Below are 1,004,834 nucleotides of genomic sequence, written 5' to 3' on the forward strand. Positions count from 1 at the left end.
AGGGCAGCACGCCCGACAAGTCCGGCAGCAGGCGAGCTGCCCAGGAGGGCCCCACCAGCCCCATTCCAGGTGTGAAAGAGGACACCCACGGGCCCGGGACGGCAGCTCAGGAGGGCCCCGCAAGCGAGAAGACAGATGTGCACGAAGGGCCCGGCAGCCACATGTCAGGCGGCGAGTGAAATCCATGTAATGGCCGGATCTGGTGCCCTGGAGACACATGTCAAGCACCGCTGAACAGGGCCCTTCAAGCCAAGAACCGCTGAACAGGGCCCTTCAAGTCAAGCACCGCTGAACATGGCCCTTCAAGTCAAGAACCGCTGAACAGGGTCCTTCAAGTCAAGCACCGCTGAACATGGCCCTTCAAGTCAAGAACCGCTGAACAGGGCACCGCCGTCTCAAGAACCGCTGAACAGGGCACCGCCGTCTCAAGAAACGCTGAACAGGGCCCTTCAAGTCAAGAACCGCTGAACAGGGCCCTTCAAGTCAAGCACCGCTGAACATGGCCCTTCAAGTCAAGAACCGCTGAACAGGGCACCGCCGTCTCAAGAACCGCTGAACAGGGCACCGCCGTCTGAAGAAACGCTGAACAGGGCCATTCAAGTCAAGAACCGCTGAACATGGCCCTTCAAGTCAAGAACCGCTGAACAGGGCCCTTCATCTCAAGCACCGCTCCGCTGGGCCCTTCATCTCAAGCACCGCTCCGCTGGGCACCGCCGTCTCTGCACCGCTCCGCTGGGCCCTTCATCTCAAGCACCGCTCCGCTGGGCCCTTCATCTCAAGCACCGCTCCGCTGGGCACCGCCGTCTCTGCACCGCTCCGCTGGGCCCTTCATCTCAAGCACCGCTCCGCTGGGCCCTTCATCTCAAGCACCGCTCCGCTGGGCACCGCCGTCTCTGCACCGCTCCGCTGGGCCCTTCATCTCAAGCACCGCTCCGCTGGGCACCGCCGTCTCTGCACTGCTCCGCTGGGCCCTTCATCTCAAGCACCGCTCCGCTGGGCACCGCCGTCTCTGCACCGCTGAACAGGGCACCGCCGTCTCAAGAAACGCTGAACAGGGCCCTTCAAGTCAAGAACCGCTGAACATGGCCCTTCAAGTCAAGAACCGCTGAACAGGGCCCTTCATCTCAAGCACCGCTCCGCTGGGCCCTTCATCTCAAGCACCACTCCGCTGGGCACCGCCGTCTCTGCACCGCTCCGCTGGGCCCTTCAAGTCAAGCACCGCTGAACAGGGCACCGCCGTCTCAAGCACCGCTGGCCCATTGGCAGAAGGGGCAGGCCCGGATCTGTGTCGGGCAGGGCTGCACGAAGCACTCTGGGCACCATTCCTCCTACAGAACCAGTGGATTCTGTAACCCACTTGAGAGACTGTGGCTTTTCACTCCCCAGGATGGCACAGTGGGCAAACCACCCACTGTAAAGACTTGTGAGACTGTGGCTTTGCACTCCCCAGGATTGAACAGTGGGCAATCCACCCACTGTAGAGACTTGTGAGACTGTGGCTTTGCACTCCCCAGGATTGAACAGTGGGCAATCCACCCACTGTAGAGACTTGTGAGACTGTGGCTTTGCACTCCCCAGGATTGAACAGTGGCCATGGAGGCCCCTCGTGGATCTGGCGTCGTGGACTCATCTGGCTGAGGTGCCCCCCCTTCCATTCCCCCTGAGGTGCCTGTAGTTTTGCTATCTGATGCCCCTGCAGTGTTCTCTCCAATGGATTCGGGTCTCCTGTGTGGGCTTTGCCCATGTGTTTAGGCCAATTGGCCCACGAACAATGGCTGATACCCAATTTGGACAGGACAATTTACATATGTATATATAGTTATAGATGTTTGATATATTTTTTTACTTAGCCGTACAATATACTTCATATTTCATGATCATTTTATTTTGTCTTTGCATTCTTCCGGGGGGTTTGGAGGTGTCACTCTGAGTTGTTGGTCTGCATTGATGTGTATGTAGTTGTGGGTGAGGGTGAGGGTAGGTGTGTTGCGTATGTGTGTCCCCGTAATTTTTTCCCTCCCCTGTGTCGTAGGTGCAGTACTGACCGGTGTCTTCTGCGCCGGCGTTCGTGCTCCTGGTAGAGGAGCAGGAAGACAATAGCTGGTAGGATGTGTAGTTTGGGTTCCATGCTGTCCAGATTCCTTGTGGAGTGTGTAGAGGTGAGCGTTTTCCGTTCGTAATGTCTGTTTCCGCCGTGTTTTTATCGGCGGGGCTACCGCCCCGGAAAAGGTGGCGGATTGGTGGGTTGTGATAGGGTGGGCGGTACATTGTCTCTCGCCTGTCTGTTGGCGGTGACCGCCGCGCTGTTTGTTTGTCCCGCTGTGGCGGTCGGAGTGTTAAAGTGGCGGTCTCTGTTGGCGGTTTCCGCCAGGGTCAGAATTCCATTTTTTTTACCGCCTGCCTGTTGGCGGGTTGGCCGCCGCTTTAACACCGACCTCCAGGGTTGTAATGAGTGTCTTAGTTTATTCTAAAGTTGAAGTGTGTTTTTGAAAACAGAAAGACAAAAGGAACATAGGTATGTAAAGGAGAATGGATCTCTAAATTATATTTATTGTAGTCTTAGGGGGTCATTCTGACCCTGGCAGTCACCGACCGCCAGGGCCACCGACCGCGGAAGCACCGACAACAGGCTGGCGGTGCTTCCATGGGCATTCTGACCGCAGCGGTACAGCCGCGGTCAGAAACGGGAAACCCGCTGCCCCAGGGAATCCTCCATGGCGGCGCTGCTTGCAGCGCCGCCATGGGGATTCCGACCCCCTTACCGCCATCCTGTTCCTGGCGGTTTTCACCGCCAGGAACAGGATGGCGGTAACGGGTGTCGTGGGGCCCCTGGGGGCCCCTGCAGAGCCCAAGCCACTGGCATGGGCACTGCAGGGGCCCCCTAACAGGGCCCCACAAAGATTTTCAGTGTCTACTGCACCCGTCGCATCCTTTCCACTCCGCCGGCTCCATTCGGAGCCGGCATCCTCGTGGAAGGGGGTTTCCCGCTGGGCGGGCGGGCGGGCGGCCTTCTGGTGGTCGCCCAGCGGGAAACTCAGAATGTCCGCCGCGGTCTTTTGACCGCGGTACGGTCTTCTGGCGGTTCCCAGATTAGAATCACCCCCTTAGTCTTTAATGCTGTTTGATAAAATGTACATGTCATAAAATAAGTATCAATTACTGGTCAGTCAGGAGTTGTTGAGCAATGCAAGAAAGTGCTATACCAAACAAATAAATCACACAATTCTTATCAAGAAGCAAGACTAATCCTGCTAGTAGTGAGACATGTTTATTTAGCTATTCCCAGTAGTAAGGGTTACACATAGTTTACTTAATGGGATGTCATTAAAAACGGTAAATTCCTCCCTTCGCTTAAAATTTTTCAGAACTTTGGAGGTCTCAACCTGAAACCAAACAGTGAAAGACAGAAATGTTGGGAAAAACAAAGCATCAACTCAGTGTTTGAAATGGACAGTTATAAGTACAGATATCTACTAATCCAGAGTTAATTCTGAGAACAGCTGGTACTCTACAATGCTAATAAAGTATCTCTGCTAAAAAGTACTGGTACTCTCCTTAGCGTGTAAAATAAGTGTGGGTACTCGTTCTCTTGTTGTTTTAAAAAATGTTAAAAATTTGAAGGCAAACAGTCTGCACACCCATGTTCAAAAGCTTCACATTAGAATAAAAAGTTGTAGCATAAGAATGTTTGGTGGCTAATGCATTTCACTCCCTTATGTGCCCAGCCCCAATTTACTTGCTTTTGCTTTCTTTTCCTGTGCCATGAAAATCATTCACATAACATGTATAATTATTTAAGTGGCAGTACATATTCAGGTCAAAGAATACTAAAGAATGTCAGGAATATGGAGTTGATCAGGATTAGCTTGGCTGAGTCTGTCTTTCAGGAGGGCACAGTCGGTTATACCTGCAGTTATCTTCACCTTTCCAGTTTCAATTCTAGTAAAGCCAGCTCAGCATTCAAGCCAACTGAGTATGATAATACTAAATAATGTTATTTATGGTGTAGGAGTGGTGAAAAGTGCTATGTAAACAAATAAGTTAATATTTACAAAATGAAACATAAATAAGATTTAGATGTGGAAAATTGGGCAACTCTATATGAATAATCTGAGAAGAGAAGATCTGCATTGTTTAGATTATGAAGATGTCACTATTGATTATTCATTATGAAATTCCTCCAGATTAGATATTTATTTACAATTTTTCTGCAACACTTAGTTACCTGTAAGGGGACAATAGTTAGTGCTTCCTGGTGTTTGTCTCTTAGCAATGAAGTAAAATCCATAGAGTCTTCAATATGGGATGTTCCCAAACATTTGCAATGCCTTTCTTACTGTACTTTTGTCTGTTCTGCTAAATGTATGACTAATAATCATGCGTTTGTGATGCAGTAAGCATGGAAAGACGTACAAAATATTCCCTTTCTTAAAGATATACCAGGAGGGGAAAAACTATGAGTGTAAAATTGTCTTCCAAGTAAAGAAAAGAATGTTTGAAATTTCCCATTTATCCTCAATGCAGCCATGCAGATTTTCCATAATGCTTCGAATCTTCACTTTTGATGTTAGGAGAAACAGTCATATGTCAGGTAAGTTACTGAAATAAATGTATGAATGAAATGATATGTGTAAGGATGTGTCCAACAGAAATGCATCTTGGAGCTAGTAGATAAGATTGTAGTAGAATTGGTCATGACAGGAGAAGTATAGTTAACTGTAAGACCTGTCAGTCTTAGGGTGGTCTTTCTCCAAATGTTTTGCCTTGAAACCTATTGTTTTGCTAAAAAACAAACAAACTTTCTGGCCATATTACTCTGTGCACTGTACCACTGCTAACCAGTGCTAAGGTGCATGTGCACACTCCCTAAAATGTGGTCAAATTGGCTTACAATTGCAATATTAATTTATTTATAAGTCCTGAGTAAAGTGGTATACTGTATACACAAGGCCAGTAAATGTAATGCCACTAGTGGGTCTGCAGTACTTATGTGCCACTAATTATGTAGCCCATTAACACATGCCTCAGGCCTTCCATTGCCGCCTCCGTCCAGTTTTAAACTGCAAATTTAACCTGGCCAAATAAACCAATTGCCAGGCCTAACATTCTACTATCAATACATATGTTACCACTAAGGTAGGCTCTAACAGCTCACAGAGCATGATGGGTACATTGTATTTAACATGTTGGGCATGTACTGATACGTTTTACATATCCTGGCAGTGAACAACCCACAAATTTGTATTTTATTACTGTGAGGCCTACCTCTCCCATAGGATAATATTGGGTTGCCTTATTAAATTTAATATGTGATAACTCTTGTTTGAAATCAGGTAGAAATGTCATGTTTTGTGTCCAGAGAATTGTAATTTAAAACCTTCTTTAATGGTAAAGTTGGATTTTGAGTTACAATTCTGGAAATGGCACTTTTAGAAAGTTGGCTTTTTCTTGTCCTAAACACTTCGGGGGTCATTACAACTTTGGCAGGCGGCTACCGCCGCCCGCCAAGCTGTAACCGCCGGGCGGCCGCCAATGCGGCCGCACTCCCGCGGTGCCCATTTGGACATCCCCGCCAGCCCAGCGGGGATGGGGGCCGCAACATGGGAGCCGGCTCCAAATGGAGCCGGCGGTGTTGCGGCCGTACGACGGGTGCAGTTGCATTTGTCGCGCTTTTCATTGTCTGCATGGCAGACAGTGAAAAGCCGCATGGGGCCCTGTCAGGGGGCCCCTGCACTGCCCATGCCAGTGGCATGGGCAGTGCAGGGGCCCCCAGGGGCCCCACGAGTCCCCGTATCACCAGCCTTTTCCTGGCGGTTCATACCGCCAGAAAAAGGCTGGCGGTCGGGGACTCGTAATCCCCTGGGCAGCGCTGCAAGCAGCGCTGCCCAGGCAGATTATCACCGCCGGGGCTAAAGTGGCGGTATACCACCGGCCCCGGCAGTGCGACCACAGCGCTTCCGCTGCGGTCGTAATAGGGCAGGAAGCACCACCAGCCTGTTGGCGGTGCTTCTGTCATTTTAGCCCTGGCGGTCTCGGACCGCCAGGGTCAAAATGACCCCCTTTGTGCCTTCAGCTGTATACTGGGTCACCTGGCTAGGTGCAGCTGGCAATTGGCATTCGTGTAGTCTTCCCAGACAGTCACACAAAAGAGTGATTGGGTTTTGGAAGGATGGGCTATCCTGAAAGGACTGGAGGAGTCGATCTGTGCTCTGCCCCACTTACACTTCAAAGAAGCTGCCTCAGCCCACACATAAAGAACATCACACTAGCCTTTTGTGCCCCAAGACAGACATCCTGGGACCAGGGAAAGGAGGAAGGAAATTCCAACACCATCTGCTGGGAGAAACGCTAAAAAGCTGCCACCAGGTATAAAATTAGGACCCTCAGACCTGCTCTTCAGTTCACTTCTGGACCTGTGGAGGACTCTCAGAGGATTGCCCTACGGCCCATGGTCTGCAGTGTATTTAAGAGGACTGCCCTGTTGCACCAAGAAAACTGATTTGCTACCTGAAGCCTGCCTTGTGCCCTCTGAGGACTGCCCTGCTGCTTGAGACCTGTTTTCTTTCTTGCACCCAGGACCACCAGGTGACTCCAAAGGATAGGTGGCAGGCCTCCCGATGAGACCTTTAGGGACAGAAAAGTCTCCAACCATCTTGTACCCGATACTGGACCCAGCCTGAGTGATTTCTGACTCTCCAAGTGGTTCCCCTCCTGTCCTGGACCCTTGGAGGTGGTGCTGTAGGTGCCCAAACAGACTAAAACCAAAACGTAACTTGAGAACGGTGAGACCTTAACTTACATGTTTTGAGATCTGCCAAAGGTAAACCACCAGGTGGCCTGACATTGTGGTAGCTCCTGCTACGTCTTCACAGAAGCAAATCCTGTACAGTGGCTCCTCACAGAAGTGGTATCACACTTTGTGAGCCCTCATCAGCTACCGCCTGCAGCTTTGTCCTGCTGGAAACTTTCAACTTCCAAAAAAGAGACCAAGGGGCTGATTTATATCCTGACAGTATGTATACTCCATTGCAACGGCAAAAGAGTATACATACCACCAAAATAAAAGCAGATGGACCTTAAGTTAGGCCACAACAGTGGCTACTCTGTCACCACCATAGCCAAACTTCTCCTATGGCCCGACAAAATAAGGGCCATCAAAAAACGGTTATATGTCTGCCCTCCCAATCAGGATTGGAGAAAATATAGTTCCTTTTTACTGCCTATGACCACCAGACAAACACTGGCAATGAGGGACAGTATAATGGTAAGAATGCTCCCCTCGCCATGGGAGATGACTCCCCTGGCAAAGGGACCATTACATTTTTTGTTGTCAAAATATAAATTCCTTTTCAGGATTTTCTTTTTAAAAATAAAAAAGAAAACTGGTTGGTGCAGAGCTGCATCAGTATGATTCAGCTCTGGACCAAATGATGAAAAATGCATTGGCAGGAACTGTCATGACAGTGGTTTCTGTCAATGCATTATAATGACCACCTGCTTACTGGTCATGAATAAATGTGGTGGAGTCATTTACTCCGATCCACTGGCAGAACAACGGGCCATCTGCCCATAAATAAATCAGCCTCTAAGTCTGAACGTAAAAGTATTCACTGAGGCTCCATTCAGAAGATCTCCAACAATAGCGCCTCCTCCTCAGACACTGCCGGCTGCCTTGCCCCGCTGGACTTTACCTTCTCAGACATTTTTCTTTAAAATTTCTTTTAAGCCTGAAGCTATCCTGAGACTAGGGCTAATCCACCTTGTGTATCCAAACTGTACTCAATCGCAGTCGGCCATAAATTTTGACTTTGTCATATTGGTGTCAAATAATTTATTACCTTTTACTCAATATTTCTAAATTAGTGCTTGATTTTTCTTGCGCTGATTTTTCACATTAATATTGTTAAAGTGCTTCAGAAATACTTTACACTTTGTCTCTAACTCAAGCCTGACTGCTTTTGTGCCAACCTACCACAGGGTTAAAAACAGGCTAATTTAGTGACTTTTTGTGGTTGACCCTGTCAATGATTGTGTCTGTTGCTTGAGAAGGGCTCACATCCCCTCAGCCAACAACCTATTTTCTCACATTGGTGGCAGCGGTGGGATCCAGGATTTTTGTTTGTGAAGTACCATTCAGGGATTAGTGTAAAACTATAATCCCAGATAAATGATTTGACACCAGATTTGACATCTTTGAAAATTCTCCTTTGTTTCTGTTTTGGCTATTTTTGCCTTTTCCTAAATTCAGGTTTACCTCACTTCCTTTTTGCTAGAATGGTGATGGAGCTGATCAAAACTGATCACCTCAGCAAGGCTAAGCTGGGAAGGGGGGGCAGAATGCAGTAAAGAAAGCCACAATGGTGGATCTCCACTTAACCCTCTGTGCCTATGAGGAGGTCAAGAGGATGCATTCCACACCAGAGGAGCCTGCAGATGACAACCCTGAACAGGAGGTGGTAGACTTAGAGAAGGAGGGTGGTCTAGGCACAGACCCTGAGCTGCAGCTCTCTGATGAAGTGGAGCATAGCTTGTCTACAGGAGAGGAGCCCCTTGCAAGGGCCGGGATCACTGTGTCTGCCCTCAGCCCGTCCCCTGAGGAACTGGCGGACAGGAAAGCTGAGAGGAAGGTCAGTCTGCAGGTGGCCATATTACAACTGGAGGAGGCCAAGTAGGAGGCTGCTGCCAAAAGGGCCCTAAAGAAGAAGAAGCTTGTCCTGGAGAAGAGGAAAATAGTTCATGAGAGGAGTAAAAAGGAGCTGGACCTTCAAGTCAAGCAAGCAAAATCCAACAGCAATGGTGGCATTATGCATTCAGTGTCCACTGGAGAGGTAACAGTCCACATACCTCAAGACATGGTGGAGGATGACATGAATAAATGGTTTTCTGCCTATGAGGTAGCCCTTGGAATATACAGGGTCCCAGTGGGAGACTGGGGAGCAAGCTTTTAGAAACACATGTCCATAGTGGTGAGGGAAACGCTACTGAGGCTAGAGGTGGGGATCAGATTAAGTATGCTCTGATGAAAGCCATTTCACTTGCCAAGTTTGGGCTGACTGCTGAGAGGTACCACCTCAGGTTAAGGGATAGCCATAAACTACCAATCTAGTCTTGAGTAGATTTCTTGTACTACTCCAGCAGCGCACTGAGTGGATGGGCGAGGGGCATCAATACTGATGATTGTACTGGCCTGTACAATATGATTTTGAGAGAGCACATGATCAATACTTGTTTGGTAGTAAGCTCACTAACCCAAGGGAGCTTTCTAAAAAGGCAGAACTCTGGGTCAGCAACAGAGTATCCAAAAAGGAATTTGGGGATTCCCAAAAGGGTGGTCACGGTCCCCACCAGAAGAAAGAGGGGGGAAAGAAAAGAACACCCAAAATAGTTCACAGGAGAAGTGAACCTAGCCCCAACTTGACCAAAAGAACAATGGCTTCAGTGATAAAAAGACAGGTACATTTGTCCTGAAGTGCCAGGAGTGTTCCAAGTATGGGCACATGAAAGAGGATGCCAAGTATCCCAAGAGCACACAGCACCGTACTTGTGGGTGGACCCAGGGGTTGGACGGTGTAGTCCTTGGGGAGGAGATTGCTCCAGTTAGTGTGGAGCAGACAGCAGAGGTTACCCTAGTTTCCCTGGGTGGGAAAGAGATGGTACCCAAAGCATACATGCCTTCCACTATTTCCAAGTACAGACAATGGATCACAATAAATGGGCAGAGGGTGGAGTTTCTGAGGAATGGACACAGAAGCCAGCATGGCTACAGTAAGATGTCATCTAGTGTCCTCAGAACACTTAATACCCAACACCTTCCTCCATTTTGTAGTGATAGACAACTGGGACAGTCACTACTCAGTGGCTCTAGTTCCCTTTGAGTGAGGAGGGTCTCTAAAGGGAGCTGTGAGCCCTGCCACATGGTCCATGGCTGCCCATGTGGTGACTCAGGGAAGCATGAATGCTGGAAAAATTATCCTGGCAGCTGCCAAGAAAAGGAAGAACAGGAGACACGGAAAACCAGCCCCAAAAAACGACCATGGTCCATTATAAAGGGGCACCTGAGGATGTCACCTAGAGCCTACTGAGGAGGACACTGCTGCCATGGGAGACCTGTCTGAGCTTGCCGGATAGCATGTGAGCCCACCAGGGATGAGTTCTGTAAAGCACAGACGGAGTGCCCAAAGAGTGCCAGAAGGGGCAAGCTGAGACACAGGCAGCTGGTGACACCTCTCCAGATCACCTGATACATTGGGAGAATGAACTCCTATATAGTGAGACTAAGGTTTCTGAGGCTAGAGCAACCTGTGTGCTGGTTGTACTCCAATGCTACAGACCACTCCTACTGGGACTGGCTCATGACATACCCCTGGCAGGACATCTGGGGCAGGACAAGGCCTCTGCCAGGATTGTCGCCCACTTCTATTGACCCCATTTGAAGGGAGCATCAGATGCATTCTGTAGGTCATGCCCCACCTGACAGGCCAGTGAGAAAACAGGGAAACAATTCATGCCCCTGGTTGCCTAACCTTTCATTAGCACCCCTTTTGAAAAAGTGGGCACTGACATTGTTGATCCCCTGGATCCCAAAAAATGTCTTAGGCAACAGGTTTATCCTGGTGTTGATGAACCATTAGATACCCAGAGGCCATGCCTCTGAGATCTGTAACTACACCTGAGGTGGCTAGAGCTCTAATGGGGATTATTACCGGAGTGAGGTTCCCCTAAGGAAGTGGTGTCTGACAGAGACACCAACTTCATGTCTTCATTCATAAAGTCCATGTGCGATGAGTGTGGGGTAACCTACAAGTGCTCCACCCCAACAGCCACAGACAAATGGGCTTGGTGAAAGGTTCAACAAGACCCTTAAAGGCAAAATTACAGGCTTATCTGAGCCCATGAAGCGGAAGTGGGACATCCTCTTGCCATGCCTGCTTTTGCCTACAGGGATGAATTACAAGAAGGAATGGGGTATTCATTTTTAACTCCTCTGTGGTTACCTTGTTAGGGCACCTCCCAGTCTGATGAAGGAGGAGTGGGAGCAAGCTCCCACAAAGCAACCCCATGCTGCAGTCGGCAACATGCTGGCTCTCAGGAAACAGTTGCAAATGTCCTGTAAGAAGGCTTCTGAAAACCTAAAAACTAGCCAGGAAGTCATGAAACTCTGGTATGGCCAGGTGGCTACTCTGGTAGAGTTTCAGCTTAGCCACAAAAGTTTGGGTAATAGAACCAGTGGGCCCATGGGCCTTTCAGACCATTGATCATGGCCATATGAGGTGAAGGGGAGAAGGTCATGTATCAGGTTGATGTCAAGACCCCCAGGAACCACTTGAGGGTACTGCGAGTAAACCCCTCAAGCCACACAATTAGAGGTCTGAAGTCACCATGCACCTGGTGACAGATGATGGGGTGAAACAGACGAGTGAACCTCTCCCCAAACTCCTATCCTCCAAGAACAAAATCATTCAGTGGAAGGTGTCAGCCTTTCCCTTACCCTGAACCCAGAGAGACAGAAGGTCTGTTGCCCACAGTTTGGGCAGTTTGCCTCTCTGTTCTCCCTCAGCCCTGGGATTACACACTTGTGTACCCATGACACAGATACTGGAAAAATGATGCCTGTGAAAAATAAAATGTTCAGGTTGTCAGAAAATGTAAAGATTAACATAGGGAAGTCTCTAAAATGATTGCATTGGTGGTGATTGAGCACTCCATTAGTCCCTGGTCCAGTCCAGTATTGCTGGTATCCAAAGCTGACTCATTAGGTGACACCCCAGAACTCATGTTCTGCATGGAATACAGTTGGCTCAACTCATTCACCAGGATTGATGCTCATCACAGTTCCTGAGCTGATGAGCTCATTGATAGACTGAGACCTGCCACGTTCCTGAGTACTTTGATCTTACATCAGGGTGTTGGCAAATTGAACTGAAGAAGAGGTCAACATTCTGCACCCCACAGGGTCACTTCCAGTTCAGGGTGAAGCCCTTTGTATTAAAGAATGTCCCTACCACCTTCAAGGGGTTGTTAAACAGGGTCCTGGCAGTGCTACCTACCTCGATGACATAGCTGTCTACAGTAGCAGCAGAAGAACCACCTGTCTCACCTTCAGCAGGTACTTCAGTCCCTGCAACAGGCAGGCCTGACTATCAAGGCCAACAGGTGCCAGAAAGGGCTAGGATCTGTGGTGTATCTGGAACACCTGGTGGGTGGGGGCACGATTCAGCCCCTCCAGGCCAATTTTGAGTCTATCCTTCCACAGAAACCCCCAAAACTCAGACAGAAGTGAGGGTCTTCCTAGGCCTCACTAGATATTATTGGAAAATCGTCAAGGGGTACGGCACCACTGTTGCCCCCTTAAGTGAGCAGACTTCTTAGAAGTTGCCCAAGGAGGTGATCTGGACAGAGGCCTGAGAGAAAGCATTTGACACCCTCAAGGAGGACATTGCACAAGACCTGTGATCAAGGCCCCTGGCCAATCCCAGGAATTCATGGCACAGACTGATGCATCAGAGCTTTGGATTTTTTTTAGGCAAAAAATGCCCTGAGAACCGAGAGAAGTCCAGGACCTACCTGCTTGCTACTATGCCCAAGGTGCATTTCTGATCAGCCTGACTTTGCAGTAGCTCCCTCTATGTTCTTCTCCGCAAAAGCAAATTCTGTTCAGATGCTCTTCACAGAAGGGGCCCTCATCGGCTACAGCCTGCCGTGTAGTCCTCGTGAAGTACTCGTAGGCTACAGCCTGCAGCATCACCCCACTGGAAATTTTTGACTTTCGAAAAAGAGGCTAAGTCCAAACATAGAAATCGTTACCGCGGCCTCATCCAACAATTCCTTGACAATGACGCCTCCTCCTCGAACACAGCTGGCTGCCTTAACCTACTAAACTGTATCTTCTCAGACATTTCTTTTAAAAATGTCTTATAAGTCCAAAGCTAAGTGGAGGCCTGGCCCAATCTACCTCGTGTAACATAATCGTGCACCATAACTTTTGACTTTGTCGCTGTCTCACTCAACTAGATGTCTGTAGTTGGGGCTTTGATTTTGTAGGCACTAGATTGCACTAAAACATTACAAAATCATAACTTTGGTTCTACTGCTTAGATTGTTGTTGTTTTGGTGTCAAATAATGTATTACATTTTATTCTATTTTTATAAATTAGTGTGGGATTTTTCTTGTTTTGTGTCCTTACTTCTTTGCTGCTGAAGTGGTGCATAAATAATTTACACATTACCACCAAGTCAAGCCTTACTGCCTTTGTGGTTAGCTAGCAAAGTGTTAACCACAGGTTCTTTTAGTGACTTTTTGCGGTTAACCCTGACAAGAATTATGGCTGTTGCTTGCAAAGGGCTCACACCTCCCTCAACCAACAACACCTTTTCTCACATTACCTATTTATCATGATAAAAGCAGACACAACTATAAGGACGATGAACCTTTTGACTCCTTTAAATTATTATTGTAAAGTGTTACACAATGCAGCAGCATTAAATAATAACAGTCACCAAATAGTCAGTAAAGAATGCACCATGACCAACTTGGCCACGATTAACAACACCTTTTAGTATCAATTAAAGTCTTTATTCCCCTATTTTAACAATGCTTAGTCTCAACACCAAATGGTATAAGCAAAGAAACATCTCAGGCGGTCCAAATCTCCTAAAGCATCTTAGTTTAAACAAAGCAATAAGAACGATCATTTCAACAGCGAAAACACTAATTAATAACAGCAATATTTGAGTAAGAGAAATAACATACATTGGTTCAGCAAACAAATAACATCAGGTTATAGGTATAGAAAAAAACACCTCACTAACTTCAGATTAGCATTAGCATGTTGGGCTTCATGCAAATGTTTTAGTAACATTAATTTAGAAAACATCTAGCTATAGCGCTATCAACATAGCAGCAGTATTAAAACAGTAGCAGTTGGTACCTGGAAAACAAAAGACAAGTAATAATACACAGATTATACATTTACCTAACCCTAAGGTAATCAGCAAAAACTTCTACTTCATCAGGGGCACATCAGCACCAGCATCAGGGAAAGGGGGACGGTTTAGAATTTGGACTATAAGTTTACTAAACCATCAGATCATTTCTTCTGCATTAAACAGGCATAGTAAACTCAGAAAATAATAAAACACCAGAATGTCAGTAGACTGACTGTCAAGGCACAAAGTGCAAAATTGACAGGTCACACCAAGAATACGAAGTGAAGTCTCTGGAAACCAGAAAGCAATGACTGAATGACAACTGACCCTCAAACATTAAATTAAACTTGCTAAACATTTGCTATTGGCTGAAAACATCAGGTGAAGAAAGAACATCCAGTTACAGAAAAACATTAGATATTGGCAATACATAGAATGTTAGCTTGCAAAGAGATGATTGGGTTCTGCCATCTTTTACATATCTCCAAACTATACTAAATGTATCTTGTGCACCTCTTCTTCCGCTTGTGATCTGTAAGCCCTTTGTTTGGCACATTCCAAATATGCTGCAAGACAGTTGTTACAGAAAACTCAGTATCCTCGAAAGAAAAACGTGTTAGAAACAAACCTACAGACAAATATGCAAATTCAATGAATGGAGTCTGTTAAACAACGGACATGAAAATATACAAACGTATCAACAGTAAGAACACCAGGAGTTACATAACTTCCCACTGTGGCCTTGTCTGCTTGAGGCCTAGCAGAAAATAAGAAATACTCATATTATTTCAGCATTTATTTTAGCAGAGAATATGCTGTTAAAGAGACATGCTTTTTATTACAACTTAAGTGCATTTTTATAAAAACATGTGCAAGCCTTACCTTCGATGGTGGCCAATAATAAAGGCACATTATGTAACATACATAAATGTTATCATTAAAATATTTCACACATTAGTACATCAATATGATTACGTAAAGGATAATCATTTACGTTAAATTTTGGGGCTCACAATCCTTCCTCTGATGACTATTTATCTCATCACACTTACATCTCAAAGAAATTTATTTAATTGCACAGATTTTCCCAAATTTTGTTTATCTCGCATTTTTATTTAATCTTATTCTCCCTGAATTCTTCCCATATAATCTTTCCAATTGAAATTCTACCCTCCTCTGATCCTTTTCAAATCTTCTCCTTTTGATCACTTTCTACAGTTTGCATATTCCCCAAATTCCAATTAGACAAATCACAACAATTAAATTTCCTTGTATTATTTTCATTACCATTCCTTTTCCTAGGTTGCCAATCCAGTTCCCCACAGCAGCCATCCCTTTGCCAGCTTTATCCCAAACAGTGAGCTCAGTTAATTATTTTAATTCAGGTTCATCTTTTGTTACATTATTAATCAAGAATCTAACTGCTTTACTGTTGTCCGGTATTTAGGAACAACAATGATGCAGACTTAGCAGTTTAAAAACTCTGTCCTCCTTAGTCATAGCTCTTACCGCAGCCATCTCTGTATCCAAAAGGATAAGGGCTCCTGAAAATCCTGTCAGCATGTTATCCACAACTGTAGACAACTGTCGAAGTTTAATATAATTCAGAACAACTCCTACTGAAGGAATTATTGCTCCAAATATGTCTCCAACAATGCTAGAAACGGATTCTCGCTTTTGTCTCTTTGGTTGTAATTCAGTCATTTTAGGAAATTTACTCAAGTCATCAAGTTGATACATTTTCAGGAAAACTATTCCCAAATATCATATGCCATACCACCCTTTAGGAAGATGGTAATACGCATTTTTCCCACAGATGTAATAGATACTGGGCACCAGTGGATTCTTACCATCCAACATAAACGTCCACTTATTCTCAAACAAAAAAACATGTGTGCATTCACTCGTTCCCAAAAATATCTTATCTACCCTAGATTGTGGCCTGTATATACAAAGCTTTTCTGCGTGCTGTGCATCTAAGGTTAGTCTCACTTGTTTAGTAATGTAAGGGTATGCATAGTCAATCCCAAGACTATGTGATACTTAACCCTTATCTACCTTAGCCTTGATTGCCCTTCTCCTATCTTCTGTGTAATCTAAAAAGCTCTTTTCTAAGGGTGAAAGTAAACAGGTTAAATTGTTTCTATGAGCAAAAGCTGTCCCAAACGTTAATGTAGGTTAAAAAAAATTCTTCATTATTACTATGTTACTATCCTTATCTATCTTATTAAGATCCCTAATTATAGGTACAAAAGAAAACACTACATCTACATTAGAATAGAAATATTGCGTACATACTCCTCATTAGGCAAACTGTGATAGGCAATTCCCTCCTTAACAGAGGATGGGATCTGCATGCAAACATAACAATCTCTTGCATCCATTATATCAACATACTCACACAATAAGCGATAGAAGACATTAGAAGAAAGCTCTCCCTGTGTATGCAAATATATCTCATCTATTTTAAATCTATCTATTGCTGAAAGAGTAGTCACTCATTCTGAAGATGTAGTTTCCACAGCTATGGTATGGGAGGTCCCATTTTCATCAAAGACAATCATACCCACAATTAATACTAAACAATCTTCACAGCTTCATTCGTAAAGGACCCTTTTGTCAAAAATCGGTAATGTTGTCAAATTCAGTTTAGCAGCTTGTCAAAATCAAGTTATCAAAGCCTTTCAAAATATTTTCAACAAAGTCTCTTTCATTTAGTTTTCACATTTTCAATTTTCTCAACAAATCTTCATCAGTTTCCTTCAAGTGCCAAAATATAGACCTGGAATGTGTCTATCAAAGAAAGAATTCAAAACCTCTTCTTGCCATTCTTGGGTAGCTACCTATGCCCAATCAGGACCTGAGTATCTTCGATTGGTAATTCTTTTCCTTATTAATTTCCAACCTTCACTGTACTCACCATCACTTAGATCTTCATTTCTAAAAGTATTGACTTCTTCCTGAATTGGTGGCACCATGTTTGTCTTCTTTGACTTTGATCTTGTTTCTGGTCAGTTGTCACCTTTCAGAGTAATTGTTAATGCTGTTTTCAGTATTGAACACAAATTCTTCTCCTTTGAGGTTCCCACAACCAGTTCAGGAGGAGTCAAATCCTTTTGGCTCACATCTGCCACAACTCCTTTCCTGCTGGGGGTGGTCACTTGTTCAGTCTGGTTTGTCAGACCATCTGTTTCAGAGGACACCCTTCTCTAAACAGGTTTTCTCTGGACTGGTTCTCTCTCTTGTTCTCTCTGGACCGGTTCTTTTACTGTTTCATTTGTGGACGTTGAGGGTGTCTCATCCTGATCTTCCAGGATTCCTTTCACTTCATCTGTCACATGAGAGGGCAAGTCAACTGGAGTATGTCATGGCTCTGACTCCAGCTCACTTCCTCCTCTGTCTTCTCCTGCAATATGTCTGGCTGGTGGTAATCTCAACAGCTCTTCTTCTTGTTCTGTTGGATTATTCACTTTCCGAGTGTGGCTTGCGTGGATCCAATTCGAAGCCCTGCACACTTCACAGCTGTGGTATTAATCAATACCACCTGGAAAGGACCCTTCCATCGAGGCTCCAAACACATTTTTCTCACATGTTTTTGGATCACAACCCAGTCACCTGCCTTCGGGTTGTGTCCTTGCTCTTGGAATGGTTGCAGTGTGGTCGCCTCCACCTGATGAGAGAAAGATTGAACCACATCAGCTAAGCCTTTGCAGTAGTCCAATGCTATATCATCTGTAATGTTCAAGAGCATTTGCAGGTACAGCTGGCAATCTCATGGCCCTTCCCATGAGGGTTTCATGGGGTGACAGTCCTGTTTTCTTGTCAGGGGTGCTTCTCATTGACATTAGAACCAACAGCAAAGCATCTGGCCATTTCAGATTGGTGTAAGCACACATCTTTGCCAATCTCGATTTCAGAGTACCATCCATCTGTTGTACAAGTCCTGAGGCTTCTGGGCGGTAGCTACAATGAAGCTTCTGCTCAATGTTTAAAGCTGAACAAAGCAATTTAATCACCTCTATGTTGAAATGGCACCCTCTATCTGATTCTAAAGAGACAGGAAAACTGAAAGGTGGTATTAACTCCCTAAGCAGTAACTTTGCTACTGTGAGACTGTCCTTTCTCCTTGGAGGGTAAGCCTCAATCCAATGACTAAAAATGTACACAATCACCAACACATATTTCAAACCATAACATGCAGGCATCTCAATGAAATCCATTTGCATTCTGCTGAATGATCCTCCAGCCATGCCTATATGTCCCATATTGATGACTGTTTCTTTACCCATATTCATCTGCTGGCAGGTGACGCATCTGTGGCAAACTGCTTTGGCAACCTGTCTAAACGTTCGATTAAACCAAAATTGCTTAAACAACCTAACCATGGCATATCTCCCCACATGAGCCTGTCCATGATAGTATCTGGCCATCTGAGTCAGTAGACTATAGGGCAGTACTACCTTCCCTTCTCCCGAAATCCATTTATCATCGTCCCTTTGGACGCACCTTGACTTTAACCAATCCCTACACTCATCTTTCCAAACATTGTCTTGAAGAGTTTTTAACTCCTCCAAAATTTCAATAACATGCAATACATAATTTGCATAAATCGTATCTTTTTCAGGTAACAATTCCCATTTTCCTTTGAAGGTTCAAAACTTTGCGACTTGATCCTCATATGCATTTCCCAGTGACACGTAATCTTGTGATCTCTGATGTGCACTGTATTTCACTCCAGCAATCTTTTCAGGAATTCAAATTGCTTTTAACAAATCATGTATTCTTTCACTATTTCTTATTGGTGAACCGGAATGGGTCAGGAAACGTCTCTGTGACCACAATTGGCCAAAGTCATGCACAATCCCAGATCCATATTGACTATCTGTGTAAATAGAGACTTTAAATTGAGTTGAAATGTGTCATGCTGGAGTGAGAGCCACTAGTTCTGCTACTTGCGCAGAAAACACTCCTTGAAGCCATGAAGTTTCCAGTATGCCAGTGAAGGTACAAACTGCATATCCTGCTCTGAATGTGCTCACATTATCTCTCAGGCAGGAAGGGTTCAACAAAGATAATTTGTTCATTCTCTTCTAGGCAAGTAGCTCTAATATCTCTTCTGGGTTTTGTGCATAATTCTTTAATTTCCAGACAATCATTTTCTGTGTCATCCAATATATCAATGTTTGCTTCCTCATTTGGAAGTAAAGTTGCTGGGTTAAGCATTGTACATCTCTTAATGCTTACATTTGGAGACCCCAAGATTGCTGTCTCATATCTGGTCAGCCTAGAACTGGTCAGATATTGTGTTTTAGACCTGGTAAGCAAAATCTCAATTGAATGAGGTACCATTACAGTATGGCACTATCCCATCACTATAGTCTCGCTGTGAGCGAGGCTTTGCTCAGCTGCTCCAATGGAACGCAAACAACCTGGTAAAGCTTCTGCAACTGGATCCAAAGTGGTGGAAAAATATGCCACTGGGTGATTCATGCCACCATGAGTTTGAGTCAAAACAGACAAAGAACATGCATCACGTTCATGACAAAACAACAGAAAAGATTTTTTGTCAGGCATTCCCAAAGCTGGAGCTTGGCACAAACTCTCTTTCAAATCACTAAATGTTTTCATACAAGCTTCATCCCGTACTATAGGATCAGAAACAACTTTATGAGTCAGCTTCTGTAAGGGTTTTGAAAGAACTGAAAAATTTGGGATTCATTGGTGGCAGTAACCCACCATCCCCAAAAACATCCTCAGATCTTTCTGTGCATTTGGTGCTTGCATTTGCAAAATAGTTGCAACTCTCTCCCTGGAAATTTTCCTAGTTCCTTTCTCAATCAAATGACCCAAGTATTTCACTTCTTTCTGATAGTACTGCAACTTAGCAGGGGACACTTTATGTCCATTGTCTCCCAGGAAGTTCATCTATGCAATCGTATTGTATTTACACCCTTCTTTTGTTTTGGACGCAATTAACAGATCATAAATGTATTGCACCAATGTTGACTAATAAGGCATCTCTAATGATTCCAAATTCTTTTTCAAGATCTGGTTGAAAATGGATGGTGGCCCCGATAACCCTTGTGGGATTCTACACCAACAGTAGACCCCATTTAAGAACTTAAAGCTAAAAAGACATCTGCTTTATTTGTGAAGTGGCACAGAAAAGAATGCTTGACATAGGTCCACTACAGTGAACTATTCACCATTGCATGGAATCTGAAACATAATCACTGCTGGATTTGGCACTACTGGGCAACACTTAACCACTATGTCATTTATTTTTCTCAAATCCTGCACAAGTCAGATTTTCCCACAAAGTTTGCGCAATCCCATTATTGGTGAATTACTTGGGCCGCTCAACACTTCTTTTACAATTCCTTTCTCCACAAACTCTCCTATCAATGGTTTCACACCTTCTATTGCATCTTTTGCCTTCGGGTGTTGTGGCATCTGAGGAAAAACTACATTGGGTTTAACTGCGACTCTAACTGGTTTTGCTCCTTTTATCAACCCAATGTCCTTTCCTGAAAGATCCCAAACTTCAGTCTTAACATTTTCTGTAAATCAGCCGGAAGATCTTTCACTTCAAAAACCGGAAAGAAAGCAATCAAAGGAGCTTCCTCATTCACAGAGTCATCGAAACTGATCAAAGGAAATTCTTCAGACACTGACTCATTCTTAACAGTAAGTATCGGGTCTTCTTCATCATCACTGTTTGTTTCAATTTCAATATCTTCACCTGAACAAGTGATTGAGCACCTTGTTTTACACAATAAATCCCTTCCCAGTAAGGACACAGGACTTGAATCGCAAACTACAAACTTGTGCAAACCCTTAAAATTTTCAATTTTAAAATTACTGGTTCCGTAATTGGGTTAGTCACATATTGATTAGCAACTCCCACAATCTGAACTGTCTTCCCTGATAATGGCAGATCTTGAACTTCTGCAGATTCTACTGTCGAGTGTGTAGATCCAGTATCAACCAAAAATGAGACTCTGTGACCATTCACCTTTAATTTAACCTAAGGATCGTTTGGATCCACTTCTAAAGAAGCTACCATCACACATTCCTCTTCATCCGAACTCTCAGACATCCAAACATCGTTTATTCCATCTTCACTGTGTAGTTGGAACTAATGCACAGTATTATTACTCTGATTCATTCTTTGGCCTGTCACTATTTGAGAAAGCATCACCAGCTACTTAACAATAGGGGCTTGAGGTATCTGAATTTGTTGTGTAGGCATTTAAATGTGTTCTGCAGGCACCATCTGTACCTGTGGCTGCATCTGCTGTAACTGGGGCACTCCTACTTGTAATGGCTGTACACTTTGACCTCTGATATTTTTAAATGAATTGACTCGCTGAACCATACCTTCCTGATTTACCATTGGACACTCCCGTTTCCAATGCCCGATTCCTCCGTAAGCGTGACAAGGGAACATTCTCTTTCCTTGTGGCTCTCCTTGTATCATTACTGTATTCAAATCCAGACCACGATTAACACTTCCCATTCCACCACGACCTCCACATCTGCCTCCATTCTGAAATGTACCTTGATTCTGAAACATGCCGTTTCCCTGCTGCTGTTGCTGCTGAGGCTGAAAACGTCCCTGAATCCCAGTCTGTGCAGCCTTGATCTGCATCACCATCACTTTCTCCTTCATCTTTTTCTGTTTCAATTCGATCTCATCACTACAGTATTTCGCATACTGCAGCACTTCATCAATCGGCTTGGCTTGCCAACAAATCAAATGGCTCTTAATCATCTGACTAATTTCTGGTCCGAGTCTTTCAACAAACCTGAACACAAAATGAATCATGTCTTTTGGTTCAATTGTTTCTGTGCCAATATAGTGTTTAAATGCTTTCAGCAACCTCTCGTAGTAAGCATAAATTAATTATTTCGTTTCCTGAGCTGTTCTATCTATGCACTGCCAATCAATGTTTTTAGGTAAAATTCTTGTTTTCAGAAACCCAATGACTTTATAGTAAGCTTTCATTACTTCAGGAGATGGTGCACCTGTTGCTGGGCCTCTTTGCGGCTCAACTTTTGGCCATCCGACACTCTTCTTGCATTCAATCCATATATCTACTGGAACTACTATTTCCAAAAGAGTGTTCAAATACTCCCACGGGCATTTTGCAAGCTTCACAAACCTATCTGTCTGCTGGTACAATTCTATTGGTTTCTTCCTTAACCTGGGGTAATCATTTGTAAATGACAAAATATCACTTCTACTCCAAGAGACATGTACAAAATTCCCTCCTGGAATTTCTCTCATTGGTAAAACTTGTACTGCTTCCTTACTGTTGCTGTGCTTCTGCAGATGTTACAGGACCTTTTTTCGGCTTGTCTCTTTTCTTCACCCATCTGCCTTCCCATTTGTCTAATGCTCTCCATATATACCCTGAAGCAACTCTCTAAGGTGTGTTTTCATCCCTGCAGATCTCATGTGTTAAAAATCTTTTGCTTCAAAATCTAACCTGTAACTCCTTCTCAAATATTTCATTTTCGAAAGGTCTATCCCATGTTTGTCTGCTATATCAGCTAACTATTGATGTACCTCACCTGCTTCTTTTGTAATCTTCGGACACAAGTATTGCAGCTCTTCTTCAGTGTAAGACTGTAACCTATTTACACCTATAGTTCCTTCAACAAGCTCACTCGCTTCTATTGAAAGCCTAGTGTAGTTAATATAATTCCCTCCACTAGAAGTATCTTATGAGGTATTCAGCTTTTCTAACCACGGGTTAATTGCTGAGCTGTCAAAGGCTGAGTACCAGGTAGTTGTTGTACAGTTAAGCTCGGAGGTTGGGGTGTCAGTAACCTCAAATTGGTGCTAATATGTGACCCTGTTTCAGTATTCAAAGGAGCTCTGAGAGGGTTCAGGTCTAACAAAGACCCTGTACCATCAAAAGTCTATGTGGGACAACCTATTCTTGCATTATCACTAAGTCCTTATTCCACTTTACTCTGACTTAGGACTCCCTGAACATTTGCGCCATTGTTACTCTTGGCAAATAATGGTATGATTTGACCAATAGTGACAGGTACTGACACTGCATCTGGACGTGGTCTAGCCATTACATTCTGAGACTGCATTGCACCTGTGTTCTGGCTCATCAATACAGACATATCTGTCTGCGTGCCTGTTATAGGAGTGTACGTCAGAATTGCTTGTGGCTGCATTTTCAGCAGCAGTAGCAGAGCTGGATCTGTCTGGACCAACACTGGTTTCTGATAAACGTGTCCTGTCTGCACTACCAGATTCACTGCTGCTTCTATAATAGGCACATCTGAGTAAATCCTAGGAACACTGGGTTGTGGCAATTGACACTGAACTGGAGACACAGTAGGCAGATTGAAACTGCTCTGCATGGGTATCTGCTCAAAAGGACTGGTCTGTACTGAGCTCTGGTTCACGTTCAATCAATCAATCAATCAGAGCATTTGTAGAGCGCACTACTCACCCGTGAGGGTCTCAATGCACTGATGCGGGGGGCTTGGAGTTTAACCTGTACGGAACTCTCAGTCATGTTATGATTACTCTGTACTTGAATCTGTGTCATGTTAACCGGTGTTGGTGCAGTGGGATTCACACTAGTACTTGGATCCTCTTGTGCCACATATGGTGGTGGACATTTTCTCAGTAACTGTAAAATTAACTCATCATCATCCGATTCCTCATCAGGAGTTAGAGACTTCTTTGCCTCTTTTAGTTTCTCCTCTTCATCTGAAATTGAACTCCCTTTTGATTTCTCAGGAGCTTTCTTTGCTTCTTATTCACTGTCTTCTGAAATCGCAGGAAACATCCCAATACCACGTAAGGTATCTAAACTCCACTGTCTCTGGTCATTATCCCACCTAGCTTCTGCTGGGAGATGAAGAGGATACAATTAAGAAAAACAAATTTGAAGAGCAAGGAATATGCTGCATTGAAAGTTCTTAAATCTGATGGTGATGTGATTATTAAGAGAGCAGACAAAGGTGGCAATATAGTGATTATGAATCGTAAGGACTATGAGCAGGAGATAGTTACACAATTAAGTGACACTAATTGCTATGAGAAGTTGACATACAATCCGATTAAGACTCTGACTAGAGAGATAAACAATTTGTTGAAGAATTGGAGGGAGAGGGAGCTGCTGGATGAGGATGAATATTTTTATCTTCAGGTATATCGCCCTAAATTTCCCTGTCTTTATACGCTACCAAAGATCCATAAACAGTCAGCATTCCCACCTAGAAGACCTGTTGTCTCAGGTGTGGGAGGTCCTACAGAAAGACTTTCAGAATTTGTAGACACATTTTTGCAACCATTTGTTTGCAATTTGCCCTCTTATATCAAGGATACGAAACACATATTGAGTGTGCTATCTGACATACAGTGGGAAGCAGGTATGATTATGGTTACTCTGGATGTGGTGGCACTGTACACCAGTATACAACACAAATATGGGATTAAAGCGATTGAATATATTTTGAACAAGAAATCAGCTAGTTTGCTGGAACACACACGGATGATAATTAGTATGATTGACTTTCTACTTGATAACAACTATTTTCTATTTAGAAGTGACTGGTATAAACAGAAACAGGGTGTGGCAATGGGCTCAAAATTCTCCCCCTCATACGCAAATGTGTTTATGGGGTGGTTTGAAGAAATTTGGATTTGGGGCCCGGGTGCAGCAAAATGGCACACTCATATTCTCTATTGGGGGCGATACATTGATGATTGTTTCATGCTATGGACAGGAGATGAACTCACACTGGAAGAATTTTGCATGTATCTTAATGAAAATGATGTGAACATTAAATTCACACATAAGTATAGTGAGATTCATTTAGAATTTTTTGATGTGGAACTGTTTGTTGAGGATAACAAAAAAGAGAGTAGACTATATCGCAAACCGACCTCATGCAATAATATACTGCACGCTACTAGTGCTCATCCGCAGCATCGGATAGAGGCGATACCACTAGGAGAAATGATTAGAGCGAGGAGAAACTGCAGCAAGAATAGTGACTTCTATGAGGAGATTGATAACATGGGACAGAGATTCCTAGCTAGGGGCTACTCAGAGACTACTATACAAAAATCTCTACGGAAAGTGAGAAATATATCTCATAGACAGACATTAGGCTTGGGTGTACACAAGGGTGATACATCTGAGAAAAATTGTGACCAGAAGATTAGAATTGTTTTGGATTATACTGAAAAGTCCTAGAAATTAATTAGGATCATGAATAAACATTAGTCTATATTAACTCAGGACGAATCACTTAGGAAATATATTGGTAACAGACCTGAGGTTGTATTTAGGAGGGGTAACACCCTCAATAATATTCTAAGTCCTAGCTATCCATTTGAGAGAATTAAATCTGACTGACTTAGTAAGCGCAGTTTGGTTTTTTTCAAATGTGGTTCCTGTGCAGTATGCAAATGGGCGTGGCAGCCCAAGATGGAATTCGATGATATGAGTGGTAACAAAGTGCCTATAAAATCACACATAGATTGCAATACTAAGTTTGTGGTGTATATGATTGTTTGCAAATGTGATAAAATATATGTAGGCAGTACAATACGCCCGTTAAAGGTAAGAATCTCTGAACACTGGAGGGCAATCAGTGAAGAAGATGAACGTTATCCCATAGCATCCCATATGAGGATTTGTAGTGCACAGGGTGGTCGTAAGGTATTTACATTTTTTGGTTTTGATTATTGTGAAGTGAACCCTCGGGGTGGAAATAGAGAATTAACTCTAAGGAGAAGGGAATCACATTGGATTTTGAGGTTAGGAGCTGTTGAGCGGGGTCTCAATACTGACTATGAAATGGAGTATTTTTTAGGAGATAAATAGTTAGTATATATTGATTAAATCTATATATATACAGGTGGGCAACTTTTATATTTTTAGGTATATGGTAGATTTCAGTTACAATTATAGGTAAAGTTATATTTAGGGCTGGAGAGGTAGTGCACTATTATACACTAATTGCTAATGATTGTGATCAGAATTTGAGATTACTTAGCCAGGATGGGGCTAATATGGATTGCTTCTTCACTAATATAATGAAGGGACATATGTGAAACATGAAGGACAGGATCCTCCATGTTTACATTTATCAGAGATATTTGTTGGGATACTTTAGTTGCGCAGAGTACGGACTGTGGTTGGGGCTCCTAGTAAAGAATGCGACGCGGAGCCTCGGCAGGAAAAATAGCTACGGACCAGTCTAGTCCGCTTTCTATTTCCTTGGTATGAAGTGCACGGACGTTAGCGAGCGTAGTCCGTTGTCTATTTCAGTCATCAGATAGATGTATAAATCTGTGGAAGCCGTGGAGCCTCGGCTTCAATATTTGGGAGCGTACTCGCTCGCTGCGTGTCATCGAGATCGGCTGGTGAGTTTAGAGTTATATTTTGGACCTTTAATACTCACTCTCTGGCAATACGTTTGAACTTGAGGATACTGTTTTTGAACATAGAATGGCTAATCAGATATGTCTGTGTGTTTAGTATAGGAGATATTAACTACGGAAAATCTATCCAAATAATAATTCTGAGGAATTGAGTAGCGGTGAGTTACAAGATGGGAATACTGGTGCATAATACTTTTAATTAAATGATTGGGGAGCATGATATCTGAGTATCTAATTTGATCTCAGCAGAGTCCATAGAATGGTTGTGGGAGTACAGGGGGATATAGCATTAATATAGACAACTGGAGCCCTCTTGGAAGGTAGGGTGTATCGCATGTATCAAATCCCACATTTAGGTCTTTATGGGGAATGTCCAACAGTTGGTGGGGAATTATCACAAATGTGGTGTTATGTTTTTGAACATGCTTGCTCACAGATATGTTATTCAATTATTACACAATAGCTTCTGTCTTGCTCACCTGGATCACAAATTGGATATACTGTATGATTGTTATTATTATTCAATTCTCACTAAGTAGTGTGGTTTAGTTTGGTTCCCACTGTACAAAGAGTGTAATTTAGATTATTATGAAGATTAAAATTAGGAATTATATTTTTATGTGACATACTAAAATAGTACTTATGGAAATACCATTATAGAGGGTCCTGATGAAATCCAGGGGCACTCCCCGGATGAAACACGTGTTGACGGACATATTAAATAGTGGACATTTTTGGATGGACTGGATCGTGTTTGGATATTTGGAATAAGCTTGGATGTTCATTTGGAACTACGATGCTGTTATGACTTCTGTTCTGGAATATGGACTATATAACATCTAACCTTACTAATAGGAGAACAAAAACAGTATTGTCGCAATTTTGATTTACTGTATATTTTTTAGTGTTTTGTAATGTTTTGTTGTTAGAAAAGGTTATTAATTTGGACACAATAATATCTGAACCAACTTACTTATATTGTGTGCAATCTAATCTAATTTGTTCACGTGTGCAAATACCTTAAGTGTAGCTTCTGCTTGTGACTTTTCTGATCTTCTCATTTTTCTCTCAAATTTCAGCACTTGTTGTCTGGCTACTAGCTCCCAGATTGCTAATGCTTCGAACTGGGCGGATCTTGGTGGAGGTTTTAAACTATACATCATTGTCTCAAATTCTCTAAAATGTGCAAATTAAATGTGTCATTTTCAGGAAACACTAAGCGCCCTTCTTTTCCTGTGATTTTACACCAATGCTTTAACCAAAGGTATGCTCCGGTACCTTTCTCTTCAATTACGATACCTGCCGGAGTACCTTCTGGCAGACATATTTCTCCTTCCCTAGCTAGAATATATTCATCTCCCCTAAGAACAATTTTTACAGCTTTGAGAAACTTCATTTCCACAAATTTATGTCAAAAATCAATAATCAGGAAGCAACTTTTAATCCCACAATTCTCTTCGTCTCCCTTCTCGACCAATTGCACTTCACGGTTGTCCACCAATATGTGGCCAACCCTTCTCACTAATCAACCTATCCCAGCACAGCACAAAATGACATCACACTCATACACAGCGGCTGACAAAGTCTTGCCTTGTCCTCCTCAACTCAAAAACACTCAAACTAATGTGATGTTATTTGCGAGCACTTATACAAAACCAAAAACCAATTTGACTATTTACTACAGGTAGGGTAATACATTCGATTCAAGAACCTTACAGATTTTCACTAATGGCTTTCCGCTCTAACAGCTAATATTTCTTTCTCAGTTCCCCAGATTCACAAGCAAAATTCGACCCGCAAATTTTACTCTCAACTGATCAGTGGCTCTGTCCTGGTGCACATAGGACTCACCAAATCTCAGTCGAAAATACCTTACACTCGACTTAACTCACAACCTAGACTTGCCAACCACGCCTGATCGGCCTACTAAACAGACAAATTACAACAAAACCCAAGTGTCTCAATACATTTTTAATGTACTCCGGAGTCTTAGACCTATCTGCGAGGGCCATATTCGAACAACCACATGGACACTTATTTTCAAGCACAAAGCATCACACACATTTGAAGTTCACCGAAGTCCCTACTTTCACACTTCGGAGTACACAAACCCCTTCTATAACATCATTTGGAGTACGAAAACCCTTCAGCATCATTTCGAGTACGCCATCTCCCCTAAAATCTCACAAACAACACAATCACCTGCAAATTAGTTAAAGCTGTGCAAGCACATTATCTTCTTCATTCAACCTGACAATCTAATGCTGAGAAGACTCCCCACCAATGTAGGCAAACTTCGAGGATCGGGGAAAGTCACCTTGGGTGTTTAGGGATACATGTTCTCCATTTTCTGCATGAATTTAAACTCAATAACTCTCAACTCAAAAACACTTAGCAATATAATTTAAAGAGACACAAACCAGCAACTTCTGCTACCAAAACTGTTAGCGCACCCTTAATCAAATAATAGTAAGTGGACGCAACTATAAGGTTGATGAACCTTTTGACTAATTTAAATTATTATTGTAAAGTGTCACATAACACAACAGCATTAAATAATAACAATCAACAAAGAGTCAGTAAAGAACGCATCATGACCAATTTGGCCATGAATAACCACACCTTTTAGTATCAATTAAAATGTTTGTTTCCTTATATTAACAATGCTAAGGTCACAGAAATTAGTCTCAACAGCAAATGGTATAAGTAAAGAAACATCTCAGGCTGTCCAAATCTCCTAAAGAATCTTAGTTTAAATAAAGCAATAAGAATGATAATTTCAACAGTGAAAACACTCATTAACAGCATCAATACTTGAGTAAGAGAAATAACATACATTGGTTCAGCAAACAAATAACAACAAATAATAGGTATGGAGAAAACACCTCACTAACTTCAGATTAGCATTAGCATGCAAATGTTTTAGTAAAATTAATTTAGAAAAGATCTAACTATGGCGCTATCAAAATAGCAGCAGTATTAAAATTGTAGCAGCTGGTACCTGGAAAACAAAAGACAAACAATAATACACAGATTATACATTTACCTAACCCTAAGGTAATCAGCAACACCTTCTACTTCATCAGGAGGACATCAGCATCAGGTCAGGAACGGGGAAAGGGGGACTGTTTAGACTTTGGACTATAAGTTTACTAAACCATCAGATCATTTGTTCAGCATTGGACAGGCATAGTAAACTCAGAAAATAATAAAACACCAGAATGTCAGTAGACTGACTGGCAAGGCACGAAGTGCAAAAGTGACAGGTAACACCAAGAATATGAAGTGACATGTCTGGAAACCAGAAAGCAATGACTTAATGGCAAATGACCCTCAAACATTAAATTAAACTTGTTAAACATTTGCTATGGGCTGAAAACATCAGCTGAAGAAAGAACTTCCAATTACAAAAACATTAGATATCGACAATACATAAAATGTTAGCTTGCAAAGCGTTGATTGGGTTCTTCCATCTGTAACATAACTTTAAACTACACTAAATGTATCTTCTGCACCTCTTCTTCCATCTGTGATCTGTAAGCCCTTTGTTTGGCACATCCCAAATATGCTGCAAGAAAGTTATTACAGAAAACTCAGTATCTTGGAGGGAAAAACACGAGTTAGAAACATAACTACAGACAAATATGCAAATTCAATAAATTGAGTCTGTTAAACAACAGACGTGAAAACATACAAATGTATAAATAGTAAGAACATCGGGAGTTAGCTAACTTCCCACTGTGGCCTTGTCTGCTTGAGGCCCAGCAGAAAACAAGAAATAGTCATGTTATTTCAGAATTTATTTTAGCAGAGAACATGCTCTTAAAGAGACATTTTTTTCATTACAATGTTCGTACATTTTTATAAAAACAAGTGCGGGCCTTACATTTGATGGGGGCCAATAATAAAGGCACATTTTGTAACATACATACATTTTATCATTAAAACATTTCACACATTAGTACATCAGTATGATTACATAAAGGTTAATTATTTACGCTCAATTTCGGCGCTCACAGGGACACCATAAATAAAGAGAAGTGACTCAAGTTTCTTTAGAATGGTCATGCGGTCCACAATAGATGTAATAGAAACTGGCAGGCAAGTTGGGAAGCTGGAAAGTTAAGGTATTTCCTCTGGCTCAGGTTAGTCTATATGAAGATTGAGTACTAAGGCAGAATGCACCAATCAAGGGAGATTTTTGGAACACAATCTGAGCCCTGATTCAAAGTACTCCTGTCCCTGATAAACCCATGTGAACTAGACAGAATCCTATAAAACAAATTATTTGTTTGACTGACTCAATGTAATTTTCTCCTAGCTCCAGAGGTATGATCGAATTTTTGTATGCCAGCTGCCACTTTCACTGCCAAATTCTGGATTAGCTGCAATCTAGTCAGGAATTTCGAGCAAGTTCCTATATAGCAAGCATTGGCATAGTCCAGCTGCAAGATGCCACATGCAGCTACTAGTGTGGATCGAAATTCTTGGTGTATTGCTTTACAGCTTTCCCTCTGCAGAGTCAGTTGTAGAGAGCATGTGGTAACCACCGTGTTAACATGAGGGTTCTAGGAGTGTCCTTTATCTAACTTGATATCCAATTTTTTCACTGAACTCACAGGTGCTGTAAGGACTCCCAACTCATGGGGCCATACGTTATCATTACACAGAAAGTCTGCTTCAAATTTTAGCACCTTAGCACTCATCTATTGTTGGATTTCAGACGGGCTGGTAGGAAGAGATCCCCATGGTTCTTCAGTAGAGGAATCTAATCTGAAAAGGATTTTTATTGTCGGTGTAAGACATACAGGCACCTCATTACAACCCTGGCGGTAAATGCTGCCTACCGCCGTGCTGACGGCCGCCAACATACCGTGACCGCAGCGATAATCCGCCACGGGTATTATGACCCACACATAGAAATCCACCACTATACAGACACCCACACAAGTCTGGCAGACCAAAGGTCAGTGCTAAACTGTCGAGAGCAGAACCCATACTGTTGTGCCAACAGGAATACGCCCACAGTAGCACGACCCGCGAATCACCGCAGCAGTCTTTCAATTGCGGTAAACCATTGGCGGTACATACCGCTGCGTTCAAAATACACACACACTTACAAAACCACACCACATTGGACAATTCAAACTACACACACCTGACACACATACACACACCACACACCCAATCCAATATAAAAAAAACACCCACATCACCCACAACCCCTTATGGCAAAAAAAAAGATAGTAAGCAGAGAGAGACAAGCAAGGAGCACCCACTCAATCAGAGGCACAGAACACCATCACCCATACACCATTCACGCACATCGCAGCATACACCACAACACATAACCCCACACAGCACCCCACACATCCTCACACATATCACTCACACCACATCCATGGCACCCCAAAGACACCCCAGGTTTTCTGAGGAGGAGTTAAGGGTAATGGTGGAGGAAATCATCCAGGTAGAGCCACAGCTATTCGGATCACAGGTGCAGCAGATGTCCATTGCAAGGAAGATGGAGCTATGGCGGAGAATAGTGGACATAGTCAACGCCGTGGGACAGCACCCAAGAACTAGGGATGACAGGAAGAGGTGGAATGACCTATGGGGGAAGGTGCGCTCCGTCGTAGCAAGACACCAGATTGCTGTACAGAGGACTGGTGGCGGACCCCCACCTCCTCCCCCACAACTAACAACATGGGAGGAGCAAGTCTTGGCGATCATGCATCCTGAATGCCTCGCAGGAGTAGCAGGAGGACTGGACTCTGCTAAGTCAAATCTTTACTACTTCACCCCCCCACCCTACCTGCATGGCATCATAAACTCCTAACCCTACCCTCACCCCCATCACTCCAACACCTCACGTATACCCCACTATTACAACCCACCCATCCCAATACCAAGCCCTGTATGCCACACCAATGCATGGACCCCCATCACAGACCTGCATGGACACCCATCACCCCAGCATGCGCAGTAGAGAGACTCACCCATCCCACAAAATCACCACTCACACAAGGGCAAGCCGACAGGGAAATCACAATCATAGATGGAAACACACCCATGCACAATATGGCCCATGCAGATACATTAACAATGCATTTGCATCCCAACATGACCCCTACTCAATGTCACCAGAGAGGAGGTGCCAGCTACATCCAGTCCCCCCCAAAGAGGCCCACAGTGACAACAACAGCTCTGCATGCCTGGATCAGGATGACCAACCTGGCCCATCATGGGCCTCTGGACAGTCTGTTCCCCTCCCACAGTTCCAAACCACCACAGAGCCTCCCCCCTCAGGAACCGCCAGCACAGCACCCACCCAGCAGGCCCATGCCACTGTCCCCAGGACATGTCAATCAGCAGTTTGTCCACCACTACAGGGACCCCAGGCAACCCCACAAACACAGGACAATCAGGGACCTGGGGTCAGTGGCAGTGGGCACACGATTCAGGGGACAGAGGCACAAGACAACAGGGAAAGCTGGGAGGACTGCTGTGCGACAGGGGGAGGACAGGCCCAGGGATCCACTCTCCATGAGGCACTCTCAAACATCCTGGGAGCATACCACCACTCCCAGGAGACCATGGGCTGCAGAAGGGACAGTACCTGGGGATCTGGGAGGACCTAAGAAAAATATACACCATCATGGTCACCATTACAGGGGTGCTGGCAAGACCATGAGGGAGGCAGTGGCACAACAAAGGGCTCCTGGCACAGCCTTCCACCTTCACTGGCGCTAGTGGACAGAAGGCCCCGCCACAGGACCAACATGCCACCAGAACCCCACCCCCTGCAGAAGGAGAACCACCCCGCAAACTGTCCCTGCGATCCAGGCAGAAGAGAGAACATTGTCAAGACCCCCACCAGGAAATAGGACTCTCCTGATAGTCACCCTTCCGTCCCACTCTGTTACTCTGTCCACCTTGAACTGCCATTGCTCCCCTTCCTATGCCCCCTTGGACAATTCACCTGTGATACCAAGAGACTAGACTCTACCCTGGACTTTCTTCCACCCTCACCCCAGCCCCTTGCACATACACCTATACTTAGTAGCACCTAAATAAACACCCTTGAAACAAATACCAATCTGGAGTCAGTCTAATGATTCACAAATGTATTAGTACAATATTATCAAAGCATTGCGATGTATATGTACAGTGAAATATACTACAGGATGACCTTTGGTGGGCAGTAGTACATATGCAGGAGCCAGAATGGGGCACAGAGATCTGAAAATAGAGAATCCAAAGGGAACAGTCAGTGGTCATAGGCATGTGGTAAGAGGCTGCCTTGTACAGTGTCCAACAGATTACTTAAATATTAAGTGGAGTTACAGTGTCTTACCTGTGTGTCACTGGAAGTACTGCTGTATTATATTTGTTCTGTTGTCAACACCTTCTTCCTCTGCTTCCTCTTCCTCACTGTCCACAGGCTCCACCGCTGCCACAAGACCATCTCCAGGCACATCCTCCTGCAGAAAAGGTACCTGGCGTCTCAAGGCCAGGTTGTGCAACATGCAGCATGCAATGATGATCTGGCACACCTTCTTGGGTGAATAGTACAGGGAGCAACCGGTCAGATGGAGGCACCGGAACCTGGCCTTCAGGAGGCCAAAGGTTCTTTCTATAATCCTCCTTGTACACCCATGTGCCTCACTGTAACGTTCCTCTGCCATTGTCCTGGCATTCCTCACTCAGGTCAGTAGTCATGAGAGGTTGGGGTAACCAGAGTCACCTCTAAATATAGGGTGACAACTGTTAGACACACACTAACCCTTACGGGCAATCCCATACCCAGACATCAACATATACTGGGTGGGGACCTTTGGCTCACCTATTAGCCACACCCGGTGTCTCTGGAGTTGGCTTATCACATATGGGATACTGCTATTCCTCAAGATAAAGGTGTCATGCAGAGCCAGGATATTTGGCATTCACATGGGAGATGTACTGGTCCACCAAACACACCATCTGCACATTCATCGAGTGATAGCTTTTTCTATTCCTTTAAACCTGTTCATTTCTCCGGGGGGGGGGACAAATGCTACATGTGAACCATCAATGGCACCAATGATGTTGGGGATATGTCCCAGTGCATAAAAGTCAGCTTTCACTATGGCCAAATCCTCCACCTAGGGGAACACGATATAGCTGTGCATGTGTTTCAGTAGGACAGACAACACTCTGGTCAACACGTTGGAGAACATTGGCTGAGACATCCCTGATGCCATGGCCACTGTTGTTTGGAAGGAACCACTTGCTAGGAAATGTAGCACTTACAGATCCTGCACTAGAGGGGGGATTCCTGTGGGCTGGCAGATAGCTGACATCAGGTATGGCTCCAATTGGGCACACAGTTCTTGGATTGTGGCACGATCAAATCTGTGTGTGATGATAATGTGTCTGTCCTCCATTGTCGCACGGTCCACCAGGGGTCTGTACACCGGAGGATGCCACCATCTCATATGCTGCCTCAGCGGTTGAAGTCTATGAAAGTGAATGGTGAGCAGAGGGTCATATTTCCACATCTTTTGCACTAATGTTGAATAATTTACTTTACAGAAGCAGTATGTGAACTCAAGAGTCGTTGTGCGCCATCCCACTAGGAGGTCGATGACCGCTGCGCAACTTCGCATTGGTTATTATTGGGCCCTATGGGTTCCAGGAGCCAATGGCGATGTACGCTGGCAGTGACAGTACACACCGCCGCAGACCTGACTGCCATTTTCTAACTATTTACTCACTTGCTACCTGACCTTCAACAGGAGAGGACCTACACTGCAAGTGCTGCTGTGACCTGTGTCTGGAAGGGACAATGGCTCATGTGTGACTCTCTGCGGAGGAGTTGGAGAAACTGGTGGATGGGGTCCTACCCCAGTACACATTACTCTACGGTCCTCTGGACAAACAGGTGAGTACACTGTGAGCATGATGCGTGGGACATGAACGTATGGAGTGCTGTGGATGTAGGCCACATGTTGGGGGGTGCAGAGGCATCCTGGGCAGAGTGCAGCATGTTAGGTGGTCAGTGTATGTGCGTCAGGGCATGGGTGGGATCTGGAGGGCAATGAGTATGACGGTCTGGACGGGTGAGTAATTTCCTTTTCTGCTGTCTTTTCTCTCCAGGTCAGCGCCCACCAGAAAAAGGGTATTTGGCGTGCCATCGCCAAGGAGGTGTGGACCCTGGGGGTCTTTCACAGGCAGAGCACCCACTGCCGCATGAGATGGGAGAACCTGCGCCGCTGGGCAAAGAAGATGGCAGAGGCCCAGCTGGGGCTGGCCTTCCAATGTGGAAGTCGTGCTCATCACACCATGACCCCCCTAATGTTCTGCATCCTGGCGGTGGCCTATCCGGCGTTGGATGGGCGCTTGAGGGCATCACATCAGCCACAAGGGGGTGAGTACAGAGTCAGAATCATGACTTTGCACGCGTTAAGGTGTTACCTGGGTTGGAGATGTGGGCTGTGGGTGCCCCTAGGCCAGGGCAAACATGGCAGGGTAGGTCCCTTGTTGGGCAGGCTCTGGAGCACTCCTACCCCAATAGTGTAAGTGGCCATCTACTACTGGGCAGGGTCCTGTGGGTTTCTGGTGTGCAGGTGCTAGCGTTAGGCATTGTACCCCATGGGCTAGTGACTGTCTTAGTAAAAGGTTGGGCATGGCCTAGTGCATAGGGCTGCTCCCTGTGTGTAGTGTACACCAACGGTGGTGTTGTTGGCATTGACCAAGTGTATCCTCTGTCTCCCGCCCCCCTTTTTGTTTTGTCACCTTGTCCTTGTGTGCATTAGCATAATGTGGTGGAGGAGCAGAGGCACCGGCAACAGAGGGAGCTGCATCCCACATGGGCCTGGAGGCTGAATCCACAGAGGGTGAAGGCACCAATGGGACGGAGGGCGAGGGGAGCACCACGACGGGGACAGGAGGGGAGACCACAGACAGCGACTCCTCCTCTGATGGCAGCTCCCTGGCGGTGGCGGACACCTCTGTGCCCATCCCAACAACAGGTACAGCCGCCAACCCCCCTACCAGGACCACCCTCCCAGCAGTCCCTCAGTGTGTTTCCCATGCCCGCTCACCCAGGAGGATGGGCATCTCCTTCGCCCCAGGCACCTCAAGCCCTGCCCCAGTCAGCCCTGCTGCCCTCAGTGAGGAGGCTATTGACCTCCTGAAATCCCTCACCGTTGGGCAGTCAACCATTCTGAATGCCATCCAGGGTGTTGAGAGGCATACCTGGAGGGCATTCACTCTGGCGTGGCAGCCCAACAGAGAGCATTTCAGGCTCTGGCCTCAGCACTGATGGCAGCCATTGTCCCTGTGTCTAGACTCCCCCCTCCAACTTCCTCTACCCAGTCCCAATCCCCTCAACCTCAGCCTATCCCAAGCACACCTTCAGACCAACATTCACCCAAATCAACACATAAAAGTGGCTCAAGCGAACATAAGCACCACACTTCATCTCACAGGCACCCACACAGGTACCATGCCCATGCAAACACACCAACATCCACTGCCTCCACTGCGTCCCCCTCCTCCTCATTTTCCACCTCCCTCCCAGTATCGTCTCCAATCACACCTGCATGCACTACATCCTCATCCACTACCTCCATCACCAGCACGCCCATCACAACACACCTCTCACTGGCAGTCACCACCCTCACAACCATGTACATGTCCCCTGTGTCCTCTCCCAGTGTGTCTGTGACCCCTCCTCCCAAAGTACACAAACGCAAGCACCCACCCACCCAACAGGCATCCACCTCACAACAGCATCCAGCCCATGCGCCTTCACCCAAACTCAGCAGACAGACACCCCCTACAACCACTCCCTCTTTATCCACTCCCAAACCCTCTCCATCTTCCCGTCCCAGTGTGTCTAAAAAACTTTTCCTGGCTAACGTTTACCTCTTCCCTACCCCCCCCCCCGTCCTTCCCCTCGGGCCAGGGAGCCAGATCCCAGGCCAGCACCTCAGCCACCAAGTCGGCGTCCGCATTGGTACCTGTAACTCCCGGAGGATCAAAGGGGGCACCCGTCAGGCCAGGCAGTGTGCCACCGACCCCTGCAAAGGCCCAACCCATTCCCTAACCTGCAAAGGTGAAGAAGGGGCCAGCATACAGCACGGCCAAGGAGCACGACCCACCCAGCAAGGCCTCCTCCAAAACTCCAGCTGCCAGTGCCAAGGTCCCAACAGCATCTGCCAAGGTGAGGAAGGGGCAGAAAAGCCAAGGCAAGGCACTTCAGGCCTCGGAGGCGCCAGGTGAGGGCCTGCTGCCCACCATCAGAATCGACAGCCCCGCCACCTGTACCGCGGCAAGCACCGCCACAAGCACCGCTGCAAGCACCGCCACCTGCACCACCACCTGCCCCGCTGCTGCCACAGCAACTGTCAGCTGCAGCATCCCCAGTGGGCAGCCGTCCGAGGCTGCAGGAGACGGGCTGGTGCCTCCCTCCACCACTACCAGCACCTACACCACGGACAGCTTCCCCGCCGCAGGCACCGCCGCAAGCACCACCACCTGCACCTCCACCTGCCCCGCCGCTGCCACAACAACTGTCAGCAGCAGCATCCCCAGTGGGCAGTCGTCCGAGGCTGGAGCCTCCCACCACCACTGGAAGCACCCCCACCAGCACCGGCACTACCACCAGTTTGCAGCCTTAGTCGCCGCAGGATGGAGTTTGGCCCTGCCTCCATGGAGTATCATGCTACCTGTTCCCTACAAATCTCGTGCCTCCAACACCCAGGTGAGGGAATGTGAACTGCCACACCCCAAGTGCAGCATCGCTAGGCACAAAGCCCCCTCCAGAACCAGTGGAGAAATGCATCCACTCCCCCTATCCTTGGCAGGATGAAGCAGCCTCGGCACAAAGCCCCCTCCAGAACCAGTGGAGTAATGCATCCACTCCCCCTATACTTGGCAGGATGAAGCAGACTGGGCACAAAGCCACCTCCAGAACCAGTGGAGAAAGGCATCCACTCCCCATATCCTTGGCAGGATGAAGCTGACAAGGCACAAAGCCCCCTCCAGAACCAGTGGAGAAATGCAAAAAGGCATCCACTCCCCCTATCTGTGGCAGGATGAAGCAGACTGGGCACAAAGCCCCCTCCAAAACCAGTGGAGAAATGCATCCACTCACCCTATCCTTGGCAGGATGAAGCAGACTGGGCACAAAGCCCCCTCCAGAACCAGTGGAGTAATGCATCCACTCCCCCTATCATTGGCAGGATGAAGCAGACTGGGCACAAAGCCCCCTTCAGAACCAGTGGAGATGCCACCCCCTTGAGAGACTGTGGCCTTGCACTCCCCAGGAGCAAGCAGTGGGCAACCCACCCACTTGAGAGACTGTGGCTTTGCACTCCCCAGGAGCAAGCAGTGGGCAACCGACCCACTAGAGAGACTGTGGCTTTGCACTCCCCAGGAGCAAGCAGTGGGCAACCCACCCACTAGAGAGACTGTGGCTTTGCACTCCCCAGGACCAAGCAGTGGGCAACCCACCCACTTGAGAGACTGTGGCTTTGCATTCCCCAGGAGCAAGCAGTGGGCAACCCACCCACTAGAGAGACTGTGGCTTTGCACTCCCCAGGACATCGCTGTGGGCATGGATCCCCCTCGAGGAGCAGTTGCGTAGTACCATTTTCCGGCTGAGGTGCCCCCCCATCCCCGTCCCCCTGAGGTGACTGTGTTTTTTTGACCTGATGCCCCTGCAGTGTTCTCTCCGTATTGATGCAGGAGTCAAGTGTGGGCTTGACCCATGATTTTTGGCCCAGTGGTACAGTGTACGGCCTTCTGTACATATTGTAAATATTTGTATATACTGTTTTTTCCATTCGTTAAGTATATCTGCCTATTTCTAATATATCACTGATTTAACTCAATTCCTTTTGTACTTGCGTTCTTCCAGGGGGTAACAGGGTGTAAATGTAATGTTGAGGCATGTGTTTGTGTGTATGGTGTTGTGGGTGGGGGTGTTGCGTGTTGCGTGTGTGTGTCACTCTCTTTTTCCTCCCCCCACCCCTGTGTGCCAGGTACAGTACTCACCGTGGTTGTCGCCGCCGCCTCCTTTGATATTCCTTGTGTATGAGGAGATAGACCAGCATCGGCAGAACCTGCTGCTCGGGCTCCATGGCGTCCTGGTTCTTCGTTGATTGTCAAAAGGTGAGTGGTTTCCCTTCCAAAGACTGTTTCCACCGTGCTTTTGATGGCGTTGGTACTGCCCCGGAAAAGCTGGAGGATTGGCGGGTTGTAATAGTGTGGGTGGTACATTGTCTTCCGCCTATCTGTTGGCTGTGACCGCCGAGGTGTTTGTTGCTGCCACCGAGGCGGTTGGAGTGTTAAAGTGGCTGTCTGTGTTGGCAGTTTCCGCCATGGTCGTGATCCCACTTTTTTTAACGCCGGCCTGTTGGCGGTATTAACGCCGCTTTAACACCGACCGCCAGGGTTGTAATGAGGGCCACAGTCTAGACCAGAAATGCAGATAAGGGGTCAAATGTAAATGCTGAACAATTTCGGGGACCAAGAGGATCCCTGAGAGACTCCACTATTTACAGTCCTTTGAGCTGACCTGAAGGGTGCCAGAGAGAGAGGCTGGCTGTAACCTATCAAGAAAAGAGGTAAACCATGCAAGTGCTGGTCATAAAATGGTCGACTATAATAGAATGATACACCAGACTGAAGGATGCCTCTAGGTTGAGTAAGATGAAGCTGAGTGGCCCGCCCCATCCAGACTCATCTTGATGTCAGTCAGGACAGAGGCAAGTAATGTACCCATTTGCAAGATGCTTAGACAGCCACTGAACTAGGTATTTTCCCACTATTTTGGTCACAGGTGATAAAAGAGAAATAGGATAATAGCCTCTAAGGAGAGATCAGGATGAGATTTTACAGTGAGTGTTTATTTCCAGGCCCTCAGCAGAGCACCAAAACGAAAAGACAGATTTAAAACAACTGTACTGGCAGGAATCACTACTTCCGCCAGTAGTTCATGCAAAAACCTTCATGGGACAGATGTCATCTGGAGAACTGGATTTGACAGACAGCAGGAACTTGTGTGTCCGATCGTTTTAAATACTAGGAATTGCATCACGTACGGGGCTTTTTTAGGCTGTTGGTCCCACTCTTCGAAGCTCTACTAGCGGGGCATGATAATTTTTTATGCAATCACAAAATGTTTGTACTTTGCTTAAAAAACAAGATGACCGTTTTTCACAGAGTTCCTAGGAGGGGGTTAGATCTTAGGTGAAACACTGGGGGTTAGAGATTCCCCTGACCTTTTTAAAACGAGCTTGAAGACAGTTGGAGGCTTCCAAATGTGTCCCCCCTGAAGCTCTCTTTTTCTGATCTATACCGTTTTTGTAGTGTTAGGATGGGACGTAAAGTCCAAAAACTGGGCAGGGGCACAGTTAATGCATTATTGTCTCTCTGTCGTTCACAGTCGAACTCTTTCCACCTTAATTTCAGCTGTAAACCAAGAAAACGAAGATCATTTCACAGGAACTGTATTTACAGCCCTTGCAACTGTTTTTAGTGTGGCTAATAAACAGTTACTAAACTAACAGATGGCGTTTTAGGGGTCAGGGAGATTGGGACTGTTGTTAAATCGCTCCTTGAATTCAGCTGCATCTTCATTTACGTTCATCTTATGCCAAGGGCGAATGAGTAGTATACCTGTCAGTGCACATTTAGACTTGGGCAGATGCTTACACTGAGTATCAATTTTTTCCAAGTGATGGCCAATCATCTTACTGGGTTTGACAAATTAAATTGCAGCCCATCTGCCTTTTGCTGAATGAGCTGAATGACTATTTGTTTAAGTCTCATATTGCATAACAAATTGAAGAAGGCATGCATATTGCCATTTTGAGAACCACGTTCAGTCACATGGGAGTACTTTAATGCCAACAGAAGTCTCAAAGAGTTTATCTAATACTGTGACTGGTGAATCCAGAGGTGCCATTGCAGCCTGTGTGAAATGGTGCATGCACCTTTCACCCCAGATATAAGGTATGCCTTACATCATACTCACTGCACTCTGACCCTATACGTCACCCCTAAGGTAGGCCCTTCAGGGCAAAGACAAAGAGCTTGGTTCTCAGTGAGGGCACCCCTGCATGAGCAGAGGTGCCCCTACAAACCCCAGACTCCATTTTCCGGATTTTGTAATAAGACATCTTAAGGTATGTAGTGGACACTGGTCAACATGTGATGTCCAGCTACATAATGGTTTAACCAAACCTAGGCATGTTTGGTATCAGACATGTTGGAATCATGCAACTGCACTGATTCCAGTGCTAGTTGCATGACACCATGTCTAGAGGTTCTCTAGGGGATCTCCCCAGGTCTGCCTGTACAGCCTTACAGGGTTTGCATGCCAGCCCGTGCTGCTGCCAATCTCCAATCCCAGACACTGTTCTGCCTTCCTGCTTCTGACCTTAACTCTATTAGGGGAAGACAGAAAAAATGATTTCCTGTAGAGGTGAGGCATGACCACGTCTTACTTAGAAATAGTTGTTTCTGGGTGGGGGTGCCTGTGATGGCCAACAGACTGCTTTGAAGGGCACATTTGGTGCCTTTCATGCATAAACCAGTTTGCTCCAGTGCAGGAGCCCCTGGCTCCTGCTCTGTAACAAAACCACACAAAGGACAGGGGAGTGACCACTCACCTGTCCATCCCCTGCCCGAGGGAGGTGCACAGAGCTTTTCCAGGGGGGCATTGATTTTGCCATCTTGGAAAAAGATGAGCGGAAGCCCCTGGGAGCATCTGACTGGTTAGTCAAGCTGGGTGAATTCCCTGACCCCCCCCCCGATAGGTGAGTCCCTGCAGAAAGTGTCCAACCACTTTCCTGGGTTACTTAAAGGCTCCCCTGAGGGTGGGCCCATAGATTCATCAGCAAGACTTCAAGAGCCATCTGCAAGACACTTCTTGAACCTGGACACCAGAACCGCTGCTGTTCTTCGCTGGGCGTTGGAGCAAGACTGTAATCATTCAGAGGGCTCCTACTGCAACTTTGTTTCCAAGTTCTGCAAGACTTCTGCAACCCCATGCAGTGCATCCTCCAGAGTCACAAGGACTCTGCCTGCACTTAGGAAAGCAAGAAAGAATCTCCCTTGGAGTGAAGAAGTGACTCTCCTGCATCTGCATGCACCTCAATGTCGATGAACGGTTTGTGGATCCTGCCGTCCCAAGAACTTTTCAAGGCTCTACAACACAGGTGGTGGTTCAGTGGTTCTGCAGAGGTATGACCTGTCTTCTTTCCATCTAAGAAGTCTGTGGTCCCGCACTGGAGTTGCGTGACTGGAACTCCTGTGCACCCTATCTGTTTGTTGTTGCCCAGGCTTGTTGGCTCTTCAGTCTGAAGACCTCCTAGCTTCAAGGAGCCCCTGCCTCCAGCACTCTCCAGCTCCAGGAATTAAGAGTCTCTGTGCAACTCCTGTGGCGTGGGCATCCCTCTGTGCTTTGCTGCTGAGACCTCCCTGCAACTCCCTATGCCTGCTACCAGAGGATCCTGCTGGGGCGGCTCCATCAATTTCTTCTGGCCATCCTGGTTGCTGATGGCTGGCCCTGACATACTTATAAAGCTTGGGTCACAGGGACCTTGCTGGCCCTCATAAATCCTGCAATCTCTGTGCACTGCTTCCCTACATTTGCCAATGCTTGTTGGTTGCTCTGCTGGCCACTGACCCCTCTGCAATTCGACGACCTGCATGAGACAGCTCATAGGCATCTCAAGGGGTCTTCCTGCATTGCCTGGACTCCACAGCTGCACTTCTTTGTACCCTGTCTAACAGGAAAGCATCATCTGGAAGGGTGGGCATTGCCCTCCTACACTGCCTGGCACCTCGGTGTGGTCTAGACTCTGTCCCCTCTCTCCTTAGGTCTGCTTCTTCAGGAATCCATGCCTGGGTTCCACCTACCTGGTCCACAGGTCACAACAGCAGCTGGACAGCTGAGGTCCCCATTGACTTCAACAGGAGGTACAGGCATGACTTCACCCCTATGCATCTGGGCTCCCTGGTGTAGGTGCTCCACTGTTCTGCATATCCACAGGCGGGGGCATTATCTAACCTCCCTTGTCCCAACAGGCATCTTCAGGGTTCTTTGAAAAGGGTCCTAAATCCATGAAACTTGAATGTAATTTCCCCACATTATCCTATGGACACCTAACCCGAGGTTGCACGTCTGCATACGGGCGCCTGGGAAATACTACTTACTTACCTTGGGTGTTCCTGTGCTTCCCCAATCCTAAGGGTTCTTGGGTGGTAGTTTGGGTTGGGAGTGATTCTCGCATTCCGTTTACTTAGTATATGGTTTGCCCCCCCTTTTTCTAAGTATATTTTTGAAAGATCATGTCTCCAGTTAGAAGATATACCAATGCAAGTTCTAGTGTGTGTGTTACAATAAATATATAATATTTTTCTAACACTTGTGTGGTTCTTTCCTTTCTGTACATCATTGACTGACCTGTGTGGTATTTGCAACTGCATGACAACCTCCTGGATAAGCCTTAGCTGCTCTCCACTGCCAACCCTCTGAGAGCTCTGATTATCTAGAACCTCCTACATTAACACCAAGGGTTGCCTGAACTCAGTACAGGGTGCCTCACCTATAGGTGTACACCATATACTGAGCCAACCTCCTACACTCCGATCATTATGTACTACAATGTAACCATTTGGTATGGCATCATTCATTTATGGACTGTTCCCATGGGGTGCAGGGTCAAGCCTGATTTGCATAGGACTGTGTTCAAACTGGGGTGGCACGGTGAGCAATAGAACAATGGACTTAACCCAGATCTGTGAATTGGGGTGAGTGTTTGAAAAGTTTCAACACTCCGTCCATCGTCCTTTTGTGCTGTTACAGTTCCCCTAAGTGCCCAGGTATGCCCAGGCATTGGTCCCTTGCTTACTGTGCCACTAGATTCAAGCTAGCCTGGCTAATGAGGGGTGAAACCCCAAAACTGGTCCCTGGTTTGCTGTTTCCAGTCCAGGGAGGACCTGGCCTCGCAGTTCGGGCTGGACTGTTCCCATGGGGAGCAGGGTCAAGACTGATTTGCATATGGCTGGGTTCAAACTGGGGTGGGATGGTGAGCAAAAGAATGATGGACTTAACCTAGATCTGTGACTGGGAGTGAGTGTTTGAAAGATTTCAGCACTACATCTATCATCTTTTTGTGTTGTTAAAGTCGCCCTACATGACCAGGGTATGCCCAGACCTGGGTCCCTTGCTCACTGTGCCACTGGTTTCAAACTCGCCTGGCTAATGAGTGGTGAAACAGGACCTGGTCTGGCAACTCGTAGTGGACTTTTCCCATGGGGAGCAGAGTCAAGACTGATTTGCATATGGCTGGATCCAAACTGGGGTGGCATGGTGAGAAAAAGAACAATGGACTCATCTCAAATATGTGACTGGGGGTGAGTGTTTGAAAAGTTTCAACACTGTATCCATCATTGTTTTGTGTCATTTGGTCTGGTCCAGCCCCTTCATGGAGCCAGACTTGCAAAACAGCTGTGCATTACATTTTCACAAAAGCATCTAGACCTCATGTTTATGTTTGCCAAGAGACCTAATGTTCAGTAAGTTGCTGACTAGTAGAGGTGGAAGTATTCTTACCATTTGACAAGGCAGGTGGGTGTTTCTAGAGATGTCAAGCAAAGTCAAACTCCTCCAGGTTTGTGAGACCAAGGATTGAGATTCTGACCTAAGGTCTTTCAGTTCTTTTGAACAATAACCACTTTACCAGAGTTTCCCACAGCACAGTTTATACTCAGCACAGATGGTCATAGATGGGCTTGCCTCAAACCTGCCTTCAACGCACCCACTGCAGGCATCCACACATCTTTTATTCAGTTTAAATGTTTGCTTGTCAAAGGGCATAGCTACAGCAAACACTCCTAAATTGGATTGTTGAGCGTGTCAACTAGATTGAAAATGTTCACCACAGACAAGATCTCAGCCCGGGAAGTAATTGTGGCCTAAAACCATTAAAATTAGCTAACAACCATCAAAAGTAGACTAAAAGACTTTCCATAAATGCACGTAAAAAAGAGGCACCACTCGGACCACATAAATACAAATAGATTTTCTTTTAATAAAAACAATTTGAGGGATTGAAGCACAGTTCGGGTAAACCAGTTACAAAGCGCTGATAGTTCCCTCAAGGAGGCCTGTAGTTCTATCAGTTAAAACAACTAACTATTAGGTAAAAGGGTGTAAATGTCTGATATACCTAGGTACATTTCTAAATGTGAAGAGATCTTTTTGTAACTCCAGTCCCAGGGGACGGGCCATTCACAAAGACAGATGTAGATCTTTACTCACAAGTTCTGATCTACCACTTCCCCTTATTTATAAAACTCACCAGTACAACATTTGCAAAGCTGCCTTGGTCGCAGGTTTCCATTTCTAGACATGCTCCTGAATGAGACATTTGATTATTTTAAAGATTGCTTTTTCCCCCAAGACGTATTTGTGCAGAGCTTACTATTATAGATTTTGAAACTACATCCCAGTGTGAAAATGCGCATTTATTTTCTCCAGAGGAAAAAAATGTTTCCCGACTAGGGAAACCCCTTCTCCTACACCCACACAAGGTTTCATGGTGGTGTTTCCTCTTCCCATTGTGGAAAAGGAGTTACTCTGCCCTTTTCCTGGACTAAATATCTCACCATGGGTCAAATGTCTCAAGGTTTTTTGCATTCACAAATGGTGCGAATCGCAAAAATCGGCACCTGCGAATGCAAAAATGGTCCCTGCAATGTATGAAAAGCATTCGCAGTGTGAAAAAACTGAATAGCAAAAATAGCGAATTTTTGCGAATATGACATGGTTTTGCGTGTCGCAATCAGCATATCGCAAATAGCGACATGAAATACTGAATCACTATTTGCAAGACGAAAACTGCAACACAGTTTAGTGAATCGCAGATAGAGATCCGCAAAATCATGGCGCAATTTGCGATACCCTGATTGCGACACACAAAACCATCTCGCATATGATGCATCAAAAATTCTCAAATTGTGAAAATTCACAGAATGACCTTTTGCACATGCAATTTACCACAAATTGAAATCAGGTGGTAACCAGGTGCAACCTATATAAAGAGGCCCAGAATGACTCAGCCGCTCTTCCACAATGGCTGCACTCTATGTGATGGCGAGGAGGATGAGGATCTTGGCGGGTTTGAGGAAAGGGAGGAGACATGAGCGCGGTTACAGAGTTCGCATAAACCCTTTTGACCAGATAGAGGAGGAAATCTATGGGAAGTACATGTTAAGCTCAGCCATGATACATGACCTGTTAGCTGATCTACAACCCATACTGCCGCTCACCACACACAGGACCAATAGCATACCCACCCATGTGCAACTATAATGCTCCCTGCACCTATTAGCCTCAGGGAGCTATCAAGGGATCATAGCAGGAGGGGTCTCACAGAGTGCTCTCTCACTATTCTTCAAAGCTTTTCTAAATGCCTTGCTGGGCAAAATACAGGAGCACATAAGATTCCCCAACACCCCACTGGAAATGCAACAAACGAAAATCAACTTTTATCTGATTGCACAATTCCCTCATGTCATAGGTGCCATCGATGGGACACATGTAGCTATCTGTCCACCATCGGCCACAGAGTATGTTTATCGGAACCATAAAAACCATCATTCCAGGAACATACAGGTGATTAGCAATGCCTCTAACATCATCACCGATCTTGTGGCCAGATACCCAGGTAGCACGCATGACTCCTACATCTTTCGCCACAGGGGGATTCATACAAGACTGCTAGCTGGGGAGTTTGGTGAAAGATACCTACTGGGTAAAGTAATAGATGGCTATGTTGCATTTAAGTAATAGTGACGTCAGATTCCAACAGTACTCATTTTACCCTCTGTTCATTCCAGGAGACAGTGCCTATGCAATGCGTACCTACATACTGACGCCCTACCTGAACCCTGAAACGCCTGCAGAGAGGAGGTACAATGCTGCACACAGGGCAACCGGCACTTCTTGTAGTGGGTTCACTGGCAGTACTGTGTCTGGTACTGCAACACCTAGGATCCATCACAGGGGCTGTAAGACTGCTGAGGCTAGGGAACTCCTCACTATCTCCATCACCCACTTCGCTGTTTGTAGCACTGCGTGCAGTCTGCATTGCATCCAGGACATTGGTTATTTTTACCAAGCCCTGTGCAACATCCCGGCTGCAGTGTGCCATCTCCACCTGTATGCCCAAAAGCACTTTGTGACATCATGGTAGTTGGGCTAGCAAGCCGATTGACCGATCTGCAGAACCCATCAAACCTTCTCATAAATTGATGATGGTGCCTAGGGTGGCTGACACTCTCCTGCTGAATCTCAGTGCAGAGGTCCCTAATGGCATTTGTCAAGTCCCTTGTGTATTCAGCTGCTGTTTGCTGTCCCTCATGCAGTGACTCCAAATGAGTGTTCATTGCACCCATGTTCTGATTTAATGACACCAACTGCCTTTGCATTGACCTCATGTGTTTGCATTGCAGGCGCTGCACTTTCAGCATGGAAGCCTCAAGTCCACCAAAGATTGATGGGCCCTCTCTTTCCTCTGTGCACTGTCTGCCTGCATCATGACGCCTCCTGAGGGGAGTTGACTGACGCTGGGGCAGGGACTGCTGTGCTCCTGTGGATCTGTCCTCTGGGGGTGGTGTGGGGAGTTCATCCGGCATCTCATCTGAGTCCAGGTTCTACTCTGGGAGAGGTAACACCCTTGCCCTGCGTCTGGTTGGTGCAATACTGAGAGACTCACTTGTGTTGGAGTAGGACTGTGGCTGTGTTTCAACATCCCCCACATTTCCACTTTCTGCTGCAGTAGGGCCCAGGACATCGGCAACGACAATGTGCAGCATGTCATTTATTTATATCTCACAACAAGTAGCACAATAGTACATTTTCTACTCTGCCATTGTTTCACTGTGACTTGTGTGTGTTGTTTCTCTTTATGGCTTAACACCAAGTTGTTTTCAATGTGGTTTTTTGACCTTAGGATTGCGGCCTATCACTCCCATAAGGCATTGTTGTGTTGTATGTAAGATGTGGCATAGACTACTTATCACGCTGCATTAAGCTAATAGCTATTTCTATGGGACATTTGTACATACACATATGGGGATACGCATCATTGTTGGCCTTACCTTTGCTGGTGCTGGGTGTCCCTGAGGTGTCAATGTCAGTGACACCACTGACGGCTTCCGGAAGCAGTGTGGACTCCACCATGTCTTCCATTGGTGTGGATGGTGTCTGGACGGGTGGTCCTCCTCCTTTATCCTGGTGGCTACCCTTTCTTTGGCATGGGAATGCAGGTCATACTTCTCTTACAAATTTCCTCCACAGAGCGCTGAACAACACCCACTGCACAGATTTCAGTCTGGATTTCCAACCAGAATTTCCTTTTCTCGCTTTGAGGGACCTGTAGTGAGTTCTTCCCAAAGAGTTTGTCATGGTTCCTGACAAACCTCCTCAGTGAGCACCTCCAATTCCTGCTCACTGAATTTGAGCTTGCGCTTCCTGTCTCCCTTGTCCTTCACCTTCCCATCAGTGGCCATGTTGCAATTTGGTCCTGGCTGGATCACAAAGCTGGCTCCCTGGTGCTGGGCTGTGTCTCCCTGCCTGCTCCTGTGGATGTGGCTCCTGGTAACAGCATGGGCTGACTCACTTCCTGTTTGTGATGTCATGAGGCTGTTCCGGGTTGCCGTTTTCACAATTTGCGATTTTCAGATTCCGAATTGCAAATGGTTTGCAATTCGGTATTTGCTAATCGCAAATTGCGTTTGAGAATTTTAAGAAATCGCAAATACCGACTTGCTATTTTGATACATTCCATTTTGCATTTCTAAAATAGCGATTTCTTAATATTCACTGTTTAAGAAATGCAAACCGGGAGCTAGATAAATCTGGCCCCATATCCACGGTGTGAAGGGATCAGAGACCTTTGGGAATGTCCACACAATCACAGGCTTTCACAAACTTTCAAAGCAAACCATGATTTGATGCCCTCACTTTGCACTACTTCCTTGGGATTCACAACTGCGTAATTGCACGCCGTTGTGCTATACACTTGCACAGTATAAAAACAATTTACCCATTAGAACCTCCCTTCACATTATTCCTGGTAAATTGTTCTTTTTGTAATATCTGGGAGGTAGCAACACTTGTATCTCCATCCTCTCCTTCCCCCTTTCCTTTTGAGGACATAAAACAGCTTACATCTGAGAAGTGTCCTTTTGTGAAAGGCTGTGGGATATAGATGGAGCCACTTTCATCAATAAAACCTACGTCCATAAATCTGTTTCGGAATCGGGCCAGACCCTCTTTAGCTGCTGGTGCGGACACATTCAATAATGTGGTTCTGGGCGTGATTCTTTATTTCCAGCCAATTCCAAATCATTTACGAAGAGGCGGTTATCCAGCTGCTGAGTAATTTGCACTTTTAGCTCCAATTTATTTTGCTGTCTTTACTGTGAATTGTTAATTGCTGTATTCAGAAGATCCTTTGTAAAAGTTTGTTTTTACCATTTGCTATTTGAATACTTGCTTTCAGTAATCAAGCACTTGCAATGTCTCATACATTCTAATTTATGTTTACAGAGTATGATATTGTTCACCCTATCAAATGACATGCAGCATATGTACCCTGTCGCCCTAAATGTCAGTTAACAGATGCCTACATCTGGATGTGAGAGAAGCATTCATCAAAGTAAAACATGTAGGTGTGCACTCTGAATATCGAATCCAGAAGATCTATGCATGCAATATCGAGGAAAAAATTTTGAATCCAAAATATTTATTGAAAGTTAAATATTATAGATGTCCTATATCCAACTCCACACAATGGTACACACAATGGTACATTGGAAATAGACACACACAGACACACACACACATTCTCTAGGTATGCAGATGTGGTTATGGGAATGGTAAATCTATACTTCCCTTTATGAACTTACATTTAGATGTTTTGTCCTTCGATATTCCACCCACGATATTCTGGTATGCCAATATTCTTGGGCTTGGTATTTAGTAGTAGAACCAAATGTGTTATAACCCTTCCGGGCTACCTCCCTTCAAATCCCTCCCCAGTAACACAGCTCTCCTAACCACTTGCCACTCCAACATTCTGTAAAACCCAGTGACAATGAGGGAGCAACAGGCTACACAAAATAGAGGAAATTGATAAAAATGTGTTAGTCTCCTGGAGGCAGCTAGGACCATGTCTGGCATAGCCAATATTTATGCTATGGAATCAAGACAGCCATTTTGTTTATTTGACTATATTTCTCAGTCAATCTTGCATACTTCTGCCCGGTGCAACTCCTTCACAATGGCAAATGTGTGTCACCACCTTTGCTAAGCCTGTAACTGAAAGATAAAACGATATTTAATTATTGCTTCATCTTTCAGCTTTCAGCTGCTGGCTCCCACGGGATGTGGGAAGGGGGATGAGGAGAGAGAGCACCTAAGTGTGCATGTGTGTTTGGCCAGTCGTCTTAGGTTGCCAAACACACATGCGCACTTAGGTTTCTCCAGCCTGGCTGTGTTGAACAGCCAGGCTGATGAAAGTGCACAGACGCCAGGGCTGTGTCTGACCAGCACTCCAAGATGCTCAGACCAATCCTGATGCTGCTTTCATGCTACGTTTAGCATGAAAGCAGCACCAGGATTGCAGGAGAGCCTGTGCTGGTGTCCCAGTGAATGCTGGGATATCAGAAGAAGAGGAGCGGCGAGCGAGGTGGCAGGAGAAGGCACGACAGCAAGAGGTATGTTTTTTTATTCCCTCCATCCCTCCTCCACCCCTCCCCTTGAGATTTGCAGTGGCCACCGCTGACTTCTGCCTTCTTGTGCGTTACATCACTGATTTTTCCAAGGTCCTCTAACATAGTAACTCCTTTTATTTTTATTTCATGTTTGCTTCAATCTGTTCTTCTGTTCACTAGCATTTGTTGCCCAATTGTAATTTAGTTTTTATTGATGCTACCTCTCTGCTATAATGATTGCATGATTGATTGGTTGATTTTGTGTCTGTGTTAAGCGCACTCTGGTCTTGATGTGTCATGGTGAGGTCCTTATTGATGAGTGATTACAATACAATTGGCTGAAGAATATAATGTGGCACCACAGGAAAGAGACAATTATACTCAGTATGGTGGAAGAGGAAAGCAGACGGTTAGAACGTGTTTAAACGTCTTTAAACATTTATTTTTATTTTCTACACATAGTTATTGCTTTGTTGTATCCTGTGTTAAGGACCTTCTTGCAAGCCGATCTGTAATAGTGGTAATATTTTCTTAATCTGTGTAATACCGTACTGCCTTTTTGCTTAATTGATAGACCTTTCTTTTTTGTCTACTTACACTGCACGAATCGCAGAAAGTGTCTTTGTTATGTAATTGCAGAAAACGAATTAGTAGCGAGCTATTCTTTATGGTTTTTTAATCTATGTTTATTTGTTTAAAATAAAAGGAAATTCTTTAAACGTAAAATACCATGTTGAACAAAAAACTGTCTACTCACACAGAACGAGTACATCTTATATATAGTCCTCTTTTTTTCAATTTGCCTATCCTGTGAACCGCTGCGCACCCATGTCACTTGTATATTGACATCATAAAATACTCAAAAAGTCAGTCACAAGCGTTTAAAAAACTAGTAGATGAGAATAAAATCACAAAAGCAACAATAGCTCATACGTCCACATTTATTTTTGCTGGCATGGCATAAATATATGTATACTGTGCCAGTGAAAATATAAGTGACTCAGTTAATATGTTCTTTTGAGCACATCTTCTAACAAACCCACAGGCACACAATTATAACTAAAAAATATATATTCTATGTTATTACCCAGGTAACCAGCTGAGAAAGCATTGCTTATTCTCTCAGAGTTTTGGAAGTATAACCTCAAGTATAACTTCAAGGTTCACAAGGTCTAGTCATAATGAATGATCTCACTGCACGGATTTAAACCTTCTCTCTGTAGTTATGGCCAAGTATCTTTGTTTAAATGTATTGCACATTAAAAAACTGCATGGCAACATAAACTATATGTGCAGATGTACCAAGGAATATGCTATTTACTACCTTGTTGAGGAAGAGTAGGCTCAGTGTGACCTACTCGAGGCTTCCCTTCTCATGAGTTATGGCCCTTTTATAACCCAACAATGGTGATAAATAGCTTATTACCCTTAGTGCATATACACGCCTGCCAGTTTTTTATACGGTTGGGTGTTTTAATTGGAGAAAATGCAATAGTATACACACGGACCCTGAGATACAGAAAATATGTCATGGGTCCTAAGGGCCAGATTGAAACCCAAAATCAGTCCTGGCAGAATGGTCACCAGTCCTCACATTACTGCATTTTGCAACTAGAAAGGGCCTGGTGAGGTAGTTGAGTCATAGCAGGCCGTCTAGCTCTGACAGCAGTCCTCTCAAGAAAATGCTAAAGCATCAGAATGGTGTCAGGCCCTGCTGGTCCATGTCACATATGGGAAGTATAACTCACGGTCCCTGGAAAATATGAGTTTCATCATCGTCATGAGAGTTTTACCAGTGCCCATTGTTCAATCAACATTTACTGTAACTAAAAAGAAATTTGTAAGGCCTAAAGTATACTCGCCAGTAAGCACATAAACTAACAGAAAAAATGAAAGGCAAACATGGGTCCGAGCTCTGAACTGTTCATTGGCTGCAGAGCTTCCTACACGAGAAATGACAGGGCGGATCCCCTCCGCATTCCATGGTCCTAAGGTCTGAATAGCCCCTCCTAGTATCCGTACTTATCAGAGGGCTGTCCCTAGAAGGACGCCGAGTCTTCATCCATGTGTTAGGAGGCATGCTTCATTATTGGGCCAGCTGCTCACCTGTTGAGAAGCTATTCAGCGTGAGTGGGTTCTTAACGAAGTGGGAGCTCTGAAAACGGAGACTTCTAATCTCGTAGGTATGATCTAAGAGTCTCAAGTGGTTTAGAGAAATGGAAAGACCAATATGCAAAATAAATTACTTCATGGTATACTATTACTTTTGCTCTTGTCTCCTGCAGGTGAAATGAAAACATCTGGGTAATTACTGTGTTGCCTAAACTCAGAAAATACTAAGGACCATATTTATACTTTTTGACGCAAAACTGCGCTAACGCAGTTTTGCGCCCAAAAAATTAGCGCCGGCTAACGCCATTCTGAAGCGCCATGCGGGCGCCGTATTAGCCGACCGGCGCTGCCAGGTGTGCGTGAAAAAAAACGACGTACACCAGGCAGCGCCGGCGTAGGGAAAAATGGCGTTTGGGCGTCCCAAAATGGGGCAAGTCAGGCTGAGGCAAAAAAATCGTCTTAACCCGATTTGCGCCATTTTTTTGGGGCGCCCAGACACCATTAACATGACTCCTGTCTTAGCAAAGACAGGAGTCATGCCCCCTTGCCCAATGGCCATGCCCAGGTGACTTCTGTCCCCTGGGCATGGTCATTGGGCATAGTGGCATGTAGGGGGGCACAAATCAGGCCCCCCTATGCCACAAAAAAAAAATTCAAAAAATATTTACCACAACTTACCTTTTCTTCCCTGGGATGGGTCCCTCCATCCTTGGGTGTCCTCCTGGGGTGGTCAAGGGTGGCAGGGGGTGTCCCTGGGGGCAGGGGAGGGCACCTCTGGGCTCATTCTGAGCCCACAGGTCCCTTAACGCCTGCCCTGACCCAGGCGTTAAAAAGAGGCGCAAATGCGGGGTTTTTTGCCCCGCCCACTCCCGGGCGTCATTTTTGGCCGGGAGTATAAATACCACGCACATGCCTGAGAGTCATTTTTTAAGACGGGAGCGCCTACCTTGCATCTCATTAACGCAAGGAAGGTGTTCACGCCAAAAAATTACGCTAACTCCATGAACTTTGGCGCTAGACGCGTCTAACGCCAAAGTATAAATATGGAGTTAGTTTTGCGTCGAATTTGCGTCGAAAAAAACGACGCAAATTTGCCGCAAACGGAGTATAAATATGCCCCTAAATCTGTGGCGTCCTTCAGAACCTAGATCCCACCGCAGCGATGCCGCGAGAGACGTGCAAAGGCCAAAAGAAATTACTGGCTTGCTAGTCTGGTAGAATTATTGTACAGGCGAAAGATAATACTCTATATGTTTGCACAGCTATCCTATATAACAGTATCCAAAAGGAAAGGAACACACTGGCAGTATTAATTGAAAAAAGAAGTTAACCTACTGGCCACTCCTAATAGTAGTCAGGCAGATGCCAATAAGCAGTGCCATTTTAGTAATCAGAACACAGTGACTAATGCTCTTAAGTAAAGTAATGCTCTATTACTTACCGGTAATCTTCATTACTCCTGGTCCTGTTGTCCTCGCCCCATTCCTCACAGAGTGGAGATAATCCATCTAGACGACAGAAAAAAAGAACACAAGGAATGCTGGTTCCCCTACCCCACCACCCACTCCTTAGGTACTACTTAAACATACTTACCTAGCATTCCCTCCCATGGGAGGGAGGATGGGGTGTAAGGAATGGGACGAGGACAACAGGACCAGGAGTAATGAAGATTACCGGTAAGTAGTAGAGCATGACCCGCAGGTTCCTCCAGTCCTCTTCCCATTCCTCACAAAGTGGAGCATACCCAAGCTGTGAAAGCCGGCCTTCCGAACCACGAGACACCACCACTGATACTCAAAAAAAAAAAGGGAGCTGACACCAATTATGCAGAACTCCAAAAGTGTGTTTAATCATCACAGACAAAACCAAACAAAAACAAGGTTAAAAACAGACAGCCCTCAGAACCCCCCATACCACAATTTGGTTCAGAACTCATGACATAGGCAAAAGCGACCCTCCCCACTTGGAACAAAAAAGAAAAAAAAAATGCTTTAGTCCAGCAGAAACAAAAGAAAAAAGCGGGGGGGCAAGACTAATTTTCTCCATGTAATTTTCAGTAGGTAAACTTGACACAGGGCCAAAATGGCAGAACAGAATTACACCAGATTTGGCAGAAAGCTAGATCTTGAACCAGAAAGCGTACTTTTTGTGATTTGGTGTAAATCTGTTCTGTAGTTTTTGAGAAATTAACATTCATTATTTATGCACATAAAATAGCATAGTACATTTGAGGTATGTACATGGAGTACTGCAGTACTGCAAGCTCCAAATATGCAGTCTGATTCACTTGCAATGCATTACAGCGCTTCCGCAAGGTCTGCTTTTAAAAGTACCACACCATATAAACTTACCCTATATTCCCATACATTAGAATCATATACTGCCTAGCACTCCTTAACCTGGATACCATTAACTACACTGCACCCTCCTCCACTGTTTCCCCTCTTCCCCACTGCCACTAACTCTGCACTTAAGTCCTCACACCACAACTATAACCCAGCACACCAGAATCCACCCTCTACTTATTCCCCGTCTCCTAACTTGCCTCTTGGACACCATACACAACCGCAACATTCAATTACCAAAAAATCCACACATATCATACAAACTCACACCTTACAATACCACCCACCTTCACACCTAATCACATCACACAAAACTGCAAAGATTCCATTAGGAACATCACACTTAATACTACATCTCAATCCACACCATCCTGCTCCTCCTACCCTACTTTACTTGAGCTCCTCCTACCCTACCTCACATGAACACGCCACCTCAATCATAATACCATATACCACCATGTCACTAATCGCTAACTATCTTCAATACAACACATCAATCATAACTCCAACCTAACACCATACATACTTACACAACACCAAAAGATAAGACCATATACTATCTACTCACACAATTCCATCTCATCCACACTCACCTCTCTCCACACTTCACTTTTCACCACCACAGCATTCAGGCAGGACATTCCCCCAAAACCATCATGCTACTAGATCCACACACCAATTAAGATTTCTACCATAGCAAATCCATCTCCCAAAACACTATTCATTAAAATAACCTAGCATTTGAAACAACAGCCATCATACCCACATGCATAATGGATCATATGTATGCACAAAACATACCTTTTCACAGTACACACTAACAATCCCAGCTTCAGACTACTGTACACCAACATACCTGCCCAACTTGAATGGGTGTGTAGGTTATATGCAACCAATATTTGACTGTGACCCACTATTCATGGCAAATGCAAGCAGCAAGCGATAGAGAGACATCTGAAGGTATTGAAACACTAATACACTGGCTTGTGGCTGCAGCAGGGACATCATTTAGGAACTGATATTAGCAGCAGTTTCTCCTTCTATGTTGCTCTTTCCAACCTTTGTGGATTGCCTTGCAACCCTGCTGACCTAAAGAACCTGACTACTAATGACCTTTAAAAGCAAGTAGCCATTCAGCTTTTGTTCGAGTTCATGGTTGGTTACTTGTGTATACAATGATCACTTTTTGTGAAGACATATTGGAGACATCCTGAAGCTGACCTGGGAATGTATGCTCCCATTAAAAGCATTGGCTTTGCCTTTTGTTACTCACATTAGCTTGCATTCTATTCGCTGGCTCTATTTGTTTTGTCTGTCGAACTTGTGTTGTCTCTCCCATGGAGCCTTTTAACAGCCTCTCTAATTAGCTCCTTCTATTCTTCCACCAGTGTTTGCTTTCAGTGAAATATGTTTTCTTATTTGTGAAGCACTCCATTAGAGTGCCTTTATTTTATCTCTCTCTCTTGTACACGTCTCTCTCCTATCAGTCACTCTCTTGCACCTTACGCTTCTGTGTAACCCATGTGCCCCACGTTACTTTGGGCTTCTGTACAATGCCTATTGGCACCCATATTGTTCTCTCTCTCTCTCTCTCTCTTCCCTGTGGTTCTCTACCCCAGTCCCACTGCTTCCCATAATCCTCCTTTCGTCTGCATTTGTCTCCTCACTAAGAGTTTGTTTCAGACCTTCCCGGTCCGCTTTCACGGAAACGTTTGTTTTGAAAACAAAATGCTTTTGCGCTACTTTTATTTCAGCTAACTATCCTTCTCTAATCAGTAAATTAACAAAAAAGGGCTTGATTTTGTCTGGCGCATGCTTTCTGCTTCTTTCATCTGTTTCTTTTCTTTTCGCCCATGTCCTTCGCTTGCAGTCAGATGTGCTTGCTGTAGCCGCACATCAGTGCAGACATCTGGAGTGCCCAAAACCACCCGCTAGAAATCATCTTCTCCCATAATGCCATGTGTGCCGCGCGGGGAGGGATGCTCCCTTCCATTCAATGCTAGGATAAGCAAACACTGTTGTGTACTGGGAACAAATGTTAGTGGGCAGAGCTGGGTGGTAAAACACGTGTAGAACATGCAATCTGTTCAAGATTTCTTTATACCTACATTATCTAGAGCTCAGGTTATGCGTGCCCACGACGCGATCCCGATACAAATCAAATCTTCAAAATCTCTGCATTACTCACTATACTATTAATAATCGACTTAAGAATGGATACGGGAAGTGCAAACTGCATCAGAAGGCATAAACTAGTTTAAACTCATTTTTTACATTTACTGTATTCCTTTTGACTTCGTTTGTATTCTCTGCAAAAGAAATTCCTGCTGGTAAAAAAAAGCTAAAGAAACATAAAATGCTCCAATGCTTTAAAGTGCTGCACATTCTTTTATGACCCATTTTATTAATCTGTTTATCCAGGACTTAAAAATAGCAGACACACTATTCTAGACTGCCTGCTTTGAAAATAAGATTACATTTTCTCCTAAACACTCCCCATTATCAACAGCAATGCATACTTTTGAAAAATATTCTAACATGTTGAAGTACCTCTTGTGACCATGGTAAAAAAGTGCCGAATATGAAAATCTAGGTAATGCAATTTAAATGCAGTTTTCCGTTTTGAAAAGGCAATTTATTTGCACAGAAAAAAATCCACTTAGTCTTCGATATATGTAGAGGCTTTTATTGTGCACAGTAATCCCGGCATGTTTCGCTGAAGAGGAATGGATTTCCAGGATTTATTTCACGCACAATCAAATGTGTCCCCTGAGAGAAATGTTCACTTTTATCAAATGATATCTAAATATTTCTCTCCCACACATTATCTTTGCATTGGGTTCTGTATCACAGTTTTAAACAGAATTTAATTGAAGTCATAAACGGATGAATGAGTTCGGTGCAATAGCAATTAATTAAAGCGGACCCAATTCTCAAAATTTTCTGTGCACCCAGGTTTCTTTATGGATGTAAATAGAGCCATCTGCTAGCACAATCACAGAGCCTCCTTCCCTGAATCAGAATCTGCAAACATGTATTAGGACAAACAGAATTCACTATTGTAGAAAATCCGCAAGCTTGGTAGATTTTCCAAAACTGTAGTTTAGCCTCAAAAGTGAGAAATGGGTTACCACTGGAAAGGAACGAAGAGGGGGCTCCTGGGAATGTAGAGGAGTCGTGATGTTGTGGGAAAACATGAACACTCACAATCATATTTTAGACTCTGCTTGCACATATGGGTCTAGTTCATAAAAGGCATTTTAGGATACGTAATGTAGTGCTCTCGTGGTACTACCTCACGTAATACAAAATGCAATTGTCAAACCTTTTGGTGGAGATCTCCACCTCATTTGTCAAAGGTACATTTCTTAGTACTGAATGTGGGAGCGTTAAAGAGGAGTGGAGGGAAAATGTGGAATACATGCTATTAATTGGTAGGGGTTTAGGGAAAGTTAGGGCAATTTTAGGAAATGTTTGGGTGGGTACAAGCTACTACAAAACACACACCCACATGGGAATAAGACAATATTGCAATTCACAAAAAAAATAAAATATATATATATATATATATATATATATATATATATATATATATAAACACACACACATACTCAAAAACAAATATTATCAGCCTTAGGGTGGTCTTCCCCCAAACAATTTGCCTGCTTGCCTCACATTTTTGCTGAATTCTTTTTGTTGGCCTTAGGACTCTGAGCACTTTACCACTGCTGACAAGTGCTAAAGTGCATGAGATCTCTCCTGAAAACATAGCTTGATTGGTATATATATCTACTTGGCACATTTAATTTACTTATGAGTCTCCAGTGAAGTGCATTACATGTGCCCAGGATCTGTAAATTAAATGCTACAAGTGGGCCTGCAGCCCTGACTGCGTCACCCACTTAAGTAGCACTTTCCCGGCCTGCCATTGCAGACTGAAGGCAATGTTATACTGCCATGTCCACTTGGCATTTAGAACCCCTTGCCAAAACTTAAAATCCCCTTTTATTACATGTGTCACCCCTAAGATAGGCCTTAAGTAGCCAGTAGGGCAGGGTGCTATGCAAATAAAAGGCAGGGCATATACTTTTACATTTTATATGTCCCGGTATTGAAAAACTCCCAAATTCATTTTTCACTACTGTGAGGTCTACACCCCATAGGATAACATTGGGGATTCTTTATTAAATTTAATGACCTTCAATTCCTGATTAGGAAGGGGTAGATCTGTCATTGTTTAGTACCTATGAAATCGTAATGACGAATCCTCGTTAATGGTAAAGTCTGATTTTTTTTTTACAATTTTGAAAATGCCACTTTTAAAAAGGTGACATTTTCCTGCTCTGAGCCCTGTGTGCCTACAGCCTGTCTCTAATACACATCTGGGGTGGGGTGACAGCTGAGCTTGTGCATTCTCTCTAGACAGCCACACACAAAGGGAGCCTAGGTGTGAATGATGGGCCATCAACATCCTGATGTGCCATCCTGGGCAGGATGGAATGGAGGAGCTAGCCACAGCCTCACACTTACACCTGAATAGGCTGTGTCCTGACCCCACACAAGGGGCTGCATATCCCCCCCGTAGTGAGTCTGGAGCTAGGGCAGGAAGGGAGGACCTCTGTGTACTCCGAAGCACGGAATCCACCCCCACTTCAAAGGCACCACTGGGCATAAGAGCTGGACTTCTGACCCTACCAACTAAGTACACTTCTGGACCTGTGGATACTTTGCCAGGAAGAAAGACTGCCGTGCTGCTACAAGAACTGCTACTCTGCTAGTCTGCTGGTCTGTAAGAACTGCTCCCTTGCAGTGCTGACCTGCTGCCTCCAGTCCTCCTGGGTGAAAAGGACTGGGCCCAAAACATTTGTACCAGAAGCAGAGTAACTCCAATGGCTTGCTGGCTTGCCTCATGTTCTTTTGCAGTCTTACGGACAGAAAAGACTTCCACCTCATCGCCTACAGCACCTGGACTCTGGAGTTTGTGAGTCTTGCCCTGCCAAGTGGTGCCAATCCAGCCCTGGGCCTGGGAAGAGGTAACAAAGTGTTTCTCCAGTCCAAAATCCTTGCATCACTGCCTTTGCGCTGCTCTGAACTGGCACATCTCCATCGACTGCGACGGATCGCCATTGCTGCGAGGATCGAGGACACTGAATTGCAGTCAACGCTGGCACATCACTGCTGCTGTGAGGATTGGGAACACTTCATTGCTGACTGCAAGATGCATTGCATCCATTCCAGAAGCATCTCCGACTTTGTGCTACTCAGAGCTGATGCCAAGGCTGGTCCTTGTATTCGATCTCCGCTCCATCACGGTTAGCCTGACTTTTCAAATTTGACCCAGTCTACCACAACCAGATAGCCCTGGTTGGAGCTTTATGCTTCTAAGCACTATAACTAAATTTATTCTTGAAAAAATCACATCTCAACTTCTACTTATTGGATATTTGTAATTTTGGTCTAGTTTTGTTCATTAAATTAAGCTCTAGTTTTCTAACCAGGTGTGGTATCTTTCTGTGTGTATTTTTCACCATTTTACTGTGTGAAGTTTTGACAAATACTTGAACACATTGCCTCTTAAGTTAATTCTGACTGCTCTGTGCCAGGCTGCCAAGGGGTGAGCACAGGTTAATTTAGGGTGTGTTGATGACTTACCCTGAGTAGGGTTGTGGTACCTGCTTGGACAGGGTGCATACCTCTGCCAGAAACCCAATTTCCAACAATATACCTACACTGTAAACTATATAAAATATTAAGTTAACTTAAAAAGGGTAAAAATGTTAGAAAAAATATAACATATGCAAGTTTGTTACACATTAATTAAAAATAACACAACAATTATCTGAGTGTGGGTGAGTTTAATTTTAATGTATTGTTATTAAAAAATAATATTGAAAAATTGATAAATAAATTGAAAATAATTTACAAGTTAAGTTTAGGAGATAGTGTGTTGTATTATTTTCTTTAAGAACTTCTAGGTTAATGATCATCTTTTATTAAATCTCCTTATACTTTTTCATGGGAAGATATTTGTCCCAGTGGCTGGTTTATCCACAAAAGGAGGAAAGTTAATAAAAGTAATTTTATTTTGTTAAAATCCATCACATGAGCCTCCACAACAGAGTGCCTGCACAACTGACAAGCCAGAGGAGTAAGGGCCTGATTACGAGTTTGGCAGTCCTTTTGGCATATTTCTTGGCATCCATATTACGATGTGTGCGGTTCCATAAACGAAAGACCACCTCAGTCTCATCGGCAACACCAGGAAGCGCAGACAGCCACGGTGGTGAGATAGGCCAATGAGGCCATTGGAGCTAGTGTTTCCGCTGGACAGAATATGATGTTGACTTCCACCAACGTGACTGTGGCGGTGTAACCGCCACTTCCCAGCTGCTGAAAAGTGAGATATTAAAGGAAGGAACTCACCTGCAGGCAGCATCTTATGCTGCCATGGAGCGTGTTAGACCTGTCAGCTCTTGGCATGGTTTCCACAGTCTTTTTGGATTCTGATCTCCTGTTATGATCCTGTTTTAAACTTCGTATTTGCTGGCTTTTAGGACTCTGGGCACTTTACCACTGCTGACCAGTGCTAAAGTGCAAGTGTTCTCTGTCTAAATTGTGTTGGTGATTGGTTTTCTCCATTATTTGCATATTTGATTTACGAGAAAGTCTCTAGTAAAGTGCACTAGAGGTGCCCTGGGCCTGTAAATCAAAGGATACTAGTGGGCCTGCAGCACTGATTGTGCCACCCACATGAGTTGCTCTGTGAACATGTCTCAGACCTGCCGCTGCATTGCCTGTGTGTGCAGTTTTAAGTTGCCAGTTCGACCTGGCAAGTGCACTCACTTGCCATGCCCAAACCTTCCCTTTTACTACGTGAGTCACACCAAAAGTAGGCCCAAGGCAGCCCCATGGGCAGGGTGATTTATTTAAAAAGTAGGACACGTACTAGTGTGTTTTACATGTCCTAATAGTGGAATACGGCTAAATTTGGTTTTCTCTATTGCAAGGCCTATCTCTCTCATAGGGTAACATGGGGATTGCCTTGAAATATCTTTTAAGTGCAGTTTCCCATTGGGAGCAGATAGAGATATGGAGTTATGGGGCCTCTGAACTCACAATTTAGAAATACATCTTTTTGGTAAGTTAGTTTTTAGATTGTAAGTTTGAAAATGCCTCTTTTAGAAAGAGGGCATTTTTTGCTTAACCTTCTGTGCCTCTGCCTAGTTGTGGAATACACATCTGGGTCAGACTGACAGTTAGACTGTTTGTGAATTCACTCTAGACAGTCACACAAAGGGAGCTGAGGTGTGTCCTGGATATTCTCATGTGTCCTCTTGGGCTAGAGTGGAGGGAGGAGCTGACACTTGCAACTAAATAGGGCTGTGCCTGTCCTTACACAAAGCAGTTTCCAATCTCCGGGAGAGTCTTGTGCACAACAGAGTCTTTTCTTTGAAGTTTGCCTACTTCAAAAGCAAAAAAAAAATATAAGTATGGGACTGCTGACCCCACAACTTCAGAACATTTGTGGACTGAGAACTTTCCTCCAGGGAGAAGAGCTGGAGGCTTGAGGAGAACCTGCCACTCTGCCTGTTGCTTTGCTGTGCTGGCCTGCTGCTGCTACATATGCCCTGGGAGTAAAAGGACTGGACTATGCTTTCTACATCCTGCTTTCCAAGGTCCTGCAAGGGCTTGAACTGAGCTTGCCTCCTGTTAGAAGTCTCAGGGACATAAATTACTTCACCTGCCAGCACCTGGACTTTCTTGCTGAGAGTCCTGACTTGCCAAGTGGTACCAAATCCAGTTCCTGGGCCCTTGGAATTGAGTTCTGGTAAAAACAAGAAGAACCAGACACATTGACTCTGGATGACTTCATATTCGGCACCACTGCCTGACTCCACACAGTGGCCTGCACCCAAAGTCGTGGTCCCCACTGAAGTGCAATGTCCACGACTGACGCCTCAGACCGGGCGCCTTTGGTCCAAAGCTGCTGCAGCTTCTCTAAAGTCATGCAACATTGTGAGTCCAGAGTGCTGTGTCACCGAAGTCCGTGACACTCGACTCCTCTGCGGCGGGTGTGGACCCATGGTGTGACTGCAACCCTGAGAGGTCGCTCCATCAGGTTTTGACCCGTCGGATTCATTGACCCCACTGATCGTAAGGAACCAACACATCGCCCCTGACACCGCATCACCTCCCCTGCAACTGTACAGAACCAACTCCTCACTTCCCCTGCCTCGCAGTAAGGAACCAATCTCTCACCTCCTTGGTAGCAGTAAGGAACCCACGGTACACTGGCTCCAGTGATCCTCACCTTCCCGACTTCGTGCAACGTCTTTGTTTTCCTAATTTCTAAAGTACTGTACCTGAGGTCCGTGTGACTCCGTGACTGGTGCCGTACTCCCTAGCGAGTGGCATCACACTGTTGTGAATGATTCCGTCAACAAAGTTGTGATGGCCCCAGTTGGAGCTATTGTGTTTCTCAGTGCTTTTTTGGGATTTAATCTTTAAAAATGTATACCTTTGCTTGTAAATGTTGGATTTTTGCCATTTTGGGTTTGTTTTACTTAGATAAATATTGGCTAGTTTTCTAAACTGGTGTGGTGTCCTTTTGTGGTGTTTTCACTGTGTTACTGTATGTGGGTACAAATACTTAACACATTGCCTCTGAGATAAGCCTCACTGCTCATGCCAAGCTACTAAGGAGGTGAGCAGGAGTTATCTTAGAAGTGTGACTCCCTTACCTGACTAGAGTGAGGGTCCCTACTTAGACAGGGTATAAACTGACTTCCAACTAGAGACCCCATTTCCGACATTAGTGACCAGCAGTCAGGATAGGACTTGTATTTGTTGTGAACATACACTGATTGGTTTACAGTACTGTCTTATTGCAGACTATTGCGCAAACACATACTCTTTTTTTCTTCTTAGATTTTTTTTTCTATGCCTTCTGGGAACTTTCACAACTTTGAGTTTTATCTACAGCTGTGTCTCAGTCTGGGGAGCCATCACCAGTTGTTTGCAGAGTCCGTGTTTGAGCAGGAGCGCTTGGGAACCTCAATGGTGCCTCAGCTCTAAAAGTTCTGAAAAGAGTTCAAATGTCCTATTAAAAACCTCCCTAAAAAGGAGGAGCTGCTAAGGGCATTGAGGGCCTGGTTACCAGCAAAGGAGGCTGGTGGACACACAGAGGAGGAGAATGTTGTTGTGGACGGAGAGGAGGACAACCTGCAGGATGTGATGGATAACCAAGATCTGCCCAGGAGGGAGGCGGCTTCCAGGGCAGGTAGCAGTGTTTCCTCAAAACGTCTGACCCCACAGGAGCTAGAGGGCAGACTGGAGGCTAGGCAACTGGAGAAATTCCAGATGGAGAAGGAATTTCAGCTGGAACAAGGCAGACTCAACATAGAGGCAGAAATAGAGAGAGAGAGATTAAATTGCTATGGAGAAAGAGAAAATGCTTTTGGCTCAAGAGCTGAGCTTAAAGGAGCTGGATCTGAGGAGCAGACCCAGCCCAGATGGTGGCAGCATTTCATCAGTGCATTCTGAGAGGAGGGTACACCTTACCAAGAATCTAGGGAAGAAGTACACTAAGGAGGATGACTTCCACAGATTATTCCAGGGCTATGAGGCAGAACTTCACATGCACTGGATCCCTGAGACAGATTGGGAGGCGGGCCTGTAGAACTACTGCACAGCAGAGGGGAGGGACACTTTGTTGCCGCTAGGTGCAGCTAGCGAGCTCACCTACACCAGGATGAAGGATGCCATCATCACTAGGAATGGCCTGACACCAGAGATGTACAGGAGAAAGTTCAGAACAGAGTAAGAAACTTGATTATCAGACCTGGCTTGAGTTAAGATGTTATGGGATGGAAGACAGAGAGAGAGATATTTAAAATACAATGGTTACTCGTTTCAAGGATTTCACTGTCAGCACATCCACATGTTTGATAAAACTGGTATTTATATGATTTGACAACAGCAGCAAGAGTTGTTTGTGACATAGTGGTTAATGTTTGAGCCTCCCACTCTGAAGACTTGAGGACTTTAGGGGCTTATACATTTTTAAATTATGGTCAGCTAGAAAAGTAAACATTAAAGTTAAGCAATAGCATGGTGACCTTCTTCTTCTTTGTTGAAAAATAAATTTTCATTTTCACTTTTTCCACCCATATCTTAGTTTAAGTATATCATTCAGTAAAGTCTTTAAAAAATGTTTGTTCTATCTGTCACCCTCTCCCTATATATCTCTTTCAATTTCTCTATTCCCGTCTCTGTCTCCCATCCCCTTCTGGTATGGAAAACAGACAGAAAGAGATGCAGAAAGCAATATTTTATCAAATCAAGCATCTGAAAGTTTGATACATATGTCATATATATGTTTTACAACTCACTGAGTAGAGTGGTATATGACCTAGTGATTGATGTCCAAATCTCTCATGCTGGCGGGTTGAGGTTCCAAGTCTATGGGGGTTATTCTAACTTTGGAGGAGGTGTTAATCCGTCCCAAAAGTGACGGAAAAGTGACGGATTTACCACCAGCCGTATTACGAGTCCATTATATCCTATGGAACTCGTAATACGGCTGGTGGTATATCCGTCACTTTACCGTCACTTTTGGGACGGATTAACACTCCTCCAAAGTTAGAATAACCCCCTATGTGTCTCCTTGTGCATTTTCAAATATTGGATAGCTCCAAAAAGTAAAAATTGTAAGTAATGGTATGGTGATCTCCTTCTTCTTCAATGGCAAATACATTTTTATTTACACTATGTCCAAATATTTCACAGTTTAAGTATATCATTCACCAAAGTCTAAAAATAAGTTTGCTCTTCTTTGCCTCTCTGTCTCTCTCTCCCTCTATCTCTTTGTCTGTCTTTCAATCCCTCTTTACCTGTCTCTCTCTCTCGCTCTGTTTTCTCTCAGAATGGGATGGAAGAGAAAGAGAGATTTAAAATTTAAAATGCAGTGGTTACTCAAGTCAAGGATTTAAACTGTCAGCGCATCCACATGCTTGGTGCAACTGATATCTCTGTGATTTAATGACAGCAGCAAGAGTCATTTGTGACGTAGTAGTTAATTTTCTAGCCTCTCACTCAGAAGGCTTAAAGGTTCAAGTCTAGAGATCCTTAGGGTCTTGAACATTTTCAAATTATGGACAGCTACAAAAATTAAACATTTTCAGATAAGGAATGCATGATTACCTCCTTCATCTTGGTTGACAAGCACATTTTTCTTTTCACTCTGTCCACAAATATCTCGGTTTAAGTATATCATTCAGTAAAGCCTAAAAAAAATGTGTTTTCTCTCTCTATCAGTCACCATCTCTCTTTCTCTGTATATCTCTTTTGATCTCTTGCTTCCCCGCTCTCTCTCTGTATCCCTCCCAATCCATTCTGGGATGGAAGAAAGAGAGAAAGAGATGCAGAAAGTGATGTGTTTATCAAATCAAGGATCTGAAAGTGTCTCCACTTCCACAGGTTTGATACGTACATCATATATATGTTTTACAACTCACAGAATAGAGTGATGTGTTCACTAGTGGTTAAGGTCATAACCTCTCACCAAGGTCGGTTGACGTTTCAAGTTTAGGTATCTCTATGTGCAAATATTGGACAGCTATCAAAAATGAAAATTTTAAGTCATTGTATGGTGGTCTCCTACTTCTTCATTGGCAAATACATCTTTATTTTCACTGTGTCCACAAATATCACAATTTAAGTGTATCATTCACCAAAGGCTAAAAACACATTTGTTCTTCTTTGACTCTCTGCATCTCTCTCTCTCTCCCTCTCCCTGTCTGTCTCTTTCCCTCTATCTCTTTATCTGTAATGCAATCCCTCTTTTCCACTCTCTCTCTGTCTTCCATCCTATTCTGGGATGGAAGACAGAGAGAGAGAGAGAGAGAGAGAGAGAGAAAGAGAGATTTAAAATGTAATGGTTACACAAATCAAGGATTTAAACTGTCAGCACATCTACGTGTTTGGTACGACTGATATTTCTATGATTAGAAGGTACCAGCAAAGGTAATTTATTGGGTGGTGGTTAATGTTGTAGCTTCTCACTCTGAAGGCTTAAATGTGCAAGTCTTGATGTTCTGAGGGTGTTGTACATTTTCAACTTATGACCAGCTACAAAAAGTAAACATTTTCAGTTAAGCAATAGCATTGTGACCTCCTTCTTCTTGGTTGACAAATACATTTTTCTTTTCACTTTGTCCACAAATATCTCAGTTTAATTATATAATTCTGTAAAGAAATGCAAGTGCTCCCTCAAACTACCACACTCTATCTTTCTCTGTGTATCACTTTCGATCTCTTGCTTCGTGTCTCTGTCTCTCTCTCTCTTTCTCGCTCTCTCTGTGTCTCTCATCCAGTTCTGGGAGAGGAGATGCAAAAAAGCAATATGTTAATCAAATCAAGGATCTGAAAGTGGCTCCACATCCATAGGTTTGATACACATGTCATAAACATGGTTTGCATTTCACTGAGTAGAGTTGTATGTGGCCTAGTGATTAAGGTCTTCGCCTCTCACCCTGCTGGGTTAAGAGTACAGGTCAAGGTATCCCCATGTGCATTATCAAATAATGGACAGCTACAAAAAAGAAGCCTTTTAAGTAATGGTATGATGATCTCCCTCTTCTTCATTGGCAAATACATTTTTATGTTAACTGTGACCACAGATTTCACAATTGTAGAATATCATTCACCAAAGGCTATAAAAATGTTTGTTCTTCTTTCCCTCCCTGTCTCTCTCTTTCCCTCCATCTGTCTTTCAATGCTTTTTTTCCTGTCATTCTCTCATCCTCGGATGGCAGACAGAGAGAAATTTAAAATGCAGTGGTTACTCAAGTCAATGATTTACTGTCAGCACATCCACATGATTGATACGACTGATATTTATATGATTCAATGACACCAGGAAGAGTCTTTTCTGTCCTAGTGGTTAATGTTCTGGACTGTCACTCTCAAGGCTTAAAGGTTCAAGTCTGGATCTTCTTAGAGGTTTGTACATTTTCAAATTATGGACAGCTGCAAAAAGTAAACATTTTCAGTAAAGCAATAGCATGATGACCTCCTTCTTTTTGGTTGACAAATACAATTTTCTTTTCCTTTGTCCACAAATATCTCAGTTTAAGTACTTCATTCAGTAAAGCCTGAAAAAAACTTTCGTTCTCTCTATCTGCCACCCTCTCGTTTTCTCTATGTATCGCTTTCGATCTTTCACTTCCTGTCTCTCTGTCTTCCATCCCATTCTCGGGTGAAAGACAGAGGGAAAGAGATGCAAAAAAGCATTGTCTTTATCAAATCAAGGATCTGCAGCTGTTTCCACTTCCACACGTTTGATATGTATGTCATATACATGTTTTGCAGCTTATAGAGTGAACTGGCAGATGGCCTCATGGTTAAGGTCCTAGCTTCTCCCTGTGGTGTGTTAAAGGATCAAGTTTAGCTATCTCAATGTGCACTTTCAAATAACAAACAGCTACAAAGAGTAAACATTTTAAGAAATTATATTCAATCTTCTTCTTTTTTATTGGCAAATACATTATTGTTTTCACCATGACCACAAATATCACAATTTAAGTGTATCATTCACCAAAGGCTAAAAACACTTTTGCTCTTCTTTGCCTCTCTGTCTCTCTCTCTCCATGTCTCTCTCTTTTCATCAATCTCTTTATCTGTATTTCAATCCCACTTTTCCTGTCTGTCTCTGTCTTCCATCCCATCCTGGGATGAAAGACGGAGACAGAGAGATTTAAAAAGCAATGGTTACGCAAGTCAAGGATTTCAACTGTCAGCACATCCACATGTTTGGTACGAATGATATTTATACAATTTGATGGCACCAACAAGAGTCATTTGTGACATAGGCCCTCATTCTGACCTCGGCGGTAAAAGGCGCCTACCGCCGGTCAGAAATCCTCCATAATCCCGCCGCGGTCGCGGAAACCCGCCACGGTCATTCTGACCCGCAGAAGGCAAACCTCCGAAAATCCGACCGCCACAACAGACCGCCAGACCAGCGGTCGGCGGAAAGGTGGAGGTGACAAAACCTCCACCGCCACGCAAACAGAAATACGCCCATGCCATTACGACCCACGAATCCACGCGGCGGTCATTCAAACGCGGTATTCCATTGGCGGGACACACCGGCGCGGTCAGAATACACACAAACGAACAAAACTCAGCCACATTGGACGATTTGAATCCCACACACCTGATACACATACACACACCACTCCCACACACACAATACAATATAAAACACACACCCACATCACCCACAAACCCCTACGCTTAAAAATTCGTAAAGAAGACAAGAGCGAGACACCAGCATCCAAAACATAACAGCCACAGCCACTCAACACCATCACCCACACACTATCCACACACAAAACAACACACACCACCACACTCAACTCACTTAAATACACATACTCCACCCCACACATCATACACACCACCCCATGGCACCCCAAAGACAAACCCGCTTCACAGACGAAGAACTCAGGGTCATGGTGGAGGAAATCGTTCGGGTAGAGCCCCAGCTGTTCGGCACACAGATACAATACACCAGTATTGCCCGGAGGACGGAGCTATGGCAGAGGATTGTCGACAGGGTGAACGCAGTGGGACAGCACCCCAGAAATCGGGAAGACATCAGGAAGCGATGGAACGACCTACGGGGGAAGGTGCGTTCCATGGTATCCAGGCACAACATCGCCGTGCAGAAGACTGGCGGAGGACCCCCACCTCAACCCCCACAATTCACATCATGGGAGGAGGAAGTCTTGAACATCCTGCATCCTGACGGCCTCGCAGGAGTCGGCGGAGGAATGGATACTGGTAAGTTGAAGCTTCAATACTGCTTCCCCCCCACCTGCATGCCAAATCAGACCCCAACCCTCACCCCCATCCTCGAACCCCACCCTCACCCCCACCCCCATCCTCACCCCCACCCTCACCCCCACCACCATCCTCACCCCCACCACCATCCTCACCCCCACCACCATCCTCACCCCCACCCCCAGCACACCTATTCCCCGCCAATGTCTCACCATCACAACCCACACATCCCAAAACCTAGGCCTGCATGCGTCCACTAAGCATGGACACCCATCACCAAAGCATGCCCAATGCATATACACATCCCCCCCACAAGCCACCCTCACCAAAGCCCCCACACACGAATGCCAGCACTTGGGGACACGAGAACCCACAGATACACCCATATGCCACACATTGAAACTATAACCATACCTCTATACCCCTGCAGGACCCGACCGTCAACACACCGCGGCGGAGGGGCCAGAATTATCCACACCCCCCACCCAAGAGGCCGTCAGCGATGACAGCAGCTCTGTCGATCTGGACACCGATGACCAGCCCGGACCATCGGGGACCTCTGGACAGTCGGTTCCCCTCACACAGGCACAGGCCACTACAGATCCTAACCCCTCTGGGAACACCAGCACAGCTCCCACCCAGCGGGCCCATGCCTCTGTCTCCAGGGCGCGTCAATCTGCGGTGTGTCTACCACTACAGGGCACCCAGGATAACCCACCACCCCAACAACAACAGGGACCTGGGGGCAGTGGTAGTGGGCACACCGGCCAGGGGGCAGAGGCCCAGGGAAACAGGGCAACTCGGCGGGCAGCTGTGCGACAGGGGGGGGAGGAGAGGCCCAGGGAACCCACTCTCCACGAGGTCCTCACCACCATCATGGGAGCATACAAACGCTCCCAGGAGACGATGGCGACGGTACTGGCCCGGTTCCAGGAGATCCAGGTGCTGCAGGAGGAACACTATCGGGGGTACAGGGAGGACATCAGAGCCATCAACACCACCCTGGTTACCATGGTAGGGCTGCTGCAGGACCTCGTAAACAGCAGGGCGGACACTGAACAACACCCAAGGGCCCCTGCCACTAGCCTGGACCAAGAACAGCCATCCACCTCCGCCGGCGCTAGTGGACAGGAGGCCCCCGCACAGCAGCAGCCCACCAGACCCCCACCTCCTGCAGGAGAAGAACCACCCCGCAAGAGGGCCCTGAGATCTCGCAAGAAGACAGAGTAGGATGTCAAGACCCCCGCCAGCAATGGATACCACCTGATGTCATCCCACTGTCCCACATTGTCACCCTGTCCATCCTTGAACTGCCCATGCTCCATCTCTCCACAGGCCTCTGGACAATGCACCTGTGTGACTGTTACTCTGGACTCTGCCATGGACATTCCTTCACCATAGCCCCCACCCACTTGAAACCACCCATCCCATTTTGAGCACTTCAATAAACACCTATTTTGCACCAAAATATCAGGAGTCTGGCTGTGATTTCAATAGATTGTAATTGACATGACAGTGCAAATATGTCCTTGTACATGGTGAAGTCAACAAACAGCTGCCACAAAGCTGTAGTCCATGGGGAAACGAAGCACAGGACTCGTAGTGGGGACCCCAGATCTGAAATAGGGAGGGAAAAGCCAAAACTCAGTCATCATACACTGGGGCAAATAGACAGGCAGCAGAGATGCTGCAGAGTAGTTAACATTTACTAAATTATCTTTGAAATGTTACCTGTGTCCTATTGGAAGTACTGTTCAATGATTCTGTCCCTGTTGTCTGTTTCAGCCCCGTCGTCTTCCTCCTCGTCACTCTCCTCAGGTTCCACCGCTGCCACAACACCACCGTCTCGACCATCCTCCTGCAGGAAAGGCACCTGGCGGCGCAAAGCCAGGTTGTGAAGCATGCAGCAGGCCACGATGATGTGACACACCTTCTTAGGTGAGTACATTAGGGATCCACCGGTCATATGCAGGCAGCGAAACCTGGCCTTTAGGAGGCCAAAGGTGCGTTCGATCACCCTCCTAGTACGCCCATGGGCCTCATTGTACCGTTCCTCTGCCCTGGTCCGGGGATTCCTTACTGGGGTCAGTAGCCACGACAGGTTGGGGTACCCAGAGTCCCCCACTAGCCATACACGGTGTCTCTGTAGCTGTTCCATCACGTAAGGGATGCTGCTATTCCTGAGGATGTAGGCGTCATGCACTGACCCTGGGAATTTGGCATTTACATGCGAGATGTACTGGTCAGCCAAACACACCACCTGGATGTTCATTGAATGGTAATTTTTCCTGTTCCTGTACACCTGCTCCCTGTCTCTTGGGGGAACCAAAGCCACATGGGTCCCATCAATGGCACCAATTACGTTGGGAATATGTCCAAGGGCGTAGAAATCACCCTTCACTGTAGCCAATTCGCCCACCTCAGGGAAAATGATGTAGTTCCTCACGGATTTCATCAGGGCAGACAACACTCTGGATAACACCTTCGAAAACATGGGCTGAGACATCCCGGAAGCAATTCCCACGGTTGTCTGAAATGACCCACTTGCCAAGAAATGTAGTACTGACATGACCTGCACCAGAGGGGGAATCCCTGTGGGTTGGCGGATGGGGGACATCAGGTCGGGCTCCAGCCGGGCACACAGTTCATGGATAGTGGCACGGTTAAGACGGTAGGTCAGGATAATGTGGCGTTCTTCCATTGTCGACAGGTCCACCAGCGGTCGGTACACGGGAGGATTCATCCGTCTCCTCGCCCAACCCAGCGGACGGTGCCTAGGAAGGACAACATGGAGCACACAGTCAAGCAACCCACAGGTACGTACTCACAGCTAGCACAGTATACGATTCTCTATGCAGTGAATGGCGTGTCTGAGTGGCTATGCAAGGCCTAGGCCTGTGTGACGCAGTTGAAATTGAGCCATGTGGGCCCTGGAAATGGCGGCTGCCTGACCTGTGAAGTGTGACAATGGGATGTGAGGTCAATGCGCTGGCGTGGCACACCGCGGCGGGCGGCGGGCCAAGACCGCGGCGCGAAGCCGCATTGGTTAACATTGAAGCCTATGGGTTTCAGGAGCCAATGGCGAAGGGCGCCGGCGGTGGCGGGACGCACCGCCGCGGTACGCACCGCCGCGGACGTGACCGCCATTTTCTATCTACTTATCCACTTGCGACTTGAACTTTCACAGGAGAGGACCTATACTGCAAGTGTTGCTGTGACCTCGGTCTGGAAGGGACAATGGCTGCTGCGACTGGGGAAAGGGCCCCTGCCTTCACTGGAGAGGAGTTGGAGAAACTTGTGGATGGGGTCCTCCCCCAGTATGCGCTACTCTACGGTCCTCCAGACCAACAAGTGAGTTTAATTCAATATGGATTTGGGGCCACTGGCTGGCTTGGGGGCCTGGCGGGGATGGGGGGCATGTTGGGGCTGGCGGGGGGCCTGGCGGGGGGCCTGGCGGGGATGGGGGGCATGTTGGGCATGGCGGGGGGCATGGCGGGGGGCCTGGCGGGGATGGGGGGCATGTTGGGCATTGCGGGGGGCCTGGCGGGGATGGGGGGCATGTTGGGCATGGCGGGGGGCCTGGCGGGGATGGGGGGCATGTTGGGCATGGCGGGGGGCCTGGCGGGGATGGGGGGCATGTTGGGCATGGCGGGGGGCATGGCGGGGATGGGGGGCATGTTGGGCATGGCGGGGGGCCTGGCGGGGATGGGGGGCATGTTGGGCATGGCGGGGGGCCTGGCGGGGATGGGGGGCATGTTGGGCATGGCGGGGGGCCTGGCGGGGATGGGGGGCATGTTGGGCATGGCGGGGGGCCTGGCGGGGTGCCTGGCGGGGATGGGGGGCATGTTGGGCATGGTGGGGGGCATGGCGGGGGGCCTGGCGGGGATGGGGGGCGTTGGGCCACTGGAAAGGAAAATGCTGAGAAACTTGAACGTGGTATTTCTCCCTCCCTGTACGTGTCACATAGGTCCGCGCCCATGAGAAGATCGGGATTTGGCGTGCCATCGCCAAGGAAGTCCGGGCCCTGGGGGTCCACCATCGACGGGGCACCCACTGCCGCAAGAGGTGGGAGGACATCCGCCGCGGGACCAAGAAGACCGCCGAGTCTCTGCTGGGGATGGCCTCCCAACGTAGGCGGGGTGCCTGCCGTCAACTGAGCCCCCTGATGTTCCGGATCCTGGCGGTGGCCTACCCTGAATTGGATGGGCGCGTGAGGGCAGCACAGCAGACACAAGGGGGTGAGTACAAGCATTATCTACTCTGTTGTCGCGCAGTGGAGGTGTCTGGGTGGGGGAGGAGGGCTGGGGGTCCCCCTAGGCCAGGGCGATATCTGTAGGATGGGCACCCCCGTAAGCCCCTGTGTCCCCAGCCACCACCCTCAGTAGTTTGTCAGTACAGCCATCCCTGGGCCGTGTCATCCATGGGTGCAGTTGTCAACTCTAGGCGTGTAGGCCATGTTCCACGGAATGCGTAGCGTACCCCAAGTGCGCAACTTAGTGCAGGGGGCATCTGTGTCTGTCATGTCCGCTAACTGTACCGGAGATCCATGTACTCAATATCCCTTTATTTCTCTCTCCCCCCCCCTTTTTGTTTGTCTTTCTGTGCTTGTGTGCATCAGCATCATCAGGCGGAGGAGAAGTGGCATCGGGGCAGGAGGGAGCTGCATCTCACATGGCCCAGGAGGGCCATGCCACAGAGTCAGACTGGACCAGTGAGACGGAGGGCGAGGGGAGCTCCACGACGGGGACGACTGGAGCCTGCAGCGACACGGACACGTCCTCGGAAGGGGGTTCCCTTGCGGGGGTGGCACCATCCGTGCCCCCCGCCATTACAGGTACAGCCGCCACCCAGCGCACCATCTCCGCCCTCCCAGCAGCCCCTCCGCGTTCGCCCCGTGCCCGCTCTGCCAGGAAGCCGGGCATCTCCTTCGCCCCAGGCACCTCAGGCCCTGCCCCTGTTACCCCCGCTGCCCTCAGTGAGGAGGTCATTGACCTCCTCCGAACGCTCATTGTTGGGCAGACTACCCTTTTGAATGCCATCCAGGGGGTGGAGAGGGAGGTTCATCGCAGCAATGCGTACCTGGAGGGCATTCATTCGGGTCAGGCTGCCCATCAGCGATCGTTCCAGGCTCTGGCCTCAGCACTGACGGCAGCCATTGTCCCTGTCTCCTGCCTGCCTCTACTAACTCCCTCCTCCCAGTCTCCTGTTCCTCTGCCTGTCCCACCCACACCATCAGACCAGCCTGCACACACCTCAACACCCAAGAGAAGCTCATCCAAACATAAGCACCACAGATCACGCAGACATTCACACACGCAACATTCCGATGCAGACATGCCAACAGTCACTACCACCTCTGTGACCCCCACCTCCTCGTCTCCCTCCTCCCTCCCTGTGACGTCTACACTCACACCTCCATTCACCTCACCATCAGCCAGTGTTTCCATCACCAGCACACCCTCCACTCCAGTCCACACACGTGCAGTCACCACCCCCACTGCCATTTACACGTCCCCTGTGTCCTCTCGCACTGTGTCTGTCACCCCCTCTTCCACACCACACAAACGCAGCCACCCACCCACCCAACAGCCATCCACCTCACGACAGCCTATCCCTCCTGCACCTGCACCCAAAGACAGCAAACGTGACTCACCTACAACCACATCCTCTCCCTCCACTCCCATTCCCACTGTACCTACCACTCTCCATTGTCCCAAGAAGCTCTTCCTCGCCACTACTAACTTCTTTCCTGACCCTGAGCCCCCCCTCCTTCTCGTCGGGGTAAGAAGAGCACCTCAGCCACCACCAGCCCTGCAGCCCCCTTGACAAGGGTGCAGGGGTATTGGAGCCCGCCAGCCCGCATGTCTGGATCTTCGCCCAGCAGCAAGGGGACAGCCAGCCCACCCCCTGGGAAGAGGAGCAGAAGGCGGAAGGGGCGCCGCAGGAGCCCGCCTTCTACATCCCCCCCGGACACCACCCAGAGACAGTCACCAGCCACAGCTCCAAAGGGAGGAAAGGGCCACAGGCCGACGACTAAGGAGGGCAAGGGCAGCAAGTTGGAGAGGTCAGGCAGCAGGCCTGCTGCCCAGGAGGAGCCCACAACCCCCATAGCCGCTGCCCCAGGAGGAACCGGCACAGCTGCCCCGGGAGAGCCCACCACCCCCATAGCCGCTGCCCAGGGAGGACCCAGCCCAGCTGGCCAGGAGGGCCCCACCACCCACAGCCCAGGTGGGCAGTGAAGGAGCACCATCCCCGCTGCCCAGGAGGGCACCACCAGGTAATTAGCAGTTGGCCATAGACCGTCCGCCGTCTCAAGAACCGCTGAACTGGGCCCCGCCGTCTCAAGAACCGCTGAACTGGGCCCCGCCGTCTCAAGAACCGCTGAACTGGGCCCTTCAAGGCAAGAAGCGCTGAACTGGGCCCCGCCGTCTCAAGAACCGCTGAACTGGGCCCCGCCGTCTCAAGAACCGCTGAACTGGGCCCTTCAAGGCAAGAACCGCTGAACTGGGCCCCGCCGTCTCAAGAAGCGCTGAACTGGGCCCCGCCGTCTCAAGAACCGCTGAACTGGGCCCCGCCGTCTCAAGAAGCGCTGAACTGGGCCCTTCAAGGCAAGAAGCGCTGAACTGGGCCCCGCCGTCTCAAGAACCGCTGAACTGGGCCCGCCGTCTCAAGAACCGCTGAACTGGGCCCTTCAAGGCAAGAACCGCTGAACTGGGCCCCGCCGTCTCAAGAAGCGCTGAACTGGGCCCCGCCGTCTCAAGAACCGCTGAACTGGGCCCTTCAAGGCAAGAACCGCTGAACTGGGCCCCGCCGTCTCAAGAACCGCTGAACTGGGCCCCGCCGTCTCAAGAACCGCTGAACTGGGCCCTTCAAGGCAAGAAGCGCTGAACTGGGCCCCGCCGTCTCAAGAACCACTGAACTGGGCCCCGCCGTCTCAAGAACCGCTGAACTGGGCCCTTCAAGGCAAGAACCGCTGAACTGGGCCCCGCCGTCTCAAGAAGCGCTGAACTGGGCCCCGCCGTCTCAAGAACCGCTGAACTGGGCCCTTCAAGGCAAGAACCGCTGAACTGGGCCCCGCCGTCTCAAGAACCGCTGAACTGGGCCCCGCCGTCTCAAGAACCGCTGAACTGGGCCCTTCAAGGCAAGAACCGCTGAACTGGGCCCCGCCGTCTCAAGAACCGCTGAACTGGGCCCTGCCGTCTCAAGAACCGCTGAACTGGGCCCTTCGGGGGAAGAACCGCTGGCCCTTTGGCAGACGTGGCAGGGCAGGATCTATCTCGGGCAGGGCTGCAGGATGTCCTCTGGCCAACTTGCCTCCTCCAGTGGCAGTGGGGTCTGTTATGGACTGTATGGACTGTGGCTTTGCTCTCCCCAGGATGGCCCAGTGGGCAGGCCACCCACTGTATGGACTGTATGGACTGTGGCATTGCTCTCCCCAGGATGGCCCAGTGGGCAGGCCACCCACTGTATGGACTGTATGGACTGTGGCTTTGCTCTCCCCAGGATGGCCCAGTGGGCAGGCCACCCACTGTATGGACTGTTTGGACTGTGGCTTTGCTCTCCCCAGGATGGCCCAGTGGGCAGGCCACCCACTGTATGGACTGTATGGACTGTGGCTTTGCTCTCCCCAGGATGGCCCAGTGGGCAGGCCACCCACTGTATGGACTGTTTGGACTGTGGCTTTGCTCTCCCCAGGATGGCCCAGTGGGCAGGCCACCCACTGTATGGACTGTATGGACTGTGGCTTTGCTCTCCCCAGGATGGCCCAGTGGGCAGGCCACCCACTGTATGGACTGTATGGACTGTGGCTTTGCTCTCCCCAGGATGGCCCAGTGGGCAGGCCACCCACTGTATGGACTGTATGGACTGTGGCTTTGCTCTCCCCAGGATGGCCCAGTGGGCAGGCCACCCACTGTATGGACTGTTTGGACTGTGGCTTTGCTCTCCCCAGGATGGCCCAGTGGGCAGGCCACCCACTGTATGGACTGTATGGACTGTGGCTTTGCTCTCCCCAGGATGGCCCAGTGGGCAGGCCACCCACTGTATGGACTGTATGGACTGTGGCTTTGCTCTCCCCAGGATGGCCCAGTGGGCAGGCCACCCACTGTATGGACTGTTTGGACTGTGGCTTTGCTCTCCCCAGGATGGGCCAGTGGTCATGGAGTCCCCTCGTGGATCTGGCGTCGTGTACTCAAGTGGCTGAGGTGCCCCCCCTTCCCTTCCCCCTGAGGTGCCTGTCCTATTTTCTTTCTGATGCCCCTGCAGTGTTCTCTCCGTGGAGTTCTTGTCGTGGGACTGGGCCTTGCCCCTTTGCACAGGACCCCTGTGATCCACGGACAGTGGTTGGACTACATTTAGTAGCTGTATATATTTTGTACATAGTTTATTTATTTATTGGGATTAATGGTGTACATATTTCAATATATCTGCCCGTTTATGATCTCTTCTTTTGGTCTTTGCATTATTTCGGAGGGGGGTGGTTTGTGGGTTGTGACAGTGATCTGTGGGAATGCATTGATGTGTGTGTTGTAGTGGGTGTGGGTGGGTGGGTGTGTGCCGGTAATCTTTTCCCTCCCCTGTGTCGTAGGTGCCGTACTCACCGATGTCTTCCGCGCCGCCGGGCGTGCTCCTGGTATATGAGGAGGAATAGGAGTGCGGGGATGACCTGCAACTCTGGCTCCATACTGCCGGAATCTCGCGTGGAGTGCGTAGAGGTGAGCGTTTTCCCGTTCGTAGTCTGTTTCCGCCGTGTTCTTATCGGCGGTGCTCCCGCCCCGGAAAAGGTGGCAGATTGGTGGGTCGTAATAGGGTGGGCGGTACTTTGTCTGCCGCCGGGCTGTTGGCGGGAACCGCTGCGCTGTTTGTTTGTACCGCTGTGGCGGGCGGAGTGTTAAGTTGGCGGGCTGTGTTGGCGGTTCCCGCCAGGGTCAGAATTGCATATTTTAGACCGCCGGCCTGTTGGCGGCTTGGCCGCCGCTTTATCACCGACCGCCAGGGTCAGAATGAGGGCCATAGTGGTTAATGTTCTATCTTCTTATTCTGAAGCCCTAAAGATTTAAGTCTTGAGGTCCCAAGGGTCTTGCACCTTTTCAAATTATGGACAGCTACAAAAAACACACATCTTAAGATAAGAAATAGCATGGTAACCTCCTTCTTCTTGGTTGACAATGACATTTTTCTTTTTACTTTTTCCACAAATATCTCAGTATAAGTATATCATTCAGTAAAGCTTCAAAAAACCTTTGCTCTGTCACCCTCTCTCTTTCTGTGTATATCTCTTTCAAACTCTCACTTCCTGTCACTCTCTCTCTCTCTCTCTCTCACTCTGTCTGTCTCCCATCCTATTCCAAGATGGGAGACAGAGAGAACGAGATGCAAAGATGCAATGTGTTTATCAAATCAAGGATCTGGACGTGTCTCCCCATCCACAAGTTTGATAAGTATGTCATATATATGTTTTGCAGCATCTGGAGCAGTGTAGTATGTGGCATAGTGGTTAAGGTCCCAGTCTCTCATGCTTGTGGTTTATGGGTTCAAATATAGGTATCTCAATGTGTATTATCAAATAACAAACAGTTGCCAAAAGGAAAGTTTCTAATTAGTGGTATGATAACCTCCCTCGTTTTCATTTTCACTGTGAACACAAATATCATAGTTTTAGTACATCATTAACCAAAGGCTAAAGAAACTTTTGTTCTTTTTTTCCCCTTCTCTGTCTCTTTCCCTCTATCTCTTTATCTGTCTTTCAGACCCTGTTTTCCTGTCTCTCTCTCTCTCTCTCCTCTCTCTCTCTCTCTGTCTCCCATCCCATTCTGGGATGGACTACCAAGAGAAAGAGATGCAAAAAGCAACGTGTTTATCAAATCAAGGATCTGAAAGTGTCTCCACTAACACACCTTTGATTTGTATGTCATCTACATGTTTTGCAGCACATAGAGTAGAGTGGAATGTGGCATCATGGGTAAGGTCCTATCCACCCTTCCTGGTGGGTTGAGGGTCCAAGTTTAGGTATCTCCAAGTGCATTTCCAAATTATGGACAGCTACGAAAAGGAAACATTTTAAGTTAAGCAATAGCATGGTGACCTCCTTCTTTTTGGTTGACAAATACATTTTTCTTTTCACTTTGTCCACAAATATCTCAGTTTAAGTATATTATTCAGTAAAGCCTAAACAACTTTTGTTCTGTCTATCTGTCACCCTCTTTCTTTCTCTGCATATCTCTTTCGATTTTGCTTCCTGTCTCTCTCTCTCTCCCTCTCTCTCTATCTCCCATCCCATTCTGGAATGCAAAACAGAGAGAAAGGGATGCAAAAAGCAATGTGTTTGTCAAATCAAGGATTTGAAAGTGTTTCCACTTCCACACATTTGATGCGTAAGTCATATACATGTTTTGCAGTTCACAGAGTTGAGTGGCCACAAGGGGGTGAGTACAGTGGGTATCATTACAAATTTTGGAAGGTGGGGCGGGATCTGGGTGGTGGATGTGAGTTAGTGGGTGCCTCTAAGGCCAGGCCAGACATTGCAGCGTGGGTCATCTCTAGGGTAATGCGTGTATAGCAAATACAGGTAACCTAGCTTGTTAGAAGTCTATTTCAGGCAGGGAATCGTGGGTCCCAGGAGTGCTGCAGTTGGCAGTGTGTGGCCCTCATCTTACCTTAGCATCTATCCATATCACTGGCAGTGCAATGCATAGTGCTTAAGCCTGTTTCCTGTGTGTGACGGTGCCATGTATGCCAGCCGTGGTGTTGGTGCAGTCATTGACCCAGTGTTTCCTTTGTCTCTCTCCCCCCTTTTTTGTTCTGTCATCCTGTCCTTGTGTGCATTAGCATAATCTGGCGGAGAAGAAGAGGTACCGGCGATAGAGGGAGCTGCATCCCACAGGACCCAGGAGGCAGAGTCCACCAACACTGAGGGAACCAGTGGGACGGAGGGCGAGGGGAGCACCACGGCAGAGACAGGAGGTGACAACACAGACTCAGATACCTCTTCCGATGGAAGCTCCCTGGTGGTGGCGGACACCTCTGTGACCAACCCAGCTGCAGGTACAGCCGCCACCCCGTGCCAGCCCCGTCCTCCCAGTAGCCCCTCAGCGAGTTGCCCCTGAGGGTGGGCATCTCCTTCACCCCAGGCACCTCAGGCCCTGCTCAAGTGAGCCCTGCTGCCCTGAGTGAGGAGGCTATTGACCTCCTGAGATCCATTTCTGTTGGGCAGTCAACCATTGTGAATGTCATGCAGGGGCTGGCATCCCAGATGCAGCAATGCAATGCATTCCTGGAGGGCATTCACTGTGGATTGGTGGCCCAACAGAGATCGATTCAGGCTCTGGCCTCCTCTCTGATGGCAGCCATTGTCCTTGTGTCTTCCATCCCCCCTCCAACTACCACTTCCCAGTCCCATTCTCCTCAACCCCAACCTATCCCAGCCCCACATACAGATGAGCATGCACACAAGACAACACACAAGAGTGGCACAGGCAAACACAAGCACCACACTTCATCCCACAAGCACGCAGGCAAACACCATACAGTTGCAGACACAACAGCATCCACTGCCTCCACTGTGTCCCCCTCCTCCTCCTCTTCCACCTCCCTCCCAGTCACGTCCACACTCACACCTGTATGCACTACATCAATATCCACCACCAGCATCACCACACCAAGCAGCACACACACTTCACTAGCAAACACCTCCACAACATCCATGCACGCATCCCCTCTGTCCTCTCCCACCATGTCTGCCCCCCAAAGGACACAAACGGAAGGACTCACACACCCAACAGCCATCCACCTCACATCAGCACATTGCCCATGCATCTGCACCCAAATCCAGCAGACATACACCTCTTACAACCACTCCCTCAACCCCCACTCCCATCACTCCTCCCTCCTCCCACCCCACTGTCCCTAAGAAGCTTTTCCTTGCCCAACTTGACCTCTTCCCTCCCCCCTCATCCTGCCAGTAAGAGCAGGTTCCCAAAGACCCAGCGCAGCACCTCAGCCAAACAGTCCACGGGGACAGTGGTGGCACCACCTACTCATGGTGGGAAGGATACCACACCTCCAGGCAAGAAAGGCAAGGAGCCTGCACCTCCAGGCAAGAAGAGGAAGGAGCCTGCACCTCCATCCAAGAAGGAGAAGCAGCCTTCACCACCTGCAGAGGCTGCCCAGGAGGCACCTCCGTCTGCCACCACACTGCAGCCATCACCACCTCCAGAAGCTGCCCAAGAGGCACCCCTGTCTGCCACCAACATGCAGCCATCACCAACAGCAGACGCCATGAAGGCCACCCTCCAGGGGCTGCTGTACGTGGGGCCCCATCCAGAACTAGTAGGAAGGTCACCCACCTGAGAGACTGTGGCCTTGCACTACCCAGGATAGAGCAATGGGCATGGAGCCCCCTCCAGAACCAGTGGGCTTTTTCCCGAATCCAGCTGAGGTGCCCCCCTCACCCTGAGGTGCCTTCCCACTTGCAAACTGATGCCCCTGCAGAGTTCTATCCAGATGAAGTCATGATTCAAGTTGCCTTAGACTGTGACCTGTGGCCATGTGGGCCTTTTGAACATTGGACTGGGCAGTGTCCCTTTGTGTACATATGTACATATCTGTTTCATGGACAATTCGATAATTTATTAGCTGTTGATATTAATACATTCACTTTCAAGCATTCCTGGCAGCTGGACATGTGTATGGTGTGTGTGGTGTGTTGGGTGTGTGTCGTGCGTGTGTGTCACTCTCGTTTTCCTCCCTCCCTCCCTTGTGTGCTAAGTGGCTGTACTCACCACCGTCGTCTTTGTTGTTGGTGTTCCAGGTAGAGCATTATGTAGAAGATCATTGGGAAAACTTGCAGTTCGGGTTCCATGGCGGCGTTCTTCTTCCCTGTGTCTCCGATGGTGAGTCATTTCTCTTCAGTGATGTGTTTCTGCCTGGCTTTTGATGGTGTTGGTATCGCCCCGTAAAAGGAGTCGGTTTCCTGTGTCATAATATGGTGGCCGGTACCTTGTCTCCCGCCTGGCTGTTGGCGGCTTCCGCCCTGGTGAGTGTTGTTTCAGCCCTGGCGGTTGGTGTGGTACATTGGCTGTTTATGAGAGTTATCACCGCCATGATCATAATTTGGCGGTAGTTACCGCCACTTTATCACTCACTGCCAGGGTCAAAATGAGGGCCTAAGTATCTTCCTGTGCATAATCAACTAAAGGACAGCTGCAAAAAAGAAAAACTTTAAGTGAAGGTATGGTGATCTCCTTCTTCTTCATTGGCAAATACATTTTTATTTTCACAGTGACCACAAATATCACAGTTGAAGTGTATTATTCACCAAAGGCTAAAAAAACTTTTGGTCTTCTTTGCCTCTCTGTCTCTCTTTCCCTGTCCCTCTCTTTCCCTCTATCTCCTTATCTGTCTTTCAGTCCCTCTTTTCCTGTCACTCTTTCTCTCTCTGCCATCCCACATTGGGATGGAAGAGAGAGAGAGTGAGAGAGATTTAAAACACAATGGTTATTCAAGTCAAGGATTTAAAGTGTCAGCACCTCCACATGTTTGGTACAACTGATATTTGTATGATTTGATAACACCAAAAAGAGTCATTTGTGGTGGAGTGGTTTATGTTCTAGTCTCTCATTCTGAAGACTTAAAGGTTCAAGTCTTAAGGCCCTTAGTATCTTGTACATTTTCAAATTAGGGACAGATACAAACAGTAAAGATTTTAAGTTAAGCAATAGCATGGTGACCTTCTTCCTATTGGTTGACAAATGGATTTTTCTTTACACTTTCTCCACAAATATCTCAGTTTTAGTATATCATTCTGTAAAGCCTAAAAAAACGTGTGTTCTGTCTATCTTTCACCCACTCTCTTTCTCTGCACACCTCTTTCAATTTTGCTTCATGTCTCTCTGTCTCTCTCTGTCTCTCTCCCTCTTTCTCCCATCAGATTCTGGGATGGAAGATAGAGAGAAAGAGATGCAAAAAGCAATGCGTTCATCAAATCAAGCATTTGATAGTGTCTCCACTTTCAAACATTTGATATGTATGTCATATATATGTTTTGCAAGTGACCGTGCAGGGTGCTATGTGGCATAGTGGTTAAGGTCCTTGGCTTTCACTCTCATTGGTTAAGGGTTCAAGTCAAGTACCTTCATGTGCTTTTTCAAATAATGGACAGCTACAAAAAGTAAAAATTAGAACTAATGGCTTGTGTTGTAAAATGCCCCTTTTTGGATGGTCACCCCCACTTTTTCCTGTCAAATGCAGTGGTTATTGACCTGTAGTGTACGGAGGCCTGCTGAACAAGCAGCAGTACCAATGCTCTTTCCCTTTAAGTAAATGTCAAATTGCATTGTCCAAATGGCAAGCACCTTACCACCCCTGTAAGTTCTCAATAAATGGTACCCAAGGTACCCAGAGCAATAGTGGTGAAGGGGGGGGGTACCATGGCTGCAGCACTGATTGTGCCAACCTCAGAGACTGCAGAGCTGTCATGGCAGCCTGCAGGAGCAGCCTGCTACACGAGTGAGACTCTGCCCACACCAGGTGCAGGAAGAGTCCCTGTTACTGCCCATGGACAGGTCATTCACTCCTAAGACAGGCCCCCTCTAGCCCAGGGGGAAGGGTGCACTATTCCATGAGTGAGGGCATATGTGCAGGAGCACATATGCCCCCGTGCAGACATTAAAACTGCAATGCTGGCCCGGGTAACTGGCGGTCCATTGTATAACATGGGCTGGCATCTGACCACTGCTCAGATGTCCAGCTCTGCAATGGCCCAACCGAATCCCGTTGTGTTTGCTATTAAACACTGTGCTTTTTAACCCTGAACATGATGCCCATGTTCAGGATTAAAAAGCAGATGCCCTTAGAGGGTGCCCACCGAGTTACCCATTCCTGTACTGTTTTGGCAGGCTTCCCCAAATGTCTGCTGCCACAGAAAGAAGTCTGAGCTCCTGGCGGTGGTGCTAGCACCTTGGCAGGATGTAAGGGCCTGGGAAGGAAAGAGGTCACACCTCCCACCTCCCAGGCTGGCTAGTGAGAAAAGCATCAGAGCGGTGAGCCTCAAAGGTTTCACCTGCCTTTTATGTGGAAGTGTTTGTCCCCCCAGTGGAGGACAAAGCCTTCCCACCCTACCCGGCCAGGCAGGTGGGAAATTAGATATGCGGTAGCCATGCACCTCCCTCAAACTATCCACACCTTTGAGGGTGGGTTAGGAGGCCTACATGACCAAGGAAGGGTTCTGGCATCTTGGCATACCACTAGAATAGTAGGCTCTGGGTAGAAAGTTATGTACTCACCACAGGAAGTTGTCACTGCAGGGGCAGACTAGCTGCAGGGACAGTAGCCCATTGGCCACTGTCCCACACACCCTTAAACAACCCTAAAGCAGGATTTAGGGGGCTCCCCTGACACCAGAACATAGGGCCTGATTCTAACTTTGGAGGACGGTGTTAAACAGTCCCAAAAGTGGCGGATATACCACCTACCGTATTACGAGTTCCATAGGATATAATGGACTCGTAATACGGTAGGTGGTATATCCGCCACTTTTGGGACGGTTTAACACCGTCCTCCAAAGTTAGAATCAGGCCCTTAGTCCTTACCTGGACAAGAAGAACGAAGCACAAAGAGACGCCTAAACCAACAACAGGACCTGGACTCCAGCCCTAGCCCCAGCATGAAGAAGAGGACACAGAGTGTCCCCAGCGTGTGATAGTGGTGAAAACTCATTGGTCCCAATGAGGGGGACCCCCATCTACACCGGAACTCCAAGGAAGACTCCCCTGATTGGTGGCACTAGTCCCCTGCAAATTGCAGGAGTAAAGAAGTGCTGAGGACAAAGATCTGTGACCTGACAGGCTCTGAGTGCCTGAGCCCAAAGAAACCCAGTATCCAATATCTGAGGAGTGGGAGTGAGGTTTGTGCCAAGTTTCAAGTCCCTACTCCCTACCAAACGACCTTCAGCTGCCAGAAAGCTCGTGGGCCACCCTTGCAGCTACCAAGGCGTATTGGACGCCTACGCAGAAACCAACGGCCACACGGGGTTCACCGACTCCAGTGTATCTCCTCCAGCATATGGACTGATGTCGCCAACAACCCCCCTTTGCAGACTGAAGGAAGTGGCTTCGACTGGAGCAGCAAAGCAGCTTTGGCATGACTAGCCTGGTGATTCACAGCTAGGATTTACCTTCTCCTGGAGCCACCGGACAAGGTGGTGAAGATCGAAGTGTCGATTCCTGGTTCTAGCCCCCCCAAACACCTCTACGTCTGAAGGGTAGAGTGTGAGTCCACACCTAAGTCCAGTTTTGCACAGAGTGCAAAATGCACCAGCCACTGCGGACCCTTCAGCACCAAAGATAGCCAAGTCACCTCTGCAACCGGACTCCCTGGGCAAGGCAACAAAAGTTTGACTGTTGATTCTTGGTCTAGGTCCCTGCAGTACCTTAAGTTCCTGAGGGTTCACCTAAACTCACCTAGAAGTGCCCAATTGCATACTGCTGTTTTCCCCATTGACTTCAATGAAAGCCCTTCAAATCAGCAAAGTACTGTATTTTTCAAAGACTTAAAAATTCACAACTCTGGCTGTACAAAAACTACAAAGTTCATTTCGGTGTCTAAATTAAGATTCAAATTGAATCTATTTGTCTAAATTGGTGTTGAATTTCTATGGAGTCATGTCATTTACTTATCGCCCATGTTGGTACGATGAAATACTTTACACTTGTTCCTCTAAGTAGCCTGACTGCTCTTTGTCACACTGCCAGGACTGAGCTAGGGTTTACTGTGAGTGAATCCGAAGTCCACTACTGGGTATTGTGTTGGTATTCCATGGTACGACTACCTATCATACCATATAATGCCTTCACCTTGCTACAGTGTGGTGATCTCCTTCTTAATTGGCAAATAGATTTTTATTTTCGCTGTGTCCACAAATATCTCATTTTAAGCAGATCAGTCACCAAAGGCAAAAAAATAGTTTGCTGTTCTCTCTCTCTCTTTCTCTCTCTCTGTCTCTCTCTCTCTCTCCTTATTTCCCTTTATCTCTTTTCTGTCTTTTAATCCCTCTTTTCCTGTCACTCTCTCTCTCTCTGTCTTCCATCCCATTTTGGGATGGAAGACAGAGGGATACAGATAAATATTTAAAATGCAATGGTTACTCAAATCAAGGATTTAAACTGTCAGCACATCCACATGTTTGGTACAACTGATATTGACATGATCTGAAGACTCCAACAAGGGTCATTTGTAGTATAGTGGTTAATGTTCTAGCCTCTCAGGCTGAAGCTTTAAAGGTCCAGGTTTAATGTTCTTAGGGCCTTGTACATTATCAAATTATGGACAGATACAAAAAGAAAACATTTTAAGTTAAACACTAGCATAGAGCCCATCTTCTTCTTGGTTGACAAATATTTTTTTATTTTCGCTTTGTCGTTAAATATCTCAGTTTAAATATATAATTCAGTAAAACCTTAACAGACTTTTGATCCTTCTATCTGTCAAAAATAGTTTGCTGTTCTCTCTCTATCTCTCTCTCTCTCTCTCTGTCTCTCTCTCTCTCCTTATTTCCCTTTATCTCTTTATCTATCTTTCAATCCCTCTTTTCCTCTCTCTCTCGCTGTCTGGGATGGAAGACAGTGAGAGAGAAAGATTTAAAATGCAATGGTTCGTCAAATCAAACATTTAAACTGTCAGCACATCCACATGTTTGGTAGGACTGATATTTACATGATTTGAAAACTTTAACTGGAGTCATTTGTGTTGTAGTGGTTAATGTTTTAGTCTCTCATGCTGAAGCATTAAATGTTCAAATCTTGATGTACTTACGGTCTTGTACATTTTCAAATGATGAACAGCTACAAAAAGCAAACATTTTAAATTAAGCAATAGCATGGTGGCATCCAAGTTATCTCTTTCTATCACCCTCTCTCTTTCTCTGCATATCTCTTTCAAGTGTGTGTTCTCTTTCTTTTCTCTCTCTCTCTCTCTCCCCATCCCAGACAGAGAGAAAAAAATGTGAAAACCAATGATTTTATCAAATCAAGGATCTGAAAGTGTCTCCACTTCCACACGTTTGATACATATGTCATATACATGTTTTGCAACTTACTGAGTAGTGTGGTGTGTGGCCTAGTAAAAGTCCCAGCCCCTCACCCTAGTTAGTTGAGGATTCAAGTCTAGGTATCTTCATGTGCATTTTCAAATAAAGTACAGCTGCAAAAAGTAAAACAAATAAGCAATGCTATGGTGATCTCCTTCTTCATTGGCAAATACTTTTTTATTTTCATTGTGTCCACAAATATCATAGTTTAAGTATATCATACTTGGTTAGAATGTGTTGAATCCTTTTGCAGGGCACTGGATGTTTGGCTGAAGGGCAGCAAGGTAACAGATTATGAGGAGCTGTACAATTTGATTGTATATTGTACAGATTGTATAGTCTTTGTTTTCCAGTGCTGCGCCAGCACCTAATTGACAGCAAGCTGATTGATCCTAGGAAGCTTGCCCAGGAAGCAGACCGGTGGGAGAGCACCAGGGTCCAAATGAGGTATGGGGGAGACGGAGCCAAAGGTGGGCAGGGTCCACATCAGGAGAAGTGGGGGGGCAAGGATAAACAGGGGGAGTTCTCTAAAGGGCCCCAACCTAGCTCCCAGGGTAAGGACTCCCAAACCCCAGGTAAGAAGAAAACATGGACCTCTACAGGGAAATCTGCAGAAAAGTTTCCACACAAGTGTTTTGCATGTGATCCGGTGGGTCACATGAGGGGAGACCCCAAATGTCCCAAGGGACACTGGCACCCACTGGTGCTCAGTCATATGGTTTTGCCAGTATAGCTCTTAGAGAGGAGTTGGTTCCAGGAGAAGGGTGGGAGCCAGCTGAGGTGACCCTTGTCTCACTAGGGGACAGTGAGATGGTCAGAGGACCTTCATGCCTGAAAATACTAAGAAGTACAGGTAGTAGGTGACCATCCATGGACAGAGGGTGGAGGCTCTGAGAGACACAGGAGTCAGTGTGACTACTGTGAGGTGTCACCTGGTCTCTGAAGAGCAAGTAGCCCCCCATGTGCTTCACCAAGTAGTTGCTGTAGACAACTCAGAGTGCCTGTGTAAGGTGGCGCAGGTTCCCTTTGAGTGGGGGGGTCTCAGGTTCCTTGAGGGTAGCTGTGAGTTCAACCATGCCTGTCGATTGTTTGCTAGGCAATGACCTGGAGGATTCCCCTTGGAGTGAGGTGGAATGCCAGTCACACTTGGAAATGTTGGATCTGCCTGGGTGGGCGTGTGTGACCACCTGGTCTTTGGCAGCTTGTCAGGGTGATCACGATGCCCTGGAGCCTGAAAGAGTGACCCAGGTACCTGCCAGGAAGAAGAAGGGCAAGGGGCATGGGAAATCCGCCCCAGAAGTTCCCACGGTCCATGAGGAGGCTGAACCTGAGGGGGACACCCCGGAGCCTACAAGGGAACAAGTGGCAGAACTAGGGGAGTTTCCCAAGCTAACCTACTTGCAGCAGGAAGGAGACCCTACCAGGGGAGAGTTCGGTGAGGCACAGAAGGCATGCCCTTCTCTTGAGGGTCCGTGTTGGTAAACTGCAGACCAGGCATATGGCAAGGAGTATGGATCACACTGGATTTACTGTGAGGATGGCATCCTGTTTAGTGAGCTTAAGGTTGCTGAGCCTGGGGCAGCCAGTGTGCTGGTGGTATCCGAGCACTTCAGAACTGCCCTACTGTGGCTGGCTCATGATGTGCCTTTGGCGGGAAATTTGGGGCAGAACAAAACCTTTGAGAGGATTGTCAGTCACCTTTCCTGGCCTCAAATGCACAGGCACTCTGATGCATATTGTAGATCTTGCCAGACTTGTCAGGCAAGAGGCAAGATTGGGGGGAGATGCAAAGCTCCCTTCCAACCATTCCCTGTTCTCAGCACCCCTTTTGAGCAGGTGGGAATTGACATTGTGGGACCTCTGCATCCCAAGACATCCTTGGGCAACAGGTTTATCCAGGTCTTAGTGGACCATGCCAACCAGTACCAGGAGGCCATCCATCTGAGATCAATCACAGCCCCTTTGGTGGGCCGGGCACTGATGGGAATTTTTACCCGCATGGGGTTCCCCAAGGAGGTGGTGTCTGACCAGGGTACGAACTTCATATCTACATATATGAAGTCTCTGTGGAAAGAGTGTGGGGTGACCTACAAGTTCACCACTCCCTACCACCCCCAAGGAAACTGGTTGGTTGAGAAATTCAACCATACCCTGAAAGACATGATAATGGGCCTGTCAGAGCCCATGAGGCGTAAATGGGATGTCCTCTTGCCACGCCTTCTCTTTGCTCATAGGGTGGTACCGCAGAAGGGACTTGGGGTTAGCCCCTTTGAGCTGCTGTATGGGCACCTGTGAGGAGACCTCTGAGTCTGGTGAAGGAGGGGTTGGAGAAAACTTCCAGTAAGTACCCCCAGGAAGTCTTTAGCTACGTGATGGCCTTTAGAAACCAGACTGCGCGCTTTAGGAAACTCGCTTAGGTGAAACTAGAAGCCAGCCAGGAGGACATGAAACGGTGGTATGACTAGAATGCCACTCTGGTTCAGTTTCAGTCTGGCCAGAAAGTGTGGGTTATGGCCCCAGTGGAGCCCTGTGGTCTCCAGGACAAGTGGACTAGGCCTTTTGAGGAGGTGAAGCACAAGAGTGATGTCATCTATCTGGTGAACATGCAGACTCCCAGGAACCCTTTGAGGGTCCTGCATGTGAACCGCCTCAAACCTTACTTTGAGAGGTCTGAACTAACTATGCTCTTGGCAACAGTTGATGGGGTGGAGGATGACAGTGAGCCTCTTCCAGACCTCCTGTCTGCCCAGCCGAAGGATGGGTCTGTGGAGGGTGTGAACCTCTCCCCAACACTGACCCCAGAACAACAGAAGAACTGTCACCAGTTGCTGGGACAGTTCACCTCCCTATTTTCCTTGACCCCAGGGGTCACTCATCTGTGTACCCATGAAGTTAATACTGGGACAGTCCACCTGTGAAACACAAGACTTACAGGGTGACTGAGAAGGTCAGAGCCAGCATGAAGGATGAGGTTTTCAAGATGCTAGCGTTAGGGGTAACTGAGTTCTCCAGCAGTCCTTGGGCCAGCCCAGTGCTCTTGGTCCCAAAATGCTACTCCCCCCAGGGCCACCCCAGAACTGAGGTCGTCACTAAGACTGACACACAACTCATCCCCAGAGCTGATGACATTGCAGTGTTCAGCTCCAGCTTGGAGAAACACTTGCAACACCTCTGTGAAGTATTGAAGGCCCTGCAGAAGGCAGGTCTCTGTATGAAGGCCAATAAGTGTCAAATCGGACAGGGATCTGTGGTTTACCTGGGACACCAGGTGGGGAGTGGCCAGGTGGCACCCCTGCAACCAAAATTTTACACTATTCTGGCTTGGGAGCCCCCAAGACCCACACAGAGGTGAGAGGCTTCCTAGGTCTCACCGGTTATTACAGGAGGTTTGTCAAGGGGTATGGTACCAATGTTGCCCCCTTGACGGAGCTGATCTCCAAAAGGCATCCCAAGAAATTGATCTGGACTGAGGCTTGTCAGACCGCTTTTGATGCCCTGAAGACAGCCATGTGCACAACACCCATGCTGAAGGCACCCGACCTCTCCAAGGAATTTGTTGTGCAGACTGATGCTTCAAAGCATGATGTGGGGGCAGTTCTAGCACCGTTAAATGAAGAGGGCCTAGACCAGCCTGTAGCCTTGATTAGTAGGTTACTCCTTAGGTAACAGAGGTGAACTGCAACTGAGCGAGAAGCTTTGCTGTGGTCTGGGCCCTGAAGAAATTAAGACCCTATGGCCCTCATTCTGACCTTGGCGGTCGGCGGAGAGGCGGCGGTCGGACCGCGAACAGACCGGCGGTATTAAAAATGGCATTCTGACCCTGGCGGGAACCGCCAACACAGACAGCCAACTTAACACTCCGACCGCCACAGCGGTACAAACAAACAGCGCGGCGGTTCCCGCCAACAGCCCGGCGGCAGACAAAGTACCGCCCACCCTATTACGACCCACCAATCTGCCACCTTTTCCGGGGCGGGAGCACCGCCGATAAGAACACGGCGGAAACAGACTACGAACGGGAAAACGCTCACCTCTACGCACTCCACGCGAGATTCCGGCAGTATGGAGCCAGAGTTACAGGTCATCCCCGCACTCCTATTCCTCCTCATATACCAGGAGCACGCCCGGCGGCGCGGAAGACATCGGTGAGTACTGCACCTACGACACAGGGGAGGGAAAAGATTACCGGCACACACCCACCCACCCACACCCACTACAACACACACATCAATGCATTCCCACAGATCACTGTCACAACCCACAAACCACCCCCCTCCGAAATAATGCAAAGACCAAAAGAAGAGATCATAAACGGCCAGATATATTGAAATATGGACACCAGTAATCCAAATAAATAAATAAACTATGTACAAAATATATACAGCTACTAAATGTAGTCCAACCACTGTCCGTGGATCACAGGGGTCCTGTGCAAAGGGGCAAGGCCCAGTCCCACGACAAGAACTCCACGGAGAGAACACTGCAGGGGCATCAGAAAGAAAATAGGACAGGCACCTCAGGGGGAAGGGAAGGGGGGGCACCTCAGCCACTTGAGTACACGACGCCAGATCCACGAGGGGACTCCATGACCACTGGCCCATCCTGGGGAGTGCAAAGCCACAGTCCATACAGTCCATACAGTGGGTGGCCTGCCCACTGGGCCATCCTGGGGAGAGCAAAGCCACAGTCCATACAGTCCATACAGTGGGTGGCCTGCCCACTGGGCCATCCTGGGGAGAGCAAAGCCACAGTCCATACAGTCCATACAGTGGGTGGCCTGCCCACTGGGCCATCCTGGGGAGAGCAAAGCCACAGTCCATACAGTCCATACAGTGGGTGGCCTGCCCACTGGGCCATCCTGGGGAGAGCAAAGCCACAGTCCATACAGTCCATACAGTGGGTGGCCTGCCCACTGGGCCATCCTGGGGAGAGCAAAGCCACAGTCCATACAGTCCATAACAGACCCCACTGCCACTGCAGGAGGCAAGTTGGCCAGAGGACATCCTGCAGCCCTGCCCGAGATAGATCCTGCCCTGCCACGTCTGCCAAAGGGCCAGCGGTTCTTGCCCTGAAGGGCCCAGTTCAGCGGTTCTTGAGACGGCGGGGCCCAGTTCAGCGCTTCTTGCCTTGAAGGGCCCAGTTCAGCGGTTCTTGAGACGGCGGGGCCCAGTTCAGCGGTTCTTGCCTTGAAGGGCCCAGTTCAGCGGTTCTTGCCTTGAAGGGCCCAGTTCAGCGGTTCTTGCCTTGAAGGGCCCAGTTCAGCGGTTCTTGAGACGGCGGGGCCCAGTTCAGCGGTTCTGGAGACGGCGGGGCCCAGTTCAGCGGTTCTTGAGACGGCGGGGCCCAGTTCAGCGGTTCTTGAGACGGCGGGGCCCAGTTCAGCGGTTCTTGCCTTGAAGGGCCCAGTTCAGCGGTTCTTGCCTTGAAGGGCCCAGTTCAGCGGTTCTTGCCTTGAAGGGCCCAGTTCAGCGGTTCTTGAGACGGCGGGGCCCAGTTCAGCGGTTCTGGAGACGGCGGGGCCCAGTTCAGCGGTTCTTGAGACGGCGGGGCCCAGTTCAGCGGTTCTTGAGACGGCGGACGGTCTATGGCCAACTGCTAATTGCCTGGTGGTGCCCTCCTGGGCAGCGGGGATGGTGCTCCTTCACTGCCCACCTGGGCTGTGGGTGGTGGGGCCCTCCTGGCCAGCTGGGCTGGGTCCTCCCTGGGCAGCGGCTATGGGGGTTGTGGGCTCCTCCTGGGCAGCAGGCCTGCTGCCTGACCTCTCCAACTTGCTGCCCTTGCCCTCCTTAGTCGTCGGCCTGTGGCCCTTGCCTCCCTTTGGAGCTGTGGCTGGTGACTGTCTCTGGGTGGTGTCCGGGGGGGATGTAGAAGGCGGGCTCCTGCGGCGCCCCTTCCGCCTTCTGCTCCTCTTCCCAGGGGGTGGGCTGGCTGTCCCCTTGCTGCTGGGCGAAGATCCAGACATGCGGGCTGGCGGGCTCCAATACCCCTGCACCCTTGTCAAGGGGGCTGCAGGGCTGGTGGTGGCTGAGGTGCTCTTCTTACCCCGACGAGAAGGAGGGGGGGGCTCAGGGTCAGGAAAGAAGTTAGTAGTGGCGAGGAAGAGCTTCTTGGGACAATGGAGAGTGGTAGGTAGAGTGGGAATGGGAGTGGAGGGAGAGGATGTGGTTGTAGGTGAGTCACGTTTGCTGTCTTTGGGTGCAGGTGCAGGAGGGATAGGCTGTCGTGAGGTGGATGGCTGTTGGGTGGGTGGGTGGCTGCGTTTGTGTGGTGTGGAAGAGGGGGTGACAGACACAGTGGGAGAGGACACAGGGGACGTGTAAATGGCAGTGGGGGTGGTGACTGCACGTGTGCGGACTGGAGTGGAGGGTGTGCTGGTGATGGAAACACTGGCTGATGGTGAGGTGAATGGAGGTGTGAGTGTAGACGTCACAGGGAGGGAGGAGGGAGACGAGGAGGTGGTAGTGACTGTTGGCATGTCTGCATCGGAATGTTGCGTGTGTGAATGTCTGCGTGATCTGTGGTGCTTATGTTTGGATGAGCTTCTCTTGGGTGTTGAGGTGTGTGCAGGCTGGTCTGATGGTGTGGGTGGGACAGGCAGAGGAACAGGAGACTGGGAGGAGGGAGTTAGTAGAGGCAGGCAGGAGACAGGGACAATGGCTGCCGTCAGTGCTGAGGCCAGAGCCTGGAACGATCGCTGATGGGCAGCCTGACCCGAATGAATGCCCTCCAGGTACGCATTGCTGCGATGAACCTCCCTCTCCACCCCCTGGATGGCATTCAAAAGGGTAGTCTGCCCAACAATGAGCGTTCGGAGGAGGTCAATGACCTCCTCACTGAGGGCAGCGGGGGTAACAGGGGCAGGGCCTGAGGTGCCTGGGGCGAAGGAGATGCCCGGCTTCCTGGCAGAGCGGGCACGGGGCGAACGCGGAGGGGCTGCTGGGAGGGCGGAGATGGTGCGCTGGGTGGCGGCTGTACCTGTAATGGCGGGGGGCACGGATGGTGCCACCCCCGCAAGGGAGCCCCCTTCCGAGGACGTGTCCGTGTCGCTGCAGGCTCCAGTCGTCCCCGTCGTGGAGCTCCCCTCGCCCTCCGTCTCACTGGTCCAGTCTGACTCTGTGGCATGGCCCTCCTGGGCCATGTGAGATGCAGCTCCCTCCTGCCCCGATGCCACTTCTCCTCCGCCTGATGATGCTGATGCACACAAGCACAGAAAGACAAACAAAAAGGGGGGGGGGAGAGAGAAATAAAGGGATATTGAGTACATGGATCTCCGGTACAGTTAGCGGACATGACAGACACAGATGCCCCCTGCACTAAGTTGCGCACTTGGGGTCCGCTACGCATTCCGTGGAACATGCCCTACACGCCTAGAGTTGTCAACTGCACCCATGGATGACACGGCCCAGGGATGGCTGTACTGACACACTACTGAGGGTGGTGGCTGGGGACACAGGGCCTTACGGGGTGCCCAGCCTACAGATATCGCCCTGGCCTAGGGGGACCCACAGCCCTCCTCCCCCACCCAGACACCTCCACTGCACGACAACAGAGTAGATGATGCTTGTACTCACCCCCTTGTGTCTGCTGTGCTGCCCTCACGCGCCCATCCAAATCAGGGTAGGCCACCGCCAGGATCCGGAACATCAGGGGGCTCAGTTGACGGCAGGCACCCCGCCTACGTTGGGAGGCCATCCCCAGCAGAGACTCGGCGGTCTTCTTGGTCCCGCGGCGGATGTCCTCCCACCTCTTGCGGCAGTGGGTGCCCCGTCGATGGTGGACCCCCAGGCCCCGGACTTCCTTGGCGATGGCACGGCAAATCCCGATCTTCTCATGGGCGCGGACCTATGTGACACGTACAGGGAGGGAGAAATACCACGTTCAAGTTACTCAGCATTTTCCTTTCCAGTGGCCCAACGCCCCCCATCCCCGCCAGGCCCCCCGCCAGGCCCCCCGCCATGCCCAACATGCCCCCCATCCCCGCCAGGCCCCCCGCCAGCCCCAACATGCACCCCATCCCCGCCAGGCCCCCCGCCAGCCCCAACATGCACCCCATCCCCGCCAGGCCCCCCGCCAGCCCCAACATGCACCCCATCCCCGCCAGGCCCCCCGCCAGGCCCCCCGCCAGCCCCAACATGCACCCCATCCCCGCCAGGCCCCCCGCCAGGCCCCCCGCCATGCCCAACATGCCCCCCATCCCCGCCAGGCCCCCCGCCAGCCCCAACATGCACCCCATCCCCGCCAGGCCCCCCGCCAGGCCCCCGCCATGCCCAACATGCCCCCCATCCCCGCCAGGCCCCCCGCCAGCCCCAACATGCACCCCATCCCCGCCAGGCCCCCCGCCAGCCCCAACATGCACCCCATCCCCGCCAGGCCCCCCGCCAGGCCCCCCGCCAGCCCCAACATGCACCCCATCCCCGCCAGGCCCCCAAGCCAGCCAGTGGCCCCAAATCCAGATAGAATTAAACTCACTTGTTGGTCTGGAGGACCGTAGAGTAGCGCATACTGGGGGAGGACCCCATCCACAAGTTTCTCCAACTCCTCTCCAGTGAAGGCAGGGGCCCTTTCCCCAGTCGCAGCAGCCATTGTCCCTTCCAGACCGAGGTCACAGCAACACTTGCAGTATAGGTCCTCTCCTGTGAAAGTTCAAGTCGCAAGTGGATAAGTAGATAGAAAATGGCGGTCACGTCCGCGGCGGTGCGTACCGCGGCGGTGCGTCCCGCCACCGCCGGCGCCCTTCGCCATTGGCTCCTGAAACCCATAGGCTTCAATGTTAACCAATGCGGCTTCGCGCCGCGGTCTTGGCCCGCCGCCCGCCGCGGTGTGCCACGCCAGCGCATTGACCTCACATCCCATTGTCACACTTCACAGGTCAGGCAGCCGCCATTTCCAGGGCCCACATGGCTCAATTTCAACTGCGTCACACAGGCCTAGGCCTTGCATAGCCACTCATACACGCCATTCACTGCATAGAGAATCGTATACTGTGCTAGCTGTGAGTACGTACCTGTGGGTTGCCTGACTGTGTGCTCCATGTTGTCCTTCCTAGGCACCGTCCGCTGGGTTGGGCGAGGAGACGGATGAATCCTCCCGTGTACCGACCGCTGGTGGACCTGTCGACAATGGAAGAACGCCACATTATCCTGACCTACCGTCTTAACCGTGCCACTATCCATGAACTGTGTGCCCGGCTGGAGCCCGACCTGATGTCCCCCATCCGCCAACCCACAGGGATTCCCCCTCTGGTGCAGGTCATGTCAGTACTCCATTTCTTGGCAAGTGGGTCATTTCAGACAACCGTGGGAATTGCTTCTGGGATGTCTCAGCCCATGTTTTCAAAGGTGTTATCCAGAGTGTTGTCTGCCCTGATGAAATCCGTGAGGAACTACATCATTTTCCCTGAGGTGGGCGAACTGGCTACAGTGAAGGGTGATTTCTACGCCCTTGGACATATTCCCAACGTAATTGGTGCCATTGATGGGACCCATGTGGCTTTGGTTCCCCCAAGAGACAGGGAGCAGGTGTACAGGAACAGAAAAAGTTACCATTCAATGAACATCCAGGTGGTGTGTTTGGCTGACCAGTACATCTCGCATGTAAATGCCAAATTCCCAGGGTCAGTGCATGACGCCTACATCCTCAGGAATAGCAGCATCCCTTACGTGATGGAACAGCTACAGAGACACCGTGTATGGCTAGTGGGGGACTCTGGGTACCCCAACCTGTCGTGGCTACTGACCCCAGTAAGGAATCCCCGGACCAGGGCAGAGGAACGGTACAATGAGGCCCATGGGCGTACTAGGAGGGTGATCGAACGCACCTTTGGCCTCCTAAAGGCCAGGTTTCGCTGCCTGCATATGACCGGGGGATCCCTAATGTACTCACCTAAGAAGGTGTGTCACATCATCGTGGCCTGCTGCATGCTTCACAACCTGGCTTTGCGCCGCCAGGTGCCTTTCCTGCAGGAGGATGGTCGAGACGGTGGTGTTGTGGCAGCGGTGGAACCTGAGGAGAGTGACGAGGAGGAAGACGACGGGGCTGAAACAGACAACAGGGACAGAATCATTGAACAGTACTTCCAATAGGACACAGGTAACATTTCAAAGATAATTTAGTAAAAGTTAACTACTCTGCAGCATCTCTGCTGCCTGTCTATTTGCCCCAGTGTATGATGACTGAGTTTTGGCTTTTCCCTCCCTATTTCAGATCTGGGGTCCCCACTACGAGTCCTGTGCTTCGTTTCCCCATGGACTACAGCTTTGTGGCAGCTGTTTGTTGACTTCACCATGTACAAGGACATATTTGCACTGTCATGTCAATTACAATCTATTGAAATCACAGCCAGACTCCTGATATTTTGGTGCAAAATAGGTGTTTATTGAAGTGCTCAAAATGGGATGGGTGGTTTCAAGTGGGTGGGGGCTATGGTGAAGGAATGTCCATGGCAGAGTCCAGAGTAACAGTCACACAGGTGCATTGTCCAGAGGCCTGTGGAGAGATGGAGCATGGGCAGTTCGAGGATGGACAGGGTGACAATGTGGGACAGTGGGATGACATCAGGTGGTATCCATTGCTGGCGGGGGTCTTGACATCCTACTCTGTCTTGCGAGATCTCAGGGCCCTCTTGCGGGGTGGTTCTTCTCCTGCAGGAGGTGGGGGTCTGGTGGGCTGCTGCTGTGCGGGGGCCTCCTGTCCACTAGCGCCGGCGGAGGTGGATGGCTGTTCTTGGTCCCGGCTAGTGGCAGGGGCCCTTGGGTGTTGTTCAGTGTCCGCCCTGCTGTTTACGAGGTCCTGCAGCAGCCCTACCATGGTAACCAGGGTGGTGTTGATGGCTCTGATGTCCTCCCTGTACCCCCGATAGTGTTCCTCCTGCAGCACCTGGATCTCCTGGAACCGGGCCAGTACCGTCGCCATCGTCTCCTGGGAGCGGTTGTATGCTCCCATGATGGTGGTGAGGACCTCGTGGAGAGTGGGTTCCCTGGGCCTCTCCTCCCCCCCCTGTCGCACAGCTGCCCGCCGAGTTGCCCTGTTTCCCTGGGCCTCTGCCCCCTGGCCGGTGTGCCCACTACCACTGCCCCCAGGTCCCTGTTGTTGTTGGGGTGGTGGGTTATCCTGGGTGCCCTGTAGTGGTAGACACACCGCAGATTGACGCGCCCTGGAGACAGAGGCATGGGCCCGCTGGGTGGGAGCTGTGCTGGTGTTCCCAGAGGGGTTAGGGTCTATAGTGGCCTGTGCCTGTGTGAGGGGAACCGACTGTCCAGAGGTCCCCGATGGTCCGGGCTGGTCATCGGTGTCCAGATCGACAGAGCTGCTGTCATCGCTGACGGCCTCTTGGGTGGGGGGTGTGGATAATTCTGGCCCCTCCGCCGCGGTGTGTTGACGGTCGGGTCCTGCAGGGGTATAGAGGTATGGTTATAGTTTCAATGTGTGGCATATGGGTGTATCTGTGGGTTCCCGTGTCCCCAAGTGCTGGCATTCGTGTGTGGGGGCTTTGGTGAGGGTGGCTTGTGGGGGGGATGTGTATATGCATTGGGCATGCTTTGGTGATGGGTGTCCATGCTTAGTGGACGCATGCAGGCCTAGGTTTTGGGATGTGTGGGTTGTGATGGTGAGACATTGGCGGGGAATAGGTGTGCTGGGGGTGGGGGTGAGGATGGTGGTGGGGGTGAGGATGGTGGTGGGGGTGAGGGTGGGGGTGAGGATGGGGGTGGGGGTGAGGGTGGGGTTCGAGGATGGGGGTGAGGGTTGGGGTCTGATTTGGCATGCAGGTGGGGGGGAAGCAGTATTGAAGCTTCAACTTACCAGTATCCATTCCTCCGCCGACTCCTGCGAGGCCGTCAGGATGCAGGATGTTCAAGACTTCCTCCTCCCATGATGTGAATTGTGGGGGTTGAGGTGGGGGTCCTCCGCCAGTCTTCTGCACGGCGATGTTGTGCCTGGATACCATGGAACGCACCTTCCCCCGTAGGTCGTTCCATCGCTTCCTGATGTCTTCCCGATTTCTGGGGTGCTGTCCCACTGCGTTCACCCTGTCGACAATCCTCTGCCATAGCTCCGTCCTCCGGGCAATGCTGGTGTATTGGACCTGTGTGCCGAACAGCTGGGGCTCTACACGAACGATTTCCTCCACCATAACCCTGAGTTCTTCGTCTGTGAAGCGGGGTTGTCTTTGGGGTGCCATGGGGTGGTGTGTATGATGTGTGGGGTGGAGTATGTGTATTTAAGTGAGTTGAGTGTGGTGGTGTGTGTTGTTTTGTGTGTGGATAGTGTGTGGGTGATGGTGGTGAGTGGCTGTGGCTGTTATGTTTTGGATGCTGGTGTCTCGCTCTTGCCTTCTTTACAATTTTGTAAGCGTAGGGGTTTGTGGGTGATGTGGGTGGGTGTTTTATATTGTATTGTGTGTGTGGGAGTGGTGTGTGTATGTGTATCAGGTGTGTGGGATTCAAATCGTCCAATGTGGGTGAGTTTTGTTCGTTGGTGGGTATTCTGACCGCGCCGGTGTGTCCCGCCAATGGAATACCGCGTTTGAATGACCGCCGCGTGGATTCGTGGGTCGTAATGGCATGGGCGTATTTCTGTTGGCGTGACGGTGGAGGTTTTGTGACCTCCACCTTTCCGCCGACCGCTGGTCTGGCGGTCTGTTGTGGCGGTCGGATTTTCGGAGGTTTGCCTTCTGCGGGTCAGAATGACCGTGGCGGGTTTCCGCGACCGCGGCGGGATTATGGAGGATTTCTGACCGGCGGTAGGCGCCTTTTACCGCCGAGGTCAGAATGACCCCCTATGTGTTGGGACTCACTTCTGGGTTCAGATAGACCACAGGCCCCTCAGATGGTTAATGCAGATGAGTGGTGAGAACCCAAAAATGTTGAGATGGTCCATCTCCCTACAGGGAATGGACTTTACAGTGGAACACCGTCCTGGTATACAATACACCAATGCTGACGATCTGTCTACATTCTTCCACCTTAGTGATTAGAACTCCCATGAGGTTGGGTAGTTCTCCCCACGTTCAGCTGGGTAGGATATGTGTTAGATCTGGAATCCTTAGCGTGGCTTCCTCCATTTGTTTGCCTCTGCTTCCTGTATTTTTGATTGTGTGCTGGACTTTTTTTTGCTGGTTTTGGTACTCTGGGTACTTTACCACTGCTGACCAGTGTTAAGGTGCAAGTGCTCCCTGTGTAAATTGTATTGGTGATTGGCTTTTCCATGATTGCCATATTTGGCTTACTACTAAGTCCCTTGTACACTAGAGGTGCCAAGGCCTGCAGATCAAATGCTACCAGTGGGCCTGCAGCACTGATTGTGCTACTCACATGAGTAGCCCTGTAAACATGTCTCAGACCTGCCACTGCAGTGTCTGTGGGTGCAGTTTTGCACTGCCAATTCGACCTGGCAAGTGTACCCACATGCCAGGCCCAAGCCTTCACTTTTTGTACATATAAGGCACCCTTAAAGTAGGCACCGGTAGCCCCCTGGGCAGGGTGCAGTGTATTTAAAAGGTAGGACATGTACTGGTGTGTTTTACATGTCCTTATAGTGAAATACTGCCAAATTCGGCTTTCAATGTTGCAAGGCCTATCTCTCCCATAAGTTCACATGGGGACTGCCTTTAAATATATTTTAAGGTCAGTTTTCCATTGGGAGCAGATGGGAATGTGCAGTTTGGGGTCTCTGAACTCACAATTTAAAAATACATTTTTGGGTAAATTTGGTTTTTAGATTGTCAGTTTTAAAATGGCCCTTTTAGAAAGTGGGCATTTTCATGCTTAACTATTCTGTGCTTCTGCCTGCCTGGGGAATCCACGCCTAGGTCAGACTGACAGTTGGGCTGTTTGTGAATTCCCGCTAGACAGTGACACAAAGGGAGCTGGGGAGTGTCCTGCATATCCTGATGAGTACCCGGGGCTAGAGTGGGGAGGGAGGAGCTGAAACCTGCACCTGAAAGGGCTGTGTCTGTCCTCACACAATGTTGTGTCCGACCCCCTGGTGTGTGTCTGGGGCCAGACCTGGGCAAGGCAGGATCTTGTCAACAACAGAGACTTTCCTTTGAAGTTTGCATACTTCAAAGGCAGAAATGGATATAAGTAGTGGACCCAAAACACCAGACTTTTAGACCACTTCTAGATCAAGAGAAACCTCTGCCAAGGAGAAGAGCCAAAGAGCTGGAGGAGGAATACTGCCCCTTTGCTATGTGTGCTTTGCTGGGTTGGCCTGCAGTTGCTTTTTCTGCCTTAAAGAAGACAAAGACTGGACTTTGCTGTGTATCCTGCTTGTGAAGTTTATCCAAGGACTTGGACTGAGCTTGCCTTCTGTTAAGAAGTCTCAAGTACAGCAAAGACTTCACCTACTAGCCTATGGGTTCACTTGCTGTGGACTCTAACTCACCAGGTGGTGTCTATTCCAGTTTCTGGGCCCTTGGGAGTGAAAGCTAGTTAAAAACCAAGAAAAACGAAGTGCCCCTATGCTGGCCGACGCCCGAACTGATGCCACTGCCTAACCCCTTGATGTCACCTGCAACCGAAGCCATAGTCCCCACCAAAGTGAGACGACCCCAACTCACATTGCAGGGCTGATGCCACTGCAGCCCTGCTGATGTCCTGTGACTCCGTGAGTCCCGAGTGCTGTGTCACCGATGTCCATGACACCCGGCTCCTCTGCCGCACCTGCAGCCCCGTGGCGTGACCGCTACCCCATGAGGTCACCCCCGCATATTGATCCGCCGAACATCGGCCCTGCCAGAGTGTAAGGAACCAACACCGCCTCATCTCTACTGCTCCACAGCAAGGAACTGATGCTTCGCACCGATGCCTCATTTCCACAGCTCCGCAGTAAGGGGCCGACGCCGCACCGGATCCAGCGACTCCTTGTCTCTCCAACTCCCTGCACCAGCTTGTTTAGTCACTTTGAAAAGGTACTGTACCTGGGGGTTCGTGTGGCTCCGTGACTGGCACCATTGGTGTCAGATTGTTGGGAACATCTCTGTTACAATGCCGTGATAACACCAAATTGACGCATTTCTGTTTCTACGTGCTATAATTTAATCTTTGAAAATTCATAACTTTGCTTGTGTATGTTGGCTTTTTGTTGTTTTGATCTTCTTTTACTCAGATAAATATTAGCTGTTTTTCTAAACTGGTGTTGAGTGCAGTTGTGGTGTTTTCACAGTTTACTGTGTGTGTTGGAACAAATACTTTACACATTTCCTCTGAGATAAGCCTGACTGCTTGTGCCAGGCTACAAAGGAGGTGAGCACGGGTTATCCTAGGTGTATATTTCCCTTATCCTGACTAGAGTGAGGGTCCCCGTTTGGACAGAGTACAAACTGACTGCCAACCAGAGACTCCATTTCTAACATACATGAACTGGGAAAATGAATTATTGCAAACAGTAGGAGTCTATAGAATTACTCACTGTGACTCTACAGCACATCGTCCATTTGAATTAATGCGGGGATGGAGAACATTACAACAGCAGAAATCTTGTGTGGAGGTGTGTAGGGCATTGGTATCGTAGCAGAGGGTAGAATTGCAGGAAGAGTTATACAGATGAAGACTTTCCCAACGGCCTGCACGTTGCAGGGATGGGTTGTGGTAGAAATACCCAGCTTCCTGAGAGGGGAACCGTTTGGGCATTTTCAGATCTGTAAACTTTTTTTTTCCTAGAACCAGCATGTTGTGTTTGTGCCATGGGGAATGTGAACATGCTATATTTAGAACATTCATTAGGCAGGAGTTCGGGAAGTTCTGGAATGTGGGAAGACATGAGAGACGGTTGGAGGAGAGGTGTAGCTGATGCAGAGGATTTGAAGTCAGGAATTAAGTTTGTTTAAATCTTTCACCATGTGTGGAATCATACATAACAAAGTGGTGATGAGTGCCTCAAACCCTGTGAACTCATGATATTCACACTTTGGCAATTTTTTTTTAGGTACAGAAGGATTAATTATTTGTGCGACGCTGCGCATAAGTTATTGGGGCATCAACGCACATTGACTACAAACTCTCTGCATTTTTACATATTTTACTTTGGTGATACACTTTAATCTGTCTCTCTCTATCCTTTAACAGTTTTACGCTTCCCCAGTCAATCGTTGCATCTCGGCTGTGCTGTTGACATCTCGACGAGGATTCCAAGTCGCATGCACGCAAGTTGTGATGATCATTACCGCCCCTAGAGGGGGAAGAAGGACTCACTCACAGGACCATGCGGTAACAGCGGCCATTTTAAATCAGGATTTTGTCTTTCACAGTGATATGCATAAAAAGCCGGTGTAAGCATCAGTAAGGGAAACAAATGTAGATTTTCCTAGTAATTTATGAAGGAAAGTCTTAATTTTATTAAAGACACGGAGGTGAGTATTATGCATTCTTTTCTTCCTTCATTAGAATAGCAGCAGTCAAAAACTACAGCTCCCAATAGGCTCAGCAACAGACTAGCCAATGGGAGCAAAAAAGTAGGCATGCACTGAACCAATGGAGAGCCAGCAAGGACCATAGAGTACGCCATTGACTGCAAGCAGCCCTCTTTTCTTCAGTGAGCAGGTCAAACCGAGTCATGAAACAAAGGAAAAATTGAACAAATAATTGCCAAAGCGAGGATGTAAGATAGAAAGTCTTGACAACAGGAAACAATCCAGGCGGAACTCGGAGAAGAACGAAAGTCTTGAGGGAAAATTATTCGAGGATTCTGTGACCCAGAACAGGAAGGAGACGACGGAGAAAATCTGGAATCATCCTGATGAAGAAGGCCATGCTGGAGTTGCTGGGAGAGAGAGAGAAAGATACATATTAGTAGAAGTAGCGGTGGGATAATTCTCACCTCCGTGTCTTTAATAAAATTAAGACTTTCCTTCATAAATTACTAGGAAAAACTACATTTTATGTCAAGACCGGAGGCTCCTATTATACAAGTTTAAAGCTTATCAATCACCAAAGAAGTTGCAGTTTTAATGGGTTTACAATCGAAGGTTCTAAAAATATTATCATTAGACCAATCGGCCGACCTGAGAATGTCCTCTAAACTGGCACCTATTGAAAAGGCTTTAGAAGCCATGGCTCCCCTGGAAGAATGGGCCCCAAAAGTGGAAATATCTATGCCAGCTAAGGACATAACCCATTAGACCCAACGGGCTAATGTGGCCGAAGTGACTGGTTTATGGGGCTTACGAAAGGAAATTAGGAGTTGAAGGAGAGAGGACATTCTGAGGTTGAGAGTTCTTTTTTCATATTCCTTTAAACAGAGATCCACACAGAGTTTTGGTTTGTCGGGGAAAAATGGATAGAAATCTGAATGTAGGTTGTTTTTTGTGCGTTTAGAAACGTGAAATAAAACACCTGTAGGCACACATTGGCGAGAAGAAACATCTAAGGATTTGACATCAGACACACGTTTAATGGAGATTAGACACAACAACATGGTTAGCTTAGCTGAAAGCATTTTCGGAGAAAGATCTGGATTGTCAGGCCAAGCAAGGAACAAATTTAAGACAAGGGATACATCCCATAAGTAAGAGTATTTGGAAGCAGGAGGCTTAGACAGTTTTACTCCCTTCAGAAGGCGGCAGATTAAAGGATGTTCTCTGACAGGTTTGCCGTTAATATGTTGATGATGCATAGAGATAGCTGATCTATAGAGATTTGTAGTTCTGTAAGACTTACCTGAACTGGCTTGGGCAGCTAAGAAGTTAATGATTAAGTTTAAATCTGTTGAAAAGGGATTGATACATTTTCCCACATACCAGCCTGTCCAAAGAAACCAGGCTGATCTATATGCTTTCTTTGTGACTGGAGCCCAGGCGTTACTAATGAGTTCAGAAGCCTCTGACGATATCGGAGTTTTTTGTTGGGCCATCTCGAGACCCTCCAAGCTGAAAGAGTTAACGAATTGCTGAGAATTAGGTTGTTGGGAGATCCAGACGGATCTAGGAGAAGAGATGGGAAAACTGGGAGAAGGAGAGGAAAGTCAGTCGATAATTCGAGAAGAGGATGGAACCAATCCTGGGACAGCCAAAAGGGAACTACGATGACCAAAGAGGCTTTTTGACGTCTGACTTGGGCTAAAACTCTGTTGATTAAGATGAACAGAGGAAAGGCATAATTGAACGATTGGGACCAATCCTCAAGAAATGCATCTCTTGAAATTGCCAGTGGATCTGGACACTACTGAAGAAAAGAGGAAGTTGGGAATTGAGTCTAGAGGCAAAGAGATCTATGCGGAAAGGACCCCATTTGTTCAGGAGCTTTCGGAAAACAGACGGATAAAGTTTCCAATCGCTGGAATCCTTGAGATGGTGGGAATGCCAATCCACGATAGAATTCTGGTAACCTGGTAGATACTCCACAAGGAGGGAAAATTTGTGGGATAGGCAGAACTCCGAAAGGCTTTTCGCTAGAAAGGCCAAAGGTTTCGATCTGGTTCCCCCAAGGTGATTTATGTACCAGACTGCCGATACTTTGTCCATGTGAAGAAGAATAGAACAGGGAGCTTTGTTTTTTGTAAAACTTTGGATCGCAAGGAGCCTGCAAGTATCTCTAAACAGTTTATGTGCAATTTGGACTCCTCTGTGGACCATATACCGCCAGTCTATATTGGTCCACAGCGGGCGCCCCAGCCCGTGTGGCTTGCATCTGATTCTAACACAAGATCGGGCGCAGAAGTGAAGATAGTTCTGCCATTCCAGGCACCTAAATGGGATATCCACAATCGAATTTCTAGCCGAGATTCTGCATCTAGTGTTATGAGGTGGGAAAAGGCGAGACCTTTGCGAAGGTGAACGATTTTTAGACTTTGAAGGGCGTGGTAGTGTAGTGGACCTGGAAAAATGGCGTGGATCGAAGAAGAGAGAAGACCTACCACTCTTGCTAGAGATCTGAGCGAGATAAAAAAAAATTGGAGCGTTTCAAGAAGCTCTTTCTTGATTGAAGAAACCTTTGAGGGAGGGAGATGGAGAGTGGCTGAGGCGGAATCTATTCAAAAACCTAAAAATTCTATTTGTTGAGAGGGGACCGCCATGGATTTTTCTGGGTTTATAAGAAAACTGAGATCTGTGAGGAGAGAACTTGTAAGATGAAGATGAGAGCAAAGAGATGGCACATCTTGATGCATGATGAGAATATCATCCAGATAAAATATTAGTCTGATACCTAAAGATCTGAGACGAGCTACAACCGGTTTCAATAATTTTGTGAAACACCAGAGGGCTGACCAGAGGCCGAAGGGAAGGGAGGAAAACTGATAAGTTATTGAAAGCCATTGGAATTGTAAAAATGTCCTGTGAGATGGATGAATAGGAATAGTCAGGTAGGCATCTTGGAGATCTAATCTTACAAGCCAGTTGTTTTGAAGTAAAATGTTCCTGAGATGGACTATAGTTTCCATTTTGAAGTGGCAATATACTAGGACTTGGTTGAATGATTTGAGATTGCTTACTGGTCTTATTTTTTTTTTCTTGTGTACGAGAAACAGGGAGCTCATGAATCGCGAGGGATCGGGAATGGAAGGTTGGATAGCGTTTTTGTCTAGAAGAGACAGGACCTCTGTGGTAATGAGAGAAGATATTAGATGAGAAAATTTTGGAGGAGGAGGTAAGAAGGATTGGAAAGGAGGGGCGTATAGTTCGATTCGATAACCCTGAACTGTATCTAGAACCGAAGGATCTGAGGTAATTGAGCGCCATTATTGGATTAAATATTTTAAACGCCCTCCCACGGGAAGGCCAGAACACAGGCTTACCTTGGGAATTGTTGGACCTGGAGTAACGCTGTCCGCGATTGCGCAAACCTCTGGATCTCTGGGGATAGAATTGAGGTTTGTATTCCTGGTTGTAACTAGAGTTAAAGGAGCCTCTTGCTCCTTGGTTTCGGTAGGTGCGGCCAGTAAAGCGGCTCCTGCCTCTACCGGCCCGGGCAAAAATACGCTGGTTGAATACCTTCTTCAAGGATTGTTGAGCTTTGTCAATCGAGGAGAAAGTCGTGACATAGCGACTGAGGTCTTTAATGAAGGAATCTCGAAAAAGTTTTGCATCTGCCTGAATGCCAGGATCAAGTGAAGCAAGGTTAGCCAGTTTTGGATCGAGTTTCAGGAGTAAACCCTTTCTCCTCTCGTGAATAATAGCCGAATTGGCATTTCCTAAAAGGCAGAAAGCTCGTTGTATCCAGAGAGAAAGATCTGAAGGATTAATAGAGGAGTCATCCAGTCTGGCTGCCACAGCGAGGTCAAAAATACGAGCTAGAGGGCCCACCAAGTCAAGAAGTTTGTCCTGACAGGTTCTCCAGGCTTTGTCAACCCCTTTACGGGGATCCTTGCCAAATTTCATGAAGAAAGTTATTAGCGATTGATCTATGGAAGGGGTAGAGGTAATGTTAGGTGATAAGGAAGGTTTTGGACACTCAGATTTTAGTTTTGCACAGGTTTGTTTGTCCAGAGGGAGATGTAGACGGGATGAAATGTATTCACCCACATGGGGAGAAGGAAGCCATTCGGTGGAATTGGGATGATGGATTAGAGTGGGGTCAAACATAGGTACTCCATCAGAATCCACAATGGCAGAGGAAGCATCAGCAAGAGAAAGTTCAAGACCTTTAGTTGGAGGGGAGGAAGTTGAAAAACTGCCATCGGGAACATCAGAATGGTATGAGTCATCCATGTCATCGTCATCTGTGTTCAAAATATTAGTAATAACAATCTTTTTTGGCGCATCATCAGTGTTTTTTTATTTAAATTTGCATTTAGCATGAAGCGAAGAAGACGTGTTGATATTTTTACCGGTAATCCCCTCCTTAGAAGGAGGCCTGTGATGAACCAAGTCCTCAATCTGTTGTGAGGAAACCTCACTAGTCAACTCAGTGCCTTTAGGAATTCACTTGAGAGATTGTTTGCGTTTTCTGCTTTTCCCTGCAGAATGGGCCAGAGAATTGGACACCATGTTTTTGACAGTATTTTCAATGTTTTTTTACATTTTGTCCATGGAAGCTTGTAAAGCTTGTTTAACAGAGGACTGAATGAAAATATTCAAGTCTTGTTTAAAGACTTCCTCATTGTCATTTAATTCAGGCATGACAGGAGAACTGTCAGAATCCATGCAGACCCATGAAGCTGGAGGAATGGCCAGGAAACGGTTCAAGGGAAAGTAAGCACTCCAAACAAAAGACTTAGTAAAGAAAACACACTCCCCTCAGGGGTGGAGATATAAAAGCAATGGCCAGTGAGGAGCGGTGGGCATAGGAAGGCCGCACCCCTTAGTGACGACATCAACCGCAGGCTTGAAAAATGCAGAAGAAAACGGAAGAATGCGGGTCTCCGAGGGACGCGCTTGCTGAGAGAGAGAGAAGTTTCCTCAGGGAAACAAAGCGCTAGGCCGGTGGAGGAAGGCTACGCCCCCTAGGGACGACGCCAACTGAAGGAGTGCTGGTGGAATGCGAGGAATGCGAGTATCTGAGGGACGTGCTCGCAAAAGGAGAAAGGTTCCCTCAGGGATAAACAAAGCGCTGGGAACGAGTTCTCAATCATGGAACAGCAATAGCGGTGAAGGAAGCTGGCGAGCGGTTGAAAAACAACCGTTAGGGAATGAGCGAACCTCAGGCGCCTAGCAACCAAAGTATTTGTAACAGGCGTTGAAGGGAACCGAACGGAACCTGGAGCACAAATATAATTAGCAAATACCGAAAATACCAATATAAACATATATAAACTAATACAGAATTGAGGAGAATGAAATAAGAGTACTTATCTTGACTGCGAGCAGCAAGAAAACAGGGCTGCTTGCAGTCAAGAGTGTACTCTATGGTCCTTGCTGGCTCTCCATTGGTTCAGTGCGTGCCTACTTTTTTTCAACCATTGGCTAGTCTGTTGCTGAGCCTAATGGGAGCTGTAGTTCTTGACTGCTGCTATTCTAACAAAATAAGAAAAGAATGCATCATAGAAGCCTCCGGTCTTGACATAAAATTAAATGCGCGTACCAGTTATTGAAATGATGGGTGAAACATATACCTGCCAACTAATGCATGTCAAAGTTTATAGCATGCGCCAATATTACAGAGAACGGTGACATAATTTCAAGCACACCTATAATTTCAAACATGTTATCCTTAAGTCACACAGTGACATGCACACCAATGATGTTTGCGTCAACTGAAATGTTCAAGTAAGCTGTTCATTTTTCATACGATGCCTTACAGATCAAATGCATTTGTGCACAGCAATAACTTGGAGGATCTTTTAGCTTTCTACTTATTCTCCTCAGAACAGTGACACGCACACCTATAATTTCAGGCATGTTACCCATATATCATACGGTGACGCACACCAATGACTTTGGCATTTTAACTGAAACGTTCAAGTAAGCTGCTCATTATTCATACGGTCTCTCGCAAATTGAATGCATACAAACTGCAGTATTATTTCAACATAACAGTTTAGCGTAATTTTAATTCATATTTACATTTCATACTGCTGTATTTATTTGTATATTTTATACAATGGCTAATATGAACTTACCTTTGTCTCAACCATTTATGATCACAGAAGGAGAATCTGCTTTGAAATGGGAAAAGTTGAAAGAATACTTTGTTAAATATATAGCCACATTTGATAATGAAACTCTTTCACCGGAGACGAAAAAATGCATCTTATTATATTGTCTAGGTCCAGGAGGTTTGAACATATACAGTCACACGGAAAGAAAACCCGTTCAGGAGATGAAAAGAATGTATTCACAGACACTCTTGCAGATCTTGATGCATATTTTACACCTATACTATGGAAAGCAATATCTCACTATAATTTTTATCATAGGAAGCAAGCTGCAGTGTAAGTCGTTCTTTCTCCTACCTCGCCGCCAAGTCCTGGAACGACCTCCATCTCCGAACCTCTCCCTTATCGCCGACTTCAGAAGGGAACTAAAGACCTGGCTCTTCGATTAAGGCTCACCGTACCCCAGAGCCTGGATACCCCTTGGGGGATAAGTCACACTCCACAACTACTGACTGATTAATTGTTGAGGATAACGATTAAAGATTTTGTGGCTGCATTAAGGAAATTAGCTATTGCTTGCAGATTTGGGGTGGTTGGAGGAAGAATTGATCAGGGACCAAGTTATAATGCATTGCAACAACCATACTGTAGCAAGGTGGCAGTATTATGTGGTGTGACTGGAAAGTCTTACCATGTATTACTAGCACATTTCTCAGTAGTGGACCTCTGGTTCACACTAGTAAACCTTGGCAAATTCCTGGTTGTGTGGCAAAGACAGTCTGGCTGCTTAGAGAAAAATATGTAAAGCATTTCACCAATACCAATACGGACGATAAGTAAATGACACGACTCAGAAAAAATCCGACACCAATTTAGAAAAATAAAGCAGATTTTCTATATAAATGTAAACAACAAAACAAACTTTTTAAGTTACACACAACCTGAGTTATGAATTTTAGAAGCTTTGGAAAAAAGTGTTTTTTGACTGTTTAAATGGCTCCCACTGAAGTCAATGGAGAAAATCAAAGTGTGCACTCGGGCACTTGCAGGTTGAGTTCCGAGGAACCCACCTGGACTTCAGGTTCTGCTAGTCCCTATACCAAGAGTCAAAGGTCAATTTCTTATTACCTTGTCCAGTGAGTATGGGTGTAGCTGTTCTTTGGCTGTCCTTGGCGCTGACGGGGTCCGCGGCTGCTGGCACGTTTGCACCTGTTGGTAAACGGGTACTTGGGGGTGGGCACATGCTCTACCCTTTGGATGTATTGGTCTTTGGCAGGCTAATCAACAGTTGGAACTTCACCACCACGTTTGGTGGCTCCGGGTGCAGAGGTGGCTTCTAGCTGTCAAAAACAAGAGCTGGTCACGCCAAAGCTCCTTTGCTGCTCCTCTTGAGGTCACTCTCTTCTGGATGCATAACCACAGGAGAGGGGTCATTGCCAAAGTCATTCTCTATACTGGGAATCTGCTGTGGAGTCGGCAATGTCCAAGTGGCTGTCGGTTTCTGGATTGGTGACAGACAAGCCTTGGTAGCTGCAAAGGTGGTCCGCTGGCACTTCGGCGGCTGGAGGTCGTCCGTCAGGGTGTAGAGGCTTGAAACTTGACAGAGACCTCACTCCCCCTGTTTTGATGCTGGACACTGAGTTTCTTGAGGCTCACTCACACGGAGCCTTCCAGGTCACACTTCTTCAACTTCAGCACAGCGTTTACCCCTGCTGTTTACAGGGGACTGGTTCCACCAGTCAGAGGAGTCTTTCTTGGATTCTTGGTATCCACAGGGGTCCCTCTTGCTGGGACCAACAAGCTTTCACCACTGGCACACGTCGGTCACTCAGTTCCAGTGGTGGTCTCCTTAGGTCACTTCTGTGTCCTCTCGTCATGCTGCGGCTGGAGTCCAAGCCCTGTTGTCCATGATGAGTCGTCTTTGTGCCTTTCTTCTTTGCAAGTAAGAACTAAGATTCTGGTGCCAGGGGATTCCCTTACATCCTGGATTAGGGGGGCATTAAGGGGGAGGGAGACTGTGGCCAGTGGGCTACTGGTCCCTGGGCTAGCCCGCCCCTTTAGTGATCACTTCCTGTGGGAGTGGGTCACTTTCCTACCCAAGATGGCATAACTCTCTCCCGGCTGCACAGACCTCCTAGCCCACACCCTAAAGGTGTGGCTAGCCTGTTGAAGGTGTACACCTCCTGCATAGCTAATTTCCCACATGTCGGCAGGACAGGGCAGGAAGGGCTTTGTCCTCGAATAGGGGACAATTAATTACATTTCAAGGGCAGGTGAAGCCTTTGAAGTGTCGTAGTTTGGACTCTTGCTCTAGGCAAGACTGCTGGTTTAAGGATGACAGTACTTATGTTCATAGGCGACTATGCCTATCCTACAACAAGTTGCAGCTGTCGTACCAACCCTTCCGGCTCACCAGCAGCACCTCATCAGAAACCCAAGTAGTAAAAGGTGATTTGTGGCAGCCTTTATGCAGGGACTCAAGAGTATGACATCTAAGGGAGTGTTGTGGTTAAACGGAGATTACCCTTTTCTCACAGATACATGATGTCTCAACCAAACACAGGCAATAACGAAGATGCATTAAAGTTTCAATAGCTTTTATTTAACACAACTGCAATCTACGATATGTTGCATGGGCTGCAATGATTAGGATAATTAACAGTGCAAGAAACAGAATTGTAAAGACAAGAGTCATTATTACAAAGACCCCCGCCATCTTGCAAAACATGAAAAGACACAAGGTGTGTAATATGTCCTAAAAGCCTAATATGATAGGCCTAACCTCCTACCTAAAGGAGAGCTGGGTATGTTAAACCTAATCTGCCAATGCCATGTCCATGAGAGGAGCCCCCAACCCTCGTTACCTTGGAATGAGGTTTCTATCTCAAACTTCGCAGGGACACGAAGACTGGGTCAGCGTCAAGACGACGTGCAGCATTGATATCAGCGATGGTGGCGATGCCCTCTGGTCGGAATCCCTCTGATTATCTGGCTAAAGTGTGATGTATTTATACAGATCTACTTGGACCCCTGATGTAGGTGTGTTGTCAAACAATAGATAACAGGCATGCTTGGGTTGGCAATTAATAGACACAATTCCCTCGAAAGCATAGAGGGAAAGTCCCTAAGTGTGAACACTTACTGTTTGTTTGTCTTTGTCACTTGATCTTGACGCCTTAACGTGGTGGCACTGATAATGCAAAGCATAACAAGTGGCCTAACTATAAACAAGGCAGCCATCTTAGAAGAATTAAATAATTAAATCGGCTAAGACAGCTAAGTAGGTTAAAAGTCACTAGGTGACGGGGGGACGAGTCTGCAAGCCGAAGGCTAAGCTAACTCCTGTTATCCCATTAAAACAAAATAGGATTCACAACAGAAGCGCACTATTCTGATTACCTTTCACAGTAATTTCATTAATCATCTAATCATAAATAACAAACAAATTTTTCTTTTCAAAGAAATTACAGCATAGAAATAAATAACATTCAGGATTCATCCTTTATTATATATACAAAATTATTTTCCATACATTACTTAATATTACAAAAAAATCTTACCCTAACACATCAAAGAAAAGAAGGACAAAAAAGGTGCCAAAGAAAAAGTGCTCATGATTAGAAACACAGAAACCGAGAATAAATCACCCACATATCCATTAACAGAATACATTTAAAAGAAGCCTGTTGGTTGACCATTCTTCTCAATGAATCACCACTTATTTTTATCAGGGTCCACTTCCCCACTTTAGTCCATCACTCCATTCCAAAAAGGCAGAGACAAAACCAATCCAGGCTACAAGTTTATCGTCGACGTTTTGACCCACTGATAACTCTTGGGCCAATTTCAGGCTCCAACATGGGTCTTCCTCAGGACTAAGAGGTAGGAAACATTTACAAAAAATCAAACCATAATATTTTATTCTCATATTCTAAAAAAAACTATGCTGCAATACAAACCACATCATTACTCACCTCAAACTCACTCAACCTCCAAACACACGTCTTCTCCACTAGGTCTTCCGATGTCCTCAGATCTAGAAAAATTATAACCTCGCCCAGTTAAATACTCCTTACTCAACAATTATTTCACCAAGGAAAATCACTACTGAAAAAACTCTTACCTACAGTAAATAATAATCCTTATTCCCATCCACTTCTTCTGGTAATATTTGTCACCAGATAAAGTGATATATCCTTCATTCCCAAGATTCTTTCCTCCCATCGGGTCCCTTAAAAACAAATACATACAAATGATTTATTCCAATGGATTCCCCATATGTTAACCACAACAAAACCTTTGAGGCCTCTTTAGCAAGGCAAAAATATTCATACCATACCCTCAATTAGTCAAAATACCAACTGGGGATTGCATCGCTAATAACAAAATATTACAACCCTCATAATGCTCACTAACTGTCACGTCAACTGAGAATAAGTGTCACATTTCTAAACATGCCTCCCTCACAAAATTACAGCTGAGAAGGACACTTTAATACAATCACCCTTTGTTCTCAGTACTCTAGAAATATCTTGTGAAACGGATTATGTTCCACAATACCTGCAGGTTTAGGGCATTACTTTTTTCTCCTTAACACCACACGCACATCTCTGAGGCTCGAAAAAACAAGCCGCGAGTGAATGAAAGATTTTTACATACTGTTTGACAACAGGCGAGGATAGCTCCCTTACTGGTAGCGTGTAAAGTGAATGGACATGTTTGTGTATGTGTGGATCTAAGGGAGTGGAATGAAAACATTTTTGCGGATATGCTTTCCTTTCCCAGCATTAATGAATTGCTGTCTGTAACAAAGGGAATTGATTGGTTTTCCACCATTGATCTCACCTCGGTGTACCACTAAGTGCTCTAACACGAGGATAGCAGGCATCTAACTGCATTCATAACACCTTTTGTATGCTTCCAATCAAGAGAGTACCATTTTGATTAGTTTCTGCCACAGCTATGTTTCAGAGATTAATGTAACAGTTGTTTAAAAAAAGAAAGAAAGTGTTATTTTTCAAGAAGATATTTTAATAATAGATAAAGACAGGGCAGAACATGATGAGGAGTTGATGAGGAGTTGAGAAAGGAGTTGAAGATCCTGGGGGAGTATGGATTAACAGCTGAAATGTCTAACTGCAAGTTTGGAAGAAACAAGGTCACATATTTGTGGTATGAAATTAGTTATAACAGCATTACACCCAAAGCAGAACTTGTAGAAGCTATAAAGTAGGCCCCTTTACCACAAAGCAAAAGTAAGGTTCGCTCCTTTTTAGGACTAGTGGAATTCCATGCATAATTGGTATACTACTTTTCAGAGAAAATGTAACCTATTGGGCAATTACTAAAAAAAGGATGCAAATTCATAAGGTCTGAAGAATGTTAAAGGGATTTTGACAGTATAAAAAAGGTATTTGCAAAGCTCCAGCACTGCAGGAATTTGATCCCAATTGCAAAAGTATAATCACCACAGACTCCAGTAGCAAAGTACTTGGAACCTGTGCTATTCTAAATTCAAGGCAATGGAAAAGCAAAGGTTGTTGCATTCGCCTCACATACTTTAAAACCTACAGAAGATAAATATTCCATGATAGAAAGGGAGGCCTGGGATGTGTATGGAGCCTTAAACATTTCAGGCAATTCATTTGGGGAACTAAAGTTATAGTGAGGAGGGATCACAAGCCACTGGCTAATTTCTTACCTCACGTGGTTTTAACAATGTTTCCCTAAAGATATCCAGGTTGTCTCTGCAATTGTTGGATTATGGGGGTCATTCTGACCCCGGCGGTCAGAGACCGCCGGGGCCAGGGTCGGCGGGAGCACCGCCGACAGACCGGCGGTGCCCCGCAGGGCATTCTGACTGCGGCGGTTCGGCTGCGGTCAGATGCGGGAAACCGGCAGTCTCCCGCCGGTTTCCCGCTGCCCTGCAGAATCCTCCATGGCGGCGGAGCGGGCTCCGCTGCCATGGGGATTCTGACACCCCCTACCGCCATCCTGTTCCTGGCGGGTCTCCCGCCAGGAACAGGATGGCGGTAGGGGGTGCCGCGGGGCACTGCAGGGGCCCCCGTAAGAGGGCCCCACAAAGTATTTCAGTGTCTGCTATGCAGACACTGAAATACGCGACGGGTGCCACTGCACACGTCGCACCTTCCCACTACGCCGGCTCAATTCTGAGCCGGCGTCCTCGTGGGAAGGTTGATTTGCCCTGGGCTGGCGGGTGGCCTTTTGGTGGCCGCCCGCCAGCCCAGGGCAAATCCCAAAATACCCTCAGCGGTCTTTCGACCGCGGAGCGGTATTTTGGTGGGGGAACTTTGGCGGGCGCCCGCCGAAGTTAGAATCACCCCCTATGTGTTCAATGTCAAATATGTCCCAGGGGCCTGTAACAAAATCACTGATTTTTTAGAGTAGAATGTCATTGCCTGTGAGAGAGAATATTAGTAATGAATGGGATGAATGTAAGTTAGCATTTGTGTTTTCTGAGGAACTACAGAGCATTGATATTGGCACATGGTTAGTATTCCAAGAACCAGACAACGTACTTACTTCTATTAAATAATATGTTATAGGAGGATGGCCAGATAAAAAAGTTTTAGAGAAGGAATTTGGTATATTTTGGGAAGTTAGAACTGAATTGAGATTAAGAGGAGAAGACTGATTCCACCCAGGGCCTTACGTAGTCAGGTTATCAACTTGTGCCATGAGGGTCACTTAGGGATTGTAAAAACTAAAACAAGAGTTAAACAATCTTATTGGTGGTCAGGAACATAAAAATAAATTGAAAGTTGTGAGAGAGTGCATGTTAGAAATGGGGTCTCTAGTTGGCAGTCAGTTTACACCCAGTCCAAGTGGGAATCCTCACTATATTCAAGGTAAGGGAGCTACCCAGCTCAGATAACCCCTGCTCACCCCCTTGTTAGCTTCCCCCGAGCAGTCGGGCTTATCTCAGAAGCAATGTGTAAAGCATTTGCACATAACACACAGTAATACAGTGAAAACACTACAAAAGGACACCACACCAGTTTCAGACAACTAGCCAATATTTATATTTGCAAAACAAGACCAAAACGAGAAAAATCCAACATGCAGTAATAAAGATATGAATTTAGCAAGAATTACTTAAAAATACAATTCCTTGAAGTCAATAGCTCTATATCACAGCATCGTGAACAACCACATCCAACAGTTTAGGGTGACCGTGGGGTCACGGGCCAGCTATGGTGTCAGGAAGACCCGCAAACAGTACCTTGGAAATGTAGGGCGTTGTGATCCTCATGATGAGATCCAGAGTGCATCGTTGCTGGCTGCAACAGACATCGGCGGGCTTTGGTTTCAGAGTTCGGTCAGGGGTCATTAGCCCCTTGAAGTCACACACGTTACAGATCGAACTCCAGGCTGATGATGAAGTCTGGAGCGAGGGCGTTGATGGCGTCGGGCTGCGTTGCGAAGCAGGACGATGCGACATGCAGTGCCCACAGGTCACAGTACAGGCAGAGGCTCAGTGATGGCATCCTGTCGCATAGGTGATACCAGGGTTGCGGTGTGAAGCAGGACGGTGCGACATGCGGTGTCTCCAGGTCGCAGTGCAGGCAGCGGAAGCGTTGTTGCTGAAGCGCTGTCGTCTGTAGACCCAAGGCGGCAGTATGACATGGGGCGGGCTCCATGTGGCTTCCACGGGTCGTGGTTCAGGGCACCTGTTGACAATGCTGGAGTTGATGGCGCTGGTGTTGGTGGACTGGGGCTACATTGCGGGATGGACAGTGCTTTGTGTACCTCACAAGCAGCGTCCACAGGCCGCGGTGCAAGCAGCGGCGTCGGGGTCAGCGTAGAGTGCCAGCGTCATGGATACCAAGGCTGCAGTGTGAGGAAGGCAATGCAGAGTGTGGGGCCCACAGGTCACAGAGTAAGCAGCAGTAGTGTTGTTACTGAAGTGCTGTTGTCGGGAGGCCCAATGCAGAGGTACGTCACAAGGTGGGCTCCATGTGGCTCCCACGGGTTGTGGTGCAGGCCAGGGTGTCTGTTGACGATGCTGGCATTGGTGGAGTGGGGCTGAGGTGCGAGACAGGACGGTGCTTCATGTACCTCACGAGCAGTGTCTTCAAGCCACGGTGCAGGCAGCAGCCTGGTGATGGCGTCAGGTGGCAACATTGGTGAGACCAGGGTTGCGTTGCGAAGCGAGCACGTCTCCATGCGGCATTGTCAGGCCACAGTGCAGGCAGCAGCGTCGTTGGCGATATGGTGGTGGTTTTTCTTCTGTTGCAGCACAAAACACACAGTTCCCAGTGCTATAGGCAGATGAACCTGAAGTCTTTGATATCCCTGAGACTTCCAACAAGAGGCAAGCTCTACTTCAAGCCCTAGGAGAAACTTCACAAGCAGGATACACAGCAAAGTCCAGTCTTTGTCCTCTTTAAGGAAGAAGCAGCTGCTGCAGGCCAACCCAGCAAAGCACACATAGCAAAGGGGCAGTATTTCTCCTCCAGCTCTTCCGCTCTTCTCCTTGGCAGAGGTTTCTTTTGATCCAGAAGTGTTCTAAAAGTCTGGGATTTCAGGTCCACTACTTATACTCATTTCTGTCTTTGAAGTAGGCAAACTTGAAAGAAAAGTCTCTGTTGTTCACAAGATCCTGCCTTACCCAGGCTAGGCTACAGACACACTCCAGGGAGCTGGAGACTGCATTGCATGAGGACAGGCACAGCCCTTTCAAGTGCAGGTGCCTTCTCTTCCATCCCCACTCTAGCCCAGGAGACTTATCAGGATATGCAGGACACACATCAGCTCCCTTTGTGTCACTGTCTACAGAGAATTGACAAACAGCCCAACTGTCAGTCTGACCCAGACGCAGATACCACAGGCAGGCAGAGGCACAGAATGGTTGTGCAAGAAAATGCCCACTTTCTAAATGTGGCATTCTCAAACAGACAATCTGAAAACAAACTCTACCAAAAGATGTATTTCTAAATTGTGAGTTCAGCGACTCAAAACCCCATATCTCTATCGAGTCCCAATAGGAAACTGCACTTAAAAGATATTTAAAGACAGTCCCTATGGTGAACTATGGGATAGATAGGCCTATAGTAAAAAACAAATTGGCAGTATTTTAGGACATGTAAAACACACCAGTGAATGTCCTACCTTTTAAATACACTGCACCCTGCCCCTGGGGCTACCTAGGGCCTACCTCAGTGGTGACCTACATGTAGTAAAAGGGAACGTTTAGGAATGGCAAGTGGGTACTCTTGCGAGGTTGAACTTGCAGTGCAAGACTGCACACACAGACACTGCAGTGGCAGGTTGAGACATGTTTACAGGGCTACTTGTGAGTGGTACAATCAGTGCTGCAGGCCCACTAGTAGCATTTGATTTGCAGGCCCTGGGCACACATAGTGCACTTTACTAGAGACTTACTAGTAAATCAAATATGCCAATCATGGATAAACCACTCATCAATACAATTTACACAGGGAGCACTTGCACTTTAGCACTGATCTGCAGCAAAAAAGATCAGACAAAAGTAGGCGGAAGAAGGCAAAATGTTTGGGGATAACCCTGCAAAAAGGGCAATTTCCAACAGTGTACAACATGTATGAATTCAGATAAAACCATTATTACATTTAATCTACCATTACATCCTGCGGATGTTTCTTGTACACCATGGGAAATGATTGGTGTGGATATCTTTGGTCCTGTGCAGAACTTGTAGGAGATTGTAAATTCATTTTGGTAGTCATAGACAACTTCTCTAAAAGGACTGAGAACAAAATAGTAAGAAAGGTAGATGCAGAGGAAAAAGTGAACTTTCTAGAAGACATTTTTTGTAGATAAGGATTGCCTAAAGTCATTGTAAGTGATAATGGAGGACAATTTATTGCTGATATGTTTTTTAAAATAAAATGAATAATAACAACTGGAACTGAGCACAAAACTACTGCCCTTTATCATCCTGAGGGAAATGGTAGTGTGGAAATGATCAGAAAGGTGATAACAGGTCTAGGAGGACCCAGATTAGAGAAATCATAGTACCTAGGGAACCACAGAGTGAGGTAATTCATGCAATAGGATCCAAAGGCATCTGTAGAGAGGAGAATATGGTTCCTAGGGAAATCCTGAGTGAAGAAACAAGTGTCATGGATGCTAAAGAAAATCAGACAGATGAAGTGCACACAGTCATAGAACTTATAACGTCTAGGGTAGGAAGACATATTATGAAACCTAGACACTATGAAGACTTTGCAGCAAATGTGTATTGAAATAATATGATTCTAGTTATGATTCTAGGACCAGGGTTCACCTATTAGCCACACCCTGTGCCTCTGTAGTTGACCCATCACATTTGGGATGCTGCTATTTCTCAGGTTAAAGGCATCATACACAGACCCAGGATACTAGCTTTGACATGGGAGATGTACTGGTCTGCCAGCCATCTGTACATTCATAGAGTGGAAACTCTTACCATTTCTGAACACCTGTTCATTTTGATGGGGGGGTACAAATGCAGTATGTGTTCCATCAATCGCGCCAATCATGTTCAGGATATGTCCCATTGCATAGAAGTCAGCCTTCATTGTGGCCAAATCTTTCACATGGGGAAATACAATGTAGCTGCACTTGTGTTTAATCAGGGCAGACAACACTCTGGTCAGCACAATTGTGAACAATGGCTGTGACATTCCTGCTGTCGAGCCCACTGTCACTTGGAAAGAACGAGTTGCCAGGAAATGGAGCACTGATAGAACTTGCACAAGAGGGGGGATCCCAGTGGGGTGATGGATAGCAGATATCAGGTCAGGCTCCAATTGGGCACACAGCTCTGTGATCGTGGCCCTGTCCAGTCTATAGGTGAAGATGATGTGCCTGTCCTCCAGTTTTGCCAAGTCCACCAGGGTTCTGTACACGGGAGTATGCCTCCATATCCTATTCATCCTCAGCGGTAGCAATCTAAGGGACAAAAGAGTGAGGAGCTGGTCACAAACTGAACAATGGGGCTACAACAGTACAATGCATGCTGTCAAATTGTAATAGGTCAGTGAGAATTGTCCTGTATGTCCAAATTGAAACAGTGGCGCAGTAATTATCCAGGGCCTGCCTGCCCTCCCCCCGAAATGGCATCCGCCTGTCCTGTGTGGACGAACAGGTGGAACTGAGGTAATTATGCTGACGTGGTGCGTTGTTGCGGGAGGCGGTCGGGAATCGCCGTGTAACTCCTCTTTGGTTAACATTGGGCCCTATGGGGTACAGTGGCCAATGGAGATATACGCCGGCGGTGATGGTATGTATCGCCGCGGACGAGACCGCCATTTACTATCTGATTCCTCACTTGCTACCTGACCTTCAACAGGAGAGGACGTACACTGCATGTGCTGCTGTGACCTGTGTCTGGAACCTACCATGGCCCGTGTGACAGGGGAAAGGGCCCCTGCCTTCACTTCAGCCTACTTGGAGAGACTGGTGGATGGGGTCCTACCCCAGTACAAACTGCTGTATGGGCTTCCAGACCAACAGGTGAGTACACTGTTGGCACAATGCATGTGGCATGAATGCATGGAGTGGTGTGTGAAGGCCTTGTGTAAGGGGGGTGGGTCGATGTCCCGTGGGCAGCTTACAGGTTGTGTGCTGGGCCATGTGTGTGCAAATGGTGATATGAAGGGGTATGGTGGGCCATAAGTGTAACAGACAGGACTGTCTGACTAATACTATTTTCCTGTGTGTATTCCCTATGCAGGTCGGTGCCCATCAAAAGAAGGGCATATGGCATGCCATCGTCACGGACGTGCGGACCCTGGGGTTCTACGGCAGATGGAGCATCGACTGTCAGAAACGATGGGAGGACCTGAGACGCTGGGCCCGGAAGACGGCGGAGACCCAGCTAGGGATGGCCTCCTAACGAGGAAGGGGTGCCCGTCGAACCCTGCCCCCCGATGGCCCGTATACTGGCGGTGGCCTATCCTGAGCTGGATGGGCGCTTGAGGGCATCACAGCATCCATAAGGGGGTGAGGACAGTGCCCATCATTACAACTTACGCATGGTAGGGTGGTATCCGGGTGGGAGATGGGAGTCATTGTGTGCCCCTGGGCCAGGCCTGACATTGCAGCATAGGTCCCCTGGTGGCAAGGGTCCTGAAGGGATAATCCTGCTACCTAGCTCGTAGGCATCCACTATTGGTCAAGGCTTCGTGGGTCCCAGGTGTGCTGGATTTGCCGGGGTGTGCCCCTCCCCATGCCTTGGTCGCTAGCAATATCACTGATAGTGCAATGCATAGTGCGTAGGCCTGTACCCTGTGAGTGAGTGTGCTGTGTACGCCAATGGTGGTGTTGGTGCAGCCATTGACCAAGTGTATCCTTTGTCTCCACCCCTTTTTGTTTTGACACCCTGTCCTTATGTGCATTAGCATCATCTGGTGGAGGAGCAGAGGCACCGGCGACGGAGAGAGCTGCATCCCACAGGACCCAGGAGGTGGAGTCCACCATCAGTGAGGGCACCAGTGGGACGGAGGGCGAGGGGAGCACCACAGCGGAGACTGGAGGGGCAGTTCAGACACAGATACTTCCTCTGATGGAAGCTCCCTGGTGGTGGCGGATACCTCTGTGACCACCCCAGCTATAGGTACAGCCACAACCCCCTGTACCAGCACCGCCCTCCCAGCAGCCCCTCAGCGAGTTGCCAGTGCCCGCTCACCCAGGAGGGTGGGCATCTCTTTCACCCCAGGAACCTCAGGCCCTGCCCCAGTAAGCCCAGCTGCCACTTAGTGAGGAGGCTATTGACCTCCTGAGATCCATCTCTGTAGGGCAGTCAACAATTGTGAATGCCATCCAGGGGCTGGCAGCCCAGATGCAACAAACTAATGCATTTCTGGAAGGCATTCACACTGGCTTGGCGGCCCAACAGAGATCGATCCAGGCTCTGGCCTCCTCTCTGATGGCAGCCATTGTCTCTGTTTCCACCCTCCAACTTCCTCTTCCCAATCCCATTCCCCTCAGCCCCAACCTATCCCAAGCACACAGGCAGACGAGCATGCATACAAGACAACACACAAGAGTGGCACAGGTAAACACAAGCACCACACTTCATCCCACCTCCTAACCTTCAGAAAGCACCTCAAAACATGGCTTTTTGAGCAGTAACCCCCCCCCCAGCGCCTTGAGACCCTACTGGGTGAGTAGTGCACTTAAGAAATTTGTTTGATTGATTGATCGATTGACCAGTGGGCAGCCATCCGAGGCTGCAAGGGATGGGCTGGAGCCTCCCCCTACCGGCAGCACCACCACCACCAACACCAGTGGGCAGCCAACCGAGGCTGCAGGGTATGGGCTGGAGCCTCCCCCCAGCAGTAGCACCACTGCCACCAGTGGGCAGCCATCCGAGGCTGCAGGGGATGGGCTGTAGACCCCCCCTCCAGCAGCAGCAGCACCACCATTACCACCACTGAGCAGCTGTCACCGCCGGCGGACAGTATGTAGTCCTGCCTCCATGGGCTGCTGTGCGGCCTGCCCCTTGCAAATCCAGTGGGTATGACACCCACCTGAGAGACTGTGACCTTGCACTCCCCAGGATCAAGAGCACAGGGCACAATGCCCTCTCCAGAACCAGTGGGTAAGACACCCACCAACCCCTGCCTCCCCAGGATCAAGAGCACAGGGCACGATGCCCCCTCCAGAACCAGTGGGTAAGCCACCCACCAACTCCAGCGTCCCCAGGATCAAGAGCACAGGGCACGATGCCCCCTCCACAATCAGTGGGTAAGACACCCACCAACCCCAGCCTCTTCATGACCAAGCACAGGGCATATTGCCCTCTCCAGAGCCAGTCGGCAAGTCACCCACTCGAGAGACTGTGGCCTTGCACTCCCCAGGACCAAGCACAGGGCATGTTGCCCCCTCCAGAGCCAATGGGCAAGTCACCCACTCGAGAGACTGTGGCCTTGCACTCCCCGGGACCAAGCACAGGGCATGTTGCCCCCTCCAGAGCCAGCAGGTAAGTAATCCACTTGAGAGACTGTGGCCTTGCGCACTCCCCAGGACCAAGCACAGGGCATGTTGCCCCCTGCAGAACCAGTGGTGTTGTTTCATCTCCTGGCTGAGGTGCCCCCAGTCCTCCTGAGGTGCCTGCCTATTTACCAACTGATGCCTCTGCAGTGTTCTCTCCATGTTGATGCAGATGACAAGTGGGGCCTTGGACTTTGGCCTATGGCCCTGTGGCCCTCTCAAACTGAGGACTGGGCAGTGTCCCTTGAACTGTACAATTGTAAATGTCTGTTACATTGGCTACATTTTTATTTATACTGTGTTGATCTTATTACACTCACTTTAGTAAATTCCTGTTGTCCTTGCATTATTCAGCCAATTTAGGGAGAATAACTTGTTTTCTTGTGCATCTGGTTGTGTGTATGGTGTGTGTATGTCGGGTGTGTATGGTGTATGTGGGTTTCACGCTCTTTTTCCTCACCCGCCTCCCTTGTGTTCTAGGCGGCTGTACTCACCGTCGTTGTCTTCGCCGTCATTGGTGTTCATAGTGGAGCAGCATGTAGAAGAGCATGGGGAAGACATGCAGCTTGGGCTCCATGGCGGCGTGGTTGTTCCCTGTGTCTCCAGTGATGAGTCCTTTCACTTTTGTGCAGTGTTTCCGCCAGACTTTTGATGTCGTTGGTACCACCTCGGAAAAGGTTGCAGGTTGGCATGTCTTAATACGGTGGGCGGAACATTGACTTCTGCCTGGCTGTAGGCGGCTACCGCCGTGGTGCCTGTTGTTTCCACCCTGGTGGTCGGTGTGGTAAAGTGGATGGCTATCGGAGTTCTATCCGCCATGGTCATAATTTGCCGGTAATTATCGCCAGCCTGTTGGCGGTATTACTGCCACTTTTACACCAACCGGCAGGGTTGTAATGAGGGCCTATATATTGAAAGAATTGATGCTTTGTTGCAATGTCATGTGAAAAAAGAAAAAAGAGTTGATATTCTGATGTAATATTATATGAAATGTTACAGGAGTGATGGGCATTTGACACCTGAAGACCCTTGTTATTTGGAGAAATGTGGTTGATCGGTAGAGTGAGTTAATGGATAAGTTTTAAGTGGTGCAAATGAGGTTGTGATGGATGATATTGAGGTTGATTGATAGCATGTATTTTTATGGTGTAAGAGACTAATAAGAAGCAGAACAATATTTTGTGATAAAATAAAGTACATGCTATGTCATTGTACCACTTAGGAGCCACGTTTGGTTTGTTATTGAAATTCTGGAACTGACATTATTTCATTGAAAAGGCTAGACGGGGTTTATTTTTATATATTTAAACTTGAAGAGCCATCAGTACTAAGAGCAAGTCGCATGGAGGAGAAAGAGGACATCACATAGATCTAGAAAAACTAAAAAGTTTAAATAATCTGTCTCCCCCCAAATCTCCTTTTGCAACGCCTCCCTGGTGTTCACAAAAAGGCTTGATATAAGCCCACTGAGTTTTAGGTATAACAGAATGATTAATATGAAAACCACCCCAAAAGAATTGAAGAACAGAAGAAAAAGAAAAACCTAAGGGGGGAATAGAGTGAGCTGCATTCCATTTTTAAAAGAATCCTGATGTCTATCAAATGCTTTCAATAATGAAGGCTTCCTAGAACTCTAAATTACCTGAGCTAAGTGGAGAGGGAGGGCTCTGTGTCAAAAGTCTTTCCACACCAACCAAAATGAAACTGACACAATGAGCTCTGCTCCCTGCACCTGAACCCTAAACAGAAAGTTTGGATTCAAACGAAAAGAGAAGATGCCTTCTACAACTCTTTGGACCATTCCATTTAGATAGTATAGACCGCATACGTTTCATTGTCCCGATTGGATGAGCAAAACCTCAGAAGTTGAATGTAGCACTTGGGGGTGCACAGATACAGGAATTAGACACCACCCAGAAACTTCCTGGAGACAGAGAGATGTTTTGGGAAGAAGGAAACACCTTGTTGATTTAATCTAGCTGAACAGTTACCTGACCTTTGTGAAAGTGAGATAGGGACAAAGGTGAATCTTGAACGAAGTCCCAAACAGGACTGTAGTCGAATTCAAGGATCTAGGATGAGCCCCCCTGATGATTTAGTGTTTGACACTGCCACTTTTTTCTAATTTTACCAATTCATATTGATTCTGATAATGTGCCGGAAAATGTTTGTGAGCCAGAAGTGCTGATGACTATTCCATCCATTTCAATGGAGGAGCTATCGGGTTCGACGTGTTTGAGCTCCTCACACAGCTCTCAAATCAATAGTGCTGGCATCTGTTATCAGAATTAAGTGAGCACTTAGAGGCTTTGAGAGGAATTGAAGAGATATGTTATATTCAACCTCCACTGATCTTATTTCTGAGGTTACTGGGACCATAGTTTTCAATGACTGAAAGGCTTGCTATCAATAGTTCTGATAAGAGTGGCTGAATACAGAATCTGATGTATATTTGATGTGGCTGAGCATTGGGAATATAATTAGAGACAACGATTAGGTCAATTATTGCTAGAAAGTGATCTGTTGAGACCATGTTAATGTTTCTTTTTAATTTCTCTTATTTGAAAAGAAGGTAATTGATTAATCTTGTGAGTATCTTTATGTCCATCACAATCAAGAATCCTACTAATTTGGGAACTAGGCAGATGATTGAGTAAACTTCTTTCCCTGTCTCCAAGAAAGAATCTGCCTCTTTCTTCATGTAATTTTGTTGACCAATGACTAGTTATGGTCCTCAGATCAGGATGAGGAGGTAAACTCAATACTATAGCCTATACAGACTATTTTCAACACCCAAGCATCTAATGTAGAGCCATCCCACCCTCAAACCAGACATACAGGGCCACCTTCTGTCTGAAGCCTGGCATAGTCAAGGATTGAGAATTCCTTCATGGAAAATTCTGCTTCGGCTTCCAAGAATATTTATCAGGTAAATTCCTTCCTTGATGTTTTCCAAAATGGCCTGAGGATTATTGCCTTTTAGAAGGTTAATAAAAACATATTCTTCCTAAAAAAGTGTGAAAGAGAAAGAGTGTTTCTTATTTTTGAATAAACTGTGCATCTTGTCCTCACGTTCGGCATCAAAGAGGCAGGTTGCTTCACAAGGCATTCTTATATGCCTTGCTGCTAGTCAAACAAAAATATTATGCTGCGGGAACAAGGCAGTATGCCTACTAGCAAATCGTCTCCACGCCCAGGCCATACATCAAAAGGTAGGTAATTGATGCAGTCGGATGCAACTCTGACTCATCGAGATAAATCAATCATCAAGGAATTTCAGTCCTTTTTTGCTGACCTTTACTCTGCTGAAAATCTCGATGCTGATGGTGTGGAGACATACTTGGACTCAGTTCCCATGCCTCATAGGCCCCTGGCAGATGTCGCCAGCTTAGAAAAAGTTATTACTACCACTGAGGTCCTTGTGGCAATACAGCACCTCACAACCTGGTAAGGCTCGGGACATGGCAGATACAGCGCTGAGTTCTATAAAATGCTGGGACACTCTCAGCTCCTAAATCAACAAGGCTGTATAATATCTTGAGTGCTACTGGCATTCTGACCCCCATGATGCAACTGGCAACAATAACTGTACTTCCTAAACCAGGCAAAGACCTCAGATATTGATCCTCATATCGCCCATCTCCTTATTAAATGTAGATGCAAAACTTTTAACAAGCATACTTGCACATAGATTGGGTCCCTACATGCAGGGATTAGTGGACCCTGATGTGACCAGGTTCATATCGAAGAGGAGTTGCAGTGACAATACCAAAAGTGTTTTTCACCTTCTAGACAAGATTCAGCGCTCCCGTACGCCTACCTTTCTCTTATCCATTGACACAGAGAAGGCCTTCGATCATGTTCACTGGCCCTATCTCTGTGCAGTGCTAAAACGCTTTGGGTTGGGCCCCCGGTTTTGCCAATGGATACAAAGTAGTCAAGGCGATGGTTAGGGTCAATGGCCTTCCCTATCATTAGAGGTACGCGGCAGGGTTGCCCCTGTCCCTCCTTCTATTTGCTTTATACATGGAGCCCCTTGCTGAACGGATATCCAATCACTTGCAAATCACAGGTATCTCTGGGGGCAGACCCCACAAAATAGCACTCTACGCAGATGATGTTTTACTCCTTTTGATAAATCCAAACACCACCCTGGCAGCTGCTGTGGAGGAGCTAAAGAATTTTGGGGAAATCTCAGTGTTAGAAATGGCCTTTCTGCAGGGTCACCCTCAAACATTTTGCCTTCCTCCTTCCCTTTTTCTGACCTCAATTTTGCTGGCTTCAGGACTCTGCACACTTTACCACTGCTTGCGCACTTTACCACTGCTAATCAGTGCTAAAGTGCATATGCTCTCTCCTTAAAACATGGTTACATTGGTTCATACCCAATTGGCTTATTTCATTTACTTTTAAGTCCCTAGACTAGTGCACTACATGTGTCCAGGAGCTGTAAATTAAATGCTACTAGTTGGCTGCAGCATTGGTTGTGCCACCCACATATGTAGCCCCCTAACAATGTCTCAGGTCTGCCATTGTAGGGCCTGTGTGTGCAGCTTCACTGCCACTTCGACTTGGCATTTAAAAGTACTTGCCAACCCTTAAACTTACCCTTTTCTACATATACGTCACCCCTAAGGTAGGCCATAGGTTGGCCACACGGCAGGGTGCTATGTAGGTAAAAGGCAGGACATGAACATGTGTGTTCTATATCTCCTGGTACTGTAAAACTCCCAAATTCGTTTTACACTGCTGTGAGGCCTGCTCCTTTCATAGTTTAGCATTAGGACTATCCTCATATACTGTTTGAGTGGTAGATCCTGATCTGAAAGGAGTAGCCATGTCATATTTAGTATGACCAGAATCCTGATACAAAATCCTGCTTGTTGGTGAAGTTGGATTTTATATTACTATTTTAGAAAGGCTACTTTTAGAAAGTGAGCATTTCTCTACACTTAAATCCTTCTGTGCCTTCCAATCCACGTCTGTCTAGGTTTAGTTGACAGCTCCCTTGTGCATTTACTCAGACAACCCCAAACACAGGATGCTCAGTCACACTTGCATACATCTGCATATTGAATGGGTCTTTCTGGGCTGGGAGGGTGGAGGGCCTGACACATACCTGTCAAAGGACAGTAGCCTGCCCTCACACAAAGGACTGCCACCCCCCTCCTGGGACCCTGGCAGACAGAATGGAACTGAAAGGGGACCTTGTGCACTTCTAAGCCACTCTTTGAAGTCTCCCAAACTTCAAAGGCACATTTGGATATTTAAGCAGGGTCTCTGATCCTACCAACTCAGACACTTCTGGAAAAGATACCACTGGTATAGAATCCCTGAACCTGCCAAGAAGAACTGTCTTGCTTCCCAAGGGACTCACCTGGACTGCTTTTCTGAAAAGGACTGCTGCCTTGCTGCTCTCTGGCTGTGCTGAGAAGTGCTCTCCAGGGCTTGGATAGAGAGCTTGCCTCCTGTTCCCTGAAGTCTCAGGACCAAAAAGACTTCATTCCTGCAAAAGAACTCCTTATGCAGCGAAAATCAACGCACAGCCTGCAAGACACAATGCACAGTCTGCATTGTGGTGAGAAAATCACTGCACGCGAACCGGAAAGACGCAGCCTGACTTCGCAAGGAAAAGATCGACGCAGCGCCAGCGTTGGACCGGAAATTCGGTGCATGACCCACTGGATCGATGCAAAGCCGAGCTGGAACGAAGCAGCCCGACTTCCTGAGAGAAATTTCCACGCATTGCCCACTGGATCGACACAGTCCCTGTGACTTTGTCCTGCACGCCCAGGATTTCGAGGCATCATCCCCAGGGTGTCCTAAAACCCCGCAAAACCTGCCCTGCGTAAAAACTCAACGACGCATCATCTATGTGCGCCGGAAAAATCAACGCACACCTCCCCGTAGCCACGCATCTCCTCCTCTGCGGTCCCTTGTGGAGAATTTGAACGCTAACCAGCTACTTTGTGCTTGCAAGAGACACATTGCTTTTTAAAAGATTAAAGACACTTTGGGCCTCATTCCGACCCGGACGGGCGGCGGACGCCGCCCGCCGGGCGGAAACCGCCCAAACACCGCCCCGCGGTCAGAAGACCGCGGGGGGCATTTCAACTTTCCCGCTGGGCCGGCGGGCGATCTGCAAAAGATCGCCCGCCGGCCCAGCGGGAAAGCGCCTTCCACGAGGATGCCGGCTCCGAATGGAGCCGGCGGAGTGGAAGGTGTGCGACGGGTGCTGTGGCACCCGTCGCGCTTTTCAGTGTCTGCTAAGCAGACACTGAAAAGCAATGTGGGGCCCTGTTAGGGGGTCCCTGCAGTGCCCATGCCATTGGCATGGGCACTGCAGGGGCCCCCAGGGGCCCCACGACACCCGTTCCCGCCAGCCAGGTTCTGGCGGTGTAAACCGCCAGAACCAGGCTGGCGGGAAGGGGGTCGGAATCCCCATGGCGGCGCAGCTTGCTGCGCCGCCATGGAGGATTCCCATGGGCAGCGGGAAACCGGCGGGAGACCGCTGGTTTCCCGTTTCTGACCGCGGCGTTACCGCCGCGGTCAGAATGCCCATGAATGCACCGCCAGCCTGTTGGCGGGGCATTCGCTGCCCTCGGCCCTGGCGGATTCAATCCACCAGGGTCAGAATGAGGGCCTTTATATCATTTTTACAGTGGTATTTCAATGAACACTTATTGAATCTTCATTGTTTTGACCTCCATCTTACTAGATAAATATTATATATTTTTCTAAACACTGTGTGGTGTATTTTGTGGTGTTCTACTGTGTTATTGCATGATTTATTGCACAAGTACTTTACACATTGCCTTCTAAGTTAATCCTGACTGTTCAGTGCCAAGCTACCAGAGGGTGGACACTGGATAATTTGGATTGTGTATGACTTACCCTGAATAGAGTGTGCTCGGACAGGGGGTAAGCTGACTGCCAACCAAAGACCCCATTTCTAACACTCGGGCTTTAAAACTAATTTTCACAAAACCTCTATAGTGAATGTCACTATGTCCGCAACAGAGAGGGCCTTCTTGGAGGCCAGCTTCGCATTCACCTGGGCAGCGAAGGGAGTTACATATCAGGGTCTGCAGATACACGCTACCCCTACTCTGACAGCATCCCACAATTATGATATGTTACTATCAACTGCCCAATCCGACTTATCTAAATGGAAAGGATATGGCCTCTCTTGGCTGGGCCATTTGGCGTCAGCCAAGATGACACTTTTACCAATGGTTCTATATGTCATGCAGACACTGCTGCTTCAGCCTCCTCCATGAGCACTGGACACATTACAGAGACTTATTTGGGAATTCCTTTGGGATGGGAAGAAAGCAAGCGTGGTGAAGGCACAGGCTTATCTGCCCCAAGCGGCGGGAGGTATGGGAGTCTTGCAGCTAGTAAGCTATTAGCAGGCTGCACAACTGCGCTATTTGGTAGAGTGGCCCGTCCTAGTATTGAAAAGCACTGCTGTTTTATTGACCAGTCAGTAGCAGGTGTACACATCTGGAGGGCCCCATGGCTGCCAAAAGCTCACCGGGATCCCGGGGGTCTATATTTCTCCAGTACTGTGTGCAACCATAGGGGCGTGGGACACAGTACAAGTACACAAGGGTCTTTCCACTCCTATTTCTCCCCAGACATGAAAGCTGGGAAACCCAGACTTTCCCCCAGCACTAATTGACCCCTCCTACGCTACATGGCAAGAGGCACAGTGTAAGAGGATAGGAGATTTTTTTTATGCTGACGGCTTCATGGATTTCACCCAACTTCGGAAGGCTTATCATCTCCCATCAAGGAGCCACTGGCAGTACATACTCATTCCCAATTGGGTGTTGCAGCCCTCGAGCCATCCTCATGCATGCAGACTTCTCACGCCATTTGAGAAGTGGATCATTACCCGCTCCTCCGATAAGTGTCTGCTCTCTGATATATACACTGTCTTAATTACTCCACAGAAACTTCTCAAAAATCCTGCACAACGTAGATGGGAGACAGAGTGTGAATGCACCTTCACAGACAGGGAATGGCGAGATATTCTACACTGTGCTCATGTTTCCACATGCAACACATCTAGTAAATAAATGTTCCACGAAATAGCCCATCATTGGTATTACACTCCAGCACGAACCTCACTCTGGGGAATGAACTGGGATGCAGCACTGGGTTGGCAGTGATGCGGGAAGGTGGGCACACTTACTCACTTTCTATGTCAGTGACCCAAGATAAGTTCTTTTTGGAGAGAAATTTTAGTGGGGATAGACAATATATGTGAAACAGATGTTCCCAGGTTCCCCAGTTATGTTCTGTTGGGACTACCGAACACACTGACATGCCCCTTAAAATCAACTAAGGGACGGCCATCACTCTAGCTATGGGAGCGGCAAAGCAACTCTTGCTTGCTCTGTGGAGTTCGGAATTGGTCCAACTTTTACAGATTGGCTTCATAAACTGTGGGATTTGCTGGGGATGGAGAAATTCACAGTGGGGGGCACCCAGATACTGCCTTTATTTGATAAAATATGGGGCCTTGCATTCATTATCTTTCAGACGAGTTCTGAGAACTGACGTGTCCATCATACTTACGAATTCTTTGCCTAACTCAAAGCACCTCAAACCAGGCTTAATTATGAGCTGAGCGTCGGACGTCAAGATGGCGGTCGCACTCTGAGAGTGCTCTGGACCCCTCCGTCATCCGTCCGAAGAAATCGCGGTCCTTCATCCTGGTGGTGCTGCGCAAGTTGTCCCCGCGGACTCCCTACCCCCTGCGGACATTATTGAGGGGTTTGGCGGTGAGAGGTGTGCCCCGGGCGCCTGTCGCGGCGCGACTGGCCCAGGAGCAAACATGGCGGGGCTGAGGCTACGCCCCTGGCCCTCTAGGGCGGCCGCCCGGGACCCGAGGCGCCATGGACGGCGCAGAAGGAGCCGACATCGCGCGCTGAGGTGCGAGACCCCGTGGTCTGGAGAGGCGCCGCGGCCTCGACCGAGGGGCGGGATCTCCGGCGGCCGGGCCATCTCCGCCCCCCCCACCCCGGGGCGCCGGGTGCAGAGGTTCCGCTGCGGCCGGCCAAGGGAGAGAGGCGGTCTGCAAGCTGCCTAGAGAGAAGACTCCCCAACTTCAGCCGGGCGGCGAGGCGCTCCCGGCGCTGGGAGCAACCCGGTTCATCGGTCTGCATCGCGCTGAGCGGAGCAGGGAAGCTCTCCGGGCGAGCGCAGGGCCCCCCTCCTTGAGTGAAGAGGAGGGGTGAAGAGGAATAAAGAAGCAAACAGAGAAGACCTGGCACCCTCGGACATCGGAAGGAGGAGGGGGTAAGTGGGTCTGGTGGCCCTGATTCCCCTACTGACGAGACTTGCTCCTGACCATTGCTGCGGCTGGGCTCTAGACACGGCACCGTCTTGGCACGGCCCACTAGAGAGAGGTTTGACTGAGCACCAACTCTAACTGAGATGATCTGTGACCTGATGGAGATGGGTGCAGACCTAGGGGGGGCACTCCTGGTCCCGAGGAGGTAGAGAGCTGACTCCTGCGCGCCGGTCCAAGCCGGTGGGGCGCCGGCGAAAAAGGGCACCCCGTCCCTCGTCCTTTCCTCCCCTGACATCTGGAGGCCCCTGGTGAGCCTGAACAAGTAGCTCCGGACGGAGTCCTGCGCAGACCCGGGTGGCCTTCTGGGGCCTCCCCTCCCCGCGTGACGATCTGGTTCCAAGCGGGGAATTGGGACTTTCGACCTTCCTCTGGGATACCCCCCCCCGGGTCCCCGGTGGCGCGTGAGCACTTAAATCGCCAGAGCTTCAGCGGGATCGCCGCAGAGGACAACACAAGTCTACCCCCACTCAGTGGGACGAAATGGGGAAGGACAGAGCACATAAACAACCCCCGGCCTCTCAGCAAAAAATCGACCAGTTCACGACGCCGGCAGGGCCCAGGGGAGAGGGAGGCACAGCTAATGGGGGGCCGGCGCCGGACGGTGTGAGTGCCATCCTCCAAGCAATTCAATCTTCACAATCCTCCGTGGAGACCAGGATTGGGGAGGTCTGAGAAGACGTGGGCCTTTTTAGGCAAGATCTCAGAAATGCTGTGAACCGAATCACCGAGATGGAGAGCCGGGTCTCCCAAACTGAAGACGAATTAGCAGACCTTAGAACCAAGGTGGCCTAGTTGCAGACTCGAACTGGTGACCTGCACCGCCGTGCGGAGGATGCAGAAAACAGGTCAAGTCGTAACAACCTGCGCTTTATCGGATTCCCGGAAGGCGCAGAAGACAACAAGCCCTCTGAACTCTTGGAGGGTTGGATCAAATCTTGGATGCCCGATCGTATTCTTTCACCTTGGTTCGCAGTTGAACGTGCCCCTAGGGCCCTTGCTCCACGCCCCCGCCGGGTGGCCCAAATCGCCCTATGATTGCACGCGTCCTCAACTTCAAAGACCGTGACAACATCCTCAAGGAAGCCAGGCGTCCTGAAGGTCTTCAATGGGAGAACCATAAGATCTTAATATTCCCGGACTACACCCGCGAAGTCCAAATCCGTCGCCGGTCATATGAACATGTCAAACAAAAAGCTTAGAGCAATGCAACTCTCATACATGCTCCTCTTTCCCGCACGGCTCAAAGTCCTTATGGCCGGAAAGGCGTTTTTCTTTGATTCCCCCAGAGGAAGCATAGGACTGGGTGACCGAGGAGGGCATTGGAGCGTGGAGGAGCCCCCAGAGGCCCATGGGAGAACCCTCCCGTGACAGTCCCTCCCCCCCCGGGGGCCCCCCGGAAGAGCCGGATGCGTACTAGATTTCAGAGGGGGAAAAGGAAAGACCCAGACACTCTTATGGACGGAAAGGTGGCTGGGGGCACGGGTTCCCGGATGGAGGGGTGGGACCTGGCACGACCCGCAGATGACAACCGCCTGAGTCAATCCCCGGTCCTCGGCTGAGATAAGACACACAGCCCCCGTTGGAGGGGTGTACTGGAGGTGACTGTGGCCGCCTGGTTGCACCCACGGTTCCCTGTGGGTGCCCCACTGGTGTCTCGGCGCCTCCTTAACGCTTGCCACTCATGGCTTGAATCTTGACCGTTGATTGCAGATGATCCGACTCAAAGGAGGGGTCCACCACTCCACTCCAATGACAGTCCTTCTGGCTGTCCTGTTCTGGTTGGGTATTTGGCGACAGATGCTTCCTGGGTGGGAGTATGGGGAGGGGGGGCGGTTGGGGGGTAAGAGTTTTGATACCGGGTTAGATAGTAATGTGTTGATAACTTTCTTGTTTTATTTTAACATCTCATGGTTGTGTTCGAAATGGTTGTCTCTATGTCCACTGGCAAACACTTGGCACTCTGTAACACCCACATTACCCACGCCAGGCCCTCATTGACTCAGGTCATTTTATGGAATGTAAATGGCCTGTTGGATAAGATTAAGAGACCTGCAGTTTTCAGTACTCTCCGTAGATATTCCCTGTCAGTGGTCCTACTTCAAGAAACCCACCTCCTTGGGTCTAGATGCCCTATGCTCGCGCGAGGGGGATACAACATGGTTTACCACGCAGCCTTCTCCAGAGGCTCTAGGGGGGTGGCCATTCTACTTCACTGCTCCCTACCCATGGTGATCACAGCCACGCAGTCCGACGCACAGGGCAGATTTGTGGTGGTCACAGGGCAACTCCATGGATCGCTGCTAAATCTTATATGCGCATACGCCCCTCCAGCGGGGCTTGATACCTTCTTACACTCGCTCCGCCAGGTAGTTGCGGGACTCCCCCAGGGAACCACCCTGGTAGGAGGGGATTTCAACACCGTTCTTGACCCCAAACTGGATGTATCTGGCGATGTTACTGCTGGTAGATCCAGCCGGGCCTCGAGTCTTGGTAATTGGGCCGAGGGTCTTGGCCTATGTGAGGTGTGGAGGGCCTGGCATCCTGGGAAACGCCAATATACACACACATCCGCCACCCATCTCTCACACTCCAGAATTGACCTCGTCTTTATGCCCGCCCTGGACATCATCAATGTCACCGGGGCAGAGATACTGCCCCGGGGGGTCTCAGACCATGCACCGGTGCGAGTCTGGCGGGGCGGATCCCACCAGGCACGGTGTGGCGCCTGAACGCATGGTACCTACAGGACCTGTGAGGTTAGGGACCACCTAACTCAATATTAAATCTGGGATCGGTCCACTCTCCAGGTACAATATGGGCCGCCTGCAAGGCCACTCTCAGGGGACACGCCAAATATCTCCTCCGCTCTCGTGAACGTGCTCGAAATTCACGAGTATCTGACTTGGAGGCTAGGGCGCTAAACCTGGAGCACAACAAACGACCTCAACGTCGGCCTCTAGCCTGAGAACACTCGCCATTGTGAGAGAAGAAATTAAGCAACTAGTGCTAGAGTCTGCGAAGCACATGTGGAGGGCCTTAGCTGCCCGAGTATATGGATGGGGGATAAAATGGGGAGCTTTTACATTGGCTGGCCACCCATCCTCTGGCTAATAGAATTATACCTGAAATCATAGAGGACTCAGGTTCCCCTTTCCAAAACTCCCATCAAAAATCGCACAAAGCTTTGCTTCCTACTACGCACGCTTATATGCGGAGCACCCCCGACCCACCGTTGAAAGGGAATCCCCCCTTCTAAATGAAATAATCCTTCCCAGAGTATCCCAAGCGACTAGAAACAGGTTGGACGAACCTATCAGCCTTGCGGAAATCGCCAGCGCAATTACCAGCCTGGCCTCGGGCAAGACTCCAGGGCCTAATGGATTCCCAGCAGAATTATACAATAACTGCGGTGATATTCTGGGTCCCCACCTGCTCACTATGTACGAGGAAGCTGAGAGACCAGGCCGCTTCCCCTCTGGGATTGAACAGGCTACAATTGTAGTGATCCCCAAGACCCAACCCCCATTGCGACACTGTTCGGCATATCGACCCATCTCACTTCTAAACACCGAGATCAAGGTCCTGTCCTCAATCCTTGCCTCCCGACTGAGAGAGGCAATGCCCACACTGGTACATCCTGACCAATGTGGCTTCATGCCCACCCGCAGCACCAGGCACTGCATTAGGTGACTACATTTGGCCTTGGCACACCATAAGACCCTGTCCCGTACCCCCCTGGCTCTGCTTCTACTTGATTTCGAAAAAGCTTTTGACACTGTAGATTGGTCCTACCTTGAACTCGTGCTACAAAAAAATGGGCTCGGGCCTAAATTCTGAGGTCTGGTGAGCCTACTCTACTCTAATCCAACGGCTCGCGTTCAGGTGAATGGGGTGGTCTCTGACCCCTTTCCCATTGGCTGTGGCACCCGGCAGGGTTGCCCGCTATCCCCTCTACTCTTCGCACTCACAATAGAACCCTTGGCGATACTTCTGCGAGGAGACCCCTTGATTGAGGGCTGGTCCTGGCCTGCCTGCCCCGAGGATCGCGTGGCATTATACGCTGATGATGTCCTACTGTACATCTCTAGCCAAGAGTGGCCCCCGCACTCTACAGATCCTGGGCCTCTTCGCGGAGGCCTCGGGCCTGGTCCTGAACCCCAGCAAGTCCTTATTGGTCCCCCTCCACCACTCCAGAGACTGTGTGAACTGGCAACAAAACATTCCGGTGCGGAGGAATAGTTTTAAATACTTGGGTATACACGTCTCACTACTCCCAGATTTAGCATGGGAACTCAACATCACACCACTAACTAGAAAAATCAAAAACGACCTCCAGCGGTGGAGGACCCTCCCCCTCAACTTGCTTGGAAGAATAGCACTCTATAAGATGATTATCCTTCCCAGGCTCCTTTACCTATTACAAAACTTCCCACATCCTATCCCCATGAGGTGGTTCAGGGAGGTAGATTCATCAGCGCGCCAATTCATATGGAACGGCACCCGCCCCCGGCTGGCACTCAAAACCTGCCAGAGAGATGTCTACGACGGGGGACTAGGCTTGTCCAACATCTACTATTACTACCTCGCCATGCACCTGCTCGTGATCAATGACTGGATGGGGGGTGGATGGTCGGACCCGGTGTTTTGACTAGAGCTCCAGACGCTGAGCTACCCTCGGATCTTTGATACCCTGTATGGAGGCCCGATTTCCCGAGAGGTCCCAGATGTGACCAAGGTGATTTTCCTAGGATGACGGGCGGCCCAGAGGGTGTTGAGGTGGTGGGGACGCCTCACCTGGCAGACTCCGCTTTGGCACGGGAGACACTTGGTGGAGGTAGCGAAACTAGAGGGATTCCAGAAATGGGACAACATAGGTATTTCCACACTGGGTGACGTTTCGGACGGGTCACATCTTCGATCCTTTGAGGACCTCCAGAAACTCTTTTCACTAAATAAGACACAATTTCACAAATATCTCCAGCTTCGCCACGCCTTACTAGTACATGTCCAGACAGGGGACAATATACCTGGGTACAGCCCTATGGAGGCTAAGGCACTGATGGGGAACCTGGGCAAGGGGGGTGTCTCCCAGATATACCGCACCTTGGTGGCCAATACTGCTTGTTCCTTGGAGGGGCTCCGCAGGAAGTGGGAGGGATGGATGGGTTCTATGGGAGATGGGGACTGGGAGGAGGCTCTAATGGCCCCACAAACCTTAACAATGGCTTCTTACTTCCGCTTGATACAAACCTACTACCTCCATACAGCTTACCTCACACCTACCACATTGCACAGAGCGGGTCTCTGGCCCACAGCCAACTGCCCCCGATGCACGAATCCGGAAGCCGATTTCTACCACATGGTCTGGGCGTGCCCAGTTATAGCAGCCTACTGGAGGGCGGTCATCCGGGAAATTACCGGGGTCTTGCAGAAAAACATAGAGATTGCACCTGGGCCTTCCTTGTTGCAGGTCATGGGAGATATTGGGTTGATGAGACCAGACCAAATTTTCCTTGGGGTGGCTTGCCTAGTGGCCAAAAGAGACATAGCAGCTGACTGGAAAACCAGATGCGCACCAGCTCTGACTAAATGGCGACGAGGGGTGGACTGGTGCGCACAGCGCGAAAAACTGGTGTATGAAGCCAGAGGCTGCCCGAACAAATATAATAGGGCTTGGGGGAAATGGGAGACCGCAGTGTGAATCCTTCCACATCCCCGAATAACATTACATCAGGGAGGGCTGGTGTGGTCCTTCCCCTTCCAGCCGGTGAGGGTCTCCCGCCGGACCACTCTAACAAAACAGTACAAATTCCTGTTCTACTGTGTTGGCCGAGACATTGGGGTTGACCACCCGTTAAGTGCCCGTTGGCACCCTGTTACATGTATGTAAATATAAATGTTTTAATTCTATGCAAATCAATAAAAATTTCTTTATCAAAATACAATTATGAGCTGAGCGACTGTCCAACTCCTGACACTAACTGCTGGAATACCTTTGGGTGCCTTTTCTTTTTCAGCCTATTTTGAATGCTCTTTTCACTTAGACAGTCATCACTGTATTTTTACCCTCATGACCTGTACTCTCCCTCCCTAATTATCCCGGTTGCCTACTTCTTACTTGTTAATGTTTTACTCAAAGCAAAGTGGATGTAGGTTGGAGATTGCTGTACTTGATACTTACATTTCTGGGGGAAAAAAGAGATTTTAAGCCTAAAAGGCAATTTTAAAGCAGCTGATTGCTGGTTGCATCAGTGTTATAATCCGTAAAAAATAATTGAACTAAGCAGCAATAGGTACAGTACTGAGCCTTGAATAAGCTCCTACTACGTCAAATTAAACATCTGAAAATAATTCTATTTCACATTCCATTCCTTTCAAAAAGCTGAACATTCTATTCCCTGTTGAACCGCTTTTAAGAAGCCTCTTAACATCTGAAATAGGTAACTGGAAGGTATATAAAGCATAAATGCCAACCAGATGGGCCCCTGATTACATCTTCTTCAAATCTGAATAAAATTTCATCAGCAAATTCTTTAAAAATGTTGTCTTCTGTCGCAGATATGCTTCCAACCAAGCATGCATAAAAGAATAAACTGTAACAGAGTTTGGCATTTTTGATTGCATTTCTACTAATACATGCATAAGGGGCATAAGTCTTGCGATGTTAATTATATCAAGATCTTCCCACTCCCTAATGATAACAGGAAGTACATAAGAGTGAAGCGGAACTCCCAACTTAGGGAGTGTCTGGAATTGGTGAAACAGGGTTTCCTCTAAAGTACCAGGTTTCTCAAAAATGTTAAAATGAGTATCACCTATTATATGAGTATGGGCATTAGGCAACAAGTCTCCGCCAACGTATTTTCCATTTTGATCAGCAGGCACCACACCATCTTCAGTATAACTGGAATAAAAGCACACAGAAACATTAAACCAGTCTGATATATCTCCTGTAGGGTACCAAAGTATAAATAAACTGTATTTTAACTCTTTCCACACCACTGCCTCCAAACCCTGAAATCCAGGAAGAGTTTATGCCACCGCCTTAAACAATTGTTTTATAAATTAAAATTAAACATATCGTCCATAGTGGCAAGGGTGGCTCAGTGGGTAGGGATGCCTTCCACCTTCACCCGGCCTACTGCTTTCACAATGAGCCTTTGTATCCCCTAGCCGAGCAGGGAAGGAGCTCACAAAGGCTTCACCCACTGAGCATGTTGTGTTTGCATACTACTGCCCCCAATTCTGCAATCAGACAGAAGATTACGAATCACCACCACAAACAATTGTCTTCTGCCAAAAAGGTAATGTATATTTGTTTATAACGATGGTAGCTGCTCTCCATTACCTGTTGCTCCTCCACTGCACAGCTATCTTTTCCCAGCCCATCAAGGAGGGAGTTGGAAAGGCATGGGCGCAGAGGCCGAATCCCAGCAGGGACCCTCAGCAGAGACAGAAAAACAGAGGAGGATGCTGGGAATGATAGTTAAGGGCAGGAGGAGCTTGCACTGGCTGCATTTTCAGATGTTTTCCTGTCTTCAGAGGACAAGGGATGTAGAGGTTATTGATAATATCTGCAGTCACAGGGTAGGCGAGCAATGCTTCCACCGAGAGCATTAATACAGTTTCGTAGCACAGCCTAAAAACATCAGAATACGTGCTCGCGATTAAAACTACTGTATTCCTCAGCAGTTTTCAAAGGACATTAACAGTGTGTTTCCCATGCTTTCATGCAAATACCAGGGAGCTCCCATAAACCTCACCTTACCACAAAGAGAGCTGGCAAAAAGCACAACTTTTCAAACCCCACCCAAAGCACAAACAGAAAAAAAAACCTTTGTCTCTCTAAAACAAGTTTGGTCTGTTCTGTCTACAGCCAGATGAGTACTTGCTTTACCACTGAATCAGCTTGTAAGCACAGTCTTTTCTTGTCTTTAACTAAGTTTCAGAGATTTTAATTAAAATTGCTGCAATGTTTAATTTCCATAGCATCTGTTAATATACTGAATCCCAAAGATCAATGTGTCAATAAAAAATATATTTTTGAGCATATTTAGCGAAATCTTTCAGATGAATCTCTGTAGCTGTCTAGCAAAACTATTTGTTTTGGGTTTCTACTTGTTCAAAGGTTAAAAAGCACCGTCCAAAAAACATATTTTGGCGCCTATGGTAAGCAGCCTTTTTCGCCAGCGAATCGCGGCCGTCGCTCAGATCCGAAATTCTTGAAGCAAAATTGGGTGTAGCTATAGCAGTTTTCAAGATAATTATGCTAATGTCGCATTCAGAGGTCTTGCACGCTGAAATGAAGCATCACTGCACGCGATTACGTGAGGTTTCCAAGAAACAACTAGCTGGGTTGCTGCAAGTCACAGTGACCTCAAAGGTTACCACTCCTCCTCAAACCCAGAATTCTAAAGAATCAACACAAAGTCCAGCAATAAATGACCCCTAACATTCATTCATGTTGTTTTAACAACTAAATATCCATGTTTCATCCTAAACTTATCACAGCAGTGATATAAATATACAATGTTCTCTTCAGGCATCATCAGAAGGGCTTTTCAATTGATGTTGCCTAACTGTGGCACACAGCTTTGTTTTCAGCAGACTCAGCCTTCACGAGTGTCTGTGTCTATGTAATAGAGAGAAAAAAGTGAAAACATGCACGAGAACACACAATGTGAGAAAGTAAGGAGCATGAACGAGAGAAGGCAGAGAGTAGGTAAAGTTCAGGTGTGCAAAACCAAGAGGGCATATGAGAAGGGACTAGTGCTTAATTTTTGCTGGTGTTTGTCGTGCTTGGCTCCTGCACTTCTTATTAAACACCTGCACTGACAGAAGAGAGGAAATAAGTATGCTGGTGCCCCTATTCCAGGGCTCAGCCTCATGCTTGCCAGGCTTTACCTACAGTACCTCTTTGAAGTGCCATTTTTTGAACTGGTGCAATTTATTGACACAGTTTTTGCCCCACTAGGGTCACCAGTGGGCATTACCACTTCAGGAAACACCTCAAAACTCAGCTATTGAGACTGCCGTCCAAAAAAGAGGCAATGCCGCCAATGGGAGCAAATGAAGCATGCCAGAATCAGGACCGCCCATGCATATGGGTAGGATCTAACACAATTAATTTATTTCACTATTACCTACTTTGATTTTCCTTCGTAGAGCTCTCCAGTAGCCGAGGTCAAGTGTGGCACTGTATAAATATAAAAAAGTAAACATATAAATATAAAAAAGTAAACATTATGAAATATTTAGACTAATATATTGATAATTTATACGTCTGTTTACAACACTTTTCCGTACAAGAAAGAAAGTCCTAACCTCGTGTTTTTATATGACTAGCTTGTGCAGTGTTAGCCGCTTCAGTGTTTCCCAAATTGTAGGTCGTGACCCAGTGGTGGATCTTGAGCCAACTTTTCGTGGGTCCCCAAATTATAACCAATAAAGAAAGGTGATTTTAAATTATGTATTTATCTTGTCACATTTGCTGTGCTTCAAGACAAAGGACAAATGTCGGGCTATGTCTGCTGACAAATTGCTCCTTTTTAGGGTTGAGCCTTCGTTGCATGCGCTCGCGCATGCGTATCGCAGCGAGATGCTTTAGGGTTTAGAAAAGGGCTCCGAGCCCTGGCGATGTCACGTCAGTGTTTTTCATTGGTTAGTGGGCTTGCCTATTAAAATCTGCTTGCATTCATAAGTCGAAGGCATGCATATGTCATGCCTTTTCCGGTGGCTAGCCCTCCTTGAGCGCATCGACCAAGTACAGAAAAGGCTTGCTGTTTTCTGTCCGGCTCGTGGACTACTTTTTCTCTAATTTACTAGCGCGATTTCGCTTGGCAGAAGTCGAGCGCTTTACATAGTTAAATGCACTTTTTCAGCTTACGTACATAAATGCACTTTTGCCGATAGGTGAAAAGTCGGGTTAGTTGTTTACAACGCTATCAGCTCTAACATGAGCAAACGCGAGACCCGTTGCATTGCAAATGCTTGTTTAACATGGGGATTGGAGTTCACAACCTTCTCCCACTTTGCAGTCAGAGAAAGGAAGTGACGTAAATTATATGATAATCTTGCTGGGATACAGCCAGTGTGAAAGGAAAGGCCATTGGATGTCATTTTTTCATAATACATAACAAAATGTATATACCTGTGCATGGGCTCTGCACATTCAGCAGTCAGGGAAGCAAGAAGGAAGCACATTTTTTCTAATTCGAAAGTGTGATGGAAACAAAGTTTTTAATAGCATCAGGACAAATCAAGACACTTTAAGTGGTGGTGCACAAATAATAGATATTCACTGAAGCGCAATTTCCACACATTAGCATTTCTGTGCAAGAGAGCTTTATCAGTAAAACTGTATTTCAGTGAACATTTAGTGACGATTTCAATAGAAACTATATTGTCTGTAAATGACAACATGCTATTACACAATGCTTTAGTTACATTAAAAAATTGCCCTCCTCATGTCCATTAAACCTAGGTGGGTCCCAAAAGTTTGTTGTACTAAAAAGTGGGCTGTGGTTCCAAAACGTTTGGGAAGTGCAGCTTTATATTGTAAGACCATATTCTGGGAGCATCGGAGAGATGCAACTTTTTGTAGGGACAATTTCATGTAAAAGGCTATTTGGTGGTGTGCCTGTAAAAGGGAAAATATCTATTCAATAACTTTTTATATGACTTTGTCCTAGGGCTTAAATATAATTTGTGGTGAGGAATGCATGTCCAAACTATTGAAACAGGAAGCATGTGACATTGTCTGTTCTTTTTCTTGTATATTTAGCCAAAGGTTTTTTTTCAGATTTTATTTCGCGCACTTTTCATAGTTTGTAAATCTTCCTTTTGTATCCGTTCATTCATCTGTCACTGCTTACTGTTAACTTGCTTTACTCGATCCTCCCTTGAATGTCTCCTGCTTGCCAACTATTTTCTTTGTTGCAAAACTATTGCGAAATGTTTTTGAAGGCCTCAGCAACTGCGATATGAAGAATGCTATCCAAAGGTCATGGAGAAAAAGTGGATATAAAGGGAGATGTGGCCATAAGGCCAGAGCTGCAGACTTTGCAGCTGGAGAACCAGACTTGAATCCTAGCGTCAACTCAACATCCAGTGATTCTGGGCGAATGCCTTAATCTTCCCGTGCTTATAAAATAATGAGACCTCGGGGAATGTAATCTGATGCTCAGGGAAAACTCTCCAATACCCTTGGGCTGAGTAATCACTTCCTAAAACTGCAAATATATATGTACTTTGTATGCATCACAACGTTGCAGTGTTTTTTAAATATGAAGCTGTGGAATCACTAGCTCCACTCCATTATTTTTTCCCATGGAATGAGCACATGTTCAAACGTTTCATAAGTACTATTTTTCGCAATATTTGCCGGAAAGAGTATTTTTCTTAGAAATGCTTAGCACAAAAAAGTGTCTCAGCTGACAACGAGCTTAAGTGATTCAGTTAAATAAATTGACTCTCAATGCCTTATTTCGATGAAGACGCAGCTCTATGTTATTGGAGTGGATGGATTAGAGTGGCCTTATTTTAGTTGTGCTTTGCATGTAATTTTGAAGTTTGCAGAAACATGGCACTGGACTAGCATGGACATCAAAACTATGTAGCATGTTTTCATTAATTTTGTTATTTCATGTGTATCTTGGGATGCAATTATTTCGGACAAAAAAGGCAATCCTGTAAACCTGAAGTGTCGTGGTCAGATCCCGCTATGCAACTGAAACGGGAGTACAAGTTTATAATATCATACAGTATACAATACCTAAATATCACCATACACATATAATAAGTGTAGAATGAAAGAATTGGAATTCAATGAAGTGGTGTATTCTTAAGAAATGTTTGATTTGCTCATATTTAAGACACTTTTTTCACAAAGGGTAAATAGATCAAAATCTAAAGTTGTTGAGAAATTGCTCATTTGATAAAACAAGAGCAGAAAATAATTGGAGATTATGTCAGCTCAATTAAACAAATAATCACTTAGGAAACAAAGAAATTGAAAACATGAATGATAAAAAGGAGTATCAACAGTCATTTCAGTACCTATGATGAATTTAAAAACCCTCATCGGGACCAGAAGTATATATCTAAAGTCTTATTTTAGGTAAGTGCCGCTGAGCTGAAACGTATTGATCCTGAACTACTTGTCTAGGTGTAGACTGTACAAAACTATGGTAGCTTAGGCATTGAGATTAATTTTTTGAGCTCCTATTTCGGAGAGATGAACTATTTATTATATGGTTGATATTTTAATATCTTTTTTTAGTAAACCACTTTATTGGCATATTGAGCCAAGTCAAGGACAGTATCCACGAAGTCAGTTTAGCAAGGCTTTAACAAACAATCAAAGTGAAGAAAGTATCTGAAGGTTACTCACGCATAAGGAATTCCCATATTTCCCGCTTTCAATACACTCAGACGGTTCTGTAAAGGGTCCTCAAAGACACTTTGGGCCTGATTACAACTTTGGAGGAGGTGTTAATCCGTCCCAAATGTGATGGATATACCACCAGCCGTATTACGAGTTCCATATGATATAATGGACTCGTAATACGGCTGGTGGTATATCCGTCACTTTACCGTCACTTTTGGGACGGATTAACACCTCCTCCAAAGTTGTAATCAGGCCCTTTGATTTTTTGTGTGTTTCAATTCGTTATTTAGATTTTCAATACATTTCCAGTTATGTTGCAAGTACAAATTTTAAAGCAAAATTGCAGTCAAAGCAGAAGGACAGTTTCATAATATAAACAGTCATGGGGCAATCATCCATGTGTAGTTGCTTATGGCTCTGTCCCTGTTATCGCCTTTCCTTTGCTTGGGTGAAACTTTAGTCTATACAAATGTATAAACCTTTCCTTAATGTTTACGCAAAATGCAAAATAAAAAAATACCCATCCTACCACTTCCTTATGTGACATCTATTATCCAGGTTATCCCCATCCATGAAGGCCTTGACCATCCATATGCTTGTCCCTTAATACCTATCCATACATTCAACTAACTCCTCCGTTGTATTAACCATTTCCACAGTATAGGAATGAGGCTAGGACACATTCCCACAAATCCAATAATCTTTCTAATTTCAATAATTCTCCTTCCAATACAGAGACAATTTTAACCATGTCACCATGCTTGTTTGTCAATTTTGAATGACTATCTCCCCACTCAATATATTGCCCTGTAACTTCCCTGTAGAAATCGTCCCCAGATCTATTCAAACTGTGGCATTTGGTCACTTAGGGCCAGATGTAGGAAGGTTTCCTTTTACGAGTTGCAAATTGCGAGTTCCAGCGACTAGCAATTTGCAACTCGCAAAGGGAAATGCAGAAAGGTGTCTCAGACACCTTCTGCGACTCGCTATGGGGTCGCAAAGACCCACCTCATAAATATTTATGAGGTGGGTCGCAGTTTGCGACCCCATAGCGAGTCTAGGCACTCACGGGGATGGTGGCCTGCTGGAGACAGCAGACCACCATGTCCGTGACTGCTTTTAAATAAAGCAGTTTTTTTTTCTCTTTGCAGCCCGTTTTCCTTAAAGGACCACTGCCTGCTCTGAAAAAATATTTTTGTGAGCATTCACAAAGGGGAAAGGTTTTTTTTCAGAGTAGGCAGTGGTCCATAGGACCACTGCCTGCTCTGAAAAAAAAAATTGTGAGCATTCACAAAGGGGAAAGGGTCCCATGGGGACCCCTTCCCTTTTGTGAATGAGTTACCATCCACTTCAAGTGGATGGTAACTGCGAGTTGATTTGCGACCGCTTTCGCGGTCACAAATCAACTCTACATCGTGATGCGGTCGCAAATAGGAAGGGAACACCCCTTCCTATTTGCGAGTCGGAATCACATTTTGCGAGTCGGTACCGACTCGCAAAATGTGATTCTGCATCGCGGAAGGCCTTTTGCGCCTCGCAAACGGCGTTTTGCGCCGTTTGCGAGTCGCAAAAGGCTTACTACATCTGGCCCTTATTTCGTAGATACGTTTTTTAATGAATCCATTTCATGCATATGTTCCAACTAATTTTGGGAAAGTCAGAACTGTGACTTTCTTCCAGTGCCATAGAATCGCTATCTTTGCCATTGCTAGAACTGTGGATAACTAGATTTTCACATGAAAAGCTCATGGTGGAAGGTCAATAGTATCACATAAAAGCACTATTTTGGCATTGAGGTCAATTGCAGTACTTAGGTCTAACTTCACTGTGTGCCACATATGTTTTCAATACCCACCTACCATCAGACATTCCCGCAATTTATACACTATATTACTTTTCCTGATCCTCATCTTCAGCATTTAGGGCCAGATGTATCAAAGGGTTTTACCCATTCTGTGTCTATGGGGAAATGCGTTGGTACATATGGCCGTTAGTGTCTGGATTTCTACAATTTAGCTGGAGCCCAGTCCTGAAGAATCTTAAAGCTATATGTCAGACATGCTTCTCGAATGTCTTTATAATGCTCTTCCGACAGTGTCTCCCTTTCCTCATTTTGAAATTGGGTTATTAATCACGTTTCACCGCAAGTGCGAAGTGGGGTGGAGTTAACTTGTGAGAAAATACTATCAACAGAATCGAGTAGATGCCTGATATTGTGACCCCTTCTTCCTTCCATGTTAATATGTGAAGGAGACTAGGGGATCTCACTAAGGAAATTGGTGGGTTACCTAGCCTCTGTTCTAGGGCAAATGGCAATTGGATATATCTTCATACCTGTGTTTGTCTGTGAAAGGTTATATTCTTGTGTGTGATCATAAAAGGTTCTAAATGAGCCATCTCTAGTTAAGTAGTCTCTGCATTTTATTGTCTTAACTTTCAGACAGACCAACTGATTTCTGCTGCACCCAACTGACATCTTCATTCCACGTCAAGGGAGCTAAGGGGTAGGAGCAGTCATTGCCTGCTCTGATTCCTACGTTTTTTTGGAACCATTTTGCTGCCGTGTCTATTTAAACCAAGCTGCCCCATGTCCTGACACACCAAAGGTGCACCCATCTACCCTCCAGGGCCTTTCAGCTATGGAGCCTGGTAATTATATTTGTTTTCCGTCAGGAAGTCTGGTGATTAGAGTCTTTCATAAACAAGAACTTACCTGCCAGTCCCCATGTTTAGGATTGAAGGTATGCTTAAAAGGAAGGGTCTGCTTGTTAACATTGAGACCTTCAACCCCACACAGCTAGTAAAGTTCTATCCACAAGCTATAGAGCTGCACTCACTTCTTACAGGAAGAATCAAGAAGACTTTCTCCTAAAAGTGCTGTTAGAATAATTAAGCTGTAAATTTGATAAGGACAGCAGTCAGCCACATATAGTCTCAGAAAGCTTGCTAAACAAAGGCCCTAATACTCATATTCTTCCTTTTCTATCCTTCTGATATTTTTTTCCTAGACACTAGCTTCCTAATCCAAGACGAGGTGGTGGTGTTGCCTTAATTTATAAAGACTCTATGAAGTTGATTAGCTGTAAACATAATTGCAAAGGCAGAACTAACGGTTTTGTATTTTACATTTAATCCTAATGAAACTCTGGTAAGAATGATAATATATCGACCTCCGGGACCTGCTTCTAAGATTGTGGTGGAATTTATGGACATAGTGTTCTAATTCATCAACTCTTGTAAGAAATGTGTCCTCTTATGGGACCTGAATAACCTTTTTAATGACAAAGGTGATTCCTTGGTAAGAAACCTTCTTAGCTATTTAAATGATGGTGGCCTGAAACAGATCATGAACACTCACACAGACATAGTGCTAGTCATATTTTGGACCCTATGTGGGAATTGTTTGAACCTACAGTAGTCCCATCTATTTGTCCGCAGGTCTGGTCTGATCACTTCCTAACGATATGTGAATTTAAGCTCAGTGTTAGCTTCAGGAAAAAATGGAGACCCCTAGGTGCTCCTATAGACAATGGAATAGAGTGAGCCATCTATCTCTTAAGGATGTGTTTATTAACCCTCTTACTATCTTGAATCCGGGGGATGAAAATGAGGATTACCAACATTGGGAGATTCAAATTGCTGAAAGGATTGCCCCTGAAATGTATCTAGCAACAACCACTCTAAGAAAAAGGCCCCTTGATTCACTGTAAATTGAAAGCCACGAAGCCTTAAACAAGACTGGCAGAACATAAATGACGTTATCACAATGATATAGACTCTGGAGGATAATATAAAGCTAGGCTTGCAGTATATCAAAAACATTACTGATTCCCATAAAACATTCTACCTCAACAGCTTTCAGTCAGCAGACAATTACATTAAGTATGACATTAAGTCGTAAGAAGAAATCTCCTGTATAGAAACAACTGTGCTGGTTGATCTCATTTCGCCTTCTTTCCTGTAACCAACTTGCAGACTTTTTCATTGAGAAAACCAAAACGATCAGGCTGTATATTGCAAACGATGTACCAGATCTAACTGATCAGGAGTGTCCTACTTTATCTGCTACTGCACATTCCTGTAAAGTCCAATTTTCAGATTTTTCAATTGCTGTCTTTAGAAGAGGTTTCCCAAATTATTGATAAATCTGGTTCATCGCTAGATCCCGTTCCAATTGAGAAACTGCACAAGGATGTGTCAATAACTAAGCATATCCTTTTTAATATTACAGGTCATTACTTGTCAACTGGAATCCTTCTATATCAGTTTAAATAAGGCATTATTAGAGCACTACTGAAAAAGACCTACCATAAACCTATTTGATGTGGCTAGCTATTGAGCAAAAATACTGGTGATTTCCACCACCATCGAGGCTGGGCTTGATTATTGTAATGCCCTTTATTTGGATGCTTATAAATATCAAATGAAATGTTTACAAATGGTTAAAAATCAAGCTGCACAATATGTTCTGCAAACTCCCACATTTATCTCTCTTTTAAACTGCACTGGTTCGGATTCACAATGGAGCACATTTTTAATCCCTCTGTACTGTCTATAAATGTTTATTCAGCCACGGTTTAAACTTTCCTATAGTACGTTTCATCCTGTACATTCCTGGTAGATCCTTAAAATCTTTTTTTTTAAATAATTTTTATGGTTTTTGTTTAAAAAAACAAAAAATACAGGGTTCGCACTGTTGGCTACACAAATGCATACAGGGTATGTTCATAAACATTTATCACATTTTGCACAATACCAATGAGTATGTCATACGAACCATCATGACTCTTTTACAGCCACCACACCCAAACTTCTGTCCTGCCTCAGTTCCTGCCCTCCAGGATCTCCTGCGGGTCCCCCTCAAGACTGCCCTCTCGAGCTGTTGCCCAGTCTCCGTATATCCTCTCCCATTTCTTGGGGTAGCCCCTGCCTTTGTATATAGCCTTCTCAGTTCTCTGACACCAATCCAGGTCACGCTGCCAATCTGATATTCGTGGGATGGCTGTGCCCAGCCATGCTTTCGCAATATCACATTTGGCTACCCTAGATGCCAGTCTTGGACAGATTTCTCTGTATCTGGGCCAGGTGTGTTCTCCTGATATTCCCAGGATTGCACCTTAAGGTCCAAAGGAATGTCCAGTGCTGCGGTCCGGGACATTTCACAAACAATACTGGCCCAGTACTCCGGTATCCACGGGCATCCACAGAGTGTGTGTATGAATGTGCCTTCTTCGTTGAAGCCCCTCAGACAGAGTGGGTTCCCAGCCCTACCAATTTTATATAGCAATGTACGAGAATAATACACTCTATGCAGGATTTTTAGTAGCTGGACCAGTGGGAATCTGGCCCTGATGGCTATATCCCCGGAGCTGCCTAGGGCCTCTCCCCACTTATCCTCTTCTACATGTCGCAGGTCTGCCTCCCATGCCTCCCTCAACTTACTCAGCAGGTCTGGGGAATTGTTGATTCATTTCCTGTAGATCACTGAGATTCCTTTTCTAAGAACTGGTTCCAGTAGGACGCTATCCTCTAGTGGGAAAACATCTGGCAGTTGATCCCCCTCCCTGATATGCCTCCTCATAGCATGCCCCAGTTGCAAATACCGATAGCAATCAGTGGTCATCAGCGTGTATTCCTTCCTAAGCATCTCAAAACTGATGAATGACTGTCTCCTCCTCACATCTCCCAGGCACGCTATGCCTATCATCTCCCACTTCTGAAATCCCTGTAAGCCTCGCACATCTGCGAGGTCATCACTATGCCATAACGGGGAGAGGTCAGAGAGCTTCCTGGCCCATCCCAAATATTTGGTTGCATCTTTCCAGGCCCGGATCACTACCCTTGTGTGGTGCGGCAGGGTTCGCTCACGTCTGGCATAATGCCGTAAGGCTTCGGGTTCACCCCTCCCCATAATGTGCCTATCCAGCCTGAATGCCGGATCCTGTTGGTCCGCGAACACTCATTCGTTGACTACGAGAAGGTGGGATGCCCAGTAGTATTTCTGGATGTCCCGAACTGCTCGACCCCTGTCATACACCCCCTTCTGCAGTTTGGCCAGGGCAAGCTTGGACGATCCCCAACCCCACAGCAGCCTACGTACCTCCAAGTCTATTGTACTGAAAACCTCTAGCGGAATACAGTAAGGTGTATTCTGCATGACATATATAAGTCACGGCAGACTCATCATTTTATAGAGAGCCGCCTTACCCATCAGGGTCAGCGGGAGGCCATGCCAGAGGGTGCCAGAGGGTCACATCTCCCTTGAGTCTTTCCAGTTGGGGAGCTAAGTTTCTTTTCAGGAAGTCCCAGGGGTCCCTAGTCACGTATATTCCCAGTAGCAGAAGCCTTCCATCACCACTGTGGCCTCAGAATCCCAAGGAAGGCAAGGCCTCTCCTCCAAGAGGGAACACCACCGATTATGGTGTATCCAGAGTGGTCACTAAAGATTTTGAATATTTGCATTAATCGACCTATTGTAAGGGAGGGGTACGACACATACAGGAGTACGTCATCGGCGTATAGTGATATGCACTCCTCCCAGCCATCCGGTACTTGTATTCCCCTGACCAGCAGATCCTGGTGGATCCATGCTGTTAGCGGGTCAAGTGCCAGGGCAAAGAGTAGAGGAGATAGAGGACAACCCTTAAAGGTGCCCCTCCCCAACTTGAACTCCTGATACACCACTCAGTTGACCCTCACACACGCCATGGGGGAAGCGTATAGTAATTTGGCCCATGCACAGAACTGTGATCCAAAGCCCAGTCTCACCAGGACGGTGAACATATAGTTCCATTCCAGGGAGTTGAATGCCATCTTGGCATCCAACGCCAACAGGGCCGCCTGGTCCGTCCAGGGATCGGCCGTCATATGTAGTACCCCATAGAGGAGCCGGAGGTTAAGCCGTGTCACCGGTCTGGCATGAAGCTGGACTGGTCCAGGTGTACCAGTGCCGTGATGACCCCATGTAGTCTGTTTGCCAAGACCTTCGCCAGTACCTTAGCTTCCATATTTAACAAAGAAACAGGCCTGTATGAACTGCAAGCTGTCGAGGTTTTACCCTCCTTATGGATCACTATAATCGTTGCAGCTGTTTGGTCTGCCGGAAGGCGACCCTTGTCCCTGGCTTCCTTGAACATCTCTAGCAGTGGGCTGGCAGTTATGTTAGCCATTCCTTTATTCAGTTCAATTAGGATCCCTTTCAGGCTGGGGACCTTTCCTGTCTCAAGGTCCCGCAATGCATGGGTCACCTCCTCCTCCGTCATATCGCCCTCAATGCGTCTCTGTCTACACCCCATAGCACCTGCAGGTGAATGTCCCTGAGGAAATCAGTGCAGTCCTCTGTGGACATAGTAGTCCTGGAGGCGTACAGGTCCTCATAGTAGTCTGCAAAGGTCTCCGCTATGGTGGCACCTGACATCTGCAGGACATTTTCTGCGTTTTCCACCATTAATACCCACACATGCTGTCTCTCCCTCCGTTCCAGCCACACTAGTAATTTTCTGGCTTTATCGCAAACCTCATACAGTCGACGTGGGCCGCAACAGTGTAGTTCCTGGTGTGATTTTCCCTCTTATCTCACTACATCTCTCTCAATAGCTGCGTACTTCAGCCACGCCTCTTTCTTTGCCACCCCCATTAATGTCTGTGCCTCTCTTCATAGAGCTGCCTTAAAGGCTTCCCACAGCATACCCGCTGAGGGCACTGAACCCCGATTTTCCTTGAAGTAGAAAGCCGCCCTCTCTCGCGATCTATATCTGGTCTCCTATTCCTGCAGCCCCCAAGCATCCAGACTGCCCGGTAGTGTGAAGTCCCTCCTAGGACCCTTCAGTGTGACCTCCACCGGGGAGTGGTCTGAGATCCCTCTTGCGTGAAAAACCGCGTCCCTGAACTGATTGGCCTGAGCACTCGATGTGAAGATGTAGTCTAGTCGGGAGAAGCTCTCATGAGTCGCAGAGAAATATGTGTATTGTCTCATGTGTGGGGTACCCTCCCTCTATAGATTAGTCAGACCTATTGCCCTGGCAAACTGGAATAGCAGTCCCCTGCTTCCTCCAACCTCTGGGCCCCCGGACCTGTCTATCCCTGCGTCCACGGTCAGGTTTAGGTCACCCCCGATGATTAGGGTCTCGGGGGCAGTCCACGCAGCAGGTCCCCTACCTCCGGGTGCACCACCTCCTGTAGGCGAGGGGGGAGATACCAGGAGCACATATTGAGTGTGGTTCCCCCACAAGTTCCTGATAGCGCCACATACCGTCCATTACTATTGTGCCATATCTGATGTGTGATGAGGGCTACTGATTTCTTAACTAATATGCCCACCCCCATGGAGTCAGTGGTATACCCTGAGTGTTCCCTGAGTGTATATCTGAATCTATCAAGTGCCTGATAGTAGTTCCCTCGGAGATGTGTCTCCTGGAGCAGAACAATGTCCGGTGCCTAATGCTTTATGTGCTGCAAGACCAGCGTGCGCTTGCTCCTGCTACCCAGACCATTAACATTCCAGGACCATATGGTTAAGTTTCATGAAGGACTTCCCAAATACCAGTGTTTAGTCGATATTGGGGCCAGAAGTGCTTATCCCACAGCCTTCTCTCCCTCTCCCTGACACAGGTCCCGAGTCCTCCCAATAGTGCTGTGCTAACCCAAATTGCCCACCAACTAGGGTAAAAAAACATAACTACGCTCAAAGGTTCAAACAGTAACTCATTCCCCCAACTCGTCCCTCCCAGCAACCCTGCTTCGTGGGTCCAATAGTGCCCACCACCCCAACTTGCAGAGCGCCTGTCGCCCGAAATATAACATGTCTCACTGTGGGGTATCACTCAGCGGATTTCATCTAGGCGAATGTCCCATGTTCCCCCCCTTACGTCAGCTAGTTGTCATGCCCATGGTCACTATTTAACAAGGCAATCCCTGGGTGTGTCCCCAGCCTTCCACCTCACAAGGGACTTCTTTCCCCACCGGAGCTCCATACCTCCAAAGCAGTTCCCCAGAGTCCTTAAGTCCTCTATCTGCGAGAGTTGTCTCCCGCTTCTACCTCCCGGTCGGGGGGGTGCAGCTCCTTTTGCGCTGATGATTCGGGGCTACCCGTTATCTCCTTGCCTTTTTTCGGATGACCTCCAGCCCATTCCACGCCTCTTCTAGGGACCCGAAGTGCCAGGTCCGCCACCTCTCACAGTCTGGCCGGAAATAGCATCATGTACTTCAGTTCCTTGGCCCCCAGCACTTTTTTAACTTCTTCAAAGTTCTTCAGTTGATGCTGCACGTGAATGCTGATGTCAGGGAAGAATCAAATGACGGCATTGTCCTGTTTTAAGTCCCAAAATGATCTGGCCGCCTGCAGAATGGCATCTCGGTCCCAGTAGTTCAGGATCCTGGCCACTATGGTACGCAGCAGGGCCCCAGGTTTTGGCAGAGGGCCTGGCACCTTATGTGCCCTCTCCACCGAGAAGAAGTTGGACAGTCGTTTCGGTTTAAGTTTATTCAGGACCATGTCCTCCACAAATAAGTCTGCACTCGGGCCTTCAATGCCCTCCAGTACGCCCACCACTCTCATGTTATTCCTCCTCGACCTCCCTTCCTGATCCTCCAGCTTGGCTTCCATTACTGAACTCTGTCTGGTGAGTGACTGGACCTGCTCTTCCAGACGTTGTGTGGTTGCAATTAAGCCCTCTATGTGTGTTTCTGCATGGCCCCTTTCTCTGAGATCTTGCCGATGTCTGCCCTTAGAAGTTTGACATCAATGTGGACTGCATCTAGTTTCAGTTCCAGAGGGGAGATGAAGCCTTGGATGTCCTGTATGGCGGCCATAATCGTGCTCAGTGAGGGCTTCCCCAAGGGCTCAATCCTTCGCCTCCCCCCACTCCTCCATGTGCACGTGTATCTGTCCAGACTATTCACTTGCGTGGATTTAGGAGTGCTGCCCTTCACCATGATCCCATCCACCTGCTTCTCCCCTCCTATGGCCGTCTTTTTTGGTTGCACTGCCACAAATCGGTCTCTCTGCCAGTCCCCACAGGGGGCCACCTTTGCCATCTCCCTGATGTCGTTCCCCTCGCTGTCCTGCCAGGCACCACGGGGATCACCTCTGCACTCCCAGTGGATGGGTTTCTCCCAGCTTCAGGGGAGTCACCCCTGGGCCCCCGACCGTGGCCTGCAGACTGCATTCAGCTCCCATCCTCGTGGCCTCTGCTCCTCTTGGCTGTTCCTTGTAGGCAGTTTATTGGAGGTCTCCCCTCCCAGGGGTCTTCTCCCCGATTGCCCCAGACCAGCGCACCACCCTTACCGCTCCCCACGGATCCCTTTCCGTCTTTCACTGTGGACCAGCGTGGCCGGCGCACCCCTAGCCTTGGTGGGGGTAGGAGGGGTGTCACCCCCCCATCTCAGTTGCACTTAGGCCTTCTTTTCTTTGGGAGCCCCCTAACTCTTGCGCCCTCGCTGCCTCTCCTCTCAGCAGCTCCAGGCCCCGGCTCAGAGCCACTCCAGGCACCACCGTGCCCGTCCTCTGGTTGCTGGGGGCAGCTCCGCTCGCCTGGTCTCTGGATAGCCAGGAAAACGTGGGGGGATCCCTTCTTTGCTCGTCGACCCGCTGCCTCTTTTCTAAGCTATGGCCAGGGTCCGCAAACTGGATGCTCTGCTCCCGTCCCCAGGGCCTCTGCTCCTCTGGGCTCTTCGCTGTGGGGCAATCGGTGGAGGCCTTCCTTTCCCGTGGGATCCTCTCCCCCAGTTGTCCCAGCTCAGCCCAGCCCACCACCCCAACAGCTCCCCACGGGTCCCCTTCCTTCTCTCTCTGGGGGCCTGCTTGGCAGGCAAACCCCAAGCTCCAGGGGGTGGGGAGGAGGGAGTCGCTCACCTCGTCACTGTTGCGCTTCAAAGGTCGGCCTTTTTTCCTTTGGGCCACTGCTTGTCTCTTGCACCCTCGCCACCTCACCTCTCAGCGACTCCGCGTCCCAGCTCAGAGCCATTCCAGGCACCGCCATGCCCGCCCTCTGCACGCTGGGGGAAGCTCTGCGCTCCAGGTCGCAGGATTGACAGGAAAGGTGAGGGGATCCCTTCTTCGTCAGTCTCCCCTCTGCCTCTCTTTTTAACTACGGCCTCCTCTGTTTCCGCTACCACTCTTCACTCTGTCCGCTATTTTGAATTAGGCCGTGCCAGCTGGTCTGCGCGGTCTATGCCTCCACCCGTGCACTGGCGTTAAGGCCAGTGGCTCCTTTGTTTCTCTCTGGGACAAAAGGCACAGGGCTCACACTGTGCCCTGTCGTTGACAGGATTTTGGGGGGTTATACACCCTGGCGGCTTATGAGCTCTCCTAGCTCGCGGCCATCTTCGCTGCCGGCAAGCTCCGCACCATGATCCTTAAGATCTTGCTAGCCCATTTTACTCTAGATTCCTAGGTTTAAGAAAGCCCTTAAAAGTGGCAGGACCTTTTCAATTCTGATCCCCAAATTCTGGAACCAGCTAGCTCTAGAGCAAAGGCAGACACACTTTCACTTGGCTTTTAGTAAGAAGCCTAAAACGTTATGTTTTTTTAGCTAATTGCTCTTCTTAACAGGCAGTAATAGTGCCTCAAAAACCTTGGGTGAATGAAATTTGCTGTAAGTTTATAACATAGCATAACATGTGTTCCTATGGGTGTGATGGGATCACCAAAATGTCATCCATGTAATACAGTGCTTTATGCTACTCTGGCATTATTAATATTCCCCTAATACATTCTTCCAGATTGAAATGCCTAGGGGTCCAAAAGCAATTAAGAACAACAGAGGTCATAAGAAGCCCCCTGTCTGGTCCCCATTCATCTTAAAATAAGACAAAGAGAAGCCCCTGCACTTAACCAGTGCCATGTTGGATTCTAGAACAACCCTCAACCAATATTGTAAAATGTTGACTTATTCCCATGTTACCATCACACTATATAAATATGCCCATTCTATTTTCCTTGTCAGCACCCAGGCACATAAGTACTTTCTCATCCATATCGTTTCTCACCTGTTGCAAGAAATGTGATAGGGTCATCAGGTGGTTGGCCAAGGATTGTCCCGGCACAAATCCTACTTGGGCTGGATGAATCAGTAAGGGTATTAACAGCTTCAGTTTACTAGCCAGTGTTTTTGCTAAAAGGTAAGTGTCTGGATTTATAAGTGATATAGCTCTATACCTTAAACATTCTAGCAGGACTCTCCTGGTTTAGGTATTAATGATATTCTTGCTCTAGCAAATGTGTCTAATAAATTATTTTTATCTAGAGCTTCTTTATATACCATAAAATCAGTGGGATAATCAATGGTATAGTAATTTTATAACATGTTATGGGAAACCCATCTACCCCTGGTGCTTTACCTAAGGCCATGTTGTTTATTGCTCTCACAATCTATTCTTCTGAGATTTACTTCTCCAATATTTCATTCTGCTCAGCATTCAATTTCATTGAATGTTATTTCACTGAAGATGTCGGTTTCTGCATCTGTTTCAGCATGGTTGTCTGACTTACAAAGTTTCTCACAGTAGGCATGAAATTCCTTCATGATATCCTTTGGATTTGGTAACAATTCAGCTTGCTCATTATGTATAGTGAGCATTAGTCTATTTCATTCTGCCTGTCAGAGTTGGGCAGCTAGTAGTCTTCCTGCTTTCTCCGCTCTCTCATAAGTTTGTTGATGCAATTTAAAGAGGGCTGATTCTGCCTCCATAAAATATTTCATATTTATGTAATATTTTGTCTTGTTCAATGTGTAGTGTCTTGTGAGTTAGCAATGACAGGACACTTTTGGTTACTGATGAACTCTGTAGAACTGTGACTTAAGTATTTGGGTGTGGTGAATAGATTTCAGGTTAGAATGTTGAGTTTGTGATTACATGCAGAGCAATAAAGACATGAGAGAACAAGCTCCATGTGTGGTGTAGTCATTTACGAATACCCAGGATAGCAAAGATGCTATAGAATGCACTTAGTGTCTCCTCGTTGGGGGACAGAGTGTATAAGGAGGTTAAGCTTCAGATTAACAACTCTAAGCTTGTTTTTTCTTTATTAGCTCTCCTCTTTGCAACTGACGAATTCCTCCACATTTTTCCTTAATGCATGCTTTTCCAGCTCCTCACAGTATGTGCTCTGATGATACCAGTCTGTGGTTGTTATCCAAGTACTTCTTAGCATGGGAGCGGAGACTCTGCTTGTCTTGGTGTTCTCTGTACTTACATGCATTCAATCTCCACAGACGCCATCAGTTCTTTCCAACTATAGGTCTATCAAGGTATGGTCTGAGATTGCTCCTGGGACTATGGAAAACTCTTTTCGCTGTCTCTTGAATTTAGGGGAGGTCAAAAAAATTGTCAATCTTGATATGTGTGCCATGAGAACAAGATGTGAATGTATATTCTTTTTCTCTCAGGTTCAACAATCTCCAGGACTCAACCAAGGCATTACCCTCAATAATGTCTTTCAGGGTTCGCCTGCCTATGTCATGTCTTAAGTCAGGTTTTCTCCACCTGTCTAGAACTGGATCTAGTGTTATATTCCAATCACCACCTTTCTGCACATTTGTCTAGCGAAGTGAACAGATTTGTCTGGCTAAATGAGAACGAAATAAAGCCTTGTTACCTGCAGCCGTGTAAATCAACCCTATAAATATTTGAATATTCTGTATTTTAAGTTTGCTAGATACATACCTGCCTTCAACATCTGACCATACTTATAATATTCTCACTGGCAATGACTTATGAATCTATATTGCCATAACACCCGTCCTATGGCCTAGGGAAGTATCTCAGGGTATATCTGTTACTTTTCCAACCCATTCTCTCTGCAATTTATTGTACTTCTCCTTTGTCAGATGGATTTCTTGTAAATGAATGCTACATCTGGCATCTAGCTCCTAACAATGAGAGTAATTTCTTACATTTTGTATAGCGGGATAAGCCATTGGTGTTGAATGAGACTACTTTTCTTGTCTCCAGATTCTCCCATGCCATTGCAGTGCAGGTCTCAACACAATTCTTCATTAGTTCCGAACCATTAGAACATGAACAGCCTTGTCGCTGAGTGTACAATACCTCCTAAATCTTTGTAGCGATATTGGGTGATGCCGACTTAATATTGGGTCTTCTGGGATGAACATAACTTATTTGAAAAACCAGGAGCCGTACCGTTACCTGTGGCTTACCTCAGAAAAGTCAAATACCTTCCAAAACAGTTCTTCCCTTCTCATTACCCCTCTCCACACCATCATACCCCTCCCCTATATAATTTACCCTGGTCAATGATCTGTAAGTGCTTATGTATGTTGTTTGTATCACTAGCCCCTCCTTCTCTCCCATTTCTCAGTCTTTGAGGGGGGGTCTGGACTTGTCGCTCAATGTATAGTACTTCTGGTGTTTCTGTTTATGTTCAATTGCCCATTTCTATGTCAAGTTTTCCAGCCTGATTCTCTCATCATGATCTCTCAAATTAGATACATCCTGATGGCTCCATTCAGGCGTGAGTGGCACTGTCTCCATGTCTATAACTTTTATTGAATCTTGCAATTTTCCCAAATCCTTAGATTCTTCATAGTCCTCCCTACTGCTGTAGTTAACCCTATTGCACTTCCAGTAAACCATATTTAATTTCCTTTCTTTGTAAGAGTGGTTGACTGCCGAAATTCTTCTCTTCTTGGCATTAGTTTCATAAGAAAAAGTTGCCAAGAAGTATATTTGCTGGTATGCATACTGGTATGGGCCATGTTTCTATGCTACCATGATAATGTGCCTCATCTGCTGATGTCTCAAAAATGTGTCTCAGAATTTAATGCAGGGTGGATGCCCTGTTTTTATTGCAGATTCTCACTCTGTGAGCCTAAGGACAATGAAAAAGGTGTTTAAAAGTAGTTGTAGTATGTTCAGTATGAGTGCACTCAAGGACATTTTTTATGTTGTGTTTCTCAGGATTCTGTCACATCCCAAAGATCCATTCATTATCCCTACAACTCCTGTCATCGAAGTAAAAAATGTTTTTCTGTGTAACCTCCACAATTCCAGGCCCAATTCTAGCTGATTGTTGAACCATTATTCAATGTCTATGATTCTATCTTCTGTAGATGACAGTCGTTTTTCGAAGGAGGTACTATCCCCCCTCAGGGATTGTACTTCTAGTGTTGTGAATTCCACAGCTATATTGACTGAACCCATGGACACTCTAATGTAGGCCATTTCTTTCAATATAATGTCCAGCACCGATTCCGACACAGAGGAGATGTTCCCCATTCCTGTAATGGTGAATTTAGATTTAGATTTGTTGGAAACAGCTTCATAAAAAAGGAGTTGCCATATGTGTTCTGATTTCAACAGTTGCAGAGAGTGAGTCTATGACCATTTCACATTCAAAGAGTTGGTGGAAAGCTTTTCTTCCTGACAATAAATGTTGCTCTTCAGGAGCAACACTCAATCAACATCGCCCATCATTATCACCCTCAGTTTACCCATTGTCTTTACTGCAGCAGAAATTTTAGTACCGCCCCTCATGTCACAGTGAGTGACATTTTATGCATTATGTTAATCAAAGTACTAATAGTTTGGTTGTAAAGTAATGCACTGAGAAGCCATATTAGTGTGCATTCAATCTAGACTAGCTAATGAAACCCATGAAGTATAGCTATTAAATTCAGTGTTTGAGGAATTAAATTGTTATCATGTATATTTTAGAGTGAGAGCTAACAGTCTGCATTAAAACAATATTAGATTTCCTGTGGGAAATGTTTAAAACTTGTAAGCAAAGGTAAAGAAATGTAGTTCTGTGCCATATTAACAGTAACATTAAAAGTTACTGTAGCGTGTATGCTGATAGAAGTTTATTAATGTTGAATTTATAATTTTCACATTAAAATGTGTTTTATTCATGTGATTTAATGTGCTGTTTAATTCATATGCATTAGCCTAAGTGAGGCCTGTTAGTCCCTGTATTCAGGACTGTGCAGAAAATGTTGAGTCATCTTGCTAATGTGGAACTTTCTTCCAGATTTCATTCTTGCGGGAACGTTAGCTTGGTAATAGACATCTGTTGTTCTACATATAGTGAGCCAGGGAAGTTGTCCTTGAGTACTGTACATCAAGGACTGTGCACTGACATATATACCAATGTTTACAGTCTCAAATGGATGAGTACAGATGGACACCATTCACATGAAAGTCTTGAGAATCTTCACTAATGTTGCATACTGAATTGCATGATCCTTTTCTATTGGATGTTACACTTTCAGCATCATGTGGAATGATGGATGGACAAATCATCTAGCCCTATAAACTTTAATATACAGGTCCCCAGCTGGGCTTTGGTCAGAACTCTGAAGAAGCAGAATATTTTTCCTTCTTCTTTGCTGCATGCTGAACCCCTTGAACTCTGAGAGGTGTTATCCTCTTTGCCCTTGCCCCTTTGAAATGCTTTGCTGAGACCTAGAGATTTCCCCCTGATCCAGAGAAGAAGATTCTTGACCAAGCTTCTGAAATGCTAACGCCTTCCCTTTTTACTTACTTTTTGCCCTCTTTAGTTAGTGATTTCTTGCCCTAGATCTCCTTTTTCCAAATTCTTTTCTCCCTTTTTGTCCTTTTTGTCTTTTGTCTGCATGTATTCAGCCCAGCACATGTTAATCCCTGATTGGTTATCCGTAGGGTTTCCCTTGCCCAAATTAGCTGAACCTAAATTTAAACTGCCTTAATGCTTATTAGAACTGAGTAATGCTTGTTTGCTGTACATCAGGTTATTCTTCTGATGTTCTGTATCATATTTGTTGAATGTTTAATTCTTTTAATGTTAGTTCATTTGAATTTATTCTGCTGCCTTGGTGAACCCTGGGTCATTTTTATATTCATAACTTTGTCTTGAGAGTTGTCTACATGACTTTCAGTTTAAGCTTGTAATAAAATCCCTTAACTTTATTTCCGACTGGAGTTAACCTTGTGTGGCCACATTGGTCATACTACCTAGTTGAATTGGTTTGTATTGAAATAAATGACTTTTTCTCCCCACCCTTATGCTGGGCCCAAAGATTAATTGACCTCGTCAAGCATTGATTCCTGTGAAGGAAAAAATGTGTAAACATCTTCTAACTGGTATTATATTGCCGTACCAGTAATGCTCCAAGCTGCTGGCTTGTCCACTGTTTCCTATACAGAATTTAGTTTCCAAGGCAGAAGCTTTACATGTTCAAGGATCATTCATTTTGGAGGACTATACTCAGTGACAAATTAACAGGGGTGATTTCTAGTTCAGTTCCATTATGGCCTTATTGATTTCACAAGAGCATTATCCATGATAGTGTGGAAGAAAATCCAATGGTTGCTATTCCCAATATCAGATACTTGGAGATGTTGGGGCTTGTGTAAACAGCAATCAAAGAAGAGTCACTCTTGAAACTTTCCATCTCCTTTCCATAGTGCAAACTCTTGCACTTCACCCCAATTTAATATGCCTGTCACTTTCCTAAATACATTGTGCTTTCTACTTTTCTTTTACCCTTCCTCCGTTTCTCAGTCCAGTCCTTCGCCAGCAGGGTCTTGCAGCACCAGCAACTGGATCCCTGAAGTTAGACTGATCTCAAGCTGGTCCAGACAACACCTGGGACCTGTCTTGTATCCATTTGTCCACTACACGCACTTCTTAAAGTCTTCTCAGGTACTGCACTGTCTAGTTGCTACTGTCGGCTTTCCATCACTATCAGTTAAAAATCTCTTTGGAGTAGGGACAAACAGACAGGTCGCTGCTTTGGTTAGTACAGTAATGGAACAATCAGCCTCACTGAATACAGCCTGCCATCAAATAATATCTTAATTACTTGGAGAGGTGGTATGAAATCTTCTTGTCTATTTCTTTTTTTAGTCATCCCCAGTCACTTTTTACGTGTTCCTTGGGACATCAAACAATGGGTCGATGCGGAGGATGTAATATAATGTCGTTTACTGTGCAATTCGTGTTTTGGGGCACGCCAGTCCCATGGCAGCTCTGCTGGAATGCTCCCATTATCATTGTCGGTAGCCTTATTGAAACATTGATGTCTTTAAAGCACGACATCAGATATGTTATGATCAAATATTGATATATCATAATCCTGTATAGATTCATATATTATCGGGGTGTTTTTGATGGTGGAGGAACTGAACTGGATATAAGTTCCAAAAGTGTGATTGGTGCAAGGTGAAGGTATTATATTGTATGACTGGGTTGTCTGACCAGGGAATACCAACACAATTCCCAATAGTGGACCTTGGATTCACTCTCTGCAAACCCTAGCTCAGTTCTGGTTGTGTGGCAAAGAGCAGTCAAGCTACTTAGAGGAACAAGTGTAAAGCATTTCACATTGCCAACATGGAGGATAAGTAAATGATACGACTCAACAGAAATCCAACATCAAATTTAGATAAATAGATACATTATTAATCTTAATTCAGACACTGAAATGAACATTGTAGCTTTTGTACAACCGGAGTTGTGTTTTTTTAAGTCTTTAGAAAATACAGTACTTTGTAGATTTACAGGGCTTCCATTGAAGTCAATAGGGAAAATAGCAGTGTGCACTCCTTCACTTGTAGGATGAGTTCCGATGAACTGATGGCAACTTAGGGTTCTGCAGGGACCTAGCCCAAGAGTCAAGAGTCAGACGTTTGTTACCTTGCCCAGGGAGTCCGGTTGCAGAGGTGATTTGGCTGTCCTTCATGCTGAACGTACCACAGTGGCTGGTGCGTTTTACACTCCGTTGCAAAACTGGACTTGAGGGTTTGACTCACACTCTACCCTTCGGATGTAGAGGTCTTTGGGGGACCAGGACCAGGAATCTACAGTTGGACCTTCACCACCTCGTCCGGTGGCTTCCGGTGGCTCCCGATGCAGATGTGGCTTCCAGCTATCAATCACCGGGAATTCGTACCAAAGAAGCTTTGCTGTCCAGTCTTAGTCATCTTCCTTCAGGCTGCATACCCACAGGAGAGGGGTCGCTGGTGATGTCGGTCTTTATGCTGGAGGGGTGCCCTGGAGTCCATGAACATCATGTGGCTGTCGGTTTCCGGGCAGGTGATAAACAAGCCTTGGTAGCGGCAAGGGTGATCCACAGACTTTCTGGTGGCTGGAGGTCCTTTGGCAGGTAGAAGAGGCTTGAAACTTGCCACAGGCCTTACTCCCACACTTTAGATGCTGGGCACCGAGATTCTTTAGGCTTAGACACACAATGCCTGTTGGGTCATAGTTCCTTGATCTCAGCCCACCTTTACTCCTGTAGTTTACAGGGGACTGGTGCCACCAGTCAGGGGAGTCTTCCTTGGATTCTCGGTGTCCAAAGGGGTCACTCTTGCTGGGACCGATGAGTCTTCCCCTCGGGCACACGTCAGGCATGCGGTTCCAGTACTGGTCTCCTTAAGTCCCTTTTCATCCTCTTCCTGGTACTTGGGGCTGGAGTCCAGGTCCTGTTGTTGGTGCAGACATCTCTTTGTGCTACTTTCTTCTTTTCCAGGTAAGATCTAAGTTCTGGTGCCAGGGGAGACCCTTAAATCCTGGTTTAGGGAGTGTTTAAGGGTGTGAGGGACAGTGGCCAATGGGCCATTAGCCCTGCAGCTAATCTGCCCCTCAAGTGACGACTTCCTGTGGGAGTACGTCACTTTTCTAGCCAGAACCCACAATCTTAGGGTCTACCAAGATTGCAGAACCCTCCCTCAGCTGTGCAGACCTCCTAGCCCACCCTCAAGGTGTGGCTACTTTTTTGGGGGAGTTTGCTCCTCCTGCATAGGTAATTTCCCACCTGCCTCGCTGGGCAGGGCAGGGCAGAGCGGGAAGGGCTTTGTCCTCCCCTGGAGGGATTGTCACTTACACATCAAAGGTGGGGGAAGCCTTTGAGGCTCACCACCCTGATGCTTATCTCACTATTCAGCCTAGGTGGGAGGAGGTGTGACCTCCTTCTTGCTCAGGCCTTTTGTCTTATGTCCTGCCAAGGTGCTAGCACTACCAGAAGGAGGTGAGACTCTTGTCTGTGGTGGCAGCGGCTCGGGAGTGCCTGCCAAACTAGAACAGGACGCGATAACTTGGTGAGCACCCTCAAAGGGGCCTCCTGGGCATCTTCTTTTTAATCCTAAACATGGGGATAATGCTCAGGGTTAAAAAGCACAGTGTTTGATACCAAAAACAACAGGATTTGGCTGTGCCACTGCAGAGCTGGACATCTGAGCAGTAGTCAGATGCCAGCCCATGTAATCCAATGTGCCTCTGGTTTCCCAGGCAGGCGATAGACAAGCCTTGGCAGCTGCAAGGATGGTCCACAGGCTTTCTGGCGGCTTGAGGTCGTTTCGCAGGAAGGAGAGGCTTGAAACTTGGCACGGGCCTTACTCTCACTCTTTAGATGATGGGCACTGAGTTTGTCTAGGCTTAGACACCCAGTTTTAAATGCCAGCACGGGGCATATGTACTCCTGCACATATGTTGTCACTTATGGGATGGTGCACCCTACCCCCTGGGCTAGAGTGGGCCTGCCTTAGGGGTGACTGATCTGGCCATGGGCAGTAACAGGAACTCTGCCTGCAACTGGTGTGGGCAGAGTCTCATTCGAGCAGCAGGCTGGCATGGCAGCTCTGCAGTCTCTCTTTTACTTTGGGTACTTAGGGTGGCACAATCAGTGCTGCAGTCATGGTGACCCCCCTTTACTACCCTTGCCTTGGGTGCCATTAACTATGGACTTACAGGGGTGGTAAGGGTCTTGCCAATTGGCCTATGCAATTCGACATACAATTTAAGGGAAAGAGCATTGGTACTGGGGCCTGGTTAGCAGGCCTACGTACACTGACAGGTAAACAACAACAGCATCTGAAAGTAAAAATTGGGGGATGACCATCCAAAAAGGGGCACTTTACAACATGCCCCCCAGATAAAAGGGTATGAGCGTTAACCTCCCTCAGGTAGTCATCTTCTAAGTGGAAGAACCTGGAAAGGCCATATGCATTGGCATGGTCAGTCCCTGGTCTGAGATCCATTACAAAGTCCATTCCCTGTAGAGCAATGGACCACCTCAACAATTTGGGCTTCTTTCCTCTCATCTGCATTAACCACTTAGGAGGCCTACCGTCGATTTGAACCTTGAAGTGAGTCCCAAACAAGTATGGTCTCAACTTCTTCAGGGATCAAACCACAGCAAAGGCTTCCCTCTCAATGGCCCTCCAACGCTGCTCTCTGGGAAAGGGTTGCCTGCTAATAAAGGGTACTGGCATTGTTGGTTTGTGACAACACTGCCCCAATCACTAGTTCAGAAGTGTCTGTCTGTACGATGAATTGTTTCCCATAATCAGGTGCTTGTAGGAGAGGTGCTGAACACATGGCTGCTTTCAAGGCATTCAGACAGGCTGCTGTCCAAATGACTTTCCTGGGTTATTTCTTAGAGGTTAACTCAGTGAGAGAGGCCACAATGGTCCCATACCCTTTCACAAACCTCCTATAGTACCCTGTCAAGCCTAAGAAGTCTCTGACCTGTGTCTGAGTTGTGGGAGGCTTCCAGTTCAGAATGGTATGGATTTTGATCTGGAGAGGTCTAACTTGGCCTCCAGCTACCAGGTGGCCCAAATAGACAACAGAACTCTGCCCTATCTGGCTCTTACTGGCCTTGATAGTCAGGCCTGCCTGCTGCAGGGCCTGAAGAACGACTCAGAGGTGAACCAGGTGATCTTCCTAGGTGGAGCTAAAGACATCTATGTCATCTAAGTAATCTGCGCTAAAGTCTTCCTGGCCTTAGAGAACGCGATTCACCAACCTCTGAAAAGTGGCAGGTACATTCTTCAAGCCAAAGTGCATCATTTTAAACTGAAAGTGGCCCTCAGGAGTGGAGAATGCAGATCCCTCCTTTGCTCCCTGGGTCAGTCCAATCTGCCAGTACCCTGATGTTACGTCAAAGGTACTTAGGATTTAGGCTGCTCTAGCTTATCAATAAATGAAAGTGAAAATATGGTCAAAGCAAGGGGGAAGTACTCCTAGACTTCCACGGTGATCTATTGATTAAACGATTAAGAATATCCAATCTACAATAAATGTAGCATACATAAAGTTTTATTGCTTTTTGTTTCTTTTTACATTTTCATCACAAAAGAAGATTATACTTATGTTGGTAGGGGCTCCTAACTCGAAAAGCACAGTGAAAGTGAATATTGTGAAAAGAAGTGATACATACAATATATACAGAAGGTGGTTTAAGAACAATATGGACTTCAGATGGCTCCGTCAATCCAGGAAGCCCTGAAGTCACAAAGAATTTCTTTATAGCTTTAATCCACATTCAAAATCATGTCGACGTTTCAACCCTATATGTTGACATAAATCAATGGTGGGTCATCATCAGGGCTGGGGATAATATCTGGTCGGTAGCACCTAGGGATAGTATAAATATCCTAGTAAGTAAGGGCTTATATAATCACTGTAAATCGTTCAATATGTGGGTGGGGCCAGTAATGAGCACTCACCTAGGGAATCCAGTTAGGGATAAGGATCTTCTAGGTCAAGGGTGTCTTCCTAATGGGAAAATTAGATACACAATAGTACCCTATTTCTCGTTGTGTAGTGAGAGATTTAGTCATCATGAGGATGTCAGTAATTAATTACATGCTCAGTAATCTTGGTCTAAAGATGTCAATCAAGGTAGTGCAATGTTCTGTAGCTGTGGTTCAGTCATAAACACAGCCGTGCAAAAATGAGGCTGAGGGCTCACAGAATCTAAAAATTATGAAAAAGGAGGTGGCCTCAGTAAAGGGTTTTATAGGATGTAGCCACTATATAAGGCTACATCCTAGAGTCATGTCAACCCTGTCCTGGTGTGGTTTTAGGCAATTTACATGAATCACTCTGGGGTTGCCTAAGTCAACCAAGTAGGGGACCTCCCCCTTTCTTTCCACAATGGGATAGGGCCCAGCCACTTGTCCTGGAGGGCCCTGGGAGCCACAGGCTCCAATACCCACACAAGCTGGCCAGGTTGATATTCAACCAGGGGTGCTTTCTGGTCATATCAGTGCTGTAGAAGCTGCTGGCTGGCCTGAAGATTCTTGTTTGCCTTCTTCATGGACTCTGCCATGCAAGAACACAGGCCTAGAACACAGTTCACTATGTCTTGCTTAGGCTGCTTGAGAGGCTTTTCCCATCATTCCTTCACAAGACTCAGAGGCATGGCAAGAGGACATCCTCCCATCCTTCTAAGTTTCTCTGGGAGTCCCATGATCATAGCCCTATTGGTCTTGTTGAACCTTTCAACTAAGCCATTAGTCTGGGCGTGAAAGGGGTGGTGAACTTATAAGTCACATCACATTCATCCCACTTAGCTTTTAGGTATCGCAGACATAAAATGTGTCCCTTTATCGGAGAGCACTTCTTTAGGAAACCCTACCCTAGTTAAGATACCCAGCAGGGCCTTGACTACTGCAGTGCAGTGGCAGACCTAAGTGGGATTGCTTCTGGGTACCTAGTGGTATGGTCTACTACCAGTAAAATAAACCTGTTCCCAGATGCAATGTGTGGGTCAAGGGGAGCAGCCATATCAATCCCTATCCTCTCAAAGGGGTTCCCAACCACAGGTAGTAGAATTAAGGGAGCGTTTGGCTGTGAGCCTGCCTTGCCACTGGCTTGGCAGGTCACACAGGAGCAACAAAACTCTTTCACTCTCTCAGACATTTGAGGGCAGTAAAAATGGGCCACTAACTGGTCCCAAGTCTTGGACTGTCCCAGATGTCCATTGCAGAGAAATAACATGCACCAACGTGAGGATGAATTCTCTGTACACCTGGTGGACCACCACTCTCCTGGCTGCCCCTAGTTTGGGGTTCCTGGCCTCAGTGAACAGTAGGCCATCCTCCAAATAGACTCTGTGAGTACCACTGGTGTCTCCTTGTTCTTGCCTGGCAGCTTTCTGCAGAAGGCTCGCAAGGTTAGGGCAACTTCTTTGCTCTTTGCAAAGCTCTTCCCTGGCAGGTACCCCTGCACTCAGTAGCTCTTCCAGGTCAGGCCAGACTTCCTCCGTTGCAGTTCCCTCCTCAAGTTTCAGAGCCTCACTCTAAGATGAGTTCTCTCCTGATCCTGTGTGGAAGTAGAGGCTGGGTCAGCATTCCTTTTGCTTTTAAGGTGTTGTGCCATAGTTGCAGGTTCCACTTCCTTATCTTTGCCCTGATGTGCAGCCTGTGCCCTTGTAGTCACACACACCCACCCAGGGAGACCCAGCATTTCTGCATGGACCCTCTTACCAACCTCTGCCCAAGCAGACATTTGCAAATCATTTTCCAACAGACACTCTACTGGGATGGCAGGAGACAGAGCACCCTCATTTGGGCCAGTTACTCCTCCCTACTCTAGGTTTACCAAAGCCATTAGGTGTGACCTATTCTCATTATCAGCATTGGTAATAAGGTAATTCTCACCAGGGATCATCTGGTCTGGGGAAACCAGTTTGGCTGTCACCATAGTGACAATGGCACCTGCATCCATTGGAGCATCTACCTCAGACCTATTGATTCTTGGCCACTCTGTACTTTTCCAAATTGGAAGGTAAGATAGGCAAGGGTTCAATGCCCATCCCACCCAGGGAAAGGTATCCTCAGTGTAAGCTCTGGCCTCTCCTGAGTACACTGCTACTCACAACCCAACACTAACAGTGCCCTTGGACTGCCCCTCAGTGGGGGACTTCTTGGTGCAAACTGAATCACCTCTCTTATGCCCTGGCGTACCACAGGCAAAGCGCATCCCAGACTTCTTTGGATCCTAGTTCTTACCCTGATGCCCGTTGCCTTTGGTCAAGAGTCTCAGAGCCCACCCTCCTTGGAGTTCTTTTGGGGGCCTGGTGAGGACTCTGTCTTTGTACCCTTGTTAGTGCTATTCCCCTTCCCCTGCTGAGAAGTTTGTGCACTGTTCTTGGAGTCAGCTCAACCTTGGCATTTGGTCTGGGTTACCCTGGACCTAACCCACTTGTCAGCTACCTTTTCCGGCTCTCTGGGAGAGACAATTCAAAGTATACCAGATGCTGTTGATGTTTCTCTATATAACAATTAGTCAGGATATGCTCTTTCATCAACAGATTTTATAGCCCTTCATAAGTGTCACCTTTATTGCCCTTTATCCAGCTCTCTAATGCTTTAACTGAGGAGTCTACAAAGACCACCCAAGTCTGGTCTTGGCCTTTTCGGGTGACCCTAAACTTGACTCTGTACTCCTCTGTAGTGAGTCCAAACCCTTCAATGAGGGTCTCTTTCATATGGGGACAGGACTCAGCCACTTCCCCAGGCAGGGTCAGAAGTCTATCTCTGCTCTTAGCTGGGAATAACTCTCAATGAAGAGAGCCCCAGTGCTGTGGACAAACCTTCCTCATTCTGCAATAGCTCTCAAATGCTGCAAACCATTCAGCAAACCATTCATCTATGTCATTTCCTGCACTGTATGCTGGGACAATCTCTTTGGGGAAGGAACTTAGAGTAACAAAAACTCTCACTTTCCTTGCACTCTTTGCAGTCACCATCTCTGGGAACTAGTCCCAATCTAGACTTCTCTTCTAAGGCTAGACTCCTTTCCTCAAGTTCAGGCCTCTTCTTCTCCGGGGAGAGTTGCTGAAGCTTGTCATCAAGGGTCCTACTCATTCTAACAGTGGGGGGTTAATAGAGTTCCTTAGGACACTTCCCACTGGAGAGGGAGGTCTGGGGAAAGAGAGAAGGCCAAGGTCCTTCCCACCTTCCCCTTCACTTACTGGGACTAAGGCCTCCTCCTCCTCTCTCCCAGACTCTGGTTCTGAGGAGAATGCCTCTTCTCTATTTCTTCCCTCTTCAAAAGAGGTGAGGGCTTCTATAAAATCTCCTTTCTTGGCTGTAGCTTTAAAGCTAATACCCCTAGCTGTGCACATTGCCCTCAGATCATTGATCTTTAGGATAGAAAGGATGGGCTGATCGAGACTCAGGGCCCTCTCCATTGTGCACTGGTTTATTTATGGAGTTGGGAACATTTTAAACTTTTGAAAAACTCTTTTACCTAACTACCTTACCTTTTTTAAAAATTATTTTGCAAACTTCTATGGCCTATTGGAATGGGGTTGTAACACAGGGCCCTAGCAATTTCAATTACCCTGCCTTTTAGAAATAAAACTAAAAAAAACACTTTTTGAGTCTAAAACCCAATTGAGAATTTCTCGTGTACTCAAAAATATACTTATCTCTCAGTAGTAAGGTGAAACACAAGTTCAAGATCCGCACCGCTGTAACACCAATGTAGCAAGGTGAAGGTATTATATGGTATGACTATGTGGTCTGACCATGGAATACCAACACAATACCCAGTAGTGGACCTCGTATTCACCCTCAGCAAAACCTACCTCAGTCCTGGTAGTGTGGTAAAGAGCAGTCAGGCTACTTAGAGGAACATGTGTAAAGCATTTCACATTACCAACATGGACAATAAGTAAATGACACGACTCAACAGAAATCCGACACTAATCCAGAAAAATAACTTAGATTTTAATCTTAACCTAGACACCAAAATGAACTTTGTAGCTTTTGTACAACCAGAGTTGTGGATTTTTAAGTCTTTAGAAAATACAGTAATTTGTAGATTTAAAGGGCTTTCATTGAAGTCCATGGGAAAAATAGCAGTGTGCACTTGGGCACTTGTAGGGTAAGTTCCGACGAACCCACAAGAACTTAAGGTTCTGCGGGGACCTAGAACAAAATTCAACAGTCAGACTTTTGTAACCTTGCCCAGGGAGTCTGGCTACAGAGGTGACTTGGCTGTCCTTGGTGCTGAACAGCCCAAAGTGGCTGGTGCATTTTGCACTCCGTTGCAAAACTGGACTTGGGGGTGAACTCACACTCTACCCTTCTGATGTAGAGGTCTTTGGGGGGACAGGACCATGAATCGACAGTTGGATCTTCACCACCTCGTCCAGTGGATCCAGGTGCAGATATGGCTTATAGCTGTCAATCACCGGGCTGGTTGTGCCAAAGATGCTTTGCTGTTCCAGTCAAAGTCACTTCCTTCAGGTTGCAAACCCACTGGAGAGAGGCCACTGATGACGTTGGTCTCTATGCTGGGGGGGGTACCATGGAGTCAGTGAACATTGTGTGGCTGTCGGTTTCTGGGCAGGAGACAGACAAGCCTTGGTAGCTACAAGGGTGGTCCACAGGCTTTCTGGCGGCTGTAGGTCATTTGGGGGGGAGTAGAGGCTTGAAAATTGGCACAGGCCTTACTCCCACTCTTTAGATTCAGGGAACTGAGTTCCCTTAGGCTCAGACACGTAGAACGTGTTGAGTCACAGTTCTTCAATCTCAGCCCACCTTCACTCCTGCAGAGTACTGGTAACACCAGTCAGGGGAGGACCATCAAGTCTTCCCCTTAGGCACTCTTCGGGCACGTGGTTCCAGTACTGGTCTCCTTAGGACACTCTGTGCCCTCTTCTCTGCACTGGGGCTGGAGTCTGGGGCCTGTTGTTGATGCAGACAACTCTTTGTGCTTCTTTCTTCTTTTCCAGGTAAGATCTAAGTTCTGGTGCCAGGGGAGCCCCTTAACCCCTCGGGTGCCCTGGACGTAATGGTTACTTTAATATAATTAGGCCGATCTGCCCCCAAGGGGGCAGAAACCCCTAGACACAAGGGATATATGTTTTTTTTATGTTTACTTTTTTCTTTATATATGGGGAGCAACCCCTTAGGCAAGGGTTGCTCCCCTGGTGGACACATTGTATTTAGGCCATTTCTGCCCCCCATTGGGTGCAGATCGGCCTATTATTATTTGGCCAATCTGCCCCCAAGTGGGGCAGAAACCACTAGGCACCCAGATTTTTTTTTGTCAATTTCACGTGAGGGTTGCGACCCTTTAGGCAAGGGTCGCTCCCCTGGGGAGGAAAATTTGTTGTAGGTCATTTCGACCTATTGTAATTAGGCTGATCTACCCCCATGGGGGGGGGGGGGGGCAGAAAACCCCAGATACCAGGATTTTTAAAAAAAAAAATTTGTAGGTGGGGAGTGACCTCTTAGGCAAGGGTCACTCCCCTGGAGGGCAAATTGTCTTTAGGACATTTCGGCCCCCTTTGGGGGCAGATCGGCCTATTTTTGTTAGGCCAATATGCCCCCAAGGGGGGCAGAAACCACTAGACACCAGGGATTTATTATTTTTTTTGCATCAATTTCACGTAAGGGGAGCGACCCTTAGGCGAGGGTCTTTCCCTGGGGGACAAATTTATTTTAGGCCATTTCTGCCTCCCTTGGGGGCAGATCGGTCTATTTTTGTTAGGCCGATCTGCCCCCAAGGGGGGTAGACACCACTAGGCACCAGGGATTTTTTTTGCGCCAATTTCATGCAAGAGGAGCGACCACTTAGGCAAGGGTCGCTCCTCAGGGGGGCACATTTATTTTAGGCCATTTGTGCTCCCCTTGGGGGCAGATCATCCTATTTCTTTTAGGCTGATCTGCCCTGGGGGGGCAGAAACCACTTAGACACCAGGTATTGGTGTGTGTGTCTATGTGTGTGTTTTGTTTGGGGGGCAGCCCCTTGGGCAGGGTCGCTCCCCATGGGGTATATTACTGCTGGCCTATTTTTGAAAGGCCCATCTGCCCCCAAGGGGGCAGAAAGCCCACCAGAGACCAGGGAAGATCTTTTTTCCAAAAGAAAAGGGATGTGGTATGGCCATACCCCCACCCTAAATAAATGGGGCCAAAGTTGTTCTGCCCACTAGTGGGCAGATAGGGCAATTACCCCCGATCCACACCATGGGGGGCAGAAAGTCTACTAGATGCCAGGGAATTAAAAAAAAATAGTGGGGTGGTGGCTACCAACCAGTATGGGCCTGGTTATGCCCCCACCCCAACTGAAGTGGGTAACAGTCTTTCAGCTCTCCTCCCGCATACTAAAACATCTTATCCCACAGCAAGCAAGAGGACATTTGATTATTTTGGGTTTTGGTTTTACATTTGGGCCATGAGAGCTTGGCTAACTCTCAAAATCGTCCCACTTGGAATGGTGAGGGCTGCACTTTTTGGACTTTGGGATGCCAAAAGACCTAGACTCACCTGAAAACTAAACATCTGGGTGATTCCAGGGTGGTGTGCTTCACATGCACCTGCACCATTTTCTTACCCACAATGCCCTGCAAACCTCCAACTTTGCTGGAAATCAGACATTTTTCCCACATTTTTTTGATGGAACTTTCTGGAATCTACAGGAATCCACAAAATTCCTACCATCCAGCAATGTCTCATCTATACCGATAAAAATTCTGCTGCACTTGTCAGCCTAAAGTTGTTTTTTTTCAAACTGCCCTTTTGGACCCGCATTTTGACATGTTTTTGGCTCTTCCCTGTCACCGGCACTTGGCCAACCTACAGAAGTGAGGTATAATGTTTACCGGGAGACTGAGGGGAACTTTGGGTGGTAGGAAATTTGTCCCGGTGCGGTGATCCCACACAGAAATGAGGGAAAAATTTGATTTCTTTTAGCTACATTTGAGATTTGCTGAGGGTTCTGGGTAAGAAAACATTGGGGGACCCATGCAAGTCACACCTCCCTGGACTTCTTCGGGTGTCTAGTTTTCAGAAATGTCTGGGTTTGGTAGGTTTCCCTAGATCGCTGCTGAGCCCAGGACCAAAAATGCAGGTGCCCCCGCAGAAAACAGTTCATTTTGTATTCGATAATTTTGATGTGTCCAGATAGTAATTTGGCGCATTTCCTTTCGCGGGCACTAAAGCCTACCGCACAATTGAGGTACCATTTTTATCGGAAGACTTGGGGGAACACTGGGTGGAAGGAAATTTGTGGCTCCTCTCAAATTCCAGTACTATCTGCCACTGAAATATGAGGAAAAAGTGTTTTTTAGGCTAAAGTTTGAGGTTTGGAAAGGATTCTGGGTAACAGAACCTGGTGAGAGCCCCACAGGTCTCCTCATCTTGGATTCCCCTAAGTGTCTAGTTTTCCAAAATGTGCAGGTTTGGTAGGTTTTCCTAAGTGCCGGCTGAGCCAAAGACCAAAATCCACAGCAAGGCACTTTGCAAAAAACATGTCTGTTTTCTTTGGGAAAATCTGATGTGTCCACGTTGTGTTTTGGGGCACTTCCTGTCACGGGCGCTAGGCCTACCCACACAAGTGAGGATTTTTATTGGGAGACTTGGGGGAGCGCTGGGTGGAAGGAAATTTGTGGCTCCTCTTAGATTCCAGAACTATCTGTCACTGAAATGTGAGGAAAAAGTGTTTTTTGGCCACATTTTGAGGTTTGGAAAGGATTCTGGGTAACAGAACCTGGTCAGAGCCCCACAAGTCTCCCCATCTTGGATTCCCCTAGGTGTCTAGTTTTCCAAAATGCGCAGGTTTGGTAGGTTTTCATAACTGCCGGCTGAGCTAAAGGTCAAAATCCACAGCTAGGCACTTTGCAAAAAACAGGTCTGTTTTATTTGGGAAACTGTGATGTGTCCACGTTGTATTTTGGGGCACTTCCTGTCACGGGCGCTAGGCCTACCCACACAAGTGAGGTACCATTTTTATCGGGAGACTCGGGGGAATGATGGGTGGAAGGACATTTCTGGCTCCTCTCAGATCCCAGGACTTTCTGTCACCGAAATGTGAGGAAAAAGTGTTTTTTTGGTCCAATTTTGAGGTTTGCAAAGGATTCTGGGTGAGCCCCACATGTTACCCAATCTTGGATTCCCCTAGGTGTCTAGTTTTGAAAAATGCACAGGTTTGGTAGGGTTCCTTAGGTGCCGGCTGAGCTAGATGCCAAAGTCCACAGCTAGGCACTTTGCAAAAAACAGGTCTGTTTTCTTTGGGAGAATGTGATGTGTCCACGTTGTGATTTGGGGCATTTCCTGTTGTGGGCACTAGGCCTATCCACTCAAGTGAGGTACCATTTTTATTGGGAGACTTGGTGGAACCCTGGGTGGAAGGAAATTTGTGGCTCCTCTCAGGTTCCAGAACTTTCTGTCGCCGAAATGTGAGGAAAAACTGTTTTTTTGGCCAAATTTTGAGGTTTGCAAAGGATTCTGAGTAACAGAACCTGGTGAGAGCCCCACAAGTAACCCCATCTTGGATTCCCCTAGGTGTCTAATTTTCAAAAATGCACAGGTTTGGTAGGGTTCCTTAGGTGCTGGCTGAGCTAGAGGCCAAAATCCACAGCTGGGCACTTTCCAAAAAACAGCTCTGTTTTCTTTGGGAAAATGTGATGTGTCCACGTTGTGTTTTGGACCACTTCCTGTTGTGGTCGCTAGGCCTACCCACACAAATGAGGTACCATTTTTATCGGGAGTCTTGGGGGAATGCTGGGTGGGAGAACTTTCTGTCACCGAAATGTGAGGAAAAAGTGCTTTTTTTGCCACATTTTGAGGGTTGCAAAGGATTCTGGGTAACAGAACCTGGTGAGAGCCCCACAAGTCACCCCATCTTGGAATACCCTAGGTGTCTAGTTTTCACGAATGGGCAGGTTTGGTAGGTTTCCCTAGGTGCTGGCTGAGCTAGAGGCCAAAATCTACAGCTAGGCACTTTGCAAAAAACACTTCAGATTTCAATGTAAAAATGTGATGTGTCCATGTAGCGTTTCCTGTCGGGAGACTTGGGGGAACACAGAATGGCAAAAAAAGTGTTACTGCCCCTTGTCTTTCTCTACATTTTTTCCTTCCAAATGTAAGACAGTGTGTAAAAAAAACGTCTATTTGAGAAATGCCCTGTAATTCACATGCTAGTATGGGCACCCCGGAATTCAGAGATGTGCCGATAACCACTGCTTCTCAACACCTTATCTTGTGCCCATCTTGGAAATACAAAGGTTTTCTTGATACCTATTTTTCACTCTTTATATTTCAGCAAATGATTTGCTGTATACCCGGTAAAGAATGAAAACCAGTTGCAAGGTGCAGCTCATTTATTGGCCCTGGGTACCTAGGGTTCTTGATGAACCTAGAAGCCCTATATAACCCGGCAACCAGAATAGTCCAGCAGACATAACAGTATATTGTTTTCAAAAATCTGACATCGCAGGAAAAAGTTACAGAGTGAAACATGGAGGAAAATGGCTGTTTTTGTCACCTCAATTTCATTTTTTTTTTTATTTCAGCAGTTATTTTCTGTAGGAAATCCTTGTAGGATCTACACAAATTACCACTTGCTGAATTCCTAATTTTGTCTACTTTTCAGAAATCTTTAGCTTTCTGGGATCAAACATTGGTTTCACACCCATTTCTGTCACTAACTGGAAGGAGGCTGAAAGCACAAAAAATAGTAAAAATGGGGTATGTCCAAGTAAAATGCCAAAATTGTGTTGAAAAATTCGGTTCTCTGATTCAAGTCTGCCTGTTCCTGAAAGCTGGGACGATGGTGATTTTAGCACCGCAAACCCTTTGTTGATGCCATTTTCAGGGGAAAAAAAACCATAAGCCTTCTTCTGCAGTGCTTTTTTCCCATGTTTTTTTTTTAAAAACAAGATTTTCGCTGTATTTTGGCTAATTTCTTGGTTTCCTTCAGGGGAACCCACAACATCTGGGTACCTGTAGAATCCCTAGGATGTTGGAAAAAAATGACACAAATTTGGCGTGGGTGGCTTATGTGGACAAAACGTTATGAGGCCCTAAGCGCGAACTGCTCCAAATAGCCAAAAAAAGGCCTGGCTCCTGAGAGGAAAAGGCCTGGCAGCGAAGGGGTTAAATCCTGGTTTAAAGGGCATTTAAGGGTGTTATAAACAGTGGCCAATGGGTAACTAGTCGCTGTGGCTAATCCGCCCCTCAAGCGATCACTTTCTGTGCGAGTACGTCATATTTCTACCCAGAACTCAATATTCTTAGGGTCTGCTAAGATGGCAGAACCCTCCCTCGACTGTGCAGACCTCCTAGCCCACACTTTAAGGTGTGGTTAGTCCTTTGGGGGTGCACGCCTACTGCATAGCTAATTTCCCACCTGCCTTGCCAGGAAGGACTGAGAGGGCTTTGTCCTCCACTTGGGGGACAGCTACTTACACATCAAAGGTGGGGGAAGCCTTTGAGGCTCATCGTCCTGATGCTTATCTCACTATCCAGCCTGGATGGGAGGAGATGTGACCTCCTTCCTCCTCAGGCCCTTTGTCTTACATCCTGCCAAGGTGCTAGCACCGCCAGCAGGAGGTCAGACTCTTGTCTGTGGTGGCAGTGGCTCAGGAGAGCCTGCCAAAACAGTAGAGGCTCGATGACTTGGGCTGCATCCTCTAAGAGTGCCACCTGGGCATCTGCTTTTTAATACTTAACATGGACATCATGTTCAGGATTAAAAAGCACAGTGTTTGATACCAAATACAATGGGTTTCGGCTCAGCCATTGCAGAGCTGGACATCTGAGCAGTGGTTAGATGCCAGCCCATGTTATCCAATGGACCGCTGGTTACTCGGGCCAGCATTGCATTTTAAATGCCAGCACGGGGCAAATGTGCTCCTGCACATATGTCCTCACTCATGGGACAGTGCACCCTGCCCCCTGGGCTAGAGGGGGCCTGCCTTAGGGGTGACTGACCTGTCCATGGGCAGTAACAGGGAATCTACCTGCACCTGTTGTGTGCAGAGTCTCACTTGAGCAGCAGGCTGCTCATGCAGGCTGGCATGGTAGCTCTTCAGTCTCTTTTTTACTTGGAGTACTCAGGGTGGCACAATCAGTGCTGCAGCCCTAGTGATCCCCCCTTTACTACCATTGCTCTGGGTACACTTAGCACCATTTACTAGGTCTTACAGGGTTGGTAAGGGCCTTGCCAATTGGCCTGTGCAATTCGACATACAATTTAAGGGAAAGAGTATTGGTACAGGGGCCTGGTTAGGAGCCCTCAGTACACTGACAGGTCAAAAACAACAGCATCTAACAGCAAAAATTGTGGGGGCGACCATCCAAAAAGGGGCATTCTACAACTGTGATATATCTGTAAACTAATGCGAGATGAGACTGAAAAAAAGGTCGGGAATGGTCAGAACAGCAAATAGAGTATGCCTTAACTATGGCAATTATATCGAGGGCGACAGGCACCGTGAGCTGCTCCACACTTGTTTAGTAATTTTCAAGTCTGATCTTACATTACTTTGTGGACACATCACCCTTTGAGAAACTTATAGTCAGTCTCTCAAATTTAGATTTGTTCAACAATCAGTCACAGGAGCTCTGAAAAACCAACTGAGTCACAGCACATATGCTCTCCAGCAATTTTGGATAGAGATGAAACTGAGAAGTTTGCCAACTCATGTTTTCATTTTCTTCTTTGCTCAATAAAGCTGACATAGGCTACAATTAACGTCTGCGGCTGTTTTTGAAAAAAAGAAGAAGAATCGTCTCTTGTGTTGGATTTCTGTACTCTAGAGCATTTTTTAATTAAATGTGTTAAATACAGATTAAGAAAATTGAATCTGAATCAAATCACAGACGTACAAATCTTTCATTATATAATTAAATATCTGTGTAACAAAATTATATTGTGTTGTACTTCCTAACAAGTAAAATGTTATATAATTTCTTACCTGCAGTACCATTTAATTTACAAAGTGAAGTGGTGCAATCTCATCTCCAGTGAGGTGCCCTGACAAAGGTATTGAGATGTGTGAGAGTTACTCCTGAGCTTCATGTGTGACCTTCTGCTAGTGAGCAACTCCTGTAAAGCCTCTTGAGGGCTGCTGAAGATGCACTTTAGGCATGTCTAGAAACTGCTCAACTCAGATATGCAAATAAAGGTGTGTGCATTTTGGTCAGGTTGCGCATTGGCTCCAAAATGACCACAATATTACAACACACATCCACAAAATATTAGAACCATTACTATTCACAAACTACTTTTCAACAGTAAGTACAGCCCTAAAATTGTCAAACCAGGTGTAATTTACTCCAGCCAAGCCTTGGAATGAGGCAAGGATCACGCATGCCCACTCACAGGTAATGCTACACACTTCCATAGAAAACAATGGAGGAAAGGAAATGCAATATCATCCAAAAGGAACTAATGTTAAATGGAAAAATAATTTATATACACAAATAATGCACTTTCAGGCTTAGAGTGCTGCATAAATTATGGAAAGAAGGAATTAACTGCACGTGGCGTACAGCCATATCGAGTAGGGGTTTGGGCACTAGGCCTGGCTTCTGACCAGACAGCGTGCTTAACGCTGTGCAAGCACCCAATCTGAATCCCTCTGCATACAACTGATGGTTAGGTGCCGAAGAGATTGGATGCAGACGTTTACCTCTGTTAAAAATAATTTGTTGTGTTTTTGTACTTTTTTTAGGTTTTAATTTTATTTCAATGTTTTTTTAAATTTTCTTCTACAGTTTTGAACTACTGTTTCTGTACTTTATAGTTTTTTTAAGCTTTCTAAATATTTTTTATTTATTTTGTTTTTTTCACAAGTCTTTGTGTTCTTTCTTTTGAAGATGTTTCATGGAATTGTAAAATATTATTTACCTGCTTCCCGAAAAGCCCCATGTTTTAAACAGTGCCTGCAATATATCACAAAATGCTGCATCTCGTCATCATCCTTCTCTTGTTGTTGGTGCCTCACTTCCCCTGTAGCAATATATACACCTTCTGCTGCTTGACTTCTCTCCACATAAGCACAAGCTATGTTGTTGGAATACATAGCCCAAAGTACTTCACAACTCAACAGTTCCCATGATGTACTGGCCAGCTTTACGTCATAGGAGGCTTTGTTTGCAGAAGCTGCACAGAGTTTCTTTCGCACTTTTGTTTTGGCCAGCTGAAGGTCTGAAAAACTGCCACCCCACCATGTTTTGAGGCCTAGATGGTTGTGCTGCTGAAGATGTAGAAGCGACCCAATAATATCATCATCCTGCGATACTGCACCTGTACGAGAATCAGTGGATGTTGTTAATGACTCCTGTTGTCCAAGTCTCTTTGAGGCCATGATGAATTTTGACTGTGTTCACACCAAGCTGCCACTCTAAAACACTTTTTCTAAAGAGTGTATGCTTAGTAGTGTTCCCTGGATAGTCAATCAGATAGCTGCTTTCATTTTAACATTATTTTTGGGTGCCCCTTTAATACCAGGGTTCTCCTAGTCAATGACAGAGTGCGGCATCACAATAAGCGTATGCTTACTTTTCCAGGTCCTGCGTTTTTTTTTAAAAAGATGAGTTTTTATGAAGGAGTCATTTTATTTTAAGCTTAAACATAGAGGTTTCCTGACAGGTGCAAATAACAAAGATCTCTTGTAATTTGTATTACAATTTCTGTGTTTTTAGGTGTTGTAGTACCTAAAATGGTACATTAGTACCTCTGACTTACAGCAAAACCATGTCTGATTGGTTAATATGACTGCACTGATTGATTTTCAAGGTGTTCCTTGCCTTCTTACTGTCATTAGCGAGGTGCACATGAATATATACGCATCATTTGCGCGCTCTTGCCCCTTTTTTGAGTGATTGTTACATTTTTTACATTTTGGGGGGAAATCAACTAAGATATACAAGCTGGCACCTGAGGAAGACCAAAGAGGGCCTGAAGAATCGCAGGAAGAGAAGTGTGAGCGAAGGACCTCACCATAGTCCATTGTTTGGCGATTCGTCTGCAGAGCACGTGGAGGAAAGACAATATGGGCAAAAGTGGTGATATGCAACCTGTGCCAAAGAGAATCTTCCAGAGGTACTGGAAAACATGTCTCATTTGGGACATCAGGAATGATAAGCACTTATATGAGTGGAACACCAAGCAGTGGAATGCATCAAAGCAGAAATGTTAAGGGGAATTGAAGCCTTCAGCTCCATTCCAGACTCTCCAACCTTGTGAATCACTTCCTCCAGAGGTTCCTGTCACCAAGCCCCAAGACGTCAACCCCTTGTGTGGTAATACTGCATTTTATTGCATTACAGTGCAAAGTATCTGTGGGGCAACATAGTGCTGCAGCTAGAGCTCAGCAGTTGCCTGCAAACCAAGCCAAGTGCAACACATTTTATTTTTTGTTTGTTGATCCAAGTTTTGAGTCCCTGTTTTCTTTTTTTTTTTCAAAAACCCTAAAAGCATTTTAAAAAAATTACAGAAAAAAATAAAAATCTTAACAACATTTATTTTGCTAGAACCACCTTTTCTGGTTAAGAAAATGGAAAAAAAATATGTTGTCATATCTGTCTTAATGTTAAAGTATTCATATATTTTAAAGGGGACATTTAATATTGTTTACAAAAACGTGCAGCACACAAATATCGGCCCCAATTTCTTAACAATTGGCCTGGGTTTGCACTACGTTTGTAAAAGAAACCTGCCACAAAATGTTGTGTGGTGTTTACTTTCCAAGACAAATCTTGGGTTGCATTGGAAAGTTAGTCAAAGTAACGTAAAGTAGCACAATGTGCTACTTTGTACTACTTTGCATCACAAGCATTCCATGGGTGGTTCATGGTCAATCCCATGTAGCCATCTATAGCTTTGACACAAATTCCTATCTGCTAACATTGTAGAAAGGGTTTTGATCCAAACAAAGCAGGCCTAACTGTGGAGCAAGTTAAACATTCTCCACATTTTCCATGTGTGCATAGGGTACAAAGCCTATGCTTGATAAAATGCACATACCCTTACACTTTGTATGTGTTGGCACATAGCAGAATAAATTGCATCTTTGCAGGGAAAGAGCAGTAGTCGTTGCACATGGAGCAGTCAAACCCCGATTTGAATGGCCCCTGGCCTTGTACAAGGAGGGTTGATTTTAGGGTCTCGCCTGCAGCTCGGTGCGCACAGTCAAAACAGTGACTAGCCCCCACCATGTTCAGCCTTTGGCTGTGCAAAGTGGGGGGTGGTCGCAAGGCCTGGCTTGCGGCTTGTGCTTCCCCCAAACATACATGGGGCAGTCAATCCCACGTCCCATGTCTTTTGGCTGTGTACAGCAGGGGCTGGCCATAAGGCCTTGCCTGCAACCGGTGCCCAGCACCCAACCTCAATGTAGTGGGGTGCTTTACAAGGCCTGGCCTATGGCCAAGCCCAGTGACCAAACTACTGTGGGGCAGCCAATACTTGCTGAGCACGGCCTTCAGCCATGCACAGCAGTGGTTGGGTGAAGGCTGTGTCCAATCCTCAATACAGCAGTAAACCCCTGATGCACACAGCCTTCTGGCAATGGCTATTCTTGTATTTTCTTATTATTATGTTTGTTAATGCAGTACTCTTGCTGGTGAAATTGTACCACGGTACCTCAGGGACCCAACACTGTCTACAGGAGCACTGCTTTACTGGCAAAAAGAGAAAAGAATATTTTTTTAAAGTTTTATGTACTTGGGGAGTCCATATATCTTCCCACATGGGCCTAGGGGGTCAGAGTATACTCGGTTTGCCACATATATGCCCTTCCCCCAGGACTGGAGGTCTGCATCCATGGGTACTATAATGATGGCCGCAACATTTTCTCCGATGTTGCAGTGAGCCAATTACATGGGGCACAGCACAGGGACTGGGACCACAATATGAAGTGTCAGACGAGAGATAAAGCTTCCTCAACCAATCAGATTTCAGTATTTTTTTGGTCCCCTAGCACTCCTGCAATAGCATACTGCAGGATTACAAGGGGCCAACTATCCAGATATCTCTAACATTTCTGAGGGGTAACCCCTTGATGCACAACCAAAGTCCCTCTTTAAACATCAATCGGTTGAAAACAACCGAACAGATTTGCAACAAATTACAAAATGCACACTTTCTGAGTAAAGTTCTAACTTTTTGCCATATGGGAATGAACATGGGAACTTGCTCTTTTGGGGTCCCCCTTTTTCTTGGCCCTCACTTAACAGATGAGTGCAAAACATTCCATGAAGGAGCCACAGTGGATGACCTTTTCTTTATCGTTTCCTGCAGATTTGTCAAATGGTGCAAAAGTCAATATAGAAACAAAAGATGCCTTTCCTATGGACACTCTTACCTAACTTTTTTAATACTATAATTACATACGTATACAATTTACAGATAGCCCATCTTCTGAAGCAAAAGAAGTACATGTACATAAGTTAGTGCCCAGTGCAAACAGTCAGACTATATGTAAAAACTGTCATGCTAAGATAATTCTGTCCACTAACTTGAAGCTGCTTACAATACTTCTACTATGTAGACTCTTTGCCCCGTTAGAAACTTTTTCTGCAGAACCAAAAAACTTGTGTGGAAAATACTAGACACTAGCTGTCAACTGTAATCTGGACACAAAGTTATGTGGATAAAACCTGAACCCACCTATAAAGTTCCTGTAACCTCTGTTTATTTTCAGCGAATTTCTACTTTAAAAAAATGTAAAGTAATATTTAAATACCGTATGTTAATACAACCACTGCCGTGCAAGCCCGAAGCATCAAGGCCCTGCCACTATGCACCCAACTTCATACCGTGCGTGGCAGGGTATGGTGTGTGAGTTTTTGGTTTTTGTCATTGCACTGCGGATCCATCACAGATTTACACTTGGGGTTGCTCTGTGTGCCACTGTGGATCTGCTGATCTGCAAATTGGCCAAAAATAAATAAATTGGGCAATATCTTACCTGTGAGACCCCCCACCATATGTCCTATGGGGTAAAAATACCTCTATCCTGATCCCCTTATGTGTGTTTTTATTTATGTTTTCTTCCCGGAGACCCAGCCAAGAAATCAAAATGGTGGCCGCAACTTTTCTTTCAGGTTGTGACCAGCAAATCAAAGCCTTGATTTTGTGCTCAGATCTGTGGGTACCTGGGGGTACTCTCAGATCCGTGCCCCTAAATATCTATATTTTTTCCTGCTAAATTTGGTGTAGTTCTGTTCAGCGGCTCGGGCTGTAGCCATGTCTAAAGACTGTAAAATCCCCATAGACGATGAATGGTGAGTTTTGGGACCCCCACCCCCTTTTTCTCAGGCCACGCTTGATGAATCACCATGTACTTTTCCAGATGGCAGCAAAAGTAACTTGTACACTACAGGGACCCCAAAAAAAGGGGGATCCCAAATCAAGTTTTCCCCATGCAGTTTCCCAAAGGGAATTTAGACACAACTACAGGCAAAACGGCTAAATTAAACCAAAATTTAGCAGAAAGCTAAATCTTTAACCAGAAAGCCTGCTTTTTATGAATTGAAGTGCTGGCTGCAGGTTTCTTCAGCGCAGAGTATGTACTATTGTTATCACTGGACAAAAAATCTTCAAAACTGTTGCACAACTTGCCCTATATCACCAGTACATTTATATTTTGCTTTCTTATTGTGCAACTATTTGAGCCTACATCAGAGGTCTCTTCTTCCCTTGGCTTTCTTTCCTATAGTAGAGGGGCAGAGACCCTTTCTTCTGATGAATCTGATTCATTCTTTAATCAACAGGTGTCTCATCTCCCAGAGATGTTAGAGAGTCATTCAACTATGCAGGGATATTTTCTGAAGTACTAGTAGCTGCGAGACAGTCTGAAGAAGTGGCTGATAAATTAGAAAATAGAGCTGTCTTTTAACCATAATTAATAGAAGGAACAATCTGATCTATTGTAGTCTTTGGAGTGGCTTTAGTCGTGGCACATGGAGGAGCATATTTTTCTTTGAGCCAAAGCTGGTGAGCATATTCTTTTTCCAAGTTTTCAATTTGCTCAGCATAATTTTTTATCAGCTGCTTTGTTATTGCTTTTCTCCTGTAGATAAACAGACTGTTTGGTTCTTGCAAAGGCGAAATATGCCTAGTTGAAAAGAGCCCATGTGAAAGATTATTTGAGTATGTCCCAACATATTCATCATAAAAATCTACCTGCTTTTGAATATGCCGGAATTGCTCCTTTAGTACGAGTGTTTCCATATTGTTTTCAAACCCATACAAGTTAGAAAAGGGTTTAGCAGAGCTTTTAGGTGTTGAGACTGGTGATCTACCATCCAGTTAGGGAAGAGTGCAAGCAATTTGTATTGAGCTAATGAGTCTCTCAGTTTTTCTGATCTCTTGGATACAGGGCCTATCATGCTGACTTGAGAGCTCAGACTGACTTGTAGATTTTTAAAAGAGTAAGCACTACACTTGTAATTCTGAGGAGCTAATCAAGATGTACTGGAGCGTACAATAGAAAACAAGGGAATCTCTGGTGTGGTTTCTTAGACAGTATTCTTGTGTGTGCGAAGAGTTCTTTGTTATAGTGGAGTCCTTGAAGGGAACCTGGGATACACTAGCATAAGGCAAGGAATTAGCTGGTTCATCTAAAGGTGAGTGTCTTGTGCAGGGATAGTAAAACACTACCACTGTTACGGAAATCCTCCCATGTTTGAGCTAACCGAGTCTGCAGAAACTCGCCTGCTCCTTGAAGGTCTTCTACAGACAGCAAGCCACTCAGTGTAGTACTGAGCTTGCAATCTTTGGTTTTCTATAAGAAGTCTATCTTTTAAACTAAGGGCTACTTACGAGTTTTTCAGAGAATGTATAGGTTTGGAAAGGGGTGTCAACACAATAGGAAAACATCTTAAGTCTGTGTGTGCCTTTCTTGCCTGAGGAGCTTGAAATTGTGGGTTTTTGCATTCTGTCAGGACCAGGGGGGAGTCTGTTGGAACTCCAGGTAGAGGACCCCTCAGGTTCATGGAATATCTCCTTATGGATGTAGTGTACCGAAGCAGAGGATCAAAGAAAGGCATACACCAGGAAAGAACTGCTGTAGATTCAGCAGAGAAACAGGATAGTGAAGGCAGAGCAACCCCAGCATGAACAGAGAACAAACAAAAAATGAACAACGCACTGATTACCACTAGGGTTGCACAGGTAAGGCTCATAACTTCCCAAAGTAACAGGGAATATCCATGCCACTGTTCAGATTACTTTTACAGATAATCACCCCCACAAATCACATAGAAGGGAGGCAGCAGAAGCGATTCTGTCTCTGAACACTTAGGGCACTAACAAGGATTGTATTTACAGACATGAGACAAACCTTTGTGGGTCCAGCTGGAGGCACAGTGGCAATCAGCAATGGCACACTGTCACAAATAAAGCACTTAAGACTACATACAGCACAAGACAAAGTATGGGGCAGGAATTGCCTCCTGGAAACGAGGAGCCAACCCCTGTACAAAGGAAAACACGTATACACAGGTGAGCACTAATACTACACTTACCAGAAACAATAACCCAAGAGGGAAATACAGAGCAAGCATTAAAAAAGAGCCTAAGAACTGTAGCTAATATTGCAGGAGAAGCCTATGCAAGGACAACTAAACTGGAGAATGGGCAAGTCACACAAGGACTCTGGGAAACTATAACAAGCAAGAGACTTGAACATCAAGAGAACTAATGCAAGACAAAACTGGAGAACAGGTAAGTCATACACAAGGATTCTAGGAAACTGTAACATGCAAGAGACTTGAACTTCATGAGAACTAGAGACTGCAAAATAATCATAGAGAAAGAGAACAGAAACTAGGCAAAAATTAAGACACAAAGGAGAAGTTACAGGGGTTAATGTAAAAGCAAAATGAATAAGTAATTGGAAAAATAATAGCAGGAACAGAAGAAACAAACTAGGGACAATTAAAAAGAGAGCCACTCAAGGGCTGCACCAAGAGTACCAAAAGCCACACTAAAGAAAAAACAAAAGCAAGCAGGGCTAGTGAAATATGTATCAGGATGCACAGGAACATGGCACAGCAAGCATGACTGGGAAAAGTCTGTAGCAGGCAGCACGGGAACAGGGCTGAAGCGGGCATGAACGGGACTTGAAAACAAACCAACAAGAGGACAGGTACACAAAGGAACAAACCTCAATGCACAAAAAGGGAACTTCAGCACATTGCAGCTTATAAGCAATTCAAGGCAGCAGCAAGCTCAGAGCGGAGTCACATGGCTGGGCTGCACAAGACTGATCACAGGTGTGTGTGATTTCAGTATCTCACAAGTGCTGGAGGAGACAATCCAGTACAGAGGAACAGCAGAACTATTCCCATAGGAAGCAATGGACAGCAGGTTCCAGGTCATATTGACTACTAGGCAGTGCATTATGGGTCTCGAAGTCCATGGAAACAAATGTAGGTTTTCAGTAGCAAACAATTTCGAAATGGGAAGCAAGTACGAGTCAAAAAGGGACTCTGGATGAGTTTTAATGATGATTCCCTGGCTGTAGATGATCTATGTACAACCCCCAGAGGTGGAATGATGGAGTCATGACAGGCACAGCCCTAAGGTGACAAAGCGATGTGGGAACCATCGAACTAGGCAAGGTGTCAGTCGCCCCATCACCCTTCTGAATACCTAGCACACTGAAGCAACCCTCCCCTTATTAGTGTGACTTGACTAGATCTGCTGTGAGATACAACCCTGCTGTGCCAAGGCACCTGTCCATTAGGCCGCATGGTGGCCCATAGTACCAAGAAGGATGCTACTCTGAAACACCTCCTTGCAAAGGCCACCTCAAAAAAATTAGAACTCCTTAAGCATATGGCCAGCGCAGAACACTCAACCCCAACTACCTCAGGCGCAATTACAGAACAGGAGGAGGCTCTAGCACTCGTCACACCTTTGTTTATGGAGGAGCTTATAGGGGACACCGCTGCACTCAGGGAAGAAGCCGCCACTTACATCAAGGACAAAAATAAAAATGTGGTAGAGCTGGGCCAATGCTCGAGCTGCTAGAGCTGAGAGGGTGGAATGAGGAACTATAGATACACCTGGAGGAACTCAAGAACAGGTCCCGCAGCTCGAACGTAAGAATTTAAGGGTCCCCCATCCAGACAAATTCAAGTGAATTACATCATCCGCCTCTCCCACCACATACTCCTGGAGCTGGCCAGAAAATAAATCATACTCGCCCACACTCATAGAGCCAGCCGCTTCTCAAACACATTTGGTCAACCTCAAGGCATTCTAACATGTATTCATAACTATCGCTTGAAAGAAGCCATAATATCTGCTGTTTGAGACCAAGGTGCAGTCACCTTTGAAGGTTTTAAACTCTGCCTCTACTAGTATTTACTCCTGACTACAATGCAACAATGCTGCACTCTTAAGACAGCCACCATGTTCCTCCATGTACAATGGGTAAAGTACAAGTAGGGGAATCTTTTCTACCTAATTTTTGTCAGGGACAGATAAGTACACTCCATATGCACCATGGAGGATGCCCCCTCCATCCTAGGAATCACATCCCCCCTGGGAGACCCCCATCAGGAGTCTTCACAAAGGCTGGACTGCAATGGCTAAAAGACGCATTACTAACTGATGCCTGGCAGTTCAGATACCCCTATTCCAGGAGATACACCTTTTTCTACTCCTCCCCCCAGACTTATGCCCAGATCAACTACTTGCTAGTCTCCCCCGTGTGTACTTGCAACCGTGTGTCAGATAGATTCAGAAGTAGCAGCATTATCCAACCATTCCCTTATCACAGCCTCCTTCCCCTTCCCAGGCGTTACCGTTTTATGCCACCCATGACGACTTCACAATAAACTTCTCACATATGATTGCACTAAGACAGAAATCCAAAAGACCATCAACACTTTATTCAAGTAAACAAAACACTGGTGATCCTGATAGCCCTGCTCTGGGAAACATGGAAAGCAGTCATAAGGGGAACAATCTTAGCTATATCAGCAAATCAAAGAAAGGCGAAACAAACAAGCCAATTTGAGGATGAGGTCAGGGTTTAGGAGAAACACACAAGCAAACAGGCGCCTATGAAATGTGCAGGCAGCTGACACTAGCCAGGAAGCAGCTCAAAGCCCTTGACACAGGCAAATATACTCTTCTCTGCGCCAAACAAAATTACTATGCAGGGGGCAATAAGGGAGGGTGTCTCCTCGTCCTAAAATTGAGAGATCAAATTCAAATGAGTAAGGTCTCTGAAAGCCTGACGGAAGCTGGCATACGGCATATTGTGACAGCGAAATTGCCCTAGCCTTTGAATAGTTCTAGAGGCAGACACAGGGAAGATCCATGCGCTCCTCTCCTCAATGCCTACCACCTGAATGCCTGAGAGGGCTGCCCTCTTCCTCGAGGCCAACATCCAAAAGAATGAAGTTCTCACCACCATATCTAGGTTACAACCAGGCAAAGCCCTTGGAACAGATGGCTGCACTCTAGGCTTTTATAAACTGTTTGGATCTCAACACTCTCATGTCCTTGTGTGCCTTTACAACTTGATTGCTGAGACAGTCATGCTCCCCACCACAATCAGGGAAGCAGTAATTACCATTATACCTAAGACTAGGAAAAATGTAAGTATTTTGCTCCTCATATCAGCCCCTCTCCTGCTAAATGTAGATGCCAAGCTCTTCCAGGTTGTCCTGGCTGCTCGCCTAAACCTATTAATGCAGGGATTAATTGACCCGATCAGACTGGCTTCATCCCCGTAAGACAATATAGCGATAATACTAAACGTTCATCCACCTTATAAATAAAACTGCACGCTCCCATACCCCTGCGTTGTTCTTTTCTATTGACGCTGACAAGGCATTGGACCCAGTGCACTGGCCATCCAATGGTTCCTTAAATGGGTTTGGAGTGGTTAACCTAACCCTACAGCCCAAGTGACTGTAAATGGCATCACCTACCGACCATTTGCAAAAACTAGAGGTACCTGACAGAGCTGTCCCTTACCTCCCCCCTGTTCTCTTTGCATTGTATTTGGAACTGTTTGGAGAGAGAATAAGAAAGAATGCAAATATCAAGGGCACTGACTTCGGTCTCTAGGAACACAAAATAGCCCTCTACCGAAATAACATCATGATCTCCTTTAACCAAATACAATTCTTACTCCCAGCCCTGATAAGCGAGATCGAAACTTTTAGGGGCATCACAGGCTTTAAGGTGAACATCCAAAAAATCCAAACCCTAACCCTCACACTGCCACAGCAACACAAGGTCCAGTTGGAATGGCACTTCCCATTTCCTTGAAAGATGAATGGGGTACCCTTCCTAGGTCTTACCCAATTCCCCACCTTGACGGAGACAGCAGGACACGACTACACTAAACGTATCACCATGACCCGCAATGACCTGCAAAGATGGAAAGCTGAAGGCCTCTCTTAGCTAGGTAGGATTGCATCAGTGAAAATGATTCTGTTACCTAAAATACTGTACATTATGCAGACCCTTCCTCTCAGTCCGACCCCACATGGAACAGGCAAACTCCAGCACATAATAGAGTCCTACATATGGAACGGTAAAAAACCCTGCATGAAGGGCTGACGGTGGCCTAGGCATCCAACACCTAATCCACTACTACTTAGTGGCACAGCTTAGATATATGGTAGAATGGAATAAGTCACTAATATAAATAAATTGGTGCTTTACTGACCAAGTCATAGCAGTAGTGCATATCTTGAAAATTCCTTGGCTCCCTCAAGAAGCACAATGATCCGCTGGGGTCTACATCTTGCCCATTAAGCGTGCGATCATGACAGCCTGGGACAGTTATAGTAGCAAAGGTCTAGTTTACTCCCATCTCCCCCTCTTGTGCTTATCATAGGTAACCCTGTATTTCCCATGGCCCATGCTAGCTCAAAGTTCCTTGCATGGAAAATGGCCAATTGCAAGCGAATTGGCAACCTGTTCAACCACACCAAGGCATTAGACTTCTCACAGCTCCACACATTTACAATCTCCCTGGCATGAATACTGGCACTACACAGCCATCAAACATGAGATCACTCACCCGTCGACCCATCTCCACGCCACGCGGCTGCTGGTAAATTTTTAAAAAGGCTGATCACTAAGGCACGTGATTAATGGCTGATCTCCAATATCTGGATTTTTCTGAGCATGCCCACAGACACTGGTGAATCCCGAGCTAAAAAATGATGGGAAACAACTGGAACGTAACTTCACTCTCAAGATATGGTCCCCTATCCTACACAGAACTCGCACCTCTTCCTATTGCGCTGCCGGGAAAGTGTCTGTAACCGGACGGTTCCGGATGCCGATATACAACATACCACGACGGCCGCGATTGACGGCCCCCAACACACTCGAGGGAGACGCAACCCTATGACGTCAGACGCCTTCGGCGTCTGGGTGGAAAGTGAAAGAAAAGACGGACCAAGAGGAAACGGAGAGAGGAAGACGGAAGAAGACTCTCGCCGAACGCGACCAGGAGAAAAGGACGCTCGGACGCCGGAAACCGAGAGGAAGGAAATCGTCGAAGGAGCAGAGGATCGGAAGGAGAAGGAAAGCCTCAGGGGCCCTCCCGCCCCCGTCAGTGAGAAGCCGGGAGACTGCGAAAGCGCCGGCCGCGTCCCCGGAGGGGCGTGGCCAACTCAGGTACGTTCGTACCACAGCTGGGGTATTACGAGAGGGTGGCTGTTGGGAACAGGGGGGGACAAGGGAAAGAGAGGGAGATCCTGCAAGGAAGGGGAGACCATCTAGTAGAAAATCCTAAAAATAAACCTAACCGCACCAAGGTACCGACAGCCAGAAGACTTCTAGACAGAAAGGAATGCCTGAGAGCACCTATAAACAGAACCACAAACTAGAGAGCTGTTGTATCCTCACCTCCCTTCACTTATGCCTATTCCCCCACCACCCTACTAACCTTATATCCTTGCAATATATATATCCCACTTACCTGTTTTGTTGTCCTTCTTCTATTTTTGTTTTGGAGAACCTGGCCCACTGACGTAGAGGAAGATCGGAGACCTTCCCAAAGCTGGACCCGGCCACTTGTGGACTATCATTCACAACCCTGAAAGAAAAGAAAAAGGGGAACTTTGTTAATTTTCTTTTGGACTACAGGTGCTTTATCCTTGTGAACCAGGAACATAGGATAAAAGGCGACACCCCTAAAACCGAAGCACAAATAAATTAACTAAACCCTCACCTTCTGCGCCTGTCACCTTATTCCAATATCCCTTTCAATTGTTTCGGGATAAAGAGCCCATTACAGTGGTGTCAGAAGTGGGATATTGGAACAACGACAGGTAACCTAAGACGATGGAGGGTACACCTACCCTATCAGAGATGATGCAGCAGCTAGCCGCAGGGCAGAGACATCTGCAAGTAGTGTGGGAAGAGCAGCAAAAGGAGGCTAAAGTGGAAAGGGAGGCCCTACAAAGCGCTCTTAAAAGTCAGGCCACTATCATGGCCAACAATCAGTTGGTCCATGAGACTGCAATCAAAAACCTCACGGACACTATTGCCGCCACCCGGGTACATCCGAACGTTCCCAGTTCGGTCCTGCAGCGATACCAGGAGGGCGAAGACCCGGATGCCTTTTTCACCAATTTCGAGCGGGTTGCTACTTCCGCCACCTGGCCCCAGGATAGATGGGGTCAATATGTCGCCCCGTTATTAACAGGAACTCTCCAAGCGGCTTATCAAGCTGTAAACCCAGGCGGAACGACACCCTATCAGGATATTAAGAAGAGTATCCTGGAGCGAGTGGGGTTTGATACAGAACACTACCGGGTCCGGTTTAGGAAAGCCAAATGGGGGCCCTCCGAGAATCCCCGGGCCCTGTATTTCCGGATTAAGGACTTGGGACTCAAATGGCTAGGTCCCATCGGGACAAATAGGGAGGATATCATTGAGATTATTCTCTTAGAACAGTATCTAGATGCCCTACCTACCAATACCCGTAATTGGATTAAGCAACACCCAAGTCCAGATACAAACACCACTATTGAATTAGCTTGCGCCTTTCACCGCTCCCTCGAGTTCAAAATCCCTCCCATACGGCCAACCCTTAACCCCATCCGACAGAACCCCGGACCCTCCCCATCCCTAGGACGAAAACCAACCGAGGATCCGGGGAAAATGCGAGGACTAGAGAGACCCTATACCCAACACCCACAGTGTTTTAGCTGTGGAGAGTGGGGACATATCGCCCGGGTTTGCCCGCTGAAAACGGAAAAATCAGAACCGATGGAAATAGGAGTCACTAGGGGGAGAGTCTTCTATACAGGGGGAAAGGAGACCCGATACAGGAAGAGACTTGTTATCAATGGCAGAACCACAGTGGCACTTATCGACTCAGGTTGCAGTCAGTCTGTGATACGTGCTGATTTACTGGAAAGAAAAACCTTTACTCCCGGACTTACAGTATCCATATGTTGTATTCATGGAGATACGAGAGAATACCCCCTAATCTGGACGACCCTGTCCTGGGATGGAAAAGAAGTCCCCATAAGGATGGGCGTGGTAGAACTGTTAGTCGAAGAAGCTATCATAGGAACCGACTTCCCTGACTTTTCGGAGCTTCTTGACAGTACAAAGGACTCTGAGGACATGAGTGTATGGTGGAAAAGAGCTCCCTTTTCTACTACAACTATAACGCCACCGGTGGTTAGATACAGACCCTCCCGAAAGGAAAAAAGAGAAAATAGAAAAGTCTACGCCCAAGGAAACATGAGTCCAAATCGGGTAATTACAAAGGTCCTTACCCTTACTGACCTTCCCCCATTCCGTAGTTGTCAGAGAGAAGACCCGAGTTTGGTCCATGCCTGGAAAAGTGCACGACCCCGGAAACCCCAAGACAAAAGCCCTTCTTTCACCATAATTAAAAACCTCTTATACCGTGTCACTGGTAATAACCAGGAAGAAAAGAAACAGCTATTAGTTCCCGAACCTTATAGACCACAAGTCCTACACCTAGCCCATAGCCAGCCGGGGGGGGGGTCACTATGGAAGAGAGAAAACAGAGGAGTATCTGTTGAGGAAATTCTACTGGCCGGGGGTCTTTTCACAAATTAGGAGGTTCTGTCAACAATGTCCTAAATGTCAAATGGTTGATCCTGGTCCCAAAGGTAGGGCTCCCCTGCAACCGCTTCCCATAATAGACATCCCCTTTTCAAGAATAGGAATGGACATTGTAGGCCCTCTCCTACCTTCTTCTAGGGGATACCGTTACATACTAGTATTGGTAGATTATGCCACTAGATACCCAGAAGCCATCCCACTCAGCACTATTAACTCCAAGAGCGTAGCCCATGCCATGATAGGGTTCTTCTCCCGAATAGGCTTTCCCCGAGAAATCTTAACAGACCAAGGTACCCAGTTCATGTCCACCTTGATGTCACAAATATGTCAGCTTCTGGGGATCAAACAGTTGCGGACAGCGGTCTATCATCCTCAAACGGATTGTTTGGTGGAAAGGTATAACCGTACTCTGAAAACTCTGTTAAAGAAATCTATTTCAGAGACAGGTAAGGACTGGGATAGAAAACTCCCATTAGTGTTATACGCTATCAGGACCCATGAGCAAGCCTCCACGGGCCATAGTCCATTTGAATTATTGTTCGGACGACAACCCAGGACCTTGCTAGATATGGCTGCAGAGTTATGGGAAGAGGAGGATGGAGAAAAATCCCTCTTAGAATATACCCAGGAGTTAAAATCCAACATCCAAAATGTGTGGGAGAACGTAAGGGAACATATGGAGAAGGCCCAAGAAAAGCAGAAAAGATATTACGACAGGAATACCCAACTAAGGACCTTTTCCCTAGGTGATAGGGTATTAGTGCTTCTCCCCAGTTCAGACAACAAGCTGCTGGCAAAGTGGCAGGGACCCTATAAAGTGATAGGGGTAGTAACACCAGTGACCTATAAGGTCCAGCTCACAGACAATTCCAACCGGTCACAGATCTTTCATGTTAATCTATTGAAAAAGTGGGAAGAGCCACAGGGAGAACCAACCAGGGGTTGCCTAGTTAACACCGTTAAGGAACTGGAGATAGGGTGGTGTCCCACTGAACATCCTAGCGGAAACGAGGTGCCTCCCATAAACAGCGAAATCTCAATCCAACAGAGGGGGCAGTTAACCCAGCTCCTCCATGATCAGGCCCATGTCTTCTCCGTGATACCAGGCCGGACCAAGTTAGTACACCATCAAATCATAACCCCACCTGGCAAGGTCATACGGTTACGACCATATCGTATCCCTGAAGCTAGAAAGATCCTGGTAGAAAACGAAATAGAAAAGATGTTAGACCTAGGTATTATAGAGCCTTCCCAGAGTCCCTGGTGTTCACCGGTAGTATTAGTACCAAAACCAGATGGGTCTATTCGTTTCTGTATTGACTTTAGACAAGTCAATTCTATATCCCAGTTTGACACATATCCTCTTCCACGGGTGGACGAACTATTAGAGAAGTTAGGAAAAGCTAAGTACATGTCTACACTCGACTTGACAAAAGGCTATTGGCAGATTCCTTTGACGCCAGAAGATAAAGAGAAAACGGCCTTCTCTACTCCTTCTGGACTATATCATTTTAATGTTCTCCCTTTCGGGTTACATGGGGCACCCGCCACCTTCCAGCGTCTCATCGATACCATTCTACGACCTCATAACAGGTACGCTGCCGCGTATCTGGATGATATCGTTATCCACAGCGAGACTTGGGAGGACCACTTGACACATTTAAACAACATCTTTACAGCATTGCGAGGGGCTGGATTAACAGCCAACGCCTCCAAAAGCCGGTTGGCATTCAATGAGATCTCGTATCTAGGATATCATATAGGGAAAGGTATACTCAAACCACAAATGAATAAAGTTGAAGCCATCCTACGCGTAGAGACACCCACAACGAAAAAGGAGGTCCGGTCATTCTTAGGCTTGGTAGGGTATTATCGAAGATTTATACCCCATTATTCCACCGTGGCCGCTCCCCTAACCGATCTCCTGAGGAAAGGTCAGCCCAAAAATATCACGAATTTAAACCCAGTACAATCCCGTAGTTACCATACCCTACAAAGATATCTCACTACCCAACCAATTTTAAAATGTCCTGACTTCACTGTCCCCTTTCACCTCCAAACAGATGCCTCAGACGTGGGCCTGGGGGCCGTACTTTTCCAGAAAGATGAGAGAGACATTAGTCACCCCGTGGTCTTTATTAGTCGTAAACTTTTTCCCAGGGAGCAAAAATATCCCATTATAGAGCGAGAATGTCTCGCCATCAAGTGGGCGATTGAAAGCCTCCAATACTACCTCCTAGGAAGGTCCTTTCTATTATATACGGATCACGCCCCCCTCACCTGGCTCTCAAGATATAAAGATACTAACAGTCGCATATTGAGATGGTTTATGGAGCTTCAACCTTTCTCCTTCCAGGTTTGCCATCTCCCTGGTGATCTTATGGGACAAGCTGACTATTTATCCCGGTTCCCGGGACCTTTGGGGCTCGAACAGCCCCATTCAAGGGAGGGGATGTGTAACCGGACGGTTCCGGATGCCGATATACAACATACCACGACGGCCGCGATTGACGGCCCCCAACACACTCGAGGGAGACGCAACCCTATGACGTCAGACGCCTTCGGCGTCTGGGCGGAAACTGAAAGAAAAGACGGACCAAGAGGAAACGGAGAGAGGAAGACGGAAGAAGACTCTCGCCGAACGCGACCAGGAGAAAAGGACGCTCGGACGCCGGAAACCGAGAGGAAGGAAATCGTCGAAGGAGCAGAGGATCGGAAGGAGAAGGAAAGCCTCAGGGGCCCTCCCGCCCCCGTCAGTGAGAAGCCGGGAGACTGCGAAAGCGCCGGCCGCGTCCCCGGAGGGGCGTGGCCAACTCAGGTACGTTCGTACCACAGCTGGGGTATTACGAGAGGGTGGCTGTTGGGAACAGGGGGGGACAAGGGAAAGAGAGGGAGATCCTGCAAGGAAGGGGAGACCATCTAGTAGAAAATCCTAAAAATAAACCTAACCGCACCAAGGTACCGACAGCCAGAAGACTTCTAGACAGAAAGGAATGCCTGAGAGCACCTATAAACAGAACCACAAACTAGAGAGCTGTTGTATCCTCACCTCCCTTCACTTATGCCTATTCCCCCACCACCCTACTAACCTTATATCCTTGCAATATATATATCCCACTTACCTGTTTTGTTGTCCTTCTTCTATTTTTGTTTTGGAGAACCTGGCCCACTGACGTAGAGGAAGATCGGAGACCTTCCCAAAGCTGGACCCGGCCACTTGTGGACTATCATTCACAACCCTGAAAGAAAAGAAAAAGGGGAACTTTGTTAATTTTCTTTTGGACTACAGGTGCTTTATCCTTGTGAACCAGGAACATAGGATAAAAGGCGACACCCCTAAAACCGAAGCACAAATAAATTAACTAAACCCTCACCTTCTGCGCCTGTCACCTTATTCCAATATCCCTTTCAATTGTTTCGGGATAAAGAGCCCATTACAGTGTCCTTGCTGAAGACCACTCACTATTGCTATTATACACTAGCCAGTCTGGCAAAACTGAAGGCCCAACACCACAGACACCTGCCAGTGGAATTGCGGTCAAGTAGGCACACACGCGTATGCTTCGACAGTGCCCCAACTGAACAGATATTGGGAGGAAATACTCAAAGACATTGTCAAAATGTTCACAATGGATATCCCCTGCTTTCCCAGCTATGTCATGTTAGGTTCCCCAAATCAATTGACTTACCAACTATGCTCTGACAGTGGGAAAGCAATAACAATGGCCTTCCGTGCTGCCAAACAGGTACTCTTAGCCAAATGGGACACAGATAACACACCTGTCAATTCAGACTGGCTACCAAAACTATGGGACACAGTAGCTATGGAGAAACTAACCGTCTCCTTGGAACACATGCTGCTACAGTTTAACATAATTTGGGGAGTATGCATTTTCTTCTTGTCCCAAGACTTTCGAGATCTTACTTGTCCCCACTATATCTGAGTTATCAGACTAAAAGGCGGCGAGCATAAAAAAAAAAGCTGTTAGATTAGGTGTACACCCACCTACACGACCCTACAGCTCAACTCCGGGACTTAACAATATTTATAAGATTATACTCTTGGTGACGGCCTTCTCCCCCCCACCCCATCCGTTCTGGCTCCCCCTTCCTACTTTATTTCCCCTTCAGTTCCATCTCACTGGCCAGTGGTTGTAGATGACAGCATATGTTATATAAAATGACAATACCGAGATTAGCACCTAAATGCTACCGCAAGTGAATGGTACCTTTTTTTGCAATAAAAGGACCCACTCTTTTTAAATAAAAGCCACCCAGGAAAGCCAAGGCCTGGGGGTTTGCTGTATACAACCTTTTTGGGGAAGGGGCATGTGTCCCCCCCCCAGAGTCAAAAGATGGTCCTGGGGCCAGGTGGAACTTGGATACAGATAAAAAATTATAGAACAAAAATGAATAAGTAAACATGAATAATACATGAGCAGCAGGAGCTGTTTATTAATTATTCACTGTGCCTAGGTAGGTCAAGGAACACCCCATAAGGCCCTGCAAGAGCAGTTTAATTGTCAGGGTACCACCAAGCATTTTCTTTATGTTGTGGGATGGGGCAGGGAGCGCAGCAGCCCCTGGCAACATTTAAAAATAATCACAGTAAGTCTCCTAGGTCATTGGATCCACAACTGACACCAGAAGATCTTGTCATTATTATTAAAATACTGTAAGCTGCAGATAAATGCTCTTACGCCTGGAGTGGAGGGACTCCTTGTGGTTGTTTGTTTGTCTGCATTGTGTGGCTTGAAAATGTTTTAAAAAAGGGGAAACAAAAGACCTGTTTGTTGTTGTTTAAAAAAAAGCTTTATTTCAAATATTTTGGGACAATAAGTATTATTAAACATTGCAATGTGTGAATATATAGAATAAACCTTCAATTATAATTAGTGACATTTTGATAAAGTCAATAGGTCTGCTTTATATATGTTGATGTGCTCACCTCTTGATAAAGTCAATAGGCATGCCTTTTATAGTTATACATTTCAAAAAAGGGGGCTGACTGCCTGCTGGGGGCTGCCCAGTGATGGACATCTTAGATGTTATAGTTAGGAATAATATTATCATTTACACTAAAAAAAAACTTGAAAAGGAGTTAAAGGGATGTTAATATGGGAAGCCGATCCCGTCAAAATTACAGAAATCCATATAGGACACCCCCTGAAATACATAGCTTGCTTCAAAATGAATATGAAACATATAAGAATGAATGTATTATGTGTCCCAATGAATATGATACCTGGCGTAAAGAATCTGACTTGTACCAGAACAAATATGAAACATGGCAGAGCACATATGCCACTTAGTGATTAATATGAATAACACACACTCTGAATTGAATAAGAGATATACTGAATATATATTTAAGTTATACTGAAATGAATATGACACTCACTGTAAACAATATAGCAAGCACTGAAATTAATACAATATGCATCAAAAAGAGTGGGACAGTTTTTTAAAAGACTGACATATGTCAAGAGGAATATGATATAAGTTGAAATGACTATGACAGATTGAAATGAATGTCAGTTGCAGCAGTGAATATGTTATATTTTGAAAAGAATAGATGGTACACTGAAAATAAAATCACATACCTTGAAATGAACATTACATATGTTGCAATGACTATGAATTGCAATGCAATGAACATTGCTGAGATTGGAATACATATGAGATATACAGAAATGAATATGAGATGGATTAAAATGAATATGACTTGTGTTGAAATTAACATAAGCCCCATTGAACTGAATTTGACATGCCTAAAATGAATATGAATAACATTGAGATTCCTATGACATTTGTCAAAATGAATATGGTATGCATTGCAATTAATATGATACATATTCAAATGAATATGATGTGTGTTAAAATGGATAAGTTGCATCTTAAAATTAATATAACAAGTGTTAATATGAATACGAAATCCATTGAAACAAATATAACATTGATTGAAAGAAATATAGCACGTTAAAATGAATATGACATGAGGTGAAATGAATACAAGCTTCATTGAAAAGAATTTGACATGTTTTATAATGAATGTGAAATATGTTAAAATGAACATGACATTTATCAAAATGAATAAGACTTGCATTGAAAGTAGTATGATACACATTGACATGATTATGATACATGTTGCAGTGGATATGATTCATGTTAAAATTAAAATGATTAATTTGAATGAGACAAATTAAAAGGAATATGACATGCTAAGATTAATATGACATGCATTGAAATAAATATAAGCCCTATTGAAATTAATTCAGCATGCTTTAAAATGAATATGAGCAATGCTGAAATTAAAATGAAACCTGTCAAAATGAATATGTTATGTTTTGAACTTAATATGATGCACATCGAAATGAATATTGCATATATTGAAATGAATATGACCTATGTCGAAATGGATAAGAGCCATCTAAAAATGATTATGACAGGTGTTAAGGAGAATATGATATCCATTAAAATGAACATGATATTCATTGAAAGGAATAGGACACATGTTAAGATGAATATGAACCACTTTGAAATGAATATGACACCTGGTGAAAATAATATGGCCCACATCAAAATGAATGACTGATTTTTCAATGAATATGAATCTATGTGAGATAAATGTAGTATGCTTTGAAATGAACAAAGCACATATTGAAATGAACACAAGCCATGTTTAACTCAATATGACCCCTGTTTAAATGAATATGGCTTGCATTGAAATTACCTTGATTTGCTTTAAAATTATTATTGCATATTGAAATTCTTATTACATAGGGCCTTATTACGTGTTTGGCGAACGGGAAAGCCTGTCTGCCAAACTCCCGACAGAGAAGCCGCTGCCTACGCAGCGATCACCCCGCTGGAGCTTTTAAGAGTTTCCCGCAAGGTCGGCGGGTGGAAACCTCGGTTTCCACCTGCAGGCCTAGCAGGAAACAGGGTACAGCATTGTCTCCAGCTCATAATCGAGCTGGTGGCAATGCTGTCGCCTTCAGGGTGCACCAGCACCCTCTCAATGTTCACTGTCTTCAAAGCTGACAGTGAACATTGCGACTGTGCTGGTCAGTGGGATCCCTGCATTGCCCATGCAAAGAGCATGGGCAGTGCAGGTAGCCCCCTGCACCTGTTCTCCACCAGCCTTTTCATGGACGTGTAACCGCCATGAAAAGGCTGGCAGAGAACAAGGTCGTAAACTGGTGGGGCAGCGCTGTATGCAGCGCTGCCCTGACAGATTATGATCTCCGCCACCGCTGGGACACCGGGATCATGGATCCTGGTGGTGCTGACGGAACCCTGGCGGTCTGACCACCAGGGTCTTAAGTTGGCAGTCAGACAACTGCAACAGCGGGGTATAATGAGGCCCATAGTGTGAAAGGATACGATATGGACTAAAATAGATTAACAAAAATTAATATATATATAACACATTTAACAAAATATAAAACAAGGAACAAGCTTTTACCATGCACCCATTGCATGCATCCATTTACAATGTATGTATTTCTACATTTCTTACAAAGTACTTTATCACGCAGGTAAGTATTTTGGGCCATAGAGGTAAAGGGAGGAAAGGATAATTTTAGGGCTTAAAGGTTAGTAGAGATAAGGGAGAAATAAAGACTGAAGAGTAAAAACACAAAAACAAACATGAAGGATAAATGAAGAGGAAATGAGGAATGAGGAGAAAGGTAAGAAATGGTGAGTGAGAGCTTAAGACAAAGGTGTGAACGGTGATTAAGGGACAAGGGTTAATGAGTGAGGATGAATATTAAGAGTGAAAGAGGAGGATTGTAGGACAAGTAGTGAGCGAAGGGAGGTAAAGAATGAGGTGTGAGGGTTAAACGTTGGAGGATGATGACTGAGGTTTGAGGCTCAAAACCAAAGAGTGAGGAACAAGGAATATAGCACGAGAAGTAAGGAGTGAGGCGTGAGTGATGAGGGATGAGGAAGAAAAGATGAGAGGTGAAGGATGCGGGATCAAGAATGAGAAGTGAACAATGAAGGCTTAGGGACAGGAAGCAAGGAATGAAGAACAATGAGGAAAAAAGAATGAGAAGTGAACAATGAGGTATGGGTGTGAGAGCAGAAGAGTGTGGGATAAATAATTAGGGGTCAGTAATTAGGATTGATAAATAAGAACGGAAGGGTGATGAGTGGAGAATGAGGCTTAAGGAGAGAGGTTTGATGAATGAGGGGTCATCAGTGAATTATAAGGAAAATTAAGATGAAAATAGGGATGAGTGGTAAGGGAAGAGGAATAAAAACAGCGGTATGAGGGGTTAGATTATACTAAAATAGGCAGGGATGAGTACATTTTAGGACATCATTGTTAGTCAATTTCACTCATTACACAAAGTGAGGAGAAAGGGTGGATCACAAGATAGACAGAATGAACGATTATGGCCAAGAGGGGTGGGAAGAAGAATGAGTGCTGAGGTGCAAGAGATACGGACTTACTACTGTGTGATGAGGGATTGGAGGCAAGTGTGACTAATGGATAGGTGTGGAATTGAAAAGGTGGATGGATGAGTGAAATGGTGGATGAAAGGATGAATGAATCAGTGAAAAGATGGATAAGTGAAAGAATGAATGGATGAGTGAAAGGAAGGGTGGATGGATGGATAAAAGTGTGCATGATGGATAAGTGAAAGACAGATAGATAACTGAAAGAGGGTGGATGTATTTTTGAAAGGGCAAATAGATGGATGACTGAAGGTGGAGGGATGATGAGGAAGGATGGATTAACGAAAGGATGGGTGAAGTGAAAGTGTGGATAGATGGATGTGATGAAAGGATGGATATATGAATGAGCAAAAGGATGGATGGGTCAATGGATGGAGGGATGGATGGGGAAAAGGACAGATGCTGGGGCTTTGTGAACCCCCCCCCAACTTTAGAAGCTAAATTCTTGATAGGTCTCTTCTGTCTGCAACTTGGCAGAGAAAGGATGAGTGGATGAGTGAAAAAATAGATGAATGAGTGAAAGGGTGGATGGATGGATGGATAGATGAGTGAAAAAGATGGAAGAGTGAAAGGGAGGGTGTATGGATTTATAAGTGAGAGGGTGATGGATGGTGAGAAAAAGGAAAGATGGATGGATGAGTGAGTGAAAGGATGGATGGCCGATTGAAAAGGAGGGTGGGTGAATTGATCGATGAGATGAGTGAAAGGAGGATGGACAGATGGATGCAGTGAAAGGGTGGATGGGTATAATGAAAGAAGGATGGATGAGTGAAAGGATGGAAGGACAAAAGAAAGGATAGATGAGAGAGGATGGATGAGTTAAGAACGGGTGGGTGACTGAAAGGAAGGGTGGATGGATGAATGGATTGATGGATGTTTGAATGAAAAGGGTGATGGATTGATGAGTGAAAGGAAGGGTGGTTGAAAGAAAAGGTGGGTGGACAGATGTAGGAAGTTGGCTCTGTATGTGCTATTTCAAAGTAAGGAATAGCATGCACAGAGTCCAAGGGTTCCCCTTAGAGGTAAAATAGTGGTAAAAATAGATAATACTAATGCTCTATTTTGTGGTAGTGTGGTCGAGCAGTAGGCTTATCCAAGGAGTAGTGTTAAGCATTTGTTGTACATACACATAGACAATAAATGAGGTACACACACTCAGAGACAAATCCAGCCAATAGGTTTTTGTATAGAAAAATATCTTTTCTTAGTTTATTTTAAGAACCACAGGTTCAAATTCTACATGTAATATCTCATTCGAAAGGTATTGCAGGTAAGTACTTTAGGAACTTCAAATCATCAAAATTGCATGTATACTTTTCAAGTTATTCACAAATAGCTGTTTTAAAAGTGGACACTTAGTGGAATTTTCACAGTTCCTAGGGGAGGTAAGTATTTGTTAGGTTAACCAGGTAAGTAAGACACTTACAGGGCTCAGTTCTTGGTCCAAGGTAGCCCACCGTTGGGGGTTCAGAGCAACCCCAAAGTCACCACACCAGCAGCTCAGGGCCGGTCAGGTGCAGAGTTCAACGTGGTGCCCAAAACACATAGGCTAGCATGGAGAGAAGGGGGTGCCCCGGTTCCGGTCTGCTTGCAGGTAAGTACCCGCGTCTTCGGAGGGCAGACCAGAGGGGTTTTGTAGGGCACCGGGGGGGACACAAGCCCACACAGAAATTTCACCCTCAGCGGCGCGGGGGCGGCCGGGTGCAGTGTAGAAACAAGCGTCGGGTTCGCAATGTTAGTCTATGAGAGATCTCGGGATCTCTTCAGCGCTGCAGGCAGGCAAGGGGGGGGTTCCTCGGGGAAACCTCCACTTGGGCAAGGGAGAGGGACTCCTGGGGGTCACTTCTCCAGTGAAAGTCCGGTCCTTCAGGTCCTGGGGGCTGCGGGTGCAGGGTCTCTCCCAGGTGTCGGGACTTTGGATTCAAAGAGTCGCGGTCAGGGGAAGCCTCGGGATTCCCTCTGCAGGCGGCGCTGTGGGGGCTCAGGGGGGACAGGTTTTGGTACTCACAGTATCGGAGTAGTCCTGGGGTCCCTCCTGAGGTGTCGGTTCTCCACCAGCCGGGTCGGGGTCGCCGGGTGCAGTGTTGCAAGTCTCACGCTTCTTGCGGGGAGCTTGCAGGGTTCTTTAAAGCTGCTGGAAACAAAGTTGTAGCTTTTCTTGGAGCAGGTCCGCTGTCCTCGGGAGTTTCTTGTCTTTTCGAAGCAGGGGCAGTCCTCAGAGGATGTCGAGGTCGCTGGTCCTTTTGGAAGGCGTCGCTGGAGCAGGATCTTTGGAAGGCAGGAGACAGGCCGGTGAGTTTCTGGAGCCAAGGCAGTTGTCGTCTTCTGGTCTTCCGCTGCAGGGGTTTTCAGCTGGGCAGTCCTTCTTCTTGTAGTTGCAGGAATCTAATTTTCTAGGGTTCAGGGTAGCCCTTAAATACTAGATTTAAGGGCGTGTTTAGGTCTGGGGGGTTAGTAGCCAATGGCTACTAGCCCTGAGGGTGGGTACACCCTCTTTGTGCCTCCTCCCAAGGGGAGGGGGTCACAATCCTAACCCTATTGGGGGAATCCTCCATCTGCAAGATGGAGGATTTCTAAAAGTCAGAGTCACCTCAGCTCAGGACACCTTAGGGGCTGTCCTGACTGGTCAGTGACTCCTCTTTGTTGCTTTCTTTGTTCCCTCCAGCCTTGCCGCCAAAAGTGGGGGCCGTGGCCGGAGGGGGCGGGCAACTCCACTAAGCTGGAGTGCCCTGCTGGGCTGTGACAAAGGGGTGAGCCTTTGAGGCTCACCGCCAGGTGTTACAGCTCCTGCCTGGGGGAGGTGTTAGCATCTCCACCCAGTGCAGGCTTTGTTACTGGCCTCAGAGTGACAAAGGCACTCTCCCCATGGGGCCAGCAACATGTCTCTAGTGTGGCAGGCTGCTGGAACTAGTCAGCCTACACAGACAGTCGGTTAAGTTTCAGGGGGCACCTCTAAGGTGCCCTCTGGGGTGTATTTTGCAATAAAATGTACACTGGCATCAGTGTGCATTTATTGTGCTGAGAAGTTTGATACCAAACTTCCCAGTTTTCAGTGTAGCCATTATGGTGCTGTGGAGTTCGTGTTTGACAAACTCCCAGACCATATACTCTTATGGCTACCCTGCACTTACAATGTCTAAGGTTTTGTTTAGACACTGTAGGGGTACCATGCTCATGCACTGGTACCCTCACCTATGGTATAGTGCACCCTGCCTTAGGGCTGTAAGGCCTGCTAGAGGGGTGTCTTACCTATACTGCATAGGCAGTGAGAGGCTGGCATGGCACCCTGAGGGGAGTGCCATGTCGACTTACTCGTTTTGTCCTCACTAGCACACACAAGCTGGCAAGCAGTGTGTCTGTGCTGAGTGAGAGGTCTCCAGGGTGGCATAAGACATGCTGCAGCCCTTAGAGACCTTCCTTGGCATCAGGGCCCTTGGTACTAGAAGTACCAGTTACAAGGGACTTATCTGGATGCCAGGGTCTGCCAATTGTGGATACAAAAGTACAGGTTAGGGAAAGAACACTGGTGCTGGGGCCTGGTTAGCAGGCCTCAGCACACTTTCAATTGTAAACATAGCATCAGCAAAGGCAAAAAGTCAGGGGGCAACCATGCCAAGGAGGCATTTCCTTACACAACCCCCCCCCAAACGAAAGAGGATGAGACTAACCTTTCCCAAGAGAGTCTTCATTTTCTAAGTGGAAGAACCTGGAAAGGCCATCTGCATTGGCATGGGCAGTCCCAGGTCTGTGTTCCACTATAAAGTCCATTCCCTGTAGGGAGATGGACCACCTCAACAGTTTAGGATTTTCACCTTTCATTTGCATCAGCCATTTGAGAGGTCTGTGGTCAGTTTGAACTAGGAAGTGAGTCCCAAAGAGGTATGGTCTCAGCTTCTTCAGGGACCAAACCACAGCAAAGGCCTCCCTCTCAATGGCACTCCAACGCTGCTCCCTGGGGAGTAACCTCCTGCTAATGAAAGCAACAGGCTGGTCAAGGCCATCATCATTTGTTTGGGACAAAACTGCCCCTATCCCATGTTCAGAGGCATCAGTCTGCACAATGAACTGCTTAGAATAATCTGGAGCTTTTAGAACTGGTGCTGAGCACATTGCCTGTTTCAGGGTGTCAAAGGCCTGTTGGCATTCCACAGTCCAGTTTACTTTCTTGGGCATTTTCTTGGAGGTGAGTTCAGTGAGGGCTGTCACAATGGATCCATATCCCTTCACAAACCTCCTGTAATACCCAGTCAAGCCAAGGAATGCCCTGACTTGAGTCTGGGTTTTTGGAGCTACCCAGTCCAGAATAGTCTGGATCTTGGGTTGGAGTGGCTGAACTTGGCCTCCACCTACAAGGTGGCCCAAGTAAACCACAGTTCCCCGCCCTATCTGGCATTTGGATGCCTTGATAGAGAGGCCTGCAGATTGCAGAGCCTTCAAAACCTTCTTCAGGTGGACCAGGTGATCCTGCCAGGTGGAGCTAAAGACAGCAATATCATCAAGATAAGCTGTGCTAAAGGACTCCAAGCCAGCAAGGACTTGATTCACCAACCTTTGGAAGGTGGCAGGGGCATTCTTTAAACCAAAGGGCATAACAGTAAACTGATAATGCCCATCAGGTGTGGAGAATGCTGTTTTCTCTTTTGCTCCAGGTGCCATTTTTATTTGCCAGTACCCTGCTGTCAAGTCAAAGGTACTTAAGAATTTGGCAGCACCTAATTTATCTATGAGCTCATCAGCTCTTGGAATTGGATGAGCATCTGTCTTGGTGACAGAATTGAGCCCTCTGTAGTCCACACAAAACCTCATCTCTTTCTTTCCATCTTTGGTGTGAGGTTTGGGGACTAAGACCACTGGGCTAGCCCAGGGGCTGTCAGAGCGCTCAATTACTCCCAACTCCAGCATCTTGTGGACTTCCACCTTGATGCTTTCCTTAACATGGTCAGACTGTCTAAAGATTTTGTTTTTGACAGGCATGCTGTCTCCTGTGTCCACATCATGGGTACACAGGTGTGTCTGACCAGGGGTTAAGGAGAAGAGTTCAGGAAACTGTTGTAGGACTCTCCTACAATCAGCTTGCTGTTGGCCAGAGAGGGTGTCTGAGTAGATCACTCCATCTACTGTGCCATCTTTTGGGTCTGATGACAGAAGATCAGGGAGAGGTTCACTCTCTGCCTCCTGATCCTCATCTGTTACCATCAACAGATTCACATCAGCCCTGTCATGGAAGAGCTTAAGGCGGTTCACATGGATCACCCTCTTGGGGCTCCTGCTTGTGCCCAGGTCCACCAGGTAGGTGACCTGACTCTTCCTTTCTAGCACTGGGTAAGGGCCACTCCATTTGTCCTGGAGTGCCCTGGGAGCCACAGGCTCCAGAACCCAGACTTTCTGCCCTGGTTGGAACTCAACCAGTGCAGCCTTTTGGTCATACCAAAACTTCTGGAGCTGTTGGCTGGCCTCAAGGTTTTTGGTTGCCTTTTTCATGTACTCTGCCATCCTAGAGCGAAGGCCAAGTACATAGTCCACTATGTCCTGTTTAGGCTCATGGAGAGGTCTCTCCCAGCCTTCTTTAACAAGGGCAAGTGGTCCCCTTACAGGATGACCAAACAGAAGTTCAAAGGGTGAGAATCCTACTCCCTTCTGTGGCACCTCTCTGTAAGCGAAAAGCAGACATGGCAAGAGGACATCCCATCTCCTTTTGAGCTTTTCTGGGAGCCCCATGATCATGCCTTTTAATGTCTTGTTGAATCTCTCCACCAAGCCATTAGTTTGTGGATGGTATGGTGTAGTGAATTTATAAGTCACTCCACACTCATTCCACATGTGCTTTAGGTATGCTGACATGAAGTTGGTACCTCTGTCAGACACCACCTCCTTAGGGAAACCCACTCTGGTAAAGATACCAATGAGGGCCTTGGCTACTGCAGGGGCAGTAGTCGACCTAAGGGGAATAGCTTCAGGATACCTGGTAGCATGATCCACTACTACCAGGATATACATATTTCCTGAGGCTGTGGGAGGTTCTAGTGGACCAACTATGTCCACACCCACTCTTTCAAAGGGAACCCCCACCACTGGAAGTGGAATGAGGGGGGCCTTTGGGTGCCCACCTGTCTTACCACTGGCTTGACAGGTGGGGCAGGAGAGGCAAAACTCCTTAACCATGTTGGACATATTGGGCCAGTAGAAGTGGTTGACTAACCTCTCCCACGTCTTGGTTTGTCCCAAATGTCCAGCAAGGGGAATGTCATGGGCCAATGTTAGGATGAACTCTCTGAACAGCTGAGGCACTACCACTCTCCTAGTGGCACCAGGTTTGGGGTCTCTGGCCTCAGTGTACAGGAGTCCATCTTCCCAATAGACCCTATGGGTTCCAGTTTTCTTGCCCTTGGACTCTTCAGCAGCTTGCTGCCTAAGGCCTTCAAGAGAGGGACAGGTTTCTTGTCCCTTACACAGCTCCTCCCTTGAGGGTCCCCCTGGGCCTAAGAGCTCAACCTGATAAGGTTCAAGCTCCAAAGGCTCAGTTCCCTCAGAGGGCAGAACTTCTTCCTGAGAAGAGAGGTTCCCTTTCTTTCGCTGTGTTGCAGTTGGTTTCCCAACTGACTTTCCTGTTCTCTTGGTAGGCTGGGCCATTTTTCCAGACTCCAGCTCTACTTTTTCACCCTGTGCCTTGCACTGTGCTCTTGTTTTTACACACACCAGTTCAGGGATACCCAGCATTGCTGCATGGGTTTTTAGTTCTACCTCAGCCCATGCTGAGGACTCCAGGTCATTTCCAAGCAGACAGTCCACTGGGATATTTGAGGAGACCACCACCTGTTTCAGGCCATTGACCCCTCCCCATTCTAAAGTAACCATTGCCATGGGATGTACTTTTCTCTGATTGTCAGCGTTGGTGACTGTGTAAGTTTTTCCAGTCAGGTATTGGCCAGGGGAAACCAGTTTCTCTGTCACCATGGTGACACTGGCACCTGTATCCCTCAGGCCCTCTATTCTAGTCCCATTAATTAAGAGTTGCTGTCTGTATTTTTGCATGTTAGGCGGCCAGACAGCTAGTGTGGCTAAATCCACCCCACCCTCAGAAACTAGAGTAGCTTCAGTGTGGACCCTGATTTGCTCTGGGCACACTGTTGATCCCACTTGGAGACTAGCCATACCAGTGTTACCTGGATGGGAGTTTGGAGTGGAACCTTTCTTGGGACAGGCCTTGTCTCCAGTTTGGTGTCCATGCTGTTTACAGCTATGACACCAGGCCTTTTTGGGATCAAAGTTTTTACCCTTGTACCCATTGTTTTGTGAAGAGGCTCTGGGCCCACCCTCCTGTGCAGGTTTTTGGGGGCCTGTAGAAGACTCTTTACTATTTTTAGTTTTGGTTGTCTCATCATCCTTCCCCTGGGGAGTCTTTGTGACCCCTTTCTTTTGGTCACCCCCTGTCGAAGTCTTGGACACCCTTGTCTTGACCCAATGGTCCGCCTTCTTTCCCAATTCTTGGGGAGAAATTGGTCCTAGGTCTACCAGATGCTGATGCAGTTTATCATTGAAACAATTACTTAACAGGTGTTCTTTCACAAATAAATTGTACAGCCCATCATAATTACTTACACCACTGCCTTGAATCCAACCATCTAGTGTTTTCACTGAGTAGTCAACAAAGTCAACCCAGGTCTGGCTCGAGGATTTTTGAGCCCCCCTGAACCTAATCCTGTACTCCTCAGTGGAGAATCCAAAGCCCTCAATCAGGGTACCCTTCATGAGGTCATAAGATTCTGCATCTTGTCCAGAGAGTGTGAGGAGTCTATCCCTACACTTTCCTGTGAACATTTCCCAAAGGAGAGCACCCCAGTAAGATCTGTTCACTTTTCTGGTTACACAAGCCCTCTCAAAAGCTGTGAACCATTTGGTGATGTCATCACCATCTTCATATTTAGTTACAATCCCTTTGGGGATTTTCAACATGTCAGGAGAATCTCTGACCCTATTTAGGTTGCTGCCACCATTGATGGGTCCTAGGCCCATCTCTTGTCTTTCCCTCTCTATGGCTAGGATCTGTCTTTCCAAAGCCAATCTTTTGGCCATCCTGGCTAACTGGATGTCCTCTTCACTGGGGCTATCCTCAGTGATTTCAGAGGTGTTGGTCTCTCCTGTGAGGGAACCAGCATCTCTGACTATTATTTTTGGAGTCAGGGTTTGAGGGACCCTGTTCTCCCTAGATAGGACTGGTAGGGGGGAATTTTCCTCCAAGTCACTATCCTCTTCCTCTGAGTTGCCACCCTCAGAGGGGTTGGCCTTTTCAAACTCTGCCAAAAGCTCCTGGAGCTGTATTTTGGTAGGTTTGGGGCCCATTGTTATTTTCTTTATTTTACAGAGTGACCTTAGCTCCCTCATCTTAAGATGGAGGTAAGGTGTGGTGTCGAGTTCCACCACAGTCACATCTGTGCTAGACATTTTGCTTCTAAACGTTGGAATACTTTTTAAGAATCTACAACTGGTTCTAGAATCTAATTCAAACTTTTACAAACTTTTAAACTCTAAAAGAAATGCTAAACAGGATCTAACACAAGGCCCTAGCAGGTCTTTTAAGAATTTAGAAAACTTTTCAAATTGCAAAAATCAATTTCTAATGACAATTTTGGAATTTGTCGTGTGATCAGGTATTGGCTGAGCAGTCCAGCAAATGCAAAGTCTTGTACCCCACCGCTGATCCACCAATGTAGGAAGTTGGCTCTGTATGTGCTATTTCAAAGTAAGGAATAGCATGCACAGAGTCCAAGGGTTCCCCTTAGAGGTAAAATAGTGGTAAAAATAGATAATACTAATGCTCTATTTTGTGGTAGTGTGGTCGAGCAGTAGGCTTATCCAAGGAGTAGTGTTAAGCATTTGTTGTACATACACATAGACAATAAATGAGGTACACACACTCAGAGACAAATCCAGCCAATAGGTTTTTGTATAGAAAAATATCTTTTCTTAGTTTATTTTAAGAACCACAGGTTCAAATTCTACATGTAATATCTCATTCGAAAGGTATTGCAGGTAAGTACTTTAGGAACTTCAAATCATCAAAATTGCATGTATACTTTTCAAGTTATTCACAAATAGCTGTTTTAAAAGTGGACACTTAGTGGAATTTTCACAGTTCCTAGGGGAGGTAAGTATTTGTTAGGTTAACCAGGTAAGTAAGACACTTACAGGGCTCAGTTCTTGGTCCAAGGTAGCCCACCGTTGGGGGTTCAGAGCAACCCCAAAGTCACCACACCAGCAGCTCAGGGCCGGTCAGGTGCAGAGTTCAACGTGGTGCCCAAAACACATAGGCTAGCATGGAGAGAAGGGGGTGCCCCGGTTCCGGTCTGCTTGCAGGTAAGTACCCGCGTCTTCGGAGGGCAGACCAGAGGGGTTTTGTAGGGCACCGGGGGGGACACAAGCCCACACAGAAATTTCACCCTCAGCGGCGCGGGGGCGGCCGGGTGCAGTGTAGAAACAAGCGTCGGGTTCGCAATGTTAGTCTATGAGAGATCTCGGGATCTCTTCAGCGCTGCAGGCAGGCAAGGGGGGGGTTCCTCGGGGAAACCTCCACTTGGGCAAGGGAGAGGGACTCCTGGGGGTCACTTCTCCAGTGAAAGTCCGGTCCTTCAGGTCCTGGGGGCTGCGGGTGCAGGGTCTCTCCCAGGTGTCGGGACTTTGGATTCAAAGAGTCGCGGTCAGGGGAAGCCTCGGGATTCCCTCTGCAGGCGGCGCTGTGGGGGCTCAGGGGGGACAGGTTTTGGTACTCACAGTATCGGAGTAGTCCTGGGGTCCCTCCTGAGGTGTCGGTTCTCCACCAGCCGGGTCGGGGTCGCCGGGTGCAGTGTTGCAAGTCTCACGCTTCTTGCGGGGAGCTTGCAGGGTTCTTTAAAGCTGCTGGAAACAAAGTTGTAGCTTTTCTTGGAGCAGGTCCGCTGTCCTCGGGAGTTTCTTGTCTTTTCGAAGCAGGGGCAGTCCTCAGAGGATGTCGAGGTCGCTGGTCCTTTTGGAAGGCGTCGCTGGAGCAGGATCTTTGGAAGGCAGGAGACAGGCCGGTGAGTTTCTGGAGCCAAGGCAGTTGTCGTCTTCTGGTCTTCCGCTGCAGGGGTTTTCAGCTGGGCAGTCCTTCTTCTTGTAGTTGCAGGAATCTAATTTTCTAGGGTTCAGGGTAGCCCTTAAATACTAGATTTAAGGGCGTGTTTAGGTCTGGGGGGTTAGTAGCCAATGGCTACTAGCCCTGAGGGTGGGTACACCCTCTTTGTGCCTCCTCCCAAGGGGAGGGGGTCACAATCCTAACCCTATTGGGGGAATCCTCCATCTGCAAGATGGAGGATTTCTAAAAGTCAGAGTCACCTCAGCTCAGGACACCTTAGGGGCTGTCCTGACTGGTCAGTGACTCCTCTTTGTTGCTTTCTTTGTTCCCTCCAGCCTTGCCGCCAAAAGTGGGGGCCGTGGCCGGAGGGGGCGGGCAACTCCACTAAGCTGGAGTGCCCTGCTGGGCTGTGACAAAGGGGTGAGCCTTTGAGGCTCACCGCCAGGTGTTACAGCTCCTGCCTGGGGGAGGTGTTAGCATCTCCACCCAGTGCAGGCTTTGTTACTGGCCTCAGAGTGACAAAGGCACTCTCCCCATGGGGCCAGCAACATGTCTCTAGTGTGGCAGGCTGCTGGAACTAGTCAGCCTACACAGACAGTCGGTTAAGTTTCAGGGGGCACCTCTAAGGTGCCCTCTGGGGTGTATTTTGCAATAAAATGTACACTGGCATCAGTGTGCATTTATTGTGCTGAGAAGTTTGATACCAAACTTCCCAGTTTTCAGTGTTCCCATTATGGTGCTGTGGAGTTCGTGTTTGACAAACTCCCAGACCATATACTCTTATGGCTACCCTGCACTTACAATGTCTAAGGTTTTGTTTAGACACTGTAGGGGTACCATGCTCATGCACTGGTACCCTCACCTATGGTATAGTGCACCCTGCCTTAGGGCTGTAAGGCCTGCTAGAGGGGTGTCTTACCTATACTGCATAGGCAGTGAGAGGCTGGCATGGCACCCTGAGGGGAGTGCCATGTCGACTTACTCGTTTTGTCCTCACTAGCACACACAAGCTGGCAAGCAGTGTGTCTGTGCTGAGTGAGAGGTCTCCAGGGTGGCATAAGACATGCTGCAGCCCTTAGAGACCTTCCTTGGCATCAGGGCCCTTGGTACTAGAAGTACCAGTTACAAGGGACTTATCTGGATGCCAGGGTCTGCCAATTGTGGATACAAAAGTACAGGTTAGGGAAAGAACACTGGTGCTGGGGCCTGGTTAGCAGGCCTCAGCACACTTTCAATTGTAAACATAGCATCAGCAAAGGCAAAAAGTCAGGGGGCAACCATGCCAAGGAGGCATTTCCTTACAACAGATGACTGAAAGCATGGGTGGATGAGTGAGTGGATGGATGGATGAGTAAAGGAGTCAATAGGTGGATAGATGAGTGGTTGGGAAAAAGGAAGAGAGAAAGGATGGATAATTGGATGTCTGAGTAAAAGGATGGATAGATGAATGAGTGGAAAGACGGATAGATGGATAGAGTGTGCAAGGGTGGATGGAGTTGATGGATGGAAGAGTGAATGGCAGAAAGGATGGATCAGTGACTGAAAAGGTGGATGGAGAGATGGATGAGTGAAAGGAAGAATGGATAGATGGATAGGTTTGGAGAAGCATGGGTAGGTTTGGGTGTGGATGGGTGGACAGACAAAATGGTGAAAGACTGAATGATACATGCAAGAATGAATGGATGACAGAATGAAAACGTGAAATTGGGGATATCAGCAGTTGGAAGGTAGGGTGACTGGATAGATGTTTAGAAGGTAGAGACAAATGAGCTGTTCTAAAGAGGGTTGTGATGACTTGCTTTATTTGTTTGGTACCATGAGAGCTTTGGTTTGAAGTGGAGGGTATTTTAAATTCATGGCTACCCCTTGATTGGAGGTGAGAAATGAAAGATGGGCAATGAGGAATGAGAGTGTCAGATGAGGCCTGATGAGTGAGGACTGACAGATAAGGTTTAAGGGATGAGGGCTGAAGAATGAGAGGTGACGACTGAGGGTTGATGAATGAAGATGTCCTAAAAGGGATTAGATATTGCATGTTTGAAGGATAAAGAATGGGGAACAATGGATGAGAAGTGAGAGATGAGAGATAGGGAAAGAGGTTGATTGGCAAGGCTATAGTGATTCATGGAGAATGTGGGAACAGTGGGTGATGATGAATGAGAAATAAAAGGTGACGATTGATGTCTGTGTCATGAGGAAAGAGGGATGAGGATATCCTGATATGGTCAGGAGGGTGGACATTTTAGAAACCATCATTTGTCCAGTTCCCTTGTCACTGCTAATGTGAGGGAGAGTGAGCAGTGAAAGATGAGGGATGCTGAGTAAGAAATAAAGGGTGAAGAGTGTGGAATGAGAGAAGAAGAGTGAGGAAGGTGTGTGGGATAGTGAAGGATTAGGTGAGAGGAATAAGGGAGGAGGTTTGAGTGGTGAGGATGAGGAGTGAGGGAGGAGGAGAAGGCGAGTGACAGATGTGAGAAAGGTTGAGTGTGAGGGCTGGAGAGTGAGACAGGAGGAAGTAGTGATTAAAAGTGAGGGATTAGAGATGACAAATTAGAAATGAAGGATGAGTAGTTGGATATTAGAGCTGAACATTGTGGAATGGGAGATGATAATGAGGAATGATGGTTGATTAAAAAAGGATGAGATGCGAGGAAAGAGGAGTGAGGTCAAGAGGGTACAAGCGAGGAATGAAAACTGAGGCATGAGATGTAAGGGGGCAGCATGCCCTAAAATGGACGGTGTTGGATACATTTTAAGCTATCATCATTGTCCATTTCCTTTATTTCTCAGAGGGGGAGGTATGAGCAGTGAGGGATGAGGAAAGAAGAATAGGGAGAGGTGAGGAATGAAGTGTGACAAATAAGCGATGTAGAGTGAATAGAAATGAGTGGGAGATAAAGGGATAGAATAAGGGATGAGGGACGTGGAGGGTCAAATGACAGGTGAAGGGATGAAACATAAAAAAGTAGATTGAGTGATGCACAGTGAGGAATGTGAGGTGATTATTAGAAATCAGAAGTGAGAGCTGACTTATGTATGGGGAATAGAGGATGGCTGATGGATGGTGAAGGATGAGGAGTGAGGGTAGAGGAAGAAGAAGACCATTTGGAGCCACATTAATATTTTGGTGGTTGGCCTGTCCGCTGCCGGAGTGATGGAGGAAATTACCACGTTGCCCAGGAGGAGGAGCCAGTCTCCAAATTTTAAAATGTCTGTTGGCCCCATTAACAGGTACCACCATTCCCTCTCCCCAAAAAATGTAAAATGGGCCCTAAACGTGATAGATGAGAAGTAAAGAATGAGGAGTAAAGAAGAAGGGAAGGGCTGAGGGATGAAAAACCTTCCACTCTAGCCCAGAAGGCTTATCAAGATATGCAGGCTACACCCCAGCTCCCTTTGTGTCACTTTCTAGAGGGGATTCACAAACAGCCCAACTATCAGTCTGACCCAGACAGGGAATACACAAGCAGGCAGTCACAGAATGGTTTAAGCAAGAAAATGTCCACTTCCTAAAAGTGGCATTTTTCAAATAGACAACTAAAAAGCCAAATTTACCAAAAGATGTATTTGTAAATTGTGAGCTCAGAGACCCCAAACTCCAAACTTCTATTTCCTCTCCAAAGGAAACTACAAGTTAGGGATATTTAAAGGCTGCCCCCATTTAAACTTATAAGAAAGAGACAGGTCTTGCAACAGTGAAAAAACTAATGTGGCAGTATTTCACTGTTAGGACATGTAAAACACATCAGTGCATGTCCCACCTTTAACATACACTGCACCCTGACCATGGGGCTACGTAGGGCCTACCTTAGGGGTGCCTTATATGTATAAAAAGTGAAGGTTTGGGCCTGGCAAGTGGGTACACTTGCCAGGTTGAATTGGCAGTTTACAACTGCACACACAGACACTGCAGTGGCAGGACTGAGCCATGTTTACAGGGCTACCCATGTGGGTTGCACAATCAGTGCTGCAGGCCCACTAGTAGCATTTGATATCCAAGCCCTGGGCACCTCTAGTGCACTTTCCTGGGGACTTACTATTAAATCAAATATGCCAATCATGGATAAAGCAATCACCAATACAATTTACAAATAAAACACAAGCACTTCAGCATTGGTTAGCAGTGGTAAAGTGCCCAGAGTCCTAAAGCCAACAAAAACAGGTCAGAAAAATTAAGACGAAGGAGGCAAAAACTTGGGGGATGGCCCTGCAAAAAGGGCCAGGTCCAATACGGCCATATTAATTTCACCAGGTGTCATATTCCTTTCAATTAATGCCATATTCTTCTCAATGGGTGTCATGTTCACCTTAACACCTTACATAATAGTTTTAACATGGCTCATACCCATTTCAACATGAGTCATATTCATTTAAATAATGCCATATTCATTTTGATGTGTGACATATTAATTTTAAAGCATTACATATTCATTTTGACAAGTTTCATCTTCATTTCAGCATTGGTCATATTCAGTTTAAGGCATGTTGAATTAATTTCAAATTGGCTCATATTAATGTCAATGCAAGTCATATTCATTTTAGCATGTGTTATATTCCAGTCAATGGATGTGCCATTCATATTAACACATCATATTCATTTTAACATGAATTATATCCACTGCAACACATATCATAATAATGTCAGTGTGTACCATATTACTTTCAATTCAAGCTGTATTCATTTTGATAAATGGCATGTTAATTTTAACGTTGTTCACATTCATTTTAAATCATGTCAGATTTGTTTCAATGAAACTCATATTCATTTAAACTTCATGTTTTTTAACATGTGTTATATTCCTTTCAATCACTGCTAGATTTATTTCAAATGAGATCATATTCTCATTAACACTTGACATATTCATTTTAAGATGCAATTTATACATTTTAACATATATCATGTTCATTTGAATATGTACCACTTTACTTTCAATGCATGCCATATTCAGATTGACAAATGTCATGAGAATTTCAGCTGTGGTCATACTCATTTGAAGGCATGTCAAGTTAAATTCAATGGGGTTATATTCATTTAAACACAAACCATATTCATTTTAAGTCATCTCCTGTTCATTTCTGTATATCTCATTCATTGCAATCAGGGTTATATTAATTTCAATGCAATTCATATTCATTGCAACATGTGTAATGCTCCTGTCACTGTATGAAATATTAGTTTTAATGTGCATTGTATTCTTTACAGAACCTAATTTATTAATTTCAGTACCTTATATTCATTTCAATCAGTCATATTCATTTCACTGTATGCCATATTCCTCTTGGCATATGTCAGTCATTTCAAGAAATGTCCTATTCTTTTTTATGAATATTGTGTACATTTCAGTGACTACTTTATTGTTTACAGTGTGGGCCATATTTATTTCAGTATGATTGATATATAGTTCAGTATCTCTCTTATTAAATTTGGAGTGTGTATTATTCATATTAATCACTAAGTAGCATATTCACTCTGCCAGGTTTCATATTTGTTTTGGTTCAAGTCAGATTCACTCTGCCAGGTATCAAATTTATTTTAACACATATTACATTTATTCTGGTGGGTGCCATATGCATTTTGCAGCACGCTATGTATTTCAGGATGTGTCCTATAAGAGTTTCTGTAATTTTGACATGAACAGCTTCCCATATGTTAAAGTTAGGTGAAAATATCAGCTGAAACAAAGTTTTAAACTAACAAAACCACTGAAACTATGTGTTATAGTTATCAAAAGTACTTATAGCGTGTGCCCTTAAGTAACTTTAACTCGCACCCCTGCCATGCACTGCTAATTACCTCACATATTACCTCATTGGTGACATCTTCCAATACATCACTTTTAACATGACTGCAACATCTTAATTGACATAATTGAGGACAACAATGTGCATGTCAGAGGCAAGAGTGGACATGTATATTTCACCCCTAAAACACACGTTAAATTTACGATACCACAGAATGAGTGGTCATACTATAGAACAGAAACAAACTTCATTCCTACCCTCTCTGCTGGTAAAATACTTCCATTCCCTTTCTGTGGTACAGAACTTTAGTAATCATGTGTCACGATCTGTGGCTTTTCTTCCAGTATGTGGCAAAAGCACAAAACTTCAAACTTACTTGCAGCAACTTTGTTCTGAGGAAGAAAAAGTTGGCACTGGTCCTAGAATGTTGATGACACCACTTGATGAAAGGAATCATCTCTCTATAGGACACATTAGCACCAGAATTGAAAGTACATTTCTTATGAGTCAGCTGAACTCTCAGGTTGTATGGAAATGTCAGTGTCCATTTTGATATTATCAGGTATATGTTTCTTCATAATTCACAGCATCCTTGTTAGTTATTCAAGATATATTTTGTTGCTGCAGTAAAGACCTTATTAGCAGCACTTATAACAAAAATTGTTTTCTTTCAAAAAACGTATTTGGAAGCTTAAAGCAGAAACTATTCAAATAATTCAAGTAATGTTTGAAATTGTAATAATTAGAGCTACTGAGTCTGAACTACTGTGAACGATTATAGAACTATTTTCAGTTGCACATTTTTGGGTGCCGCTTACCTAAGAAATCAGAAAGGATCCGTGTCGCTTTAAAATACTCTAGAAATCTTCATGATGCACATATAATGTCCTTAGGGTAGTGGTGGGTGTTAGGGAAGGTGTTTAACTATTATCTGTGTGAGCTATATTATTCAGATGAGTGTTTGTTACATTATAGTTCTGTGAAAAAAGAGAGTTTTGAATGTAGATCAGAACAAGCGAGCATATATTCACAAAAATAGGACGTAGTAACCATGTTAGAGAAGAGAGCAAGGTTACATCAAAATGCATGTATAAGACTTATTAAACAGATATTATTTACGTTTCAGTTACAGGAATATCAGCTTTCAACTAAATAATTTGAGTCTGAGATACAGAGGTATTTTGAAGACATACCATTGTATATCAAGTAATATGATTCATGTAATAACAAGGTACTTTAGATATCTACTATGACCTGCAGACGTGGGGGCTCAGCAGCTAGCAATCAGAGTGGCAATATTCAGTTTCTCCCCTTTCTCGTTTGCAATTAGCCTTCCCCGGTCTGCAGTTAAACAAGATATAGGTATTGTGCATGGTACGCTGTGAAAACATTGATTGCTTCTGTTGGATCCGACCAACAAGCTTTCTGCTTTCTGATATAGTGATATAATGTCAAACTGATGTTTTTGAAAAACATTCTATTTTCCAAAGCCTTCCAGCTGGCTTTGGATACTTCAAGACCAATGTGACATATTGCACCCTAATTAGTATAAGGATTTATGATGAGATACTTGTCAGTTCAGGCTGGACTGTTCCCATGAGGAACAGGGTCAAGACTGATTTGCATATGGCTGGGTCCAAACTGGAGTGGCGTGGCGAGCAAAAAAAAACAGATCTTTGTGACTGGGGGTGAATGTTTGATTTGCTCTGCATTCCGTCCATCATCTGTTCTTTTTGCATTTGTTGCCCCAAGTGGGAAGGATTTGCCCAGGCATGGGTCCCGTGCTCACTGCACCACTGGATTCAAGTTAGCCTAGCTGATGAAGGGTGATACCCTGAAACCGGTCCCAGGGTGCTTGTTTCCGGTCCAGGGAGGACCTGGCTTGGCAGTTTGGGCTGGACTGTTCCCATGAGGAACAGGGTCAAGAATGATTTGCATATGGCTGGGTCCAAATTGGGGTGGCGTGGTGAGCAAAAAAACTATGGATTAAACCCAGATCTTTGTGACTGGGGGTGAATGTTCGATTTGCTCTGCATCCTGTCCATCATTGTTCTTTTTGCATTTGTCGCCCCAAGTGGGAAGGGTATGCCCAGACGTGGGTCCCGTGCTCACTGCGCCACTGGATTCAGGTTAGCCTAGCTGATGAAGGGTGATACCCTGAAACAGGTCCTAGGATGCTTGTTTCCGGTCCAGGGCAGACCTGGCTTGGCAGTTCGGGCTGGACTGTTCCCATGAGGAACAGGGTCAAGACTGATTTGCATATAGCTGCGTCCAAACTGGGGTGGTGTGGTGAGCAAAAAACAGATGGATTAAACCCAGATCTTTGTGACTAGGGGTGAATGTTTGATTTGCTCTGCATTCCATCCATCATCTGTTCTTTTTGCTTTTGTCGCCCCAAGTGGTAAGGGTATGCCTAAACGTGGGTCCCGTGCTCACTGAGCCACTGGATTCAAGTTAGCCTAGCTGATGAAGGGTGATACCCTGAAACCGGTCCTAGGATGCTTGTTTCCGGTCAAGGGAGGACCTGGCTTGGCAGTTCGGGCTGGACTGTTCCCATGAGGAACAGGGTCAAGACTGATTTGCATATGGCTGGTTCCAAACTGGAGTGGCGTGGCGAGCAAAAAAAAACAGATCTTTGTGACTGGGGGTGAATGTTTGATTTGCTCTGCATTCCGTCCATCATCTGTTCTTTTTGCATTTGTTGCCCCAAGTGGGAAGGATTTGCCCAGGCATGGGTCCCGTGCTCACTGCACCACTGGATTCAAGTTAGCCTAGCTGATGAAGGGTGATACCCTGAAACCGGTCCCAGGGTGCTTGTTTCCGGTCCAGGGAGGACCTGACTTGGCAGTTTGGGCTGGACTGTTCCCATGAGGAACAGGGTCAAGAATGATTTGCATATGGCTGGGTCCAAATTGGGGTGGCGTGGTGAGCAAAAAAACTATGGATTAAACCCAGATCTTTGTGACTGGGGGTGAATGTTCGATTTGCTCTGCATTCTGTCCATCATCTGTTCTTTTTGCATTTGTCGCCCCAAGTGGGAAGGGTATGCCCAGATGTGGGTCCCGTGCTCACTGCGCCACTGGATTCAGGTTAGCCTAGCTGATGAAGGGTGATACCCTGAAACCGGTCCTAGGATGCTTGTTTCCGGTCCAGGGCGGACCTGGCTTGGCAGTTCGGGCTGGACTGTTCCCATGAGGAACAGGGTCAAGACTGATTTGCATATAGCTGCGTCCAAACTGGGGTGGCGTGGTGAGCAAAAAACTGATGGATTAAACCCAGATCTTTGTGACTAGGGGAGAATGTTTGATTTGCTCTGCATTCCGTCCATCATCTGTTCTTTTTGCTTTTGTCGCCCCAAGTGGTAAGGGTATGCCCAAACGTGGGTCCCGTGCTCACTGAGCCACTGGATTCAAGTTAGCCTAGCTGATGAAGGGTGATACCCTGAAACCGGTCCTAGGATGCTTGTTTCCGGTCAAGGGAGGACCTGGCTTGGCAGTTTGGGCTGGACTGTTCCCATGAGGATCAGGGTCAAGACTGATTTGCATATGGCTGGGTCCAAACTGGGGTAGCGAGGTGAGCAAAAAAAACGATGGATTAAACCCAGATCTTTGTGACTGGGTGAATGCTTGATTTGCTCTGCATGCCGTCCATCATCTGTTCTTTTTGCATTTGGCGCCCCAAGTGGGAAAGGTATGCCCAGACGTGGGTCCCGTGCTCACTGTGCCACTGGATTCAAGTTAGCCTAGCTGATGAAGGGTGATACCATGAAACCGGTCAGAGGATGCTTGTTTCCGGACCAGGAAGGACCTGGCTTGGCAGTCCGGGCTGGACAGTTCCCATGAGGAACAGGGTCAAGACTGATTTGCATATGGCTGGGTCTAAACTGGGGTGGCATGGTGAGCAAAACAACGATGGATTAAACCCAGATCTTTATGACTCGTGGTGAATGTTTAATTTGCTCTGCATTCCGTCCATCATCTGTTCTTTTTGCATTTGTCGCCCCAAGTGGTAAGGGTATGCCCAGACGTGGGTCCCGTGCTCACTGCGCCACTGGATTTAAGTTAGCCTAGCTGATGAAGGGTGATACCCTGAAACCGTTCCTAGGATGCTTGTTTCCGGTCCAGGGAGGACCTGGCTTGGCAGTTCGGGCTGGACTGTTCCCATGAGGAACAGGGTCAAGACTGATTTGCATATGGCTGGTTCCAAACTGTGGTGGCGTGGTAAGCAAAGAAACAATGGATTAAACCCAGATCTTTGTGACTGGGGGTGAATATTTGATTTGCTCTGCATTCCGTCCATCATCTGTTCTTTTTTCAAGATCCATTATGAGAGCAGCTCAATGTTTCCAGCAAAATAGTTGTTGGTCTTAAGGTCATTAAAGTTTAGTAAACAGTGTTTTCTCAATAATATTACTGTGAGAGAATTATTTAAGGGTTTGTCCACACCTACCACTCTCCCACAAATAACCAAAGTTCCAGTTCCAAAGCTACCAAGGGCAGCAATCTATGCTTTACTTTGTAGTAGTTTGGCAACAGACTCCAGAAGCTCCAAAACATGAAATAATCTTGTGTGAAACATCAACCTTGACTACTGAAATGGAGATGGAAAAAGTAATTTGGTCCTACATCTTGTAACAAGCAATTTGTAAGAGACTGTATAACCTGGTGAATAGCCACAAGCAAGAGATGTGTGAATCCCATAGTTGTGAAAAATCCCTTTAGATTTCTCCAATATCTTCGTACACTCTCTAGAAAGCTAATCCAGGAATCTAGAGACTGGGGCTTAAGAGGAGGTCTGCCGTTTGATTGGGGTATTTAGGGTGGCATTCTTTGGTCCCAATTGTTTCTATGGGCAGTCTTTTTATTTGAAAGGTTGTGATAATTTAACACTTTCATTTTTTGATTACATGTTTTCTCTATTAAACTTGCCTAGTGTGTTTCTTATTAGTGCAGTTGTTTTATTTTTTTAGATTTTGGAGCATTTCTTAGAGAGTGACTCTTTGAGTGGATACTTGCTGCCATACCTATAGCTTTTGCATTTGCAACAGCAGTTGTTTTGCATACATATCTCTCTTTTTTATTGCTTACTATTTAGCAGTTCACAAGATAAACATGAGTATCAATACAGCCCAGAGTTTCTGAGACGGAGTGTACAATCAGTGAAAAATGTTAAGAAGACAAATGTTCCCTAGAAATGGACATGGATAACCAAAATGCAAGCTCTCATAGTGGGTCAAAGTATCCCCTGGAAAAGAAACAGAAAGAGGTATCCTACTAATTGACTACCTCAGGAAATGGAGCACTGTGGGACAGAGGCAGGGAAAGGAAGGAAGATTGAGGTCAGGGCAGAGCCACAAAAGGGGATGCTGGTGAATCACTGTGTGAAAGAAGCAGCAGTGTGTGACATTTAGTAAGCTAGCCTGATGTTAGCTCTAATGTCAGTCTTACAGATTTTGGATGTGGTGGCCAAACATTTTAAGATTTCATGGTGGTTCTAGCAAAAGCTAAAACTTTTACTTTTTGTGACGCTGACCTTTCGTAACAAAAATGCAGGTTATAGAAATTTGGACCCATACCTTTCTAAGTAGTCAGATTGCTTAGGCTTATTACAACCACTCTTTCTGCACTGTTTATTAATGTATTTTTGGGTATCACACAGAACTAGTGCTTAGGGAAAGTAGCAATGATTCCCTAGTTTTTAGAACAGTATATTTACAGGGAGATGATATTTGAAGCATTCCAGGCATTTTATATACATGTCAAAGAGCATGTTTCCTTACGTTTTTGAAGTACAACTAGCCTTTATATACCTGGTGTAGGAAAGTTCCCTTTCTGAATGGTCACCCCTACACTTTTTGCTCTAGATGCTGTTGGTTATTACTCCTGCTAACAGGCCCCAGTGCCAGTGCTCTCTCCCTAAATTGGTAACTATAAATTGGTATCCCCAATTGGCAAGCACTTTAACCACTTTATAAGACCCTAGTATATGGTACCAGTGGAACCCAGGGCATGAATTTTAAAGGGGGTCACCAGGGACTGAAGCACTATTTGTGCCACTCTGTGTGACCCAAATAAACTACAGACAGCAGGCTGCCATTGCGCATTGAAGGAGCAGTACATACTGCTCGAGCTCAACTGTGCCCACACCATGTGTGACACAGCCACAGCACTGCCTTTAACATATATCAGTCACCCCTAAGTAGGCCTTTTCAGCCCATAAGGCAGGGTGCATTATATTAGAGGTGTGGACATATAAGTCCAAGCTTATATGTCCCTATAGTGGGCTTTTCCATTAAAGGATAATATGGTCTGGCACCCAGGCAAACCCAAAGTCACCAACTCCATTATGGTACCGCCGATGTGGGTCATGTTTTGTATCAAACAACGTGCCTTCTCACCCCTGACATTAATCTTGTATCAAGGGTGAGCTGGCACGGACCCAAAAAGCAACATTAAAGGTTGTCTACTAATGTATTTCCGTTTTCCTGTGTTCTGGCTGCCAGCTCGCAGCTGCTGCCACCATGACAGGATTTTGACCCCCTGGGCAGAGGTGCGAACACTCTCAGGAGAAAGGACAATGATCTGGACAGGAAGGAGGTCACACCTCCCTCCTGCCCAGGAATGCTAGTGAAGTGGTACATCAAGGCTGTGAGCTTTAATGGACACACCACCCGTGATATGCAAGAAGGCTGTCTCCCAGTAGAGGACAAAGCGGTACACCTTGCCCCAGGTACATCTGCACCGAGAAGGTTGGAAAATTAGTTAGTCAGTGTAGGAAAGTGTCACTGTTGGCATGGTTAACCCCACTTTTTGCCTAAGTGTTGATGCCAACTTTGATTGAAAGTGTGCTGGGATCCTGCTAACCAGGCCCCAGCACCAGTGTTCTTTCACAAAATCTGTACCTTTGTTTCCACAATTGTCACACCCCTGGCAAACAGTTAAGTCCCTTGTAAAAGGTTCACATGGTACCTAGAGCCCTGTGGCCAGGGAAGGTCCCCAATGGCTGCAGCATGTATTATGCCACCATAGGGGACCCCTCACCAAGCACATGTACACTGCATTTGCAGCTTGTGGGTGCTAGTGGGGAGAAAAGGACAAAGTCAACATGGCACACATCCCAGGGTGCCAAGCCCACAAACCACTGCCTGTGGCATAGGTAAGACACCCCTCTAGCAGGCCTTACAGCCCTAAGGCAGGGTGCACTATACCACAGGTGAGGGCCTAGCTCAATGAGCAATATGCCACTACAGTGTCCAAGTCCACACTTAGACATTGTAAGTGCAGTGTAGCCACATTGAGTATATGGTCTGGGAGTTTGTCATTACGAATGCCACAGCTCCATAAAGGCTTCACTGAATACTGGGAAGTTTGATATCAAACTTCTCAGCACAATAAACCCTCAATGATGCCAGTGTGGGATTTATTGTAAAATGCACACAGAGGGCATCTTAGAGATGCCCCCTGCATGTTAGCTAAACTGCTAGTGTAGGACTGACCATTCTGTGCCAGTCTGCCACTTTCAGACAAGTTTCTGACCACATGAGGTGAGAGCCTTTGTGCCCTCAGTGGTCAGAAACAAAGCCTGCCCTGGGTGGAGGTGCTTCACACCTCCCCCCCGACAGGAACTGTAACACCTGGTGATGAGCCTCAAAGGCGTGGGCCTCGGGGTACAGTGGCCCAGGGCACTCCAACTAGTGGATTTGCCTGCCGCCAGACAAAGTCCCACTTTTGGTTGCAAGTCTGGTGGGAAAATTAGAGAAAACTGGTAGGAGTGACCCCCACCCCCCCCCCCCAATTAGAACCAAACCACCCCTAAGGTGTCCAGAGCTGAGATGACCCCCTCCCTGCAGAATCCTTCATCTTGGTTTGGAGGACAGGGACCAATAGGGTTACGTTTGTGCCCCCTCCCCAAAGGGAGTGGGCACAGGAAGGGTGCAGCCACAGCAGGGACAGTAGCCATTGGCTACTGCCCTCTGACCCCAGTAAAGCCCCTAAATCTTGTATTTAAGGGCTTCCCTGAGCCCAGCTCATCAGATTCCTGATGAGCTGACAAGAAGAAGAAGGACTGCATAGCTGAAACCCCCAGCAGAGAAGAAGGAAAACAACTGACTCGGCCCCAGCCATACCGACCTGTCTCTTACTTCAAAGAACCTGCAAAAGAATAGCAACGTATTCAGCAGGACCAGAGATCTCTGCCAAGCTCCAGAGGACTGCCCTGCACCCAAAAGGACCAAGAACTCTCGTGGACAGCTGCCCTGTCTAAGAAAAAAACAACAACTAAGGACTTCAACCTCACTCCGAATGTGTGAGTCCTAACCACTTCGCACCCGACGCCCACGGCCCGTATCCAGGTGGCTCAACCAGCTAGAGAGGATCCCCAGGCTCTCGGCTGTACAGATCAGGCTGCCCACCCTAGTGGTGTGGCTTACTTCTAAAACTCAGCTTGAATGTGTGTTCCTCACCCTCTTTCATTGGTATTGCATGTTGTTGAATAGTTGTGTTATTGTGGAGAAGCATTGTGTGTTTTGAAAACATGAGCTCATTTGCCCATTTGCATCAGTTAAAAGGTTATCGCCAGTTTCCGGCGATCTGCTTTTGTATGCCGCAACACTGAAACCCATGTTGTTTATTCTAAAGGAAGGTTCCTGGGTTTTGAGTTTAAACATTGAATATACTGTAGTGTACCGCCATCAGGAAAAATCACCAGAGCTACCAACTAAAAAAAATTATATATATTTAGTGAAGTACTTTTTGCCTGGATATACATTGCAGTAAGGTTCTTATAAGTACAAATATTTTCTGACATTTTAAGAAACCTAAAAGGTTTATCATCACATTTTAATTTTGCTAATTTGTTGCAACTGGTGAAATGCCTTGTTTAAGACACAATGTTTACGTTGAAGCAATTTTTATGTTCCAGTTGCAAAAGCGCATTGTTTTATGACAACTGTACATTTTTTCGAGAGCCCAGTTCTCAACTGATTATGTTTTTTGTTTTCTTTAACATGATGTCAGTGGCACTGGTGCCCTAATCTTCAGTGATCACTGGTTCCCTGATGTTCGATTATTTTCCTGTATAGTTGTGGGACTTTTGAAAGATGTAAGCTAAAGAGAGAATAAATGTATTTGTTAGGATTACAAAATAGATGTGTATCGACAGAATGTATAAAAATGTTGGTTTTATTTTTACAATACCGCAACATAAAATTCCACAACGGATCATAGAACGGAGTGGCAGACGTTTTTACATAAATTAGCCTTTAATATTTAAGGTTTTGCCATAAGGGACTTGTATAATGGGAACTAATACATTTTTCATTATTTTTATTAAAAAGGTAGTAACTCAAACTAATCCAGCTTTTCCCAAAATACCAACATCCCATGAGGGATTCACACATTAAACATGTAAGGCAAACAAAATGTGCAGGGTCTTTATAGTACTTTTCATTTCGATTCAAAATGCTGCACATTACACTGCACTCTCATTTGTTTATAAGAGCCAGGGGCCAGATGTAGGAAAGGATTTGCGAGTCGCAAACGGCAAAAACTGCCGTTTGCGAGTCGCAAATCGCATTTTCCTATGCAGAAATGCATTTTGCGAGTCGGGACTGACTCGCAAAATGCATTTCCGAATCGCAAATAGGAAGGGGTGTTCCCTTCCTATTTGCGATTCGCAGTGGTATGCAATACTATTTGCGACCGCATATGCAGTCGCAAATGGTGTCGCAGTTACCATCCACTTGAAGTGGATGGTAACCCACTCGCAAATTGGAAGGGGTCCCCATGGGACCCCTTCCCCTTTGTGAATGGACCACAAATTATTTTTTAGGGTAGGTAGTGGTCCAAAGGACCACTACCTGCCCTGAAAAAATACTGAAACTAAAGGTTTCGGATTTTTTTTTAAGTGCAGCTCGTTTTCCTTTAAGGAAAACGGGCTACACTTTAAAAAAAAAAAAACTGCTTTATTTAAAAGCAGTCACGAACATGGAGGTCTGCTGACTACAGCAGGCCTCCATGTTTGAGAGTGCCCATAGTCGGTATGGGGCCGCAATTTGCGACCCACCTCATTAATATTAATGAGGTGGGTCATTGCGACCCCATACCGACTCGCAGACGGTGTCTGAGACACCGTACTGCATAACATTTTGCGAGTTGCAAATAGCGAGTCGCTATGACTCGCTATTTGCAAGTCGCAAAATGTTTCTTTGCTACATCTGGCCCCAGATTCTGTCAAATTTATTCACTAGGCCCCTGTGTATATAGTAAAGCTAGTCTCACTTCATGACCAATTACAGCTTATTTATTCACACTACAGGTGAAGGTGGTTCATCCAGCCGCCATTTCTGTGTAAATAACAACAGACCCAGTAATGACATAAAAACCACTCAATTTCTAGCAGAGGGAGTCTTAAACGATTTTCGATAGGAATTTCACAGGTCTCACTTAAATTATGAAATACTGTATGCCCAAATCCTCCAACTATGAGCACTGGCGTACAGCAGATAATCAGCTCCTGGTAGGTGTTTAACATCCAGTGAAACGCTTTGTGTACTTATCACAAAATGCATTGGGGTTATGTGTACTATAATTGAGGAATTAAAAAAATAACTGAAAACTCCTTAAATTAAAGGAATACACACATACCATAGATGATGTGTCCACTTCAATTTTTCTCTTGTAGGTGACTATTCAATAAATATAACTTATTATATTTGTGCGTAGAATGGTCCCAAAAAGCAGCTCCAGATAATATAAAGATTGATTCCCAATAGACGCAGATATAAAACTTCTAAACTGGATACATTTGAAGAAGACTCCCTTTATGTACTATCCCAGATTTCTCCCAAGTTGGAAAAGGGCAACAAGCCTTGTGGGCCCAAGAGTGGGCTCCTTTCTTACCATTCCATACCACTTTTTGTTAACTCTCCCAGAAAGGCAGGGTTTTTCCAAATAGGTACACATCCTTCAATATTCTCTTTTAAAAGTAGTGGAGTTCAAGAACCTTAACTGCAAGACCAAAGGTACCGCATTGTTTGATAATTTCTCCAACAACTTCTGAGTGGAACTGATAGTTTACTGGAATAACTAGTTGTTGCATTATTTGAAGAAATGCTTCAAGATAATAGTTCTTAGAACCTGGCAGCATCCAACCCCAATCTTCATGCTTGAAATTTAGCTTAACCTAGAAACCTGGGGAACCTTCCAGGCCAAATGACTGAACAGACCAAAAGGCAATTTAACCACGTTTTTAAAAATATATGACCTTGTGGAAAAACACAGTTTAAATAATTTAATGCGTTCATCCATGCAAAGGAACGTATGCCTCTAAATCGGAAAAGGTAGCATTAGGTAACATCGTTTTCCAAAATAACATTTTGCAAAAATTACTTTTCAAAAATATATTTTTGCAAGAACGTCTTAGACCAAATTAATGATTGCATTTGCTGGCACAAAAATGAAATTTATCTTAAAAATAAATATTTATAGTTTCGTAACAGTTTCAAAAGTACTATTAATGAATTTGTACATAATAAAAAAAAATATTGAAAATATTTTGAAATGGAAAAAGGACATGTAAGGATAAATAGATAAAAGGAATAAAGACACATAGAAAAATGAATATAACACGTGTTATATGGATATATATATGTATATATATATATATATATATATATATCCAACTCACTTCTCTTAACAACCAGCCAAGAGAGAGACATACTCCATTGTTGCTGAATTAATGCTGCATCTAATACACATTTTGTGTGGAAAGCACCGTGCAGTACAAAAACACTGAACGCATTTCGGCATTACTAACGCCTTGGTCACAGGTAAACATTGTGTTGGACCTGGCCCTTTTTGCTGTTTTATCCCTAAACATTTGCCTTCTTCCTCCTATTTTTTCTGACCTATTTTTGTTGGCTTTAGGAAACTAGGCACTTTACCACTGCTAACCACTGCTAAAGTGCTTATGCTCTTTGTCTAAAATGTATTGGTGATTGGTTTATCCATGATTGGCGTATTTGGTTTACCAGTAAGTCCCTACTATAGTGCACCATGTGTGCCCAGGGACTGTTAATCAGATGCTACTAGTGGGCCTGATTGTCCCACCCACGAGTAGCTGTGTAAACATGTCTCAGACCTGCCACTGCAGTGTCTGTGTGGGCAGTTTTAAACTGCCATTTTGGCCTGGCAAGTGCACCCACTTGCCAAGGCCAAACCTTCTCTTTTACTACATGTAAGGCACCCCTAAGGTAGGCCCAAGGCAGTCCCATGGGCAGGGGGCTGTGTATCTAAAAGGAAGGACATGTACTGGTGTATTTTGCATGTCCTGATACTGAAATACTGCTAAATTAGGTGTTCACTATTGCAAGGACTATCTCTCCCATAGAGTAACATGGGGATTGCCTTGAAATATCTTTCAAGTGCAATTTCTAATTGGGAGCAGATGGGAGCAGATAGAAATATGGAGTTTGGGGTCTATGAACTCACAATTTAAAAATACATCTTTTGGTGAAGTTGGTATTTAAATTGTAAATTGGAAAATGCCACTATTAGAAAGTAGGCATGTTCTTGCTTTACCATTCTGTGCCTCTGCCTGTCTGTGGAATGCACGTCTGGGTCAGGATGACAGTTGAGCTGTTTGTAAATTCACTCTAGATGTTCAGACAGAGGTGTACCCTATACATCCTGATGGGTCTTCCTCAGCTAGATTGGCAGGAGAAGCTGAAGCTTGCACATGAATAGGGCTGTGCCTGTCCTTACACAAAGCAGTTTCCAAGCCCCTGGAGTGTGTTGGGGGCCACAGCATGGAAAGGCAAGGTCTTGTACACTACAAAGACTTCTCTTTGAAGTTTGCCTACTTCAAAGACTTCTGCCTCTCTGCCTGTTGCTTTGTTGTGCTGGTCAGCTGCTTGCTGCTTCAGTCCTTGGAGTGAAGGGTCTCGACTTGGCTTTCTACATCCTGCTTTCAAAGGTTTTCCAAGGGCTTGGACTGAGCTTGCCTCCTGTTAAGAAGTCTGAGGGCCATCAAAGACTTCATCTGCCAACACATGGGCTCTCTTGCTGAGAGTCCTGACTTGCCAAGTGGTGCCAAATGCAGTTCCTGGGCCCTTAGAAGTGTGTTCTAGTGTAACCCAGAAGAAACTAAGCACATTGACTCCAGAGGGAGTCCCGAGTGTCGTGTACTTGATGTCCTGGACACCCACCTCCACCACAGCAATTGAGGCCCCGTGGTGTGTTTGCGATACCGTAAAGTCAATGGCTCGCATCTTGAACTGCTGAATTCCCCAGCCAGGTCATGAGGAACCAATGCCTCACCACTGACATTCCATCTCCTCCCCTGCAACCGTAAGGAACCAATGCCTCACCTCCTCTGCCTAGCAGCAAGAAACCAATGCCTCATCTCCCCAGTAGCCGTAAGGAACCAATGCCGCACCGACTCCAGCGATGCCTCACCTCTGCGACTCCGTGCAATGTCTTTGTTTCTTCATCATTTTCCAAGTGACTGTACCTGGAGTCCATGCGTCTCCGTGTCTGGCCTGCACTCCCTTGCGAGTGGTGTTCGACTGTTGGGAATGACTCAGTCAGAGGTCATGATAGCGCCAGTTGGAGCTATTGTGTTTCTAAGCCATTTATCAAGATTTAATCTTTGAAATTTTTTATCTTTACGTTTGTTTGTTTGATTTTTGTTGTTGTGGTCTGTTTTACTCAGATAAATATTGGCTATTTTTCTAAACTTGAGTAGAGTACATTTGTGGTGCTTTCACTGTGTGTGTCCTAACACTTTACGCACTGCCTCTAAGATCAGCCTGACTGCTCATGCCAAGCTACCAAGGGGGTGAGCAAGGCTTCTCTTATCTGTGTGGCTCCCTTTCCCTGACTAGAATGAGGGTCCCTACTTGAACAGGTTGCAAACCACTGCCAACTAGAGACCCCATTTCTAACACATGTTTTCCTAGAAACACGCAAGCATACACATCAATGACAATAACATGAAAGCAGGCCATCTTGGAGTGTGATAAACGTATTATGTGTGAAATGTCAATTAGCTTTTCAACCTTGCTTAGATGTAAATGGGCATGGCAAATCATCATCAAGTGGTCTTATATTTTAAAAATTATAATTCATAAATCGTGTGAACTGCAATTTCATGAATGGTTGCTGTGCAAGAAAAATATAAGTAATCAATACATGATAAGTGCATCATCCTTCTCATACCTCCCATTCACAAAAAAGCAAAATCAACAAATGGGCAAATAAAACACAGTTTACATAATATTAAGCCCAAAACGGCTTGCCCATATTGCCCATACTAGATTACGCACTGTTCGCGTAATCTCAAATCTCATTTGGCTTTATACTGTCTTAATTACATAGTAAAATCCAAATTACTTGATACAGCAACATTATTTAAAACAATTGTCCAATCCCATATTCACAACATCATGCATTACACTTTTATAAACTCATAAATATCATTATCTGCATGAGAGCAATATCAGAGTAATGATGCCCAAGTGGGCAAAGAAAAAAAAATGATTTTCTTGGCTCAAATGGTGCCAAAAAGCCCATTATTCTGTTAAATCCAAAGCCCCGTGTAAACAAAAAAGACATGTGGTAAAAACAGATTAAAAACACAAGAACTTGAGAGAGAAACCATCAGCATACAAAAACATTGTACTTCTTAACTACTCTAACATGCTTCTGTAAATGTACACTATTCCTGTATCCTCAACCCAAATGAGTATATAATTCTTCAATGTTTAACCCCACTGAAGCTTTGGTGTCCAATTGGAAAATGTATCTGGAGTATAACTGTTTTAGGGCTCATGTACTATTTCCCCCTCTCTTTGTTTAAGGAACTCTGTCAATGGTGAAAAGATTTTAGGAATGTACTATCCTTTTTATGGTTTGTTGCAAAGTGTTGTGCCACTGGGTAGTTTTTATCATTGAAATCAGATGATAGATAGGTAGTTTGGGGGTATGTGTAGATGTGTCAAGAATGTTAACAGGAACAGACTGAAGACACAAAAACAATATTAACTAAAAAGATGTTAAAGGAGGGTTGAAATTACTGAAAAAAATGTTTTGGTCAATATACTACATCATATAATTATGAAATTTTAAAAGATGGGATTGAAAAGTAATTTTCACAAAAGGTATTTTGGAAAATTAAGTTGTCAGATGGAACACTTTGAAAGGCCATTTTGATATTTCCCAAACTTTCCTAATTAAATCAACAAATTCCCTTAGTTTTTCCAGAGACCTATATCTTCTGATAGCCAAATGCAGCCAGAAGCACCATGACGTATAACACCTTCAACCACTCCAGTCAACTACACCTTGCTTTCTATGACACTTAGTTAAACTTTATCCATTCTACAAGAGGTCTTTCAAGTCCAAGAATGGAAAGCACTGGTGAATGATGGGCAAGACCTGGTGAAAGGTGCCACAGAAGTAATGCAGCTATGTTGTGTTGGTGACCTCTGGAGTATTCACCATTTGATGTGACAACCATGCATTTTACGCTGTCAATATGCTGCCTCCTCTGCAGTACACCTTTTGCATAAACTAGGTTTGCCTTTAGCATTGTGATTAATATACTGAAGGGTTCTAAGACACTTACTGTGGGATGACAAATACGTACCCCATTGACAGAAGCAGCAGCAGCATCCTGTCCTATGCGTATGAGTATTGATAGGATGCAAGGTCCTGACAAAGGTGTGGGATGGAAAGGACTGTTAATTAAAAATGACATATGCTGGTGTAGACGGGTCTCCTCGACCACGTCTCATGGCTCCCTGAGCTGGCGCCGTTCGCGCGCCTCCCTAGAAGCACTCCCGCGTTCCCATGGCGACATGGGAACGCCGCCAGACGCGTCCAGACCGAATTTCCGGGTGTTTTGGAGAAAAGAGAGGACAAGAAGAGGAGGAGTTTCGTGCGAGAGAGAGGGAGACGGAGCAGGAAAAGACGTCGGATGCCGAGAAGGAGCGGTTACACCCTGAAGGAACGCCAGGGACCCGGGAAGCAGATTCAACGCAGAACCAAGACGCAAAGGGCTACAAATCCTGCCACGACCCTGGAGGGTCGTGGCTTAGCAAGGTACGGTCCTTCTTAGGACAGCGAACCCCTAACTGATCTAGAAACGCGCAAGGAAAGGGAACTGGGGAAACGAGAGGAGGGTCGGGGTGGGCCAAGGGGAAGGGAACACCGGGGCAGCACTTGAGAGCACTATTGGACAGAGCTCTGAGAGATAAAAAGAGAGCCTGTCAAAATTACCCGAGACCCACACCCTCACGACTGGATACTTCCTCCACCTCCACCCCAGAATACCCTCCCTCCTTGCATGCCAAACAATAAAACCCTACAAAAAAAAACACAACCGACTTACCTTTGTCCTACCCTGTGTTCTCTTTCCGGTATCCACGGGAGGCATGATGAGTTGACGTCCACCAAGCCTAGAGGAAGAGAGAAGCAGAGACGGTTACAAGATAAAAGAAGAGTCAACCAGGCTTACGGTCACCACAATACCTTTACATCACTTGAACTGCACCATCTTTATATATAAATAAAAATCACTCACCATACCTACGGCTCAGAGTCCTATGTACCGCCAGGAGCCTATCACAGCTGGTCCTCTTTGGACAAAGATCAGTGTGTATCTTTATTTTTTAAGTTTGTGGCAAATATAGGGTATCTTCCAACAAAAAAAACGTAATGTGGTTTTATTTAGAGATTCATACCACATTTCTGCTGTTGAAGGACTGCATATCACAAGTTAAACTATTACCCAATAATGATACTCCATTTACTGACATTGGAAATATGGAAGATTGAATCAACCTTGCCAAACCCGAACTTGTCACTGATAAATCCTTTCTTTGTGCTTGATTAGCAGAATGTCGGTACATGGGAATAGTTGTGGCGTCGTTCATGGGGAATGATTAAGTGTCACTATTGTGTTGTGAAGAACTGGGTGCTGTGCTTGCATGAGTAGTAAAGCAAAGGGGGTAAGAGATAATCACATGTTCTGATACCTACCAACCGATGTGGATAACTGCTGATTTTTGCTTTGGGAAGTAGTCAAGGTCTGGCATTGGTTTGGCTGGTTTATGATGAGAGGGTCATCTGTTTGGAAACAGCCAGGTCTCTTCCAACTTCTTTTTCTACCTTCATGAATTAAATCTGATCTTAGCTATTTCTTATATTTGGCAGTAGAGTTGGACCATTTGAATAGATGAGGATGCACTCCAAATGCACTTTTTCTTTAAGGGTGGGACAGACAGTGTTGGTGCTAATCTCAAGCAGAGGCTCCCAATTTGTGTCCATCACCAAAACTGCACTGGCAGAAGGAATGGTACTGTCCTGTGGATGGCATCACGTGCTAAGGAGAGTGGCTTACACGAGTACTGTCTTACCAAGTGTAATCAGTGTAGAGGTTTCATGGCAGCAATAAAGTGGTTGCATAGGGATAGGAGTAGTATTTGTTTAGCTCATGTTTTCTGAATTCTCTATAGTATTGTTAAAATGCAAGCTGTGGCTCAAAGATAAAGGGGGTCATTCTGACCCTGGCGGTCGGTGATAAAGCGGCGGCCAACCCGCCAACAGGCCGGAGGTAAAAAAAATGCAATTCTGACCCTGGTGGGAACCGCCAACACAGCCCGCCGCATTAACACTCCGACCGCCACGGCGGAACAAACAAACAGCGTGGCGGTCACCCGAATTGAACATCATACCTGCTCTCGTCTACCTGCTCATCTACCACGAGTACGAACTCCGGCGCAGACGTCAACGGTGAGTACTGCACCTACGACACACGGGAGGGGGGAGGAAGAAAGGTTACGGGCATACACATATGCGACCCCCCACCCCCCCAATATGTACACACCAATGCAGAGCAGGAAGTCACAGTGACACCACACAAACACCCTTTAAAAATACAATGACACAACCAAATTTGGAATAAATTTTCATGTTCAAAAAAAGCACCTGGAAATAATTGAGCAACCGTGAAAAATATTTACAAAAAACAAAAATATATACACATCAGTGTATCACTGAAGTAACAAGTCCTGCACATCCTACGAATCTAACATGTCCGTGGGCCAAGGTTCTGCCAAACAAGGGCAAAGCCCACACACGAGACCTGAGTCCTTTGGAGAGAACACTGCAGGGGCATCCGATGTCAAAACTACAGGCACCTCAGGGGGAAGGGAAGGGGGGGCCACCACAGCCACATGAGTCCACGACGCCAGATCCACGAGGAGCCACCATGCCCACTCTCCCATCCTGGGGAAAGCCACAGTCTCTCAAGTCTCTGCAGTGGGTGGGTTCCCCACTGTACCATCCTGGGGAGTGCAAAGCCACAGTCTCTCAAGTCTCTACAGTGGGTGGGTTGCCCACTGGACCATCCTGGGGAGTGCAAAGCCACAGTCTCTCAATGTCTCTACAGTGGGTGGGTTGCCCACTGTACCATCCTGGGGAGTGCAAAGCCACAGTCTCTCAGGTGGATTACAGAGTCCACTGGTCAAGGAGGAGGCATGGTGGGCACAGTGAACCATAAACAGTGCCTGAGACGGCGGGACCCAGCGCAGCGGTGCATGACATGGCGATGTCCAGCGGAGCGGTGCTTGACAGGAAGGGTCCAGCGGAGCGGTGCTTGACAGGAAGGGCCCAGCGGAGCGGTGCTTGAGACGGCGGGGCCCAGCGGAGCGGTGCTTGACAGGAAGGGCCCAGCGGAGCGGTGCTTGAGACGGCGGGGCCCAGCGGAGCGGTGCTTGACAGGAAGGGCCCAGCGGAGCGGTGCTTGAGACGGCGGGGCCCAGCGGAGCGGTGCTTGAGACGGCGGGGCCCAGCGGAGCGGTGCTTGACAGGAAGGGCCCAGCGGAGCGGTGCTTGAGACGGCGGGGCCCAGCGGAGCGGTGCTTGAGACGGCGGGGCCCAGCGGAGCGGTGCTTGACAGGAAGGGCCCAGCGGAGCGGTGCTTGAGACAGCGGGGCCCAGCGGAGCGGTGCTTGACAGGAAGGGCCCAGCAGAGCGGTGCTTGAGACGGCGGGGCCCAGCGGAGCGGTGCTTGACAGGAAGGTCCCAGCGGAGCGGTGCTTGAGACGGCGGGACCCAGCGGAGCGGTGCTTGACAGGAAGGGCCCAGCGGAGCGGTGCTTGAGACGGCGGGGCCCAGCGGAGCGGTGCTTGACAGGAAGGGCCCAGCGGAGCGGTGCTTGAGACGGCGGGGCCCTGTTCAGCGGTACCTGTCTTCACGGCGGGGCCCTCTTCAGCGGTACCTGTCTTCACGGCGGGGCCCTCTTCAGCGGTACCTGTCTTCACGGCGGGGCCCTCTTCAGCGGTACCTGTCTTCACGGCGGGGCCCTCTTCAGCGGTACCTGTCTTCACGGCGGGGCCCTGTTCAGCGGTACCTGTCTTCACGGCGGGGCCCTCTTCAGCGGTACCTGTCTTCACGGCGGGGCCCTGTTCAGCGGTGCTCTTGCAGTATGTCAAGGGAGTCATACCTGGCCTGGACACCCTGCTCAGTCGCCCTCCGACCGTGCTGTGTCAGGCCCCTTCGGGGAGTGAGTCCTGGGCCCTTTGGTGTCGTCCCTTGCAACCGGGATGGGGCTTGTGGGGCCCTCCTGCTCCGCGCTCCTGGTGGTTGTCCTCTCCGCCCTGCTGTCCTTCCGCTCCTTAGATGGGGCTCTCGGGCCCTTGCCTCCCCTGGCTGCTGTGGCCGGTGAAGTGGCCGGAGTCACCTCCTTGGGGGCAGCCGTCTCTGTCCGCTCACGGCGGCCCTTCTATTTCCGGGTCCTCTTGCCTGGGGGGGGGGCTGGCTGTCCCCTTGCTGCTCACCGAAGTGTTACTGCCGCCAAAGGGTGGACTCCACATGCCATGCACCACTTGCACTGTAGTAGTTGGGCTGGTGGTGGCTGAGGTGCCCTTGGGACTTTTCCCAGTTGGAGGGGGTGGGTCGGGGGAGGGAAAGAGGTCAAAACTGGAGAGGTAATTTTTCTTGGGACCAAGGTAAGGGGTAGGAGTAGTGGTGAGAGAAGTGGAGGAAGAGGATGTGGTTGTATGAGAGCCAGGTGTGCTGTCCTTGGGTGCAGGTGACTGGGACGTAGGCTGTGGTGAGGTGGTTGGCTGTTGTTTGGGTGTCTGCCTGCGTTTATGTGTCTTGGAAGAGGGGGTGACAGACACAGTGGGAGAGGACACAGGGGACGTGTAAATGCCAGTGGGGGTGGTGACTGCAGGTGTGCGGACTGTAGTGGAGGGTTTGCTGGTGGTGGAAGAACTGGCTGATGTTGGGGTGCATGCAGGTGTGAGTGTAGACATCACAGGGAGGGAGGAGGGAGACGAGGAGGACGGGGACACAGAGGTGGTAGTGACTGTTGATATGTCTGCATCTGTGTGTTGCTTGGGTGAATGCTTGTGTTTTCTGTGGTGCTTATGTTTGGATGAGCTGGCCTTGGGTGTTGAGGTGTGTGCAGGCTGGTCTGATGGTGTGGATGGGATAGGTTGAGGTACAGGAGACAGAGAAAGGGTGGAGGCAGATAGAAGAGGGAGACTGGAGACAGGGACAATGGCTGCCGTCAGTGCTGAGGCCAGAGCAGTGAACGCTCGTTGATGGGCAGCCTGACCCGAATGAATGCCCTCCAGGTAGGCATTGCTCCGATGCACCTCCCTTTCCACCCCCTGGATGGCATTCAGAAGGGTAGTCTGCCCAACAATGAGCGTCCTCACCAGGTCAATGAGCTCCGCACTGAGGGCAGCAGGGGGAACAGAGGCAGGGGCTGAGGTGCCTGGGGCGAAGGAGACGCGCGCCTTCCTGGCCGAGCGGCCACGGAGCGAAGACTGAGGGGCTGCTGGGAGGGCGGTGCTGGTGCGCTGGGTGGCGGCTGTACCTGTTGTTGCGGGGGGCACAGATGGTGCCGCCCCCGCTAGGGAGCTCCCAAACGAGGACGTGTCCGTGTCGCTGGTGTCTCCACCAGCCCCCGTTGTGGTGCTCCCCTCGCCCTCCGGATCACTGGTGCCCTCGGTGTCTGTGTCAGTGCCCACCGGGGCCTGGTGACCTGCAGCTCCCTCCTGCTCCGACGCCAAATCTCCTCCGCCGGATGATGCTAAAACACAAGAAGACAAAGAATTAGGGTGGGGGGAGAAATTAAACAAAGTTGAGTGCATGCCTTAGCAATACCCTTTGCGGAGAGGACAGACACAGGTGCCTCGTGCACTAAGTCGCGAACTTGGGGTACACTACTCAGTACTTCTGACTAGGCAAACAGGTCTAGGGACAACACACGCGCACAGGGGTGATGCTGGAGCATGGGTAGCTGCACTTGGCACCCTACAGAGGTGGGGGGCGGGGGCACAGGGCCATGCCTAAGGGAGCGGACTACACTACAGAGAGCGCCCGGGCCTAATGTCACCCACAGCCCTCCTCCCCCCCCAGACGCCTCCAATGCGCATAAAGATAGGAGAATGTGCAGATACTCACCCCCTTGTGTCTGCTGTGCTGTCCTCAAGCGCCCATCCAAATTAGGGTAGGCCACCGCCAGGATCCGGGACATCAGGGGGGTCATGGTGCGACTGGCACCCCTCCTAGGTCAGGAGGCCATCCCCAGCAGTGTTTCTGCGGTCTTCCTCGTTCCGCGGCGGATGTCCTCCCACCTCTTGCGGCAGTGGGTGCCCCGTCTGTTGTGGACCCCCAAGTTCCGGACTTCCTCGGCGATGGCACGCCAAATATCGATTTTCTGGTGGGCGCTCACCTGTTTGACATGTACAGGGTGGGAAAGAGAAACGTCACATATCTGCATGTTTGGAGTACATGCCCCCCCCCTCCCCAACCTTGTCATGGTTCCCATTCTCTCATCTGTCGTGCGTTGCACTCCCCATTCCCTCCACACCCCACCAACTTACATCCCCCCCCCTCCACACAGGCATAACCCATTCAATGTGCACTGAGTGTTCTCACCTGTTGGTCTGGAGGACCGTAGAGTTGCGCATACTGGGGGAGGACCCCGTCCACGAGCTTCTCCAACTCTTCTGAACTGAAGGCGGGGGCCCTTTCACCAGTAGCAGCAGCCATTGTCACTTCCAGACCGAGTTCACAGCAGCACTTGCAGTATAGGTCCTCTCCTGTGGATGATCAGGTCTCGAATGATTGAGCTGATAGAAAATGGCGGTCACGCCCGCGGCGGTGCGTACCGCGGCGGTGCGTCCCGCGACCGCCGGCGCACATCGTCATTGGCTCCTGAAACCCATAGGCTTCAATGTTAACCAATGCGTCTTCGCACAGCGGTCTTCGACCGCCTACCGCCACGGTGTGCCCCGCCAGCGCAGTGACCTCACATCCCATTGTCCCACTTCACAGGTCAGGCATCGGCCATTTCAAGGGCCCACATGGCTTAATTTCTAATGCGTCACACAGGCCTAGGCCTTGCAATGGCACACATACAAACATATCAAACCATACATTTACCTGTACTGTGCAAGCTGTGTTGTACGTACCTGTGAGTGGATTGACTCTGTACTCCATATTCTCCTTCCTAGGCACCGTCCGCTGGGACTAGCGATGAGAAGGAGGAATCCTCGCGTGTACCGGCCGCTGGTGGACCTGTCGACAATGGAAGAACGCCATATAATACTACGATACCGACTTGACCGTGCCTCCATCCATGAACTGTGTGCCCAGCTGGAGCCAGCCCTGATGTCCCCCATCCGCCAACCCACAGGAATTCCCCCTCTGGTGCAGGTTCTGTCAGTCCTCCATTTCTTTGCAACTGGCTCATTCCAGACAACAGTGGCCATGTCATCTGGGATGTCTCAGCCTATGTTTTCCAAGATCTTATCCAGAGTGTTGTCTGCCCTGATGAAACTCATGCGGAGCTACATCATTTTCCCAGAGGAGGGTGATTTGCCTACAGTGAAAGCTGATTTCTATGCCCTTGGACACATCCCCAACATCATTGGTGCAATTGATGGAACCCATGTGGCTTTAGTCCCCCCAAATGACGATGAACAGGTGTACAGGAACAGGAAGAATTACCATTCAATGAATATCCAGGTGGTCTGTTTGGCTGACCAGTACATCTCCCATGTGAATGCCAAGTTCACTGGGTCAGTGCATGACGCGTATGTGATGCGAAATAGCAGCATTCCCTATGTGATGGAACAGCTACAGAGACAGCGTGTGTGGCTAATAGGTGACTCTGGTTACCCCAACCTGCCGTGGCTATTGACCCCAGTGAGGAATCCCAGGACCAGGGCAGAGGAACGGTACAATGAGGCCCATGGGCGTACTAGGAGGGTGATTGAGCGAACCTTTGGGCTCCTGAAGGCCAGATTTAGGTGCCTGCATATGACAGGTGGATCCCTAATGTACTCACCAAAGAAGGTGTGCCATATCATCGTGGCGTGCTGTATGCTCCACAACTTGGCTTTGCGACGCCAGGTGCCTTTCCTGCAGGAGGATGGTCCAGATGGTGGTGTTGTAGAAGCCGTGGAGCCTGTGGAGAGTGAAGAGGAGGAAGACTCTGAGGACGACACAGACAATAGGGACAGAGTGATACAACAGTATTTCCAGTAACACCCATGTAAGAATCACCCACGCCATTTCACAATTGCTTATAGCCTCCTGCATCTGTACTTTCTGTAGTTCCCGACAGATGTTTTTCATTAATTTTTGCCTTTCCCTTCCCTTCTCAGTGCTGTCTGACTCAGTACCTGACTTCTGCTTGGTTCGCACATGAAATACAGCGTATTGACATTGGTATGTTGTCATGACTAATTGACAGAACAGAAATTGAACAGTAATATGTAATACATTTGTTAATAATACAGCATGACTCAAAACAGATTTGTGTGCAAAATGTGATTTATTTACAGTGCTAGATATCGGTACATGTGATTCTAAGGGTGATGGGTGGGGGTGGAGGAATATCCATGGCAGAGTCCAGTTCTCAGTCTCACAGGTGCATTGTTCTTTTGCCTGTGGAAGGATGGAGCATAGGCAGTTCATGGTTGGACAGGGTGGCAATGTGGGACAGTGGGAAGACTTGAGGGGGTATGTCCTGCTGGCGGGGGTCTTGACATCCTACTTTGTCTTTTTTTTTGGTCTCAGGCTCCTCTTACGGGGTGGTTGTTCTTCAGCAGGAGGTGGGGTTCTGGGGGGCTGTCGAGGTGTTGGGACCTCCTGTCCACTAGCGCCGGCGGAGGTGGTAGGCTGTTCCTGGTCCGGCCTAGTGACAGGGGCCCTGTGTGGTGCACCATGGTCCCGCAACGCGTCCTCTATCCTGTGGAGGGCCAGGACGATGGTCCCCATTGCGGTCCCGATGATTCTCAGCTCCTCCCTGAACCCCATGTAGCGTTCTTCCTGCTGTGCCTGGATCTCAGTGAACCTGGCCAGTACCGTCGCCATCGTTTCTGGGGAGTGGTGGTATGCCCCCATGATGGTGGTGAGGGCCTCTTGGAGAGTGGGTTCCCTGGGCCTCTCCTCCCCCCCCTGTCGCACAGCAGCCCTCCGAGCTGCCCGGTTTCCCCCGGCCTCTGTCCCCTGGCCGGTGTGCCCGCTACCACTGCCCCCAGGTCCCTGTTGTTGTTGGGGTGTTGGGTTAGCCTGGGTGCCCTGTAGTGGCGGACACACCGCTGATTGAGCTGTCCTAGAGACAGAGGCATGGGCCCGCTGGGTGGGAGCTGTGCTGGTGTTGGCAGAGGGGGTCGGGTCTGGTGTGGCCTGTGGCTGCCTGAGGGGAACCGACTGCCCAGAGGTCCCCGATGGTCCGGGCTGGTCATCAGGTTCACTGTCGACAGAGCTGCTATCCTCAGTGTGGGCCTGTTCCGGGGGTGGGATGGACACTTCTGGACCCTCCTGGCTGGTGTGTTGTCGTTCGGGTCCTGCATGGGGTAAGAGAGTTTGGTTATTGTTTCTGTGTGTGCAATCGCGTGCGTGTTATGGGTGCCCTTGTCCCCCAGTGCAGGCATTCCCTTGAGGGAGGTGTTGTGAGGGTAGTTAGGGGGGGGGGTTAGTGCAGTGGTCATGCTTAGGTGATGGGTGCCCATGATTTGTGTTGGCATGCAGGAGTTGGTGTTGGGATGGGTGGGTTGTGCTGGTGAGACATTGTCAGGGAGGATGTGTGCTGGGGGGTTGGGGGTGAGGGTGGGGGTGTGGGTTGGCATGCTGGTGGGGTGGGGGGGATATAGTAGTTGAGATTGGACTTACCAGAGTCCATTCCTCCGGCTACTCCTGCGAGGCCCTGAGGATGCAGGATGTTCAAGACGTCTTGCTCCCACGATGTGAATTCGGGAGGGGTGGGTGGGGGTCCGCCGCCAGTCTTCTGGACCGCGATGTTGTGCCTGGAGACCCTCGATCGGACCTTCCCCCGTAGGTCGTTCCATCTTTTGCGTATGTCCTCCCTATTCCTGGGATGCTGTCCCACCGCGTTGACCCTGTCCACGATCCGCTGCCATAGCTCCGCCTTCCTAGCTATACTGGTGTGCTGCACCTGCGAGCCGAAGAGCTGGGGTTCCACTCTTAGGATTTCCTCCACCATGACCCGGAGTTCTTGGTCCGAAAAGCGTGGGTGCCTTTGGGGTGCCATGGGGTGGTGTGGGTGTGGTGTGGGGTGGTGTATGTGATGATAAGTATGTTGGTGAGTGGTGCTTTGTGCTACTATGTGGTGTGTGTGATGGTGTAGTGTGCCTCAGTGTGTCTTGCTTTGGATTGTCTGCTGTGTCTCTCTCTCCTTCTCTCAGTAATTCTGGTCGCAGGGGTTTGTGGGTGATGTGGGTGTGTGTTTTATAGTTGGTTGATTGTGTGGGAGTGGTGTGTGTATGTGTATCAGGTGTGTGTATTTCAAATTGTCCAATGTGGCTGTGTTTTGGTGATGTGTGTGTATTCTGACCGCGGCGGTGTGTACCGCCAATGGAATACCGCGTTTGAATGACCGCCGTGTGGATTCGTGGGTCGTAATGGCATGGGCGTATTTCTGTTGGCGTGACGGTGGAGGTTTGGTCATCTCCAGTTTATCGCTGCCCGCTGATGTGGCGGCCTGCAGTGGAGGACGGAATTTTGGAGGTTTGGCCGTTGTGGGTCAGAATGACCGTGGCGGTTAACCACGGCCGCGGCGGTGTTATGACGGTCTTCTGACCGGCGGTAAGGGCCTTTTACCGCCGAGGTCAGAATGACCCCCAAAGTCTGAGGCACAACAATATCAGGGCAGGGTGGCATACACTTTTTGAGGCAAATCTAGAAGAAGTAAAAATGTATCTCATGGTTCTCATGGTATGGAAGACACTTCTAACACCTTGATTCACTTTTAGTAGTAAGGATACTCCCAGGTTTCTTACATGTTGTTGGAGGTGATCTGAGTTCCTAGGGCCACATGGTAATAGGTTGACAACTTTCCCAATTCTCACATGTAAAGTTCTTGCTTTCAGGTAGTTGAGTTTTAGATAGTTGATCTAACTCCATTGATTGATGGCTCAAAGACAATGGTCTAGGCTAGAGGAGTGCTGGTGCTTCACATTTTCAGGCTTGAAGATTATTTTGCTGGCATCTTAAATTTGTAACATGTGCATTGAAGGCCTTGATGAGGTCGGGATGATGGCACTGAAGAAGAATAGAAAGACAATGGAAGATTGTTGGGTGCCAGAATCAGTGGAGAAAGGCATTAGGAGTATAGTGGGAGTTTAATGATGTTTGGTGTCTTAGAGATGTAAGAGATTACCTTATCTGAGATGGTCACTTGAATACAAAACTCTTCTTGCCTCAGTAGTAGGATGGGATAATAGATTGTATTAAAGAAAGCTTACAAGCTCAGTGGCAGTAGTAGCATGCCAACTCTAGTACTATCTGCTGTGGTTTTCAGGGCATGCCAGATGGAGAGCAGGATGACTGTATTTCCTTACTCACTTCTGAAATCTAGGTCGTCATAGAAGTAAGTTATTTCTTTCAAGGTGTTGGAGAGTTCAGAGAAGGTTGTTCTCTCCCAGAGTTATGCAGAGAAATGGTCTATTTCATTTTGGCCACTGGTCGGACCGGTCTGCTGGATGGAGGTTTATTTTTTCACAATAAGATTTATGTAGGAGTTTTTGAGGTGATAGATAAAGATGTCTGAAGTTAATGCCTGCATTGGTTTGTCACACAAACGTCTGCTGATTCAAATGAATATAATTTCAATTGCATATGTGTAAAATAATTTTTTGCATAATGCAGAACATAATACATTGTGTTTTTAGCCGACAATTAATGCGTACGATTCTCATACCAACATGTCTGCCAGTTTGGCTTACTCACTATATAAAGTGAAAAAAACACTTTTGTTAATATTTCTGCTACCTCTCATCTACAGTGGCTTATGTTCATGTCATGTGCATGTAACAGAGGGGTGACTCAGATTTGTGAACAGGATAAAGGTCTGTGGTGTGCCCCCGGTATGCATGCCTCAGATTAATGCACACTACAGATGCCTCTGATAATGCAAAGTATGTAGGTGTCTGGTATATGCTAAATATGGAAGCTTATTATTTGAGCATGGTCTGAAAGCTTTATATGTATTTACAACGACAAAGCTTAAGTTATACTTATGGTTTGGATGCCTAAGGTATGGAAGCTATGACATATAAATAGTACAGGAACACATTAAATAGGCATTGTGTGAAATGAACTTATACAAGCACAACATGCTGTCATTGTATTGAAGCCAGGGATACATTTATAATATGAAGGACTCTAGTACATGGCTAGTACGCAATCCTCTAATTTATTATAATAAAGGGTTGTGTTATTGTCCTTGTTATATACCCAATATGAAGACACAATCCGAGTTCTGAATAACAAACAGTTATTTGCAGTCTTTATATAGTTAAAATATTAGAGGACCCGTGCATACATCATGTATATATGAAAGACCTCCATACTATGCATACGCCATCAAGCTTTGTACATATCAGAGACCTGCAGAATACACTCTGCATTTAATAGAGGCCTACATACTCTGCATATTCCAGAACGTGTACATACCTTCATATATTTGGGGTCTGCATATTTAGCATATATGTCTTTTATCCACTCTGGGCACATGCAAATCTGTAGCTAGTACATATTTTGGATGTTAACAGAAAGCTGTCACTTCAATATAAGGAAGAATAGTTGCAGTGGGATGGCTGAGTCTTCAGTGAAAAATAGAGGACTGTATTGGTCCATTGTCTTACGTTGGGTGAGGGATATTTTAAGAAGAAAATAGTAAAAGTAAATATTGTTAGGTATTTGATGTAGCGCAGATGTACCTCCAAAAAGAAGGCTTTGTAGAGTGGCAGAACTCAAAAATCAATGCTCTACATAGAAGAATTATCTATTTAGTGTCATGTGATACCAGATTAAGGCTGTACATTGTAATATGAACTATACAATGTGCAGTCCTTATTTTCACATTTTATATTGTGCATGTTAAAAATGTGCAATTTAAGTCGCAGGAAGTTATAGTGAGTGATTTCCAGAGAATCACACAATATTTGGTCAATTGCTGAATCAAGAATCCCCCTTGAAGGCACTCTATTTTTGGTTTCAAACTATATTACTTTGATTCCTGGCCTCGTGCATTAAAAGGCTGTGCACTTTTCCTAGCAATCGTCAGGAGAGAATAATATCATAATTAAAAATACAATAAAAGGTGCAGTGTTTAGGGATGAAAATATAACAATTTAAGTGCACACCACCATGAAACCTTGGTTTACTTTTTTGTTGTTCGGGGCCATGCACCTCGAAGCCTGCACTCATCGATATTGCCCTGCCAGTACTAATAAAAATTCAAAGTTAATACTCCATATTTTGCTTTTCACGTTCTTAGTGCAACTTCATCTTCATACAGGCAGAGTTTTGAGATCCCAAAATTTTGGCTCAAGTCTGAATCTTTGGATTATTCCTGATAAACCTGCACAGGCTTGAGGAAAATGGTAAACAACAAGTGAGTCCCCTTGCCTTTTGTCTGTGGTACCTCTATAGATCTTGTTTTTAATGAGAACTGTGTGGGCTCAACAAAGCCAAAACACTTCTCATTTAAAGCAAGATCTATGGCGATACGGTAATATAAGGTCTGGATCAACTGGGTGAACTAGATGGACTAATTCATAGCTTTTGATACTGAAATTAAATATCCCCAGTTCACCAGGTCAAAGGTCTTTTCTGTCTCTTAAAATGGTGCTGATGCCCTTAGAGTAATCCAGCTCCCAGGAGAGGTACATTGTATTAGTCCCCAACAAATGACCTGAAATTAATCTCATCTGGTCCAGACGAATAAATCTGTGGACCGTACATGCTAATCTAAGAGACAAATGTTTGTTAGAATTTGATAGTCTGTCTTTAACAAAGATGTTGATTGCTATGATTACAGAACTCTGCCTTTTTATGTGGTTTTAGAAACATAATGAAATTTCCCCAGCCAAATAAAATAGCAACCTCCACCCCTTGCATTATGGCACTGAATATTACCAGCTTTTGAGCTAGTCGGCCCACAAATAGTGTATAGATCTTACTTAGAACCCCGCCAGGTGATTTAGTTGTGGGAGTGAGTATATCATCACAATTACCTTCTTAATAGTGTTTGGGTTTATTAATGACCCTTGACCCTCTGCTATTTGGCCTTATTTGATTCCCTCTATTACTTCAGATGGTTTTTCAGCCTCAGGGTTAACTGTCTCTGAACACAGTTTACAATAGTACTTTAGGAAGACAGTTCCAATGATCTTGTGAATGAGGAGACATGGGAGGCTCATGAAGTTCCCATCTCCATCCACCCGTTTCCACTTTAGAAGGTGGGTTGGGTGTAGATTTTAATTTTATACAACGCAGCTGAAATGTCTTCACCTCCTCAACGTTCTGATTTTATCATCTGGAGTGGTGGTGGAATTTTGGACAGAGAATTGCAGAGTTCCAATGGTGGATAGCTGACATTTCTTATACGTTATTGAAACATTATCAGATGCAAGTAGCGGGACACAGCTCTTGCTGTGGAGACTAACACTGTGTCATCTGTGGTGCACTGAATTGTATTGCATAAATATGGTGCAATCCATATTTCTTATGTGGTTTTATAAAGCGTGAACACCACACAACTGGGTTTGAGACAGTCGTACAAAGGAAAGGTTCAGGAACACAAAGAGTGGGGATTGAGACAAAACAAAGCAAAATTGATCCACAATCGCAAAATTCGGCTGTTTGCGAATGCAAAAATGCCTTTCAAGATGTATGAAAGGCATTCACTGTGCAATTTTAAGGAATCGCTAAAATAGTGATTCCTTAAAATTGCGACCCCATTTAGAGACTCGCAAATTGCGATTCTCTAACTAGGAAATCGCAAAGAGTTAATTCCTATTTGCGATTTCCAAAGCACTTGTATCTAGCATTTCCTAAATGTGAATTGGGCATTTAGGAAATGCAACTACCACCAAATCCAATTTGGTGGTAAGCATGTGCAATTTAAAAAAATGCATTATAAATGCATTTTTAAAAATGACATGTAGGGCACATGCCCCTGGGGCATGTGGGTGCTTCACATGTCTGCAAATATTTTTTTGGGGTGCATCAGAGGGGGCCTTAGGCCCCCAGCACCCTGGGGTTTGCATTACCTAATTTGCGAATTCCAAACTGGAATTTTCAAATTGGGAAATGCAAAACCATTCTCACCTATGAGCCGACAGGCCCATACAGATGAATGGAGTCCCATTCTCTAATTGCGATTCGGTAATAGCGATTGCAAATTTTAAGAAATCGCTATTACCAAATCACAGATTTCATACATCCCATTTTGCATTATTTAAATAGTGATTTCTTAAAATTCGCTATTTAAAAAATGCAAAACGGATCTTTGATACATCTGGCACTTAGAGAGGGTACAATGGTATATTGATGAAGCAGAAACATTAGTGCGTCTTTCATGTCACAGTGTTCATCTATATGTGAAAGCTTATGCATTATGTTAACCACAGTACTAATAGTTAGACTGTAGAGTAATGGACTGGGAAGCCCTCCTATTGTGGATTAGATTTGATTTGATTTGATTTGATTTGACGTGGTATTTTCGTTTGTCCCCATAATTAGGTACCTGAGTGAAATAGCTAAGGACAATGACATAGTATTAGTTAGAGGTTTCTTTGAGCCTACATTAACTTTTAGCACAGCCTATGCTCACATGAACAAATTGACATACTTGCTTACACCTTTAGAGAAGAGCTTCTTAGATCACACAGATGACAGGAAAAAGGCATTGAAGGAGAATTTTGAAAAGGGTTTAGAAAAAAGGACATACAAGAATGGTTATGCTTTTTGTGCAATAAAAACACAAGGGAAATCAGCTTTAGATGCGCAACACATAGGGAAGCTTTATAGATATAGGCCTAAATCTCGCACTGACACTTTATTTGTGGGAACGAGTGAATGTAGACATGTGTTTTTGTTTCAGAGTAAATAGACATTTATGTTGAATTGACAAAATCCAGTGATTCCTGGCATATATTACATCTGTAGGCCTAATGCTCATTACCGTCTTCCAAGAGGATGGTATGATACATGTTACTTGGGGATAGTTTTCCCAAAGATTTTTCAACTCAACGACTTAAAGAAATTTCCAAAAGTGACTAAATTACATCACATTAGACAGAGGAGAGAGTCTCCTTCTGGTATGGTGGGAGATTTATTTGGAGCAATGATACCTTCAGTAGGTGTTGTTCTGAATTCGATGAAGATTCAAAAGTAGTCTACTATTGTGGATAACATGCTGACAAATTTTTCAGGATCCACATTCCTGATAGATACTGAGTTAGCTGCTGAAAGAGCTATGACTCTTCAGAACCACCTTGCTTTAGACATTCTTTTAGCAAAGGATGGCGGAGTTTGCAAAATGCTTAATTCTAGGCATTGCTGTTCATTTATTCCTGATAGTAGTAAAGAAATTAGAAGCTTTTTTACTAATTTGACTAATGAAAGAGTTGAAAGAACCAGGGGCCAGATGTAGGAAAGGAATTGCAACTCGCAAACGGCAAAAACTGCAGTTTGCGAGTTGCAAATCACATTTTCCTATGCAGAAATGCATTCTGCGAGTCGGACCGACTCGCAAAATGCATTTCAGAATCGCAAATAGGAAGGGGTGTTCCCTTCCTATTTGCGATTCCTAGTGGTATGCAACACCATTTGCGACCGCATATGCGGTCGCAAATGGTGTTGCAGTTACCATCCACTTCAAGTGGATGGTAACCCACTCGCAAATTGGAAGGGGTCCCCATGGGACCCCTTCCAGTTTGTGACTGGACCCAGAAACATTTTTTCAGGGCAGGGAGTGGTCCAAGGGACCACTCCCTGCCCTGAAAAAATACCGAAACTAAAGGTTTCGGTTTTTTTTTTAAGTGCAGCTCGTTTTCCTTTAAGGAAAACGGGCTACACTTAAAAAAAAAAAAACTGCTTTATTTAAAGCAGTCACGAACACGGAGGTCTGCTGACTACAGCAGGCCTCCATGTTTGCGAGTGCCCATAGTCGGTATGGGGCCGCAATTTGCGACCCACCTCATGAATATTCATGAGGTGGGTCATTGCGACCCCATACCGACTTGCAGACGGTGTCTGAGACACTGTTCTGCATAACATTTTGCGACTTGCAAACAGCGAGTCGCAATGACTCGCTATTTGCAAGTCGCAAAATGTTATTTTGCTACATCTGGCCCCAGGTGTTTGGGAAAATGTTGGGAAAGGATTTGCTTCAATGGGAAACTGGCTCAGCAACATTTGGAAAGGGATACTATTGAAAATAATACAATAGATATTGATTATTGTGATTTGCTTTATTGGAGCATGGGGAATATGTAAATTGTGTAAAAGGATCAGATTAAAGACGACGAAAAAATTATTAGAGGAGGGAATTAAAAAAGGGAAGATTTGTTTAGGGGAACTTCGAAAAGGGAAGGAAAATATGAGGGGATAGAGCTAACAGAATTTTAGCTGATGCAAAAATGTGTGTGAAAAGGTTTATTGTGATGACACATTATGTATCAGAGGAGGGATTGTTAACGCTGAGTTTGTCATTGAAATTATTAATGAATATTCATGTATTCTGAGTGTGGAACTCACATAGAAGATGTAATGACTTAGTGTGAAATGATGTATGCATTTGAAGGTGCGCCCACCAGTGTGGCCGCCAGTATACACGAAGCGTACTTATTAATGGCTTATTAATATGAAATGTTGAGACTATGTTTGATTAATAGTAATATGTCATATTAAGGGTTATGAATTTTGTATTAGCTTTATTAATCGTAGGCTTTAACTTAGCGAGGTCTTGGCCTAGATGCACCGCCTCATGTCAAGATGCATTTCTTAATGACTTATAAAATGGATGCTTAGAGAATTAAATTGTGATTTTCCACTGTGTTGACAAAATGCTCGTAGCTAAAATCCATTCTCATGAGAACTGTTTGCTAAGGAGATGATGTACTTGTTAATGCAACATTGTTTAATGTAATGTGTGTAAGACTGACTTTCCCAGAAGACAAAGACCATACTGACTGGAGTATAAGCTGCAACAATATTGTTACCTGATGAGCGAATAATGAGAACAGTATGAAAGGAGCCAATCACCGACATGTGAACCATGTACTTGTAGAAATGTATATTAGAAGTTTTAGTTTTATTGGACAATGTGTGAACATGTGATCCCCTGACCAACAGGGACTTGGGAAGTAGTTTTAAGAAATCTAACTTAGCCAGACTGCACTGAGAAGAGGACACCATTTGCCCATTTTCCGTTTGCCATACCGCCATTATTTTCTTGACTGACTTGGAAAGAGATGTGCTTAACTTTATTGCTTAAACGACTTTGCCTTTTCTGAACTTTGATGCTGAATTCTGATGCCTTGCTGACCAGACTGATGTCCTAATGATGAAGACTAACTTAGCTTGCCCATCCATATGCGGAGAGGTATACTATCACTGATGTTGTTTGTTATGTCTATTTGCCTTTGTTTCTGTGTACCAACAGCTACTTTGATAGAACCGTAGTTAGATGTTTTCCAAATTTGTGTGACTAAATTATTTTGCATAAATCCTAAACATGCTATGCTAATCTGATGTTAGATAGGGATCTCACTGATGAGGTTCGCTACATGAAGTAACAGCTGATGTCTTTTCTTTGATGAATATAAATGTACATAATTTCATTTGCTGTTATTGTTGTTATTAATTTGCACTGTAACTTTATAATGTGTAGCAGCTCAAGCTTTGATTAGATTGCGGTTCTTTCACGCTTTGGTCAGCCAGTGTTGTTTCTGTATGTTTATCAATTGATTTTGAGATTAATTTACGTGACATTAGCATTGTTAATATAGAGAAATAAACATTCTAACTTTTTCACAAAGGTGTGGTTATTCATGACTGAAGGGTCATAGTGTGTAACAATTACTGAGTTTTATTGATTACTAATGTTATTGATTATTGATCTCCATGTACAGGATATATGGTGGGAAAACCTCGAAGCGAGTCAAAAGATTCAATTACCTAATTACGTCTCCCTTGTAAGTTTACTTATTAAGGTCTGATGCGTTATCAGTATCATCAATGCAGGGATAACTGAATACAGGATACTGGTGCCTGGCACAGAGGTTGACCCTGTTTCCCTTGGTATCATTTAATTAGTTCACTATCTGTCTATAGCACAACCTCCTCTCATGACTATTAATGCTGCCTAACTGTGCCTCTATTGTGAGATGTCAAGCAACATCTTTATTTGAAGATCCTGCACCCAAGCTCATCAAAGCTTATGTCCTTATCTACATGACTCCCAGGGGGCTCTAACTATGGTGGCATGTGGAAGCGACTTTACTTAAACAAGACCATCTAAAAGGTTTGAGACATATTTTTCATCTAAAAATAAATTGTGTTGAGTAACCTGACACCATGCATCATGCCTTATGCTCTCTGGCTCTTAAAGTCAAGAGCTGTGAGTTCTTTGAATGCTATTGTATGCAACCCTATAAATTAGAACATATGAATGATGGGGGCTCCATTGAGGACAATGGAGTGGCTCAGAGCTAATAATGGCTGATATAAGCCTTCTGCTCCAACATTCCAATGCTTGTCTTTCTGTTGCTCCCTTTTTAATTTAGAACATTCTACTATTGATGGGTGGAATGTTCTAATAGTCTTATAGCCCTTGTATCTCGGGCTGTAGCGGTTGTTAAAGGCATTTATGTCTGCAGTTTGGCCTCTGACTAAGTTCACTTTAAGGATCAGTATAGCCCTCGGCAATGGGCTATAGGGCTATCTTAAAAAAATACATATAAATATCTACAATCCTCAAATGAAGTATCTGAGTCACACTATTTTTGAAGAATTATTTGGTGACTAGAATTCTGGCAAATCCGTTGAGGACTACTGGTGTTCCTAGTTCATTAAGGTGACATACAGCCGAACCTATCACTCCTTCAACACCTTTGCTTCTTTACCGGTATCTAGTGATCCCAAGACCAACTCTTGGTGGGGAAGGCAGGTTAACTTTAACAATCCCAATTCACGTTTGGATTAATTAAGTTGCTCATTTTAGGTATTGATCAGATTGACCTGCCTAATAGCATGCACAATGGGTCTGTACAAAAAGTTGTATGATAAAATGTAACGTATTAGGATTTAGTCATACTCCAACAAGGTGCTGGGGGTGCACTAACAGAATATCAAGTACATTGATTTTCTATAGTAGAATCAATATTGCCAAAGTGAGCTAAGCAGGACCAGAGACAGTAAAACATTGCCTGACAAGCTGACATGACGAAGAATGCCTAATTTGTACAAACTGTTTATTTCCTGACCTTCCCATGAACATGTTTTTCATAATAAATAATAGTTGCATAAGTGTTTTCATCTGAAGTCTGCAAATGTTACTACTTAAACAAATATCACTGTTCGCCAATGAATAGATTTGTTATTTAGAAAGATAGCTAAGAAAGTTCACACATAGCAAAGTAGTTTTGAATAGCAGAATGAATCATGAGAAGGAAAGACTAAACAGTTAGATGATAAGAAATAGTTGTGGTTCTTGAAAGTTGCCATTGAAAGTTATTGTATTCCTGGTGAGAAGACAAGGAGTGATCCTATTCCAATGGATGAAGAAAGAAGAAACAATGAACTGCAACATTGAAAATATGTGTTGTCTATATTAGTGCATGTTCCTATAGTAGGTTATCTCATTCACTCACACATTTTCTCACTGCTCTGTTCCAGGTTACTCTGAGACTCTACTGATTTTCTTGAACCTCTCTTCATGAGAAATTCTGCTCTGACTAATTATTGAATTACTGAACTGATTTTGATGCTGAAGCCATATGCATATGATCCCCCTCTCAAATGTAGAACTCTTTATGGGTTTCTAACTGTCACCTTTTTCATTCGCTTTCCTAGAATAGGAATCCTTTCTTTTATGGATCACACTTAATGCATATTTTATGATTGTATTGAATACATCTTTGACTACAACTAATGATTGATAGAGATGAATTTCTGGGTTGATGCTAACAAAGATGAATTACTAAGAGATTTGATGAATAAAATGTTTCAAATCATACCAAGCTATCATTATTGACTAGAGATTGCGACGACAATATAAAGTGATGTAGTGCTCCTGATTAATCTCAGTCAACATCAACGATCAATTGACCAGTGAAGTGCAGTGGGGATTGCTCTCTTATAAAGTTGTGTCTTGGCTTGTATACCGATAACTCAACTGAGATATCTGCTCTTGCAAAGTTGGTAACAGAGGATGGTTTACGTTATGGGAAAGAGAAACTGTAATTAATTGCTTCAATTCAGAGAGATGCCCATGTCCCATAATCCAAAGCCCAAATTTTGAAGAATGAAGGAGTGCAATGTGAGTATCAATAGAGTTATGTGTCGCAAATTGTCTTTATTGCTGAGTTTACTTGTGAGGTGTTAGAGTATGCATGTTGAATTAATAGATGATGTTTATGTGCTTATTGTAAAGAAGCTGAAGAGTGTTGAACTCTGAAGTTGTCCAAGATCCCAAGATAAACACAAAAGGTTGATTTATGATTTGCTTGTCCGCTAAAGGTTTGTGGTGCAGGTTGTAAGGTACCTTTGACTGCACAATTGAGATAGGGACTATGACGGTTTGCTGTGAATTCCTAATATTGATTGGTGTTAGCGGAATCTATTGCTCAAAGGTGAAGCTACATTGATTAGGGCAATTTTCTGCTGATCAAGATGTGTGAAAAATTTCTCTGTGGGGAAAAGCCAGAGGGTGTCAAAACCTAAATATTCTGATTGTTGAATTGTCTTTGTTTTTCTTATAGGAGCACGTGGGCTGTAGAATTGTGTGTACGAGAACAATTGTAAAGGAGTGTGAATTACTGCAAGGAGTGAGGAGTTGCATACTTTTGTGCTGCACTGGGAGCAAGGTGATATGCTCCCTAATTAATCCACATCAAATGTGGATTTGTGTCAGGGCAGCAATTGTTCAGCAATACAAACTTCTTAATTGAAGCCCTTGATTACTTCCCACAAAATAACATACCAGCTCAGGTGATGTTTTAAGACGCAGAGAAGGCTTTTGATCTGGTCTGGTGGGAAAGCCTGTTTATTATTCTCAGGGAATTGGCCTCCCCGTGAGGTTCATTCAGATGGTAATGTGCCTATATGAGGGTGCAATGGCACAAATCATCATAAACTCCCAGAATACTGGTACATGCCAGGTGGGCTGGGATATGCTACAGGGCTGTCCCCTTTCACCTTTATTGTTTGCTCTGTTCATCGAGCCACTAGCAATAGCCATTCACACTAACCCAGGGGCAGCAGCTCCAGTCAGGGGAATGACCAATAGTAAATTATACGCGGACAATATAGCATGGTTTTTAAAACCAGGTATAGAAGTTCAGGAGCAAGTCTTTTGGATTTTTCAGTTACATCAGGAGCTTGGAGGCTATAAAATAAATAAAGCTAAAACAGAGATACTACTATGTAACTGCACAGTGGATACATTCCTCGATCAGTTCTGCCAGTTGGTCAATCCTGGACCAAAACAATACATAGGGGTATATGTTTATGAAAATGTCAACGATTTGTATACATTAAATTATGTCCCCTAATATCTAAAATTTATAATTTGTTTAGTAAATGGGTAAACATGCCCCTGTCAATTATGGGTCATTCTGCCTTGGTATGAATGTCTATTCTCCCCTTATGTAATTTTCACTTCGCCGCTCTCCACTGGGCATTACAGATTGTGGGCCTCATTAGGACTTCAGCGGTACTTTCACAGGACCGCCGAAGCCGCTGCTGGCAAAAGACCACCAGTAATGGAGGTCTTTTGCCCACCATATTAGGAGTGTTCTGCTGAGCCAGTGGGCTAAATCAGTGTTTTCGCCCGCTGGCCCAGCGGAACACTCACCAAAATATTGACGCTGGCTTGTAATTAAGCCGGCGGCAATGTTGTGGTAGTCCGCTGGCAAAAGACCGCCAATAATGGAGGTCTTTTGCCCACCATATTAGGAGTGGTCCGCTGGGCCAATGGGCGAAATCAGTGTTTTTGCCCTCTGGCCCAGCGGAACACTCACCACAAGATTGACGCTGGCTCGTAATTGAGCCGGTGGCAATGTTGTGGTGCGTCCGCTGGCAAAAGACTGCCAGTAATGGAGGTCTTTTGCCCGTCATATTAGGAGTGTTCGCTAGGCCAGTGGGCGAAATCAGCATTTTCGCCCACTGGCCCAGCGGAACACTCACCACAATATTGACGCCAGATCATAATTGAGCCGGCGGCAAGGTTGTGGTGCGTAGGGTGCGACAGCACCCGTCGCGTATTTCACAGCCCATAATTCAGGCAGTGAAATGCGCGATGGGGCTGTGCATGGGGGCTCCTGCACTGCCCAAGCCAAGTACATGGGCAGTGCAGGGGCCCCCAGGGGCTCTCTGACACCCCATTCCGCCATGGAAAGGCTGGCGGGTGGGGTCTCGTAATCCCCTGGCAGATTACAACCGGGTGTCAGAGGTTTGACTGTGGTGACTTCACCACGATCATAATGGGGCAATCGGACCGCCCTCTATGCAGCGGTCCAACCTCCATCGAGAGTCTTAAGATCACCAGCCTCGTAATGAGGCCCTATGTTTTATAAGGAGCTAAAGGGGATTTTCACGTCATTTTTATGGGCTAGTAAAGTTGCCAGGCTATCTATAGATGCATTATGCCGTCCAGTAAAAGAGGGGGGCCTTGGTCTCCCAGAATTAAAGGAACAATATTTCGCAAATTTTGTACACATCAAGTACAGATGGAATGCCACTATGCCTACAAATTTAAGTAATTGTTTTTTCTTGATTTGATTCTGCAAGAGTAGGAGATTTTTTATTTTGTTAGACTCACTAGATCTCCCAAAAGTCAGATATAAGATTTTACAATGGCTGCTTAAACATAAGGGACAGATGTTCAAGCATTGTTGCATACCAGTGATTAATGGTGCAACCAATGTGACAGACTTATGCATAGGAGACACAACCCTTCTTGCAAAAAATATCACCTCAAAATGGGCAAGCAACGGGTACCACAAAATTAAGGATTTTTTACATGTTGATTCATGGAAAGCATGGGAGGAAGTGGAACCTAGTTTTAGGTATTCTAAAAAAACTATACACTGGTCATTTATTCAACTACGTCACTATTGAAATGAAATTGACCCAAAACATATATCCACCAGCTTAGATATGATAGAAGAATTGCTGGAAACGAGAACGTGTAGGTCCATCAGCTGTTGGGCAGCCCTCTTTAGACAGCAGGAGGCTAATATACTATTTGCTAAGGTCCAGGAAAAATGGTTGACCAAAAAGGACACATTATTAACAACCCCGGTATGGAATAAAATAAATTAATTTAATGTCTCATTGTTGAAGGGGGCACATCTCAGGTGTGTGCAATGCTATACTAAATGGGTATTGTATAGGATGCCAGCATCTCTCCACAGGATTTATGCCCAAATTCCAAACAGATGTTTTTGTTGTCAAATGAATGAAACAGGGAGCTGGTCCCATGTTATATGGAGTTGCTCTAAAATAAGGGGTTTTTCGTCAGAAATTGCAAAGTATTGCTTTGATTTAATAGGGTTGCACAATGTGTTAGATGAACAAGTAGCCGTGCTTGGATATTCAGCTGAAATCACTGCCAGCCCTATCCAAAAGAAATTGTATTTTTATCATTGCACTGATTTGCCAGGTCACTAATTCTTTAAAATTGGTGGTCCAAAACAGTGCCGACAATCCAGCAATGCTTGACTAAAATTGGGAAAAATAAAGAATTTGAGAGAAAATATGCGGTACGTTCAGGATCCTATGATACATTTTCAGTGCCTTAGGAGGAAATTACATTAGGATAGAGGGGACATATTGTCTTATGTATAGGCCAAAAACATAGTAGATGGGGTTACAAGGTGTAATTTGTCTATATGTGAAATATTGATGAAGAATCTGACTTGTATATCTGATGAACTCGCTCAATAATTTATTTATTTTAACAAAAAAGGGAAAATATGTGTTTACAGAAGGAGAAAACAATTCAGAAAAAGATCTATAGATATAAGATGTATCATGTGACCAGTATAGATGCTTTGATAATGACACCATCACATAGACACACCCTGAAATAAGACATAGAACACAATTGGTTGGGGACATTTTTGGAGCAATCGTTCCACCAGTGGGAGTTGTTTTAAGTTACAAGAAGATTAGAAAACTTTCACCAGTAGTGGACAAATTGGCAACCAGTACTTCTGGAGCTTTGTAGTTGTTAACACAGAATTAATGGCTATTATATCAATGGTTTTACAAAATCACTTTGCCTTAGATATTTTGCTCGCAGAGAAAGGCGGAGTCTACAAGATGCTAAAAGCTAAGCATTTTTGTATATATTAACCTTACCAAAGTAAGGAAATTCTAGAATTTACAAAGAACATCTGAATTGAAATCTGAGTTAGAATCATTAGAAACCCCTAGTTTTTCAGAAGGTTTAGGTAAATGAGTTTCTGCTATAGGCAACTGGTTCACAGCAGCAGGAGGAGGGAATTTTAAAGCAATACTAATACCAATATACATTTTTGGTGTTTGTTTCCTAAATGTATTAGGGTTTCACAAAGGTATCTACTGTTATCTTGAAAAGAGGAAGAGTAGTGAAAGAAACAAACAGATAAAGAAGGCATTACAATTAAACGATCACAGCAATTGAGAGTATAAGATGTAAAAGGAATCTGAAAGCTTGAAGAGAAATAGTAAATACTCAACTGAAGATTAGAGTGAACTTTGAAAGAGTAGTTTGTGAAGAAATTGGATAATTTGATAACCATCAGAGGGGGAGGTTGCTGAAGCATTTGACAATGTAAAAAAAATAACGCAGTTTTCTAATAGTGTGCAGAATTAACGGATAGGCTTTAGTTAAAAATAAATGTGTTTAAATGCAAAAATTGTAGTAGGCTTTAGTGAAAAAATAAATGCTTTTAAATGCAAAAATTGTAGTAGGCAACCGTATTTACTCATACTAGGCCTGAATAGTTGAAGCAACATTGCCTGGGAGCTGACATGACAAAAGAATGCTTACTTTGCACAAAATGTTTATTTCCTGACCTTCCCATGAACATGTTTTTCATAATAAAAAATAGTTGTATAAATGTTTTCAACTAATTCTGAAAATGGTTCTATTTACACAAACATCACTGTTATCTAATGAATAGATTTGTTATTTAGAAATATCAGTTTAAAAGTTCTCACATAGAAAAGTGGTTTTGAATAGGAGAAGATAGGACTAAACATTTAGTTGATAAGAAATCGTTGCAGCCTTAAAAGTTGCCATCTAAAGTCATTGTGCTCCCGGTGAGAAGAAGAGGAGTGATCCTGTTCCCATAAGTGCATTGCAAGATGAATGGCAGACTGAAGAAAGAAGAAACAACGAACTGCAACATTGAAAATATGTGTTTTTATAACAGTGTGTTTTCCTAAAGTAGGTTACCTCATTCACCTGCACTTTTTCCCAATGCCCTGTTCCAGGTTACTCTGACTCTACTGAAATTCTGCTCTGATAGATTATTGAATTTATGAACTGATTTTGAAGCTGAAGCCTTATACTTATGATCTCTCTCTCAAACATAGAATTCTTTATGGGTTTCTAACTGACACCTTTTTCATTCTTATTCCTAGAGTAGGGAATCCTTTTTTTTGTGAAGTGCTCTTAATACATTTATTATGATTTTATTGAATACTTTTTTTTATTATTGACAAACCTAATGATTAATAATGGTGAATGTATATGTTGTTGCTAATAAAGATGAATTACTAAAATATTTGATTAATAAAACGCTTCAACTCATACCAAACTCTCTTTAAGTGTTTGAGCTGCGAGGAAAAGGTGCTATTTTGACGCAAGTGCTACTTGATCTCTGCATTCCAGGAGTCGGAGGGTCTCTAACTCTGGCGGTCTGCAGCGACTGGTTTCCAGATAGGATTACACTGTCTGGATTCCTCTGGAAGCACAGTGATTCTGGAACCAGAAGAACGAGCCGCACTCATGATCTGTTGGGAATTTAAGAGACTTGCTTACTAAGGCTCATTTGGCAGCGTCTAAGCACTCAATCAAAAGAGGTACAAAGAGCGAGTAGCGCATATATTGCGTTCATAATTTTTTCCATCCTGTGTTTGGTGAAGGGGCTTGACTATTGATATCTTTAACAAATCAATACACAGTGATTTTGGGGCACTGCTATGTGAGACATTAACATATTAGGGAATGGGGAGTGTGCTTATTGGATTATACTGGTAGATGCTGAAGTTTATAGTTATAACGCTCAAAAATGCAGAATGCAATTTCTCTTCATCCTTTTTTTGTTGAACAGCTCTAGTAGCAGGTTGTGTCCAGGCCAATCCACGGTGAGGGTAAATTTTAACCAATTAAAGGAACTGAGACTGTCATTTTGCTGACCACATTAAGGAGATATTTCATTTGGCAATCCAACAAGCGGTGCTTGTGGTATGTATGGTATTTCTGGTTTACATGACAGATGTTTATGAATTTCCTGTGCTTTGGTGGTAAATGAATATATTTGCAGTTTCAAGTTGATTCCTACCTTACCCCCGTTTCCCAGTGAGGAAGGCCTTTTCGATTTCCACTGCGAAAATAGTCTTCCTGCTATCTTAGGAACTACTGCCAGATGCGAGGTAACTAGCACACATTATTAGAGAATATATTTGTTTGTGGGCTTAAAAACATTTTGTGAATAATTTTATATAGCTTTTATTCCAGGTTTCGTTCCCCGCGGTTCCCTTCCTATTACCTTTTCCCTCGATTGATCAGCCTAAAATTATGCGCCTTTATGGTAGGTGGAATTAGGGCTATCGATAGGTGGACCCAATTTGCACGTCGCACTGCTCCTGAGTGGTAGTAGTCAATCATTCTTTATTCTGCATTTGCCATTAAATCACATAAAAACACATTTACCTACACTTAAAATTCTAACATATAGCTTCACAGTAATACCAACTTATGTTTCAAAATTGAGCTAAAAAGACAAGGTTGTAAAATAGAATACCCTAAAAGAGCACACCCTTTCTTGCTCGTCACCAGTAGTTTGACAATGTTTCTAAATAAATACATCAACCATTTCATAATGTTTCCTAATAGCTAAAGCAAATCTTATGAAATATAAAATAGAAAGGCAGGATTTAATCATTGACAATTTTTGTATATAGGACATTGCTTCCTTGTAATGCCTAACATTCGCCCTACGCAACGTTGGCAATATAAAATTTGATCTTGGATCAGCATCCAATGTGCAAAATAATATAAAGTGACTTCTTGTGCTCTACTTTTATTTTGCGTCACAGGAGTATGGGGGTAACTCTCTGTACCAGGTACCCTGTATAGGAAAAGCCACACTGAAATTAATTAGACTTAGCATGACCGAGGCTAAAAGGGAACATACTACTGAACTCACGAACCAGGCTAAATAGGGTTCCATGGCATCTGTGGTTGAAATCTGGCAATATGGGTCCTGAGGAGTATTCACACAACAGCGACTTGTGACAGAGGGTTGAAGTCGAGGTTTATAGAGATGATTTTGTTACAGAAGAATTCCAAGAACTTGTTGCAAAGGTATTGTGAGGGGGTGATGTTGCTGGAGGTGGCAGGAGCCGCTGTAAAATCTTTGTAATGGTGAAAATGTCACTGCTTCTTTTAGTGCCAGAGTTAATGCAATCTGCAAAATCTGTGTTCTTGGTGTTCCATATCTACTGGTGGTAGTGTCTTGGGACCGATTTGAAGATATCTTTAGCTGTGGAGTCTTGACTTGCTTTTTTTTGGTGCTCCAGTTGCTTGCAGTGATGTTTCGTCAGCCTGAGTTCCTCTGTGTACCAACTGGCCTGTGGTCGGACTCTTGTCATTGGGTTGTGCTTGAAGCAAGCCAGGGTGTTGGTGCATGCGCTGATCCAGCCGTTTATCTTCTTGATGGCATTCAGTAGGTTGCTGGGGTGCTCATGCTGATGCACCGAGAGAGGGGGAACCCCACTACTCTTCTGTGACATTTTTCGAGCTGCAGGGGGCAGTTCTGGTGGCGATATGTCTGTGGTGGTGAGGGATGGATAAGCATCACCACAGACCTACTGAGCTATTAATCTGTCCCCTGTGAAAATTAATCTTTGGAGAATAAAGTAAGTGAAATAGTGCTTTCAATTGAACCTCTGTTGTGGTATTTTGAGCAGAAATTGTGTTTAAGGATCGGAAAATAAAAGGAAAAGTATATACTGTCCTCAAGGGAATCAATTAGGGTTTGTAAAAATCACATAATTTGCTTTCACGTAATTACACAAAATTTCAGGAAAATTACACAAAGATATGTGTAACTATACAAAATGCAAATTCATCATTTTGCATAATATTTAACAAATAAAGAAAAGACACAAGTGGCACAAGGAACAGCTGTTTACTTACTGGAAGCTTGCGTTCCTGTGCACTTGGGGTAAAATCTAGAAGCAAATGGTGCATAATTACGCATCATGATGCAAAGGCGTTATTTTGGAAAGCCCATGTAACAAGTGTAACACAAAATTCATGCAGTTATCGAATTATGCTGGCATAATTGAAATTTCACCAGGACCTAGGACCAATGTATTAGGTTGGTGGCACTAGACTGATTTTGCTATGTTTATCAAACTGGGTGATAAACATCCTGTCAATGGAACATGTTAAATCTGATCCGAATTGGATGCCTACGTTTAGTCAGGTATTCATTGATGAAATGGAATCAGGTATTTCACACAGTCCATTGATAAACCTTTAATTATGAATTAAAATTGTGCACTATTAATAGTGTGCAGAGTATTAATCTACTCTGGAATTCACTCATGTAAACTAACATGATGCCATCGCTTTTTCAATGATTGTTCTATGACCTGTAAAAGTGCATTTTTCTGGCTTATGCCAACTAGTCCTCAATTAGGCCACACAACCAATTCTTTAAAATGAATGTCTCATCATCTTCATGCTCTGTTTATTATTTATGCTGCTCAAAGTGAAGCAAGCCACATTTGTTTATTTACCTGGGCTTAGTATTGAAAGATTTCTCCAAGGACTTTCTGCTTACAAAGGGTGTTGCATTCATTCACAATGGCTCACTGTTTATGTAACTAGTTTGACCTGACACCTCTGGATGAACCACAATTCATGTAGTGGGATAATTCTTAGGTGGTAAAGTTGTATGACAATTTTAAGGTTTGCGTTCTGGTTTGTTGATAATTTGTTTCTTTGTTCACGCTGATGATTCTGCAGTTTTCACACATTTGTAGGTGAAAACTTCCAGTAAAAAGCCTCAGATTTGAGTCTTAGCCAGAGACTTTTCCTATGCTCCTAGGGATGCTATCCGATTTCTTACTGATTTAGGACTTATGGCAAGATGTATGACTATCTTTTACGACTCACAATTAGCGATACATTTGTGAGTCTCAAATTGCGATTTGCAAAACCAAATGTACAACAGTGTACCACACTGTTTGAGATTCACAGTGGGGTCAGAAATGACCTACCTCATCAATATTCATGAGGTAGGTCACAATTTGCGACCCCATTGGGAATAGCCGGACTCACAGAGATGGTGGCCGCAGCCCACCATGTCTGTGGCTGCTTTTTAAATAAAGCTGTTTTTTTTTTACATGCATCTCATCTTCCTTTTTTTTAATTTATTTATTGCATTTTACACATAGATAACATTAGATGACCAAGCAGCACATAACACAGGTTTCATTATTCGTCATCATCACGCCAGTCTCATTGTGTGGGCCTACTACCAATATGTATCTGTAACAGGCCCATTTGCTAGCTACAATAATCTCTATACCTTATGTAGAACAGGATCAGATCTTTGTCATGACTATAATATTAAAAACCTGGGGAGGTCATTTGTAAGGTGGGGGAGGGAGAAAGGGGGAAATCCACGAACTCTACTGCCACACCTTGAGGATATGATTCCCAAAGCCAGGCCCTGCAGTTGGAGTCCTGAAAGGCTACCTGGCCGATCACAGCACTAAGCATCTATGCCACAATTCCTAGGTCTTAAGCATGAGATACGTCTGGAGGGGGGACCAAATGTCTACGTGCCGAGAATGGGCCGACATCAGACCCCAGCAGGCCTATAGGTGTTCCTGACAATACTCTGCATCTTTCAGCCATTCTATCTTACGCGGTGCCTGACTTTTCCCCCACTTCATTGCAACTCTGCGCTTAGCCAGCAGAAGCAGCAAGCCCACTAACTTCCTTAATGCAGGCTGTATGTCCTTTACATACCCTTATAGTGCTACCAGAGGGGTGCGCGGGATTGCCAGACCAGTCATATCGCCAATCGCCTCCAACACTTCCAGCCAAAAGTCCTGTATTCTGCTGCAACCCCAAGAAGAGTGCAGAAAGTCTGCATCCGATATCGAGCACCAAGGGCACCATGCATCTGCTCGCAGACCCATACGCCAGAGACGCTGCGGGGTATAATATACGATTTAGGAACTTGAAATGTATTAATCACAACCTGTAATTAGGAGAGAGGTTACGCATATGCATGCAGCAATACCACCAGACGTCATCCGGGAGGGGCGCGTCTTAGTCAGATTCCCATTGTAGTCTGGCCCTAGGTCTCGTAGAGGGAGCTGTGGACTGCATAATAGAGTACAACCCGGTAATCAACCTCTAGGGCGTCTGTACCATGTACATCAGCTCAAGTGCCTGAAATGTCTGTGGTGTGGAAGGGAAGTCAGCCCTCCAGGCACACAACGCCACCCTAATATGGAGATACGTCAGGCAGTGCAGTGCGGTATTGTAAGCGCGGCCTCTGGGGAAATAAATTGGCCACCCTGCGCCAACAGCAATCCCTGGTAGTCTAATATGGGCATTGAGGGTGCATATAACGTGGGGGCACTAGTACGTCAAAACAGCTACTGCCAGGCTAGGGCTGTACATGCCAATGTATCCATGGTCGCCTGAGTCTGCCCTGGAGGGTAATATAATGCCCTGGAAAGCTTGCGTGGCCATATGGAATCATGTTCAGGGGCTGCATGCAGTAAGTATCTAATGGGGTGGATCCAGAAGTATCCGTAATGTGCCTGGGCGCTATTATAATAAAGCTCCAGGTCAGGGGCCACCAGCCCCCCCATTTCAAAGGGCTGAGTCAGCATTTCCCATGCGATTTTGGGCTGATTTCCTGGTCAGACCAAGAAAATTGGTAGTGAGCAAAGCTGCTTCTTGAAACAGGCTGTAAGTGCGAGAGGAGTATTAATAAATAAGTACAAAAATTTGGGCAGTACGACCATCTTGGCAATCGCTATTCGGAAAGTGAGCGAGAGCGGGAGAGAGCGCCATGCCGCTACCTTGTCCTCCAACCACGTGATCGTCCTGCCGTAATTTTTGGCCCAAACCTCATTTGCATCTCTAAATATCGAACCGGCTGAGACGCCCAAGGTAGAGGGTATTCCGAGTAGTGTGGGGTTGTAAAAAACGTCAGTGGGAAGATCACTGACTTGGCAACATTTATTGTATTTCCAGAGAGCCACCCAAATCGATTGAATTCTTCTATGATGGGGACGAAATGAACCTGTGGGTCTCGCACGTACAGGGTAACCTCATCAGCATACAACAACACTAGAACTGCCAGCCCACGGTTATTGTGATACTGTTGTAATCGTGCTGCCAGCGGCTCCATTGCCACCACGAATAACAATGGTGAAAGGCGGCATTCCTGCCTAGTGCCCCTCGAGACCCGGAAAGGCTCAGTGATGCATCCATTGATTTTCAATCTAGCCATTGGGTTTAAATACAGAAGTCAAATTCATTGTATGAATCTAGGACTCAGCCCCAACCGCGCAAGAAGGGCAAATAGGTATGGCCATGCGAGAGAAGCAAAGGCCTTCATGGCATCCAAGAAAATTACCGCAGCGTGGCTTTCCTGGTCCACCATCCAGGCCATCGCAAAAAATGTATGCAGGTTACACAGGGTTGAGCGGCCTGGCATGAATCCCAACTAATCCGGAAGCACCATAGTTGCTAGCAGTGGTTGCAGTCTGGATGCTATCAGCTTCACCAAAATTGTATTGTCAACATTTATAAGCGACAGCGGTCTGTATGAGTTGCATGCACTGGGGTCCTTTCCGGGCTTCATTACCTGACTATGAGTGCCTCATGGAGTGAAGGGGGAAGACTACCCCACCCGGGATTCCGCATACATTTCTAGCATGTGAGGAGCTAATAGCTCCGCATACCTCTTATAGAAGGCCCCTGTGAGCCCATCCAGGCCAGGTACCTTGTCACTAGGAAGAGCATGGATGCCCCGAGAGACATCTTCTATTGAAAAAGGGGAGTCCAGGTATTATCCTTGTGCGCCCTCCTGCCATAGCAGGCTGATGGTATTGAAATACTGAGTATACTGCGTAGGGTCTGGCTCCTATGACGCAGAATATAAAGAGGTATAGAAGACCCTCATAATTCTCTGCACTTCCTATATACCAACCTAGCTCACCCCCTCTGCATCTTTAAGTTCAACCGAGGTTGCGGGCGTGGTCTGCGGGGGTCGGTGCGGTGCCGAGGGCCGTGGGCCACCAGGAGTCGTCCCAGGCGGACGGGGTGTTGCCGAGGATGAGGACTTCCGTTTTTTCAGAGTTCAGCTTTAGGCGGCTGAGCCTCATCCAATCTGCGACGTCCTTCATACCCTCTTGTAGGTTGGTCTTGGCGCTGGCGGGGTCCTTGGTGAGGGAGAGTACAAGTTGGGTGTCGTCGGCGTAGGAGGTGATGATGATGTCGTGCTTGCGTACGATGTCGGCGAGGGGGCTCATGTAGACATTGAAGAGTGTGGTACCTGAGGGTCGAGTATTATGCTGACTGTGGGTAGGATAGGAGTTGTGACTGGATAGGTGAATGTTGGTGTTGTGTCTGCAGGTGTGTCCAGTGTTATGACTGTGATGGCAGGGGTGGTGGGGGAGTCAGTGCAGGTAGTGAGTGTTGGTGTGTCTGCAGGTGGGTGTTGTCTGTGTGCATGCCAGTGGTGGGTCTTTTGGTGCTTGTATTTGTCAGCGGTACCCTTAGATGTTGAGGTGGATGCATGCTTGTCTGTTTGTGTGCTTTGGCTAGGTAGAGGAAGAGGGGTTTGGAATTGGAAAGAGGAAGATGGATGGGGAACGGAAGACAAAGGGTGACTGGCTGCTGTCAGTGTGGAGGCCAGAGCCTGAAAGGATCTCTGTAGGACAGCCAGTGCACCGTGAATGTCCTCTAGGAACACATTACTCTGCTGGACTTGAGTTGCCAGTCCCTGGATGGCATTCACGATTGTCGACTGACCCACAGAGATCGACCTCAGGAGGTCATTAGCCTCCTCACTGAGGGCAGTAGGACTGACAGGGGCAGTGGCTGAGGTGCCTGCAGCAAAGATGATACCCACCCTCCTGGGTTAGCAGGCACAGACAACTGGATGGGGAGCTATATGGAGGGAGGTGGTAGTACGGGGGTGGCAGACAAAGATGGTGCTGGGGAGGTCCCAGATGGGTCAGAGTGTCCACTGGAGGAGGATTCCGAGAATGATGATGATCCTGTCTCCCCCGTGGCACTCCCCTCGTCTCTGGGCCACTAGGTCCCTCACTGTCAGTAGTATCAGCACTCCGGGACTTTGGCCAGCAGCATCCCCAATCATCTGTGCCTTGTCTCCTTCGCCGGCCGATGATGATGCACACAAGTAGAGAGACAGGGAGGGAGAAATAGAGAGGGAGGGACAGGGTCATCACATTCTTCACATACACACATTACAACATGCACAACTGTAGGTATATATCTTCTGGCTAGGCAATTTCACATAGAAAAGCATTTAACCTACATAATGTCACAAGATATCATCTCTCTCACGGACCTCCTAATCCATGTAAGGTAGCACAACTGAAGCATTCCATCAAATCACCTGTAAAGCTATATCAGCATGCTCTGCATGCCCTGGCTAAAGGTGAAAAACCGTCCTAATGCTGGTCATTACTCGCCATACTCCTACCACGTTTAGGCAAAACAGTTGACTGATCACACCATATCATGCATTTTCCTATTCAACACCAGACCAGTCCATGTCCATAAGTCATGTCCCAGGCAAGTAGAGACAACAAAATTCAACGATGACACAACACCTGCCATTCCAATCACATGCCTAGCTGAATCTTCTGTACATAAATGCCAAAATGGATACAATCTCAGAAGAAGACACAACATGTGGCATTCCCATACATGTGCTATCTGATGCAAAAGAAATCCATGTCTGGATAACAGTTATGTCACTATGGCCCTCATTACAACCCTGGCAGTCGGTGATAAAGTGGCGGTAACACCGCCAACATGCTGGCGGTAAAAGAAATGGAATCATGACCAGGGCGGAAACCACCAACACATACAGCCACTTTAACACACCGACCGCCACAGCGGTAGCAACAAACACCATGGCGGTAACCACCAACAGCCAGGCGGAAGACAATGTACCGCCCACAGCATTACAACAGGCCTATCCACCAGCTTTTCCGGGGCGGTACCAACACCATTAAAAAACGGAGGAAACAGAACACTGAAGGTAAATGACTCACCTCTCGACACTCAAGGAAGAACCATGACGCCATGGAGCCCGAGCTGCACTTTTTTCCAAAGCTGGTGTACCTTCTCATACACCAGGAACACGAACGCCGGCAAAGACGACCACGCTGAGTACTGCACATAGCGTAGGGAGGGGTGAGGAGAAAGAGAGTGACACACATATGCAACACCCCCACCACCAGCCCCAACACCATACACACAAACAGATGCAACAACATTACATATACACCCCGTAACCCTCAGGAATAACGCAAGGACAAAAGGAATGGAGTAAAATAAGTGTAATAATACTGTTTTAGATATATACGTCCTTAAACAATAAAGAGTATGTACAATATCTACAAAAGGAGGGACAATGCCCACTCCAAAATGTCCGTGGCCCACTGGGCCACAACACATAGGCCAAGGCCACACTTGACTCCTGCCTCAATACGGAGAGAACACTGCAGGTGCATCAGGTCGAAAAAACACAGGCACCTCAGGGGGATGGGAAATGGGGGGGCACCTCAGCCGGAAGATGGTACAACGTCACTGGCCTGGAGGGGCCTCCATGCCCACTGCTTGGTCCTGGGGAGTGCAAGGCCACAGTCTCTCTAGTGCGTGGTTTGCCCACTGCTTGGTCCTGGGGAGTGCAAAGCCACAGTCTCTCTAGCGGGTGGTTTGCACACTGCTTGGTCCTGGGAAGTGGTTCTGAAGGGGGCCTTGTGCCCAGTGTGCTTCATCCTGGCAAGGAGGGGCTGAGTGGATGCCTTCTTCCACTGGTTCTGGAGGGGGCCTTGTGTCCAGTGTGCTTCATCCGGGCAATGAGGGGCTGAGCGGATGCCTTCTTCCACTGGTTCTGGAGGGGGCCTTGTGCCCAGTGTGCTTCATCCTGGCAAGGAGGAGCTGAGTGGATGCCTTCTTTTACTGGTGCTGGAGGGGGCCTTGTGCCCACTGTGCTTCATCCTGGATGGGGCAAGGTCACAGTCTCTCAACTGTGAGTCACACCGACAGGTGTTGCAGTGGCCAGGCCCACTGCAGCCCATGTAGTCACCACTACACACTGCTCGCCGGCGCTGACGGCTGCTCAGTGGATGCCAGTTGGGCTGCATGTTGCAGTGCTGTCAGTGGTGGTGGTAGCCTAGAGGCCTTCACCTGCAGCCTCGGACGGCTGCCCTCTGGGGCTGCTGCTGCTGGCAGTGGTGCTGCTGGTGGCGATGCAGGTGGGGGTGCTGGCCGCAGTGCAGGTGGCGGTGCTGTCAGTGGTGGTGGTAGCCTCCAGGCCTTCACCTGCAGCCTCGGACGGCTGCCCACTGAGGCTGCTGCTGCTGCTTGCAGTGGTGCTGCTGGCAGCAGTGCAGGTGGCAGTGCTGGCCACGGTGCAGGTGGCGGTGCTGTCAGTGGTGGTGGTAGCCTCCAGGCCTTCACCTGCAGCCTCGGACGGCTTCCCACTGGGGCTGCTGCTGCTGGCAGTGGTGCTACTGGCGGCGGTGGCAGTGCTGGCCACAGTGCAGGTGGCGGTGCTGTCAGTGGTGGTGGTAGCCTACAAGCCTTCATCTGCAGCCTTGGATGGCTGAAGTGCCATGAGTGGTATTGTGTGCCCCTTCCTGGCCTTGGCAGATGGTGGTGCCTCCTTGCTTCTGCCAGCTGGTGCCTTTTTCTTCGCCTTGCTGGCTGGTGGTTCCTCCTTCCCCTTGCTGGCTGGTGTCCCCTTCTTGCCCTTGCTAGGTGGCGGACATTTCTTGGCCTTGGCAGGTGGTGCTGGCACACAGGCTGGGCTGACGGGTGCCTCCTTGGAGCCCCTCACACCTACATTTGTTGCAGAAACCACAGTGGCCGTGGACTGGGTGGCTGAGGTGCTGGGTTGGGTTCTACCCACCATGGCCCGAGGTGAAGGATGGGGGACAGGGGTAGGGAATAGGTCAATGTTGGAGAGGAAACGCTTCTTAGGGACACTGGGGCGGGAAGAGGGTGAAGGTTTGGGTGTGGAGGAAGAGGGAGTGGTTGCAGGAAGTGTCAGTCTGCTGTGTTTGGGTGCAGGTGCATGGGCTGGATGCTGTTGTCAAGTGGATGGCTGTTGGCTGTCTGAGTGCTTGCTTTTGTGTACTTCGGGAGGAGTGGTCACAGACACAGTGGGAGAGGACACAGGGGACGTGTGCATGGATGTGGGGGTGGTGACTACCAGTGAGGGGTGTGTTGTGATAGGCGTGCTGGAGATGGAGGTAGTGGATGAGGATGTAGTGCATGCAGGTGTGAGTGGAGACAGGAGGAGGGGGACACAGTGGAGGCAGTGGATTTTGGTGTGTCTGCATGTGGACGGTGCTTGTGTGAATGCCTGTGAAATGAAGTGTGGTGCTTGTCTTTTCCTGAGCCAATTCTGCGTGTTGATTTGGGTAATTGCTGGTCTGAAGGTATGCTTTGGGATAGGTGTAGATTGGGACTGGGTAGAGGAAGTTGGAGGAGGAAGGCTGGAGACAGGGACAATGGCTGCCATCAGAGAGTTGGGCAGAGACTGGAATGCTCTCTGTTGGGCTGCCACGCCAGAGTGAATGCCCTCCAGGTATACATTTGTTTGTTGCAAATGCCCTGCTAAACCCTGGATAGCATTCAGTATGGTTGACTGCCTAACAGAGAGGGATCTCAGGAGGTCAATAGCCTCCTCACTGAGGGCAGCAGGGCTGACTAGGGCAGGGGTGCCTGGGGCAAAGGAGATGCCCACCCTCCTGGGTGAGTGGGCACGGGAAACACACTGAGGGGCTGCTGGGAGGGCGGTGCTGTTACAGGGATGGTGGCTGTACCTGTAGTTGGGGTGGGCACAGAGGTGTCTGCCACCGCCAGGGAGCTTCCATCGGAGGAGGTGTCGCTGTCGGTACTGTCCCCTGCTGTCTCCATCGTGGTGCTCCCTCGCCCTCCGTCCCACTGGTGCCCTCACCGTCGGTGGATTCAGCCTCCAGGCCCATGTGGGATGCAGCTCCCTCCATCGTCGGTGCCTCTGCTCCTCTGCCAGATGATGCTAATGCACACAAGGACAGGGTGACAAAACAAAAAGGGGGGGAGAGACAGAGGATACACTTGGTCAATGCCAGCAACAACACTACTGTTGGCGTACACAACTCACAGGGAACAGCCCTATGCAGTAGGCCATGCACTACCAGTTACAATGCTAGTCACCAGCCCATGGGGTACAATGCCTAACACCATTAGCTGAACACCTGAAACCCACAGAACCCTCCCCAGTAGTAGATGCCCACTGACATTATTGGAGTTGGAGTGGAGTTGGAGTGCATCTGAGCTTGCCCATCATTGAACATACCCTGCCATGTTCGCCCTGGCCTAGGTGCACCCACAGCCCACATTCACCCAGGTAATACCTTAACGCGCGCAAAGTCATGATTCAAAATCTGTACTCACCACCTTGTGGCTGCTGTGATGCCTTCAAGCGCCCATCCAACTCCGGATAGGCCACTGCCAGGATGCGGAACGTCAGGGGGGGTCAGGGTACGACGAGCACCCGTTCTTCCTTGGGAGGCCAGCCCCAGCTGGGCCTCCACTATCTTCCTTGCCCAGTGGCGCAGGTCCTCCCACCGTTTGCGGCAGTAAGTGCTCCGTCTGTCAAAAACCCACAAGGTTCGCACCACCTTGGTGATGGCACGCCAAGTACCTTTTTTTTTATGGTTGCTGACCTGCAGAAAAAAAACAGCAGTAAAGGTATTAGTCATACCGTCCGGACTGTTATATTCATGGCCCACCATATCCCCCCATCCCCTTACGCACACACATTGACCACCATACATGCAGCACTCTGCCCAGGACCCCTCAGACCGCCCCTACACGAGGTTTACACCACACCAATCCATACATTCATGCCCCACTTATCATGCTCACAGTGTACTCACCTGTTTGTCTGGAGGACCATGGAGTAAAGGGTACTGGGTTAGGACCCCATCCACCAGTCTCTCCAACTCCTCCGAAGTGAAGGCAGGGGCCCTTTCCCCAGACACTCGAGCCATTGTTGCTTCCAGACACAGGTCACAGCATCACTTGCAGTGTAGGTCCTCTCCTGTTGAAGGTCAGGTAGCAAGTGAGTGAACAGATAGAAAATGGCGGTCATGTCCGCAGCGGTGCATACCGTCACCGCTGGCGTATATCGCCATTGGCTCCTGAAACCCATAGGCCCCAATGATAACCAAAGCAGTGTTGCACGGCGGTCATCAACCGCTGACTGCAATGGCACACAACGCCAGCGGAATTAACCTCATTTCCACTTGTCCCTCCTCACAGGTCAGGCAGCCGCCATTTCAGGTGGGCACAGGCCATGGCACCTAACTGCGTCACAGCAGACATTGGCACATCAACTGACTTACAAGCTCACATACTGTTTCTGTGAAGCAAAAATTGCATATTAATGTGGAAATATGTATAAATATGACTTTCTGCTCACCGTTTTTCACCCTAGAGTTCAACCACTGAGGATGAATAGGAGATGGAGTCATCCCCTGTGTACAGACCCCTGGTGGACCTGGAGGACAGGCACATTATCCTGACTTACAGACTTGATAGGGCCAGAATCCAAGAACTGTGTGCCCAATTGGAGCCAGACCTGATATCAGCTATCCGCCACCCCACAGGTATCCCCCCTCTAGTGCACGTCCTGTCAGTGCTCCATTACCTGGCAAGTGGTTCCTTCCAAGCGACAGTGGCCATGGCATCAGGGATGTCACAGCCTATGTTCTCTAACGTGCTGACCAGAGTGTTGTCTGCCCTGATGAAACACATGAGCAGCTACATCGTATTCCCCCAGGTGGAGGATTTGGCCACAGTGAAGGCTGACTTTTATGCACTGGGACATATCCCCAACATCATTGGTGCCATTGATGGTACACATATTGCATTTGTCCCCCACCCCCCCGGAGAAATGAACAAGTGTTCAGAAATAGAAAAAGCTTTCACTCTCTGAATGTGCAGATGATATGTTTGGCGGACTAGTACATCTCCTGTGCCAATGCAAAGTATCCTGGCTCTGTGCATGATGCCTTTATCTTGAGGAATAGCAGCATCCCATATGTGATGTCTCAACACCAGAGGCACAGGGTGTGGTTAATAGGTGAACCCATGGTGCTCACCCAATTGATATAGGTATATGGGTGTGGGTTTGGCCCAAAGAATGAGTGTGTGGTTGACAGGTATCCTTCGATATGTGCAGGTGACTCTGGTTACCCCAACCTCTCATGGCTACTGACCCCAGTGAGGAATGCCAGGATAAGGGCAGAGGAACGTTACAATGAGGCACATGGACATACATGGGGGATCATTGAGCGAACCTTTGGCCTCCTGCAGGACAGATTCCAGTGCCTCTATCTGACAGGTGGATCCCTGTACCACTCACCCAAGAAGGTGTGCCAGTTCATCGTTGCATGTTGCATGTTGCATGTTGCACAACCTGCCATTGAGACACCAGGTGCCTTTTCTGCAGGAGGATGAGCCTGGGTATGGTCATGTGGCAGTGGTGGAGCCTGTGGACAGTGACATAGAGGAGGCAGAGGAAAAGGATGTGGATAACAGAACTGCACTAATTCAACAGTACTTCCAGTGACACACAGGTAAGACACTGCAACTTCACCTTTCATTGCAGTTTTGTGTTGGACATTGAACATGGCAGCCTGATTTCCCTATTTCTATGGCCACTTACTGTACCCTTTGGCATCTCTATGTTCAGATATCTGTGCCCCACTCGGGCTCCTGGTGTGTTTACTGCTGCCAACTACAGGTCATACCTATGTAAATAGTACAGAGCATTTGAATTGCAATGTTTACAGTTTGTTAAACTAATACATATGTCAAACAATTGTCAGACTCCATACTTGAATTTGTTCCAAGGTGTTTATTTAGGTGCTAATAAGTGGAGGGGGTATTGCAATGGGCTGGGTTGTTGATGGAGGAAAGTCCAGGGTAGAGTCTAGTCTATTTGTATCACAGGTGCATTGTCCAAGGGGGCATAGGAAGTGGAGCAATGGCAGTTCAAGGTGGACAGGGTGACAGAGTGGGACACAAGGGTGACAATCAGGAGAGTCTTATTTCCTGGCGGGGGTCTTGGCAATGTTCTCTGGCTTCTGCCTGGATCGCAGGGACTGTTTGGGGGGTGGTTCTCCCTCTACAGGGGGTGGGGTGCTGGTGTCCTGTTGTTCCTGTTGCGGGACCTCCTGTCCACTAGCGTCGGCGGAGGTGGAGGGCTGTTCTTCGGTGTGGCTAGTGTCAGGGGCCCGTTGGTGTGCCACTGCCTCCCTCCTGGTGTTGGCCATGTTTGCCAGCACCCCTGCAATGGTGACTAGGGTGGTGCGGATGTCCCTCAGGTCCTCCCTGATCCCCAGGTTCTGTCCCTCTTGCAGCCGTTGGGTCTCCTGCAACTTGGCCCGTATCTGGCCCATGGTCTCCTGGAAATGGTATTATGCTCCCAGGATGTTGGTGAGTGCCTCATGGAGAGTCGGTTCCCTGGGCCTGTCCTCCCCCTGTCACACAGAAGTCCTCCCAGCTTCCCTGTTGTCCTGTGACTCTGTCCCCTGAACCGTGTGCCCACTGACACTGACCCCAGGTCCCTTATCGTCCTGTGTTTGTGGGGTTGCCTGGGTTCCCTGTATTGGTGGACACACTGCTAATTGACATGTCCTGGGGAAAGAAGGATGGGCCTGCTGGGTGGGTGCTGTGGTGGTGTTTCCTGAGGGGGAGGCTCTGTGGTGGGTTGGGACTGTGTCTGGGTAACCAACTGTCCAGAGGTCCCTGATGGGCCAGTTTGGTCATTGTGATCCAGGCGTGCAGAGCTGCTGTCATCACTGTGGGCCTCTTCTGAGGGGGGACCGGATGTGGCTGGCACCTCCTCTCCGGTGACGTTAAGTGGGGATCCTGTGGGGATGTAAATGCAGTGTTATTGTTTCTGCGTGTGCCATCTTGTGCATGGGTATGTTTCCCTCTATGGATGTTATTAGCAAGGCAGCTTTGGCTTGTGTGAGTTGTGATTTGTTTGGATAAGTGATTGTCACTAGTATGCATGCTGTGGTGATGGGTGTCCATGCAGGTCTGTGATGGAGGTCCACGCATTGTTGTTGCATGCAGGGCTTGGTATTGGGATGGGAAGGTTGTGATGGTGGGGTATATGTGAGGTGGTGGGATGATAAGGGTGAGGGTAGGGGTTGTTGTTTGTGATGGCATGCCGGTAGGGTGGGGGATAAAGTGGTAAAGATTTGACTTACCAGAGTCCAGTCCTCCTGCTACTCCTGCCAGGTCCTCAGGATGCATGATCGCCAAGACTTGCTCCTGTCATGTTGTTAGTTGTGGGGGAGGAGGTGGGGGTCCACCACTAGTCCTCTGTACATCTATCTGGTGTCTTGTAACCACGGAATGCACCTTCCCCCGTAGGTCGTTCCACCTCTTCCTGATGTCATCCCTTGTTCTTGGGTGCTGTCCTACGGCGTTGACCCTGTCCACGACTCTCTGCTATAGCTCCATCTTCCTTGCAATAGATGTCTGCTGCACCTGTGATTCAAATAGCTGTGGCTCTACCCTGATGATTTCCTCCACCATGACCCTTAGCTCCTCCTCTGAGAACCTGGTTGTGTCTTTATGGTGCCATGGGTGTAGTGTGAGTGGTGTGTGTGAGGGTGTGTGGGGTGATGTGTTGGGGTGTGTGCTGTGAGGTGTGTGGATGGTGTATGGGTGATGGTGTTTTGAGGCTCAGATTCAGTGGGTGCTCCTGGTCTGTCTCTCTCTCACTTGCCAAAATCTTTGGGTCATAAAGGGTTGTGGGTAGTATGGGTGTGTGTTTTATATTGATGTGGATGTGTGGGTGTGGTGTGTGTATGTGTATCAAGTGTGTGTAGTTTAAATTGTCCAATGTGGTGTAGTTTTGTATGTGTATGTGTATTTTGAGTGAGGCGGTCTGTACCGCCAATGGCAATTGAGTACTGTGTATTTCCACTAGTCTACATACATGTAGCATCTACTACATTGTCACAGCTTCTAAAGTGTGACAGCAAACCCAGTACAACCTGAGCCAAGTACAAGGTCACAATCAGTACTTACCCCTTTGTGGCTGCTATGCTGCCCTCAAAGGTCTATCCACCTTAGGGTAGGCCACAGCCAAAGTGCGGACCATTAGGGACGGTCAGGGGCTGACGGGCACCCCACCGTCATTTGGAGGACATCCCCAGCCGGGCCTCAGTGATCTTCCGGGCCCAGCATCTCATGTCCTCCCACCGCTTTCTACAATGGATGCTCTCCTGGCTATGGACCCCCAGGGTCTGCACTTGCTTGGCAATGGCATGCCACATCCCCTTCTTCTGATGGGCGTTGACCTGCATGGATGACACAGACAAAAGGAGAATGTCATACGTGCACCACATCAATGGGAGTGGTCAGTACACATCAGACACAGCAAGTAGGAACACATACCCATCCTCTCTGCTCACACGGCTTTACATTTTGCCATATGCATGCATCTGCTCCCTCACAAGTTCACATGCCCAATGCAAAATCACACACAACACCTATCACACATGGCTAGGGCACTGGACTCACCTGCTCCTCTGGTGCTGCATGTAGCAGTCCATATAGGGGTAGGACCTCCTCCACTAGCCTCTCTAGCTTTTCCGGGGTGAAGGCAGGGGCCCTATCACCTGCAAGACGTAGCATGATTGCTCCTAGAGGCAGTTCACAGCAGCGCACGTCAAGGAGGTCTTGCTAGCAACAGGGTAAGAAGTCAAGTGAGCAATACTATAGAAAATGGAAGTCACGGCTGCCATGTACAGGACCGTCACCACCGGCGGTCATGACCATAGGCCCAAGGCAGCCAAAGGCAGCAATGTTAACCAACGGCAAATTGCACAGCGTTTGCGACCGCCTACCACCATGAAGAGTTCCTCCAGCGGACTTAGGTCACTTCCAACTGTCTTCTACAATAGATCAGGTGCCTGCCATTTTGGGCACATGTCATCAATGGATGTGCCTACTTATCTGCCTCAATCACTTACTTCCCCAAAATGCAGTGGATCCTTATGTAGCGCCATCACGGTTGAGCTACATAGTGTGCCAATATTGACAATATGACTTGTTGAGGAAGTGTATATGTAACTGAATAAAGGTACTCTGAGATACATATGCCACAAATAGATATTGGTAGATTCCAAAACATATGTGTGAATAGTGTGGTACAAGTCTTATTCACATGTACATCTTCATTACTTTCAAATGTACATTCCAATTTACATGTTAGCCAATGTGCAGCAATGAGGGGGATTTAAGTGCATATCTATGGCCTGTCCTGTATCTGTCAAAAGTGCTACGAATCCTCTACAGATTTTAGGATTCAGGTGATATACAATGTGTTAATGGTGTGTGCATACTGAATTATTCATTGTATATTGTCTTCTCTCAACATAGTTATGCTGCCATGAGGAGAGTAAGACAACTATCCACCATGAGACCTGGAAACCATGGAGGAAAGACATGTCATCCAGACATATTGACTGAACCGTCATTCCATCGTGGATCTTTGTACTCAGATGGAGTCTGATCAGATGCCTGTCATTCGGAATCCCTACAAACACAAATGATGGATGGAATGTGGAACCAATCAAACATTCACCCCTAGTCACAGATCTGGGTTTAATCCATCAACTATTTTGCTCAACATGCCATCCCAGTTTGGACTCAGCCATATGCAAATCAGTCTTGACCATGTTCTCCATAGGAACAGTCCAGCCCGAACTGCCAGGCCAGGCCATTCATCAGCCAGGTTAGCTTGAATCCAGTGGCGTAGTGAGCCTGGAACCCACATCTGGGCAGACCCAGCGCACTTATGGTGACAAAAGCAAAAAAAAACACAAATGGCGGCATACCTTCCACCGTTCAAGTATTGTCAGTGCTATACGTCCTGGCCATAGGGTTATTTCAGAATACTGTTGCCTTAACAGAAGGGATGTCTCAACCCATACTCATTCTGGTGTGGAAGGATGCACTGCGTGCATTGTTCGAACACCTAGACAGCTACATCAAGTTTCCCCAATGAGCTGATTTGGACTATGTGAAGGCAGACTTTTATGAGATGGGACACATTCCTCATGTGGTAGGAACCATTGATGGAATTGTGGTAGCGCTGGTCCCTCCCAGTGCCAATGAACAGTTATAGGAACAGGAAGAACTGCCACTCAGCCAAAATACAGGTGGTGTGTCTGGCAGACCAGTGCATCTCACAAGTCACAGCCAAGTTTCTAGGATCTGTACATGACTCCTACATCATGCGGAACAGCAATGCCCCACATCTGGTGGCACGACTACAAACAGAGAGAGCCTCGCTGGTTGGTAAGTATGCATTGTAGTGTGTGTTATGTTTCCCGTCATCACAATATCGCCACTCGCAGGTACTATTTATGAGTTATTCAACCATTTTGTTCAGAGGTGACTCGGGCTATCCAAACCATCCTTGGCTGTTGACACTAGTGAGATACCCAGCCACGCCAGGGGAACTCTGTTACAATGAGGCCCAAGGGAGGGCAAGCCATGTAATCAAGCAAAAATGTGGGCTTCAGAAGGCAAGATTCAGGTGCCTGGACTGATCTGGAGCTGCCCTCCTCTACTCGCCCCACAAGGTATGCCAAATAATCATTGCCTGCTGCATGCCCCAAGATGTCAGATACCATTGATAGCAGATGAGGGGAAGGCAGCTGGACCACTGGCTGGAAATGCTGATATGGCAAGTGATGAGGAGCCAGAAGAAGAGTAAGCAGGTGACTCTAGGGCAGATCTCATCAATCAGTACTTGCACTGACATACAGGTATGTGAATTGGACCGTTTGATGTGTTGAATGTGCACACCTTGAAGTAGATGGCTGCCATTACACTTCCTGACTTGATTCATCAATTGGGGTGTCATGAGCTCCAATGCCTACATGTGAGTTGTGGATGCAGACTAATAGATTGTGAAGTGTACTGTAAAATAGGGTGTGCTATATCATGTATTGTTATATCTAATCTTAACAAGCACATCTGTAATGGACATGTCAGCACTGAGGTATGTTTCTTGCATTCTCCTATCCTCTTCTCCTTCCACTCACTGAAGATGCCATTTCGTGTTTGCCCCTGCAACCTAGGCTTGAGGTATTCTTTGTCAGTAGCCAATGGCAATTGCTGACAGACATTAGAGGTGTACCCAACAGATAGCTTGTAAAATAAATATAGTTTCAGTGGGATAGTACCTTGTTAGTACTTTGTTCAGCCAAGTGGGATTTTGACTGCTTAGTACTTTCCTTTTACAAATGGGAATGGGGTGATGTGAAATGGTGTATTACGTGTCAGTGGAAGTTTTTGCCCGATGGGTGATGATTGAATCATGACTTCTGGCTTCACAATGGGTGGGGTACTTTGTGATGACAATATGACCTAGCTGTGTTTGTTATCTGATATTGCTGTCCAAGGTGCAGGTAACTGTATACTGACAAAGGTGACTGACAATCCTACAGGTATGGGGCGGGGGCCTATGTTGGTGTACGTTTGAAGTACTGGGTTCCCCAGTGACGTTCTTGGTGTTGTGTGGGTAAGTAGTCATGTAGCTATGTTACGGGTATGTGAAGAGCCTGTACCTGGAGACATATAGGTCCATTCTGGGTACCCCTGCTTTGTAGGTAGTTGACCATGGGCATTACTTCTTTTACCTGTAAATGTGCATTTTATGCCACCATGCCTTCCATCCCCATGGTACTCTCTCTCATGCTCTATTTACATATTGATATACTGACTATCCTATTGTGCTGTCCTGGATGTCCACCTCTCTGACATCTGTGCTGTGACATTTCTGTTGTCATGTGTCTCCTGCTGAGGGAGCCTCCCTCTGATGGCCATCACACTGGCTGTTCGATGCAGGGGGCATGACCAGGCCAGAGTAAGCAAACATGACAATTGTTGATGTATTATAAAAGACACATATACAATAGCTGTGTTCAATTGTGATTTATTGTGCATCTCAGAATACTGAAATATCAAAATAAAGGTGCATAAATTAAACAAAAAGGTGAAGAGTGAGGTCAGGGTATATGGATTCATCAGAGCAGCTGCTATAGCAGTTTGTTACACAGGTCTAGTGTCCTTGTGCCATGGAAAAATTGAGTTATGTCTCAGAACAGTCTACAGCAGAGGTCTTCAAACGGGAGGGGGGGCGGGTCCCCCTAAGGGGGCCTCAATGTGATCCTGGGGGGGGGGCACCAGACTCTAGCCAAAAAAAGCATTATACAGATAACAGACCTTTGTTTTAAGCAGAAGCATGTTATTGCTTTTTTTAAAAGGTAACAGTACTCAACTGCAATGTTTAAATGGGTCTAGACATTTTTAAACATTGCCATCTTTGTAAAATAATTGTGAAAAATTCTGAGAGAGGGCCTAATAATTTTTATTTTTCAACTGGGCGGGGGCGCGGCATTAAAAGGTTTGGAGACAACTGGTCTATAGGGTGTCTCAGTGGCACAAGGGGGTGACAAATCAGGAAAGGTTCACTTCCTGGCAGTGGGTTTGGTCTTGGCATCAGCTCCAGATGGACATCCTCGTTTGCGGGGGAGGGGTTCTTCTGCTACAGAGGGAGGGGTGTCTGAGGCTTGTGGTTCCCCTGGCAGGGCCTCCATGCCACCAGCTGCCACAGATGAGGCAGTTGTTATTTGGCTAGTGGAAGGGGTCTGATGGTGTGTTGAGAAATCAATGAGGGTGGTATTGATGTCCCTCAGCACCTCTGCAATGGTAGCCATGGTGGCATTCTGTGCCTGCCGCTGCTGTATGACTTCCTGGTGGTGTTCCCTCTGCAGCCTTTGATTTTCCCCCAACATGGTGATGATGTGGCCCATTCTGTCCTGGGAACTCTGGCATGCTCCCAATGCTTGGGAGATGGTTTCCTGGTCAGTGGAGTGCCTTTGTGGCCCCCCTCTAGCCCACGGCATCCCTCCCACATACCCTACCCCCCGGTGTCTGTGCCCCGACACGGTGTGCCCACTCCCAGTTGTAGCAGGTCCTTCATTGTCAGTGATGTTAAGATTTGACTCAGGCCCCTGTACTGTGGGGCACACAATAGATTGAACAGTCCTTGGGACACAGGTTTGGCGGTGAATGGTTGCCTGTGATGTGGATGCACAAGGGGTGGCGGGGTCAATGTGGGCAGGGTGAGTCAGGGAGTCATTGACTGACCAGGTGTCCCAGATGTGCCAGGTTATTTGTCATTGTCCAACCATCCAGCTGTGTTGTCCTCACTGGGGCCTTCATCCTGAGGGGGACTGGCAGTCTCAGGTATCCTTTCAATGGTGGCAATGGCAGGGTTACCTGTGGAGGGAGTGAGACACAGAGTTCAGGTTAGATTGTGTGTTTGGTTGCCTCTTTGTGAGCTGCTGACAATCACTTTACAATGAAACTGACAGATGCTGCACAGCATACCTTTGTTGTACAGACATCTCTGAGACTTGATTTCCATACTCCATGTTGGGAGCTGGCATACCAGTTTGGTAGAGATTGCACTGTAGATGGGTTTTGGTTTTCTCTGACAGTTGACCAGACTGTTCACCTCAATTACCTAGTAAGTATTCAGCCATGCTAGATGTCACACAATGAAGATGCACATGCACAATGGTGTCCTAGTGGGAACAGTATGTAAGTATGCAAGGGTCATAGTCCTGTATCTAGATGTTGGGCATGTGCTTCGACTCAGCCATCTTACTTTCCAATCCAGGTCAGTCGATTTCTGGCTTGGGATATTTGATCTGTGGTCATTAGGAATGGTCTCTCAGCTGTAGCAGTGCTTTGCCTTGTTTGCTATTGTGAGTGTGCCATTGCATTGCTGTAATATTCATGTACTGGTCCTCACTAGAACACTCTAGATGGTGTAGCTAGTACTTTAGATGCACATGCATTACATGTGATGTGCTGTGCACATTCCAGGTTTTCACAATGATGGGTTAGTGCGTTCTGGGAGTTGTGGTGATATCATTAGCCAGTAGTTAACATGCCATTACCAAGGGCTGTGAGGGCAGTTGGGCTGAGTGGAGTGGAGGCATGCAGGAGAAGGGCATAAGGTGATTTGGTAGGAGGTGTAGTGGTATATTTACTTTTAGGGAGTATTTGGGTGGTGTGGGACAAGATAAATGAGTGACTTAACTGTAGTGGGTACTTACCAGACTCCAGTCCCCGAGGTATTAGTCAAGCCCTCAGGATGCAGTGTGTCCATGACCTTCTCCTCCCATGAAGTGATCTGAGGGGGAGGAGGTGGTGGCGCACAGCCAGTCTTCTGCACGGCTATCTGGTGGTGTGATACCATGGAACGCACCTTCCTCCGTAGGTCGTTCCACCTCTTCCTGATGTCGTCCCTTATGCGTGGATGGCTGCCTACTGAGTTGACGCTGTCGACTATCCTTTACCACAACTCCATTTTCCTGGCAATAGATGTTTGTTGGACCTGTGCTCCAAACAGTTGCGGCTCTATCCTTACAATTTCACCCACCATGACCATGGTAGTGGTTGTGTTGACAGTGTGTGGGAGTACTGTGAGTATAAGGGTGCAAGTGTTGGGTAATCAGTGAGGTGTGGGTGGTGAGTTGTGAGGGTGAGATGTTTGTGGTGGATTGTCTGATGTGTGTATTGTGTTAGTTGTGCTGATGTGGGGTTTGTGCTGAGTGTGATGAGTATGTGTGCCTATTGTATAAAGGTGCTATCGCTATCATATTGCCTTCTCTCTAGGTATCTGAATGGTGTTTTTGTTGCAAAGGAATGTGGGTTCTATAAGGGTGTGTTATATAGTGCAGTGAGTAGGTGTGTCGAGTGTGTGGATGTGTGTCAGGTGTGGGGTATTCAAACTGGCCAATGTGGTCTGGTGTTCTGACTGCAGCAGTTCGCAAAGCCAATGGTTTTCCCCCATGGAAGAACCGCTGTGGTGATTTGTGGCTCGTAATCTGGTGGGTGGATTTCTGTCGGGCTGGCGGTGCTGGTGGTGGGACCACCTCTTTCCCAACCTCCAGTGTCCTGGCGGTGTCAGAATTTTGGCTGGATTTTGGCAGCTTTACAGTGTGACTCTTAATATGGCAGTCTAATTACTGCCAACATGGCGTTTTTTTGGCAGCCACCAGCGTGGCGGTCTTCCCAACAGACAGCCAAAGTCGTAATGAGGCCCTATATGAGGCCTGCTTTGTGACTGTGCAGAAAATGTCAAGTAATTTTGCTATTGTGTGCTTTTCTTTCAGACTTCATTCCCATGAAAATACTAGTTTTGTAATAGCTGCCTATTATTTTACACATAGAGAGTTGTAGGAATATGGCCTTGGACATAAAACATCCTGGGCTAGCAATTTAAACATTTGTTTCAATCTCATGTGAAGCTACATGGATGAATGATGTTCTCATAAGAGACTTGGAAAAACCTGAAGATGTTTCAAGTTGGAGTCGTAGGGGCGATTTATATTGTATATAGCCATTCGATGTCAAATGAACTGTTATTCTGACTAATCAGATTGCAGTATGAACTTGTCAGTGCCCAGCTGGACTTTAATAAATATCCATAGCCTCGAAAGATTCCTGAAGATTAGAAGCAGAACCCCTTTTGCCCTGTATCCTGAGCCTCTTGGAGTGGTATCTTCCCCTCTGCCTATACCCCCTTGCAATGCCTTGCTGAGACTTAAAGATGTTCTCCATAGCTCTCACAGAAGACTCTTGACTGAGCTTCTGACATGCTTTCCGTTTTTACCTATCTTTTGCCTACCATAGTTATAAATTTGTTGCTGAAGATTACCTTTTTCCAAATTCTTTTTGCCCTTTTTGTTCTTTTTGCCTTATTCCCGCATGTAGTCCGCCCCACACGTTTTCTCTTGACTGGCTAAATTGTATGGCTTCCCTATGGCCAGCCAAACTGACCTTTGATGATTTGAGCTGCCTTCATGCTTACTAAAAGTGAGCAACGTTTCTGTTCTGTACATCAAATTATCCTGTTGATGTTTTGAATTGCCCTTGTTGAAGGCCTAGTTCGATTGAACTTATTTCATTGCCTTGCACAACCAATGGTGATTCTGTATCTTTATAATTTTTCTTACAAAATGTCTACATGACTCTGAGCTTAAGTTTGTAATAAATCCCTTAACTTTATTTCTGACTGGAGTTTTCCTTGTGTGGCCATATGGGGCACACTGTGTAATCTAATTGGTTTGAATGGACATTTTGTTGTATGGTTTTACCACATTCTATGCAAGGTCCAAACATCTGTTGAGCTCGATGAGCTTTGATTCCTGCAAAGGAAGAAAATGCTCCACAATTGTAAGGGGGATATTGGAAAATGTAGCTGGTTAAAGTGCAGTATTTGAGATTTGCAGAGAATTCCAGTACCTAACAATAAGGATTAAGTAATTAACAAGTAAGCATAACAAACGGATTAGCAGAGGGTCAACAATATAGAGGGAACTGAACCTAAGACATAAACGAACTTGCGAAAAATCAACTAGAACAACATCAGGGAATAAGTATGTGAGTCAAGTAAGGCAGCAATCTGGAAGAGGCATAATGGTCATATGCAAATGGTTTATGTGCAGTAGATAACTAGCAATAATTGGAGTGTGTACAAACTCCACAGGAAAAAATATACAGATAGATTAAAGCAGTAGGTTTAGAAGGCACCATAACATGCAATGGTAGACATATGAGCAAAAGAGGACTTAATGTAAAAAGATGAGGGTAGGTGAATGGTAGTAAGTGATCATAGTAGCTAGGAGTTTGGAGGGGGTTGAAGGATGTTGTGCATCACCAAGAATTGGGTACAAAGGTAAAAATGTTTAGTGAATATGTAGGAAGTTGGCTCTGTATGCACTATTTCAAAGTAAGGAATAGTATGCACAGAGTCCAAGGGTTCCCCTTAGAGGTAAGATAGTGGCAAAAAGAGATAATACTAATGCTCTATTTTGTGGTAGTGTGGTCGAGCAGTAGGCTTATCAAAGGAGTAGTGTTAAGCATTTGTTGTACATACACAAGCAATAAATGAGGAACACACACTCAGAGACAATTCCAGGCCAATAGGTTGTTGTATAGAAAATATATTTTCTTAGTTTATTTTGAGAACCACAGGTTCAAGATTTACATGTAATACTTCAAATGAAAGGTATTGCAGGTAGGTACTTTAGGAACTTTGAATTAGCAAAATAGCATATACAGTTTTCACATAAATCACGTATAGCTATTTTAAAACTAGACACAGTGCAATTTTCAACAGTTCCTAGGGGGAGTAAGAGTTTGTTAGTTTTTGCAGGTAAGTAAACCACCTACGGGGTTCAGGTTTGGGTCCAAGGTAGCCCACCTTTGGGGGTTCAGAGCAACCCCAAAGTTACCACACCAGCAGCTCAGGGCCGGTCAGGTGCAGAGGTCAAAATGGTGCCCAAAACGCATAGGCTTCAATGGAGAAGGGGGTGCCCCGGTTCCAGTCTTCCAGCAGGTAAGTACCCGTGTCTTCGGAGGGCAGACCAGGGGGGTTTTGTAGGGCACCGGGGGGGACACAAGTCCACACAGAAAGTACACCCTCAGCAGCACGGGGGCGGCCGTGTGCAGTGTGCAAACACGCATCGGGTTTTCAATAGGTTTCAAAGGGAGACCAAGGGGTCTCTTCAGCGATGCAGGCAGGCAAGGGGGGTGCTCCTCGGGGTAGCCACCACCTGGGCAAGGGAGAGGGCCTCCTGGGGGTCACTCCTGCACTGGAGTTCGGATCCTTCAGCTCCTGGGGGCTGCGGGTGCAGAGTCTTTACCAGGCGTCGGGATCTGAGGAGCAGGCAGTCGCGGTCAGGGGGAGCCTCGGGATTCCCTCTGCAGGCATCACTGTGGGGGCTCAGGGAGGGCAACTCTGGCTACTCACGGTCTCGCAGTCGCCAGGGAGTCCTCCCTGAAGTGATTGTTCTCCACAAGTCGAGCCGGGGGTGTCGGGTGCAGAGTGTAAAGTCTCACGCTTCCGGCGGGATACGCAAGTTGTTTCAAAGTTGCTTCTTTGTTTCAAAGTTGCAGTCTTTGGTGAACAGGGCCGCTGTCCTCGGGAGTTCTTGGTCCTTCTAGAGCAGGGCAGTCCTCTGAGGATTCAGAGGTCGCTGGTCCCTGGGGAAAGCGTCGCTGGAGCACTGTCTTTAGAAGTGGGGAGACAGGCCGGTAGAGCTGGGGCCAAAGCAGTTGGTGTCTCCGTCTTCTCTGCAGGGTTTTTTCAGTTTAGCAGTACTCTTCTTCTTATATTGCAGGAATCTGAGTTCCTAGGTTCTGGGGAGCCCTTAAATACTAAATTTAAGGGCGTGTTTAGGTCTGGGGGGTTAGTAGCCAATGGCTACTAGCCCTGAGGGTGGGTACACCCTCTTTGTGCCTCCTCCCGAGGGGAGGGGGGCACATTCCTGTCCCTATTGGGGAAATCCTCCATCTGCAAGATGGAGGATTTCTAAAAGTCAGAGTCACCTCAGCTCAGGACACCTTAGGAGCTGTCCTGACTGGCCAGTGACTCCTCCTTGTTTTTCTCATTATCTCCTCTGGCCTTGCCGCCAAAAGTGGGGCAGTGGCCAGAGGGGGTGGGCAACTCCACTAGCTGGAGTGCCCCGTGGTGCTGTAACAGAGGGGGTGAGCCTTTGAGGCTCACCGCCAGGTGTTACAGTTCCTGCAGGGGGAGGTGTGAAGCACCTCCACCCAGTACAGGCTTTGTTACTAGCCACAGAGTGACAAAGGCACTCTTCCCATGTGGCCAGCAACATGTCTGGTGTGTGGCAGGCTGCTAGAACTAGTCAGCCTACACGGATAGTCGGTTAAGGTTTCAGGGGGCACATTTATTGTGCTGAGAAGTTTGATACCAAACTTCACAGTTTTCAGTGTAGCCATTATGGTGCTGTGGAGTTCGTGCATGACAGACTACCAGACCATATACTCTTATGGCTACCCTGCACTTACAATGTCTAAGGTTTTGCTTAGAAACTGTAGGGGCACAGTGCTCATGCACTGGTGCCCTCACCTATGGTATAGTGCACCCTGCCTTGGGGCTGTAAGGCCGGCTAGAGGGGTGACTTATCTATACTGCATAGGCAGTGTGAGGTTGGCATGGCACCCTGAGGGGAGTGCCATGCCGACTTAGTAGTTTTGTCCTCACTAGCACACACAAGCTGCCAAGCAGTGTGTCTGTGCTGAGTGAGGGGTCCCCAGGGTGGCATAAGACATGCTGCAGCCCGTAGAGACCTTCCCTGGCATCAGGGCCCTTGGTACCAGGGGTACCAGTTACAAGGGACTTATCTGGATGCCAGGGTGTGCCAATTGTGGAAACAAAAGTACAGGTTAGGGAAAGAACACTGGTGCTGGGGCCTGGTTAGCAGGCCTCAGCACACTTTCAAATCAAAACTTAGCATCAGCAAAGGCAAAAAGTCAGGGGATAACCTTGCCAAGGAGGCATTTCCTTGCACAACCCCACCCCCAAACGAAAGAGAATGAGACTAACCTTTCCCAAGAGAGTCTTCATTTTCGAAGTGGAAGAACCTGGAAAGGCCATCTGCATTGGCATGGGCAGTCCCAGGTCTGTGTTCCACTATAAAGTCCATTCCCTGTAGGGAGATGGACCACCTCAACAGTTTTGGATTTTCACCTTTCATTTGCATCAGCCATCTGAGAGGCCTGTGGTCAGTTTGAACTACAAAGTGAGTACCAAAGAGGTATGGTCTCAGCTTCTTCAGGGACCAAACCACAGCAAAGGCCTCCCTCTCAATGGCACTCCAACGCTGCTCCCTGGGGAGTAACCTCCTGCTAATGAAAGCAACAGGCTGGTCAAGGCCATCTTCATTTGTTTGGGACAAAACTGCCCCTATCCCATGTTCAGAGGCATCTGTCTGCACAATGAACTGCTTGGAGTAATCTGGAGCTTTTAGAACTGGTGCTGTGCACATTGCTTGTTTCAGGGTGTCAAAGGCCTGTTGGCATTCTACAGTCCAGTTTACTTTCTTGGGAATTTTCTTGGAGGTAAGTACTGTGAGGGCTGTCACTATGGATCCATATCCCTTCACAAACCTCCTATATTACCCAGTCAAGCCAAGGAATGCCCTGACTTGAGTCTGGGTTTTTGGAGCTGCCCAGTCTAGAATAGTCTGGATCTTAGGCTGGAGTGGCTGAACTTGGCCTCCACCTACAAGGTGTCCCAAATAAACCACAGTTCCCTGCCCTATCTGGCATTTGGATGCCTTGATAGAGAGGCCTGCTGATTGCAGGGCCTTCAAAACCTTCTTCAGGTGGACCAGGTGATCCTGCCAGCTGGAGCTAAAGACAGCAATATCGTAAAGATAAGCTGCACTAAAGGACTCCAAACCAGCAAGGACGTGATTCACCAACCTTTGGAAGGTGGCAGGGGCATTCTTTAAACCAAAGGGCATAACAGTAAACTGATAATGCCCATCAGGTGTGGAGAATGCTGTCTTTTCTTTTGCTCCTGGTGCCATTTTGATTTGCCAGTACCCTGCAGTTAAGTCAAAGGTACTTAAGAATTTGGCAACACCTAATTTATCAATCAGTTCATCAGCCCTTGGAATGGGATCGGCATCTGTCTTGGTGACAGAATTAAGTCCTCTGTAGTCCACACAAAACCTCATCTCTCTCTTTCCATCATGGTGTGAGGTTTGGGGACTAGCCCAGGGGCTGGCAGAGTGCTCAATGACTCCCAATTCCAGCATCTTGTGGACTTCCATCTTGATGCTTTCCTTAACTTGGTCAGACTGTCTGAAAATTTTGTTTTTGACAGGCATGCTATCTGCTGTGTCCACATCATGGGTACACAGGTGTGTCTGACCAGGGGTTAGGGAAAAGAGCTCAGCAAACTGTTGCAGGACCTTCCTACAGTCAGATTGCTGTTGCCTCGAGAGGGTGTCTGAATAGATCACTCCATCAACTGAGCCATCTTTAGGGTTTGTGGAGAGGAGATCAGGGAGAGGTTCACTCTCAGCTTCCTGGTCCTCATCTGTTACCATCAACAGATTCACATCAGCCCTGTCATGGAAGAGCTTAAGGCGGTTCACATGGATCACCCTCTTGGGGGTCCTGCTAGTGCCTAGGTCCACCAGGTAGGTGACCTGACTCTTCTTTTCTAGCACTGGGTAAGGGCCACTCCATCTGTCCAGAAGTGCCCTGGGATCCACAGGCTCCAAAACCCAGACTTTCTGCCCTGGTTGAAATTCAACCATTGCAGCCTTTTGGTCATACCAAAACTTCTGGAGCTGTTGGCTGGCCTCAAGGTTTTTGCTTGCCTTTTCCATGTACTCTGCCATCCTTGAACATAGGCCAAGTACATAGTCCACTATATCTTGCTTAGGCTCATGAAGAGGTCTCTCCCAGCCTTCTTTCACAAGAGCTAGTGGTCCCCTTACAGGGTGGCCAAACAGAAGTTGAAAGGGTGAGAAACCTACTCCCTTCTGAGGCACCTCTCTGTAAGTGAAAAGCAGACATGGCAAGAGGACATCCCATCTCCTTTTGAGTTTTTCAGGGAGCCCCGTGATCATGCCTTTCAATGTTTTGTTGAATCTCTCAACAAGACCATTGGTTTGTGGATGGTATGGTGTGGTGAATTTATAAGTCACCCCACACTCATTCCACATGTGTTTCAGGTATGCTGACATAAAGTTGGTACCTCTGTCAGACACCACCTCCTTAGGAAAACCCACACTAAAGATACCAATGAGTGCCTTGGCTACTGCAGGGGCAGTAGTCGACCTAAGGGGAATTGCTTCAGGGTATCCAGTAGCATGATCCACTACTACTAGTGTGTATAGGTTCCCTGAGGCTGTGGGAGGTTCAAGTGGACCCACTATGTCCACACCCACTCTTTCAAAGGGGACCCCCACCACTGGAAGTAGAATGAGGGGGGCCTTTGGGTGCCCACCTGTCTTACCACTGGCTTGACAGGTGGCACAGGAGACACAAAACTCCTTGACCTTCTGGGACATGTTGGGCCAATAGAAGTGGTTGACTAATCTCTCCCACGTCTTGGTCTGTCCCAAATGCCCAGCAAGAGGAATATCATGGGCTAAGGTCAGTATGAACTCTCTAAACTCCTGAGGCAGTACCACTCTCCTAGTGGCACCAGGTTTGGGATCTCTTGCCTCAGTGTAAAGGAGTCCATCTTCCCAATAGACCCTATGTGTTCCTGTTTTCTTTCAATTGGACTCTTCAGCAGCTTGCTGCCTAAGGCCTTCAAGAGAGGGACAGGTTTCTTGCCCCTTACACAACTGTTCCCTTGAGGGCCCCCCCTGGGCCTAAGAGCTCAACCTGATAAGGTCCTAACTCCATAGGCTCAGTTCCCTCAGAGGGCAGAACTTCTTCCTCAGAAGAGAGGTTCTCTTTTTGTTGTTGTGTTGCAACTGGTTCCCCAGTTGTCTTTCCTTTTCTCTTGGTAGGTTGGGCCCTTTTTCCAGGCTCCAACACTACTTTTTCACCCTGAGCCTTGCACTGTGCTCTTGTTTTGACACACACCAGTTCAGGGATACCGAGCATGGCTGCATGGGTTTTCAGTTCTACCTCAGCCCATGCTGAGGACTCCAGGTCATTTCCAATCAAACAGTCTACAGGGATATTTGAAGAGACCACCACCTGTTTCAGGCCATTGACCCTTCCCCACTTTAAAGTTACCATAGCCATGGGATGTACTTTAGTCTGATTGTCAGTGTTGGTGACTGGATAAGTTTGTCCAGCCAGGTATTGACCAGGGGAAACCAGTTTCTCTGTCACCATGGTGACACTGGCACCTATATCCCTCAGGCCTTCTACACTTGTCCCATTAATTAAGAGCTGCTGCCTGTATTTTTGCATGTTAGGGGGCCAGGCAGCCAGAGTGGCTAAATCCACCCCACCCTCAGAGACTAATGTAGCTTCAGTGTGACACCTGATTTGCTCTGGGCACACTGTTGATCCCACTTGGAGACTGGCCATTCCAGTGTTAGCTGGAGTGGAGTTAGAAGTGGTACTTTTCTTGAGACAGGCCTTGTCTCCAGTTTGGTGTCCAGGCTGATTACAGCTACGACACCAGGCCTTTTTGGGATCAAAGTTTTTACCCTTGTACCCAAAATTGGTTTGTGAAGAGGCTCTGGGCCCACCCTCCTGTGCAGGTTTTTGGGGGCCTGTAGAAGACTCTTTACTATTTTTACCTTTAGATGTCTCAACACTCTTCCCGTGGGGAGGCTTTGTGACCCCTTTCTTTTGGTCACCCCCTGTGGAAGTCTTGGTCACCCTAGTCTTGACCCAATGGTCCGCCTTCTTTCCCAATTCTTGGGGAGAAATTGGTCCTAGGTCTACCAGATGCTGATGCAGTTTATCATTTGAACAATTACTTAATAGGTGTTCTTTCACAAATAAATTGTACAGCCCATCATAATCATTTACACCACTGCCTTGAATCCAACCATCCAGTGTTTTCACTGAGTAGTCCACAAAATCAACCCAGGTCTGGCTCGAGGATTTTTGAGCCCCCCTGAACCTAATTCTATACTCCTCAGTGGAGAATCCAAAGCCCTCAATCAGGATACCCTTCATGAGGTCATAGGATTCTGCATCTTTTCCAGAGAGTGTGAGGAGTCTATCCCTACACTTTCCGGTGAACATTTCCCAAAGGAGAGCACCCCAGTGAGATCTGTTTACTTTTCTGGTTGCACAAGCCCTCTCAAAAGCTGTGAACCATTTGGTGATGTCATCACCATCTTCATATTTAGTTACAATCCCTTTTGGGATTTTCAACATGTCAGGAGAATCTCTGACCCTATTTATGTTGCTGCCACCATGGATGGGACCAAAACCCATCTCTTGTCTTTCCCTTTCTATGGCTAGGAGCTGTCTCTCTAAAGCCAATCTTTTGGCCATCCTGGCTAGCAGGAGGTCATCTTCACTGAGACTATCCTCAGTGATAACAGAGGTGATGGACCCTCCTGTGAGGGAAGCAGCATCTCTGACTATCACAGTTGGAGTCAGGGCTTGAGGGGCCCTGATCTCCCTAAATAGGACTGGAGGGGGGGAACTTTCCTCCAAGTCACTAGCTTCATCCTCTGGGAGGTCATCCTCAGAGGGGTTGGCTTGGTCAAACTCTGCCAGCAACTCCTGGAGCTGTACTTTGGAAGGGCTTATGCCAACTTTTATTTTCTTTATTTTGCAAAGAGACCTTAGCTCCCTCATTCTAAGATGGAGGTAAGGTGTGAGGTCGAGTTCCATCACACTCTCTTCTGCATTAGACATTATGGGGGTCATTCCAACCCTGGCGGTCGGTGTTAAAGCGGCGGCCAACCCGCCAACAGGTAGGCGGTAAAAAAAATGGAATTCTGACCCTGGCGGAAACCGCCAACAGAGACCGCCACTTTAACACTCCGACCGCCACGGCGGGACAAACAAACAGCGCGGCGGTCACGCCAACAGACAGGCGGGAGACAATGTACCGCCCACCCTATCACAACCCACCAATCCACCACCTTTTCCGGGGCGGTAGCCCCGCTGATAAAAACACAGCGGAAACAGACATTACGAACGGAAAACGCTCCCCTCTACACACTCCAAGAGGAATCTGGACAGCATGGAACCCGAACTCCACATCCTACCAGCTATTGTCTTCCTGCTCCTCTACCAGGAGCACGAACGCCGGCGCAGAAGACAACGGTGAGTACTGCACCTACGACACAGGGGAGGGGGGAGGCAAAAAATTACGGGGACACACATACGCGACACACCCACCCTCACCCTCACCCACAACTACATACACATCAATGCAGAGCAACAACTCAGAGTGACACCCCCAAACCCCCCAGAAGAATGCAAAGACAAAATAAAATGATCATGAAATTTGAAGTATATTGTACGGCTAGGTAAAAAAATATATCAAACATCTATAACTATATATACATATGTAAATTGTCCTGTCCAAATTGGGTATCAGCCATTGTTCGTGGGCCAATGGGCCTAAATACATGGGCAAAGCCAGGATACCCGACTCCAATGGAGAGACCACTGCAGGGGCATCAGATAGCAAAACTACAGGCACCTCAGGGGGAAGGGAAGAGGGGGCACCTCAGCCAGATGAGTCCACGACGCCAGATCCACGAGGGGCCTCCATGGCCACTGTTCAATCCTGGGGAGTGCAAAGCCACAGTCTCACAAGTCTCTACAGTGGGTGGATTGCCCACTGTGCCATCCTGGGGAGTGCAAAGCCACAGTCTCACAACTCTCTACAGTGGGTGGGCTGCCCACTGTGCCATCCTGGGGAGTGCAAAGCCACAGTCTCACAAGTCTCTACAGTGGGTGGATTGCCCACTGTGCCATCCTGGGGAGTGAAAAGCCACAGTCTCACAAGTGGATTACAGACTCCACTGGATCTGGAGGAGGCATGGTGCCCAGAGTGCTTCGTGCAGCCCGGCCCGACACAGATGCGGGCCTGCCCCTACTGCCAATGGGCCAGCGGTGCTTGAGACGCCGGTGCCCAGCGGAGCGGTGCAGAGACGGCGGTGCCCAGCGGAGCGGTGCTTGAGATGAAGGGCCCAGCGGAGCGGTGCTTGAGATGAAGGGCCCAGCGGAGCGGTGCAGAGACGGCAGTGCCCAGCGGAGCGGTGCAGAGACGGTGGTGCCCAGCGGAGCAGTGCTTGAGATGAAGGGCCCAGCGGAGCGGTGCTTGAGATGAAGGGCCCAGCGGAGCGGTGCAGAGACGGCGGTGCCCAGCGGAGCAGTGCTTGAGATGAAGGGCCCAGCGGAGCGGTGCTTGAGATGAAGGGCCCAGCGGAGCGGTGCTTGAGATGAAGGGCCCAGCGGAGCGGTGCTTGAGATGAAGGGCCCAGCGGAGCAGTGCTTGAGATGAAGGGCCCTGTTCAGCGGTTCTTGAGACGGCGGTGCCCTGTTCAGCGGTGCTTGACTTGAAGGGCCCTGTTCTGCGGTTCTTGAGACGGCGGTGCCCTGTTCAGCGGTGCTTGACTTGAAGGGCCCTGTTCAGCGGTGCTTGACTTGGAGGGCCCTGTTCAGCAGTTCTTGAGACGGCGGTGCCCTGTTCAGCGGTGCTTGACTTGAAGGGCCCTGTTCAGCGGTGCTTGACTTGGAGGGCCCTATTCAGCGGTTCTTGAGACGGCGGTGCCCTGTTCAGCGGTGCTTGACTGGAAGGGCCCTGTTCAGCGGTTCTTGAGACGGCGGTGCCCTGTTCAGCGGTGCTTGACTTGAAGGGCCCTGTTCAGCGGTTCTTGAGACGGCGGTGCCCTGTTCAGCGGTGCTTGACTTGAAGGGCCCTGTTCAGCGGTTCTTGACATGGCGGTGCCCTGTTCAGCGGTGCTTGACTTGAAGGGCCCTGTTCAGCGGTGCTTGACTTGAAGGGCCCTGTTCAGCGGTGCTTGAGACGGCGGTGCCCTGTTCAGCGGTGCTTGACTTGAAGGGCCCTGTTCAGCGGTGCTTGACTTTAAGGGCCCTGTTCAGCGGTGCTTGACGTGTGTCCAGGTCACCAGATCCGGCCATTACATGGATTTCACTCGCCACCTGACATGTGGCTGCCGGGCCCTTCGTGCACATCTGTCTTCTCGCTTGCGGGGCCCTCCTGTGCTGCCGTCCCGGGCCCGTGGGTGTCCTCCTGCACACCTGGAATGGGGCTGGTGGGGCCCTCCTGGGCAGCTCGCCTGCTGCCGGACTTGTCGGGCGTGCTGCCCTTGCCACCCTTCCCTGCTCGTCTGTGGCCCTTTCCTCCCTTTGGCGGTGTGCCAGGTGGCACCCCACTCCCTGACGGTGCCAGGGTAGTGCTTTTGGAGCCTGCTGTCTTTGGCCTCTCGCGCCGGGCACTGGCTTTCTTGGTTTTTTTTTCTGGGGGTGGGCTGGCCGTCTCTTTACTCCTGGCAGAAGTAGCTGGCCTTCAAGGTGGTGGACTCCAAAATCCTTGGACTGTTGTCTTTGTAGGTCCAGGTTTTGTGGTGGCTGAGGTGCTGATTGGAGTCTTATGAGATGGAGGGGGTGGGTCAGTTGTTGGAAAGAGGTCAAGGTTGGAAAGGAAAATCAATTTAGAAAGACAGGGACGGGTAGTTGTAGTGGGTATGGGAGTGGAGGAAGAGGATGTGGTTGTAGGAGAGTGAAGTCTGGTGTCTTTGGGTGCAGGTGCTTGTGCTGGAGGCTGTTGTGAGGTGGATGGCTGTTGGGTGGGTGACTGCCTGCGTTTGTGTGGTTTGGAAGAGGGGGTGACAGACACACTGGGAGAGGACACAGGGGACGTGTAAATGGTAGTGGGGGTGGTGACTGCACTTGTGCGGAGTGTTCTGGTGGGTGTGCTGGTGATGGACGTAGTGGCTGAAGATGTTGTGCATGCAAGTGTGAGTGGAGACGTCACAGGGAGGGAGGAGGGAGACGAGGAGGAGGGGGACACAGAGGAGGCAGTGGCTGTTGGCATGTCTGCATGTGGATGTTGCTTGTGTGAATGCTTGTGTGATGTGTGGTGCTTATGTCTGGATGAGCTTCCCTTGGGTGTTGAGGTGTGTGCAGGCTGGTCTGTAGGTGTGTCTGGGATAGGCAGAGGTACAGGGGAGTGGGACTGGGTTGAGGAAGTTGGAGGAGGGAGGCAGGAGACAGTGACAATGGCTTCCGTCAGTGCTGAGGCCAGAGCGTTGAACGATCGCTGATGGGCAGCCTGACCCGAATGAATGCCCTCCAGGTATGCATTACTCCGGTGCACCTCCCTTTCTACACCCTGGATGGCATTCAAAAGGGTAGACTGCCCAACAATGAGCGTCCTCAGGAGGTCAATGACCTCCTCACTGAGGGCAGCAGGGGTAACTGGGGCAGGGCCTGAGGTGCCTGGGGCGAAGGAGATGCCCACCTTCCTGGGTGAGCGGGCACGGGGCGAAGGCTGAGGGGCTGCTGGGAGGGCGGAGCTGGTGCGCTGGGTGGCGGCTGTACCTGTTGTTGTGGTGGGCACGGATGTTGCCGCCACCACAAGGGAGCTCCCTTCCGAGGACGTGTCTGTGTCGCTGGTGTCACCACGTGTCCCCGCTGTGGAGCTCCCCTCGCCCTCCGTCTCACTGGTGAAATCCGAGTCAGTTGCATGGCCCTCCATGGCCATGTGAGATGCAGCTCCCTCGTCCTCCGATGCCACTTCTCCTCCGCCTGATGATGCTAATGCACACATGAACAGGAAGACCACAAAAAAGGGGGGGGGGAGAAAGAAAGACATGTTGAGTGCATGGATTACCGCTACCGTTGGCGGAGAGGACAGACACAGAAGCCCCCTGCACTACGCTGCGCACTTGGGGTCCACTACTCAATCCGTGGGACATGGCCTACAAGCCTATGGACGACAACTCCACACATAGGTGACACAGGGCCATGAATAGCTGTACTAGGCAACCTACAGAGGTGGGGGGCGGGGGCACAGGGCCATGCCTAACGGAGGGGCCTAGCCTACAGAAATCGCCCTGGCCTAGGGATACCCACAGCCCTCCTCCCCCACCCAGACACCTCCAACGTTCGCAAAATCAGCAGAATGTGCTTGTACTCACCCCCTTGTGTCTGCTGTGATGTCCTCACGCGCCCATCCAAATCGGGGTAGGCCACCGCCAGGATCCGGGACATCAGGGGGGTCAAGGTACGACTGGCACCCCTCCTACGTTGGGAGTCCATCCCAGCAGAGCCTCCGCGGTCTTCCTGCTTCCGCGGCGGATGTCCTCCCACCTCTTCCGGCAGTGGGTGCCCCGTCTGTTGTGGACCCCCAGGGTCCGGACGTCCTTGGCGATGGCACGCCAAATGTCGATTTCCTGATGGGCGCTGACCTATGTGACATGTACAGGGGAAGAAAAATAAAAATCATCACCTTCTGCATGCTCGATGTGAGTGGCCCCCCATCCCCACCCTTGCCATGTGGCACATGCTCTCATCTGTCGTTTGATGCATGCCTCATTCGCTCCCCTCCCCACCATCTTTCATTCACCCCACTCAACCCAGGGATTGGCCACAAAGCATGGTCCCAGTGTACTTACCTGTTGGTCTGGAGGACCGTAGAGTAGCGCATACTGGGGGAGGACCCCATCCACAAGTTTCTCCAATTCTTCAGAAGTGAAGGCAGGGGCCCTTTCCCCAGTCGCAGCAGCCATTGTCTCTTCCAGACCGAGGTCACAGCAGCACTTGCAGTATAGGTCCTCTCCTGTGGATGATCAGGTATCGAGTGATTAAGCAGATAGAAAATGGCGGTCACGCCCGCGGCGGTGCGTACCGTGGCGGGGCATAGCGCGACCGCCGGGGCACATCGTCATTGGCTCCTGAAACCCATAGGGTTCAATGTTAACCAATGCGGCTTTGCGCCGCGGTCGTCGACCGCCTACCGCCACGGTGTGCCACGCCAGCGCATTGACCTCACATCCCACTGTCGCACTTCACAGGTCAGGCAGCCGCCATTTCAAGGGCCCCCATATCTTAATTTCTACTGCGTCACACATGCCTAGGCCTTGCATCAACACTCATACAAGCCATTCAATGCATTGAGAATCGTGTACTGTGCAAGTTGTGGGAACGTACCTGTGGGTTGATTGACTCTGTGCTCCATGTTGTCCTTCCTAGGCACCGTCCGCTGGGACTTGCGAGGAGATGGAGGAATCTTCCGGTGTACAGACCGCTGGTGGACCTGTCGACAATGGAAGAAAGACATGTCATACTGACATACAGGCTTGACAGAGCCACTATACAGGAACTGTGTGCCCAGCTGGAGCCAGACCTAATGTCACCCATCCGCCAACCCACAGGGATCCCCCCTCTAGTGCAGGTTCTGTCAGTACTCCATTTTTTGGCAAGTGGGTCATTTCAAACAACAGTGGCCATTTCATCAGGGATGTCTCAGCCTATGTTTTCCAAGGTGTTGTCCAGAGTGTTGTCTGCCCTGCTGAAATACATGCGGAGCTACATTGTTTTCCCTGAGGTGGGCGATTTGGCTACAGTGAAGGGTGATTTCTATGCGCTTGGACATATTCCCAACATCATTGGTGCAATTGATGGGACACATGTTGCTTTGGTCCCCCCCAGCACGAGTGAACAGGTGTACAGGAACAGAAAAAGTTATCATTCCATGAATGTCCAGGTGGTCTGTTTGGCTGACCAGTACATCTCCCATGTAAATGCCAAGTTCCCTGGGTCAGTGCATGACGCGTACATCATGCGAAATAGCAGCATCCCTTACGTGATGGAACTACTTCAGAGACACCGTGTGTGGCTAATTGGTGACTCTGGTTACCCCAACCTGTCATGGCTACTGACCCCAGTGAGGAATCCCAGGACCAGGGCAGAGGAATGGTACAATGAGGCCCATGGGCGTAATAGGAGGGTGATTGAGCGGACCTTCGGCCTCCTGAATCAAGGTTTAGGTGCCTCCATATGACAGGTGGATCCCTAATGTACTCACCAAAGGTGTGCCATATCATCGTCGCCTGCTGTATGCTTCACAACCTGGCTTTGCGACGCCAGGTGCCTTTCCTGCAGGAGGATGGTCCAGATGGTGGTGTTGTGGCAGCTGTGGAGCCTGCGGAGAGTGAAGAGGAGGAAGACGAAGAGGACGACACAGACAACAGGGACACAGTAATACAGCAGTATTTTCAATGACATACAGGTAAGAATCAACACCGGCATTTTACATTTTCTTAAATTCTCCTGCCTCTCTGCTGTCTGAGTTTCCCCCCAGTGTATGTTAACTGAGTTGTGACTTTCCCTTCCAATTTCAGAGATGTGGGCCCCACTCCGTGACCTCTGCTTTGTTTCCCCATGGACTACAGCAGTGTGACAGTGGTATGTTGTCATCACAATGTAACAGGACATTTTGGCACGGTTCTGTGTAATACATTTGTTCAAAAATACAGGCAGACTCCAGATTATTTTTGTGCAATAAGTGTGTTTATTAAAGTGCTCAATTTTGGGTAATGGTTGCAATTCGGTGATGGGTGATGGTGGAGGAATGTCCATGGCAGAGTCCAGATTTTCAGTCTCACAGGTGCATTGTCCATATGCCTGTGGAAGGTGGAGCTGGGGCAGTTTGAGGTTGGACAGGGTGACAATGTGGGACAGTGGGATGACAATCAGGGGGTATCCTTTCCTGGCGGGGGTCTTGGCATCCTACTCTGTCTTCTTCCTAGATCTCAGGCACCGCTTGCGGGGTGGTTCTCCTTCTGCAGGGGGTGGGGTTCTGGTGGCCTGTTGTTCTTGTGTCGGGCCTCCCGTCCTCTAGCGCCAGCGGAGGTGGTAGCCTGTTCTTGGTCCATGCTAGTGACAGGGGCCCTTTGTGGTGCCACATGGTCCCGCAATGTGCTGACAATCTGATTGAGAGCCACAACGATGGTGCCCATTGCGGAACTGATGTTTCTGAGTTCTTCCCTGAACCCCATAAACTGTTCCTCCTGCAGTACCTGGATCTCCTGGAACCTGGCCAGGACCGTCGCCATCGTCTCCTGGGAGTGGTGGTATGCTCCCATGATGGAGGATAGGGCCTCGTGGAGAGTGGGTTCCCTGGGCCTGTCCCCCCCCTGTCGCACAGCAGCCCTCCCAGTTCCCCTGTTTCCCTGGGCCTCTGTCCCCTGGACCGTGTGCCCACTACCACTGCCCCCAGTGGTGGGTTAACCTGGGTGCCCTGTAGTGGTGGACACACCGCTGATTGACGTGTCCTGGAGACAGAGGCATGGGCCCGCTGGGTGGGTGCTGTGCTGGTGTTCCCAGAGGGGGGTAGGTCTGCTGTGGCCTGTGGCTGTCTGAGGGGAACCGACTGTCCCGAGGTCCCCGATGGGCCGGGCTGGTCATCTGGGTCCAGGGAGACAGAGCTGCTGTCATCACTGTGGGCCTCTTCTGGGGGTGGAATGGACATTTCTGGGCCCTCCTGGGCGGTGTCGTAGCGTTCGGGTCCTGCAGGGGTATAAGAGTATGGTTATTGCTTCTGTGTGTGCCATAGCGTGCAATGGGTGGCTGCCCGTGTACCCCAGTGCTGGCATTCCCTTGTGGGGGCTGTGTGACGGTGGTTTGGGGGGGATGGGTATGTGCAGTGGGCATGCTTAGGTGATGGGTGTCCATGGTTTGTGGTCGCATGCAGGGCTTGGTGTTGGGATGGGTGGGTTGTGATGGTGAGACATTAGCAAGGAGGATGTGTGATAGGGGTGGGGAGGGAGGGTGGGGGTATGATTTGGCATGCCGGTGGGTGGGGGGGGATGAAGAAGTTGAGATTAGACTTACCAGAGTCCATTCCTCCACCTACTCCTGCGAGGCCCTCAGGATGCAGGATCGCCAAGACCTGTTCCTCCCATGTTGTAAATTCTGGGGGTTGAGGTGGGGGTCCGCCGCCAGTCTTCTGCACCGCGATGTTGTGTCTGGATACCATGGAACGCACCTTCCCCCGTAGGTCGTTCCACCGCTTCCTGATGTCGTCCCGATTTCGTGGTTGCTGACCCATAGCGTTTACCCTGTCCACTATTCTTTGCCATAGCTCCATCTTCCTGGCAATGGTGGTGTGCTGCACCTGTGTCCCGAAGAGCTGGGGCTCTACCCGAACTATTTCCTCCACCATGACCCTGAGTTCAGCGTCTGAAAACCTGGGGTGTCTTTGGGGTGCCATGGGGTGGTGTGGATGAGGTGTGGGGTGGTGTTTGTGGTGAGTGTGGTGGTGTGTGGTGTTTTGTGCGTGGATGTTGTGTGAGTGATGGTGTAATGTGCCTGTGAATGCTCTGTACTAGCTGGTGGTGTCTCTCTCTGGCCTTAGTCAATAAATGGTGGTCGTAGGGGTTTGTGGGTGATGTGGGTGTGTGTTTTATATTGTATTGGGTGTGTGGGAGTGGTGTTTGTATGTGTATCAGGTGTGTGTATTTCAAAATGTCCAATGTGGCCGTGTTTTGGAGCTGTGTGTGTATTTTGACCGCGGCGGTGTGTACTGCCAATGGAATACCGCAGTTGAAAGACCGCCGTGTGGATTCGTGGGTCGGAATGGAATGGGCGTATTTCTGTTGGCGTGACGGTGGAGGTTTGGTCATCGCCAGTTTTTCACTGGCCGTTGGTGTGGAGGACTTTTGTGGATGTCGGGTTTTTGGCGGTTTGTCTGTTGCGGGTCAGAATGACCGTGGCGGTTTCCCGCAGCCGCGGCGGTGTTATGGCGGTCTTCTGACCGGCGGTAAGCGCCTTTTACCGCCGAGGTCAGAATGACCCCCTATGTTTCTAAAAGTTGGAATACTTTTTAAGAATCTAAAACTATCTCTAGAACTTAATTCAAACTTTCACAAAACTTTTAAACTCTAAAAGAAATGCTAACAGGGACTAACACAAGGCCCTAGCAGGACTTTTAAAAATTTAGAAAAATAACTCAAATTTCAAAAATCAGTTTCTAATGACAATTTTTGGAATTTAGTTGTGTGATCAGGTATTGGCTGAGTAGTCCAGCAAATGCAAAGTCTTGTACCCCACCGCTGATCCACCAATGTAAGAAGTTGGCTCTGTATTCACTATTTCAAAGTAAGGAATAGTATGCACAGAGTCCAAGGGTTCCCCTTAGAGGTAAGATAGTGGCAAAAAGAGATAATACTAATGCTATATTTTGTTGTAGTGTGGTCGAGCAGTAGGCTTATCAAAGGAGTAGTGTTAAGCATTTGTTGTACATACACAAGCAATAAATGAGGAACACACACTCAGAGACAATTCCAGGCCAATAAGTTTTGGAATAGAAAAATATATTTTCTTAGTTTATTTTGAGAACCACAGGTTCAAGATTTACATGTAATACTTCAAATGAAAGGTATTGCAGGTAGGTACTTTAGGAACTTTGAATTAGCAAAATAGCATATACAGTTTTCACATAAATCACATATAGCTATTTTAAAACTAGACACAGTGCAATTTTCAACAGTTCCTAGGGGGAGTAAGAGTTTGTTAGTTTTTGCAGGTAAGTAAACCACCTACGGGGTTCAAGTTTGGGTCCAAGGTAGCCCACCGTTGGGGGTTCAGAGCAACCCCAAAGTTACCACACCAGCAGCTCTGGGCCGGTCAGGTGCAGAGATTAAAGTGGTGCCCAAAACGCATAGGCTTCAATGGAGAAGGGGGTGCCCCGGTTCCAGTCTGCCAGCATGTAAGTACCAGCGTCTTCGGAGGGCAGACCATGGGGGTTTTGTAGGGCACCGGGGGGGACACAAGTCCACACAGAAAGTACACCCTCAGCAGCACGGGGCGGCCGGGTGCAGTGTGCAAACAGGCGTCGGGTTTTCAATAGGTTTCAATGGGAGACAAAGGGGTCTCTTCAGCGATGCAGGCAGGCAAGGGGGGTCTCCTTGGGGTAGCCACCACCTGGGCAAGGGAGAGGGCCTCCTGGGGGTCACTCTTGCACTGGAGTTCGGATCCTTCAGGTCCTGGGGGCTGCGGGTGCAGAGTCCTTACCAGGCGTCGGGATCTGAGGAGCAGGCAGTCGCGGTGAGGGGGAGCCTCGGGATTCCCTCTGCAGGCGTCGCTGTGGGGGCTCAGGGGGGGCAACTCTGGCTACTCACGGTCTCGCAGTCGCCGGGGAGTCCTCCCTGAAGTGATTGTTCTCCACAAGTCGAGCCAGGGGCGTCGGGTGCAGAGTGTCAAGTCTCACGCTTCCGGCAGGAAACGCAAGTTGTTTCAAAGTTGTTTCTTTGTTTCAAAGTTGCAATCTTTGGTGAACAGAGCCGCTGTCCTCGGGAGTTCTTGGTCCTTCTAGAGCAGGGCAGTCCTCTGAGGATTCAGAGGTCGCTGGTCCCTGGGGAAAGCGTCGCTGGAGCAGTGTCTTTAGAAGTGGGGAGACAGGCCGGTAGAGCTGGGGCCAAAGCAGTTGGTGTCTCTGACTTCTCTGCAGGGTTTTTCCAGCTTAGCAGTCCTCTTCTTCTTAGGTTGCAGGAATCTGAGTTCCAAGGTTCTGGGGAGCCCTTAAATACTAAATTTAAGGGCGTGTTTAGGTCTGGGGGGTTAGTAGCCAATGGCTACTAGCCCTGAGGGTGGGTACACCCTCTTTGTGCCTCCTCCCGAGGGGAGGGGGGCACAGTCCTATCCCTATTGGGGGAATCCTCCATCTGCAAGATGGAGCATTTCTAAAAGTCAGAGTCACCTCAGCTCAGGACACCTTAGGGGCTGTCCTGACTGGCCAGTGACTCCTCCTTGTTTTTCTCATTATCTCCTCTGGCCTTGCCGCCAAAAGTGGTGCCATGGCCGGAGGGGGCGGGCAACTCCACTAGCTGGAGTGCCCTGTGGTGCTGTAACAAAGGGGGTGAGCCTTTGAGGCTCACCGCCAGGTGTTACAGTTCCTGCAGGGGGAGGTGTGAAGCACCTCCACCCAGTACAGGCTTTGTTACTAGCCACAGAGTGACAAAGGCACTCTCCCCATGTGGCCAGCAACATGTCTGGTGTGTGGCAGGCTGCTAGAACTAGTCAGCCTACACGGATAGTCGGTTAAGGTTTCAGGGGGCACCTCTAAGGTGCCCTCTGGGGTGTATGTTACAATAAAATGTACACTGGCATCAGTGTGCATTTATTGTGCTGAGAAGTTTGATACCAAACTTCACAGTTTTCAGTGTAGCCATTATGGTGCTGTGGAGTTTGTGCATGACAGACTACCAGACTATATACTCTTATGGCTACTCTGCACTTACAATGTCTAAGGTTTTGCTTAGAAACTGTAGGGGCACAGTGCTCATGCACTGGTGCCCTCGCCTATGGTATAGTGCACCCTGCCTTGGGGCTGTAAGGCCTGCTAGAGGGGTGACTTATCTATACTGCATAGGCAGTGTGAGGTTGGCATGGCACCCTGAGGGGAGTGCCATGCCGACTTAGTAGTTTTGTCCTCACTAGCACACACAAGCTGCCAAGCAGTGTGTCTGTGCTGAGTGAGGGGTCCCCAGGGTGGCATAAGACATGCTGCAGCCCTTAGAGACCTTCCCTGGCATCAGGGCCCTTGTTACCAGGGGTACCAGTTACAAGGGACTTACCTGGATGCCAGGGTGTGCCAATTGTGGAAACAAAAGTACAGGTTAGGGAAAGAACACTGGTGCTGGGGCCTGGTTAGCAGGCCTCAGCACACTTTCAAATCAAAACTTAGCATCAGCAAAGGCAAAATGTCAGGGGGTAACCATGCCAAGGAGGCATTTCCTTGCACAACCCCACCCCCAAACGAAAGAGAATGAGACTAACCTTTCCCAAGAGAGTCTTCATTTTCGAAGTGGAAGAACCTGGAAAGGCCATCTGCATTGGCATGGGCAGTCCCAGGTCTGTGTTCCACTATAAAGTCCATTCCCTGTAGGGAGATGGACCACCTCAACAGTTTTGGATTTTCACCTTTCATTTGCATCAGCCATCTGAGAGGTCTGTGGTCAGTTTGAACTACAAAGTGAGTACCAAAGAGGTATGGTCTCAGCTTCTTCAGGGACCAAACCACAGCAAAGGTCTCCCTCTCAATGGCACTCCAACGCTGCTCCCTGGGGAGTAACCTCCTACTAATGAAAGCAACAGGCTGGTCAAGGCCATCTTCATTTGTTTGGGACAAAACTGCCCCTATCCCATGTTCAGAGGCATCTGTCTGCACAATGAACTGCTTGGAGTAATCTGGAGCTTTTAGAGCTGGTGCTGTGCACATTGCTTGTTTCAGGGTGTCAAAGGCCTGTTGGCATTCTACAGTCCAGTTTACTTTCTTGGGCATTTTCTTGGAGGTAAGTTCTGTGAGGGCTGTCACTATGGATCCATATCCCTTCACAAACCTCCTGTATTACCCAGTCAAGCCAAGGAATGCCCTGACTTGAGTCTGGGTTTTTGGAGCTGCCCAGTCCAGAATAGTCTGGATCTTAGGCTGGAGTGGCTGAACTTGGCCTCCACCTACAAGGTGTCCCAAATAAACCACAGTTCCCTGCCCTATCTGGCATTTGGATGCCTTGATAGAGAGGCCTGCTGATTGCAGAGCCTTCAAAACCTTCTTCAGGTGGACCAGGTGATCCTGCCAGCTGGAGCTAAAGACAGCAATATCGTCAAGATAAGCTGCACTAAAGGACTCCAAACCAGCAAGGACGTGATTCACCAACCTTTGGAAGGTGGCAGGGGCATTCTTTAAACCAAAGGGCATAACAGTAAACTGATAATGCCCATCAGGTGTGGAGAATGCTGTCTTTTCTTTTGCTCCTGGTGCCATTTTCATTTGCCAGTACCCTCCAGTTAAGTCAAAGGTACTTAAGAATTTGGCAGCACCTAATTTATCAATCAGTTCATCAGCCTGTGGAATGGGATGGGCATCTGTCTTGGTGACAGAATTAAGTCCTCTGTAGTCCACAGAAAACCTCATCTCTCTCTTTCCATCTTTGGTGTGAGGTTTGGGGACTAGCCCAGGGGCTGGCAGAGTGCTCAATGACTCCCAATTCCAGCATCTTGTGGACTTCCATCTTGATGCTTTCCTTAACTTGGTCAGACTGTCTGAAAATTTTGTTTTTGACAGGCATGCTGTCTGCTGTGTCCACATCATGGGTACACAGGTGTGTCTGACCAGGGGTTAGGGAAAAGAGCTCAGCAAACTGTTGCAGGACCTTCCTACAGTCACATTGCTGTTGGCTAGAGAGGGTGTCTGAATAGATCACTCCATCAACTGAGCCATCTTTAGGGTTTGTTGAGAGGAGATCAGGGAGAAGTTCACTCTCAGCTTCCTGGTCCTCATCTGTTACCATCAACAGATTCACATCAGCCCTGTCATGGAAGAGCTTAAGGCGGTTCACATGGATCACCCTCTTGGGGGTCCTGCTAGTGCCTAGGTCCACCAGGTAGGTGACCTGACTCTTCTTTTCTAGCACTGGGTAAGGGCCACTCCATCTGTCCTGAAGTGCCCTGGGAGCCACAGGCTACAAAACCCAGACTTTCTGCCCTGGTTGAAATTCAACCATTGCAGCCTTTTGGTCATACCAAAACTTCTGGAGCTGTTGGCTAGCCTCAAGGTTTTTGTTTGCCTTTTCCATGTACTCTGCCATCCTTGAACGTAGGCCAAGTATATAGTCCACTATATCTTGCTTAGGCTCATGAAGAGGTCTTTCCCAGCCTTCTTTCACAAGAGCTAGTGGTCCCCTTACAGGGTGGCCAAACAGAAGTTCAAAGGGTGAGAACCCTACTCCCTTCTGAGGCACCTCTCTGTAAGCGAAAAGCAGACATGGCAAGAGGACATCCCATCTCCTTTTAAGTTTTTCAGGGAGCCCCATGATCATGCCTTTCAATGTTTTGTTGAATCTCTCAACAAGACCATTGGTTTGTGGATGGTATGGTGTGGTGAATTTATAAGTCACTCCACACTCATTCCACATGTGTTTCAGGTATGCTGACATAAAGTTGGTACCTCTATCAGACACCACCTCCTAAGGAAAACCCACTCTGGTAAAGATACCAATGAGTGCCTTGGCTACTACAGGGACAGTAGTCGACCTAAGGGGAATTGCTTCAGGTATCTAGTAGCATGATCCACTACTACTAGTATGTATAGGTTCCCTGAGGCTGTGGGAGGTTCAAGTGGACCCACTATGTCCACACCCACTCTTTCAAAGGGGACCCCCACCACTGGAAGTGGAATGAGGGGGGGCTTTGGGTGCCCACCTGTCTTACCACTGGCTTGACAGGTGGCACAGGAGACACAAAACTCCTTGACCTTCTGGGACATCTTGGGCCAATAGAAGTCGTTGACTAATCTCTCCCACTTCTTGGTCTGTCCCTAATGCCCAGCAAGAGGAATATCATGGGCTAAGGTCAGTATGAACTCTCTAAACTCCTGAGGCACTACCACTCTCCCAGTGGCACCAGGTTCGGGATCTCTTGCCTCAGTGTAAAGGAGTCCATCTTCCCAATAGACCCTATGTGTTCCTGTTTTCTTTCCATTGGACTCTTAGCAGCTTGCTGCCTAAGGCCTTCAAGAGAGGGATAGGTTTCTTGCCCCTGTAAGGAAATGCCTCCTTGGCATGGTTGCCCCCTGACTTTTTGCCTTTGCTGATGCTATGTTTACAATTGAAAGTGTGCTGAGGCCTGCTAACCAGGCCCCAGCACCAGTGTTCTTTCCCTAACCTGTACTTTTGTATCCACAATTGGCAGACCCTGGCATCCAGATAAGTCCCTTGTAACTGGTACTTCTAGTACCAAGGGCCCTGATGCCAAGGAAGGTCTCTAAGGGCTGCAGCATGTCTTATGCCACCCTGGAGACCTCTCACTCAGCACAGACACACTGCTTGCCAGCTTGTGTGTGCTAGTGAGGACAAAACGAGTAAGTCGACATGGCACTCCCCTCAGGGTGCCATGCCAGCCTCTCACTGCCTATGCAGTATAGGTAAGACACCCCTCTAGCAGGCCTTACAGCCCTAAGGCAGGGTGCACTATACCATAGGTGAGGGTACCAGTGCATGAGCATGGTACCCCTACAGTGTCTAAACAAAACCTTAGACATTGTAAGTGCAGGGTAGCCATAAGAGTATATGGTCTGGGAGTCTGTCAAACACGAACTCCACAGCACCATAATGGCTACACTGAAAACTGGGAAGTTTGGTATCAAACTTCTCAGCACAATAAATGCACACTGATGCCAGTGTACATTTTATTGTAAAATACACCACAGAGGGCACCTTAGAGGTGCCCCCTGAAACTTAACCGACTGTCTGTGTAGGCTGACTAGTTCCAGCAGCCTGCCACACCAGAGACATGTTGCTGGCCCCATGGGGAGAGTGCCTTTGTCACTCTGAGGCCAGTAACAAAGCCTGCACTGGGTGGAGATGCTAACACCTCCCCCAGGCAGGAGCTGTAACACCTGGCGGTGAGCCTCAAAGGCTCACCCCTTTGTCACAGCCCAGCAGGGCACTCCAGCTTAGTGGAGTTGCCCGCCCCCTCCGGCCACGGCCCCCACTTTTGGCGGCAAGGCTGGAGGGAACAAAGAAAGCAACAAGGAGGAGTCACTGGCCAGTCAGGACAGCCCCTAAGGTGTCCTGAGCTGAAGTGACTCTAACTTTTAGAAATCCTCCATCTTGCAGATGGAGGATTCCCCCAATAGGGTTAGGATTGTGACCCCCTCCCCTTGGGAGGAGGCACAAAGAGGGTGTACCCACCCTCAGGGCTACTAGCCATTGGCTACTAACCCCCCAGACCTAAACACGCCCTTAAATTTAGTATTTAAGGGCTACCCTGAACCCTAGAAAATTAGATTCCTGCAACTACAAGAAGAAGGACTGCCTAGCTGAAAACCCCTGCAGAGGAAGACCAGAAGACGACAACTGCCTTGGCTCCAGAAACTCACCGGCCTGTCTCCTGCCTTCCAAAGATCCTGCTCCAGCGACGCCTTCCAAAGGGACCAGCGACCTCGACATCCTCTGAGGACTGCCCCTGCTTCGAAAAGACAAGAAACTCCTGAGGACAGCGGACCTGCTCCAAGAAAGGCTGCAACTTTGTTTCCAGCAGCCTTGAAAGAACCCTGCAAGCTCCCCGCAAGAAGCGTGAGACTTGCAACACTGCACCCGGCGACCCCGACTCGGCTGGTGGAGATCCAACACCTCAGGAGGGACCCCAGGACTACTCTGATACTGTGAGTACCAAAACCTGTCCCCCCTGAGCCCCCACAGCGCCGCCTGCAGAGGGAATCCCGAGGCTCCCCCTGACCGCGACTCTTTGAATCCAAAGTCCCGACGCCTGGGAGAGACCCTGCACCCGCAGCCCCCAGGACCTGAAGGACCGGACTTTCACTGGAGAAGTGACCCCCAGGAGTCCCTCTCCCTTGCCCAAGTGGAGGTTTCCCCGAGGAATCCCCCCCTTGCCTGCCTGCAGCGCTGAAGAGATCCCGAGATCTCTCATAGACTAACATTGCGAACCCGACGCCTGTTTCTACACTGCACCCGGCCGCCCCCGCGCTGCTGAGGGTGAAATTTCTGTGGGGCTTGTGTCCCCCCCGGTGCCCTACAAAACCCCCCTGGTCTGCCCTCCGAAGACGTGGGTACTTACCTGCAAGCAGACCGGAACCGGGGCACCCCCTTCTCTCCATTCTAGCCTATGTGTTTTGAGCACCACTTTGAACTCTGCACCTGACCGGCCCTGAGCTGCTGGTGTGGTGACTTTGGGGTTGCTCTGAACCCCCAACGGTGGGCTACCTTGGACCAAGAACTGAACCCTGTAAGTGTCTTACTTACCTGGTAAAACTAACAAAAACTTACCTCCCCTAGGAACTGTGAAAATTGCACTAAGTGTCCACTTTTAAAACAGCTATTTGTCAATAACTTGAAAAGTATACATGCAATTTTTATGATTTAAAGTTCCTAATGTACTTACCTGCAATATCTTTCAAACAAGATATTACATGTTAAATTTGAAACTGTGGTTCTTAAAATAAACTAAGAAAAGATATTTTTCTATACAAAAACCTATTGGCTGGATTTGTCTCTGAGTGTGTGTACCTCATTTATTGTCTATGTGTATGTACAACAAATGCTTAACACTACTCCTTGGATAAGCCTACTGCTCGACCACACTACCACAAAATAGAGCATTAGTATTATCTATTTTTACCACTATTTTACCTCTAAGGGGAACCCTTGGACTCTGTGCATGCTATTCCTTACTTTGAAATAGCACATACAGAGCCAACTTCCTACAGCCCCTTACACAACTTTTCCCTTGATGGTCCCCCTGGGCCTAAGAGCTCAACCTGATAAGGTCCTAACTCCATAGGCTCAGTTCCCTCAGAGGGCAGAACAGAACTTCTTCCTCAGAAGAGAGGTTCTCTTTTTGCTGTTGTGTTGCAACTGGTTCCCCAGTTGTCTTTCCTTTTCTCTTGGTAGGTTGGGCCCTTTTTCCTGGCTCCAACACTACTTTTTCACCCTGAGCCTTGCACTGTGCCCTTGTCTTGACACACACCAGTTCAGGGATACCCAGCATGGCTGCATGGGTTTTCAGTTCTACCTCAGCCCATGCTGAGGACTCCAGGTCATTTCCAATCAAACAGTCTACAGGGATATTTGAGGAGACTACCACCTGTTTCAGGCCATTGACCCCTCCCCACTCTAAAGTTACCATAGCCATGGGATGTACTTTAGTCTGATTGTCAGCGTTGGTGACTGGATAAGTTTGTCCAGCCAGGTATTGACCAGGGGAAACCAGTTTCTCTGTCACCATGGTGACACTGGCACCTGTATCCCTCAGGCCTTCTACACTTGTCCCATTAATTAAGAGCTGCTGCCTGTATTTTTGCATGTTAGTGGGGCAGGCACCCAGTGTTTGCTAAATCCACCCCACCCTCAGAGACAAATGTAGCTTCAGTGTGACACCTGATTTGCTCTGGGCACACTGTTGATCCCACTTGGAGACTGGCCATTCCAGTGTTAGCTGGAGTGGAGTTAGAAGTGGTACTTTTCTTGGGACAGGCCTTGTCTCCAGTTTGGTGTCCAGGCTGATTACAGCTACGACACCAGGCCTTTTTGGGATCAAAGTTTTTACCCTTGTATCCAAAATTGGTTTGTGAAGAGGCTCTGGGCCCACCCTCCTGTGCAGGTTTTTGGGGGCCTGTAGAAGACTCTTTACTATTTTTACCTTTGGATGTCTCAACACTCTTCCCGTGGGGAGGCTTTGTGACCCCTTTCTTTTGGTCACCCCCTGTGGAAGTCTTGGTCACCCTAGTCTTGACCCAATGGTCCACCTTCTTTCCCAATTCTTGGGGAGAAATTGGTCCTAGGTCTACCAGATGCTGATGCAGTTTATCATTTGAACAATTACTTAATAGGTGTTCTTTCACAAATAAACTGTACAGCCCATCATAATCATTTACACCACTGCCTTGAATCCAACCATCCAGTGTTTTTACTGAGTAGTCCACAAAATCAACCCAGGTCTGGCTCGAGGATTTTTGAGCCCCCCTGAACCTAATTCTATACTCCTCAGTGGAGAATCCAAAGCCCTAAATCAGGGTACCCTTCATGAGGTCATAGGATTCTGCATCTTTTCCAGAGAGTGTGAGGAGTCTATCCCTACACTTTCCGGTGAACATTTCCCAAAGGAGAGCACCCCAGTGAGATCTGTTTACTTTTCTGGTTGCACAAGCCCTCTCAAAAGCTGTGAACCATTTGGTGATGTCATCACCATCTTCATATTTAGTTACAATCCCTTTTGGGATTTTCAACATGTCAGGAGAATCTCTGACCCTATTTATGTTGCTGCCACCATGGATGGGACCAAAACCCATCTCTTGTCTTTCCCTTTCTATGGCTAGGAGCTGTCTCTCTAAAGCCAATATTTTGGCCATCCTGGCTAGCAGGAGGTCTTCTTCACTGAGGCTATCCTCAGTGATTACAGAGGTGATGGACCTTCCTGTTAAGGGAAGCAGCATCTCTGACTATCACAGTTGGAGTCAGGGCTTGAGGGGCCCTGATCTCCCTAATTAGGACTGGAGGGGGGGAACTTTCCTCCAAGTCACTAGCTTCATCCTCTGGGAGGTCATCCTCAGAGGGGTTGGCTTGGTCAAACTCTGCCAGCAGCTCCTGGAGCTCTGCTTTGGAAGGGCTTATGCCAACTTTTATTTTCTTTATTTTGCAGAGAGACCTTAGCTCCCTCATTCTAAGATAGAGGTAAGGTGTGAGGTTGAGTTCCATCACACTCTCTTCTGCATTAGACATTATGGGGGTCATTCTGACCCTGGCGGTCCAAGACCGCCAGGGCCACGAATGACGGAAGCACCGCCAACAGGCTGGCGGTGCTTCCAAGCCCATTCTGACCGCCGCGGTCAGAAAACCGGGGCCGGCGGTTTCCTGCCGTTTTTGCCCCGGCTGGGCGAATCCCCCGATTCTGACCCCCTTACCGCCAGCCTGTTTCTGGCGGTTTTCAGCGCCAGCAAGAGGCGGGCGGTAAGGGGTGTCCTGGGGCCCCTGGCGGCCCCTGCACTGCCCATGCCACTGGCATGGGCAGTGCAGGGGCCCCCTAACAGGGCCCCATGAAGCTTTTCACTGTCTGCCTAGCAGACAGTGAAAAGCGCGATGGGTGCAACTACACCCATTGCACTGCCGCTCCTGTGTTGCGGCCCCCATTCCCGCTGGGCCGGCCGGCGTTAACTTGGTTAGCGCCCGCCGGCCCAGCGGGAATGTCAGAATGAGGGAAGCTGTATTTTGGCCTCATGGCGGCCAAATGCCGGTTCCCACCCCGCCAGGGTTGGAATCAGGCCCTATGTTTCTAAAAGTTGGAATACTTTTTAAGAATCCAAAACTATCTCTAGAACTTAATTCAAACTTTCACAAAACTTTTAAACTCTAAAACAAATGCTAACAGGGACTAACACAAGGCCCTAGCAGGACTTTTAAAAATTTAGAAAAATAGCTCAAATTTCAAAAATCAGTTTCTAATGGCAATTTTTGGAATTTAGTTGTGTAATCAGGTATTGGCTGAGTAGTCCAGCAAATGCAAAGTCTTGTACCCCACCGCTAATCCACCAATGTACGAAGTTGGCTCTGTATGCACTATTTCAAAGTAAGGAATAGTATGCACAGAGTCCAAGGGTTCCCCTTAGAGGTAAGATAGTGGCAAAAAGAGATAATACTAATGCTCTATTTTGTGGTAGTGTGGTCGAGCAGTAGGCTTACCAAAGGAGTAGTGTTAAGCATTTGTTGTACATACACAAGCAATAAATGAGGAACACACACTCAGAGACAATTCGTGGCCAATAGATTTTTGTATAGAAAAATATATTTTCTTAGTATATTTTGAGAACCACAGGTTCAAGATTTACATGCAATACTTCAAATGAAAGGTATTGCAGGTAGGTACTTTAGGAACTTTGAATTAGAAAAATAGCATATACAGTTTTCACATAAATCACATTTAGCTATTTTAAAACTAGACACAGTGCAATTTTCAACAGTTCCTAGGGGGAGTAAGAGTTTGTTAGTTTTTGCAGGTAAGTAAACCACCTACGGGGTTCAAGTTTGGGTCCAAGGTAGCCCACCGTTGGGGGTCCAGAGCAACCCCAAAGTTACCACACCAGCAGCTCAGGGCCGGTCAGGTGCAGAGGTCAAAGTGGTGCCCAAAACGCATAGGCTTCAATGGAGAAGGGGGTTCCCGGTTCCAGTCTTCCAGCAGGTAAGTACCCGCGTCTTCGGAGGGCAGACCAGGGGGGTTTTGTAGGGCACCAGGGGGGACACAAGTCCACACAGAAAGTACACCCTCAGCAGCACGGGGGCGGCCGGGTGCAGTGTGCAAACACGCGTCGGGTTTTCAATAGGTTTCAATGGGAGACCAAGGGGTCTCTTCAGCGATGCAGGCAGGCAAGGGGAGGGCTCCTCGGGGTAGCCACCACCTGGGCAAGGGAGAGGGCCTCCTGGGGGTCACTCCTGCACTGGAGTTCGGATCCTTCAGCTCCTGGGGGCTGCGGGTGCAGAGTCTTTACCAGGCGTCGGGATCTGAGGAGCAGGCAGTCGCGGTCAGGGGGAGCCTCGGGATTCCCTCTGCAGGCGTCGCTGTGGGGGCTCAGGGGGGGCAACTCTGGCTACTCACGGTCTCGCAGTCGCCGGGGAGTCCTCCCTGAAGTGATTGTTCTCCACAAGTCGAGCCGGGGGCGTCGGGTGCAGAGTGTCAAGTCTCACGCTTCCGGCGGGAAACGCAAGTTGTTTCAAAGTTGCTTCTTTGTTTCAAAGTCTCCGTCTTCTCTGCAGGGTTTTTTCAGCTTAGCAGTCCTCTTCTTCTTAGGTTGAAGGAATCTGAGTGCCTAGGTTCTGGGGAGCCCTTAAATACTAAATTTAAGGGCGTGTTTAGGTCTGGGGGGTTAGTAGCCAATGGCTACTAGCCCTGAGGGTGGGTACACCCTCTTTGTGCCTCCTCCTGAGGGGAGGGGGGTACATTCCTATCCCCATTGGGGGAATCCTCCATCTGCAAGATGGAGGATTTCTAAAAGTCAGAGTCACCTCAGCTCAGGACACCTTAGGGGCTGTCCTGACTGGCCAGTGACTCCTCCTTGTTTTTCTCATTATCTCCTCTGGCCTTGCCGGCAAAAGTGGGGCCGTGGCCGGAGGGGGCGGGCAACTCCACTTGCTCGAGTGCCCTGTGGTGCTGTAACAAAGGGGGTGAGCCTTTGAGGCTCACCGTCAGGTGTTACAGTTCCTGCAGGGGGAGGTGTGAAGCACCTCCACCCAGTACAGGCTTTGTTACTAGCCACAGAGTGACAAAGGCACTCTCCCCATGTGGCCAGCAACATGTCTGGTGTGTGGCAGGCTGCTAGAACTAGTCAGCCTACACGGATAGTCGGTTAAGGTGCCCTCTGGGGTGTATGTTACAATAAAATGTACACTGGCATCAGTGTGCATTTATTGTGCTGAGAAGTTTGATACCAAACTTCACAGTTTTCAGTGTAGCCATTATGGTGCTGTGGAGTTCGTGCATGACAGACTCCCAGCCCATATACTCTTATGGCTACCCTGCACTTACAATGTCTAAGGTTTTGCTTAGACACTGTAGGGGCACAGTGCTCATGCACTGGTGCCCTCACCTATGGTATAGTGCCCCCTGCCTTAGGGCTGTAAGGCCTGCTAGAGGGGTGACTTATCTATACTGCATAGGCAGTGTGAGGTTGGCATGGCACCCTGAGGGGAGTGCCATGTCGACTTAGTCGTTTTGTCCTCACTATCACACACAAGCTGGCATCAGGGCCCTTGGTACCAGGGGTACCAGTTACAAGGGACTTACCTGGATGCCAGGGTGTGCCAATTGTGGAAACAAAAGTACAGGTTAGGGAAAGAACACTGGTGCTGGGGCCTGGTTAGCAGGCCTCAGCACACTTTCAAATCAAAACTTAGCATCAGCAAAGGCAAAAAGTCAGGGGGTAACCATGCCAAGGAGGCATTTCCTTACACATATATAGCATAGTAAGTAGCAAAATGTACCTGGGGTTCAGCTACGGGTGATGGTTGGTGGAGGAAAGTCCTCCTCAAGTAGGAGGTACATGGGAAGAGATTTGAAGCTTTGTATAGTGGGGGCATTTTGCTCTGCAAACGGAGGGAGCACCATACTCTAGAGGCATTGCCAGAGATGGAACTGTGTAGTCTCTTAAGTGAGGAGTAAAGGATGATATTCAGTCATTGCGGAGAGGGGAGTGAAAGCCTCCTTGTGGGAAACTGGGTGGTTGCTTGACTGGGGTGTAAGCCCTGGTCAAGAGGCAACCACAGTCCTTTTCAGGGTGAAGCACAAGCCAACCCCAAATTAATCTGTGCTCCACCCTAAGGCAGCTTGGCACGGAGCAGTCAGGCTTAACTTAGAAGAGGTAATGTATAAAGTATTTGTTCAACTCTTCAAACAGGAATAAAGTGAAAACCACCACACGAAAAGGATCCCACTTCAATCTTGAAAAATAAAGTACATTTTAATAAATAAAACAAGACCTAAATAATAATCATCCAATCAGCAGAACCGGAGTTATGAATTTTTAAAGATTTTAATGAAAATTGTGCAAAATCGCTCATAGCGCCATCTAGGGATATCTGGCTGCACTGTACTGGGTCAAAGACACACTTTTTAGGCAAAACACTATTGTGCCCACATTGGATACTATCATCAAGTTTGGTCCACTAAAGTTTACCTTCTCAAATTCGTGCCAAAAATCCTGTTCACAGTAGAGGGGCCAGAAGGAGCAGGAAGAGCATTGCAATAAGCTACAGGAGTAGCATGAAGATCCTGAAGTCGTCACAGACATTCTGGCTGGAGATTCGCATTTTTGGTACCCCATGAGCGGTCGATGCTGTAGTGCGAAGAAGCAGTACCAGGAGCTTGCCTCTGAATTGTGGTGCGAGTGGTGAGGTCTTGGTGTGAACAGGCTCATTTGCGAAGAGCTCAAAAAACTAATAATAGAGCTCTTTGACCAACTCCAATGGTCCAGGACACTAGAGGCACCTATTGGGGGGGATCTGGAACTCATTGTATCTAGGTCCAGGGTCTGGTGGAAGATGTTGGGGAGCCTTTTATGTCCCTGAGATCAGGAGGCCAGCGGTCTACCTCTGGGACTCACTCTGGTGTCCTGGGTTCATCTGCAGGTCCAGTTCCCTTCTCACCCAGGCAAGAAAGCAGCAGGTCAGCACACCTTGGCAGCAGCTCCTTCAAAGCAGCAGTACAGTGGAGTGGCAGTCCTTTCACCAGCACAGCAATCCTTTTTCCTGGCTAAGTATTCAGAGGTCCAGAACTGTACTGAAGAGTGAGGGGTCTGAGGTCCAGTATTTATCCACAATGTGAAGTGGGGAGAAGTTTCTATAGGCATACATCTCAAGTGCACAGGTGTCTGCCTTCCTGGCCCTGGCTCCAGACTAACTACAGGAGGTATGCAGCCCTTTGTGCTGAGACAGGACACAGCCTATTCAAGTTTAACTGTTGCTGGGCCCAACTCTTCCCATGCATCCTTCCAGTGTTAGCCCGTCAACTCACACCTAAGTTCCTCATTTTGTGTGGCTATCTAGGAGGAATACACAAAGCAAAACTGTCAACTACACCCAGTCATGTAACCCAGAGACTGGCTACAGGTACCAAATGGCTAAGGTAAAAAAATGCCAACTTTCTGTAAGTGTTATTTTCGAAATTGTAATTTGGAATCCAACTTCACCATGGGTTAGGATTTTTCATTCAAGTTCCAGAGACACCAAACATGAAGGGGTCAGTTGTCCCCACTTAGAAATTACACTTATAAAATATAAAAAGGTAACTCCAATGTTATCCTATTGGAGCAGTAAGTCTTGCAGTAGTGAAAAACAAATGTAAAAGTTTTTCCACTACCAGGACATGTAAAACGTAAACTTACATGTTTTTTAAAACATTGCACCCTGCCCCTGGTCTGTCCAGGGCCTTCTCTAGGGGTGACTTCTATATATTAAAACTGAAGGTTTGGGCTAGCAAAAGGTTTACTTTGCCACATCACAGTGTAAACTGCACACACAGACTGCAGCGGCAGGCCTGAGACATGTTTAGAGTACTACTGAAGTGGGTGACACAACCAGTGCTGCTGGCCCATTTGTAGCATTTAATTTAGAGGCCCTGGGCACACGTAGTGCCACCTTACTAGGGACATACAAGTACATTAAATGTGCCATTTGAGTATAAGCCAATTCTACCATTTTTCAAGGAGCGAGCCCAAGCACTGGTTAGAAAGGTAACGTGTGCAGAGTCCTAAGGCCCACAAAAACGTAGTCAGCAAAACAGGGGGTCTGAAAACAAAAAATCAGGGAAAACCACACCAAGGATGCCAGGCCCAACACGCCTGAAAAGGAAAGTTTCTGAGAAAGGTACTCTGGTGTTTTAGGGTTCAGAATTTTAAAGGTAAGACAGACACTTTTCATGGTGCAGCATACCTTAATTGGGAACAATTTAAAATAGAAAATTGCAGAGGTAATGTGATCCCACTTTTTTGTGTGAGTGAATAATTTGGCAGAAACATGAAGCACTGCCCAGAGAGGGTCTAATCTATTTAATAGAAGGCCAGTGAGAAGGAAGGTGCCATAGCCAAAATGATGGATAACCAGGGGCCCCCTGCTAGCCTCAGACCCTAAAAAGACAGGATGTGGTTGAGCTTTGTGAGTTTGTGAAGACTACGTGTGACAGAGTTAGCTGTAGTTTTTAAGACTGGGGTTAGAGTCAAGAAGGAATCCCAGAGAGTTAGCAGAAATTGACATTTATGGCAAAATATCTGCTGATTTTAGGGATAGCAAACAAAGTCAGTGGCAGCGTAAGGTTTAGGTGTGAGGATGAGAAATTTAGTTTTCAGTGAATTACATTTGAGAGGCTTTTCCTTCGTCAATTTGGGAAGGTGCTGAACTATGTTAGGGTTTTACCAACTCTGGGAAAATCTCACATTCATTAACACAGACACAATTAGGATAATCAAAGATGAGTATTGACACCATAAAATTAGAGATACCTGTCAGCATTCTAAAATTGGTTCTTTGGTGTACAGGTACCTCCTTTACAAAGATAACTCTGGTTTCAAAATGTACTTAGATCAGATCTATCCTGAAGCGCAGCGCACAATGTATAAGTTTGGCATATTACCAACAAAATCATAAGAAACAAAACAAAAGTCTGTGACGATAACTACAATTGCACTTTATACTCTTTTGTCCTCAGACTAGATAAATTGGGCGGAAATGGCTTGACCCACTATTCAATACTTATGGTTTAATAAAGTATCCTAAAACGTTGGCATTGTGTTTGATGACTGATCAGGTAATGATCTACCATGCAGTGGCCAATTATATTTGATTCTCTTAGCTGGCTTGGACATAAATAATAATCTTTCTTTTCTTGGAAAAATCTGACTTGTCTACATGACTGATGAGAATATTCTAATTATTACAGATTTTAGAAGCAGTGCTTCAGACGATTTGTTTATTCTCCTTTCTTATAAATATTATTGTATATGTCAACTATTAGATTGCTCAGCTTTTTAACAGAAATATTTTAGATATTGAGCATCGTTTTAAACAAATGTTCTTGGTGTGATAAATTTTAGAATGTTTGCTAATATATATATATTGCTATGACATATGCTGACATTAATCATCATAATAAACAATTAATTTTAACTTGACAATAGATTTGAGAAATCTAGTTTGAGGGAGACGTGTTGACTGTGTATTGGTGGAAGGAGGTGCAAAGTTTTGAAGGCGTTCACCCAGGGGATGTACATAGATACTAAACAGAACTGGTACAAGGATCGAACCTGGAAAAACACCAAATAAAATGTGTAGGAACAGAAAAGGTTATGTCAATTTTTACTGTTTGAGAGCATTCTGAGACATAGAAGTGGAACCAGTATAAGACAGGCTCCCAAGGCCCATCCTTTTTTCCAAAGTGTTCATCATAACTTGATGTTCAACTGTACTAAAGGAAGTGTTTAGGTCTAGCAGGGTGGAGAACAACCTTTTTTGACGGTATGGTAAATGTCATTAATCACTGTGAGAGTTGCAGATTCCTTGCTATAGCTAGCCCCAAAAAGGGATTGGAACATATCCAGAAAACTAATCTTAGTGTGTTTTATCAGATATGGGGATGTACATTTCTATAAATATACCCAGAAAAGTCAGGCGTGATATAGAGCGGTAAATTTCCACATTAATAGGATCAAGGTCTGGTTTTTTTAGGTGTTTTACAAGGGCAGTTTGGTACAATGCCATTCTGCAGATATGAATTTGTGAGGACAGACCAGTGAGAAATAAGGGTCAGAGCAAGGTCAGTAGCAATAGTGGAAGGAACTGGATCACCCGAGTTAAAGGAAGGTCGTATGTCTGACACGGCTGTAATAAGGTTGTTTTTTCGAAATAAGAGATAAGGAATTCCTGGGAGAAACTAAATTATTTTTTAAGAGGAAGGTGAAATCAGGAGAGGGATTGCTGGAGAGTTTGGGGCCGGGATGTTGGATGGTTCTCTCACAATGAAAGAGATTCTATTGAGATGTGAAGTTCCTGTGTTCTTTTGTTCATTAGAGAACAATGATGAGGATTAATTCCATCTGCAATCATAAGGCCCAAAATGGGGGTTATAATGGTCTATGAGTAAATTATTTTGAACAGTTTCTTTAGACCTTTTCTTGGGGAGCATAATTTGAAAGTTGAGGGGTGAAGCTTTAGCTAAAATGATGCAGGATGTGTAGTTCTTTTTTTTCATTTTGAACTGGGAGAGTGACAGGGAAGTTTCCTGTTCCATCTTCTTACAGAGCCCCTTTGGAGGCTCAGGATGGGTAAGAACCAACTAGAGATCTTGTCAAGAATTAGTAAGGTATGTGAGGTTTTCGAGTAACTACATGAACCTTTGTGGGGTGTTTTCTTTTAAGGCAGTGTTGTACTGTCCTAATGTGGCTGGGGCACTGTGAATAGAGAGCTGGTGTGGATCTCAAGGCTAGGGCTTCTGAAGCACTACATGTAGCGTCACTATTTAAACTTCAGAAACACATTGGGAAGCTGCCTGCCAACTTCACATTGTATTGGTTCGTTGTTGTCATTGGTTTGTCCACCTTTTCTGTCCCTCATTTTTTGTTTCCCCCATTTATGGCTTAGTGGCCTTCTTGTCTGTTTAAAACTAACCTTGCTGTTTGGATTCTGTTTAGCTTTGGAGTACTACTCATGTTTTCCTCCATTACAGCTCTTTGACTCTTTATTTGTTTACCTTGACCCTTCTCTTTGGATTCTGATTCACTAGCTTACTGTGTATTTACCTGTAGAATTCTCTGAAACCTTTTTGCTTCTACGGTGACCTTGCTCTCTGGATTTTGTTTTGGCCTTGTTGCCTGACTGTGATTCTTAGACGTATCCAGAATCCGTGCCCAAGACTGGGGTTTACTGGCTTCACTTCCTTCTGGCTTAGGTCACTGTGCCTCGCCTGTCATAAGCTGTGGAGTATATATGCTTGTATGTTTGTTGGGAATGTCAGATGTTTTTGATGAACACTAAACCTTTTTCGATTAGTGGATTGTTCTACCTCCTTCTAATCTCTGTGAATACCTGCACTCTGACCAGGATTAACACCAGAGAGAACTGTGCCAAATGAGAGCTGAGCATGCCACTTGACTCTTTCTCATCCTTTCCTCTGCCCCTCTGGTGTGTGACCATGTGTGGTGCATACTCATTGGTACGGCTACGGACACAGTTCAAAGGAGTGAGACGGACACAGTTCAAAGGAGTGAGACGTACTGTTGCCAGACAATACTTGGAAAACCTGACAATATTGTTTTTGATAATGACTTCAAAGGAAGAATTTTTTTTGAGTGGGAGAAAAGTGTCCATGTAGCAGAGTTGGAGATAAGAAATTTAAGGATGAAACTTTGCATGAGTGAGATTCTTACAGAATTTAAAAGTATTGTTGACATAGGAGGGTTCAGTGAGCACAAGGGTGAGAAACAGCTCTGCATCATAAGGACAGCAAAGTAATTAATACAATCAAGCATTCTCAGACTTGCTTTTGCAAACAGTGCAGGACGATAAATACACAGCATTGTGTTTTCCCAAAAAGTTATGTTGTTTCTGAAAAAAAATCATTTTTTGGTATTTAAAAAATTTAGCTTTGTGAAATATATATATATATATATATATATATATATGTATATATATATATATATAAACACTAGAAAGTACCAGTGATTTTGCATAGGAGGAAATACTATGCGTCTGGTGTCAGAAACCTCAGGAAGTGAAAGGGTTAGATATTTCTGTTAAGATGACAGGAGTGCTAAGAAATGTCTTGGCAAGTGCCACTCTATTGGCTTTTAGAGAGATCTTCCGCTCTCTCCTGTGCAGCTGGAAAGCCACCAAACCAGTCTTTGGTCAGGGAGTCACGCCCCAGCGTGGTATTTCTCAAAAACAACTTCATTACACACTTCCGAATCAACCTCTAATTAAAAGAGCCAATGATTTTCAAGAACCTGGTCTGAATGCAGTTCAGAATCATGAAGCACTTTCAGAATCGAGCAAGGGGTTAGGGTGGGATGTTTAACCCTGTTGTTGTAAACCAAAGTACTGGTTCACCAGTAATGTGTTTACCAGATAAAGCACACATTTGTTTCAGAACTACTGGCATTATGAGAGTCTGTGGCATTTTCTGCTTAGTTATGGATTCATCACATTTGTCACATTTTGAAGTGAAACATTTGAACAGAAAGCATACATGTTTCTGGTTTCAGAAAATAAAATAAACAGCTCTCAGAGATAGAAGCAGCCTCAGATATAAACATTTTATTTGTTACAAATATAAATGAAATCAGAAAAGGTTTGGATGAATTGGATTACATTGTCACCAGAGTTAATTTTTAACATTTTCTTTCTATATATGAAACTGAAACCAGAAAGGTTTTCGGTTGAACTGTAGATGAACTGTATATCCCTTTCTCCAAGAGCTGATTTATGGCCCAAGCTGTGGGCTCCTTGTTTTTCCCACACCAGCAGAGCTTTCTGAAGAGGACTGTGAAAACAGAAAAACACTTACTTAAATAAAGTGAAATGTTGTACAGCTTTGAATTCACTTGAAACAAACACACAGTTGCATTTACTCTATCCCTTTACCCAGCACATGCAATGAGAAGGCTGTTTTTCAGTGAAATGGAATGCAGCTCTCTCTCATAACTCTAATTGGCTGTTGCTGACCAATCAGTGTGAAGGGGTATTTCACAAAACTGAAAATATGTTGGTATGACTGAGGGATGAGGAATGAGGAGTAGGGATGGTGGATGAGGTATTAGAAGTAGGAATGATGGAAGATGGATGAGAAGTATGGGTGAGAAGTAGGGATGAAGGATGAGAAGTAGGAATGATGGAAGAGAAGTAGGGATGATGGAAAAGAAGTAGGGGTGAGAAGCAGGGATGAGAAGTAGGGATGATGGAAGAGAAGTAAGGATGATGGATGAGAAGTAGGGGTGATGGATGAATAGAAATGAGAAGCAGGGATGAGAAGTAGGGATGTATGATGGATGAGAAGTAGGGATGAGAAGCAGGGATGAGGAGTGAGGAATGAGGATGTCTTAAAATGGAGGCTGTAGACCTGTGTTTTCAATATTGTAACAACAGCAGTTCACTAATGTCACTGCAAATAATCATTGTAACATCCTCCCATTTCTCATATGAGAAGTCGTATTTTGATATAAAAGAAACTCTTTATGGTCCTTGCATGAAACATGAACACATCATTTCTCTGCAAAATGTCTGTAATAGACTCTCACATTTCATCCAAATTAAAAAATATTTAAATAAAACAATCTGTTTAAGAATGTTGAAGGCCTTCAGGGAAAGGCTCTGCTCTGGGGTTACCAGCCTTCCTCTCCCTGAAAGGCGGGGCCCTGTGCCAGAGCCCAGTTTGCCAATGCCTTAAAACGTCTCTGCTTCGTGCACCATTGATAGCTATACCCCTGCTCCTCACCCCATATACACGGCAAGAGGCTTGTTGGCACTGCTACTCCTCAGGTTCAGCTCCCATGTGCGTGGAATACGAAGAGGCGGGCACCCCATACCCAAAATGCGCACAGTGTCGGACAATTAAAAACAAAAAATAGGAAGGGGTCCAAAGGTACGCACTTCCATGGACAATAGAATTATGCACCGTTATAGGTAAGCAAGTTTTACAGATTCCATGTCCGCCTTTGAAATACACCGAGCACAACGGACAGCGAAGTAGAAAAATTAAAGAAAAAATATGCAAGAGTTGGTTGCGTGTTACCCTTTAGCTGCCTTGCACAAAAGTACAATTGACCAGAAAACGTTATTTTGCGCTTTCTACGTGATCAAAAATTAAAAGTTCTCGAGTTTACGTCAGGGTTTCAAGACCAACCCCGCCTTCTGGTGCCTCAAGACCTCCGCAATTGGAGTCAACAATCTATAGAAGGTAGGACCTCGAGAGGGGACAGGTGGACGCAGGTACCCCTGACTCCAGGCCAAGGAACAGCAGCCCGCAGGGGCAGCTCCGAGACCTCCGGCGGACCCTGCAGCCAGGCCTGCGCGAGAGGGCACAGGGGAGAAAGTTTGGGCTCTGCCTGCGCCGTCCTCCTCTTCTCCCTGCCCTTCCACTGGCTGAGCCGCGGCCCGGGGGAGGGGAGGGGGCGGAGGAGGCTCCCTTATCCCTGCTCTGGCTGCTTCCTGCTCGGGAGCGGATGTGTGCATCGCCCACAGGTGCGCCTCTCCCGCTCCCGTCTGTTCTCCCGTGAAGGCGCGTCCCGGGGAGCGCAGGTGCCGCTGCGCGCACGGACGGCTGCTCTGCTCGCTGTGCGCCGGGGCCGCGGGCGCTGGAGGATGGACAGGGGCTGCCCGGCTCTGCTGGAGCGCCGCGGCAGCTGAGGGCAGGCTGAGCCGGCTCCGGGTGAGGAGCGGGCGGACGCAGCGCAAACTTGGGGTAAGTTGACTTCCGGGTGCGCCGCACCTTCCACCCCGGGGGAGGGAGGGTGGAACAGGACCAGCTCTCCTCTTGGACCCACCACCCCGGTGGAGTGCCTGCTGCGCCTGCCATGGGGGCGTCAGTGATCGCAGCAGTGTGGAGACGACCCCCTGTACCCACGAAAGTGAAAGCAGGCGGATGTCTGCAGAGGCCCCTTATTCGTGGTCACCTAGGCGACCTCGAAGATTACCAGCAAGTGACTGACCTGCAGCCTTTGGTTCTGATTTGCATGTTTGTACACCTCCCCAGTAGCAGTCTATTAGCTGGAAGTGTTGTCACGACCCGTATTATGCAGGTTTTATTTTATCTGTTACGGTTTTGAGGAAGTGACAGCCTCGATTTAGCTTTCCTACATCACCCATTCCCCTACAAGCGTCATCGACAAAGCCAAAGGATTTCCAGCCACGGAAAACATGCGTCGAGTGCCCCCTAAGCACCCATTCTAATCCGTTTATACGTATTTTCTTTCCTGTCGGTTTTTCCCACAAGCCCTTTCTTCTCCAATTACGTTTCGAGGGAGCTGCAGCCTGTCAGTCTTCATTTCCCACCTTGTCCCGTGTGTATGTGTGTGTTTTGTTCTGGTGCTGGGGGGTATGCGTGATTGGAGGTGGTCCGAGGCTGCCCTCCCTCTCTGCTCTGGCATATGGCTTTCATTAAGAGAAATTCCTGCCCTGTGCGCCACTGGCACTGGACTTTGACTCCGGCTTGTTACTGCTCGAATGCTCCGAACAAGCAGCGTGTTTTGTTTGGATCGTTTACTTGCAAAGGGCGCAGTGGGTCTCGCGCTTGAGGCATTTTGATTTTACATCAAATGTGAATGCACTGACATTTGTTAGAAGAGACACTTGGTCTGGGAGGCTGGCACGCTCACTTTAAATGACTTGGCCTTTTGGAAGGGTTACACACGTTTCAGAAAATGTTCCAGTTTATACGTCTCCCGCAAAAGAATGAGGGAGCACGATCTGGCAGGGTGATTGTAAATTCCAGGCTTCAATTTTAACGTGGAACCTATTAGACAACGCCAACAGTTTGGTTGCAGTTTAGGACATACTAACATTTTCAGCCTGCTCATTGCTTAACATTGTCTGGCTTTGCTGTCACGCTTATTTGCTTGTTTTATATTGGGCAGCTTTCCTACTTTCACCCCATCGAGTGTGGTGTGTGTGTGTGTTTTTTCTTTCTTTTTATTTTATGCCCGCCGTTGTATCATAGCCGCTTTACCATCGCTTGGAGAGGATGGTTACCATACTTTCTGTTTACTTATAGGGAACTATGTTGTTTTGTTTAAGCGTTGCACGAGAGTGCATGTGTTTTCCATCTACCTCCCTCGTGCACACCTCTGCCCTTTCTCGCCCGTTTGCTTCGCCCCCCTGGTCGCGTTGCCCTCACTCACCTGTGTGCTCCACGTTATTTCACCTTTGTGCTCCACGTTATTTCACCTTTGTTATCACTCTTATCGCTGTGATTTTCCCCCCCCCCCCCCCCCCCACCACCTGTCTAGCCATTCATTCTTTAAAGCTTTTCGTGCTACATTTTAAAGCAACACGTTTATTATTTTCGCGTTTATATATAGCTCCACTTCGGATTGGTAAAAAAATATATATTATATATATCTTATAGAAAAGACCTACTGGCTTTGTCACTGCTTTCTGACACTGAGACATTTCTGATTTTATTGCACGTCTATAGGGTAGTGGGTCGGCCCACCTCGGCCATTGGTTAACTTGCTGTACCAGCAGAATGCTCTTTCACAAAGACTATATCAAAACCATGTAGTCCCTTTCCCTCCCGGGCTGCTGTTGGCAAAAATATATTTTTGTTTTTAGCGAATGTTTATTTTCTATTGGCTAAACCCCAACAGATCCTCCGAAATCAATTTTTGCAAAGACCGTACAAAACAAGGACTGACAAATCCAAAAGATGCCAGCCAACGCCTGGCATATTGGCTATGCCAAAAACTTGTTTCCCGTTGTGCCTCTTCCGCGTGCCCCAGTTCATAAATCCATGACTTATTCCACCTGCAGAATGTTTACCACAAACATGCAGTTCATTCAGCTTGCACGCTGGATTTTAAAAGGCTATATTGAAATGAAAAGCCCGCCCTCCAGGGCGCTCTCCCCAGTCCATCTGTTGTAAATGCCTTCTTTTATCTTTCTCGGTTGGCATTGCTAGTTGGCACCCCTCTCTGCTCTTTAACACTTACTACTTGGTAGCAGCAGATACTGTTCTTGTCTTTCAGTGCCAGTGCCGCTAAGCTCTTTCTGCCTTGCTACCTTTTTCCCAGGACCTCTTTCTGCCATGCACGTTTGCATATCCCTTGTGCACGCTTACCTAGACGAAAATGATTTGTTGAGGGAAACGCTTTGGATTCAAACAGTGTTATGTTGTCTTTTCCATACACAGTTGTAGACGTCAGGAATTGCTCCGAGTGTTACACTTAAGTTGCACAACCATAACTCCGTTTGAAGATTTAAACTTTCCACCCACTGGTAGTTAAACAAAAAAATAGACGAACTGACATTAAGAAGCCCAGTTGGTGCAATGCATATGTTTCCGTAGTCTGGCTCCTTTTGTGTTTGTGTGTGTGTGTGTTTTTTTTGTTTTGTTTGGGGGGGGGATGGTGGGTGAGGTTAAACTGTGCCCTGCTAAAGAAAATACGAAGCTGCTGCAGGCAGCGTTTTCCACACCGAAGACAACACGTGCATCTTTGCACACGCGGCTGCCAAGTCTGGGAATCTGAGGTATGAAAGGCATTTGGCCTGGCCGGGCTGCGGGTCTTATCTCTCCTCCGTGAATTTAAGAACCAGGCCTTGCTTTATACATGGTTGGCGGAAGAGTAATATAGGCCGTTTTATACTATCCATGTTTTGTACACACGCATAAATAAGTCGTGTACTCGTGACGCGTGGTATCAGGACTGTTCTAGTTGGTTTGGAACAGCCTCTCGTCTGTATGACGACGTTTTAACCTCACAGCGCCACGAGGGCCTGGAGGTCACAAACGATTTTCCTGCAAGCTCTTGGATGATGTGTTGTGTTGGTTTGTGCAGTACAATCTTAACGGGAGTCTTTAGGAGCGCTGTCTCACTTTTTCCTCTCTAGCTGTCTAAACAATGTTTAGGAATTATGTCGACAAGAAGGAAACCAGCCCCTGTAATCCCACAATAATCTGTTCGTTGCTCCGGTTCTCTCCTCGGGATTACACTGCCAGCAGCGCACAGCAAAGGGGACCCAATAAAAGGATTCCATGTCGACGACATGCAAGTCGTGTGACATATCAGCCGAGGCCCAATTGTTCTAGTTGGTGACTAGAAATATAATACATATTAAATGTCATATGGTGGTCTACCAATAAAACTAGTGCTGTGAATAAAACTTGCATGCCAACTCTGCTTCCAAAACAAGCGCGTGCGGTGACAAATACACAATGTATCAATACATTAACGCCCAGATAAGCGGTGCTTGGTCATCCCAGCAGGTCTCGGGCCGGAGGCAAGGTTACCAGCCTGAGCTCTCAACCCGCAGGGCCTCTGGTGTTCAGCCTTCAAGAGTGAGAATGTGCTTTATTCCTTTGACCAGTTCTCCCGAGGAGCGTATAGGTTGGGGGGGAGTAGTAATGGAAGATCACCTTTGTGTACAGTGGCCTTACTTATTGTTTGTACCGTCGGCCTTGGGGTGCTTGAGAGCTGGTGTTCGTGTGTGGATGGTAGGTGCAGTGGCGTAGTAAGGGTACGTGGTCCTTGGGGGGGGGGGGGGGGGGGGGTAAAACGGATGCCCTGTCCACTGGTTTGGAGTAAAATACAGATGTAACTGCAGCGAGTTGGCCTCTATCGCCAGTGATGTTAGGCCACTGTCTCCTTCACCATTGATGGCTACATCCCACGCAGGATGGTCACCTAGACTCCAAAGTTGGGTCCTAGCACCGTTGATGGTTCGTGACCAGGGACTTAATGGTGCTTGAGAGTTAGAGCTCTATAGATGCGTGCCTTGATGCGATCGATGTTTTATGGCCATGAAGTCTTACAACATGTGGTGTCTTAACAACGTTTTTGTGGTTGCAGCAGCCGTCCTCCAAGGATGCAGTTTGTGCCCTTGCATTATGCTCTTATTGCTAGGGTTCAGTGTTGGTTGTTTAACGTCACGTATAACACATACCTGTTAAGGCCTTGTGTTTTTTTTTTTTGTTGTTGTTTTTTTTGTTTTGTTTGCTCAGACACCTAGATAGATCCCAGAGTGCCTTCAAAGACGTCCACCAGCTCAGAACTGCCTCCGGCTTTTGATTTAATAAATAACTAAACCTTTTACCTTTCCAAGCAGTGAGTTTCTCTGGATAGAATAGCTTATGGGTGCTTGCGTGTCCACAAACAAATGGCACACATTCTGCATCCAGTCAGCTGCCTGTGGTTCGAGAGGCCTAGTTCCCATCATGAGAACTTGCCCCATGTGGAAGACATTGGCTTGCGTGCTTCTGACTCAGTAGTGCAACGAGGCAGCTGTAGAAAATGCAGGTGCCGCACCAAAAAACCCAAATGCATTTGGCCCCAAAGGGGTGCCATAGTCCTTCAAAAAGTGAAACTTCCTCTTAGTCTCCGTGGGGACGATGCCTAGAGTTGGCACCGTATTATATAAAGGAGCATACATGGCAATAGCATGCCTTCTGTGGCACAAGTGCACAAAGTTGCTGATTGTATGGTACCTATGTCGAAACTGGAATTCGGGGATATCTTCAGCGAAGACAGATGTAGCCCTATTAGTAGTACACGCCAATCCCTCTTTAAACTCTGGAATGTTGTAGCTCGTCTGTGTAAGTACTGTTCTACGTTTGCGTGAAGACATGAGACTTATGGCCCTACCTAATATGCCCCAGAAATTCTTATATTAAGGCAAGGTGAGCCGCTGCGACTTGGAGAAGATTTTAGTAAAGTGTTTTAGTGTCACTTAAACATTACATCTGCCAAGGTTTTCAACTTTGTCCAGCAGTTCCAAGGTGAGTTTAAGTCTTTGTCGTCTTCTGAAGTGGCACACGCCCCTTGCCAGCATTACTCTGCACAAAGCAGAAGTACATTTTGGGATGGGATAACTGTTATTTTAAATCTTTTCATTCAATTTAAAACGTGCTTTCAGCTACATCCTCATTTTCACAAAACCTGGCCTGGGATTCCAAATCAAAGGTGAGGGGTTGTGTGTATGTATATGTGTGTGTGTATGTATATGTGTGTGTGTGTATATGTATATGTGTGTATATATATATATATATATATATATATATATAATTTTTTTTTGTGTGTGGTGGTGTGTTTTTTTTTCTTTTTTTTTTTTTTCCCTCTCTTCTTCCACCATTCGGAATATATCTCCTAGCAGGTTGCGTTTTTTTAAGTCTGGCATGTTAGGATTATGTTTTCTATTGCAAGAAGCACTTCATAACCTTCCTTTGTGATGTGCACAGATTCCAGCCTGTTGTGCGGATGTGTGACTCTTAACCCCACCCTCTCCCTCCCACAGTTGCTATTGTGAGATGAGCTGTGCTGTTTGCAATGGCTTAATACTAGAGTGGTTTGATCCCATGTCACTCTTTTTTCCTTGCTTCCTACTGGTCCTTGTCTCCTCCTCTCCTACAGCTTCTGACTGTGGCTTTGTGTGTGTCTGCACCAAGGAGCATTGACCAAGGTACAGCTTCCTGTCTGCGGCCAGAGTGCTTTCACTGGCTGCAGGCTCCTGCAGGTACTCCTTTGTAGGGTTGAGCACAAACACGCTGTCCCTGGTGTAATCTCTCTTTGGGCTTTTAACCACGTCCATGTCAAGCCCATCAGTTTGGTTGGTTTGTGGGCTTGCCTTTTAAAATTAGCTTGATTTAATTAGTGAAAGGCATGCATACGTCATGCCTTTTCTGGTGTTTAGCCGGCCTCAATTACACCGGCCAACTATTGAAAACCTACGAGGCTCCATGTTTTCTGTACGTTTTTTTTTCTGTTTATTTCGTAGGCAGCGCAATCTCGCTGGGCATTAGTAGAGCGCTTTGTATGACATCTACCCTGTTACGTGGATAACTGCACTTTTGCTGGTTACATGGATAATTGCACTTTGCCGATATGTTTCACTGCAAGCGAACTTCTGTTTCCTTTTGTGTGTTTGCTTTGCGCACATAGCGACCGTCTGCTCGCTTATGTGAAGCTGTTTTACTTTTCAGTTTCAGTTAATGTGGCAAGAAAAGTCCGTTAGGAGTTTACAACGCTAATAGTTTTAACTCGAGTAAACGTGAGACCCATTGCATTGGAAATGCTTGTTTATTTATTTATTTATTTATTTCTGTTTGACTTTACTTTAACCACAGCACAACTTCACGGTAGGTGAATCTTGTACATCCATTGCAGTTGCTGGTTATGTCACGTTAGTTTTATTCCTAGCACCGAGTTCACTTATAGTTCATCTCAAGAGGGTGAGAGCACGCAGGTGTGCATGAGAAAGTTCAAGTTCCTCTTAGATTATTGTTCCACTTCCCAAAGGGCTTTCTGCAAGGCTTCTGAAAGATGTGTTTTGCCCTGCATAGAACATGCGCGTGAATGGATTGGATGGGTTTGGAGCCTGTTGCTACACCCATCAGTTCGTTCCATTTTGTGTCTGTCATTGGAAAGTACTTGTTACAGAGACCAGACTATAACTTGGAGATAAGTTGATGTTCCTCTATTGGCTGGTTGGAATGTTAGGAGGCAGTAATTATGTGATGAGCGAATGTGTCCGAGGAGGAGCAGACTATTCCATGCTGTATTTCGGGTGACAGTGTTTATCCTTCCCTCCAACCTTATCTTTGTTGTTTCTTCCCGTGCCGCCTATCCACAAGCCCATAAGAGATGAAAAGGCAGTATGGCTGCGTCATAGAGCCTTTTTTAGCTTGCTGTGTCGAATTGCGTGTTGTGTTTGTGTGTGTGTGTTTTTTTTTTTTTTTGTTTGTTTTTTCCCAGTAGTCGGGTATTTTATTTTTTGTAGAGCCTAAAGGTGTATTGTACAGCTTGGTAAGCACTTACTTAGGACAACCTATGCACAGCAAAGGACACATCTAAACATTTGACTGAAGGATTAGTAGAGAAACTGCCAAGCAACAGTGGAGGGCCAATAACGATAAAGAGGTCACACAATATCGCATAAAGAGGGAGATGCAGGGTATTAGTCACAGGATTTAGTCTTGTTTAATTCACAGGCTTTTCAATTCCAATTCACAATAAAATCATTGTCGTTATTCATTTTTCTGGTACAGCTAACAAGCACTGACATATCCAAATAGCTCTTTTTTTATAGGTTTTGATGGTTTGATATGTCTGGATGCAACAGCAAAAAGCTCGCAGAGGCAGCAACACTTGTCAGGTGGCGTGCTGTGAAGCACTACATTTTACTTTACATATTTTAAACAACAGCTTTAATTATATTGTGCATGTCTCTTAGAAATGATCCCTTGTTACTCCTCTTTGCCCTCGCCCCTCTTAGAGAGCCTCCTCCCACCCCACTTTCTTATCCCACTTAAAGCATTGCATGTCAGGGGTGAATGGGGTTTCCAACCTCCCTACCAGGACTCGTGAAACTCCAGTAAGTGCATTCGTTTTATGGTTTTACAGTTATTTGAGCTCACGACGGTGACCTCTGTTCGGGATTTCCTCCAGCGGTCTTGCCTTGCCATGGGTGCGGGTTCAAGCCACGAAAGGTGACTCATCGCTCAAATAGAGGCATCTCTGACATTTTTTTTTAACACATGGTGTGCTATTGCGTTTTTATAGTGACCCAGTCAACTCTTGGATGTCTTAAACTTGCTTCACACCCAAGCTCCAACATTATACCGAGTGGGGGCGTGGCAGTAACATTTAAGTTAAAGTTTAACTTGTTTCCTTGCTGGGCATGCGAACCTAGAGTATCTTCCTCACCTTCGTTCCTGATATTACCATGTAATAAATCTTCAATTTAATATTTAACTGGTGCGAGGTGTTTATTTTTTCTCTGTTGGCTTTAGATGGCTATTTAGATGGTGGAGAGGGGCTGACTGTCCTCATCAGGCAATGCTACCGCAGACTGCTTTCCATCGTGACCTGTTGCAGGAGCGATCTCTGGCATGGGTCTAAGGCCGAAAGGCAGTCTCCCAGAGGGCTTCTTGCTATGTCCCTCGGTTACATTATTGCCATCGCAGCAGGGATCCCACTGGACTCGGGTGGGGGGGTGAAAGTGCACCGAGACCCCATTCCAGTATCTCAACATTATTTAGAAAAACTTAAGGTCCCCTTTGAACAGCCACTGCTAAATTTGACAACTTGTACTGTTATTTTGTACTTGTTCTCACATCATTGTTTATTTACAGTACCACATAGAAATGAGACATTGGCCCAAAGTTGGTGTGGTGCTTGGGCATGCCAAGGTGAAACTGTTGTGTAAATAATCTGCAAGTACAGTTCAAGGAATAGCAATACCGTTATGATGAGACTCGATTAATACACAGTGCGATCCTCTGTAGATTGAAATTGCAACTAATAAAACGACTGTTTGGAGTCAACAAGTGAGTGCTGGTACACGTGGACATTTGTTTTATCCACTAAAGGGAAGGAGGGGCTCCAGGCTAAGGCAAAGAAGTACATATCTGATCCATGTAGCATATTGTCTGTAGTGTACTGGTCCAGTTTCAGTGAGGATATGGGGATATTCATGGCCGTAAATGGTTTGAAAGCTAGAGTAAATCCATAGCGACAGAACGTCCATAAGCTAGTGACCAAATCGATTTATCATATATATAATGAGAAAAAAAATGCACTCCTCAAGATATGTGGTGCTCATTGCCTGGAATTCCCAGGTTTATTCTGAATCTTGCTAAAAAAAAAAAAAAACATTGATTCCCATGTAAGTAGTGGCTTTCGCAAGTTTTGGAGGTGCTGTGGTGGGAGGAGGATGGTGGAGAGGAGCGCTGTTCTAATATTTATTTTCTGTGGACTGACCCATTATGAGGCCGTCTTTTATCATGCTAATTGGTGTAAATATATTTGGAGGTAGAAAGCCTTGTTTTGTTTTCAAAGTGATACTTGAGGTGTGGGACTGGCGAGTGTAAAAAATAATTCTAATAAAATTCCCTTTTTGAAGGGGATGTGGCAAATCGATAACTGACAACTTTTCTCATTCTGTGTACCACCTCCAAAGTTTTGGGAGTCTTCAGTCTTGAGACACAGTTCCTCCATGTTTCCCAAGGTTGGCATGAGGAAGTGTGGGGCTGGTGGCTAGACAATGTGGTCTTTATGCACAAAATCAATTGCCTTACCATGCTTGCTGTACTGCTGACTACTTCTAATAAGGCAAAGCCAATAAAATATTGAATGGACAAAACTGAACCACTAAAGGGACTTCTTTCCAGTAAGGTAGGCTGTACTTTAGCCTTTTAAACTTAGGTTCTCACCTGCACCCTACAGTTTCCATCATTCTGTGTTTTTATGTAAAATGTGTTCACTGCCAAAAAACAAATGTTACAGTGAAGTTATGATTAGCTAGGGTTATAACACTTTAACATATTTTTTTTAACTAAAAATTCAGTTAAAGTGGAGTTACAGTTGAGATTCAAAGCCAAAATATCACTTGCATTTGCACATTACACCTAGGATAGCAAACTATAACTCTCATTCCATACGTAGTGTTTGGATCTTGACCTCGATTTGATGGATGCAATTGCAAATGTTGTAACTAACCTTACAGATTATTTATTTTTATATATATATATATATATATATATATATATACAATAATTGTCACCGCACTCAACGAAGTCTCAATGTGTATTTATTTTAAGTAACAACCACCAACGCGTTTCAACTCCTCATGGAGTCTTGTTCACAGTGAGTGAGTCCCTTTTCCCTTTTGCTATTTATACTCCATATCATTACATCATGCACAATGCATTATAGATATTGTAGTTTACATATATCGCACTTAAAATTAAAATTCGTCATTTTCTAAATTTAAAATTAAAAATCCCATTTTAAACATAGTTCTATTCACTTATGTTTTTCTATATTCTTCCAATCCTTTCTAACTTGTAATTTCACACTATTAGTCTTTACTATTTACTTTTTCCTTATTACTGCTTCAACTACACATAACACTATTTCCCTTTGACATTTATATCATTTGTCTCTTTTGTATATGGTATCGCTTGTATATTGTGACGTACTCTAGTCTGATAATTGTTTCTTTATGTCTGCATTAATCTTTTTATTTTTTTGAGAAGTTTCTTTCATTCATTCTAGTGTTTTTCTTATCTTTCATTTAATTCTGTCAATTCCACCACAAATATCAGTGAATGCCTTTTCTCTCCAACTCAATAGCTATCGTTATTTTACTAGAGTACCATATAATGCAGTGGTGTTGATAAATGACCACCCTACATGATTACTATTATTATCATACATCTTTCCATATTTCAAAATTATAAATGTACATGTAGTTCCTCATCCGTATTCAGCCCATATGTCCTTTCAGTACGGAGCTGAATGATGAATTTGCTCTCCATTTGTTGTAGCTTTTGAATTCTATCTCCCCCACTCTCACTCTTTCTCATCTGCGCTATTCCCATGAATCTTAACGATCTCCAATCATTGGTATGTGATCTCGCCAAGTGTTTTGCCATTGTATAGCTCATGTGTTGGTTAGTAATGGCTCTAGTGTGTTCCAAGATCCTTTTCTTATGTTGACATATTGTACTGCCAATATATCTCAAACCACATTCACACTCAAGCATGTATACTACATATTGGCTATCACAAGTGATTCTCTGTGAAATGTGTATAACCTTACCACAGTAGTCCATGTATGTTTTCGTATTTCTTGCAATCTGACACACTTTACATTTGTAAAAGCCAATTGCCTCGTTCTTCATCCAATTTCTTGTAATTGGTGCCACATAGTGGCTTTTTACCAGTATGTCTTTCAGTGAGCGTGACTTCCTGTATGATATTTGTGGTTTGCAACCTATTCTCTTTACCAGATCTTGATCACTTCTCAGTATTTTCCAGTGTTTTCTAAATATTGATTCTATATCCTTTCTTTCCTTGCTATTAGTGAGAAATAGACGAGGACATACTTCCTCTTTATCACTTCCTCTTTCTACACCTTTGTCTATCAGTGTTTCCTGTCGAGATATTCTTTTAGCTCTCTTCTCACTAGATTCAATAATAGTGTTTTACATGGGAGAAGTTTTCATCCAAACCATTGTTAAAGAGCATTCCATTTGGTGAATTTTTAAGAATGAGACTGAACTGCTCTAATGACAAAGAAATGGAGAAACAGTACTGTGGATATTTAAGAGCAAATATTGAATCTAGTGAGAAGAGAGCTAAAAAGATATCTCGACAGGAAACACTGATAGACAAAGGTGTAAAAAGAGGAAGTGATAAGGAGGAAGTATGTCCTCGTCTATTTCTCACTTATAGCAAGGATATAGAATCAATATTTAGAAAACACTGGAAAATACTGAGAAGTGATCGAGATCTGGTAAAGAGAATAGGTTGCAAACCACAAATATCATATAGGAAGTCACGCGCACTGAAAGACATACTGGTAAAAAGCCACTATGTGGCACCAATTACAAGAAATTGGTTGAATAACGAGGCAATTGGCTTTTACACATGTAATAAATGTAAAGTGTGTCAGATTGCAAGAAATACGAAAACATACATGGACTACAGTGGTAAGGTTATACACATTTCACAGAGAATCACTTGTGATAGCCAATATGTAGTATACGTGCTTGAGTGTGAATGTGGTTTGAGATATATTGGCAGTACAATATGTCCGCTTAAGAAAAGGATCTTAGAACACACTAGAGCCATTACTAACCAAGACATGAGCTATACAATGGCAAAACACTTTGCAAGATCACATACCAATGATTGGAGATCGTTAAGATTCATGGGAATAGCGCAGATGAGTGAGAGAGGGGGAGATAGAATTCGAAAGCTATGACAAATGGAGAGCAAATTCATCATAGCTCCGTACTAAAATACCGTATGGGCTGAATATGGATGAAGAACTACATGTACATTTATAATATTGAAATATGGCAAGATGTATGATAAATGACCACCCTACATGATTACTATCATTATCAACAGCACTGCATTATATGGTACTCTAGTCAAATAATGATAGCTATTGAGTTGGAGAGAAAAGGCATTCACTGATATTTGTGGTGGAATTGACAGAATTAAATAAGAGATTAGAAAAACACTAGAATGAATGAATGCAAGAAACTTCTAAAAAAAAAATCAAAAGATTACTGCAGACATAAAGAAACAATTATCAGACTAGAGTACGTCACAATATACAAGCGATACCATATACAAAAGAGACAAATGAAATAAATGTCAAAGGGAAATAGTGTTATGTGTAGTTGAAGCAGGAAAAAGTAAATAGTAAAGACTAATAGTGTGAAATTACAAGTTAGAAAGGATTGGAAGAATATAGAAAAACATAAGTGAATAGAACTATGTGTTTAAAAGGGATTTTTAAATTTAGAAAATCACTAATTTTAATTTCAAGTGTGATATATGTAAACTACAATATCCATAATGCATTGTGCATGATGTAATGATATTGAGTATAAACAGGAAAAGGGACTCATTCACTGTGAACAAGACTCCCTGGGGAGTTGAAACACGTTGGTGGTTGTTACTTAAAATAAATACACATTATTGAGACTTCGTGGAGTGCGGTGAAAATTCTTGCTTATTTATATTTTTCGAGATTGGTCCTCTCTGTCACTGGGCACCGGCAGTGGAGTGCGCCGCCCAGCAACTCTTAGACCACTTTGTTCGATCGATAGATATATATATATATAACCATTCACACTATGAAACTGACTACTATGAATTTTATAATATTGATTGGTTTGAGTATGTATTGTTGCTGCACATTGTTTTGGTTGTAAAACACAACTGTAACACCTTTTTTTTTTTTTTTACATAAGTGTGTTTTTCTTTTTTAATTATACATACGCTAATGTGTTATAACCAAAGATATCTTCACTGAAACATATGGATTTGTCAGTAAAGTTGTGTTTTTTTTTTTTTCTTTTTTTTTTTTTCCCCTTTATACCACAAGCAGCTTTTCTGGTGCCCAACCAACTGGGAGCAGTCGACACCCCACCCCATGTGCATGGTCTTCAGGCATTCATAGTAGTTGTTGGCCCTGGGGACTGGCCTACAGCTAGGCTTTACGCCCTGCTGTGCATGGCCTTTGGATGTTCATATGGGTGGTTTGCAACAATGCTTCCCTTTCAGGCACATCTGTTCTCAATTATTTGCAGAAGGCCTATCCTCTTATGCACATGGATTTTGACTGTGCACAACGGGAGTTGGCCACAGGCAACAAGGCACTGCACCAGACCCATAGCTTCTGGCTGTGCACAGCAGGGTTGGCAGCATTGCTCTATCCTGCCATGAGCAACTCACCCCCATTGTGCCTGGCCTTCAACTGTACCCAGCGATGATTCTTTCTGGCTATGGAATGGACTGCAGCCAGGCTTTATTCCCACCATGCTTTTGGCCAAGTGAAGCCTGAGCGCAGTGATGTTATGCATTTTTTTTTTCTCCATAGGATTTGCAAATCCTGAGGCTTGAGAGGGTCCACAATTTGTGACTCAAGCATGGGATTCATGAGTCTGATAAAACTTTTTTTTTTTTTTTTTTTTCTTCCCTTCCCCTTCTTACACCATGCACATTCACTTTGAGTAATGGTGGTAGCAACAGGGGGTTTTCTGTGGCAGCCAGCCTATTGTATCACGTCAAATATGCAAATCAGCTGCTGGAATTGTGGCACCGTAATGGACCATAGGAGTAAAAGTTCCCTGATGCGAAAGGGTAATCTATGCAGGTATTGTTTTATAGGAGTGTGAATTACAAATAATGGAACTACCCTCCCTCCCCTGCCAAACGTAATCGGGGCACCCGAGATTTATTGGTTGCTTGTTTCTGCGAAGGGTCCGACAGCACATCCAGCTTGCACTTTCAATGTTTTATTGCCCACGGGCACACCTGTGTGTGGTGGCTATCCCTGTGACACTATATGGCAGGTGAAGGTCGAAGGCATGCTTATCCCACAGATCTCATGAGTGCCCAAGGAACTGGAGAGACTGAGCCATGGCCGTTTTTCAAACTAATAACCAATAAGTATTTAACTGATTTGCATTTAGACTCATTGTATGTAACTTTTTTATGTGTAACCTGCAAATATGCCACTGACCGACCTCCCTCCCCCAATGATGTGCAACTTATCTCTTGTATTAGCTGAGAAATTCTTCAGTTCTACCTGTATTGAGTTGTGCACTGTAGACCTTCTGTGCTTGCAAAAGGTACGTTTCCCCTTGCCTAATGTCCTTTCTCTAGCTAGGCACCCGTGTGCCACCAGACATTGTGTGTGTGCGCGTGCGCTCAGGCATATGGGCACTCTTATTTTAGTGTATTGAAAATGTCCTTACAATTTAAGAATTTCTTGTTGTCCACCTAGTGTAGGTCGGTCGAAGTTTTGTTAAAGTTACTGTCAAAGTAGCTAATGAAAAATAATTATGTGATTTTATTGGCTATTAAAATTCCTATTGTTATTTGTTTCATTTCTCCAGTTAGTTTTTTTCCTGAAACACATGTGGGACCCTTTCCTGCTTGCCCTTTTAAAAATCCGGTATATAGACCGTGATGGGTGTCCTTCCATTTCAGTTATCATATATATTTAAGCAAGAACCATTGGTATCTGCACTTACTCTTTTGTAACTCCTCCACTGGTCCTGGAGAGCATAAACTCGTTTTTTATATTTTTTTGGTAGGCATCTGCAGGTAGACTGTGTGTGTGTTGTGTGGTGTTTCTCTCCCTCCCCCTCCACCCCCCACATTGCTTTTTACGAGATGACAATCTGCTAAACCTAATGTTACCAGTTCTTTAAAATGCATGGTGTAGGAAAATAGCCAATCATGGCTAGGGATATGACCTCTTTCCACAGGAAGTGGTTACACAGTAGATTTAATCACCCTAAGGTAGGTGGCCCATTTGCCACTAGCATGTTCTCCCCCCCCTAACGCCCACTAAATGCAAAATTTAGTGGGCATCCCAAGTCCTACAGATCAGATTCGATGAACACAAGAAGACTAGGAACAAAGAAGACCCGAAGCACGAGAACTGAAGTCCTGCTGCAAGAAGAAAAAGGTGCCAAACCCTACCTGCTGCTCATAGGACTTGACAGTCGCCAATGAGGTGTTGCCTGGAAATCTGAAGAACACTAAGAATCCCCAGAGAATCTCGAGGCTTCTGCAAAATGCCAAGAACCTCTCGGAGTCAAGGTATTACTCTCCTGCAACCTGCAAGTAACCAGTGATGTCCAGTTCACTCACTGGCTGCTGACCAACGACCCAGAAGCCTGACCAAAATCCATTCAACAGACCTGAAAGGCAGAGCCTACCAATGTGCAATGTTTGGTGGCACAGGACCTTCAAAGCCTGAGATGTCTAATTTCCCGGGGTACTGACCAGCAATGTCAGATACCCAGAAGCAAAGCCCCCTCTGGACTCTCAGAGAACCAGAAACAAGCAGCAGTCGGGGGACTGCAGGACACCCAAGAACCACCCCCTAGAGTCGCCCTGATGACCTGCAATATACCCTCCAAGTGACCTGCACCTTGCTCCAAGGACTCCTTGATGCAAGACCCTTGACTGAACTATCTGCACTGCATCTGGTCTCTCTAATCCCAGCATCGGAAAACCAGATGTGCTTTAGGGGTCCCTAAACCCTTGCGACCTCTTCACTCCAAGGGAACCCACAGGACTTATCTTCAAGTCCACCTGTGCATTGTGTGTCCAGGTGGTCCCCTTCTCCGTTCTGCACCAGCTTCAAGACTTTCAGCTGCTGCTCCCGCTTGAACTGGGAACCTCCTGAACTTCTCTGGCTGGCCCACAGGACATCTCGACGACCTTGACCTAAAAATAGGTGACAATTGTGAGCATTGCCTGTGGTGGGGTTTTTTTTTTTTTTTTTTTTTTTTTTTTTTTCCCCATTCATTCCTATGGTGCATAAATACACCCACAAAGAATATATTTGCTAAACTTTGAAAAATCATAACAAAATAAGTACTTAACGTGTGTGTGTGTGTGTGTATATATATATATATATATATATATATATTTTTTTTTTTTTGTAATATAAAAATCAGAAGTGTTTTGTAAATTGGTTTGAATTATTATTCTGGGTGTGTCCACATTTATTGATACTGAGTGTATAAAAATGGTTAGCACATCTCCAAGATAAGCTAATTGCTTGCCCACACTACCACAAAAACAGAGCATTGGGTGGTCTGCTTTTTACCTCTGGATACCTAAGAGGGAGGATTCTTGGACTCTGCACAGTACATTGTCTTTTTCATACACTATACAGAGAGTCAGCCTCCTTCATGATACTTGGTCACCTCATGCAATTGACTGTTTGAGCTATCATTCTGCCTCCTATTGAGGGCTTACATTACAAACCATGAGGGGCTATTATATCTTGGAAGTACACAGAGACAGCCTACATTAAATTCTTTAACCTACAGATGTATTTTATCCAGAAAACGTTTTCACTGCAGCAGCCTTTTTTTAATGTTTTAATCAGGACTACGAATTAAAGAAATAATAACTGGCTTTGGTGATGCTTGTTTCTCCCGGGACCCCTGCAGCGGGATCCACATTGTTCATTCAGTCTTATGCTTCATTGATTTCTTCGTTTTTGGTCCATATGCACAGAAAGCAAACTTCTTTGGAAAAAAACACATGAAGTTGGATTCCATGTGGAGTCCTGTGATGGGAACACAGATATTGTCAACCCCCACTTACTGCTCCCCTTTCCACCTCCGCTGCTTTCAATTGTTTTTTAAGCCCCACTTGTGAAGTCTTGGAATTCTTGCTGTCTGACCTTCTGTCTGCCTGGCTATTGCAACATTTCTTTAGCATAGTAAAAAAAGTGATTGAAACAAATATTTTAACATTGAGTCAGAAGCCGCAAGCTAGCGTTTGTTTTTTTTCATTCTGAAACAGCCAATTTATCATAAACTGGAGCAAGCTAGAGACCGCGACCTCTTAAGTATAATGAAGTGTCATGCTTGTGTATCTATAGCGTGCCGTGAGAATAACCACCTTTTAGATGCTGTGACCCTCAGCTGGGGGCTTCTTGCTGAGAAGAGCAAGGTACTTGGGAAGAGGGGGTGGAAGGCTCAGTGATGACGAGTTTCAGAGCACTAACTTCTCCCCAGAACCCTGTTCCACCTTTGTGGAACTCTCTGTTAAAATATTTGTTGCTCACAGGTGTGTGTGTGTGGGGTGTTTTTTTTTTTTTTTTTTTTTTTTTTTTTTTTTTTAAAGCAAAATAAATGTTGCAATAACTAGGCAGACAGAAGGTCAGACAGTAAGATTTCCATGACTTCAAGTGGGTTTTAAAAAACAATAATTGAAAGCTGCTGAGGTGGAAAGGAGAGCAGTAAGTGGGGGTTGACAATAACTTTCACCATCACTGGACTCCACATACCAGATTAACGTGGCATGGTATTCAACTTTGTTGTTTTATTTTATTTTTAAAAGAACTGCTTTCTTTGCAGATGAACCAAAAAGGTGGAAATCGGTGTAGCAAAGGAAGGAACAACATGGATCATGCTGTAGAGGTCCTGGGAGGAGCAAGCATCGGGCACTCTTGGTTCAAAGACCATCCATCCTTGGTGGCCATCAGCAGTGTAATGGACAAGTCATGTGCATTTCCTGTAATTCTTGTCGCCCCTTTTGACGCACATGTATTTTATTTTTTTCTTTCAGAGGCACAGCTAAGGATAAAATACCCAGCAAAGTGACTGGGTGTTCTGTGTAGATTCAGGTGGACCAGAATCGTTAGCCGGTTTTCAGGGTACCAGTACATGCACTGAATCAGAATTGGTTGTTATCCTGAAACTCCGGCGTCGCCATCCTACACACCCTTAAGTTAAAAAAAAAAAAATGAGGTCCTACTGAAAACAAGATGCAGCACTCTAAGCAAACTGTAATTTAAGTACATACCTTTTTTAAGGATACAGAATAAAGGTGACTGCCCCGTCCATTAGAGGTTGTGGAGCACCTTCCATGGGAGTAAATAACACGATGTGCTTGAGGTCTAGATAAAGACAGGTTTAAACATTGTGGAAACACCCTTTCTTTGAGGTGGTGATTGTTTCTTTTGTGTGGACTTCTGTGCACCTCACCGTGTTAAATGGTGTGCGAGGATTGCTGGTTTACAATGCTTTACTATGATGGTTCCGCTCACAGGTGTGTGCGGCGTGGTGCTGTTTGTGTTGCCAATGCAACATTTCTCACCTCGTATTGCCCAATCAGAAAATCAACCTTGCTTTAACCATGACTTGGAATGGCATCTGTCCCTTGTTTGTACTCCTGTGCTTCACCGTGGAATCACAGAGTTTTGGAGAGATTGGGTGCGTCTATAGCACCAGTGGTGTTGGGCATGCAGTGCATCACATAAAAGTATGCCATTCAATATATGCAACCCTGCGCTGTGGGTGGATGTGATGGCTGTTAGTGCAGATAAGACCTATTGGAAAATCTTGCTAAGAAATGATGCTCAAATTCTGCCAAGCCCTTTTGATGCACATTGTGTAGCATGTAGGAAGGAGGCAGTTGCATCTGCTAGCAGGTGGTGAGATGTTCTTGTCTGTGGGGATATCTGGGGTTATCCGTATGGAAAATTGTATGGGTAGTTGAGGTCTTGCATTCGCTTGCCTGATATGTTAGACAGACAGTCGCTTCATTTATTATGCTGTCCTGCTGGCCTTCTTGTGCCAGGTAAACCTGTTCTGCACATACAGCACAAATCTGTCCATGTTTGTGTTGGGCAAAAGTTTATTCTTGTTCTGTTTGCACCGTTCAGGCTGTAGTTGACTTGGGTACTTGGTTTTCTACGTGTTTAAGAACCTGGCTCAAGTGATATTCAAAGTTGTTGCCAACTAGTATATATTCTAATTGCCCTTAGTTAGTTAAATGCTGTTGGTGGATATAACCCCTCCGTGACGGTACTGAGAGATTTATTTTATTTTTTTCTATTTCTTGTATTTCTTAATAATATGGCACTACACTAAGATTTGTTTTAATAAAAAAAAAAAAATGGGGCTTCATTTAAGTTCCATGGTATGCCTTAGCTAAGGACGCTGACTTTAGAAGTGTTTGATAAATAACAGTGCAGCCTTATTTTTTTGTGTTTTTTTTTTTTTTTTTTTTTTTTTTTGTATACTCTTTATAGTAAGCCTTGGAGACAACGTTAGAACAATCTTGTATCCCTTAGGAACGCCATAAATATCAAAAGGATTCAGGAACTGAAGGAAATATATGGTGAAAATGTAATGAGCTGGAGACCCGATAGGTCAATGGGTGTTGTGTAAGAGTAGGCGTTAGACATGGTTCGAATGGGTGTGGGCCACTGCCCATTACAGTGTCCTCTGGGAAGGGTTTTTCTAACCAGTAAGTTGCCACTGTTAAGAGGCAGTTGCTGGAAACACTTTTGCTTGGTACATGCCAAATGTAAACGTGCTCCTACGATTGACCTTGATTAGTATTTTGGTACATAGCAGACAGGTTCCCACCAGCCAAATGAAGACCTGTGTTTTGTTTGGCTAATTCTAGACACAGCACAGAGCCGGTACCAGAGGGTACCTGAGGTACTGCCAGTGTGTGGATGAATCTGGGCTGGAATAACATTGAACACAGCCTCCCACGATCTAGCATTGACCTCTGTGCATTGTTCTCGGAATGTCCGGCCCAAATGATGGCCACAGGTGATCAAAGAATGTTACCACCAAGCTGTTCTTTTGAGAAGGCATGGACCATCGGATCTCTTGATTTTATGACAACCCTTAAGCCTCAGTCTTACCCTTGAGTGCCAGTTTGCATCTTTTCTATAGCATGGACCTGATTCAAGAGTCTTGTGAGTGCATATTTCTGATCTTGCAAGTCTTCTGGAGACCCCACGCTTGCAGCACATATAGACCTACACCGACCTATTCCAGTGTCACTCCTGTGTCTCAGTCCAAGGACAAGGAAACGGCTCGTTTTGTGATGATTTTGAACCAATAAAGCAATCGTGATCCCTCGTCCCAGGCTGAGACATGTGATGACAAGGAAATTGCAGTCAAATGGTAAGGTCACAGTAGAATGACCTTGTGTGGATGTGTCATCTACGACCGACCATATTCCAGCAAGGCTTTCACTTTGTTTGATGCATCCACTTTCCTGGGGTAGTGTGAACAGTGTAGGCTCCTTTAGAAGTTTTTGGAGCTTTAGTACTACTCTGAGGGTACCTTGAAATGAGAGGTAGAAGCAGCTTTGTTTGTTGTGGGCATTTGCGATCCATTTGACAGTGCTGGAAAGCAGAGACCTGTTACACTGCAAAATTGCATTGTTTCTTGTCCTCCAAGGCTCGATTCTTGATTAATAGTGTGCCGCTTTTATTCTTCAAGATGGCGGATGCGCTGTAACATGCCTTCGTTTTGTTGCATCATTTATTTTATGGTTTGCAACGGAGGGTTTTCTCGCAACTGAATTATTTTTATGGCTAGTCTATCAGACTTTTCAAGTGCAAAAATCGTGTTTGCGCAACTGAGCAAGTCAAACACCTAATCCTTGGCTATTATCTTTGTTTAGAAATATTTCACATTCCAGATCTCTATGTTAAAGGTATTGTGGCACCGGCTCTTAAAGGTGTTTTACAGTCAAGTCATCAGAGCCAGAACGGTGAACAAAGGCTGCATTGATGCACCTCCAAGAGTGCAGTATTGGAATAAGGGCTGTTTCCCAATCACCGGTTCTCACAGGGTGCAAGTGTGCCAGGTGGAAGAGCCCAGGCATAGTTTTCCCTCATCCTTTGGCTTGGTGTCAGATAGAAAATAGCTTGCTTGGATGTCGAAGCCTGAATATCTCCACTGACTCCTTGTGTGTGTTCCTTGCTTGGGGCGTAGCATTGAATTGCTGCCATTTCAATCATGTGGGCAGCTCCTTGGCCTTTGTGATCACCTGATCTGCTTGTAAAGGCATGTTCTATACAAAGTATATTTAGTGAGTATGGTACGTGTGTAAAGCGGAGTTGAATGACAAAATAGAAACTAAATCTACTAATGGCACATTACAGTCGCTGCTGTGCAGCTCCACCCTATTCATTCACATGGATTTGAATCGTGTTGACGTTTTGGGCCCTTTGCTGCCAAGCGGCCCTGGTCTCGTGACCCATTGAGCCAGATACATATTGAATTAAGACACGGGTGGCAATCGCACATAGGGGTGGCTAGCACATACCATCTTTGTTCAAAGTACGGAGTTTGTGTGGCCCTCCTCTCTCTTCCTGAACAATGCCCAATTCTGTTTCATGTTGGGGTTGGCAGAGGGGGTGTGGACCAACTTGCCCCAAGTCCATAACATGAGATAATAAAAAGTTGAAAACCCACTTTTTTGTCCAACCATGACATTTCGTGCTTTCAACTTGTTATGATTTGTAATATGAAATTAGTACTCTGAGTAAAGATGATGAATCCAAGTGTATTTATTGGTGCCCATTTATCCAGAGGATCAAGGACATTTGTTGATGTCCCTTTTGGACAAAGATTTGTAGACTTTTGAACAGACAGCCAACGTGTTTCACCCCCCTATCGTGGATTCACTTGGGGCTTTTTCAAGGCTAGTAGTACTTGGGTAATAGAAATAGTAGGAGGACTTCGGAACCGTAATGCAACAATGGCGTTGGATTAGAAGGCCGTACAGCAACAAGGGATTCAGCCCATTATATTCTGCATCTACGAGACCGTTTACTTTCATTGACCCAAGTAAAGGACTCCTTTTGATGAATACTACTAGCCTTACCAAAAAAAAAAACAAAAAAAAAAGCCCCAGGTGACAGACTGGTACTAATAAGGTGAAGCCTTTGCTCAAATAGGGTTAACGTGTAAAAATGACAACATGATAAGGTAATACTATTACAAAAATGCTTCAAATGTTTGCTTTTTCTTGCTGTATAATTTTGTAAACCCTTCTGCGTAATTCCTGTGGCCCGGAATATGCTTCTTCTTTAATGGACAAAAAGGTATCTGTGGTTTGGCTTGGGGGGAGGACGGGGCGACAAGACTTATGTCGGCGGCCCCTCACCTGCAGATTTTAAAATAAGGTAGGTGCAGGAGACCCAGCATGGTTGATGCCAATTTAAGTTCTGTTTTTCCTCCCAAGAGCAAACATATTAATAGCTGATTTGTTTGGTATGGGCAGATGCCGCAAAAAAAAAAAAAAAACATAATAATTCCAGCGGAGCTGTCTTGAACAAAAATAGGATGTAAGCTACAAGTAACAAATTAGGCCTGAATGATTGAAAACTGAGAGCAATCGACAGAATTGCAGCGTACAGAGCTTTTGCTTTTGCAGCATTCGTCGTCCGAGGGCGACTCGGTTCTTTTCTTTTGGTTCCACAAATGACTGTGTCGGAAGGTATTTCCTTTCAACGCAAAGCAAGGAAGAGCGCCAACCACAAAGGACGTTTTGTTGTTTACAAAGTGACATCTGCATTTTTACCAATGTCAGAAATTGCTAGGTTCAGGAATGCAAACCACCGCTTTGTGCTCCTCTGAGCACGCTGCTGTGGGAGCACCGTGGGAGCCAATTTGTTCTGGCTTGGTGTTTGCTGTGCCACTGAATACAAAATAGCAAAAACTCCAGAATATATATATATATATATATATATATATATATATATATATATATATATATATATATATATATATATATTTTTAATAAAAATGTCCCAAGTAAGGAAGACTTCACTGAAGACTTGACACTGTATATTTTCTAATGGGAGCGGGGTTCGCAGTTTGTTCCTGCTCCTGCTTGGCCTGCTGCACGTTCATAGCGTCTTGGTGTACTTAAGCTGGTGCTGGTTTTCCCTTCCTAGGCTGTCCTTTGAACGGTGGTTAATGTAATACATTGCAGCATGTTGCATTAAATATGACAAGTCGCACGCGTGGCCTAAGGAAACTTATAAAATGCATTCAACAGTGCGTGTTTTATGCACTATTTTATTAGTGTTTTGGTAAGGTACTAGCTGCTTTCTGTTTCTGGTAGCATAGGATGAAGCTGGCTTTTTCTTGTTTTCATTTCACAGTGTAGAGTAGCAGGTGTACCTGTAGCCTGGACAAGAGAGGCGAAAGTTTCCTTGTCTCTTTCTCCGAAGACCAGCAGTTGGCAAAGTCTGTCCTCAGTTTGTGGCTCGATCTGTTGATCAGACTCCATCTTTAGCCTGTGCAGGCGTCTCATATCCCAACTTATAAATGGATTGTGGCCCTGATAGTTGGGCCCAGGGACTCCCGGTTGGATGTGGCAGTGTGTATTGGATTTTCCCTGAACTCAGTAGCACTCACGTCACAGGTATATGTCCATCACCCCCTCCCCCCACCCCCCCCAAAAAACACACTAGGTGGGGGCAAATAAAGATGCACTTATTGCACTGAGACCTGATGGCTGTTAAAAGGTAGGAGGCAGAGAAGCCTTCCACATTTTGTACTAATATTCTGTCTTCCCTTACACCTGATTTTAGTTTGTTTGTTTTTCTTTAAAAACTTGGGGGCTCATAGACTGTCAGTATCTTTGTGATGGAAAACGAGAGAGCGAGGTCGGCACCTTAGGACCTCTGGCTTGGCTGCTGCGCGGTCATTTCGGAGAATGGTGACTTAAGAAAAAGAACACATGGAAACAGTATCGCTCTTTATTTTAATATTGTATTTGGGAGTACTGCATGCACTGGGTTTGCAAACCCTTCCCATAAGGCCCCCTCCTTAGTGGCTGCCTCTCTTGAGCAATACTGTTGTAGCTTTCAGAGCTAGGTTGTATGTATTTGTCTTTCTATTTCGGCCAAGGTGAGGAGAGCGTGGACCGGGTAGCAGGTTAGCTGGCCTTAGGCACCTACTTCTTGCTTCTCATTTGTAAAAATGTTTCCATAATATCTTCCTGTGGCCCTGCTCTTCTAACCCCATTCAGGTAAATGTATTGGGCTCCATCTCTGCTTCACATGCAGAATGCAGTTTATTGTAAAGCACATCAAGTTTACTCCAAAGTGTTTTCAGTGGTTCTCGGAGTTGGGTTCATGTTTTTATCAAATACTTCATATGAACTAAAAGTAGCTTCGTCTCTCTCTGCATCTTCATGCGCGCCCAGAGCGATCTAACTGCCATTTGAACCTGTGTAGTGCGGGGTACGCTTGGACCCCTACAGCTGACCCCCGGCCTATTGACCCGTCTCATTGGGATGGGAGTCTGGACCCTGCAGGTGACACTCCTGCTCAGCCCACCCTACTCGCCGTCCGCTTCTCTCGAGCTCTCCCTATACAGAAGTAGCACATCAATGCTTCGACAGATGTGAAGAGCTTTACAAATATTTACTTTTCTAAATATTTCTCCTTTCTCCCTCCAATTGACACACCAGCGCCTCAGACTGTCTACCCTTTGAATTTCATTGCGAGACCATCCTGGAACCCTACTTGCACGGTTTATTGGGGAGGGGTACGCCGCTATGAGGACTTGGGAACGACTTCCCTCACCCCGTCTAAGATCGATCGCAGAGTATGTCACTCAGTCTGTATTGGGTGTGCTTTTGTTTGTGGTGTTTGTGGTTTGTTTTCACTGTACACGCAGACTGAACTAACTGCTCCATGTATGAAGATATGTGAGACACAAACCCAATTTGATATTTATGATGAAACTGTTGTTGGTTATTTAGTTTAGGAAGACTCGGCCCTATAAAGAGTAGATATTGATACTAATGAATGAAGGTGCCTAATAAATGTTGCACACTAACTAGCTGTAGGAAATGTCATGGCCTGTCAAAAGACTTAACTAATATAACGAAAGGAGGAATAAACAGATTGGATTTGTTGAACCTACTCCTAATATATGCAGTGTGTTTGCATTAAATAAGTTATGGAAAATATTTTCCTTATTTAATAACATGGAAGGGATTATGCAATTTTGTTTTCACCTGTGAAAAAAGCGGCTGTTGAACTTTAAAACTTGTTGGCTGAAGAAGACAAAAATGAATGTTGGCACAGTAATGAAACCATAACATCCAGTGATAAAATAAAAAATAAAGGAGCGAGACTAACGTTTGAGGAAAACGTCTATGAGCTACTCAGATTTAAGGAACTACTCACTGTTTCTTTCAGCACTCCATGAGAGCACACTTGTTGTCTAGCTCCTCTTGTGTGCCTGTCCGCACCCCCTCACCAATACTCCTCCCCTTGCACACTACTGCTTCCACGTATACTGTTATTTCCTCCCGCCCCTCCAATCTGGTCATTGCTTTCTCCACCCATCCTTGGTTTTTCTTTTCGATTTGTTTTCGTTTTTCCCTAATTGCCTTTAATCCTTCCTTGCCCCTCCCCACTCCCTGGTGCATGCCCTCCTCCACTCCTTTGTTGCTTCACTCACCTCTCCCCGGCCTTTAATTTTTGTTTTGTTTTGATCGGGCAGCTGCCATTGGCTGCCGAGCTGCTTTGCAACACCAAATACTTTCTCACTATTTTTTAAAATCTTATTATTATAATTTATTGTTTCAAGTGGTATCCGCCACTGTGGATTGTTAGATAAAAAAAAAAAAAACACAAAAGAAATTGGTCCCTGCATCACTCCATAGCCACATGCATGCTTAGAGGACACATGCACAGATACCTTGTTACTCGTGTGCATCAAGGTAATGACACAGGTGTACCCTCACTTTGTTTTTCTTTTCCCACCCCTGATGCAGCACAGAATCATCAATTTTGATTGATTGCCTCATAGCATTGGCAAAGCTAATAGGACAAAAAGTAGAGACCTTTTGGCTTTGCTAGTGCTGATTTTTCCCTGCACATACACTGTAACCCAGTTGTTTTTTTTTTTTTTTTTTTTTTTTTTTTATATTGACAAGAGCCCAGCGGCTCTTCAGAAATAAAGTTTAATAAAAACCATGACAAATCAAAACCAGCCCTGTCAACATAAAGGCTGGCAGCCAACAACAGACCTATTGGTTTTGTGAGTGCTTGTTTATTATTGGGGCAGGGGCCGCTGCTGTAGTTTATGTTCCTACTGTTACTGAGGGTTTTTTTTTTTGCAAGTGGTGTTCGAGTTTTGGCATTTCCATCGTGAAGTGCTATACATCCATTGGGGTACCTTCATCAGGTTTAGAATTTTAGACTGCACTTCAGGTTGGACTTCAAACTTTTACAGCAAGACCATAATAAACTACCTTTTTATTGTGGGTTTGTTGTAAAGGGGGGGGGTATGAGGGTGTGACGGGGACCAGGGGGAATGCACAGCACTCTCCTCAGTGTGCATGTATGTTTGGCTGGCTGTCTCTGGCTGCCCAAACCCACATGCGCACTAGGTTTTCTCCAACCTGGTACTGTTGCTGGGTTGGAGACCGCAGATAGACTTACACTCTGCCTCAGAGCCCCGAGCCAGGGCACTTCCTCCAAACCTAACACTGCTTTCATATAAGTCCACTCCCGCCACCCCCCCCCCCCCCCCCCCCCCCCCCAATGTGCCACACCGCCCCACTCCTTTTCCCTCCTGCAAGCTGTAACTGGTTTACTTATTGCAGCCTCACTGGAAATGGATGGGACATACTGCTGAGTTTGCTCACCCCAGCTTATTAAGTGTAATATGGAAATGAGCCAATAGGAAGGTTCCCTTGCTGTTGGGGTTCATCACAGATTCATGTAGTTAGCCTTTAGACAGGGCAGATCTGCAAAGTCCTAGTTCCTATCTATTACACCATGCTGAAATAGTTCAGGCGAGCTGCACAACTTGGTGCTTAAAAAATCAGCAGTATCCCTGTGTATGTATGTCTGACTTGACAGCACAGCTGTCAGTATGAAGTATTGTAAAGAATTCTTTAATACATTCGGTGTGGGCTTAGGCTCCACCCAGATTGTCACTCGTTCACCTCACTATTTATTGTATCTTTCCGCCTTTCATAAGAGTGCATGAAGGACTATTTTACATCTGAAAAATAATAGGTGAAAAAGTGTTCAGTCATTCATCTCGTACATGTATTCAATGCACACAGCAGACCTTTTACTGCTGCTTTTTTTTTTTTTTGTTTTTTTTTTTTTGCTTGAAGCATTGGCAAAGACAACAAAGCTGGCTTAAAAGTGATGAACTGCATGTGACGTGCAGTGCATATAAGCATCACTTGTGAGTGCCGTTGTTGACAAATCAAAGCCAGACATTTGTGAACGCTTGTCGTCTTTTTTGTGGTTTTATGTATTGCAACCGAAAACGTGTTTGTGCCAATCGTGAAGCCTGCAGCTTTTGCAGCAGTTAAGATTGGTGCACACCTTGCGCAGTGGAGAGCCTGTCACGGGTGACAAGATCACTAAACCTGCTTGGCAGATAAAAGTAAGACACATCGACGATGAAGTCTGTTTAGAGACATGCGAGGTCCTTGTGGAAAAGAAGACTGGTAACGAAGTGGTGTTTCTCTTTTTTTTTTTTTTTGCTTCCCTTCTTCTCAAGTTTTTGGAAACAAAATATTAGGTTGATGCAGCCGTATCTTTATCCGCGAAAGTGGGATTCTAGGGTTGATTATTTGAAATACTTCCTGGTAGTGTTGGATATAAACTAAAGAAGAAAAACTACTCGCAACAAGTGTTCCCACCTGAATTACTAGACTGATCACAGTAAATCCACGCCTTCTGCAAACTTTCTGGAATGTGATTGGCTGTGCAGGTGGCAGAAAGCTGACGAATGCTTGTGTTTATTTCTGTACAGAGTAAGAGGAGTGCGTGTATGTTATATAGAGAGCAGAAACTAGGTATCATTCAATATGTACTGACATTTGTATATTTTCTTTCATTCCAAGTGTTTTATTTACAATTAAATACTGCTGCCCGCTTTCTGAATTGCACTGCCTGTGAGTTGTATTTCTAAAAAAAAAAAAAAAAAAAAAAAAAAAATTGCTGTATTCTTCTAAAAGAAATGGGATTAATCTAATCTCTGTAGTTCTGTATAGTCTTGAATTTTGAGGTTCTATGTTGATGTTTCTTAGTTTTTTTTTCTTGTTCCACAACGATCCAGGCATACCGAGCCTCTTACTGAATCAGACCTGAGGATGGTAAGTCTCCATTGTCGTTTGTGGCACCACATTATGAGGAATTGTAGGAACTAGCAGTGGTAGGAGCGGAAACAATAAAGGCTTACCCTGCTACACCAAAGTTATCCATGGTCCGCAAAGCTCTGATCATGGGCACATGCAGATGAATGCAATCTGCCCCTGCCTCCTCATGTGGGAGCTTGGACAAGCTGCATCTTTTCTTCCTGCATGAGGTGAGGTAAAACTATTTATGCGAGGGTATTGAAAGCGCCCTCAGCCTGCCTATGGTGGTCTGACTGCCTCCCAGCCAACAAGTCCTTGAGCCAGAGTTACTTTCAAGTAAACATTGCGGGCTGGTGTAGTCTTCTCATGCCAGTGGCAGATATGTGTCAATACCAGAATTTATCAATCCCTCATCCCTGATTGACAACTTTTCAGGGGCGGCTCCTCCGCTGGGGCGGAGGAGCGTCGCCCCACTGGTTTTCCCAAAAAGGAAAAACAAAATGATAACGTACATTGTTATTTTATTTTTCCTTGTAGGTCTGGACTGTAGGGAGGGGGCCTGAGGAGGGTTATGTGCACACAAAGTGCTCATCTTTTTTTGGCCAGCCGTGTTCGGCCGGCCAAAAAGACATGCACACTTTCCATGTTCTCTAGAGAACATGCATAGGCTCCCATTGCCAGTCTGAGCAGCAAAGCAGGCCGTTCAGACCAATCACCACGCATCAGCTGCGTGGTGATTGGCTGGGACCCTGTGCAGCCAGGAAGAGGATGGAGGAGAGATGAACACGTCATGAAGGTAAGTGGTTTGTGTTTCTTTAAAATGTATTTATTTGTTAACCCAACCCGACCCTCCCCCTCACGGCCCTTCGTTCCCAGTCCCACTGCCCCTGCTCAGTGGCAGCCACTGCTGCAGCTTTTGACAAATTAAGTGGATCAACTAACTCCTGCACACTGCATTGCTGCAGTGTATTGTCTTGCAGTCCTACTGTGGTAATTAAAAGTTTAGTCTGATATATGGCGTTTCTCTCTGTGTTTCTCTGACCTAATGTTTCCTGTGCAAGCAATGCTTGATATATTTTTTTTTTTTTTCTCGTCACTTTCAGTCTAAATAACTTAGGGCCAGATGTACCAAAGGATTTTACCCATTCTTTGTCTATGGGAAAAAGCTTTCGTACATATGGACCTTAGTTCCTTATGCATATACGTTCTTATACTGTGGGTCTGAATCTTCTCCCTGTGATCGTTTACCTTCAACCATATCTGTGGTCACAAGATTAATTTGTCTGATTGTGATTTTGGATAAAAATGTTCAACATAGGGGGATGAAATGTTTTGAACTACACTGTTTGGCCTTTTATGCCTGTTTCCTCGCACTATCATTTGTGCTTTTCCACAAGAATGTCCTCTCCTAATGGTGATCTGCAGAAAGTACTAGAGTTTTTAAGGACGATTTATACAACATTTTAAATCGAACATGAATGTTCTGAATTTTAAAAACAATTTTATACAAATTGACATTGAGGCGGAGACCTGTGACTATATTTTTAGTCTGCATTTTTGACACGTTTCTCGAAGTATTGAACTTGTTTGAACCATCAAATCTTAAATTTGATATGCACTTTATTTTGGTTGTATTAAGTGTAAGATGGGTTGTTGTCCAACACTGTAGTTTATGTAAATTGGCTGAAATTATAATTATTTCAGCCAGTAATTGGCTGTCTTGTTCAAATTCCAATTGCTGCTTGTCAGTCCAGCCGTGGTGCCCTCAAGTAAATGTGATTTGCTAATTTCGTCTGAGGTATAAATGAGTATTGATTCTAATGAACTGATACAAAATAGGCCTTGGACACATTGCAATATGAGCACCACTAATGTCGGAGGTAAAGCAGACAAAGAGGTAAGTATAGCGAGGCTTGCATAATCTAGTACTGCAGTTACAGTTAAGCAGTTTATGTATTAACAAAAATATGATTCAAATTACTTATCCCTAATGATGAAAATTTTCTCCAGAAAAACTTTTTTGGGGGGGAAATATATTTATTTAGGTTTATATGGCAATAAACAACAATTTAGTGGTCAGGCCCACACTCCAAGGAAATTAAAATAAACCGAGGAAGTAAGCTCATTCATGGTAAATTTCACAAACCCAAGCATCTCTCAAGAAGAGTTAGTTTCATGATGAAAAAAAACACACTATGAAGTGTGAACGACATCACGATGTACACCAAGAAGCGGGATCATAGTGAGGGAGCCAGTGTGTCACACACACAGCCCAGATTGTTGAGTTTGACCCACACTCCTCAAACCTTGAAGAGTTTACGAGGGCAACCCCTTCTTTAATACGTGACTTTTTCAGCAGCCATATAGCGATCCATCTCTGATTTCCAGTCGGCCATGGTAGGGACTTCCAGTGCACCCTAGTGCACACCACATCTCACTTAGCCACCAGCCCAGTTTGCGGAAGGGAAGCTGCATTCTAGGAACATCCACATCTCCAGAACAACCAGAAAGATCTATTTAGGGTCGACTAAGCTCCTGCACCACCCATGGCCAATATGCCTGAATCGCTGAGTAACCCCAAATCCTGTGTATAAAGGTACCCCTAAAGTCTCCACAGAACAAGCCGTCCGGGGAGACTGCCCGCCCCATGCAATGTAGGAAGTCTGTGTCATAATAGACTCAATGCTGTATCTGAAAACTGGACCATGCTCAAACATGAGTTTGTAGTCGGTTCTCGGGTGCAGAAGCACTGCCTTCCAGTCGGCATCTTCTAACTCGCCCACATCCACCTCCCATCTGACCCTCAACTAAGTCAGTGTGTCTGACATATTGTTGTTTAGTGTCTTATAGGTGAGAGAGACGGACTTCTGCACCAGCTCATCAAGCAGCAACCTTCCCTCCAAAGGGCAAATTCAGGCAGGTCCAGGTCCCCCCAACCTTTCCGCTTGTGAAGCATGCCGTAATTGCATATACTTATATGTAAATATTGGTTCTGGTGCATGGAGAGTCCCTCTATTGGGGCATGCTCTACCAGTAGATATCCTATTCGGGAGATCCCCCAGCAGATCCCATGCTGCAAAGCCCCAGAGGTTGCCCGGTTGGCATGCCCTCCCAAATCGACGTTACCCATGTCATCCTTCCTCCCCAGCCGATGCATCTAGTGGCCTTGTCAGGCATCCAAAGCCAACTGCAACCATCGAACCCCCTTCCTGCCACAGAGGTAGTAGAGACAGGATTGGGTGGTAGACTGCGCCCACTCCAGTAGATTGGCTGGTTACACCATAGGCTCAACCTACCTGTCATTTATGGCCACTATATTGGCCTTTCAGCAATATGCCTGCAAGCCTGGGAGGGAGATCCTGCCATTGTAAGCATTACGCTAGAGTGTTGCAAGTCTGCCACACCACAGCAAGGCCCTCCAGTCTCATCCAATGGAGCAAAGATTGCCTCTGGTATCGGATAGTAGGTGTTTTGTAGCTCCCCAAGCAGTATTCTGGGGAGCCTAATCATTTTGAGAGCTGCCATACTGCCCACAATGGGAAGGAGCAGCGTGCACCACCCCTCCGCATCCACCTATAAGGCCTGCAGCACCCAAACCAGATTTTTTTTTTTCCCCGACACTCCTCTCTGTGAGGAGAGACATGGATGCCCAGGTAGCAGAAGCCATTGCTCGTCAAGTTCCAGAAAAACTACTTTTAATCATAGAGGGAGCAAGTTCTTTGGATGTATAAAGGAGTTTGCTTTTCACCTATTCCAGGATAATCCGTTTCTCACCCTGTGATTTATTTATGTACTGGATAATAATTAACCTTTTGCATTGTTGTGCATTGCCGTGGCAGTCCCTTTTTGTTTTGCTGCTGTAAGTGACACCTGGACAACAGACACCAATTTTATTTGACAACTTAAGCTGAATTATTCATTGAGTGGACCAATAACTGCCCCCAAAGCATGTTTGGTAAGTGTGATCGACGTTGATTAAAATATAGTGCAAACAGGTTGGCAGAGGAAGGACATAGGGCTGGATGTGGTATCAGAAATGAGTGTTGGTTACTTAGTATACAATTGACAATTTTAGAGAAGTGGAATGAATCTGTAAGCGCTGAACGCGGTGCTAGGTGTAGGGAGCGGCATTCGAATTAAAATGTTTTCTCAATCTGGTTTTGTGGTTCAGATGCTAGACTGGCCTATTAAAATTCATAGCTTTTGTGCTATCACTCAGTAGCTTGAGGCCATGTACAGCCCCTTTCTCAAGTGCAAATGATCCGACAGCCCAGTCCCGGCTCCATCGCTCCGAAGCCTCCTTTGCTATGTGGATTTATAATCTATGCCCTGCACAGTGATTTCCCATTTAGATGAAGTCAGCATCCTATTCCGCCTGTTCCACTAACCTTTCTTCCAAGAAGGTAATCAGTTTTCCCCTAGGTGGTCATGTTTGGCTTTTTTTTTTTTCAGTAATTTATTTGTAATCTTTGCAACAGGCTGCTGCAGTGAGATAGTAGCTCCAAACATGAACACCAATGTTCCTCCTACAGAATCTAGTTCAGTAATTGTGGAAGATGCAACAACTTGTTCTGAAGATGCAGTAAACCATTTTGTAAGAAGGGCAGAAATCTGGCGCGTGTCTTGGCACGTATCTGGAAAATAAGTGATTAGCCTTTGGAAGACCAAATTGAGTTAGATAGACAGAGGAATATCATTTACAGTTAAAGGCCTCCCTTTTTTTATTAGTGTACAAAATATAATGGGTGATGTGTCCTAGTGACCTGTTTTCCTGCAATTTAATATCCAGTAATACAGTCCGTTTATTATGCCTGTGAAATCTGATTATCCAAGAGAGGCATAAAAAAATAGAATTGTTGGATTTCATAGTGGCCAAAGTTGTTGGTTTCTTAAACATTGATAATTCAGATGGGTTGTGCAGCGCCTCATGCTTGAGGGAGTGTGGTGGATTATCACTGATTCCTGTAAACTAAATTGTATGGTGTCTGGAATCATTTAGTGGGATTTGCAGCAATGTCCTGCTGACGTTTTATGAGAGAAAGAATTAGTACACATTAGTGTGTCTTGCCGATTAAATGTCTGGATTTGAAGCTAAATGTTGGTTGTGTTTAAAAGGGTATTTTAGGGACTCACATTTTTGTATCTTCCTTGAAATATTAAGAAGCACTTATACCTTGTCAAACTGACTTTCTATTGTTCTTTTTTCTGGTACTCCCTCTTCATGTCTTTCATTAGTGCAAACTTTCATTATATTTGTTCTGGTACCAGTGCCTCATATTCACCTCCCCTCATTAAAGCAAGGGGCAGGCATGAGGCAGAATCTTGCTAGTATAACTGGCTGATGTTGTCTGTTCGCTCAGGTCCAACCTTGCTCTGCCAATGACTTAGATCTACAACAGCTAACTTCTTATCATTCCCCTGTACTTTTAGTAGCTCTTATTCTGCTGCCAGAGGTTTCCCACAGCCCAGCGTTTGTGTACTCTTTCTAAGCCACCCCCCTCCCCCCCCCACTACTCCATCCAGAATATAGCACTCTTTTAGCTCCTTCAATCGCATCCCCCACGTGGAAACCTGGAATATGTCTTGATGACAGAATAGTTTGTCCGCTTTGACTGCCTGGTCTAACCACCCCAAACCCATCCCCGACGTTCCTGAAGACCTCATTCACCCCATAGTCGCCTGGTCATTCCAGCATCTGCATCAGAGGAACCGAGTGGTCAGGCTGTTCCTGCTTTACTTCTGTAATACTCGGAGCCCAGCAATTCCTGTGAATCTTGATGGTTTCTCTTGGCAGGCAAGTGGAATTCCTATAGCCCGATGCCCAGGACATACTGTTGGGGGTCAAGGGCAACAACCTTTCATGTTAATTCTGTCCTTAGGGACAAGTAGGACCAACCCCCTGCAGCACAAACCCTTTGGCTGCCAGTTTAGAGAGGGGAACTGTCTTCAGTGGCGGTAATGTGTGCCCACTTGTTAATGCTGTTTGAACTTGTATTTATGGTTCATTAATGAAAAGCTTCCCTTTTTAGGAGGAGCGCTGTAAATAAACGTTTTAAGGTCACACTGCACGACTGACCGTGGTTCCAGTTTAAAAAAAAAAAAAAAAAAGGTACACACGCTTGAAAAGTTTAACACTATGAGGCTAAGTGTAGTGCTCCAGAATGCTCTCTGATCCATATGCAAATGCTTGTAAGCAAAAGCGGTGATTCTTTGCTTTCAAAATAAAATGTTCAGCCAAAGAATGCAAGTAGGAAACATTTTGTTAGCTACTATAAAATTTTAGGTACTATTTCTTTAAAGCATCATTTATGAAAATAAATAAGCACTGGCAACCAATCTGACGTTTGTTGTGAGTTTTTTGGTTTCATCAATGCGTGTCTCGTTTTTGTCATGGCTTTTGTAACACTTTATTGTTGTGGGAGCTGCCAGGCCCTCACCATTGTAGCGAACACTGGCAAAAATCAAGTGTGTTTGTTTTGGTTTTTTGGGTCTCAAAAAGCAGACATTGCTACCAGTGGGGTAACTAAGGCCCTGACAGCCCCTGTGTTGTGCTCACTGATCCAATGATTTTTTGACTGCTTCTTGCAAGATTGCAACAACTTAGTTCATAATCGTGTGTTTTTTTTTTTTTTTTTTTTTTTTTTAACACAAGGGGGTATCCAGTGCAGAAAGTAGAGCTAAATCCATTCCTTGGATTTTCTTTTGCTACACGAAATGAATGTGTGTTTTCCAGTTTTATATCCCACTGGGTCACCTGGGCAAAATATGGGTCATTTTCACAACGACTAAATAAGACTGAAGAGAGACCCATGCTAGGTACCACCTTCCATTTATTGCCAGACTGCATGTCTGAAACCAAATGGAGTGAACTGTTCCAGGAGGAGGTATATATATTTTTTCCATGTCAGTACCAAGTTGTAGCAGTATATTAAAACTAACCAGTGGTATAACCAGATTTGTAACACATTTCAAAGTTACCACATAGTGCAGTTTAGTACCGCAATAGAACAAATAAAGTGGAAATGCAGCCTAAAATGAAAACTGTAGGAGAAGCTATAGAGTTCTGACGGAGCAAAGCCGTTTTATTGTATTCAGAGAATACACCTAAAATATTAGAGTACTGTCTGAATATGGGCATAACCCATCTGTGATTAATAAGATTTTTGAAAGATGTGTGTCTGCAATGTGTGCTTTTATTTAAAAAAAATAATAATAACAAAAAATACTTTACATCCACACATGTATCCAGCCAGGCTCACCGTTTGTGTGTACTAATTAAAATTGCTTTCTGTGCTTTAGTTTGTACTGCTATTTTGGTATTTAATTATTGTGGTGATTTGATTTATTTTATTTCCTGACGTCCTAGGGCGTAAAGGATTACTTTGCCACATGTACCAGCTTCATCAGGTTTTTAATAAGCTCATCAATAGTGTTTTCAAAGGGGCAGACAGTCACAAATCCTTTTACCTGTCCATCTATTGAACACCCTGTTTGACTATCAGGTCCAAAATAATAATTAAAAATAGACTCCTTTTGGATTCTTGGGTTACCATAGTTAACTAACTGGTTGTGGGCTCCCCCTCCCCCCGCCTTTCTGCCTTTGTTCTAATTGCTTATCCCTTTCATGCACATAGCTAGGGTTCTTACAACCATGTATTCTCAATATTATCCAGCTGCATGTTTAGGGTATTTGGCAGGTCTTAAACTGAAGTACTGTTGCCTTTTGTAGTGAATGTGGAAAGATGGTCCAGGCTACATGCATGCATTGCTCATTCTACTAAAATTCTATCGCCAACAGTAATTGTTTCTGCAAGTGCACCTTGTATGATGAACATTCCTTCAGCATATCAATGCTTCATTGGAATGGTCCCTCTTCTCCACCTCCCCTCCACCCCCCCAATGACTTACTGACTTCTAATGAGAAAGATGATGAAATTGTACCTTATTCCGAGTAGTCTGTGCTTCTTTTGCTGGGCTGTATTGCTTTTGTTGCACGTCCCTAAATGCATGCTGATCTGGATAAGTATGTGGCTGTGCCTCTCTACAGCTCTTCAGATTTCTCCTTTATGTGTGATTGTGGGCAATTTTCATAAAATTGCTTTTCCGTCATAAACTTGCATTCGCCATTTCTCAATAAGCTATCTTAATATTTGGTACTTATTTGGAGCAAGACTGCCATTCTCCTTTTGATAATCCTGGAAGAGATAGCGTTTTCTGGGTCTAATGTGGAGCCACTGATCGTGGCCCTTGTCAAGGGGCAACATCTGCATGAATATTGTCCCTTTTTTTTAAGGATGCAAATTGGTAATTGAAGTGATGGAGAGTGGGCAAGCAAGGTGTTGTCCTTCTTTGATGGTAATGGGTTGTTCAGCGCTGTGTATACCGCTTTGGAAATCCAAAATAGGTTTGTACACCACTTCATATGTTCTGTAGAAGTGCCATTTAGTTGTCTTTTTATTTCATGTGTTTTTACTTTTTTTATTTTTTATTTTTTTTTATCCTTAATCTGCAAATCATCACATACTTTAGCAATGCGCTTAGTTCCTATAGTGCGGTTTTGTCTGATCCTCACCACAGTTCAATAACCCTACAGAAATTTCATGTAGGTAGGTGATTTGGCAGTGTCATGACTGAAACCCACCTCTGCATCTATTTACTGGACAGATAACTTATCTTCTAGATATCTAAATGGGCAAACTGAATTTGGATTTCTAAATTTTAAAAAACTTGGACAATGTAAATATTGTGGCAGCTCTCTATTCTTTTGTAAGAAAACTTGGGAATATTATCAGAAGTACCACATGTTATCTCTTGGAATAACCATATTTAAACATCCCTGCTAACTAGTGCTTTATTTGGGTAACCTTGTTGAGGATTAATTACACAGCACCGAAGCTTATGTTGAAACATTCTTGGTGGACGTAGAACCATGTTTGTAGTCCGCATATTATAATGGCAACTTAGGATGGCGGGTGCCATGGAGAGAACTAATAGATAAGTGTTCTCTTTGAGCATCTGGCTCACAAAAATGTAATTGTGTCTTTTAGCTGTGGATATATGTAATTAAATTGAGCCTGTGGCAGTCACTACGTGCATGCATACGTCTGAGAATTGAAGGAAATAAACAAAGACCAACATGCGATTTTTTTCCTGGTCAAAATCTAAATGTTTTGTTGCCCAAACCACCCAGAATCCTCCACAGTCTGAACATTGGCTACATGCATAAATGACCGAGATGTTACCAGAATAATGCTAAAACACGGTGCTCTGCCTGTAGTACATGATTGTTTACCCTTACTCTCCAGTGTCTTGTAGCAAGGTGGGAGAGTTGATTGGTGTGTTGAGGGGTTATGTAATGTGTGTGCCAGAAGAGAATATATATATATATATATATATATATATATATATATATATATATATATATATATATATATTCACTGACCATAAACAAAGTTTAAAGTTACTTTATAGTTAGGATTTGTAATATGTTATTTAGGGTTAACAAAATCTTAAATTCACTGGGAAAAAAAACAAAGGTTAAAGGGGTGTCATAGTTTGTTTTAAAACGGCATGTTTTAAAATACATTTTCACCTAACAAAACCACTAAAATTCACCAGTCATAGTTATCTCAAATAACTCTGATGAATGCCCTAAATTAATTTGCACCATCACTTGGAGGCTTGAGTGGACCATCCCCCAACACCCCCCCACCCCCCAACGATAGATTGCACACAGAATGTGCAGAAGAATTATTATCCCACCAGACTAATAGGCTAAGAAATGGCAAACTTGCAGTCCGACAGCATCGTAAGTGGAACCCTTGTTGGACAATCTAAAAGAACTGATACTTCAAAACACACAGGTGAACAAGAAAAGGTCAAAATTATTATAATTCAATATTGATTTGTGAGCTATGTTCTGCAGCGAAGTGGGGGGGGCTTGTAGAAAAAAGAAAGTACAAAAATGGCGCACGATTTTCCTCCTTCTTTGTCCAAAGTTAATGATGGCATTTTGTTCGAGGGGAGAAAGGGGCTACGAAGAGCCATTTATTGCAAAAAGCTACAAAATGCAAGCCATGTCAATGTGATGCGACTTGCAAAGCATTGAGCTGCTCCCTTTTGATTGTACATTGGTACAAATGACGCCAATAGCCAGGTGCTGCCTTTGAATTGTGCTCCTTTTGTTAAAGCATGTGAATAATGTATGTGTGTGACTATTGTAGCACGCTGCTGCTCTTTCCTGGCTTTTCAGCAATTGTCTGTTAGAATAGAGGCCAGTTGTACAGATGGGCATTTGATGAAGGATAATTGGGCTTGAGAGGCCTGACCAGAATACCCCCTTGCAGATTAGATAGATGTAAGGGCAGAGTTGCACTAGGTTGTGGGTGTTTAAATTGTGCAGTTAGCTCACTCATAGGTTGTGAGACAGACCCCTAGTTGTCAATTGTGTGGATGTAGTATTGGAACGTGGGGCGCTCTGTGGAAGACAGTGGAGGTGCACATGGTGGTAGTGTTTGCTCAACCATTTCAATCCTTAGGTTTCTGCCCCCCCATTTTTTCATTTAGAAAGTTCTACTCTGAGTAAGCTAAAAGGTATGTTAGTAGATGAGCAATTCTACTCTGGGGAGCACCAAACTTTGCAGCTGCGTTTACGAAACTATGCAGAAAGAAAAGGCAATTTCTGTGGCCTAGCGCAGCACATTTTCTATAGCATCTTTGCCTTGTTTTCCATATGATAATACTGTCAGATCAAAGATTTCACCTAATTAGTACCAATTTAACAAATGCAGAAACGAGCAACTGAAAGACGACCATTTAACCTTTGCGAAGGGCCTTCTTTGTGCAAGACATGACCAACGGTTTTAGTAACTTTTGTTTCCTTTGAGCTAAAAACGAACTTGTCTTGCTTAAAATCGCAGACTAGGCAGCAGATAATGGAGATTGTGGCAAAAACTGTAAATCCATAATCATGTAAAAAAAAAAAAAAAAATACTGCTGCAGAATCCCATAATTTCAGGGGCCCTCCTTGCAGTACAGCAGCATGCACTACACCTCAGCTATATGTACTGGTTGTTCACATGACAAGCTTTATGTACAAAGACGTGAGTGCTTGGAGAGCGTTTGTGCACTCATTGCTTGAATATTTCAAAATATGTTTAGTTTGGTAGCTCGGGGTGGGGTGGTGTGTGAGGGGCTGGTCGTCCTTTCAGCGCGAGAGCGGAGCTGCTGTTGATTATTTAAAAAATAATAAATAAATGAAAACGAAATCAATCTATTAGTTGGTGTATGCCAAAGGACCTCTTGCATGTCAAGCTTGCTTTTACAAGCCTAGCATAAAAAAACAAGCAAGCAGTGCAATCTCGTCGAGAGAATGCCATTTTCATTTTGCTTGAAAGTTTACAAGACTTTATGAATGCCTCTCAGACAGTTCTAGGACAATCCTTACTTTACAGGGAAGAGTAGTCTCATCACATTTTAGGGCTGGGTTTTGACGGTGCTGCTTTCCAACAGAGCTATACCTTGCATTATACCAACTGTGCACTTTGAATCCACTTTTTTAAGCACTGGCTTTGCCTGATAAATTTTTCAGCCACTGGCTCCAGACTTGGTCAGTCGTGCCTTGGTTCAGCCCACTTATGTATTTATCTAACCCCTAATGTTGTTCGCTATTTGGGTACATCCTGCCACCTCCACTCACTCTTGTGCCTACATTGAACTGTGTAAAGCAGTGGTTCCCAACCTTTTAACTTCTGTGGACCCCCACTTTATCATTACTGGAACCCGGGAACCCCTATTTGGTCATTACTAGAAGCCATGGACCTGGCCTATATACTGTCAATAATGTGAACCACAAAAAAATACAGAAACTAGCATTCATCAAACACAAATGACAACACATTTAATTTAGTTTGCAAACAAATATAAATAAAATAATTTTAATATGGAGGTTGAAGCTTTTATAAATTCAACTGAAGCCACACATCTGTACTATATTCTGTGTGATGTACCTGCACTGCTCCCCCAAATCAATCTGAAGATACCAATTTCATTTTTAGCCTCCAATTTCAAATTCCTTAACATTTACAGTATGTTTAAAAAAAATATACTGTGCATTTCACCACTTTATTTATACACTTTTCATTGATCTGTCAATTTTCTAAGCAGTTACGGACCCCCTGAGGAGGCTTTGCAGACCCCCAGCGGTCCCCGGACCGCAGGTTGGGAACCACTGGTGTAAAGGACTGCTTTAGAACCACATCCCTCTCTGTTCCTTCCTGCTGGTTCCCTCTCACATGTCTCCCTCTAACGAATACTGAAAGCTTTAGCTGTAGACCCAGACCGTTTGGTTTTACATGCGGGAACGATAAACACAAATTATGGCAAGCGGGAAACTGGGACATTAATAATTTTTTTTGTCTCTTGCTTTCAGTGTGCATTACAAGTAAGGAGGAGAGCTGCACATTTGATAATGACAGGAAACTATCCTTTCTTTTGTTTGCCTTTTGATTTAATTTCATTCGGAGGAAATACTGAGCCGTCAATAGCGGGAAGAACAAATACATTGATCGCCGTGTGTTGCATACAGCTATCCTTGAAAGTAGTTCACTTTTTATGAAAGGCTATGCAAACCATCAGAGGCACGAGCTGACCGCCAGAAACTCAATACTCCCCCCTAACCCCCTGCCCCCAACCCACCCCCCCCCCCCCCCCCACATTTTTTTTTTTTTTTTTTTTTTACCGCATAGCTGCTTCACAGGTTGAGGGCACAACTACAATACTGCGAAAATCTAGTGCTCCATGATGGCTCATTTAGTAACTGCAGGCAGTGATTGAAAAACTACAGAAGACCCCAAGAGCATGGATGAACCACTGCTATCAAAGAATCACTGATACCCCTAGAAAAACCACAGAGGCCCATGCCACAGGGAAACCACGTGCGACTCCTTTTTGCTCAGGAGAACCCATGTACGGCCAAGAAGGAACCACAGCATACCACTGGTGTCTATGGAGCGACCGCAGATGGCCAGGGGTTGTCAAAGAGTCTCTAAAAACTGGATTACGTGAGCAACTTTTTAAGCTATTCTTCGCATGTCTTCACAAGTGTTATTTGTGCCCCTTGACCATCACTGTAAATACCATGAAATGGTCATGCCTATCTTGGCATTTTTATCAAAATCCAGTCTGTTAGTGCAATCCTTCGCTCTGCACTTGCCCTAAAGTATAATCCACCTTTATTTCGCTGCCTGCTTCAATCACATGTATAGCATATTCCATAATCTTATTAACTGTTTTATTCTGTTCAAAAAGACTTGTTTGTCTCCACTGCCATCTGCGCCAGTCTGTGGCCTACTGCTGACACTCCATATGGCAAGCTGCAGGAAAGATGCAGTCTGATTTTTATCCTTCCAGCTTGACTCTGCTTCAGTTGTGATCTTTGTTTTCTCGTGGTTTCGTGAGCAGAGGATAATGACTGGAAATATTTGTAGTGCTGCTCGGAGCCCAGAGCCTGTCATCAGCTGGACCAAGAAGCCTGCTTTTCTGTGCCCAGTTAATAACATCTTGTGGAGCTGGAATGTGCAGCTGGGCCGAGAGCCGGTCGTCCCGCTTCTCAAGCCAGGCCTGGTCCCCTGGCAGTAGTTTTCTGTCTCAATGCTGTGTCAACAGAAGCCTTTTGAGTGCCCGTCGCATTGTACAGGCACTTTTCCTAATCTGTGGTATCTGTGACCGAGGGACTTTAGCTCCTGCCTCACTGATGTGAGGGAAATAGCCTGAGATGCAGTAGTATTGGCTTCTGATTTGCATATTGCGTTTAAATTAGCGTGATGGTCTTTCACGACGCACTTAGAAGCAACAAATAAAGCCATGTATGTGCCATGCTTGGTCCGCCTTTTCTCCTTTCTTTTGATTCACAAGTTTCACGTAAAGTGAGGTTTCCCTTAATTTGCTCTGTACTATTGTCAAGGCTACTGGAATTATGCAGCACTGCAGAGTCACAGTTGACTGACTAAATTATGTGTCTTTAACTTACTATTTGGCGGTTTTTAACACAGATTGATACACAAGCATTACCAACCCAATACAAAATACTGAGCTTTCTTGAGGAAAAAAACACATGCTTTTCCCAGATTTTATATAGCCTTAGGGCTGTAAGGCCATAGTATTATTCTACATCAAATGAGAGTGTTGATACAGTTGTGTTACTGTGCTTTAATGCAAGACTGTCTCTCAGAGTAAAATAGTTTACAGTGTTGCATTAACAACCCTCTATTTGCACACTTTAAGTAACCAGGGGTAAGACTCTTACAGTCCATGTATCCCAATTATATTTTTTAAGTTGTCCGCCATATTTGTTCTAGTAATGTCCAAGATGTGGGCTTGTAGAATCGCTGCTTTCTATTAAGAAACAGTCTTGCAGAACATGAATTTACATTTCAAGTGGTGGCTTTGAGCCACATGGAGATTCTAGGCATTGAACCATAAAAAGACAAATGTTTAGGATTTTCTGAATGCTAACCTAAAATAACTGCGGTTTTGAGAACTATCTGGTTTGTGACAAAGAAGGCAAGTGTTTTCATGACAAATGGGGGATTATTATTCCTACTTTGTTTCGAAGTGCATTGAAGTATGTCTGCTTTTTCATGTTAAAGACCAGCCATTCTTCAGTCCACCCACTGGGGACATTGGTACTGTGTGGGCAAGTGTTTCATCCTCTTAGTACCAATTTAGGACCGATTATAGCAACTCAAAAATGACTGCTTAACTTTTGCAAACAGATTGATACTCTGTGTGCTGTGCCATATCGCGTGCTCCATCTTAGACTAACTTTTGGTTTGTTTAAAGAGACTTTTTGTTTTTTGTATGTTTCCTTTTAATAAAAATCTGCATATTGTGCAGGGGAGGGTTGCGTTTGTAACAAGTAATGGTGGCAGCATATTGGTGTTTTTCCAGTGGCCCGGGCTGCTGTCCCTCACAACCCATCACATCAAAATTTGCTGTTTGTCAATGATTTCTGCCTGTTTGTTCCATGCATTCTCTACTCTTTTTTGTTTATATAAAACAAAAGCAGTTAGTTTTGTCCCTTGCTCCAGCCCCATTGCGTTGCTATTTCTGTCAGCTCCCTTACCTGCAAAATGCTTGCCACACATACTATTTATGAATGTAGATATCTGCTAGATCCCGCTCCCCCATGGCAGGTGTCCAGGGTATGTCTAGTGGGCTCAGTCCATGCCAGATGTTCATGCTACCCAAACTAGGTAACATTAATCTAAATGAAAGGCGTCTGACTGGAAATCTGTCATGGATCCCAGTCCCCTGTTACTTGCATGGCCCACACGTATTTTATTTTCTGGAGGGCCTCCTATGACTTGTGGCTTAAATCACTGAGTGGTTTGGCACCCTGCCTCAACTGCCTCCAATTTGTTTTTATCCTGGTATGTGTTCTCTAGACTACATAATATTCCAAATTTGTAGGTCATATAACCTCATGCACTACTAACATAATCTTCCCTTTTTTTCCTGCTTAAGCAATGTTCCTGTCGCTCTTGTTGCAACTCTGTCACTTGGCCTGATAGCTTTGTCATCACCTGATCAAATCTCGAAGACATCCCCTTTGCACGTATTGCCCCTCCGGGTTTCTGAGACCAGTGAGATTGGTTGGGCACTGAAGGTGGGTAGGGCATGCTGTTCAGTGAGTTTTCAGGTAGATCTTTGCTAGAACCAAAGGTTCATGGTGGCAGAAAACCACAGCAGTTTGTTTCATCTGTAATGACAAAGACGTTTTCCTGAGAGAGTGATCAGCTAAGTGAGGGTAGCTTTAGACCGCATGCTCTGGAGTTTTAATGAATCTCCCAATCCTTCTTGATGCCATCCAAGAGGATAGAATTAAATTGTGGTAATTTTCGATGTCACCTAAGCGATGCCCATCCCTCCTTGGGAAAGGATTGCCTCCATCAGGTTAATTGCTATACCATTCTTCTAGCCGCTTGATCTGGGCATTAGAATTCCAGAGGTTCGAGGTGGGGCTTCTGGCCTCCAGTGTAAAAGTTCCAAGCTCTAGACCTTGGAGGAACTTTTCCACTTCAATGACCATTGGTTGGCTCTGTCACAACCAAGGGCCCCACTGCAGTCCAGATTAATCTTTGGTTTAGATCCTGCCATCCTAGGTGTAAATTGGCAGAAACAGAGGCGCTTGTCCACTGAGCAATTGAATGTGGCGGGTGGGAGCAGGAGGTGCATGATTGGAGTCACGTGATCTGCTGGATACGAGTAATTCAGCAGAGGCAAATGACTTGTAAAAAGGGGCGGCCTTAGACCAAAGTTTCTTTCTTTGTCTTTCTCACCCTTCAACTCTACGTACACACCCATCCCTTCATTTTACAACCTCCGATTGAGTCCCAATAAATTTGTTGGAGTTCAAAATCTGTTTCCAGAAGGGTGACAGGAATATTTTAAAGCTTTTGTTGGGTATTGTTTGAGCTATTCTGGTTTGATCATTTTACTGCTAATGTAATGCTGCATAGTTCAACTTTACTACCTCCTAAACCAAAGTTATCTAGCATTGTTTCAATTAAAAATTGATCTTAGTAAGCCATTATTGTTTTTTTCCACGCATGTTTCTACTTCAACGGCTACGAGATGATAAAAAAAAGTTCATCTAAAATAACATTTTAAAAAAGCTAGCTGGACTAAAAAGCATGGTTGCTAAATCAGAGGTATGCGTTTTAAAGAAGAAAAAAACCTCGTGCTGTCATGCTTGTTTGTTACATGAAGGTTATTAGACCTTGATTTGACCTTGCAAGCCTGTGTTGAGGTTAGATTTGACGATTTAACTACCTGACCACAAGCCCCTGTCTTCAGAGTACAGTCACCCAGTCCAAAGCCACTTGTTTAGTTTGTCGGAGGGAACAGAAGGCTGTATATATAAATACTAAGTCTGCAAATTGTCTGAGGCTAGCGTTGGGCAATAACCGCAGAGCCTTTGCTGCTCTTACAACCTTTGAAATGCCCCATGATTTTTGAGAGGAAGTTGCCTGGGTTTACTAAATCGCCGCCTAAAATAAATCTGTGAAACACTGCAATGTCAGGCTGCGCATGAAAAGGCCAAGAATACATCTTGTTTTGGTAGCAGAAAAGAGATGGAATTTAAAAATGTGCATTGACTTATATTGGGATGGAAAGATTTTTTTCTTAAGTGAGAGGAGGTACAAACTACTTTTTATTTATTTTATTTTTTTATCGGGGGGCTAGATCTGGAGTGTTGGTATGTGTGATCTTGGTTTTTGTGGCGCTGCTGGGCATGGAGCCCAAGCTAATCCATACTTATGCTTCTGCGCTATGACTATAACAAACTAAAATTTAGGTTTTCCAAGAGACTGCTTTCCAACGAGAGGCGGTGACTCCCAAAACAAGGTCTGGACAGCAGCAGCACCGAGCATGAAAACGTTCACATAGGAGGGCACAGTTAATTGAGGATTTGGTAATCTCTGTAGGAGCAGGTTCGTGCACAGTTGGGATGTACTAATTTTGGCCAGAACACTGTCACTTCTCAGGCTAAGTAGAGGTTTTTGTCATTTTTCTTCAACAGGACTGGTTTCTTAGCCATCTGCCGTATGTTTTTTGATTTGCAGAAAACATGCAGGCTTAACGTTTGAGCACGTGTTTTTTCTAGGGAGACATTTCAGGTTTTTTTTGTTTTTTTTCCCCCTTCACGTGCGTGGAGCAGAGTTTCTTTCTAGCTGTTTGGTTTACTTTTTTGTAACCGTGAGTCCAGAAGGCAATGCGCTTTTTTTTTTTTTTTTGTTTTTTGTTTTTTTTCCTGTGTAAATATTTTACTGCAAATACTACATTCATATTATCAATGATGTTATCAAAGATGTCATGAGTGCCCTAATTTGTGGGGTAATTAGCAGTTCATGGTGAGGGCTTGAGTTATAATTACCTGATGTAACTCTAGCTACAGCTGGTGAGTTTCTATGGTTTTGTATGTTTAAATTGTGAGCCTGTACCTTTGCAAAGCAGACAGTGAAAAGCACAACGGATGCTGTCACACCCTACACACTGCAACATTGATGCCGGCTCATAATGGAGCCAGCGGCAATGTTGTGGGCTGTTCCCCCTGGGCCAGCGGCTGGTAACCATTTCCGCCTGCTAACCCAGTGGGGAACTCCTAATTCTGCCTGCGGGAAGGCAGCTGCACTGGTGGCAACCCTTACCACAGGAGTTTTGGCTGGCGGGCGTTTCCGCCCGCCAAACTCAAAATAATCCCCTTAGTGTGGAGGTCTGTGACCTTAACACTGAGCTATTGTCGTGTGTTTTTTTTTTTTTTTTGCACTTTATGGGCTATCTGGGATTGCGAGGGAGACCTCAATGGCTCTCCTGCGGTCTCCACATATGTTTTTTGTAATTATTTTGTAATTATTTATTTTAGAACAAGCTCCTGATAGTCTATCTGAGACAGCAGTGGAAGCCTCAACGCCTCCCCTGCAGTCCTGTTGCTTCAGCAACCATGGAGCTGCTTTAAGTAGTAGCTCCGTGGTTGTTGAAGCAAACCTATCATCACTGTTGTCATCACCTACGCGCAGAGAACACAGATAAAAATGCCACTTTCTGACCGCGGGACCTTCCTGACCGGCCCCGCTGTCAGAAACTAGAGTGTTTGCTGTGACTTAGATTCAGCTTCAAAGCTGCAGCCAAGCACCAGTAAGCCACTGTGTCCCAGCAGTGGGCACCCCGGGAGCTTGCCCTGGGGGTGGTTGTCCCCAGAGCCATGAGTGGCTCCATGAGGTCGGCCGTATGGCCCCCTCCAATGTGCATGTAGTCCCAGGGAGATGGTGGTCCCCTCCCCCCCCCTTTTACTTTACTAACTCGTTGACCTTGTGGTGGGAGTGCCCCCCCCCATGCCAAATTATCAATGCCCCCAGGACTGGACCAAGAGGGGGCGTATAAATAATAAAAACCCACAGGTGTGGGAGCCCACAAATTCTCTCCTGCCCTCCCTCCCCCCGCCCCACACGAGACTGAGGCCAAGTCCCAAGATGGCTGCCAACACTTTCTGTCAATCAGAGCTGTGCATTTCCCTGCACAAGCTTGTCTTTTTTTTCGTGAATACTTGGTGCCCAGAGATATACAAATCTAGATTTCCCTACATTTCTCAAACTACTGAACAGTTTTACACTAAATAAGCAAAAGATCAATCTGCGACCGGAAAGCTAGCATTCTGCCAGATTTTGGTGCAATTCCGTCCAGTGGTTCGGGCTGTAGATGTGTCTAATCGCCCTATTGGAATTAACAAGGAAATGCAGTTTTCTTTTTTATTTTTTACCCCCCCTCCCCCCCGTGGCCCCCCAATTCAAGGACCTCCCCAAACCTTTCTTACTTAAATGTCCACATACATGTAATTATAAAGCAAGTCAAAAACAAAATAACACAATACAATACTTTGCAATGATATTTCAAACTGAGTTCAAGAAGGATGATAATGATAACATAACTGAAAACAAAAGTATATTTTACATTTCTAGAGGGGGACCCCATATAGTCAAAGTGGTGTAAATTATCATTCAGTTTATAGACTGTTTTTTTTCAAAATGTGCTACATTGTTCATATCTTTCAACCAAGAATAAAGTCGGAACCGTATCAGAGTTCCAAAAACATGATCTATTAATTTTGGCTAAATCTAGAGCTCTGAAGAGCCATTTGAAAGTATGTATGGAGATGGAAGATAAAACCATAGTATTGTGTAATAATGAAAGTAAAGCAGTGATGGAGAAGTGAACAGGTGAATATTTCTTTGAATGACTTTTCAATTTGTGACCAAAAGAAATTCATTTTGGGACATTCCCACAATATATGAATTATATCTCAATCATGAGCTTGACAACTCCAACATTTGGTATCGGCTTAAGTTTAGCAGGAGACCAGCTCTTTCGATGTAATACTTTGAAGTAATTAAACTTGAAACATGAATCTGTAAGTCCTTTATTAAAGGATCTCAAATTATTGGATGCATCAGTGGAAAAAATGCATGATCAATTAATTTGGTGTATATACCTGGAAAAACTCTACCTTTTTAAGGTTTTTTCAAGTATGAATGAACTGTGCACTTGGTGAGTGACAGAATATTTCCTGGAATTCAGTCAAGGTAGAATTAAAAGCATAAGTTAATTGATTATAATCGTTGACTTAGGAAGATTATTTTTTTCTTGTAGATTTTTAAAGTATTTTGTTGTGTTAACATATCAGAGGTTATGTTTATTTTATGCTTAAACCGGATATTCCAAATAAATTATTTTCCCATAAATTTAATATCAACATTGTTCTACAATGGGGCCTGAGAGTGTAATTGGTTGTGAGATTTAGCACTATTATGTGCTCTTTGCCAGGCTATCTAAAAAGAGTAAATAATGGGATTAAAGAACTCCGTTGAACAGGGATTTTTCATATAATAAATAGCGAGTGGAGTATTTGTTTTAAGTGGGGATTGTTAGAGTTTAATCCATAGCGGGATACTTCGGTATTTGAAAGCATATTGGCAGAATGTGATAACTGTTACACTAGTCAATAATATTCTAATTATGTAAGACAAAGACCACCTTTCAATGAAGAAGAGTGTAATTTTGAACTGCCGAGATGAAGTTTACCATCGCCCCACATAAAACAAGATATCCTAGAAGACTTTGTTTTTAAAATGTTTTTGGCTGCAGGTAAAGAAACATTCCAAAGATAGAATCAAATCTAGGGATTGCATTTATTTTCATAATTTGTATTCTTCCCGGAGTGACAAGTTTAAATGGGACTAGCATTGGAAATCTCTTAACTTGATCAATAATATGAGTCCAATTATCCATCATGTTTTTAAGACCAGGATTAAGAAATATCCCAGGATATTTTAATTTAGAGCAAGTCTATTTAAAAGGAAGATTGCCAATAGAGGCAACAGTGGTAGTATTAGTCATAGGTGAGGATTCACATTTAGACCAATTATTTATATAACCTGAGAAGGATGAAAAAATTATTCAAGAGGGAAATTAAAGAATTTGCTGAAGATTCTGGGTGAGAGTCAGAAGGATGTCACCTGCATGATAAAACGCTTTGATTTCACCAGCAGAAGATGTAATTCATTTAATTTTGTATTTTGTCTTAGGGTAATGGCTAACTGTTCCAAAGCAACAAGAAATAATAATGGAGATGATGGGCATCCCTGTCTTGTGCCACAATAGATAATATAATCTGTGGAAGTAAAACAATTACACATGATTGAGGCAGTTGGTGTATGATTCTTACCTTTCATTAAAGTAAGAAAAGGCGTTTTCACTATTGTTATGTAATGGCCATAATAAATGTGGAATTATTAGTAGAGGAACGACCTGGAATGAAACCAACCTGAGAAGGGTGAATGAGGGAAGTAATACTGAGTTTAGTCTAGTGGACCAAAATTTTGGTAGAATTTTAACGTCAGAATTTATCAGTTAAATAGATCTGTAGCTGGAGCATACTAAGGGATCTCTACCAGGTTTGAGAATTTCTGTAATCCGAGTTTGTGGAAAGTCAGAAGTCCAGTATCACAATTGTAGTGCTTCATTTAAAACGGATATTAATATTGGGACTGTATGTGTTTTAGTAATTTTATAAAATTCAATGGGGAAAAAACATCTCCCCCAGTGCTTTACCAGTTGCAGAACAATCAAAAGCCTTAGTTATGTCATCTGTTGTTATCTCACCCTCTAAGCTTTCTCTATGCTCTTGTGTTCATTTTGGAAGACTGGGTTTAGCGAAAATTGAGTCCTTCATTAACACCTAAACAATTTAAAGTGGTGTAAAGTGATTCATAATAATTTTGAAAATGTGATAATATTTCAGACGGATAGGTAAGGAATTGCGGCTTTTAATGGCTGGAATTACTCTAGAAGATTTGCGTTGTCTTAATTTGTAAGCTGAGTCTCCCAGCTCCCCCCCCCCCTTTTTTATTATGGCATTGGTGAAAGAGAAACCTTTTTCAGCATGTCATACAAGTTATTGAGTTTACATTTTTACAGAAAGTTATTGTTTTTCTGCACTTTTGGAGATTCAGTTTCAGAGTAATCCTCTAAGGTTAGACACTTCCTCCTCAAGATTTAACCTAATAACATTTAATTGTTTTTTAATCATAGCTGAAACTTTCATAATCAAGCCACTTATAGCTTTACCTGCACCCCATAATATACTTGCACTAGTAAACGAATTTTCATAATTTTTTAAGAATTGTTCAACGTGTGTAATTCGCTTTTGTTTTTTCTTCGGGGTCATTTATCTGCAGAAAGATTACATCTCCATGTGGGTGTCTGGGCTTTAGACAGACCTATGTCCAAGTGGATATCTATAAAATCGTAATCTGAAAGATTACAAGATATGATATTTGTGTTTTAATAGTCGTGAAGATGAGATTAGAAAGGAGTCCATTCTTGACTTGATCAAGTGTGGACAAGACGAACACGTATAATCACTTTCATCTGAATGTAGTAATCTCCAAGGTTCTTGATGTGCCTAATCTTCAATAAAATCATGTAAGGTATATCTGTCACTGGTATGGTGTATGTCAGGTTTACCTGATCCTGGTTGATAGTCTCATTCCAGTCGCCTCTTGATAAAATACTAGTAGATCCAAAATTCGTAATCAATCTGGAAGACCACCAGGATCTCAATATTATTGGATGTGTCATGGGGAAAAGGCATGATCAATCAATATAGAGTATATACTGACAAGTCAGTAGGGGGGCATACATTGAACCAACAATCAGGAAAGAGTTATGTATACGGATTTTGGCAAAAAAGTATGTCTTCTGAATCTTTCCAAGTTTGTATGATCTGATTTGGTAAATGTTTATTAAAAAGAATAGCAACACTGCATCTATGTGTAGGGGTGAGATCCATAGATGACTTACTTTTTGGGGGTGATGCTTGGATGTATGACATGTCCAAACCAATCTCTCTTCAATTTATCACTTTCTATTGGGGTAAGATGGGTATCTTGTAATACAGCAATATCTGGCTTATTGTGACCAAGAGAAGTAAGAATTGTTTTCCTCTTAATGAAATGTGTAAGACCATGAACATTCAAAGAAACAATTTTAAGTGGTTTGCAAGACAAGATTGCATAATGCTAAAATAAGAGGAAAAGGGGGGTGGGTCTAAAAAAGGGAAGTAGAGTCAATAATACAACTATAAAAATAGTTGGGAGTTAAGAAAATAAAAATAATGAGAACAAATATTAAGGACATAGTCCTAGTAGAACAATAGAAAGATGTAGAAAGTTTAAAAATATAAAAAATAGGTATGTACAAAACAAACTAACAATATACTGGAATCTGATTAGAGAAAAAAGAATAGAAAACACAGGAAAGTAGCAGCCAATCAGATATTTGGTTAAATATGATTTAAATATTAACCAATAAGAAATAATTGTCCAACAGAAAATGATACAACAACAATGTACACTTAAACAAAAAACTTTAAACTGAGATAGTGAGTATTAGATGTCACGGATTGAGAGGGAAGCGAGTGTAATGCTTCCAGTAAATAGAAAGATTACTAACTCTATAATCATTCTCTTTGGTGTGGCGTAGAATACTTAAAGAAAAATCAGACATTCATCTCTCTCTCTCTCTCTCTCTCTCTCTCTCTCTCGGGGTGTGGGTGTGGGTGTGTGTGTGTGTGTGTGTGTGTGTGTGTGTGTATACATATATAATATACCGGGCAAAAGTCTGTGGCGCAGTTTGGTGCCGGTGACACAGGAGACCACCCTCTATGTAATTTTTTATATCCAAACGAAAATATTCACCGCACTCCAAAGAAGCCCAATGTTGCGTCTTTATTAGAAGCAAACCAGCAACCACCAACGCGTTTCAACTCCTAGAGTCTTGATTACGATTAGTGAGTCCTCTTACTTTTACCCTTAAATAGGAAAATTCTGTCCTCCCAATTGTAATGGATTCTGGTTGTAGTAGTTTAACCAAACATAAACAATAAAGAAGAAACAAGAAGAAAAGAAGGGCAAAACACATACCATATGATATTTTTTCAGATGGACCTATTGTCCTCAGATGTTAAATTATTGCATAGGCTAACAAATTGGCATTGTTAATTAATTGGTATTAAACTATAAACAGGTCCTATGAAGACAATGTTCATCTATCACTTTCTACAATTTTAATTAGAAGAAAGGAAAGTATATCCCAACAGATTATTTAAATAAATAAAGAATACAGTTTAATTTCTTCCTTTATTTGCCAAGTGCCTTATACCATTCAATGCTAAAATTAGCATGAGAAAGAAATTCTATAGCCTATGCCACCTCTCTGGCTAAAATACAGACTAAGTGCCTAGAGATAGGTTACTTTAAATAATACAATCAATACCCTTGCAGATATGGAAATAAAACGTAATTATTAGTGCCATTGACTCAAAAATATAAAGCTGTTTAAATCTCAATATGGTCATCTAATCATAGGAAAATCTGTTTATAACTGGTCAAACCCATATTTACATACATTTTCCTAGGCATGTTATTTATCTCATTTACAAACGTACAAATAATTCTTCGTCCATGTTCAACCCGTACAGTATCTTGGTTCGAAGTTGAATAATATATTTGCTCTCAAGTTGTCGTAGTTGTAGTGTCCTGTCACCACCCTGTTCATTTTTATTTATTTGTGCCAGACCAAAAAAAGTTATACTTCTCCAGTCTGTAGTGTGGTATCTGTTACGATGTTTGGCAACCGCATAACTATGGTCCTGATGTTGTATCGCTCTGACATGTTCCTGTATTCCTTTCTTCAATGGGAAGATAGTACTGCCAACATATTTTAAACCACATTCACGTTCAATCAAATAAACAACGTATTGGCTGTTGCATGTTCGTCTTTGTGAAATATGTGTTTCTCTTCCTTTTATAGTCTTTAAAAAATTGCACATTATTGGCAATTTGACAGGTTTTAAATTTGTTGCACTTATAAAAGCCAGTTGATTCATTGCTCAGCCAATATTTTTTCGGTTGTGACATGTAATGACTTCTGACTAACATATCCTTCAAAGACCTTTATCTTCTATATGTTACTTGTGGCCTTACACCTACTACTTACTTTAGCTTCATCACTTCTCAGTATCATCCAGTATCTCTTAAAGATGTCCACAATCATTTACTTTCTTTGCTGTACGTAGGTACCAGTCGTGGACCCTCCTTTGCCTCCTTTTTTTTTCTCTGAGGAGTGATCGCTGTACTGTCAATTAAAGTTTGCTGACTAGTTGTACCTCTTGCTTTCATTGCTCCAAATTCAATATGCGCTTTAGGATATCCTCTCTGAAGGATTCTCTGTTTGATATCAATAAACTGTTTCCATTTCACTACCATTTGAACAGTTTCTCCTTGTTCTCAAAGATTCTCCGAATGGAATTCTTTTTAATAGTGGTTTTGGATGAAAGCGTGTTCTATGTAAGATGCTAATTGGAGCTTCTAGAGTATTTGCCGGAACTGCCGTATTCACAGATGAAAATGAGTTTTTATTGTCAAGCAACTCTTAGAGTAAGGTATCAATTACTGGTTTAAGTATGTGAGGAAAACTAGCCATTGTGTTCATAGGGGTATTAGTATTAGGAGTTGACATTAAAGCCTCACTATATGGTAATTGTTTAGCATATTTAAGTTTAGACGTGTAGACAGCAGGAGAAAAAGCAGGTAAACCTTACGAGTTTGTGTAGCCATTGACATAAATTAAGTGGATAGAATTTGAATTAAAGTAGGACATCATATTTTATCAAACCAATTAATACTTGAAAAAGGGATTCAAATTGTCCCATATCAAATGCCCATAGTGATACACAGCATCAGTTTGTGAAATTTGTCATGCACAAGTTCGTGGGCTGTGTTTATATTGTCTATTTTTTTAATCAAAACAATACATGTGATTCCATTTTTATATTTATAAAAAATAAACCAAGTGAGGTGTAGTATAATATTATGGAATTAATTTGAGCTCTTGGCATCCAGGATAAGGACTTCTGCTTTTCTTTTAATTATCTGTTTTCAAATTTGTCAAGATAAATGAAAAGAGCAGCAGCAATAATTTCATTTCTTGTTTTCCGGTGAGGGATTAATTAGGTATGAATGGTGCTGCTGACAAAATTCAGTCTCATTCCATTCCCACATGTATAGCATTTCAGTATCTAAATGTCAATTGCCAAAACACTGATCCCACAAATGATGGGCCTCATTCATTCTCATCATGTGTCCCCATCGGATACTCCAGGATTGTTTCACCAAACTCTCTCAGAATAGCCAAAAGTGTGCCCCAATGTCCTGTTCCAAATTCTGTTCAAAACCAATATCTTTTTCCTCACGTCTGTAAATGTCCTCTGCTTTGATGTTATCAAAGAGTGGCTACCATCCTCCCCTGCATTGCTTTGCCATCCTATCCCCTCAAATCTCAGTCTTAATTCCTAGAAGTTCTTGATGTATTTTAAAAAGCTGATGGCAAAAACGATCAAACAACTTGTTTATCGTATGTAAATGGTAAACTTGTAAAAAAAAAAAGAACCCATTTAGAAGCTAGCTTTGCTCATTTTGACGAGTGGAAAGGTGAGACGCCAACTCACCCTCTTTGTTCAGAGCAGAGCTGCTATTTTGAACATCTTGGGGCATTGCTTTTTCCTGAGTTTGGAAATTCAACAAAATGTCTTTGCGTCCAGATTTACATCTTCCTCTCAAAGTTGCCTCCGTGTTTGAGGATGGAATCTTTCATTGGTATGAGATGAGGCGAGCGGTAGCAAGGAATTTGGACCATGATCTCACCTCTGCTGCCATATTCCACGGCGTCAGACCCCCACCCCACAATGGAATTATTGCTGCTCGATCTCAGCTTTTAAGATTTCTCATTTTCCCATTCGATTTCTCGTGCCTCTTATGTCATTACCTACCTTGACTTTTACAAACTCTTCCACTTGGCTGTATTTTGAGCCTGTCTCGAACAGTTGCACTTTCTGAAACCTTTCTTGGTCTCACCAGTACTTTAGTTGCACTTTTCTTTTGTAAGGAGGTAGGCCTCCACAGTTGAAGCCCGCCACACTTGCTAGGATACAACCAACCTGAAATATCTTTGGCTTCCCTGCTACCATAGGTCTTCCATTTGTAGACCAGGCAGTTCCCCCATGGCTCAGCTGCCCGTTTCATGCAATATATCTCCTGTCCTCTGTTATGAAGATGGGATTTGCACCCAATTTCGTTACATCAGGCTCACTCTGGTGCATGGGCAAGAACTTCCAGCTTGCTGGGTCCTCTGAAGTGGTCCGAGCCTCAGTATGTCGTGATGTAACATGTCCGCAAACTTGATCTGCTTCCGAAGGCTCTGAGCAGCACGCGGCTGCTTACTGTAAGAGCCACCTCTGACATAGTTTTTGTCACTGTGTGCAGGGCGTTGTGATTGCTGTGACAATTACCTCTCAGCCTCTGTGAGATGTTGACGGTGGTACACAGGGGACCAGTGTAGAGCTTGCTGTGACGCGGCCCCCACGGCATCATACCCATGCCACAATGATTTTATTTTAAATTTTTTTTAAACATTCGTAATGAGTATTTTGTAGTACCATGTTTCAGTTTTCAAAAATGCGAAGTTATGTTCAGAGAAATGTGTATAAATGTATGCCATTAACTCCAGGGGTCCCTTGTGCATTTTAAATCTGATGATGCAGCATCCAGATATTGCAAAATTGTGGGCTCAGCTACGACATTCAGATACAATTACCCAATGTGCATTCCTTTAAAATATTTTTTTGGCGGCCTGCATGTCATTAGTTGGTAAAGGTCTCTCTCAAAATGGATGTCGGTGTATCTGAGGGTCCAAGCGGTTGCAATACATTATGTACAATGTATTTTTATATGATTAAGAAAACGAAAAAAACAACTTTTGCATGGTTTGGAAAAAATTTCACTAGCGGTTGATGGTTTTTCACTTGGCCCAATTTGCTTTCACATTGAAGCCATTCGCCAATAGTGACCCCCGAGCGCAGTTTTGAAAGCTCCCAGTCAGCGTTGCAGTGAGCTTAAGGGGACTGGAGACGTGGCAGTGTTTTGTCGGGCAGAGCAGTCTTTTGACGCTGGCAGTCGCTAAGGTCACGACCTTGCTGTGAAGTTGAGTTCGGCGCTATTGAAATTGTAAACCTCAGCATTCCTCAGTTTGTTTTACCATACAAACGCCCGCTGCTGTGCTTTGACGCTGTGGGAAGGGTGCAGGATTGCCGTGCTTTATTCTTTTAGGCAGATTTATTTAAAACAAACAAATCTGCTTCTAGCCTTCCTGTGTGGTGTAGTATTCACAATCATTTGATTAATGAACCTTCCTGTATTTTTACCGCAGTGCATTGTGGGCGTTATTTGTGCTTTTCTTTTAATATGAAAAATAGACCAGGTTGAAAGGGACCCACACATTATTGGTTCGGACACTCTCGGGAATACGTGTAGAAAGTTAACCTTTGCACATGCTTTAATGTGTGCACGTAGTGTATTTTTTTTTTTTAGCAGCCCTAAGAATGGGTGTTCAGGGGAAGTGAGTAATTGTTTGCCCAACTAGTGTGGCCCAGGCCACTACCCTCAGGAAGTACGCGGCTATTCCTTGCGAGTAACCTTGAGCAACAGCAACTAAAACCATGCTTTTTCAGAGTAAGTTTTGAATGTCGAGGTAACACAAATAGGGGATTTGAAAATAGCTTCAAGATGTGTATGGATTTCAATGAATTATTTGCCAAAAGTAAGTTTTTTTGTGAAATTTTGGAATGGATAAGTGGCATTAGCAACGTAGCCGCTTCTATGATTGATTTGGGTATGTTTTAAAGGTAAAAACAGACATGTGGCGTAGTAGCAAGCCACACAACCCAATATACTTCTGGGGAGGTGGATCTGTAGGCACCAATGCCAAACAGTCCAACATAACTATAGGAGTGTAAGGTAAATGGGGGCGAATCAGAGGGCACGAAGCTCAGCCATCCCAGACACATTCTGTGAGGGATGAAGAAAGGTGAGAAGGAGAAACAAACAAAGGTGGAATCAAGCCTGGCAATCCCATAGCACATTATTTTGTGGTGAAATTGAAGACAGGGGGATTCATAATGCCGCCATGTACCAATGAGTACACAGTGATTTGTTTGTATGTAGGAGGTTGGAGCAATTTGCTACTACAAATGCTCATTTCATGTTTTGTTGGGTTGGGGGAGGGGGACGGTCACCTTCGCAACTCCTTAGTGCCCTCTTGTGTGGGGGAACTTTTAATCCTTGTAACTTCACTGGGAGGTGAGAGGAAAAGGGCAAGTCTTCCTCCTTTACAGTGTCACGTGAACTGTCTTGGTAGTGCCACATAGATTCTATCAATGAGTTTCTCTAATTGGTTTGGGGTAAACTCTGTGAGAATGTCATCTCCCATTTGACTTGGATCTGTGGTGTTATCCAGCTTCCTGTATCTTTAGCAAAATTGAATTGGGTTGGTGTGTTGTTTCTCTGGTTTGTGGATGTGGGACTGTTTGAGTATGGCCATATTAGGTTAATACTAGGACATATTACTATCCAGTAACACTCTTCACCACTGGTTAAAATATTCCTTATCCCAGTAGATGTAATGCAAGTTCCCGCCCCACTCCACTACACTCCCTCTGTTTATGCTACAAAATGTTCTCCTTCTGAAATGTTGTCTCATTGCTGTGAATAAGGAGGTAGATTAAACCTTCAGGTTGTTTGATTTACTTTCGGTTCCAGGTTTCACATATGGTGGAGGCCAGTGAGTGTTTTTATAGCCTTCAGGATCTAGAATTGATTTCCGGAGGACTTTGAACATTAATAACCAAATAGATAGCTTTATAGAATGCACCACCGAGATCTTTCTTGGCACCAATGACGCATAAAGAGTGTTTATTGTTGCCCCACTCCATGGTATTCATCTTATCGACCTTAAAAGGAGAAAGAGCTGAGTGAGCCAGCTAGGATTCGACCATCTGCTCATGGGTGGAACGTAGATGCCTGAAGTAGACAACTAAGTCGCTTTATACATACAGATATCCTTTTTACCATTGCAAATTTTATTTTGGAGATTGGGGATTCCGGTCGTTTGTGAGCCACTTAAGTATCACTTTAGAACCATACATAAATAAGAACCCTATGAAATTTGTGAGCGTTTTTTTTTTTTTTTTTTTTTTTCTTCTTTTTTCTGTTTAATGCATATGCCATTCTCGTTGTTATCCGCCCAAACACTGCACGTATACATGCAGCTCTTTGGTGTTCCTGTATGGCATTCTCTGCGTGGCGTATTGGAGCCTCTCGCCGGTGGCATTTGTGTGCTATACAACTGGCACTAGCCTTGCACCATGTACTTAAGAAAAAAAAAAGCCACACAGCAAAGCTGGCAAGCCACCACACGTGAGACGCCTATTGTGGTCCGGCGAATAGAAAACAAAGCAAGCTCTGAAGATTTAAGCTCGTTTAATGCCCTTATTCAGGTCTCGTGTTAAGAAACTTAATTTGACACACTGCATTGTGCGAAAATCTCTATTCATTCCTAGCGAGTGATCAAAGGAATGTTTAACTCTGACAAAACATGACCTTTTCGTGCCCTTCAGGAAAGTATCTGTGTATTTAGCAATCTCCCATTACTTTTAAAACCCAGGACAATTAATCGCAGACCTAATTACACTGTTCTGCTTCGATGTTCTAGCAGGTATTGACACGGGGTTTTCTTCTACAAATCCTGCATTTAGCATTCTGTGTTTTTTGGTTGAGGTGCCTCTCTGCATGGAATGGTGTCCACAAATTATTTCCTCTTATGTGCTTTGGTGCTCGTGGCCAATGCAAATGAGTCCCATTCTGGAACTTTCTTTCTCCATGACGTGCTTTGAAGCAAAAGTCGCATAAAAAAAAAAAAAATACTTGACGTTGCCTCTAAGACCTCTAGGTTAGACAACCTACTGCAGTGCGGGTTTCTGATCTGGCTGCTGCAACAGAAGTGTAGCAGTAAGAGGTCCTCACTAACAGAATAGAAAACAAGGGTGAACCTCATCTCTCTCTAGTCCTGGCTGCGACAACTGATGCAAAGCCGCCCATAGTCTTAACTAATGGAAGAGATGATGGTAAGTGCCGCTCTAGCCTAGAAAACATGATGATCACCTCTATGGTAACAGTGGTATCAATAAGACAGAAGACGAAGATTGTTGTCATCGCTCAAGTTCTGACCATTCTAACATCCAACAAGATGATCTTCACTTCTCCAGTCCGGCTGCTTTAGTTGATATTGGGACGTTGAAGGTAACAGACGTGATTTCTGTAATTATGTATCATTCTGTCCGTTTCTCAGTATGCACGTCAAGTGAATCCAGAGTGGTCGCCATTGTAAGCATAATATTAGGCACAAGGCACTGCTCAGTATTCTTGAAGTTCACGGTCTTCTTCACCTGACTAAAAGATAAGCACTGGATCATTTCAGGAAAACTAGGCCCCAACTTTCCCTCACCTTCTGGTACTGAAGGCTATGTGTGTGGTGTGTTTTTTTTTTTTTCTTCTTTTTTTTCCCCCTCATTTAGTACCTGAATCAGAAGAAACATTAGATGTAGCATTCTAGGTTACAACAGTAGATTAAGGACCAGAATGGACAGCCAATCCTTAAGGCCTCAAAAACCCATCCACAGTAGCAGGACAAGATTGAAGATACTCAACACTTGTCTTGATCTGTTTAAATAAAGTTGCTAAAATACTCAAAGCTGGTAAAATTAGCTCTGTTGTGCAAAACCAAAGGATTTGGAAGTCTCTCAATGAGCCTATTGTCACTTCATTTGACAACATCGGAACCACAAAACATGCCTTGGGACCTTCTATACTGCATGATAGCTTGCACAACAGGTGCTCTGAATGCAAGCATGGGTGGTACATCTGTAAGAACGTATACAGACCCTACTCCCCGCACACCCACGTTATACCCTTGTGACCCACACCTCCTACATACATGACCCATCCAAAAAAAACCCACGCCTCCCCATGCACTTTCAACTTCACAAGCCACAATCTGTAGGCAGTAGTCACAACGTGAGGAATACACTGCCTTGAATTGGCCTCCTTAAGAGTACATCAAAGGGGGGGGGGGGGGGCTGGGGCGAAACACCTGTAGGGATAACATTTTGACAGGGAGTAAGAACGCTACTATGACTGTGGGTAAGTGCTTACGTGTATGCTTGTTTGGCAGACGATTGCATGACTGAGCTCCATAACAACAGCCCAGTGGAAACACGAGGTTACTAGGCAAGCTGAGAGACCAAAGCTGCCAGGATGTCAAGCAAATGGCATCTGCAAGCAATTTAAAGTCTGGAGTTTAGTATTACCATGCAGGCATCAAAAATGTGATTTGTGTTTTAATTTCTTACTGAGTCTGATTTTGTTAGGCCAGGCTTATCCTCCAGTTGCTTATCTTGGTAGCTGGTGTTGCATAATGTATGTCCTGTCTATGGCAGAACCAAGACCTATTCAATTGATGGACTGTTGGCACATTCATCCAAGAGACCTGCTATTGCGTCAGACATATTTTATTTTTACTTTGGGTACGGGGTGGAGGCGGCAAATGGTGAGGAAATTATGCTTTATCATTTTAATTATGTTTTGCACCACTCATGGTGGACTATAGGTATGCCGAAGCCGTAGCTTTATAATCAACGAAGCAAATATCTGCCAGCTTAGCGCTGAAAATCTGTGTTTTACATCTGTGCCCATTCTTTGCCAGATGGCTGGTTGCTGCTTCAGCCAAATGCCACTCCTCCCAGTAATCCCCTTTTAAAGGCAGGAAAGTGCATCAACCTTCACTATCGTGTTGTATCGATCTAGGATGATGTCCTAATATTCCGTAACTCCATATGCTAGAGCATCCTTCCTTGTGCTTTCTTTTCCTTCTACTGCCTTTATGAGCCACCTCCCTTATTGCCCTACATTTTGGAAATGCGGGAATACTGCAGTTTCATGACGCTAGTATGCTACTACAACCAGCATCTTCCACTTTCATACCTTGGTCCTGTAAGCGTGTTTTCTTAGCAATCTTGGCTTGTACATTTTGTCTGTGAGTTAATGTAAATACTACACAGAGGTATGCATTAATTCGGTGGCTGGCCGTCTGCTCTTTGGTTTAAGTGTTGAAGTTGTTTCATTTTCTGGTATCTTACATCCATCTGTTCTGCGTGGAAGCCCATTGCAGCCAGAACTCAGTTGTTTAATGCCAGTAACTCAGTATTCCAGATCACTCCAGCTGCTCCTACCCTGAGAGCTCAGGCTGCCAACCTTCCGATTAAGCAAATGCTGCTTAATGTCCCCTTATTCGTAGGTGTCTGTATCTGCCACTGTCACCGGCCAGGCTATACAATATAAACATACTTTTTACTTTTGTCTCCTTATCTGCCCCCAAGAAGAGAGCATGGTAGAGCAAATCCCTTCGCTGTGAGGCAAAGCTAAGGTGCCAAAGCTTCCCCCACCCCCACGTTGTGATAACTAGGAATGGCTCGCAAAGCTTGTTCGTTGACTGTAGAGCTAGGCCTGAATGAGCGCCCTTCCGATCTTCACGAAGGTGTGAGATGCCGGTTTCTTTAGCATTGTCTGATGTGGTTCACATGAGCAGCTTCCATGTTGTGCTGAACGATATCCACATATAGCCAATGTACATACAATATACGTAAATGTGATTCACTCTGACACCCTGTCCTGCTGAAGACCTGGCGTAGATCCAAGCATCCTGCACCACTGCTGGGCTCTGCTGTGAAGGGTCTCTCAGCAGAATGTTGGGTAAGACTGTCCAGGTATATTTTTGCCAGGTTTGACTGCAGAGCAGACTTTATAAAGTTGAGTTACTTATTTCCTGCTTTTCACATGTTACATGAAAGCCCGAGGCCATGGCATACAAAGGCGGTATTTATGGAGGTGGAGGAGACGGATTGGCTTCTGCACTCCTCAACCTGTGTCTGAAGCAGACGAGTTACTAGAAAAATGTCTCTTCTCCTTGAGGTTCAGACCTGTTCCCTGGGCTGCTGCAGAGCACCAAAAGGCTGAAGCAGGACCTAGAGGTTTATGGCCGGTATCGGACGTAAGACCCCCATAAAACAGAGGGAGTATAGGTTAAAGAGCAAGCATATTCCTCTAAATTCTGACAATACTGCGAACATGGTTATGTTCTTCTAGGTGCCTGCAACTTTTCCTCAGTTTATATTCAAGCTGGATCACGTGCAATTAGCTTTTTAATTAATGCAGAGTTTCCTGCATGACATTTAAAAACTAAATCATGCTGTTAATTGAAAATAAATCTAGTGTTCTATTTTGGATGACTCGAGAGGTGTTTTATTTTCTTCCAGTGTTTAGTTCCTTTTCAATTATATTTCCTTTTTTAGCACAGCCATTATCTTGGCACTCGTGTTTTAAAGGGATGTCAAATTTGTTAAGCCCCATTTTGTTTTGTCTAGTATTTATAGTGTGGCATCTGCCCAAGCTAGTGTGATGACCCACTTTAGGGATATCATACTGGGACTGCACCCATCTATAACAGTGGGAAGTTCTCAAATGTTTTTTGTAAATTTGTTTTAATCAATCCATTTTATCAAAGGATATGGTCAAGCATTTTAACGGGTGACGTTTTTATGCAACTCTAGTGGACTTATTCTTTGCCTCTTGATAACTGCAGTGGTCTAGTTCGCACCTCTTACCCATTTGTTAGATTCTAATTTGAATAGCAAAGAGTATAGCCCATTGAGTATCTTTTCAGGTTAAAAAACACAAAACCTGAGTTTATTCCAGGAGCGGCTCGTGGGTTCAGATGGGGTGGGGCGGCGCAGCACGGGGGGGGGGTGTAAGGCAAGGGAGGAAATAAACATTACATTTATACATTTAAAAAAAAAAAAACTTCTTTGCTCCTCTGCTGCAAGCAGGCACAGGCCCCCAGCCTGCCCTGCGGCCAGTCCTGACGCAGCTTAGAGCAGCATCAGGACTGGCACACGCTTGTGTGTTTGTCCGGCCCAAGACGGCTGGCCAATCATATATACACAGTGAGGGGGGAAGTGCTATGCCCCCCCCCCCCCCCCACTGCTCGTCATCCAGTGAGCCCGTCCCCTTTAAAAGAAAACAATAATGGAGGCGCCCCTGGTTTATTCATAGCTGGAAACTAGAGAGACACCGAGCATTGATTTGTGTGTTTTAATTGTTAACTGTTAATGGCTCCATTCACACACCACACTGAGACCTGTGCCATATCCTTCTTCCACGCCCCATAAATAAGATTGGTCTGTGTTTAATTAAAGTCCACAGCCTAGGAGTCATGCAATTCCAACGGTTCTGGAATGTGTGACTCCGCGTTTAAGATATCTTCTGTGTTCAGTTATCAAATATTCGTATTTAGGGAGGGAAATATTTTTTGAGCTACAAAAAGTGACATAATTGCCAGATTGCATTAGAATATTTTAGGCACAAGATAATGGCGCTCCACGATGACAGAGGCCTCTCTGCAGCAAATCTGACAACGTGATAATTTATGACGTAGCAGGTGTTGCTTCCAGATCTGGGGTTACTTGTTGCTTTATTGGCAGTTCTTTCACACCGTGACTGCGTCAGCAGCATACATCACACGTCTTTCATGGCGCGCAGTATCCTGTAAAGAGACCACTGCTGGCAATTAGCAGAGGGTCCCTCTAGACAAAGGTAGTGTATAATATTCTCGGCCATTTAAAGGCCCGATAGCCCAGCAGACTTCAGATTGTAGGACGCACTCAAACTGTGGGTCCCTGGACATGATCGTTAATTCATCAAAATGCCATGGGTATCAGAAATGACATAGCACGCCCTTTGACCTTCAGCTGCACTCGCACTACTTAACCCCTTCTCTGCCAGGCCTTTCACCTCCTGTGCCGAGCCTTTTTTGGCTATCTGGGGCAGTTCGCGCTTAGGCCCTCATAACCTTTTTGTTCACGTAAGCTACCCACGCCAAATTTGCTTCCTTTTGCTCCAACATCCTAGGGATTCTAGAGGTACCCAGACTTTGTGGGTTCCCCTGAAAGAGACCAAGAAATTAGCCAAAATACAGCAAAAATTTTGTTTAAAAAAAAATAAAACAAAATGGGGGGGAAAAGGGCTGCAGAAGAAGGCTCATGTCCCCCACCCCCCGCGAAAATGGCAGCAAATAAGGGTTTGCGGTGGTAAAATCACCATTTTCCCAGCTTTCAGGAACAGGGAGACTAGAATTTAAAAAAAAACAATTTTTCAACTCAGTTTTGACATTTTGCCGGGACATATATCCCATTTTTACTATTTTTTGTGCTTTCAGCCTCCTTCCAGTTAGTGACAGAAATGGGTGGAAGCAAATGCTGAATCCAAGAAAGCTAAACATTTCTGAAAAGTAGACAAAATTCTGAATTCAGGAAGGGGTAATTTGTGTAGATCCTACAAGTGTTTCCTAAATAAAAAATAACAGCTGAAATAAAAAAATATTGAACTTGAGGTGGAAAAAAACAGTTATTTTTCTTCTCATTTTACTCTGTAACTTTTTCCTGTGATGTCAGGTTTTTGAAAGCAATATACCGTTACGTCAGCTGGACTCTTCTGGTTGGGGGATATATAGGGCTTGTAGGTGCATCAAGAACCCTAGGTACCCAGAGCCAATAAATGAGCTGCACCTTGCAATGGGTTTTCATTCTATACCGGGCATGCAGCAATTCATCTGGTAAAATTTAAAGCGTGAAAAATAGGTATCAAGAAAACCTCTGTATTTCCAAAATGGCCACAAGATAAGGTGTTGAAGCAGTGGTTATTTGCCCATCTCTGAATTCTGCGGTGAATTACAGGGCATTTCTCAAATAGACGTCTTTTTTGCACTCTTACATTTGGAAGGGAAAAAATGCAGAGAAAGACAAGGGGCAATGGCACTTGTTTTGCTATTCTGTGTTCCCCCAAATATCCCGATAAAAATGGTACCTCACTTGTGTGGGTAGGCCTAGCCCCCGCGACAGGAAACCCAAAATGGACACATCACATTTTCACAAAGAAATCAGAGCTGTTTTTTTTGCAAAGTGCCTAGCTGTAGATTTTGGCCTCTAGCTCAGCTGGCACCTAGGGAAACCTAGCAAACCGGCACAATTTTTAAAACTAGACACGGGGGGAATCCAAGATGGTGTGACTTGTGGGGCTCTGACCAGGTTCTGTTACCCAGAATCCTTTGCCAACCTCAATTTGGCCAGAAAAAACACTTTCTTCATTTCGATGACAAAGTTCTGGAATCTGAGAGGAGCCACAAATTTCCTTCCACTCATCGTTTCCCAACCCCCCCCCCCGCAAGTCTCACGATTAAAAATGGTACCTCACTTGTGTGGGTAGGCCTAGCGCCCGCAACATTAACTGCCCCAAAACACAATGTGGACACACCACGTTTTCACAAAGAAAACAAAGCTGTTTATTACAAAGAGCCTAGCTGTGGCTTTTGGCTTCTAGCTCAGCCGGCATGTGGGGAAACCTAGCAAACCTGCACAGTTGTCAAAACTAGACACCTAGGTGAATCCAAGATGGGGTGACTTGTGGGGCTCTGACCAGGTTCTGTTACCCAGATTACTTTGCAAACCTCAAAATTTGGCCCAAAAAATACCTTTTCCTCTCATTTCAGTGACCGAAAGTTCTGGAATCGGAGAGGAGCCACAAATGTCCTTTCACTCAGCGTTTCCCCCAAGTCTCCCGATAAAAATGATACCTCACTTGTGTGGGTGGCCCAGGTGCCTGTAACAGAAAAATTTCAACAACCTGTAGAGATTGAAGGAATAGCACAGCGAGTTGATAAATACATATTTTTCTTTTATACATCTTTCAGGCTGACTCTGCTCTGGGGACCCATGCAAGTGAGTTATCATTTTACTCAGGAGACTGAGGGGAACGCTGGGTGGTAGGAAATTTGTGCCGCAGCGGTGATCCTACAAAGAAAAGTGAGGAAAATGATTTTTAAGCACATTTTGAGGTTTGCTGAGGAGTCTAAGTAAGAAAATGTTGGGGGATCCAGGCAAGCCACACCTCCTTGGACTCCTTGGGGTGTCTATTTTTAAAACATGTCTGGGTTTGGTAGGTTTCCCTAGATGAAAGCCGCACCCGGGACCAAAAACATAGGTGCTCCCTCCCCCAAACACAGGCAGTTTTGCAATAGATCATTTTGGTGTGTCCACATACTTATGTGATGATCCAAACACTAAAATTGTGAAAAGAAACACACTTAGGTTATGTTAAAAAGACCCCTCACCCATCAACCAAGTTGGTGGCATGCTTCATCATCGGGGTCCCACCCGAGACACCTACCGTGTCAGAGGTGTGCTGCGATGCCTGATTACAGCGGAGGATGTTTTGTCATTTTTACCACACATACTGTTTGGATTTGGCACGAGGGTGAGTGATGGTTCAGTGGATCAAGTTTTATTAAGAGATTTCACAAAAATGAGTTACACTGTTAATAACTGAAAGGCCAAAAAACAGAACCAATGACTCCCAGCTCGTGAGCTGTAAAGCCACGGCAAGGCACCAACCGCTTTACAGTCCAATCACACACGTTTCATACATTACATGCACAAGACCATTCACGCCACGGGCCCAGCACATTACAACACTCATCGACAGACAGCGTTACTCAAGGGCCCATCACTTACATACACCCAAATGCCTGATTCAGCAATCACACCAGCTGATGGGAGTGTGTGGGCTGGCAGTGTGTTGCAGTAGCCAACAGCAAGTCAATATGTATACCGTCAGCCAAGCGCCACTCCACACACAATGACATCACTTTTTTTTTTGTTTGTTTCAAAAGCAAAGAAACCACTAACTAATTAGAAATAATTACAAAACTACAAACACAAAGCTCTAAGTACATGACCGAAACGCCAACCATGAAACTGAACACATGAAAATATAAAACAGGCAGTTTACACTCATGGTAGTTCCCAGTAATTCTTCTTGGTGTGTTAATTCATGAAACAACCACCCTCACACAGCCCAGGCTTTGAAGGACAATCTGGGTAGTAAATTTGAGTCTCCCTCCGGATACCTCTTTGAGTACACACTCTACATTTCTTAGCTGGAAAGTATTTTTTGGGTGTGGGTGGAATGTGCTCAGCAAAGTGGCGATCTTTCCAGTCTAGCCACATCCTCCACCACTGCTTTTCTAGGAACTCTTGCCTGTTCCATCACAATAAGGCTCTCTATCACTGACTCCTGAAATTTCACAAATGTCATCTTTGACTCTGGAGACCTAGCATATAAAGTTGCTAAGTGGAAGAGGTGAATTGCTAACTTCTTATACCAAACGTAAGACTTACGAATAGCAGTATAAGGTTCCAACCTCTGATCAACTCTATCTACACCTCCCATGTGCTTATTATAATCTAAAATACACACAGGTTTGCGCACTTCAGCAACCTGGCCCCAAACAGGCACTGGGGAAATACTCATCACGGATGGTACTTAGCATGTAGACATCCCTCTTGTCTGAAAATGTCAAAGCTAGCAGCTCATCATTCCGCAAGGCACTGCACTGTCCCATCTCAAGTTTAATAGACAAGCTCCCTTGGATAGCCTTTCCGGTTACAACGAATTGTGCCACAAGCAACAGTGTCCACTCTAAACAATTCCTTGAACAACTGCACTCCAGTGTATAAGTTGTCTACATACAAATGGTGACCTTTGTTGAACAGTTGTCTACCAAGTTCCCACACTGGTTTCTCAGTAACTCCAAAAGTGGGAGGACAACCAGGGGGGTGGGGGGGGTCAATACTGGAATCCCTACCAGTGTAGACACGGAAACTATACACATTCTGTACTACTTTCAGAGAGCATATACAATTTAATTCCATATTGTGCCCTCTTGCTAGGAATGTACTGCCGAAAAAAACAAACGACCTCTGAAAACCGATCTATAAAATGATCAAGTACAGGCCTAATCTTAAAAAGACGGTCAGAATCAGGGTGATCTCGTGGCAAGGCTAATGCATTGTCCACAAAATGCAGCATCCTAAGAAGAAGCAAATACTGATTACGACTCCTGGTTGCAGGAAATATAGCTGTTACCATCAAGGGACTAGTAGACCAATAAGAAGCCAGTGGCAGCTTCCTTATCAACCCCATCAAGAGTCGAACCCAAAAACCTTTTCATCTCAAAATTTGTGGGAATCCACTGGGTAGCTCTAGAGTGTGGCCTAAGTCTAGCAGCGTTGTCCCTCAAATGCTGCTCCGCATACAAATTAGTCTGCTCAACAATCTCTTCCAAAAACACATCATCCACAAATAACTCAAAGAAATTGACAGGCAAAAAGTTATCTGTATTGACTCTACACCCCGGGAGACCAGTAAAGTCAGGCAACTATGGCTGCTCTATGTTTGGGGCAACCCAGAGTTCAGGTCTTCTGACGGGAAACCTTTCAGCCCCAGGTTGCTGCACTAATGGCACATCAGTGTCCTCTGCTAAAAAAGGCCCTTCATCTGCACTGAGTGGCTTCCTCATCAGAAGATTCCTTTCTGACAGAACAGAAACTTCACTGCCAGAATCTCTCACTTCCTCCTCTGCCTCAGATGCAGAGTCCGTCTCGTAATCATGATCAGACAATGACTCAAAAAGCATACCAAGCACCTGCTGAGCGGTCATCCTGCGGCTAGCCATGATCTTTCCTACGAAAAGTAACTGGACAAATGCACCACCAACGACCAGCACTGTGTAAGATAAGTAATTAGGTGTAGCTTTATCAGCAAGAGTTATAAGCTCAAACTATACCACTCACTTGCCTGAAAAAGCTTGACTCACCAGTAACTACTCTGCACAGACACAGCAATCACATCACACTAAAAAGAAAGAAAGAAAAGCTAATTAGAAATAAGACAACACAAATATCATCATTGTGCACAAATCTAAGGACAATTTCACACACAATCCTGCATTTCGGACACCACCTACAAACATGTCATTCATGCATGGCAACAATACTCCTTTGGAGTAATTTTTTTTTACTTACCTAAAACGTGCAACTATGCAAACCGCGGTCAACCACCGCCAAAACTGCAAGGAGCCACAGCAAAGAAAGCAAAAGCTTTGAACTAGATCAAAAAGGAGAAAAGAAAATGTATCACAAATGTAAATAGTTCGCCAGTTGACAAACAACCCACCAACAAGCATTTAGAAATTGGTCCTGAAGTGGATTCTGCCATAGGGGCAGATAGGCCTACTAAAAAATAGGCCTATATGCCCCAAGGAGAGCAGAAAATACCTTTTAGGGGGTCACCCCCCAAATATATATCTCCTCCTCCTCCTCCTCCATCATCTCCTCCTCCTCCTCCTCCATCATCTCCTCCTCCTCCTCCTCCATCATCTCCTCCTCCTCCTCCTCCATCATCTCCTCCTCCTCCTCCTCCATCATCTCCTCCTCCTCCTCCTCCTCCTCCTCCATCATCTCCTCCTCCTCCTCCTCCTCCTCCTCCTCCTCCTCCTCCTCCTCCTCCTCCTCCTCCTCCTCCTCCTCCTCCATCATCTCCTCCTCCTCCTCCTCCTCCTCCTCCATCATCTCCTCCTCCTCCTCCTCCATCATCTCCTCCTCCTCCTCCTCCATCATCTCCTCCTCCTCCTCCTCCTCCTCCTCCTCCATCTCCTCCTCCTCCTCCATCATCTCCTCCTCCTCCTCCATCATCTCCTCCTCCTCCTCCATCATCTCCTCCTCCTCCTCCTCCTCCATCTCCTCCATCTCCTCCTCCATCATCTCCTCCATCTCCTCCTCCATAAACATTTTGACAAAAATCCCTGGTGTTCTAGTGGTTTCTGCCCCCAAGTGGGATAGAAATGGCCACAGCTAACATGCCCCCAAAATGAGAGCGGCCCTTGCCCAAGGGGCCGCTCCCCAACACAAAAATGCAATCGGGCAGCAGGAATGCTCAGGGGAAAGGAAAACCCTTTCCCCGGTGCCTCTTTCTTTGAAACCCCACACCCGCCGGAGGAGAAACTCACCTGTTTCTCCTGAGTTGCACTGGAAGCAAATGGCTTCCAGTGCGACCGGCACCCTGTAATGATGTCAGCGCGCTGACGTCATTGGGCGGGGTGGAAGGGGAAGGGCTTCCCCTTCCATCCCTGCCTTGGGGGTGTGGGAGGGAAGCCCACAGAGGGAGCGCTAGCACTCCCTGTGAGCTCTTTGCCAAGGACGTAATAGTTACATCCTCTGCACATGAGCACTGTGCCTGTGGACGTAACCATTACGTCCCGGGCACAGAACGGGTTAAACATAAAAACATTCAGACACATTTTCATTTAAACACACAAGCATACACACAACTTACATTTCAAAGCATTTTTTTACTTACCTCCGCTGCCAGGGAGGGCCATAGCCCAGCTAATTGTACTCCATCTTTTATATTATTCGAATAGTGAATAATTAAACATTATTTACTATTAGTGTAATTTAAAAAAAAAAAAAATGAAAGAAAACAAAGAGAAAGGAGCCCAACCCACATCCATAAGGACGTGCTGTCACTGTTCCTGCCTCTGGTTTTGCCACCTCTGAATCTAGGAGTCGCTAAGACAGTGCCAGGGATCGCAATGGTGAAGCCAGGGCTCGCAGCTGCGATCCCTAAATGACGTCCAGTCCACGACCGTGGAGCTTCTTGGAGGTGGTGATGTTTTACTGGATTTCAGCTGCATTCATATTTGAGAAAGCACCACTGAAGCCTTGTGTGCTCTGTGGTAAATTAGGGAGATGTACCTTCAGTTTCAGATCGCTGGCATTGAGGGGTCAAAACTCGCGTAAAACGTCGAGTATGCAAGTGGCCAGCTCCTTTGTGCAGAACCATACATGTCTCCCAAGCTTTCCGTGCAGCTCTCACTTCGTACTGTTGACAAGACTGAAAGGAACACAGCGTTCATCCTCTTTTAACCTGACAGTTCAGGGAACAAGGGAGGTAACAATCGATTCACAGAATGTTCAATTATGAAAGGAAGCTGCTGGTTTCTTTTTGAAAATGTCATATTCCTGTAACCCCCTATGCTGAATCTGTAGACTGTCCATTGTATGAACCGAGGACAGGATCTGTAAAAAAAAATATATATATATATTATGACTTCACCAATACACTTTAGGACAGCACCTTATTTTGTATTTCTTCTGAAAGCTGACGTTTCGGGGTGTGTTCTGCACCGTTGAACTCGGTGTTGGTTTTCTTTTTGAGCATAGATGTTGGTATGCTTGTGTAACTTCAGATTTATGTCCCTTCTGTAATTTGTGAAGTAAAGCTTAAGAGCCAAAATCGGTAATGTGAGTGGGTGGTCATCGACAAAATAAGTCTGTTAAAATAAAGTGTTGGTAGTGCAAAGGACTCCAAGGAAAATGAGGTTCACTATTGTACCCAAGGTTGTCTGAATGGGTCTGTGCCCTTTGTAGAGAAGTTCAGACGTGCCACTCACTGGTGTCCACATCACTGCAGGGTGCCAGCAGGTCCAGGCTCCCTTCATCTGACATTGGTGATGTTGTCACCTAGGGTAACCAGCGGTTGCCAGAAAGCCCTCTTCTAAGGTTTATGCTACGGTTTATTTTATCCCCTCAGTTATTCAGTTTGACGGTTCTGGCACATGCTGTGGTTATGTGGATCTACTCACTGCCAGATGTAGTGGATAACAACGTCAGTTTTTCTTGTTTCAGGCACATGCTCCAAAAACGGACTCTGTGATTTTCCCCCATGGATTTCCAGAGTAGCATCTGAGTCAGAAATGATGAATTGATTTTGTTCCAATAAAAAAAACAGTATTCCCAGTTGAGAGGGGGCGGTTCTGTCGAAATGTCTTTGAAGCTTGTTTATGGAAATCGGCGTCTTTTGGGTTTTGTCAAATGAATAAGCTCACATTGTCAGATAAGAGTGGAACTTCCTGTCGTTCTGTTCTTCTCGGTTTATTTTAGGTTCTCTTATACTGCAGCAAAGAAAATATGTAGATCAGAGGTGTCGAACTTGTGTCCCGCGGGTTGATTATTCAGGCGGAGCTCTTGACACACATTACCATGGGGTGGACTGAAGAGGACTCTTTCACAGTCTGTGGGAGTTTTGAAAAAGTGGAATGGTTCCAACCCTCCTGCATCTAGGTTTTACATCCCCGAACTAAAGGCGTCTATCCCATTACTCGGTCTCCATGATCAGTTGTTGACGCCTGCAACACTTCCTGTGCCCGGGCTCAAGGCAGTGAGCTTTTTGACGTCTGTGCTCAGGCTGGGTCTGTGACTTTGGGCTTTCGATGGTTGTCTTGCATTAAGGCAGATAAATAAATGAACACGTGATTCTCTCAAAAGTAGAGCCACTATTGTTATGACATACTGAAGGTCAGCTCTCCAGGGTGTCAAACACGTAAAGGGAATCCCGCCCCTCAATCCATGACAAGAGTGGCGGTTTAAAACTAGGCATTTACCTGGTGTTGCAGTTGGTGGTGGTGGTGGGCGGGGACATTTGCATTAGTTCATCTTTTAGTATGTAAATAAAACAGAATCTCAAATTTGCGGAGACAACCTTGAAATGCTATGGGTTGCTAAATTAGCCAATGGCTGTAGAGGGTCAATGCTGAAACCCCTTTGTGCATGCTTCGTGTGATGACATGAGGTCTTTCCAGATGCCAAATCTGTCTATACCCAGAGCTCCTGAGCACATGTGACATTTGATTCAACCCGCTTGTTTCATGCACAGCTAGTATTCGGGATAGCTAGGCCTGACCAATGCTTGGTGTCTCGGGTCCCGGTTTGTGGCCGGTACTTGCCTGGGGAATACCTCGTATGTGCAAGTGGAAATGCAGTGCTGATAGAAGCTGTGGTGGCCGTACTTCTGCTGGGGGATCTAACAAATGTAATTGTTCTGACCGGAGAAGGGGAGCAATGTGTCCACATTGCCTGGGTGAATACTTGCATTTGAGTACAACCCCTCACTCGTTGATTGAATCCATCAATATTTAAGCAGATAGCGTTCTCCCGATATTTACACTTACTGTCGCTGGGTGTTCTCCCAATAAGAAGCCATTTCTTTCAGAAGCCCATTGAGCCTGAAGCTAATGTTCTTAACGGGATGAAAAGCGGCCTCCCTAGAAGTGTTTGTTTAGGGCCATTTGAGGAAGCTGCCACATTTCACCAACCCACGGAGCTTTGTTTAACAAACTTTACTTTTCATACACTGGTGCAAACCCCACCCCCCAGAAACAGTGGGAGTCATTAATAATGCAGGTGCTGCTGCTCAACACGCACTAGGATTGCGGATGCGCAAAACGTCTTACTGGATCTAGTTAGATGTACAAACGTACAAGTTACCCTTCACCTTCACAAAGCCAAACCTAAGGGATTCCTCCTAAGCTGAGGTTGAGGTCCTAAGCTGGTTAGTAATACAGTCCTAAGGTGTAATGGGCTCTTGATGACATCACTGTGTAAAGGGAGCATGTCTGAGGAGTGGTCAAGGATTTGCAATGCGCATTCTGTAATCCGCCAAATCTGAGTTTCATGGGAATTTCACGAGCTATGACTATGATCGCTACTCTTTTCAACCTTCGTGTTTTACTTAAGGGATTGGTGAAGGTGGGGTTGGTATTTAGGGGGCTGGGGTTGCGGATGGGGAGGGTGACACTGTGTGGTCGTCTGTGCAGGTGTGAGGTTCATACTTAGTACTCTCGGCTCAGCCTTGAGTCAATAATTTCATTAAATCAGCATTTCTACAGCATGCAGGCTGCTATTGTTTTGTCTTCGTTTGTTTCCTGAATGGTATTGTTCCATTAAAAAAATACATATTGCATTTCCACGATGCCAGGCCTGTTGTGTGCAACAATCTTTTAAAATCCTTGCAAACGATAAAAATGAACTTCCATATTAAAAAAAAATAAAAAAAAAATAAAGCAGTGGCAAAGCCAATAGGTCTGGCTTTGGTGTGTTTAGTGTATGATAGAGACACTGGAGGGGAGACAACAGGGGGTTACAGTTATAAAGTAGTCCCTCCTATAACTCAGTGCAAGCATTGGCGACGAGATTAAAGTATACCACCAAACAGCCAATAGCATCAAGTGAGAGATGACTGATCCAAAACTCACTCCATGTATATTGTAGCAGTAGCTTCTCTGTGAATATCCATTAGTGTGGATCACATACTGATTGATGTAAACGTCAGAATGTCAAAGGTCCTCAGCCATACCAGCAGGACCAAAATTGCCCCCACAAAGGTACTTCTTGCACAATTCCAAGTGAGGCATGTCTGTTGTGATATTTAACCTTCGTTTTACAAACCGAGGCTTAGCTTGTTTATTCTTTTGGCGGATTTCAGACATGAAATAGCGATGCTCTGTATACTTTCTCTGTACAAGACAGCGGACACACTTGGTAGAAAAACAGCTACTCATTCCCATTGACGAATCCCAAGGTAAAAATCATGTATTAAGTATTTGACAGCTCTGTTACCTAACCTAAGCAGCAACTGACCCTGTCAGTCCAGCAATCGGGAAAATTCACCATACAAAAAAGGCTTGCTTTCCAAGATGCACTGGGCACAAAACGTGATTGATGAATGATCTCAGCCACTAGTATTTACTCGGGAACACGTTCCAGTCAGTAGCCTTTTATCTTGTCTTCGCCATTACAAGCCAAACCCAGCCATGTGCAAATTAGTCTAGGCCCCGCCACAGAAAGGCCAGGCAAGTTAACCTGTAAATGAGTACACCAGCAAACTCCTACTGGTTCTGGCCTTTCTTATGCCTAATTTGAGAGGTGTAGGTTGAGTGATAAAACTTTAATCTCAACCTGAGGTCGTTTCTGCTGACCGAATTACAACCCATAGTTTTATTTGTGAGGTACGGTTATGAAATAATATACAGCTCAGATGATCTGAGGATATGTGGTTAGGCCTGTGTTTTTAGAGAGGGTCGCCTGAAAACTGTGGGAGGTGATTTTTTTTTGTTGTTTTTGTTTTCCAAAGAAGAGATGACTAGCAGGTGTTATCGGAAACCAATTTAATTAACAGGCATTATACTGGCTTTAAAAAAATGCATTTTATTTATGCTCTTAGTGCCTCTTCTGTAATTATGTGCTGATTAGCGCCGTCATTCTCTGTGCTCGGTTGAAGTAAAATTGTAGTACTTCCTCAATTTTTTATTTTTTTTTTTAAATGTCCCGGGTTTTGGCCTTTAAAATTCTGGTCACCGTACCTAGTCAACATGGTTTCATGATTACTTCGGAAAACCCGGCCTCACTTTTATTTTTGTGGATACCTAGTACTTAAAACTTTGCACTCTGAGCACGATTAAAAAACTCACCAGTTAGTAATAAGTATACCTTTTTAGGGTTGAGCGCGCAAGCGCTCTGGACCCTGTTGTAAAATCTCTGTGGGCCTTTAACCACGCCCATGTCACGCCCATCAGTTTGGATGGTTCGTGGGCTTCCTTTTTTAAAATGTGATTGATTTCATTAGTGAATGGCATGCATGCATCATGGCTTTTCCAGTGTTTAGCCCTCCTCAAGACCACCAGTAAATTACTGAAAACATGCGAGGCTATGTGTTTTCCGCAGGGCTTCTAGACTACTTTTTCTTATTTCCTATGCAGTACGATCTTGCTGGGCAGTAGTTGAGCGCTTTGCATGACATCAACCTTGTTACATGTATAATTGCACTTTTGCCACTACCTTTGACTGCGAGCAAACTTCTGTTTCCTTTTGTTTGTCTCCTTCCAGCTCATGGCAGCCGTCTGCTCGCCTATGTGAAAATGTTTTACTTTTCATTTTCAGTTTGTGACAAGAAAAGTCCGGTTAGGAGTTTACAACGCTATTAGCTGTAACTCGAGCAAATGTGAGACCCATTGCATTGCAAATGCTTGGTTTTTTTTGGTCCTAATTCGCACACTCTTTTGCAGAGGATCAGTGAGGCGTTTGCTGTCCATTCTTGTGAAGAACAGACTTTGCCTTTTAGACTGTTCATCCACTCTGATGGTTTTAACTGGAAAGCCTTCACTACTGCTCCATCGCATAATGTGCTGAGGTCTGGCGGCACAAGTCTGTGAGGCCGGCAGGGCCAGGTGAGGCAGCCGGCGGCGCTCCAGTCTGTGACCTGATGAAATTCTTCGACACTTGGCAGTCCAACCCCCTTCCCAACACACTCTCCGCCAGTCTTCAGTTCAACTCTGAAAGAGCACTCTAGCTGCATGTGGATGCTGATATCACCTTCTATTTATTCCACTTTATCTCCTCGGCACATCAAGATCCAAGATTTCTTGATAATAAATTGTCTGAGAAGCGGTCTTGATGACATATTTAATAAAAGAAGCCCTTAAGTGTGAGGAAATAAACACATTTCTTCCGACCACTGCAGCATATGGCAGGTGGTTGGCCCCCTTCAGCAAGTGGCTAACTTCACGCTCACTGACCGAATTCTGCTCTTTTACAAGGAGCACATTCACACACAAAGTAGTTCTCTACAATGGCAGGAATTATTATGACAGTGTGTGCTTTCTGAGAATTTATTTTTTTTTTTTTTTTTTCAGTCAGTGTTTTACAAAACCATGGCAAAACAATCAGTTCAACTAAAAGGTTGGTTGTCCACAACAGACCTATTGGCTTTGCTAGTGCTTATTTACTAATCTTTCTGGCTGCTGCTGCTCCTTGCTTTCCGTGCATCATCCGTCGCTGCTGAATTAGAATAATCTTCTGTGTTATATTTGGAGCGTCCCTTCCAGTTCCAGGCTCCCTTCTCGGCTGGCGGCACGTTACAGATCTTCAGTAAGTCCATGAATAAGTAGGCCTTGTGAGGAAAGAAGGGACTGGGTCAGTTGGTTCACCATTCAGGAGGGTTGACATTGCAATCTAATTCTCATCAAGCTCATGTGGCGTGCACTCGCCACAGCTCCCCTGTTTGCTCCCTGCGCCCCGGACCCTCTGGGCCCAACTGTGGGTTTTGGCGTACGGGGCAGCACTGTGATTATATTTTAATTGGGCGGCTGGTAACAGTTGCCGCACAGCAGCGGAGCACATTGCGCATTAGATGATCAGGCGTTCACGAGTAGGGAGGATAGTGCAAATTACATTGCGTGCGATAAACCCTCCCGCCCTAGGGCACTGGAAGAATATCTTAAATATGCAAATCCGACTTGGTTAGACGGCGAGACTGTGAGCGAGTTAGATAAACTAATTACAAAGAAAGTGATTATAGGAGCAACCGAACATCGGCCCATAGAGAATAGGGAGCATGTGCATCGATTAGTGGCTATCATATAATGGAGAGTGGCTAGGCCTCCCCCCCCTTGGCCCCACAATATGCAGATCACTCGGAAAACCTTTTAATAATGTATCCAGCAGTGAAACGCCCAGGAAGGACGAACATGTGGGTTGAGTATTGGTTGGAACTACTGTTTTTGGAGTGTTATGAAGAGTGAGTTTGGAGAGAACTTATTTACTGAGCATCAGAAAAAGGAATAGGGCGAAAATGAAACTCGTTTCAAGCCACACACGATCACAGCATTATATGTACATTTGTAAACGAACGATGAAAAAATATATAAACACAGCAGCCATCGCCTTCACGTAGTTCTAGTTAGGAAATGGTGGTTCTGGGAAGCTGTTTCTTGTTTCTAGGCTTTGAGACACCAATGTCCATTAAGCACTGTGACAACAACCCAGGATATCAGCCTCAGCGATTATGTTTTTTTTTTCTTTGAGTAGGTTTGGTGGGGTGGCACAAAAGCATACCCGCCTCTACGACCCTTCACAAATACTAATATTTTTTTAGTCGGCGGGCCTACAGTCGCGTCCTTTCAGAGAGGGCCCTACGTGCTCCCTAAGGCGAGAGTCGGCGTTGGCTCGCATTGTCCAGTCGCCATGCTGGGAGATTTGAAGAAGGTGAAGGGGGAGCACCGAAGGCTGTGCTTCTCCAGCCCCCCACTCCCGAAGCCTGGCTCCACCCCCAGCCGAGGAGAGGGAGGATGGGGGGGACATCATTAGCTGCTTCTCTAAAACTCCTGCTGACCCTTCTCATAATTTACCCGATTGCGCCCATCCTCTTCCCGTTACACGCTGTCTTCAAGACGTCCCACCTACTTACTTTCTCTCCCTTCGTCCTTTTCCTGCTCTCCTTTAATTGTTCTACTCTCAGCCTTCCGCTCCGTTATTTTTCACCTCTTACCTCCTTATCCTTCAAAACCCATAATCTTGCAGCCTCCTTCTCTCCTTTCTAGCTTTCTATAGCTCCTCATCCTCCTCACTCGCAGCGCTCTCTTCAGCGCTTCGGTCCCCAGAAGAATGACTCGGAGAGCTGAGCATTAATCAGTGCGAAGTAGGATAATCTGAAGGTCAGGAGTTTGAATACTGAGGAAGCAGACTTTACTCCATGCCTCTGATGTTACTTGATCGAGTACTATAAATTGGGCCGCACTCTGTTGTTTACCACCTGCTGTGAAGTGCTACATACAATATTCTCTTCCTGTCCTCCATGTTCCTGTCTGAAACCTTGTTTCAGTGTGACTGCTCTCTCCCACCACCTCACCACATTACCCCCATTCCTCGCTCTCTAACTCCTTCCTCAGCGTTTCTTCTCTGTGATGCACGATGATTACTAGCCCCCCCCCCCCCCCCTCCCCAGTACATTCCTACAGTGACCCTGGTCAGGAGAAAACCCTCGTTCTGGCATCAGCCTGGTTTGCCACTCCCTGTACCACAGAAGTGCCCACAGACATTTGCGTGGCCCCCCTTTAATACTGAGGGTATTGGTGCGCATTCTGCATTTCCAAAACCTCCTGTAGATTGCTTGGGGATGTGGCGCCTGCGCTCTTGCTGTGTTACGGACATTTGTACAGAGACAAACGGGTTCTTGTGAGGCGCAGTGACTGCCTCCCTTAGGGTGCCCCTCGGGAGGTGGTATCGGGGTCCTTGGGACACTGAAGGAAACTGTTTTGCAGGCAGTTGCAGTCGTACCCTTAGCTTTTGTGTGGGGATCCCTGCCAGCTGTCTGTCCTATAGTGGAGGATTGACTAGTGCTTTGAACCCACGTTCTGCTGCGCTACCCCACTGCAGGTGCAAGTTTCCGCCTGTGCTGGGGGGCACCGTACTTGGTTATTTCTGTCATTTAGCTGATAGATGGAGATGGTCTGTGGATGACGCATGTGTTGAGGGGTATCCAGCGCAGGCCGGGACCACGAGCAGTTTTACGTAAGGCCTGTGACGTCTAACGCGTCCAGTTACACGTGTAAAACCGCAAGCACGCCTGGTGTAATCCTCTCTTATGCACGCCTCGGGCATGATGAAGGCCAAAGACCCCGGTAAGGGGGGGACCGAACTTAGCTTTTGCAAAGGACGAGCTAGCAGATTTCCCCTGACTGGAAAGCGTGCTCGTATCCTGGTAGGTAGGGCACAAGCCTGCAAAAAAGGTATACTTTGGGTGCTTGTGGGCATAGGCGAACGGGTCACAATTTCCTGGAATTGCACCGTAAAAAGAAAACCTTTAGGTGGCTTGAAGAATTGTTGAGCTCATGAGGGTGGAGGGGAAGAGCCAGGGATCAGTTCCGAACGTGAAGGATAGAGCAGCAAAGCCACGCGGAGGACCTTCCCAGCAGCTGCTGGTCTTTCCTGTAAACGTGCTTCATGAATCGGCGGGTTTCACGGTCTGGTGCATGTTTGTCTTCTGGAAGGAATCGCCTGCATTCATGTGCTGAAATGTTCCACTATCATTTTTGTGTGAAGCCAGTAATCCCCTCGATAATGGCCCTGAGGATTGCACTCGCACCTTCTGTCACTGCGATCTGATGATAGCGATCCACGCCCCCCCCCCCCCAAAAAAAAAAAACTCCCCCTCCAAGTTACGGCCCAACCTGAATGTATAAAGCCTCACTGGACAAAATGTTCGTTCCAAGAGCGAGGGAAGTCTCTCAATGTTTAGTTTCAAAGGGATGTTGTGAGCTATATACTGATGCATGTTGTTGCTGGTTACAACATTTTAAACACTGACCACAGATTTTCCACACTCGGTGCATGGCCTTAGTTCAGCAGCATACGCCTCGCTGGCGATCACTGCCGCATGTCCATAGCTGGGTTTAACATTAGTTTAGGATTGTTTTTTATCCTTTAATGCTTCCTACATCGCTGTAGTTCCGCAGCTGTTTTTTACATCTTTCATAGTGTTTATCGGCTTCCATGTTGTCCCAGATGGCAAACCGCGCAGAACTAGCGTTAAACGCAGCTGATCCAGGTAATGCTGCAGTGTCAAGTATCGGATATGACTGTCCAAGAAATTATATGGAATTTTGTTCTTAGCAGGAGTTGTAAATTATTAAAGTGTATCACATTTCTTGAAATGGATTCCTAAATTCATATAATTTTGGACATTTTCAAGTCTCCTCTACTCAAGCTGTTGCTCAGTTTCCCATGGAGAAAGAAGAGTGATGGAGAACTGATGGCAGAACATGAGGTACAAGGCATTGTCACAAAATAAAAGGCTGGCTGGAGTGTTAATTTTTTTTCAAACACTCAGCCCCAGCCCCAGTCACTGATCTGGGTTAATCCATCGTTATTTTGCTTGTCAAGTCACCCCAGTTCAGACCCAGCTCTATGCAAATCAGAACAGCACAAACTGCCAAGCCAGGTCCTCCCTGGACAGGATTCAAACATCCTGGGACCGGTTTCAGGGTATCACCCTTCATCAGCCAGACTAGCTTGAATCCAGTGGCGCAGCAAGCAAGGGGCCTACGTCTGGGCATACCCTAGCCACTTAGGGCGCACAAGGCAATATCACAAAATAAAACATGAGGTACACCCCGTGCTTAATTTGTAAATAAAAACGTGCCATGCCCAAAGCCCTCCTATTAAACACGCTGCTGCTGCAATTAAATGTGGGAACACAGAATACCAAGGCAGCGTAATCCTGAAGCCATCTCGGGCTTTTTCAGTCTATTTACAGTCACTCCCTGCCCCTTTAGCTCACTCTGGCAGCTTTCTGCATTCTCCCATTGTGACGCTTTTTTGTTTTTCTCTTCCTCCGTCATTCCCATGTGTCTTTAGCTCGCAGTAAATGCTTGAGGCAGAAGAATAAGTGCTAGTGCTCAAAAATAAGTGCTGGTGCTCAGCACCGGAAATAACAAGCATAAATTATTAAGCACTGGGTACACCTCATGAAGTAGTCCTGATAAATGGAAAGTAGTTGAATTCGATTGTGAGGAGAGTACAGAGTAGACAACAGTTCTAAAAGTGGGCAGGGTAAGAAGAAGGAAACTGCAATAGTGCTGACCGAGGCAGGAGCATTCCCATCATCTAGAGAAGTGGTTCCCAACCTGTGGTCCGGGGATCCCTGGGGGGTCCACGAAGTCTCCTTGCGGGGTCCGCATCTACTTACAAAATTAAATAATCTTAACAGATTTCAGTAATGACTCAGTGGGGTGGTCCATGGATTTCAATAATGATTCAGTGGGGGTCCCTGGGATCCAGTAATGAAGTGGGGGTCCACAGAAGTCAAAAGGTTGGGAACCACTGATCTAGAGCACATTCCTTTTGGGGCTTACGCACTGTTGTAACCCCCATCCCACCCTCTCATACCCAGAGAAGCCTCACTATTCAAGACAGTCCAGAGAAGCATGACCCATCCTCCCTCTATATCCTATCCACAAGGAGCGCTTCAAGCTGCAGGTCAGTCAGTCTTCCCTCAGTCGGGTCTTCATGTGCCGTACTCCGTGCAGTATATTTTCCCTTCTGCTCATCTACTTCCTAGCAGCGTGCACTCTTTTCTAGATTGTGAAGCTCATGTCTGGTGTGCTGCCTCATACCCCAATGTTATTGGATGATCCCCTGTGAGTATAAAAGATAATCAGTGACTTGAAGCATTGCGTTTGCAACCTGATACAATCCGGTATTGTTTGTGTCCATTCATTTGAGGTGTTACAAATGCTTCTGGTTGTTAGATGAATACCAAGGGATGGAACGTTGCATCCTCTGACTGAATCATTTGGTAACCATCAACTCCCACAGGTGCTTAACCTCTCTACGATAGCGTTAAACAACTTTGGGTACAGAGCATGGATTATTTTTTGACTCCTGAACAGGCTTTCGCTTCAGAGTGAATAGTTTTCTGTGGTGATCAAATTGAGGAAATGGCCTGTGTACAGGTGGGGGACCGCAGCGAGACCAGTCATATCTCAACCAGACATAAAACCATATGGCAAATTATACAAGAAGAACCCAATGCAAGCCGATTTTTCTTGCGTTTAGAGAATATAACATTCTCCAGCCGTATTTATTACAAATCACAAACACGACAAATGTTTTGTTTTTTCATATAAATACGACAAGAAGTAAAGTACTGCATAGTGGCCGCATGGCCATATCTAATACATACATTCGCCTATCAAATATTCCATAACTAATACATGAATACATTAATTTAATTTACATCAAATTAAGGAGTCCTGCTTGACCACCCTCCAGCCCCTTGTGGTGTTGACTGATTCAACTGACTTGACTTAATTGACTTGGACCCAGGGCAAGACCCTGCCGGTCTCTCCATAAGTTGTATTCTACAAGGAAAACTCACTTGCCCCCTCAAGACAGAGGGAGCTTGGGCCAGCATAAAAGCTGACCCCCCCAAACAACCATGCCAGAGCTACCCAATACAGGGATTCCCCCTGGCACCGATTAGGAGGTGGGCCTTGGCCAACTGGGGCTATATCTTGGTCCCTATACCAGCCCACCAGCCCTGTATCCCCAGGGCCGTGTGATGGAGTACCCTGGCTGGCTATGATCAATCGCGGAAGCGGGCGGCCCCAGCCTTCCAGTAGTGACTGCAGTACCCTTGCCCCGGATTGAGCTAAATGCTTAAACAATCCAATTCCATCCCAAATTCGCCTACACATTCTTGATGCCAATGTTTTCTACCAGTCTTTTAGGCGCCAAACATGACTCCTCCTCCGCCACAGGCCCGGGTGGTTTCAAGACCAACCAGGCCTCCCCCAGATTCTGTTAGTGGGACTGTAGCTGGTGCCGTCATAGGCTTCAAAACAGACTTATTGCCCCCCAGGCTAATAAAAAAAATTAACCTTATTCCTGTTGAAGGACAACTGTTCCACTGTCATGGTTGGCCTTACGGAGGCGGGCCCCACCTAGGGCCTCCCCCCAACCACACCCTGGTATGTCCAGAGACCGTGCAAATTGTGGAGTGATGTAGCTCCCCGTCCGTGACCTCATGGGCCAAACCGGCGTACCATATTCCAACAGAGACCTCCCTACACATCCCACTTAAAAGAGAAAAGGTCCGCTTTTCCACACTGTTTGTCACCCTGCTTCTGGGCAGAAGTTGACTTCGACTGCTAATGGCAGCGTGACTGAGGAACAATGCACTGGCGGTAGCCACGTGACCTAAAGATTGGATTTCAAATGAGATAAAATAAATATCAGTAGACATATAAAAAACAGTGCGAGTCAATTGCAGTTACATCATTTTAGGTAAGCTCTGTTCTCCCGGGAATGAGGAGATGACCTTCTCCCACACCTAACAGTGGGTGGGCTCAGTGGGTGCTAACTGATTGAAGACCAGGTGTCTAGGCGGTGGCTCGTGGGGAACCAGCTGCCCGAGCTACCCAAAAAAGCAGCTCCCCTGTGTGTTGACCAGCCTATCCAAACTAGCACATGTTTACACGACTCTTGTGCACTTGCCTTCACTTGGTCAATACCAAGATTCCTACAATATTCCCTAGCTCTGAATGATTGTCAGCAACTTAGGTAGTCTTTATTACAAGGGTGGCATTTGAGGATGACGGACACCTATGGCCAACTGGTCGCCACTCCTAGATTCTTCCGCTGCACTCCTGCTGTACCAGCTAATTTATAACACCGCAACCACTAAGGAACCCTGCTGGATTGCAACCGTATTTGGACAATATTTAAAACTCCCCCGACAGGACTTGACGTTTAAGCAAGGGTTTCGCTGCGACCAAGTGGGGTTTGCAAAGTGGTGTGATGGTTCACCCACTCGCACCTTCCTCCCCGGAGTCCCGCTATCCCTATAAATGCCTGTATTATATTAAAAAGACACTTTGTGTGCCTGCCCAGTACCCCAGGCTGAAGTAACCTAGCCCTCGATCAATCAATCAGGGAGGCCGTCATAATAAATACACCAGGTGTTATGGGGCTCCTGCTATCGAGTCCTTGGTCCCTTAAAGGCTGTTGAGACCCCCACCCCTTGTTCCAGCAGTTATAAAATTATAGTGTTGGCTCTATGTTCCCAGAAATAGTGAATGTACTTTTCTCGGGTTTGAGTTGTAACCTCCCAGACCAACAAAAACAGCAATGAGATGTCTACATAAAAAGGGGGGTGCTCCATAATAAATTCTCTGAGAATTGGACTCACACTTCGGCATTAACTGTCTTACAGTTTGCACAGTGTTGAAAGGCATGAGGATACAAGGTATTATAAAACATTTGAAACTAAGCCACTTTCATTTATTCTAAAGGTTAAGCTGATAATGTCAGGGAGCGTGAGGATGACCATGCCTAACCCTAGCTAGGCATGTGCAGTGAGAGCATGCTTTCAGTAGCCCCGATCACATGTGGATTGTGTCGGAACAGCTTAATAAAACAGTGACAAGGCTGGTGAGGAATTTGCACAGCGTCCGACTCATCTCTAGAGTGCTTAATCATATCTCGCCATGAATACTCACCCACTGCCAGAACTAACCCAGACGTCCAGAAGTGATGTGAAAGGACTTGTATGCTGCACTTCAAAAGTATTGAGACCCAACTTGTGCGAAAAAGAATATTCTTATAGCGAGGAAGACCAAGTTAAAATGTAATGTAAACACTGACTGTATCACAGCTGTGGATTATTTCAAGGATCCTGAAAAGAAGTGACACAAACTAGTCTTCCAAGGTGAGTTCTGGGTGAGTTGAAGCCCTTCCGAAAAAACAGGCGAGTGTGTCTGTTTGTTGATCTACAAGAGAAGAGGTGTCATCAGCCATAAATTAAATGCAAAGGAGCACACTCAATGGGAGGGCATGCACCACCAGAAGTGAAACACTACGAAACAACTTTGTGACCCGTGCCGTGGAACACTCAACCTTCTTATCTGAAGACAGATGCGCTAGCGTTGCTATACAAGGTCAGCTGCGTCATAAACCCACATGCATGAGAGAAGAGCACACCCAGCGCCAACCTAACCCAAGACCCTTCCTAGCGCTGCGCACGGATCTATACACAGGACACTCTAGTGGCAGCAAGTGCTCCAGGCCTAGTACACACAACACACCGATTAACACCTAGGAATAATCAGCACCGCGTATGAATCAATGAACAGTCTCGGAGCGGTGGAACGGTGTCCGGCCATCCTTACATACAAGGCGAGCCTTCATTTTAGTCAAATAGGTTTCCTGAAATGCGACACCTCCTGTCCGAGTCCGTGAACAAAAGCCATCAGTGAACCAGTGTTTTGTGACGTTTAAAGCCCTAGCAAATAATTGATGATTGTGTTACCACTACTGTATCGTACTTTGCTCTGTCATAGCACTTTGAAGTCTTGACACTGTTCAAGATCTGTACAAACAATTTTGGGACCCAACTTATAGGACTCTGAGTCCTCATCACACTAACTGTAATTAAAGGCGAGTCATACATCACCCCCTGCCTCGCTCTCTGTTTTCATTACATTCTCCTCGAATATTGGGTTTAACAAAGCTTAATTTCTGCTTATTGTTTCCGGTGCTGAGCACCAGCACTTATTTTTGAGGGTCGGCGCTTATTCTGCTGCCTCAAGCATTTGCTGCGAGCAAAGGACACATATGCGAAAGTCGGAAGAAGAGAAAACGAAAAATAAGTCACAAAGGTAGAAAGCAGACAGCTGCCAGCGTGAGCTGTGAAGGGGCAAGGAATGGCTATAAAATGAATTAAATAGGCCCAAGATGGCCTCAGGCTTACCCTGCCTCAGAAGTGACCCCAAGGTACATACTAGCCAAGTAGGAGACAGTAAATACGAGTGACAAAGGACCCAACGCATAGCCAACCCTCAGTATGTTGTGCTCGCAGATTTAATTGGAGCAGCCGCGGGTTTAAGAGGACCGCTTTTGGCACTGGCTCGTTTTTATTTACAAATTAATCACTGGGTGTTTAAGCGCCTGTCCAGCTCCTGACACTCATGGGGCTGCCTCTGTCAACATATTTTGAGTGCGTTGGCTGGATTTGAACCCCTGTCCCCAGGTAGCCTGCTGCACCGAAGGCACTAGACTTTGCCACTGTCGGATAGACGGATATGATCTGATAAGCAGTGGTGTTTATTTTTTCTGACTGGCCCTGGGGGGAGAGGGTAAGGGGGGCATCGCTAACCTGCCAAGGCCTTTCCCCAGGGCCACTGGAAACAGAGGTGAACGAAAAAGAAAAACAACTGGGATGGCCCTTTGTGCAGCCTCCTACACAGCCTCTTGTGTTCGTGTAAAGAAAGGAAGCGAAGCCGAAAGGACATCTGCGTAGTGGGCGAGTTGCTGTGGCCTGAACACGCAGATCTTCTTTGAGCCAGAGGATACCTGCTCTCTGCAGCGGGGGCCGCCGGATCCACCTCAGCGCCCTTCTGTAGGTGCTTACGCTGCCTCAGTATTCCGTGTTCCCACCTTTACTTAAGCACTGCCTGATACATTTCTATACACAACACTTGCTTAAAATTAATACCACCATCTAGAGCCCGCCTGCACTTTCTGCAAACCGACGCCGCCCCAAGTGCACGACTCAGAGGGGCATGCAGAACAGCGGAGCACCGAGTGATGCAGACTAAAACAACATCAGACTATTACAGTACCATGTCGGGATTTGTAAGCAGAAAATATTTATCTACTAACCCAGTTTCCGGTCAACAAAAAAGTCCTTGACATTGAGAAAATCTGAAAAGTGGTCATATTTTTCACGCCCAGCGACAAACAAAAACATTCACTACACAGGGAAACTTATTTACCAACACCCGTACAGCATGGTGTCAACAGGGAAAAAACACACCAAGACCTCACTGCGATAAAGACCAGGCACTAACGTAATCTGTTCCTACAGCAAGTTGAGGACTGTTTGAGGCGGCTGTATCTGAATGTGAACAAACTAAAGCTGTATACGAGAACAGCTAGTGTTTGCAGCTTATTTATGATTCGTCCCAATAGATGTGGGCGGCGGCAGCGATCGTCAAAATGCCTTTTGTTTTACAGGCTAGAATCCGGAAGCTTGGACCCCACAAGAGTAATGGAGTAACGTCGAGAGACGTTTCCCCGCCGATCCCATTCCCCCACACTGCGGCACTCTTAGTCTAACAGTTGCCCAGGCATGCCGTAAAACAGAAAAACATCGCTCTGACCTCCCTACCCCGGGTAGACCGCTACTCCCCCCCCCCTCCCCCCCCACCCACCATAAGCTCCAGAGCACACTGCGAGACTCACCTCGCCTCACCTTCAATTCTGCACGGCCGCTTCCACACCAAGGTCCCTGACACAGCAACAGGCACTACCTCCCACTAGAGAAAGGGAAAAACTTCCTTCGCCCATCTCCGCACCAGGAGCCCCAGGGAAACGACCCCTTAACAGGCCCGTGGAGGGCCTCAGAAAAACTGAGGAAAAAAAAGGAGCACTCCGTTGCTGGAAAGACTAAAAACAGGTGGGCGGCGGTAGATCGTCAGGGGGTGGGGGCCCAGGCAGTGATGTGTAACCTGTTGACCTTGGCCTGTACTTAACATACCGTGCCCCCTGACGATCGCCTGGGCGACCCTGCCACTGATGTGAGCAACCAATGGTTGCTCACTGTGGAAGATAGGAAAATACTAAAAGTGGCCACTGTTGGCCCCTGCCTCTGACCGGTCTGATCCGGCCCACACCTGTCTTCGGTGCCTGTGACCTGGCGGCTTGGCCCCTTGTCCAGGAGGGCTCTTAGCCCTGTGTCCCCAGCAAAATGCTGAGGGGGCTTAGCTGAAAACCCAACCCTTATGTAGCTTCTATAATGGGAGTAGTCCCTCTGGGGGTTGACAAGACCTTGGACCTTTTGAAGGCGTAAGGCTTGATGTGCTAACACTTCTGTTGCCAAACAAGCAGCCGAATATACATCTAGTGCTACCACCACTGCCCCTGCTCGAGCTGATAATCCTGGTTGTATGACTTCTACAAACCATGCGAACTCGCCTGGTAAATTCAATACTACCAGTGATAGCTGCATTACTTAAATGAGGATTATGACTGAATTACGGCTAGCACAATAAAGTCTCCCAGTGGGAGATGCATGTGTCTGTTAACAGTACTTTACTGGTAATCTCTGAAGCTTTGCATTCTTCCCATCTGTGCAAGGTGGCCAGATAGACACATCTGCTCTTATTTGCTGCTTTTCAGTGTCCAGTAGACCGATTATGACAACATCTCACAAGTGCACCACAGGAAGTGCTTCACTATGTTCTGGGCTTCTCATCATTGGTGTGCTCCTAGTTTGGGTAAGGGCATATGATATTGACCCACACGGTGGAAGGTGGCAGGTGATCAGGAGGCCGGTATTGGCTAAGGCCGACCTTGATGAGTTGAGTCTAGGTGGCATCTCTGTGTATATTTTAAACTGTTGAGATCTAGGCTTCTTGTGAAAAATGTAAACTGTTCATCAGTTAGCAAGAATTGGACTATTCGATTAATCTTCTCTAATATCTGGTCTCCAATATTTGTAACAATATAAACGTAATCCTTTCTTTTTCTTTCGGCAAAGTCACCCTGAAATGTTCTTCCTGCAAATAGCGAAAATAAAGGGCAGGCTGCTGACCAACAATCATTAATATGTCAGATATATGCAAGCATTGACCTACACGCAGAAGGCGTTTCGTTTTTAATGTATCCTGCTTCCCTGAGCGGATCCAGTTTACGGCTAACCACAGAGTAGCTGGGGACCGCGCAGTGCTCACTATGACCTACTGCTGTCCTCAAGGTCAGGTCTCATTTATCCCGTCCCAGCTCCTTGATCTAAGATGAATTCTTTCAGAACACGACCTGCCGCGAGACTCGCTGGATGTTAGCTTTTTGTTGTCCATCTCTGAAAGCGAGTTACGGTTTGTGGTGCGGACACACAAACCTGTGAAATAAAGTGGACACTGCTTACTGTGTGCCAGGTGTTGCAGGTGGTGAGCGGTGGCACACATGTCTGGGTACCAGCACTTATTCATCGTCAGCCTTTGACCCAGCGCAAAAGAGAGGAAATCGGATGAAGAGAAGGGTGAAGACAAGACCCCGCAGTAGTAAAATAGATGCAGAAAGTGTAGGGTGGTGAAATAAAGGAGCATCGGTGCTCTGCGACACCAATATTCGGCGCACCAATAGCAACCCTGGAAGAAAAACTTTAGATCAGTTGCTGTTAATTAACCCACAACTGCTGTCCCAGAGTAAGCCAATGGATCTAGCTTAGCCTACAGGTTAACATTCCCCCTTTTACTAGTGATATTTTACATTGCACCTGGTAAAGCAGGACAAAGTGTAAATGCAGCTCGTTTGGTGGTTACTATGAAGCCACAGATTGAGGGCAAGAGAATCCAGATTCAGACGACTTCCTCTTACATCGGATGTTTCATTCCGACTTCCTGTCTTGTGACACTTTTCCTTAGTTGGACCATCTGAGCTGATATTTCCTCCAGACAGACCCAGAAAGGCCACTTGTAGAAAAAAACCACTTGCTGGTGATTAGTCTCTCCACTACTTGGTAACTTGTCTATCCCAGTGCGCTCCTGAATTGTTGCAGTTATTACAACTGCTTGCTGGTAGTTTGGGTTGGCAACCCAGCCAGCCCCATTACGGATTGTAAGGCAGAGCATTAATAGCCAAGACTCTGGGCATGTTAGACGCTCTACTACAGCTTAATACAGCGGAATTCATTTTTCGTATTTGCTTTTGTGACCATCTGGCATCTGAGGCGAGGCTAGCGGATTCAGTGATGAAGCCTTTTTTAACAGCCCTTTCACAGGAAAGGGCAGCGCAAGTGGTTCATGTTCATAAGCGTTGTTCCTTAATAGAAAAGCTGCAAGATCATGTGAATTCCTTTAAGGCGGTAGAAAAACTGAAATCTTTTTTTTTTTTTTTATATTGTCAAAGTGGCTACTTGTTTGACTTTGGGCTGGCACTATGAGACCAGACCTTATGGCATACGAGTCATTGAGTTTGCAAAACCTAGTAAGTAAGCTATTTACCCAGTTTTTGAATTCCATTTGATTCATGGTTTCAGAGTAGACTAAGAAGTTGCACTAAAGGTCCAAGCTAGAAGGTTCTAAATACTTGCCTCTAACTTGGTAATTGCAGATACACTATTGGCATAGAGTGAGGGTTACCATCATACAATGTAAGATCGTTTTTTGCTTGATGTGGTGTACTCCAGTCGGGGCATCTAAGTTGCTTTTGGCGAAGGAGCTGAGTGAGGTAAAGGATCCAGAAAACACCTCTAATTTTTGCACTTGATGCTAGAGGCAAAAGCAAAATACAAATGACTTTGGTATACATCTCATGGAGGCATCTGGATGGGTTCTTGAAGCCCCTGCTTAATTGGAAAGTTATAAGCTGAAAAAATGTTAATGGACACAATTTCTAATGCACTCTTCATGTGTGGCATCGCAGAGGTAGTCTGTAGTGGTTCTCCTTTTCAGAACTGTTGCTAATGACAGGAATTTGAGAATCCTAATCTTATCAGTAGGAACTGCTTGACGTTGCAGGGACGTCGTTACAACCTCCACCGCAACACCACTTAGGGATGCGGAGAAAGATGGAGGGAAGACGGATAATTAATACAGAGATGGAAGGAGAGGATAATGGGGGGAAAAGAATAATGGCTATGAGATAGATGGAGAGCTGCGTGGAAGCGTAGAAGGGTGGCGAGGAGGATGACGATACGGATGGAGAAAAGAATGGATGGGCTGAAAGACGGAAGCTGGATGACTGGGTTGTGAGGAGTGATTGAGGAAGGAAGGAAATCTAAAGAAGGAAGGAGAAAAGATAGAGGGGAGGCTGAATGAATACAAGAGATGTATGGGTCTGCAACAGTAGAGAAAGGATGGAAAGCAGGAAACAAAGATGAGAGAACAAAAAGATAAATGGCGAGAAGGAAGGTACCCAGACTAATAACAATGCAGGAAGGACAAACTGACATTTAAGAAATTAAGATTTTTTTTTCTAGAGGGGGCAATCCTCCGAACGACTTTTCGGGTTTGCTTGCATCATTCACTCGCTCGGAGTTATTTTTCTTGTTAATCTTTTGGGCTCTTGTGTTGCCACTTTGGTTGAAAGTCAGTGAAACAGGCTAAGGCTTCTGAGATTTCCCCTCTCCCCCCAATTCTCTGTGCCCTATTAAGCTTTTAATTGTGCTTGACTAATTATTTTAAACAGCGAATATCTCACTGTAGGTGTGACTCAGGAAATGACAAGCGTCCATTGAGCTACCCACATTGGAATAAAACCGGAACTGGGGGATAACTTGGGTCTTCCCATTGAGAAAATGTGAAAACCGATGACTGTGCGTCCCCCTGATGCAGTATCTGTATTTTCGGACTGCTTCGATGCTAAATGAGTTTATTAAGAGGGGGCAAGATGCAGTTTAAATCGAAGCAGTGGAATCTACAGGAAGAGGCCCAGCGGAGGAGGGTATACACTGAAAAATGACCAAGGGAGAAAGGTTGCTGGTGTACGTGCCAGAGAGCCATTCATTGGGAATGTGGTAATGAAAGATTTATTGCAATAGCTATCTTGGCTAGAGGCACGAAAACGTGTTAGAATGAGGCTGCTACAGTAATTGGTAAATGCTAAGTACCAAAATATGTGTGTTATATACATTGATAAATGTTTATGTAGGGGTGTTCATCAGCTGGTAACATTGATTCCCCAGTGATTACTGCATCTTTATCTAATCCTGATCTCCAAGTGTGTGACTCTGCAGCTTTGCATTGATTTGAATCGGTCACTGGAACCCAAATTAGACGGTCAATTATACTTCCAGGAAGAGACTGTCAGAAGATAAGTGCATTGAACATTTATAATTCAGATGTGCTTGGGAGGTAGAAATAAATTGCTAGCCTTTGAAAGAATCAACTGTGTGCAAAGTAGACAGCAAAAAAGGATGAGAGCGCTGGTGGACGAAACAATTTGCATTCTAGGGTATTTCAGTGCAATGACATGACATAACCTCAGCACACTAAGATGCAGAAAAACCATCAGGCTCATTGAGGCTTCCTAATTCAGCATACACTGATTCCATGAAATTTCGTAGATCCTGCGAGTTGGGTTGAAGGTCAATGGAACGATATGTGCCGCTCTGCTCCTTATCTCATTTCTTTTTTATCATCCATTATGTTTCTGCCGGAGAGACTCGTATCTTGAGTTCCAGGGCAGCTGTTCTACAATCATTTCCAAACGATATGGAGTCCACCCATAGAAGCCCTCGAAAAATCATAAAAATATTAGTAGACTTGCAGGTTGAGTAACTTAGATAATCTACTTGACCTAAGTGTAATGTGCTTGACCCGTAAGCGGGTCTCAAATAGTGTGGTCCTTGGAAATAGTTTACAGAGCCGCCTTTTTCTTCATTCTCATGTGATTGCACCTTCAAATATGTGAGCTCAGCATTTCTGCAATACAAAATAACTTATTTTGTTTGATTAAGTAGACTTAAGTTTGCTGCATGTATCACAAGAATCTGCCCCACATGTAGTGGACACATGACCTGCTTTTAGTTTACTAACCGCATTGCCATCAGGGCAGGAGTATTTCTCAGTTTTACACGCTCACGTTTAATAAAGATATTAATAAACCATGGTGTGGTAGCATATTGCCATCTACACACAGTAAATTTCCAAGAAATGTCCAAAAACATTTCCACTAACTTAAAGCTCTACTGATAAAACTATGTAATGTATTAATCTGTGAGAATTGAGTTACAGAAAACATATCCTTTGCACATTAACACGTAAAGTATTCTGATTTGTTTTCATCCTATATAAAATATGTATTCATCGAACAGAAAAAAAAAAAAAATGGGCTTTCACATCTACTGAAATATATTTTGAAATGTTACAGTTGATTTAGTCATTTAAATGATGTTAGGAAAAACCTGCCTTCCCCCTCCCCCCTCAAAATCCTTTTATTTTACACTCTAAACGGCATGTCACACAGTTCACCTTAAGTCCTGGCACTCTGCAGTCAGAAGGAAAAGTAATTGTAAGACAAACTGACTTTTGACCTTGGTCTGTGAATACAGAGCAAATGTGACATACAAGAACACGATTTAAAAGTGTATTTTATTGTTCCTCCACTTTCTTACTGAACAGAACACCTGTTCTTTGTCAACTCCAGTAAGTCCTAAAAATAGCTCCATCTGATCAAATATGACTCACCTTAGCGGGGTCCAGTGGATTTTTCAAGCCCTGCATAGAGACTCTCCGTTTAACAGAGGTGACTTTGCCCACATGTCCAAGCATTGACATGACTATTGGTTGGTGACAGATAATGAGATAGTTTTCAGGTACAGACCACTTTACTTCATCGAAGGTCTTGGAGGTTGCCCACTCACGGTCCTTCAAACAAGCATACATTTAGCCACAATAGGAACACCTCACTTCTACCAGAGTGTCAGGGATGTATGTCTCTGCACTCCTCACTCATTTCCTCCTCCCTGCTCAGGCTACTGTAGGCAAGTGAATGTCTGTTTATGGCTCAAAAACTTAATGGAACATAGAGGGATCCTTGTGCCTGCATCTCTGATTCTAACCTATTGGGAATGTTCAGCTTTTGCTGGAGAGGAAAAAAAAATCACCTTTACTAAGATCATAGCCTAGGACTAGACTGCACCAAAACCTGAAGAATGGTGATGCCATGAATGTATGTCACCACCCTGCATGGAGCGGACCTGGTCACAACAGCAAGTGACTGAGTGGCTCAAGGACCATTTTCAGTTCAATCCACTAACTGTGGTGATATGTAATGCTCACCATTGCAATGTTACTTGGACTTGGACCATTTTGGGATGTTTATTTTTAAGAGACTGACGTTTATGTTAGATGGACTTGAACACACTTTGATCCACCTAAACAATAAGTGCCACACATCAGTACCATGTTTGCTCCTTCTCTCCGTCCATATCTCTACCAACCACCACTCTCTGATGATATTGCTTGGCCCTTAAGGTGTTTTGACCAACCAGAGAGGAATTGAACCAGGGATAAGAGGATTGCCTAACCTCCCCTCGAAAACCTGGCGCAACTTGAGGAGTTTTAGAGAGGCTTTTGTAGAAAACTGGAGCAAAAAAAGACAGACTGCCCTTGGTGTGGAGACGTACCTTGCTACCTCAAAGAACTAAGTCAGGACTGGTGGTGGGTACCTCATCACGGTCTGAAGGATGGAGCACTGCCCATGCATCCACTGTTGAGAGCTGAAGGTGGTCTCTGCTTTTTGCAGGAGTGGGAAAGCTCAAACACCATTGGAGTGAACTCCTGTTGAAGTGTGGCTTGGCCTAGGTGCTCTTTGTAGACTTGCACACTGCTAGTGTACCGCCAACAATTTGGGACTTAATTGCAATCCCTGTGTCATTTCCTTTGGATTTGCCTCTTGAAAGCGTAAAGGCCCCATTGTATCTCTGAGGCCTGTACTCCACCTCCCAAATGCAACCGATCACCAAATTGCAGCGCATGCCCCGCCATGAAAGGCAGTTGCAGAAGAAGTATGAGATTTTTAATGTCAATAGCACATTATATCATGTGTGTAGGGGAGGGTTGTAAGCTACAATCCTAATTGGTAGGGTTTTCTGAACACTACCTAGGAAGGTTAATATTGCATAGTGTGACCTAGGCGCCAAGTTATATGCATCTTCAAGTGTGTGGCAGTGGGCGTTGTTATTGCATTATATTGCCAGATGAGGTGCTGCTGTTGAAGATACCTTTGCTTGTTGGTTGTATTAATGTTATGTGTATTCTAGTTAAAGTGGCTAAGTGCTGCTCAGCTGTGCGGCTAAGTTTCTTGGGCCTACAGTGGGCATTGGCCACGCTGAGTGCAAGTGCTTCACTTCCACCTTTTCTGGTTTTCCAGCACTGGACACGGTGTGTTAGCTTATGTGCTTGTGAATACGGACACAGTGTGTGAATGTGCATGACACTTGTGCGCATGTTGAGTGTTCAGTATAAACAAAAGGAATCATTCTAGACCTTGATCGGGTACTGAAAGTACAAATTAAACTCTACAGCGCGGATTTCTCTTTTCATGCTTGTCGTCGTTCGTCCTTTATTGATGTTGGCAGACTGATTAGTTTCCTGTTGATCCTGCGCGGTTTGACTTTCCTTTTCACTCCTCTCTCTATTGTCTTGCCCTTGGTGTAGGACAGAGGAAAGTGTGTCTTGTCAAAATACATGCTTTATTTTCAAAACAGACCTCCCCATTACCACCTGTGCAAATATCAGAGGGAAGGGCAGCCGCCATCGTGTTTTTACAGTCGTGAATGCCATTTCCATAGCAACATCGGTCACTTTATGTTCTGAAAAAATAGCAAAAAAGTGATGGGGTTGCATTATTGTTTTTTTTTTTTTTTTGTTCTAGTGTTTGTCTTCTGCCGTTTCCCCTTTGAGTCCCATCATCCTCTGCCTCTCGTCCCTTCCCCTTACCCCCCAGGACAGTCTTCACTAGGTAACTTTTCGTATTTTTCTTACAGCTGGCACCATAAGCATGGATGTACATCTAGATCATGTTTGATCAACCACTGCACTGTCCTTCGCAGCCCTATATGAAGGGAGACTGTCTATAGGGCACTAACACACTCTTCATTTCAAACCAGGATCCAGATACTGACAGAGGTGGCTGCTGCACAAAATTTCCACCGGGCGAAACCAACTTTGAAGCCTCATAGATTGAAAGCAAAAGTTCAGTAATGCTGGTCTATGCGTTGCATTACATTGTGTTCTAGTGTGCAAAAATGCTGCGCATTAGAGACAAACTACCTTCATGCAGCGAAGAGACACTGGCCGAGGTTGCAATTTGCATACCCCACCACATATAGCTGCAGCTAAATAAAATGGTTTCCTGCTAGTTAGACTGGTGTAAAGTGTAGGAAAGTACCATCTTGGCATGTTACCCCCATTTTTACCTGTATGTCAGTATGTTTTTGCCTGTCTCACTGGGATCCTGCTGGTCAGGACCCCAGTGCTCATAATTTATGGCCTAATGTGTTTGTCTGTATAGTGCTTGACTGTGTCACCGAGGCTCTGTTAATCAGAACCTCAGTGCTTATGCTCTCTGCTTTTAAATTTGTCACTGTAGGCTAGTGACTTCATTTACCAATTTCAGTTGGCACACTGACCCCCCTTATAAGTCCCTAGTGTATGGTACCTAGGTACCCAGGGCATTGAGGTTCCAGGAGATCCATATGGGCTGCAGCATTTCTTTTGCCACCCATAGGGAGCTCGGACAAACCCTTGCACAGGACTGCTATTGCAGCCTGAGTGAAATAACGCAAACATTATTTCAGAGCCATTTTCACTGTACTTAAGTAACTTCTGTCACCTACATGTCTAACCTTCACTTGCTGAAAAGTTACTAAGTCCGAGGACACCCTTGCGCAAAGGTGCCCCCACATAGTTCAGGGCAATTTCCTGGGACTTTGTGAGTCCAGGGACACCCTTACACGCATGTGCCTATGTGTCAATACCTATATGCAGCTTCACAATGGTAACTCCAAATATGGTCATGTAACTTGTCTAAGATCATGGAATTGTCCCCCCATTCCAGATCTGGTATTGGGGAGCCAATTCCATGCATCCTGTGGGCTCCACAATGGACCCCCAGTATTGCCAAACGAGCTCTCTGAGGCTTGCTCTGCAGCTATAGCTGCTGCCACCTCACGGACCGGGTTCTGCCCTCCTGGGGTCTGAGCAGCTCAGTCACAGGAAGGCAGAACAAAGCATTTCCTATGAGATCAGGGTGTTACACCCTCTCCCTTTGGAAATAGGTGTTACAGGCTAGGGAGGGGTAGCCTCCCGCAGCCTCTTGAAATGCTTTGAATGGCACAGATGGTGCCCTACTTGCATAAGCCAGTCTACACCAGTTCAGGGACCCCTTGTCCCCTGCTCTGGTGCAAAACTAGACAAAGGAAAGGGGAGTGACCACTCCTCTGTCCATCACCACCCTAGGGGTGGTGCCCAGAGCTCATCCAGTGTGTCCTAGACTTCAGCCATCTTGCTTTGCAAGGTGTGGGGGCACTCTGGAGGGCTGAGTGGCCAGTGCCAGCAGGTGACATCAGAGACCCCTCCTGATAGGTCCTTACCTGATAAGGCTGTTTAGGGTCTCTCCTGTGGGTTCTCTTCAGATGCTGCTTGCAAGTTTCCTTCAGGAATCCTCTGCAACTACTACTCCATCCACTGGCCTCTGATCAACCGTAGCCGGCTCCAGGAACTGCTGTAACAGCAACAAAGTATCCACAAGGGATAGTTTTCCTCTGCAGCTCCAGCCAGCAGCTGCAACAGTTTCCATGTGTCTTCGCCCTGCACCAGAAGGACTGAAGAAATCTCCTGGGGGGGGGGGGGGATTTTAGGGGGGGGACTAAGTCACTCCCCTGCTCACGCAGGCACCTTCTAAGATGATGACCGATACACTTGGACTCCTCACAGCAACGAGCATGCTTCTAAGGACACAGAGGGTGGACCCCATCGACATAGACTGTCCTGAGGTCCTGCTGACGCAATTTGGGGGAGGTAAGACCTTGCCTTCCCTGAGAGAGACGGTACCCCTGTGTTTCTGCATCTTCTTCACCTCCTAAGGCCTCTGTGAACTATTTGCAAAATTCCATCGTGCACAGCCTGGCCCAGGTCCCCAGCACTCCATCCTGTGACGCTCAACTCGCTGAGTTGTTCTCGGGCGGCGTTTGATCTTCCTTTTGTTGTGCTGCACCAGCCACGTTTTGCCCCTTCTTGGGACTCCCGTGGGTGCTGCCTGGCATCCTGAGGGTTCTATAAAGTACTGGGAGCATCCTCTTCCTCCTCACACAGAGTTGAGGCCCCCTAGTCTTTCCTGGGTCCAGCCAGCACCATTTTGAGACAAAACGCACATTTGTCATAACTAAGGCTTGTTGGCGACTTCCAACACAAAATCATGTCTGCATCAATCTTCACATCGTGGGACAACTTCTGCATTATGCAGGAACCCACTGGCATCTTCCTATGGTGCATTCCTGCAGTCTTCATCCTACCGGGGACTCTTCTTTTGCACCCTCTTCTGGGTTGGCAGGGGCTCTTGCCCTTCCTGGAACTTCTTTCAACTTCTGGACTTGGTCCCCTTCTTTTGCAGGTCTTCAGGTTCGGGAATTCCAGCAGTTGTTGTTTGCAGACTTGGTTGGTTCTTGCAATAATTCCAATCACGAGCTGTAGTGTCTTAAAGAAACTTGCAGTACTTTACTCCTGCTTTTCTGTGCTCTGGGGTTGGGTAATTTACTTACCTTTACTGTAGTCTTGCTCTACCAGTGATTCTGTACACACTACACTTGTCTAGGGGGGAATTCGTGATTCACATTCTACTTTCTCAGTATATGGTTTGTGTTGCCCCTGGACCTATTTTCTCCCATTGGATTCTATAGCATTACCTATTGTTTGCACTGTCCTGTGACTAATTACTTGTCTAATTTTGGTGTCTATTGTATATATGGTTTATAATACTTACCTCCAGAAGGAGCATTGACTCTAAGATATTTTTGGTACTGTAACCCAAATTAACTTTATTTTTGGTAACACTGAGTATTGTCTTTGCTTGTGTATAAGTACTGTGTAACTATAAGTGGTATTGCATGAGCTTTGCATGTCTCCTAGTTCAGCCTAAGCTGCTCTGCTATAGCTACCTCTATCAGCCTAAACTGCTAGAACACTACTACTTCACAAATAAGGGATAACTGGACCTGGTAGAAGGTGTAAGTACCCAAGGTACCTACTACAAACCAGGCCAGCTGGATAGTTGTAATTAAATGGAGCAGGGTGGCGAACCTAGGTCCAGGAGGGTGAGCTCTATGCCAGAATTTGAGAGTAACTGCTGTATAAATGATTTAATTTGAGATTTAGTGTATGTAAATTTATCTGAAGTGGATATCTTTAAAATTTGGCTTACATCACTATCCTGGGCCATGCTAGATCCCCTTGAAGTAGATGAGCTGAAAGATTCTGTCTTCAGGGGGAAAGCTGTTGATTTTACTCTGCAAGGTCTTTGGATTTATAAGAAGGCTGGCATAACGCACCTTCCAGGTTTGGAGAGGGAATTAATGTCCCCCATTTTTAGTGTGTCTGAATGGGAAAGGCTTCCTCCATGGGGGGAAAAATATTTTTCCTGCAGGGAGAAAAAATGTGCATGTGTTTGAGCCAGAGGATTCTCTACTGCCCCCCCCCCCCCCCCCACACCCTTCCTTGTCTCCACCCTTCACCACACAAACCTCCCTGAGCCGAATTCTCTGCTTAGGAGAAGTCTTCATAGGAATCTGCAGGAAAAAATCACCTGACCTACGTAGACCTAAGCCTGTGCATGGTGAGGCATTCCACGTATACTCCTGGGAATGAAGTCCGTAAAGAGGAAAAGCGCTTCCAGGCAGAGGTGGACATCTCCACCCATACTTCCAAACCTGTTTTGATCCGGCCGTTGTTCTATTAATGCCACACCAGCCTTCCTTCTGTTCGGTCCCGTGAGGGTATTCACACCTTTGATGTTGGCTGCAGTTCACTTTTTGATCTCTTCCATGGATGTCCTCAGCCAAATTTCCTCTGGGGACTGTCGAACCATGCTGTGGGAACCCTTGCCTACTTACACCTATACAAAGGGGGAGTGATGGTAAGTAACAGGTACTGACTTTGCGCTCTACAACCCGATATTGCAAGGTGGCAAGCGGCTGTAAAGAGCCGCAGGAAGTGTCCTCCTCTCTTTCTCCCTTCCCCTCGTTCTCTTGCTTTCTCACGTTTTCCCTTTGTTTCTCACTTTTCCTTTCTCTTTCTACGACTCCAGTTCGGGCATCATATTGGGTTTTGAGGGGAGTTGTCAACTTGTGTCGTTTCATCTTTCTTTAATTGACTGTTCTTTCCCGTCTGTCCTAGGATGATAGACCCCCAACAAATGCAATTTAGATAAGGCACCAGACTGTCCATCAGTATGCATCCGCGGTGGTTTTGTATGTATTTTAATTGTTACCACAAATACAATGGTGGCTTCTTCGCAGTGAGTAAAAACATAGGACCAGAATACTATGTTTGTGCCTTTTCTTTTACTTTTTAGTGGATAGCTGTATTGTTTTATTGCTTTTATTTTATCCCTTTCAGTGCATGTGTGCTATTATAAATCCTTCGACTTTAATCTCGAATCCCAAACCGCTGATAAATCCCTGTAAAGGGTGAAACGTGTGAGTTTCCTTCCTCTCAGTCCTGTAGTCCCTCCTTCCTTTTCTTTGCTCTTTTTCTGGTAAAGATGGGGCTGCTGGTGAGCAGTATTGGCAGCAGCTTCAGCAAAAGTACAGCCTGTGTTTGTCACTCACCAAGAACGTCATGTTGGACATAATAGTGTTGTATTAGATTGTTATTCATGCAAAGTAATCTGCATATTTGAATTGCTAGGAAAAGGGTCAAAGATTCCTTTTTCACATTTTTTGTTGCTGTATTTGTTGTGGGTCTGGCACAAAGTGCATTAACTTAACTGAGTTAACTTTGATTGCAGGTCCCGATAGAGCTGCCTGGACTGTAGACTTGTATTTGCTTGTGGACGAACCCGTTTCCTTAAGTCTTGCCGACCGCACCTCTTCCTGAGGATCTCGGTGTACTCCGATGTTCATGAAAAAGCTCCCAGGTAATTATAGAACAAGCACAAATACCATGCTAACTGTTACCTGCTTGCCAATATACAATTGACTGTCGAAAGAAAGTCGCTGATTTGCCTGGTTTTGCTGTAATGAGATGGGGTTTGTTCTGAATAAGACTTTTTGTTTCTGGAATTGTCTTTGTTGCCCCCTGATGTGATTGTGGTCTTTTATTCATTGTGTGCTGTAGTAAGAAAAAACTGGCCAGTGTTCTAGGTCCTGACAGTTGCCTAAACGTGTTGGAGGTAACATTTTACAGGATAAAATAAATTGATAATTACACCGTACTTGTAGCATAGTCCTCGTGTGGCGAGTCTTTTGAACAGTTGCGCATACAGTAAGGGCAAAGTCCTATGCATAATTGTGGGGGGGGGGGGGTCTTCCCTCTCCCCTGAGATGCCTTTTTAAGTGCTTGATTTCTACCTTTTAAGTAGTTCCTCAGAGCACAGGACAATGTGTTAAATTAATAACCTGAAACGTAAGTCCTAACAGATTCCATCATACAGATTCCTGGGACAAGAAGGAGTAAAGTAGCCTTAGCAATGGAAGTAGGTAGCACGCGGCTTGTGTCGAGTGGGTGGCTTCAAGACCTCGTAGCTGTGAGGGAGCAGTGGGGTGGAGAGCTGTGCGGTGTTCGGGGGTGAGTCCCTTGGACCATCACAGGTGCGCAGTGACTCTTGGGGATGAAGATGGTTAAACTTGTGTTGTCTGTGTAGACCGAAAGGAATCCTGGACCTGAGTGTTGTGCCATTCTCCAGTGAATTACTGTAAATAAATGCCTATATTAATGTTCTGTAGACAAATGGTCATTGTCAAATAGATATGCACCGGTGGCATAGGTGATTAAGAATCAATTTTGTGATGTGTGAATTTGTTTATTGTTGTAAAAGATCTACAGCTGCAGTGTTTCTTAATGTTATGTTTCACGTTGTTGGAATTAACAGGCCTGTGTATACCCATAGTAAACCTTAAGCAGGTATGTTGTCGTTTATTCGGTTGAGTTGGAGGGGGGCAGGATCCAGGCTAGGAGGCTGCAGGGCCTAACAAACAATTGTGGAAGCAAATCTGGCACCAATGGGAGCCAATGGAGGTCTGCTGGCTTTTACTTCAAACAATCAACCCATTTCATAATCCAAATGCTTAAAAAACTGATGAACGTACGTCCAGCACTTATCAGTATTTATTTCGTTGCAACACATTTTAGCAGATTCCAGCAACCTACAGTTCACAAAATAATGTTCTTTACTTTCTTTATATTAGCTGTTATTTAAATAAGTGTATTTACATTGACGGCATTATTACCAAAATAGTGGCACAACATTTTAGTTTATGGCTCTGTAATTCAGATGATGTCACTGATCGCCTTCTAATCAGAAAATGACCCTTTGCAAGAGATGTCGGCTATTATGAGAAGTTCGTACTCTTAGTCAAAGGGTTCGTCTGATGTGGAAAGCACTGGTACTGCAAGATTTCACACAGTTTGGCTGTTGATGGGCAATGTGGAAACCTGCTGGACACATTCAAGTGAGGGAGCAGATGGCAAGACCTGATTGTGCTTCTAGCAGAGCATTGGTATTCATTAGAGCAGGCTGGCTGAAATCCTGCATCAGTACTGAAATGGCAACCAAGAGCCCACATCTAAGAACACATAGCGGCACCTATCCCTTGATTCAGATTTTTGTAAAATCATCTTTTATCATTTTTCTGGCGAGGAGGAGAGATTTAGAGAATAAACCGATTTGACAGAGGATTCAGAGTGGTGCGGGGATCCATGTAGGACACAAATATTTGAAGGTGTTTTGGTTGTAGTTCCACTTTTTGAGTTGGAAATTCCTATTTGAAAGCAAACCAAGAATTGCAATATGCCCATTTAGTGTGTCAACAGAATGAGTGTTGCCTCAATATTTTAAACGCAATTAAAGTTATGAATTAAAAACCAAAATATTACTACATATTTTAAATAGAATGTATACAACACAATTGGTTACAACAATATGAATGTCGTGAATATAACAATAACTTAATACCGGTAATTATTATTCATTGCTCAATCCAGTAGTAGAAGGAATATGGGAAACTAAAAAATGAAAGGGTGGTGCCCCTGCTGTTTAACTATTGAAAATATTAACAGATTTATAAATGTTGAGTTTAATTCTAATACTGTAGTGTTTTAATCTATGTCCGTGTGTAGAGGCTTCTATGGGGATGAGGGACTTTTCTTATATTTATTTCAGTTGCTCTCTAGCAAGTAGTCTCATGTTAATAATATACTGAACCCAGTCTTTCTGCATGGAGTGGATTCAGGGTTGATTTACCATGTGCCATTTATAATAATTTAAACATCTAAAGAAATGCATTTGGTTTCCTTTTGACCCACTTTCAGTCTAAGAAGCTTATGAAATATATGTGTAATGCAGTTCATCTTTTAAGGTTACAAAATTAGATATGGTTTCACACGTGGTGCTGAGTTGTCAACGTGGAGGATGTTTCATTGTTCTTGTTCTTGCATCACATACAAAGTGCACATGGAAAGCACCTCGTTTTTCAGTGAGACACCAAAGGAAAGACGAAAGATGTGTAAATGGCCACGAGGAGTGTTATTGAAAAGCACTGGGTGCACGATGAATAGTGACAGTTTTTTGTTGTGAGTGGGGAAGGAAGGTCTCAGCAACAATTCATCATGCTCCAGGAAACCCTCTTAAATTGCATTTCATCAAGTAACTTAGCAAATGAGGAAACTGGCCTATTTCCAAACCAGAATGAGACCATGTTGGCAATTGCAGATAATACACCTTGATTAGGAATTTACCTTGCACAGCAACAATATATCACTAATCAATAAATAAGTGGCACCCAAGTGATCATTGGAGAGGCTGGGGTCGTGGGGGGTTTACTTCTCTGTACGCTGCAACAGTTTCCGACTTTCCTGTGCTTCACATGTTTCTAATTTATGTTTGGCATAAACCTTTCGTTCCTGATGTAATAACTGACCGACAACCCCAGCACCTTTATGTGTAAACCAAGCAAGCAGATTAGATTTGGTGTAGACAACGTGTGCACAACATGGGTTCAGGAAGGTAGGGTGCATGCCACGTTTTATGGTTTTCCACCGAAGCTACATTTCCCTGCAGTTAGTCTAAATGGAGCTCATCCCACCAGGGATTATCCTACACTCCTCTGGCATTGACCTGTCCCTACGCTCCACCTCCCTTGACTAGACTGATGATGCAGCTCACCACTTATAAACTGCTGTCTTCCTCCTGGTGACCTTGATCCAGCTCTACTCCGAAGAATGTTAGGGGGAGTCAGTGTGTTCATTAACACATTGAATCAAGGCAGGCATGGCAAATCTATGCTCTGGAATAAATGGTGAGAGGTAAGGGGATTTGGTAATGTCCATATTGTGATTGCCAGAGAGGAACGGGAGCAAAGTTACTGTGGGAAAACCAAAAGCCTTAGATGTGGTACTTTCAGCCGACTAGGCCTTGGCAAACCAGCCATCTTGCTCGTTTGAGTCCAATACTGCACATCTGTTTCTAAGATTTTCTTGATACCCACCCTTTTTTTTTTTTTTAAACCACTGATCTGACTATCAAAAGCACGGCACAGTGGGGTAATCACACACAATGCAACGCAGTAAACTCCACCTAGCAATGCAGTGTCTAAAATGTCCACTGCACAAGTTGATGCTTTCTGTTTTGTTGACCTGGTAAGGATGTATGTCTGTTAACTCGCTTCTTTCTGATACTCGGAATAGTAGCGTGAACACACCCGTTCACATGGATTTACTGTGCAATTTCACCAAATTATACATTTCCCTTGTAGTTATTGAGCGACCATTGATGACAAACACTCGCTCGGGGTCCACCTTGAAACATTTTGTCTCGTTTTTCAATTGCTTTATCTCCTTGCAGTGTTTCTCCTTGAATATTTCACTCCACTTCCACAGCTGATGCTGCCTCCCCGCTGTGAGGTCCCCAGGGTGTACAGGCAGCAGCTGCTTTTAGTTTGCCAGCAGCAAACATGATAATATATTGTTTTGACTATTCACTTCAAGTCGCTTTTCATTTCCATCATGCCACAAACCCATGGTCCACTGCGTTCCACAACGCACCTGGATTGTGTAGTCTGCCAGTGCATTCGAATTCAAGAATTGGATGTACAAACTCTGAAATTTGTATTTACTACCGTTGACCGTACACAACATAGAATGTGTTAAACGTTGTGTACGTCTTGGGCAGTATATCATTGCAGGTGCCGCCAACTCAAGTAGTACTTCTATGCAATCATGATACAGTAAAGTAAACTGTTCATTTCTGTGCAGTGTGTTCTACTAATGAAGGGACATTAAGGGGTTTATGCAGTCCATACGCAGCTTAAAAATCACCGTTAGCTCTAGTTTGAGCATCAGATGTGTGTTATAATCAATCAATCTGTATTTCTAGAGTGCTGCTTGTCACCCAGGTGGGTATCCAGGTGCTGTGCTGCTGTGTTGGTTGAAAATCCAGGTTTTGAGCCCCTTCCTGAAGTGGATTAGGGAGGGAGAGATGCATAGGAGGCGGGCGTTCCAGGGCTTGGCAGCTAAGTAGGGGAAGAAGCGACCTCTGATGCAGCGGCATCTGGTTCATGGTATCTGCTCGAGGGATCAGTGAGCAAAGGTTTTTGGGTGGTTGGCGGAACCTCAGGCAGTGGTTCAGGTAGGTGGGTCCAAGGCTGTAGAGGGACTTGTAGGCATGAGTTAGGAGCTTGAATTGACATCCTTCCGTGATGGGAAGTCAGTGGAGGTCTCCCGTGCTGGGAGATGTGGGTCCTTTTAGGTAGATTAGGTATCAGTCTTGCAGCAGAGTACTGGGCCGGCTTGAGCCTTTTCACGAGTATGGTGTTGGTACCCACATAGTGCGTTGCCGTAATAGTCTGCTTTTGATGAGCTTGCCTCACTTTTTTTTTTTTTTTTTTTTCTTTTGCTGACTGGGAGCCACTTGAACACTTTGCGGAGGTGGCATAGGGTGTGAAAGCAGGATATGGTGACTACATTGATCTGGTGTTTCATGGAGAGTTTGCTGACCAGAATGATAATGAGGTTGCGGGTGTGATCTTTGGAAGTAGGGATTGGGCCTAGTTCTGCTGGCCACCAGGAGTTGTCCCCGATTGAGGTGTCTGCTGAAGATCAGAACTTCGGTTTTGTCTGTGTTGAGCTGCAGGCAGTAGTTCTTCATCCAGTTGGAGATGCTTTTCATGCAGTTGTGCATAGTGGTAACATACTGTTTTCAGAGGTGACTAAATATCACTAGGCACCAACTCGGAATTCTTATATTCTCTTGCAAAATATACCTCCTTCATACCACTAATGTGTTAACTTTCACCGATGTCCCACCCATTCAGTACTTTAGTAATCCAATACCCTTTCGTAGGTTATCAATGATCTACTACTTTTTCCCCAATTTCTTTTTTTTCTTCATTGAACTCAAAGACCTAGGGGGTCATTTTGACCTCGGCGGTCTTTTTGAAAGACCGCTGAGGGACCGCTGTGCTGAGGGACCGCTGTGCTGAAGACCGCCAGTGGTGGCGGTTTTCCGCTCGGCGTATTATGACTGTTGGCAGCTCTCCGTACTTTTTCGGACGGAGAGCCGCCATCAGCCATACTGGCGGGCGGCGGGGAAGTGGAGGTTGCTCCACCGCCACGTCAACAGAACACCGCCCACCGAATCACGTCCTGTGATTCGGCGTGGCGGTGTGCTGTTTTGACGGTGTGGTGTGGTGTCGGCGGAGCAGCCCCCATGGATCCCGTTCCCTCCCGGAGGATCGACGGACCAGGTAAGTCGATCATCCGTTAGGGGAGGGAGGTGGGGGCGTGTTGTGTGCGTGCATGGGGGTGTGCGTGTGTGTATGTAGAGGGGGTGTGTGAGTGCGTGTATGCTTGCGGGGTGTTGTGTTTGGGAATGAGTGTGTGTATGTCTGTGGGTATGTCTGTATGGATGTGTGCGTGTATGTTTGATTGTGGGTGTGCGTGTCTGACTCTGTGTGGATGTTGGCATGTATGTCGGTGTGTGTGCGTGTATGTGTGTTGGTGGTGCGTGTCGTGTGTGAGTGATGTCTGATGTTGGGGGGAGGGGAGGGTGGTCCTGCCACCTTCGTGGGGTGGTGGGTGTAGGGGAGGGAGTCGGGGTGGGGGAGACCCCTATCAGTGCCAGGGAAGGAATTCCCTGGCACTGATAGTGCTTACCGCCATGGATTTCATGGCGGTTCCAAACCGAATGGAATCCATGGCGGTCAGCCGGGTCCAAATACCACCAGCGGTATAGTGACGGCCACCGGGCTGGAGACCCAGGTCTCCAACCCGGCAGGCAGAACGGAGAACCGGCGAATGACCATGGCGGTAACCGCCATGGTCATAATTTAAAAAAAAAAGACCGCCAGCCTGTTGGCGGTCTTACAGCCGCTTCTCCGCCAGGGTCATAATGACCCCCCCTAGTGTCTTGTTCTAGATACACTAATCAGGGGAGACTCTACTACAGAATGAGCCTCTTTTGTCTTGTTCCTTCTCACGATTCTTGTAGACATAAGTCAATACTTATGCTATTGCCAGTTGCTTGTTGATGCTAGTGGTCTCAGAATGCACCTCCTGGCTGGAAATGACTGAACCACTCTTCCTGTGAAAGACTTTCCTCTCATATATGCACTTAAAACGTATTTCTTTCCACTTAGTAATTGTGCCTCCTCACATCCTGGCTACAAGCTTTCTTAGATGTCTGCTTCAAGGCACTGACCCCATGTCTTGTGTTAGTTTCTGCTAGCCGTTGTGAGTTCCTGTGGGAGAGATTGGGAATCCTGCAGTGTGACCTCTGGGGCATTTTGTTCCAGCTTCAGTGTGGTTCTCCCCCCAATAAATATTTACTGTGATTATTTTTTTCTTCAGATTTCTCCCAAAGCCATTGCGATTTAACTATTCATCACTTTGTTGTTTCAATATCTGAATCCTTTTGACACCAGTATTAATCCCATTAATAGGAAGCTGGAAGTTGTGCTTGGCTTCCCCCAGTAGCCTTTGTATGTATGAACACTCCAAAGCTACTACCGCCTGATCACCTGTGGTCTGAGATCGTGGCTCGAGATGCGTGGACTTAGCTTGCAGCGCTCATGTGGTGACCATTGTCTAAACTGTAGACCAGTTAAGGTTTGGAAGTTGAGCTTAACGCAGAAATCGAATGACCTTTCCTGAGAGAGAGAATTAAAGGCCATACAGTTCACTTTTTGGAAAGGAAAAAATTAAGTTTAAAAATTCTTCCAAATTACTTGAGCAATGAAACCTCACATTCACGTATTACTAGCAAATTGTTGCAAGTGAAGAATTCATCACTCCATATCATACAATTTGCAAAATCCTCTAGCGAGGATAAACTGTTGCTGCTGTTCATTATTCGGTGATGTAATTGTGCATGGTGACTTTTGGCCTCCCGGCCCCCTTGAGTCTGCTGGGCTGTTTCTTACTCCTAAAGGCAGGAAACTGCATGGATGCAAGACCGGCAGATGCAGCATGGAAGCTCCAGCAGGTGTGCCGGCTTTGTCATCATCTCAACTCTATCCCAAAGCTACTCAGAAACCTCCTGATGGTAATGGAAGTTGGAGATATCCGATATAGTGGTTGGTGGGTTGGCTCCTTGTTCTGCCTGTGAATGTGGGAAAGTATAGTATAGCAGGCGACTCAATTAAACAAGCAAAATCCGGAAGGACAGTCAAAATGGGTTTGGTAACCTGTGATTGCCCGATGCCTTCCTCACCTGAGAAGCCGATTATTCTTTTAAGCTGTCTGCCTATGGTATTTGTGTTGCAGAAACTGAGCCGAAAGGCAGGGGAATGAATGCTCTACAGAGTCTAAATCACAGTCCACAAATGATTGAAGAGGTGGCTTAGTTCTGAGGGTGAAAGTGGACATCACTGTGATGTAGTGTTTAAAGAGGAGAGTATTAAGCTTTTTTTTGTATTTTTTTTTTGTATTTATTTATTTTTATTTGGAGCCGGTAGCCCTGCTGGGTATACGGATGGTATTTTAGATCATGGATGCCTGTACGGAGAAGGCCTGCAGCCCGGTTTTTCTATTTGGTGCTTTTTCATCTCCAGTCTGATGGTGAGCTGTCTGCAGGTGTGCCCCGAGCCTCAAGTGGTGGTGATGGCTTTGTAGCTGGTTTTGAAGATGGCACTTGCTAGCAATGTGATCAAGCAGAGTTCAGTAAGGATGAGGGGTGTTGTGATAAGATTTCCTCAGGTGCTTGATGAAGCATGCTGTGGTTTCTAAGATTACCTTGGGGCCAGTGTGAAATCTGGGGAGCCTTTAAGCAGGGCATTGCCACCATCTAGTTTTGAGTGGCAGAGCTTGATTAGCAGTTCTATGGAAGCTGCTTTCTAGGATAAATGTTTTGACTTTAAGAGCGAGACATCTGTAACTAGGCAGTCTTGCTTTTCTTAGTGATCTGTTTTGTGAGGATGATGCTGGTGTATGCCAGTGTTAATCAAGCTGACCTTGTTTTGGGCAAAGCTTAGGTGTTGAATCCATCCAGGCTCATATTTTTGAGCTACGCAAAGTTTGGGCTGGCTGTTTTTTTGCATTTCTTGACAAGAAGCAGGGATTCTGTTTTTTTTGGGGTGTTAAGCTACAGGAAGGAGCTGGCGACCCAGGTCTGGATTAGGTGCAGGTTGTTTGTGGCTTTGGGTGTCTAGCATGTAGAGGGCTTTAAATAAAGTTGTATTTTCAGTGTATTGGAAATGTTTATGCTGTTACCAAGGATTTGACCTTAAAGGGTTCTTTGCAGAAGTTGAAGGCATCTAGGGACAAGATGAAACACTGTGGACACTGCAGGTGATTGGGATTTTCTAAGACCTAGATGTGTCCATGTGAACAAACCGGAGCCAGGTGGGTACGTAGGACAACCAGTAAAGGACATTGCTAGTCAATCTGGTTTTAGACTTCATGGTGTTGCTAAGGGTAGGGTGGTCACTGGTGTCAAAGGCAGCTGAGAGGTCCATCACTATCAAGAGGCCGAGGTCATCTTTATCTCTGGTCTGGGCAGTGTTGTCTATGATTTGTAGGGTATGTCTCGATCCTGCAACATGATCTAAAGCTGGGTTGGTAGTTGTGCGGGAGATGGTTGGCACTGATGTGAGTTCTTTATTGGCTGCAAAGATGGAGGACACATGAGTGGTTGACCAGTAGCTGCCAAGATCATGAGGTTTTTGTGTGGGTTTCTTCAGGAGTTGGAGAGTATTGCTTTGCGAGAGATACCATTGTCAATGCCTTCATTAGTCAAGGTAACGGTGCCAGCGCTTCTCTGAGGATGATTTTGATGAAGAACTTGGGTAAGACATCTTTAAAGGAGGTGGCTTTGAAGAAGTGGAAGATGCTGGTGAGGTCGGTGAGACACATTACTTTTAAGAAAGATTATTGTGTGGCACAACACAAAAGTTTTGTGTCTGAGAAGAAGTGGGCTTGATTTTGTTGATGAGTTGTTAGATGGTACCTTTTTTTTGTTGTTTTTTTTTTGTTTTTAATGAAGATGTTGATGTCATTGCACTTGTCTTTAGGGTGTGGGATTATAGATTAGGGCAGGGAAGTTTAAAGAATGAGATTGTCTTGAAGAGAAATCCTCTGCTGTTGCCAGCTTAATAAATGATGGAATTCTAATACTTGACTTTGTCGGATGACTTATCTTAGTGTTACGGAACAGGAGTTCAGTTGATTGAGGCCTTCTGGGATCCTGGTTTTCTTCCCAATCTGTGATTGAGGTTTTTGTTAGTGGTGTGGTCAATGGGGTGCTAGGGTCCTGAGGGTTTTGGCCTTTTCTTGTGTTTTAGTTTAAGCTTGGGTGTTCACATGGTTTTCCAGAAATGTGTTGGGAAGTTTTAGAAAGATGGTGGTGTCAGACTTTGAGGTGGCAGGGTGGGAGATGTGTTTGAGGTTTGAGTTATCATTTTAGAAATATTTGAAAGATCTGAAGGCTTGTTGATCACTTTTGAGTTGACTACTTTTGTTAGTTGGGTCATGAATAGGGTGATTGGTATGGTCAAGGGACTGGTCCAGTCCAGGGAATGGGAGGTTTGCATTGGATGATTTGATTTTGAGGGTTTGGAGTGTTTTGGTTAGCTGTTAGGTTATAGCATATTGAGTTTGCTGATGATGGTGTCACGTTACATGCTTTCACTCCTTGGAAGGTTGAAGTCAGTGAGGAGGGTAGTGGCTATGTCGGATAAATTAAGTAGTGAGAAGGTTTGAGAAGTTGATGCTTCCTTGCTTAGGGAGTAGTACAAAGAGGACTTATTGATGATGGTGTGGACGGTCTCCTGCCTTATGTTGACTGTATGTAGCCAATGAGATTAACAACATCTTGGATGTAGGTGATGAACAATGTCAAGATTGTGATAAGCATTGGTGTCAGCAATGGTTGTAGTGTGGAGTACTGCAGAGCATGCATTAGTGAACATGAGTTTTCTATTGTTTAGCACAGTAGACCAGATGATGTAAGTGAACTACCTTCAACAGCATTCTTTGACTCTGTCTTAATTTAGGCTGGATTATATATATTTTTTTTTTATCCAGCATCATGCCTCTATATACTGCTTTTTGCGGCAAAAGAAGGGATGTGTATTTATCCTCAAGCCTCACCCCTATGATGTTTTCCTTACTTTATCATCCAAATCAAGCTCCGGTTATGTTAACTTGAATTGATGATGCGTCCATATTTTGTCAAATTCATAGTTCAGGAACAGATGAGTAGCATCCGTTTTCCTGCCTATACATCTCACAATATTAGTACTTGGCAATTAGTTCACCAGCATTAAAAACTATATACATATATTTTGAGTTTTTGTCTAATCTGCGTCCATCAGTATGTGTCCTATCCGCACTCCGTACAGACCTACCCTGTCTATTCCCCTGACAGGTGATCGGTATGAACCGCGCTGGTGTACTTCGCTTTAAATAAGCAATATCAGCTTGGCGAAACGCTTGAGGAAGAGAGACAATAATAGAGAATGGGTGTCCTCCACGTTGCTTTCCTTCAAAACTATGATTACCCTTCTTCAGTCCTGATGAGGCCCTAAATTAGTAGGCCGAAACGCGTTGACTCCATTCTACTGCAAGTGCATTGGGCTTGCCAAATAAACGGACTATATTGTAAAGACTGAACAATACACTACATCTCGTCTGTGTGGAAGAAATACACAATACGTTGATATTGAAGTGCATGAAAAGCCCATTGCCTTAGTCAATTAAAGTGGATCACAAGCAAAGTTATGCAATAGTGACCACTACTCAAATTTGTAGGGTATCCATTTTGGTTGGTTTATCTTCACTGCGGGTTATTTGTGATTTATGTGAGTAATGTCTCATCCACTCTTGTAATATGTATTAAGTTTTGTTTTAGACAATCATATATCCTTTTTTACTATAAAAAATCTTTTGAAATAAATAAGTGAAAGAAATTAATTGAGGTATAACCGAATTAATGACTGTTCGTACAATTGAGATTTGAATTTGTCCCTACCTGCCATTTCCTTTCTTCTGATTAGGTTTCTTACAATGGCAGAAGGCAAGAGCAAGAAAGCTTTGTTTCCTTGAAAGCTAGATATCCAAAATATGGATTTCCCCTAAAAAAACTACCTTCCTTGCAGTAACTTTACTTTTCATCTGGCTCACCCCGGTCCCAATTTCATTGCAGCTATGTGTAATTCCCAGTGCAGAGTCTTTGGGTCCTTGGTTTATTCCAACATTGTCACTGGGTTTATGACAATTCCACTAACTCTTGAACTCCTAGTGAAAGCAAGGATGCAGTGATGGGGGAGCTATTTTTAGTTCTTGCTGTCTGTTATAGAATATAATACCACCTTTGGGTACAGAAATGAAAGCCTTGTCTTTCAGAAAATTCTTGGAATCTGTCTAAACAGCACTTTGGTCCAGTTAATGAGACTCCAGTATGTTCTTACCTCAACTAAAAGAAAGCAGAAAAAAGAGAACTGGAAGTTAAGGGTGTTTTGGTAAGGCAGTAGCGTTCCACCAATAGTGGCTGTGTTGCCAAGAAAAGGCAAGGATCCCATTGACCAAAGTACTCTAAACCAACTGAATTGAAAGCCATGTTTCCTTAACATTTTGTCAAGCAGCATTCCCACAAAAAACATTCTTAATCTGTTGATTTGTCATTCTTCGAGCAGCCTGAAATTACTCCATTTAGGACTGCAATTTCATTAAATCTAGGTATGGAGGCAGCCGTGGTTCAATTCTCATAATTAGAATTCATTACTTTTATACTGATGAAGGTTTCCCACGTGTCGCTGCCATGAAACAAAATTCTAGAATTTTGCCCGGCTCCTGTCTTTCTGAAGTGCAGCTAGAATTTAAGTTGTGCGATCCCTACTTTCCTTTGTTCAGAGGAGGATTAGGTAAGTCAGCTGCATCAGAGATGGGTCGGGATCAGGACGAAGGTCACATTACAAGCTGCGAGTTCCAGAGCTCCTCCCTTTCACTTCCCGTGGGTGTCGGTTGGTCGGAGATATGAAAAGTAGGGTTCTACCTACTTGAAGAATTAAACACATAGTAAAGTGTCACTTGTGAACACCTTTTAATCAGTGTTTGCTGCTTTTCCTTTGCATAACATAACTTAAGATCCCAAGAGCAATGGGCACCAATTGTACGCTCTTAATCCAGAACTCCTTTAGTAGACCTAGATCTGTCCTTTTTCCCCCCTCCCTTCTCCCCGACCACCTTAGAATACTGTGATCCTGCCTGTCCCTCTTAAAAATGAGCCTCGTCTTTACCACCCTTAAAGTGGTAATCATCAAGGCCACGCATAAGACGTTATAGGAACCCTCCTGAAGGAACAAGCAGTTCTTCCCAGGTGTGAAGCAGACCACATTTCTTTATGAATGGCCGTGTTCATCTCATAGTGGTCTTTAAAGTAAAATTTTATAGCAGGCATATGTAAAAGGATGGGGGAAGCTAGAGCCCACACAGAGCAATGTATTGAAAGGGGAGTTGTTCCTGCATCCAACCTTTCACTAGCTTGCAAAGGAACGGATAGGAAACCCCTCCATGTTGTAGTCATAATAAACTACTTGTAAGGCATGTTGGAGCCAAACAGCTTATATGCTCCCCCCACGGAGTTGTCCCCGAATAAGATTCAGTTTGGGCTTAACAAAGTGACCAGGCTGTTCATGCTGAAGACTTGTTGAACACTGCTGCTAATTATTTTCAAGACCTTGAACTGGCCTTTCTTGCTATGTGCAGTACTATACTATCAATATAGGTACTCTGGGTGATGATGGAAAGTTTCTCAAATTAAAAACACTAAACATACTTGTAGGGTCTTGCAGGTAGCCCTCTTAATCCATTGGTCTTTTGTGCCCTTCACTTTTTTAGGGGCAAGCTCACAAGTGCTCTGTCCCTGTTGTAATCTCTCTTTGGGCTTTTAAACACACCCATGTCACACCTGTCACTTTCATTGGTTTGTGGGCTTGCCTTTTAAAATCCGCTTGATTTCATTAGTGAAAGGCATGCATACGTCATGCCTTTTCTGGTGTTTAGCCCTCCTCAAGCGCACCGGCCAACTCCTGAAAACATAAGAGGCTCCATGTTTTTGCCCTGGTTTCTGCACTACTTTATCTTCTTATTTTCCAAGCAGCGCGATTGTGCTGGGTTTTATACAGTGCGATCGTGCTTGTTTTTTAGGTTTTCAATTTCAGCGCAATCACGCTGGGTTTTACATAGTGCGATCTTGCTCTTTTTTTTTTTTTTTTTTCTTCAATTTATGTGGCAAGAAAAGTCTGGTTAGGAGTTTATAACGATAATAGCTCTTACTCGAGCAAATGCGAGACCGTTGCATTGCAAATGCTTGTTTCTTTCTGCCACCACTATGCGGGTAGTGTCACTCCTTTGCAGCCATTGGCTAACTTGTGAGTGAAAGCATTCTGTTTCACAAGGAGTATATCGACACTCAAAGTAGTTCCCTAAAGTGCCAGGGATTACTATGGCAATATATTATTTTTAAGGCCAAAAATGACTATTGCTTTCAGGCGTGTGTGTTTTTTTTTTTTTTTTAAATATTGACAAGGGCCCTGCAGCTTCCTCCAAAAAAATGTTTTGCAAATACCGTGACAAAACAAGCATTGAGAAAGCCAAAAGGCTGGCAGCCAATGCCAGTCCTATTGGCTATGCCAGTGTTTGTTAATTTCAGTGAGCGGTACTGCCGGCTCTAACCCACCCACGCTCTGTTTTTTGCATTATCAGCCTAATCACACAGGCGAATAGCTGAACGGCAGACTTTTCATGGTTGCACAACTATGGGTATTTTTGTTGGCAGTGATTTTTATAGAATCAGTGCCCTGTGAGTGGTGTCGAAATTAACCTCCTGATTAAAGTTTCTCTCGCATCTGTGCTCTTCGCTTTAGATTCACTTCCGGTTTTTTAGGTTTCTGCTGACCAGAAGGCTTGGACCTTGTGCTCGCCATTTCCTGAGGGTCTAGCCAGAAGCCCCCCTGCCAGGCAGGTCGCTGTTTGCTCGATTTCATTCACTGAACCAACCACCCACAGTTTCTGAGATGGCTGCACACACGCTCCAGGGACGAATGCTGCAGTTTGTGATGAAGAACGATGGTGGGAGCCAGCGGTCCAACAGCTTATTGTTCACGTCCCGGAGTGACGGTTACTGCTGCTATTACCTTAATGTTAGCTCAGCACATGCATTGTAACCCTCCTCTCAAAAATTAATGTTACCAGTATCTGTGGGGCGTCGATTTTTTTTTTTTTTTTTTTTTAAACTAACCCTAGACGAGGGTTGTGCTGTCGACTGCACAACATCCTACAGTATTCAAAACCTTTGATTTGCACAGATGACGTAACTGATGCACGTGACCACCTAACTACCACACCAGCCTCTGCAGCCACGCACAAATAAACTCCACTGAACAGATGGGCGTGTAGGTTACCCAGTCAGTGGCGCCTTTCACAGACTGGTGGGGCTTGCAGCCTGTATTCATAACTAGGCAGGCACGTTGTTAGTGTCCTTTTGCAGATTACAGGGATAATATGTGAGCCATTAACCCTAGTAGTACATGCCCTGAAATCTTTGACAGTTGCTAAGAGGGTACTCTGTCAGTAGTATAGATATTCACCCAGGCAATCTTAATTTGAAATTAGCAAGAACAAGCCTGCGTCTGACTGCTGTTCATGTCCCTGATGTGGATCGTTCTCTGTTACCACAGCTAGAAATGTGAACTTTTTTTATGACAGTTTTGTCTTCGGAATGTTTAATAACAGTGACTTTAAAGCAATGCTGGCTCCATAGGAACCACACTTCAGGTGTCCCACACACAATGTGGCAAAGAATCACAGATGCAAGATAATTGTGCTTGTGTGCCGCACCCAGTTGTCACCCTGACCTGCTCCTCCTTATTCTTCATCTCGTTAATGCATCCATTCTATTGCTTATTCCAAAGGTCCAAAATCCCAAAGTAACTGGGATTCAAAAAGGACTTTATTTTTCCCTTGAAAACATTCTCCAGTGCCTGGACTGCTTTGAATTTTACGCTTGAGTTGCTGGGTCATTTCAGACCAAGTAAAATAAACCACATGGATGTCAACACTAAACAGCGCAGTTTTGTCTCATCTGGAGTACATTTTTATGTTGATGATCCTCCTAACTTACAATGAACGTAGAACGTTTAAAGACCTTACTTGGAGTGGTGACATGCGCATCAAGTTCAGTTACAATGTCTTCTGCTTCTGTTGAGTTTTTCTTCAGTTGACAACCCGCAAGGCTCCGCTTGCTCTGAAGACGCAATGTTGAGCTTTGTTCGTTGCACACCTTTTTTCTGTGTTTTTTTTTTGCCTCGGGCTCCATCACATCTAAATGCAAGCTGCAATTATCAGGACGTGCCGATCCAGTCTTTGCTGCCCCTAAAGGCTATTCCATGTTTTTGTTCCAGTTTACTTTTTTGTTAGAGTTCATGGAAAAATGTTCTTTGAAACATGTTACAAGAGGGGTAGTTTGTTACTCGCCACTTACTTTCTCCTACGCCCTCTATACTTTCATACTTTTGCATCACTTTGATTTAATTCCTTCCCAATTCTATCTCTGCTCCTCAGACCCTCTTGCTCAGTTTGCCAATCCCACCTAGACCTTGAATTGGTGCCACTCCCTTTTGTTTCTTACCTTTTCTGCCATCTCTTCTTTCGCCACTGACTGTGGCCCCAGCTGCCCCTTCCTATCACCTCATACTTTGTCTCCTGTGCTTCTAGCCTCCCTTGCTGTGCTGCCCAGCATGTTCCGTGTGGCAGCGCCTCCCTGCTCCCCTTCGCTCCTTCACTTGGCCGCAATGCGCCCCACACTTCCTCCTTTGCCCGCTGTCCTGCGATGCTGTCCCAAAGCTGCCCTCTGTTACCGTGTCAGTGATGGTCCTCTTACAGCGCCATAGCCCACCCTGGCTGTGTGTTTCCTGTTCCTCCTCTATATGTTGCCCTGCATATATACAGGGAGTGCAGAATTATTAGGCAAGTTGTATTTTTGAGGATTAATTTTATTATTGAACAACAACCATGTTCTCAATGAACCCAAAAAGCTCATTAATATCAAAACTGAATATTTTTGGAAGTAGTTTTTAGTTTGTTTTTAGTTTTAGCTATGTTAGGGGGATATCTGTGTGTGCAGGTGACTATCACTGTGCATAATTATTAGGCAACTTAACAAAAAAAAATATATACCCATTTCAATTATTTATCATTACCAGTGAAACCAATATAACATCTCAACATTCACAAATATACATTTCTGACATTCAAAAACAAAACAAAAACAAATCAGTGACCAATATAGCCACCTTTCTTTGCAAGGACACTCAAAAGCCTGCCATCCATGGATTCTGTCAGTGTTTTGATCTGTTCACCATCAACATTGCGTACAGCAGCAACCACAGCCTCCCAGACACTGTTCAGAGAGGTGTACTGTTTTCCCTCCTTGTAAATCTCACATTTGATGATGGACCACAGGTTCTCAATGGGGTTCAGATCAGGTGAACAAGGAGGCCATGTCATTAGATTTCCTTCTTTTATACCCTTTCTTGCCAGCCACGCTGTGGAGTACTTGGACGCGTGTGATGGAGCATTGTCCTGCATGAAAATCATGTTTTTCTTGAAGGATGCAGACTTCTTCCTGTACCACTGCTTGAAGAAGGTGTCTTCCAGGAACTGGCAGTAGGACTGGGAGTTGAGCTTGACTCCATCCTCAACCCGAAAAGGCCCCACAAGCTCATCTTTGATGATACCAGCCCAAACCAGTACTCCACCTCCACCTTGCTGGCATCTGAGTCGGACTGGAGCTCTCTGCCCTTTACCAATCCAGCCACGGGCCCATCCATCTGGCCCATCAAGACTCACTCTCATTTCATCAGTCCATAAAACCTTAGAAAAATCAGTCTTGAGATATTTCTTGGCCCAGTCTTGACGTTTCAGCTTGTGTGTCTTGTTCAGTGGTGGTCGTCTTTCAGCCTTTCTTACCTTGGCCATGTCTCTGAGTATTGCACACCTTGTGCTTTTGGGCACTCCAGTGATGTTGCAGCTCTGAAATATGGCCAAACTGGTGGCAAGTGGCATCGTGGCAGCTGCACGCTTGACTTTTCTCAGTTCATGGGCAGTTATTTTGCGCCTTGGTTTTTCCACACGCTTCTTGCGACCCTGTTGACTATTTTGAATGAAACGCTTGATTGTTCGATGATCACGCTTCAGAAGCTTTGCAATTTTAAGAGTGCTGCATCCCTCTGCAAGATATCTCACTATTTTTGACTTTTCTGAGCCTGTCAAGTCCTTCTTTTGACCCATTTTGCCAAAGGAAAGGAAGTTGCCTAATAATTATGCACACCTGATATAGGGTGTTGATGTCATTAGACCACACCCCTTCTCATTACAGAGATGCACATCACCTAATATGCTTAATTGGTAGTAGGCTTTCGAGCCTATATAGCTTGGAGTAAGACAACATGCATAAAGAGGATGATGTGGTCAAAATACTAATTTGCCTAATAATTCTGCACTCCCTGTATATTCATTCCTGAGAAGAGTTATCGTGCTTTGCTACAAGTATAATTTTTGACAAAATTACATCGAAATTAACAGGTGACAGTTTTGCAGAGATTATGAATCGGAGGCTGTGTGAAATAGGGACATCAAATTTGAAAAGAACTGCAAAGGCATCATACACCGCAGGATGGACTATAATGTATTAATGTGCTTTGATGCTTCATTGGGGTATGAAGCACAATATAAATGCAAATAGAATATAATTCAATGCCTTCTGTCTCGGGCGGTATTACTTTAACATACATTTCTGTGGGGCTGGTTTGATAGTTTAAGTTGCTGGGCAACTCACCCTCTTTCGTGCATCTCCTCATCTGCACAAAACAGGATCTCTTTATAGTCGAGGAACCATAATGCATATGATTTAAGAGCACCCATGAGCCAAAAAGCAATAGAAAACGTGTAGAAAATACCATTCAGTTAAGCAAATCATGGTATTCAGTCAAGCATTTAAATAGGAACTCTTTGTGAGCCCGTTCTTCGATATCCCCGCTCTGCAATATCTGCAGTCAGATGTTTTTGTACAATGCTGAAGGTAGATATTTTCTTTGTAAATTAAATATTCTAAAAGAACTGGTCTGTTGAACATCTTCGACAAATGTTACTTTCAGCTCAGTGTAAACCCAGCCTAATTGAAACATCTGCATAAAAGACCCACTCCTTCCTAGGAGTCCTCTATGATTTGCACTCATGTCTTCAGTAAAGGTCAGAAGATGCAGTTATTTATATTAAAGGCTGCATAGTCACTCAGCCGAGGGCATATTGAGGCCGCCTTCCCCATCTATGGAGTCTTCTGAGCACAAACCAGTGTTGGGACAAATAGAGATCCTCTCGAAGCATAGAGAAGGTTCTGTTGCCGGACTCCTTCGTTCTCTGGTTATGAGTCAGAAGTGTCCCTAAGTTTAGGGTCTCTTTCACTGCTTCCCAGCGCTTGTGAAGCTGCAGTTGTACATAAAGTGGGCTATTTGGTGGAGCTCTCGCCAAAGGGTCGATCGGCCAATGAGTCGATTGTTAATGAAGAGTCTGGAGATCCGTTGAGGCTCCTGACGGGGACCCTTAACTCTGCACTGATCAAACTTTTGGATCAGGGAGTTGCTGAGGTGATGGGCCTACCGTAACCACAGCAAAGCTTGTGGTGGCGAGGGGCAAAAGTGTGGGGCGGTCCAGTGAATTTCGAGGGTGAATGGTGTCCAGTGTACACCACGATGATTGTACAGAGGGTTGGTGTTTACATGCAGTGTCTCAGCAAAGTTGTCCAAAATCTAGTTTCCAGCTAGGGCTCTGATTTGTCCAATGCAGAATTGCTGTTGAGAGATGTTTTGTTTGAGAGAAATACACCCAGACTAAACACAGGAATAAAAATGTGGCCAGCGAATGTTTGCCTATTCTTTTCAGTTAAATAATGGATCGACTTAGCAAGCTAAATTTCCGTCATAAAACATTGACTGGGAAACGGGTGTTGAGGAATTGTGGCTACTTACCATTATTGTCATTTGTCAATCAGTAACTGAAGGTATAAAGTTTAAATCAAAACATCAACTCATTCTCAATAGATCTTAAATATTAGGTCCTTTTCTTTGTGGCCCTTTGTGTGTCTACCCGGCCCCTTCTTCTTGCGCTGTTCTCGCACCCCACTCTTGCACTTTTCCTTTCCATAAGAAATAGTTTGTGCACCTGACCTAAGATTAATTACATAGTAGCACAACGTGATCGGAAGTGCATATAGTGCTTATGTATTCTGTACCAATTTCCTGCGAGTGGTTTACCGTTTTACAGTCTAATTTGCAGCACTGGTGCTTTGCGTTGCTGAAGAGCCTTCTGGGGAGGCCCATGCAGCCACCTCAGTGGGCTTGACTCCCCTCAGAAGAAAATCACTCTTACCTCGGCTATTCGGTGATTTGTATATATTTCTGCCTCCTATGGAATGCTTGCATCGGAGTCTGAAAGATAAATTCCATCACAAATTCAGTGTAAAAAAAAAAAAAAAAAAAAAAAAATTTTTTGTCTTTTGTTTATGCAGTAGGCTTTTTAAAAGTGTTGTGTGTCAGGCCTCGGGTGTTAGCCATCCCCACTGCGGGCTGTAGTAAGTGTCGGTACCAGCATCGTTTCCACCATTCCCACCGGCATTACACCATCGCTGCTGCCTCCACGGGCATTGCCGCCTCCGTCGTTAAAACCACTGCCTCGTTTGTCACGCTGTTTGCGTGCCTCGCGTGAAAGCCATTCCTATTGGCTGTGCCAGAGCCTGTTGTAGGATTTTGTCACTCCCAATTATTTTTCAGTCCGCGAACCCTTCCACACTGTTGGCATCCTGCTTTAGGCCTACGGCTCTGGGGTTTGTCAAGCATCTGACATCAGTCTCCGTTTACTGTAAAAATTCCTGTTGCCACACACTTCCTGGAAATACCCAGCCCTTCAGAAGGAGCCGCACGATCGAGCACGAAAAAAACAAACCCATATCCTGGGGATTTCTCATCTCTGTGGGCTTTACTTTCCCTTCAGGTGTTTTCTTGCCTTAAAGCATGGACCCATTACTTGTGTCCTTCCACTTTTGTTTTGTTTTTGTTAAGCACTTTACGAGAGTGCATGTGTTTTCTAGCTGACTCCTTTTATGTAGCTTGTGATCCTCTTTCTTCCGCTGTGATTCTCCTCTTGCCCTTCTTCCCTCAGTGACTGTTCTTGCTACCTCCCCGCCTGTCAACCTTCCATTGCCATTCTTGTTTCCCCACCTTTGCCATGTGCTTCCCAGCCCCTGTCCACCCTCTGTCACCGTGCTTCCCCAATCCCGCCCGCCTTTTGTAGCCCGTGGGCTTCGGGGTCCCCGCTCTGTTTCCTGTGGGTCACCATCGCCCACCCTCTGCTGTCTGTGCGCTTCCACATTGTCTGTCTATACCTTCTATTACCCACCGCATCCTTCCCTTCGCCTCTCTTGCCTTGTCTTCTGCCTCCTACCTACTCCCAAACCACTCTCCCGTTTCTGTTTTATTTTATTTTAGAAAGCGCATTAGCCCTGGATTAAACGTGCATTTTTGCGCAACTTTTTGTTTACTATTACACCTGGAATTGTTAAATAAAACAAGTACTCGCAAAATGTTGTAGGCCTGCTCATCTGTTCGCGTGCGCCTGCAAAATGATGAGCCAGCTTCGTCATAGCAGTTTTTTTATTTTTTATGTATTTATATACATTTTCAGCCAAGCTGCACAGTAGCAACACTGCTGTTCATCACGGCTACTGTGCAGTTTTACCATGGTTTTGGCTCTAGTCCTCGCCCGTCTTCTGACACTGCTTCCAGAAGGTCGGAGGCGGTGGGTGACCCCGCTGATATTTAATTCCACACCTTCGTCTGTCAGTTCAGGTCCCCTTCTGTCATCGGTACCCTTAACAGATTAAAGAAATAAATACATGGTGTTATTTACAATCCATCAAAACGATGCACACTTATTTTAAATGTTCTACTTTGATAGTCATTTTGCACCCAGGCTGAAGAGCTTTCCTCTTGTTTTCCCGTGGCCAGCAGATTTGTGGTTTTTGATCCAGTGGTTTTCCCATGACCTTTGCTGCTCCAGCACTAAATGTTGGCTGAGACCTGTATCCGAGACCTGCTTTCTTTGGCATGGCTTCTGTATTCTGAAAGTATTTTCTAAACATCCTCTGCGAGTTTTCTTTGCTTTGTATGCTAGCTGTAACATGTTTAATTCCTCCATTTCAGTTGTATGCAAGGTTAGCTCACCTTTATGAAGTTTAAATGTTTGCTACCATGCAAGCCATAGCTTAGAAGCATATGTAATCATTAAACTTCATCTACAGACCGTGGTGCCTCGCCTGTTTAGTACTTTTACATTTATACCCAAATGCACATTTTTAAATATTTAAATAACACATAGAAATGATTGGACTGAAAGTGGATAGAATATATATAACCCTAGAGCTGTAAACCTAATACTTTAAACGATTTTACTTCTTTCAAGTTTAAAAGAATCCTTTGTCCAAGTACTTTTACAGCGCAGACTTCCCCTTCTGAGGCAGCAGGACGTGTAGCGGTGAAAGTGGATGTGGCCAAGTAGGAAGCGGCTGGGAGGGGAGGCGGGTGATTTTTAGCGCATTGCAAAAATCAGACATGTCATAAGCTTGTAAGAATTGTTTGCAACAGTCGTTGCATAAAGTTAGGTGTGCTCACATGTTAGAATGGTTATGTTGCAACCTTTGCGCCCTAAGACATGTAATACTGGCCTCCGCACTTGACCAACAATTATGTGGTTTGAGGCAAATATGCAAGTGTCCCAGTACATTCATTTCTAAATGTGAAAATGTAAATCGGTGGCATCATGAATGTCATGTATCATTAATGCATTGTCCAATCAGTGGCAGTCGTGTTCAGTCTGTCACTCTACCCATTCTTTCCCAGTGATCAACTGTGCTGCTGTATTACCATGTTAGAGCTCCTGGAAGAAATATTTTATTTGTAAAGTAAATTAAGTTGACCTGTTTTATCAGTGTCATGGCTAACTACTGCTGGTGCATTTGCAGAGGTCCTCTTCCCGCCTCAGGTTCAGAAACCACAAGCGCTCTGGTGAGACACCATACCCTATCCCACCATCAGAACACAACTGGATCTTTGGGCCTAGTGAGGAGAGTAGTAGTCTGACTCATTCAACACCGATAAATAACATAAGAACCATAAACAATTGTAGACTCCATGAACAATTGAAACACTAAATCAAACTCCAAACCAAACAAAGTTTCAAGCTTTATTACAGTCCCACAATCAATGTAGCATATATAGTGCACAAAACTAAGCTGTAAACATACATGAAAATCATAGGTTTACCAAAACGTCTAAAGAGATTTAGCCTACTAAGCATCAATACTGGTAAACACTCCAAAAGAATGGCATAAATCGCCAAAACTACAATATGCACATCAATTTCAGATTTTAAAGCAGATGATGGTGACATCAGTAAATCATCAAAACACAGTTTTAGCAAACATTTTCAGAGCTGGGCCATCTTTATATCTAAAATGTAAATTTGGACTTGCATGTGTGGGCTAACACATGTGGGCAAAAGCAAAAAAAAAGAAAAAAAAAGACAATTTGGGATAATCATCTAACTATGGCAACTCTATAAAAAATATGCTGGTGTAATTATCTACACTGAAAAGGAAATAAACCACTTTTAATTATCCCTCTCCTCATGGGACAGGAAAGTTTTTCATTGAGCAGACCGATCACCTTCTCACGATATCAGTAGACCGCAGCATCAGTACAGTGCAGAACACTGGCTGCACATAGGACAGGTCAGCAGTTCAGTACTAATATGCCCAATCCAGTCTGAACAGCATAAGCAAATGGGGAAATTAGAAAGAATGACTTCAATCTTCAGAAGATAACTAATTGTTAGAGGGATTCAGAAAAAGCATAGAGCAGCACCACATCTGGGATCATCAACATGTCAAGATTTAGTGAAACTGAGTTAGTCTGTCCAGTACTGTGCAACAAAGTATCTCACTAATAAGAAATGTTCATGGGCCTTTCGATTGGTCCTCCAGGTGGGCTCATATTACGCACAAGATTCGGCATCCAGTGTTAGCCGCTGACACCATCAAGTTTGCAACTATTCCAGCTTTTCTCAGGTATAGCATTTAGTCATTTCAATGTTTTCATATAATTCTGCCAAAATATTACATTTTCTAGTTGTTTACTTCAGAATTCTTTCTCACGATACACAAAATGAACTAAACAATTCTCACACTAAATTTATTAAAGTTTTCCGTCTTGTTTAACAGCTCGAACAAATATTGTTACATAGTTAACACTGAAACATGTTCTTCATCTTCAGTACAATAGGACATTCACCATCACGTCGGCAACCTCGGGAAAAATTCAGGTCAAAGGGAAAGGAAAAAGCAAGTAATTTTCCTTTATTGCTGCAATAATGAATCTTCAGACCTAGACTTGCTAAGAAAGCCTAAATGCACATTAATACACTTCTAAAACCTGTTGCACACCTTACAATCAAAATCATAAATACAAAGCAAATTATTTTACTGCAAAGATTAAGACATATTAGAACACAATTTTATATGTGCATTTATTTTTCTGCACGCATGTAAGCCATGTTAATAAAATTCATTTAAATCAATATAAGTACAATTAATTCATGATTATTCAATACTCATGTTATTTCTACTATTTCTTTGTAAAGATACTTTGAGCATCAATTCATGTCAGTAACTTACTTAAATATAAGTGCACAATATTTTCATGTTTAAAACTTGATGTCAAATAAGAACCGGGGCCACACTGTCCACCATAATTCAACGTGCACATTTTACATTTTCACGTTAATTTCTCTGTTAAGCTTTTAAAGGAAGGTTCGTAAGTCACCATTTGCTAACTTCTTTACCACTGATATATTAGCAAAATGTGATCTCTATCACTACCCATAGCAGATCTCCTAAACTACTTTAGAAGTTCATGAGATCACCATTAAATGCTATACCCAAGAGGACATCTATCTTTTGAGAATACATTTTGCCGGTCTGGGGGAATAAGCACAGAATAAGATCAGATGTGAGGAGGCAGGTGGCAGTCTGGCATGCTTATGTCCATAATACATTAGTGATTCAAATGACACTGGTACAAAGTTATGTTGGGTAACTAGTCGCTGGTATATTGGTATGATGAGTCTCTACTAACTTTCCCTGCTTCCCAGACATTTTTGAAACCAGTAAAAAGAGTATTCTTTAGTCTCCTCTCCATAGAATATCATGTATCATTTTTTTTTCTTTACATGCACAAACGTTTTCTTTGAACACACTGCTTTTCAATATTTTTTGCTGGTGCAGAGCCATTTATGGAAGTTCTTGAATGACCCCAAATCACCTTATCTGTCCTTTGCCTCCTAATAACCTCAGTCCTATTCATTATATTACCGCAGATTACTAGAACTTTAATCTTAAATGGGAAAAATTCAATATCTTTCCGGTAACCTGAAATTTTGCACTGGACTAACAGAAATTGGAGCTAATTACGTAGCATTTGATAGATGCCTAAAATTACTGTGATCGATATTGTATCCAGAAAATGACTGCCTTTTTCTGACAGAGCGTAAACAAAGCTCATGGCTTTTACGTTTCCGATGTTTGTGCTTAGATTGATAACCTAAAAAAATAGCTGCATTAGCTGCATCAGTGGCACAGCAGTGCCATGGTATTCCCTCCTCCGTGAATACCAGGGGTTCTCGTTACTGACTGAATCCCAGCCGAGTTCAGTCCATGAAGTAACCACAGGCGGCTCAGAAGATGAAGTTACATTTTCTTTTCACCTAAACAAGTGAGGTTCGTGTTTTGCCTGTATCTTAAAGACAGTGTAACACAGTCAGCGGTTGCTCCTGATCCTTTAAATATCTACAAAATTAATGTTTTAATAAATGAATGCGGAAACCCCCATTTGATTTAGGATTGGACACTAGCACGCAGCAGTCTTCAAAGGTAAAACTATTTATTTTCTGTCCTCTTGCACATTATGAGGTAGTCAGTGTGAGATAAATGGGGTCTGTGTGCAGAGCCTATAATGCACCTGGAGCCACCTTTAAAAGTGAATATGTGTACTTTTTGTAGCAAAGGTCTAAATAATTGGTTAATTTGGAAGCCACTGTGCACACAGAATGTTTGGTGCATACTTGGGTGAGTGATCTCTCCCATAATTAAGTCCTCGTATGTCTGTTTATGTTTTGACCCATGGGATAGACTGAATGGCCAATCATCAGAATGGAAAATGTCACTTATGGAGCATGAAGTAGATGTGGTAATATACAGATAAGTAGTGTCCCCATATCTTTCAAAACAAATTTGTCAATGATGTGTAAACGGTGAGCAATTCGGGAGACCGCCAATTAACAATTGTGGCTCAACACAGGCAAGCCCGCAACAATGAATGATGGGTGAAAACAAACCGTTCGATGAATGGCAATAGGTGTCTCGTTCCAGTCTCTGGAGGCATCGGCCATGTTGCCTCAAGTTTCTAAAATTGTTTTTCATCTCTTTATCGAGGTGAAAAGAGCTAGTGCAAAAGAAAGCAAATGTGAGGGAAGTGTGGTAGCCGCTCCACTTAATGCTTCCTCCACATCTGTGGGCTCAAACTAGATACATTTCACAAATGGCAAAGTGAATGTTCTAGTTACTTTAAATGCGTATTTTCGCAATCATTGCCTCACACGTTGCTTGATTATGTATATATTTGAAGCATCCGTAGGAACCATTGATTGTGTTACTCATGCATGCTAGCCATGTTTCGCCTTGAATACAGGGTTGCCCTCTTGCTTGTTCTGCTCAACTGGGGAGTGGGGGTAGTTTGTATATCTGAATTCTATATCTTGATTGTGTCGTGGCACTCATTTTTTTTTCTTTTTCTTGTTTTTTTTTTCTTCTGCTGAACAAAAATTCGATAAATGCCCGGAATTAGTGAGGGGTTTTTCTTTTTCCAGTGTCCGAGGGTCATTAGGCTGTCCTGGGCAGTCACTTCAGATCACCACAGGATTGAGCCTAAAGTGCAGAAAACTGCTCACTGCCAATTGGTTTTAAACTAAAACTTACCAGTAGCAGAGCCCCAGTGACACATGACTGATTCTTACTCGAATCTTTCTGTGGTATCCAACAACAGAGGTTGAAAGACACTGCCAGATGCCCTTCATACAATTAGAGGATAATTTCAATTGCAGGTGAACTTCAACACCCTTTGTCCACCATATGATGACTTTGTCCAACCCAGGAAACAAACTATTCTTGTCAAGGTTTGGGAGAAGGCCCTTGAAGCTACACACGAGTAATGTATGCCTTCTGGTACTGCTTGATCCTTGGATCAGTTAATCACTACTCTGTTTCGTTACTGGAGTGTTAGGTTCCTCTGTCCTTTCTTCACTAGTTTTTCTTAGACTTATTGGAGGTGCGCTTTCTTACTCTCACCGGGGTCTCATGCTGAGATGCTAAAGCACCCTCCGTTTCCCCTCTTCTGTTGCCCCCACAGATGTTCCTCCACCTTGAAGATTAAGAGCAGCCATCCTTTCCTCCAGCGCAGGTGATGTCCCACTGTGGCTTTGCAAAACAAGTCCAGTATTAAGCCCTACGTGAGTGCCTCAAGTTATTTCAACTCCTCCAGTGCCATTTTTTTATTAACATCCTCACAACAGTGTGGTATTATGATTGTGGCAGAGCTTTGCAAGCTAGCTGAGCTGTTTCTGAGCTGTTTCTGAGCCTATCTCAGAATTAAGACACCAAGAGTGCTACTATAGGCCCCCCTACACACAACATATGCGCACACACACACGTCTGCACACTCTCTCGCTCTCTTTCTCTCCCTTCTACTTTATAATCTACACTCTCCCAGACCGGACCTGCCTTCCACATTTCTCTACCTGCTAAACTACAGTAATCACCTGAGCAATGAGCATATATGTTCGTTAACTCCTAGCTAACTAATTCACCTGACCAGAGGATCCTCAACAAAGAACATCAGACCTTGGGGCACTGACTAAGACATATCCCTAGTCACCAAATATCTTACTAGTTGTATTGAACAGAGAAATTGATAAAAAAACGTTCTTGCAAAGATTTGTAGATGTAACTCTGTTAATAAACAGGTGATGAACTACTAGTATTCTGGCTGCTATGCCAGCTGTGGAAAGCAAGAGAATGCCCACTTGAGTTCACAAATCCAGAGTGGCGTGTTTCCATGGCCATCTGTTGCCCGTGCAGCAAGAGTCGTCAATACTACATACCCAACCAGTTATCACAGCCCCTTCCAAGCAATGCGCAGTCATCCATCTTGAAAGCTGACCAATGCCAGATTAGTATGCCAAAATGGATTTCACATTTATGACCTGATAGCTGATCTCAACCCACAGCTTCACTTCACCGAATCTTGGTTAGGTTGTAATGCTGCACCCACACTACAAGGATACTCTCCTTTCAAGCCATTGAGAGCTATCATCATCTCCTTCCTATGAACTAGACCGCTCTCAAGTGACCTGAAAACTGCTTTCATCAAAGCAATGGCGGCTTTGCGAATTACAGATCAGTAACCAATGGACTGTTCCTAGTTAAGCTCATTCAAAAGGATGACTTCTCCCAGTTCTCGACCTTCATCAAGCAAAATAAGCCACTGTCAGACACAGACGGGGCTCTGAACTGGCACAAATACTGAATGAGCTCTAGTCTCAGTCTAGGATAACCTTAAGTACTTGGCTGGTGGTCAAGGAGTCGCTGTTCTAGTCTTGTTCGACCTCTAATCAAGATTTGACCCTGCAGACTGTCATCTTCTGGTCTAAAGGCTACATGGCACAGAATCCAGGGCCCAGTACTCAACTGGATCAAATCCAGCCATAATGATTAAATACAAATTGTCACATTACCTTTGTTAACCTCTTCACTTGTCTGGTAAGTATCACGCAGGACCCAGCCGTCACCCTATTCCTGCTCAGTATGTACCTTTAAGCTCATCTAATACAGCTATGCTGATGAAACTCCTATTATCTTAGTCTATTGGAGGTCGAGGCACAGGACTCGTTGATTGTCTCCTTGCAGTTGAATAATGGATGCCAAAGAATAATCTTAAAGATAGCTCCTCAAAATCCAAAGACTTACCTGTGAATCTTGGGAAAATTGAGTCTTCCGTCCTTGCCACTTGAAATGGATGCCAAGCCTTCAACCACCTCATCTGAGTTAAAATAAAATAAAAACCTCTGTGTTCTCTTGGTTTCCAGCCTGTTATTGTAAATCTAAATGATACAAAAAGACAAGACTCATTGTACATGCAGTTAAAACTACAATATTTCTTCTCATACTTGAGCATCTCACAGGATTCAGGAATGATACGCCTAGATTAAGGCAACAAGCTCTAAATTGGACCCTTAATCTTTAATTGGCAACCTTCAAAGACTGCAGAAAGCTGCAGCCAGACAAGTCCTAAACCTGAGCATATGGTAGGACATTACTCTCCACTCAAAGTTCTACCATGGCTACCAGTTGCAAGAAGAATCTCCTTCAAAGCCCTCAGCTTTGCACATGAAATGAACTTTGGCCAACTTTCCTAAAATCTAGACTGATCATACAACCAAAAAAAAGACGAAGAAAACCTCTGCACTCTTGCTAATTTCCTCTATTTGAAAAACTCGTATAGACTAGAAGGTTCTTTTCTGAACTCGTGAAAACTGTGGCACATGCTTCCAAAAATATTAAGGGAATTCGACGGCCATCTACAGTTCAGAAAATCAGCTAGGACCTAGTTTTTTCCGAAATTAAAAACCCAGGAGAGACTCGGTCTACCACTCTAATTAGTTTATATATGTAGCAAGGAAAAACTACCTCTCGCAATACCTTTGCTTACACGCCCATCCAGTGGTCCTATACGGTGACCACTGAGCCTGGAGCACCTGGTCCAGGCCTCGCCATGACTTGAAAGCAACACTGACCGATTTCATGCTCTTCTCCCGTACATCCACACCAGAAGGAGAAACTACATACCCTAGTAGCTAGAAAATGCTGTGGGACTTGGCAAGAAAGAGGAAGGTGCTGTCAAGTTTACAATAAAATTACATTTTGTGTAACTGTTCATTCGTTCACAGAAATATATCCAAGCTCCACCCCTGGTCTGTGGTTCCTGCATAACTATTTTATGGGAATCGGTGATTTCTTCAGCTCCTGCTTAGTGTTTGGCGTTGTGCAAAATAAAATAGTGATTTTAAATACGAGCACATGATAAGTTGGGAAGGATCGAGAGAGGACAGTAAAGCCTGAAACTGAGTACCGGTTTGGAAGACGGGTGACTCTCATGAGCTGGCTGTGTTTAAGGTCCGTGTGTCCCGGGAGAGTGACTGGGCCGGGAGCTCGCAGTGTAAACAGAGCGCTCCTTCCCATTGGTTGGAGTTGTTCCAGCACAGATCCACGCAGAACTCTGGCGTGCAACTCACCCCGCTTTTCCTTTCTCTCGGCTAATTGATGTCAGTGGCTGCTTGGCGGAAATGGTCTATTTTTACTACGTCTGTGGACAGCTGGAGCATGTCAAGCACAGACAGCCGCTGGCTCGTGGCACTGGAGATTCGGGCAGCATTTCGTCGAGTATTGGGGACGACAGAGTGTGTGTGTCGTTGAATAGTGCGGCTAGGGATCTTGTCGAGGGGGTTATTTCTGCCCAAATGCCACAGGCCGCAAAGCTTTTGTTTTTTTCCTCCCCCTTCTTGTCCAGGCATCCACTCCCACCACGACTTTATCGAGGTTTTGCTGCTGACACAATCATGCTTCACTCTAGGGCTGATGAAACGGTGCTGGCTGGAATTTCTAGCAGTCTTGGAGTGGAAACGTTGCTGGATCCTTGCCGGCCCCTCGGGTGTTTGAATTCAATTGTTCAAGGAAAGTTTTCTTTAAGTGAACGGTTTCCTGTATTGCATTTTTATGTTTTGCGTTCCTCCAGGTTTTAATTTTGGTTGTGTTTTTTTTGCTTGAGTCTTTTTACAAGTCTGAATCGTTGGTGACGTGGTGCAGATTGTTTCAGAAGGCACTACTTGGTGGCCGCGTCGTAAAGTGCTGCATAATTTGACTTATCTTGCAGCATAATTTAGTAAACCCAGTTGCGTAATTTGCTCCCCACCCGCCGCATAAATAATTCCAGTGGCCCTGCCAATAACTCTGTCTTGCCTCCGAGTCCCCTGTCCTACTAACGAATCTCCGAGAAATCACCATTTTCACTTTCAGTAACTTCTCTAGTCGCGCATCCCAGAGCTCAACCACCTCTAGTGACTCCCGCAGGAAACCAGGCGCAACGTAGAAGGCAGTTCATCGAAAACGCACCAATAGTAGCATGATGGTCTCCATAGGAATCCCATATCCGGAATCGGAAGGGGCAAAGGGCCTGTAGAGAGCTTTCTCAGAGGCTGCCTCGAAGCGCAAACCCACTGCCACTCTGTTAGAGGTGTCCCTGACTAGCCAAGTTAACCTCACAAAAGTAGATTTTTAAAAGACGAAAAAAACAACAACGGTGAACAGCTGAGCGCACGACCCGTCAACAAATGTGCTTTTGTGCCGTCTGCAGCCCAGCTAAGCTGCAATTCACATCACTGCAGACCTGTAATAGGACAGCAATTTGAGGGATGTCGTGTTTCCTATTTTTTTCTAATTGATGTAATTGCGGTCATTGAGATGCTGACCTGCCTCTTTATCGGGGCTTATCCCGGAGGGAAGGGAGAAGGGGGGTGGGTTGGGGTAAGATATCTCCTACCTTCCCTTGCGCTTAATTGTGTACTTTTTTCAAGAAGACATTTTACATATGTACATTATGTCAGATTAAATAAGCGTTATATACATGTGCTGAAAACATCCTGCTGGCTTAGTAATGCAGTAATTGAGCCTAACATACTGTCACTCGCTACTGAAAGGTAGCGAGCTGGAAGTCTTGATCCAGTGGCTGAATTGCATAGTGTGTAACCAGGGTACCGGGATTCAAAAGCTGCAGCCCTTCTCCAAATTGTGTAATCCTAAAGCAATGCTTTTACTTTGCTTCAGTTTGAGTGTCTCTGTCTCTCTCTCTCTCTCTCGCTCTCTCACACACACCATATCTCTCTCTCTGTCTCTCTATCTCTCTCTGTCTCTCTATCTCTCTCTCTCTCTGTCTCTCTCTCTCACACACTATCTCTCTCTCTCTCTCTCTCTCTCTCTCTCTCTCACACACACACACTATATCTGTCTCTCTATCTCTCTCTCACACACTATATCTCTCTCTATATCTCTCTCTATCTCTCTCTCACACTATATATCTCTCTCTCTCTCACACGCACACACTATATCTCTCTCTCTCACACACTATCTCTCTCTATCTCTCTATCTCTCGATCTCTCTCTCTCTCTCCCTCACACACACTAGATCTCCCTCTCTATCTCCCTCTCTATCTCTCTCTCTCTCTCTCTCTCTCTCTCACACACACTATATCTCTCTGTCTCTCTATCTCTCTCTCTCACACACTATCTCTCTCTATCTCTCTCTCACACACTATATCTCTCCTCTCTCTCTCTGTCTCTCACACACACACTATCTCTCTCTCTCACACTCTATCTCTCTCTCTATCTCTCTCTATCTCTCTCTATCTCTCTCTATCTCTCTCTCCCTCTCTCCCTCACACACACTAGATCTCCCTCTCTATCTCCCTCTCTATCTCCCTCTCTATCTCCCTCTCTATCTCCCTCTCTATCTCCCTCTCTATCTCCCTCTCTCTCTCCCTCTCTCTCTATCTCTCTCCTTTTCCCCTTCTTTTCTCCCCCCCCCTGAAGGTGCTCCCAGATTAAAGCTTTACCTACATAACGTTTAGTAGACCGTGTAGCACCACGCACACTAACTGTATTGGCCTTATGTACAGTGCGCATGATAAACTGGCATCGCTAGTCAACCGAAGGCAATGTCGTCAGAGCATAGGGGGTGCAATAGTTTACTTTTAAATACTGTTAAAATTAACATAAATCAAAACAGTGATTTAATCTATTGCGCCAAGGTGAAACACAGGTGCTCAGGTGAAAACTTACAATTTGACAGGGCTTTACCATATTTATACATGATGTATACTCTGTCATTTACGTGCCACATCTTTTGATGGCTCGGCTCGTGGTTTGCCTTGTAGATCCAAGTCCGACCCCTTGCTCGGCTCTGGCTTGGGGCTCTCGCTAAGTTTTCTGCTTCTCTCGTCCCTACTCTGCATTAAGAAAGTGTCTTATATCATTATCCTTACGGTCAAATTCAAATAAATGTTCCACTTTGTATAGGCAAGACCCTCACCGCTTCTCAATCAAAAATGTCGTGCATGAAATCCACTGTGCCACAAAATATCTTCTCACTGTCGAGTCTGCACAAAAACTATGTTTCTCAATTCCAAATGTTTTACTTAATAGTTTATTAACTCCACCGCCATCGTGTGTGATGGCCTGGATGTTTGTTTATCTATATGCTAGACCCCCCAAACCCTTTATGAAAGAACCAGCACCTTTTCCCTCAAGGACAAATGGACTTCTGCAAATTGATTTTTATTTTTTTGGACTTGATATTCAGATTTCAGTGTGTTTTCTATTAGTGATCATTTTGTTCCCAATGTCTGAGGGTGGTGGTGGTGGGGGAGGGCAGTGCACGCTAAATGTCCATGCTCCCACGCTTGTGGGAGTGCAAGGAGCCCGCTGCTTTTCCAGGTCTACAATATATTGTTTAATTTTGCATTTGCGCAAGAGAGAGGCTGCAGCTGATGATAGAGCACAGTTGCACATGTCTCCTGCCTTAATTGCCGTGTTGCACCTCCTCATTATCCCATGACAAGCCCCAATGATACCCCGGCTTCCCTGATGCTGTAAGAGCCTGTTACTGGTAATGACCGTTAACTCATTGACAGGGTGATAGCAAAATTATGGGGCTCGGTTTCCTATTTTTTTTTTTTTTGTTTCCCACGTGCTACTCAGGCATTCAGAGTACCACATACAGCACATGACAAAAACAAATGTAAGGATGGAGCTTTTGTCTGTCTTCTAATTGTCTCCTGAAAGCCCTCCCAGAGCCACGCTTTGCTCTCTTTCCGAGTCTGTAATCACAGCCTTGGCCGTGGACTTGTTCATAGCGTCTGTTTAACACAAAGGATCTCGGGCTTTTAAAAGGAATTACTCTCCTGCTTTTGGGGGTCTTCATATGCACTGGCCTGTGTACTTTGGGCGGCCTATTAAATGCTTGTGTAACTAACCTGCTGCGGCAGTGACTCTGGTCTCTCCCAGCCCTGCAAGAGATCTGCTAGGGCTGAAACTGCCCTTTCTGCAAACTGGGGGCAAAGCTGTTATCCAATTTCCCCATTTTGTCAAACTGGCACCTTGGCTAAATCGTATCTTCTGACTGTATCCAGTCTCTTATTTTTCAAAATGAGAAGCACTTTGAAACCGGCTGAAATGCAAGCGATAGGAGATAAAACATTTTCTTCCCCCAAAATTAGGGTTGATTTAAGTGGAGAGGTCCAACCACACCTGTGAGTTTATTAGCTAACAAAAGAGATTTTCAGGATTTTGCAAGTGTGACATTGCAATAATATTTGATATCTCACAATGGCAACTGAAGTTTTTAATGTGCGCTGCAGGACGCCTGTGGAGGGGTGAAGGGGGTGACTTTTTTTCAGTTGTTTTCGTTCGCAGTGTCCAACATGTCTCCTTGCATTCACTTCAGAGGTAATGTGAAAAGCTCTTGTCATGGTTTCATTGCATGCAGTTGTAGCTTCTGACCCCAGGGAGTATGTAATGGTTCCGTAGGGAGGTTGTTAAACCTTTTTTACATGTCTGGCAGTCTTCCGTTCATTGTACCCTCATAGGAAGAAATGAGGGTTATTTAAAAAGTTAATGCGGCCATTGTTTGACCAACCAACCGAAGCATAAGGTATCAAAATCTCTCTCGGAATCTACAGTTAGGAGATTACTTAGTAGTAAAGAAACAGGACACTTCATTTTTAAAGGGACCCCTTTTTATTGCCTCACCACTGGGCAAACTGTATCAAAAACATGTATAATCCACTATGACGGGTGCTTCAACAAATGCTGCAAGTGGGTGGCAAAAATGGGCTCCTTAGTTTCGTCAGCTGCCATAAGCCGTAGCTACCAGGTTTCCCATGTCCATGCATGATTAGTTAGGCCAGTCATCTTTTATCTTTTCTTATCATCCTGGGTCTTCTATTCTTAGTTAAACCAGTATAAAAGCAGGACTACAGTTCCCAGAATTCCACTTTGAAAAACGGGACTTGACTAACTGGTCATGCTACCTTAAGTGGAAAATACTTCACATAGCTTGTAGGATGCAGTTGGAATTCAAGTGTACCTGAACTAGTTATGTTCAAAGTGACATTAGTTTCCACAGCCTTTGTGAACATTTGGGACAAACTATGCAAACTTCACAACATCTACATTTTTTTTTTTAAAGTAGTGCATCAGAAGAGGTCTAAAATACCTCTGAGGCAGTGTGCGTGTGGACTTATTTTAGCATGTCCAGGAGGAGATTTTTTTTTAACACCTACGCTGCTAAAATAAAATATGAAAATACGTTTTCCATGAAAATTGATCACAAAAGGGTGTTTTTTTGTTGTTGTTTTTTTTTGCCTACAGAAACTGTCAATAGAGCTGCAACTGAACAAAAACATAACTTTACAAATGAGCAACTTTAAAAATGGTGACCTTAGGAGGGATCTGCAGACGAATGAAGAGTGTGAAGTTCACCCTCTTAGCACGTAGTCCAGGCTGGTTGGTTGGATTGATGCCATTTTTTAAATTTTTTTATTCTCTGGCCCCAGTGCTTTCAGCAGAACATTCTTATGTGATACATGCTCCTCTTGCCTTGTTTCCACAGTCCAACAGCACACCCCATTCTTAAACATAAGATAAATTGCAGAACAGCCTTTGAGCCTGCTGTCTCCTGGAAACGCTCGATGGCTGACAGTCATGACCTGGTGTTGCACAACGCTGTCCCACTAAAACATAACTGTGTAATTAAGGAGAATTATAAGGCAGCTCTTGAAGACAGGCCTTACTCAGACTGTGGTGGGATGGAAAACAGGCCTCTTGGACCCACGCCAGTTTTCTCGTTAGTGGAGGCCGTGCTTTGACTCTGCAGCCTTGAAGTTTGTCATAGCTTCCATTATAGGTCAGATTCCTGGGTTCATTGGGGAAATTCCCTGGTGTTTCAAAAATGGACTTTCCATGTTCTCAGAAATCCAGTGATCTCTGTATTTTTTCTGTTAGTGCATTTCTTGATTTCTTGTGCTTGCCTTCTGTGTATGTTCTCGTGGCCGTGCTCGGTATCCGAATTTTGGCGTTTGATTGTCGGTCAAATGTGAGCCTTTATTAATATATAATTTTATGAGGCAGGTTGGGTATTTGTATTTACTCCAGAAGCTTGTTTACGTCAGTAGTCAAGAATAGTGCTTTGGATTTTTTTGGTTTTGAATACTAAATTGCAAAAATGTCCCTTGTTTTTTTAATTTGATAGATCTGGTATTTGGGACAGCTTTAAAGTTTCACTTACTATTGCTGTTCCCCCAGCCACCTACGCCCCCCTCCCCACCAAAAAAAAGAAAGGTACATAAAATACACAGAAGGACCTTTGGTCCCCCGACTTTGTTCATTGATATTTGGTAGTATCATTCACATTTTGCTCCTGCTGACCAAAGCATGCAGCCAGGGGAAATGGGTCAGTGCTCACTTGACCATTGGCTCCCTTGTCTTGAGTGACTGCTCTTTCAATGTGTGCAAGTTTTGTGCAGTCACTGAGCGAAAGTCGGTATGAACAGAGTATTCATTTTTTATTTTAGTTAAGCATATTTATTCAAGTTTAGTTGGTAATCTATTACCGGTTTCTGTTTTTTAGGACTATTTGTGAAAGACCTAGTGTGGGCTTAGCAAGAACTTGGAGTAGGTTTTGAGCCTACCCATGGTTTATCATTGGTTAGTTTTGTCACTTTCACTTGCTTCTTATTCATTGGCTTGCCTTCCTCTTCTTGTTTGTCTATTCCCCTGGAGCATACTCTCTTTATAATACTTCTGGTTAGCTGTTTTGTATGCTTTCTTGGCTCACTTTAGAAAAATATATTTTTTTCTTTTTGATTAAGTACTCTGAGGCTCTCTTTTGTGTGCTTCTCCCCTCCCCAAACTCTGCTTTCTCCCTCATGTTCTCTTTTGCCCTGCACTCTGCATTCCTCTCTATGTGCTTCTCCCCCACCCTGCGTGTTACTCGTTCTCCTATGCTCTCCCCTCCTCTACACCCTGCTTTTTTTAGTTTTAATCTACCCACCTGCAGCTCTGTTGAAGCAGTCTTTTTTTTGTTATAGGACTTGACAACAAATGGTTTTTAATTTACGGATCCATCTCAGATTGGTAAATAAAGGAAAACAAAGAAAATGACCCCTGCTTCTGTAATGCTTGCCTATACAGACACCACAAATGCACAAGCCACATAAATGACACAGCAGCCATTGCACCTTTATTTCTTTTGGCCATGCTTCACAACATCGCCATAAATGCATTTTGTCAGTGCACTGCAGCATCTCCAAAAGACATTGGCAAAACCAATATACCCCACAGGTGAGACCTGTTGCCTGTGCAATGCTTGCTAAAGTTACTTTAATAAAAGTTTAATGTGACATTGTAGGGAGTTTGAATACTTGCTTGAGTTTTCTTCATGTTGCCGTCGTAAAATAATTGTAAATGCATGGCACAATTGAAATGCATTTTAAGATTTTCATTGCAAACACATGATGGGCACATTTAGGTAGTTGCCTGTTCTATTTTCTTATTCGTTTTTTTCATATGCTTATAGTAAAACATGGTTAAAAGAAAAAAAACTATTGCACTAACATGCCAAGATCAGACCTATTGGTTTTGCCAGTGCTTGTTAATGTTGTTTCTTGCGTCATAAATATCTACATAGCAAGAAGCCGCATTTCTTCTTACCCTCTTGTTTGAACCAGGCTTTCCGTATGGATGGTCGAACCGGTGTCTCCTGCCAGTAGAACTTTCTGTGGTCCTCTAATATCGCCATAGAGCTCATTTTCATTAGAACTGTAAACAAACCTCACATCACAATCTGCTGTTTGTTTCATGTAAATCTGTAGTATTCCTTTGTACTGTTGAACTGTATTGTTTGCATTGTTAATGTTAACCGATATTCTTATAGCACTGTATTGCCATTATATTGCATAAATAATATTGCTGAGAGGGGCATACATATTTAGCTGGTGGTAATCTTGTTTACCTGTCCTCTTATGTTTTCCTTTATTTTACATGTTTTTATTTTTTATTTTACCTCGAGCCAAAATTTGTGTTTCTTTTAGTATATGCGGATTTCTCCGGGTTCCAACACCTACCTTTAAGAGTGATTCCGATTGAAAGGTTATGCCCATAACCGTGCTCTGGTGCTAGTCTTTTGCTGTCCTGCCCAATCTGCAAGTTTATCCATAATTGAAGGCTTTTGTTTCTGGTCTTACTGTTTTTAAAGCATAATGGCATTGGCCAAAAATTCTATGTAATACGTAGTCTATTGTATTGGCTGAGTGAGGAATTCATACTGGCAGACCTACAGTGATGCTGCACGGTTGATGTTCTGCCAAGTCTTATATCCCTTGCACTTCTCCACAAGCTACCCATTCTAGTTTGTACTCCATTTGTATGAAGGGCATTGGGCTTAAATTCGAGTACTTTTTATCTGCGCCTAGATGAATGCTGCAGAGCAAATCTCCACAATCTATTAGAAAATGGTTGTATTCTTACTTGGAGTATACATTGGGTACATGTGGTGATTAGAATGTTAATGGGTTTGAAATACGGGAATAGAATGGTTGGAAAGAGATTTGTAGTTGCTGTGGGTGGTTGCTGGTGCGTGTTGTGCCGGCATTGCTGCTTACTTCGAACTGCATCTTGGAATAAAAAGATAACATTGAGTCTTACTACTTGTGAGTCGTCTGTTCTTCACAATGGTGATGTAGGTTTGATTTCCGGATGGTCTGATTGCAACAACAAAACAGTTTGATGGTGCTGATCTGATGGTCTGATCCAGGAGCGGACTGCCTTTCCATCGCTAGGCAGTGAGGAAGGAAGTGCAGTGCGCAGTTTTCAAGGAGATATTGTTCCTGCTGGGGCATGGGGCAGACACTGTGGGCCGTGCACATGCAGCAACGGAGTTTCTCACCGCATGCAGAGGGCCGCACACGTGTGGTTCCTGTACTTCCAGCGTGCGCACATACACATCGCGTGCTGACATCGCAAGTGAATTCTGCTTCCTGTAAGGATTATGGGTTGGAGTGTGCCCAAATTACTATAAAAAGCACAATGGGCTGCATGCTGGCGGCCATTTTGGCTATCGTATGCTTTTACATTAGTTTCACAGTGATAGGCGCACATTTATGCCTGCCGAATGACTATCGGAGTGTGCATTTTGCTGCATATAATTTCCGATACAAGTTTTACTGTACCAGTACTTCTACTTGGAAAATTTTGTTGGATACATTTTTTTCCATGGTGATGTGCTCGCCTCTTTGGATTCTGTCATCTACTTACTGGAGCTTGTGGAATTTCTAATGATTGTATTATAAATTGCGTTTGGACATTTCACTTGTAGTTTTTTTTAATATATATTTATTTAGAAGGTACTTTTTGTTTGTGTTTTTTTTGGTCCAAGTTATTTAACATTGTACTCTTGTGCACTTATTTTCAAAGTGTAAGTAAAATCTGTCCAGTATTCAACCTCCACCCTTTTTCTTAGCTGAACCAGGCGATCCTCTTATTCAGTGGGAGTTATGGTTAAATTTATTTGAAGTGTATGTGGAAGTATTGGAGGATGGTGAATGTACGCCAGAGAGACATTTTCCGTTACTTAAACATAGATTGGGGGCTAATGGATTAAAAGTTGAAACATCTTCCACCTATAGATAACGTTAATGAAGAAGATGTATACAAATGTGCTTTGAAGAAATTACAGGAAAAGTATGGCAGGAAGGTTAATGTTGTCATGGAGAGATATACGTTTCCTTCTAGGGAACAGGAGGAGGATGAATCTATTGACCAGTATATGATGGTGTTAATAGGACTTGCGGTTACTTGTGCTTTTGAGCACATGACATATGACCAGGTTTAAAGGGACCAGTTACTGATTAAGACCAAGTCTAAAAAAAATACAGGAGAAATGATGGTCTTCAGGAGAACTATTTTTGAAGACCGCAATAGAGGTGGCAAGAAGTATTGAAGTAACAGAGTTGCATACAAGTCATGAGGAAAGAAAATGGACAATTGTACGGTATGTGCTGTGGGTGGTGAAAGGGATAGTTAGGAAAAAAAAAAGTTTGTAGTTAGTTATGCCAGTGGTAGTAACAAAATTGGCATGACTGAAAATGCCAAGGCTTTAGTGTGTTTCAGGTGTGGTGCTAGTTCGCATGTTGCAAATTTTAAAGGATGTCCTGCTATTGGAAAAATCTGTAATGCATGTAAGAAAAAGGGACATTTTTCACAAGTATGTAAAGGTTTTGGAAAGAGAGTGAATTGTATCGTGGAGGGTTTTGAAAATGGTATGCAAAATATGGTATTGAGTATACAGAGTGGTAACATGGAAAAGTCATCAGTTACCCAAGTGTTGGTTAAGTATTGATGGCATCCAGGTAGAAGTTAGTGGATTCATGCGCATGGTATACTATAATGGGGAAAACATTATTTAACCAGTTGTGGCCTGGCAGGGAATTGCAAAGCACAAATACAAGTCCATGTAGTTATTCTGGTCATAACATTGTTATAGTAGGTAAAATGCGAGCAGAGTTTGAATTTGCTGGGAGGAAATGTTCAGGAGATATACTTATCGCTGAAAAAGGGAAAATGATTTTGGGTTGGCCACATATATCAGAACTTGGTTTGAAAGTGGACCCTAGTGCTGGTCCGCCTGTGTATGCTGTAGGTCAGTGTAGCTTACAGAGTACTAATGATTCGTAATCCGGTTTAAAAAAAAACAAAAAGTTTTCAGTAGTCAGTTAGGAAGTATGAATAATTTTCAACATACTATTGTGTTAAAAGAAAATGCCATTCCTGTAAGACAGAAGCTAAGGAATGTTCAGTTTAACTATAGAGGGAAATTAAAGGACATGTTACGTGATGTGTGAAAAATACATTTTTGAACCTATTGAAAGCTCTGATTGGGTATCTCTAATTGCAATTTCGGTGAAATCGAGTGGGGATCTCAGGCTGTGTGGATTTACGATCACTCAATGATTCTATTGGGTAGATGCTTTTCTATTGCCAAATTTACAGGAATTAATGTCATCCATTGGCGAGGCCATAGTGTTTTCAACCATTTATTTGGCCAATGCTTATGAGATGCATTTGAGTCCAGATTCTAAACATTGTACAGCGTTTATTACAGCAGAAGGAATGTTTCAGTGTAAAAGGATGCCATTTGGCTTGGCTAGTGCATCAGCTGTTTTCCAAAGAGAATTATCCAAAGTGCTTTCAAACATAAATGGTGCAAAGGTGTTTCAAGATGATATATGAATATATGGAAAAGATAAGTTTGAGCACGATTGCATTTTGAAGACTGTTTTATAATCATTAAAGGACCACTTGTTAACAGTGAAAGAACAAAAATGTAAATTTGGAGAAAAACAAGTGGAATATTTAGGTCACATTATTTCACAGGAAGGCATTCTGCCTAAGATTAGCCATGTGAAGCCTATATGTGAGGCTCCGGAACATAAATGGAAAGAACAATTACTATCTTTTTTTTAGGTCTGACTGAATTGTATTCACGGTTTGTGGAAAACTGTGCATCCAAAGTGGAAAATCTACAAGCGTTACTGAGGACAAATGTAACATTTTGCTGGAAACAAGTGATGAATTTGCAGCTATAAAAGAAGAAATTGTGAATGCATCTTGTTTTAAGATCATTTGATGAAGGTGCTGAATGTATTGTATCTGTGGATGCTTGTGGATATGGTATCGGTGCAGTATTGTCCCAGCAGAGGAAAGAAAATTTATGGGTTGTTGCATATGCATCTCACACTTTGTCTCATGCAGAAAGGAACTATTCCGTAATCAAAAGGGAATTGTTAGCTGCTACTTTGGGCTGCGATTTAAGATGTATATACGGGGGCGTTAATTCAAGATTTGGACGGGCCATAAACCATCGGTAAATTTTTTTAGTTCAGGCGGTGGAAAAATATCTTAAGCCAAGGTAGACAAGACTTGCTTCGAAATTACAAATGTATCATTACGACATTTTGCATCATCCAGGGAAGAATAATTGTGTGGCAGATGGGTTGTCTCGTTTACCTTTGAACAAGGAAAGTGTTGGGGGGGGATTGATAGTGAATGTGATGTGGCGTTTAATTATGATGATGTGATGTTTCTACAAAATGATAAAATGGCGTTGGAAATATCTGAAGATGTGTGGATGGAGTAAATGCAGAAAGATGATATTGTTGAAGGTGAAGGAATTCCTCATGAAGGGGTGGCAGTCAGAACTGCAATTGCAAGGTGAATGTGGTACATTTTGGAAAGTTAAGGATGAATTGTCTGTGTCTAATGAGATTATTTTGAGGGGTGACAAACTAATACCGCCTTATGGAATGTGAGGGACCATTGTTAGGTTGGGGCATGAAGGTCATGGGGGTATGGCAAGTACCAGAAGGAAAACAAAGGAAAATGTTTGGTGGCCAGGTCTGGATGGGATGGTGGACCGTTGGGTAAGAGTGCACAGTGGATGTAAATTGAGTGATAAGACTATCAAACCTTTGGTGGTGCCGTAAAATATGGTTGAATTGCCTGAAGGGCAGTGGCGGAGGGTGGCAGTTGATTTTATGGGACCGTTTGTTACTTTACCTGCTAAGGAATCATATGCTATTGTCCTGATGGATTACTTTTACAAATGGCTGGGGTTTCGCATGGTTAGCAATGTAACCAATGATACTTTCATTGAATACTTGAAAGTTTTATTTGCCTGGGAGGGCATTCCTGAAACCCTTGTTTTGGATAATGGGGTACAACTTACATCTAGCAAAATACAGTCCTTCTTGAAGAGTTGTGGGGTGAACCATGTGACGGTCTCATTGTACCATCTAGAATGTAATGGTCAGGTTGAAAGGTTTAAGAGGGTAGTCAAGGAGGCAATAGAGTTAGGGTTAGTATCCAATTTATCATATAAAGAGGCTATCCAAAGTATGTTATCTTACAGGATTACACCCCATTCTGTAATGGGAAAGACACCATTTGAGCTATTGATGAGAAGGAAGCAGTCTTCTAAATTAATTCCTTGGTGGTTGAAGAATAAAAGACCGAATGAGACATTTACAGAGGATTATAATTCTGTGAGGATACAAGTAAAAGAGTATCATGAGAGTGTTGAATAGAATTAATAATGGGAGGTCCATACCTCACCTGGTAGTTGGACAGTACGTACGTGTGAGGAATTCTGGTTTAATAAGCAAAGGAGCTGCTCGGTGGTCGAGTCCTATGAAGATTGTGAAGGTTTTGGATGGTGCTGTTAAGCTTGAAAATGGGAGAATACGTAATTTGCGGCATGTGAGTTTGTGATAAGAGATTAACATACACGAGAGGGTGGAGTACAGCAGACAAGATGATGTTAATGGGTATTTATGGGGAAATGATTCTGTGTTGCAATCTGATGTGGTGATGTTAGGTCTAGTACTGGAGGTGTGCCTATTTGATTTGCTGTTCGCGAAAGTCAGAGAGAATTTTTTTTACCAAGGTACCTCAAAGAATTTGTGATGGAAGGTTATTAATTCAATTTTTTAGTAAATAATAATTGTTGGTGTTTATCCTGAAACATATGTTGTCCAAAAAATATATATATATGATTTTTTTGTTAAAACAAAAAAAATGTTGGTAGTAAAGATGTGTGGTAATTAGAATGTTAATAGGTCATAATGGCTTTGGAATATGGGAATAGAATGGTTGGAAAGAGATTTGTGGCAGTTGCTGTGGGCGGTTGCTGGACCGTGTTGTGCTGGCTTTGCTCCTTACTTCGAAATGCATCTTGGAATAAAAAGATAACATTGAATCTTACTACTTGTGAGACCTCTGTACTTCACAGTACACTATTGCCATTAGTGCCTGTAAGCTGAGCAACTGTTGTGCATTTACAGTTTTGAAACTGTAGTACCGTTAAACAGTTTCTAAAATATATTGTGGGCTCCATTGATTACCAATAAGTATAACTGTCCAGAAAACAGATTAGAAAACAAATATTACCTTGGCATTGTAGTTGAACAGTTGTCTATCAGTTTAATTTGAAAATCCATCTTTTTGCAAAGAAGGTTTCTCTCTTTCTGTTGCATTGAACAGGAAGTGTGTCCCCAATTTAGGATAATGGATCTTGAAGTTCGAGCCATACGTTAACCAAGGAAATCTAAATCCACCCATAATCAATTAAGGAAGCACACACAAGGGACCCTCTCCGATAGAGGTCATGGTGTTTTTATATCTTGTTCGTGTAACCACTGCTTGCAGATATCTGGGACTGTTTTGTGTGCTATTGCAGGACAGCGGTAGTTGGCACACCAAGGCGGGGGCAATCCATGTCTCTCTAGTGTGTGGTCCTCTTCATGTGGCTTGTTCTAATGAAAGATGTCTGTTCCATATCCCAGTGAGTTATATGTTCAGCCAAAAAAGGACCAAGAACCCCCTCATATTTTGGTGTTGATACCCCTACCTGGTTACTATGCAGATCCCGGTAACTGAAAGCGCATGCTTTGCTTTGTGAGAGTAAGACCCTAGGTTTATTACCTCTGCATTATGACCTACGTTGAAGTTCAATTTTTGTCATTCATTTCCACTTGGCTTCCTGTGACCTCTAGCATTTTTCCTACTGGCTGGCTGTTCAATTCTGGATACTCTTAAACATTTTAATACCTATCCAGGTTTTTGTTATCTAGTGCCTTCATCCCAGCATACTTCAAAGACAATCACTTATGTTAAAAAAAGAAATAATATTTGAAAAACATGTATGTTGAAAGACAATATGAGATTTGTTTCCACATTTAGGATTAAAAACGTGAACAGTGTGTTCATTGTTTTTGAATTTTGGGACAGTTTTTGGATGAAAATTATTTTTGGTAAACCTCTATTCCTAAATTCCTATGGTCATTGCCTTCCAGTTACCTCTTCTGTTTGGAGGGTAATTTCCTACGTTTTTGCCAATATGTTTTAGGTTACTTTAGCCATTTTTTTTGATTCGTACTCCCAAACTTGGGAACAAATGCTTCCTGATCAGAATAGTTACATCATGCACATGTGCGTCTAGCTGACCACTATGTCCCCTGCATTGTTTCCCCAGACAGCTCCACAACCGCTAAAAGGATAGATTAACTTAGTCTGTCAGGCTCTGCCATGGAGTTGCTGTATAAAAGCCATTGTAAGAAGTCATTTTTGTGGATATGCTCATGCGTGTAATCCAGGACCCTGAAGTCCCTGTGGTGTAAGGTAGGTGACACCTTCCGGGCGCGCCCCATCCAACCCAATGCCTCTGAACTATCTGTGAGATGTAGGAATAAAAGGGATCCCTTACCACATTCTGCGGTGGGGGCATCATTTTGTTTTAAACCACTGACTGTGTCTTTGGAAGTGGTGGTGTTAGGCTGGCCCTAAAATGTAGTTACTGAAAAACTATTTTCATGTTATACATGTTTCATCTACATTATAGATGTATTAGCCACGTTACTTTACGAAAGTTGTAACTTATTCTGAGTTGGTTCAGTGAAACAACAGAAGACTTGCAATATATGTATTTTAAAGAAACCTTCTTTTCAATAATCTACCATTCCTCGAGAGGGTAGTTCTACTCTTTTGAAGGCACGTTCTGGAAATGCCGTGTCCCACTGTTAATTTATCAGCCACACGGCAAAGATTTGATGCAAATGTTTTAAACTGGAATCGTTCCTGTCGGCTGAGAAGACACCAAATGGAGTGGAGTTTTGTGGAATGACTGTAGCAGTTCCCCCTAATTGAGTTTTCACTGTTCCTTTGCTATGCAAATGCATGAAAGAGGACTAACTGTGGTCTTCTGTTCGTCGGTAGCACCATGTCGAGGGAGGGGTAAACAAGAAGGCAGCGGAAGAAATCTAATGGGGATTTTCAGCATTCCTGAGCTGACATCTGGCAAATTATATTTAGTACTGGCAAATGCAAATTGCAAAACATTAAGAAAAGCAATAAGTGTATCAGACGAAGTGCAGCTTAACTCAGTCTGGAACAGCAGCCTTTCCATCCATACATAAATCGTGCATGCAATTTAAGGAACTCAGAGGGGTTGCCAGCCAAGGCACTGAGAGCCCATAGCATTCTGGAAGATTTGGGGTGTCAGTGTGCAACAGTTTGTGATAAAACAGTACCCACTGTTTCACCTCCAGTGTTAGCGTTGGGGTGAATCTATTCATTGTACTCACCTCTTGGATGGATATTCATAATTTGCAGTCCTGAAATCCATGTTTTCATTGCATGAACTTAATGATTGAAAATATCAAGTCTCCATACCTCTTAATTCGAAAGGAAGTATGCTGCCTAATGGGCGATGACTGCTGTACGAGTTTATAGAATGATTGTGGGGATAACTATAGCATCCCATGATTCTCATGAGTCACAAATCACGCGTTAAATCACCTTTCATTGTTGCCTCAAGAGAAGTTTCCTAGATTACACTGCATAGTGTACTTAATAAGTAAGTGTTCCACCTTTTCCTACTGTTGCAGCGACTCCTGTTACTGGTAAATTGCTTAGCGGGTTCCAGATTTGGGATCCTACAATGAATGTTAGATATATATATAGATCTATATCAATAGATCTATATATATATATATATATATATATATTTTTTTTTTTTTTAAATCTGAAGTAATTTGCTCCAATGCCCTGAGTTTACACTGAGAAGGATGTGCATATTTCACGATAGCATATGAGAGTGTAGTACATGCACTCATAACTCTTCCTGGACTGTATTCCACTCATTTCATAATCTATTTCATATTTCTAAAGTTTGGGTGTGCAAGATGAGGAAATAGAACTATTTGCTCAAAAATCCCTTTGGCTTAAACAGTAAATTGGGAATCTTACTCTGGCAACGGAGATCAAGAGTATTGGGCTAATATTGACAGCAGGCAATGGAGGTATATCATTGATGTGCAGGGTAAATAACAGAATATGCTGCTCACATACAGGAGGAAGATCTGAATGTGCGATTCACACCCAGGGCAGAGTAAGGGACAGTGCTTTGATATTCAGGGTGTAAAAGTTAAATTTTAAGACTGGAGGTAGGCGGCACGATATGTAATTGGTTTTCAGGGCAGACCAAGTGCTACTCCATTGATGTGCAAGGGGAGGAATGGAGATGCATCCTATGTACTCAGGCTCTTCATGCCGAAGTAAAAGCTGTTGCCCTACAGATGCATACCCAACTGTTTTCACAATCTGGATGCAAGAGTTAATATTGCTGCATTATAACAATACAAGTCAATGTTTTCTTTCATCAAAAGGTTGAACACCATAATTTGGAAAAATATAATGGACGGTTTTGTATGAATTTGCCAGTAGTAGATTATTTGCAAGCACTTCCCCATCACCTAAGTGGCCAAGGGGTATGGACTGTGCTAAATGACGAGGCCCAATAAGGCTGAACCTAGTCTAGGGTTGCTTGTGTTCCATTCTGGATGGGGCCTTACCTGACAGTTCATGGTGCAGGGTCGGTACTCTTCTGTCTGGAGTGGCCCACTAAACAAAAAAAGATGGGTTCGAGTAATTCAGTGGTAAAAATGTATTAAAGCATTCCTCCCATCATCCTTTGTGTGGGATAAAACCCTCTTACTAAATAATCATAAAACAAAACTAGAACAAAAGATACTCATATTATACCTTTATGTAGTATGATAAGTCTCTGCATTTGTTTAGAAAAAATAGTTTTTCTGTTCGACATCCCTTCTATGAAGGAGTTTAACTATTTCTGGAGCTAAAAGTAATGCTTTCAAGAGTTGCTTGTATGGACAACTCTACTAGATCTATGTGACGGAGGCCACTGACCCTGCAAGTTTTCCACAACACTCACTTACAGTTGTTCAGCAATCAGTCTGATTTACCTTGCATTTGGGACAATTCCAACCTACGCAAATGGGTGCTTTTATGATTGAAATAAAAAAATACCATGTCTAGGTTGGACAGTTTATCCAAGAAGAAGGATTTCGGGGAAAACTGATGTTACATTTCTCTTTGCCGCTGTCCAAATAGGAGTTCATATATTTTCACCTCTTGTTGCAAAACATTGGGTAGCTCGGTGCAGTATGGAGCATTCATTCTGTCTAGCCCACCCGTCCCCACACTCCTGTTTTGAAGTTTTACAGACGTGATAAGGAAATCTTCACACACACACAATTCTTGATAGTGACATGAATACAGTTGTCTTCTTTATGCACAATTAGATGCTTCTTGTAATGTTACTGTGGGGGGTAATGGCATTCTTAAACACTACCGTGTTTACCTCCTTGGCAATATCAAAGCTCAGCTTAATAAGCATTCAAGTGTGGATTGGAAATACTCTACATTAAATCCTACATATAGATATTGTTTTACATGGAATCTCTTAAATTCGGCAGTGGTTTTGGTGCCGTTGACCCTGTGTGTCATGCTTGGATAAAGATTTGCTCTATGAGAATCCTTGTAAGGCTGTCTTAGGAGAAATAGTATTTTGCTTAGTCAACTGTACTGTTATATACCTTTCTAATTTAATGACTGTGGGTCGGATACATTGTGTCTGATGCCATAGATCTGGTCTGCTTGTTATGGAACTTTATAACAAAGGCAGTTGGTCTACTTTATTAATTGTGAAAAGCATTTGTTAAAGCTAGTAAACCTGGCAGTAGAATGTCACTGATTTATGTTACGCCCTGTTGAACGGGGTTGTATATTGTTTTGCCAACTAAGTTATTTTTTGTATACATCTTTGTAATTTTATAAAAGTATGCCTGATGGTTGCTAACATATGCACATTTCAATAAGTCTGTGTTAAACATAGTCACACCATTGATAAGGACAAGAGACATTACCTTTCACTGGTAAAAGCAATGTCAAGTTCCTTAGGTGTTATTTGTTTTATAATGTAAAGTTGTGACAAAACAAGTAGGCCTTTAAAGATGGATTGCAACTACACTGTGCTAACGCTGTGGGTGTATTGTTACATGGAATCCTAGAAAACCACTGTAGGCAAATGAGTTGGTGACTCACTCTGACAAATTGTGGGTATAGAAGAATTGTACTGTTGGAATACTTGCTAGGCCCTCTCAGAGAAGATATTTTGCTTTGCCAACTGTAATGTTGAATACTATGTAATTTTATGCTGTATGCCTGAATATTCCTGTGTGGGAAAGCTTAAGCGCCGTACAGGAGGCTTCTGTTGCTTATGGTGCAAAACCAGCAATAACAGCGAGAGGTCTGGTTGGTTCACTAGGAAAAAAAATCTGATGCCATAGACCTGCTCTATTTATTATGAAGATTTATGATCAGCCCTTTAGGCCTAATGTATTGATTTTTGAAAAGTATATGTTAATGTCAGTAGGCAATTACGTGTCAATTATTCCTCTGTATTAAAGCCTACAGATAGATACTTTGTTACATGTAATGTCACTACGTTTGTAAGGAAGGACTTTAGTGTTTGGTACCACCTCAGAGAAACCCTAGGGGTAGAAGATTTACACTGTACTAGTTCTTGCTAGAATCATTTTATCTGTTAGAATCACACAAGAGAAAAATAATTATTTGTGTATATATGTGTGTGTGTGTGTGTGTGTGTGTATATATATATATATATATATGTGTATATATATATATATGTGTGTGTGTGTGTGTGTGTGTGTGTATATATATATATATATATATTATAGCGCCTTTGGGTCACTGTGTTCTGCCATTGGTCCGAATGTCATTTACACTGTGCTTCCATCCATGACCGAGTACGGCCCAGGGCAATGGATCAGTCCACAGCAGTCATTGGCTCTCTCGCCCTGTGAATGACTGCATTTTCTATTCACGTGTACTACAGCCTCATGAAAATAAGTGCGCTTCAGTGTCTGGGTTGGTTGTCCAGTGCTTTCGTTTTCAGTTTTCTCCTCTTATAATTTGCCTTTCTTTTCTTTGCCTCTCCTAATTTTTTTAATGCTTAAGACGATAATACATCTGTGCCCCCTGCAGTGCTCTAATGGGTCACTTATTTGTAGCGCATTTCCTTGGCAATGTGCTGCATTCCATGTGGTCACTTCCTCCAAACCGGGTGACCATTATGGGATGCTGCTGTTCATAGCATGCCATCTTTTATCACGCCAAGACAGCCAACATCGTGGTTCTAAAGGTGCGGAAAGCTGGAACTCTAAAACAAGGATGGACTCTTTATAATACCTCCTAAAGACCGGCACCCCTGCTATGTTTCGGTTTCCTTTATTGTCTGCATATGGCCACTGTTTAGACTTCATGTTTTCTTTTTCTACTTGTATTCTTTTAATGTATGTTACGTATGACGAGTTTGTGTGTGTTTTATTTCAGTTGTTTCAAAGGGTGACTGCAAGAACGAGTGGATGGATGGATGAATGATAGCATATGGGCAAAGATGAGCGACTGCGTGCATGTATGGTGACCTATTTAGTGCCCAAACCTACTGGTGATACAACAGGCACTTTAATAGCAAGACCTATTCGTGTTGTCAGTACTTGATTTGAGGTAGATCCTGGATATGAATACATAACTTCAAACATGATCTTACATTCTAAATGTCTGTATAGCCATAGACCAGCCATCCTTCTTTGTTTCCAATGTTGCTTCCTGGTGCCTCTCTGTGAACAAGTAAATTGCCATGGTCTTGGCCTTAGATATAGAACATCTTCATGTAGTGACTGCCCTATAAGAACTCCCTTTTATGAACAGGAGGGGGCTTTATCTTTACCAGATTGATCTCCCTGGATCCTCTTTCCCAGTAGGAGTCTGGTTGCTTTGTAGGTTACATATCAGTCTGTGGCCATTTCCTCTTGAGGGAGAGATGCTGCGCAATACACATTTTAGTGAATCTGCTGCCAAAGAGAGACTAGGGGCACCTACTGGCAAGGTTTCTTTGGCCTCATGATCGTCTGCTTTGACATTTTTTTTCTTGTTTATGAATTGAGGGGATTTACATAAGGCATAAATGAGTAGTAAAATATTAATCTTTTTGATACAATGCCTTTGTGCAGGTACAAATGCAGTAGATAAAGTTTTTTTAGAATGGTAGAGGACTGTAAATGGAAAACGAGCAGAGAACATACATTCGCATTATTTGTTTGTTGGTTGTGGTTTGCACATTAGATGTTAAGGCTTATTGCATGTAAACTATCTCCAACCCACTTGTAGGTCACCCATTTAGGTTGTTGTCCCATTTTCTGGCTATATTTGACTGGCTTGTACATAGCTGTGTTACTTATCCGAATTGTCACCAGGTTTGATAAATGATTAGTCCTGTAGACTGATTTAGAGGAAGGCTTTGAGGTCTTTTCTGATCAAGATTGTCTGGTATCTTCCTTCCAATATTAGGCTTCTCTAGATGCTAGGCTGAGTACTTTTTACTGTGAAGACTTGATTGCCCCTTCCCTCATTCCTGGATGGTGTTGTGGCAAGGATAAATAATTTAGTATTCATACCAGCGGTGTAGGATGCCTTTAATGCACTGGTGGGTTTGAGGGCTGTCTAAACTGCTGGACTGAGCTTGTGCATTTGCTTCGTCATTCAGATTGGAGGTGCCACTCAGTAACCAATGGGTGGTGTTTGTTTGGGTGTGCTCGGCACCTAGGTATTTTGTCTGTTGCTCACAGAGATAACAATGAGATGCTCATCAAGGATTTGTGTATGGAGCATCATTCCTTCAGAAATGGTAAAAAGGTGTCAGGGGTAGGTGGCAGGAAGTGCAAAGCGGAGTGGCGGATTGATCTTTAGGCTGCCCCAGTCAGTGGACATTACATTGTGTCTGATCATCTTTGGGGAATTAGGTGAGTTGTCGTCTTTATTTATTTTACAGTCATAACTGCAAGAAGACGATGGGTTATGGTGGCATTAGTTTGTCTTGATCCTGTCCAGGGCTGCTCCCTATTAGGAGCATGTTCTATGCTGAAAGCTAAGAGCGCCGTTTCTTTTCTCTTAGCTGGGGAAGGCATACAAGTTCCCCTCTCCTCTACAAAGTGCCCTACCTATCACACGTTACATTGGCACAGAAATGTTGGCCATGCCAAATTCCTAAAGTAGGATTACGAGAGGAAGCCTGTCCCAAGTTACAAGGTCAGTTCTAGAAGTGCAAAGAAGGAATGTGCAGTTGGTAAACAGTAGAAATTACACTGAACCCGAAGAACCTATGAGAATGGAGGTGGGAAGTCGAGAAGTAATCGGAACAGGAAAGAAGTGGGACATGGATGGGGAGTGTGGTAAAATAAAACCTACTATTGACAGGTTATACAAATATTAGAGGACTGAGGTGTCTGATCGCGATCTCTGTTGGGCTTTTGCGATCTGGAAAGTCTTATGGGATTCCTTCAAACCTATAGTATCAGGAAAATGAGAAAGTCCCTCATCTGATGTCCCTTTGGAGGAGGGTAAACTCACGCCTAAACGCGGCCAATGAGAGTACGCCTGTTGTAGTTCAGTGATGAGCCCTGCCTGTCGTACCACTGCTGACCTAGAAAGAAATGAGGTTACAAAGGTTTATGTAAAAAGCCATTGAGTCAAAGTACATTAAAAGGATTGTCTACTCGGCTCGCGTCCTTGGGTATGTACTTTGTAGCTCCTTGGCTCACTGCATCACGACATCGTGGTTGAATAACTGAATGTTGAGGATGCAGAGTCATACCTCTTTCTACAGGTGTTCGAGCTGGTTTTGTCTCTTTGTGGAAAAAAACGTGTTTCTGAAGAAGATTGTTAGCGCATGCCAGTACATTTCTGACTGCAGAAAGCCCCTTTGATCGATATGTTAGGGTGGTGTGAAGCCCTTTTTCATAGTTTTTTAGTAGCATCTTACAAGTTCTAGTACTTTGAGCACTGCAGTCTACAGCCAATTATGCTTGCCTTTGATCCTCAGTAGATTGCTACCCGCTGTGTTATTTCTGGAGAAAATTGTTGTGCTGCTGAGAGCCCAGTGGCTCTCTCTGAAGCTTTGAACATGCCTTTAATGGCAACTAGATATCCCCACAAAGCCTTAACACCTTTAACCCCTGCAAACCTGCACTGAAGGCCCATACTATGCTGCTTTACCAGCCCTTATCCGCCTCATCCAAGTTTTCAAATGTGTTTGATGGGCCCTGCGTATACCCCAAGCTGAGCGACATTTTGTAGAATAGAATGCCAAGTTCTGCTTTGTACAATAAAGTGTTTGGGATGCTGGCTAAAGCTGTTAAATTATTTATTTTAGAAACTCATTAAAATAGCATTGCCTGCGTTGGGAATCGCAGAAGCCGGCTAGCAGAAAGGGAATAACCGCGCAGTACCCAAAGGTCTAAGGCAGCTGGTTTAATTAGTACCTGTGGTGACTGTGGCCGCACATATAGTGCGAGATTTAGTAATGAATCGTACATTTGTCAGATTGTATGGGGGTGGGTACTGTCTGGTATGAAGTAGAGCTCCTTGTGCTCTTCTTTAAAGGGAATAGCCATGTCTGAGGCTAATTGAAAAGATACAAAACTGGGAAACCTTAAGTGCCTTGATTCAATTTTTATTTGTATTAATGAGATGTCTAAATGCGTTTCTTGTCTTCAGATTTTTGTGTTGCATCATTGCACAGGCTTCACAATATTTTTTTTTTTATTTTTTTTATTGCATGGTTTCTTTTCTCTCTGAATTTTCTTATTTACCCATGCAATCCTATCTGTGGCCACATCCGTGCACAACTGAGGTAGAAGAAATTACCCATCTCCCAGCAAGTATGTTTGGTCCTGTCAGCACATTGAGGCCTCTCTTCTCAATCCCCCTGAGGGCTTTTACCCTTCCGGTATGTGAGCCAGTCACTCACAGCTGTTGGAATATGATAAAAATTTGTAATTCACTCGCCAGATTTGGCATTTATTCACTCAATTTCTACATGTTTCCGTTTCCTGTTTCTATGTTTAAAGTTCTGGTTTAAACATAAAATCCCATCCTTACCTGTATTGAAAATTAGGAAGCGGGCTACCTGGGTCGCGATCAAGTGACCTCTCCCTCACACGTCACCTACAGTCTAAAATCAAAAGAGCTTTCCACCACCTGTGCCAACTTTCTGTAGGCCTCCCCTGCAAAGACCTCTCAAGTCACTGCTTTGTCTGACTGCTCTACCGGTCTTTCTAGTACTGTGTTGCACAGCACTCGCTATAAACACCTGCCAGCTGCTGATCAGGGAGAACGTCAAGGTCCCCCCCCCCCATTTTTTTTTTTTTTTTTTTCCTTCCCTGACCATGGTCCTTCCACATTTCTAGATTTTCCTTGTATGCTCCCTTTCTCCTGATAAGTTACGGAGGTTTTACTATATTTACTTCTAATCTTCTTTACTTTCTGTGGTGCAAACTTACTGCCAAGGAGCATCTGAGTGCTTTTCAGAGTTGCACTGTTTTCTCTGAAGCAGTAGTATATGAAAATTAATGTGCTGTAGGTAAAACGATATTGTGTTGATGTTCAGTTGCAGCTAGTTATCTGAAACTGGTATGTGTGAATTGTGGTGGCAACATCCATTTGGGTCAGTACCATAAATATCGTTTTATCTCGCACGTTTTTCATTGCCTTAAATATTAACATATATTTAAAATCTGAGCCAAAGATGGTAAAGTAATTTGCACTGATTCAAAGATATTTGGTCAGTTGCCAAAGTCAGAACTAGAACTCAGATTTTCAGTCAGAAGCCTGGCCAATTGGCTATATTTTCTCCCAATGTAATTGGCCTTTTGCATCAGGCTATTTTCTCACTTGCATGCAACTTGTTTATCTCACACATTATCCTTGGATATTTCTAGTTTCTCTCACCAGAATTCTTATTACCGTTCTAGTCCTTACCGCTTTCTCTTGGTGTTTCTTTCGAAGATGATATACTTTACTTAGTCGTTCAGTATCTCTAGTTGCATGTAATAATCCTGCCTTAAATATATCTAGTGTCTGTCGCTCATGCTGCCTCCCAAACTTTACTTACCGTAACTTACCCTGACTTCGCTGCACATAGTTTCTCTTGCTCTTGTTGCCGTTCATTTCACTTGGTCTTTATGCCTAAAGCTGCTTTCCACAGGTTTAGTTTGTGTTGCTCTGCGTTCTCTTGCTGTGTCCATATCATACTTCTCACTAATGTAGGCTTATACACCTCTAGTTTCTCTCTCGTTGGCTCACATATCTCTTGTTTCTTTATCTCAGGTTTTCTTATACATCTCTAATTTTTCATGCTCATTCTGCTTTCCAGGTGTCTAGTTATTTTCTTGCACCGTTGCCAACGATTTCTCTAGCTTGTTTTTCTAGTTTCTCTTGTTCATGCTGCCCTACACATCTCTAGTTTCTCTAGCTAACTCTGCCTTCCACATCACAAAATTCAAGGGGGTGGAAGTTTACAAATTCTGCTTCTCCCTCTTAGCAAGCAGCCTTTCGGTCCTGGCACTTGCTGTCCTAAAACATAATAAATGTTAATGATCCCTGTTTAGTTAGCAGTATAGTCTTGTCTAAAAACTCCTCACTAAAAGGCCTGTAATGGCAGCAGTTTGAGTGTTTTGTAAAGCCAACTTCTAATTAGATTCTTCCTCTATTTGTTATACTGTTCTTTTTTGCACTATGTCCCCCTTCTTTCTTTGCTAGTAATTCTTGCTCTAGTCCCCGCCTTCTTTTTCCAACCCATCTCTCAGCTTATTTCTACCTTAACATTTTCTGACTCAGTCTATTACCATTCGCTCCTTTTCTTAATGTTACCTTCTCTGTTTTCTCTGTGCTGGAATATATCAGACTACTGTGTGCTCTTCGGAAAGCCAGGGTTGGTAAAATGTTGATAGAGCATGGTGTTTTTTTTTATTTTTTATTTTTTATGTAGTAATAGCTGTATGCAGTTTTTTCTTGAAACACAGTTCTAAACCTTTGTACTGCAGCAGCAAACGATAGTAGGTAAAAAATACACTGAAACCGTCTAAGCACCCTTTTTCTAAAATTTGCTAACTCTGAAATTACATATATTTTTTTACTCTATTGGTTAATAAAGCCTAACCCAGTTTAGTGTGATCTCTGATCTTAACAACGGCTAACTAAAACGTCAATACCCCATGACAAATAATGATTAGTGTAATAAAAGCTGGTCCATAAGTGCTCCTAAAAGTGTGCATAAAAGTCGAACTCAGTTTGCATCTGGGGGGTGTCGTAAATATTACAAAATAAATGAAACAATTTATGAGCAATATATATCAAATTGCCATTTTTGCTTTTTACTGGACCAAAGTGGCAACCACTCCACTAGGCACTATCCCCTTGAAAAGCTTAGCATAAGCATTTCAACGGCCATCTAAAAATGTTTGCAGATTCCATGTATGGGAATCATTTGACTGAGAGAACCTTCAGGGCCCGTTGGACTTCTCATTTAGAGACAATCTAGACAGTGGCGGCTTGCTGGAGGGAAAAGGGGGGGCGGGTAGCTTGGCGCACCACTCTGACCTTCTCAACGATCCTTCACTGCAGGCACAGGCTCTCAGCCTGCCCTGCGTCCAATCCGAACGCTGCTTTCATGCTGCTGGCAGAAGGAAAGCAGCGTTAGGATTGGATGGAGCGCCCAGCTAGGGCGCTCTGAGGTAAAGTGAGAGTCTCTGTCCGCTGTATCCAACCCGGCAACGCAGTGCCGGGTTGGAGAGAGCCTAGTGCTCGTGTGTTTGGCTGGCCCGAGATGGCCGGCCAAACCTACATGCGTGCACTCCCCCCTCAGTCCCTGTCCTCCTGTGGCCCAGCCCCTTTTACAAGAAAACGATAATAAACCTTGTTTATTATCGTTTTCTTGTAAAAGTTTTGCAGCTGATGCTGCTGGTGGGTGGGGGGGGGGGGGGGTGGGGCTTTTGAAGGAGGAGCTGCCCCTCGATCTAGAGACTCCTAATGCTTCTTATAAATCAGTTGTATGGCTGAATGCTACAGTAAGAGAACCATGTAACTGTAACATACCCTCCATGTGCGTAGCAGTAGGAGCTGGAGTCATTTAATGAGCCCAGCAGCATCAAATAGGGGAGGCGTGCAAAGGGCTTTGGGGGAAGCCTTGAAGTATAGCTAGTATCAGAAAAAAGACGACCATATCGTCTCAAAAATGTTTAGTCTTGCACTTGGTACACAATTTGTTCATGTGGCGCAGTCTCAGCCATATTACACATCCAGGTCGTATGCATAGGTGAGGATTTTAGCTTCCAGCATCTCCGAGTGCCCATTGGATCCACTGTTAAGGCAGTTATCCATCCATTGTCTGACATGTTGAGTGATGCCTGGAATCACCAGGGTGCCATGCAAAAAGATTAACTGAGCTGTAGGCTCAGTGTATCAAAGAAGTTCATTGTGTCAAGGACTTGGTCCCAGAACGGTTGGAGGGGCTCGCATAGGTGTGCCAAGTGCAGCATGTAAACATTTGGGTGGCTGCATCTCTAATAGGTGGAACTCTGGGTTAGATAAGCCCTGTTCAGTTTGCAGAAGGACCAGTGCTAGACTTGTACAAGTTTAAATAAACTAAGTTTAGGTCATGCCTCTGGCAGCTCCCTGTCATGAGTGTCGAGTAGTTCCATCCAGTCGGCTTCAGATTAGTTTTTCACTAGCTTTTCTGCCAACTCCTTCTGTTGATATTTGCAGAAAGCTCCTAAGTAATTTCCACAGTGGCTTGTACAATCCTGAGAGCACACCTTTTAAGATTCATTTAGCATACAATACAATGGAGCTTGTTAGGAGGTGTTACAGGCATCATGTATGTATACAAACTAAGGAATGAGAATATACTGCTTCTTCTCTCAACTATCTTTCAAAAGGAGATGTGTGCAGTATGCTGCAATAATTGTGCCTTCCAAATAAAGAGGGGGGGGGGGGGGACTATGCTTGGCACATGAAACAAGCATTTGCAACGCAATGGGTCTCGTATTTGCTCGAGTTAGAGCTGTTAATGTTGTAAATTACTAACTGGACTTTTCTTGCCAAATTGAAAATGAAAAGTAAAACAGTTGAAATAAGTGAGCTGATTCAAAGCGCCATGGCTGCCATGAGCGTGAAGGAGAAACACAAAAGAAAAAATAACTTTTCTCGCAGTCAAACATATCGGCAATCATGCAATTATTCATGTAACTGGATCGATGTCCAAGGCGGTAACCAAACTGCACCAAGAAGGGACAATCATAAAGCATTTGCCAATGGTGATAAAGAATTGTTGAAAGGCAAGCCCACGAACAAGCGATGGTGATGGGAGTGGTTAAAAGCCCACAGATAGATTACAACAGGTCAAAGTGCTTGCATGCTCAACCTAAATGAGGAAATGGAAGGGGCAGATGTTGCGAAATCTGTTTTACATACTCTGCCCATTTCAATGCTAGTGAGATGCATTTTGAGAGATTTTTGAAGTAAAAGTGAAATCTCTTGGGTCTGGGTAAATCATGTGCACTTCCAAGCTAACAGTTTCATATCTTTATCTTATGCTATGCCCGTGTATGTAAATAATTCGTAACATTTGAATGGATTTCCAGTACCTTAGTGATTTTTCCTTTTTAAACTTCATGGGCCTATCCCCCTGGCTTCTGATTCCTTACATGAGTTCATAGGATTAACATCCTTTTAAGAACACATCTGGGGTCCTTTACCACTCTTGAAATCTGGGCTGCAGAAGGGAGTGGGGAAGTAAATCTTGACTCTATCATAGCTAAGTCCTTGGCAAAGTCAAATCAGATCTTCATTCATAACGTTAATATACTTCACAGATTGTTTGAGATGGGAGCTGTTTATCTCAGTTTTTGGTGAAAAATCAAAAAAGTATGTTTAAAAAGTAAGGTTGATGTAAAAGGAGAACAAAATTGAGTCAGAGTTGTAAAGCAAGACTATGTTGTGACAAACGGTTCTGAGCACCCACCTTGCACCATATATTAGAGGTGTGGTAAACCTTGTGTGCCTCCTCTGTACTGCATGCAACAAGGTCTGATCTAGTCCCATCAAACTTCAGAAAGTTAATAAGTCTGTCTGTTTGCCCATAGACGATAGTACTATGGCCCATAAAGCTTAGGCGTATGGTACATTTGACCAATTTAGCTTTATGTATAAATCTGAGCTAGATGTCTAAAAAAACTAATTTCATTTGCTTGTGTCTTGTTCACAAACTCCCACCCACCCACTTTTATAGAGGGACTGATTTTTGAGATGGGTTAAATAGATGAGCTATGTAATCTGTTGCTCTTCTTGCAAATACTTTTACTATTTGATTTGGAACAGGAGGATGGCAGGACCTGAAATTCAATAACCATACTGAAAACTCAATTAAGCAGTGAACCTCAAATCTCCAAGTGAGCTTTGGAAATACACAGAGGCGCTACATGGGCTAAGAGATCTATTTTCTGGGCTACAACTGATGGTGGACACAGCCTTTTCCACAGGAAGACCTGGACAACATAATTATTGTTTTTGTAGGGCCTAAGACTTGCGATCTGCGAAAATGTCTGTGTGATGATTAAATAGGTTTTACCCTTCAGAAAACAGAGTTACAGGAAGTACAACACCTGAAGGAACTTTGAAACTTTAATGGAAAGTTTAATATTTCTTGATATGTTCACGTCATTCACCCTATTGTCTTATTTAATGGAATTTTGAGTTGACTGGTGCGCTTTTTGAGAGATTTTGGGAGACTAGCATATTTTCCATTGCAGGTTTTTTTTTCACTTGTAGTAGCATGTTTGCCATTTCCATACCCAGGGAAAGACTTAATCCAGAGAAGTTTGAGCTGTGAATAAACACTTTATGGGATCTTTTTATATTTCAAAGTTCACCGAGAAGAGCTGGATACACATTTCACATTGTTTTAAATACATTGACACCAATCTGTGGTCTATATTTTGCCCTTGTCCCCTTAAGTATAATTAAATATTTGCCTCCTATTTATTTTCATTGTGTATCATTTATTGCAGTACACATAATACAGCTGATGACAGTTGCAAAGGGCAAGAAGGTGAATGGGGTAACAGATATAAATGGTCCACGGCCAACAACTTCCAAAGTTGTTGTGATCCCAGTGCAGTAGAAGCTTGGAGAAAAGGAACTTGCTGAACTGGTGAGACAATCAGCAAGGGTTACTCTGGCAGATGAGAGGTAACTTGATGATCAGTTAAGCTGCAATGATTCTGTAGCATGTCCACATCTGGCTTCTTTGAGGCCAGTCAGTGATGGTAATTTAAATGTTAGAGCCTTGTGTAAGACCAATAATGCATTGTGGGAGCATGGAAAATCCTACATTTATAAAATTTCTGCAACCTCACTTTCCTCCTGCTTGCCCAGCGGGAAACAGCCTACAGCATTGTGCCTGGCTCGTTATCAAGCAAGTGGCAATGCTGTAGGTTGCAGGGTGCTGGGCAGGGGGAAACCCCTGCATTGCCCATGCCAAGTGCATGGGCAGTGCAAGGGCCCCCTGCATCCGTTCTCTGCCAGCCTTTTCATGGCAGTGTTCTGACCATGAAGTCGCTGGCGGAGAACAAAGTTGTAATCCCCAGTGCTGCCCTGGCAGATTAGGACTGCGACGACCGCCAGGACAACTAATCTTGGCGGTCCGACCACGGTGCAACTACCATGGTCATATATGGCACTCAGTCCACTCCATTGGTGTTGGTCTGACCGCCACAGCGAACCTGGCGGTCATGAGAACACCAGGTTCGTAATGAGGCTCTTAGTGAATTCTCAGAAGTCAATAATGAGTTGTAGTTAATATTTAAAGGTTTTATTTATAATACATTTTAAAATCTTTATTAGTCAAGCATATATTACAGAAATAGCACAGAACTTGTCCCATAATCTGATATCTATTCTATAGTTCTAAGTCAGGAAAGTGCATTAAAGTTGAGTTACATGTGAGTTTCTCAACAGGAAAAACATTCAAATCTCAGCAATTGAAAATCATCTGAGTCAGTGAGTATCAGCCAATATAATGTAAAATGGCAAAGGAACAGTGTCTAAGACTCAGCCTCGTCAGTAAAACCCTCATAAAGAGTGCAGTGTCAGACTCTTTAGCAAGAGACGGAGCAAGTCTGAAGTCTAAGTGAGAACCTCCTCTGAGCAAGTTCTCACTGTTCTTTCCCTGGGACCCTTTCATATGGAATATAAAGACATACAATTGTTAACATTTTCTTCAGATAAGTATTAGATCGGCCAATCAGAATACAAGAACATTGTGAGACAGGAACAGTTTCCTTTGGGATGGCAAGTTTAAACAGTTCTAAACCCAAAATACATTTTCTAGAACCTTTCAAACAAATTGAACCAACAAGAAATGTTCTCATTTGCCTTGGTCTTTGAAAGAAAGAACACACGTGTACGCTTTAAAAATATTCATGTTATCTCAACTCTGCTTTCACACATCTGCCCACTAGAAGCCTATTCATAAAGAAGCAAGTTTAAGGTTAGTCTAACAATTTTTGAGATTCAGATGCAGGCCAAGGTGTTAATAATGATTAGAAAGTATAACTATCTTTGTTAGCATAGGAAGTTTGTGTCATGAAAAGGCCATGCAAAATTCACAATATAACTATTTCTGCTGAGTTAAAGCAGTTTGAAATGTGTTCATTTTAACAAATCAATCATGTTAATTAAACCGGGGTTATGCAAAGTTTAGAAAGAAAATTGCGCATCTAAAATGCAGCATTTGATTAGGCCTGTATTTCACTTATACAAGTTATTAATCAAATGGATTTAATTGTTATTAAAGTCGCTAGCAATTGTAAACTGGCTGACCTCAGGCATATGTCCAGCTGCCATAAATGGTGGGATTTGGTGTTAAAGTGGATTAGGGGTAGAAGTTTGTTACTCATAGATCAATTAGAACAGGTGAGTTGCAGCCCTTTGGGGAATTGGATAATGTCCGCTTCTAATCTCCGATGTTTAGGGAGGGCATTTTCAATCTTAAACTTTTTGTGTTCCTAAGACCTGATGGTTAGCCCCCATAATCAAGGGTGGAACAGGAGTATATAAAATTATTTTGTAAGTTGCTAGGCTGTAAAGTGGGATGCAGACTTCTAAAAGTTAACTGTTATACATTCTGATAGTAAGTCTCAATGAAATGTTTTTATTCAGTTGGATGCAACATAGCCTGCTTGATGTATCTGACAGGCAGACAATGCAGTTAACCTTCTTGTCTAAGGAAAGATCAGACAGTTCGCTAATGTGGCAGCTCTTGGCTCGGGATCACCGTAAAAGGTACAGTAGCAACTTGCACCAAATATCTCAGCCAGCACCACAATCACCCACAAAAAACTCAACTGCAGTACCAGGCCTGTGCTGTATTGGGTCCAACAATGCCCCAGCAGTGGACTGCTACTACACTGCTGACTGGTCTTGTGAGGGGCCAAAAGACCCACAAATTATCCGATACACACACCACAGAGGCTACCCAAACCTACACCAACTCCACATTGGTTTGGATAGCAGGCTGCAAAACCCTAGCCTAAAACCCTTAAGAGCTCCTCCCAAAGAAAAAAAAAAAAACTCGAGTCCTCCCACATCCCACTTACTTGTTAAACCAGTGTATTTCCATGAATATCCACACCACACTGCCACACACACAATGTCAGACTACCTTGGCACCAAAGTGCTAACAAGCCAAATAATTATCAGGTGTGTGCTATACAAAAACAGTGTATCATCACTAAATACTATCCCAGTTGAGCCTGTTAAAACATCCACGTTGCATCTGGGGCTAAACTGCAATTGTCAATATGTGTGAAAGCCAGACTGAAAACCCGTATAGGTCTTTCCGCCTTCTTATCTTGCCTGCAACGCATGTACACTGTCCTCCGTAAGCAAGAAAGACGGATCGTTTCTGATTGATAGCAGTTTACCCGATGAACAGATTTTCTCTAGTTGTTTGACATGTGTTAGACTCATGCTCAAGCAGTTTGTCAAGCTTGAGTTGTCAACCTCCCAAACTCCCTTCCATATTTGTATGTTCTCACACTGACTTCCACTGTGTTTGAACCTTCATTTTTCCACCTTGTTCTACTTCTAGACCCAATTTATATTCCACCGTTATTGCGTACTCCATTCTGTTTTATAATTCCAATAGGAAATGGGTGCTGAAGACACTGTCTGTCATTTACCATACTTATTCGTCTAATACAGACCTGCCGAATCTCAGATAATTGTGCATTGTTATGAATGCTCTAGTTTTAATATTTGAAAGCAGACTTTGCACTAAAAGAAAGAACAGTAGTTCTCTGATTTTCTGAATTTGAATTTTAGTACTTACAAAAAACACAGATCAGGGCAAATTGCTAGGCTGTAAAATATTATACAACTCTTAAATCCAGTGGAACACTTTATTCTTGCTTCACTGAGAAGATTCAGATCAATTTTAGGACTTGAGATGTCTTCAAAAACACCTTTCAAAGCATGGCAACAACCCTGACCTGTTTGTGCTCCTTGAAGCAGCAGATATATATCCGAGCAGTCTGCCACTATCGTCCATTTAAACAAGTTGCTTGACCTGTTTTTGCTTGCAGAATTGTCTGGTAAAATGTTACTTTTGAGTTTTATTCAAGAATTAGAACCTCAAAACTGCCCCACGTCTGGTTTAAAGCGAATCAAAAGGGATCGCAGGATCCTTATAACTGACTGCAGAGTGGTGGATGTGAGTCACTGATGAATCTGTCTTCGGAGGGGCTTTTTTTTAAATAAACAAGATTTTTCAAAGTCCTGCCATTCTAAAACTGCTTAAAGACGGTCCTCAGAACAGATCACAGAAGACCAGGTGAAACCATTGTTGTTCAAGGGTCAAACCTTTTACATTGACTTTAAATTGTATCTGTCATTGAAGAATGACAGTGGAAAGAGTGTGTTATAGTGAAGGCTCAGACAATTCGATGTTGACCTTGAGAGCTCTTCAGAACTTGTATTCTTTTCTCTTCCATGCACACTTCAGAGATATTGGCGGCTGCGCATGGGGACTTCATAGTGGTCAGGCCTTCTGTCACAACATAGGCGTGGCTTGGAAGTTGTGGCTTGTTCCGTCTCCCTGCACTAACTGTGATGCAAGGGCAGTGGTTGTAGCCATGGCTTGGATGGCCCATATCTGCTCTCGTCTGTAATTGCATGTGATGGGGTACTTTTTCATGAAGGGGTCCTGGCCCTTTAAAACGGTGGCTGCCGTGCTATGCCACTGACTATTTAAAAAATATCTTTGGTACTGGTTAGTGCAAGAATGACCTGACTGCAGCTTCAAAGTTCTAGAACTTCTAACGTTACAAAAATACAATTGAAGTGGATGGCACTTTGGTGAAGCAAATACAAATGGCTCCCAGACTTCCAAAGTGCTGCGGAATCCTACGAATAATTGACGTGCACTATACAAATAACAAAATAAAATTTAACAAAGCTTAAATGTAAGACAGCTTGCATTTGTGGTATTGCAATCCATGTCTATCTTTACTTAGCTTAGGTACTAACTGCTTATGATGCCTGGAAGTTGGCAGTAAAATCCTTTGACACAGTAAAATGAGGAGGCGGTAGATACTGTGTTTCATTCTAAAGCTAAGGTGGCAATATATTTTTCGAAACATTAGGTGTGTTTTTTTAGGACCCAAAAATATGAACTCTGCTCAGATGCAGGATAACAACTGCACCAGTGCAGCGACCAGGCTAACCTAAAAAAAATATATATTATTTTTGGCTGTATTGCCAAAGCTGCTGTTCTTCGCTTTAGCGCTAGGTCTGCTAGTTCATCTGTGTGACCTCGAACTTCTGGCTGCTTTTCAGTCATATGCTTCTCCACGGACTGATGTTGTGCTAGCTTTCCATAACATGTGGTTTGCTTTTTTAGCACTTCCCCTGCGCTCTGATGAGGTGAGCTGCCTTTCCCTTCCTCTCAGTTTGTATATATCGCTGGACGCCCCAGGGATGCTTCATCTTCTTCTCTTCTCTCCCTCTCCAAACAATAAAGTTTTTTTTTTGATTTTTTTCGTTGCTTCATTTTGTTCCTGTGTGTTCTGGAGGTTCCTTAACAAGATGGGACATGTAGATTTGTTTTACTAAATTAAGAACCTAGTGAAAGCATGAGCTATTATTCGTTACATTTGCTGCTCTGTGCCAAGATTTTTTTTTTTTCTTACGCAGCTGTACTCGTGTTTTATTTCTTAGGCAATGTGATATTTTCAGATCAGTGGGTGTTTAATGGGTTGCTGTTTATTTGATATGTGCTTTGGTATCAATCATGTCTAGCTATGACAAGTTGGGTTTTTCTGAGTGTTAGACTGCATGGTTAAAATACATTGCGAAATGGTACTTTTTTGATTTACACAAATAATTTAGAGGTACCATACTACAATATTAAGCTGGATGTGAGCAAATCTGATAAACTCAAAATGGTATGTGGGGTTTTACATCTACGTGTAAAAATTAAAGATTTCAATTTTTCACTAGTTTCCATCAGGTGACTTTTTAAATTTTAGGTCATATTTTCGATAGACATTTCCACGTTCAGAATACTTGTGGTTCTTGTTTTTGTATTCAGTAAGTTTTTAAAAAGGTTAGCTCCTGCAAGCTTCGCGCCAAATGGTAACGTTGTGAGATATTCGTGGCACTAGACCTTTCGAAAATCTTTTTCCATAACAGTATGGCTGTGCAAAGAATGCATGATTCACAAAGGTGCGTTGAACGTGCTTCTCTGCGTCCTATTTGTATCCTATACGTGATGCAGATGTAGCAGCCACACAGGTGTGCACATATGAGTTTTCATGGATGTGTTTGGAATTACCAAGTGTGTGTGATTCAGTTTAGATGTAAACTTGCATGTATTCAGAATGCTTGGAGAGTACACTTGGCCAAAAGTGAATCCTGCTGTGGTGATGCAAAGAGTGGGAATGTTCACCACTATGTATCAGAGCTACCATTAGCTAAGAACTTTAGATTTTACTAAAATTCTACATATTATATTCTTATCATTGAGGGCAATCGGCCAGTCCTCTCCATTGTTCTGTGCTAAGGAGTACTATGACTGTGTGCTATTTCAGAACAAAACATTTATTTTTTGCTTTTAGCCAATATATTTATTTATATTGTCAAGGACCCAGTAGCTCCCCCAATAGACGTTTACAGAAATCATGACAAAACAACCTTTGCCAAATCCAAATGGCTAGCAAACAGTGCCTAAACTAAATATGTACAGATGTAAAATAAGGTTATTAATAAACATTGGACTAGTACAGAATCCTTCATTAGTAGGACATTGTGTAGTTTATGCATTTAAATAAAAACCTTTGTGAACCTACCATGTGATGCTTAACAGTTTGACCTACCACAGTATTAGGACATTTTTACTTCAATTCTGAATTGCTGACCACATATCGGAAACCCACAAGGTTACACAAAATCAGCAACTCCTTTTAGTATAGGGCACTAGCAGTCGTTTTTCCCCATTTCTCTTATTTTGATCGGGAAACTTAATTATTGTAAATTCCAGGGTTCTTCTAACATCTGCTTTTGAGTCCCCTAGGAGAATTTGACCATTAGTGCAGATATGTTTGATTGAAGGTCATACACCAAACATACTCCAAAATTGTGTATGGTTAGTGCATACTTGAAATAGATGCTTGTGATAAGGAAAAGCTGCAAAGATGGAACACCGTTTTAATATCGAGGGACGAGAGGCTTACTTTAAAGATGGTTGCTGATTAATCTGGGATTAACCTTTTTTATTATAAGGGGGGTATATCCTGCCTCAGTATGTAACTGAATCGTTCAGAAGGGGCACTGAAAGCGATCAGCCACCGAACAATACAAAGGATAGTCATTTATCAAAGCTTGAAAGTACAGGTGTAAATTCAGCCCTATAATCTTTTGTGAATTTCGAGATCCAGATTCCATAGTTATAATACACAAATAAAAAATAAATGACCCATAATTTATTTAATAGTTTTCATACAATTTTGTGCAATATCATGTAATTGCATACAATATTTGCCTATTGAAAACATTTTATACAACATCACTCAAGTACTGTTCTAAATTCATCCTTACGAAGCCTAGAAGAATTGCCTAACTACACTTCCCTTACCAAAGCATTAATCCACCATAAATTGGGCCCACGTTTTGTTAAATCTTACAATACCTCCACATTGAGTAGCATACAATAACTCGTGCTCTTACTTGCTTCAGTTTCCCCATCCACTCTCTAATAGAGGGGATTCATTTCGTTTACCATGTTTGCAGCAACAAAGCTCTGGCCACTAGCATCGAAACAGAGCAGCTTTTGGTGTTTGGAGGTTAATCTCAAGGTGGAATCCTAGCCTAGCCGCACCAACGAAGCACTAGGTGCAAGCTGTTTGCCACACTTGCTCCAGGTACTGAAATATCGCTTTACAAAAATCTCGGATAGCTGCATTGCAAATTGTTGTGGGACCAGTTTGCTACTTAGATCGATTCACATTTGAAACAGCCTGTGAGTGACGTCAGAGAAATTGTGAGGTTGTATAGAGCAACCATTTGGCATGCAAATGCATTCTGTGCCAGTTAGCTTCTCTGAACACCGTCAAGTTAAGTTTATTAACTTTACCTCACACTTCCCTTGTCAGTGTAAATCCTTCATATTATCCCCACTTACTGACAGCTTTTTGACATAAATCGCTCCCTCTGCATGGTGCAAGAAACCTTTTCCATTTATCTGGTTGCTTCGGAACTGGGGTCTCAGTTAGATTGGTGACCAAGTTTTGACTGCTGAACAATAGTCATGTCAATTGTCTTTTATTTTGAAACTAGAATATTATAGGAGCACTACAGTCAGTAGTTTTCACCTAATAACGCTTTAATTTCTGGTCAAGTTTTCCACCTACCCCGTATTATAAAATCGGTCACATTTGTGAAACCTATTGCCCCCATTTCGAAACAGTACTTTGACCCATCCTTTCCCTGGCACCCTAACTAAATCCAACAGGCAGCATTAATAATATAGGGGCTTGACTAACACCTATAGAAATCCTTTTGTTTTTGTTTTTTTTTAACAAAAATTTAAAATCTTATAATAAACTTTCTTGGGGGGATTTAGTCAGGTTGAAAACGTCACTTGTGTTGTATTCCTTTAGAATCAAGCTCATGAGGTAATTCTTAAAAGTCCCAGCTGATTCAAATTTTGTATGAAATCTAAACATATATTGTGCAAAATAGTATTCCTGCAAATTGGGGAGGGCTAGGCCACCTTCCTCCACATCTCTGGACAAAATGCTAATCTAGCAGTTTTAGTCTGCCAAAAACAAAGGAAAACCAAAGATTCAACATATTTAAACAAGCATTTGCAATGCAACGGGTCTCGCGTTTGCTCATGTTAGAGCTGATAGCGTTCACCTATCGGCAAAAGTGCATTTATGTACGTAACCCGAAACAGTGCAATTAACTATGTAAAGCGCTCGACTTCTGCCAAGCGAAATAGCACTAGTAAATTAGAGAAAAAGTAGTCCACGAGCCGGACAGAAAACAGCGAGCCTCGCATGTTTTCTGTACGTCGAGGCGCTCGAGGAGGGCTAGCCACCGGAAAAGGCATGACGTATGCATGCCTTCGACTAATGAAAGCAAGCAGATTTTATTAGGCAAGCCCACGAACCAATGAAAAACACTGACGTGACGTCAACAGGGCTCTGAGCCCTTTTCTAAACCCTAAAGTGTCTCGCTGCGATACGCTTGCGCGAGCAACGCAGGCTCAACCCTAAAGGCAGCCTTCAACACACAAGTTATTGCTGCAAAGAGAAAATTAAAGAAGGGTAATGTCATTTGTATCAATGCCACCCTCCCCAAAAGGGCAAGGGGGCGAATTCCTTTGGGAAAATAACTCTTTAACCTTCAATAACAATGGGGTAAAGTTCACTTTAAACAAATCTTAAATTTTGGACGTACATCTGATACCCAAATAATGCGTTGATTGATTATGCACTCAGGCGCCAAGGTCCGGGTGCAGAAAATTAGCCTCACTATTACATAAAATAACTTTGGTTTTCATTGTATAAATTCAGTAGCCCCCAAACCTCTGAAACAGTAAAAATCTCACACTCTTTCCTGCATAATCTTCATAGTATCTAAAAATAAGATTATATCGTCTGCATTGAGCTTTATTTTATCCATCTGTGGCAAAGGAGGTAGAACCTGAGCATCTTTCCATATTTCACTCTCCAATGGTTCCATAAAGAAGGAAAAGAGTACTGGAGACATCCCTTCCTAATTCCTCGCAATACTTGCATCGTTCCAGCATCCAACACAATAATAATCTTTACCTTTGCTCACTCACACATTTTCTGTGTCAATTTCATGATCTAGGAGAGTATCCCAATTCTCTCCAGAATGCTAAAAGTTTCCCAGACCACAAGGTCAAAAGCCTTTTCGGCATCCAGTAGGAAGATTGCAGCAGGAATTTGACAGATAATCAACTGCCTCTGGGAGGGCGGGTGGAGGGGGGAGAGAGAGCGTTTATTCCTAACTGATGCCCTGCGATACAACAATTCTGAACATGGTGTTTCAATTGAGCAGCTGACCCATTAAATCTATTTGCAAGCAGGTTCATGATTATTTTATATTCGTAGTTCGATAATGTTATTGGCCAATATGAGTTAGGAACCTCCTCATTCTTCCCTTTTTAGGTTTCACCTTCATGCATGTGCTTGTGTGCGAAGTCCTCTTTTTTTTTTTTTTTTTTTTTTTTCTTTTTATTCTTACCCCTTATTTCCTCAACTTATCATTTGTTCATTTTAACGTTGGTCAAATTTATTTGGTTCTCATTTGCCAGCATGCTTTGACTTCCAGCTCTTCTGCTTAGGTTTTGCCATCCAGTAGCATTTGGATGAAGTACATCTGTTATTTTCTCCATTGGCTGCTGGTGAGGATACAGAGTGTACTTCCCTTGGTTACTATCTCTCAGTGGTCCTTTTTTTTAATTTTATTTAAGCGCTCCATCAAAGAACATGTGTGTTTTTTTTTTTTTTCGTTTTTTTTCTTCGTGTTTAATGCTGGTGCATTATGTAGCAGTATGCGCCCTGGTTTGCATACCTAGCCTGTTCAGTGCTAATTACCTTGTTGTTTGAAAAAACATCCGAAACAAGCTCCAGCCACATACTGACACCTTTTTTCAGTTTTGATAAGTGAAATTAATTGAAAAGCTAACGTGATAACTGAAACTTGAGACTTTGAATGAAGCCACAGTGCTACTGCACACCAAATAAATATGTCTCATTACTTCTCTGGTTGACCTTAAAAATGTTGAGCCTGATCCTAAGATGGAAGCAAACTGTACATAAGCTTAGCCTATTTGTTTGAACTGGGCATAGGTTCTCCTTCTGTTTCCACAAAGTGGAAAGGTCAGCACAAAGTAGGTGCATCAACACCCCCGGCACAAAAGAGGAGCTCACTCCACCGCCTTCTAGACTCCTCCAAGAAGCAACGCAAGAATGGTGAACAACACCGCAAGCACAAGAGAAAGAAACACCGGGAGAAGGAGCGCAAGGTCCGTAAGCGTTCCCAGGAACAAAGTGGCTATGATCAAAAGGCTAGCCAAGGGAGTTCTTCTGCCGTTGCTGGGGGACCGCCAGCTTCTGTTGATAGTACACTTATATTTTTTAAGGATATTCAGTGACGTAGGCCTATGTTTTGTTGTAGTATGTAATAAGTGATAACTTCATACTGGAAGTGTTAGAGGTGTTGATTTTGGTCATCAAACTTTTGATTGTTCTGCGTTGTCAGAGGATATTGTGGAGATGTCATAATTATGTTTGTTGTTTCAGTAATCCTTTGTCTAAAGTATTTGTTTTATCCAGAATGATCAAGAGTGGCGTTCATTTGAGGCTTTTAAAATGTGTTGCCTCACCTTCCCATATGCAACATAGCATCATCGGGGTACTGGTACTTGGGTTGCCCATCCTGTGGTGCCATGGGCACTGTTGGTAAAAGCACTTCGGGTAGGAGGGAAGAAATAGTTTCCTTCAGATGCCTCTGTCGCCCCCTTCACTGGTGGATCTTCACTAGTCCCAGTGGTGTCTTCTGACCTATTGTCTATTCCTCCTGATAAGTACTCAGTTTTTTCCAGTCATCGGAGAGCAGCAAGATTAATTTCACCTGTTCACCAGAGTTTGCTTGCAATTTGTGAACAGGAGGCCTAGTCTGAGGATTTATGAATCTAGCAGTTTGAAAGACTTTATCTGCACTGTGTTTTTCATGTTTCATACTCATCACACTGCTGGCATGGTTTCGTATTAGCTGCTAATTTGAATCTGTTTCATTCAGAGTTTATTCATAAACCTTAAGCGGAGTGCGTGCCATCTGGAAATGAGCTGTCGCCACTGACAAACACAATTGATTTTGTGGTTCCATTTAAATAAAATGCATACAAAAAGTATTAGGAACAGGATATATAAGATGCCTTTTCAAGCGCAGGTGGAAAATCATCTTACATCACCACTGTTAAGCATGTTCATGAGGCTTGTTTTCAAATGGCAAGATTTAAGTGACTCTGCATTTCCGTTGTGCAGCTGTGTGAGAATTTGTTTGAAACTACCAAAGTTATAATCTAGGTGTGATTGAGTTAATATTTGCTTAAACATGGTGGCCGTTTGTGCATGAAAACCAATGTTATTAATGCCGTATATTGCAATTTATAATGTCATTTTACTCTTTTATAATCCCCACAGTGGGGCAGTTGTTGCATATAAAATATTCTCCAGCGGCATCCCATTACGTGCCAGTGTAATGTAATTGATGAAGTAGTTCCAATTTGCATGTCAGTTGCTTATAGTAGATCCTATAGGCGACGCCTGTTGACTTTTCCAATGCTTGTTTTAGAAAACTGACCACATTACCTAAATTTAAAGAGGATGGGATAGGGCCTCCTAATGTAGAATTAGCAACTAAAAGCAGGTACTCCATTAATACACCTAAAAATGGAAAACAGTTGGGCCATAGACCTTTCAGTTTATCAAGATACGAACGTCCTCAACCAATACCTCCTTAGAAAAGGGGCAATCAATTGTTGTCTAACTTCCTCAAAGTGTGGGCATATCTAGCCCTCCCAAAAAATATCTCCAGTGCTGCCTTATCAACTACCGGAGTATAACTGTACATCTGATTTATAATGTTTTAGAAAGATTTCATTTATCGTTCCCTGTTCCTTACTGCGTAGCCCCATTTCAGGACATTTAAGGTTTGTATGGCATTCTTAGTTGCTTTTTCTCGGGCCTTCTAAGCCATGAATTTCCTGGCATAATTACTTTCCTCATAGACCTTCTGCCAATAAGCCATGTTAATTACAGAACACTTGGCATAGTGACAGTCACTAAATATTTCTCAAGCCCCCTTCTGCTCTCTTCCCTATGTTGCCGGGAAAGTTTGTCATGTACTTCTATCACAAGTTATTCTAAGGCCAATTTTTGCTGTTTAGTACTCCTATTAGTAGCCACATCTTTAGATATCAGCTGTCCCCGTAAATTAGCTTTTAAGGCATCCCAAATGATGGTTGGTGAGCCAATCTGTTTTTCTATTTTTTTTTTTGGTCAAAAACTCTCAAATCTCATCCTTACATACTCCCCACCTCTTGACTAGTAGATTTCGTGTCTCACCTGAAATTTCCAACTCAAGAATTGAGTAATTCATTGGGAAGTGTCTGAGACATTTAAAACCCCAGTTCTTTTAGACTAGAAAGAAATCAGTTTGAGAGGCCGTTATCTCCGCCTATAATAATATCCTCGTGCATTAAAGACGCCAACAATTCATCGTATGGCCTGGTGTTAAACTCCACGGGGGCATAAAAGCCAATAAAAGTAAGGTGCACTGAAGAAACACAGCAATTAACCGAACACCATTGGCCCTGCGTGACACTCGTCCCATCATGAATGTCCCCATTCCAACTTCGGGCTGTGAAAAAGGCAGCCCCATGATGGGTCACCCGGGCAGCTGACTAACCACAGTAGCCAGCTAATGTCTTAAACATTGTAAACTTTGCAAACCTGGCCATTGAAATATGACTTACCTGCAGTAAGCCCTACCCAACAGCTCCTCTATCCAGATTTCATTAGCACACATTTTCTATGTTTAGCCCATTAGTATTAAATTACATGAGCTCCAATATGTTCCTTTGAATCCTTGCTTCCCTTCTGTCTCTACTGGTAAACATGTTCACTTAAATAGCTAAAATATATCATAAAGTGGATCAAGCTGCTAAAGTGCCCATATCCCCATACCAACTTTACTATATTTCCCACTCCCCCATTAAAAAAAAAAAGTGCTTTAGCGTGCCTTAAAGTGTCAGAAGCTGGTAAGTGCATCATGTACTTGATGAAAAGCCACCCCAAAATGTGAGAGAAACACCCCTCGGGTACTCCAAGCTCAAGCATACCTTAAAATGCATAAAAGTGGTAAAGTGCATCATATACTTAAAGAAAATTAATCCAGGACCTTGCATAAAACACCACCTCAAATACACCATTGCAGCCTAGGTGGCTTCTCCTGTTAATGAGCCTTTCCTGCTTTCTTGCCCAACGGTGTCTTCACTAGTTTAGCTGCTCTGGATCTCCTTTTAAACTGCTCCCCAGCACCCCCTCCCACTTTTTCCCCCCACACCCTGGTGGGAGCCACACCGATTCTTCCACTCCTTGCATCCCTCCCTTCGAAAAATGTGGCACCATGTCTGACTGCCAACCTCCCCCGTCTTTCCTTCCAGAACCCCTATCCCCCCTTTTCTAGACGTGAAACTACAGGCGAACTTCCACATGATCTCCTTGATTTAGAAAACGTAGTGGCTTCTTTGACAGTGCTAGCAGTTTGAAATACACCTTTCTGAGTTTAGAGAGCTGTTCTGTTGATGCCTGCACCCCAGCGGCTTTGAAACCTTGGGATCATGTTCTTGATCTCTGCTGGACCTGGCCCTTTTTACAGGGTCATCCCCAAACTATTTCCCTTCCGCCTCATTTTCTCTCACCTCGTGTTCTTGGCTGGAGGACTCTGAGCAATTTATAACTGCTGATCAGTGCTGAAGTGCAGATGCTCTCCCTTCTAAAGTTGATATGGTTGGCTTGCACCTAATTGGCACATTTAATTTACCTGTATGTCCCTTGTACAATGGCATCTCAATGCAAATTAAATACTGCAAGTGGGTCTGCAGCACTGCTTGCACCACCCACAGAAGTAGCCTTTCAAACCTGTCTCAGACCTGCTAGTGCAGGGACTACATACGCAGTTTACTGCCACAGGGAACTTAGCATCTAAATTTACTTTCCAGGCCTGGAACTCCCCTTTTACTACATGTAAGTCACCCCTAAGGTAGGCCCTAGCTAGCCCTATGGGCAGAGTGCTATGTCTGTATATGGAAGGACATGTGCCTGGTTATGCGGCCTGTCCTGGTAGTGACAAACAGCCTCTTTGGTTTCTCACTGCTGTGAGTGCTGCCTTGCTTATAGGATTGCATTGGAAATGCCCTAACGTATGTCTAGAGGGTATTGTCTGCTATGAGGGGTAGTGTAGGCATGTTTGGTATGGTAGTAAGAAATGCTGCTTACTGGTGTAAGTGGATTTTTTTATTACCATTATAGAAAATGCCACTTCTAGAAAATGAGCGTTTCTCTGTGCTTAAGACTCTGGTGTTTTGCAGCTTGACTCCCATCCATGTCTGGGGCAGAGTGACAGTTGTGCTTTGTGCATACGTTTCAGACATCCTGTACACAGGGAGGGTGGAGGTGTCAGAGGTGCATCTGCATATTGAATGGTCTTCCTGGACTGAGAGAAAGGGATACTGGGCACACCTGCATTTGTCAAGGCTTCGCTCTGGCCTCACACAAAGCGCTTGTTAACCCCCAACTGATGTCTGGAGACTCTGCTGGAGGAGAGAGGGGGCACTCCTAGAACCAGTTAGGACTGGTTGGAACCTATTCTCTCCGTCTTTGTAAGAGCTTGTGCAAAACGGAGTAAAAGTACAGGGGGTTTTCCCCATGTTGGGTGAGACATCAATGGACTACTGAACTGGACACAGAATGCTGCTGGAGAGACTCACCAGGAACCACCTTGGACTGCTGCTGCTGTTGTGCTGACCTTTGACCTGCTGGGTCACTAGGAGGAACTGCCACTGACTGCAATTCTTTGTGCTGGCCTGCATGTTTGGGCCCTACCCCTCTGTGCTCCCTTTTACTGTCTGCAGGGGCTGGGTGCTGAGGCCCCTGTTCCCCTACCATCTTATTTTTTCAAGCATGAGGACAGGGCTATATTTGAATACTCCTGTGTTGGAGCATAGAGCATGAAGGGTGCTTTACTCCCCTCTTGCATTGCTAGAAGCGTGTGAGGAGCACACTGCTTTGTTTAAGCTCATGCTGAGCACTTTATGTGCACTTGTGGAACTCTTTTGTATTGCTACCGGAAGAAAATCACTGCTGTGACCCGGATGGGTTGGTCAAAGCAAAGCCAGCAGCAATCGTGCTCCGTATAGTGCACCCGGGGCGAAGAGGACTGAGGAGAGTGCCTCCAGGGCACCCTCAGTCACCAGCTTTGATGAATCACCACTATGGCTCGGGGAAGACTAGCGAGAGCCAGGTGGTTCCTCAGCAAGCACTCTGCTTACCAGAGGATTGTGGTACCCACTCCTGGCACTAGGGGAACCAGAGGGCCCCAGAAAGCCAGAAGGCTCATCCAGATGGGCCCCCCCCCTCCTACTACTGTGGCGTGCGATTGGGAGGGAGATTTCATCAGAGGCCCCCCCCTGTTACCACTGGCCCGCACCCATCCCCCCCCCCACCCCCCCCCCCCTGCGTCCTAATTGCATTTTTGTGACATATAAGTAGGCCTGGGTGGTGACCCTCAATGGACGTCCCTCGCCATGCAAGTACTGAAAAGAATCAAAGTGCAGGGGCTCCGGGATTGGGACACGGATGTCCCCATTGGTCCTGAGCATTTTTGTGTGGTGGCGCCTGATAAAGGGGACAGATCACGTTCACCAGTTTCGGTGAAAATAGTATGTCCATTTGGTTTCAGTGCCTTACAGAGTCCATTGGGAACTGTGTCTTATGATGAGGTTGTGGGCTCCCTGTTACCTCCCAGGGGCATCCTCTGATAAAGCCTTCACGTTATGTGCAGTCATGACGTTTTACAGTATGCTAATGCCATGAGCTTTTGTGCTGTCATGTTATGTGCACTCATGATAATGTTTTGACAGTGATCACGTGTATTGCTATGACGTGCATTTCTGGTGATAATGTTTTCCTGACTTCTGCCTATTTTGCAGAATAGACAGTAACCTAGGTGTTTTATGAGACTACTGTTGGCTTTTGCAGAGTACTAGTAACTGTGTAATGTTCTACAGCTGCTTGTGTAGCAGGGTGTTACTGTCATGTTGTGTTTGGTCTAGTAAGGTTGTGTACAATACAGTTTATTTTTATATAACTTGGTGTTGTGTTTCCTTTGTGGTGCCTGTAGTGCGTCACGTGTTGTGTGTGTCTTGCAATCGCTTTACACATTGACTATGTGCTTGGCCTGACTGCTCATGCCAGGCTACCAAGGGGGTGAGCAGGAGTTATCTTGGGTGTGTAACTCCCTCGCCTGACTAGAGTGGGTGGCTTCTGCGTAACTTAGATGCATACCCTAGTCAAACAGAAACCCCAATTCCAACAATCTTTTTTCGCCTTTGAGCCGACTCTGCTGTTATAGCTGATAAGATTTGAAACGCAAAGTTATCTGGCATCCTAAATGACCTCTCCTTTATTGCCTTGAACAGTATCCGCTCTTCTATTCTGTAATAATCAGAGTTCACTGGCATGGTCATAGGATAGTTAGCTCGGCCTGCAACCTGAGCTGGGACTCTGTGAGCCCACATAGTTGTCAAGTCTTGATTGGAATTGCATAACCCTCTATCATATTTTTGACCAAGGGTATACAACCAGCGGCATCCTCTCTGCTTTCTGGAATTCAGATTATCCATAAATTAGACATATATGCACGGTTATCCATTTGCTCCTGTTATATCCTTAAGCCATATTATCTCCCTTTCCACATTTTCATTAACTTCAAGTGAGAAACATATCCTTGCACTAAGCCACTCTTTGCTGCATCTCATTTAGTCTGGTAGAGAGGTTGCCCAATTGTATACACACCAAGTCTAGCTGCTCTTAATTAATCAGCCATATTTGTCTGTGGGGTTTTGATTGATAGAATCTCGTAACAGCTCCTCTAAAATGATCAATAAACCTGAGACATTTTCTCCCCCAGCTGATTTGACAAGAGAATCTCCTCCACATTGTGCGAGTCTCAGCTTCTTGTATTGCGATCTTCGTACAGTCAGGTGCACGATTCACTTGGGTCTCTTTTGGGTGGGGATTCAGTACCTGGGCCTTGGGAGGCTTTTCCTTGCTTCTCCCAGCAGCTTTAGTCCCGTTCTTACCATTTCTGCTGACTAAATAATGGATATATTGAGGTCCCATCACTTCCTCCTTCAGCATCACCAGAGGATAAACCCCCGTGCTGGCTATTTTCTCAAGAGGCCCCCTCCACACTGAGCAGCCTGCTCTAGTTGTTCCCATGGATTTGCCTGTACTTGCAACACTTGTATTTCACCCGCTGAGCAAGTTGGTGCGAGACTGCTGGTTCAATATCCACATTGTCTCGGGGCCTTGATGGCCCCAATGTCCAAAGCAAGTGACCCGGGCTTCATCCACAGAAGTACCCACCACAAGTGCAGCAGCTGGCTGTGGCCTTGACACACCCCGCAGAAGCTTTTTTCCCGCCCATGAACTCGCCCAATGAGGTTTTTCTTTTCTCATTAATGTGTTTTGATGGCTAACTTAGCTGCCATTATCTTGCAGTACCATATTAGCTGGGGGTCTCAAAAATACTGATCGCATTAGAAGAGAGACGCTCATTTTTTATTTGCTTGGTCATAAAGTCAGTGAAAGTCAAAATTAAAGTCCGTTCTGATGCCAGGTTCAGAGGAAGGCGCATTCCTCCCCAACTACTGCCCCGTTGGTGCCCTTCTCCGAGAAGCAGTGGAAAAGCAGCAAGAAAGCATCAGTCCAGGACTCGATAGTAAAAGAAAAGACAGAAAAAACAATGCTTTTTACCTGGTGCAGAGACACAGTACCTCCGAGGACGTCGCTTCTTCCTCAAGCAAAAGAAATATGCCTCTCTGCATCTGTGCCTTTCTTAATGTTCTAGCCCCAGTAGTAACAGCTTGCCCTCTGACGTCAGGTGAAGAGGGGGACGCCCAAAGCACGGGGCCGAGGCCGCAACAGGCGAGGTGAAGATCAGGGGCGGACGTAGGCGGCAACGTCATCCTCCCAGCCCTAAAATGAATTGGTAGGCCCTATAAACGCTTTTGTTAATACTTTGAGGGAGGTATCGAAGTTCCTTTGCAGAAAGCCTCTTCCATGGTTTAATTATTTGAAGTCTGTACTTAGATCTTTGACTTGATTTGCGTGAGCACCACTTTTCTGCAAGATCATTTGGCAGGGGCTGGCAGTGCTGTGGTAGTTGTTGTTGCACTAGTTCTGATTGGTTTTTCTTCTGTGGAACACTTACCTGTCTCCTTAAGAATTCCTATATTCTGACAAAGGGAATGTTTGCTTGCAGGAATTAGTCTCCATTGAGCTAAACTAATTAGTAGAACTCTAAACTCAACTCAGTTTTTCGGGCTGTCACCTGCCTCATTTCCGTTCTGCTGGAGTCCTGGCCGACCTACGGATAAAATGGTGTTTGCAAGATATATGTGGAAGGATTCAAAAATGGCAATCGGGGTTCCTTCTTTGTACTTTAATTTTGTGATTTAGCAATACTTAAGCATTCCAGGTCCACCAAATCAGTTTAGCCGTGAACATCCACTGATGCTTTCCCCTGCTAAATATCTTAAAGCTGTGTAGCACAGGAAATATGGCGGTATTTAACATTAACACCTCCATGTTCTGTACATTTTTCAGTGTGATGCTTAAAAACTGCTTTTTGTTTGGTTATTGTTTTTATAGACTTTTCTCAAAACAAACCGAGAAATAGAAAGACCAACCAGGTCGGGCACACCCCATTAAACAGATACATCCCATCAATGGCACATACAATCTGCAGGGCCACTCCCATTCCTAGCCAGGGTTGTAAATCATTGCCCAACCTTGGTGTGGCCTCTGCACAACTCCGTCTGAAATTGATCATCGTGGGGACGACCACAGATATGTGGCAAAGGAAAAAATAGGCACAAAATGCAAGAAACCCAGACTCATCTCATGTTAGGTCATTTCATCCATCCAAATGCACACTGATTCAGCATAGTAGGTGAATACTGAGAAGCAAACTTCCCAAAGGGGTGGTGAAATGTGGGGGAGGCAGGGATATGGGGCAAAACAGAGAGGCCACAAAAATGATAGAGGGTGCAAACAAAACGCCCTTGAAACCCCACTGGGGGGACGCTCACAATGCGGCTACCAGATCATGATAGAGGGAGCAATATGTCCCAACCTCCTAGACCCCTCCCTCCATGTCCTACGAATTAGCAGGGTTACGGCCCACAGGCCAATCTTCCTCCTCTGCCAAAAAGGCCTCCAGTACTTCTAGCCACAGGCCAGCAAAGAGCTGCCTCCGCTTCCTGCATCTCTCCTCGTCTCAGCGCCACAGCCTCTACCCTGGCCCACAATTCCAGAGATGATCGCCAGTGAGTGTGCGGAGGATCCTGCTGTGACAAACTCAAATATTGGTCCCCCACATTACATAACCTATTTCACGGGTATAAACCCAAAATGCAGATCTCCATGGTATCTATGTTCTGCCTGCTCAGTGTGCACTCCGCATTAACTGCTGAGTGCCAGAAATGCCTGACCATCGGACAGTCCCAAACCAGTCTAAGAACCTTGTGCCTTCTAGCACGCATCTAGGGTGGTGCATGTGTTGCATTTGCCTCACAATGTTTATCTGAGGGGGAGTTAGGTAGGTAGTCTGTATGTAATTGACTTGTGTATATTTGAAATTGATGTTTTGCAAAACCCTGAGGACCTGTTCCAGTATCATCCTCCACTCCTTGTCTCTGAGCTTCCTGCCCAGCACCGCTTCCCACCTCTCATGTCTACCAGAAAAGCCATCTGTGGTAATTTCCGCTGCTGATTTGTAGAGCCTTGTGATCAGTTTGCATCTGTGGCCAAAGGTTAGGAGGATTAGCAGAAACTCCTAGGTCCGTGGGTTCACCAAACCCCCAGCATATAGACCCCTCATGGCTGCCTCTATCACCCCATATGTGAGAAACTGAGTCCTGGGCAGTCCGCCTTCTTCCACTTGGTAGTCCAATGTGTGTGACATGCTTTCCACATGACAGTTCCCCACAGTTTCTGTGCCTGCCACTAGACACGGTTTCAGTCTACGCTCTGTGAATTAGCCCACTTGGCAAGTGGGACCCACCAGTGGTAATGCTGGAGCATAGAGCACTGGATGGTGCAGCTGCACAGCATCTCGTCAGAAGCCTTGTCAGCCCCCCCCCCCTTGGGAACTTGTCCTAAGCCACAAGGGCACCCCTGTGCTGAGCTTCAGCAACCTCTTCCCACCAACCCCATATCCTCTAACCACCAGACACTGTGCCAGCCTCTGTAGCTGTGCCGGCATACAGTACAGTTCCATGTTGGGGACACCAAGATCTCCCCTTCTAGTAGGCCGAATCAGGGTGGCGAGAGACACTGTTCGTCCCCCCCATACCATTTTAATTCCTGGATCCCAGCATCAAGGTCCTGGAACCAACTCAGAGGGATTCAGATCAGGAGATGAGCAAAATAGAATAAAACCAGTGGGAGCATCACCATCTTGTTAAGAGCTACTCTCACCATAATGGGGAATTTAGGGGACAGCCAGACTTTCACAGCTTATGAGTCCTTGGAGCACTGTCCCCAGATTGGCGTCTCCCATTCCCTCCTCTGCATGAAACACCCTCACTCCCAGGTATGTCAACTGGGTTGATGCCCATTGGATATGGTGATTAGCCCGACCTGGGAACAAGGAAAAAGCATACATTTTCCACCAATTGTCCTGAAGCTTCACTCAAGTCATACAGCATGGGCAGGCACCACTGCAGTCCTATGTCCGGGCGTCTGCTTATAGGGACAGCACATGCACTAAATTGTGCAACAGGATCCCTCAAGGTACACCCTCTGTTCCCATAATGCTGGCAAAGGGTTCCACCGCCAATGCAAAAAGCATCAAGGACACGGGGCACCCCTGCCGCGTGCCCCAGTATATCCTAAAGGACCCAGGTGCCACTCCCCACCCTGATGTGAGCTTCATCACTTCCTACAAGTATGTCAAGCCCAGTGTGTCTATCTAGAGGGCAAGGGCCGCTGGGACGTACTCCTCTGGCATCTCTTCTAGAAGGTGGAACAGTCTATGGACACTGTGCGAGCTGTTGCATTGCGGGATAAAGCGGTTATAATCGCTGTGCACGAGTGCAGGCAGGTGATCATGCAGCCGGCCCTCGAGTATTTTACTCGATATTTTATTATCCATGTTTAGCATTGATAAGGGTCTTTATGCCCCTACGTCAAGTAGGGCCCAACCGGCCGTAGTCTCCTCTCTGCGCAGGCTTCCAGCGTGGCACCCAGCGTGTGCAGGAGAAACCCCACCTTAGCTGTCGCTCCCCGCCAAGTGCTGCACAGTGTTCATGGGAAGTTCAGGCCACTGCACCAATCTGCCAGGCCTCCAGTAGTCCACCTCAACCCTACATTCTGGGGTTACCATGGTCCTATCCAAAGTGCAGCTCCCACCTCTTTTATGGGCCTTGGGTGAGCGGGGAGTGATTAGGCAAAAGTCCCAAGTCTTGAAGGAGGGGCTCCCCGCTCCTCCAGGGAGCCTCCTATAGCCCCTCCACAGAGACAGGGCCTGCAACGGGTCGTCCGCTCCGCTTTCGGACGACCCCAGGTGGGTCATCGCTGTCAATCTGGGCCTGAATCAGCAGGCCGCCACATATAAACCACTGTAGGCTGCTATCGCAGTCCCCTGGACTCTGGCGAAGTCTTTAAGGCCTCAGGCCCCCTGCTAGTTTACTGAGCCTCGTGATTAGACTCCGATCACAGCCGGGCCCAGCTCTGCCTCATAGCCCCGACCGCCGCCATTTGAGGCCTTGCGTCGCCTTTGGTGGCCACCTCTTTCACCACCATTGAAGCCCCCACATGTGTCTAGGGGGCGCTGCCCCCAGAGGAGATGTTGGAAAACTCCAATCTCCTCATTTGCCCCTGCCAGGCCCTCCGTTACTCCCGGTGCTGGAGGATTCGGAGCAGCCGGTGAGGAGCATCCCTGCGGTGTGGCCATCTTGTGCAGCCGCTAGCCATGCCCCCCCATTAATCATTATAATTGCGTACATTGCATTTCCTTTTAATTTTCAGCTTATCCTGTACGTTTTAGTGCTGTAGGTTGAGTCACTCATTAAAAAAATATACATATTTTTTTTTTTTTAAGTGTGTGTGGTGACCTTTATTTAGGATTTCATCATTTCATGATGTTCACTTGTAAATTTGAACAACGTTGTATAGGATTTTAAAACTAATTTCAAGAGGATACACACTTAAATAGAAGTATGTGTTACCACCATTGCACTGTCAAGGTTCTGTATAGCACCATACTAATTGGATATTCTTAAACAAGAGAGCATCGAACTTCACTGGCACTACTTTTGGTGTTTCAACCATTATTTAACATGTGACCCTCTGGAAATATCCATACAGTCCGACGTATTTCCATGACCCCTTAATTTTGCAGCAGCACTTCAATTTCAGTGGACAGATGTCAAAACGTTAAGAATTGCCAAATCCCAGTGGGAATGATCTCCTCTAGTGTATGCCGTATTTTAATTCACCCAGTGATGGCGTTAGTAATTAATTTTCCGTTTATAAATGTCATTATTTACCAGGCTGACTACAGAGGCAGCAGAACGCGCTACCTCTTCCAGGCACCATTAAGGCTTGGATGTTGGGCCACCTGACAAATATGTGTTTTGGTCACTACAACACCTAGGATGATGTTTGTGCGTTGAATTATTAACAGCCACATTGTCCCTCTTGTGTCATTTGTACTCTTACCTGTGCTTGTTATGTTGAAGGGCATGCAAACTATCTTTAAAAAAAGGGGGCTACCTCGTTTTGAATATTTAAACAACGTTTATACTGGAATCTTGGGGATAAGCATTTTTCAAAGCTACTTTTTGATAATGGAAAAAATGCTTCATCCTCGCAATTCTGGAAAATGAAATATGGCACACTTTTTCTTGTCTGGTTTCAATGTAACCAGGTTTGGTCTATTTCTTTTTTTTTTCTATGACTTTCGAGTACCCATAAATGCACACCTTCAAGTAAATCCTTATATGACACTGTGAGTTTGGGCTAACTTGCTCCTTAACCGTTTTGGCATCCTGTTTTGAGAGTAAGGCAACTATTTGCCAGATTGCATTTCGAATTCAAATGTTTTCAATGTTTTAATGTTTGTGTGATCCCCTTTGGAACTGTTCAGAATTAGTGTCATCCAGGTTAGTGCAGCTGTAAGACAGTCACAATATCTTAATTTACACATCACTGACTGAACAGTGTAGGGGTGAAGCTGGAACTGGCAATAGTTCAACCTTGTACACTACATTTTTGTGAATCCGTAGTTTGGTTGTTGTCTTGTTCTTCATGAAAAAGATTCTAGATTATATTGAAGCACAAGATTTAATTGAGTGGTGCCTTTCAGTGGATCTTGGTTCAAGTTTTGGCAGCCATTGCTGCCCCTCCAGGCACTTATTTCTCAAGTTATCTCTTGCTAATACACTTCTTGTATGTGATTATCACCTGAGAGTAGCTCGAGGTTGATCTCTGAAATTTGCTAATGAGTTCTGGCAGCTCATACTATAGTCTGTCCGCAGCTTCTTTGTTCGGGTGCCAGGGGACTGCATTGTTTGTGCCCAGACAATACTGAAATTCACTCCCTTGCCATGGTACTAATGAGAATAGGCAAGAGCTGCTTGGTTGTTACCTGTAAAGTAGTAATCGTGAATTTCGCATTAGTTTGAGCACAGAGAGCATTCTGCTGAGTGAAATGATTTACTAAGCGAATATTGGCCAAAATAATTAAGTTTCTCTCTTATATTTCAATTTAGATATTAATAGTACTGTTTTTACTGGAACAATCTAAGGCTGAAGGATATGTGTAAAACGTGCTCCTATTTTAATCCAGGAAGGTCTCCTTGGGTCTTAAATGTTGTTCACTGAAGGGTAGCTGGACTTGCTTGTCTGGATTTCTCTTCTTAAACTTCCTGGACTTCACTGTTCAAAACTATTCTAAAGAAAGAAAGACATATACATTTGTTGTAAATGGACAGTTTAGTGTCACAAATACATGGGATATCTGATGGAAAGAGTAGATTTACGGTTTTCTGTGATGTAAATCGTTTTAAAGTCTAACCCTTATGTGAATTCCGCTTGATGCTACAGAGAGGCATTAAATGTTCCACCTAAGGCAGCATGTTGGGTTCCTAATCCTGCCTAATCTACTGGACCATCTATTCTTGCTTCAGATCGTATCTGTTGAATTGACTAAATGTGTTCCATTCAGCATTGTACCTAACCTATTTGGGTGTCTTCTCATGTTTTCTGCTCCATCTAACTTAACCCATTGGAGTATCTTGGTATGTTTCATGTGCCACGTACTCTAACCAATTGGGGTCACTTGGAATGTATTTTACACTATAGGAGGTGCATTGCTGATCCCTCCCCATTCCCCCCACTTTAGCAGATGCTCAAGCAGGGACTGGGGTACCACTGGGAAGTCCTCTATAGCCTAAGCCTTGTAAGTTGTTTCTGACTCTTTACTCTTTGATCACAGATGCTGGTTTCCAAATAAAAGCACCCAAATCATTGTTGAGGTAACAAATAAAATCCTAGAACAGAAAAGGAGGGATGTAGAGAACATTAAAGAAAGGATGAATGGATAACAGAAAAAAAGAATGGAACGCAGGATAGACAGTTGGAATAAGGGTGGAGAAGTAATGAATAACGAAGTAGGAGGAATGGAAGTGGTCTTAAAGGATGTAGCTGAGGAAGGGTGGAAGAAGGGAGAAAGATTGCTGGAGTGAAACAATACAAGACAATGGCAGGAAGAAAAAGGGAAAGAGGTAGTGACATATTGAAAAGAACAGAAAAAGACATACAAAAAAAAGATAACTGGAAAGCAAAGCAAGATGAAAAATGTAGAAAAGTAAAGGAATTACGACAACATATTAGAAGTTACGATTAATAAAAATTGAAAGATGGTAACGAAGATGGAAATAGGGAATGAACTAAAGATGGAGAAAAAAGGTAAAAGCGAAGCTAGAAAGAAGGAAACCAAGATGGAAACAAAATGAACGAAAGAAATATGAATGAAAATGTCAAAATGGAAAAATCGACACCTTAGGACGATATTACTGCATTGATTACGTTTTCAAAATATATCTGAATGGCCACTCACCTCACTGCATCTCGTGTCTGCATGATTGTGTTCTGTATTATAGCTGTCTGAATATAAAAATTAACCACGGCCCCCTTTTTGAAGAGGGAAATCACCTGGCAACTGATCAATTAAATCCTTAACCCATACCTTGTTGTCTAAATAGCTGGCTCTGCTTTACTTTCAGAAATAGTGAAGTATTGGTCTAGATTTGTTCAAGTAGTGTCAAAATTCTCCCATGTTAAGGATAAGGCATATGTGTATCATTTCTCTGCTTAGTTACTTTTTCATGAGTGGTGGGTATTAAAGTAGCCTATTAGCAAACTGTATTTTCGAATGCAAATTCTTAATTATAATTATTTTTAAAAGAGGGACAAAGGCTGAAAACAATTTCTCCTATAAACAGGTTTTCTTTCAGATCGTTTTCAAAATGTAAGTTGTATGCAAAATTGTGTTCCAGATTTTTTGCAAGGGTATTTTAATGTTTATATATTTAAAAAATATATATATTTGATACCATGAAGAGCAAGGATTACAAACCTGTAACTTTCCTTCATAACCTTGGTAGTCTGTCTTCTATTTTGAGTGTTGGTAAATGTTTTGATTGCGCATTGTCAGAAGGAGTCTGACCATAATCTAATTCTTGCAAATGAACAGTATTGAAGTCTGCAGTGATGTAAATGGTGGCTTTCTGGTTGCAGTTCAGTCAATCCACTTAGCAATTATTATTTGTTTTTACTGGGGAGTGCAATTCGCAGACAAGCGAAGTTGTAGTGATACATCAACATTCATTTATATTTACAGATCCAATGGAACACTGGTTGTGTTAGCTAATCTGTAGTCTACTGGCAGGGTATTTTCAGTGACTGTATTCTTTCTACCAGAGTTTGAGCGAGTTGTAATCTCGTTTGTGATCATGAAGCTATTTTCACATTAATAACTACATTTCAATCCAAATTGTGGCACGGTCTGTCTGAATAATCTTTATACCTTACTGATTGTTTCAGATCTTAAATAGCCAGAGTCATCCTTGTACTTTTACCGAGAAATGCTTGTATATATATGTAAGCTCTTATCTACAATTTAAGATCGACATCCCAGAGCGTTTGGGCTGTTGAGTTCACTTTAAACAAAACAATAATAAATGCAATTTAAATCAACTTTCCTATAACATGATTTTGGTTTCTAAATACATGGCGTGATGCCTGGTTTCTTAATACCATTGGTGATATATTTCCTGAGGTACATGTGCAATGATAAAACTTTTTCTAAACTGACACAAGGAGTAATGAATGGTTTTGACAACTATTCGGCCATGAAAGGATAGTCAAATGTGTATGTCTACATATGACTTTTTTTGTTTTTATTATACAATTATACAAATATTTATTTTCTGGTTCTTTGGTCTCTGATACCTCCACTTTTTTACATCAGTACATCTTTCACCCCCTTACCCCTGGATTTTACTTCGGCATTAACGCCCTGAAATATCTGAACTGCAGTGTTCAATATTGGCTAGAGCTCAGATCGGGGGCAGCAGTGCTATTCATTTTTTATTTATTTTTTATTCTACGAAGGAAGCTGTGGTTTCTCACTAAACAAAAATTGTTGTGGCTTTTGTATAACACTAGTGGTGTTATCTCTTTCAATTAGTCTTATTATTCAGTTTTGTGGTTATAACATATATTGTACCACAATAGTGTAGAAATAGTACAAAAATAGCAGAATCGCTCAACAGTGTTCAATAATAAAATCTAGACATTATCTGTTCATGTGATATTTGATGTGTTGGCCTTTGGCAGCCTGCTTATGCAGTACGAGTAGTTTCTTGAGCACACACAGAGGATTGGGAGGAGAGTCAGAAGCAGGATGGAGAAAGTGGTCGACAAGGTAAGATACCTCTGTCATGGTTTACTAATTATCCACTTAATGCAGCAAGTTGACCAAAGTTTTAAGTCGGTAGTGAGACACCTTGCTCCATCATAAAGAGCTTTTGTACTTCTCTTGCCATAGCTTCATTTCTCACATTTAATGTTGCCCCCTTGTTTGTAAAGATTAATACCAGTGGGGTCCTAGTGAATGTACCTATAGAGTATGCTTATTAAAGTATAATAGGACATGATTATTACCATCAAACATCTAGTACAACACAAATATTTATATCTTATGACTTCACAGAAAAGTGTTCTTGTGGGACTCGTGAATGAATTAAATAATTTGTCTGATTTTGTCCTGGTAACATTTGAGTAAAGTTGCATCACCTGGTTGCATTTTAATAATTCACCTTTTTTGTACAAGATGAACGAGATTTGTAACGAGGTAGATCTGTACAGTGGGTTTTTGTTTTACTCTGGTTTGGTGCCTGATTGCTTCCCCTAAAATTTTATTTCAACTAAAAAAAAAAAAAAAAAAGTTTTTCAAATATGAGATAGTTATATTGTATTAAAATACCTCTTCGGTAAATAATAATGTGCTCTGATGAAAATACATTTTAGAAATGCTAATTTATCAAGTGAAGCACCGGGGTGTTAGGCTTTTGTTTTTTAATTATGGCTAGCCATGGGCGAGTTCTCTGCAGCGCCACCATGGATTTCGAACACAAACCAATCGCAGCCGACACAACCTCATTAAAGCCCTACTTAGTGAAAGATGATCCTGCTGTGGCTTTATTAACACCTCATGGACATATGTTATTTCTATCTAGCTTAATCATGTTTGTTTTTCCACAGGAGGATGATGTACATGTTGAAAATGTTAGTTGGTCTGCTTCCTGTTCTGAGCATAAACACAGCATGCCAGGCCGTATGTCTGTGGAATCTACCTCGGATATGTGCCAAATGAATGGTATCCGGAGAACGCTACAAGTATTTTGTTTTCACTTACGGGAAAATGTGCTAGTGGTCATCTGCAGTATCCAAAATCAAAACACGCCTCTTTTTGTGTCTAGAGTTCCAGAGTAAAGCAAAATATCTGGAGTGATATTGAGGTACTGTGTACGCATTTGGAGCTTATGTTGGAATGCCGTTGAACAATGAATTGATTCTGAGGCGTACAGCATTTCTAATAGAGGACCTCAAGTAGAAGTACATTTCTAAGCTGGCACACAATTCCTGTTTCAAGGAGGTTTATCCTCCATCAGGAATCAGAAATATGGTTGCAGTGCATGGTGCTTGGAGCACCGGAAGTCAGATGTTTTCCTGGAAGTGCCAATAGATGGCAAATGGTCAGGGATCACTCAAAGTTTAGTAGATGGACTTGTTTTGAGAATATTCTGGAATTTATTTGGTTTTTCCACTTACCCTAGTGTGTGTGGTAGCCCGGGTGCTCCCCGGAAGGAGGATTATATCTCATTTTAAAGCATTTTCATTACTGGTCGCGGGAAGGTTGGTAATCAACCAGCAGTTGGCCTATGGCAAGGAAGGGTAATTTTGCCAGCTATATTGGTGGGTTTTTGGTAAGATGGCCCTTGTGGGAAAGAAAAACCATTTAAATGAATCTAGTTTATCTTGGGTGCTAATGTTGAATGTACTGGAAGGGATTTATGGTAAAAGCCACCTGGTGTTTAGACAGTGGGGGCTGTGCAACTTTTGAGAGCTTGTGGAGTGAGCAACATCGAAAGAGTGTCTATAAAAATGGCGTTCCCTTATTGGTGTCAGGATAAGACGACGGAGCAAGACTAGCTGAGATCTGGGCAGAGGAGATGTTAGTGGAGATTAAGTAACCAGATTGGAATGGCACTCATTTAGCAGAGACGCTTGTGTGGCATTTACAGTGAAAGGTCACCATAAAGTAAGATTCTAACAGAGCTGGATTTTGAAACAAAGGTAGAATTGTCTGCACTGTACAAAAGTGCAGCTTTACGGGTGAATATGATGGGGTGGAAATTCAGATGTCTTTAGTTTGCGCTTTAAGTGATAAGTGCCAAGTTTGGTGTAGGACGTTCACTTTTCATTCAGGCATGCCTGAGGTGGTACCGTACCTAGGATTTAGGAGATGTGGAAGTATAGCTGACTGCAGTGTGCTTCATGGTGGGTGGAGGTTGTATGTTAGGCTAAGAGGTCACAAGCACTCTGTACAGATGGAAACATGGAAATCATTTAGTCCATTAGGTCCCGGCTTTCTAAAAATAATTAAAACATCTATGATGGATAAAAAAATCAAGCCCATTTGATTTCCGTGTCAATTGTCATCGTACTAAAGGAGACTGCCAGGGAACACAGTGGACGGGTGTATCAAAGGACACAGAGCCCTAGAAAATGCATAACTTCTGTTATTTAACTTTAAGATTAAGCAATGTCATCCAGAATCTTATAATTGACTAGGAGTTGTCTTCTGGCAGGAATGTGTTTGTGTATGGGATGTCTGGTGTCGTCTTTAATGTCATGATGAAGATCGTGAAGTCTATTAAGGTGTCCTTTAGCTTTAAAACCCGGAGTGGGTGGGTGGAGAGGGGTAAGTCTCTTTAGCATTTTCACCTCAGGCACATGACGCATGCATCCACTTGACCCTGCATACCACCTTGACCCATGTATTTTCTGTGAAATCCTCTGTACACATCACCTGCTTTTATTATACTGTAGTCTTGTATTTCAAATGCACATCTAGTCTGATGATAAGCCCGAGTATGAGATTATTTCTTGCGCGTCCTTCCCACGAGGTCTCATGTAACATCTGAGAACCACCTGTTCTCTTTTTACATATTTTCCTTGATGGACTTTTACAAAAACAAACACAGAAAGAAAACTACATGCTGAAGGGAATCTACGATAATATCCAAAAAACAATCATCCGTATAAGCAGTTAGCTCTAAATTTGTTTTGAGATCTCTATTCATCTAAGCTACATCTTCAGATCTTGGCAGTTCAATAGATACTGTGTTAGTGTTTGTGTTTTAATGTGTTGATAATGCTCATAGGAGTTATAAAACATATATTTTATGCCAGGATAGCATATAACAGCCATACCTACTACAAGTATTTGGGATATGTGCACAGATTATTGGAGGCAACTGAAGACCAGTCTCTTACGTAATTGCCTGCAAGTTTCTGTGGGAGGTCAGTTGCTTCTTTGTACAGTCCCATCCAGTAAGTATGGCCCATAAATAGGTTTGTGAGTTTCTGGTCTTTTTCCCAGCTGTGCAGGGGCACAGGCTATACCTTCGGCTCTTGGGAAATCTACAAAAATCTGCTGGATGCACTAAACAAATTAGAGGGCATGACCGATGGAGATAGCATTAAGTGACTGTTCAAGTTAATTTGCTTAAAGCTGGCCAGGCTCACCCTGGCCTTTATGAGCAAGGTAATGTGACTACCCATGTTATCTGTCTATAATCAGGTTGGCAGAAGCCACTATTTTATTACTCAAATCTTTATTGAAATTCCCATTTCATCAGGAGTAAAAGGAGAACATTTTGTATGTTTTCGAACACAACATGCATTGGCAAAGCCAAGAGGTCTTGACTATGCAAGAACAATTCGCTTTCCTAATGTCTTTTGGCCATGTACACCAGTGTGGCTGCTGTTAAGGATGGCTCTAAAAGTATGTGGCATATAGGAGGGTGGCGTGGAGCTTTGTGGCATGTCGAATAGAGTGGACTGGCTAGAGTGGAGTATGCATGATGTAGCAGCATGCTGCCATTAAGGACATTTTCAATTGAAATGACCATTACATTTGCACAGATACAGTTTTACATAAAACCTTACAGCGCACAAATGATGTGTGGAAATGGCATCACAGAGTGTATGAATTTGTTATGATTGTATTAAAATATTTATTTCCTCCACACTTCAGCAGTACAAAAAAAGCACTTCATTTGTGCTTTCCTAATTCTGATATATTTTGATTTGCACAGTATGTTTATAGACGTTTAAATTTAAGTGTGTGCTAGAAAAAATATATAATCCTACAGCTTTTCCTCTCACATGGGTACCCAGCAGGATTGTCACATAAACCCTCTTACTTTGAAGTCAGAGGGGAAAAAAACATGAACACCGAGCTCCCTCGGAAGATGCAGCCTGACATTTGTCTGCACAGCAAATGTGACAAGATAAGAACACAATTTAAAGACCTGTATACAGAAATTGAGCAATTATGGAGGAATACATAGAGCAATTGTGAACAGGCTATACTCAATAGGGGTGATAAAGACTGAAATGGACAGCCTAAAAGAAATAAAGCCACAAACGGAAAACAATTGATTGTGAGTTACATACCAAAAAAGCCAATGGTAAGCAGTGGGCTGAAGGCATTCCCAGGGAAGCTTTCAGAATGTCCTCAAGATGTCCATGTAAACCTAGGCTTAAACCTAAAAATGGGCATCAATGTGCTTGTCCTAATTGCTGCTACCAGCAATTTAGTATGATTCGGACACAAAGGTTTACCTTGTACATGATAGAGAAGCTCTTAGAGGAGATGTACTCAACTTGATGTTTATCTAGAAGTAGCATCTGCCCACCAAAGTGATTCCAGGAGTTTGTCGTAAATCAGATCAGAGCTAGTTCACGTTTCCAGACATTGCCAGGATCTAGCATTTAGGATACTGATGTCTGGATTATTGTCTTGGAAAATGGAGTACTGTAGGATTATGTTGATCCTTGAGGGATTAAGTAGGATGAAGTCATTTACAAAAATGATTAACACAGAAACGCATGTCTAAGGATCTAGAAACCTTTTCAGATGCTGAATTGGCAGAGAAGGAATGGTGCATCTTGCACCCATCAAAGTGTGCTGGAATGCAACTGATAACTAACTTGTTAATGCAATGCATGAAATGAATAACTTGAGAACTGGACTCTCCAGCAAAGATGAGCGTGCAGCTCTTTACTTCTAATTAGCAGTTCTATAGCTAGATTTGTGTATTTTAGAGCTGCCTTGAGGTTGCATTTTTGTGAAACCTTTGGCAGAGTTTCATCTGAAGTGTGCAATTTTACATTTCATCAGTTTAGAGAGCAATATTTCAGAGAGTGGGTAGGTGGAGCCAGAGGTGGGGGATAAATAAAATCAAGGGCTTTTCAGTGTCCTTCCATACAATGGAGCAGGGGATAAGCTTAGTCAAAGGAACCAAAATAAATGGATTGTTAAAAAGAAATAATAATAATGGAATAGCGGATATGATTGCCATAACCAAGGTTAGTTTAAAAGAAATGCTGCTGCCACTTTTATTTGAGTGGTGCTTAGGAGGTGCTGGAAGATATCTCTGGGTGATCCTAGTAGAGGAGGTCCTAGAGCGAGGTACCACAGCATTTTGATACCTGTTTTCAGGAGGGCACCAATACTGAAACATGCGTGGCTGGAATGACAGCAGAGCAAGGCATTTCGCTGCCTGGGTTTGGAGGATGTTCATCCTGCAAGAGTTGCAGAGAGAAGGTGGCACCTCGGTTACAGTTCGAGAGGGGCAGGGGGAGGCCTTTGTAGAGGGAGAGCATGAAATAGCCTCTCTTCAGATTGGTCCGCCAAGAGTCACTTAAGCTGCTGGCATTGAATCATTCCACAAGACACTCTAGACGCATCGCTGTGCGAAGGGTTAAGTGTATTCTGGTCTGGGAAAGACATTCAGAAATGAATAAATTCACTCGAGCTGTCTGGACTGCTACACGAACCTTTTCCTGCGGGCCTCTGGGTTGTCTGTGGGTAGAGAGGCCTGGCCAGCTTTCTTCTGTTTCCTTAGCATGTAACTTGACTGTCTGCTGTATCTTTCACATACTGGCCTACTGCCAAGGAAGGGGCTTCATCAACGCTGTTGCTTCTTAAACTACCTATGGGGGTCCGCGAGCTCAGGCTCTCCACACCAGAGCATCTAATTGAGGAGGACAGAGTCTGGGAGTAGGCAGGCTTGTTTAGTTTCTCGCGTACCATATGGTTTAATAATGTAAATCGGGGTGTCCCTTGTTGGACCATGGTGTACGATGCATGCCGGATGTTCAGACTGAGCACAGGCTGTTTTTGTATGTTTATCCATATCGTGTAGATCTCCTGTGTTCCTGGCTCTCCCAGACTAATGTTGAAATCCTCCGACATAAATGTTTTCATAAAACTTGTTTACAAGGAAATGTTCAATCTAAAAGATAAATTGTTCGCTATATATTTTGATTGGAAATTTGAGAAGCTGTCTCAAGTGTTGCTAAATAAATGAGTATGGAATTGAACTCTTCCTCGAGTTCCTTTGTTTTAACCAGAGCTTCTAATTATAGCACACTGAAAACACTTGACATGTTGGCCCGATATACGTAAATATACATGTGATAAGGTTTTACTTCTAAAGGGAGTGGGACCCAGTTGATGTGCATAGCTCAATATCCAGGGATGTTAACATCCCACAGTGTGCTGGAGTAAAGTCTAGAAGGGCTGGAGGGTGGGTCAGATGATCCCACCACACATAGATAAGTCTGGGGCACTGCTTCCACCGCCCTTTTAGGCTGCAGATGTAGGGCCAGTTGCTGTGAAGGCCCATGTTACCCTTTTAATAGTGGAAAAGGTTTGACAGTAACCTCAGACTATATACTATAAATGTGCATTGTGCAAGTGGTGTAACTTCTAAGTGAGGAAGATGCTGTAACAATAGGTGTAGTATGAGGACTAGTTGAGTGTACCACGGTGATGAAGTAAAGAAATCAGTCTTGGTTAATATTTGCCATAATGTGTTTTTCAAAACTATGTAAAATGGATTGGCTTCTTTTTCTTGCCTTAATTGGCTTTTTTTTAATTTTATTTTTTAATTCAGCTCCTTTAATATGTCAGGGATGTTCTCTGGTTGGTAGTGAAGCAACCTGCAAGGAATGAAATGGCAAAAAAACCTACCACCAACCAGAGATCGTGTGGGGCAAAAAAGAAGACATTTCCATCATGACTAAATTAAGTTGTTACACCTCCTGACAGCACTTTAGACACTGAACCTGCAGTGCTGCGAAAACGATAGAAGAATGTAGATAATACAGGCAATTCCAGAAAAAAATGTGCATCATGCAAAAATGAGTATCCCTTTTACACTCAAGGTTTTTCAAAGCATTGCAGGTGCCAAGTGGCAAGATTTACAAGTGTTGTGAACAGACTACACACCAAGGCTCCACACCATACATATTGATTGATTATTTATTGTTAAGACTGTGAAGTTTACTAGGTGTGCATTCCATTACTTATATTTGCTTGAAGTGGCAGAGTAGGCCATTTATTACATCTTGCACATTCATGAACGAGTCACTCACTCGATACAATCCAAATTATGTTATGAGTAGATTAGCGACGATCCACCAAGCGTGTGTTCGTTTGTTGTAATATAAGATCTTTCTTTTGACCTATTAAATATTTTTTGTCTCACTGTGAAAGTCGTGTTGGGAATATCCCTCATGAAGCACCCTAATGTCTACACTATTTTGTATCCAAACAAAATTATCTGGGCACATCATGGTCTGGTGCCAAAGACTGATGTTCTCTTAGATTACCAATAGGGACTTTATTGCCCTGCTCACTTGTTTTCCCCTTCTGGCCCCTTGAATAAAAAGTACTTACTTTACAGAAAACGTTCATCTTGGGGTCATTGCCCTTACTTGGGTCCAATGGATGTATAAGAGTCAGACTCTGAACTCCCCACCACCTCTGTCCACCATTTCTTACGCCCCCCCCCCCCCCCCCCCCCCCACCCCTTTGAATTTTATGAGCTTGTTGAAGATTTTACTGGCTTGGTGAAGGCCGAGTCCACATCTGAAGGCATCTAGGTCCATCATGTTATGGGCAAGGAGACTGCTGTTGAATTTCTTTAAAATTTTATTTTATTGAGATATCAACTGCTGCAAATGTCTATCCTTAAGATGAGCTGTCTGTGGATCTATCAAACCACCTCTGACGAAGGGAGGGCGAGCCAAGCGTTGCCTGGTGGAAATTGCAGCTGCCCGCCTAAAAATGGTTTCTACCTGCTGCAGCATACTCTATGGCTTTCAGACAGTGGACTAAACATGCCCTGTAGAGGGCGAAGGGTGTGGTTGGGTGGGTGCGGGGGGGGGGGGGGGGGGGGGGGGGCAGAGAAGCCGGATTGTACTAGGTAACAGTGGGTTCTGAAACACTGGGCAGGGGTAACAATATGGCACTGGAGTCATTTAACATTTTCTCCTCAGCAATTTAAGATAAAAATGGCAGCAAATGGGTCCATTGAAAATCCCTTGTACCTGGTTAGCTCTATTTTCCTCTGGGAATTAACGTGTTTTAAATGCAGTTGCATTTATAATTATAATTTAACTTGCTTTCTATAACGTAAGTGTCGAGGAATAACCTACATGTATTTTTGAAGTCACAATCCTTGTCCAGGGTTAACTTTTGAGATACATTTTTGCAAAAATCATATTTACGTAGAAAATGCTATGGCCTCTGAATTGTACGTTTCCCACTGGCTTTATTACTGAGAACAAAAGTGATTGAATTTCACTCTTGTAAGACAAAGTAAGTTTTGGTGGCGCCACGTCACAGAGAACTAAAGTACAAACCCTTAACCTCCATAGAATATAAACGTACACTCGATAGAATATAGACAAGACTATTTCCACCAGACTACACTGATCTGTCAAGTAGAATCGGAAAACTGAATAGGTGGTGCCCAGATCAAGTCAGCTTTGGGGAATACAATAAAGACAGCCCTCTGCGATCAATCTTGATTTGGAGGTCTCATTTTCTTTTGTCTTCAGTCTGCTTCACCCGCTTTGCAAACTGTTTACCTCGGAGTCCGCCCCGCCCTCCTCCCCTTTTAAGTCTGCCATCACCCCGATAGTGGAGTAGAGAGGTGTGGAAGTGTCCGGTGCCCTCCGAGGAGAGAGTGAGCCCCGGGAGGCTCCGGAGCCCGTGCCCGGGGAGCGCGCTGCCAGTCCGGCGCTGTGGAATGCGGCCCGGGCGCTCCTGCCCCGGCTCCCCCGCGCGGCGGCGTCACGTCCTCCCAGAACTTGTCGGGGCACATCTGCTTCGCATTGTGCACGCCAGCTCGCGGCGAGGCGTCTCCCGGACCCTCTTCCGGGTTTCCTCAAGCGCCGAGGGGCGTCGGTCAGGCAGCGCACGGCGAGTGTGCAAAGCACCTTTTTTTCCTTCCCGGCGTTCCGTAGTGATGAAGCCCTGTGGATGGAGGAAGCCTTAGAGGCTGGCCGGGGCGCTGATGCAAGCATCTGGTGCCGCTCTGATCCGTGGGAGATCGGCTTCTGGCCGCCTCGCAGCTGTGCGCCTCTTCTGTTTGCACTCGCTCCCTCCCTCTGTTTGTTGTTGGGCATCGCTCTTGCCGGAAGCTCTTCCTGAATCCTGGATGGGTGCAGGAGTACACGCAGAGTTCACGTTTTGTTTGGAGGCGTCCCGCTGCAGCTTCTGTTTTTTAATTCAAGTCTCGGGCTGTGAAAGGGGTTTGCGAGAGGTAAGCTTCATTGACATGTGTGCGAGGTGATGAGGTGAAGCAGAATGGGGAGACCGTCGCTTCAAAGCAGAACACCGGCGGCTCCTACTTGGTAGTTTGGTAGGAGTATGGTGCAGACGCAGGTCTGAAAAATAAGGATTGCTAAATTTTAGAACAATGTTAAGTTCCGTTTAGTAAAAAACGTTTAACATTATTAAATGTGGATAGCCTGTTTTCTTTCCTAGCTCATGGTGATGAAATGCAAACCCTCTAAGCATTTGCAAAATATTGTCTGATCAGGCAGTTGGAGTATACAATGAAAAGTATGTGCGTCAGCAGCAAAAAGGATGTTTCATCTACGTGTATTCTTAACGAAATAGTAGAAACAAGTGAAGCGTAACATTCAGTTATTCCGAATAGCGCATTGACCACTTTGCCGGTTTTCAATACTTTTTATTCATATGATGCAGTATCCGTGCACATGGACTTGTCGAGTAGACCGTAAAAGTAATCGTCCTCCTTGGAAAACTGAGCAAATTCACACAGTGATCACTTAATTATGTTTTTTTGGTATCAGATGTGGTGGTTCTCTGGGGTTAGCCTCAGACATGCAGTGGTATCCGTAGAATGTGACTGGGCGGGCTTTTGTTGTGGTTCCTGTCGGAGAGGAACATATGGCACATATCCTTCCTAATTCCGCTAGATGTATATGTGAGGCCACAGACTTCGTTTTTTGAAACGTAAAATTATCATTTTTCCGTGCGAGGGGTTTATGCCCACTGAAGCACGAATGTGACTTGTTGGAGGACGCAATGAAGTAAAAAAGTAACCCTTTAACTGCCGTCGAATCCCTTTTTGGCATTGAGCCTTGAAAATTCCTATATTACTGTTGTGTTCTAGGATCAGATTCGCAACCATGTAAACAAACCACTTCCTAAGGTGATCTCCTGACTTCTGTTTGGCCCAAGTTCTGCACCAATATCGTTCCAGCACGAGTCATCGGTGTGAAGTATTTGCGTCCTTTGGTTCATTGTGACAGCTTACTGAATTGGCATAATTCTAGGATATCACTGTGTTATTGGACGTTATCGTCTTCGGGTGCTGGGGAATATGTAGAGCACAATATGGTGCATGAAACTTTGTCACGGAGCTGTTGTAACTGAGACTTAGTGTGCGCTTATTTATTCTCACTTTTGTGCCATCAGCGCAGCCCTGAGGTACCACTTGACTGTCTCCACAACAGTGAGGAATGCATGTTTTCTGCTTTCTTGGACACCTGGCTTACTCTTTGGCTTGGTATATTGACTGCCCTGGAGCTTTCCTAACATGCTGCAGTCACGTGTTGTTTTTTAATGGTACTTTTGGTGCAGCTGCTGTAATTTGGCACCGACCAGCTGTGTTTTGACAGGGCAGGAACCAAAAGGTTAAAAAAAAAATCCTGACAGAACGGTTGTAGGTAAAAGTAGGAAGGCTGGTGGCCCACTTACTAACGCTCATGGTATCGGCATGAAGAAGTAAAGTAAGTTGCCTTCTTCAGGAAATAAGTTACTTAGTTGAACTTTTGATGTAATGCTAGTAGTTCAGACTCCAGCCATTTCTATGAATACGTGACAATTATTTCATAGAATTGTTTGTGAAATTCTAATCTGTAAATGAACCAATTCTCATGAAACCCCCATCAAAGAGACTGAAGCAAGATAAACAGATTTTTAAGTGTCCCCCGAGATGTTAGAGAAAACATTTACCTCACTTTCCAGCCTGACTGAATTAAAGTGGATTCACGTTTCAACCGGAGGAAAGAAATTTAATTCAAGAATGCAAAAGCCTTAAGTGGATAATTTAGCCTCTCCCCGGAAAAATCATTGCGACTCATCACCAGTCCGACTGTTGGAGCGATGCAGTAAGTGGCCTGCTTACTGTAGCCACCAGGCTCGCCTTTCCTGCCAGCTCCTTACTGATGGCCCAGCCCAGCCATCAAGTCTCCAGTACAGTGTAGGTCCTGAAAGTAGCTGTAAGGCAATTGTGAGAATTATTTGTCCTCTGGGGTTGGAATAAGCAGATCTGAGGCAGGGAATGGTTCCTTGAAAGTGCTCAGATGTGAGGAGCCTTACCACTGTCCTTTTGGCTATTCACAATACAAATGTTACTAAGACTTTCATTCATGAGGCAGTGGCCAATGCAGGAAATAGAGAGCTGTGCTGTGAAGATGTGTGTTCCTGTGTCAGTGCTGGAATGAATGGACAGTAGCTTTCCACTGACCCTACAGATTTGCAGTCTTCATAGAACACCTGCCAGGGCACCTGACTCAGATCTGCTTTGAAACTTGGAAGATGAAGGGAAGCCCCAAGCCCAGAACATGTGGAACTCATACTGTATCAGTCCCCCTTGGGATTGTACCAGACAATGCCCGGGTATTCTCTCCCATGCCGGCACAACTGGAAACTAATAGCAGTCATGGAAAATGTTGAAGCCCAGACCTATATTGCATCAAACAAACAATTGAAGCAAGTCAGCTGACTCTCTTGCTACAGCAGTGTTTCCAAAACTTGTTAGAATCTCGTTAGAGCGACAAACCTTTGCAACCCACCTAAGTGTGATGGGCATGAGACGAAGTGAGTTCTTAAAGTAGTATCAGCCACTGTTTGTAAATATCACAACCTTGACCATGCCCTTCAATGTCAGACTGTGGCCAAAATATTGACCAGCCCATAAAAGAGAGCAGATGGTTTAACTGCACTAGAGCCTGGAGCTGGAACACTTTTCGGAATGGTGTGCTGGCCTGTGGCAACAATAAAATCACAAGGCTTGCGGACAGTCTTGGTGGTGCTACAAGTGATTTTAGCAAATATGAGAAGCCTTCTACAGCAGAGTATGAGGAAAGACCTCATATTCATTTTTGTGCTCAGACAACACCCAGTGGTGCATTTGGGACTCATACATAAATATTTTGCTGTTTTATATAGCATGCACACAGCCCAAAGTATTGTAGCACTTTACCTGAGCACCATATTATATTGCACAAAGCCTGATTCATTTTATTATAAGCACAGCAGAGTCAGTGTTTCACCCAGAATCAGAGGTATTTGATCCATGGGCAGGACTCAAACCTGGTTCCCCAGACCCAACCTCAGAAGCACTGGCCATTAGGCCACATGCATATCTCTCAATTTATACGTGAAAGACATACACAAATGGTATGGTTGTGTTTGATCATGTGTAGTGAGCACACTCTGTTGAAATGGCTTTGTGAAGTACAACATCAGCAACAAGTGCTGCACTTGGGTATATTGTTCAGCACCTTACACTGGTGCACAAACAGTGCTACACATTTCCACTATTACTTGCTTATAGACCAGGACTTTCATGACCCACCAGTAGGTCTTGACCGGCAGCTTGGGAAACACTGCTCTAGAAATGTTGCGGGGTGGGTGTGTGTGAGGGTGGAGTCAGGGGGATTGACATAATACCCATGCCCCCAGCCCCACTTCTTTGTTTTAAACAGGGGTCAGATAATTGCTTTCACTTGAACCAGATGTATCATTTTCCCAAACAAGATAAAATCGTCTATATGTCCATAAAGGCTGTGCTGCTTCTAAATGCTGCATTCTTGGCTTGATGGACTGGGTATCCTTCAGTCCTGAAAGTATCTCACCGAGCTTTTGCATTCTATGAGGTTTTTATCTAGAGTATATGGCCAGGTCTGCCTGTTTCTAGAGAGATTCAAGTCTGCAGATTGATGGAGGCGCTGTTACATGCATATGGTTCCTATTGCCTAAAAGAAGCCTTTTTGGATTTGGAGAAATGGAACGACCTTGAAGTTCTTCCAGCCTGGCCGGGCTGCTTCCCTTCTGATATGAAGGTGATGGAAAGAGCTTAGGAGCCAAACTATTGTGGGGAGACCACTATAGCTGCTTGCCACGTGGCCACTGACTGCAGATACTGACCTCAAAATCTGCAAGAATTTGATATCACTTTTGCAGATTTTCAATTATTACAGCACGAGAATTCGCGGACCCCTGTTCAGGCACCACAGAAACATTCATTTGCTTACTTGAACCTTCAGACCAACTCGTCACACCACTGAAAGGCTACCACTTGTACCCCTGAATTCATTGCAAGTAGACATCAGCGCTCCAGCTTGGATCAACAAGCTATACCCGTTTTTACCTCCTGGGGATCGAAAGTCGCACCAGGACTCTGATTTCCTGACCAGATTTCAACGACGTGTGATAACTATAGATGCAGGTTTGACTCGCCCACCTCATCGCAACTCTCTTGGCATTTCTAAAGCTTCAAACCAGTCTGACGCGATTAATAGCCTCCATGACAGATTCAACCTGATGTCTTGCATCAGTGTCGCATGTTCTTCACATCCAGTGATTCACTCTTCATCGCCCACTTCAACCTCCTCTCACCGGGTACAGCTACCAATTCTAGTATTCTTTCAACAACAGTTTAGAGTGACATCATTAAACTTCATATACTTGAATCACGCTTCTTCCTGCACCTTGACTTTTCAATGCGGCGGTTTTTGATGCTTCGGAACTCTAGATTTAATTACCTAGCTTTTAGCATTTGTGCTGCTTGAATAGTCCTTTAAAATATGTATTTTTGAATTTGAGGTGGACTTTAAGTCTCGATCTCTTTTGATTATATAGTTGCATAAGTTGCCACAGAGTTTTCCGTCTAGGATATACCACTGCTGCTCCAGCCTAGGTAGACCATGTGGTTTAATGCTCCTCTTTTGTAATTTCTTTCCTTATCCTGTTCACAGTAGACACAACGTGTTGTTGCATATTATGCTCAAACAGCTACTCTGCCAACCTGAAAGGCAATAGCTGCAGAGTTAGAATATAAAGGTTTGCATTTCATTTGTCACCCTCTTGGTGGTACATAGAGATTTCTATCTGATACTGGCGATTCTTGACTACGGCTTTCTGCCCTAGCACCACATCACTCCTGGATAAGTGAGCTAGCATTTTGCGGTGTCTCACTTGGAAAATATGCTGCTTGCAGGACGGGTAACTTTAAAGCATTTCTCCGGCACCTTTGACATCTCATGGTAACAGCGCCTCTGTGTTCTGCCAGTGGCAAAAATACTCTAAGGGCATCATTCGTCAGAGTTTTTGTAAAACAAACACTGGTGACTTTGAGGGGCATCCCCAGATTGCTTTTCTGGCTTCTATATTTAGCCATCGTGGCCGGGTCACAGATGAGTGTGTTTTGCTATTAATTTCTGCTTTACATCGATTACATGGTAGATTTTCCTGGGCTTGAGAATCCCGTTTTGAGTAGTTGGCTGCTAATTTGTTTTCAGTGTTTCGTTTCACATGAGTAGATAATATTTAATTGTTTTTACATACCGATTTAGGATTTGGCATAAAGAGTTGCTTGTATTTTTTTGCCTCTGGACTATCGAAATTTCAGGCTGTGACGTGAATGGGAATTCTGCATTGCCTGCTGTATCAAAGTCCCCCGCATGTGTAAGAGTTGCAGACGAGATTCACTGCACAAGAGAGCATTGCCTGGGCAGAGCCAGTGTGCCTGTGTCCCTTAACATTTGGTTAACACCTCAGTATTGCTCAGGTCCAAACCTTCAAGCTTGCTTCCACCCACCATATTGTTGCTATTGGCTTTGAGTCCTCTGAGGTTTACAACTTTGGCTGCATGTCCGTGTCAAACCGAAGACATTCCACTTCTGTCAGATAAGATGCTTCAGCATTATTCCACCACCCAGCTTAGGGGCATGATTACTTTTCTAGGCTTCACTTGGCCTTTTGTAGCCCTTGATGTTCTGCCCACCACGTTTGAGTGGGAGTGCGATTTTTGGCGACAGAGGCAAAGTATCCCGGTAATGACCAAGATTATGCCACCCTGATGAGGTAGGGCAACCCAGACACCACTTGAGGAATTGGTGGTTCTCATGGGCCACAGCAAATGGAAAGGATGTTACTGACAGTTTTGAGAAGAAGTGATTGGCATTTTAATTGTGGAAACCTGTAGATCACTCACTTCCACAATCACTTCAAGTTGCATTGCTTAAATACCTTATGGAATGCCTTATACTGGCTGCAGAGCAGACTTTCTTCAACACATCCAAAGACGAAATATAGGTTATATAATTTCATCAACCTCGTGTGTCCGGTCACTGTGTCACATCTGTAATTGTCACAACTGCTAAGTGAAATGAGGCAGTTATATGCTGTTGGACTTTCCAAGATGGGACAATAAAAAATGTGATGTATACTAATTCCTTACTGTGATTGCTTGCATTTCGACTTTTCTTTCTGTATACTGTCAGTGCCTGCATGGTAATTGCACTTCTTGACCAGTGTGGCATACACTCTTGCTTTTCCTGCCCCACGGCGAGGTAAAAGAAATGGAAAAACTTGTTGCTGAAAGGTAACTCCCCTTTAGTGTTGCTAGACTGGTTCTGGGCGTCGATCAAACCCTCTGGTAATCTGCAATAGGAGTCATTCCGAGGTGGATTTTATTCTGATTTTAACCCATAGTGCAGGCATGGAGAATTTCCCTTCAGCAACAAAGATTTTCAATTTCCTCCATCTTTCTCTGAGGACCATCAGCATGCGCCTGGGCACAGAAAAGGATGAAGGAAGTCATTGTGCAAGGACCAAAGCCTGCAGTTTGTATATATTGCATTTTCAGTGCTGAATAGTTTTGTCTGCGACTCTTCTCCAGGACAAGTAAACTGATTTACCATTGGAAACCAAGCACTTGGTTAGAGTCCTCCAGATAAATGTATTCTTCAGTTTTGGCTCTGCAGCGGAGGCCACAGGAAAGCCAGCAGTATAAACAGTACTCCACATTACCACCAGCGCCACATGCAGAGCATCTGGTTTCTCTGCACTAGGAGCAACAACAAAGCAGCTGGAGTGCAAGGTTTGGCGAGGCGGGAACAATGTTTTTTTCTGCCCCATCATAGTACAGAAGCAAAGCTGATGTCAGTCGAGTTTAACACATACAAAAGTTGACTTGCACAAGTCCTGCTACTTGACCACGGCTCCTCCCCTAGCGTACCTTACCCCACCTCCCAGATATCTGCCTCCGCTCTGAGCACCTTCAGAGACCCTCACTTTTCTCAGACTTTAGGTTCTCTCCTTCTCTGCCTCCTGTCAGAGGTCGATTGAATGCCATTACCTAAAGATCAACTATGTAACCGACATATCGCCTCACCACCACAGTTTTGTGATCCACAAGCACTGAAAGTCCCATATGAACTTCATCATGTGCACAAGTTTTCCTAATCTTGCAATATAAACAGGAAATTCCAGGCTTAAATCAATCCTGCAGCACAATGTTCCACTCTGCATCGAGATCTTTTTGTCACAACTTAAACCACTTGTGTTTGCTGTTGAGTAAAATTGTGTATCCCATCTTCACGAGAAGATCCAGGCTTTAAGTGTTGAGAGGCACGGGTAGGCCAGACGTCTTCATGCAAGTCAGCCAGGGAATCCTTGTCCCAAGCATCCTATATTCATGTTAACTAAGCAAATAATAAAGTGAACCTTTCAAGTGCCTGTTTTACCGGATATTCTCTGTACCGGCGGGATTCTTCAAACTAGGGTTTGAATGTTCCTTTGCATCAACATTACATTGTATATAACACACTTTTCACAGGGCAGTATAAGCTTGCTTTTACAGTTTTGCTGTTACTTAGCAGTGTATTGGTGGTCGTCTTATAATCCATCTTAATAGTTCGTACTCAGTTTATCAGCTTCAAAACTGATTGGCTGGGGTGTGGGCACTTGAGACCACTAGTTCTCCAATTCAGACACGCACATAGCAGCAACGAGTGCTTAACCCAGCAAGTTAGTTTGAAATGTTATATACAATGCCCAATATTGAACTAATCTAGGTTTGTTACCACTTGAAAGCAATTCCCTTCCATCACAGACTGAGGCATTAAAGTCTGCTCTTAACCTGAGAGAGTCTGAACTTATATGATAGACATACATTTGAGTCTCACAGCAGGTTAAGTGAGACCGCGCACTGGCTCCGCCCAGGCAGTGCCCTCTCTTGCGCAGTGAATCTCGTCAGCCAGCCTCACACTCGCGGGAGCCTTCTCATACAGCAGGCAGTGCAGAATTCCCATCTGTGTTACAGCCTGAAATTTTGATAGGCTTAGGACTAAAAAATGCAAACCAGGAACTCTTTATTCCAACCCTAAATCGGTATGTGAAAACAATTAAATATTACCAAATCATGCGAAACGAAACTCTGAAAACAAATGAGCAGCCAACCACTCGAAACTAAATTCTCCAACCCGAGAAAATCTACCACGTAATTGATGTAAAGCAGAAATGAATTGCTGCTGATAGCTTCCGAGTGCGGCCTTGTACGTAGCTCTGTCGGGGGTTGGGCCTAGCTCGCCATTTCCTTACTAGCTGCTGACAGTGGCCTTTGGTGTCTGAGATTGACAGGTGGTGCTTTCCTCCAGTGCTCACTGCAGGCTCAGTTGATTGGCACGTTTATTCCTGTCAGTGGTACCCAGTGGAAGAGGTGTGGCGCCCGGGGACCATGTGTGTCCATCCCCCTTAACTTGGGAATGATTGTCATGGAGGGCAGTTGGGGGGTCATCTGGCGAGGCAGCTGCAAGCCATTTAGTACTTAAACATTGCCCTTGCTGCCTCTGGTCTCGGCGGTCATGAAGGGAGAACTCCAAGAACCATGTTGACTTTTTCTCTTGATTCCGCTCCAGGTGCTTCATCAGCAGCAACCGGGAGATGATTGCGCAGCAAGGCAAGGACAAGGCAGGGACAATGAGTGTATGATGTCACTTCCGCTACACTGGTATTTGGTGACGAGACCACGGAGAGAGTGCCATCCTTCTCGGGAGCGGAGATTCGGTTACACTTTGCACTTGTTTGCATGGATGTGTGTTAATGACTCGCTAAATACATGCCTCCCCTGTATGGTGAGAGCTGCGTTATGTAAACTGCCTTGCTTAAAGGGGGCTCCTGCACATCGCGGCCTGACAGGCACGACCTTTCCTCACTCGCAAGAATAATTCACTCTTCATACTAAATTGAACACGAGCAATTTTCGCTCCGGCTGGCAGTCGTGAGGCGCACTATTGTGGTACTCTAATATATTCTTTTGTGCATATGGTAATACACAGGGGCGGCTGCTCTGCTCTTTTGACCCTCACTTTCAGGTTTAAAATGACAAGGCTAGTTTTGATCGTGTACGTGATAAGCGCGGATTTGTTTTTTTCATTTTTGGCTTTTCCGTTTATATGGCCATTTCTGAACTGATGTTGCGCGCAAGGGTCTTGGCCTCCTTTTAGAGCAGTTTATTAAACAGTTTGAAAACTTAGATTTGGGCTTATAACTAGGGCCAGGGACAGTCTTTGTTTTTAGTGGCACTCACGCGCTCTCCATGCAATTAATGGGCAGTGGACGGAGTTCACGAAATGGCGGGTCACAGGGCGGTGGCCCTGGTGTACCTCAGTGTACAGTTCACGGTGAGGGGAGTCTATGCTGCTGTCATCCTGTCTTTGGAGGTTTGGCACTGGGGTGTTTGAGAGCAGCTCTTCACTGAGTCCCAAGGTGGGCTAAATGTGTCGCCCAACAACCTGGTGGGGTGTAGGAATTCTACTGGAAACGCGCAGCAGGGACTTTTCAGAGTTGGAAAAGATTTGGAGAAACTGTTAAAGGCTTTTGTTACATTCACCGAGTGAGAATGGGAACTTGCTGTTGAAGGCGTGAATGGACTTTTAAAACAGTGTGCTGCTGTCCACAAAAGTAAGTCCCTTTCCCTAGTGGCCTCGTGAAGGGATTGTCAGTAGAAAGTAGGGGTATACTTCAACGAGCCTTTCTTTTTTTAATTTAAATTTGAAGGCCCCTTCAGTTGACTGTAACCCTCCATATAATGCTCGCGTATTTTTGAGACCTTGTTTTTGAAACACGTCATTTCACTAATCAGTTTTGTGTTCGATGCGATCCCTATGTTCGTTGAAGTTGGTTTGAACTGGTGGTAAGCTGTAGGAGAGGCACGGAGCGGTGTACTGTTTCTGGCTGAGCTCACTCCTAAAGCACGCTAATATGCGGAAAACCGCAGAAGCAGGGGTGGGTTGGACACACGGGATGGCGGTGTCGTGTGTCTCCAAGTAGGTGGGAACGCTTGTGCTCTGCTCGGAGACTTCATGTTAAATTACAGTCGAACCGACAGCAGCCTGGCAATTATACTTTGAATGAAGGGGCAAAATATACTACTTGAACATAATTGCACATTTCTCGCACCCATACAAAGGTTCACAAATTAAACTGAAAATGCCCGCTCATCTGTTAAATCCTTGGGAGACAAGCAGAGTCGCTCCCATCACTGAAACCTATTGTTCCTGCTTTCCAGATGTTTAGAGGAAACTTACGGTGGAGCTTTGGGGGAATCCGGGACTTTGGCCAGATGTGTGATGGGAACTCAACTGTCCGTGCGATTTCACTTCGGCCCCTTAAGCGTATTAAATACGATACCTCTCAGTTTCCATAAGGATGTACTCCAGTGTGCTTCAGACAGTGCAGAATGTGTTTGGTATTTTTTGTTTGCCTCGATTTTATGAAGTCGTATGCCAAAGTAAAAAAAAAAAATATATAACTGGAAAGTTCCACCGTTTTTTATGTTTTTTTTTTTTTAGCAGTTACGAGCACTGATGTGAAATATTCAGGCGGATGATAAAATATATATATATAAAAAAATATATATATAGAGAGAGAATTTGAGTAGATAGTTGATTGCAAAGAGAAAGGTTGAGGTGCGTAAGGAAAGTCGTGAGGTTTATTAAATGAGCCATTCAGGTGATTGAAAGCCCCGATGGAAATGATGATTTCATGGCAGCACAACAGCATGCCAGTATTTGACAGTGGTGTGGCTCATTGTAGTGTTAGCTGTAAGAACGAAAAGACACTGACCAATAAGACACATGGTTAGATTTGAGCTGACACAGTTGCATTATGGTCAATCATTTCTTTTCATATGTGTACCAAGAGAGAGTATATAAGAAAAGAATGGCCTTTATATAACACGCCTCGTAACATTAGGAATGTTTTATCAAAAAGGGGTCGCGCTGTGTGATGTCACCGTATCGCATTTGAGAGTGGGGTCAGGCTGGCACTTCATGCATTGTTCACTCTCCCCCTTCTAGCACAGACGTAGCATTATTGAGGTTGCCTTTATTCTGGGGGCAGTACTTCTTGATCGCCTACTCAGTTTATGGTTGCCTGTTTTTATGCTGCTGTGTGACAATCCTGTCCCTTTTGATCTTGGTCCCGTGTATTCCTATGTTGGACAATATTAAATTCTTTGGGGCACAATTTAGTTACTAGAAAAACAAAATGCTTCTCTTCTGGCAACTACCTCTTTATTCATCCCACAACCAATCTACTGATTTACTCAGTTACCATAGATGGCGGAGCTGGTAAAACATGAACTTCTCTCAAGGTGACAGTTTTTGAGGAGACCACAGACATGCATTAATCGTTGGCCTGTCCTACTCCCGCGCCTTTATTACCGTTCATTCTCATATCTGCAGTACCTGGGTTTGGAATGTGCAACTTATGATCTGTAGCAACTGCATGTGGAAGCATGCAGGCTTCACATGTACTTGGGAAAGAGGATACTGACATCTTCCATTCATACCTCTTCACCTGAGTAAGGGGCATTCTCTGGTCCAGCACTTTTGGTTGATTTCGTGTTTGTCTTGAGCCGATGGGGGGGAGGAGGGGGATGCTTTCGCAGATAGCTACTGCTTTGTTTCCTTTTGTATTGAACAATTTGGAAACTGTTAGTAGGGTGGTATATTTACTGAGAAGATTGACGACTCAGGTAAATGGCATCCTCCAACATGAGTGATATGAAGAGTCAGAAGAACTTTCAATGGTAAGTGGTTGTAACAAATGGCTTCTGCGTAGTTAACACCCCTGGGTTTATTTGCTTTTGGATCACCCGGTTTTTGACTGTCGGTGAGTCATCTATTGACCCTCTCACTGTAAACGCTGTTATAATGGATTGAGATTGCTAACCTTCCAACATCAGCCTTGTAAGATAAGGTTCTCTGATGGAGGATCTGGGCTGGTTGCACAGAAACGCAAAAAAATGCTTATTTGTGGGCTGAGTCTAAGATTATCTCTAGCTGAGCCTGGTATCGCCACACAGGTAGTCGTTCGCTGAAGGGACTGTTCAGGCATTAGTGCGGACCTGGTGTAGGCCTTATAATGTGAGTGGGTGTTCATAGTTTACGTCTGCAGTGACTATTGAAAGGACTGTGTGCTTCGCTGGTTTATACATTATGACTGAAATGTGGTCGAAGTGCAGTTTCGCCCTCCTTAAGACATACAAGTGAGATATCAATCGTAGGATAAAAATGTAAGAACCAATGCCAGTTTTGATGGATCTGCACTCCTTATGGCACTTGACTTTTCATAATTCTCTGGCACGGCTTAGAATTAGAAACTTTGTTTTTGTTCCCCCTACTGGGCCAAGTTAATTACTCTGCTGGCCTGCACATGGATCAAAGGCCTCCCCAGCACTAGGACCATTTGCCAGTGCTTGGACCCCTTCCTGGGAAAGGAAGGGGAGGGAACGAAACCTGTATGTGCTAATTACCTTTCACAGTGCACCTAGCTTTTGATACTCCCACTGAAACAAATGAGGACAGCCGGACCTCTGGAACCAGTTACAAAAAGGGTCTATCTCTTGTTCTGGGGGGATGAGATCTATGGTATGTGAAGGCAGGACTGAAACTCGCAGAGAACGTCTTTCAATAGACCACTTCAAGTCACTTTGTTGGAATGTTCCAAAATGCTAAGCAGGAGCTTTGGGACCGTGGTCAAGTGATGTCACTAGGATTTTGGAAGATGTGCCTACCTTCTAGACCTTTCCATTCCCACTTAATACACTCCGCGCAAGTAATAGAATGTTAAGAACTGTCTGGACCTGGGTGCGCCAATGACTAAGGAATACCCATCTGGAAGGATAAGCCACCTGACTCAACAGCAGGATTGGACTTAAGGACTTTTGAACTCCAGCTGGCACCTTTTTCCAGGGTCAGTGGCACTGGTCCATCTAAACCCTTAAAGGATCAGTCAAGGAAGGAGACCTGGAGGCTTGCCTAGTGTTTTCTGTTGACTGGTCCTGAAATGAGTGATTTAAGCAGGAGAGGGATACGGACTCTGCTGCTTACACAAAGGTGTGTTACAAGACTGCCAGATTTTTCGGGGACTGGTGAGTGTGGTAGAGAGGGCACTCTGCAGGCGAGCTCAGGATGGACTGCTAAGGAAGCCCTTGGGTGAAGGCATGTATCGGCATCCCAGCCAGAGAGCAGGTCTCGCACCAGGAGCTAAAGCGCTTGAGGGATAGGCTCTGAACTCTCCCTCATCAAAGTGATAGCAGTAAATTCCAGCTCTTCTAGAATTGTCAAATTTAGATGTCATGAATCCTGAAGAAACAGACTCTGAAATCGTGCAAATCAGCCCAAGCGGGGCAGACAAAGTTACCAGAGAATTTCAGTCCTTTGACGTGACTCTGTGGGGAAACAAAGTCCATATTGGTCCACTGCATTCCTTAAAAATGCCTCTAACAAGGGCCAGGGCGATGAACTGAAGCTGTAAGGAGGCATGCATGGGGCCTCATTCCCAGATGTTTTCTCTTTCCCAGGGACAGATGGAAGCAAAATGTGCCAGGGACTCCCCATTTCCCCCCTCCCTTACCCCCCCTCCCTTACCCCCCCCCTTACCCCCCCCCCCCCCCCCAACATAAGTAAAATGGAGCACTGTTGTGTTCTTGACACATTTTGCTTCCTGGTAGGCCAGATGCATTGAGAACTATGGTGTGCCTTCCCTGCCACTCCCTGTACCAGTGTGTCTAACGTGAGCAGGGCACACACCCCCATGACCGCCCTTCTGCACGGATGCTGGCCAGAAGATCCAGATGCTAGCTCCTGTACTGGCATAGAGCAGTGTCAGCCAGGCAGGGAGCTAGTCTTGGGCTCATTGCATTGCCCATGGCCTTCCAAGGTCTGGGTGTACAGAGGTGTAGATGCACCCATGTAGCAGTTAAACACCTGGAAAAGGAAGACTTGGTGTGATGACACAATTTGAAACAAAGGGAAGAGGAGCATGGCCGTGGGGGCAGGGGATCACCCCATAATCCCCGTGGTCTGATCACCTTAGGAAGGTGCAATGCATACATCCCCACAGGCCATAGGAAATTCTGCATAATGATCTCTGCTCTGCCTCAGAAAGAGCTGTGACACCACTAACGTGTCACCAAGTTTTTTTGGGGGTTGTCAGGTGTGCAGCAGCTCCTAGAGGAATCCCCCCCCCCCCCCCAAACTTGTTTCTGAAATTGCCCTAAATCTTCCAGGGATTACATGGAAGACCCATGGAAAAATCTGATCCTGTTTCAAGCACTCCTGGAGCTTGGGTTTTTGTTTAGGGACACAGGAGTACAGAAACCATTGTTGGTTGGTCTTAAGGCTGCTTTTACGGCATGTCAAAAGTAGAAGAAAGACTGGTGTACACATTAAATTGTAATGGTAATACTTTATTGATAATAACACAGCAATGAAGTGGTATGATTCAATTGGGTATGAAAAGCCTTTATTGACAAGCATAAACTTAACAGCCCATCATTACATGTTTGATGAAGGTCATTGAAATGTTTTCAAATGTTTTATTGACAATTAGAATGTTCACCTTGAGTCAGTGACAGGCCTTATTGAATGTCATAAGATGGTACCATTTACAGTGACTTTATTTTTTTTATGTTGGTTTTGAGTGGCAGAATTCTGCTTTTATTAATGTGACATTCTGACAAAGCTAAATGTAGGCCGACTGGCTATCTACAGCCCGTTGCATTGTGCCTGGAATAGGTGTGGGGTATTAGCGTTTCAGGGTTTGTGAGTGGTATGAACCCTTAAGAGGGAGTGGGGTCTCCCTTGTATTTCCACCTTCTTGCTTGTATATATTTGTAAATGAATTCTTAGTGTTGAGTTTTGTGTAGGTAAAAAAAAAAAAGAGGAAAAATAGTTCTTTGCCCTTTAAGTTCAAGCACTCCACACGGGGCCATAAGTGTGTGTGTGTGTGTATATGTTTTTTATATATATATATGTATGTATATATATAGCATGGTTGCAAACTTGGGGACTGAGCCACACCTCCTCCCCTAACTAGGTGTTGGGCTGCCCTGCTTCACTACCATGACAGTCAAGTGCTATAGTGGGGTGCTTGGTTCCCAGTAGATGGAAGGTTGTGGACTTATTACTTGTGAATGCCCCACATCCTTCACAACGAATAACCCATGTCTTACAGTGGTGCATTTAAAAGGGATACACAGCAAAATATTGCATAGTTTATACTTTGGACACAGGCCAGTTTTTTCATTGCATCGTTAAGGAATACCTAATTGCGCACATTCCTTTACTTTGCGAACCAGCAGCAGTTAATCCGACACGTATCATGACAGCAAAGGAAAATAAAGGAGTGTGCAAGGGTATTGCCTTTATTACAAGCAAAAGTGTCCAAACATTTACTATTTCAAGTAATGAATCCACATTTAAAATAGTGTAAACAAAGCACATGCTTCAAAGAACGCACACTGGTTCTCACTTACAAGCTGCTGCATCTTTAGACTAACCAAAGGAACGCTTTAGGCCCCATCACCAGAACCTGATGGGAACGAAAATGGACCCATGTAACCAACCACTAAGTGCCATGTCCTTGAGGGACACCCCACCGGAGGCATGGAAAGGCATGAAAGGCAACGGTTGAAAGAGGTTGATCCAAAGCATGTTTTCTCGTCATTCTTACTGTACTCTGCAGAAAACACAATAATATGTTACTGCTAAAGCTATGTACAGTGAATCCCAAAAATACACTTTGCAACTGAAGGAAAGGGGTAGCTGTAGATAAATGAACTTTTTTGGAACTATAAAACCTAAGAGAACATTTTGGCAACTCCCCATTGAATCTGCGTAGCATGTGACATGCCAGCTGTGATCTCTATATTTGTGCCCAAGTCTCAAATCAAGAATACCTCCCTACCCTAGCAGATGCAAAGTTTCCACTGACAGAGCAGACTTGGAGGTTACCTTATGTGAGCCCCGCTGGCTTTGTGCCTCAGTTCAGTGTGCTTCAACCATGACACAGATCTCAACGCCTGAGACAGCAAAATGGATTCTATAAATGTGTATTTTAACACTTCTTGCCCTGCGATGACCAATGTTTAGACTTTTGTACGGGGTCCAATTTGACTACAGATCATGAAAATGTCCTAATAGCCCATGACTATTTGTGTTCCATTTGGCTATGTTAGATTTCTGAACATGTGACATTGACCCACCTTGCTAATTTGCATTGGGCATGCTTGCTTTAGCTGTCGCTTATTAAATGTCGGAGTTCTCACTCCTGTGATCTTTACCTGTAGTAAGTAGATGTCCTCTCACCAGCCATTGCGCATGGAGCAGTGAAGGTGTGTAAGTAGCGGTGTCTTCACTGTGCAGTTTTGCCACTTGCCACCACCATTCGGTCTTTCCTAGTCTTGGCCCCAAGGAACTCTAAATGAGCATCTTATGAACCTCAGACACACATGAGGGCACAAGTGTGACCCGTTTGTACTTTCAAGTTAATGGAAGTGTGTGTTCCCTCCCCTCAGCCTTACCCAAAAAAAACTGTCCTATACACCACACAAGTCAATTCACTGCCAGGCTTTCCCCAACAAGGAAAACGCAGAGCAGCTCTTCTCGGCGGAAGAGAGGGCTTCGGATATTCTTCTTTTTACTGTATTTGCAAAGGCAATCCACTATTCCAAATTAAACATGGCAGATTTGCAGGAAAGTACATTAGCAAAGTAGGGCCCGTTGAATTAATTATCTGCAAACGCGGCCAAATGAAATAGTGATCAGTCCCTGAAGAAAGGGGTGATTGGCATGAACAAGAGAAGGAACACAAAATAAAGAGAATGGCGTGAAAAACGAAGTGGGTAAAACAAGCATTGACAAAGCCAGTACTAATATGAATATATTTGTTCAAGCTTATGTGGCAGCCAAAAACAGGTATTTCATGAACAGCAGCGTTGCACGGTTTGCACACTCGCAGGATGGATGAAAGATTGACAACACTCAGCGTGTGCAGGCAGCTACACTTGACACAGCCAGCTGCAGTACAAGCGTCACTCGTCCACCCAGGGGCGGCAGCAGTGTACATTACTGATACAGCACACACAGCGCCACAAGCTTTGAAGAATGTCAGATGAAAAATGTTGGACACATCTTGGGATGCACCAGTCTGCTTCAGGTACAGGGAGTATAGGCTATTTTTATGTTTTGTATTTGGTCCCCTGCTGTACCCTTTCTGTAATTTGTTACCCTTTTAGTGGAGACATCCCAGTGATGGGAGCCCTTTTGGTACAGTAGCTTGGCAGACTAGAAGGACCCAGTGTGCGGGATATTAAATGGCTGCAGGATGTTTGTGTTACGAGGGAGCTGTACAAAATCGAATTTGTCCAAGGTTGGGTGGACAAGGAATGTATGTATATGGGATAGTATCCGGTGTCTCGATTGGCATGAGCAGGTACAGGTTGTGGTTGCAACAACCAAGTTACGGAGCTGTATGTCAGGATGGCGTGGGTTGAGAGGTTCATTGAGGTAATCAGAGGTTCTTGTGGTTGTTGGCAAAGCTGAGAATTGAATGCGCGAGTTGAATGTAATCAGCGGCTAGAACAGGAATTTCAGACGCCGTGTGATGCTGTAGACATGGAAAAGTATTTGGCAGGTGCTTTATGTTTCATTTTCCAGCGGCAGGTGTCTTGGAACTTGATTCCTTACTGTTGATTGCACTTGGACTCCAGGTGCAAAATAGAGTGGAAACTGGCAAATTGCAAAGTCTTTAATATGCGCTCCGAACTAATGCACTTTTTAGCAATACCAAGAACACCATTTTATTATGGAATAAAACCTACATTTGTTTATTTGTTTCTTTTTTAAACTGTTTACTAGTTATTTGAAGGCAATGTCCTAAATTAATAATTTTTAGGCTTTGAAGTTTCAATGTACAGATGGCCTTGCTTCTTATATATTTATAATGGTGCTGGCTGGAATATATTCTATACCTACTATTCTGTGGCTACTTGGGCATCTGAATGCTTACACTGTTTCGTGGGCTGTTGTGGCGTCAACACTACACCACCCAATCATTGCCATTAGCTAGGCAGCACAGTTTCCTCCCAATCCAGTCAAATTTCCCCCTGGATCACAATGGGCATGCTGCATTGTAGAAAAGTTGAATGATGGAGACCGATCACTTTGCAGTTTGTTTCAAAGTAGAGCTCAATATTTTTCTCTGTACATCCACTGCTAGTTGTGTTGACTCAGAGGTAATATTCCCAGCCCAGCCTTCCTGAATTTCTTTGCCAGCCACTTCACTTGAGTCACTGTGGCCAACCAGAGAGTTCAAGAATTCTAATCCCTATACCATGCTCACACTAATATGCACTGAGAAATTCTATCACCTTAAATGTATACCCTAGATCTAACGCTTACATGACACACTTACCAACAAATGCAATAATTTATCCCTAAATATGCTGAATCACCCACAAGCCAAAACTATCACAAGAGAAACGAAGAGTGTGTAGCCAGGCAGTAAATTGTGATGCCTTTGTGCCACATCAGTCTAAGCCTAGCCTAGCTTTTACATCAGTTTTAATTTTTCTTACTAATGCCAGCAGCAGAACTGTTATAACTGGATCCTTCCATGTTGGTGTTGTAGACATCTCTCCATTTCATGTATTTGGATAGAGCTCACTATCTTGGCACCTGATAAAGCGAGGGCATCTTGGTGAAAGTGATGATATTTTTCATTGGTTGAATTTTGTTGTAGCCAAATGTGATCCTTTGCGGAACACATGTTGGTGCTCATGGGTGGAAATGGTGGATTGAGGCCCAGTGCATTATTTATTCACATTCTACAAGAACAATAAGGAGCGGAGTCACATACTTGAAAATCTGACTTCTTTAGGGGAATTGTTAATATTTGATTAGGGTACGAGTGATTGAAGAGATGGACAAACATGACTGTTAAATGCTGAGAAGTGTAACGATTCTTGGACACCGCATTATTTTCCTGCTTCATACAAATTCCTGAACTGGTTGCCAGGACAAGGTTACCGCAAGCTTTTCTGCTGGATAACCTGCTATTGACATGGCCACAAAGCAGCTACTTAATTGCAAAAGGAAGTTTATTTCCTGTTCCTCAGTCAGCGGTCCTTGTACTCCTCAAATCTGCGCCTGGCTAATCTGCGGAAATAGTGGAAGGACCTTAGACTGCAAAGGAAAGCATGAGCAGACCTGCCTACCATACCCACACCTATGGAAAAGGTGCCCCCTACTGCCTTTATTACTCGTCAGTACAATGTAATGGAGAACTCTCAAATTAATTTCGAAATTGAAGCTATTGCAGGGATTCAGATATGTTGCTTTCTAATCGTTTTATATTCTAATGAAACGCGAATTTAGTTTGTCTGGGTTTGTCTTTGCTTCTTTCAGTTATCTTTAACAGTACAAGTATGTACATTCCTGTAGTGTGCGCTTACATTGTTGTGAGAGGTAAGATCCCAGTATGAAAGATGTCTGATACCTGCTTAGTACCAGCTGTAAATACACTGTCTTGTCTGCTCTTGAAAGCGACAGAACCCCACCCGTCTTTTCTTCCCCGTGTGCGGGGGAGCCGCATGTGCTGACCCCACACTGACCTCTTCTTATGCGTTTATAAGTGCATGGAAAGAGCGGCTGCGGCTCTTCCGCGCTTCCCTTGTCTGCCTGCGGTAGACGTCAGCGGGACATGGGGGCCGCCCTCGCTGGACCCCTCTGACGGGCACAGTGATGGTGTCTGCCTCAGGCTAGTGCACGGCAGCCCCGCCACCCACACAGCCCTTGGTGTAGTGCTCTGCCCCGCCGGATATGCCAGTTCAGACGAGAAGGTTGCCAAGGGTGTTAGAAGGTTAGATTTCATGTGTAGTGCTTTGGACAGATTGCATTTGAAAGAAGGTGCTATACCAGTAAACAAAGCCGCGGCCAGAGTCCTACTTGCACGTTTCTTTAGGGATGATCTCCATTCTGTCCACTCCTCGGCTGGGCCTGGGAATGGCGTGCTCGCCCTTTCAGACACTCTTAAAGACTGTAGTGCGTGCGGCTGAAGCCATTCGTTTTCTACTGTTCTCGCTTTCTGGGCGCTGCCCTGCCCGTGAAAGGTGGCTCTAAGCTCACTTTCTATGCAGGTTCCGGAAGTATCTTTACTCTGCTCAGATCGCCTAGTTCCGGATATTAAGATTTTGACTGCACTTTGAAGGACATGGTTTCTTCCCAAGGTAGCTCGAAGTAATTTGAATTCTTTGTCTGCAGTTATTTTATGCGTTAATTTATTTATTTTCATTAGTCATATGAAGGAGCAAAATAGTCGGGCAGTCTAAAGCATTTATATTAAACTCTTGGCCATAAAGTACAAACAGTCCGGTTGCAGTTATAACCCCGCCAGATCAAAAATGTAACGCCCGCGGCCAGTCAGTCTGGCAAGATCAGGAGTACGTTTCTTCTGCGCTAGCGTTGTGCTTCAGACCTGGAAATAGCATGAGGATAGGCCCACGTGCACGTTTGTGGAGGCCGGAACCATGCCGCCCGTCCTTTCGCTCAGGTGTAGTGAAATGTTTCGCCAGTCAGTGTGCAGTGACCAGTAGATCCGCTGTGTAACATAAAATGACCAGGTCATGAGCCGTGAAACGTCTGTGAATAACGAATTGCGCGAAGAAGCTAGTCCGCGTACTAACTGCTTGCATACAGGTCTTGGCTTTCTCAGCTCATAAAAGTTTGACCAGTGTGATAGTTTTTTTTCTTCTCACTTGTGATTACTGTCGTGTTAATACATTGTTTTAGATGCCCGTTCCTGGTTTTATATATTTCAAATTCATATGCTCGTTTACAAAAATCAATTTTCAACTTAAGCCCAGCTCCCTTTCACAACGCATCTTAAACGCTGTACTTTGAATGGTTACATTTTTCACTTTGATATCCACCCATTTCATTAGTAGATATAATTTACACACCTTTCCTCGTATTCATCATTTAAAAGTTAATGTTTCCCCAACATCCCAATTATGTGCGTCCACTTACATATTTGCAGGCAAAACCTCATTTGACAGAATTTCTTAATTATGCAGACATTTGTATCTCAGTTTATTTGGGTTTGCTGTAGGTTGTGGGGGACATTTCCAGCAGCTAGAGCTTAATATAGTTCAGTGTCTTTTCTACCACCACATTACATGGTTTCCTGGTCCATCCGAAAGTGTGTGGAAATTACAGACCTTCAACTTTCCATTCATCAGAACTTTAATGTGAAATTCTGTAGTCCAGTGGCTCACCTTGATGTGCAGTGCGACCAGAAAAACAAGCAAACCACCCATTTATTGCAAAAAAGCGAGCATGCAAGAGAGTGCTAGCCAGTTCACTTGCGCTTATCCTGCAATATTTATAGAATTGTAATGCTGTAGAAACATTCCGCAGCAGTATCTAGCAGCAACATGTTCCCTCTTGCGATCCCAGCAGAAAATAAATAGAAACAACTTGTTATCGACATATGAAAATGTCTGACTTCCATATATTGCCACACCCAGTGTTTTAATTTGTGGTGAGGGTTTTCTTAGGAGCCCGCCACTGGGGCTGCAGTATTCTGAGGCTGCCCACTTTGAGTTACACCTCCTGTCTTTCTTCCAACACTCTATACTTCCTAGCTCCTTATCACACACTTACAGGTTTGGTTTCACCCCTGCTGCCTTTCTGTTGCTGTTATCCAGTCTTTCTCTTCCTCCTACGTTCTCCCATCTCTGTCTTTTTATTCCTTGCCATTCTCTTGATATTGGCCAGAGTCTGCTGAAGGGAAAAATAAGCCCCTTTCTCAAAAAATGAGTCTGTCCCCCCCCCCCCCCCCCCCCCCCCCCCCAGTACCTTCAAAACAAATTAAGCCCTCACTTAAATTTGTGGAAATGGAATACTGGGAGGGCACTTACCCAAGCTGGGAATGGTTAGAGTGACAACACTGTAGCTTGTGTTGCTAAACTTTTGCAGATTACTGCTCCAGATTCAAACTACTGTTTAGTAGTTCTTCAGGAGTTGGAGCACTGTCTTCTGAACAATGTTCAGCAGGTAACGGTGGATTTCTAAACAGCAGAGCCTTTTTATCAAGAAATTCCCAATTCAACAAAACAGTGCATGTATTGTTCGGTAATAGACATCAGAAATTGGTTCCCAGCGTCTCACTTATTCTCTGCACGGTTTTGAGTAATTTATGAAACGTCAAAGTACAAATAATGAAGCGCAATTATATAAGAATCACAAAAATGTAAAGTAATTATAGCCTTTTCCTACAATGTTAAACTTAAAATTTCTTACCTTTTGAAACAACTGAAAACGGTTTAAAGTCAATTTTAAGAACTCTCATTTCTGTCAGTTTCCAAGAAAGGGAGGCGAATGTGCTGTTGTGTTCCCCCAAGAATAATTTGAACTGCATCCAACAACAATGCAAACGTATTTTTTTATTAGGGGTTAATTTAGCACGGTAATTCATCCCTCTCTTTCACTCTCCTCTTAACGTGTGTACATTTTTCTAACGATCTCGTGTCTTTTGGTTAAAAGAATATCGAACATGTGGGCAGCATTGAGCTTTATTCTCGAACTTGGCAACCTGCACTTTGTGCAGTTTGTGAACTTTGTCAGGCTTCTCCACTTTATTGTAGAGGATTTTTGCAAAATAATACAACATTTGGCTGGGAACTTTCTCATCCAAACTAACTTTTGAGAGGAATTTCTCCAAATAAGTGTTTTTCCTTTTTCAGCAATGCAAACAGTTCACAAACAATTCTAAAAATCAATAGAAACTTCTGCATCGGCATTTGCTGTATCGGCTATTTGCATTCGTTGTCACATAACCACCCCAAGCTCATTCCAGACATTTGCTTTTCTGTGAGCAACGCGTCACCAACTGTACAAAAGCTAACCTGGCTCTCTTCGGTCACATTGCTCCTACCTTTCCAAAGAAGTTAGGAGATCCGGTCATATTCCACAGAATCTGGGGATTTGATTTAAGATTTGGGTGATGGACCAAGGAGTCTTCACAGCAGTAGTCGTACTTCCATCCCTCTTGGATTAGCACATCTGGGTTGTCCAGCAACTCATTCCCTATACAAAACCTGGTGCTGCTTGTTGATTGAGATTTTTTTTTTTTTTTAACCATTTGGAACGGCCTATGGCTAAAATGAAAGCCACCCAGAGCTTCATTCCCACTGTCATGTCCATAATTTGTGTGCAATGCTTTACGCATCTGAGGATTTTGTTTCCTTAGATATATTTTCTCCATATCAGACAGCTGGCCTTCCGAAGAGCAGTTCAGTTAGCATCTGTGTACGTGAAGGTTTCTTTGCGAAATGGAAATGCCATATGCAAAAGCAAATCCAAAATTGCAGGCACACCATGAGAATGGAGGGATCAGTTTCCTGACCCTTTTTGAAGGTCAACAAGTTGAAATCCGTCTTTTCAAATCTATTCGTTTTGTTATAGATAGGCCTTTATACCTGTATCGAAACTGGACCAAGGGGCAAAATCATGTTACACTTTGTACAGTTTATCTTCTGATCAATACATTTGTATGGTGAGCCTGAACAAGACCAGTTCTACCATTCCTTCGTGTTCACATCACCACTAACGAAGCACTAAAGGGCAAGCCATTGGCAATGTCATTGTCTCTACAATAATCACGCTCCATGTCCCATGCTTGTTGCCAACAACTGTAAGCACGTACTGCACACAACCACTGCCCAGTCCTTTATAAGCAACACTACACAGTCCGTATAAAGCACTTTTACCACTGTGCCAAGGGCCACCTCACTGGTGGTGCGTCTCTGAGCAGTACACATTTCTTGTTCTCCTCTGCCTGCCCCTTTCACATTTGTCTTATGCATTACCCCTGGCTTACTAACATGGCATACAGTACTGTCTTGTGCATCTGCCATAATAGTCAACCCAATATTTGAGAAACACACCACACGCAACCTCTTTCCTGTACGAGCACACCACTAGGACTTCTACTGGACTTAAGATGTGCTTTTCTGAATGGACCATCCCTACATATTTGCTCCCCCACCCTCTAAACACAGATGTGCCAAAACATATTCACACAACCGAAACCCAGTCACACGCACCACCAATACAACGGATCTAACACTGCCTTCACAGTAGACTACACCCTTGAAACTAATACCACTCATAACCACCAATCTCCAATTGTGCTTTACCTAGAGGTGTGTGGTAATGCGCTACAGCACTGTATGAATACATGGGCCTAATACAGTTGGGAATAAGTAGCTGAACTGATTAGATATTTTGTCAAAGAAGGCGTGTTCTTTTGCCAGACTCCCGCTTCTAAGAGGGTTACAGGTTTTATATTGTTGCTGTCGGCGAGGAAGGGAACCTGTGCGAGCATCTGCTGATCCTATAGTGAAATATCTCTTTAATAAACAGGATGCTACTTTGGTAGCACCCCTAAACAGTTTGCATAGTAACAAAAACGATCTTTTGTGTTGCTGTCATTCCCCTTATGCATTAATTCCTGTTATTTTTTTCATTTTCACTTTTAATTGTATACGGAAAATAAATCGCTCTGTAGTTTATTGCTAAACTGCGAAAGTGACCAGTAATCCTAGTCTAAAGTTAAGATTGCTCTTCTCTTCCAAATCACAAATATATCAAACTTTCACGTATCAGAAGGAGACTATGGATGACTGGTTTCACTGTTCGATATGTCATAGCTTAAATCAGAACATTACATAGTTTGTTGCTGTACATTAATGAAAACAAGATAAGTCCAGTCCGGCTAACTAAGCAATGTGGATATTTGGTTGCAGTTACTTCACTGTCGATTAAATGGAGCACCAAGGGAGTGTCACTGCAGTAGCCTTCGATAAGAAAAGTATATAGTTGTTACATGCCAGGGAAGATCGGTAATAGCAGATGTCTTCCGTGTCTGAAAAGTTAAGTAAGGTAGATAGGGAGCTCGTTCATGTTGTGTTGCAGACACTTGATAGTATGTTTGTTTTATAAGGGGTTTTAGATTGTGGATGATGCAGTGTGACTTTGTCAACACAAACTTGGAATGGGAACCCATGCAGGGAGATGTAAATTGTGGTAATGCCTGTAGTTGGGTTTGGTACAGATCCAGAAAACTATTTTGAAGAGAAGTAAGAAAAATCTTTATGGACTGGTGTGTGGGGTGCTATCTTCTGTGTGAGGGAGGTAGTGGTGCTGTTTTTGTGTTGTTATAAAGGGTTGTTTCTGGTACTTTTTGATTTATGTGGTGAAGAAGTTAGTGGAACCTGTAATTTCAAGCCATATTGCTGATGTATTTATTAACTTGGAATCAATGTGGAATGAGATTGATGTGGGGAGAAAACATCTAGAGCATTTGTCAGGTGTGTTTCAGTGCAGGTGGATGTTAAGGCACTGACTCTACTTGGAGAAATAGTTTAGTGTTAGTTTTTTCATGAAAGAACGCTCTTGGTTGCCGGGTGGGGCAAATCTTTCTTTTACCTTTACGAATGGAAGGTCCTCTTGGAAAGAGAGGTTTTGCAGTACCCAGCAGTAGACCGGGAGATGTTCAGGATTCTCTTTAGGAAACAGTCGTAGTTGATGTATGGAAGGAAAACCAACCGAAGACTTGGCTGTCAATGCACTTTTGAATTACCTTGTGCAAAGTTGAACACTGGGGTAGGCTGTCTTTTGATGCCGAAGTTTCAAGGTTGTCTGGTACTCTGGGTGGTGGTTATTTTCATCCACCAGCACCTTGCCCTCGTCTTCGGTTTTGGATGTCCTGAATGGGAGGTGTGGAGAAAGATGCTTTTGTTGCCTTGATTAGCCGAGTCTTGGTCTATCTGTGTTTAACTGGACCAAATCAGTAACCACATGTTTTGGTGGGTGAAGAGTTATTACTGGACCATGGCCCCGAGCGCATTTGTTGACTTCACTTGCAGGTTGGAGTCTAGGCCAGTGTGGCTCAGTGTCATATAGGAAGATACCGGATTGAGGCCTTAACCCACCCCCTTAGCAAAAGCGGGCATGCAGCAATCCATCTAGTTTTGGACATACTTAAGATTTTCCTGCCTGCTGTCTCATCTTGAGAATTTTGGGACCTCTAGGCACAAAACATTTTTGGGGTGCCCTGTATATACAGTACGTTCAAATGTATTGCTCATTTCCTGCTAATTCAAACCTGTATGATGCCAAACAATACTAAGCCATATGTTATACTTCAACAGGGCTGCAAAAAAGTTTAAATGCACACGCCCAGCATACTGGGAAGACAAAGTGAGAACGAGATAGTTAGAGTGAGAAGTTTAGATAGAGAAATAGAACATAGTGGTGAAATAGGGTCACATAATTTCTGTTGGGCCCTTGACATTTTCCCACTTTGCGCACGCCCTAAATGCCTCTAACGGCTGCTGGATTCTACCACTCCTAGAAGTTTTCTTTTCATAGACCTATATTAATCATCTTTGTATCGTTTGCTACATATTGAAAAATGATATTGGTCGGCCTTTTACTTAACTGTAGTAGCTTGACCTGCAGCCAGCCCTGTGTTGTGTGAAAGGGCAGTGTGCCCAGCTTGCCATAGCTTAAGAGGACACTGGGGGTTGTATGCTGTGCTTTTCTTCTGGAGCCTGTCCCTGGGGCCATACTCTGCGTGTAACTTTGAAGGTTTCATGGTTTTGTTTTTCCATTTACTAAAGCCGCCTGCCAAACCTGTGGATTCCAGATGTGAAGGGAATAGTCTGCACTAATCCTTGCGTGCAAAGTCCTCATCTGTTGTACTTTATCAGGAGTCCTTTGGCAATGTGCGTGAAACCGTGCAAACTTTGTGACCCTAACAGGAAGGTGGTTTTGACATCCAACTTTGCGTTTATGGACTGGCGGCTCTTTAGTTGTCCTCCGCCATGGACCACAGAGGGAATGGCAAGGACCAGGTTGGAGCACGTGAGTACTACATTTTCTTACCCCAAAAGCTGCTGTATTGCAAATAGGACTGGAAAGGCCAGTGAATCTGTATTGCTGGTTCTTGCGGTTTGTACCGTGGCCATATTGTATGTCAGTGAAATACCAGCCCACGATGTGCACAGCTGTCGGACCACCTCCTTAGATCCCCTGCGACTCGAGCTCAGCAAGAGGGAAAAATCTCCACTTTGCTGGCTGCGTTAATACAGTGCAGACTGATGCCAAGATGCCAAGCTGCTGGCAGACAGTGTTTCCAGAAAGTAGCTCAAACTGTTGTGCGCAAGGCTTCCCTGCTGCTAAATGAGCGATAGTTGGAGAACTTTGGGGTTTGCATATATCTAGCCCCTTTTCGTCCATCCGTTCCTTCTTCTATAGGTATTGTGCATACGCCTAGCCAGGAGGATGACTAGTCGTGGAGATGAGTTTACTTTGAATCCCAAAAGGCAGGATTGGTCGTTCATCCTTTCCTAAGTGTTTAAGTTGAGTACCTTCAAATTGGGCACTAGTAACATCTGTTAGTGATTTTCTCTTAGAAACGACAGAAGCGCAGTGTTTCATACAATTTGAAATATGTTTTTGAGTCATCCCGCTGCGCGTGTCCCATTTGCATATAGCCCAACAGCGCTATGGTACATATCTGGAACAGTGCTTAGAAAAAAAGAAGAAAAAGGGTGCGAGCGCAATCAGTTTTTTTTTTTTTTTTCCCCTCAGACGACCCTGCATTCAACAGTAAGTGATATGCACTGGTTATCTGAGTGATGTCGAGCCACCATCAATTCATCAGTTAACACAAGTATTCATTCATGTGTACACATCCCTTATTTTATCCATATTCTACTTATCATACACAAGTCTCCCTTAGAATCAATGACAAAACTATTCTATTCACACGTATTCATGTTCATTATAGCCAGTTGTCTTACACTATATACAAAACTATACAAATAAAAACTCAGCGCACATGTCCATAAATAAGAAGGCACTTTTAGTTACAGATTGGGAGGTTATTAAAATAGTGCCAAACAGAATGATGCCTGTGTTACGGAAAACTAAAACTATGTAGATCACAGGGTGATTCCATGCTTTTGCACAACTTAAAAAGCCCAAGTGTTCGTCTACTCCACATTCCTTCCAACATCTCATTGAGTACTGGGCAGACGTATTTCGGTTCAAATAAAAATGCACTGAGTTGATTTCTTAAATGAAAAAATAAAAAAATCTAGGCCTGGTGTGAATGTTTATGTCTAGGCACCTACTGGTATCAACTATTTAAAATATATACCTAGTGGGCTTTGCTACACTACACAAAAGAATTAACCACTCACCTCACGCTGTTATTGGCTCTTTGGTGTATCATTCCAATTCCTGTAGCATTCTTGCATTGCAGTGCATGAGTGTCCTTTTTTAATTTGCGTAAGACGTAAATACCTGTAAAGAACTGTACACATCCAGCAGTTATAAAAACAAAAATAATGCACGTTTCTTATGTAGTTTTGAAATGTGATGGCAACAAAAATGTTAATAGGATCAAAACAAAGGCACTTTACTTGTAATGCACAAATGATAAATATTCGCTGAAATCTAAATTGCAGACATTATCATTTGTGTGCAATATAGTTTTATTGGTAAAACTGCATGTCTGTGCAAACCTCTTGGCCATTTTAATGAACCGTGTACTGTTAAAAAATGTGACAGTGTGCTGTCACACAATGCCTTTTTCACACATGCCTTTACCACAAAGGTAGGTATGCTCGATATACCGGTGCAACCACTCTGGGTGAACCAAACCCATAAAAAGCTATGTCAACCAAGAATTAGCAGTGCACTCCGTCAAGGTACGAGTAAATCTTGGTTTAATTCAAGACTTGAAACAAAAGAGCAACGCGTTTTGACCGCAACGTCTTTCTCGAGTTTGAACTTGATGGCGTGCACTGCTAATTCTTGGTTGAGAGATATATATATATATATATTACGGGTGGTAAGGGTTTTGTTTTAGGGTTAATGGGGGGTAACGGTATAGGGTGGTAAGTGTAATAAATAAAGAGGAGGGGGTTTGGTGGAGTCCGCCCCCCACACACAAAAAAAGCAAGTTACACACGTGTGTTTGAGTTTAACTTACTTAAATCTACTTAACCATACATTGTAAAGACATGTCGTAAGGGCATATTTGTGTTCAAGGCATGCATGATGATGGAATTTTGTTGTAAAGGTATGCATGGTAAAGGATTTGTGGTAAAGACATGCATTTTACCTTCATACGACCCAAAGACTATATGTGCACTCTTTTAATCAATTTGGGGCTGTGCTATTTAACAGGTATATGGCCATTTAACCAGCCTTCTTCACAAACCTTGAGCTGTCATTGCTTCAAAGGTTAGTATTTTAAGCTAAGGTAACTTTGAATCAGGAGCTTGACTTTGGTGTTGTGACACACATCGCATCCCCTTTTCCCTAGAGGTAGGCACTCCATTTCACAGCTTGCCTTATGGCCTGCCACGTGGTTACTCCTAACTCGGAGCACATGGCAAACAATTCATTGCTGAGTAATCGTAGTTACTAATGTGTAGCTCCACCAAAATACTTACGAGCCTTCTGTTATGCAGTGCCTTACTCACTTGGGCCCCTCTTTCTCTTACATCTAAATCACCTGTCAGTGTAAAGACCATCAATGCTACAACAGGTTTATCTTATCAGGGTTCCTTGTATAGCGGTACAAGGCAACAGCAGCTGTATCGACAGGTGTGTCCCAAAACCAGAAACATTGGACATCCAAACATATTTGGGATTAAATTTATATATATGCATACTCAACAGACATTTGCTCTTATGTTTTATAACGCTTTTCACGCTCCAGGTGTCTATAGGTTCTATAGTGTTACATAGAGGATGAGAAACAGGAAACAAAAATAAACCAATAGATAAGACCATAACCGGTTGCTATGCATGTGTCTACATACCACAGATCGGAACCTCCATAGGCATGCATATGTATGTCTGTCTAAAGTAGTCTTTTTAGGAGATGCAACCCAGGTTGAACCACGCCCATCTGTGCCTTTCGGTGCCCACTAGATGTTGACAGGTAATCAAGAAGAGGGATCCAAAAGGCCAGCATTTGACCATTCAGTTTATAGATCATGCTATAATAGGAAGCCAGTATATCCATCTCGTCCGACCACTATGCCATGGCCGGTACAATGGGTGATTTCCATTTCCACAGATTGCAAAGTTTTGCTGTGGCCAAGGACGATGCTAGCATCTATTCTCTTGTGTACTCAAGTCAAAAAAGCTGTCAGTTATGCAAGACAGCTAGGTCCGTGGAATATTTTATATATACTTGTACAGTTTATGGGGTGGTCAGTGCCAGTCATGCAGCATTTTGAATTACCAGATTTTTGTGTGTGCTTCCCTCAAGTACCTGGTATGGGTCTGCAGTATCTCCAACCATACGTTGTTCTCATAGTCCATTTGACAGTCAATCAAGTGCTGTGTAGCAGCTTTTTGTTATGCTTAGAATTTGCCTGTTGCTGGATGGTATAGGCCAGATATTAGCTTCTCATAAGTGCACGGTTTCATTAGGTAGCCATGTCTATATATATCATTTAGATGTAAGCTGTCTAGTGTAACACGAAATGCATGGCAATAGTGTTGGCAAATCAATAAAAGTAATTACTCCATTATAACACGGAACCTTTACCTTGTTGATGGCATCATTCATAGAATGCAAAACCGTGTCCAGTCTCCTATTTGTACATTGAAAGGATCACAAAGTAGATGATAAAGTTAAAGAAAAGTCTGCTATTGCTAATGATCTGTGCACTGGCAAAGTAGAATTTGACCGCCGTAAATGCATTTAGTTACATATTTCTGAGCAGGTTTTTTGAATTGTTGATTACATTAAAAAACCTTTTTGCTCATAAGCAATTTGAGTTTAAATTATTTTAGGAATGCCTGGCGTTTTTTAGCAAAAAGCAACCTATAATGATATCCTTGGCTAAAGCTTTTTGAAGTGCACTAGAAGCACGCCTAAACCATGTGTGGCGCTGGGAGCCTGCATGGAGCGCACCCTCTACTCTGAGCTTCTGTACCTCGAGGGTCTGGACCTTCTTGAAAGACACCTCATTGCTGCACTGTCTCTAGACATACTCTGTCTACATCACTCAGAAGTCCTTGATTCACTACTCCATCAATTCCCTTCAACCATGAGAGGAGCATGGGTATCCATACTGGCCTCATTCCCGGTCTATAAATCACCCCTCTCATTGGCATCACTCAGACGCCTGCTCTCTGCATTTTGCCAGCTGAGGAACTCTGTGTACAGCTGATGTCTTGAAGCGATGAGCTGCCGGACTGCTAGGTCTTGGTCTCGCAAACAGTTGTGCTGCTCGCGTAGCTGAGGTGTTGTAGAGGGAGAGCCCCATTTGTTTGGGCAGCAATGTAATGTTGGGGTTGACGACCTCGCGTGGCAGTTCTCAAGCAGTTGCATCCATGATGGAGACAGACCTGTTTCACCAGTTCTACCCAACCGGTCTGTTCCTGAGGTATCTTTTCTATACAAAGTTTATATTTCAAGAACTGATACCATTTTTTGCAAACCAGCTAGAATGCCTCTAGTGTAAAAGAGAAATGCAGACTAAGGCCAGAGGCCGTCTTTGGTTCTGGACATGGAATGGGTATTTGGCACTTCATTTGGATGGTCACGCTAGTTACTTTCCCAGAGACAGTTTAGTGTACGCTCTTTAATAAACACAGCACTTAATTCTCCCAGATAGATGTAATATAGAATACTGGTATGTGATACTTATATAAAATATGAATAAAGTCCGCTTTAAAGAGAATATACTTCAGGACATTGTCTACACTCGCATTATCGTTCGACCCATGCACCCCTTTGCAAATAATTCTAACAAAAAACATTCAATAATACATTGAAAACCTAGTAACAAACAACATATTGCAAATACTGAATAAGACACTGCAACCACAAGTAATCAATTACGAATTGTTCTACAGATACAAAATGCAGTATTCCGGGATCTTTATCCATTGCTCAGAAGGGTTTCCGTCAGTACACTGTTGCACTGTGTAGGACCGTATGAGCCAAGAGGTGGCTGTGAATTTCATGCTAGCTGCTGAGTTACACCGTGACATGCATTGGAATCCCCACCAAGCCAGCTCGGCCTTGTACCCTTTCTCCGGGTACTGATAAGTACTATAAAGAATGGGTGTTACTACTTCTCAGTTTAAGTCAGCAGTGCGGTATTTCGCAATGCATAAAAACTCTTCTTTATTTTGTTGTAGTGAAAACTAGTTTCCATTCATCTGAATTTCAAGAATCCGGTTGATAAAAAACCGTGTAGAAAAGTGTGTGTATTTTAATGTTTCTTTAATCCAGAAATCTAGATAGTGTCCTCCGGGCTAGATTTGTATTTATAGGTGCAATACTTCTTTTTAATGTAGGGCTGTTCAACGTAGCCTCGGTGATGTGGATTTTTTTCCTCCAAGTTTTCTGGCTATTCACATAATGTAAATGTGCATACAATGTAGGTGATGGGCCTCATTTACATAGTTGATGGTTATCGTGAGAGTCTGGCATGGATCCCGCCTTTCTGGGCTTCTAGACCTAGTGGTATTTCATATATGAGTGATATGTTTTTGGAGAGAATGCTAAATTGTGATTCTAAAATAACGCGTCTCACAATCGTGTTCAGGTTACTGACCTTTCTAATTATGTTCAAATTTACCCCCTCTGCCCCACGAGGTGCCTGACTTATTCCTAACTATAGCCTGAAATGGGGCAATGCTAATGGTTTTTGTTAGTACTGGGAGCGAGTGAAATTCTTATGCCTTTTTCCAACCTAGGAAACGTTTTTTTTTCCAGTTTTCTCCTGCAGCTTTTAATACAGTATTCCCTTCCATTAATGGCAGAAACAATGAAGGAGGCTCTCGAAGCTTGAACATGTTTAAAGTTTTAATTAGCACCTTGAAAAGAGAACGTGCTGCAGAACTCTCGGGGTTCTGTGTAAGGTCTGCACTTGTTTTGTTACGGTGCGCGTGTTTCTTCTGATGTTGGCAGTTAATTATGGTCTTTGAATATTCATGAGTCTGTTGGGGACGAGCCTGTTCATTTGCCATTCACGAGGGTCGTGGGGAGCTGAAAAGAACAGCGCTACCCTTTCGGGTAAAGAGTGAGAAAGCTGGGGCTGCTTCAAGGGAAAGTGGAGGCCCCTGAACAGTATACGTCAAAGGAAGGAGGGTAAATATGGCGGACCAATTTGTATTAACCGCTTACTGGGAGGGAACGCATAATGCATCCTCAGAGCTACAAACGCGGTTTTACAGGGATGGAATGATAATGCATGAGCGACACAGTTTGCTTGTATTGGCATTTTGATAAAAAAAGAGGCCGTTTTGCTCTATGGTGACTGTTGCCACGACTAATATAATACAGTATGAAGTGGCGTTTAAAGTAATTGAGAGAATAAAAGCAAATTAAAACCAGTTAAACAAAAAAAAGTAAACCTGCACAATTGATTTCCGTAACTGTCCGACTCACGTGAGTAACGGTAAGCTTTGAAACCTACATTTTGATATGCTCAGTCCCCGACATTAATTACTGGCAGTAATGGAGAGGACAAGGGGCAGGGAAAAGATAATGTGCAGTGCACCGGTACTTTCCTTTCTTTCACCTAACAAGGTTGCTCGCGTCGCTGCTCACTCTCTTAAAGAAAGTTGCTGAATCTGGCCTCTGTATCAGAGACGGGTGTTTTGCTGTTGATACATTTTTAGCGGTCGTTACCTCGGGTTAGTAGAAGGAAACAGAATACATTGTTTGCGAAATTGAATATCCTGACCTAAACCCAAATTCCCAGGCATGCCTCCTGGATCCCATGGATTTATGAATTAGTGGGTGTTGGCTACCATGGGATGGATCCATCAGCCACTACATCACCCGTGAATGTGTGTAGTTGATGTAATTTGATGGAGGAGGCCCAAAAACATTAATTTGTTTACTCCCGCCCTAGATGTGTAAATGATTTGATAAAGACCCTCTTAATGGCCTAAATCCTATTTTAGGAATGTGCCGTGCCCTGCGAGACCCATAGGACACCCAAGTTTACTCTCCTAATCAAATGGCTGGTAAACCCTTCTCTGTTGTGTGGGACATAGTAACTTCACATTTCCCCATTTCTCTCTCGGTTGAACTGCGGTGTGCAGTCGCTGGTCCACGGGTTGCTGGTTGTCGAGTCCACTGCACCTATCAATCGGTCTTATGGTAATAGTAAAGGAATGTGGTTCTAATTGTCGGTTTATCCGCAGCCTGTGGCACAGAGCACCAGTCGAACATTAAATAAAACATGAATATACATGTCTGGCAGATTCGGTCACTTTTAAAGTCACCTATTGGGAAACATTGTGCACCTCCCCCCCCCCCCCCCCAAATGATTTATGCACGGATTTGCTTGGAGCATTTGTGATTACTGATGTTGTCACATGAGCTCTGTAATGTTCCCTATATCATACCTCGGATTTCTGAATGTGCAAGCAGACCTCCCTCATTTTGTGCCAGTAACATTTACTTAGTAAAGTGAGTATATTGCCAATAACGCAGATTCTGTGCAGTTGCTTGCTATGTACTGCCGTGGGACCACTGGTGAGCAGCACTAGATCGTGTTCCACCAGTGAAAGTTGCACTTTGGAGCTCTGAGCGCTGTGATTGCTCGCAGGGGTAATCTAGGTCAAATCCTGTGCCGTGTAACTAAAGGTTGGATTGAGCATTTAAAGTTAATGCATTCAGGCACCGTAATAAAATATTAAACTATTCCTCTTGTTTATATTGCTTTTTAATGTTCTCTGTGGAGGAGGTAGGCAGAGATGAAATTGTGAGCTTGTTTGAGTCTTTGGAGACCTGAGAAAGGGGTCAGAATATACTTGGCGAGTAGATGCAAGAATATTATGGTTAAACATACACATTCTCGTGCACGACAGAAGACTTCCACCCTGTATAGTGACTAGGAGGAACATTTTAGGTCGCGCATAGCAGCGCGCTTGCGCCGCTTTTCCGACGAATTGACATGTATCTGGGTTTTTAACAACGCTCATCATCATCACTCCCTCCTGGGCTTGCCCTTAAAAAATCCTTTGGCATTGGTAAATGGTGGCGCTGTGAATAGGCTCGCTTATGTGAAACGGTTTTATTTTTGATTTTCGATTTACGTGGCAAGAAAAGTCCGATTATGAGTTTATAACGCTAATAGCTCTAACTCGAGCAAATGCGAGGCCAATTACATTGCAAATGCTTGTTTCTGTTTGTTTGAACTTAAAATGTTTTTCCATTTGTGTGATCGTTGTGAATTTCGACTAGATTTCACTTACATACACTTCTTTGTAGAGTGTAATACAATTGTTTCACATGTTCAAATTAACAACATATCAAAAGTGAAACCGAAACAAATGATCCATCTGGTCTAGAACAGTGGTTCCCAACCTGTGGTCCGGGGACCCCTGGGGGTCCGCGAGAGCCTAGAAAATTAAAAAATATGAACAAATATTGACAAATTAGGTCCCCAGCTTCTAGTAATGACTCGGGCGGGGGGTCCCCGGATTCCCAAGATGATTCAGTGGGGGTCCCTGGGTTCCTTCAATGTTAGTGGAGGTACACAGAAATCAAAAGGTTGGGAACCACTGGTCTAGAACACCAACTTTAAATATTTTCATGGTCACCTTTTAATTTCTGTCTTAACTTTGTAGACTGTGATTTTTCTGTATTCAGCAAATTTTCTGCCCAGATGCAGCGACATCCCACCTTGTTTGTTGCGAAACACGTATTGGCATAAATAACATGAAATATCCTTTTAGAAAAAAACATTCCAGTGTTAAGCGAAATCTGAATACATAATTGAAGCCAATATTAATGACTATTTACTCAATAATGCAATTAAAGGGTTGACACAGCACTTGCTCTTCTCTGAATGAGCCATTTTATATAGACCCCTTCCAGTCTTCCTTTTACATGAGTAGTAGTATTGATTGAATGGACACTACCTCTTGAGGTCTTATATGTTGGTCAAATAACCAAGTTTATGCTTCTTATAAACGAATAGCGTAGAATGAAATGGTCACTGTGTGTCTTGCTTGATTCCAGTATCCAAGAGTTCGACAGTGCTCATTGCCGGCCACAACAGTGGCGTAATGTAAGCCCCCATAGTCCTCATGGTGCAGGGGAGCCCCTGATCTCTAGGGGCGCGCTACAGCAAAAGTGGTAGATGGTGGGCCAGGTTTTGCTATGCCAATAGGCCACAGCATTGCTTTCAGTGAAGATCTAGTTTGTCCTAATTTCTAAAATTATATTAAGCTATGTACTGGAAAATTATATTGCTTCCGTTTTGCTGTATTAGCGTTCACAGTATAGTTATTTAAGGAGTGGGATTGTGTGTGGAAGCACAACAGATTTGACATGCTTTCTGTGGCACGTTGCAGGTTTAATTAACTTGCATGTCTTTAAGTGAAATTGGTGTGTAGCACGCATGGAATGGTCTATGTAGTTAAAGTAGGCTCTTGTAATATTTTAAGTTGAGATTTGAGGGTACACTTCAAGCAGGTCAACTTGGCTGTGCCTTTGGGCACAACCCAGCACACTAGAGAATTGGTGGTGAAACAATTTTGGCCTGGTGTAAAAGAGTACGCACGATACATAGTCCTAGCATACTTGGTAATCCAAGAAGAGACTGGAATGACTGTGGTAGCCAATAAGCATTGATATTTTAGTCCTGACACAAACGGACTATATTTTTTAGCCAAGTTATTAATGACTTTGATGTGGAGGAGAGCCATTAAAAATTCGGCATGACATGCATGAACATGATTTACTGGAGCATAAGGTTTGTGGTGATTTTCTGTATCAATTTGTCCGCGCGTCACAATACATAAAATATGAAGCTTAAGCACGTTTTTGATGTCTGCCGAAGGACATGTCACTTTCAGATTCAAGGGGTAATAGCTTCTTACCTGAACACATAGGTGCACACCCTTTAACATGCTCACTTCTGCTGCGATGGGCTGTTACTCTCTCATGGTCTCTTGCGTTCTCTCCTTCTTACTGTCATTCTTTGTTTTTCTTTCCTTATTTCACTCTTTCCTTCTCTAACAATCTTGGGTGTTTGCTATCCTTCTGTATTCTGAAAACCAGGCCTCGAAGCCCTTTAAAATTCCAGTACACTGGATTTGCTAACGAAAAGAAAAATTACATTATGTGTAGCTGAGAGTGTTCCCGAGTAATGAATATAACACACCTCTTTGTTAGTTTGTGGCTGTGTTCAAGGCTCCTCTTTAGAATTTGGAAAAGTGAATGTTACATATAGATTTCAATGGGCAATTAAATTCAAATCTAATTTCAGGACAGTAAAATTTAATACATGGGGCCCAGCGAGTAGTTGATTCTTGGCCTAATGTGGCCAGTCTGGGATTGGATAGGATATGCAGTAAATGGGAAAAGGCATTGGAAATACAAAATAGAAACTAGTTAAGAAAACAAAAAGTTATACTGTCTTTAAATAGTTTTGTGCACCAAGGGACGATACCCTCTTCCCAGCACTTGACATTACACAAATATAGCTCTCAGTAGAGAGGGGGAGTTATCAGTGACATTTATGCAAAAAAAAAAAGGGGGGGGGGTATGGGGATTTAGGATATGCAAAAAAACAAGCTGGTGGATTTTGGATTATTTTCAAAATGACACCTAGATGTGCCACCAAAACAGGAAGAGAATGGACCTCTATCCTGTTTGCTTGGATCACGTTGCTCACAATGCTGGAAGTCGAATGATCAATCTTTGGTGGTGGCAGTGAGTGCAACTGCAGGCACAAAATGTAGTTGTCTTTTAGTGGTTGATTAAAGCAGGCACTGCCTAGTTTGCACTTCAAACTCTGAAATAAAACTGTACCTGGCATCCTACATGATTGGCGGCAGTGAGTCAGCATTTGTACCGATCAGGTAGTCGTAGTCTTATTGGATGCCTCCTTGGACCTCTTTGGCTCAGAGCTACATCAAGACTAGATTCAGGAATTCAGGCTGGCTTTTGACTTGCTTCTAAATCACTCTCATCCAACAGTACAGAACGGGGTTGCAGGACTGGCCTGATCCCCTTGGTCTTGAGATGCTGTACCGAGATCCTATGGTGCCAGAACTGGTGTAGTTGATATTGCAAAGCTCACTTCAGGGACTCTGCTGTAGAATCCTGGTTTTCTTCTTTGAGCCCTTTAAAGAGCTGCATGTATGAGCTACTCAAAAAAATAGGATTGTCTCCCGGATCCACGCGAGTTATGGTTTACACACAGGTTTAGCACTGAACATTCTTGCAGCTCTGGAGCAGAAACTACATACAGAATTAGAAACCTGCAGTCTAAAGTCAAATATGTGAATTGTAACTTCCCTATTGACCAGATAATTGGGTTACCAGGATGAGGATTAAGGATGGAGATTACGATTGGGTAAGAAAGGATGGGGATTGGATTAGGATAGGCTAGAATGCGGGTGTAATAACATTCTGTGATTCAGTATGGCACTTGGCATGGAAGTTTTGCAGTTAAGATAAACAACACTTCATTTTTAAATTGATTTGGCATCAGAGAACATGTGCATTGACGAGGAGACAATCAGATGCTTGCATGTACTTGCCGATATTTAATGTATGTGAGTTATGTGGTCTAGTCTGCTCGTCAGTTTCCTGCATAAATGGTTAGTAAATAGAATTCTGATAATTGTGCCTGGCCCTGTATAGCCATATTAGTAGAAATGTGTGGCTCTTGTGTGGGGTAGGAGGTGGAAATACTAAGCTCTAAGGTTGCATTGTAACAAGGGACTGATCTGTGACAGACCGATGAGGGCACAGGACCTGGCTCAGGAAGTCAGAAAGACATGCTAATTTTTGAAGGTATGGAAGTGGATGTCACCTGCTAGGTACAGCTCCTGCAAGCTCTCGTAGGCAGAAATGGACCGAAGGCCACTACTCTGGCTCCAAGGAAGTCTTCACAAGGGCCAAAGAATGTTTAAAAAAAAAACTAAAAAAAAGGCCTGGGTGCTGCGACGTGTGGGGCTGTACACCTCTCCAAGAGTGCTCTCAAAGGAGAAAATCCCTGTCTTGCTGACAATAAATAGCCTGACACCATCCTCTAGACCCCCCAGAGGTCGTCATCTATGTTAAGCATGCAGTGCTTTTATTTCATTCTGTCTGGCCTGATTTCACTTTGTTTCAGCAACCCCATTGCTACATTTCTTTTGAAGCTGTTGCATGTAATTGCACTTATTCCAAGATACATGCCAAGTTCTTTTTTTTTTTTTTTTTTTTTTTTTTTTTTTTTAAGAACTTTGATTTATTAGCTATATACAGTAAACTAATGGCCAAAAGTCATGAGTCACATTGGAGGCTGCATTGATCTGTTCAAAATCTTGTGAAAGGATAATGTCGAAAGTTTGTCATCTAATTTTATACTTTTCTGGAACAGAGACTAAGTGAGAAATCTGATGAAAGAAGCCATTCCTAATACTGGCACTGCTGCAGTAGGCTTCAAAATCTGTGAGTTAAGGCACCTTGATAGATCCTGTTTTAAACTTTATTTATCCTGCAGCATGCAAAGCTTGTCCTGTATTGTCACAAGATGAGCCCGTTTGTGAATATTTGTTTTTGAAATATGCTTTCAATTATGTTATCCATCAACGGCAGCATTGCTTTAACACAACATTTTTATTGAAACTAAAGTCTAGGTCTCATGCTGCCAACAGTCAAAATACCCTCTCTTTACTCTGCTTCTGGAGTGAAACCGCTTTCTATAGGGTTTCAATATGTGGAATATATAGATATCTGATAGAGACTTCTAGTTGCAAATTCCTTACCTTAGAATTTCTCCCAGGTGTCATTCTGGATCTGGAGATTCTTCTCAAGCAGTACCCCAGCGCTGTTAGGTGGCATCGATCGGCTCTGTATCCGTCTGTGTCGTGCATGCCGAATATGATGTGGGACCTATATAGGTACCACCCCTGCGTGCGTGCTGTCAGTTCTTTTCTTTCTGCCTACTCGCAGACCTGAAGACCTACTCCCACAGTCATTTTTTGGCTGGAATTGTTGACTTTTGACGAAGCCTTTTTTGACACTTCTGGTGCATCGAGATGTTGTCTTCGAGGACTGGGTTCAAGCTGTGCGACTCCTGTCATCAGATGATGTCCATGACAGATTGTCACTGCGTGTATCTCTGGTGTTTGGAATATGTCCCAAGTGGTGCTCCAAGAGCCGGGCAATGAATCCGAAAGCTTTAAGGGAGCAGTCCCTAAAGCTACGTGTGGCCCGGCGCTCTGCTTGGGAGTCCCAAGACCAGTCGCAGAGCCCCCACTCTCCTCTGTCCCACTCAAAGTCCTTGGGAAGTTCGGGTAAGCATGAGAAGTCAAAGAGGAGTAAAGCGTTCTTTGACTTAACCCCGTCGGTCGGCTGATGCGACGTGGGAAAAGCTGCGTGGTCACTCTAGGCCTCCATCCTTGGAGCCTGCTTCTTGGACGGCTCCGCGCCTCCCAGAGTTTTCCAGAGCTACCCCTGCCCAACTACGTGAGTTCTGTGAGACCATGTGCCACATATTTGGGCAGTCGTGCCCCACTGGAGTGCCTTCGGGCCCTGCTGGATCATCAGGGGGGCCCCCTTGGGTTTCATGCTTTCGGCATGAGCCTCAACTCATGATGGCATCTGTTCCTGGATCCAAACCAGCATCTGTCATGTAATCTCGACCTTTCCTGACAACTGTTCCAATGTAGACACTCCTGAAGCCATTTCTGCCCATGGTCGGCGTCTACCCCATCCTCATTGCCAACTCCAGTACGGAGCCAGTCCAGTGTCGCACAACACTGATTCAGACATAGGAAGAGACCTTGCTTCATAGGCCGGATCCGGACCCTTATTCATTAGGGTTGGGGGTATGGTGGTTATTGGGAGGGCTTACTGGACACTTTAGATTACCAAGTTGAAGACCCTGTGCACTGGTGGGCGGATCTGGGTGAAGCCAGTGGTCTGGACACGTTCCCTGATGCTTGCTGGCATGCTTTGTCCCCCTACAGTGGCTACAGAGGAGGGAGCTTCCTACTCCATGGTGGCCCGAAGAGAGGCCAAGGTCCTGGGCTTTGAGCAGCTTTGGGTGGCCATCAGGACTAACCTCCTGACTGAAGTGCTTCAGCCCATGGCTTCCTCTTTTGAATCCCTCTTGGCTTTTAATGAAGCCCTCACTGATGTCCTGCTTGGGACTCGGTCCAAATCCAGCACAGGGGCTCCTGTTAATGGACAATTGTCCTCTGCCACAGGCCAGCACCTAATGACCCAGTGTTCCTGATGCAACACCCAACCCATGAGAGCTTAGTTATCCAAGCCTCCACATGCTCGGGCACATTCCCTTCCGCACCTCCGGATAGGGAATGCAAGAGACTGGATCAGCTTGGGAAGATAATGTTTTCTTCCTCTAGTCCGGCATTGTGATCAATGAACACTGCATGTCTTTTGGCACAGTTGTGCAGGTGCTGCCACAGGTCCCGGAGGAGGCCCGGGTCATTCTCTCCCAAGCTGTTGCTAATGGGAGGGATGCAGAAAAGTTCTTGATACGATGTGGATTGTAGAAGCTACTCACTAGGTAGATCAGTTGCATCGAAGGTGGCCTAGAGGCGCCACGCTTGGTTGAGGACACCTCCATTCCCTCAGTCTGCTTTTCACCCCTGTCGTGGCTATAGGCCCAACCACGTCCCTTTCCCTCCAGTCACTGTGCCCCCCCCGCCCCTTCAAGGACCAGTTGGAGGCAGGTTTCGCCATCATCTGCCTTGCTGGCAATCCATCATGTCAGACAGGCATGTTTTGCAAGTAGTCCGAAAGGGCTACTCCCTCTCCTTCAAGACTACCTCTCCATCCATGCCACCACCCAATGATCGGATGACGGAGGATCACCTAGCACTTATTTGCAAGGAGGTTGCAACTCTCCTGGCCAAGGGAGCAATGGAGAGGGTCCCTGTGCCAGAAGTAGATTGTGGTTGTTATTCCCAGTACTTTTTGGTGCCCAAAAAGGACAAGGGCCTCTGCCCTATTCTAGACCTCTGAAATGCTCAGTCCTATCTGCCCTGGAGACTGGGTTGAAGCGTTGGACTTGCAGGGTGCATATTTCCATACTCCTGTCCTGCCTGCCTTCAGACATTACTTGTGGTTCTCGGTAGGCTATGAGCATTTTCAGTTTACCGTGCTCCCCTTTAGTTATACCAGCGCTCCTTGGGTGTTCATCAAAATGATGGCAGTGATCGTAGCTCATCTGCGTAGGTCAGGGGTTTCACTCTTCCCCCTACCTCGACGATGGGCTGTTGAACGCCGGTTGTCGTCTCCCACCTCAAGACTATGGTGGACCGCCTGCCTTCACTGGGGCTCATAAATGTGCCAAGGTCGCACCTGACTCCCTTTTAGATGCTCCCTTTCATCAGAGCTGTTCTGGACACAGTGCAGTTTCGGGCCTATCCTCCCAAGTGGTGAGTCCAGGATATTCAGACTGACACCGATGTTTCAACCTCTATCCTGGATTTCGGTGAGAATGACTCTGAGGCTGTTGGGCCTCATCACCTCCTGCACCCTACTGGTGACACATGCCAGATGGCATATGCAGGCTCTGTAGTGAGACCTGCGCAGCATTAGGGAAATCTTTCCTAAATGGTGCAGATCTCTGATGGAACGGTGCAAAATCTGCAGTGGTGGCTCTTGAACCGCGATTGGGTAAGAGGCAGATTCCTCTTCCTTCCCCAACCAGATCTAACAGTGACAGATGTGTCACTCCTGGGATGGGGCAGCCACATGGCAGTAGTGGAGATCAGAGGCATCTAGTATCCGGTGGAGTCTGGGCTCCTTATCAATATTTTGGAGCTCAGTGCAATCAGGCTAGCATTAAAATCATTCCTTCCCTCTCCCAAAGGGAAAGTGGTGCAGGTGTTCATGGACAACGCCATTGCCATTTGGTACTGCAACAAGCGGGGTGGGGTCATGGACCATTTGTCAGGAGGCTCCGCACCTCTGGATGTGGCTGGAACATCAAGGCATTTTCCTGGGGTCTCAGCACCTGGTGGGCTCTCTGAGCGCCAGGGTGGACGAACTCGGCCGTAAATGCTTGGTCAATCACGAATGGCGTCTCCATCTGATGATGGCCGAGGGCTCTTTCGGCAGTGGGGAGAACCTTGGTTAGATCAGTTTGTCTCCACAAAGAAACGCACAATGTCAAGTGTTCAGCTGTTTTGCGCATTGGAGTTTCCAAGGCGGCACTCGCTCTGCAATGCTTTTCTTCTCAAGTGGAACTCAGGCCGCCTTTCCGCCAATACCACTTCTGCCCAGAGTTCTCAAGAAGATCATAAATGACTGGGCCCAAGTAATTCTTGTGGCTTTGGGCTGGGCACGAAGAGTCTGGTATCCCAAGCTATTGAGCATGGCCATCGATCCTCCGATCAACCTACCCCTTTGGGAGGATCTTTTGTCGCAGCAGCAGGGGACAGTTCTCCACCTGAACCTGTCTAGTCTCATCCTTCTTTGGTGGAGTTTCAGTGGCAGCAGTTGACCGCTTTTGACCTTCTGCCTGAAGTCTGTAATGTTATCTTGGCAGTCAGGCACCCCTCCACCAAAAAAGGTATATGCCGGTCATTGGAACAAATGTGTGGCATGGTGCACAGGCAAGTCTGTTGACCTGTCTCCTTACCCACCCACTCTTTCCCCTAGCCCCCAATCCCGCTGCTCCTCTGAGGTCCTCTTGTTTACTCTTTCTTTAGCCCAGAAGGGCTCTGCTTTAGGCACCCTGAAGGGTTACTTGTTTGCCATCTCTGGTTTTCTGAGATTAACTGGCCAGCCCTACTTGTTTAAATCTCTTTTTGTTGGATTCCTGAAAGGTCTTACCCATATGTTTCCTCCTTTACCGTTCATAATGCCACAATGGGATTTGAACATGGTTCTTACTTTTCTAATATGTGCTCCTTTTGAGCCTCTTTATAACTGTCTGCCCAACAGCCTTCCTTGTGGCCATCACTTCTGCCCACAGGGTGAGTGAGCTACAAGCCCTTTCATTGAAGCCACCCTTCCTTTCCATTTATCCTGACAAGGTGGTGTTTCGTACCAGGGCTTCCTTCTTACCTAAAGTGGTTAGGCCCTTTCATCGCCTTGTCTACTTTTTACGTGCCCCCGCATCCTTCTAAGAAAGAAGAGACTCCACCACCTGTACCCAAAAAGAGCATATGCGTTCTACCTTGTTTATACCAAAGAGTTCTGGGTGGATGATCAACTCTTTGTGGGTAATGAGGTGGCAAAGAAAGGTCAGGCAGTGCCGAAGAGGGCCATCTCCAGATGGGTTGTTCTCTGCATTAAGATGTGCTACGCATTGGCTAAGAAGCAACATCTGGAGGGTTTGCATGCTCACTCTACCAGAGCAACAGCTGCATTAGCACGCAGAGTTCTAGTCTTGGACATCTGTCAGGCAGCAATGTGGGTGTGTTTGCACACGTTCACCAAACAATGCTGCCTGGACAATTGGGTCCAAAGTGACAGGTACTTTGCCTGTTTGATCATGCAGGACTTCCTAGTGTGATCTTGGTTTGCAGACGCACCCTTGGGGATGCTATTGCTTAGGTATCTATTCTAAGGTAAGGTATCTGCAACTAGAAGTGTCTGTCAGATGAACAAGTTGCTTACCTTTGGTAATGCATTATCTGGTAGAGACATATTCTAGTTTCAGATTCCTTACCTACCACCCATCCTCCCGCTCTGCAAACTGCTTTCTAGGTACAGGGACTTCCCTTCCAGGGAACACCAGTGGTCAGTGTGCTTCACGGCTCCGTGCTTCTGGCGTGGAAAGTCGTGAAAAGAAACTGTCAGTGCGCCTGGGTGGCCCCTCTATAGGTCCTGAGACATCGCATCTGGCGTGCTCAGCGCCAGCGACGGACGTGGAGCCGATCAACACCACCTCACGGCATGTATGGTACTGCTCGAGGAAAATCTCTGAATCCAGACTGGCGCCTAGAGGAAATTCTAAGACAAGGAATCTGCAACTAGACTATTTCTCTACCAGTTAATGCATTACCAAAGGGAAGTAACTTGTTATTTTTTTTTTTACCTAACCTGTTTGTCAGAGAATCAACATTTCCCATTACAGAAATATGTGGATGAGAAGGAGACACTTATGTACCTTCACTGCATGAGCAAAATGACTAATGCTCTCAAATGGCAGGGCTAGAATAAATTAACGTATCTGATTTAAATGCGGCCCTTAAGGAGCGCTTGTCTCAAGTATGGATCTGTGGGTATCGTGATTCTCCACTGCCCATCTGTCTACTCGGAGAAGCACGAAAGGCAGAGGTAGACGTAAGCTTATAACTCTGCCATCTCATTGAGGACATTTAGATGTGGATTCCGTTATACATTGCATCTGAATGTCTCCACTTCCCGTGAGGAACCACGGATGCTGCAGCCGCATAGACATTTGATAAGAATAATGTGTTTCACTAAAGAATACCAGCTATTTACTGGAGCCCCTAGGTCTGTGTTCCATCCACAGACCCACCCGGTTCGGTTTGAATGAATGCAACAACTACTTTGCTTAACCCCTTCTCTGAGAGTGGGTGAGAAGTTTGCATGCTTGTGCCAGTGTGTGTTGCCAGGATGCCCACAGACTCCTCCTTGAATGATTTCAGTGTTTGTCTCTCAACAATGCGTCTTCACATAGATTTCAGCCGCTTCCAGTTTGATACGTGGGTCTGTGGGTAACTGGAAGTAGCTGGTCGTGTAGTGGTGACCGCATGTTTGTGCGGCCTTGCCATCTGGAAATTCACACATTCGGGGGTAGGGGGGGATTTGCCGTCAGTATTAGGCTTGTTTTGTAGACTTGCTGTAGTTTGTCTTGCCTTCAGGTATACAACAGTAAGTCCGCTCATGCTATGAGCTGTTGCTGGGATCGCAGCCGGTTACAGGCCCGTCTCCGAGGAGCACCCTTGAGGCTCGGATTGCTCAGTGCTTTGGCTCTCAAGAGGATGATGAAACGTATCCGTGCCCTTATCTGGCGCCAGAAATAATCTTAGACTAGAAACTGAAGTTGTGCAAAGAAAACAAGCGCCTCCTGGTACTCGCACTCTTGTAAATGGGATTCGAACCCCGAAGCCGAGAATACTTAAAGGAATTTGTCACTGTAGGGGGAGGGCGTCCTCGTCGCCTTTGCCAGCAAGAAATCCCGTGTCCCGGGTGAGCAGCCTTCATGGCCTTTCTAAGGACTTGCACCTACCTCGGCAGCTCTGCGTGGTTCCAGCTTACACAGGCATTGAAAATGGCTCCCACTGCTCAGGAGTTCTTGTACCAAGCGGCTGCCGTGCAGTTTTCGCATCCAACTTCAAGAGCCAATAGCCGGCCCCCAAACAGGGAAATCTGAGCACAGTACTTGATTTGTGCAGGCGGCGACACGATCAGTCATGTTTGGGGCCCTGGACTTAGTTTTTGTCATCAGACCTTGACTCCGAGAGAGAGAGAGAGAGAGGCGTTCAAGAGAGAAAGAATAGACAGGACAAATTTGACAAGGGGAGAAAGCTGTGCTGGGATGAAATATGATTTATAAGAATGAGACAAACAGGAAGTGTTGAGGGTTGAAGAAAGGCATGAAGAGGGCTCCAAACCCGCAGCTAGACAGCGGGCTCCTCAGGAAACGTCAGCCCCATGTGCGTACTTTTTATCTGCACGAATGTGCCTCTAATGCTGTTACTACAGTGATCTGATGACTACTACCGTGCAAAACCTTCGTCAGAACTTGCTTTTTGTTTACATTTAAACTCTTAAAGCATTCTCGGGCGCATTTTCGGTGGTTAAGATGGCCTCCACCGAGCCTTTTTCGTTATGTTTTTTTTTTTTTTTTGGATTGCATACTTTTTTTGGGTCATATTCATATGTCTACTCGATAAGTAGCGCTTCACATGCATGCCGTTTTGGAGATATTGTGTAGTGTACAGAGAAGCACATTTTGAGAAGCTGCTGCTGCGACTACTGTACTATGTTTCGGGGAAGTGGTAGTTTTACACTAAATAAGCCATGCACCACCAACGCTACAAATATTTTAGAAAAGCAAAGAGTAGGCACACTTTCATGAGGCGTTTCAGTCTACCACCGCTTCACCTTCTTTCGACTTTACTAGTGCCTTGAAGCAGTCAGGCGAAGCATTCCGCACTGTGCTTGAATAACAGCTGTTGAATAGATTTTGCTTAGCCATACTTGCTTTCATGTAAACTTATTCCAATTGACTACTTTTGAGCCCTTGTTCCTGAATAATCCAGATGTCTGTTGTGAGAGTGTCAGTTTCTTTGTGTCGTTTAGTAGTGTACGGTGTCATTGTGTCTGCGCAAGACAGAGGCGCTCATAGTGTGCTCCAGTGTAACCTACAAGAGTACACTGTGTTACTTGTTTGGTTAAGTTGCATATGGTGCATGTTTCCTATAAAATGTAGACCATGTGAGTGCCAGCTTGACCCACAAGTCCATGCAAATGCCGTATCTAACTCCGTGTCCTATGATACTAGTGCACGTGCACACTGGGTAATACCTCTGACCTGTCACCTGTCATTGTTACCAGTATGTTTGAGCATGTGCTTTTTTTTTTGCAGTTGTCTGAAATGGGAACAGGCGTTTTTCAAAACCAGTTTCTCTGCGAGCAGCCCCCAGTTGTACCTTGACGAGGTAGGCCAATAACGTGCGAGTTTAACCACTTCACCTTTTTGAGTAAGATCCACTTCACTGTTGACTAAAGGTGTCTTTGTTTACTTCCATGTAAGGGCCTTTTGAGTGCATAATTAGCCGTGGACGTGCAGTTAATTACTGATCAGTGAGCCGCCTGCAAGTGTCAAAACCACATTATGCATTTTCAGGAGGAATAGGAAATGGTGGAGGAGGCGATACGGTTGTCTTGTGCCTAAACACAGGACCTGTGGCGCATTTCCACATTCGCTGCTCAACTATATTGTGCGATTTTTGTCAAAGGGCAGCTTGGCCTCCGTGGCAGTGGAGAATACCTGGTGAATAAACAGTTTGGTATTCACTTTGTTACGGTAGTATTGGGTATACAAAGATGTATGTACTGTAGAGTGTGAGGTTGGGGTGGGAGGGTCTGGTTTCAAACAGTCCCAGATTATGTCCACATTTCATCATACCATGCAAGTGCTTCATGCATTGATTTAAAGAAAAGAAGGGGCAACCCAGTAACCCGAGGACCTGGGTAAAAACAAAGTTATTAGTAGCACAAATGGTCCCTGCTGGCATTAATATCGCCAGACTTTGTGGCCCCTGGGAAAATTTTGCGAGTACCCATGATCTATATTATTAAATATAGTGCACTATTGATTCACTATATCACTTCTCACTGCGCTATCACCACATAGGAACACCTTGTTATTCATTCTAGAATATAATTTGTTTGAATGATAAATAATCGGAGTAAATGTATAAACCTTACTTGTAAGAAGTGTTCCTCAAATAACTGTTTCTGTGGAGTCAAGGGCTACACAATAACCCCTCCTTGGAAGTGAAAGTATAAATTCTAGGCAAGGACCACTAACTTTCATCTTTCTGTATTCACCCTAACATTCCCTTGAGTTGCTTCCTGGTGTGTGCCACAATATTGGAGATGGTTGATTGTGTTAGAACTGTATTTATATTTTATCTATGCCTCAGTATAGGGTATATCTAGAGGGTATATAGGATTTTACAGCTGCTACAATGATAGCAAACCTTTGATTCTGTGTAAATAAATAGGTTTACACTTGTCATGGTTATGAACGTAGAATTGGTGTTTAAAATATATATTTTGAGTGATTTAATAAATGTGATGGTTGGGTTAGGTGGTGGAGGCCTGGGAAAGATGAACCTAGAAGTGGTTCCTGGGTTAAGAAATAAGAAGTGGGATTAGTCAATTTAAATCATAAACCGATGTGGATTAGTTCATTCTGTGGAGCTCTTTGTGAGTTGAATGTGTCTCTGTGGTTGTCAGTGGAAGATTACTGCAGTTGGGCTGGGTTGTTTTTTTGTAGAATTTTAATAATTTTTGGGTAGATGGAATGTTTTGCAACTCCGTAATTCCATAATTATTTTGCCAGCAGCGATATTGATGGCATGAGTGATTAAATTCATTTTTGAGTATTGACAGGTTAAGTTTGCCTGAGCCCAGGCGGAAGCAATAATGTTTTAGGATGTTTCTTGTAGTGTCTTGTGTGGTCTGCACTCTTGTTTGACATTAACTAGGGGCTGGTCGGTTGCTAATGAAGCAGTCGGTGGTTAGTGGAAATGAGTTCCTGCTTTCTGGTTCCAGTAATCCTTCCGGCCAAAAATGTAGGCTTATTTATCCCTCAGACTGACTGAAATGCATTTAAATTGTGTTGCATGTAGACGTTTTTTTTTTGTAGCAGCATTGGATTTTGCGGGCTCGTTGAAAATGTGAAATGTTGAACTTCCATTGCAAGTCCCTGTAAATTCATGTGGTTTTCGTGTGTTTTCCTGTAGATTAATTAAATGCCAGATAGATTTAGGGATGTTGGCTGACAGTGTTAGTTCTTGAAGACTTGGGAGGAACCTGGCATGAGTCGTCATTTCTGGCACAAAACAAAACCCACTGCTTCCTCGGTTTCTATATTTAGTATCGCAAGCTGAAAACATAAATATGATAATTTCTCCAAAAAGTTAATTAACGGGAAAATTCCCTAAGGCGGAAATGTAATTTTTGTTTTAAATAAATACAGGCTGTGTAGGGTACAGCCTCTTAACTAATTGCACAAGTAGTGTTTGCTCTCTTCCGGCAGATGAATGGATGTTCTTGAGAGCGTTTATTTTTTGTAACTGTTAGCCTATACAGATTAAAAATCATCTGCAGTATATGTTCCTTCTGAAGTAGAAGCTATGCTGAATAGAAACAAAATCTTAAACCATAGATCTCGCGAGAGCCTGTGGGAGGCATTGTGATGTGTCTGGATAAAATGTTTCAAGCCTAGGGTTTTCTTCAAAGATACTAGCAGGTTTGAGCTTTCCTCCTATTCCGTTGGAATGTCTTTGTGATTAGTTAGTTCAGGATTGTCTTAGGAGCCAGTTCGGTGTCACATTTTCATAATATTGACATAAGATCAATTTAAGTACAAAACATCTAAATGGAACTCATTTGCATAGTAGTTACCCTGGAAATCTGTCATGGATCTGGTCCTCCAGGACCCACAGACATTCCTGATGTTGCTTGACAACATTTGCAAATCAATTTATTTAACAAATTATGTGCTACTTTCGCATGTTAAATATATTCCTGCTTTAGTTCATGGCCTGATACAGAAACTCTAGAAATATGAATTTATTACATAGACCTGGCTTTCTGGTATGGAGCTTCTTCAGTCTTTATAATTGCATCATTCCCCTTTCAGTGAATGGTGCCTCATAGCGAGGAATTTATTTTAGACTTGCAGCGTTGATACTCTCGCCCCAATTACATTCCACTATGCACTGATGTGAGTTTCTAATCTGCTAACTCTCTCTCTCTGTTAGTACGAGTAGAGATCATTTCTTTCGTACACCATGGTTGGTAGAATATTAATTTACCCTTATTAGTGTGTCTTAGGAAATCAGATTAGTGGTTGCGCAGAGTTGCACATTTGACCGGGGGAGAACAGATTTCACCCACTTTGTTGAGAGGTGGTGATCTCGCTTGTTTACGCTCCTTTTCTTCCAGGGTTCCCAATGACCTGCAGATTGCCAATAGGTTGAAGAGCCCATAGCTAAAGCTTTGAACTAATCTGCAAGAATACCACAGGAAGAAGGTATTTTCATGGAGGACAGCATTCAAACCGTTGCATTGGACGCGCAAAATAACACTTGACTGCTTAGAGGTATTGGTATCGCTGAAGAGGCGTTGTATCAAAATGGAACACTTCATGACAAACCTAAGACTAATGAAGTCCAGGACAATTTTACCACTGCATATCGTGACACGTCAGGCAAACTGCCTATAATTGGAAACCAGTGTGCAGGAGTTATGGTGCCAGATGCAGTTTCCCTGCTAATGGCTTTGACTTGGTGGAGGGACCTTCTAGAAGTGTGGTCATAAGTTGCAGAAGGTATCGTCCTTGGTCTTTTAGCACGTGCATCAGTGGAGCACACCAGCTTCTGGTCTTTGCTAAGACAGTTAACACATGTTTGCTGCCACTCCATGAAGACCTCTTTAGATAAGAGGCAGTGGATTAAAGGCCTACATGGACCCAGGCATTCAAGAAATGGTTTTTGGGATCTGAAGTAGATCTTAGTATTTGGGCATGTTGCACAGAAAGCATGAGGGCCTCTTGAAGGTGTCAACAGCGCTAACGGGCAGTGTACATTTTCAGGTCATCTTGATGCTTCTTCACTGTCTAATGTGCTCTGTTGAAGGGACGAACTTACCAGTTTGTGTCCTTGTGAGAGTTGTCTTTGAAGATCTGACTCAGATGCGAGACCCAGAAGCTTATACTTCCTAGGTCTGGAAATGGTATGCCTTCATGATAGTCAGTGAATGTTGTCACTCCATCATTCTGCTGTTGTACGTGCATGCATTTTACGAAAGGAAGCGTGTCCAGGCTCACTCCCCGAGTTACTGTCAAGCCTTCTGCCACTTAGTAAACACTGTCATCTAGGAGAGAAGCAGTCACCCTGCACTGGCTTAATTTAGAAGGTGTTACCCTTCCGTATGTGCATCTACTTGTCATTATTACATAAACCTGAACATTTAAAGTAAATGCTGGGGATGCAGCTCAAGCCACAGCTCTTAGTGGAGCAGGACCGTGATCTGTGACGGCAACCTCTGCTCCAGAGATCCTTGCTTCCTGTATAAGTTGATGCTTGCCTCTGGTGTTCAGACTGGCTTTGTGGGCACCTAGTCTGTATGCTGCTGTGTTTTATAAAGTCTTAGACTGGACCTCACTCTACACCTGGCACAAAGAGCCTGCACTGAAGTTTAAAAACTCATTATCTGTAATGAGTAGCACCCTGGTCTGTGGCAGAACACGTTTTTTTAAATTTTATTTTGAGTCCATTGACTGAATGTGTGTGTGTGTGTTTGGGTAGATTGTCCGACAAATTGTCTTTTCAGTGGCTATTTGGTGTTAACATATTTAGTGTTGAAGCAGCCAGTTTATTGCATCCTGATGACTCTGTTGCAGATGGGGAGCGATGGTAGATTCTTGTAGTGGTGTCAAAGAATTAATGATTTGTTGGGTGTAGTAGTTTGCAAATTGGAATCAATTTGGGAATGCACTGAGCTGTTGTGGTGTCACTGATGCAATATAAACATTTCAATAATTGCAAGGAAAGTAGGAGGTCTAGAACAACTTTGAGGTTAACAGGAAATTCAGATCCAAGTTTAAAGGCCTGAGTGGGGCGGTGAAAATGTGGAACCAGATTACTGATCAAAACACACCAGCAGGTAAATGTTAGCAGTTGCTGTAGGCGCATGAGCACACTTCACATTTCGATGCACAGAATTACCACCTGCACCTTACCAATACAAACGCCACCATACATAGCACAAATGGATGGGTGGGCGAGTAGAGAACCATTGTAAGGCTACCCTGCATGTTAGAAAATCCTAGCTGTGCAACAGGTTGTTTTTGCAAGGAAACATTGCACGTGCATAGAAATAAGCATGTTCACCGGTTCTCTGTGATGTTTTACATTGTATTTTTTTATCTATATTAGTGGTTGATTGTAATAAGATCATTGTAGGCTGTGGTTGTGGAACTCAAAGTTGAACAGATGAGGAAAATTAGCAAGAAACTACTTACGGGTGCCAAATGAAACACACATACACACGTTTTGCAGTTTGGTACAATGTTACAGCTTCGCCCTTAGTGACTGCACCGTAGAGATACAACCTTTCACTGTCTAGTCACACTTCCAGCATCAAAAAGGCATGTCACTCCCTTTTATTGGTGCCAGGACCCAATGCAGTTCCACTGCGCTTCACTAGGAGGCGTCCTGTTAAATGCATATACTTCTAATGCAGAACAGCAAATAGTGTGGTGTAGTTACCCTCTTAAATACATACTAGAGATGAGGGACGAGCGCGATTCCTAAGGTCAGAAAGAAAAAGCAAGCAAGTGCAGTGTGTTCAGGTTAAGATCAGAAAGAGCGGAACCTTACAGTGACGTAGTCAGTATGTCATGGGCCCTCATGCAAGAAGGGAAACAACCCCTCTGGTCGCTGTTTGAGCTGTGAAATAAAGTAATGATCAGGGTTCTGGGCCTCGGTGCCACTGGACCTGCTGCACAATTGAAAGATCTGTAACCTGGATGAAGGAACTAAGAAAGGTTTTAGAAACGTTTTCGGGATGTCATAGGGCACTTCTAGAATCTTTCCAATCTTAATGTGATGAAGTATAGACAATGGCTGCTTTATGGCACCACTCATATCGCTGATCAAATTAGAAATATGTTTGAGGTCCAGCTCACTGTTCTCTTGCCGCACTGCAGGGTTGTGAGGTTTTATCGATTTAGTCATTCTGGCACACCTAACTTTCACGGTTGGCAGTGTTTTGGTTAGGATATTTTTTCCACATGGGACAGGACTTTCAACTAAATGGGAGTTCTTTATAGGAATGTGACTCCCTGTAAGACTGATTTTATCGGGAGTGCACGTGCAGTTTCTGGTTGCCATTTTATTGCACATGCACTGCTTGTGGTCAGCGCCCTTTTATTAAGCATGTGCAGTGCAACATTGCCACTTTAAAATAACAAATTGTTTTATTTAGCATAACAAATATGCCAACAGATGTACCCCTTCCCGATTCCCTCACCGGATCCCAAATATGAATAAATTAGTACAAAGATTGCCCTCTCACCCAGTAGAGGCAACGTTTCTGAGTCCGGAATAAGTCCACCATAGGCCACATATTTTGATACATGCATCTGGAGTGGCACACCGACTGCACCGCAAGGTAAGACCACCCGCACTCCAGAGATACACCAGCGTAAGGTAACGGTCACTTTTATTGGGGCACTTGAAGTCTAAAGTTGTCACTTAATGAGCGTACGAAGTGTACAGTTGCCACTTTTCTTGGCAATCTGCTGATTGTGGTGGTCATTTCCTTTGAGCATGTGATATGGGTTTCTTTCATTGTAGTTCCTGGTCCCTGTGCTGTAGGACTCAAGGTGCACCCTATCGACGAGGCCTTATGCGGTCTGTGGTTGATTGTGTTCCTGTTTGGAGGGTGCCATGCCTGGCAGTTCAGATTTGTAATGTTTGCATGAGTAGCAGGGCCGGTACTGATTTACCTAAGGTGGACCGCTGTGTAATATGCACAGTGGGCGAAAGTGATGAACTGGATTGCAGCCTGAACAGTCACGAGTGGCTGAGATTATTAATTCAAGCATTCCACGTATCATCTTGTTACAATGGTGCACTGCAGGGAAAGTAAGACCACAAACCTCTCTGCTTTATTTGGGATTTCTGGCACATGGTGACTCTAAGAATATGTTCCTTAACAGTACTTTATTTTGTACAGCACCCAGTGAGGCTGCGTTTTTGTCTTGTGTAGCTTTGAGATTTCAACAAAAGGATTGGCAAGAACTTCGATCTTGCATCTTTTGTGTTGTGTTAAATGGGAGCGAAAATCTGTGTCCGCTTGTGTGGGCATTGGAGACCTGCAGGATGTCGGGGCTGGTGAACATTGATTATCACTCACTCTCAGATGAGTTTTGAATTGTTACCTTCATGTTGTACATGACATCAAAATAGTACTTTAAACCAGTGTAGGATGGTTAAGCTGAAATTATTTGTAATGGGTCTTCATTCAATGATAGACTTGAAAACATTTTACATATTGATGCCCTTTATAGCTGCAAGACTATATATATTTTTTAAAGATGGTGTTGGGACAGAATAGTGCTCTGGATGGTGCAGATGTGTACCCCTGCACGGAGTACCCAACTGTACTGTTGTCTGGATCCCCAATGCTGACTTTTTTTTGTCCTAGGTGAGCATAGATCATGCATGTGCAAGATGAGACGCAGGTCTGTCTCATGGGATGCTGTCTTGTTGGACCGGAAGGGGTGCACAAAGCTACCTTCATAGTGGTGGAAGGATATCGCCTTCAGGAGTTAAGCAGCACAAGTGTGATGGTTGTAGCATACTGCGTAGTGGTCAGTAGTAGTGAACAGGACCTTTTTATCTTGTGCCCTTGGAGTGAGGCCTATAAGCTTGCTCGCCTTGTTAAATGTTCTGCTGCTGTGTGCGTAACTCACCCTTGACCTACATCAGGTAGGTATGTGGTACTGCATGGCACAAGGATAGTGACTGTGCTTGGATGTATATGTGCCTGGCAAGGGCACTATACTGGGATAGAGGAGTATGGTGTAGTGCACGAGGGGATACTACATGTACTGAGTGCATGTATGCTTGAGAGGAATACTTTACAAGGGATATGTCGTACTGTGCAGTGTGTGCACAGTGGAAGGATGTGCTAGATGTATGATTTAGTGAAGTGCAATCCATGAAGGGTGAAGTGTTGTGCACCTCACACATGGTGAGTATGTGTGCTGGCAGCATGTGCATTTGTAAATACCAAATAGCACACCCTGGTTAAACATAGAAAAGCTTCAGTACTGAACAGTGCATGCATACTGAGTATGTGCTGAATGCATGTGTGCCTGTAATGATACAGTGCATAGAGGTAACATTGCTGGACCAAAAGTATGCTGTGAATGTACACTGTGTCCTTTCAATGATACATTGCATGGAGGATCTAGGGTTCCATTTTGGGAAGCCCAGACCTGTCTGGTGAAGACATGAAAAGGAGAGGACTCTCACCAGACAGATTTGTGAAGTGCCACATTCCTATGGGCTGGGAGGAACACAGACTGGAGGGAAGGGAGAGGCTTCCTTTGCTCTTCAAAGGGGTTGCTCTTTGATTCAGTGATCGATCCTGTGAAAGGGCCATGGACACATCTCAGGAAGGGAGTTGGGGCTGATAAGGGAATCAGAGTAGGGCTCGGAGCCTGGGATTAACCTTTTGATTCACATATCACTGTGGCTGACATCCTAGTGTGAACTTTGGTCACTCCTATGAATTGTGTTGTGGGTCATTCAAAGAAGCAGAACCCTAACATAAAATTTCAAAGACCCTAAAACAAATTTGATGTCTGGAAAAGGACTTTAAAAGGGGGGGGGGTGGAGTGCCCATAAAATTGTCATCTGTCTTGCAGCCAGATGGGCTGAATGGGAAGGTGAAGCTCAGGACTGAGGGCCAAGGCCTGCTAGTCTCAATGTTTGGTGAGGGGATTTCACCCAGGGAAATAAAGACCATCTAGCCTGGAGCGCCAGCCCCTGCCAGCTTGCCAAGACCAGTGTGTCCCGTGAGGAAGTGCAGGGTGTTGGAGGGAGCACTACCGTGAGAATTTCCTGAGCCAGGTGTGCACCGATCCAGCCGTCACCTATGTGTAGGATTGTTTTCAGCAACATCTAGAGTAAAATGCCTCAACAATGGTTGGGCCCAGTAGCCCTTCGTACCCTGTGGCCATCGGAAAAGGGTTCTGACAGAAGGGGACAATGGTCATTTAGGGGAGGCTAAATGTGTCTCAGGACATCCATCTCACTCCATATCCATTCCTTGGCTTTTAAACTGCTAAACACTTGTCACAGGCATGTTGGTTTAATTAGTTCAATGGAAGCTAATCAAGTCTGACACCAGAATACGAACGGTTGTCACATGAAAGCCCAGTAATGGAAACAGTATGACGTGTGGTGGCTAACCTATGTTTAAACACTTACAGAATTTGGGTAATTGAGTCACACAAGATGTGTATTGTCAATTGCAGACCTATGTGAGGCGAGCTTAAGATGTAAAATTAATTTAATACATGTGTATTTCATTTTTTTCAAAACTCTTCTCTGATAATTTGATTGGAGTTCCTTTCCAGAATTAAAAACTGGTGTCTGTTATGGACACTCAGCAGTCCGAAACGTAATTGAAGGTCTGAGTGCTCCGAGGCTACTCATGTTGTCTTCTATACATGACACACAGACCTTCCTTGGTTCTTTCAGATTTAGAACTGTTGTTCTTGCTGAAAGTTTCAGTGGCTCTCTTTATGTTGATTATTATCTTTGGCAAGGTTACTGCAAAGAGAGCCAAGAAACCCCCTGTTTGTGCTTAGCATTAGTTTGTGAATGGTTAGATTTGGGTGTCAGTTTTGATAAATAATTTCTCTAAGTTCTGCTTTACCTCTGTAGAACAATGGCAAGTGTTAAACATTGTGAATTGTCTTGTAGGCTCACCTTGAAAGCCATGAAGGTTTGTGTCACAAGCACTGACTGTACAACAACTACCTAAACTAGCCTCGACAAAGCCAATAGGTCTCACCTTTAGGACCGGCTGGCTTAGCCAAATGATTTTAGCCAAGCTGCATACAGTCTTTGCTGTAGGACAGCATGGCTATTGGACAAATTAACAATAATAAAAAAAAAAAGTATTTGATGTGGCCAGCTTGGTCACTTTTTAGGTGCGCACATATGATACTGATAGAAAAAAACAAGCAAAACACTTTTTTTTTTTTTTTTAAGCATCAGTGTGTGGGGGAAGCAACACGGAGGGGCGCAGAAAAAGAAAATGAACAACGTGGAGCTGGTGGGAAGAAGCAAATGGATTAGAGAGAACAGGTAACTTAGTGGAGAGTGAAATAGCACTTGGAAAGTGAGTATTGGAAGGGCACAACTAGTTCCCTTATGCTCCTGGGGAGGGACTAACACAAGAAGAGGGTAGCAAGCCCACACCAGCTGACTAGTAACAAGCAAGCAAATGAGTGACAATGAAGCCAACAAAAACAGTAAGCAATGGGCGGGCTCTAAGCCTACTGTAAGCTAACAATGCCTTGTGATACAGCGCTGTCTAAGTGAGAGAGGAAAAATTAGCCTTTTTGTAGCCCTGTAGAGATTTATCTCCGTTTTCTTTTCCTGGTGCAGTAAATGTTTCCATTAATTCTAGGACTGGGGACCAGTTTTGCTCAAGGTGATTGATTAGTTCTTATAAACAAGTAGTCTGCCTTTGGTGTATTTGAGCTCTTGATGACAAGAGTGTACACACAGCGCTCATCTTGGCCTTCAATCTATAGCAACCAATCCAGTTATAGTAGGTATCCACATGAGCAGATGCACTAAGGATCCATTTAGTCTTTTTAGGTTCATCTCCTGTTTGAGCTGGACGCCAGACTTTGCTTTTGAAGATACTGAACCTGATGTGAAGTAATCTGACTTTATACAGAGCCTGTGCTTCAGCTGTGTGCATAGATGAAGTCATTCCGTTAATGCCCTGGAGCCCCTGGCACCCGGCCACGGTGGTGCAGATTCCAGGCTGTGGTTCCTTATAGAGCCTTAACTCTGAGGGAACTCTCGTAACTTCGTGAATATCAGTGTGCAATTAAAGTAGTCTCTTCCCAGATTAATTCTTTTCTCTGCTCGTGAACGTTTCCAATAGTTAGCCCTACTAAACTCCCCACTGGGTGCAAATAAACTATTCCCAGACTGAAATTCTGCAGGGTGCAATTCTTGTTCAGGTGATGTGTTTAGCGGCCTACTTCCATTGTTTTGCACCCATTGAACCAAAATACGGACGATGCGGAGTCACACAGCACTGAAAGCATCCTGCAAAGGTTTGAACTGTCTACTCGGCCATAGAGGTGACTAAGGTGTAATACTTTCCGTTTTAACTTAAGCGATGTGACATCATTTAATAGCAATTCACACGTTACCTGGCAAATCTACTGGAAAGTATTGATAATATTGAAGTGTAATGAAAACGCTACTCTGGTTCATTGATGATGCTTTGGCAGAGGCCTTCTTGGGCCACATGGCTGCAGCGCCTGAAGATGAATCAACTCTGACTGGTAACTTTGGGTGCCTCGTGCCTGTAATTTGAGAACATTTTACAGGACTTGGTTGTTAAATCTCTCTTTTCACATATGTAGCAAATATAGATCCTTAACAAAGTCATTATTTAAGTTTATATAAAGTATTGTGATGGCTCCTTGGGTTGGGAAAACTGTTTCATTTACAGGGCAGCCAGACTTTCCCATCTGCGCATCCAGACATTCAGAATTGACCCCCAAAATTGATCAGGACCATACTAATGCTGCTTCAGTTTAGGAAAGAGTCCAAAGAAAACGACATCTCAATGCATTGACGGTCAACTGACAAGGTACCTGCCCACACAGTTTTGACTTTATTCTTGTCTTCAACTCTGTACAGGGCACCAGTGTCTCATGGCTAGGTGCATGCAGCAGACGCACCATATACATACATGTATACTGGGTATACCTTGAGGTGAACGTGTAGTCTTCTGGCAGTTGATCTGATAGACTGTATGCTAGGCAAATACATCACACAGCACTCCTCTGAGCCTCCAGAAACCAGCAGCCAATGAACCACACAAGGTAAGTCACAGATATCCCATCCCTGTTTCTTACATGTTCACAATGTCGCGGTTTAGTTATCTGTGATCTTCATACCAGGCAGCCCTGCAGATAACAAATACTGCAATGTTTTGAAAAGGAGCCTTCTTGCTTTTAATACCAGCACAGATGCCAGTTGTGTCTAGAAGCAGTGCCAGCTGTCAAGGTGTTGCTCTTGCAATATATTCACAGGAAACCAAGCCTGACTAACTTGTGATGTGACAAATATTGTTGACAGGCCAGATTAGTGGTAATCAACCAGCAAGTGACAGCCAATTTTCCCCATATTTCCCCCCCTGTACTTGATCCTAATTATCACAGGTTTCCACTTGTGTTCCGTGGAATGTCAACACCTCCAGTCGCAGGTTTCATGCGCTCAAATCCAAGCAGAGACTGCTGCTTTAAGAAGTGCTGAGGATTGAAGGATTTAATGGAACAGGACGTTGAGGGCACGGCCTCAGCAGTAGGGGGGTTAAAAAAATCCGAGGAATTGACCGGTAAGAACGAAGAAGGCTCACACACCCCTCCTTAAGTCTCTCTGCTTTTAGGCAGGCGCAGCTCTCAGATTTTTTTACACAGCCTGTCGAACCCAGTCTGTCCTCCCTCCCGATCCTCCTGATCCCAGAATCTGACAAGACACACCGTCTCACATTTAATTAAATTAAGAGCGATTCAAGTTCTGCTGAGCTAATGGATATTCGTTTGGGTTGTAATAAGCATAAACAGAGAGAACACCATGCCAGTCAAGTCTTAGAATACAAAACCCCCAGGTTTTGACATATTTTTTGTCCTCCCTTAAAACCAAATATTTAGGACAGTTCTACAATAAGGCTATTTTAGGCAGTCTTCTAAGACGCTACTAGCTGATAAGCACCAGATTGTAGCAATTGTGACACTGTGCAATGGAGTGATGGAGCAAAAGGTCATTTTGTCAAAGCGCATCAAAGCCTGTAGTGTGCAAGGTATTCTAGAACGAGAGAAAATGACCCTTCCCACTGATTATATTTTATTGTAACACTTTTATATAGCACTTACTTACCCCTATGTGGTGCGCTAAAGCTCTTGCTTACATGGGTAGCGTGCTACACCCTATATGGTGTGTGGTTGTAATGGTGGTGTTTTCTTTTGACCCTATGCAGGATATTTCTGTGTTGTGCATGGTGACCACTGAGATGCAATTATTGTGTCGTGGGATGCAGTTCTTAGCAGTAAAATGGATAAAGCAGTGTTTTTTTCATATATATATAAAATACACACACAATTTATGTTTAGCAAGCTGGGAACTTAGATCGGCTCTGTAAGTCCCTTTGTGGTATTTCTTATGATCATAGACCGCTAAGCTGTATTGCACAGTGCCGGCCATTCTGAGCTCCTTGTTTATGGTCCTGCGCAGGGAGAGGTTGAAGGGAGAGATGGTCTGGAGATTTGATGGGATAGACTGACTGTTAGTAGATCCTTCTGTGAATGCCACTGTGAGATGTGAGGGAGAGGTAGTTACTGGGGGACCCTCCGTGTTGGACTACATTAGTTCTCTGGCGGGCAGCAGTATGATCCCTTCAGTTATTCCATGCGTGTTCAATTAGGGATTATAGTTTATTGCTGTGTATTGGTACAGGACTAGGTGATGAACATGACCCGCAGGGGTTCTGTCTTATGCGAGTGTAAGAGCGTCAAGTAGTATAAGGTAGTTAGTATTCAACCTGTTTGAACTATAATTGGCTGCACAACCTCTAAGGATTATAGTATTAGTGGGGGCTTTGAGAGTTATTTATGAATTTACATTACTATGTAAAACCTAGGCTACCCACAGGTCTGCCCTTTGTAACTTACCTAGACTTAGAAAGTTGGTGGTGTTTGCAAAATGAGTGTGTGCTGATCGAGCGGTTACATATCGGCAGACTGAAGAATGTCCTACTGTAAAATGTACTGGAATAAGCAATTATTGTTATGGGTTGTTTTTCAGTGTTGTGGGATTGTGCAGTTGTCTTAGAATCGGCCATCCTTTTACCTCTTATGAAATGTAAGGCTGGTGGAACGTTCCATAGCTTGACGGGTTGTACTGAAAAAGCGTACTTCTTATGGATTTCTTCTGCTAAGATAGTATGGTGATACATGGCATAAGCCCGTAGAGCATTGTCATATTTTGTATTGCTTGAATTTAATTTGTAGTTGTAGTGGTCATTTTCCTGGAGAGAGACACTGAACTGTGGAAGTGCCTTGACCATTGCTAGTCCTGCTACAAGGCAGTCGGAGTGCTTGCAGGGCTGGTGTCGTGTGTTCTTGGTAGAAGCAGAGGAGTCTTGCAGTGACATATTTGATTAGTTGTATTTTGTATAGGATGCAACTGGGGACGCCGAGTTATAGACATAGAAAGGTAGAAAAATCTATGTTGTGTCACTTAAATCATCTAATTACACGGTATTCACGGGTCTATACTTTTCACATCATTAATCGTATGCCCATTGCCGCTTTAACATGATGTAAGGTAGTAACTGATGACACTACCTGTAGATGATACCAAATTACAAGGACTAGCTAAAAAGCAGCCTTCACTGTATGGTGAGAACCCTGCAATAAGTATTACTTCACCTGAAGTGGTGACAATTCTTTCATAGTTCCTTATTGTTGCATGCAGTGATTCTCTGCATCTGGCATCCAAAGGCCTGTTTTTTTCACTAGAGAAACAATATTGGATATAAAACATGTGGCAATGGTTGTGGCTGCTATAGAAGTATGTTATTTCAGCTCCATTTTGGTGTTTGAGCTTTTCAGCTTTAAATGGGCTGATGAATCTGCGCGAGATGTGAGTCTTTATCAAAGAAAGCCCTAAGTCCAACTACAATATTTAATGTACACCCAGAAAATTCACATAAGAAATCCACACGAGTCAAGGTCCAAAATACAAATCATGAAGGTTTGTTAAATTGAAGAATCATAATAGAAGACAAAAGGGTGATGTTTAGTTAGTCAATTCAAATCACTTAAACTGCAAATAAATGCAGATCAGTATTTGCAGTGAAAGCTGAGCCCTAATTTAGTCAATAGCCAGATCCGAAATCGGTCTAGCAGTGACTTGCCAATACTTTCTATAATAAGAGCTACTTATGCTCAATGAAAATCATCCGGAGTTACTATTATTATTCTGGTGGACTTTGCCAAATCTTTAAGGGTCACGCTGGACTCCAGTTTGAATGAGCACACACATTCTGCAGTGAAGGGAGCCTTCTATAACCTAAAACTCAACAAAATTCTACCCTTCCTCCCACCAGATGACCTAAAAATCTCCACAAACACTGCTTCTATCCACACTAGGCTACAGGAATCCCACCCTCACAGGAGCACGCTTGCCCCCCCTTGAAAACCACTCTAAATTCACAACAAGGAAGGATCACAGGTGCAGTCGTCTCCCAAACTCTGAAAAATCTAAAGTGGCTACCAATTGAAGCATGCTATTGCTTCAAAACTGCTTGTGTCACCCACAAAGCTCTACACACTGGCAAACCAGACTACCTTGCTCCTAAACTGACAAAAGCAGTGCAAATGAGAAATCTAAGAAGCTCCAACACACTTCTTCTCATCCTCCCTAAAAACATACAAAACACCCTTTCTAGGGCAGTGCACCCAAAATCTGGAACTCTCTCTCTGTACATGTCGGGACTAACTCTTCCTTTGTGAGCTTCTAGAGGCTATTAAAAGAATTCCTCCTAAATCAGTATCTTAACCCTCCGGGAAATAACTCCTAACGCACAGTGAAAACTACCTTATTCACATACCTCTCCCAAGGTCCTTACAATGATTGGGCACTAGTCACTACAGTTGTACTGTATTGTTTTTGACTGATTGTTTGCACGCTTGACAGTACAATCCTACCTTATTGTGAATGACTGTTAATGATTTACGATGCAGTAAAGTGCTCTGATACCCTCAGGTCTTGCCAACGCTATATAAAACTCTTTAAATAAATAAATTATTGCTGTAATAGTGATTGCATTAGACAAGGTTACATTAGTGGCCACCATATGCAGAATTACCAGCAGTGATAACTTCACTATATCAGGGAGGGTTACAAGATGTAATGTCTAAAAAGCTTTGCCAATTTGGAATGCGTCTATGTGGGTAATACCTAACAGCCACAGCTGCAGTGCCCTGGGCACCAAGGTAATAATGAGTAAACCACTGCTGCAAAATGTATAACTCAAATATCAGCTTTAAATATATATCCGCTTTAAATATATTTTGCAAATTCAGCCATTTTCAGAGTATAAGTACTGAAAATATAAAAAAATTGTTTTCTTAGACACGCTTTTTAATTTTGGTACACATATTAATTCAACTAAACAACAACTTGTAATGTTGTAGGCTGGCCTACATACAGTAGAGCTACTTACAGGTTGAGGGAGAGCTACCAGTAGTTCATGAGACATTCGTTGGAGATGCCTGGGCTAGCACAAAGCACATAAGTGAAAAAGCGTTCCGTCATAGGGACTGCTCAGTTTTGTACGAGATAGGGGAAAAAAATATTCCAAGTACAAATTGATAAGCAGACTGACGTGGAGTCTACTCTCTGAGGACTTGGAAGGACCTTAAGAAAATAATCTGAGTGCTAAAGTCATAACAGGTTTGACATGAAGTCTACCTCTGAGAAGAGCCAGGGAAAATCCCGGCTCATCTCCCAAATGGAGTTATGTTTTAATCTGAGAAATCGTACTGTCGGTGTGGTATTTTATGAAAGTTACATCAATAGAAAAGGAAAAGCAGATTCAAATATACAAACCCCGATGGTTCGACCAAAGGAAATGGCTTCAATTGAGTACATTTGTACTTTCTTCCTTCAGGAACTTTATGAACACATATGAAAAACATTGAATTGATACTGTGAAGCAGGGTCATATTGCTATCTGAATTTCATATAATTATTGAAATATTGAAGGTCACATTTGAAGCTCTTTGGCAGAGAAAGATAAAACATGATAGTTCTTGAATATGCACATCACACACTTAGAAAGTGCAATTCATACTCAACCGGGCCCACTCAGTTTAACTTTAATAACTTCGTTATACTAAGCGCAGCACAAACATTACATTTGTATCTCTCTCGAATCATATAAAGAATTATTGGTTGTGAATTCTGCTTTCATGTCAGTTACCTCATATAATGCACTAATTAGTACTTGTTACGTGTGTTTGGTCTGTCTGCAGTATCTTCATAATTGTAATATATTTTTGTTGTTAATAGATCTATCATGACCCATTTCTCTCCTAGTTGTTGAAACAGGGAGGGTTGAACCAGGCCATTAACACGCTCAAGCAGTTCATCCTTTGACTTGCTTCTTTGTGGTGCATGGGACTCAAGAGGGGACAAGTCTGAGCTGATGTCACCAAGGGCAAGACACACTTACAGAGACTGCCAGGTGTCACCCAGTCATGATGGAGTCTGAGGGCAGGGGCATGCTGCACAATTATTCTTGAACTTACTATAAAAGTAGTGTAAATCGTCCCTTGAACTAAGACTGGCCATATCCTGTGTCCACGTGGTTTAAAATGCCGCACTCACGCCTGAGACTGACCGCTCAAGGGTCAGGTTGCAGTTATATGTATATAGTGAAACCCCTGAGAGGGAAATCCAGGTTTTTCAGAAATTATACTTGTGTGGTTGAGCTGTTCTAGTTGGATCCGGACCTTTTAACAACGGTACCGCATATTATTCTTAACAAATCCTTGAAGGAGCTGACATGGTCAAGGGCTTTTTAATGGATTATGAGTCCTGTCTCCTAAAGAGGAGTCTCGAGAAAGTAACCAAAACTCTGACCCCCAAACATGCTCAGTCCTATCTTGTGTGGAATCTCCCACATGGAGTGAGGCACCTCTTCATCTTGATTAGATAGTGCCACTCAGGGAACTTATCTCCAGATGGGATGGAGCCACGAATATTTGTGATCTGTGCCAAAGGGGGGTTGCAGGATATTAAGCATGTATTATTTATTTGCCCTTCTTTAACTATTCACCGGAAAAAATAGCTGAAACCCCTCTATTTGCAACTAAATATCCAGTCAGCTGGGGAGGCCCTAAACACTTTATATAAACCACCAAGTGAAATGTTCTGTATTAGGATCTTCAAATTCTTTAAGTCCTTTTTAAATCTATATTAAATCCCTCTTGTTTGGTGGGTGTGGGGGGGTTTACCAGCGCTGACTCAGTGTAGTCCTACTGGGTCAGTACCGGATTATTCCCTAGATTTACTAGAGAGGAGGGACCTCACAAAGATTGTTTATTTTAAATGTGTTTTGTACATAAATGCTGATTGGTAAGAGGGTAGTATGCCTATGTTAGATCTTTGGCTTCTGGTATTGGGGACATACTGCAATTATTCAATTGTGATTTTAATTTGGATATCCTCCTAAGGTGATCAGGGAAGCCAATAAGAATTCTTTTTTAGAGTCTGTTTTCTCCAAACACAGTACCCGGCTGCCGTGGATGAAGTGTATGGCAAAGGGTGGGAGGGAAGGATTTTCCTTTTATGATTTTAGAGAGAGTAACTGAAATAATTTAATTTTAAACAGAATTGTATTTATTATTCTATGGGTGTGGTTATGATTTTTGCATGTGAACCTCTTCAGAGTTCCAAATCATGGAATAAATAAATAAATTGGAATATAGTGAAACCCCAAATTAACTGACCCAATCACCGTTGGACTTTCATAGTTCTTAAGAAGCCAGGTAGGTCTAATTTAGGTTTACAAATATTAGCACTTTTTTCCCCAAATGTTCTGTTATGAAAACTGTTTCATCCAGTGTGGCCTTAGTTTTCATGACCACTCTTAAACATTTAAATACAATAACATTGGAGTAACCACTTACCTTGGGATCTGGATTAGCCTGCTGCCAGGCATAAAGCGCTTCAATACCTTGCTAGGGATAAGAAGCCCTATATAAATGCAATTGCAATAAAAAAAAATTGCTTATTGATGGTGAGCACTAAGAATAATGACTGGTAAATTACCTAAAATGAAAACCCATAACTTTGCTATGTCATCCAGGTCTCTTCGCTCATACCCAGGTAGATACTCTATATTTTGACATATATCACATTCACAGGGTATTTTATTAATAAACGTAATCTTTATTGCATGTTTTTTTATTTAGTACCATTGGAAAGAAGTTACGTAGTTTTTTGACTGCAGGCTTTGATGTGCTAACGCTTGGTGGCATGAGGATGGCAAGGGTGTGTGGCGGAGTTAGCTCCTCTCCAGCTTTCACTTGCGTGTTCAAAGTAAGATTTACTTAAGGACCTTGTTAGGTCTGAGTTTTGACAGAGCAGATGCCAAATTGACCTATTGCTAACAATATACAGAGAGGGTTTGGGGTCTGTAGCTTTCAGACTGGCTTTTTTTGAACATCCTCTTTCACTTTTGTTCATCATCCTTTCTCTCAGTTAAATTGGAACAGTTTTGTAGATTTTGTGTCACGGTAATGCATGTATATATATATATATATCTATCAAAAACGAAGTTGTCCTCATGTGAAAGCGCACTCCCAACAGGTTATATAAACGGGAAGAAAAGGCAAAGCCAGCAACTCACAGTGAATTCTTTAAGCAGTTTCATTATTCCAGGCCTTAAGTTGTAAAATCATCTCTGGACACGTGTTTCAAGGTCAATCCTTTCTTCAGCAGAGAAAAATATAAAAGTGTTTCACCCTCGTAGGTGCAGCCAGTGCTGGAGGTGTTCCAGGCATCTCTTTCTTATTGAAAAGACCGGCATGGCTTCAGCTTGTCTAATTACAGGCACCTGATTAGTCTCTTTAAATACTAGTCCGCCCCAGTGGGCCTCTCAAGTGAGCAGTGCATGCTGGTTGTGGTGGTCCTGCAATTTTTTCATTTTGCCCCAAGTGGGTTGCTGGAGCCAAACAAAATAATGACCCAAAGTGCAAAACCTTTGTAGGCGAATCCAAAGTAAAATTGTCAGATTTGCTGTGAATAACCCAACCTGATTGCTCTTATGTGACAATCCATTTTTAGTCACACAGACCTGCTTCGATGTGCAGTGGTGCTGCCTTCCCGGCTGGACAGGCCGGTTAATTATCAAAAACGAAGTTGTCCTCATGTGAAAGCGCACTCCCAACAGGTTATATAAACGGGAAGAAAAAGCAAAGCCAGCAACTCACAGTGAATTCTTTAAGCAGTTTCATTATTCCAGGCCTTAAGTTGTAAAATCATCTCTGGACACGTGTTTCAAGGTTAATCCTTTCTTCAGCAGAGAAAAATATAAAAATGTTTCACCCTTGTAGGTGCAGCCAGTGCTGGAGGTGTTCCAGGCATCTCTTTCTTACTGAAAAGACCGGCATGGCTTCAGCTTGTCTAATTACAGGCACCTGATTAGTCTCTTTAAATACTAGTCCACCCCAGTGGGCCTCTCAAGTGAGCAGTGCATGCTGGTTGTGGTGGTCCTGCAATTTTTTCATTTTGCCCCAAGTGGGTTGCTGGAGCCAAACGAAATAATGACCCAAAGTGCAAAACCTTTGTAGGCGAATCCAAAGTAAATATATATATGTGTGTGTGTGTGTGTGTATGTGTATATATATATATATATATATATATCTCAAAGGTAGATTGCAAATGTATACGCTTTGTACAGACTACAGAATCTTATTAGATTACCTACTCATTATTACATTTGAAACCTGATACCTTTTTATACTTAAGGGTTTAAAACGTGTTTATTACTGAAAAGGAAAAAGTGGTCCGTGCCAGTGGAAGCATGCTGCAAGGTTTGGCGCTGTTGTAAACGCATGAGGAAACCTTGCTAACATTTTCCATTACCCTCCGTTTTGCTAGAAGAATACCTACTTATACGTTAATGTAATCTGCTGCGTTAATCAAAAACACTTGAAAAGCACAAATTCAGCGTGCATCCGCCCTTCCTACTATGATCACTATACGAAGGTTTCAGTCAGATGTCAGTCAGAAGAGTATCTTCTTTTAACGGAATTGAAAGCCAGCGCCTCCATGTCTTAATGCGAGCATGGATGCCCATAGCCCTTTCCACTACCTCCTCTGTGGTGGAGACATTATTAGAGGAATTCCCTGTAGCCCTTGCTAGAGTATGCCCACCAGTGCGGGAACCAGGCAGCCACTGCAGTGAAGGAATGGTGGCGGTGCGTTCAGCAGAAAGATGGAGCGCATGGCTGAGGAGGATGGGTCAATTGCCGGCTCTCTGTCTATCCTTTCCATTTGTGTTATGAAATTGAAAGCCTGGGGTGGTGACCCTCACCATAGTTAGGGCTTCCCAGGCTTATCTTGACTGGGGCGAGGGGCTCACTTCAGGGCTCTTGCTGCTCTAACTTTCCAGGCGGAGTCCGGGACGGAGGACCTTTCTCATGGGTGAAATTAATTTGTGTGTAGGACTGACCATGTTTTTGTAAAGTGGACTCATGCGGTGTGTGCATCATTGTTCTTTGTACGTCCTCCCAGTTGCCTCCGGACTCGTGAGTCTATATTTTGTGCTTTCACCTACCAAAGCGAATCCTTGTACACAGATTTCAACATGGAGGTGTTCAATGGCAGCCACTATGTCCCCTAAACAGGCCGGCTCATACAGACATTGCCCATTGGGCCATCTTCTCTCTTTTCAAGAAGCGCCATTTACAAAGTTTTCACGTAGACTACCACTATGTGTTTTTTGAGACTCAACCGGTTAAGACTGTCATTTTCATTGGTTGTGACATGCATAACTTTCAAACAATTGAGCAGATGGTCTTTTGAGGTGCACATACATGCACACACCTTTATCATTATTGGTTTGGAAGACGTTGACTTGACTCTGTTTGTACTGAATAATTGCAAAGACAAATCAGAATTTTTTTTATGCCACTCTATCTGCCATCACACACATTGTGCTCCATTGATGAGCCGCACCATTGCCTTTCATTTTATTGTGAATGGGAACCTTTCGCTCAGATCAGGGGGACCAGCAAGGCCACTGGCAGCATTTGAATATCTCTGTGCAGCTACTAGTGAACAGCCTTGTAACTTTGAATTTGGATTTCTACAGATTGCAGTTACGTCGGTTTGATTTTGTATCACCTGCTGTTCAGCGCTCGGCTGCTCCCCAGCTAGGATCATGCTATGCACATCATTGCATACTTATATCACATACAGTTTCAGATAGTAGAAATGTTATAGGAGAGCACACTTCATAGGCTCAGCTGCTACCAAACTCTGAACTGCAAAATTATGTACATCTGTTCCAAGTGCCTCAGAGCAGTTCTTGGACCATACTCTGCAGCTTGTGGCCGGATGTAATAAGTAAAAAGCCTACAATGGGCGCTTGCTCATCTGATGAGGTTTACATTGAAAGTACCTTAGAGTGCTAATCTGCTAAAGACCGAATAGGAAAAGCTGCTTCATCACATCAGATAATAGTTAATTGGGCTACAGATCTCCGCGTTCCACCAGGCACCCTGTACACTGAAGGACCGCAACCCGCAGAGCTCCCCGTTGTCACTTTGAGGCCTTCTCCAGTGGTCCTGAGACCATCTGTGATGTTTGGACGGGATTCATGTAGGGTGCTTATTACCATTACAGTCCGGGCCTTAGCTGTTGTAATCAAACTACATAACCAAGTTACTGCCTTTGGACAGTTGATCCTCCAATGCAAGCGAGCCGAGCAGTCAATGTGAGCTGTTGCGATTCATGAAAAAAACTTACATTTTGCGTGTTGTGTTGGTACTTCTCTGCGTTCCACCTGACAGCTTCGCGTAAAAAGCCATAAATTATGAGACATTGATTCATTCAGGGCACAGAATGGATGAACAGTGCTCCCTAGGTTATGGATGGCATTCAAGGGCATAGCCTCCGTTGATGCCTAGGCACCATGCATCCTGGGGGCTAAAGGCACTCCAAGCTCCGCCCTAACTTTACGAAGGCATGCTAGGTGCACATGACATACATGACCATAGGGCCCATCTGCACGCTCCATATGTAGGGAATGGCCTCTGTAGAGACCAAAAAACTGATTTTACCAAAGGTAGCGCCATATTTTAAGGGATGAGTTTAACTTTTGTTTCCAACATGGTCACCCCCGTTGATCAGTTACCCCGTCTTTATTTCCCAGCTCTTACTTTCTGTTTCAGGTTTGTCAGAGAATGGGAAAAGAATGGAAGGATACAGAAGTGACCACTCTGCACACTGGTACCGGACTGTGTTGGTGCAGGGCACCCAGGGCATGGCAGGAAGTTTGGTTACTGTTTTTCAGGCTGATTTTATCTCTTTAAAAGGATCAATGTGTGTGCAACAACCATTGGAAATCGTCCTAGTCATTTCCTCCCAACCCCACCCATGGTCTGATCCCACCAAACATCAACTACTTCTGCTCCGTGGTTGCGGTCTGCCCCTTACCGATTCAAAAATGTATTGGCCAGTTCTGCTCTGTTGAAGTTCCACCTTTGAAGGATGCCCACAATTAACATCTTGGCCCAGCCTTTCCAGTTTATAAAGTTGTGTTCTAAAGCACATCTAAGGTTCTTGTTGGAAACAGAATGCCCGGAGACTCGCTAAGCGGCGAGAGTTGGCAGCAAACTAAAATACTTTGCAATAAAATGGAAACATAGCAGTCACAGAGAATTGTGCAAACTCCATGTAGGTTCCGAACTTAAGATACGTTCCGGTCTACCAGCGGTTGAAATGTGTGAAGAAAAGCATGGGACCTGTTTCAGAGTGCCGGGGTCAGCGACTGTTGGCGGCAGCATCAAAAACGTGTCTATCAAGAACACAATATTTTCTAGTTTGTTGGCCTTTACACTTACAGATAACTACATATGAATTATATTGCAAAAACCTTAAATGAAAAATAAATGCAACTTACATTTATCTGTGAAAATGCAATGTTCTGGTAGGGAGCGCGGTTGGTTAATGTGATGTCTGTTAATGTAACCTAGCGGTGACTGTTCGAATCCTCTTTCGATCAGTACAGTGGGGGAAATAGTGACATGTATTTATAGCACTAAGAGATCCAGCATGTGATAGATAGCACTGTGAATGCTAGGCTTTATTTTGAAAAAATATTACGCTCAGTGTAAGTTTGCACACAGTATAAATAGGCTGTCACAAAATGTGCAAAAACGATTGTTTAAATGTTTACAGTGCGTTCAAAAGTTATATTTTAGTAGGTTGCAGACTCTACTTAGTCTAAACCTTTTTTTATAGGTTTCTGTAAAAAGTACAAGTTGCAGATTCGAGCCTTAAAGTTTGTATTTGCTCTCAGGCAGCCTTTAGATTTGCTAAATAACCAATTACACAATTTTACATTTCTTTCAGGTAGCGGGCAACTTGGAGAGATGGCTCCTTTTTTTTAGGTCAAACACGCAAGCGCTTTGACCTGTTGAAGTATTCTTAGCTATTAATCATACCCATCTCATGCCCATCACTTTCATTTGTTCCTGGGCTTGCCTTTCAAAAATCACTAGATGTTATTGGTAAATGCTTTTTCGCGCCTTGAGGGTGTTTTTGTCACGCCTTGCAGACTGTCCCTGTTACATGGATTATTGCACGACTGCCAATATACTTCAGCGTGGGTGAACTATTTTTTTCTTTGGTCTCTCTCTGTCCTTTGTGGTGCATGGCGGACATGGTGCTCACAGCATGAACAGACACAAGAGCATGAACTCGATTTGCGGTATTGAAGCGCTGGTCACATTGTTCAGAGTTAACTAGTCAGAGTTATTTCTTGTGGCTCTCCCCTTAAAACACTTGAAATTGGTAAATGCTTTATGTAAAATAAAAATCTTCAAAGCAAAAGTGGGATACTACAATATTCACTGCACTCGGCAAAACTTGATCCATAATGCTTTGCAAGCATTCTTTTTCACAACATTTTTGCCCATAACTCAGCCCATGGTGGCCCTAGGACAGTGGGACCACCACCAAAACGTTCAGCGCTACACACTTTCTATTTAGGTAATCTCTGTGCTCCCACACCCCAACATAATAACCCCTCCCACCATTCAGTCCCTTTTTAAGCTCTCTTAAAGCTGGAACTTTTGTTTTACAGCTGGGAGTAGTTTGTGTTCTAAGGGGCTTAGTATTGCAGTAGGCCTGCTAGTCTTGAAAATCTGCAATGCAAATATATGGATGCATTGTATTACTTTCTGCTATTCTGTTTTCATGTGCTTATGTCCTCTAGGGGCTGACTTTATAGTTACATGACCATGATTCTTACAAATGATATTTTTATTGTAGTGTTCTCTAGGGGCTGTTCTAAGCATTACACTCAACATAATGCGTTGCAGGGCTTTGTTTTACAAAACATTTTTGCTCATAACTCTGCCTGTAGTGGTCCTTGGACAATGGGACCACCTTCAAAATGTTCACCACAACCTGCTCTTTTGGTCTAGATCACCCCTGGGTCCCCACACTAGGTTAGTGGGGATCGCAAAATAATAATCCCTCCCACCATTCAATGTCTATTTAAGCTCTGTAGTGGCTGGAACTTTTGTTTTATAGCTGAGAGTAGTTTGTGTTCTAAGGACTTTGTTTGTAATATCATTGCTGTAGGCCTGCTAGCCCTGAAAATGTGTAATGCCCTATGTCCTCCAGGGGCTAAATAGATGGTTACACTGCATTACTTTTGGTTATTTTCTTTTCATGTGGTTGTGTCCTCTAGGGGCTAACTATATGGTTACATGACCATGTTTCTTACAAATGCTATTTTCCGTGTGGTGTCCTCTAGGGGCTGTTCTGAGCATTAGTCTGATGCCAAAAGTTTCTGATAAAGGTTTTTATTGGGTTTATATGATAAGTGTATATGTTTTATTAATCTCTCCTTATTGCAATTATGACAGTGAGTCAGGCCAATTTAACATCCTTATTACACTAACTGTTTGAACACTCATGATATATTTGGGTGACCCTTCTAGTTTTTCTCTCTTTACTCTGTGCCTGTATTGTCTTTTTTTGGGGGGGGAATTGTGTTAGCCAGAGACCCTGATGGTGGGGTGGTGAAAGTGGTATTCTATTTGAATTAGCATGGCAGATTTAAATTGGGATGCTGAATGTTAACATTTTCATTTTTGGCTGCAGATAGAGGAAGAAGGTAAATGGAACTGCTTTAGTTATATGCAGGGCCACTGGAATTATGTGGCAGGAAAAGACCAAATTATAAGGCAGGGTTGACCACTTTATCTGGCAAGAAAAGTCCAGTTATGAATTTACAACATCAGTAGCTCTAACTCAAGCAAATGCGAGACCCATTGCATTACAAATGCTTGTTCTTCAGATGCCTCTGGCTTCTCTCACTTAAGTGTTAGAGACCTTTCTTCTACCCTTTCAATCCACAGGAACTAAATTTACTTACTTATTTTTTTTTTTTTAATAAAAAGTATGGAAACTTTTTAAACAAACGTTGTTGCCCTTCCCACTTATACCTCTGTTTTCTAACCACTTTTCTTTGTGTTAAGATTAGCACTCCACTTTTGCCCACTGCCCATTTCCAAGTAGAGGCCAGTTTAATTTTGTCTCTACCGGAATGTGGTAAAGATCACTGTTCAGTCCCTTTAAAAAAAACAAGCATTGGCAAAGCCAATAGGTCTCGCCAATGCAAGATCTGTTGGCTTCATCAGTTATTTTTTAGCCATGTTGTACAGCAGCTGAAAATGTTTTTTAATTTTATTTTTTATAAAACTCCCACCGTCAATGCTTGCTGCGTCATAGCACTTTTTCTGTGTTTTTATTTTTTTACTTCTGACTATGCTGCTCAGTATTCGCTCTTCTGTACAACATGGGTTAAAAAAAATTGACAGAGCCAATACATCTTGCATATCAGACACCTATTGGCTTTACTAATGAGCAGTACTTGTCCAGTGGTAAGAAAGAAAAGACCATACATCTTTCAAGCATACATCCCATTTACTAATACTTAATGGTGCACATGTTCAGGATTCATGTGCCTAGCAGCCAACATCATATTATCGCTGCGCCTGTGTGAACTGCTTATCACCCCGCAATCTCATCCAAAAACCTATTGCGTTTCAGGAGAGAATACCTGAACTTGCTGCTAATAAAAACATCCACTAGAGGCAGAGCTGCAATTTGCTCTCCAACACTTGCGTGTACATCCAGTTTGAAACACACTGTATTTTTAGCAAAAAATATTTTATTTACAACCTAAATATCCTATACATTAGGAAGCATGTAGTGTTGCTAATATCAGATAAAGTGTGAATTACTCAGAGAAGCTGGAAGTGCTTTGCTTTGTAGCCACACTTCTCCAGTGACAAAGTTTGGCATTTTCAGTGTACTCGCAACAATTACTTTCACCCTGGTAAGTGTTAGGAAGTCCATGTGGGCAAACAGGAAGTTCATGAGACAGGTTAATGCTTCACATGCCTTTTTGTCCAGATAGATTTGTTAGTAAAGCCCAATAGCACCCCGGATAGCTGACTTTCGTAGACGTACAAGTGCATCATGCAACAGCACTTACACAGATGTCGAGATAGTAACAGAAATGTGCCAGAGGGTATGCATTTTCGTAAAGGTTGTCACCGCAGAGGTAGTACATAACTTGTTCAATGAGTCAGTAACACTTTGCGTAAGAAGGTATATGCATGCCTCACTGTAAGCGGTACACTGGGAATACCCTAAACGCTGGTCACTGTGGATTACAATGGTTCACCATGCTCTCCCACAACACTACCTCACACAATCCTGCATGCATCATCGGACATGCACTTTTATACATGGCACACAAGTCACATTTTATGCGTAAGCACCTGACACACTGCACACTCTGACAGTGACACTGTTGTCCTTCCTACTCATGGGCACCCCACATTCCCAAGACCGTACTGCTGCATATTGAACATGCTGTGCACTAAAATTATATAATTTGTTTTACTTTTATGTTATATATGCCTACTACATGTCTTGTTAGACCATATATGGACATTCAATTAAGAAATTACAAATATCTAATGGAAACCCAACAAAAAATATGGAAAAAACAAAGTTACTTACGTAGTCCATCACGTATACCAATATTCCCTAAAGGCTGACTACCCTCCCAATCTTCTGGAAGAGCATTGTAAGTGCTACAGCAGGGGTGCCCAATGCAAATTTAGGAGGGCTGGACCCATAAAAGAATTTCAGGATACACAAGATAAACGTGCATACTGTGAATCTAAATGGAATTTATATAAAAAGTAAATACAATTAATGAAGTTCAGGCATGAATCCGGTTGTCGTGGACCAACTTTGGACGCCCATGCACTACAGTCATTGTGAGGACCATGTTCTTGGCATGAAATATTTTATTCACGTCCAAAACCTATTGTAGTACAGGAAAAACAAACTAATTACAACTAAAAGAGGACTTACTTTATAGGCACAACAAAGGTTTATATTTTTGCTACAACGTGCACATTAAGCAATGATAGTAAACAGAAAAAAAACGGACAAACAAGCATATAGGTATTCAATATAAAGTCTTTGCAGGTACAATATTCGTTCTGATCTGTACTTGTACACAAATAAACCAAGTTAAACTAACCCGTTTTTTGAATAAAATATTTGCCTTGTTAGTAAAACATCCACTTCATTAGGAAATGTACTGAAAGTCACCAAAGTTTGTTTAGTAAATTAAAAATAAAACACATACTGCGTGGGACCAGTCGAAAACAAAAGGAACCAGCTTATAGCTCCCTAATCACCACTAAAAGAAACATGCCAGATGAGCTAGAAAACATCATATTTTAGTGATATGTACGGATTAATTACCTGGAACAACTGAATTAAGGTAGACGAGGCAATCTACGTGGAGGGGGCAACAATAACATTAAAACAAATTTTAAAAAAAGCGTGAGCTGTGTGAGATTATAGGAAGTGATGTAATAAACGTCTTGCCTACAAACTTTCAGATGGTTAAAAAAAAAAAAATGATTTAGAATTTAGAACCAAACTCCTAATCCTGGCTTCCAGGTTAAATAATCTCTCTGTGGTTCAGGATCACTCAGAAACCGGAGAGACATGCGTTAAACATTTAAAAACAAGACAAAGAGCGCTAAGAGTAAACTCCTAATCCTGGCTCCCCACTTGAACAAGCTGTTCCAATTTGAGCAGTTCATTTACTCTCTCTGGTCCGTTATCCCTCGGACAGGACAGACCCACATTAAACACCTAATAAATAAGTAATAAAGCTCCACAGAGTAAGGAGTTGGGGAGGGGAAGAAATAGTACCACAATCACGTTGGGAGCAGTGGACGGGCACTGATTAAACTTAATCAATCAGTGCTTGGTCCCAGCTTCACACAGAGTAAAGGAAATGTTAGGCCTTCCTTGACGAATTATGAGGCTGTAAAGAAGAGTGCCAGCCAAGTCAACAAATGATAAGCAATGGGTGGGCTCAGAGCCCTTTCATGTATACAACAGCCTCTTGCAAGTGAATGCTCTGACAGGCTCAACCCTAAAAACACCCCTCCTGCCCACAAACCCTCCCCTGATTCATCACCTCTTCAGCATAACTTTGTCCAGAGACCTCAAGTGTCTCCAGGTTCTGTGTGATTAGCTCACTAGGTTCAGGTTTCTGCTTTGCTTTCTAGGATGTTTAATCCTGCGTACAGGGCCGGACTGAGACTGAAAATGGGTCCAAGCGCCAAAATAAAAGTACCCTTTAGTGAATGAGAAAGGTAAAACAGTGAACCACATTTCCAAGTGAGGCAGTTTTTAACTTCTAAAGACTCGTTGGATTGGTGTTTCGCAAGGTGTAAGACTGCATGGATTTGTGCTTGCTACAGGCTTCTTTTGAGGCAATATCTGGAAGATTAAAATTAAAAACCGCACTCCAGACCGTAAAACAGGCCCACTAAACACCGGCCAACTCACTAATCTAGTACTGCCTGGTTGCCCAGTAGGCCAGTCTGACCCTGAAGACTCCAATTCTAAAAATGCAAAGCAAAAAACCTGGTCTGAATGAGATGCTCACACTGCACCTGGGAAACAATCCGTTTTTGACCCACGATTCTCAAGTTTGTAATGGTCCATCCAGAGCCCGCACTTTAAAAGCTCCCTCTGGGTATTGAACTTTTAAAGATGAATAAGCAGCAGGAAGCTGCAAAGCAGTCTCTGGATCGAGCTCTCTCTGAATCGAGCGCTTCTCTCTTTTCCTCTTCTCTTCTCTCTCGCTCGCTCTCTCTCTCCTCTACGGGAGCACCTTTTTGTCTAGCAGTACTTGTCTTGGCATGAGACAATATGAGTGCATAATTAATTCATGCCGGAAGAGCTAGCAGGAAACACATGGAATCAGTTCCGTAGGCATCATCTTTTTAAACACTAATTGTTGTGTAACATGTTGGGTGCAGCACTGAGGTCAGGAACATGCTTTGTTCTTTGAATTAGCTGGTAATAAAGCTGGAGCAGTGTGTGGGTAAGAGACTGAGATGAATGAGCTCCAAACATCTTTCTCCGTATATCATTACTAGTTTGACATTGCACCCCAATAAGGTCATATTACCATTGCCTCCCCATGCTAACGTGTTCTGGAGGCCAGCACTGTGCAGCACTTCTCAGTGTTTTCTATGGTTCAGCAGTGTCTGGCCACCTCTATCCAATATTGCCCTTGGCTTGAGTCCGCAAATTATTAGCCCCCCCCCCCCCCGCCCTCACTCGCACCTCAAAATAACTATTCATTGGCAATGTCAAAACATGGCAATTTGTGTAGGGAACATCACAAAATAAAATGATGGACGGAATGTTGAAGCTTTTAAGACGCCTCCCAACCCCCTCTCCCCCAGCAAGAGATCTGGGTTTAATCCATTGTTATTTTGCTTGCCACGTCACCCCGGTTCGGACCCAGCCGTGTACAAATCAGTCTTGACTCAGCCTGAACATTTGTGTAGGGTGGCCAGGTGTCCTGTGTTTGCCGGGAGAGTCCCTGTTTTCACCAGCTGTCCCGGAAGATTTCTGTAATTTTGGGTCCGGTCCCGGTTTTCAGTGTGGGTCGACTTCAAACAGTGAAGGCACGTTTTTAGGTGTTACAAAGCGGCACTAGACAGCAGCTGTTATTGGAGAGCTATTTAAATACGTGCTCTGGGTATTATGGACTCTGTAATTGTTCCCCTTAATGCCTCGTCTGTCTTTCTGTATTGGATGAGCACTATTATTCTTGGCCCCGTGGATCATGTTGAATTAGTCCATCTACGATTTTTTTGCGAAATGTTCCTGTTTAGGCTTTCAAAATCTGGTCACCCTCCATTTGAGCGCTCCGATGCATTGATGCCATCTGAGAAAGAGGCGCTGTCTTAGAGGCGCTTCTCCAACAGTGTTGTCCCACTTGCTTATCCCACAGTGGCCACCATAATATTACCCTACCTGTCACTAACATTAACCTAACGTGTTGTTAATATCACTTACTGTACGTGTTACTCTAGGTGTAAATGGTGCACTTAGTCACAATTTTTAGTAATCGGGTCGGATTACCCAACCGGATCCAAAACCAGATAAAACTTCGCCCCGGAGTGTCCCGGCTCGTTTCCACTGAGTATTGCGCGCGCCCATAGTCCCAGTGGAAGGAAGCATGAATGCTCCCCCTTGCCTGCAGTTGCTCAGATTGTTTCCTCGAGGTATTTGGCCTCGGTTTGTCGTGCACCTGCCCGGAGCAGTGCTCTGCGTGTACCCAGGGCTGCTTGCTCACGCCACACTGCTTTGTCGTGATTGTTTGCGGTGTCTGCTAATTCTGGCTCACCTAAGTTAAATGTTTGCTCTTATTATTCCTTCTTGCTTTTCTTTGGTCGCTTTGAAATGTGTGTTAATGTGTAGCCGCAGAAAGGTCGTGTTTTTGGCGGCAAGTTTGAGAGATTCGCATGACTCACTCTTTCGACTGACTTGGTGTATGAATCTCACTTCGCTATCTTTATCCATGCTACAATATGTCATTTAATTATTTTTAAGTTTGCAATTCTTGTTGTTCTGTTTATTGTACTTAAACATTGCACCGTTTATTTATAAAATGTACTTGGTTACAAGTGATTGTAGACTTACCGCAAGGGTTAAAAAAAAGATCCGGAATGGCGGAGTGCTGATTATTTCATAGAAAGGTCAGCTATTTCGCATTAGAGGTCGGAGAAAATCATTTTTTTTCTCTAAGAGCAGGTCGGTGGAAGGAACAAGGGTGATAGTTTACAGGTTTGGGAGTCGTGGGATTTGCAATAATGATTCTAAGCATTCTTTCAGGGGCATGTGATATTGAAGCATTTTTCCGCTATCGGACAGTGAAAATGGGTTTATATTCTATTTTAAAGATGTAGTATTATAGGCATAATTACTCCCACCTCACCCTGCTTTTTGCAGTACCACTTGGCAGTTGTGTTTTCAGTGAACACCTGCGCTACCTTTCCTTTGAGAGAGGGAAGAAATGCTTTCAATGCTAATCTGATTGCCCGGAGCTCCAACAGGTTGATGTGGAGTCCTGACTCTGCCGGAGACTAGATGCCTCTGGTCTTTGCTTCTCCCAGGTGGCTGCCCCGTCCCAGTAGTGATGCATCAGTCACTACTTTCAGATCTGGTAGGGGAAGGGTTGAGGGATCTGCCTCAGTATTTAGTTCCAGATTCCTTACCAATCCACCTGTCCTTCCCCCTCTGTGAACTGATTTCTAGAGACAGGGACTCCCCTCTCAGGGCCTTAGTTTTGATGCACCAGTAATCCGTGTTCTACAGGACTCTGGCTTCTCGCATGGAAAGTCGTGAAAAGAAACTGTCAGCGTGCTGAGGTGGCGCCTATACAGGACCTGCAGTGTGCTATCTGGCACGAACGCGGATGACGATCATAGAGCCGATACACGCCACCTAACAGCATGCAAGGGTACTGGGCAAAAAAAATCTTCAGATCCAGAGGGACGCCTGGGGGGGAAATTATAAGGTAAGGAATCTGTAACTAGATATTGCCTCTATTAAGGAAGACGTTACCAAAGACAAGTAACTTGTCCGTTTTAACTAACACGGAAGAAAGCAGTCCAAAAGGATCTTCAGAGGTGGAATTATGAATAGAATGGAGGAGAGGGCAAGGGGCACAAGTTACGGATGTATAGATGGCTTTAAGTCACAAATCAGATTGAAACTATTAGATTTTTCATTCTTCTGTTGGGTTTTGGATCCCTCTTCTCTTAGAACATGGGTACTCACAAACTTTTTCTCGGGGGCCAAAATTGCAGTATGGTTTGCGGCCAAGGGCCGCACTGAAGTGACAGCGGGGGTGGGGGGCGGGGCTTATAGGGGGCACAACCACCCGCCCCCTTTTTCAAAATATTGCTCCCAGTAACACACACCGCGCCATCTGCACACAGCGCCATCTGCTCTCACCCCTACCCCAGTAACACACACAGTGCCATACACACACAGCACCATCTGCACACAGCGCCATCTGCTCTCACCCCTACCCCAGTATCACACACAGCGCCATCTGCTTTCACCCCTACCCCAGTAACACACACAGCGCCATCTGCACACAGCGCCATCTGCTCTCACCCCTACCCCAGTAACACACAGTGCCATAAACACACAGCGCCATCTGCACACAGCGCCATCTGCTCTCACCCCTACCCCAGTATCACACACAGCGCCATGTGCTCTCACCCCTACCCCAGTAACACACACACAGCGCAATCTGCTTTCACCCCTACCCCAGTAACACACACACTACATTAAAAACAAATAAATAAATAACCAAAGAGCCTTACCTGCCTCAAAGCACTGTAAAGATGCCACAAATGTAGAACGGCAGGCAGGCAGGCGGGTGGCAGACTTGGAGCCGGTGACAGGAAGCAGGCGAAAAAGCCCCGTAAAAGTTAGCTGCAAGCGCTGACTTTTAAGGGGCTTTGGCTTCCAGGATCTTCATGGAAATGCCATAAATAATGGCCGCCGTACGTAAACATAGAGGAGGGCCGCGGGAGCATGCGCAAAGAAGCCACTATTGCGCATGCTCCCGCGGCCCTCTTCTATGTTTATATACTGCGGCCATTATTATCTGACGTTTCTTGGACGTGTCCGCGGGCCGCCAAGGTAGGTCCGTGGGGCCGCAGGCCGTACTTTGAGTAACATCATCTTAGAAGATTCTTACACTTAATCATGTTCTTCAGTTTTTATATGGGTTAAAATGTTCTCCGATGCACTTCATCTAGATAGTGCAGTTATACAAGTATTGCCAAGCCCTATATAACTCGAAGGTGGTGTGGCTTGCCATATCCAGGTTTGTGGATTTTATTATTTGTAGTACATGACCCATAGAGAAAGAAAATGGTAAGCGTAATTCAAAATAAGCCAAATCTCTGCAGACACATTCAACCCATGTGAAAGCCGGTAGATGGTGCGGAGCTACTACTTGCAGGAGAAAAAGATTCTTTCCGTAAGACAGTGAATTATTTTGCCAACATTTTCTTCTTTTTTTCCTTTGGACTTACAAGATAGCTGAAAAAAATCATAGGAGTCATAGGAAAAAAAATGAAGGCAAGGCACTGCTTGGCAGAAGGGCTCCTCTGCATGACATCTCACCTCCTGTTTGAAAGAGACTGGAGAAGCTGTGTTCTTAGCTCCCCATGGGCGCTATTAGGTCACTAGACACCTGTCGGCAGCATGCCCTTATAATTACAACGTAATAGACAAATGTACAGGGAGATTGCCCTCACATGTAGTTACACGGTTCTAAATGGCCTGAGGATGCTATTGTTGTGATTGGTTTTTACTAACATCTGTGTAGCGAGGTAGCTTTTAGATGAGGCAGAAAGCCCTTTGTGAACTGCGATCGTATTAGTGGGATCTGGACACAATGGTAGACAACGAAGGGAAACCGTGCCACTTCCAATGAGAACAGAGCTCAATCTTGAGGTCGAGTTGATGTACCCTACCGGTCATTAAATGCATCATTTTGCCTTTAACTCGTCAATCTTTAATTGTATTAAAAAAGCAATGAGTAGCATTCTGCTGTGTTTAAGTTTAAGAAGTACTTATAAATATCACACAGGTCCGCACTTAAAGTGCACTGCACAAGAGATGGCTCGAAAATTGCTTTGCTTGCCAGGAGATAGGTATCTATGTGACCTCAGTGAGTTCAAAACAAGTCATGCCATTAGGATTTGGGCAGCAAGAGTACCAATGCCCTGTGGGGAATTGCACACTAAAAGTGAACGCCTTTGGAAGGAGACAGTGCTCACGTTTTCCTTGGCTTGCTTGATGCTCAAATTTCAGTGTTTGGATGTGCTTACAGATGTTCTTTGCCTGTGACTGACATAAATATTACTTGTTAAGAAACGTCCGAATGATGGTGGTAGTGATGAAGAAGCCACCGCCGTCCCATATTTCGTCCTTCAACGTTTTTGGTCGTCCTTCAACGTTTTCATGCTGTGAACAGTTTTTATTAGCATCAGTACATTATTTGGCTGCATTTTCATTTTAATTTGAATTTGTGACTCCGGTTTGGTTATAATAATTGTCGTTTGTTGGGCCTGGTGTGTGGTGTTCGTGGTGAACAAGCATGGTGAACATGCCGGCAATAAGTACCCAGCTTGCAGAGAATCCGGTATCTGAAACCAGTGGCGTCCATTTTGGAGGCCATTGATTGAGCATGGCACAAGATGGAGGATGGAAGCTTCACGAAACAATTTAAGTGTATTGCCTGCATTGCTGTGGCTGTAGGGGTCAATCTAGATAAAGAAACAAGGAGCACGGAGACTTGTCTGCGTTTTCAAATTCCACGAAGACTTTATTAGCAAGGAGCTAAAGATTATTTCTTTCTGAGCTCTTCCATTTGGTGAGTGGTAAGGGTGGGGGCTGGAACTGATGCTTCTGTTCAAGGTGAGGAATTTTCAAGGCCTGGCCTGCCCTTTAGTCTGCCCCCAATTACTACTACAGGAAGGCTGATAGCCAAATGCAGCGATGCCACATTTCATTGTGCTTTTGTTTTGGGTACTCTTTCTTGGAACCAGTTCAAGAACTACATGCTGTGAGAAGAATCTCTTTACATGAAGGCTGTCTGCATAGCAGGCTGTGTAGGGCACTTGAAAAAGAACCAACCCAAATAGGTTCTGGTTACAATATGGTTCTGCAGACACCACAAAGAATGAACACAGGTTGCTGTGGAGCTTGCTCAGCTTGCATGGGTGTCAATTCGTGCCATCCACAAACAACTGAAGAAGCCATACCGTGATGTCTGCAGTTGTTCACGTTCATGCTGTTTTTTAAGTAATGGATGCAGAGAGGATGAGAGATTATGGTTTAAGCCCCTTCACATCACTTAATCTGTGAACTATCACAAAGCTACCACAAGGCTACATGTGCGACCAAAGCAAATGACTGAGATGGGCTCTGATAAAACGGAGCATGATGGCTTTACAGTTTCTTCCCAAACTAAACCTGTGGGAAGAACTATTGATCTGAGTTTCACATCCAAACCACAAGCAGTGCCTAGGGGTAACACTGGAAAAAAGCACTAGCGCATAATTCAAACTTCTCCCCCAGAATACTCAGGATTATTGATATTAGGGTCACTCCGGTGGAGAGCGAATGAAAAGGTGTGCAGTGCTTGCTGAGGCTGCAACCAGGGTACGACCCTAAATATGCTTATATAATTGAATTGCGTAACATGCAGTGTGATTAAAGTATTAAATTTTGCTAAAGTGCATACACGGGGCTGGAAATTAATGTATTGCACATATTGTTTGACTGCTGAATTTTGAGCTCTCCTCCTTCCCCAGCACTACCTCTTGGAGAAGCCTGAAACTGTTTGCCCTCACTACGCAGAAGGAGTTGTACTTGGCACAGTTTTGGAGGCATGATGAAATGAACCCCAGGATACCAGTGGCAAATGACCTCGACCACAAGGGTTGGTGGTCCATAGCCCCTTCACTGCCTTGTGACCCCCCCCCCCTCCAAAAAAAATCTCAAATAGCAGGGACTGAAAATTGTTTAAGTCCTAACTATCTTGAGTCCTTCATCATAAACTGATCATCTATTTCTAATGTCCTTCATAGGATTCTTCTGAAGCTGTGCCACTGTTTTCTTTTCAGCTTGAGTAGGATATGGTTTTAAGGCCAAAAGTGTAATTAGGTGTTTTACCTTTGTGGAGCTAATCATTGTGGTGCAGATGACCAGCCTTGTAAAAACATCCAGTTAATGGGATTTTATTTGTCAACAACCCCAGCGTTACCTAAAAGTAGGAATTCGTCACCCACTTTTCAGTCTAAAAACCCCTTTTCTGGGAAGTTTCACCCACAGTATAGTCAGTCCTGCTTCCTTCTTCCTGCCGTTCAAGCATCAGGAATGGTATTCCTTAAGTGGCTGATGGCATTGCATTATTTATGCTGCCAATTCAGCTTTCAAACATCCCATTGCAGGCTGATGGTCAGAAGAACCACAGACCCACTGCAGTGCACCCTGTAGACACAACATACATATACCACCTCCACACAGGTTTGGATGGCAATTTACAAGGTCGCTCACCTTTGCACAACTATGGGTCCTGTGTGCAAGGAAAATCCTAAACTGTATGCCCATCTCTTAAACATGGGACCAGTCTTGTCCTGAACATCCAACTCGAGATATATCTCAGCAACAACGCCTTTATAGATATGATCTGCAACAATGCGCTAAAAGACTAATGCCCTCATTAGGAGTATGGCAGTCTCAAGACTGCCACACTGGTGATGGTGGTTGGACCGCAGCAGACAGGGGGGTCCAACCGTCCTATTATGACTGTGGCAGATGGGCCACGGTCCGACCGCCAGCACTGCCAGGTTGCTGCCTGTCGACAGCCTGGTGGTTTCTGCAGTCTCAATCCACCAGGGCAGCGCTGCCCTGGGGATTACGAGGCCCCTTTCCGCCAGCCTTTGCATGGCTATCACACCCGACACACCACAACATTGCCACTGGTTCGATTACGAGTCGGCTTCAATGTTGTGGTGAGTTTTCCGGTAGGCCTGCGGGTTGAAATGCTGTTTTCACCCGCTGACCCAGCAGAAAACTCCTAATAGGGCAGCCAGCATGCCGCCAGCAATGGCGGTATGCTGGCTGCAGCAGCTTAGGCGGGCTTCTCTGAAGACGGCTGAAGTCGTAATGAGGCCCTAAGTAATTAGCAAGCAACTACAAACAATGCTCAACACAAGAACTTGTTTTTCTGTCCCTTTCAATTGCTGGGAAATCTTGCTGATTGTTCTCATGTTAACTATTTGAAGCAACATATTGACATCGATGTGCCATGTGGCCTAACTCAAGTAGTGAAAATGCACTTCCTGCATGGTTAGTAAAAGGCAGTCCTAATTAGAGTGAAGAGCTTCCCCCACACATCCCTAACCCCATGATGTGCCACTGTAAATGCTTCACCAATATCTGTCCCCCTAAAGCAACTCTGCCTGGGACCCTTCCTTTCTGAATGATGACTGTTCAAAAACGGAGAGCCTCAAACTCCTCTCCTTCAATCTCCTTGTTGTTTAAACATCTACTTTCAACCCATTGATCAGAAATAGCAACCATGACCTCCTTTACTATTTTGAAGTCAGTGGAATATAACTCTACCTGTGCTCCATAATGAAATCAATCCCCATTATGCCCTGAACTTTTGCTCTTTAGTGAGAATATAAGTCAAAACCGCTTCATAATCTGGATCCAAACAGAATTGAACTTTGCATTTTGACAGTGAAGATCTTGCCTCATATTGCTTGAAGTATCTATGCGACCTCAAATATTGCGTCCATTTCTTACGATAATGGCATTACTCCTAGTCCTACTCCCTCACCTTCCTTTCAACCAATGAGGCTTTCTGCCTCCCCCTAGACCCTCCCTTCCCCTTTTAAACCCCCCCCCCACCATCTCCTGTACAAAAACAAGCCCAAGTAGCAACTCAGACGGTCAGTACCGGGGGGAGGAGGAGGGAACGGAAAGGAAGGCGAGGGAGTAGGACTAGGAGTAATGCCATTATCGTAAGAAATGGACGCATTACCTCCCGTCCCTCCCCTCGCCTTCCTTTCAACCAATGAGACATAGCAAGAGAAAAACCGGAGACGGACACTGAGTTGCAAGAAGTTTATTACAATGCACAAAGACCATCGAGGCCCTACCCCTATTACCTCATAGAGGATAAGACCCGGTGACCCAACACCGACTCCAAACTACCCAAGTCCATCAGCCTATAATGCCGAACAAATGTTGAAGGAGAGGCCCAAATGGCGGCCCTGCAAATTTCCACCACTGAAGCCCCCTGAAGCTCAGCCACTGTAGCCGCCATACCCCTGGTAGAACGGCCCTGAATCCCCTGGGGAGGAACCACCTCTTTCAACGAATACGCCAACAGAATCAAAGATCACACCCACCGACTTAATGAAGCCGTGGAAGGCTTCTCACCCTTCCGGGCCGGACCAAACTTCACAAAATGCGAATCACCTTTACGGAAAGGAGCCACCACACGCAGATACTCCAGCAACGCCCTGCGCACATCCAAAGAATGTAACCAAACCTCATCCGAGGAGGGATTCGGAAAAAATGAAGGAAGGATGACCTCCTGGCGAGCATGGAAAGAAGAATTAACTTTCGGAATAAAAGAAGGAACCGGAACAAGCACCACACGATCCAGAAAAACTTTACAAAAAGGAAAAGAACAGGCCAAGGCCCCCAATTCCCCTAAACGCCGGGCCGAAGTAATGGCCACCAAAAAGAACGTCTTCAAAGAAAGATGGCGCAAGTCACAGTCCCCCAGAGGTTCAAAAGGGGCAGCAGTCAATGCATCCAAAACTAATGAAAGATCCCAGGAAGGAAAAGAACGTACAGGGCGAGGAAACAAATTAAGAAGCCCCTGAAAAAATCTAGGCATCAAATGACCCTCATCCGACAGATTACACCAAGGACCCCTAAATGCCTGAATAGCCGCCCACTGCACCCGCAGAGAAGCCACCGACAACCCCAATTGTGCACCATCCTGTAAAAATTGCATCACATCAAAAATAGAAGTGAAGGTAGGATCCAATTTATGCCGGAAGCACCAAGAAGAAAAAAACTTTCCACTGTCTACCATACGAAATCAAAGTGGAACGCCGCCTTGAAGCCAGTAAAGTAGAACTCAAAGCCACTGGTACCCCCAGACCCGTCAAACCCTGGCGTTCAGCTTCCAGGCCGTCAAGTGTAACCTCCTCAACGACCCCTTCGAGAGGCAAGGAAACTCCAGGGGAGACGGACAAAGAGGAAGAGGCCACATCCGACCGGATGCCATCAACTGCAGCAATGGAAACCAATTTGCCCTCGGCCAATGGGGCGCAATCAAGATAACCCTGGCTCCCAGATGCCTCACTCCCAACAGAAAGGACCGGATCAGCTGAAATGGCGGGAAATGCGTAAAAAAGGCCCGAGGCCAAGGACACAACATCCCGTCCACCCCCCAAGCCTGAGGACACCGAAACCGGGAGCAGAAGCGTCTGAGTTTCGCATTCTCCGGGGACGCAAACACATCCAACACCGGAAGACCCCAGAGACAAACAAGATGAAGAAACAGTGACCTCCGGAGGGAGAAAAGTTGCGAGGAAGGAATCACCCTGCTTAGCAGATCCGCCCGAACATTGACCACCCCCCGAATGTAGGTAGCCCGGAGAGAAGGAACCCATTCCTGAGCCCACACAAAAATCTTCCTGGCCAGACTGAACAAAACCCTCGACCGGGTCCCCCCCCTGTCGGTTTACATAAGCCTTGGCTACTAAGTTGTCTGTCCGAATAAGAACCGCAACTCCCTTCAGGGACACCTGGAAATGAATCAGAGCCAACAACACTGCCTTCAACTCGCGCCAATTCGACGATCGATTGGCCTCCAGAGGGGACCAAAATCCCTGAATCTGTGCCGACTCCATCCAAGCACCCCAACCTGAGGCTGGCATCCGTTGTTACCACCACTGGGCTCAGAGGAGAAAAATACATCCTTACCCAAAGATGATTGGACCCCAACCACCATCTCAACTCCCTGCGAATCAACCCTGACCCCGGAATCCGGGTCATCAGACAACCAGACCCTGGCGCCCACCTTCTCAGGAACAAGTTCATCAAGCAAAGAAGATGGAATCGCGCCCAAGGAACCAGAAATATTACAGACGCCAAATGACCTTGCAGACGTAACCATAGAAGCGCACCGGGGGCAGACTGCGACAGCATTTTGTAATGATTGCCACACTTGCATATGGAAGATTTTCCACTTCTATGCCAAGTATTACTGCAGGGGATGTTGGTACTCACGTTTTCCCACTTGTGTCCCCATGTAAAGAAGTTCCTCAAATGTGCCAGTATTTTTCTATGAGTGCCCTATATGCGTTTGGTGCCCTTTATTCCAAGAATTACCCCCAGTGTATGCATTGCCAGTATTTTGTCACCGGTGTCGGTCACGCAAAGGATTGTCTCAAGTCTGCTAATGCCAGTATTTTGCCTGGGTGTCTCTGAAAACAGTAATTACCTCCAGTATGCCAGGCCTGAAGGCAAACTCACGAGCATCACCTCCTATTCTCATTTGCACCACATTTATTCAGTTACACTCCTGTCTCACTCACACATCCATACACTCACCTACACCCATTCTGATTCATTTTCACTTACGTTCACTCTTAATCTCACTCACTACCTGTCACTGACTTACTCACACAGGTTTGCACATGGACGCACCTGCTCACAGACACTCACACTCCCCACACACACTCACTCTATCTCTCTCACATATGCCCACTCTCACCTGCATGAACACAACATACATTTCAAACAATTTGTACTTACCACAGTTGCCACCACAGGTCCCCTAACCGCTGCGTGTACTCCATTTTTCATTACACTAATAGTGATTAATGGAATTTTATTCAGTGTTAATATAAACAAAAATGAGCAGGAAATAAGAAATACGGAGGTGCCTTTGTGTTTTTGTCACAGACTGCCTCCTCTGAGACCAGGAGTAGCAAGGGACACGCCAGGGGTCGAAAGGGGCAAGTGAAGGTCTCCGCTACGAACCCTAAATGCCATGCATGCAATGCATGAGGAGCAAAAAACGACAGTGATACGTTCGCCTCTGGCATAAATCTTGTCTTTCATAAATAAAAGTAAAACATGCAGATGTTCCCACCTTCATTAAAATTTCAGTTTCTTCATATTTGGTTTGAATTAAATAAAGTATTTAATAATTTAGGTATTTGTTCGAGGTACCGGTTGTTCTGTCTTGTGTGTATTGTTTTGAGGTTCGTATCGTACAGATTGCTTAGTTGGAGTCTCAGGCTTCCTCTAGTGATTCCGTTTGGTTCCACAGAGGTTAAAAGGTGAAGAACGCTGGCCTTTCATTCCTACTTTTGTTCTGTTTACAAACATGCCTTGGTGGATAAGGCCACTGGCGCCCCAGCTTAACGGGTTCTGTGTTTCACAAAGGCCTCAACTTTGACAAAAAAACCATAACGTGCCATTTTGGTTTTGGAAAAACATATATCAGCTCTGGGCACAAAACACTCTTTTTGTATGTTTTCTGTAAAATGTCCTGTGTAAGCTTTCTTATATTTTGTATCCCGAACCCAGTTTATTTTGTTTACAGAAATTCTTGTGCTGCGTAAATCGTGGTTCGTGTGGCAAGAGACTGCGTGGAGTGACATTACAAGAAAGCCGCAGTCTGTTATTGCGCTTATCCTGGGAGATACAAGCTCCAATTAGTGGTTTTCCGGTAGGCGGCTCGGCTTTACCTGCAGCGACTTTCACTCGGTTCAGGCGGGCAGTTCAGACGTAGTAAAGGCTGATGCCGTCCTTCTCAGTATCTGGAGAAGCAGCACGCCCAAGAGGTGTGCCCGGGCTGGGTTTGTCTGGGGAGAGAAGGCATGGCTGTGTAGTGACTTGTGAGGCGCGTAGCTGTATGTGAAAAGATGGTCTTCCAGGGGTCCTGAGGACGGGAGCAGAGGGTGGCGAGGAGTGTGCATCTTGGCTTCCCACCCTTTTGGCTCAATAAATGGTTTCTGAGGTTCCGGGCCCTGTGTGGCTTTGAGACATAGTGTCGGGCACGCATTAGATCATGATGACACTCTACTGATTTCAGGTAATATCGGTCAAGTACGGGCTAATGCCAGGCAATCACTCTTCCTCTAGTGTGGCCTTCCACATCCCCCCCTCCTCCCAGATGGGATGTATAGCCATAGCAAAAATGCTATCCCTACCGGGCTTTTGTACCTCTTTGCGACCCAACCAGTTTTACTACCTAGGAAAGGACATTTTTGGCAGAACTGAAGTTTGATTCAGTTAGTGTGAGCTAAGGCGAGCAGATGAGTGGCCTTGTGCAGACTCAGACACCCACTGGAGGAGTGGAGATTCGGAGCTCCTGACTAGCAGGTCTGATGCCTAGCTTCTCCATTACAATGGCCGTGAACAGGGATCTTGGGCACGACTGGCCCAGAGCGTCTGAAAGTGGAGCAATAATAGGACACATTATTATTTACGTAATGTCCCTTTAACTGGAAGACACCTGAGGTCCTTCACATAAGACGGGCAGTGCTGGTGTCAGTGCAGGTTCTCTGTGCTCCAGAGATACCCCTATGGTTTGGTCCTAAATTTAAAATGCCAACGGAGACAATACTTAACTATGGACTGAGGCAGGAATATTGACTGTGGGAGATTTATTCTCCAATTTTACATTTCACATATATGACACTCTCGGGGACATCTGACAGGGGCTCTTTATGACTTACAATGCACTGATTAGCACGGCCAGATCTACGTGGAGTGAAGACCGTATTGAACCTGATAGCGCTGAGGTTCTTAGTTTAACGCTCACATTTGGTACTGGCAGGTGGATCATGTCCCCCATCTATAATGCTCTGTCCCCAATTTTATACTCTTAAATCAATACTATTAAGCATAAATGGGAAGAGCGGGTCGCCTTGGTGGGGTGTTTAGGGAAAAGTAATGGGCAGACGTCCTGAAAAAACACTAAGAAAGCCACGAGGAACCCCGATTAAATACCTTCACTTAATGTAATTGGCACCTAAAGCAATGATAAAAATGTATCCGGTTTCGGTTGACCGCTGCCTGCGATATCTGCGCCACAGCTAGGCTTCCACACTATGGTATGGGAATGTGGGATCATTGCACAATTATGGAACGAAGTAGTATCAGTACTGACCGAACTATCATTGAGCAGGGTGGAGCAAGAAATTGTGACCTATATACCGAGACAGTTGCGTAGACGCAAAGCTGCCAGGCATGCATGTAAGTTCCTTGACCTAGCAGTGGTACTTGCCGAAAGAAATGTAACCATGGAATGAAAGGCCAGAAACGCAACAGATGTCAAAACGTGGGTGGCGGATGTCAAGGAATGAAGGAGAGCTGAGACGGCGACAATGTTAATGCAAAGCCTATGACAAGGAAGGGGTGTGGCGCTAACAGAATAGGACACTATTCTATTAGCAATATAGGATAAAATAGATGTGAATCCTCCAAATAGAGCAGTAGACACTAATATTCGAAGGACGAGTATGGTAGAGTTGGAAGACCAGAACCAAACGAATGCGGGATGCCACGGCACACACTTCTAACTACAGGTCCATAAAGCAGCTACTTATTCAGCCTTGTAAGAATTTGTTATGCTTCTAAGCTTCTATGCTTCAAGTAGATAATATATCCCTGTATGTAATTGTTTGAAATATACTCTGACAATGTCTGTGTATGTGTTGATCCCGGACAAAAGAAGAGGGCAGTTGCTTTGGGGGCCCAAGTTGAAAATGTTTATATGTTATCTTGCTTGTTTAAAGGCAAAATCAAAATAAGAAACAATAAATATCAACTACTATCCACACACTGGTGCTCTGATACCAGAGACAATCTTGATAACTGTACCGACATGTTGTTTGCAGACCCGCCCATCATTTCTGTAAAACCCTGTAAAATCTGAATAAAGAGATGTGTAAGAAAAGGATATTCTTCCTGTTTTAACCACTATCTGTAACTTATCACTAGAAATTTGCACTTGCCCCCCCACATGCATGCAGGCCATGGCCATGCACCTGCTTAAAAAACATACCACTGATCCCTCTCTTATCCAACTAATGCCTGATCTCATTGCTGCCTTTCCCAACTTTCCAGATAATCTTGAAAATAAAAATGTACTCAGCCTCTCCATATTATGGAGTCCACTTTTCGTTCTGTAACACATGGAACACAGACATTGGCGGAGCAGCTGCCATGGTCCATATAGAGCCGATGGCAGCTTTCGACGTCCATTATGGTGCTTGTTTCTACACTACGTGAGCTGGGCACATGCCTGTATGCACTTAAGTATCATTCTTTTGTTAGTGCTCAATTTTGAAATGTACTCACCCCTCTGCCCCATTGCTCGGACTCGCTCATTTTTCAACATGAGGTCCCTTAAGGATCTTCACTCGGCTTTACATTCTTCAGTGTGTACATCACCCCTCATGCTTCACTGGTTTGGAAATTTGGTTTTAATATCTCTTATGTGGCTACAATGCAAATGATTGTTTATCAAAGAAGACCCATTCGCGGCCATCTTCTGCTTTGCCCATATACGGGAGCAGTGGCCTCCTGGATGAGCCAGAATTAACTAAAACTCAATGGGTATAAAACCGAGATCATTCTCTTTGGCAAATAATTCTCAGTGTGGACTCTGCACTGGTGGCCTGCCAATCTGGGTACCCCACTTACTTCCAACAGTTAAACCAATAATATTGGCATCTTCTATTAATATCTAGTTCATCACAAGTCTTCCATGGAGCTGCTCTTTTTTTTTCTTTTTTTTTTCTTTTTTTTAATTTTTTTTATTTTTTAAATTCACTCTGGCCCTTCAAAACATTTTCACTCTTTCTCCCATCACCTTGAGGAAAACTGTAATGCAGGCTAATTTCTCTAGGCTACTTTATGAGAATGCCCTGTATTTTGTTCACCTGAATTATTGTCCATCACCTGCAATTAATAGAAAATCTGTCAACAGAAGTCCTCCTTAACATTTTCAGACTAAATCCAGAGACCGATCACAGGGTCCTGCACTGTCTCCCCATACAGAAGTGGATCCTGTTCAAAACCGTTTATCACTCACAGAGCAGTCTGCGATTCTGGTCCTGTATCCATCAGGAAACTCTACACTGCCACACTCTAGCTTGTTCTTTAAGGTCCCCACGGGGCTTTTGCTGAAGATCCACAAATACAAAATCTTGAGACAAGGGGGTAGAACCTTTGCCCTTTTGACTCTGAAGCTATGGCATCCTCATCATTGCCATTCATAGCACCTCAAACCATAACTTATCAAAACTTGGCTATTCCAAGACCAATTATGTGCCGTGGCTCTGCCTCCTTTGATGCAGGTATTACGAGCACCGGAACAACCCTTGGATAGCAATAGTGCATTATAAATCCTGTTTATGTGCATCTTATGCTTGTTTTACTACTGACACTTTGCATGTTCAGTTACCACTATAGAAAGCTGCTAATTGTAACAAGCGAGAATTCTGTATCATCTAGAGGCCTACCATGTAAGAATCCATTTTTCAAGGAGCTTAGAGATTGTGGGTGACGTTGATTAGTCTCAACTCCAATTACAGGATACATTTAGCAATTAGCATTTATTAGGGAGATTAGGTGGGAACGGTTTGTGGTAAACCTGTTTTGTTTGAGATGATTATAAGTGCATGCTAAAATAACTCCACCACCTTGCTGCAGTGGGAAAAATGTCTTTAAAGGGATGTGGAGGGAGAGGGTTTAGTGCAAACTACAATTCAGTTTGAGATATCAATTGATAGTTCCTACACAGGTTCCAGTTGGGATATTCCATGTGGGGTTGCTTTGGTAAGTAACTTGCCATTCACAAATTGCACTTTTGTTACTAAATACCAGTCTTGACTAAAGAGCAATACCTTCCTGGGAAAATGGACAGGAAGAAAAGAGCCTTGTGTATACAGAAAAAAAATATTTATTCTAGACAATATTTTTACATTTTATATGCAAAATGATAAAGTAAGTAATTGTATGAAAACGAATAAAACTAAAGGCGACAAATCACAGCCTAGTATGTTCAGCAAGTGGAGCAGTGTTTATAGTATTTATTCACAAGTTCCTTTACTACTGCCTATAAAATAACTGTTAAAATGTATAGTGAAGTTAAGTGTCCAGTGTCGCTCTTTAGTTGTTGAGGACATTCTAGGTGTGGCCCGTAGGATTCTGTATCATTCTTTCAGGACTGTCAGACTCCAGGAGACTCCATTAGTCTTGCCAGCTGTTGTCACTGCTTTCAAGTTCATTTAATAAGCCGTGTTTTTATGCTTAAGAAAGCCCCATTAACTTACTTTCGTTGTTTTTGTGTTTTTTTTAGCTTTCAAACATCCATGTAAGGGGTGAGATGTCCTCTGGGAAAAGAAGCTGTGAGACAAAAACGACTTACAAAAGACTGTGAGTATCCCTTTCAGTGCCTTCGAATGGTACAGTTCGGCCATTACTGGCTGAAACTGTCTTTTAGAATGTCGGCATTACTAAACGAACATCTCAGTTGCTTTTTAGAGCATCTTCGAGAAATTGCGCTGGTGAAAAATGGTGCATTACTCCTTTAGGACTGACAGTGCACCTAAAAAAGAAAGTTGGTGTCTACTCCAAAAGGGGTGTGAAGTGATCTGATATATTTTTCCCCTGAAGTAATTTGTGTGTGATCAGCTTTTATGTGGTTCAACATGTCGGCTGTGCTAAAAGCAAAAAAAAAACCTGAAGCGATCTTGACTTGAATCAAGACCTTGGTCACGCATGGTTTATATCTTTAATACTAAAATATATTTTTTAAAGTAATCCATTCTTTCTGGATTTAGGACCCCAAATGAATTATACGGAGCGCACTATTTATGTTAACTAACCAACACAATATTTTCATACCCTCAACAAGTAATAGGCCTTCCATCAATGCCGGTGGACCCCTGCAGATGTAATACTGCAGGTGTAAAGCCGTAGGTGACCATACAGAGCATCGGTCGAAGGGACAGGGATGCACCGCTATGCTATCCCTGTTGAGAGGTGTGCATGAACAGATCCTGTTGGTGCTGCTGTTGACACTTGAGATGATTTGGTGCCCAGCCAACTCCTTAAGGAGGTCCAGGGTGCTTTGCAGGCACTGTTGCTATCTGTCCCCCCTTTCATGGCGTGGATGAAGAAAAACCTAAAGTCCTTCATTGTAAATTGTTAGCTCGCTACCGCCTTATCAGCCTCTCCTTCTCCAACACAAATTGTAGGCTCTGGTTGGTCCCTAGTGGATGACTAGAACTTTTGGAATGGAGGAGCTGAGAAAAGGGCATCAAAGACCAAGTTGGCAGTCACGTTGTGTCTGTGTGTGCCGTTTCTTATCTGAGCGAAACGCGCCCCAAGCTTTCAGGTTTGTTTGAAAGGGAGTTTCTGGGATTTCTTTTATTTAATTACCTCCGAATCACTTTGCTACAGGCCTTCTAGACAATCCACATTTCCCAATAATCTTATGTGAAGTTACTACAGGGAACCTAATCACATGTCATACTGTGACAGTTTCTTTTTCTTAACCACATTGTTTGTTTTTTGAGATAATATAACAGATGAAAACAGAGCACTGCAGCACCAAACAGCATTGTACATAATGGAAAAAGCAGCAAGATAATATATCCATATAACATTGTAGCGAAGTAGCATTTTGGGGACAGCCCCTGGATTTGTAAACATACTCTTCATCTCTAGCACACCAGTCTATGCGATGTGCCCATTCCTGTGTAGGTGAAGCCCTAACAGAGCAGCAGTGGAGTTAGAAGTCACATTTGGCGAGTAAATGTCGTGTGATACCAGGGTTCAGTTTTCAGGTGGACACCCACATTCGTACATCGGTCCCAAGAGTACTATTCTAGAGAAAGCAGTAACTGTTCTAGCCGCAACCTCTGAGAATGTTCTGTATCGGGGACCAATATTCCTGTATTAATGGGACACGTCCAAACTGTGGTAAAAGGTACCCAGGTCAGTTCTGCATGTAAGACTGTTAGGATATACTGTGACAGTTTCGTTGTGTTTTATGCTGTTTGTCATTTCATTAGACCTGCAGAACTTTGAAAGCTGACCAGTGCTTGCCCTTGTTTTTGAGACTGTTGAGATTTGACTTACTGGCGTTTTGTGAAGAAGTCTGTATTTATATTTACTTGTCCGTGCAAATCTTCTGGCAACTCCTCTGGGGAAATTGTTGTTTGTTTTCTCCTTGTTTTTCCCACATTTACAGAGCAGAAGCTCTTCTATCTTCCTCCCCCTGTCCGGACCCCACCAAACTGGCAGGTTTTACAAAGAAGGGTCCTGTTTGTGTTCATGTAAATACGGCGCAGGTGTTGGTCGGTGAAGACCTGCCTGGCTACATGTTTCGCTTTGTGTACAGACATGGGAAGGTCAGATTTCTAGAATTAAACAACGAACACACACTGGAATCTGTTTACCTGCAACAGCCCGTCTTTTTGAGCATTTAATATTGAATGATCTGGTGAAAACCCACTTGACTATTTACAAGATGGCTGAACACAGTTTTAGAAACCCTGGATTATGGGTGTGTAAATCTTCATGAGTAACATTTTAGATGATTCTAGTTGTATTTTCGCACTGGTTATTTGTGTACCTGTTATTTGTGTCTAGTTGTCCATGCTGATGTCTTGTAACCTTGTAACCAGTAGCAATTACTTGTTCTCTAGCTCTGCCAAGTGATCACCTCACGTGTGTGAGGGCGCAAGGATTTCATTCAGCTCAGGTGTGAATTTTATTGCAGTGTGGGGCGCTTACAGTGACACTTTATGAAGCTGCAGCACCAGTGAAGTACTTATACAAGATATTTACTCGGTGACCACTGCCACATCCCCACCCCCTCCCCAGCCTGGGAGCTTCCATAAGAACACGCCACACACACAGCTCAAATCTAATGTTTTTATTCCTCAGTGTACAACATTCAACTAACTTCTCGTTATCCTGTAACCGTTAGTCTGAAGTGTGACAAGTCCCTCGTAATGGTTTTGCCAGGTTGGTGCACTTTCATTTGTCCTTTACTTAGCACTGGGGGGGATCGGTCTTTCATTTATGTTTTTGTTTGACAAGAAACAAGTCACTCGTTGAACACAATCTCCTGCGTCCAGCGATGTTAATTAGCATATGTCTTCTTCTGACGTTTCCGAGCAGTGTCGGTAGCACAAACCTCTTCATCACTCTGAGTTCGCTCAGAGGTCCAGGGTGGCAGGACACTCACCAGTGGTAGAGTAGGGAGTCAACCGATAGGCATGGAGGGCTTGGCACAGTGCTTGAATCAGCTCAATGGCCTCAATCGAGGCATGTTGGATCACTTGATTCAGGGGTCCAGATAAATAATTCTGCAATACTTGGCTTGAGGCCACAAGGGTGTGCTATTCTGATGCTTGACATTGAGTCTCATCAGAAACTCTTTGCTGACCATTGTCAGATTTGAGACTGTCCAGTATGCCCCACACTACAAATATGTTGTCTAGCCGCTCAATAACTTGTCATGAATTGTCAATGACTTATCCTCCGTCAGAAGAAACCTGGAATACTTGTCAATGACCACCATGAGATAGTGTCCGTATACCAGGGGCCCAAAGAAATAGACAGCTATTCTCTCCCACGCATGCGCAGGAAGATCGGACATGGATAGTGGATGCTGGGTCACAGTGGGAGAGAGGCAATTTCATAAGTAGCACTCCTATAACTCCTTATGGGCAAGCGCAAAGCGCTCTGTCCCATTCTGTAATCTCTCTTTGGGCTTCAAACCACGCCCTAGTCACGTCAGTCACTTACAATGGTTTGTGGGCTTGCCTTTTAAAATCCGCTTGCTTTCATTTGTGAAAGGCATGCATACGTCATGCCTTTTCCGGTGTTTAGCCCACCTACACAGCACTGGTAAAGTACTAAAAACATGTAAGGCTCAATGTTTTCGACATGGTCTCCGGACTACTCTGTTTATTTTCCACGCAGCGCAATGGCGCTGCATTTTTTTTCTTCACAATGCCAATAGCTCTAACTTGAGCTAATGCGAGACCCGTTGCATTGAAAATGCCTGTTGACTTTCTCATCCAATTGAGGAAACCACACTTGATCTCTCAATGTCCTCTTGGTAGCTACAATGCAACAACAGGAGCGAGTTCAGTAACTTGCTCTCAGACTTGCAGGTATGCCAATCTGGGATGCCTTCTATTGTGACAGTTCATCTTTGACATTTCTGTATTTTTTAAATTCAGCATGGTCTCTTCAAGGTTGAACACTGTCTCCATCATAGTGCTGAGATTGTTTTTAGGGGCCAGCATGTCCTTATCAGCATTTGTGGTGACAATAATATGCTCAATGGACACAGTTGCAGGCGTGCTAGACTTTACAATTAAATTGATGTATTCCTCAGCAGTTTTTTACATTGAGCTGTGCTGATGTAGGGGTACTTGTGAGAAATAATAAGCAGTGTTTTGATTCTTTCCTGGCTTGTGCACAATTGTGTAGTCTTACTCTTGTAGATGCAACCCTCCACCTTTAAATGAGAGGGGGCATCTTGGCCTCTGGATTTTTGTAAATGGTGAGTAGTGCTTGGTGGGCTGCGGCGATCTTGAAATGCTTTCCATACAGAAATGCATGAAATTGTTCAGACCCATACTACAGGTAGACTTTCCTTTTCTGGCTGGAAGTAGGCACGTTCTGCTCAGATAAGCTTAAGCTGGCATACACTATGATGCGTCTCTGAGCATTTGAATGTCCTTTATACTTAGCAAAAATCACTCAAAGTAAGCTATCTCAGTTGCATTTGCAATTGCATGTTTTATACTCTTGAAGCTAAGGTCACATTCAGTGGACCACTGGAACTGAACATTTAATTTTGCCAGGTCTCAAAATGGGGCACTCGCTGTGGCAAAATCACCAATGTACTGTGAACAGTAGCAGGCCATGCCCCAAGAAGGGACCGTACATCTTGTGAAGGACTGGTGGCAGATCATGCTTGCTCTTTATAAGGAGTCCTCCCTTCATCAGAAAACACATGCCAAAAGAATTTGAGTTTGGTTTTATGAAATTCACATTGTTCAGCATTTAATGTGAGACCTTCATCTTTAGGCAACTGACAAACTTGTTTGAGAGCTTTATTGTGTTCTTTTTGGTTTGTGCCAAACACCAGTATGTCATCACTGTAGTTGAAGGCATCTGTAACGGGCTGAATAATCCTATGTATGATATCTTGAACCTTTCTGAGGCAGACACTCCAAAGCACAGTCTTTTATATCTCAACAAACCCACATGAGTCGAAAAAGTTGTAATGTACCTGCAGTTTTCTTCCAGTTCAAGTTGATGGTACCCTTTGTTCAAGTCAAAATGGGAGAAAGACTGGCTCAATTCAGCTGCATGATCAGATCTGCAATGTACAGACCAGGATGCCTTTCTTGATTGCCTTGTTGGCCTGGTGCATATTCTCGTAGATGTGCACTGCACCTCCACTGTCCTTTTTTGGCACTACCTCCTTTGGGTGACCCTCGAGGTGTGGGACCCGTTGAGTCCTCAGTAATGTATTTCAGCAGGACTTCTAGCTCCTCGCTGCTTCTTGTAGATGAAATACTATCCTTTTGTGTCATTGTGCAACAGGTCTGATGCCTTCATTGATGTGGATTTGCACCTTCATTGTCTTGAACCTTTCTAGGCCGTAGAACAGGGACAGAACTGAACGGAACTGATGCACAATGTCAGATTGCGCATTTAGGTTGTAATTGATCGATATCAGACCCATGTCAGCCGCAGTTGCAAAACTAAGTAGGCATGCAGTAGATGGCGTACCTTGAACAATGTGAATTTGGGCCTGCACAGAGTCCTCCTTGTGCCGTAAGGTTACTGTGAATGATCCTTGACTTAGTAACAGTTTGGAAGCAGCATATTTAGCGCTTTATGACTTGATACAGGTATCAGTTTGTAAAATTGATGGGTATGACATTGATTAATGCACCGCCTTCAATTACAAATGTTATGGGACAACCGTTGACCTTGAGTTTTATCTTGGGGCAGTGTCCAAATGCGTTCTTTTGTTTTGTTAACTCATTTGTGTTTTGTATTGTTGGTCTTCTTTTCAAGCAGCAAGGCCCATATGTGCATGTTGCTCCTTTTTATTTATGATTCATCCATTCATCCTCTTCACTGTCATTCTGTGGTGACGTTGAGGAACTTGTGTAGGGTGACTTTGGTGAAAATAGAATTTGTTTGGTTTCCACCTGTCACAGTTTAGATTGTTTTCTGTCTTTGTGGGTGTGGCAAGAATGATTCTGAGACTTTCTGGCATCCATTTTCTTAGCTTGCTTTGATGCTTTTTTAAATCATCCTCCTTTTCACATCCCTTGCACGTTTGTCTGATAGCTGAACATTTATCCTCATGTGGAAATTAAAATCCACATTATAAACAGTCTTTCTATGGAGACGCCTGCTTATGGGCATGTGCTTGGGTCTACTCTTCATGACCAGTGCTCGTTCTCCTTTTGTTCCTCCCGGTTCGATGCTGGTAGCCATCAGTACTTTTTCTAGAATGTCTCTTGCAACGTGTATTCTGAATGAGTTCGACAAACAACTATCATTGACACTGAGGCACTTGGTTTCTTTATCATTAAATTCACAAAATGTTCAATGTTTCAGCACATTAAGTCTGTCAACAAACTCATTCATCATTTCTCCAACTTGTCTCACTTGATTGAAAATGTACCTTTCACAGTCTGCGTTTGGCATTGGATTGTACTTGGCTCAGAAAGCACCCTTGGTTTGATGGTATGACATAATAGTTTAAGAGATTTTCTTTATTGGTTCTTTCACTCCATCACAACAAGATTCTAAGTATTGTATGATTTTATCATTAACTTCTTCCAGGGCATCTATGAAATCACTGAAAGTCTTGATCCATGTGGTCCATTTGGAGCCAGTGTTCTGCTTTTAGGTGTTATTGAATTGCAGTAGAGGTTTCAAAAATGTGGCTGCACTATACTCCATGTCTCTTGCAGCAGCTAATGGGTGCCATTGCTATCTTGAAGGCTTGTTAAGTTGTACTGAAGGCCACCGGTTGCCGACTTCCCCTGTTTTTGGTGGCTTTTCTGGGGACCCCCTCCTTGCGATCTCAACTCCTGTGTTCACTCTTGTGTCACCTCCCCAGATTTTGAGGTTGTAAGGCTGGTGAGAATAGTTCATTGCTTGTACCTGGTTGTCACTGACTTAACGTTTCTTTGTATGTCTGATAAATCAGTTTTTGCCTCAGCACCTTCTTTATTTTCTTAGCCTGGCTGGCATGTCTTGGCAGGCTTTTCCAGTGGTGCTTCTCTGCTAGGCGTTCAACTTTTCCACATGGCCTCATACAGACTTGAGTGGAGCTTCCACTCCACATACGGCAACTGTAGGCTTCTTCGCTTCAGCTTGGGAGCATGTGACTTGCACGATCAATTCACTATTCCTTGCAATCCCTCAGGTTGAGCAGCTCTGTTTCTTTGAGGCTCATATCCCCTACTCGTCACCAGTTATCGCATCCTCCCCAGTCCATGAGCATGCACAACAACATGCCACACACGGAGCTCATATCTAACGTCTGTCTTTATTCCTCATCGTACAACATTCAACTAACTTTTTTACCATTTAAAACCACACCTTAACGCCTCCCAGATTTATTGCATAATCCCTTTCCTTAAGTCCACCCCTTAGCCACTCTGTCCTAGTGTACACAGTCTCAAGACACTACAACCGCATCACTGCAGGTCGCCAATCCTGAACTTTCATGTTCAAGTCATTGGTTTCATGTGTAATTCTAATTAGCACAGTGGGAGTAAGACAAGGCTACAAAACCCAGAAGGTATTGGGCTAAAACAAAAAATCCAGGACTAGAGATCATGTCTGTAATGACCTAGACGGTGGTTGTCATCCTAGATTGCTAATAAACCAGGACTGACCAAAGATGTACAACATACCGCGACTTCCAGCAATGAGTTATACTTCTCCCAAAACACACACATTCTCTCTCTCTCTCTCTCTCTCTCTCACACACACACTATAAAGGAGGATTGTCTGATGTTCTCAGAAGAATAGCATCTTGAAAATGTTCTGTTTACTTAAATTGTGGGTTTTCTAAGTAAACTTTAGGAGTAGCAGACTTCCTTTCCCAACATAGAGCGGATGAGATCACAATACCGCCATGACATGTAGGCAGCTGAAATTCGTACAGTGGCTTCCAGTCCATCGGTTTTATATCCTAGCTAAGCCCGCGGGCTGTCTTGCCTCTTTCAAGAGACCCCATCTACCAATATTGACTTGTTAAGCTATCAGCTTCGCAAAGTGCATTTTGGGACTTGCAGTTTCGCGTTTTAACTTTTCTGATGGCAAGAAGCCAGGGCTAGTTTAAGATGCCACACTTGCTGCCGGAAATAATCCTGTCTAAATTTAAGACCAAACAGTGGTGAGCGTAGAAGGGCACCGGCGAGCAGCGCTGAGCCAATATTCGTAACTCGTAGGGCCCATTGTTGTGTCGTGGGGAGCCTCCCTTGGCGCCCCTCTGTTCCCTTCCATAATGAATCCTCCCTGGAGCCACTGAGTGGAGCGAGCACCCTTACCACGCGCAGCCAGGGCTGCACTTGGGCTCCACTCATTGCTTCATTCTCGAAGATTCATTCGCTGAGGTGCTGTGGTAGTTCCACAGCGTCCATGGGCTGCCCCTGCCAGCTAATCAGTACACTCTGCACGGACAGGGAGGGCCGGTAGCCAGGGTAACAGTGCCCACCAATAAGGGCAGGGTGCAGCTGCATCACTGGCTCGTGCTGTAACCAAAGGCATCCATGCCCCCTCTTAGCAATTGCTGACGAGGAAATACTACACGTCTGATTTTTCGGTGTGCACGAGGTGTGTGAACGGGTCGCGTGCGTCGGCAGCATCAAGTAGAAACCATTTGCAGTAGTAAAACTGTGTGTCGAAGCCTCCATTTTGTGTGGAAGGTCCTTCCGAGTTAAAGGCACTCGCTGTGCGTATATGTTATGTTCCTTTCTGTCTGCCCATCGTGTGATCGGAGGTGTGTGCTTGTGTTCTATCTCCATATGCTGTTGGGACCCCCTTTCTGACGACTGGCATAGCAAAGTTGTCATGGGCTCTAATGCATGCAAATAACATAGCCCCCATTTCGTGGTTTGGTAGTAAAAAAAAAACACACACATAAGCCACAGCTATAGTTAGGCTGAAATGGACTCCTCAGACTCGAAACCCGGTGTCACTGCACCTGGTGCACTACATATTGCTGCATCCCTGGTTCTCACAAGCTTTCGCAGTCTAGACAAACATTGCTTTAAATTGCATGGCAGGCTCTGGGTCTATCTTGCCCCCTAGAGTTCCGAACATGTACTCCCGTGTGTTCTTGGCACAGGGGAAGGAAGGGGCAGCTGACACATGCCCCCAGCTAGCTCTCTGCCAAGTATGTTTAGCCAGCTCTTCGTCCTCCCTGTGCTGCCTCTGACCCCCTACCCTACCCCTCTGAGGGGCGGACCCAGCACGAGCAGATAACGCGAACCCTGCAGGAGCATAGCTGCGCAGTTTTGCGTCTTTGATGTCATTAGTTCTCTTGTGCTTCTTAAGATAGTGGGCGGCTGGGACGCTGTCATCGTAGGTGGACTTTTATAAACCATTTCAGAAATCTGCCCCTCCTCAAGAAAAAGGCCTGGATTTCAGTAACGTGGGCATGGAACTTGTATCCGTCGTGCCCGAGGACCTGCTACTTTAAATGTAGCACGTTTGTCGACTTTAGGGATGGGGGAGGCCTAGATAGCCCTCAATGGATGCACGGCTATGATCCACACGCCATCTAACCTGGGCTGCACACCTTACTTGCAGATGAAACTCCGAGCCGTGTCGTCACACAACCTTTTCTTGTAGTGCAACCAAGATCTTGTATTGGGGGGGAAGAGATGTGACTGCGGAATTTACCATGTGAATATTTTTTCTTGCAGCTGAATGTCACCAGTAGACTGCATCAAGTCTCTGCAGTACATGCATACTTCCTTGTACCTATCTCACTGGCACTGGAAAGTGCAAAGTACAAGTTACACACACGTCTGCAGCAGGTGCATTAACCCGGCATGCTATACAACTCCTTGATTATACGTCTCTACAGCCGGTGCATTAACCAAACAAGCAATATCACTGATCTTGGACCATATGAAGGACAGATTAAGACTGCTCTAGCAGGGCCCAATCCAATGAGATATCCGAGTGAGGCATTTAATTAAGTTTAAAGCTTAAAACCCTCATTTTACCACTTTTTATCTACATCCAAGTTTCATTTCATAGGCGCTTGGGATACATGGATCACCTGAACTCCACTTGTATAGCAAATTACTTTTATGCAACTAGCAGAGGTTTTTAATCAATCAGCGATTTGTAAAGCGCGGCTAATCACCCATAAGGTGCTGTTTGTGGGCATGCTGCTCAATTGAAGAGCCAAGTCTTGAAGTCCTTCCTGAACTGCTCAGGGATGTGGTCTGCCTGAGTTTGAGAGGTAGATTATTAGCATTTTTAGTCAAATAATTCTTGAGAAATGATAATTTTTTGTCGACTTTGGAAGGATAAAAAGCTTAGTTGGGGCTTCTGGGATTATAAACTATGAATATGCAGCTTGAGCACTCAGACGTGTTAACTGCACTATCTGTGCGACCACAATGGGAGACTCCCCACTGGAGTATGTCATAACTAATACATTAACGTCGATAGTGAACCTGTATGCATATCAGAACACCCTGGTAAGACTTCAGTACCCATGCCTAGCAGGGCATAGAGAGCGCATATCTTGCTGCTGGGATTGCAGGACGCTCTGATATGAATCATGCTAAATGTGCTCGACAGTGGCTCTATGGATGGCTCATTTGCAGTTGTTGAAACACATCTTTGGACCAGGGTTGAGTTGCTTTCCAAGAGCTCTGGATGTCTTGGTGAGATAAATGATATTATTAGCACCCCTGGTAGGTTCCCTGTCCCAGTTTCATGAGACACGCCTAGTCTTGGACACATCCCCCCGTACTCGGATGCCTGTTTTCTTACTTGCCTTCTAAATGTGAGACTGGACTTGCCAGGATACAAACACACTAGACCAAGGTGAGCCACCCATCATGTTTGGCACGGGTCATCCTAGTAGAGCCGCCAAGCCTCCGTTCTACGGTTGGCCGCGCTTTGGAAGAAAATGGCTCCTTTTAAGAGTTTCTCTCACAGGGCGCGCCCAGTTGTAAGTGTATTTTTATATTTTTAAAGACTAAGTTCCAAATTGCACTGAAAGGATGAAGCGTGGATAAGCCACTAGTGAGTGGTAAAGGGATATATAGTGGGCTGGTAGGAAAGGGGAATTCTGTATAGGGGTCGGCGACAGGCAGAGGAGTGAGCCATTCTGGATATGGGGAGATATTTGCTGATTAAGGGAGGAATAGTTGGGGGAGATGCTATGCATTCTGGGTATGGGACAGTCTGTGCTGAGGAGCTTGCGTTGAGAATACCACCTCGCACTTACACATGAAAGAAGACCATGTGCGCATGTCACTATATAAAATATATATATATAATATCTGCCAATGCTATTTAAAGTCCCCTCTTAAACTCACCCTCTGGTCCTGCTGGTCCCCCTTTTTAATCTGTAGCCCGCCTCTCGATCCTGGCCCCTTTACATATTTTTAAATACATGCACTGCACTTTTTTCTTTTTAAACCTCGCTTTAAGATGACCCACTTGGGGTTTCTTTTCAGCTCACTGAAGCAAGGACGCTGCACGCATTTAGCCAGCATGCAGATATTTTGGTAACACAGTGTACATTTTGGTTTCTGTCCAGTCTGAATTGATTAATTTATATCTGGCTGCAGAGAGCATACATGTGTGAAATTTCTGGACCAAAGTGAGTCAGTGTGAATCATTGACATATCTGGCATGCCATCATCTGCTCTGATTTCATCATCGTAGACCGACCGCTGTGTATCTATTGCAGTCTTTTTTCATCAGTTTTTCACCACTCTTGAGTGACTGTAAATGCTATTCGGGATTTATCACAGTTATCTTTACGAGAGTCCAATTCTATTTTATTTACCTCTGAATGGCATACATACTCTTTCCCACGATACTCCCCGGTTTTTCCAGCTTCCACAGCTGTGATCCTTAAGTTCATTCATGTAAATCATGCTATATAATGGCAGGCCTGCCTAAGAGCAGGATTGTTTGCAGTGTCTTAGGTTTTCGCAAGCACAGGACTTGCGCCGTGCTTGCAAAATCTCTTCTAATTAAAAAAATAATAATCTTAAAATGGATTTGCGGCCCGCCACCTAGTTATTGTTTGTAGGCTTCGAGGTCACTCAGATCTTGGCTTCTCACTCTCCAGCAGTATCAGGTGACGTCATCCAGGTTCACTTCCTCTTTTCTGGCTGTCCCTTGGAGCCTGGACCAGTTACAGTTTCGGCTGACGCCATTGGCTTCCACTAGCTGCATGCTTTTGGAGGTACTTATTTTTTATTTACGTTGTCACACTCCATAACAGTGTACGTGTTTTCCGATGGTTTCCCTTCCTTCCTGTAATACAGCTTGTTCATCCATGTTGTTGCTCCCACTATCACCCCACGCACGCTCTTCATGTATACACTCTTCATTTGGGTGGCTGAGAAAGTGTAATGTTTTTGGGAGAGGGCAGCAGCTGACCATATTTCCACGCTGCAGAGTAAAAATAAATTCTTTTGTGACCTTGTGTTTTTTTTTTTTTGCAATAGGCACGGGGAGATTAAATAATTTGCCCAGAATCCCAGGATGTTGAGCCGCTGCAGAGATTTAAACCTGATTCTCTAGCGCCAAAGTCGACCGCTCTGGCTGTTACACCACAACCTCTTCCCTAAAACTTTAAAAGGAGTTCTAGACAAAACCAGTAACTTCTCATAGCAAAAGACGCCATTATACTGATAAAACAAAAGAATGCAACCAAATGAAAAACAAAAGCCAGAGGCGGGGATGTTTCTTGTAATATGCACCTGATTTAAACATGGTGGCCATTACCTGCTCGAAAGCACTGTAAATGTCACCTGCATGTTAGCTGCGACTTAGTGATGTCACAGGCTCTCACTGGTCTGTTACCGTAGTACCCGCCTTCGAGAGCATAGCTGTCCTTGGGGTGGGAGCAGAGCCCAGAAGCACTGAGGTGAGGTTACCTGCGATTGATTTGACAGCCACCCAGTCATGGAGAGACCTCAAACTCAGCAGCTGAGATGTCTCCATGGAAGTGGCTTATGCTGCTCCTGCTACAACTTCACACGTCTGGTGCAACCAACTGCAGTGGGCATAAGGGTGAGTGAGAGAGCAGGCTATCACCCCTGCTTGTTCCACATCCCCTAATCCTCCTAGAACTCGTTTGTTGAAGTAACAATTGTGGCAATATAAGCCATACGAGACGGGTTTAATTAAATATATTAGTTAATAAAAAGTTTCAGGAGTGACAGTCTTAAAGATCTCAGAGCCAAGTCCTTCTACAAATGCATCCTAATGGTTTAAGACGTCTATTTACCTATCTATTTGACCCCCCACTCTTCAACTGTTGCACAAATCACACAGCCTTAGGACTTTGGTCTGTCACCCGTCGCAGGGGAACGCTAGTATACCTCTTGGAGGAACAGCTGTGCGATATTGTAATTCTAGCAGTTGGAGAACGTATGCCAACTTGAGGTGTCGGGACTAGAAGCGGCACTTGGGCATGACCTACTCGATTGGTTGCCTGGCCGCACCCCTTCTCTAATGAGATTTACCAGAATGATCTCTGGGAATGTGACTGTGTTGCCCTCTCTTAATTTTGTATCCCTATTACCTGTTTGTGATGGTTAGTCCAACTACTAGGTCAGCAGTTTTATTTGACCCCGTATGCGGGGTCAAATATAGTAATTCTGCCTTAGAGTGCTGGTTGGACTGCTGGATGACCTTGATGGACTACCCACGCTTTAGCCAGAGACTGTAAACTTCGCACTTGTATAGCGCACTACTCACCCATTAGGGTCTCAAGGTGCTGTACGCATACCGCTGTGGAACCCCTCCTGGCTTTTCCCTGTGAAGCGCCCACTCCTGGGCAACCCCTAGGGTGAAGCCAGGCATCCAAGCACTGTCAGGGCCATGGTGGAGATTAAGCAAGCGATTGCCCAGAGTTAGAGTGTGACCCATTAATTAGATTAGGCACCGAGGTGAGAATTATCTGGTCCAAGGGAATTGAGCCCAAGACCTGCCGAGGCGGGAATTGAACCCTGGTCCCGGGCCAGAACTCTGCATCAGGGTCTGCAGCTCTAATCATTGTGCCACACTTCTCCACTCAAGACTGATGCCTTTCTTGGTGCCAGATTGCATCTACTTGTTACTTGACTATGGCAGTAACAAACTTCTTTTTTTTTTTTTTTGCACCCATGTCCTTTGAGTTGGAAGCCTTTGCTCCATACTGTTCCATAAAAAGTGTGAATTTATTTTTAAGTCCATTTTGGAGCACTGCATATGTAGGATTGGATAAGCAATATTAATCTTTTCTTGCATATCTTTAGACACACACATTACTATTTTGATTCATTTTGTTCACTCTTTGCCAGTTCTATCCACTCAACTCTACTTTGGGCCATTGCCCTCTGCATCACTCTGCTCTACTATGCACCACTCTAATCTGCACCACTGTATTCTACGCATTGTATGCTGCAGAATTCAGTGCCACCTCACTTGATACCACTTTCTCTACACCAACACTCTACACTCTACACCAGTCCACTCTACTCTGCCACTCCAGTGTATGTCACTCTACTCAACTCCACACTATTCCACTACAACACAACACCCTGCCACTCCACTTTATGCCATTCCACTCTTCAACACTCCATGTAACTCTCCTTAACACCGCTAACTTTTAGCCATGCTCAACAATTGCCATGCTGGTGTACGACATTCCTAAAACACATTGGCAAAGCCAATAGCTCTTGTGTAGGCGACCTATTGGCTTTGCCAGTGGTTCTTATGTATTTGTGCTGGACTCTGATTTATACTTGAATTGTCCTTTGCTCTGCTATGTCCGCTGTCTGTTGTTGGAACTCCAATTGGTTCAATTAATAATTTGCCTGGACTGAGTTTACTGGGCGCAGGAGAGTATTCCTCAACATTTGAACAATTTTTGCAGCATTGTGTTATATTTAAAATATATATTTTTGCTTGATGCGGCCTGACTATATCCTGCCTCCTTCTTGTACCATTTTCCCCAACTCTACCTAATCACCTCACCCCTTTGCCCCAGCCCTACCTAACCACCTAACCCCTTTGTCCACAATTTTTGTCCACAGTTATAGAATATCTTCTCCCCCTCTACAGATTGGCTTGGTCCCTGCCCCCTCTTAAACCTTCCACCCAGGTTTTTCTTCCGGACCAGAGATGCAAATTACTTCATCCTGATGTTTCTCCCTTATTGTAGCTTGTTGGGGTCTGGGAGGGCAATGGGCTGCCTTTCTGTCCTACTCTCCCTTCCTGCTTCACTGTAACACACTACCTCTCCTTTACAGGTACTCTCTTCTGGGCTGGTTTCCCTAGTGTTGCTCCTCCATAGTCCCATAATGACCTTGTGGGTAGGGTGCCCGGCCTCCTGTGAGTTGATCTGCATCACAAGTGGCTGCTTTAGACCCATAGTCATTAGTGGTTATAAGGAGGCTGCACCTCCTGGTGGCCTCTTTAGACCAAAGTCGGCTTTGTTCAGGTTGATAAACTGTCCTGTCCGTTGGGTGCGTCCCTTCCGCTAATGGGCGACCCTCATAGATTCCTGTTAGGCTGGTGGCAGGAGCTGTGTTTTCAGTGTGCTTCACCCACTGTTCCAGGTTGAGCCCTTAGACTATGTGCCTGGTGGTTTTGAAACGTTGTAACTCACGTGCTGGGGTTGGTACCTCCACTTTCCAGTAGGTGGTTCATCCTGGGATATCTCATAGAGGTATGGAGCATTTTCTTACACAAAGCCTTCCCCCTGCCATGTAAACTAGTCTATAGAACCCCGCCCCACCTGACACTGATAGACATGCAGAAAAGCAACTCTTCCTCTGCTATATCTCATCGCTTCATGCTGGAGCAGAGCCACACGTACGCCGCAGCTTGTTAGGGGACATCCTTCCATACCTTACGCAGGGTGCACACATGCTCCATACATAGGCCACTTTAAGAAACCATACTCTACCCAGCATGCACTGGAAATAGGGTAGCTTCTTACTTAACTACCTGGAATAATGTAGGGCGTCGTCGAAGGTTAGAGTTATACAAATACTGTAACACCATATCAATCTGTAACACGTATTTTCCATGTACCTTACACTTCTTTTCAAATGTTTTGTAGGGGTGTGTTGGTACAGTGCCTTAACGTAGAATTTAACAAAGAGCCCGAGAGTCGCCCTGATGTTAATTAGGCTTGGGCTATTTTGGGGGGGGGGGGGGAGGGGGAGCTCCCTGAGCCACGGGAGGCTGTTAGGCCCCTTTGTTGGCTTCTCTTCAGTCGTGTACCTTCTGTAGTTGGTTCCGTTTCATTCCCTTTTTGTTTGGATATGTTACTTGCATTGAAGTTAAGCTCAATGAGCAGTAATTGGCCGGATAATGTGTTTCCTCCTTTCTGAAGATTACACCTATTAATAACAGTCGTATTCGCTCTACCGTGAAATATTTAACAATACATATTCGTATGTGATTAATCTGCCCACTCACTGCATGGCCGGCATTCTCTACGCATCGCCTCTGCTCCTCGTGACCTTCGGCTGTTCTGAGAGGCGATTCTTCTTCGCTATTGCTTGGGTGCGCACACTTCTCAGAATATTCCCTGCGAGCAGACACACCATCCGCTATGTGCTCTGAGTGCTTCGAAGCTCAGCGCTCTAGGCGTAGTGGTTATGCAGATGTTACCTGAGAGTGCCTGTGCCTCGGACTGCTCCATTTAATCAGCGCCTTTGTTTAGGAAACGGGTGATCTAAGTTGATCTCGACGTGATCGACGAGGCAGAGACTGGGCATTTGCCAACAAGGTTTCTACCACAAAAAGAGAATTTTACGTTGATTAAAGACAATCTTGTAGTCATATTTGGCTATTTTCTGCACCTGCATCGGCACCAAAGCTTATTCCCACAGAGATGTCAATTTATCGCAATTGGGAGAAAGGCAAATCTCACATTTAAATTAATTTGCGAAACGCATTTTTTTTCAGGTGTGCTGAAATGTTAACTTAAGCTGGGTTTGTATAAAGTGCAGAGTGCGCAAATAGAGATAGTTGCAAGGCACACATAGAAAAAATAATACAGAGCCTTGATTATACAATGAGCATAAAATATGTCCACATTTGTAAGTAGTTTAAAAGTATTTCCCAAGGAATCCGCTCCATAAACAATTATAGCCTAAAGGCATGTTAGAAAACCAAATATACACATGAAAATGGCCTGTTACTCTTCTCTACCTCTCTAATCCCCATTTAAAGAAATAGGAAAGTCCCAAAACGGTTAATGGGGGGCGGGGGGCACAACGTGAGCTGCTCCACATAACCTTTTTGAACTATTCTGGGGCATGCCCGTTTGCATTGCCCCCTCCCTTTGCCCTTGTTATCACAAACTTAATTCATTGTTTCACACAACAGTCACTTTTGTATTTTTTGTTTGTTTTTGTTTTTCAAATTATTTCTATTTTCCATTCGGTCTGTGTCTCTTCCTACAGATAGAAAATAAATGATGAGTAAAGCTAACATGTTCATTCATAATTAAACCAGCTGCGTCCTAGTCAGGGTCTGCGTTACCTTACATCGTCCTCTGGCCACAGCTACGGCAGTGATCGCCCCCAATATCCTCTGCCAGTCTGTGACACCCCCCACCCCCTGACACACTGATAATGTCCCACAACTCTCCCTTCCTCCAGCTGCCTCTTGCTGCCACGCACATGGGGATGCAGTACTCCCCCCTGCAAGAGAACCATATTTTTCCCCTTTCTGGTCTTCCTGCAGCATATAGAACACTAGACTAAAACTTCTTAGTGTTGATTTTCATCCTGCAAATTCAAACTCCGATGGTATAAATTAAAATGCTAGTCCATAGCAATGTATGGCGCCTGCATTGCTCTCTAGTGAAGACAACTGCAGTCTATCTCCACAAACGACCTCTTCTAGCCGTGTCTCCTGATCTAGTGGTTTAGGCATTGGCACAATCACGACTGGTGCCCTGAAATTCCTTTGACCGAGCTCCTTAATCCTCCACTATTGCTGGAGCACACAACGGCTTTGCTGAATGTAGCAACTGGGAAATACGATCACCTCACTTTGCACCCTTCTCTTCCGCCACAAAGCTCCTCTAAAAGTATAGTGTATATTTGTCTGTGCGCTTGGCATCCCCAGTATCATTCTTAACCCAACCAGAGCATCTGGCAAACGAACTTTACATCAGAGGGTCACAAGGTTTGGCCTTCCGTCAGCCAAGGTACTTCTTAATAGCCTTGCCCAAAAACTATTTTTCTGTTAGAGCCTTCCAGGACCTATTCATCATCTGCAGGAGTGTATTTGGAAAAACTTCAAGAACCACATCACAGATGGGCTTCCCCCTGATACTACTGGCCAACTACTGTTCAAGGGGAAGAGAACTCTCAATTAGTTTCAAGTAGAAATTATTTCTCCACCTCAGAGTTAAGCCTCATATAGCACGCTAAAGCCAAGTCTGGTCTCATCCTGAAGCCAATCTGCACCCATATACAAGGCCAGGTGAGGCCCTGCGTGTTGTGCCTGCCACCAGCTCCACCTTTGAACCCACTTACTGTTCCATGCAACAGCCTCCCCATCGGAGCCTTATGTCCCAACATATTCCACGACCAAACCAAACATATCTCAACCATTACCCTGTTACCCCCAAGTGCAATAAACATGGTCTTCTATATTGTAGGAAGCTGGCTTGGTGTGTGGTGGACAACTATGGTGTTGGCACCTTTATACCAGGTCCAGGAAACCCCGATTAGTGAATGAAGACAGTGTCTAGGAAGTCGGAGCTCTCTAGAGGTACCTGTGGATGAGAGGAGTGTAAAGCACTTGCAATACCACAGCAGTCCCACAGCAGCTTATCGCACCTGAAAGAACCACACTTTGTTGCATAAATAAAGGTATTTTATTATAACACTGAACTAGAATACTTATTTCCCCAACTGGCTTTAAGCGCACACTATATAAATATACACAGTAATAACTAGGAATTAGCGCAAGAAACAAGAAGCATTTGTTTAAAAAAAAAATAGTGAAAAATAGTGAGGGTGCTAGGTGAGGGCCAAACCATATACTAAAATAGTGGAATGTGAAGTGAAGTCCTCCACCCAAGGGGAGCTGGGAGACATGGGTTGCCACATTTTGAACTATATTACTTAAGTGTACAGGTACCATAGTTCCACTATTGAGTCTACCTGTCACTGTTCCAGCCCCACGTGGTGATTGAAGCGGACACTGCTGCACCGCAACTCAATTCTGTTCTTTGGGCTGACAGTAAAAGACAGTCAAAGGAAATTATCCCGGTGGGTTGCATGGTCTGGGCTTGGCCCAAACTTGTGACGTGGGCTGAGGACTTTGTATCCCTAGCGCAAAGCTGGCCTTTAACCTGCAACTCCCACTGATATGTGATGAAGGGTTGTGTAGATGACGTGACGCATTGCACCTCACCTGCCTGGGTTACTTGTATGCGTTAAACACAATTGTGCCTGAGAGATTCACCCACAGGGCTGACTGCAAGCCATTGGATACATTCATTTATTAGAGCCTTAAGGCAACGTGCTGCAGTTTTGGCTCTGATGTTTTTCAACTACTGCCTCCCTTTGATACACTGAAACAGGTTCTGGCTTCGCGCTTGCCCAGGAGACTGGTGTCTTATCCTGCCTCAGCCAGGATGAGTCTCCGGTACCACAGCTTCAGGCTCTCGAAAATGGGAAGAGGATCTGCAAGTTGAGCTGAACAATGGCATTATTGCTGCACCCAGACAGGGGGACTGTCCCCGAGTTACAGGCTCCGTCTTTTACATTTTACGTTCTTGCATATAATTTATTAGACACCCAACAGATGACACGCTATGGGCCCCAGAGGCACACCTAACTGTTGCAGATTTTGAAGGATATTTGTGGACTTTATGTATTTGGCATGGCGCAGCCCACATGTACAGACATTATTGGGGGGAGCCAGGCTGTCTCCGGCATAACTAGAGCACCGATCACGCTAACCCCACCCGTGACACTGCTTGGCCATGTTAAAGGCCGCCCTGCTGAAAATCGTAAACTGTCTTCATTACTGCTGGTGCTCGTGAAGAGCGGAGCGGCCGTGAGATGGGGGTCGTGTACTGGCACCAAAAAGCACAGGCAGGGTACGTGTCAAAATACTGGAACCCATGTCCCCAGTATCACAGCCCCAGGGCATCCGAGCTCCAGTTGAACAATAGCTTCTACAAAACCGAACAGGAGCTACGGTGGGGAGAGTTCGAACTTACAAAAAACCCAGGTCTGAACAGGCAGGTGAGGTTGCGATATCGCCTAATCGATAAGTAATGCTCAGGTATTTACACATAGTGCTTACGATTAATATCTGTTGATCTTTGTGACGCTCATGGTGCAAGATCCCATATTGAGGAGAGTTGTGTAGTGGGATACAGGGTACATTTGTCATGGGGGTCTGTTGATGGAAAATAATTAAAAAAAATAGTTATGCTTCCAAGTGTGTGTGTGTGTGTGTGTGTGCGCGCGCGCGCGCGCGCGCTTCTTGAGTTCAATGTGTGCAGTATTGTCTGTTTCCGTTGTATCTCCCGGCCTGGCTGTGGGTGCTCTGTGTATGCGTCCCCGGCCTCGCCCACCCTGCTTGTAGCCCATCTGTAGGCTCTTGGCTTTGGGGTAGATTTAAAGTTGTACCTTGCAAACGTCTGAACTGCAGGCGTCAGGCCTTCTCCGTGCCTGCCCGTTGTGCTGTTTCAACAAGCAAATGAACCCGTCGAGCCTGCGTAGGCGCATCCCTGCACGATGACGCCGCGATTGCTACTCTGTGTGGGCCTATTCACTTTTTACATCTTTTCATTGCCTCCTTTCAGCAAACACTGCTTTCGTTTTTGTTCCGTTTATTTCTAGTCATGGTTTTAAGCCTGTAACCGCCCGTTCCCCCCCTCCCCCCCCAGACACACACACACCCCTTACCCGGATTACTTCAGAACCTCCGTCTCTTATTGTTGTGTTTTTTTTTTCTTTTTTTTTTTTCTCCCCGTGCTTGAGTGTCATATAGCATGTTACGCCTTCATGGGCTCACCCCCAGTGCAACCCGACACAATAATTACCCGGTCTTTCCCTCTGGCCCCTCAGCCATTTTGTGCCCCATACTGATGCCCCCTGACAAGCTTTCCCTATCCTTGAGTGCCGTCTAAATGTATGCATTTACACGTTATAAGTAGGGGTGAAGTGTCAGTGTTATGGCCAGCTCTGCCATCTACAAAGAGAGCACCTGGTAAATGGATGCCCCCTTCATGCCAGGTATGCGGTTAGTGAGACAGGGTATGCCTGCTTCTGTCAAGATTCCTGGCACATAATCCTCTCAAAAGAATGCCAGGAATGCGTCCAGTAAATGAATGACGGCTCTAAAGTGCTTCAGTGTCATGCAGTTGGGAAGGAGGCAGCACGGTTTGGGGTGGAGGAGAGGGGGTTAAAAAGGCCGACTAGAGTGGCAGTGAGGAAGCAATGCAGAGGCATCGGGATTAACTGTTTCACACTGGTTCGATTAGAAGGTTAACAAATGATGATTTTGGAAAAGGACCGGAATGTGGCCAGTGGCTGGATGTGGATTGCATCTGGGATTCAACCATTTGACAATATTTTTCGGATCATACCGCAGAGTTTATGCTCTCCCTGCTTGAGATTGGCCAAGGGGTGGATTGTGGGGAGACTCAGAGAAGGGGGAGATGGGGCTGCCACTGCTGTTATCCCATTTCCAAAAGAAATTTGAGCGAGGAAAATTATGTTGGACTCGAAGGGTTTCTGTGGATCACGCGAGGTGATTAGGTATTGTACTGCACTAAGATTTGGAAGCTCTTCATGCCCCAGAGCATTTAGGTGGCTGGGTATTATATTACTTCATAGGCTGCGCCTGGTTGGAAGAGTGTTGGGTTGAGGTGTGGCCTGTATAGAGAGTATTTCGGGTTGTGTGATAACCAGAGGGTTTCTCTTATCACGTGGCATACAGTTGAGCTTGAGCATTAAATAGCGCTAACAAGAGAGAAATATTGACTTGCACCTATACATATTAATTGTCTGGTGCTGTTGGAGTGTGGGTTTGTAGTGTGGTCTAAGTGTAGAGTGTTTTGGTGTTGCACACGATGACCAGCGCGGGTGAATAGGGCTTTTGTTGTCACTGTCGTTTTGTTGTTGCGTTTAAGTTTGGGGTGGAGCAAAGAGGAGTGAAAGATGGCTTTGTGCATTCAAGTGCTTTTTATTGTTGAGGTGTGATCAATTCTGCTTCTTGGGTGGGTTTGGCTTGGAGTCTACTACTGGGAAAAGATAGCTTTTTTTTTTTTTTTTTCTCCTCCTGAATTCCAGGTGAACTTGGATGTTTATTTTTACCTGGAAAGCATTCCATAGTTTTGTGCCTGGGTATAGAAAGAGGTTCCACCCATTGGCAACTTCTTGAGGGGCAGGGGTGTAAGTCTGGGGTGCAGGCCGAGAAATAAGCCAAAGCAAAATTGATTCCCATCCCTGCTGTCTGATTGTAGGCTCAACCTGTTTCTAGAGAAGCGCCTCAGCTGGGAGTAGAGGGGGGAAGGTGCTCAGAGTTCACCTACTTACTCCCACTTAACACTAGGAAGCCCCCTGCAGGTGTGCTGTTCGGGAATCCATGCTTTGAGAGATGTTTACCTTTCGTGGCACCCAAATTGTCAAGTGCCATTGGCATCAAGGACACAGTGTGACTTACTGGTTAAGACATTTGGATTCGAAACCCGCATTGGAAGCGGTCTAGTCAGGGGAACAATCCAAACTGAAAGAGCAGCAAGGCAGCAGGAAGGACAATAACTGGGTGGGATGTAGACAGACTGGTCTACTGACTAGGTTTGCATTTAATTCTTATCGTGTAGAAGTTATAGCAACAGTGAAATCCACTTTGTGGATGAAATCCAGTTTCAGAAATATGCATGCTCCCATTGGTGGCGGCAGTGAACTTTGAAAGCATACCTTTTATTCTATTATAGAAACACACATTCAGACAGGATTTGTGAATTTCTAGCAAGGGGTACTTTACTAATTATTTTTGACATTGAAAGGTGTATTTTAATTAACTGATTAATCATATTTCCCCATAATTTATGATCATGTTTATTTTTTTACTTCTCAACCAATTACTCCACTCCCAACTTCCAAAGAAAGAGAGCAAAATATTCTCATTCTAGACCCTTCCTGGGAACAGGTTGTCTACAGGAATTTCCTGTACGGATCGATTCTTTCTCCATCTTAGTTTTACCCATGGCTTGCACCTGGCTTCTGTACGTTACTGTAAATAAATTCTTTGTTGAGTATAGCATAACTGCTGTTCTGTCCAGTATACCTCTTAAAAACATTCTTTTTTTGTGCGTAGCTCTAGCCCATGTTAGTCCGGAGACCGTCAGTTAAATTAGGCTAGTCGTTTATGCTGAGCTCACTTTGGCACAGTGTTTTCACTAACGTGTTCATGGGAAAGCCCATGTACCTGATTATTTGTGGACACAATGTTGGTCTCCGAAATGAATCCATTTTAGTTCCACATTGGAACGGAGTTTGATTTACCAAAATGTAAGTTTTTGATGCAGAGTATATGGTGTGTGATATTGTACCTTGCATGCAATCTGGGCCTGGGATACATTTAGCTGTTCATCTTCTGTTTTGTTGGCGCTGAACTGCCCTGCAATGTGTTTTTGTCCTTCAATCAAGTTGAAAGTGTTTTTAAGATTTTAAGAAGGTTGTGCCAAATCATTGGGTTACATTTCGCACAGCATTGCCATAGTTTAAATAATACTTCTACTTCAATGGAGGTTGAAAACCCCTCAGAGACGGCAATTTAAAACCAGCAAAAGCGAAGGTGAAAATCAATACACGTTGAAGGGTAAATATCGACACAGAGGACAAATTATCTCAAATCGCACAACATTTCCACTGACGAGTGGTGTTTACCTTCTCAACACCTAGTGCAAATCCAGTCCTTATTCCAAAACGTATTGCTGACAATTTTCAAGCCTGTCAGATTTGTTTTTTTTAGAATGTGTGGCAGGTTGGCTGCTTTACTATTAATATTCAGAATTTATGCTTTGTATTTATATTCGCGACTTGCCATTGCTGTCTTGTGCAGTCCGGTTACCTTGCTGTTTCTCAGACCTCTGACTTATGGTATCACTTTCCTCCATGTCCTGTTATAATTTCAAAACTAGACTTTGAGTTTACAATTACCCACGATTTCTTAGATGGGATTTCTAAACCTATTGTGGCTATTTCTTATTTTTGGAATTGCTGACGATCACTGTTGCAGTTAGTGCTTCTTTTGGTAACGAAAAGTAATTTGGGTAATAGAAACTTTGAATATGCAGATAACCTACAAAACACACCAAACCGCTACAAACTCGAAGGCACACAATAATCATACTGCTTCCCTCCACTATCCTCTGCTAAGTGTCAGCTTCAGCACTCTGAGCGGACTCAGGGTAGCAACAGATCTATAGGAAGGTGTTGACCTAAGTCTGTCAACAAGGGCCCAATCCAGGGCCGGTCAGGGAAGATTCTCTGTGTGTAGGATTTCTACTTGGATTAATTGTTTGGAAGTGTATCTAATGTAGGCTTCCTAAAAATCCCACACAGATCAAATATCCTACAATCCTCTGAAACATAACTTGGTTTTAGAGGACCATAGCTTTCATTTGGAAAGAGTATCCGTGTTGGAGTGGAGCGGGGTTGGGAAGGAGAATGGTGCTATGGAGAACCAAATGGATCCTCCTTGAAAAGGTGAATTGTACCCCGTTCTGTAAAAACGGTAGTTGGTGTGTTAATATTCAGCCTTCATGTGTAGTACATGTATAAATGGATTTGTGGCGTCTTTCCCCGCATGTTCTTTCAGGGTAGATCTTCTGTAAATAAAATAATGCAGCACGTCACATTAGACAGCTCCACTGACATGCCCCCAGCACTCTAATAGAATGCCGTAATGTTGGCTACTGTGGTGCAAAAGGGTACATGCTGCTAAGGCATGCAACACACACATGCAGACATAAGGTTCATACATACAACACAGACATCCCATAGATATTCAGTTCTGGCGACTTTACTGCCACCACCTCAAGATTAAATGCACATCAACAGATACAGCATAGGTGTGAGAAAGGGCCGTCAAGTTTCCCGTTTCCGTACTAAGCACTTTCTGTGAAATCTCAAACACATGATTAGGCAGAACATCCATGCACAGCCGCTGATGATGCAGCACATATACACAAGACACTGGCGGCAGAAATAAAGCGGCACACACATAGGAACATCACAAACTTCTAACATAGCTCTAATGTCGTCATACATGTTGGCACCGGAAGTGGTTCTGAGTCGATAAAAAAAAAAACATTGTACACCCAGAGCCCAAATGAGATGTTGCTGCCACTCGGCCATCAGTGTAAATACAGATAATCCTTCTATAGGCGAATCCAATAGCCTGCCTCATATGTTCTAGGTTACACTAAGCAAGTCTACAGATAAGCCAGAACGTAACATTCAAAGCCTATAAGAGGATGTCTGTCTGTTCTCTGATAGAAACCTCAGAATCGTGTGCATGGGCGCCACATGGGCAGCCAACAGTGCACCAAGGCTACATTAAATACACTTCATGAATGCAGATAACGTAAACATCTAGTTGCTACTCGGTTGGAACTCTTTTTGTATAGCTATAGAAATCTACCTAGAGCGGTTTCCCTGCTGGAGGAATTGATTTAAGCTCTGCATCCCTCTACATTGTTGTGTGATGGACAAGTAACCACTTTTTTAATTGGGGGAAAAAAAAACAGTTTGGCTCACCTTCCTGGGTGACAGTCATTTTGAAGGATTGTGCCAGGTCACAAACTGCAAGAGATACTGATATTGACCTGACTGCCTTGCTGGCTGCACACTTTGCATGAAGGAAGGCACTGGGTGAGCTGGCCACATAACACTTGAGCTTCATCTTCACGCCTGGCCTATAAAATGAGTTTCTGGCTCAAACATGAAAACCCACTGAAATTTGCAAATTATGGTTGCCAAAGCACACAACACCCACCATAGCTTAGCCACCCACCATGTGTTCTGTTGGTCCTTTTCTTTATATCTTTACTGTTAGCAAATTGATGTTGTGTTTGTGTAGCGGGTGGCGTGAGTTATGGCATGTTTTATATGTAAGTGTGTATGTCTTTTGCTCTTCAGTGAAAGATCAATATCTGCACAGTGCTGTGAAGTCACTTTCAGTTAGGAGTAACTTTTTTGTGCAGTAGTGATAGTAGACGTGCTCAGTCTGAAGATCTTCTTCCTTACGGCTACAGTGTAAAGTTTGGCGGGCGAAGTTGTTTAGGGCACAAGGCATCAGGCACATATGTGGCAGGAAATCAAACTTATTGTACCCAAGGATTAGGAATAAGCTCAGGTAGCATGAAAGTAAAATCTAAATAAATATCAGTCTGGTAAATGATGGTGCTTATAAAACGGGAATATTTACTGACTACAGATTTCCTGTTCAGAATGGGCGTTCTGCCTTTGGTGTCTACTGTTGGAGTGTGCTGTATCACAAGAAGGCTAACTGGGAAGGTTGGCAATCGAAGACCAAATAACGTGGTCTTCAGGTGTCCTGCCTCAGTGCTCCCTCCTCCCAGGTATTGATTGAAATGCTACAGCCCATCGTTGTCTAGGAATGACACACAGAGAGCTAGAAGCTTAAATGAATCATGGTGAAACTAAACTCTCAATTTAAATTTTAAGAGCAGCAGGAAGAGTTAAAAGGAGGATAATTAGCTAAACAGGAGCTTTCAACATTAGAAAAGGGTATTCTGGAGGGTCATACCAAGATGTCCAGAAAAGACCTGAATTAGAGTACCGCTTGAGCACATCTTTCCTGTGATCTTGGTTTTCCCTTCTGGCATAGATGGGAATAACCATTGGGGTTTTTCACTGGGAGAAGCACTGTGAAGCTGTGAAATGCTTTTGAATCCAGACCAAAGAGGGCGATATGAAGGAAAACACACGGAGGTCATAGCGCAGTTTCAAAGTGAATTTTCCCAACTGCATCACGTGCTTTATGAATGTAAGGGGAGATTTTCTTTGGAAAGGCAAAATTCTGTTTTCACGGATGAGAATCCAGCAACTGAAAAAGAAAGAACCGCAAACACCTTTGACACCATGATCAATGGGGCCATGGAAGGAAAACTCCAATCTGAATGAAGTTTCAAAGCTTTTCTGCAACCACAAAGTTAGTGACATAAAGACAGTCTGCAAAAACAAATTATAAAGATATGTGATCACCATAGGTTATCCAATGCAGCGATTCAGACTTTTCCTAAGAACCATCTTCCATCTGCGTGACTCCTTGCAGTGTTGCAACATTTTAGTCGATGTTAAATCCAAAGGCCAGAATTTTTCTTTCCGTCAAGGGCACTATACTAAAAGTCTCTATGAATTGAATAAAGAAAAGTTTCTCATGGGAACAGAACGTAGAGAATAAGCTCATGTAAGGGGAAAAACTGCAATGCTTTTACATGACAGCACAACACGACCTGCAGAACTCTTATTTGCAAACATATGAAATTCAAATGCATTATAGGTCATTCATTGCAATTTAATAAAGCAGAAAAATATAAACTTAAAATCTCATTGATGTTGAAATTCATTAATAAAACAGTACATTTTGCTTGAAACAAACCTTTTCAGTGCATATTAATATATACGACGGAGAAGTGAATTTCTGCTCGAATCCTTAAACTAATTAATCACACAATAAATATTAAACAAATTTGTTTCAATGCATGTGACTAAACTAGGGTCTGAATTATACTTCAACCTATTTATTTTATTAATATGTTATTTGATAAAGGAGGCACAATGTGGCCACCACTAAAATTAAAACATATGTGCATTTTACATGCGTGCCAGTGCAGCTTTCTACTTTAGGCAGTTAAACGTGACATAAATTGTCTCCGTCTGCTGACTTCTGGGTCACTAAAATGTCTGCTTTACTAAAATTTACGCCCCAACAGCTGGTACCACTCTGTCTTAATGTTCAGTTAGGAGAACACTCTGGCTTGTCACCTAGTCCCTTAGTGTTGATTCAGTTCAGCACTTGACTGTTCATCAGCCCATCTGTTGGGAGACGGAAGAATGGCAGAGTCCACAGTACACCAACGCTGACCAGTAGCTGGCAGTGCTTTCTTCCCAGATAAGTGCACGCTTTGTCTCTCGTCATTTGCCATGCTACCCATCTGAAAGCAGAGAGTGTTTCACATGCCCACCGTTGAGCTTTATTTCTCAAACTGAAACTACGTTTGGCCTCCCATATTTAGCGGAGTATCGGGCACAGCATCGGGGCACTGATCTCCCAGCATTCATTCTGAAGGGTGCTTGGGCGTGTTCCGGCCTGTGCCTGGCTCGAACTCGCGACCATGGCCTACACTACGGGATCTCCAAGCGGACACAGGCGCTTAAGCATGACGCAGCCTCTGGATTAGTCTCGCGCCTCTCCGTCCTGGCGGAAGACTCTCTCTACAGGGATTGATAGTAGAAGGCAGCACTTTTCAGGAGCAACTACGTGCACTGGTTGTGGCGATCGGACCAAGATGAAGAATTTTTAATCAGAAAGATATGGAAGTCCCCGTTAACAGTTTTCGAGCCAGTTCTGTCGCTAAAGCAGATGGTGTTCTGTTCCTAATTCATATTTGTCAAATTCAGAGCCCTCCAGCGGGGATCTTTGGAAAAATGTGTGGGCACATGTGTAGATTAAATTGCATCAACCAAAGCAAAACAGAAATTGGTGTGAAAGAAAGCCTGCGAGTCGGGTCATGTTCCATACAGGGGAAAAAAAAAAACGTGCCTGCTAATTAACCTGTTTTGATCCTTAGTTTGTAAACAACCAACAGTGCCTTTTCTTGCCAGATACAGCCATTTGTTTTGCTAGGCATCGTGCCATGCACCCGACATCAATATGTCACCTTGCAACTGCGTGCTGCGGGGTGACAGGCACAGCAGTTTGCACAGCTTCATACAGATGAGCTCGGCAGACTGCCCCCCTTTCATCCACGACTGGTAGATGGGCACTAAATGGCAGCACAGGTCCGTAATAGATTTGGAGAAGATGTACACAAACGCTCCCAGGGAGCGACGTGCACATAACCTGTGGTGCTGTTCTGAGCTACTTCACGCACCTGCAAGCTAGCAGTACCAAGGGCTCCCTTCCGGTGGATAGGTTTGTGCTGTAGGGCATACTTTTTGTGGCCAGCATGACGCACCTTTCTTGAACCTGTATTATTATCCTTGAGCTTTGAGGGCAAAAATGGCAGTGGTTTCCAAGAATTTTGGGGCTAGATTTCAGGCAGGTGACTCCAGACATTCTGGTAGTCTTCTGATGCGCGGAGAAGTAATACTTGTAAAAGATGAAGCCTTTACTGCACAGCACTGGGCATCAAGAGCGTAGCATTACTGCTTTCACAAGGCAGATGGTGCCCATAATGGAACACTAATCGGAGCACTGATATCTTGCAAGGAGATATCTGGAGGCTAATCACCTCCCTTTTTGGAGAACTCGTTATTCACCTATTCTGCATGCACCCTCTCCAAGTAGAGTTGTTCTTGGAAATTAAGTGAGAGTGACCAGCTCTTGCGGGGCTTTGTTCACAAAGAGGAGCACTTTTCATATAATTTTCCATTGGGATGAGATGCTCGGGTAATAATCCCCATTGGCCAAAAGACGGTGCCCATTTATTTTTGTGTGTGTGGGGGTGCAGGGTGGAGGTGCGTGCCGTGACCATTCTGGGCAGCCCCTACACTACGGGGGGGGACCCTGGTGAACTTTCTGCCCCCCTAGGGAGGGGGTGCAGATTGTGGACTATTGCTGCCATCTGCCCCCCAGGGTGGCAGAAAGACTGCTGATTTTTGGGGGGAGGAGTGGGGGCATTGCAGTACCCATTCTGGGCAGCCCCCACCCCTAGGTGTATTAAAAAAGAAAAATCCCTGGTGCCTAGTGGGCTTTCTGCCCCCAGAGGGGGCAGGTGCAGATGACGGGCTATTGCCCTACCCTCACTCTTCAAAAGGGGGGGCAGAAAGTCTGATTATGGCTGTAAACATAACTGGGAATTAAAAAAGCTTGCTCAGTGGGGCCATTCCCCCTTCCCTGGTGTCTAGTGGGTGGATCCCTGCTTGGGGATCCCCCTCTTGTGGCAGTCCCCAAGCAGGGATCTACTGGGGAGGGGTACCTTTGGAAAGGGGAGATTCTCCCTCTCCTTCCAGTGATGCCTCTCCCACCTGCCTCGGTGCGCAGGGGTCTGAGATAACCCCCTTAGCACTGAGGCAGGAAAAGTGAAGTGAGCAAATCTGCTCATTTCCCTTTCGATTTCAGTGAAAGGATGTTAGAGCTTTTTGTCATTTCACTGAAAACCCAAACAGCCTCAGGAGCTGGGGAGGCTGTTTTGGCAGAAAGGAAATCCCTCTGGTTCCCGCACTACAGAGCTTTCCAGTGCCATGGGCGCGGACAGCTAGGAGCCATCTGAGGCACAGTCCAATGCCCAAGAGCACTCAAGTGGTCGATGGCACCTGACCGTCCGACCCATAAAAGGGGTTAATACTTCACCATTTTCACAGCTGTGTGCAGCTTTTTAACAAATGCACTGGTTGGTATGTTCCTTCCTTCCCCTCCCCCCCCCCAAAAAAAAAAAAAAACCTCTTCTCTTGTAGGTGTAGAGACGTCCACTGAGAAATTCTTACTTTGGTACCGGTGCTATGTTTAGGAATTAATATTGCCAACATATCTCCTTTGTTTCCTTCATTGCAGTGGTTCTGAACCTTTGGTCCAGTAATCCCTGCAAGTCTGTGAAGCCTATTAAAGGGATCCCCGACTGCTTAGAAAATTAAATTATATTAACAAATTAATTGAGTGTATAGTTGAAAAAAGCAAAATTGAAAATTTTAAAACGTTCTGTACATGTGAAGGAATTTATAATTGAAGGCTAAAAATGAAGTTAGTATCCTCAAATTGATTCATGGAAATAACAAACTGAATATACTACGGGCGAAGAGTGGCCTCAATCGAATTTAGAAAAACTCCAACTTTCCAAAATTAAAATTTTATTTTTTTCTATTTGTGAATTAAATTAAATATTTATTCACTTATGAATTTGATAAATGTTTGTGTCTTTGTTTTTTATGTGTTTTGTGGTTCAATTCATCGAAAATACTTAGGCGGGGTCGCTAGCTTTCAGTAATTGCACAGTGGACGGGTCCCTGGATTTCAGTAACGATTCAGTGGGGGGCCCTTGGAATCCAATAATGTTTGAGTGGGGGTCCACGGAAGTCAAAAGGTTAAGAACCTCTGCTCTAGTGTAAACCATTCTGGGCTCTTGTCCCTTGCAGCAGTACTCCTGAATCTCTTTCTGTGGAGGCACAATTAATTTTAGATTTTCAGGATCTCGACGAACTACACTTGCATATCATGAATCAAAAAGGGAATATTTTATAGTTGTAAAAATCGGGAATGAATCAATCTATCCTGGAGATCTGTTGGATACTCTTAATAGGCAGGCTAGCTTCTTTCTCGTTTCACCTACTTTTTTCTTGTAAAGTGACCTCCTGAAGGGGCACAGTCCAAGCATAACATAAACCCCTTTTTTCTGGTCATTATTGACTAATGAACACCCCACCATTTTCCTTATTTGTACTTACGTTTTTTTTGTGTTTTGTTTATTAGCTGTAAAGCAGCCTGTACCATCTGACCTTCAGAACCTCCTCTCCACCACTATAGAGGTGGGGGATGTGATTCTGGGGGCCACAGAGGAGTTCACCTCTCTTCTGTGCTGAACATATGCCCTAAATGACACCACCCATCAATGGCTTCCAACCCTTAGCCCTCTTCCCTCACCCCTCCAAAGTTTGCGATCCCACCAGGGAGGGATATGAGATCTACTGTTCCAATCCCAGCATGCACTGGAACCCCTCAAACTCAGTACCCTACTCAGCATCAAAGAATGAGTGACTCTAAGACGATCTAAACAACCCTTGCCATGTATGACAACGTAGTGTGTATGTTTCCGCACAACAAAACGCTAGGCTATGACCAGAGAGTGCCATGATAAACGTTACACAGAGCCCCAGAAATAGCTTTAACTCTAGGGAGTTTCCACTGCATCACATTTAATTTTAGTTGCCACCTCCCAGATTTTTTGAATTACCGATTTGTCCCACTCATTCTGTCTGTGAACCTTCGGAGCGCGTCTGTCAGCTGCAAGCATTAGGTTTCAGCAACAATGCAGTGGCGGGAATGAATCCATTGACACTCACTGAACCGAACGCAGATCTTTTTTTGGTTCAAATTCTGGGAAATCAGAGAACTTCTTTAAAAGTAGTCATAACCTTTTGCCTGAGCATAGTTTCGATCTACAAATGGCAGGTATAGTGGTTTTCTCGTTGCCCAGTGACCGCTAGAAAACCATAGTGCACGCTGTACGTTGGGTCAGCTGTATTGAGGGGCATTTCAACAGTGAATCATGCACATGGGATTAGTGGAGATTTACACCATCTGTTCTTAGATCTGTGACTTTTTTTTCATTTATTTTTGTGCTGGCTAACTCCATGCAAAACAATCTTCCCTTTCCATACTGACATGTCTGTAGAGTGTTTTTGTTTAGTTTCATGAGTTTGTTTCTGCTCCCGCAGCTTCTGCCAGTCTCTGGACTGCTCAGTCTACCTGGACGCTAGGAGCTACAATGCCTCTAAAGATGCTCCCGTTGGTTACTGGATACACTTGCGCCTTAGTGCAGTGGAATGCGCCTCTGGTAAACAATGATCAGCGTTTCTTAAGAATTGAATAAACATTTTTTCCATTCTCTACATTGTTATTTTACAGTTCATATGGAAAAAAAGAAACAATTCACTCTTAAAGTCGTGCTTATGCTTTTATGTTTCCTTTAGTCCATGTTATTGTTCTTTATAATAGGCTTTCTCAGTTATTATAAGGAGGTCAACTCTGATTAAGTGGCTACAACACATAGAACTGCAGGGCCTCCTTAATACTTATTAGCCATAAACTTGGCTGCAACGTGAATGATGTGTTACATTATCAAATTAAAGCTGAAATAGCAGCACGCGTTGAAGGGCATTGTGGAGTACAGAACAATTCTGTGCGTTGCAGACTGCTGCCCAGTTGTGAAGAGGTTGAGTAAATTGCTAGTCTGTTGGTTGTAACACACACTGCAAATTGAATAATTTGAAGGTATTTGATCGTAAGAGAGCACAGTATAATGTCCCTGGAAGGTAACTTTTGTAGCCGGGCGTGAGTGAGGCCGCTCTGCATGCTACAGCAAGATAGAAATCATGGGTGACCGGGAGAGCAATCAGGACGTTCCATGAAGTGAGGACTCAGCCAGGTGGGTAATAGCGCAGGAACATGTACCAGACCAAGAAAGTCACACGGAGGCAAGTGGTTACCGCCCTAAACTCTCCAAAGTGAGAGCATAGGTACACTTTGTATACCACTTTCTCCAGAATCCATGAGGTTCTAAACTTTTTTTTTTGTAAGAAACCGAGGCGGGGGTATGGGAACGGCCAGTCTCTCGCTCTCTTAATCGGTGTATGTGCTATAGCATTAGTATAATGCTTTTCCTCACCTAACTATGCCTTGAAATTGCTTTCTGGGTGGTCGAGCTGCTCAGTTTGTGCATGGTCGGTAGATTGTTTAATGAGGAATCTTTTTGGGGAATATTTTGGTGTTGTGGGTGAGGTTGAGTTGTGCCCCAGTCTTGTTGCTTCAGAACTGTGCCTGCACTTACGCATGAATGAAGTAGAAGAAACAAGAGGTTAGTCATCTTTGTGTGAATCTTACCCTTATCTCTGTCCCCCTGGATGCGCACTCTCTCAGGTCTCTTTTCCCGCTCCTCTTTCTGTTGGTTCTCAAGCCTTCCAGAAGCACAGAGTTTGAAGCTAGCCGTTGACTGTGTGCTGAAGGTTAGTTAGCCCGTGGCTTCTCCTGGGCCAGGGCAGAGTCGCATAGGAGTCTCAGTTCTCCAACTACCCAGACTTCTTTGATATGGGGCTTTAGAGGCAACGGGTCCCAACGGGTTTCTCCAGCCTTACATCTGAATGCTCTGCCTTCCTAACTCGAAGGCAACAAATATCTTCCCGGCTTCTGTTGCTTATTTTTCTTCTTGTGCCCTTTTTCTAGGACTATAATAGTACTCTGTTCTTCACATACAGGGTTGTTAGTATGACTAATTTGTGCACAGTGACTTAGTATAGTTTAAGGAAAAAAACTAAACTGTTCCTAGAAGAGGGTTGCCTGCGCTAGTCATGGGCGCTATGCGACAGGGTGTTCCTCTGTCGGACACAGATTATATTTTGCAACAGCCTCGGTTCAGAGTCTTAAGCCAGCATCCTCAAGCCTGGAGCGATATCATGGACTGTTGCGCGTTTCCCCTTCGTCAAACTATATAGTCGGCCACACGTTCAGTTAAAGTTGTAGCTTGCAAGTCAAGGATCTCTTTGAAATTGACCATGGCTAAAAACATTGTGCACTTACAGTTCTGTCCCCCTCCCAGATCACCCCCTGCCTCCTTCCCAACCCCACCGGCACTAAGGTGCCAGTTCAGGACCAGTCTATAGCTAGTACACACTGGTTTCTTCCCCTGCGAAGTACCCTAGCAAAAAGTCTTCAGTGTTTTTTATTTTATTTATTTTTTTACGCTGTCACTGATCTGTTTCTTGACCTTCCACACTGCGAGTTGTTCTGTAAAGCTGTGTGTGGATCGGTTGCTTATACTATTTTGCTGCAGAGGGTGAATTCAGAGCCACGTTCAGCATTATCTTTGCTCTTGCAGTGTAAGCGAAATAATTAGTAACCTGCCCACGGCCCTCTTATCTCGGTTCAGTTTTCCCGTGCCTTGCTGTTATCTTTTGTGGTCCAGTAATCTTGGGTTTGCCTCCCCATTGTCGTTCTGCGCTTCTTTCATTCTTTCCCTTTTGCTGCCTCCGGTGTCGGCTGCTGGGCACGGCGGAAGAATTCAGACCCGACTACGCGTGGCTCTAGCCCGCCAGACAGCATTTACGATGGAAATGTGTTGTTGGTATTCTTGATTTGATTTTTGTTTTCCTTTTCTTGCTCTAGTTCCCTCTGCATTTGGAGTGGAGGTCTCAGGCGAGCAGGAGTGTAAGGATCACCATGGCAACGCTCAGAAAAGGCGCGCGGCAAAGGAGTGCTTTGCCGCCAATATTCCTGAGAGGCTTCTCTGATGATTCGTAGCTTTATGGGCTAATTGGAGAGGGAATACAGCTGATTCACGACAACCTTTCGCATATCAATTTTGTCCATTGGTTTTGGAGAAACGGTAACCCTTACTACCGTTAGGAGTGTTACTGGACAATGTTATTGAGAAGGGAAGGCAAATAAAACGTCGTGTTTAGATACCCATGTATTATTGCCAGTCAATCACGAGGCCAGTTACTTTCGAGAAAAACACATTTCAGTAACGTTGACTAACCAAAATGAAAGGGGTAGCAGGAGTGCCAGTGTGCCCATCTTTGTAATCCACCACTGTTTATTTTTTGGTCAATGACCTCCTTGGGGGTGACCTCAATTAAAAGAAAGCAAGTGGGAGGGTCATAAAAATAAGTGACTTATTAGGGGGGGGGGGAGAGAGTTTGCTTTAATTGTTACCCACCTCAATGGTACTCTTCATCAACTTCCAAAGGGTCAAAGGATGAGAGCATACCATCACTCAAACCTGTGCCCATGGTGGTCTTATCCTGTAGTGGATGCCTCAGTCCACTGAGTTACTGGACCCTGAGCCGTATTACCTGTGTTAGAGCAGTTTCCAAATTCAACAAGCATTGGTAAAGCCAATAGATCTTGCCCATGAGCTCCTGGCTTTGCCAATGTGCTTTAGCCATGTCGTACACCCACGTGGCTGCTGTTCAGCATGACTGAAAGTTAGTGGAATGGCGAAGAGATGGAGTAGTGTTGTAGAGTTGAGTGGCAGAGAATTGTGTATTGGAGTGGCATAGTAGGGAGTCCTGTCGAGTGGCATACACTGGAGTGGACTGGTGTAGAGTGCTTTGGCGTAGAGCATTGCAGAGTATAGTGGTAGAAAGTGCAGTGGCATTGAATTCAGCAGTGTACATGCAGCATTGTAGAATAGAGTGGTGAAAAGTGGAGTGGCAGGGAGTGGCGCAGCTTAGACGAGTGGCATAGAGTGCAAATTAGAGTCGAGCGGCATAGGGCAGTGGCGTACAGTGAAGACTAGAGTCAAGTGGCATAGAGTGCAGTAGAGTGGTGCAGGGTAGACTTTTGTGGCATAGAGTGCACAGGCTTAGTGGAGTGCAGAGTAGTGTCAAAGTTCAGTGGCGGAGAGTGCAGTGTTGTAGAGTACATCAGTGCAGTGGTGTAGAGAGCAGTGGCATAGAGTTTATTGATGCAGAGTAGAGTGCAGTGGTTACGACTAGAGGGGTGGAGTAGAGTGACGTAGACTAGATTGTTTCAGAATTGAGTGAAGTGCGTAGAGTAGAGTGGAGTGGTGCAGGGTAGAGTGCAGTTGTATAGAATGGCATAAAGTATAATGGTGTAAAGTGTTATAAAGGTACAGTGGTGCAGAGTGGATTAGAGTGAGGTATAGTGGATTGGCCTAGAGTGCAGGGGCACAGAGTTGAGTAAAGTGCATTGGCGTAGTGTATTGGTATAGAGTGCAGTGTTGCAGAGTGCCATAGAGTACAGTGGCATAGAGTGAAGTTGGGCAGAGTAGATTTGTGGTCTAGACTGGAGTGGTGTAGGGTGCAGTGGTGAAGAGTGCAGTGGTGTAGGGCAGAGTGGCAAAGAGTGCATTGGCATAGAGTACTGTGGTACAGGGTAGAGTAGAGAAACACAGCATGCAGTGACATAGATTGGAGTGGTGTAAAGTGGACTGTTCATGGTGTGGTAGCACACTACCATTATAGACAACACATCTGCAGTTGAAATTACCATTACATTTGCACAGACACAGAGTTTTACTAATAGAACTATACAGTGCACAGACAAAAATGTGTGAAATTTGCATCACATAGTTTAATGAATCACTTTGATTATATTAAAGTATTTGTTTTCAACGCATTTCAGAAATGACCCAAAAAGTGCTTCACTTGTGCATTCATAGTGCTGATATATTCAGAAATACACAGTTCATTTAAATGTTGTGTGCTAGAAAAGAAAAACTCTTTCCTACCCCTTGTATCTAGCAAGATTGTCACACAAATCCTCTCACTTTAAAGTCAGAGAAAGAAAAGTAAACAATTGCCCTTGGAAGACAGCACCTGACGTGACCTCGGTTTTTGAATACACAGCAAATGTGACCATATATGAACAAGATTCAAAGGCCTGTTAACAGAAAGCAAGTCCGTGAAGAATACAGAAAGCGCAGTTTAGGAACCGGGAGGGATGGACTGAACCTGGATAGCCTAAAGCAAATAAAGCCAACTAATAGAAAGCCAGAAAGTGTGAATTACAGTCCACAAAGCCAATGGAAATCAATGAGCAGAATGCATTTCTAGGGACTTTCTGAAAGTCAAAAAAATGTCTTTAGGATTCCAGACAGCTGTGCTGTCTGGTAGGCTGCGACCTAAAGGATTGCAAGGCGGAGTACCAGATATTTGTAAAGTTGTCTTGCTATGGCAAATGTATCAGTTTACGAAAAACAATGGCACAAGATAAACCATGGGGATTTATAGGTTCTTGTATGTGTCCTATAAGTACTCTTATAGCACTCTAAGTGTTTTTCTAACTGTTCTCTGGATACAGCCAGTCGATCAGTCAGCAGGCTTTAACACCTTCATTTCACACAATTTTCTGGAGGTTTCAAAAAGATGAGCAGTTACAAATATGTTTCAACTCTTTTTTTGCTGAGCATTATTTAATTACTTTTTAGACTTGGCCTTCTTTCCACTTTTATGATGCCAAAACAGAATGTTGGGCTCAACCTTCATGGAGGAGGTTAAGTTTTAAACTCTATGAAAACACTGCAAGCATTACAGCTCCTAGTCCTGTAAGGACTAGATGCACTATTGGGCCGAAAACATTGGCAACCGCCTTTGATGCTGCAGTCAAATGGTATTGTCTTGCTGTTAACTCTTAAAGGAACTTGTTATTCAGCAAACATGAGGGAGTCCATAGTTTGCAGTTTAGGTCCTAGTCCAAACTCCATGGTGGCCTCTTTCCTTACTGGGAGTTGAAGTTAAAATATAGCATCAGTGCCTCCCTAACACCACTCTGGAAACCATACTTGTTGCAAACATCTGGTCAAAGCCCTGAGGGAACTAGAGCACATCCTACCAAAACTACACTAGTTCTCCCACAGAGCATGTAATACCTTCAAGACCAGTTCCATCACCTACACAACCATCAGTAATTGCAGCTGTGCATACCCCACAGAGACAAGCACATCTGGCAGTCAGGAACGAAACAAGAACCAAACAAATACATTTTGCCTTGCTGACCTGTTGGTTTTGTCAGTGTTTTTTGCCAGTGTTTTTTGCCAGTGTTGTTTAGCATTGGCAGAAAAAGGTATGCAGACTCATCTGCATGGTTCTATTGGTGCATGCGCATGCATGATGTGTGCATACATTTTCATAATGAGACTGGTGTTTTCTTTTTTCCTTTCCATTTACCAATTCAAAACTGCAGGTGCTATTTGGTCTGGTTAAAAATAAACAAACAAATAATGGTTAGCCTGAAAGCACTTTCTCAATTGCAGCTGTTGTAAAAAAAAAAAAAAAAATTGATTCACTACAATGGAGGAGTAGGTTGGGAGAAGTAACGGAGTGGGTAAAAGGGCTAAATCAACAGGGAATGGAGGTGTGGGGGGGACTAGCAGCACACCACGGAGAGAGCGACATAGAGTACTGGGACATGTATTTTGGAGGGAGGCACATGCAAAAAAGTACTGGAAAATGCATGCACTCTCATGAATTGCTTACTCAAAAAGAAGAAACTAGTTCCCAAAGAGTGAGCAGTAAAAGGATATAAATCAACCAATCAAAGGATAGTAAAAAGGGATATTCCTCAGGGAAGGAACAAACACAAACAAGCATTTGCAATGCAATGGGTCTCGCGTTTGCTTGACTTAGAGCTATTAGCAAACTCCTAACCGGAATTTTCTTGCCACATAAACTGAAAATGAAAAGTAAAACAGTTTCACATAAGCGAGCTGATGGCTATTATGAGCGTGCAGCAGATACACAAAGGGAAACAGAAGTTTGCCTGCAGTGAAACATAGTGGCGAAAGTGCAATTATCCATGCAACAGAGTCGATGTCATGCAAAGCGCTAGACTATTGCCCAGCGAGATTGCGCTGTCTATGAAATAAAGAGAAAAAGTAGTCCAGAAACCATACTGAAAACAAGGAGCCTTGTATGTTTTCAGTAGTTGGGTGGTGTGCTCAAGGCGGGCTAAACACCGGAAAAGGCATGACATATGCATGCCTTTCACTAATGGAATCAAGCAAATTTTAAAAGGCAAGCCCACAAACCAACCAAACTGATGGGCGTGACATCGGCGTGGTTAAAAGCCCTCACAGATTACACCAGGGACAGAGCGCTTTGCGTGCTCGACCCTAAAAAGACGCAGGCAAGCCATCGAGTAAGGAGCAAATGAGTGACCATAAAGGCAAAACATGTTAAGCAATACATGGCATCTAAGCCCACTAATTCTTTCGTAAACCCCATAATAGGCCCTTCGCAAATAGGAAAGATGTACAAAACACGTTTTCAAAGAGCCTGTTCATTCAAGAGCCTGTTTGTTTGGGTTTTCTGTTCTTTTTGTGAAAGAAATACTACATATTGCCTATTTTGCGATAGCGCACTTAATGTCAGCAGTCCAGCTTCACTCATGGAAAGAGCTAATTTGGTAACTGCTTTTGCTTATTTCACATGTCGACCACAAAATATTTAAATTGACAGAATGATTCGTTAGTGGCACATCTTCAAAAAGCAAAACAAATGTTTAGACACTGTCTTTATGCAAGAGTCAAAAAGAGCATCTAAGTAGAGATTATTTTTTCAATACTAATATTACAAACCTCAGGCTTAAGAAAGCAGAACGGGCCATGGAATATCTATTGAAATCATTTGACTTGCTGAGTTGCCCTGAGCTTATTAAAAAGGGATGTGGCTGTCTGCACTGATGTGCAACATGAGATTTGGAAAGCATGATTCCACAAATGTTTTCAGGTGGGCGGGAGTGTAGACGTAATGCAGAGAGTCTTGAAAGAAACCCCACTTGGCGATTATCATCAGCTGATTAATATAAACTTCACAGCGTCTTTTTCCAGCACCTACAATGGTAGCGGCTGTCTCCTCAGCCTAAGCACAGTCTGTGATCACGGTGGTCCTTCCGGTCGAAATCTCACTCATTGGCATGCACACTGCTATCTGCAATGTGGGAAGGGACTAGGCACACAACTCTGACAGATTCAGCATGCTTAGTTCACTCTGAGAGATGATGGTTCGTCTGCTGACTCGTGTGCTGTAGTGCGTCCTGTACCAAGGAAGGGACTTGATATGGGCCTGCCTCAACTAGCAGGTGGGGGCTCAGGTGAACTATTCGAGGTTCAGCAAGCACTGAATCTTAAAACATTCAGTAAACCTGAGACCCAAAGTCCATAATCTAATGCCAGACCAGGCTGTGCAAAAGAAAGGTAAACTAGGCACAAGAAAGAGATTCCAGGAAAGGGCTGGGCGTGGAGGTGGGACCAGCCCAGATGGTGCTATACGGGTCCATGTCTAGTTGGTCCACTTGTGTCCTGCCTGCCGGGTCCCATTCAGGTAGGACATTTCCCTGCCTACTACACTCCACCACGGCTTAAAACAGTGAGATGCCTGGCAAATCAGAGTGGGAGGGAACATTTCCCCATAGAGGAGATCAGAGAAGGGGGGATTCCCTGTAAATAAACCCACAAAGAAACAGGAAGGAGGCAGGCTGCCGGAGGCCAGAATATCACGGCACTCCCCTTCCCACAGCACTGTGCCAATCATCACACTGCCGTGGTCCTAAACAGAGTAGAGGACGAGCGTCACGGCAAAAAAAACATGAAAAGGTGGGGGGGGCATGTTACGCCAGAAACTCCCCTCCTAAATAGCACTGACGCAAAATATGCAGTGGTGGATGTTGCACGGCGAGAGATCCTGAAACCTGCGCTGATTGTATCAGCGTGTAAACACTGCAGCCGGCCAGGCCTCAATGTCTGTCTTCCAACAACTTTAGAGCGAAATTCCGAGGAGCGGGGTGGCAGCCTGGCTGGGTGAGGTGTATAGTAAAAACCCATCGTCTTAAATGGTAGGGGGAGGGTCAATCGGCATTGATCTTAGCGATATCACATCGTGTCACAATTGAACGCAAGTCCTTAATAGAAATGTGTATTTTTTCAGTATACAACAGTCTCTGTTCTCTGCATTCACCTAGTGAATATATCTAGCACCTAGATAGGAAAAAATACACAATATACAGTTTTAGCCTTATGGTCGTAACATTTAACATATATAGATGTATTACCCATTAAAAACCTAATAAAGTTCAGTGACTACCGCCAACTGTTGGGATCTGAAAGTGGCGTGCCAGTCACAGGATAATATACCACCAGAGTTGATAATTTCTGCCTTTCGCCATTCAGGCAATACACTGCTGTCATCCTCACATACACGAGTGTTGTTTAAGGGTGTCAGCCCAGGGAGCACATAGTGTAATTTGTATTATTATACTAATTATCAGTTTTAAAGTTGGAAAATCTTGTCTTTTTTTTTTTCGGTCTCTGAGTTGGCAGGCATGACTGCCTAGGATGTAAGGAGAACGGTGCAGAATGCCAAGGAAATTTACTCTTTAAGCCTGACATCTGAAGTCCACTTCCATACACCGTCTGGCCTTTAAGCCATCTTGGCAGGTGACGTTTGGTGGGCAGTCACACAACTCACAAGGCGTGGCCTTCTACAACTCATCCCACTCCACCTCCAACTCATACTTCCTACAGTTTCAAAGGGTTCAAAGCCCAACTGTTCAGCACTACTTACTTTTAACAGATTACTTATGGTCCGCTATGTTAGTTGCTATAGACAGTGTATTAGCGGTCCTCCCAGGCATAACGTGCAAGTGTGTTAAGGCAGCTGCAAGTGATGAGCACAGTAGCTTCAAGGGGGCATTTAGGGTATTCTAGCCCCCTAATGTATTTTCTGGTAAATAGTTATGTACAGGTGCTTGCAATTGGCTTTGGTGAGGTGCCTGTCGGAATGAACCAGGAATTTTAAAATCCTGGTTAATTTCGCCCCTGAATCTTACTGACCAAGCTATACCTCTCAGGATTTGCCCTCAATTTCTAGAGGACCTAAGTTGATATGCATAAGATTGGTTTTGTGAGTGTTCAGCGGTGGTTGAGATTAATCAAAGCATTCCACCCATTGCTTTCTAGGGTGAGCCCACCAGAAAGCAAAAGCTGTCTAGTTGCAAGAGACCTATAGTCAGCTTACCCAAGAATGTAGAGTCGGCTTGAAGCCCACCATCGCTTTCCATTGGTTGCTTTATCATTCATTTGCTTGCTTGCTTATTTTATGACTCGCCTTGTCCATTTTATGTTTGTCCCTCCCCTGATGCATAGCCTCTTTGTGTCCTCCCACTAGTTACTTTTAGGAAACGACTTTTTTAGCTTTGCTTAAGCACTTGTTCATTGTGTTTTTCAGCTGTCTCCCTTGTGTGCTTCTCTCCCACCCCATATTCCATTTCTCCTGCCTGTGTGCTTCTCTTTGCCCCAAGTAATTCATTCTCTTGTGTGCATCAGAACCCCTGGCCCTCCTTGTTGCTCCCTCATGTGCTTCTGTTCCTGAACACCACAGCACACTCCTCTGCTACACTGCCACTCACTACCTCAGGTTCCCTTTCCTGTGTGATCTTATTTTGTTTTTTTTGTTTTTGAAGGTAAGGGGGTCAGTTTTGTAGGACAAGGTGGCAAATTGGGTTTTCCACTGTAGAAATGAGGCTCTTTTGTATTATAGCACTTTCAATTTTTTTCTTAAAACTGTAAGGTCCTTTCTCTAGAACCTTGCGTAGAATCAAACTGGGCACTAACGAATTTTGGATTTTCTGTTTCTAGTATGCTCTCTTTTAATCTTCTATCCTCCATTTTGGTTGGGCGCTTGGAGGTGTATGTAGTTCGGTGTGCCTCACTAATATCCAAGTAAGAAGAACATACATGCCAACATTTTAGAAGGAGTTGTAAGTATTGTGGGCTTTTAACCATGCTCACCGTGCTCCATCACTTTCACTCATTCCTGAGCTTGGCTTTCAAAAATACTTTGGGGCTGTTTTGTTACCGCCTTGCAGACTGCCCCAGTTACAATGATAATTGCACGATTGCTGATATGTTTGACTGCGAGCAAACTTTTTTCCTTTTGTGTCTCTCCTTTGTGCTCATTTTTATATGGCGGTCATGGCACTTTAAGTCGACACCCTTATGTCAACCATTTTACTTTTGATTTTCAATTTAAGTGGCAAGAAAAGAACCAGATAGGACTTCACTATAGCTCACATTCGAGTAAACGCGAGACCCATTGCATTGTAAACGTTAGTTTCCTTCCCTGGCAGCAGGCGCTCTGAGAGAGTGCTGTGGCCGGCAGAGCGCGCGTGGTGCTAGCGCTGTGCACCGGCCTGCAGAAGCAGTTTTCTGGACGTGCATACTCCGAGTTGCGCACGACGAGGCCCTATCAGGTGAAGCCCGCAGAGGAATTGGGTTTTTACATGCAGGAATCGGGATGCTAGCCTTGAAGTCGGGGGTCTCTCGCCTGAATCAGGAGGGATATGCCATCCCTGTGGAAGTAGCTCATTGAGCCCAAGTGTGTCATATGCGTTCGGACTGTAACGCGACCGACTCTCCGCAGAGCAGTGGGTTAATTTTTAAGACGCTGTAGCTTTACCTACGTGGGTGCAGTGGGAGTGGCTCTCTTATATGGGCAGTCCGGTAAACTGAGTTTCTAGGTATTAACCCGTAGGTTCAAGGTTTTCGCTGCCATGTGATTAGACTGCATGCCAAGGCAGGGAATGGTTGTCCGGGAAACAGTGAAGTGAACGGGTTAGGCGCTTGTACAGTAAGGTCAGAAGTACAACAAAAATGATCATTTGTCGAAAGGTCTACGTCAGCCTGATAATCTTAGGCCTACATATCCCTGCCCTTCAGTTCCCGCTGCCCCACCCCACTAAGTCCATGGAAAAAAAACATCAGTGTAGGTAACGGAAACATACGTTTTTACCCACTTTGACACGGTTACCGGTGTCCTTGTTATGCGTTGGTGAAGTTTGTGTTCTCGTTTCCTAGCAGCTTTCTAGCCCAGGGCTCCCAGAAGTGCAGCTGTTTGCCAAGTTCGGTGTCATTTACAGTGAGTATGTGGTTGCATACGGCCCAGCAATGCAGCGCGAAGCAGACACAAATCATTCAAACCGGTTCTCCCTGTGTAAAAAATAGACGGGAGGGCGCTTACCAGTATTTCATTATAGCTGTAGGCGCTTTGAGACCCACCGTTTGCACAAATATTTCGTTCAATAGTCACCTCCTGACTTATTAGCAGATATCAGAATGTGCCACCTCGGTGCCAGGCTGCGGTTACTGAAAAGGGCAGTTTCCGCGGGCAGTGACATTCCAGGCCGTTCTCGCGGAGCTGAAGTCATGCGGACATGTTGGGGCTTGCAGGGCTGCTGCCCGCTGCAGCCCCTCGTGCCGCCTACACCGTGCGCACTTGTGTAAGAGGCGCGGTATTTCTGCAGTGTATGTTCTAATTCTATTGATCGGGGCTTCCGCTGTCTCCACGCGTTTATACTTAGCGGCGCTTACAGACCAGTTTCCAGAAGGGAGTGGCGGGTGCTTTTCGCTGCATGACTTGGGTGCCATGGTATGGCATCGGCCTTGTGCTTATTTTCACTTTTAAGAGGAAAGCCCCGTTTCTCTCCCACGATAAGTCTGTTCTCCTTAGGTTCTTGTTCTTGACTCCATCTTGTTACACGCGGCAGGACCTCGGGTGTTGTGACCAAGGCGTCTAAACCCTTCAGCTCCCCTGAGGCCAGTCTGCTTCTCCTCGCTCCCGAAGCTCCTTTAGAAGGTACCACTTATGTCATCACTCTCTTCCGCAGTGTGTGTTGTATTCTCTCGTGTGTTTGATTTTTTGGTCCTTTTGCGAATGTCATGAATGCCCCACTTCAACTGCTGCTGTTTGTTCGGAATTATCCTTGCTAGTTTGTCCCCGTCAGAAATTAGATGTGCCTCTTACTTGGTGACGGGGGATCTGCTGTGCTGTTTCTTTTCTTTAAAATTTGGGGGAAGAAACCTCAACACTCTGATGACCTGCTACTCTTCCAGGTAGACAAGAGATGGCCTGCTACTCTTCCAGGTAGACAAGAGATGGCCTGCTACTCTTCCAGGTAGACAAGAGATGGCCGTGGTTCTTCCTTTCTGTACTATTATTGTGGCCAAAGGGAAGTGGGCCTTCGGTGTAGTGAGCTGTATGCAAGATGGGTTTTTCCAGTCCCTGCAAGTTCACCGAAGGGTGGGCATTCACCTCACCTGAGATGTTTTGCGGTGAATGTGCTGTGGTACACGATCTGAAAAGGATGGATCCTGTGGCACCGTGGAAGAATTAGCCATGATTGGTCCATGTGAATGTTTTTTCTACTCTAATGTCCCCTGTGCTGTACGTGCACGTGAGCTGCTTTTCCCAGGCTCGCGGTATTGGAGAAGTTGGTGCCGCTGTTTCAGCCCTTTGAACGCAGCTCGGAGTGGGGCAGTCTTGCTAGTGAACATTATGGAGCTAGTACTCTCTCACTGAAGCTTCGTTTGTCCTCTGAAGTCTATACTAGTGTGAGCTGTGGCAATGTTGCTGGTACAGGCAGATGGTGGGAATGCCTTTGTGGTGCAGCCGTAAGCCAGATGTTTTTGTTAAATTTGTTCAAACTAGCATGGGGTTAATTACCTTAACGTTTGCCAAACTGTTTCCCAGGGGGTTTCAAAATGTTCAAACTTACTAAAAAATGTGTTGTTTCTTTCTCTTTAAGAAAGATTGGGTAGATATGGGTAGGGGGAATTGACACCTGAATGTAGCATATACAGGAAGACAATCCCAAAAAGACCACAGTGATAAATAGTGCTATGTTAAAAAATAAAATTAAATGAATGCACGGATAACAGTGAGGCATGGCCTCTCTTGAGTGTGTCTGTAAAACTAAAGTTTGTTCTTGAATTTTTGACCCTTTGTCCTGAATTTTTGTCCTGATATTTTGTCCTGAATTTATACCCTTTGTCCTGAATTTTTTACAGTCCTGTCCAGAATGTGCCTGAATGTCAGTCAGGTGGTCACCCTAGTATGTACTAGTACACGGTTTTCCAACTGTGCCTGTAGCACATGATTTGCATGTTAAGCACAGGCAGTGTTTTGTAAATGTGCTTTAGACTAAGCGTGGGACAGTTTGGTAAAGTTACGAAGCAGTAATGAGCGCAGGCTGAAGGCTGCAAGCGCACATTGCCGGGATCTGTTAAGTAACATCAATCGATTGTGATCTTATTGGTATTGACCTCGACCCTCTCTTGTAGAAGCCGGTTCCCTGTTGCTTGCTTGTCCGACCAGTCTGACCCGGCCTCCCAGAGGTGTGCTCCAAGTGGTAACCAGACACCCGTGTTTACACTGAGCCCCGATTGGCCTCAAGGCATGTCCTAAACGTGCCCTTCCGGGTCAGCCTCTGCTGTAGCTCGGTCCTGCCCAGGAGACATTTTGCCGCTGAAGCTACGATGTCGAACACTCCGTTTGTTAACGTTTTATTAAACGTTTAGACGCAGTGGGATTCGGATCGCCGAAAACATACACAACTTAAGACAACTTTCCGAGCAATTTGCATATTCGTTGCACATTAAAAAGCTATGAACTCTTCACAATTTTTTTAGGTAGTTTTCCACCCGCCATTAGAGCTCCGCGACAGGAGCATCATTAAGAAGCTGGAATTTCGTTTGTTATCTATATAATGTTAGGTGCAGTTTTGTACAGTAGTGTTGTAGCCAAATGGCAAAAGTATTCCAGGCCGGGTATGAAATTCTTCTTAACAAGCTTTACAATTGCGTTTTATATTTGCATTCAGCAGCTTGAGAGTAGGCTCCTTAATCTTTGTTCGATATTGTCATTGGCAGTTCTTAATTTGTAAATAACGTGCCGGTGCCCAAAGGTCTCCTTTGAAAATCGCAGTTGCTGCAGTTAAATGTGCGAGCCCTGAATGCCGAGGAAGCGAAATCCTGAAGCCACCTTGGGCCTCTTTAATGCATTTACAGCCACCACTCCCTGTCCCTTCAGCAGCTGCGGCTGTTCATTGGGGCGGAGTGGCCAAGCTCCCTCCTCCCCCCCCATTTTGCCTCTCATGAAGAGTGGCTGTCAGGCTGAGCAAAGGTCAGCCTGACAGACACTCTTCATGTTCAGGTCAGGCAGCCAGCATGCACGATTTGCGCAGACTCCTAGGGTCAACCAGTGAGGAAAGGCAGCAGTCCCAACCCTCCTGGGACCTCTGAGGCAGAGCTCAAGGTAAAAGTGTGTGTTTTTTAAAATGAATGTTTGGAGCATGTGTGTACGTTTGCAGTATTTGATAATGAGTGCTGTGACTGGATGGATGGATGTGTGTGTGAATGAATGAGGGTGAGTGTGCATGTGTCCCGCCCCCTCCCTTCCTAAATATACCGGCCACCACTGCCCCTCAGCTGGCTCATGCAGCTTTCTGTTTTCTCCAAATGTGACATTTTTTCTTTTCCTCCTCTTCCGTCTTTCCCATTTATGTCTTTTGCTCGCAGTGAATGCCCGATGCAGGAAAAGTAAGTGCCGGCCCTAAAAAATAAGTGTTGGTGACCCGCACCGGACACCACCAGGTCAAATTAGGCACTGGTCATTGGGGAAATGGACCGAGACCCTTTTATGCAATTGATACACTTAAATGTTGTACTGCTTGTGATCTTCCCCCTATGCATTGTGATCCACTTCCTAATCACGTGGACAATCCCAACAAACCACTATTTTTTCTGCAGCAATCCTCTCCTGCTCCTTAGTGCAGTTTAGGTGTTAATGTCTGCTTTAGAATCCCATGGATTTTTAATCTTTGAGGGTGCTTCTTTTCGTGTTGTGCTTTCACTTTGCTATCTCAATTTATTCCCCCACATTGCAGATCTAGGAAACCATTTATTTTTACTATAAACCTATTGCTGAAGTGCTGCAGTGCTCTACTGGGAACAATTAAATTGTGCACAGTTCTGTTTAGAAATATACACACAAGCAGGGCTAATTAAAAACAACAAAATCAGAATGTCATTTAACTGTAGGTGTGGAGTGACTATTCTTATTTATGATGTAAGTCAACTGCAGTGATTTATGAATATAGAATAAACTCTTGAGCAGATGGATGTATAACATTCATCAGAAATGTAGCAAAGTTGACATGATTTATTTGACGCTGGAGTGGCTGTGTGGGGGGGGGACAAGCTTCCAACACCCACATGCCACCGCAGTGGTGTTGCTGCTGCAGATTTCTATCACGTGCTCTGCCTGTGCCCCGTGCTACAGACATATTGGTCCCACATTTTATGGGTTTTGTCTGATGTACTGGGTAGGCCGATAGCTCCCCTCAGATCGTGGTTCTGAGGCTGCAGGAAGAGCGTGGCGGCAGGAGGTCTGAGAGGTACTTATAGAGCCTGGGAACACTGCTGGGGAAACTAGAGATTGCTCGGAATTGTGCCCCACTTACCGCCCCAAAGTATCTTTGTGGCAAGGAGCTACGGATTGGTGTTTGAAAATAGAGGAACCAGTATATGCTGCCCGTGGATGCCCACAGAAGCACCACAAAATATGGTGCACTTGTTGGGATCATTTTAGGCTTACGGGAATGTAATGTACCTCCTACTACAGGCTTATATATTTTTTTGGACATGTTTATTAATCTGCATATCAATAAAAATACTTAATAAAAAAAAGGGCTACAAAGTTGGGTCAGGTGGGATGCTTGGGTAATTTTAGATTAAAAAAACACAGGAATTGAAGCTGCTATTTGCTGCAGGTTAACTTGTTTCTCTTTGTGGATTGATTGTAGGCTGAGGCTTTGTCTATTTTTAAGATATATCAAAGTTTGAAGTGGCTGAACCTCTCGCCAGTGGTCAGTCACGTGAGCCAAGAGCAAACAGAACTATTGCTTACTTCTGACCTGTCCTCCTACAGGCATAGATGGCATTTGACTTAAGTAATATGCAGATTCTGCTTACTCCAGAGTTGGTAAACAGCAATATTGCTCCTAAGAGGGGGAAATAGGAGAATGCATTCAAGATATTTTATGGTAGAAAAGTCTGGGAGCAAGCCTCTCACCCTGAGGTGTGTTCCTTTGTGAGATCTGCATTAGGTCAGTCTTTGATGAACTGCATTCAAGGAGAATTTGTTGTTACCTGATCAGTGAGTGGTTGTAACACATTCTCATCACAGCAGGACCTGAGACTTCTAGTACAATATTCTCATTTCTGGTTTCAAACCCTTTCTTTCAGGTGTGCATCTGCCCAAAGGAAGACGACTAACTGCTGAGTTTTTATCCCGGCTTGCATGACTGGCTTCTCGCGTAATACTAAATTGAAAATAATCCACGATCCCCTCTGTTGACGCACTGTTTCTCCACTTACGCCTTCCAACTACTTAGCTCTATGCATTGTACATGTCTTCTAGAAGGGCTGCACCATTGCATTTCTTGGGTGTTTAGGTTCTTTCCTTAAGCAAGGTAGGAACAGTAGCTGCTTATCATGTATGGTTTACCCATCTGCTTACCATATATCTGTATTTCGTTATTTCTTTGATCTGTTTCTGCAGGGTTGTTCAATAATAATTTGTTTTCAGAGCTCTTGTTGACTTTGCACAGGTGATTGGCAGAGGCATCGCGGAGAGAGTGCAGTCATGTATTTTTACAGTTTTCTAGCTGGGTAGACTAGAAGCATGAGTGTGTTCAAAACACACAAGGACTTTGAACCACACACTCTGCTTCCTCTATAAAAATGTTATGCCGAAACTAGGGGTGGGCTTAATTCCGTGTAGCGGAATCATGCTGAATTACCCAAAAATTATGCAAGATTATGCAAGAAGAGTAAGAACGTGAGGATGCAGTTTGTTTAAAAAAAAAAAAATGTTATTCCACCAAATCACTCTGCATTAGGTAAGCGGCCATAATCTTGTCATAGAGTAACCTAGAATTACAGAGATTATTCCTATGTAATTGAATTTCCAGCAAGGCCTAGTCAAAGCTCTTCTGAAGAGGTTACAGAAATCAGTCACTTGCCACCATTTGCTGAAGAAGTAGTTTCTATGTGAGAATAGGGGTCAAGCACATTTGTTCTGACTTAAACCGCTAGATCATGGAGAATCTGGGAAATAAGGACCTTCCTGAGCTAGATTTATGCGGTTTTTGCACCTTTTCATAGCCAGTAATTAACAGCTTTGTGATATGGGTGCACTTTATAGATCCCTATCGGATTTTTATTTCTGACACTTGTTCATTCATGGGTAAATGTGCTCTCATGAGCTTTGGTGTGTATCGTCTTAATGACATGCTTGGCCCAGGAATCCGGCATCCTATATTTCTGTGCATATCCATGCTTAATTTACTAGCCTTTACAGTAGGTGGATAGGTGACTGGCCGTGTGTGTGTGGCACGCACCATTATCTGGGTGGCTAGTTGCATCACCATACAGCATACTCACATCTTTGCTTTCTAACCTGTATGTTCCAAAGTATTTATTGTTGGTCCGTGACTGAAAGCACACCCTAGTCCCTTATCATACAAAACCTACCTACAAAAAAAATTGCTTTCCACTGACCATCTCATGTGATTCAACTGTGGGACTCGGAGGAAGACCAAATCTGCTTTGGGATAACTGACTGACCTCCTGGGGCTTGGCATCTCCAGATCCATGATTTCTTAAAATCATCTATTGATCAGCTTCTTGCTGCATTCAGAGAGCCGCAAGAGGGGCAAAATGGATTTGCAACCATCTCATGACTAAAAAGAGAAAATGGACAGGACCTGCCATGGACTACAAAGGATTACCAGTTTGCATTTCCTGATAAAGAAGTTCAGAAACTCAACAAGGAATAATTACGTTAATAATTTTATTGCGCCACAATTATCCTTTAAAAATATAATGATAAAAACCAATTCCTGCTATGGCAAGCATGAAAATCCTACTTGTCTTTTTCATCATGATTCTTCTATGACGTGAAATCCTGCCTAGAAAAACGATGGAAATATGTGATAATCATAATGGTGACCTACCGTTTCTACTACTAAAGCAGTCCCTGTGATAAGAACAGCCTCCTCTGCTCCTGTCACTGTCTGGTAGTTGGAGGTTCAGCAGCAGTTTTCAACAAAAACAACTTTAATTTTCCAAGACTTTTACAGTTAATGACGGGTTCCTTACTTGTTCTTCCACGGCTGTAGGACTTTTCTCCACCAGGATCTCAATAACACAAGTTTCTTATTGAGTTGTCTGCTATGAAATCCCCATGTTTTATTTTGTTTTTTTAATTATTATGCACCCCCATCCCTTTAACCCAGTGCACACCTGCTTTAATCTCCGCTTCCCGTGGAAACCTCTCTTGAGTAAGTGCAGCCTGCTTCTCCTGCAGGGTATTTGGGTGCTGGCCCTGACCCGTAAATGAAGCTGTGGCAGACCACTTTGCCATCCTCCATTTCTGTCCAGTTTTTATTTTTTATTTTTTATTTTTTACGTTTTCTTTTGCTTTTGTTTCCTGAGCAATTTGTCCCAGACACCACCCCCACACATTTTTTTTATAGTTTTTTGAGGAATGTGGCGAAACACACCTTCTGCAGTTGGGAATGCCATTAGTTTTCAGGTAGGAAGGAGACCGGTGGGGACAGAGCCCTTTGAAACAATCACAGTGTCAAGAAGTCGTCAAACAGTCCTACTTGTTATCCTGCTTTGAAGACCGTGTTAAGCCTGGACTGTTAAAGGACATGATGCACTCACAGGCAGAGCCTCCTGTGGTCCCAAAGAAGGCAAATATTAAAACTGAGACCAATTGCTTGTTCTTCTACCTTGCTATATCATTTGCGATAAGGAACCTAAGGTGAGGAAGCAGACGGCCAGTGGGCATCCAAGAAGGGAGCGATCCTGGGCTGCTAGATGTGCTGAAGGTGTATTATTTGGGAGTGCTTGATTACTGAATGAGGGTGCTCTTTAGTGTTCAGGTTCTCTCTCTCTCCCAATGTTGGTGCTCATCTCAATTCTAAGAGCTTTTGGAAAGAACTTACTACTGGAGCTAATCATTTATATGCACAAAGAAGTAATATGAACCCAGGTGAAATTGGTTATGGCTAAGCAACTCTGTCACAGAATCAGGCGAATATGATTATTGCAGTGTCTCGGTGGCCATGCAGAATGAGACCTAGATTTAGGACCTGCATTGCTTGAAATAAACAGTGCAGGAATAGTAATTCACAAAAACAAAAAACATTGGCGCGAATACGGACTAAACATTAAAGTCTGCTACAGAGAAAAACAAAAGAATATTTATTTATGTACACAATGAATCTAGATAACAAAGATTTTATTGTGCCTTAATTCTGTGAACCTTTGAGATGTACAACAGCCTGTTATGTACTGCAAGGCAAGCCCTGAGTAGGATGTAGAATGTTACACCAATCAGGCAGTTGCATGAGGCGAGTGACACATACTCCTGTGGGAGGAGCAAAAGCTCACTGTTTATATTTTAAAGAGGTGTTAGCAATAGGACTTGTAGACTGGTGCACTCTCTGGCCAGACCGGCAAAGGGTGTTCTGCTTTCTTGCCAACTCCTATTCTCGGCAACACTGAGAAGCTATTCCACCCCTCTTGTTTGCTGTCATAAATAAAAATGAACAGTTGCAGTTTTCGTTAGTAAGAGGTCTGTCCTCAAAAGTGTGAGATTATGTTGTCCATTCATTTGTTTTGACTTCTACGGCAGCAGGTGGCGAAATGTGTTCCTTCATTGAATGTGTAATACTCTGATTGCTGCAAAGGAAAGCATTGACCAGCATTGTTGTAAGCAATTCACCTCCTTCTGCAAATGTTTAACACCCCCCCCCCCCCCCCTGGCCCCCCCGAAGCATGTATTGTCATGCTGACTGTTGCTGTCTATATACTTGGAGACCTTGGTAGATAAGCCTCTTGGAGGAATTACAAGGTGTAGAATTCCTTAACAGAGCTGCCTAACTTTGTACCTAACTTTGGCACCTTACATTATCTCCCCACTTCCTTTTATCTAGTGTAACACTTTTTGATATGGATTATGTAGTAATTAGTTTTTAAACTTTGCTCATTTCCTAAACGGTTTATAGCCTTAAAATTGAATTTAAACATAAATCAGAATCGAAAAGATGTATTGGTGAGCATGTTGTATGGTTGGTTGATCTGCTGATGGTTTAAATCTGGAGTCTTTAATCTTAAAAGCTATGTATGTTTAATGAAAATCATCCAGTGCTACTAATATTACTAACATTATGATTGTGACCACATTAGGCAAGATTACATCAGTGGTTGTCCATTGCAAGATTACCCGCAATGATCACCTCCGTACCTAAAGTAGTGCTTCCTGCAGTAATGTAAAAAAGCTTTGCAATGTTTGTACATGGGTAATACATAGAGGCCATAGCTGCAATGCCCTTGGCACCAAGGTAATAATAATAATAATATTAATATAGCTCCCCAGTTCAGCATGATTTATCCTCCAACTATGTGCTTTGTATATTTTGGGAATTCAACCATATTTCTCCAAATAGCTTATAAGTTCTAAAGATGCAAAAATTGACATTTTGAACACAGATTTTGCTTTTCAATTTTCATAGTCATATATTAAATCAAGCAAAAGCTTCTAATTTAGTAGGCTGGGCTGCACATAGGAGAGCTACTTACAGTGAGCTGGAGCGCTAACAGTAGCTCACGAGTTACTCGTTGGCGAAGCCTGGTTTGAAATGTGGATACGCCTTAATGACTCTAATTTCTACTCTTATATTATTTGCCTCCATTTTCTAAACTTTGTGGGAATGTTTTGGGGTCCTGATGTGTTTTTATTAAAGTAAAAAAGCCACTGTAGACGAGGGAATAAAATTTAAATATGCAGTTCGTTGGCTCGTCATACGGCAGCGAAGAAATTGGTAGAAACGTTATGCAAAGTATTTTTCAAGTGTCACGGTTGCTTCAATTTTAGCTACAGTTGATCATGGTTTTTGTGAGTGTAGGACAGGTCACACCTAAAAATACTGAAACAAAGGGCACTTTATTGTTGAGAATGCAAATTACTTGATGCCCGTTACATGCATGTTTTTATATAGAATCTTTTTTTGTCTTGTAGGTACTTGAAAGAAATGGCTTTCTGGATTTGGGCTCTTGGCATTGTCAATGTTTTTTTTCTGGTCTGCGAGGCAAAGGGAGAGATCAATCATTTCATCAGTAAAACAGAGTTGAATCGGTTGACATTGGACAAGGACACCGGCATAGTGTATGTAGGAGCAGTAAATTGGCTGTATCAGCTTTCACAAGACCTGAAGGAACAGTTTGAAGTGGAAACAGGACCACAAAAGGATAATAAGGCATGTACTCCCCCGATTGATGAGACTCAGTGTACACCCGTCCAGATGGATAACCACAATAAGCTGCTTTTGCTAGACAAACCAAATAACAGAGTTGTTGTATGTGGTAGTCTCTTCAAGGGAATCTGTGCTCTGAGAAGTTTGGAGAACATAACACATGTTCTCTACTATGAAGATGGTGGTGGAGAGAAGTCCTTTGTTGCTAGTAACGATGAAAAGATTTTGACAGTAGGCTTGGTTACAGGTTCAGTGGATTCGAGGCTACTGTTTGTTGGAAAGGGGAATGGACCCTTTGACAATGGAATAATAGTGAGCACCCGACTACTCTACGAACATGATGAAAAAGACATTTTTGAAACACTTACGGATTCCTCTGTTTTTAAGCCAGAATCAATGTCTAATAATTACCAGCAGTTTGTTAAAGTCTTTGAAGATGGCAATCATGTGTTTTTTATCTACAGTCGACTGGATAAGGTTACGAGTAGGAATCGAACACTAATTGCACGCCTGTGCAAAAACGACGTTGATTACCAATCTTATATAGAGATGTACCTTGAATGTGAAGGCAAAACCAACAAATACAATTCCTGCCAGTCAGTCTATGTCACAAATGTTGGAGAAGAGCTTGCAGATATTATGACTAAGTCTAGGCAGTATGGCAGCAAAGCTCTAACATCCGGAGACAAGGTGATTTTTGCTGTGTACAAGGAAATCAACAAAAACCCTGCGCAAGCCCGATCTGCCCTGTGCATGTTTTCGTTGCAGCAGATCAACGAAAAGCTGGAGGAGAATCGCAACAATTGTTACACTAATGAGAAACCGTTGCTTCCTGATAAAAAGCCAGCTTTTTACAAACCATACGGCATGGATATCCACTGTGGCCAGGCTGTAAGTATATGTTAATAACATATTATAACCACTGAAAGAGGTTTTGGAGTTTAAGGGGTGTGATGCAAAATCATTTGAGTTAGACTCATTTGACTTTATACTTGTTTGAACTTATTCACAGTCAAAACCATAAGTATTGCACATGCTCACTATAACATATTCCAAGCAGCACAATTTTCTCTGCAGTATTTCCTCCTAAACAATATAGGTCTATGAATCTGACTCGATATATCCAGTGTTTGTTAGAAATATTGTGTTGTATGCCTTTTAATGTTGACAACAAACAGTGATGCATACTTGTTTCCGCATTTGCCAAACAGTTGTATTGCTCCTTATTTTTATCTTGAAAGCAAAGGGATTAAGTACTTAGTACGAAAGACTCTGTAAAGGTTTTTGAACTTCATTGTTATCTGCAATCAGTACTAGCTTCACTGTCTTCTCTCGCATAACCTCTAGCTTTGAAACGCCTGGCCCTTGCCATGGTGTTCCCTGGTTTTGTGAAATGGATAATTTCATTTTTGTATCGTTTTACTTTTACACTGTCCACCAATCAACAGACTAATTTTCTCAATTATTATTTTATTTCACTGAAAATGTAATGCAATCAATATTGACTCCTAGTGAAAGCTGTAAAAATCCATCTAAAACACACAAAAGCAACTGTTAGGATCAGGAGTTGAGTTCATAGAGTGTTAGCATGAGGCCATTCCTGCTTTAATTCCTTGGGAGATGCCGTGCTGCAATTGAAAGGATGATAGCGTTACGTTAGTGAGCAAATTGCCAGCGGTCTACTCTCTGCTACACTGGACCGCAAGTTGCTTAAACATGGGGTGTAGTATTGGCCTTTTGCGTTGCTCTAGAATTTGTGCAAAGGAACAAAAGATGGCATTGTCTCCAATCCTTCCATTACTCAAGAACACAGACACTTATTAAAAAGATTCCGTGCCTAAATGTTAAATCCATGGAGTTTTGAACCTCTTGCGTGACCATAACGAGGTAGGGCTCCACACTGTTGTCTCATCACTCTGGAGTACCCTAACAATAGGGAACCTTCCCTGGCCCTATTGATGTTTTGATTTGCTTTTCCCTGCCATCACTCTGCCTTAATGACTAATGCCTTCTGCATTTAGTTTACTTGAGTTCTTCCAGAGTTCACTGCAGCCTATTGTTTATAAGATTTCTTACACATACCCCATTCCATGTGCTCGTAGACCCTTCCATCCCCATAACAGCAAAGAGAGACTTTAAGTACAGCTCAGCATATGGATTCCCTTTTAAGCTAGTTCACAATAATACTGGTATGGGTGTGTCCAGCCTTATATTTCTTTTGATATTTTAGTTTTAAGGTTACACATACATATAGGGTAGCCATCAATTACCCTTAGAGGTCAATACAAATCTTTGGACTCCGATAGGAGTGTCATAATGTCCTAGCAAACAACATGAACAATATCAAATCAATAAACATCGATTTCAAATTTGGAGTCAGTAATTTACACGCACCATGAGCAATGGGACCATGAATCACCACACCAATTTAGTAAAATTCAAACATTTATTGCCCTTTAGATTAACAATGGTAAGATTATGTAAATCAAATGCAAGACCAAATTATTTAAGTACGGAAACAATGCAGGATGTCCAAATTGTCAAAAGAATTTGAATCTAGACAGAATATTTATCATTAAACAGTTAAGAACCACAGTGCAGAATAATAGCAATAACAGATGAATAATGGAAACGGAATACATTTAGTTATCGCAGATGAATTGTTAATCAAATTATATGAAATGGTTGAATTTTGATCTTGGCACCGCTAACTATTACTCCAATTTGATAAGCTTGTTTTAGGCTTCATGCAAAAAGAAAAATGAGACAAATATTAATTTGGAAAACATCTGACTGGTGCTAACCAAAAATAGTGGTTGGATTTTCTAAAAAGAGCAAATATAAACATCTGCAAGAAAAGCAAATGCACATTTCGTTATACCTCTCCTCAATAGATCAGCAAGCAGCGATGTCTTCATCAGTGGAGCATCTTCTGGTCTTCTCCATTGGCCAGTGACATCATGGGGAACAGTTCAGTAATGTTTAGCCTTAATTCATCTGAGCTGACAGAATCATAGGCAAAGAGCTAAGAAAACAAAAACACATAATCTCTAACAAAGAAGCAAAGTATCTGAGCTTAAATGACCTAAACTTTGCTAAATTAAATCCCAAAAAGCAACTAGCTAAATTTCTATTGGTTAGACTATGGGGTCTTTTAGTATTCAACCAATAACCTTTTGATCCACATTTCAGAAGTATCTTTCTGCATTTTCTGCACCCACGATTGGCTCATCTTCTTTCTCTTATGATCACCAGTTTCCTTTTAATAATTACATTTAAACAGTGTAGAGAAGCATTACAGGAACTTCCTGCCAAGAAACTAAAACTCAAGTAAGTACAAATATTGTAACACCGAATATGACATTGAGCACTAACATCTATTGTTTAGATCGTACATTTGTCTCATCTCAAGAAACATATGCTACAAGCAAATAACATAAGTTTTCCACAGTGTGCAAGTCACACACGATGCTTGGAGAAACATTATTTTGCAGAGTTAACACTTTTAAGACATTGCCTCTGGAAAATTACTAAAATGTGAGGCCTTTTAAAGCCAATGCTAAAACATGAAGAATAAAACATTTCAAAATATTTAAACTATTAATCATTTTAGTACATATTATTTTCAGCACATTTTATTATTAAACAAAATACATTTTCATTAGACATTATATTTTCATATTAATAAACATTGTTATCAATTACATATTTATTTTCTAATACATAATTTCAGTTAAGCCTTTTAATACATGTTGTTTTATTATGTTTAAATGACACAATTTTATTAATATGTTTGCACTCCAACACTGGATGCAAATGGATCACATCTTCTTTGGGATCCAGTCTGAATTCTTACGCTAGGTCCTTTTGTGGAGTTCCTAAGCTAAAAAGTTTGTTTTCTCCAGAAATGGGCTCCTAACACCCGTTTCTCAGGCATTTTCCAGTTAATCAGCAGCTCTGCCCCATATGTACCAGTGCAACTACCTTATGTTATATCTTTCTAAAATAGCCTTTCAGAGGCCTCCCCATTGTAGAGTTTACAGCACAGAACACCCTTGCATCCTGATTCATAATGCCCACTATTCGATGGGACCATGACAATTTATTACTCTTCTTTTCATGTAAATATCTTCCACATATGATTCAGAGTTTAGATTTCTAAACTTTGCTTCGTTTAGCCATTACCTCGTTGTTTCTTGCGTCAGAAGATAGAAAATGTGCATTGCCCGTTTTGTGGGTTACTAAGATCAGCTACCAGATAATTATCTAATAGGCTGGTTAAATGTCAATGCAAGAGAGCGGTGCTTCCTTGTGTCCCTTTGGGAGGCACATAGCCCCATTCTAGATTCTACATCATTGATACTCAAAGTATGGACTGGAGGCCGGATGTGGCCCTCCTGATTAAAAGGTCAGCAGAAGCACTCGACTCAGCAGTAAATGTTAAAAAAGATGTTAAATAAAAAGGCAAACTTGTATTTAAAGGCTAATTGGACAATTCAGCCACTAGACGTATATGCTTCACTTTCTCTATATCCACCTTATTGGCAACTCCCCCCCCCCCCCCCCCACCCCCCCCCCCCCCCCTGCCCGTCTGCCACTGCTGGCATCAATGCGGCCCTCTGTCACATCACAGACCAAACTGTTTGCCCCCTGGGAACATTTTTGCGAGTACCCATGCTCTACATGATGGTTGTTTGGTTGTTGCTTAGTTAGGAAAAACAAATGCCTTTCTACACAGCATAATTATTAGCTGCAGTGTGAGTAGGTCCTTTGTACGGCTTAACGATTGACATCACGAGCAGTTGCCCTTGCTCATCGATCTCGCGCCTTCTCTGGCTAAATGCTGCCATGTTATTCGGGCCCAATCTAACTTCACCACAAAAATTTGATACCCCACATAAACATTGGTACCACTTAAGCATTCAAGGGTGACCATCTAGACCATTCATTTCACTCCTGTGTACACCCAGGTAGGTACGCCAATGACCCCAAATCAGACATACTACTCCCCCAGTTCCCTTCATGGCTCTGTCTTAAACTGAACTGCAGACTCCAGGAACTCTTCAAACCCTCCCCTTTCAACAATTGGAAACATAACTTAGCAGGAACGTCTGCTTACCCTTCCCAAAATAGCGTGCCCTGCATGACTCAGTGATTCATAAACCCGACATCAAGTATTGGGGATCACATTCATGTTGATATATAGTGGTACATGTACTGCTGGCAAAGGGGAGCACTGATAGTCTTGGCCTCTATGGTTTACTTCAATGCAATATTTTGTAAGGATGCAAAAGACCACTCTACCCTTTATATGTCTTGCTTTGAAAACTGTAATGTTATATTTATTTCAGTAAAAATATAGCTTAGCAAAATACAATCTCAATATTGTTTAATGCTTTAAATCAAAAACCATCCCCAAAGCACACTGACATACAAGAAATGAAATTGATATTGGGGAGTTTCAAAGAATATAAATTGCCCTGTATACTATACTCCCCTTTTAAGAAGTTCATATTAACGTTGGTGCCATATATCAGTTTTCTTGTCCTAGAAGACGACCCTGGAGTGGGTAGAGTCTTGTATAATTCGTCTTTTTTTCTTTTTTCTTTTTTTAGAAAGTGCTTTCTTTCTCAAAGGATACATATCAACTCCTTAAGGATCTCCTTATCTAGTATGTGCATTAGGTTCAACCTGCAATACTGGGATGTTTGTAAGAACAGAAGCACAGAGGATTTAAGGGACTGTGTTCAGTTGTTTATAAATACCTCCCTGATGTCTTATGTGGACAGTCATTACATATGAAAAGACTTATTGGAAAAGACTGGGGCGTCATGTTTGTTTACTTTAGTCTGTAATTGTTTCTTTGAGGCAAAAACATATTTGAATAATCCAGCATTATCTGTGTCATGGTAGGTAGCAATATCCTGATATCCTCTGAGAGAAGCTTTGAAATACTTTGCTTCTGAGGTCTGTGCCGAATGTAATGTGTGTTTGCAGATAACAGACTATAGTGTATACCAAAAGTCCCCTTTAATCAGTTTTTCTTTCTTCCCTTATGGTTGAGTACAATTAGAAGTTAAAGCTGATAGGGAAATTCTTTGAAACAATGTTGTCACATTCCCATTAGAAGTGTGAAATGTTGTACCGCAAATGAAGACAACAAATGAAATCATGGAGGCAGAATTATTGTTGGTTTAGACTTCCTGCTTCAACATTGTAAATGTCCTTGTTTATTTTAGAGCATTCTACCCTCAGTGAGTGAAATGACCCAGTAGTTTTGTAGCCCCTTTGCCTTGGGCTATACCAGTTGGTTAAAGGCACAGCCTTTTTATAGTCTGTCATATTGGTTTGTTATTTTAATAATGGTTATTGCTCTTATCAGTGGATGATAATGCCATACTATACTATTTTTAGCCTTAGTCTTGAAAGTACACTATAGACATTGGCATGAAGTTAGTCTGGTGAGTAGGTTATGAACTAACAGTAATACATTGCTATAAGAAACTATTAGACTGATTGAATGTATTCACAAATATTGTAGCATTTTCATACTTTGCAGGAATCGGTGCTCACCAAGGTGGATGAATTTGTGGGCCCAGTAAGTAGTGTTGTAGAACAATCAACTGAATTTCAGTACTAATTCAAACAATTTAAACACCATGACCAATGAGGCCACGTTAGGAAGAATCTAATCAGAATAAAGTTACAAAAATGTATTACAAACACAAGCTCAAAGTCATGTAGACAATGCGCAAAACCAAGTAATAAAGATATATATTCACCAAGGGTCGACCAAGGCGTAAAAATATATTTAGGCAATTTAACATTAGTAAAACTAAGCATTCAAGAAGAAGAATGCGTAACAACAACAGGAATATTTTTTTCAGAATTGGTAATCATCAGTCAATACAAATTAGTAGAGTCAATCTTTAGCTGGGTACAGGTCAACCCTAAAACTAATCAAATCAGGGAAATACATGTGTGGGGATAAACATGTGGGGAAAATACAATCAGGGCAAAAAAACAATTTGGAAAAAGATAATCTTGGACCGCAGGTCACTAACTAAGTTTGGCAAAAGATAAATAAAAAGGGAAAGGGTCAGCAGCTCAAAAGCTCAGTCAAGAGTCCTCTAAAGGGGAAAATAAGATTTCTAAAAGGGCATTACAGAGGCAGTGGCAGAGAGGATTATTTCTCTCCAAGGGTACAGCATTCAGGAAATCTTCACCAGCAAAGCAGTAGGATCAACAAGCATCAGGACATCGATATTTTAGAAATCACAAACCATTCTGATTCATGAAAGATATTGGTTCATGTCACCTTGAATAATCATCAATAGGAATCAATCGTATGACCGCAAATTGAAACAGTCCAATTTCTTCCCAGGTCTGTCATGGTAACCTCTTCCATCTGTGTGATTCCACACACGTTTGAAACAATTGTGTACAATACCAGTCCATTTTTCACACTGTTCTTCCGTCAAGGACAGTACTCTACATTATCGCTATCCTTAAACAATAGAATCTATTTCCAAGTAGCTAAGCTTCTTGTAAGAACATAACCTAGAATAACGTTCATATTAGGAAATGAATCCACATTTCTTAGCACAGGCACAAATTCCGAGCTTCAACTGGCCTCACTCATGCTAATGCAAGAGAAAATATAAAATGCATTTATTAATACGTTTTAGTAAAACACACTTTATATGCAAAATTATAAATTCAGCATTAATGATATTTCATTAATATGAATAATGCATTTAATATAAATGGAAAAGCTTTGTTACTGCTTTTCATTAAGTACAACAGAGCAAAGCATATCGCACTTTGCACATACATTTTAAACTCAAATTGTTTACTAATCACTAATAATGATTTCAAGGTATAGGTTTGTTTGGTTAGTATGTCTAAACAACTGGTTATTTTCAGATTATCATTATTGTTCTGTTGAGCTCTTCATACTTATATGTCCTATTAACTTTTTGATACCTTGATGCTTTTTTGAGCAATTAGTTCCTTACACATGCATCAATTCTTATGGAAGTAGCTAAAGCAGTCAAAGTTCATTTTTTATTACGTTACATTGTTAAATCCACTAATTGAACTCCGAGTGCAGCCTGTGCTATAAAACTGCAACCAACAAAGGTCCAATAAAGTAGGTGTTCCTTGGTCAAAGTTTTGAATCTCAATGGGTTTCATTAAAGCCGTTTGTGCTTCACTGTGGCTGTCTTGAATAGAATTCTTTAATGGTCTGTAGCCCATGGAATCTATGTAAGGTAGACAATATGTAGTTCGACCAGATATCTGTTGCAACTGTTTTTGTTTCTGAAAGTTACACAAGAATTTTATTAGTAGTGCCTTGCTGTAATCTAGCCTTGCTTTGTAAGATTGTTCTAGCTAGTGGATAACTGTCTTCTATTAGAGGTTGTAATCTTTTGAGCAGTCTTGAATGAATAATAGCTTTAATGAATGGCAGAGGTTCAGAGTTATCCAGCTCCTGAGATACGAAGAAAAGGGGTCTAATGTGTGTGTGTGTTTCTTTTTTTAAATTTAGCTAGGGTATGAAATCAAACAACGCTTGATCTGGAGGGTTCTCTACATTTTGAGGTTTTAAACGTTGCTTAACGAACCTCTAATTATGATCCTGGTCTTGTTAACACTGACTCCAAATTAAGTAGCTCCCATCCACACATGAATTGTCGTCATGACAAGAAGCAACTACTCAGCACGTCTTCTGTTCAACCTCCCAAATATTTTGATGGCCAAATCCTAAACCGATTGCATGCAGTAGTTTACAGCATACTTTATCTTGCCCTCTTTTTTTATTTTATATAACTATTATGAATGTGCTTGCCTCGGAGATTGTCAGACTTTCTAGATCTCAAGAAGGCATTCATTATTACTTTCAGAGCACAGACCTCGGGTAAGGATTCTGCCAAAAATGTACCCTTGGGTAAAATGTGGGACTTTGATTCTGAAACACTTTTGTTTATTTAATATTAAAAATAAAATGCAGGTTCCTTCCAATTTGGTAATGAAGACAATCAAGAGAGATCAATGCAGAAAGGGCATGGTTCATCTATAAGGCACCATCATCACCATCTTATTATCCTTCACTCTTTATCAGATTAATGCTATATGTTCATCCAGATTTTGTCAGGCCCGACATATGACATTTCATTGCACACCATAGATTCCATCAGGCCCCATCCCGTCCTCCATCAAGATGAGTTCCCCATGGAACCATTGTGGGCCAGGCCCCAGGGCTCCTTAAAGGGTGTTTCCTGTACCACAGTAGCTGTTCCAGATATGCCAGGTGTTTGCTCTTCCTAACAGGCCACCAGGAGTTACTTTTTCACGGGACTCCAGATATCTCGAGGTCTAGAGGTGGATGGCAGCAGCTCAGCATACAGCTCAAGTTACTCATTAGTGTATAATATTGTCTCTAACCATTGTTTGTATTTGGGGCATCTGCCCCTGCCCATCAACTTGAAATCAATTTCCTGGCTAGTAGTAATGCCAAGGGTGTACATCTTCTGTATGGAGATGGGATGTCCCCCACCCATCCCAGCACCACAATCCTCAGATCACCCTATCTTTTCTGATAAGGCTGTTAAATTATCCTGCCAATAGGACTTTATAATATGGCAGGACAACATTAAGGGTAGGCTGTCCACCCCTTGCTCCCCGCATCGGGCAGAGCGAGAGACCAAAGCCATGCAGCTTTTCCAGGGTGCAATAAGCCCACTGTATAATCTTGTAATGAATGATGCACAAGTGGCTGCTAAAGGAGATCATCCCAGTTTGTGCACAGCACACCGTCCAAATTTCCTCTGTTATTTCCATCCCCATTTCCTCCTCCCAGCGAAGCCGCATGCTGTGTGTGGCCTGTGGTGTACTTCATTGCTGCCTGATATAATTTGGAAATCAGTTGTTTAGTAGATGTTACTGTTAGTAATGTGTTTCTGTTTCTGAAGCATTACGGGAGCTCTAGCCTACTTAACGCTGAGCAGCTATATTCCTTGCGTTGTCAAGGTTGCTCACATTTATCAAGATTGTGGTTTGCTTCATCTGTGTTATGGAGATTTGTGAAGAGCCCTACACATTCACTGTTGACAATGCCATATTCTAATGTGGTTGACTGTTCACTGGTCCTACTGTTATAGCTTGTACAAAAATCGAAGATAAATGTTCAACAGGGTTGGCAATAAAAGGTGGCCATGTGGTATTGCGCAGCTGGATAGATCAATGTTTGCCTACCATGACTCCATACAGACATGCAGTATTTTAATTTCTCTAAAGAGGAAACATGGTAGTAGCTGATAATTAATAAGTCAGTATATCCAACAGAATCTTTTAACATGGTTTCAAATGTGGTGGACATGTCCTGCGTCACCAGTGAGTCCTAGCGCTTGCCACCTCCCTCTTCAATTTCCGGCATTCATGAAAACCTTCACACAAGTCCTATTACCAATCTTCTTGTCATCCCTGCTTCTCTGTATTTGCTCCTTTGTGTTAGGTTACTGTTTTTCAGATATTTTGTGCCAGAAAAGAGATCTTTGGTTTAAACCAAGAGGCTCTAATGGAGCAAAAGGAAGTTTGTAATAATGAGCAAATCCAGGCTTGGTTTTGATGTCTTGGGGCCCAGGTCTTTGAAAAGTAACGGTAACAACCTAACGGTAACAACCTGACACAGTTGTCTTTTCAGTATTGATAGTGATGTAGTCTCCCTGGCAAGCACAGATTTTTAATCAGTGTGCACGTTTCCATTTTTGTCCAGAACTACCAGCTTCAACTCCAATAAATCTAGTGTAGGTTTTACGGAAGCCAACCCCACCATGGGCTTTTTGTGTCTGCTTCATTTAGAGTCATGAAAGCTTTGTGGACCGGGAATTTGCAGGATGAGTTTTCTCACCATAAAACGTTTTGACTAAAGGTTTCATTCTATAATATTTTATGGTTGCTTTACTAATTTCTTACTTAACATACTTTAATTTACGATTTAGGAGTTAAGTTAACCATTTATGAATCTAATCTTCACATTCAAATTTGAATTTTGTAATCTCCTAGTCCAAAATTTGGTCACCTATTTAAATCAAAATTGCAGCACATACCACCTTTTCAACCGTTAAGAGTTTCTACCAGCGTAAATCCAGCCTAGCAAGGGTCGCAAGCAGGATGTCCGCTAGGAATACTGGGTGCAACCATCTTAATTGCAACTGAAACAGAACCCTGAAAAACACAAACTGCTATTTAATGATACAAAGTTCGATTAATGCTTTTACACAATTGCCTGTTTTGGGATTTGCTTTCTGAGTAATATGTGCTGTTTTCTTTTTTTTCTTTTTTTTCTTTCTCTTTTTTCTTCAAGAAACAAGATGCAGCCTCGCAGTACCCATGTGGTTCTGAACATCTGCCGTACCCCCTGGAAAGCCAAGATGGAGTGATCGTGAGCCCTTTGTTGAGCAGCAACGGCACTGTTTATACCACGGTCGCAGTAGCTGTGGAGAATGGACACACAGTGGCATTTTTGGGCACCTCAGATGGTGCTATTGTTAAGGTAAATCTTGGCGTGTATGTACTTAAATCTCGTGCAGCTGGTGAGCAATGGAGCACTGTACAATTGTGGGTATGTTGGGAGGTGGTACAAGACTGTATACATCCCAGGGGATTTAAGCTTTGAATTAAATAAACAGTGTGTCAGATTTCATAGATTTACATTTTTAGGCACAGGAAGATTACATAATTTTCTCAGTTACAAAATTTTCAGTCGGGTGCGGTGCCGGGATTCATATCTCTTTCCCCTGCTTACTTAGTCGGTAGGTTAGCCATTAGGCCACATCTTCTGTTGAACGAGTCTTTTTTTCCAGATGGCTTGTTGAGTTTAAGTTGTCTCAGAGGGTAAAGCATTGCTGGCCTTCTTTCCTGGGACAGTCCTGATTCTTTTACAAGATGCATGCGTCCAGCAACGCTAAATTGAACTTCTTTACACCCTTTTGACACGTTCTTCCTAAAATATCACCCTCGGCAGTGGTTGTAAAACAGATGAATGGAAATGTGAATTACTTGAAAGGGGTCTTACAAGATACACAACATGGTGCTATTAATTTCCGTTTTAATTGACATCAAACCTATACTTCCTTCAAACATTAATAGGTGCATTCACATTGCACACCTGGAATCCGTGCAAAACCCTGAAGTTCAAATAGTATATATTTCAATCCACGTTTAATACCGCACTGTTCTTTGGCGGGATAAAAGCCAGCTCAAAGTGCACATTGGAAGCAAGTGCTTTCATGTACTTAAAGTGAGCCCCTTAGTCTAGCTGGGAGTGTTGGACGAACTCTATGATCGGTGCGGTTCAACTTTTGTTCAGAAGCAGAACTCAAAGGAATGGCCTCTGGTTTAAATTAAGCAGCTGAAATAATATGCTCCTGAACACGACTGAAGTAATATTACATAGTGATGTTGAGTGGAGCAAACCCACCTAACTGCTGGCTGGTATCAATTATACATGCACACATGTTAAATCAGCAGGGCCGGAGAAGGGAATCTGTAGTGCATGTTTGTAAAGTTCTTGTTGCCTCTTGTGAGTTTGTGTTCGTGTGAAAATGGAATATCCTCCCTCTACCATCGTCCCATTGGGATGTCCTCCCTCTACCGTTCTGATCAGCAGCAAAGTCTGCTACCTACACATGCTCTCTAGAGAGGGTGGACATGCCAGGATTTTAGCGCCCCTGCCCCCTCCCCCTCCACACAAGCCATCCTTCACTACAGTGGTCACAGAAAATGCCTTAGAGTTCAAATGGCCTAAACGTATGCTAAGGGGCAGAACGCTTTTACCAGTGGTTACCTACCTTTGTTCACCAGACTCTGGTTAGATGATAGTCTAGTTCTCCTACTTTGTGTCATCTTTTGCACCATGTCGATCATTTCCAGCATAGTTTACAGACAGGCTGTAAACGATGTCTTTTTTCCTAAAGCTGCAGCAGTCGTGTGTTCTTTTAATTAGTAAGCGAAAGGTGGCATGGTCAAAAATGTGTACTCCTGGAAAACACTATAGAGTGGGAAAGTGAACAGGGAAGGTGGTATGCCTCAAGGTAATCTTCCTATTGCTTGCAATATATCGGAATTACTCTCGAGAAATGAACTCTTTGGAGATACTGTAAGCTACTTACTACTTTTGGACAAGATGCTGAGAGGGTCGTAGATAGCAAGATGTACAGATATTCAATTAAGATATTTGTATTGTTGCATGACTGACCCATCAAGTGGAATGCAGCTTCGGCAGTGCAAATTTGTTAGGAAGTATTTTGAAAAACATTCACTCAGAGTTTCTGCACCCTTCATTTGGCACTGCATGATAAATTGTAAGGCTATATTTCCAGAGAACATATTTGGAATTGTAATTAATGCTATACTTTATCCAGTAATGTTGTTCTGCAAGCAAGATTTGTAATTCCATTCTTCAAGTTCTTCCAGTTTTAATGTCGTTATGAATGCGCCTATAACTGATCATTTGTTTTTTCTGTAGGCATTCTTGTCTGAAACACCAAATGAGTACAAGGCAATAGATTTTGACACAATTGCTCCAGTAAGGAACGAGCTTGTCCTTGATTCTACGAATGACCACCTGTATGTGATGATTAAAAAAAAGGTACAGTGATATTGTCTTATAGTTTTAGTCCAGTAGCTGCAATGTTAATTGGTGTCACTTCTGCATATTTGCAACATAGATTTTTTTTAAAACTTTAGTTAGCTCACCTGACATTTGACAAGTACATTCACTTCATTGGAATGAGGTCTCTTTTTACAACATTGGCCAGTCAAGCCAACTGCATTCATATAACTAACCATACTATATTATAGTTGCTAAGTGGAGCTGTGGGTATCTCTATTGGGCTTACAGATGAAGTTGGTTGGACTAACTGGTACGGTTCCAAAAGGAAGCAGTTACTCTGAACTTTAGATACGATTTGAGTGAGAAGAATTCCAGTGTGAGGGCGCTTTTCTGGTAAAAGGAGGTCAATAAGTGAATCACTGTGCTTCAGTATTACAAGTGAACACAAGATGTGAGTGATAGCCGAAGGTACTACCAGTAATCTTGAGACTAAGTATGTTGCTATAAATGTGCGACTGGATTTGTGTACTATGCATTTGTATCTAAATTGTATTTGGGCTCCAATCAATCAAGGAATTTGTAAAGCGCACTACTCACCTGTGAGGGTCTCAAGGCGCTGAGGAGGAGGGCGGCTTGGGCGGTGCTGCTCGAACAGCCAGGTCTTGAGGAGTCTCCTGAAGTTAAGGAGGTCCTTGGTCTGACGCAGATGGGTTGGAAGAGTGTTCCACGTCTTGGCAAGGTGCGAGAATGATCTGCCGCCGGTTGTAGTCATGCGGATGCGTAGGACGGTGCGAGGGCGAGGTAGGCGGAGCGGAGCTGTCTGGTCAGGGTGTAGGAGGAGAGCCGTCTGAGGTATTCTGGTCTGGTGTTGTCCAGTGCTTTGTGAGCGTGGGTGATGAGTTTGAAGGTGATTCTCTGGTTGACGGGGAGCCAATGCATGTGTCTCAGGTGGCCTGTGATGTGGAATTGATGGGGATGTCCAGGATGAGGCGTGCTAAGCTGCTCTGGATGTGTTGCAGCCTCTTCTGGAGTTTGTCTGTGGTTCCTACGTAGAGGGCATTGCCATAGTCCAGTCTGCTGCTTACGCGGGCTTGGGTGTGACTGTTCTTCTGGTTTCCGTGGGGATCCATGTGTAGATCTTTCGGAGCATGCAGAGGGTGTTGAAGCAGCAGGAGGAGGAGATGGGGTTGACTTGCTGGGTCATGGATAGTAAGTAGTCCAGGATGAAACCTAGGTTGCGTGTGAGGTTGGTGGGGATCGGAGCAGATCAGAGTCGCAGGCCACCAGGAGTCATCCCATGCGGTGCCCTGTGAATATCTCTTCACTGTGGCCAATACATAAATTGCCAGGTATTTGCCATCTACCTGTGGCGTTCACTGCTGCCAATCTCTTCTCAGACGCAAAGCCGTGCTGCAGTGTTCAGGGCAGGCCCTTGCATCCATCTGTGACGTCTGCAGTGCAAGACAAGGAACCGCGCAGCCTGGACCTTCCAGAGCGCCCCTGGTTGCAGAAGGCCAAACTAGACACTGCTGGAGGCAATTGAATAAACCAGGGCCACCCTAGAAACTAGGATAGACACTTGGGCCACAGACTTCACCTGGCTGCACGTGGATCACAGTGTAAATGACATGATTTTTCCGGATCTTACAATAGCTGTGTAGCGACGACTGAATTCATTTATTGCCGTGAAACGTCACCTTCACTGACTAGATATGAGTTAGTCACTTCTCTTCCCGGCACGGTCGCGCTCTGTAGCAAATGGTACCACACATTTCTTTGACGCTTCGGAAGCTGTATGGGAATGGTTAGAGACCTCTGGAATTTGGAAACCACAGAGGACATCACTGGATGAGGAGGCGACTCACACCTATCCAGAGGCCGTCTGACTCTTAAAGCCACCCCTGACCTAAAGCAGATGTAGTGGAACATCAGCAGCGAATATAGAATGCCGATGCACAGCACTTCAGTTCAGGTGATGAAACTCCTCAGGTGATGAGTTCTACATCCACTTGGCCCTCCCGTCTGGACTCCTCTGCACTACCAGAAGTAACCCCGCAAACGGCAGAGATTAGTATATGGCTTGGCTTGTCTGTAATGTTCCACCTTGATGTGAGAATTATTATAACACTGTTGATGATTGTCTAATTGGTTGTGCATTACTTTGCAGGCCCCTAAGCACTACATGTTACGTATCATTTTGTGTGCATACAAGGACTTTGACTAAGTTGTTTATATTATGTTGGCTAATGTCAATGTGCGCGGAAGTAGTCTTGTGCTGGCACGCGTGGGTTGCTACAGTCCTAACTGGCATACTTTCTAGTCTCCTCCGCGGACACCTCCATGGCCCCTACTCAGTACACCTTGTTATTCACAGTTTGGGTAGGCACTTGTTTTGTGCGCTGCTCTTATGGTATTCTGTCAGTCTTTTCGGTTTTGTTCAACAAGTTTATATGCTTATAATTCCATGTTTTATACAGTCACAGATATCCCCTCCGCTTGCGAGACATGAGTTCTCAGCCCACACGAACGTTCACCCGGGGCATACACAATCCCTGCATGTCACACCCTGGAATGTGCATGGCATCCACACCCCGCTCCCAGTTATGCTACCCTTCCTTATCTCAGACATCACTCCACACACAGCTCTGCTTAAAGAAACTCATTTGATGCTCCTAGAAGCTACTAGCCTGCAGTGACGATGGCAGATCTTTACTACCAATTTATTTTCCTTTGCGCATGGGGTGCTCATTTGGGTCCGACTAGGAGTCCCCTTCCTGGCGGAGGAGATAGACTGACCCAGAGTGCCTCTATGTGCTTGCTAGGGGCAGACTAGATGGCAGTCATTTGCTTTTGGGCAACATTTACGCCCCTAAAGCCCACCAGGCATCATTCCAGCATGTGCTCTTGGCGGTGCTGTCCTGTTGGAACGGACTCACCTGGCTCCTGGGTGGAGATTTTAATAGTGTCTTCGACATAGACCTGGACAGGTCGTTCTCAACCCTATGTTGCACTGCTGCTACATCTAACGCGCAGGTGCTCAGGGACTGGCAATTTACAGACATATGGCACTCATGTAACACTGCTGATTGAGTTTACTTCTTTTACTCAGCACCCCATCTCCTTCATGTTAGGATAGGCAGACACAATGGACCTTACCCCCAACTGGTATCTGGGGCGCACCCAATTCAGACCACAATTACTAGCACATAGTGTTCGCATGGGACACGGGGACCACTCCTATCCACACTTGCGCATGTAACCTGCTGCATTGGAGGATCCGTCCTTTCCGTCCTCTGTTGGCTCAGCCATTAACACCTATTTTGAGCTAAATACTGACACTGCAGACATGCAATCCATAGAATGGGATGCATTTAAAGTAACACTGTGATAATTTTTTAGGCCTAAGTTGGAACATGCCCCACTGCCTAGATAGGGATATTTCCCACATCGAGAATAGACTCCTATGTCTCGAATCCGAGGCAGTGCAAGACCCACATAGCGAATCCCTACTGGTGGCTAAGCAGCGTGACCACTTATCCCTCTTGGAACGGTTGCGCTGCGTCAATTAACATGCCCACTTGACCAGGACACATGCAGTGGCTTTTAAAGCTAGCACTCTCCTTGCCTGGCTGATACGGAAGGAACAGCCAAACCGATCAATTGTAGCACTGCGACCTACTGCCGACACTGTGCTGTACACACAACATGCAATACTTAAGAGAACTGCCGTGTCACTACACTCTTATACCGTTCGGCAGCAATCTCTACTGAGGAGGATATTTCCTAGCTAGCCACAGTACATTTATCTTGGATCACGCAAGAGCAGAAACTGGAATTAGACAAACGAATTACACTCTTCGAAGTTCAAGAAGCTGTACGTGCTCTGGCTTCTGGGAAAACCACGGGGCCTGATGGCTTTTCTGCAGAATTTTATAAGCTTATGCCTCACTGCTAGCACCCACCTCCAAGCAATGTATGAAGAAGCCCTGCAGGTCGCCTGTCTGCCTCCCTCTTTGCGTGAAGTGCTCCTTAATTCACTGCCCAACCTGATAGAGATTCCACAGCACTGGACTCTTATCTGCCCCTGGTACGACTTAACTCAGATTACAAAATTCTGTCCAAAATACTGGCAGACCGTTAGGCACCTTTGGTACCCGCCTTGGTGCATCTGGATCACAATGGCTTTGTTCCAGCCCGCACCACTTCCTTAGGCCTATGCTGATTTATTATTATTATTTTTTTACCCTTGAATGCGCTCCAGAAAGGGGGCCCCCCCACTTGGGATGCTTAGTCTTGGATCTGGAAAAGGCCTTTTATTTTTTTTGTATTTTTTTTGGAAGTGGCCCTTCTTGTTGCGGGTTTGCCAAAATATGGTCTTAGGGTCTGCTTTTTGCTTTTTACGACTGGTACACCTACTGTACACGTTACAAGTCACTATGGTTAGGACAAGATCCCTCATATCTGACCCCATTGAGGGTGTGGGAGCCCTGAGGCATCATACCATACAATACCTCCATGTGATGGGCCGCAGTAGGCGCCTTATTAATTGGCTGGCAGACTCGCTGAGCATGCATGAAGCAACATCACTTCCACCTCTCCGGGCCCACTGGGAAACATGATCTAGGTCACCTCAGCACAGATAAAGGACCCCGTTTACTTCCCCACCAGCACCCGATTCCACTCAATTCAGTTGTACACAGTGCATAGGGCCTATCTTACCACTGCTAAAATAAATAGATACTTTCACCGCGTAGATGCTGGTTGTCCCTGCTGTCGCCTAGTAGGTGCGCACCTCCTAAACATGCTTTGGTCCTGCACACTTACATCAGTATCGGAAGGGAGTGAAACACTACCTAGCTTTAAGCACCGACTGGAACATACTAAACACATGGGAATCGTGTATACTGGGCCTAAACCGAAGAAGTAAAAACAATTCACGGTTACATTTAAGTTCATATTTCTTGGTCTACTGCTGGCTAAGAGGCTCATCACCCATAGGTGGAAATAGCTAGACCCTCCGCCTTTAGTAGCCTGGGCACAGTCGCTGTGAGAATGGGCACAGGCTGAAAGTGTTGCCTTACACAACCTGGGACTTTGCAAATATCCTATAGACAGCAACTGGGATGCTATAGTAACTGACCTACATGTCGCTGTCCATAACACCCTTGACACAACGCACACATTGACCTCTGCAGGTGCTACTTCAGGAGAGGGGGAGTTGCCCATGCATTCCTTAATGGCCACATCCCACTTAGCGATACACCCTGAAATCACACACTTATTTCCGACATTAGCTCAATCTATATTGCACGTAAGGACATCCTTTCAAAGCTATCTTCATGCCCCATTACAATAGAACTGGTGACCTGTGGAGATCATGCGGGATCTGGAGCCTGGAAATCTGTGTTTTGTTGTAATAGTTCTGTTATCACTATTTCTGCCTTTTTTGATTAAATGATCTGTTACCTTTTTATTGCGTAATATCATCACACAAGGCCCATGCATTTGTGTAATGCTAAACGAGGACTATACATAGACATGTGCTTATACTACACTACAAGACTAGCAAATATATGCTGGGAGATTGAAATGTTCAGCTGGGTCACTGAGGTATGCGTTTCTCCTATCGACCTTCTAAAAGTGTTGTAGATTAATTGGCTGCTCTACATTTTTAGCTGTGATGTAATGTAAATTGGAAATACAGATATAACAAAAACATACAAGAAATACACAGATTTAAACAAAAAAAAAATCATGTGACATGAAATTTGCAGTTTTTCGAGCCAGCAGGCAATCTGGGCAGACTATACTTGTTTTCTAAGAGATCAGGAACTTTAGTTCAGTTGGTAAATACAGAAACATGGACCAGTGCGATTTTCTTGTGTGTGAGAAGTAATAGGCCAAAGTGGACAGTACTACCACCCCTGGAAACGCTTCTGTGCTACATGGGACTGGAGGACAAAGTTGTGAAGAAGCACATGAACTTTAAACATTTGGCCTATGAGCCTGTCAGCGGGAACTCTTATATCTTTTGGAGAGACCCTGGTGATTAAACATTGCTGGTCCTTTAATCCTTTAATTGGGAGGAACAGTTCAGTACTCTCACTTATTCAGTAGGCGAGAGGCTGCAGATCCTGAGCAGGTGGCTGGTAGTGGGCACACAGGTCTTGACAGGAATGGGTGAGGAGAGATCCTTACCTGGCGTACAAGGTGGATGGGCTTGTGCTCGATACAGGTCAAGTCTGCGTTTGTCTTTTTAGAAAGGGCTTTCCAAGTTGAGTACTTCTCCAGCCAGGAGGGTTTGGCAGTTAGCATTTATGTGTGGTTACTGGTGATTTAAAGAATTTAGAAGCCCGGAGATTAGTACAGCTGTTGCACCTCTATTTCTGGCTGGCTGCCCATGTGAAGCCAACCTGCAATACAGGTTTCTCAAGACCTGGAATTTATGAATGAGTTGAATAAAGTGGAAGTCCATCCGGAGTAGAACCTTTTCAAGCTGCTGTTCAGACAAGCAGGAGAAACTGGAGATTGCTAATATCACACTTGTGTGTGGATTGAAAGTTTGACTAGTTATGAGTTAATGATTCAAAGAACAGACGGATGACTGCAGTTGATGGATTTGCTGTGCAATAAGCAGTTTCTTCTGCTTATGCTAAGGTTCACTAGAAAGAATACAAGGGTGCTGTTACACCCATCTACCTGCTGTAACAAGCTGATCCCAGATAGTAGTAATGGTTTATGCAAATAGTTTTCAGAGTAAAGTTCATGTGCCTTATTTTGTTTGAACAGTAGTGTTTCATTTCCCGGTAGGAAATACAAAACCAGAAGACCTCCTCGCCAGCATTCTTGCCGTAAATGGGACCATTATGATGTGAAATCATAAAAGACTCTTAAGAATGGAAATATGACCCTTCCAAGAACAAAACATTCTAGCTCTTCTGTTACGGGAGTAACCCTTAACAACGTTAAACTGAGACAAAGTCTATTATGGTAGATAGATAAAAAGACATCCATTCGAACCACCATGTCCTGTTTTCTTTCTTGACTTGTTCTTTCTCTTCAGCAGGTATGGTTGTTATGAGATTGCTCTCTTCATATATCCTTATTTCTCAGACTTCTATTGCAGAACCTACTTACCCTGTCTTTCTTTTGGGAAGGGATATATCTAGGGTGTCATTTTCTGTGTTTCAGCTCCACCCCCTCTTTCCTTTTCCACCATACCTCTGTTATATGAATGCCCCATTTACATTTGCTCCTGGAGAAGGCAGGATACACGTCTAGGAGTAAGCTCCATGAAGCAAATTAGGAAAAGGCCTCCCACAAGCACAGGAGGAAAAGTCCTAACCCGACCTTTTTGTGCCCAGTCAAAGGCATCCCAAGTCCTTGAACAATGGCATCCCGTATTTTGCTGGTGGATAATTGTCCGCAATCCTACTCCTGCACTGTGCAAGGATGAATCCTCAAGGGCATAGCTAAGCCACTCTGTCCAATGAAACCACATAGTTCTGCCACAATACTACAATACAGTCTTAGGAACCAGAGGCTATACTAACACAACCATAGAGTGCCCTGGGCAACCAGTGAAGCAGAAGGTCCCCACAAAGTGTGATAAACACAAGTAAAACGCTCTTGATTCACAAATAAAATCCAAGTTCTAATTTTGTGTGTAGGTGTGATCGACATGATATATACTACCATATTATAAAGGGCAGGCACACAAGGTAATGTAGGTTATACAAAGGAGTTGTCATTGAGTAGACAAGTACAGGCTGATTAGCAAAAAAAACATCTGTACTCCCAAATAGCAAATTCCAAAATGGTTTGATAGCTCATTAGACTCTGGCATCCACTGCAGGAATCTGGCTTTGACCTCATGGTCACAGTTTCGAATCCTGGTGGATCAAATGAGCCTTTCGTCTTTTGGAAGTTAAAACTTGCAGTATACAAGTAAATGTTGTTTAACTCACGAAGCAAAAACATGAAGTTCAAAATAGTGTAGTTCTAGACAATTTTTTCACATAATGTAGTTAGAATTTCTGACAACCAGTCGATCGGTCTGAGTCCTTCTGTAACTTTCCAACAAAAACTGTATGTTGTAAAGAGCCCTTTTTTTCGATGGTCACCCCCACACTTTGCTGTCAGATGCTGTGTTTTTTTACCCGTTTCTGTTCTGAGGCCTGCTAACCAGGCCCCAGTACCAGTGCTCTTTTGCTTAGAGTATATGTCCAATTGCATTGGCCAATTGGCAAGCACCTTACCACCCCTGTAAGTCCCCAGTTAATGGTACCCACGGCAAGGGTGGTAAAGGGGGTACCAGGGCTGCTGCACAGATCGTGCCACCCTGAGTACTCCAAGTAAAAAGAGACTGCAGAGCTGTCATGTCAGCCTGCATGAGCAACCTATTGCTCGAGTGAGACTCTACCACACCAGGTGCAGGCAGAGTCCCTGTTACTGCCCATGGACAGGTCAGTCACCCCCTAAGGCAGGCCCCCTCTAGCCCAGGGGGCAGGGTGCACTGTAGTAGAGTGCTCCTGCACATATGCCCCTGTACTGGCATTTAAAATGCGATGCTGGCCCAAGTAACCAGAATCTCTTTGGATAACATGGGCAGGCATCTGACCACAGCTCAGTAATGGCCCAGCCAAATCCCTTCGTGTTTGGTATCAAACACTGTGCTTTTTAACACTGAACATGAAGCCCATGTTTAGGATTAAAAAGCAGATGCCCAGGTGTCACCCTTAGAGGATGCCCACCAAGTACCCAAGTCCTGTACTGTTTTGGCAGGCTCTCCTGAGTCGCTGCCACCACAGACAAGAGTCTGACCTCCTGGTGGTGGCGTTAATACCTAGGTAGGATGTAAAACAAAGGGTCTGGGCAGGAAGGAGGTGTCACCTCCTCCCTACCAGGCTGGCCGTTGAGATTAGCATCAGGGCTGTGATCCTCAAAGGATCCCCCGCCTTTGATGTGCCGATAACAGTCCCCTTAGCGGAGGACAAAGACCTTCCCATCCTGCTGGCCGGCCATACAGGAAAATAGCTATGCAGGAGGCTTGCACCTCCCTCAAACTAGCCGTACCTTTGAGGGTGGGCTATGAGGTCTGCATGGACAAGGAACGGTTCTGCCAACTTTGCAGACCCCTAAAATAGTGGGTTCTGTGTACAAAGTGGTGTACTCCCCACAGGAAGTCATCACTGCAGGGGCAAATTAGCTGCTGGGAGAGTAGCCCACTGGCCCTCACACCATTAAACGTCCCCAGGAAGCAAGGTTTAAGGGGCTCCCCTGGTACCAGACCTTAGATCTTACCTGAACAAGAAGACAGAAGCACAGACCCGTCTGCACCAACAACAGGGCCTAGACTCCAGCCCCAGCACGAAGAGGAGGACAGAGTGACCTACGGAGCCCAGTACTGGAACAGAGTGCCCAACATGTGCTAGAGGTGAAAACTTGTTGATCCCGACCAGTGGGACCCCGTGGACACTAAAACCCCAAGGAGGACTCCCCTGAATGGTGGCACCAGTCTTCTGTAAATTGCAGGAGTAAAGAAGTGCTGAAGTCAAAGAACTGCAACCCGACGGGCTCTGAGTGCCTGAGACCAAAGAAACTCTGTGTTCAGCATCTAAGGAGTGAAAGTGAGGCCCGTGCCAAGCTTCAAGCCTCTACTCCCCACCAAACGACCTCCAGCTGCCAGAAAGCTTGTGGACTACCCTTGTAGCTACCAAGTAGTTTGTTGCCAGCACGGAAACCGACTGCCACATGATGTTCAGACTCCAAAGCACCTCCCCCCCAGCATAGGGACCGACGTTGCCAGCAATCCACCCCTCCTGTGGATTTGCAGCCTGAAGGAAGCGACTTCGAGTGGAGCAGCAAAGCAGCTTAGGCATGACCAGCCCAGTGATTGACAGCTAGGAGCTACGTCTGCACCCATATCCACTGGATGAGGTGGTGAAGGTCCAGGCGTCAAATCCTGGCCCTGTCCCCCCAAAGGCCTCTACTTCTGAAGGGTAGTGTGTGAGTCCACACTCAAGTCCAGTTTTGCACAGAATATGTGATGGAACGACTAGGTCGTAAACATCTACTTGCCTAAACCACTACTGCTAAACAACTAAAGTCTCTACAACGAAGTACTAAACAACGATTTTGCCTGAATAACTAATTTTAAGGTAAGTTTTTCTTTTTATTTTAATGGCTTATTGGTTGTTTAGAATTTGTTTTTCTTTTTCTTTTAATGGTTTATTGGTTGTATAGATATATCAATTCTAAACAACCAATAAACCGTAAAAAAAAAAAAAAAAAAAAAAGAGAAAAACTTAGCTTAAAATGAGTTGTTCAGGCAATTGTTATTCAGGCAAAATTGTTGTTTAGACAGTAGTTGTTCAGTGGGTGTTGACATTATGGGACAAATTGAGAATGATGTGTGTGGAAAGAAATATAGTGGCAATGGATCATTTTTCTAAGTGGCCAGAGGTGAAGGTTACAGATAAAGCTCAAAGTGACAATGTGGCAAAAGGAATGATTCAATTGGCTGTTAATATTGGAATGAATTGGGAAAAGGAATTAAACCGGATGATTTGGGCGTATAGAGTAACTCCCAGCTGTAGTACATTTTGTGATAATGAGATACAAAACCCATTAGTAAGGAGAGTGCATGGATTCGGGAGAGTAGAGTCTCAGAATAGTCTCCAGAAAATGTTTAAAAAAATAAAATAATTGTTGGAGGTCAAGGAAGCGTATAAAATAGGTTATGATAGAAAACAGAATGTGAAAATGGTGCCAGTTGAAGTGGGTGCATGGGTCAAAGTGAAAAAAGAAGGGAAAGTACGTAAAGGTGAAAGCAGGTTCAGCGAACCATTGAAAGTTTGTGAATTGTTTTGCAACTCAGCACGTTTGAGTGATGGGAAGGTCTGGCATTTGAGCCGGTTGTGTAAATGTAAGTTGGAAGGTGATGTAGAGAGGAAGAGAAATTATGATTGGCTGGAGGATGTCTGTGAAGAATGGAACAGTGGAAGAGAGGTGGAGCTTGGTGAACCAAGGGTGGTGAGTGGTCAAAATGAAGAGAATGTTGGTAGTAGAAGGGGAAGATATGGTAGGCGGATAAGAACGCCAATGAAGCTGAGAGATTTTATACATTACAAAATGTAGATAGTGTGAATAAGTATATGTAGTAAAATACAGGTTAAATTAATACATTCAAGGGGGAAGATGTGTAGTGATAATCACTATGTAAGGATGTATATATAGTGTAAGTGTGTCTTTAACTGTATAATTCTTATTTGGAATGTAGGGGTTAGAATGCAACAGGGAGACAGTTGAAGTGGTTGAAGGGGGAGGTTATATGGTGTGGGGGCTGTTATAAGAAATATAATAAAAACTTGAAGATACAAGTTGGCTGATGGAGTAACTACACAAGGCAGCTCCTTTGTTGTCCAGCTTGACAACGGCGTCCAGCTTCCTTGGTCCTAGAGATAGATGCCACACATGGATGAAACCTCAGCAAAACTGTTGAATGGTTGCTATCCTCCTACCTCTTTATTCTGTTATCTTTAGAAATAACACAGGTTCTGCCTCCTTGGTCAGTGAGGATTAATGTTCACACGTTCTTCCTGAAGAAGTGCCTCATTGCCAGAAACTCCTTCTTGCTTTTCAAAAGGACTAAACCACATCCTAGTTTTCTTGGAGGCAACTGTCCAGTATAGCTTGACCAAGTGCACTGTCCATATTGAGAGGTGGCAGGTGAGTCACTAAGCCCCATGGATAAAACACCCATTTGGCAAAAGTGTTCTTTCGACTGTTGACTTGAAAACACTCTGGCAAAATACTTTAGTTAATTCCTAGCTTTGAAAACATTCTAACCTTTTACTGTTATGGACATTTCCTACACATCCACCCATTCCACTAAGACGTTGGGTATATCAGGAAAGAATGTATGCTGAACTCAGATTTTTTCATTCAGATAGGATCTTGTAAAGTTCACAATTTTAGAACTTTGACTTCAAAACAAACTCCCTGCAAAGATTTATATTCATTTCAAATATGTAGCAAAACAATGCCAATGTTTAATCCCTCTCTAAAATTTCCAGGAGCTCTCTTACGGTCGAAAATTCAACCCTATTTTCTATGCACACTACCCCACTTTCACTAGCCCCGTCCTTAGTCTTTTTTCATCATATCTAGAGGTGACAATCTGTAAAGGCCTGAGTGTGTATGTAGATGACTCATTGGAAAGTTACAAATGCTTTATGCTAAACAAATTAAATGAAAGCTGATTATCCTCTGCCCATAACTTAGCCTAACACAAGTTGACAGCATGTGTGACAACCCGAGGTTAGGTGGGATCGATACATGAAACCTAAGGTAAATAAATCAAACCCCTAAATAATTATTTTTGCTTATGTAAAATCTCTGAGTTAATTTGTCTCCAGTTGGGAGAGTGCTCGTAGAAAACATACATGAGCTGCCATGCTTTATCTGATGATGAAAGTGAGTGAGCATCATAACGAAAACATGAAGCTCTCACTGGGTTTCCTTAAGTTTTTTTTTTCTCTAATATTTTTATTTTTCTAGATGAGTGGTAAACAGAAGCTTATTATGCTCTATTAAAGAAATCTAATGTGCTTGACTCAGGAGGCGGACCAGATGTTTTAAAAAAAAAAAAAATTGATGGGGCGCTTCATGTTTGTAACACACTGTTCGTGTTTTCTAATTTAGGTATATCGAATCCCCGTCCAAGACTGTGGTCATTTCTCAGACTGCAAGCAGTGCATTGAATCGAAGGATCCTTACTGCGGCTGGTGTGTAGTAGAAGGAAAGTAAGTAATCACTGCTTCCTGTTTGATAAATTTTTTTGATCTGGTACTTGACCGATTGTTTTTCTAAAGTGAAATATGTCATTGAATTAAATGTTGGAGTGTTGCAATTCTGACTTCATCATTGTAAAGCTTGTGTATTATGGGTTTGTGAATCCAGGATGATGCACTTTAGGGAAGTTTAATCAGTTGGTGGTAGTTCAGTTATCACTACACCAGAAATGGTGAAGAAAGGATATTATTAATGTTCTTGTGTGCAGCCCCAGCAAACTACAGCAGATGGGAACAATGAAGAGCAGGGTCTGTTCCTATAATGGAGAAGGACATAAATGAATGGCAAGTGTTTGGAAAGTAATTTTATAATACATAACTTTCAGTGAAAATTAAAAACAAACATTGATAAAAGCTGTTAGGCCTCCTTTGAAATGTTATAAAATCTTTTGACTTTGCCAGTGCTTGCTGTCTACACTGTACAGTATTAGCAGCTATAAAAAAAAATGGTTGTTGCTGATAATTAATGACCTCATCACAAAAATAAGCCAAACCGTCTAGCCCTGAGGAGCCCGTGATCAGTCTTCATTCTGCTGAAACACCTACCTTTCACACTTTAGTGATTGTGTTGATTCAGTGGTGTGTGCCACAGCAGCATAAAACAAAGAAACTACCAGAATTTCTGAAGTAAGATCGTGTGGCCATGACAGTCATGTTTTAACTGATGGTTAAAGGAGACTGTACTACAAATAAAGGAGCACTTCTCCTTCCCTAGGCCCCCAGTCCCAGCCTTTGGTACCTCACCTGAGTGCTCTTACTTTTGTCTAAAGTTGTGGCCAACTTAGGCTTCATGTCTCTCTTCTATGTCCTTTCTTTAGTTCATCCAGATACAAGAGCTCTCCTGATTCAGATGAGCAAGGGTAGAGTACACCGAGCTATGTATAATATTGGCACCTTGAACATTGTTAGACAAAAATGGGTTTGCGTCAGCTAACTTTAAGGCAATTTTAACCCCAAATCTATTGCTAGTGTTCTCTAAAGACCATGGATGGTGTGTCTTTAGGTAAAACTACAAACTTCTTTTTTTTTTTAAATGGGAAGTTAATGGTCCATCACATCCGTGTGTGAGCATGTACATGTGCGCTCTTTGCGTTACTCTTGTTTGACACAGCCATTTCTTTAGTGCAGATCTCTGGGCATAAGCAGAGGCCGATGTTGTTTAGCCCTAGCTTTCCCCCCCTCTTACTGTACTAAAGTTGAGATGTGCACTTTAAATAACTATTGTTCTTCTTAGGTGCACAAGGAAGAATCAGTGTGCCAGAGCCGATGAGAATAACCACTGGCTATGGAGTCCTGGAAACACGTGTATGGACATCACACTTTACAGCCCAGAAAGCATGAGCCGCAAAAAACGTGAACGGGTATGAATTAATGTGTTCTTCTAGCTTGTAAAGTTCGTTATATAGGCACTTGAAACTCTGCTAGGGAAGTGGGAGTGTTTCGATGCATTCTATTACGCAAAGTAATATTTAGCAACATTGTGTGTCCACTGTGCATATAGGTATTGTTGTCCTTGGAGCCACCAGATATTGATAAATCCACGTGGTATTTGATATGCAGGGTGAAAGGACTTAGTTTTCTCATTATTAGGAATTGCATCTTTGCTAAAGAGACAATGAATCACCACGAAGTAGTGTGGGCCTGTCGGCATATAGTGGTTTGCACCAAACCATTTTTACATGAATGACGCCATCTAATATTGCCAGAAGATTAAATGTTAATGGGTAAATTATTCATTCGTATTACCCTACATTGCAGGAAAATATGCTTAGAAGTCAGCGGTTGAAAATAACTCATTAGGCCAAACTTTTAATCGTAGCAGTATAGTTCCTTTGCATAATGAAGGCAGACAAGGCAATTTCATTAAAGCTTCAAATTGCCTCCAGGCAAATAAAAATGATAATCTTGTGTGCAAATCATCAAATTGTCAAATTAAGATCTTTTTCCTTGCCAGTAAGTTATTTGAAAACACATTTTCTGAATGCAGTAACTTGGCAAACATATCAGTGTTTAATGTAAACTATTTTCAGTAAATAAGATGTGTTGGTAACCTATTTTTAGGGTGGAGCCTGCGTCGCATGCGTTTCTCTTGTGAGACGCTTTAGTAGTTAGAAAAGGGCTTGGAGCCCCGTCAACGCCACGCCAGTGTCTTTCAATGGCAAGTTGGCTTGCCTGTTAGAATCCGCTTCTTTTGATTAGTGGAAGGCACGCATACGTCATACCTTTTGCAGTGGTTAGCCCTTCTTGAACGCAGCGACCAAGTACTAAAAACATGCAAGGCTCGCTGTTTTCCGTCCGGTTTGTAGACTACTTTTTATCTTTTTTCGCAGCATGATCTCGCTTGGCAGAAGTCGAGGGCTTCCCATGACATCGACCCTGTTACATAGTTAATTGCACTTTGCCGGTTACGTAGATAATTGCACTTTTGCCGATAGGTTTCACTACGAGTGACCTGTAGCAGCGCAATCGCGCTTTTTTTTTTTTCTTCAAGAAAAGTCCAGTTGGGAGTTTACAACGCTAATAGCTCTAACTCTGAGAAACGCGAGACCCGTTGCATTGCAAATGCTTTTTGCGGACTACGGCCTTAACCGCAGAAGCAGTGCCTGCTGGAGTTTGTTTACACATGAATTCTAATTTATTTTTAAGGAATCTATTTATTTATCTCCAAAGTCTCCTTCTCTGTTTGGGGGCTCATGTTTTCCCTGTTTAGTAAACCACTTTGTCATTCGTTCTTTTTCAGTAGTCGTCCGAAGTGTGCCCATCACGCAACCAAACTGCATACAATCTCCTCCAGCACTAATCAAATCCCAGGCTTCTGCTCAATCTCCACAAAAGTACACACCCAACCCCCTGATGCTTCACAGCATCCGGACACAACCCTCATTTCACCGTTACACAGCTGCAATCCGTGTCTCTGCACGTATCAAAAGACCCCTAACATTATCTGGCATTGACGAAGGAGCCACACACTATTACTGTGCATGATATAGATGCCAGAGTTTCATCATGCCACAGTGAACACTCTAATTCTACCAACATGTTACACACAATACATACGTACATTAGTGAGTAGGATATTTGAGTGAAATAAACACTTTCTCCAGAGATCTGGGTGTTATATTAGTTCCCAAGTTTGAAAGAGCAGACACCACCTTTCAACACTTTAGAGTAAATCATTAATACACTGTCTTGTTAGTGTGTAAGTGAATGAGCTCTAGGAATTTACCATTTACCAATGGTGATGTCTTCCCTTTGTTCTGCCTTTTGTGCAGCATGACCAAAAATGATGGTTCTGTTTCTATGCCTGATTTGTTTTGAGATAGCTGTGAATGTTGAGCTGTGCAGATTTATTGGAAAATATTTAAAAACCTGCTCAATGGCTATGGTACTGTTGTGATAGTAGGGGCGCGGGTATCATCACTTTGCCAACTATATGGCATTGGAGCTCTGAACATAAGCACAAGAAATAGTTTGGCTAAGGTATTCTATTTTCTCTGGACAGGATGACTGAATCAAAGGGGGATGGAATTACTTGCCAAACTGCAGTGATTTGGATCTGTTGTACGGGTGTGTAACAGACTAACATGTTTATTGCAGTTGTAATTCAGCTAGGGAAGTTCAGTAGTTTGCACTTTGTGCGTGCTAGCCTTCATGTCCTATCAACTAAACTTCCCATGGAATATGCAAGACTGTTTTTGTTAATGTGTGTTGTGTAAATAGCAAACCATCACAGCCTCGTTTTTTCAGTGATGATCTTAGGATTTGTAATGATAGACTTTGACTTCTACCCACTGTACCCAAAGAACATGTCCCAAGCCACTGGGCTGCATGCAGCACACAGAGCTTGGCCTCTGTCTATGTCATGCAGGAAGCAAACCATGGCTAAATGGATGAATGTATCCCGTGCTGGGAATCCATGTGTGAACCCTGTGTTCAAGGATTTCTATCCTGATGGGTACACTCAGCCAGTCATCTTCCCAAGCTCGCTTAAAACAAGTACCTTTGAGGAGGGTAACAATAAACCTTAAATAATGCCAAAAACTCCAGTGTGAACCTTTGCTTTACAGATAAACATGTGATTAGAAAGAGAGCATGGATTCCAGTCATGCTTTGCATCTACTGCACATAAGCCAAAGTCTCTGGCCGAGTGCATTACCCTTATCGACTGTAGCAGCAGGGCCAGACTTGTGGCCATGCCTTAGGGATACTGTCTACCAGTCATGTGCCTTGGACATACAATGTGCCTGTTAGCCCTCCCTGCCACATCCACATGGCATGGCCTTCGAGTACATTGTACAAAGGTATTAAGCATGATTTTTGGAAGTACATGCTTTCCCAACAAAGCCCTTTCGGTACCCACAGGGCAGGACTTTTGGCCTATGCTGTGTGTGCAGTACCCCTTCTGCAGCCTCCATTGTAATTGTGATTTGATCACATGCATTGAGATGCAAAGAATATTCACTGGAACATTTTTCTGACCTTCTTGTAAGTTCCAATTGAGGCTGACAGTTAACCATTTGGACATCTGCGGAGAATGTCTGTATCCTGCTTGTGGATCTCCACCAGGCTGCCTACTAGGTCAGGACATTTCAGTCCGATATTCTTTCCGCGCTATATAAAGTAATCAGGCTGGTCATGGCTCTCCTCCCGTATTAATCACTCCCCTCCCAGGAGTTTTAACACACACACGACAGACGACCATTCTTGCAGGACCTGCCCACCTACAGCACCCAGGAATATAAGTTGGTTTATTATGCCTGAAGTAAATGCGCTAGTGTGTAAAAATCTAATTAGGTGCATATATTTGAATAGTGCTCCATCCTTCAAAGGGATAATGAAGCATTTTATGTGCATCATCAGTTTACATTTGAATGGTGTGCACTGTTGCTGTTTTCTAGTGTCAGTGAAACGGAGCACTTCGAAGGAATGTGAACAAATCTCAACATTCCCCAATTGAGCTGGTAAATCCTTTGTTCTGTTGGCTGCTTTCATCTTCGTGTCCCAGCAGGTATATTCTTTGCACTAAAGGGACACTTTGTCCTCCTCAATGATTGATAGACAACATAGCAAGAGGTACAGACTGATCATTTCAATAATTCTTATTGAGGTTTAACAAACACACGAGACAAACACAGGCATATAAACAGACGACAGAGTATTGAGATATCTACCATCAGTTTAACATCCTGGTTTAGGAATATTCCAACCCACTATATGCCCCAGTAATGAGACAGAAAGGTGAGGAATTCGGGTGGAAAGAAAAACAAAGAGTTTACTGTCTCAGTTTCTAAAAACCAAGGAAAAAGGGCAATTTCTCCACAAATGCAGCTCAAAAGTTCCAACAAATTCTGCAGGTACATCTTTTTGCAAATACACAGCAGTCCTACAAACTTTCATAGCTCTTAGCACATATATCATTTACACATGTTCCTTTTCATTCCAAAACGTTTTCCACTGTCTCAAAGTGGGTGAAAAATTCACATATACCCTCCGAGTCGTCGTAGGATCCCATAGGGACACCTCCATACCCAGTTGCAGCAGTTCTGTTTTAGTGACTTGCAGATTTTGACATCTGTTATGTGAGTAGACCTTCTATGAACTAGAAATCTAAAAATAGGCTGTTCTTCAATGGTGGTTGTTTAGTGATGGCATGACTCAAGATACGCTCTTATGTAGTTCCTAGTTGCACAGTAATGGTACCTCTGAAGTCTTTGTTGCCATCTGTACCCTTTGTAGGGAGGCTGTATGCCTTTCACACCATAACTCTTGAGGTATTGTCAACTCTGAATAAAAACAAAAAAAAAACATGCCTAGGTCATGGTAGTAAAGGCTGCCTCTCCTAAAAGGTGCTTTGGTATCGCCAGGAGGCAGGTGTTGGCTATACTGAACTGACCTTCCAGTCATTTACCTTGAGGCTGAATCCAGATTATGGCTGGGACACTAAACTCTTTAAATTGCCTCTGCTCCTTGCAATCCTCTAACTGTTCCACCAGAAGTCTCCATCTAGCCAATTCATATTACATTTTCCTAAATAGTCCCTTTAGTTTTATATAACCGTTGTTAAATCAAGACTGGAGTGGCCTCAACGAGTAATTTTTCTTTAATGTCATTGGTAGTCGGTTACAAGTCCCTGAAGTTGATACGTTCAGTGTTTCACCCCATGTCCCATCCTTCGTCTCCTCAACTGTCAGCCATCTAATCTTCTTGGTGTAGCGGCTTACTGCCCTGTCTTTTTTTTTTTTTAGGAGATATGTTTCAGATTTTTCCCAGGGCCCCCGCCCTAGTGCTGTATTGAAGTTCTGTGTGGAAGAGACTTACTAAATGTATGGTTTTCTCGAAGGCCAGCAAATCTTCAATGGCATGTGCACCAGCTCGCCTGGGCTTCAGTCCTCCTCTCCACCAAACCCACGCTGCACCTCACCTCTGCCTCTAGATGCATGCCATCTGGTCCCATTAAACTGTCGGAACTCAGGTATCACACTGTGGGGCCCATTTTCTGTTTATTAAGGCCTCAGCAGTTCCCCTCTCAAACAGCCCAACTGAGGCACACACTTTCAATGCAGTGGTCCAAGAGCATGACCGTCTTCATCTTAGTAAACCACACTGGATCTCATATGTCCCTTGGTTGTTGCAAGCTGGGATGCACCAAAAGGGGCAGGCGTCGGAACGTCTCCAAGATACGTCTGGTTGCTGTACATCTCATAGCCCTCTCCCATCTGATCTCCAGGCTCCATCCTCAGCCAGTACCTTGGGATCAAAGAGGTATGCCGGGCCATCACATGTTTCACAACTCTGGAGGTAGTTTCGCAGGACAAACTCCAAGTATGTGCTAATTTGTCATCCCTCTATGAATGTTAAGTCTGTTGCAAACACTGTGCTCAATTTAACATTTGCCAAGAGACTTTGAATAAGCTTCTAACAAATACTTATGTTTAACCTCCAACATCTGCTTGTGTGCATGCCCTTAACATTTCACTTCAACAATAGCTGTTGTCTGCCTTCTTCTGTTATGGTCACTGGGGGAAAAACAGTACTGATGAGGCAACCAGTGAATGCCACTGATAGCTGCTGTTGGTTAATTGGTGAAATGACCCTCCCATAATTCTTTTTTGCAGCGTGATTCATTTCTAGGTTCACGTGCTGTGCATGATTCCGCCATCAAGTGGTTGGATCTGGAATTCTACTAGACTTTCTTCTTCTTAAATCAGTCATTGGGGTATACAGGCACATACTTGAGAGGCCCGCCCCCAGGGGCTGATGCTCTTCCCTTTGCTCTCCCTCAAAAGGGCTGACATTCCATGCTTGGGTGCTGCCATTGGGTGCAGTCCCCTGCATTGTTTGCGCACTGGTGGTGAGTGGGTGTCCAGCTGCTGTCTGTGCTCCCCTGTGTTAGCTGCTCTTCGTCTTGAAAGGGTTCCTCTGAAACCTCCCCTGAATTGAAGTAGATCCATTGCATTCACCATTTCATGTATCGTACCATTTTGGTGTTTTTGTCCGGCACGTTCTCCATCAAGAAAAAAACTTCTTTCTACCTCTATTGATCCTGGGCTTCTGTCCATGCACCCAGACCTAGTGGCAGAAATAAAGAATTCGAAGATGGCACCCACACACAGGGGGTTTGAGGAGCAGCGTTTGGCATCATAAAGGTGTGGCCAGGAACCATATGGTTGAAGTAGACTACATAACAAAAACACACAAAAGTACCACTGCATTCTGGGTCCAACCACTACTAGAGGGCAAAATAATGCACAGCATGAGAATCCAGAAGCTCTTCAAGCTGCAACACGACTCGTCCTGGTAAGTAACCATTTAGTTCTGTATTTCTAGGAGTACTTTGTGACCTAGGAAGAAGTGCTCTAGGTGTCGCTGTTGATCTAATGTTGCAGGTCGTTTTTGAAAAATAATTGCAATTCTTAAAGAAGATAAAGGCTGAAGTATTCTCCTGTTTCAAGTTACTGAAAAGGCTTGGAACAGGGCGGATTCTCACCATAGAGACCAGTACTGTGGTAGTTTAAGAGGTCCCATGACCTCCATTCACATTTTGGCATTCTTTACTTTGAATACAGGTCCTTCCTCCCTAATATTCAATCAATTCTGATTGCCAACACCTCTGAACTCCCGATACAGGTTAGACATATGTAGACATTGTGCTTCATAAGCTAAATTTCTGCTTGCAAGTGGAGAGGAAGTTATTTTTTTCTTTTATATCATGCCACCAGATTAAAGAGAGATGAATTAGTCTTCTGTAATTCAAAAGAACCCGTTCATTCAAGGATACATATTTTCCTAAAATCAAAGTTAGAGGAAATGGAACTAATTATTATGACAGCTAGGCATGAATACTAATTATGTTTAAGAGTAGATTAAATGTCTCGTTAGTGACATTTCCTAGTAGATGTAAAATGCTAGCATTCTTTGTTAGTATTAAAGGATGCACATATTAAAAATCCAACATTCACAGTATTGCCATTGCTACTTCTACAAAATAAAAAGGTAGATCTATTGATACGTGATCTATTAAAATATGATAAGTTAACCAAAGCCTCTTCTGCTGAAATGCCTGGTATGAATTCTGGTGAATATGTGAAGCTATTGATCAGTTTTTTGAAATTTTTTACAAAGTCAAATATAAAGGTTTACAATTTGAAACCATTTCTAGTTTTTCCTTTTGTTGAGAGTAGTTAAAACTAACATGTTTTCTTTATTTTTCTTCTTGGCACAGCCCTGTAGAACAGGGATTAAATCCTTTATGGAAGACTAGTTAAGATGTATACATTAACTATCATTAGCAACTCCAGTCTAGGTGAAGTATTTTAATGATTAATCTTGTCAACATTTGTCTTAAATTATATTGGGGAAAAATTGCGTCTTTTCAATCATACTCTCCCCCAAGTAATACTCTTACCAATTTGGTATTGTCATTCCCCAACATTGGAACCAGACCATTGTCTTAAGCCCCCACAAACACGTTTTTACACCGTCCCTACTTTTCCTTCTCCTACAGCATAGTTGTAAGGTGTGAATTACACTCTTGTTTCTTTCTCTCGTAATATGCACGCTTATATCCCCTTGACATGCCATTACGCTTCCCCATTTTCTACATGCTCCGACCCTTGTATAATACTGATCTCCTTCACCACCTATTCTCTACTACACTACCCTCTTCTAGCGTTGCCTTGTAGTATGTCCCTGCAGCCTCTTGTACCTCCTGTACTGTATATTTCATTTTCGGCCCTTTTTACCTCTCCCTGATAATTTAGGGCACAAATTGGCTCCTTTTTTGACTCACCCCAACAAATTTTCTTTAGAAATAAATGCGAAAATTATCATTTTGTTTTGATTTTCAATTTTAGCATGCCTTTTTAAAAAATAAAAAATAAAAACATTTTTATACAGTTTAACTGTGAACAACAAAGCACTTTAGCCTGTTGAGCATATAACGACGGACAGGGCCTTTAACAGCTGGTATAGCCAGAGACAGGAGACTTATGAGGCTATTGGAAGGTTCCATTTTCTGAGGCTGGAATGCCCTAAATTAAAAATAATAAATGCAAAGACAAATATTGGAATGTTGGCGCAGAAGCCCTAGACCAGTCTTTTTTTAACCGTGGGGCACTCCATCGCCTTCATTGGAGCATTCCAGTGTTGTAATTGCATATGCTGCAATCTTTATTGTTCATATTATACACTTATAATGGAACCAGACAGACCAGTAAAAGTACTGGGGCTTCTGTGACAATCTTTTCCAACAGATAACAATTGTCCCACCATGTCTTGATCTGTATGCCCAACAAACGTTAACCAAATGTGAAAACTTTGTAAAAGTATGAATTGGTTGATTTGTGTGCATTTTATACTAACAGATCTGCCCTTCTGAGAATGGGAAGTCTGGTTTGGAAATAGTTGATACGATACCAGATCTGTTTCCATCGTTCTCTTCCCTCAATGTCTTTACATATCATTAAATAAAAATGCATGCAATAATCATTTTATGTCTTACTATTGTGAAGGGAAGACAGATAAGAGTTTTGCAAGAAACAACATTCTTAACAAGTTGTGCTGGTTTTTGTCCAAGATCACCCTTTGAATCAAAATTCCAGTTTTGGCCTCATCAGAGTCTTTCTACTAGAGATGCTCTTTCTCTCTCCTATGCCAAGCATCCGTGCACCATTATGTAGATAGCAGTACTAACACTACTTTTGTGGATGCTCAGCTGCTCCATTAATCCGTAGAGAGGTGCTATCTGTCAAGCCACACCTTTACTTCAGACTTGGACCACTCCCAAAGATGTACCCTTTGCCTAGTCCCACTATTACTTTCTACTGAGGGAACCACCCCAAGTTCCATGATCTTTGCTGTCTCTCAAAGGTGCATGTACCCCATGGAGCAGCCACATTGTATGATCATATAAACGAATAATCATTGCAGGTGCAGCTGGAAAGGAGGTCAAGGGGTATACTAGTAGCGCTTGACCACTCAAAGGTATTTTGCGGTGGATATTGTTGGCAGCTGAATGAAATGGTTAGGCTTTTGAATGTTAGTGCACCATTCCCAGCATCCTTTTTACCCACAGTATTCTACTTCTCAGGATTATCTCTATTCTCAATGAAATTTCCTTTCCTGCGTTGATCCATGGACCATGAATCCAGATGTGTAACCTGATACAAATTACAACTGTTTTATGTCTGACAGCGGTGTGATCTTCAACTCCCAGCCCTGGCTTCTCAGGACACTGCCTTGGAAAACCAAACGAACCCATAATTTGACCCCCACTAAAAAAAATCTTTTGCCTAGACTTCTGAAGTGTAATATACATTATTTCATGGTATGAGGGCCAGTTGGTATTTAATGAATAGATCAGCCAAATGTATGTTCCCAAACTGTAGTTGGGAGCCTATGTTACTCATTTGTTAAGGCAGTAAACTTTTTTGATGTTATTTTCTTTTGAAATGCCTACTAAGTTTTTGTTTCCTCCCACTGGCAAAAATGTTATTTCATTCTTTTGTTATCGAAATGTATATGTGTGGTTTTCTGGTTTGGGCATTAGAAAGATTAATTGGATCATTTTAGTCGACATGAAGTCTGTCGGGTGTCAACATGGAATGTTGTTGACTAAGAATGTGCACAATACACATTCCAGTCTCTCTGCGCATGCAGCAGAGTTAGAAGACTCATTTGCCAGGATGCTGGACTGTAAGAAGTGCATTATTTGAATGATGAAAAATATAAATTAGATTATGGAACATAAATGGCAACTAAATGTGCTGTAAGGATAATTGGATTCACATGAACTTAGTTGAGTGATCTCATGATGACTGCCACTACACTACTAGAATATGTTCTCAGCAAGTTGTTGGTATCCTCCAAAATAAGTGCCCTTCTGACATCTGTAAAGCCAGTGTATTGAACATGAGCCTCCCAGCTCTTGCTCCTATGATCGCAAACTTCATCAGTCTCTTTCCTCTAGCAAATACCCATAAAAAGTCACTCCTTCACCATCTTCAAAAAAGCCAAATACAACCTTAGTAGTAATCAAACTACAGACCTATATGCTGTATTCGCCATAGCCACAGCTCCAAAATCTGTAGTTATTGCATAACTTCTTCACACATTGTCAAGTGGCTTCCAGACCGGTCCACTCTGGTAAAGCAGCAAAAAGCCGCACTCCCCACCTTAAAAGACAAAAGTAAGTACAGCACCTTGTTACTTTCAGAAATAATTTACACCACTGATAATTGTACGACTGCCTTGAAACCATACATCTTTTTCCTTCATTTCAATCCACTCGACTTATCCCCTCAAAATTACTGAGGGCCGAAGGCTCCTCCATCTTTCGCCCTCTATGCACGCATTCTGGATGGCCACACCTTCTGTGCCAGAGGGTGATGCAGTTCTAACATCTGTTGCCTCTTTTTCCTGAACACAGTCCTCTCGTTGTGGGGATAATGGCCTTGTGCATAGATTTAGCACCACACACCATACTGCATGTAGCCTCTGTGGGTGTGACTCTTGAGACAATGGGCACCAGCAGAAGGGCACTAGGAAGGTCTAATGTTGCACTCTGCTATAGTGGAACAGCAACAGTATGTTGCATGACAGGCATTTTCTAGACCCCCTTCCACAAATGGCTGTCACTGTGATTTGTCTCGTGTGATGAGGTGCTCACGTCCAGGATATGATTGTACAAGCTACCTGGACCAATCGCCTTCTCCCCTGTACCGAGGATACCATATAAACTACCTGGAACTGCTAGACATCAGTCTTGCCCTCAGTCTTCTTCAAACTCGTTTGGAGCCATACATTTTTCATAAATACGGACAACATGACAGCTGTGTATTGTACCCAGAAGAAGCTGAGCCTATTCCTTTTAGCTTTCTGCTCTGGTTTAGGAGATCTGGCACCGGCATTCCAGAGCGGCATTCACCTGCTGGCGCAACATTTGCAGATTATGGAGAAACGGGCCTGCTCCGCGAAACACATCAACAGGTTCCGCTGGGAATTAGGGACACAACTTCTTAATGGTATACAGCCTACATATACTAATTCTGTACTGTGCATTAGAATGACAACTGTTAAGATGTTATTTCTTGGTGTTTCTTAGCCACTGTTGTTTGAATACAGAACGATCCAGTAAACACATTCTTTTAACTCATGGATTCTTATTGCAGGTAACAATGACCGTAAGTCCTACAATTGCTTTAACCAATGAAGACAAGCTCATGTGTGAATTTGGGGACACAATTGAATCTGCGCAGCTTGAAGAAGATGGAAGAATCTCTTGTAGTTCTCCTGTGACCCTCGAACCCACAAAAAATGGTGAAGGTAAAAATAAACAGCTACTCCTATAATACATTAGTCTATGACTGCAGGACTGTGTAGGCTGTATGATTGAAGCAGGCTATTGGCTTTCTTTAATGCGTCCTTTATCAAACACCTTTCAAATCCTTTCAGACACCCTTGTGGAACAGAGTCCAAAACATCTGGGGTCTCCTCCAAGGAGCCTTCCATGGCAAGTGGTGCATTTTAAAACTGCCATCGATAGTACTCAAAAAGAGCTATCCCATCTGCTCCTTGATCAGTCTTCTTCAGGTACTCTGAAAAAGATACAGCACCTGGCCTCAAACCCTTTGTCCTTACAGACATTAACCTGTCTTAATTTCTCTTCCCAACTCTTAACTCCTGTGGGAGTACGTCCCAACTGGTGACGGACCCACTACTTCATCTGAGCACCGTCCTCACCATTTTAATGATATCAGAGGTGCTTCCGCCTCACTGGCGGAAGAACATTCTGTTCATCAGAGACGTATGCTGAACCATTGCAAAATGTTTTTCATGTACTTCACTCCAGCCAGTAGCAAGCATTGCTCAGACTAATAAAATGTAGAAAGACTGTTTGTGGTATTAACATCTCCCGTTACGGCATGTACGCCTGTGGAGTTTCCTGAACGATCAACCTATTGGGTGCCACACATCCATCAGATATACTCAACATACCTAGTACTAGTATAGTATTACATAGTACTAGCACTGTAAACTTTCACACAGTAGGCAGAACACAACTTGCACTGCTACTGGCATACATGATTTCTCTTGGTCACCCGCCTGCCCTTCCCATCTCTCTAGCCCACTCTTCTTTTCCCCTCCAAATTCCCCTGTCTATGGACCTGGAGCGGAGTGTTGCTGTCAGTTCAGTGGCAGAAAAGGCAGAGAACACAAGGGACATGGTATGATGGTTTAGATGACCACTGAGTTTTCAGGGCCAAAAGAGTGCACTGAAGGCCAAGCTTTGTTGGGGTCCTTTGTTTGACACTGCTGTTGCACAGACACCAGGGCCCAGAGGAAAAACAGTGCATGATTAAATAAATATTGTTTCTATTGAGGAGTCGCACGTTGTTGTGCTCTCTAACTGCCACATTGTGTTCCAGGTTTAAAAGTTAAACACCTTTGCAGCGCGGGCATTGCAGAACCCTTGGAAATGTGGGATTCAGGACAAACCACTGCAGCTGCCCCGCATAAAGACCCCTCATCCCTGGAACAGCCCTGCATCTAGTGATTAATTTGTCAAAACAAAAAACAATAGACTGGGCCCAGGATTTTTCTGAGGGAGTCTCTACATCTTTCGCATCCAGTGCTCCTGGCAGTGAAACCAACTGGTGCACACAGCCACATATGTGAGCATTAACTTACGTGTCTGTCTAAAGCAGAATAGTAGACAACAAAAAGGCAGGCTGAAATGATGCCCGAATATTTATCTGTGTCTGAGATTAACCCAGTTCCTGTCTCACCTTGATTCATATATATTTTTTTTTTTTTTAATTAATTCTTATTTATAGCTAACATTGGGAGTTAGTCTGTTTCTGAGAACCCACAATTTTTTCATCTGCCAAACAGACTGGGGAGATTGTGACTTGCCCAAAATTACAAAATATTTCTAGTGCAATATGATTAGTTTTGTAAAACGGCTAGGCTTTACTGAAAAACTTTTGTTGTCCACGTCCTATAACATTTTTTTAAATGAGACATTATCTGTATCATAAAATAACACAGTGGCTGCCTATTTTACTCTCATGTTCAAAAACAGTCTGAGTCTCTGCAGTTACTGTGCTACTGCGTCCCGCCAGGCTTGCTTCACCTGTTGGATCAATCCATGGTTGATAAATGATACCTTTAATTTAACAAATAGTCATCAACTGTTTGAAATGTGTTAAAGGAATAGCAACACATTAACAAAGGTATAAATGCTTACATATAAACGTCTGAATTGTTTGGGAGAGCAGTCCTCACAATTCGGCATTGCAGAGTCTTCGGATTTAAATTCTCCTTGGGTTCAATGTCAGAGCTGTCTTTTCTAATAATCAGTCTGCACTAGTTAGACTCTGATTTGTAATGTGAATGGGGATTCCTCCTCTGGCAGGAGTAGTTCAAAGTCAATCTGGACTTTGTTCTTCACAGTTAATGGAAAATCAACTTTCTAGATTTGCATCGGGCACAAGAGGTATCCTCCAAGATATATCTAAGTTTCAGAAGCTCATGAATTAAAGTTTATTGGTAGCTTGTTGACTTGTACTGTTTTGGTTGCAAATGATCAAGCCTGTTCTCGTATATTATAAACTCCTTCTACTGAAGTAAATTTGCTCTTTGCATTTCTTCAGATAAACCATACCGAAAGGTGTTCTACAACAAAGCGAGTTTCCTAAAGTTCCAATTTTTTTAAGTTCTTGCTTAAACAACTTTGTTTTTGTTTTTTTCACTAGCCACGTTTAGCCAAATAAATCATAATAACACGTGCATGCTTACCTACATTCAGGAGCTTTCAGTAAGCCGCCCTCTTTCACTGGTCTATTCATTTGGCATTCACCTTTAGCTCTAGCCCACCGCATCAGACAGCATGGAGCAATGGGTACGCCCATTTCATCCATTGTTTCACTTTTCCTGATGCCAAGTGCCCTGCCGTATGAAAATGATATTTTTCATATTTTTATATTTTTACGTTTGGCATTTTTTGCATGTTGCATCTGTTTGCAGAAAATGATAATATTGTGTCCTTGTCAAAGCCAAGGCTTTTGGCTTTGCTAGTGCTTGCCTCATTGTTTGTTCATGGTGTCGGATACCATTGCACAAGTCTACTGTGCACTGGGATTTACCTGTATGTACAAGATTTTTAGCTCTTAGCGTGGGTTGTACAGTGCAGCTTTTTAACTTGCCCTCTCCTATTTGTCTGTTGCACCTTCTAGTAAGAGGCACATTCGCTAGTCCCATCTTTTAGTTTAATTGCGTGTGATGATTTTATCATTTCTTTCTCATATGGCTGACTCTCCCCTTAGAGTTGTCCAAGTACTTATTAATCTTCAAATGTAACACCCTTGTAATGGTCTTAAAGCCTACCCTTGTCCTAGTTTCTTTTTTTAGGGTGCCATGTAATGAATGGCAGTCTTTTGTATATGCACACATTACCTTATACTACGTTATACCTTGCCTGTAAAATAAAGGTGGGCTAATGTCACATGTCATTTAAGCAAGTGTAATAGACCCAAAAATCATTACTTTTTCCTGCAGTGCAAGGGGTGGGATACATTTAATTTCACCATGCTGCAAAATTGACATGAGAAAAACATGGTTTTCTGCTTTACAAATTACATGTTGCGATGACCGTACACAGGGAAGCATATATGCCAATAGTAACAAAGCCTCTTAAACGTGATTTTGCCTCACTGCATAAATATATTCTTTTTCGTGGTTTTCATTAAATACATTTTTACCCAATAAATGTGAAAAAAAATCCATCTCTTAAATCATATACCCAAAGTTTAATAAGCTAATGTTACTCCACACCTCACAATGCCAGTCCATTTTATACCGTGCCACGCCACACAGTGCCACTCCACTCCACACAGTGCCACAACACTCCACTCCATCAAAGTCAGTAGATCTGACATAGGCAAGACCATTGGATTGGCCATTACTTATTGAGGTTTGGCATAGACTATAAACACATTCTTTATCAACGTTTCTAGTACCTAAAGAACATTTTTACTCACTCAGGACAACTCCTTCAATGTTCTCTTCTCAAGAACTACAAACAATTTGTTTGGACTGACCACCCTGCTTCACATGTAGTATGTTGCTTAGCTTGCAGGTGAGCACTCTGCATTACCTCTGCATTTTGTGTGCCTTAAAGAAATTAAACCCACATTCAAAGCTGAGGCGAATCTTGATTTATGTATCATTGTGTATTTTTGGTGATTGTTGTGTGGCAAGTAAAGATAGGTCATAGTGTGATTATTTTATTTTCAGACTTTCTATATTGCATGCCATACTATGTCAGTGATCATGCTGTGTTTCTCGAGCCTTTTCTGCGTATCCTCCCTTATTCTTACTTATGTAGCCAGCTCTCTGTTTTGAGGCCAATTAGTTACTTAAAAATCAATTGATTATTAGCGTATTCGAGTATCTTCTATTTTCTCACTATCTAGCCTGCAGGTACGTGGTGTGAAACTTCTAAAACAATCTAGATAGAACATGCACACTACAGCCAATAATTCAGTTTCCACAAATAGTGTGAGTTGTGCTGGAATCACAGTTGTAGTGCCTTTTGGCTTCTAAAGATAACTGAGAAGGTTTATTAGTAAATATATGTCTGCGTTTACCACAGTGCATAAAAACAAGTGACGGCATGTGTTTTGCCATTGTGGCACATTTGTACAGTACTTTAAAATAAAGTTTTTTTTTCTGTGCTCCATTTTGTAGGTGATAAGCCACAAGTATACGTTTATCGTATTCGTAAGATTAGTAAAATGGATTAAGAATTTGAACAATGCCAGGATCTACTGTACAGCATTAGCTCAGTAACACTGAAGTTATGTTGGATGCTGATCAAAATCTGCGTTTGCCAGGAAGGCACTACATCGATCTGTGAAGCAATTAATGAAGATAAAATCTAATACATAAATATTCCCTGCAGAAAATAATTTTTAGGAAAATTGGCTGATGAAGACTTGGGTTCACCGGTCCATGGATTTGAAGGGATAACATTTATTGATGTGGCGAAATGTTTGAACCTATAGCCCTCATTTTATCTTAAAATGGTTAATGGGTAAATATATTGAAAATTAAGCTGCCTTCGAACCAGTTTTGTTTCTGAACGGTAGTCTACATCTTTCTTCTCCAGACTCGTTGTCACAAACTTGGGGAGAAGGGGAAAAGAGCCCGGAAGGACAGCCTTCCTTTTCTAGAATCACTGATACACGGTCCTTTAGTAATGGTTGGCAAATATTGCTTCCAATGCACACAATGGTAATTATTATACGCTAATGAACGCCAAGGCTTTTGCAGGAGATGGCTACGAGATGGCCAAGTTCCCTGCTTGTTACACTTCTTATTCAGCATTATATGTCTGCATATTATAAAACTTAAGGCGAATATTCAGTGGCTTTAGATGGCTACTGTGTCTCCTACAATGTTTGGGTGTTAATAGAAAATAGATCATGCTTTACACATTGCGGACCAAGGACAGCCATGCTAGTGGTGTGTGTGCTGCACTCATTGTATTTATCAAATCGGATATAGCATGGGCAATATCATTGTCCATCAAATACATTTTGTGGAAAGCAGTTTATTACATGGTGTGATTGTGCAACCTCACAATGTAATAAACTCACAACCTCGTCTTGGGTCCATTCTGGCTCGTTTGCAAAACATTAGCTCAACCCTGGATAGCTGTGGCATTGAGCAATCAGGCTTTGTCAAAGGAACAAGTGCAAAACATTTAGAAGAACCAAGACAGCTGAATAATAAAGAAACATGGCACAAGTAAAATCCAGCACCACTTCAAAATAGCTCTTTTTTGTGAATTTTTAGACACAATAACACATAAAATCCACTTGAGAGTTCCAGAGATATAAATTACTAAGCAAATGATAAATCACTGATTTTAATTGAGTTCACAGATAAGCAGTGACAGCTACTGCTGTTGCATAGACACAACCTTCCAAAAGTTTTCTAACTACTCCTGCCCACTGTGGGCAAGCAGCTCCTGCAGAGAGTGAGTCACAATGGCCAATAAGGCTTGACGGGACAGTTCCCTTGCAGCCAAAACAGTGTACAGTCCAGATCCATGCTTTATGGGCAAACTGCCATATAAATCAATGGAGTGGTCCTGATACAAGGGATACAGGATGCTAAAGATGCTAATACGGTGATGTGGATCTTCCTGGTGCCACCCCTCGGCCCATGAACACAGTGGTGCAAGTTTTGCCACAGGGGTTGATGTCCCTCGAAGTCTGGTTGAGGTCCAGCCAAAAACAAATTACCAGACCAGTCGTTCCCTTTAACTGGGGCTAGTGTCTGTCTTGAGCTACCAAACTGCACTCCAATGGTTCTCCCAGGTCCAGCAGACTCGGTGGAACTTTTGAATTTCGAAGCTCAGTCTCCTTGGCTGCACTTCGGTGGTCATGCAGTCTTGGTTACTAGCTCATCTAGGCAGTCTTCTCAGCTTTTGTGGCCTTGTACCAGTAATAGTAAGTCAGCCAACTGGGTTTTGGAGTCACTTTTGTCTGGGGCACAGGGATGACTTTTCCTCAAGCAGGGCATCACAGGTACAGTCCTCTTTGCTAGCAAAGGATTAACAGGTACAGTCCAGCCTGTCAGTTGAGGTCCAGGAGCCAACGTTGGGGTTTTTATACCCAGTCCATGCCCTCAGAGGATGTGGTGGCTACCAGCTAATGGGCTACCAGGTTCCCCCCACCTGAGGACGACTTCTTGTCTAGGGTGGCCACTAACTGGTTCATAATGTAATATTCTGCTCCCACCCGAGATGTCAGAACCCCTTTTTCAGTGAGTGGAGCTCTGTAACCCACCCTAGAGGTGTGGCTACTTGATGGCAGCATGCCCATGGAAAACTGGTTTTGCAATAGTTTCCCCCACGCTACCTGGGCCAACAGTTGAAGGTTTTACATGGACGAAATGTATGCTTATTTTAGACATTGTTTTTTTTTCTTAATTCATGGTTTGCGTTTAATACTAGAACATTGGAATGTTTGCACTCCATTTGATACAATGGAGTGCTCTGGGCTTTTACTGGCCGGTAAACGCCCGGAGCGCCAACATTCCAATCTTTGTTCACAGCAACAGCTGTGAACAAAGCCTCACGGATCCTGAGGGGATTTTAATCCCCTTCGGTTCCGTGAAGCCTTTGTTTTATTTATGAGAACATACTGCCCTCTAATGGCCGAATGTTCTAATAGCCTTCAGCTCGGGCCATTAATGCGGGAGAGGGTCTTTAATAGCCGGTAGAGCCCGCTACGGCGTGTTCTAAGGCTATATTATAAAACGAAAACCCATTATGATTGAAGTCCAAATGGAAAAAAAAAAAAAATACCTCTGCTTTGTATATGTATTGAAACAGTAGGTTTGGCTTCCTATTGAAAAGTCAATCTCAGTGCATCTGAAGAAACTTGGTCCATTTGTAAAGAGTGTGTCACAGCTTCAGACTCTGAATGATGGAAGGGCAGCTTCTGCAGTGTCATTAGTTGCATTATGTTCTTTGCCTGGACCATCCTGGTTAACATCTTAAGCCTTTGAGCAACAAACTGTTTTGACTGAATTCAAGTATTATGAGCACAAATTGAGCCAGGACTGCAAAATGGCAACATGTCATTGCTGTAGGGAAATGTCTCATATGTTAAGCCCATTAATTCAAGTCGAAACCCTGCCAAATACGTTTTCTTCGTAAAATCGGTGTTTTAGCACTCTTGGCACAGCCAGCCCCAACTAAGTAAATGGTGTAATGGCCAGTTGGCCTATGCAGCTGTAATAATGCACTTTGCAATGGTATAATTTCATAAGCGCCTTACAAACGCATTATAGGACTTAAAAGCAGTTGGCTGCCCTTTAGCTTGTGTCTGGAGTGTACTGGTTCATTTTACTGGCATTTGTTTGTGGTCTGGTTAGGAAACGGTGGCTTTTAAGCGAGCTATTTGTTTTCACTGCAGCAGCTGCAAATTATTTATATTAGGAGGCCTTGCACTTATGCCTGGGCTCTGAACCACAGCCATGGTATAAGTTGATGCTCACATCTACAGTAAGGCCCCCGCTGGCCATTTGCCCTTAACGATCAGATTCCACACACTCCCTGCAGTTCTGGGTTTTAAGATCAAAGCAGCTTGGATGTAAGTTCTACTTGTTAATGAAATTGGAGGGGTTGGTAATTTGAAAGAGTTGTATGAAGAAACCGCTCTTTGTGTGTATTGACCCTTGAGGTTTCTGCTATTCCCATGTTAGTGGACTTACCAAATCCTGTTGATTGGGTTTAACTTTGCTTTGGAGTGGCTCTTAAGTCATTTATCGGATAGAAAAAGATTTTTGGGGGTGGTTGTTCCTCCTCCCCCCCCCCCCCCCCCCCCTCCCACCAAATTCACCCTCCAGTCACTTTATTTGAAATGTGATTTGGGCGGTTCCCACAACTATGGTTTTGCATGTTCAACTTTTTTCAGCTGTAGTTTTCCTAAATGAGTTTGATAATCTGCCCGAACCGAAATGAGTCTAATTTGATGTGACCTTTGTTTTCAGAAATTAGTATTCACCTGTGTACTTGTGATAATCTTCTGGTTGGTACCTCTGTATTATCAGTGCTATTCCAAGTCGATGCTGGAACAATTAGACTTCACCGTGACACATGTATGTGATTCCTCACTCCAATCCAGGAGTAAAATTAGTGGGTTCTAAATCTATCATACAATATAACCTATATATTCTTACATTTATTTTTAATGTTGTGGTTATAGAGTAACATACTAAATGCAATGTTTACATTGCAAACAATATTTTCTGCCACCAATTTGTAGCATAAAACTGCCTTATAATCCTAGTTTAGCTGCGGTTGTGACATATCACAGGTCAGACTGACCTGTTCCCATATAAATGAAATGTTTTATTTGTGCATTCACCTTTTTGTTCACTGAATAGCAAAGCATATTGTGTGGTCATATGCCTATATTTCCATCAATAAACGCTTGGAAAGGTGTGCACAGGCCTCCCAATGTATGAACAGTTTTCACAATGTGAGGGGGCAAGGCCTCAATGAGTGAGACTAAGTGGCAGGTACAGCCCGAGGCACATTCACTTTCTCCTCCCTCCAACACCAAAGAATACAACTTCTGAAGCTGCCGCCGCTGGACTGGGAGGTTTCATGCCTGTACTGGACACCTGCTGCGCAGAACCTGCAGACCGTGCTGGAAACCTGCTCGCTGCAGGGGTTTCCAGCTAATTATGTGCACACTGTGATATCGGTTCCTCGCCGGGTGCCCATGTAGTAGGAGATACCCTGTGGCACGGTGGCACAGTCTGAGTTGAGGATGTCCGTGTACAGAGCTAAATTAGTCACGGATGACATTGAACTTAGAAATGACTTAAGACGGACAGAGCACCTCCAAGCACCCCAGTTCCTTCAAAGCTTGAACAGTTGTACCTCCTAAGGTTGGGAGGCATTGGCAGGATCACAGTATTTTACCACAACGCTCTCCCACTGGTGCCAAACACTAACAAGGGCTGGTGCGTGGTCAGAGCATCAGTTTCCACAAGAGGTGAATTTGCATACAATCAATAAATACGAGCCCATGCACGCACTGTTTACCCTAAACATATGAAATGGCTCTGGCCCTCATGCATGGCTATTGAGCACCTATTGTGCACTCTTACACTCCCAGATTTTGACGCTTCAGAGTGTAAGCCTGGTTTCTTTACACACTCGGAAGCAGTCCAGTTTGTTGGGGACTAGTGCAAGTTAGGTTATTCAAGGGCTCTGATGAAAAAAAACAAAAAAAAAAACTTACTGCTAGTGTGATGTCTTTTTAGTTTGAATAATGTTTCCGTACATGCGAGCTTTACCCATTTGCTGCATCTAAATTAATCTGTATACCAGTTAGTGGACATGAGTTGATTTTCTAGTTGGTGTTGGAGGTACACTATCAGTTTAATCACCATAGCAAGGGTACCACAGTCGGTCCCGCTAAAGGAACAGGGTATTGCACATTTTCAGATATTCATAAACACTGAAAGAAAAATTGTGCATTTTGTGGCCCCAGTTGTACATTCACCTACCTGGCCTGCTTCCTGCCAGATCAACTGGTCGATTGCTGTTGAGCACAATAATACCTTATATTGAATATTCCATTTAATCTCCGAACTACATCTACTTTAATAGTGTCTGCTCATGAGTATTAACCTTGTTTTTCCCCCCTACGGAATTGTATTCGGGACCCCATACAAATGCACATCTTTGTTTTTGTTTGCAGATCATATTTTAGTTGCCATTAGTTTAAACTTCAAAAGAGAAAATAAAGTGTTTTTTACGTCTGGAACGTACCCTTTTTACGACTGTGAAGCTGCGATGCATCTTTCAAAAAATCTTCCGTAAGTATGCTATTTGAATTCTGTAAGCATTTTCGTCCTCTCCTAAAGTCTCTATAGATTACCTGTAAATTTGCTAGAACTACTAAGAAACTGTATTTTTAAAAGCTAACAGGAGCCACAGAAGGCTGGTAACTAGGTTTCCGCCTAAGGGAGTATAACGTGCGCTTCCAAATGTGGTATAATTGCAGTATGAGATTGTCCTCAAAACCATATTTTTTCCTTTTCCTCATTTACTGGCTTTTAGATGGAAAGAATTGTTTTTTGAAGAGATTGTTACACTAAGGGCAGTCCAACTGAGTGCGTATAATCCTGAAAAACGCTGCCATATTACCTTTAGGGAAGCAGAATAATTTAGGACTTTCAAAGTACAAAATGATTGCATGTCAATGTAGATGTCCCAGTTAAAGAAAGTGATGTCACCCACTCAGAAGACAAAGGAGGGATTTTCACTCTGCTGGTTTTCTGTTGAACCATTTAGCTGCTATACAGAGGTTGTGCTGTTCAGTGCTTTCATGACTGAACCTCTACACTTTTCTATAGTTCCCCTTTATATTTGCATCATAAATCAGGGACTTATGTCAGTTGTCCAGAATGTACAATTCCTTAGTGTCACCGTCTTGAATCACAGTGAAAACTACATTGAAAAGCCATCTGTGATTGTTTCTGTAGGTTGCATGACTGATGTGCCATGCCAAGCGTGGCTTGATGTTCATGAATGTTTTATGTTGGTGGTAATGCCTGTTCCACTTCATGTGTTTATCCTCGAGTTTCCTTCAGTGTCAACATCCTGCCCCTCATGGGTATTGAGCCACCTTGCACATCTTAATGCAAGAAATGTTGGCGGTGTGTACGAGGCAGGAGTGCAACAATGATAGAGTACAAAAGTTGTAATGTTTGTCACAACCATTTTGATGTGATTAAGATCAGCTATACGTTCTTGTAAGTAAGAGAAATGTTTGTTACTTGCATCTGCAAGACCAGCTGTTTGGTGCATCTACCAGTTAACTTCTCAATTGACCATCCTCATCAGAGGCACTGAGTTAATGTTTAAAAATAATCTACACCCCATTTACGTGCTCTGGCCACCAGTAGGTAAAAGTACACTTTAGAATACTTACACCACCCAAATGTGAGTAGAATTACTTATTTGCATGTGTGCTAACTTTGGATTAATGGATGTGTTTTAGACACCAAATAGGGGTTATTTTATTTGACTAGACCTTGGGTTATTTTTCTCAGTTCAATAATGTTCAATACTGTTGATACCAGATTAGCCAGTTAAATAATCAGTTGTGTGGTGAAATGTAATAAGCATGTTGAGATGTTTCTTATTCTATTACCGGGATAAGGACCGTTTGTGCAAATATATATATATATATATATATGTTCGATGGCATGTGTAGCTGCAGATACACATGCTGTGCATATCCCGCCATCTAGTGTTGGGCTCGGAGTGTTACAAGTTGTTTCTCTTTGAAGAAGTCTTTTCAAGTCACGAGATCGAGGGACTCCTCCCCTTTCGGCTCTATTGCGCATGGGCGTCGACTCCATGTTAGATTGTTTTCTTTCCGCCATCGGGTTCGGACGTGTTCCTCTTCGCTCTGTGTTTCGGTTCGGAAAGTTAGTTAAACCTGGGAAAACTCGACGGTATTGTTTGCGTTCGGTATCGGGTTAGTTATAGTAGATCGACACCGAATAAAAGAAGAGCTCCGGTAGCCCTTCGGGGCTTCCATTCCCCGGCGGGGCCTGGTCGGCCTGACTGCGTGCGTCTTCAAGGCTCATGGAACAGACCCCATTCCGCTTCTGCCCCGAATACCACAATAAGTATCCTTACACAGACCAGCATTTGGTCTGTAATTGGTGTTTGTCCCCCGAACACAAAGAGGATACCTACGAGGCCTGTCGTGCATTTCGGTCGCAAAAGACGCTACGGGACCGGAGAGCTCGAAGGCTTCAAATGGTGTTGACGCCGTCAGGACACCACGACGTCGAATAAGAGGAGACTTTCTCCATTCCTGATTCGGACTCGTACGAGGCCGAAAGTGAGCAGCCGGCGAAAACCGTGAGTAAAACTGCACTGGCCAAAACTCGCACAAAAATAATGAAAGCCCAGGGGACGCCACCGCCGGCAGGCCATGGCTTAACCCGTAAGCACGGTGACCAACCATCGGCACCGAAAAAGGGCACACACGTGTCGAAGACATCCGACTCCGGTCGAGATGCCGGCACAGAGTATACTCTGCACCGAGATACTGGCTCCGAGCAAAGTCGGCACCGAGAGATCGGCACCCTGAAACCGAAAAAGGTGGCTTCGGAGCCAAAAAAGACTGCGGAAAAAGTTTTGGCGCCGAAACACCCAGCATCGGAGCCGAAACAGGGCTCCTATTCCGAAGAACAAGGCCTTTCATCACAACTTCAAGGCCATAAATTTGGACAAGAATTAGAGCTGGGAGAGCCAGACTATACACAAAGAAGGCTCCATATTCAGAAAGACACAGGGAAAATAAGAACTCTTCCCCCTATTAAAATGAAAGGGAAACTTGCTTTCCAAGAAACAGATAAACAGCCAAAAGCAAAAGTGGCTAAAGAAAAAACTCGACCACGTTTTTCGCCACAACACTCACCGCAACTGTCACCAATTGCAAACCCCCCAATGATGCAATCTCCAACGCACACATGGATGAGCCAGGATGACCCAGATGCATGGGATCTATACGATGCACCAGTATCTGACAATAGTCCAGATTGCTACCAGGCAAAGCCGTCACCACCAGAAGACAGTACTGCTTACATGCAGGTGGTGCTCAGAGCAGCTACTTTTCACAATGTAGCACTTCATGCTGAACCTATTGAGGATGACTTTTTATTCAATACTTTGTCATCAACACACAGCCAGTACCAAAGTCTGCCGATGTTACCAGGGATGTTAAAACACGCAAAACAAGTGTTTCAAGACCCCGTTAAATGCAGAGCCATTACACCTAGGGTGGAAAAGAAGTACAAGCCTCCCCCTACGGACCCTGTGTACATCACGCAACAACTAACACCTGACTCTGTGGTAGTAGGCGCAGCCTGCAAAAGGGCAAACTCACAGACTTCTGGGGATGCACCACCACCCGACAAAGAAAGTCGAAAGTTTGATGCAGCGGGGAAAAGAGTTGCAGCACAGGCAGCCAATCAATGGCGCATTGCCAATTCACAGGCTTTATTGGCAAGATATGACAGGGCTCATTGGGATGAAATGCAGCATTTTTTTAACATCTTCCCAAGGAGTTTCAAAAGCGGGCAGAGCAAGTGGTGGAGGAGGGCCAAAGTATCTCCAACAACCAGATACGATCGGCGAAGGACGCAGCAGACACCGCCGCCAGAACTGTAAACACAGCGGTCACTATTCAGAGACACGCATGGCTACGCACCTACGGATTTAAGCCAGAGATTCAGCAAGCTGTGCTTAATATGCCTTTTAATGGACAACAGTTGTTTGGGCCGGAGGTGGATACAGCTATAGAGAAGCTCAATAAGGACACCGACACACCCAAAGCCATGGGCGCGCTCTACTCTCCACAGAGCAGAGGCACCTTTAGGAAGCCACACTTTAGAGGGGGGGTTTCGAGCCCAAAGCACAGAACCCTCAACCTCACAGGCCAGACCCACATACCAGAGCCAGTAGGTGGACAGTTCCCTAAAACCAGAGGGAAATTCCAAAGCCCAAAGACCCCACAAACTAAACAGTGACTTCAATGTCACAAATCCCCAACACATAACACCAGTGGGGGGGGGGGGAAAGACTCACAGATTATTAAAAAAATTGGGAAAAAAATAACTGCAGACTCGTGGGTCCTAGCCATTATCCAACAAGGTTATTGCATAGAATTCCTACAATTACCACCAAATGTGCCCCCAAGAACACACAACATGTCCAAACAGCACTTAGATCTATTACAACTAGAAGTCCAAGCGTTGTTACAGAAAGAGGCAATAGAACTGGTACCCAACCATCAGAAAGGAACAGGTGTTTATTCCCTGTATTTTCTAATACCAAAAAAGGACAAAACTCTGAGACCCATCTTAGATCTCAGAACACTAAGGCCCTGATTCTGACCCCGGCGGTCTGAGACCGCCGGGGCCAGGGTCGGCGGGAGCACCGCCGACAGGCCGGCGGTGCCCCGCAGGGCATTCTGACCGCTGGAAAACCGGCGGTCTCCCGCCGGTTTTCCGCCGGTTTTCCGCTGCCCCTGAGAATCCTCCATGGCGGCGGAGCGTGCTCCGCCGCCATGGGGATTCTGACACCCCCTACCGCCATCCTGTTCCTGGCGGGTCTCCCGCCAGGAACAGGATGGCGGTAGGGGGTGCCGCGGGGCCCCTGGGGCACTGCAGGGGCCCCCGTAAGAGGGCCCCACTCTGTATTTCAGTGTCTGCTTTGCAGACACTGAAATACGCGACGGGTGCCACTGCACCCGTCGCACCTTCCCACTCCGCCGGCTCAATTCTGAGCCAGCGTCCTCGTGGGAAGGTTGATTTGCCCTGGGCTGGCGGGCGGCCTTTTGGCGGTCGCCCGCCAGCCCAGGGCAAATCCCAAAATACCCTCAGCGGTCTTTCGACCGCGGAGCGGTATTTTGGTGGGGGAACTCTGGCGGGCGGCCTCCGCCGCCCGTCAGGGTCAGAATGACCCCCTAAATCTTTACATCAGATCACTTTCACATGGTAACACTTCAAGACGTGATCCCCTTGCTCAAACAACAAGACTACATGTCAACATTAGATCTCAAGGATGCTTACTTCCATATACCCATACATCCTTCACACAGGAAATACTTAAGGTTTGTAATCCAAGGGGTACACTACCAATTCAAAGTGTTACCATTCGGGATAACAACAGCACCAAGGGTATTTACAAAATGCCTTGCAGTAGTAGCCGCACATATCAGAAGACAGCACATACACGTATTCCCGTATCTAGACGATTGGTTAATAAAAACCAGCAATCAGAAACAGTGTCTTCAACACACAAAATACGTCATAGAAACCCTTCACAAACTAGGGTTCTCAATAAACTACCTAAAATCACACTTAAAACCGTGTCAAATACAACAATACTTAGGAGCGACAATCAACACAAAAAAAGGGATTGCCACTCCAAGTCCACAAAGGGTACAAGCATTCCAAAACGTAATACAAAGCATGCACCCAAACCAACAATATCAAGTAAAATTAGTGATGAAACTTCTAGGCATGATGTCTTCATGCATAGCCATTGTCCCAAACGCAAGATTACACATGCGGCCCTTACAGCAGTGCCTAGCGACACAATGGACACAAGCACAGGGTCGACTTCAAGATCTATTGTTGATAGACCGCCAAACACACACCTCGCTTCAATGGTGGAATCCTATACATTTAAACCAAGGGCGGCCTTTCCAAGACCCAGTGCCTCAATACGCGATCACAACAGATGCTTCCATGGTAGGGTGGGGAGCACACCTCAACCAACACAGCATCCAGGGACAATGGGACACTCAGCAAAAACAACTTCATATAAATCAACTAGAACTACTAGCAGTGTTTCTAGCATTGAAAGCATTTCAACCACTAATAGCCCACAAACACATTCTTGTCAAAACAGACAACATGACAACAATCTATTACATAAACAAACCGGGAGGGACACACTCATCACAGCTGTGTCTCTTAGCACAAAAGATTTGGCATTGGGCGATTCACAATCACATTCGCCTAATAGCGCAATACATCCCAAGAATTCAAAACCAGTTAGCAGACAATCTCAGTCGAGATCACCAACAGATCCACGAATGGTAAATTCATCCCCAGATACTACAAACCTACTTCCAAAACTGGGGAACACCGCAAGTAGACCTATTCGCAACAAAAGAAAACGCAAAATGCCAAAACTTTGCATCCAGGTACCCACAGCCTCACTCCAAGGGCAATGCGTTATGGATGAGTTGGTCAGGGATACTTGCTTTGCTTACAAAACAAACTCAAACTAATACTAGTAGCACCAACTTGGGCACGCCAACCATGGTACACAACACTACTAGACCTGTCAGTAGTGCCTCATATCAAACTACCAAACAGACCAGATCTGTTAACTCAACACAAACAACAGATCAGACACCCAAATCCAGCATCGCTCAATCTAGCAATCTGGCTCCTGAAGTCTTAGAATTTGGACATCTAGACCTTACACAAGAATGTATGGAGGTCATCAAACAGGCTAGGAAACCTACTACAAGACATTGCTACGCAAATAAATGGAAACGATTTGTATATTACTGTCATAATAATCAAATTCAACCATTACACGCGTCCACAAAAAACATTGTAAGCTACTTACTACACTTACAAAAGTCTAAGTTAGCTTTTTCATCCATTAGAATACATCTCACAGCAATTTCTGCTTATCTGCAAATTACACATTCAACATCACTATTTAGAATCCCAGTCATAAAAGCATTTATGGAGGGTCTAAAAAGGATCATTCCCCCAAGAACACCACCAGTTCCTTCGTGCAACCTCAATATTGTATTAACACAACTCGTGGATCCACCATTTGAACCCATGCACTCTTGTGAGATGCAATACTTAACATGGAAAGTAGCCTTCCTAATAGCTATCACATCTCTTACAAGAGTAAGTGAAATACAAGCCTTTACCATACAGGAACCCTTCATACAAACACACAAAGTGGTTCTACGCACAAATCCCAAATTTTTACCAAAAGTTATATCACTGTTCCACTTAAATCAAACAGTGGAACTCCCAGTATTTTTTTCCAGAACCACACTCTGTAGCTGAAAGAGCATTACATACATTAGACATAAAAAGAGCACTAATGTATTACATTGATAGAACCAAACAATTTTGCAAGACAAAACTATTGTTTGTAGCTTTTCAAAAACCTCATGCAGGAAATCCAATATCCAAACAGGGCATTGCCAGATGGATAGTTAAGTGTATTCAAACTTGTTATGTTAAAGCAAAGAGAGAACTGCCTATTACACCAAAGGCACACTCCACTAGAAAGAAAGGCGCCACCATGGCCTTTCTAGGAAATATACCAATGAAAGAAATTTGTAAGGCAGCCACATGGTCTATGCCTCATACATTCACTAAACATTACTGTGTGGATGTGTTAACACAACAAGCCACAGTAGGACAGGCAGTATTACGAACATTATTTCAAAACACTTCAACTCCTACAGGCTAGACCACCGCTTTTGGGGAGATAACTGCTTACTAGTCTATGCACAGCATGTGTATCTGTAGCTACACATGCCATCGAACGGAAAATGTCACTTACCCAGTGTATATCTGTTCGTGGCATGAGTTCTGCAGATTCACATGCGCCCTCCCACCTCCCCGGGAGCCTGTAGCCGTTTAAGTTGATAAAAATAAACTTGTACATTTGTAAATATATATATCACTTTTAGACACATTATGTACATACATACTTACTCCATTGCATGGGCACTATTACTATATACACAACTCCTACCTCACTCTCTGCAGGGAAAACAATCTAACATGGAGTCGACGCCCATGCGCAATGGAGCCGAAAGGGGAGGAGTCCCTCGATCTCGTGACTCAAAGACTTCTTCGAAGAAAAACAACTTGTAACACTCCGAGCCCAACACTAGATGGCGGGATATGCACAGCATGTGAATCTGCAGCGTCTCATGCCACGAACAGATGTACACTGGGTAAGTGACATTTTCCATATATATATATATATTCGATGGCATGTGTAGCTGCAGATACACATGCTGTGCACATCCCGCAATCTGGTGTTGGGCTCGGAGTGTTACAAGTTGTTTTTCTTCGAAGAAGTCTTTTTGAGTCACGAGATCGAGGGACTCCTCCCATTTCGGCGCCATTGCGCATGGGCGTCGACTCCATCTTAGATTGTTTTTTTCCACCATCGGGTTCGGACGTGTTCCTTTTCGCTCCGTGTTTCGGGTCGGAAAGTTAGTTAGAATCTCGGAAAAATCGTCGGTATTGTTTGCGTTCGGTATCGGGTTAGTTACAACAGATCAACACCGACTTTTGAAGAGCTCCGGTGGCCCTTCGGGGTTTTTTCGATCCCCCGTCGGGGCCTGGTCGGCCCGGCCACGTGTCTCTTCAAGGCTGATGGAACGGACCCCATTCCGCTTCTGCCCAAAATGCCATAACAAGTATCCATAAACAGATCGGCATCTGGTCTGTAACTTGTGTTTGTCACCAGAACACAAGGAAGATACTTGTGAAGCCTGTCGAGCGTTTCGGTCCAGGAAGACACTAAGGGACCGAAGAGCAAGAAGACTGCAAATGGCGTCGGCGCCGACAGGACAAGGGCGTTTCGAGGAGGCGGAAGGAACCTTCTCCATCCAGGAATCGGACTCGGATGAGATCGATCTCGAAGAAACGCCGAAAACCGTGAGTAAGACGTCGAAACACAAAACTCACGAAAAGAGCACAAAAGCCCAGGGGACGCCACGGCCAACAGGCCATGGCTTAACCCAAAAAATAGGTGACCGATCATCGGCACCGAAAAAGGGCACGCTGGTGTCTAAGTCATCCGACTCCGGCCGAGATACCGCCACACAGCAATCTCGGGCCTGAGATAGTGGCTCCGAGCAAGTTGGGCACAGAGACAGCGGCACCGAAATAAGTCTGCACCAAGAAACTACGACACCGAAAGCAAAAAAGGTTTCGTCGGAACCGAAAAAAGTAGCCGAAAAGGTTTCGATAACGAAACATCCGGCCTCGGGACCGAAATCAAGTTCCTACACAGAGGAACAAGGACTGTCCTCACAAATGAAAATACATAGTTTTGGACAGGAATTGGAGACAATGGAGCCAGACTACACCCAAAGAAGGCTCCACATCCAAAAAGAAATGGGGAAGATCAGCACTCTCCCTCCTATTAGAATGAAACGCAAGCTTCCATTCCAGGAGAAAGACAAGCAGCCACAGGCAAATGTGGCTAAACAAGTAAGCCCGCCACCGTCTCCACAACGCTCGCCACAAACATCACCGGTAGCTACTCCACCTATGATGCAATCCCCGACCCATACAGGGATGAGTCAAGACTACCCTGACGCGTGGGACCTTTATGACGCACCAGTGTCAGATAATAGTCCTGACTGTTATCCAGCTAGACCGTCGCCTCCAGAGGATAGTACAGCTTACGCACAGGTGGTGTCGAGAGCAGCAGCATTTCATAACGTCAGCCTGCATGCAGAGCCCATTGAGGACGACTTTCTATTTAACACACTGTCGTCCACACACAGCCAGTACCAGAGTCTTCCCATGCTACCCGGAATGCTAAAACACTCCAAACAAGTGTTTGAGGAGCCTGTAAAAGGAAGGGCCATTACTCCAAGAGTGGAGAAAAAATATAAACCGCCACCAACAGACCCCGTGTACGTCACACAACAGCTAACACCGGACTCAGTTGTAGTAGGGGCAGCTCGCAAGAAAGCGAACTCCCATACTTCAGGAGATGCACCACCTCCAGATAAAGAAAGAAAATTCGACGCAGCAGGCAAAAGGGTGGCGGCACAGGCAGCAAACCAGTGGCGTATTGCAAATTCACAGGCTTTGCTGGCCAGATACGATAGGGCTCATTGGGACGAAATGCAACACTTTATAGAACATTTGCCCAGAGAGTTCCAGAAGAGAGCACAGCAGGTAGTAAAAGAAGGACAAAGTATCTCCAACAATCAGATACGGTCAGCAATGGATGCTGCAGACACAGCTGCTAGAACTGTCAACACAGCAGTGACAATAAGGAGACCTGCATGGCTGCGTACATCAGGATTTAAACCAGAAATACAGCAAGCTGTGCTGAATATGCCATTTAATGGACAGCAGTTGTTTGTGCCGGAGGTGGACACTGCTATCGAAAAACTTAAGAAAGACACTGACACGGCCAGAGCCATGGGCGCACTCTACTCCCCACAGAGCAGAGGCACATTTCGAAAAACACAGTTTCGAGGGGGGTTTCGAGGGCACAGCACAGAACCCACGACCTCACAAACAAGGCCCACTTATCAGAGCCAATATCTGCGGAGAAGTTTTCGGGGACAATATAGAGGGGGACAGTTCCAAAAAAGTAGAGGGAAGTTCCAAAGTCCCAAAACTCCTCAAAATAAGCAGTGACTTCCAAGTCACACATCCCCAACACAACACCTGTGGGGGGGAGACTAAGCAAATTTTACAAACATTGGGAGGAGATAAAAAACAGACACTTGGGTACTGGCAATTATCCAGCATGGTTATTGCATAGAATTTCTCAAATTCCCTCCAAACGTCCCACCGAAAACACACAATATGTCAAAACAACATATAGATCTTCTAGGACTAGAAGTTCAGGCATTGATACAGAAAGAGGCAATAGAATTAGTACCAAACCAACAGAAAGGAACAGGAGTTTACTCTTTGTACTTTCTCATACCCAAAAAAGACAAGAGTCTGATACCTATACTAGATCTCAGAACATTAAATACCTACATCAAATCAGATCACTTTCACATGGTGACATTACAGGACGTAATCCCACTGCTCAAACAAGAAGACTACATGACAACACTAGACCTAAAGGATGCATATTTCCATATACCGATACATCCTTCACACAGAAAGTACTTAAGGTTTGTATTCCAAGGAGTACATTACCAATTCAAGGTGTTGCCATTCGGAATAACAACTGCGCCAAGAGTTTTTACAAAATGCCTGGCAGTCGTAGCTGCACATATCAGAAGGCAGCAAATACATGTATTCCCGTACCTAGACGATTGGCTAATCAAAACCAACACGCTAGAACGGTGTTCACAACACACAAATTATGTCATAGAAACCCTCCACAAACTAGGTTTCTCAATCAACTACACAAAGTCACACCTTCTGCCTTGTCAAACACAGCAATACTTAGGGGCGACAATCAACACAGCAAAAGGGATTGCCACTCCAAGCCCACAAAGGGTTCGGGCATTTCACAATGTAATACAGGCCATGTATCCAAAACAAAAGATACAAGTCAAAATGGTGATGAAACTCCTAGGCATGATGTCCTCATGCATAGCCATTGTCCCAAACGCAAGGTTGCACATGCGACCCTTACAACAGTGCCTAGCATCTCAATGGTCACAGGCACAGGGTCAACTTCTAGATCTGGTGTTGGTAGACCGCCAAACATACATCTCGCTTCAATGGTGGAACAGTATAAATTTAAACCAAGGGCGGCCTTTCCAAGACCCAGTGCCACAATATGTAATAACGACAGATGCCTCCATGATAGGGTGGGGGGCACATCTCAATCAACACAGCATCCAAGGACAATGGGACAGTCAGCAAAAACAGTTTCACATAAATCACTTAGAACTATTGGCAGTATTTCTAGCGCTGAAAGCATTTCAACCCATAATAAGCCACAAACACATTCTTGTCAATACAGACAACATGACAACGATGTATTACCTAAACAAACAGGGAGGGACACACTCAACACAGTTGTCTCCTAGCACAGAGAATTTGGCATTGGGCGATTCTCAACCACAATCGCCTAATAGCACAACTTATTCCAGGAATTCAGAATCAGTTAGCAGACAATCTCTCTCGGGATCACCAACAGATCCACGAATGGGAGATTCACCCCCAAATCCTGAACACTTACTTCCACAATTGGGGAACACCACAAATAGATCTATTTGCAACAAAGGAAAACGCAAAATGCTGAAACTTTGCATCCAGGTACCCACAAGATCAGTCTCAGGGCAATGCGTTATGGATGAGTTGGTCAGGGATATTTGCTTACGCTTTTCCCCCTCTCCCACTCCTTCCATATCTGGTAAACAAGTTGAGTCAAAACAAACTCAAACTCATACTTATAGCACCAACATGGACAAGACAACCTTGGTACACAACACTACTAGACCTCTGAGTAGTGCCTCATGTCAAACTACCAAACAGACCAGATCTGTTAACGCAACACAGACAACAGATCAGACATCCAAATCCAGCATCGCTGAATCTAGCAATTTGGCTCCTGAAGTCCTAGAGTTCAGACACTTAGACCTTACACAGGAATGTATGGAGGTCTTAAAACAAGCTAGAAAACCTACCACTAGACATTGCTATGCAAATAAGTGGAAAAGATTTGTTTATTACTTCCATAATAATCAAATTCAACCCTTACACGCATCTGCCAAAGACATCGTAAGATACTTACTACATTTGCAAAAGTCAAAGCTAGCTTTTTCTTCCATTAAGATACATCTGACTGCAATTTCAGCTTACCTGCAAATTATGCACTCAACTTCATTATTTAGGATACCAGTCATAAAAGTGTTTATGGAAGGCCTAAAAAGAATTACACCACCAAGAACACTACCAGTTCCTTCATGGAACCTCAACATTGTCTTAACACGACTCATGGGCCCACCTTTTGAGCCCATGCACTCTTGTGAAATGCAATACTTAACATGGAAAGTTGCATTTTTAATTGCCATCACATCTCTAAGAAGAGTAAGTGAGATTCAAGCATTCACCATACAAGAACCACTTATTCAAATACACAAGCATAAAGTAGTTCTACGAACAAATCCTAAATTTTTGCCAAGTCATATCACCGTTCCACTTGAATCAGACAGTAGAATTACCAGTGTTCTTCCCACAGCCAGATTCTGTAGCTGTAAGAGCACTACATACATTAGACGTCAAAAGGGCGTTAATGTACTACATTGACAGAACAAAACTAATTTGAAAAACAAAACAATTATTTATTGCTTTCCAAAAACCTCATACAGGAAATCCAATTTCTAAACCAGGCATTGCTAGATGGATAGTTAAATGCATTCAAACCTGTTATCTTAAAGCAAAAAGAGAACTGCCTATTACACCAAAGGCACACTCAACTAGAAAGAAAGGTGCTACCATGGCCTTTCTAGGAAATATTCCAATGACTGAAATTTGTAAGGCAGCTACATGGTCTACGCCTCATACATTTACCAAACACTACTGTGTAGATGTGTTAACGGCACAACAAGCCACAGTAGGTCAAGCAGTACTACGAACATTGTTTCAAACAACTTCAACTCCTACAGGCTGAACCACCGCTTTTGGTGAGATAACTGCTTCCTAGTCTATGCACAGCATGTGTATCTGCAGCTACACATGCCATTGAACGGAAAATGTCACTTACCCAGTGTACATCTGTTCGTGGCATTAGTCGCTGCAGATTCACATGCGCCCACCCGCCTCCCCGGGAGCCTGTAGTCGTTTAGAAGTTGATCTTGAACATTTGTACATTTGTAAATATATTACTTTAAACTACATTATGTACATACGTATTTACTCCATTGCATGGGCACTATTACTAGCATACACAACTCCTACCTCACCCTCTGCGGGGAAAACAATCTAAGATGGAGTCGACGCCCATGTGCAATGGAGCCGAAATGGGAGGAGTCCCTCGATCTCGTGGCTCGAAAAGACTTCTTCGAAGAAAAACAACTTGTAACACTCCGAGCCCAACACCAGATTGTGGGATGTGCACAGCATGTGAATCTGCAGCGACTAATGCCACGAACAGATGTACACTGGGTAAGTGACATTTTCCATATATATATATATATATATATATATATATATATATATATATATACACACATATATATTGGAAACGTAATACTGAGAATCAGCTGGGCATCCAAGGAGAACAAATAGGAGGATCTCAAAAAATCAATTATGAAAATCAAGAATAACAAGTTAATATAAAACAAATTAGAATGTTTGAAATGGTTACTTTTGTTTTAGCATTACATAATTAAGATTAAATTGTTCATTCACTGGACTGATGGGTCATTGATCCTGAAGAACAGCTGCTACATAGGAAATCGCAGTCCCAGGAAACTGGCCATTATTAATTTTGAGCACTGCAGCCACTTGGTTCTTAACAATTAATTTAGCTAGCCTGAAACTTGCCGGAAGCAATTGAGGGATGGACTAACCAACCAGCCAACCAGGCATAGCAGAGTGTCTGCTCGAAAGCTGCATGTCCATAGTTTGTTGTTGCTAAGAGAAATCAGTTTATAAATCTTCATTTGTTTGCTGAGAGCACTGCAAGCACTGTATCTCAGAGCCTAAACCATAGTTTTTTTTAAACAGATTTCACAGGCTCTGGCATGTGTGCAAGTGCACACAGGAGGCACAGCTCAATTCAGTCATACTCCACTGGACTGAAGCGTTGTTCGGGAGGTGACGCGTTTGAATTTTAAGGCCAACTCAACCTTCCATCCTTTTGAAGGACAGTAAATTGAGTACCTTATATTAGGTACTCAGAACATAGACATGGCGGAGGTGCAGAAGTACTATATAAAATAAGTTATTACCATAATAATCTTACAAATTCTAAGTAACAGAAATATGCACACAGTTTGTAAAATGATCTTATGCCACAGTGCACAGAGTGCGGCATTGTGGTCCTGATGGTTGAACTCTGAGTTACTAAAGTTTACTTTTGCGACTGCCTGCGGGGGACATCTAAATACAACCCATGTAATACCATAAAGGTTGAACATTTTTACCTATCCTGTTTTTGATTTCCATTGGACAGTGGAGAACCACATGGATTGCAGCTGTCTTAAACATTTATAGAATGCTGGTGCTGGCTGGATACTGATAGAGGTTGATGTCAAAGAAGGGCTTACAGGGAGAATCTTTGTGAGGCTTTACATCTCAGAACATGAGAAGTAGAAAGGACAGTACACACCCCAACATCGTCTCTTTTAAAAAGAAGATTAAAGATTGTGTTCAGGGCCAAGATGAACCATTGACGCTAACGAGATTTGGATCATCCAGTTGCACTTTAAAGTTCAGGGTTTTTCTGAGGCTATACCTGATATGTCAAAGACTTAATGTAGGTTATCTACTTTTAATGGCAGAGATATCTGTCAATCTTTTTCCCAAACCTTGCATCTCCAATAACGTTTCTTGACTTTTTTCCAGTTGATAAAGCAGATAACCAAGTGGGTTACAAATACTTCTGACCTGCCCCTTCTGGGTCAGATTTCTTGACTTTGTGCCCAACTGTCTCCTTCCACACTGTCTGATTTTTCAACCCATGCTTTCTCCTGACTACTTCCTTGCCAAGATTTATGACCCCTTCCTGGTGTTCCTTCCAGATTGATACTAGCAGTGGTAAAAATGTAATTTATTTATTAGCAGTATATAGCACAGACAATATGCAATTGGATGATCAAGCACTTTATAAAAGATCTGATGCATAGGTTTATATGCACATTGTCACAGTGTTTCACAAAGTAAAACATATTTACGTAAGCTACATAAAAAGGTTGAACATCAGGAATCTGAATAAAGATAGTTTGAGTAACAGGTACCCCCATGAAATGTTTACATATGTAGCACTAGTGGTGCATAAGGGACTTGTCCAACACCTGAACAAGCGCCCAAGAGGGAAGTGACATTGAAACAGTACAAGTATTAGCTGTCTTTTTAAAGAATTGAAAGGATGGTATATTTCTTATAGCTAGGAGAATTCAGTTCCAGACTTTGAGAGCAGTCCCTTTGAGGGATTCGTTCCAGGTTTTTCCTTGAAGGAAGGGGTTGCGAGCAGTAGAGTATTAGAGCTTCAGAGATAGCGGTGTCTGCAGGAGAGGACCAGCTTCCAAACTAGATAGTTTGAAGTACCTGAGTGGGACCGCCTGTGTGTAGTGGATGATAGCTTGAAAATCCTGCTTGCTTTGATAGGATGCCAAACTATAATGATCAGCAGGGGAGAGTGATATTATTAAACATGTGCTCATGCCCGTTGCTACCAGGGCAGCTGTGTGCAGTGCTGCCTTGAGAGATACTAGATGTAGCTTAGGGATTTCTACAAGAACGTTTCAGTAGTCCAATTAGATGAACACCCATTGCATCACTAGTTTAAAATCCTTTTCAGGGATGAAAAATGTTGTTCTTCATAACAAATCTTGGATGCCGCATAGTTTGAAGAATATTAGATGGTTCTCAAGTTGGTAATTGTCAGGCAAATATGGCCGAAACCTTACATGTCTCATTCCTTAGTATAGAAGCCTTCTTTCATGTTCACCAGGGTGTTCTTTTAAGTCATGGAACTGGCGGCAGAGTATGGATTTCCCTCAGCATTAGCTTACACTCGGGAAGACGCTGCCCGACAAGCAAAAAGACACAAGATATTTTACTCAGGGGCTGGTTGTCACTGCACTTAATTTATGGGCAAAGACATAGTTTCAAGAATAATTGTCAGGCCAACATGGCCGAAACCGTTCAAGCATCAATCTTGAGCATTTAGTTATTCCTTCATGGCCAACAGGGTGTTTCGTTAAGTTATAAAACGGGTTACTTACTAGGGATTTCTCTTTGCATTATTCTACGCTCTGGAGGGAATGCTGCCCGACAAGCCTAGGGAAATCAGGTATTTCACTTAAAAATTCCATTATTTTCACTTCTGTGGTTTACTGGGCAAATATGTGCATTGCGTTTCTACTTAGTTTTGTTAGTTTTCATCAAATGTTTTTAATTCCTTGGAGATGGGGCCAACACAGCCGTCTTTATGTACTACTTAGTTGTGACAATACTTGACATTACGCAGATTGCATTCCCATTTAACCTTTTCAGTCTTGATTTAATGTTTTCAATTTGAGATAGGGTTCACCATGACACTTCTGAGCGTAATTTGGACCTATTTACCGACTCTTGGTAAATATCTCACACTTGAGACATTGCCCGATCAGTTTGAGAAACTTTAGATACATTTATTGCTTGGTGTGCACCTTTGACCACTTGATGTCAGTATTATCATTTCCATATTAGGATTTTTTTTGTAAGAGAACATTTCATTTTTTAAGACTAAGGCATCCATTGTTGACAGTTTGTGTCTTTTACTGTTTGTGACTCTCACTATTTTGCGCTATTGTTTGCAGAATTCTAGTTCAGACTATTTACTTATTACTATTTTTCTTTCACTCTATGTTCTATTGAATAAGAGCACAGACTTATCAAGGTTTGGATGTTTGCCCTTACTATTATTTCAATTCTACGCCTTTTCATTCAACTTGATGGAAGTATTTCAGGTATTCATAGACATTTAACATGGTCTTTTATGACATCAATGTGATCTTATATATTTTCTAGCACAACGATTTTCTACGCATTGTATGCCTGCTTGAGGTATCTTTCGACAGGGACTCACAGTTAAGTTATAATGACTTGTTAGTACCTGTAACCAGACAGGTCCTTTATTCCTCTAACGGCTTAAGAGTTAACTATCAGCATTTGCGACGTCTACGGAACGTTTGTGGTCAGGTGGGCTCTTCTTATTATCTTAACAACAAGACCCCCTTTACCCAAACAGCATGGGCCACATATCGCACTTAGGGATCCACTTACTATTATTGTGAAGCAAGCTGGGTTTTCCATAAAATACCATGGCATAAAATAATGATTTTTATATCTTTCCTTTGGATTTCCTTTGGACACAGCAGTAGTGGTTTCAGTTTGGCAACTTTCACCTTATGGTTCTTTCTGGAAATTCTTGTTTTAGGGAATAAATATACGAAATGTTTCAGGGGTACGCTCTAATGTTTCTTGTTCACTTCACTATCTTTATTTTTATGCCCGCTTTCTCTTCTCTTTCGGTAGTAAGTTAAGTATACAATTATTTATTATTGTATCTTTCTTATCTCTGTCACCTTCTTTTTATGTATTACAAGTGGAATCTTTTTATGTACTCTCCTTGAAAAAGTCACTGTAAGTGACGAAACCCATGTCGGCTGTTGGATCGTCATGTGGTAAACGGACTGTTTACATCAGAATTCTCTGCGCATCCTTACTTTAACAGGATGGTTTAAATACATTGTGTACTTTCTGGAACGTGTGTGGGAGGTTTATGTTAATAAAGGCTGTATCTTAGCTCTGGAATGCATAGCTTCTGTGATACTAAAATTGGAAAGCCCCCACGAGAGAGCTTAGTTTGGCAGATGCCCTGTCTTAAGTCTGCCAGGTAATTCTTAGAAATTAATTGTTATTGGTTTGGGGCAGGAGAGGGGCAACATATAGACCGGGGACAAGAACACACCCCTCTACTCTCTGCATAGGGGACGAACGCCTAGACTGCCTCAGGCTACTACAATGGTTTTCGAAGTGTGGAAGGACCCCTTAATGGCTTTGCCATTCATGGTAAGCTGACGAGCTAAACTCGGTTATGGATCAGCACATACGTGCCTCAGGTGGCACTACTGGAAAGATTATAGAGGATGGGGACACACTGGAATTTCAACTTTAGGAACGGTACTCTCAAACTTGTATGAAATCCTATGTGACATTTCTGGATTGACGCCTTTCCTTAGTCCTACCACTATCTACAAGTTTGTCATTCTCCGACTCTACCGCTCCACATTGGAGACACCACTGAAGTGTAGCCTGCAGGGGAGTAGAGATTCCAACGTGCAAATACCCTGGCAAGAAAATATCAAGAGTATGAAGAACCAAAGTCATCAACACACCGGACACGTTTTCTACACTTAAAATTGCTTGGGGGACCGACTGGGGTACTTTGGAGGGCAAAGAATGACAGTCTGCACTCACTGTCTCATGGGTTATTGGAGATTGCATCTGGTTTAGATAGTTTAAATATCTATGACCGAATATTTCACCAGAAACCGATTGTTGGCCTAAAGTGTTAATCTAGGATTGATCTTCATTCAAACAATATTTGAGTTCTGCACTGCCACGGTTAGGTGGGTTTCTCGTCATCCTAAATGTATTCAGCATCCATACTTACTTGCATGTGGATCTCCAGAAGGGCTATTGGTCATCCTCCTAGGGGACCAGCGGAAGCCCCTAACTTATGACCTTTTTTGCTCCAGGCCACAGGATTGCAACGTTTGGATTACCCTAATTGCACTGCCATTGACCTTCTTGCTGATATTGCTGGCGACGAATATCCAAACCACTGTGATAACGCCACAATTGAAAATGAGGCAATCACATATACTTCCCTGTGTTGTACCTTGCAGCCCCTCACATGATTCACCTGGCTCATATACCTCACTCTCTCCCTCCATAAATGCCAAATGCAAAACCTGTCTAACCACATTGAACTTCTGCACTCAGTGGGTAGTAGGGTGTTGTGGAAAACAATTTCCTTCACAAGTGTCGGCCCTCATTCTCTAGAATGGACTGCTTTAATTGACATGCTTTTGATTGTTGTCAATCGACAGGCGCGGAATCCGTGGTATAAATAAAGGAACATAGCAGTTCCATAGTAGTTTTTCACTTTTATTGGCGATCCTTGTAGGAAGTTGGCTCTGTATGTGCTATTTCAAAGTAAGGAATAGCATGCACAGAGTCCAAGGGTTCCCCTTAGAGGTAAAATAGTGGTAAAAATAGATAATACTAATGCTCTATTTTGTGGTAGTGTGGTCGAGCAGTAGGCTTATCCAAGGAGTAGTGTTAAGCATTTGTTGTACATACACATAGACAATAAATGAGATACACACACTCAGAGACAAATCCAGCCAATAGGTTTTTGTATAGAAAAATATCTTTTCTTAGTTTATTTTAAGAACCACAGGTTCAAATTCTACATGTAATAGCTCATTCGAAAGGTATTGCAGGTAAGTACTTTAGGAACTTCAAATCATCAAAATTGCATGTATACTTTTCAAGTTATTCACAAATAGCTGTTTTAAAAGTGGACACTTAGTGCAATTTTCACAGTTCCTAGGGGAGGTAAGTATTTGTTAGTTTTACCAGGTAAGTAAGACACTTACAGGGTTCAGTTCTTGGTCCAAGGTAGCCCACCGTTGGGGGTTCAGAGCAACCCCAAAGTCACCACACCAGCAGCTCAGGGCCGGTCAGGTGCAGAGTTCAAAGTGGTGCCCAAAACACATAGGCTAGAATGGGGAGAAGGGGGTGCCCCGGTTCCGGTCTGCTTGCAGGTAAGTACCCGCGTCTTCGGAGGGCAGACCAGGGGGGTTTTGTAGGGCACCGGGGGGGACACGAGTCCACACAGAAATTTCACCCTCAGCGGCGCGGGGGCGGCCGGGTGCAGTGTAGAAACAAGCGTCGGGTTCGCAATGTTAGTCTATGAGAGATCTCGGGATCTCTTCAGCGCTGCAGGCAGGCAAGGGGGGGGTTCCTCGGGGAAACCTCCACTTGGGCAAGGGAGAGGGACTCCTGGGGGTCACTTCTCCAGTGAAAGTCCGGTCCTTCAGGTCCTGGGGGCTGCGGGTGCAGGGTCTCTCCCAGGCGTCGGGACTTTAGGTTCAAAGAGTCGCGGTCAGGGGAAGCCTCGGGATTCCCTCTGCAGGCGGCGCTGTGGGGGCTCAGGGGGGACAGGTTTTGGTACTCACAGTATCAGAGTAGTCCTGGGGTCCCTCCTGAGGTGTTGGATCGCCACCAGCCGAGTCGGGGTCGCCGGGTGCAGTGTTGCAAGTCTCACGCTTCTTGCGGGGAGCTTGCAGGGTTCTTTAAAGCTGCTGGAAACAAAGTTGCAGCTTTTCTTGGAGCAGGTCCGCTGTCCTCGGGAGTTTCTTGTCTTTTCGAAGCAGGGGCAGTCCTCAGAGGATGTCGAGGTCGCTGGTCCCTTTGGAAGGCGTCGCTGGAGCAGGATCTTTGGAAGGCAGGAGACAGGCCGGTGAGTTTCTGGAGCCAAGGCAGTTGTCGTCTTCTGGTCTTCCTCTGCAGGGGTTTTCAGCTAGGCAGTCCTTCTTCTTGTAGTTGCAGGAATCTAATTTTCTAGGGTTCAGGGTAGCCCTTAAATACTAAATTTAAGGGCGTGTTTAGGTCTGGGGGGTTAGTAGCCAATGGCTACTAGCCCTGAGGGTGGGTACACCCTCTTTGTGCCTCCTCCCAAGGGGAGGGGGTCACAATCCTAACCCTATTGGGGGAATCCTCCATCTGCAAGATGGAGGATTTCTAAAAGTCAGAGTCACCTCAGCTCAGGACACCTTAGGGGCTGTCCTGACTGGCCAGTGACTCCTCCTTGTTGCTTTCTTTGTTCCCTCCAGCCTTGCCGCCAAAAGTGGGGGCCGTGGCCGGAGGGGGCGGGCAACTCCACTAAGCTGGAGTGCCCTGCTGGGCTGTGACAAAGGGGTGAGCCTTTGAGGCTCACCGCCAGGTGTCACAGCTCCTGCCTGGGGGAGGTGTTAGCATCTCCACCCAGTGCAGGCTTTGTTACTGGCCTCAGAGTGACAAAGGCACTCTCCCCATGGGGCCAGCAACATGTCTCTGGTGTGGCAGGCTGCTGGAACTAGTCAGCCTACACAGACAGTCGGTTAAGTTTCAGGGGGCACCTCTAAGGTGCCCTCTGTGGTGTATTTTACAATAAAATGTACACTGGCATCAGTGTGCATTTATTGTGCTGAGAAGTTTGATACCAAACTTCCCAGTTTTCAGTGTAGCCATTATGGTGCTGTGGAGTTCGTGTTTGACAGACTCCCAGACCATATACTCTTATGGCTACCCTGCACTTACAATGTCTAAGGTTTTGTTTAGACACTGTAGGGGTACCATGCTCATGCACTGGTACCCTCACCTATGGTATAGTGCACCCTGCCTTAGGGCTGTAAGGCCTGCTAGAGGGGTGTCTTACCTATACTGCATAGGCAGTGAGAGGCTGGCATGGCACCCTGAGGGGAGTGCCATGTCGACTTACTCGTTTTGTCCTCACTAGCACACACAAGCTGGCAAGCAGTGTGTCTGTGCTGAGTGAGAGGTCTCCAGGGTGGCATAAGACATGCTGCGTCCCTTAGAGACCTTCCTTGGCATCAGGGCCCTTGGTACTAGAAGTACCAGTTACAAGGGACTTATCTGGATGCCAGGGTCTGCCAATTGTGGATACAAAAGTACAGGTTAGGGAAAGAACACTGGTGCTGGGGCCTGGTTAGCAGGCCTCAGCACACTTTCAATTGTAAACATAGCATCAGCAAAGGCAAAAAGTCAGGGGGCAACCATGCCAAGGAGGCATTTCCTTACACAACCCCCCCCCAAACGAAAGAGGATGAGACTAACCTTTCCCAAGAGAGTCTTCATTTTCTAAGTGGAAGAACCTGGAAAGGCCATCTGCATTGGCATGGGCAGTCCCAGGTCTGTGTTCCACTATAAAGTCCATTCCCTGTAGGGAGATGGACCACCTCAACAGTTTAGGATTTTCACCTTTCATTTGCATCAGCCATTTGAGAGGTCTGTGGTCAGTTTGAACTAGGAAGTGAGTCCCAAAGAGGTATGGTCTCAGCTTCTTCAGGGACCAAACCACAGCAAAGGCCTCCCTCTCAATGGCACTCCAACGCTGCTCCCTGGGGAGTAACCTCCTGCTAATGAAAGCAACAGGCTGGTCAAGGCCATCATCATTTGTTTGGGACAAAACTGCCCCTATCCCATGTTCAGAGGCATCAGTCTGCACAATGAACTGCTTAGAATAATCTGGAGCTTTGAGAACTGGTGCTGAGCACATTGCTTGTTTCAGGGTGTCAAAGGCCTGTTGGCAGTCCACAGTCCAGTTCACTTTCTTGGGCATTTTCTTGGAGGTGAGCTCAGTGAGGGCTGTCACAATGGATCCATATCCCTTCACAAACCTCCTGTAGTACCCAGTCAAGCCAAGGAATGCCCTGACTTGAGTCTGGGTTTTTGGAGCTACCCAGTCCAGAATGGTCTGGATCTTGGGTTGGAGTGGCTGAACTTGGCCTCCACCTACAAGGTGGCCCAAGTAAACCACAGTTCCCTGCCCTATCTGGCATTTGGATGCCTTGATAGAGAGGCCTGCAGATTGCAGAGCCTTCAAAACCTTCTTCAGGTGGACCAGGTGATCCTGCCAGGTGGAGCTAAAGACAGCAATATCATCAAGATAAGCTGTGCTAAAGGACTCCAAGCCAGCAAGGACTTGATTCACCAACCTTTGGAAGGTGGCAGGGGCATTCTTTAAACCAAAGGGCATAACAGTAAACTGATAATGCCCATCAGGTGTGGAGAATGCTGTCTTTTCTTTTGCTCCAGGTGCCATTTTTATTTGCCAGTACCCTGCTGTCAAGTCAAAGGTACTTAGAAATTTGGCAGCACCTAACTTATCAATGAGCTCATCAGCTCTTGGAATTGGATGGGCATCTGTCTTGGTGACAGAGTTGAGCCCTCTGTAGTCCACACAAAACCTCATCTCTTTCTTTCCATCTTTGGTGTGAGGTTTGGGGACTAAGACCACTGGGCTAGCCCAGGGGCTGTCAGAGCGCTCAATCACTCCCAATTCCAGCATCTTGTGGACTTCCATCTTGATGCTTTCCTTAACATGGTCAGACTGTCTGAAGATTTTGTTCTTGACAGGCATGCTGTCTCCTGTGTCCACATCATGGGTACACAGGTGTGTCTGACCAGGGGTTAGGGAGAAAAGCTCAGGAAACTGTTGTAGGACTCTCCTACAATCAGCCTGCTGTTGGCCAGAGAGGGTGTCTGAGTAGATCACTCCATCTACTGTGCCATCTTTTGGGTCTGATGACAGAAGATCAGGGAGAGGTTCACTCTCTGCCTCCTGATCCTCATCTGTTACCATTAACAGATTCACATCAGCCCTGTCATGGAAGAGCTTAAGGCGGTTCACATGGATCACCCTCTTGGGGCTCCTGCTTGTGCCCAGGTCCACCAGGTAGGTGACCTGACTCTTCCTCTCTAGCACTGGGTAAGGGCCACTCCATTTGTCCTGGAGTGCCCTGGGAGCCACAGGCTCCAGAACCCAGACTTTCTGCCCTGGTTGGAACTCAACCAGTGCAGCCTTTTGGTCATACCAAAACTTCTGGAGTTGTTGGCTGGCCTCAAGGTTTTTGGTTGCCTTTTCCATGTACTCTGCCATTCTAGAGCGAAGGCCAAGTACATAGTCCACTATGTCCTGTTTAGGCTCATGGAGAGGTCTCTCCCAGCCTTCTTTAACAAGGGCAAGTGGTCCCCTTACAGGATGACCAAACAGAAGTTCAAAGGGTGAGAACCCTACTCCCTTCTGTGGTACCTCCCTGTAAGCGAAAAGCAGACATGGCAGGAGGACATCCCATCTCCTTTTGAGTTTTTCTGGGAGCCCCATGATCATGCCCTTTAATGTCTTGTTGAATCTCTCAACTAAGCCATTAGTTTGTGGATGGTAAGGTGTAGTGAATTTATAAGTCACTCCACACTCATTCCACATGTGCTTTAGGTATGCTGACATGAAGTTGGTACCTCTGTCAGACACCACCTCCTTAGGGAAACCCACTCTGGTAAAGATACCAATGAGGGCCTTGGCTACTGCAGGGGCAGTAGTCGACCTAAGGGGAATAGCTTCAGGATACCTGGTAGCATGATCCACTACTACCAGGATATACATATTTCCTGAGGCTGTGGGAGGTTCCAGTGGACCAACTATGTCCACACCCACTCTTTCAAAGGGCACCCCCACCACAGGAAGTGGAATGAGGGGGGCCTTTGGATGCCCACCTGTCTTACCACTGGCTTGACAGGTGGGGCAGGAGAGGCAAAACTCCTTAACCATGTTGGACATATTGGGCCAGTAGAAGTGGTTGACTAACCTCTCCCACGTCTTGGTTTGTCCCAAATGTCCAGCAAGGGGAATGTCATGGGCCAATGTTAGGATGAACTCTCTGAACAGCTGAGGCACTACCACTCTCCTAGTGGCACCAGGTTTGGGGTCTCTGGCCTCAGTGTACAGGAGCCCATCTTCCCAATAGACCCTATGTGTTCCATTTTTCTTGCCTTTGGACTCTTCAGCAGCTTGCTGCCTAAGGCCTTCAAGAGAGGGACAGGTTTCTTGTCCCTTACACAGCTCCTCCCTTGAGGGTCCCCCTGGGCCTAAGAGCTCAACCTGATAAGGTTCAAGCTCCAAAGGCTCAGTTCCCTCAGAGGGCAGAACTTCTTCCTGAGAAGAGAGGTTCCCTTTCTTTTGCTGTGTTGCAGTTGGTTTCCCAACTGACTTTCCTGTTCTCTTGGTAGGCTGGGCCATTTTTCCAGACTCCAGCTCTACTTTTTCACCCTGTGCCTTGCATTGTGCTCTTGTTTTCACACACACCAGTTCAGGGATACCCAGCATTGCTGCATGGGTTTTTAGCTCTACCTCAGCCCATGCTGAGGACTCCAGGTCATTTCCAAGCAGACAGTCCACTGGGATATTTGAGGAGACCACCACCTGTTTCAGGCCATTGACCCCTCCCCATTCTAAAGTAACCATTGCCATGGGATGTACTTTTCTCTGATTGTCAGCGTTGGTGACTGTGTAAGTTTTTCCAGTCAGGTATTGGCCAGGGGAAACCAGTTTCTCTGTCACCATGGTGACACTGGCACCTGTATCCCTCAGGCCCTCTATTCTAGTCCCATTAATTAAGAGTTGCTGTCTGTATTTTTGCATGTTAGGCGGCCAGACAGCTAGTGTGGCTAAATCCACCCCACCCTCAGAAACTAGAGTAGCTTCAGTGTGGACCCTGATTTGCTCTGGGCACACTGTTGATCCCACTTGGAGACTAGCCATACCAGTGTTACCTGGATGGGAGTTTGGAGTGGAACCTTTCTTGGGACAGGCCTTGTCTCCAGTTTGGTGTCCATGCTGTTTACAGCTATGACACCAGGCCTTTTTGGGATCAAAGTTTTTACCCTTGTACCCATTGTTTTGTGAAGAGGCTCTGGGCCCACCCTCCTGTGCAGGTTTTTGGGGGCCTGTAGAAGACTCTTTACTATTTTTAGTTTTGGTTGTCTCATCACCCTTCTGCTGGGGAGTCTTTGTGACCCCTTTCTTTTGGTCACCCCCTGTTGAAGTCTTGGACACCCTTGTCTTGACCCAATGGTCCGCCTTCTTTCCCAATTCTTGGGGAGAAATTGGTCCTAGGTCTACCAGATGCTGATGCAGTTTATCATTGAAACAATTACTTAACAGGTGTTCTTTCACAAATAAATTGTACAGCCCATCATAATTACTTACACCACTGCCTTGAATCCAACCATCTAGTGTTTTCACTGAGTAGTCAACAAAGTCAACCCAGGTCTGGCTCGAGGATTTTTGAGCCCCCCTGAACCTAATCCTGTACTCCTCAGTGGAGAATCCAAAGCCCTCAATCAGGGTACCCTTCATGAGGTCATAAGATTCTGCATCTTGTCCAGAGAGTGTGAGGAGTCTATCCCTACACTTTCCTGTGAACATTTCCCAAAGGAGAGCACCCCAGTGAGATCTGTTCACTTTTCTGGTTACACAAGCCCTCTCAAAAGCTGTGAACCATTTGGTGATGTCATCACCATCTTCATATTTAGTTACAATCCCTTTGGGGATTTTCAACATGTCAGGAGAATCTCTGACCCTATTTATGTTGCTGCCACCATTGATGGGTCCTAGGCCCATCTCTTGTCTTTCCCTCTCTATGGCTAGGATCTGTCTTTCCAAAGCCAATCTTTTGGCCATCCTGGCTAACTGGATGTCCTCTTCACTGGAGTTATCCTCAGTGATTTCAGAGTTGTTGGTCCCTCCTGTGAGGGAACCAGCATCTCTGACTATTATTTGTGGAGTCAGGGCTTGAGAAGCCCTGCTCTCCCTAAGTAGGACTGGAGGGGGGGAATTTCCCTCCAAGTCACTATCTTCATCCTCTGAGTTGCCATCCTCAGAGGGGTTGGCCTTTTCAAACTCTGCCAAAAGCTCCTGGAGCTGTACTTTGGTAGGTTTGGGGCCCATTGCTATTTTCTTTAGTTTACAGAGTGACCTTAGCTCTCTCATCTGTAGATGGAGGTAAGGTGTGGTGTCGAGTTCCACCACATTCACATCTGTGCTAGACATTATGCTTCTAAAAGTTGGAATACTTTTTAAGAAACTAAAACTGGTTCTAGAATCTAATTCAAACTTTTACAAACTTTTAAACTCTAAAAGAAATGCTAAACAGGATCTAACACAAGGCCCTAGCAGGTCTTTTAAGAATTTAGAAAACTTTTCAAATTGCAAAAATCAATTTCTAATGACAATTTTGGAATTTGTCGTGTGATCAGGTATTGGCTGAGTAGTCCAGCAAATGCAAAGTCTTGTACCCCACCGCTGATCCACCAATGTAGGAAGTTGGCTCTGTATGTGCTATTTCAAAGTAAGGAATAGCATGCACAGAGTCCAAGGGTTCCCCTTAGAGGTAAAATAGTGGTAAAAATAGATAATACTAATGCTCTATTTTGTGGTAGTGTGGTCGAGCAGTAGGCTTATCCAAGGAGTAGTGTTAAGCATTTGTTGTACATACACATAGACAATAAATGAGATACACACACTCAGAGACAAATCCAGCCAATAGGTTTTTGTATAGAAAAATATCTTTTCTTAGTTTATTTTAAGAACCACAGGTTCAAATTCTACATGTAATAGCTCATTCGAAAGGTATTGCAGGTAAGTACTTTAGGAACTTCAAATCATCAAAATTGCATGTATACTTTTCAAGTTATTCACAAATAGCTGTTTTAAAAGTGGACACTTAGTGCAATTTTCACAGTTCCTAGGGGAGGTAAGTATTTGTTAGTTTTACCAGGTAAGTAAGACACTTACAGGGTTCAGTTCTTGGTCCAAGGTAGCCCACCGTTGGGGGTTCAGAGCAACCCCAAAGTCACCACACCAGCAGCTCAGGGCCGGTCAGGTGCAGAGTTCAAAGTGGTGCCCAAAACACATAGGCTAGAATGGGGAGAAGGGGGTGCCCCGGTTCCGGTCTGCTTGCAGGTAAGTACCCGCGTCTTCGGAGGGCAGACCAGGGGGGTTTTGTAGGGCACCGGGGGGGACACGAGTCCACACAGAAATTTCACCCTCAGCGGCGCGGGGGCGGCCGGGTGCAGTGTAGAAACAAGCGTCGGGTTCGCAATGTTAGTCTATGAGAGATCTCGGGATCTCTTCAGCGCTGCAGGCAGGCAAGGGGGGGGTTCCTCGGGGAAACCTCCACTTGGGCAAGGGAGAGGGACTCCTGGGGGTCACTTCTCCAGTGAAAGTCCGGTCCTTCAGGTCCTGGGGGCTGCGGGTGCAGGGTCTCTCCCAGGCGTCGGGACTTTAGGTTCAAAGAGTCGCGGTCAGGGGAAGCCTCGGGATTCCCTCTGCAGGCGGCGCTGTGGGGGCTCAGGGGGGACAGGTTTTGGTACTCACAGTATCAGAGTAGTCCTGGGGTCCCTCCTGAGGTGTTGGATCGCCACCAGCCGAGTCGGGGTCGCCGGGTGCAGTGTTGCAAGTCTCACGCTTCTTGCGGGGAGCTTGCAGGGTTCTTTAAAGCTGCTGGAAACAAAGTTGCAGCTTTTCTTGGAGCAGGTCCGCTGTCCTCGGGAGTTTCTTGTCTTTTCGAAGCAGGGGCAGTCCTCAGAGGATGTCGAGGTCGCTGGTCCCTTTGGAAGGCGTCGCTGGAGCAGGATCTTTGGAAGGCAGGAGACAGGCCGGTGAGTTTCTGGAGCCAAGGCAGTTGTCGTCTTCTGGTCTTCCTCTGCAGGGGTTTTCAGCTAGGCAGTCCTTCTTCTTGTAGTTGCAGGAATCTAATTTTCTAGGGTTCAGGGTAGCCCTTAAATACTAAATTTAAGGGCGTGTTTAGGTCTGGGGGGTTAGTAGCCAATGGCTACTAGCCCTGAGGGTGGGTACACCCTCTTTGTGCCTCCTCCCAAGGGGAGGGGGTCACAATCCTAACCCTATTGGGGGAATCCTCCATCTGCAAGATGGAGGATTTCTAAAAGTCAGAGTCACCTCAGCTCAGGACACCTTAGGGGCTGTCCTGACTGGCCAGTGACTCCTCCTTGTTGCTTTCTTTGTTCCCTCCAGCCTTGCCGCCAAAAGTGGGGGCCGTGGCCGGAGGGGGCGGGCAACTCCACTAAGCTGGAGTGCCCTGCTGGGCTGTGACAAAGGGGTGAGCCTTTGAGGCTCACCGCCAGGTGTCACAGCTCCTGCCTGGGGGAGGTGTTAGCATCTCCACCCAGTGCAGGCTTTGTTACTGGCCTCAGAGTGACAAAGGCACTCTCCCCATGGGGCCAGCAACATGTCTCTGGTGTGGCAGGCTGCTGGAACTAGTCAGCCTACACAGACAGTCGGTTAAGTTTCAGGGGGCACCTCTAAGGTGCCCTCTGTGGTGTATTTTACAATAAAATGTACACTGGCATCAGTGTGCATTTATTGTGCTGAGAAGTTTGATACCAAACTTCCCAGTTTTCAGTGTAGCCATTATGGTGCTGTGGAGTTCGTGTTTGACAGACTCCCAGACCATATACTCTTATGGCTACCCTGCACTTACAATGTCTAAGGTTTTGTTTAGACACTGTAGGGGTACCATGCTCATGCACTGGTACCCTCACCTATGGTATAGTGCACCCTGCCTTAGGGCTGTAAGGCCTGCTAGAGGGGTGTCTTACCTATACTGCATAGGCAGTGAGAGGCTGGCATGGCACCCTGAGGGGAGTGCCATGTCGACTTACTCGTTTTGTCCTCACTAGCACACACAAGCTGGCAAGCAGTGTGTCTGTGCTGAGTGAGAGGTCTCCAGGGTGGCATAAGACATGCTGCGTCCCTTAGAGACCTTCCTTGGCATCAGGGCCCTTGGTACTAGAAGTACCAGTTACAAGGGACTTATCTGGATGCCAGGGTCTGCCAATTGTGGATACAAAAGTACAGGTTAGGGAAAGAACACTGGTGCTGGGGCCTGGTTAGCAGGCCTCAGCACACTTTCAATTGTAAACATAGCATCAGCAAAGGCAAAAAGTCAGGGGGCAACCATGCCAAGGAGGCATTTCCTTACAATCCTTATATGCCGATCTGTGTTTCAGGCAATGGAATGGGTGGATTTCAAATTTGTTTCCAGACACTGTAGACCCGGTCTGTAGCATTGGCCTCCAATATTCATTTTTGCACCTAGGTGTGGAGAGCAATATACATGTCTCTCTGACTGATGCCACCTGTGGTGAGCTGAAGGTGGAGATAAGTCACTTTTTCCGAAGTATTCGATCTTTCATAGATTGACATGCTATACATTAAAATAATCGCAAGTGGTTTACAAGTAGAGGCGGTGTGATGATGCTTACCTTAATTAAACTGGTTCCGTGTCAGAAGTTGACAGTCTTGATGCCCTTCTAAAGATATACACCTTCGCACAGTCGTTTTGCATCAGACCTAGAGGTGACATTTCTGTAGAGGTTAATTAGTAGGAAATACTGTTTTGCATAAGAGAGGGATTTTTGTATGATTGATTTTAAGGTGATTGATAATCTGTTAAGAAAATCAAATGTACTATATTGTTGACTTGAGTTTGGCCCATTTGTATCCAGACATTAATCAACCTGTCCCTGTTTCATATCAAAGAAATTATACAAATCCTGAAAGATTTCTGAATTTTGAGTTTTTTTTGTTTTTTGTTTTTGCAATAGTCTAGAGTATAGGAGTGCTAATTCCATAGACGAAAGGGGGCGTCACTAGAAAACGATAAGAAATATGTATCTGTGCATGGTTTTGACTCAACAAAGCAAGGACACCACCCAAATGTCTTATTCCCCCAATTAACTTCGGGCACACAGATATTTTGATCATTCTGGAGGCCTTTAAGAGGCCCCAGCTGTAAGAAAGGGACACGAGGCAGGAGGAAAGTTGAAAAACAAATACCTTATCTGTGTGTTGCTGTTTTTGTGCTCCGATGAAACAACTGAGAGAGAAACATTGTGTATGTCCAAATGTCTTATGTGCGTGGTCATGGTTTGTACTTTCCTGTGTTACAACCAGCAGTTCTCTTGAAAATGTTAACAATTTTTAGCTATGTCAGTCAAAACATGTAAAAATAACCGTGCAAACCTGAACAGCACTAATGTGGCAAAACGTGGATCCAAATTACAGTGGTGACCACTGGAAGGCTGAATACGCAGATGTGAGAGTGTGTAAAGTCAGTAAAGGATGTTCTTGCTTTACTTTCAGGTGCATCTCTTGTGTGAGAAGTCAGTGGAATTGCCAGTGGGATTCAAGGCTTCATAAATGTGAAGAGGAAAACCAGAATGGAAATGTAAACCAGCAAAACATGGTACGAATACCCAGATGCAACATAACAATACATTTTATGTGCATTTTTAAATTCCGATTTTAAAGTCAATTTGCCCACTGAAAGTGCACCTTTATTATTTAGGGTGTATTATGCGCAATGCCCCTTCATTAGCAATCATCAACCGGGTCTAGTTTTTGGTATCCTAGAAATATTTTTCAATAATACATTGTGAAACGTCATGTTCGGCACGAGTGGTTACTGAGTTGAACTTGAGTACATGTGGTACAGGAACAGAAAGTAAGGCCTGTGGTCTGCCAACATCTGGAACAATTCTTCAACCGCTACAACCATCTTTTAATTTAGTGAAGTGCTGAGGATGCACTTCTGCAAAGAGCAGTACGTCTTGACACCCTACAACTTCACTTTTTCTTTGACTCCCTTTAGTAGCCACTGACTTAAAAGGATTGTGGATCATAATCTTGGACGCTGGTCTTGTACTGGGCTCTGTTATCACCCGGTCAGGTTTGTGCTTTTAAAAAATACCCATAAACTGACACTTTCTTCGTTACGTTGCAGATTTCAGACCACGCTGTGATCCTTTCTATTAGTACAGAAAGACAGTGGGTGATTTTGGTGTACTTTGTGAAGATAGTGAGCCTGAAAAGCTTACAGGCTCCAACTATGCCTTAGTTTTATAATTCCATCACTGTCTATAGCTGGTGAGAGAGACAGACTTGTTCAACTAATGTCATGGAGGTACAGTAGCAGTAGTGGGAGGGCGTGGGTGGAAGACCTGGCAGCATTTGTGGCAGCATCTCTGAAAGTCTGTGTGCGCAGTCGTCCAGGCATCTCCAAATGCGGCACTGACGTCCCTTCACAGTATGATGTGCGCTGCATTGCTCTTGGTTTTCTCCTCTTTAGTATTACTTCTAAATCCATTTCCTGCATCTCTCACATTACTATTGGCTGGTTTAGAGCCATGTGTCAAGCATCTTCCTTAGATTGTGCACGATGGAACAAAATAAGCATTGCTGGCTAGCCTCTTAGTGTTCTAGCCTCCTATATGGGTCTGTTGCAGCTGTAGGGGCTCTCTAAAGGGGAGGGCAAAATTAAACGGGTCCCTACTTAAGTGATTTGGCTTGCATATCCCACCTCCCTATCAATCCTAACCACCGGAAGTACATTCCCACTTCAGTGGAGATAGAATTAGCTATTGGTTGGGGGATTGGGCAACACTAGTTACTGTGTGTTGTCACTGGGTACACACCGAGAGGAAGGTGATCAATCAATCTTGAGATCAATCAGGTCACCATTTTGTGCCCCAGAATTGTCCTATGGTTTCTTTCATCCTTGTTTTCCCTTTGTTGCTAATCAAAGGTAATCAAAGACAAGCCCACAAATCTTTACCATTTTGTATAAGTGGGGTGGGTCCGGGGTGGGGGTGGGGGCGGAGGGGGGTGCATGTGTGTGTGTGCATGGATTTATGTTTCTTTAGTGGCATTCAACACTGCATAGTTAAGCTTCACTGAAAAGGCTTGTTTTGATTTACATATCAGTTTGGCCTCATTAGCAGATCTGCACCAAATACTAAGCAATATTGTTCTGTTGTGCCAAATTTCATTAAATTCCGTGCAGGGAAATATTTAATCAGAGAATGGAAAGTGGAAGATTAGGGGTTAAAAATATGTTTTTCCCATTATAGCGCTTATTGGAAATTTTGCTTGCAACTACAGCAAAAAACGCTGAACAGATTTATGCCAAACTTTGCATGAAATTAGAACTTTATTCAGAAATCGTTTAGATGTTGGGTGTAAATCTATTCAGTAGTTCTTGAGATATTCGCATTTTTAAAAAAGCACCAAAATATGAAAAGTGCGACTATTGGCTTTATGAAGGGATCACTATATGAACATATCTAAAGCAGATCTTTGTTTTTGCCAGAAATCACCAATAACTATAATCCAACATGTTTTTTATTAACTTGCACATGTTTCATATGTATTTGCCATCTAAAAATGAATGTTTTATTCAAAATGGCATCAACATATCTTTGTTTTTAGTTTTTTAACATTGTTCTGCCTACAAAATGCTTAGATATGCTCCATGATTTTAACATAGAAATGTTTTGGTTATCCACTCTCATTGACCTAATTAAATCCCCTTTATGGGAGCATAGGTTGGGCCTCAGCAGTGATATGGTTTGAGAGCATCATGGTGGATACGGCATTTAGAGTTAAGTGAGGACTTCTAGTAGCCTTTGGCAAGTTGTCATGCAATGAGTAAAAGAGACTGCTTTACGAAATGTAGTTGACAAAACCAGTTGCACAATTTTGACCAAGTTTAACTTTAGGTCCTCTGTCCTAATGGCTCCACGAGTTAAACGTTTGAATATTTTTACAGAGAACATCAGCTGTATGGACTTCAGATTGTAAAGTAGAGATGTCTGCAAATTTACTCTCTTGTGGACATTTGTCAGGACAAAATAATCCTGCCATTCCATATTTGAGAGAACAGCCAATCTCATGATATTGTTATAGGATTGTAGCGTGGAACTAATGTTGATTTTGAATTTGCTTGGTGGGCTGCCGTCCCATTCCCTGAAGAGTCCGACTAGTAGATTTCGAGTGAACTTTAAGTTAGCGGAGGTCTCGCTGAGTTCAATGCAAGGCCTACCCCAGTTCAAGGAGTGGAAAAAGGATTGCCACAGAGAAAGAAAAGTAACCTGCTTAAAAATGTTATTTTACGTTAGGTATTTGATTTAACTTAAAACTAGCATTAAGAAGGGAGAATATTTTCATTACAGCAGGGACGTCTCCAGCATAGGGTCCAATATATAAAACATAATTTTGTCTGTGTGAGGGGTTGTGACTAGAACACTATGAACACATGGAACATTATTTTGTCTGTATGTGATGGTCGGTTTAGGGAAACTTGACAGGACGGGTTCACAAATTAGATTCAGATTATGCAAGCCAAAATGACGCGAGAAGGATGGCACGTGTAACTGGGACAGTAATAGGCAACTCCGTTTTTTTTAGTTTTTTTTCTTTATTCTGATATACTTAACAAAATACATGTACAGGGGGACTGTAACATGCCCAAAATCTCTTGAATGTTAGTCAAGTGTTGAATCCCAATTTAGAACAGAGTTCTGTGGGTTACAAGCACACAACTAAACAGTTAGACCAAATGTTCCCCAAAAAGGAGGTCGGCACTTCCTGGGTCAAAAAGCAATTTTATTTCTTCAGTAAACAGACGAGTTTTGGCTTGTATGCCTTTCTCAATGTTTGCTGAAATGAAGCTGACACCCTATCTGTTCTATTTAAATTTATACAACCGTGCTCCTATTGGCGGGCCAATAGTAGGCATAGAAGAAGGGCTGGCCTGCTAGTTTAAATCCTTGGTTTTTGGCCGCCAAATCAGCATGCATAATGTGCCATAAATTCCCAATGGCTGTAATACGTTTTCAAACTGCATATGGTGCATATTCAGTCCTGCCAGTAATTTGCTTTAATCCAAAAAAACTTTTCGAGTATCAGTTCATTTTCAGCACACTGATAGTCTGTACTATATACTTCTTCCCAATGTTAACCCTGGATGAGCTGCATCTTACTCACCCGTGAGCCGGTCTTTAATTACACACCAGGCGCCTTCACAGTTCTGCGCCTCTTGCAACCATATGTCTCCTCACGTAAAATCATCAAATTGCCCCTCGTCTGCCGCCTCTAATGTTACTATGGAAATCCATGGTGAACAACTACAGGAATGGACCAATGACCATAGTCCCTCAGTTTTGAATAACCTCCGACCGTCGTCTGTAGGATGCAACCAATATGTCCCAAAGTGGTGGTTCTGGCAGCTTACCTTTCAATCCTTTTCACGTAACCACCAAAGCTGCTAAACTCTTTCGATACGGGTGCGCCTCATATATATCTAAAAATGACACCCAGTTTATTTTATAACGAACCGAGGGGCGGGGCAACAGCCTATTAAAACAAAATAGTTGAACTGAAAATGTTTTTTTCCCTATAAACGGCTCATTAGCATAACGCACATGAAGAAGAAAAAGGACCTGTATGTGGAATATGGGGAAATTAGGGTGCGTTTGGTATAGGAGGGCTATAGCCACTGTACCCGTAAGTTTCATTTTGAGTCATTGAATGTACATCTGTGATGTGATTGTCACCAAAATTTGAAATGGTCCTGCGTTGGACTCCTCAGAGTTTACAGAGATGTCTTCAGTGTAGCTGCAAGGACTTCCAGTGTGTTGCTAGTTGTCAAACGGGATAGCAAGTGTACGAGGGACCCAAAAGACCAGGGATGGTCTGTGACTAATAAAATTGGGAATCCAAAATTAAACAAAATCCAAAGTCTTCATGCACTCAGAAATGATCAGAAACCTTTCTTTGTGCAAGTAAAAAGGTCTTAAGGTGCACGGATTCCAATGATTTTGGGGAAAGACTGGAAGCAGTAAGTAGATCCTGTTATTATCTACTGACCAGGGTGGCCTCTCTTTCTGCAAAATCCGTTGTTGGTGCTCACTCTGAGGACATTAGATGAGTAGATTTACTTCCATAAAACCATTTCTGTATGTGTTCGCAGTAGTGTGCCACTACATTTTTCTTATGACTTGTGCTATTTTATGTACTTGCTTCAAGAGGTATGAATGAGAAGAGTTCATCGTTAATGCAGGCCTCACAGATAAGCTTGCTAGAATTGTCATTTGTAGGGTCCAATGCCTAAGTCACTGAATCTCAACTCTAATATAGGTTTTGTGCTAGGTATGTCCGTTTCTTTGCTTTATCTAAATGGCATACATCTGCCCCTTTAGGAACCTTTGTATTATTTGCTGATTAGTTAGACCTGTTTGTTTCTTGCAACTGCAGACGAGTTGGCTGAGCATTGTTACTCCTTTAGTTGCTAAGTGATGTAATGAGACTGGGAGTGACTGCACTACCTCATCCACCAGTGAGACTAAACCATTGCCCTGAAGCTGTTTTCGTGCCTGGGGTTTATTACTTGTGTTCACTGGAATCTACAGGAAAGAGGGGTTTTGTTGTTTGTTTTTTATCTGCCACAGCCAGCTGTAGAGGTGTTTAGGTTGAGCGAAACAGACAACGCAAGATGTCTGGTTGTTAAAGACCTATTGTGAACTCACAGGGACTTACAACCCACCCTTTGGTTGGCTTTTTTAGGACGAGCTTTCCAGACCTTTTCTATATACTTTAGTATATACTTCTTTTTGGGCTTACTGCTTTTCATTGGTTCGTTTCAGTGTCCTTTAAAAATCCTTGCTTGCTAATGGTCAATAATTCCAATTTGTCCCTCCTTTTCAATCCACAGAGCAGTGCCCCAGTACTTGTACCCTTCTCTTGTCTCAGTTTAGGGACTACTTTTTCCTTTCTCGAAGACCATTTGACTAGAGCACTGGTTGATTTCAGTGCTCCAAGGTGAGTTTCTGTAAAGCAGAGCTGTAAATCATGTACTTATCGCTTTACAGTTGCTGTGCATTCAAAGACAGATGTGAAATATTTGAGGCTGTTTTCTGAGACGATTGTTTCGCCCTCCCTGCCGCCACTTCGGCTTTCAAGCACCGAAGCTGCCTTGTTTAACTGCAGTGCGCACTGCCGCCCTGCAAGTTTTGTTAATGTTGCAGGGTTTCACTCCTAAGAGGGGCACGGTGCTTTAGGGCAACACCATGGCCTGCGCCGAAACAGTGAGAAAGGAGCGATGGATAGTCCATCTTCTTTGACCAAAACAAACTTCAGTGCAGCCAGTCAGTGACGTCAGCGGGGAGCAAGTCAGTTCTGGGCAGCATGGGGCATGTAGTCCCTTACAAAAAAAAAAGCTCACTGATGGTGTGTGAAATGAACACTTTTTCAACAATGCGTTTAAATTTAGATGAGAAAATACATCGAATATACTGTGTTTCGAAAAATTTCTTGAATGCTCCATTTAATGACCTGCACAAATTCCATCCATTTAGTCCTGGATCGGAAGGACGCTAGGGAGCAAGTCCGTCTTCTGTGTCCACTTGATGCTGCAGCTGATTCTTCCACTGTGGGTTTGGGTCTGGACAGAGTCTGTACTCACCGACTTGGGGGCTCAAGATGGAGTACACCGAGTTGATCAAGAACCTGATGCTGGCTAACGTGCAGCTGCATCTGCCCTTTCACCTGCATCTGCCCTTTCACCTGCCCGTAGAGTGAACCCTGTGCTTGTTTAAATTAAATTGTTTTCTGTAGCTCCAACGGTTGCTTTTTGACCACGTCACCGCACTATTTGAGAAGAGAAACTGTTCTGAATGGGATTCCACAATAAGAAATGAAACCGCCCAGGGGACTGTACTCGATTCGAGCATAGAAGCTAGCATTTAAGTTCACCAAGCTGAAGCAAAACTCTTTGAAGCCAGAAACTTCCCAGTACCATGTCTTCCAACTGTACGAAAGTGGTCACATCCCTCCACCCCACGTACACTTTTCCAGGGGACCCGAAAATGTTATTGGTGGTTAGGATGACCAATAACTTCTGAAGAGTAAAACGGTACAGAGGTTGGTGCCTTGTTGCTATGAAAACACACCTTAGCCGGCATTTGTCATTTTTGCATCTATTTTTGCTAACTCTGATAATTCTGATATTATCAAGTGGAGAGTGGCCATGGGAAGGTAATGCTTTGCGACCAATTTAATCACCGAGTTCCCTCCAGTTCATTGAGTGATCGTGGGCAGTATGGCAAGTACATTGATGCGAGTTGCTGGGCATCACCTTTTTCATCTGAATATTTACCATAGCGGACTGAATACAGGGGAGGCGTTGTCCTTGGTGCTGCAGGTGCAGTAGCACCGGTCCCATGGAGCCCTGGCAGTTGCTGTATTTTACTTCCCTAGCCATTTCCCTTGTTTGCGCTGTGCATCTTACGATGCTGCTGATTAAATCTAGCTCGCTCAGGGCCCAGCCTGGCCAGCCAAGGGCAGAGATTGCAATGTATATGCGCTTCCTCCTCCCTCCTGTCCCCTTAAATATGGATCTTGGTGGGGGGCTGGTCTGTGTTCTCACACACACAGCCGGCCCGTGTTTTGCGATCGAAGCTGCATTCTTTGAGTGGTTTAATTGGCTGACAGGGTATATTAGGATTTCCCACTACTGGACACTTACATCTGAAACAACGTCATTTATGGCCAGCTGAGAGGAGTGACGGACTCTCGATTCGCTTTGTGTGATAATAAGGTGTTTAGTGCTCAGTTACAGCGGGTTAATGCACCTGTAGGAAACAAATGTGCAGACTGTTAAAGTCATGGCGCAGAGAAAAACACTTTTAGTTTACACAGAAGGTAGATAAGTCCCATGCGAAAAGGAAATCTAGTTCACGAATGAATACTTTATTACATTGGTTATTAAAAACGATCTCACACTTACATATGAGATTTTAAAAAAATGTGTCAAAGAAACAGTAAAATTAATGAAATGTTAACTCTGTAAAGGGCATTTACAAGTGTTCTTCTGAAAGAGGCTGGTCACCCACTTTATTGAGTTTGTGATAAAATGTTGTATGCAAGCTTAATTATGTTGCACATTAACGAGCCAGGCTCAGCCTTTTATCCTTCTCATATTAAAGGGCGGTGTTCCATTCAGTTGAAAACAGTAGCATCAATTTGTGTGTGTTTACATAATCTGTCACGTGCACTTTTTGTAGGGGTTTGCCTCTAGGCGAGGTGCCAATTCAGGCAGGAGCAAGTTATGATCTGGCCAGCAAGCTGCCAGGCGAAGCTTAAGGGCATCAGAGGGTTTTATGAATGATGGCATGGAGGGGTGATCCTAGCATGGAGTATTAACCAACTACCAACATGCCGTTTACTCTGTGCCGTGTGCTGTACAAGTGTGCACTATGAATGTTGATTCGGTATCCTTTCGCACCTGGTGTAGTTCGTTGCCAGACAGGTATCGCTGTGCCACAGGTTTTGTTGGAGCACACATCAGTTATCTTTGGCTGCTTTGCAGTGCCGTTGACACATCTGGAAGAGTGCGCAGCATGGCTCCTTGGCCATACCCACTGCTGACGCACCATTGTCCACGTGCACATCTGCTGCACACATTCGAGTCACGTACCACTCCTCCCAGAGCCCCGATGGTACACTCCTAAATCACGAAGCAAGTGCGCTTTAAAGAAGGTGCAAACTGTATATGGGATGGCCGAACTTTCCAACTGGTTGAAATACCATCCGTAGATGTGCTTGAACTTGACATATTTTTAATTCTTAATAAATACAAGTTAAGCAAACGATAGTCTGCTTTGTGTTGCCTGCCCCCCCCCCCCCAAATTATTTATTTTGTGAATTAGTAAAGCGTCTCACCCTTGTGCATCTCAGCACTAGGTCTGTATATCAAGCCATCCCGTGTAAAGTTTAGGCTTGATTTGTATTTATTTCTCAGAATTTTACAGGCATATCCCAGAAGGGTGTAACATTTGGCCAGATCGGTATAGCTGTTTGGTAGATTTACTGACTAGACAGCTTCTAGCCCTCAGTGCAGTGCTTAGAGACAGAACATATCTGACCAGTCTTTCTTTAGTGGTGGATGATGCAGGTGTTTGGTCTGATCGGTTCCTATCAGAGCAAGACCAGTCTGATTTGCATATCTCAGGCCTCCGTCTGTTGTGCAACTGAGGGCAAAAAACGACTTAGTCTGGTATGTGGCCCAGACAATTGCTAATGGCTGAGATAGTTTCTAGCATTCCAGCAATTATGTTCGTGATTTCCTTAGTCCAACATTTTAAGTGCAACAAATATGGCCAGGCGTGGGGTTTCATGCTTGCTGTGACAAGGGACTCAATCTGCACCTCACTGAGACTTAATATTGCTGAAATCAGTTGTGGTTCCTTGTGTTCCCATTCGCAAGTGACCTCACTTGTCATTTTGAGTTGAACTGTTCCTGTTTGATTAGGAACATGCCTAATTTGCCTATGGAAGTCCCTTTTTTGTACTGCCATTGTTTTTCTTAAAAAAAAAAAAAGTGATGGAATGTACTGCTGCCTAAGTTACTGCCTATGGTCAAGACTAGTTTGGGTGCATCACCAGTGCTCCTTCAGCCTCTGATTATATTACTGGGCATTAGTGGTTTGAGGGACTTTGTAGATGACTTAGGAAGTGTTAATTCAAGGAAATGCTACAGACCACACAATTCCACAACTAATAATTCATATCCAACACACAATTCCACTCCACACCACGTACATCCACTCCACTCTGCTCCAAACCAAAACTCATGGGTAAAAGACATTGTAATTTACAGCGCTGATAGCTCTAACTTGCATTGCCAATGCTTGTTGTCACTCCTGCTTGTTTATTTATTTGATGGCTTTCCTAGTCCCAGCTTGTCCTGCATGTATTAGTCCCTCCCATGGGGCACAGACTCCTTACCATCTCTCGGATATCCGAACTTCTATCCTTCGATTACTCAGTTTAGAAATTATTTTTTTTGTTCTGTTTAATCGCGCCGAGAGTGCATGTGTTTTCCAGTGCTTGCTCTCTGTGTGCTTCTCTCCAGCCCCCACCAAATACCCCCACTGTCATGCTCCATGTTGCTCTTTCCTCTCCCCACCTTGTCCATTACTTCACCCATCCCCTCGGTTGCTTTTTAGGAAGTGCCTGCATGCACTATCTGTAGCAAGGTAATTTGTGGCCTACCAACCAAGTAGAAGGACTTGAAGCTTTCCATTTCCATACTATTGGCTGGCTTTCCTTGTCACTCTCATTTGCCCATTTCTTATTCGTGTCCCAACTGGCCAGTCTCGTGTTCATCCCTCCCTGGAGTATTGCTTCTTTGCTGTCACTTAGATTGGCTGGCATAGCTGCTTCCACTGTGTGCTTTTCAAACACTTCTTTCTTCGTGTTAAGCACTCCATGAGGGTGCATTTGTTTTTGAACTTTTGTACTTTTGTCACCTAGGCTTCCTACGATCTCCTGTATTGCTTTGCACCTTCTCGTTTTACTGTTCCTTTCCCAAACCATTCCTGCGTTTCCATGTGTTGTTTGGCTGAACTCCCCAGTCCTTCTCCACCAACTCTGTTCCCTGTGTTGCTTTGACTGAATACCCCCCCTCCCCCCCACCGCCCCCCCCCCCAAAAAAAAAAATACACTCTGTAGCTCTGTGTAATTGTCATTGTTGTACCAGGGCCTGTGTCCTAAATAAAGCAGCTTGTATGTGTTTGGAGGATGTGGAGTTTGCTATTCCATTTTGTCAGGCTTTGGTGGGTGCTTTCTCACACAAGTAGAATCGTCTGTTGCCCGAACAAATTTTACGTTTAATGAAAAAAGTCAGCTTGTTGCTATTCAAATGATCCTTATTTTAACAGACAAACATTTTACAACGTTTCATTCTACTTGTTTCCAACATTCTGCTTGTTAGAATTAAATGGACCGTTCATTATTTGCGCAGTTGGACAGACCGAAGTTAGGCGAACAACTTAAGGGCATAGCCAGTTGTACGTACTTATTGTGACCTCGCGGGGTTGGAGACTGCAACATGTTTGCAATTTTCAGATATAAAACGTATATCCATATTAATGTATAACATAGGGTTCTCCAACCTCTTATCTAGTAAGAGCTACTTTTGTTCAATTAAAATCATTTCAACCTACTAGCATTAGTGTTGTAATAATGACCACACCAGACAGTATTACATTGGTGGCCACCACTTGCAAGATTACCAGCAGTGATCACCTCATTGCATCACGGAGGGTTGAAAGCAGTAATGGAAAACAAACTTTGCCTGCTTGGAATGCCTCTATATGGGAAATACATGCCAGCCAGAGTGCGGTGCCGGAACAAAAGTAATATTCTCAGTAAAAAGTCTCTTCACGTGATTTAACACTCAAAAATCATACCTAAATAAATTTTGGAAATCCAGCAATTTTTTCCCAAATGTTAGCTTATGAGTTCTGAACTACACACATTTTCGTCTTAAATACACTTCTAGCAAACATATATTACTAAAACCAAGTAAAAGGTTCCAATTTGGTGATTTCCATGCACAGGACCGCTACTAGCAGATAGCTGGAGAATTACCAGTAGTTCACGAGCTGCTCATTGGAGAAGCCAGGTATTACATAACACAATATGGCACTCACTTTACTAACGTGGATTAACCTACGCCTGCTCCTGTACAGAGAGCCCCGCTGCTAGTTCTGCTGTAACAAGACCTAATGGGTATTTTAGTGATTACACCTCACTGCCTGCTTTCACCGCATGCTGCTGTGTTCATGCCTCTTGACTCCTTGGGTTTATAGTGAAGATTCTGAAGATGTTCTGCTTTCAGCTGCTAACAAAGCGCCAAATCTATTGGAGCACATATGTAAATCTGTTGCCGCATATTAGTTTGCTATCCCATTGTATGGCCTTTCTTTGCTAATCATGCCAATATGCCTGTATTTCAAAAGGGTTATTTATATAGCAGGTTCTAACAATGTGAAGTGCTCGAACAACATGGAGGGTCGCAAGAGCGTATTGGGCAGATTAGCTATCTACAAGTCCTGTTCCCAAAGCTACAGGAGGAGCAAGAAGGAAAAGGCTTAGCCGCACATTGGGAAGCCCAAGTACTCGGCATGAGAAAGCTGTTGCTAAACTGAATCCCCTGCTTTTGTTTACAATACGTACTCTTCAGTCCATTAGTCAAGATTGGGTACTAATCAGTTCTGACGTGGTATTTGAGAAATCTGCAGAGCAGCTGCCTAGAAAGTAGTGACTTCTAAAGTATTTAGAACAAAGTGGCATGCCTCTTGTATCATGACAGCTAAATATCGCCGCTATAATCCACATCTGCAGTCGCATGGTACTCTTGGTTACTGCATTTGAAGTGTGGGTTCCAGTGTTGCTTTTTTTTTTGTTGTAAAGATGACAAATAGTCTTGCTCTATTAAATCTACCAATCCTTTTTGGGCTTGCTGGCAGTCTGCCAATCACCTTCAATTGTTTTCAATGCTATCCCTTCTTTTAACACTGTAACACATGCAAACAGCACTTCTACATCCCTGCCTCTGAATGTGCTAGCACATGAAGGCCAGACGTATTGACTTTGCCAGTGCTTTTCTTTTATAACCACAGCAAGTGGTATCTGCCATCTTGGTACAGTATATATAAAAAAACTAAATGGTGCCAGCATCATGGTGTACGCCTAGACTTGCTTGGTGACACAAGTACACATATACATCATCATGCTAAGCACCCATAGTTTCATGACCTGTACATACACCTGCGTGCCTATATACCATTGTTAGTTTTTGTTTTTTCTGACGCTGTACACAATTAGTAAAAAGCATTTCCTTTTACCATTGTTTTACAAAAAATGACAAAAACATTGGTAAAGAAAGTTATCTTATAGGCAGGACTTACTGAGGATGCATGCTTATTTTGTAATTAACTTTCCTTCTCCTTTCACAGTTATCTAGCTCGGTTTTTTAACACACTTTATCCTTGTATTTTTCTTCTACAACCCAGGGTACTTGTGGAGATGCTGCTAAATGTATCACTTGGTAGGGTGGGAAATGGGAGTTGTGAAAATGAGTTTATTAAATGTTTTTACCAACTTTGTCAAAGCACAGTCCTGGCTGCCAGGCTTATAAAGACCTGTCCGTACTGTACATTTACTGTGATTTGCGAACAACATCTTCCTGTTGGCCAAAATGGAATGGCGCTTGAATCTTTTTTTTTTTTTTCCCCCCTAGAGTTACCACATGGAGAAAGATTTACCTTTCAACTCTTCCACATGTCAAGTCCTGATCACAGGGCTCCAGTAGTGTCAAAATATCCTTCTTATATCACTCCATAAAGATTAGAACTTATGAATACTTTTGATTATCTAGGTACTTGTGTCTCTAATTGCCATGTGACCCAAGAACAGGGGAGCATTTTGGGGAAACTTAAGTGCACAGGTGTTTCTTTAGTTCAGTGGGCGGTGGTATGGAGGAGGTGCAGTCGGTCCCACTCTGTGAGCACTCAAATCAAAAACCTTGTCCACTGCGAATTGTGGTTCTGAGTTTTGGGAAATCGGGAAGCTCGTGATGCCACATGTTTAAGAAAATGAGTCTCCGCTATTCCAAGTTCAGCAAACAACTTAAACGAAGCTCGCTGAGTGGGGAACTATGTATCACTGATCGTGTTTAGTTTCTGGGTCAAGGATCAGTTTTGACTGGAGCTAATGTCCTGTTTACCATGGAGATCATCAGAGATTTGATTACATTTGGCACACTCAAAAAAAAAAAAAACGTTTTTGCTCAAGAGCAGAAATGGGAGAAAAACAGGCATGAAAACTTTTGACAATCTGTTTTTCCGTGGCATTTCGCATGAAAGAAGAAATGGCCAGTTTCTCTATCATGTAAATGTAAGATTAAAGAAATGCGCATTTGTTGTATTTATGTGAAATGGAAATTGTAGCAGAGGAAAATTACATAAAACAAGAATTGAAGATTAGAAATATCCTCCTCGCATTTTGAGCGCGCATTTTCGATCCTTGAGAGGGACTTAATGTGCTAAGGATTTCTCTGGGGTATTGTAGCCCAGCTTATGACGAGCACTGCTCTGTACAATATTATAATGGCCTGCCCTTTTGAATGCGTTATTATTCTTAGGTACGGCTACAGGTAGCTTTCTCATACCTCATGCTGTCCTTTTTCATGATTTGCCATTGCTTGGATCGGCTGTCCGTCAAGGCCATGGCCGTTTAAGAAGGATTATGTTATGCCATTTGGGTTCCTGTTAGGTTTTAGTATTGAAGCCATCAAGCATTTATTTTGTTTGACTGCAGATACATGTCTAACTTGAGACCTCATGCTTTTTATTTAATATATTTACTTTTACTAACAGAGCAACACTTTAATTTCTGATTTATGTCTTTGTGTAAGAAGTACTTGCTACTCATTTGCTTTAGCCTTTCATTATGAGTTTTCATTAATCATCCTTGCACATTCATTTATTCTACTTTGCTGTCACAATAACTTTTTGCATTTGTTTTTTTTCTCCTCCAAGTAAAGACGTGCACCCATGTATACCTTTTTAAGTTCACCACGTACAAAGCAATTTTCTTCTTTTTGACTCCTTCTCACAGCAGTCTTCTTTGAGGGTACAACTTAGCACTGCTAATGCAGTCCTTTCATGAAAGGGGCCCTACACAGCTTCCATGCTATAGTAGCCCAGGGTGTTGCTTCTTTATGGGATATTCCTTGTATAACAGCAGGATGAACACACAGTTACCTGTCTGTTACCAAACACACCCCCTAACAAAAATCCAGACTAGTTGCATTTGCCAGTGCTTGTTTTGTTGCGTTTTGAGATCAGAAGCATGATATGTACTGCGAGCGTTAAGGACAATTCACTGTTTTCTTTCTATGTCTTTATGAACAGCTGTGCTTAAAATAAACTTATATGAATTGATAAGGATATGTACTTGAGTAATTAACATTGTCCATCATCTGGGTATTGCAAGCATAGATGTAAGGCAAATTTGCTATTTTTTAAATGTTAGGTTTAACTCGTTTTCAGGTGTGTGTGTTTGATTGGTTTGGATTCATTTATCCTTTAATCCGTTGTTTTGTCATCTGTAGGCCTTTAGGAACACTGACGCTTAACATGTTTTTTTGTAGGAGGAAAGCTGCCCACAGTTCTATGATCCAGAACCTGCCATAATACCAGTGGACTTTGAAAGGCGCATAACATTTAAAGGAAAGAATCTTGAACCTTACCAGGTAAACTTACAAAAGCCTTTAATCCTTTCATGCCACGTCATCCGGAAAGGCAGCAGCCTTTCAATGAAATGTATATTTGACTAAAATCATGGGACAGTCATATACTAACAGCCAGCAGTTGGCTTCCTTGGTAAATCGGTCACCAGCCCACATTTTGCTCCATTTTTTTTGTTCTAATTTCCTGCCTTGTATTTGATGCCTCCTCAACTTGACATCCCAAGTGACTGCCTAGTTCTCATATGTGTAGGGCTCAACTTCGCCAGCTTGCCTTCTAGTTCTACCAAGAATATGGTCTTGCCTGTGTTGTGCCATACGCACAAACAAATGCACAGGGAAAAGAGAACTGATGGGAACTTGTGGTCTATATACGAACAAGTCTTCCTCTTAAGATGTGAATTGTTGCTGAAAAATAGATTGGAGGGAAACGTCTGATTTTTAAACTGTAATGGCACGGTTTTCAGATTAAGGTTGTTGTTTCTGCTGGTTATATTACTCTTCTTCCCGTCCATCCTCCCCCTCACGCACTATGCACTCCTGGGCAATCTCCAACATTCAGGCTGCAGTGCCCAAATGGATGACCTTATTTCAGCTGGGTATGTGTAATGGACTGTCCAGTGCTGCAGTAGATGGCCTGCTCTAGACTTGTCCGTCTTTGTCCCGGGAGCATGTCTTTGCCTTGGTATGTTTTTTGGGTGTGCTCTAATCTGTAGTTTCCCTATGCGTGGCAGAAACCAAACAGAATTTGTCCTCTGGAAGCTACATTTCAGAACTACACTGTCTGCTGAATTTCGCTTTCATCCTAGCTGACGAGCCAATTTCCTGCCTTTCCGTAACACCTTATATGATGTTGAAAAATCTTAGTTGCCATTTCAGTCAAGATAAAAGGTCCTCCAGGAATCCACCACTGCTTTTTTCTGAAAGAATACACTTTATGGGAGTAAAATTAGTGGTTCTGAGTTTGTTATTCCTCTTCCCCATCTACTGTACAAGGATAGCTGTTGATCATGGCAGTCAGTTATGGCCCCTATTCTGCTGCCTTCTCTGCCACCACAGTGATTTATCCTATCTGACTGTTATAGATACTCCTTTATTTTTGCCTTGTTGTAGTAGCTAATGGTTTGCTGATTAACAGTTGTTGTTGATTAACATGCATCAGACCTTGTTTTGAATGAAATTGTGCCCATTACATGTGCCAAATGCTTGGCAGTTTCCCGCCTCGGGATGTCGTGTGATGTCATGCCCCGGTACCCCTGTGATTCTTCACGTCTCATTATTGTCTGGGAGGAGGATGTTGACACCTCTCTTTTGCTTTGACTGGTTGAAGAATGCCTGTTCTGGGGCTACACCCTATAGTTTACTTCATCTGAGTCTCATGAGGGGTGACTCAGACTGTTGGTGAGCTCCCCTGCCTGTCGCAAGCAGACCCATCTGGGACGAATCCATTATCTCAAGCCAGGGGCCATCAGCACCCATAAATAAGACTCCACTCCTCTTACAAGACCAGGTATTCCTACACCCTCTTTCTAGAATTACGTTTACATCCACCCAATAATTTCCCCTTCTTAACCTGTGGCTCATTCTCTGTGATATTCAGGCAGGCACCCATTGCTTCAAGGTCCACAGCTCTTTAGTAGTTTGGATTCGGATCTCTAAAATCCAGAATCTGCCCCTGACTGTATAGATGTAACAACTCAAGCAACTCATGAGGAGTAGGGAGGGGTCCCACAAGTTCACGCAGATAATTTACGAGGAGAGTACCTTTATCTTATATTCCATATCGGCATATCTAAATGGTAGCCTTCTGTGTTGCCAGTAACTGACATGATTCAGTCTATGCAGTTATTTTCAACTTATTCCCACGCATTTCCATCACCTTGCTTCTATATATTCCTGTCCCACTCTATTTTCCTTGCCCCAGTAGGCCATAGATTTCAAGAGTAAGTCTACCATTTCTGGATCCCTGCACAGGCCTTCTTACCCGCCAGTATTACTAGGAATGTGGTTGCATATTGACGTACATGCATTTGCCTAGTTAGTTATTATTATTTTTTTTTTTGTTATTGTTGAGCTGCATTATTATATAGTTTCTGGTGCCAAGTTATGTAAAGCAAGGGCGTCGTTTTTCGATATTTGAGTTTTATTTAGTTGTCTGCTGCATCCATTATTTTCAATGCCTATTCCACCTGGGTTTCTTTGGGGGTATACTAATAGATTGCTCTGGGGTTGCTGCACAAAAGTGGGGCAAAATGGCGATTTTAAATCGTTTCTTCAGTGCCCAACTTGTTTTGCGCTGCTAAGTCGCCTGAAATTAATACAAAGCAGTGCTTACTGCTGCTTTGCCTTACTTTGCACCTAGAGGGTTTTCCCAACTAACCACCCATCGTCGTTTGTGCAAACCCCGATCAACTAAATACTAGACTGCATCTGGCAAAAAATTATGTGCCTCCAATATTTTCCGCCTTTACATGTGACCTGCACAGCACACACGCAAAGCCGAAAATGTTCAAACATTTGTCTAGGCATGGTGTTTTGTAACTGAAAGGTAACCTTCAAGTTCAAAACCTTCGTTAGACATGATGCAGACACCTTTGTACCTACTATGCAAAGGTGTGTGTGCACTGGCACTCTGAATTATGCATCCGCGCCAGGGAAAGAGCAGGACAGTGCCATATCCATTTATATATGGGCCTGGCCTGCTCCCTTATCTCTCGTGCAGTGCAGCAAATGTGGTTGTTGTGCTGTTGCAAGACATTTTAGTAAACATACGCCTTACTATCATTGACGGTCTCCCTGCGCTTACCGTCTGTGGGCTCTGGATGCAAACAGAAGCTTTGGGTTCCCTGTTTTCTATTTCTTCACTGTGCCAGACTCGCCCTTGCACCCACAGCAGCAATACCACCTGTGAAACAGATCTAGCCTTCATAAACACCAAAAATGATTAAACCTCCTGCTAATAAAGAATGCTATCGATAAAATATAGTGAAAACCAGAACATTCAAATGTGGGATTGCAAGCTTACATCCTCACTTGAACTCACCCTTTGATGAGAGACTTAGGCCCTCATTACGACTCTGGCGGGCGGCGGAGGCCGCCCGCCAGAATTCCGCCCTCCGTAATACCGCTCCGCGGTCAGAAGACCGCGGAGGGTATTATGAGTTTTTCCCTGGGCTGGCGGGCGGTCTCCAAAAGACCGCCCGCCAGCCCAGGGAAAAACTCCCTTCCCACGAGGATGCCGGCTCGTAATAGAGCCGGCGGAGTGGGAAGGTGCGACGGGTGCATTTGCACCCGTCGCGTATTTCACTGTCTGCTAAGCAGACAGTGAAATACTTGTAGGGGCCCTCTTACGGGGGCCCCTGCAGTGCCCATGCCATTGGCATGGGCACTGCAGGGGCCCCCAGGGGCCCCGCGACTCCCCCTCCCGCCATCCGGTTCCCGGCGGGAGAACCGTCAGGAACTGGATGGCGGGAGGGGGAGTCGGAATCCTCAAGCCGGCGCAGCAAGCTGCGCCGGCTTGGAGGATTCCTGGGGGCAGCGGGAAACCGGCGGGAGACCGCCGGTTTCCCTTTACTGACCGCAGCTAAGCCGCCACGGTCAGAATGCCCCGCGGGGCACCGCCGGCCTGTCGGCGGTGCTCCCGCGTGCCGCGGCCCTGGCGGTTCTATACCGCCAGGGTCGTAATGAGGGCCTTAGTTTCAAGGAATTTGGCTTAAGGCAAGTTTTAAATCTTCATTTTGGATTAATGTGTTAATCTTTATAGCCTCAAAGGCAGATTCAGAATACAGAAAAAGTATTTCAGGAGGTTCAAGGCTTACTTCTTTAAAGAACACTACATCATAAAGCATTGTCAGCCACAAACCAGCTACTTGCCTATCACTTGTTGAATTTATGATAGTCTTTGACTCTGTGCAGCACTCAGCTTCTTTTAGGTCGGTTCGCATTATAAAAAGCATATACATATATACATACACACTCATGCATACTTTTTATTCATGGATGTACTCCAAACCATTAAACGGCTCAGGATTTGAAAGATGAGTTACCGATATTACTGTGGAGCCAAGTTTGTCTTCAGTACTAGGATGCCATATCACGACTCCAACTTCTCGATATAAAGTTTCCACTATGGTAACCCCTCTGCAAGCCCTTACATGACTGCTCGTACCTGTGAATGCTCTTGCTTTAACTGCAATATTTTATATTTCACTGTGTGCATCTGTTTTTTGTTAAACATTATTACGTTTGACAAGCGTAACCATACTTATAAAGTAGTTAATATCCGGAGTTTCTTGGAAGACAGATCATTCAATCAATTATTTAACATGTTGATTAGAAGGTCGTGGTAGGTGCCTTACATGTGATAACTTCCTCATCATTCCACAGATATAAACCAGTATGTAAACTAAAGCACCATGAGTGAGGGAGGCAGTTGATCTTAATCCTAGTGGGATGTCTTGCTCCAGAGACTGTTAAACACCGTAAGCATCATAAGCAGGATTGTGCCATACGGCACTCGGCAACTGAACCTTACAACATTCAGAACCGTTGGAGGATGGACGGGCCCTTCTCACTCTACCTAATATAATGTCCTGCTTTTGTCAGGCGTGACCTTGGAGAGCCTGGAGCTGCACTCCAGTCCCATAGTCCCTGTGTTGTACTGTGTATGTTGCTAGTGCTTGTTATGGGGTTTGCAGATCTGCCTTGATGTGGCAGGCGAGCAGGACCTCTGTTCACTGTATCCGCCCATCACAGAAGCTCTCCTTTAAACATGTAAATGGTGGACCACAGGTAAAGGGTATAGTAGTTGAATGTGCGGAGTGACCTGATGCAGGGAATTAAACTGTTCTGTGTTGACAAGCGCATAGGACTTGACATTCTACCCAGAGGTATGGATAACGAGGAAATGTAGAATGTCAGTAACTCCAATGACTGAAGTGGACGTCAAATAGCGGCAGGACAAGCCTTCGGTTGCAACATTTAATGCTTGTCTTCTCCTTGTTTAAACTAGAACAGTCTACCATCAGTTGGTTAATGTTAAATAACTGAAGAGCTCTGCCTAATACTACCTCACTTTCGGCCCTAAATCTCAAGCAGAGGGCCATTATTGGCCTGTGTAGTCTTCAGCAGTCAGTTATATTGCTATAATAATATGCTGTTTTAAAGCTTTTCCCTGAATTAATTCACAGTTGATACAAGCGCTTAATAATTGTGGCATTTACTCTGGTAGTAGTTTGCAATTAGATTTTTTTTTATTTAGCAAGTCTTTTTATATTTAATTATGTTTATATGTTTAGTAAGTTAAAGTAGGATAATAGAAATTTTAATTGCAGAAATACAGATGTAAAGTGGTTTGAAATCACTCGACTTTTTTAAAAAAAAATTTTATGAGAATAATTTTTCCTCAGCAGGTACCCTAATTGCTTGTGTTCTCGAAAAAAAGGTATTTCTTTAAAGGTTGTTAATCTGTTTTAAAATTGTTTGTATTGCCTTTTTTTTGTTTGCCAGTAGTTTCTTTAACTCATGTAACAAGCTTATTCTTCAGGGTACCAAGTGGCTGATTTTTGTGTGTTGTACAACATAGCCATTGATTGCTCTGTCTGCTGCAGGGGGAAATCTTCATTCTCGGAAACGATGAATTTAAAATCAGAGGTGATGTTGAAGCAGACGGTGAGACATTCTCATTCAATGTTCCAAAGGTAAACCTTTTTTGATCTAAAATTATTAGAATGTCTTGCGTGTTATCAGTATGTGAAAAAACTGCAATAGTGATAGTTTGTGAAATGTGATTTTGCGCTTTGAGTTCACTGTGCACCAGTTTCTTATTTGAATTCCTAGCCCACGTATCTTAAAATATTTTTAATGGGGCTTTTATTTTCCTCCGGAGTCATTCCTAAGAAAAGACTAGGAAGTAGGGGAAGCCCAAAATTCATGGATCACGATCATTTACTTTTTTTTTTTTTCTATTCTGTGTTTTCTCCGCTTTTCTTTTTTACACATTGATCGGTATCACTGCTTTCCTTCTATGCCTTACGGCTCATAAGTAGCCCTGTTTTATCTGTAAAGACGGGACAAGTGAGGACAAGTTGCTGTGCAGTTTTTTGGTTTCGTAGTGTTTTGTTAATTTTATGGTCTTACTCATGAGCCATGCTTCCGTGAGTATCAGCTGAAGATTTTCTCTAGTGCATTGGTGAGTTCGGCCTGCAGCAGTCTCTTGTCTATGCCTCCATATTTTTTACTTCGACAGCCACCCTACCTGATTGGCACACCTCTGTTTGAGAGGTTTCAGAATACACATAATTTCTGATCTTTTTAAGGTAGCCGGTATACATTGCTAGAAACAGAAACGTCTTTACTGTTCTGCTTCCCTACTGTACTTCACATTTCTTTGAGACCACATGCACAAAGTGTATAGCATACAAGCTTGTAGCCTCCAGACTGTGTGAGATCATTTTATTCCCTCGAGTTCTGCATTGGGTTGGTTTATACCTATAATACTGATATGCAAAGTGGTTCCCACACCAGGTTAATTTACTGTACATAGTTGATTTTATTTTTTAAAGTTTATTTTTGATTTAAATAAACAACGCTGTAGCCTTCATATAGTTTTAACAAGTGTTTACAAATCACCAGCAACACACCTTGTGCTTTTGCATCTCTCCTCGTTTGCCGCATATGGGCTTCTTCTGGTCGCGCTCACTCAGTCATGTCCGATTTCCATGCTTCCGTGGTCGGGGCCTTGGACATAACCAGTATATAGCTATGCAGCGCTTTGCCACAACAAGGCCTAATATTGCAGAACGTCTTCGTTTTTGGTCTTATTTAATGGGAGCAGGCCCAGGAGGCATTTCTCAATCGATTGTTGTATCTCCCAACCTGTGGCCTCCCACAGCCGAGCGAGTATGTCCAGTAGTTCTGTAATACAGAACAGGACCACACCATATGGAGAAAATCTGCGACTTCTACTGAACATCTTGACATTTCTGATCCCCGGTGGTGTATATAGCATGTAAATGCTTGGGGGAGAGGTTTGTCGTATGTATGTAATTGTATTGTATCTGCTTGAAGCGGGTGCAAACTACCACTTCTTTCACAGCTGCATGTACCTTGGGCCAGTCCTGAGGGGTTAAGGGATGGTTGGTAAGTTGTTGCCATGTGGTTTTAATGGGCAATGGTTGCGTTTTCTTGCCTGTGAATAGTGAACAGTATAAGCCCAGCCCCCCCCCCCAAAAAAAGCTGTTTGAGTCGGTTCCGGGACGTTTGGGAATGAGGGCCCTAGTTGCCTGGCTGTGGCTGCCACCTCTGCATATTGGAGAAGCTGACCACTACGGAGATGGAATGCATCCTGCGCTTCCTGTAACATAGTTGAATGTTGAAGATGACTGATTATTTCAGACTTGTAGGAGATTGCTCCTGTTTGCGGTCTTACATTTAAAAAAAAAAAAAAAAAGCTTTTTCTGGAAGCGTTTATGAAGGCCAATAAATTCTTAAAGAATAAAGCTGCCAATCACCTCCCCAAATTGACTAGACTTAGAGCTCCAACTCAATGAACATGCCAATAAAATATAATTGGGCACAATTTTTGTCATTATAGATGGTAATTGGAAGGATTTAGAGGCAATCAGGGAGTCACAAGAAGTGTGTACTCCAATGTGGAACATAGGGTCAGATGTACAAAGCACTTTCTGGTCACAAACCCTACTATTCGCAAAATCATAGGGTTTGAAGCTGGTAATTAGCTTTTTACTCTATAAGTGCAAAAACCATTTCTGGTTAGAAGAATTGATCTGCTCATTCCGAATCTCACTTAGAGAGGGTCAAGACAATGGCCTCCCCTTCTAGTTGCAATTTCAAATAGTATACATGAATGGGTTATAACTGCATTTGTGGTTACAAACCTGTGAAAAGCTACCGACTCCTTACTGGAGGCAGACACCCATTCACAAGGGAAACATCCTTTTTAACGAAGGCTGCAGTACGAATAGCCCTTACAACGAAACCAGCTCCATGATGGTGTCCTTACTACGCTTGTCTTTATGCTGAATCATTTACTATAACGAATGGCATCTCACCGCATGACAGTACAACAAAAGCCACTCTTTACTATTGGGGAAGCTGTGGTAGGGATGGTTTTAGGGCTAAGGGTATTGTGGGGTGTAAGGAGGAATTTTGCATCTGATTTAGAGCTCAGGGTGCATGTCAGTACACCTAGCGCCACTCTTTAACATTGGGGAAGGGTGGTTTTAGGGCTAAGGGTGTTGGGGGGGGGGGGGGGGGGGGGTTGCGCTTTGTTGACAGATTTAGGGCTCGGGGCTGGGGCATGGGGCAGTTTTATGGCTAACAAAGCTGAAGACGGTGCGGTGTTAGGGCTAAGGGTGTGGGGGGGTACCACTGCATGATCCAGAGGCCTGAGGATATCCTGGAGGTGGCTGCTGCGGACCCCTGGGGGAATTGTGCAGCAGCTCGTGCTATGATGTGGCAGTCCAGCAGTGACAGCCTATGTGCTGCATTATCCGGGACCTGCAGCTGTGAGATGCCAATTTCCCCCGTTCACGAGGAGAACGGATAGGGAACGGGTGAGCTGCACAAGCCCAAAATAGCCAGAATGGGGAGCGGTGTGGGGACACAAACCTGTTCAGAGGCCTGGAGCTGTTCTGGAAGGGGACTGCTAGCGTATCACATGCATATTAAGCCGTGGCCTCTGAACGTTGGACAATTTAACTAAAGAGTAAGAAAGGACTAAATGTCTAACTTACAGCATGTGCCGATTGGCTCATTTCACCCCTTTCCAAGTGTGAAAAAGTAAGTGTAAATGTTTGATTGCATTTATGTTATTTTTGAATAATAACTGGCATATTATACTATTTGGCATTAAAACGGTAATCCTTAGAAAAGAACGCGTTAACATGGCGTTCGTATTTCCTGTATTTTTATGGTTCTGTGACAGTCTTCTTTTTGTCTTCGTTATAGAAACTGGTGTGCTAATGCCAGTTTCGTTGTAAAAGCTTCATTGTAGAAGACGTCGGGATTCCACCTTTCGTTGTTGCCTCAAACATCCATGCACAAAGGTGAGCTTGTCACCTTTGGATAGCTTCTCCTTTAGGGATAGTCATACGACTGTGAGGGAAGTACACCGTGGTCCAGGGCACCCTCTACGTCTTCTCGGATGTCATTCTTAAAAAAGCAAAAATATTCAGCTGAGTAACTTGATATTTCTTCATTGAAATTGCTTTGAGCTCGCCCCTGGCTTGCATACTCCATTTTGAAGTGGTCAAGACATGAACCAAAAATGTAGTATCACGCTGAGACGTTATGGGAGTTGTCCTAGTGGTTGTTGGATGGTGAAAATTTTCATTACGATTTTGTGCGAGTTTAAACTGGCTACCTGTGAATCAAAAGTTAGGCAGGTTTGTGGTGGTGCTTGCTTTGGAGACTTGATTTCCTTTTTTATTTTGTTCTTTGTCCACTGTTGCCTACTATTTCATTTGGTAAACCTTGTTTCCGCATGGCAGAGTTAGCACGATAAAAGTTAATTTTTAATTTGCGGTAGTCCCCAGTTTACATCGTCGATGAAAGCATCATAATTCCAATTATGAACAGTGTGTTGGGACATTTGAGGACTGAAGTGCATTAATAAAAAGTGAGTACATATAAGGAAATAATTTGTTTTATGAGGATTTTATTTTAAAGGTTATGAACATTTATAAGCTGCTTTGGAAACCAGTGCAGTACAACAGTTTGGAGGGCGGATGAGATGGGACAGCAACAAGAACATTTGAAACTAAATTTTCCCTTCTAACATCATTAACAGCATAAAATGAGATGCTAGTGGTGGTGGAAATACTGTGGTTTGTAAAGTACATGTTGTAATCATCTTTACACTTCTTGTGGTAGAATGTGAGTTTATGACCAATCAAGCGGTACGTCTTTACAGCAAGGGCCCTTGGGGTAATGGCACACATGGAATGCAGCTCTGTATGACATTGATGCTTTCCATGGCAAGTCAACATTTCCAAACTCTAAATACTATATCACCAATTTTCTCCCCGTTTTCATAAACACAACTTTAAACTTGCATTCCATGACATGTCAAAACTCAATACACTACCCACCCCATTTTCTCTTTTTTCATAACTTTCATCTTAAACTCACTTATAATACAACGTCCTCCCCAACCCACTGATTTGCTGAGGATAAAAAATGATAGAAAGAACTATGTAAAAGGAATACTGTGTATAATAAACATACATTTGTATCTATTTGAAAAAATAGTGTAATTTTCTGGGTGCATACCTACTGCAAGTATTTCTACTCACAGAATTGTCATCTTTTTCCAAATTTTAATCAATATTTACTCTTTACCGAATTTGACTGTAGTCACCAAGAATTAAAGCAACTCTTGATTTACTTCACCAATTGCCATCCGAAAATATCTCAGAATTGCTTTGTAATTCACACACCTCTGCGGGCTCCTCAAACTTAGAACTTTGCTCACTAAGATTGTATTTTTGACATGTACCCAATCTCCTATTTTCAATGTACAGACTTTTATTCTTCTCAGCATTTAATCTATTAGAATTAACCTGATTCGATTTTTCCTCAGCTATTTTCTACCACTCACAAACTTCTTCTTTTGAGAAGAGCTTAATCATCAAAAAAGGGCAAAGTTCTGTGGCAGATTTTCTCCCTCATTAATTCAAATGGAGTTTTCCTAGTAACACTGTGTGGTGTGATACAACCAAACCAGTTCCTTAATTGCTTTACTTACATCCATGTTACTTCTACATGTAGATTTGTACACGTTTTACTAAAATTCTATTGAAGTTTTCCAATTTACCGTTGCTTTGGTGGGTGGTATAATGGTGTTCTTGCATGCTTTACAGCACGTTTCTTCAGAGAAGTGGTCAGCTCCACATAGGTAATCTGAACACCATTTTCAGTCAGGATTTCTCCTGGAATTCCCTCTCAGGAAAAAAACTTCTGAAAACAATCAATTACTCTTTTAGTCGTTTGTTCACTGACTGGTTCCACCTCAACTCACCTTGACAGATGATCGATCATGACTATATAGTATTTCATATGTTTGGGCAAAATATGATACACTTTGTCACTCACGCTACATTTTATGCAGTTCTTTACAAAATCTTCTACATCACCGTCCATTTTTGGCCACCAAAAATCATCCTGCACTTTACGTTTAGTTACTTTTGATCCTATTTGTCCTACATGAGCCTCATGGAAACATAAGGGTAGAACCAACTTATCCCTACAAACTAACATTCCACCTTCGACAAGTAGTTCGTCTGCAATCTTCAGACAGATTTCTCTCTTTTGGCCGTCCAGATTTTATAAGCAAAACTACTTCTCTAAGAATCTGGTCATCCTCAATGGCCTTGATCTAGCCTTCCTCCTTTTTACAAATGCTAACTTCTCTAACCTTAGCCACAAAACACTCTTACTTCAACTTCCCATTCATAATCTTCCATATCCTCCGTAAGTAGTCTTGAAAGACTATCTGCCCTAGAATTTTCCTACCTGGAATATATTCTACTGTTAAATAAAACTCCAACAATCTTTGTGGAAAATCTTGCAATTCTTGTAGTCACAATGTTAAATTCCTTCCTGACAACCTGTCCACTAAATAATGATGACCAGTCCTTAACACAAACGGCCTTCCCTAGGTCCGACTTGAATTTCTCTACACTCCTTAAAAATGCCAGTAATTCTTTTTTACTAACCGAATACTTTCTCTCCACCTGGCATAATGTTCTAGAAGCAAAACCTACAGTGTTCTCATGTGTGACTTTCAGTCGGGACAAAATTGCTCCCAATCCATATTCACATGCATTTACTGTGACAACTGTTGCAAACCCTTAAACGGTTATAAAGCAGGTGCCCTTACAATCTCTCCTTAACCATTTTCACAAGTCTCAGACCACTCAGAATCAACTCCTTTTTTGTGTGAGTTCTGAACTATTCAGTTGTATTTGCACGATTTTGCATGAATTTAGCATAAAACTCACAAAGTCTGAAAAAGACAATAATTGCTCCTTGTTTTTAGGTGCTGGTGTCTCAACTATGCTTTTCATTAGACTAGGCTTGGGTTTTACTCCTTGTTCTAAAAAGACATCACCAAGATATTTAATTTCTATTTTCTAAAAAATACACTTGTCTTTACGCAGTGTGATCCCTCTTTCCTCAAGTATTAGCATATCAATCAACACCCTGTCATGCTCACTCTCACTGTTTGAAAATACTAAAATGTTGTCTTGAAAAACTACTACTTGTGGAAGGTCAGTGAACATACTTCATGTTAGTCTTTGAAACGCTGCTGCAGCCTGAATGGCATTGTGCAAAAATGAGACACCTTCTGGTGTGACAAAGCAGTCACATGCTGAGATTCCTTCTTCAGTTCCATCTGATGATATTCTGCTCTTAAATCCAGTGGACGAACCAGCGAGAATGTCCTATCTTAGTAATCAGATTGTCCACCCAAATGGCCCCATTGACACTTCTTATATCTGCACACATTCTTAGCTCACCTGACTTTTTTTGACTACACAATTGGAGACAACCATAATGTTGCTTCTACCTTTTCAATAACAACTTGCTCATACCTGTCCTTTAACATTTCAGAATGGTGTATTCTCACACAGGCGGAAATGTTGTGTAACTTGTGTTTCACGAATGGTACACCTTGTTAAACCTTTATGGTATAACTAGTCTGTTGTCTTCCCTAATTTTTCTCTGAACACATTACTAGATTTTTCTTCCCAAAAATTCCTTGTTACTCACTGATCCAATTCTTTTCTTTTCAATTATGATGGGTTGATCTAAACTAGGTCTTACTGTCATTTTTAATTCTGCTTGGTGCACCCATCCGAACACAATGCCTTTCTTAGCTACATACACCTTCCCTTTAATCGACTCCCCCAAAGTTTCAATGGTAGCCCAAAAGTAACCAATCAAATCCACTCTGCTTCCTTCAAAACACCACTGTAAGAATGCCCAGTGGGAATAAGACTTTACTTGACCATGTATTGTCATATTATTCTCGTGAAACAATGGCAATACAATTTCTTGTATCAACTAATAATTTAATGGCCTCCCCTTCAATCGTAACTTCAGTATCTGGGTCAGCAATATGTTGTTTCTTCCATGCCTTCACATATCACTCCCCAAACTAATTCCTTGCATTCCTCATGGTTATCTTAATCATTGTCCTCATATGCTTCACTGAGTACACGATGCACATTCCTATTCTTACCACTTGTACACATTCTTAAAAATGGCCAATTTATCCACATTTTTGACATTGTTGTCCCTGAGCGTGACAGTTCTTAAAAGAAGACACATGAGCTGGAAAACCACATCTGTAACAATATACTTATTGTAACTGGTGTATTAGTGTATTTGATCTTTCCAATCTTCTAGCTTTCTTGTTCTCTGATGAGGATTTTGGGTCTGATTTACCAGTTACCGCTCCTGAGACAAACTTTGGCAAAAGATTATTCCACTAACTTTGCATTCTTGCAAAAACCTTCTATATTGTTAATTTTTTTTATAGCTTTGTCCAAAGAAAGATTTTTACAAGCTAACAGTCTTTCTTGTATTTTCTTTGAACTACACCTCACCACCAGTTGATCTCTAATTAATTCAGACATAAAATTATCAAGTTCACAATTGGCTGCTAAAATTTTCAATGCTGTGACAAATGTGTCAATGCTCATTAAGTTTTTGTACTCTTGTGAAGAATATCTTAACTTCTATATTGTTTTTTAGAGAAATACTTATCTAGTTGTGCCACAGCTGTATCAAATTCATCAACATCCTCATCCCCTGTAGGTCGTACTCCGGTAGATGATTGTATACATTTTGGCCCTCAACTTCCAAATAATAATACATTAGACTTTTTTTTTTCCTTTCAGACCTGAATTATTTCTGTGCATCAATTGCACCTAATCGTGCCTTGAAGGATCTTATCCATAAATTCCACTCCTGTAGGAAAGGAGCAGGAAGTGGAACATTCTGCATTTTCTTGAACATAAATGAAACCAGAATGAATAACACTTAAGTAAACAAATACGTAAATAAACAAATTTTTTACAAGGTGGTAGATTGACACTAATAATAAATACTTCACTTGCTGAATGATGAGTGATTTGCTTCATCTAGTAATTCATTTTTAAAAAGTGCGCCAATCACTGATTGACAATTAACATCTTTACAGGCGCGTGCAAATGGCTGAAGGTTAATCTCCAGAATTGTCATAATAAGCGTGTAAATGGCTGAGTGAAGAATGACTTCCATCCACTTCGTTTTTAAACAGTGGCAAATCACTAATTTGACCAGTGTTATCCCTAAGAGAGCGTGCAGATCTCTGGTTATAAAGCACTATCTGCCAGCTTTCTCTATTCCTTGTAAGGTGTTAGTCCTGTTTTTTTTCTTTCTGAAGTGTTATTCTGTAGTTCTACTTCTACGTTCATGCTGAACATAGCACGCGAGGAGAAGTAGTAAGGAACTCCACAAGGGATAGTATCACTCTAGTGAGTACTTCCCTTTGTTGTGGTGTGTTGTAGATAGAGCTGCTTCTTTGTTTACATTTTATGATGCAGGCCGCATGTATAGGCTGTTTGATTAATCTGTTGCCAAGTACACGCTTCGCAGCTGTGTGCGCTGCCTTAGAAAAGCTGCAGGCCACCCGATTAGACTGTTGCCAGCTTACACGGACCTCCGATGTACTGCACACACTAATTGAGCTTATGTCTGTCTCGCTCTGTGTTGAGGGTGCTGTTACCGAACTGCAGAGACCACTGTGCCCCTCACACAAAGCCTCATAAACACAGTCAAAAAATGTTAAATAAAGTTTGGGCTAGAAGTGATCCTGCCACACATTTCTCGCCCTTCCCCCCCCCCCCCCCCCTTTTAAAGCATTGCCTCTCACCTTCTATGTAACACTCATCAGCCTTCCACCTTCTTTCCTTAAAGTTTCTAGTCACCCTTCAGCCCTTGCATCCTTTTGGTTCTGATTTTCTCCGCTCGTCACCACAATATTGTAGTAATCTTCTTCACACTTGTAGTGGTAGAAAGTAAGTTTATTACCAATCAAGCAGTACCTCTTTACAGCAGGGGCTCCGGGGGTAACTGACACACATGGAATGCAGCTCCATATGGCATCACTGCATTCCATGGCATGTCAAAACTCTAAACACTACATCACCACAGTAGAGTAAGCCCACTACAATATCAACGGTTCCTAATTTAGGTAGCCAGTTGCTGCTCAATATGACTTGCATTAAGAAGGGTTAAATGGTAACCAAAGTCAGATCATATGTAGTGTGTGTGGGTGGATGTGGTATTGAACACTCAGGGACCACACAGAGTTCTGTCTCCACTATTGTACAGTATTGCTAAACCCTTGGGGACCGCACAAGGATGTGTGCTTGTGACTTGATTGTGAATAACTGGATCCACAGTTTGGCAAAGAAGCCCATCACATAACTGACTTTTGTCAGGTGTAATATCATCTCTGGAGGATCTTGTATTGTGTTGCATTGGTATTTATAAAACACAACATCAAACACTAGGAAGAAATAATAAAGTACAATGGTCACTTAAATATCAGCAAGGCGATCACCTGCCCAGTTCGCGCATGGCTTGTTTGTTTCATTGATTATCCAGAAATTATATTAAGGAATATGTTGTTTTTTTACCTACATGCTCTCGTCCTATGTTGATTTCTGCAAATATTTTCTACTTCTGGCAAGGAAAAATTATAGCTGACTGAATTATAGCCAGCTATCCCTTTATTGACTTGGGCCTTTGGTCAGAGGTAAAGGTAATCCCATGTGATTCGATGTTAGTCCTGCAGGCTCCTCAAGCTTTACAATACATTAGAAAGTCTGTGAATGGATGCATTGGTTGTCAGTGCCAATACTGCATTAGTACTTAACCCTTCCATTTGTAAAGCGGACAACCACAACATTTAGGAGAGTAAAATGCTTATTTGTTTGTTAAAATATGCCAGGTACGAGTTCAAAGTGCATAACATCTTCACTTGTAGGAACAATAAGTCCAGGTTCAACATATTTCCAATGGAGCGCACAAGCTGAAGCTTTCTGGTGTTTGAACTGTACCTGTGGGCAGATATTTGGTAACTTCAGCAAGATAGGAATGTTAAGTTCCATCTGGTTAAGGTGACTTCATTGTTGAACCTTTGGTTGTAATCTAAAGGAACAGTGGGTTAATTCCAATCATGTATCAAAGAGGTGAACCACCATCTATTCTGACAACAGGAGATGAAGCCTTATTCTCTCAGAGTCCAAATACGCAAGAGTGGTGGAATTTGAATTGAAATAAAGACAAGAGCATCATCTAGATAAAATCATAAACAATGCCTATGTTTGCTTCTGGATTCAAGGCAGATACTTCCAAAAGGATGTGGAAAAAGTGGATCATCTTCTGAAAAGGCCTGACAGGGTGAATGAAATTGTGACTTTAGAATATATGTCTCACCAGGCAGGATTTTTCTAAATCATTCACAAACACCCAATTAAACTGGCCAGGAGGACTAGCTAGAATGTTAGGTAACTGCCAAACTGTGTCTCTCTTAATGTTTCCTTTGATAAAGTCAACTTGATCCCTATGGGCATTAGTTGAGGATATGTGAGGAAGTACAACTTTTAACACACAGCCTGCTGGTTGAATGTGTCATGGTCCAGGCAAGATAGGACAATTTAATGTAGTTGTGCCAAGAAGAGTTTCTAGCTGTTCAGATAAATCCAAGTTTTTCTTATGTCAGTTTTCTGTTCCATTATTTTCTATTTTGATGTTATGATGTCAACTATTGTAATGTGGATATACATGGATCTCTTCAGATTCCCTCATGTTGCTTATCTGAATTTTGTAGATTCTCTACAATGAAAGTGAAACCTTGCCTCTGAACTTCTATATCAAAGTGGGAGACAACAACATTGACAGCAAGCTTGATGGTAAGTCTTTTTGGTGGTTAAAACAAAAATGAGACCTTTCTTTGTTGGAGCATTGTTAGATCATCATAATTGTTTAAGAGCCCCTTCATTTCCATGTTGACTAAAGTAGAGCCATCCATGAAAACATACTTTTTTCCTAAATAGCAAATAACTACCATAGCTATGAATTCTTCTGTTTTTAAAACTATGAAAAATACTTGAATGAGAAAGTTAAAACCTCGTATCCTTTGTGTTGTCTGACATGTTTTTCTGCAAATATTCTGGGCTTTTTCAAGGAAAGTGAGTGATTTGTGGGATCTGGATGGTGAGTGCATGAGGACCAGGTTATATCTGCTATCTCTGATTGACTTTAGTCTACTATCATGTTTTTGACCTTCTGCTTTAAGTTTTGATTAGTTAGCCATACACTTCTTCTCAATCCACAAGCGTGACAGATTTCTTTTCCTCAGCATGGTGTGTTGGGTATTACGAAGGGTGTTTTTGTTGTAGGAAAATCAGGTTACCTTCAACATCACTTTGAAGTTATGTTGTGCCTTTTTATCTTTATACCTTTAAGTGTTATGTATAATGCAGCAGTTCATTTGGTGTCTGCAATTAATTTAAAATTTCTCTGTATTGTGAGGTGTGGGCTGTGTTACTGGAGCACATCAAATTGCCAACTAAATGGCTTTGACACTGTGTTGTGTGTGGCAAGGTGTTGAATGGTCTGCAAATATATTCTGTTGAATATGTAACAGTGCTGTGAGTTCTGAGTAGGACATTGCACATGGTGCAGTTTGATCAAATGTTTGTCAAGTTTGACCTATTGTACGTTGACTTTGCAAAGCATGGGTTGTTTCTATGTCTTTGTTGCACTTACGTGGGTGTATAGTGGTCTGTTTAATGTATCTTGTAGGATGTGTGAATATTATAGGTTTGTCAGATTATATATTTGGTGTAGTCTGTTTGTGTGGTTCTCAGTAAGTCATTTGTAGTGCTAGTTGTCACAAAAAAATTGGGTTAGTATATATTGTTCATGGTGACCTGCCACTGGTGAGTGCTTCCCTGGGTGCTGGGTACTGTTTTTCCGGTTCTGTTGCATACACAGCTCTTATTGGAAAGCATATGCTGCATAATGTCTATTGCCAATAAATTGTGTTTGGTAATAAGCTGCTTGAATGAGGGGATGCTGATATTTACGTGCAGGTATTTTATTTGTTTTTAAAGCAACACTTTGAAGGTCTTATGTGTGATGCCCATTCGCTCCAGCTTTTCTTTTCACTGTTGATGTGATGGTTGCATGAATGTACGACAGAAAGCATGTGTTTTGAGATATTAAAAAATAGGATTTGTGTTAAAGAACCTTTGGTTTTGAAGGTAGATGTATGGAATCAGGTGGTGCATTTCGAATGTCTCTGGTAGTTTAGATGCATTACATTTGTTACACTTCATTAAATTAATATATTCATTCTTTTTTTCTGTTGTGACTTATCAAGGGTATGAAGCATAAACAAATTCTCTAAATAGTCACACAGCCCTGATTTATCTCTGACTTTTGGTCACTTCCTATCGGGGTGTATGGTTGAAGGGATGTGGGAAATATTTTGCCCTGGACGGCAGTTGCATTAGAAAAGGATTTGTCCCTTTTGTGGCCCGTATTCTGTAAATGCCCTTGCAGATCCATGCTCTCCAGGGCACTCACGGGCTGGAATGGAATGAACTTGTTTGCCCTGTAGCTCATCTGAAAGCCCTAGAAGATCTTGCGGTCCCTGTAGGTGGAGATAAAGAAGAGAAGCTGTGATCCAGGGAGTGGACCTAGCCCCCCTAAAGGAAAAGATAGTACAGTGGGCACCAAAAACATGTAAAGCTGGGCAGTGCTAGGCATCTGAAAGGAGGGAAGGCATCACGGTAGGGAGAGTAGGGGAAGATGAGTGCATTTTGTGTCAGGCATGAAGCGACAGCCTACCGGAGGTTTGGACCAAAAGACTGGCATAGGCACCTTCAATACATAATTTCACAGTTGCACAATAAATCACCTTGTCTTGAGTGATAGGCTGTGAAAAGCCTCCTAGTCTAGAAGAAGGTGTGCGACATGCCCACCACCTTAAGATGTGCTCAGATGGCACCCACAACTGGACAAAAAAACCTTGACAGCAGCCTACAAACCTCAAAGAATGTAGTGCGATGGGCAGACTAGAAATGCATTTTAGGGTTTGTAGAAGGAGTGTAGGAGGGTGGACGGGGCCTCAATCTGGGGAAGGTGATGAGAGGAGTACAACTCCAATGTTAGTGGATTGTCATAAGGTCAGTAGTTGTGAAAGGGAATGGCAATTCTGGCAAGTGCTACGGATGAGTAAATAATTAGGGAAATGGAGAGAATGCCCATGCCTACTAAGGTACAGGGACAGGGACTGTGCCCTAGGGTATGCTACTGGGGCTCTTTACATGGGGGCAGTGGAAGGTGCTCCAGCTGCGGTGCAGTGGAGCAGAGAAGTCCAGGCTAGTGAGTGGAAGGACCTGAGAGTGTGTGACATCCAGCAAGGCAGCTTTGTGGATTGCTCTGGGTGCCTAGTGTTGGAAAAAGGAGCACGTTTACGCTGCGTCGTGAGACAAAGTTAGGGTTTGTCAAGGTGACATGGTGGCCAGGAAACCGATTATTACGGTTAGACTGGCCAGGAGTCCTCTTCAGGCAGAAAAATGGTTTATTGTACCTAGACAGAGGTGGTAGGACCAGGGCGCAAAATGGGAATCTCGGGATGACGGAAACCATGGAACAAGTGCGGTAGTCTGTGGGCACTGGAGCTGAGAAACCCCAGGCAGATACCGAAAGTACCAATTTGACTGGTGCTGGTTTGTAGGAACTGACTGGGCCTCCAAGCTACGGGTCGATTCCGATGGACAAGCAGGCCTGCGTGAACTCTGCCCCAGCCCGCTCCGTTTCATGACGTCACACTGTTGGTGCTATTACGCTGGACATTTTTGGGCCATGTGTATGATAGAAAAAAAACTCAAACAGCAAACCTCGTAATGCAAAGTGCGGTTGGCGTCCATCCCGTGCCCTGGGGCTATGTTCCACAGTGGACCGTTCCGCGTCTACGCACACGAGAGCAGCTCGGCTCCACTACCAGAGCTGTGTATTCCGTTGCTACTAATGTGATTTCAGTTTCTGAGTTGGTAGTTGAGGTTTTAATTAAATATGACGCATGGTCAGGGGTATTATTCGCTATATAAATACAACTTACTGGTGCTGGTCATAAAACGCCGACAGCTGCACTGCTGCTATGTGGTGAACGCCCAGTCTTCCGGTTCTCAGAGCGAGCAAAGTGTTGTAAGTTGCAATGAAAGTGTCTCGCGGGGCTGGTACTCTGTTCGTCATGGTTTGGGTGGTGTCTTCATTGCTCATTCTGTGACTTCACTTGGCCTGATTTTGCCCTTCTTAACTTACAGTTAATTTTACCTCCTTGTAGCGTTGTGCTGTAAACCACCATCTTAGAAGTCTTGTTCTAAAATGTATTCACTACATAATCCACAAGCGAAAAAAAGCTTCTTGAAAATGTTGTATAATTGTTTTTTTGCCCCCCAGTGAGTTTATACAACTGCTTCTATGGCCGCAGTGACTGCAGCCTGTGCTCTGCTGCCGACCCCAAGTACCAGTGCGTCTGGTGTGAACACTCCAATGGCAAGTGTGTTTTTAGCGACCTGTGCCAAAGTCCTGCCACCGAGTGCCCGTCACCAGTCATCACTGACGTAAGTTTTGCTACTCCAACAATTCAGTCCCAGTGGCGCACCGCGAGATATCGCTATTTCTATGCTTTTGTTGCGTTTGTAGCGCATGTTTCACAACAGGGAGTCAACTTTCCATGTCTGTATATATATATTTTCTTTTTACAAATGTTCGCCCGATATGTATTCCGTTTTCCAATTGGTGACTGTTTCCTGCAGTGACTGGGGTGAGGCAGGCTATGTGTTTTATTATCAGACGGTGGAATTGAGAAATCGTACCCTCCATGCTTATAAACTCTCTCTACCTGTGTGATTTAAGATTCTCGGAAGAAGGTTTTATTGAAATATGTTTAAAGTGTATTACTCGTGAAAAAGTGAGCAACTGCGCTGCAGTTGTAAAGTGGACAGGCAGGCTTCCATCCTGTTTTTTTTGTGGTGAGAGCACGCTTTGTGAAACCAACCCCCAGACGTGGAAGAGCCTCCTTCAGAAGGGGCAAAGGAACCACTGTTGCCATTCACTCGTGTCTGCCTCCTCATGAACTACACAAACAGACTGCATTGACATCACAGCGCCACCTGTACACAATGAATCTCCCGCCCCAAGCCTTAAACTGACATCCTGCTGGGGCAAGCTTTATTTAAACATGTCTGGCTAGTGCATTAACGACGAAGCATTCTCGTCGGCAGTGAGACATTGATAATTGATCTATTTGAATGAGGAAAACAAATAATTAAGACTGAAGGAATAGTTTGCCAAGTGGCATTTTTTATTCACCTCGTGTGTATATCCCCTACATCTTGCCCCCACCCCAGCTCCTTTGATTCACACTGTTTATGCGATCCAGTGAAAATAAATATGGTCGACTAAGACATGATTTAGGGGAGTTGTACTACAAAACATCCATTTGCATGCTTAATACCACTATGCAGAGGTCGAACTCGAGTTTATTGCACAGAATAACAACAGTGATGCAAGAAAAAACGTTTAATGCCACCCAGATTGCACGTAAAAATACTTTACACTAAAGTCAAAGTATTTCATGAGTATAATATTAGGTCTGTGCACAAATTTAATCCCTTGCATCTTGGTTAGAAGCATTTGGGCAACCCCAGATGGCCCAACAAAGATCTCGCCCAAGACCAGAGGTCGCTGCCCTCATACGTCCCCCACCACTTAAGGAAGTATAGAATACAACCTAAACAAGGTGGTGATGTCCATCACTAACTGCTACAATTAAACAAGACTCACAAAGCGTTACATTTCACAGACTGCAGTACCACTTGATGCACCACATACCAGGGAAAAGAACCTCCACCCGACCCTGGATATCATGTGCCAAATTTAATGACACCCAACAACCCAAGAGACCACTAAACAGCCTTAGAGAAGAGAAAAATGAATGCTCTACTTAATTCAGTCCTACAGTCTGTCCCCTGTAGACTTCTAGCAAACCTTAAATGACATCCAGGTCATTGATAACTTGGACAAAGAGGACCACTTAGGACTACTCTGGGACATAACCCAGCAAATCTCACCTCAATACCATGTTCTCCAGAGCATGTGAAGGACAAACCCACGTGAAAGGGGCATCTCTCCGTCTTTTCATAGCCAAAGAAGGATCACTAGATATAGAAACCATCCATCCAAGTAACTGGTCAGATCACCACCATTCTTCAACCTCCCATTCATATTATCAAATGGACCAAAGGCCAAAGTCTCCAATCAAGAGAGAAATGGAACACATAAAACTTAGCATACTGTTTGCACTTTGTCTCAGAAAATTCACACCCTCTACTGATATAAAGGAACTAGCCACCCAAAAAATACAGAAGAGCAAACAGTCTGACCCCTGGTATAACCAGAACTCAAATGTGGAAAGGAGGTAACTTAGACTAGCAGAAAGGAGATGGCAACTATCAGACATCATCCACTCCACATCTAATTCAAAACAGAGAGACACAGCTCCTACAAGAAGCTCAACTGGCATGTTAAAACCTTGTTTTCAGATCTCAGCTCGACAACATAAGAAATTGATCCAGTAAACTATTTTAAATCATCTAACACACAACATGGCCAAGCAAGGCCACAGCCATTGACTGCTCCCCAGAAACCTGTGAAGTTTTCAATATTTCTCGAACAGAAGATAAAAATGATAGAAAACCCCACTGCAAAAAAACAAATTAAAAACCAACGTAGAAGCCACTCTCACGGCTCAACCAGAATGGGGTGACAGACTGCCCTCACTCAGCACCCTCTTCCTCCAACCCCCTAAATCCTTAAAACAGTGCATTGTGGAGCGAATTTAAAGCCATCAATGAAAAACTTGGAAGGCTGTAGCATCACTAAAACACACTTTGCATTTCACTGACCCTGTCCCTTCCTCATTCACTACTGTAGGGTTCTCAATCATCTCTTCTCCCACCTATGGACCACTGTCGTGAATGCCCGTCTGACCCAAGGCAGAGTCACAGGGATCCTGAAAACTGGACAAGTGATGCCCGCCTATAGAAACCAGGCGTGGACCCAACAAACTTTTTGCCAAGTGACAAACTTCAGTTCCTGACTTAAGTCTTGGAAAATGCACCCTAAATGAACTCAGTCAGCAAAATTAAATTCAAACAGCTCAACTATTTCCCTCCTGGCTATATACCAGGCAACAATGCAGAAACAGCCATCATACTGATAATGGATGACATTCTCAAAAGTCTTGACCAAACTGCACTGGTCTCCTCATTGCAAGTCACTGTACTGTTCAAACTGGACTGTGGTATAGCCACTATCATTGGAACCCCGAAATCTCACCTAGCTTTTCTGAAGGCAAACTCTAATGGAGTAGTGAGACTGGTAGCTGGCACTAGTCGCTTCGCTCACATCACCCCATCCTCAGTATCTCTCCAGTGGCTCCCCACAGCAGCCAGAAGCTACTCAAAGGTAGTCTGTGTTACGAGCAAAGCAATACACAGTGGCATCTCAAAGTGCCTAGCATGTAGCGTCCCAATATCAGCAAGAAGCGACTTCCTACACAGCGCCAGCTCCCTCCAATTGAAAGCCACAATATTTTAAATAAAATCCAAAATGCTCCTTTCTCTAGAGCAGCCCTCCGAATTTGAACTCCCTTCTACCAGAGATTTGTACAAAGCCATAGTCTTACACCCTGAAGGAGGAGGTAAGAACGTTCTTGGTAAGAGGATTCTCCCCTTAGAGACACCCCAGCTGTGAGAGTACGTGCCGGTGAGGCACCCAGTCTCCTAAAGTCTCTGCCATCTACTGACACTATCTCCAAGATAGACCACACTTGTTTCTGCCAACTGATGGGAGGTCACTGTCACTGGACCCTTAAGTTACAGTATACAGAGGAAAACACTTTATGACCAAACATACGTTATGTAAATTCAACTCTTTTGTACTACTGATGAACACATTGTTATTGTATTGATACCAGGTGGGTCAGATTCACATTTTTTTAACCCCTTTGCTGCCAGGCCTTTTCCCCTCCTGTGCCGAGCCTTTTTTTGGCTATTTGGGGCAGTTCGCGCTTAGGCCCTCATAACTTTTTCTCCACATAAGCTACCCATGCCAAATTTGCGTCCTTTTTTTCCAACATCCTAGGGATTCTAGAGGTACCCAGACTTTGTGGGTTCCCCTGAAGGAGACCAAGAAATTAGCCTAAATACAGTGAAAAGTTCGTTAAAAATAAAAAAATGGGGAAAAAAGGGCTGAAGAAGGAGGCTTGTGTTTTTTTCCCTGAAAATGGCATCAACAACGGGTTTGCGGTGGTAAAATCACCATCTTCCCAGCTTTCAGGAACAGGCAGACTTGAGTTAGAAAACACAATTTTTCAACACAATTTTGACATTTTACTGGGACATACCCATTTTTACTATTTTTTTGTGCTTTCAGCCTCCTTCCAGTTTGTGACAGAAATGGGTGAGAAATCAATGCTGGATCCCAGAAAGCTAAAGATTTCTGCAAGGTAGAAAAAAACAGCAAGGGGTCATTTGAATAGATCCTACAAGTGTTTCCTACAGAAAATAACAGCTGAAATAAAAGAATATTGAAATTGAGATGAAAAAAACAGCCATTTTTTCCACGTTTTACTCTAACTTTTTCCTGCGAGGTCAGATTTTTTTAAAGCAATATACCGTTACGTCTGCTGGACTCTTCTGGTTGCGGGGATATATAGGGCTTGTAGGTTCATCAGGAACCCTAGGTACCCAGAGCCAATAAATGAGCTGCACCTTGCAATGGGTTTTCGTTCTATACCGGGTAAACAGCAATTCATTTGCTGAATTATAAAAAGTGAAAAATAGGTATCAAGAAAACCTTTGTATTTCAAAAATGGGCACTAGATAAGGTGTTGAGAAGCAGTGGTTATTTGCACATCTCTGAATTCTGGGGTGCCCATACTAGCATGTGAATTACAGGGCATTTCTCAAATAGACATCTTTTTTACACTCTATCTTACATTTGGAAGGAAAATGTAGAGAAAGACAAGGGGCAATAACACTTGTTTTACTATTCTGTGTTCCCCCAACTCTCCCGATAAAAATGGAACCTCACTTGCGTGGGTAGGCCTAATGCTCGCGACAGAAAACACAAAATGAACACATCACGTTTTCACAAAGAAAACAGAGCTGTTTTTTGCAAAGTGCCTATCTGTGGATTTTGGCCTCTAGCTCAGCCGGCACCCAGGGAAACCTAGCAAACCTGCGCAGTTTTGAAAACTAGACACTTGGGGGAATCCAAGATGGGGTGACTTGTGGGGCTCTGACCAGGTTCTGTTACCCAGATTCCTTTGCAAACCTCAAAATTTGGCCAAAAAAACACTTTTTCCTCTCATTTTGGTGACAGAAAGGTCTGGAATCTGAGAGGAGCCACAAATTTCCTTCCACCTAGCGCTCCCCAAGTCTCCCGATAAAAATGGTACCTCACTTGTGTGGGTAGGCCTAGCGCTGGCGAAAGGAAATGCCCAAAACACAACGTGGACACATCACATTTTCACAAAGAAAACAGAACTGTTTCTTGCAAAGTGCCTAGCTGTGGATTTTGGCCTCTAGATCAGCCGGCACCTGGGGGAAACCTACCAAACCTGTGCATTTTTGAAAACTAGACACCTAGGAGAATCCAAGATGGGGTGACTTGTGGGGCTCTGAGCAGGTTCTGTTACCCAGAATCCTTTGAAAACCTCAACATTTGAGCCAAAAACACTTTTTCCTCATTTTGGTGAAAGAAAGTTCTGGAATCTGAGAGGCACCACAAATTTCCTTCCACCCAGCGTTCCCCCAAGTCTCCTGATAAAAATGATACCTCACTTGTGTGGGTGGCCCAGGTGCCTGCAACAGAAAAATGCCAACAACCTGTAGAGATTGAAGGGATAGCACAGCGAGTTGATATGCACATATTTTTCTTTTATACATCTTTTAGCTGACTGCTTTGGTGACCCACACAAGTGAGGTATCATTTTATTTGGGAGACTGGGGCGAACGCTAGGTGATAGGAAATCTTTGCAGCAGCAGTGATCCTACAAAGAAAAAATATGCTTTTTCAAACAAATTTTGAGGTTTGAAGGGGAGTCTGGGTAAGAAAATATTGGGGGATCCAGGCAAGCCACACCTCCTTGGACTCCTTGGGGTGTCTATTTTTAAAACATGTCTGGGTTTGGTAGGTTGCCCTAGATGAAGGCTGCACCCGGGACCAAAAACGTAGCCACCCCTCCCCACCCCCAAAACACAGGTGGTTTTGCAATAGATCATTTTGGTGTGTCCACATACTTATGTGATGTTCCAAACACTAAAATTGTGAAAAGAAACGCACTTAGGTTATGTTAAAAAAGACCCCTCACCCACCAACCAAGTTGGTGGCATGCTTCATCATCGGGGTCCCACCCGAGACACCTAGCGTGTCACTGCTGTGCTGCGACGCCTGATTACAGCGGAGCAGGTTTCGTCATTTTTACCACACTTACTGATTGGATTTGGCATGAGGGTGAGTGATGGTTCAGTGGATCACATTTTATTAATAAGAGATTTCACAAAAATGAAATGCACTGTTAATAACTGAAAGGCCAAAAAACTGAACCAATGACTCACAGCCACGACAAGGCACCAACCGCTTTACAGTCCATTCATACACCTTTCATACATGACTTGCACAAGACCATTCATGCCGCCAGCCACGGGCCCAGCACATTACAACACTCGCATCGACAGACAGTGCCACTCAAGGGCCTGTCACTTACATACGCCCACATGCCTGATACAGCAATCACACCAGCTGATAGGAGTGTGTGGACTGGCGTTTGGCTGGCAGTGTGTTTGCGTAGCTAACATCATCAATATGTACACCGTCAGCCAAGCGCCACTCCACATACAATGGCATCACTTGTTTTGTTGTTTTAGAAACAAAGAAACCACTAACTAATTAGAAATAATTACAAAACTACAAACACTAAAGCTCTAAGTACATGACAGAAATGCCAACCATGAAACTGAACACATGAAAGTATAAAACAGGCAGTTTACACTCATGGTAGTTCCCAGTAATTCTTCTGGGTGTGGTAAATCTTGAAACAACCACCCACACACAGCCCAGGCTTTGAAGGACAATCTGGGCAGTACATTTATTTGAGTCTTCCTCCGGATGCCTCTTCGAGCACAGACTCTACATTTCTTAGCTGGAAAGTCTTTTTTGGGGCGTGGGAGGAATGTGCTCAGCAAAGTGGCGATCTTTCAGTCAAGCCACATCCTCAACCACTGCTTCTCTAGGAACTCTTGCCTGTTCCTCCACAATAAGGCTCTCTATCACTGACTCCTGAAATTTCACAAATGTCATCTTTAACTCTGGAGACCTATCCTTAAACACAATAAAAGCATTAAAAGTTGCCAAGTGGAAGAGGTGAATTGCTAACTTCTTTTACCAAACGTAAGACTTACGAATAGTAGTATAAGGTTCCAACCTCTGATCAACTCTATCTACACCTCCCATGTGCTTATTATAATCTAAAATGCATACAGGTTTGCGCATTTTAGCACCCTGGCCCCAAACAGTCACGGGGGAAGTACTCTCATCATGGATGGTACTTAGCATGTAGACATCCCTCCAGTCTGAACATTTCAAAGCTAGCAGCTCATCATCCTGCAAGCCACTGCACTGTCCCCTCCAGTTTTTTGTTTTTTTTTACAGACAAGCTCCCTTGGATAGCCTTTCCGGTTACAACGAATTGTGCCACAAGCAACAGTATCCACTCTAAACAATTCCTTGAACAACTGCACTCCAGTGTAGAAGTTATCTTCACACAAATGGTGACTTTTGTTGAACAGTCGTCTACCAAGTTCCCACACAATTTTCTCAGTAACTCCAAAAGTGGGAGGACAACTAGGGGGGTCAATACTGGATTCCCTACCAGTGTAGACACTGAAACTATACACATATCCTGTACTACTTTCAGAAAGTTTATACATCTTAATTCCATACTGTGCCCTCTTGCTAGGAATGTACTGCCTAAAAACCAAACGCCCCTTGAAAAGGATCAATGACTCCTCCACACTTCTCTTTACCTGGACCATAGACCTCTGAAAACCAATCTACAAAATGATCAAGGACAGGCCTAATTTTAAAAAGACGGTCAGAATCAGGGTGATCTTGTGGCAAGGCTAATGCATTGTCAACAAAATGCAGCATCCTAAGAAGAAGCAAATACTGATTACGACTCATGGTTGCAGGAAATATAGCTGTTGCCATCAAGGGACTAGAAGACCAATAAGAAGCCAGTGACGGCTTGTAGGAAGTTGGCTCTGTATGTGCTATTTCAAAGTAAGGAATAGCATGCACAGAGTCCAAGGGTTCCCCTTAGAGGTAAAATAGTGGTAAAAATAGATAATACTAATGCTCTATTTTGTGGTAGTGTGGTCGAGCAGTAGGCTTATCCAAGGAGTAGTGTTAAGCATTTGTTGTACATACACATAGACAATAAATGAGGTACACACACTCAGAGACAAATCCAGCCAATAGGTTTTTATATAGGAAAATATCTTTTCTTAGTTTATTTTAAGAACCACAGGTTCAAATTCTATATGTAATATCTCATTCGAAAGGTATTGCAGGTAAGTACTTTAGGAACTTCAAATCATCAAAATTGCATGTATACTTTTCAAGTTATTCACAAATAGCTGTTTTAAAAGTGGACACTTAGTGCAATTTTCACAGTTCCTAGGGGAGGTAAGTATTTGTTAGGTTAACCAGGTAAGTAAGACACTTACAGGGCTTAGTTCTTGGTCCAAGGTAGCCCACCGTCGGGGGTTCAGAGCAACCCCAAAGTCACCACACCAGCAGCTCGGGGCCGGTCAGGTGCAGAGTTCAAAGTGGTGCCCAAAACACATAGGCTAGAATGGAGAGAAGGGGGTGCCCCGGTTCCGGTCTGCTTGCAGGTAAGTACCCGCGTCTTCGGAGGGCAGACCAGGGGGGTTTTGTAGGGCACCGGGGGGGACACAAGTCCACACAGAAATTTCACCCTCAGCAGCGCGGGGGCGGCCGGGTGCAGTGTAGAAACAAGCGTCGGGTTCGCAATGTTAGTCTATGAGAGATCTCGGGATCTCTTCAGCGCTGCAGGCAGGCAAGGGGGGGGTTCCTCGGGGAAACCTCCACTTGGGCAAGGGAGAGGGACTCCTGGGGGTCACTCCTCCAGTGAAAGTCCGGTCCTTCAGGTCCTGGGGGCTGCGGGTGCAGGGTCTCTCCCAGGTGTCGGGACTTAGGTTTCAGAGAGTCGCGGTCAGGGGAAGCCTCGGGATTCCCTCTGCAGGCGGCGCTGTGGGGGCTCAGGGGGGACAGGTTTTGGTACTCACAGTATCAGAGTAGTCCTGGGGTCCCTCCTGAGGTGTCGGATCTCCACCAGCCGAGTCGGGGTCGCCGGGTGCAGTGTTGCAAGTCTCACGCTTCTTGCGGGGAGCTTGCAGGGTTCTTTAAAGCTGCTGGAAACAAAGTTGCAGCTTTTCTTGGAGCAGGTCCGCTGTCCTCGGGAGTTTCTTGTCTTTTTCGAAGCAGGGCAGTCCTCAGAGGATGTCGAGGTCGCTGGTCCCTTCGGAAGGCGTCGCTGGAGCAGGATCTTTGGAAGGCAGGAGACAGGCCGGTGAGTTTCTGGAGCCAAGGCAGTTGTCGTCTTCTGGTCTTCCGCTGCAGGGGTTTTCAGCTGGGCAGTCCTTCTTCTTGTAGTTGCAGGAATCTAATTTTCTAGGGTTCAGGGTAGCCCTTAAATACTAAATTTAAGGGCGTGTTTAGGTCTGGGGGGTTAGTAGCCAATGGCTACTAGCCCTGAGGGTGGGTACACCCTCTTTGTGCCTCCTCCCAAGGGGAGGGGGTCACAATCCTAACCCTATTGGGGGAATCCTCCATCTGCAAGATGGAGGATTTCTAAAAGTTAGTCACCTCAGCTCAGGACACCTTAGGGGCTGTCCTGACTGGCCAGTGACTCCTCCTTGTTATTCTCATTATTTTCTCCGGCCTTGCCGCCAAAAGTGGGGCCTGGCCGGAGGGGGCGGGCAACTCCACTAGCTGGAGTGTCCTGCTGGGTTGGCACAAAGGAGGTGAGCCTTTGAGGCTCACCGCCAGGTGTGACAATTCCTGCCTGGGAGAGGTGTTAGCATCTCCACCCAGTGCAGGCTTTGTTACTGGCCTCAGAGTGACAAAGGCACTCTCCCCATGGGGCCAGCAACATGTCTCGGTTTGTGGCAGGCTGCTAAAACTAGTCAGCCTACACAGATAGTCGGTTAAGTTTCAGGGGGCACCTCTAAGGTGCCCTCTGTGGTGTATTTTACAATAAAATGTACACTGGCATCAGTGTGCATTTATTGTGCTGAGAAGTTTGATACCAAACTTCCCAGTTTTCAGTGTAGCCATTATGGGGCTGTGGAGTTCGTGTTTGACAAACTCCCAGACCATATACTCTTATGGCTACCCTGCACTTACAATGTCTAAGATTTTGTTTAGACACTGTAGGGGTACCATGCTCATGCACTGGTACCCTCACCTATGGTATAGTGCACCCTGCCTTAGGGCTGTAAGGCCTGCTAGAGGGGTGTCTTACCTATACTGCATAGGCAGTGAGAGGCTGGCATGGCACCCTGAGGGGAGTGCCATGTCGACTTACTCGTTTTGTCCTCACTAGCACACACAAGCTGGCAAGCAGTGTGTCTGTGCTGAGTGAGAGGTCTCTAGGGTGGCATAAGACATGCTGCAGCCCTTAGAGACCTTCCTTGGCATCAGGGCCCTTGGTACTAGAAGTACCAGTTACAAGGGACTTATCTGGATGCCAGGGTCTGCCAATTGTGGATACAAAAGTACAGGTTAGGGAAAGAACACTGGTGCTGGGGCCTGGTTAGCAGGCCTCAGCACACTTTCAATTGTAAACATAGCATCAGCAAAGGCAAAAAGTCAGGGGGCAACCATGCCAAGGAGGCATTTCCTTACACAACCCCCCCCCCCAAACGAAAGAGGATGAGACTAACCTTTCCCAAGAGAGTCTTCATTTTCTAAGTGGAAGAACCTGGAAAGGCCATCTGCATTGGCATGGGCAGTCCCAGGTCTGTGTTCCACTATAAAGTCCATTCCCTGTAGGGAGATGGACCACCTCAACAGTTTAGGATTTTCACCTTTCATTTGCATCAGCCATTTGAGAGGTCTGTGGTCAGTTTGAACTAGGAAGTGAGTCCCAAAGAGGTATGGTCTCAGCTTCTTCAGGGACCAAACCACAGCAAAGGCCTCCCTCTCAATGGCACTCCAACGCTGCTCCCTGGGGAGTAACCTCCTGCTAATGAAAGCAACAGGCTGGTCAAGACCATCATCATTTGTTTGGGACAAAACTGCCCCTATCCCATGTTCAGAGGCATCAGTCTGCACAATGAACTGCTTAGAATAATCTGGAGCTTTTAGAACTGGTGCTGAGCACATTGCTTGTTTCAGGGTGTCAAAGGCCTGTTGGCATTCCACAGTCCAGTTCACTTTCTTGGGCATTTTCTTGGAGGTGAGTTCAGTGAGGGCTGTCACAATGGATCCATATCCCTTCACAAACCTCCTGTAATACCCAGTCAAGCCAAGGAATGCCCTGACTTGAGTCTGGGTTTTTGGAGCTACCCAGTCCAGAATAGTCTGGATCTTGGGTTGGAGTGGCTGAACTTGGCCTCCACCTACAAGGTGGCCCAAGTAAACCACAGTTCCCTGCCCTATCTGGCATTTGGATGCCTTGATAGAGAGGCCTGCAGATTGCAGAGCCTTCAAAACCTTCTTCAGGTGGACCAGGTGATCCTGCCAGGTGGAGCTAAAGACAGCAATATCATCAAGATAAGCTGTGCTAAAGGACTCCAAGCCAGCAAGGACTTGATTCACCAACCTTTGGAAGGTGGCAGGGGCATTCTTTAAACCAAAGGGCATAACAGTAAACTGATAATGCCCATCAGGTGTGGAGAATGCTGTTTTCTCTTTTGCTCCAGGTGCCATTTTTATTTGCCAGTACCCTGCTGTCAAGTCAAAGGTACTTAAGAATTTGGCAGCACCTAATTTGTCTATGAGCTCATCAGCTCTTGGAATTGGATGAGCATCTGTCTTGGTGACAGAATTGAGCCCTCTGTAGTCCACACAAAACCTCATCTCTTTCTTTCCATCTTTGGTGTGAGGTTTGGGGACTAAGACCACTGGGCTAGCCCAGGGGCTGTCAGAGCGCTCAATTACTCCCAATTCCAGCATCTTGTGGACTTCCACCTTGATGCTTTCCTTAACATGGTCAGATTGTCTAAAGATTTTGTTCTTGACAGGCATGCTGTCTCCTGTGTCCACATCATGGGTACACAGGTGTGTCTGACCAGGGGTTAAGGAGAAGAGTTCAGGAAACTGTTGTAGGACTCTCCTACAATCAGCTTGCTGTTGGCCAGAGAGGGTGTCTGAGTAGATCACTCCATCTACTGTACCATCTTTTGGGTCTGATGACAGAAGATCAGGGAGAGGTTCACTCTCTGCCTCCTGATCCTCATCTGTTACCATCAACAGATTGACATCAGCCCTGTCGTGGAAGAGCTTAAGGCGGTTTACATGGATCACCCTCTTGGGGCTCCTGCTTGTGCCCAGGTCCACCAAGTAGGTGACCTGACTCTTCCTCTCTAGTACTGGGTAAGGGCCACTCCATTTGTCCTGGAGTGCCCTGGGAGCCACAGGCTCCAGAACCCAGACTTTCTGCCCTGGTTGGAACTCAACCAGTGCAGCCTTTTGGTCATACCAAAACTTCTGGAGCTGTTGGCTGGCCTCAAGGTTTTTGGTTGCCTTTTCCATGTACTCTGCCATTCTAGAGCGAAGGCCAAGTACATAGTCCACTATGTCCTGTTTAGGCTCATGGAGAGGTCTCTCCCAGCCTTCTTTAACAAGGGCAAGTGGTCCCCTTACAGGATGACCAAACAGAAGTTCAAAGGGTGAGAATCCTACTCCCTTCTGTGGTACCTCTCTGTAAGCGAAAAGCAGGCATGGCAAGAGGACATCCCATCTCCTTTTGAGTTTTTCTGGGAGCCCCATGATCATGCCTTTTAATGTCTTGTTGAATCTCTCAACTAAGCCATTAGTTTGTGGATGGTAAGGTGTAGTGAATTTATAAGTCACTCCACACTCATTCCACATGTGCTTTAGGTATGCTGACATGAAGTTGGTACCTCTGTCAGACACCACCTCCTTAGGGAAACCCACTCTGGTAAAGATACCAATGAGGGCCTTGGCTACTGCAGGGGCAGTAGTCGACCTAAGGGGAATAGCTTCAGGATACCTGGTAGCATGATCCACTACTACCAGGATATACATATTTCCTGAGGCTGTGGGAGGTTCTAGTGGACCAACTATGTCCACACCCACTCTTTCAAAGGGAACCCCCACCACTGGAAGTGGAATGAGGGGGGCCTTTGGATGCCCACCTGTCTTACCACTGGCTTGACAGGTGGGGCAGGAGAGGCAAAACTCCTTAACCATGTTGGACATATTGGGCCAGTAGAAGTGGTTGACTAACCTCTCCCACGTCTTGGTTTGTCCCAAATGTCCAGCAAGGGGAATGTCATGGGCCAATGTTAGGATGAACTCTCTGAACAGCTGAGGCACTACCACTCTCCTAGTGGCACCAGGTTTGGGGTCTCTGGCCTCAGTGTACAGGAGTCCATCTTCCCAATAGACCCTATGCGTTCCATTTTTCTTGCCTTTGGACTCTTCAGCAGCTTGCTGCCTAAGGCCTTCAAGAGAGGGACAGGTTTCTTGTCCCTTACACAGCTCCTCCCTTGAGGGTCCCCCTGGGCCTAAGAGCTCAACCTGATAAGGTTCAAGCTCCAAAGGCTCAGTTCCCTCAGAGGGCAGAACTTCTTCCTGGGAAGAGAGGTTCCCTTTCTTTTGCTGTTTTGTAGTTGGTTTCCCAACTGGCTTTCCTGTTCTCTTGGTAGGCTGGGCCATTCTTCCAGACTCCAGCTCTACTTGTTCACCCTGTGCCTTGCATTGTGCTCTTGTTTTCACACACACCAGTTCAGGGATACCCAGCATTGCTGCATGGGTTTTTAGTTCTACCTCAGCCCATGCTGAGGACTCCAGGTCATTTCCAAGCAGACAGTCCACTGGGATATTTGAGGAGACCACCACCTGTTTCAGGCCATTGACCCCTCCCCATTCTAAAGTAACCATTGCCATGGGATGTACTTTTCTCTGATTGTCAGCGTTGGTGACTGTGTAAGTTTTTCCAGTCAGGTATTGGCCAGGGGAAACCAGTTTCTCTGTCACCATGGTGACACTGGCACCTGTATCCCTCAGGCCCTCTATTCTAGTCCCATTAATTAAGAGTTGCTGTCTGTATTTTTGCATGTTAGGCGGCCAGACAGCTAGTGTGGCTAAATCCACCCCACCCTCAGAAACTAGAGTAGCTTCAGTGTGGACCCTGATTTGCTCTGGGCACACTGTTGATCCCACTTGGAGACTAGCCATACCAGTGTTACCTGGATGGGAGTTTGGAGTGGAACCTTTCTTGGGACAGGCCTTGTCTCCAGTTTGGTGTCCATGCTGTTTACAGCTATGACACCAGGACTTTTTGGGATCAAAGTTTTTACCCTTGTACCCATTGTTTTGTGAAGAGGCTCTGGGCCCACCCTCCTGTGCAGGTTTTTGGGGGCCTGTAGAAGACTCTTTACTATTTTTAGTTTTGGTTGTCTCATCACCCTTCCCCTGGGGAGTCTTTGTGACCCCTTTCTTTTGGTCACCCCCTGTTGAAGTCTTGGACACCCTTGTCTTGACCCAATGGTCCGCCTTCTTTCCCAATTCTTGGGGAGAAATTGGTCCTAGGTCTACCAGATGCTGATGCAGTTTATCATTGAAACAATTACTTAACAGGTGTTCTTTCACAAATAAATTGTACAGCCCATCATAATTACTTACACCACTGCCTTGAATCCAACCATCTAGTGTTTTCACTGAGTAGTCAACAAAGTCAACCCAGGTCTGGCTCGAGGATTTTTGAGCCCCCCTGAACCTAATCCTGTACTCCTCAGTGGAGAATCCAAAGCCCTCAATCAGGGTACCCTTCATGAGGTCATAAGATTCTGCATCTTGTCCAGAGAGTGTGAGGAGTCTATCCCTACACTTTCCTGTGAACATTTCCCAAAGGAGAGCACCCCAGTGAGATTTGTTCACTTTTCTGGTTACACAAGCCCTCTCAAAAGCTGTGAACCATTTGGTGATGTCATCACCATCTTCATATTTAGTTACAATCCCTTTGGGGATTTTCAACATGTCAGGAGAATCTCTGACCCTATTTATATTGCTGCCACCATTGATGGGTCCTAGGCCCATCTCTTGTCTTTCCCTTTCTATGGCTAGGAGCTGTCTCTCTAAAGCCAATCTTTTGGCCATCCTGGCTAACAGGAGGTCATCTTCACTGAGAGCATCCTCAGTGATTTCAGAAATGTGGGACCCTCCTGTGAGGGACTCACTATTTCTGACTAACACAGTTGGAGACAGGACTTGAGGGGTCCTGTTCTCCCTATTTAGGACTGGAGGAGGGACATTGGCCTCCAAGTCACTAATTTCTTCCTCTGTGAGGTCATCATCAGAGGGGTTAGCTTTTTCAAACTCTGCCAACAGCTCCTGGAGCTGACTTTTGGTAGGTCTGGAGCCAATGGTTATTTTTTTGATATTACAGAGAGACCTTAGCTCCCTCATTTTAAGATGGAGGTAAGGTGTGGTGTCGAGTTCCACCACATTCATCTCTGTATCAGACATTATTTTGCTAAGAGTTGGAAGACTTTTTAAAGAATCTAAAACTGTTTCTAGAATCTAATTTCAAACTTTTAACAAACTTTTAAACTCTAAAAGACAATGCTAAACAGGGACTTAACACACAAGGCCCTAGCAGGACTTTTAAGAATTTAGAAAAATTTCAAATTGCAAAAATCAATTTCTAATGACAATTTTGGAATTTGTCGTGTGATCAGGTATTGGCTGAGTAGTCCAGCAAATGCAAAGTCTTGTACCCCACCGCTGATCCACCAATGTAGGAAGTTGGCTCTGTATGTGCTATTTCAAAGTAAGGAATAGCATGCACAGAGTCCAAGGGTTCCCCTTAGAGGTAAAATAGTGGTAAAAATAGATAATACTAATGCTCTATTTTGTGGTAGTGTGGTCGAGCAGTAGGCTTATCCAAGGAGTAGTGTTAAGCATTTGTTGTACATACACATAGACAATAAATGAGGTACACACACTCAGAGACAAATCCAGCCAATAGGTTTTTATATAGGAAAATATCTTTTCTTAGTTTATTTTAAGAACCACAGGTTCAAATTCTATATGTAATATCTCATTCGAAAGGTATTGCAGGTAAGTACTTTAGGAACTTCAAATCATCAAAATTGCATGTATACTTTTCAAGTTATTCACAAATAGCTGTTTTAAAAGTGGACACTTAGTGCAATTTTCACAGTTCCTAGGGGAGGTAAGTATTTGTTAGGTTAACCAGGTAAGTAAGACACTTACAGGGCTTAGTTCTTGGTCCAAGGTAGCCCACCGTCGGGGGTTCAGAGCAACCCCAAAGTCACCACACCAGCAGCTCGGGGCCGGTCAGGTGCAGAGTTCAAAGTGGTGCCCAAAACACATAGGCTAGAATGGAGAGAAGGGGGTGCCCCGGTTCCGGTCTGCTTGCAGGTAAGTACCCGTGTCTTCGGAGGGCAGACCAGGGGGGTTTTGTAGGGCACCGGGGGGGACACAAGTCCACACAGAAATTTCACCCTCAGCAGCGCGGGGGCGGCCGGGTGCAGTGTAGAAACAAGCGTCGGGTTCGCAATGTTAGTCTATGAGAGATCTCGGGATCTCTTCAGCGCTGCAGGCAGGCAAGGGGGGGGTTCCTCGGGGAAACCTCCACTTGGGCAAGGGAGAGGGACTCCTGGGGGTCACTCCTCCAGTGAAAGTCCGGTCCTTCAGGTCCTGGGGGCTGCGGGTGCAGGGTCTCTCCCAGGTGTCGGGACTTAGGTTTCAGAGAGTCGCGGTCAGGGGAAGCCTCGGGATTCCCTCTGCAGGCGGCGCTGTGGGGGCTCAGGGGGGACAGGTTTTGGTACTCACAGTATCAGAGTAGTCCTGGGGTCCCTCCTGAGGTGTCGGATCTCCACCAGCCGAGTCGGGGTCGCCGGGTGCAGTGTTGCAAGTCTCACGCTTCTTGCGGGGAGCTTGCAGGGTTCTTTAAAGCTGCTGGAAACAAAGTTGCAGCTTTTCTTGGAGCAGGTCCGCTGTCCTCGGGAGTTTCTTGTCTTTTTTGAAGCAGGGCAGTCCTCAGAGGATGTCGAGGTCGCTGGTCCCTTCGGAAGGCGTCGCTGGAGCAGGATCTTTGGAAGGCAGGAGACAGGCCGGTGAGTTTCTGGAGCCAAGGCAGTTGTCGTCTTCTGGTCTTCCGCTGCAGGGGTTTTCAGCTGGGCAGTCCTTCTTCTTGTAGTTGCAGGAATCTAATTTTCTAGGGTTCAGGGTAGCCCTTAAATACTAAATTTAAGGGCGTGTTTAGGTCTGGGGGGTTAGTAGCCAATGGCGGCTAGCCCTGAGGGTGGGTACACCCTCTTTGTGCCTCCTCCCAAGGGGAGGGGGTCACAATCCTAACCCTATTGGGGGAATCCTCCATCTGCAAGATGGAGGATTTCTAAAAGTTAGAGTCACCTCAGCTCAGGACACCTTAGGGGCTGTCCTGACTGGCCAGTGACTCCTCCTTGTTATTCTCATTATTTTCTCCGGCCTTGCCGCCAAAAGTGGGGCCTGGCCGGAGGGGGCGGGCAACTCCACTAGCTGGAGTGTCCTGCTGGGTTGGCACAAAGGAGGTGAGCCTTTGAGGCTCACCGCCAGGTGTGACAATTCCTGCCTGGGAGAGGTGTTAGCATCTCCACCCAGTGCAGGCTTTGTTACTGGCCTCAGAGTGACAAAGGCACTCTCCCCATGGGGCCAGCAACATGTCTCGGTTTGTGGCAGGCTGCTAAAACTAGTCAGCCTACACAGATAGTCGGTTAAGTTTCAGGGGGCACCTCTAAGGTGCCCTCTGTGGTGTATTTTACAATAAAATGTACACTGGCATCAGTGTGCATTTATTGTGCTGAGAAGTTTGATACCAAACTTCCCAGTTTTCAGTGTAGCCATTATGGGGCTGTGGAGTTCGTGTTTGACAAACTCCCAGACCATATACTCTTATGGCTACCCTGCACTTACAATGTCTAAGATTTTGTTTAGACACTGTAGGGGTACCATGCTCATGCACTGGTACCCTCACCTATGGTATAGTGCACCCTGCCTTAGGGCTGTAAGGCCTGCTAGAGGGGTGTCTTACCTATACTGCATAGGCAGTGAGAGGCTGGCATGGCACCCTGAGGGGAGTGCCATGTCGACTTACTCGTTTTGTCCTCACTAGCACACACAAGCTGGCAAGCAGTGTGTCTGTGCTGAGTGAGAGGTCTCTAGGGTGGCATAAGACATGCTGCAGCCCTTAGAGACCTTCCTTGGCATCAGGGCCCTTGGTACTAGAAGTACCAGTTACAAGGGACTTATCTGGATGCCAGGGTCTGCCAATTGTGGATACAAAAGTACAGGTTAGGGAAAGAACACTGGTGCTGGGGCCTGGTTAGCAGGCCTCAGCACACTTTCAATTGTAAACATAGCATCAGCAAAGGCAAAAAGTCAGGGGGCAACCATGCCAAGGAGGCATTTCCTTACACGGCTTCCTTATCAACCCCATCAAAAGAGTCCAACCCTAAAACCTTTTCATCGCCTCCAAATTTGTGGGAATCCACTGGGTAGCTCTAGAGTGTGGCCTAAGTCTAGCAGCGTTGTCCCTCAATTACTGCTTCATACAAATTAGTCTGCTCCACAATCTCTTCCAAAAACACATCATCCATAAATAACTCAAAGAAATTGACAGGCAAAAAGTTATCTGTATTGACTCTAGACCCCGGGAGACCAGTAAAGGCAGGCAACTCTGGCTGCTCCATGTTTGGGGCAACCCAGAGTTCAGGTCTAACGGGAAACCATTCAGCCCCAGGTTGCTGCACTAATGGCACATCAGTGTCCTCTGCTTAAACAGGCCCTTCATCTGCACTGGGAGTAACTTCCTCATCAGAAGATTCCTCTGACAGAAACTTCACTGCCAGAATCTCTCACTTCCTCCTCTGCCTCAGATGCAGAGTCCGTCTCATAATCATGAACAGACAATGTCTCAAAAAGCATACCAACCACCTGCTGAGCGGTCATCCTGTGGCTAGCCATGATCTTTCCTACAAAAAGTAACTGGATAAATGCACCACCAACCACCAGCACTGTGTAAAATAAGTAATAAAGTGTAGCTTTATCAGTAAGAGTTATAAACTCAAAAACTTTACTGCTCACTTGCGTGAAAAAGCTTGACTCACCAGCAACTACTCTGCACAGAAACCGCAATCACCAATGATATTCCACCAAAAAGAAAGAAAGAAAAGCAAATTAGAAATAAGACAACAAAAATATCATTGTGCACAAATCTAAGGACAATTTCACACACAATCCTGCATTTAGTACATCACCTACAAACATGTCATTCATGCATGGCAACAATACTTCTTTGGAGTAAATTGTTTTTACTTACCTAAAACATGCAACTAAACTGCAGGTCAACCAACGCCACAAGGAGCCACAGCAAAGAAAGCAAAAGCTTTGAACTAGAACAAAATGGAGATTTTTTTAAAATCACAAATACTTCCCCAGTTGACAAACACCCCAACATCAAGCATTTAGAAAATGGTGTCTAAGTGGATTCTGCTCCCCATAGGGGCAGATGGGCCTACTAAAAAATAGGCCTATCTGCCCCAAGGGGGGCAGAAAATACCTTTAGTAGTGTGTCCCCATGGGGAGCGACCTTTGCCCAAGGGACACACACACTCACACACTCTCTCTCTCTCTCTCGCTCTCCCCCCTCCCCCCCCCCCCCCAAGGGACACACACACTCTCTCTCTCTCGCTCCCTCTCTCCTCTGTCACCCCTTCCCCCTTTGCCCAAGGTTTCTGTTGGACCCTTTCTCATTTGATGATTGGTAGCTTGTCTCCTCAAAAGCTCTGACAGCTGCTGTAAGTCCATGTGAGCCTAAAATAACTCCAGCTCCAGCCAGCGAGAGAATTTAAGACCAGGAAGGTTTACCACTAGGAAAGATCACTTGCATTTTACCTAAAATGGCTCAGTCATTGAAGGAAAATTGTGATCCAGCATTTGCTACCTTCATTTACCTCTTTGCTGATGGCAGAACAGTGAAGGGCTATGTTTCTAGAATGTAGTGTAGAATCTGATTAAAAGTATTAATCTCATATTTATCTTCTGGCGAGCTTCACAATGGATCTTCACATTTGGGAGCACCCATCAGAAAAGTAATACTTGCATGAGTGCATTAGTGTGCGGGGGGATGACAGAGGTTCTGTAAGATAAACCACCTGGCACATTAAGTAGGGTGGAGGACCAACCAACTTACATCCTTCTTTTCTCAGTCACACCCTACGTGAAATACTCTCACCATCCATCTGCATAAGTTTTAGCAAAGAACATAAAACCCATCTATTTTGTTTACCTTTACATGGAGACGGTTGAGTTCCTAGTGCCAAGAAGCCATGAAGGGATAGTTTACACTCTAAACCTTCTTAATTATTTCAGCCAATCATTGATAAACCACTGTGCACCGAGCAGCGCAATTCTTGGGCCCTGTCGTGTAACGGAACATTCTTCTCCTTCAGGCGTCGGGGAAGGGTCTGCTGACATACCCAGCTTTATCCAGGCTTCGTAACCTCGGGGTATTTCCCCGGCAAGTTGGTAGGCCACGCTTTGTGAAGCGTGGATGGTAGGATTCTTTCGGAGGCTGCTAGAACTGGTTGCTTCCTGGCTCTACATGTTCTAGTAGGCTCTACGTGTTTATCATATTCCTGTTCTTCTGAAACCTATTCTAAAGAATCGGAAGTAATTTATCAGTCAGTCCTGAAATGTGCACTGGCATCCATTCAAAGAATATTAATAATAAATAAAGCAGGCTAATGAACACGGTTGAATAGAATGCACAGTAATTGTTAAGTTGACTGCATGCATTGGTTATGCAGGTCTTGAGCAGGATGCTTCTTTGATTACTTTTGAGTAGTACGGTACGTTTTTGAGACAAGTGTTGAGTAGGTGCATGTGCTGTTGTACATGCTGTATAAAGACGCTCAGTGGAGGGCAGGAGGTGGGCAGGGTGTAGCATCCAATGAAGCATCAGTACTACAAGCTTTACCTGATTTCATACATGCGCTGACTCTGTACAGACTTCTCGAGAGCCCCCAGCTTCGAATAGCACAATTTCAAAGCATCCCACGATGAGTATATATTGAATGTTGCACATGGTTTCTAGTGCGCATCCATTCAACTCCTACAGATTGGCACTACCATCGATGTCTGACGCTTTGTGTCTCTCCTCAGTTTGAACCAAAAACTGGACCAGTTCATGGGGGAATTCAGCTCACAATAAAAGGATCCAACATGGGTGTAATTGCCTCCGATGTGGAAGAAATTATTGTTGCTGACCAAGCGTGTGTTTTCAACCCGGAACTCTACTCTGTTTCGACCAGGTAACTAATCTCTTTTTTGCCTTTGTTTAGATGTGAAAGTTTAAGTGCGAATATCGTAAATGCTTTGTATTGTTTTAATGGTTGAGTAAATGGTTTCCCATGTTTGTGTGTTTTGATCATCGTGTCCAGTTATGTTAGTACCTAAAATCTGCATTTACTCAGTTGCACACACGTTAATTGTATATTAAATGCACCTGTCAAACACATCTGTTGGTTTAGCCTTTAAAATTCATGCTGTTGGTTTAATAAATGCAGATACTAATGTAATAGTCCGCAGTTAAGCATTGGAAGGAAGTGTACAATATACAGGATTAAAAAACTGAGTTGCCTGTCATGCCAACAGAGGCTGTGCCAGGATACAACACGTATAGGTCCAAAGTTCATTGCAACTTCAGGCCACTATGTTGTACCAACAGAGCAGAATCTGTTCTTCTTTATCTCTTTAACCTAATTTCCAAAATTCCCTTCACTGTTACTTAAATAAGCTCTCAAGGGCCTTGGATCTGATGGGAGCATCTTGTCCCGCTATCTGACACAAACCTGTTCATTTCCTGCCCCGTCAGGCAGGCTGATCCGTGCGCTACATGTTTTCCATTAGTTGTTCTAGCAGTAGCTCCTAATAACCAGATAATTGACAACAGCACCATTCAAGCATGGCAAATATTTTCTGTGCTTTTCATATGGGCTGGAACATACGGATGCCAGTATATTGAATGGAAATACAACATTATGCCAATCTTTTCTTAGTAGCTGCTTGTCTGGGTCCAGAGGCCTGATGCTTTGGCACCTCATTTCCCCTCTAGATTCTGCAGGGGGCCTTTCAGGTACAAGACAGTTTGTCAATGTGAGTTTCTCTTTTCACCGATTTAGGATATTTTCTGAAAAACGAGGTTCTGAGCCAACAAACCATAGCTCTATAACAATTTATCATACGCTGTAACTGTTCAAGCATTGCTAATTTAGCAAAACTGTTCCCACAACTCTGACCAGTGGTGAATTTGGCATTCCATAAAATGATGTTGGTAATCAGCATTTCACTTTGTTTTTGGAAGATAAGTTGGTAATAGATAACCCTGTACACCATAACTTCCTTTTATACATAGAATTAACTGGTGCCAAGCAAGCTAGTGTATTAGGTGATGTGTTAAAGCAAGCTAAATTGTTGAGTCGCCAAAGTATCATCGCTCCGTTCATTGAAGCATCAAGAGCGAATGGTTTCAACTAGGGTTTCATCTGATGTTTGCAGTTGTCCCTTAGGGTCTGATTTACAATCTACAATTGTCACACCAAGTGCCATATACCAAAGCCTTCACCATCATGAAGACATTTTGGGCAACCATAATTAGACTCTTATACGTTTGCTATAAACCAAATAGTGGAACAAAAAAAACATGTTTCTTGATCAAAACATAAATTATTCCAGATGCCACCTGTTTGGTCGTATGCTTTAAGTGTATATCTGCACCCAGCTTCCCTCACTGAAACTACCTATACTTGTGCCTCAATATGAGATGAGTGAAGCCATGGTAGATTAACCAAAGGCTACCATTTACAGTGTTGGATTGTTGAAGGGCAATCACTGGAAAAGATTCCACCATAACTTCACCAAAGTCAGTGTGTTTTTTTTCTTGTAGTGCAGCACTAAGAAGCCAAACAGTCTTATTTCACTTGTTATGACGCAGCCAGACACAATTCAGCTCAACATGCTTACTGAATGTGAATGTTGTGGGAACATTTTCAAGAGCCCCATCACAGTCTGGCAGATACTGGGGTAAATGGTAACAGCCAGAGCCTATTACTACTGGCGCCTTGTGTTTTTACTTACTGTTGAGCCTGGACCTGAGCACCAAGTTCACCCCGTTAACACTAAACCCTTGGCAGTAAAGTTGAGTAGTCCTCTGTTAAGGCATAGGTTAGTGGACTCCAAACTCAGTAAAGCAAATAATCTTTGTCAGTAAATAATTATCCAACTGGTGTGTGTTTTTTTTTTTTTTTTTTTTGGTCTAGCCCAGGCAGTGAGCAAGCGCGCTCTCTCTCAATATGTTGTAATCTACATCTGTTGACTTGCAACATGCCCATGACTTTTATTTGTTCCTTGGCCTGACTTTAAAAATTCCCTTGATTTCATAGGTAACTGCTTTCCGTTTGTCCCACGTTGAGTTTTTTTTGTTACAGCCTTGAAGACTGAACCGCTACATGGATTATTGCACGATCGGCAATATATCTTAGTGTGGTGCTCTACTTTTTTCTTTTGCTTCGCCGCTTCGCGCTGGGTGGCTGCATGGGTTTCTTCCTCTTCCTTGTTTTGGGCATGTCGCTGTTTTTGTGGTGTCTGCACACACACACTGCAAGCCGCAGGGGGGTTCTTTTTTATTTATTTAATAATTATTTTCAAGAAATTTATATAGCGCAAACTCAATCGAAGGAGCGCTTTACATGACTACGTGAAGTTTCAAATAGCTCGACCTCAATCTGAGGAGTGCTTTAAATGAGTACCACTTAACAAATTTAGCAGTTGAAAATTATTCAAACTGGAGCATTTAACACATGAAAAAAAATACAGAAATCATCAAAACAGCTCACAGGCACAGCAGGATAGACAATACTACAATATTCACCGAACTCGGGGAAACTTGCCCCTTAATGCTTTGCTGGGCATTCCTTTTACAAAACGTTTTTGCCCATAACTCACCATGTAGGACAATGGGACCGCCATCAAAATGTTCAGCACAACTCGCTCTTTCTGTCTAGGTCATCACTGGGTCCCCACACTAGGTTCGGGGAAAGGGGGGTGGGGAGGTGGAGGCTGGCAAAATAGTAACACTCCCACCATTCAGTGTCTTTTAAAGCTCTCTCATGACCGGAACTTTTGTTATACATCTGGGAATAGTTTGTGTTTTAAGGGCCTTGTTTGTAATAGTATTGCAGTAGGCCTGCTAGGCCTGAATATGTGTAAGGCACTACGTCCTCAGGGGGCTATTTAAATGGTTACACTGTATTTCTTTATGCCATTCAGTTTTCATGTCTTTATGCCCTCTAGAGACGGACTATATGGTTATATGTATCACATAAAGGTACACAATTCCGAAGGCAACCCGGAATCATTCTAAAGATCTCCTTCAAAGAGCCCCCTTGCGGGGCCTGTTGGACATTGCAGCACCGGTCGAGTGAGGAGCAGGCCCAGTGATGGAAGCATGACACCTATTTGGGTGTGTGGAAGGCCTTTTCTTCTACTTATAAAAGTGCCTAGAGTGACCTGTATCCATTTTACTGGTCCTAGTTGGAACTCTTGCCTTAGGAACTGTGTACCTTTATGTGATAGTTATAACTGTTAGGGGACTGTACATTGGACCACCCAAAAACAAAAACCTACACCCCTCTCGTTTTGCAGTATATGGTTACATGACCATGTTTCTCACAAATGCTATTTTTATTATGGTGTCCTGTAGGGGCTGTTCTGAGCATTGCAATCAAGATACAACAATATTCGCTGCACTCGGAAACTTGCCCCATAATGTTTTGCAGGGCCTTCCTTTTACAAAACGTGTTTGCCCATTACTCACTGTGTGGTGGTCCTAGGATAATGGGACCACCCTCAAAACGTTCAGCACAATGCACTCTCTCTGTCAGGGTCATCTTTGGGTCCCCACACTAGGTTGAGGAGGGTAGACCCCGACAATAAATAATGACAATATTTACATTTTTGGCTGCAGATAGAGTAAGAAGGTAAATGGTAGTGCTTTAGTTATATGCAGGGCCACTGGAATTATGTGGCAGAGATGACCAAATAATGTGGCAGGGTTGACCAATTTATGTGGCAAGAAAAGTCCAGTTGTAAATTTACGCCAATAGCTCTAACTCAAGCAAATGCGAGACTTAATGCATTGCAAATGCTTGCCTTAAAAAAGGAAAAGAACTTTAATTCTCCACCCTCAACTCAATACTGGGTATAAAAATTCCAAAGACCCTCACAGTAGGCACAAGTATATTTCAGCAAGTCACTGTACTAGACGGTTCTTGAAGGTACTAGACAGTTTGTGAAAGATAAGTTGTACCTAGGGCAGTGGCGCTTCAAGGAATATGGTTTGCTGAAGCAACTCACCCTCACACCCCTCCCGCCACCTTGAGTAGATTGTTATATTGTCAGCGGAAATAAATGTGAAATGTGATTTTATAAATTCCTTACAAATGATTATTTACATGATTATCCCCAGTGCTCCTCTGTGCCCATCCCCCCTTTTGCAATGTCTTGGTAACTCCTAGAATGTTCCTTCTGAGGAATTTAAGTGAAGCGCTGTTGTCAGTTGTATTATTGATGCCGACCAGCAGCAAGCAGAATAAATTCATCTTCTCTCATGCAAGCCTACCACCTCATCTTTATTGAAGAATACAACAAAATTTGACGATGGATGGGATACGATAACCTATTACTACCTCTACTGGCTGCTGTGCCTGCTGTCATCCTCAGCTTATCGGGAACAGCCGCCAAGAACCGATCAGGATTCTGACAGTAGTGAATGTATGTTGTAGACACTGCTTTTTGCCTTCGGCTCCACCCTTGCCAAGAGGAAGAGCCGGGCTTCCAGAGGTAGGAGACTACCACTTGCCTGGCTGGTCTCACTCTTCGAACAATGCCTTTCTCCTCACAATAGCATTGATTCAAGCCTCGCTTTCATCGGTCGGCCGCCATTTTGTTTATTGTGCTTCCCTGTGGGACTGTGCGTTCCAACATATAAGCATCCATCTTAGAATTGGAGTTTATTCTCCACAGGAGGAGGATTGTTTGAGCAAGTGGCTTCACTGAAGTTATACCTGCCTTGTTTCCTATTTAAATTATCATCGGATGCAGAGGGCTCTTTGAGGAACATAAAGCCCATTATATGGAGTACATTAGATGGTGAACTTTCACAGTTATTTATTCCACAAACTGTTTGCACTAATATCTCTTATAAAATTTGGGAAAGGACTGTTGCTCAGTACACTTATGCACCGCCGCAGCTACTGCAGATACATTATATGCACTATTGAAGGTAATACAGGTTGATGTGCAGTTTGACCTGCCTCATACGTTTTAAACAGGCAAAGGGAAATCCGCCTGTTGAATGGAAAAGGTGGAAAGAGGGGTTTATTACTGATCTCACAGCCAAAGACGCTGACAAAATGTAGAGCAGAAAAAATACATTTTACTTCATTTGCTATGCTCAAAAGGCCAAGGAATTTTCATATCTTTAACCAAGGTGGAATCAGAGGAGGAAGATAAAGATAAATATATTGACAAGTTTTAAGAAGCTATGTTATGACTGGAGCTTAGATTGAAAGCTACCACAAGCACCACTCTGGAAAGGTATAACTTCTAGACCAGGAGATAGACCCAACTAATGTTTTGTTGAGTTTCTAATAGCTTGCGAAGGTTCCAAATCCTGCAGTTTTAGTGCAGAAACTGATGAAATGATCACAGATCAATTAATAGTTAACACCAATGTAAGGAAAATCCAAGAACGTCTGTGGGTCATGCGAGACCTGTCCTTGAAAGAAGTAGTGAAGTCTGCAAAACCCATCGAACAATCAATGTCCTGCGTAAAGGAGATCAGTGAAGTAAGAGCACTGAAGAAAGACGTGGAATTGTGTTACATAAAGAAGAGGAAAATTAGAAACAAAATACTTTTCACAAAGAAAGGAAATCTCTAATGAGAACTGAGTGTTTGAAGAGGTGGTTGCATGTTTTATGTTGCTAACATCAGAGGGTGTCCTGCAATAAACCTGCACTAAACAGAGAACGTAGTGCATATCATTGTCAGGGACAAGTTGCCAAGGTATGCAGAGAGGCCAAACAAAGAAGAAATCAGTGAAACATCTACTGGGTACATGGAAGAAAATATCAACTTAGTACTGATGATCTGCCCTACTTAGTACTGATGATCTGCCCTAAGAAAGGAGAAAACATAAACTTGGGAACTCCCACGTGTGCTTCATTTAATGCAAACCATGTTGTCATTTCTGGACGATTCAGGGTCACCTGTCACCATAAAACTCACACACATCTTTGAGGTGACATGGCCAAATGAATGCCTACAGTTGTCACCAGCTGACATTCTGTGACATTCAACGGAAACAAGATTAATTTGCATGGGTACTGATCCACCAAAGTATCTTTCAGATACAGATTTGCTGTAATAAAGACCAACATGGCTAATTCAGGTGTTTGCGTGTTAGGTTGGAGAGACCACAAACTCCTGAAAATAAGTCTCAATCCATAATCTGTTGAACTGGTGATGGTTATCCTGGAAGAAGACCCAGGAACATTCATCCACCAGTTGTTCCTAGAAGTGTTAACTGACATGATTGGGAAGGTCAAAGGTTTCACTCATCACATAAAAATGAAAACTCTACTTCAGAAAGGCAGAAAATTAGAAATGTGCCGTTCAGTGCAAGGAACGATTTACAAAGTTATTAGAAAAGCTACAAAAAGATGACCTAATTGAACAGGTGGAGTACCTAAATTGGATTTCTCTAATTGTTTTGACAAAAAAGTCAGATGGAAAAATGAGACTGTCTGATTAAGAGCGGTCAATGCTTGCATCATTGCAGAAAGTAATTCCCTCCTGAGGATCAGTGATCTGCTTTCAATGTTGAATGGAGCAACTGTTTTTTCTGCTCTGAATATGCACCATGCATACCATCAGATTGAACTGTCAAACATATCATGCCATTTCACTTCTTTTATTACCTTTTTCAGAGTATATCAGTACAAAAGGATGCCTTTTGGGTTATCACATGCTTCAGTGTTAGAGAATGATGTTTAGAGATATGGATACCAGTGTCCTATGCGTCCAAGAAATGTTGATTTTCACAAACAAATCAAAGAAATTCAGTGAAAAATGTTGAAAACTGAAGAAGGCTGGTCTTGTTTTAAGTTCCCACAAATGCAAATTATTTAAATCATAAGTGGAGTATTTAGGTCACCTGATTACTGCAAAGGATGTCAATCACAAAAAGTCTTTGGCAGACGCTATATGCTCCTCCACCGGATGACAAGGAGAAATGAATGTCTTTCACAGGGTTATGTGAATACTACAACAAATTTGTCAAAAATATTGCTACTTTAATGGAGCCATTACGCAAATTGTTGAGAAAAGATGCCTAGTATAGGTGGGAAGAGGAACAACACAGCTTTCCTCAACATCAAAAACCAGATAATGGAGGCCCCCATGTTGAAACTATTTGTTGAAGGTAAGTGGTGCATCATAACAGTGGATGCAAGTGCTTACAGCCTTGGCAGTGTCCTCTCACAAAAGTCCATTGGCTAGACCTAGACAGTGGCGCTTGCATCCAGAACACTTAGTGAAAGTGGAAGGAAATACTTAGTAATCGAAAGGGAACTGCTTGCATGTGTGTGGTCAATTGATCACTTTAGACATTATGTATGAAGCAGTGGATTTGCATTACACACGGACCATAAACTCCTTGTGCAGATATTGTGTCCGGGTGATGGAGGAAAATCCACAGTACGGGTAGACCGGCTGTGCTCTAAATTGCAAGAGTATAATTTTGAAGTGGCCCATGTACTGGGTAAATGTAACCAACCAGCGGATTGTTTATCCAGACTCTCCCGAGAGGTGCGACTGGAAATAGCCCTTTCAGTGGATGAAGGGGAAAGCTGTGGCTTATATTGGTGATGCGTGCAGAAATTGTGGTGAAGGGGTAAATGACAGTGTATGGATTGCAGAAGATGCCAATGACGAGTATCTTGACTGAGTATATATTTGAGGGTTGGCCTTCAGCGAAAAACCCTAGAAGATTCACTGCATTCTTTCTCTCTGGTTGCCCCTGAACTCAGTGTGGTGGGTGATTTGGTATTTGGGAACACGTTCATCTCACCCAAGGGCTTTCATGAACGTTTGGTGAGAGTACACCATCAAGGATACATCGAAATGTCCACGTTGAAAAACTTAAGAGAATATTATTGGTGGCCAGGGAAAGATGTTAAAGCTGAATGCGGTTAGAACTTGCAAGGTCTGATATGCCTCAAACAAACCTTGCAAAATCCATGTTCCGCCCATGCATCGTGAGGCTTGGCCCATTGTGGCGTGGAGAAAATTGTGCTTAGATTTTGTGGGCCCATTTAAAAGCTTATTATCCAATATGCAGTATGCACTTGTACCCGTTGATCACCACTCCAAATAATTCACAGGCAGGGTCCCCATATCTATGGTGCTGGAATTCTTATTAGAAGCATTTAGTGTGAAGGGATTCCCTGAAAACCTGGTCGCTGACAGTGGGGTTCAACTATGTTCTAGGGAGGTCACTGAATTCCTACAATACCATTACATAAGACACACCCGCACAGCTTCATACGACCCCGAGTGCAATGGGCAGATGAAACCTTTGAATAGATACCTTAAGGGAAGATTTCACCAAGCCCTTATGGGCAGGGAACCCTACATTCTGTACATTCACAAGAGATTGTGGGGGGTACAGAGTTTCACCCAATTCTGTTACTGGAGTGTCTCCATTTTGGTTACTGAAGAGAAGACGCCCTTCTTTAATCCTTTGTCTCTGGTGGCTTAAAACCAAGTTACAAATTGGGGCTTCCTACTCCAAACATGAGGTGATGACTATACAAAATAACATTTCCAACTACCAAAGAAACGCTGAGTCCAAATACAATTTATTACACAGGTCTAAGGCACAGAACTTCCAAGTCAGACATCTAGTTAGAATATACGTTTTCTAGAGTACAGTTAAAAAAAGAAAAAAAATTGGCAGATACCATAGATCAGTGGTTCTCAAACGTTTTAATGCCGGGCCCCCCATCAGAATTTTCCACAATTATTCTATTAGGTTGGCAATATTTAAATACGTCTAGACTTATTCAAACATTGCAGTTAAGTTCTGTACCTTTTTAAAAATGCAATAAATGTTTTTCTGCTTAAAAAAAGCAGTGTTATCTGCATAATTCCTCTTTTGACCAGAGCCTGGCTGCTCCCCTCCCCGGGATCACTTGAGGACACATAGTGGGGCCCACCCCCCTAGTTTGAAGACACCCTGCCATAGATGCATATAGATAGCCATAGTCAATGAAAAGTGGCATAATGCAGCATGGTAAATGTTGAAGCAAGAAAAGTGTGTGTATGTGTGGTATTGATCAATTTACCCAGGAAAATGGCAGGCATAGTGCCTCATGGGAGCGTGGAGCCAATGGAAACCAAGCTGTCTCAACCTCTGTCAAGAACCATTAACCCTAGCGCAAGCACAACAATAGGGTCCTCAGATAAGACAACCACGATAGGACAGTGTAAGGAAACCCCAGTGGTCAGGACACTTCCATCATAGCAGACAGGATAAAGTTGAAGCCAAGCATGAGAACACCTTCATTTAAAGTGTTTCAGGGTTGGTGAGAATATTTTGTTCTCTTCAGGGAAGGTGCTGTGGAATATTGTCAAATAAAATAAATGTGATATGTGGTTTTATTAATTCAATAGAAATAATTATTTAGATGATTATCCCCAGTGTTCCTCATGTTCGCCCCCGCGCAGTCTTCGTTCCTCCTAGAATGTCCGTTGCGTGGATTCTAAGTGGAGCACTGTTGTCAGTTGTATTATTGATGCTGACCAACGGTGAGAAGAATAAATAAGTCTTCTCTCATACAAGACTACCGCCTCGTTTTCATTGAAGAATACAACATAGATGTTGTCAGGTGTGGGTTGTCTTGATAATCATCCACTTACCCTTTTCCTTGTTCACAGTCCCTGCGCAGTAACTGTTTTAAAGTGACCTGAATAGCTCTCACCACATGAGGTGGAAGCAAAGCTTCTCCTTCGTGATTGCTTTGTGCTGCATGGGGAAGTTGTGTTAAAATCACCTCAATCAGCTGCTGTTTTTCTCTGGCTCTAGTTGCTAGTCTGCAGGCATGCGCTCTACAAACAGAGAAGGCCCTGTGCATATGAGAAGCACTCATATCTGATAACAATTAAAATGGGTCCTCTTTCAGGCTGTTTCCTTGGGCCCAAATTCCAACCTACCACCCAAAGTTGAGAGCACACCCTGGGTTACAGTGTTGAACCAGGCTTAGGCTGAACGGTCTGCCAACTGCAGATGTGATCCTCACACATTACTGAGTCACACTAGTTTATTTTGGTGGTGGCCACAATTCGTGGGAACAAGCATTTTTCAGTGCCCAGTTGAGGAAAGTTGGAGGTGGCTTAATGCACTGCTGATTACTGTAGCAAATATTCTTGGTGCCTAGTCATTTAGTTGCTCTGGGAATGTCTTAATAAAACTGCCAACTATGGTTGCAATATTTCAGTGTGTCCCATCATCAACAGGCACTCTATCTTGAGGAACAAAACACTTTGCTTCAGTCACACTCTAGAGGGACCAGGGCTCAAGGCCTCTCCTGGAGGCCCGGCAATGCTGGTCGTTCCCTTGTTCAAACTGAGCTTACCTTCTGCAGTTCTTGTCCAACTTCTCAAGGCACTCTCATCCAGGCAACCTTTTTTTTTTTTTTGCACAGGTGCAACTCCAGTACTCCTCTCCAGCAATAATTGGGTTCCTACCACCGATATGATTGCAGGCAGCTAGTCCTGGCAAGATGCAAACTTTCCCAGGTTTCTAGACTCAAATTAGGCAGGGGAAGTTGGTAGTCGGCAACACCAGATCCAAAGATCTTTTGAAAACAGAATTTACTTAACAGATCACTTTCCTAAAAATATTCTATCCACAGTGAGGAGTAAATGTAGACTGTGACCAACTAGGTCGTTGCTGCAGGTGGGGTGAAGATAAAAACAGTAATTGCACTAAGTCATGAAACAAGGGAGATTGTCAGTACTGATACAGCAGATGTGACACTCAGGTCGTTGAATATGGGTGGGTAGGACTGTGTATATAAAGAGCAAGAGGAGATGGTATTATGAGGAGCCAGGTGGCACTTATTTCCAGTCCAGTGCCGTTCTGTTTCCTCTTGACACATACTACACAGCACATGTTCAAATTTAGCTGAAGCCATATACCATTGTGCATTAGATTTCAAGAATGTGTTGAATGCTTTCCTTCTAATGGCATGAGTACAGTTGTCAAGGCCAAAAATGTGATACAGCATGTTTCTCTTCCGGCTAGGATTGTCTGTGAACTTGGGGAGGTGACCTCACCATCTTCTGGCAATGTCACGGTTGCTGTGAAAGAAAAGTTTGGCACATCACCTAGCTTTCTACTCTTCGCTTACCAAGTAGGTATTTTACAAGTTTCAAATGTTTGAAACAAAATGCAATTTTCATGATGGTCTTTACGGTTGACATGGACTATAGTGTTATTCCTCTTCTCATGCTGCCTCATGTCCACTATTATTCCCTTCTTTTCTTGACCTTTGGCAAAGAGTGGAAAGCGTTCTTTCAAAATTGTACTGATTAGTGGGAAGTGTAAGAGTTGACCCTGTTCGTAGAATACATGCTTTCAATTCATCAGCCACCTCGATCAAAGCTGACTCATTACAATGAAGTGTACAAACACTCAACTGGCCATGATCGAATTAGATTCTAGGAAAAAGAGATGCCAGAATTAACATGTTTCTCCAGAACGTTAACAGGGTTTGAGAGGATAGAAATTGGCGATCCTAACTTGGTGAAGGATGATCAGCATGGGCACACCAACTGCATGCATTCCAGTAAGCAGGTACCTGAGCTGGGATCAGAGATAAATTATAAATTAGATAAGTCTGTAATCATGAGGGCAAGCGTGGCTTTGGCTAGATCCAAGATCTGGCTAGGGCATCTTTCAAGAACCATTCAGCACTTCCCAGAAAGCACCAGGTGTTTTTGTTAGCTTGAGTTAGTGTGGGCTAGAAACAACTACAGATTTGCAATAATACAGCTACAACTAAATTGGTTTGAAGCAGCCTTACGGGTACACGTAATTCATAGGCACTGAGAGTAAATATTATTGAATGCAAGTGCAGATTTAATTCCTTAATACCAGCCATTCAAATCAGGAAATATTCAATATAGGACAGCACTCTTAGCCATACTCCATACACTAGATCAAAGCAAAAAGTTACTATTCGATTGATGGTTGAGTGATGCAAAAGACAGAAATGTGCATGCTAGGAATTTAGCAGTTTTATACACCCTCTGAAACCTGAAAGACTGTTCTACCACGAAGGTACTGGTTAGAGTTGTCAACTTCCCCTTTTGCAAGCTGCAGTTAGCGGCATAGTCAAACACGCAAATTCTTACACTTCTTTTTTTTTATATGGAAGGATCTTATTAATAGATGCAACTGCGTTCGGGCTGCTCAGTCTGCAGTTTCCTTTTCCGCCTTTGTATTCGTAAGCACTCTGCTCATCCCTGCGGTGACGGCAAGCTGACTCTACTCTTCTTGGCAGTGGTCCACATTGTGCAGTAGAAGCATTGTAACTCTCCATCACGCAGTGGAGGATCAACGCTGCCATCTGTTCTCCTGCATATTGTTAAGCTTGTGTCTTGCTCCATTTTTGGATCTAATCTGCTGTCATTGCTTTAAGACTACTCTGCAAGGATTCCCTTTGGCATGCAGTCTATTTTTGTGTGTTGAGGATTTGCATGTCGTAAAACAAAATTGGATCATTGTTCTTCAATTTAAATTTTAGATTGTTTTCGTTGAGGGTGGCCTTTCTCTGTTCTGTACACTACCTTCAGAGCTTTCTCTTCTTTAAAGGCCCTAAACACATTTCACACCATTTGTTATTGTGTGTGACTTTGTATTGCAGCACATTGTTTAAGCTGATAATCTTTCTGCAGGAAAGTGTTGTAGTAGTGGGGACTATCGTCTATGCATGAGAACTTATGAAAACTAAAGTCTAGTAAATGGAAAATGTCTGCCTAGTATACTTTATGATGGAGCAGTCTTTACTTTAAAATTAAGTTAAGGCAGATCTGTTTTTGAGTCCTCCCCCGCCCACTGCTTACTGTTTGAGTCTTCAAATAGCCACCATACTTAATAACTGAGTGATGGGTGTCAGCAGAGGCGTGGGGGGGGCGGGGGTAATCTAGCAGTAGTGCAGCAGGTGCAGTGGCAGCAGGTCCCAGGGCTGTGGGAGGCTCACTTCATCCCATTTAGTGACTGTCCTTGTTTTCATTAGGGCCCACTGTGCAGGAACATGTGTGAATTACTGATTCCAAGTTTTTATCTTTGAAGCAAACTACGTTCCCTAAGCTCTGAGCCGGGCCTCCTTAAGGAGCAGCAAGACGTTGGCTCTGAACGTAATGCTTGTTTAATTAATGTTGATCTTTGGACACTTCAGTGGCTCCCCCACCCTCAGTATTCGATTTTACTTCAACTTTCCGCATAGCAGATGCTGCTGCTTCTGCCTCCCCTATATTTAATGCTTCTGCTTCTCCCATATCAAATCGCTCCATCTTTCCCTGTATCTGCAAAACACTACAAACTCTGACCTTGCGCATTGCTGAAGCTCACCATACCCGAACACTGTTGCTTCTCCCTCTCACAAAGCCACTACACCCATGTCCGTAGGTAGACTCTGGAGGACCTTGATGCTTCCCTCCCACTAATTCATAGTGAAATTGATCAAACCGATTTCCATGGTTGCTCTTAATGCCTGGTCTGCTCTTTGCCTTTTCTGTATCTCTATGGTGGTCTTCAAACATGTGCTACATCTAATCTTGGAAAATGAAGTTATTTGGAATTTAGCTGAAAAGGACCACGGCTAACCTACATTCTTGAGAACCACGTTAGCATGCTTATGGTTTTGTTAAAGTTTATAGAAAGCCATTCTATTCTTTGCTGTTCTTGCAGGACCCTGAACCTGCGGAGGTCAGTCCAGCTGAGGGCCCAATGGCAGGTGGAACTCAACTCACAATCAAGGGCTCCTACCTCAAGACCGGTTCAGAGAAAGATGTTCAAGTTCACGTTGGAGGGGTACCATGCAAAATGTAAGTATGGTTCACTCCTTTGGTCTTTCCTAAATTAAGAGGAATAGAATATGTTTTTCTTACCAAGGTGGACGGTTGTTAAAAGCAGCACGTTGCTGTCTTGAAATGGTGACGAATGATCAAGTATGCCAAAATAATTAAAAAATTATCGACCAGTCATTAACACACACACACACATCTTTAAATGATAAGCAAATAGTGAATGGGAAAACCATACTAAGTTGGCAGTCTGTACAGTCAGTAGCCACATGAGCAGCAGTAAGCAGCCAGCAGCAGGTTCCTTGCAACAACAAAAAATGAAAGTTACATTTGTGCATGGCAATTTTTTTATGGACTCATTAGCCCACCAGAGCGATACTAAAGGATACTACTTTTGAAGTGGATGTGCACTATGCACAGAAGGAAAATACTAATAGTAAACGACCATCGATGAAATAGGCTGACTCATTTCTTCATGCTTGTAGCTGTGGTTGGCAGTAGCAAAATATAAACGACAATTTAAAAGGGGCACTGGTATTTATGAGCGTGAGCAGAGTTGTACTTATGGTTAAGGGGGAGAAGTAGGAGGAGGAGAAGAAAAATGCACCACAGCAGATCGACACAGAGCTAGGTGCTTAGCATGATCTGGCAATGACAGCCTCAACTCGAGGAAAGGCTTTTGGAATCTGTTTTGTTACCCTCTTTCATATGGTATTCACCTTGTGTGTCCTTTAGCTTCCCTGGCTTTGTGGCTTAGTCCCTGGAAAAATTAAACGAGCATTGGCAAAAAACCAGTACGTCAGACTAATTTGCCAACAGATAGCGTGTTAACACTTTAGAGGAAGACACTTGGGAAGAAGCCAGCAGAGAGGAGAGAGGGCTATAGTTGTAAAGTAGTTCTTCATGCAGTTCAGTGCAAGCACTTAAGTGGAGATAGGAGGAGACGCCCTAACAGCCAATGGTATTAAACGAGAGAAAATACTCATCTGAGCTAATCAAATGCAAGTTTGGCAAAGTCTTAAGCCAATGTCTGAATGGGGCTGGTCGAAGAAAGGGGGCGGGGGGGACTAAATCTCACTATGCACATTGCAGGTAAGAGGTCTGTTTGACAGCTGTGTTGTCAAAACTTGTACCTACTGCCGGGTTCCTAAACCAGCAAGTAGGTGCGAGCCTCACGACAGCAGAGCCAGTAGATTCTCAAACTGTGCCACTAGGAGGCAGTGCCCGGGTATGCTCACATTAGCTGGTTCCTGTATTTGACAGGTATTACCAGTTGAATCTCAAGCTATAGGGCCCCTAAAGCCATTGAGAGGACATCACTTGAAGCACACACAACTGGTGCTCTATTAGTGAATCTTTAGTGCTTTCGGGCACCAAGAAATTTTAAAAAGGTTTTGAGCTATCTTATTTTACCTGTGTGCTTGCTTCCTGCGTCGCACTGATCTGAACCATTTAGCATGGCTTGTGCTGCTGTACTGGGTAAGCTGAGTGAGTGTCAAACTAGGATACTTGTGAGGTTGTTTCATTACTGTTGCTGCTAGTTTGGCTGACTGCTGCGATGGGCCACTGGCTATGCTAGAGCCAATGACAAATATTCTAGGGCTTGCCTACCCACTGTAAGGATTGTGCTGGGACCCTGATGATTATCTGTCGACGTGAACATTTAAGACTGTCATGTCATGACGAGGGTTCTGATCTTGCATCTGTTCATAGCAGTGACACCTGCCCTAAAATTCCTGTAGATAGTGATAACCTGTGGCAGGTCTTTTTTAGCGATCTGCAACTAGAAATGTACTGGGAGCCTCTTATCCTCTGCTACGTCTTGATTCTGTTCCACTTTGTAATTTATCCCCCATCCTGTCTCCTCCCACCACCAACACATTCTCCCCTGAACCATGGTAAAAAATAAACCCTCAGTATACATTGCTGCAAAAACAATTGTAGGAGGTTGCACAGACTCTTTAAAACTATTGCATATGTTCCAGGCAGTTGGCACTGCCACAGCTCAAATTGGGTACCTGGGAGATTTACACCACTTTCGCATTGTTCGGGTGTTCCATATGTATGTAAAAAAAAAAAAAATGGGTGAACCCACTCCTTGCTAAAGAACTTGAACTCAACCCAGAAGATTTGTGGGAAAGTGTCCTCCAAAGCTTGCCAGCTGTACTGATTCTTTAGAGTCCTTGTGCTGCTTCCAGGATTGATGATATGTCGGGTACAGCACCAATTCAGTCATAGGCACAACTTTAGATAAGCTCGATACCATGATGCTTGAAGGTGAACTGGCAGCTTATTTTTTATTTTTATTAAGATCGGACTGAGTTGGTCTCTCCCCCTGATTCCATGCTGCTAAGGTTCCAGTTATTAGAGTGTTCTGACTGAGTCAACTGTCTTAACTATTTTATTTAGTCCGTACATTCACCCTTTCATGATCTGATCCTTGATTTGCATTTAAACATTTTCTGCGGTAGAGGATACCAAACTGAAGTCCAGTTAGGCGTTTAACAAGACAAAGGAACACTTGTGGGAATGTTTGGTTGGAATCCAGAGAGGGATAGCAGATCATTTCCTCAGGCCCATGTTGTACAAGACTGATCTTCCTTGTCAGGGGAGAAGATTTATGTTGAATAGCCAAGCTCTGGCTACACCCATGAACTCGAAGTCTTGAAATTGCAAGCAGATAGAAGCACGTGTGCCCAGGATAGATAGTGAAAAGAGCTCTTCAGGCACCCACGGTGACTACAGTTTGTTTTCTGTTTTCCAGTACACAATAGGGGAATCGTGGGATTCATCTTTCACCCGAGACTACTTGTGCATTACCAGGAAGGGAATCCTACAAATCTCCAGGACAGCAATCTCCTCCTCCCCAGAGCTCAGTAAATCCATCGGGGTACTCTGAGTCCTATGCAGAGGGAGACTGGGAGCTACCACCTCTAAGCTGGTGGCTGTTGACCCAAGCAGCCTTCCCCATTCAAAGCCACGTGAAAGATTAGGAGACAGCACCACCAGACAGCGCACCTGGTGGGGAAGATGTTCAGATACTTCCATCTGATTGGCAGCATTCCCCTATTATAATTGTCAATTCGAAGGTAGGAAATGGAACCTTGAAGCATGGCAACTTGGCAGTTAGATGTTAGATGTTATGTCTTCAAAAAGGCCCTCCCATTTAGTTGTGAATGTCAACTACAGCTTTTGGCATACCTTGCACAAGTTGGAGCTTTTTTGGAATCCCACAGAACAATGGCTACAAGGATGTGACTCTTTGTGTCATAAGGACATCGCACTTCAGAGTCTAGTAGGTGAAAGTTTGAGGAGCCTTAGCAAACAACTGTGTATTGAAGATGATTGCCATGCCCAAAGCCTGCTTTGCTTGCAGTCTGCTGTGTTCTCTGTTGTATCAGCAGTTTGTCCTGAAATGAGTAGGTTCTTCAGAATAAGTAGTGTGAATTTTGTTTATAAGTACAAAGTAAAAGTGCATACAAACCATGATGAAATTGTTTTCTTTGTCACCTTACAGCACTGTGTTTGAAGATGACATCCTTTGTGTCACGGGACCATACTACAAGGCAGAGGATGTTCAGCTGAAACTGCTCTACGGAAGCAAATCCGTGAAAGTATTTGGAAGTTTTTCCTATAGAGTGAACCCTACTATTGAAAGTTTCATGCCGGACAAAAGTTTTGTCAGGTAATAAGCTTCTTCTGGCCTAAATGGTAGTTACATATTGAACTAAAATGTTTCAACAGCTTAGTAAATAAATTAAGAATCTTTAATCTTCATCATTGGCTCACATAGACTAACCACCTATGTCCACTGTTGAATGTGGTGACTTAGCTGGTGTTAACAATCTGTCTGTTCGAAAGCCTAGTCTAACTAAATTCTACCAACAATAATCACACATTTGGCAGTGTGCTTTAATTGATGCAGCTGAAAGAATGCATTAGGAAGCTGCAGTACCATTTTGAAGAATGGACCCTAGAAAGAAGCATAAACTATTGGTTATTTAGGTGAAGGCACCAGACAGAGCTTAAAGGTTCATAGTCTGCTAAATCCAGGCTAATGGGTTTCATGAATAACAGGAAAGTTGAGCTTGGAGACCATGTCAAAAGTGTGACCACACCCTCCCCCCCCTGCACTTCTTAAGAATATTGCCAATGTGCTACGTGATTTAAGGGCTCTAACTTTATTACAAAATGTGCTTTTTACCAATAAGAGTAACTGCCATATCTGGTACTGTCTAGCCTGGTCACACAGCCATTTTCATAATGGAGAGCCAGTGAAGTCTGGCAAGCGCAGCTCTAAATTACTGATGCTGCTTTGAGACGACCACCTTGGCAGTTCGAGCTCCCTCCTCTGGATATTTTAAATTTCTACATGGCATTCAGGAATGTGTGCAAGATCCTATTTCATTACTTTCTCTACAGTCAGAATATTTACTATAAGCAACTCAAGTTGGTTATATAAACCTAATTTAAAGTTACCAAGATTTCTTGCTGTTGTCTGTTTTTTTGGAGTTCTGAGATAGAGTAGTAAAGACTACTTCTGTCCCTTCATCACCTTTCTGTTCGACAGATCACTTTTGAATGAGCCATTTCAGTGTAGTGAAAAAATGTTCCCTCCACCCAGTCCTGCTTCACAATTAATGACCAACAATGGCACTGTGGAAAGTTTCTTTTGTTTGATGTCCACTTCGGTACTGTGACATATTCTGATATCATTAATCTCAAACCCTTAAGTGCTGTGAATGCTACATCCACAATTTAAGTGTATCAAGTCCTCATACCCAAGGTAGGGAAACCCTGCAGTGCTATCCAGATACCCGCCTGATGCTCCTGAAGAAGAGCTTCTTCGGTACCCAATCTTTTTTTTTTTTTTTTTTTTTTTTTTTTTAAATGCTCATCGGCTCACATGGCGTTTTGATCGCTTCACTATTCAAAGTCAAAGTAAAGGAGCTTTCAGCTCCTTTTTTTTTTTTTTTTTCCCACCCTCCAATGCTCGGGCCCCAACCATTGATAACAATGGGGCGGTACTGTTGGAAATGGAAGATTTTCTTTCCAGGGGTAACTCTTCCTAGCGGATCCCTGCTATGAAGGGCATTCCCCAAGTAAAGATCCATGTGTGACACCCACATTTTTTTTTAAAGCGGGGAGCAGCCCTCCAGTGCATGGCAGATTCTCTTCTTCCAAGCCTTACCAAGGAGTATAACAGCCTTTCTTTTCTCCCACCCTCAGGCCCGAATTCCTCCCACCAAGATGGGCAAATTTCGTACCTAAATTCTGCCTACCCCTTTGGGGGACGTACAGAAGGCTGGTGTGGGTGGCTAATTGGAGAGTAGGAGCTCAAATGTATTCAGAATCTGTGGATGCTTTGTGTCTTGTACGAAATTGACTATTAGGTACATTTTTATGGTATTTTAAAATTTTGGAGGAAGACCTCATTCAGGGCAAATATTTGAGGCACCATGATCTGAAGTCCTGATGATAGTGACACTGGTAATGAACAAAAGAGTGATTTGGAATGGACACCTTTGTGTTCTTGGAGGAGACATTGTCTAGGGTGGAACAGAAAGCGAAGTGGGGGAATTACATTACATTGCATGTTGACTGAACGTGTAAATTATGTGCTAATCATAAGTAAATTTTGTTTTTCTGTAGTGGTGGGAGAGAGATTACCATTACGGGAACTGGATTTGATCAAATACAATCATTTGCAGCTATAATCAGCTTGCACGCCCGGAGAGAGAAAAGAGAAGCAGCCCTTGAAGGAAATAGAAATGTAAGTTTTCTTTCCATTGAAATCTTGATTGGGACTTGAGTGTTATTTTGTTTCTTTTGCAAACATGAACACTAATTTGATGATGAAGAAATATACTAATAGATATTAAAATGTTATGGTTTACAGAACCTTTAAGTAATACATGCTTTTGCAGATTACTGTACAAAAAACATTTTAACGTAAATACTTTTTTTCTAAGTCATGGCTTTATTGAGGCTGGAACGTTGAAAACTATATACTGTTAAAAAAATGAGCAATGAGAACCTCCACCCCAAAGAACAATGTACAAAGCAGAAACATAACACTAATTCTACACTGATATGCTGTTGCTTATGCTCACTTGCTTAAGCCATTCATACAGTATTGTAACTGTCAATATTAGTCTTTCAACTACTCCTGGGGGGACTCTGGAATTCTTGCTAAACCTGTGCATGGATATTGGGGCTTGATGTGGGGCATCAGCTGAGTAAATTGTCCAGTCTCCGTTTCCGCTTAGCCTTGGCATCTCCTCTGATTGGGTGAGGGCTTGAGATGAATCTGCAAAGTAGATCTGAAGAAGGCTGCAAACCTTGGGTCGAGAAAGGTGTGGCAAGAGCCCCTCTCGTGAGTTGGTGGGTCGTTTGCCTGAGTGATAGGACATGTACTGTGGCATCTTGCTTTCTACTGTTTATGCCGCGAAATACATTGTATCGAAGTCTGCTATCCCTATAGCTGCTCTGTTAACTGTAGGCATCCCCCCCACATGCACACACTTCCTTATTTCCTTTACCCAGTTAGTTAATGGAGATGTGCTTGGAATATGTAGCCTTCTCTCTAAATTACACAGGGAATGAATTTACCATTTGCTGCTCCATTTTACTTTCAAAAAAGGTCCAAGGCTCCCTGGTAGTTTTCTTAGGGGAGAACCAGCACACACATCAGAAACAAATGGTAAAGCATTAAAGTTATTAACGTGCAGTTTAAACAAATGTGTCGGTATGGTAATGAGGCTTGTATATATATTACTGTAAGGTATCAAGTTCCTGGGGCAGTACATTAGTTTTTAATAGTGTGGCACAGAGGGAAATTAGTTCTATACAATGATTACAGAACGCAAATGTATTCTGAAAATGTTCTTGTGAGTAAATTTTTTTTATTCAGTAAATACTATTGAAACTTTACTTCCCACAAAATAGAGAGCAAACCCTCTAAACCAGCGGTTCTTAATCTTTTGATCTCTGTAGGCGGACTGGATCACTACTGGAATCGAGACCCCAGCGAAAGCAATTTCTACTGTTTGAACCTCCTACAATACACAAATACAGAAACAAGCATAGTCAAATACACAAAGTATAAAATATTTTAATTTGCAAAGAAAAACAGAAATGGAAGTTGAAGGCTGTAGCTCTTCAAACTTTGGTTTGATTTCTAAAAGACCGTTATGTCCTCGACTCCAACATAGCACCATCTTTTTTGCTCCTAATTCCTGCGCTTTTTGTTGATTCAGACTGGTGCTTCAATTGAGACCAATTGTCCATGCTAGATATACTTGTCCTGCTCTCAGTAATCAAGCTAAGGATACCAACGTAACCGTTGGCCTCCAATTGCAAATTACTTCACCTTTAGAGAGTATATTACAGTTCAGTTTTACACTTTCTTTTTTTTTTTTGCGTGTTCATATACTTTATTAATCATCTACCATTTAATTTTCTAACCAGTCATGGACTTCCCTGAGTAAGTGTTGTCCGTAGGTCCTGGCAGACCCTCCTCACCATCACCCCCTAAACCCAGACCACCAAAACTCCTTCTTTAAATTTTGCTTTTTCTTCCTTTGGTGTTTTTTTGGGCAGAAGCAAACCCTGCACCCTAATGGATGTTTAAAGAATACTACCCTACCCCTAAAAATATTTTTAATGTGTATGTTTTTTAACTTAATTTCATTAGTATGACGCCTTTAAAACGTGAATTATTTTTTCTTCTTTGTATAGACTTTATGGATGATGCATTTTAATGTGCTTTCGATTTTAAAATTGAGCAATTTTACTTTGTAGCATATATGGCGGCATGTCGATTAGGCACCAATTTCTTTTTTTCAATGGAAGGTGGACATCTTATTCACCACCGATGGCTAAAGATTTTCTTAAATTGCCTTTAACCCGAAGTAATAATTTTTTTAAGTTGGGCATTGCCGAATTTATAACATTTTGCTATGATCTCAATTCTGTTTTATACATATTTCTCTATTTTATTCAGATTACAGAAAAAAGCCTGAAAAAGATCAATGACACCACACTTGTATTCTTCACACCTCGAATTCCTGAAACTTTCCAGAACTATAATGTGCGAACGCTTATCAAGATGGATGGCCATGAGCTGTTTCTGGAAGTAAATGATGCGCCCTTTGAGTATGTTGCTGATCCCACATTTGAGAATTTCACTGATGGAATTAAAAAGCAAGTGACTGGAATTATTTATGCAAAGGTAGTATTTTTCCTTCTTATTGACGTTTGTTTTAACATTAAAAGATTAGCATGTACTGTGTCACGAACAATAGTTAAATGAATGTCCTGAAAACTGTGTCCTTTCAAATTGACAGTCTTCCATTTATTGAACATACAAAGTGTAAGCAATAAATACATAGAATATATTTTTTAAATAAAATATTACACATTTTTTTTTTTTTTTTTTTAAAGTATTTTACATTCACACACATGATTTCTGTTTTGGTTACATACGTTCCTTTCTAGGAGAGAATGTTCTCATGAAAAATATTTTTAGGTCTGACATCGGCCATAACCTTTTTGTTTTAAAGAAAATTCTGAAAAACACTTATTGTAAGGAAATGCCTCCTTGGCATGGTTGCCCCCTGACTTTTTGCCTTTGCTGATGCTATGTTTACAATTGAAAGTGTGCTGAGGCCTGCTAACCAGGCCCCAGCACCAGTGTTCTTTCCCTAACCTGTACTTTTGTATCCACAATTGGCAGACCCTGGCATCCAGATAAGTCCCTTGTAACTGGTACTTCTAGTACCAAGGGCCCTGATGCCAAGGAAGGTCTCTAAGGGCTGCTGCATGTCTTATGCCACCCTGGAGACCTCTCACTCAGCACAGACACACTGCTTACCAGCTTGTGTGTGCTAGTGAGGACAAAACGAGTAAGTCGACATGGCACTCCCCTCAGGGTGCCATGCCAGCCTCTCACTGCCTATGCAGTATAGGTAAGACACCCCTCTAGCAGGCCTTACAGCCCTAAGGCAGGGTGCACTATACCATAGGTGAGGGTACCAGTGCATGAGCATGGTACCCCTACAGTGTCTAAACAAAACCTTAGACATTGTAAGTGCAGGGTAGCCATAAGAGTATATGGTCTGGGAGTCTGTCAAACACGAACTCCACAGCACCATAATGGCTACACTGAAAACTGGGAAGTTTGGTATCAAACTTCTCAGCACAATAAATGCACACTGATGCCAGTGTACATTTTATTGTAAAATACACCACAGAGGGCACCTTAGAGGTGCCCCCTGAAACTTAACCGACTATCTGTGTAGGCTGACTAGTTTTAGCAGCCTGCCACAAACCGAGACATGTTGCTGGCCCCATGGGGAGAGTGCCTTTGTCACTCTGAGGCCAGTAACAAAGCCTGCACTGGGTGGAGATGCTAACACCTCTCCCAGGCAGGAATTGTCACACCTGGCGGTGAGCCTCAAAGGCTCACCTCCTTTGTGCCAACCCAGCAGGACACTCCAGCTAGTGGAGTTGCCCGCCCCCTCCGGCCAGGCCCCACTTTTGGCGGCAAGGCCGGAGAAAATAATGAGAATAACAAGGAGGAGTCACTGGCCAGTCAGGACAGCCCCTAAGGTGTCCTGAGCTGAGGTGACTCTAACTTTTAGAAATCCTCCATCTTGCAGATGGAGGATTCCCCCAATAGGGTTAGGATTGTGACCCCCTCCCCTTGGGAGGAGGCACAAAGAGGGTGTACCCACCCTCAGGGCTAGTAGCCATTGGCTACTAACCCCCCAGACCTAAACACGCCCTTAAATTTAGTATTTAAGGGCTACCCTGAACCCTAGAAAATTAGATTCCTGCAACAAGAAGAAGGACTGCCCAGCTGAAAACCCCTGCAGCGGAAGACCAGAAGACGACAACTGCCTTGGCTCCAGAAACTCACCGGCCTGTCTCCTGCCTTCCAAAGATCCTGCTCCAGCGACGCCTTCCGAAGGGACCAGCGACCTCGACATCCTCTGAGGACTGCCCCTGCTTCGAAAAGACAAGAAACTCCCGAGGACAGCGGACCTGCTCCAAGAAAAGCTGCAACTTTGTTTCCAGCAACTTTAAAGATCCCTGCAAGCTCCCCGCAAGAAGCGGGAGACTTGCAACACTGCACCCGGCGACCCCGACTCGGCTGGTGGAGATCCGACACCTCAGGAGGGACCCCAGGACTACTCTGATACTGTGAGTACCAAACCCTGTCCCCCCTGAGCCCCCACAGCGCCGCCTGCAGAGGGAATCCCGAGGCTTCCCCTGACCGCGACTCTCTGAAACCTAAGTCCCGACACCTGGGAGAGACCCTGCACCCGCAGCCCCCAGGATCTGAAGGACCGGACTTTCACTGGAGGAGTGACCCCCAGGAGTCCCTCTCCCTTGCCCAAGTGGAGGTTTCCCCGAGGAACCCCCCCCTTTCCTGCCTGCAGCGCTGAAGAGATCCCGAGATCTCTCATAGACTAACATTGCGAACCCGACGCTTGTTTCTACACTGCACCCGGCCGCCCCCGCGCCGCTGAGGGTGAAATTTCTGTGTGGACTTGTGTCCCCCCCGGTGCCCTACAAAACCCCCCCTGGTCTGCCCTCCGAAGACGCGGGTACTTACCTGCAAGCAGACCGGAACCGGGGCACCCCCTTCTCTCCATTCTAGCCTATGTGTTTTGGGCACCACTTTGAACTCTGCACCTGACCGGCCCTGAGCTGCTGGTGTGGTGACTTTGGGGTTGCTCTGAACCCCCAACGGTGGGCTACCTTGGACCAAGAACTAAGCCCTGTAAGTGTCTTACTTACCTGGTTAACCTAACAAATACTTACCTCCCCTAGGAACTGTGAAAATTGCACTAAGTGTCCACTTTTAAAACAGCTATTTGTCAATAACTTGAAAAGTATACATGCAATTTTTATGAGTTGAAGTTCCTAAAGTACTTACCTGCAATACCTTTCGAAGGAGCTATTACATGTAGAATTTGAACCTGTGGTTCTTAAAATAAACTAAGAAAAGATATTTTTCTATATAAAAACCTATTGGCTGGATTTGTCTCTGAGTGTGTGTACCTCATTTATTGTCTATGTGTATGTACAACAAATGCTTAACACTACTCCTTGGATAAGCCTACTGCTCGACCACACTACCACAAAATAGAGCATTAGTATTATCTATTTTTACCACTATTTTACCTCTAAGGGGAACCCTTGGACTCTGTGCATGCTATTCCTTACTTTGAAATAGCACATACAGAGCCAACTTCCTACATTGGTGGATCAGCGGTGGGGTACAAGACTTTGCATTTGCTGGACTACTCAGCCAATACCTGATCACACGACAAATTCCAAAATTGTCATTAGAAATTGATTTTTGCAATTTGAAAAGTTTTCTAAATTCTTAAAAGACCTGCTAGGGCCTTGTGTTAGATCCTGTTTAGCATTTCTTTTAGAGTTTAAAAGTTTGTTAAAAGTTTGAATTAGATTCTAGAACCAGTTTTAGTTTCTTAAAAAGTATTCCAACTTTTAGAAGCATAATGTCTAGCACAGATGTGAATGTGGTGGAACTCGACACCACACCTTACCTCCATCTACAGATGAGAGAGCTAAGGTCACTCTGTAAACTAAAGAAAATAGCAATGGGCCCCAAACCTACCAAAGTACAGCTCCAGGAGCTTTTGGCAGAGTTTGAAAAGGCCAACCCCTCTGAGGATGGCAACTCAGAGGATGAAGATAGTGACTTGGAGGGAAATTCCCCCCCTCCAGTCCTACTTAGGGAGAGCAGGGCTTCTCAAGCCCTGACTCCACAAATAATAGTCAGAGATGCTGGTTCCCTCACAGGAGGGACCAACAACTCTGAAATCACTGAGGATAACTCCAGTGAAGAGGACATCCAGTTAGCCAGGATGGCCAAAAGATTGGCTTTGGAAAGACAGATCCTAGCCATAGAGAGGGAAAGACAAGAGATGGGCCTAGGACCCATCAATGGTGGCAGCAACATAAATAGGGTCAGAGAGTCTCCTGACATGTTGAAAATCCCTAAAGGGATTGTAACTAAATATGAAGATGGTGATGACATCACCAAATGGTTCACAGCTTTTGAGAGGGCTTGTGTAACCAGAAAAGTGAACAGATCTCACTGGGGTGCTCTCCTTTGGGAAATGTTCACAGGAAAGTGTAGGGATAGACTCCTCACACTCTCTGGACAAGATGCAGAATCTTATGACCTCATGAAGGGTACCCTGATTGAGGGCTTTGGATTCTCCACTGAGGAGTACAGGATTAGGTTCAGGGGGGCTCAAAAATCCTCGAGCCAGACCTGGGTTGACTTTGTTGACTACTCAGTGAAAACACTAGATGGTTGGATTCAAGGCAGTGGTGTAAGTAATTATGATGGGCTGTACAATTTATTTGTGAAAGAACACCTGTTAAGTAATTGTTTCAATGATAAACTGCATCAGCATCTGGTAGACCTAGGACCAATTTCTCCCCAAGAATTGGGAAAGAAGGCGGACCATTGGGTCAAGACAAGGGTGTCCAAGACTTCAACAGGGGGTGACCAAAAGAAGGGGGTCACAAAGACTCCCCAGCAGAAGGGTGATGAGACAACCAAAACTAAAAATAGTAAAGAGTCTTCTACAGGCCCCCAAAAACCTGCACAGGAGGGTGGGCCCAGAGCCTCTTCACAAAACAATGGGTACAAGGGTAAAAACTTTGATCCCAAAAAGGCCTGGTGTCATAGCTGTAAACAGCATGGACACCAAACTGGAGACAAGGCCTGTCCCAAGAAAGGTTCCACTCCAAACTCCCATCCAGGTAACACTGGTATGGCTAGTCTCCAAGTGGGATCAACAGTGTGCCCAGAGCAAATCAGGGTCCACACTGAAGCTACTCTAGTTTCTGAGGGTGGGGTGGATTTAGCCACACTAGCTGTCTGGCCGCCTAACATGCAAAAATACAGACAGCAACTCTTAATTAATGGGACTAGAATAGAGGGCCTGAGGGATACAGGTGCCAGTGTCACCATGGTGACAGAGAAACTGGTTTCCCCTGGCCAATACCTGACTGGAAAAACTTACACAGTCACCAACGCTGACAATCAGAGAAAAGTACATCCCATGGCAATGGTTACTTTAGAATGGGGAGGGGTCAATGGCCTGAAACAGGTGGTGGTCTCCTCAAATATCCCAGTGGACTGTCTGCTTGGAAATGACCTGGAGTCCTCAGCATGGGCTGAGGTAGAGCTAAAAACCCATGCAGCCATGCTGGGTATCCCTGAACTGGTGTGTGTGAAAACGAGAGCACAATGCAAGGCACAGGGTGAAAAAGTAGAGCTGGAGTCTGGAAAAATGGCCCAGCCTACCAAGAGAACAGGAAAGTCAGTTGGGAAACCAACTGCAACACAGCAAAAGAAAGGGAACCTCTCTTCTCAGGAAGAAGTTCTGCCCTCTGAGGGAACTGAGCCTTTGGAACTTGAACCTTATCAGGTTGAGCTCTTAGGCCCAGGGGGACCCTCAAGGGAAGAGCTGTGTAAGGGACAAGAAACCTGTCCCTCTCTTGAAGGCCTTAGGCAGCAAGCTGCTGAAGAGTCCAAAGGCAAGAAAAATGGAACACATAGGGTCTATTGGGAAGATGGGCTCCTGTACACTGAGGCCAGAGACCCCAAACCTGGTGCCACTAGGAGAGTGGTAGTGCCTCAGCTGTTCAGAGAGTTCATCCTAACATTGGCCCATGACATTCCCCTTGCTGGACATTTGGGACAAACCAAGACGTGGGAGAGGTTAGTCAACCACTTCTACTGGCCCAATATGTCCAGCATGGTTAAGGAGTTTTGCCTCTCCTGCCCCACCTGTCAAGCCAGTGGTAAGACAGGTGGGCACCCAAAGGCCCCCCTCATTCCACTTCCAGTGGTGGGGGTGCCCTTTGAAAGAGTGGGTGTGGACATAGTTGGTCCACTGGAACCTCCCACAGCCTCAGGAAATATGTATATCCTGGTAGTAGTGGATCATGCTACCAGGTATCCTGAAGCTATTCCCCTTAGGTCAACTACTGCCCCTGCAGTAGCCAAGGCCCTCATTGGTATCTTTACCAGAGTGGGTTTCCCTAAGGAGGTGGTGTCTGACCGAGGTACCAACTTCATGTCAGCATACCTAAAGCACATGTGGAATGAGTGTGGAGTGACCTATAAATTCACTACACCATACCATCCACAAACTAATGGCTTGGTTGAGAGATTCAACAAGACATTAAAGGGCATGATCATGGGGCTCCCAGAAAAACTCAAGAGGAGATGGGATGTCCTCCTGCCATGTCGGCTTTTCGCTTACAGGGAGGTACCACAGAAGGGGGTAGGGTTCTCACCCTTCGAACTTCTGTTTGGTCATCCTGTAAGGGGACCACTTGCCCTTGTTAAAGAAGGCTGGGAGAGACCTCTCCATGAGCCTAAACAGGACATAGTGGACTATGTACTTGGCCTTTGCTCTAGAATGGCAGAGTACATGGAAAAGGCAACCAAAAACCTTGAGGCCAGCCAACAGCTCCAGAAGTTTTGGTATGACCAAAAGGCTGCACTGGTTGAGTTCCAACCAGGGCAGAAAGTCTGGGTTCTGGAGCCTGTGGCTCCCAGGGCACTCCAGGACAAATGGAGTGGCCCTTACCCAGTACTAGAGAGGAAGAGTCAGGTCACCTACTTGGTGGACCTGGGCACAAGCAGGAGCCCCAAAAGGGTGATCCATGTAAACCGCCTTAAGCTCTTCCACGACAGGGCTGATGTCAATCTGTTGATGGTAACAGATGAGGATCAGGAGGCAGAGAGTGAACCTCTCCCTGATCTTCTGTCATCAGACCCAAAAGATGGTACAGTAGATGGAGTGATCTACTCAGACACCCTCTCTGGCCAACAGCAAGCTGATTGTAGGAGAGTCCTACAACAGTTTCCTGAACTCTTCTCCTTAACCCCTGGTCAGACACACCTGTGTACCCATGATGTGGACACAGGAGACAGCATGCCTGTCAAGAACAAAATCTTTAGACAGTCTGACCATGTTAAGGAAAGCATCAAGGTGGAAGTCCACAAGATGCTGGAATTGGGAGTCATTGAGCGCTCTGACAGCCCCTGGGCTAGCCCAGTGGTCTTAGTCCCCAAACCTCACACCACAGATGGAAAGAAAGAGATGAGGTTTTGTGTGGACTACAGAGGGCTCAATTCTGTCACCAAGACAGATGCTCATCCAATTCCAAGAGCTGATGAGCTCATTGATAAATTAGGTGCTGCCAAATTCCTAAGTACCTTTGACTTGACAGCAGGGTACTGGCAAATAAAAATGGCACCTGGAGCAAAAGAAAAGACAGCATTCTCCACACCTGATGGGCATTATCAGTTTACTGTTATGCCCTTTGGTTTAAAGAATGCCCCTGCCACCTTCCAAAGGTTGGTGAATCAAGTCCTTGCTGGCTTGGAGTCCTTTAGCACAGCTTATCTTGATGATATTGCTGTCTTTAGCTCCACCTGGCAGGATCACCTGGTCCACCTGAGGAAGGTTTTGAAGGCTCTGCAATCTGCAGGCCTCTCTATCAAGGCATCCAAATGCCAGATAGGGCAGGGAACTGTGGTTTACTTGGGACACCTTGTAGGTGGAGGCCAAGTTCAGCCACTCCAACCCAAGATCCAGACTATTCTGGACTGGGTAGCTCCAAAAACCCAGACTCAAGTCAGGGCATTCCTTGGCTTGACTGGGTACTACAGGAGGTTTGTGAAGGGATATGGATCCATTGTGACAGCCCTCACTGAGCTCACCTCCAAGAAAATGCCCAAGAAAGTGAACTGGACTGTGGACTGCCAACAGGCCTTTGACACCCTGAAACAGGCAATGTGCTCAGCACCAGTTCTCAAAGCTCCAGATTATTCTAAGCAGTTCATTGTGCAGACTGATGCCTCTGAACATGGGATAGGGGCAGTTTTGTCCCAAACAAACGATGATGGCCTTGACCAGCCTGTTGCTTTCATTAGCAGGAGGTTACTCCCCAGGGAGCAGCGTTGGAGTGCCATTGAGAGGGAGGCCTTTGCTGTGGTTTGGTCCCTGAAGAAGCTGAGACCATACCTCTTTGGGACTCACTTCCTAGTTCAAACTGACCACAGACCTCTCAAATGGCTGATGCAAATGAAAGGTGAAAATCCTAAACTGTTGAGGTGGTCCATCTCCCTACAGGGAATGGACTTTATAGTGGAACACAGACCTGGGACTGCCCATGCCAATGCAGATGGCCTTTCCAGGTTCTTCCACTTAGAAAATGAAGACTCTCTTGGGAAAGGTTAGTCTCATCCTCTTTCGTTTGGGGGGGGGTTGTGTAAGGAAATGCCTCCTTGGCATGGTTGCCCCCTGACTTTTTGCCTTTGCTGATGCTATGTTTACAATTGAAAGTGTGCTGAGGCCTGCTAACCAGGCCCCAGCACCAGTGTTCTTTCCCTAACCTGTACTTTTGTATCCACAATTGGCAGACCCTGGCATCCAGATAAGTCCCTTGTAACTGGTACTTCTAGTACCAAGGGCCCTGATGCCAAGGAAGGTCTCTAAGGGCTGCAGCATGTCTTATGCCACCCTGGAGACCTCTCACTCAGCACAGACACACTGCTTACCAGCTTGTGTGTGCTAGTGAGGACAAAACGAGTAAGTCGACATGGCACTCCCCTCAGGGTGCCATGCCAGCCTCTCACTGCCTATGCAGTATAGGTAAGACACCCCTCTAGCAGGCCTTACAGCCCTAAGGCAGGGTGCACTATACCATAGGTGAGGGTACCAGTGCATGAGCATGGTACCCCTACAGTGTCTAAACAAAACCTTAGACATTGTAAGTGCAGGGTAGCCATAAGAGTATATGGTCTGGGAGTCTGTCAAACACGAACTCCACAGCACCATAATGGCTACACTGAAAACTGGGAAGTTTGGTATCAAACTTCTCAGCACAATAAATGCACACTGATGCCAGTGTACATTTTATTGTAAAATACACCACAGAGGGCACCTTAGAGGTGCCCCCTGAAACTTAACCGACTATCTGTGTAGGCTGACTAGTTTTAGCAGCCTGCCACAAACCGAGACATGTTGCTGGCCCCATGGGGAGAGTGCCTTTGTCACTCTGAGGCCAGTAACAAAGCCTGCACTGGGTGGAGATGCTAACACCTCTCCCAGGCAGGAATTGTCACACCTGGCGGTGAGCCTCAAAGGCTCACCTCCTTTGTGCCAACCCAGCAGGACACTCCAGCTAGTGGAGTTGCCCGCCCCCTCCGGCCAGGCCCCACTTTTGGCGGCAAGGCCGGAGAAAATAATGAGAATAACTAGGAGGAGTCACTGGCCAGTCAGGACAGCCCCTAAGGTGTCCTGAGCTGAGGTGACTCTAACTTTTAGAAATCCTCCATCTTGCAGATGGAGGATTCCCCCAATAGGGTTAGGATTGTGACCCCCTCCCCTTGGGAGGAGGCACAAAGAGGGTGTACCCACCCTCAGGGCTAGTAGCCATTGGCTACTAACCCCCCAGACCTAAACACGCCCTTAAATTTAGTATTTAAGGGCTACCCTGAACCCTAGAAAATTAGATTCCTGCAACAAGAAGAAGGACTGCCCAGCTGAAAACCCCTGCAGCGGAAGACCAGAAGACGACAACTGCCTTGGCTCCAGAAACTCACCGGCCTGTCTCCTGCCTTCCAAAGATCCTGCTCCAGCGACGCCTTCCGAAGGGACCAGCGACCTCGACATCCTCTGAGGACTGCCCCTGCTTCGAAAAGACAAGAAACTCCCGAGGACAGCGGACCTGCTCCAAGAAAAGCTGCAACTTTGTTTCCAGCAACTTTAAAGATCCCTGCAAGCTCCCCGCAAGAAGCGGGAGACTTGCAACACTGCACCCGGCGACCCCGACTCGGCTGGTGGAGATCCGACACCTCAGGAGGGACCCCAGGACTACTCTGATACTGTGAGTACCAAACCCTGTCCCCCCTGAGCCCCCACAGCGCCGCCTGCAGAGGGAATCCCGAGGCTTCCCCTGACCGCGACTCTCTGAAACCTAAGTCCCGACACCTGGGAGAGACCCTGCACCCGCAGCCCCCAGGATCTGAAGGACCGGACTTTCACTGGAGGAGTGACCCCCAGGAGTCCCTCTCCCTTGCCCAAGTGGAGGTTTCCCCGAGGAACCCCCCCCTTTCCTGCCTGCAGCGCTGAAGAGATCCCGAGATCTCTCATAGACTAACATTGCGAACCCGACGCTTGTTTCTACACTGCACCCGGCCGCCCCCGCGCCGCTGAGGGTGAAATTTCTGTGTGGACTTGTGTCCCCCCCGGTGCCCTACAAAACCCCCCCTGGTCTGCCCTCCGAAGACGCGGGTACTTACCTGCAAGCAGACCGGAACCGGGGCACCCCCTTCTCTCCATTCTAGCCTATGTGTTTTGGGCACCACTTTGAACTCTGCACCTGACCGGCCCTGAGCTGCTGGTGTGGTGACTTTGGGGTTGCTCTGAACCCCCAACGGTGGGCTACCTTGGACCAAGAACTAAGCCCTGTAAGTGTCTTACTTACCTGGTTAACCTAACAAATACTTACCTCCCCTAGGAACTGTGAAAATTGCACTAAGTGTCCACTTTTAAAACAGCTATTTGTCAATAACTTGAAAAGTATACATGCAATTTTTATGAGTTGAAGTTCCTAAAGTACTTACCTGCAATACCTTTCGAAGGAGCTATTACATGTAGAATTTGAACCTGTGGTTCTTAAAATAAACTAAGAAAAGATATTTTTCTATATAAAAACCTATTGGCTGGATTTGTCTCTGAGTGTGTGTACCTCATTTATTGTCTATGTGTATGTACAACAAATGCTTAACACTACTCCTTGGATAAGCCTACTGCTCGACCACACTACCACAAAATAGAGCATTAGTATTATCTATTTTTACCACTATTTTACCTCTAAGGGGAACCCTTGGACTCTGTGCATGCTATTCCTTACTTTGAAATAGCACATACAGAGCCAACTTCCTACACTTATACATAGATGATTTCAGTAATCCCTCTTAAGCTTGCTTTGTTGGAGACATTCACATCTCAAATCTGACCTCGGCAGCATTCAGCATGGAGCACGGACTGCCTTCATAATGGATGGTGGCATTTTGTCTGCGCACAACGCGTGCATGTGCCGGAAAAGTCACTTTCACTGCCAGTGACTGAGTGTCCTTTTAACACATTCATTTATTTCGCCTCTTAAAAACGTAAAAAAAATGTTATGAATACTCTGCAGCATCTTATGTACTGTGACTGGGCCCTTGTCATGGCTTGACGCGAGCACTCCAAGCCGTGCCATCTTTAAATGAGCTTTGCAGACCCTTCAGGATATTGCGGCCCGGGTTGGCAAATAGTGCTCTAAACCTGTGGTCTGCCCCTCCTGGAGACACGATCAAGCTACAGTCCATGACCTGGACGAGGCTGCAGCAGGACCATGCCTCGGAACAAGAGGAAGCGTTAAAGTATGATGTTTGGAGACAAAGCTCAGATTTCTGTTTGAAAACTGCCTGCTTTTAGGCACCAGGCACCCCTCCCTTTTCAGTATTGATATGCAGCTAACAGGCCAAAGCTCAGCTAGATTAGCGGGTGGGGGCACAAGACAGCAGGGCAGTTGGGGGGGACGGGGACTGGGAGGGGGTATGGTGCAATGGATTCCTGAGGTGAAGCAGGAAAATGGGAGGCCTGGGGAGGGATACTTTTGGTGAGATGGCGCTATGGAGGAAACTAGGCCAGATGGAATGCATGGGTAAGGGAGGCAAGGAGTATTCCGAGGAGACAAGTAAGAGGGGGCAGAGGTGACGCAGGAGAAGTTGGGCTCTGTGTTGAAATGGAGGTGAGGGAGTGCCAGAGGAGACGTGGATCTGTAGGGAGAAGAGAGTAGGAACACGGGGCTACCAGTGCCCAGGAGTGACACGGAACAGCAGAGCGTGGGAGTCTGAAGTGAGACAGAGCAGCAGGTGGATATGGCCATAATGGGGTAAAAGGGGTCAGCTAGGTTTAGGATACAGACTGCATCTGAGGGAGACTGGGACATACAAATGCATGCTGATTCTGGTCCTCAGACGCCATTTCCTGTTGAAGTTGACAGTCTACATGTTAAGTTTGGTCAGTCCTTTTTTTATTTGGATAATTTTGCTGGAATTTCACAAAATTGCCGATTTCTCTGTGTTTGCAAACTGCAAAATTCTTGGTGTTCTGTTTGTAAACAGACAACAATTATTAGCCTTTAATGCATGAGTGGACATTTTTTAATGTTGTTTTTTGTTGTACTTTACGGAAAAACGTCAAACAATGCCTGGCCCGGCTTATGTATGCATTGGCAAGGCCACCCACTTTTGAATGTTTTTTCTTAATGTATAACTAAAGTAATTCGAAGATGACCGTGTATGTGCATCAAGGGAGATGCATACCTTGCCGTTTTGTGATATTTTCAAGACACCCGCATGCGTCCAGTGGCAGCCATCATGCTATAGTTTTTGACAAGCTATAGCAGAAAACATTACAAGATAGCCACCACTTCGCACACAGGCATGCTTCTTTTAGTTGTTTGTTCTTCCTAAACATAAACCACTCCAACGAAGCAAGCATTGGCAAAGCCAATACACTTGCAGCAATATTCGTTTTACCAGTGATAGTTTTTGATTGGCATAAAATTCAAGTGACATTTATCGACTGTGAAGTGCTTCCATGTACTTACTTCATCACACAAGCAGTAAGAAGCTACAGTCAGCATGACCAGGCCTAGAGTGGGATTACTGTCTACCCGTCGGCCCAGTCGTGAAGTGTGTATGCAAGGGATACATAAAATGAATATTTCTGATCACACTGCCATTTAGAGGTGCCTGAAAAATTACAGCTGGTGAGGTAATCGAGAGGTGGTGCCAAGGCAGTTTAATTCTGCCACCAAAAATGAGAAGCAGTATTTCTCTACTAGTGACTGTTTAATAGAAGCTAAAAGATCAGAACTAAGGCTGCATCAAACTAAAGAAACGGACCACTAGGAGTCAGAGGGAGACCTGTTAGGAAAAGTGACAAACTGGGCTGTCTAACAAGAGCAAACTGAATTTCAGAGAACAGCCTTAAGAAGCCAGTGGGATCTGGACTGTGTACGTCTGTAAGAGCTTCTCCTTAGGCAAAGGGTGAAAAGCAGGTCTCTTCAGTGTAGGGGGCTCTCACCCTTCAGATGGCCCATTCCACCCAAGGCCAATGAATATAGGTGCAATATGGGAGACTCGGGGAGGGGGGCCTCTTCACATTCTGCAAGAGGGGGGTAGCCTGTCATTTTACATTACGCCACTGACGATGGCCAGTGAAGTTCAGACCACAACCTCCAAGCCTTACCTAATTCTGATTCCGTTTTTTCTCGGGAAGAGCATGTTTTCTTCTTAATCACCAAACTTCAGTTATGTTGCTGAGATGAATTCTTTATTATAGGAATCACTTATTTGAATGTCAAATCTCTAGTCACATGATCTATCTTAGATTGATAACCGAAGCAGGTGGTTTCTCTCCAGAAGTGCATAATTTCAAAACAACCTAAAAGCAAAACTGTCGACTGAGCTCCATATTTCAGTGCATACTTCAGCATCACACAGAAACTGTAAAATGGCATTTATTTTAAGTTACCATTGTCTAACATTATATTTTGTTCAACCTAACACCGTGCGCATGCATTCAATATTTAGTAGATAAAAGAGAAGTTGTTTGAACCATAAGGCTGGCTATGTTCATGTTAAGAGCTCAGTTTCCATAAGGCGCATGATTAACGATGCTTAGAGTAGCAAAGTGAAATACATAGCCCTAAAGGCATACGTTTTAAATGGTGATCAAGTTATGTCCATATGTTTGAATGAAAGCCAGGCTTTAATCTGAGTTATTTTTCTAAAATGCTTCTTGGTGAATTTGGGTAGAAAGTAAACCTATATTGCACCTCGGACATAAAAAAATTAATACAAATAGTATGATTGTTTGCTCATAAGGTCTAAGCAGATGCACACATTCTTTAGTAGAAATGGTAGAAAAATATTTATTTTCACTTGTTCCTATTGTTTCAAGTGGCGTATATTACGTAGTGCAGTTCTTCTTCCAGGTACGTAGCTACAACAGCAGCTGTGCCAGTAATCCCTCTAAATCTATATTGTTCCCCTGTATATCAAGTCATTTGCTCGTGCAAGCACCTTTAAGGAGCCCCAATGCTAAGAATCCTCACATTTTACTATACCAACTGGTTAGAGTGTGAACAGTGTTACCAATTGTATGGTTGCACTGTATTAATTTTTTCATCAGTATGAGTGAATTCAAAATTACTTTCCAACAGACTACAATAAAAATGGACGAGCTAACATGTTTTGTCCCCTTCTATAATTAGAACTTCTTCAGGGCAGTGGACTTGATTCATGAGTGGGTCTTCCATTCATAGCATCAGTTCTTGATACAGTACTGTTTTTTACGTGGGTTGTCAATTCATAGTCCTATACTAACGGAAAAATCTTTTTGGTCCAGTTACCAGTATGGAAAGAAACATAAAATGTAGTGTATCGATCATGATTCTGAAGTTGTATAATAATGTCAGAGTTATTTTGGAGGCTGTTCTACAACTTCGAAGTTCAATGACATACAGTATTATCTCTGGAATTGTGAAGCAAACCTTTGGTTTTATAAATCTGTAAATAAGAGTGCAAATGTAAAGAAATGGCTCCCTGTTGCAGTTACCCCCCACTTTTTGCCTGATACTGATGCTGACTTGACTGAGAAGTGTGCTGGGACCCTGCTAACCAGGCCCCAGCACCAGTGTTCCTTCACCTAAAATGTACCATTGTATCCACAATTGGCACACCCTGGCATTCAGATAAGTCCCTTGTAACTGGTACTTCTAGTACCAAGGGCCCTGATGCCAAGGAAGGTCTCTAAGGGCTGCAGCATGTCTTATGCCACCCTAGAGACCCCTCACTCAGCACAGACACACTGCTTACAAGCCTGTGTGTGCTAGTGAGAACAAAATGAGTAAGTCGACCTGGCACTCCCCTCAGGGTGCCATGCCAGCCTCTCACTGCCTATGCAGTATAGGTAAGACACCCCTCTAGCAGGCCTTACAGCCCTAAGGCAGGGTGCACTATACCATAGGTGAGGGTACCAGTGCATGAGCACTGTGCCCCTACAGTGTCTAAACAAAACCTTAGACATTGTAAGTGCAGGGTAGCCATAAGAGTATATGGTCTGGGAGTCTGTGTTACACGAACTCCACAGCACCATAATGGCTACACTGAAAACTGGGAAGTTTGGTATCAAACTTCTCAGCACAATAAATGCACACTGATGCCAGTGTACATTTTATTGTAAAATACACCACAGAGGGCACCTTAGAGGTGCCCCCTGAAACTTAACCAACTAGCTGTGTAGGCTGACTGGTTCCAGCAGCCTGCCACACTAGAGACATGTTGCTGGCCCCATGGGGAGAGTGCCTTTGTCACTCTGAGGCCAGTAACAAAGCCTGCACTGGGTGGAGATGCTAACACCTCCCCCAGGCAGGAGCTGTGACACCTGGCGGTGAGCCTCAAAGGCTCACCCCTTTGTCACAGCCCAGCAGGGCACTCCAGCTTAGTGGAGTTGCCCGCCCCCTCCGGCCACGGCCCCCACTTTTGGCGGCAAGGCTGGAGGGAACAAAGAAAGCAACAAGGAGGAGTCACTGGCCAGTCAGGACAGCCCCTAAGGTGTCCTGAGCTGAAGTGACTCTAACTTTTAGAAATCCTCCATCTTGCAGATGGAGGATTCCCCCAATAGGGTTAGGATTGTGACCCCCTCCCCTTGGGAGGAGGCACAAAGAGGGTGTACCCACCCTCAGGGCTAGTAGCCATTGGCTACTAACCCCCCAGACCTAAACACGCCCTTAAATTTAGTATTTAAGGGCTACCCTGAACCCTAGAAAATTAGATTCCTGCAACTACAAGAAGAAGGACTGCCTAGCTGAAAACCCCTGCAGAGGAAGACCAGAAGACGACAACTGCCTTGGCTCCAGAAACTCACCGGCCTGTCTCCTGCCTTCCAAAGATCCTGCTCCAGCGACGCCTTCCAAAGGGACCAGCGACCTCGACATCCTCTGAGGACTGCCCCTGCTTCGAAAAGACAAGAAACTCCCGAGGACAGCGGACCTGCTCCAAGAAAAGCTGCAACTTTGTTTCCAGCAGCTTTAAAGAACCCTGCAAGCTCCCCGCAAGAAGCGTGAGACTTGCAACACTGCACCCGGCGACCCCGACTCGGCTGGTGGCGATCCAACACCTCAGGAGGGACCCCAGGACTACTCTAAGACTGTGAGTACAAAAACCTGTCCCCCCTGAGCCCCCACAGCGCCGCCTGCAGAGGGAATCCCGAGGCTTCCCCTGACCGCGACTCTTTGAATCCTAAGTCCCGACACCTGGGAGAGACCCTGCACCCGCAGCCCCCAGGACCTGAAGGACCGGACTTTCACTGGAGGAGTGACCCCCAGGAGTCCCTCTCCCTTGACCAAGTGGAGGTTTCCCCGAGGAACCCCCCCCTTGCCTGCCTGCAGCGCTGAAGAGAACCCGAGATCTCCCATTGACTTCCATTACAAACCCGACGCTTGTTTCTACACTGCACCCGGCCGCCCCCGCGCTGCTGAGGGTGAAATTTCTGTGTGGACTTGTGTCCCCCCCGGTGCCCTACAAAACCCCCCTGGTCTGCCCTCCGAAGACGCGGGTACTTACCTGCAAGCAGACCGGAACCGGGGCACCCCCTTCTCTCCATTCTAGCCTATGTGTTTTGGGCACCACTTTGAACTCTGCACCTGAACGGCCCTGAGCTGCTGGTGTGGTGACTTTGGGGTTGCTCTGAACCCCCAACGGTGGGCTACCTTGGACCAAGAACTAAGCCCTGTAAGTGTCTTACTTACCTGGTTAACCTAACAAATACTTACCTCCCCTAGGAACTGTGAAAATTGCACTGTGTCCACTTTTAAAACAGCTATTTGTGAATAACTTGAAAAGTATACATGCAATTTTGATGAGTTGAAGTTCCTAAAGTACTTACCTGCAATACCTTTCGAATGAGATATTACATGTAGAATTTGAACCTGTGGTTCTTAAAATAAACTAAGAAAAGATATTTTTCTATACAAAAACCTATTGGCTGGATTTGTCTCTGAGTGTGTGTACCTCATTTATTGTCTATGTGTATGTACAACAAATGCTTAACACTACTCCTTGGATAAGCCTACTGCTCGACCACACTACCACAAAATAGAGCATTAGTATTATCTCTTTTTGCCACTATCTTACCTCTAAGGGGAACCCTTGGACTCTGTGCATGCTATTCCTTACTTTGAAATAGCACATACAGAGCCAACTTCCTACAGCAAACATACATTTTCTAACATTATTCCTCTTGATTAGGGGGTGAAGTTGCATACTGGTGACAAGCCTGTTCCAGTCGTTCTAGTGCGTACTGGTAAAAGCAGTTTTTGTTGTGGTCTTTGGAATGTTTTAAGTGCAAGCAGTGTTGAGGTCCTGGAGATTAGTGTTTGATTATGTTGAACTCTACAGAAGAGCAAAGATCCTGTTGGGGAAATATGAAATGCCTTATTCTTCAGGGCATTTGAATTGCAGAAAATGGAATAGTAGCTTACTATCTAGAATGTGTTCAGAAAATTTGGCCAACATTGTGGATATTTATATCGATAATAATAAGTGCATATTGGAGCAATCTGTGGTCGATGTTTAGGAACTGGTGGTGATTCAGCGTGGAACATTTCCAACACTCATAGATGATGTGAGGGGAGCTCAAATTCGAGGCTATGGTGTCTTGCTATATAAATTAGTGCCTTCCAATAAGCCGGGTATGCTAGCTTAGTGGACTAATGCGTCCACCGTAGGAGCCTGTTTTCGACTCATGTTCATAGGTTCAAATTCTGGCGGGTCCACTCAGCCTTTCAACCTTCTGAGGTTAATAAAATGAGTACCATTGAGTTGGGTAACAATAAACATCAGTTATTCAGTGCCAATATACCCTTCAGGGTAAATGAGCACTTTACAAATACACGTTATGTTATTTTAATTGTATTCAGTACACCCTGAATAGTAACCAAGCAAGGAATTGGTGTGCATTTGAAATTAATTATATTTAGCTATGCTTGCAATGATTTGTGATAGAGAGAAATATCGAACTAGTGCAACATTTGCCATCACTTTACCACTCTGGGAGTAAAGCAGCTCAGTAGCATTGTATGCCTGATAGTAAAAGCTCTATTCAATTACAGTTTAGAATTTATTGGTGAATAATATTTTGATTATTAGCACAGAGGGCTTTGCTGTGTGTGCCAGGCTGCCAAGGGTATTCTCAGTATTCATCACAGAACACTGTTAAGCACTAGATTGACTAAACTGTTGAGAGCTCACTCAGTATTTCACAGAACACTGTTTATTAGCACTAGATTGACTAAACTGTTGAGAGCTCACTCAGTATTCATCACAGAACATTGTTTATTAAGCACTAGATTGACTGAACTGTTGAGAGCTCAGCCACAGCTACCAAGGATTCATCCGATTAATGATACTGATGACAGCTGCTTGCTCTAAGTGCTTAATCTTTAAGATTAGGTATTGGTTAAATCAGAGGACCACCCTTTAAATCGAGACAATTATAGATATAGTTGGTTTGAGTGTTTGTAGTTTGGACTTGTTAGAGATAACATTGCTAACCTTGGCCTTTATTGTTTCAGAGATAGCCCAGTGAAACTTTTTTGATGGACACCCCAGTAGTATAAAAATAGGAAAATAGGGCTTTTTACCTGAATCAATCCTTAGAAATGATGGAGCAGAACATTATGCACAATGGCATGTCTTAAAGTCAATTCAAGATTATTTCCAGGAAGAAATAGGATCCTGTGAAACAAAGACTGTTTTAGAAGCAATCACCCCTCCTTGGTATCCAGGGTAGAGGGTCCTAGAGAGCAAGAGAGGACTGTATCGCTGTAGAAGTGCCACTCTAATGGTGATTGCTCCTCTGTTACACCTTGTTCAGCAAGTTTAAGAAGGGCCTGGTTCAGACAGTGGGCCTGGGTCAGGCACCTGGTACTGATAGTCATTCAGGCAGGGGGCATGGTATTGTTCGCATCCATGAGGCACTTCTTGCACACAGACTTCAGGTAATCCATGCTGAGAGGATTTTGGAGGTGAGGCAGAAATAACCTAGAATATACTAAGTTGTTATGATATTGTGGGACGTAGCCACAGTGCCAATGGACAGTGCGATGACTGTCAGTACACGCTCTTAATTTATTTTTTATTTTTTTAGATGAGCTGATTTTGTTAGTTAAGGGTTGCAGGGTCTAAAATGCACCACCCTTAGGTTAGTGCAAACAATCTTTTATTGGTAGTAATTGGCTGATGTGCACTATGCCACATGAGTATGCAGTAATTAAACCTATTGTTTGCTCATGCAGAAGTTTTTTTAAATTCTGTTTTCCTAATTTTATGTGGACATTAACTTGTGTATTTTGCCTGTTTGACCTGACAACCTTGGTGTGGTTTCACCCTGATTTTGCCTTCAGACCTCCTGTTTTTTCTGACCTCGGTTTTGCTGGCCTTTGGACTCTGTACACTTTACTACTACTAACCATTGCTAAATTGCTTCTGCTTTTCCCCCAACAGTTAGTAAAATTTGCTTATACCCAATTGGCATATTTAATTAACTTGTACATCCCTAGTAAAGTACATAACATGTACCCAGGGCCTGCAAATTAAATGCCGATATTGAGCCTGCAGCAATGTTTGTGCCACCCACTTAAGTCGCCCTTTAACCATATCTCAGGACTGTTATTGCAGAGTCTGTGTGTGCAGTTTAGTCTGCAGTGTCCATTTGTCAAAATAAACTTTTTGAAAGGCCCATACCTTCTTTAATACATATGTTATCCCTAAGGTAGGCCTTGGTCAGCCCCAAGGGCAGGGTGCAGTGTATTTAAAAGGTTGGATGTGTACTTTTAAGTTTTACATGTTCTAGTAGTCAAACTCTTATTTATTTTTCTCTACTGCAAGACCCATCGCTCCCATAGGATGGCATTGGAGTTGCCTTATTACATTTTATTAGTGTAATTTCCAAATGAGAAGAGATAATTGTTTCATGTTTGGTGTCTCTGGAATCCTAAGTTAAAATTCTAACTTATGGTTAAGTTGAATTTTAAATTACAATTCTGACAATGTCACTTTTAGAAAGTTGCCTTAGCCCTTTGGTGCCTGGTGCCTGCAGCCTGTCTCTGGTCACATGACTGGGTATTGATGACAGTTGGGCTTTGTGTATTCCTCCTAGACAGCCACGTACAATGAGAGCTTAGGTGTAACTGGATGCGCCATCACTGGCAGGATGGGTTGTGAGACCAGGGCCCATCCTCACTTGCACCTGAATAGGCTGTGTCCTGTCACCGCTCAAAGGGCTTCTTACCACCTGGAAGCAGGGCATCTTTGCACTTCAAAGGCCTGTCTTTAGAAACATCTCCCCACTTCAAAGGCACAACTGTTTATAAAAGAAGGACCTCAGACACCACCTTTTCAGGACACTTCTGGACCTGTGAATACTCTGCCAGGAAGAATGGATGCTGTGTGCTGAAGGACTGCCACTCTGCTGGACTTCATTGTGCTATACTCCTGCTTTGCTGTGCTGACCTGCTTCCCTCCTGCCTGGGTGACAAGGACAGGAACTGCATCTCTTTAACCCAGAGTGACTCCAAGGGCTAGTTGGCTGACCTCCTGATCTGAAGCCTCAGGGACACAACAGGTTTCCAACAACCTTGAAACTGCACCTGGACTCTGCCATCTGAGGGTCTACCCTGCAACATGGTGCCACCCCAGTACTGGATCCTTGGAAGTGTTCCTAAGGTGCTCTGTCAGCTTATGGATCAGTGGAACCAACGCATTTCCTCTGCTATGTGATGTAAACCTGAGCAGCCCCAACACATCACTGCTGCTGCATAGATTGGACTAGTCATAAAGACCGGCATTGCAGCCTCAGTGGAACCGCCACTGAACAACGGATCCTTGGCACAGGCCCTCTTATCTCTAGTCGACAACAGTCTTGATGACCATGCCTGACTCCGCACCATAGCTGCGCCAGCTCCTTGAAACCGATGCATTGCCCCAACTGTGCACGGCATCCTCAAAGCTGGACTTCACACTGTAAGCCCAGTCGACGAGATCCTCAACGACAACAAAATCCCTCACACCGCAACCTCGCTGCACCTCAGAATAGACACATTGTCTCCGCTGCATGAAGCACCCTTGATTGACCATGCAATGCTTTGCAAACCAGGATTAAGGTACTGTGTTCAGCGGGCCTAACTGGGTCCCTATAGCTAACCTGGCTCCATTGCAGTCGGCCTGAGCTTGTGACTTTGTCCTGGTCCGGCGCAACCAGATGGCCACAGTTGGCGCTTTATGCCTTTTGGTCCTATTTTGACTAAAATCGTAAAAATTTAATATATCCGGTCTACTAATTGGATTGTAATCATTTTAGTGTTGTTTTACTTATTAAGTGTTGCTCTATTTTTTAGGTCTCGGGTTAGCGTTCAACCTGGAGTATACATAAGTATCTTAATAACGTGGGTTAAAGCAATTTCATTTGTCGGTTGCCCTGTCCTTGAAAAATTCTTCTCGCTAGTGGTCAGTTCTGCCTTTTTTTCTCCCTCTTTTTTCTGTTTCAGTGCAGTGACCTACTACTGTATTGTTCCGCTTTGGTTTCTTTATCTGTTGCTGTGAGGGTCTATTTTTGAAATTTCTTTGTTGCTCCCTTTTAGGCTGGCAGCTGCCTGTGTTTTATTGCCGCATTCCATTCCTCCTACCATGTCGCTGATGTTTGTTTTGCCTCTATTCCAGTGTGTCCTCTACCCTGCTACTCAAATAAGCTTGTTTTACTAATAAACTTATTTTACTAAATAAAGGGCTCCTAAAATACTAAATAAAAACACCATATGCCCTTGCATCGAGTCTCTCTTGTCAGGGCCCCTCCCTGCCAGCACTCAAAACATTGCATAGAGGGCATTGCTTATCTTTATTGGGGTCCACAAATCTTCCTCATTCTGCTCTGCTAACTTCATTAGTTTTTTTTTTTTTTTTGTTTCTTTTTTTACTCATGAGTGCTGTTTTCAAAGATGACAATTAACTTGTTTGAATTGTGCGAAACCTATTGCATTGCAAATGCTTGTTTAAGTTTGGGGTAACTTGCACTTGCTTGTGAATTATATTTGGGTGTAACATTTCCGCTCCACTTCTTTTAATATCCACCCGCCACCACCTTTTCAACATACATAAAAAGGATTCTGGATTGGGAAGTTCTTCCCACTGGTTGTCAGTGATGCGACATATAAAAGTCAACCCCTGTGTTTTTGTTATAAAAAGGTTTACAGTAAAAAAAAAAAAAAAAACTCGCCACACAAAGTTTGCTAAAGTAAAAGTACCAGATAATTAAGCTCCGATTGTCCAGTCCAGTTATCTCTTCCCAGGGTGAATTATGTCAGTCTGCGATAGAGTTTTTTCTGTGATGGTAACACAACTGCGAATGGGCTCACAATATCTCTTTGAGCTCAGAAGTTTGTGGTCTTTTAGAAAGGTGTTGAAAACCTATTTGCTTACCTAATTATTAAGCTAAAGATTTCTTTCACTTCGATATTTAAGCGCCAAGAAGCATTAGGACCACCGTTTAGCGCTTAGTAAATATTTGTTAAATGAAACACTTCTGTAAGGGGAGGCAAAGGGTTAAAGCTAAAATTCAGTTTCCACTCTTTTGGCAAAAGTTGCTTCTGTAGTGATATATAGGAAGGAGGAGGAAATCAAATTTCAAACATATCTGCAAAGGGTATTTTTCTCAATATAATTTAAAGAGCATGACGAGGGAGATGATGGTGGGAGGCCTGCTGGCTGCTGATGTGTGGAATTTGAGGCACTCTAAAGGAAAAGAGATGTTTGTATATTCTGTCGTATTTACCCTTTAAAAATCCGACAGGATTCTCTGTTCCTGATGGCTTCCAGCATAGGGTATAATTACTAAGCACTATTCATCCTGTATCGTCATATGACTGACTCTGCTTCAGCCCTACTGAAATATTGAAGTCAGACGGTGACTTGACATCACAGGACTAGTCAGCATTTTTCAAGCTGGGTCTGCTGGCCCAAGGGTTAATGCATTTACTCCAGAGGTCTGTGTTTAATGTTATGTCCACAGGCTCCAAACGTGGTCGATCCAATCACCCTTTCATTCTTCTTAGGCTGATAATGTATATGACCATCATTATGTTTGGTAACAAAAAGTATCCATTATCTGTCTGTAGCGCCAAGAGACACCATTGGGGGTGAATGTCCGTTATACAGATACCGTAATACAGATAAGTTTATGATGACCACTGATTCTGCATCAGCTCAGTTGGCTTGCGATCTAATCTGTCCCACCCCTCCCTGCCTTGCAGAGGTAGGGGTGTCTTGGAAAGGTTGTCTAATTTCCCAGCCCTTCCTCGTCTCTGATTACTCTGGAATCTCACAATACTCATAGAACGCTGCCACCCCAACAAACCCTAACTTAAGTGCTTCCAAATGTAAGGCTTGGCAACTCAGCCTTTTATCCTTCCGACGTCGATACAACAAGCACCACTTCTTTGGGACTGGATAATGACGCCAGTTGTCCAGTACTTTAAACTAAGCAAATATTTTTTATATTTAATAAGGCTATATTATTTTTAAGTTATTACGTGTTCCACCAGCCATTCCTGCTCCATTAAACGATAGTCCACCCACTGCTTCTTCCATGCGCCTCCCCACTCAAGCTTCCTGCTACCTGAGGAAAAAAACATGAAATTCTCTTATTAGTTTTTTTTTTTTTTTTTTTTTTTTTTGTAAACCTCTCCTGCGCCTACTTTTTATTCACTTTTTCTGACGTGTGATTAATGACTCAAATCTTGTGTGGGAGGGACGGGGGACCTGGATGGAGGGTTAAACGCTGCGCATGAAAGGTGAGCCGGGAGAGGTGTGGGGGGGCATGCTGCAGGGGCCCTAGAAATAAGGTTTTGTGCTTTTAAAGCATCATTTGTGGAGCATTTGGCACCCAGTGAGGAGCATCTTGCTGTGCCATTAACACGGCGTCCAGCAACCTCACTCACTGGTTGTGTCTCTCACTTCTTGGAACACTGAGTGCTGTCAAGGAATGGGTGTCCCACCCTGGAGCACAGTCTCACTCAATAAATTTAAAGCTTAGAGCTGTGGCGTACTGCCTTGCTGAACGAATGCATGAAAGTCTCACACCGTGAAGCCTAGCCTCACTCTGTGATTGTGGGTCTCATACCCTGGAGCACAGTCTCACTCAGTGAATTTGAGTCAACTCGTGCACACAGTCTCAGTGACTGTGAGGTTACATTGTAGAGCCGTGACTCACTCACTTGTTCATTTGTGTCTCTCACATCTTGGATGGTGCACAGTTTCGCTGAATAAGTGCCAGTCTGACACCGTGGAGCAAACAAAGACTCACTCAGTTGAGTTTCTCAAATGTCAGAGCTTAATCTCACTCAATGATGTGAATCTCATAACACTGAGCTCTGTCTCACTCATTGAGTGCGAGACACACTTCGTGGATGTCAGCCTCTCCCACTGGTGTCCGTGCTATGAGTCTCAGTTCTTGTTGCATCGTCTTGTCAGATGGGCTCAGGTGCCAGACCGTGGAGATCACTCTTGCTCACAGCGTGGGGCACATGGCCCTCATTGATCATGAACAGAATGCTCTACCAGCCTCAGTATCACGTGACCGTTGTCCATTCTTAGCCTTTCATGTGACAGGACTGTCTTGTCCCTTGGGGTGGCATGCGGTCAACATAGAAGCCACAGACAGCAGTAATTAGGACTTTCCTGCATTTTTAGGGTTGAGCGTGCAAGCGCTCTGGCCTGTTGTAATCTGTCTGTGGGTTTTTAATTACACCCACTCTTGCTGTTATTCTTTGTTGTGCTTGTCTTAAATACTTTATTTTTATTGATGCATTTTGTGATTGTCCCTTCTTTGTGTACTGAGTTCACTCCCATGCGATTTCACTAAGTGAACATTTTTGTTGGCATCACACTACTTCATGCTTCCTCCTGTTACAGCGTGTGATGGCCCCTCCTCCGATTTCGGTTTGCCTATCATCCCAGCCTTTCTAGACATTCACGCAGGGATCCAGTAACTCTTGCGCTCACAGCGGCTGTGGCGCTTTGAATTGGCTTGCTTATGTCAACTGTTCTACTTTTCATTTTCAATTTATGTGGCAAGAATAGTCCAGTTAGGAATTTACAACGCTATGAGCCCTAACTCGAGCAAATGCGAGACCCCATAGCATTGCAAATGCTTGTCTAACTTGGTGTGGGATATTTTTTGTGTGGTAGTTTCACTGTTTTAGTGTTTGAATTGTTGCACACTTTACAAAACGCCGCTAAGTTAAGCCCAACTGCTCTGTGCCAAGCTACCAGCGAGTGAGCACAGGGTAATTTCTGGTTTGTTTGTGCTTCACCCTGACAGGATTTTGGTTGCTGCTTGACCAGGGCTCACACCCAAGTAAACCAGTAACCCAGCTTCTAGCACCTATCCAGATTTTGTGATGTATAACTAGATAGATTCTAATAATAAGTCTTTTCTTTTGAAAATCAGTTCAGTGCACAACTAAATGTTTTCACGTACCTTCTCCAAATGGAGAGTGACAGTAATAAAAAAAAGTGTATGAAGCAAAAGGGAGGCAAGCGTTTTGCTAACGCTTTAAGCATTGAAAACATTGCTTTTTGTAACAAGGGGTTTTGACTCTCCTTAGGTTTACAAACTGGGTTTCTAGTTGCAAAGCGAGGAGTTTGGAGTAATGTTCATGCTGGCAACATTCAACAAAACAAACATTTGTAATCCAGTAGGTCTTGCATCTGCTTGAGTTAAAGCTATTGGCATTGTAAATTCATAACTGATCTTTTCTTGCCACATACATTGGTCAACCCTTCCTCATAATTTTGTCTTTTCCTGCCATGTTCCAGTGTCCTTGCATATAACTCAAGCACTTCCATTTACCTTCTTCCGCTATCTGCAGCAAAAAATGAAAATGTTGCAATATAGCATCCTAATTTAAATCTGCCATTCTAATTTCAATAGGATACCACTTTCACCACCCCACCATCAGAGTTGCCGGTTGGCTAACACATTTCCCAAAAAAAGACACAAGACAGCCACATGGGAGAAATAAACTAGAATGGTCACCCAAACATATCAAGTGTTCAACCAGTGTGTAACAAGGATGTTAAATTGTCCTGAATTATGGTCATAATTGTAATAAGGAGAGATTATTAAAACCTATACAATTATCATTTAAAACTTTATCAGAAATAAACTTTTGGCATTAGACGATAATGCTAAAAACAGCAAGAATCATGGTCATGTTACCCGGTTGTTAGCCCCTAAAGGTATAACCCCATGGAAAAAAAAACAGGAGAAAGTAATGCAGTGTAACCATGTACGTAGCCCCTAGAGAACTTTTTTAGGGCTAACAGGCCTACTGTAATATTACAAACAAGGCCTTTAAAACAAAACCTTTTCTGGCTACAAAACAAATCTTTTAGTTATGAGAAAGCATAAAAGACATTGAATGGTAGGAGGGGTTATTTTGGAGTCCCCACTGTCATAGTGGGCACCCAGAAATGATGTAGACAGAAATGAGAAAAATGTTTTGTAAAAGGAATGCCCTGCAATGCATTCAAATGTGTTAATGTGTTGATATGACTGTAATGCTTAGAACAGCCCTGTAGGAAGTTGGCTCTGTATGCACTATTTCAAAGTAAGGAATAGTATGCACAGAGTCCAAGGGTTCCACTTAGAGGTAAGATAGTGGCAAAAAGAGATAATACTAATGCTCTATTTTGTGGTAGTGTGGTCGAGCAGTAGGCTTATCAAAGGAGTAGTGTTAAGCATTTGTTGTACACACACAGGCAATAAATGAGGAACACACACTCAAAAGACAATTCCAGGCCGATAGGTTTTTGTATAGAAAAATATATTTTCTTAGTTTATTTTAAGAACCACAGGTTCAAGATTTACATGTAATACTTCAAATGAAAGGTATTGCAGGTAGGTACTTTAGGAACTTTGAATAATCAAAATAGCATACACAGTTTTCACATAAATCACATATAGCTATTTTAAAACTAGACACAGTGCAATTTTCAACAGTTCCTGGGGGATTAAGAGTCTGTTAGTTTTTGTAGGTAAGTAAACCACCTATGGGGTTCAAGTTTGGGTCCAAAGTATCCCACCGTTGGGGGTTCAGAGCAACCCCAAAGTTACCACACCAGCAGCTCAGGGCTGGTCAGGGTGCAGAGGTCAAAGTGGCGCCCAAAACGCATAGGCTTCAATGGAGAAGGGGGTGCCCCGGTTCCAGTCTGCCAGCAGGTAAGTACCCGCGTCTTCGGAGGGCAGACGAGGGGGGGTTTTGTAGGGCACCGGGGGGGACACAAGTTAGCACAGAAAGTACACCCTCAGCAGCACAGGGGCGGCCGGGTGCAGTGTGCAAACACACGTCTGGTTTCCAGTGGAAATCAATGGGAAACCAAGGGGTCTCTTCAGCGATGCAGGCAAGGGGGGGGGCTCCTCGGGGTAGCCACCACCTGGGCAAGGGAGAGGGCCCTCCTGGGGGTGACTCCTGCACTGGAGTTCGGATCCTTCAGGTCCTGGGGGCTGCGGGTGCAGAGTCTTTACCAGGCGTCGGGATCTGAGGAACAGGCAGTCGCGGTCAGGGGGAGCCTCGGGATTCCCTCTGTAGGCGTTGCTGCGGGGGCTCAGGGGGGACAACTCTGGCTACTCACGGTCTCGCAGTCGCTGGGGAGTCCTCCCTGAAGTGTTGTTTCTCCACAAGTCGAGCCGGGGGCATCGGGTGCAGAGTAGCAAGTCTCACGCTTCCGGTGGGAAACGCAAGTTGTTTTAAAGTTGCTCCTTTGAAACAAAGTTGCAGTCTTGGATGAACAGAGCTGCTGTCCTCCAGAGTTTCTTGGTCCTTCTAGAGCAGGGCAGTCCTCTGAGGATTCAGAGGTCGCTGGTCCCTGGGGAAAGTGTCGCTGGAGCAGTGTCTTTAGAAGGGGGGAGACAGGCTGGTAGAGCTGGGGCCAAAGCAGTTGGTGTCTCCGTCTTCTCTGCAGGGTTTTTCAGCTTAGCAGTCCTCTTCTTCTTAGGTTGCAGGAATCTGAGTTCCTAGGTTCAGGGGAGCCCCTAAATACAGAATTTAGGGGTGTGTTTAGGTCTGGGAGGGCAGTAGCCAATGGCTACTAGCCCTGAGGGTGGCTACACCCTCTTTGTGCCTCCTCCCAAGGGGAGGGGGTCACATTCCTATCCCTATTGGGGGAATCCTCCATCGGCAAGATGGAGGATTTCTAAAAGTCAGTCACCTCAGCTTAGGTTGCCTTAGGGGCTGTCCTGACTGGCCAGTGACTCCTCCTTGTTTTTCTCATGATCTCCTCCGGCCTTGCCGCCAAAAGTGGGGCCGTGGCCGGAGGGGGCGGGCAACTCCACTAGCTGGAATGCCCTGGGGTGCTGTAACAAAGGGGGTGACCCTTTGAGGCTCACCGCCAGGTGTTACAGTTCCTGCAAGGGGGAGTTGATAAGCATCTCCACCCAGTACAGGCTTTGTTACTAGCCACAGAGTGACAAAGGCACTCTCCCAATGTGGCCAGCAACATGTCTCAAGTGTGGCAGGCTGCTAAAACCAGTCAGCCTACACTTGTAGTTGGTTAAGGTTTCAGGGGGCACCTCTAAGGTGCCCTCTGGGGTGTAGGTTACAATAAAATGTACACTGGCATCAGTGTGCATTTATTGTGCTGAGAAGTTTAATACCAAACTTCCCAGTTTTCAGTGTAGCCATTATGGTGCTGTGGAGTTCGTGTTTGACAGACTCCCAGACCATATACTCTTATGGCTACCCTGCACTTACAATGTCTAAGGTTTTGCTTAGACACTGTAGGGGCACAGTGCTCATGCACTGGTGCACTCACCTATGGTATAGTGCACCCTGCCTTAGGGCTGTAAGGCCTGCTAGAGGGGTGACTTATCTATACTGCATAGGCAGTGTGAGGTTGGCATGGCACCCTGAGGGGAGTGCCATGTCGACTTACTCGTTTTGTCCTCACCAGCACACACAAGCTGGCAAGCAGTGTGTCTGTGCTGAGTGAGGGGTCCCCAGGGTGGCATAAGATATGCTGCAGCCCTTAGAGACCTTCCCTGGCATCAGGGCCCTTGGTACCAGGGGTACCAGTTACAAGGGACTTACCTGGATGCCAGGGTGTGCCAATTGTGGAAACAAAAGTACAGGTTAGGGAAAGAACACTGGTGCTGGGGCCTGGTTATCAGGCCTCCGCACACTTTCAAATCAAAACTTAGCATCAGCAAAGGCAAAAAGTCAGGGGGTAACCATGCCAAGGAGGCATTTCCTTACACAAATGATGTAGACAGAAATGAGAAAAATGTTTTGTAAGAGGAATGCCCTGCAATGCATTCAAATGTGTTAATGTGTTGATATGACTATAATGCTTAGAACAGCCCCTAGAGGACACCACAAAAAAATAGCATTTGTAAGAATCATGGTCATGTAACTATATAGTTAGCCCCCTAGAGGGCATAACCACACAAAAATAAAATGACAATAAATAAAGCTGAATAACCATCTGTGTAGCCCCTAGAGGGCATTGTGCATTTCCTATTTTCAGTGGTAACAGGCCTACAACAGTGATATTACAGACAAGGCCCTTAAACATAAGCTTATCCCCAGCTAGAAAACAAAAGTTCCAGCCATGAGAATGCTTAAAAAGACACAATGGTGGGAGGGGTTATTATTTTGGAGTCCCCACTAACTTAGTGTGGTGGCACAAAGATGACCTAGACTGAACACATCATGCTGAACGTTTTGGTGGTGTTCCCATTGTCCCAGGACCACCACAGGCTGTGTTGTGGGCAAAAGTGTTGTGAAAGAATGCTTGTATTATGGGTTGAGTTTTACCGTCTGCAGTGAGTATTGTAGTGTCTGCTCTCCCCTGTGCCAGGAGAGCAGCTTTCACTTTGAGGATTTCTGTTTTAGGCATTCACCAATTTCAAGTGTATTAAGGGGGGAACCACAAGAAATGACTGAATAATATGTGAACAACATAACCAGTGCTCCGATACCATTGATCGAGTTCATGCTGTTATGCCTGTTTGCGCTTTGAGTGCCATGGCCGCCATGCAGCACGAAGTGGAGAGACAAGACTAAAAAATAAAAAATAAAAAAAAAAAGTTTACCCACGCTGAAGTATATTGGCAGTCGTGGAATAATCCATGTAACAGGCAGTCTGCAAGGCATGACAAAAACAGCCTCAAGCCGGGACAAACGTAAAGCAATTATCAATGACGTCAAGTGATTTTTGAAAGGCAAGCCCTCTAACAAGTGGAAGTGATGGGCATGAGGTGGGCATGGTTCAAAGCCCACAATACTAACAGGTCAAATCGCTTGCACGCTCGACCTAAAAATCCAGTTTGAACTTTCCCCATTTTCTGGGTTACTGACCAGTGGTCGTAGTGATTGGTTGGAACGTGAAATGCAATCATTTTAACTGAACAGGCCGCTTAGAATAATTGCTCACGACTAAAATCAGGGAGGCTCTTGCATAATCTGTTGGTATGCAACATTATCAACCTCTGTCTTGAGGAGAATAAAAATCAGCCAATGGCAGCTCATAAATCTGTTAGCTCATTGATAGAAACCCATATTTGACTTACAAACATAAAATATAAGCCCATTAGAGGAACTCGGATCTTTCAAATCTGGTAAATATTTCTTTTAGTATGTTCTGTCCTTTTACTTACTTGTTTGCTCTCTGTAGGGAAAAAACCTGAATGTGGCCATGACAATTAAAGAAGCAAAAGCCTTTGTTGGAGAGGAGGAGTGTGTAATAAACACATTGACAGCAACAGATTTGTATTGTGTGCCACCAGAACACCAGCCTCAACCAAGACGACGACAGAAGAGGGATACCACCACCAACCTTCCTGAGTTCATAGTAGGTCATATATTGAGTCCTTTGTCTTTGAGGCCACTAGGCTGTTATGCAGCTTGTTGTAAATAATAAGGCTATAGGCCATGCATTTCATAATTGATTTTTAATTCAGTGTAAATGTGAGTATTGCACTTTGCTTTAGTTCTTCACCCATGAATGTTGTTTCACCCTCACATCACACTTCTCTCACTTTAAGCTACCATTTAGCACTGTTTATTAGTGATGAAAAACACACTGCATGGCAATTTAACACTCCACAATTCCTTGTTCCTCAACTTCTCAATCTATTTTACTGTAACTCTTTATTCTGTGACTGCGATAGCCATAACTTCCTCCTCAGAAGACACACTCATAGAAACAGCAGCGTCTAAACCATGTGGCTATTCCTGTGGCAAAATATATAACCAAAAAAACCTGGGTACCCATCCTTGATATGTTAGTGGTAAGTGTGGGGTTTATAGTCCTGATGATGTCATTACATAATTACTGCTGGGCTGAATCCCCAAAAAGACAAAAATAGCCAGCAGACAGTAGGGGTACTGCCACCAAGTGTACACCCAGACCAGTGTTTAATTTGTGTTTGTTTCTGGTGCGGAGCACTGGCACTTATTTTTGAGGGCCAACACTTATTTTTCTACCTCAGACATTTACTGCGATCAAAAGACACATATGGGAAAGACCGAGAAAGAGAAAAACAAAAAAGCGTCACAGTGGGAGAAAGCAGGAAGAGTGAGCTAAAGGGGCAGAGTGGCTTTAAATGGATTGAAGAGGACCGAGATGGCTTCAGGATTACGTTGCCTCAGTATTCCGTGTTTGCACATTTAATTGCAGCAGCCGTGTTTTTAAAAGGAGGGCTTTGGCTACCGGCACGTTGTTATTTACAAATTAAGCAGAGCCAGACAGCTCTTTCATGGATGTTTCAGCTAACTCTGCACTTTTAATTCTCCTTTTAGCATAATGGGGGCCTAGGGCACAAGAAATTACAGTAGTTTACTTACAGATGGACCTGACTGAAAACAGATAATTGGATCCATCTAAGGCATTCTTCTGTTTACTTACCGGTGGTACCATCAACTCGCACATATAATCCAACTAGGATTTCTTGTGCCCGGTGCACACCCGCCATCATTAGTATTCTATGTTTATTTTGTGCACCTAAAAATCTCTTCTGTAAAGAAAAAGTTGTCCACTTGTTGCAAGTGTTCCCTTCCTACACCCACCCTACTGCAGTCCAAGCTCAAATTACTTGTGTCCTTGTCCAAATATTACTGTTATCACCCAGTTACATTCAAAGTTATTTTTACCCTATTAGGTTTGTATTTCTGTGAAAAAGTAGTGTTTTAGGGCGTCCAAGCAACCCAGGGCCTGAAGTTTATATATGTTGTAAGTCAGTATATCTTGACACCCTGGATAACCCCTCCAGAACACAGTAAGAGGAGTGGTGCTGTCTGCCCTGTTACTTAACGTCTTCACTTGCAAAATGGCTTTAGAAGATATTTTAACAGTTTTTCTTAAGATCCCTAAAGGGGGAAAATTAATGGTAAATGTTTCACTTTTTTGGCTCAAATGAAAACTAGATACATTTTCTGTTTGCAGTTGTATAATCTCTCAAGATATTGATGTGTTGACGTCCGTGTATATTGTTGGAAAACAAGACATTCAGTCAATTTCACTGTCTAAAAGTGGCCTTTGTTTTCCTTATTTGCCAATTTGAGTTCAAGTACATACTATGAGTTATCACGAATTATGAATGTATTTACCGCTCACTGCACACTGGTGGCGATAAATGTACAGAAGGGTAACTAAGATACAAAAGGGTATCATCTAGCAACTGATCATGAGGCGGAAAAACAATCATGGGTGTCCACTTTGCACTTCTTGAGATAATGATTTAGTCAGCAGCTCTAAATCTAACAACATTTTTATAATAAATGTATGGCGATAATTGCACTTTCTCAGATCAGTCTTGAAAAATGATTAAAATGTCTTCTTAGGTCAAATTTGGTAATCGAGAATGGATCCTTGGAAAGGTGGAATATGGACAGAGTGCTGTTATACCACTGCACATTATCATCCCTTTGGTCATTATTCCTATGGTGGCAATTATCATCATCGCTATATACTTCTATCGGTAAGGCCTACTGGACTATTTGTATATTTTTGTAAGCAGTTCCATAAGATGTTTTAGCCTGCACCTGTGGATGAATTGGTAGCATTAAAACTAAAATGCCAACCGGCTTGGCAGGGTGGTCATGGGAGGGTGCTTGCTACCTTGAAGACACCAATGTTGACAAATGGATCACTGCGCACAGCAGTGGCTCCATGGTGTTCCAACAAGGAAATTGGACCCGTGAACCATTTTGTTTTAAATACCTTTCACTTGTAGAGCACTCTCTTGCCATCACTGAGGTAGTTTTCAATTCTAGGATGGCACAGTGGAAATCCAAAGGGGCAGCGTCTGGTATTGGGTCTACCATTGATAATGATTTTGGATTAAATCGAAAATGTATGCTCTTTGGTTTTCCACTGATGGCCAGGTGAGTCTTTGACACAGTTATGGCAAACACCTATTTCTCGTGTTTTCTCTTAGTTTTATGCTACATCTATAGAAATAAATAAAAAATAATTACAAAAGTGAACATTTTCATTTTTAAGGACCACAGTAATCTGTGCTAAAACACTACAGAGTAATCTATTAGAAGCTGTATCAAACTACAAGTAATGAGTTTTTATTTAATTTAATATTCTTTGTTATCCTCCCTTTGCTGTGTCCTAAAAATCAGAGAATAGTATGTGTACCATAGGCAGGACTAGGTCAGACTTAGCACAGGCATGTAAGAAATGAAGTATGACAAGGAAGATTATTTTTGGCCTCTGGTGCACCTTTTAGCCAATTTGGCGTCACTTGTTTTGTTACATTTTTGACTTGGGGCAGGAAATCATTTTACCACCCCTCTAAAAAATTTTACTAAATCAAATGCAGTTATGAAACGAAAGGTTTTTTCTTTTAATGGGTCTAAATGTATCATTCACCTTTTACAAAAATGTCTCTTCTGATTTTCAGACGAAAGAGTCAACAAGCCGAACGAGAATATGAAAAAATCAAGTCACAGCTCGAAGGTTTGGAAGAAAGTGTAAGAGATCGCTGCAAAAAGGAATTCACAGGTAATATTTTGAAATGATTGTCATGAGGTATTCATTGATGAGGTTTCCAAAGACACTGGTTTACAGTAAACATTACTCTCATAAGGGAATAGTAGATCTGACTACTGCGCAACTGGACATTTGTCAACATAATGCTGATATCTGAGGTACTGGATGAGGGAAGATTTCCTTTGGGTGATTTGATTAGCTGTTCCATTGTCAAGTTCATTGAAATACCTTTCTGTGATATGCATGACTTACAAATACTAATAACATACTTTGGGTGCCAGTTTTGTGTGTGTGAGTTCATGTCTGCCTTGGTGTATGTGAGTGGGTATTGGTATTTGTGAATGGATGCGTGTAAATGTCACTCTGACTATATGCCTATATATTGACACTGTAGATACATTTTGCTGAAGTCACGCCTGTTGATGTTGTGAATACTTATTTTTAGTACTTAACATGTTGTGCATACCTTATGTGAGCACCTCCCATTTTGGCAGTTGTAGAAAGACTGAGGAGGAGATTACTCAAGTGCACACAATATGGCAGTAGCAGGAAAGGCAGCCAGGTTCTCAGGAAAGCTCTATCGGAAATGTACCACATCCAAAGGGATACTAAACAGAGTCCAACACTGAGCCACAGGCTGTCCATAAGGAGCTGAAAGCCACAGATTAACTGTTAACGCAGTAAAGCCAGCAAAATTTTGCTTGACAGCTTGGAAAGCAGACTTAACATGTGGGTCAGTTGGGGCTGCAGTTAAACCAAAGCTCACTGGTGATGACCCCTAATTCCTTACATACATGTGATAACACTAGACGACAGCAATGGATGGTTTCACTGCTTAATTTGTGCTTGTTGTTTCCGGTGCAGGGCACCTGCACTCATGTTTGAGGCCCAGCGCTTATTTTTCTGCCTAAAGCATTGACTGCGAGCAAAAGAAACTTGGGAAAGATGGAGGAAGAGAAAAACGAAAAAGTGTCACAATGGGAGAAATCAGAAAGCTGCAAGAGTGAGCTGAAGGGGCAGGGAGTGACTTTAAATGGATCGAAGAGGCCAGAGATGGCTTCAGGATTAAACTGCCTCAGTATTCCGTGTTCACACATTTAATTGCTGTATCTGCATGTTTAAGAGGAGGGCTATGGGCACAGTCACCTTTTTATTTACAAATTAAGCACTGGATGGGTTACAACAATATACCAGAGTCTGGAAGAGTTGCACTTGCCAGAGGTTTAAACAAAAAAAAAGGGACAGTAGGGGAAATCAAGAACTGACTTTCCATTGCAAAATTCAATCCCCATCAGTCAATGACGTTGAAAAGATTATGGGCCAGCTAATTGCTTATTGCAGAAATCAAATTACACCTCTGCAGTCCTGGCAGAACAGCACATTTGCTAAGAGCACTGTCAATACACAATGCTAATGCAGATTTTGTAGTGTGGCATGCAAGCAGTCCAGTGGAGGCACTCATAATAGAGCAAGGATAAGTAAAACGTCCTTTGGTTTCAAGTCCTGTAGCCCTTTATGTGTTCTACTGAGCTAGGTACCTGTTGTGGCCAAGAGCACTGATAGTATAAAACATAGAAATGATTGTATCTGAAATCAGTAGTGTGGACACCTCTACAGGATGTATTTTCACAGGTTTTCTTGTCTTCTTTACTCTGCCTGTATACTAGTGTATTTCCTAGAGTACGACCACAGTTAACACATAGCCAGAAGGGATGAGGTGATTCCTTTACCAGACTTCATTACTTTTAATGATTACATTATGCTACAGTCATGTCGGACAAGTGGTAATACATGAAGGTGTAGGACCTGTGAGCTACTGAAATCAGTCCATGTTCTCTGTTTCAGATCTCATGATCGAGATGGAAGATCAGACAAACGATGTTAACGAGGCTGGAATCCCATTCCTGGACTACAAAACCTACACAGATCGTGTTTTCTTCTTGCCCTCAAAGGATGGAGAAAAAGATGTGATGATTACTGGGAAGCTGGACATCCCGGAAGGTCGACGTCAGACTGTTGAGCAGGCACTCACTCAGTTTTCCCATCTGCTTAATAGCAAATCTTTTCTCATACATGTAAGTTCAAATATAGGTATACTACTGGAAACCAGTTTACTGATATCTACAACCTGATATCCATCTTTGGGCAGACCATTAGACAAACCTTTACACTCCATCAAATCATGTGTGACACAAATGTACAAATGTGATCACCACAAAGCAGATCTCTTGACCATTAGTTTATGTGGGTTGTGTTTGTCAGTCATGGTTCAGGTAAGGGAAGTGTACGTCACTAGTCGCAACTGGTACTCCTTGCTGCCCTGCTATGCTGCGCCTTTCTTTCATGGTCCACAGACTTCCAAGCATCCAGAAGAGGTGGTCTGATAGCAGGAAAGTTGCTCTGCAACTTATAATTTATCTCAGTTGTTTTTAAACTAGTATAGTAATAATTATGTATGACTGGGAGGAAAGTTTTTGATCTCTGGTACTAAAAAACGTACTAAATCAAATGTAGTAAGGAAACTAAAGGATATTTCTTCTTAGTGGGTCTAAATGTATTCACCTTTTACAAAATGGTCTCTTCTGATTGTTAAGCTAAAGATTCAACAGTTCGAGCCAGAATATGAAAAAATCAAGTCGCAGCTGTGATTCTAACCTGTGACTGGTCACAGGTTAGAACCACCCTAAAATATGTGCCAGCTACCAAACATACGTAAGTGTAGATCGTAGATTTGTGTTTCATTGGAGAATTATTTTATTGCAGTGATCCTTTTGTTTACCTGCAAGTTAGAATCCTGGCAAAGTTGGTCTAATATTTGTGGGTCTGCATGAAAAAGCGCAATGTAGCCTGCAAAGCTTAAATTTGAAACCTTGCAAGATTTACCTCAATATGGCTATAGCATTAGTTTGTTAAAATACGTTCTGTTGGATATAATGAACACTTATTAAGGGTGAAAAAAGTAAATTTAAATAGTACCAGGTATTTGTATAGAACATGTGTTTTTACTGATGGTAGCAGCTGGTTTGACAGTCCGGGTTTTCTGCATTTGACCTTCAAGTGTTTACATCCAAGATGCCACTTAGACTTGAAAGGAATTACATTGTCAATTACGGGACTCGTGGCTGCTCTGGAAGGGTATACGCGGCCCTTGTGAAGAACACTGTTGGTGTAGACACTGCTGCTTCTGCTATGGTCTCACACATTGCACCAGAACACGGGTGCGAAGATTCACAGGGGCCTGCATGCATTCTGGCCTGGGAATAGCTTCCGCAACAGGTTTCATACCGGTTCACACTCTCATCCAGCACTATTGGGGATGCACTTGCTGCATCGGTAGTCTAATTTTACTATATTGAGCCTTTAGGACACTGATGACTATAAACTGCAGTTTTTCAAAGAGAATTTTCAAAGCTTCTCCTAAACAAAGCGATGAGCCTTCTTCCCAAATCAGTGGGGATCTGGAGTAACATCCATTCACACTTTTGGTATGTCCCTCATACATGCCTAAATTATGGAAATGTCAATGTTTACATGCAAGTTTATTTCAGATTGATACTAGTCTTGACCTGGGGAGCATAGGCTGTCCTTGTTTCCGTTATTGGGATGTTAAGAGATTGTAAACTAAAATCTGAGATTAATTCCTCCTGCGTGTAAAGCAGATATCTGCCTGGTGAAGGGTTCTGAAAGTCTGCATGAAAGCACTACCTGCTTATTTCTTAACCAACAAAAACTCTATTGATAAGGATTGGTATTTTCTGTTTTTTCATGTTTAGTTTATTCATGTATTAGAAACTCAGAAGGATTTCTCGGCAAGGGCGAAGGTCTACTTTGCATCTCTGCTGACAGTGGCTCTGCACGGGAAGCTAGAATATTATACAGACATCATGAGAACATTGTTCTTGGAGCTCATGGAGCAGTATGTGGCAAAGAACCCCAAGCTGATGCTCAGAAGGTATGATAAACATAAACGTAATTTCTTTGCATTCAGCCACTATGTTGTTTACCAATTTCACTGTCCTATTCAAATATCACCCGCTATTGTCATTTTTTGACTACTACTTGGTTATTTTCTACTGCAGAAACTGTAGGACGAATACAGAATGTCATTTTTTCTCTCAGAATCTGAATAAAAGGAATAGGGTAGATTCAAAACAGCAAAATGTGCCATCCATCTGTTGAAGCAAGGCTGTTCATCTTTTGTAATAGGATTGTAGATGAGTTCTTCTTCCACTCGTTCCATAGATAGATGTTCAAAGTCCTGGTGTTCTCTGCAGGACATGGAAATGTTGAAGTAGTCACTAGTAGTGACCTTTGCCCCACATAATCATCTAAAGGTAGCGATGAAAAACTTACTGTGGTATGGTAGTCACTATTGGCAGCCTCTAGAAAACCCACTGAAAAGAAAAACTCATTCTGCCCCTCTTTGCCAGTGATTGTTCAGAGGCCTATGGAGTATGAATCTGGTCTTTGGTGGTCAGTTGTACCAGGTAAGTTCTGTGACCCCTCAAGGTCTGCTGCACTGCTGTTGCAGTCTCATCCATCTTCTCTCTTGGACACAGCGTAGGCCTGAGATCGTTTAGCAGAGTGCATGCACAACTAGGAATCAGGCCCTGCAAATGTTGCTAGATTTCTCTTCTGTTTTCGACAGTCCACTTTATAATTTTTGTGGTCCGACATTTTTTGTGGAAGATGTCTGATTAGTGATGTGAGTTAAGTTTTTGTAAGGTATCTGAATGCTGACCGGACAGTACAGCCCACTTGTGTCTTTCCCTGTTGCCCCCCTCACCCCCTTTAACCTAGCAGTTTTTTCCTATGATACAGATGCCAGGGAGCTGGCAGTAATTGCACCTCTACACAAAATGGAATACAGCTGTTTGAGCTTTGAACTAAACTAACATGGAGGTCAGACCACTGTCCGGTATTGCGTTGTTTATTGAGACTTGGATTGAGAGACCAGACGTGAGGTGAATGCAGTAGCATGTCAGTTTATCTGAAATCTGGCCAAAGTACCGAATTTAGCAAAAGGCTACCAATAGAGGTGGTAAGCCTGCAGTTGCAACAAGGGCTTTCAGAAGCGTTATTCATTCACGTGAGTTAATAGACAAAGCCAAGCTGCCTTAGCCCCGCACAGCTCTAAGACAATCTGTTCATTATACTCCCTTTTCTTATTGTGATATTGTGAATCTCCTAATTAGTCCTTCCCTTATAGCTGACAGTGCTCTCTACATAAGGGTATTAAAAAAAATCCACTTCAGTCTATTCAGAACGTGTGTATCATTCCCTTGGATGCAGCTGGGGGGGTGAGGCAATCAGTGCATGGCTAGTGGCCTCTTGTTCCCTGTTCAAAACCCAAAGTGATCCTCTGTTTAAAACTCAATAAATAATATCGCTTTCACCTTAAGTGACTAGATAACCTCTTCCAGATATCCTAAAAGACAAATATAGGCCTCTTCAATGCATGTAAATTCTGACAGGGGAGGAAGCTATCTTACACTGGGCATTGCTCCAAATTTTGAAAATACTTTCACATTCTTACAAGCAACCCTTCTAACAGCTTTTTTATTTAACTTTTTTGAATTAATTTCCAACCTACTAGCTAGATTTGACCAATAAATAATGTTGTTCCTCGCATTGTTGTACACTGCTTGCTTCTCTGGTAGACAGGCTTTTAATGTTTCACTTGTCAGATTACGGCAAAGACTGGCGCTAGTCCATTGCAAGCCTTGATTGCCTTTGCATAGTCCTCAATATGTTATAAAGAAAGCTTGTTTACCTCTGAAAAATATGAGATGAATCTCAGTCCCAAGTATGTAAGTGAAATGTGTTGAATCTCTTCAGAACAACCTTTTCGTGTGAGTTAATGCTTGTTTTATACTTTGTTTTTTAGATCAGAGAATGTTGTGGAGAGGATGCTTGCCAACTGGATGACAATATGCATGTATCAGTATCTCAAGGTAAAACATTTTTACAATAAACAAAAAAAGGCACTGTAGTTCCTACCCACAGTAGGCAGGCGATAAGTGCAAACTTTTATCTGACTCTGCAATGCATCCAGCAGGAAAATGCCACAAGTATTTTCAACGATTGGTGAGAGGAGCTTTGTCCTACTAGAACCACATCACTGTATTGTAATTTACCCCTCCTCACTATTGCCATGTTCATCTATCACTGCCTTTGTCTCATTAAAGACCGCATTGAATAACACTCCAATTCACTGGCACAAAAAAGGTCTTCAAGAATACTTCAACCATTTTTGCAGATGTTTCTTGCAAAGCTGTGACTAGCTAAGCATATGCCAAACATATTCTTGGTTTTAGTATGTAGATTCCAGGATCTCAGATCCCAATCATTTACACAAAAAGTCCTCAGATAAGTGTTATACTCTAAGTGTCCATAAATCAGCAGAGCAGTCAATGAAATGTAATGCATGTCTTCTGTAAAGGACTTACTAATAATATTTCCATTACACAAGGAATCAACTTGTGTGATTAGCAGAGTGATGTTCTGTAATATGGTTTACTTTCATAGGTCATTGCACAATACTATGTATTATTGTGTTATCTTTGTAGGTCTGTGTAAAGTATGACTGATTGTACTTCATGTTAAATAGTTGGAACTTTCTGGTCCCTTCAGTAAATGTTCAACATGAACAGTAGCCTGGTGCCAAAGTGCAATTCACTATAAAGTTTTTGTTCTTATGTATTTCTTAAAAATCACAACCTGAAACAAAAAAAGTTGTAAGACGGTCACCTGATGTAATGTGGAAATCAATGGTTCTGTATCACTCCAGAAAAACCTTGTTACCTACTTATTTTCCGCCTTGCATTTTTTCAGGACACAGCAGGGGAACCACTTTACAAACTCTTTAAGGCAATAAAACATCAGGTGGAGAAGGGCCCCGTTGATGCTGTGCAAACCAAAGCAAAATACACACTAAATGATACAGGTCTATTGGGCGATGATGTGGATTACACTACTTTGGTAAGAAGTCTCACTCAGCCTGTTAAAATTACAAGTACTTTATTGCAGCAGAGCAGTGATGAATTTATTGTATTTTATGCTCAGGAGATTAATGTTTCCAAAGCACTAGAGAAGGCAGTGCATTCATTGTAAGATTCTACATGAGCTTTGAGATAAACACATGCAAAAACCATGAACCCATGATGTACGTTTTTCTCTCTTATGTGCCTTGAAATGCCCACTAACATACCCCAGCCATATTGTCCAGTTTTCCTTTGTGACCGTTACGATGTAAAGGTTTATTTTTCATCATTAGACTTTGACCTGGAGCAAAAGAGATGCCAAGAGAAAAAAAGGATGAGACAGGCAACCAGTGATAACATGGAAAAGCAGGGATTAAAAAAAAGCTACAAGAATGAAAGACAGTCTGCAGGCTTATGGTTGTGGAAGAAAGAGGCATACATTTGGCATCCCAAACATTCAGATGTGGAGGCAGCACTCACTTCACTTTTTTATGGAAACTAAGCACTGCTGATAGGGTTGTGCAGCTTCTGAGTGAAAATGTTTTCATGATTTTGTCAGCAGGCTAATACAGCCCATCCTCCTGTACTTATAAAAGATTGAAGCTGATTAAGTGTAGCTGGACCTAAAGACACATGTCAACATATAACTTTGGAAATAGTGTCTTTTTAGCCAACTATACCTGGTCAAGGAGCACACTCAGGAGGAGGCTGCGCAGGAGGAAGAGGCCCTCTCCATTCAGGACAGCTTGGATGTCCAATCAGACATTAAAAGCCACAAAATCACCTCAGGCCACCGCATGAGTACTGTGGCTCCTCCCACCCACATTAAGACTGTTTAAAAAGACTTTGCAACCCCTTTTTGAGGTCGTGGGCCACAACTGCCACTAGGCCAGGGTCTTTACCGAAAGGCTACTTTGGGTGCTCCTCCCTCTGGCTCAGCACCAAAACTATCTGGGAAGTTCAAGGCTCCATCCTGTTCGGCGACCTCCTTCTCCTTGGACCAAGAGATCATCTATTTCCATTCGAGCCTCTGCACCAAGTCGACAACCATCAGCCTTCACTTCGGTGCCGACCAAACAGCACTGACCAAAACCTTTGAGGCAGAACAGATTGGAGCTGAAATCTTCGGACCATAGAGACTCAGGCCAGTCTTCCACTAATCCTTCTCCAGTGGAGCCCATTTTGGAAACTGTGGACGCTTGTTAGCGCCGCCTCCAAATACAGGAGGGTACAGCCCACATTATTGCCATGCCTTCCTGTCCTTATTCTCCTCAAGTGAAAACTTGTTCGAAGCGACTTTGGATGTTCCTTTACCAGCCAAAAAGAGGACCACGGGCTAGGCACCTAGTCCTCCACGTAGACCTTCTCCACTACCTCTTCCTCCTTCACCTCCATCCCCTCCCCATTCGCACACTTCAGCCCCGTGTGATTACACACCTCAGGGTTCTCCTCTGTTTTCCACAGAGGGTTTAGGAGGGCCTCAAGATACCCAGACTCTTGCGATGCTTCTGATTTTGACTCGGTCCCCTTTAATGACCCCACCTTCTACCTCGCATGCCGCTCACCACCTGAAGACACTACTTCATACCAGCAAGTAGTATCTACTGCAGCCACATTCCCCAACATGGAGCTGCATAAAGACCCCATCCAGCAAGATTTCCTGTTCAATACACTCACCACCACTCACAGGGACATACAATATCTCCCCATGTTCCCTGGCATACTTTGCCATGCAGACGAGATCTTTAAGTACCCTGTCCGCTCTAGGATTATCACACCAAGGGTGGATAAGAAATATAATCCAGTGCCTTATGACCCTTTCTAAGGCTCCACCTGACTCTCTTGTAGCCACCACAGCTCATAAGCGAGCCACTAATCAGGCCACTGGGGACTCTCCTCCCCCTGAGAAGCAGAGTAAACAGACACTAGCATCCTTCTCTGGACGCATGCCTGGCTGTGTTGCTCTAGTTTTAAAACTTGAGATCCAGCAGGCAGTCTTTACTATGCCCTTTGATACGGAGCTTCTGTTTGGGCCTCAAGTGGACTCCACACTTAAGAAAAAGACTTGAGATTTGTCACTGCAGGCAAACACTACGAATTCAAGGCCCTTCCATTCAGAGTCACTATCACTCGCAGTGTCCTCACAAAGTGCTTAGCTGTAGTTGCCGCACTCCTCAGAAGTAAAAACATTCATGTGTTCCCCTACCTCGACGATTGGCTCATCAAAGCCAGCACGTTACACCAGTGCCAACAACACACTCAGTGGACCTCCTTCACACTCTGCTTCACCCTCAACGTTTCCAAATCTCATCTTCAGCCTCTTCATGTACAACCTTATCTAAGAGCTGTCCTGAATGTGAAGCTATGATTAGCATACCTCAACCCGGTTCGTGTCCAGTACTTTCACACTCTGCTGCCTAAATTTCTGGAGAACTATACTTAGTCAGGACCATTATGCACCTGTTGGGGATGATGGTGTCTGGTAGCGCCATTGTTCCCCATGCAAGACTTCACATGCATCCCCTTCGGCAATGTCTGTCTTGTCAGTGGTCTTAGTCACAGGGTCACCTGGAAGATCGAGTGTTAGACCGACAGACGTTCGCTGCAATGGTGGAACACCACCAAACTCTTGATAGGGTGGCCATTTTGAGACCCTGTGCCTCAGGTCACATTAACCACAGACGCATCACTCACAGGTTGGGGCATTCACTTTCAAGACCTCCCAGTACAGGGCCTCTGGGATCACAATCTTCAGTCCCTACACATCAATTACCTTGAGCTTCAGGAAGTGTTTCTATCCCAGAAAGCATTTCTTCCTCAGTTGTCTTAGTCCGTACAGACAACATGACTGTTGTATTAGTTACAGAAACCAGGGCGGGGGGAGGGGCACACTTGTCTCAGCTGTCACAACTCTCTGACAATATGGAAGTGGGCCCTCCACCACCACATTCACCTGGTGGCAGAGTATGTCCCTGGGACGGACAACGACTTTGCAGACCAGCTCAGCATAACGCAGCAACAACTACACAAGTAGGAACTCCACCCACAAGTCCAACCATACTTTGCCAAATGGGGAACTCCTCACATAGACCTTTTTCCCACAGCAGAAAACGCAAAATGCCAAAACTTTGTCTCCAGGTATCCACACCCTCTCTGAAAGGGCAACGCCCTGTGGATGAATTGGTCAGAGTTATTTGCCTACGCTTTTTCACCTCTCCCTCTCATTCCATTTCTAGTTCGGAAGATCAGACAAATGTCTCTCACCATGATCATTGTAGCTCCCACTTGGGCACCTCAACCATGGTGCACCACACTTCTGGACCTCTGAGTAGTCCCCCAAGAAAAGCTTCCTAACAGGCTGAACCTTCTCACTCAAAACCAAGGATAAATCAGATATCCAGATCTCGAATCACTCAACCTTGCAATATGGCACCGGAGGTCCTAGAGTTTGGTTATTTAGGCTTGCCTGCAGAATGATTGTACATTCTCAGGGAAGCTTGTAGTCCCACAAATAGAGGCTGTTATGCTGCAAAATTGAAATGTTTTGTTTGCTACTGTCAACCCAAACATACTGACCTCATTGAAGCTACTACTCTAGAGATTGTTGTTTGCTCCTTTCACAAAAAGCACATCTAGCCTACACTTACATTTGTCTACATCTTGCAGCTGAACAGGCAACATATTTTCTTGTTCAGAATTCCAGCCATTAAGGCTTTCATAGAAGGCCTTAAATGTTTAATTTGACTTAGGGTTTCCCCTGCACTCGTGTCCTCCTTTTGAACCACTCCATTCATGTCACTTCAGTACCTTTCTTGAAAGGTAGCTTTCTTAGTTGCCATTACATGACTCAGGCATGTCAGTGAACTTCAGGCGTTAAACTTGGAAGAACCTTTCTTCCAGATCCATAGTGATTAGGTAGTCCTTTGTACTAACCCTAAGTTCCTACCTAAGTGGTTTCTCAGTTTCACATAAGGCAGTCCATTGAACTACCCGTATTCTTTACACAACCTGACTCTGTTGCAGAAAGAGCCCTTCACACTAGAAACAGAGTTTAGGAAACTAAAATGCTCTTAGTGGCTTTTTCACTACCTCATGACGGCAGTCCAATATCCCAATCTGGCCTAGCTATGTGGATAGTTAAATGTATACAAACCTGTTAAGCAAAAGCCAAGAGACCATTACCTGTTTCCTCTAGAACACATTCTACTAGGAAAAAAGGTGCTACTATAGCCTTTCTTGGAAACATCCCTATACCTGACATTTGTAAAGCAGCTACGTGGTCTACACCACACATATTCACAAAACTCTTCTGCATGAATGTACTAGCATGTCAACAAGCCAATGTAGGTTAAGCTGTGCTGCAAACACTTTTCCAGTCAGCTGCAACTCAAACAGGAAGCTACCACTTTTTTGTAGGGACTGCCTTACAGTCTGTGCAGAGTATGGGTATCTACAGCCATGCGTGGCATGAAACTGATTGTTACCCTGTAAGCATCTGATTGTGGAGTGTAGTGCTGTAGATTCACATGCACCCTCCCTCCTCCCCGGACGCCTGTGGCTGTTATAGTTTCATTATTTTGGGTGTGTGTGTATATGTATGTATGTGTGTATATATATATATATGTTCGATAGCATGTGTAGCTGCAGATACACATGCTGTGCACATCCCGCCATCTGGTGTTGGGCTCGGAGTGTTACAAGTTGTTTTCCTTCGAAGAAGTCTTTTCGAGTCACGAGATCGAGGGACTCCTCCCATTTCGACTCCATTGCGCATGGGCGTCGACTCCATCTTAGATTGTTTTTTTTCTGCCATCGGGTTCGGACGTGTTCCTTTTCGCTCCGTGTTTCGGGTCGGAAAGTTAGTTAGAATCTCGGAAAAATCGTCGGTATTGTTTGCGTTTGGTATCGGGTTAGTTACAACAGATCGACACCGACATTTGAAGAGCTCCGGTGGCCCTTTGGGGTTTTTTCGATCCCCCGTCGGGGCCTGGTCGGACCAGGCCACGTGTCTCTTCAAGGCTGATGGAACGGACCCCATTCCGCTTCTGTCCAAAATGCCATAACAAGTATCCATATACAGATCAGCACCTGGTCTGTAACTTGTGTTTGTCGCCAGAACACAAGGAGGATACTTGTGAAGCCTGTCGAGCGTTTCGGTCCAGAAAGACACTAAGAGACCGAAGAGCAAGATGACTGCAAATGGCGTCGGAGCCGACAGGACAAGGGCGTTTCGAGGAGGATGAAGAAGCATTCTCCATCCACGAATCGGACTCCGAGGAGGTCGATCCCGAGGAAACGCCGAAAACCGTGAGTAAGACGACGAAACAAAAAACTCACGAAAAGACTACTAAAGCCCAGAGGACTCCACCGCACACAGGCCATGGCTTAACCCGAAAAATAGGTGACCGATCATCGGCACCGAAAAAGGGCACACTGGTGACGAAGTCATCCGACTCCGGTCGAGATACCGCCACGCAGCAATCTCGGGCCTGAGATAGTGGCTCCGAGCAGAGTCGGCACCGAGAAAGCGGCACCGAGAGGGGTACGCACCGAGAGACCACGACGCCGAAAGTAAAGAAGGTTTCGTCGGAACCGAAAAAAGCAGCCGAAAAGGTTTCGATACCGAAACATCCGGCCTCGGAACCGAAAAGAAGTTCCTACACTGAGGAACAAGGACTGTCCACACAAATGAAGACACATAGATTTGGACAGGAATTAGAGGCAATAGAGCCGGACTACACACAAAGAAGGCTCCATATCCAAAAAGAAACAGGGAAGATCAGTACTCTCCCTCCAATTAGAATGAAACGCAAACTTGCCTTCCAAGAAAAAGACAAGCAGCCACAAGCAAAGGTGGCTAAACAAGTAACCCCGCCACCATCTCCACAACGCTCTCCGCAGCCATCACCAGTAGCCACTCCACCAATGATGCAATCACCAACGCATACAACGAGTCAAGATGACACTGACGCATGGGACCTTTATGACGCACCAGTGTCAGATAATAGTCCAGAATGTTATCCAGCTAGACTGTCGCCACCAAAGGATAGTACAGCATACGCACAGGTGGTGTCGAGATCACGGCATTTCATAATATCAGCCTGCATACAGAGCCCATTGAAGACGACTTATTTTTTAACACACTGTCGTCCACACACAGCCACTCCCCGGAATGTTAAAACACTCCAAACAAGTGTTTGAGGAGCCGGTAACAGGAAGAGCCATTACTCCAAGAGTGGAGAAGAAATATAAACCGCCACCAACAGACCCCGTTTACATCACACAACAGCTAACACCTGACTCGGTTGTAGTAGGGCAGGGCGCAAGAGAGCGAACTCACATACTTCAGGAGATGCACCACCTCCAGATAAAGAAAGTCACAAATTCGACGCAGCAGGCAAAAGGGTAGCAGCACGGGCAGCAAACCAGTGGCGTATTGCAAATTCACAGGCTTTTCTGGCCAGATACGATAGGGCCCATTGGGACGAAATGCAACACTTTATAGAACATTTGCCCAAGGAGTTCCAAAAGCGAGCGCAGCAAGTTGTAGAAGAAGGACAGAGTATCTCCAACAATCAGATACGGTCAGCAATGGATGCTGCAGATACAGCTGCTAGAACTGTCAACACAGCAGTAACAATAAGGAGATCTGCATGGCTGCGTACATCGGGATTTAAACCAGAAGTACAGCAAGCTGTGCTGAATATGCCATTCAACGGACAGCAGTTGTTTGGGCCGGAGGTGGACACTGCGATTGGAAAAACTGAAAAAAGATACAGACACGGCCAAAGCCATGGGCGCACTCTACTCCCCACAGAGCAGAGGCACATTTAGAAAGACACAGTTTCGAGGGGGGTTTCAAAGACAAAGCATAGAACCCACAACCTCACAAACAAGACCCACTTACCAGAGCCAGTATCAGCGGGGACGTTTTCGGGGACAATTTAGAGGGGGACAATTTCAAAGGAATAGAGGAAAGTTCCAAAGTCCCAAAACTCCTCAAACCAAACAGTGACTTCCAAGTCACAAATCCCCAACACACAACACCTGTGGGGGGGAGAATAACCAAGTTTTACAAACATTGGGAGGAAATAACAACAGACACTTGGGTCCTAGCAATTATCCAACATGGTTATTGCATAGAATTTCTCAAATTCCCTCCAAACGTCCCACCAAAAACACACAATATGTCGAAACAACATATAGATCTTCTAGGATTAGAAGTTCAAGCTTTGCTACTGAAAGAAGCAATAGAATTAGTACCAAACCAACAAAAAGGGACAGGGGTTTACTCTCTGTATTTTCTCAGACCCAAAAAAGACAAGAGTCTAAGACCTATCCTAGATCTCAGAACATTAAATACTTACATCAAATCAGATCACTTTCACATGGTGACATTACAGGACGTAATCCCACTGCTCAAACAACAAGACTACATGACCACACTAGACTTAAAAGATGCATATTTCCATATACCGATACATCCTTCGCACAGAAAGAACTTAAGGTTTGTATTCCAAGGGGTACATTACCAATTCAAGGTAATGCCATTCGGAATAACAACTGCGCCAAGAGTTTTTACAAAATGCCTAGCAGTAGTAGCTGCACATATCAGAAGGCAGCAAATACATGTATTCCTGTACCTAGACGATTGGTTAATCAAAACCAACACGCTACAGCAGTGTTCACAACACACAAAGTACGTCATAGAAACCCTACACAAGTTAGGTTTCTCAATCAACTACACAAAGTCACACCTTCTGCCGTGTCAAACACAGCAATACTTAGGGGCGACAATCAACACAGCAAAAGGGATTGCCACTCCAAGCCCACAAAGGGTTCATGCTTTTCACAATGTAATACAAGCCATGTATCCAAAACAAAAGATACAAGTCAAAATAGTGATGAAACTCCTAGGCATGATGTCCTCATGCATAGCCGTTGTCCCAAACGCAAGGTTACACATGAGGCCCTTACAACAGTGCCTAGCGTCACAATGGTCACAAGCACAGGGTCAACTTCTAGATCTGGTGTTGATAGACCGCCAAACATACACTGCGCTTCAATGGTGGAACAGTATAAATTTAAACCAAGGGCGGCCTTTCCAAGACCCAGTGCCACAATACGTGGTAACAGATGCCTCCATGATAGGGTGGGGAGCACACCTCAATCAACACAGCATCCAGGGACAATGGGACAATCAGCAAAAACTGTTTCACATAAATCACTTAGAACTATTAGCAGTATTTCTAGCGCTGAAAGCATTTCAACCCATAGTAAGGCACAAACACATTCTTGTCAAAACAGACGACATGACAACAATGTATTACCTAAACAAACAAGGAGGAACACACTCAACACAGTTGTGTCTCCTGGCACAGAAAATATGGCATTGGGCGATTCACAACCACATTCGCCTAATAGCACAATTTATTTCAGGAATTCAGAACCAGTTAGCAGACAATCTCTCTCGGGATCACCAACAGATCCACGAATGGGAGATACACCCACAAATACTAAACACTTACTTCCAGAAGTGGGGAACTTCACAAATAGATCTATTTGCAACAAAAGAAAACGCGAAATGCCAAAACTTCGCATCCAGGTTCCCACAAGATCAGTCTCAAGGCAATGCATTATGGATGAGTTGGTCAGGGATATTTGCTTACGCTTTTCCCCCTCTCCCACTCCTTCCATATCTGGTAAACAAATAGTCAAAACAAACTCAAACTCATACTGATCGCGCCAACATGGGCAAGACAACCGTGGTACACAACACTACTGGATCTCTCAGTAGTGCCTCATGTCAAACTACCAAACAGACCAGATCTGTTAACACAACACAAACAACAAATCAGACATCCAAATCCAGCATCGCTGAATCTAGTCATTTGGCTCCTGAAGTCCTAGAATTCGGACACCTAGACCTTACACAAGAATGTATGGAGGTCATAAAACAAGCTAGAAAACCTACCACTAGACATTGCTATGCAAATAAGTGGAAAAGATTTGTTTATTACTGCCATAATAATCAAATTCAACCCTTACACGCATCTGCCAAAGACATCGTAGGATACTTACTACATTTGCAAAAGTCAAAGCTAGCTTTTTCATCCATAAAGATACATCTTACAGCAATTTCAGCTTACCTGCAAATTACACACTCAACTTCACTATTTAGGATTCCAGTCATAAAAGCATTTATGGAAGGCCTAAAGAGAATTATACCACCAAGAACACCACCAGTTCCTTCATGGAACCTCAGCATTGTCCTAACACGACTCATGGGTCCACCTTTTGAGCCCATGCACTCTTGTGAAATGCAATACTTAACATGGAAAGTTGCATTTTTAATTGCCATCACATCTCTAAGAAGAGTGAGTGAGATTCAAGCGTTTACCATACAAGAACCATTTATTCAAATACACGAGCATAAAGTAGTTATACGGACAAATCCTAAATTTTTACCAAAAGTTATGTCACCGTTCCACTTGAATCAAACAGTGGAATTACCAGTGTTCTTCCCAAAACCAGATTCCGTAGCTGAGAGAGCACTACATACATTAGACATCAAAAGAGCGTTAATGTACTACATTGACAGAACAAAACTAATTCGGAAAACAAAACAATTATTTGTTGCTTTCCAAAAACCTCATACAGGAAATCCAATTTCTAAACAAGGCATTGCTAGATGGATAGTTAAGTGTATTCAAAGCTGCTATCTTAAAGCAAAAAGAGAACTGCCTATTACACCAAAAGCACACTCAACTAGAAAGAAAGTTGCTACCATGGCCTTTCTAGGTAATATTACAATGACCGAAATATGTAAGGCAGCTACATGGTCTACGCCTCATACATTTACCAAACATTACTGTGTAGATGTGTTAACGGCACAACAAGCCACATTAGGTCAAGCAGTATTACGAACATTGATATCGGCACCGAAAAAGGCCAAAGAACTGCTGAAGACATCCGACTCCGGTCGAGATTCAGGCTCCGAACGATCTCGGCACCGAGAGTTCGACTCACCCAAGGTGAGAAAAGTTACGGCGGACCCGAAAAAGACTTTCTCGGAAGCTTCGATACCGAAAAAAGCGGCTTCAGAGCCGAAAAGAAGCTCTTACACGGAAGAGCAAGGATTTTCCTGCCAAATGCAAAAACAGATTTGAGCAGGAGATAGGTATGGGGGAACCAGACCATACCCAAAGGAGGTTGCATATCCAGAAAGAGACTGGGGAAAATACAAACTCTTCCTCCAATTAAAACCAAAAGAAAGCTGGCATTTCATGAGGCAGAAATGCAGCCGAAGGCAAAGGTGGCAAGAGATAAAACACTACCACCAAGGATTTCGCCACAACCTTCTCCACTGCATTCACCACAGCTGTCCCCAATAACACCCCCAATGCAGTCACCGACCCATACAACGATGACACAGGATGGTCTGGATCCTCCTGCGCCTCATCCCTAGCGTCTAGTGGGCTCTGGTAAGCTTCACTAGACTTGTGCTTTGTGCCATCTTATGTGTTTGTGACTCGTGTTCTGTGCCTTGAATTATTGTGCCTTTCGCTCATCTGTGACTCGTGTTCTGTGCCTTGGATTATTGTCCTCTCGTCTATTTTTGACTTGTTTCACATGCCTTTTGAATTTTCTGTGCCGCTGTTTTTTGCAGTTTCCTTCTGTAATTTCTGCCGCTTTTTTTCCCCTTGTGCGCTCCCCCTGTCCCCTTGTCGGCTCTCCTTGAGCCACTTTCCCCGCCGCTGCCTCCCTGCGGCCCGCCCCCCTCGCGCCCCCATTCGCCGCTCCCTCCCACCCCCAGCTCCCCCTCCCTTCTTAATGGCGGTCGCTGCACGTCCGCGCTCCAGAGGCAAGCCTGCCCAGCGCCATACCCCGCCCCCCCCCCCCCGGTCCGCGAGACCCCTGCTTCGCCAGACGGTGCTACACGCCCGACCAACTCAACGCCCTCAATCCCGGCCGCATCAGAGCATGCTTCCAGTCCTCACCAAGAAACACCCACGGACCCTTCACATGCCACAGCTGCAAATTCACCTGCAACAGAACAACGAAACCTACAAAGACAGGAACAAATCACCTGCACTGCATACTCCTCAACACCCGCTCCGCACGCAAGCACGCCATCGAGCTCTGGGACCTGCTCGACTCCACCGCCCCAGACGTAGCCTTCCTGACCTAGACCTGGTGGAACGACTCCTCGGCACCCGATATCGCAATAGCCATCCCAGACGGCTACAAGATCATCCGAAAGGACTGCACCAATGGAATCGGAGGAGGAATAGCCATCGCCCACAAATCCACCCTCAAGGTCTACACCCAGACTGACAACACCCTCAAGACCGCCGAACACCTACTCTTCCGCATCCACACCGACCCCAACACCACTCTCAGAGGAACGCTCTTCTACAGACCTCCCGGACCACGAGCACCCTTCAACGAATTCATCGCCGACCTCACCAACACCCACGCCCTCACCTCAATGGTTTACATCCTCCTCGGAGACCTAAATTTCCACCTGGAGAACGACGACGACACCAACTCCACTACTCTGATCAACAATCTCACAAACCACGGCCTCAGACAACTCGTAAACACACCAACCCACATCGCCGGCCACTCGCTTGATCCCATCTTCTCCTCAGGCACCCATGTCACCTTCAACCACACCACCGTACTCCACTGGACCGACCACCACTGCATCCACTTCACCTACAAGAAACATACCGAGCACCATCGCACCCAACAACCACCCCGCCGATGCTGGAGCAAAGTTACGGAAGACCAGCTTACTAACACCCTCACCCAGAACCCACCATCCGACCCCACCGACCCAGACGCCGCCGCCCACAACCTCACTGTGGATCAACGATTGCGCCAACATCCTCGCGCTACTCAAGAAACCCACCAACAACCAAGTCAGAAGAAAAGCCGCCTGGTTCACCGACTAACTCCTAAACTCTGAGCGCGACTGCTGAAAACTAAAAAAGGAATGGCTCCTCAAACACACACCTGACAGCCTCACAGCCCACAAGGATGCCACCCGCAGATACCACCAACTCATCAGACAAGCCAAAGATCCCACTTCAAAGACCGCCTGGACAACAACGCACATGACAGCAAAGAGCTCTTCAGCATCGTAAAAGAACTCTCCAAACCCAGCGCCAACGTCAATGACATCCCTCAATCCCAAGAACTCTGCAACGCACTGTCCACCTTCTTCCACCGAAAGATCACCGACATCCATGACCGCTTCAACGCCACTCCCACGCCAGCCCACACTCCCGAAAGCTCCACTTGTGCAAACCGCCTGACATCCTGGACCAACATCAATGACACAGAGACACGCAAGATCATGAACTCCATCCACTCAGGATCCCTGTCAGACCCCTGCCCCCACCACATGTACAACAAAGCAGACGCCACCATCGCCCCCCAACTACGGAAGGTCATCAACATCTCCTTCGAAACAACGACTTTCCCAGAAAAGTGGAGGCACGCCGAAATCCGCGCCCTCCTCAAGAAGCCCAAAGCAGACCCCAACTACCTCAATAACTTCCGACCGATCTCCTTACTCCCCTTCCCAGCGAAGGAATTTGAAAAAATAGTCAACACACAACTAACCAGCCACCTCGAAGACAACATCCTGGCTCCCTCCCAATCCGGCTTCAGACGAAACCACAGCACTGAGACCGCCCTTCTCGCCACCACAGACGACATCAGACGTCAAATGGACAACGGTGAAACATCAGCCCTCATCCTCCCTGACCTATCTGCCGCCTTCGACACAGTCTGCCACCACACCCTGAAAACCCGCCTCCACGAAATCGGAATCCAAGGAAAAGCCCTCGACTGGATCACCTCATTACTCTCCGGCAGAACCCAAAGAGTCCGCCTCCCCCCCCTTTGGCTCCGAAGCCACCGACCTCATCTGCGGCGTCCCCAAAGGATCATCCCTCAGCCCGACGCTGTTCAACATCTACATGGCCCCCCTCGCACAAGTAGCCCAACAACATTCTCACCTACGCCGACGACACCCAGCTCATCCTCTCACTCACCAAAGACCCGCGCACTGCCAAAACCAACCTCCACGAGGGAATGGAATCCATTGCCGAATGGATGAAAAACAGCCGTCAAACTCAATTCGGACAAGACAGAGGTCCTCATCCTAGAACCCAACCCCGCCGCCTGGGACGACTCCTGGTGGCCTACCACACTAGGAACCCCACCAACACCAACCAACCACGCACACAACCTGGGCTTCGTCCTCGACTCCTCCCTCACCATGTCTAAACAAGTCAACGCAGTCTCCTCTTCTTGCTACAACACACTCCGAATGCTCCGTAGGATCTTCAAGTGGATCCCGCTAGAAACTAGAACAATGGTTACACAGGCCCTTGTCAGCAGCAGGCTAGACTTCGGCAACGCACTCTACACAGGCATCTAAGCAAAAGACCTACTATGACTCCAACGCATCCAAAACGCCTCTGCTCGGCTGATCCTCAACGTACCCCGCCGCAACCACATCTCCCACCACCTGAGAAACCTTCACTGGCTCCCCGTGGAAAAAAGGATCTCTTTCAAGCTCCTCACCCACGCTCACAAAGCACTCCACAACACCGGACCAACCTACTTGAACAACAAACTCAGCTTCTACACCCCCACCCGTCAGCTCCGCACTGCAAATCTCGCCCTCGCCATCGTCCCCCGCATCCAACAAAAAACGTCCGGCGGCAGATCCTTCTCATACCTCGCCGCCAAAACCTGGAACACGCTCCCTACAAACCTGCGACAGACCCAAGACCTTCTCACCTTCAGAAGACTCCTCCAAACCTGGCTCTTCGATCAGTAACCCCCGTGCCTTGAAACCCTCACGGGTACGTAATGCGCTCTACAAATTCATTGATTGATTGATTGACTTATATGATGCTCCGGTATCAGACAACAGCCCAGATTGTTACCCAACAAGGCTGTCACCTCCAGAGGACAGAACTGCATATACGCAGGTACTATCAAGGGCAGCTACATTCCACAATGTAGCAATGCATTCAGAGCCAATATAGGATGATTTCCTATTCAACACCTTGGCGTCCACCCACACTTCCTACCAGAGTTTGCCAATGCTCCCAGGCATGCTCAAGCACGCAAAACAGATCTTCCAGGAGCCAGTGAAAGGAAGGGCTATGACACCTAGGTTGGAGAAAAAATACAAACCTCCCCCAACGGACCCGGTGTTTATAACACAGCAACTTACTCCAGACTCAGTAGTTGTAGGAGCAGCAAGAAAGAGGGCAAACTCTCAATCATCAGGAGACGCTCCACCGCCTGACAAGGTGAGTAGGAAGTTTGATGCAGCGGGCAAACGGGTGGCAGCACAGGCAGCCAATCAATGGCGGATCGCAAACTCGCAAGCCCTACTGGATCGCTACGACAGGGCACACTGGGACGAGATGCAACACATTATACAGCACTTGCCCAAAGAACACCAGAGACGTGCCCAACAGGTTGTTGAGGAAGGACAAGCAATATCCAATAACCAAATAAGGCCTGCATTAGACTCTGCAGACATAGCAGCACGAACAGTTAACACTGCGGTAACCATTCGCAGGCATGCATGGTTACGAAGCTCAGGATTCAAGCCAGAAATCCAACAAGCTGTGTTAAACATGCCTTTCAACCAGGAACAATTGTTTGGGCCGGAGGTGGACACAGCAATTGAAAAATTAAACAAGCATTTACAATGCAACGGATCTCGTGTTTGCTCATGTTAGAGCTGATCGCGCTGTAAACTCCTAACCTGACTTTTCACCTATCGGGGAAAAGTGCATTTATGTACGTAACCCGAAAAAGTGAAATCAAGTATGTAAAGCGCTCGACTTCTGCCAAGCAAGATCGCGCTTGTAAATTAGAGAAAAAGAAGTCCACGAGCCCGATGGAAAACAGCGAGCCTCGCATGTTTTCTGTACTTGGTCGCTGCGCTTGAGGAGGGCTAGCCACCGGAAAAGGCATGACATATGCGTACCTTCCACTAATGAAATCAAGCAGATTTTAATAGGGAAGCCCACGAACCAATAAAAAACACTGACGTGAAGTTGACAGGGCTCCGAGCCCTTTTCTAAATACAAAAGAGTCTTGCTGCAATACGCATGCGCGAGCGCATGCAACGCAGGCTCGACCCTAAAAAGGACACATACACGGCCAAAGCCAGGGGCGTGCTCTACTCCCCACAAAGCAGAGGCTCATTTAGAAAGCCACAATTTAGAGGGGGGGTTCGTATGCAAACACCAGAACCTTCCACCTCGCAAACCAGACCCACCTATCAGGGACAATACCAGAGAGGAGGGTTTCGAGGCTCATAAAGGGGTGGACAATTCCCAAGAGCAAGGGGAAAATTCCAAACCCCTAAAACAAGTCAAACCAAACAGTGACTTCAATGTCACAAAACCCCAACACTTAACACCAGTGGGGGGGGGAGTCTTACAGCATACTACAAAAACTGGACACACATAACTACGGTCGCATGGGTCCTAGCCATTATCCAACATGGTTATTGCATAGAATTCATAAATTTCCCGCCAGATGTGCCCCCAAGAGCGCACAATATGTCCAAACAACACTTATACCTGTTACAACTAAAAGTCCAAGCATTCTTACAAAAACAAGCAATAGAGTTAGTACCCAACCATCAAAAAGGAACAGGCGTCTACTCACTATATTTCCTAATTCCAAAGAAAGACAAAACGTTAAGACCCATATTAGACCTCAGAACGCTGAATCTCTTCATCAAATCAGATCACTTCCACATGGTAACACTTCAAGACGTGGTGCCTTTACTCAAAGAGGACTACATGTCAACGTTAGATCTCAAGGATGCCTACTTTCACATACCCATACATCCGTCCCACAGAAAATACTTAAGGTTTGTAATACATGGCGTACACTATCAATTCAAAGTGTTACCGTTCGGGATAACAGCCCCAAGGGTATTCACAAAATGCCTTGCAGTAGTAGCCGCTCACATAAGGAGACGGCACATGCACGTATTCCTGTACTTAGACGACTGGCTAATAAAGACCAGCACTCAACAACCGTGTCTTCTTCACACGCAATACGTTATAGAAACTCTACACTGTAGGAAGTTGGCTCTGTATGCACTATTTCAAAGTAAGGAATAGTAAGCACAGAGTCCAAGGGTCCATTAGAGGTAAGATAGTGGCAAAAAGAGATAATACTAATGCTCTATTTTGTGGTGGTGTGGTCGAGCAGTAGGCTTATCAAAGGAGTAGTGTTGAGCATTTGTTGTACACACACAAGCAATAATGAGGAACACACACTCAGAGACAATTCCAGGCCAATAGGTTTTTGTATAGAAAAATATATTTTCTTAGTTTATTTTAAGAACCACAGGTTCAAATTTTACATGTAATACTTCAAATGAAAGGTATTGCAGGTAAGTACTTTAGGAACTTTGAATAATCACAATAGCATATATACTTTTCAAATAAATCACACATAGCTATTTTAAAACTAGACACTGCAATTTTCAACAGTTCCAGGGGGAGGTCAGTATTTGTTAGTTTTTGTAGGTAAGTAAACCACCTACGGGGTTCAAGTTTGGGTCCAGGGTAGCCCACCGTTGGGGGTTCAGAGCAACCCCAAAGTTACCACACCAGCAGCTCAGGGCTGGTCAGGTGCAGAGTTCAAGGGGGTGCCCCGGTTCCAGTCTGCCAGCAGGTAAGTACCCTCGTCTTCGGAGGGCAGACCAGGGGGTTTTGTAGGGCACCGGGGGGGACACAAGTTAACACAGAAAGTACACCCTCAGCAGCACGGGGCGGCCGGGTGCAGTGTGTAAACACGCGTCAGGTTTGTAGTTGAAATCAGTGGGAGACCAAGGGGTCTCTTCAGCGATGCAGGCAAGGGGGGGGCTCCTCTGGGTAGCCACCACCTGGGCAAGGGAGAGGGCCTACTGAGGGTCACTCCTGCACTGGAGTTCTGATCTTTCAGGTCCTGGGGTCTGCGGGTGCAGAGTCTTTTCCAGGCGTCGGGATCTGGGAGTCAGGCAGTCGCGGTCAGGGGGAGCCTCGGGATTCCCTCTGCAGGCGTCGCTGTGGGGACTCAGGGGGGGCAACTCTGGCTACTCAGTCTCGTAGTCGCCGGGGAGTTCTCCCTGAAGTGTTTTCTCCACAAGCCGAGCCGGGGGCGTCGGGTGCAGAGTAGCAAGTCTCACGCTTCCGGCGAGAAACGCAGGTTGTTTTAAAGTTGCTCCTTTGTTTCAAAGTTGCAGTCTTGGTTGAACAGAGCCGCTGTCCTCGGGAGTCCTTGGTCCTTCTAGAGCAGGGCAGTCCTCTGAGGATTCAGAGGTCGCTGGTCCCTGGGGAAAGCGTCGCTGGAGCAGTGTCTTTAGAAGGGGGGAGACAGGCCGGTAGAGCTGGGGCCAAAGCAGTTGGTGTCTCTGTCTTCTCTGCAGGGTTTTTCAGCTTAGCAGTCCTCTTCTTCTTGGGTTGCAGGAATCTGAGTTCCTAGGTTCAGGGGAGCCCCTAAATACAGAATTTAGGGGTGTGTTTAGGTCAGGGAGGGCAGTAGCCAATGGCTACTAGCCCTGAGGGAGGCTACACCCTCCTTGTGCCTCCTCCCAAGGGGAGGGGGTCACATTCCTATCCCTATTGGGGGGATCCTCCAACTTGCAGATGGAGGATTCGTAAAAGTCAGAGTCACTTCAGCTCAGGTTGCCTTAGGGGCTGTCCTGACTGGCCAGTGACTCCTCCTTGTTTTTCTCATTATCTCCTCCAGCCTTGCCGCCAAAAGTGGGGCTGTGGCCAGAGGGGGCGGGTAACTCCACTAGCTGGAATGCCCTGTGGTGCTGTAACAAAGGGGGTGAGCCTTTGAGGCTCACCGCCAGGTGTTACAGCTCCTGCAAGGGGGAGGTGATAAGCATCTCCACCCAGTGCAGGCTTTGTTACTAGCCACAGAGTGACAAAGGCACTCTCCCCATGTGGCCAGCAACATGTCTCGAGTGTGGCAGGCTGCTAAAACCAGTCAGCCTACACAGGTAGTTGGTTAAGGTTTCAGGGGGCACCTCTAAGGTGCCCTCTGGGGTGTATGTTACAATAAAATGTACACTGGCATCAGTGTGCATTTATTGTGCTGAGAAGTTTGATACCAAACTTCACAGTTTTCAGTGTAGCCATTATGGTGCTGTGGAGTTCGTGTTTGACAGACTCCCAGACCATATACTCTTATGGCTACACTGCACTTACAATGTCTAAGGTTTTGCTTAGACACTGTAGGGGCACAGTGCTCATGCACTGGTGCCCTCACCTATGGTATAGTGCACCCTGCCTTAGGGCTGTAAGGCCTGCTAGAGGGGTGACTTATCTATACTGCATAGGCAGTGTGAGGTTGGCATGGCACCCTGAGGGGAGTGCCTTGTCGACTTACTTGTTTTGTCCTCACCAGCACACACAAGCTGGCAAGCAGTGTGTCTGTGCTGAGTGATGGGTCCCCAGGGTGGCATAAGATATGCTGCAGCCCTTAGAGACCTTCCCTGGCATCAGGGCCCTTGGTACCAGGGGTACCAGTTACAAGGGACTTACCTGGATGCCAGGGTGTGCCAATTGTGAAAACAAAAGTACAGGTTAGGGAAAGAACACTGGTGCTGGGGCCTGGTTAGCAGGCCTCAGCACACTTTCAAATCAAAACATAGCATCAGCAAAGGCAAAAAGTCAGGGGGTAACCATGCCAAGGAGGCATTTCCTTACATACACAAACTAGGGTTTTCAATAAATTACCAAAAATCACATCTGCAGCTATCCCAAATACAACTATACTTGGGAGCAACACTCAACACACAAAAAGCAATTGCCACTCCAAAATATAACATTAAACATACAGCCAAACCAACACTATCAAGTGAGGTTTGTAATGAAACTTCTAGGCATGATGTCTTCATGCATAGTGTAGGAAGTTGGCTCTGTATGCACTATTTCAAAGTAAGGAATAGTATGCACAGAGTCCAAGGGTTCCCCTTAGAGGTGAGATAGTGGCAAAAAGAGATAATTCTAATGCTCTATTTTGTGGTAGTGTGGTCGAGCAGTAGGCTTATCAAAGGAATAGTTTTAAGCATTTGTTGTACACACACAGGCAATAAATGAGGAACACACACTCAGACAATTCTAGGCCAATAGGTTTTTGTATAGAAAAATATATTTTCTTAGTTTATTTTACGAACCACAGGTTCAAGATTTACATGTAATACTTCAAATGAAAGGTATTGCAGGTAGGTACTTTAGGAACTTTGATTTAGCCAAATAGCATATACAGTTTTCACATAAATGACATATAGCTATTTTAAAACTAGACAGTGCAATTTTCAACAGTTCCTGCGGGGAGTAAGAGTTTGTTAGTTTTTGCAGGTAAGTAACGCTTCCGGCGGGAAACGCAAGTTGTTTCAAAGTTGCTTCTTTGTTGCAAAGTTGCAGTCTTTGCTGTCCTCGGGAGTTCTTGGTCCTTCTAGATGCAGGGCAGTCCTCTGAGGATTCAGAGGTCGCTGGTCCCTGTGGAAAGCGTCACTGGAGCAGTGTCTTTAGAAGTGGGGAGACAGGGGCCAAAGCAGTTGGTGTCTCTGTCTTCTCTGCCGGGTTTTTCAGTTCAGCAGTCCTCTTCTTCTTAGGTTGCAGGAATCTTGAGTTCCTAGGTTCTTGGGAGCCCCTAAATACTGAATTTAGGGGGGTGTTTAGGTCTGGGGGGTTAGTAGCCAATGGCCACTAGCCCTGAGGGTGGCTACACCCTCTTTGTGCCTCCTCCCTGAGGGGAGGGGGGGCACATCCCTAATCCTATTGGGGGAATCCTCCATCTGCAAGATGGAGGATTTCTAAAAGTTAGTCACCTCAGCTCAGGACACCTTAGGGGCTGTCCTGTCTGGACAGTGACAACTCCTTGTTTTTCTCATTGTCTCCTCCGGCCTTGCAGCCAAAAGTGGGGCTGTGGCCGGAGGGGGCGGGCAACTCCACTAGCTGGAGTGCCCTGGGGTGCTGTAACAAAGGGGGTGAGCCTTTGAGGCTCACCGCCAGGTGTTACAGTTCCTGCAGGGGGAGGTGTGAAGCACCTCCACCCAGTACAGGCTTTGTTACTAGCCACAGAGTGACAAAGGCACTCTCCCCATGTGGCCAGCAACATGTCTGGAGTGTGGCAGGCTGCTAAAACCAGTCAGCCTACACGGGTAGTCGGTTAAGGTTTCAGGGGGGACCTCGAAGGTGCCCTCTGGGGTGTATGTTACAATAAAATGTACACTGGCATCAGTGTGCATTTATTGTGCTGAGACGTTTGATACCAAACTTGACAGTTTTCAGTGTAGCCATTATGGTGCTGTGGAGTTCGTGCATGACAGACTCCCAGACCACATACTCTTATGGCTACCCTGCACTTACAATGTCTAAGGTTTTGCTTAGACACTGTAGGGGCATAGTGCTCATGCACTTATGCCCTCACCTATGGTATAGTGCACCCTGCCTTAGGGATGTAAGGCCTGCTAGAGGGGTGACTTATCTATACCTGTAGGCAGTGTGAGGTTGGCATGGCACCCTAAGGGGAGTGCCATGTCGACTTAGTCTTTTTATCCCCACTAGCACACACAAGCTGGCAAGCAGTGTGTCTGTGCTGAGTGAGGGGTCCCTAGGGTGGCATAAGATATGCTGCAGCCCTTAGAAACCTTCCCTGGCATCAGGGCCCTTGGTACCAGGGGTACCAGTTACAAGGGACTTACCTGGATGCCAGGGTGTGCCAATTGTGGAAACAAAAGTACAGGTTAGGGAAAGAACACTGGTGCTGGGGCCTGGTTAGCAGGCCTCAGCACACTTTCAGATCAAAACGTAGCATCAGCAAAGGCAAAAAGTCAGGGGGTAACCATGCCAAGGAGGCATTTCCTTACACATAGCCATTGTCCCAAACGCAAGATTACACATGCGGCCCTTACAACAGTGCCTAGCAAAAGAATGGACACAAGCACAGGGTCAACTCCAAGATCTAGTGTTGGTAGACCGCCAGGCACACTTCTCGCTTCAATGGTGGAACCCTATAAATTTAAATCAAGGGCAGCCATTCCAAGACCAAGTGCCTCAAGACGTGATCACAACAGATGCTTCCATGATGGGGTGGGGAGCACACCTCAACCAGCACAGCATACAGGGACAATGGGACAATCAACAAAAACAACTGCACATAAATCATTTAGAACTGTTGGCAGGGTTTCTAGCATTAAAAGCATTTCAACCACTGATAGCCCACAAACACATTCTTGTCAAAACCGACAACATGACGACAGTGTATTGCCTCAACAAACAAGGAGGGACACACTCATCACAACTGTGTCTCTTAGCACAGAAAATTTGGCATTGGGCAATTCACAATCACATTCGCCTAATAGCACAATACATACCAGGCATTCAGAACCAGTTGGCCGACAATCTGTCGAGATCACCAACAAACACACGAATGGGAAGTTCATCCCCAGATCCTACAAGATTACTTTCTACGCTGGGGAACACCAAAAATAGACCTATTCGCAACAAAAGAAAACGCAAAATGACTAAACGTTGCGTCCAGGTACCCACACCCTCAATCCAAGGGCAATGCGTTATGGATCAGTTGGTCAGGGATATTTGCTTACGCTTTCCCCCTCTACCACTCATTCCTTATCTTATAAACAAACTAAGTCAAAACAGACTCAAACTAATTCTCATAGCACCGACCTGGGCTCGCCAACCGTGGTACACAACACTGCTAGACCTATCGGTAGTACCTCACATCAAATTACCAAACAGGCCAGATCTGTTAACTCAACACAAACCACAGATCAGACACCCGAATCCAGCATCGCTCAATCTAGCAATCTGGCTCCTGAAGTCTTAGAATTTGGACACTTAGACCTTACACAAGAATGTATGGAGGTCATTAAACAAGCTAGAAAACCTACTACAAGACATTTTTACGCAAACAAATGGAAAATATTTGTTTATTACTGCCACACTAATCAAATTCAACCACTACATGCGTCCGCAAAGGACATTGTAAGCTACTTATTACACTTACAAAAGTCTAAGCTAGCATTCTCTTCAATTAAAATACATCTCACAGCAATATCTGCCTATCTGCAGATTACACATTCAACATCGCTTTTTAGAATCCCAGTCATCAAAGCATTTATGGAGGGATTAAAAAGAATCATACGCCCGAGAACACCACCAGTACCTTCGTGGAACCTTAATATTGTATTAACACGACTCATGGGACCACCATTTGAACCCATGCACTCTTGTGGAAAGTAGCTTTTCTAATAGCTATCAAATCACTTAGAAGAGTAAGTGAGATACAAGCATTTACTGTACAAGAACCCTTTATACAAATACATAAACATAAAGTGGTTCTTCATACAAATCTCAAATTCCTACCAAAGGTTATATCACCATTCCACCTAAACCAAACAGTGGAACTCCCAGTCTTCTTTCCACAACCAGACTCAGTAGCCAAAAGAGCATTACATACATTAGACATAAAAAGAGCACTCATTTATTACATTGACAGAACAAAGCAATTTCGTAAAACAAAACAATTGTTCGTAGCCTTCCACAAACCTCATGCAGGTAACCCTATATCCAAACAAGGCATTGCCAGATGGATAGTTAAATGTATTCAAACTTGCTATATTAAAGCAAAAAGAGATCTACCTATTACACCAAGAGCGCATTCCACTAGGAAAAAAGGTGCCACAATGGCTTTCCTTGGGAATATACCTATGACAGAAATTTGTAAGGCAGCCATCTGGTCTACGCCTCATACATTCACGAAGCATTACTGTGTAGATGTGTTAACAACACAACAAGCCACAGTAGGACAGGCTGTATTAAGAACATTATTTCAGGCAACTTCAATTCAACTCCTACAGGCTAAGCCACCGCTTTTTGGCGAGATTACTGCTTATTAGTCTATGCACAGCATGTGTATCTGCAGCTACACATGCCACCGAACGGAAAATGTCACTTACCCAGTGTACATCTGTTCGTGGCATGAGATACTGCAGATTCACATGCGCCCTCCCACCTCCCCGGGAGCCTGTAGCCGTTATGAGTTGGATGAAAATTGTAAATTTGTAAATAAATATTATTTTAATACACATTATGTACATACATACCTACTCCATTGATTGGGCACATTTAGTATATTCACAACTCCTACCTCACCCTCTGCGGGTTAAACAATCTAAGATGGAGTCGACGCTCATGCTCAATGGAGCCGAAAGGGAGGAGTCCCTCAGTCTCGTGACTCGAAAAGACTTCTTCGAAGAAAAACAACTTGTAACACTCCGAGCCCAACACTAGATGGCAGGATAATGCACAGCATGTGAATCTGCAGCGTCTCATGCCACGAACAGATGTATACTGGGTAAGATATATATGTGTGTGTGTGTGTGTGTGTGTGTGTGTGTGTGTGTGTATGTATATATATATATATATATATATATATATATCCATATATATATATATATATATATTTATTTATTTCTTGCATGGACATCTTCTCTATACTTTCCATCCTTACACACCGTTCTCACCCGCCTGTCTAACACTTTGAACCCAACACCTAGATGCCAGGATTATGCAGAGCAAGGGAATCTACAGCACTACATGCCACAAACAGATGCTTACAGGACAAGTAACATAATACTTTCCATCTCTCACCGCCTCCACCAGTAACCGCCAACATAGGAATAGGACCAGTAGTAGAAGTGGGGAAAGGTGGATGGGACAAGAGAAAACAGACCGAGTGCTCCACCACTACCCTGACTTTTCAATTCTGTCCAGGGATGTGTACAGAGTGAAGTGGATGTCAACAAGATATCTATAGTAACTTTTCATTATGATTTATAAGCTTGGCTGTAATGATTGAAGGGATATACCTTAGTGTAACACTCGCTCTACTTTTATGTGAAATTCCATGTTCGATGGCATCTGTCGCTGTAGATACGCATGTTCTGCAATAGCTCGCCATCTGGTGTTGGGCCGGAGTGTTACAAGTTGTTTTTCTTCGAAGAAGTCTTTCGAGTCACGGGACCGAGTGACTCCTCCTTTTGTCTCCATTGCGCATGGGCGTCGACTCCATCTTCGATTGTTTTTTTTCCGCCATCGGGTTCGGACGTTTTCCTGTCGCTCCGAGTTTCGGAACGGAAAATTAGCTAATTTCGGAAGATTTTCGTCGGTATTGTTGCGTTCGGGATCGGCGTACTTTGATTCCACACCGCATCGAAGATCGAAGAGCTCCGGTGCCCTTCGGGGTAGTTTTTCGATCCTCCGTCGGGGCCTGGTCGGCCCGACCGCGTGCTGAAGAACGCCGATGGAACGGACCCCGTTCCGTTTCTGCCCCAAATGCCACAATAAGTACCCTTACACAGACCAACACTTGGTCTGCAACCTGTGCCTGTCACCTGAGCACAGCGAAGACACCTGCGAGGCCTGTCGTGCGTTCCGGTCCCGAAAAACACTCCGAGACCGTCGAGCCAGAAGACTTCAGATGGCGTCCGCACCGACAGCCCAACGGGAGTTCGAGGAACAGGAAGAAGAAGGTACCTTCTCGATCCAAGACTCAGACTCCGAAGGATTCGACGATACACAAACCGTGAGTAAGACGTCGAAATCCACTCAGAAGAACATTTACAAGGCCCAGGGGACGCCACTGCCACCAGGCCATGGCTCCACCCATAAATTCGGTGACCGCCCGTCGGCACCGAAAAAGGCCCAAACAGTGCCGAGATCGTCCGACTCCGGTCGAGACACCGGCACGCAGCCATCTCGGGACCGAGAAAGTGCTGGAGACAAGCCTCGACACCGAGATGCCGGTGCCGACACGGCTCGACGCCGAGACAGCGGCACCGAAACAGATCGACGCCGAGAGGTTTCGGCCCCGAAAAAGAAAAGCGTCACATCGGAGCCGAAAAAACACGCAGACAGGGTTTCGATGCCGAAACAAACTGCAAGCGACCCAGCTTCAGGCTCTTATACAGAAGAGCACTCGCTAACCTCCCAAATGCAGAAGCATAGGTTTGAGGAAGAGCTGCAAGCAACTGATGTGGACCATACGCAAAAGCGTATCTTCATACAGCAGGGGACAGGAAAAATAAGCACCCTTCCCCCCATTAGGAGAAAGAGAAGGTTGGAGTTCCAGACGGAACAGACACCACAACCAAAAGTGGTGAAAAGAGTTACCCCACCACCCTCTCCTCCGCCTGTGATTAACGTCTCACCAGCACAAACTCCATCACACTCCCCAGCTCACACCACCATGAGCCAGGGTGACCAAGATCAGGACGCATGGGACCTATACGACGCCCCAGTGTCAGATAACAGTCCGGAGGCATACCCTACAAAGCCATCTCCACCAGAAGACAGCACCGCGTATTCTCAAGTGGTGGCTAGAGCAGCACAATTTCACAACGTAAGCCTCCACTCAGAACAGGTCGAGGATGATTTCTTATTCAACACCCTCTCCTCCACCCACAGCTCCTACCAAAGCCTGCCTATGCTCCCTGGTATGCTCCGGCACGCAAAAGACATCTTTAAGGAGCCGGTCAAAAGTAGGGCAATCACACCAAGGGTGGAAAAAAAGTATAAGGCGCCTCCTACAGACCCGGCTTTCATCACTACATAGCTGCCACCAGACTCTGTCGTTGTAGGAGCAGCTAGGAAAAGGGCCAACTCTCACACATCTGGAGATGCACCACCCCCAGATAAAGAAAGCCGCAAGTTCGATGCAGCTGGTAAAAGAGTCGCAGCACAAGCTGCAAACCAGTGGCGCATCGCGAACTCCCAGGCACTACTTGCGCGCTATGACAGAGCCCACTGGGACGAGATGCAACATCTCATTGAACATCTGCCCAAGGACTTACAAAATAGGGCAAAACAAGTGGTTGAGGAGGGACAGACCATTTCCAACAACCAGATCCGCTCCTCCATGGACGCTGCAGATACAGCTGCACGGACAATTAATACATCTGTAACTATCAGAAGGCATGCATGGCTCCGAACGTCTGGATTTAAACCAGAGATTCAACAAGCAGTTCTCAATATGCCTTTTAATGAAAAAGAACTGTTCGGTCCAGAAGTGGACACAGCGATTGAGAAACTCAAAAAAGATACGGACACTGCCAAAGCCATGGGCGCACTCTACTCCCCGCAGAGCAGAGGGAATTACAGCACATTCCGTAAAACGCCCTTTCGAGGGGGGTTTCGAGGTCAAAGCACACAAGCCAGCACCTCACAAGCCACACCGTCCAGTTACCAGGGACAGTATAGAGGAGGTTTTCGGGGACAATATAGAGGAGGGCAATTCCCTAGAAATAGAGGAAGATTTCAAAGCCCCAAAGCCCCTACTACTAAACAGTGACTCACAGGTCACTCACCCCCTCCACACAACACCAGTGGGGGGAAGAATAGGCCATTATTACAAAGCATGGGAGGAAATCACTACAGACACTTGGGTTCTAGCAATTATCCAACATGGTTATTGCATAGAATTTCTACAATTCCCTCCAAACATACCACCAAAAGCACAGAATTTAACAACACACCATTCCAATCTCCTGGAGATAGAAGTGCAGGCACTATTGCAAAAGAATGCAATCGAATTAGTGCCAAACACACAAATAAACACAGGAGTTTACTCACTGTACTTTCTGATACCAAAGAAGGACAAAACACTGAGACCAATCCTAGACCTCAGAGTAGTGAACACTTTCATCAAATCAGACCACTTCCACATGGTCACACTACAAGAAGTATTGCCATTGCTAAAACTACACGACTACATGGCAACTTTAGACCTCAAGGATGCTTATTTCCATATACCAATACACCCATCGCACAGGAAATACCTAAGGTTTGTATTCAAAGGAATACATTACCAATTCAAGGTACTGCCTTTCGGATTAACAACCGCACCAAGAGTCTTTACCAAATGTCTAGCGGTAGTCGCTGCACACATAAGAAGGCAGCAAATACATGTGTTCCCATATTTGGACGACTGGCTAACCAAGGCCCATTCGTTCAAACAGTGCTCAAATCACACAAATCAGATCATACAAACCCTCTTCAAACTAGGGTTCACCGTCAATTTCACAAAATCCAAAATTCTGCCACGCAAGGTACAACAATACCTGGGAGCCATAATAAACACATCAAAAGGAGTAGCCACTCCAAGTCCACAAAGAATTCAAAATTTCAACACCATCATACAACGCATGTATCCAACACAAAAGATACAGGCAAAGATGGTATTACAACTCCTAGGCATGATGTCATCATGCATAGCCATTGTCCCAAACGCAAGACTGCACATGAGGCCCTTACAACAATGCCTAGCATCACAGTGGTCTCAAGCACAGGGTCACCTTTTAGATCTGGTGTTAATAGACCGCCAAACTTACCTCTCGCTTCTGTGGTGGAACAACATAAATTTAAACAAGGGGCGGCCTTTCCAAGACCCAGTGCCACAATACGTAATAACAACAGATGCTTCCATGACAGGGTGGGGAGCACACCTCGATCAACACAGCATACAAGGACAATGGAACGTACATCAAACAAGACTGCATATCAATCACCTAGAACTTCTAGCAGTTTTTCAAGCACTAAAGGCTTTCCAACCAATAATAGTTCACAAATACATTCTCGTCAAAACAGACAACATGACAACAATGTATTATCTAAACAAGCAGGGGGGGACGCACTCCACGCAGTTAAGCCTGCTAGCACAAAAAATTTGGCATTGGGCAATTCACAACCAAATTCGCCTAATTGCACAGTTTATACCAGGGATACAAAATCAACTCGCAGACAATCTCTCTCGAGATCACCAACAGGTCCACGAATGGGAAATTCACCCCCAAATTCTGAACACTTATTTCAAACTCTGGGGAACACCTCAGATAGACTTGTTTGCGACAAGGGAGAACGCAAAATGCCAAAACTTCGCATCCAGATACCCACACAAACAATCCCAAGGCAATGCCCTATGGATGAACTGGTCAGGGATATTTGCTTACGCTTTTCCTCCTCTCCCTCTCCTTCCTTACCTGGTAAACAAACTCAGTCAAAGCAAACTCAAACTCATATTGATAGCACCAACTTGGGCAAGGCAACCCTGGTACACAACGCTACTAGACCTATCAGTGGTACCCTGCATCCAATTGCCCAACAGGCCAGATCTGTTGACACAGCACAACCAAAAGATCAGACACCCAGATCCAGCATCGCTGAATCTAGCAATCTGGCTCCTGAAATCCTAGAATTCGGGCACTTACAACTTACCCAAGAATGTATGGAAGTCATAAAACAAGCAAGAAGGCCATCCACCAGGCACTGCTATGCAAGTAAATGGAAGAGGTTTGTTTGCTACTGCCATATTAATCAAATACAACCATTACACACAACTCCAGAACATGTAGTGGGTTACTTGCTTCACTTACAAAAATCTAACCTAGCTTTCTCTTCCATTAAGATTCACCTTGCAGCAATATCTGCATACCTGCAGACTACCTATTCAACTTCCCTATATAAAATACCAGTCATTAAAGCATTCATGGAGGGCCTTAGGAGAATTATACCACCAAGAACACTACCTGTTCCTTCATGGAACCTAAATGTTGTCCTAACTAGACTTATGGGTCCACCTTTTGAACCCATGCACTCCTGCGACATACAGTTCCTAACCTGGAAGGTGGCATTTCTCATCGCCATTACTTCCCTGAGAAGAGTAAGCGAGATTCAGGCGTTTACTATACAGGAACCTTTTATACAACTACACAAAAATAAAGTCGTCCTAAGGACCAATCCTAAATTTTTGCCAAAGGTTATTTCACTGTTCCATCTAAATCAAACAGTGGAACTTCCAGTGTTCTTTCCACAGCCAGATACCGTAGCTGAAAGGGCACTACATACATTAGATGTCAAAAGAGCATTGATGTATTACATTGACAGAACAAAAAACATCAGAAAGACTAAACAACTCTTTATTGCATTTCAAAAACCTCATGCAGGAAACCCAATTTCAAAACGAGGTATAGCCAGATGGATAGTTAAATGCATCCAAATCTGCTACCTTAAAGCTGAACGACAGCTGCCCATTACACCAAGGGCACACTCAACCAGAAAGAAAGGTGCTACCATGGCCTTTCTAGGAAACATCCCAATGCAAGAAATATGTAAGGCAGCCACATGGTCTACGCCTCACACATTCACCAAGCACTACTGTGTAGACGTGTTATCCGCACAACAAGCCACAGTAGGTCAAGCCGTATTAAGGACATTATTTCAGACTACTTCCACTCCTACAGGCTGATCCACCGCTTTTGGGGAAATAACTGCTTACTAGTCTATGCAGAACATGCGTATCTACAGCGACAGATGCCATCGAACTGAAAATGTCACTTACCCAGTGTACATCTGTTCGTGGCATCAGTCGCAGTAGATTCGCATGTGCCCACCCGCCTCCCCGGAAGCCTGTAGCAGTTTGGAAGTTACCTTCAATTATTTATATATGTATCATCTCAACCTTAAATAGGTGCATACTTAGTCACTCCATTGCATGGGCACTATTACTACAATTCAACTCCTACCTCACCCTCTGCGGGGAAAAACAATCGAAGATGGAGTCGACGCCCATGCGCAATGGAGACAAAAGGAGGAGTCACTCGGTCCCGTGACTCGAAAGACTTCTTCGAAGAAAAACAACTTGTAACACTCCGGCCCAACACCAGATGGCGAGCTATTGCAGATCATGCGAATCTACTGCGACTGATGCCACGAACAGATGTACACTGGGTAAGTGACATTTTCAATACATAACATTTCCCACACTAAATAGACAAAGAATGAGAGACTCAAATCTCTAGCTCTCTCTCGCTTTCTATCTCTTGCTCTCTCCTCCCTTAGGTTTGATTAACTAAATCAAGCTTTATCACTATAAACTCTTATGGAAGTAGAGTTATAATTTTTACCTCTCTGGAGAACTGAAAAATATAAATAGTGCTAATATTCTGTTGTTCCCTATTCTTACCAAGTCGTGTGCATACGAGAACTTTGATGTATTGTGCATGACAATCATATATACACATGCAACATTGTATAATATAAGAATCCTTCCTGTTCCATCACAGGGATAGATCATAGCAGACATATACAAGCCCAAGCTTTGGAGTTCAGATAAAAGTTCAAAAATAGTTCAAAGTTTATTTACATCAATACCACAACTTTTCAAAACACTTCTCTGTATTTACAGTGTTCAGCAGTACAAATATTTAAGAAGCAACAGGTCTAGGAATCATGATAGGCTGGCAAAGATGCAGTGAAACATGAGGGCCGATAATCCAAGATGGCCATCGCCTCCATTATATTCCAGAGTGAATTTGCTGCTGGTGATTGTAGTTAATTCTCCTCATGCTCCCACGTAGCATATTCTCTGCATACACATGCAGCCTCAGTCCATAGCAGCAATACGCCATGATGAGTGCTCACCTTTCTGTTGCTGAAAGGAATTTAGCGCAAACCGGTTTGGAGTACACCATCCTTCTGCACGAGCCATACTAGCCATGTTAGCTCAAACCTCACTTTCTGGCACTCGCCTCTTAGTCTTTGCTCACTGCGAACCTGCATTTGTCTGTTTGGCCCTAACTCATTGGAAGGACTTGGCCAAGAGTGCACCAAGTTAGAATTCTATTTTGATCAGAGGATTAAAAAACATATTAAGGCTAGAAATAAAATTACACTGACCACATTCAGCTTGCTGTGTGTGTGAGTATTGATAGATCAATCAGTGTGTGTTAGATGCATAGAAGTGGAGAACAGTCTTAAGACGATTAGTAGATTCTTCTGATGTAGAGGTTAGGCTTGTTCTCTATTAAGTATAGTTTTCCTGTTTGCTCCAAAAAGTTTGCAAAGAAAAATCTATTAGCCTATCAAAAGTATAGTTCTTGCAAAATTATTTTTTTAATGTGCTTAACAAGACATTTGACCAATAGATGCTAGTGATGTCCTTTCGAACATGTGTATGTGATCGACATTTTGATGGATAATCCAAAGGAGTACCTCAACTCCACAGTGTATTCTTTTTGTTTTTTTAAATGTTTCATCTGACAATGTGGTGCTAATATGTCAAACAGGCAGTAATGTTTATGCATACATCAAATAAGTCTCTTCTGAATGAAATATATTCAGAATACCTGTTTTGGTTGAATTATGTTTTTGTTTCTTGGTAGGCTCGATTGGTGTACAGGTGATGAATAAGTTCTGACAACATTGATAATGCTTGGAGAGCATTCGTAATTCTGGTCTTTTCCTTTTTCACAGACAGTCAATGTCCTTGTCCAAGACGAGGGTGCAGAAGCCATACCAGTAAAAGTGCTCAGCTGCGACACAATTACCCAAGTTAAGGAGAAAATAATTGATCAGGTGTACAGAAATCTTCCTTATTCACAACGCCCGAAGGCTGACAGTGTTGCTCTAGGTAAGTAAGGAAATGCAGATTTATTGGCATTAGATTTGTTTTAATGTTTGCTGTTTGAGATTAGACTGTGTAACATAGGACTTGTTTGAAATCCAGTACATCCTCTTGTTAAAAAAAAAAAAAAAAAAAAACCTCTGTGAAAGAAACGTTTGTGTCAGTCCATGTGCATACACTGCAAGAGCAATAGGACAACTAACAGGTTCTTCGAAGCAGAACCACTACAGCTCTTAGAACCTCAGGCGTTTCTCTGCCAACAGATGACCACATTACCATACCTAAATAGAAAACACGCAGACCCTAAAAACTTGAAGAGGAGCAGGCACAGCATGTAACTTCAGAAGCCAAAGCAGTTATATCATCAAATAATCGGCCCAACAAATCCAGCTCTTTAGGAATCCTAATGACATCAGACCTGATATACCAGAGGTGGGCCAACAGTACACCTGGAGTGAAGGGATATCAAATCTACCCAATGAATATCCGAACCACAAAGCATGAGAATATACCATAGTTTGGTCAAAACCAAGCAAATGGGTTACAAAGGCTCCAAAACCACCAGACCGCACCTGAAATATGCAACTCATGTGAAAGGCATCCCAGGTAGGAGAGGACATAATACAGTACTGGCACAGATGACTGCAGTAGAGCAGGACCATCAGAAACACTAGAAAACCCTGTATTACCCCTGAAAAGAGAAACTGGAAACTGAAGGGGAAGGCAAAGAACAGCCAGCTCAAGAACATCACTAGACTCTCTCAAGCACCACCACATCACAGCCAATGATATTAACTCTGTACATGCCCAAAGCCAAGAAGGGGAAGACTACCAACCAGTCCTGAGCCCTCATCCCTGCTGGAGGGTTCCAGTGGCAAACTGACAGCTGACTAGACCACTACGGAAGGACCGGAACAAACTTTTTTTTTTTTTTTTTTTTTTTTACGTGAGTGCTGTTCAAAAGATAAAGGGCCAGGAAGAAGCAGTCAATAGATACCAAGAGCTGATCACAGCAGAGGATTTCAAACTTTTCTGCTTTAACCCCTAAGCAAAGGAACAGAGTATTATTGCATCCAGGCTGCAGAAGGACCAAAGGAACAAAACAGACTAAGGGGTTCAGAGAACTAAAGAAGACCGGACCCTCCCAGATACCACAGGAACCATATTACCTCGAATCCCAGAAATAAACTACACAAGAGCAGGCTTTCCCATCGGAAGCCCAAACTACCCGTGTAAAATATTGGCTTCTCATCTTAAGGAGAGGTATGTTGAAACTCTTTTTGACAGCACAGACTGGAAGGAATCACGTGACCGTTGTCCCAGTAGATTTAATCCTTGTAGCCTCCCAGTTGAGAGCCAGAGACCTTAACCACTAGTGCTTAAGTATTACTCCCTGGTGCAAGGGCCCAACTGATGCCACAGTCGCCAGGGCCCCAATCTAATGAAAGGGGGGGGGGGGCGTGGCAAAGGAAGACGAGGGGAGGCAGAAGTTATTGAGCATGCATACAGCAACACAGGACTGCCTAGCTGAGAAAAGTCCCAAATATAGTCCCTAACGAGCAGGGAGACCCAGGAAACCCAGAAAAATATCAAGCCACACCATTGAGAACCAAGTGTAGCTAGACTGTAAACAAGGATTAGAAGTAGCCCAGGAAAAATGACCACAGAAAACATTCCAAACCGGAGGACTCAGTACCTAGGAAGAGCTGCTAGAAAAATGTAATCTAAAGAGGAAGCACAGCTGCAGTGAGACAAGTATACAGCAGCTGAAATTGGATGAGAATACCATGGTTTTAATTGCCTACGCAGTTAAGATAGGAAAAGATCCCTATCTTTGGCAAAGAGGAAAAATACCATATCAGACAGGCGATAAAAAGGCAGGAGTGACAAAAAGGGAAAGAAAAACCTATCTCTAATCTCCTCAACACATCATCTCAAACCTGCAGCGAAGAGGCAAATGTGTGTGCGTCGTTTCCCAAAAAGTACATTAAAGGCTTCTAACCCAAAGTTGCCAACCTGCAGTCAATCAAATGCAGCCAGCAGCGTTCAGGAACACAGTGCACCTAAAACTCACATCTATTACCTGCGGCCCACAGGCACAAAACAGGAAAGGTGGCCTAGCCACATCTTGTCTACAAATGGACAGAAACCTAAAAGACACCACCTGACGTGGACATTTTGCTTCACATCCAGTGCATGCACCACCCAAAAAGCCCTCATTAACCGTCCTGTCTCAATGAAGGAACTCTGATCGTAATGTCGTAGGCAAATGAGGAAATCAGAGGTCTCCATCAAGTAACATCACCATAAAGTCCACCCTAAAGCATTGTAGCTGCCCACATCTGAGAATGAGAAAATCTGGTTGAATCATCCAACTGATGCTGTAAGATCTATGGGAGACCACCAAGCACAGCAAAGTCTTAATGTTCGATGATCATTGTGATGGGCTCACTAAAGAACTAAAAAACGGAAAAGGGCATCTGAGTATACACAATGCAGTACCGCAAGCATTGGTGTGAAAAGGTAAAAAAAAAAAAATCGCACTTCACAACAGCAGCTGCCGTGTTTTAAACACCACAAGGTTGTACTCGCACCGCAAGGTTGTACTCGCACCACCAGGCCTCTGCCAGAAAATTACTTGCAATACAATGTGTTTTCTTTCTGCTTATTGAAGTCAGGATGATTGCTTGCACCAGACATAGAAACATTATGACAGCAAGACACAAACTTGATACCTTGAAAGGGAAAGACAAGAGCTATGTGACTGGCTGCAAGTGAATTTCCAAGGAAACTAATAAATACACAGGATAAGTGCTGCGGAGGGAGCAAGCCACAAATAACACAGTATAATCAAAGGTTGTGAACCTCACCAAGTATCAATCAAGGGAGAAGAGCCAGAGTGATACAGCAACCTACCTTCACATCTGCCTCCATGCCTTGAAACGAGGGCCCTTGCACCCAGGACTGTAACTTTTCAGCTGGAAAACAGGACAATCTAGACATCCAACCTTTATGATTTTTAACCCATACCTGTGTATCCATCGACTGGGTCCTGGCATAGTGAAAGCACATAGAAGTGGCATAGTAAGGTGCCATAACTCCCAGTGCAAGCAAGGAAACTGGGTCCCCATCCAAACATTTGTTATTTAAAAAGATAGGCACTAATAAAGATGAAGTGTCCCCTGGCACCGATGAGACCCAGTGCCTCTGAACATGCTGCACTATTGATGATCACTTTCCGAAACAGTGCGGCCGGAGGAGGACTCGGTGCCTTACGCCTGTGTGCATAGAACCGAGGATCATGCATGCAGGGCAGCTCAGCTTGAGGAGCGGGCATCACCTCTTCCACCCCATGTACTTGTATGGGAACGAGGAAGAGAAAGCAGTGTGCCAAAGCCAACACTGGGACTGAAGTTCATTCAAACCTTCCAAAATAAAAACAATGCAATGCCGAACTAACCGATTCCAAAATGTCTGTCTAAGAATGGACCCACAGAAAACAAACCGGATGAAGTGTGGGTAAATGTGTCATTTACAGGAGCACGCTGGAATGCAGAGCCTATAAAGGGAATAGTTCCAAAATTTCTATTTATAGGGATGCAAGGATTCTTAGAAAGGATGTCCTGTTTCAGGAGAAAGTGTCCTCATAGACAAAAGGAATGGGACGATGAAGAAGATGAGGAAGTAATAGGTTACAGCCCGGCAAGGAAATCCTGTGCTTTGTGTGCCCATCTAGCTAGCTCTAATATTTAAACAAGCCATCTGGCGAATAATGGTACACTCATTCTCAAATCCCAAGATCCCATCATCTAACAAAGGAACATTCTAGAATGCTTATTGTTGGTGATAGTATTGAGGGACTGGGTAAAAAGAACTCTTCTTTTCCTTTCACTGGTTGGATGGCGCCCCATAATCAGGGCCACTGGAATTATGCATTTTGTGGCAGTGGCGTTTTCTGCATAAATATGGATGTGTTACATTTGCCACACAATTCATCATCTGCTGCATAATCTGTAGATTTTAACAAACAAAATTGTTTTTACATCAGGGGGATCAAAAGTTGCTATAAACGCTGCAAAATGTATTGCCGTGCAGTGAACTGCCCTTTTCAAAGGTTGACTGGTCCACTGTCTGTTGCTTATTGCTGTATTTTGGTGTTAAACTGGTATTTTTGTTGTGAACTTTGTGCCCAGACAGTTTTAACCTATGTAAAAATGACCAAATAAAAGGCAGCAATGATGTCACAAATCTGACTCGTTTTGCTGCATAATTTGCCTTTTCTTGCTGCATAATTTGGTTCTTCACATGCTGCATAAGTCCATTGGCCCTGCCTAGAAGGGCTTCAGAAATTGGGGCGATTGTTTGACAAATGTTAATTTCTTCTGCAGAGTGGCGTCCTGGATCCACAGCACAGATCCTGTCTGACCTGGATTTAACATCGCTGCGCGATGGCAGGTGGAAACGTTTCAACACTCTTAAGCATTATAACGTGAGTGAGATGTGATGTCTGTGGCTTATTGTGCACGTTATGAAATCTCAGTGGTTCTTTTATATTGCCCTCATATTTCCTGCTTTTGCCCTTAGCGTATCAGCAATATACACACATTTTCTCTTTTCTAAAATTTCCTGCAGTATTTATAATGTTTAAGCTGAAAAGCACCATGGACGTCGTCCTGGGTTTCGAAGAGTCCTCGAGTGTTTAAATTTGGTCTCCCGCTACTCCCATCTCTCTTCACATCTGTGTGTCAAGAGAACATCTCAGTAATGCAACCTCCTCTTTACAAATTTGCCAATGACCTAATCGGTAAAATTCACCCAATGTTTTTGGATCCACAGCTCCCTTGCCCTCTGTTAGATATGGTTAGAGTGAGGTGACACAACTTCCTGCCCTGAGGTTTCATTCAACAAATCGGAGCTACTTGGTCGTTTTAGTACTTTTTCTTTATTTTTAAACATTTAGCATTATTTTTGATGTGACAGCTCACACAGTGTCATACACTGTAGGCTTCCTTTACTCATTCTCCCTGTGAAGAAACAATATCCTAGTGTGCCACGAATCAGCTGAAAACCCACGCAGAGAATGGGTTTCCCAGTTTTACGTGGGATGAAAAAAGTGAGGGGTCTCTGAGCGAGCATTGCTTAAAAATGTAAAGTAAATTTCTCTGATTCCCATAGTATGTAGCCCAACCAGTATTTTGTGTCCTCCCTGAGCTGTCCATTATTGCATCAAGATCTATAGGGAAAAAAATTTGACATGCGTCTAAAACCAGCCAGGACTATTGGCTTTGTCAGTAACTGCTAGATTTTCTAAATAAATGAGTAACAACAATTTTGTTGTAAATAATTAATATGGCTAATGTTTCAGTTCTGAAATTGTGAGGTTGCGAATTAAATATTACTTAGCCCTGTTGAAGGGACCGTGGTCTACAGACTCTCAATCACTCATTATGTTCACACTACAGTAGACATGTATGCCCTTTTTCTCTTCACATCTCTGCCATCTGCATATCTTACAACTCGTTGTTTCCACTACAGCATGATTTTACACTATCTCCTGAATTAAACTTATTTCCATCTTTCACTTCACAACCCCTCCCCCCAAATGTACATCTAAGTCACCTGTAAACGATGCATTTTCCTTTTCGTTCACCTTGTCAATATTTTGACAGCTTAGTACCTCCTTCATAAATATTTTAAAATCACAGTTGCAACTGGAAAATGTGACCATTGCTACAAGCAATCTACAGAGAGGCCAAGGATTGATTTGATCATGGGGGTGTGGTTTTGCCGGGCCGCAAGATTAGAGGGCTCTGCCAGCCAAACACCGATCCATAAAGAATCCGTCAAGTCGAGGATTGCCCAGTGCCTGGCCTAACTGACCCGGTCTCTGTACACCCAGGACCTTTCAGGAGTGTTTGCCGCCCCTGTCGAGCCCCTGGAAGTCCACCGCGAGGGGAGGCGGGTGGAGGCCAGAGTGCAACCGGGCAAGGCTTACCTTGTGTGGTGTGGACGGCACTGTGCGGAATTAGGTGTGGCGGACCCTGCTGGACTTCACTGCACACACCCACTGCTGCCGCCTGGCCTCAGACCTGGACGACAGCTGACTATCTAATAGCCTGTCGCTGCCACAGGTCCGGTGATGCTGTCCTGGGTGTGGGAGTCACGCAGCAGCGCATGGCTCCGGATGCCCCCTGGACTGCCTAGTGGGGGAGGCAGGAGGCTTTCTATTGCGCTTTCCCCTGTACGCATGAGTGGCTGGGTGAGACTATCTCAGCTGCTAAGGGGTAGATCACTGCTGTGATCGGAGCGGAGCTGCATTCTTCCCAGGTCCTACTTTACCCACTTGCTACAGTGACTGTTGAAACAGGAATCTACTCTCTTGCTTGCAGCTGCTCTGGCCACGCAGGGTCCCAACGTCCCACACTTTTGACACCACGGAGTGGAGAGCATATGCTGCTGTGTGCCATAAACTGGAGCGGTAAATGCACCTTTTCATGCAGGCTGCAATGGCAGGCCTGCAAATACATTTTATATGGGCTCCTGTGGCATAATACCTGCTGCAGCCCATGGGGAACCCCTGATGCCCCAATGCCCTGGGTACCATATACTAGGGACTTGTATGGGGGCACCAGCATGCCAAGTGTGAGGGTATGAAGTCCCAAGAAATCACATTTAGAGGGATAGAGCATAGTCACTGGGGTCCTGGTTAGCAGGATCCCAGTGAACATAGTCAAATCACACTGACAGGCAAAAAGTGGGGTAACCATGCCAAAAAGAGGGCACTTTCCTACAATATGGCCATATTAAACTGTATCACATGGAGCATTTGCTGCCTCAGTGACCACAGAAAAGCACGCTTAATTCACTCATAACTCAATAGAGACACCGCTGATGTATGCTTTTTTTTTTTACAAGAGACCCACATGCATAACACATCGACCCCAGTTGTGTGTGCCTGGTGGTGTGATGAAACATACTCCTCCACTTATTCCAGCTATGCCAGGGGCATATCGATTCTATTGCACGAGGGGCTACCATGGCAGATGTCCCATTCACTCATTGACCCTGAGGGTTCGTAGGCTATCCTTTTGGGCTTCCCACACAGGCTACCAGTGACTCTGGCTGCTGTATATGGTCCTAATATAGACAGCCAGGGTTCTTCTCTGACATCTGGACCAAAATAACCGTACTTGGTCCTCTTGCTGTACTGTCTGGTGGCAACTTTAATGCCGTGATGGATGACCGGTTAGACAGGTCCGGAGTCTCTAAAAGGTTGCCCCCATGTGCTATGCTAGTGCTCCACATGCTGGCACACAAGAACTATTTAACTATTTACAAAGTGTCTGGTGACTCGCCCACCCACGTACGCCCACAAGGGCACCTGTCTCTCAGCATATCACAGTGCATGGTCAAGGATAGATTTTTGGCTGGCCTCCAAGGAACTCACGACCTGGACGATGAGTGGCCCACCTGTTGCACACTCTCCCTGACCACCCCCCCCCCCCGGTCCTGCTTGCACTACAAGTTCCCCAGGCGACACCCGCACCTTCATGGAGCTACTATCAGTAGGAGCGCTGCAAGATGTATTCCGTGAGGAGGTACGCACAGAAATTGACTACTTTGATAATAATGTCAGCTTGGTGAAATCACCCTCTGTGCTCTGGGAGGCATTCAAGGTTGTAATGCGGGGTGCCTGCATTGCAAAGCAATCAGGGGTACTGAGGTCCATCCGAAGGACACTGACCCGAGTGGAGAAAGACATTCATGCCCTAGAGGTACAGTACTTCCACTCCAGGGATACAGCAGTTTTGGCCTGTATCCAAACCAAATTGTCAGAATTCTAGGAGGAAACCCTCCATGAATCTTGCTATCTCTTTCGTGATGCTCAGGCTCAGCGTGGAGGAGGGGGACTGCTGGGAATAACACTAGCAGGATTGCTTTGCAATCTGGACACATCTAATTACATTGCTGAACTCATGGATTCTGAATCCAACCCCGTGTCCTCCACACCAGAATTACTGAGAGTGACGTCCTCCTACGTACAGCTTTATACAGCAACCCTGGTTCTTGTTGCAACCGAGTTAACAAAGTATTTTAACACTATACAATTGCTCTGGGTTTACTGAGCTGGCCGTGCCCATCTAGCTTCCCCTATCACCAATGAAGGAATCGTACAGGTCATTAGGAGCCTCCCCGGGGATAAGGCGCCAGGACCTGATGGGCTCTACTACCTTTTACAAAGAGTATGCTCCCTTATTAGCACCACACCTTCTGACGATGTACCAGGAATCCATGGACACAGACTCTTTACCTCTCTCGCTGCGGGAAGCGGTCTTATTACACTACTTAAACAAGACTAACCTATGTGACTCGTATAGGCGCCTCTTCCTCATAAGTGTTGACAGCAAAATCTATGCCAAGGTGTTTGCTATTCGTCTTCTACCACTCCAGCCCAAGATAGGGTGACCTGACCAGTCTGGCTTTGTCCCTGGTAATTCCACTTCGCACAATCTCTGCACCATTTTTGTGGTTAAGCACCATTTTGACCCTGAAGTCTCTGCCATGGCTGCCCTGCTCGATGCAACCAAGGTGTTCGATTGCACTGGAAATTGTATATCTCTTTCCTCTCCTGGCACGGCTTGGCATTAGTTCACAATTCATCAAACCAATTAAACTCCTCTACACCCCCCTCCCCCCACAGCTTGAGTTCACCTCAATGGACTCACATCCAACTCCTTTCCAGTCACCCGGGGCACGCAACAAGGGTGCCCTCTGTCACCATTCTTCTTCTCCATCGTGATGGAGCCACCGGCGGCAAGACTATGGCGACAGCAAGCAAACAGGGGCATAGGTTTTACATCAAGAGGTTTGGTAGTCTCGATGTATGCCAATGACACCCTATATGCTTGCGACCCGCAGATGAACCTGGCCACCTTGACACACTATGTGGTAAAGTTTAGTGGGTATTAGGGTATACAGGTAAACTGGGCCAAATCCTTATTTCCCCTTACAGATACTACCCATTAGTTTCCCACAGATTACCCCATGAAGTGGGTGGTGGAGCCAGTTCGTTATCTGGGTATTTGGCTGAGCTGTGGCTTGGAGGAATTATGGCACCCAAATTATGGCTGGGCCATGACCTGGTTAGAGAACAGAGTACCAACGTGGTCCACATTGCCCCTTTCCCTCGCTGGGTGCATCGCGATTGCGAAAATGAATACTCTCCCAAAATTCCTCTACCTCCTTTCTAAATAACCCCCTCATGGAACAATTCTTCAAGCAGCTGAAGCCAACATGGTGGCTTTGGTGTTGGGAGGTAAGATCACGAGCACTATTAATTTACCGTGCTCCCCTTCGGCCTTACCAGCGCCCCTCGGGTCTTTATGAAAGAGATGGCGGTGATTGCAGCTCATCTGCGCAGGTTAGGGGTTTGTTTTCCCCAACCTCGATGACTGACCGTTGAAGGTGAACACGCCCACCTTCAGACTACGGCAAACCACCTGCACTCGCTGGGGTTCACAGTAAACGTGCCAAAGTCACACCAAACTCCTTCTCAGATGCTCCCTTTTATCAGAGCTGTTCTGGACCCTGTGCAGTTTCTGGCCTGTCCTCCTGAAAAGTGAGTCCAGGATATTCAGGTTATGATTCCGATGTTTCAGCCTCTATCCTGGATTTCGGTAAGAATGATTCTGAGGCTGCTGGGCCTCATGGCCTCCTGCATGTTGCTGGTGACACATGCCAGATGGCATATGTGGGCTCTGCAGTGGGACCTGAAGTTCCAGTGGGCGCAGCCTCAGGGGAACCTCTCAGACATAGTCCAAATCTCGGAAGGAACTGTGAAAGACCTGCAGTGGTGGCTTTCGAATCACGATTTGGTTAACGGCAGATACCTCTCCCTTCCACAACCAGATCTTAGAGTAGTGACAGATGCGTTGCTACTAAGATGGGGCGGCTATATGGGAGAGGCGGAGATCAGAGGTCTCTGGTCCTCTGTCCGGACTCCACATCAATCTTTTAGACCTCTGGGCGATCAGGCTTGCATTGAAAGCATTCCTTCCCTCTCTAAAAGGGAAAGTGGTGCAGGTGTTCATAGACAACACTACCACCATGTGCTAGTGCAACAAGCAGGGAGGAGTGGGTGGTGGACGCTTTGTCAAGAGGCTCTGTGCCTCTGGATGTGGCTGGAACATCAGGGCATAATCCTCGTGGTTCAACATCTGAAAGTCTTTCTAAATGCCAGAGCAGACCAACTTGGCCATCAATGCATAATTGATCACGAATAGCATCTCCATCTGCAGGCGCAAGGTCTCTTTTAGCAGTGTGGAGAGCCTTGGTTAGATCTGTTTGCCTCTGCAGAGAATGTGCAATGTCAGCTGTTTTGTACGTTGGAGTTTCCAAGGCGAAACTCACTCAGTGGAGCTTTTAGTCTCGAGTGGAACTCAGGTCTCCTTTACACCTTCCCACCAATACTACTTCTGGCCAGACTTCTAGAGAAGATCAAGAGTGACCAGGCCCAAATAATCATTTTGGCTTCTGACTGGGCACAAAGAGTATTGTATCCAGAGCTACTGAGCATGGCTACAGATCCTCCAATGAGACTGCCCCTTCTGGAGGATCTTCTGTCTCAGCAGCAGGGACGTTTCTCCACCCACACTTGTCCAGTCTTTGCCTACATGCCTGGAGATTTAGTGGCGGCAGTTAAGAGCTTTCAACCTTCTGCCTGAAGTCTGTAATGTTATCTTGCCTGCCAGGCTTCCCTCCACCAAAACGGTATACGCCTGTCTGCATAAAGTTGTGGCATGGTGTACCTGCAAGTCTGTTGATCACCTTTCTGCACCTCTCTCTGGGGTTCTTTTGTTTATCCTTTCATTGGCCCAGCAGGGCTCTCCCTTGGGTGCACCCTTAAAGGTTACTAATCTGCCATCTCCGCCTTTCTTAGATTACCAGACCAACCTTCCTTATTCAAATCTCCCATTGTGGGAAGGTTCCTTAAGGGGCTCCATCATTTGTTTCCTCCGACCCTGTTCATTATGCCCCAGTGGGAGTTGAACCTTGTCCTATCTTACCTTGTGTGCCCCTTTTGAGGCAATGTACAATTGTCCCTTGCGGCTCTTAAAAATCAAGACTGCTTTTCTTGTTGCCATCACCTCTGCTTGCAGAGTGAGTGAGCTTCAAGCTCTTTCTTCCAAATCACCATTTTTGTCTGCCCATCCTGACAAAGGGGTGCTTTGTGCAAGGGCTGCCTTCCTTCCCAACGTTGTTACACCTTTTCGCTTAGGCCAATCCATCAATTTGCCTACTTTTTATGCACCCCCATATCCCGCTCAAGAGGAAAGACTCCACACCTTGATCCTCAATCATACTAAAGAATTGCCGGTGGGCAATCAATTTTGTTGGATATGTGGGTGCGAAGAAAAGAAAGGCGATGCAGAAGTGTACCATCTCACAATGGGTATTGCTCTGCATCAAAATGTGCCACGCTTTGGCAAAAAAAAGCAACCCCCTGTGGGCTTGCGTGCTCATTCCACTGGCGCAACTGCTACTACCACAGCATTAGCACAAGTAGTTCCTGTCCTGGACATCTGTCAGGCAGCAATGTTGGCATCCCTTCACATGTTAACAAGACATTACTGCCTGGACAGTCCGGTCCACAGAGACGGCTTCTATGCTCGTTCGGTCCTGCAGGACTTTTTAGTATGATCCTGTTTCGCAACCCACCACTGAGGATCGTATTGCTTGGGAACCTATTCTAAGGTAAGGAATCTGCAACCAGAAGTCTCTATTAGATGAACAAGTTACTTATCTTCGGTAACCTATTCTAGTTGCTGATTTCTTGCCACCCCACCAATCCTCCCTGCTTGCAAACTGATTACCCACCCATCCTCCCCACTTGCCAACTGATGACTAGGGACAGGGATTCCCATTTCAGGGCCCTAGCTCTGGCGGACCAGTTTCAGTGTTAATGGCTCTGCGCTACTGGCATGGAAAGTTGTGAAAAGAAACTGACATCAGTGCGCCAACGTCATCACTGGGACCACAATGCCAACAGCAGACATCGAGTCGACTAACGTCACCTGACTGCGCGCAAGGGTACTGCGTGAATTAAAATCTCCAGATCCAGTCTGACGCCTGGTGGAAATTCTAGGATAGGGAATCTGCAACTAGAATATGTCTATCAGATAAATCTTTACTGAAAGCAAGTAATTTGTTCTTTAAATCAATAACATAATTGACATTCAATCCACGGCTTACAAGAAGAAATATAGATGCATAAAATCACAATTCCTTAAATATTTTTGTCTTTCTGCAATTTACGAATATGTTTTATGCTTGGGTTATACACTAGGAAGTCAATTAAATCATGACAGTTTAAAGTACAAATAATCTGGCTTCCCAGTATTTTGTGATTTGATGGCCTTATACTCTCCTCTTCCAACAGACATATTTTTTTTTCAATAAAAATCAGAAATGTGTAACTTTATGATCTTGTCAGCACCCGGTTTAAAAGGTTAGTGGCACGTTTATCTGTGTTAGAAATGCGTGCTACTTTATCACTTCCTGGGAGGATTCAGCGTCAAAGATCATATGATATCACTTCCTGTGATATCCTTAGGTCAAAGGCAGGAGCAGCTAGTGGTGCTAAATGGGGGCAGGGCACCCGTGGGTGAGGGGGGGGGGACATAGTTTATCGTTTTTTGGTAAAAGGTTTGCAGCTGCTGTTGAGGGGGGGGAGGGAGTGGACAACGCTTCTCCACCCTAGTGGAGAAGCCACACCTGGTCAAAGGCTAATTATGTTATCTCACCTGCAACCCCTGTCATTTGGTGAATTGCACTCATGGCTGCCCGCCCCTTCTCACACAGTAAACCCTGCTAAATAAAAGCCCAGGGATATAAAATTTGAGAAGTTAAACCACCTGGTCAACTCACACATGATGTAAATTATTAGCAAATATTGTGCAGTCAACGCAAGTTGTGAAGCTCACCAGAGTAGAAAAATACACATTAATATACTGTCGAAGTCTGGGCTTTGTTACATCTAGTGCATTATGAACCAAACAATGTTGTGTCTTTGAAGCTGGCCAGAACAGAGTTTGACAGTTTTAAGACTTGGCCAGAAAAAATCTTGTTTAATCCATATTTTTGCACCATGCTGCCAGTGCTCGTTTTTTTGCAGTGATATTATTTCACTTCTCCTTTGAACCCAGGGTTTATAGGTTGCATTGATCCCTGCCTGTAGACCATTTTTTTTCTATGATATACAATTTCTGTGTTTTGTCCTTTTGTCATCATAGTGTGCTTTTGCTCCACCTTGAGAAGTGTATTTGTTTGACCTCATCCTATTGGTTGCTTGGTGTATCATAGTGCTTGCATGGCAATCCATGAGGCACTATTTTAGATATAAAAAGCGCACTGAATCATCCCACATTAAATATTAATCCCATACATTGATGTGTACAGAAAGCAACCATTATTTGTTTTATTTTTTTTCACATCACCAGGCTTTTCTAATGCTGCAGTCAGGATTCAGTTGCACGTTTTCCTGCCTGCCTTCCCCATTATCTCATCTGTCATTTCATTATGCTGTCCCGCCCCCCACTTTTTCTGTTTACGAAGTTCACTGTTTACTCCACCTGTCTTTCATGCATTGTTCTTCCTCTTCTTTTTGAGGTAATAGTTTCTCCATAGCCCATAAATCTGACTTTCATTTTTTAAACATTGTATTGGTGTTTCTCATTAGTTAATCCAGGTTACAGTAGATACACTCAAGAACAATTGACTTTCATAGATTAATCTGTCACTTGCATAGTAATGTTAATAGACAACAGTGTCTTTTACATTGGCAGCAAATTTAGAAAAGAGTAAAAAAAGAAGACTGTTAGAGAAGCGGAAACCGGGCAGACAACAAAGTACAGTGTTTAACTTTCATTCATGTAAATACACGCTTGCACAAATGTGGTTTCCATCTTTTAGTACATTAAAGCAAGACCTATCGTCTTTCAAAGTGCTTGTTTAATTTGCTATTGCACGGCATGAAAAAAATCCCATGAACAAATATTTTAGTTTTACAGCCAAAGAATAGCTTGCACTAAAGGAAAAATGCAACAAAAACGAGAACTTATTGATGTTCATTGTTGGATATTTTTGCTTGGGCTATGGTTTACGTCTCGGGGCCCTTTGTGTTAAGTATGCTGCATCACCAAAATTTTAAAGCGTGCACTAGGTGCAGACGAAAGCAGGACTGCACAAGAGGGCATATGATCAACATTATTTCCATTTGGCCCAGTCCAGAACCAGCAATGGATCATGGAAGTTAAACATTGACATACTTAATTCTGTAAAATTTTACAAAACTCCAATCAGAAATGGCTACTTGATTTAAATGTCTTGTGGCCTGGTCACTGTCGTGCACATGTAGCTGCTATCCATTAAAAGGGCTTCTGTTTAAAGCATGTTTTTTTAATGATCTCTGTTGTATAAAGTACAATGTTTCACTGTGTGCTAACCAATTGTATTAAACGAATTTTTAATGTGAGATCTGTGTTTTTTTTTTGGTTTGTCAGGTCCGGGATGGCGCAATACTGATCCTGTCTAAAATGGGCATTTCCCAGCAACAGGAGGAGAATCACCAGGACTTTCCAGGGGAGAGTGAGTGCATTGTTGTGTGTGTAAAACTCCTGCCGAGTGGAGGCGTCAGTCACGCTTGGAAAGCCCACATTGACCCAGTTCCCTTAAAACAGCTTATCTTAGCAGCCTGGCAGTGGGAGGCAGTATTTCCCAGAACTTTAAATGAGTTGCTCTTTACTCACTCAAGCCTTGTCAGGAGTCCATGACTCAGTTCGGAGCACCCTCCTCAGCACTGCTACTCCACTCAGAGCTGACATTGGTCACAAACACATGCAGCTTGTGTATACATTTTGCAGCCTGCACATCACATGGCAGCTATAACCACAACGTGGTGTACAGGCGCATATACATGATGATGGTGTGGCTTTTGGACATGCTTTTGTTTTCGTAAGAAAATGTCAACCCCAAAAAATTATTTCCATGTATACATTGTACAGCTACAAAAGCAGCACGTTTTATTATCAAAAGTTCATATACCTGTCCACCCTCCCTCTATCGGTTCCCTTTAGTAAGTGCCTTGAACCCAAATCACAAAAAAAGGGGAGAACTTGGTCTGAGTGTCTTAAGAAGTTCTGTGTAGAAAAAGGAGATTTGGGATCTTTTTCTGGCTTCTCCTACACTAAATTCGGGGCTGTTGCTGAAATCCACAGGTCCCTCTGCCTTTCATAACTCACCTCCCAGATTAGGAAATCCTTAAAGACCAGCTGAACATGAGTTTTAAATTCAATACACGTGAAAACATCAGTTTAGATTAAAGCACCTGGGTAAAATTCAGGTTGTGGTTTTGTGCATAACGTATTACTGAGGGTCTGGAATTAAAGTGTGACCACACCACTCTGTATTGTTAATCGCAGCTACAAGTCTGCTGCCACACAATTGAAACGCCCATCTGAACTACAGGCACACCACCCAAAGCATCCCATACGTTCTATTAAACAAACCCACGCTCCAACCTTGAACCCCAACCAGGATGTCTCTTTAACCAACCACAAACCTGCTACGATACCATTCAATCCCTGATGATACAGTCCCCAAACTGCTTAGACACATATTCTGTCTTCACATTTTCAATATTGCTAAAAGGGTGAAAGTAAGCATGGTACAAATGTCTCGTCCCATTGGACATCTTAAATACATTTTTACAACTTTCCTCTCCATAATACTATGAGCACAGTCAAACTTTTTTTTTTTCTTTTTCCGGTGCACCTCTCAAGTTGATCAAAATAATGTGTGTTAAGGGGTTAGGCACCCAACTCTTGACAAAAACAACTACCTGAAGTTACCTGTTGCAAAGAGGTTCTGGAGAATGTCCAGCCCTTGCTTAGAACTAGTAATAAAACTGAGGTGGCGAGAGGCCTGGGGTGTCCCAAGTTACCCTGAATTACACATGAACCCGAAGTATCCACTACAAATGCATTGCCTGCAAGCTCATTTTAGGAATGTTTGTGTTATACAACTACCTTGAGTAGTTAGTCGGTGACTTGCTAAGCATCTTAGCAATTAGGATATGTTGTAGAAAAAGCTAACAGAAGTTATCAACATGTACTTACTGTGTTGTGATTTGTTAATTTAGTAGTTTATACATTTAAAAAACTCAGTGTTTAAAACGTACTCAGTTATGCTGGGGATGAATATATTTGACATCTAAAAAACAAACCCTTAATTTTCTTTTATCTGTAGCAGAAATCATAGGTAATTTGTTTGCTTTTCTTCTACAAATTACGTCTCTCGCTTATTTTAGGCCCCCAATGCATGCAGATTTGGAGCATGCACTGTATTGCTTTAGACTGAAAAGTGAAGGTCAATAGAGTTAAAAATATATTGCATGATTGTTTTAGCCCTAGTCACAAATCTGCACATTTTCTCTTCTTCCGGGGGTGGAGGGAAACGCTAATTTACCTGTATGAATCGCAAAAGATTTCCTGATTTCCAGGTTTGTGGCTAGTTACAGATATCTAGCCACCATGTACCAAAATATTTGCAACAGAACTAAATGATCATTGTAAAGCTATTCCAGCTTCAATGTCTTGAGGCAAAGTAACGGTATAATGGACCCTAAAATGGTTGTATGATACAATTAGGTTGTTACTAAGATGCCCATAATTGAGAGACAGTAATCTTCTTGCACCCTTAGGCCCCTGTGCCATTGCATCTGCTGCACGAGTGATAGCTTACGGATCCTTGCTTCACCCATGGTTCCTCTTCTGTCTCTCCATCCCACTCTCCATCTCCTTACACTTTCCCCTTCCAATCCACCTGCGCACACTTCCCCATCACACATCTTTAGCTCCTTTAATTTCTTAGTTTTTCTTCCTGTTCTTGCTACTTTACCTTCTCTTTTCTTTCCGTTTGCACTCCTTCTCATTACACTTTCTAACTACATCTGATCCTTTTCTGATGCCCACCTTCCCTTTACTCTCTCTGCCGTTCTGCCTCCTCTTTTCTTTCACAGATGCGTCTTGTCTTCACTTCTCACAATTCCTTCTTCCCTGACTTGGCTCTTTCCCTTCTGTTTTTCCTCCCTTCCCTTTTGCTTGTTCCTACTTCCTTTAGCTCCCTTTCCCTCTCCCCACTACATTTTCTCCTGTTTCATTCTTCCCTTGATCACATCCATTTCTTCCTTATCCTCTCTTCTGTTCTTCTTTCCATTTTTTTACGTCCGCTCCAAGGCTCACCTTCTTTACCCTTTTTTTTTTCCTCTTCCTTACCCTTTACCATCATTCTTTCCCTAATTTGTCCTTCCTATATGTCAAACTTTCCTCTTCCTGCTTGCTGTTTATTCCAGCCTTATGTTACCTATATTTCTCTCTTCTGCCTCTGAGGCCTAAACTAAAACTCTAGCTTGGCTCTACAAAGCTTTCCTTCACACCCATGGGTGTTGCGAGTAAACCTAGTACAATGCATCAGCAATTCAATGTGAAGAAGCAGGTTGTAGCCCCACACAACCTCATCAGCTTAACTCCTTTCTGACTTTGCTCGCTATCAGATTTCAGTGCAGAACGGGATGCAGTGGCATCTTGGCAGTGGGATAGTTTGTCATGATCTTCTGGCAGTGTCTTACATAATAATCTGGGGCAAAGGACCTCTCCTTACAAGTGGTTGATTGGTGGGCCTTTTATACTATATCTTAGCAGAGATGGGAATTTCTGACATAACTTTAGGAGTGTCTGACATAACCTGCGTGCATCACTATGCTAACCTTAGACACGATCTTAAAAACAAATAAGGTAAAAACGCATCAATTCAGACTACACTGGTTGATGTTGTTATTATTATTATCTGACCTTGAGATAGAGATAAAAAGGCACTTGTTCCAGACTGACGTTGTGTTGGGTGTTCTTTCAAAGTCATTGTTGCCCATCATGTTTTATCAATGTCATTTTCTCAATGACGTGACATTTTCACAGGTTCTTGGAAAGATAAGAACAGATGGCATCTGCTTCAAAGACAGGTCGATTGTGCAAGAAGAGAGAAAAATAAGTCTCTGCCTGCTAAGGATGCAGTTGGGCAATAGGGACTTTACATCACCACTTTTCATTCCTTACTCTCAATTCTTCAGTCTATTCTCCTTTTATGCTTACCCTTTGGTAATACCACTTGTTTTTCTAGCTCCTTTTTAGCTGCCCTTCTTCTCACCTCCTAACCTCTTTCCATTGGCTTCTGTCACATTCCTCCCTTCTTGCTACACTGTTTTCCCTGCCTTCACCCTTTTCTACCCTTTCTTTTGGATACTTAGGGTTCCTCCTCTACTATTAGTTCTCCCCTTTTTCTCTGTTCTTTTTCTCATGAGTAGGCCCAGTGCAGCCTCTGAGTACATTGCTCAGCCACTATTGCACAGTAGTATTTTTGATTCGCCAAAGCCTGCCTAGGGCCTGTCTAGTTCTGTGGCAGGGACCATTCTCCCAAACCCATGAGGAAGAGCCCACATGAAGCAAGGGAGGAACCCATGAAGCAGTTTAGCAGACAGCCTCTTAAATAAATTGCCCCCTTCTGCCCCTGAGACCCTGTACCACTGACAGCTATCCCCATGTAAAATGACAGTCTGAGAGGCACCCACAGATTGTCTGCGGGTCTAGAACAATTCACATCAAACCCAACTTCAGCTGCATTACTTCAGGAGTGAACTTCTTGCGCCCAAGTATTTTCCTTCTTTGAGGTCCCCCAAAGCGACTTAGCGTTTTGATTAAGGCTTACTATATCAAGTTGCTGTAAGATCGAATCTGTAGATTTTGCCATTGTAACCCTTAAGGTTGATGTGGAGTATGCTCTGTACTATATATAAATATGTAAAAGTTGCTAACCTGTGTTAGCCTAGTCGCGGATGACAACATAGTCCGAAAAGGAAAGTGCAGTCACGAATGGAGAACTACCACTCTTTGATCAAATCACACTTCACGTTTCCCCCTTCCACAGGAATATAGGTTGAATAAAGAAACTGGCCTGCCCTTATCCTTGGCAAATTCCACTTACATAGTCAATTCTATCCACTGGCCAGTTATTCATAATTGCCAAGTGAGTTGATGGAGTTCTCAGATTAAGAAAAAAAAATCTCAGCTCCCAATCTCAGCAGTTTGACACATAAATGAGCTCTATCCAGCTTATTGAGTCTGTGGATAAGTACACAGTTCTCTTGTGACTTTGATGTACCACGTAAATATATTCCAACCTGTCCATCCTCTGACAGCGCCTGTCCCACTCATCTCAGTTTTATTTAGTTGGCCATCCCTTCTACCATAGGTTTTCACTCTTTAATGTGATATCTGCCCAATGATTAGTTTTTCTGCTTTTAAAGAGATTTATACAAATAACTTTATTAGCCCTATCTATGAAAAAATGCTGTTGTCTGACATACCAAACCAGGGATAAAGTTCCTGTACTTTGTGACTTTGATAGTTGAAGCTGCTAAGCAATTCCCTAACCATGTAGGGAATGGAGTCACACACAATGCCCTCTTATAAAATTATGTAAACTTGCTGTAATGTATCCCTCGTCCCAACTCTCTAATGTGCTTCCTCACACCCTACACCTGCTATCCGTTTTCACCCAACCAGTGCACCTCAATCCATAGTGTTGTGCTTCCACCACCTCGCCCCTAATCCTTGATGTTATGCTTCCTTCTTACCTCTAGTGTCAATTTCTGGTGGGGCGCTTCTCCAAATAAGTCTTTCTACAGTGACACCTGCAGAACAGCTGCAGTGTGTGGACTGACTTTTTTCAAGCCTTCCTTCAGTGGCTGAAAGAGAGAAAAATGACTGGTGCCTTAAAGGCTATGGTGGGGGCATGGGCATCTACACTCCTGTCCTGGAGGGACATTGGCTGGACCATTGACAACTTACACTGCTTCCCCTGTTAGTTATTTGCTGCTACAGATAGTGGGAAAGAACTGCAAGGTGGGCCATTTCGTGCATGCCATGAGGTTTTCGTACTGCACACTAATTCAGACTTCAGAACTAAACTGCAGTGTTGTCTGACTGCCATAACAAATATTTGGCTCCTTTTCAGTAACACTGCCCTCTGCCTAGGTTGGGAGCTCTAATTATTGATGCATATTTTGGTCTCTGACATCCGTTCCTCAGCGTGTGAAATAGTTTGTCAACTTTTCTTGCTGGATGATGGACAATATTTGTGCTTTCTCTTGGGCCTAGCAGGAACCTCTTAAATGTTTTCAGTTATCTTGTGAGATCTTATGATAATTCTTCATTAATTGTATTGCCCTGAAAGAGAAAAACATTGCCAATGCAAAGGAGGACTAAGTTTCCTAGCGACCTCAGATTGACATGCATGCTTAGCTAATACAATGAAATGACATTACTCAGGCAAACTGACAGGTGCGGTTTACACATGTGAGGTACGTTTTATGTTGAGTACTGTTTAATGAACCTCTCCCCTTAAAAGGAGAGGCTAGGGAGGGGGCTTCAGGCGTAAAGGCGAATTTAAGAAGGGAAATTAGTAAGTTGATGCGGGGCAATGTGTTTGGTCATAGAAAACCACACATACATTCAAAATGTGATCTAAAAAGAGGCAGCAGGCATACGGCACGCATATAGACCATGTTACCTATTGAGAGATAAGAAGTGCCCAGTACAGGTGTTATGTAGAGATTGGTAGGAAGTGCCATGCAAAGATAGGTGACTGTTATCTATGAGGCAACGTGAGATACCCAGCTCAGGCAATGCATCCCACATTATCCGTGGACCGGGTTATGCATTTTACAGACACTGCACCTTTTCTTATCTAGGTAAAGGGAATGTGTGTCCTTCACAGATAGAACACTTTGCTATCCAAGGAGTGGTAGGCCATTCCCTGTACATTCCAGAAACGGTCATCTAGGGAACAGTAGGGGCTTGATTTATGACCAGAGTACCGTTTTTATCTGGGGGTGGGATTCTACAGCAGGTTACAGTATGTTATGTAGGTAGAGGTAGGAGGTGCCATTCATAAAACCCTGTGCTACCTAGGAAGAGTTAAGAACAGGTGAGTGGCCTAGGTTCTGTATGGTCAAGTAGAAGGTGTCATACACACATAGATGATCCTGTGTCATCATGGGAGGGATAGGATGAACCCTGCAGAAACAGGGTGCACTTTATCGAATTGGAAGTGACATATTTCTGAGCGGCACACACATAAACTGACTAGTCAGTTGTCACAGCCATCATTGTAATACCCGAAGTTCACCAAGTGAGGATCATTTACCTAAGGGAAGATCGAGTGGTGAATAGTAAGAGAAGAGTGGTAAGTAAGAGAGGCTGAAGTAGGAAAACGTTGGGCCAAAAAAGAGAGCATCATCAGTAAATGTTATCAATCCTGCAAATGTACCCACGTGTTAGATCAGATGGTACTTGTGGAACTAGTAAAGACTCAGTTGGATAAGAAGACTATCACAACTAAAGTAGGAGAAGAAAGGAGTCATTTGACTTGAGCAGAGTTTATGTGAACATGTCACTATTTCTCCACAGAGCATGCATTGCTGGAAGAAGAAAATAAATTTTGGCACCTTGTCCGGTCGGTTGATGAAGTAGATGACAGTAAATCAAAGCGAGGTAGCATGAAAGAAAAGGAACGAACCAAAGCCATAACTGAAATCTACTTGACTAGGCTTCTTTCTGTTAAGGTAGGATTTGTACCTCAGGATGCAGGGTTGTTTTGACAAGTTATTAAACTTATATTTCTGCAAATTAAAACCGTGATTGTAGACTATGGACACCTTTTTACCAATGGAGGAGTAAAGTCAGTTACCAAAATTCTGCTAGAGAGGGACGAGCTTGGAGAACTTGATGTTGGAGTTGACCTTGATGGACCCTTAAAAAAAAATGGGTCACCCACGAGAAACAAATGACCTTGCCGATTGTGACATTAATATCATTGTGATAGTAATAATTTGTGTGTTGACCAGAATGCTCTGACCTGAATATTAGATCAGGGTTATCAGCTCCCTGTTATGTTTTTTAATCAATATAACTAATTCTAAAGAAACCTAATTCAGGTCATTGAGATTACTATCCTTAACATATAGCCTGCTGAATAGTATCAGGCGCACTGACATTCTAGCTATCAGTCGATGTTGACTTTACTTGCATCAAAGATAAACCCTTGTATCGGTGTACTAAAATGAATTTGTTATTTTGTGAGGAATTTTTATTCTTTTGCAGGAAGTGGAGAATGTGTAGTCTAGATTAGGTTCCAGGATAAGCCTGAAAACCAGATTATGGAAAGCAACCTGTAAGTGGCAGAACAGTGTGCTAATGTATGGTGTAGTGTAGACTGAATTTAATGTACCCTCTCCTGTCAGTATATCCTGATGCACCCCCATGTTCTTTACCTCAGAGGGATGGGGTGCTATGCTAGTAGCTTTGTTTCTGTTCCTCAATTAGTGGGAAAGAGGAGATCTATATGGATAATGCCTCTGGCTGTAAGAGTTTTCTGAGCTGTTTATATAAAATGTAAGGGGGTTCTTTACATTGGAACTAGAACTGTACTAAGCAAAAGCCTAATTTCAATTTATTTTTGTTCTTCCACTGCAGGGTACGCTTCAGCAGTTTGTAGATAACTTCTTTCAAAGTGTACTCACTTCCAGTAAAATTGTACCACCTGCTGTAAAATACTTCTTTGACTTTCTTGATGAACAAGCAGAAAAGCATGAGATCAAGGATGACGATACCATTCACATCTGGAAAACAAACAGGTGAGGTTTGTTCCAGAACATACTCGAATGAGGAAACTACGTAAAATAAGCAGCACATTATTATAGATATAAAGCAGAACATGTCATGATTAAAACTGTCAGTGTGCAAATATACAACAAATAATGAAAAAAACAGGTTTATCAAGGTTGTATTGTGGAGCAGTATATAGGAGGACAATGTTGAATTTTCATAAATGCTTCCATGCATAATTTGACTTTCTTTCAAGACTATCAATGATCTTGTGTTTAAAGTAGAGAGACGTCTGTTGTAGCATAAGGCATTATCTTTTCCTGCCTATCTTTTATTGTAATTGGATTTATTGAAAAACAAGAGGAAATGGTATTTGGTTTTGAAAGAAAATCAGCAAATGCTAGCTTGCCTACAGCGCCATTGTACATAATTTACTTCTTGGTCTGCTTATTTACCAGACAGTGTGCTGTTGTTTTGTATTGAATGTTACATAAAACCCATTTTTTGTATGGATTAATAGGTTAGACCCTTCACTTTCGATAATTTTTTTTTTTACAGTTACTACAGGGTGTGTATTTTAGAAGAAATCAATATTGTTTAATCTCTGTTTGGTGGGCAGTCAGAAAACGTGGTTCAATAACTGGCTTTGGACATTGTAATAATATTTTGTCTTTTTTTTTTTTTTCTTCAGTTTACCTCTGAGGTTTTGGGTGAACATTTTGAAGAATCCCAATTTTATCTTTGATGTTCATGTACATGAAGTAGTCGACGCTTCCTTGTCCGTCATTGCACAAACCTTCATGGACGCCTGCACGAGGACGGAGCACAAATTAAGCAGAGTAAGTTTGAGGGTTTTCTTTTATTGGAAAACTGACATATTTTACACATTCTGCTTGAGAATAATCTTTAAGGTCTCCGAGATTCCTCTGCAGACGCTTGAGCTGATTTGAGCTGATTATACCTCCTTCAGGGAGGGTTCTGCAGCCAGTCAAAGTGAATAGATGGTTTTGATACATGAACTTCTTCTAGATTCACATGTACTTAATTCCACCATTCAGTGATTAGGTGTAGAATTATAGCTAGTATTTTAAAGGTTATGTGCATGCCTCCTTTTAAACCAAAGACTCCTTTAAAAAAATAAAAATGCCAAAATCAACAGTCAGCACATTGGGAGAAAATGCACCAAGGCCAACACTGGCCTTGGGATTCATAAACTAAATGTGTAAAGACACAAAGCTCTCAAATGACAAATCGACATGCTTTCCTACCACTACTAGATAAGGATGACTTTCTGGATTTACCTTATAGCCATGCAGTTCCATATATCAATACACCCAGCACACAGAATATATCTGTTTTGTAAAGTTAGAAATGTGTTACAAGTTCAAATTATGACCATTTGGATTAAAGATTGCTCAAATAGCGTTTTGTTTGGTAGTGGTGGCTGCGTACCTGAAGCATAAGTCTTTTCACCTATACCCATACCTAGACAACTGGCTGTTGAAAGAGACTTGTTTACAAAATGCCATAGTATTCAAAATGTGGTTAATCTAATGTATCGACTCCGATTCATGGTAAATCTGCTCTTTAAACGTGCTCAGGACTTTGGCAATGTGCAGTAGAAAGACATCACTCTTGTGGTTCCTCACATTCATATTCAAGGTCTAGAAACTGCAGGAAGCCTATTTAAGCACAGAGCTAAACATGTCACATGGGTAGCAGCTAAAACAATCCATAGTCACACACTTCAACTATGGGGAGTATCAAACACAGACCTGTTTGCAACAAATCTAAACAGATAACATGCCAAAACGTTGTTTCGCACCAACACTTGCCATTTCTGAAGAATGCATGGTTGGTATGGGATCTTTGCATACACTTCCCCCCACTAACCTACATTAAAAGAACATGTAAAAATACAACATTAGAATTTTAGAATGATGCAATTATTCCAGGCAGGTTAGATAACCTTGGTCCTCGCTCTTAGTGAGTCTAGGCGGAAGAAGGATAAGAACAGTACGAATCTGGGGGGGCGTGGCTGAGCGCCAGCCAAGATGGGTGCCAACTAGCAAAGCTCCGCGGCTATCGAACAATTCCCCCTGGAACTCTGACATCAACTCCGAACTGCCCACCACTGGAGGAGCTCCGGGTGAGGTTGAGACGAAGGGTCACTGATGTGAGTGGACCCTGGGACTCCGGGGCTGCCGGAAGCCAGGAAGGAACCCAGCGGCCTGTTGCCGGCATCTGCCGCATGGAACCTAACGTGCAGGTGGCGGCTGCGACAGGGCAGTCAGCCCGCAGTGGGACCAGAGGCTGGCAGAGTGCCAGATCCAAGGTCCCGTGAGTGCTGCGTCCCTCTCCCCTTAAACCACAGGCCACAATGGCCATAGAAAACGAAGGCCTGTGGTGCCCCTCCGCCCCACAGCCAACACCAGCAGCTGCCGCAGAGCAAGGGTGAGCGGATATGAGGAGGGCCCAGAAGCACACTGGATGACTGAGGTGAATAGGTGAAGGTGGGGGAGACAGGTGAGGTGCCTGTGTCGGCTGCCTGCCCCGGGAGAACTAGAAGGACCCCCCATGGGAATCGGGTGCCTGTCCCGCCATAAGGGGGGATCCCGAAGACGGCGGTGGGCCCGGCAACAGCGTGACCACTGCGAAGGAGGTGGCTGACTTGGACGGAGAGGCTGGGGTGTGCAACTAGTGAAGGAGGGGCTGGGTCCCTCTAGCACGAGCATTGGAGGAGGTAGGATGCTGCTAGGCCAGAGGGAAGTGACCTCTCCAATGTGGAGGACAAACATCAGACATTGACAGTGGGAGCAGAGAGTGTAGGAGGAATCCCAGCCAGAGAATCCTACACAGGCCCTAAAGGGGTCACGAGGCTGGGGGTCCCCCAAATATGGTAAAAAAGAAAGGCCGACTACCGCAGCAGAATATTTAAATGGACAAGTATGCTGTCCTGAAGCAGACAGGGGGACCCATGACACTGGAGGGAGACCGGGGGGGCAGGCGGTGGAAGGTGTCCTCCCGAGTGAACCCTCGCTGGGCTCCATAATGGCGGCCATTCAAGACCTGAAGGGAACGTTGGAGCCTATACTTGATGCAGTAACTCTGGATGTGACTCTCCTGCCGGCAGACCGCAAGAAAGTAGCGGAAAAAGAACTGGGGGCCCTCCGCGGACAGTCATTGGAAGAATCTTCAATTATCGAGATAGACGCTATCCTGCAGGCTGCTAGATCTCGCGGGCATCTCTAATATGAGGATGCAGTCGTCCGTTTTTTCCTGGACTTTACGCCAAGGGTTCAGAGACAACAGTGAAGCTTCCTAGAGGTCAAGAAAGCACTATGAGATTGTGAACTTGAATACATGATGCTCTACCTGGGGCACCTGCAGGTAGTAGCAGAGGGTATATCATGGCACTTTGATACGCCGAAGGAGGCCTGGGAGTGGCTGGAGGGGTCCCGGGCAGCTGTTTGCCCCGGCCGCAAGGTCAACATAAGAGGACATAAAGGAAAAAGGAAGATGGAACCCCAGCCACAAAGACAAGAATCTGGAACTGCAGCAATGAGATCGCCGACTATATAGGTGGGCGCGGCCCGGTATGGCCCGTATTGGGGACTGCTAAGCTTGAATGCTGAGGGGTGGCAGTTGCCTCAGTTGGAGGTAGTCTGGAAAATGTGCCTCCCTGGGCTGTGACGGCTGGAGCTACCAGCTGAAATTTGATGGTGGCATCCGGCGTGCTCAGACTAGTCGCTGCCGCTTGCCAGGGCCTGAACAGGAAATTCCAGCGGTAATTTAAAACAAAGGTTATTTTGAATGGTGGATTGAATTTAATTTAATTATTTTATTTAATTGCTAATGGTTGGCTGTGATGGTCAGACTTGGTGGCGCAATCACACCCACACAACAGTTTGACTTCCTAAGGGAGACAGGTGCTCCTCGAGTTGTGGGTTGGGCAGTTCAAAGCCTGCTTTGCGGGATCGCAGGGTGAGGGGTCTTACTAGAGGGGGAATATTAATAGTTCAGTGTAACATGGCATTTATATGCTTTTGCACAGCAGTATGGTGACCTGGGACATTTAAGGAACATGTGGCGGGCCTGGTGCTGCAACTGTCTAAACTTAAAAAGGTTTCCTAATGGCAGGTACTTCAGTGCGCACCCTTAAAGTGCTGACATAGAATGTGAATGGGCTGGGTAATTGTATTAAACGCACCATCGTCCTTCAATACCTACGCAGACATGGCCCAGAACTTATCCTGCTACAGGAAACGCACCATAAAGGGAATCAATACAAGCCCTTAGACAGATTCGGCTATCAGCTAATTGCGCATGCGGGCTACACAGCAGATTCTAGGGGAGAAGGCATCCTCCCAAAAAAATCTATACCATTTATACTGACCCATACCTGGTGGGACACATCGGTGCGATGTTGCAGTTTTGGGGGACTGGGAGGGACAAACTCTCAATTTATGTTCACTCTATGCCCCGCCACGACTGCAGGGCCCCACCGTGGCGGAACTGGGAGCACTGTTGGTGGGCCTCCCGACGGGACTACTAATCTTGGGAGGTGAGACATGATGGTTTGACCCTGGATTGGATAGTCTCACATATGAGGGCACCAGACACTTCAGGGCTTATGCGGTCCTTTTTGGACTTGTTTTGGCCAGGCGGACCTGTGGAGGGAGCACAACCCGGAGAAGTGGCAATTTACGTACTCCACCATGCCCCATGGTGGCTCATCGAGGCTGGACTACCTACTCACCACACAGGCATGCATTGGGAGGTTTAGGGAGGCCACGCACTACCCGAGGGGCATCTCAGACCACTCTCAGGTGGCAGTCACGCTGCAGGCCCACTACCTGCTGCCTAGTCCTTCAGCGATAAAATTATGGAGAGGGCTACGCAATACTTCAAGGACGATGTTGGGGTCTGTGGACTCAGCGTGTGTCTTGTGGGAGGCATTCAAAACTGTACTCGGGGACATGCACAGGATTTGATAGGGGGCAAGGCAAAGGAACGTAACTTACAGTGTGGGCAATTGCAGAGATAAATTGAAGTCCTTGAGGCCGCCTACCACACAGAGGGGGAAGCAGTCGGTGGACTACACCAATTGCGTCTAAAACGGCAGGAACTGCATACGTTAGCCAAGCAACATGTATGGATCTATTTGTTAAAATCCGAGCGTCGACTATATGAGGTGAGCGACAAAGCCAACAAGTTATTTGCTTGGTTAGATAAGAGGGACAGTGAACGAACATGGATCCGGGAGATTGGGTCCAAAGAGGGAGTCACCCATAGGTCAAATGCGTCTATAGCGGAAGCTTCACTAAATATAAGGGAGTTTATGCCGCAGCGACACAAATGACCGGGGAGGATTGCAGGGATCTTCTGCAAGACATACCACTGCTGGAGCTTTCAGAGCAAGAAAGGGGGGGTATTAGACTCTGAGCTAACTGAGGAGGAAGTTGTCTCTGCACTACAGGTGTTGCAGGCGGGTAAGGTGGCGGGACCAAATGGACTCCCAGCTGAGCTGTTTGAGTGCATGGCGAGTAAGATCGCCAAGCACATGATGGCTATCTTCCCGGAAGCGAGGGTGGGGTGGGACGTCTTCCGACGGATCAGAGAGCAGCAGCTATTGCAGGCAGGCCCCAGAGGAATGTGGTTTTTATAAGCACATCTCCCTTCTCAATACAGAGGTTACGGTCCTGGTGAATGTCCTAGCCACTAGATTACATGCAGTTATTGTAAAGTTGGTCCATCCGGATCCTGAATCTGCGGAGGGTATATGGGGTCCGCCATATGACACAAGACCATACTGGTGAGCAGTCAGCACTCTTGTCATTGCATGGAATGGCCTTACATTTTCACCACTCTCGAGAGGTTTGGTGTGGGGCCACGGTTCTTAGACTGGATCAGACTGTTATATTGGGACCCAGTTGTCCTAGTGTGAGTGAATGCTGTGCTCTCCCAGCCCTTTGCCCTACATAGAGGCACAAAACGGGGTGCCCGCTCTCACCTATCTTGTTTACGCTGGCGATTGAGCCCTTAGCAGCGTGGATCCAGCAAGACCCCTTGATACGGGATACATGAGAGGAGCGTATTTCCCTGTACGCAGATGATATTTTACTATACGTCTCGATGGCCTGTAGACAGGATAATGCAGGTTCTCCGAATATTTGGGGAACAATCTGGCTGTCAGATCATTTGGGAAAAATCGCTGGTCTTCCTCCTAGCCAGGCCCCCTCCAGTCCTGCTTAAGGATTGCAGGGCACCGATATGTCAGGTTGGTTTTAAATATTTGGGGATATGTTACCAGGACCCAGGAGAACTTCCTCCTAAAAAATCTAGAACCACAATTGGATAGATTCCACAGAGATGTGGTTCATTAGAGGGTGCTACCACTCTCACTGATGGGCAGAGCCGCCTTATAAAAAATGATGACATTACCACAACTTTTATATGTCTTTCAGAATACTCCATATAACATACCGGCAGCGGGTTTTCAACAACTGTACCGGGAGATTAGGCTGTTGCTATGGGACGGTGGCTGTTCCCATGTAGCACTAAAGAAGTTGAAACTGGGGGTACATAACGGCGGGCTGGCCAGCCCGGACCCCCAGCATCACTACTGGGTGACACAATTGATCACTGTCAACGACTGGGCCTTTGCCAACCAGGGGAACCCGCCGTTCTGGGTGGACAGGGAGATGTGCAGGAAGGGCGTTGTCTGCTCTGTATGATCGTGCAAGCCTCAGACTGCTGCCGACGCACACCGCAACTGTGGTGAGAGTGTGGCGCGACACCACCCAGTATGGGGGCCTGGATTACCATTCACTGCGCAAAACCCACTGTGGTGTAGCGACCTATTGGGTGGCCTTAGGACCCTGGGCGGGTTTCATAAATGGTCCCTGTTAGGAATTAAACACCTAGGAGATGTGCGGAGGGTCCAAGAGCTGGTTACATTCGAAGTCCTTCAGCATGAGTATGCTCTGGCAGACACTGAGCGACATAGATAATTGCAGCTTCAGCAGGCATTGGGCCAGCATGTCTCGGTCTATGAGCAATTGCCAGAATCATCCCCTCTTGAGGACTGTCTCCTAACGGAACCACTGGAAGGAAAAGCCATTTCTCTGACGTATATGAAATTACTGCTCAACTCCCCAGACCCACCGATACCCTTGCGCATCAAAAGGGATGCAGAACTGGGACGATTTTCGATCAGCATATTATACCCTGAATATTTGCCACAAATTGTATTGAGACATGCTATACTGTGCAATGGCTGTTTTGCTGTTCAATAAAAAGATTTATAATTTTGTTTTTTTTAAAGTACAGTCTGAATCTTCAAAGATATGTTGACTATGGAGGACTTTACCACTGATATTGAGAGCAGGTAAAGCTAGCAGCATGGCACTCGAGTTACTGGAATGTCAATGCAAACAGTTATCTGAAAAATGGATAGATGTTAAATAGGAAGCAAGAAGAACACCAGTCAGAAAACGTTATAAGGCAGAATAGATAAGCTTCATGAATTGGTTTCCCAAAAATATATTCAAAGAACATACAGCAGAAGTGTTAGTCTAATGTTTAATGTTTTTACTCAAGTGTAATCCAAGTTGTGCTTCATTTAGAGACTGTTTATAAACTATAATAATAGTATTCACTAAAGCTAGGAATCAAAAACAAATGTTCTCTATACTGGTAACTAAATAGTGCAAAGAAGGGTTAAAACAAATCATATTAACCACATGAGATCCCAGGGCAACTGGGAAATCTTAACCTAGTTCTGGCAAACTTGTTGAAACAGTCTTTTGAGCCTATACATAAATCTATTATAAAGCAATTACATTTAAAGACAGCTTTCAGAAAGCAATCACGTTTAAAGGCAGCTTTTGTTATAGATATTACATATTTTGGGAATATATGTTGCTGTAGACTGTATACAAGTTGTACTTCTTCAAAGAAGGGGTTCTGGTTTTGAGGTTAATTGTGAAACTGCCTGAAAACCACAATGTACCAGGAGACAGTCTTCACCTCAGATTTTCTTCCTTCCATTGGATCCAGACCATTTCAGCTGCTCTACTGCACACTGTAAAACAATTTTTTTGACGTGCAAACTCCAGTTGTGCAACCATAGTTATATACAGATACAAAGTGGTAATGCAATCTACTCTAATTGGATTTATATAGAGCTTACTACCCCTGACTAGGCGTTAAAGCGCTTTTTGGCAAGTAGCACGCTACTCAGGAACCCAAGAGGAATTAGTGGTGGATTAGTATAGGGAAATATGAGTACAGTATGTTATTTTTTTTACAGAGGATATGCAAGTTTGTTAGTTGGATTAACTAAAGTAGTGGAGGGATAGAAGAGGGAAGAATCCAGAAGTGTTATTTGGGAGTTTATAGTAATAGGATGAGTTTTTGATTCCAAATGGAGGTTCAAATCCATTAGGAGGGTAAAATTTGCATAGCTCAAGATGGAAGGAGCAATAGCCACGCAGAGGGAAGTTAAATGAATGCAGTACCTAGGGGGACGATAGACTAGACCACCTGCAAACTAGAATGTTAACTCAACTACCAGCCTTCTTTCAAAACCCTTCAAATCCATCTTTTAAAGTACTGCACATATTAGCTGCCAGAAGAGAGGTAATGTGCTTCTTGCAGAAAACAAAAATGTATGCAAATCAAAACCGTTATTCATAGCATAGTCTCTCATGAGGTCTTGGGCGGACCAGTAATTAAGGTAGCCATACAAAGTTAGCTTGTTCAAGTCACCCAGTTAAGCATTCAATTATGCTACTGCTTAGCAATTAAAATATTAGATTGCAAACCAAAGTTTCACGCTACTTACAAATAAAGGACATCACACTAATTGTACTTTAACTACGTGGTCCTCAAAATAAACATTTACAAAACATTACAGTGCAGAGGAAACTAAAGTAGGTCAGACAGTGCGAAATCATTGCATCGGCCCGCCCCAAACGTCCCTAATTTCTTGTCCCAACAACCCAAGCCTGAGAGTCTTATTATCCAGGCTTCCTCTTCCTCAGACTCATTTCCTTCCGCACCCCCGTATAGGGAATCAAAAAGGCTGGAACAATTTGGGAAGAAGCTATTTTCTTCCTCCAGTCTTGCGCTGCGGTCTGTGAACACAGCATGCCTTTTTGGGCTGATGTTCCCGCTCTCTGTGGGATAAGGTCACCCAAGTTCTGCTGCAGATACCAGAGGAGGCCCGTGCTATTGTCTCCCAAGCTGGGAGAGATGTAGCGAAGTTCACAATCTGATGTGGGCTGGACACAACTGACTCTCTAGGCAGATCGGTTGCTACGACTGTAGCCTTGAGGCACCTGGTTGCGTACTTCTGGTTTTTCGGGGGATGTCCAAAAGTCTCTTATAAACATGCCCTTTGAGGGCTCCCGTCTCTTTGGAGACAAGGCAGTCTTGGCCTTGGAGAGATTCAAGGACTCCCAGGCTATGGCTCGGTCCCTTGGCCTTTCTGCTGCCCCTCACCCCCAACAGTGGCCACGGAATGGGCTTCCTGTCGCGTTCCCAACCCAGCCACCGTGCCACCCATGCTGTTCAGCCACTCTGTGGCCGGGGGGGTGGAATCCTGCGTGGGACGGGAAACCAGAGGTCTGCCCTGTCCGTCCCCGCTGCAGCCTCCAAACCTAGTCTGTCCCCTCACTCCTATCCAGTTGGCAGCAGGATTCGCGAACACCTACCCCACTGGGAATCCATCACTACAGACAGGTGGGTTTTGCAGATAGGTCGAAAGGGCTATTCCCTCCCCTTCGAATCTGCCCCACCAGCCATGCCTCCATCCATCAGACAACTTCCGGAGGATCATTTGGCACTTCTCTGCTAGGAAGTCGCAGCTCTCTTGGCCAAGGGAGCCATAGAGAAGGTCCCTGTGCCAGAAGCAGGTTGTGGTAGTTATTCACGCTACTTTCTGGTGCCAAAAAAGGACCAGGGCTTACGTCCTATCCTAGACCTTCGGGACCTCAACTACTTCCTCAAGAAGGAGAAATTCAAAATGCTCACCCTGGCTGAGGTCCTGTCTGCCTTATACCCAGGAGACTGGATTGGTAGTGCTGGACTTGCAGGGTGCTTATTTCCACATTCCCATCTGCCTGTCCACAGACGTTACCTGCGATTCGTGGTAGGTCACGAGCACTATCAGTTTACCGTGCTCCCCTTCAGCCTTACCAGCGCTCCTCAGGTGTTCACGAAAGTGATGGTGGTGGTTGCAGTTCATCTGTGCAGGTTAGGTGTCTCAGTCTTCCCCTAACTCAGTGGTTCCCAAACTTTTTCACCCTGCGGCTCCCTTGATCTATTGGACATTGCCGTAAGCCCGACCTCGGGAGTACTTCCATTTTTCTCTATGAAATAATTGAGATGAAGCCGCTGAAGGTATTATAATCCTCAATGAATCTTCAAGTAAGGCCTTCAGTGGTTTGCACACACCCTAACCTCAACATCCTGATGCGTGCATGTCACTTTCCTTGTTTGCATCTGTGCTGTTCACATAATGTTGATTGATGTTAGCTTAGGTGCCAGGTCAAGTGTAAGTAGTCTAACCCCAAATAAGAAAGGCATTCTGCCCTACTTTATCTTTACATGTCATTGGTGGTTATGAATTGGAACCCTTCCAAGGAAACTCGTAGCAGCTGTTAAGTTCAGACTGCTCTCTCCCTGCCACCACCACATGCCCCTTTTTTTTATTCTCCAGTGGTCAGCAGTTAGGGCATCTCTGGTGCCTATCCCATGCTATATCATCCCTTTTGACACCCAGTACTAAATTTAAAATTGAACCAATAAGTGTCAACAATCAGGTTTCTGCTGTCGGCTAGTATTTTCTGGGATTTAAGCACAACGCAACCTGCACAATAAGGGGGTCACACTTGCAGCCTAGCAGATGAATCATTCTGTCACTATATGAGGCCGAAGATGTACACACGTTCTTCTTTGTGTGACATTAAGAGTGCTGAATTCAAATAGCAGTGCATCTGCTGTGCATCAACGTTTTATAGATCACTAATCATGATGTTTAGGTAATGCTTGCTCCTACTCTAATTTTTCTCCATAGCAGTATAGATAAATATTTGTACTATTAAGCAGTGTTGATAAATCTTTGTAGTATGATGACATTCAAATGTTTGTCCTACGATAAATGGAAGGCTAAGGCTTCCCAGACTGATTTCATGCTTTCTACCTCTAACTCGTGCAATTGGTTTGTAGACTGCAGCTAAAATCCTGAAGTGAATTATTGCTTCTTTCAACCTAAAGGAGCCATAAACTGTAGCAGTTACTTTAATAGCAACCAAATTGAAAGCACATGTGAAACTTCATTTTAGGGTGCACCCTATGCTATTAGTTTATATAAACTAACATTTATTATCACTCCTTCTGAACATCAGACTAACATTTTACAGCAACTGATGCACAATGGCACACATACGGTTGAACACTGCTAAACACTTTTATTGCTGGCTGAGATAAAACAGGTGCATGCATTTTTAGCTGTTCATTTTAGAAATATCTACATTTTCATTTCTCTTACCTGATGTGCATGGAAGGCTGATGCAGCTTCTTTTCTTTTAACATTAACCCTGTCCTTGTTTGGTTCATCGCAGGGCTGGGTGGGTTTAACAGCGAGGCTTGCTCAACTGTGATTGATGTGTATCTCTGCCTGCTGCAGAGCTGAAGTCCACAGCGTCCTAGAGTAACATTTTGGGTGGGGGAGGTCCTTCAGGAAGAAATGCAATGGCTTTGCTGGGCTGGTGATATTACGAGCCTCAAGGCTATGAGCTTGTCAGCCCGGCAAATCTAGGCTTGCCTGCACATGCTTAGAGTGCATGATTTGTGCCTGCCATAACCATGACTTGCGAGCACTGCCTGGAGTCAATGTCTGCGTCGCAGACAGCCTGAGGCAGTTGGCAGAATTCTGGTCTATTAATAGTAGAATTAAGACATCTAGGGGGTCAGAAAAAGAACGAGTGTGTGGCCCCCCCGCCCTGAATCTTCTTAACTTCCTTTTACCACATTCCCAAGATGTGCGCTGCTCCCCTGGTTAGTTCTAACGGCGCACTAGGGTGCCGCCGCGCACAGTTTGGGAACCCCTGCCCTACCTCCACGATTGGCTGTTGAAGGCAGACTTGCCCCGGAAAGTTGTCTCCCTCCTTCAGACTATGGTGAGTCTCCTGCACACGCTGGGGTTCACTATCAACGTGCCAAAGTCACACCCGACTCCCTCTGACACTCCCTTTCATCAGAGCTGGTCTGGACACAGTGCAGGTTCGGGCTTATCCTCCCGAAAAGCGAGTCCAAGATATTCAGGCTGTGATTCCGATCTTTCAGCCTCAGTCTTGGGTTTCGATGAGACCGAATCTGAGGCTGCTGGGCCTCATAGCCTCCTGTATCCTCTTAGTGACACATGCCAAATGGCATATGCAGGCTATGCAGTGGGACTTGAAGTTCCAGTGGGCGCTGCATCAGGGGAATCTCTCCAACATGGTCCTGATCTTGGAGGGCACTGCAAAAGACCTGCAGTGGTGGCTTTCTAATCTGCATTGGGTCCACGGCCTATCCCGCTCCCTTCCCCTGCCAGAGATATCCAAAGTGACAGATGCGTCGCATTTGGGTTTGGGGTGGCCACATTGGAGAGGTGCAGATCAGAGGCCTCTGGTCTCCAGTAGAGTCTGTGCTCCATATCAGTCTTCTGAAGCTCTGGGCGATCAGGCTTGCGTTGAAAGCATTCTTCCCTCTTTCAAAGGGAAAGTAGTGCAAGTGTTTACTGACAATACTACCGCCATCAGGAGGCACTACACCTCCGGACATGCCTGGAACATCAGGGCATTACCCTGGTGGCTCAACATCTGGCAGGTTCTCTCAACGCCAGAGCGGACAAACTCAGTCGTCGATGTACAGCCGATCACGAATGGCGTCTCCATCCTGAGGTGGCGCAAGGTCTATTTCAGCAGTGGGAAGAGCCTTGGTTAGATCTGTTTGCCTGCGCATAGAACGTGCAATGTCGGCTGTTTTGTGCATTGGAGTTTCCAATGTGGCACTCGCTCAGACGCTTTTCATCTCGAGTGGAACTCTGGCCTCTTTTCCACCAATACCAGTTCTGCTCAGAGTTCTCAAGAAAATCAGGAACGCCCCAGGTTATCTTGTGGCTCCGGACTGGGCACAGAGTATGGTATCAAGAGCTATTGAGCATGGCCACTGATCCTCCACTCATACTGCCTCTTCAGGTGGATTTTCTGTCGCAGCAACAGGGGACGGTTCTCAACCCGAACCTGTCCAATCTCCGCCTTCGTGCATGGAGATTGAGCGGCGGCAGTTGACGACTTTTGATCTTTCACCCGATGTCTGCGATGTTATCCTGGCAGCCGGGCGTCCCTTCACCAAAATGGTATACGCCTGTCGTTGGCATAAATTTGTGGCATAGTCTACCAACAAATATGTTGATCTCCTCTCTGCTCCTCTATCGGAGGTTCTTGTATTCATTCTTTGGCCCAGCAGGGTATTTATTGGCCATTTCGGCATTTCTTAGGCTACCTGATCATCCCTCATTCTTTAAATCTCCTTTTGTGACTAGATTCCCTAAAGGTCTCACTCATTTATTTCCTCCCACTCCATTTATCATGCCTCAGTGGGACTCAATCTTGTCCTTACTTAATGTCTATTCCCTTGGAGCCGATGCACAATTGCCCTTAATGGCTCCCCACTTTCAAGACTTTCTTGTTGCCATCACTTATGCTCGTAGAATGAGTGAGCTTCAAGCTCTTTCTTCCAATCCTCGATTCTTGTCTGTGCACCCTGACAAAGTGTTGTTGCGCACTAAGGTTTCCTTCCCAAGGTTGTTACGCCTTTTCATGTAGGCCAGTCAATCACCTTGCCTACTTTTTACGCACCCCTACATCCTTCTTATGAGGAGGAGAGACTCCACCTTCTGAACCCAAAAAGAGGGTTGGTGTTCTATCAAAATCGTACGAAATATTTCGGGTTAGACGATCAACTCTTTGCCAGGTATGTGGGTGCGAAGAAAGGGAGGGAGGTGCAAAAACGTACCATCTCTTTATGGGTACTTCTTTGCATCAAGATGTGCTATGCTTTGGCCAAGAAGCAACCCCCTGAGGGCTTGTGCGCTCATTCCACCAGAACAACTGCTGCTTCCACTGCATTCGCATGTGGAGTTCCTGTCCTGGATATCTGCCAGGCAGTAACGTGGACATCTCTGCACACGTTTGCTAAACATTACTGCCTGGACAGTCAGGTCCGTCGGGATGGCTACTTTGGTCGTTTGGTCCTGCAGGACTTTCTAGTATGATCTTGGTTCACAGCCCACCTCCGAGGATGGCATTGCTTTGGTATCTATTCTAAGGTAAGGAATCTGCTACTAGAAGTCTCTATCAGATGTACAAGTTGCTTACCTTCTGTAACGAAATATCTGGTAGGGACATATTCTAGTTGCAGATTCCCTACCGACACACCCATCCTCCCTGCTTGCGAACTGATTTCTAGGAACAGGGATTCCACCTTCAGGTCCTTAGCTCTAGTGCACAAATCTGTGTTCTTAGTGGCTCTGGGCTTTGGCGTGGAAAGTCGTTAAAAGAAATTGACGTCACTGTGCTGAGGTGGGTCTGTGTACTACTTCCGACACCATCACGGTGACTAAGACACCCCCGCTGAGTCCACTGACGCTACCTATGGACGTGCAAGGGTATTGCTTGAAGGAAAAAATCTCCAGATCCAGTCTGACACCTGGGGGAAAATTCTAAGGTTGGGAATCTGCAAATAGAATGTCTCTCTACCAGATATTTCGTTATCGAAGGTAAGTAACTTGCACTTCACTACTTCACTCTCCAGCCTGTGGACAAACAATCTAACGAAGGACCCGATGCCCAAGAGCAGTATTACGGAGAGGAGTCACCACTCAATCCCATGTCTCAAACTTTCTTCGAACAAAAACAAGTTGTACTACTCCAAACCCAACACTAAATGGCGAGCTTATGCACAGCATGTGAATCTACAGCACTACATGCAACGAACAGATGTCTACTGGTAAGTAACATTTTCCGTTTTGCAGTTTGCCATTCTAAAATCAGATGTGACATTCTGATTTCTTCCCGAACACCCCACCTCCCCACCCCAGGCGATTATAAATAGTTAATGCCATGCTGCCCTCAAAATAAAATGATCATGTTGTGGGTTTATAGTCAAGATCATAGTGAGCCACCTTGACTCAACCTGCGGGTGACGGCTATGTAATAATGTTTAAAATGCTGGGAATCTAGACGAGTGTCAAGCTTTAAAAGCATTGTACCTATATGCCTCACAAGGGCATATAGATATTCTCTGCATTTAAAAACAAAATATATATTTTGTAAGACTGACATAATCCTGGTGTGCAGGAATTAAAAATGCCTATTTTGCATGTGTTTTTTCTCACTCTCTCAAGTGAACCTTGTATTGTTAGTAGGCATGAGTTTCATACACACTTTATAAATATGCATCCTTATTAATACTGTTTCTTTACATTTTTCAGGATTCTCCAAGTAATAAGTTGCTTTATGCAAAAGAGATTTCCACATACAAGAAAATGGTAGAAGAGTAAGTCACTTATTTATAGATTCATTTGCTTATCTACTTACCTATTTGCTTTTAATTGAAGCACTGGACAACTAGTCTGCCTATGTGTGTGTCACTAGTACTACTTTATAACTTACCAAACCTATTTCACCCACATCAAAGGTGCATCAAAAATAACCATGTGCCAGCAGATTCTGCCCAGGCTTTACTGTAATTTGCTAAATTAGATTTTTTTTAGGTGAAGAGATTGTGCTTTTACTTTTTCTTGTGATCCAGTCTGTAAAACAAAACTAGTGGTATGTGGCTAGTTCTCAAGTTGACCAAGTCCATTACAGATAATTATAATTTGATCATTGTATCATACACGGTCAGTCATTTCCTTTATCCTCTAACAAAGATAAAACTAGATGTGCTAACAAACAATAACTGAATTGCTCAGGTATTAAACAAATTGGTGTACTAGCCATTAAAATACTATTTGTTTTGTATGATTCTTTATGAATGATAATCTTCATCAGAATTCTGATGATAAAATGTATTAAACTTCTTTTTCATCAGCACTGTAAATATCTTTTGCTTCAGTAAATTACAAATGATTCGAGGCATACCAAACAATTCTTTATCAAACACAAACATATTCTGACTGTTGGTAACAACAAATCCTTCTACCTCCATTTAGTCAGAGGTTGGATAAAATCACTATAAACCTTCCAAATTAAAACGTTAGAGGGAGTTATTGAAAAAAGTGTAGAAGATTGTGCAATAGCAATGAACAAAGTGCCAACTCGAGAGTAATTTTAACCTTTATTTAATGCCCTCTTCACCAAAAGGGGGCATAGCAGGTACTTTCTCCAGTTGTAATAATTATTGTTACAGTTCACTGTAATGGGTGAGAAACACATTTCATCCTTTTTCGTGGAAGGTACTGGCCAGTGTACTCTAAAATACCCACTTTCCCACTAACATTCCTAATGTAGTGCTTAGGAGCAACCCACAAACCCTCCTGGAAAATTGCCTTTTAATTTTTTCCAGGCAAAACTCATGCCCTTTGCCACCTAAACCAGAGTTTCAAAGTCCCATCATTTAAAAAGTAAACACACACAGGCTGCCTCTTATGTAGTTTGAAATTCAGAAGGATCATTCATCTGTAGCCCTCCTCCACCCACGTGATGATCTTCTAGACCTTCCGCGAGGTCGTTTTATTGAGACGCCCACTTCTCTGCTTATTTCTTTAGTTTGTGCTTTTAGAGCCAGTCTGCCTGGTATGAATTTCACTCACTCGCTCTTGTTTCAGTTCAATAGAAAGGCTATAGCTATGTATTGAGAAGATGAAAACACTATGAGAAGCGTAGCACAAACTTAAATGAAGGCTACTGAAGACCAAATGTGTTAGCTTGTGAATTCTAATGGAAAAACGGTGCGTAACTTTGAGTTGTTATGCTTTAAATGATTTATTTTTGTTGTTGCAGCTATTACAAAGGGATCCGCCAAATGGTTCAAGTGAGTGACCAGGATATGAATACACATTTAGCAGAAATTTCCAGGGTAAGTGACCGTTCTATTTTTCCCCAATTTAGTAGTTCAATATTGTATTGCATTTTCAGTGAATTTCAGCAACTCCAATGCCCTGTGATGTACTTTTTTGCATATTGATTGTATGAATGAGGAGTGAGATACATTGGATCTGAGAGTTAAAGAAAATGTGCAGTGATTGTTTCCACTATGCGGATAGTGCTTTACTGCACTTACTGCAACGTAGTGAGGGTGATGGCTTGCAGGCAGTGTCTAGCTACCTTTGTGAGGTAGTCTTTATTTTCACACTGAGGCTTCCAGGAATAAAACAGAGCTGGAGGATTATTTCATGTATTTTGACACTTAGTGCTTATGATCATAATGCATCCATAGTACATTGCTCAAACTGGGTGTCCTTTCGTGTAGCCCTGGTAGAGCTTTCACTCATTTATCTGTTGTGTTATGATGGATCTGTAATACTCCTAGCATCCACGTGTTTGCTGACAGGCAGCTAAAGCTAGCCAGATTAATCAGTACGTCAAAAGCTCGCAGGTTTGAGTCTCAGCAAGACAGACTCAGCCTTTCATTCTTTCAAGATCAGTAATTTAGTAACAGTAACAGAAGTACTGCAGAAGTCTTAGATGAAGTGGTTACAGTTTCCCGGTGAAGCTTTGGTGTGTTGTCCTGCACCCATTGATGTCTTAAATTGCTCCGACTTCCTCAAGTTTCTTGGGATTATGTCATGTATTTTTTTTATCCAATTAGCACAAGTTAAATATTCAAAACTGACAATTACTATATGCTAGATAATTTGTGTTGATTGTTTGGATTAGTTCAGATGTATGTTCTTATTGAAGTAGATGGAGTAAAAGAGTCAAAATTTGATGGAATTTTATGAAAGAGCGTTAAGTGAAGACAACGTAGTTTTAATTATTGTCATGAACTTTTGTAGGCACATACGGATTCGTTAAATACGCTTGTGGCCCTTCATCAGCTGTACCAATACGCAAATAAATATTATGATCAGGTGAGTCTACATTTATTGTTGAAATATTACACAATATGTTTTTGTCGAAATGCTAATTCATAATGAGAGCACTCTAATAATGTTGGTTTCTTTCAGATATTATATATAATCCCCAAGTTTAAGTTTATTCGGATATTTATCCGTAAACATATTACAATAAAAATATCATTAGTTGCGAATGCCCCCAAACAAGGTTTTTGAACAATAGAAGGATCTCACAGATAAAAAGTAAAGTCTAACAAGATCATGCTGTTAAGAAGGCGAATAAGCCAAGCAGCATGCTGAAATTTTGCTAGAGCAATGACAATCACTTCTCTGGTGTCGGAGCGAAGGACACAAGAGCAGACCCATACTGACTGCCCAGAAGCTTGCACACCGGCAAAAGCCAGTGTTTGCGTGGCTTGGTGTAGGTAGGGCAAAAAAATGCAAAATGGTGTAGTGTTTCTTTAGTTAAAGTGCAAAAAAGGCATTTATCTGAGCTACAGTACTTTTTCCCCCACCTTACACACAAGCTATTCAAAGCCAAAATGCCATATCTCCATTTTAGGTAAAGCTGAGAAGGCATAACTCCTGGGAGAATGACAAAAAACACTTCGTACCCAGGGGCAATATTCACATCCAGAAATCTGTAAGTCAGGCTCCCCGTCTTGACAAATTTCAGCTCCCTCAGCCACAGATTTTCCTTCAAGGGGGCTTTTATCAGAGGTTGGGATACTAGTTTTGCTGAGTCCGGGGTTTCCGAGAGGGAGGACAGCCCTACTTTCTTAAGCATGGACTTAAAATAGGCATGCCAAGGTATCCTTTCGCAGCCCACTGTATTTAATAGAGGCTTTAGCAAAGTTCTGAGGGGCTCCAACTCAACTAGGGACCACACCCTGTGCCAGTACATAGTATCTCTGGACATAATGCTTAGATTAATGGGGTAGATGCCAATATCCAAAAACCGAGGGAGCTGAGGAGCACTCTGTGGAAGATTAAGAATACTCCTGACAAATTTATTTTCTACTTTACAGAGATTGCCCGCCCAGGCATATTTCTATAATTCAGCATCATACATGGCTGAGCATTGTGATTTAAGATTGTAAATCTCAACTGCAGGGGCAAGGGAACAGGCATATGCTTTCTTGCACATTTTGGACACAACACCAGATACTTGCCGTAGTTTCAGAACGGTCTTCCTAATGTGCAAGGTACAACTCGACCCGTGTGATAGACAGACACCCAAATACACAAATTTCTGCACATGCTCAAGGAGTAACCCCACCACCATAATTTGTGCCCTGGCTGCCTTATAAGGATTAAACAACATAAATTTGGTTTTGTTGACTTTGAGCTCCAAACCCTGATCGCTGCAAAAGGTAAAAAAAACAGTCTATTGCCTGCAAACCACTGGATGTTTTGGAGATTAGGAGCGTATAGTCTGCCAAAAGCAGTGTCAAAATGTTATGGGACCCCAGTTTGGCTGCATCACTGCAAGGGAAATCCAGATTTTGGACTAAATCATTGATATGTAACATAAGTGTTGGGGCCAAATCGCAGCCCTGGCAGATGCCGGTCTTGAAGTCAAATGGGTCTGTGAGCTCCCCCATACTACCATTTGTTACCCAGGCTGTATTGTGGGTATGCAGCTTGAGTAAAACCAATTTAAGATTGGCAGGTACACCCATCTGCTTTAGAACCCCCCACAGCTTAGCTCTGGGGAGTGAATCAAAGGCTGTTCTTAGGTCGACAAACACCACATACAAGTGACCTCTGTTGAATGTTACTGTCTTCCAGTTCAGGTTGAAAAAGCAACCAATTTAATCCATTGTGCTAGCCTTATTTCTGAATCCCGCCTGCATGTCAGAAAAAATTGAGTTGTCCTTGGCCCACTCTTGCAGTTCCCTCCAAATAAGGCACGAAAAAAGCTTCTAGATAGTGTCAATAAGGCTGATCAGCCTGTAGCTTCCAGGGACATCTTTGCCTTTTTTATGAATTGGGATGATCTCTGCAGTCTGCTGTGACGTGGGATGGAACCACCTTGCAATAAAGAACAAAAAAGCAGCTGGAAATACAAAGCCCAAACCGGAGGTTCTGCTTGGAACCAATCCCCAGGAATGGAATCTGGGCCTGGCGCCTTATGTGAGGGGGTTACCTTAATGGCCTTTAGAATTTCCTTAAACTCGTAAGACAATGGGGTACCAGCAAAGGAGACAACTCAACATCGTGCACAGTATTCATACACATCGACATGACAGCATAGATCTTCTGAAAATGATCCACCCAAGTCTGAGGTTGAAGATTAAAATCAGCACATACTACAGCTTTGTGCTTTCCTTGGGCCAGTAAACCCTAAAATTATTTACTATCCCCTCCCTGAGCCCCTTTAACCACATCCTCCCATAACTTACATTCCCAACCATTTTTAGCCTGGGCAAGAGCCTCCTTCTAGTCTTTCCTAGCTCCAGAGATGGCACTTCTGCTTCCAGCTTTTAAACTCCTTAGAAGAGCTTGCCTTGAGTTACTACATCGGCTGTCATTCCAAGCACAACAGGTACACGGCATGGAAACATTACACCTCGGATTGCTTAATAGCCCGCCATAGCAGCTGAACACCTCTTTGTGGGATTGTAAAACAGACACGAGGTCGGGGTTGGTGGAACCATTAGGGGCTAAGGCTTCCAAGTGATCGGCCACTCAGACAAAAAATGTAAACAGGACATCTAGATCTTTGCAGGCAACCTCCCATTTAAGGGCCTGTCTATTATTAGTGAGGGCCAACTTTGCCCCGATCATGGAAGTATCACCCTGGTGAGCACAGGAGGAAGTCCCACTGAGGGTCCGACTAAGGGCATCATGATCACTGTCAAATGCTCTATCACCTTCATGTCTAATAGAAGGGGCCGCATCCGCAGTGATAAAAATATATAATCAATACAGCTCCTGTACATTGACTGCATAAAAGTGTGGGAGCCTCTACAGTCGGAATTGGATCTACCGTTACAGGCTTTAAGACCAAAATCCAGAGATAAACTCAGCAGCTGAATAGCAGCTCTGAGGAATTTTTATCTAGGTCCAAGTCTAGCTGAGGGACATTCCAAGCTGCATCATCTTCCGTTAGTTTAAAAAACCCAGGGCCCAGGGGTTCGAAGGTCACATTAAAAGCACCAGCAACAATCAGCCTGAGGAAGGGAAGAAAATCAATGGCTGATTCAAAGCCCATTAAGGTACTGGATGGCTTGGTCCCACCACTCAGTCTGTTGTAAACATTACATTCTTAACACTTAGTATTACCCCCCACAAGCGACAACCCATGTTATTCTGAGTTTACCTCAAGCGTTGTTATGGCAATAGCTAATTAATTTTTAACGGGTTACAATGGTGGCGGATTACACAAGCTCAAGAAGGGACTGAGTTTGTCATCAAAGCTACCATTACTCATCGCTGTTTTAAAAGTGTTGAGTGTGAAACCGTTATGGGGACTCGGTCAACCTTACCTCTTGGGTAGGGCCCGAAAACACCGGTTTGCACCAGTGTTACGGTGAGACTGAGACTTATCCCAAGAGAGGTTGAGAGAGAAAGAAGGCCTATATAAATACCCCCAAGGGAAGTGCCTTCTATGACCCCTGGGAGTGTGCAGCTGGGTTAGGAGCTGGAGAAGCAATTCAGCAGTTAAAGGGATTTTAAAATTCACAAGCACACGGTCCCGCCAGAGTCTTTGGTGTGAATGCCAAGCCTGGTAACTTTTCTCAGTAGTTATACTTCTTGGGCAAGGTCTTGGTGCCATCTTGCATTAGTTGTTAGCTGTTGAACTGTTTTGTTTTTCAGGGCTTTGTAGCTTTCACTCGAATTGGGAAGAAGCTCAGGAACATCCTTCAGAACAACCATGTAGGTCGTGCTCTGTGGGGGGAGGTGAGCTTAGTTGAGAGTGGGGCTGCCACAATAACTACCTCTGTTGAATCTTCCTACACCTTCTTCCAGCTGCACCCTACTATTGTTCCTAGCTTGTCCCCCAGTATTCACCATAGATTGATCTTTGGGGATTTGGGCAGATAAAATGGTAGCATAAAGGTGGACTCCGGTGCAGGCTGCGACTGCTGCATGGTTGGTGGTTTTGGCTCTGTGGTGGGTAGCAGCCTGCTTTCCAAATTAGGGGGTATTAACATCTTTAGGCCTCTAGTTTAGTGTCCATCATATTAAGACAGGCCAATACAGGAGCAGCTTTGGCATTTAAGGGGGCCCTGGATTTTTCTAAACAATTATCCATACAGTTAGCTATCAGTTCCAGTAGGGATGCCGAAAAAATCCTTGTCAAACATGGAGAGCAATGCAGAAGGAGGTGCCTCGCTACACTGTGCAAAATGACCCACTGCAGAGTTGGAATCAATTAGTACGCACCGAAACAACCCCCTTCACTCTTTCGCCAACCGGTTTTGCATGAGTGACCCACTTAGATTTGGATTGCCATTAGTCACTAGAGAAATTGTAAGAACATTGCTACCACCTACTTCCCCCATCTACTTCCCCCATCTTGCTGTTTGCTGCCACATGAATCTGAGGAGGTTGATACAGAGTCCTGGGACGGCAAGGTTGTTTTATCACAGACTGAGAGAACTTCTGCTGCAGTGCCAGAAACCAGGAGAGGGTAGCCTGGGTTTAGGGATAACTGCTTTTCAGAAAAGGCAATTTCAGTTGTTACAGCCTCAATCACCCTTTCTAGCATGCGGTCAACGGAGGTGAGTTTGGTGGTAGGAGTATTCAAGGAGGCCCACCCTTGAGATTAATTTCTTTCCCGTGACCTACTGCTGTCAGAGAGGTAGTTACTAACCCTTCTAAACACAAAAGGGTTCCATGAAAGTGGATGCCTCTCGAGGAATGGAGCCTTTGTCTCACACTTTCTCGGCACAGAGTTTAGCTGGGGGACATAGTCTCACCCCAGCGATGCTGGCAATGAATGGATGCAAGTGCGGCCAAACAGGTTAAGCAGTTGCTCTTCTGGACACCAGCAGCAACAACAGTCACTTACCTCCTTCCCCCTGACTTGCTGGAAGTTGCAACTTCCACCCACAGCAATTCCAATATGGGCAAGATATGCGGGGGTCACTGACCTGACACAAAGTAGCTCTGTCTCAAGCAGCCTCTGTGTACCAAGGATCTATTCCTTAGTCAGCTCTGCTTCTAAAGGAGTACATCCAAGATCCTATACCTGCCCACGATCAACAGCAGCCTGCCCGCTGCCCTGTCGTACACCCACCCCGCTAGTTTCCCTGAGGTAGCTCGGTACAGCGACAGCCAATGGGATCTGTAGCACCAGCAGTATCATGGAGGCAAGGGCAGCCGCAAGGGCAGGCACAGAACTGGCACTGGTGGCTAACTGGTTGGGGGGAGGGGAGGTGAAGCCAGTGCGGTTCTAGGTGTGGTACTTTTGTGGGCTTGAACCTTAGGCGCAGTTGGACCTTGAATCTTGCCGTATACACAGAGACCCCCAGTGACTCTAATTTTGGGCTGATTTGATGCTAGTACAAAGGGCCAAACAGCGCCACTGACCGGTGCAATCTCCCAGACGTGACCTTCCTCACAACTCCCTGGCGTGTGACATGAGAAACGTGTGGGCGGGCACCAGCACAAGGGGGGAGGATCCCGTCAACCTGAACCTTGCACCGGGAGTGCATATGCATATTTATATGTACATATACATTTATTTTTGTTTGTTAAGGTGCTTTCTTTAAAAAAACATTTTGTAATCCTGTTAGCAGATGGCTGTCATAATTCCTGTGTAGCAGAATCCAATTAATTTTCCCCCTCAGTGTAAGTTAGATTATTTGACTGTGCCAATGGACGTTTTCATTACATGTCAACCAGTTTTCAGGAGCCAGAGTGTTTCCCTCTAGGACTGTAGAGCACCATAGGACAGTCTTGAAAAGCAGGGCCAAAGTATGTGCAAGAAGGTGATTCACCAATTCAGAAAGAGAGTGAACTGGCTAGCAGGTGATAAACAAAGTCAGGGTGAGCTACAAAGTGTAATCTGCATACTTGCGTATTTAAACGTATGAAAGAAATAAGGGACTCCAGCAATACATTATTTAAACTAGCATAGCAGGCTTCTGTCAGTGCTCTTCTAAGAGCATGGAACTCCTATCTCAGTTATACCCCCACCTCTCTATTGAATTTATGCAAGAATTAATTGTATATTTCGTATTTTCCTATGTGTGTATTTTATTTCACTTCTTTTTATGACTACATTGTCTTAGGTTTGTTTTATGTACTGTACCGTACATGAGCACATTCCATAAATGTATTAACCCAGAGAAAAATAGTCCACTTATTTTAAAGCAGTCAAAATTATTGCAAACAAAACAGGTTTCCTACAAGACCCACTCCAATAAAACTACTTCCAGGAAGTGTAAAGATTATCATACATGTTCAGTGGCATGAGTAGCTATAGATACACATGCTTTGCCTAAGTCCACCATCTAGTGTTGGGCTCGGTGTGTTACAAGTTGATTTTTCTTCGAAGAATGTTTTCGAGTCACGAGATAGAGTGGTGACTCCTCTTGGTGATACTGCGCATGGGCATCAAGTCCTCTGTTAGATTGTTTTCTTTCAGCTGTCTGGTTCGGACAGGTTTCCTGCCGCTCCGGTGGATCTCTGCTCAATAATTGTGAGCTCTAATCTACCTTTTTCTATTTGGGTCGGTAAAGTTGTGGCCGCATTTCTACTCTATACTTGATCCAATTTAGATCGCCTGGGTCGATTTATGCCCTTACGGGGGGGGTCTTCCCCCTTTCGGGCCTACTTCAATGTCACTCTGATGGAGCGGACCCGGTTTTGATTCTGCCCTTAGTGGCATGCTAAATTCCCATACACTGACCAGCATCAGGCATGCAATCTCTGCTTATCTACTGACCATCGAGAAGAGACCTGCGACGCCTGTAGATCGTTTCGATCCACGCAGTCTCTCTGGGACAGAAGAGTGGGTTGCTTAGAGATGGCATCCAAGTCCACAGAAGACTCGCATGATATTTTCGGAGAGGCGCACACGGAGGAACAGGTGGGACAGCCCACAGCCTTATCCATCACAGATTTGGACTCCGATCAAGATTCCAACATCGACAGCCAGTCCATAACTCCGGCGCAGTATTTGAGTACACCTGCCAAGTCACACCACCCAAAGAGTCAAAAAGACTCCTGCACTGGTCATCGGTCCTCCACTGCCTTCGGGCCATGGTCTGTGCTGAAATATAAATCCGGATGACCAACCTTCGGGTTCGGCACCGAGAATATCTAAGACCAAAGTGCATTCCGGAACCAACTAAACACACTGCTGCAGCTGTTTCAGTATTGATCTGAAAATCTGAGACCTCGGAGTAAAAAAACAATTATGCTACTTTCGGAGCTGATACTTTTGGATTGAATCAAACACTCGGTTTTGAAGTCTTCAGAACCGAAAAAACCATCAGTAGCAAACACACTATGGCTGCAGAGGACTCATCAAATATACAACCTATTTTAGAGGTTATGGACGCGAAACAGCACAAACTTCATATTCAGAAGGACATTTGAAGGATGCTTCTTCTCCTGCAACTATTAAAAGAAAATTAACTTTTCAAGAGACTTTAAATGATGGGCCTCCACCAAAGAAAGTCTCTAAAGAGAAGGAGAAAGAAAAGGCTACACAACATCAGTTGCCTTCACCACCACACTCCTTTCCATCCCTCCACTCCACCACCACCACCGTCTCTCACATATGACACAGTTTTCCTCACAGTCATCCTCGGCATCAGGTCACAGGGATGATCTTAGTGACATCAGCAAGATACAGATCCATGGCACCTATATGACCCTGATCCCATTCTTTATAACGATCAAGATTTGTATCCTGCTAAACTATCTCCACCAGAAGATACCACTGCCTATAACCAGGTTATAGCTAGTGCAACTGCCTACCATAGTTTTCAGCTGCACACAGATCCCTTTGAGGAGGATTTTCTATTTAATACATTAACAGCTACACATAAGGAATACCAATGCCTTCCGATGCTTCCAGACATGCTCAGACATTCGTCTGACATTTTTAAAGAACCAGTCAAGGCCAGAATAATCACACCTAGGGTGGAAAAGAAATATAAATGTGCACCTTTGGACCCAATTTTGTATCAGGACTCAGTTACCACCTGATTCCATAGTCGTTAGTACAGCCAGGAAAAGGGCCAATAGTCAGTCGACAGGAGATGTTCATACTCCAGACAAGGAAAGAAAAAAGTTAGATGCAGCAGGCAAAAATGTAGCTTTCCAGGGTGCAAATCACTGGAGGATAGCAAACTCACAGGCAGTCTTAGCAAGATAAGATTGGGCCCACTGGGACCAGATGGAAGAACTTTTACAGTATCTTCCACCAGCACATCAAAAACAGGGACAACAAATACTCACAGAAGGGCACGCTATATCTAATAACACTATTACATCCGCTACAGACACAGCTAATACAGCAGCAAGAGTGATTAACACCAGTGTGGTCATTGGAAGGCATGCTTGGCTGGGATGTTCAGGTGTTAAACCTGAAATTCAGCAAGCTGTCTTAAATATGCCCTTTAACTGGTACCCCCATGTAAGTCCAAAGTATATGGTACATAGGTACCCAGAGCTTTGGGTACTGGGGGATCCCTATGGGCTGCAGCATGTATTATGGCACCCATAGGGAGCCCATGCAAAGTGTTCTGCAGGCCTGTCATTGCAGCCTGTGTGAAAGGGTGCATGCACACTTTCACTACCAGGTTACTGTAAGTCACCCCTATGGCAGGCCCTCCTAGCCCAGAGGGCAGAGTGCAAGTACATGTGTGTGAGGTCACCCCTGCATTAGCAAAGGTGCCCCCATGAACTACAGCTCCATTTTCCTGGACTTTGTGAGTGCGTGAATGCCATTTTATGCGTGTACTGGACATAGGTCACTACCTACGTCCAGCTACATAATGGTAACTAAGAACCTAGGCATGTTTGGTATCATACATGTCTGAATCATACCCCAATACTGTTGCAAGTATTGGAAGTATGATTCCATGTACTCTGGGAGCGTTTTAGAGGACCCCAGCATTACTACCACCAGTCTTACAGGGTTTTCCGGGCAGCCAAAGCAGCTGCCACCCCTCAGACAGGTTTCTGCCCTCCTGCTGCTTGATCTGATCAAGCCCAGGAAGGCAGAACAAAGGATTTCCTTAGGGAGAGGGAGGTATCACCTGCTCCTCTTGGAAAAAGGTGTGACTGGCTTTTGAGAGGTAGTCTCCCCAATCCACTGGTATCCTCTGAAGGGCAGATTTGGTGCTCTCCATGCATAAACCAGTCCACACCGGTTCAGGGACCCCAGTCCTTGCTCTGGTGCAAAACTGGACAATGGAAACGGGAGTGACCACTTCCCTGTCCATCACCACCCCAGGGGTGGTTCTCAGAGCTCCTCCAGAGCGTCCCTGGGTTCTGCAATCTAGAATCCAAGGTTGGCTGGGACCTCTGGGAGCATCTGAGTTGCCAGGCAGGTGACTTTAGAGCTCCCTCCTGATAGGTGGCCACCTGGCTAGGTGACCAATCCTCCTTTCAGGGCTATTTAAGGTCTCTCTCTTGGGTGGGTCCTCAGATTCGGCTTGCAAGATTCCAGCAGGACTCCTCTGCAACCTCTACTTTGACTTCTAGCCACTGGAACTGCAACTGGACCCTCCAGGAGCTGACAATCTGCTTCCACGAAGAAGACTCTTCTAGCAACATTGTTTCCACTGCTCCTTCCAGCTTCTGCAACATTTCCCCGGCTGTGCATCCTCTGAGGATGGCAAGTCTTCAGTCTGCACGAGAAGGAAGAAGGAAACTCACTTAGAGTGAAGGAGTCACTCCTCTGCATCCAGAGGCAACCTGCTGCAACGACGACCGGCTGCGTGGATCTCCTCTCATCCTGAACTATGTGGATCCTGCATAACAGGTGGTGGTCCGGAGTAGTCCTCTTGGTCCTCTCTGCCTGTTGAGGTAAACCCTTGCCTTCCCATGCAGGACAGTACCCCCCTGCAGTGCGACTCTTGCAGCTGCCGAGGCTTGTTTGCCTCTCTCCAAGGGATCTTCAGATGACAGGTAGCTCCAGCCCCCAGCAATCCTTCCTGTGACGCACATCCCTCTGCATGGTTCCCCTGCGAGGTGGGACTCCTTTCTGTAGTGCTGCGTGGGCTTCTTCTGCGACTTCTGCGTCCATGTCCTGTGGGTGCTGCCTCTGCTCATGTGGGCTCTGTGTCGCTGAGGGGCCCCTCTGACTCCCCCTCCTGGGTTGAGTGCTCCTGGGCCTCGCTGGTCCCCGGCAGCTCCACTTTTCCCCTAACTGCAGATTTGCCTTTGCCAAGGCTTGCTGGTGGAATTCCCGCACCGAAACCAGTCTGCAATCTTCACTCCAGCGTGGAACATCTTCTGCATCCATCAGGAACTCTTCTCTGTCTCCAGGGCTGCAGTGCTGACCTGATCTTCATCACAGTCTACCAACTCCTGCAAGTACAGCTGGATGGGTAGTAGCTCCTACTCCTCCTGAACTCCACTGTGGCTTTTGGACTTAGTCCCCTCTCTCCACAGGCCTTCCTCTCCAGGAATCCGCCTCTGGTTCCTTGCAGTCTTGTCTCGGTGTCTTCTTTTCTTCTTTTCCTTCCTTTTGGGTGGTATTGGGAAATTCTGGTGATTTACTCCCGCTTTCTTGGTCGTTGGGGGTATTGTGTTACTTACCTCTCTGGTTTTCTAATATTCCCAGCTCCCCTCTACACATTCCACTTACCTAGGTGGGGGTCCTGTGTTTGCATTCCATTTTTTTAGTATATGGTTTGGGCTCCCCCTAGGGTCACTATTAGCTATCTACCTTTGCACTGATTTCTAACCTTGTCTATGCCTATTACTGTTTACTAGTGTATATATTTAGTGTATTATCTCCTGTTGAAGGGTTGCCCTTCTAGTATTTTGTGGTGTTGTGTGACCAAAAATAAAGTACCTTTAGTTTTGTACAACTGAGTGTTTTCTTTCATGTCGGAAAGTGCTGTGTGACTACAGTGGTTTTGCATGAGATTTGCATATCTCACAGATAAGCCTTAGCTGCTCATCCACAGCTACCTCTAGATAGCCTGGCTTCTAGACACTGCCTACACTTCACTGATAGGGGAATACCTGGACCTAGTATAAGTTGTAAGTACCTTAGGTACCCACCACACACAAGGCCAGCTTCCTACAGAGCTCTTGTATTACATCAACAGAACAAAAGACTTTAGGAAATCAAAACAAGTGTTTGTAGCTTTTTCAAAACCTCTCAAACGTAATTCTATTTAAAAAAAATGGGTTAGCTAGATGGATAGTGAAGTGTATCCTAAAGCTAAAAGACAGCTACCAATAGCTCCTAAAACATATTCTGCTAGAATAAAAGGAGCTTCAATGGCCCTTTTAGGGAACATACCAATAGCAGATATATGTAAAGATGCTACATGGTCTACACCACACACATTTACTAAACGTTACTGTGTAGATGTCCTAGCTTGCCAACAAGCAAATGTTGGACAAGCAGTACTTAGGACATTATTTCAAGCTATCCAACTCCTACAGGCTAGCCACCACGTATTTGGAAGGGGGACTACCTATGCAAAGCATGTGAACCTGAAGATACACATACCATGGAATGGAAAATGTTACTTACCCAGTAGACATCTGTTCATGGCATGTAGTGCTGTAGATTCACATGCACCCTCTTGTAGGCAGTTGGCTCTGTATGCACTATTTCAAAGTAAGGAATAGTATGCACAGAGTCCAAGGGTTCCCCTTAAAGGTAAGATAGTGGCAAAAAGAGATAATTCTAATGCTCTATTTTGTGGTAGTGTGGTTGAGCAGTAGGATTATCAAAGGAGTAGTGTTAAGCATTTGTTGTACACACACAGGCAATAAATGTGGAACACACACTCAGAGACAATTCCAGGCCAATAGGTTTTTGTATAGAAAAATATCTTTTCTTAGTTTATTTTAAGAACCACAGGTTCAAATTTTACATGTAATACTTTAAATGAAAGGTATTGCAGGTAGGTACTTTAGAAACTTTGAATAATCAAAATAGCATACACAGTTTTCAAATAAATCACACATAGCTATTTTAAAACTAGACACTTAGTCCAATTTTCACAGTTCCTAGGGGGAGTAAGAGTTAGTTAGTTTTTGCAGGTAAGTAAACCACCTACGGGGTTCAAGTTTGGGTCCAAAGTAGCCCACCGTTGGGGGTTCAGAGCAACCCCAAAGTTACCACACCAGCAGCTCAGGGCCGGTCAGGTGCAGAGTTCAAAGTGGTGCCCAAAACGCATAGGCTTCAATGGAGAAGGGGTTGCCCCGGTTCCAGTCTGCCAGCAGGTAAGTACCCGTGTCTTCGGAGGGCAGACCAGGGGGGTTTTGTAGGGCACCGGGGGGGACACAAGTTAGCACAGAAAGTACACCCTCAGTAGCACGGGGGCGGCCGGGTGCAGTGTGCAAACACACGTCGGGTTTCCAATGGAAATCAACGGGAGACCAAGGGGTCTCTTCAGCGATGCAGGCAAGAGGGGGGGCTCCTCAGGGTAGCCACCACCTAGGCAAGGGAGAGGGCCTCCTGGGGGTCACTCCTGCACTGGAGTTCCGATCTTTCAGGTCCTGGGGGCTGCGGGTGCAGAGTCTTTACCAGGCGTCGGGATCTGGGAAGGAGGCAGTCGCGGTCAGGGGGAGCCTCGGGATTCCCTCTGCAGGCTTCGCTGTGGGGGCTCAGGGGGGGCAACTCTGGCTACTCCCAGTCTCGTAGTCGCCGGGGAGTCCTCCCTGAAGTGTTGTTTCTCCACAAGTCGAGCCGGGGGCGTCGGGTGCAGAGTAGCAAGTCTCACGCTTCCGGCGGGAAACGCAGTTGTTTTAAAGTTGCTCTTTTGAAACAAAGTTGCAGTCATGGGTGAACAGGGCCGCTGTCCTCTGGAGTTTCTTGGTCCTTCTAGAGCAGGGCAGTCCTCTGAGGATTCAGAGGTCGCTGGTCCCTGGGGAAAGCGTCGCTGGAGCGGTATCTTTAGAAGTGGGGAGACAGGCCGGTAGGGCTGGGGCCAAAGCAGTTGGTGTCTCGGTCTTCTCTGCAGGGTTTTTCAGCTTAGCAGTCCTCTTCTTCTTAGGTTGCAGGAATCTGAGTTCCTAGGTTCTGGGGAGCCCTTAAATACTAAATTTAAGGGCGTGTTTAGGTCTGGGGGGGTTAGTAGCCAATGGCTACTAGCCCTGAGGGTGGGTACACCCTCTTTGTGCCTCCTCCCAAGGGGAGGGGGTCACATTCCTATCCCTATTGGAGGAATCCTCCATCTGCAAGATGGAGGATTTCTAAAAGTCAGTCACCTCAGCTCAGGACACCTTAGGGGCTGTCCTGACTGGCCAGTGACTCCTCCTTGTTATTCTCATTATCTCCTCTGGCCTTGCCGCCAAAAGTGGGGCCGGGGGCGGGCAACTCCACTAGCTGGAGTGCCCTGTGGTGCTGTAACAAAGTGGGTGAGCCTTTGAGGCTCACCGCCAGGTGTTACAGTTCCTGCAGGGGGAGGTGTGAAGCACCTCAACCCAGTACAGGCTTTGTTATTAGCCACAGAGTGACAAAGGCACTCTCCCCATGTGGCCAGCAACATGTCTCGAGTGTGGCAGTCTGCTAAAACCAGTCAGCCTACACGGGTAGTTGGTTAAGGTTTCAGGGGGCACCTCTAAGGTGCCCTCTGGGGTGTATGTTACAATAAAATGTACACTGGAATCAGTGTGCATTTATTGTGCTGAGAAGTTTGATACCAAACGTCCCAGTTTTCAGTGTAGCCATTATGGTGCTATGGAGTTCGTGTTTGACAGACTCCCAGACCATATACTCTTATGGCTACCCTGCACTTACAATGTCTAAGGTTTTGCTTAGACACTGTAGGGGCACAGTGCTCATGCACTTGTGCCCTCACCTATGGTATAGGGCACCCTGCCTTAGGGCTGTAAGGCCTGCTAGAGGGGTGACTTATCTATACTGCATAGGCAGTGTGAGGTTGGCATGGCACCCTGAGGGGAGTGCCATGTCGACTTACTCGTTTTGTCCTCACCAGCACACACAAGCTGGCAAGCAGTGTGTTCTGCTGAGTGAGGGGTCCCCAGGGTGGCATAAGACATGCTGCAGCCCTTAGAGACCTTCCCTGGCATCAGGGCCCTTGGTACCAGGGGTACCAGTTACAAGGGACTTACCTGGATGCCAGGGTGTGGCAATTGTGAAAACAAAAGTACAGGTTAGGGAAAGAACACTGGTGCTGGGGCCTGGTTAGCAGGCCTCAGCACACTTTCAAATCAAAACTTAGCATCAGCAAAGGCAAAAAGTCAGGGGGTAACCATGCCAAGGAGGCATTTCCTTACACCTCCCTCCTCCCCGGAAGCCTGTAGTGGTAGTACAATATATTGTAAATATGTATATACATTGCATGGACATCTTTTACTTATCTGTCTACATATACACACACTAATAAAGAACTCCATGCCTAACTGCAGTATCGCCAAGACGAGTCGTCACTCAATCTATGACTCAAAAACATTCTTTGAAGAAAAACAACCTGTAACACTCAGAGCCCAACATTAGATGGCAGACTTAAGCAGAGTATGTGAATCTACAGCACTACATGCCACGAACAGATGTCTACTGGGAAAGTAATAATTTCCATATGGGGAGTTGAGGGTGCAAAACCTTCACTGTGGGTGCTCGGTCCTGTCACCATGCCCAACTGACCAACTTCCGGCAAGGTCGTCTATTTGACAGTGTCTTAAACCCTTTGTCTTAAATCCTTTGTCATCTTTTGCCGCAACTATATTACTTTTAGTTTACTTTTTCATTTGGAGAACTTTTCATTGTTTCACAATTCCATCTTTTTCTGTTGCTGCATCTTTTGGGAATGTTTTTGCTTTCAGTGAAATGGGAAATAGTTATGTGAGCAATATTTCCAGGTGCTCTGGTCACATGAATGAATACATTTGTCTGCATTAGCCTTCAGTTTGGGCAGTCGAGTATATCTATAGTTGCTGTAAGCTAGTTTGATCTTCCAGATCCTACCCCCTGGAGTAGGAATTCACTACCACAGGTGTGATTAGATAGAAAGAAGCGGCAGGTGGACATTAGACATCTAGGAGGCAACAGGAAATTTAGGTAGAATTGGAAGAATATTATAGATGAGAAAACAGAGCTGTGACTACAGTGGAGAGGTGAAATAAGGAATGTGACATGGAAACAAAGATTGGAACGAAGGGCACAAAATCAAACACCCATTTGAAGAAGATGCTGTGAAATCAAAGGGGCAGGGAGAATCAGCCATTTTAATGTGTTGTAGTTGTACACATGAAGAGGAAATACGGGTCCAGAGATGCACACAGGACGTTGGAGAGGGGAGGCACCGCTAGGTTGTCCCAACCCACCACTGTTAAGGTGGTGAGCAAGTCATGAGTATGAAACAAAAACAGCAAAGAAACACGAACACTCAACCTTGATATTAATATGCACATTCTTAATGTTGTCCACACCATTTTCTTGTTGCAAGTTATACAGGATGGTTGCTTTAATAAAAAAATGGAGTTCATTTGTAGACTGACTCGAGTGGTTTACTATCAAGTGACTTACCATCCCTCTCGCTTACTCTTCCCTTAAGAATGCCATATCTACTTGTGTAACATAACACAGCTTTCTTGCACATCCTATGGATCACAGTGTAACAAGAGCTTACCGTTTGAGTCTTTTATTTTTTAAACAGTAAATTTCCCATGCTAAAACTTTTTGTATACACTTTTTATAGATCCAGCCTGTGCTCTATATAGAAACATCACATGGAAGTGAATATTTGTGTTTCATAATGTCATATGTTTAAGTCCAACTCACAATTTTGTTAATCTTTTGAAGTTACTTGTGTGATGGACAAGTTACGCACCTTCGGTGATGCCTTATCTGGTAGAGACAATATTTAGTTGCAGATTTCTTACCTTAGAATTTCTTCAGGCGTCAGTCTAGACCTGACGCTTTTTCTCGAGTGGTAGCCCTGTGCGCCATTAGGTGGCTTTGATCGCCTCCGTGTCAGTCATCTGTGTCGTCCGCGCTGGAAATGATGTTGCAGGTCCTATATAGTTGCCACACCGGTGCACTCAAATCTGTTTCTTTTCACAACTTTCAACACCAGAAGCACAGAACCATGAGGAACACTGACCACTGGTGTGTCAGAACAAGGGCCCTAAAAGGGAGTCCATTGTCCCTAGAAATCAGTTTGCAGTGTGGGGAGGGTGGGGTGGGTCAGTAAGAAATCTGCAACTAGATATTGTCTCTACCAGATAAGGCGTTACCGAAGGTAAGTAACACATCCATCTGATTGAGACATCTAGTTGCAGATTCCTTACCTTAGAGTAGATACCCAACCAGTACCATCGCGGGAGACGGTTCTGCGAACTAAGATACTAGAAAGCACTGCAGGACTGAATGGGCAAAGTGCCCACCCCTACAGACCTGACCAGGCAGTGGTGTGCAGAAATGCCCATGTTGCTGCCTGACAGATGTCAAGGACTGGAACTCTGCTTGCTAATGCAGAGGTCCCAGCTTTAGATATGGTAGAATGAGCATGCAAACCCTCAGGGGATTGCTTCTTAGCCATTGCATAGCACATTTTAATGTAGAGAATGACCCATTTGGAGATGGTTCTCTTTTGCACTACCTGACCTTTCTAAGCACCCACATAGCCAACAAAGAGTTGATCATCCACCCAGAATGCTTTGATACAATGAAGGTAGAATGCCAATGCTGCTTTGGGGTCCAGGTGGTGGAGTCTCTCTTGTTCATTAGAAGGATGTGGGAGTGCATAAAAAGTAGGCAAGGTGATGGATTAGCCTATATGGAAGGGTGTAACCACTTTTGGCAGAAAGGAGACCCTAGTGCGAAGCACCACTTTGTCACGATAGATGGACAAGTAGAGCAGTATACATGACCGTGCCTGCAGCTCACTCACCCTGCGGGAAGATGTAATGTCCACAAGGAAGGCTGTTTTCAAAGTAAAACACCTGAGCGAACAATTGTGGAGAGGCTCAAAAGGAGCACACATCAGAAATGGTAAAACTAAATTCAAATCCCATTGGGACATGAATGGAGATAGAGAAAACATATAAGTAAGACAATTAAGGAACCTTTTTACAATTGGAGACAAGGAAGGTAGACTGCAGAAATGGCAGACCTTTAACCTTTGAGAATGCTCATTGCAGAGCCCTGCTAGGCCAAAGAAAGGATAAACAACGAAACCTCAGAGGGTCAGAAAGGGGTCAACAGACTTGTCTGTGTACTATGCCACATATAGCTTCCAATGATGGGTGTATTACATTTTGGTGTACGGTCATCTGGCTGCCAAGATTACCTTACACATTTTGGATGGGAGGTCAAAAGCTGTCTACTGCCACGGCTTAATCTCCACACAAGAAGGCAGAGACTGGACAGCTTCAGGTGGAGAACCCTTCCCTGCTGCTGCGACACAAGATCCGCCCAAATGGGCAGTCTGATCGAAGGAACAATGGCCATGCTCAGTATACTCTTCGTGCCTGGTCTGGAGCCGCTAGGATTACTTGAGCCCAGTCATTTTTGATCTTCTTGAAAACTCTGGGAAGAAGTGGTATGGGCGGAAAGGCATACAGGAACGCTGAGTTCCACTTGAGATGAAAAGTGTCACTGATCAATTGCCGACTTGAAAACTCTAACTCAGCAATATTGCTTGACATTAAGCGTTCTTTGTGGAAGCAAATAGATCTAACCAAGGCTCACCCCACTGCTGAAAGACCTTGCGCCACCTCTGAATACAGATGCCGTTCATGATCGACCAAGCATTGTTGACTGAGTATGTCCAGCCTTTTGGATTCCTTATCAGGGGTGTGGAAGGGAACACCGCCTGGGAGGTTGAGGTTTGGATGACCAAGCTCTCAGGGGTGGGGTGTTGAGTCAGGAAACCTGGGTCACCTGGTGCAGGGCGATGGTGGCGGGAAGTTGTCCTGTTCACAGGAGCCTCTGTGCTGGGTTTGGATAAGGTACCCAGTAGGACATCTGTTAGGGCTTCATTAAAGGGGAGCAGGGGTTCAGAGGATGAAGCCCCAGGCTGAAACACCTCTGTCAGGACGTTACTCCTGACTGCCAACAAAGGCAGCACAAGGTCCAGGACCTCAGCTGCTCTCCGCACCACCATGAAGCTCCCTCCTCTATAGCCAATATACGGAGAGAGAATGCCATTATCTGGGGAGGTATCCATTCCACTGGCTTCACCCAGGTCGTATGCAGTCCTTGGGGTCTTGGAGCTGGTATTTCAAAAGGTCCAGTGACCCCCTCCCATTTCTCACCGTACCCTAGCCCATAGGAATAAGGCTCAGGATCTGACACAGGAGAGAAGGCCCCTGTTGGCCCCAGAGTCTTCGTCATACCCATCCGTCTCCAGGTCAGTCGGCAATAAGGATGGGGGTAGCTGTGGCAGCACCGGGAGCATTGAGACCGGTGCCAGGGAAGGTCAAGGTGGTACAACCGGCATCGGTCCTGATCCACAAATGGATCTGTGGGTGCCACTTGGAGCCGAGGCCACAGCAGCAGGTGTGTAACCCGAAGGGGCTTCTTCCGACTCCACTGGGCCTGATGGTGCACCATTGGAGTTGGACTTCCCAAAAATTAGGCGCATGGCCTCCTTAAACTCTTTAAGTTGGTCAGGGGTTGCTGCGACTCCTGGAAATTTGGGAAGGGACGGAGTTGGGCCAGATGCAGGCTCTGCAGGAGGAGGCCTAGATCGACAACACCCCCTCGCCGACCAACAGACGAGCTCAAGTCAAAGAAATTTTAACTTTCTTCAACCTCTTCTTGTGCCTCGACTTACACAATTGTCCAGAGACCCTGAGTGGGATGACAGAGTGGGGGGACTACGTTACAGAGTCTGAGACCTTCCTCTTGATCAGGACTTACGTGGAGCAGAGCGCTGGGCCGCCATCAGCTTTAGGGACCACTCCCTCAAAGCCTTTGAATTTATTGCGTGGTACTCTAAGCACGTCTTCAGGTCATGGTTGCACTCCAGACACCAAAGGCACACGAGGTGCGGATCCGTCTTGGACATCGTCTGATGGCAGCATACCCAGGGTTTGATTCCTCGACGTACCAGCAGTATGAAATACTCAAAAAAGCTTTTGACAGAAGTCGAAAAAAGACCAGTCAAATAGTGACTGAGGGATAGCTGTTTCTTTGAATCCGCACTGGATGGTGTGGAAAGAAAAAGAACCGACGTCTGGATGACAGGGTGGAGCCTAAATAGGACCCACAAGGTCATATCTGTCATGGATGCATCTGATGACGGACATGTAGTCGGACACGTAGCCGATTGATGTCACCTAACGGCAAGTAGGAGTACTGCTCAAGAAAAATCTTCAGAACCAAGCAGACGCCTGGGGAAATTCTAAGGAATCTGCAACTAGATGTCTCATCAGATTACTTGAGTTATAAAAGCTCTTTTAAGAAATGTGAACTAACGAATGAGTAGGTAGATGAAATGCCACCATATGATTGTGTATAAAACTATGAATAGAAATATTCATGTTCCTGTTTAGTACCTTATGAAAAGGTGCTCCTCTTCTAATCTGGATGTGATGCCCAGGACTCCTTTCCTTTGTGGTTATGAGCCACCAGAAAATTGTGTTCTGTCCCTTCAGTGGCACTTTGCATCTGCAAAAGGTGCATAACAGCATAAGGCAAAGAACATCAACCGGTGTAGTTTCTGTCGGGGAGAAAAGCATTTTGAGCATGTGGTTCACTTTGTGGTGTATCCCTGGGTAATGAGACATCTGAATTTCTTTATTCATCTATGATCTGTGCCTTGTGGGACTCCATATAGTGAAGTGATTTAGATTTTGCATCTAAAGGTTCCTAAGCTTTGGATTCCGCATCTAAAGGGTCCAGGGTGCTTACAGGCAAAAAAGATCCTGCTGTAGGCTGTGAATGGGTAGGATGACATACAACTGGATGGCTCAGTTAAATATCGTATAAAATTGGCTTTTTCACTTTTCATGTTTGTTTTATTTTATCTTTCAGATCATATCCGCTCTGGAAGAGGATCAGGCCGCCCAACGAATGCAGTTGGCCTACCGTTTACAACAGATCGCAGCAGCGTTGGAGAATAAAGTAACGGACCTTTGATTAGAAAGTGGCAATAAAAGAAATCTGAGGGCGCAGATGTTGAAAATACTTCTTCCTTGATATGGAAAATAGTGTTATATTTTTAAATGCACAATGCCATTTTTTTAAACGCGAATTATTCCTTGTTTTAATATTGGCATCTCAATGTACAGATTTTATTGTAAATTATACCTCTACTTGAAATCATGTCTTGTGTAGAAATTAACTTTAGAGGAGGAGGCGAGGGGAGTCCTTATGAGGAGGAAAAGAGAATAGGCTACAAAGTAAAGCAGCACGTCATCATTTCCAGAATTATGCAAGTGCACAGAAAGCTGCTTTAGCATCCTCTACACTCCAGCAATATTTGTACAAAGAAAAATAGCAACAGCACATTTGAAGGTACAGCTGTGTCCGGGTTTCCTTTTGTATTGCAATAATCGGCTGACAGCTAATAATTCCTTTGAGATGCTACTTATCAATTATTCTCAAAGTGCAGAAGTGTTGTAACACCTCTCCGTCGGATTCACAAAGGAATATATCTTCATATTGCGAACAGATTGGCCCTGTCACATAATACAACCTTTGCATTGCGTGTTTTATTTTATATAAATATATATATATATATATATGCTAATGTGCCTTACCTGTACTAATTCATGTGAGTCTGATATTGATGATTTTGTAAAGAAAATAAGAGATCATACATATTTTATTTATGTTCTTGACTGAATTTTGAGTCAATGGTACAAACAAATTCTTACAATAAGTGGCTCCTCAAGACTATTGTTTGACACAGTTTTGTAAACTTTTAATATGTTTAGTATCTTGTATTGGAAATTTCTGGTACGTTTTTTATTTGCATACACAGCAGTCTTGATGACAGCAACAAATAATTTCTTATTATAAGTGGAATGTAAAATACAATGTAAAATGTCTTGTACAATTAGTCACAAATACCACTATGTCTGCAAGTTGTGAGCTTCCGCGTGGCACGGGACATGTGCTGCAACTCCATGAGCTGAAATTAAAGGAATTTGCAAATATGGATTGTAAAACGTTTTTGAGGTGTGACCTACTGCCTAGGTTTCCACCGTGCGGTACGCTCTGATTCTACTCGGAGCCCTTTCTGTAACAAGGCGGCTGTGCTTGCAAGGACCTATGTACAGAGACTCGGCTCACTTTGTGGGAGCATCCAGGTTCACGTGGCATCTGCTTCCTTCCTCTTTACTCTGCACTATAATTTAGGAAGCCACTGAAACGTCATCCAGCAGCTTTTTGACATCCACTCATAACCACTAAAATCATTTGGCAATTGAGGAACAATCAGAGTTCAAAGGAAAATGTTTATGATCTACGCACACGGAGGGTGATTTAAGAATAGGAAATCAGCCCTATACGGTATATGTATCAGAACTGGTGGTGGTACCATGGCTCATAGGAATGTGTATGCTGGGGCAATGGGTGCTCTGCTGTTAGATTCGACAGTACATTAGTGCACAATAGTGGCAATGGGTATTGGGTCTCTTCCCATGTATTTCCCTTCTTAGAAGTGTTTTTGGAATAATACATTCTTTTGCACAACCCATTTTTCTAGTGGCACAATTGTCTTGGGCTAATACAATGCCTGAACTCTCAGGATTTGTGGAATTCATATTTCTACTTATACCGGTTTCTATTGTGTTTTTGGTAACACACTGGGCATCTCTCATCGAATTACACTAAAATGTCCTGTAGTAGTAGTAAAATGTCCCTGTATTTGTCATCACAGTGCTGTATTTGTCGAAGTAAAGTTTTGCTCCTTTTTTTGCAATGACGTCACATTATTGACTTTTCTAATTAATCAACATTGCCTTGAGTGTGCATGCCTCCAGAGCATTGTCTTTTCATGTGCATTTGAAGTCATTAACAACTGTGATTCTGTGTTCTCCAGCTATTGTGTTAGTTGCTGTGTGTCTTGTTTTTAACGGATAATGATGCACCTTTTTCCCAGATTCTCAGTACTGTATGCCCTAATTGCATATCTGCAGAGCTTTGTACTTTATTTTTCTAAACCATCACACATACTATTTTTCAGTTCTCTCTATTTAAGTTTGGTGTTGCTGGCAAGTTCCCCACCTGGCTAACACTTTTCGACACTTGGCACTTTCTCACAACACAGTCCTTATCACGTTCAGCTTCCACGCATCAAATGCTCTAGAAACGTATCCCTACCTCCTGTGTCATCAAAATGTTTTTGGACATTTTGCGCTTTGTTTTACACTTAGCCTGATCTCTCCTTCCTCACTTTGAATTTTTATCCTTTAAGCCAGGAATGTCTGCTGTGTAAATGTTGCCTAACCAAAAATTCCATGATTACTTCCCACCTCAAAAATGGCAAGCTTCCATCGTTTTTTCTTGGCTATTCTCTTCCCACTTAATCAGTTCTCAAGAGCTCTCGTTGGTGACAGTTCCATTTTGCTTTTTCCATTCGTTCTGCTTGTTACTTCTGCCACTTTAATCATTTTTCTGTATTTTTTGTTATTACTTGTTACTTTTCAGACCTCTAAATGCCCCCGTCAGTTGTGCTAGACAGTTGCTGTTGCCCACCTAACTTGAGCTCCCAACGCACTTTATACCAATTGGCCTTTAGGACAACTGCCCAGTATTCAGTATCTTTTCTTAAATTGATGGCCGCTAATAAGTCCATCCATGTATCAATTTCCAACTGTTTCATAGGCACACATTGTGATGTATCTTAACTCAGCATTTCACAAGCACAAGCAGTAAAATGAATCTTATGTTCCTCATTGCTCATCCCTGTGGATTATCAGGCATAATATTGTTGTTTTGGCACATTGTTTTTTATTTGAATTAGTGTCTGGTTTTCTTTCAAACAATGCCACCTTGTCCCCATCAACTTTGCGCTGCACTAAGTGGTTTTTGTGCCATCCTGAAAATTAATGTTTCCTAGACTGTTTATTCTTAATCATCTACCTAAAGTATGTAACTGTCTTTTGCATAACCTTGTTGTACCTTACTTTACGGTATCTGTAAAGTGCTATAGAAGGCGTTTTGTAAATGAACAGAAATAAAATCTTTATTTTCCTGTTTCGTGGTTGTTTCTTTTGCCATGCAGCTCTCTATCACTCCCAATGCCAACCAAAATTGTTTGTTCCAACCCTTGTGTTTGACCAAAATGTACAGTATTTAAAGGAAGCATGCAGTTTTAACAAAAATATAATTTACTAATTATGTTGAAACGTAAGTTAAATTTCCCAATCAAAAACTCGACATTGTATATATTTTTAAAACTCTCATAGTAATGTTCTTAGTTGATGTGCCCTCCAATTTGGGAATTGTCTCAAAGTAGTGAAACAGTAAGTGACTGGGCATAAGCAATGTATATCAACAATAAATGTACAGACAAAGAGTTGCACATTCATGTTGCTAGACAGTAAATAAAACAGCTGTTGGTAAGGCCAGCAGGTCTAGTGTTAGGCGTCAGCCTTTTGGCTTTTATTTTGTCATGGTGTTTTTTTTTATTTTTTAAGAAACCTTATTGTTGAAAGGTTGGCGGCCCCTTTTCAGGATTAAAAAAAAATGTCTAAAGGCACAAATACGTTTTGGGCCTTTATGTCATAGTATTCCCTGGCATTGAAGGAAACTGTATTACGTGGAGATGTGACCCTTGTAAAAGGTCAGAATGCTGACACTCACAGTGAAGCTAAACAGTTCCTGAAGTGGTCTTGTTCCATGCTGTAGTTGGCAGAACACAAATGTGAATGAAGACACGAGACGAATGAACGAAGAGGGCTAGTTGAAATATCCTGTAAGTATATATCATTGTAGTCTAATCAAAAGGTCTCTGCTAAAGCCAGACCTTAAAACTGTCTACTTCTATTTTGCACTTTTTTGCAGTAGTAGATATGAGCTTTCTATTGCTTTTACTTGTGTGATCTTGCTTCCTGTTACAAAGGTTCAAGACAGTAAACTAATCAAGAGCAGTCCAAGTTACAACAATGCACTGAAAAAAGATCAGAATATATTAATGCAAAGTTGTGATTGGCAAATCTGGTAGTATTAAATAAAATAATCGTACTGAACAACATATTGTTTTAATGAGATGCATTGCTACTTTTATCAGAGCAAAAATGGTTCTTGTCCTCCCTTGGCTTAGCCTTTGTCTGAAAGGATTGATTTTGTAAATGAACTTGCCACATAGTCCCCTTTTCATCAGTAAATTCTACTTGTGTGACCTTGAAAGTATAGTGCAATCAGACAAAAACTAACGGAGTTACAACCTGCCTTTTGGTACATCCTCTTCTACGATAATTGTTTGCTCTCAATTCATGCTAAATTTTATTGAGAATACTGGCACCTCCTAAAAATTGCAGAGACTATATTTTTCAAAAACTAGAATGATCAAATTTAGAAGAAAATCTGAAAAAGTAAAGTGGCAGCCTTGCTAAGTCGCAGAAGCATTTCTACTTAATTTACAGAAAGTTACCTTTCCATGGAAGTCTAGCTTTCCCACATGGAACTATGCAACCAATTTGTTTTGATAGTCATGAAACCACACACTGTACTCAAGTAACTGGATTAATATTTCGGTGATGACTACTCACTTTAAGGAACAAGCACAACTCTTGGCAGGGTGAACATTCAAAACCACTAAATTAACCCTTAGCTCAACCCCCTGGTAGCTACGGCACAGAGTAGACCGGATTAACTTCGGCCACTTTGTAAAGTATTTATGCAGCACCAAAAGAGTACTGATGTTGAAATGCAACACAGTAAAAATCCGAAACTGAGTTGGAAAACTAGAGTAATTCTTAATAAACAAAATTACAAAAATCCAATAAGGAGATCGGGACATATGAATTTTTAAACTTTTGAGTAAGAATAGCACGAAGAATCATAAAAGTGCCAATGACAGTCATTGGTCATAGACTACTGGAACTTAAGTGCACATTTGATACTGATCACAATGGAGTGTGGGTTGGACACACCAAGCAGGTTTGCCCTGGTCATTAATTTTACCTTCTGACCCTAATACTTTAATACCTATCCACCACAGGAGTATACTTCTCAAATTCCTCAGGACCTGAGAGAAGGCAGTTAGAGACACACAGAGTGTTAGGCAGATGCCAAACAGCAGGATCCAGTCCAGGTTTAGTTGCCACTGGTCAGCTAAGAAATTGCAGGGAAAGGCTTCTTATAGCTTGTTGTATCCCTGTAGCTTCAACGGGTAAGTCTTGTGCCCAGGACAAAGATGACCCCATGTGTCATAAGAGGGAGAGCAGGTAAGGTCTTCTAGACTCTCCTCTGGTCTCAGCTCACAGGTTCAGTCCACTTTTGATCTTCCACAGGTCCAAGAGTGTTCTGAAGAGGATGACTGAAGGTGCCACATTTATGCCTGGCAAAAGCCAGTGGGTGGGAAGTATTCCTAGGCACACCCTAACCATTGAGGTAAATGTTCCCTGGGCCACCCCCTAGCTACTTGGGGCATTTATAAGATGGCAAAAGTCTTCAGCCACACTAAACTTGGGGCTGGGGGTGTGCATGGTAGTGTACTATGGTACTCTAAGTGCCCTTAACATTAACACCAAAATACAGTTTGAAATAGCCACAGTATTCCCAATAAAACAAGCGACATTAGTCTAATAGTAAAAAGCTGGGTTTGTACTAGTCAATTGATACACGCAAACTGTTTTGCCATCCTGTTTCTCTACTTTGACATATGTCCCAAGTAAACCCAACAGATTTGTCAAGTAGGCTTTGAGATTCCAGCAGGATTTAACACTGTAATATCAGAAAGATGCTCACAGTGATTGCAGTCTGTCTAGCCTGGGTTGACAAAGGAAGGCCACTGCCCAGGCACCAGCTAACATTTGCCTGTGACAGGAGAGGCATCTTTGAGTATAACAGAGTTCCTGGGCAAAGGCCACCAGACATCCTGTCAAGGGAACAATACTTCCCCACATCCAAGGTCTCTGTCCTGTGCAGGAAGCAGTTTTCACAACTTATCAGAGGGAGCTATTCGGTGACAGTTGGAGCTCATGCAACTGAGCCTCCAGAGGCTTTATGCAAGGAAAATATATCTTTCTAATAGTACCTTTTCCTTAGTAATTGATAAAAATATGATTTACCAACACATTAGATTTTGCTAACTATAAAGTGTATTCATTATATTTCTAGCTGTTGTCTAACTTCAATTACCGTTATTACACTTAATAATGTAACGCAGGGTTTCCCTATGAAACAGTCACCCTAGCTACAGTGTAAATAGAATCTGGGGCTTTTTTCACTCTAAGCACATGTTTAACATTAAGCTTTTACATGCCCTACCTTTAAATGCTGATGGAGCTTTTGGGCCACTTTCCTGAAACCAGTCGCAGAATTGTTTTTTTGTTTTCTTTTTTTTTTTTTGTAGGTCGACACAAAAGATGTTGGGAGTTAACATTAGGTTACACAAGGAGGACCAGGAATTGGCAATAAGGTAAAAAAAGTATTACAAGTTAATAGTCAGGTTAATGTGTAAATCTGTCTCAAAACTATGCTGTAAAGATACTTGATCACAACAGGATAACCAAATATCCTGAAGACCTTTAGGCACATGTGCCTAAGGCACGCAAAGGTTCAGTTACAGCAGTACAGAAAATCAGCAATAAGAATTTGTGCTCAGAGAAGAGGCTTCAATTCTCATGAGTAATATCTAAGGTCAATTAGCTCAGGACATACAGGGAGTGCAGAATTATTAGGCAAGTTGTATTTTTGAGGATTAATTTTATTATTGAACAACAACCATGTTCTCAATGAACCCAAACAACTCATTAATATCAAAACTGAATATTTTTGGAAGTAGTTTTTAGTTTGTTTTTAGTTTTAGCTATGTTAGGGGGATATCTGTGTGTGCAGGTGACTATCACTGTGCATAATTATTAGGCAACTTAACAAAAAAAAATATATACCCATTTCAATTATTTATTATTACCAGTGAAACCAATATAACATCTCAACATTCACAAATATACATTTCTGACATTCAAAAACAAAACAAAAACAAATCAGTGACCAATATAGCCACCTTTCTTTGCAAGGACACTCAAAAGCCTGCCATCCATGGAATCTGTCAGTGTTTTGATCTGTTCACCATCAACATTGCGTGCAGCAGCAACCACAGCCTCCCAGACACTGTTCAGAGAGGTGTACTGTTTTCCCTCCTTGTAAATCTCACATTTGATGATGGACCACAGGTTCTCAATGGGGTTCAGATCAGGTGAACAAGGAGGCCATGTCATTAGATTTCCTTCTTTTATACCCTTTCTTGCCAGCCACGCTGTGGAGTACTTGGACGCGTGTGATGGAGCATTGTCCTGCATGAAAATCATGTTTTTCTTGAAGGATGCAGACTTCTTCCTGTACCACTGCTTGAAGAAGGTGTCTTCCAGGAACTGGCAGTAGGACTGGGAGTTGAGCTTGACTCCATCCTCAACCCGAAAAGGCCCCACAAGCTCATCTTTGATGATACCAGCCCAAACCAGTACTCCACCTCCACCTTGCTGGCGTCTGAGTCGGACTGGAGCTCTCTGCCCTTTACCAATCCAGCCACGGGCCCATCAAGACTCACTCTCATTTCATCAGTCCATAAAACCTTAGAAAAATCAGTCTTGAGATATTTCTTGGCCCAGTCTTGACGTTTCAGCTTGTGTGTCTTGTTCAGTGGTGGTCGTCTTTCAGCCTTTCTTACCTTGGCCATGTCTCGGAGTATTGCACACCTTGTGCTTTTGGGCACTCCAGTGATGTTGCAGCTCTGAAATATGGCCAAACTGGTGGCAAGTGGCATCGTGGCAGCTGCACGCTTGACTTTTCTCAGTTCATGGGCAGTTATTTTGCGCCTTGGTTTTTCCACACGCTTCTTGCGACCCTGTTGACTATTTTGAATGAAACGCTTGATTGTTCGATGATCACGCTTCAGAAGCTTTGCAATTTTAAGAGTGCTGCATCCCTCTGCAAGATATCTCACTATTTTTGACTTTTCTGAGCCTGTCAAGTCCTTCTTTTGACCCATTTTGCCAAAGGAAAGGAAGTTGCCTAATAATTATGCACACCTGATATAGGGTGTTGATGTCATTAGACCACACCCCTTCTCATTACAGAGATGCACATCACCTATTATGCTTAATTGGTAGTAGGCTTTCGAGCCTATACAGCTTGGAGTAAGACAACATGCATAAAGAGGATGATGTGGTCAAAATACTCATTTGCCTAATAATTCTGCACTCCCTGTATATTTATAAAGGCAAATAAGTCTAGGGACAAATCTCAAAAGGACTGAAAAATGCTAGAAAAAGGAAAAATATGAAAATGCAAAACAGGGAAGGTGTTAGCCTTTCAGAAGCTAGGTCAAGAGTCTTCTTAGAGTCAGGAAATAAGGGTTAGCCTACGCCACACCTAGTCAAAGGGGCCAGAATGAAAGGAAAATGATAGAGGACTGTTCCTCTCAAAGTCAAGAGGAAATATCCTGTCCAGCTACCTATGTTATCATTATTTGAGACCACATATATCTTCTTGAGCAATACACCTTGCTCACGCCATCAGGAGTTCCATTTGTCCTTGCCATTCTTGCATTGTAAACTGCAACATTCAAGATTTCTCCCTCAGCAATCTTGAGAACGATGTCAGCCTTGGATGCCTGTAAATTGCTGGATTGGTACTGTCAGGTCCTCCATGTTCTTCCATCATGTCTCTTTCTCAGGCTCACTATTACTAAGACAATATAATATCTATTCCCAAACTAACATTTCATATGAACATTCCTACAAAGAGAAAGTCATGCAAGCAGAAATGAAAACAGCTTTTTTCATGTAGAAATAGAATTCAGGCCTAGCCAGGACAATTTAAACATACAATGCAATTGTACTCATTAAATGAGTTATGGAGCACATGTAACTTCAAATAGTTATGAATGGCAGTACATAAGTTCAAATAACCTCATGTTACATTTAGTAAACATGAATATAAATGCAACTAAGAACTACAGTTTATATGTGAATATAAAACATTAGTGCACACATTACATTAATTCTTCTCTTTGTTGGTGTTAATACATTTAAATAATGTGAGGCTGGCTTCATTCCATCTCTAAAGAATACATGTAATTTCATAAGGTTAAAGCCACAGTGCATGTGAATGTCCTGGATCTACAGTGAATGCATTTCAGTATAGGGTTCAAGTGCAACACTTTACATTAATATTGTTAGATCACACAGAGTATATGGTGCTAATTGGATATACAAATTGCAGCTTGTGACGTATAGGGGTGCGGTCAATTTAAAGCGTCACCAATCTCTTATCAGATAGACCAGTCATAGCCTTATGGATGTACTAAAAAAATTCCATATGGATGTCTCCAGGGTCTTTGTCAGTATAGTATCTACACTGACTTCTAATTCAATGTCTGCTCTTTTCCTCTTTACTTCCTTCTTCACCCTTGCATGTCTTATCCCTTATAAAGTCTAAATAAGATAAATCCATAAAGAACAATAATCAATAGGGGTCTCAAACCATCTGCCAACTGCAGAAAATCCATTGCCTATTGCTTCCCATGCACCTGCCACTTCTAACTCATTTAAATCTTCCTTCAGAACAGTAATGTTCTTTTGGTATTTCTTCAAGTCCTTACTCTTGTCAGGGTTGTAACTACAACACTGTTGAACTTTTAACATACAACAGACTTCACCCTCCTTTATGAGAAGGATGTCTAATGCAAGTCTGTTATACAAAACCATTGATGTTATCACCACCATTTCAGTATCTACAACTAATAGTGCACCTGCTGTATTAGTGGACAATTTATCTATGTCGGACAACTTTCTAATCTTATTGTCATTCAAAATCACTGCTACAGATGGAATCATTGCACAAAAAATGTCTCCTACGATTTCTGAACCACTGGCATCTCTTTTAGTTTCGAGTATTTGCTTCCCACACAGGATTGTTAAAAATGTTTGACTTGATAAGTCTTGGAAATATCTGCACCTAAATAGCATATACAATACAATCTTTGGGCAACCTAAAATAACCATGATGGCCACAAATATAAAACTCCAGGCAAGGCAGGATCTTGTCCAGGCAACATAAAACTCCAACTGCCTTAACTTCAAAGGTGTGGTCACACTCACTTTTTCAAATAAATGTTGCCTCAGTTGTGGATCTTTCTCTAGATATGCACAAATTTCCTTTCTGTCTACATTTTAGTGTCACTATTCCCTGCAATTAAATGTTCAACTTCTTCTCGTTCCAATTGATGTCCAATTTAACTTTCTCTGAGTTAGATTTCATCCCTCTTCTGTCTTCAACTAAATTCAGAAAATCTGATTCAGATCTTGTCGAAACACATCAGGTTGTTTCAAAAAGCATAAACAGTATTTAATGTCATGGTAGGTTTAAAGAATCCTTCAACTGTTTCTATATTCTTTGCTTTGGGGTTTTTGATCAAGTGTTTAAGAATTGTAATTTCTGAAAAGACTAAATTATAAATCGAAAAATAGTACTGAAAATATTCTTGTACATACAGAAGGCTCATTAACAAGCTATAAGTAACCCCATATGTCAAATGAATATGGTTATACATTATTCCTTCTGCGGCTGATGCAAGTAATTGCGTACAAACATAGCAATCCCTTGCATCCATAGCTTCAATATACCCCTAAAGCAATTTATAATATATATTTGAAGAAAGATCTCCTCTAGAAGTGTCTACATGCTAGACTTTCTTGTCCAGTGTGTGTATTGTATCCTCAGTAGAAAATGGGATCTTAGAGACACTTGTAGATCTAATGTTGTCCATACTATATTGTATGTTTCTACATCTTCCACTATTATGATTAGGTTCCACAATTTCTCTGAATTCAGACCGTTAACAAAATGCAACAGAAGCAAAAGCCTTCTTGACGGCTTCCCACTTATACACTAGTGACAAAACAATGCCCATGCAACGAAAGTCACAATTTGTTTCCAAGGTCTTTGGAGTCTTCCTTAGCCCTTCGCCGTGTTCTGCTAAATGACAACCCTACTCTTCTACTGACCTTGGTACTCTTGTTTATTATAATGTCTATTTAAATCTATTTAATAAATGCACAGGTCAAATTCACTAATGATCCAGGATATAATGTCTCAGTCTATTTATTGGAAATATAATTTCAAAGCTCAGTTCAGCCACAAAGTTCAGTTCTAAGAGGCTCAATTGGAGTCTAATTGTTATGACAAAATGTCAAAACTTCTCTCTGTTGGTCATTGGCAGCAAAATATGTCCATTCAGGTGCAGCGTATGTCTGACAAGGTACTCTTGCTCTCTTTGGAGCTCCTCACAGCCACTTTGGCCAGATTTATCAGCTTCTTCTCGGATAGTGTGTGGAACTCGTACTTCAGACAAACTCTTGTCTTCTTGGCCACTGGTCTCCGGGCAACACTCACTTTGCTGTAGCACTAAGCCTTGTGCCAGGATCTGAAGTTTGCGCTGTCAACTCTTCATGATTAGACCGTTCTTTACCAACTTAAATGGTCGACTCATTCAGGCTCTTTTCAGGCCGAACATGTACTGTGACTCTTGTCAGTCCCCAACAACTTGGCTTACCTCTTCCTTTTATCTCACTGTACACACTGATTCTTCAGAGAGAGGTGCTGATATATCGAGGGACTGAGAGAGTATGTGCTGCATGCTCCCAGTTGGGGAGACCACCACACTTCACAGCTGTTGTAGGGGCCAAGATAACCCGGTACAGTCCTCTCCACTGAGGCTCCAAATATTTTTTGCACACATGCTTCTTCACATAACCCAGTTGCAAGGACTGAAGTCATGGCACTGCTCCTGTTGGGGCAGAGCTATAGTCTCTCCAACCTGATGAGACACAGAATGCAGCACAACAGCCAGTCATTTGCAGTAATCAAGAATCATACCATCTGTCATGTTCACAAGCGCATTTTCAGGCACAGCTGGCAATCTCATGGCTCTACCCATGATTATTTCATGCAATGACAATCCCGTTGTCCTTTCAGGAGTACTTGAAAGGCTCAGGCCATTTCAAACAAGTGGAAGCACACACTTTGCCTGTCTGGATTTCAGTGTTCCATTGGATTGTTCACCAAGACCTGAAGCCTTTGGTCGATAACTGCAATGTAGCCTCTGTTCCACCTGTAGTGCTGAACACAATACTTTCAGGACCTCATTGTTAAAGTGGGTTCCTTGGTCTGACTAGAGAAGTTGGGAGCCCGAATCTGGAAATAAGTTCCCTTAGCAGCTTAGCTACTGTGAGACTGGTGTTTCCTCTGGTCAGGTAGTCTTCAACCCAACTCGAGAAGATACATACACACACCAGGTCTTATCTCAGCCTGTTGCACACACGTAGGCTTTTTTTGTGTGTCTAATTGACGGCTCCCGTGAGCCTACGAGCTGACGTGCTCTGGTGATGCACCTGTTCGCCTACTGAGTGGTGCAAAAACCTGTGAAGACGTTCAGCAGCATTTCAAGCAACACCTTCAGATATATTTTCTCTCTGCTGATGACGGCCAAAAGTCAGAAACACGTGTCCAGAGATTCGGCACTTGCTGCACCTACTTAAGGTGAGACTTTTAAAAAACATTCTCTATCTTTAAATCAAATGGCTGCATTTACCATGATGCATTAGGGCTATTTTATGCTCGAGTGTGAGGCAGTGTGCTCCCTTTTTTTTGTGTGTGTCTAGGTCATAGAACCTTGTGGTGACCATAACTGGCCAAAGTCACGAACGACACCAAAGCCATACTGTCAGCGAAAATGGTCCCTTTCAGCTGGTCTGAAATACAACATACTCTAGTAAGAGCAATCAATTTGGTCATGTGCAGAAAAGACTCCTTCAAGCGGGGAGGCTTCAACCACATTTGAGACCGTACAGACTGCAGCTTCTTATCTAGTCTTTTAAGCAGGAGCCATCAACAAACATTACATAATCTGAGTAAGGTAGTGACACATCTTGAATGTCAGGTCTTGGCTAGATGCACAGTTCAGTAGCATCTAGACTGTCATGCTCAACTTCGTTGTAAATAACATGGTCATTCACAGGCAATACATTTGCAGGATTCAGTGCTGTAAATCTTTTGAGGTTCACTTTTGTTGTGGCAGGTATGAACTGCTCATACTGCATCAAACAACTTTGAGATACTGGGTTCTGGTGCAGGTGAACAGGTGTCGCACTGTTCTTTGCCGACACCTGTTGCGGTTACAGCTTTAAGACAGTCAGGCAACACAACAGCTACTGGGTCAACTGTAGCTGAGAAATATGCAGTGGGTCTGCGAGCATTAATGTGCATGTGAGTTAGTACTGGGAGAGCATCTTTCCTTCTCATTGCAAAAGAAAGTAAAGCATTTGATGTAATCAGGCATTTCCAAAGCAGTGGCACGACAGACTGTCAGCTCTGAGAAGGCACGCATGCAGTTATCATCCCAAGGTACCGGATATAACACATACTTGTGTGTCAGCCTCTCTAAAGGCTTGGCCTCTAGGTAAAAGTTGCAAATCCACTGGCGACAGTAGCCCACCATTCTCAAGAACATCTGACGTCTTTCTGAGTTGTTGTGATCCTTTCCCTTTGTGACACCTTCCTTGCTCCTTTCTCAATGAGATGTCTGAGATACTGAACTTATCTTTTATAGTACTGCAATTTTGTTGGTGATACTTTGCACTTTGCAGCTAAGTAGTTCAACAGGCAATGGTATCATATTTACAAGCTGTACTGGACCCAGACTGAATGAAAGGGCAGTTCCAAGGACTCCAGAGTCTTTTTAAGGATCTGAATGAAAATGCATGGTTTCTGTGTGCCCTTGTGGGACTCTACACCATGCCAAAACACAGCTTCTGAACCAAAATGCAAAGAGGGACTGGCTATCTTCATGCAATGGTATGGAGGAAAAAGGCTTGGCAAAGGTTCATCACAGTGAACGACTTAGCCGTTCATGGAATATGAAATAAAATTGCAGCTGGATTTGGTACCATGGGACAACAGGGAACTACAATTGTGTTAACCTTTCGCAAATCCTGCACAATGCAGTACTTGCCATTGGGTTTCTGTAAACCCTTAATTGGTGAGTTACATGGACTCTGATAATCTCTTTCAGGATATCTTGTTGAATCATTGAATCGATCACACAAGTAATCCCAGCAATAGCTTCAGGGGTCAGATTGTGTTGTGGGATTCTTGGATACTCCACATTAGTTTTCACTGTTATGCAGATAGGCGCAACTCCTTTAATGAGACCTGTGTCTTTCCCCGAAAAGTCCCAGACTTCATGTAGTACAGTGTCTCTCAGTTCCTGGGGCAAATCATCACTTGTCTGCATGGGGTACTACAATTCCATGTCTGAATTCTGACCTACAAGTTTGAAAGCTATTTCATCATAAGTCTGGAATTCAATATGTTTTGGAGTTCAGTAAATGGAACAATTAATAGAACAATTAAGTTTACACAAGAGATCACATCCAAGCAAAATCACAGGACTCATCACATAATCGGTGATCCTCTTCAAAAGTCCCTATTCTAACAGATAGAGGTTCTGTAACGGGGCTTGTCAATTATTTATTGGCAACGCCTACTATTTGGATCCTTTTTCCTGAGAGGGGTTGCTTGGGAACCTCTACTTAGAACTGGTAGCACCATTGTCAATCAAGAATGACACCGGCTGGCCATTCACCTCACCATCCACGAATGAACTACTCTGGTCTACCTCTAATGATGCACTGAGTAGGCACTCCTCCTCCCCCCTGAGGCACCATGATTGTGACACGTCTGAATTGTAATCCTCATCTGTTTGAATCATAGGATATTGTCACAACATACCCTGACTCACAGAAGCATTATTCTTTGCATTGCATACCTAATTCAAATTAGATCCGGGAACATTTGCATTCTGTGGTGGGATTGGGGCTTAAGGAACCTGTATTCTTTATTGCTGGTGGACATTAACATTTTGAGGTCTCTGTCTCTGTTCATGCTGTGTCTGAACCGGAATATTACCCCAAGTCTGCACAAATCCACCATTCTGTTGTTATTATTATTAGCATTAAAGCAACACTCCTGCTTCCAGTGCCCGATACTGCTGCAGGCGTGGCAAGGATTGATTTTCTTTAACATAGCCACATCAGTTCCTGTCCTTTGACTAACTGGAACACCACAACCTCTACTCTGTTCAAATCTATTACCACCTTGCATCATTAGGACTCCATGCGGTTGCACACCCCAAATAGAGCCAACATTCCCTACAAATGTTTGTTTCTGACCTTGTTTTGCAGCTTTCATATTGTCTCCTTAAACTCCTGGGTCGTTCTGTCAATCTTAACCCAATTAATGTCTTTATGCAATACTTTTATTTAAAAAATATAATCATCTGATGATACTTTCTCATCCCTATTGGAGACGGACCCTTTCTATCACTTGGAACAGCAGTCTCAAACAGGGTATTCAAATCTATCCACAGGACCTTTGAAATCTTCACAAACCTGTCTAACATTTCACTGGCTTTTCTCTCAATTTTGGAAAATAGTTTGTGAATGATGCAAGATCACTCCTACTCCACGGCACATGAACATAACGTCCACCTGGATCTTCTCTCATTGGGAGCATTTGTATATCCTGTCCCTCCTCCTCTCCAACTGTAGGCAGTCCTAATCTTGCTTTTTTTGTTTCCTTCTTCTTTACCGATCTATATTCCGATCTATACAGCTCAAACCATTTTCAAATACAGCCAATTAATTCCCTGATCTTTAATTTCATTCCTGACGTTCTCATGTTGGAGATATCTCGATCACTGAAGCTTCAACAGTAACTTTTTCGTTACACTTTGAACTTACTCAAATCAATTTCATGCTTCTGAGCTAAATCAGCTAGCCTCTCATAAGCCTGTCCTGCACGTCATGTCTTTGCATGTGAACAAGAGCTCAATGTCTTTTCTGTCTCTGGGGTTTGAAGAGTCTTTTCGCTCATCCCTGAAACTTCAACTCCGTCTGGAATATCTATGCCTTTGAACCAAATTATATAATTCTTGGGCATTAAGACCTGGTTGCTCTGCTGGGGTATAGAGTATGATCTCTCCTGTAGAGGTACTCTGATTTGAATTACCCAGTGACTCCTAAATCGACACATCAGAATTTGGTGAACCTAAGGATATTCCTGTTCTAGGAGTACCGTAGTTAGCATTCAGGAGTACATTTCTCTTCAGCAGGAAAGAGTTGTGATTTTTGAGAGAACCTTTTGTGCAGGGAAAATCCTATCTGACTCAATGTTGGATCTGCACTTGCAGTACATGGAGCATGTCCTTGTGTCTGGACTGACGGAATCCTTATTATTGTTCATCTCACATGATTATTTGAGACACCCTTTTAAATAGGAACAGCTAAGGTATGTGTAGTATTTCTCACTACTCCAGGTTTATCCAAAGGAACTACAGGACCTATGGTAACAGGAACTGTCAATGCATCTGGGGTATTCAAAGCTGATACATTTTGAGGGACTGTCATTCCTGAACCCTGTCCCATCAATTGAGAACTCAACTCCATTGGTGTGGTAGGCACAACAGTATTCCCAGTAACATTTACATTACTCACTTCACCCACTTGAGTTGAATTATATGGGGATGGACGATTTAACAATAACTAATTTATGGAATCGGTATCACAGTCCTCTGCTTTATTTTCGGTGCCATCTACCTCACGATTACTAAGACAATATAACATCTGTTCCCAAACTAACATTTCATGTGAACATTCCTACAAAGAAAGTCATGCTAGCACAAATGAAAAAAAGCATTTAGTGTTGAAAGAAATTCAGGGGTAGTCAGGACAACTTAAACGTACAATGTAATTGTGCACATTACATGCAAGTTATGGTGCACATGTAACTTCAAATAGAAATGAATGTCTGTAGATAAGTTTGCATTAGCTTCATGTTACATTTAGTAAATGTAGTGCAAATCCAAATACATTAATATAAATGGAACTACAATTTATATGTGAACAGTGCTTGTGTTACATTATTTCTTCTCATTTTAGGTGTTAATACATTTCATTAATGTGAGGATGGTTTAATTCCATCTCTAAAGAATACATTTCATTTAATAAAGTTACGGTACACATGAGTATATTTACTAAGATTTTATGCCATGTTTGCATCACAAAAGTGATGCAAATAGATGCAAAATCTTTTTTATTTATCTTGTTTTACCTATTTAATTTCCAGTGCACAACTTGTTTTGCCCTGGAGAGGACCCTAAAAGTAGTGCAAAGCAGTAAGAAGCACTACTTTGCGTTACTTGGTGCCAAGGGGGTGCTACATGGGAGGTACATGGGTGTTCCCATGCAGCCACCCATGCCTTCTGATGCAAACCCCTATCTACAAACAATAGTAAACAGCATTTTGCACCAAAAGTTAAAGCCATGTGAAAGCAGGCATTAAAAATAGAAATGTTTTAATTTCTCCTTTATTTTCCGACTTTGCATGCGTGCTGCACTGTGCAGCACACACAGAATGTAGGAAAGGTTTTCAAGTGTCTACACATTATTTTGTACTGGAAGGGTACTCTTCTACTACAAAACCTATGCTAGACTCATGCACATACCCTTGTACCCTGGCACAAAGGTGTGTGCGTGGCGCATGGCAGCAGCTTTCTCCGCTAAGGAGAGAGGAGGAAAGTGTGATATTCCTGTAAATATGGCGCTCTCCTCCTGCTCCTTCAGGCAGCGCAGATTTTTTTTCGCTGCTGTGCTGCATGAAAATCTAGTAAATCTGGGCCACAGTGCAGCACCTTACATTAACAAAGTAAGATCACACAGAGTATATGGTTCTAAGAGCACATACAAATTGCATCTTGTAAGGGGTGGAGTCAATTTTACGTGTCACCAATAAAATGCACCTTGCCTTGCAGATAACAAGGCCCACTTAAGGGTGACCTATTTAAAAGGAAGATTTTGACCTGTCAAAAGGGGTTATTTTGACATGTCAAATTTACAGTGTAATACCGCATCAGATAGGCTACAAATGATAGGCATGCAGTCATGTTTGCACAGGCACTGTAGTGGGTGGCACAATAAGTGCTGCAGTCTACTAGTGACATTTAACTTTCAGGCCCTGGGTCCACATTATACCATATATTAAGGACTTATAGGTAAGTTAAATATGCCAATTAGGTATATGCCCATTTCACCATGTTAAAAGAAGGACCACAGGCACCTCTGGTTAGCATGGGTAAATTGTTCTACAGACTGCAGAAATACTTCAGGCAATACGTGGGGGTGAACCATGCAAAAGAGTAATTTCTGACAACCTAGATCTGGGCTAAGAATATAATTCAGTGAGTATTGATTTTTCTAGATTTCTACTTTTTTTCAACACTAATTCTCAATTACAAATATATAGCATAACTCTTTCTCATACACTTAATTATTAAAGTTAATTATCACAAGTGCCTGCAGCTTATTTTGATTTCAGCAGGGACACCGACATCTTTGTAACCTTTGATACAAGTCTCTGTACCGGGGGTTTTCAGTAGTGAGGGTGACTTCTGATCCGTGAATAACAACCTGAGCTGCTGCTGTGGCCTTTTCGTCATGCAATAGATGGGATGACAAGATCGTTATTATGCGAGACAAAACCAAAAAGACTTACATTTTCTTGCTAATTGTCCGAAAATCCATTTGTTGATGTCCAGAAACTGGTGCTGCATTTAAGATTACAAATTGGTACATGCACACTTCATAGTGCTCTACAGGTAAACTGCAGCATCCCCATTCCCATAAGCATACCTCTGAGGAAAGATTAAACACACATGAATACATGAAGAGATTGCTTTAAGAAGTTAAATACCTGTAAAGAACAGGAAGAAAGAAAAAGGGAGTTAAAGGAGAAAAAGAAGGAAAGAAACTTGAGAAAGGAATTATAAAAATAAATGGTAGGAAGAAGTAAAGGGAAGAATGACTAAAGGGAGGCGGAATAGAAGGACTGAAAAGAGGCAGGAAGGAGCAAAGGAATGTCAAGGACTCAAGAAAGCAGAGAAGGTGAGAAATCAAGGAAAGAAGGGAAAGTGGGAATGAAAACTGCACAAAGGAAACGGAACGAAAAAGAACAAGGGAGGGAAGAAAATTATAGGAGGAATAAACAGGAGTCAGAAAAGCAGTAAAATAGAAAAAGGAAAGCAAGAATAAAGCAGAGAAGGGAAAAGAAATGGACAAAGTAAGATAGAGGGGAGCAAAGGAGACATGGAAGAAAGGAGAGGCTAGAAGATAATGAAAAAAGGAAACGGTGGGAAAGCAAGCAAAATTGAAAAGAGGGAAGAAGAAAAACAAGAGGAAAAGAATGTAAAGAAAAGATGAAGAGAGAACAACAAAAGGAAAAAAGTAAAGAAGAGAGGAAAGGTAACAAGAAAACTGAAACAAGACAAAAATGAAACAAAAAATGAACACAAAGGAAAAAACGGAACAAGAAAGAGAAAAAAGAGGGAAATGTTTTTTTTAAAAAGGATGAAAGAAAAAGAAAATGTAAATACAGTGCAAATACAAATATTTTACTGTCTGACTTTAAGAAATAAGTCCCAATGAAACTTGTCATCATGGATACTGTAATGTTTCACTGTGATAGTTTTTCAACAGTGTGTTCTGATGGAAGGCATGAATTAGTTGTTTATGTAAGGCTTCGTATCAGCAAATTTCTTTTTATTTCAAGCAAACATGTTGCATATTGCTCGTAGTCATCTTCCTTGACCTCACAAATGCATTTCCTGAAATGAAGTGACTCACAAAGAGCTACTCCAAGACAGGCTGCAAGCAACTAGTAACTCATGATCGACCTATTGGCGAATTCTGCTCTATATAATATCCCACAGCTGCAGGCCCTTGAGTTGATTGATTCTCTGCTGGACAGTAAGACACACCAAAACTGTGTCCTACATCTTTTATTGTTGACTGTGCAGAAATAGCTTTAACTCAAAATTGCTTCATGGTGGAGAACACTTTCTACCAACAAACAAGGACTGCTATAGGTGCTACTTTCGCACAATGGTGAGTCTTCCATTTACAGTGGCCACAACCTGTATGGGTAATGCATCCTGAAAGGGATGTGCTATATGGTTTTTGAATTACTAACATCATTCCACAAATGACTGAATAGGTTATCTAGGGACTTACAATTCACTATGATACTTGATCAAGACGAGATCAAATTTTTGGATATGGCGATCAAGGTGGGTTCCAGTAAGCTACACATTTGTGTACATAAGAGCACTGACAAACTGTCTGAAGGGGAAATTGTCTTGCAGATTTCTTGGAGGTGTACTGTTGACGTGTTAAAGTACTTCTTTGTATCAGAAGGAACTGCTCAAAGGCATGTTATTATTTTAAAAAAGTGGAGAACCTGATGAATCAATTACAATCACCAGGTTGTCCAAAAAAAGATGGTGCTGCAGAGAAATATAACGCCTGTTATAATAGAGCCTTTTGACCCTAAAATTAAAACCACCCAATTAGAAATTGTGTCAATATTTGGCGACCAAAGTAATGGTGTGAGGCATATTGTTAAGACAAATTGGCAACTTTTGGTATAGGGCATTTTTACATTACCTCCATAATTTGGTTTCAAGTGTGTGCTGAACCTTAGAGAAGCTCATACAAGCTTGGTAAAATTAGACTTGGCCTGGTGATCCCTGTAGGCACAAATGAAACCAGAGTCAATGAGAGTCACTCCGCCAGGCTCCCATTCACCAATCTAATGCATGCCTGTCGCATGCACTTGTCCCAGCCAATCAAATGAGGTAACGTTTTTATCGGAACAAGTGGGAGGATGCTTGATAGTGGGAATTTTGTGGATTCCTTCTGATTCTGGAAGTTTACATCCCGGAAATGAAAGGAAAATGTGCAATTTTAGACCAAGTTTGAGGTTTGCAGGGTATTGGGGTAAGAAACCTTTGTGAGATCCACGTGAGGCATTCCACCCTGGTCTCCCCTGGGTGTTTAGTTTTCAGAAATGTCTAGGTTTGGTAGGTTTTCATGGCTGACAGTCGATCCCTGGCCAAAAAACCACTGCTACCCCATTGCCAAATCAGATTTTTTTTTTTTTTTTTACTACAGTTAAGGCTGATGTTTCCACATTGTATTTTGGAGTCGTTCCTGTTGTGGGGTCTAAGCCTACCCACACAAGTGAAATACCATTTATTTCAAGAGACTTGGGAGAATCTCAGGCAGTAAGAAATTTGTGGCTCACTGCGGATTTCAGAACATCACATTACAGAAATGTGAGGAAAATGTTTTTTTGTTTTTTTTTGTCAGATTGAGGTATGCAAGGGCTTCTGGGTATAAAAACCTTTTAAGAGACACGCAGGTCACCCCCACAGTGGATTCCCCCGGGTGTCTAATTTAATTTTTTTTTTACTGGTTTGCTAGGTTTCCCTAGGTGCTGGCTGAGCTACGGCCCAAAATCCACAGCTAGCCACATTGTCAAAAGAGGGCAAATTTTCTGCAAGAAAATTTGATATGTCCATGTTCTGTTTTGGGATATTTCTTTTTGCGGGCACTAGACCTGCGGACACATTTGAGACCATTGGTATCGTGAGATGTGGGGGAATGATTTGTTGTAGGAAATATGAGGCTCCCTGCAGATTTCAGTTTTCCATCACAGGAACGTGAGAATTATTATTTTTTTTTCTAGTTAAAGTTTGAGGTTTGCATGGGCTACTGAGTAAGAAAACCTGGTGAGAGCCACACAAGTCACCCCATCCTGGATTCCCCTGGATGCCTAGTTTTAAAAGAAAATGTGCAGGTTTGCTAGGTTTCCCTAGGTGCCTGATTGCGTCCCCCCGGGGTTAAACATAAATATATATTTTTTTTAATGAAAATTTAAACTGACAGGGGGTCCCGTGAGCAGAAGTAACTTCCGGTGAGGGAAATTTTATTTCAAATAGATGTATGCCCCATCTCACCCCCCCACCTCGGAAACCATACAGCTATTAAAAAAATATATATATATATATATATACATACATATATGGGACAAGATGGCCACAGCACACAGAGAGTAATGTCCAACAGTAAAACAAGAATAGATATTCATGGTGTCGTTCTGTAGGTTGGGAGAAGTATGAAGTTGAAACGAGTCTCAAATCCTGTTTGCAGATGGTGTCTTTATTTGTAGGTGTTTAGAAATCATTGAGTCATCATGGAGATACAGCCAACACGTGTTTCGTCACACAGGTGACGTCATCAAGGCTTAGTACAGTCGTAAAGCTGTAATTAATATGGCTGCGCCAAGCAGCTGTAGGTGCGTAGGTAGAGAGCTTGTATGATACTGCAGATAGAGGAGCCCCTGATAAGCCTGTAACCATAACCAGGAAGAAGAGTAGCAGTGAGCTTGAAGTAGTTGCGAGGTCCTGTGAATACAAGCTCTCTCAAATCCAAACAAGTAGTTTCTCCTTTTCACAATAACCAATCAGTGGAATTGCCAGTCTTCTTCCCACAGCCAGACTCGACTGCTGAAAGAGCTCTTCATACCCTTGACCTTAAGAGCTCTAATGTACTACATTGATAGAACAAAAGAGTTTAGGAAAATTAAAGAGCTTTTTGTAGCTTTCCAACAGCCACATAAAGGAAATCCTATCTCTAAACAAGGATTAGCTAGATGGATTGTAAGATGTATTCAAACATGTTACATTAAATCAAAAAGACAACTTTTGATAACTCATAAATCTCATTCCACTAGGAAAAAAGGTGCTTCTATGGCACTTTTCGGAAACATACTAGACATATGCAAAGCTGCCACGTGGTCCACACCACATATATTTACAAAGCATTACTGTGTGGATGTATTTTCAAGGCAACAGGCCAATGTTGGTCAAGCTGGACTTAAAACATTATTTCAAACTAATTCAACTCCTACAGGCTAGCTACCGCTTTTTGGGGCGAAGAACTGCTTTTTAGTCTATGCATAGCATGTGTATCTGCAGCTACACATGCAATCAAACGGAAAATGTCACTTACCCAGTGTACATCTGTTCGTGGCATGTAGTGCTGCAGATTCACATGCACCCTCCCTCCCTCCCCAGAAGCCTGTAGTTGTTGCAGTTTTTATTTGTACATAAGTATATATATTTACATTTGCATGGACATCTTATTTACTTATTACATTTAGTTGTACATTTACATTCTTTCACTCTATCACTCGTCCTCCTACCCTTCTGCGGGAAAACAATCTAACAAAGGAGTCGATGCCCATGCGCACTATTACCGAGAGGAGGAGTCACTCGATCCCATGACTCGAAAAAATACTTATTCGAAGAAAAACAACTTGTAACACTACGGGCCCAAAACTGAATGGCAGAATCCATGCATAGCATGTGAATCTGCAGCACTACATGCCATGAACAGATGTACAATGGGTAAGTGACATTTTCCATATATATACATATATATAAAGATAGATCTCTTTTGTCAATGTGTGTGTGGTTTCCCTGGGGGCTGCGATCGGTCGCCCAGGGCAACCACACCCACATATAAAAGTGATCTCTACACACACACATATATAAATATATATATATTCGCCACTAGTTGTCTCACAGCACGCATCTTCAAAGCAATGCACATACTCCAAACAATGCATTTCAACCGTAGCTTTTAGGCAGCAATAAAAAAAGTCAAGCTAACTCTTGTGATTATGTTTCTGCTAGAGAAGGCTTGGACTTTTGTCTAGTGGCAGTTTTGATGCCATAAAGTAGCGGAGAAGGTTTATATGTCTGTTGCAAAGATCAAATCTGTATTTTATGTGAATAGCTGAGTGGATTAGTAAAGCCAGCCATTACCTGTGCTATAATACAAATGAAATGTATGTGCGAGGGCAGCTACAAAGAGATGAAGGGCACTTTTGGTGGGTGGTAGTGAGGGAATCCGAAGATGAGGTCATGGAAGTGGGAGCTCCAATAATGATTGTCAGACTGGGCACCACAGGCGCTAAAGACTGGGATGGTGGGTATGTGACAAAGTGAAGTAATAGTGTGTCTTTGTTGTGTTTTTCAGTGTCTTGAGAGAACATGCTGATTGTGGGAAGAAGATTGAGGCAGCAGATACTGAGACAGCATCTGAGGGATAGGACAATAGAGCAGACTCTAAGGGGCATATTTATACTCTGTTTGCGCCGAATGTGCGTCAAACATTTGGACGCACATTCGGTGCAAACCGTGCACTATATTTAAACTTTGACGCCCCAGCCCACAGATGTCAAAATTCCTCAGTGTGTGTCATTTTTTGGATGCAGGAAACTGCCTTGAGTTAATGACATGCAAGGTAGGCGTTCCCGCCCAGAAAATTACTTTAAGGCCTGTGTGCCTCATTTATACTCCAGCGTCATTTTGACGCACAGGAGGGGGCAGACCTTAAAAAAACATTGCACAGCCTCATGTGCGCAGTTTTTTTAATGCCTGGGTCAGGGCAGGCGTTAAGGGACATGTGGGCTCACTTCCATAGTCTCTGTCCAGAGGTGCCCTTCCCTGCCCCCAGGAACACCCCCTGCCACCCTCGCCCACCCCTGGAGGACACCCATGGATGGGGGGGGGACCCATCCCAGGTAAGTTGAGGTAAGTATTTTTATTTTTATTTTTAAGTGGCATGGGGGGGCCTAATTTGGGCCCCCCTACATGCCACTGTGCCCAATGACCATGCCCAGGGGACAGAAGTCCCCTGGACATGGCCATTGGGCAAGGGGGCATGACTCCTGTCTTTGTTGACAGGAGTCATTTCAATGGGGGGTTGTGTGTCAAAAAATGGCGCAAGTCTGGTTTGAGGCATGATTTTTGCCTCAACCTGACTTGCACCATTTTTTGATGCACAACCCCCATTTTCCCCTACGCCGGCGCTGCCTGGTTTGAGTCATTTTTTTTTTACTCTGACCAGTCAGCAGTGCCGGCTAATGTAATTCCTTAAATAAGGATGGTGCGTAGGAATGGCGTTAGCTGGCAGTAAAATTTTTGACGCAAACCAGCGCCGCCGTCAAAAAGTATAAATATGGGCCGAAGAGTGATGTCTCAGTCTGAGGACTCCGATCCGACAACTCCTCTTCCAGTGATTCTGAATGAGGTGATGAGGACAGTCGTACTGTCCCTTTGCAAGCACAGTCTGTGCAGCGGGACAACAGCGGGTTAGCCCAACCCAGAGAGCGGGTGCATGTGGCAGAAAGCACAGAGAGTGTGCTCTCTTGGGAGCTCCCCCAAGTTAGTTCAGCCCCAAATTCCACCACCCAAATCATATTGTGGAGACATCAAAATTATCTATCACAAAACAGCCTGGTTTTGTAAGGCAGGCACCTGCGTTATTGGTCCTGGCCTCAGCGGCCATATAAGGAAACCTACCAAACCCAAACATTTCTAGAAACTAGACACCCGAGGGGTCCACCGAGGTGTGACTTGTGTGTATTCCCCAAAGCTGTTTTTACCCAGAAAACCCTGCAAAGGTGAAATGTTGAATAAAAACTCTTTTTTCTTGCATTTCTGTCTCACAAATTAAAGGAATATGCTGGGATCTACACAATTCCTACCACCCAGTGCTTCCCCACCTGTCCTGATAAAAACACTACCCCACTTGAGTGCCTGCACCTAGTGCCTACGTCAGGAAAGGGTAACCCCTGGGTCAACAGTTGCCCCAATATAAGAACTAACATTAACCATTGTGTGATCTATGCCTGTTGCGTGCACTAGGCCTACCCACACAAGTGAGATACCATTTTATCGGGAGACTTAGGGGAATGCTGGGTGGACGGACGTTTGTGGCTCCACCCAGATTCCAGAAATTTGTTGCACTGAAATGTGAGGAAAACGTGTTTAGCCCTATTTTGAGGTTTGCAAAGGATTCTGGGTGGCAGAACCCAGTGACAGCCCTACAAGTCACCCCTTTCTGGATTCCCCTAGATGTCTATTTCCATAAATGTATAGGCTTGATAGGTCAAAATCCACAGCTAGGCACTTTGCAAAAAACGCGTCTGTTTCCATTTGAAAAATTTGATGAGTCCATGTTGTGTTTTGGGGCATTTACTGTTGCGGGCACTACGCCTACCCACCCAAGTGAGGTACCAGTTTTATCTAGAAACTTGGGGGAATGCTGGGTGAGAGGACGTTTGTGGCTTCCCTCATGTTCGAGAACTTTGCAGCACTGAAATGTGAGGAAAAAGTGTTTAGCCCAATTTTGAGGTTGCAAATGATTCTGGGTGACAGGACCCAGTGAGAGCCCAACAAGTCACCTCATACTGGATTCCCCTAGGTGTCTACATCCCATAAATGTATAGGTTTTGTAGGTTTCCTTAGGTGCTGGCTGAACTACCGCCCAAAATCCGCAGTAAGGCACTTTGCAAAAAAAACATAATTTTTCAATGCAAAAATGTGATGTGTCCATGTTGCGTTTTGGGGCATTTAATGTCACAGGCACTAAGCCTATCCACACAAGTGAGGTACCATTTTTATCAAGATACTTTGGGGGAGAGCACAGAATAGAAGAACGTGTTATTGCTAATTGCCTTTCTCTACATTTTTGCCTTCCAAATGTAAGGCACTGTTGAAGTCATTTTGAGAAATGCCCTGTAATTCACATTCTAGTAGGAGGACCCCCGAATTCAGAGATGTGCAAAGAACCACTGTTTCTAAACTCCTTATCGTGTGCCCAATTCGGAAATACAGAGGTTTCCTTGATACCTATTTTTCACTCTTTAACTTTTACCAGATGAATTGCTGTATACCCGGTATACAATGAAAACACATTGCGAGGTGCAGCTTATTTATGGGCTCTGAGTAGCTTGGGTTCTTGATGAACCTACAAGACCTATATATCCCCACAGCAGGGAGGGTCCAGCAAACATAACGTCTATTATAGTTGGAAAAAATTACAGCAGAAAACGTAGTCAGAAAGGGATTCGTTTTTGTACTCAATTTCAATATTTTATTTATTTCAAGTATTACTTTCTGTAGGAAAATCTTGAATGATCTAAACAAATGTCCCCTTGCTGAATTCCAAATGTTGTCTACTCTTCAAAAATGTTAAGCTGTCCAGGATCTACCATTGGTTTCACACCCATTTGTCACTAACTGGGAAGAGGCTGAAAGCACACAAAAAAAGTAAAAATGGGGTATGTCCCAGTAAAATGGCAAAACTCTGTTGAAAAATTTGGTTTTCTGATTCAAGTCTGCCTGTTTCTGAAAGTTGGTCAGATGGTGATTTTAGCACCGTAAACCCTTTGTTGATGCCATTGCAGGGGAAAAAAACTGATACTTTCTTCTCCAGCACTTTTTCCCCATTTTTTTTAAAACAACAAATTTTCGCTGTATTTTGGCTAATTTCTCCTCCAGGGGAACCCACAAACTCTGGGTTGGTTTACAATCCCCAGAATGTTTGAAGAAGAAAAAAAAAGGACACAAATTTGGTGTGGATAGCTTACGTGCACAAAACATTATGGGGGGAAGAGAGAGAGAGAAAAAGAGAGAGAGAGAAAAAAAGAGAGGGAGAAGAATAAGGAGAAGAAGAAGACGGCCGAGGCCTACGCGCAAACTACCAGAAATAGCCAAAAAGGGGGTCAGCAGTGGGGGCTGAGGGGGGTAAAGGCCTAGCAGCTAAGGGGTTAAAAAAAATGGTTACTCTTTTATGAATTGTACTGATATAGACTGTCAGCCTAGAAGGATTAGTGGACCTACTATTTGTATTGTATTATTACTTTGAGTGCTGAAGGGGCTGTTCCGTCTATTTATGCTGGGCTAGCCACAGTTGACAACTGTTCTCAAAGCATTTCCAAAGGTGCATTGTGACCCTAGTAGGAGGGGTTCCAGTGTTTCAGGTAATGTGGTCTTTAATGCAGATGCTTAGAGCAGATCTAGTGGCTAAGCACTCTGAAGATAATGCATTTTCTGCTACATTCTTTCTGCTTATGCAGTGTATCCAGACCTTGCGGTTCTTCTCCATTGTCTGTTGCCAATGAAGGCCAGTACAACATTCTTTAGACTGGCTCAAATTTTTGCTGTTACTTGCAAGTTCTTTATCAACATTTAGTGATGTCCACACCATCTCATGGTACTCTTTTGGCAAAACCAGCAGTTGATAGAGTTTGGATTTTTCTGTACAGGATTCCTTCTTGCACCCCAAATTTAGTCTGGGATCTGAGAACAATGTAGTTTCTCTTGATGAGGACACCTGACTCATGTAATCAATTTCTTCAGCATCTTTGCATTCAGGATCACAGATGTGCTAGAGTCCTTAAGTTGCACTTTACAGAAGTCCCTGAGGTTTGGTGGAGGAAATGAAGTTGAGTATAATTTGGCAATGTTGCTTAAGGTAGATGGATTTCTGCCAATATTTGTACATGGAAGTTCAAGGGCCCAAATAGTAACAACCACATGTACTGACTATACCTCTCTGCTTTTGCAGAGGACCTTCACTTTGGCAGCTGACAGTAGACAGTATGTTGGCTCATGCTCACAGAGAGAAGGTGACAATTGGCGTCGATTTTGGCCTTCTTATTCTAGCTTTGTATCTGGAATTAGCAGGTAAAAAGCGCCACAACCTATCTGTGGTTTGTAGCATCCAACTTGGCTGATTCATGTAGATTAAAGAGTTGTCTGGTCCTACAGTGGATTTAAAGCAATATGTGTAGTCTTGGACCTTCTCAATGAGACCCTTTTTAAAGAATGGCATTTTGGTATGTGCACTGCATAGTTTGTTTCTGCTCTGGGAAGTCTTTGACTGTATGGGGATGGGCTTTGCAGACTTACTTTCTACAACAAGCAAGGCTGTACAACAAAGTTCAAAGCCCCACAAATGTAGTATCAATGTGTAGGAAGAAGGCTTGACTGGGATTGGTAACCATCAGGACTGGCCATGTTGACAATGTGCTTCTCAGAGCGTGAAAGGCCTTTTCAGTCAGCTGTTTTCCAGAGTCCAAAAGGTCTCTGCCCTTGTGGCAGGGTTCACTAGTGAAGCAGTTGTCAGTTTCTTCTTAGTCGTTAGGCACCCCATTGTTCTATACAGCGAGCGGATTCACTCTTCAGTAAATCAATGAAAATAGCTGCCAAACACCGCTCTTTTAGAGAGTTTGACTGTGCCCCAGGTTTTGTTAGCCCAGCAGTTCACTGTGTACTGTTCCTATAAGAGCAGTATCACGACTGGCATATGGCTGGTAGCTGTCGAGTCGCATGAAGAATAAAATACAATTGATTAGGATGCAGCCTGACCAAGTGCCAGTGGCTAAGATCAATTCAAGCATTCCTTCTATCACCTCATTGGTTGTTACAGTAGACACCCAAAATGCAGTGAATAATGGCATGCATGTCTAATGCTCTCTGTGCAACAGGCTAAAACTGTATCTCACTGATCTAAGTAGGCCAAAACCCATTTGGGATGGTTTGTGTTCCTGTCTGGAGGAACCTAGCCTGGCAGTTCGGTCCAGTCTGTTCCTACTGCAGCAGGGTCAACACTGATTTACTTTATCTATATAGAAAGTCATAGCAGTCAAAAATGGTGGACTAGATGCAGCCCAGTGATTGTTATTAGCCAAGGTTCATTTATTAATTCCACCAATTATCATATTTGGTGCTGAAATCGACATCCTCTGTTCAATGGGTTTGCCACATGTGGGTCCAGTGCTACAGGACTAGAGCTATATCTCACTAAGGAGGCAGAAATATGTCAAGTGTTTTTATTCCCACTTGGAGGAGGGCTAGGACTGGTGGTCTGGATTCTTCCTACTGGAACAGGGCCAAGACTGATGTGCATGTGGCTGATCTTCGCCTAGAGTGGAAGTTTTGCTACTGGACGATCATCCCTCCCTCCCCCCCTCCTCCTCAATTTAATCTATGATAAGCTCTCCAACTCCCCCACAGCTTTTCAAATTTACACAGACAGCCCCTCCTCTCGTACAGCACACTTTCAGCTTCTAAGCACATGTCCATGCCTGTTTGCCACATCGATTTTGGATGGAGGCTGCTTCTGCTCCCACAACTTTTCATGCCCAACTTAGCCATGTTGAATCTAAGCATGCAAAACAGCAGCTTGACTCTGGGGACGTCCACATTATACAGGCTATCCAGTATCACCAGTGGGGATGCAAGCTATCTCTGACTCCACTACCACCAGCTGAGGTGTGTGAGGTATCTCTGACTCCACTACACCATCTAGTTCCCCTATCACGTCTCTCCAGAAGGTACAGACTCAGGGACATTCCCATAGAACAAAATGTCAGACTGTATACAATGTTCCCACTTGAAAAAGAAAGTATTGGATTGTAATGTTATCATAGTTCCTTGCTGATTTGACCTGAGAAGCCTGGTAAGTAACTTTAAGTTGAACTTATTGCCATAAAAGAGGAGAAAGCTAAGAGATAATTCATAAAGTATGTATATGGTTGGTCCGTGATCTAAGTAGGGAAATTTATTACTGCAATGTAAAGTCAGCCCTGATTGCAATTTGTACAGATAATCATGTGTTATGCCTTCCAAAGTGTTGCATTTGATGCAAAGCTGAGACTGTGCCCATCCCATTTTATAGTCTGCTTCTGTTGTAGTATATCTGGGGCCATATTTATTAGTCCCTAGCGCCACCTTAGCATCATTATTTTTTACGCTAATGTGGCTCAACGAGGCCAAAATCCCAGCGCCATATTTACAGTGACGCAATGCATGCATTGCACCACTTTGTGCTACATTATGTCTGCGCCAGGCATAATGTATGCAAAGGGGGCATTCCCCTGTTAAGGGGGCTGAAAAAAATGGCACAAGGAAATCTATAAGATTTCCTTGCGCCATTTATTTCGGGACTTTTACCGCCTGCTCTGAGCATCCGTTAAAAGGGGGCTTCCATTATTTAGAACGGGCCCCTATGTACTCTGCAGGAATAGCGCCTGCAGATTACATCAATAGCATCACACAGAATAAAGTTGTTGCCCCCTACCCTGCGCTATGGCGCGCTATATTTTAAATACGGCACACGGATGTTGGCAGTAGGGGGGACGTAGGAAAAGTGGCATTGCACTTGGTGCAGCACCACTTTCCATAAATCTGCCCCTCAGTGTCTAACTCTTTATTGAATGAGTCATAATCTGACCGGTACTGCTAGCTCACACAGGTGCATCAATGCCTCCTCCCATTAAGTATCCTCTATGGGACTTGGGTCTCCCTCCTATCAGTGGTTTTGAAGCCTCTGGAGGTTGTCAGGTTTGTTTTTCATGATAATGCTATTTATGCAAATGCTGTATAAATGTGGCACTGGCTTGTGGGCAGTTTCTCCCATTAGCACTGCACTTTCTAGTGGGCAGCTGCCTGGAACAAATTCATCTCCTCTGTGCTGAAAGTATTTGTATCATTGAATAGTTGTTAATTAAATTCAGTTTGCAAGGTCTGAACGTTTGCAATACCCCTCTCTCCATTGTAAACCCAGGGTGTTTATCGCAATAGAATCCCACCGCTTAAAACCTGTAAACTTTTGTACTTCTTTCATAGCAGCCCCTTTACTCAGAGGTGTTGCAGTGTTGCCTGTTACCACTGACCCTCGGGTAGGTCGCTCCCCTGCTCACACAGCGCCACCAGTCCCTGACTGCCCTCCTCTCCGTTCTCCTCCTGTGAGTGTGTGCGAGTGTGCCCTTCTTTGCCCGTGTACCCCCGAGTGCCTGTGTGACGGACTGACTGGATTCCTCTTTTTCCCCGTGTATCCCGTGCGTGTGCCCCTGAGTGCGCCTGAGTGCCGTGTGCCCCCCCGCCGTCCTCCCTCTTCTCTTCTCAGCGCCTCCCTTTAGAGTTTTTCTTGGCCTCTCGCCGTTCTTTTACCGCCGCTGCTTCGCCGCCTTTTGCCGCGTTTTCTTTCCCCAGGCCTCCAGGCCTCCTCACCGCTCTTTTACCGCCTCCAGTTTCCCCCGCCTCCCGCCTCCCGGCTACCCTTAAATGGCGGCTGCTGCGAGGCAGAGGTAGCAACCACTGACCCTCGGGTAGGTCGCTCCCCTGCTCACACAGCGCCACCAGTCCCTGACTGCCCTCCTCTCCGTTCTCCTCCTGTGAGTGTGTGCGAGTGTGCCCTTCTTTGCCCGTGTACCCCCGAGTGCCTGTGTGACGGACTGACTGGATTCCTCTTTTTCCCCGTGTATCCCGTGCGTGTGCCCCTGAGTGCCCCTGAGTGCCGTGTGCCCCCCCCCCCCGCCGTCCTCCCTCTTCTCTTCTCAGCCCCTCCCTTTAGAGTTTTTCTTGGCCTCTCACCGTTCTTTTACCGCCGCTGCTTCGCCGCCTTTTGCCGCGTTTTCTTTCCCCAGGCCTCCAGGCCTCCTCGCCGCTCTTTTCACGCCTCCAGTTTCCCCCACCTCCCAGCTGACCCCTCCTCCCCGGCTACCCTTAAATGGCGGCTGCTGCGAGGCAGAGGTAGCGACCACTGACCCTCGGGTAGGTCGCTCCCCTGCTCACACAGCGCCACCAGTCCCTGACTGCCCTCCTCTCCGTTCTCCTCCTGTGAGTGTGTGCGAGTGTGCCCTTCTTTGCCCGTGTACCCCCGAGTGCCTGTGTGACGGACTGACTGGATTCCTCTTTTTCCCCGTGTATCCCCGTGCGTGTGCCCCTGAGTGCGCCTGAGTGCCCCTGAGTGCCGTGTGCCCCCCCCGCCGTCCTCCCTCTTCTCTTCTCAGCCCCTCCCTTTAGAGTTTTTCTTGGCCTCTCACCGTTCTTTTACCGCCGCCTTTTGCCGCGTTTTCTTTCCCCAGGCCTCCAGGCCTCCTCGCCGCTCTTTTCCCGCCTCCAGTTTCTCCCGCCTCCCAGCTGACCCCTCCTCCCCGGCTACCCTTAAATGGCGGCCGCTGCGAGGCAGAGGTAGCGACCACTGACCCTCGGGTAGGTCGCTCCCCTGCTCACACAGCGCCACCAGTCCCTGACTGCCCTCCTCTCCGTTCTCCTCCTGTGAGTGTGTGCGAGTGTGCCCTTCTTTGCCCATGTACCCCCGAGTGCCTGTGTGACGGACTGACTGGATTCCTCTTTTTCCCTGTGTATCCTGTGCATGTGCCCCTGAGTGCCCCTGAGTGCCGTGTGCCCCCCGCCGTCCTCCCTCTTCTCTTCTCAGCCCCTCCCTTTAGAGTTTTTCTTGGCCTCTCGCCGTTCTTTTACCGCCGCTGCTTCGCCGCCTTTTGCCGCGTTTTCTTTCCCCAGGCCTCCAGGCCTCCTCGCCGCTCTTTTCCCGCCTCCAGTTTCCCCCGCCTCCTGCCTCCCAGCTGACCCCTCCTCCTCAGCTACCCTTAAATGGCGGCCGCTGCGAGGCAGAGGTAGCGACCACTGACCCTCGGGTAGGTCGCTCCCCTGCTCACACAGCGCCACCAGTCCCTGACTGCCCTCCTCTCCGTTCTCCTCCTGTGAGTGTGTGTGAGTGTGCCCTTCTTTGCCCGTGTACCCCCGAGTGCCTGTGTGACGGACTGACTGGATTCCTCTTTTTCCCCGTGTATCCCGTGCGTGTGCCCCTGAGTGCGCCTGAGTGCCCCTGAGTGCCGTGTGCCCCCCCCCCGCCGTCCTCCCTCTTCTCTTCTCAGCCCCTCCCTTTAGAGTTTTTCTTGGCCTCTCGCCGTTCTTTTACAGCCGCTGCTTCGCCGCCTTTTGCCGCGTTTTCTTTCCCCAGGCCTCCAGGCCTCCTCGCCGCTCTTTTCCCGCCTCCAGTTTCTCCTGCCTCCCAGCTGACCCCTCCTCCCCGGCTACCCTTAAATGGCGGCCGCTGCGAGGCAGAGGTAGCGACCACTGACCCTCGGGTAGGTCGCTCCCCTGCTCACACAGCGCCACCAGTCCCTGACTGCCCTCCTCTCCGTTCTCCTCCTGTGAGTGTGTGCGAGTGTGCCCTTCTTTGCCCGTGTACCCCCGAGTGCCTGTGTGACGGACTGACTGGATTCCTCTTTTTCCCCGTGTATCCCGTGCGTGTGCCCCTGAGTGCCGTGTGCCCCCCCCCCCACCGTCCTCCCTCTTCTCTTCTCAGCCCCTCCCTTTAGAGTTTTTCTTGGCCTCTCGCCGTTCTTTTACCGCCTCCAGTTTCCCCCGCCTCCCAGCTGACCCCTCCTCCCCGGCTACCCTTAAATGGCGGCTGCTGCGAGGCAGAGGTAGTGACCACTGACCCTCGGGTAGGTCGCTCCCCTGCTCACACAGCGCCACCAGTCCCTGACTGCCCTCCTCTCCGTTCTCCTCCTCTGAGTGTGTGCGAGTGTGCCCTTCTTTGCCCGTGTACCCCCGAGTGCCTGTGTGACGGACTGACTGGATTCCTCTTTTTCCCCGTGTATCCCGTGCGTGTGCCCCTGAGTGCCCCTGAGTGCCGTGTGCCCCCCCCCCCCCCACCGTCCTCCCTCTTCTCTTCTCAGCCCCTCCCTTTAGAGTTTTTCTTGGCCTCTCGCCGTTCTTTTACCGCCTCTGCTTCGCCGCCTTTTGCCGCGTTTTCTTTCCCCAGGCCTCCAGGCCTCCTCGCCGCTCTTTTCCCGCCTCCAGTTTCCCCCGCCTCCCAGCTGACCCCTCCTCCCCGGCTACCCTTAAATGGCGGCCGCTACGAGGCAGAGGTAGCGACCACTGACCCTCGGGTAGGTCGCTCCCCTGCTCACACAGCGCCACCAGTCCCTGACTGCCCTCCTCTCCGTTCTCCTCCTGTGAGTGTGTGCGAGTGTGCCCTTCTTTGCCCGTGTACCCCTGAGTGCCTGTGTGACGGACTGACTGGATTCCTCTTTTTCCCCGTGTATCCCGTGCGTGTGCCCCTGAGTGCCGTGTGCCCCCCCCCCCCGCCGTCCTCCCTCTTCTCAGCCCCTCCCTTTAGAGTTTTTCTTGGCCTCTCACCGTTCTTTTACCGCCGCTGCTTCGCCGCCTTTTGCCGCGTTTTCTTTCCCCAGGCCTCCAGGCCTCCTCGCCGCTCTTTTCACGCCTCCAGTTTCCCCCGCCTCCCGCCTCCCAGCTGACCCCTCCTCCCCGGCTACCCTTAAATGGCGGCCGCTGCGAGGCAGAGGTAGCGACCACTGACCCTCGGGTAGGTCGCTCCCCTGCTCACACAGCGCCACCAGTCCCTGACTGCCCTCCTCTCCGTTCTCCTCCTGTGAGTGTGTGCGAGTGTGCCCTTCTTTGCCCGTGTACCCCCGAGTGCCTGTGTGACGGACTGACTGGATTCCTCTTTTTCCCCGTGTATCCCGTGCGTGTGCCCGAGTGCGCCTGAGTGCCCCTGAGTGCCGTGTGCCCCCCCCGCCGTCCTCCCTCTTCTCTTCTCAGCCCCTCCCTTTAGAGTTTTTCTTGGCCTCTCGCCGTTCTTTTACCGCCGCTGCTTATCCGCCTTTTGCCGCGTTTTCTTTCCCCAGGCCTCCAGGCCTCCAGGCCTCCTCGCCGCTCTTTTCCCGCCTCCAGTTTCCCCCGCCTCCCGCCTCCCAGCTGACCCCTCCTCCCCGGCTACCCTTAAATGGCGGCCGCTGGCGCGCCAAAGGCGCGCCTAAGGCAAGCCCGTCTGCGCCCGTCCGCGCCTGGACCGCGCCTAGCGCCACAACCCGTGGCCCCCGCGACCCCCACCTCCCCCGCCTGACCCACAACTCCGCCTTCCTCACCGCTCTCAACCCCGGCCGCATGCCGGGCTGCTGCCGCGCCACCCCGAAGCGGACCCACGGACCCTTCACCTGCCGCAACTGCCATTTCACCTGCCTACGAACTCACACCACACCCAACAGGAACGACTCGCCCGGAAACAACCTCGAATGCATCCTGGTCAACACCAGATCCGTCCACAGGCACGCCATCGAACTGTGGAACCTCATCGACTCTACAAACCCGGACATCGCCTTCCTCACCGAGACCTGGATGAACCCCTCCTCGGCACCCGACATCGCCATAGCCATCCCCGACGGCTACAAAATCATCAGGAAAGACCGTACCAACCGCACCAGAGGAGGCATCGTCATCGCCCACAAGAGCTCCATCCGCATCTCAACCTACACCGACAACTCATTGCCCGACGCCGAGCACCTCCACTTCTCAATCAACAGCGACCCCAAGACCACCCTCAGAGGCACCCTCATATACAGACCACCAGGACCACGCACAAAGTTTAGCGAAGACATCGCAGACTTCATCAGCCCACACGCACTCCCGTCCACCAACTACATCCTCCTAGGGGACCTCAACTTCCACCTGGAGAATCGCACCGACAACAACACCACCGCCTTACTTGACAACCTCGCCAACCTGGGACTGAAACAACTAGTCAACACCCCCACCCACTACGCCGGACACACGCTGGACCCCATCTTCTCCTCCAGCAAACACATCTCTTTCAGCCACACCACCGTACTCTCCTGGACAGACCACAGCTGTGTCCACTTCAGCTTCAAGAAAACCAACGTACACCACCACGCCCAACAGCCACCAAGAAGACAGTGGAACAGAATCTCCTCGGAACAACTCACATCGACCCTCTCTCAGAACCCACCCACCAGCACTACAGACCCCAATGAAGCCGCCAACAACCTCACGAGCTGGATCTCAGACTGCGCCAACCTCCTGGCCCCCCTGAAGACCCAAGCAAACAGAAACAGCCACAAGAAAAATTCCTGGTTCACCCCCGACCTCAAAGACTCCAAAAAAGAATGCCGCACCCTCGAGAAGACTTGGCGCCTCAACCAGACCGACGAAAACATGTCTGCTCTCAAAAACGCCACCCGCAAACACCACCAACTCCTCCGCGCAGCACGAAAATCAGCCTTCCAGAACAGACTAGACAGCAACGCCCACAACAGCAAGGAACTATTTGGCATCGTCAAAGAGCTCTCCAACCCAGACGCCGAAAACAACTCCATCCCTCCCTCACAGGACCTCTGCGACTCCCTTGCAGCCTTCTTCCACCACAAGATCACCGACATCTACAACAGCTTCACCACAACCAACACGAACCCTCCACCGGAACCCGCCACCGACAACACCACCATCCACACCTGGAACCGAACCTCCACTGAGGAAACCAGCCGCGTCATGAACTCCATCCACTCAGGATCACCATCCGACCCCTGCCCGCACCACATCTTTAACAAAGCCGACAACATCATCGCACCCCACCTCCGAGACGTCATCAACACATCTTTTTCCACCGCCACCTTCCCGGAGAACTGGAAGCACGCCGAACTGAACGCCCTCCTAAAGAAACCAACAGCAGACCCCACCGAACTCAAAAACTTCCGGCCCATCTCGCTCCTACCGTTCCCCGCCAAAGTGATCGAGAAAATCGTCAACGCTCAACTCACCACCGCCCTGGAAACCAACGACTCACTCGACCCCTCACAGTTCGGCTTCAGAGCTAACCACAGCACCGAGACCGCCCTCATCGCAGCCACGGAAGACATCAGATCCCTGACCGACAAAGGAGAAACCGTGGCCCTCATACTCCTGGACCTCTCTGCAGCATTCGACACGGTCTGGC

At 44.7% G+C, this 1,004,834-nt stretch overlaps 1 protein-coding gene across 5 annotated transcripts; it reads left to right on the top strand.

Annotated features, from left to right (window-relative positions):
- The first annotated feature begins 327,249 nt into the window (after positions 1 to 327,249).
- On the top strand, positions 327,250 to 967,552 carry PLXNB2 (plexin B2). 5 transcript variants are annotated; one of them, XM_069229655.1, is made up of 39 exons: positions 327,250 to 327,539; positions 428,441 to 428,569; positions 572,972 to 573,044; positions 620,131 to 620,207; positions 674,453 to 675,578; positions 686,056 to 686,244; positions 688,219 to 688,341; positions 701,011 to 701,111; positions 702,394 to 702,520; positions 713,828 to 713,981; positions 723,950 to 724,067; positions 755,011 to 755,113; positions 769,706 to 769,807; positions 775,411 to 775,500; positions 786,711 to 786,792; positions 790,355 to 790,518; positions 811,472 to 811,620; positions 822,736 to 822,844; positions 825,406 to 825,542; positions 829,039 to 829,206; positions 831,174 to 831,294; positions 833,527 to 833,754; positions 864,451 to 864,627; positions 866,619 to 866,755; positions 867,689 to 867,789; positions 869,623 to 869,852; positions 871,551 to 871,729; positions 873,665 to 873,731; positions 874,612 to 874,758; positions 906,158 to 906,314; positions 910,697 to 910,797; positions 920,870 to 920,954; positions 927,890 to 928,044; positions 928,955 to 929,115; positions 929,778 to 929,925; positions 944,634 to 944,698; positions 946,147 to 946,222; positions 947,142 to 947,216; positions 967,309 to 967,552. In XM_069229655.1, exons 4-39 carry the CDS (start codon positions 620,158 to 620,160, stop codon positions 967,411 to 967,413), a joined length of 5,607 nt encoding a protein of 1,868 aa, XP_069085756.1. In that variant the 5' UTR covers positions 327,250 to 327,539; positions 428,441 to 428,569; positions 572,972 to 573,044; positions 620,131 to 620,157; the 3' UTR covers positions 967,414 to 967,552. The 5 variants fall into 5 exon arrangements, with proteins under 5 accessions (XP_069085756.1, XP_069085757.1, XP_069085759.1 ...); XM_069229656.1 differs by lacking the exon at positions 572,972 to 573,044 and having other exon boundaries at positions 327,267 to 327,539; XM_069229658.1 differs by lacking the exons at positions 327,250 to 327,539; positions 572,972 to 573,044 and adding an exon at positions 552,185 to 552,287 and having other exon boundaries at positions 428,451 to 428,569.
- Positions 967,553 to 1,004,834: the final 37,282 nt, after the last annotated feature.

Source organism: Pleurodeles waltl, chromosome 4_1 (genome assembly GCF_031143425.1).
Source record: "Pleurodeles waltl isolate 20211129_DDA chromosome 4_1, aPleWal1.hap1.20221129, whole genome shotgun sequence".
NCBI classification, from domain to species: Eukaryota; Metazoa; Chordata; class Amphibia; order Caudata; family Salamandridae; genus Pleurodeles; species Pleurodeles waltl.

What these genes read in the sequence shown, in the direction of transcription:
- PLXNB2 (XM_069229654.1), top strand. Translation starts at nt 524,978, where the DNA reads ATGCAAGCATCTGGTGCCGCTCTGATCCGTGGGAGATCGGCTTCTGGC. An exon ending in CTGGAATTATTTATGCAAAG is followed by an intron (nt 833,755 to 864,450) that starts GTAGTATTTTTC and finishes TGCTCTCTGTAG; the next exon opens with GGAAAAAACCTGAATGTGGC. An exon ending in ATGTGGATTACACTACTTTG is followed by an intron (nt 874,759 to 906,157) that starts GTAAGAAGTCTC and finishes CCTTTTTCACAG; the next exon opens with ACAGTCAATGTCCTTGTCCA.